Raw genomic sequence first — 1,153,433 nt, 5'->3', positions numbered from 1 at the left:
CTCATTAGAGATCTACCTGATCTAGCTAGGTACCTTACCGTTTTTATATTCTCTCTTGTGATTTCAGAGTTTTTGTTGGGGCACCGGATGGCTCAGTCAGTTACGTGTCCGAGTATTGACTTCGGCTCAGGTCATGATCTCGAGGTTCGGAGTTCTCACATCCGGCCATATGCTGCCAGTGTGGAGCCTGCTTAGGATTTTCTCTCTCTCCCTTTCTGTTGCTCCCCCGCCTGTGCACTGTCTCTCTTGCTCTCTCTCTCTCTCTCTCTCTCTCTCTCTCTCTCTCTCTCTCTCAAAATAAAAATTAAAAAAGAAAGAGAAAGAAAGAAGTTTGTTTTAAAAAAGTTTTTGTGGGGGCGCCTGGGTGGCTCAGTCGGTTAAGCGGCCGACTTCGGCTCAGGTCAAGGTCCGTGAGTTCGAGCCCCGCTTTGGGCTCTGTGCTGACAGCTCAGAGCCTGGAGCCTGTTTCAGATTCTGTGTCTCCCTCTCTCTGACCCTCCCCCGTTCATACTCTGTCTCTCTCTGTCTCAAAAATAAATAAACGTTAATAAATAAATAAATAAATAAATAAATAAAATAAAGTAAAATAAAAACGTTTTTGTTTCTTTTAGTAATCTCTACACCCAAACATGGGGCTCAAACTCCCAGCCAGAGATCATGCTCTTCTGACAGAGCCAGCCAGATGCCCTCTCTTTTGAGATTTTAACCAAATGAAAATGTGAATGTCCCTAAAGCAAGGACACATAATGGTATCTCACTTATATACCTACATTCAGAAATCTCTGAAGGTAAAAAAAAGGATAAGATCTGTCTTAAGAGTTAATAACCATCAATGGTTAAGGGACTGCCATTTCAAAAGACAACAACCCATCACCACCACATTCAAACACGCACCTAGAGAACAAACAGATTGTTCATTTCAGAAAGGGTCTCGAAGTAGGGACTGACCAGGAGCAGTATGAAGTTTATTCAAATGGTTCAGCAAGAAAAAAACATTGATTTGTTTGTTTTTAAGTAAACTCTAGGCCCAAACTGGGGCTTGAACTCACAACTCTGATATCAAGAGTCACATGCTCTACCGACTGAGCTAGCCTGGTGCCCCAACAATAGTATTTTTTAAAATATGAAAATATGGGGGCTCCTGGGTAGCTCAGTCAGTTCAGGTCCAATGCTTGATTTTGGCTCAGGTCATGATCTTGCAGTTCGTGAGTTCAAGCCCCACGTTGCTATGCACTGTCAGATTTTCTCTCTCGCCCTCTCTCTCTCTCAAAATAAATAAACATTTAAAAAATAAATAAATAGAAGGAGTTTGAAAGCTAATAAATAACACGTATATTCAAACATGTAAGATGACAAATGCTGATACTCCCTGGACACCAATTTGCTCTCCTGTACTGACATTTGGCCACCCTCTCCTAATGCTCTACTTTTGTGAAATAAAGCAGCAAAGTTCAATTCTTTTTTTTCTTTTTTTTTTACATTTATTTATTTTTGAGAGACAGAGACAGCGTGAGCAGGGGAGGGGCGGAGAGAGAGGGAGACACAGAAGCAGAGGCAGGCTCCAGGCTCGGAGCTATAAGCACAGAGCCCCATGCAGGGCTCAAACCCACGAACCATGAGATCATGACCTGAGTCAAAGTCGGAGGCCCAACTGACTGAGCCACCCAGAAACTCCAAAGTTCAATTCTTTAAGCCAATAGAGTTGACAGAATTAAGGCTAGAAGTCTGAAGAACCATCACAATTACTGATTTAAATAACAACAGTACTAAAGGCACAAAATAAACTTAATGTTGAGGCAGACATGTAATTTCAGTTCTTCAACTAAGTCTTCAGCAGCCACTATCAACAAAATTTAAGTTATAAGTATGCAAAATTACTCTTCACTCCTATTCCTTGATAAAAAGTCACATAACTCAGTGAAGAGACATCAAATTTTCCTTTTTAAGTGTTTATTAAAGAGATGAACTTAACTGTCATTGTAAATTACCTTGCAAACAAATCAAAATTAACTTCTTCAAGGTGCCTGGGTGGCTTAGCCTCTTAAGTGTCCAGCTGCTGGTTTCTGCTTAGGTCATGATCTCATGTTTCATGGGACCAAGCCTTGAATCAGGCTCCGTGCTGACAGTGAGAAGCCTGTTTGGGATTCTCTTTCTCTCTCTGCCACTGCCCCACTCTCTCTCCTCTCAAAATAAATAAAAACACATTTTTAAAAAAATTAACTTCTTCAACAGGTTTGATTAAAATATTTTTTATGATAGGCACTTGAGCAGCTCAGTCAGTTAAGCACCCGACTCTTGGTTTCGGCACAAGTCACTATCTCATGGTTCATGAGTTTGAGCCCCATGTCAATCTTTGCACTAACCGCACAGAGCCTGCTTGGGATTCTCTCTACCTCTCTCTCTTTTTCTATCTTTCTCTCTCAAAAATAAATAAACGTTTTAAAAAATAAAATATTTCTTATGAATGAGAACTATATCAATAAAAAGAACACTGAATATCCATGCCTGCTTTCCTGCCCAAAAATCTTATCACTCCCATGTTCACACACTTCCAAAGAAAACAATTTGATTACAGTCTTCATATAAAACATCAATTTTGTTTCTGCTTTAAGTGCTGATTCACTGGGGAAAAGTTAATTTGAAAATTCTTGGTGGTCTCTCTCACCTCAGCATTTTTTATTATTTTTTTTTTAATGTTTATTTATTCTTGAGACAGAGACAGAGAGTGAACAGGGGAGGGGCAGAGAGAGAGGGAGACACAGAATCTGAAACAGGCTCCAGGCTCCGAGCTGTCAGCACAGAGCCTGACGCGGGGTTCCAACTCACGAACCGCGAGATCATGCCCCGAGTTGAAGTCAGACACTTAACCAACTGAGCCACCCAGGTGCCCCTCACCTCATCATTTAATCACCTCAATTTTTTAAGCAAAAAGCCACAGAAAAGCAGTCATAACATCACGCAAATCTTCCTCCCAGCAAGGATATTCTCTCCTCAGCTCATTCTCTTCAGATGTGCTTCTATAGTGCAGGAAGGAAAGGGAGGATTGAAAAGGGTGCACCTTTATTTTTATGTGCAGTCTCCCTCTATTCAATCATGCTAAATAAACTCTCACTTTGAAAATAATGGTGATAAGAAACAAGGCCCACAGAATCACTTGGAACTAAACTTCTAAGGAAAGGGTTCTTAAACTCATTTGCTTACTTATCAGAAAAGTATTGTCATTTTTTTAGTTACTCAAAGCAATCATGTTTATTTTAAAAGAATCAGAACTTGCACAAACAAAAACATCAAAACACTAACATATTCTTCCCAAGAATAACATCTCTCTCCAGATCACTTTGTATAAAAACTTTTGTTTTCAAAAATCACTAATAGGGGCATCTGAGTGGCTTAGTCGATTAAGCATCCAACTCTTGATTTTGGCTCAGTCCATGATCTTGCAGTTGGTAAGTTGAAGCCTCACATGGGGCTCCACACTGACACTGCAGAGCCCGCTATGGATTCTCTCTCCCTCTCTCTCTGCCTGTCCCCCACTTGCACTCTCTCTCAAAATAAATAAATAAACTTAAAATATATATTACAAAACAAAAACAAAAACAAAAACAAAAAACTGATTGGGGGCACCGGGTTGGCTCAGTTAGTAGAGCATACCACTCTTGACCTCAGGGTCATAAGTTTGAGCCCCAAATTGGATGTAGAGATTACTTAAAAATAAAATCTTGGGGCGCCTGGGTGGCGCAGTCGGTTAAGCGTCCGACTTCAGCCAGGTCACGATCTCGCAGTCCGGGAGTTCGAGCCCCGCGTCGGGCTCTGGGCTGATGGCTCAGAGCCTGGAGCCTGTTTCCGATTCTGTGTCTCCCTCTCTCTCTGCCCCTCCCCCGTTCATGCTCTGTCTCTCTCTGTCCCAAAAATAAATAAACGTTGAAAAAAAAAAAAAATTTTAAAAAAAAATAAAATCTTAACTCTCTCCCCCTCCACTGCTCGCTCTCGCTCTCTCTCTCACTCTCAAAAATAAATAATTAAACATTAAAAAAAAAGAAAGAAAGAAAATCATTCTAGCCCAAGGGAACAGCATCAGCAAAGGCATCACACAGGACTTAGATAAGAAATAGAAAGATGTAAGATGAGCAGAGAGCCCATAGGGGAGAGTAGCAAGTAATAAGATGATAAATATTTTGATTAGCATTCGAAACTGATCATAAATTTGTCTAAAATCAGCCCTTCTTATGTTGTCTTTAATTTTTTTTTTTTTGAGAGCGAGAGCATGAGGTGGGGAGAGGGGCAGCACGAGGGAGGGAGGGAGAGAGAAATAGAGAGATAGAGACAGAGAGAGAAAAGGAGAGAGAGAATCTCAAGCAGGCTCCATGCTCAGCTCGGACTTGATCCCACTACTCTGGGATCATGATCTGAACCAAAATTGAGACTTGGATGTCAACCAACTGAGCCACCCAGACACCCCTCCTTTAGGTTGTTTTTAAAGATTCACAAAAACAGCAGACTAACTACACACACAAAAATTCAAATAAAAGCAAAGAAAAAGACAGAAAGTATTCAAATTAAGTAATACCACTAGATACCACTAGAATAAAGATTAAATTTCTGATCCCTTGCTGAGAATTCCTGCAAGCAAGAGATTAAAGTACTTTACACCCCCTAAAACATTCTCACCATTTATATACCCTCCTTAATTTCCACAAAGGTGCTCAGAATTTACTTTACACTTTCTAGTAACGGACAATTTCCAGGCTTTCAAATACTTTTGCTGTAAATACCCGGAGGCACTTTTGCTGTAATAGCAGACTCTTAGGCTCCATATTAAAGGCCACAAACAGAGCACTCACAAAAAATTAAACACAGAATTCACTTGTGCATGTTGGCCTAAGAAAGACTGAATTTCTGGAGACTGGGTAAATCTTGATTTACCATCTTACATGAAAAGGGATAACAAGGTGGTTTTATGTTTATGTTCTGGGAATTGGCTCATCTAGCATTTCATCAATGCTCTCTATTCTCAGGTCATGGCTCTTTGCCCAAAGGTTTCATTAGAATTTACAGACATGTTTGAAAAAGTATCAGTTACAAAAAAAGTCATCGGACAACTCATTTTTTAAAAGTCATTTACTGGGGCACCTGGGTGGCTCAGCCAGTTAAGCATCTGTCTCTTGATTTCTGTTGAGATAAATCTCAGGGTTCCTGGGTTAGAGCCCTGTGTTGGGCTCCTTGCTGACAGTGTGGAGTCTGTTTGGGATTCTCTCTCGCTCTCTGCCCCTCCCCCGCTTATGCTCTCGATGACACACACACTCTCTCTCCCAAGACCAAATTAAAAAAAAAAAAAAAGTCACTTACTTATGAAATTAATATACAGTCCAGTGCCTGGCAGTTAGTTTTATTTTCTGATTCTGCAACCTGTGGCAGATGTTTTTCTTAGCACGTGTGATCCTGGCCTTTTGCCATGTTCACACAGCCCTAAAAGAGTTTAAAACTAGAGGGAGCATTTCTTTTATCCAAGGTGATATAGGTTCATGCTGGGGCTGCTCCTCACCTGTGTATATATGTCTCTTCCCAGTACCTCCCATTACCCAATACTGGGGAGGGTCTGTATGAGGATGAAGACACAGCAGGCCACTGCAGTGGTAGTATAACACCCCTGTTCTATAAACAGTGCTAATAAACTAGAAATCACAATCCCATCTTTTTGTTGTTGTTGTTGTTTTATTTTGAGAGAGAGGAGAGAGTGAGAGAACACACACAGGAGGGGCAGAGAGTGAGAATCCCAAGTAGGCTCCATGCTGTCAGCACAGAGCCCAATGTGGGGCTTGAACTCATGAACCGTGAGATCATGACCTGAGCCAAAATCAAGAGTGGACACTTAACCAAATGAGCCACCCAGGCGCTCCACAATCCCATCTTTAGATTTTTTTTCAATCCCTTCCTCCCTATGTACTTGGAAATACTCTTGAAATAAAGTCAAGTTTGCTTGGCAAATCCAATGCCATTGCTTTGAGACAAATGGATCACAAAATTAGAACTAAAAATCATTGCTATAGTCCAGCTTTAAAAAAAGAGAAGAGGGATGCCTGGGTGGCTCAGTCAGTTAAGTGTCTGACTTCGGCTCAGGCCATGATCTCGAGGTCTGTGAGTACGAGCCCCGCATCACTCTGCACTGACAGCTCAGAGCCTGGAGCCTGCTTCAGATTCTGTGTCTTCCTCTCTCTCTCTGCCCTTCCCCCACTCAACACTCTCTCCTTCTCTCAAAAATAAATAAACATGAAAAAAAGAGAGAGAGAGAAGAAATGGGGCTCCTGGATGGCTCAGTCAGTGGAGTGTTGGACCTGATTTTGGCTCAGGGTCATGATCTTAGGGTCCTGGGATCCAGCCCTGCATTGGGCTCTGCTCCTAGTGTGGAGCCTACTTAAGATTTCCCCTCTCCCCCCACCTCTCTCTCTCCCCCTCCCCCCCACTCTAAAATAAATTTAAAACAATTTTTTTTAAAGGAAAAGAAAAAGGAACTACTGGACCTAATACAAAGGTATATGTGACAAAATTAAAAGTTTAAATTAGGGCTAGGAAATAAGCTGCGAAACAAATCTCACATCCTAATAACTTTTCAAGCATTTTTGAAAGAGAACATATTGTTGGTTCAATAATTACTTACTTGGCTTCCTTCTATCACCATGTATTTAGCTAGGTGTGCTAGATGCTCACAAACAAAGATGAACAGGACACTTCCCCTGCATTAGTTAAGTTCAAGAGAAATAATGCCAGCACAGCCTGAAAGCTTAAATCTTTGACTGTCTCAAGAAGTCCAAGGCCTATCACTTGCTACTCCAGAGCTCCAAAAGGTTCAGACTCGAGGTGAGGGCGCCGAGGTCACTGCAGAGATGCTAGGGTTAACAGCCGGCCAAGGGCACCTGTAAATTGCAGTCTGAACAAGGTTGCCCACGGTCGCCTACACCTCCTCAACCCCGCCCCGCCCCCAGTCCTCTTTATAAATAAACGGGAGAGTTTTTACGGGGAACTGTCCAAGGTGATCACCTGACACGGAGGAACGCTTTGGTGTGAGATACCACCAAAATAAAACTGAACACTCTCTCTATTTACAGAGTGTTGCTCTACAACATCTAAGTGTTGACAAAGTGTCAACCAAGGCACATAAAACAAAATAAAACCTCTTTTTCAACAGGGCTAAGACGTCAAGAAGAAACTGACCGAAAGAGGGAGATCTCTAACTTCCCAAAGCAGCAACCCCCTGGAAAGGTACTGGAACCAGCGGAAGTTACATATCCAGGACAGAAGTGTTTAAATACACCCCCCCTTCCACACACACACACGCACACACACACACCATGGTAAAAGTTTGAACTGCCATCTGACTATCCTACGGTGGTCGGAAACTTCCCTAAACTACAAGCGAGAGCCAGCCACACTAAAATCGCCCTCAGTCAACCTCAGGTGCCCTCAGGCCAAGCTGCGGCTTCCTCCCCGGGCCTTGCCTCCTCACCTCCCTCCCTTCCCCCGGACACTCACTAGCCTGCCTCGGCTTCCGACGCCGGCCGGGGTCCTGAGGACCTCGCGGCCGCGGGCTCAGCCCGGGGGGCTTCGGCCTCGGGCCCGCCTCCAGGAGGCCCGGCGCGCCCCCTCCCGGGCCGGGCCGGGCCGCGACCCCCAGCCCCCCGGCCTGCCCTCGGGCCCGGCCCCCGCCCTCCCCGCCGGCGGGCCCTCACCTCCTCGGCGTGCTTGCGCAGCGCCTTCTCCCGCTCGTACTGGGTGATGAGCTGCTCGTTGTCGTCCCGCAGCAGCTCCAGCTCCACCTGGTGCTCCTGGTCCTGCGCGAACACCGAGTCCAGGTTCTCCAGCACGGCCACCACCAGTGGCATCAGCTCCTTGACCACCTCCTCGTCGTAGCGCCCGATGAGCCGCTCGAACTCGCGGTAGATGGAGCCGGCCAGGCCGGACACCCGCTCCGACATCACGGCCCCGGAGCCGCCGGGCTCCTCCTGGTACACCACACCGTCCTCCAGCTCCATGGTGGCGGGCGGGCGGCCCGGGGCGTCGCCGGCTGAGGAGGCGGCACGGGCCCGCACGGGACGGGCCCGGCTGTGGCTAGGGCTGGAGCTAGGGCTGGGGCTGGGGCTGCGCCCGGCGGGGTGGGGGGCCCGGGCCCGAGGAGGGGAGGGGTGGGGTGAGCGCACTCAGCCCAACGGCCGCTGCACCAACTGCCGGGGCGGCCGGGCCGCGCGCGCCACACGTCACCTGCGGGGCGGGACCCGCGCCGCGTCGGCCCGATGGGCGGGGCCCCGCGGGAGGCCAGGCGCGGCCGGGGGCGGGGCCATGCGTCATCGTGCGCCGGCGGAGGGGGCGCCGTGGCGTCACCACTGGGCGCCGCGCGGCGGGCGCGTTCGCCAATGGGAAAGGCTGCGGGAGGAGGGTGGCGAGAACTGTCAGCCCCCGGCGGGATTTGCTGGGCGGGTCCCAAAGGAAAGGGAGGGGTTCTGGAAGAGTGACTAGCAGTCCAGAATTAACATAGCTAACATTTCTACTGCCTTTTTCAGCTCACAAAGGGCTTTCTCATTTGTTCCTCACACCAGGCGTGGTGCGGTAGACGTTCGTCTCACAGACAAGGAAAGTAGGCCCGGAAAAGTTGTGGTTCACTCAAGGTCACGCAGCTAGAATGGGAAGGAGGCTGATGTGGGGCTCAAACCAGTTCAGGTTAAGAATCTCAGGCTCAGAGAAGAGTGGGAAACTGAGGGAGAGGAACAGCAACCTTACTAAGGCGAGGTCTCCCTGAGTGATAGGTGGTCTCGATACAACTATTTGGGGATAACGAGAGTAAGGATAGCCTGAAACAGAGGACGTGCAAAGCATTCTGGAGAAGGATAAAACTGCAACGCCACATCTCGCACTTTCCCAAACACTGAGTTTCGGGGCTTCTCCCGTCCAACTTGGGAGAGTGGCATTTCCTGGCTCCAGCCAGCCTACTTTCTTCTAGTCTTGAAGAGGAGCAAAGCGGGGAAGGAAGGGGTTAGGGAGTCCAGGAGGAAAGGGGTGGAGACTGGGGTGAATAAGTCCCATGATACGGGAGATCTCCACCGCCTGGGAGAGCGTCACGTGTGGGGAATGACACAACACCCAAGCCTCCGGCGGGCTGAGTCAAAGATCGCCTTCCGGTCTTCTTTGCCCTCCCTAGAGGAGGCGGGAGACACTCCCAAAAATTCCTTTCCTCCGCGGCAGGTGACTCAAGGCGTATTGCGTCCGGTCTCTTCTAAGAATAGGGAAGAAAAGACAGGACTTGGATAAACGAAGGTTTACGGGGGAGGAATAGGCCACTCCCGTGATCATAAATACCCTTGACTTGTTTACAACTTCAAGTTCTTCCTACCAAGTTTGAACTAGTCCCCCAACGTCTTCCAATCTGGACCCACCTGGAGACCCACATAAACGATATGGAAGTTGGACGAAGGCCAACCTGTAAACTCAGAAGGACGAAAAAGAAAATACTAAGCCTTATAGCAGTCTATACTGCCCCCCTTTCTCACCTCACCCCACATCCACCCTTATACTGTTAGTGTATATGACTGTGTCAAGAGTCTTGCTCCCGATATTTCTTTTCTTTTTCCCCTCCTGGGGGCTATCAACTAGGTATTTATATACATACATATAAATATACATATCCTTATTTTCCTGGGAGTCAGAGGAGCAGGAAAAGCTAGGGCAAAGCTGTACTTTGTCTTTCCACAATATTATCATACACATCAAAAAATTTAGTGGAGGCGTGTCTGGCTAGCTTAATTGTTAGAGCGTGCTACTCTTGATCTCCCAGTGGCTCATGAGTTCCAGCCCCACCGTGGGCATGGAGATTACTAAAGAAAGACAAGGAAAAAAGAAAATTTAGGGGGGAAGTGTTGGTTTTTAGATATGAGTTTATAATAAAGTTTTCATAAGTATGCTCCTTTAGGCATAAATTCAACATAGAAAGAACGTTGAAAGAATGTTGAAAGAAGAAAGATATGAGTTATAAGGCGTCTGGGTGGCTCAGTCAGTTGAGCATCAGGCTCTTGATTTCGGCTCAGGTCATGATCCCAGGGTCTGGGGATTGAGCCCCTGTTGGGCTCTGTGCTCAAGATTCTCTCCCTCTGCCCCTCTCGCCCACTCGCGTGCCCCCAATCTCTCTAAGAATTTTAAAAAGGGGACACCGGGGTGGCTCTGACAGTAAAGCCACGGACTCTTGATTTTGACTCGGGTCATAATCTCATGGTTCCTGAGTAGGAGCCGAAATTGGCTATCAGCACAGAGCCTGCTTGGGATTCTGTCCCTCCCCTCTCTGCCCCTCCCCTGCTAACATTCTCTCTCTATATCTCTAGATAGATAGATAGATAGATAGATAGATAGATAGATAGATATAAAGAATTCAAAGAAGAAAGATAGGGACGCCTAGGTGGCTCAGTGGATTAAGTGTCCAACTCTTGATTCAACTCTTGATTTCAGCTCAAGTCATGATCTCACAGTCCATGGGGTGGAGCCTTGTGTCAGGCTCTCGCAGACAGCACAGAGGAGCCTACTTGGATTCTCTCTCTCCTTTTCCTTGCACCCCTCCCAGCTGCTTGCATGTATGCAACGCACACACTTTCTCTCTCTTAAAATAAATAAATAAACTTTAAAAAGGAAGATATGACATATGTTTATATCTTGATTTTAAGCTTCTACTAGCTCTCAAAGGCCATATTTGTTTAAAATAAAATCCAGCCAAATATACGTCAAATGTTGAATAGATATAAATGGTCTATGTCTATCTTGGAATATTTATCATTCGTCAATAAAAAGAAATAAAGTACATGTTACACAGAGATGGACCTTGAAAATATTTTTCTAAGTAGAAGAAACCAGTTACAAAGGACCACATATGAAAGATCAGTGGTTGCTTTGGGCTGGGTGGGGGAATGAGGGAAAATGAGTGATGCTAATGAGTATGGGGTTTCTTTTGAGGGTAATGAAAATGCTCTAAAATTGATTGTACATGACTCTGAGTATACTAAAAGCCATTGAATTGTACACTTTATTATTATTATTTTTAATGTTTATTTATTTTTGAGATAGCACAAGCAATGGAAGGGCCTAGAGAGAGGGGGCAGAGGATCTGAAGCAGGCTCCATGCTAACAGCAGCGAGCCCCATGAGGGGGTGAGACTCATGAACCATGAGATCATGACCTGAGCCGAAGTCGGACACTCAACCGACTGAGCCACCCAGGTACCCCTGAATTGTAAAAGGTGAATTGTGGGGGGCGCCTGGGTGGCTCAGTCGGTTGAGTGTCCGACTTCGGCCCAGGTCATGATCTCATCGTTCACGAGTTCGAGCCCTGCATCAGGCTCTGTGCTGACAGAGACTGGAGCCTGCTTGGGATTCTGTGTTTCTGTCTCTCTCTGCTCCCCCCGTCCCCTTCCCCCGCTTATGCACTGTCTCTCTCTCTCTCTCTCTCTCTCTCAAAAATAAATAAACATAAAAATTTTTTTAAGTGAATTGTGAGGTGCTTGGGTAGCTCAGTCAGTAAGGCATCCAACTGTGGCTTAGGGTATGATCTCATGGTTCATGAGTTCAAGCCCCTGACAGAGGGGATCCTCTGTCCCCCTCTCTCTCTGCCCCTCCCCTGCTTGTGCTCCCTCTCTCAAAAATATATAAACATTAAAAAAAATAATAAAAACAAATAAAAAGGTGAATTGTGGGGTATATGAATTATATCTCAGTAAAGCTGTTAAATAAAATTTATGAAGATAATGGCTTTATAGTAAACTCAATGGAAGCACATAACAATATGATAGAGCAGAAAGAAAATGGCTTTTACATTGAGAAACTTATAGTTCTAGTATGGACTGGTATGGACTTGAACAACTGAGGCCAAAAACAAAAAAAACCTGTAGTTACTGAGTACCTACTGGGTGCCAATCGCTGCAGTAAGGACTACCAGCCTCAGCTTCGTCTGCATAATGACGAGGTGTGTTACAGAATCTGTAAAGATTTCTTGCAATTCTACAATCCTATTCTCATTTGCAGGTGGGAGTGAAAGACAGGAGCAAGGGCCTTGAGATTTGGTCCCATTAGTCAACACCTAATTGCATAGACAGTAATCCTACCTCCTTTGGTAAACCACCTGGATACATTTCCAGCACCCACTAGGGCTGAGATTATTGTTTAAGACTAACAGTCATTCAGGAAAACAGGTCATGTTGTGAACTTTAGAGCCAGTGTTTACTCTTGATTCCCAAAAGGAAGGAAATCCCATTTTAAGAGATTCTTTGGCCTTACAAAAATAGTGAGGACACTAGTGTGGGCAAGCAGAGGGGAGGAGTTGATGGGGGCAGGAAGGGAGGTGTTTCTTCCTAAGCACAATAACTATAATCACTGGGAGACTGAAATCGCTAGTCCTGTTGTTTGTCTAGCCTCCTGGAAATTTTACAGTTATTTCTGTGTGAATCAAGTTCTCCAGTTTCACAAACTACATTTGCTCACAGGTGGAGAGAGGGTCACTGAAAGAAGAGGAAAGAGGACTCCCAGTGCCCAAGGCCCTCCACCTATGGCTGTGTGAAATGACGAGTGATCACCAACTAGAGCACAAACCTGAATATTCTTGGTGAGACAGTCTAGCTGTGGAATTCTCTTAAAAAGTTTCAGAGGCGTTCAAAAGTCTTTGTGTCCGAATAAGATGCATAAATCTGGGGGTGCCTGGGTGGCTCAGTCGGTTGAGTCTCCAACTTCGGCTCAGGTCACGATCTCGTGCTTTGTGAGTGGAAGCCCCGCGGCGGGCTCTGTGCTGACAGCTTAGAGCCTGGAGCCTGCTTCGGATTCTGTGTATGTGTGTGTCTCTCTCTCTCTGCCCCTCCCCCACTCACACTGTGTCTCTCTCTCTGCTTCAAAAATAAGTAAACATTAAAAAAAAATGTGTAAATCTGTCCAGCTTCTAGTTGCAAGAAGGCCTCTAGGCAAGAGCTATTCCCCCTAACACTGCCCCCCCACCCCGCGTGCGGGCGCGCGCGCGCACACACACACACACACACACACACACACACACACACTTGGAACTTTAGACTAGCAGAAACTGCTGCTAAAATGAGCAGACTGTGGGGCACCTGTCTGGTTCAGGTGGTGGAGCATTTGATTCTTGATCTTGAGGTCCTGAGTTCAAGCCCCACAGTGGGCCTAGAGCTTACTTTAACAAAATAAAAATAAAATGAAGAGGCTGAACATATGATTGAAGCAAGAATCCCAGTATTTAAGGCTCTTTTTTTTTTTTTCAACGTTTATTTATTTTTGGGACAGAGAGAGACAGAGCATGAACGTGGGAGGGGCAGAGAGAGAGGGAGATACAGAATCAGAAACGGGCTCCAGGCTCTGAGCCATCAGCCCAGAGCCTGACGCGGGGCTCAAACTCACGGACCGCAAGATCGTGACCTGGCTGAAGTCGGACGCTTAACCGACTGCGCCACCCAGGCGCCCCTAAGGCTCTTTTTAATGGGTCCAAGGTGTATTGGTCATATTTGTGTTCAGGTCAATTTTTTTCTCCACTTCCTTCTGACTTGGGTTAAATGAAAGAAAAGGCCCATCACCTACCTCTGTATGTTTTTTACACATAGAACTGAAGTTCATTCTGGGAATAAAAGATATATATATATTTTTTTTTAAGTTCATTTATTTATTTTGAAAGTGAAAGTGAGCTAGGGAGGAGGGGCAGGGAGAGAGAGAATTCTAAGCAGGCTTTGCACTCTATGTGTGGAGCCTGACGCACTGCTCAGACTCATGAACTGTGAGATCATAACCTGAGCCAAAATCAGGAGTTAGACGCTTAACAAATTGAGCCACCCAGATGCCCCTAAAAGATAAATTTTTTAAATAGTGGGTTGGATTTCCCCCCAATCACAGACAGATGCATACTCACTATAGAAAACGTGCTAAGTGCAAAAAAGCACAGAGAAGAAAATTAAAATCACCCATACAATCCCATCTTCCAGACATCACATGGTTAACATTTGGCAATCTATAGGGCGATCCAGGAAATCTTCATTGTCCTTGGGGAGAGGAGTCCAGTACGTACAAGGGGACTTGTTTTCTCTGGAGTAAGTAAGCATCCAGTGAGACTTGCGGCAAGAAACCTGAATTTTGGTCCCCACTCTACCCCCACTCCCTCACTTGAGTCTCCTAAGTAAATAGATGAGAAAGAAATAGATTAGAATTTTAGGAAACATCAGACAAACCCAAAGCCCATTTCCAAAAGTGTTTAAAAGATTTCATTGGGGATTACACTGCAAATTCATTTTGGTTGAGAAATTAATTTTGACACACTTATTAACGGGCATGCTAAGGAAAGGAATGGAGATGAGAAGAAATTATGTTTTCTAAATGCCAATTCATTTGTGTATATTATTTGGAGGAAGTTCTCAGTGATCCCAAACAACACTCTTGAAATTCACCATCTTTGAGAACTCAGTGCAATTCAGCCAACATTTGTTGCCTAGTAAATGCTGGGTCCTGTGCTAGACCCAGGGTGAAGATTCTAGGCCAAGATTAAGATAAATACCTACACCCAGGAGTACCTGGGTGGCTCAGTTGTTTGGGTGGCTCAGTTGTTGGAGTGTCCAACTCTTGATTTGGGCTCAGGTCATGATCTCAGGGTCGTGGGATTAAGCCCTTCATCAGGCTCTGTGCTCAGCATGGAGTCTGCCTGAGATTCTCTCTCTCCCTCTGCCCCTCTCCCCCACTTGCACTCTCTCTCTTTAAAATAAAAATTTTGGGGGGGCACCTGGGTGGCTCAGTTGGTTGGGTGGCCGACTTCAGCTCGGGTCATGATCTCATGGCTTGTGAGTTCGAGCCCGGCATCCGGCTCTGTGCTGACAGCTCAGAGCCTGGATCCTGCTTCAGTTCTGTGTCTCCCTCTCTCTCTGCCCCTAAACCCATTTGCATTCTGTCTCTGTCTCTCTCAAAAGTAAATAAACATTAAAAAAATAATAATAAAATAAAATAAAAATATTTTTTTTTAAAAGATAAATCAGGCACGGTACTTTCCCTTAAGATGAGCAGCCTAGGGGCGCCTGGGTGGCTCAGTTGGTTAAGTGTCCGACTTCGGCTCAGGTCATGATCTCACGGCTTGTGAGTTTGAGCCCCTCGTAGGGCTCTGTGCTGACAGCTCAGAGCCTGGAGCCTCTTCAGATTCTGTGTCCTTCCCTCTCTCTCTCTGCCCCTCCCCCACTCACGCTCTGTCTCTCAAAAATAAATAAACATTAAAAAATTAAAAAAAAAAAAGATGAGCAGTCTAGTGAGGGAGGCAGGCCTGGGAAGCATAAACCACGTGCTTAGTGCAATCTAAATATGTACAAGGTATGGTGATGGTAAAGAGGGAAGAAAGTTCTCTCTGGAGGTTATTTAGGTGAAGGTATCCTGGAGGATTTTACCAAGGGGAAAGTAATCTGACAGAGAATTGACTAGGAGGTTAACTCACAGATTCAGATAAGCAGAGAAAAAATGATTTGTCTTGTCTGAACCTAAGCTGACCTACTTCCTGAGACCTCACTCACAGAACAGACCTAGGTCAAAGGAAGGCTTGGTCTAAAGGGATTATTGAAACAGTCCCTTTAGGACCTAAGCGTGTGTGGTCTCCCTTGCACAAGAATACGGAGACTTTTAGCTAACTCCTCCCCTGCCTGGTCGTCCCTTTAGGAGTCCTTAGAGTACGAGGGAGAAGCGTGTCTTTGGCCCACTTGATGGGCCAATTTCTAAATGCCAATTCATTTGTGTATATTATTTGGAGGAAGTTCTCAGGGATTCGGAATCCACACAGGGACCTTTGCTCTCAGTCTTCTGGTCTCTTGCTGGTCTCAAGCAAGTGATATTCCTTGCTTTCCTGGTCTCTAGATACTCGGCTGGCCTTTAAAGTTGAAGTTTCGAACTACTGCAACTCAGGCCTCCCTCCCCACCTCCCGTGGATCACTCCCGGTCTCATCTGGCCTCTTTTGACTCCGATGTTACGTGAGATGTCTCTGAAGTCCGGCTGTGACGGCAGCCTTCCCTGCAGCCCTCACCTCAGAGCCACCTGCTGCCCGCCATCCAATTCCACCACCAAGTTCCCAGGCTAGGCTTGCAAAGCTAAGCCTCAAGGCCTCCTAGGACCTAACCACGCAGCACAGGCAACTTGATGCCCTTGTTCCCCAGGTTGCTATGGGTGGTCCTCAGGGTAGCATCTTCCTGAGCCCCAGAGGAGAGGAGGGTGGAGTTGTCAGTGGTACGTTCGTTTATTCGACACACCTCTTACTCCCTGGGACAAAACGTGGACTTCGAAAAATGTGGATTCTACATCTGATACTTTTATTTTCTTCACACCTGTTTTCCTTCCCTCCATCCTACCAATCTTCTAGTCCGAATAGTGAGGACTTTTCCCCTATGTTCTTTTTCTATCTCAACTCCTGGTTAAGTCTTAGCAGTGATTAAAAGTATTTTTTCTCGGGGCGCCTGGGTGGCTTAGCCGTTAAGCGTCCGACTTCGGCTTAGGTCATGATCTCACTGTTTGTGAGTTCGAGCCCCACATAGATAGGGCTCTGTGCTGACAGCTCAGCGCCTGGAGCGTGCTTCACATTCTGTGTCTCCCTCTCTCTCTCTGCCTGTCCCCTGCTCACACTCTGTCTCTCTCTCAAAAATAAATAAATGTAAAAAAAAAATTAAAATAAATAAATAAAAGTATTTTTTTCTCCATCTTGGGAGCTCTGCAGGTGAAGCTACTGATATGTTGAGGGGGAAGCAGAATACTGTGGGTAGGGGACAAAAATGTTGTCTGGTTTACCAGCTTAACGTCTTGGTGTATATGCTTCAACTGATCTCAGATATTTCTCTTAGCATTCCATCAGTATCTATCTAATCTCCCTCCCTGCCTCCCCATCCCCATGTTAAGGTGATGGCAGTGGTTATGGGTGTGCAAAATATGTGAGAGAACCAATGGACAGAACCCGCTGGATTTAGAAGGTGACACAAAGGGACTCACGAGTTTCTGGTTTGGGCAAATGAGTAGATGGTGATACCCCCAATCAAGAGAGCTAATTCAGGGAGGAAGTTTGCTTTTTAAAATAAAATGTTTGCTTTGGACACTTTTGTTTGAGGACCTTCTGTACTGGATCACAAAGAAAGATGATAAGGGGAGGCACCTGGGTGGCTCAGTAGTTGAGTGACTCTTGGTTTCCACTTGAGTCATGATCTTGCAGTTCATGAGGTTGAGCCCTGCATTGGGCTCTGAGACATTAGTGCACCCTGCCTGGGATTCTCTTTCTTCCTCTCTCTTTACCCCTCCCCCCAAAGTAAATAAATAACATTACAAAATATATTAAATGGGCATGTGGATGGCTCCGTCGGTTGAGCATCTGACTCTTGATTTCAGCTCAGGTCATGATCTTGGGGTTCATGAGTTTGAGCCCTGTATCTGGCTCCATGCTGACAATGTGGAGCCTGCTTGGGATTCTTTCTCTCTCCCCGTCTCTCTGTCCCTCCCAAATCACTCTCTCTACTTCAAAAACAAAAACAAAAAACAAAACTTAAAACATATATATATATATACATATATATTCTAACAAATAATAAAATAGAAAGATTCCCTTAAAACAAGACGACATTACTTTACAAATTGCCTGGGATGGATCCTGTCCTGATAAGACTTTACCACCTCTAAAGAATGCTGGGAACCCATCGTCAGATTGCCACATCACCAGAGGCATGGCTGACTATTCCAAAGAAACTATTCCAAAGAAACTATGCATATGTATATATGCATATGCAATCACTGTGCAAACTATAAAGTTCAGTTACAAATGCTGTTAGTATCAACCTCTATTCCTCAGAAAAGTTAAAAAATAAGGACAAGGCCAATCCACAAGCAGCGAACAGGATATGCACAATCTAAAACATAATAACATATGGTCAAATATTTTTTCTACTTGAGGCATATGGCTTATCTGAAGTAAAACAAAAAAGAGGAGCTGGGTGTTGGGAACAAGGTGCGGCATCTGGTCAGAAGGGAAATCATCGTACACAGAGCCTCTATGACCTTTGTCACTTTTTTCCTCCACATATTCATGTGTGAAAATGACTCAACCCCAACACTGGCAGCTTATTTTTAGTAGGGGCAACAGAGCCAGTGAAAAACCTAAGCCTAGTAACCATTGCCAACTGACAGTCTCACACATCAGAAGCAGGGAACAGATACTCATTTGTTCATTTCAATTTGTTGTGTGTGACTCAAGGGGCACCGGAGAGTCGGCCTTTTTCAAGATATGTTTGCTCTTTCCTTCTGCCGCAGTTCCCGGGAAACCCCCCCGCAGAGAGTTACTCTTTTGGACGTGAGATCTGAGCATTAGGAGATCCCTTAGCTAGCGCGGGGTGGAATCCAATGCCCGCCTTTTACAACTGAGGGAATCACCCATGGTCACGTGTCAGCTTCTGACTGCACTGGACTTCGTATCCGGAACTCTGGACCCGGTTCAATGTCACGTTCGACCTCTGTTTTTTTCAAATTCCGAAGTCAGAAGCCAAATGATACGGTACATTGGATACAAGCTCATAAGTCTGGAAGAAGAGGACCTATGTCCCATTCTACTGCTGTGTAAATGTTGCTATAAGGGAATAATATTATTTACTATCAGATTAGCAGAAATCAAGACTGAGAGGAAGATACTCTTTGCTGCTTTGTAACAATGCTAAAATTCAAAATCTTGGCCACGCACAAAGCCACGAACACCAGTGACTGAGAGAGTCCGAGCGGTCTGGAATTCGTTGCTGGGGTCTGAAATGTGCTACACACCAGCTGTGGCTGTCTTAGACAAGTCACTCTCTGCACCTCAGTTTCCTCTTCTGTAAAATGAGGTTGAGAATAAGAGCCCCCATCCCACAGGGTTGCAGTGAAGGTTCACTGAGATAATGCACACAAAGCGTTTTTGAATGGCGGCTGGCCCAGAAGTACTCGGTAAATGCGAGCTACATTATTAATTCCTGTTGAGTTATTATTATTTTTTTAATTCCTGTTGAATTATTAGCAAGGAGCCAAGTTCGGTTCCATCTCCTATGGGCATCTCTTCTTGCGACAAGTCCTGTGTCAAAATCACACCCTGTATGTCTATAGCAGTGTCTCCATTCTCTTGGAAGGATTTCTATGGGATTATAGCCCTTGAAAACTACAGAGGCCACGTATGTCCAGGGGACAAGTGGCACGGTTGGAGATGGAACTTAAAACCTGGACACAAGGGGCGCCTGGGGGGCTCAGTGGGGTAAGCCTCCGACTCTTGACTGCGGGCTGAGGTCGTGATCACGTGGTTTGTGGGTTCGAGCCCCACTTCAGGCTGCCAGCTCAGATCCTGCTTGGGATTCTTTCTCTCCCTCTCTCTGCCCCTCCCCTGCTCGCTCTCTCTCTCTCTCTCTCTCTCTCTCAAAAATAAGCATTAAAAAAAACCAAACTGGCCACTAGAAGGATTCTTGAAGTAACTAAACCTGATTACCCTACTGAAGACAGCTTTTGAGGAGATTCCTTCAAACAGCATGTCCTCTACAGGAGGACTAGAGGCAGGATTATAAACAAACCTGTGAGGAAGTGCATTTTTTTCTAAGAAAAAACCTTTAATTAAAAAAACAACAACACCTTTTTTAAAAATCTCAATAAAGCTGAAATTTATTTTTTTACTTTTTTTTAAAGTTGGAATTTAAAACAAAAAAGAAAATTTTTTTGAGCCAATAGAAGTTGTCCAAAAATGGCTTGGGAGCGGGGGTCCCTGGCTTGGCTCAGTCAGTAGAGCATGTGACTTTTCGAATTGTTTTTGATTTTTACTTTGTTTATAGTGTATTCATTTTTCAGAGAGTGAGAGAGACAGAACGTGAGCAGGGGAGGGTCAGAGAAAGAGAGATACAGAATCTGAAGCAGGCTCCAGGCTCTGAGCTGTCAGCACAGAACCCGACGCGGGGCTAGAATTCACGAATGGTGAGATCATGACCTGAGCCGAAGTCGGATGCTTACCCCACTGAGCCACCCAGGTGCCCCTGGCACGTGAATCTTGATCTCAGGGTTGTGAGTTCAAGCCCCACGTTGGGTGTAGAGATTAAATAAATAAATAAATAAATAAATAAATCTTTAAAACAATGGTTAGGGGGAATCTTGAGAAATAGCCGAGTCGCCAGCACTGGGGCTCTTCAAGCCTAGTGTGGGCAGCACGTATCAGGGATGCTGTAACTGATGCTCAGGGCTATAAGTGAATGTCAAATGGATCTTGGAGTCATTCACAAGTTGGGTCTTGCTGATTGGGGCAGTCCTCCTTGTTCGAGGGGGGAGTTTTCGTTCCCATCAGGGGATGCTTTGCTCTCAGGGTCTTCTGCCTGAGCCAAGAGACAAGCTGGAAAGAAGAACCCAAGAAAGTTTGAAGTCAAAATGGAGGCAGCCAGGGTCCTCCTTCAATATGGTCAAGGGAAACAAGATGGGAGCTGGAATGGGTGAGTTTCAAGATCCTGTTCACTATATGTGTGACGTTAAAATGATTAGTCTGGCACAGGGCACCTGGATGGCTCAGTCCGTTAAACATCCAAGTTTGGCTCAGGTCATGATCTCGTGTTTCGTGAGTTCAAGCCCCGCATTAGGCTCTGTGCTGACAGCTCAGAGCCTGGAGCCTGCTTCGGATTCTGCGTCTCCCTCTTTCTCTGCCCCTCCCCCTCTCGCACTCTGTTGCTCTGTCTCTCTCAAAAGTAAATAAACATCAAAAAAAAATTTTTTTAAGAGTCTGTTGTTTTAAACAATAAAATAAATAAAATAAATTAAAATAAAATAAAATAAAATAAAATAATTAGGCTGGCACGGGGCACCTGGGTGGCTCAGTTGGTTAAGCTTCCAACCTCAGCGCAGGTCATGATCTCACAGTTTACCAGTTCGATCCCTGCATTGGGCTCTGTGTTGACAGCACAGAGCTTGCTTGGGAGCCTTTTTCTCCCTCTGCCCCTCCCTTGCTCATTCTTCTCTCTTTCTCAAAATAAATAAATTTTATTTTTTTAATGTTTATTTATTTTTGAGAGAGCACGCACGAGAGAGACAGAGACAGACAGAGTGCTAGCAGGGGAGGGGCAGAGAGAGAGGAAGACACAGAATCTGAAGTAGACTCCAGGCTCCGAGTGGTCAGCCCAGAACCTATCACGGGGCTTGAACTCACAAACCCAGAGGTCGTGACCTGAGCTGAAATCGTATGCTCAACCAACTGAGCCACCCAGGCACCCCGAAATAGATAAACTTAAAAAAATTATTAGGCTGGCAAAATTTGCTTTTGGAGTCCACCATTTCCCTTTTTCCACTACTTTTAAAATTCGAATATTCTACTCTCATTGGCCCTCCATTCCCCAAGGCCCAGTGACTGCATGCTGCCATGGGCTACCCAAAGTCATATACCACAGTACTTCACAGAGACCCACCAGCTGCCTACACCTCCTTCTGTATCCAACCTTCAGTGATCCCAAGCAGCTGTTAAAAAAAAAAAAGGCTCCCCAAGCTAATTCTTACTAAAATATAAATGACTAAGTCATTCAGTTTATGTGTTTTTTTTCTCAGTGATACATCCGTTTAAAAGAATTTGTTTGCAAGGTTATGGTCACTACGGTTGTTTGTTTGTTTGTTTGTTTGCTAAGATATGTTTGGTATAATCACAAACATGTTGGGATGCCTGGCTGACTCATTCGAAAGAGCATGTGACTCTTGATCCCAGGGTCTCCATCTCAGGGTTGTAAGTTTGAGCCCCATGTTGGGTGTAGAGATTTCTTAAATGTTTATTTACTTATTTTTGAGAGGGAGAGAGAGAGTGTACGTGCAAGTGGGGGAGGAGCAGAGAGAGAGGGAGACACAGAATCCAAAGCAGGCTCCAGGCTCTGCGCTGTCAGCACAAAGCCTGAAGCAGGGCTCGAACTCATGAAACATGAGATCATGACCTGAGCCAAAGTCGGACGCCCAACTGACTGAGCCACCCACGCGCCTCTGATCTGTATTAAACTGTCCTAGGGAGGGGTGCCTGGGTGGCTCTGTCGGTTGGAGCGTCTGACTTCGGCTCAGGTCGTGATCTCATGGTACGTGAGTTCGAGCCCCGCGTCAGGCTCTGTGCTGACAGCTCCGAGGCTGGAGCCTGTTTCAGATTCTGTGTCTCCCTCTCTCTCTGACCCTCCCCCATTCGTGCTCTGTCTCTCTGTCTCAAAAATGAATAAAACATTAAAAAAATTAAAAAAAAACTGTCCTAGGGAGATAGTTGGGGACCAGGGGTGACTCCTAGCTCTGGCTTCCAGGCTCCGGGCTCTGGGCTTTCCACCTGTTTTTATCTTTTCAGTGTCACCTCCATCTCCCTTTCTTTACTCCACTGAGAAAGAATGTTTCTTAGGCTTAATAACTTCAGGTGTGTTTTGGTCTCTTTTTTTTAGTGTTTATTTATTTTTGAGAGAGACAGTGAGAAAAAGAAAAGAGCAGGGGAGGGGCAGAGAGAGGGAGACAGAGAATCCAAAACAGGCTCTGCACTGTCAGCATAAAGCCCGCTGTGGGACTTGAACCCAAGAACCGTGAGATCATGACCTGAGCCAAAGTCCAATGCTCAACCAACCGACTGAGTCAGCCAGGCACCCCAATAAACTTCAGTTTTGATTTTAGAAAGTTTGGGGTGGGGGGTCTTTCCAGACCACTCTCGGAGGTGTGGCTCCTGGAAAATGACTAGATGCAAAATGAGACATGGGGATGAAGGAGAAAACATTCTGATCACGAGGCATATGCCAGGGAAAGGGCAGAGGCAGGGTCATTTGGCAGGAGTTTAAAATACTCCAAAGAACAAGAACTGAAGTAGACTATAATTTGTGGATTTAGAGGTCGAAGGTTAAAGTTTAAGGTACAGGCTGATGGCTGGGACCAGACTGGGAAAAGAAGAGACGGGATTACAGTGTAGGATACAGGAATGAGAAGAAGGCAGAGACATTTCCTGCCCACAGAATGCTGTGTGGCCCTCCGTATTTTCTAGGGGCCTTAGAGTTATAGGGCCAATCGACTAGTTCTGGTGAATGGGTCGGAAGGAGCAGTGACCTCCAGGCCAAGCCAACCACTTTCTTTTTGTTCTTTTTTTTCTTGTTTATTTATGTTTGAGAGAGAGAGAGAGATTGAGAGAGAGAGAACACAGGCCAGACAAGGGGCAGAGAGAGAGGGAGAGAGAAGCGGGCTCTGCACTGACAGCAGAACTCATGAACGGCGAGATCATGACTTGAGCCAAAGTCAGGTGCTCGACTCCTAAGCCAACCGTTTAAGAGCTACTGTAAGACACCCCCCACCTAGCTATCTCTGCCCTCTTGTGCTGCGTATAGGCTTTGTATTGAGATGACAGATTGGAAAAAACCAGGTTCTCAGAATCCCTAGAAGAGGGGCATCTAACTGCAGAGGTGCTAGCCCTGAAGATTTTGGGTAAGTTTGGTTTTGTTCAGGGCAATGGAATCCATGTTTCCTCCAAAATTCATATAGTGAAATCTTAACCCCCCAGGTGATGGGATTAGGAGGTGGAGCCTAGGGGCGCCTGGGCGGCTCAGTCGGTGAAGTGTTTGCTGGACCTCAGCTCAGGTCACAATCTCGTGGTTTGTGGGTTCGAGCCCCGTGTCAGGCTCTGTGCTGACAGCTCAGAGCCTGGAGCCTGCATCAGATTCTGTGTCTCCCTCTCTCTCTGCCCCTCCCCCACTTGTGCTCTGTCTCTGTCTCTCCCAAAAATAAACATTAAAAAAATTTTGGGGGGCGTTCCTCAGTGGCTCAGTTGGTTAAGCATCCGACTCTTGGTTTCGGCTCAGGTCATGATCTCACTGTTTCGTGGGTTCGAGCCCTGTGTCGGGCTTTGCGCTGGCAGTGCTGAGCCTGCTTGGGATTTTCTCTCTCCCTCTTTCCCTTGACCCTTCCCCACTCCTGCTGTCTCTGTCTCTGTCAAGAATAAATAAACATAAAAAAAAAAATAGGAGGTGGACACTTTGGGAAGTGATCAGGCCTGAGGGTGGGCCCCTCATGAATGGGATTAGTGGTACAGGGGCCACCCCAAGGTGGACCATTTTAGCATGAATCTTCTTCTGAGCTGAAGGCAATATTGAGAGCCTGCAGGCTCAAGAGAAACTTTTTGCCCTTCCCTTAACTACATGGAAGAATCTAAAAGAAAAAAAAATTCTAAAATTGGGGGTCTTTCCCAGAATAATGATTAGAAGCAGAGATAAATTTTATCTGAGTGACTCATCTGTAGGGCAAACATCTAATTACCAAACATCTTCTCTTTTTCTTACAGCCCTATAAATTGCATTCCTACTCTTCAAAGTCCCAGACCCCCTCCTCCTTTCTCCTGAGTTCGGGCTGACATATATACCTCATTTTGCCTGACTGTCTTTGGAATTTCCATGTCTGTGTGGATTCCCCGTAGGCATGAAATGAAATTTGATTTTCTCCTCTTAATCCGTCTCGTGTCAATTTCGTTCTTTGTCCAGCCTTCAAAGGACTTTTGAGAGGGACAGGAAATTCTTGCTCCCCAGCAGTGCCAGTGTAAAAAAACCTCCTCGGAGAGAGCCCTCACCCCTTTTACCACGTGAGGTTGCAGTGGGAAGGGAAGAAGGGGCCTCTCACCAGACCACATGTAAACATTCAGTCCACTGCACTGAACTAAACCAAACTTACCGGAAATCTGCTGATGCTGAATCTGTCAGCATCATGATCTTGGACTTCCCGGTCTCCAAAACTGTGAGAAATGAAGTTGTTTGTTGTTTAGCAGTCACCCAGTCCATTGTGGTTTTTTTATACAAGTCTGATGGACCAAGGCATTAGACCACTGAGCCTTGTGATTGATTTTCGGCTGTAGCACACGGTAGCCTATCCTGACAAATACAAAAGGCACTCCAATCATAGTATCAGAGGAATTACAGATTATGTGACATTCAGCCACAATCTGGAGAGACTGGGGAGACAAATCGAACCAGTCCCAGTGTCATGGTCATTATCAGTGTTGACAAAAGACACCAGGCCCAAGTCAAAGACTCCCACTAGGGGCCCTGGGAAATCAAACTACAAGAAAGCAAGAGGGAGACTAATGTGAAACCGCTGCTCGGAATGTGGAGCCTCTTCAGCCATGTAATCCTCCCCCCCAGAGAGTTTTAGTCGGAAAGACTAGACCTGGGTCAAGGCAAGTGGAAAGACTGTTACAGGCAAAGAGCCCATGTCTTTGCTAAAGGCTTTATTATATCTAAGTTTAGGAAGTGGAAACAAGAGGAGGGTTGTAAGAGAATGTAAAAATAAATGGGATTGAGGAGCTTACGGAGAAAGGAATCAATGGTATTGGAGTCATTGCTCGTAGTCAAGAGCAGAAAGTCAGAGGAAGGCGGTACATTGAATAGAAAGAAAAGAGATGACTGATATAATTTGGGTTGCATTGTAATCCTTGTGGTCTCACTGGGCCAGGGAAGTGTATAATTTCTGAGGACATGATGTCCCATGGCACAGCGTGGTAGTTAAGCATGTGAGCTGGAGCAAGAGTGAGATAGAGTCACAGCCAGTCTCTGCCACTTAGGGGTTTTGTGGCCTCGGGCAAGTTATTTAACCTTCCTGTGCCTCATTTTCTCCATTTGTAAAATTGGAATTAGAATCAGACCCACCTCATACGGCTGTTGCACCAGACTGCGTGAGAAGTCTCTCACGACTTCCTGTCCCAATCAGCAAATTTTGCAGGTTTCCCCCAAATCGCCTCCCCTCCCTCCCTCAAGGATCAGCACGTCGCTCAGAAGATTGAGGAGGCAGTTTCCTTATGCATATTGTAAAGCCAGAGACAGACAGATGACCTGTGTGTAGTTTTTGTGAAGCAGAGGCAATTACCTTCACCGAATGATCCTGCTGCTTGATTTGTAGTTTGACTCTGGAGTCAAAAGTGGAAGCCTTCATTCTTCATTCTTGATTATGGGCAGTGAAGATTCCCTCGGGACTCATTCCTAATTAGTATTATGAATGGCCTCTCTCTGCCTTGCATCCCAAGATGCCTTTCTGTTTCTCACACGTGGGCATAATGCATTAGTTGCTCTGATTCCATAAATCATTTATAGCAGGACAGTCATGATCTGAATCAGTCCTATTCTTTGCCCTGTGTTAGAACTAGCTATCTCACTGGTTTCAAATTATGATTTCTTTGCACCTCACAGTGACTGGCTTTAAATCCTAGTTCCATTCCTCCTAGCTGAACTCGGGCAAATCACCTACCCGCCACGAGCTTCAGTTTCCCCACCTAAAAAAAAATAGTATTAACCTCATTATGCAGTTGTAACACATTACAATACACAAAGCACTTTGCGCCTGGCACAGAGCAATCTTCTTCCAGTAAAGGTTGGCCATTATTACTCATGTTTGTGTAACGAATGTTAATTATTACTTCTTTAAGATACTTTTATTTTATTTTATTTTATTTATTTATTTATTTATTTATTTAAATTTTTTTAACGTTTATTTATTTTTGAGACAGGGAGAGACAGAGCATGAACGGGGGAGGGTCAGAGAGAGGGAGACACAGAATCTGAAACAGGCTCCAGGCTCTGAGCCGTCAGCACAGAGCCCGACGCGGGGCTTGAACTCACGGGCCGCGAGATCATGACCTGAGCCCAAGTCAGCCGCTTAACTGACTGAGCCACCCAGGCGCCCCAAGATACTTTTTTTTTTTTAAGTTTATGTATTTATTTTGAGAGAGAGAAAGAAAGGGGGAGGGGCAGAGAGAGAATCCCAAGCAGGTTCTCTGGGGCTGGATCTCATGAATGGTGACATCATGACTTGGGCTGAGACCAGGAGTCTGAGGCTTAATGAACTGAGTCACCCAGGTGCCCCCTAAGATACTTTGTAATAGGGGCACCTGGCTGGCTCAGTCGGTAAAGCATCCAACTCTTGATTTCAGGTTCATGAATTCAAGCCTCACCTTGAGTGTGGAGCCTACTAAAACTAAAAGATAATTTTTAATATCACAGATCACCTTTTCTTCTAAGACTATTTTAATAGCAGTATAATTAATGTCAGTTTTATTTATTTTTTAATTAAATTTAAAAATGTTTATTTATTTATTTTGAGAGAGAGAGCGAGAGCGAGCATGAGCCGGGGAGGGGCAGAGAGAGAGAGAGAGAGAGATTGAGACCCAGAATCCGAAGCAGGCTCCAGGCTCCGAGCTGTCAACACAGAGCCCAATGTGGGGCTTGAACTCACAAACTGCGAGGTCAGGACCGGAGCCAAAGTCAGATGCTTAACCAACTGAGCCACCCAGAGACCTCTGTTAGTTTTAGATAACATACATTAGAATAGTAAAATAATTTAAATTTTTTTAGTTTTTTAAGTTAAAAATTAAGTTATTTTTTTAAGTTAAAAATTAAGTTAAAAAATTTAAGTTAATTTATTTTTGAGACGGAGAGAGACAGAGCATGAACGGGGGAGGGTCAGTGAGAGAGGGAGACACAGAATCTGAAACAGGCTCCAGGCTCTGAGCTGTCAGCACAGAGCCCACTGTGGGGCTTAAACCCATGGACCGCGAGATCATGACCTGAGTTGAAGTCGGACGCTTAACCGACTGAGCCACCCAAGCGCCCCCCAAAATTATTTTTAACATTTATTTATTTTTGAGAGAGAAAGATAGAGCGTGAGTGGGGGAGGGGCAGAGAGAGAGGGAGACAGAATCCAAAGCAGGCTCCAGGTTCTGAGCTGTCAGCACAGAGCCTGATGCAGGACTCGAACTCACGAAACGTGAGATCATGACCTGAGCCGAGGTCAGATGCTTAACCGACTGAGCCACCCAGGTGCCCCTAAAATAATTTTTTTTTAATAATCTCACTTCTAAAAGACTCTAGGCTCAGCAAATTATGGCACATAATGTATAATTGTATAAATGTGACATCTTGGTAGTATGCATGTTAGTTATCAAATATCATTGGAATTCATACCTGCACAACCACAAAAAAGTCTGCCTTTAAAAAAAAAAAAAGAATCTTGCCAATGCTTTGTGTTTAGCTTCAAGGCATTTACAGATCACTTTTATGCAAATAATCCCCTCATGTCTCTCCTAAGCCTTAGCATCGCTTCTGACCCCCAGATAAATGTCTCCAATTGATTACTGTATATTTTCTCTCTTGTATCTCCCTGCATCAACTGCATTACTCCAAACTCATTTTCCTCTAGCTGGCTTTTTCTAGTCTTCCTTATTTCTGTTAATATCATAATTGTCACAGTTCTTAGGTGTAAGATTCTGTCACCCTGAGCTATAAAAAAAAAAAAAAGCCCAAACAGCTGACATTTATTATATACTATGTGCCAGACAGTGCTAAAATTTTCATTGCGTTACTTTATGTAATCCTCACAATACTCTTAAGATGTTGTGACTATTCTTACTCCCATTTAACAAACAGAAACTGAGATTTGCTTGGTGATGTTGAATATCTTGTCCAAGGTCACATAACTAACATGTGGTTGAGCTAAGAAGTGCCCCTACATCTTTTGAGAACAGATTCATGACCTTCAGCACTATCATTGCTGGGATAGAGTTCCTCTCCATCCTTTGTTAATTGTACTTAATCAATTCCCAAATCTTGTGGGTTTATCCTATGAATTTTAGCACACACATTCCTTTGACCACTTCAGTCCTCATATCTTGATTATTGGTGATGCCAGTATCTTCCTTATGGGAGTCTTTGCTTCCAGCCTCTCCCCGTCCAATCTACCCTCCAAACTATAGCTAGATTCTTCGCCGTTCTAAAGCAGAACTTTCCCCATAAACACCTGTAATCTAGAATAAATTGAGTCATCTCTTTTGGTCTGTGTGTATCTCTGTAAAGGGAGTGAATTAGGTAGCTATGACGGTTTTTCTTTTTCTTTCTTTCTTTCTTCTTTTTTTTTTTTTTGAGAGAGATAGAGTGAGAGAGAGACAGATAGAGAATGCATGCAAGTGGAGGGAGTAGAGAGAGAGAGAGAGAGAATCCCAAGCACGCTCTGCATTTCAGTGCAGAGCCCAATGCAGGGCTTGAACCCATGAATTGTGGATCATGACCTGAGCTGAAACCAAGAGTCTGATGCTCAAGTAACTGAACCACCCAGGAACCCCTGAGTTCTAGAATTTTAAGATGTTTCTTGTGTCACTGTTTTACCCTCAAAGATTCTGTGAATTTCCATTAACTACAGTCCCAACTTTTTTTTTAATGTTTATTTATCTTTGAGAGAGAGAGAGAGAGAGACAGTGTGTGAGCGGGGGAGGAGCAGAGAGAGAGGGAGACACAGAATCCGAAACAGGCTCCAGGCTCTGAGCTGTCAGCACAGAGCCTGACATGGGGCTCGAACTCACGACCTGTGAGGTCATGACCTGAGCCGAAGTCGGTCACTCAACCGACTGAGCCACCCAGGCGCCCCTGATTTTTTTTTTAATTTTTAACGTTTATTTATGTATTAAAATTTTTAAAAATGTTTATTATTTATTTTTGAGAGAGAGAGAGAGAGACAGCATGAGCAGAGGAAGGCAGAGAGACAGGGAGACACAGAATCTGAAGCAGATTTCAGCTCTGAGCTGTCAGCACAGAGCCTGATGTGGGGCTCAAACCCACGAAATGTGAGATCACGACCTGAGCCAAAAAGTCACATGCTTAACCGACTGAGCCACCCAGGTGCCCCACTCCCCCTTCTCTATCAAGGGAGCCCAGTGACCACTCTTTCCTTTCTCCACAATAGTTGATATCATTAGTGCAGTTCACTAAACATTACTCCTGTTATTAATTTGGGGGGCGGGTGGATATATTCAATTTGCAAGTTTTTTGTTGCTGTTTAAGCAAGAGGAGGGTGAAAGGCCGGGGATCAGATGTCTGAGGTAGTGAATTCCTATTCTTGGAGGTTTCAAGCAGAAACTGGAATGAACCCTTTGCCAAGGTTTCTGGAGAGATCGATCCATATGCCCATTCAGATTACTGTTAGTTTAGGGGCACCTGGCTGGCTCAGCAGAAAAGCATGGGATTCTTGATCTCTGGGTCATGAGTTTGAGTCCATGCTGGGTGTAGAAATTCTTAAATGAATAAATAAAACTTAAAAAAAAAAAAAAGGTTACTGTTAGCTTTAAAGCTTGCTGTTTTCTGATTTGGTTTGCTGAAGCATTTACCTATGGAAGCCTGAAGGGTTGGGTTGGGAAACGAAGGTGAGGCTGAGTCATGTAATTAGGATGGCTTCCAGGAAGAGATGAGATCTTCACATTTTTTTACTGCCCATTCGTCTTCCCCAGCATCTGCCTGGGCAAGATCCTCCCCACCTAATAAAGCTTAAACGTCTTTAAAAGAACCTGGCTCTAGGACACGGTCTTGTAGAGTTTATCAGTCAACAACATTTGACTTCAAACTCTCAGGCTTCACTCTGGATCTACTGAATCAAGAGTTTGCATTTTAACAATTCCACAAATGACTTGTTTGTACATAGAGGTTTTAGAAGCATTACTGCACTGGACCCCATCCACTTAAGAAGGACCTTTGTAGATAACTCTATTGAACTCATATTTAATGCATCCCTCCAAATAAAAGAAAAAGAAGAAACCTAGGGGACACCCGGCTGGCTCAGCCAGTAGAGCTTGTGACTCTTGATCTTGGGGTTACACATTCCAGTCCCACATTGGGTATAGAGATTACTTAAAAATAAAATCTTAGGGGTGCCTGGCTGGCTTAGTCAGTGGAGGGTGTGACTCTTGATCTCAGGGTTGTGGGTTTGAGCCCCATGTTGGACGTAGAGATTGCTTAAAGATAAAAAGTTTAAAGGCAAAAACAAAACAAAACAACCCTTTAAAAAAACTAAAGTAAGGGTACCTGGGTGGTTCATTTGGCTAGGAGTTCAATTCTTGGTTTTGGCTCAGGTCATGGTCTCACGGTTTGTGAGTTTGCGTCCCACAGTGGGCTCCAAGCTGACAATGCAGAGCCTGCTTGGAATTCTCTTTCTATTTCTCTCTCTGCCCACTCCCCCTCCAAAGTAAATAAACTTAAAAAAAAAGTATAAAAAAAACTAAAATAAAACTGGGATGCCTGGGTGGCTCAGCTGGTTGAGTGTCCTACTCTTGATTTTGGCTCAGGTCATGATCCCAGGGTCATGGGATTGAGCCCCACATCAGGCTCTGCACTGAGGTTGGAGCCTGCTTAAGATTCTCTCTCTCTCCCCCTCTGCCCCTTTCCCCAGCTCACACACTCTCATTCTCTGTAAAATAAAATTTTTAAAAAATTTTTAAAAAGCTTAAAAAAAAAAAAGGAAAGAAAACTAGGAACCAACATCCATTTTTCCCCCCTCATATCCCATATCCTATCCATCAGTAAGGCCTATGGGCTTAACCTTGAATATATATCCTGTACCAATCATTTGTGTCTCTCTCTCCTTTGTCATAACCATCATCTCCCACTTGGATTAACAGTGTAGTCTCAATCAGCTTTTCTCATTCCATTTAAAGATTTTTGGTGGGGGGTGGGGGACACCTGGGTGTTTCACTTGGTTGAACACTCTTGATTCAGGCTCAGGTCATGATCTCACAAGTCATGGGATCGAGCCCCACTTCAGGCTCTGAGCTGAGCATGGAGCCTGCTTAAGATTCTCTCTCTCTCTCTCTCTCTCTCTCTCTCTCTCTATCTCTCCTTCTGCCCCCTCTCAGCTCAAACTCTCTCTCTTTCTCTTAAAAAAAATCAAAATATTACAAATAATTTTTTAAGTTCCCTTCTTTTTTAAAAAATTTTTTATTTATTTCTGAGCAATGGAGGGGCAGAGAGGAGGGGGGGACAGAGGATCTGACGTGGGCTCTGTGCTGACAGCAGAGAGCCTGATATGGGGCTCAAACTCATGAGCTTCAAGATCATGACCCAGGCTGTAGTCAGATGCTTTAACCAACTGAGCCCCAAGAACTTTTTCTTTCCTTCCACCCACCATCCCTCCCTCCCTCCCTCTTTTCTTCCTTCCTTCCTTCCTTTCCTCTCTTCTTTCTTTCTTTCTTTCTTTCTTTCTTTCTTTCTTTCTTTCCTTTCAATTAAGTGAGTTCTATGCCAAACATGGGGCTCAAACCCATGACCCCAAGCTCAAGAGTCTCATCTTCTACTCACTGAGCCAGTCAGGTAACCCTAAGCTTTTATTATTTTATTTTATTTTATTTTATTTTATTTTATTAAGTTTATTTATTTTGGGGGCAGAGGGAGGGAGAGAGAGAGAGAGAGAGAGAGAGGGCTCGAACTCACCAACCCATGAGATCATGACCTGAGCAGAAACCAAGAATCAGATGCTCAACCAACTGAGCCACCCAGGCACCCCTAAGCTTTTATTTTTATTAAAAAAATTTTTAACATTTATTTATTTTGAGAGAGAGAGAGAGAGAGAGAGAGAACACAAGTGGGGTAGAGACAGAGAGAGGGAAACAGAACTCCAAGCAGACTCTGCACTGTCAGTGCAGAGCCAGGCTCAGGGCTCGAACTTATGAACTGTGAGATCATGACCTGAGGTGAGATCCAGAGTCAGACACTTAATGGACTAAGCCACCCAGGCACCCCTCTAAGCTTTTATTCTTAAGTAATCTCTACATTCAAACTGAGGCGGCTCAAACTCACAATCCCAAGATCAAGAGTCACATGCTCTTCCAACTGAGCCATCCAGCACCCCCTTTTTTTAGTTTATGTATTTTTCTTAGTATTCTTTACACCCAACGGTGTGGCTTGATCTCACCACCCTGAGATCAAGAGTTGCACACTCTTCTAACTAAGTCAGCCAGGTGCCCCTGTAAACTTTAAATTTTTTTTGAAATAATTATATATTTATGGGAAATTGTAGGGTGCCTGGCTGGCTCAGTCAGTGGAGCATGGGACTGTTGACCTCAAGGTTGTGAGTTCAAGCCCCATATTGGGTGTAGGGCTCACTTAAAAAAAAAAAAAAGAAAAGAAAAAGAAAAAAAGATTTATGGGAAGCTGCAAACAAAGCAAAACATGTAGAAGGAAGTCCTATGTATCTTTTTTTTTTAACGTTTATTCATTTTTGAGACAGAGAGAGAGCATGAATGGGGGAAGGTCAGAGAGAGAGGGAGACACAGAATCCGAAACAGGCTCCAGGCTCCAAGCTGTCAGCACAGAGCCCGACGTGGGGCTTGAACTCACAGACCGTGAGATCACGACCTGAGCCGGAGTCGGACACCCAACCGACTGAGCCACCCAGGCGCCCCAGAAGTCCTATGTATCTTTCACCCAGTGTCTTCTAATGCTAACATCTCGCATAACTGTAGAACGATATCAAAACCAGGAAATTGACATTGGTATAATCCACAGAGTTTATTTGGATCTCATCAGTTTCACATGCATTCACTTGAGTGTGTGTGCAGTTCTATGCAACTTTATCACATGTGTAGATTCATGTAACTGTCACCACAATCAAGCATCAAGATACAGAACTAGTCCATCACTCCAAGGCTCCCTTGTACTACCCCGGTAGGAATATACTCATGCCTTCTCTCCCATCCTGAACTCCTAGACACCCCTCATGAATTCTCTATATTTAGAATTTTGAGAATTCAAGAAACTTAGATAAGTGCAATAATATAGTGTATGACCTTTTGTGATTGGCTTTTTTTTTTTCACTTAGCATAATCTCTCTTGAGATCTAGCCAAATTGCTGTGTGTCAATAGTTGTTTCTTTTTCTTTTTTCCTTTTTTTTTAAATTATTGACTAGTGTTCCATGGTATGGATGGACTGTAGTTTGTTTAAGCTTTCACTTGATGGACATTTGGGTTGTGTCTAGTCCTTGGCTATTACAAATAAAGCTGCTAGGAACATTTAAATACAGGTTTCTGTGTAAACAGAACAAAAATCTTTAATTTCTCAGCGATAAACACCCAAGAGTGCAATTATTGGATCATGCGGTAAGTGCCTAGTTTTAAGAAACTGCCAAACTTTTCTAGAATGGCCATACCATTCATCTTACATTCCCACCAGCAATATATGAGTAGGTCCAGTTTCTCCACCTCCCGGACAGCATTTTCACTATTTCTTTTTCTTTTTTAAAGTAAACGCTATACCCAATGCGGGTCTCAAACTCACAGTCTCACCACAGCGATTATCAAGAATGTCATGCTCTACCCACTAGGCCAGTGGGGCACTCTTACTATATTTTTATTTTTTAGCCATTAGGATAGGTGTGTAGTAATATTTCATTGTGGTTTTAATTTAAAGTTTATGTATTCATTCTCTGAGAGAGAGAGAGAATCTCAAGCAGGCTTTGCACTGTCAGCACAGAGCCAGACTTGGAGCTGGAACTCACTAACCTAAGATCAAAACCAGAGTCTGAGTCTAAATCAAGAGCTGGAGGCTCAAGGCACTGAGTCACCCAGTCGCCCCTCTGATGGCATTTTCTATTACTGGATGCGCACTGCCATACTCTGCTGTCAGATCATCACTAGGCTTGTTCCCTCACTTCATGCAGCTCTATTCCATTGTCACTTCCTCGGAGACATTTTCCCCAACCAACCTTTTAAGATAGTCCACTCCTTCAATCTTTCTCCCTTGCCCTACTTTTTCTTAACAGCGCTAACATAATGCAAAGTATTACACACCAATTTGCTTATTTGTTTATTCTTTGTCCCCCACTCCCTACCCCGCCAGAAGCTCCTTAGAGAGTTTACTGCCATGCCCTCAGGCCGTGGATAGTGCCTGGCACATAGTAGGTACTCAATTAATAATGCAGTGCTTGATAGGCTGGAAAAAGTGAGTAAATGTAAAGTGAGAAAGACATGTCTACTTCTAGGTCAGATGCCCGTTCAGACTTCATGCAAAGTGGGAGCGCCACCTCTCGGGAAGCCAAGTGACTCCAGAACGAAGGAAGTGAGTCACAGAATCTTAAAAAAAAAAAAAAAAAAAAAAAAAAACCAGCAAGCCGGAAAAGCAAGAAAAAGCAGTGCCGGAAGTTAAACGTCGGAACGTTGCTCCTTAGAATGACACCCGACCCTCCAGAGGAAGCGTGGGCGAGTGGTGTTCTGCCAAAACGGACTCCCCGGCAGCCGAGCCGGAAAGAAGCGTTCCGCGCCTGCCGGCGCCAGGAACCACGTGGGGCCGGGGCGTGTTTCCGGTGCCGGCTTCCCCAGCCGGAGTTGCAGCTCGAGCATCTGGAGGGGTGAGATGGGTTCGGGGTCCTGAGAGGAGGGGGAGAACAGTGGGGTCGGGGTCGGGGGAGGCCAAAGGGTCGGATGAGTCCGGCTCTGAGAGGTGGCCAGACCATCGGTTGGGAGGGAAGGGCGGGGCAGCGCCGGTGGACAGGTGCAGACCTGTCAGCGCAGGTCCCACGCCACGTGGACTCGCCTTTGTCCGAGGCTACCTTTCCGAACATCGGGCCGCGACGACTGGGATTGTGCCTTATTTGTCTGTGTCGCGTGCAGTGCTGGGCACGGAGTTGGGGCTCAGTAAGTTCTTGATGAATGAATGAATGAATGAATGAATGAATGAATGACGGGTGTGTGTCTGGGTTGGTATGGTGGACATTTATAGGAATTCACCGTATGGGTATAAGGAGTATTTTGCCTCCTTACCCCCATTTTCTCCTGTGGAATCTCTGCCTGTCTCGAGCTTCCATTGGGAGTTCTCCGCCAGCCCTTGGGCTTTGTCTCCTTTTCTCGGAGGTGCAGGGTGATTACCATTTAAGATATTTTCTTTGCTCTTATTGAGTGCTGGGCCAGGAGGTTAGGTGCCAGGGACAGACACAGCAGTAAACCATACGTGTATACAGGCCGCAGACCAGTGGGGAGACAGACCCACAAGCAGAAAATTCAAATATGTTAAGGTGCTGTAATAAGAGGTTAAAGTACAGGAAGAGAGAGCCAGGAGGTGGTGTGGCGATCCACATTAGGGATTGTCTTTCAAGGTCAGGGGCCTCCTCCATTCTCATCTTGTGTAGACAGAGCAGGTCATGAGCCCAGTCTTCTCTGTGAAAGGCGAGGTCTGGGATAGACATTCTCTAGGCCTCTTTCCTGCACGATGTCCCATCTCACATGGCCCTAGCTAGTTCTCTCAGGATCCACCTTTCATTGGTTTGTCAGAATCTTCATGATGTCTTATGATGGAGCATAAATTGCATCGGGAAATTGGGAATTTGGCCTTCGTTCTGGTGCCCTAGATTTGTTTTCTCGTTCGTAAAATGAAGGAGATTCTAATGAAATAATCTCTAAAACCCCTTTCAGTTCTAGTACCATGACTGTGGTAGTGGGTCAGACCGTTTCATTCTGCTTTTTGCCTGACACCACTTTATCCCTCTAGTTTCCCTTCTCTGGATTACTCACAAAATGTCTTCTTCTTTTTTTTTTTTAACATCCCCTACCTTAGTTCTGCCACAGTGTAGGATACAAAATAGATGCTTAATGGAAGCTTATTAAGTCAAATGCCATAGAAATTATGGTCCCTGCTGTTGCACGCTCCCCCATCCTGGGATATTAATTCAGAATTAAGGGCACTGAGGAGGAATTGGGTTTTTGGGTTTCTTTGTTTTTTTTTTTTTTTTAGGGAAAGTTCTTTTTTCCTTTAGGTACTTTTTTTTTTTTTTTAACAAAATGTCCTTTTTTTTACGTTTATTTTATTCTTGAGAGAGAAAGAGAAAGAGAGAGAGAATGAGTGGGGAGGGGCAGAGAGAGAGGGAGACAGAATCTGAAGGAGGCCCCAGTCTCTGAGCAGTCAGCACAGAGCCAGACAAGGGGCTTGAACTTACGAACTGTGAGATCATGAGCTGCACCAAAGTTGGCGCTCAACCGACTGAACGACCCAGGCCCCCCTCTTTTCTTTTTAATTTATTTATTTTGAGAGAGACAGAGTGCAAACGACGGGACGAGGAGCAGAGAGAGAGGGCGAATCCCAAGCAGGCTCCGCGCGGTGAGCAGACAACCTGATGTGGGACTCGAACTTATGAAACTGAGATCATGACCTGAGCCTGACTGACTCAGGTGCCCCCTTTAGGAACATTTTTTATGTGTGTGCTCTTCTAGAGTATTTTCAGTGTGGCACTTGTGGTGAACGCATTTTTTTTACCAAAGAGACTTTTGGAGTTGGCTTGACAGATATAAACCAGCTTTATGGGGTAATCCGCTTGAGAAGGATAATGATGTAGGCAGGATATTCAGTGCTGTTTCATCCCTGCAGCTGTCTATCCTCAGGACCATGGCCAACAGCGAACGCACCTTCATTGCCATCAAGCCTGATGGGGTCCAGCGCGGCCTCGTGGGAGAGATCATCAAGCGTTTTGAGCAAAAGGGATTCCGCCTCGTTGCTATGAAATTAATTCAGGTAAGTGGACTTCATTCTTCATATTTCTGTTCTCTCGGAGTACAGGGCAACGTTGTACGTTAGCCTCTCGGTTTCTCCCTTCCCCTCCTTTGTAGTTTTCCCCACGAAGGGTGAACACAGATGTCCTGAGACCTGGAAACAACTCGGTGGCTGGCGTTGTGGCTGAGTCCTGCAACAAACCAATTACTGGGACTTTGGAAATAGCCTCCCTTTCCCTTTAGCGATGCAGAGTTCCATATGTTACCGCAGCACTGTGATTTCTGACTCAAAGCCCTGGGCATGTTTGAGCTCCTGGTCTTGAACTTCTTGAGCAGATTATTTCAGAGAGCTTCTCCCCTCCCCCACCTCCCTCTCTGAGGCAGGTTGTTTGTCAGCAAGGAAATCTTTCTGTCCTTACTTACCGCCCACTTAGTGTGTGGCATATATTAGGCGCCATCAGGGGATGTTGGGGGGAAAGCTGTGATTTTGGTCTTGGGGAAGCCCCCCGAAAACAGTAGAGAACAGACACATTTTCAGGACACCTGCCAAGCAGTATTCCGGAAAAATGAAAAGAATTAATTGGTCAAGAACCCTTTTTCAGACAGACCTGGGAAATGAGAATTCAAATTCTCAGAGCAGATAAATTAGGGGACAGTCTTTTTTCCCAGCACTAGAGTCATCTTTGGACTCTGCTGGTGCATTTTAAATGGAATTTGGTTTGCAATTTAGTTCCCGCGTGGTGCTTTGGGAAAACCGCTTTAGTGTAAGGGGCGGGGTGGGGGGGGGTAGATGGGTGTTAATGCAGAGGGGGGTACGTGATGGAATCATTAGTGCCGGGTATCGGGTCAGTACTGCTTTCCAGAGAGTTTGCATATAAAATTAGGTTTTGAAGGTAAAGCGAAATGAACAGTATTGTTGATCACATGTGCTGGACGCATGTGTTTTCTGTAGCCCTCACGATGACCCAGAGGTGTACTTATCTCTATGCCTGTGGTCATTGGAACCTGGGGCTTGGAGAGGTTAAGTAATGAATCTGAAGGCATGCAGTCAGTGATGCAGGGAAGATTTTAACCCGGGTCTCTCTGACTCTTAAGTGTGTGCATTTTTCCTGTTATACCAAGTTCCCATCCAGGGTGTGGGCTTGGTGAAGAATGGGGCGAGGGATGACTGCCTTGAGTCTAGGGTTGTTTATAGGTGACTTGGAGGAGGAAAAACCCGATGTCCCCTCCTCCAGAAAAAAAAAACAAAACCACGCTGTAATCTGTTCTGCAGATTAAAGATAATCAGAAGCAATAACTAGAATTAAAAGAATGTTCTGGTAAGGGAAGGTCAAGTCAGTGTGTCCGGAGGCTACCCCTACCAGTCTTCCATTTGGATTGGGGGTTGGTGGGAGAGGGTGAATTGCTAACATGGCGTGATCACGCGGCTGTGTGATTTTACTTTGGCAAGTAAGTATCAACCAGAGGCTGAGCGGCAGGATGTTCTGAATGTGCTTTTTGGCAGCAGATGTCCACGCTTGTGGGTATCCCTGCAGTGTGCCCTCCACAATGCAGTCCTACAGAACTGGGAAAACTAAGGGTCCTTGTTAGACCCTGAACAAGTGTGTGTGCAGTGGCAAAGAGAGAACACAGCTGGGTGAGTCGAGATTGCTAGGCAGGTGGTTTCCTCTCCAGCTAATTTGATTTGGTCCCACATACCGGCCTTGGCAGTGTGACAGTTTCTAGTTCCTTCTTCATCAAAATTATTTATTGCTAGATGTCATCTTTTTTCCCCCCTTTTTAAAAAATTTTTCTTTATTTATTTTGAGAGAGAGACAGCGCTAGCAGGGGAGGGGCAGAGAGAGAGAGAGAGAGAGAGAGAGAGAGAATCCCAAGCAGGCTCCATGCTGCCAACGCAGAGCCAGACGTGGGGCTCCAACCCATGAAACCGCAAGATCATGACCTGAGCTGATACCAACAGTCAGACGCTTAACCATCTGAGCCACCCAGGGGCCCCAGATGTCACGCTCTTTTGAGTGGTTTGTGTGGAAATCGCATAGTTGCCATACCCGGCCTTCATCTTCTGAATAAATCTGAAGTATCCCTGAGAAGTAGCCGGGTTCAATTTGCTTCTCATCCATTGCCAAGACCCCCCCCCCCCAACCCTGACTTCCTTTTCACGTTTTAGTTGAGGCTTACTCTCAATGAATGGAAATTCATTGTATTGTTAGTTTTCCTGTCTGAGTTGGGATGGCTGGATTCAGTTCTAATGTTCTGTGGTTCTGTTTTGATCAGCCAAGGCCAGTAGGGGGGACATTGGTACAAAGCTGACGCACTTTTAGTCTCTGGCACAGCTGCCCTCTGGTCGTGTTGGGAAAAGATTGGTTTGTAACAGAATCAGTGTGCTATGAGCTCACATTTCAAACAGCAGTGAGTGGGAAATAACTATATGGCTGATCCTTAGATAGTTTGAGGGTCAGTTCTCATCCTCTGTTCTGTGAAATAGGCTTCCGAAGACCTTCTCAAGGAACACTACATTGACCTGAAGGACCGTCCATTCTTTGCCGGCCTGGTGAAGTACATGCAATCAGGGCCTGTGGTTGCCATGGTGAGTGCACACGTGTGGGGGTATTGATGCGAATGACTCAGTTGGGAGCCAAGAGTGTGTGCTGTGATTGTCGCCTCTGACACCAAGTCCTCACTTAATGCAGAGGGAGTGGGGGCTGGGAGGATTGGACAGTTAGGATGTGAGTTGGCTCTCTGACCCACCAAACACAAAATACATTTGTTTGCTGAACTGAAGACTCATCGCGACTCAAAGCTGAGAGCGATCAGGAGAGTCTGCCTGATTCTGCACTTCTGGAGGGAGGCAGATTGTCTCTTGTTTATTGCAGCATATATGGGTGGTCCTCATTGTGCCACACTCTCTTCCAGACGCTGGGGATATAGTCATGAATGAGACAACACAGGAACTTATTTTCATAGCTTTCCTTGCCTATACATCTTGAAGGGGAAGACGGGCACATAATGAAGAAACATATATATATACACATATACATATGTATGTATATTTATTTATATTTATATATATATGTATATCTATTAGCTAGTGATCAGTGATTTGCACAGAATGAAATAGGATGATGTGACAAGTGACCGCTTTAGATTGGGTGGTCAAGGAACATGCTTTTCAAGCTGAGATCTGAGTGAGAGGGAGCCAGACGTACACAAAATCACACTGAAGAGCATTCTCAGCAGGAAAACAGCATGTGCAGAGGGCCTGGGCTCTTGAAGGACAGAAGGAAGGTTGGAGTGGCTGAAGCCCGGTGGGTAGAAGAGAAGGTCAGATGACATGAGTTCAAAGATAAGGGCAGGGGCCAGATCAGGTAGGGCTGTGTCGGCCATGTACTTCATGGGCTCTGGGACGAATGCCTGGGAGGTTTTACACTGGGCATTTTTAGAGACTGCTCTGTTCAGAAGGGATTGTAGAAAGGCAGGAGTGGAGGCAGGGAGACTGGTATTCCCGTTGTTGGAATAAGCAGATGCTCCATAAACATTTCTTCAATGTTAAGGGGGCTTTTTTGTTTTCTTGTTTTGAATTAATAGTTTTCAGATTTTCTGCTGAGGTTGGTTTTCTTCCTTGACCATATGTTCTTTTATCCTTGGAGGTCTGGGAGGGGCTGAATGTGGTGAAGACAGGCCGGGTGATGCTGGGAGAGACCAACCCTGCGGACTCCAAGCCCGGGACCATCCGTGGAGACTTTTGCATCCAAGTTGGCAGGTGAGAGTTGGTGCTTTTGCCTTCTTCCAAAATCTGAGTAAGGTGACACAAGAATTTGGGTTCCTCGTGTACCCGGCTGGGTCAGTTGGTAGAACATGTGACTCTTGATCTTGGGGTTGTAAGTTGGAGCCCCATGTTGGGTGCAGAGATTACTTTAAAAAAATCTTTTTTTTTTTTTTTTTTTTTTTTTTAATTTTTTTTTTTTCAACATTTATTTATTTTTGGGACAGAGAGAGACAGAGCATGAACGGGGGAGGGGCAGAGAGAGAGGGAGACACAGAATCGGAAACAGGCTCCAGGCTCTGAGCCATCAGCCCAGAGCCCGACGCGGGGCTCGAACTCACGGACCGCGAGATCGTGACCTGGCTGAAGTCGGACGCTTAACCGACTGCGCCACCCAGGCGCCCCTAAAAAAATCTTTTAAAAAGGTGGGGGTGGGCACCTGGGTGGCTCAGTCGGTTAAGTGTCTGACTCTTGATCTCAGCTCAGGTCTTGATCTCACAGCCGTGAGTTCAAGCCCCATGTTGGGTTTTGCACTGGGTATGAAGCCTACTTTAAAATAATAATAATAAAAAAAAATTTGGGTTCCTGAGTCTGGGATGGACATGATGCCATATGCAGATGAATTTAAAATAAGTTCATTGTGTTTCTCCCTCTGAATTTGGTGTCTGGCCTGGCGAGCTCCCTGCCACCGGCCATCGACATCACTGTGGTTGTGCCTCTCTCGAGAGGGTAGGGCCTGGGACAGCATACCTTGTTGGCCGGAGTCCGTTCACTGCTGGCATCAGTGTTGCTAGGAGGGCCGGATATGGGGAGGGCATCCTTCATCTTGACCTTAACTGCAGCTGTGGGCTTTTTCTTTTAACACGAACTAATGTACACGGAGCTTTGGCTCTGCTGCAGTGGCTGCGAGCTGTCTGGCAGTGGGTGTCAGGGGGAGCTCCTGGGCAGTTAAATCCTTTGGGTCTCGGTAACGTGGCCATCTCTTCCCCCTTCCAGGAACATCATCCATGGCAGTGATTCCGTGGAAAGTGCGGAGAAGGAGATTGGCTTGTGGTTTCAGCCTGAAGAGCTGGTGGATTACAAGAGCTGTGCTCAGAACTGGATCTACGAGTGACGAGACAGCAGACCTCAATGCTTTGCCCGTTCCAGCCCCTCTCCCTCCCGTGAGCAGGGGGCCAGCCTCTAGCAAATCCGGTTATTTTTGAGAACTTCCTTGTAATGCGGAGGGGAACTCCTGGAGCTGGGAGTGCTCCCTGAACAGTATTATGTACCACCATCAGATTAAAATATCTCATCCCAGTATAGGATCCATGGAGTTGGTTACTTTGTATCGCCTTACTGCTTTGGATTCTTTTTTCCTTTTCATGTACTCTGGATAACTGAGCTAATAGTGTAAGTACTATATAAAATATTTTTATTGGCCTGAGAGATCTCTCTCTCTCTCTTTCCCTGTCCCTCTCTTCACCCTGTATCCTGTCCACTTTTGACACTGAGCCAGTCAGCAGCCATCCAGGAAGGATCTGCTAGGATCTGCAGAGGATTCATTGGAAATAAAAGCCTTTCTGCTCTTGAGAAGCTCTCGGGGACTCAATGGATGGGGGAGTGTGAGAAGTTGTAACTACTCCAAAACAGAAAGGCTGTGTGGACAGTGGGCCTGGGTCCCTGGGATGACCTTAAAAGAAGCAGGCGAGGGGCGCCTGGGTGGCACAGTCAGTTAAGCGTCTGACTGTTGGTCTTGGCTCAGGTCCTGATCTCACAGTTTGTGAGTTCAAGCCCTGCATGGGGCTCTGTGCTGATGGTGTGGAGCCTGCTTGGGATTCTGTCTCTCCTCCCTGCCCCTCCCCCACTCGTGTGTATGCTCTCTCAAATAAAACTTAAAAAATTTGTTTTTTAACTTTTTATGTTTTTATTTTATTTTTGAGGGAGAGAGACAGAGTGTGAGTGGGGGAGGGAAGACAGAATCTGAAGTAGGCTCCAGGCTCTGAGCTGTCAATGCAGAGCCTGACGTGGGGATTGAACTCACAGACTGCAAGATCATGCCTTGAGCCAAAGGGACACCCAACTGGCTGAGCCACCCAGGCACCCTGAAACTTAAAAAAAATTTTTTTAAAAAGGTAAAATCTTGTAAGTAGCTTTGATTTGTTAGGGCACTGATTTGGTTGCTTTAATGGGCAAGCTGGAAATTTACTTACCTTTTTTTTTTTAATGTTTATTTAAAGTTTATTTTTTAGGGGCGCCTGGGTGGCGCAGTCGGTTAAGCGTCCGACTTCAGCCAGGTCACGATCTCATCAGCCCGCGTCAGGCTCTGGGCTGATGGCTCAGAGCCTGGAGCCTGTTTCCGATTCTGTGTCTCCCTCTCTCTCTGCCCCTCCCCCGTTCATGCTCTGTCTCTCTCTGTCCCAAAAATAAATAAATGTTGAAAAAAAAAATTATAATAAAGTTTATTTTTTAGAGAAAGAGAGGGGAGGAGACAGGATCCCAAGCAGGCTCTGCACTGTCAACACAGAGCCCAGTGCAGGGCTTGAACTCAGAAACCATGAGATTATGACCAGAGCTGGGACCAAAAGTCGACGCTTAACCCACTGAGCCACCTAGGCGCCCTGGGACTTACTTACCCTTTATTTAAAAATGGACAGCACTGTGACTATGGTTCACAATACTGTATGTATACTTGAAATTTGCGAGGAGGGTAGATCTTAAATGTGCTCACCACACAAAGATAAAGAAAAATGGTAACTATGTGAAGTGATCGATAACGTTCATTAGCTTCATTGTGGTGATCACGTCACGCTAGATGTAAACTGAAACATCAAATCGTATACCTTAACTACATACAAGTTTTATTTGTCAGTTATACCTCAGTAAAGCTGTAAAAAGCCCAGAAAGTCCACATAGCTAAGTGGAGGCAGTGATGGTGAGGTTGTGAGCCTTGAGGTGGTCCGGTGACTCCTTTCCTTCTAACCAACGTAACATGGGTTACCACCCGTGCCTAACAGCAAGTTGGGAAAGGGAGTGGAGCGTTCTTTCAAGGGGGTAATCCTGGATTTACCCCCTTTGCTCCCCGCCCCATCTCATTGGCCAGAACTTAGTCACGGGCAAGTGTCTCGCTGCAAGAGAAAGTGGAACCTTTTTTTTATTTGGTTTTTATTTGGGCGACCTTGTGCTTGGAGAATACTCAGAAATTCTCTAAGAAGGAGGAAAGTGAGAACAGATGTTGGGGACTACGACTTTTGCCACAAACTTGAGCGGCTTTTCTTTCTTGGTATTTTGCCTGTGCCCTGGCTTTGGTAGAGAGTAGAGAGGAGGGGAGTTGGGATGGGGGCTTCCGTGTCCTCCCAGTTTCCCTGGGGCATCCCTGACAAAACTAAGATTATTTAAAGTGCGCAATGAGAGTTGACCTTTGCATACTTCATGGGAGGATTTCCTCCACGAGGGGCTACTGTTTTCTCATCCAGCTGAGGACTAGAGGCATTTCTGTTGCACGCAAAGCCTGGCCTGTTTGTTTTGGGGGGAGTGAGATGAAGTGCCAGCCCTTTGGGGAATGAGTTTGTGTGTCGTGAGGCAAGGTCAGGGGTCACACCTCACCCAGTTAAGGGCAGTCTTTCCAGGAAGGACAGAAAAGTGAGCAGAAGGCTGCCCCTGCAGGGAGGTATTAGTGACGGGGCCAAAGGGGCAAACGGCTCTCCAGAGAATTGTCCGGTGAGATTCCCAGCCTCCTTCCCACAGTTGACATTGGATAACTCCGAAAAAGAAGTCCAAATTAGGGCTTGGCCTCGAAGCCACAGAGAACACTAGTCGTCTCTTCTCCAGAATGAGGGCTGTGTGTTCATGCTCTGCGACCAGAAGTTTGGGAAGCCAGCAAGGTGTAACAGGGCTGGACTGTCTGTCGCCTTGCAGCCAGGACTCAGGGTGCAAAGGCACCCAGCTCGGAGGGACCCATTCAGACCAGGTTCCACACAACCCAAAGGCAGAGAGGAGTCATGGTGAAACAAGAATGGGATTTATTCCAGGGAGGCCACCACCCGGAAGACAGTGGACCCTCTCAAAGACTGTCTCCAAAGGACTGAAAATACCTTCCAGGTCTTTTGTTGTTTTGCTTTTTGCTTGTTTTTGTTCTTTTAAACATTTTTTAAAAGTTTATTTGTTTTGAGAGAGAGGGAGTGCGGGAGGGGCAGAGAGAGAATCCCAAGCGGCCTCCACGCTGTTAGCACAGAGCTGGCAGTGGGGCTCGATCTGATGAACAGGAAATCACGACTTGGGCTGAAATCAAGAAGCGGAGGCTTAACTGACCGAGCCACCCAGGCACCCCATTGCTTTTTTGTTTTTAAAGCATCCACACGCAGTGTGGAGCCCAGTGTGGGGCTCAGACTCGCGGCCCTGAGATCAAGACCTGAGCAGAGACCAAGAGTTGGACACTTAACCGATTCAGCCACCCAGGTGCCCTGCTTCTAGGTTCACATAAAGTCACCCTGTCTTGCTGGCTCAGGGCAGTTCTTGCTTGAGGGGGTGTTTTGTTTCCATCACGGGATGCTTGCCTGCAGGGTTTTCTGCCTGAGTTAACAGGGAAACTAGAAGGAAGAATTTAATCAATTAGCGAGTTTGAGGTCAAATGGAGGTAGTTGAAGCCCAGTTTCAATCTAGCAGGTACAGCTTGTCAGTGCAGTGCCGGGAGCACTAGGGTGAGGACACAGGGCTCCCCTTGATCAGCTCACTGTCCTGAAGGGAGACAGACACAGGGCTCTCACCAGCTCGGGGTACAAGCGCTGCTGGATGGGGGTCTGGAAGGGCCGAGAGGAGGGGCCCGCCGCCTCTCCAGGGACCTGGGAGCCCCCCCCCCCCTCCCGCCAAGGGTGGAGAGCCCTCCGCAAACATGACAGGTCTGCTGTAAGACACTCGAGAATCTTGTCAGGGGTAGGTCTCAGGCTGAACTGGAGAACCTGACCAGAGAGAGAGAGAGAGAGAGAGAGAGAGAGAGAGAGAGAGAGTGTGTGTGTGTGTGTGTGTGTGTGTGTCGGCAGGAGGTACACAGTGTGTGTGCGTGTGCGCGCGCACGTGCCCGCGTGTGTGGCGGCAACAGGTACCGAAGGGAGGGTGCAGACTGGACGTGCGTAGCTGCGCCCCGGCCGCGGGACACCCGGGTGGAGAAGCCACTTCCCTTCCCGGAGCCCCCACCCACTGCGGGCGAGCCCGGGGCGTGGACAGGGGCCACGGGCCGCGGCGGCCTCGTGGGTTGGGCGGCGGGGCGTCCGGGGTGTGGCCGTCGCAGGGCCCTCCCCCCGAGCGGCTCCCGGCCCCGCCGCCCCCTCCACGTCGCGCCTCCCGCCCCGCAGCGCAGCCAGCTTCCCGGTAAGACGCCGCGGGCGCGCTCCCCTGTCGCCCCCCGGCCCCTCCCCGCAGGCGTGCTCGCCCCCCCCCCCCCCCCCCGCTCCTTTCCCCCCTCCTCCCAGGCCCGGTGCCGGGTCCCCTCCGGCGGGGCGGCGGCGGCCGGGAGGCGCGTGTCCCCGCGGAGCGGGCGGAGGGGCCGGGGCGCCCGCGGGGTGGGGGGAGGCGCGGGCGGCCTCCCTTGTCCGCGCGGCCGCCGGGCCCTGAGCCGCCCTTGTCGCCCGCAGGCCATGGCCCACCAGGAGCGCACGTTCATCGCCGTCAAGCCGGACGGCGTGCAGCGCGGCCTGGTGGGCGAGATCATCAAGCGCTTCGAGCAGAAGGGCTTCCGCCTCGTGGCCATGAAGTTCCTGCAGGTAACGCGGCGCGCCGCCGGGGTGCTCCTGCTTCCGCTCCCAGCCGTGGCCCTCGCCTCCGCGGCGACACAGCCGCCCGAGCCCAGCCCCGAGGCCCGCGAGCCCCGGCGCCCTCCGCAAGGTTAAGCGGAGGTGACGTGTCGCCTGCCCGGGCTCGCTGCCTGCGGGGGAAGCCCGCCCCCGCCCGGGCCTATGCCCCGGCCCCCTCGGGCTGCAAGTGGGGGGGGGGGGGGGGAGGCTGCAAGTGCCCTGGGCGGTGGCGGGGGGGAGGGGGGGAGCCCTCCCGCAGCCGGCTTCCTCCAGCGTAGGGCAGTGCCTGTCACTTCCACGCCACAGGTAGGGGCACAGATCTGGAGCTTAAGGGATAAGTATTGAAATCTCAACCAGGCCCATCTGGGAAGAAGAGAACGTTCTCGGTTAACATCTGAAATGTTTACAAGGACACTGGGAACGGACCTCTCTCTGGCGTATTTCCTTCAACGGCAGACCCTCCACATCTAGATTTTCAAATCACCTACTCTTTAGGGTTGTACCAGCCCTAACGCCAGGGACATTATGAGGGTGTCTTCATGTTCTGAACAGTCTTTCTACTAAAAGAGTGTCAGGGTTTGGAGAGGATAATTATTTTATAGATATATGTGTATATATCTATACACTTGTATGTATATGTGTATATGTATGTGTATGTGTATATATATATATGCACACATATTACATACATATATACACACTTACATATGAATGCGGGTTAACATATAACTGGACTTTTAGAAAAGCCGTCCTTTGAATGGGGGGTTCTGGGGATGGGATGGATCCGTCTTTGAGCCTCTCCAGTTTACTTCCTAACTGCAACCTCCTGTTCAATGCCAGGCCTCGGAGGAACTCCTGAAGCAGCACTACATTGACCTGAAGGACCGCCCGTTCTTCCCTGGGCTGGTGAAGTACATGAATTCTGGGCCGGTTGTGGCCATGGCAAGTACTTTTGGGGGGGGTATGGAGGAAAATAAGGGCTGATACAGGACTGGGCTTGCACAGTGCCTGTGTGTGTTTTTAGACATCGGCCCCAGCTACTCCAAATGCCTTGTTTTACAAACGGAGCCTGCTGGAGTTACTCAGTCAACAGAGCTGCTAGGAGCTTGGGGGGCAAAAGCAAGGGGAAGAAGTTTTCTAATCCAGTGCTAGAAATAGAGCAGTCGATTTCCTCCTGTGGCATTTGTGTCCAGTTGGGAAGGAAGAGAACAGAGGGTACAATAAGGAGGCACAGAGTCGTGGAGAAAGTAGACCTCCTTCCTGTTCTCTGAGGATGGCTTTGTTTCTGCTCTTCCCTGCAATGCACTGTTTGTTTTCATGCAAACCTAGTGTCCCACGCTAACAGTCAGATGCCCATCCCACTGCCCCTGTTCCAGTCTGATCACTTTTCTCCACCCTTCCATCACAATTTCTTGTCTGTGTTTGTGGCTGCAGAAGGGTCTTCAGTCCTGTTAGCCTTCCTCTCATGGCTGGGAAGTCCCTGGGTTGGGTAGGTGGTTTCTCTGTCTCCTCGCAGCGTGCCCAGGATGGAGCGCAAGCACCTTACGCCGGCCCCTGATGTCTGCTGGGGCCGGCTGGTTGGCCACGTCACTGACTGGTCTGATTGAAGTGTCCGTCAGGCAGGGCTGAGTGTTCCCGGTGGCCCCAAGGACAGATCTGATGCAGTTCCTTTTCCCTCCTGTCCAGGTCTGGGAGGGACTGAACGTGGTAAAGACGGGGCGAGTGATGCTTGGGGAGACCAACCCAGCAGATTCTAAGCCAGGCACCATCCGTGGGGACTTCTGCATTCAAGTTGGCAGGTGAGTCCCGAGGGGCGCCAGTGATGTTTCCTCAAAGCCACTTAAAAAGGGTGGAGGATGGGTACAAACCATTTGGGCATATCCCAATTTTAGGAAGGTTTGAACTTTTAAAATTAGGTGGTAATGATCACTGCATGAAAGCTCCCTTAAAAAGTTACTTCCCCCTGGGCTACTTAAAATTTTAACCAAAACCTCACAGAAGGGAGCTGCATGTGGTAGGTCTCAGGGGACACAGCCAAAGAGCCTCTGCTCTGTGCAATGCTGTGTCTGTAGGCGTGTCATTTAACCCTTTGGTTCCCTTGCTGTATAAAATCTGGGCAAAAACCTTACAGAGTTTAAGATCCAAATGGAATAGAGGGGTTGGGCGTGTGAATGTCTTGGCTGAGCTTTGCAAATTAGGGTTGTAAGAAAATGCAACAGAAATGGCCCCCGATAGTGAATGTATCGCATCTCGTCTGGCTCTCGGTCTGGTTCTCCCTGTTCTTCTTTTTCTTTCTTTCTTTCTTTCTTTCTTTCTTTCTTTCTTTCTTTCTTTCTTTCTTTCTTTTTCTTTCTTTTTAATATATGAAATTTATTGTCAAATTGGTTTCCATACAACACCCAGTGCTCATCCCAAAAGGTGCCCTCCTCAATACCCATCACCCACCCTCCCCTCCCTCCCACCCCCCATCAGCCCTCAGTGTGTTCTCATTTTTTTTTTTTATTTTTTATTTATTTATTATTTTTTTTTTTTTAATTTTTTTTTTTTCAACGTTTATTTATTTTTGGGACAGAGAGAGACAGAGCATGAACGGGGGAGGGGCAGAGAGAGAGGGAGACACAGAATCGGAAACAGGCTCCAGGCTCTGAGCCATCAGCCCAGAGCCCGATGCGGGGCTCGAACTCCCAGACCGCGAGATCGTGACCTGGCTGAAGTCGGACGCTTAACCGACTGCGCCACCCAGGCGCCCCGTGTTCTCATTTTTTAAGAGTCTCTTATGCTTTGGCTCTCTCCCACTCTAACCTCTTTTTTTTTTTTTTTTTTTTCCTTCCCTTCACCCATGGGTTTCTGTTAAGTTTCTCAGGATCCACATAAGAGTGAAAACATATGGTATCTGTCTTTCTGTGTATGGCTTATTTCACTTAGCATCACACTCTCCAGTTCCATCCACGTTGCTACAAAGGGCCATATTTCATTCTTTCTCATTGCCACGTAGTACTCCATTGTGTCTATAAACCACAATTTCTTTATCCATTCATCAGTTGATGGACATTTAGGCTCTTTCCATCATTTGGCTATTGTTGAGAGTGCTGCTATAAACATTGGGGTACAAGTGCCCCTATGCATCAGTACTCCTGTATCCCTTGGATAAATTCCTAGCAGTGCTATTGCTGGGTCATAGGGTAGGTCTATTTTTAATTTTCTGAGGAACCTCCACACTGCTTTCCAGAGCGGCTGCACCAATTTGCATTCCCACCAACAGTGCAAGAGGGTTCCCGTTTCTCTCCCTGTTTTTCAAAATGAGAGAAGTAATTTTTTGTGGCACAGCAGTCTTGGGGTACAAACACTCGTTTTGGAAGCGGGAGCATAACAGAGCTGAGCCACGGGATGCTTTTGATCCAATACTCTTAGAATTTTATAGTTGCTTTTAAGAGGAAATGCCTTGGGTCTCCTGCTTCAGGTGGCAGTTTGGCTGGAAAGGTCTGCAGCGACCATCCTTTGCTTCAGCCACGAACAGACTTTCGCACTCTAAAATGTGGTAGCCAGCAATTGTTGTCTCTCTCAGGAACATCATTCATGGCAGTGATTCAGTAAAAAGTGCAGAGAAAGAAATCAGCCTGTGGTTTAAGCCTGAAGAATTGGTTGACTACAAGCCTTGTGCTTTTGACTGGATCTACGAATAAAAGGTGGACGACGGAGCGTCAGTCCCCTTCGGCACCCCCTGATGCGTCCCCGGACACTGCTCTGCATTCCACTGACTTGGAAGCCAGAGAATCAATCTTTCTTTTCTAAAACTTACTAATAAAGCCCTTGGAAACTGGTGCAGCCTCCTGTGCTTACTTGATGCCAAACTGGAAGAAGTGACTTGGTCCCTTGGCTTTCATAGCATTATCCAGAAGCAAATGATCCTACTTGCGGTGGAAGAACCATCTGCCCCTTGTCAGCATCTGGGTGCACTTGTAGACTCTAGGAGGGAAAGTAGTGAGGCGGACGAGGACAAGTGTGGCACTGGTTGGGGGAGTACGGAAACTGAAAAGGAAATAATGAAAATAAGTATCGCAGCTGCCTTAGAGGATGTAGAAAAAGGTGTGTTTCCGTACACAGAATTTGTTGAAACTCGCCAAGGGTGAAATGCGGACCCGTCCAGTCCAGAGTTACATCTTTGTTGACTGAAAACTGGGCGAGTTGTGTCTGAAGAAATGGAAGTCTAAGGACATCTGTAGGATGAGGATGATGCCCCTGCAATGCAGGTGTAAAAGAAACAATGTGGGGCGCCTGGGTGGCTCAGTCGGTTGAGCGTCCAACTTCGGCTCAGGTCACGATCTCGCGGTCCGTGAGTTCGAGCCCCACGTCAGGCTCTGGGCTGACAGCTCAGAGCCTGGAGCCTGTTTCAGATTCTGTGTCTCCCTCTCGCTCTGCCCCTCCCCCGTTCATGCTCTGTCTCTCTCTGTCTCAAAAATAAATAAAAAAAAAAAAATTAAAAGAAACAATGTATATGAAGGCTAGCGCCTGGCCCCTAGCGGGTACACAGGTTTGCTGCAACCCTGCCCTACTTTGTTCTCTCCGCTGAGGTGACGTGCCTGTTTACAGGGCTCTAAGCAGCGACTGGTTGGGAAATTCTTACTGCCTGCTTTTTAGGTTCATTTCGCTGGCACGGCACAGTTGAAAGATAATGCCTAATAGCACCCATCAGTATAAATGATCGCTGTCACGTGGAGGCTGGCTTAAAAATTGGAGGTTACGGGAATATGTGGGTTTATGAACAGCTATGTTCTGTTAGGCAACTGGTGAAAGTTGATATGCGACTTGCATATGAAAGACTCCGTATTATTTTTTTTAAATATTTTTTTTCAACGTTTATTTATTTTTGGGACAGAGAGAGACAGAGCATGAACGGGGGAGGGGCAGAGAGAGAGGGAGACACAGAATCGGAAACAGGCTCCAGGCTCTGAGCCATCAGCCCAGAGCCTGACGCGGGGCTCGAACTCCCGGACCGCGAGATCGTGACCTGGCTGAAGTCGGACACTTAACCGACTGCACCACCCAGGCGCCCCAAGACTCCGTATTATTTAAAAAAAATTTTTTTTCCCTCGGGGCGCCAGGGTGGCGCAGTCGGTTAAGCGTCCGACTTCAGCCAGGTCACGATCTCGCACTCCGGGAGTTCGAGCCCCACATCAGGCTCTGGGCTGATGGCTCAGAGCCTGGAGCCTGTTTCCGATTCTGTGTCTCCCTCTCTCTCTGCTCCTCCCCCGTTCATTCTCTGTCCCAAAAATAAATAAACGTTGAAAAAAAAATTTAAAAAAAAAAAAAAAAAAAAATTTTTTTTTCCCTCGGGGCGCCAGGGTGGCGCAGTCGGTTAAGCTTCTGACTTCGGCTCAGGTCATGAGCTCACTTTCGTGAATTTGAGCCCCGTGTCAGGTTCTGTGCTGACAGCTCAGAGCCTGGAGCCTGCTTCGGATTGTGTGTCCCCTCTCTCTCTGCCCCTCCCCTGCTCGCACTCTGTTTCTCCCTCTCTCAAAAATAAAGATTAAAAAAAATGAAAAAAATTATTTTTCTTTATTATTTTTGAGAGTGAGAGAGCATGAGCAGGGGAGGGATGAGAGAGAGGGAGACACAGAATCTGAAGCAGGCTCCAGGCTCTGAGCTGTCAGCAGAGAGCCTGACGTGGGGTTTGAACGTGGGAACTGTGCGGTCATGACCTGAGCTGGAGTTGGATGCCTGACAGACTGAGCCACCCAGGTGCCCCATTGTTACTTTTTTTAATGCATATTGCTAGACTACAAAACAATGACAAAAATACATTGACAGTTTGGTGCAAAAAATGTTACAAGTCAACGAGTTCAACATTTTCTAAATTATTTTTCAATGTCACATTTATTTTTTAATTTTTTTTTTAACGTTTATTTATTTTTGAGACAGAGAGAGACAGAGAATGAACAGGGGAGGGGCAGAGAGAGAGGGAGACACAGAATCCGAAACAGGCTCCAGGTTCTGAGTGGTCAGCACAGAGCCTGACGCGGGGCTCGAACTCACGGACTGTGAGATCATGACCTGAGCCGAAGTCGGACGCTTAACCGACCAAGCCACCCAGGCGCCCCTCAATGTCACATTTAATGTTTATATATGCTACGTGCTCTCACTACATTAAGTAGAAGTTTGATTATTAAAGTTACAGATGGGACAGTCCCGAGGTTCAGCATTTTATTTTATTTTTAATTTTTTTTAACGTTTTATTTATTTTTGAGACAGAGAGAGACAGAGCATGAACGGGGGAGGGGCAGAGAGAGGGAGACACAGAATCGGAAACAGGCTCCAGGCTCCGAGCCATCAGCCCAGAGCCTGACGCGGGGCTCGAACTCACGGACCACGAGATCGTGACCCGAGCTGAAGTCGGCCGCTTAACTGACTGAGCCACCCAGGCGCCCCAGGTTCAACATTTTAATGTGTCCCCCGGTGATCCCTCTGCACACGGGCTGAGGTACTTGGATTAGCAGCAGCAATTATGGGCTTATTTTGTGTCAAGGCTGTTCTAACAACTTTACGTACATCAGTTTATTTACAGTCTTCACAACTCTTAGGAGGTTGGTATCCTCACTTTACAACTGAGGAAACGGAGCCAGATTACAGACTTAACCAGTAAAGGGAGTAAGGTTTCAGTTGCCGGCAGCTGGATTCGGACCCCACGCTCTTGGCCACTCTGCTTTACCTAGTTTTCCTTCCAAGTGACTCCAGAAAATTATAAGGTTGGAGGGTAACTGGAGTCAAATTTGGAGTGGGGAAAGCTGTGGACTTTACGGTGTGGACTTAAGGACTTACTTTGGTAGTGAATGAGAAAGGGTGGACTGTGGTGAGGGTAAATCCTATATACCAGCTAGGTGTGTGAAAGCAGTTAACTCCTTCAGAACCTTTTATGATTTCAGTACAACTTTTATTTGAACATGTATTACACGCATTGTTTAAAATGCATTACTTTAGGGGCCCTGGGTGGCTCGGTTGAATGTCCGACTCTTGTTTTTGGCTTAGGTCACGATCCCAGGGTCATGGGATTCAAGCTTCACATCGGGCTCTGTGAGTGTGGAGCCTGCTTAAGATTCTCTCCTTCTCTCCCTCTCCCCTACTTGCTTGCCCTCTCTAAAAAAAAAAAAAATACATATATATATGTATATATATATGTATATATGTATATATATGTATATAAAACCTTTAAAAAACCAAAATGCTTTATTTTTTTCATCATAATATGTTCTTTAATCCCCACCCCCTGGTTCCCTCATGCCCCCACCCACCTCCCATCTGGTAATGGTCAGTTGTTGTCCAGAGTTATGAGTCTGCTTCTTGGTTTGTCTCTATTTTCCCTCCTTTGCTTTTTTTTTTAAATTCCACATTGAGTGAAGTCATGTGGTATCTTTCTCAGATTTATTTCACTTAGCATTATACTCTGCTCTATCCATGTTGTTGCAAATGGCAAGATTTCATGCTTTTTATTTATTTTTAAAGTTTGAGAGACAGAGAGAGAATGGGAGTGAGAATCTGAGCTGTCAGCACAGAGCCTGATGCGGGGCTTGATCCCACAAACCATGAGATCATGACCTGAGCCCAAATCAAGAGTCAGATACTTAACCAACTAGGCCACCCAGGCACCTCCCATTCTTTTTTATAGTATTTTATTATTTTTATTTATTTTTAAATTAAGAAACTTTTTTTAAATGTTCATTTTAGAGAGAGAGAGAGTGTGTGTGAGCAGAGGAGGGGCAGAGAGAGAGGGAGACAGAATCCTAAGCAGGCTCCAGGCTCTGAGCTCTCAGTACAGAGCCCGACATGGGGCTCAAACCCATAAATGTGAGATTATGACCTGAGCTGAAGTCAGACACTTAACTGAGCCGCCTAGGTGCCCCTATTAATTTATTTTTAAAGTTTATTTATTTTGAGGGGCACCTGGGTGGCACAGTCGGTTAAGCGTCCGACTTCAGCCAGGTCACGATCTCGCGGTCCGTGAGTTCGAGCCCCGCGTCAGGCTCTGGGCTGATGGCTCGGAGCCTGGAGCCTGTTTCCGATGCTGTGTCTCCCTCTCTCTCTGCCCCTCCCCCGTTCATGCTCTGTTTCTCTCTGTCCCAAAAATAAATAAAAAACGTTGAAAAAAAAATTAAAAAAAAAAGTTTATTTATTTTGAGAGAGAGCACACACAAGCAAAAGAGGAACAGAGGGAATCCCAAGCAGGCTCCACACCGTCAGCACAGAGTCCGACGCGGGGCTCAATCCCACAAACCGTGACATCATGACCTAAGCCGAAATCAAGAGATGCTTAACTGACTCAGCCACCCAGGCGGCCCTTTTTTATTTTTATGGCTGAATAATACTCCATTGTGTTTATATATACACTATATTTTCTTTACCCATTTATCTATGGATGGACACTTGGGCTGCTTCCATAGTTTGGCAATTCTAAATAATGCCGCAATAAATAATGGTGCGTGTATCCCTTTGAATTAGTGTCTTTGTATTCTTCGGGTAAATACCCAGTAGTGTGATTGCTGGATGGTAGGGTAGTTTTTTGTTTGTTTTTTAAGTTTATTTAAGAGACAGAGAGAGGGAGAGGTGGTTCTGGTTTTAACCTTGAGGAGCCTCCATACTGTGTTCAGTGGCTGCACCAGTTTGCATTCCCACCAGTGCATGAGGGTTCCTTTTTCTCTGCATCTTCACCAACACTTGTTTCTTAATTTTTTGATTTTGGCCATTCTGACAGGTGTAAGGTGGTATCTCATCGTGGTTTTGATTTGTATTTCCCTGATGGTAAGGGATGATGAGCATCTTTTCATGTGTCTGTTAGCCATCTGTGTTTCTTCTTTAAAATGCATTACTCGGGGCGCCTGGGTGGCGCAGTTGGTTAAGCGTCCGACTTCAGCCAGGTCACAATCTTGCAGTCTGGGAGTTCGAGCCCCGCGTCAGGCTCTGGGCTGATGGCTCAGAGCCTGGAGCCTGTTTCCGATTCTGTGTCTCCCTCTCTCTCTCTGCCCCTCCCCCGTTCATGCTCTGTCTCTCTCTGTCCCAAAAATAAATAAAACGTTGAAAAAAAAATTAAAAAAAAAAACAAAATGCATTACTTTTTTACAGGGTTATTTGCTTTTTGTCAATAGGCAAACCCTATTTGGCCTGCTTGTGAGACTGGCCAAAGAGGGTTACGCCAGCCTCAGCAAGTCTATAAGAGGAAATCCTTTACTGTTCTCCCTGATCTCACAAGGCTGGATAAACAACACAGGGCTAAAAAGTTACTTACTTCTGGGAAACACTTACTACTCTTAATGCATATGCTGGGCATAAAGCACACCAGAAAACTAGTTTCCTAAGAGGCTTAAAGAATAATATATGTAAAACTCATGGGACTGTAAATGAGAGCCAAGCTGGGAATTCCCATGTACTAGGCAACTATTCAAGCCATTTAAGGTAGAAAGCAAGGCAGATACTGTTTTTCTTGGAATGTGTTCTATATTTCTAAAGTGTGATGATGAAATTAACCCCGGAAGAGACTCAATCCATTATCTTACATCCATAAAATTCTCTGCAGCTTTTTTAGTAGATGTTGAGTAACTTACCGAAGAGACAGTTGGTAAAGGAGGGTGTCTTGCATTTCTTCTTCATGTAAACAACAAGAGCTAGCTGGGATAATTTTTAATTTTTTTAATTGATTTTTTAAAAAATTTATATCCAAGCTAGTTAGCATATAGTGCAACAATGATTCAGTAGATTCCTAATGCCCCTTGCCCATTTAGCCCATCCCCCCTCCCACAATCCCTCCAGTAACCATTTGTTCTCCATATTTGTATCTCTTTTTTTGTCCCCCTCCGTTTTTATATTTTTGCTTTCCTTATGTTCATCTGTTTTGTATCTTGAAGTCTTCATAGGAGTGAAGTCATATATTTGTCTTTCCCTAATTTCGCCTAGCATAATACCCTCTAGTTCCATCCACTTAGTTGCAAATGGCAAGATTTCATTCTTTTTGAATGCTGAGTAATATTACATTGTATATATACCACATCTTTATCCATTCATCCATCGATGGGACATTTGGGCTCTTTCCATACTTTGGTTATTGCTGATAGTGCTCTAGCTGGGATAATTTATATACAGCCTATGAATTCTGTCTGCTGTTGAGGTTAAGGGAGCTTAAAAAAAAGTCCCCCATGGCGCACCTGGGTGGCTCATCGGTTAAGTGTCTGACTTTGGCTCACGTCATGATCTCACCGTTCATGGCTTTGGGCCCTGTGTCCGGCTCTGTGCTGACAGCTCAGAGCCTGGAACCTGGTTCAGATTCTGTGTCTCCCTCTCTCTCTGCCCCTCCCCCACTCACACTCTGTCTCATTCTGTCTCTCAAAAATAAATAAATGTAAGACTAAAAAATAATAAAAAATGAAAGAAAAAAAAAAAAAGTCCTCTAGCAAGCATGCCAAGGCTGAAACAGCATGTTCGAAAGTGACAAAACCTCCCTGCCGGTGGTCGCACTCCCCTCTGCCCATGCTGTGCTTTTGCCATTTACCTTTCTATGAAATCCTGGCTCAAGTGCAGCCACATCCACATATCCATCCATATTCTGTTCCTCCCTTGTCAGCTACCAGCAGATTCTTCCTCACTCATGTGCTTGCTTTCCCACATAGGGGTACAGGTTCTGGGAGGAAGGAACTGACCTCTCTCAGAGACCAGTGATTGCTTACAGAAGGCACTCAGTACTTTGAATAAAAAATGACACCCTTCAAAGACTAAAGCGTATTAAAGAACCGCTCCGATACAACTCAACTTTAACATTTTATTTTGTGTAAAAAAGGGCAAATTTAGTGAATTATTTTCATCTTGTACACAAAGTTATAATTTTAATGCTTTTCACATCCATGCTGAAAATTTGCAGTTTGGTAAAAATGAAAGGAACATAAGTTTCTCTGAAGGAATTTTTCACGCCATTATATACACTTCCTGAGAAAGTCTCAAACACTTTCTCAATGATCACAAGTTACCAAGAAAATAAAAGATTAAATTTGTACAGATATTGATCTATATATCAAATACATACAGAAATGATGTAAAAACCTTATGCAGTTTACTTTGACCTCTGTCCTCAAAAGATTTGCCCAGGGACAGATGCTTTTCTTTTGTATAAATGACTGTGGCTTTATTTAAAATATGAAAATCAAAGGAAGCAACCCAGTTTAATCACAGTATTTTTAAAATCCCTTCCCAATAGTAAAGGATCATTACCAAATATATAGCACCATAATACAAATATTGATGGGAGAGGGTATTCACATCACGCAAAATTAATATAATAAAAACAAACAAACACTGAAAACCCGTGTTAGTATCCGTAGAAGTTGTTGATAACAGCTTTAGCTTTCCTCATACACAGCAAGGAAAAGGTTAAAAGAGTTTAAACTACCAAAAATCCCCAAATAATCCTAACAGGAAAAAAATGAAAGCAAACCCAAGGTCAGCAGTACATTTTGAACCGTAAAAGAGAATGGGGCTATTGGGTTGTACGACTGGAGTTATGGCTAAGACACCAATCTCCTCTGCACTGACTTATTTCCCGTTTATCAGCGGCAGGAGTTAGAGCCTGAATGATGAGGAGGGCTTCAGATTGTGTTTAGGCTGCTAGGAAGTCCTTGCCAACCTTTAGCTGTTGGTCACGGGGTCAAGACAGGAAACACTTGGCGAACAGGTGGGAAATTCGAAAACACTCAGAGCCTGGTTTTGCTAGATAATTGGAAGCTTACAGGACCTGGCTACAAATGAGCATTGTACACAACTCATTACCAGGCTCCAAATCAAATCCCTCCTGGGTTTCTCAGGTCCCTGCAGAACCCCAGAGCCCAAGGTACTGGCAAAGCGCACCATGCAGCTGCTTCCTGTGCCCCCGTCACGTGTCATGGAACCAGAGCCTGAGAACGAAGATCGTGGTAAGCCCTGCTTTGGAAGTCTTCCAGGCTTTAAGTTTATGGGAAGATTCTTTAAGTTAAAGATTTGGGAAGTGTGAGGATGTCACATTTACAGTAGGTCCCTCTCAGTAAGGTTGTTTAAGATAAATATCCAGTAATTTAACAGCTGAATTCACATATATTTGACACGTGAGAATCAACCTGGCGTTGATATGATCTGCATTTATGCCCCTAAAGAGTCAGTATTAAGAAATGTTGACATGCGATTCCATACATTCTTACACTATAAAGTAACAAATTTTACTTCCAGTAGCAACTACAAAACCTTATGTTATTAACCCCTCTTGCATAGAATGAGGTAAACCTGTGCGTATTACCAATGCTATTTATTCCCAAAAGTAGAGCAATATTTTAGAAAATAAATTGCTGGTTTTTAATGTTCTATGCATTTTAAAATTCAAACAAAAATCTTACCTAAAATGGTCTCCTGGGGCTTTCCATTACCATTTTTTTAAAGCATTCCATAGGCTGAAGGACTTTAGAGGTTAATCATTTTGATTAATTTCTAATTAGCCCTACCTATATTCCAGAGGAGATGGCCAATGTTACCACTCTGAAGAGGCCAGGCTAAGACCCAGAAGCACTTCTAGAACAGATGCAATTAATTCCTGAGAGTTTAGTTTATGAACCTCACTGGTAAACGCTAGAGCTCTCTCATTCAGTCACAACTCAGAAGGTCTGAAAAATGCAGAGAGCAAACCTTTCACCAATTTACCCTTGTATCCTTTTTTTAAAGGAAGCCATGTGAATTTTAAAATAGGGAATGTCTGAAATGGTCCAAATCAGTTATTATCGTTAAAATTAATTTTGAATACAATTAAAAGACAATTCATACTATATATATATATATTTATATTTATATATATGGAATTTTAAGAAAATTAAATTCTCTTTCAAATTAGTTTTCTAACAAATCCAGGATAGTTAAAAGCAGAGCTGGAATGATTTTGAAATCTAAACGGATTTTTGGCTTTAAACAACTCTGAATTTGATTCCACTGGTAATACAGTAGAACATCTGTTTTGGGGTGTGGTTATACCAAGTATCATCTAACTGATGGAGGGAAATGGTAGAGGCCTGACCAGAATCCCTCATGTGGGGTATCTTTAGTAAGGAAAATAAAATGAACTACGGACAATATTGCATTTTCCCCAACCCCTCGACAGGTAGACTGAGATCCTGTATATCTTGTCAACCATTCCAGTTTAACACTTTAGTGTTAGGATAATTTTAATCTTTTTTTTTTTTTAATTAAAAGAGAACATATAAAAGTATCCAGAGTTCTTCCAGTTTCATATAGAACTCCAAATAAATTTTCACAGAATGAAAAACATTTCTGTACAAACATTTAAAATGGGCTGCAATAAAATGCCAACAAGCAGAATTAATTACCCCTTCCATGATCCTATGTGGTGATGAACCCTCCCTGGGAGGGGGGTTCAGTTGCATATTTCTGCAGCAAAGGAAGCTGGAGATGTGACTGGCCTAACTTCTAAAATCCCAAAATCTCCCAACAGGTACCAAAAAGGTTCATTTGTAATGACAGTTCATTTGCATTTACAACTATATCCTTCTTTTAAATCATTTCCTTCAATCCTGCTACCTAAACTTTAATCTTACCAAAAAGTTAGAATTTCAGTTGTTAACAATGCACATAAATCCAAACTTGGAAAATATTACAAAATTCTTCCAAAAGCTTCAAATACAACACAAAAATTGTCCATCTTTATAAATTGAAAAATTTCCCCCCACGACTAAAATAGTTTCCCCACCCACCTGAAAAATCTGGAACTGAAATTTTCTATGTTTAGCAAAATGTCCCAGTGGAATAGCCCCGCTGTACAGCTCGGTTGGTTATAAATCAGTCCTGTTTTGTAAAACCCCTCCCTCCCGCCCCTGGGTCCGGAGCCCGCCTCAGGGCTCCTGTTTGATGTAGAAGCTGGCAGAGCCATTGCTCTCCTGATCGGACGCTCCTTGGAGGAAATTATAATCCTCTCCATCTATCAACTCCTCCTTCAGCTGCAATGTAGTCACTGCATGAGAGAGATAAATGCGGGGGATGTGATTAAGCCTTTCTGGAAAATTCAGATTACTTTCAGTCTTCAGGTTCCACCAGCTTTATACAGTTAATAAGACTTCTTCATGTCTTCCATAACTCTTAAAATTAACCCCCAGAAGTATGAACCTTTAATTCACTTTAATTCTTAAAATATATTGGCAGTTAAGAAAGTCCCAGAAAGGAACAATGCCGTAATCTAGACACTGCACAATGAACCTCTTCAATGAAGTGGTCAAGTTAATAGTGATCGCTGATTTGATGAGAATAATTTGAATTTTTCTTATAACTAAGTATTCACTTTTATGTCAATGTCTATACAACAGTGACGCATTTCTTGCATGATTCTGAACTCTAATATTTAAAATAAGTGACGTTAATAAATGACTTCAATATAATCTTATCATCTCCAAGGAGTACCTTCATTAAAAAGACTCCCTGTAGAAAAAAGATATAAATTTGATAATAATAGTAAAATAGTATTATAAATAATATAAAGTATGATATCATCTATGATAGACATGTTATGTTTATACATAATTTTCATATTCATAAAAATAAGTCATAAATCTGATATTGGATAAACACCTATATTAAAACTAAAATCCTGGAAAACTTGAACAATCATTTTAGGTAAAATAAAACTTTACTGACATCAGCAATGTGAAAATCATTGGTGCAAAATGGCTAATGATGGCAACGGCATCACCTAACAGCAGTACGGCCTGAGTCCCCATCGGAGGATCTGAGGACTTCCTTTTTTAAAATTTTAAGTAGGCTCCATGCCTAACATGGAACTTGAACACATGACCCTGAGACTGAGTTGCATGTTCTACCGACTGGGCCAGGCAGGTGCCCCTGATGACTTCCTTTTTAATGAAGACAAACCCAACAGACTAGACGGTCCTCGATTCATAAACAGGCCATGTTCCAGTAAGTCTTTATTTATGTGGACAACTGTTTCTAAGTTTCTAGTATTTTCAGTGGGGTTTAGATTTCTTGATAGCCACTGAAGTCATGGCTAGTCAGAATCGTTAGGGACAGGAAGGCTTCTTTCTAATGCATGGGCAAAGACGAAGAAAAAAATTTTTTTCTTTGCTGGGCCCAGCAGTGGGCTTGGGCAAAAACTTTAGGCTATTTAATACCGAAATTTTCCTTTTTTAAAAAAATAAATCCCTCTTAAGTTACTGTCCTTCAACACAATTATCCAGTAACTTCAGATTCCTCTGAATCCTTTCCTGGAGGTTCATGGTCTACCGTTTACTTCCTACAGAACTCTCCTTCAAAAAATCACTTCCCTACTTTTTAAATAAAAATGGTCTCAGCTAGGTGCTAAAAACTAGTCTTAGTAACCACCAACTTCTCAGAAAGGTATTCAGGTTTCTTAAAGAAGTTACCGTTTAACCAAAATTGGGCTGGTCAAGCTCCAAATACTGGAAATGGGTGGTCCTGTATGCTAACACACTGACTGGGATCCAATCCCACGGTAAGCGGTGCTCACTTCCTTCTCCAATTTCTTCAGCACAAGGATGTGTTAAATCAGAGGTCACAAACTGTGTCCTTCCCACTCCCTCCTCCCATGGTTCTTTTAAATTTGACTGAATATTTGGAAACAAGAGATTTCCCGTTAAGACCCTGGAAAGTAGGGACACTTGGCCACAGACAGCCAGCTTTTCCAGGGGCTGTGGCTGGGGGAACTGACTGCCAGCACAAGCCTCCCTGGGCCGCGGTGCCTGCCACAATCGCGTTTGAGCAATGTGTGACTCCCACCCATGCTGGCTGTGTTACTCTCTGAGATAACTCGTCTTCAAATCAAAGGTGCAAGTTTTGTTTTTTCCATTACGGATCTTTTCATTACAATTGGAACAAGACGATGTGCACATATATGGAATGTAAAGCTGGGAACTGCTTATACAGAAAGGAAAAAGTCAATTTATGAGAAGAATTAGGGCTCAGAGAGTATTTAGATGAACAATAAGCCAATTAAGTTTACCTGAATCACTAACTAGATAGGACCACCATGTGGAACAGTATTAAAATGGTTATATTTTTAAAGTCAAGTAGTGCAGTCGCAGAAAAATACTTTCTTCCTGATCATAGTTACAAAGATTAGTTTAAAAAATAGTGGTCTTTCCGGTGCCTGGCTGGCTCAGTTGGTAAGGCAATGGACTCCTGATCTCAGGGTGGTGAGTTTGAGCCCCACACTGGGTGTAGAGATTACTTACAAATAAAATCTTTAAAAGAATAGTGGTATTTGATATCTGAATAATTTAAAGAATAATCTTTTGAGAGAGGTCAATTCACTTCATTTTACTTTGGTATTTGTTTTGGTAATGGTGTTAAAAAATTTAATAGTCCAAAGACAGAAAAGCGAATACACTAAGCCTGTAATAACAGCAAAACAAACACCAATCAGACTGTTGGGAAACTCAAAGTAAACACGACTGTGCAGTTCTTCTTTTGCGTAATATAATTAACAATACTTTTATGGAGACTATCAAGAATATAATAGTCAACCTTTAAATCTAACCAACACATATTAATTGTTAAGGACATTTGAACAATACCATGAAAATAAATACATGGAAAAGAAAAAAAAACAAAAACAACAAACCATGTTTCATTAAAGGTGCAGTACCCACAATAAAAGGTTGGTTAAAACAGTATCTTGTTCTAGGATGATCAGATGGCTAAATGAATGAGAAAAGAGTTCCTGTGCTTCAGACCAAACGTTCCATTCAAATGGATGTTTGTTTTTTTGAAATGGGACAAAGGTAAGTCGAGATTCTAAAGCACATCCTGAAACTATCTGCATTTACTATAAACAACAAATTTCTGGAGTATGCTTCCACTCATGTTAAAATATGGAAATAATGTGCTTAAAAAAAAGTAACTCAAGAGAAAGGTGAAAGGCTCACTCAGATGTGGAATGCTTTGATGCACAGTCTGACGGTTTTCATGGAACCTAAAACAATGCCGGTTTGGTATCTTCACATGAATCATTTCTCCTTTCTAGGCCTTATACTCAATGAATGATGGATGAAATAAAATAGATCCTGTGGCTGAATGCGGCGCAAGTGCATTTTTCTAGCTCTGTTTTTAAAAGGAAGTCACTTTGCTGACTCTCATCACTAATATTTCAGGAGATGAACTAATGGAAATCATATTTTCCTAGCTGGAAGTCCAGAAGTAATAAACTCTGAGTAGCTAATCAAACTGTAGCTTCCAGGTAGGTCAGATAGCAATGTAGTACCACACAGTTTCACCAGAGTAAAATCACACCAAGTCCCACACGATGTGCCCCCAGCTCAGAAGACACTACAGACACCGGTGGAAGAAGGAAGTCACTTAGGAGACCCTGTGGTTTCCATCCCATGCATGTACTCTAAGTTCTTGGGTTCTGCCAATCCTAGAACTTAGGTTCTATTATACATGAATTAGTAACATCTTACAAAATGTGACACTCACCTTCTAAATTAGTCTAATTCTTAAAACCCGATAAAAACGCCAATAAATCCAACAAAACTCGATAAAAATTCAAACGTATTCAGAGCTCACAATATCTATAGTTAATTGCTTAAAGACTATTTCATAAATAACAAGGTCAAAACAAAAGAGACAAACAAGAAACTGAAATGCTCTTTAGATAGACTTTAAATGTTTTTCCATTAAAGAGCAGATAAACTCGTATTTGCAGTCCTCATCTACTTTTTATACAAAAGAGAGTAATTTCTTCTAGAAATAAGGATATTATTAGAGTGATCTTCAGAAGACAGAGTAGGAAGAATGATGATGACCTAATACCCTGATAAGGAGACTAAAGCTAAAGAACGTATCTTAAAAATGGCACTCCTGTCCCCCACCCCCCAAAACCCCCAAGTCCCCCAAAACTTCAGGTATAAAGATATTACGAACAGAGGAGGAAGAAGAAGAAAACACAGCTAGGTATTAACACCCATCAGGGTTTTCAACATACAAAAGGCATTTTAAAGAATACGGATTAAATAAAACAAGGGAGTTTAAAAGCAATAATTAGGATATGGCAGAACAGATGCCAAGGCTAAGACAACTCTGGCTTCTAAGTCCTCTCCTCCGCACTTCTGTCTGAGGTTCATCACACGCAAGTGAAACCTTTCTAGTATTTTATGGTGCTATGTTTGTTCTTAGCAATTACAAAGGGCAAAATATTTTGCATTCCTTACAAGCTAGTAGCTTCGCCAAACCAATTAAATTCAAATTAAATGTCACTTATTTAATCACTGTAAGTACGTAAGCGTGAAATAATGGGAATTAAATTTTACTCAAATTCAACACCAAAATTACACAAGACTGTATTTCCAAGTCCATGTTATTCAACTAAGATTGTGGTAAATGTTACCACCAGAACCAAAATTCCATGGGAATGCAAAGCCTCCTATTTGGCTCTGATTAATCAGACTGATCCCTAATGGTGTGCTTCTCCCCTGGTCAAGCTACATGGAATTCTGCAATGGAAAATGTTCAGCCATTTTAATGAAACCACGAACCAGGACATGCTGCCTCTCAATTCCACCAACTGAAATGATGAGCTTTCTCCTAATCTGAAGCTCAGAAGTGGTTTATAATAAAATAAAAACCCCTCCCTGATGACTTAACTTAGTGAAGTGACTACCAAGGACTAGTGAAGATGAAGTTTTTAGTTGAAAGAAAAATAAAAATTTAATGAGCCAGCATCTGTCACGCCAGACCATGCTTTTGTCTCCCACCGCCCTGCCCAGACTTTCACCCCCTGTAGTACCTGAGGTGCTGACAGGACTATTACCTGTTTTGAGGCTGGGAATGAACTCTCGGCTAGTGCTGGGAGGTGGGAAGGCCTCCGGGGCTGTCTGTGCTGGAGGAGGAGTCAACTCTTCGTCACCAGAGAAGCTCCTCCGCACCCCACCTGTCATGGGCAGGCTCGACAAACTGACAGGCTTCTTCCCAACTGGCATCTTCCTCTCTAAATATCAAGTCAGACTAAAGTAAGCTTTTACTTACATGCGTGGTAAGAAAAGTGCAATATAACTAGGAAAGATTATGTTGCATAGGATACTCTGAAAAGAGAACCAACTATGCAAGGTCTGTGTTTCTGAAAACAAGGAGTGTGAGTGTGTGTACACGTGGGTGTGTATGTTGGGGGTGAATGGGGGGGGGGAGATTATTTCTGGTCTCTGAGAGCCTGGTAATCCTGGTTCCTGACTCTCTTAAACAAAAAAAAGGATATACACACACGCTAATACATAAATAAATTATATATATATATATATATATATTTTTTTTTCAATGTTTGTTTATTTTTGAGAGAGAACATAAGTGCAAGTGGGGGAGGGGCAGAGAGAGAGACAGAGAGAGGGGGGCGGGGGAGAGAGAGAGAAGGAGACAGAATCCAAAGCAGGCTCAGAGCTATCAGCATAGAGCCTGAGGCAGGGATCAAACCCATGAACCATGAGATCATGACCCAGCCGAAGTCAGACGCTTCACCCACTGACACACCCAGGTGCTCCTCTGGTTCCTGATTCTTAAATCAATTAAAAAAAAACAAAGCATGGTGCCTGGCTGGCTGTCAATGAAGCATGCTGACTCTTGATCTCAGGGTCATGAGGGTGAGCCCCATGTTGGGTGTAGAGATTACTTAAAAACAAAATACTTAAAAACATATAAAATAAAACAAAATGAACTACAGAGAGCATTTTGTGTGGAGAATAGCTGGCTAACTTCCTTCAAGAAAATTTTAGCTTGAGGGGGTTGACAATCCAACAGGAGAGAAAGAAGGTTTTAAAACCCGACTGCAGGGTAGCATTCCACTGCCCAGACAAGGCCAAACACTGGCTTTCAGGGAGAATCAGTTGAATAAATGTATCCAGGTGGCAGGATTATACCGATATGAAATGTGCTCCCCTACCTTCTGGTTTATAGTCTAGTCTTTTAGATAACACTTGTAATTCTTACACTGAAAACCATTTCTAAAATATAAAGCTTGTTGCCCGCAAGTACTTAAGCAATCTAATATCTTCTGAAACGCCCTTTTGATTATAGTTTCCTAAGCAAACATAAGCCTTCGAAGACTTATACAATGCTTTCACCAGCAAAAAAAGTACACTAAACTTTGCAAATAGTGAACCACCAACATATTCCATTAGTCAGGTTGAAAGCTAAAGGATACTTACATATCTCTGGGACTAGAAATTATACCTGTTTTCTTCCAGAGTATACAAATGACTCAGGCAAGAGCAATCAGAACTTAGGCTTCATGAAATCAGGGCTACAAGATAAATCTAAGTTACACCGTACCTCCTATGTAAAATGGTCTGATAACTAAGCTAGAAGTAATCGCAAGTACACATTCAACTTGCAGCTGCCAAACCAAAATCACGTGCAGCAATCGTTTAGACTTTTCCTCATGTCCCACACACTCGCAAGTTAAAACGCAAGGAGGTTCTCCAACTCTCTCCTACCTATAACAGCCCCTGAAGATGGTTCAGAAATTAGTGCTGGGTTTCCTGCTCTAGAATTACTAAACCTTGAAAAAATTAAGGCTTTTCAGATTGGACAGATCACATGCATACGACGGTCTATATGATCCTCTTGGCAGAACATGACCCTATTTTCTAAAAGCACTAGAAGTTGTCCCTCTATAGAATGAACACAGATCATTACAAAACAAGCTAGAACAATGAAGCCAACCATCTATTTCTGTTTAAAAAAAAAAAAAAAAAAAGACCAACCAAACAAAAACACAACACTACCAAAGAACACACTGATGGAGGATTTTCAGGACAAAAAGACCAAAGAGCTAGAAGATGAAACCACAGAGCCATAAAGAATCTGTAGGCAAATTTAAAAACAATAGGGTTTGTGGCCAATCTGCTGTTGACACTGCATATGCAATGGACAAATTAGGTTCATGGACCCCAAAATCTTTCTTATTGGGGCAAGTAAAGTTTTATGGGAAAAATTTCTAATCAACTATCTGGTGAGCATTGTGAAAAAATAAAAGGAACAGAGAGTACCCTCACAATGAAGACTGCTTCTTCTTCATTCACATGGCACTATATTCCTTATCCTCAATTCCAAAATCCACAGTTTTTCTGTAAAACTTTGGCAACAAAACCAGATCTCACTTGGTGATACTATTTATAATCTTTATTTGGCCCACTTAATGTAAACATTTACATATATTTTGTCTCAGAAAATGTGCCAGAGTCTGTAAGCAGTGTTACATAATATATGCTACATACTACACTTCTTTTCTAAAATCTGAAAAATTCTGAATTCCAAAACACATCTGGTCCCAAAGGTTTCTAATAAGGGACTGTGGCTTTATAGTCCTTTTCCTTCATATGTCCAAAGGACAAGTTAAAGGCATCAAAGATGATGCCTTTGCATTCAATATTGCTCTCAATATCGAGAGCTCTTGCAATGTTACAGTTAAAGAACATGTTATACATTTAAAGCTGAATTCCTTTTTCCAGCTAACCCAGAAATGCGGTACTATTAAATGTCACTATAAACTGGCATACTGATATCACTTCATTAGTTTCTTACTTCTTCCCATGGCCCATTAATCCAAAATAATTAAACCCCGTAAGCTGGAAACAAACCCGCAAGAGTCACAGTGAGGGAGGTGTGTGAATTGTGTACCCAGTGCTCAGAAATTAGTCCTAAAAATTGTATGTCACATAGCCACGGAGTAATAAATGTTTGTAACACCTTGGGAAAAAAATTCTGAAATCTCTCTCAGTCTTGTCCAATAGAAAGTGAGAAGACAGGCCAAAGCAGGCTGTGCTATCTAATCTCACAGAAAGCTTAGGGATCACATGTGCTATGGTTAGTCCATTGACAAAGCTGCCTTGTGAATTCTTCCTCATCATTTCCAGATATGTTGGGGATCGCTTCCATCTGCCTGTCTGGCAATGCTCTCTAAAGTTCTTTTAGGTGAATATCAAACATGGCAAGCAGCTAGTGGGCAAAATAACTCTGGGCAAATGGGAAACCTATACCTCTAATATAAAAGAGAGCGTGAGAGAAAGGCCTGGAGGTTATCCCTGTTGAATCTGACTTGGGTTCCATGCCGGGAGGACATGAGAGCGCCATGGCAGTGGGTGGGGAAAGTTTGTAGTCCCCAGTGAGAAAGAAATTATACATAAATGACGATAATCAGAAAGTAAGGGTATATTTGGTTCTTCATGCTGCTTCAGTCTCTTGGTTGTTAATGAGACAGATTAACACTTATTTGAACATATGGCAAGTCAGCTTGAAAAATCTGTTTGTTTTAATCCTCAAACATACTTTTTACTTTTAAAAATATCCTTACATAAAAATAATCTGATCTCAGAACGAAATATTCCATGACAAGTTTCGTGAAGAGAAAAACTTGTGGTTTCCTATGGTGGGGGGACTTTGAAAAGAATCATATCTTTAGATATGATTAGAGTTATCAGTGTTATCAATAGAGTTATCAATATCAGTATCAGAGTTATCAATAGAGTTATCAACTCATATGAATAGAGTTATCAATATATTTTATTATGTTATTTTGGCTATTAATGGCCATAATCATTCACTGTAAGGTAAAACATAATATAGAAAACACACTTTAAAAAAATATTCTTAAGCCTGACTTTGTTAGCCATCAACTTGAGTTTTGTGTAAGTCTCATTCTAGAAAGACTGTTTTGGTTTATGAAGGATGGGTTTCCTAGGCTCCAAGTCTCTTGTAAGTATCAAGCATTTATTTTTTTAAAGTTTAAAAAAAAGAATTAATTTTCAGTAGGTTTGCATATTATTTCAAGAACTACTTGTATTCTCTTCTTTACCATATAGGTTTTAAAATATGATGGTAATCACGTTTCCTGTCAACTAAAATATAAGTGTTTCTCATTACTGAAAAGGTTTGCCTTTTATGGCATACTGCACCTTTAAGCATAATTTATATAATGCACAGTCATCGGCTCTCGTATGGTATATTCGTTTCTGTGCAAGAAAACCATGACCCCAACTGGTTAATAACTTAGAAAATGTATATAAACACCATGTGGTGACCCACTTTTCTTATGTCCTTTGTATTGCTGGGACTTAGCCTTTTTCTTCTGTTTTGATGAACCTGATTGGCTTTCTCTTGATGCTGAAAAATAAAAGGGAAAATTGGTACCAGATAAGCACTGCAAGCATACAACTCTAGATACAACTTAGATAGATTATCTTTACCAAGGCCATTATACTTATAAAAGTACATGATGCTTTGAAAATAAGGGTGCTTGTTCCTGTAAAACCCATGATACCACAGATGCCACTACTTAATCAATAAACATTTATTATATATATATATATATATATATACACATACACACATATATGTATACCAATAAATTTTAGCTTATACTTTCAAACGCATTAAGACAAGTCTAATTTGGTGGGTGCTCTTACTGTCGTGTCTCTACAGTCATCATGTAACCGACTACTGAGTTCACACTGCCATGGTACTCATGGTCTGATTCTGGGATATTGTTGGTGAATCTTAAGATCTTACCTGGCAACCAATCAGATAAAGGAATATTCTTGTCCTGTGAGCTCACAAGATGATTTATGTGAAATAGTCCTCTGGAGAATTGCTGATTTTTACAAAAGGACACCTTTTCTGTATACCAACTTACACTGTGATGCTGGAGGCTGTAGCTGATATCCAGTTAATTGACACCACCCTACAGGATAGAGGTCAGGGGACTCACAGTCTACCCACTGATCATACTCTTCTTCCCATCCATCAAAATGTATCCTCAAGAGACGATGAATAATTCGAGTGACTGTGGCTACACATATTAACCGTGGCTCCATGAGATCTACTGCTTCTAATTTCATTCCTACACGAAATCCGTGATTTGGAACATCCTGACATGGAGAAGCACAACAGGAACACTGGTGAGAAGAAGTATGCCGAGTCCACCATCACTAAGAAACAAAAGCAGCAACGGATCCAAATAACCTAATTTAAACCAAAAAAATTCGCAAATTCTTCTCTAATTATTAAAGCACGTGAAGGTGAAGCATTTCAGAACTAGTCAGGAAATGTATTAATTTCTGTTTTACTCAGATTAAAAATGAAGCAAAGTTTGAAAACAAGCTTCATTTCCTAGGTAAAGAAAATATATTGTTCTGTTTATACTAATCTCCATTAAGAAGTTCTAATATAAAGCAAACACATTTTGACCAACAATGATCTGCATTCGTGAGGCATCAAAAAAATTCCACATAATTATGCCATTATTTAAATTTACCTTATTAAATAGTTTTACTGGTGCTGCAATGGAGCCAGTTTCCCTGAGGTAGTCAAACCATTTAAAAGGAAGTTTTGTGTAACCTGAAAAAACACACCTGATTTAACTGGCAGTTCATTTAAAATTACCATCATATTAAAACGTAGATATAAAAGGTTAACTCAGTACGCACTAAAATCTCGGGATTTTAGATTATATAATAAACTTTAACTCTTGCACTCACATTATTTAATGCAATAATTCCTCCATGTTATAAGGATTTCTTCTTTTTCTAGACAGACACAGGTGCACCTACTTACCCAATGCAAGAGTGTCTCTCTCCTGTCTACCAGAAGAATTATAAACTTTTGCTTTTGTAATCCTACGCTTAGGATAGTCTAGCATTTCATATGTCACAGTGATATTTTTCTGCTGGGCAAAAGCTATTTTATAGGCCTCTGTTTTTAGTTTTCCCCCCTTCTTTTCTGAAGAGAAAAACCCAACGCTCAGATACTGAAATTAGGAAAGTCACTAGTTAAGACTTGAGAGCTATTTAAGGGTATGCCTTTAAAAAAAAAAAAAAAAAGCCACATGGTATTCTAAAGATGGAAACTTGCTTTCCCTCAAAGGCTTTAGCCTGTATCTATTTTTAAAAAACGTTTATGTATGCCATAACCTACATCACCATCTCCACAGGGCTCGAGAATACCAATTCATATTACAAAATGTACAGATACGCAGGAAAAATTCTATACTAATATAATTTATCAAAGGTAGCTAGAATATAGTGCTTTATGTGTGTAAAGCACCCCACAGCTCTTGTTATGTGTATGTATGTTTGCATATAGGAACACATGTAATATGTCCACACAGCAAAAAAAAAAAACAAAAAAACCCAGGGCTGTGTTAAATGATGTAAATAGATACCACGTAAAAAGAAGGCAAGGATAAAGACCCAGCGTTCACATTAGGATGAAATACCTCTAGGTGGAGTAAGTTCAATCATGTTAATTTCACAGAAACCAACAGGGAAAATAGAAGGGGAGGTTGCGTGATAACAGAACCAGTCAGATCCATCTGCTGCTTCTGAGCCATCGATCCCAATCATCAGGAATCCGTCAGCCAGCACCTTTCAAATTAAGAGAATTTCAAGTATTTGAAATTAGACACCACTATTGTAAAAGCGATCCTTTAAGTGACATTCTACAAGAAATGAAAATCTACCACATAACCGTCTCCTCACTGAATTACGCTGGCAACTCGAACGGTAAGAACCTATGCGGACTGCAGTGTGCACCAGCAACAAAAGCAGGGTTACACAGAGTGACCTCAGAGGTGTAGGAAAAGTGGTGCCTTTGCGGATGGCTGAGGTGCTGGCTGCTGTGGCCCATGAAACAGGGCTGAGTGCTCCTCTCCGATTTAACCGTCTAGTCTCAGCGCGGCTCTGCGTCCTACTCGGTAACTCTACTCCTTTCCTTCTGATTTCGCAGAGTTTTTCCAAACCTTTTCCACCTTCGTCAAGCTTTCACTTTCCCTCTCCTATGCTACAGATACCCACGCTCCCGTATGACAGAAACGAAGGCCACCCCGTGCAAGGGTCCCCGTATTCCTTCTTTGGCACCCCTGACTATATTAAGAGATAGTACCCCACCCCACAAAATAACTTTTCCATCTTGTACTATTACCACTGGTACCTGGCTCCAAAAACACTATCTTGTATAATCTAACATCTCCCAATTTTCATTACATTAAAAGTATTGAAAAATATTTAATTTTGAAACAGTTCACACTTACAGAAAAGGTACAAAAATAGCACAGTGAACTCCTATATACTTCACCCAGAGACCCACTTCAAGGTTTATACTATGTAACTCTTTGCAGTCTGATTTCTGTCCTGATCCTGCTAAAATGCCAAATTTCACTAGTGACCTAGTTTGTCAAGTCCAGAGCCTTTCTCCCAACACTTATCCTCCTCAAACCTCAGCCTCCCTGAAATATCTGATATCCACTGACTACTCTCAACTTTCTGCGACGTTTTTTCCCAGACTCTCATTACATTACAGTCTACTGCCCGACCCTCTCACCTCTTCTGATTGGTGATGCTTCTTTTGGTAGTGTCCTTTCACATCCAATCCTTACATTTCTGATATTAGCCCTTTTCTCTCTGTTTTGCTGATATCACCCACACCCAGTGCTTCAATAACTGACCTCTACACCCACAATTCCTCCATTGAAGTCAGGAGTTTGTCTCCCTCGCAGGGTCTCAGTCCTGCCTTTTCCCTGAGTGCTGCACACGCCCTCTCAGAGTCCATGCAGGCTGTCAAAGTCACCTTCAGAGGTAAGCAAGCACCAGACCCCACAACTCCCCTTAATGTTAGTTCCTCTCTCTGTGCCATGAATTCTGTCTCCACTGCACTGTTTGAGATCACTGCTTTCAGGCTTCCTTTTCGGACATTTCTCCTCTTACACAGTTTAACTTTCCTGTGTTATGACCTCTATTCACGCCAGAAAGCTTCTCCAACTCACCTGTTCACCAGAGAAAGCTCAGATGGCCCGACCGAGTATTCAAAGCCTGCATGCCTGGTTCTAAATCATCTTTTAGTCTCTGCCCCCAAGTGCCTTTTTTCTAGTGGTTTCTACTATAGCGGATGTGTATAATAACTTCCTCTTCCAGCTTAACAGCTTTGCCTATACCTTTGGCAACAGCTACCTCTGTTCAGCACAGATTCTTTTTCCAAATACAGCTGACTGGGCTGGGGGCTAGTATCTAACCTTTAGGGGACGAAGCCAAAGGCTGGGCTCAGCTAGAATCTCTCTCAGTAATTACCATTAACAGACACAGAGGCTATTGTCAAGTCATGGGTCAGAACTGGACCTGAAAGGCTGTGATAAAGGATGGAGCTAGCAGCCACACAGGGAGACGGAGTGAGAGGAACACCAATCACAAGAGTGAATGAAAATGGCAGAGACTCAGAGCAGGGAAGAGATGGGACAAAGAGGCCCCGAGAGTTGGGGAGAATAACACTAGGTTTACAGCTTCCCAGTTCTTGTCCCTGTGTCCTTGCATGTCTGTCTGTGAGACTGCCATGTCCTTAGGGTAACTTTCTTAGAGCTAACTTGCATGGGTCTCTGTTCCTGATGAAAGAAAAGCCTTGACCACCATACTCAGTATGACTTGTTTGATGTGTACTGTATGAACAACTCAGTCTCTTCCCAAACCTGGCCTGTGCTTTCCTATCTCGATGCTTTTGTGCATATTCTCTTTCCACAACAGTTTCCTCCCTGCATCTCTGCTGGGCTGTTTTTCCCAACCTACAAGGTGAAGTTTTCAAATAGCCTCCTTTCTATAGAGCTTTCCCTGATTCCTCTGAGACAATGTGCCCTTTTATGTGAATCCCAACAGTAGTGTGTACATTTAAGTCATAGTCAATCCTGTATCAAACTTATTTTTATGCATCTTACCTTGTTCTACAAGACTGTAAGCTTTTTATTTAGAGTCCAAACCAAACCTAGTGTGGCAAGCATGAACTAAGTAATTCCTGAACGAAGTCTGATGCTCTACTCCCTGGACGCTTCATTCTCATTTCATGGAACAGAGCATGGCATAATGGACTGGTTCCCAAACCTGACTGTCAGAATCACTTAGACAACTTTATCATTTTTAAAACAAATACATTATCCTGTGTAATACTTCTTGTGATTCCGATCGAGTAGGTCTGGAGTAGGTCTTGGAAATCTATGCTTGAAATCATACCAGGTGACTCTGATCTCTGGGTCAGGTGAAGAGGAAGAACAAAAACTTGGAGCCGGTTTTGTCTAGCTGTGTGACCTTGAGCTCAAGTGCCTGGGACAATGGCAGCAACCATAACTGGTTTTAATTCTTTTGGCTCAAGGCTTTAAACTGTGCTGAAATGCAAATCACAATTTAAGCTCCACCCTTATATAGGTAGACTCTGGATCAGTGGTTCTTAACCATGGCGGAACCGGAGAATTACCTGGGGACTTTTAAAAAATGCCAATGCAAGGGCCCCCCACCAGACTGATGAAATCGGAACAGGGTGGGGTAGGCATTTAAGAAGCCTGGTCACCTGTATTTTTTTAAGTTCCCCAGGGTGTTCTGATGCCTACTGAGAACTGAGAACCACTCTTCTAGACCTTTTCATAAACGCAGCTTCAGAAGAGAGAAAAAAAGAAGAAATAAAGTACTACCAAAAGAAGAAAAAAGGCACAAAGGGAAAAACAGTAAAGTGAAGATAAATTTGGCCTTGTTGCAATTCTGTGTTGGACTAGCTTTGACCAGAAGTAATTTAAATAAATATTCTTCCTCTAACTCAGGATACATTATTTCCATAACTAGAGGCAGCAGACTCAAGATGACAATCTTGACAACAAGCTACGTAGAAAGAGAACCACGGATAAGAGAACTAAAATTTATTTCAAAATCACTACCAACCCTCTCCCCAGTGAAGATCCAGATACATACATTTTATGTCAAAATGAGTATGTTAAGGGCCTCCTTCTCCTATTACCTTAAACCCAGTTCTTACAATTGCATTTCTATACTTTAAAACCTATTGTCTTACCTTTCTAATAGTCGCGACACATATTGTGGAAAGATTTAATGGGTCTATAGCTTCCAATTTCATTCCTTCCTTGAACCATTCCCCACTCTGGTCTACTTCTTTTACCTAAAGAATTACATGAAAGCACATCGGCTGTTACAAATGTTATCATTTTAATAATAAATATTACCACTTTGAAAATGTTTACCAGATGAAAAAACCAAATGCCTTCTCCTACCTACCTAGTATTGTAACTCAAACCTCCGTCGGAGGATAGAGAGAGTTCAGGCAAATGGACAGAATTTCAGAATAATTATAATCAATAGTTGTGACACCTATGGATCACAAGGTCTTAATCCTTTTAAGTGAACAAATGTAATTGTGATTTCCATAATGTTAGGAAAAAACCCACAACCCTCTTTCAAACCTAATTTACAAATGAGGGTTCTTATAAAAACTTCTTACCTTAGCAAATAAATGTGGTGGTGTATCAAAATGTCCATCCTGTTTCTTTGTAATATCTACAAGGAAAAGTTACATACTAATCTGTCAGCATTTGTGAGAAGACCAAAAACCACGTTTCTTTGAAGGTTTCAAACTCACAAGGTATGTATATTCTAAAACATGGCAGAAATACATGCCTTCTACATTTATGGTGAAAAATAATTCTTTAATAGAATGCTCTCTTCAGAGTACATGTGCTATGAAATACGCTCAGCCAATTAGAATGCTTGCAATTCCCTAGTGAGGGAATCACAGCTTCAGAAATATGTTTTAATGTGTTCAGTATTAGGTCTAACCACATATAATTTTGCTATTTTGATTAAAACTGAATGCAAATGGAAAGGCTACCTTTGGATCTTCCAAATGGGCTGGATAAGAAAAGTAGAAGAGAACAAAATGTAGTTGTGACCAAAAGTGCATTATATTTTAATTGAGAACAAATGGAAGGAATATAAAGGAGTTAGCCGGGACACTCATATTCTGGTGTGAACATCCCCTAATTAAGGTAGAATAAGCAGCCCAGACAACTAGAATGCTATTTCGGATCTTTGCTATTCTGTAAAGAAAGATAACCACGGTAGTATAGTTCAGCCTCAATGATGTTTTCAATAGGCGGGCTTGTGACAGGTGCTTACCAGATCTTTTGAATCGATGGCCTATGCTTCGAGACCAACCAATATGATGGATTAACGGGCTGTGCATATGGCACCAGAAGTCATCTGTTCTGTCTTCACTTTCTTCGTACACTAGTCTTAATCTTCCTCCGATGACACTTTCCACCACTGCCACTCGTGTGCGACACAAATGCCTCTTGTCAACCACTTCTACTCTCATGCAAGGTTTGAAAGGATACTGCATACTCTCTGAAACCTTAAACAAAAGCAGACAAAAACTGTTCGGAATTCATGACAGAACTCTACAACTGATTTCAATTTTGTACCATTAAAAATACTGAGTGCACTCGATATTTAACTAGATCATCTGGCTCACTAAATGAAAACAATTCCTTTAAAAACTTCCAGGCTATTCCTTTTCAGAGCTCTCAATTGACACTTCAGTCCTTTCTAAGATCCTGTCTTTACCTTCTGTGAGAAATCGGGAGGAAGTGTTTTGGCACCAGTAAGTCGTTTCACTAGAAAAGCTTTCCAGTTTGTATACTTATGCTGAATAGCTAAAACAAAAGAAATAACCAGTTACACTTTAGCAAAGAGCAGAATTGCTTCATAAACTATTTTTAAAAAAATAACAATTTTCCCCTGCAATTCAGAGCATTAAGGTTATGAAGAAAAGTCACAAAAATAAAGAAAACGAGCATGTTTTGCCATCAGAGAAGTTACTTAAAACCAAAAATGATTACTTTAATTTCTGTATCACTTGAATGTTACTACGTGTGACACTGCAATAAAGTACATATATTTCAATGACAGTGAGGGTAAATAGGCCACCTACTTCTGGGAGGGACGAGAGGTTTGCCACTGGCTGCACACCAACCAACGGGATGGATGTCAGAACCACAGATATTGCACCAGAAGTCCAGCCCAGAGTCATTTTCAAATCCTTCATATCTTAAAAGGGCATTGTAACCTGAAACCAACAGATCAACCACCACACAGTAAGAAAAATGGAATGGGATCAAACAGGACACAGCTGCTGGTAGTGGGTGTCAAATGTCAGGGTGCACCTGCAACAGAATCACGTGCAGGGCGCGTTAACACACGGAGGGCTGGGCCCTACCCCCAGAGATTCTGAGTGAGTCGATCTTGGGTAAGTCTGAGAACACGCATTTCTAACAAGTCCCCAGGTGAGGTACAATGCCAGTAGTTTAACTGTTTTCAGACATGGCTTCCCCCCTTAAATATTGAGTTCAATTTTACCCATAGTTTCTTAAATTTTCTAGAAAATAAATTCTTAGTGAAAACAAGGGTGGGAAAGTCCTACTAGAATGTGTAGTTTTGAAAATAAACGAAAAAAGGTTATGGTTAAGTTAGGAAAATCTTGTCAAGACATCATAGAAATCCAGTTGAAGTCATTTCAAAGAAACTGCTTTGTCCAGCTGATTAGATGACCAATTATTTTGGGATGATTTGGATGTGGCTGCCTCAAGAGCCCAAATTTTTCTGTCCTATTTATCTGGAAACAAAATGTGAAAATACTAAGTAAAAAAGTTCAATAAACACCAAAGAAAGTAAGTGAAATGACTTATTTCTTAGGAAGAACAAAAAGTGTATGATATATCCTATTTATAATTTAATAAACCTTCTGTTGGCAACATTAAAGTTTAATTTAAGGCCTTCAGGGGAATAAAAAAGGCCCAACAAACTTATATTCCACGCAGGGAGCTCAGTTCAGCAGCATTTTCACGTGTTAAGATCCATGGAGAAAATTTATAGCATTAAACCTTTAGTTTCAAAATTCAACAATTTACAACATAATTCATGAGTTTGCCAACTGTTGCCGAGCTCTAGTTCATGATTAACATCAGGCTCGATTCTAAAACGTCATTAAAATGGCTTAAAATAAGATACATGGTGCAGTGAGATAAAACAGAAATGTAAAATTGGAGATGGAAGGTAGAAATAATTCTTGGATATTAAACGCATTGATCTTTAGAGCTATTTAAATGCAACTAGCTTAAACATCTAGACAGAAAGATTATGTTGTTTTAAATTATAGTATAGAGAATAATGCAAGATTTAGAGAAGGCTTAAACAGCTGGGGGAATGTTTCAAGGGAAAGGTGGGAATTGAACTGGGTAATATGTTATGTGCAAAGGCACAGAGGTGACAATGTGCTCTATGAGGGAGGAGGGAGAGAACTAGCCCCATCGGGACATAGACCGCATTTATGGTGGGGAGCAACCAAAAATCTGGCTAGTGGTCTATGGTGCAACTCATCAATAACTGTAAATGCCAACCATCTTGATCCTTTAAGGACGAAGAAGCCATCAGAAGTGCTCGAGCAGAAAAACAGAAGATCATGTTTAGTAGATCAAGGCTGTCAGCAGTACATAGTGAGCAGTGGGCAGGGTGTTTGGGGGAGAATGGCTGGAGAGAAATAGGAAAAGTAGGATGCATGAGATATCGCTCACTAATTTAAGGACAACTTCTTATCTTTTGAATGGCTGTGCACCCCCACACAAGTGCCCCACCGCACCACTCACTGAGCACCTCATCATAAAGGTAGTCCGCGTTTGGCAGATATCAGGTCATGGAATAAACTAGGTTTTACACTTGTGCACATCACTGTGCATCATGTCTAACACAGTAGATACCTAATGCGTTTATGTGATGAGCCAGAGGGTAACAAGGACTAGGGTACATGGAAAGCAGTGGGGGTGAAGAAAAAGAACCTAAGATGTATGAAATTATCAACACTAGTTTACTTTTGGGTTATGGACATTACCACTTTTCTTAGCACTTCAGGTTTTTGTTACCTTTCAAAGTATTTCCCTATACCAGAGGTTGGCCCACAGATCTGATCTACTGTCTCTGATGTGTTTTACACTCTGCCACCTAAGAATGGTTTTTACATTTTTACTTTTATTGGTTCTACGTTTTTAAATGGTTGCATGTCTTGATACATGACAGTTCTATAAAATTCAAATTTCAGTGCTCATAAATAGTGTCACCAGCTCACAGCCACGCCTATTCATTTATGTATCGCTATGGCTGCTTTCAGGCTACAACTGCACGGCGGAGTAACTGTGACAGAGATTGTACTGCCCACAAAGCTAAAAATATTTACCACCTGGCTTTTATAGAAAAAAATTTTTTTTTTGCTAACCTCTGCCCTGTTATCATATTTATTATTTATGTGGCAACAATCGCAAAATTTACAAATACGCTTTCTTAAAAGTTACAGATAGAATTGGCATTTTCGGGTAAATTATTACATGTGCTTTCACCTGCTAATTTTACAATTCCAGCAATCCAGAAGACTTTGGTAGGTAGGCTGCAGTCTGTATTGGGAACTTCTACTCTCACATTTTCTGAGATATCACCCCAGCAGGTCCCCATAGGTGCCTGTCATATAAAAATTATTCAATTATCATCTTATTAACATAAAGCCTAAAACACGTTATTTAAAATAAGCATTACCATCAATAGCGGAAATATTAAATTAAAAATGCCATTTAATTCATTCATTTTTCTCTAAAAATATAATTGTTATTTCCCTTTTCACAGAATTCTATTGGGAAAAAGCCAGTGTCAGGGGCAAGCTCAAGATGAAGAGAATTCACATATATTAAAATAGATCCACATTAACTTCAAAATCCAATACTGTTCTAATATAAGACTTGAACAGCAATTTTTATAAAAGCTGAATCACAAACTCAACAGATTTCACAGGATAAAGCCGATTTAAGAAACTTGTTATTTTTAATATACACTCAATGAATGCACTTTACCTCAACCTCTAATTTTAAAGGATCTGGCTAACGAGCAGAAAGAAAAATAATTCCAATCAGCATGTGGTTTCTATTAACAGGAGAAACAAAACTTATCTATATTTTCAACTTAAGTTAAATTCATAAAATAGAAATAGAGTCTGTTAAAACAGATATGGCAAAAACATTGGCTAAAGTTTTTAAAAAAGGTGGAGTTGAAGAGTTTTTGGAGCTGCATACCGTGGTAAATTGTCAAGTAACTTATTATTTCTAAATTTCTCATGCAGGAATTACTACAAACAAGAGAAAACTTTCAGTGTTAGAACTGGTAATCATTAGCCTCCACACTACATGGTTATGATGGGGACTCAGGAAACTGATTAAAAGAGCATCATGAAGAGACTTTCCCAAATCTACCATGTTCCCAAATTATAATTTCCATTACATTTTAATCCTTACAACTTGAGGCTATTTACAATTATTTGAAGTTTATGCAATAGCTAATTAAGTCAAATAAGTGAATTTAGGAATATAAATGCTGATAATATTAAATAGCCTCTGTGGCCTTGATAATTGGCTCCTCATTAAATATAACTTAGAACCCTGAACACAGAGAAAAGGACTGGGTGAGGTTATAAAAGACCTGATAATATGAACAAATCAGGAAAAGACAAAACAGCTTCAGAGCTCAAAGATGACTAAACAAAGACATCTACGAGTTACACGATCTAGCCAATTTGAACAGTGGGCAAATGTCTTCCATGCAAGGCTTCTTATACTTTGGTAGATGCCAACCCAATAGGAGGATTAGCCTAAAACAGTACTCAACCCCTATCCTCTCAATAGTTCTGACGTTTCTGAAGGAGAGGAAGAAAAGGTCAAATTAATACTGAACTAGAGTAAGTCTGGAAACCAAAGACAGAATCAAATTATGGTGATTACTTTAAGTAGCAAGCAATGAATATACCTTAGTAACTTGGAGACAGTGGCCTACCTCAAATATTTGTGATTCTGGAAGAGTACATGTAAACTATCTCCCTGAGCCGTGCAAAAATAAAATAATACATCCAATACGACTACCTCTTGCTGCTGTTTTTGAACTGAAAGACTGGACTCTTCAGGTTCTGCTATCTCCCCCTATATCATTCTAGACTGTAGGGCCATCCCTATTGCCAGCAGATACGATCAGAAAAGGAGAGGCTGGAAGGATGATAGGTAACGTGGATTAAGCTAAGATATAGTAACATCAAGACCATGTATTCATTTCTGTGAGGAAGAACCAATTAGAGCAGATAGATGCAGCTAAATGTATGCACTAAATTAAGGTAGGGTATCAATCCCTCTTTGTTTGGCTGCCAAATCTTGTGGAATGGGTTTAGTTTTTGTTGAGAAGAAAGAAGCATGGTTATGCCGATAAGCTGGGGGTGAGGTTGGCACACTGTTAAGTGAATTTGGCATACAGCACTCCTCTTCGAGCTAGATATGACAATGTCATACCGACTTTTTTTTTTTTTTTTCTCAGCCTTAACAATTGTTTGGAGAAAATAACTTTTAGTTACATTTTATCAAAGAAGATGAAGTGTCAATATATTGCTCACTTAAAAAAATAGGTTAATATTCACTTTATTGGGGGATATTATGTTTTTGTCCCTACAGTCTGGATTGGTATAGGAGAAAGTAGCAGAAAGTGACATTTGTTCTTGCCTGTAAGGTTGTGGTTCTGCTAGGCCCTCTTAAACCAATCCATATGGTTCACTCTGAGAAACAAAAAACGAAGAAACAAGAACAAAAAAGAGCACCATAGTTACTACTACATAGGGTGTGCTCAATGTGTTGATATGATAAGGTAATTTCATAGATATATCTGCCCTTTTGTTTAAAATGAATATTCTTAAGTGTGGAAGACTAAATGACCCAGGGCTTGACAGCCATCTTCATCCAAGTCATCTGTCTTCTCTTGCTGGCAGGAGGGATACCTCTGAAAGTCTGGATTGGCATAGCATGAACTAGCAGAACCATAATTTACAGGTAACAACAAATTTACCTTCCAGACTCAGGACGAGAGGTCCACCTCAGGCTCCTCCCAAATCAGGAAGATCTGCTTCACCACTTCCTGCTCCAGGGCCACTCGTGAGGGCTATCTGGGAGCGACTCTCCTTCCCTGCAAGGTAAGCTGTCATCAGGTCCTGCAGGACATGGCCAAATCCACATGCTGAGGGCTCCCCAGCACAAATGAATGATAACCTACACCTGACTGTTGTCTATCAAAAAACAACGGAGCGGGAAGTTTTATTTTCTACACTTCAAGAACATTCCCAGATAGGCCAACAGCCCAGATGGCTAGTATTTAGACTCTCAGAGGGCTGATACAGTGCCCATATATGATGTTTTATGGCAGAAATACAATTTCCCTCCACAGAACTGCCAACCTACTTTGATAACCGCCCACAAACTTCAACAAGTGGGCAGACGTTAGCCCTGAAATTGCACATAAGTAACCAAGAAAGAATCTATCCCACTGATGGATGATATGGCAAATGTACAAAAAGCCACCACTGAAACATCTTAAGACTAACAGGCATGTGATTATTAAAGTTCATCTAGTACAGAAAGATGAAATACTGTTTAGCCAAAAAGGGGAGAAAACATTACTGGAAATTAACTGGAAGGAAATTAGAACTCCTAAATGCTACTTGGCTGGAACTGGTAGGAGGTCGAAACAGGAAAAAAATTGTTCCCTCTTTCTCCAGAAAGTCCACTCACCTTTTGATTTGAGACCAGAATCTACTCTATGAGGTGGTGGCAGCAGCTGAGGGAAGGGTGCCAAGAGTATAAAAGGAAAATGGGATGCGTAGGGTAGAAGGTTAAGAATGGGAGAATGCTATGAGTGTGTAAAAAGGGGTAGAAAGCAGTGACTACTAATCTGAAAGGCATAAAACAGTCCACAACTTAAAAAGAAATTATTAAACCAATACTGTTTAAGAATCAGGAGATCCCAACAGAAAAACAAGAGCCACTTTAGAAAATAGAGCAAAATTAAAATAATCTAGATTCCTTAGGCTTTCTTTAAAACATAAAAAACAGGTGAATTTTATAATACTAGAGCCCCCTGCTTTCCTGCAGAAACTCTACTTCATGGCAACACCCACGACAGCTAAATCAGATGGAGCGCTAACAAGTACTGGGAACACACTGAAGTTTGATTTCCAGTAGGAAGAAATTCTGTGATCCCGGGTGACATACTGAAGACTCTAACTTCAGTTAAAACAGACACGAATACTGGTCTCCAACTTTCAGGGAAGTCCTGGGTATGCGTAGTCAAGGCCAGGGAAAAAAGTCAAAAATAATTTTACTTGAAATGGATTATTATTATTTTTTTTAATTTTTTTTTTCAACGTTTATTTATTTTTGGGACAGAGAGAGACAGAGCATGAACGGGGGAGGGGCAGAGAGAGAGGGACACACAGAATCAGAAACAGGCTCCAGGCTCCGAGCCATCAGCCCAGAGCCTGACGCGGGGCTCGAACTCACAGACCGCGAGATCGTGACCTGGCTGAAGTCGGACGCTTAACCGACTGCGCCACCCAGGCGCCCCTGAAATGGATTATTTTAACTAAGAAACACATACTTGAGAAGTTGAGAAGTGGATTATGAGGTTTACAGTAAAGAAAAACTACCGTTGCTGTTCATACACAAACGAAGGACTTTCGTTTTTGACCTTAAAATACAAAAATATGCTTGTGATATATATTGCAAAGAAGTGTGAAGAAACAAACTTGTCTTCTCAAAACACCTGGCACACAGGTCAGGCTCCAGAGGATTAGAATAGAACACGTAAGTAATAGCAGGAATATCTGTGGAGGCAGGACGAAAAAGCATAGTAAGCTCAGGTTTAAAGTGATTCCATGTATGTGTACAAAGGACCTTCTATTAAAAAAATCAAAACTGCAACTATTTTCAAGAGAGAAAAATGTAGGATGATTTTTGGTCTTAGTAAGGAGTCAACAAGACACCAGAGCACACAGTCCGGGTATCAAACGAAAGCAATCTTAAGTCTGTGAATATGTGTCTGAAGGACTGTGATGTATATGTTTCACGACCACTTGGGATTAGTGCATTTTGGCTTGTGCTGTAGTGTCTAGGAAAGGAATGTGTTACTTGATTTTATAAGGCAGATAATGGGAAACCGCACTGCTTCAATCTTAGACTACAGTCTTTAGAAAATTAAGAATGCTTTAAAGCTCAATGTTGTACATACACAGTGACCAATTGGAGGCTCTCTTGGTTTCAAACACAAATTACTAGTAGAAAATCACCTTGAATTTCATTAATGCCATGTACCTAACTGGCATGTGGTGCTGCAGTACTGTTTTGGGTTTTTCCACAGTTAGGATAGATACAGATACTGCTTTTAGGAGCTGTGAACCAGTAGGAAACAAAGGTAGGAAATACGTATCTGTATATCAGTCTCTGCCCCTGGTTCCTGGCACAGAGCTCTTAAAACCTTTGTAACTTCCTAAGTGGTAAGAGCACCACGAGCACCTTATGTTCTCACGTTTGGTCTCTGACCCTACAAAGAGCTCCTAAATCCTTTGGAATCTCCTGAGTGACAGAAGCATCTTTTGTTCTAATGAGGAGACTCTGGGTAGGCTCCTAGATGGCCTCAGGATGTGGGTCGGTCACTAGAAAGACCGGGCTAGGAGTAGAAGCTTACAACTTTCAGCCCCAGTCCCCATCCTCCAGGAGAGGGTCTGGAGACTGACTTCATGATTGATCATGCCTGTATGATGAAGCGTTCATCAGAATCTCAAAATACAGGCTTCCCCTGTCATCTAAAAGTAGATAAAACCATAACTATAACCTTAAAAAAGCTGAAGAGGCATAATGTGAGGAAGCAGTAACATTCCCTAAAAGCAAAAATCCTTTTCTGATTTCGTTCTTAGTGAAAAAACGTACTAACGCAGGCCTTTCGTAAAAGTAAAGAGGCATTAAGTCGACTTTCAGATGGCAAGAGAAATCTGTATATGGGATTCAGAGAGCTTCCAAGTTGGTGAGCACCTGGCAGTGCTGGGAGACAGATACGCCCAGAGAGGGTATGGAGGCTCTAGGTCCCTTCTCACAACCTCGACTTATGTATCTTTTCATCTGGCTGTTCACCTGTATCCTTTATTATAACCTGTGTAATAAATGGGCAAATATTAAGTATTTGTTTTCCTGGGTGCTGTGAGCCATTCTACTGAATGGCTGAAATTACTGAACCCAAGGAGCAGGTCACGGGAACGCTGATTTAGAGCTAGTTGGTCAGAAGCACAGGTAACAACCTAAAACTTTTGACTGGTATCTGAAGTGGGGGTAATCTCGTGGGAGTGAGCCCTTAACTTGAGGGTGTGATGAACTCCAGGTAGACCACATCAGAAGTGAGCTGAATTTCAGATACCCAGCTGGTGTAAGAGAACTGCTTGATGTGTGGAAAACCTGCATATCTGGGGTCAGAAATATTATGTGGCAGTAGTGTGTGAGTAAAAGACAAACTATAAGAAAAGTGGTTTTCCTATAATGGCTTAATTCAAAACCACATTAAAAAAACAAAATACTTTGCATTAGGAAAAGCAGGTTAAAACCCCACACTGAAATTATAATCCAGCTACTGAAAAAAGTAGCAAGAGTTTCATTTACAGCAAGAGATGAATCAGATGAGCTAGATGATTTTTAAGACATTTTACAGTGTTGCGACATGATTTACGATTAATTAAAAGCGTTATTACATAATTCAGTGGTTTCCAACCTCAGAGACTGCCACGGAAGGGGAGAGCCCAGGATCAGGGGCCAAGGCTCTGGCCACCCCATCCCACTCTTGCTAGACCGAGTGGTGCAGCTTCCTCTTATCCTACCTAGACTAAGGGAAAAGAGCAGTAATTCTGAAGCTTAAAAAAAAAGAAAAAGTCTCACAACTACCAAACTTTCACCTAGACAAAATGAAAGATATTATTAGTAGACATATTTATAACAGTTGAGACTCAACTTCCATTGCTAATTATAAAAAATGCCAAACATCGCTGTAACTGAGGGACTGAATATAAACCACTGCATAATTACAGCAATTACCAAAAAGGACCCAGTCCTATGCTATACTTTGCAGAAACTTCGTTCTCAGAAGCTGAAAGACAGTGGAAAAGAGAATTCCTCTCTTGAAATCCTGTGATTTTAGAACAAATCACAATCATACTTAAGTGCCAGAAAATATAAAGTGTTTGTTTACCTGTGATCCTTACTCCAGATGAGGGTGGGTTGTGTTAGCGAAGCAAGGTAGTCAGGGCCCTGACACTGCTCCCACCCCCAATTCTTGGTTCATTCAGAACAGCTCTGCTTCCATGTTACACACTGGAGGTTTCTTAAAATTATTTTTTTTTTAAGTTGATTTATTTATTTTTGAGAGAGAGAGAGAGAGAGCGCGCGCATGTGAGTGCACGTTGGGGAGGGGCAGAGAGAGGGAGGAAGAGAGGGAGAATCCTAAGCAGGCTCCATGTTGAGATCAGCTTGGGGCTCAATCTCAACAACTCTGAGGTCGTGACCTGTGCCGAAATCAAGAGTCAGATGCTTTACCGACTGAGCCACCCAGGTGCCAAGTGAAATTATGTTTGAAAAAGAATCTTCTAGGAGCAGGAAAAGGCCCCCAACCTGTGCTTCAGTTGGGGATAAGGCAGATGCAGAGTCTGGAGGAAGTGGGCCCTACTGATGAACCAGTGTTAGGGTGGGCGGTTTGAGTCTTAGCAGATTAGAGGGCGGATGAAAAAAGGCAGGGCCTTGTGTTCCCAGCAGCTCCTGGCAACAGACTTTCTAAAGCCAAAGCCAGTGACTCTCCTTGGAGATCTAGAAAACTATTTTTTTCCCTAATATTTATTTATTTTTTGAGAGACAGAGACAGAATGTGAGCAGGGGGAAGGGCAGAGAGAGAGAAGGAGTCACAGATTCAGAAGCAGGCTCCAAGCTCCCAGCTGTCAGCACAGAGCCTGACGCGGGGCTTTAACTCAAGAACCATGAGATCATGATCTGAGCCGAAGCAGGATGTTTAACCGACTGAGCCACCCAGGCGCCCCTAGAAAACTATTCTGGGGAAGAACCAGGAAGCGCCAGCTCTAAAGGATAAAATCACTGTAGCATGAGGTCTGACATAAACCAAATGGCTTCAAGTGAAGATGCTGGTTAAGGCAATAAAGCAAAGTCATTTGTACTAAAATACACTCATAAATTACCAGTATTAGTTGCTTTTCTACTTGGTGAGAAAAAGGCAGTAAAGAAAGACAAGTGGAATAAGAAGACAATGGGGGACAGATGCTTTACTTCTGAGCTAGAGACAGGAGCCTGCATGGTATCATTAATAATACAGTGAAGGCTAGCTGCTCTAACCTATATGATGGAACATTTTAGTCTTAACAGCAAAGTGGAAAACAAAATCAATTTTGTTATTATAAAGGAGATTTTCTTATAAGGAACTTTAATATAATATTATTCAAAGACATGGGCATGAAATAAAATATGCTTTTAAAAAAATACCTTGACTACTTACATTAACACAGCTTTACATGGTTTATGACAGCAAAACAGGAAAAAACCGAAATATTAAAGATAGGAAAAGAGATAAAGACTATTCAGAAAGAGACAGCAAAGGTTCTAGGTATTTGGGATAAAAGAGTTATTATAACAGAACTTAATCTGATTTTGAGCTTCTGAAAAGCAGAAAGAGAGAGAAGAGTTAAACATTTGTTTTGCTGTTCTCTTTAATGTTGCTGTTGCCACGTATGTAATGTATTTCACAAAGTGACACTACTATCCACATTATGTAAAGCAAATTATCTACTTTACACCACGATAAAAGTATCTAAGATTCTACTTAGCTTGGTTCAGAGGGTCAGCATGCCACCACATAAGGGCTGAACACTTATGCTTTCAGGAAAGAAAACTAGCAAATTAATGAACTCAAGCTTTATTTTATATTTCTACCACTGAGTTCATTAGCTCAGGCTTGATCAAGATCCTTTATTGGCCGTGAACAAATGAAAATTCACTTGGGTTTCCACAGCAAGAACTCAAGGTCACTTGTCCACATGCTGTTATTTAAAAGTAAAGTGCTAACTTAACAAAATGTTTAGCATAAACAAAATTTCATTCATTCATTTTCCAAATTCTCTTTTCTTTTTGTACATAGTCAGTAGCAGACAGAACCTTTGAATATAAATTAAACTTGTAGAAAGGTACAAAAACGTACGGGAGAGAATCACAAATAATTGAATAAAAAGGAAGAGGATCAAAAGGAACGAACGAACCTACTGTCAGATAAAATTTTTAACATAATTCTGAATTACAACATATACTCTCTAAGAATCTACTTGCTAAAAAGAATATCCTGCAAAGGGGTTTCCATGATATATCATGTATTCCAGCCCACAATACTATGTTTCTAATAGTTCTTTTTTTGTTTTTCTGATTTTACCCTTGAGGACAAAACACAACTGGAAGAAAGATCCCTCCCTTTCTGAATTATCAGGTCAGACCACAAAGATTTAGGTCACATGCACGATGGATGCTTTGTGTTACACCGAACCACGTGACATTGCCAATACACATGATATACAACAAAACCAGCACTGGATATGGTTCAACTTAATATGAAAATTGGAGGAGACTAGTACTTTTCCCTATTCAAATAATTTCAAATTGTAATTTCTTTATAGGACGCGTTTACTTGTACAATTTCTACAAGTTATTTCTAGGTACTAATAAGTATCATTTAAAAATTAGCACTTTTATGACAATGTATAAAAAAAAAAAGATCTTCTAAAGGTAAGATGCTTAGGTGTTACTGTACCTTCAGATTTAAACAATGACAATGCATTTCAGTACAAGGTGAGAAATTCCATACTCACATGTTTAAAGCAGGTAACTGGAGCTGCTATAAAGCTATTGCTGTTGATGTAGTTACCCCAGCTGAAGCCTTCCATGGAGACTGCTGCTGAAAAAAAATAAATTTAGATATATTACAATGCTCAAATCTTTTATTTATGAGAAAATGTGAAATGACATAAAACTAACGTATCATTTGGATCACCTGGGTGGTTCACGTGAGTTAACGGTCTCTTGGTTTTGGCTCAGGTCACAATCTCACGGAGAGATTGAGCCCCATGTTGGGTTCTGCGTGCAGCACAGAGCCTTCCTGGGATTGTTCTTTCTCCCTTTCTGTTGCCCCTCCCCTGTTCTCTCTCTCTCTCTCAAAATAAATAAGTAAACTTAGAGAAAAAATAACATCATCTTGAAAGTTTTCTTTTCTCCTACAAAATTTTAAGAACTTTTCTAAATAAACATGAACTTTCACATAGATCATATTTGAAAACTAATATTAGCTTAAGTCTTCCATGTTCTAAGCAGCAAAGAACAGCTGAGCTCAGAACTGTTCAGAATAAGAAACACTACCATGGCTGCTTTTGGGTTTTTATTCCCATGTAGCTTTTACTGTGCATCTCAATGAGACTTTTTTTTTTTTTTGAAGTGTTTTTTTGGGGGGCACCTGGGTGGCTCAGTTGGTTAACCATTTGACTCTTGATTTTGGCTTAGGTGATGATCTCAGGGTCATGAGATGGGAGTCCTGCAAAGGGCTCTGTGCTGGGCATGGAGTTAACTTAAGATTCTTAAGATTCTTTCTCTCCCTTTCTCCATGTCTTTTTTAATAAAGTTTTATAAGAGTTTATTTATTTATTTTTGAGAGCGAGCACGAGCGAACATGAGTGAGGGAGCAGCAGAAAGAGAAAGAGAGAGAGAGAGAGAGAGAGAGAGAGAGAGAGAATCCCAAGCAGGCTCTGCACTGTCAGCGGAGAGCACAACATAGGGCTTGATCCCATGAACCATGAGATCACAACCTGAGCTGAAATCAAGAGTCAGACACTTAACTGACTGAGCCACCCAGGCTTCCCCAAAATTTTAAGTAATCTCTACACCCAATGTGGGGGTCGAACTCATGATCCTGAGACGAATAGTTGCCACTCTTCTGACTAAGGCCGCCAGGTGTCCCTTTCAGTGAGATTTCTCTCCAGTATCTGCCACTAATACCTTACCTTCACTAGGGTTTTTCATTGCTTCAGTCCCTACTATACTTCCTTGCTTCTGCCTTCCTGTTATGAATCTTCTATCAGGGGCCCTAGATGGCTTAGTCAGTTAAGTGTCCAGCTCTTGGCTTTGGCTCAGATCATATCTCGTGGTTTGTGAATTTGAGGCCCCTGGCAGGTGCCGCACTGATAGCACAAAGCCTGCTTGGGATTCTCACTCTCTGCCCCTCCCCCACTTGTGCTCTCTCTCTCTCTCTCTCTCTCTCTCTCTCTCTCAAAATAAACTTAAAAAAATCTATTAGAAATGATCCTTTCTCAATCTCTTCCTTTTATGACTCTCACCTCACCACTACCTTTGAAGCCCGCTAAACATCCTATCATTTTGCTTATTATCTCCATAATGCTCCCCACCAGCCACAGCATAGAAGTGGAACACAGAAAATAACCAAATAAAAAATGTTTTTGAAATTATTTAAAAAAAAAATTTTTTTTGATGTTTATTTATTTTTGAGAGAGAGGGCTAGCGAGCAGGGGAAGGGCAGAGAGAGAGGAGAGAGAGAATCCCAAGCAGGCTCTGTGTTGTCAGCATGGAGTCTGATGTGGGGATTGATCTCACAAACTGTGACATCTTGACCTAGGCTGAAAGCAAGAGCCAGACGCTCAACTGACTGTGCCACTCAGGCACCCCAGAATTATTTTTTTATTTATTTTTGAGAGAGGGTGTGAGCAGGGGAGGGGCAGCAAGGGAGGGAGACACAGGATCTGAAACAGGCTCCAGGCTCCGAGCTGCTGGCACAGAGCCTGACGCAGGGCTCGAACTCACTAACCATGAGATCATGACCGGAGCCAAAGCTGGATGCGTAACCAACTGAGCCACCTAGGCGCCCCCCCAATAAAATACGTTAAGGATATTGCCACAAGCACTGTGAAACTGTCAACACAATTACTCTCTTCTAGAATTATTCGTGTATTGGGGCGCCTGGGTGGCGCAGTCGGTTAAGTGTCCGACTTCAGCCAGGTCACGATCTCGCGGTCCGGGAGTTCGAGCCCCACGTCGGGCTCTGGGCTGATGACTCGGAGCCTGGAGCCTGTTTCCGATTCTGTGTGTCCCTCTCTCTCTGCCCCTCCCCCGTTCATGCTCTGTCTCTCTCTGTCCCAAAAATAAATAAAACGTTGAAAAAAAAATTTATAATTATTCGTGTATTTATTTTTATGAAGTTTATTTGAAAGAGAGAGAGACAAGGCGAGCAGGGGTAAGGCAGAGAGAGAGAGAAAGAGAGAGAGAGAGAAAACCAAGCAGGCTCTGAGCTGCCAGCGCAGAGCCCACTGTGGGGCTTGAACTCTGAAACCGTGAGGTCATGACCTGAGCCGAAATCAAGAGTTGGATGCTTAACCGACTAAGCCACCCAGGTACCCCTAGAATAAATTACTGAAACCAAAACCATCATCAAGAAGCCTAATGTCATAATGTACTAGTAGGACAGAGAAATAGCTTAGTTAACAAAATCCAAAATTTAAATGTTGACTAAAACTAGGTGAATCATTATCAAACATTTCACTTCTACTATATTCACCAATATTACCTGCTTTAGTCTTTGCTTGATTTTGCAAGGTAGCTTGATACTGAGCATATGCAGCTAGTTTAGCAACTAAAGGTTGTTTCTGAAGAACTTTTGCTTTCTTTGTTGGAGGCTTACCCTAAAACAAGAAGAGTTAAGTAAATAGGATTCTTTTTCATTCATCCCCCTCCACCGAAAAAATTAACTTGATCGCATACTACTCATTCTGCTTAAGTAAACATCAAGGGTTTAGAAAATTATTAAAGCAGAGGAAACATACAAGGAACTTTAACATGAGAATTGTTTTTTGGAGTTCTGCTACAATGTAGACATCTATTATGGGTAGCAGAGCTGGCACAGACTAAAACAGCAATATGCAAATTAATATGTTAATAAAAAATTATATCCCATAAGATGTTAAAATATAGGCTGTGGTGGACACTTGATTCCTTCTTATACTAGATAAAACCAGTGGTTATTCACTCATGCAGGTTGCCAAGCATTGCTATTTATATGGTAAGAGAAGATAATTGAATGTTTAAAGAGCAAGTGACTGAGGTTTATACCTTTAGTGCTAACGCAAAAGATCAATGACAAAATGATCATGGGCCAAATTCACAGTGTGACAAACTGCCATCCATTTGGGTACAGACCACTGCTCAGGATCTTAGGTACTGTCTATCTGAAATATAGAAATACATCTAAGTGATGTATTTCCTTAATTTGGGGAATTTTTATAAATCCTTTCAGTGCTATGTAAGGATCACAATCAATTACAGGCGAATAAGAAAAATGTGATCACTCAAATAAAATATATTACAAAAATCAGTTAAATGCCTTAAAAACACTGTTTATATGCTACAGTAGTTAACAACTTAGTCAAATGGTCGAATCTCCATTTTGTATTGTAGGCATTGATGTACATTTAAAGAAAGATGATTTTCTTTTTATACCATGAACGTTTTCAAAAAGGTTAGTTGGATTAACCAAACACAATCGTTCAAGGTATCAAACAGGCTGTGCTCAAAAGTACAAAGCAGATATGATGGAGAAGTAGAACCACAGGGTGTATCATTTCCCCCCAAAGGCTGCATTGATTCTACCTTGATGTTAACTCAAAAGGAAACCAGGGGGGAAAATGGCTTCAATTTCTGTATATAACAAGGCGTTTATTATATTTATACTTATTTAGAAAAAGGGTGTTTTTAATTCACTTAAACAGTTTCATCGTTTACTTTGGATAGTATGCCTTGTCTATTATAATAGCTGTTGAATTTTACAGGCTGAACAAACTTTGGGGATCACATATTTCTGAAAAAATGTGGGGTATAAAATGGTAACTGGCCAACTGGGTAGAAGTGGAGTGCAGTGAATCACAATCCAATGACAGATAAACAGTGAAAGCCATAGAAATAACAGATATAAAGAATAAGAAGGTTTCTGTACCGTTACCTGAAGTCTGGCCAAAATGCTTGCCTTCTTGGAGTTTGACGAATAGCTTCTTGAACATGAAACACTACAGAAACGCTTTGTTTTGGAGTAAAAAGCATCTCGCACACCAACCATCCCACACATTTCGCAGGTAGCTAATTAATAGAACAAAAACAATGGCGTTATTATGATCATGTAATAAAACCAATTTTTATCTAACAGTTTAATAATTACTTAAGTGTTAATTTAAATATTTGCCTTCTAACAGAAAATTTCTTCTGTTATACAAACGACAGAAAAGCCCACACAAAAGTTAGAGAAAATACTGGTATGATGCCATGGCCACGGCTCCAGAGGGTCTGACCGCAGCTCAAGGTTTAACAGAGGGTCTAAGCCCACAAACAAAATAAATCAGATTCAACTTACATTTCCTTAGTGCTCACTGTGTGCCAGGCATTTTCCTATACATTAAGAGCTCCAGCCTTTGAAAGGATTATAAACAAAAGAGGAAAAGAAGTGCAATGCAGCTAAGGAGTAACACAAAGGGCAAGGTAAAAAGAGCCAAGTCTTGGAAAAATGTTAAGGGTCATACAAAGATTCTTTCGTTATGTTCAGAGGACAAGGAGGAAAGGAGAGGGTCAAAGCCTGAGGTAGGTGCTTGATTACTCACTGAGAACAGAGGAAAACAAAACCCTATTAATGTGCCCCTTTTGTAAATTAGCATAATAGACAATGATCTGAAAGGCAGAATTAGAAGAAGGGTCACAAGAACTGAAGTTCAGAATAGGTAAACAGGTGTATACGTGGGACTGGGACTGCTAGGTCATGACAGTTCTATTTTTAATTTTTTGGGGAACTGCCATATGGTGTTCCATAACGGATATACCAGTTTACATTCCCACCAGCAGTATATAAGAGTTCCCTTTTTTCCACATCCTTACCAACATTATCTCTTATCTTTTTAATTTTTTTTTTTCAACGTTTTTTATTTATTTTTGGGACAGAGAGAGACAGAGCATGAACGGGGGAGGGGCAGAGAGAGCGGGAGACACAGAATCGGAAACAGCCTCCAGGCTCTGAGCCATCAGCCCAGAGCCGGACGCGGGGCTCGAACTCACGGACCGCGAGATCGTGACCTGGCTGAAGTCGGACGCTTAACCGACTGCGCCACCCAGGCACCCCTCTTATCTTTTTGATAATAGCAATCATAATAGGTGTAAGGTGGTATCTCATTGTGGTTTTGATGGGTATTTCCCTGATGATCAGTGTTGTGGAACACCTTTTCATGTACCTGTAGGCCAACTGTATGTCTTCTTAGGAAAAATGTCTATTCAGGTCCTTCGTCCATTTTTCACTTAGATTATTTGTTTTTTTGCTACTGAGTTGTAGGAGGTCTTTATCAGATATGGTTTGCAGATACTTTTTCCCATTCTGTAGGTTGGCTTTTCAATTTATTGTTTCTATTGCCGCACAGACCTCTTTAGTTTGATGTAGGCCCATTTGTTTTTGTTCTCTTATCCAAGGAATCACTACAAGACCAGTGTCAAAAAACTTTCTCCTATGTTTTCTTCTAGTTTTATATTTCTAGGTTTTACACTGAAGTCTAATCCATTTTTTAAATTCTTTTTGTTCTTTTTAAAGTTTATTTACTTTGAGAGAGAGGGGAGAGAATCCCAAGCAGGCTCTGCACTGTCAGCGCAGAGCCCAATGTGGGGCTCAAACCCACAAACCAGATCATGACCTGAGCTGAAACCAAGAGTTGGCCCTTAACCAACTGAGCCACCCAGGTGCCCCTAAGTCTAATCCATTTTAAGTTAATTTTTGTTGAGTGGTGTAAGACAAGGATCCATTTTCATTCTTTTGCATGTGCATATCCAGTTTTGCCAACACCCTTCATTAAAGAGACTGTCCTTGCCCTATTCTGCATTCTTGGTGCCCTTGTCAAAAATTAGTTGACTGTAAATCAGTATCTTGAACAGATATCTGAATTCCCATGTTCACTGCAGCATTAGTCACAAGAGCCAAGAAAATGCAAACACTTAAATGTCCTTTGATAGCTGAATGGATGCATAAAGTGTGGTATATATATACATATATGAAGTATTATTCATTGTAGTGGAATATTATGCATCCACAAAAAAGAAGGAAATCCTGGCACTGTGACAACACGGTTGAACCTGGAGGGCAGGGCATATGCTAAGTGAAATACTGTATGGGATCATTTTCATGTGGAATCCTTAAAAAAAAAAAAAAAAAAAAGCCGATTTCATAGAAACAGAAAATAGAATGGTGATTACCAGGGATTGGGGGGAGGGGGACAGGTAGGTCAAAGGGTACGACATTTTAGTTATAAGAAGAGTAAATTATGAGACTCTAACATACAGCATGGTAACTATAGTTAATAATACTGTACTGCATACTGGGAGGTTGCTGAGAGTAGATACTGTGTTCTTCCCCACCACCACAACACAAAGAGTTAACTATGTGAAACCATGGGTATTATTTACCTCAATCTTGGTAATCATCCCACAACGTATATCAAATCATCACACTGTACATGTTAAACATATGCAACTATCTTTGTCAATTATTCCTGAGAAGAGTTAGGAAAAAACAAAAAACAAAAAATAAAATACCAGAAAGTAACAGAGCGAAAAACTGCTGGAGTGGGCTCAAATCTCCACCCAAACAGTTAAACTTAGAAGGGCTTATAGTTTTAACCAGTACTTATAAATCTATTGAGAAATCATGAAAGAAAGGTACCACAGGATTAGAGATGAAGAAAGGGTGTTTAAGGAGAGAAAAAACTGAATGGTTTTCTGTCAAAAAAGTTACAGGGGTGCCTGGGTGGCTCAGTCGGTTGAGCATCCAATTCTTGATTTCGGCTCAGGTCATGACTTCAGGGTTCATGAGATGGAGCCCCTGCGTTGAGTTCTGTGTGGATAGCACGGAGGCTACTTGGGTTTCTCTCTCTCTCTCTCTCTCTCTCTCTCTCTCTCTCTCTGCCCCAACTCTGCAGGCACACACGTCCTCTCTCTCTCAAAATAAATAAGCATTTAAAAAAAAGGAGGGGCTCCTGGGTGGCTCAGTCTGTTGAGCGTCCAACTTCGGCTCAGGTCAAGATCTCGCGGTCTGTGAGTTTGAGCCCCGTGTCGGGCTCTGTGCTGACAGCTCAGAGCCTGGAGCCTGTTTCAGATTCTGTGTCTCCCTCTCTCTCTCTGCCCCTCCCCCGCTATTGCTGTGTCTCTTTCTGTCAAAAATAAGTAAGCATTAAAAAAAAAGTTTAAAAAAAAGGAGAAAGAGTTATAGAACAGATTAAAAAGGTCTGTGACCATCTAGCTAAAGAAGCTGTGACCCAAAGGGGATAGTGAATCTTTGGCAAGAATTATACATATCAAAGTATACTTCCTGTGAGTAGGATGTAAGCACCACCAGTGCAGGGACTATTCTATATTGTTTTATCTCTGTATCTCTAGTATTTAAAACAGAGCCTGGCACATATAAAGCTTCAATAAACCTTATTTCCTTTTGTTATAATATTACTGGACTGGTATAACTAAACCATGGCAAGAGTATACAATCAACCCTTGAACAACAGGGGTTTTGAACTGCATGGGTCCATCTGTATGTGGGTTTTTTCCAATAAATAAGATACAGTGTTGTAAATGTGTTTTCCCTCTTACGATTTTCCTAAAAATATTTTTTCTTTACCTTACTCTATTGTAAGAATAGATTAAATAATACAAAAAAAAATATCATGTGTTAATCAACTATTAGTTTTACCAACAGTGGGCTATTAGTAATTAAGTTTTTGTTTATTTATTTTGAGAGAGAGAGAGAGAGAGAGAGAGAGAGAGAGAGAGGGAGAGGGAGAGAGAACCCCAAGGAGGTTCCACGCTCTGTGCTAACTCAAATGCCATGCTAGATCTCATGACTGTGAGATCATGACCTGAGCAGAAATCAAGGGTCAGACACCTTTCTAAAAAATATTATTTATTTATTTTGAGATAGAGAGCACAAGCAAGGGAGGGGCAGAGAGAAAGGGAGAGAGAGAATCAGCACAGAGCCTGATGCAGGGCATGAACTTACAAACCATCAGACCATAACTTGAGCTGAAATCAAGAGTTGGATGCTTAAAGGGCTGAGCCACCCAGGTGCCCCTAGTAATTAAGTTTTTGGGGAGTCAGAAGTTACACATAGATTTTCAACTGCATGGGAGACTGGCATTCCTATGTTGTTTGAGGGTCAACCATATATTAATAGGAGTTAATATGGGTTTTTTTTAAATTTTTTTTTTTAGGAGTTAAAACATTTGATAAAATCTCTCATGCAGCTTTGTCAATAAAGATTGAGAAATTTAAGGTCCTGATAAGTGAGTAGAAATTTTTGTTTTTTTTAATGTTTGTTTATTTATTTATTTATTTATTTATTTAGAGAGCAGGGGAGGGGCAGAGAAAGAGGGAGACAGAAAATCCCAAGCAGGCCCAGCAGTGTCAGCACAGAGCCCAACGTGGGGCTCAAACCCATGAACCATGAGATCATCACCTGTGCTGAAACCAAGAGTCGGACTCTTAATCAGCTGAGCCACCCTGGTGTCCCAAGGAATTTTTTTTCTTTTAAAGTTTATTTATTTATTTACTTTTCAGTAATCTCTACATGCAACTTGGGGCTTGAACTCACGACCCTGAGATCAAGAGGTGCACGCTCTTTCAAGTGAGTCAGCCAGGTGCCCCAATAATGGGAAGTATTTTGACACAGCCTACAAGATTCTGTACCAGGCCCTGTGCTGTTCAACTTTTTAAGACTAGAATACCTCCAGGGCATTATTATCAAATCTGCAAATGACATAAAACTAGAAGATTATATAACACAACCTTCAATGTTAAATGATAGAATTAGAAGTAAACAATTTCTAAGAAGATCAAAATTCAGTAAGAAAAAGGTTACATGGGATAATTTAAAGTTTTAAAAAATCCACTGCAGCTGGAAAGGGGCTGGAACTTAGCAGGTCTCAAAAGGAAAGCCCCCGGAAGATTCTTGTCTCCAAATCCAGAGCCTGTCCTGTTGCGGACTGAGGAGGTGCCTAATTCTCACCAGATACCTGCCACACTCAGGGACAGGCTCCCAAAACAGCACAGTGTGTAGCTCAACCAGTGTCCACAGGGGAAACCTCTGCAGCCACACCTGCTGTCCATCATCCTGGTGGACGGGCCCCGGGACGTCCACACCAGTTTTCTGCCCTCAGACTGCATCAGCCAGGCCTCTTAACCTGGCTTTGGGCTGCTGAGGTTCTAGGACAGTTATTCCAGCACGGATCACCTCCACTCCACTTCCTTTCATCAAGAGAGCCATTAAGAGAAACGTACAGCTGATTTCATCTATCAGGTCCACCTATAGACCCAACTTGGGAGTAAGCTTGAAATCACTCCTGGGCCCTCTTCAGGGCCCAAATCACTTTTCAATTTTTACAATCAGAATGTTATCATGGCAGACTCACTCCTGAATCTAAGTGGTATCAAACAAGGCTGGCTCCTGTTCTCATTCAGCATTCCCAGGCATCCATGGTGTAACTGCAGCCCCAGCTGGAGTTTTTGGGGATACTTTCTCTTATCCTTGTCCTCCGGCCACCCTGCCTAGCAGGTACCCACATCCCAACTGTACAGATGGAAAAACAGGCTCAGTGAGTTAGAGGCCTGCACAAAGCCAAAAACTTAACTCCAAATCTTCCTGATCCACCTTCTTTCCCCTCTTCCCTAGTCTTTGCGATGTCCTTGGAAATGACCTTGTCTGGCTCCCAAGTGAAGTGGGAGCATGTCCTTCCACTTTTGCCAATAGGAAGCCTCTCTGCTGACAGCAAGTACCAGATGCCTGGATCCTGAAAGAGGCCCTCGGTGAGCACTGACTGATTTAAAAATAAGCTTTCAGACACTGCATGCCCAAAGATGGTTGTACCACCAGATCTTTCATCTCTCTGCAATGTTTCGTTTGGACAATCACTTACGTGCCTGCCACATCTGAATGGCTCAGCATGATTCCTTCAAAGTCCTACTTCCCAATCTTTGCTAGTATAGTTCCCTTCTTCCACAGGGTTCTCCCACAGCTTCCACCTTTGTCCTTCAAAGCCAGCTCAAATCTGCCTCCCTGTGAAGCCCTCCCAGATTAGAATTCATCACCTGCCCTTCATGTTCCCATAGCCCTTGCTCGTGCCTCTCCTAAGGTATTATTCAAATCAACCTCATATCATTTATTAAAAAATAAAAAATCGGAGCATCTGGCTGGCTCAGTCGGTGCAGCACGTGACTCTTGATCTTGGGGTTGTGAGTCTGAGTCCCATGTTGGGTGTAGAAATTACTCACAAATAAAATATCTTTTAAAAAGTCAACTGCTAACAGACAAGACTGGTTTAACTGGTTTAGTGGTGAATCTGTAGTAAAGACTAAAGGGTTTCAGTTATACATGAAATCAGTATTACTTTCAAAAAAGTTAAAGCAATTCTGTGGCCTACCTGCTGCCCTAATTACACAGGTGACCAGCTGCCCTTATTACACAGGTGACTAGCCATTTGCCTGAGGTGCTTCCCAGGATATGGGATTTTCAATCCTAAAAACAGGACAGTCTTGGGCAAGTCATGTAAGCTGTCACTCCAGCACCATGAAATCTGAAGCATGCCCAGAGGAAAGTGAGCAGGCTATTGATGAATTAAAATCATTGTGACACTATGACAGATCGCTGAAGCAATTAGGGTCACTTGGGACTGTTCTAGTGTGAACAGTTATCATCATAACAAGGATTAGAATTCTTCTCTGTACCTTTAAGAGGCAAAATTAAGACCCAAAGACAAAATTCAGAACAAGGATAATTTTGGTTCAATACGAAGAATAATCTGGTAATTAGAGATACCCTATCATTGAAAGTGTTAAAATAGAAAACTTCTTATAAGGAATTTTTGTAGAGGAGAGAAACTCATTCTGCAAGTGTATCAGCTCTATAAGCCTGTGATCCTACACACTTTCAGGTACCCTGGGATTTATTACCTAATTACTGAATTTACGTCCACATTGTGTTTCTCAACAGCCTTTTGTTTTTATTTTGCTCTACTTGCTTTCTGCCAGAACACGGCAGGTAGGCAAGATAGATCAAATGGAAATCTAGTGATCTCATCTACAACTGTAAGTTTCAGACTGCGTTTCTTTTTCCCTTGAAAAATTCCAAGGAAAGGAAATGAAAGAAGAAATGAAATCAGAACATGTCCTCCAATATGAAGCTGCGTAACAGTGAAAGGCGGTATACTCACCCATGCCAGATTTGCCATCCGGGTATGTGTAGACTTGTCCATTGTTTTTGATAATTGGGAGGTTAGAAGGTAAAGGAGCAACTTCTTCTTCACTCTCCTCGGAGCTGGAGCTGCTACTTGTGTCCTCACTGCAGCTATCATAACCGTCAAACATCCCGAAAGAGTCTCTTCTTTTCCTTTCAGGGCGTGAAGAATGTTCAGTCTTAAAAGTAGAAAAAATCAATAATACATGACACAGCACAGATACACAACCACCACCCCAAAGAATTTAGTTCAAATTGTGATGATATTTGGAAAACGAAGACCTAGCCCTGACAAATGATAATTTTATTTTGTAACAAAATGTTTGTTTCAAAATGGAGCCTTTCCTTTCTACAGGGTGCAAATTTATCAGCCACCAAGTTAGCTAATAAGAATACCAATGACAACAATAAACACGGAACACAATCAGAGGATCACCATGTAATTCAAATTCAAATAGTAATTGCTATAAACTAGGTAGGTCACTTCTCTATAGAAAGAATCAGAGGGGTGCCTGGGTGGCTCAGTTGGTTAAGTGTCTTGGGTCATGATCTCACAGTTCGTGGGATTGAGCCCTGTGCTGACAGCTCAGAGCCTGGAGCTTGCTTCACCCTCTATGTCTCCCTCTCTCTCTGCTCCTCCCCCGCTTGCTCGTGCACGTTCTCATGCTCTCTCTCTCAAAAAAATGAATAAACATCAAAAAAATTTTTTAAAAATTAGATGATTTTTTTAAGTTGTTGTGAAATACACATAACAAACAGATGGTTTCTTAATTTACCTTTCATCTCTAAAAGTGTAGATTTTTATTATAATTTAGAGCATCCAGGAAATATATAGATGCTTTTAAAAATCGCTGTGAAGAGTTCTGGAGTGATTAATTGGGAATTTTTAATTTTAGAGAATTTTTAGATATTAACTATTTCAAATATTAGAGAAGATAACATTTGTACATTTGCAGTCTTATCTCATTTTTTTCTTTAGCATAAACAATGGTTAAAAAAACTCCAAGTATCTCAAGCTAAACATTATTTCCTTTTCAAAAGAAAAACTGCAAAGACACTACATCATCTTCAGTGAATGATACATGTTTGCTCTTCTGAAAGATATGCGCTCTCTCAAGCTGCCTAAATCCCCAAAAAGTTAACACTGCCAACTCAACCTGTCCTGAAATAAATTGCAAAACTTCAAGTTTAGGGAGAAGAAACTAAAAAGAAAATAGGAAATAGTAAAGAGGAAAAAAATCTCCAGAAAAAAGAATCTATAAGGAAACAGGACCAATGCAGGGAGCAAAAGAAAACTTAAAAAAAAAAAAAAAAAAAAAAAAAAAAGATAATATGCGATGGGGCAACTAGAGTAAAAATTATCAGCTGAGAATCCGCGATGGGACAACTAGAGTAAAAATTATCAGCTGAGGGGCGCCTGGGTGGTGCAGTCGGTTGGGCATCCGACTTCAGCCAGGTCACGATCTCACGGTCCGTGAGTTCGAGCCCCGCGTCAGGCTCTGGGCTGATGGCCCAGAGTCTGGAGCCTGTTTCCGATTCTGTGTCTCCCTCTTTCTCTGCCCCTCCCCCGTTCATGCTCTCTCTCTGTCCCAAAAATAAATAAATGTTGAAAAAAAAAATTAAAAAAAAAAATTATCAGCTGAGAATCCGCGATGGGACAACTAGAGTAAAAATTATCAGCTGGCACCTTTCAATGTTTTGCTTCAGTTAGTATTTTTTGGTATCATTTTACACTTTATGCACAATGTCTCTTCTGGCTAGGGTAACTTCCTCCCATGACCAATACAAAGCTGAAATCTGTTGTGTAGAGTTTGACAAAATAAAACCATCCAAATGCATCTCTTAGTTTGAGAAGAGTAAGCTGTCTTTTTCAGAAGTGCAGTTACGAAACATTTGCACTAAAGTGGACAACTGATTTTTCACTTGAATCAAGTATAACTATGAAAGCAACAAAAGTAGTTCCTTAATCCACACAATGGAAATATTTTATGCCCAGATGAATACTATCTTTTAAGAAGTCCCCTCATGAGGCTCTATGCGTGTTCTAATGCTGTTGCCACAACCTCCAACTTCTTACAGTATTTTTCCTTTAGACCCAATCTTAAAAAGAAAACCCTACTGTTTCTGGCTACTTTGTAATTAATCCGTTTCCCTCAACAGTTTTCCCTAGCTTGACTACCCATCTTATTTAACAAATTTGGTTCTGAATAACTTGCAGGTATTTAAAAAAAAAAAATCAAATGTGTTTTCAGGGTGCCTGAGGAGCTCACTTGGTTAAGCATTCGACTCTTGATTTCAGCTCAGGTCAAGATCTCATGGTTTGTGAATTCGAGCTGCAAAGTGATGACAGCACAGAGCCTGCTTCGGATTCTCTCTCTCCCTTTCTCTGCCCTTCTCCCAATTGTGTGTGCTCTCTTTCTCAAAATAAATAAACTTATAAAAAAAAAAATCAAATGTATTTTCAAAGAACCAAAATCGGCTACCACTGGATTTCAAAAGAATAAAATTTTGAAGGTGATGCCAAAAGTCAAGTCTAGCAACATTCTGAACTGATAAGGTGATAAGGAATGGGAGAGTCCTTGTCTGAATGAAGTGTGGTGCCAAGAGCTCGGAATTCTGATAGCCCTAAGTCTGAGTCCTGGTTTTGCCATTTATTAGCTGTCAACACTGGGCAAATTATGAGTTTCTTCTCTTACTCATTCAACATTCAACAACTATCAAGCATCTGTGTGTCTCACAGTAGCAGAGGCTACAGATCGAGTGGTGTACAGAGCAGACAAGATGCATGCTTTTCACCAAGGTGACAGTTTACTGGCAGGAGGAACCCAAGTTAGACCATGTGAAGGCAGAGTCAAACTGAGACAGGAGTCGTCGACTCATGTTCAGTGGTGAGGAAAGGCATTGGTGAGTTAAGACCTCGAGGCCAAAAAGGGCAGCTGGAATGTTCTAGGCAAAGCAAAGAACAAGACAAAGGCTTTCCAGTAGGAATATCCCTAGCCCACTGAAAGGCCAGTGTGGCTGGTGCCCAGAGTGACAGGTGTAAAAGATGAGGTTGGAGGAGGACACAGTGAGAGAACCCCAAGCAGGCTCTGCGTTGTTAGCACAGAGCTAGTAGACATGAGGGTCCTTGAAGGCCAGGGTAAAGAATTGATTTTTTTTTCCCCCCGAGGGCAATGAAAAGACATTGTGAAATATTTATCACAGTGCCTGGAATACACACTTACAAACACTGGCTAGAATTCTAGTTCTAGTAGATTCCTATAGCCTACTTCCATGTGAAGAAGATCTCTTGCAGTTTTCGTATAAGCTCGTCCACTTTACAGCCACCTCGGTTAGCAGCTAATGCATATTTATTGGCCCTCAAATATCAACACAGAATATCTTACTCTGACTCTACTTGTCAGCAAATATAACCCTGAAATTTCAGGGGGTCAATAATTACGAACATCTTGGTTTCAATATTATAGACTGTTAACATTAAAAAATAAAAGTATTATGGTCAAATAAGAAAATTTTCCTTATTTCAAGGCCTCTTTAAGCTTTTAATATGCTTGTGAACATTATGACAACTTAAGAGAGACGTATAGTATTCAGTCTTCTCCAAAGCAACTCCAAGAACTAATGATCTAGAAAAATGCTAACCTTTTGCATAGTTCCAGCACGCACAGAAAATGATCATCTATACAATGCAAGAGAAATTGGCCCCTGAATGCACCCAGCCTGAGGCCTCAGACGGTCCCAAATATTGCAGGGATGAATTATCTTGACAAATCTAGAACACACTAGTTGGAAAGCTATATTCTACTCAGGAGAAAATGTTCCCTCAGCATTTTTTTCTTAGATTAGGACAGAATACTAATGAACTAATTCAATGTATGAATTATAATCCATTTATTCCATGTAAAACTTACCATTTACTGCAGGGAATGGAAATGCCCGCATCAGACCGAAACCCCTAAGAGGGCTACAACTTCAGTCAAAGGGCAGGTAGGAATCAAAAATCTGACTACACGCAGGCAAAATAAGACCTACATGTGGGTCTTTTCTGCCCAGGCTCTGGGTGGAGAGGCTACTCTGAGATTGTATAATCATGGGCCTGCCCTTCTGAGTGACTCTGAGGATATACCTTAACTTGCCCTAAATGGTCAGAAAATACCCAGATCAAGACATTAAAGGGCCACCAGTGCCCCTTGACACTCAGCAGAAGCATACTGGATCACTTCAGGAAATAATCACCTACACTTCAGGCCTTTCAGCATTCCTACAGATTTGATCAAGTACGAGCACACAATCAATAACAAACATACAATAAGCAATCCGTCACAAGTGTCAGTAGAAACAGATTAGGAATCCCAAATTGTTAGGTACTGAAATTGCCAGGCACAGAGGATAAAAGAACCATTCAAGAAATGTTTAAGAAGAAACAAAAATATTATTGAAAAATGGAATAAAGGAATAAAAAGCAACCAGGCAGATCTGAAAAGACCCAAATGTAACTTCTGTAAATAAAAAATGTAAGTGCTATAATTAAAAAAAAAAAAAAAGACACCACCACTAAAACACCTCAATGGATGGGATGAATAGCAGATCAGCCATGGCTAAAAAAGAACTGGGGAAATGATAAACATTAAGAAAATACCCAGAACACTGCAAAGAAAAACAGAAACATAGAAAATAAAAGGTTCAAATGGCATAAAACATAAAGATCTAATAAAATGTCTAATAGGAATTCTCAAAGGAGAGGATACGGAGATGCTGAAAGACTGGCTGAGAATTCTGCAGAAACACTGAAAACACAAATTCAGACAGAACTACCACATATATTAAACACAAGAAAAAAACCACATTTAAATAGATCACAGTACCAGTGTAAAACACTAGGGAGAAGATTTTAAAAGGGACCAATAAAAACAAAAAAAAAAAAGTGGAGGGGGGCGCTTCGGTGGCTCAGTCGGCTCAGTGTCCGACTTCGGCTCGGGTCATGATCTCATAGTTTGTGAGTTCGAGCCCTGCGTCAGGCTCTGTACTGACAGCTCAGAGCCTGGAGACTTTTTCGGATTCTGTGTCTCCCTGTCTCTCTGCACCTTCCCCACTCACACTGTCTCTCTCTCTCTCTCAAAAATAAACATTAAAAAATTTTTTTTAAAAAGGGATTAATTGCCACAGTGAATCTCACTAGTCAAAAAGCTTAACCTCCAGCTCATTCAGTCCAATCAGCTGCTTAGTAACTAATCCTTAGATATGAATAGACAAGTGAGGATCACCTACCATTTGAGAAAGACCTCTAAAAATGTGAAAGGCCAAAACAAACCCTCAGGAAAAAATAATCTATAAGGAAACAGAAGTAAGGCAGGGACCAAAAGAAAACTTCAAAAATGAAATTAATTCTCCAGGGACATAAGGGTAGGATACTACTGGTGAACAAGATCTTGGAATTTAAAAACAGAAAAGGCAAAACAATAACTTCAATAAATGGACAGTAAAACCAAGGAAATCTTTCAAAAACCACGAGTGCATGTGTGTGGAGTGTGTACATGTGACAAAAAAGCTAGAAAATAAGAGAAAAAATAAGGGTTAAATCCAGAAGAACCAAAACCCAAAGCATAGAGATATACATGAGAATGAGAAACAAGTTATATAAAGAAAACACACACACACACACACACACACACACACACACACACACACACATACTTCCAGGATCAAAAAACAGAGTTTCTATACTTAGACCAAGGAAGCCCAGCTTAATGACTTAAAAACCCCTCCCAAACACCAAAACTACACCAAGATGCATCATTATAAAAATTACAGAACTCTGTACTAAAAGCTTCAAGAAAAACACTATGCCATGTAAAAAAAAAAAAAAAGCGGGGGGGGGGGAACTGGAATATCAGTGGGCTTTTCAACAACAGGATTGAAAGCAAGGCCTTCAAACTTCTCAAGGGAAAAAATATGTAATTGGAAAATCTATACTTAATGTTTCAAGTGAAAAAAAAATCAATGAAATAAGAACAAAAAAAGATAAAAGCAAAAGCTGGTTCTTTGAATGGGTAAATAACTATAATAATTTGAATAAAGAAACTAAAACCTTCACACAAAGAAAACCCCAGGCCCAAATGGCTTCACCAGGGAAGTCTACTTAAAAAATACTACTGGGGTCAAAAAGAATGAAATCATGCCATTTGCAACTACATGGATGGAACTAGAGGGGTATTATGCTAAGTGAAATTAGTCAGAGAAAGACAAAAATCATATGACTTCACTCATATGAAGACTTTAAAACACAGAACAGATGAACATAAGGGAAGGGAAGCAAAAAGAATATAAAAACAGGGAGGGGGACAAAACAGAAGACTCTTAAATATGGAGAACAAACAGAGGGTTACTGGAAGGGTTGTGTGTGGGGGGGGGATGGGCTAAATGGGTAAGAGGCATTAAGGAATCTACTCCTGAAACCATTGTTGTACTATATGCTAACTGACTTGGATGTAGATTAAAAAAATTTAAAAATAAATTAAAAAAAAATACTACTGGCGCACCAGGGTTGGCTCAGTCAGTTAAGCGTCTGACTCTTGATTTCTGCTCTGGTCGTGATATCACAGTTTGTGGGATGGAGCTGCACCTTGGGGTTTATACTGACACCACGGAGCCTGCTTGGGATTCTCTTTTTCTCTCTTTCTCTCTGCTCCAAACCCAGGTGCACTCTTTCTCTCAAAATAAATAAACATTAAAAAACCCCTATACCAACTTGTTCAGAAAACTGGAATATAGGCTAGTTTTCAACTCATTCTCTGAGGCTAACATTACTGATCCCAAACTAGACAAAGCCCTTACAAGAAAACTACAGAACAATATCCCTCATGTATGCAAATGTTCTTAACAAAACTTTAGTATCTAAATCAAACAATATATAATAATAATAATAAAAGTGACCAAGTGGGTTTATTCCAGGAACGCAAAGCTAATTCAACATTTGAAAATCAATACATTCATGGGGTACCTGGCTGGCTCAGTAGGTAGAGCATGCAACTCTTGATCTTGGGGTCCTGAGTTTGAGCCCCAAGATGGGCATAGGGATTACTTAAAAAAAAGGAAAGAAAGAAAGAAAATCAATACATTCATTATATTAAGCCTAAAAAATAAATAAATAAAAGCCATAGGATTATCTCAAGAGATGCAGAAAAAGCATTTGATAAAATCCAACATGTATTCCTGATTAAAAAAAAAACAAACTCAGCAGAAGAGGAATAGGAAAGAACTTCCTCACCTGATAAAGAGCATTAGGAAAGTCCTAAAGCTAGCATCATATTTAATGGTGACAATATGGATGTTTTCTAAGACCAGGAACAAGATAAGTGTATCTGCCTTTGCTACTTTTATTCAATAGTGTACTAGAGATTCTAAGACCATGTAGTAGGCAAAAAAGAAATAAAGGAATTCAGATTGGGGAAAAAAGTAATAAATAAATCTTTATTCCCAGACAACACTGTAGAAAATCTGATAAAATATACAAAGAGCTGCTTGGCTATATTAAGTGAGCTTAGCAAGGATACAGGATAGAATGTCAATATACAAAAATCAACCATATTTCCACATATTAGCAACAAGCAACCAGAGATTGATTAGAAAATACCATTTACAAAGCATCAAAAAAATATGGAATAAGGGGTGCTTGGGTGACTCAGTCGGTTAAGCATCCGACTCTTGATCTCAGCTCAGGTCTTGATCTCAGGGTCGTGACTTCAAGCCCCACATTGGGCTCCACGCTGGGCGTGAAGCCTACTTAAAAAAAGAAAAAGAAATAATTTGAGATAAATCTGGCAACAGATGTGCAAGGCTGATACCTTGAAAACTACTAAACGTTGCTTAAATAATTAAAGAAAGATCTAAATAAACGGGAAGATGCATAGTGTTCATGGATCAGAAGAACCAATAACGTTAAGTGATATTTTGGCGTGCCTGGGTGGCTCAGTTGGTTAAGCGTCCAACTCTTGGATCTTGGCTCAGTTCATGATCTTGTGGTTTCGTGGGTTTGAGCCCCGTGTCGGGCTCTGTGCTGACAGCATGGAGCCTGCTTGGGATTCTCTGTCTCCCTCTCTCTTTGCCCCTCCCCCACTCATGCTTTCTCTCTCTCTCTCTCTCTCTCTCTCTCAAAATAAACAAATAAACTTAAAAAAAAAAAATTCTCCCCAACTTGATTTACAGATTCAACTTGATTTACAGATTCAACGCGACCCAATCAAATCACAGCACATTTTTTTTTGTGGAAATCAACAAGCAGATTCTAAAATTCATATGGAACTGCAAAGGACCTAGAAGAGCCAAAACAAATTTGAAAAGAACAAAGTTGAAACACTTAATACTTCCTCTCCAAGGTGCATCATGAAGCTGCACTACTTTGACATAAAATATAGATAAACATCAACAGAAGGGAACAGAGCCCAGAAATAGAGCCATATATGTATGGTCAACTAATATTTGACAACCGTGAAAAATCAATTAACAGCATTGTATGGTGACAGATGGTAGCTACACTTATGGCGAGCACAGCACAATGTATAGAGAAGCTGAATGCTGAAACCAAGGTAACACTGTCAACTATATTAAAAAAAAACAATTAAAAAGAAGAAAGAGGGGCGCCTGGGTGGCTCAGTCGGTTGGGCGTCCGACTTCAGCTCAGGTCATGATCTCGCAGTCCGTGAGTTCGAGCCCTGCATCAGGCTCTGTGCTGACGGCTCAGCCTGGAGCCTGTTTCAGATTCTGTGTCTCCCTCTCTCTCTGACCCTCCCCCGTTCATGCTCTGTCTCTCTCTGTCTCAAAAAAAAAAAAAAAAAAAAAAAAAAAAAAGTAAAAAGGAGAAAGAAAAAAACAAGGCAATTCAGTGGAAAAAAGTCTTTTCAACAAAAGGTGTTGGATCAAATACATTACTAAATTAAAAAAACAAAACAAAACAAAAACCAAACTCTGATCCATACCTCACATGTACAAAAATTTAACTCAAAATGGGACACAGACCTAAATGTAAGAACTAAAACTATAAAACCTCTAGGAAAAAAAATAGGACAAAATCTTCATGACCTTGGGTGGGCACAAAATTTTTAGGTATGACATCAAAACACAAGATCCATAAAAGAAAAATACTGACAAACTGGACTTTATTAAAATTAAAAACTGGTCCTAGGGAGCTACTATTAAGAGAATAAGACAAGCCACAGACTGGACAACAATATTTGCAAATCACGTGTGTCTGACAAAGGACTGGTATCTAGGATACATAAAGAACTATCAAGGGGTGTTTGGGTGGCTCAGTCAGTTATGTGGCCAGACTCTTGGTCTTGGCTCAGGTCATGATCTCACGGTTCATGAGATTGAGGCCCAGGTCTGACTCTGTGCAATCCAAGATTGCTTGGGATTCTCTCTCTCCCTCTATGCTCCTCTCCCTATTGCACGTGCACATGCATTCTCTCTCTCTCTCTCTCTCTCTCTCTCAAAATAAATAAACTTGAAAATAAAATAAAAAAATATAAAGAACTATCAAAACTCAGTAACTGAAACAATCCAATTAAAAAATAAAAAAGCACAACATCTAAACAGACAATTCATTTATATATGGATGGCAAATAAGGACATGAAAAGATGCTCAACATCACTGGTCATTAGGAAAATGCAAATTAAAACCACGAGACACTCTTATACATCTATCAGAATGCCTAAAATAGAAAAATAAAAAACCCTCTATGGTCTAGGCAACAAATGGAACTCTCAAACACTGCAGATGGGAAGGTAAAATACTATAAAAACATTTCAGAAAAGCAGTTTGCTAAAATGTTAAATATACACCACCAACTACCCACAGCATTTCTATTTGCCTAAGATAAACGAAAAGATACATCCACATAAAAACACATATATCACATGTACACACACACACACATACACACAGGAATGGTCAAAACAGCTCAAAATTGGAAACAACCCAAATATCAACAGGTGAATGAATAAACAAATTAGGGCATATCCATATAGTGATTCCATCTTGCTGCTCAGCTTAATAAAAAGTAAGGAATTGATATATACAACAGCAGTAAGTCTCAAAATAATTACACTGCATGAAAATCCAGACAAGAGCACATGCTGTATGACTCCCATTTATATAAAATTTTAGAAAATGCAAACTATTTTTGCATTTCCTTCATTTTTACTTAATGTTCTATTTCTATTCCAAGATCGCACATTACATTTAGTTTTCATGTCCCCTTAAGCTCCTTTTGGCTGTGACAATTTCTCAGGTTTTTCATGACCTTGACAGTTTTGAAGAGTACTGGTAGGTATTTTGTTGAATGACCCTCCACTGGGATTTGTCTCCTAATTTTCTAATGACCAGACTGGGTTGTTTTTTGAAAAAAGATCAGAGGTACTGTGCAGTAACCTTTGTATCCAATTATACAAAGAAACATGTTATTAACCTGAGTCATCACTCTTGGTATTGACCTTGACCACCTCTACCTGAAGCAGTATTTTTTCAGGTTTTCCAGGTTACAAAATTACTCCTAACCCCTTTCCATACTGTACTTTTCAGAAGTACAGTGGCTTTGTGAAGCCCACACTTCCGAAGTAGGGAGTTACGCTCCCTCTTGACAATGGCACATCCACAAAAATAATTTGGAATTCTTCCACATAGATTCCCTCTCCTTTTCTAAAATAAGTATTTCCTCTTTCAGGGTTGGAGGTTTTTCTCTCAGGTTGTATATCTCCAGTTGAAATACCATCTAACTGATGCTCTCAGGGTAGCAAATCCAGATTACGTGATTTCCACCTGCCTCTTACCGGTGATGATACGTTTGAAGTCCTGGTGTAGGTGTGGTCTGGTTCTCCATTGTTGTCTTACTATTTTCCCTTTTAGTAAGCAATCTGCAAGGAGATACTTAAAGACCATGCAAATATTCTGTTCAGCAAAATTTCACTATAGATTGAATACTCAGTGAGGATTTTTGCCCAATCCTATGACTTTCCAGGCTCAGAATTTCTTCATAGTTTCAGCTGGCATTCTTCTATAGGGAAGACCCCTCTCTTTTTTCTTTTTTTTTTTTAAAAAATTTTTTTTTCAACGTTTATTTATTTTTGGGACAGAGAGAGACAGAGCATGAACGGGGGAGGGGCAGAGAGAGAGGGAGACACAGAATTGGAAACAGGCTCCAGGCTCCGAACCATTAGCCCAGAGCCCGACGCGGGGCTCGAACTCACGGACCGCGAGATCATGACCTGGCTGAAGTCGGACGCTTAACCGACTGCGCCACCCAGGCGCCCCTCTTTTTTCTTTTTTTTAAATTTTTTTTTAATGTTTATTTATTTTTGATTCAGAGAGAGACAGAGCATGAGCAGGGGAGGGGCAGAGAGAGAGAGGGAGACACAGAATCTGAAGCAGGCTCCAGGCTCTGAGCTGTCAGCACAGGGCCTGACGCGGGGCTCGAACTCACGGACCGTGAGATCATGACCTGAGCTGAAGTTGGATGCTCAACCAACAGAGCCATCCAGGAGCCCCTCTTTTTTCTTATTAAGGGCATCAACTCATGGATTACTACTTTTGTAATTTATAATTCATGATGGTCCTTAATTATCTGCAAGCTCAAACTGTCCCAGATTTAGCCGATGGGAGCCCCATCAAGCTGACTCCTGTGTCATTCTGACAAGCCCCTATCATTGTTTCAGGAATTCCTTTCTGGAATAGCAAGATATTCAAGCATATACTAATTTTCCTGTCCCAAGCCTAGAATCAACCATTTCTCCAAACAGCCTTGGTTTCTTTTAGTGGAGAGTATTAGAAATAAAGATGTACGTACTCCACATGGCCATTGCTATTGAGACCTCTGTCTCTGGGCCCTTCGGTAGGCAGAGATGGAATATATACGTGTAGATATACGTATATATATGTATGTGACATGTCGTATGAATACACACATATACCTTAGGATATCATGAATTCATATTTATAACTCCAATTCCAATCCATCCCACAAGACTTTTTATTTTCCCATATCTGTATTTGTATCTCTCTTCTGCCACAGTGAAAACCTTGGCTCCCGCCCAAATTACATGTACCTATTTGCTCAATTCTTTCATACATTTAAATAGTTTCAGGAGCACTACTGCTAAAACAAACAAACAAACAAACAACCTTATGAGTCCAGAATTTCTTTGTAGTTCTATCTCCCTAAACTGAAGGACAGAGTATTAAGAGTTACTTGGGGGGCACTTGGGTGGCTTGGTTGGTTGGGTGTCCGACTTCAGCTCAGGTCGTGATCTCATGATCTCTGAGTTTGAGCCCCGTGTTGGGCTCTGTGCTGACAGCTCAGAGCCTGCAGCCTGTTTCAGATTCTGTGTCTCCCTCTCTTTCTGCCTCCCCGCCACCCCCTGCCCCCGCCAACACTCTCTCTCAAAAATAAACATTAAAAAAAAAAAAAAGTTACTTGGATTATTTTCTCCTTCCTTCAATGTGACTGTTAATGATTTGAAGTAAGTTGACTTTGGTTTTTAGTCTTCCCTGCCATCCTTATTGAATTAATTTCATTTCTGGAGACTATCTAAAAAAATGGCTTTGCTTCCAAAGATAAAGAACTATATAAAAAGTTGTAACCTGGAAACATGTTGCTCCTTCCCTGCTTCACCATCCACCTTTGTAGGCAGGTAACCAACTTTATTGCTTTCTGGTTCATCCTTCTTGTGTGTTTTGAAAAGGTAAATAGGTATATTTTCTTATTCCTTCTTTCTTATAGAAAAGGCCACATGCTAAATTTCTCTGTCCTTTGCTTTTATTAACTTAGAAATATATCCTGAAAATCATTCCATTTCACAGTGCACAGACATCTTCTTCATTCTTTTTTCAACTGCACAGTACTCCACTGTGTGCATGTTTATTCAATCTTCTTTGGACAGTTTTCAATGCTTTACAATTACAAATACTGCTGCAATGAATGAACTTATGCATGTGTGAACCTATGTATATATTTAAAACTGAGGATCACCTTCAGAATATATTCTTTGGGTAGAGGAGTGAATGTATATGTAATTTAGTTAGGTATTACCCAATTTCTTCCCACAGAAATTTTACCATTTTGCATTTGCATCAGCAACAGTGAGAGTGTGTGTTTCCCTACAGTCTCAGCATGTGATTTCTTTTTGCCAATATAACAGATGAAAATGGTATGTCTGTGTAGTCTTTCTTTTTTTTAAACTTTCTACTTGGAAAGAACTTCAAACTTCTAGGAAAGTTGGAAAAATCGTACAGTGAAATCCTGTGTACTCTATTCAGATTTGCCAACGACTAACATTTTGCCTCGTTGGCTTCATTCTTCTCTCTAGATATACTGACTTTTACTAAAACATTTAAGAGTAAGTTGCATAGATCACATCTTTTTGTCCTCCCCAAATTCAGTATGCATTTCCTAAGAATAAAATTGTTCTCTCGTAACTACAGCATAGTTATCAGCTTCAGGAAATTTAACATTAATGTGACATTCTCCCCCAATTTACCATCCACAGTCCAGTGAACCCAATAATGTCCTTTATATAGCATTTCTTCCTTTCAGTCTCCAGGATCACATATCGTATTTGTTTGCTTAGTTTCTTCAATCTGGAAGATTACTTTTGAATAATGCAGGCTCCCTCCCCACCTTTAAAAATTTTTTTAATGTTTATTTACTTTTTGAGAGAGACAGACAGAGTGTGAGCAGGGGAGGGGCAGAGAGAGGGAGACAGAATCCGAAGCAGGATCTGGGAGCACAGAGCCCGATGCAGGGCTCGAACTCACAAGCTGTGAGATCATGACCTGAGCTGAAGTCAGATGCTTAACTGACTGAGCCACCCAGGCGCCCTGCCTCCCCACCTTTTTAATAGACTGTTTCTCATTTGAGGCTCATGTTTCCTCATTAGATCAGGTTATGTATCCCCGTAATACTACATAAGTGATATAACCTTCTCAGAATATTACATCTAGAGGCAAAAGATGCCTATCTGTTTCTCATCGCTGATGCTAATTTTAATCATTCTTCAAGGTGTTGAAATTTTACACAGTACTCATCATATTTCTCCTTGCAACTAGCAATCTTGTAGACATATTTTAAAGTATGTGAATATTGTTTCTCATTGAAATCTCACCCCACCCAATCCCATCCCTAAATTTAACGTCCAATAGCTCTTGCCAAACCAAACATTACTGTGATGGCTGAAAAATGATTTTGTAATTCTAGTACTCTTTTACCAGTCAGCATAAAATTCTTCCATCTTCTCCTTAGGTTTACCCACCTACCTACCTACCTACCTTTATTATCAGTATCAACTCATACTTCTTTTCTTCCCCAATGGTTTATAATTCACTACTGTCCTATTTTATTTTGGAGCTCAAATTATCCCATACTCAGCTACATGGATTCTTTTAAAAAAATTTTTCTTTTATTTATTTTGCGGGGGGGGTGGGGTGGGTGGGTGGGTGGGTGGGTAGGGGCAGAGAGAGAATCCCAAACAGGCTCTGTGCTGTTATTGTGGAGCCTGATATTGGGGCTCAATCCCATGAACTGCGAGAACATGACCTGAGCAAAAATCAAGAGTTGGACACCCAACTGACTGAGCCACCCAGGTGCCCATCAAACTACATGCATTCTTTTGAACTTGCTCCTGCATCATCTTCACATGATACAATCATTTGTTGAGTATTGACTTTCTGGCATATCAAGATATTCCAGGATCATTTTGTACCTATGTTATTCCAGCCCTGAAATCAACCATTTCTCCAAGGAGCTCTCATTCTTTTCAGTGGGGAATGGTATTAACCACCGAGATGTGCTCAGCTGTTTTACACAGAGCCATTTCTGTATCTTCATTTCTGCATCTGTGTGATTCGTGTTCTTTTGTCCTTTTATCTTTAGGGTTTTTCGTCTTTTAAATATTTTTTTCAAAGTTCTTTGTATTTAGGAATTGACCCTTTGTAACATATGGCAAAATTTTATTTTGCTTATTAAAGTGGTCATGAAATTAATTTTGTAAACACAGTAATATTTATCACTACTTTTATTGCAACTTGATTTTGACTCTTAGAAAATTTTTTCTTAGAACCAGTGTATAGAAAAGTTTACCCATATCTTAACATATTTTTTAGTACATATTTTTGAGAGCGTGCATGTGTGCAAGTGGGGGAAAGGCAGAGAGAGAGAGAGAGAGAGAGAGAGGATGAGAGAGAGAATCTAAAGCAGCCTCCACGCAGGCAGACCAGAGCCTGACATGGGGCTTGATCCCACAACTGTGGGATCACGACCTGAGCCAAAATCAAGAGTCAGATGCTTAACTGACTGAGACACCAGTTGACCCACCCCACTTTTTTTCTGGCTTACTTTTTTTGTTCTTTTTCCTTTCTGAGCTGGGAATTATTTATTTTCACTCTTTTGTTTTTACTGTGACAAAGTAACCAGATTACGGGCACCTGGGGGGAGCTTAGTCGGTTAGGTGTCCAATTCTTCATTTTGGCTCAGGTGATGATCTCATGGTTCTGGAGTTTGAGCCCCAAGTCAGGCTCTGTGCTGATAGCGCAGAGCCTGCATGGAATTCTCTCTCTTTGTCCTTCCCCTGCATGTACACACATGTGCACTCTCCCTCTCTCTCAAAAAACAAAAACAAAACCAAAAACAATAATAATAATAAAAATAAATAAACAAAGTAACCCAATAAAGCCTAAGATTTGCTCTGGCTAAGCCATCTCAGTAAATCAAGATTTAGTAACCAAGTTTCTATGCTCACCTCTGTGTAAAAAGGCAGGCTTATGTAAACTATCAGTGCTCACCCACTCAGCACACACTGCCTGACCCAGCTCTAATACTTCCCTTTGCTCCAGTAAGAAAACCAACCAGCAAAATGCCCAGTGTAACTTCCTTGTTCCTGCTTCCACTTCGGTCTATAAAAATCTCTTGCTTTGTAAAGCAATTTGGAGCTCCTTTCTATCTGCTAGATTGGATGCTGGCCAATTTATCAACTGCTAAATAAAGTCTGTAAGGTTTTTAAAAAATTACTCAGTCGAGGGGCGCCTGGGTGGCGCAGTCGGTTAAGCGTCCGACTTCAGCCAGGTCACGATCTCGCGGTCCGTGAGTTCGAGCCCCGCGTCGGGCTCTGGGCTGATGGCTCAGAGCCTGGAGCCTGTTTCCGATTCTGTGTCTCCCTCTCTCTCTGCCCCTCCCCCGTTCATGCTCTGTCTCTCTCTGTCCCAAAAATAAATAAACGTTGAAAAAAAAAAAATTAAAAAAAAAAAAAATTACTCAGTCGAATTTTGTTCTTTAATACGATAGAATTAGGACTATGAATTTTCCTCTGCTCACTGCCTTACATGTATTTCATAGATTTGTATATGCAGGATTTTCATTATCATAATTTTTTAGAAACTCTGTAACTTGTTTACAATACTCCTTGTACCCAAGAGGTTTTTTCCTTGACTGAGGAATAATTTTGAATGTGTATCAAGGCACAGAATTTTTCTGTCACTCTAGAAAGCACCCTCATGTCCTTTCCCAGTCAATCCTTCTCCTCCCCCATTAAAGTTCTATTACTACTGGTTAACTTTGCGTATGCTCATTTAAATTTTTTTTTTCAACGTTTATTTATTTTTGGGACAGAGAGAGACAGAGCATGAACGGGGGAGGGGCAGAGAGAGAGGGAGACACAGAATCGGAAACAGGCTCCAGGCTCTGAGCCATCATCAGCCCAGAGCCCGACGCGGGGCTCGAACTCACGGACCGCGAGATCGTGACCTGGCTGAAGTCGGACGCCCAACCGACTGTGCCACCCAGGCGCCCCTGCATATGCTCATTAAAAAAAAAATTTTTTTAATGTTTATTTATTTTGGGAGACAGACAGTGCGAATGGGGGAGGGGCAAAGAGCGAGGGAGACACAGAATCTGAAGCAGGCTCCAGGCTCTGAGCCGTTAGCACAGAGCCGGACACGGGGCTCGAACTCACGAACTCTAAGATCATGACCTGAGCTGAAGCTGGGACACTTAACCGACTGAGCCACCCAGGTGTCCCTGCATATATTTATTTAAATAGACACCACGGACATTTTTATAACTAATTTAGCTCACTCAACATAGTATTTTTTTCAGCATATCTGAGATTTATGCATATTATTACACATATGATTGGTTCATTGCTTTTTACTAATACTGCACTTTAACAATATTTGTTTATCCATTCTCCATCTAGATTTGACTACTTTGAATAAAGTCGCTATGAATACTCTTGTACAAGGCTTTGTAACATACAACAGAAGGCTTCTAAATTTCGAAGTGGTAATGTCCTTTTGCTTTTTGTTTTCTTATATGGGACCTACTAATGTTTTCCTAACGTATAAACTATTTTTGTGAATATTTTGTGGTTGAGAGAATATACAGTATTCTGGTTTTAGGATGCATATATACCAGAGAACCTGCCTCATTAAGTTTTGATCTTTTATAGTCCTACTTTCTGTCTACTGTACCTATCCTGTGTTCAGTGTCAATCTCCAACTTCAAGTGCTTTTTATGATTTGCATTTCTCATAATTTTTGCTTTATAAAGATTGTTGCTGTATTTGGTGTAGAACTATTATATTATATCTTTGTTATGAATTATGGGTTTTAGCATTACAAGCTATCCTCCTTTGTCATTTAATGCTTTTTGGTTTGACTTCTAGTGTGGTATCAGCACTGCCGATCCTGCTTTCATATTACTTCTATTTGCTTGGTTTATCTTTGTCCATCGTTTTATTTTTCACTGTTTTAAAGATCTCATGTTATAAAGTTAGATTTTGATTTTATTCTTATATAACTGACATAGATTAGTTTGTTGGAGTTTGATTTTTGAGCTAATCTGAAAATCTTTTATTGGTGAGGGAATCCTTACTGATATGACTGGTATGTTTGATTTCAATTCTGTCATATTATTTTGTTATAATTACTACGTGCATTATGGAACATTCATCACATGATTTTTCATGATGGTTTTCTTTGGCCTTTTAAATTAAATTTGCAGTGTTTTGAAAGGTTTATATATTTTTTTCTAATGCTTACCTTTGAATATTTTGTATTTCTTTAAAAACTTTTTTTAAATGTATGTTTATTTTTGAGAGAGAGAGACAGAGACAGAGCCTGAGTGGGGAAGAGAGGGAGACAGAATCTGAAGCAGGTTCCAGGCCCTAAGCTGTCAGCACAGAGCCTGATGTGGGGCTCAAACTCACAAACCAGGAGATCATGACCTGAGCTGAAGCTGGATGCTTAACTGACTGAGCCACCCAGGCGCCCCTCCCTCTTTTATATTTCCATGTATCTTTTTTCTTACCTAACCTTTTTTTTCAGCTTCAAATGGTACCATTTTAATCCCTTGGAATAGTTAACCTACAGTCAATAGTGTTACTCTAGTTTTTCCCTCCTAGTTTTTTTAGCTCCCTTCTTTCCACTGTCAGATCCCGTAACATTTATGTACACCATTCTGCTACCTACACCCCTAACTCCTGATTTTAACCTTAGTTCAAAAAGACATGTAAAATACTGTCAAACTTTTTGCAGAAAATTTCCCAAATATCTCTTTTAGATGCAGCTCATCCTTTAAGTTTCCTTGGGAAGGGCTCCTGAGAACAGTATTCTCTAAATTCTTGTCCGTGTTTAAAACGTTTTCTACAGTCTTGACATTCAAAAGACAGTTGACTGGATATAAAATCTTTGGTTAGAATTTTCTTTCCTTATGCTACCACATTATTGTCTTGCTTTGTAGGTGATACCAGTCGAATTCTCTAGACCTTGTAAGGCACTTCATCTTTTACCTGTAAGCCTGGGGAATTTTTCTGTTTCTTTAAAGTCATACAGCTTTACTAAAACATAGCCTGCAGTTCACCTTCTGGTATGAACTTCTGATGTATAGATCTACATCTCTATAGCCAGAAAGTTTTCTTGATTATGGTTTTATTAAAAGATTTTATTAAAAAAATTCCCCCCCTAATGTTTATTTTTGAGAGCGCACTTGCACACACACACGTGCCAAGTGGGGGAGGAGAGAGAGAGGGAGTCACAGAATCTGAAGCAGGCTCCAGGCTCTGAGCTGTCAGTACAGAGCCCGATGCAGGGCTTGAACCCATGAACTGTGAGATCACAACCTGAGCCAAAGTCAGATGCTTAACCAATGGAGCCACCCAAGCGCCTCTAAAAGATTTTTCTTTTTCTAAAAAATATTTATTTTTGAGGGAGAGAGAGCTTAGGCAGGGAGGAGCAGAGAGAGACAGCGGGAGATCAAGGATCTGAAGCAGGCTCTGTGATGACAGCAGAGAGGCTGATATGAGGTTCAAACTCATGAACGGTAATGAGATCATGACCTGAACTGAAGTTGGGCGCTTAACCGACTGAGCCACCCAGGTGCCCCCCCCAAATTTTTATTTTTTAAAGTAATCTTTACACCCAACATGGGGCTTGAACTCACAACTCCGAAACCAAGAGTCACATGTTCTACCAACTGAGCCAGTCCAGGTGCCCCTATTCTTTTTCCTTATTGAGGGACACTAAATACATGTTACTTTTTGGACTCCTCTTCCATTTAAAGTATCAGTTAGAAAAGAATTTCATTTTCATTCTCTTGACCATTTTCCTGCTTTGCTTCAATCTCTTTTATTATGTTTGCCTTTGAATCTGCTGTTTGGGGAAAACTTTATAATTCAGTCTTCATCTGATAGGATTTCTTCTTCTTTTCTCTAAGTGTAATCTACTCTGATTTTATTTCTTCCTTTTTTTTTTTTTTATTTTCCTTTCTTAGTTTTAGATTTCTGAATCATGGTTTTCTTTTCCTTGTATCTCTAACCGATGGTTTGATGGCGTTTTATTTCATTTTGAGTGTTGTGTCAATTTTTTTCTGCGTTTTTCTGGGTGGGGGAGAGGAAGATTTTCATTAGGTGAGATGTTCTGATTCACATTATTTTTTCCAATAGTTCTGTCTGCATGTATTCCACTCTTTCCTATTTCTATTTATTTCACGGTCAAGGGTTCCTGGTTCCAGAACACTCCTATGTTTACTTTCTCTTTCTTTTTCTGTAAGAGTTGTTAGTTTCTCCTTTTCCTTCTTTCTCTTCACTGCCATGTCTCCACCTCTTCCCTACGAGGCACTGGTTACTTTCAATGCTCTTCTCCATGGCTGAAGCTGCAAACTACCAAATTTCAAACCTGTGTTCAGTATTTTGGAACTTAGTGTTGGAGTCTTCTCTTTTGGAAGCGATACTCTGTGCTTCATCTAAGTGTTCCATGGCCTAAAACCCTATCACTGAACCCATTAAAACCATTAAGCCTTCTCTCTCTCATTCCTCACATCCAGCAGGACTTGGCAGAAGGAGCTCCTGGAATCTGATTATTTCCCTTAGAGGTAATCTGAAGGTTGTGATAATCTGCTTATTTATTTTTTTTTATAACGTTTATTTATTTTTGAGACAGAGAGAGACAGAGCATGAACGGGGGAGGGTCAGAGAGAGGGAGACACAGAATCTGAAACAGGCTCCAGGCTCTGAGCTGTCAGCACAGAGCCCAACATGGGGCTCGAACTCATGACCTGAGCCGAAGTCGGCCCCTTAACCGACTGAGCCACCCAGGTGCCCCTGATAACCTGCTTATTAATAATGCTAAAGGCATGGGTGGTGTCTGATTGACATGTACTCTTTGTTGGCTTTATATACATTTATGGAAAGGTGGGTGGGGAAATTGGATCAGGCTGCTGCCACTGTTCTCCAAAACTGAAGTTTACACATACATATTTACTCCTTTTTAGAAATACTGGTTTTGCCATTTTTTGAAACACTTTGTCCTCATCAGATTCACTTTCTGTATCACCTAACAGTTTTACAGAGTAAGTCTTCTCCATATTTATCAAATCTGAGTCAGAAGCACATTTTGCTGTATGGGAGTTTATTTTAAATTCCATAGAAATCCCTCACTGGACTGTTTTTTACTAGTGATTTGTAAAGGTCTATTATGATTAATACAATATATACAAGATGCTTGGTATGTGGCAGGCACATTCTAAGCACTTGATGTGTAGTAATGCATTTAATCCTCATAAATGTTATTACTCCCATTTTACAGATGAGGAAGCAGAGGCTCTAATAGGCTAAGCAACCTGCCCAAGGTCATACTGCTAAAATGAACACTAGCCACATGAATCAAGAAAATAATCTTAAACCTATGTTAAATTTTAACCTGGTTTCTCTCTGTCTTCCCTTTATTTATTGTTGTCAGCTAACTTCTGTAAGCACAGATAACAAGGACCAAATAAAACTATTTCCAGTAGTGTGCCTTTTTTTTTTTTTTTTTTTTTTTTTAGCACTCTGCTCTTCAAAATGAAACTGAAAAATCATGTTCATTTGTTTACTATCTATTTGAGACCTTGAGTGTAAGGTGATGGGAAACTGCAGGTGGGAGAATATGTTACTTGGTATTCGGGCAAATGTGAAAACTCCTCACTCACCACAGAGAAAGTCAAAATATCTAGGATTCATACACTGGGTGATATAAGCCTAATCAGAATCATGGAGACACATTCTAGGTGAAAAAGCTAAAGAATTAAAAGGACTTGTTTCATGAGAGCTATATTGGGAAGAGAAAGAGATTGTTATAAAGGACCCTGTTTTGGGGGCACTTTTACCATGGTTTCACATTAGGCACATGTATTATTCTTATAAAAATAAAGGTCAATTTCTATGAAGTGTAAATCACCTTCTTAAAATTCATTAAGCTGGTAAAAATGGAGAGGTTGAGGATATTTGGCATTGGCAAATGTATGTGTGGAACAGCCCTGACACACCCTTCATAGGAGGGAAAATTTATGCCACCTTTTTGGAGGACAATTTGACATTATTTCTGAAATCTTACAAAAACAGGAGTATGCCTTTTGACCATGTAATTCTGCTTTTTGGAATCTGTCCTTCAGAAATACTCAAAGGACACAAGAATCTGTGTGGAAAAAGGTTTCTTGCAGCAATAATGTAGCAGTGAGAAACTGGAGGCAATCTAACCACCAGTAGGGAGATAAATACTAATAGGTAAAGTACTGAGGAAAAAAGCAAATTGCACGTAGGAATGGCATGACTCACTTTTTATTAAAAGAAACAATATACGCTGGTATGTGCACAGATTGATAGATCTGTTTGTATGTAAATGCATTTAGGAAGATCCTAGAAGGAACAGCTAAACTATTAACAGGGTGAGAATGGAAGGATTATTAACTTTTCTATGGTTTTTATTTTCCCTTTTTTTTTTTTTAAAGGGGGGGGGAGGGGGCGGAAAGAATCTTAAGCAGGCTCCACGTTCAGCATGGAGTCCAACGTGGGGCTTGATCCCACAACCATGAGATCATGGCCTGAACTGAAATCAAGAGTCGGATGTACAACCAACTGAGCCACCCAGGTGCTCCCATTTTCCTTGTTTAAACAAAAAATGTATAATACTTCTGTAGTGAAAAAAATAAAACAAGGTTTTTGTAGTGGCAAAACATAAGCAGGAGTGACAAATCACAGCAGAATTTCACTTCCCTATTGTAACTGTCACCTGATGAACCTCTCTCCCTATAAAGTTTACAAAGGAATTATAAAACTTTCCTAGGAGAAATTTTACAGAAGATATTTGAGATTCTAAATGCAAGCACAGATAAATATACAACCAGGTAATAGTCTAATTTCAATATGATTAAACTCATCATAAGTTAATCAACTCTCCATTATCCAAACCAATAGGGTACAGCAGCCCACCTAATTTTCTAGGTTTTATAGTCATGAAGTGTAAGTTTCCTAAAACCTTGCGTTTGAAAGTTGTATGTTTAAACTCACAAAGTGAAAACTGAAGGAGTTAAGAGATCTACGATAACTAGACTCAGCAGGAGCTAGAGAGCTCTTTAGCCCTTGCTGGTTTTCCTCATTCTGCCATCAGGTGAAAAGCTGTCTGGCATAGGGGTACAATTCACTGGCCTAAACCGAAATGCATTTATTCTTGCTCAGCTTACTATTAGGAGGAAGATAAACGGTGAGGACTTGGGATTACTGGGCTTCTGTTTTCCACAAGTTCAATGAGAAAGAATAAATTCATGTCAATGATACAATCAAGAGGATACTGAAAGCAATAATATACTGAATCACCTTTTTAGACTGAAAAGTACCCTGGGAATAACGAGAGGACAATATTCTACATCCAACAGTGAACAAAAGCAAGCTGTTCTTGGACATGTAAGAAATACAAATTTCTATCTTTTGGGGTTCAAGTTCTGGTTCTACCACTTAAGACTTTGGATGTTAACAATTACTTTGGTCTCAGTTTCCCTCTCTTCTAAATAAGGAAAACATCACTTACCACACAGGAAGGATGTATGATTAAATAAAATAATTCACATGAATGGGCTTTCAGTTCTTCAGAAGAAAGCTATGAATCCTTAAGTATGAACCTGAAAAGCTAATTAAAAATAAGATGACCATGTCAAAATTAAATATGAAATGCAGTAGCCAAGACGGTCTTTAATATCATTACCAGCTATCTATTCTATCACAAATAACAGAATTCATACTAAGGCTGGGACTGTAGTACAAATGCAGTTTGAGCAATCAAATGAGATCATTTATTAATATGTAAATATGGCAAAAAACAAGTTAAACAGACTATCCAGCATGATGTTGATTTGATACAACCCAAAACACTGATGTAGGGGCGCCTGGGTGGCTCAGTCAGTTAAACGTCCGACTTTGGCTCAGGTCATGACCTCACGTTTTGTGGGTTCGAGCCCTGCATTGGTCTCTGTGCTGACAGCTTGGGGCCTGGAGCCTGCTTCAGATTCTGTGTCTTCCTCACTCTCTCTCTGCCCCTCCCCCATTCATGCTCTCTTTCTTTCAAAAATAAACATTAAAAAAAAAAAAACTTAACAAAAACACTGATATAAGAAGATATTCTCTTGGTGTTTATCTTTTGAAAATATATCTGGAGCAGGTCGTACAAAAGATATATTATCACTGAACACTAATAACCGTTGGGTATTAATAACGATACAATTAAAATATGGTTAAACACATATGTGTACATAAGGGGATTATTTCTTTGGTGTATAAAATAATTTGCAACCAGCTAACTAAAATTTTGAGGTCTAAAAGTAAAGCAATGGATGACACAGCAGCCAATATTTATTGAGCAATATAGACAAATCATTATGCTAAGCAACAGAAATACAAAACTGTTTTAGATTTACTATGCATGTCCTATACACAGACTACCAACTACGGAGAACAAGAAATAGTTGGGAGAACAAGAAATTACTGAAGTAATGAGTACTGCATACAATCTGTTCCATGAGAATAAGAGTAGTAATAGGCAACAGTGAAAAAAAAAAAAGAAAAAGGGATTTGGGGAGGATACTTAATACTTTATCATTCATAGCACCTTACAGTTTCTTACACACTGGCTGATTTACAGAAATCTTGGGATTGAGGCAGCGCTGAAGCTCGGCCCACATTCAGGTGACAAAGATGAAGACTGAAGCGGTTAAGCAACTTAAGATCACAGGTCAGAAGCAGCAGAGTGAGAGCCTGGCCAGTTTGCCAACTTTTCCCAGAAGCTCATTTCTAACTACACTCTAAGTTACCAACACTGAAGTGAGAACTAGGAGGGAGCTCAGAAATATTCAAATGCAGTGTTTCCCTAATCAATCTGAAAAAGTTTCTGGGGCATGCGTTAAAAACAGAGGCCTCGCTGCACACCTACTGAATGCTAACCATCAGGACAGAGGTTTTGTATTGCTGCAAGGGCCACAAGAGGTGGTTTTAATGATTAGTTAAGCCTGGACAACACTCTTTTATATATGCGTGTCCAAAAATCAAAATAAATCAAAATAAAAAACCGGGTCCTTCTGTTGTACTAGCTACCATTTAGGTGCTCAATAGCCACATGTGGCTAGCGGCTGCCATACTGCACAGCACATGTATAAAACATTCCAATCACTGCACAAAGTTCTGTAGGACAGTGCTGATTCTAGACCAGCCCTTCAACGGGAAGAGGATGAGCAAACAGAGGCACAGGATCTCGTCTGACAAGTGCTATGAAGCTAGTCAGTGGCAGAACTGAAACGCTAACCTAGTCTGCTAGTGCCTCTCTTACTGTGTCACTTCATCCCACCTCAAACCATGCTTTATTCAAATGGGAATTACTTTCTTTCCACCCTTTCTTCTCGGTTCCAGCAAAGAAAGAAAAAAAGTCTACATTTTTTTTTTTAATAAAATTTTTTTTCCAACGTTTTTTATTTATTTTTGGGACAGAGAGAGACAGAGCATGAATGGGGGAGGGGCAGAGAGAGAGGGAGGCACAGAGTCGGAAACAGGCTCCAGGCTCCGAGCTGTCAGCCCAGAGCCTGACGCGGGGCTCGAACTCACGGACCGCGAGATCATGACCTGGCTGAAGTCGGACGCTTAACCGACTGCGCCACCCAGGCGCCCCAAAAAAGTCTACATTTGTGTGTGTGCATGTCAGGGGGGAAGGTCATGAAAAAATCATGATTAAATCTAAACCAATCTGCAAATTTGTATAAAACTAAGAGTAGTGTCTGACAGTTAAGAATACTCTGGTGTTCGGAGGCATTTCTTAGCTTGCTTTAACCATTTTAACTCCTTCCTCGTCTACTGACCCGTTGTTTTTATCTTTCTCTTGGACTTGAAATCCTGAAACTAATGTTACATTTTAACTGGCTTACCTTAAAATTATAAACGTGAATAGGTTACATCTTATTCAGCAAATGTTTTAAAGATGAAAACTGAGAAATAAGGAGCAACCAAAAAATAGTACTTGTCTAATTTTAGAATGTGGTCACTCAAACCACTGAGTACTCTTGGCTTTCAGTAATCTAGTGGTTTCGTATTTATGACATTAATATGTTGTTTTCACTTGCAACTTACAGCTCTACCTTCTTTTGACTACTATGTTATATTTTCAAACAACTCCAGGGACTAGAAGCAACTGAACAGCAGGAAGGTTTAGACACCAACATGTAACCACCCATTAAAAAAAAAAAAAAAAAAATACAACAGTGTCTTCTTTAAAAATAAAACCAGTTGTTCCTGTCTAGTATGTTCAGAACGCAAATGTCTCCTAAGTCAATTTAAGTCATGACAGTTCATGTTTAAAGCAAGCAGGAAAATAACTTGGGACTCCATAGTAATTAAAACTTTAAAGACAGAATCACACAGCTCTGTCAGCTTTTTTCAGCACCTAGTATTCATTTCCATGTTAAATTCTAGTGACTACATGTGGATGAAATAGATGTCAAACTCTATTTGGATTAAACTAAAAATTAAAATTAAAAATTTGAAAGCTAAAAAACATGGCCCAATAGAAAATACTTATGAACAAATACTTATTCAAGCCAGTTTTATGTAATTTACAAGGCACCCAGAAGCCCTGAGATGGGTTCTATATAAATAGAAGCTACTTGTTATTCAGAGAAAGAGTGCAAAAAAAGACAGCTATTTTCTTTCTAAACACTCATTGGTGTTGAGGTAAACAAATGAAAAAAAAACAACAACAACAAACAGTCTAAGTAAGCATGGCAGAGCACAGCAAGAGTCTCTAAGTCAGAAGAGGGGGAGAGAGAAAAATGTTGTTTCAATATTTTAAACAGGGCACTGGGAGTTTAAAAGGAAATTTATTCTTTGGTTTTTACACCAGATTCATTACTTCTACATCTTATATAGTCTTGACTCCATTTCAAGGAAGAGGAATGACAAGCGCCCTGCAGATTCTAATGCCAACAAAACCACTTTCGGGGGCAGCACAGCTCACCAATTGAAGGACAACATTAGGAAAACGTTAACTGACAACAGCAGAAACTGAACTATCTCAGCTCCTGAGTGATAAACAGCATACACGAAAATGAAGAACATAAAAACTAATGCAAACTGTAAACAAATACGAAAGTGCTCCAAAAACTTCAAATCTCCTATAAGAACTGCACAAGAAAATAACAAAGAAAGAAACGAGAGCATTGCGAGGGAGGGGCCTTGAAAGGAAGCCGGGCTGGAAAGGAAGACACAGGTCAAAGTTGGGGGGAGGGGGGGAGTGGCTCTGACCACGTCTGCACCAGGAGATGCTTCTAACAGCTTCAGTACTATCCCCAAAGGCAATCTGAGGAATCCTTAGGGAGAGTGATTTAGGCAACAAGCTAATATGCTTTGAGAGAGGAGACATAGAGAATGAAGCTGAGTTTTCCAAGTACAAAAAAGATGCACTCTAGTGACAGAGAACAGCCATGAAATCCCAGACTGTAATTCCCAAGCTTCCTGTAGAAAAGTATCAACCGTCCTCAGACATGCAAGCCAGTGCATCTGAAAAATGACCCAGCAAAGTTTTCAGCTGGCCCTCACTATCTCCCAAACCCTCCTTCCTCCACTTCCCTGCTGTTCTTTCCTGGCACACAAAATATAGGCCAATGAGCGGTGGGTGGGTGAGGAGGATGTGAGAGAAAATTTGAGAAGTAAAAAAGGGAGCATCTGAACAAGGGCATGAATGAGACTGGAAGGTCTAACAGGGGCAGGCGAACAACGATACGAACGGCTGGAAAAGCGGAAGGGCTTTCCCGGGCGGCAGAGAGCGGTCAGGTTTGGGAAGGGTTTAGGCACAGGCCAGACTACCTACCACTTGTCAGAGAGGCTGCGGAGGGGACGGCTGCTTTGGGTGACCTCTAATGTCTCTTCCGACTCTGAAATGTTAGGATTCTTATTTCACAAAAGAGAACGCAACGGTCCCAGAAGCCCATCGACCTAGAACCCTTTTAAACAAGCGGCCCAGGCGGCTGCTGCCCAAAACACCACTCCCACCTCTCCCTCCCACACGTGCCCACCCCGCCCCCTTTCGCTATTTTCACCTCCACGTGCGAAATGCCTCGCGGCACTCGCCCCGGAGGGGACAGGCACCTTCCCCCGCAAAGCACCCGAATCTAGCCCCCGCCCCCGGGGCAAGTGAGGACTCCACTCTCCCACCCTGGACGGCTAAAAAAGGAAAAGTCTCAAACCCAGTCTCCCTCCCCCCACCAGCCAGGGCTGAAGGGGGAGGGGGGGCGGGACGCAGAGAAAAACTTTCTTCTAAAATTTTTCCTCCAAAGAGCGAAGGGAGCAGAGAGAACCCCGCCGAGTCCGGGGCTGAGAGGTGGGGGGAGGGGAACCCCCCGAATCGTTTAACGGCCGGTAGGGGGAGGGGGACTCTGGAGGTTGAGGGGGCGTGGGATGGAGAAGCAGGCCTGGGAGCGGGGTCAGGGAGCTGCAGGGGTTCCTGGGGTCGGGGAGCTGCAGGCGTCCCCCCCACCTGGCACACAAAGCGGCTGCCGCGCTCGGCTCTCACCAGATCCTTTGTGTTTTCCATCAGGGCCTCATGGGTAGGGGTTGTCCGTGCTCCCCGGGCCCGCGGCGCCCCCTCCCCGAGCTGGGGGCAGGCGCCTCTCCCCAGGACTACGGCGACTACAGGGGAGCCCCCGCTGGGCCCAGACCGGTGGCGGCTGCGGCAGCCCCCGGATTTCCCCCCTTTAACTCGGGTGGCCCCAGGATATCAACAACATTAGCATAGCCCTCCCTCCCCAGCGCGCCTGCGCCGTGACCCGCGCCCCGATTGGCCCACTTCCCTACATACCCTCCTCTCTCTCTCCTCCAGCGTGGGACCCTCTGCAGGCTCCGTACTCCAAGGGCTGTACCAAGACGAAGGGGTGGGAAAGGCAACCGCGGCTCGTGTGAAGTCGAGTGGTTACAGAGTCAGGAAGAAAAGTAGAAGTTTGATTCAGTCATCCCACTCTATACTCTGGCTTTCTTGTGCTCCTTTCAATCAGTTGCAGCCGCGAAGTTGTGTTGGAAAAAATTTTCCACTCCAGTCACGCCGCTTCCCCCTCCACCCGGAAGATTGGTCCTCCCGGAGGAACTCCCCTACGGGGAGGGGTTGGTGAGGGGAGTGGGCGTTACGTAGGGAGAGAGTGTCGGTCACGTGCTAGCAGGCCGCGCAGGCTCCTTCGGACCCCGCGGGGCCTCAGCGGCCGCGGAAACCGAACCGTCTCGGCGCACGCGCAGCGAGGTTCCACGTGAGCGCCTGCGTTTCTTCTCAAACCCAACGATGCCGCCGGAACGTAGAAGCCGAACGAGACCGGACCGGAGAACTGGAGTGAGGCTGGGCCGGAAGAGCCGAATGAAGCCGGACCGGAGAGCCGGAGCAGGGCCGGGCGGGCCGCCCCGAAAGGCTGCTCCTTCATCCCAGCGGAAACCGCCGGCCCGGCCGAGCACAGCGGCCGCTGCGATCGCAGTCGCGGCGGAGGAAGAGAGACGGCTCCGGCAGCAGAACCGCCTGACGCTGGAGGAGGACAAGCCGGCCGTGGAGCGGTGCCTGGAGGAGCTGGTGTTCGGCGACGTCGAGGACGACGAGGACGCGCTGCTACGGCGTCTGCAGGGCCCGCGGGTGAGGGAGGCCGCGGCGCGCGGACTGGGCGCGCTCGGGCGGGGCGCGTGGTGGGCGGTGAGCCTCCGGGGGCGGAGCCTGGGCGACCTGCGGCGCCGGGAGCGCTCAGGTCTGCGGGCGCCCGAGAAGGCGGGCGCCGATGGGTGCCAGACTGGAAGTCTCAGCTGGGCGGGGACATCGCCTTTCTCCGCCCCCGGGGCAGCCCTTGCACCTAGTATCCAGCAGGCGCTCTACACGTACGCTGAGCGAACTGCAGGCGCGAGCTTTTTTCGCGGCTCAGCCCCACCTCCTCTCCCCCAAATCATTGTTTCTTTCCTCGTCGTGCGATCCCCTGCCTCAGTACCTTGCAGTGATTTGGGAGTTGTGGAATCAGAATTCGTGGGCCCGGGCCTGGGAATGTGCGTTTTAACAGCTTCCCGAGTGATTGACTAGCCAAGTTTTGAGAATGATCGTGTATTTGCCTGTTAGGTCGTTGTTAGCCCTTTGGGGACCACGTACTTTTCCTGGCAGTGAAAATCTTGCATTCTTTTCATCATCCCTTTTCCTTTTGCACACTTTTTTATTAGTTTTTTTTTTTTTGCACACTTGTAATCATCCCTTTTATGCTATAACTTTTTTTTTTTTTGAGACAAGGAGAGTTCCAGAAATTGTTCTAGTCAGTGGAGGAGACACAGCAACGGACAAAACCTGACAAAAATCCCTGCTGTCTTGGAGCATCTGTACTAGAAGAAGATAAAATGCAAACATGTTAGGGACATGTGTTGAAGAGAAAAAAAATGAAAGTATTAGGGAAAGGAAGATGAGTGTGTGTGGAGAGCTGTGAAATTTTACGTAGGATGGCCCAGCAAAGCCTCACAGAATACTCAGTTTGGGAAATGAATGCAGACCTACTCAGTGGCCAGTGTCAATTGATTGCCAGAATCTCCTTTGGGTGCTTATGAGAGAAGCTGCAGAAAACTAGTTGGGAAGTAGAGAACTGCTACTGGACAAATGCTGGCGGGTGGGACAGTTTTATAGTCCAGAAAAGGGACATTATGTGCGAGGTGGGATTTGTTGAGCTTTGAAGGATCATAGGCTGGTAATAGACCAGGGAGAAATCAAGTGGACATGTCTAATATGGTCTTTGGAAAAGCTCAAGCTCATTTCTGGGAGCATTCTATGGTCTAGATTTAGATTTGATAGTTGAGTGTAAGTTTTCTTTTTTTTTTTTTAAATAAGCTAGCATGGGGGTGCCTGGGTGGCGCAGTCGGTTAAGCGTCCGACTTCAGCCAGGTCACGATCTCGCGGTCAGTGGGTTCGAGCCCCGCGCCAGGCTCTGTGCTGACAGCTCAGAGCCTGGAGCCTGTTTCGGATTCTGTGTCTCCCTCTCTCTCTGCCCCTCCCCCGTTCATGCTCTGTCTCTCTCTGTCCCAAAAATAAATAAACGTTGAAAAAAAAAATTAAAAAAAAAATAAGCTAGCATGAGCAGGGGAGAGGCAGAGAGGGAGAGAGAGAATCCCAAACAGGCTCAGTGCGGTCAGCATGGAGCCGGACATTGGGCTCCATCCCACAAACGCTGAGCTCATGACCTGAACTGATATCAAGAGTTGGACACTTACCCAACGGAGCCACCCAGGCACCCCTCAATCACGTTGTTTTTGATGCTAGTCTGTCTCTCATCCCGTGATTTCTGTAGTTCCCGGATTTTTCCTGCTCCGTTCCTCACCTGTCAACTTACCTTTTGTTGTTCTTGTCTTACTTGATCTTTCCTTTCAGCATGTCCGCGTGCTCTCATCCTACCTGCCCGTCCATCTTATGGTGCCGTTCTCTAATCTCTGCTTTTATGTTCTGTCTCTAGCATTTGCTTTGGTAGCATTGTCCCATTATTTCATCAGAGGGCCTACGAAGCATGCTTACAAGACATCTAACTAGTCTGCTGAAAAACTCGTGTTTGAAGGCAATTTTGTCATCTCTAGGTTCAAGTACAGGAAGACTCCTGTGACTCCGAAGTGGAGAATGAAGCAAAAGATAATTTTCTATTTCAAAAGAAGCCAGTTTGGGTGGATGAAGAGGATGAAGATGATGAAATGTAGGTTGCTGAGTTTTTCTTCCAGAATTCCTCTGTGTACTTTAAAAATTATTTTGCAAGTTTTAAAGTTTTCTTTTTTTTTAATTTTTTTTTTTTTTTTTTTTTTTTTTTTACCATTTATTTATTTTTGAGACAGAGAGAGACAGAGCATGAATGGGGGTGGGGGGGTCAGAGAGAGAGGGAGACACAGAATCTGAAGCAGGCTCCAGGCTCCAAGCTGTCAGCACAGAGCCCGACGAGGGGCTCGAACTCACAAACCGTGAGATCATGGCCTGAGCCGAAGTCAGATGCTTAACTGACTGAGCCACCCAGGCGCCCCTTAAAGTTTTCTTTACAAGTTGGTGATTATGTGAAGATTTGAAAAATACTGTAAAGCAGAGAAAAGAAAAAGGTCATTCATGATCCCACAAGCAAGGGAGAACCAGTTAACACACTGGCATTCTTTCCTGCTCTCTTCTCCTGTGTGCCATATGGAATAGCAAAGAAAGCACGGTGTTCGGTGTCATGTTTGAGTTTTCCTTTTTATTTGGCCACTTCCTAACTGACCAAGGGCAAGTTTGGAACTGCCTTTTCTCTTTTGAATGGAGGTAACAATAGTAACAATATCAGAAGGCTTTTGAGAATAAATAAAACAGTATATGTGAAGCTCTTAGCGCAATGCCTGAAACGAAAGGCTAGGGACAAAGCACACAAAATATCTACTTTAATAAGTGAGAATGTCTTGTCTTGCGAGCATTTCTCCCCACTTAGGAGTAAAAGCTTTGTAAACATTTTAAAATGGATAAAATACAGTCCATTTTGTGAACTAATTGTAATTTATCAAAGTATTGTTGGACAGATAGGTTTTCTTATTTTTTCCTTAAATTCATAGTGAGACAGATATTTTTCTGTATAAATCTTTTTCCAGTTTCTAATTATTGAAGAAAGATTTTTTTTTTTTTTTTTAACGTTTATTCATTTTTGAGACAGGGAGAGACAGAGCATGAACGGGGGAGGGTCAGAGAGAGAGGGAGACACAGAATCTGAAACAGGCTCCAGGCTCTGAGCCATCAGCCCAGAGCCCGACGCGGGGCTCGAACTCACGGACCGCGAGATCGTGACCTGGCTGAAGTCGGACGCTTAACCGACTGCGCCACCCAGGCGCCCCGAAGAAAGATTTTTTTGAGGTAGGATTACTTAAAGAGCCTAGGCACGAGTATGGGTCTTGATAAATACTGCCAGATTGACTGTGAGGTTCTACCAACATACCTTCCCATTGAAAGGTGTCCATTGCACTCCATTCTTATAACCAATGCTTATCTTTTTTTCAGACTTTGTCAGTTTAATTGGGTGGGAAATATCTACTTAATCTGTGTTGAGAAAACATTTTTGTCATTAATCATTGGTATTTTTTCAGAGCGTTTTCTATTACGTGTATTTATTTTTTTAAAAAATAAACGTGTATGTGATGTTCCACACCTTACAAATGTTTGTATTTGGTTAAATGTGTTTTCAAATTATTAAAGGCAACAACTAGTTAAGACAAATCCTTAAACATCATTTAAAGTATACTATTTTGTTTTTTATAGGGTTGACATGAAGAACAATCGGTTTCGGAAAGATATGATGAAAAATGCCAGTGAAAGTAAACTTTCAAAAGACAAACTTCAAAAGAGACTTAAGGAAGAGTAAGTGTCCTTTTCCACGTGATTTACCAAGCTGTGTTTATAATCAGTGGTTTATTTGGATTCCCTGAGTCTTTGGCTCTCACAGCTTCTTGGGTAGTGAGATTTCCTTTTTTTTTTTTGGTTAGATTTCCATTTTGAAGATAGTAAGAGCACTGCTGTTGGAAGAAATGATTAAGTTTTAGTATTTTTATTTTTTTAAGTAGGCTCCACCCAGCGTGGAACCCAACACAGGGCTTGAACTAATGACCCTTAGATCAAGACCTGAGCTAAGATCAGGAGTCGGACACTTAACCGACTAAGCCACCCAGGTGCCCCAAGTGTTAGTTTTTTGGAGGGAGAGGGATTACAAGTACAAAAAAATTTTGGAAGAATTTTGTAATCCCACTACCCACTTATAAGCAGTGATAATATTGCTTACTTGCTTGTTCATTTCTATATGGTAAACTAAACTTCTAGGCTTTTAGTTGATCACAGCTGGGAAATATACATATATTTTACATTTTATTTATTTTTGAGAGAGAGAGAGAGAGAGACAGAGCACAGTGGGGGAGGGGCAGAGAGAGGGAGACACAGAAGCCGAAGCAGGCTCCAGGCTCTGAGCTGTCAGCGCAGAGCCTGATGGGGGCTCAAACTCACAAACTGAGATCATAACCTGAGCTGAAGTTGGACGCTTAACTGACTGAGCCACCCACCCAGGTGCCCCAAATATACATATATTTTAAAATAATGATTTCATCTTGATTCTTCCAATTCCAACTTACAGATCTTCAAAAATATTTGAAAAATGAAAAATTTTTAGGGGTACCTGGCTGGGTCAGTCGGTAGAGCATGTGACTTTTGATCTCAGGGTCATGACTTCAAGCCCCACTTTGGGTGTAGAGCCTACTTTTAAACAAATAAATAAATTAAAATGAAAATTTTTATTTGTATTGACGACTTTTTTTTATATATTCATATAGGTTCATTGTATTACTCGTTTTTTTAAAGTAGGTTTGTTGTATAATTTACATAAAGCGAAATTCATCGTTTTAAAGTATCTTTATGAATTTTGTTAAACACATATGGTAATGTAAATACCACAACTAAGAGGGGAATCAAGATACAGAATATGGCCATCACCCCAGAAAGTTATCTTATATCTCTTTGTAGTCAACCCTCTCTCAACTTTTTTTTTTTTTTAGAGGGAGAGAGTAAACAAGGGAGAGGGACAGAGAGAGAGAGAGAGAGAGAGAGAGAGAACCTTAAGGAGGACGGAAAGAGAGCATTGTAGGAACGCTCCACACTGAGGGTGGAGCCTGAAGGAGAGCTAGATCCCACGATCCTGGTATCATGACCTGCGCTGAAATTGAGTCAGTTGCTCATCTGACTGAGCCACCCAGACACCACTCTCCTCAACTTTTAATTCTCTAGCCCCTGACAATCACTGATCTGTTTTCTGTTCTTACAGATTTGCCTTTTCCAAAATGTCACATAAGTGAAATCATACAGTAGATCGTCTTTTGAGTCTGTTAAATTTATTTAGTAACTCTATTTTAAATATTACATTTTTCAGCTTTCGAGAAGGTCTTTTCAGCTTGAGACCTTTTGTTCTGGTTTGTTCCTACTTTCCCTTTTGTTATGTTTGTAATTCCTTTAAATACTTAAATATATTTGTATTGGCTATTTCAAAGTCTCGTATGCTAATTCTGTCACCGCTGTCATTTCTGTGTCTTCCTATTGACTGATTTTTTTTCTGGTCATGGTTCATGCTTTTCTGCTTCTCTGCGTGTTTAGAAATTTTGATTGGATTTTTGGCAGTGTGAATGTTGGTCAGTGTCTGGGTTTTGGATTTTACTTTTAATGATTATTGAATGAGTATTTATTTTGAGGAGAGAGAGGGAGAGAAAGAGAGTGAGTGAGCAGGAGAGGGGCAGAGAGAGAGGGAGAGAGAGAATCTTAAATAGGCTCCGTGCAATCAGCACAGAACCCGATGAACTGTTAAGATCATGAGCTGAGCTGAAATCAAGAGTCAGACGCTTAACCAACTAAGCCACCCAGCGCCCCATATTTTTTTATGTTTTTATTTTCATTTTTTTATTTTTACTTAAAATTTTTTTTAATGTGTATTTATTATTGAGAGACAGATGCAGAGTGTGAGCAGGGGAGGGGTAGAGAGAGGGGGAGACAGAACATGAGGTAGGCTCCAGGCTCTGAGCTGTCAGCACAGAACCTGACGCAGGGCTCGAAGTCACAAACTGCAAGATCCTGACCTGAGCCGAAGTTGGTCACTTAACCAACTGAGCCACCCAGGCACCCCCATATTTTTTTATGTTTTTAAAGTATTTAAGTAATCTCTACACCTAATGGGGGACTCAAACTCACCACCCCACGTTCACAGTTGCATGCTCTACTGACTTAGTGAGCCAGGCGCCCTGAGTGAGTGCTTTTAATGGGTTTGTCTTGGTGGACAATTAATTGGCTTGGAGATCAGTTTGATCCTTTCAAGGTTTTTTTTTAGCTTGCTTGTAGAGTAGCATTTATTCTAGGCTGGTTTAGCTCCATTTTTAAGGTATGACCTCTCTGCCATCTCTACTGAATGCCCTGAATTTTCAATAAGGACCTTCCCTTGATGGGTTGGAACTCAAGTGTCTCATCTCTGGTGTTGTGCAACTTACAGCTCCGTGGTAGTTCTTTGCCTGACCTCATGGAGTTTCATCCTGTGAATGTGCAGCTTATTATTCAGCAAAAATATCTGTGGACCCCTGTGCAGATTTTTGGAGCTCTTTTTTTTCTTCTGTCCACTGCCCCTCAAATTCCAATTTTCTTAGCTCCTCTTAAGTCTGACTTTTTGTCATTGGTTCTGTGCCAGGGTCTCACAAAATTGTCTTCAGGGTAAAATTCCTGGGATAGAAGTGCTCACCTTGTTATTTCCTTCCTCCCAGGGATCACAATCCTTTGTTGCCTGTTGTCCAATCGGAAAACAGTTTCATATATTTTGTCTAGTTTTTTAGTTTATGGCCAGTAGGCTGAGTTTGGTGGCCTTGTCTATATTTCTGCATTAAACAATTAGAATGATTCTCTGCACTCTTCCCAAAACCAGCCCTTTAGAATATGCTTCTCATGCTTCTCTTTAAACTTACTTTTTCCAGAGTGAAATGCTCCAGTTTTATTCAAAGGATATGTTGATTGTGTTTTGTATGTTCTTACCAACCTGGTCATTTTCTTTCAGATGTGTTTTATCAAGTACTCTATTACTGTAGCATTGGTTTGTAATCACAAAGAGCTTTTACTTTGTCCCAAGATCTGAGATGCATTGATATGAGCAAGTGAGCAACCATGTAACTAGATGAAAGTAACTAATAAATATTTATCCAGGTGTCCTATATCTGAGAGTAGTTTATATGGTTAGGGAGGTTTATGAAAGTTTCCTGAATAAGTAAGTTGGGACTACTCTGTGTGAGTTGCCCTTTTGTTCTTAAAGATAATTTCCTTGGCAGAGATTCTATACATGCTCTAACGGGTGAGCTAATGTATACCATTTAAATGTCTCAAGCTCTGTGAACATTTATTAGTTGCCACAGAATTTCATTTTTGTGTTTTTGCTTAGATTCCAGCATGCCATGGGAGGAGTACCTGCCTGGGCAGAGACTAAGAAGCGGAAAACCTCTTCAGATGGTGAGTATTGATATTTCTGTTTAAGTTAGTAAATAAGTCTCTGTTCCTGTTTTGTGATTTGAGCTTTCTCATGAGGCTCGTTAAAACCTGGTGTTTCAAATATATATATTTTTTTCCCTGAAATGTCTGGTTTCGAAGTCTGCCATTTCTCTGAGGGAAGCCTTTTCACAATAGCGTAAGACTCATTTTATCATGTGTTCTCTATAGTATGGGCAGTAACTGATGAATTTTATGTTTCATTTTCAACAGAACTGTATTGCATTATGGGATTAAGGAAAGATGACTGTTATTCTTCATTCAGAGCCCCTTCTGAAGACATTGGCAGCTAATCTAGCTTTCTACTAGGAAATGGGATATCTAGGGAGCACATGTCAGGTCAGGCCCAGATGATTAGTCACTTTGTAAAAACCTATTTTTCAACTCCTGGTTTTAAGTTTGGTTTGAACCATAATTGCTCTCTCCTTTTTAGATCCTTGAGTTTAGAGATTATAAATATGGATGGCTTACCAAGATTTGATTTGTGTGCTTGGAGTTACACATTTTAGTCTTGGAATTGACTTTGGAAATCCTTTAGGGAGTCCAGAGTATATTCTCCCTCATAACGTAGGAGCTCTTTCCTTAGCATCCTTGATTTCTGATGAGCTTTTGTTCGATTGCCATCACCTCCCCCCCCACATCCTCCCCACCCCCTGCATCCAGTCCTAATGATACTCCAGTACAGGGAGCCCATATAAAGAGCCAGCTTTCTGTAATTCTGTTAGAAAACTCAATCTGTTATTAAGTCAGAATTTACCTTCTGATTTCCAGCCAGATACTTTTAGAGGTTGAAGGAATCTTAGTGATACAGCCTGATTTTATCCACAATGAGAATCTTCTCTACGGCATCTGTTAGATGGTAATTTAGTCTCTGCCTAAACATGTCAGATAATGTACTCTTTATTGGACTGTTTTTTCCTCTTTAAGAACTAACTGTTAGAATTTTTTCCAGTTTTGGGGGACCTGGGTGGCTCATTTGGTGGAGTGTCCGACTCTTGATTTCAGCTCAGGTCATGATCTCATGGTTTGTCATTTCAAGCCCTGAGTTGGGGTCTGTGCTGACACCACAGAGCCTGCATGAGATTCTCTCTCTTCCTCTCTCTGCATCCCCCTCCCCCCCCCCCCCCCCCTCCCTGGGAACATGCTCTCTCTCAAGATAAATACTTAAATTTTTTTTTCCTTGGTGCCTGGGTTGCTCAGTCAGTTAAGCATCCAACTTTGGCTCAGGTCATGATCTCACAGTTCATAGGTTCGAGCCCCCCATTGGGCTCTGTGTGAACAGCTCAGAGCATGGAGCCTGCTTCAGATTCTGTGTCTCCCTCTCTGTCTGCCCCTCCCCCATTCATGCTCGCTCTCACTCTCCCTCTCTCTCTTTCTCTCAAAACTAGAACAGTAAAAAAATTTTTTTTTAAATAATAAAATTTTTGCCCCAATTTTGAAATTTACCTCCTTATACTCTGTAGTTCTACTCTTTAAAAGTGTACAGTTTAAAAAACTTAGAAATAAAAGTATGCAGTGTTTCTTATCTCTACTTAATGTAAAACTGTTGTTATTGGAGAAATGTATTTTCAAGTTTGCTTTTTAACAAGTTTCACATCTCTTATCTTTTAACCTTTTTTTGCATTGAATGATTTCTACACCCTTGGTCACCAGTTTGCCCTTCTAGATGAAATGTAATTTTATTATCCATTTTAGAATGCTGCATTCATAGAATATTTTAGATAAGGTTATGCTAGCTGTTGAAACAGAAAACCTCCCAGATCTCAGGAGATTAATCCACTGGAAATTTTTTTCTCATGCATGTAAAATGCAGAGGTGAGAAGGGGATAGTGTCCTTTAGGGACCCAAGAGGTTCTGTCAACTACACGCTGGGTTTTTCAAAGTTGCCCAAGAGGTTGACATCCAGGCATCTTACAGGGGAAGAGTGAGCAGCTCATCCCAAAGAGATTTTTATTGGCCTGTTTTGGAAGAGGTACATGATACCTTGAATTAGATTTAATTGGCCAGAGCTCAGTCATATTGCCATACTAAGTGGAAATGTAATTTGTCTTTATGCCCATTAAAAAAAAAAAAAAAAAAAAAAAAAAGGGTAAGGTCAGCAATTAGCCAGTCTGCTACCATCTGGGATATCCCAGCCTTATACCTTTCCTTTATAGATGAGGGGAGGGAGGTTCAAAGAGGTAACAGTGACTTGTCCAAGGTATACTTCTTACTGGCACCGTGATGACTAGACCCCATCATCATGGTTGTCCCAACACGTTATTTTTATTGCTAAATACTACATTGGTTGTCTTTAAAAGAGTAGTACTCTTCTCTTTAAACATAATTACAATGTTATTGTCATAGACTTTCAAAATTTAGCAACAGTAATTCCTTGATACTATGGATTGTTTTATTGTTGCTGTTTTGTTTGTTTATTTCCTCCCCCCACCCCCCAGATCATTGTAGCTTGCTTTGTATCCTGCTTGGTCTTCACCATGCTTTTGAATCTGGCCTGATGTCGTTTTTTGTTAAGTTTTGGAAATTCTTCTCGACTGCCTTTTCAAACATTGTTTCTGTTCCAGTCTTCCTTTTCTTCTAGGATACCAATTACATGTATATTAAATGTTTTTATTTTTTTAAACATGTTGTGTCATTTTTCCCCCCCTGCATTTTCTGTCCTTTTTGCTTTCTGTACCTTAGTCTGGATATTTTTTTCTGATCTGTTTTCTAGACCACTGATTGTCCCTCCATCTAATTTTTATATATTGTTAAAAACGACCACTGGGATCTTAATTTTAACTACTGTATATTTTAGTTCTAGAGTTTGCATTTGGTTCTTTTTTTAATAGTCCATTTCTCTGGTTCAAGTCTGAATATTGTCTTTCATTGTTTTTGAACATACTAAACATATTCCTTTAGAAGTTTGTGTCTGAAAATCTGTTCTCTAGATCTCCTATGGAGACTATCTGTTATTCCTTAGGTTTTCCTTCAAGTTACTTTATGTTGTCATTATTGACCTAGTTGTATCTCATTGAGTGTTGACACTGTGTGTGAAAGAATACTGTTGTTTAATAAGAGGACGAAGATATCTTTCTCCAGAGAATTCGTATGTTTGTTTCTGGGTAGAGGCTGGGTAAGGGGCACTAGCAGTCCCAAGCATCTCCAGTGAGAGATTGTAAGGATTCAAAGCTGGGTTTCAGTTTATGGAGGATTTTATTATGATTCTTTCATTTCACCCTTGATCCTTGGTGTATGTAGCCTTTTATGGCCCCGTGCTGAAGCCTGGTGGTTTATTAGACTCCCTTCAGAACCTCAGAGGGCTTTTAGTGCTGGTTTTTGCCCTCATCCCCATGAGTGTTTTGGAACTATTGCCCAGCTTCTTGGCTCTCTTTGCTAGAATCATCAGGAAAAAATCAGCCCTGTTAGGTCTCTTTGAAGTTCTGATACACAATTTGCTGACCTTGATCTCTCCTACAACTAAAAGTGTTAATCTTTTTTCATGTGAATTAAGCTAGATCTGCTGTCTACCTTATTGCCAATTTGGCTGTAATTGTGAATTGTCCTTTTTAAATTGAATACTGACTTTTATTTTTTTTCCATCCTGTTTTAGTCACTGTCTGTGAATGTGTACCTTTCATTCCAGAGTCAGGCTTTTATTTTAACCATATAATTGAATTCTCTGTCATCTCCCCACCCTCAAATTTATTTTGCTGTTTTACTTTTACTAATTGCAGCTTAAATAAAGGGATTGAGATTGGAGGCTGGAGTGGGGGGGAATTGAAGTTTGGAATGCAGATGTTTGTGGAAGGTACTGGCCATCTCATTGATTTTAAAGATCAGCCTTGTGGGTTTGTTTGACTTAGATGAAAGTGAAGAGGATGAAGATGATTTGTTGCAAAGGACTGGGAATTTCATATCCACATCAACCTCTCTTCCTAAAGGAATCTTAAAGGTGAGAGTTGGTGAAGTTGGGTCTCTCCCGCCCAGTGTGCTTCCTGTTACAAATGTATGGATTTGTGTTATCTGTGGGATTAAATGTGTTGCTGTTATTTATTTTGCAGAAATGGTCAAGAAGATCAAATTATATCCCCAGGGATCTTTTGAAAGTTGTGTTTGATTTCTCCTTTTGGGTTTCTCTTCATTTCCACGGGCACTAGCTTGGTTCCTGCCCTGTCCTCTCTTGCTTCGTGACTGGTTTCCCACTTCACTTTATTCTCCCTTTAGTAGGAGCCAGGGGGGTCTTCAAAAAATGAAACCTCAGTCTTCTCACTTTTCCTTGCTTTTTGAAAACTTCTGAGTTCTTTGTCACAGTCTACACTGCCCTTCATAATCTCGCATCTGCCTACGTCTGAAACTTCATGTTAGAAGTTTTCCCCTTATTTCCTACCCAAGTTCCCTAGGCCTTCTTTCTGTTTCTTGAACATACCAAATGCTTTCTTGCCTCACACCTTCACTCTTCCTCCTGAGTGTCTGTTCTTTAAATACTGCTGGTGGCCAATCGATTTGTACCTTCCTCGTTAGATGACACATCCTTCCTGGCTAGCTTGTCTGAAGTGGTCTATGTTAATTACTTTCCAACTCATCACTGTATCTAACTTGTTCATTGCAGTAACGACGTGCCTACCCAACACAGTGCTTAAGTTAAGTGTCTGTTAAATGACCAGATCCGTCTCTGCCATAGGTATTTTTCCCCATTATAAAATGGTGGCATGCTTTAGTTGGGGGAGGGAACCCTATTATGGCAAATCACTAGGAGACAGAGATTGTGTTTCCCCCCACCTTGTGAAGACAATTCATTCAGCTCTTCATATGGTAAACTTACCTCCACTGAAAATGCAGTTACACAAAAATCTAACTTCATTTGTTACAAACAAAACATCCATATAGTAATCGCTTTATTTTTTTGTATAATTGAGTTTTTAAAAAAATGTTTAATTATTTTGAGAGCGAGCAAGCAGGGGAGGGGCAGAGAGAGGGAGGGAGAGAATCCCAAGCTGACAGCACAGAGATTGATGTGGGGCTTGAACTTAGGAATCGTGAGATCATGACCTGAGATGAATTCAAGAGTCAGACGCTTAACCGACTGAGTCACTCAGGTGCCCCAGGATCATCACTGCTTTAAACTAGTAACCCTGTTGGGGTGCCTGGGTGGCTCAGTCGGTTAAGCGTCCGACTTCAGCTCAGGTCATGATCTCACAGTTCATGAGTTCAAGCCCCGTATCGGGCTCTGTGCTGACAGCTCAGAGCCTGGAGCCTGCTTTGGATTCTGTGTCTCCCTCTCTGCTCCTGTCCTGCTCACGCTGTGTCTCTCAAAAAGTGGATAAATGTTAAAAAAAAAAAAAAAAAAGTTTAAACTAGCAACCATGTATGCTGAGAGGAGAACATAAGCTGTCCATGCCAACTATAGAACCATGGGGATGATTACATAGTGCCTCTTATTTTGTGCCATGATGGCAAAGACGCTAGAGTAACGTTAGACGTTACTCTAGTAGACGCTAGAGTTTTAAGTAAAATACCCCTGGAAGTCAAAGTCTCCTAACCTTTATGGGTATATCATGAGGAAATGACTGTATCCTGGTGCTCTAAGACCATAACGATTTTATCCCCTCACTTGAAAGATGGTAAAAATGGATCATTGCATAGTAGAATGACTTGCTAGTTGGTAGGGCTGGGGTCTTCTGGTTACCGTTCCGGTGCACTTTGTTCTATGTTATAAGCTATGTTACTGTGTTTTTCTTCCATGCTTTGAAGAAGGTAATGTCACCCCATTTGAACTGATAAAATTCCAGCTTTATTTTTCCCCAGATAAAGAATTGTCAACATGCTAACGCAGAACGTCCTACTACAGCCAGGATTTCGTCTGTGCAATTCCATCCTCGTGCGCAGGTTGTGATGGTTGCTGCTCTAGATAATGCCATATCGCTGTTTCAGGTATGCATTTTTACGTGAAAAACTTGTAGTGAGACGTATTGACTCCCAGGATACAGTCTGTGGAAATAACCAAAAGGAATGTTTTGCATTTCCTTGTAGGTTGATGGAAAAACAAATCCTAAAATCCAGAGCATCTATTTGGAAAAGTTTCCAATCTATAAGGCTTGTTTTAGTGCTAATGGAGAAGAGGTTTTAGCCACGAGTATCCACAGCAAGGTTCTTTATGTTTATGATATGCTGGCTGGAAAGTTAATTCCTGTGCATCAAGTGAGAGGTAAGGTTTCTATTGAACAGGCAGCCGGTCACACACCTTCCCTGCCAGCCCACGACTGAGTTCACTTAACAGAATTTACAACCACTTCTTTCCCATAGGATTCTTAAAAAGAGTGCCATTAGTTTGGTATTTGGGAAATGTTATTGTGTTGAGATGATACATTTGAATGAAAATAGGGAACTTTTTATTGAGCACTTACAGGAAAATCATAATTTGGAAACATATGTCCCCCAGACTAGAAAAGCAGTTGCAAATACTTGGCTCTAAAATTAGCAATTTATGCAGCTGAAAAAGCCTGGGAGCTAGAAAACCTGAGTTCCACGTCCTCAGATAAACTTTCTCCTCTCTGGTAGTCAGGAAATTTGGATACTCTTCTTGTTCTTCCAGTGTCTGTAATAGATTTTTGGTTTACGTTTAAAAGAAATAAAGCACTATTTTTGGAGGTTGTGATATATTTTAAAGACTATTTAAAAAATCTTGTAGGTGAAAATTTATCTTCCTCTGCCTTACCCATTCTTCCCCTGCATGCCCCGACCCACATCACCACAAAATGCAGTGACGCAGTCATGAACCCTCTGTGAACTTTGGTTTCCCTCGTAGTGAGGTTGGCTGCATTAGCATTTTAAGTCTTGAGAGGTGGTGTGAACAGCGCTGTGGCCCCATGACCATCTCCTTGTTAGACTGCGTGTATGTTTGGGGCTGGAAAGGACCGGGGTGGCTCTGTGTAGTCTTTTTTCTACTAATGGTTCCAAGTGAACAAGGCCAGCTTTAGAAACATTTATGGTGTTTGTGTTCAGTGTTCCCAGTCTTCTGTTTCCTAAGTTTCCAGACACCTTCAGTGGATTCTTAGTTTAAGAATGCTTTAAACCAGTGGTTCTCAGACATTAATGTGCATATGAATTACCTGGGGATCTGGTTAAAGTGCAGATTGTGGTTCTGTGGGTCTGAGGTGGGCCTGATTCTGCATCACTCACAAGCTCTTAGTTGATGGTGCTGGTGCTGGTCCATGGACCTCACTTTGAGTTGAAAAGCCTTAAATAGTCCCCCCATGTTGTAGCAGAAAACAACACGTAGTGTTAGTGTTTTTACTTATTATTCCACTTATGAAAAGGAGTGGGCTTTTGTCCATCCTTGCCTTGCATCTTCTTGGGAAAAGCAAGCCCAGGGTTGGCCCACATGCAGTTAGTGATGGTTACTGTGGATCTGCTGGTGCACAGGAGTGTGGATCTGACCACTAACTTTCTTCTAAGACGTGGCATTTATCTTTTGCTCTCAATATTTCCCCTCCTCTTTCCTCAGTAAGCATAACTTGGCGCATTAATGGTGATAATGATAAATTAAACTTTTTTTTTTTTTTTTTTTGGTGGGGTTGGTTGTTGAACACTGTTTTCAGTCTATTACTATAAAACTGTAAATAACTCAAGAAACTAAGGACACTAGAATTAGAAAAATCGCTGACTGGTTAGAATGTGCAAACTTATGCACCTCAGAACTCTTTCATTGTCTTTTTTTTTATTATCTTTTTAATGTTTATTTTTGAGAGAGACAGAGCGTGAGCAGGGGAGGGGCAGAGAGGGAGGGAGACACAGAATCCGAAGCAGGCTCCAGGCTCCAAGCCATCAGCACAGAGCCCAACGTGGGGCTTAGACTCACAAGCTGTGAATCATGCCCTGAGCCAAAGTTGGTCGCTTAACCGACTGAGCCACCCAGGCACACCAAACTCATTCACTGTCTTAAATGCAAGCTTGAAAAATGAAGAATGCAGAATTGGTGCATTCTGAAGAATTTTGAATTGATAGTTCCATTAACCGATGGGGTTCATAATGTCGGGTCCACGGACTCTCAAAATTCTGATAGAATTCAGGGGTATGTAAAATCAGATGGGAAAAACATTACGTCTTTATTTTCACTAACCTATAACTGAAGTTTAGCATTTCCTTCGGTTATGAAAGTTTTGAACAACTGTTATTTTGAGAGGGGGAATCATACGCTTCACGAGACTGACACACAAAAATTTTGAGAACCCCAGATTACTAGTTCAGATTCCAGAAACCGTTTCTGTTGAGTCATTTATAAGGGTAATTCTTACGAGAGATATCTTGTTCCAGGTAAACGCATAAGGAATTTGACGATTTGGGAATTAAATTAGTTGGTCAGGCAGCCATTTTGATTCTTTCTTTGAAATAGAGGGTCCTAAATATTGAAAGATACTTTTTAAAAAATTTTTTATTTTATTTTTTGTTCTTATTTTATTTATTTTAAAGAACTTTATTTATTTTTTTCAACGTTTATTTATTTTTGGGACAGAGAGAGACAGAGCATGAACGGGGGAGGGGCAGAGAGAGAGGGAGACACAGAATTGGAAACAGGCTCCAGGCTCTGAGCCATCAGCCCAGAGCCTGACGCGGGGCTCGAACTCACGGACTGCAAGATCGTGACCTGGCTGAAGTCGGACGCTTCACCGACTGCGCCACCCAGGCGCCCCGTGTTTTGTTCTTATTTTAATTCCAGTTAACATACTGTGTTATATTAGTTTCAGGTGTACAATACAGTGATTCAGCAGTTTGATACATCACCCTGTCCTCATCACAGGTGCACGTCTTAATCCCCATCACCTATATCACTCCCTCCCCTCCCCTCTGGTATCCTTCAGTTTGTTCAAAAGAGATAATTTTTTATAAGCTCCTAAATTAGCACCTGCCACATGGTAAATGCTCAGTGGTAACTGCTGCCATTGTTTGGAGCAGCATATCATTTATCTGATGACAGATCACAGCGAAGTCCACTTTCCATCCTATGGAATTTGGCACTATTATAATTAAATTGGCCTTTCCTTTTCTTATCAGTTGCTTATTAGGTGACCTAAAAATCTCATTCACAGATCTATAAAAAGATTTATATCTGACACCTTTAAAGCGTTGTATCTTCTTTCTCAAGGCCATGTTATAAATTTTATCTGGTTTCTGTTTTGGAAGGTTCACCGTTTGTAAGAAGCAATTGCAGTATTGATATTAGCATTTATTATCACTTTTTTTGTGGTTAAAATTAAAGTACTGTATACATATAGCTAGTATACTGCAAGTTTTGGATGAAAATATAGTTGTGTTTCTTATTTTTCCAATTAATTGCTAAAGCAGCTACCTATCCTTATTTGTTCTAAGTCCAGTATTTCCTTCTGGAAGACACTCCCCTCTCCTGAATTCCCTCAAAACAGCAAGCTTACTCAGGCTAAATGCATAAGATCTTCTAGCCACCTATGTAATGAGCCCGCTGGCACTTTGCCACCCTGGGTTTCTCTGCACAGTATGAGGGAACTTTGTTCCCTGTTGCTCTGATGATACATGTGCAGTCCATATCCTTCCATGGTCTGGTGGCCCTCAGCTGTAGGCTTTTTAGTTTTCTCTTGCATTTCTTCTGCCCAGTTTTGTGTCAGTAGGATTGGGTCTGGGGGGGAAAGGGTTCCACCTGCAGCCTCACACTGTGCTAGAATCAGCCTCCCTCCCTGTTTCATCATGTAATGGTATTTTCCTTCTGTTTAGAGCTGTTTTCTGTCTACGGTAGTCAGAACCTAAAGTTTGCCCAGATTTGGGGATGAAATGACCCTAGGTAGGAATAGGTTCATAGTTAAGAAGACTGGTCATCCCTAGCAGGAGTAACTCCAGTAATTGGAAATATGTGTCTGGATTGATTTCCATCAAGGAATATAGGGTATAGTCTGTGGAGGCAGGATTAGAGTAGGAGGCCCAGTTTGTAGGATTGTAAACCATCTGGATAAAGACTGTTAAAAGGGTAGAAGTAGCCTGTGGGAGCTTGCTAAACCAGCATTTTCTGGTAGGGGAACAAGGGTCTTCACTAGGTTTTTCTAAATTTATTTATTTTGATTAATGTTTTAATTTAGCAACTTTAAAACATGTTTTTCATTTTATTTTATTTATTTTTGAGAGAGACAAAGTATGAGCTGGGGAGGTGCAGAGAGAGAGGGAGACACAGAATCCGAAGCAGGCTCCAGGCTCTGATGCCGGGCTCGAACTCACGGACCGTGAGATCATGACCTGAGCTGAAGTCGGACACTCAACCAACAGAGCCACCCAGGCGCCCCTCATTTTGTTTATTTTAGAGAGAGAGAGAGAAAAAGCGTGAGCCGGGGAGAGGGGCAGAGGGAGAAGGAGAGAGAATCTCAAGCAGGCTCCATGCTCAGTGTAGAGCCTGATGTGAGGGTCAATCCCACAACCATGGGGTCATGACCTGAGCCTAAATCGAGTTGGATGCGTAACTGACTGAGCCACCTAGGTGCCCCAAACATTTTTTTAAATAATTTTTTTTTTGCGGGGGGTGGTGCTTGGGTGGCTCAGTTGGTTAAGCACCCGACTATGGCTCAGGTCATAATCTCACAGTTTGTGAGTTCAAACCCCACATCAGGCTCTGTGCTGATAGCTTGGAGCCTGGAGCCTGCTTCCAATTCTGTGTCTCCTCTCTTTCTCAAAAATAAATAAATATTAAAACGATTAAAAAATAATATTTTTTTGACTAAACGATACATTCAAATGTACAAAAATCCAATACATAGGAAAGAGCAGACGTGAAAAGTCTACTCTGCTCTATCCCCCTGGCCACTTGCTTCCCTTCCCCCAGTTGTACCTATTCTTTAGGTATCCTTTCCATTAGGCACTTTTTTATTAAGTTTGTTCACTGAGCAGTCTTGTCGGAAAGAGTCTCTTGAATGGGTAATCTGAATCTTTTAGGCATGGAAAAGGAACATGTCCCTTTGTAAATAAGTAAATTGACTCTCTGGTTTATATACTTAGCTCATGTGGTTTGGTTACATGAGTCACATTTTGAGAAGCTGATCGACCCTTGAATACAACGACACTTCGTGGTTTTCTCTTTTCCTTTTTTTCCTTTTTGGAATCACAAAGTTAAGGACTGGACTCATTCATCATGGGATGTTTAGTAGGTGGCCAACAACTAGTTTCTATATGTTACTATGTTTTAGCAGTCTCTGATGTCTGTGTATTTCTCTTCTGGTAATGAACTTTGTGAGAAAGAAGTATAATTTATCCTTTTAGTTAATTACAGATGTCACTGTGTACATTTGGAAAATTAGTTGTTATGTTTACTGTTTGGAGAGCTGAATCTCTAGCCTGTCATTCAAATGGTGAATGTTAACCAAGACAGAGAAGAAAAGTGAGCATTTTGTAATGACCTTATACTTGGGTCATACTCAGTGATGCATGGGGTCAGACTTCTTCAGAGTCTGAGCCTAGCTTTTTTTTTTTTTTTAGTTTGAGGCACTCTTTATTTTAGAAGGTAAGGAACTCTCAGTTACTAGTGAAAGATAATGTTACTGAAAATCATATTAATCCTTATTGATTCATCTCCTCTCTTAGGCTTGAAAGAGAAGATAGTGAGGAGCTTTGAAGTCTCTCCAGATGGGTCCTTCTTGCTGATAAATGGTGTTGCTGGATATCTTCATTTGCTGTCAATGAAGGTGAATGCTTATTGGTGGTTGCTTGTTCTTTTAGGATAAGACATTAGTGGAGGGATGGTCTTGAATCATCTCAAGCAGAGGGCAACAATAGGACTTGGGAGAACTTTTGACTATAGGGAAAAACAAAGTCAAATAGGTATAACAAAACAGACCTACATTGTTTTTATTCCCAGTGTGATTCTTCTGTGTACCACCTAACAATTTGATAAGTAATGTTTGTTGTTTTTTCAGACTAAAGAACTGATTGGCAGCATGAAAATTAATGGAAGGGTTGCAGCATCCACATTCTCTTCAGATAGTAAGAGAATGTATGCCTCTTCAGGTGGGTTAATTGACATGATCATCTAAAGCTTTTTTGAAGCTTTGGATATGTTTCATTTCAGATTTAACCAAAAACAGTGCTTGATTTTAGACATTTTTTTGTTAGTAAGAAAGCAATTTTTTATTTTTAGGATTGTCATTACCATTTGCCTTTTTAAAAAAAAAAAATTTTTTTTTAACGTTTATTTTTATTTTTGAGAGTGAGAGAGACAGCGTGTGAACAGGGGAGAAGCAGAGAGAGAGAGAGACACAGAATGTGAAGCAGGCTCCAGGCTCTGAGCGGTCAGCACAGCACAGAGCCTGATGCAGGGCTCCAACTTACAAATCATGACCTGAGCTGAAGTTGGCCGCTTAAATGACTGAACCACCCAGGCGCCCCCCATTTGCCTTCTTATTTACTGACTAGTGACAGTGAAGGGCTACACATTTAACATGCTAGCATGTTAACGGTGAGGGGCCGGGACTCCTGGGTGGCTCAGTAGGTTAAGCATCCGGCTCTTGATTTCGGCTCAGGTCACGATTTCACGGTTCATGCTGACACTGCAGAGCCTGCTTGGGGTTCTGTCTCTCCCCCTCTTTGCTTGTTCCCCGCTTGCACTCACACGCTTGCGCGCGCGCTCTCTCTCTCTCTCTCTCTCTCTTTCTCTCAAAATAAATAAACAAACTTAAAATAGTGAGGGGCTAACCATATTTAACCATGTTAACATGTTAGGGGAGAAGATGGGAAGAAAACGCTTATTTAAAAAATGATTCATTCTCAGACTTCCTTTCTTTTTGAAAGTTACTTACAATCATTACCCTTTTTCTTTTAACAGTACCTTTTCACTTGGATAATGTCTTGAATGTTCTTCATAATTGATTGAAAACAATTCAGAGCTCACCCTCTGACATTTCTATGGTGCAGTTGGCCAGCTGTCAGTCATCCTTGACAGACTCTAATCTTGCACTTTCCTGCTCTTCTGCCTTTCTGATCATCCTGTGCCTTTTTGGACTCTTGCTCCCTTTCCCACAGGATCTTGGGGCCATACTAATCTCAGTGTAGCTCGTGCTGCTGGGTAGGGGGAGGCATCAGGATGGTTGTGTCAGTACTTACTCTGCAATCTCTGTGGGGCCTTTTTGCAGAACTTTTGCTATACCTCAGCTAAGAGCACTTGATAATATAGCATTAGTTTTTTTGTTGTTGTTTTTTTGAGGTGTAATGTGACATATAACATTAAACTAGTCAGGTGTGCAGCATAATGATTTGATACTTGTATATGTTGCAAAATGATTACCACATTGTCTGGTTATCTGTCACCACACATAGTTAATTTTTTTCTTGTGATGAGAACTTTTAAGATCTACTCTCAGCAGCTTTCAAATAGGTAGTTCTGTGTTATTAACTATAGTCACCATGCTGTAAAGTACATCTACTTGACTTACAACTGGATTAAAAAGTTTTAAAAGCTTTTTTTAAAAAAAGGATGAACATTGGCATTAACTTTTGTTTAATTTTTGTTGTGTTTCTTTTTTCCTTTTTTTTTTTTTTTAATTTATTGTCTGATAACATGCAGTGCAGTATTAGTTTCAGGAGTGGAATTGAGTGATTCATCACCTACATACAACACCTGCTGCTCATCACAACAAGTGCTCTCCTTAGTACCCAGCACCCATCTAGCCCATCCCCCAGCCACCTCCCTCTATCAACCCATAGTTTTCTGTCATTAAGAGTCTCTTGTGGTTTGTTTCCCTCTCTTCTTCCTCCCCCTTCCCATATGTTTATCTGTTTTGTTTCTTAAATTCCACATGAGTGAAATCAGATGGTATTTGTTTTTCTCCTATTGACTTATTTCACTTAGTATAATACCCTAACTCCATTCACGTCATTGTAAATGGCAAGATTTCATTCTTTTTGATGGCTGAGTGATAGTCCAGTATGTGTGTGTATGTGTATGTATGTATATGCACACACACACACACACACACACACACACCCCCCACATCTTTATTCATCAGTCAGTGGACATTTGGGCTCTCTCCATAGTTTGGCTATTGATAATGCTCCTATAAACATTAGGGGGTGCATGCACCCCTTCGAATCTGTATTATTGTATCCTTTGGGTAAATACGTAATAGTACAATTGCCGGATTGTAGGGTAATTCTATTTTTAGTTTCTTGAGGAACCTCCATACTGTTTTCCAGAGTGGCCACAGCAGTTTGCATTCCCACCACCAGTGTAAGAGGGTTCCCCTTTCTCTGCATCCTTGCCAACATCTGTTGTTTCCTGCATTGTTAATTTTAGCCATTCTGACAGGCGTGAGGTGATATTTTGTGGTTTTCATTTGTATTTCCATTATGATGAGTGATGTTGAGCATGTTTTCATGTGTCTGTTAGCCATCTGGATGTCTTCTTTGGCAAGGTGTATATTCATGTTTTCTGCCATATTCTGTTTTTGTCCTAGAATCAAACTTTCACAAAGTTGAGTTAGTCACGTTTGTATTTTTTTAATCAACTATTGTCGTAATAGATTTCATGAGAGGTAAGGAATAAATACTGGTTCAGAGTGATGTTCCTAATGTAATGGCCCTTGGATCCTGGGGGGCCAGAGTCGGGGAGAAGAGGTGGAGGGTCAGAGATACTGAAATTTGGTATGTGAATTAGGTGCAGATGTGAAGTATTTACAACATTGGTCATGATTGTGGAGGTCTTATTTTCTATAACAAAGGTCCTGTAAGAGCAGGGGGACGAGTAATCAAAAGTCCAGCTTTGGTAACATCTAGATGACCTTCCTGCCATCAATCCCTTCTCTTCCCATTTTAGTGTGTTGCTAGCTGGGCTAATCTGTAAATGCTTTCCTTTATCGTAACATTACTGTACAGGCAAACACAAAGAATTTCATGTTTGACCTGTTCAGTTTTTCCAAATATATTTTATTACTGCTTAATCTAAACCTTATGCCAGCCTGGAAAATCTTTGTCAAGGAAATATTTGAAACAGTGAGATTAATTGAATTCTCATTGGGAGGAGAAGAGTATAGAAAAGTGAACTTTAGCACAATATCCGCAGGAAAGACAGAGATGAAATGGGTGAGTGAGGAGACACTTTTGAGATGAGTGTAGGATCATTATACAAATCTGTAAATGGGGAGCCTGGGTGGCTTAGTCAGTTGAGCATCTGACTTCCGACTTGGGTCATGATCTTGCGGTTTGTGGGTTCAAGCCCCACATTGGGCTCTCTGCTGTCAGTGCGGAGTGCGCTTTGGATCCTCTGCCCCCCTCTCCCCATGCTCCTCCCCCTCTCTCTCAAAAATAAATAAAGATTAAAAAAAAAAGAAATCTGTAAATGGGTATGAAGAAGACAGTGATCATCAGTATCGTGCTTATAGGAGAGAGAAAAAAGAATAAGGACTGATTTTGGCAATAGTCCTTTCTTTTTATTTTTTGAAGTTTATTTATTTTTTTTAGTAATTCCTTTACCCAGTGTGGGGCTCCGAACCATGATCCCTGAGATCAAGAGTTGCATGATCTTCTGACTGAGCCAGCCAGGTGCCCCGATGGTCATTTCTATCATGAAAATACTGGTGTTCTTTTCAGGTTTAACATCCTCCTTGATCTTACCCACATTCTTCTTTCTCTAAACTATTTGTGCTTATTGTTCACAGTTAGCGTTTCTTATCATTTAAGTGACTTGGTAATAGATACGCTGTATGTATCATAAATTATAAATTTCTTGTGGTCTGGGTCAGTTTATTTTGCGCTTTCTCTGTCATTGCCATCATCATCGGTTTGATATATTAATCAACTTACCCTACAAATAGGTGCTCTGCCTATTGATGGATATTGGAACTTATGATAAGTATTTTGTTTTTTGTTATTTTAAGTTTTTTGCTCTAATAACTCATCTGAGTGAAATGTAGAAGTCTGAGTGAAATGTGAAATGTCTGAAAGCTCAACTCAAGCCAAGAGTTTGTGGTTTTCACTCTAAACTTAAAGATACTGTTTATTAATGGCTATTTGAGGATGCATTTTCTACATGTAGAAATGTATACAAGGAATCCTTTTAGGCCAGTTTTCTAGACCTAGGACATTTATAGGGAGTTTTTGTTTGTAGTCTCTTGTACTGTTAAAGTGGGGCTAAGAGGGGGCGCCTGGGTGGCTCAGTCAGTTAAGCGTCTGACTTCAGCTCAGGTCATGATCTCACAGTTCATGAGTTCGAGCCCCGCATTGGGCTCTGTGCTGACAGCTTAGAGCCTGGAGCCTGCTTCAAATTCTACATCTCCCTCTCTCTCTGCTCCTCCCCTGCTCATGCTCTGTCTGTCTCTCCTTCAAAAATAAAGAAAAACATTTTAAAAAAATTAAAAAAAAAAAAGTGTGGCTAAGAATGAATGGTCAGTTCACTTGGCTTTCAAGTTTAAAGCAACATTAACCAAACCCTTTTGGCTCTTTCTTTCAGGCGATGGGGAAGTTTATGTTTGGGATGTGAACTCCAGAAAGTGCCTTAACAGATTCGTTGATGAAGGCAGTTTATATGGATTAAGCATTGCCACATCTAGGAATGGACAGTATGTGGCTTGTGGGTAGGTAAAGAGAGGTTCTTATAACCTCAATCCCATCGTACTAATGAGAAAATATTAAAGAATTGAATATACTGCATGATGCTTAAGTGGTTTTGTTTATAAACTGTTCAGTAATAGAAAATCAGTAGACCCGGTTTTTTTTGCATTCTTAATGCAGTGTTTAGTAATGGTGGTTTACCGGCTCTTTACCAAAGAAATATAGCACTTCTTTATATCATTGTAGTTTTTCTTATATTTGAAATATTCATTTGATCACATCAAGTTTTCTTGGTGTTTTAGTTTTCTTGCCATTGACAAGGATACAGAACAAGTTAAATTTGAAGATACTTAAGGCATAGTTTTTTGTTTTTTTTTTATTTTTTGTTTAATCTTTATTTTTGAGAGAGAGACAGCGTGTGAGCAGGGGAGGGGCAGAGAGAGAGGGAGACAAGAATGCGAAGCAGGCTCCAGGCTCTGAGCTGTCAGCACAGAGCCTGACGTGGGGCTTGAACTCACAAACTGAGAACATGACCTGAGCTGAAGTCAGACGCTCAAGCTACTGAGCCACCCAGGTGCCCCTTAAGGCATAGTTTTCTTTGTCTGGCTAGTGGTATAAAGCAAATATATGTTCCTTAGAAATACTGTTTGTTAATATCGTAGACACCTCGAAAATACTACCTAGAGCATGCTATTGTATTATCATTGGGAAAAAAATGGTTATTACACTCGGGAAAAGATGACGGTATTCTCCTACTTGATTCTAAAGCTGCATGGTGGGAGGAGGCATTGGATACATCTTACCTGTGTTTCTAAATCATCTTACCTACCAAACCACTCATTAGCACCTGTAACTTTAGAGCTTCCAACAGTGGATTTTTATGACTTTCTTAGACTGGACACCACTTCAGTCAAATCCTCCCTGAGTGAGAGATGAAGCGGGTCTTACCATCTGGAAGCACAGCATATTCCCCATTCTTTTTTCACTTCATTCCCTTCAGGGTTAAAATTGGGGAACATGCCCACCACCATTTGAAAATTGGTCACCTTTGGGGCCTGGAGGAAGGGAAAGTGGGACCAGGCTGTGGAGCTTGGAGACCCAGCCGAAATAAAGGCCTAGACGAAGGCCCCTCCCTGTCCTGTGTTCTCCCTAGTCACCACCCCTGTGACACCTGTAGGGAGGGCTGTCTCAGTGTGAGCCCAGCATTTGTGGAGAGTGTGTGCACTGTGGCAGCAGTCATGGCAAGCACAACTTCTGGGAATGAAGCTCCTTTAAAGCGAAGACTAGCATTGTCAAAATACTGATTTTGAGTAATTTTAAGCAGAACTGCCCAGAAATGATCTTCACTTAAATTTGTGAAGTTAGTGTTTTTCTGATCCTTGCCTTTTTTTTTTTTTTCAAATTTTTATCTAAATTCTAGTCAGTTAGCGTACAGTGTAACATTGGTTTCAGGAGTAGAATTCAGTGATTGATCACTTACATACAGTGCCCAGTGCTCATCACAAGTGCCCTCCTCAGTGCCAATCACCTGTCTAGCCCATCCCCCACCCACCTCCCTCCATCAGCCCTCAGTTTGTTCTGTGTCTTTAAGAGTCTGATGGTTTAGGGCACCTGGGTGGCTTAGTTAAGCGTCTGACTCTTTATTTCGTTTCAAGTCATGATCTCACAGTTCATGATTTTGAGCCTGTGTCGGGTTCTGTGCTGGCAGTCTGGAGCCCGCTTGGAATCCTCTCTCTCCCCTTCTCCCTGCCCCCCCCCCCCCATTTGCTGTCTCTCTCTCCAAAAAAAAAAAAAAGTTCCTTCGTGGTTTGTTTCCCTCTCTCTTTTCCCCCCTCCCATATCTATTTTGTTTCTTAAATTCCACGTGAGTGAAATCATACAGTATTTGTCTTTCCCTGATTGACTTATTTCACTTAGCGTTATACACTCTAGCTCCATTCACGTCATTGCAAATGGCAACATTTCATTCCTTTTAATGGCTGAGTAATACTTGATTATATATATGAATATACACACATACGTGTATATACACTACACCTATTTTTTTTTTAATGTTTTATTTTATATAGAGAGAGCAAGTGAGAGAGTGAGCACGCAGGGGAGGGGCAGAGAGACAGGGACAGAGGATCCGAAGCAGGCTCTCTGGCTCTGCACTGACAGCAGAGAGCCCGATGCAGGGCTTGAACTTGCGAACTGTGAGATCATGACCCGACCTGTGACCTTAAGCCGAAGTCGGATGCTTAGCCAGCTGAGCCACCCAGGTGCCCCACACCACATCTTGTTAATCCATTTATCAGTTGATGGACATTTGGGCTGTGTCCATAGTTTGGCTACTGTTGATAATGCTGCTGTAAACATTGTGGTGCGTGTGCCCCTTCGAAAAAGCACACCTGTATCCTGTGGATAAATGCCTAGTAGTGCAGTTGCTGGGTCGTAGGGTAGTTCTGTTTTTTAACTTTCTGAAGAACCTCCGTACTGTTCTCCAGAGTTTGCCTCTCTTTTTTGAATCACTTTTATTATTTTATTCATTGGGCCCTTTGAAGGACCCAAATAGGAAAAATCTAATACTAGTTTAAACTGATTTGAGTTGCCCTCAGTGTAATGGAACTCTGATGTGCCTGGTCCAAGAACATAATTAGGTTGTTATTGTTATACTTAAAGCAGGGCCTTAATCTTAGAGGAATTTCTGGAGTTACTAGGGAGGTTGGGGAAGAGTTACTGGTGGTAGAGAAGCCAGAGGCAGGAGAGGCAGAGCCCCACTGGTGAGGTGTTGGCTCCCTTTCTCTCCTTTTCTCTTCCCCTTTCTTCCCATCTCTCTGCCTCTCTTCTCCTCTCTCTGCCCTCTCCCGCCCTCTCCCTCCTCCTGCTAATACTGGTGTGAAACTCCTCTGTCTTGGCTCCTGCTGTTAGGAATTAACTCCTTTGATCTAAAAACTCATCTGTTTGTATCTGTTAATTCTTCTCATTCAGTGTCCTGACAGAAAGTAGATGCTTTCTTTGCTTTGCAGTTTTGCTCTGACAGAGCAGTAGGAAAGCTGAGTATGCTGTAAATAGAGATCTCTTTTCACTTATATTACTGTTTTTTATGGCATCTGTTCCTGTAAGGAGTGCTATATACTTTTAGAAAATTTGATGTTAATTCACACAACATCATTGTTAGAATGTACTTGGGAGATCTCTGGACTGTCCTTCATTCTATAGACAGGGACTGATGCTCTGAAGCGTTCTGTCAGAGACCACTGAAAACATGGACAGAGTGGGGTCTGGAGGCCTGTGGTCTTACTTTTTCAGGTGCAGTGCCTCTCTCACTCCACTGGGTGGAATCTGTGGTTAAATCGTACCTTTGCTGCATCTTCTGTAAATGCAGTAGTGTTCTGTGACTTCCTAGCTGGTCCGGAAGTCCATCAGTAAAAAAAAGAAATAGACATATGAACATCCACTATGTACAAAGCACTGTATATTGAAGAATGGGAAAGAGGTGTGACAGCCCTTTGTGTGCAGAGGCCCTTATGACCTCACCAAATTCAAATGACCTCATAATGTGACTTGGAGAATCTCCTTTGTTTTATTTTATTTTCTGTGCTTACCATGAGGAAATTGCCAATGTCTCCTGTTGCAGCTGTGGCACAGATCGCTAGCTTAGGCTCCTGCCTTTACTTGGGGTGCAAGCTACAAACCACTTTGGGGTCTTTGCATTTTGAGAATTTTAGGCGAACGCTATAGAAATATGTACTTCTGTATTTTCAGATCAAAGTCCTATCAGGTGATTAGAGATTTGTTGATTCTACTCTTCATCAACTTCTTATAAATACACAAAATTGTCTTTTTATTATGGTTCCCATTTAAGTAATTTCAAACTTTGAATAATAATTAGAATAAAAAGATCGAGCACGAGCAGGAGAGGGAGAGAGAGAGAATCCCCAGCAGGCTCCGTGCTGTCAGCACACAGCCCAACATGGGGCTCGAACTCATAGACCATGAGGTCATGACCTCATGAAATCAAGAGTCAGATGCTTAACCAACTGAGCCACCCAGGGTCCCCTTACTTGCAAATGTTTTCTCAGCATTTACCATGTGCCAAGAATTGTTGTTTTCCATATGTAAGTATACACGTGTGTATGTGTGTGTATGTTAACTATACACATATTATGTGTGTATACATATATTTTTCATACGTAAACTATTTCTCATTTTCTACTTCAGAGTATAGGTCCTACTGTCGCCACTTTACAGGTGGAGAAGGGCGAGGTACTGTGAGTTAAATTACTTGGTTAAGGTCACACAAATAGTAAGTGGTAGAGCCAACATTACAACCCACATCTGGCTACAAAGCCTGAGCTCTTAACCATGCTGCTGCCTTTTTTTAAAGGTGTACCTCTCTGTGTTCATGTTTTTAAATATATGAAGGTACAGTTACTAGGAGTTCTGCTAATTAAGAAATCTCACAAGAAGAACATTTATAGTCCAGTTTGTCTTGTGTATGAATCCTTTTGTGCCAATATAGAATCCCTTTGGAAAGTCGGCTTCAACCATTCGGTGCTTCAGCTTTTACATAGCTTTATCTTTTATCTCTTTAAGTCTCTAAATGACCTTGGCTTGCTATTTCTCCTACTTAAATCTGGATTTTAAACCCTTAGCTTAAGACTTGCTTCAGGATTTTTGTGATTTCAGTAACCTCTCTGGGTTTGAAGAATGTGGGAGCTAGTCTTCTGTAACTTAAAGCTAAATAAACAAGGGGCGCCTGGGTGGCGCAGTCGGTTAAGCGTCCGGCTTCAGCCAGGTCACGATCTCGCGGTCCGTGAGTTCGAGCCCCGCGTCAGGCTCTGGGCTGATGGCTCGGAGCCTGGAGCCTGTTTCCGATTCTGTGTCTCCCTCTCTCTCTGACCCTCCCCCGTTCATGCTCTGTCTCTCTCTGTCCCAAAAATAAATAAACGTTGAAAAAAAAATTTAAAAAAGAAAAAAAAAAAGCTAAATAAACAAAAGTTTTTCTTTCATCTTTGTATGGTAGTCTGATCCTGCATGTCCATCATGGTAGCCACTAGCCACATGTGGCTAGTTCAATTTAAATTAATTAAAATAAAAATTTGTTCCTTTGTGATGCTAGCCACATTTTAAGTGTTCAGGAGCTGTGTGCATCTAGTGGCTTCCATCTAGGACAGTGCAGATACAGAGCATTCCCACCGTCACAGAAAGGTGTAGACAGTGCGAGTCCAATCTAGTCATTTGATCGGTAAGGAAACTGAGGCCTAAGAGTTGGGTAATTTTAGTTTTGTTTATTGGTTGTTACTCATTAAACTGATTATTGGTAGAGCTGGATCTGGAACCCAGCTCGTCTGGTTCCCAGTTCACTGTTCTTTCCACGCTGCCACTCCCCAGATATTTGGATTTTATATTTAAAAAATACTGGATAATTCAGGACTCCAGAAAAATACGAAATTCATTAGGTTTTAGGGCCTGGAGTTAATAGTTCTTTTATTTTAACATTCCCATTGAACATATGAAGTGGGTTTCATGTTACTTCATCTAGAGAATCTTCAAGCCATAGATGTTTTACAATGTGAGGAAAACCTGTTTTATTCAATGATGTGTTTCTGCCTTGGTTTTCTCATTTATAAAAACATTTACCATTTAGCTAGGGATTGTGACGTAGTTAGTGGTCCCATGGTGGGGACACATGTATCCATGTACATCATAAGTCATCATGAGGTCTGCAGTTGAGATGGTATTTCTTAAGAGTGTAAGGAATACGGGTGCTTGGTAGGCTTAGTTGTTAAGCATCTGACTTTGGCTCAGGTCATGATCTCATGGTTTATGAGTTTGAGTCCCACATTGGGTGAGCTCAAGCCCTGCTTCTCTCTCTCTCTCTCTCTCTGCCCCTTATTCACTTGTGCTTTCTCTCTCTCTGTTTCTCAAAAAATAAAAGACTGTAAGAAATGGTGAGGGCTGTTGTAAGGGCCATCAGGAGAGGTGTCATTGTAGGTATTGGCACTCCAGCTAAGCACTTGAGGGCCAGGTAGGGTTCAGAGAAAGGCACGGCAGGAAGTAGAAAGGAAGGGTGTGGAGGTGAGAAAGTTCTGGTTTGGATTCTGAGTGGAGTGCAGATGGATGACTCCTGAGGGCTTAGGCCACAAAGGAAAGCAGGAAGGGGACAACTTTTACCCTGTGTCGAAGAGTGTGGACATTATATTGAGTGGAAAGAGCAACCACCAAGGTTTTTTCCAGAGAGGAGAATTCTGGTCACATCTGAATTTTGGGGTTTGAAGTAGATAATTCCCATGACAGCCTTTAGGGGGCAGCAGAGGTACAGGGAGCCTTGAAGTCATTGACATAACCTGGGTGGGGCCATCACTGGGGACAGTGGGAGCGGGAATATGGGAGACAGGAAGTGATGTTTGTGATGTATGTCATAGCTGCTTAGAAAATTGGGGTGGGAGAGAAGCAGTGACACTCTCAGGCTGCAGGCCTGAGTGGCCAGAAGAGTGGACTTGTCATTGTATGAGGAGAAGGAGGAGTGGTGTTGGGAGAGGTGCATTCATGTCTACAGGCAGGTAGAAGTGTGGTGTGGCATAAAGATGCTGATTTGGACGTGATAGGAGACGGGTGGCCCGTGGCCATAAATAAGGTGAGTGAGACATTAGAGGCAGGTGGCAAAGAGAACCTTGGGGTAAGAGTCCGTGGAGAAAGGGTAACTGAGAACGAGACTAAAATCGGTAGAGTTCAGTCTTAGAGAATTCAACAGAGGAGAGCATTTGAGTTCTGTGTTCAACCTGTTTGCTTTAAGTTCTGTAGGACATCCTTGGCTAAGGTGTCCTCCTAGTTGTGACCATTAAACTGTCTCCAGACATTGCCAAACGTCCCCCCAGGGGCAGAACTGTTCCTGGTTGATACCTACTGTTCTACCTTACGATATCTTCTTGCTCATAATATTAATTTATTTGTGGCCCCTGTGTGCCCTTTCTAAATGTCTTTTTTTTTTCTTTAATGTTTATTTAGTTTTAAGAGAGAGAGAGAGCAGGGGAGAAGCAGAGAGACAGAGAGAGAGAGGGGGACAGGATCCGAAGCGGGCTCTGTGCTGACGGGAGAGAACCTGACGTGGGGCTGGAACTCATGAACCTTGAGACCATGACCTGAGCCGAAGTCAGACGCTTAACCGACTGAGTCACCCAGGCGCCTCTCTGTGTCTTTTAGCTTTGACACCAACTACCACTACCACGACCACCATCCCAGTCCTGATTCATAAGACAAACATTGATCTGGCTAATTGCCACCATTCCTGTTTGTGGAGATTTTTGTGGGCCAGGACTCTGTGGTCGCTGATCTGCTAATGGGTTTACTGTCCCTGATTCAGAAACTTGCTTCTGCTATGGTTGTGTGTGACTTGCCAGTCAGCTATGGTTGTGGGTGGAAGGATAATTATCAGGTCTGTTTCTTTAGTTACGAGTTCGGGGGTAAGCTAGTAAGCATGCTTATTTCTCTGTTTGTTCCTGTTCTCCTCCTTATCTGTGATACCTTGTTCTGTTCTGTTCTGTTTTGTTTTTTCACTTCATGTCTGCCTTCCCCAGCCAAAGTCCTTTGTCTTCCACAAAACTTCATTTGGCTGCCGCTTCACCTCATGCTGATTTTTCCTTTCTTCGAGGTTCTGGGTCACATAGAGCTTAGTGTGCTGTGTTATGTATCCTCTTGTATTTCTGGCTATTTTATGCACGTATATTTTTTTCTGGGATAAATTCCTTTTGCTATTCTGTATTCCTGTATTGCATACTATTGGACACACAGTTCTCATTCAGTAAATACCACCCACTCTCAGTGGCATATTAGAATTAGTTATGGTCTTTGAGCAGAAATACCACTATAAGTAAGTTTCCATACATCAAAATGGTTAACGTGTGCCAGTTTTGTTCCATCAATTTAAGCAATAGTCAAATAAGAATGAATAGGCATTGTATAAGGAGCCTCTGATGTTCATGATGGTAAGATTTGATCTAAAGTTGATATTTAGAAGAGAGCCGTATGGATTATAACTTTTTGTCCTTAATTAAGGTGGATTTAGCTGTAAATTAGTTTTCAGCAAGATAAGAGATTTGGTGTAAAATAAGTACAGTGAATAGACATTTTGATCCCAGTCAAAAATACAATAAGGAGAAGAGGAAATTTGTCTTAGTTTGGGTTGCCATTGTAAAGACCCCCATAGACTAGGTAGCAGAAATTTATTTCTTCTATTCCTGGCGACGGGGAGTCTAAGGTCAGGGTACCACTGTCACTGGGTGCTGGTGAAGACCCTGTCCCAGGTTGCAGATTGTCGACTTCTTGTTGTGTCCTCGCATGGAAAGAGGGAGAGAGCCTCTGGGGTCTCATTTAGGAGGGCCCTGATCCCATTCATGAGGGCTTCACCGACATGCCCTAATCGCCTCCCTCAGGCCCCACCTCCTAATAAAATAAGGTTTCATCATAGGAATTTTGGTGGGGCACAAATATTCAGTCCATAACAAAATTAAATCAAGGATGTATGTGGTGTCTCTTGAGTGGTTAGTATGGACTACACGCGGTTAGCTCTACTGAAAGCGTTCTTAGGATCGAGTGAGAAAATGTGTATGTAAGGAATTTGAAGACTCGAAAGCACTACCATACTGTTTGTGTGGTTGGCTGTCGTTTCAGGCTACAGAACGTGTGTGAACTGAATTGGTCTTGTTCATGCATCGTATCTGGTTCAGTGTAGGCAGTTGGTACATGTCTGGTAGGAATGAGAACACACTTCGTGGAATGCGTGTGTGTCACTCTTGTGACTTAATGTGTCACTCTTGTGACTTAATGCATCTTTCGAGTTTGTGTTGCATTTGCTGATAAAGTTTGAATTAAGTACGTATTGCAAGTCCTTTATCCTTGTTCCTTATAAGTGGTGCCCATAGCAGGAGGTAGTCTGAACACTGAGGTCAAAACTTTTCCTGAAAGTTCTTGTCTCGGAGTGCCTCGGTGGCTCAGTTGGTCAAGTGTCCAGCTCTTGATTTCGGCTCAGGTCATGACGTTACAGTTCGTGAGTTTGAGCCCTGAGTCAGGCTCTGCGCTGACAGTACGGAGCATGCTTGGGATTCTCTCTCCCCCTCTCTCTCTGCCCCTGCCCGGCTCTTGTTCTCTCTCACGCTTGCTCTCTCAAAGCAAATAAATAAACTTTTAAAAAAAAAAACCTTAAAAAAAAAAGTTCTTGTCTGTGAAATGATTCTGTTAATGGTAAGGTTGTCAGGATTTACTTTTTTTATAAATTTTTTTTTTAACATTTATTTATTTTTGAGAGACAGAGGCAGAGCATGAGCAGGGGAGGGGGAGAGAGAGAGAGATACAGAATCTGAAGCAGGCTCCAGGCTCTGAGCTGTTTGTTAGCACAGAGCCCGAAACGAGGCTCAAATTCACAAACTGCAAGACCATGACCTGAGCCGAAGTCGGACGCTCAACCGACTGAGCCACCCAGGCACCCCGTCAGGATTTACTTTTTATGAGTATTGGGTGTAATTTGTTGCTGGTGAATATTTCTGTAAACTCAGAGTGGACATATTCCCGGGAGAGTAGAATGAAGAGACCTGCTGTTACAGCTGCTACTCGGCCGTTTTGACGGTTCCCACAAATATGATCGAAGGAAAAGAAGAGGCGCTCTAAATAGGGGAAGGACAGCTCTCAGGCACACTTTTCGCATGTTAGGTTGGCCGTACACACTGTGGGAGTGGCAGGCTTGGTCTCTCTTGTTCACCTCTGCACTTAAGTCTGGTGCCTGGCCTAAAGGTGACATTCAGTGAGTGTTTACTGAAGGAATGAATAATGGAGAGTCTGTGCTTTCTTGGGTTTTCTAGCTCGTAGTTGAAAAGCTGTCAGACTTAACAAGAGTTTAGGAAGGCTGCAGTAGAACCGGTAGAATGTGTCTAGTTTTTGCCTGGGATGTACTCTTCAGCCCTGGTCCCTTTGTAACACAAGACCATACGATTCCTGCAAAAACCAGTTTGTGCGGTTCAATCTGTATTGATTTAGGTTGTGAAAGCCCTTCTGCTTGTTTTTTTAATCTGTCGTATTCCCTTTTCTCTTTGCAGTTCTAATTGTGGAGTGGTAAACATATACAATCAAGATTCTTGTCTCCAAGAAATAAACCCAAAGCCGATAAAAGCTATAATGAACTTGGTTACAGGCGTTACTTCTCTGACCTTCAATCCTACTACAGAAATCTTGGCAGTTGCTTCAGAAGAAATGAAAGAAGCAGTCAGATTGGTAATATGTCTTTACCTTTAAAAACATTATTAATAATCTTAAAATGTAAGTTGAAGGCATGGAAGGATGGGAGGAAAGGGGAGTGTTGGGTTATTTTAAAAAGAGTAGCTTCTTTTGATGTAGACATTACTAGATTGTGGCTTTTGGGTGTGGTTGTAGAAATGATGCACAGTAGCCACCAAATTTGTACTAAGGAACGTATTTAAGGCAAATTCTTCATGTTTCTACAGTTTTCTTTCCTTATCTCTGCTTCTTAAAGCATGATTTTCTTACATTTTGAAAATAAACTGAGCTTGAAAATAAATTATGTAAAAAGATTGCAATTTAAAGGGCTCAGTACTACTTGTGAATATGCCTCTGTGCCAGGAGTCCCCAGGACCTTCTCCAGGTTTGGTGATTTAGTAGGACTCCCAGAACTCCGTATATGGTCTTATTCACAGTGAAGAGTTATTACGGGGAAAGGATACACAGCGAAACCAGCCAAGGGATGGGTGCATGGGGCAGTCTGGAGGAAGCCAGGCACAGACTTCCAAGAGTCCTCTCTTAGTGGAGTCACACACGACATGTTTAATTCCTCTGACAAGTTGTGACCACATGTGTTTGGTGTTTTCTTCCGGGAAGTCCCTCATTAGGGACTTCGTGCCCAAGGTTTTTATTGCTGGTTGATCACGTAGCTACACTCTGCCTAGCATGTACCCAGATTCTAGGCTCCCAGAAGGAAAGACAGGTGTTGAGCAGAAACCGCATTATACAAATGCTTGAGGCCTGGTGAGCCATCCTTATCATTTAGGGAAAATGTCACATCAGTGTAGGGAAACTGTTTACCAGTCAAGTTCCCAGACATGATCTAAGAGTCGTCCGTGCGAGCATGCCTTCCTGAGGATAGCAGCCTCGGGTCTGTGTTAACTCTTTTCTGCCCCACCTCAGAGCCCATTTTAAATGTCATCGAGTCTCTGTGAAGTTTCCTACTCTTCAGGCAGAACCAGTTTCTTTATTTATTTCACAGTTATTTGCTCTAGGCCCCAGGTAGACAGATGGCACATAGCTTTGAATGGCAGCACTGGCTTGTGTTGTTACGTGTATGCTATCGCATTATAAGCACTTTACAGAAACTATTATTTTTACCTTGTTGACTTAGCAAAGCTTCGACCAAGTGTAATAGCGTATAGTTTCCAAAGATTTATAAAGACTTCTCACAAAAATGTTGAGCCAAATAACAGTCCTCAGAGGATTAACTCCCCCAAAGTCAGCAGCTAGTAAAGGGCAGAACTGTGCTTCTGGATTCTCCGTTCTTCGTAGAACTTTCATGGTTTTCCATCTGAAATCCTCTGACCCCTAGAACGTGTGCAGAACTTGAGATGGCACGTGGGGCAAGGAGGAGGCCAAGCTCTGCCTGTATCACATAGAGCAGCTCTGCTCTGATCTGTGCTGTATATTGGCATTCTGCATAAGATTTTCTTGGAAGGAAGAAAGAATTCTGTTGGAGAAGAGTGAAAAAATACAGCACTGTGTTTTATTGCCTCTGTGTCGAATGAATTGTTTGATAAATGAGAAGGTTCTAATTCAAGTCAGCTTTAAAATCCCCACTCCTCTAATGGGAGTGGTGGACTAGCACACATTAACCTTTTATCATTTTAATGGTAGTAAATTGTTTTTAGAAAACCATGGGATCTATCTCCTGTTGACATAATATATTCTGCAAGACGCCTAGTAGTTAGTTCTGCCTAGTTTGCTTCAGTGATCATGGCAACATTTATGGTTCTTTACTGTGGCAAAATCACACACGGAATTCATTAGTAACAGCCAAATCCCATTTTTTAAATGGTAGTCAACCATAATATCTAATGGAAAGTAGCCAGGCATAGCAGCTTCAGAATGCCTCGGTGAAACAGCGTTAGTATCATTAAATGCAGTCTCTTATAATGATCCAAACAGTTCTGTTATCCCAGCACAAAGCAGTGAATATAAATCTAAGCCATTGCACCAGTAAGAGACACAGAAGTTAAATTGTTATTGCATCTACAATCTTTGATGTAGTAGAAAGTTGTGGAACTGGTTATCCATTAAATTAAGGATGAGTGAGCTTTTCACTTGTTGAATTTTGTTACCGGGGCCCTTAAATGTGATGACAGAAATAGTGTTGGAGGTAAAGGGAACTTTCTGAGGTAAAGAGGTTGGGTTTTTATGGGCTTTTTCTTCATTAACAGTTCACCTATAGTTTTGGATACAAGGGCCGTAAAGAGAGGTTAGAACACAGCTGATGTCTAAGCATGTGGGTGGGAGCCATTGGTCTGAGAAGAAAGTGCTAATGCAGTGAGAGAGTCCACTGGGGGACCTCACAGATACATACATGTGAGTCTCTTAGGAGACTGTTGTAAACGTGGTTTTGCTCCTGAGAATCAAGTCAATACAGGAGATAAAATATAAAAATACATTGTTGATAGGTTGGTGTTTGTCCTCCATTGGAAAAACACACGGTCCTCTTGTGTGAAGTCATGGCCACTGTATACGGTTGTGTAGGCTTTTTGTTGCCTGAGGGTACCGCATCTAAGGCGACACCGTTTACATCTTAAACTTTATTAAGAGTGTGTGTTTACCATAGTGTTTCTGGCACTCTCTTCTTTTTATTTAGCTACAAAAATAAACAGCTCCCGTCTGGTGGACATGAGTTTTAAAAAATTGATATGTGTCTTGTGCCCCAATTTTTGCCCCACAGTGAGCTCCCTGTTTGTAATAACGAGTTGACTTAAGTATGAAGTTACATTGAATCCAAATTAGGAGACTGCTTTTTCCAATTTAGGTTAGAAAATAAAAAGCATGATTTAATATAATTATCTTTAAGAAGTCATTCAAATACAATGGAATACTACCTGGCAATGAGAAGGAATGAAATCATGCCATTTGCAGCAGTGTGGATGGAACTGGAGGGTATTCTGCTGAGTGAAATAAGTCAGAGAAAAACAGATATCCTGTGTTTTCACTCATATGTGGATCTTGAGAAACTTAACAGAAGATCATGGGGGAAGGGAAGGGGAAAAAATAGTTACAAACAGGGAGGGAGGCAAACCATAAGAGACTCTTAAATACAGAGAACAAACTGAGGATTGATGGGGATGGGGGGAGAGCAGAAAGCGGGTGGTGGGCACTGAGGAGAGGGCACTTGTTGGGATGAGTGCTGGCTGTTGTATGTAAGCCAATTTGACAATGAATTATATTTAAAAAAAAGTCATTGAAGTAGAAAGGTTGGTTCTGGTGTATTTTATTTTGGAAGAGTCACAAAAGACTTCAAAGTCCTGCCAGCAAAGTTAATGAGCAAGTGTCTGGAGCATGGTTTAAAAGTACCAGGTGACACATAGGATGGAGACCAAAGTTAGGTATAGGACAGTTCTATTCTTGGCGCTCGTAGGAAGTAGTTACTTCCTGATTTGCTCCTGTGATGCCTTGGATCACCTGTTCAAAGTTGGTGCGTGCCTAGAGGATGCAAACTTACAGTGGCCTAAGCAAAATGCAATTGAGAAGCCAGACCACTTATTAAAAATGCATATAATTTCCACATTTCCAAACTAAGAGTAAAAAGATTTTGCAATGTTCATATTGTGGCTCTTCTCCTAAAATAATTAGTCTGCTTTAAGTTGTCGTTGTTCTTTTTAAATATATTTTTCAAGGAACCTATATAAAGAGTGGTGTTTAAGAAGTTTACAAGTTCGGATCAAGTCTGCCAGCTTCTTAGCTTTAATGGGTCAAGACCACTTCTCATTAGCACTAATGCCTGTGCATTGATGCCGTGCTGTGCAGGCAGAACCTGGTTCCTGGGAAAGTTGAGAATAATTGAAATTGCTTGGAGATCCGCAGTAAGCTTTACTTTCTTGACAATATGGTCAATAGGTATATACCAGAAGGAATAGGGCCTAATAAGTGACTCACTGAAACCTGTTCCACAGACGAAATGTGTATATCACTGGGTTTTACCTGAGGCTCGTCTACGAAATCACCTTGTTTGGATGGTTTAAAGCCTCATTTAAAAGTGTGGAGGATGACAGACTGCCAAAGGGAAATAGCTGAGTGAGGGCTCTCCACACATACTGGGACACTAAGGTCCTCTATTTGTTGGAAGAGCTGGAGAATCTTTGAAAGTGAGAGTTGTTAAAAATCCTAGTGTACTTCGGGTAACTGCTTCCATGCTGGGGTTTTATTTACCCACAAATCGAGTGAGGACTGGTTGCATCGATCTTGGACTTGGCTCATTTTCCCCAACAGTGGAGTCTCTTGGAGAAAGAGACAGTGCCCCTCCTCATGTTTAGGCCTGGTGGTGAGCGTTTCATCTCTCTTTAAATCAGAACACAGTTTTCACTTGACAAACCAGGTTTCCATGATTTTGTCTTCCTTGAGAGGAGATTGAAAGAGACAGAGAATATATCATAAAGCAGAAAAGTAAAGTATGGAAAGGAGATTATATGATACTGGAAGAGTTCGTATGACTTTGCTGGGCTTCAGTTATATAAAATCAGACTCTTTGTAACATTTAAATTATCTGTTCCCTGTGACCAAATTTGAGTATTGTTTACTGTGGTCATTAAGTTAGAGCATTATTGAGTACTGCTATTGACTTTTTACTTTAGTGTATTCATTTATTTAGTCAGCAAACATTGGAATCTGGCAGGTGCCATGCTAGATGGTGCATTAGAAGCATCAAAGAAATGCTTTCTTCTCTTCCCTCCCTTCCCTCTAGGTTAATAGCACATTGAAAACCAAATTTTAATTTCAGAACACTGCTCCATTACGAGAGTTGTACATCATGTGTACTACAATCAAAATGAACTTTTTGTTCCAGCAAACAGGTAGAATGAAGACTAAAATTTAAGAAAGAAGAGTTTGTAGTTGTTGTGATTTAAAGCTTCATATTATTTCCTACAGGTGCACCTTCCTTCCTGTACGGTATTTTCAAACTTCCCCGTCATTAAAAAGAAGACAGTCTCTCTTGTTCATACCATGGATTTTTCTCCCAGAAGTGGGTACTTTGCCTTGGGGAACGAAAAAGGCAAAGCCCTGATATATAGGTGGGTGTTATTTATGTTTAAACGTCAGAAATACCCATAACGTTCTTTTGAAAGTATGAAGAGATACTCTTGTTACATTCCCAGTTCTACACTTGACACGCAGTGTCTTAATCAACTACAATGATACATTATTAATTGTAGAGTGTTTAGCCTGACTGTCCTCTTCATTATCTAACAAAATGCATTTCTCTACCATAAAATGTGACTAGAAGAAAAGTTCGCCTGAGGATTTATTTATTAATTAAAAATAACTTTATTTATTTATTTGGCAGTAGTCAAGGAAGAGTAGCCACTTTAGTTTTTAATTTTTTTTTTAAGCGTATTTATTTATTTTGAGAGAGAGCACAAGCAGGGGACGGGCACAGAGGATCCCAAGCAGACTCCATGCTGTCAGCACAGAGCCTGATGAGACTCAAACTCCCCAGCCGTGAGATCACAACCTGAGCCGAAATCAAAAGTTAGTTGCTTAACCGATTGAGCCACCCAGACACCCCAGCGTAGCCACTTTAATAATATTGCGGCTTTCTTGGTGCCTTATGTCTAGATGGACCTTTGTTGATTTGTTAATTCACTACCTACTTCACTTGATATAAGTGATATATATATATTTTTTTTTTGGTAAAGGTGCTGCTTTCTCTGTAGCTGTGAGCTGTAAATAAGAATGTCAGCCACAGAGATGTCTAAAAGTTACATTCTGTCCAGGTTCTTTTCTGCACTCAACACACTTGGTTATAAGGTGGGAACAAATAAAATCTAACTGCACAGTTGCTAGAGATGCAGGTGACAAGGTGGCTCTTCTGGGGTTGCTGACAAGCTGGAAGCTAGTGCCTTCCATCACAGCCCCCTGTCCCTTCTCCCTTGTGTTGGTGGCGAATGTGTGTAGGACCCTGTGTTTATGTTTGTATGCTTTAGGGAAGGCCTGCTTTCACAGACCTAGAATCTGGTTTGAAGAAGAGGAGAAATGTAAATCAGTTTTAAGGAGATAGTTGTGAAGAGAGGTTATGGCAAAGAGTAATGGGGTCTCAAGTTCTGTTCAGAAAGGAAGATGGTTACACATTCCATCATTCCACCATTGGAATGGTTGGTACATTCCATCATTCTCACTTGCTTGCAGTCGTTTGTGGGGTGATTGTTTCAGTTTGGGTTTTCAAGAATGCAGATTCCTACCGCACTTACAAATTCTCTCCCAAAACTTTGGTTTATCTAATTGAATTTTCTTTTCTGAAGTTTAAGCACCGGAGGCCATTCACATTTTATCCAGAGCATTGCTGAGTGGGGAGACTGTTTCTAGCAAGTGTGTGGGACTGACAACCTTTGTGTTGGGTGTGGCTGGTCAGGTATTTCAAAGACTCCAATTCGATGCTTTGGAGCAAGCTTGATGCTTTTAGTAAAACCTGAGGTAGTAGCCTTAGGATCCTTCAGAATGTCACATTGAGGAGTCTTAACCTAGCTGCCTGTTGAGAATGATTATGAATACATTTTTTTACCCCCCAAAAATGCTTCTTCAGTGCCATTCTGTGATCTGATTGACCATACTGTGGGTAATCACAAAGTTGTTTGTTTAGATGATTTGTCTTTTACTTTTTCAGGTTGCACCATTACTCAGACTTCTAAAGAGATTATATGAAGTAAGCAAATCCTTTTTTATTGATTCTTCAGGTTTTAAGGTTACACCCGTTGCTGCCAGTTGGCAGAGGGACCACATGAGCTGACCTTTGTTTCCTTGCCCCAGGGTTGCTGTATCTTTGGATAGGGGAGCGGGATGGAAGTAGATCAGGAGCAGCGCAGCTGGACCTGAACCTTCCCTGGGAATTTTTATCCCAAATCACAACAGTCTGGTTCTCTCTTTCTGAGGTCAGATCTCTAATATACTACTCAGTAGTGGTCATCAAAATTGTTATTACTGAACATTTAATCCACAAAGGCTAGATGTAACAGTGAGAGATGACAATCTTCACATACAATTGTAACTTCCATGAGCTCACACCCTCTTATTTTGTATGTGTTTCTTGAGAAATTAAAAGTGGCGTGCCCTGTGGCTAGTTGGTGGAAGCTTGTCACAGAGCTAGTTAGTGGCTGGTCATTAGTTTTGCTGCCTAGTATTTAAAACAGTAAGACGTGCTTCACTTTCCATGGCTTGATCTTTGATGTGGAAATATAGTAGTTCTGAGGTTGAGCTTTGCAGTTGGCCTGTTACTCACAATTGACTAAGTTGGTCTTCTCTGAGATTCTTACATGTTGAGGAGACCGTGGGAGTGCATATCGCTTTAATGTTGAGCAAAACATCAGCCAAGAGGGGAAAGCAGCCTAGGTTTCCTGCCTGCCCAAACTGTATAGCCAGCACATGTTTGTTGATGACCAGCAGTTATAAATCAAATGTATAATGTCTTCTGTTTTCTCAGATCCAGTTGAGCCGGAAGAGAAGCCGTCTTGATCTTCCCAGAAACTTTCTGAATGTGTGATAATATATGGCTAATGATTTACTGAGCCAGCTGTATTATTTAAGTTAACAGAAACATTTTAATAAACACATAGCAACTTTTGTTTGAAAACAAGTGTAAGTTGTTCTTCCCTTCCTACCTACACACAAGCACACTGACTTGGATGCATTTCTTTTCAGACCACACAGAGATTGGAAACACCTGTCTGCAGCCAGAAATAACACAGACAGATACTCTGTTTCACAGTTTACCCTACTTAAGATTTCCCTCTTTCCCAGCATAGAGCTCTCCATGCTAAGCGAGGTTCTGATGAGCGATGGAGTCAGTTGGCTTGAGATGAGAGCAGTGAGGGCTCATGGGATTAATTTTGAACTTGCAAGTTTTCTTGGAAAGGTGATAATGGAAATGAGATTTTCCTGGGCTTGGTACTTCAAGTGGTTGTCATTGTTATTTGCGGGAGAGGGTCACATAAGAGCCTGGTACTTGTGTCCTACTAATTAGCCACTCCATTCCCTGGAAGTATTTTTTGTCTGTCTGTTCAAAAACATTTTTTGGTTTATTTATTTATTTTGAAAGAGAGTGTTTGGGGGGAGAGGCAGAGAGAGGGAGAGAGAGAATCTCAAGCAGGCTCTGCACTGTCAGCACAGAGCCCAATGTGGGGCTTGATCCCACAAACTGCAAGATTGTGACCTGAGCCGAAATCAAGAGTTGGACCCTTAACCAACTGAGCCACCCAGGCACCCCCTCTCATGTCAATTTAAATGTTTCATTTAATTTAGGTTCCAGGGTCGACAGTTGGTTGCATAATTCAGTTGTGGTATAACCTTGCTTTAAACCAGTCCCTACGTTTCTTAGGAAAAGCAGACACTAGACCATGTATCTAAGGAGGATTCGTTACGAGAAGGATCAAGTAGGTCTGAGAGCCTTCACCCCACCTCCTTGCGGACACCTGGGAGAGTCAGGTTAGAGGAGGAAGTTCTCCCAGTGATGAAAAATGGCTCTGACTCTGCCCAAAGAATTAATAGATCCCACTTAACTCTGGTCCAGCCAACAGTTCAGTGAAGGGCATCTTCAATGTCTTCAAGGTCCCGCCAGGTCTGCTGGCGATGACCTAGAGCAGCTCGATAGATAACTGTGTTCACGTATGCCGGCGTCTTTCTGAAAACGCCCTTTATTAAGATGGGCTGTTGCTGTGTAATTGTAGAGGCCCTGCCCTGCCCTCACGCCCCCCCCTCCCCCCGCCTGCAACTGCTTCCATAGTAAAAATGCTGGAGTCCAGTCCTGAAACCGGTTGGCTTGTCAGGGTTGATTCTCTCCTGAAGTGCTAGAGGGCAGCATTGGGCCGTGAGTAATCAGAGGCCAGGCTCTTGACAGCCGTTTACCATCTCTCTTAGCTACCTCATTGTTTAGCTCCGATACGGATACCGAGGCTTATATGTGCTTACTTTGGATACGATTTTCAGTTCCTAAGAGTGTAAAGATTTTCAGGAATTTACCATTCTAGAGAAAATGATGGAAGTAGGAGTTGAAATTTTAACTACTTCTTAACACCTCTAGATCATTTTTATACTCTGCTAGAGACAGAGGAAAGAACTCTCTGTTCTAATCTCCAAGATAGACAAATGTGCATTTATTCTACAGACAGAAATGCTACCAAACCTGTGTCTTGTCGTTTAATGTTTATTTCCCCTCGATGGGAGTTGGGGATTTGAGTCAGGCTCTCATTGCTTCTCATAGCAAGTGCCAAGCGAACTCCTCGAGGAGGTGAGAGCCACAGCCATGATCTCACTTAACAGTTCTTTATTGGCACTTGCTGTGATAGTGTGATTGTGGCTTATCTCTGTTCCGGGCGGGGGATGTCGTGGGGTGTGAGGTGATAGTTTGCCATCCAGAGCCTCATGGGACATAGGTTTACCCACAGTGACAACTTGTTGAAATCTGGTGCGCCTGCCCCATTTCTCCCCTATCCCCACTAATAGGGAAGTAAAGAATTACTAGCCTATCGAAATTCTTCCTGTTGTTTGAACCAACTACAGGTGAGAAGTCTTACGGGCATGTGTGTGTCTCCGGTGAGGACTTGGAGACCTTCATAAGTCTGCCCAGAATGAAGTGACCTGCTACAGGGCTTGTGACCAGCGTTTCTGGACTTTAGCTAAGGGGTGGGGTGGGGGGGGGGCAGGATGAAAGCAAGCAAATGCCCACGGAAGGAAGTGCTTGCCCACACTTGCAGTCAGCTAGCTCTTAGGCCTTCTTGGCATCCCGTTGACATGCATCTCCAAACTCATCTCAAAGAAAAGTCGCGTGAGACGCGAGCATGGTGTCTTCTGTTACTCTAAGGAGGAAATGGGGACTGGGGCAAGAGGTGTGGGGGAAAGGTAGAATGTGGGGTGGGAACAGCATTTCTGAGCCCCTGGCCCTGTACTTTCACCGACATCTGTATGTACATTGTACATGTAATCTCACAAAACTCTCCTGGTTCCTTTGTGAGGAAAGTAATACTTTGTTTATACAGGAAAATCGAGGGTCAGAGAGGTTGAACATGCCAGTCCCTAACGCTGTCATCCTCACAGTGACCACTGATCCTCAAGGCTGGGTGTGCACACTGTTTAACAGTAGACAGCTCATTAGACGGAAGGAATAGAACTCCTGTGCCGTGCATAAAGTATTTGTGCTACATATCATGTAGATGATTTATAAACAAATAGGCTTACATGGGGGTATGTGCTCAAAGATTTTCTACGAAAGGGCCACTGGTTCGGAGACCCGGCCTCCTGCCACACCAAACTTGACACATCCCAAACTGCACAGGTTGCCACACCCTCCCCTCCATTCTTCCCAAACTTGGCTTTGTATTCTTTACAATGTTAATAGTTCCTCCACCATTAACCTAGTCACTTAAGCTAGGTACCTGGGACTGACTTTAAACCTGAGATTTTTCTCTACCTCTGCTTCCCACCACAAAGAGGAGTTGCCGAGTGCTTTTATTTTGCTCTCAAAAAGTACCCCCCCCTTTTTTTTTCTCCTATCCTGTGGCTTCTCTGGCTCTAATCTGCTCTCGCCTATTAATCCCCTGACTTGCTTCCCGCTTTTCAGTTGGATGTCCACACTGCAGCCAGGATTTTTTTAAACATTTATTATGGAAAACTTCAAACATATACAGAAAGAGAGATACTAATATAATAAACTTCTTCGGAGGGATCACCCAGCTTTGGCAATAATCAGCTCCTGGAGATTTCTATGTCCCCACCCACACACTCTCTGGTTATTTGGAAGCCAAGCCAAAATGTATCACTTCATTTGTAAATATTTGAGTATATATAGAGATGTGTTTTAAAATTACAAATCTCAACATGCTACTCTTGCTTGAAATCCTTCAACGGCTCCTCTCCCAAACCCTTTCGTTTCCCCATCTATGGAATAGGCGTAATAATAGACCTGCCTTGCAGGGCTCTTTATCAGGCTCAGAACAGTACCTGGCCCAGAGCAAGCTAGCTCTCAGTGAATGTTAGCTGCTGCCATTATAATCATTGTGACCACAGTCCTGTACAAGATGATACTCAAGCTCCTTCCCTTGGTAGAGAGGCCCATTATCTCAGCCTCTTCCCTTCTCTCCAGCTTTCTCACTTACTTTGTGCTCCAGAAATCTTGAGTTACTTGAAATTTCCCTGAAGGAGCCAAGCTATTTTTCTTCCCCCTTCCTTTGTTCTTGCTGTTGCTTCCTCCTTGCCTTTTCATTTTCTGCCTTTCAAATACTGTGCGTCTAGCACGACAGAGATGAACTTCTATCATAGTACCTACACCCTTTGTTGCATTTGTTTCTTTGTTTATATGGTCTTTTCATGGAAGATTTGAAGTGGCTTTCCCAAACACAGTAAAGAGAAAAAAGAGAAACGAATCAGGTTCTGGGAAAATGAAGATAAGACCGGAGAAATTAGAACCCAAGTATGTAGGCCATATGTGGTTAGTAAAGTTGAACTGTAATTTTTTTTTTTTTAATTTTTAGCTTAAACAATGCTCAAATATATTTTTTGGAAAATAATGTATTTCAAGAAGAAGCGAAAGTTGTCTTTTTTCTCCCTATCCAAGGGAGCCTCTATTAATAGTTTGATGTATATCTTCCTAGTAGGTTTTGTTTCTGTCTTTGTCATTGAATCAATTATGTGTTTACATGCGAGACACAAATCCTGAAAAACAGTGGCTTGAATCATAAGGGTATTTAACGTATTTAAGATGTCTAGAGGTGGCTGACTGGCTTCAGAATCCATTTGGTGCCTCACCGATGTCCCATCTTTGGTCAGTGTGGTTTTGGTTCTCTTTGCCTGTTTCTCATGGTTGCAGAATAGCTGCTGTATACCTCAAGTCCCACATCCTCTCACAACACGAGAGCACCCTAAGCCAGAGTGAAGGGGATGGGGGAGAAACAGTCTCATTCCTGGCAGGATTCTTCCTTTTGATCAAAGGAGAAAGTTTCTCCTAGAAGTCTCCCTGCAGACTTTCCCTAATGTTTCCTTGGCAGAACTGGGTCACAGGCCTCCCGACCACTGTCAAAAAGGAGGAATTTTCCATAAAACTGTTCATGCTTCATCCCAGGGGCTGGCAGTGGGGCCTGCTGTCTCTGAGCACATAGCTATATGCCTGTTGCTTGAAAAAACAAAACAAAACAAAAACAAAACTCTAGGCATTCTGTTTGCAAGAGGAAGCAGAAGTAGGGAATGACTTTTGGGAGAAAAACAGCGCTTGCCACAGGTACATGCATGCCTGCTTTTTAATTTTTTAACATTATTGGTCCCAGATTTTAATATTCTCCAACAATTATTTTCATTTAATTTCACTTATGCAGTAGATGGGGTAGATAATGGATTTACCTCATTCTTAGATGTAACTTTTGCACAGCAGTGCAAATAATACTGGACTTTCTTTAAAAAAAATTTTTTTTTTAATGCTTATTTATGTTTGAGAGAGAGAGAGAGACAGACAGACGGAGTGTGACTGAGGAAGGGTCAGAGAGAGAGAGGGAGACACAGAATCCCAAGCAGGTGCCAGGCTCTGAGCTGTCAGCACAGAGCCCGATGCAGGGCTCGAACCAATGGACCGCTAGATCGTGACCTGAGCCGAAGTCAGATGCTTAACCAACTGAGCCACCCAGGTGCCCCTGGAGTTACCTTCTTATACAGGTCTCTTTGTGTATTTCTCCACAAGAGATACCTGAAGTAGAATGGCCATTTACAATTTTGATTCACAATTTTGATAGGGGCACGTGGGTGACTCGGTTGAGTGTCCAACTTCAGTTCAGGTCATGATCTCACGGTTAGTGAGTTCCAGCCCCGCATCAGGCTTGCTGCTGTCAGCACAGAGCCCGCTTTGGATCTTCTGCCCCCCTTTCTCTCTCTCTCCCCCTCCCCCACTTGGCCTCTCTCAAAAATAAATAAACATTAAATTTTTTTTAAATAAAATTCTTTTCTAAAATGGCTATGACAATGACATTCCCACCAACAGTAGATGAGAGAATCCCCTCCCCTCTTTCTCTTTGACATCCAAGCAGTGATAAAATTTTACCACTAGATATTATAACCTAATGAGTGAAAAATGATAGCTATAGTTTTAGTTTGCTTGTGCTGTAATTTTGATTTCTTCCATTGGAAAAGAGACAAGTTATATTAATTCACAGTCTCTGAAAGAAGTTAATACTTCCATCTTTCTTGACTGTATTTGTTAATCTATTTCTCTCCTGTTAGCACTTTATCCATCTTCGTATCTCCAACATCTGCTTCAATGCTTGCTGCATATATTAGATATATAATTCTATGAGCTTAAAAAAAATCTGACTTGATTATGGAGAGAACAAAGGGTAAATATGAGGCAATAACGACCAAGAGTGCATTTCCTGAAATCCAAATCAAGATACATGGATTGACTAAGGATTTTTGTGCCACTTTCAGATGTGAGAAGCCATCCTGGAGGTATAATATGAAATCAGAAATGATGAAACTTCTAAGGTATTTTGATGGTTTGTACAGACAGCAGGTCAGAATTTTTGGAACCGGGACTATTTTAGAGGTTAAATTGTAAAGTAGAGCTTAAGAGAGAATCCTGAGGCATAAGGAGAGATGAACTATAGGTAGCCAGAGGCGAAGCTCAAATCAGTAGTTTTTAAAATAGATGATGAGTTGAGAATAAACCGTGAAACTTTGAATCGGCCGGCAGCCGGCAAATGCATTTTCGCATTGACAGCTAAGCAGTGATAAAATTCCCTCATTGTAGGTCCTGCCTCTCCATCAGAAAGCACACATGGGCTTGGCATAGTAAAATGAAATAAAATTTCCAGAAGTTCCAGTAAGATGGACTACTGTTATTTTCTGTGCCGCCGTTTTCCCTCAAGCCCTTGCTTCTTCAAATGTAATTTCTTCCGCCTGTTGCCTTCACCTGGATTTTCAGATCGTCCACCCAACTCCTTACCTCCCTACCCATCCTAACCCCCAAGGAACCTCAGTTGAGCGCCTGTGTATGTCAGGCACTATGTTGTTCATGCCGGATTCCCAGCAGTCATGGGCGGACACAGTCCACGCCCTCACGGAGGGAGACTCACGCATTAGACAAGTTCGACCAGTGTGACCAAAGGGGAAGGGCCGAATACTTTGGGAACATGGAGCAGGGAAACTTGACCTGGCCTGTTGGGTCCCTGAAGAGGCCATGTTGAAGTTGAGTTTGGAAGAGTGAGTAGGAGTTGGCCAGGGCAGGAGGAGTATTTCACCCCCGCCCTTCCAGCCTCACTCCTCTTCCAGCCACCTCACTCCCCTTCTCCCCAGGGCCTGCCTTCCATCATGTTCTATGGAATTCCCCAACCTCTTGTGACGACTCCCTGTGCATTCCCTGACTGCTTCTCCTTATGTGGAACCCTGGTCCTCCCTGAAACTCCTGAGTCTCCCTTGGACCTGAGAGAGAGAGAGTGCACGAGGAGGTGGGGAGGGGCAGAGAGAGAGGGAGACACAGAATCCCAAGCAGGCCCCACACTGTCAGTGCAGAGCCTGATGCAGGGCTCGAACTCACAAACTGTGAGATCATGACCTGAGCCTAAACCAAGAGTTGGAAGCTTAACCAACTGAGCCACCCAGGTGCCCCGACCTCTGCCTCCTCTTTGATCACTCTGCCCCACCTTGCCCCCCTCAGTTTGCTGAGGAAGGACTCTTGCTGCAGAAACTCTTCTTAGACGAGGCCTTAACATGACTTTGAAAGGGCATGGAGTAATCATTTTGTTTTATTTCCAAGTTTCGGATAACTTGCCTTAAGACATTCATAAGGCACTTTAGCACTGGGTCTGACACAGAGTAAGCTCTTGAAAAGTTTTATTACTGCTATTATTTTTTTTTTAAAGACTCAGATGGTACATCACACATTATAGGCACATCATAAGAGCTGGGTCCCTTCATCTGTCCCAGGGCCCCATGGTCCAATCAGGGCAGAGAAGATGGGGCCATAGAAGTCATATGTTCAGTAGGGACCCTGGAGCTCATTGGGTTCCAACAGTGGATGTTTAAAGTCACCTAACTTGTTAATGTCACATGAGACTTGGGACCAGTTCTCAGCTTGCATATAATTCACTTTCTACTGCAGTATCCCATGCTCTGCAGTCTCTGTGGGGATTGTTGGTGGGGCTCACTGTCTCTTATCACTGGAAGAGTAACAAAGGCCTTGGGTCTGAGCTCTGAGAAGGCTCCTCTTGTCTCCTTTGCAAAAAGTTGGCTCTCTAGTGCAGCCCCCGGAAATTCTCTCTTCTTGGGAGAGCATTGCTGGCTGTCTCTTGGGGAGGGCGTGGGATGGGAAGAACATACAGTGGTTACTCTGGACTATTTGCAAGTCTGTCCAGTCGTGAGGGTCTGGAGGACCTATGTTCTTGGAGCTCCCTACATCCCTTAGTGTTGGTTTGGAGGTGTTCTTGAAGCCTCTCTTCAGCTTTGCTTGTGGAGAACACTTGTGTCTTTTGTCGCACAGTTTTATTTATTTATTTTTTTATTCGAAAAAAAAAATTTTTTTTTAATGTTTATTTACTTTTTGAGAGAGAGAGACAGAGCATGAGCAGGGGAGGGGCAGAGAGAGAGGGAGACACAGAAACCGGAGCAGGCTCCAGGCTCTGAGCTGTCAGCACAGAGCCCGACGCAGGGCTTGAACCCAAAACTGTGAGATCATGACCTGAGCTGAAGTCAGACGCTTAACTGACTGAGCCACCCAGGTGCCCCCACTGTTGTACAGTTTTAAAGACACAGGGCCTTTTGGGGCGCCTGGATGGCTCAGTTGGTTAAGCATCCGACTTCAGTTCAGATCATGATCTTGTGGTTCATGAGTTCAAGCCCCGCATTGAGCTCTGTGCTGACAGCTCAGAGTCTGGAGCCTGCTTTGGATTCTGTGTCTCCCTCTATCTCTGTCTCTGTCTCTCTCTCTCAAAAATAAATAAACATTAAAAAAAAAAAAAGAGAGATACAGGGCCTTCTTAGAGATGTGCTCCGGGAGGCAGTATGGCATCATAGTAAAAAGCACAGAGCCCAGAGTCAATCAACTTGCTTTTATTTTATTTTTTTATTATTTATTTTTAATTTTAAAAATTTATTTATTTTAAGGGGGGGGAGGGGCAGAGAGAGGGAAAGAGGGAATCCGAAGCAGGCTCTGTGCTGCCAATATGGAGCCCAATGAGGGGCTCTGAGCTCACAAACTGTGAGCTCGTGACCTCAGCCGAAATCAAGAATTGGGTGCTCAACTAACTGAGCCACCCGGGCGCCCCAATCAGCTTGCATTTAAATAGCCCAGATCAGGGACACTCTCCAAGCCTCAAATTCTTCACCTGTAAAAGAGGGACAACAACAGAGCCCCTTCAGAGGGTTGGTGGAGAATTAGGAGGAGCTACAGCATATAGAGCGCGGGCCCTGTTTATTATTTTCTCATCTGGTTCCACAGCAGCTTGGGCAGGTAGGCAGGGCAGGAGCTATTAACCCTTTTATACCCTGGGAAGGCTCCGTTTCAGAAATGTTAAATGACTTGATCCGAGGTCACAAATGCAGTAAATGGCAGTCAGGACCCCAGGTGTCCTGACTCTGAGTTCAGTGTTCTTTCTGCTCTCAGAATGGCCTCTGGAATGAATGGTATTTCCCTTGGGGACCTGCCTGACCCACTTTCATGCCTGCGAATTCTCTCTTTTCTGCTTCTCCTCTGACCGCCAGAATTCTGTCTGCTGCTTGTCTGCAGAAACCCAAGGGCCAAACTTAGGCCTGTCGCTCAGAGGTCGCCAGGATGGGATGCAGATCTCTCTTAGGACAGATCAGGAAGAGTACTCAGTGGCCACGGGGCAGGTAGGTTCCCCCAGACAGAAGGGGCACGGAGTCCTCAGCTGGGCGTTCACTTAGCTGTCTGTTAAATGGAATTACTTCGAGTCCCTCCAAAGACCTATCTATATGTTCATGCATTTGAAGTTTGCAGAATTGTTTAATTCCTCGTAACAGGTATTGTAAAATACATATACGAAATTGCTGAAAAGATACAAATGAATTTTACACCGTTGCTCTTTCTACAAAGGATCTTTCCTCACGTAAGACCTCTGGCTTCTTGCTTTTGTATGTCACCAAGAACATGCCATTTTGTTTAATAAAAGCCTTGGGTTTCATCCTTCCTCGTTGCTTGCTGCATTGACGGGCAGATGCCAGTGTTTCCTTATTCTCTTACCTCTGGAGTATTAATTTCTAAAGTGAAAAGTTCTTTCACCTGTTGGGTAGGTGACTTCGGGTAAGTCACGGAACCCCTCTGAGCCTTTGTTGCCACACTGGAAGGGATGATAATTATCTCGCAGAGATCATGTAAAGGGTTCAGTGAGAGGATGTGTCTAAAGTGCCTCCCATAGCACTGTCCCTGCCATGTAGTGAGTACTCACTTAGCCTGAGTTCATCTTTATCTTGTATTTCTGTAGACTTTCACATTTATTCATCCATAGCCACATTCATGATTGTATTTGCTTCTGACCCTGTGAAGCACAGGGGACCAGTGTTAGTTTGAAATATTGATAGATATGGTAAACGGCCTTACAAAAACCTTTATCGGTTAACACTTTCGTCGATCCTGCGTGAAAATCCCCGATTTACTATCTTAAGCATATCGTAATTTTTTATTGAAAAACAGAGCACAGAAAGGAAAAGCCACACACAACAAATGTATGGCTTCATGAATTCTTATAAGGTCAACACCGCCCAGGTTAAGAAACAGAATTTTGCCCCCACTCCAGGGACCCCTCCACGTGCACTGTCCCAACCCCAACATCCTCTCTTCCTATAAATAATCTCTCTCTCAATTTGCATAGCTGCCACTTTTTTGGTTTTTTTTTTATTAAAAAAAATTTTTTTTTAATGTTTATTTTATTTTTGACACAGAGAGAGACAGAGCACGAATGGGGGAGGGTCAGAAAGACAGGGAGACACAGAATCCGAAGCAGGCTCCAGGCTCTGAGCTGTCAGTACAGAGCCCAGTGCAGGGCTCAGACTCACAGACCATGATATCATGACCTGAGCCGAAGTCAGACGCCTAACCAACTGAGCCACCCAGGCACCCCAACCACTTTTTTGCTTTTCTAAAGTTTTATTATACAAATGCACGCTCTGAGACAATATCGGTTAGTCTAGCCCATTTAAAAAATGTGATATTTCCGGTTTGTGAGTTCGAGCCCCACGCCAGGCTCTGTGCTCACAGCACAGACCCTGCTTGGGATTATTTCTCTCCCTCTCTCTGCCCCTTTGCAGCTCGTGCTGTGTCTCTCTCTCTCTCAAAAATAAATAAATAGATTTTTTTAAATGAAAAAAATGTCATATTTCTTGTAAGTCTCTTTCAAACTGTAAGTTCCTCCTCTTTTTTTTTTTTTTTTTTTTTTACAAGGATTGTAGAGAATTCAAGCCATGTGACTTGCAGAGTTTTGCACAGTCTGGGTTTTGCTGATGGTGTGCTCATGGTACAGTTAAGCATATTCCTTGGTCTTCTATATTTCTTTTTTCTTTTTCTTTTTCTTTTTTTTTTTTTGGTCTTCTATATTTCTTACAAACTGGCAGATGGATCAGAGACTGGCTCAGAACTCAGGGTCAGTTTCTTTAGCAAACTGTAGGTGGTCTTAGACATGACTATGGGAGGTGGGTAATGTCTGATAGTCTTTCTTTTTATGCTTATGTTCATGAAAAGTTGCAAAATGGTGATATTCTAATTCTGTCATTTCTTTTTCATTTATTAATGTTTATTTATTTTTGAGAGAGAGACAGAGTGCCTGCAGGAGGGGGGCAGAGAGAGAGGGAGACACAGAATCTGAAGCAGGCTCCAGGCTCTGAGCTGTCAGCGGGGCTCGAACCCACAAACTGTGAGATCATGACCTGAGTCAAAGTCGGATGCTTAACCGACTGAGCCACCCAGTGCCCCTTTTTCATTTATTAGTTGGAATACCTTTATAAAGAGATACCCTCATTTACTATTTGGTTACCAAATGTTGATAACCAGTCATTTAGGAATGGCAGGATAAATGCTGGATTATTTCCGTTTACTGACCAGTTTTCAAGACGAGTTAGTTTCCTATCATGCTCTGATAGTGACTCGTAGTTTAAAAAAAAACATGTACATGTACATATTATTACAAACCTATGGACTTAAGTATCTGATGGGTTTTAATCTATTGCATTTATTGTCTTGGAGCAGTGGAAGCTTCTTCAAGTTTGTTCTGAGCCCTAGAGACATGCTCTAGTGGTTTTTTAATTGCTTCCTCGCTATTTGGTATGACAGGATGTTCCAGGTTCACCTTGCGTATTTGCTGCTCCAGACCTGGAAGGAGCCGTTTCTCTGAGAATCACTGCTTTCTTTGAGTGAGACATTGTATTTCAGAACCACACAGTCTTGCCAGTGATGATCACTGCTACTGAGGTTGGTTACTGTGTCTAAACATTTTCAATGGATAGAACTGGGTGGGGGGCGTTGGCGAATCTATTCCATGTTGCTAAGCTTTGTCTGTGCCTGTGTGGAAGAGGTCATGGAGAGGACATGACCACCGGTTGACCCAGGAACTGAACTCTGGTAACCCGAGGCTCGTCACCCCCTCCGCTGTCCTTGGAGTGTGCTTCCTGCTTGCGTTCCCCACGCTAGAAGCTGTCTGCAGGATGCAGCCCTGACTCAGCATCTGTTGGAATCTGGACAATCCATGTGGTTGAACCCCATTAAGGCCTCCACAGAAGGTTTACAGATTCTGGTGGGTGTAGGTTGAGATGGACTCTTCTTGAAGCCACCCTAGACCAGCCTGGGAAGTAAGTTCTCTTGCTTGTTCACCCCGTACCTGCCCAACTAGAGCTGCCTGCCTCTTTCTTCCGTCTCTCCTCGCCCAACCCGTCTGGGGGCTGGTTCAACTCCCACTTGGAAGCTCCTGGGTTCGACCACCAACAGCCTTTTCCACTTGAAGGTCAGTTTTACTAGATACAAAATTTTGGCCTCATACTTTCCTTCTGAGTATCTTAAATATGTTTCTCCTTTTCCTTTCAGCATAAAGTGTGGTTAGCAAGTCACATGTTCTTATTTTCTAGATGGTTAGAGGAGTTTTTTTTTTCTTTTTTTTTCTTTTTTTCTTTAAAAGTCCTGGGTAATCGTACTGGACTGTCTTGGTGCTAGTCATTCTGGGTCCACATTTTCAGGTATGAGGTCTGCTCTTCCAATGTGAGGTTTTGAATTTTTTTTTTTATTTCAGGAAAGTCTTTCTTTCTTTCTTTCTTTCTTTCTTTCTTTCTTTCTTTCTAGCACGCAAGTGAGTGGGGAAGAGGGGCAGAGAGAGAGGGAGAGAGAGAGAATCCCAAGCAGGCTCCATACTGTCAGCATAGAGCCTGACGTGGGGTTTGAACTCACAAACAGTGAGATCATGACCTGAGCCGACATCAAGAGTCAGTTGCTTAACCAACTGAGCCACCCAGGTGCCCCTTTCTTTCTTTTTTTATTAAGTGTTATTGTTATTAATTAGTTAATTAATTAATGAATTGTATTTTAATTCCAGTGTAGTTAACATACAGTCTTTTATAAGTTTCAGGTGTACAATATAGTGACTCAGGAAAGTTTTCTTGAATTATGCTTTTCAGTATCTGTTTTGTTCCCTTGTGTGGGTTTTCTTCTTCAGGAGCTCTACTGTCTGTCTGATATTCTTTGCCTGTCTTTAATATTTATCAGTCTTGTTTTTGTATTTATTCTTTATATCTTTTAATTTTAATCATCCCCTCTCCCCATTTTCACCTATTTCTCTTAAGAAACACGTTGTGTCTGTCTGATCTTGTGTTCCCTCTGGTCTAGTCTTCATTTCTGAAATGGAGTGTTTCTTTCGTTTTCTGTTCTTTCCTGGGTATCTGTCACCTCACTTCTGAGTTTTTCCAATTCTGATCTATAACGTTCTTTTATGTCTTGTTTGAAAAATGTGTTTGAGCTTGATTGGAAACAGTCATAGTTTTATTTTGTTTTAAGGACCTGTCTTTCTGTGTGCAGTGTTTCCCGGGTATGGAGCCCCATGCTGGAAGTAAGCGAGCCCTCGGTCTTTACCGCAGACCCCTTCTGCTCACCCAGGGTGGGAGAGGGCTAGACTCTTCCCCATTTCAGCTGCTGTTTTGAGAATGGCCCTCCATGTTTCCTAGAGAGGATCTGCGACCTCTATCAAGGCGCTCCTGTTCTTGGGTGCTCCCCGGTGACTTCTCTGGTACTGCCTCCTGCACGGATACTGATAGTGCTCAGGTCTTGTGGCCTTTGTGGTTTATCCCCACTCATTTGTATTTTGGGGTTCATGAGTACACCTGGTCACACTTTGATGTAAATGTTGTCTGTGTTTGATTTTGTTATTTGGTTGCTTTTTGTTTATTTATTTGCTTTTGATATGGAGATAATTGAGAAATTATGATCCCGTGGCTGCCATCTTTCTAGAATCCTCTTTGTAACAATTTAAACATTTTCATGTTATATCAGGTCCGGAAATTAGGCCTGATGTAAAAAGAAATATGTATAAAATAGATATAAAAAGGTATCATATGTAACAATAATTATATAATATATAATCATATAATGTATGTATATTTGTAGACATATATACAGTTTCACACTACAACAAAATGTGACAAAGGGAAAGAAAACAAACACCCAAAGCCCCCAGTCCCTGAGTTGATTTGTGTTCTTCCTCAAGTCTTTGTCCATCAGATTTAGTGTTTCATGTCATACTTCACTTAGATTTAAAAATTTTTGTGAAAGCAGTAATATGCATGGTTTAGAAATCAAGTGATACCAAAAGTTTACAATGAAAAAACGTCCCCTGCCTCACCCCTCCTAACCCTCAGTCCTACTTCTTGGAGGCTGCCATTCTTTTTTTTTTTTTTTTTTAAGGTTTGTTTATTTTTGAGAGAGAGTGAGTTGTGTGCAAACGGGGGAGGGGCAGAGAGAGGGAGACAGAGGATCTGAAGCAGGCAGGCTCTGTGCAGAAGTCAGGCACTCTACTGACTGAGCCACCCAGGTGCCCCTTGGAGGCTGCCATTTTGAGTCCCTTTAGTCCTTCCCTCTGGTAGTTACTTCTATAAGTAATACGCTCATGCTATTATTTCGTGATCTATCATTCTTAGACATTTTCTGTTTTCTTCCTGCTATAACAAATAGAGGATTCCTGCTATAATAAATAGAGGATTAGTATCTATTGCACTAGTCTCCCCTCCCCTGTACAATTCTTCCAATATGGCAATTTTGTTTTTTTCAGTTAAAGGGTATTTCCATTATTATGACTAAGTAAATATTATTTACTACAAAAGGAAGTGGTGTATTCTGATTACATTTAATTTCTTGCATTGCGTTCCTTTATATTCACCCCACCCCCAACCCCGTCCCATGCTGTGCCATTAGATCAAGTATCTGCTTCCTGGGACCTTTCCTTCTGCCCTCATCTGGAATCTGGGATTCTCCATCTCCTTTCTTGGTTGTTATCCTCTGTTTCCTGGTCCCACATCTTCCATTTTCTTGGTTTGGTTCCTTGTTTTGCTCTAGCACATTCTCAAATAACTTCCTAAAATAAGGTGTATTAGATATAATTGTTTTAAGTTTATTTCTTTATTTCTTTTTATTTTTTTTACTACATTTATTTATTTATTTATTTATTTAAAAATTTACATCCAAATTAGTTAGCATATAGTGCAACAATGATTTCAGGAGTAGATTCCTTAGTGCCCCTTATCCATTTAGCCCATCCCCCCTCCCATAACCCCTCCCGTAACCCTCAGTTTGTTCTCCATATTTATGAGTCTCTTCTGTTTTGTCCCCCTCTGTTTTTATATTATTTTTGTTTCCCTTTCCTTATGTTCATCTGTTTTGTCTCTTAAAGTCCTCATATGAGTGAAGTCGTGATTTTTGTCTTTCTCTAACTTCACTTAGCATAATACCCTCCAGTTCCATCCACATAGTTGCAAATGGCAAGATTTCATTCTTTTTGGTTGCTGATTAATACTCCATTGTGTGTGTGTGTGTGTGTGTGTGTGTGTGTGTGTGTGTATCTTCTTTATCCATTCATCCATCGATGGACATTTGGGCTCTTTCCATACTTTGGCTATTGTTGATAGTGTTGCTATGAACATTGGGGTGCAAGTGTCCCTTTGAAACAGCACACTGTATCCCTTGGATAAATACCTAGTAGTGCAATTGCTGGGTTGTAGGGTAGTTCTATTTTTAGTTTTTTGAGGAACTTCCATACTGTTTTCCAGAGTGGCTGCACCAGCTTGCATTCCCACCAACAATGCAAAAGAGATCCTCTTTCTTCGCATCCTCGCCAACATCTGTTGTTGCCTGAGTTGTTAATGTTAGCCATTCTGACAGGTATAAGGTGGTATCTCATTGTGGTTTTGGTTTATATTTCCCTGATGATGAGTGAAGTTGAGCATTTTTTCATGTGTTGGTTGGCCATCTGGATGTCTTCTTTGGAGAAGTGTCTATTCATGACTTTTGCCGATTTCTTCACTGGATTATTTGTTTTTGGGGTGTATTTCTTTTGAGAGAGAGAGTGCATGCATGGGAAGGGCAGAGAGAGAGGAAGAGAAAGAGAGAATTCAGGCAGTCTCTGCACCATAAGTGCAGAGCCCGATGCAGATCTGGAACTCACAAATCATGAGATCATGACCTGAGCTGAAACTAAAAGTTGGATGCTTAACCAACTGAGCCACCCAGGTGCCCCAAGATAATTTTTTTTTTTTAAGAATGTGTGTGTATGAAAATATCTACCTAAGTCTGAAAATTAACTCCTTTAGTATTTTGGGGCATTGTTCTTCTGACATACAGTGTTATTACTGAGAAATAGGATAATATTAAAATTCTATTTACTTTCAAGTTAACTTAAAAAATATTTTCCTGTGGAAACTTTTGGAGTACATTATTTTTGGTAAAACAGGGCTTTATAATGAATGTCTTGGTATGTGGCTTTTTGCATCTCTGTTCTGGGTACTCAGTGGAACTTTCTGTGTAGAAACATTAAATCTGGGAATTATCTTGAACTATTTCATTAATAATTTCACTCCCTCTAGTTTCTCTGTTCCCCTTTTCCAAAACTCCTAAGTCAATAGGTAGACTTTGGACCTTTTGAGCACTTGCTGGGTCCAGGTACTCTGCTAGTTACTGGAGATAGTGAGGGATATGAGGTACCCCCCTCCCCCCGCCATTAAGAATCTCACTGAAGGCTGGGTGCCTGGGTGGCTTAGTTAAGCATCTGACTCTTGGTTTTGGCTTATGTCATGGTCTCACGGTTTGTGGGTTTGAGCCCCCCACATTGAGCTCCTTTGACAGTGTGGAGGCTTCTTGGGATTCTCTCTCTCCCTCTCTCTGCCCCTTCCTTGCTTGCGATCTCTCTCAAAATAAATAAATAAACTTAAAAAAAAATCTCACTGAAGGCAAAAACCTTTGGAGAGGAATTTATGATCATATAGAACTTCTTGGAAGAAATACTAATAGGGAAACCCAGCAGCTCAACAGGCACTGTCTCACCAGGTATCTCGTTTGGGTATGTTCAGGGTCACAAGCCAGTAAGTGGCATTTGGGCATTGACTCCTAATTCCAAAGCATCACTGTTCCTAATATAATTCATCTACTCTTCCTGAGGACACCTGTTCAACTGTGGAGTCTTGGCCAGAGGGAATAGACTTCCTGGGTGTTCTCATGGTCTGATAGAAATCACTTGAAAAGGGGATTTATCTGCTCCCATTCCTCAAGAAGAAGTAAGTCAGAACATGCCTTTGTAAAATAGCTTCTGGATATTTTCACAATTGGAAAGGATCAAGTTTTGGTGGTTCTGAAGACTCCACTTGGATTCTATTCTCCAGCTCTCAGGAATCTCAGGCCACCCCCACCCCCTTTCTTCCTGGGTCTCGTTGTTCACTTTTTCCTTCCATGATGGGGAGGGATGTCTCCCCACCTCCATCTAGCCTGTGGGACACACTGCGCTTGGGGGAGGAAGCTCTGACCCGTAGTTTTGTGATTGGAAGCTGTGATCACTGCAAACCCTGGGGAGCTGGAGGAAGGTGGGGGGAGTGGGTGGCAGCTCTGTTAAGAAAGATGAAACATATATAATTGCCACTGACATTTGCTGCTACCGTAAATCCTCTCAGAGAGACATTGCATCCCTAATGGGATGCCTTCACAGGGAAATGGCACCCAGCTTGATGAATCAATTGTGGCTTCATTAGTCTCTCCCTGATATGTAATGGTAGCTGATACCCAGCCCTCCAGGGGCCAGTTCTGGCACTGACACCAAGGGGAAAACGTCAGGCTGGGAGCGTTCAAGTCAACAAGGGAGGGGGCTGGTTTTCCTCCTGTTGGGAACAAATCCATTTTCGTGCATCATCATTGAATCCGTTGCTACAAGGGAACAGTAAATACAAAGTAAGAGAAAGAAATGAAAAACAAAGGTAGAAAGACAGACTGTAAAAACAAGAACAACTGGCACATGAAGCACTCCGGTTTCTCCCGAGCCCACCTATCCGGACTCTTCTGGAACTTATGTTACAAACATCGCCTCACTTAATTTGCACCAACTTTCTCTGATTGTCTTCATTTCAGGGAGAAGAAATGGAGACCCAGTGAGGTTAAAGATTTTGCCTGGCTTCCCAGGTGTAAGGACTATGGAAAGGCAGAGTTTATGTTCTTTGAACTATTTCAACATACCCCATCCCATCGCTCAAACTCAGAGGTGGGCAAACCACAGCTGGCAGGCTAAATCCACCCAGCTGCCTGTTTCTGGGCCGCTATGATCTAAGAATAGTCGTTACATTTTTTAATGGCTAAAGAGATCAAAAGAAGAATATTTCAGGACACATGAAAAATCACATGAAATTCACATTCTGGTGTCCATAAACAAAGTGTTGTTGGAACGGAGACCTGGTCATTTGTTAATAGGTTATCTATGGCTGCTTTTGCCCTACTGTGACAGAGTTGAGTAGTTGTGGCAAAGACACCATGGCTAGCAAAACATAAACTATGAAAAAACATAAAAATCTGGACTTTGATAGAAAAACTTTGCCAACCCTGTTCAGATAGATTCCCGGACACACTGAGTGACAGAGGCAGAGACAAATTGAGTTCAGACATGGATGCGCACTTTATTGATAACCGACTTTGTTAGACATAATTAAGCACTTGCAATTTCAGAAACACCAAACGCTGTTCATTGCCAGCCAGGAATGGCCCCGTAAGGATTTTAGGATTTATAAGCATCATTAAATATTGCAGTAGAGATTGTTGAGCCACTTCAGTGATTTGCCTTGAAGGTACTTAATATTTTCAAGTAAATGACAGGGATGGGGTGTTGAATGTAACCTGAAGAGTTTGTTAATTTCTTTGTCTCTTGATTACGCTTGTGTGTGATTGCTGCAAAAAATATTTGCTTTCCCCAAATGTTGCTCAGCTTATGGTTTGTGGCCGTCTCATTTGTCAGTGTGGGTGGTATATATCATGTTTGTCCATTGCAGGTAAAGGGGGGAGCAAAGGAATTAAGAAACGAAGACAACTCATCATAGGCTCCTACCAGGTCTGGGGTTTGGTCGCAACACACTTTGAAAAGAACATGCATGCGTGAATTGTCTCACTTTCCAATCCAGGAATGTTTGATTCCTCTGTGATGAAAAATACCCTACTTGACAGGAAACCACCCAGAGAGGAACATAAGGAGAAAATTCTTACTGTCTCTCTATTTTCCAATATGGTTTCCTTTGATTTCAAGAAAGCCTGTCTTTTGTCGACATCTCTTTCCTGCTCCTGATCCCCGTGAAGATCACAGGTTGACTGTATTTGTCCCATGCCCTCTTCAAGTTTTACTTCTTCTGTGACTCTCTTGGATTCTGGATAAGTCTTCTTCCTCATGGTTGCCATTCTATCTTAAAAGCCCAACTGCCTTAAGGTACGTGTCTTATCATGATACTTGTCTGTTGACCTAGCTGTTCCCACCCCCACCCCACCATGGGCTGCCTCTTTTTATTTATTTATTTTTAATGAGAGAGAGAGAGAGAGAGAGAGAGAGAGAGAGTCTTAAGCAGACTCCATGCTCAGTGTGGAGTCCCAGGCAGGGCTTGATCCCATGACCCTGTGATCATGACCTGGGCCAAAATTAAGAGTCAGAGCCTCAACCAACTGAACCACTTAGGTGTCCCCTGACCATGGGTTTCTTAAAGCATGCTGTCTTTAAAAAATATCTGCACCCCTAGCACCCAAATCATGGCCATCACAAAACTGATCCACACTAAATATTCACTGACTGAATGAATGGGTCAGGGTGCCTTGCCAGGGAGTGACCCTATCGGGCTGAAATTCTGGGACTGGAATGCATCACTCCCTTCTCCTCTGGATGAGAGAGAAGAAACAATATCTGTCAGGCCTCTGCAAAAGTCTTCTGCAGACCACAGTGCTCTGTTGAACAGAGGGCAGAGGAAATATGTCTGAAGAAGGTGGACACGAGGACAGAGGCTTTAAAATGAACCCATAGCCCTGCTGGCAGTAACGAGACCTGCTTGTGTGCAGTGGCTTGTGGTTGCCACAACCCTATGTGGGCCTCATAATGACTTTGTTGGGTGGATGTTTTTTCTGTTTTACGGAGGAAAGAAACCAAATTCAGAAAGACTATCTAAATTCCCTGATACTGTTTACTTAAACAAACAGCTGAGTGGGGACTCAAGCTTGGTCTTCTTCTAGAACCTCGTAAATATTCCTTCACGAGAACATCTACCTGTCTTCACAGTGGTGATTTCACAGAAGAATGTAAACACTTTTCGTTCTTGGGGCTCCTGGGTGGCTCAGTTGGTTAAGCGTCTGACTTTGGCTCAGGTCATGATCTCACGGTTCATGAGTTCGAGCCCCGCGTTGGGCTCTGTGCTGACAGTTCAGAGCCCGGAGCCTGCTTTGGATTCTATGTCTCTCTCTCTCTGCCCCTTCTCCGCTCACACTCTGTCTCTGTCTCTCTCAAAGATAAACATTAAAAAAAATAAAAAAAATAAATAAGCACTTTTCATTCTTGCTTTCTGGTAATCTTGAATGATGTAGATAATTGTCACATTCTCACACATTTACTGTTCTTCCCCCAAAACAAAACTAAAAATGGATACACTCATGTTCTTTGTCACAGGGATTTTAATCGCTCTCTTACAATTGTCTTAATGATAGAAGCCCGCCCTGTAAGGATAGTGGAAAGAGCCAGAGCAAGAACAGAGTCTGACCTCATGGTGTGCAAGAACTGACACCAGAGGGGCCAAATATAGTCATCAATGATGCAGACCCTAGATGAATGGATGATGTGGGGGGAGGGGCGGGCAATGCATGAGAAGCCCATGGAAATTGGGACAGGATGGACGCTGACAGCAAGGTCACAACAGTCAAAGGGGCTGAGACAGTGGCTGCAAATGGGGTTGTGGGGTCAGCATGGGAAGGAAAGTCCTTTTCTGTTCCGTCTACTCTGAATCCAGAATGGGGCCTGGCATTTTCTGGGACAGAAAGAATGTGAGATTCCCTCTGGCTTGGGTTCCAAGCACAGTCCAGGGAGCAGTGATAGCATCCAGTTCCCCAGATCCAAAGCTAACCGTCTATCATGGCACCTCCTGTCACCCTCTGGTCAATGACATAACTGTGTCCATTGTTCTCCCCCCTGTAGCCATCACCCTTGTCCAGGGGAATGTCACCTTCCTCCTGGAGTTCTGTGATAGCCTTCTGTCTGCTCTTCTCTTATTTCCTGGAGCACACACCCTCTCTGGCTGCACCACTCCCGACCTTTGTCCCAGAGCCTTTGTTCCAGCCCCATTCTTTAGATCTCATCTCTAACTTCACTTTCTCCAGCTGGGTCAGGTCCTTCTGTTATCTGCTTTTATTTTTTTATTTTTATTTAAAAAAATTTTTTTTAACGTTTATTTATTTTTGAGACAGAGAGAGACACAGCATGAATGGGGGAGGGTCAGAGAGACAGGTAGACACAGAATCTGAAACAGGCTCCAGGCTCTGAGCCATTAGCACAGAGCCTGATGCGGGGCTTGAACTCACGAACCGTGAGATCATGACCTGAGCCGAAGTCGGACGCTTAACCGACTGCGCCACCCAGGCGCCCCCGTTATCTGCTTTTAGAGCACCATGGATTGTTCCTTCCAAGGCCCTAGCATGACTTCCTCATTTTATATATATAATATACTTATATATATATATTTATATATATTATATATAATATATAAAAAAATATATATTTATATACATGTATGTATTTATATTTATATATACATGTATATATTTATGCATTTATATATTTATATACTTATATATTTATATATAAGTATACTTTATATATACTTTATATATTTATATATTTATATATATTTATATACATGTATATATATGTATATATTTATATACATATATATACAGTGTGTATATATATAAATATATATATAATATGTGATTAATATGTGAATAATATGTGATTAATTTCTTTCTCCTCCTCTAGACTTTAAATTCCACAAGGAGAAGGATATTGTTTATTTTTTGCTCATCTATGACCATGTTTCCCAAGCAACCAACACAGACTATGACTTGGTAATTGTTAAATAAATAGATAAATACATTTTAGTGAATGAGGGAATTAACCAATAAATGAGTGGATGATGCAACAGGGAGCCTTGACTCAAGGCAGCGTGCTGTGTGGGGATCAAGGGCAAAACTGAACAAGGCAGAACACCGGTTGAGATCTCTTGCTTCCTGCAAGAAGATGGAGACTCATTTTTGAAGTACTTACTTAAAAACATGTTTCATTATTTTAAGAAGCTTTCCTGAATGGATGCATTGAACTAAAACCAGGAATCACATAATGTAATCCGAGAAAAAAAAAAATGAAGCAAAGTGGTTCCTACCTAGGCAAAAATAAACAGACTGGAAACTGAAATGTAACATTCATGGATCTTCTAGAACGGAGAGGTGGGGAGAGTGGGAGAGGAAGGCAGGCGTGTAAAATGAGCTTGTGCCGTCTCGTGTGAACTTTCTTTAGCCACTTGGCGCTTGAATGATTTTGGCTTCGGACCAAATGCACTTGCCTCGTGTGCTGCACCTCTCCAGAAACCACCTCCGCCCTCTGCCTGTGCGTCTCTAGGGTTAATTGCCTGCAGGGATGGTTGAGTTGACCACGCTTTACAAATGGGACCACTGAAGCTGAGCCAGCACAGAAACTGGGTCAGAGGCAACAAATACATGTTTTCTCCCGAGTCCAAAGCCTCCTCAGGGCATACGTGCCACTCCATAAATGAGGACCATTCTTAGCTGTACCCTGGAATCCATCACTTCTCACCATAGCTGGTGGGGAGAAGAAGCACTCATCCCCCAAGCCCCTTCTATGTGTTGGTGCCCAAAGGACCGGTCTAGTTCCTAGCCCTGTTTCTCATCTCCCTTGAGTCGGTGCTTCAGCAGCAGCGTGGGAAGGGGATGGGTAGGGAGGTGGAGGGGTGGGGAAGAGGGGCACAGATGTGTCAATGAGTATTGATGAGGTGGTAGGAAAAACAAAATCCAAAGGCTTTGGAGTCAGAAACATCTAGGTCCAGACCGCGGCTTATCTTGTGGCGATTTACTGACCCTTTCTGAAAGCTTTTGCCTTCTCATCTATGAAATGAGTATAATGAGAAATGCCCTACAGGATCCCTGTAAGCACTGAGCGTGCAAAGTGGCCAGCACAGACACTGCGCGTAGAGTTGGGACTCCTTCGTGTTTGCTCCCTCCTGTTTCTGTCATCTCTCCTTTAGAAAGTAGCGTGGTGCAGAGGATGGGTGTGAGTTTTGCAGCCAGAGGGACTTAGCTGAGATCCTGGCTTGGCCATGGACTAGCTGCGTGGTCCCGCGCCCGTGGCTTAACCTTTCAGACCTCCCTTTTCTCATTTGTGACTCGGGGATAGCAGGTGGGGGAAGGTCCCATGTCGCATGTTGAGCCTTATGAAAAATAATGCACGTGCAGTGCCCGGTGCGGAGTTGGGGGTGAATTGATTACACGCAAATTTCCTCGTCCACATTCCTTTGTGGACTGATGGAGTGAATCGTGGCCATCCCCTTACAACACACACACATTTGCAGAAGGAAATGTGAGCCCAGGAGTAGCTCCGCAGAATACTGAGATGTCTGCTTTCACAGCCTGTCTGCACAGAGTGCTGTTTGTGGAGTCCGCTTGCATTGGTATGCCAACCGTGTACCAAAATGACGCCTCTGTACGAGGCGGAACTTCTGCTGTGGACGAACTCGGCTCTGTCAGAGCCATGCAGCTTCCAAGACGTCCTGATGACAAAGCTCCCTCTCTGTTATTTCAGAAAGTGTAGCTCCTTTCATTTCATTTCTAAAAATGGCTATTAAAAGGAAACCAAACCTCCCACCCTAAGCTAACCCTGAGGGCATTTTTCTACATTCGTCCACCAATGGGATAAAAACGTTCCCTTTCTAGAGGTGTTCTTAGTGTCATGGTTTTTTTCTGAAACGTGGGAAGGATGGAGTGTCCCACGTGCTGAAGAGGCAGGTGACTTCCTCTCGCAATGCTAGTTCACCAGAAGCTCCCAAAGCATCCATTTTTCATCACCTGTATGTGAAGGCAGAGAGAGGGGAGAGGGTTTCTATTAAACTTCTGCCTGCCCCAAACTGCATGTAGATGAATCCCGGGCTTTGGCCTCAGACCCACCTGCATTTAGAGCCTCGCTGTACCATTTCCTTACCTTGAGAAGATGCCTTAATCTTTGTGAGCCTCCGTTTCCTCATCTGTAAAATGGGGGGAGGGAAGAGAGCATGGAACTGTGTAGCCACTTGGTAATGTTCCTCTGTCCTTCCCCTCGTTTCTTTAGGGTCTGTTGAAAAGGTGAACTGATTAGGTGTGATGATGCTAAGTTGCCTCAAATGGGGAATGATTCTGGATGGCCCCTCAGCTTAAGAGGACAGCGGCTCTCCAGTTCATTTCTGGCAGCACCTGCAGGGACTCAGGGCCCGTTTGGCCAAGCAAAGCGAAGAGGTAGGAAAGCTGTGATTGCGTATGCCCAGACACAGATCCCAGGACGCCTTCTCCCCTGCTCACCAGGCCACACCTCCCCACCCAGCCTTTCTCACCACACTCACTTTGCAGCAGTGGCCACTGGGGTTGAGACTTCCTTCTTTCCCACTGCTCAGGTGACATCATCTGGGCCCTGCGGGCTTCTGAGCCTTGGGGGCTGGCTGCCTTCTGATGGGTTGAGGTTAAAGTCGTGCACAATGACCCGCCAACTGATGCTTCCTTCAGGCTATTTCTTCTCCACTGCCCAGGCTCAGCACTTTTATGTGTGACTTCTGACAATTATTTAGCCTTTCTGAGCCTCCGTTTCCTCGTCTGCAAAATCAAGGGAGTATACCTGTCTCAGGATTTTCCCAAAATTTTTTCTGTGGGATCCTGGTTTGGGAAAAGGCTACAGGTGTCTCGTGAACAGAGTTATGTGATCAGGTAAATGTGGGCAAGGTTAAAAGACTCCTCTTTGCTGTAAGACTTCTCTTCATGCAATTTGAATCTTCAAGAGGTGCCTGTAATATTCAACATTTTAAATTGTTCTTAGCCCTCGAATATCCCCCTAGACACGATAGGTGATGCAGTGTCATGTAGTGGGGGAAGGATATGGACTTGGGAGCCAGATTCCCTGAGCCTAAGCCCCACCTTTGCTACTTACTAGTTGTATTCATTATTTGCTGCTGTGTGACATATTACCACAAACCTAGGGGTTGAACATAACACAGATTCATCATCTCCCAGTTTCTGTGGGTCAGGAATCTGGGAAAGTGCAGCTGGGTCGTTGCTTAAGTGTCTTCCACAAGGCTGCAATCAAGGTTTTGGCCAGGGTTGGGGTGTCAGCTGAAGGCTTTGCTGGGGAAGGATGTGATTCCAAGCCTGTGTGCTTGTTGGCAGGATTGAGTTCCCTGGGGGCTATTGGCTGGAGGATGCCCTCAGTTTCTTACTATGCCTGCCTCTCCAGCATGGCAGTCTGCTTCCTCAAATCCAGCAGGGGAGGGGTGCCTGGGTGGCTCGGTTGATTCAGCGTCCGGCTCTTGGTTTCAGCTTAAGTCATGACCTCACCGTTTGTGAGTTTGAACCCCACCTCAGGTTCTAGGCTGGCAACGAGGAGCCTGCTTGCGATTCTCTCTCTCTCTCCTCTCTCTCTGCCCCACCTCCATTTGTGCTCACTCACTCTCTCTCAAAATAAATAAATAAACTTAAAATAATTTTTTAATGTTTATTTATTTTTGAGAGAGAGAGAGGAGAGACAGAGCACAAGTGGGGGAGGGGCAGAGAGAGGGAGACACAGAATCAGAAGCAGGCTCCAGGCTCTGAGCTGTCAGCACAGAGCCCGACATGGGACTTGAACTCGTGAAGTGCAAGATCATGATCCGAACTGAAGTTGGATGCCTAACCGACTGAGCCACTCAGGCGTCCAAATAAATAAATTAAAAAAAAAAAAATCCAGTCGGCTAGCGAGACGGAAGTCACAATCTTATGTAGCCTAATCGTGGAAGTGTGCATTTGCCAAATTCCCTTGGTTACAAGTACTTGACCAGCCCACACTCAAGGGGAGAGACTACGTAAAGGCATGAATACCAGGAGGCAGGGACCATCAGGGGCCTTCGGGAGGTCTGCCTGCCTGTCACCCTAGTTGTGTGACTTTGGACAATAACTTAACTCTGTGCCTTCATCTTCTCACCTGTCAAATTGGGATGGCGATGCTAATATCTTCTTCATAAAGTTGTATTAAATGAGTTAACATATAGAGAAAGCGTGTGGCACACAGCAGGGACTCTCTCGATTTGCTTTTACGGTTAACAAGACCAGTGCCTGGTGCAGAGAATACACAGTAAACACACAGGTTGAATGAATGAATCAAGGACTGGGCCTGCACTACATGGAATGTGCTTCGGGGACCGCTGGCCTCCTCGGGGTGCTGTAAAGATTGGAGGCAGAGAGCCTGGCACTGGGAGCCCCGTCAATGGTAGTTTCTCTTCCCACTTCCCGATTCGGACATCCAGTCTGGGACTTACAGCCTCAGAGCGGTCCGGTCCAGTCCAGTTTTCCCCTCCGTTCCACTCCCTGTACCTCCCCCCCACCCCCTTTCTCCCACACCAATAGTAATTTTCTTGGTACAGTGGCTGGTATGGTGCCATGAGCAGTTAAATGCTTCTTAGGAGCTCTGGATGAGGCTGGCAATGACAATTAAGTGCATCTGAGGTGCCTGAGCAGCAATGGAAATGAGGTGAATGGGGAAAAAGAGAATAAAGGTCTAAAGAAGTGGAAAAAAAAGAGCCAGAAAGGACCACTTTGAAGAGCAGCGCTATTTTATTCTCAGTGTACCTAGGAGTTTGAGGTGTTTTAATATTCACACTTAAAATCTTAAAAACACTCTCCTACGTTCTTTTCTTCCCTCCTAGCTGCTCTTAATCACTGTATTCAAAGCAGGTATTCCTTCCCAGGCTTCTCCTCCGCAAATGTCTGCACAGCATCTACTTTTAAGTGAATTAAAATGGATTTGCTTTGCAACTTTCATGACACCTCCTGAGTTCATAGAAACAACTAGCATCTGCCCGGTGCTCTACATTTACAAAGTGCGTGGATGCACTTGTCCCAGCTGAACTTTGAAATGACCGCGTGAGGTTGGGGATTGCTACCGTTTTCATTTGAGGGTGGGGAGAAAACGAGGGCCGCTGAAATGAACGACCTTGAGTAGATGTCAGCACCGCAACCCACACCACAGCTTCCACTTCCAGCCAAGACAGTCCTCTCATTTTTTTGTCCACAGGCAGCTGATGCTGATGGGAGGTTAGTGGTAAATGGTGGGAAATGGATGGAGGTCATTGTACAGCAACGTCACTTGTTGCCATTAGAGGAACAATGCCTTTTGAGGAAGAGCCCTGAAGCTCTTTTCGCTGGGCCTCCCTGAGTCTTCCAGGACACGTGGCTACTTTTCTCTTTTCTTTCTTTTGTTTTCTTAATGTTTTATTTATTTTTGAGACAGAGAGACAGAGACAGGGCATGAGCGGGGGAGGGGCAGAGAAAGAAGGAAACACAGAATCCAAAGCAGGCTCCAGGCTCCGAGCTGTCAGCCCAGAACCCGATGTGGGGCTTGAACCCACAAACCTCGGGATCATGATCTGAGCTGAAGTCAGATGCTTAACCAACCGAGCCACCCAGGTGTCCCTACTTTTTTCTTTTTTTAATGTTTATTTTTGAGAAAGAGGAGGGGGGGAGGGACAGAGAGAGAGGAAGAAAGAGAATCCAAAGCAGGCTCTACCCTGTCAGTGCAGAGCCTACACAGGGCTCGAACCCATGAACCACGAGATCATGACCTGAGCCAAAGTCGGCTGCTCAACCGACTGAGCCACCCAGATGCCTCATACTTTTTTTTCTTGCTTTTTGAAAGTAAACTTGGGGCGCCTGGGTGGCTCAGTCGGTTTGGCGTCCAACTTTGGTTCAGGTCATGATCTTGTGGTTCGTAGATTCAAGCCCCCCAGTCGGGCTCAGTGCTGACAGCTCAGAGTCTGGAGCCTGCTTTGGATTCTGTGTCTCCCTCATCTCTGCCCCTTCCCTTCTCTCTCTCTCTTTCTCAAAAATAAACATTAAAAAAAAAAATAAACTGTACCCAACATGAGGCTCGAACTCATGACCTCAAGATCAAGAGTCACGTGCTTCACCGACTGAACCAGACAGGTACACCTCGATACCTTTTTAGTTTAAACTGCCTTTCTTCAATAGCACAGGAACGGTTGGTAGGGAAAAGGGAGAGTCTCCCTGGGATGGTTTCCTGGGCTTGTCAGGAGGGCTCCCTGACATCTGTCGGCTTCCATTCCCCATGATGGCTGCCCACTAAGAGCAGGTGCACTGTTAGGATGCCAGCCACTGGGCAGCATGTCCAGGGACTCAGGCTACTCCTGTTCTCCTCAGTGCCCAGACAAGTGACAGCCTCTGAATACCTTCCCCTTTGCTGTCTGGGAGAGGCCAGTCCTGAGCACAGTGTTCTCTTGGAGATGTGCTAGATCCAGGGACCTGGCCCATATTGCTTTAGTCCAGTGGTTCTCAACTGGGAGTAATTTTGCCTCACTTCCTACCCTGGGGACACTTGACAATGTCTGGAGACGACTTGTGGGGCAGTGGGGTGTGTGGCTGGCATCTAGTGGATAGAGGTCAGGGACTACAGTGTACAGGACAGCCCCGCCCCAACAAGGAATTACACAACCCCAATGTCTGTAGTGCCAAGGTTGAGAAACCCTGCTTAGCCCTATTCTCTTAGGAGGTTCAATGAGACTAGGGGTTTGGGTAGAAGGAAACAGGATACCCTGTAGGGATGGGCTCCGGCTGCCAAGTAGGTACTTATCTCCAGGGCACCCCATCACTCCCCACCCCCTCCACTTATCTAGCCTTCCCTAGTTTGTTCTAATTCTGTTTGAAACCAGCGCTGTTTGACAGGGCAAAAATGCCTTCCCCGTACTTCCTATGCCTGGCCTGCTTTTGGCCGTGGCCTTGAGGCTCTGGTTGGGAATTCATGTGTTACTGTTTGGAGAGAGTCATATTTTTTACAGCAACATAACCCATTTTACCTTTATAGTAATTGTTTTGGAATAAGAAGTAATCATCCAGGACTGACCAACTTGCTTTACTAAGCGTTCCTTTCTCACTCCTGGCAAATTGCTTTGAGAATTGAACAAAGCCCGGCTCAATCATGCAGGATATCCATTCCAAAGGATGCCGGGGAAGTAAATCTCTGTTAAGCCAGCCCGAGTCATGCCTCCTCCTCCTTCTGCCCAGAGATCAAATGGTGAGTGTGAGTTTCATTCCGCATGCCTGTAGTCTTGGGGATGGGCGCCTTAAGCCTGGGGCTTGACTGGGGCATTTGTGATGCTCATGGGGCCGCATAGGAAACTTGTAGCAATAGACTGTTCTATTAAAGAGCTTTTGGTCCTTGGGGCTGATGTCAGAGTGGGCACTCTCCACGTGGCTGTTGAAATTAATTTATGGCAGTCTTTCCCTGACATGGTTCTGTGGAATATTAAATAGGTATGGCATGAGAAAAATAGTCGAATGATTTTGGAGAGCCCCTGTTCTTTACTGCAGGACTTATCAGGGTGTTTAAATTGTTAACAAGTTGTGAATTGTCAACAAGAGGATATAACATGTGGTGTTTCCCATTTTATTTGGGTTCAGAGCTCTTATCATTATGGAGTGTTTTCCATGATTAGTGATCTGCAGAACAGAATTTTGGAATATTGGAAAGGGGAGGGATTAGATCTCCTCTCCTCTTTTTTTCTGCCCATCCCTGGCATTTATTTGGAGCCTAAGAAGAGGATGGTGATTATTCGGAGGTTGTAGGATGATGGCAAAGCTGGGAGTAGGTGACAAACCCCATTCATCACAGAGTCCTGTGCTGTGTGTAGCTCTCTGCCTCCACAGCAGCCTCTGCCCCTGCCCGAGGGTGCAGGGAAAGAGCACTGGAAGGGGAGTCAGAGGCCCAGGGCTCCAGGCTAAGTTTTGAATACCTTCTCAAGGCCTGAGGTCTGTGATTATGCAAGAGCTGTAACACCTTGATCTCCTGAGTGAATTATTTCAATTTCTATGATCTCCCCGCAAACACTCTTATAGAGCCTGCTGTCGCCTTGGCTGTTAATTATGTTACTGGGGGTCAGAACGAACAGGTATAGCACGAACTAACCTCCCTGCATAAGGATTATGAATCAAATCTCAGCAGCCCCGTGAGCCTATTATCTCCAGACGCTGCTGAAACCACAGCTGTTCTGTTCCTTCTCTTGTTCGTTCAGCAGATACTGCCTTGACCCTGAGCCAGGCTCTTTCCATGCTGGGGGCAGAGGACTCAGAAATGAGTAAGACCCCTTCCTACTCCTCCTCCAGGGGCATCATCCTCCATTTCTTGAAACCAGAAACTCTACTCTCTCCCCAACTGCAGCTCTGATGTGCAGCCACATACCAGCAAACCTCTGGAATTCATTCACTTTCCACCTCTGCTCCTTGTTACTCTAGCCCATCCCCCCAGGCTTCTTGCCTCAGTGGTCCTGCCTGTTCTTTTACAGGTGAAGAAATTAAGGGGCTCTTTCTCTTTCTCTTTCTCTCCCCAAGTGCCCACCTGGGCCAGTAGTGGAGGGAACTTCCCCATCAGGGCTCTCCGCTCAGGAGAGTGAGGCTGTGGGAGCACCTTTGCCCTCTTACTTGTTTTTCTTCACCAAGGATTGGTTTTGTCATGTTATACTAGTGGGCAGGGTTCCTGGTGTCTCCACTCTGTCTTTTTGACCTGTCCACCCCAGGAACCAAAGAGCTCTCTTCTCAACCCTTGCCTGGCCGGAGAGACGTCCTCCAGTCCTGTGGGTTCTAAGCTCTAAATTTGGGAGGAGGTGGGAGGCTTCCACTTTGGCCTCTGTCCAATTGTATTTGCCCTTCCAGCTTTGACGGAGGGCTCTTTCTTTTGGGAGTTATTGGGTACAAAGCTGGCCATTAAGAAATCCATACCCTGGGATACCTGGGTGTCTCAGTCGGTTGAGCATCTGACTTCGGCTCAGGTTATGATCTCACGGTCGAGTGAGTTCGAGCCCCGCGTCGGGCTTTGTGCTGACAGCTCAGAGCCTGGAGCCTGCTTCTGATTCTGTGTTTCCCTCTCTCTCTGCCCCTCCCCTCCTCGCTCTCTCTCTCAAAAATAAATAAACATTAAAAATTTATAGAAAAAGAAAAAATCCATACCCTAGTTTTTCCTGTGTCTTTGGTGGCTGGCCAGGTAGAGAGGAAGAAGGGTGGGTGTCAGTGTTCCAGCTCCACCACTATGCCAGATCTCTAAACTCAGAAGCAGAAAGAGTGAGGGGCTCGCTCAAGGTCATGGGGACTCTCGGCAGATGTGGGACTTGAACTGTGGTCTTCTGACTCTTGGCTGGTCCTCTTTCCTTGACATCTCCCTCCTCCAATGAGCAGAGTTCATCAGTGATGCTCTGCTTGCTGAAAAGAGAACACAGCCGTCTAGATATAATAATACAAAATGGGCTCTGGACCTGGGGAGGCCTGGATGTCTGAATTTCCAATCTCCCCCTTCAGCTCAGTTCTCTCCTCTGGAAACAGGGGTAGTAATGGCGCCTTCCGCGTGGTGTCATGATAAAATTAGACAATCCACGTCAAGGGCACAGCACAGGGCCTGGCACAGAGTAATTGCCCAATAAATGTTACCAACTTTCATTTCCTACCAAATAAAACAATAAAAAACTTTCAAGACAGACAAATCTATGCCAAGAAAGGAAAAGAGAATCCAGCTGATGTAAGGTACTAGCTGATGTGTTTAACTGACGAACAGTAAGTGTATCAGCTAGGTGTGTGAGGAGCCGTAATTCCCATCTGGAATTTGCCTGGGTATTGTAACTGTTCCCTGCTGGCTGTGTAGTGCAGGCCGAATGCTCTCAGTATATACATCTAGAACACCACAGGCGCTAATATCTATAAATAGGGAGGAAGCCATAAATGAGAGCTCATTAAGTTCTTACTGACTGCTGAAAAGTAAATTAGAAAAAATAAACGGAGCTGAACATTTGTGTAAACCTCAATCTTTTTGATGTTTTTCAATTAGCAGAGCCATTTTTCATGTGAAAAATTAATGGCTGTCATGTGCCACCTGGCTATAGAATCAAGTGACAAATTTATTTTAATGACCACTGTCATATCTCTGGATTTAGAGAGGTAGGACTAGTTACAGGCCATCTGGGGTGGGAGGAGGCAGAAGGGAGGGAGTTTGCCTTTAGGGAGCACTCCCTATGTGTCAGACACTGCACCAGGCTAGGATGCACACCATGCCTTGAATTTTCTCCATGGCCCAGTGAAGCTGTTATCCTTTATTTTGTTTTATTTTATTTTATTTTATTTTATATTTTATTTTATTTATTTATTTATTTATTTTTTTAAATTTTTTTAAATTTTTTTTTTATTTTATTTTTTTAAAGTTTATTTGTTTTGATGTTTATTTGTTTTTGAGAGAGAGATAGAGCATGAGCAGGGAAGGGGCAGAGAGAGAGGGAGACACACAATCCGAAGCAGGCTCCAGTCTCCGAGCTGTCAGCACAGAGCCCGACCCAGGGCTTGAACTCGGGAATGACGAGATCATGACCTGAGCAGAAGTTGGATGCCCAACCGACTGAACCACCCAGGTGCTCCAAAGTTTATTTATTATTATTTAAAAAAAAAATTTTTTTTTTCAACGTTTATTTATTTTTGGGACAGAGAGAGACAGAGCATGAACGGGGGAGGGGCAGAGAGAGAGGGAGACACAGAATCGGAAACAGGCTCCAGGCTCCGAGCCATCAGCCCAGAGCCCGACGCGGGGCTCGAACTCACGGGCCGCGAGATCGTGACCTGGCTGAAGTCGGACGCTTAACCAACTGCGCCACCCAGGCGCCCCTAAAGTTTATTTATTTTGAGAGAGAGAGAGACATAAAGAGAGAAAGAGCAAACAGGGTAGGTGTAGAGAGACAATCCCAAAAGCAGAATCTTCATGCTGTCAGCTCAGAGCCCCACATGGGGCTCGATCTCACAAACTATGAGATCATGACCTGAGCTGCAACCAAGAGTCAGACGCTTAACTGACCGAGCCACCCAGACCCCCTGTTATCCTCATTTTATGGATGAGGTTCAGAGAGGTGAAGGAACTCACCCAAGGTCACATAGTAGATGGACAGAGTAGTCTGGTTCTATCACTAAGTTAACATGCTGCAGAAGGAGAGAGATTTGGCGGGAAGGCAGGAGGTGTTGGGTGAGCTCTGGCAGGCAGCCTGAAGCAGGGGTGGGGCTGGAATGAAGGGAAGAGGGGTGAAGTGGGCAGAATGCCGCTGCAGGAACCCTGATGTAGGAGATCCCTAGCATTCTGCTGGCATGGTGGCCTCCCGCTGAATAACAGAGCATCTTCCAGCCAACGGGGGCTCCCGTCTCCGAAGAGGGATGGCAAGAGCAAGGCAGGAGCCAGGCAGGATAGGGTGTCTGTTGGAGGAGGGTCTTGAGTCAGCAGGTGTTCAGGTAACATCCAGTAAAACTATGAGGCTGTTTATGAGAACAAGGTATTGCAGGCACACACGGGGGTCAAGGCCCACCCCCAGTGCTGGGACGACCCCGCGATGGGGGGATGGCAGCAAGGAAGGCTTGGTGGTGAGCCTGCTATTTCAGTCTGGAGCTGCCTTCACTCTGGGGCGTGAGGGAGGCATGGAGCCTACCTATGGTGCACACGTAGACTTCCTCAACTTGTGTGGGGCTGCTGGACCTGACCGTGGCAGCTCATTCTTCCTTTTGGTAATGCACCACTGGGTAAGATCGGGGATCTGCCAAAGGGATCCTTTAATTTTGGAGTGTTTCTGCAAGGCTCAGGGGTGAGCCTGTGGGACCTGAGCAGTAGTGAGTATCTGCCTTGGGGGAGGGTGGTTAGGAACAGCTCTGCCATGAAGCAGGGCTTGACTAGTGACCTTGGTAGGATTTCTTGCAGCTGCAGGCTCCTCTCAGGAGTTTCCATGATGGGTTTCAACTTGACTTTGAAACTGGTGGTAGATAGAGGTGTTAGGGTTTTTCATAGGTCTCTCTTTCCATTTGGCTTCCTCTTCTAACATTTTAAAAAAATGTTTATTTGTTTTTAAGAGAGAGAAAGAGACAGAGCATGAGCAGGGGAGGGGCAGAGAGAGAGGGAGACACAGAATCTGAAGCAGGCTCCAGGCTTTGAACCATCAGCACAGAGAGCGACGCAGGGCTTGAACTCACAAGCCGTGAGATCATAACCTGAGCCAAAGTCAGACGCTCAACCAACTGAGCCACCCAGGTGCCCCTATAATCATCCTGTTTGCCATTTTGTAGTTTGGTGACTGTTATTTTTTGCTGTTATTATTTCTTTTGGCAATTCGCATATTTTTTGCTGGATACCCCAGTAGGTTCCTTGCAGCCACACTGTTCTTCCTGACATTTCTGGAGAGACAGTGTTTGTTCCAGCCCTGGCCTTGCAAGTTTCCTCTCCCTGTTTCTGTACCTCCTTCCCTCCTGGTATTATCTATCTACCAATTTATCCATCCACAGATTCCATCATTCATCTATCTAATCATTCCTCTATGCCTGCCATTGCTCTGAATTTGCAAAGGTTAAGATACTTAGTTAAGGGACAACCCTTGCAAATCACTCATGCTTTCCCGTGGTCGTAGAAAGCACAGAGAATTAAGAAAAAAAAGAAAGAAAAATTCAGTTAATCTTAAACTTTATTTGAATTTATAGACTCTCTTGCTTCCCCTAAAATGTTCTCTTCTTGTCTGTTGAAGATGGGGAGGAAGGAAGTCAGATTTATGCTGCCTGGGGTTTTAGTTGTATCCGTGGGAGGAGGTAAGCTTAGGTCCCGCTATTCCGCCATCTTCCCAGCCTCCTTTGTGGACTGGGGTTTTAGACCCCATATGTGAAGGTCAGATTTATAAAACTGAAGAAAGGAGGGGAGTCACCCAAAGATCCTGAGGTAAGATAATCAGAGGCCAGAGTCACTGTGATGAACGAGGCTTGTTGATTTCTCCTGCCTGCCTGCATGCCAGGCCTCTTGGGTCTTGTGCCCTATGTGAGGGTTTGGGAACCATTGGTCAAACTTGACCAGCTTGTCCCTGGTTTTTAGTATAGCTCCTTGATATATATTTCTTGGACTGGGAAACTCATGGAACCCTCTCCAGGCGTGGATCTGCCTCTCCTCATGGCCCAGCAAGAAGGCAGGACAATCCTAGGGGTTGCGGTTTCTTGGCTTCTGTCTGTTCTCCCAGAACATGCTGAGTTGAATGAAATAGTGTTACTTTATGTTTCTATTTCTATCAACAAGTGAAGCTGGATTTTATACAATGGCTATTAAAAAAAAAATCTTAAATATGTGAACTCTACTTCAGGCAGTTTTGCCAAATTTAAAGCCCCATATTGTTGGTTTTTTTGATAGTATAATATCAAAAAATAAAGTTTTATGGTGTAATTTTCTGCAGTTGAAAAAAGTGTATCTCTTTTATAAATATGTTGTTTAAAAGTTGCAAACAGTTGTTTCTTGAAAGGGATCATTTTAAGAGTGAGGCTTTGAAGTCAGATCCTTCGGTTTCAAACCCTGACTCCACTTTTAATTTGCTGTGTTATCATGGGAAAATTACTTAACCATCTCCATGCCCCAGGGTCCTTGTCTGCAACATATAGAAATAGTTCCAATAACTGCCATGGATTGGCTGGTGATACTGTGGTTTAGCTTGCTCAATCTCTATTCCACCCTCCTTGCAGGCTGCCTTCCTGTACTACAGAGCTTGGAGAGCTCAAGTCTACACTTTCCAGATGCCTCTGCAGTGAGGGTTCACGTTACAATGTAGGGTCTGCTAATTAGAGACCCTTGCCCAAGATATGCATGGCTAAGTGAGGAGGACGTGCAGAATTTCTTCCTGACTCTTCTGCTGGCAAAGCGAGGACATGAGAATGCAAGGTTTTGGGGCAATATCCTAGGGTCCTGTCACTAGCCTCTTGGGGCAAGTGGTAGTTGTGGAGGCAGCAGTGGGGGCAGAGGGTCCTGGATTCTGGCTCATAGTGACGGGGCTGCACTGTGGACTCAGCGTTTCTAGTGTCAGCCTCAGGGAAGCCTCTCCTGACGTTGACCAGTTCTTACTGTTCTAGAAATCAGTTTTGGGCACCTAAAGGAGAGCCTACTCATCTCCACCTTCCAATGACTTTGCAACATCGGATTTCCTTTGCGAGATCCCTCCCTCCTTAAAAGATCCAGAGTTGTTCCAGTTTCTTGTACCGAACCCTGACTGATCCAAGTGCCTCCCCCAGTTGGTGTGAAGATTCAGGGAGGTCACGAAAGAACCAAGTGGCCAGCTCGGCACATGGCGAGCAGAGCCGGGTTTAAGAACCATCAGTTAGATCACTATCGCAATCATTATCATTCCATCCCAAGTGCCTGTCCTACCCGGCCCTGGGGGTGAAGCTGAAAATAGGCTTCATCCCCTGAAACATCTTACAGTCCAGAGGACTTAAAACTTGAGATTCACTTTTATGAATTGATTTTAAGGATTCATAGTGGTTCTTAAAAAAAGTTACCATATTCCTTTTATTTATTTCTTCATTTAAAAAAAGCTGGCCAACCAATATGATCAGTTCCCATACTTTTTATGTTAAAAAAAATTTTTTTTAATGTTTATTCATTTTTGAGAGACAGAGAGAGACAGAGCATGAGCAGGGAAGGGGCAGAGAGAGAGGGAGACACAGAATCCGAAGAAGGCTCCAGGCTCTGAGCTGTCAGCACAGAACCCAGCATGGGGCTCGAACCCACGGACCATGAGATCATGACCTGAGCTGAAGTCAGACGCTTAACCAACTGAGCCACCCAGGCACCCCATGCAGTCTTTATTTTAAAATCTAGATCATCTAATAAATGTATGGCTACTCCAGCTTTCTTTTGTTGACCATTAGCATGATAGATTGTTCTCCATCCCCTTACTTTCAATCTGAAGGTGTCTTTAGGTCTACAGTGGGTCTCTTGTAAACAGCATATAGATGGATCTTATTTTCTTATCCATTCTGTTACCCTATGTCTTTTGATTGGAGCATTTAGTCCATTGACGTTTATAGTTAGTACTGAAAGATATGAATTTATTGCCATTAAGTTGCCTGTAGAGTTGGAGTTTCTGGTGTTCTCTGGTCCTTTATAGTCTTTGTTGCTTTTGGTCTTTTTTTTTCTCCCCATCTTTTCTCCCCTCAGAGAGTCCTCCTTAAAATTTCTTGCAGGGCTGGTTTAGTGGTCACAAACTCCTTTAATTTTTGTTTGGGAAAATTTTACTCTCCTTCTATTTTGAATGACAGCCTTGCTGGATAAAGGATTCTTGGCTGCATATTTTTCCGATTCTGAACATTGAATATATCCTACCACTCCTTTCTGGCCTACTAAATTTCTGTGGATAGGTCTGTGGCAAACCTGATCTGTCTTCCCTTGTAGGTTAAGGACCTTTTTTCCCTTGCCACTTTAATGATTCTTTCCTTGCCTGAGTATTTTGTGAATTTGACTATGATATGCCTTGCAGATGGTCGGTTTTTGTTGAATCTAATGGGAGTCCTCTGTGCTTCCTGGAGTTTGATGTCTGTGTCTTTCCCCAGGTTAGGAAAGTTTTCCTCTATGATTTGCTCACCTAACCCTTCTACCCCTTTTTCTCTCTCTTCATCTTCTGGAACCCCTATGATTCTGATGTTGTTCCTTTTTAATGGGTCACTGATTTCTCTAATTCTTAAATATTCTGGCCTTACTCTCCCTCTTTTTTTCTGCTTCATTGTTTTCCATAAGCTTGTCCTCTATATCGCTGATTTGCTGCTGTGTCTCATCCATCCTTGCTGCTGTGGCATCCATTCGAGATTGCAGCTCAGTTAAAGCATTTTTTATTTTAACCTGACTAGCTTTTATCTCCGCAGAAAGGGATTCTAATCTGTTTTCAACCCCAGCTAGTAATCTTATTATTGTGATTGTAAATTCTGGTTCAGACATCTTGTTTGTATCTGTGTTGATTAAGTCCCTGGCTGTCATTTCTTCCTGTTCTTTCTTTTGGGGTGAATTCCTTCATTTCATCATTTTGAAGGAAGAAAAGGAATTAATAAGGTAAAGAAAAAATTAAAATTAAAAAATTAAAAACAACACAAAAAATCAAATATAGGGTGCTAGATCCTAGGTGTGTTCTAGTCTGGTTGTTGAAAGGAGCTTGATAGATTAGAGAAAAAAGGGAAAGATTAGAAAAGAAAAAAAAAGGAAAATGTTTAAAAATTTGAAAAATGAATACAATGAAATAGAATCAAATGAAATGATGGAAGTAAAATAATAGAATTTGAAAAATTTACATAAAAGTAACAAATTTAGTAGAAAAAAATTAAAAAGTATTTTTAATAGAAATGGAAAATAAAAATAAATTTTTTCTCTTTCTGTATTCAAGAAAAGAAAAGAAAAAAAAATTGAATAGATGGACCAGTAAACAGACTGAAGTACAATTGAAATAACATTGGTTTCGCCTAGAAGTTGAACTATGAAGCACTTTATAGTCTGTAAACTAAGCAGGCAGAGAGACTTGTGGTGTTCCTGAAAAGCGAGGTTGGCCCAGTTGGTCGGGGCTTAGTGTAACAGCTCTGCTTTCCACTGGATGGTGCTGCTTAGCTTACGGGGGTGAATTGTCGTGCTCATAGGTGTGTATGCGCATGCGTGGGAGGGGTGAAAATGGCGTCACCCAGCTACCCAGGCTCTAATATCAGAACTCTGTTCTCCCAAATCAGCAACTGTACATCTGTCCTTTGTCTCTGGCTTCTGTCCACTCCCCGCTTTTACACTGTGACTAAGCAGTCAGGTTGCCAGGCAGCACCTCTGTTCTGTGTTTTATCTCAGATGTGGATGTGTTTCCGGATCCCTCACTTCTGAGGGACTGTGGGTATGACCCGCCCAGACCTTCTGGAGGCGGTCTCACCAAGCAATGGATAGGTGCCGGCCACACCCAGGAATGTTCACAGGACTGTGCTGCTGCCGACACCCAGATACTTCGGCCAAGCTGCCGGCCCGCCCCAGAAAATTTCACATGATTGTGTAGCAGCAGTGTTTCATGGATTATAGAAAATCACAACACACATCTGGCGCAGGGCTTCCCCTTAATGTCCTTGTTCCAGCACCAGTGAATGTGGTTGTTCTCCAGGATCCAATGGGACCTTTGCCTGTGGGGAGTCCGCACAGCCTCTACCAAATGTCCTCCCAGCAGGGGAACCGCCTCTCCCAGTGTGACCCAAGGACCCCCGGACTTCACTCTGCTCTTGGGAATTCGCCCTTCCCACCAGAGCACCGCCAGGTATCGAGCTGCAGAGTTTCAGATTCTGTGCTCCCCCTGTTTATAGAGTCTTAATGGAATTTAAACCCTCTCCCTTCTCCCTTTTTTGTTCAGTCCCTTGCATGCTCTTTCTTTTCCCTCCAGCTGCTTTGAGGCAGGTGGGATGCATTCCGTACTCTCCCCTCATCTCCATTCTCTCTCTGCAAGCAAAAACAGTTCCCTGCCTTCCATGGCTTCTCTCTCCCCAAGTTCACCTCTCCGTGTGCCACGTACCTGCTGAGTTCTCTGGTTGAGGTTGTGAAGATTATTGTGTTAATCCTCAAATCAGTTTTTTAGGTGTGCAGGATGGTTCAGTGTTGATCTGGCTGTGTTTCAGGGATGAGAGCTGCAAAAAAACCTTCCATGCTCTTCCGCCATCTTGGCCCCTCCTGAGCTCTGTATTTTTTAAAGGCCCTTTGATTCCCTGCCTCCCACCACCAGCCTTACTAATCACTTCCTGCAGGACCCCACAATAACATGATTAGCTGTAGGTATGTTAATCCTGTTAGAATCCATTGCCGTGGTCCCAGAGTCATCTGCTGAGAAGCAGCAACATTAACCAGTTTGATTTTGCTCGTCTTTCATTGCCTTTTCCACCCTTGGAGGGGCAGGCATCACAAGGTGTGGGGTGAAGATCCAATGACCCAGTGAGCTTATGGAGGTTCCCCTCCACTCCACTTTGAGTCTGCTCTGGGCCTTCACTGAGACAGTCCTTCTGGCATCTGCCAAAGAACTTGGCTCATTCTGACTTGTTGGGACTGGCAGGAGGGAAATCCTTGGGAAAGATGACCCCCTGCCCCTTGGGAACATGTAGACATCCTGCTATTACTGTTTAGGCATGATTATCACTGGAGCCTTTCATGTGTTCCTAATGCAGAGCGAGGAGTAGCTTTGCCAAGAGTCTGAATATTTGCATCTTGCTTCGGCAGGAATCTCTGGTTCTGGGAGGTGGCTCCCTTCATCTGTGAAGCTTGGTGGGCAGCAGCTGGAGTCTACTGCAGTCGCTGGAGCTAACCTTTTGCACCCGCTTTGGAGGGGGACTGGGGAGTCAAAGGTGGATAAGAGCCAGTTTCTGCCTCCTAGGCATTCAGGAGCCTGGTCCAAAAGGGCAACAATTACAGGGCAGCTATGGCAACTGCCACCCTAGACACATTTATAGGGAAAGGCAGGGGTAGGGAGAATTGACTCACTCTTTCCAGGTTGAATAAAGCAAGAGCCTTAAAGGGAGAATGGACATTTGCCAAGTGCAGAAGGAGGGGAACGGCATGTCCAGCAGAGGGAACAGCATTGGCAAAGTCACAGAGTCAAGGTGTAGGGCACAAAGTAGGAGGCCCAGTAGCAGAAGTGGGAAGGAGCCAGGTTATGAGGATCTTTCCAGTCAGGCTCAGGAACTGAGATTCAATCCTGGGGGAATGGGGAGCCACAGAAGGTGTTTTAAGCAAGGCAGTGGCATAATAAGATTTGCCTAATGGAGAGGTTCCAGACGGAACTGGTGTGGCAGAGAGGCACAGGTTTGGATTTAGGTCCCCCAGGTTCTTATCCTGGTTCTGCTGTGTAACTAACTGTTCTCAGATTAGTTGCCTTAACCACGGTGTCCTATAAAATGGGCATGACAATAAATTATAATATCCTCCCAAGGCTTCCAGAGGTCCCAGCAGGACATGTAAAGGGAATGTGAGATATTGTGCTTGAGCAATCAGGGTTATTCTTGGAGCTGAGATCCAGGGTTTAGAATCCTTCTCGTTGCCAGAAAGGAAGAGGCAAAATGTGAAGTGAGCCAGCTCTGCTTGGTACAGGAGAAGGTGTGAGGCTTTCTAAATTCCTGTAAAATCCTCCCCACCCGTTTGCCTTTGCAAGGCTCCTGTCCCACAAGGTGGCTTGTCTGGAACTTCTAGGCAGAGTTCACTTCCAGGTGGCACATTTTTCCTTCCCCGAGAGGGGTAGTGTGTGGGCAGTCTCCCCTTTGGAGCTTTCCACGACATGATTGTCTAGCCTGGTGTGACGAAGGTATAAAAGGGATGTGCATGTGCCCAGAAGAACTTTATCATTCCAAGGATGCTTTCATCAATGTTGAAGGAAACCCTTGAGCTTCTGGATGAGGCCAGTGGTTTGTATTGTCATGCATAAGCCAGGGTGGCATGGGGAGGCCTCGTGGGCAGGTGGGACTGCTCCCATTTAGTCACACATCCCCATGTGAGGCATCATCTCAAGCTCCTGTCCTGCCACCTCTTTTCCGTGTGACCTTAGGAAGGTCCCACAGCCTTTCTGGGCTTTTGTTTCTCCATTTGCAAATGGGGGTTTTGAGATTCTTTGCTGTTCTAATGATCTTTGATAAGAATAACTTCCTCTAGTAGTTGGAAATAACAACCGAACTTCAGGAATAAGAAATGATACACAAATGAAGACCCTGGAAATAATGACACCATTTCTTTTAATATGTTGTAGGGTCCTGATTCTTCACTATTTTCAATTCATCTCCCCTAGTCCTCTGAAAGGTCTCTAATTAGCTCATAGGCCTTTGGTATGATCTGTGATTGAACCCAACTTGTGTGAGAGGCATTTAGGCCCACAGAGGAGGGGGCCCGGTGGTTCTCAGATGGTAACAATAAATACCCAGTACTTGAGGGGGCCTGAGGGAAAGCTTACCATATTGACCTGCCAGGGCTGTGGTAACAAAATGCTACAGACAGGGTGGCTACGACACAGACATTTATCTTATCATAGTTCTGGAGGCTGGAGGTCCACATCAAGGGCTGAGATGGTTGGTTTCTCCTGAGCTTCTTCCCTGGGCTTGCCTCCACTTTCTTGCTGTATTTTCCCATGGCTTTTCCTCTGTACATGCCCTCTCCTGCTATCTCTCCCTCTTCCTATCATGGACCTTATAAGGTCTATTGGATTAGGACCCCACCCTAATGGCCTCATTTAACCATTCGTTACCTCCATAAAGGCCTTACTCCAGGCATAGTCACACTGGGGGGTTAGGGCTTCAACCTGTGAATTTTGGGAGGACACATTTAGTTCATAACACCTGCAGCCAAAAAAATAGAGCTTTGTGCAGAAGTAGAATTAAAGCCAGAAGACCCAAGTTCCAGTTGATTCCGTCCCTGACTCAGCCCTGCTCTTGGGAGAGCTCTTTCCTTTTCTGGGCTTAGTGTTCAGGGCGAAATGAGGGGGTTTGAGCAGAAGTCCCCCAAGGTCCCTCCTGGCCTAGCCATCCCAGCATCCTAAGGGTGAGGACGCAATCTAGGGTGGGGTTTCTTTCACATGCCCGTAGCTTGATGGTTTGAGAGAGTCACTCCCAGTCAACCCAACTCGGACGCGACAATCTTATAAAGGCAAGGGAAGGAAGGGTTCTTCCAGGAATCCTGCAGCAGTCTGGGGCTTGGAAGTCTTAGGGCTTAGCTCTGTTGCATATTTACTTATACAGCCTTGGGAAGTCTTCCTGGCTTTGGGCCTCAGTATCCCCATCTGTAAAATGATTTAAGTGAGCTCACTGGCCTTTCAACAAGTGGGAATGGGACATGGTTAGATGGGATATGGTTTATTGAGATACACGGTCATCTCCCTTTATCTGCAGCTTGTCACCTGTGGTCAACCATGGTCTGGCAGCAGAGGATCCTTCTGACATATGGTATGAAGGTCAGTAGTAACCTAACACTATGTCACAATGCCTATGACACTGACCTCACTTCATCTCATCACGTAGCATCTTATCATCTCACATCCACACAAGAAGAAGGGTGAATATGGTACGGGAAGATATTTTGAGAGAGAGAAAGACAGCATATTCACATGACTTTTACTGTAGTATATTGTTATAGCTGTTCTATTTTATTATTAATTGGTGTTCATCCCTTATTGTATCTAATTTAGAAATTAAACCTCACCATAAACTTTATACATAGGAAAAAACACAATACGTATGAGGTTTGGTACCCCCTGTGGTTTCAGGCATCTGCTGGGGGATCTTGGAATAGGTCCCCCACAGATAAGGGGGAAGGCTACTGTAATCGACACACAACATTGTGCAAGTTTAAGGTGACACTTACATACTGTGATATGGTTACCACTGTAGCATTAACTAACACCTTCATCACATCACATCACATCACATCACATCACATAACTACACTTTCTTTTTTATGGGGAGAACATTTATGATCTACTCTCTTGATAACTTTCAAGTACATAACACAGGATTATTAGATCTCCAAAACTTATTCATCTTGTAACTGGAAATTTATACCCTTTGACCAACATCTCCCCATTTCCCCCCTAACCTCGCATAACCAACATTCTGCTCTCTGTTTCTATGAATTTGGCTTTTTATTTTTAATTTTTTTATTTGAGAAAGAGAGAGAGACAGAGAGACAGAGAGCTGCAGGGGAGGGGCAGAAGGAGACAAAGAGAGAGAGAGAGAGAGAGAGAGAGAGAGAAGAGAGAATCCTGAGCAGACTCCACGCTCAGTGCAGAGCCTGATGCAGGGCTCACTACTAGGATCCTGGGATCATGACCTGAGCTGAAATCAAGAGTTGGACATTCAACCAACTGAGCCATCCAGGCACCCTGAGTTTGGATTCCGTGTGAGTGAGTCCATACAGTATTTGTCTTTCTCTGGTTTATTTCACTTAGCATAACACCCTCAAGGTCAATCCCTGTTGCTGAAGATGGCAAGATAACCCTTGCTCGTGGCTGAATTATATCCCACTGTATATATACCGCGTCTCCTTTATCCATTCATCCGTGGACGGACACTGAGGTTGTTTCCATGTCTTGGCTATTGTGAATGATGCTGCAGCAAACATGATGGTGTGGACAGGGAGCCCCCTTTCACTGTGAATGTGTTAAGATTCTTCACTCACTCTAAGAGCACTTCTTTGCTTTTCCGATTCAAATATCCCTTGCATCTCTTTTCTCTTTTACCCCATCCGGTTGGCATCACTCAAAATTCCTTTTAAGATTTTATGGCTTTTCAGAAATTATTTTCCAACTCTGACTAGCTCTTTGATCCAGCCTTTGTGTTCTCCTTTGGCGGTGTGGGCAGGAGGGGGAGCGGGCTGTTCAGGGTGAAGGCTTCCTTCAGGGTTGCTGACAGTTGCTGTGGCCACGCAGGGGTCTCCTTGCCGCCCCTGTCTCTGCACAGGCAGAGTTAGGTTTTGATCACATTGCCCTGGTTGGAGAGCTGTTGTCTGGTTGCTCATCGGACAAGGACTTTGAGTTTCTTCATGTATTTCCCTGCAAAGAATTTCCCCTGTCACTTCGCACTGGACCCTCTGCTCTGAAGGAACACTGCCGTCATGTCTATGTAATGACAAAGGACTAGAAGGTCAAAAATTGGGATACAGGACATGATAGCCCTGTTTTATTGATACTTCCTATTTGTGCAACTCTCATGTTAGCGCCCTAATTCTTGAACCCTACTTATATTGGTTTCTCAGAACTGCTATAACAAAGCGCCACAAAGTGGGTAGTTTGGAACAACAGAAATCAAGGTGTCACAGGGCCACATTCTCTGAAACTGGAAGGAGAGAACCCTTCCTTGCCTCTACTTTCTAGAGGTCTGTGGCGGTCCGTGGCATCCCTTGGCTGACAGCCACATCACTCCGATCCCTGCCTCCTTTGCCACATGTCACTCTCCCCTCATGCAACTGTGGTGTTTTCTTATAGACACCAGTCACATTGGATTAAGGGCCCATCCTACTCCAGTATGCCTCCTTTTAAGTATTTACATCTGCAATGACCCTAATATCAAATAAGTTCACATTTTCTGGTACTGGGGTTTAGGACGTGAGTATACGTTGGGGGTGTGTGTCACAACTGAATGCATAACATCACTATAAGCAAGGGTCTGATTTTTCTAGTTAAGAAAATAGACTCAGAGAAGTTTATGACTCCTCTAAATTCATATGTGTGACAAGTGGCAGAGTCAGAATTTGGGGTGTAATTCAACTGATCCCAATGCCCCTTTCCCCTCCACTCTAACAGAACGTTTCCTTTTCTTTTTAATTTTTATTTATTTATTTTGAGAGAGCGTTAGCATGTGCATGTGCGAGGGAGGGGCCGAGAGAGGGAGAGAGAGAATCCCATGCAGACTCTGTGCTATCAGCACAGAGCCCAGCATGGGGCTTGAACTCATGAAACTGTGAGATCATGACCTGAGGTGAAATCAAAAGTCAGCTGCTTAACCGACTGATCCACCCAGGCGCCAACAGAGCATTTCTACTCACAGCCTCTGGATCACCTGGATTAGAAGCACCTGAGGCAGGGAGTGCTTGTGAGACACATCTGTGCCCTGGGAATTTGTATTTTTTTTGTTTTATTGTTTTTTTTTAAATTTACATCCAAATTAGTCAGCATATAGTACAACAATGATTTCAGGAGTAGATTCCTTAGTGCCCATTACCCACTTAGCCCATTCCCCCTCCCACAACCCCTCCAGCAACCTTCAGTTTGTTCTCCATATTGAAGAGTCTCTTCTGTTTTGTCCTCCTCCCTGTTTTCATATTATTTTTGTTCCCCTTCCCTTATGTTCATCTGTGTTGTCTCTTAAAGTCCTCATGTGAGTGAAGTCATAGGATGTTTGTCTTTCTCTGACTAATTTCACTTAGCATAATACCCTCCAGTTCCATCCACGTAGTTGCAAATGGCAAGATTTTATTCTTTTCCATTGCCGAGTAATACTCCATTGTATATATATCCCACATCTTCTTTATCCATTCATCCATCGATGGACATTTGGGCTCTTTCCATACTTTGACTATTGTTGATAGTGCTGCTATAAACATGGGGGTTCATGTGTCCCTTCGAAACAGCACACCTGTATGCTGTGGATAAATGCCTAGCAGTGCAATTGCTGGGTCGTAGGGTAGTTCTATTTTTAGTTCTTTGAGGCACCTCCATACTGTTTTCCAGAGTGGCTGCACCAGCTTGCATTCCCATGAGAATTTGTATTTTTGACAAGCTGCCTAGTTGCTTCTGAGGCATGCTTTAACTTGGCAATTCCTGCGTAACGTCTTGTTGTCTGTCTTGGGCTGAGTAGTGAGCTGTACAGCTGCTGCCTGTCCCAGTGGGTAGTAATGGCCAAAGTCTAAACTGGTGGTTCTCAAACTATACTGTGCACATACATCATCTAGCGATCTTGTGACAACGCAGATTCAGGTTCAAGAGGTCCAGGGTGGGAGCTGTGTTTCTGCATTTCTAGCAAGATCCCAGGTGACACTGATGTCAAATTTCCATGGAGCACACTTTCAGTCGCAGGGGTCATAGGGGCCGTCCTAGATGAATGAAGAATGGAGTCTCAGTTCGGGCTGTACATTTGGACCCCTAGTGAATTTTTGACATACCAATCTCAAGGCCCCGTCCCTAGAGAGAATTGGTATTTTGTAAAAGCCCCTTAGGTAATTCCATTGTGTGGCCAAGATTAGGGAGCACTATTTTATTTTATTTTATTTTATTTTATTGTTTACTTTATTTATTTATTTATTTATCTATTTATTTTTATATGAGATTTATTGTCAAATTGGCTTCCAATTTGTTTACTTTATTTATTTATTTATTTATTTATTTATTATTTTTTTTTATATGAGATTTATTGTCAAATTGGTTTTCCAGTTGGTTGGCAGTGCTCATGCCAACAGGTGTAGTGACCACTATTTTATTTTATTTTACTTTATTTATTTATTTATTTATTTATTTATTATATGAAATTTATTGTCAAATTGGTTTCCATACAACACCCAGTGCTCATTCCAACAGGTGTAGGGACCACTATTTTAAAACAAGGTGAGGTGCGGGACGCCTGGATGGCTAGGTCAGTTAAGCGTCCGACTCTCTTGGTTTCGGCTCAGGCCATGACCTCATGGTTGGTGGGATCAAGTCCCGTGTCCGACTCTGTGCTGAGAGTGCAGAGCCTGCTTGGGATTTTCTTTCTCTTCCTCTCTGCCCCTTCCCTGCTCACTCGAGAGCTCTCTGTCTCTCTCAAAACGAATGAAAAGACTTAAAACTAACAAACAAGCAAAACCCAGGTTAAGTGCATGAGAAGTCACATGCAGAAGGGGATGCCAGCGTTTTGGTTGCACTGCACTTCTTCCTTTGGAGGGTCCTGGTCTGACCCCACCGACTCCTGCTGCTGTCTTCAGGTTGAATTGGGAGCCAAGGAACAAGGTCTGGTTCACCTGGCTGGAGGTGATGGGGCGAGGGGCTATCCTTGTACCCTACTGGTGTTTACGCCAGACCAGTGGGGCCAACTTGCAGGCTGGTGGGCGTGGGCGTGTGAGTTTCCTCAGGGGGTCCCGGAACTCAGAATATTGTTACTTCCTGGCTGGAGTCCAGGTGTCTGATTATCACTTTGAGGTATCACCTGCCTTGTCCACCAACCCTCCCCTCTCACATCCACCAACTCACTCCCCCCACTCTTGTCCTTGGGCAGCTTCTCAGATGAGCCCCACCACACCCAAGTGGTTCACGCTGGGTGGAGTCCGTGCCAATGTGCAATGTACGGATTGTGATGCTTTAACACCTCTCCCTAACACCCCCGGCCCCAATTTACCTGGATTTCACCCCAAAGCCTCTGGTGTTAACCATCGGGTTATACTAAAATTGTGGGATACCGTAGTGGGAAGTGGCTTAGAGCGGCATTTGAGAGCTTTGGCCTCAGGCCAGTCTCGGTTTTCAGCCCGGCTCTGCCTCTCTCTAGCTTGTGGTCTCGGCGGGACATTTTCAACCTGGGTTTCAGCTTCCTCGTCTGTAAAATGAGGCTAGTGGTATCCCTCTCTCATAGGGATAATGAGAATCGAGTGGGATGATTTATGGAAAGCATCCTTAGAACAGTGCCCGTGCGTGTAAATATGCGACTGTCCTCAGAGCACCTTCTGCCAGAACCTGGGTGAGACAGATCTTAGGAACCTGCTGCCCCAGGCTGAGGACACTGCTTCTCTGCTCCTGTCCCAGGAAAATGGCAAAACGGGCATGTTTGCGGAGGGGTCTTTGGGTCAACTCCTTTCTCATAAGATCCATCGGTTTCTTTCCGCTTTCCTCTCCTCTGCTTTTATTTTTATTTATTAATTTATTTTGTAAACCACACTTCTGGAATAAATTAAATTGTCACTCGGTGAGACAATATGGTATAGTGGTTAAGAACATTTTCTCTGGAGCCCACCATATGACCCTGCCATTTAGAAACTGTGTCATTACGGGCAAATTCCTAGCTCCTCTGTGTCTCATACTCCTCATCTATGGAAACAAAGATTATAATAGCTAATACCTGTCTCCTAGGGTTGTTGAGAAAGTACAGGTAAAGTGCATGGGGCAGAGCCTGGCTCTCAGAGAACATGGTCTCTAAGAGCTTTTTTTTTAAATTTTTTTTTAAACGTTTATTTATTTTTGAGACAGAGAGAGACAGAGCATGAACGGGGGAGGGTCAGAGAGAGAGGGAGACACAGAATCTGAAACAGGCTCCAGGCTCTGAGCGGTCAGCACAGAGCCCGACGCGGGGCTCGAACTCACAGACCGTGAGATCATGACCTGAGCCGAAGTTGGCTGCTTAACCGACTGAGCCACCCAGGCGCCCCTCTAAGAGCTTTTATTAACCTCTGCAAACCCTCTGGCAGGCCTATAATACGTGGCTTCACATTTCCTTCAAATCCCTACCTATGAGGTAGGAAGTATCATCTCATTTCGTAGACGAGGAAACAGAAGATTAGGGATTTGGGAAAGTGACCCAAGGTCATATACTAGTAAGTGGTAGTGAAACGACTTGAGCCTTGGACTCATAACTAAAAAGCCCAAGGTCTTTCTTCTTAGGTGTTCTTAATCTGGGGTCCAAGAACACCTAGTAGATTATTTGTAGGTTTCATTGGGCTTGGGGATTCTTTGGAATAGTTTCAAAATCGGGTGTTTGTGTTTTGGGGGGACAGGGTCCATTGCTTTCTTTAGCTCCACAGAGCAAACCATTGCATTATGCTGACTTTCTTATAAGATAGAAAAGTTATTTAATTAACTCTAAATATGTGAAACTGCCATTGCTGAGATCATGCAAATAATTGGGCTCTAATGCATCTGGATCCCTAGAATTAATAATTTCCGCATCTATACTCTGTGAATACTACCCTAGTGCCTCTAGCGCCATTTTGACCCCAGTGGTTCTGGGAAGTCTGGTTCAGAAGATAGGGTGGCCTGGAAAGCCTGAAGTCACTCCTGGAGGTAGACCCAGAGTCCTGGACTGCACTCACAGACTTGCCTTTATCTTCCAGGGCTTTATCTCCCTTGTCTGTAAAATGTGGGGAATGGTCAGATGGCTACCAAATCTCCCCTGACCTTCTGTGGTCCATTTTGCTTATGTCTTTCTTCCTTTCTCTTTCTTTCTTTCTTTCTCCCTTTCACTCTTTCTTTCTTTCTTTCTTTCTGAAAATTTATCCTGAGAGAGAGAGAGTACAAGCAGGGGAGGGGGAGAGAGAGAGAGGGAGAGAGAGAATCCCAAGCAGGCTCCATATTGTCAGTGCAGAGCCCAATGTGGGGTGCAATCCCACGAAGTGTGAGATCATGACCTGAGCTGAAATCGAGAGTTGGACACTTAACTGACTGAGCCACCCAGGCGTCCTTGTTTATGTCTCCCTTATATGAAGTCAAGACAAAGATCAGGAGTCTCTTCCTCAATCCAAGTGCAGGCACATTTTGGCAGACAGGGCGAGTGCAAACACAGCCAGTCATTCATTTGTTACATCTGGGGACCAGCTCAGGTGAGCAGGAGACTCACATATAACTGCTCCTCTCCTTTTCCCCACTATGGTCACCACTGAGGACTGTGGAGTTAGATTTGGAAGAGGCCTGGAGGTAGGTCTTTGTTTATCCTCTTGTGCTCCTGAGCAAACTGAGACCCAGAGATGGGGAGTGCCTTGCATAAGGTCACATGGTTAGTAAGTGGCTGGATTGAGACTTGAACCCAAGTTTTCAGACTCCAGATCCAATGTCTGTTTACAAAGCCAAGTTAATAGGCAAAGAGACAAATCTGTGGGCCAGTGGGATTTCTAGGGATGTTGTTCTTCCCTTCCTGGTGCCTCATCATATGGATGTAGTCTTCAACTCAATGGAGGGAGGGAGGCAAGGATGAAGGGGCAATATTGGCCCCAGGGTGTGTGCTCCTGTCCTGGACAAGAGGGAGTGCCCACACCCTCAGCCTCTGGGGCTGTGAACAATGGCTGGCCATTGTTGAGAGCACATTTGTGTGCCAGTCTCCCTTTTTCATAGGGCTAGGGGAACCATAAGGGGAACTGGGTATAATCTTTCATACCCCATTCCTAGCTGTTAGATCTCAGAGATCAGGGAGAAAAGAGCCCCCCCCCCCCCCACCGCCGCCTGCCCACCTCACCCCAGGAGCTTTCCTTCCAGCTCTGTGACTGTTCTGAGGGCCTCTTTTTCCTGCTTTGGAAACTCTGAGTCCATTCTCCACGTTCTGGTTTGGAAGCTGGGGAGCTGGGAAGCACACTGGCCCCATTGGTCAGCTCTGCATCAATTGGCCATCCTGCCCACTGTTCAGAGTGGGAATGGGTCCAATCACCTGCCTCTGGATTCTAGGGTGGACAGAGCCAGGGCAGACCCATGTTCCACTTGGGGCTGGGAGGACACCTGCATTGAACCAGGCCCTGGGCAGTGGATGAGGGCCCTGATGAGGTACCACATATAAGATGCCGTTCACAGAGACAGGAATGAACTGTGATTTCTTTCACCCTCCTTGGCGACTTTGAAGCCATTGGACAGAGCAACATGTGGGTCTGGGTAGACTTTCTTCATGGATAGACTTTCTTCCAGACATTATTCCCTGAAGGTTTGGTTATTCTCCATCTGTTCTAAACAATTACCAGACATTTCTTGATCACCTATCGGACACCTGTGAAAGTGACCTAGGCAGCGCCCATTGTTTTAGCTGAACATGAAGGAGGGCATGATTAATTTTGTCCAAGTGGTATCAGAGAGAGCTTTCCAGGGGTAATTGTGTTGTTTTCTTTTTTGCTGGGCTTTGGTGTTTCTCAAGGAATTCCTGGTGTAGAAAATGGAAAATGTAGAAAATGGCTTATCCTGAAGAGGGTGTGCGGATGCGGTGGGTAAGGTAAATAGTGCAGGCTCCTGTGTGTCATGCAAGGGGTCTTAGGCCTTGTTCTTTAGTGATAGGGAGTCAAGGACAAATTTTAAGTGAGACAGTAAGCAAGGCGGGCTCTATGTTAGAGAAGGTTAAGTTATTTTGGTAGCTGTTAGACACTGAATGTTTGCGTCCCCAGTTCTGATGTTGAAACCTAATTCCCAATGTAATGATATTTGGAGGTGGGGGCTTTGGGAGATAATTAGATAATCTCATGAATGGGATTAATGTCCTTAAAAATTAAAAATTAGGGACTCCTGGGTGACTTAGTTAAGTGTCCGACCCTTGATCTCAGCTCAGGTCTTGATCTCAGGGTCATGAATTCAAGTCCCATGTTGGGCTCCACACTGGGCATGAAGCCTACTTAAAAAAAAAAAATTAAAAGTTAGTGTCCATAAAAAGAACCCCAGAAAGTTCCTTTATGCCTTCAGCCTTGTGAAAACATAGTGAGAAAACAGCCATCATCTGTGAACCGGGAACTAGTTCTGACCAGAACTTGACCATAGTGATGGACTGATCTTGGACTTCCAGCCTCCAGAGCCATGAACTATGTAAGCCACCCCGTCTATGGTGCTTTGTTATAGCCGCCCAAACTAAGGCAGTGGCTGTGTTAGCAATAGATTGTAGAGAAGAGAACAGAGGGAGAGGGTCACTCCTATATCCATCATAGTTGCTTAGATGATCTGTGGTGACTATTTTTAATACCACTGTTTGAAAAATTTAAGGCTACCTCTTTGGTATGACCCAACTAACCAACCCACCCCAATTTCATAAGGACTCTAGATGGCCAAGATTTTACTCTGCAAGGTGCTTGTCAAAAGATGTAAGGATCAAAAAGCCAGCTCCTAATCGCCCTGGGATTCCTTGGCTAGACTGATTGTGTGTTGTGGCCAGATGTGGAAACTTCACAAGCAAGTGGGTTGATTATCACTTTCCCTTTGCTGTAAGAACAGGATCAGTTGGAAGAACTTGGGAAGCAGACAGCAAGGATCCTGAATTTAAACCCAGATCTGCTACTTACTAGCTATGTGCCCCTAAGTAAGGTTCTGTCTCTTTGACCCTCAGTGTGCCCAACTGCCAAATGGAGACAATAGCATCTAACTCAGAGGTTAAGGTGACAGGTGTATCTCAGGTGCTTCCTGCCAGCATTGGTTGGGAGCTCTCTATTATGGCCGACGTGTGTTAATAGAAAGCAGGAGTTCTGGCAGAGTGACTTCTTAGTGGGGAGCATCCCCTCGAGTGACTCTTTAGGTCTGGCCTTTCAGGTCCACCCGCCAGTCACTTGTTCCTTCAGTACATGCATGTGGCTGAGCATCCACGATAAGCCAGGTGAAGAGAGAGGAGCGGGGGCAATACGGTGCATGAGAGCCAGCGTCCACCCACAGGGAACTCACAGATTTGTGCCGGCAGCACGATGGGTTTTCTCTCCCAGTTCTGTTTCTCCCTGGTTGGTTTTTAGCACTCCTTGTTCCTCCCGAGTGGGAATTGCTTAAGTGGGTATTGCTCTTGCTGGAGGCAGCATCCCTGGGGGCTTGCTGGTGGCTGGGGACAGAGAACCAGCCAGGAGACACATGGTTGGTCACCTGTGGACCCAGGGGGATTCAGGTACTCAGTTCTTAGCCTCTCCAATTATGGAGTCCCTATCCCCGCCCTTTCCGTGGTTTATCCTTAAAAAAAATTTTTTTTAATGCTTATTTATTTTTGAGAGAGGGAGACAGTATGAGTTGGGGAGGGACAGAGAGGGAGGGAGACACAGAATCTGAAGCAGGCTCCATGCTCTGAGTTGGCAGCACAGAGCCCAACGCAGTGCTCGAACCCACGAACCACGAGATCATGACCTGAGCTGAAGTTGGATGCTCAACGGACTGAGCCACCCAGACACCCCCGTCCTTTTGTTTTTATTGCAGATAACATTCTGTTAGTTTCAGAGGCACAATATAATGGTTTGATATTTGTATATATTGTGAAATGATCCCCATAGTAGGTCTGGTTGCTGTCCATCTCCACTCATCCAGATTTTTGTGTGTGTGATGAGAACTTTTAAGATCTACTCCAAGCAACTTTCAAATATGCAATACAGTATTATTAGGTAGAGATGCCACACTGCACATCACATCTCCATGCAAGTCACATCTCCATGACTTACTTATTTTATAACTTTTAATTTATGTCATAACTTTATTTTTACCCCTTCACCCTTTTTATGCATCCCTGACTCCCTGCCTTTGGCAGCCACCCATCTGTTCTCTGTATCTACGAGCTCGTTTTTGTTGTTTGTTTGTGGTTTTACATTACACGTAGAAGAGAGATCATACAGTATTTGTCTTTCTCTGTCTGGCTTATTTCACTTAGCATAATGCCCTCAAGACTCATCTATGTTGTTGCAAATGGAGATTTCCTTCGTTTTTTAGTGGTTGAATAATATTAAATTGTGTGTGTATATGTGTGTGTGTGTGTGTGTGTGTGTGTGTATACATATACATCACATTTTCTTTATCCATTTATCTCTTGATGGACACTTCGGCTGTTTCCATATCTTAGCTATTGTGAATAATGCTGCAACGAACATGGGAGTGTGTATGTCTTTTCATTTTCTTCAGATTAATGCCCATAAGTGGAATTGATGAATCAAAGGTAGTTCTATTTTTAAATTATTTTATTTTATTTTTTAAGGTGTATTTATTTAATTTGAAAGAGAAGGAGAGAGAGCTGAAGGGGCAGAGAGAGAGGGAGAGAGAGAGAATCCCAAGCAAGATCCCCACCATCAGGGCAGAGCCTTATGTGGGGCTCAAACTCATGAACTGAGAGATCATGACCTGAGCCGAAATCAAGAGTCGTGAAATCAAGAGACGCTTAACTGACTGAGCCACCCAGGTGCCCTGGTGGTTCTATCTTTTTAATGCGAAAAGTAATGTACGTAGTTAAATCTCCATCTCCTAACAGTCTACCTTGCTATCTGCCTGTTCACCCATCCACCATAATGATGGCTGACATTTGAAGGTTTCCCACGGACTGGGAACTGTGCTGAATATTTCAGGGTTGATCCCTCACAGTAATGCTGAGCGGGAGATGTGACTATCACCTCTGTTTTTAAGATGAGAAAACGAGATATACAGACGGTAAGTGGCTTGCCCAAGGAAGTGGCACAGCCAACCAGGGACCCCTGCAGCCTGGCGCCGTGGCCCAAGCCCTGCTAGAAGCCATGCTGTTTCTCTCTTTGTGGGTAGCATGGAGAGACACCTACGGTGACTTCTCCCAGGTACTAATGCTGGTGATTTCTGAGCGGTGGATTTGGGGTGATTTGTGACTGTCTTCTTTAAAATCCTCAGTCGTGTTTTAACTTTTGAATAAAGTGCATGTATCATTTTTATAACAATGAAATAAGCTAAAAGAGCTAGTTGCAGATAATCTGCAAAGCATATGATTTGCAGGAGGCTAAACAGGAAGCAGGCTTTTTTTTTTTTTTTTTTTTTGCCAGGCAAAGGAAAGGGCTTTGGGAGCCAGTGAGAAGAAGCAACACTGATCTTGGCCGTTGTCTTCTGGTGCTCTTTGGAGGCTGATTATCTGTTGGGTCCTCCCGAAGCCTACCAGGGACGCTCCACTGCCTTGAGCCCTTTCTGCCACAAGATGGCAATCACAGCACAATGAATGGACCAGCCTGCAGGCTCTTTGAGGGACACTGGAGCCTCCCCTGTGCATAGTGGGAGGAAGGGGCTTTTAGATAGGGACCAGGAAGCTGACATGCCCTGCCGACCCAAACCCTGGGCAGCCAGGCAGATGTGTCCAGACGCAGCAGCCGTGACTTCCCCTGAACAAGGCTGCATTATCCATTTTGCTTTCTGATGAAAGAGACATAGAGACAAAACAACATAGAGGTTTCTGGGCACGGAATGAGTGCTGGCGAGCTTGGAGAATGGGTTATTTGTAGTCTGTGGGGCTATTTATCTTGCGACTTCTGTAGATTCTTTTTTGCTCCATGGAAAGAAACTGGTGCCGGCCCTCCAGGTGCAGTGGCTACTGGGCAAGTCCCAGGACAGGAAGCTGGTAGCCTTCACCTGAGTCTTCCCAGGTGAGAGGCTGGGCGAAGCAGCTTCAGTTGAGCCTCAGCTTGGGGGCCAGTCCCCAGGGAGGAAGACTTCCAAGAACAAGACGGGGTCCCAGGCTCTGTGGTGAAACCGGTGGACATGCACAGGTGACCAGGGATGGAAGCCTGGGGTGGAGGGGCCACTGCATTTCTACACTCTGAGATGCCCAGGAGGGACTGGATTCAGGGTGGGAAGTGGGGTCAGGATCCCTGGATCAGTCCACACTAGCTGCTGTAACAGATGTCACTTCAAATCTCAGCGGCTTACCACAAAAGGGGTTCATTTCCTCTTTGTGAAATGTTCAAAATGGGGGATCCTGACCGGCCAGGAGATCGCTCTTCTCCAAGTGGTGATTCAGGGACCCGGCCTCCTTCTAACTTGTGGCCCTGCCATTTTCAAGACGTGCCTTCCAAGGACTCTTAGAAGAAGGGGAAGGAGCATGAAACAGCATGGATGGGAGGGTTCACGGGCCAGGCCCAGCCTGACACATTTTTCCCACCTCTATTCCAGTGGCCAGAAATGAGTCTTTGCCCACACCTAACTACTAAGGAGCCTGGGAAATGTAGCCTAGTGTGCGCCCAGGAGGACGAAGTGGGTTTTGTGTATAACTAGCCGGTCTCTGCCCCGAGACTCATTGTTGAAACAGTCAGACCATAGAGTCTATCCCAAAGAAATCATCAGATTTGCACACCCAGAGATTCACGCATGAAAATGTTCATTGCTCTGTTATTATAAAGTGAACATTCAGAATCGACTTCAATATTTAACAATGAGGGATCAAAGACCTTACGGTCTGTTCACGCAATGGAATTCTATGCCGCCGCTAGAAATTGTGCTGTGGAAGGATGTGTTTTGGGCCCATGGTCATCAAGCGCTTTCTTCAGTAGGAATTCCAGGATGCCCAAGGCTCACGGGAATCAAGGATAAAATACGGTCAGGCATTATCTGTTAAACGTTCTGCCACTCAGCGTCACATACAAAATATTTACTTTAAGTGTAACTCTTTAAGAGAGTCTCTCTGCATTTTTAGGAACACAGTTCCTCAAAAGCAACGTGTACCATTGAATTATGCTGCAGACTTTGTCGGAGACTATTTCTCTTCTTATCTCCCTGGTTCAATGTCTGTCCCCCACCCTGAACCGTAAGCCTCACAGGGCAGGGACTGTGTCAGGCTTGTTTACTGCTCTGCACACAGTGCAGGGCCGATAGTAGGCATGTGGCAAATATTTATTGACTAAGGTTGAACTGAGTGGGATGACGTCAAATGAAAAACAATTTGCGCGAAAAAAGCCGGAAAAAAAATCCCCCAAACATTCAGCCTGATGCCAGCTATGTGAAAAGAAGTTCATAGATGCGTAGCAAAGATGGCAAGAGTCTATCTGTATACGCACATTGTGATTGTGTCCTGTTCTCTTATTTAGAATTTTCTCCATTTCCTATTTTTTTTTTTTTTACAGTGAATCATTTGCATCATCATTCACATCTATCCTTTGCATAGTCAAGATGAAAAGAAACAGTTATTCTTAGCCAAGACTGCTGTAGGGACCAGAAATGCAACTCCAAGACTGTGCCTTGGAGAAGATGGCATAGGGCGAGGGACCCGGTACCTCCTGGCAGTGACGGGTGAGGTGTGGGCAGCTATTTAAGTCATTTACACTTAGACCCTTGGTCCGGGTGCTGGGGCAGAGCCCAGCCTGGGTGTGAGGAGCTGAGGAACACGGAAGTAGGGGATGCCGTGTGGAGCTGACACTTTTGTCTCTCGGATATCCATCCTGAGACCTTCTTGACGTTCTCTCTGAAGTGTGAGCGTGTCCCTCATCTGGGCTAAGAGTTGTGCGGGTTTAGTGTCTGATGAGAGACGTGGGGTAGGGGAGATGTCACCCAGTCTGGGTAGTTGGCTCTGTATCTCTTCTGGGAGCTTCCCCACACTCTTAAGGTTGCTAGATAAAATGCAGGAGGCCCAGCTACACTTCAATTTCGAATAAACAATGAACCATATTTTAGTATAGACCTGGCCCAAATACTGCACCCTTCACATAACGCTACCAAGCTCAAGAGCCTTGTTTTGGTGATGTGGCCTGTTTTATAGGAAGCAAGGGAGTTGGAGGGGCTCCTATCATTGTGGGGACCTGAAACCCAGTAAAATTAACTTCCTCCCTCTCCTTATGCACTTCTTTTCTCTCTTCCCAACCTCTGCCTTCTTCCTACAGGACTGCCAGCAGGGATGTCTAAACCCAGGGTGTTGGGGCACCTGGGTGGTTCAGTCGGTTAAGCGTCCGACTTTGGCTCAGGTCATGATCTCACAGTTTGTGAGTTCGAGCCCTGCGTCGGGCTCTGTGCTGACAGTTTGGAGCCTGGAGCCTGCTTCGGGTTCTGTGTCTCCCTATCTCTCTGCTTCTCCCCTGTTCATGCTCTGTTTCTCTCTATCAAAAATAAATAAACATTAAAAAAATAAAAAAAAAATAAAGTAAACCCAGGGTGTTAATTCAGAGTGTTTTCCTTGGAAAAGCCTTCCAGAGGCGAATCAGATCTTGCAGACTCTTCTGGGAGTCTTTTCAGGGCTCGACCTCTTTACCACCCTTCTTCTGGTGGACTCGGCTCCTTTCTGGGTTGCCATCTACCAGGTCTCTCTTCTCTGGGTCCTCGACGAGGTTGCGAGGCTCCCAGCTTCCCCCTGAACCTCCTTTCCCTGAAAGCAGCATGCTGCCTATTTATCTGAGGTGTTCTCAAGACTGCCCACATTTTTAGGAGAAGAGACCTGGAGAAAAATGACAAGCATTTTCACTGTGATACATTTCTGAGGCATTTAAAAGCAGTTGCAAAAGCCGTCCTGTGGTGTGTTGGTACTCACTGGGGCATAGCCAGGGAGTGGGGGAAGTGGAGGGGGCGGATGGAGGCAAGGGAGACACCCCCAGGCTGAGAAGCCGGGAGTGGGAGGGGGTCGCAGGCTGGGTGAGAGACTTGTGCTTGGATCCGTGGCTATGGCAGGGAGATGTGATAATCTTGCCAGCAAATGGAGCAAACAGAGGGGCAGAGCAGAACCTGGAAGGGAGGGTCTGACTTGACTCCAGCAGGTGCAACGTCTAAAAGGCCAGCTGTAAGCACAGCCCCCGCCTCCCTCCCTCCCTCCCCGCCCCCCCCCCCCCCCCCCCCCCCCCCCCCCACTGCAGGAGCCGCCAGGTCCTGGGTGTAATTGGGAGCAAGGCCTGCTTCTTCCAGGCCCCCCGTCTTGAACACTTGTCAAAAAAACCCCAAACAATTCTTTTGTGTTGCTTGTTGGTTTTGAAAAGCAGATCTTCAGAGGAGGGTTGTGAATAAATCATCTACAAATATGGAGTTTTCCATTTTTCAAAAACATCAGGTCAAACCAAGTGAAATTGGCAGTAGCTTTGGACTTACAGAAACAGCCACTTAAAGGCCATAATGATAAAATGATACACGTACACAGATACACACATGCACATCAACATGTACTGTCATGTACAGGGAGACTTACGATCCCGGGGGATGGCAAATGGGCTCAGAACAACCAGCCTGGCCACAGACAAGTGTCGTAGCTGACATTGTGACAGAGTATCTCCTGGCATTTTTCTCAGAATTGCAAATTGAATTGAACAAGTTTGCACAGTCTCCTCTGCTCACTCAGTGCCTTCTTCTGGAGAAACTTCTGGGGCCAAGTTCTCTTTGCTACAAAGCCTCTGACCCCTGGGGGGTGTCCATGAGGGAGAAGGAAAACAGAGACAAGGCATCCCTGAGAATGTGGGCAAGATGTAGCATCCAGGCTGGTAAGGCAGGGTCAGGACCCATGCCAGTTAAAACAGCAGGAGGCACAAAGTTTCAATGAGACTGAGACTAGAATGATCTGGAAATTCCAGAAACCTGGGCAGGAGGGTGTGTGGTCTATGTGCATTCATGTGGAAAGCAGTCTGTTGGGATGGGTGATTTCTTCTTTAACTGTCCTACCCTGGCTCCTTCATTTGCAAGCTGTGTGACCTGAGGTAAGTTCCTCAGCCCCTCTGAGCCTCAGCTTTCTCATCTGTAAAATGGACGCAGAGTAATTCCTACTTCACAGAGTGGCAGGGAACATCTGATGAAGAAAGGTAAATGGAAGCATGTTATAAGCTCTTAAAGCTGTGTGTAAATGTCATGTGCCATGAACAGTAAGAATTCCATCCGTGGAGGGTAGATAAGGGCAGGAAGAGGTAGTTTCTCTGAGGCTTTGAGAATCAGACTATCAGGGAGCCATCCCAGTAGCCTAAGGAGGAAGAATGGACTGCAGTTCTGGTGGGTGGGCAGGGAGGGAGCAGAGTTGCTAGGGAACAAGGCTCAGCCCTGCTGGGATGAAGGATGTGATACAGGGCACCAAATGTTCATGATCAGTTCAGTCTGTTCTGAGCTGCCAGCGTTGACTGAGGGCTCTCCCTGCCCTCCCAAGACTGTGATGTGGCTCCAGCCTGCTGTTCTCTCAGGTTTCTGGAGACACCGAGGCCCTGGGAGTATCCGCCTTCCGGACTGTTCTCTGATGGCTTACGGTAGGCTGTGGTGTAGTGTTTCTCAAGCATCATTGACCCTAAACATTTTAGAAATCATAATGTAGTGATTTACTGCAATAGGAGTGTGAGCATAAGTGTTCAGTAGTCAATACTGAAATCTCGAATATGCATGTAAATTACAGGACAAAGTACCTCATACAACCTGTGATCTTCACCGGATGCGCCTGCTGTGAGCTGCTCTGGCACTCCCTACTTTACTTGCTGCAACACTTGTCCTCCTTCCAAGGAAAGAATCTTCAATAAGAGTGACGCAACACGGGGTGCCCGGGTGGCTCAGTCGCTTGAGCGTCCGACTCTTGATTCCTTCTTGGGTCACGATCTCGAGCTTCATGAATTGGAGCCCTGCATCAGGTTCTGTACTGACAGCATGGGGCCTGCCTGGGATGCTCCCTCTCCCTGTCTCTCTGCTTCTCCCCAACTCACACATGCACTCTTGCTCTCTCTCTCTCAAAATGAATAAATAAACATTAAAAAAAAATTTTTTTTTCAACGTTTATTTATTTTTGGGACAGAGAGAGACAGAGCATGAACGGGGGAGGGGCAGAGAGAGAGGAAGACACAGAATCGGAAACAGGCTCCAGGCTCTGAGCCATCAGCCCAGAGCCTGACGCGGGGCTTGAACTCACGGACCGCGAGATCGTGACCTGGCTGAAGTCGGACGCTTAACTGACTGCGCCACCCAGGCGCCCCTAAAAAAATTTTTTTTAAAGTGATGGACACAACTCAAATTAGCAATCCAAAAAGAAGAGACTTTCTTGGCTCGATCACTGGAAACATCAGTGGGGTAGCTCATTTCAGGGCTCCAAGTGTCTCTCTCTCTCTCACTTTCTTGGACCGGTCATCTCCACTGATGGGCAAGATGGCCAACATCCAATGCTTGCATCCTTCTGCTTAGCAACGTCAGGGCAAAGACAGGGTCTTTCAGGAGGGCAATGGCAGAAGAGTTCCAGGGAGGTCTGATTGGCTCATGTTCTGCCATGTGTCCATTCCTGAACCAATGATCCTGGTGGTCAGGAGCACAGGGTTACCCTGGTTGACCTCTTGGAGGAGTGGGTGGGCAGAATCAGCCTCCTTTCTGTACCACAAGGGAATGCATTCCGTGCTGGGAAGGGGGTTCTCCTGCTGGAAGAAAAGGAGGAGCGGGTGCCAGAGGACAAAGCACCGGCCCCCCTGCCATACTCTAATGTTACAGCTTGTTAACCGTCCACTGCAATCCCTCACCACAGCGCCCTCTGCCCAGTGGCATGCAGTCAACACTTAATATGTATCTGTTGAATTAACGAATAAATGAACAAATGAATGAGATACTTCAGCCCGTTAGGTGGTAAATTCTGCATCTCTAACGGGACTTCCAGTTATCCGTAGGTATAGCATACTGTTTCCTCTTGGTTTTTTTTTTTTTTTTGAGGGGAAATTTACATAACATAAACATTAACCCTCTATAAAGATGTACAATTCAGTGGTATTTAGTACATTAATAAGTGTTGTACAACCAGCACCTATATGAAGTTCTGAAACATTTTCATCACACCAAAGAAAACCCCCTACCTATGAAAGCAGTCACTCCCATTAACCCCTCCCCTCCAGCCCCTGGCAACCACCAATCTGCTTTCTGTCTCTATGGATTTACCTGCTCTGGATATTTCATAAAGACATACTGTTTCTTAAGCATATTTATGGAGTATTTTTCTTATGGTTACCAAACTAATGGAAGAAAAGACATTCTTTTTTTAGAAATTAAAAAAAAATGTTTATTCATTTTTTGAGAGAGAGAGAAAGAGAGAGAGAGAGAGAGAGAGTGGGGGGGAGGGGCAGAGAGAGAAGGAGACAGAATCTGAAGCAGGCTCCAGGCTCTGAGCTGTCAGCACAGAGCCCGATGCGGGGCTCAAACTCAGGAACGGTGAGACCATGACCAGAGCTGAAGTTGGACGCTTAACCGACTGAGTCTCCCAGGTGCCCTGAAAAGACATTATTTCTTAAAATTTTTTTTTCAACGTTTATTTATTTTTGGGATAGAGAGAGACAGAGCATGAATGGGGGAGGGGCAGAGAGAGAGGGAGACACAGAATCGGAAACAGGCTCCAGGCTCTGAGCCATCAGCCCACAGCCTGACGCGGGGCTCGAACTCACGGACTGCGAGATCGTGACCTGGCTGAAGTCGGACGCTTAACCGACTGCGCCACCCAGGCGCCCCGAAAAGACATTATTTCTAATATTTGGCTGCCAACAACACAGATAGATCAGCTCGAGCCAGCTTAACTGAGAAAGGGGGGCGGATTCCCAACCCACCCGAAGTCAAGCCCAGTCAGAGGGTCTGGTTGCCAGGGTGTAAAGACTTGCCAGAACTCCCTCTTTTGTTTCTGCTTCTTTCCACCCACCCGCTGCTCTCTCTCTGCTCAGATGGGTTTCCTCTGCTTTTTTAGAGCATGTGGCAGGAGATACCCTCTCCCCAAATGCCAGGTTAATATCCCTTCTGTTCTCACCATTCAGAGGCTCTGTGTCTACTTTCTAATTTCTGGGAGAGGGAATCGGGGTGCACCGTGGACCGGGGTCTCACCCCATCCTGCTCCCAGCCCTATCACCTGATGAGGGTCTCGAAGGCAGGGCCATCCTACAAGCTGACGTAAGTGCTCTGCGGAGGGCAGAGGGTGGCATGGATCCCAGTCAGCAGGGAGCTGACCAGCAGCCACTCAAAGGCCAGGGCTCCTCGTCTGGAGACCCGCCTGTTGCTCTGAAGCCAAAGGGCTGCCCTGGCCTCCCAGAGCCTGGCTGTAATTGATTTTGCTTCAGAGGATTTCCTGACCCTTCTTGAGATAATAAAAAGGACGCACACGAAATTCTCCCAAACAAAATCAATTGCTTTCCTTTTCCCACCAGCATTCAGAGGCCGTCTCTTGGTTCGTCCGAGTGAGCCGGCTCCTGAAGCGTGGAGCCCCGGGGCCCAGGGGAGGCAGGCTGCCTGGTCTGGGAGGGGTTTGTGCCGGGGCGAGACAGGTTTCAGGTGCTGGTTGGAGTCACATGGGTCTGAGCTGTGCGCCCCTCCTCGACCTTTGCCCCATTTCTGCTTGGGTTTGGTTTTCTGCACCCTCTGGCGGAAGTCTCTGAAGCTGGCTGGCTTCCCAGTGCCAGAGGAGGAAGGGGTGTGCATCGGAGGCCCGGGCGTGGTGGGGACTCCAGCTACTCCGTTCATCAAAGGCACCTTGTGGGCAGCGGTCAGGAGGATAGCCTCAGCATCTTCGGGTGGGCAGCAAACGTCCACGCAGCTCAGCAGCAAGAGTTCTCTGCTCCGAGAGCAAGGACCCGATGCCCGGCAGCCTACCTGGAACCGTACTTCCAAAATCCAGATGACCTTCAGCCTCCAGGCCGGGCCAACTGCGTGCCTCTAGAGACTCTGCATGTCAAAGAAGGAGAATGAGCATGAGCTTTGGAGCCAGGCGAAACTATGGACTCTGGTTCTGCTTCTCACTAGTCGTGTAACTTGGACAACTCAGTCTCAGCTTCCTCATCTATAAAATGGGGCTATGAATGTATGTCTTTTGTTCTATCGACATAGGATCGTATAAGGCCCAGGGCTTAGCTTGGGGATACAAGGGAATTATGTTTATCCCAAAGAAACAAAAAGTGTTACTATATTATTGTAGTCCGTTAGGAACCACACCCGCTGCTTTGGCTTATCCTGTGTCTCTCTGTGTCCTAGCTCATACCTTGAATTGCTGGTTGTCTTTGGGCAAGGAGCTTCAACTCTTTTGGCTTCAGTTTTCCCATCTGTAAGATGAGGTTGTGAGATAAGACCATTTCCTAGGTCCCTCCTGGCATGAAAGCCCAGGTGCAGGGGGTCCTCTGGGAGAGAGCATGGGCTCCCCAGAGCCTAAGCCTCCAAGATGGACCAGTCACAAGACGGCTAGAAGCCAAGGGTACCTCCCTCTGAATCCAGCAGCCTGGAAAGACCCAAGCAGGACGGAAGTGTTTTGTCAGTGTGTGTGAAGGAAAGAGGCTGCCTTGCCGTTTGATTTTCCAGATTTTGTGCTCTGCTTATATAGCATGAAGTTGCTGGTCCAGGAAGACTTGTGGATTATAAAGTGTTTTCCAATATCAAATGCCACTTGAATCTGATATCAAAGACGGCTTGTTCATCCTGGCAGTTACTATGAGTATAGGAAATTATCCTTTTATAATGACTTTTCCATGCAATTTCAGAGTGGAAAATCCAATATTGCGGAAGAGCGTTGACCAGAGAGCCTAGAGTAGCAGCGTCGCCTTAGCATCGTCTTTTCTTTGGATATCTATGAACCTTTGTTTGCAATACGCAGGAGATGGGTTTGGGTGTTATGCAAGAGCCAATTCATTTACTCCATGCCTCATAAAGCTCAATCCATGGTAGTCTTGTGATGTGGTCAGTCGTTTTTCCTGGGACCCTAGGCTGACATCAAGCCTCTTGGCGTAGACTGTGTGTGGTGATGTAGCCATGTGTGTGCTGTCTGACTGGAACTTCTAAGTGCTGAATGAGGAGGCCACCCCACGTAGGGGAGAGCACACCAGAGCTGGAGACAGAAACTTTGTTTTAGTTCCTGCACATCTCCTTTTGCTGTGTGATTTTGGGCTAGTGGCTTCGTCTCTCTGAGCTCCAGCTTCTCCATCTGTAACACAGAGAGAGAGAGAGCCTTGTTACCCCTTCCCTCCTGTGGAAGGTGGTCAGGAGCAGGACGTGAGGTAACTCTGGGCATGAAAATGCTCTGCAAAGTGTAAAGCTCTATACTTATACCTATTCTATGAGGTATTCTGTTTACTGCAATCACTGTTGCTAGTTGATTATTGTAGTTACTTGTCAGTGAGGATATACCGCCAGTCTTTGGAATGAAAGAAAGGATTCTGGGAGGATTTGGGAGGGGCACTCGGGGAAGGTTGTTACTCTGTTACATCATTAATTTTTTTTTAATGTTTATTTATTTTTGAGACAGAGAGAGACAGAGCATGAGTGGAGGAGGGGTAGAGAGAGAGAGGGAGACACAGAATCTGAAGCAGCTTCCAGGCTCTGAGCTGTCAGCACAGAGCCCGATGCGGGGCTCGAACTCACAGACTGCGAGATCATGACCTGAGCCGAAGTCAGACGCCCAACCGACTGAGCCACCCAGGCGCCCCACTTTGTTACATCACTTATACATGGTCACCCAACGAGGAAGTGGTGGGGTCAGCCATTGACCTTGCCTACACCCATGCAAACTCAAATTCCCCAGTGGTTTTTGAACTATGCTCTGTGGAACCTTGGATTGCTGTAGAGACTTCAGGGATTTCGCGAATATCTGATCATCACTGCTATAGAAGCTGGGGATATATCTGGTATTGTTACTTAATGCCCCAGTGATGGTTCTTATACCAGCTGGCGGAATTTGAATCCACAGGCACCTCTGTGTCCTTGGTTACCCCCAAATATGAATGTCCTGGAATGTCCATAGACATCATGCTCAGGAAAAAGCCTCCAGACGTCTCTGAATGCATAGGATTCCTCTCCTTCTCCCCTTCATGGGGTTTGGCGATCACAGGCTCAAACGATGCTGCTCTGAGTTCTTCAGGCAGGCAATGTCGGGAGACAGCAGAGCACTAGCTGGAAGCTTGTCCTTGCAAAGTGCAGGGGTAATGAACGTGGCCGGAGGAGGGAGTGGGGTAATTTGGACCTCATCACGTGGCAGCTTTGCCTCCTGAGAATACCTTGTGCTTTGGGAAATGACCCTTTAGGCTCACTGTAGCATTTTTCTTTGAATAAATGACAAACATCCATCATGTAATACATCCCTTGCAACATTTCAGCCTGTCACTAATGACCTTATTGGAAAGAACATTTGATTTAAGATTTAAACCTTTCGCAACAACCTCTCTTAGCTTGGATACATACGTTGGAAATAAAATTAATATGGTTTTAGCCTGCGGTCAAGTAGTAAATCCGTGACTTTTCCAGAAAAGAATCAGCAATCTCCTCTCCCCACCTTCGGTTCCTTAAAACAAATGTGCTTAAATCACCCCCCACCCCCTGGGTCCTGGAAATGGTTAGATGACTTCATCCATTTTTGACCAACTGATGGTATATTCTCTGAGGTGTCAAAAGAATTATTATCTTATTTTAGGAGTCAAGGTTGGAGCAGCTAGTGCCTGTTATTCTCTCGGATAGCTGTACATCAGACTCTAAACTGATGGTCTCTGTGGCTGAGGACATGATTTAAGTCTGGGGAAAAGACACTGAATATTGTAGTGGCATCTGATAGCTTCTGTTAAGCTGAGGAGATGCTGTTGCTTCTGATAGAACTTTTGCTTTAATATACATCCGTTTGCAACACCTTCGTGCAAATGTTTTAAATCTCCGATGGGAGAGAGGTGGCCCTGACCTTGGTATTCTTTGCTGAGGACGTGCAAGTGTGTGCATTTGTTGTTTCCCAGCTAGGCCTGTGTAGGGGTGACGGGTATACTAGTGTGGTGTTTGTCTGCTTCTGTGAAAGTACGGCCTCTTCTGGCTTCCTGCCAGCTCCTTGGGGAGGTCTCTGGCCCTGGAGGGCAGTGATGGTAAGGTACCTTCCCTGCGGAAGGTCCCTTGTTGACATGGGATCGAAATGGGGAGAGTGTCTGCACTTGTACCACGACGTTCTGGTTCTGTGCCAGGCACTGCTGCGGGTGCTACGCCTCTACCAGTGGACGAGGCTGATGTGGTCCCCGAGCTCAGGGTGGTGACGTCCAGCAGGGGAGGACAGATGAGTCAACAGGCAGTTGCTGGAAAGTTGATGAACTCAGAGAAGGAAGCATAGGGCCCTGTAGGAATATATGGCAGGGGGAACTTAGCTAGTCTGGGGTGCCTGGAGGCCCTCCTGGAGGAGGTGACATTTATGTTGAGGCCTGTAGTCTGGATGCATGGAATGTAGGCTAAGAGGCAGAGCTGGCTTCTGCTCACATCATATCACCTTGCAGAAACTGCCTCACGGCTCTTATTTCAGCCAACTGCTTTTCCCAGGGCTGTGGCCAGAAATGCCCCCCCACCCCCAACCTTTCAAAGAAATTTATAGACCTCACTTCCTCTTTCCTTAGACGGAGATCCCTATCCTCCCACCCCAGGAGGCCCTCATTTCTTCTTTGCACATAGATTGCTGGTGGGGTAGTGTCCCTGACTCTTCAGATTTTCCAGATGGACCTGAATCCTCTCTGCTGAGCCATTCTGACTAGGACCTCTGTCCCAGATGAAGAAAGCATACATCCCTGAGAGCTCAGACTTAACCGTCAGGTTATGGGACAAGAAGACTAACACGAGGTCATCAGGGGCCTCACCGGGGAGGCTTTGGGACTGGCTGGGCCTAAGAGATGTGGCCAGGGTTGCATGGCCCCACAACAGCCAGCAGGGCACATATGCTTGGGCCATATGCAGGGCACATATGCTTCTTCAGGGCACATATGCTTGGGCCAGATGGTCCTTGGTTGTGAGGTTTTGCTGAGTTTGGGGTGCAGTGTTTCTTCTGTGTGGAGAACAAATGGGGAGGAGGAGTTAAGATGGCAGAGAAGTAGGGGGACCAGGATTTCTCTCGCCACTCAAACACAGCTGTATTGAGGTCAGATCACTTGGGACACCCGGGAAATCAATCTGCGGAGCGGCAGAAGGATCTCCACAGGTGGAGGGAGACAGCTCGGCGGGATCGAGATGCGTGTGTGTGTGAATTGAGGGAGATAAGATGGCACAGGCACAGAGGGGAGGGGACACTTTCTGTGCAGACACAAAAGGGAGAGGAAGACAGAGGGGCCGTGAAATTGCAGTATTGGGTTAGCACGAGAGGAAGAACAAATGGGCCCAGCCTTTCAGAACTGATCACAAATGTTTATCCTGAGTCAGCCGAGGACCTCCTTTGCAGGCAGGCCGTAGAAAACCCTCACTGCCCCGGGTGGGTGGGGGGGTGGGGGGTGGAGGGATCGGGGCAGTCTTCTCCACGACCTTTCCCCAAGGGGCTTATTGCCTACCCTTGCCTTCCATCCTGCTTGGGCTCTGTCCCTGCTCCTTGCTTCTATCGGTCTGGCTTTTCCCTGGATTTCCAGTCACGCTCAAGTCCTGGAATCTGACACCGGGCCCTTCCCATGGCCAGCCCTTCATGCTGAGCCCCCAACCCTGTCCTGAGCATGGGGTCTTTGCTCTGGGAAGCCTGCGACAAGCTCTTGGGGACCGGTCTCAGGCACGGGGTGCTGAGAGACCCCAAGTGGCGGAAGAACTCCGGGTGAAAGTGAGCACTTGCCCTGGAGACCCAGATGGCGGGGGAGATGGGGACGTGGGGAGTGGGAGCAGGAGCTTGGCCACCAGAGGGCGCCGCTGCTGAGGAAGGGGCTGCGAGCCGAGGCTCAGGCCCGGGGTGGGAGGAGCCAGTGGGGAGCCAAGGGAACAACTTCTGACCCTCCAAGATGGGGCTCCTTCTTCCTCACCTGCTCCCCCTCTCAACGCCAGCACACCCTCATTCGCTTACGCCTGAAGCAGGGGGCCTCCTTGCTGCGCCCTTCCTGGCCCCTCCCACATCCAGTCCATCCCTGGACTCTTCCCCAGAAGCTTCTGGAACCTGGTCACATCTCTTTACCCAGCTGCCTCTGGCTTGGCCCGCATCTCTCTCACCGTCACCCCTCCCCAGCCACCTGCCTGTGGCAGCCTCCTACAAGCCTCTGCCTCTCTGCTGCATTCTCCACTCCGCTCCCGGAGCGGTCTTCGCCAGGTGCAAACGTGCAAACGTGCAAGCTTTTCTGCTCCTGTCACTGAGAATAAAATAGGTGATCCCCCGCTTGGCCTAGGAGGCCCTTACGGTCTGGTTCTTGCTCACCTGTCCAGTCTCACCTCCCGGGGCCTCTCCAGCCACATTTTTCATTCCTCGTTTTCGTTTTTCTATCCCAAGAGGCCTCCTCAGTCTAAAGAAGTCTTGGTTCCGCTGTCTTGTGCCAGCCCATCCTTTTCCTCCGTTGCATTTACCATAATTCACAATAATATTCTCATTGGAGTGATGATTGTCTTGTCTCACCTACCTCTGTACACTTGGGACTAAAAAGACCAGGGATGTTTTATTCAATAGCCCTGAAGAGAACCTGGCGCACAGTAGACCCCGATGTTTATAGAACGACAGACTGACTTAAGGAATGCCCCTCGGCTCCACCATTCCCTACAGTAGGCACTAGCCACATGTGGTTATTTACATTGAATTTTTTAAAATGTCTTATTTATTTTTGAGACAGAGAGAGACAGAGCATGAGCAGGGGAGGGGTAGAGAGAGAGGGAGACACAGAATCCAAAGCAGGCTCCAGGCTCTGAGCTGTCAGTGCAGAGCCCGACGCAGGGCTTGAACTCACGAACTGTGAGATCATGACCTGAGCCGAAGCCGGATGCCTAACCGACTGAGCCACCCAGGTGCCCCGGTTATTTACATTTAAATGATTAAAGTTAAATAAGATAAAAAGATGGAGTTCCTCACACCCATCGACCACATTTCAAGTGCTCTCCAGCCACTTGTGACTAATGGCTACTGCCTTGGGCAGGTGCAGAATCTTTCCACCTGCAGAAGGTTCTTCGGGCCATGCCGAGAGCCGGTAGGATCCTCGGTTCATTCACACGGGTGGCTAAGAAATGTACTTTCAGGGGGTGCCTGAGTGGCTTAGTCGGTTAAGCATCTGACTTTGGCTCAGGTCATGATCTCTCAGTTTGTGGGTTCGAGCCCCGTGTTGGGCTCTGTGCTGACAGCTCAGAGCCTGGAGCCTGCTTCGGATTCTGTGTCTCCCTCTCTCTCTGCCCCTCCCCCATTCGCGCTCTCTTTCTCAAAAATAAACATTGAAAACAATAAAAAAAAAAAAAACGTAGTTTCACATTTGTGTGGCCGAAGTTAATTTTTAGCTCAAGCCCCTCTTCTGCTGGGTAAAGGACACCTTAGGTTCTGTTTGGGGTTCCTCTCCCTTTTCCCGTGATGCTAGGCGTCTCATGTAATGTCAGAGTTTCAGGTGGGGACTCGGTGCTGTCCACTCTGTCATTCTCGGGGAGTCCTCCTCTCATCTGGGTCCCCTCCCCATGAGAACAAATAGTGCTGAAAGTCTTGCAATGAAAAAGAAAAACACCAGCCTCCATCTCCCACTCCTTGACTTCTCCTCCCCCAGAGACATCCTTTTCCATTTGTAAAAAGCTGTTTTTTCCAGGATCATAAATAATATGTGTTCATGGCTCTCTCTTGATTTGTCCACTTTAGACATTTTCTGCTTAATTCCTATTATGGTAGTTGAGAGGTTTTTTGTTTGTTGTTTTTTGTTTTGTTTTTGTTTTTCTTTTGCTTTTATTTGTCTCCTTCAACTCTCCCATTCTTTCAATTTTCTTGTGTTAGAGATTTTTTTTGTGTGTGTTTTGACAGTCCAAGGTGTTCTTACACTGTTATTGTTCACTATTGAATGCACTATGAACCTATGTCCTTTTTTGAACAGCTCTTTTGAAAAGTTAATAATTGTGGCATTTTATTTGTTTTCTTGTTTTCTTTCCATTCCTGGCAAAACCGACTCACAGCCTCTAATAATTCACAGCCTCTAATAATTCGTACTAGTTTTTTAGTACGAATTTGCATATAAACCTTTGTCCTCCCCCCTCCCCCCCGCCCCCCCCCCCCCCCCCCCCCCCCGAGAAGAAAAGAGACTCTTAGAGTCCTCTGTGCTGCTGTTCCACCCTGTCCTGGCCCACTGGATGACCATCCTCCTGGGGTTCCCTTTACTTCTCACCTGTGCTGGGAACTCTGTTTCCTCAATCCCATGGCTCTGTTTGTCATGATTTAGTCCTTCACCTTGGCCAAGTACAGCTTCCGGTAGTTGTTGAGACAGGGGTACACGGAGGTAAACTTTTGGAGTCTATAAAGGTCGAAAAGTATCTTTGTCCTAGCCTCACACTTGATTGATAGTTTTGCTGGGGCAAGAATTTTAGGCTGAAAATAACTTTAAGTCAGAATGTTAAGGTGTTGCTTCATTATTTTCTAGCTTCCAGCATTGCTGTGAGAAGCCCCAGACTAGCGCATGGGGGTAGTGGTCTTTTATAACCTAATCTTGGAAGTGACTTACCCTTGCTTCTGCTGTGTTCTACTGACCACACAACTGAGCCTGGTCCAGCGTGGGAGGACATAGTGCAAATGTGTGGGGAGCAGTGGATGGGGATCATTGGGGGCCATCTTAGATCGTGGCTATTATAAGGTCTATGTGTTCTTTATACAGATTTTCAAGAAGTGCGCCATTGTTGGTACCCCATGTTCCAGGCTATCTTTTGCCTTTGCTTTGGGTCCGAGGTGACGAACTGGTGTGCTTCTCCATGATCTCTTGCTCTGGCACTCAGCTTTGACCTTTCTCTGTCATGCCATTTTTCACTCCTTTATTCTTCTCTATTTCTATATGTCATGGTTTGATTTTACAGATAACTTGTAGCCTCATTAACATGGAGTTTCTGTTTCTATATCTTGCTTTCCTTATTATCTTGGGATGATTTTTGAGAAGGGAAGGCGGGGGAGAGAAAGAGTTTTGCTCTACCATTTTAAAGTCTGAAGGCTTTCCGGGAAATCCCCAGCGAGTCAGTGCAGCATGGTTCTTCTTCATGTGTCTTCTGTGCCCCAGATCCACGCAGGATTTATGAATTTTCAGTTCAAAAGCCAAGAATGGACTCCCTTGCTCTCTGTATTTTGCTATATGATCCTTTCCTGGAGATGGTTAGCATAAAATGAATGCTCAGATTTGTGAAGAGAAGAGGACAAAGGGTAAAAGAAATGTACAGAGTTGGGGCATCCTGGTCATTTGTCAAAATGTGTTATTCTGTTATAGGAGTTAAAGATTAGAAAAATTAAAGATCGGGAACACTGAAAGCTTCAGAGAGAAGTTGGGCACTTAGTCCTGAGAGAGACTTTCAAATTTAAAATGGACACCACAAGAAAACTCCAACTTGAATGTTAGAAACTATGAGAAGGAGAGCCTGGCAAGTTAATTATGGAACTCTAAGAAACGTTGACACGCCAGCGTTTGACAACTCAGGCAGAATCTAGCAAAGGCTAGCTATTCCACTCACTTTACAAATGGGGAAAACTGAGGTCAGGGAAGGGAAGGGACTTGACCAAGGTCGCTGAGTCACTTAAAAGCAGAGATGGAATCTGAACTTTGGTTTTAACTTTGGTGCTCTTTATTATTGTACCGTTAGGACTTTGACATTTTTGTGACATCTCTCCTTTCTTTATAATTTGGGAATGCTTTTGACAATTATCTATCTACCTCTTTATTTCTGAAGAGCAAGGACATAATTTCTACTGATATCCAGATGGCCTTTTCTCTGCCATCAGTCTTGATAATGGCAGTTGTGTGGAGGGAATAAATACAGAAGTTTGGGAAATGCGGTTTAAAGGTAAACAGTCATCCTTATGGCAGGACCTCTCAGAGCCTTTACCTCGTCAGTGTATGTGGTAACTCTTTAAGGGATGAATGGTCAGTATATTAGTCTGCTTTGGCTGCCATAACCAAATACCACAGACCAGGTGGCTACACCAACAGAGATTTATTTTCTCACAGTATGTAGGCTGGAAGTCCAAGATCAAGTTGTTATCAGGGTTGGTTTCTTTCAAGGCCTTTCTCCTTGGCCTTCAGATGGTGACCTTCTTGCTGTGTCTGTCTTCACATGGTCTTTCCTCCGTGTGAGTAGCTCGGTGGTGTCTCTCTGCATATCCAAATGACTTCTTAAAAGGACACCAGTTAGATTGGATTAGGGCCCATTGTAAAGGCTTCATTTTAACTGAATCACCTCTTAAGAGCCCCGGTCTCTAAATGCAGTCACAGCCTGAGGTACTGGAGGTTAGGGCCTCAAAATAAGCATTTTGGAGGAGATGGAATTCAGCCCCTCACCATCAGTGTTTCCCCATCATAGTGGGTGGCAGAATCCTTTGTGGTGTTGAGGAATTTGTGGTGAAGGAATATTCTTCAGGAAATGGTGCTCTTGGGAAACAAACAGGCCACAGCTGAGAAGATGCATGACCTGCACCAATGTCCAAAATTTGCTATGACTGGTCTCATGATGAAAGTCAGAAGCATATGATGGTGGATGTCTAGGGGAAGGGATAGAGCTGGCTAAAAACAACAGCTTTTTAAAAATTTTATTTATTTATTTAGTAAGAATATGGAGTAGTACATAGAAGGGAAGGCTGGAGGAGTGCCTGGGTGGCTCAGTCAGGTAAGTGTCCAGCTTTGGCTCAGGTCATGATCTCACAGTTCATGAGTTTGAGCCCTGCATCGGGCTCTGTGCTGATGGCTCAGAGCCTGGAGCCTGCTCTGGATTCTGTATCTCCCTCTCTTTTTGCCCCTCCCCTGCTTGTGCTCTTTCTCTCTCCCTTTCAAAAATAAATAATAAATAAAATAAATAAACATAAAAATAAAATAAACATTAAACAAAAATTAAAAAGAAAAAAAAAAAAAAGAGGGGCACCTGAATGGCTTAGTCAGTTAAGGCTCTGACTCTTGCTAAGGTCATGATCTCCCAGTTCATGGGTTCGAGCCCCGCGTCAGGCTCTGTGCTGACAGCTTAGAGCCTGGACCCTGCTTTGATTCTGTGTCTCCCCTTCTCTCTGCCCCTCCCCGGCTTGTGCTCTGTCTGTGTATCTCTCTCAAAAATAAACATTAAAAAATATTAAAAAATTAAAATTAAAATTAAATCACGGTAAAATGTACAAAGCATAAAATAAAAAAAAAAAAAAAAAAAGAGAAAGCTGGACACCAGGAGCTGAGGCCCTATTTCTCTGTCTCTCTAGGCCTCTTGGTATCTCTCTGATCTCTACCTCTCTCTGCTTGGCTTATTTGGTTTCATTCTCTTTTTGTGCAGGTGACTTTCTCCATGACCCCCCAAACAAGAGAGTATTTCTTGTCAGATCCAACATAAAAAGATTCTCATGGCCCCAGCTTGGGTCTCATCATGGAAGGATATTTTGTTCTTTATTGGCTGCAGGCTAGATATAATCCAGAAGCAGGGAATGAAAGAGTATGGGGCAAATAAAGGAAACACCCAGTGCAGAGAAGGTAGAAAGCACCTTATCATGTTGCAATGACACTAGAGGAAGGGCACAGTGATCCACTCCTGGGGTGTGCAGAGCTGTGGGGGAAGAGAAGTCTCTTCCGGCGTGTATGTTGTGTGAGTCAGAGCTTTTTGTGTGTGTTCTTTAGGTGACGGTCAATCAGGAATAGCCATGAGAGGAGATACAGGAGAGAGAGGCTCAGGAAAACAGTATATTATGCTCATAGGTCACAGAAATAGGAGGCATGTCATGCAAGGCCAAGTGAGAAGGCACTAGTCGCAGTCAGGAGGTAGAAGGGCAGAAGCGAGCAGAAAGCCAAGGCCATGGCCTTTATTGGAGTTTCCATGGGAAAGGCAAGGCAGGACAGGATAAGCAGTTGAGGATTGGCTAGTTTAAAAATGTCGTTGGGCTCCAGGCTATAGAGGTAGTCCTTAGTTGCCTGGTACTGGGATGATTACAATAGAACATTGCCTCCTGGGGTGTATGCGGTCAGATAAGAGGGGGGATGGCTTTGGACGGGTTAGTTTGCATATCAAAGGTATGTTCCTGGCTGGTCCTTTGCTATCTCTAAGATTTGGCTACTTTAGGCATGAGGGTGGGCCCTGATAAGAGAGAAAATAAAGGCAATGAATTTCTGGGTAGCAGGTCAAAAACACTTTAGGTGCCAAAGAGTGGCTCTAGACAAAGGATTTGTGGCTAAGCTGTGGAGGGTCAACAGTTCCTCCCTCCCTTCCCTCCCTCCCACCCTCCCTCCCTCCCTCCTTTCCTCCTTCCTTCCTTCCTTCCTCCCTTCCTTCCTTCCTCCCTTCCTTCCTTCCTTCCATTTTCTCTGTTCTTGCCTTCCAAATCCTCATCATGCTCAATAGCTTCTAAATTAGACAATAGCACTTTCCATCTTTCTTTGTATCCAAGGGTAGATGGCCTCCATCATTCATCCATTCAACAGTTTTCTGAGAGCTGATTATATCTTTGGCTCTGTAGGAGGTTTTGGGAATACAGTTCTGACCCTTAAGAACACGTGATCGAATCAGAAGGCAGATGAAGTCTAGTGGTCCTGTTCAGTGGGGTATGATTTTGGACTTTCTCTTAGTCTCCATTGCCATTTTCAGACCATTTTTCATTCATCCTCATCGAAAAACCCTTTCTCCTTCAGGGTTATCTTCATCTGGCCAAAACGCCAATGAAACTTTAGAGAGGAAGTGTCAGTGTGGCCAGGCCTGGAAGGATGGGTGGTTCTTCCAGCTGACAAAGATTGGGGGGTGGCTAAAGAGGGGCCATTGAAACAGAACAAAGAGTAGGTCAAGTATATCATTAGAATTTAGGCTGCTGGGCACAGCCCTATTTCCCTTGGTTTCTAGTGAGATTACCCTCCTGGTGCCAGAAAAATGCCCTGTTGCCCATCTCCTGGGAGAATATCTTCGAGTTGCAGCTTTTCTCAATCTACTTTGCAGAGTTGAGTCTCCTAGTAAACCTTTTCTAGGAAATTTTGTCCTTCAAGGCAGCAGAGAAAGAAATCAATGAACTGCAGGGGTCCATTTAGCATTGAGACCAATTTAAAGTGGGAAAAGTACAAGGATAAATGTCTTTGTGCAATTTGGGGTTCTTTTTCACAGTTATGTTTGCGTAGATGGCTTGTGGCCAAAGATTTCCCTCCAGAAAAGATCGAGTCCTTTTAAAAATATTTTTTGATTGATCAATCCCAGAGGAAGTGTAATTGACATGAAGTTTGTAGGTTCACTCAGTAGTCTAACCCATTTATCAAAGCAGATCGTAAATTAAAAAAAAAAAACACGGTTTGATATTTTCTGACTTGTATGGTGGTTGATCACCCATAATTTCAGGAACACTGATGCAGTATGCAAGAGAAGAAGCCTTTGATTAGATTTAAACGGACATCTTGAATAGAGTCTAAAATGGGAAAAGAAAGCAGAACTGCCCTTTGATTCTACAAAAATAAAACCAATTTGCCTTGAAAAAACTTATCTCATTTTCTTTCTCTTTTTATGTTCGCAAGTTAAATAGGATTAAATCCCAATCAGCCATTCATTATACACTTGCCAAATATGTAGACTTCGACCTGGCGGAGCGTCAGATCTCCTCATGGCCAAGTTGAGTGTCAGGTGCTTTGATTTACAGGGAACTTTAGGAGCTGCTTGTGGCATCATCTTTTCCTACTCAGAAAATGTCTCTTTTTTCCACCCCTCATAATTTAGAACTCCGTCTCTCACATCTGTAGACAGCATATCACTTTTGAGAATGCAGAACGTGACCAAAGACATTAGAATGCATAATGTGAGGCACCGCAAAAGGAATACATAAATTCAAAGATCTAAAATCAATGGCTACTCACCACGTTCTAATGGTCTGTATTTTGATAATCATTTTAACTTCTATTACAATTTTGAGACCCCATGGAATGAGCATTTCATTTTTTTTCTAAATGGAGAAGAATGTTTTGAAAACGAAGCATCCGCTTTTGTGGTGGCCAAACTCCAGTGATAAGTAAAGTCCTTTCCTAACTTGGTCACCTGCGGACTGAGATGTCACAGTAGATAAGCTGTTTGAGAGGAAATGAAATTTCATCAGCCACTCTGTGCCTCCAGAGCATGGTCAGATGGTCTTTATTGGATGGAAATAAAAATGGCTCTATCTTTTTTTTGGCATGAGAATTTTGGCTAAAATAAGACCAGGAGGACCTCTATGCTGAGGACGTGGTAAAGGAAACACAGGGATAAATGTACATACATAGCTGGTTCACTGTACCCAGAACTTGTTCTCTGTATTCATAACCTGTGACTGCCCTAAAGGGACAGATTGAAATTCAAAGCATACAGATCCTTGGCTGTTTGATTTCAGACACAAAATTGGAAACGGCCTGATAAACATACACAGCACGCATCCCTCATTCCCTCTGTGTTCCATTACACTGTGCTCAGCAGAGGCAGGGTCCTGTCAGCTCTGGCCCAGAAGGGTCCCCCCCTTTCCTCCCTGATGGCAGGAGTCCGGCTGTTCCAATAGAGTCTCCTAAACTATCTCCGTTTCTCTAGTGTGTTTGAAACAGGTGAGGTCTGGATGGAAGCAAGCTCACATTTATTTCACTACCTTTCCATGGGCTGGGCAAAGCAGGGGAGGCTTATTCACACAGGGATATCCCGCCTCCCTTTTGGGAGAATAGTCATGTGGTCATGAGACTCACAAGACCTTAGTGATAAGTGATGACACCATTGGTACTCTTACGACACACTGACTCCATCCCCCATGATTCAAGGGTGTGGCTAAGGTCTTTCATTGATCAGATTCTTCCTTTTTCTCTGCCTGCCTTTTAATTTTTGGCTTTCTGAGTTCAAGACTTACCTCCATATTTCCTTAAATGGGCAAATTTTGCATTAATCATTGAAAGCTCAGACATCAAGGCTTAGGTTACTTGTTTTGCTGGACAATGACTGTCTTAGGTCTAAGAGTATAATTTTTTTTAACATTTATTTATTTTTGAGAGAGAGAAAGAGAGAGAGAGAGAGGCAGAATGTGAGCAGGGGAGGGGCAGAGAGAGAGGGAGACACAGAATCCGAAGCAGGTTCCAGGCTCTGAGCTGTCAACACAGAGCCCTACGAGGGGCTCGAACTCATGAGCTGTGAGATCATGACCTGAGCGGAAGTCAGATGCTCAACTGACTGAGCCACCCAGGCACCTCAGGTCTAAGAGTATAGAAAGATGTTCCTAAAGTTCTGCGATCAGGCACTCTCATCCATGTTTTGAGCTTAATGGACCCTTGGAGGAAATGGACAACTTTGCTTTTAGGGACAGAGCACCAGCAGCTTTAGATTCTGGGCCCTGTTGTTGTCTTTCCCTATACCAGGTAAGGGCAAGGAAGTGGAGATTGTGATGAACAATTCATGGAGTTCTCATTCTTAATGACAAGGCAGTTTATTATTAATGATTCTCAGGTGTTCCAAGCACTAATGAAACTAATGATTACGTTTGAATATTAACAGAATTGTGTGTCCCTTTTAGAGATGGGTGGTTGTCAGGTACATATGCTTTACAGTGAGTGTCCAGCCCAGACTGCCTTTTTGGAAACTGCTCTCTCCCCTTCTAAGAGCCTGTGATCTTGGCTCCTTAACCACACAGCTGATTGAATCTCTAGTGTACTCCTAACTTATGGAGATTATTAGGGACTGAGTGTGTCCCTACCAAAATTTGTATGTTGGCTGTCTACCTCCCAGGTACCAGGAGGTAGATCCTTTGGGAGGTAATTGGGGTTAGATGAGGTCCTGAGGTGAAGGCTTCATGAATGGGATTCATGCCCATATAAGGGTTACAAGAGAGCTTGCTTCCTTCCTCCCTGCCATATGAGGATACAATAAGTAGTTGGCCCTCTCAACCCAGAAAAGGGTTCTCACCACAGTCCAACCAGGCTGGCACCCATCATGGACTTCCAGCCTCCAGAGCTGTAAGAAAGAAATTTCTGTTGTGATAAGCCACCCAGGCTATGGTACTTTGCTACTGCAGCCTGAACTAAGACAGGGATCTATGATGCATTGGGCCAGTCCATTATTTCTATTGGTAAGTTGAACAAAGGGCTGTAGAGACTGGCTGGATGAGACACTAGGCAAAGGAAAACCACACGGTGTTGGGGCCAGAGTCGGTGCCAAGGCCAGCCAGACCCATGGGCAAGCTAGAGAGACTCTAGAGCTGGTCTTTGGGGAGCATGAACGGAGGGAAGTAGAGCTGCAAGAGCACGTGGCCCAGAGGGAGGGTTGTGGGGAGTGGCCTCCGTTTCCCGTGGCCCAGTTTCCTGTCCCTGGATGCTCCCTGCTTATTGTTGTCCTGCAGTGACCCCATCTAGTTTGAGTGTTTCTCTGCCTCGCAAGCAAATAGCTCCTGACCAGAAGAATGGCTTCTGATGGCCAGAGGTGACTCATCACAGGGCCAGGAATAGTCAGTCTCAGTAAGAGGATATGCAGCTTCCAGATGGGCCATAAAAGTCTGCATTGGTGCTGAAGTGCACCGTTTACCCCATGCAGTCAGGGTAGGGCATGCCAGGCGACCATCCCTCTGGGCACAGGTGTCCTATGTGAGGAGTGGGGAAGAGATGGAAAGTTACCATGGGCCTTTCGGATACCAGAAACTGTGTTAGGTGCTTTGCACATGTCTTCTTTTGTCCTTTCATGGTTATGGTAGGTTGAATAATGGTCCCCCCCCCCCCCCCCGCCACTGTGTGTGTACATCCTAATCCTCAGAGTCTATACAATTTTATATGGTAAAAGGGACCTTGCAGGTGTGATTAAGAATCGTGAGATTCTTTTTTTTTTTTTTAACGTTTATTTCTTATTAAGAGACAGAGCATGAACAGGGGATGGGCGGAGAGAGAGGGAGACACAGAATCGGAAGAGTCTCTAGGCTCTGAGCCGTCAGCACAGAGCCCAACAAGGGGCTCGAGCTCACAAACCTCAAGATCATGAGCTGAGCTGAGGTCGCACACTTAACCGACTGAGCCACCCAGGCGCCCCAAGAATCGTGAGATTCTTTTTTTTTTTTTTTTTTTTAAATTTTTTTGTCAACATTTATTTATTTTTGGGACAGAGAGAGACAGAGCATGAACGGGGGAGGGGCAGAGAGAGAGGGAGACACAGAATCGGAAACAAGCTCCAGGCTCTGAGCCATCAGCCCAGAGCCTGATGCGGGGCTCGAACTCACGGACCGCGAGATCGTGACCTGGCTGAAGTCGGACGCTTAACCGACTGCGCCACCCAGGCGCCCCAAGAATCGTGAGATTCTTAACCACAGTGTCCAGGTGGGCCCAATGTAACCACAAGGGTTTTTATTTTTTTAATTTTTAAAAATATTTATTTATTTTTGCACGTGTGAGAGAGACACAGCATGAGCAGGGGAGGGGCAGAGACAGAGGGAGGCACAGAATCTGAAGCAGGCTCCAGGCTCTGAGCTGTCAGCACAGAGCCCGAGACAGGGCTCCAACTCACAAACCAGGAGATCATGACCTGAACAGAGGTCGGATGCTTAACTGACTGAGCCGCCCAGGTGCCCCACCACCAGGGTTTTTATAAGAGGGAGACAGTCAAGTCAGAGGCAGAAAAGGCAATGTGAGGAATCAGAGGTTGGAGTGATGTGCTTTCAAGGTTGAGGCAGGGGCCACAAGCCAAGAAATATAAGCAGCCACTAAAAGCTGAAAAAAGCAAGGAACTGGGTCCTCCCCTCAGAACCTCCAGAAGGAACCAGTCCTGCTGACCACCTTGACTTTGATTTTTTTATCAAGTTTTTAATTTTAATTCCAGTATAGTTAACATGCGGTGTTATATCAGTTTCAGGTGCCCAATATAGTGACTCAGCAAATGTGTACATTACTCAGTGCTTATCACGGTAAGTGTAGTCTTTAATCCCCATCACCCCATCACCTAGTTCACCCATCCCTTCATTCACCTCCCCTCTGGTAACCATCAGTTTGTTCTCTGTAATTAAGAGTCTGTTTCTTGGTTCGTCTCTCTCTCTCTCTTTTTTTCCTTTGCTCACTTGTTTTGTTTCTTAAAGGCCACATATGAGTGAAATCATATGGTATTTGTCTTTCTCTGAGTGACTTATTTCACTTAACATAATACTCTCTAGCTCCATCTGTGTTGTTGCAAATGACAAGATTTAATTCTTTTTGGTGGCTGAATAAAATTCCATTGTGTATATATACCACATCTTCTTTACCCATTCAGCTATTGATGGATACTTGGGCTGCTTCCATAATTTAGCTATTGCAAATAATACTGCAACAAACATTGGGGTGCATACATCACATTGAACTAATATTTTTGTATTCTTTGGGTAAATACCCAGTACTGTGATTGCTAGATCACAGGTAGTTCTATTTTTAACTTTTTGACGAACCTCTATACTATTTTCCATAGTGGCTGCACCAGTTTGCATTCCCACCAACAGTGCAGGAGGATTCCTTTCTCTCCACATCCTCGCCAACCCCTGTTGTTTCTTATGTTTTAGATATTACCCATTCTGACAGGTATGAGGTGATATCTCATTTGATTTGCAACTCCCTGATGATGCATGATGTTGGGCATCTTTTCATGTGTTTGTTGGCCATGTAGATGTCTTCTTTGGAGAAATGTCTGTTCATGTCTTCTGCCATTTTTTTTAATTGGATTATTTGCTTTTTGGGTGTTAAGTTGTATCAGTTCTTTATATATTTTGGATACTAACCCTTTTTTGGATAGGTCATTTGCAAATGTTGTCTCCCATTTAGTAGGTTGCCTTTTAGTTTTATTGATTGTTTCCTTCATTGTGCAGAAGCTTTTTATTTTGATGTAGTCCCAATAGTTTATTTTTACTTTTATTTTCCTTGCCTCAGAAGATACCTCTAGAAAAATGTTGCTACAGCCGATGTCAGAGAAGTTACTGCTTGGGCTCTCTTGTAGGATTTTTATGCTTCTCACATTTCAGTGTTTAATCCACCTTGGATTTAATCCATCTAGACCACCTTGACTTTAGCCTAGTGAATCATAGTTCAGACTTCTGACCTCCAGAACTTTGAGAGAGTAAATCTGTGTTGTTTTAAGCCACTAAATTTGTGTCAGTTTGTTATAGAAGCAATTGGACACTAACACGATCATATTCTTACATTCCCCATTTCTACAAACAAGGAAGCTCAGTGTGCTTGAATAACTTTCCCAAGGACTCACAGCTAGTGAGAGATGGAACCAAGCTTTGGTTCCAACGCTGTCGGACTCAGAACCTATGTTTCCTACCCTCTGATTTTGCTGCCTGAGGAGTCATCTTTCTGAAGCACACCTTCGAACACATCAAAAACTCAATCTGTGTGCAGCAGGTTAACGCAGGGCTACCTGGAGACAGAAAATAGGTGCGATGACCTCTCAATATCCTTCCTTTCAACATTTCCAGGAAGTGTATATTTGCCAACTGTGCAGAAGTGCATGTGATCCCCTGTGGCCCCACGGCTGGGCCCTCTCGGCTAGATCTGGCATCAGGGTCTCATAGGTGCCTGCTTCGTTGAGGATGCAGGAGAAGGTCTGATTTATTATGGTGCCTTCCCCAATTTCATGCCAAATGATTCAATTACGGTCACCCTCAGCACTCAGGAGAGGTTTCCTGCTGGTTTACAAAGATGAGACCTGGGTGGCCTGGAGCATGTTGGAAAATTTCACCTTATTATTTATTGGAGGGGAAGGTGGCATTTCTCCCACTTTAGAGTAGGTTAGTTAATCACCACGTATGGGAGAAGAGGAAGGAAAAAATCTCCATTTCTAAAGCGAAGCCAGGTTTTAATGAGGAAATATGGCAGTGTTTTTATTTTCCTTGGCCACCCCATGCTTCTCAGCTCAGAGTTACTTCTGCTCTGCTGAAAGGGGTGAATGTTTATTGGCTTCTCACTAACATAAAAACAATGCTTTCCATTTATTAAGCACTGACTATGTGCCAGGCACGGTGCTGGGCAATTTACAAGTACCTTAACCTAAGCCTGCAAAGTAAGTATTACTATGCTCATCTCATAAATTGGGAAGCCAAGGCTCAGATAAATGAAGGAATCTGCCCCAAACACCCAACAGGTCAGCTATGATTCAAACCTACTTTTTTCCAAGACTGGAATGTTCTTTACAGAAGTGATGGCATGTTTTTTTACCTGGGTATTTTAATGCTCGCTGCTTTGCATCCTGTGGGTCTCAGATGTCCCTTCCTTCATGTAGTCTGACCCCTCAAGGCTAGGTCCTCCTTGGTACTGGGTGCTTGTCTACTCAGTGCTATGTTTCATGCTGTATGGTGATTGTCTGCTCATTATCTGTGTCCCCACTCTCCCGTAGACCCTTGAGGGCAAAACCTTTGTCTTTTTCACCATTGCATGCCATGTGCCCAGCACAGAGCCTGCACTCAATAATTGCTTGTTGACTGTATAAAGGAATGTATGCCGCACTCACTTACCCAAATGCTGTCACGTGAACTTTAGATATTATTTGGGGAAGGCACCATAATTTGCAAAGTGCATTCAAATATTATCACTTTAAAAATGTATGGAACTCATAAAAGGTGATAGAAATGACTCATTATGATGAGTTTATTGGAACCACTTTTTGGCGTTCAGCTAAACCTTAAAAGACTTAGGGTAATTACCACATGCAAGACAATTCCCTGCTTTTTGATGACAGTTTATCAAATTGGTTTCCTTAGCACCAAGATTCCCTACAGACTGGTGTAAAAAGGCTATAAAAAACATTACCTTGTTCCCAGAGTATATTTGGACATTTGTTTTCAAGGCCACCTTTTGGATGTGTTCATCTCAGTCGCTCACTCCATTTCTGGCTCCAAAGGCATTCCTCTGGGCCCATGTGAAAGCAAGTGCATTAAAGGCAGGGCTCTGTCTTATTCCCTGCCATGTGCCCCCGGCACCTAGGATGTGCCTAGCTCATAGGAGTCTCTCAATTAATATTTATTGCCTAACTGATGGGCTTTTCCTATTTAATGTAGTGAAGAGGTCAGAGAAGGGAAAAAGGTTGCCTGCAGGAGGTGGGAACTTGTCAGGATCTCATTCCCTAATGTAATGGATGCTGCTTACCTGGTTTGTCTACTATCCCAGCCCACCCAGCCAGGTGGAATCATCCACCTGCCATGCCCCATACTCCTTTATACCAAACAAGTCCTGAACACCAGCATGTTCTAGGGAATTACTCAAATCCTCTCTCATTGCTCACTTTTGCCATGGACCTCTCCATTTCATTTTGTCTCTTGGTGCCAAACTTCTGGACATGGCCTTAAGCTCTGGTCCTCAGCTTTATCCTGGCCCATGGTCTTTCATTGGAGTCAGAGTGCCTGAGTTTGAATTTAAGCTTGGCCTCCTGTCCAGCTGTGTGGCTTTGGGTAAATTCCTTCACCTCTCTGCTCTTCACTTTCTTCGTTAGTAAAATGAAGATAATAGGTGTGCCCCCTCAAAGGGCTGTTGAGAGGATGAGATGAGTTCATGTTTGTAAAGTGCTTAGACCAGCAGCCAGCACACGGTATGCATCAAATCTGTTTGCTGTTATTATAATCCCTATTGATATTATTATAATAATGTCCTTCTTGAGCTCTCAATAGGCTGTCACAGAAAGGCAGACAGAGTGTCAGCGCAGGAGGGAACCCTTGCTTAAAATCCATGACATCTGCAGGGGTGTGGTGATGCGGACTATTGCCAGAAGGAAATTCTTCCCCACAGCCAACCAAGAAGAACACACCGAGGGTAAAAGCTGTTTCCTTTGCTGCTTTATTGGATCATTTCTCAGTCCACGCTGAACTCTTTGTTGCCTGGAAGGCTCTTCTGTCTCTGACTGTCCCCCTTCTTCTCTGCTTCCACTCTGGGATCCTCCTGGTCTCTTCAGGTTCTTGCTTCTCCCCACAGAGTCCCGACTCCATCCTGAAGGGCCTCATCACGGTCCCAACCTTGGTCCTCCAGGTTCTGCTGAGTCATCAGAGTGAAGCCTCCCTAAGACCAAAACCTTGTGCTTTGCATTATAGATGGCCTCTTACAGGAGAACCGGCGGCGGATGGGGGAGGGGGGGGTCATTTGTCCAAGCAAAGTGCCTCTTTTTCTGCCTTCCCAAGGACCCGCATTCAGGAAGGGGTTAGAGTGGGCAGAAGAGAATGAGGGCACAGGTAAGGCAGTCCCTTCCCATCTAACAGAGCACAGGAAGAGAGCCTTTCCTGGGGGTGATTGTGGGGGTGCGGTCTTCAGCTTGGAGGGGGTGAACTGCGTGGGATCAAGCTGCACCCTGGAGTTTAATTTCAAGCCATGCAGCTGGAGCCTGACTCTGCTACTAAAAACCACCTGCTCTCATCACCATGCAGACCCTGATGAAAAGAGGCATTAATTTACAAGAAGGGCACGAAGTAGCAGACGTGTGTCAATATGCGACTTTCGACTCAGGAGAGGAAATAAATCTCATTTTGGAATTGATGTCATGATTGACTTTAGAGCATATAAACTTGTTATGTAATTGATCTCTGAGCAAAGTGAGAATGTGGCGAGCAGGTACGGGTTGCTCGTCTGACATTTTGTTCGCGGCCTCTCTTCCCCATTTTGGCCTCTTTTCCTCTCTCCCGGGGAAGCTGGCCTGGGCTAATGAGAACGGATTGGTTTTTCTTTTTCTTTTTCTTTTCTTTTTTTTTAAGTTTATTTATTTGTTTTGAGAGAAAGAGAGAGGGAGAGAGAGCACATACACGCAAGTGGGGGAGGGGCAGAGAGAGAGAGGGAGAGAGAGAATCCCAGGTAGCCTCCACACTGTCAGTGCAGAGTCCAATATGGGGCTCGAACTCACAAACCATGAGATCATGCCCTGAGCCAAAGTCAGATGGTTAACCGACTGAGCCACCCAGGTGTCCCTATTTTTCTTTTTAAAGATATCCTGGGGAAAGGTATGCCAAAATAACTTTGACTCCTTAGTCTCCTGTTTGACCCATTGTTCTGGCCACCAACTTATGCTCTAGGTTGGCATCCTGCATGCTGTGTCCTGGGTCAGTTTCTATTAGTTTCAAATGGCTGAGGGGATGAACGGCGGTAGGTCTGAGTCCTTGAAAGGCTGTAGCAGTGGTTGTCTTGTGGTCTGTCCATCCCTAGACACATCCACCACCACTACCACCATCGTGCCTCTCCCTTCTGCTCACGGCCTCCCTTACTTCTGCCGTGATCCTTCTCACCCCCCCATCTTCATTAGACCGGCGAGCGGCGACAGAATAGTTGGGTCCTGTGGATGGGAGCATGGTGTTAGCTGTGAGGAGAAGCAAACCACTAAATTTTAGGAGTCTGAATATCTTGGCTTTGAAGCTTGGTCTGATTTATTTATGGGCTGGCCTCTGTCACCCAGAGTACAGCATTATATCAGCCAGTGTGCTGAAGGTGCCCCCAGTGGTTTATGGCTGTGATAATGGAGTTGTTACGGGCCCCAGTGAGCTGAAATTTATCAAGGCCCAGGTTCTTCCCTGTGTGGCTGGCTCTGAGATGTCCCTTAACCTCCTTTAACAACAATAACGGTAATCATAATAAATAACAATAATGTAGAAGTAATCATCATGATGATGATTATAATTATAATAATAAAATATCTCAAGCCTACCGATGTATGCCTGGCACATACATTAACACTTATACATTATTTTATGCTCCTCAGACTGTCCTTAAAGTAGACATTATTCGATCACTAACTTACAGGTGAGGAAACTGATGCATGTTGAGGTTAAGCAGTGTCCCCAAGGCCACGGAGTTGGTAGGATTTGAGCTGGGAATTTGAATCCACTGGTTTTTATTTTGTTATTTATTATTGTTTTTAAAACTTGTTATGGGTATTATTCGGAGTGCTTTATTTGTTCCCCAGACCGATAGCCTCTGTGGAGATAAACGAAGATTCCTGAAGTGAGAACAAATGCTACTTCTGGACAGCAGCAGAGTCTGCCCCCACGATCACTTGCATTTGGCACTGCTCCCTTGGAAGCCATGGGGGTTTCTAATCTGAACTTTGTGTGCTCTGATAGCAAGGAGAGTTGTGTGCTGGTTAAGGGACCAGAACCTTGTGGTTACAAAAAGAGGAATTCTCATGTTCCCCCTCCCCCCCCCCCCCATGAAAAATAGGCATTCTGACATTCTGATTTATAACTAGTTCGTTGTGAGTTTGGTTACTGGGAGTCTGTCCAGAGTGACGAGTTCATCAGCTCTTGGCCCTGCAAGCTGAGGGCCAGACCCAGGGGTGTGGTGGTGAGGTTGAGGACCAATCTGGCCAGAGCTGGTCAGCTGCTTGCCTGCTGTGGTTTCCACTCCAATATGGCCTTGGGTCAGTCTAGAGAAGAGGTTGGCAAACTATGGTCCTGGGGCCAGGTCAGGCCCTTTGCTTGGTTTTGTAAGTAAAATTTATTGGCAAACAGCTATGTTCATTCATTTTCCTATTGTCTATGACTCAATAGCAGAGTTGTGCTTGAATGGCCCACAAAACTTACAATTTCTATTATTTGGTCCTCTGTAGAGAAGTTCACCAATTTGGGGTATAGAATGTCATTGCCTGCTTGGGTGGGAGGAATTTCAGAGTGGGGAATCACAGAGTCAGGAAAGTGAGGAAATCCCAAAAGGTTGAAGAGGAGAAGGGTTGGGAGAAAACACTGGCTTCCAGAGAAAGGAGGGAGGGGAGTCAAAGGAGAATATAGACTTTCAGCAGACCTGGCAATAGCCCCAAAAGACGAGCCAGGAAATATTAGGAAATCGATAAATCTGCTCCCTTTAATTCCTTTGTCTCTGCGGGGGATGCAAAGCTGTTTGCAGAGATTATGAGAAAATATGTGTTGAATGTCTGGCAAAAGGCCAAGTCTCGAGATGGTCCTTCTGAAAGCCTGGCTGGCGACAGGGCTCTCATCTACTATTTGTCTTCTCTGCCTCTGGGCTCTGACTTTAGGACCCTGAACTTGATGTTTCTTGGAAATCCATCATCCTCTATAGCCAACTGGTCCCCAAACCCTGTCTACTCTGACTCCTTAAATATATCTTCAGTCTGTCCCTTCCTTTCCATCTCCACTGCCATAATCCTAAGGCCTCATCATCTCTCACTAGGATTACTATAATTACATCTGCCTGCCTGTTTTTCCATCCATCCATCCATCCATCCATCCAGTTGTACTGAGTGCCTGCTGTGTGCCATGTACTGAGCTAAGCCCTGGGATAGAATGCTGAGAACGATACAGTCCTTATCTTCAAGGCCTCATAGCTAATGGTCTTTAATAACTGATTTTCTACTTCCAGACTCACCTCCACCCAGGTTTTTCTTCTTCCCTGTTTTCACGGTGCTCTTTTGGAAGCACACATTTGATTCTGCTATTCTAGTTAAAACATCTTCATAATTTCCCAGTAATTTGCCTGTAGGACAAACTCCCCAGTCCTTAGTGAGGCTCCTTTGCAAATTGATCCCTATTTATCTTTTCAGGCTTTTCTCCCATAAATCTAAACTTTAGTGAATGATTTCCAATTATAGTTCAAGCCCAACAATGATGTTTAATACTGTGTTAATCAGGATAAGTAATGCTGGGCTCTGCAGAGGTAACAAATAAATGCTGAAATGTCAGTGCCTTAATGCAGTAAAACTTTATATACCACTTATATACAGCCCAATGTGCTGTTCCTGGTTGGGTGGCTTTCCTGGGCAGCTCTCCTCCAAGCAATGACTTGGGGATCAAGGTTTCCTCTATCTCTAAAAGTGTCTGCAAGCTCAGCCCAGGTCATCCAACCAATAGCAGAGGAGAGGATGAAAGTGCCTGGAGGGGTACTCAAGAAGTGTTAGGAGCCAGATCTTATACCACTTTCATAGGCTAGAACTCAATCACGTGACCCCAGTTAACTGCAGGGGATCCTGGGCAATGTAGTTTAGCTGTGTGCCCAAGAGGATGAAGAAATGGATTTGATGACTGAATAGCATTGTCTCTATCATTTAAATCTTTGTGTCTTTGTCCCTGGTGTTTCTTCTGCCTAGACTCTCCTTCCCCTGCTGTTCTTGGCATGTGGACATCTCCTTATCCTTCCAGGCTTTGCCTCACATCAACACTCCTGGGAAGACGTTCCTGGCCCCACATGGGCCCTGGTCCATTTCTTTGCTTCCCCAGTGCTTTGTCTAATGTTAACACTGATCAGATTTTTCTATGTGCCAGACCCTGTTCTGAGCTCTTTACATGCATTAACCCTTATGACCCCCTCACACAAACTCTGTGAAGTAGGTACTATTATTCTCCCCAACTCAAAAATGAGGAAACTGAGGCTTAGGGGATATCACAGTTCATGGTACTGATTCATTTTCCTGTCTGTCACTCCAGTGGGACCATGAAGAGGCAGGAGCCTGGTTTTATTCATCTTCTTGCCTGAAAATGGTATGTCCTCAGCAGCTATTTATTGTACGAAGAAACATTACCACTCAATACATTAATATATATTGGTGGATTTATTTCATATGGACCCATAATGGGGTATGCTCAACAAACGATCATTCCCGGTTGGCTCAAGAACTGAGTCATCAGTCAGTGATGGATAGCTCATTCCTTTAGAAGGAGCATGTGACCAGCTGGACACTCCAGTGGTGTTTGCAGATGCTGCAGCAGAAATTGGCTGCTGACACAGCACTTGCTTTGCAAGCTGTTCTCTTCTGGTTGTTGTGGGCTTTGCATGGTGATCTTCAAACAGCTGGGCTCCGTTGTGATCCATCATGTGCCAGGCTCACTCGCATTTGCTCCTGACCCCAAAACTTGAGACAAATCAGGTGTCAGTCACATGCCTTTAATCTGACCTTTGGAAAAGCCTTGGTTCCATCATTTTATAAGGTAGCCAGCAGCACTTTTTGGCTCAAAGAACTAGCAGTGCAGTTAAATGGATCCAAATGAGCCGAGCCTGAATTATGTGCTAACCCTTGAGTGAGGTGTTGGTGATATGAAGATGAATAAGGTGTGTATGGTTCATGAATTGTAAGTGCTCACAGCCTTTGGCCGAAGGAGGAGATAGATGAGCAATAATGCCTGTCTGAGAGGGTTGTTGTGCAGCCGTAGGTGGAGCCTTTGCACAGTACTGGACACATTAGTAAGTGCTCAATGAGTATTAACTGTTATATTATTATGAATAGGTGATGAATGTTATCTTGGTGACATGTATGACACACTTTTGGAGCCAAATATCCAGTTGTGCCTGGGGAGTTCTGGGAGGCATTCACAGAGGGAGTAAGATTGGAATATGGCTCCAATGGGTGAGTAGGAATGCTTTTAGGAGAAGACAATGGTAAGGGTGGGGACGGGCATTGGAGGCTGAGGAAACTAGGGGTGTAGAACATATTTTCTTTTTCTCTGAGGACAGCAGGTAGGCTTTGGCAAAAAGTGTAGTGGGTACTATGGGAGAAAAGGAGGGGACATGAGAAGTATGGTGTGGTAAGCAGAACATGGCTCCCCTGCTGTCAAATGCCTGCATCCTAATCTTTGGTACTTTGATTATGTCACCTCACATGGCGATGGGGAATTAAAATTGTCAATGGAATGAAGGTGGCTAATCAGCTGGTCTTAAAATGGGAGATTATCCTGTATTCCCTGGGTGGCCTTTGTGTAATCACAAGTGTCCTTAAAAGTGGAGGCAGAAGAAGGACTTAAAGTGATGCAGTGTGAGAAGGGGAAACAAAGGAGTCATGAGCCAAAGAATGTGGTGGCCTCTGGAAGCTGTAAAAGGAAAGGAAATGGATATTCCTCTATAGTCTCCAGAAATGAACCACAGCCCTGCTCACATCTTGCTTTTCCTTCTGTGACACCTGTGTCAGACTTTTAACCTTCAGAATTGAAAAATAATAAATTGCAGTGTATTTGGACCTCATCAAGATAAAAAGCTTCTGCACAGTGAAAGAAACAGTCAACAAAACTAAAAGGCAGCTTACGGAATGGGAGAAGAGATTTGCAAATAATATATCAAATAAAGGGTTAGTATCCAAAATCCATAAAGAACTTAACAAACTCAACACCCCAAAAACGAATAATCCAGTGAAGAAATGGGCAAAAGACATGAACAGACACTTTTCCAAAGAAGACATCCAGATGGGTAACGGTCACATGAAAACATGCTCAACATTACTCATCATCAGGGAAATACAAATCAAAACCCCAATGAGATATCACTTCACACCCATCAGAATTGCTAAAATTAACAACTCAGGCAACAACACAAGGATGTTTCCTCTCAAGGATGAGAAGAAAGGGGAGCACTTTTGCACTGTTGGTGGGAATGCAAACTGGTGTAGCCTCTCTGGAAAACAGTATTGAGGTTCCTCAAAAAATTGAAAATAGAACTACCTTATGACCCAGGAACTGCACTATTAGGTATTTATCCAAAGGATACAAAAATGCTGATTCAAAGGAGTACATGCACCCCATGTTTATAGCAGAACTACCAACAATAGCCAAGTTATGGAAAGAGCCCAAATGTCCATTGATGGATGAATGGATAAAGAAGATGTTGTACATGTATACAATGCAATATTCCTCAGCAACCAAAAAAGAATGAAATCTTGCCATTGGCGACAACATGGGTGGAACGAGAGTGTATTATGCTAAGTGATAGTCAGAAAAAGACAAATACCATATGATTTCACTAATATGTGGAATTTAAGAAACAAAACAGATGGCCACAGGGGAAGGGAAGGAAAAATAAGATAAAAACAGAGAGGGAGACAAACCATAAGAGACTCTTAAATACAGAGAACAAACTGAGGGTTGCTGGGGGAGGGTGGCAGGGGATGAGCTAAATGGGTAATGGGTACTAAGGAGGGCACTTGTTGGAATGAACACTGGTGTTGTACATCAGTGATGAATCACTAAATTCTACTCCTGAAACCATTATTACACTATATGTTAACCAACTTGGATTAAATACAATTAAAACAAAACAAAACAAGACAATAAATTTGAAGTGTTTAAGACACCAAGGTTGTGGTAATCTGTTACTGTCACAGTAGGACATTAATACAGATCAGGAAGACAGAATGAACGAGAGGAGTCTGAGAGGTGGGCCGGGCCAGGTTATGAAAGGCTTCCTAGGTCTCATTATCTTTCCCTGTAGGACAGAGATTCCAAACAAGTGTTTTGTCCCTTGACATGCTCTGAGGTCCAAAGATCAAATAACTTTGGGTATCATCACATACTCTAGCCCTCATCTGAAAATTCATCATGAACATTCATAATTTAAAGTACCCAAGAAGTTCTTCAGCAAAGAGATATGTTTAACTTTGTTTAATCAAATATTTCCCAAATTTACTTGATCATCAACTTCCCTCTCTCTCTCTTTTTTTTTTTACCTTAAGATCTGTTACCATCCCTGTTTTTTCACATAGGATCTGCTACTTTGGAAAATCCAGCTATAGATGATGAGAACCTGTCAGAATTTTAATTTTAATAAGTTAATTTGTTTGTTTGTTTTAGTTGAAAAGTAGTGTAACCTCATTATGAAAAATAGAGGGGCGCCTGGGTGGCTCAGCTGGTTAAGCACCGAGTTCAGCTCAGGTCATGATCTCTGGTTCATGAGTTCAAGCCCCGCACTGGGCTCTGTGCTGACAGCTGAAAGCATGGATCCTGCTTCAGATTCTGTGTCTCCTTCTTTCTTTGCCACAACCCTCCCCCCCCCCACTCTTTCTCAAAAGAAAGAAAGAAAGAAAGAAAGAAAGAAAGAAACAAAGAAAGAAAGAAAAAAAGAAAAAGAAAAATAGAGACGCCTATTGTATAGCAGCAAGTTAAAGAATCATGACCTGGAACTGACCAGGGTTATGGCTGGTTAGCACAGATCCTCCAGGAATGAGATGAACATCACAGAGTCACTTACTGAGGATGTCAAGACCCATGTTGCAGGTAAGCAAGGAGGGAGGGAAGGGTTTGTTCTTCACTTTTGCCCCTGGGAGTAGGCGTTGCTCTCTAGGGAGTAAGGTCTTTATGAGAGAACTTAACAGAATTTAAAAATCATTTGGTGATGAGGCTACGGTCAGCGGATGGCATGGCAGCCCAGAGAGGGTGTGGGATGATTAAGGACTGCACCCAGTATGCATCTGTCTGCTCTGCCGAGGGGACCAGACAAAATCCTCTTTCTCAATTGTAGTGCCGGTGGCATGAGCTTGGTGGATGGCATCTTGGATATTGAAATTTTGGAGCCAAACTGCTGCTAAAAGTATTGAGTGACAGCCTTTGTTTCCATGCGGTTGGCAAAAAGATCAAACCTGAGGTTGAGCAGCACCATCCTGTGGTTTAAGTAGGAGTGGGGGCTTGTGTATTAGTGCTTGACCAACTTGCTTTTGTGGATTCAGAGAGGTGTCAACTAAAAGGTCTTGCCTTGGGGCGCCTGCGTGGCTCAATCGGTTGAGCCTCTGACTCTTGGTTTCTGCTCAGGTCATGATCTCAAGGTGGTGAGATCAAGCCCCATGTTGGGCCCCACGCTGAGTGCAGAGCTTACTTAAGACTCTCTCTCTCTCTCTCTCTCTCTCTCTCTGTCTCTCTCTGTCTCTCTCCCCTTCACCTTGTTGTGGCTTATCTAACCATCAGCAAACAGTTTACAGTGCACCAATGAAAATACCTTCAGTGTATCTGTGTAAATACCTACATTGTACCAGTGCAACTGCCTACCATTGTAGGTAGTGTAACCATCTACAGCGTCCCAGTGTAACTACCTCGAATGCACCAGCGTAACTATCTACAGTGCACCAGTGGAACCAGCTAGAATGTACCAGTGTAACTACCTACATTGTACCTATGTGTGCCTACAGTGTGCCAGATTTTGTGTTTGCTTCTGGGGATTTTGGAGGATGAATAAGGCATAGGCATCCTGCAAAGACCTCAGAATCCAGGATACCTAGAAAATCTAGGAAATGGGGTAACAACTTGTCTGACAAAGCTCTGGTATTTGGAGGACAAGATGGGGGCATGTAACATAATGTGGGAGTGTTGGGGAAGGTTTCCTGGGAGAGATGATGCCTGAACTAGGTTTTGAAGGATGTGCAAGCAGTAGCCAGAAGCATATTGGCAGATGAGCATAAAGGGCATTATTATTATTTTTTATATTAAATATAATTTACTGTCAGATTGGTTTCCATACAACACCCAGTGCACATCCCAACAGGTGCCCTCCTCAATGCCCATCACCCACTTTCCCCTCCCTCCCACCCCCCCATCAACCCTCAGTTTGTTCTCAATATTTAAGTCTCTTATGGTTTGCCTCCCTCCCTCTCTGTAACTTTTTCACCCTTTCCCTCCCCCATGGCTCTCTGTTAAGTTTCTCAGGATCCACATATGAGTGAAAACATATGGTATCTGTCTTTCTCCGCCTGACTTATTTCACTTAGCATAATACTCTCCAGTTCCATCCACGTTTCTACAAATGGACAGATTTCATTCTTTCTCATTACCAAGTTGAATTCCATTGTATATATAAACCACATCTTCTTTATCGATTTGTCAGTTGATGGACATTTAGGCTCTTTCCATAATGTGGCTATTGTTGAAAGTGCTACTATAAACATTGGGGTACAAGTGCCCCTATTCATCAGCACTCCTATATCCCTTGGATAAATTCCTAGCAATGCTATTGCTGGGTCACAGGGTAGATCTATTTTTAATTTTTTGAGGAACCTCCACACTGTTTTCCAGAGTGTCTGCACCAGTTTGCATTTCCACCAACAGTGCAAGAGGGTTCCTGTTTCTCCACATCCTCTCCAGCATCTATAGTCTCCTGATTTGTTCATTTTAGCCACTCTGACTGTGTGAGGTGATATCTCAGGGTGGTTTTGATTTGTATTTCCCTGATGAGGAGTGACACTGAGCGGTCTTTTCATGTGTCTGTTGGCCATCTAGATGTCTTCTTTAGAAAAGTGTCTGTTCATGTCTTCTGCCCATTTCTTCACTGGATTATTTGTTTTCCGGGTGCGGAATTTGGTGAGTTCTTTATTCTTTATAGATTTTGGATATTAGCCCTTAGCATAAAGGGCACTATGGGCACAGTTGAGAACAACAACGTTGAGAGGCAAGACAGTGAGTGGGAGACCAGAGGCTTGTCTACGTTGGTGGCAGGAAGTGTGATGTGGGAGAGGTGCAAGGTGAAGCTGGAGAGGTAAGAATCAACTTATGAGGGGTCTGATTACTGTTCTAAGGAACTGGGGCTGCCCTTAGCTGGTGGTTAGTGTTATTCAAAGTTTGATCCCCATACCCTCTGCATCAGAATCATGTCTTAGGTGGTTGTTAAAAATTCAGGATCCACTGGATTAGAGCCTTTGGAGGAGGCATCAAGAAGTCTGTATTTTAGAGAAGCTCCCAGATGATTCTGGTGTACACTGAGACATTGAGAACTGCCACTTCAGGAGATAAGAGTCATTGAAGAGTTTCAAGTGGTGATGTTGTTGTTCCTGTGGTTTAGATCACTTGTTCTAGAGGGGAGTGTAGGGTGGATTAGATAACAGCAAGGAGACTGGTTAGGAGTCTCTTGAGACGTGTCCAAGTTAAATAAAATACATTAGAAGGATGCATGTAGATGGTGAGAATCACCAACTAGCAAGATGCCTGTGGACACACATGTGCATGAAGGAGCAGAGGACACCATCCTCACTTATAAAAGGGAAGAGGTTCAATGTTTATGGAAAAGGTTAGAGACTTCCCATGGGGAGAATGGGGCAAATCAGAATGAGCCTAATGCAGAAGTTCCCAAGTAGTGGGATCCAAGTTCTCTTCCTCCCCTGTCAAGCCCAGTCTCCTCTCAAGATCTATCTATTGTGAACAGTTTGGTGTTTAACCTTTCAGACCTTCTATGCATGTATGTATATATACTTCTATGCAAATATATAGTTTTATTTTTCATTTGCAAAATATTCTTTATGGTCAATGTAAGAGATTTTCTTTCCTTATTAAACAATTCCCCCAGTTTTATTGAGATATAATTGACATATGACATTGTATTAGCAGAAGGTATACAAGGTGTATAAGGATTTGGTATATGGATATATTGTAAAATGATCACTACAATAAGTTTAGTTAACATTTATCATCTCACAAGTATAATGTTTTTTGTGTTGTTGTTGTAAGAACTTTTAAGATCTGCTTTCTTAGCAACTTTCAAATATATCTCACAGCATTGTTAACTACAGTCAGCATGCGACACATTACATCTCTAGGACTTATTTATCTGGAAATTTGTATCTTTTGTTCAACTTCACCCAGTTCCCCTATTCTCCTCCCCACCTCTGGCAACAACCAATCTGTACTCTGTTTCTATAAGCTTGGTTTTTTTAGATGCCTCATATAAGTGAGATCATAATAGTATTTGTCTTCTTTGTCTGACTTATTCCACTTAGCATAATGCCTTCAAGGTCTGTTCATGTTGTCACAAATGGCAGGATTTCCTTCATTGGTGAATAATATTCTATTATATCTCTATATATCCATATAGGTATATCGTAACTTCTTTATCCACTCATCTGTTGATGGACACTTAGATAATTTCTATGTCTTGGCTATTGTAAATAATGCTGCAATGAATGTGGAGGTACAGATATCTCCCTGAGACAGTGGTTTTGCTTCCTTTGGACATGCACTCACAGTTGGAGTTGCTGGAACATACAGTAGTTCTATTTTTAATTTTTTGAGGAACCTCCATACTTTTTTCCATAGTGACTGTGCCAGTTTACATTCTTACTAACAATGCACAACAGTCCCCTTTACTCCACATCCTCGCCAACATGGATAGCCATTCTAACAGGTGTGAGATGATACCTCATCGTGGTTTTGATTTGTGTTTCCCTGATGATGATGATGATGATGTTAAGCACATTTTCATGTACCTGTTGGCCATTTGTATGTTTTCTGTGGAAAAATGTCTACTCTGTTCCTCTGCCTATTTTTAAATTGGATTATTATTATTATTATTATTATTATTATTTGCTATTGGGTTGTATGGGTTCTTTATATATGTTGGATAATAACCCCTTATCGGACATATGATTTGCAAATATTTGCTTCCATTCCATAGGCTGCCTTCTCATTTTGTTGATAGTTTCCTCTGATGTGTAGAAGCTTTTTAGCTTGATGTAATCCCACTTGTTTATTTTTGCTTTTGTTGCCTTTGCTTTTGGGGCCAAATTAATGTGTGTCTTTTGCGTGCATGGAATAGTGTAGATAAGTAGATAGACTGCAACTAGCTTTTTCTTTTAACAGTGTGTTTTGGAGATGTTTCCATGTTAGTTTATGCAGATCTGATTCATTGTTTTAAAAACGCTGCATTTTCCTCAGTACGGAGCTACCACTTTCCCCTTCCTTCCTTCCTTCTTTTAATTTTAATGTTTATTTATTTTTTGAGAGAGAGACAGAACATGAGCAGGGTAGGGACAGAGAGACAGGGAGACAGAATCCAAACCAGGTTCCAGACTCTGAGCCATCAGCACAGAACCTGATGCAGGGCTCGAACCCATGAACCGTGAGATCATGACCTGAGCTGAAGTTGGACGCTTAACCAACTGAGCCACCCACGCACCTCAGGAGCTACCACTTTTCTATTTCATACTCAAGGCTGATCCAAATGCAGAGCACCTTCCCTTGCACCAGCTGGGACCAGGAACATCCTTGTCCTTTCCTCCCCATATCTCCCCTGACACCAAAGCTACGGTTTCCCTTCTCATTCCCTGAGATCTTCACCTTCACTGCAGTTATACCTCTTCCCCTGGCAGCCAGCCAAACCATACCTTTGAGATGCCACCTGGGTATATCTGAATGGGAACAAGAGGGCTTGATGTCTGCATTCCTGTTCTTGAAGAAAGCCCTCATGGGGAGAGATTTGGCGATCCTATCCATGGCATGTTGACTTGCGATGTGCCTTCACAGCCATGGGGCTTTGAATATACACAGTATATCTGGCACATTATCATCTGAACTGAGAAATCCCATTTCTATTATTTTGCCACTTCCTTTTCGGTAAGTCCAAGAATCTGCTAACAGAGAAAAGCTATTTATTGGAGAGAGAGCCCACTAGGAGAAAAATGAAAGGTACTTGATAAAGTATTTCATGATTTAGAAGAACATATTTATAATTTCCACCCTTGAAAGAGATGTTAAGGTTACAGCAGATTTGTCCTAACCACATCTCCTCACACAGAGACTGGTGCAGGTTACTTGTAATAATACCAGGCAAGGAGATGAGATATTAACTGAAAATAATTGGAAGGTCTAAGCGAACCATGGAACGAAGGTCACTGAGACATCTCTGGCTTCTCCACCCACATGCTAATGGAAGAGTTTTGTGGGATTTAATTTAATTGAACCAGTCAGAATTGAAACTGCTGAAAACCTGCTGCTTCTATTTATTCTCTGGGTTTCTATGGAGAGATGAGCTCTGAGTGGTGATTCTTCTCAAGAGGGCCATATGAGGAAAATAGTTCCCTGGTGGTCTGGGAGGACTTGGACTTGGGTGGAGTAGGCAGCTGCATTCAAAGGGTGATTTGAGGGGTGCTGTGTGGTGATGGGAAGGGGAGGAAAACAATTTATGTCCCCTTGAGTTTTGTTAATAATAATGAGAATAATAAAATAATAATCGCTCATACTTTTTAAAAAGTACCTACTGGGTTCTTTCACTGTCTTGCTTAATTCTCAGATAATCTAGAAGTGTTTTTCCCATTTTACTAACTGCAGCTTAGAAAAGTTAAGTGAGTTGTTTGAGGTCACACAACTGGTAAGAGACAGTGCCCAAATTTGAAAATAGGTCATGTGATTCTATAACTTTTGCTTTTAATGTCTATGTTATATAGCCATAGATGTAGGAATCCAAATTAAGGGAGGAGAAAGCACAGAAGGACAACGAATTGACCATAGGGGATCAGATTTAATCGACTACAAGGTTGTCAGTCATCATTTTGGACTCTCTGAATACACTGGTGGACAGGTGTGCAAGTCTCAGAGTCAAGGAGCTTCTTCTAGGGGCTTGCAGTATTTCACTACCCTCTCCCACCACTTGACATCATGAGCAGCCTGGAAAATGTATTTTCTTTAGCGGTCATGGCTCAGGATTCCTGAGTTGTCCACTTTTTTTTCTTATGAATCAGGAAGACATGAGAACTAAAGCATCTTGAAAGGAGTGTTTGACCATTCTGGGTCAGAGGGAGGCCCTGTATCATGTGGACTCAGACAGGGTAGCCAGAGGTAGCCTGGCAACATCACAGAAGCAACATCATATCCAGGAAGGTTTTAAGTTTGAAGAGGGAGGAGAGAAAGAACAATGAGGTCAGGAGAACTTGGGATTTGGAGGAGGTTGGGATGGGGTGTGGGTGGAATAGGCAGTTCTGAGGTATGAATGGGCAGTGGATGTGAAGGATGTGCCTTTGATGGTATTGGCTGCATGTCATGGGAGATGGGATTGCTCCCTTAAAGGGCTGAGTGGGTGGACAGGGTCCAGGACAATGCCTTAAACACAACATTAATTATGCCTGCTAACTGTACGGTGTTTTAAAATTTCCAAAATAATTCCATGCAGTATATTTGCTGCATTAAACTGAATGAAGGGAGATCTTTGTTTTAAGTTATTACTCGAAAGTTCTCACGTGTCCATGCCCATTATGATAATTTTGGAAGAAGTCACTGACTCTGATGAGGTTTGTCACACACCTCAACTTCAACTTTTGCAGTAGCTTATTATCGTGAAACAAAATGGCAGCAGGCGTGTTCCTGTAACTGCACTGGAGAAAGCCTACAGTCCAGAGAACCACAGAGGAACACACTAAGGCTGTCTGCTTCTTGGTGAGAGATAGTGAGCAGGCTAGATTTCAGAACTACCTTTGATGTAAAAGGGAGATAAGAACTTCCTGGCACAGATAGTCAATGGAGGGACAATCCCTGTCACTGGTGACCTCTTTCATCTCTAACTCCACCAGCCTTTCCTCTGGTACTCTCTCTCTCTCTCTATGTCGAAGTAGAAATTCCTTGTTTTGGGCCCACACAGGCCCTTTCCTTCTTTTGGTAACAGGACCCAGAATTTCCTTTGGGCAATCCTTCTCTCCCACTTTCAAGCACTCAAGCCATGGCTTTGGATGATGATAGCTCCATTGTGGCTTTGGAAGTGGGTCATGCAACCACACCTGGACAATCAGACTACTGAATTCTTCTAGCTCCAGTGATTGGTTCAGGGATGGGCATGTGACCAGAATGTAGCGGGTACCTCACAGGCGAGAGGTACTCTCCATTGCCTTGTGCCGTGATGGTGCGAGGGTGGGAGACTCTAGAGGCCAGTAGCCACCTTGTCCTGTGAGGAGAGATGGAATATTCAGAAGGGCTTAGATGAAAAGAGGCTAAAGTCAGGACTATTTACAGAAGTGTTGGCGAGGTGTGGGGGTGGAGGATTAAGGAAACTGAGAAAGCACAGTGATTTACCCAGGGACCAGCAACAGTGGGGAGCTATTGGTAGCCTTAGTACTGAAGGGGTGACACAAGGGAGCAGTGTTATCAGAACCTGACCAGAGCTGGAGCCAGGGAACAGGGAATCAGTCGCTGCCAGACTGACAAGGCAGAGAGGAAGTGGGGATGGGCTGGGCAGAAGTAAATACTCTGACCTCACCCCCCTCAAGCCCTCCAGTCTCTTCTGCTGGTACTTGCATTGGCTGGGCACAATCAAAGAACGAGATCGAGCCCAGGCCAGCCTCCTGGATGCAGAGCAGGGGAGAGAAGGGCAGAGAACAGATCTGGGGTGGGGCGGTAAATGGAGAAAACCCACACAAAGATGTTCTTGATGGTTTATTAGTTAGGATAAACCCTTTTGCTTTAGCTGGGGTTGGGTGGCTGATCTCTCATTTGTACTGGACAGTCCCATATGTAGCATGAAGCTTACTAGTTAACTATTGTAGTTAGTGGTTACATAGTCCTCCCATCTCCCTGCACCTCCCCCCTCCTCCCCCCCATCCATGGTTTTGCTTTCCATGGTTTCAGTTACCTGTGGTCAGCTGTGGTCCAGAAGCAGATGAACCTCCTTCTGACGTATTGTCAGAAGAGCAGAAATAGCCTAATGCTACATCACAAAGCCTCGTCATCCAGCTCACTTTTTCTCAGGCAGCATTTTATCTTCTGACACCATCACAGGAAAAAGGGTGAGTACAGTATAATAAGATCTTTTGAGAGTGAGGGAGACCACATACCCATAATTTTTCTTACAGTATATTGTTATAATAATTCTATTTGATTATTACTCATTGTTGTTACTCTCTTATTGTGCCTAATTTAGAAATTAAACTTCATCATAGATATGCATGCATAGGAAAACACTTAGTATTGATAGGGTTTGGTACTCTCCATGGTTTCAGGAATCTACTGGGGGTCTTGGAACATATCCCTCCTGGATAAAGGGGGCTACTGAATGTTTCGTCTTCCCTACTGTATTCTCAGTGACATGTCTGGCCCAAAGTAGATGCTCCGTGAATGCGTGCTGAAGCAAATCAAACGGAATCCTAGGGCAGAGGGATGAGTTTATGCAAAGTCACAAGGCACCCCCGCCGTGGCACACCTCCATGTCAGTAAATGTGGGTGTTAGAGTGGGTGGCACTTAGTTGCAAGGTAGGAAGACATCCTGGGCTGCTTCACCCCTGCTGTGAAAGCAGAGAAGACTTCAGCTCCTTGAAGAAGAGTTTGGGCAAGAGCGTAGGAAGGTGGGAGGGGGCAAAGAGAAGAGCATCTGTGTTCCAGGCTTTGGCGGAGTGGGGGGGGGGGGGAGGATTGTAATTCAGCCACATGGACTCTGATGGGCAGTACAGCCGAGAGGGAATTTCACCGGGACAGTGAAGTGTTCACTAAGAAGAATTGGAGCAGCGCTTCCATGTTAAAAGAGGCTACAGAAATCATCTGATAGAATCCCCAACATGTGAACTGTAAGGGTGGGATTGGGGTGGGTGGGCAGGAGGAATGACTCCCAAGTGCCCGCATAAAGTTGATGATGCTAATACCTCAGGAGCAAAAGAAACTGCAAGCCACGGTGAAAAAAAGTGAAGGGAGGGTTCTGATTGGCCTAGCTGGCTCTGATATCTGTCCGTTCTACCAATCACAGAGGCCAGGAGATTGCAAGTTTCTTTCTGCGCCAGTTACCAGAACAGGTGGGGGAAAGGGAGCTGGGAAGACACAAACTATACGTGTTCTGATATTTTGAACCATTTCAGTCAGTCGGGAGCCAGTATGTGTATCTTGTTTTTTTTGCAGATAGCATTGCTGAGATTGCATACCAGAGGGGGTAGTCTGGGGTTTTAAGGGACCGTGAAATGCTACAGGCAAGAAAGATGTGGGGTATTCTAACAGTTCGTTGGAAACAGGAAGGAACACAGTCAAACCCTGAATGCGTTTTGGGCATTCAAATAAGTATGCTTAAGGCAATGTTTCGCCAAGTGTGGTTGGGGGATCCCCCGGGGGACTCTGAGACCATTTCCGTGGGTCCTCATGGTCAAAATCGTTTTATAATAATATAGGATGTTATTTGCTTCTTTCACTCCCGTGCTGTCACGAATGTACAGTGGAGAAGGAGAGCGAGATGTTCCGGGGACTGTGTGGCTTGTGATAATGCTACCCATTGAATGCAGAAGCAGGGATGAGAATCCTCTTCTTCTATGAAGCCACACATCAAAGAAATCTGCAGGAATGTAAAACAGGGCCCCTCTTCCCTGTTCTTTTTTGTTTCCTTGTTGAAAGCGGTTACTTTACATAAAAATGAATTATTTAGGGGCGCCTGGGTGGCTCAGTCGGTTGAGCGTTGGACTTCAGCTCAGGTCATGATCTCGCGGTTTGTGGGTTCCAGCCCCGCGTCCGGCTCTGTGCTGACAGCTCAGAGCCTGGAGCCTGCTTGGGATTCTGTGTCTCCTTCTCTCTCTGCCCCAACCCACTTGTGCTCTGTCTCTCAAAAATAAATAAATGTAAAAAAAATTTTTTTTAATGAATTATTTATGTTAACCATGCAGTGGGTTCCTTGTTGTTATTGTTGAGATTAGTTGATCTATAAATATATATATATATATTTTAATTCTTGGTTTTAATGTCTCATATGGTAAGTGTTAATAGATATAACCCATGGAAACAAAAACTCTTTGGAGTCCTCGTCAATTTTTAACAGTGTAAAGGGGTTCTGGGACCAAAATGTTTAAGAGTCATTCGCTTAAGTTGGCATTAAATCCCTGGTAATGAACAGGGGAGGGGAACACATGCTTTTCCAGCTCGCATTTTTGTTGCTGGTTTGTTGTGATACTGAGGTTACCCTGAACGAATACCTGTCATCCTGTGGAGATAGTCCCATGCAGGGAGGAGTGGAAGGATCACATATGGACTTTAGTCAGCCTATTTTGTCTTTAGCTTCCCATTCCTTTGGGGGAAGGATCACGATCAAATTACTTACTGTTTCTGAACTTCAGTTTCTCATGGCTAAAACGTGGATGGTAACTGCTGCTCATCTCATTGGAATCTCACAAAGATGAAATGAGGTGTTTGTGGAAGCATCTAACCTGTTGCCAGGAATGACAGGTGTTCCATAAATATTAGCCCCCTTTCCTCCCTCTCAGGTGACTCAAAGGATCAGTCAGTTCAGAGTCTCCAAAAAGAATTCTTGGTCTAAGTGGTTCCCAAAGATAGTTCTGCCTGGTGTCTGGCCTTATCTGTTCCCATAAGTCTCTTGCCTCTGAAGAATCAATTCACTGGCTTGTGGGACCTCTTTTTTTTTTTTTTTTTTTTTTTTTAAACAAGGCCAGTGCCACTGCATTGTATTTCCTGGATTTGTGTACTCTTGGTGGATATAGTGAGGCCACAAGGGGAGTTTTACATGTAGCTATATCTTCAGTGGATTTTGCACAGCCACCTCGTCCTCTTCCTTTGCGATCCATTATTGGCCTGGAGGGGAGGGGAAAAGACCCCCAGAAAGTTACCTAGCAACAGTTGAAGTTCAGGTGAAATCTGCTAATTAGATTGGTATGAAGTGTGGTTGGTGAGGGATTGGCTAGCAACCAGCAGCCTCCTGGACCTCACTGCAGATTTTGGTGGAGGGGCAGCCATAACTTCCAGAAGGGATCCCCCCAAGTTGCCTGCTCATGGAAGATTTCAACCAAATTCATCCACCCTGACAGTCTTTCTCTGGTTCTCTTCATCTCTTTCTCTCTCCTACCCCATCCCCCTTTCTCTGTTTCTCTTCATCAGTCAATCAACCTGGCAGCTAAAAGAAAGTTGAATTTTGTGGGGGGAACCAAGAAGGTCTAGTGGGAAGAGCGTAAGTTCTGGAGCCAAATAAATACGGATTCCAAACCCACTGTGCCACTTAACTGGTTCTGTGGGTTAGATAAGCTGCCTCATCTCTCTGTGTGAGTTTCTTCATCTATGAAATAGGACATAATAGAGCCAGGCTCAGAAAGCTATGTTGGGGTTTAAATTAAATAAGACCCAGACTACCTGGCACATGGTGATACTCACAAAACATTTCTCACTAAACATTTCTGCCGTGCCCTCTCTTTGCAAATTAGATATTCCCGACTCTGTAGGGGATCAATCAGAAGGATTAAAATATTAGAAATACACGCCTAAGGCATAAACATTACAGAGGAGATACGATAGTTATTCACACACAATACTATATATAAATATATTGGGAACGACTTCTCCCACCTGATCAAAACTGGACCTCCAGAAGTGGAAAGAGAGAACAATGTATGTTCCAACACTGGTGAAGGTTTTTTTTTTGTTTGTTTTTGTTTTTGTTTTGCCATCGTGTCCACAGAAGATGCCATCAGATCATGGATCTGCTCATGTCAGAAACAGTAGGATGCTCTGGTAGATGGCAGAGTGGTCCTCAAAGATGCCCACATCTAACCCCCACAAGCTGTGCGTAGGTTTCTTTCCATGGCGAAAGGAATTTTGCAGGTGCGTTGAGTTAAGGAAATTGAGGAAATTATCTTGGATTGTCATCAGGGTCCTGACAAGGGAAAGAGGGAGGCAGGAGAGGAGAGGACAGAAGCTGCTACCGTGCTCGTTCTGAAGAAGGAAGGGGGTCATAAGTCAAGGAACGCCGTGGTGTCTAGAAGCTGGAAAAGGGAACCAATTCTCCCCTACAGCCTCCAAAAGGAATCCAGCTCCATTAACGACTTTAGCTCAGTGAGAGTCCTTTTGGACTTTCCATCTCTGGAGCAGTAAGATAATAAATTCATGTTGCTTTTAAGCTAAGTTTACGACAATTTGTCACAGCAGCAAGAGGAAACTAATAAGATGACTTTGAGAGGCATTTGAGAATTTGAGGGGCTCAGACACCTGGAAGCATGACCCCGCTGGGCTCCCACATCTGCCCTTGACTACTTGAGACAAGTTGATTGTTTTCTCTGAAGTTGTTTTTTTAAAGCTGTTTACTGAAGGTATTGGACTAAGCCAGCATCTCTCCTGGGCCCCTTCCGGTGTGACTTTTGTATGGCTCTGTGCTCTGGGAGTGTCTAGTGGAGACAGTTGCAGTGCATAACTAAAAGTGTTGCTAGGTTCTTTGGAGGGCTTGTGTTCATTCAACAAACTGGTTCTTAATAGGTGCCAGGTGCTGTGCTAATTGCCGGGAATATAAAGACAAATAGCCTGTTTCTGCTCTTGCGGAAATCATTGTCCAGTGGGAGAAGGAGACCAGGTAGGACACAGGTGCTGCGGCAGGGGGATTCATGGGTGGGGGGCGGGGGGCTGGGGGCTGGGCTAAGGCACCTGACTGGTGTGAGGGTGGCAGCAAGACTGCCCAGAAGTGGTGAAGGATGAGGCCTGTTTAGCAGGGGTGGGGGGAGGAGGGAGGGTGTGTCCCCTAGAGCCTGTGCAAAAGCAGCGAGGCGGGGCGCTGGCTGCTGGGTTTCCACAGGGGAAATGCGGCCAGATGAGTGGAGGAGGGTGGTGGGCTCAGGCTGGGGTCGGAGGCCTGGAGGGCCTCACAAGTCACACCAAGGGCACCAGGGAGCCAGGAAAAGCTTTCCATGGGGAGTGGCAAGGTATCTTTCATGCGCTGTGGTTATTTTTCACTTCGGTATTTTAAAACTAGAGTGAGTGTGGGATAAAGAGACTTGCCAACGAATGGCTATTCCATTGCAGATATTAAAAAAAGGGAAGACCTGGACAAAAATCTTCAAAGCATTAACTCTGGGGCTAACATGACTGGGTTTAGATCTAGGTTCTGTTGCTTGCTAGCTGTGTGACCTTGGGCAAATTGCTAAGCTCTTTGGTGCCTCAGTTTCCTTGTTTATAAAATGGGATAATAGCAGAATGCTTCAGATGATTACATGAGTATAATAAAATGCTTAGGACACCGCCTAGAATGTAGCTAATGTTCTATAAGTCTTTGCTGTTATAATTTCTGATAGGATCCTGCACATTAGAGTCCTTTTGAACATGACCCTCAAAAGCATGCTGTTTGGTAGTAAGGGAGGTGGTTCTCTGAGGCCACATCCAAGGGGCCTCGTTACTGCATATGGTAAGGTTACCAGGAAGGTCCTTGTTAAAATACCAATTCTCTTTTAATTCTGTTTGGCAGCAAAGACACCAAGGAGACCATTAAAGTGACACTCTGGGATATTTCAGGAATGTTGTCTGTATCCTGGTGCCCCCAGCTGGACCGGCCTGCCGGGGTAGCCCAAGGCAAAAGCTGTTTGGAGGCCAAGCTTACCTCTGGCCTCCTCTCCTCTCCCTTGAGAGGGTCTGCCAGGCTGTTTGACCTCAGGCAAGGCACTCCACCTCTTTGACGCCTAGCTTCCTCTCCCACAAACAGGGGATAATGATAATATGACTTTACCTAACTCAAAGAACCCGTCCTTCATTGTATTAGTTCCTACTGCTGCATGCCAAGTTATACCAAAATGTAGCGGCCTAAAACAAACATTTATTCTCTCTAGGTTTCTACCGGTCAGAAATTTGGACCCAGCTAATTGGATGGCTCCGGCTTCTGGTCTATCATGAGGTTGTCATCAAGCTGGGGACCAAGGCTACAGTCATCTCAAGGCTCAACTGGGGCTGGAGAATCTGCTTCCAAGATTGCTCCCATGTCCTTGGTTCCTGTCTTAATCTGCTAGGGGTGCCGTAACAAAATGGGTGACGTCAACAGCAGAAATTCATTTTCTCACAATTACGAGGGCTAGAAGTCTAAGATCAAGGTGCCCGCAGGTCTGCTTTGTTCTGAGGCCTCTCTCCATGGCTTGCAGATAGCTGCTTTCTTGCTGTGTCCTTACATGGCCTTTTCTCTGGGTGCATGTGCGTCCTTGGTGTCCCTCTTTCTTATAAGGACAGCAGTCATATTGGGCTAGGGTTCTGCCTTATTATTACTTTTTTTTTTAATGTTTATTTATTTTTGAGGGAGACAGAGACAGAGTGTGAGCAGGGGAGGGGCAGACACACACACACACACACACACACACACACACACAGAATCCAAAGTAGGCTTCAGGCTCTGAGCTGTCAGCACAGGGCCCAGTGAGGGACTCAAACTCACAAACTGCGAGATCATGACTTGAAGTCCGACGCTTAACCGACTGAGCCACCCAGGCACCCCTCCTATTATTACAATTTAACCTTAATAACCCTTGTTATTTTTTCACCTTAATGACCTCTTTAAAGACCCTGTCTCCACATATAGCCATATATTAGGCTATAATAACTCAAACCTTGAATTTTGGGGGAACACAATTTAGTCCATAGCAGTTCCTCACAACATGGGCCTTTCCATAAGCTGCCTCAGTGTTCTCACTACATGGCAGTGGGGGATGCTCGAGGGTCAGAAAGTACACCCCGAACACAGTCTTTCTGTGACCTAATCTTGGAGGTGACCTCTTGTCACTTCAGCTCTATCCTATTTGTTAAAACTGAGGCACTCAGTGCAGCCCACACTCAAGGAGGAGAGATTACATGAGACGTGCAGACCAGGAGGAGGGATACACAGGGATATATTGCCGATCACAGTCATTCATTCATACAACAGACATTTACTGAGTGGCTACTATGTCCGTCGTTGCTGCAATAGCACGTAAGACACACAAGCATTCTGGTAGGAGAGATAGGCTATATATCTATAGCTATATCTAGAGAAATATCTAGATCTATATCTACTTCTCTAGATACAGATCTCTAGATAGATCTAGGTCTATCTACCTAGAGAGGTAGGTATAGATAGGGATCTATCTGTATTTAGGGTCAGGTAGCGATCAGTGCTTTACAGACATAGAGAGCAGGATAGGGGATGGTGTAATGGACAGTCTCTTGTGGGATGACAGAGGCCTGCACTAAGGGAAAGCGGGTAAGCACTAAGGGAAAGGAGGAGCCTGTGCTGTTATGCTGTGCAGCTGAAGCAAAATCGCGTCTGAGATCATCAGTGGAGAAGGGTCCCCCAAATGTAACGTGGCGGTATTATTATTGTTAGCAGTTGCTGCCTGCCCGCTCACTCCCCACTTCATCCAGACTGCCTTGCTAAGAGATTAGCTAATAAATGCTTAGATGGTTATTTGTCCAGAGTTATTGATTTCTTTCTCCCTGTAGAGAGAACATCTTTGTTGTTTCTTCTGATTACATAGTGATGCATACTCTGTATACATTGTAAACCAAATTCAAACAATACAGGCAGTTCAACTGTCAGAAGGATTTTGTGACCGACAAAGGCCTTGGCTAAATTTAGAAGAGAAATGAAACGTACTGGATGCTGCCGATTCTGGGAGCTGCTTAGGTAGAACATCACAGGTGAGCTTCCCCATGCTCTGAGAGCTGCGTGCAGTCACCCCGGCTTTACAGATGGGGCCAGGGGGGCTCTTGCACTCCACGTCCACAGTGTTGGGATGCAGACCACGGTGGTCTCCATCCATGTTTCTTCCTCCAAATGGTGCTGCTCTCAGTGAGTAGATGTCTGCAGGCAGGGACATGGGCAAGAGGTTAATTTGAACAGAGCTGGGCAGGGGACTTGTCAGTTCCCCTTAGCATTGATCTGCCCTCAGCTGGTCTCTGCTTCTCCTGAAAGGGAGACGGGAGGAAATGGCAGCAAGGTTTTACAGTTCACACCCTGTTTTCTGACTCAGAAGGCCTAGTGGGTTATCCTCATTAAGATGTTTTCTGTTATTGTTCATAGAAAAAGACAGAAATCCTTAATGGGGGGTGGTGATCACACTACTTGATCTGCTGTACAAGGTACATCATTAAAATACGAGACCGTACAATAGAGTGGGAGGGCTTGACTTCATCAAATCATCTGGCCTCTCTGCCATCAGCTCCTTTCTTTTGAAATAATAATTGTCAACATTTATTGAGCACACACTGTGTGTGCCAGGCACTGTTCTAAACCCTTGTTAGGAATTAACTTATTAAGTCTTAGATAAATGCCTACAGATGGAAAGCCTGGATTAGAGGATAGATATATGTTTAACTTTTTAAGAAACTGCCAACCATTTTTCTAAACTGGTTATGCCATTTTACATCTCACCAGCAACACATGAGAGTCCTGGTTACTTCACATCTTCTCTAACTTTAGGTGTTATCAATCGTTTTCATTTTATCAATTTTAGCAGGTATGTAATGGTATTTCATCATGGTTTTAGTTTCCCTGGGGACTAATGATATTGATTATTTTTACATGTGCTTATTATTTGTGCAACATTCATTTTTAAATCTTTCTTATAATTAAAAAATAATTTAAGACTATGAATTTTCCTTTGAGTATAGGTTTAGCCATATCCCAAAGGGATTGAAAAGAAGGGCTCTAAATGTTTTTAGTCCTAAATAATTTTGTCATTTTATTTCTAATAATTGTTTCATTTGCTAAGTTATTTAAAGGATATTTTCCAGATTTACTCAGTGGTTAAAATGTTTTGCTTGCTTCTCTTTAGTATTTGCTTCTGAATTTATGACATTGTTGTCAGTGAGCATGACCTGTAAACTATTAACTTCTGAGAAAAAACATACAGTTGTGGCCAAGTACATGGTCACTACTTTTCAATCTTCTATACACATGAAGAATATATTCTTTTTTTTTTTCAGTGTATATGATTCTCTTTCTACATCTCTATAAATCAAGATTGATAATTATGTTGTCAAAATAATTTACATACTTGTTCCTTTTTTTGTCTGTCTGATTAAAAAATTTAAACAGAGGCATTTTAGAGTGTCTTGCTGTGCTTTTCTTCCTTCCTTCCATCCTCCCTCCCTCCCACTTCCTTCTTTCCTTCCTTTCTCTCTCTTTTTCTTTCTAATGTTTATTTATTTTTAAGAGAGAGAGAGAGAGAGCACCAGCAGGGGAGGGTCAGAGACAGAGGGAGACACAGAATCTGAAGCAGGCTCCAGGCTCTGAGTTGTCAGCACAGAGCCCGACATGGGGTTTGAACCCAGGAACCGTGAGATCCTGACCTGAGTTGAAGTCAGATGCTTAACTGACTGAGCCACCCAGGCACCTTTTTTCTTTTCTTTTCCTTTCTTTTCTTTTCTTTTCCTTTCTTTTCTTTTTTCTTTTCTTTTCTTTTCTTTTCTTCTTGTCTTGTCTTTTCTTTTTTCTCTTTCTTTCTTTCTTTCTTTCTTTCTTTCTGAATTCTCTTTGCATTTCTAAGAGCCATTGCCTTGAATATTGTTTGCTCTATACATTTTCATGTATTTATCATTGTAGCTTCTTCATGGAGTGACCTTTCATCATTTATAATATCCTTCTTTAAACTGTCTAAATTTTTGGCCTAACACTTTCTTTGTAGCTTTTAATATTTATACCCCTGCTTCTTTTTGTTTGATTTTATCTAATATCTGTTTGCTCATTTAATGTTTTACAACTCCACTGTGTCATTTTGTTTTAGGTTCATCTTTTTTAAACAAAGCCCAATTCCATTTTTGTTTTTCAAACCTGTTCTAAGGATCTTGAGTTTTTTATAGTAGAATTCAACTCTCTTAACATTTATTTGGCATCCAGGATGCTTATTCTTGCTCTTTATGTTCTCTATTTATTATACTTTCTTTTTGTTTTCTTATTTCCCCATTATTTATTTTTGTTAAATTGATTAAATATTCTTTATTTCTTTTCTTTTTTTTTCCAGTTGGAAATTGGAAGTTCTAATATGCATTCATATTCTACTAGTGTTTATATTTAAATATTTAATATACATATATTTTTAAAAATGTTTATTTATTTTTGGGGGGGAGAGAGAGAGAGAGAGAGAGAGAGAATATGAATGCAAGTATGAATGCAAGAGGGGCAGAGAGACTGAGACACAGAATCTGAAACAGGCTCCAGGCTCTGAACTGTCAGTACAGAGCCTGATGCGGGGCTCAATCTCATGGACCATGAGATCATGATCCAAGCTGAAGTTGGATGCTTAACTGACTAAGTCACCCAGGCAACCCTGTTAACTCTTTTTCTTAGAGTATGTCTTTTATATTTCAGGAATCCATTAACAGTTGCATTGCAGTTTTAAGTCACATTTTTATTGTTTACTGAGATTAATTATTAAATTTAACTTAATAATTAATTAATTATTAAGAAATGTTTATTCAATTGATTGTAGGGGGCATTTTGGCCTCTTTGTTCATCTGCTTGAGAGTAGGAACCATTAGAAAATAGTTTATTGGGGTGCCTGGGTGGTTCAGTTGGTTAAGCAACTGACTCTTCGTTTTGACTCAGGTCATGATCTCATAGTTCATGAGTTCGAGCCCCATATTGGGCTCTATGTTTGCAGTGTGGAGCCTGCTTGGGATTCTCTTTCTCTCTCTCTCTCTCTCTCTCTCTCTCTGCCTCTCCCCTGCTCATGTGCTCTCTCTGTCTCAAAATAAATACTTAAAAAATAGTTTCTTATATTCCCCCAGAGCCTTACAAACAGTAAGTGTGACGTAGTGTGATGTTGGAGACCAAGGATTGGCCCTGAATCTTGACCCGTGTTTGTCTCAACTCTACCACTTGTCAGTGTCACCAGCTTACATAAACTATGCCCTCAGCTTCCCCAGCTCTAAAATGGTAATAACTTGGCAGCCTAGTTAACAAGGATGAGCAGGTCAAATCTGCAATGGTTTTGAGATCCATTGTGTGCAGTTGCTGGATAAACCAATGGATGTGTGGGAAATGAAGAAAAACAGTCAAAGCCTAGAGACTCGGATGTATCCTGAATGAGAAGACCTCTCCCTTGAGCCCTTCTCTGAAGCCTCTGCTTTTCAAGTGAAAGTGTTTTGGGTGAGCTTGGCCAAGAAGTGGCTGCATAATGTAGGTGGAGGCGTTGGCAAGAGTGTGGGGCTTTGTGAGCCCACCTTCCAACCCCGTTTATAGACAGCCTGCTTACCATGTGGGATGCCAGCCTGTGCTGTCCTGCTGTTCACTGGGGGTCAGGCTGGCAGAGAGCTGTGACTTGAGAAGGGTGACTTGGGGGCTTAGCGAGGGCGTACTTGGCTTCCAGTGGGTTTGTGCTCTCAGGCTGATTTCTGCTTCTCCCTGACCTGAGGAGATTCCATGTTTGTCTTTCTCCCCTCCCCACCATTTGTTTGCCTGACCCCTTGACTCTATTTTTAATGCTACTTTAAAATGTTAAGGTTGGGGCGCCTGGGTGGTGCAGTCAGTTAAGCGTCCGACTTCAGCCAGGTCACGATCTCGCGGTCCGGGAGTTCGAGCCCCGCGTCAGGCTCTGGGCTGATGGCTCAGAGCCTGGAGCCTGTTTCCGATTCTGTGTCTCCCTCTCTCTCTGCCCCTCCCCCAAAAAAATAAACGTTGAAAAAAAAATTAAAAAAAAAATAAAATGTTAAGGTTTTCCTTTATTAAAAAACTCCCTCTTGTTTCAAACAGAGAGGAAGGCAAACCATAAGAGACTCTTTTTCAAAGATTTTTTTTAATGTTTATTTATTTTTGAGAGAGAGAGAGAGTCAGAGCACGGGGGTGGGAAGGGACAGACAGAGAGAGAGAGAAAGAGAGAATCTGAAGCAGGCTCCAGGCTCTGAACTGTCAGCACAGAGCCTGGTGCGGAGCTTGAACTCATGAACACGAGATCATGACTTGATCTGAAGTCAGACACTCAACTGACTGAGCCACCCAGGCGCCCCCCCCTCCCACCCCAAGAGACTCTTAAATACAGAGAGCACACTGAGGGTTGATGGAGGGGTGGGGTGAGGGGAAAATGGGTGATGGCCACTGAGGAGGGCACTTGTTGGGATGAGCACTGGGTGTTGTATGGAAGTGATGAATCATGGGAAGCTGCTCCTGAAACCAACACTGTGCTCCTGACACTGGGCACACCGTATGTTAGCTAACCTGATGATAACTTATAGATATAAAAAAGCTCCCTCTTTCTCTCCATCTATATATGTGTATATGTATGTATATATAAAATATAGATATTAATATATAAATATCTAAAATATGTTTATATACACAATATAATATATATATGTTTATATATAAGATATAATATATATCTTATATATTTATATATAGGATATAATATATATTATGTATTTATATATAAGATATATGTATTATGTATATACTGTATATATATATATATTTTAATTTTTTTTAACGTTTATTCATTTTTGGGAGACAGAGACAGAGCATGAGCGGGGAAGGGGCAGATAGAGGGAGACACAGAATCTGAAACAGGCTCCAGGTTCTGAGCTGTCAGCACAGAGCCCGACGTGGGGCTCGAACCCACAAACCGCGAGATACTGACCTGAGCCGAAGTCAGGTGCTCAACCGACTGAGCCACCCAGGAGCCCCAATACTGTATATATATTTTAATCTGGGACCCTAGCACCCAGACTGGTCCAGCTTGATGTTTATTTGCTTTCTGTTTCTCACCAGGAAGAGTGAAATCCCCACGGCAGGGAAGACACCACCAGTTGACCTTCCTTGGCTTTACTGCTGGTGTTGCTTGCTCACCCCAGTCTGTGCCCCTCCTTTTCCTTCTCTCTGGCATTTCTGCTGGAGTGCTTCTAAACACTCAGGGGCTGAGCGACCTTGAGCTAGATTTGCTATCCACTGTGCCTCACGTGAGCCTCCCATTTGCCCATTGTGCTCTTGGTATCAGTAGGTGGTACATCCTTTGCTCTACTTGAGACCCCCCCACCCCCCAACGAACTTCTAACCTTGGATCATCAGAAAAGTTGCAGGGGTGATATAGAGACTTCTTTAATACCCTTCATGCAGCTCCCATTAATATTAGCAATTTTTGGCCCAATATTATTGGCCAAGCTACATATTTCAGAATTCATTGGGTTTTCCGCTAACGCCCCTTTTGTGTTTCAAGATCCAGTCCACGATCCCACGTTGCATGCAGTTATCATAGGCCCTGAGCCTCCTCCCATCTGTGATAGTTTCTCAGTCTTTTATTCCTTTTCACGATTTTGAAGGTTTTGAAGAGTACCTCATTGTAATTTAGGGGAACGCAAGTTCTCTTGCATTTAGTAAGGAGGAAGAACAATTAATTCATTCTTTTCCACATTCTCAGATGAGAAATCTTCTCTCTTAAGCCATTTTCCTTGTAGTGGCATCAACATTCTAAGAGGATTACTTGCAAAGCATTTGGGGCCGTAAGTTTCTTCCCTATCCACAAGTTTGGGCGGTATTTAATTCTTTACCTCCGTGACCCTGACTTAGTGTGTGAACAGAGAGTGCGCAGCGTGGACAGGTTAACGATGCCCCGTGTGATGTTATGTATGGTTTTGCCCACACTCCCCATAGGCTGCATATCTGGGCTAGGATTTGCAAAGACCAGCATCTTTGCAGGGACCACCTCCCTGGCATCTGGGGATCCATATTTCCCTCTGTCCTCACCTGGCAGGTGGGGACACATATTTTCCTCTGTCTTTGCCTCTGTGGGGATGGAGAGTCTAAATTAAGACAACAAGCCATGGCAGCCCAAAGTTCACAAACTAGAAGACCAAGAGTCAATAAGGCTAGCTTTATCTGAGTGTGGCACCTGGGGATGTCTCATGGAGGGCACCCCAGACTTCCCCACATCAGGAACCACAGGAAAATGTGGTTATGGTGAACATCAAGGCCCCTGAAGAGGAAAGGATGGAAACGTACAACAAGGAAGCACCTCATGAGCTTGGGAGGAATATGGAGAAGGAGAAATGAGTAGAGAGCAATCCCTCTGGGTTTTCAGGTCCAATGTGTGCACATGGCTATCCTGCATCTGGCCAAGGTTTCCCACTCTCTGCCTCCCCTCCACATGTGCATGGCTGGCTCCTCAGGAGAGGGAGGCCCTACAAAATCCAGAGTAGGATGATTGACCTGATTTTCTAGAAAGATCTCTGGACCTGCATGGAGTCCTGACTTAGGGTTTGGAATGGGTGGCAGTGCTTCTGGACGGTGAGTGAGGTTTCATACTGTGCAAGAAGCACTGGGTGGTGCTGGCTGTGCTGCTAACTGGTGGTGACATTTGAGGTCACTCACTATCCTTAGTTTCCTTGTTTGTAAAAAAGAAAGGGGGAGTGGATAGATAATTCTCAGTTTCCTTAAAAACCTAGAAAACTGTGATTCTTTTTTTAAATATTTATTTATTTATTTATTTACTTATTTATTTATTTAGAGAGTGGGGGAGGAGCAGAGAGAGAGGTAGAGAGAGAATCCCAAGCAGGCTCCACACCGTCAGCTTAGAGCCTGATCATGACCTGAGCCGAAATCAAGAGTTGGATGCTCAACCGATTGAGCCACCCAGGCGCGCTCCACAAGCTGTGACTTTTACTTAGCTCTGTCACACCCAAAACAGCTTGGCTTACCTCTCACTAAAGGACTCCTTTTCTCTATGTGCCATGAAGTGAGGACTTTGGGAAGCATCATGGTAGTGGAGGGGTTGCTTTTGGCCACCCAACATCCCCTTTCCATTTCTAACAGCACCCCAAAATCTTTTTGGACAATTATCCTTCTCCAGAGACTTTAGTCTAGTGGCATCCTGTCCTTCTCTAAACATAGGGACATGTGGCCCAAACCAGGTCAATCAGATGATCCTTTTTAGGAATTTGAATCTTGACCAAATAGGAAAATGCTGCAAATGCCTGGTGTTGCCCCCTCCCCTGGTGGCATCTTGGTCTGGCCATTCTTCTACTTCCTGCTTCCAGGAGCTGTCTATGCCCTGGTGGTGTCCAGGCCTGGGTCCCAGCTCTCCAGTTGACTCTGAGAGGTCCTGATCTCCTTTGGTGTTACTCCCTTTTGCTTAAGCTAGGCAAAATTAGTTTCTGTTGTTTGCAACCATAGACCTGTAAATAGTAAAGGACTTTCTGCTTGACTTCTTAAATGTGTACTGATAGCAAGAATCTTTGCTTTGCATTTCAGCTATTTCCAAAGTTCAGGGAAGTACTGGGCATGCCACTCAGTGATATTCAGGCTCTGGAATTAACCAGACCTAAGCCAAATTGGATGTGACATCTAGTGACTCCTTTGCCTACTGGTATCCTTGGATACACTCTCTGGAACACCCTAAACCTTGGTTTTCTTGTCTATTAAATGGGTGTAATAATAATACCAGTCACATAGAATGGTTGTAAAGATTAAAAAAAGATGTTTGTAGTAAGTTCTCAATAAACACTGAATCTGTTTTGACTGCAATCGTGAAAACGTGGGTGGATTATGGTGCTGTGTTGGATCTCATCCCCTCGACTTTACACATGAGGAACTGAGGCGTAGAACAGTTATATAACTTGCTCAAGGCCTCCTGGAGTACTTGATGTGCTCTGATGTTTTCTGACAGAGAGAAGGCTGGGCAGGCAGGCCAACATCACACGCACACTGTGGGATCTGTGTTCTTTCTCTGCATCCTTCTCCAGGTCTCGGGGAAGGCATTGCAGCTGGAGTCAGGGAGGGAGGCAGCCTCATCAGTAGGCATGACTCATAGCCTGTGCTCCTGGATTTGTTCTTGAAGTGAATTTTCATTGTGTTTATTGCAAACAGTCAGGCAGCTCCTGTTTCCCGTTGGCTCAACTTCCTTCTCATTAATTTACCAAACTTCAAGGACTGGGGAGGGTGAACAGGAAGGGAGGGGAGACAGGGTTAAAAGAGGACTCTGTTTTCAGCAAGTAATGAATTTCCCAGCAGCTGTTCGCACTTAGTCCGGATGTATTGACAGGATGTGAAGATGGGCTTCATTGCTCTGCCCTGGTTGCAACTCTGAAGATAAAGATCAGCTCTCCTCTTGGGGAGCTGGCCCAGGGACTAGACATCCACTGCCAAGGCCAGAGGGAGGACTGGCCAGGGCTCTGGCCGCAGACTGGCACAGCCAAGGGAGCTGGAGCAGAGCCGTGGGGTGGGAACATGGGCTTGAACAAGTTGTCTAGTCAAGCAGCCAGAAGGGGCGGCATACTTAGAGAGTGGGGAGTGGCAACCCAACATCCACAGCCTGCTGGGAGAGGGAGACACAGCGACAGTCCCGTTCAATACTTACTTCAATTAATCTGCATGTCACCCCCCCCCCCCCGCCCCCGCCCCGCAAACCCACCTTATTGTCTTACTCTATAGACAGGAAACCAAAGTTTGGGGAGATTATGTGAATTTGGGAAGGACATCTGGCAGAGTCAGGATTCTAGTGCAGATCAGCTTGACTCCAGAAATGTACCTTTCCTTTGGATCCTTGATAGGATGGCTGGGTCCTTTCTGCTACGATTTCTATCTCTGACCATCCCTTAAATGAAATACAAGAATGCAGATAATTGGCAAGACCCACAGAGGGGTCCTTGTGTTGGATGTGGTTGTTGGAGAGGACATGACAGCTGATGTGAGGAGGTGTCTGTCTCAAGCATGAGAAGCCTGGACCAAAAGCTTGGTGCCTGGGCTGGAGATGCTGAGATAGGTTGGGGGTCCTTAGAAATCGTTTGGGGCAGTCGTTCTCAAATGGTGGTGATTTTGGTAATGTCTAGAAACGTTTTTGCTTGCGATGGGGATGGAGGTGTGCTAGCCTTCCATGGGTAGGGGCCACAGATGCTGCTGAACATGTTACAGGATAGCCCTCCACATCACAGAATCATCTGACCTAGAAGGTCAATGGTGCTGAGACTGAGAAAGCCTGGTCTTGGTATTTACAGGTGTGTAAACAGCTTCCAAGAGGTGAGGTATCCCCCACCCCCAGCCCCCCTGCCAGGTAACACAGCTCATGGGAGGTAGAGATGAGACCAAAGACTGGTTTACTGCACCCCAGTGAGTGATGTTCACACTGAGCTGAGTGGTTTCAGTCAAGGAATATAGGAATGGGCTTTTGATGGGAACAAGGGGGTCCCTTGTGGCTCCTTTCAGATTGCCAGGCTGGGTAGGGCCTGTATAGGTCTCTTCTTGGGGAAGAGATGCTTCCAGTCTGCTGATTTGTCCACTGGGCCAAGGGGCCATGGGAGGCAATGGTGCTGTGGGGAGTCCTGGGAACCAGTGTGAGCTTGATGCTACTGAGAGAGGCTGGTATGAGGTTCCAGTCAGATCTTTCTCACCTGGCCCTGAGATGCCACTTCCCCTGCTGGCCTGCGGTGACCTTTGTGTCCATCTGGTGGGAAAACAGGAGCCACTGTAGCCTTCGACTCCTGAATAGCTCTTGATAGCTAGAAAGCACTGTTCTTTTTTTTTTTTTTAACATTTTATTTTATTTTTTGAGAGACAGAGAGAGACAGAGTATGAACATGGGAGGGGCAGAGAGAGAGACACACACACAGAATCCGAAGCAGGCTCCAGGCTCTGAGCTGTCAGCACAGAGCCCGACGTGGGGCTTGAACCCATGAACACGAGATCATGACCTGAGCCGAAGTCAGATGCTCAGCCGACTGAATCACCCAGGTGCCCCCAAAGCACTTTTTAACATTGGGTCTCCTCCTTGACTGAGTGTGTCTTGCCACAACTGTGTACGGGAAGGCAGAATCCGCATGATTATTCCCATTTCAGAGACAATGGAAGTAGGGGTTGGGAGTTAACCCGCTGACCGCATCTCTCTAGAGGCCCTGCTGAACAAGAACCCCCGCCTTCTGACTCATGCCTGGCACTCTTTCGACTATTTAACTGCTTCTGTCCGAGGGGGGAGATTTCGGGTGAGCACCATGCTAGGCCTTGCCTGGCTTTCTGTCCTGCTTCTCTATGTCCCTGTATGTCCTCTGTTTCTTGAGGGTGTGAATAGCTCAGCCTTCACACTCTAATTAATGAATACATTCAGTATTTAATTTTCTTTTTAATAAAGGAATCGTGCAGTTGAGACATTGGGGTTTGTGAGGCCTGATGCGGCACAGCAGGGACACTGGGCTGACCGAGTGATAGTTCTGTCCCCTACATGCTCAGAGCTCGGGGAAGACAGAGACAGAGACGGAAATAGGCAGCGGTTGGACAGTAAGCAGAGGGGGCCATGGAATGGAGGTGAGCACCCAGCTCACCTTTCCGTGGCGGAAAACCACTGACCTCATGTTATTGCTTTATAATTTGCCTTGTACAAACCCTTCCTCAGGAGACCTTACGCTTCCTCAGGGCAGAGAGCATTTCTACCCACTTCAGCCTCTCCAGCCCGTAGGAGAGTGCTTGGCATACTGTCGTAGCCTAATAAATGCTTGTTCCTTCCTGTTCCCTCCCAGGGGCAATGCAGAGCAGAACTTTTGGAGTCTCGGTTCCATAATGTATTTGCTGTGTGACTTTGGGAAAATAAATTAATCTCTCTGAGCTCCAGGTTCCTCACTTGGAAAACGGGGATAGGAACAATGGCTACCTCATAGGCTTCCTGTGGAGATGATCTGCGCAAAGCATTCAGCACTGTCGCTGATGTGACACATGGGAAGATGTCCACAAGTGCAGCTACTATATTAGCGATGACATAATTGGTGTGGTGACGTTTATGCCTGCTCAGCACATGCACCAGCGCTGCCTAGATCCTGATAACTGTTGGTTGATTGGAATGGTTGTAAGCGTGTGGATTTCCCTGCTTAACCCACTGACAGTGCTTTACAGTTGGAAGTGAGATGAGTCATTGATATGCTAAGAAGTGCCTTTAATGCCCCCCCAGAACCCTAAAAATTGTTGCTGAAGCACCATGGAGATGGGTCTGCTGCAGCTGAAAGAACCCGGGGCCAGAAAGTCTTAGATCCACGTCTGGGGCTTGCTGCTTACTGACTTGCCTGTCCCTGCTGCCTGAACCTTTGAAGTTCATCTCTCATCAAGTAAGATATTCAAAGTGCTGAGTTCCGGAGTGCCCGGCCCCCGTGGGTGCCGATAGCCAGCTCAGGGGTAGTTCAGACACCCTGTGTCCTCGAGGCCTGGGCTGCTAACATTCTCTGCCCATTTCTGGATCTGCCACAGTCCCTTTGCTAAGCACTGGAAGACAGTTTGCCTGTTGGTCTGTAACCATCTCCACGGGTAGCCAAATATGAACAGGATTGCTGATCCTGGCTAAGTCTGTGCTGGGACCTTCTGACAGAGGCGCTGACCTCTCCCACTCCGCTGAATCTTGAATGTCCAAGGCAGAACCCTAGAGGCCTGGTCACACCACCTTGATGCACCCGGGGATGGACGGCTGTCTGGATCCAGCTCAGAATTCCCACGCTGTCCCCACCAACTGTTCTCTGCACACACGTACAAAGAGATTATTTTCTCCTCTCTGTTGGTACACAGTCAAAATGTTAGCATCTGGGTGCCTGCTTCCCTCTGCATTTCCAACCACCTGTTTGAGTGTTGTTAGGCAGTCCGCCATGGGGACTGAGGCATTGAAGCTCTAAGGCAGCCATCGACTTTGAAGCCAGGGACTTGGAGACTGGCTGTCAGCTCCACGCCTCTGCCTGGGGGCCCCGCCAGTGTTGTGACAACATCCGCAGAGCGTGTCTAACCACACGTTACAATGATCCTCTCTAGACCCTGCGCTGCCTTTAGTTAGGATTTCCCCTGTGTCCGTAGCACGTGTCTTCTACTGATGAGTCCATCGAGCCCCTGATTTCTTTCTGCACCTCATCAGCCAGTCTCCTCAGACGTGTGCCTTGGCAGGTAGAGCTGGGTAGGGATTTTTGATCAGTCCCAAACAGACTTCAACTCTTCAAGAAATCCTGTGTCTGATAGATGCTGATTTTTATGGCCAACTTCCAGGGGCTTCCTTGCCTGCCTTTACCAGAGGGAATTTTCTGGACCTCATACTATTCATGCTTGGCCCTTGGACAGGTTACCCATACCCACCTCCCACCTCATGCTCCCCGCCCCCCTGTTGTATGGTTGATCTCCAAGGAGTTTCACAACTTCCTTCTGACTTTTGGGAGATATTCTTATGGGGAGTTTCCAAAATGGTAAGAAAAAAGGGAAGGGAGGTGGGGTGTGGACAGTGAAGATGAAAATGAAAGAGGGACCAATGATACTCTTGAACGTGGAACCATACTTCCTGGGCACCCAATGATCTGAAGCTAAGTGTGGGGCCCCTTGGATGAGTCAATTGAACCAAGGCTTCTATGCAGATGAAGTAACATTAATGTCAGTGGCTGGAAAAAATCCCTCCAGAGGGCAATGAAGCAGGAGAGATGTCTCTATAGGGAGAGTTAGAAATTCATCCTTTATCTTGAATCAGTTTTAGATCCCATGAAGGGTGAGATGAAGACATCATCCACACAGACCAGTGTTCTGTGCACTGTGGTCACCCTCCACTTCCACCTTGAGGCACCACCTGGGAAGTATCTGGATGCTTCAGCTGTACAGTGTGTTTTGGGGCCCCCAATATGTCGCCATAAAGATGAGATCCAAAGAACATGACATTTTGTTGGGCAGAGTCTGTAAGTTCTCACATATACAAAGTAAATATGAGGAGGGTCTTGGGAGATACGGAAAGTTCCAGAGACCTGGCTGGAACCTTGAATCTGCTCAGAAAGGAATGAGGAAAAACCCCCACCGCTCGAGGGGGAGTGGCAAGGAGAGACCAGAGGATTTTCAAGAATGGGGATTTTTGATATGAAATTGCAAATCGTCTTTCTGTGAAAGAAATTCTTACCCTTTGCAACTGAACCTTCAGCAAATTCTTCTTGACGTGTGGGTTGGGGTGGGGTTTGGGGCTCAGTCAGGAAAAAGGAACCCTGCTGCATGTTAGGATTCGTGCGAGTAGAGGAAAGAGGATGTGGGGGAGGGGATTCATAAACAGGACGGAGAACGTGGTCAGAGCAGGGATGGAGAGCCAGCAGAGGTCATGACAATGTGTTTTGGGGGATTCATGGAAATCTTGGGGAAGGCATTGGATCTCCTGCAGGATGTAAGGGCAGGTGCTGGTGCCCATTTTACTTAAATCCTAAAGCTGAGAAAAACCTTATCTAATACTTGAGTGTGTAGGGTTGCACATAGACAAAGGGCGAGAAGAAAATGTTCAGGAAGACCACTGCTCAGTTGCATTTGGGGAGTGTGGCTTTATGTGAGTGACTGGGAAGGTGAGGAACCTTCACTGTTCCCACCACATATACTTTAGTATTATTTCATTTAAAGACATATGAATTTTAAAAATGGACCATGTTATAATTTAAAATGAAAAAAAAAGGTGCAAATTGCCCATGATCTTACTGCCCAGATGTGATAACTTTTTTTTTTTTGGTAAGTTTATTGATTTATTTATTTGGAGAGAGAGAGAGAGAGAGAGGGAGGGAGAGGCAGAGAGAGAGAGAGAAAGAGAGAATCCCAAGCAGGCTCCATGCTGACAGTGTAGAGCCCGATGTGGGGCTCAGTGTCACAAACGGCAAGATCATGACCTGAGCTGAGAGACAGATGCTTAACTGACCGAGCCATCCAGGTGACCCCCAGATGTGATAACTTTCAACATTTGATGTGGATTCTTCCTAATGTGTTTCTATCCATATGTAAACACGTGTACATTTTTGTTTAAAAAATGAGATCATACCAGCCTTTTGAAACCTAATAATAGGCCTTAGACATCTTTTCATGCCCTTGGAATATAGTTACCTACCATCATCCTTTAATAGATGCATGATATTCCATCATATGTGTGTCCCATGCCTGATGGAACCGACATTAGGGCATTAAGGTTGTTTCCATTTTCCCCTACTATACATGGGGAATATCATCAAGGATGCCTCTTTTCACATTTTTAGTTCTGTCATAGAAAACATCCTGAGAGGTAGACTTACTGGATCAAAGAGCAGAAATGTTAAACATTTTGATACATATCATCCAATAATCGCCCAGAAATGTCCCAGTTTCCACCTCTACCAGCTATCAGCTCTCACATATTTTTTGAGCTCAAAATCTGTTCCAGACAAATAGACATTATTTTTGCCCTGAGGGGGTTTACATTCTATTAGGTGGCTTGTTAGCATGTGCTAAGGTTCCCTCTGTATTTGACAAGCACTTATACAATCCTTACAATGTGTCAGAGAGTTTTCTGAGGACCTTAACATATTAAGTCATTTAATCCTTATGACAACCCTGTAAATCAGCAGTATAATTATTTCCATTTTACAAGTGAAAAAGCTGAAGCAGAGAAGTAGCTTGCTTAAGGTCTCACTGGTGATGACTGCCAGACCCAGGAGTCGAACCTATGAATCATCCTGGCTATAGAATCTGTGTTGTTAATCCTGTGTGCAACAGATAATAAACTTCTCAACATTGAGATGTTAAACCAGCAGCTTGGAAACCCTACATTCAATCATGGAGGCTAACATGGAGATGGGCTTCCAGCCTGCCAAGACCATCCCTTTAGGGACAGAGCTGAAAGGGGCCTCTAGGAGCTCAATTGCCCCACATCTGGGCAGTTCAGGATGGAACAGTGGAATGAGGATCATGGAATTTTCCCTGGAATTTTCCATTATAAGGGTAGCATTGGAGGAGACCCAGGGATGGGTAAATGACCTAGGGCCAGACACAGGAAAATGAACTCTTTTTGGAGGTCTGAATGGTGCATTTGTTGTGAAGAGGGAAGAGAGCTAGAGTATGATAAGGAGAGAGAGAGAAGAAGAGGCAGAGAGATAGACAAGATCAGGTGGGAACTCCAGCTTGGATGGAAGCTGGAAGGCCAAAGGGCAGGGTATGAGGGCGAGTTGTCCTGGGAAGGGATGATAAACCAATGGCTGGAAGCAAGCCGCAGATGGGTTAGGTGGGACATAAGGAAGGGTAGTTGGTTTCAAATCTTGGAAAACTCTGAGCCCAGGCAAGAGGTTGGACTGAGGACAATAGAAAGCCATTACATTTTAGAGCAGAGATATGATGTGACCAGAGCTGTTTAGGAACATCTTGCAGAAAATATGGAAAGATTTATGAGAGGATGGACAGACCGGGATGAAAGATCACTGCAGCAGTCCACACTAGAGGCATTTGGGGTTCCATTTAGGGAAGAGGCAACTTGAGCAGAAAGATGGGGATGATGCAAAGGCCACATGAAGCTGAGACTGAGAGGTTTGCATGACTGACTTTTGTGAAACTGGCAGGTGAGTGAGTAAGGAGAAAACACGATCTTGTGATTTTCAGCGTGAGCATGTGGGAGGCTGCTTCTGCCCTTATCTGGGATGGGAGACCCAGGACGAGGGTAGATTGAGGGTGTGGAGGAGAGAAAAGAGACTCCTGTTTTGGCTTTGTTGATTCAAAGCTTTGTGAGCTATCCCAATGAGAGTGCCAAGCAGTAGAAGGATGCGCACGTTTGGAGCTAGGGATGGAAGTTCATCCCAAAGGAGAGTCCTGGAGTCACTAGCCCAGGGGATGGCTGTGAAGAAATGAGTAGGGATGAGGTCCCACAGGGACAACATGCAGAGCAGGAGGAGCAGGGGACAGAGGGCTGGTCTTTGAGAAGTACTTCTGTTTAGGGGAGTGGTTCTCAACCTTGGCCCTACGTTGGAATCACTAGAGACTATAAAATCTTCTGATGCCTGGGTCCAATGCCAGATATTCTGATTTCGTTGACTTGGGAGGCAGTCAGGGCATCAAACACTGTAAAGCTCCCCAGGTAATTGTGCTGTGCAGCTATTGATAGAAGGAGAGCTATTGATCGAAGGAGATGACAGGAGGGGGAATAAGATGGAGAGCCATCTCAGCAGAGCAGGTGAAAGTTTAGAAGTGTTTTCATTTGTTCAATAACACTTGCTGAGTACCTAATAATAATAATAACTACCATGTATCCGAGGCTTTGCTCTGTCAGGCCCTGTGCTGAGTGCTTTACACACATTATCTCATTGGAATGCTTGCACAATACTATGAGATCGATATCTTTACCCACTTTCGCAGGTCAGGAAAGTAAGAATCAGAGAAATTCAGGAACTGCGGAAGGTCACACAATGTAAGTGGAGGAAGCAGGAATTAAATCTTGTATATTGATATTGTATATCATCAAAAGCCTTGGAGTTAATCACTGTGCTACACTGCCCACCACCTGCTGGGCCTTGTGCTCAGAACTCTTCAGGGCCTTGTAATCTGATGGGTATTGGAATGGTCACTCATGATAAGGTAAGTGCTGTCACGGAAGAATGTGCAAAGTGTCATGGGTAAGCGGGGGGGGGGGGGGAGGTGGTGGGGAGTAAGCTCAGGTCAGTCTGGAGGCTCAAGGGAAGCTTTGCCTATGAGGTAACGCCCAGGACAACATTTTCTATTTATTCCTGCACCTACGAATAGGCTCCACAACTTGATGGGAGGGTGGCTTGTGTGTGCAGGGAGGAAAGAATTGATAATGGCAATGCTGGAGTTACACAACTATAGTCTTGATCAACACATGGGCACTTTTGAGAGAGGCTTGGGGACACGGCTAACTTTCCTTTCAGACCCTTTGGCTTCATGAAGGTGACAAAGTCTCTCTGGTGGATGGCAGCCCAATTGCTTTCTGTTTTTAAGTAGCCTTGGAACAAGAGCCACAACCACTGAGAAGGGGATTCTAACCTCAGTAACACTGAAAAATTCCGCACGGGCAGAGCAGCCAGCTGAGTCAACTGACCTAAGGAGAGAACCTCCTTGATAAAGTTTGACATCTGTCTTGGGAAGATGTCTTCTAAGCCAATGTGAATTTACTGTCTCTGGAAGGAGAAAGGGCACATGTAGGCTTTTGGCAATGGTAAGGTAATAGTTGTCATCCTCTTATATATCAACATGGAGGTTGTGCTGATGTCATTCTTGACTACATGAATCAGAACACGATAAACTTTAAAATTGCCAGACCAAAGGCAGATGCTTAAGCTTAGGTATAACAAAAATAACAAGGTGCTTCATTAATCCCTCCACTGCCCATTTGCATCTGCATGAAACTCAAGGGGGGGGGGTGGTGTGGGAAGAGAAGCCAAACTCTTTGTTAGACATGGTCAACAAGACTGTGGTTTCAGTGGGAACCAGGTTCACTCTCTATGTTTTAAGATCTGGTCCTGGGCATCTGGTCTTGACTGACAGTGACACCTCCGGGTTAATTACACTGACCCCTCTCTCTGCTCTGTCCCTGAAGCTTCTCAAGGGAATCAGCTGGTAAACAGGTTTAATTGAAGTTCCTGAAAAGTCAGGGAGTGGAGAACTCTTTACCTGAATGCAATAACTATATCAATTTAAGACACAATTAGTGACTAAACATACAATCTGATACAAGTGGCCCTTCCCAATTTGCAGAAATGTTTTTATTTAACTTAGTGGAATCATTCGAGGCTAAGAGAGAAGACGTTCAACACTAGGGATGATTGAAAGATGGTAAAAACATCATTATATTAAAATTAATCAGATATACACAGTGACAAAAATATAAATGAGGATAAAACTTCAAGGGATTAATGCAAATTCTGATGATTTTTCATCAAGTGATTCATGATTTGAAAAATCTCCCTAAACATTTTTCTTAACAGTCAATCACTGGGTGTCCACTATGGGTCACACACTGTGCTAAGTGCTGGAGATCCTGGCGTGAACAAGATAGAAAGGCCCTGCCTTCAGGAGGCTTATGGTCCACTGTGGGAGAGCAGGAAGAATGGAGGCTTGTGAGGGGTACAAAATGCTATGATTGTCGAGAGGAGGGGCGTCTTCTCTGAGAAGAGACTTTGCAAGAACCACGTTAGATGAATGGTGGGAATGTGGAGGGTATTGAGGATTTACAGGAGATAAGAGCCAGTGGACAACCCTTTTAAGAGGTTTGAGGGAGAGGATCAGAAGAGAAAGATAAGGGGGTCTTTGGAGGGGCATATTAGGAGGAGGGAAGATGGTTTTTTTGTTTATTTATATATTTATTTATGTTATGAAACTGACATTTATTTATTTATTTATTTATTTATTATTTTTAATATAATTTATTGCCAAGTTAGCTAATATACAGTGTGTACCGTCTGCTCTTGGTTTGGGGAATAGATTCCTATTATTTATCACTTACATACAACACCAAGTGCTCATCCCAACAAGTGCCCTCCTCAATGCCCATCATCCATTTTCCCCTCTCCCCTCCCCTCCCATCAACCCTCAGGATGTTCTCTGTATTTAAGTATTATGCTAAGTGAAATAAGTTGGCCAGAGAAAGACAGATATCAAATGTTTTCACTCATATGTGGAAGTTGAGAAACTTAACAGAAGACCATGGGGGAAGGGAAGGGGAAAAAATAGTTACAAACAGCGAGGGAGGGAGGCAAACCATGGGAGGAGGGTTTTTTGAAGATTCTATAGGCTTGAGTGCATTTAAGTGTAAATGTGAAGGCGATAGGAGAGAGGTTGAGAGAGAAAGAGAGCACCAGTCAGCATGAGAGATTAATTGTAGGTCCCAAGTTGGTGAAAATAGTGGATAGGTCCAAGAGGATGGCATCTAGTGCATAGGTGGAGACATTTGTTAGGATGCTGTGGTTGTAATGCCCCCATGTTGCCTTACTCTCTTTCCTGCTCCATCAGCTGTAAGGGTTTGGGGCTCTTCCTGCCATTGCTGCATCTAAGACATCTTAGAATTCCCTTTTGTCATTTCCAGTTACTTAGTTAACAGTTCTTTATGGTAAATTCTCTTTTGTACAAACAACTGATGTGGTTTGTGTCTTCTCCTGATACATTAGCAGACTCTTTCAGGAGAGCTTCAGGGTTGGTTCTGGTTGGAACTGGGGATTCTGGGGCTGGGGCAGACTGCCTTTCAAACCTTCCACTCCAGAGCCATCTTGCCACTTGCCATGGAAATCCTTGGTCAAGGGTGCCAACCAAGACTCAGCTTCTGTGGCCCTCTAGCTTCCCCTCCACTGGGCACAAGGGATTTCCTGGGTATTCTCCAACTGAGGTGCACTTGGCAAGGAACCAGGGGACATTCTTTGCCATTTCCTGTCTGGAACACCTGCTGCCATCTCTTCATTGTTATGTCCATGTCTTGTGCTCTGTGTGGCATTAGTGGGACTCTTGGTTTCTAATGTCAGTCAAGAAAGAACACCTTGGTTCACCCATTTAAAGATAGACTCAAACTCCTGGGGATTCTCTCATAGTTGTCTTCCCTTTCCCCTGATTTCTTCTCATTAACTGAAAATCTCATCCACTAAACTCTAACTTGCTTCATCTTTTGTCAACCCTTGTCTTTCATTTCTAGCCCTTTCTATCTTGCCTTTGGGCAGAGGGAGGAAAAAAAATCAATTCTCCCAGAATTTATTGGAATTGAATTGAATTGAATTGAAAAATCAATTCTCCCAATGCTCTCCACAAATTTGTCTCGGTGGCTCCCTGTCCACTGTATCTAGCACCTGGGGGCATACCCCACCCACTTTTTAAAAAAGATTCTTTGTAGCGGTTTTCTAGAAACATGATATTTGAGGGGCGCCTGGGTGGCGTAGTCGGTTAAGCGTCCGACTTCAGCCAGGTCACGATCTCGCGGTCCGTGAGTTCGAGCCCCGCGTCGGGCTCTGGGCTGATGGCTCAGAGCCTGGAGCCTGTTTCCGATTCTGTGTCTCCCTCTCTCTCTGCCCCTCCCCTGTTCATGCTCTGTCTCTCTCTGTCCCAAAAATAAATAAACGTTGAAAAAAAAAATTAAAAAAAAAAAGGAACATGATATTTGATGTCTTAGTTTACCAGTTGGCCACAAATGAATATGCCAGGTAGCACTCTGCTTTTATTATATTATGCTTTCAATGGTGGTGAGCAAGACAAGAAGTAGAAAGAAGGCCAGTGTAAGCCTAAGAATGTAGCAAATCCGTCACATGGGGCCTGACCTTTGGGTTCTGCCAGCCTGCTTTTGTGGATTTCTCCTCACTGTGGCAGAGCCCCCAACGAGATTGCAGACTCAGCTCCCTGAAGCACCCTAGCCAAAGCTCAGCCCTCCATTCCATCAGACAAAGTCCCCAGCTCAGCCTCTTTTCCATAGCACTTCTGCCCCAAATGCTAATTGCTTTTAACTAATCCACAAATGAAATGTCCACACAGAATTCCATTTTAATTAGCATACCACACTCTTTGTGCAAATTTGCTCTCAGAGGAGTCCCATCGCAACCGCGTGGAGACAGTAATGACAGGGCCCCGTGATGTTTTCCCGATAGCTTTTATCTGCAAAAGTGTTTGGGCACCATGCCATGAGTATCCCGTCTCACTGTATTACTGGGGACTACCTCATTGGCTACAAGTTGGTCCTGCTGCAACTTTCCGACTTTCTTCACACTTACTCTTGAACCCCAGATGTGCCACTTCTCATGAGGATGCCCTGAAAGGTAGCAGGATCCAGGATGAAAAGAAGAATCAGGCTATGGCCTATTTTCTTTCCTCTGGGCCATGAAATTCCAATGCTGAAAAGAGGCTTTAAAATTCTTTTGTTCATTTTAGAGTTGGGAAAACTATGGTCCACATTCTTTTAGCTTGAACTGGGACTAGAATTTCCATTGAGGGTTCTCCCTGGTGGCTCTTGATGTTGGACACACAGTAGAGTCCCCTGGGAGTATTAAAAAAAAAGTGCCAGTGTCCCACGAAATCAGGTTTTGTCGGGGCCCTGGTATTGCTGTTTTTCAAAGCTCCATGTTATGGGTTAAATTGTATCCCCTCAAAATAGAATAAATGATTGGGTCGATTTGTCCACGGGCCATGAGACCTGAAAGGGATAGAGGGTCAGAGATTGGCCAACAGTGAAAACTCCAAACACATAGCTGACCAACTGCCTGAATAAATGAAGGAAGCTTACAGATCAATTGGTTCAATCAATTCATTTTATAGATGAGGAAACTAAGATAGATCACATTCTTCAGAGGAGTAGCCGTGGCTCATCTTTCCATCTAAGTGAGTAAAGGGAGGCCATTAACACCCAAATTGAATATAAAATGCAAATACTGCAAGGCCCAACATCTATTAACACACGAGGCCCTTTCACTGGAAAGCTTCACGAATGCACGCGTTTGAGCAAGAATGCCTCTAGCAGCCCAGCTTTGGAGAGTGGAAAGATGGCTGAACTTGGTGGCAGAAGATGTGGCTTCTGCTTGTTGACCTGTGACCTTGGGCTCTCTTTCACCTTTATCTCTATTTTTTCTTAACAAACAAACAAACAAACACACACAACAAAACAGCAGAGGGTTTGGTCCTCCACTCTTCCCTCACTGTGGGTGTCGCCCAGGTGGGCATGCCTCCTTCCTGCTGGATTAATTCTATTTGTGAAAGGTCTCCGAAGCATGGTAAAGCCTTAGACTCACATGAATTCATCGCAAGAAAAAGTATGTAGCCTGCAGCTGTAGGAAGTAGAAAGACACTGCTTAGCTCTGGAGAGAGGGATGTGCATCGTACTGCAACGTTGGTTCACGTCTCTCTGTCCGTGCAAAGGGGTCAGCTAATGATTCGCTCCCAGGAGTCCGAATTTGCCCATCCCATAGGCAGTCATGGTACTTTTGTAGAGAAACGTGTGCCAACTCCTAGAATGATGGTCTGCAGAAACGGTCGCAGTGTCTGGCATGTAGTAGGTACTCAAAATATTTGATGAATAAAAGATCCATTTGGGGTTTCTTTGACGATTCTCCTCACTCCGCCTGGGGAGACAAATAGCTGTTTCCTCTGCTGTCACTACGCAATTTGTGTCTGAGTGATTGGCCTCACGGCCCGCTGCTGCTTTTCACTCACAGAGGGAGGGTTTGAAGAAGTAGGTATGTTTGGGGGTGGGGTCAGGGTGGGTGCAGGGGCTTGGAGGGGCCAGGGTTCATACACGGGTTTCCTTGGAAAATCCCAACTACCATCAGTCTGAGAAAGGAAGTGGCTCTCATGAGAATCTCTTGAAAAGCAGCCTCTTCCCCCCAAAATACCTAGATCAAGCAGTCCCCCTTCAAATGACTTTCTCACTTTTTCTCCCCCTTTCTTTGTAGTATGTGCACATACTAATTAGTACTAATTAGTACTAATTAGTATGTGCACATACTAATAAAGTGTGGCATAATATAGGCATCACCAGCGCTAGGTTATTCTATTAAAACAAAGTTCAGCAGTGCCCCTTTCTTCACTGTGTGTCAATTATGATTGTGCATGTGGGACAACCAATCTCCCATCGGAAAAAAGAATTACTTGAAACACTAACACCTGAGGAATAACCATAACTGATTAGGAAGCTTCCAGATCTCCCTCCAGCTTTATTTTTTAAAAGTTCTGATAAAAAACATGTACTATAAACTTTACCATCTTAACCATTTTTAAGTTTACAGTTAAGTATATTTACATTATTAGTAACAGAGCTCTAGAATTTTTCACCTTGTAAAAAGGATACTTTATATATCTCTTATACTTTTGAAAAAAAGTGTTGATTTGTATGTATTTATTTAGAGAGAGAGAGAGAGATTGAGGCAGGGAGAGAGAGGGAGAGAGGAAATCCCAAGCAGGTTCTGCACTGTCAGTGTAGAGCCCGGTGTGGGGCTCGAATTCACAAACTGCGAGATAATGACCTGAGCTGAAATCAAGAGTTGGATGGCCAAATGGGATGGCCATCCAGGTGCCCCTATATCCCTTCTACTTTGAACACTGGAAAATGCATGAAAAATATGTTCTGAAGGAGATGAGTTAAGTATACAAACTTTGTGGGTCTGGTTTTACTCAAAAAGCAGAAAGGAGGAAACTAACCAAATTATTATTTATTGAACACCTGCTAATATTTTTTGAGTCCCCGCCACACAGCATATCCAGGTACTGAGATCCCACACTTCTCATTTTTGTTGATCTTGCTGATATGAGGAGGCTACAAGGGGCTATAATTTTTTTCATGTTTTTGGCTAATGTCTGACTACTTGTGTGATATGTAGAATCTGGGACACTTGTCAGTTTTTTTATTCTTTTTTTTTTGCAGGGCTCTGACCACAAGTTTTGTCCACTGGCCCTGTTCACCAGACCCACTGAGAAAGGAGCCTGGGGTGGGATGGCAGTGGTTGGGGAGGCAGGGCTCCTTGTCTTAGTATCTGTGCTGACATAGGCAGTAGTCCTACGTTCAAGTCCTGGTTGTATGGCTTTTAACTAATTTACTCCTTGCTCCATTTCCAGAAAGCATTTGGATATGGCATGAGAAACAAATACTCATCAACAGTTTTAATTTTTTTTAACGTTTATTTATTTTTGAGAGACGGGGAGAGAGACAGAGCACAAGCAGGGGTGGGGCAGAGAGAGAGGGGGACACAGAATCAGAAGCAGGCTCCAGGCTCTGAGCTGTCAGCACAGAGCCCCTTGTGGGGCTCCAACCCACGAACTGCGAGATTATGACCTGAGACGAAGTCAGACGCTCAACCGACTGAGCCACTCAGGTGCCCTGATCAACAGTTCAAATAACTGATCAGGACATTTGGACAAAGGGGAAAAGATAAAGCAGAGTAAGGGTGCTTGCCATACATCCTGTGGACAGCTTTCTGGCTCTAGGGAGTTCATTTAAATCCTTCAACTCTCTCGTTTAAAAAATGGGAACCAAAGCTTCCCTCAAAAGGTCACGAGAATTACACTAGAAATCGCTCTATGAATGAATTATGGTTACCAAAGCTGAGATTCTTCCCTGCTCCCCCAAACCAGCCCAATCAGCTTCCACTACAAATGAGTTAGACAAGATTTTTAGGGTAAATTTGGAGTAGTGGGCAACTTCCTGAGCTTTTTTGAGTTATGACTGTTTCTCCTCATTTTAGGCTATTTACAGAATGATCAGCAGAACAGAATTTACATTCTTTTGACAAATTATACAAAGAAACTGGGAGCAAGTTCTGAATTTCCAAGCCTCCACTTTTCCAATATTTCCTGAAATTGTTTTATGGACGCTCTCTACATAGCTCTGTGAGGAAGAGATTTATGTTTCAGTGGAAAAATGTGTATTGTTTGGAGCATACCCTTTCAGATTATTTTATTCTGATTCTGTGGGGGCTTTGAGCCCATTATGGGTCAACTTTTGTCCCCCAGTTCCTACCCAATTCATGTGTTGGAGTCCTAACTCCCAGGACCTAAGAATGTGACCTTGTTTGGAAATAGGGTCATTGTTGATGTAATTAAACTGAACATGAGGTCATACTGGAGTAGGGTGGGCCCCTGATCCAAAGAGGACAGGTGTCTTTGAAGAAAGGGGAAATGTAGACATAGCCATGCATGGGTAGAGCACCATGGTACACAAGAAGGCAGAGACTGGGAGGATGAATCTACAAGCTGAGGAATGCTAAAGATTGCCAGCAAACCTCCAGAAGCCAGGTGAGAGGCACGGAACAGATCCTCCCTTACCATCCCTAGAAGGAACCAGCCCTGCTGACATCTTGATCTTGGCCTTGCAGCCTCCAAAACTGTGACACGATATGTTTCTATTTTTTAAGCCACCCAGTTTGTGGCACTTTGTTAAGGCAGCCTGGAAAACGAGTAACATATTTCATTGCCTTTGAGCTATTTTAAGGTCTGTGAATGGTCAATAGCTGGTAATGGAATGCAAAATAATTCTTGTCCATAGATATGCAAATTTTGTCCTGTCCACACAGAGGTTTAATTGGCTTCCTTCCCCTACTGCAAGAGAAACCAGTTTTGTTCCTATTTGCACACTGATGTCAATGTTCTTCATCTTGAAGTGTGTCTGTTCTTTGGTTTATTCTTTGAACTGGATGTAACATCTTACTGGGTTCCTCATTTGATAATGAGTTAAAATCATTAATGCGTGTTTATTTCATATCTGTAGGAGAGTCATGACTTTACTTTTGGGGCAGAGGGGGTGGATTATCCTTTACCAATTCCTCATTATCAGTGAGTTCTTCCACGTGTTCTATACACTGCTTTATTTAGCATTTTTCTCTTTTCTGCTTTTGATGCTCATGTCCCAGTGGGGTCAGAGACAGATCTATGCCAGATCAAGGAAGGGCAGTCTGTGGGACACAACAGTTTTCATAAAATACTTGTGGGGTGCCATGTGCAGGAGGGGCAGAGCCATTCATCCCATGGCTCCATCAGCAGCTGTCAGTTACAGGTAGGCAGGTTTGGGCTCCACAGGGAGATGAACTCCTAAATGAGCTCGTCATCACAATTGCCCAAAAGCAAAAATGGCTGCCTTCCGAGTAGTGAGTTTTTGTGGTTGGGGTTGTACAGGCAGGTTCAGGGGGCTTTTGGTGGGATGTTATACCAGGATTGAAGGATAATGGATTGGCTTGCAGTTTTAGGTCCCTTCTAGTCATGAGGACTAAGAGTTCAAAGATTTAAGGATATAAAGATACCTCTTTTCCTTCTGCCATTTCTAGCCCTCTCTGGCCTGACCTACAAAATTCCAAATTCCTTCTTCCGTCTCCTCTAGTCCTGTTTCCAGCTTCTCGGGTATTCCGTCCTTCCCCCCTTGAGTCTTGAGATGTCTCTTTTGGGGGAGAGGCCCTGCTTTCTTTTCATTCACTTAGCTTCCCCTGGCGGCTCACCAGACAGAGGAAGGATGGAACATTTAGAGTCTTCGTCCTCTGGACCTGGGCCTGGGGCCTTCTAGTGCTCATGTTGTGTTTGACAAAGATGTCAAGATGTCACCAGTAAGTGGCTGAGAGACACCGTGGATGGGGTGTTACTGCCTGACACACTGTCTGGGGCTGCAATCTAGCAAAACTCGGAGGGTATAATTAATGCCATACGCATATTGTCTAATGTCATCATCAATCTGCCTGTGATGGCTTCTCATGGGCGTTTTCTGACTCTCGGTGCCAAGCTTCATGAGTCCCAATCACTACTTTCCAGGCATGTCATCATTTTGCAGGTTGTAATTTGCAAAATGAGAGAGACACCTATTAGCACGGAGTCAGTTAAGGTTACACCGGCGACTTCATTATACACCATACACCTTGCAGGTTTGTAATTATGCAGTTAAAAAATGAAAAAAAAATTGCCAAAGGCAGTCACTTGACATAGATATATGGTTCTAGTCCGCAAGAATCATTGATATAATTTTGTTTTGCCTTCTTTTATTTAAAAAGAGATTAAAAAATCAGTGAGCTCTATGTTCAGTAGCCCCCCCCCCACCCCCCCTTATCTCTTATCCTCTAGAATATGTTCCAAGACCCTTTGTGGATGCCTGAAACCAGGGATATATACTATGCTTTTTCTTAAGCATACATACCTATGATAAAATTTAATTTATAATGAATTAGGCACAATAAGAGATTAACAGCAGTAATAATAAAATAGAACAATTGTAACCATATACTGTAATAACAGTTCCATGAATGTGGTCTCTCTCTCAAAATATCTTCCTGTACTGCACTCACCCTTCTGCTTGTGTTGATGTAAGATGATAAAATGCTCATGTGATGAGAACGAATGAGGTGAATTATGTAGGCATGTGATATGGCTTCAGGCTCCTGTTGACCTGACAGTAAGTCAGCAGGAGGATCTACTTTTGGATCACAGTTGACCACAGGTAACCGAAACCACGGATAAGGGAAGCACCACTGTCCATGGATATCCCAATGCAGTTTCAATGCCTGAACTTTATAGGTATAACATAGATTGTATCTTGGGTCTTAAAAAGTGTGTGAATTTTCTTCTCTTGCTTCAATGGAAGTTGAACACCCTCTTCATTTATTGTTGGGGATTTTAATTCTTTCAAGATGCTGTGGATGTAGATTGTATTGCAGATTCAAAAAGGTGATGGTTGGGCTATGCCCTTGACCAGGGGTGGGCAGCTGGTTCTGATTCCTCTCTGGGGGCAAGTGTGGGACTCTGTAGCTAAATCCCAGCCTGTGAGCTGGAGCCCCATAGTACAGTACTGCAGGCCCCCAGATCACCAGCAGGCCATTGAATCAGCCAGAAGACACTTACTCAGCAATTCCATAGGCAGCTGACTGCCTTCTCTCATCACTTTATCCCCTCTGAGAACCTCTTGTGTCACCAGCCAGGGGTCCATAGTCAGTGCTAGCCCATCAGGGCTCAGTGGCCAGTGGGGAGTCTGCTTTACAGAGTCTTCATGACCAGAGTTCCCCCCTCCCTTCTTTCCTCCTACTCTTTCCCAGAAACTCCTGTCTATCAAGTCTCGGTCCCTGGGTACTTTCCCTTAATTTACTGTTTATTTCATCATGTCTCATTACACCTCAGCTACAATTAGAAAAGTCACTTGGAGGTTTATTCTCCCAGGAGATGGGTATTAAATCTTTTCCTGTGACTTCTGGCTATTCCATCAACTCAAGCAAAATTGCTGGCTCAAAGCGTATTCACACTTTAAAACTCTTCTCTTTCTTTCACTTTTTAAATGAATGTTTAACTTAAATCATTATATCAAAAAGAATCATTTTCATATTTTATGAAGACCTAAAAATAAGATATTACACATTTTTGTCTTTGCAATTGGACTATATAGTTATCCCCTCAGGGGCCATGATTCTGAAAAAGCTCTGTGTAAATGGAATTCTTACACACTATGTGCTATTTCACCAGGAGTTTACACTATCATATCTGACCTTACATTTTAGCTTAATTTCTCTCTAATGGTCATTCAGTGTGTGCCCCTAATATTCTGCTCCCAGGTCTCACTGTCAAGTAGTTAATGATCTGCCAAGCAGCCCTTTAATTTACCAAACACTTGTATTTTCCACGTAAAAACATTTTAAGGCAAAGAAGTGTTCTGTAATGCAACAGATCACGCCCAATTTCTGTCTGATAAACTCAGATGCATGTTGGTTGGATGTAATGGAATGTGTGAGCAACTGGGTGCCACAAGACCTGGGTTTTTGGCCTGACTTTGTGGCTAATTTGGAATAAAATCTGTATCTGCACATATTTGACATACCTCCTTCTCCTCCCTCTTCTTGTCCATGGCAGACAAAATGATTGGCTTATTGATTGGGGTTACTAGAGATGAAAACTATTTGCCACTCTAGCACAGAGCAATTGTTTCCTATCCAAAATTCTGTTATTGTGCATGAGGTATATCAATGTCCACTGTTTATCCTTTTAAAAAAGACAGAGTAACAGAAAAATGCAATCTCCTCCCATCTGAAGAACTCTCAATTTCCAGGAGTTACAGTTCTGATAGGATCTTCATGGGATATACTGGAATCTCAGGAACTTGGATCCTGGGGAGGTGCAGGAAATCAGGGCTGAATAAGCAATCCTGCTGGCCCAGGGACCCAGTGGGAGACACTCCCTTCTGCAGTCTTGGACATTCTGAAAAGGCCCTAGACTAGGTCCCAAGCTTTCCAGCCACAGTTTGTAAGCAGTCCAGCTGGTGCAGGCACCCTGTGAGACACACTCCTGTCTGAGCCTCCAGAAATTCTGAAATTGCCCTGTAATCAGTTCCAGCTTCAGTCACTGTCAGGGAGCCATCCAGGCTGTCCAGGAATGTGGTGGGAGACACACCCATCTGTCTCCCAAAGCCAGGTCTGTAGACCTCATTCATGGCTACCGATCCTAAAACAGCCTTGGGACTTGGGTCTAGCCCCTCTCAACCATGGTTCAGGGCTAGTTTTGTCCACCCAGGGACCTACCCAGTGACTTGGCAGGAGCCTTCCCAGAGATGTGGTAGGAACCATACCTGTCCATGCAGCTGGTAATAGGTGAGCTGTTTAAGGACCCAGCTGTGGACTCTGAAGCAGACCCTTGTCCCAGGGCCATCTTACTGAACAAGACCCTGGAAGTAGTGCCACCCGTCCAGGGACTGAATGGGATTCATGCCTGCTTGAGCCTCTAGTGATATGACTGTGAATGCAGCAACAGCCTTGTAAGTCAGCCCCAGCCCAGTATGACTGTGATCCCAGAGGTAATCTCATCAGCCTGGGGAACTGACAGGAGAGGGTCTTTACCTGCCAAAACTAATCTGTAAACACTGGAAGAGGTGTTTGCTCTTTCAAATGCACTGACACCAATGCAAGACTACAAGGATCATGAAGAATCAGGCAAATATAACACCATCAAAAGAAACTAATAAGACTCCAGAATTGGGGATCCAGAAATTAACCCATGCATATATGACTAATATTTGACCAAGGAGCCAGGAATAGCCAATGCGAAGCTATAGTATTTTCTGTAAATGGTTGTGGGAAACTGGATATTGGCATGCAAAAGAGTTATATTGGACCCAAAATTAACAAAAATTAATCCAAAATGGATTAAAGACTTAAACATAAGAACTGAAACTGTAAAACTCCTTTAATAAAACACAGGGAAAAAAAACTCCTGGACATTGGTCTTGGTAATTTTGGCCTATGACACCGAAGGTGCGAGGCACAATACATACATATATGTATACACACACACACACACACACACATATATATATATATATTCTGCACAGCAAAAGAAACAATCAACAAAATGAGATGGCAACCTATGGAATGAAAGGAAATAGTTGCAAACCACCTATTGATAAGGGGTTAAGGGGCTAATATCCAAAATATATTTGAAACTCATACAACTCAATATAAAAACAACAACAACAACAGGTAATCCAATGAAAAAATGGGCACAGGACCTAATAGATATTTTTCCAAAATAGACCTACAAATGGCCAATAGGTACATGAAAAGGTACTCAACATCACTAGTTAATCAGAGAAATGCAAATCAAAACCACAATGAGCTATCAAGTCACACTTGTTAGGATATCTGTTATCAAAAAGACAAAAGATAACAAGCATTGGTGAGGATGTATAGAAAAGGGAACCCTTCTGTACTGCTGGGAATGGGAATTGGTGTAGCTACTATGGCAATCAGCATGTGTTTCTTCAAAAAATTGAAACGGGAACTACCATGTGATTCAGCAATCCCATATCTGGATATATATCCAAAAGAAATGTAATTTCTATCTTGAAGAGATAGCTACACTTCCATGTTCATTGACATATTATTTACAATGGCCAAGATATAGAAATACAACCTAAGTGTCTGTGATGAATATGTGGAAAAAGAAAATGTAACACACAAACACACACACAGACAGACACACACACACAGACACGCCCAGACATACACACAGTGGGGTGTTACTCAGCCATAAAAAAGAAGGAAATACTTCTTGAGGGCATTAATGATAAATAAAGTAAGTAGGACAGAGAAAGACAAATACTGTATGATTTCAATTATATGTAGAATCTAAAAAAACCCAATTCAGAGGAACTGAGAGTTGATGGTTGGTTTCCGGGGGTTGGGGGAAGTGTGGAGGGAAAGGGTTCTGGTGGTCAAAGGATACAAAGTTCCAGTTTGTAGATAACTAAGTTCTGGAGATATAATGTACAGCATTGTGACTATAGTTAACAATACTATATTGTATATCTGAAAGTAGCTAAGAGATTAGATCTAAATGTTCTTACCACACACACACGCAAAGAAACTATGTGAAGTGATGAATGTATTAACTAACCTTATTGTAATAATTTTGAAATATATACAGACATCAAATCATCATGTTGTACACCTTTTTAAAAAAAGTGTTTTTTTTTTTTTTTAATTTTGAGAGAGAGAGAGAGAGAAGGTGGGGGAAGGACAGAGAGAGAGAGAGGGAGAGAGAGAAAGAGAATCCCAAACAGGCTCTGAGCTGTCAGCACAGAGCCCCACACGGAGATTGAACTCAGCTGTGAGATCATGACTTGACCCAAAGTCGGACACTTGACCGACTGAGCCACCTAGGCGCCCCATCATGTTGTATACCTTAAACTTACATAATGTTATGTGTCAATAAAGCTAGAAAATGAAGACAGAAGACACAGGTCAAGGACACTGCCAAAACCATAGTGAATAGATTCAATAAGGGTGGCTTAGAGATCCAACATCTATGTTAAAATGGCCATGAAACACTTGAGCTTGATGTTGGAACTCAGCCTCATGGACCTGTGAGCAGAAGGCAGCCAAGGATATTCAAGAGGGTAAGGTGCCCATTTTCATATTCCTCCAGAGCAAGTATTCAGTCAGTGAACAGGGACACAGGACATAGGATTTAGCTTCCAGAGGAAAGGAGTTTGCAAATATGAGACTGATGTCAGAGCCCCAGCAAAGAGGATGGGCTTGAGTGAGGGCTAGAGTTCAGATGGGCAGCTAGAAAGGAAAAACTGCAATCTCCAGGGAATGCAGGAACTCAGGGCATAGCCCCAGGACACTCAACCCCAGGGCAAGGGCAGAGACACTAAACTTGATGTTAGACTCTACAGGGAGAATCTGAGAAAGCTGGGGCTGTCACCCAGGGCAAGGGTTTCATAACACTCATGTCCTGGGGGTGTGTACACCTAAAACCAAGGATCTTCCTGAGTTGCAAACATCTCCTGCAGTGTCATCCAGCTGTCTCAGGGCAAACTTAAAAAAAAAAACAAACAACATTCAGTGTTGGGGGTATGGGTGTCTTCTCCAAGCTATTTCAGAGATGCTGAAGTCTGAGGACATGAAGTCTTATACATCTTGTGGGAAAAATTCTTTGATTGATTTGGGTAGGAGATTGAATCCAATAGGAAGTGTGGATCATGGTTTTCTTTCCCCAGCTGTCTCTTGTGCTCTGGGGACCCAGCTCAACGGAGGATATGGGTCTGCCTGGAACACTTACACACCTTGACATGCTCTTTTGTAATCATTGCCGCTTCCCCCACTATGGCTAGTCTGGGAAAGGTCTCCTCCTTTTTTGGACCCAATTTGGTGCTGCCCGTTTGGGGTCCGTTTGCATTTGGGGATCAGGGGTCAGTACCACATGTACTTGGTGCAGTGAATCTCAATCCTGGCTGCATATTACCATTACAGGAAGAGCTTTAAAAACAATTTTATGACTGAAGTAATCTCTGGTTATCATCCCTTCAACTTCTATAATTTGATTAATGAGAGCCCCAGGGAATTAATTTTTAAAGAGTAATAATATAAAACATTATATTTCCTAAGTATTGTCAGTGAACGTTTCTCTCCTTCCCACTGCTGTATTTTAACATCCCCTCCCTTCTAACAGGATTTCCCTTTCAGATGTTTACTGGGTATAAAGTCCAGAAAGTCCTTAACAGGAAAGTATCCAGTGAATATAACTATTAATATAATTAATATAATAAGCAAATTAGGGGCAGCTGGTTGGCTCAGGTAGTAGAGTGTACGACTCTTGATCTCAGGGTTCTAAGTTTGAGCCCCACGTTGGGTGTAGAGACTACTTAAAAATAAAATCTTAAAAAATGTATAATCAAATTAGTACAGGCATTGAGAAAAAAACTTTTCTGAAAAGAAAGTAAGAAGACCAACATTTGTTAAGTAAATTGAAAATAAAAACATTAAAATGGATGCCTGCACATTTGCATTAATTAATATTCATTTTTATAAGCTTTGTATGAAATGGTTTATCTTAAAAAGGTATTTATTTATTTTTAAATTAAAAAATTAGTTTAGAGAGAGAGAGCGTGCTCAAGCTGGGGAGAGAGAGAGAGAGAGAGAGAGAGAAAGACAGAGAGAGGGAGAGAGAGAGAATCTTAAGCAGGTTCTATGCTCAGCACAGAACCCCATGCTGGGCTTAATCCCATGACCCTGTGATCCTGATCTGAGCCCAAATCAAGACGTGGCCACTCAGCCAACTGAGCCACCCAGGCACCCTTGAAAACAGTGGTTAGTTTTGACAAGGGATGGAGTTAATTATATGACAAAAAGATGTTAAAGGAGGCATTGTCCCCTATAGTCTGACCACCCTAAAATGATGAGGGACTCATTTGAATCACAGTCAAACTTATTAGAATAGACAGCTTTATCTTATTCTCCCACAGTCTCCCACAGTGGCTGAGTGATGGAGAAGACATTGTGGAAAAATTGTACTAGGCCATATCATAACTAACTTATTCTCATGTTTCTTCTTCTTGTTCCAAATCAACACTTAAACCTCCCCCATTTTCTTATGGTACTTCATTGAGGAAAAATTCACATACCAAAAATGCACACATTTTATTTTATTTTTTAAAGAAATAAAAGTTTATTGAATACACTGCAAGGAAGCTGCAGGCAGGACAGCAAAGGAGAGACTGTCTGCTGCACACATTCTAATTGTACAACTAGATGAATTTCTACAACATGACCCACACTCAGATCAAGATATGGAATATTTCCATCACCCCAGAAATTTCCCTTGTTTCCCTTTCCAGTTGGTAATAGATCCAGAAGTAACCACTTTCCTAATGAAAAACCTGTTCGTTTGAATTGGTTTTCCCCTATAGGCAAAGTGTTTTTTTTCTCTGGCTGCTTCCAGATTTTTTCTTTGTCTTTAGTTTTCAGAAATTTAATCATATTTCTTAGACTGGATTTCTTGGGGTTTATCTTATTTGGGTTTCACTTAGCCTCTTGAATCTGCAGGTTGATAACTTTAACCAATTTTGGAAAATTCTTGACTATTGTCTCTTCAAACATTTTGAACATTCAAATGTTCTCTCTTCTCTCTTTCTGAGGCTCCAATTACATGTGACATTGTTCTAGAGGTCTCTGATGCTTTTTCTCCCCTTCATCCCCCTATTATTTTTTTCTCTTTATGCTTCAGCTTGGATGATGTCTACCGACCTGTCTTTAAGCTCATTAATCCTGTCTTCTGCTGTGTACAATCTGCTATGAAGGCCATCTGATAAGTTCTTTAGTTCATATATTTTATTTTTCAGTTGGGTTATTTTTTGGTTTTTATTTATCTGTGGAAATTCTCCATATTTTCATTCAATTTTTTGGTTTTTATTTTAAATTATGTACTGTATGTATAATAGTTATTTTATTTTATTTCATTTTATTTTATGTATTTTAATTTTTTAAGTTTATTTATTTATTTTGACAGCACTAGTGTGGAAGGGACAGAGAGGGAGAGAGAATCCCAAGCAGGCTCAGAGCCTGATGCAGGGTTTGAACTCACGAAACTGCGAGATCATGACCTGAGCCAAAACCAAGAGTCAGACACTTAACTGACCGAGCCACCCAGACACCCCTGTGTAATAGTTATTTTAAAGATATTTCCTGCTTATTCTAATATCTCAGTCATCTGTGGGTTTGCTTGCATTGATCGCTTTTTCTCCTGATGATGGGACACATTATATAAAAGAAAATGGTGGAGTATGATAATATTTTCCCACAGAAGGGGGGAAATTTTTTCTCCATCAGGCAGCTAGGTAGAAGACTGATCTCTTTTATCAACTCAGGAGATGAGTGGGATTGGGGCTCATTTGTTGCTTAATTAGCTTCAGGTCTCCTCTGGTTTCAAGGGTCTTCACAATGGGATCAAGTCCCTCCCTTCAGCAAAGTTTTGGAATATAAATACTATGAGTTCATGAAAGATCTGTCCCTGCCTTCCATTCTAGCTCTTGCTGCTGCATCAACACTTCCTAAGCAAAATTCCCATGGAAAAAATTGGCTGGCTTAAAGAACTAGCTTAGCATTTGGAATTTCCCCATATTCCTATGTGCTCTATAAGCTCACATGTGGCATTTGGCTGCTTATTATTATTAGTTTCTTTACCCCAGAAAAGTCCCTCAATCTCTGGCAAATCTGATCCTCTCCTGCCCTGCCTTGACTTGGTTGATGCTTCTGGAAACAAAAGCGATCACCAGTTTTTACTCCTCTAGTAAGGGCTTGTCCTTCTCTGGAATTTAATTCATTCAGACTTTTTTGCATTCATAGCTTTTTGATGGTTTTAAAGAGTATTTTCTGATTGTTGTGGCAAAAGCAATGGTTTCTACATCCTACCCATCTGTGTTGGGAAAAATTTTAGCCAAAGATCAGTGGACATTCTCTTTTTCTTTACAGTCCTCAAATTAAGTTAATAGATTCTTGAAATAAAGCACTGAGTGAATGATTCAGAATTCTAAGATACAGATACATAAGTGTTTTGAAATACTTTCTTCATTTTCTGCTTAAGATAACGTTAAATAATCAGGACTTGGCAACAGTGCATTCTCAGCTCTTTGTGGGTGTGATCTCTCTCCTTGAACTGTTTGCAGTATCTGCACAGAGTTGGAGAGCACCTTACCCTAGGTCCATTTTATGAAGGTAACGTAGAAGGACAGCCCACCATCAGGTTCTGCAGACACAACCAAATCATTGCTGCCTCTTGATGTAACCTGCCTGTTTTATCCCGAGTGATGTCACCCCATTATAGATTTTTCTTTCTCTTTGGGTACTGAGAATTGATATTTCTGAATTCTCTATTAGAGATTTTACAAATTAACAAGGTCACAAAAGAAAAACTATTGAACTCACAGGCATCCGTTCAATTCCCTGCTGTAACTTATATGAATTAGTCTTTTGATCTAGTGAATATTTTACCAGGTTCACAGAGGGAAGAAATACTGTCTTGTGGCAAGGAGCCAAGGCTTCACAAAAGCCCCCTATATTGTCATTTACTACTTTCTGGATCCTTAGTAGACTTGAAGTTCCTTGATGTCAAGCACTGGATTTGGTTTGCTCTTGCATTCCCTGTGCTTAAGTAGGGACTTGGTACATACCTACTGAGTAAGTGAATTGGCAAGAGACTAATTTTACTGTCTAGGAATAGTGATGGATATGAAATCGAGGTATCAACAGTTATGTAATACATGCAGAATTAAAGCTCAGACTGAGAGGGCAGCTGCAGAAGTAGACCAAGCAGCTCTGTACCCCGGAAGCACTATTGTGCATGGACTTTCTGACTTGAGGACCAAATCCTATGCACAGGCATATTTCAGAAAAGATGAAACAGCCAAGATAATAACTAGCACATAATAGGAATGTGTTATAGGCCACTATATATTTCTATCCACAGTAACTAGAGAACCAAACATGAATCTGAACTAATCTGGCCCCAAAGCAGGGAAGATCCAGAAGGACACTGTGTTGTCCCAGGAGAAGTCTTGGACACATGTTTGCCAAAAGAGTTTTGAATATATTAGATGCTCTGGATAAGACCAAAAAGCTTATGTAGGACAAATATGTGAAGGTCTGAATTCCTTCCTATAAATGAAACAAGAATGATATGGCCAGAGGGAGTCATCTTACCATCTTAACAAGACAGTTACTTGCCTCAGTGTCCCTTTGTGGCATTTCTTTGTGGTCCCTTTACCCCTTTTCTCAGTCTTGGGGGGCACATAGATTGGGGAGGTGAGTACAAGTAATTAAAAAGCATTCATCTATTACTTTTTCCTTTTTTATAGTGTAATATTTTATTTATCATTGTTAATTTTACTGACATGATTTGAAAAAAATTTTTAATGCTTATTTATCTTGAGAGAGAGAGAGAGACAGAGAGAGAGACAGAGAGAGAGAGAGAGAGAGAGTGTGTGAGCAGGGGAGGGGCAGAAAGAGAGGGAGATACAGAGTCTGAAGCAGGCTCCAGGCTCTGAGCTGTCAGCACAGAGCCTGACACAAGGCTTGAACTCATGAATGGCGAGATCATGACCTGAGCGGAAGTCAGACACTCAACTGACTGAGCCACCCAGGTGCCCTACTGACATGATTTTATGCATACAAAACTCAATAGAAGAAATTTATTATTGTCTGCATTTGGCTATTATTGTCACTTGTTTTATTTATGATTATTACTGAAAATAATTTTCTTTTTGTAGAGGAGAGTGGTATTATAAAATAATCTGTCCCAGGTGTCAAATATGCTAAGCATGCCCTGCATAGGAGGAGATGGAACTAGGGAACCTTGTCCTGGCATGTGTGAAAATGCTAAAAAGGAGGAAGAAGTTTTTTCTTCTTCTTTAAATTTATTTATTTATTTTGAGAGAGAGAGAGTGCTGTGGAAGGGCAGGGAGGGGGACAGAGGGTCTGAAGCAGGTTCTTTTTTTTTTTTAATTTTTTTAATGTTTATTTTTGAGACAGAGAGAGGCAGAGCATGAACAGGGGAGGGGCAGAGAGAGAGGGAGACACAGAATCCAAAACAGGCTCCAGGCTCCGAGCTGCCAGCACAGAGCCGAATGCGGGGCTCGAACTCATGGACCGTGAGATCATGACCTGAGCCAAAGTCGGACGCTTTACTGACTGAGCCAGCCAGGTACCCCAGAAGTTTCTTCTGAAGAGAGACGAAAATTTACAGGATTTGGTGGGTCTCAGGGGGTTAAGGTTAAGCCCATCAAGACTGTAGACTTCACCGTTCCCAGGCAATAATGCATGTATGTGTACACAAAGGGTCTAGGGATAACTTATAAAGCAATTTGTTTTTCAAGATGATGAAGACCTATGCTGTTTATTTTTTAAGGGCCTAATACAAAAAGGAAAAATTTGTCAGTGAATGAACGAAGTGATGGAATAATCATGGTTAATTCTTCAGTGTTGTTACCCAGGGGGTGTCAGGACATGGATTTTCTGCCTCAGGAGGGAGCTATTTTCAGTATGAACTCCAGGCAGGAAGAGCCCCCACCTAGGGAACATCCTCCTTGTTATGGACTGAATGCTTACCTTGTCCCAGCATTCATATGTTGAATCCTTAATCCCTAATGTGATGCTATTGGGAGGTAGGTTCTTAGAGAGCTAATTAGATCATGAGAATTAGTGTCCTTATAAAAGAGGCATGAGAGAGATGGTCTTTCTCTCCTATATGTGAGGACACATCAAGAAGGCAGCTGCCTCCAACCCCAGGAAGAGGCTCATTCCCAAACCTGATCATTCTGCCACTCTATCTTGGATTTCAAGCCCCTAGAACTATGAGAAAGAAATTTCTGTTGTTTAAGCTCACCCACTCTATTCTGTTTGTTAGAGCAGCCTGAGGCGACTGTGACACTACCCATCTCCTGAGTAAATGAGGGTGATACAGGGCAATGCCTACATCAGCACAGAGTCCTCAGGTGGGAGCAATGGCCAAGAGCTGCGACATCACAGACATGGCTATCACATGGTAGTGTGAGCTGGGGGAAAGAAAAACCCTTTCCAGCTGCCAGCTAATAAAGACCTATAGAACAGATGTTTGAGATATTTTTTTGCTCTTTAAGGTATGTCTCAAGAGCAACAAGAATCTCCAACATTATAATGTCTACTTTTCTCCGTAAGTATAATGGAAAAATTTCAGTGACTCTTACAAAAATGATTTATTGCTCACTCATTGAGCAATTTTCACACTGGATATAATAGGTCCTGAAGCAGTTTTACAAATTGCCTTTTGTTGTTTTTATATAGAAGGCATAGTAGAGTCCTTCAGGGTGTGGGTGTGGCCAAATTTGACATTCTATCCTACACATATCCAACGTTTTGATCTCTGATAAGAACCAGTGCTTTCTCAGGTATCTTCACCTTTTCTTCATTTTTATCATTAGCACCAGCAGCTGACTTCTGGGAGCTACTTTTCACACAGAAACAAAACTTAAGTCAGTTCATAAAGGTTATGGCATATAAGACAACAAAAGAGAGAATGAGTGAATTGTGTTGATAATCGGGGATTTGGTTAGGGTTATTCACTAGCTAGGTTGATGACTTGGTTCAGACTACTTATCTTACAGAATATAAGACTGCAAATTTGTGTCTTAAAGACACTACAAAATAATATGTGTTGTGGGCCTTCAGTGCTATTCAAGAATGGTCAAACCAAAAACTATAGAAAGCTTATGAAAGAAATTGAAGAAGACACAAAAATGGAAAAATATTCCATGCTATGGACTAGAAGGGCAAATATTGTTAAAATGTCGATAGTACCCAAAGCAATTTACATATTCAATGCAATCCTTATCAAAATAACACCAGCATTCTTCACAGAGCTAGAACAAACAGTTGTAAAATTTGCATGGAACCAGAAAAGACCCCGAATGGCCAAAGCAATCCTGAAGAAGAAAATCAAAGTTGGAGGCATCACAATCGTGGACTTCAAGTTGTATTTCAAAGCTGCAATCATCAAGACAGTATGGTACTGGCACAAAAACTGACACTCCAATCTTTGGAACAGAAGAGAGAACCCAGAAATGGACCCACAAACATGTGGCCAACTAATCTTTGACAAAGCAGGAAAGAATATCCAATGGAATAAAGACAGTCTCTTCAGCAAATGGTGCTGGGAAAACTGGACAGCGACATGCAGAAGAATGAAACTGGACCACTTTCTTACACCATACACAAAAATAAACTCTAAATGGATAAAAGACCTAAATGTAAGACAAGAAACCATCAAAGTCCTTGAGGAGAAAGCAGGCAGAAACCTCTTTGACCTTGGCAACAGCAACTTCTTACTCAACACATCTCCAGAGGCAAGGGAAACCAAAGCAAAAATGAACTATTGGGACCTCATCAGGAGGTCCTTCTGCACAGCGAAGGAAACAAGCAGCAAAACTAAAAGGCAACCGACAGAATGGGAGAAGATATTTGCAAACGACATATAAAATAAAGGGTTAGTATCCAAAATCTATAAAGAACTTATCAAACTCAACACCCAAAAAATAAGTAATCCAGTGAAGAAATGGGAAAAAGACATGAATAGATACTTCTCCAAAGAAGACATCCAGATGTCATGAAAGCATGACACATGAAAAATGTGTTCAACCCATTTTGACACATGAAAAAATGTTCAACATCACTCATGATCAGGGAAATACAAATCAAAACCACAATGAGATACCCCCCTCACACCTGTCAGAATGGCTAATATTAACAACGTAGGCAACAACAGATGTTGGTGGGGATGCGGAGAAAGAGGATCTCTTTTGCACTGCTGGTGGGAATGAAAACTGGTGTGGCCACTCTGGAAAACAGTATGGAGGTTCCTCAAAAAATTAAAAATAGAACTACCTACGACCCAGCAATTGCATTACTAGGTATTTATCCAAGGGATACGGATATGCTGTTTTGAAGGGGCACATGCACCCCCATGTTTATAGCAGCACTATCAACAATAGCCAAAGTATGGAAAGAGGCCAAATGCCCATCTATGGATGAATGGGTAAAGAAGATATGGTATGTATATACAATGGAGTATCACTCGGCAATCAAAAAGAATGAAATCTTGCCATTTGCAACAATATGGATGGAACTAGAGGGTATTATGCTAAGCGAAATTAGTGAGTCAGAGAAAGACAGATATCATATGACTTCACTCATATGTGGAATTTAAGATACAAAACAGGTGAACATAAGGGAAGGGAAGCAAAAATAATATAAAAACAAGGAATGGGACAAAACATAAGAGACTCTTAAATACAGAGAACACACTGAAGGTTGATGGAGGGGTTGTGGGTGGGGGAAAGGGCTAAATGGGTAAGGGGCATTAAGGAAGACACTTGTTAGGATGAGCACTGGGTGTTATACATAGGGGATGAAACACTGGAATCTACTCCTGAAATCATTATTGCACTATATGCTAACTAACTTGGATGTAAATTAAATAAATAAGATAAAATAAAATAAAATAAAATAAAATAAAATAAAATAAAATAAAATAAGAATGGTCAAGACTGGAGAATGCTAAACCCAAAAGGCTTGTAGATGACAGAAGTCTTCTGTGCTTAGAAATTATATATTGAGTGGCTGTAAAGGTAGAGGATAAGTAACAAGCATCATTTGCCAAGAGCAATCTGAAATATAAACAAAGAGATTCGGGGCAAATATGCTTGCCCTTGAGCCTGCTGGTTGATAGTCACTTACCAGCTTTGCAAAGCAGAGGAAATGGGAATTCAGGAGGAGAACCTCCTGCATATCCTGTCGTTTGTTGTGTACCAACAAGCAGAATAATCTGCATGGTGTCCTCACTACAGACAAGAAACTTAGGCATTCTCAAAAAATGATTTTGTCCCCCTAACAAAATTTCAAGTTAAAGAATGTTTTCAGGTATCCTATGCAGATAACCAAGCTGGGTGAGTCTGAAATGATCATTATAGTCAAGGTTCTGATCCTCATAACGATCAAATAAAAGGACCCCTCCCTTCCTCCTGCTCTGCAGAATTCTGCTTCCATGAAGTTTTTTTCTTGCTTGTCTGGGAGACGTAGCTCTTACATATACCCTCCCAACAGCAGGCAGGGTGCAAACTAGAAGCAGTCATTTCTATTTGCGTACTTGTTTGACTTGCTTCCAGAAATTCAAATATCCAGAGGTTTCAAGTTACACACAGTTCAAAGATTATTTATATTACAAGAGTTTCCTTTAAAAAATCATTGCTCCGTTAAAAAAATCACTGCTTGATATACTTTTTAAAAACCTTGGCTTACCAAAAATCGATTTTTGAAACACCTTTTGAGTGGTTAACCTTGCATGTTGGGTCCAGGACATGTTTATTCAGTGCTCTCCATCTACTTCATTTTGGCCCATATGGGCTTCAACTCTTGATGACAATGATGTCAGCTGCCTTTTCAGCCACTCTGTTCTCTCCCTCCCCTCCCCCAAGTTCAGTGTGATTCAGTACCCTCAATGATTCTCTTCCTGTTCAAGAGTGAGGCCTCAGGGCTCTGGAAAGGTTTTCCTCCTGTGTGTCCAGGGAACTGCTCTTGGCACTGACTCCTGAACCTTCCTGCTGCGTCTGACCTGCATTTGGGTGGAGACCTCTCACCTTGATTCTGTTGTGGTCTCTCTGCCTGATTCCTTAGAACCAATGATCTAGAAGGCTCCCTGCTTCTGAGAGCTCTTTGTCCTTGGCACGTTCTGTCCTGCTTTTCACCACATACACCAGCCTTGGCCTCTCGCCCATCAGCATGCTCCAGCAACCCCAGGCTGAGTGGGGGCCTCACTTGTCTGGGAGGGAGCTTAGACACCCTACGTGACCCTCCAGATGCTCGTGGGTTCCAGTTACATTGGCACTTTCCCAGGTGGGCACAAGACCACTCATGAGCATGCAGTTGAGGGAGGTGATAGAGCAGCTGCTCATCTGAATTCCCCTCAGGGGCATTGACCAGGCCGCTGGCAGCACTTAATTCATTCTCATTTCAAATCTGAACTCTGCTGGAAATGTTAAAGTGAATGGAATTCTGTGCCAGAGAGGATGTCCATTCTCAGTTCATTCACAGTGTTTGGATATTTAGTTGTATTTAAGGCTTGGTACGAAGTCAACTCCTCAAATCTTGGGAGAATTACTACCTATGGTTTGGTGTGTGTGTGTGTGTGTGTGTGTGTGTATGTTGGAGTGTTCTTTCCTATATCCGAGATTTCATATCATTTCCTTTCCTACTGAATTGTCATGCCTGTGCCCTGGTTGCAAAGAAGATGGGAAAGCAAGGTTCTGACTTCTCCCCTGAGGAGGCAGTAGTCCTAAGGTGGAAACTTTTCTAAACTCAGGAAGGCTATTCAAACAGTACTGGGTGCCAGAAACTATGAAAAATATCCTTGGTACTCACTGTTCAGGCTGTCAGGTCTATTCTGCATTTCAACAATGACTTTGAAATGGAGATAATGCCTTTCACCCCTCATTAGTGCCTTAGGCTCCTATCATCTTACATAGATTTATTATTATAATTTTAAAAATTACTAGATAGAAGAAAAAGAGCCTACAAAGAAGTCTTACTTTTTAAAGAGAGTATTGTTATTTTTTGTTTAAAAACTACATGCACATAATTTTAAAAAGTCAAGCAGTGCTAAAAGACTTATTTGAAAAATACTTGGCTCTCCCTTGCTGAACAGCCCTTACTCCACCTCTCCAGAAGCAATGTCTTTGAGCTTTTAAACTTTTCTTCTCTTAAATGCCTCTATATTTCTAAATATGGATACACTACTCTCTCTTGATTAATCACCTTTAGACATTATTTATTGGCTTCCCATTATGGGGAAATGAGAACTTTAAATCTCTGCTACTCCTTTTTCTCTTTTCACACTTCAAATATAATGAGAGCACTATACACTGTAACTATAATGAAGTCCATATTTTCCACTTTTTGTATAACTGTTTAATGTTGTCCACTTCTGGATTAAGAGTATATTTTCTAATTCCTACTTGGGCAAGTTGTTTTTCTTAGAATTAATAGTGATCTCATTGATTTTTTACTTCTTTGACTTTGTGGGATTTCTGGCTAAATCTTCTTACATTTTCCCATAGTTTTATGAAATTCAACTCAATTCAGTTTTCTATGCACACATCTGTCAGATAATCTGTTGGTTAACAATTTAACCTTTCTTGGAGTCTGCTCTCCTGGGGCCTTCTTCCCTTGTTTTAATCATAGCTATTTGTTCCCTGGATGGTTTCCCATCCTGGACCTTCCTTTTGCCTTTCTTCTCTGTTGAATCTCCTATTTCCTGGATCCCATGCGCTCTGTTTTTTTGGTTAACTCCATTATTTTGGTGAAGTACATTTTTCTGCAGTATTCTGAAAAAAAATATGAGAGATAACTTGTATGAGACTTTGTTTACCTTATTCTACTTTCAAAATGGATTGATAGTTTAAATGGGTATAGAATTTTCTGTTGGAGATCATTTTACTCATTTATAAGGTATTCTAATTTCTTCCAGCTTATAGTATTGCTGTTTAAAAATTTGATGCCATTTGGGGGACGCCTGCATGGCTCAGTCAGTTAAGCATCTGACTTCAGCTCAGGTCATGAAGTTGTGGTTCATGAGTTCAAGCCCTGCATCAGGCTCTGTGCTGACAGCTTAGAGCCTGGAGCCTGCTTCAGACTCTGTGTCTTGCTTTCTCTCTGCCCCTCCCTGACTCATGCTTTGTCTCTTTCTGTCTCTCAAAGATAAATAAACATTAAAAAAAATCTGATGCCATTTGGAGCACCTGGGTAGCTTGGTTTGGCATTCGATTTCAGTTCAGGACATGATCTCACGGTTTGTGGGTTCCAACCCCACATCAGGCTCTGCACTGACAGCTCAGGGCCTGGAGCCTGCTATGGATTCTATGTCTGCCTCTTTCTCTCTGCCCATCCCCATCTTGTGCTATCTCTCAAAAATAAATTAAACAACAACAACAACAACAATCTGATGCCATTTTCATTTCCAGTTTTTTGTATGTGACTTGTTTTTTTCCTCTCTGGAATTTCTTAAGATCTTTTGAGATCTTCCCTTTATGCACGGTGTTCTGAAATTTCACAAATGATGTGCTTTTATTCATTAAGTATTGTATACTTGGTGAGCTCTTTTAATTGGAACAGTTGTGTCCTTCAGTTCTGGGCATTTGCTGGCAGTATTTCTTTGAAGCAATTTTCCCTACCATTTTTGTTGTTGTTTTTCATTCTTTTTGCAATTCCTATTAGGCAGATATTAGGCCTCTTGGACTGATTCTTTATTTTTATTATCTTTCCTTTCCTAGGGTCCATTTCTTCATCTTTTTGTTGAATAGTTTAAGGAAGCCAGACATAATATTTAAAATTTTAAGGTCTTATTACTGGAATCTGATTATTTAAGAAGATAGCAGGCTATCTTTCTTCATTCTCTGAAGTCATTAATTATAACTTTCTTGAAATTTTTTTCTTGCTTCATTTCTTTTTGTTTTGTTTTTCTTTTTCTAATGTCTTTTTTTCTGTTTGCTTTTGTCTTTGTCTTTCAAGTCTTCAGCTTTCCCCAAATGCCTGGTGTCCATTCATTTTTAATAATGAGGCACTAAAAAGGTAATTAGGCTTGTTTTGGCCTTGTTGACTTCTCTGGATTTCATGTAGGGAAATTTGTTGACCAACCAGACTTCCCTCAAATGTCATTATTTATAGGTCTTCTTTCTCTCATGAGGGTGTTTATTTTTTTACATCTTGTTGAGGAATCAAGTTAGATAACAGTGTTCTTTTTTTTTTTTTAATTTTTTTTTCAACGTTTATTTTTATTTTTGGGACAGAGAGAGACAGAGAATGAATGGGGGAGGGGCAGAGAGAGAAGGAGACACAGAATCAGAAACAGGCTCCAGGCTCTGAGCCATCAGCCCAGAGCCTGACGCGGGGCTTGAACTCCCGGACCGCGAGATCGTGACCCGGCTGAAGTCGGACGCTTAACCGACTGCGCCACCCAGGCGCCCCGATAACAGTGTTCTAAAGCTGGAATAAGGAAGAAGGCAGCAGGTCTTACCTTCAAAATATAGTGTCCAGTTAATTCTTCTTGATGTGAGTCTGGCATCTCATGCACATCCTTCTCTGTGCTTGGCGTCCCTGAGATGGAGGCAGTCTGATTTAATCCATCCAGAGAGTCTACGTCTATCTCCCAACAAGATGGAGGAGGGTAACTGCTTTGTAGCACATGGTGATGGTTTTACTCTTGCCATGTTGGTACTTGATGACTTCAGTTTCTTAATCTTTTGTAGGCTCTTCAGGTCAATTAGTTCTCTCTTCACTGGTTTCTCCCTTTGAAGACGTTTGGGTTTTACTTCACTGCTCTGCTAAGTGCACTCCTCTCTCTGCTTTCTGGATTCATATGTTGTGGTTCTGCTCTACAGATGTCTTCTAGTCTCATAAAAATGGGGCTTGTTTATGTTCCTTTGTCTTGTTCTCTTTGTTCTACAATATTTTCCAATAAGAGGCTCCCTTTATGAACACAAGGACCTTATGTGTCAGAGAACGAGTGTATGAGTTACCTAAATTTATCCCAACATAGTCCTTAGGACTAGGTGACCATGTAATTTGTTAACTGAACTGGGGCACTTTACAATGCATCTGGAAGAGAGAAGATGTTTCCATGTTGAAACAACAGGTGTACACTTGGACTGTTCAGAAAAAACTGGGGTATATGGTCACCCTATATAGAACTCAAATTTTCCTGTAATCTCTAGAGTACAACTTTATCATATATATGTTTATATAAATAAATACACACAAATGTGTATATATATATATAATTTTTAAAAAGAAAAACACATCCCTTTGAAAATTATTCTTTAATGTAGTGTGCAGTGTCCTTCATCTTGGTTTCTGGCATGCATCCATAAGGACTGGACTAGACAATGAGCTGAAAGACAGCCATTATGCTGTGCTCAAAATTGCCCCTCCCTTCCTGACTCATTATCCTCTTTAGTCCAGACTCGTTCACTTCAACTCCTTCCCTTAGGATGAATTATGTCTCAGGAGACTCCTTAGTGCTTCTTGCAGACTGACCCTTGGAAGGTTTGCCCCACCAACCTTCCTCTCATACCTGGAGGTGTTTGAATCACAATGAATTCAGCTTAGGGTTTTAAGCCTGAACCTCTGTGAGTGTCATGCTTGTACTTTGCCTTGGGATCTGTGGGAAAAAAGGGATGGCAACAAGTTGAATTCACAGTTCCTCTTGGGAAGTTTATACCAGAGCCAGCCTCACCTTGTTACCCTGGTGCGCGCGCTCTCTCTCTCTCTCTCTCTGTCACACACACACACACACACACACAGCGTTATATTATACTGGGACCTTGAGGCTCCTCTTTCACATCTAGCTCCCAAGCCCATATCACCATTCCTCAATTCAATATAAATCAGTTTATTTAATTCAGATGTATTTCAACACACATCAGTGCCTACTGAATGTCAGACACTAGGTGGGGAATAAATACATGAAGGTGAATTCTTGCTATCATGGATGTTATAGTCTGGCTGAGTGTAGATGTAAGAGGGTCAATATTTTTTAAGAGACCTTCCTTAGAGATAGTTCCTTTCATATCGACAGAGGAAGAAGACTCCCTTCTGGTGTGGGAGGAAAGAATTTGGGGGTAGAGAGAAGAAGCTCCCAGAGGGGTTTGGGAAAAACCTAGTGCAGGAAACATCTTCTTTACATTTTCCAAGTCATAACCTGAGAAAATTGTGGGACCCTTAGAGATGTTCCAGTTTCACTGCTGTGCCTGATAACATGGTGCTGGTTGAGGGAGGAATGTATATTAGAAGTGGCTAGGGAAGTGTCCATATATCTGGACCTGAGACACTTTCCAGTATTCCAGCGTCCATGCATAACATCCAGGGAATCAGAGGTTCCTGAGTATCTCAGTGGGGGGTGGGGTGGGGTATGCAAATGCTACAGAAGTGATGGGCTTAGAAGGCCTGATTCTGGGTCAAGAAGGCCATACCTCAGCTGTGAATGCCATTGGCATGCCCCAAATGAACTGGGCAGAATTAATCACGTGGTAGTAAATGCCAGTATAGCACTCAGTGGCCAGACCAGGTCAGCCATTCCTAAGAGTATCTCATTCATCACATTAATGATTGGATCAATGCTCAAGTTTGAGACAGGAGACAAGCCATGAGCTGGTAGATGGGTGTGGTAAGTTCTCATTAGACAGTGGTCTAGGGCAAGAGTACAGAGGAATGGTTTGGAGAACACAGAAGTCATATGAAGTGAGGCATTGGATAGCAGAAGTATATGGTCTCAAAAAAGAGCTGGTTTGGGCATGAATGTGGGTCTGTGGGATTGTGATCAGAAGTACCCCCTTGGATCCCATGGATGGATGCTGTTTTAGTTTCCTATTACTGCTGTACCAAACTACCACACACTTAGTATATTGTCTTACATGTCTGGAGGTGAGATGTCCAAAATGATCTCACTGGGCTAAAATCAATATGTTCGCAGAAGTGCATTCTTTCTGGAGTCTTTAGGGGAGAATCCCATTTCTTGCTTTTCCAGCTTCTAGTGACCATACATTTTTAGCTTGTGGCCCCTTCCTCCATCTTTGAAGCCAGGAACATAGGGCCAAATATTTCTCATGATGCCATATCTCTGATCTTTCTTCTGCCTCCCTCTTGTATTTATCTCCATGATTACATTGGGCCCACTGGATAATCTAAGTTAATATCCCCATTTCAGTGTCAGCTGATAAGCAGCCTTAATTCTGTCTGCAACCTTTACTTTCTTTGCCATGGAACCTAACACAGTGAAAAGTTTTGGGACTTGAACGTGAGTATTTTCAGGGGAAGGCATTGTTCTAATTACCACATATATTCTCCCACAAGGCCACACACATGACTGGTGCCTGGCTGATGGCTTTAGGAAAGAGGTGGCAACTTAGCTGTGTTTTGAAGGAAGGGTAGAGGTTAGTGAAGTTTGGAGATGAAGAGATAGAGTCCCAGGTAAGGGAGAAATGTGAGGAAAGTATCAGAGTTGGGAATGTGAAGAACAGAATGCAGGACAGTTTGATGACAGCAGTAGGTACCTGTGGGGGAAGAGAGAGAGATGAGATTGGAAAGAATGGTAAAGGACAACAGGTTAGTGCCTTGAAGTTAATATGGAAGGCACTGGAGAGCCATTGAAATATTGCATAGGATCAGGTAAGGAAAGACCACAAAATAAATATGCAAAGATATGTGGTCAGTCACTAAATCATTTGGTTCCCCTCACTCAGGCAATCTTTGATTTTATGCTTGTGACTTTTATTGAAATTGTCCAATAAGACTCACTTTCCATGATTTACCAAAATGTAGTTGAAGAAGCCCATTTTGTAGTTTCCCGAAGATGTGGATCTTCGGGATGAACTTTCCCTGCAGTGAGTGCCAAAGTTTGTCTCTTGACATTTACGTACTTTCTAACTTAGATATTGTGAACGATACCAGCTATTGATTTGTTGCTTGTTTGTTTGTTTGGGTTCCATGAAGCTCAGAGCCAAATACTAAGTTAGTAAGTGCCTTAATTCTCTGTCTTGTACATTTATATATTTTCTAATTCCAGTGGTCTTCAGTTTTTCTTTTATGTCTCTGTTAGGGGAAATGCTCTGAATTCCAGGGGCAGGTGAGGAAAGAAATGCAGGATTGTGTATGGGCTAGATCAGGAAATGGCGGCTAGATCAGGAAATGGCACACATAACTTCTGCTCATGTTCCACTGACTAGAATTCAATCACACACAGAGCCTCCACCTATTAATAAGGGAAGTTGAGAACCGTTGACACATTGTGTGCTGGAAGAAAAGGAAACTTATCTGATGAATAGTCAACCTCTGTTATGGACTGAATGTCTGTGTTGACATGAAATTCATGTGTTGAAGCCTTAACTACCAATGTGAAGGTACTAGGCGTGTGGCCTTTGGGAGTTAATTAGGTTTAGATGAAATCATGAGGGTTGGTTCCTTATGATGGTATTAGTGTTCTTATATGAAGAGACCAAAGCATCCTCTCTCTCCCCTCAGTGTGTGAGGATTCAGAAAAAAAAAAAAAAAAAGACAGTGGCCTGCACACCAGGGAGAGAGCTTTCACCAGGAACTGGAGCCAAATCAGCCAGCACCTTGATCTTAGACTTCCTAGCTGGTCCAGAGCTGTGAGAAATAAATTTAATTTTCTGTTGTTTAAGCCACCCAGTTAATGGTATTTTGTTATAACATCCTGAGCCAACTAAGGCATTTGCCTATCTCTCCTCTGGTTACCAGGTACCCATTTTGTTCTTCCCACACACGGAAAACACTCTCCCCAAGAAAGACCATCCAAAGTCTCACCCAGTCATTCCCTCAAACTCCAAGTGCAGGATCTCTGGCTGATGATATGCATTTGTCTCCCTTATGTCTGCAGGTGACTCCTGTGGATCTGAAAAGATGATTGTCATGTCCCATCCCAACTTCCAACATGCCATGTACAGCAGGGACTGGATACCTCACAAAAAACTCTCATTCAAAAAAGGGCAAGGTGGGAACCACATGTGGCTGGTTCAAAGCAAGAAGGGCGTTTTGTCAGAGACGTGGGGTGAGGCCTGTCACTGCCTATTAGTGGGGAAGTTTCTTGAATTGACCTGACTCGGATTTGGTTGAAGAATTTCCTTATTTCCTTGTTCATTGTCCTGTATAACTCCTACTGCACCCTCTGTAAGAGTCTACCAAGTCCTTTTCCTCCACAGCCTTCTAAAGTAGGCTTTGGAAATTATGGAAAGAGCCTAAATGTCCATCAACTGATGAATGGATAAAGAACTTGTGGTTTATATACACAATGGAATACTACTTGGCAATGAGAAAGAATGAAATATGGCCTTTTGTGGCAATGTGGATGGAACTGGAGAGTGTTATGCTAAGTGAAATAAGTCACACAGAGAAAGACAGATACCGCATGTTTTCACTCCTATGTGGATCCTGAGAAAGTTAACAGAAGACCATGGGGGAGGGGAAGGGGAAAAAAAAGTTAGGGAGGGAGCCAAACCATAAGAGACTCTTAAAAACTGAGAACAAACTGAGGGTTGATGGGGGTGGGGGGGGGGAAGTGGGTCATGGGTATTGAGGAGAGCACCTGTTGGGATGAGCACTGGGTGTTGTATGGAAACGAATTTGACAATAAATTTCATATTAAAGTAAAGTAGGCTTTGGGAGGATGCCCCCTCTTGGGGATTGTAGGGCTTTTCTGGCCTGGTACCCGATCACACAAATCTGGCCAGTCACACTTCTTTGGGGGAAAAAATCCTCAAAACTCAATCAATTCTCGTCTTGTTTCTTTCCTCCCAGGCAGTCCCAATTACCAGGAGCCGTGTTCCAAATCCTTTCCAGCCAAAATTCCCTGATCTGGCTTATTTCTTTGCATACTTGTCATAATTGGATGCCATCTGCAAAAATATGCTTTGGTGGGAAGGTGCCTCTCCTGAATCTAAGCTTTATCCTAGGGCAGGGTCTTGCTGGGGGCATATTTCTTTAAAATTTTTTTTGTTCTAAACTATGACTATCTGGGGTCTTGAAATGGTAAGCTTTTTCAGTCTTTAGAGGTTCCAAGTACAATCTCTCTTTCTACCCCCTCCCTCTCTCCTTATTAAAAACCAAAAGATATCTGGGTCTTTTCTCAACTACTTATCTAGAGCTACAGGCTCATGATCCATTGTACCTGATCTGCCATCCAGGTTATGGCATGTAACCGTTTTAATGTTTTGCCATAGAGTATTATGGGCCTCACAGATTCCTCTCTGCCTGCCACCGGATTGCTAAGCCAATGCGGTGTATTTTAGATTTTTGTTATGCCAATATTCCTCTCCAAGTTACCAAGTTCTGTGTTGAGTAATGCTAGCTGCTGTAACAAATAATCTTCCAAGTTCCAGTGGCTCATCACATTAGGAAATTCTTTCTCATGTAAAGTTCAAATGGGTATTCCCAATCATCAGGTGGTTCTTCCACAAGCAGAGATCAGGGACTTAGGCTCATTCCACTTTGGGGCTTCAGAGTCCTCCGTATGTAGATGGAAGATGAAGAAAGGGTATGGATGGTCAGGCTAGGGAGGTATTTATGGGCCAGTCCTGAGCACATACTTCTGCTCATGTTTTATTGGCTAGAACTCAGTCATTCCTACTTGCACAGGAGGAAATGTGGTCTAGTTTATATCTAGTAAGAAGAGGAAATGAGTTTGATGAAGAGTGAGCCAGACTTTGCCAAGAATCTTTATGTAACTACCTTGTGCATATACTTTAATATTATGACTTACTTTGGATCGTTTTGGAAACAGGCATGTTATAAATTAATTTTAAAAGACACACAATCTGCCTCTCTTCTTCCAGAATTTTTTTTTCCTATAAAATATAAGTCAGGGAAAAATTATTTAATGGTTTGTTCTCAGTTTGGGAAGCCTATCAGTTTGGGCCCACGTCAATGGTGATGGTCAGACCATCAAAAGCCTTCTGAGCACCTAATTCCAGTTTAGAGGTTTTTCCGGGGTCACATTTCTCCTTCCTTTTTAAGTGGCCTCATTTTTCTGCATCCTCTTAGTCACCGACCAACCTCTCATCTAGCTTGGTTTGGATTCAAGGGTGAGGCTTCGATCTATGTACTTTCATTTTGATTAATCACTCTTCCTTGCAATTTCTTCTTAAACTCACAGCTTGCACCCAGTTAGCCCTGTGTCTTTGGTCCTGCTTATCTGGAGTAAAAGCGTGTGAAGGCTCTGGGGTTCCAAGATGACCTATCCTGGGCACAACCTTTGGCAGGCTGTGAACTAAGGAAGTCTGGTGGATGGCAAGATCCCTGTTCCCCGATCCCTGTTCTGGGCTCATCCTCCCCTCCTCCCTCCTCCCCTCCTCCCCTCTGCCCTGTCCTTTAGTCTGGCTGCCCTTGCAGCACTCAGGGACTACCCAACTGCCTCCTGATGGGCCATCTGTAGGCACATTTGCTTTCTGGCAAACTTCTTTGCATAAGCGGCTTTTAAGCATGATTTGTGTGACTCATCCAGGTTTCTGATTTCAAATCACATCCTGAATATTTACTGTCCTTCTTGTGTTCACTATTTTCTGCAAAACTGGAACCTTTTTATTTCTCTCTGTCAATAGACTCTTCCTAGCCTTTTCCATAATAAAAAGCTCGGGTTTCAGCATTAATCATTGTGATTAATGTGATTCCACTAATAACCTTTTTCTACTTGGGAAGGCTCCAATTATGACTATATTTGTGTTTGGCCTTGGGCCAGTTTCTAACCCAATGATCCAGGTTTTCATTGGTTTCATGATTCCACAGCATGGACATTAACCTCTCCTGATCCACTTTCTCCTACACATTTCAGGCAGAGCCAGTCCTCCAGACCTTCTGCTGACCCACCCTTGGATATAATGAGGTTGACTGCTTGGGGAGGGAAGGTCTGTCTCTCTCACATTCTCAGTATGTTCAAACACAAGCCTAGTCAGTGATTCTTGATGTTTTCCCCAAAGGTGACATCAAGCCACATTTAGGCTTTGTAATCCTTTGGCTTACCATTCACCCTTATAATTAATAATGGAACCCTGCCAAAACTTAAAAAAAAAATAATGTTCTTCAAGGAGAATTTTCAAAGGACTCTTCAGTTTAAACTCTTCAAAAGCTCTGGGCTCCTTTCAGACACAGTAGAGGAAACAGGCTAGCTCTTCAGACATAATAGGGGAAAGAACATGATCTTCAAGGTCAGGATTAGTTGTGTGACCTTGAGAAAATTATTTAACTTCTGTGAGTCTCAATTTCCTCACTTGTGAAATGGGACTATGATTATCTATCTTGCAGGAATAGGATGAGGATTAAATTGAATAATGTATATAAAGAGACTTGTGGTTCCATTTTCAATAATATAATAAACTAAGTAGTCTGAAAAGCTTCCTACTAGAAAATGCCTAGAAATGCTGAGTAGACTATAACAAACATCGTTTCAAATGCCTAAAAAGTAAGAGGAAATTCCCAGGAGCTGAAAACAGAGGGGATAATGACAAGGACTGATGATGGTCCAGCAATGTTGAGAGGCGAGAGTTTACTGTTTCTGGTAAACAAGGGTTTTACATTCCGAAGCTCACATAGAGACGGGAGATGAGATCTTGGGCTCTTGTGTGGCAGGGAATTGGAACTGAGACCTCTGAAAACATCTGGGGTACTTGAAAGGCTATGTACTTGGAGAAATGATTAGATATTATATTCCATGGCAGAGATACTGCAATGGAATTTATCTGTCTCCCGGGTTCTGAGTGGGGGTTAATTTCCTCTTGAGAATTCATAACAGTATACATTTATAACAGACTCCTTGCACAACTTTGGGGTTCTAATGTATACTGCATGCAAGGTCTTGGAAACCCCCAAACCGAAAAATGAACATACCACTTGTTTTGTGCAGGTGATACCCTCAGAATGACTATAGTTGCAAATATAAAACTACCTTAGGAAGCTGGGTAGATTTTTAATTCTGCCCACTTGGTGCTTCCATAGATGAAGCTCCGCTAGAATAATCTCAAAAGCCAAATTACAAAATGCACAAGGAAGCCATCTGCCATATCTAAGGGTCATCGGGCAAAGCATATAGTAGGGATGGAACCCAGTAACATCCAATCACAGAGCTATTTGGTGGAGACCATGAAATGAGTGTACTAAAAAATCATCAAAGTTATAACAGAAAGAAATGAGAATGTGTAAAAGAATAAAGCAGAACTTGTAGAAATGAAAAAATGTGGTCATTGAGATGAAAACGGTGGGCAGGATGAAGAGTGGGCTGGCTACAGTGGCAAGAATATGAGTAAACTCAAGTGCTTCCAATCAGCAGGTGCTCAGAAATTTCCAGCAATCCCTTTTTGGGAAACATTGAGGTGTTTACTTTCTTTTCATGGCATACTTGGGAGGTGAGAAGGGGTTACAAATGACCAGGTCTATTTTCAGATCGGCAAATGAAATTGTGAGTTGAATGTGTCTTTAGTGTGGTTGACCACGACTGTGGTGCCATTTTCTCTCTGGTGGCTCTTTCTCTTTCATTTCCCTTCACTCTTAGCAACAACAGCACATCATGGTATTACACTTTCACTCCACCCACCCCCCTCCCCGCCACAATGCCATCCCAGGAAAGGCGTTACAGATCTACATAGAGCACAGGGTGCTGAAAAGTGTTTAGGATTAGGAATCAGAAAGCTTGCACTTGAGGTGTGCCTCCATCAATGAAGAGATATCCATGAAATTGGAATCATTCCCTTTTCTTATTCTACAGAGTGATTGACAAGACAAGATAGATCCTGTTGTGACAGAATATTGTAAATGGCAAAACATAACACAAAGTTATGAAGTTGCTATTGTGCTGCTCACACCAAGAAATAATTAGAAGGCTCAGGGCCTGTTTCTCTCATGACTATTTGCTTTCAACAGGGAAGTCTGTAAACTAAATGAATAGGTCTCCTATGGTGGGAGTTCAGACATTGGTGGGCAACATGGGAATCATTTTGGGGAGCCTTATTAACAATCCTGAAATCCCACCAAAAATAGACAATTATCTGCCTTGTTCAATCTGTAGCTCATCTATTTCACGTGTGATTTGGAGGTAGGCTCGTGTGGGGTGAAAAGTTTTGGCAAAATGACTCTGAATACCAAAATTTATTTCTGAAAGACAGAGTTGGGCTGAGGGAGGAAAAGTGTGTCTGTTCCTCCCTAGCATAACTGAGCTCTCATAGTTGAGCATTTTAATGTTTGCTTTCTGTTTGTATTACCTACTCAGTGAACAGTCATGTTCTTATTCTTTGCCAGTTTTCTTTTTTTCTGCTGGATTGTTGGTCTTTTTCTTATTGGTTTTGCAGGTGCTTTTTATATATGAAGGGAATTATGTCTTTATTTGTAATACAGTTTACACATTTCTCTCCAGTTTTCATTTATCTTTTGACTTGGCTAATGTTTCAAAGATTTAGAAACATTTTTACTGAGTTACAACTGGAAGTTATGACTTCCAGGCTTTGTGCCATTTTTATTTTCTCACATGGATTCTCAACGTTTATTTATTTTTGGGACAGAGAGAGACAGAGCATGAATGGGGGAGGGGCAGAGAGAGAGGGAGACACAGAATGGGAAACAGGCTCCAGGCTCTGAGCCATCAGCCCAGAGCCTGACGCGGGGCTCGAACTCCCGGACCGCGAGATCGTGACCTGGCTGAAGTCGGACGCTTCACCGACTGCGCCACCCATGTGCCCCTCTCACATGGATTCTCATGAAACTTTTGTGGTTTCACTTTGGTGTGAGATGTGAAATAGTAGTCCAAAAAAGAGTGAAGAAATTCTTTGTATCTAGATGAAGTTTCTGTTATTTCTCTTTCTCTAATGAGTCCTTAGAGGTCTGAGCAATCTCTTTCCTTCCAGAAACTTCAGAGATCTCTCAGATACTTTGGTAGATCTGGTTCTAACATGTGCAGTTTGCATGGGAAAAGGGCCCTTTTTTATTCTTCTATTTGCTCTACTCCTTTGAGGATTATTTCCAGCAGACACCAGCTTTCTCTCTTATTAAATATCTAAAAAAATTTAGTGGGTGATATAAAGCCACAGATGCATTGCAAAGCCCAATTTATCAGCTAACCAGAGGCAGCTATGGAAAGTCTCTGTTCACTGATAAATCGGATGCAGTGAGAGGGTGGGTAGGCAGAGCTGAAAGAGGTGGAGGGCGAAACTTCTCTGGATTGAACAGGGTTCACCCACAATGGTGTAAGTAGTAAAACAGGTTCCTGATGCAGAATGTAATAGGCCCCTCTTGCATGTAACAAATAGAACTCTCACCTTTTCTCCAGCTCACTGGAAAGGGGGTTTAGCTATGTGAGGATGAGGTTCCTGGACGGAGACAGCGGGAGGACAGAAAGCACCGTGGATGCCGTAGGGTTTGTATCTGAGCAAGACTTCACATGTCACCCTAAACTTTTCTCAATCCTCTCTTCTCATTTCCTTCCTGTTTGCTACTTCTCTTCTAGGAGCTTCCCCAGCAGTCCGTGTGCAGTGGTGGTGGCAGAGGTTGGTTCTGTCTTCCTCACTTCCAGTGGAGATCATTTTACCTCTGGCACAGGTGTGCTGGTCACACAGAGCCCGGGGGCCTTGCTGAAATGGATCAGGTATGTCACCTTAGAACCACCACTGCTTTCCAATCTTCTCTGTATAAGGGATACAAGGGGATATTTTCATTTCTCCAAAGCACTATGATTCCTGCAGCGATGCTCCTAGGTCCTTGGAAGACTATCTCCGAGGAATAAAGGGTGGGGATCGGGGTTCAGGAGACCAATACCAGAGAACCTGGGTATATACCAGCTAAGGATGTAGCATGGAAGCATAGAATTTCAGGGTCTTTCCAATGATTGCTTTAAGTTATCTCATTTTACTAAGAAATAAAAGTAAATCACTTTGTTGTCCAAGGTCACAGAGTTAGTGGCCAGGCCAGCATGTGATCCCAAGTTTTTTGACTTGAATTCATTTAAAATAGTGACAGATGGTGTATGACTTGAAATCCTCAATTGAAAGCTGAATGATCATTGCTCTAAAAAGCACCATGCCTTCTAGATGTGTTAGATGGGGAGGGAATATGGTAGTTGCTTACCCAATAACTCTTCTCCCGTCTTCATTAATCTAACCCCAGCTGAAAGGTAGTGGCATGTCCACTAAAAGAGCACATTTCCCAGGGATGAGCATGTGAGTTGTAGACATGTAATGTCTACCTTCTGAGTCGATGAAACCACTGTCGGTTGATCTTTTTTTTATTTGCATATTCCTATGATATCATCCAAGAAGAAAGAAATTTCTCCCTCCCTCCCTCTATCTTATCTATCTATCTATCTATCTCCTAATTCCCAGAAAATAAAGGCCCAGAAAATAGTCTTTTAACATTATTAAACAGCACTGAATATGTTAGTGAACAGATTTTTAGAAGGTGAAATTATTTACATTACCAGGAGATTTTCACATTACAAAAGGATCACAAGATCCATTTCAATTGCATGTTTTTAAGTGTTTGTTTATAGATCATTTCATACTTAACAGAGGAGAGACTAAAAGCTGAGTTGTTCCATGCTACTGCTAAGAATCAATCAGAAACAAAGATAAAACCAATCTGAAAGTATAATGTTCAAAAAAAGACATTCTTATTACTAATCAACACTCTTCCTCCTCTTCCTCCTCCTCCTTCCTCCTTCCTCCTTTCTCCTCCTCCTTCCTCCTTCTTCCTTCCTCCTTCCTCCTTCCTCCTTCCCCCACCCCACATTCTTTTTCTCTTTTTTTTAACCAGGCAGAAAACTCAAACATGATGTGTCCTGGTTCAGTGCCAGACGCCTGGCTTTCTAGTAGAGTAAAATCAAATACATTTCTCACCAAGTGTCATTCTTTACATGAAACCTACTCTTCAAGTATTTAATAGTTTCTATTAAAAGCCCCTCTACCCTCCTGGATACCCAGACTTGAAAATCTCCACCTTTTCTCTCCCCACCCTTTGGTGGGTCAGATGGGGCCTAGAGAAAAAGATCCTCAAATGAATTTATCCAGTTGTTCTCTGTAACCTCAATCACACATGCTCTTTGGTCTGACCACTCATTAGCCGCTTGCATGGGAAATATCAATTTGTGTGATGGTGACATTTGAGGCTTACATGATTGCTTTGATATACTAGTTTTGGAGACCAAACATTCCAATTATAGCCAACAGAACACTTTTAATTGGGACTCAGAGGTAAAAGGACTTTCTGTTGCCATAGTTTCAGAGGCGCATATGTGGTCAAGCTGCCTAAAGCTGGATTTATTTTCAGATGTAAGATATTACTGACAGTGAGCTCTGGTGACTAAGGGACATCTGCTATTCTGGTAGGGGTGGGATGTGATCTTGAGGCTCAGCTAAAACCAAACTCTCAGGCAGAACATATTCTGTAATGGTCGCACCTTTCAATGACTTTGATTTCGTATCCTTGAATGGTAAGTATATGTCCGAAAGGGAAATATTAACCTATACCTCTACAAGTACTTTGCCAATAGGCTATTTGTTTTGAGCTTCAGAAAAAGAAAGAAAGAAAGAAAGAAAGAAAGAAAGAAAGAAAGAAAGAGAAAAGAAAGAGAGAGAGAGAAAAGCTTGCCTGGAAGGTGAGTAGGGGAGACTTCTTCAGAATTCAGCAACGCTGCTTCACTCTGAGAGACGCCAACTAGACGCAAGGGTGGGCTGCAGGCAGTTCGAGTCCTATCTGAATCCTGCAAGAACTCATTAAGTGCCTTGTGCCCACGTGGTACCTACTTACAGACGGCACTTGGCCCAGATGTCCCCACGAGGCAAAACACTGGACACTCCCCAGCAACTCCTGGCGGCCACTCCAGCGTGGCGCAGAAGATTATGAACACAGAGATAAAACTTCCGCTGTGGTATTTTACAGCCTCAGCTTCTTCCCTCAGTCTGCTGGATCTCTGGAATTCTGCAGTAAATCGAAATTGTTCTTTCTCCCCTTCATCAGGGTTAAAAGACTGTTTAAAAACTGGGCCATAAAACTGTCTCATGTTCTAAAATAGGGAAATCATACAGGTCATATTTTCTTTTTTTTTTTTTTTAATTTTTTTAACGTTTATTTATTTTTGAGACAGAGAGAGACACAGCATGAATGGGGGAGGGGCAGAGAGAGAGGGAGACACAGAATCGGAAGTAGGTTCCAGGCTCTGAGCCATCAGCCCAGAGCCCGACGCGGGGCTCGAACTCACAGACCGTGAGATCGTGACCTGAGCTGAAGTCGGATGCTTAACCGACTGAGCCACCCAGGCGCCCCAATACAGGTCATATTTTCTAAGGACAACATTATTGATAAAAAAAAGAGTTGAACTAAAAACTCAACCACTCAAAAATTAAAAAAAAACACATAACAAATGCAAACCATTCACTTAAATAATGCTTAGGTCAGAGGGAATATAAGAGGTACAATTAGAGTATTATTAGACAATAACGACATTAAGGGCACTAGATATTAGAACTTACAGAATGACTAGCATTGTACTCAGAGAAAATGCATAGCCTGAAATACTTTGCTTTTCAATAAGGAATGACTGTATGCAGGATTTAATTCAATAATTGGCAAACAAAATAGACTTATGTAAAGCAAACCAAAATTATGGCAGACTTAAAAAAATTGGTAAGATATTAGACAAGTTGCTAGCAACTCAAATCAAGAATTAGGAGAAAACATAATCACAGAAAGTGAAGAATTAGAAAGAGGATTTAGTAACTGGTATTAAAGTGGGATATTCAATTCCATTACACAGAGACAAATTTGAGATTCTAAGGAATGCACGATTTTCTGAGACAATATTATTTACAATAATCGACTCAAGAAGAAGTAGGGACTCTGAATAGCCCAGTAATCAGGAAGAAGTTTTATTTATTTTTTTTTACAGATTTATTGAGATATTATTGACATACAGCATATATGCTTAAGGGACACAATATGATGATATATATCAAAATTATATGATAAAAATAAGGTTAGTTAACAGCTCCAGCTTCTCACATATTTACAATTTTTTTTTAACCTGTATAAAAGAGACTCCAGGGAGCAACCTGGCCCTTTCTGACATGTTGAGGACATAGTGAGAAGACAACTCTCTATGAACCAGAGTGGATTCTCACCAGACACTGGATCTACCTACACTTTAATCTAGAACTTTCCAACTTCCAGAACTGTGAGAAATAAGTTTCTACTGTTTAAGCCACCTAGTCTATGGCATTTTTATTTTTATTTATTTCTTTTTTTAGAGAGAGAAAGAGCATGAGTGAGAGAGAAGAAAGAGGGGGAGAGAGAGAGAGAATCCCAAGCAGGCTTCATGTTCAGTGCAGAGCCTGATACAAGGCTTGATCCCATGACCTGAGTCAAAAAGAAGAGTCGCATGCTCAACTGACTGAGCCACGCGGGCACCCCTATGGTATTTTTATTATAGCAGCAGCCCGAATGGATTCAGACATGGACATTAATGGGGAAATTGGTGAAATCCAAATATGGTCTGGAATTTGGTTAATAGTAACCTAACAATGTCAGTTGCTTAGTTTTGACAAATGTACCCTGGTGATGTTAAGAGATTGACAATGGGGAAAACTGTGGGAGGAATACACTGGAAATCTCTGCACTATCTTTGCAACTTTTCTAGATATCTAAAACAACTATAAAATTAAAAGTTTATTTAAAAATAGAGATGTCACCTTACTTTCACAGATATTGTGACCATTAAAGGTAATACCATAAGTAGGCACATAGCAGATGCTCAATAAGGAATAGCTGTGTTGAGATAGCTTCGCCTTGGGCTGGAGAGATATTTTTTCTCCCCTTTGGTGCCTCTCAGTAAACACCAGTGTAGGGAATAATTGCAATAGCTTTTCATCTCACCTTGAGTTCCTTTCTCCCTACTCCCTCTCCTGCCAAGCCCCTTCCCAAGAGGAGAGCAGTAGAAAACTTCTCACACAGTTCTGGCAACTTTTTAGTAGTTTGGGACCAAGATTTTTTTTTTTTCAACATTTATTTATTTTTGGGACAGAGAGAGACAGAGCATGAACGGGGGAGGAGCAGAGAGAGAGGGAGACACAGAATGGGAAACAGGCTCCAGGCTCCGAGCCATCAGCCCAGAGCCTGACGCGGGGCTCGAACTCACGGACCGCGAGATCGTGACCTGGCTGAAGTCGGACGCTTAACCGACTGCGCCACCCAGGCGCCCCGTTTTTGGGACCAAGATTTATTGACAACAACCACCAGCTTACTAACAGCTCTTTGCATTCCTTATCCTGCCACTGCCTCTTTTATTCTTTCTTTTCTTTTTTTTTTTTTTTTTAGGTCCCATATCTAAGTGAGATCATAGAGTTTTTGTCTTTCTCAGTCTGACTTATTCACTTAGCATAATGCCCTCAAGGCCCATCCATGTTGTTGCAGGTGGAAGGATTTCCTTCTTCTTCTTCTTCTTTTGTTTTGATGGCTGAATAATATCCTGTTGTATATAGACCACACTTATTTTCCCATTTGTCCATCAGGGGACACTTAGGTTGCTTCCACGTCTTAGCTATTCTAAATAATGCGGCAGTGAACACAGGAGTGTGTATATCTTTTTGAGTTGGGAGTTTTAATTTCCTTTGGATAAATACCCACAAGTGGAATTGCTGGATCATGTGGTAGTTTTGTTTTTAATTTTTGAGGAACCTCTGTATTGTTTTCCACAGTGGCTGCACCAATTTACATTCCCAGCAACAGTGCAAAAGGGTTCCCTTTTCTTCGCATCCTAGCTAACATTTGCTGTTTCTTGTCTTTTTGATAATAGCCATTTTGACAGGTGTAAAGGTGATAGTTCATTGTGGTTTTGATTTGCATTCCCCTGATTATTAGTAATGTTGAGCCCCTTTTAATGTACCTGTTGGCCATCTGTATGTCTTGTTTGGAAAACTCTCTATTCAGATTCTCTGCTTATTTTTTAATAAAAAAATTTTTTTTGCTCTCGTTGTAAGAGTTCTTTTTTTAATTTTTTAAAATGTTTACTTATTTTTGAGAGAGAGACAGAGAGTGAGTGGGGGAGGAGCAGAGAGAGAGGGAGACACAGAATCTGAAGCAGGCTCCAGGCTCTGAGCGGTTAGCACAGAGCCCGAGGAGGGTCTCGAACTCACGAACCATGAGATCATGATCTGAGCTGAAGTCGGATGCTTACCGACTGAGCCACCCACGCGCCCCTGTAAGAGTTCTTTATACATTTTGGATGTTAAGCTCTTATCTGATATATGATTTGCAAATATTTCCTCCCATTTGATACGTTGCTTTTTCGTTTTGTTGATAATTTCCTTTGCTATGCAGAAGCTTTGTAGTTTGATGTAGTCCCACTTTTTGATTTTCCTTTTGTTGACTTTGCTTTTGTGAAGTCCAGAAAATCATTGCCAAGACCAATGTCAAGAAGTTTATCACCTATGTTTTCTTCTAGGAATGTTATGGTTTCAGATCTTACATTCAAATCTTTAACCCTTTTAGAATTAATTTTGTATGTGGTAGGAGACGGTGGTCCAGTTTCATTGTTTTGCATGTGGCTGTCCAGTTTTCCTAGTATCATTTATTGAAGGGACTGTTTATTCTCCATTGTCTATTCTTGGATTCTTTGTTATAGATTAATTGACCATATTTGTGTGGGTTTATTTCTGGGCTCTCAATCCTGTTCTATTGATCTGTGTGTCTAATTTTATGCTAATACCATACTGTTTCGATTACTGCAGCTCTGCAGTGTAGCTTGAACTCAGGAAACGTGATGCCTCCAGTTTTGTTCTTTCTCAAGATTACTTTGACTATTTGGGATATTCTATGGTTCCATACACATTTTTTTTTTTAAATTTTTTAACGTTTTACTTATTTTTGAGACAGGGAGAGACAGAGTATGAACAGGGGATGGTCAGAGAGAGGGAGACACAGAATCCGAAACAGGCTCCAGGCTCTGTGCTGTCAGCACAGAGCCTGATGTAGGGCTCGAACCCACGGACTGCGAGATCATGACCTGAGCCGAAGTCGGACACTTAACTGACTGAGCCACTCAGGCGCCCCATGGTTCCATACACATTTTAAGACTATTTGTACTATTTCTAGGAAAAATGCCATTGGAATTTTGATAGAGACTGCCTTGAATCCATAGATTGCTTTAGGTAGTATGGACATCTGAACAATATCAATTCTTCTATTCCAGAAAACAGAATATATTTCTTTTTATTTGTGTCTTCTCCACATTGCCTTGTAGTTTTCAGCACACAGGTCTTTCACCTCCTTGGTTAAATTTACTCTTGTGTATTTTATTCTTTTTGATGCAATTGTAAGTGGGATTGTTTTTTAATTTCTCTTTAAGTCCCCTTCACTAATTGTTTTCTGTGTGATCTTTAGCAAATTTGCTCATACGTTCAGAACCTGAATTTAATTTTTAAAAATGTGATAATAGTACCCACCTTACAGTGCTATTGTGAGAACTCATTAACGATATATGTGCATGCAACAACTTCTGTGCCTGCTACATAGTAGTCATTGAGCAAGGACAATCATGCCTTATAGACGCACCTAGTCAGATCCACAAAATATTGGTATTGTTTGCATGTGAGAGTATGACATCCCCAAAGGGGGAGGCTTAAGTCTGTGCTGCCTTCCAGGGGAGTGGGAATAAAACATTTCCACAAATGGTTCTGTACAGTGGTTGTTCTATGGGAAGAGTCTTGTGTGCAGAGTAGTGGATGTGTTTGTGAAAATGAATAAAGGAAACCTTTTTTAAAAGAGAGTAAAATGGCTGCAAACAGCAGCCTCCTTGGTAGTGTATGCGCCTCTTGATTGTACGGGCTGCCCTCAGGGACCTTGGAGACAGCTTTTTCTGGTGGACATTGAAGTTTGGCCTCATGCCTTCTCCAATCTAGGCTCCAGACAGGTGTGTGCGGTGCCTTTGGAAAGACCTGGGGCACAGTGGCCAGGGTCCACATTGACCAAGTCATCATGTCCATCTGAACCAAGTTGCAGAACAAGGAGCATGTGATTGAGGTCCTACATATGACCAAGTTCAAGTTTCCTGGTTGCCAGAAGATCCAAATTTCCAAGAAGGGGGGCTTTAATAAGTTTTTGTTTGTTTGTTTGTTTTGATTTTTTAAATGTTATTTACTTATTTATAAGTAATCTCTACACCCAATGTGGGGCTCAAACTCACGACTCTGTGACCCCAAGATCAAGAGTCACGTGCTGTTCCAACTTTACTTTTTTTTAAAATTTAATTTAATTTTTTAAATTTACATCCAAGTTAGTTAGCATATAGTGCAACAATGATTTCAGGAGTAGATTCCCTAATGCTTCCTACCCATTTAGCCCATCCCCCCTCCCCCACCCCCTCCAGTAACCTTCTGTTTGTTCTCCATATTTATGAGTCTCTTCTGTTTTGTCCGCCTCCCTGTTTTTATATTATTTTTCTTCCCTTCCCTTATGTTCACTCATATGAGTGAGGTCATATGATATTTGTCTTTCTCTGACTGACTAATTTCGCTTAGCATAATACCCTCTAGTTCCATCCACATAGTTGCAAATGGCAAGATTTCATTCTTTTTGTTGCTGAGTAATTCTCCATTGGATGGATATATATATATATATATATATATATATATATATGATGGATATATATATATATATATATATATAACACATCTTCTTTATCCATTAATCCATCAATGGACATTTGGGCTCTTTCCATATTTTGGCTATTGTTGATAGTGCTGCTATAAACATGGGGGTGCATGTGCCCCTTAGAAACAGCATACCTGTATCCCTTGGATAAATACCTAGTAATGCAATTGCTGGGTCGTAGGTAGTTCTATTTTTAATTTTTTGAGTAGCCTCCATACTGTTTTCCAGAGTGGTTGCATCAGCCTGCATTCCCACCAGCAGTGCAAAGGAGATCCTCTTTCTCCGCATCCTCGCCAACATCTGTTGTTGCCTACGTTGTTAATATTAGCCATTCTGACAGGTGTGAGGGGGGTATCTCATTGTGGTTTTGATTTGTATTTCCCTGATCATGAGTGATGTTGAACATTTTTTCATGTGTCGGCTGACCATCTGGATGTCTTCTTTGGGGAAGTGTCTATTCATGTCTTCTGCCCATTTCTTTACTGCATTATTTGTTTTTGGGGTGTTGGGTTTGATAAGTTCTTTCTTGATTTTGGATACTAACCCTTTATCTGATATGTCATTTGCAAATATCTTCTCCCATTCTGTTGGTTGCCTTTTAGTTTTGCTGATTGTTTCCTTCGCTGTGCAGAAGTTTTTATCCTGATGAGGTCCCAATAGTTCATTTTTGCTTTTGTTTCCCTTGCCTCTGGAGATGTGTTGAGTAAGAAGTTGCTGTTGCCAAGGTCAAAGAGGTTTCTGCCTGCTGTCTCCTTGAGGATTTTGCTGTTTTCCTGTCTTACATTTAGGTCTTTTATCCATTTAGAGTTTATTTTTGTGTATGGTGTAAGAAAGTGGTCCAGTTTCATTCTTCTGCATGTTGCTGTCCACTTTTCCCAGCACCACTTGCTGAAGAGACTGTCTTTATTCCATTGGATATTCTTTCCTGCTTTGTCAAAGATTAGTTGGCCATATGTTTGTGGGTCCATTTCTGGGTTCTCTATTCTGTTCCATTGATCTGAGTGTCTGTTCTTGTGCCAGGGGCTTTACTAAGTGTAATGTGGACAAATTTGAAGATATGGTGGCTGAAAAGCGACTCATCCCAGATGACTGTGGGGTCAAATACATCCCTAATCATGGCCCCTTGGAAAAATGGCAGACTCTGCATTCATGAGAACCTCGTCACTGCCTCTCCCTATTCATGCCCACCAAGAAATCCTGCTTCCTGTCAAAAAAACAAAAAAAAACCCCACAAAAAACAAAAAAAACACCCCAAAACAAAACCCTCCCAAACAAACAAACAAACAAACAAAATCAGAATCGAGAAGTCCCGAAGGGGGAGCTCTCATGCACATCCCATTCATGGCAGCCTGTGTGAGCAGCAGAAGGAAGATAAGATTATTTTGAGAAGAGAGGACATTTTTCACATAGGAATTTCAAATCCTGCTTTTAGAAAAAGAAGGAAGACCCTTCCTGCCCCAGCAACAATGCACTGACCACCACTGGCAGCCAATCAGAAAACCTCCTCTACCTCAAACGTTTGTCCTTCTCCAATGAACTTTTATTCAGAACAATCAATTTCCTCCTAAAACCTAATAAAAGCTGGCCTTCCATTGGTCTCTTCAGACTTGCCTGTGGGTTCTCCATAGTTTGCTTGTCCCAAATTGCAATTCCTGTGTTATTCCTGAATAAACTCATTTTGCTAGTAAAAGAACTGGCTAATTTAAGGTTGACATGTTTTACCGGCAATGATATAGCTAATAAAATGAATCCCAATTCACAGCACAGTGGGGACCTCCCACATCAAGATGTTTTTCATTTTTCTCTTAGTTAAATTCCATGACATTAGGGAGAGTGTCTTTTTTTTTTTTTTTTAGTGTTTATTTTTGAGAGAGACAGAGCATGAGTAGGAGAGGGGAAGAGAGAGAGGGAGTCACAGAATCCGAAGCAGGCTCCAGGCTCTGAGCTGTCAGCACAGAGCCTGATGTGGGGCTTGAACTCACAAATTTGGAGATCATGATCTGAGCCAAAGTCAGATGCTTTGAGACTGAGCCACCCAGGCGCCCCATGTGTCTTATTTTTTGATTGCCATTGATCCCTATTATTCTAGCACAGTTCCTGGAACATAGAAAGTGCTCAATCAATAAAATTTGTAGAGTTGCATAATGGAATGAAGAGGATGGGGCTGTGAGAAGGGAGAAGTTGACTTGGAGACCTTCTTAGTAGCAAGGCTATACTGTCCAGCTCATATGGATAGGGAAGGAAAATCTCTCTTTTCTTGACCTTTCTCCCATCATTTGGAAGCTCAGGATTGTTGTTGTTGGTGTCATTGGTGGTGGTCAGAGGAGGAAGTGGATTGCTGAGAAGTATTTTCTCACTTTCATCTCCAGAGTGGAGCCAGATGTCACTGGTGACATCTAAGGGCACAGAAGGTTGTGTAGGGACCTTCTCACTCTAGACATGGTTGCAAGAGGCCCTCGCAATCCACAGGCCCAAGCAGTGCACCAGCGGGCTTCAAGTCATCACATGATTTGAGTAATTTCAGTCCCAGTAGAGTAGCTTTAGGATTTCCAGAGGATTGAGTGAACTATTTCTTGAAGAAATGAGTATTTTTATTTTTTGTCTTTCCTTTTCTGCCCTTAGTTAACTAAGCACTTTACTTGTTTCCAAGCAGTTATGGCAAAAGGACTCATATAAGGCTGCAGCTCAGCTATTTGAGAGCCATCTGGGTTTCCAAGTGCCTTTAAAAAAATGTTGTGTTACTGGAAATTGATGGACCAACTATTGTGTTCTTTCATTTGCTGGACATGTGCACCCAGGTGGAACAGACAGTGTTTTTCTTTGAGATAATTGTCCACCTATTCCTTTGTTTTTCATTTATTCTAAGTTGCCAGCGGTTAGAGTGGAACAAGCTTTTCAAGAGACATAATCTGTCAATAGTGTCTTTGAAGGGAAAGAAAACAATATTTTATCATGGGTTTATAATGTCAAGGCATTTCACATGTAACGCAGTCAGCTGACTCTTCCAGATCTTTTAAGATCTAGATACAATTGATTCAAAATGCTATTCCATGAAGTATGGAACATCCAAAGCCCTCCCCCAAACTTATGAAAATTTCCTGAAGGCTTAAGTTCTCATAGTCTGCTCTGGCTCTGAGCTCATTTTTCTGCTGAAAGTAAGTGTTGGTTGGATCATTCTTGTTGACTGTTAAGCACCATACCAACCTGGATGTGGGACAGTTCCCTCCACAGACTCCTCCCCACCCTCCAGTTACAAAGGGCCTTTCTGGGGCAAGAAAGGCAGAAGACTTTACTGAAGGTTGAGGAGAGAAGGAGTTATATCACATCAATGTCAGTCATTTCAAATTTACTATTAAAATTCCTTATTTTTTATCTCTGTTGGCCACTACTATGAGGTTGCTGGCTAAGCCAGGCCACTCTTCACTTAGATTCCTGCCAGCTCAAGATTCTTATCTCCAGGTAAGAGTCCATTTATTTAAATGGTTTTAAACTTGCTGTTCTCCCCCATTTAATTACACACATGTTATCCCATTTAGCACATGACAACTGCATGAAATATATACCATTAGTCTATTCTTGTAGATGATATCTTGGAACTCAGGTAAATAATTTAACTGAGGTCACATGGCTCATTGTTGAGAAATTGGATTTCAGAATGAGGTTTATGTCACTCCAAAGTCCATGCTTTTCTGTTTTTCTCTCTGTATTTATAAATGTGATTGCTTTTATTTATTTATTTATTTATTTATTTATTTTTTAAAAACACATTAGATTTTATTTTGCCTTCTTTTTTTTCTATTTATTTATTTATTTATTTATTTACTGTTTATTTATTTTTGAGACAGAGAGAGCCAGAGCATGAACAGGGGAGGGTCAGAGAGAGGGAGACACAGAATCCGAAACAGGCTCCAGGCTCTGAGCTGTCAGCACAGAGCCTGTCCCGGGGCTCGAACTCACAGACCACGAGATCATGACCTGAGCTGAAGTCGGCCACCCAACTGACCGAGCCACCCAGGTGCCCTAAATGTGATTGCTTTTAAAGGCAACCACAAGAATTCTAAGACCCTACAGCATTTTATCATAAGGAACCCCTATCTTTAAAGTCACTGTTTGAGCAACACTACTTTTTTGTGTGTGTGTGAGCTCATTTACCCTTTCATGCATTCATTCAACACAGTTCCTGAGTGCCTCTACCGAGTGATAAGTTTTGTGTTGGATGTTAGATGGACCAAACAGTCCAGAAATGGGACTGTGGAGAAAGGGCTCATGAGTTGGAGAAGATAATGTAAAGTTGGCTTCTTTTGGTCAGCAAAAGATCAACTCATCCTGCACCCTGCCTCTACACAAAACAGTAGTGCATAATCAGAACAAGACCAATGGGAGAGGATCTCAGTTCTTTAGGATTTTTAGTCATGCATTATCAGAAGAGGGTATAGTGGGCCAGTGGAGAGGACAATTCAGGGTATAGTGTGAAAGCTATGGTTGGAAGGGGACCCACCTTTTTTGGTCAACCTAAGAAAGAGGAACCCTTAACACTAAGTCCCATCCCCATCCTCTCACTGTGCACCATGACTCTACCTGTTGGACACTGCCGACAGGGTTCTCTGAGTAATGTGATGCTTTATGCACCAGTCCATAAGCCGTATAGCACAGTGGAAGTAAAAGCTGGATAACTGTTGGATACCTGGGCCTTGGAAGGCTTAAAGAAAGTTGAAAGTAGAGTCCTCCAGACAACTATAGGGTAGGAAAGAGGGAGGCTGATAAGAAGTGAGATTGTTTTGCCCGAGAAAAGTAGTGGTGTAACATGATTGACTGGATTCTAGTCCCTTCTTCACCCATTTCTTCAAGATCTTGGGTCAGCTGCTTTGTCCCTCTAAGCTTCAGTTTTATTTTCAAACCAAGAGTCTCTTGAACCCTTCCAGATCTGACATTTTCTAATTTTCCCACAAGCTTTGGAGAGAGGGTTCCTTGCTCACCATTGCCTGGGAACACTTGGAACTCTATTGTTCTCTGGACACATTTGTCTTGCTCTCTGGTTGGCTCTTACTTATGCTCTCTTTTCCTTGCTGTCACTGGGTTGGATGTCTTATCTCTCTGCTGGAATTGCTTTCCATCTATTCCCCCCTTCGGTTCTTCCTTCTTTGTCCTCTGATTGACAAATGATGGAGAAACAGGCCCATGGTGGGAATTGGAGCAGCCTGTGGCTGAAGGGGGCTCTGCTCAAATCACCGCAAAAAATTTTAAACTGTGTGCCTGTGGCAGTATTGATTCTGATTTTATTTTCTCCTTTTGGTGAGGAATCTTAAATGAACTGTGGGTAGCCACGATTACCACAGGCTCACCCCTATTAAGCCCCCAAACACGCTCTCTTGAAATTTCTGCTCAATCAATACCACCTAGTTTCAATGAGAAGAAAAAGGTTACAAATTTTATATATAAAAGTGGGTATTGAAAAATTCCTTTGGTTGGCTCCAGGTCAGCATCCAATTCACAGCACTTTATGAGAGTAATTCTTTCAGAGAGAGATTTTTCAGCCCATGGAAGTGACTCTCATGAGATATGGGGGCCAGCTGGGATGTCAGCATAAAACTCTTCTTTGTATAAAAAGCTGATGGAAGTGGGAAGAATCAGCCAGGCCTGTCTGTGTCTGGCTGGGTTTGGAGAGAGGAAGAAGCTGATAGCTGTGTGGTCCCATGGACACTTAGATGGGAACTGCCAGATGCCTGGAGGAAATCTGCTTTTTGTTCCCTCCTCTGTTTTCTTTAACAACCAGAAGGAAATAAGCCTTTACTAAGTATCTCCTAGCTTAATGGTCATACAGGCTCCATTTCATTTCATTCATCCAGTAACTATTGAGTATCCACTATAAGTCAGGTGAGGGATATCTGGTGGTGTTTCATCTGTGACAAGGAGCTTAATCCTAAGGACAACCCTATACCTTAGGTATTATCATCTCAAAGACTCAGACTGCTCTCCTGTTGCAAAGCTTGTAAGAACTTTGCTTCCGGAGTAAGATGTGTTAGTTTGGGTCCTTCAAGAAACAGATGCCAAGTAAGAGGTTCATTGGGGTAAATGAGAAGGGAGCCAGAGAAGGCTGGGAGAGCCATCTGACTGCTGCCCGTCTGGCTTCTATGAAGGAGAGAGGGAAGGATGGGAGGGAGGGAGGGGAGGAGGAAGACTGTAACAGTTCTCAAAACCAGGTTGATGGGGAATCTTGAGAGTCACTCATGAGAGGAATGCCCATCTCCCAGGAATAAGCCTGTCTTTAGTACCCCTGCCATGCTCAGTCATTGACAAAGAGCAGCCCATGACGTGCGTCGCCTTGTATGAAAGCACTGATAAATTCTAGAGTACAGCACTGGGGTTGCTGGCCAACCTCACTCCCAGCAACAGGGGATCTAAGAGGTACTGCCATAGTCCAACCCCCTGCTTTGGAACTCACTGTCTGGGTGACTGTGGCCAAGTTAAGTAATCTCTCTAAGCCTCATCATTCCTCTTCTCTAAAATAAGAGAATTCACATCTCATGGGATTATATGTACGGAGGACTAAATGAGATGATGCATATAAAAAAGCATTTTGCACAGTGCTGGGGACAGAGTAAACTCTTGAATGTTAAATAATCATTAGGTTTTATTATAGCAAGCTTTTTTTTTCTTCTCCAAATAAGTGTTCTTTAAAAATAAACACACACAAAAAAAGTCAGAGTGGAAGATTCTACTTGAAAGGGGATGGGAAGCCAGTCTGCTGGGCCTCCTCCCATATTTGTACTGTAGTCTTTGGGGCATCTGTGAGGAGCCTTGGGATTGAAGAAACATCAGGTGGAATCATATCATATAGATATTTTGTGTGTGTCAATGCATTTTTTATTTTTTATGTTGAGGAATTAAAAAGTGTTTTTATGATTAATATGCAGTTAATATTGACCTTTTAAGGGTGTACAGTCCTATGAGGTTTTATTGGGAGGGGGAAGAGAGAGAGAGCAAGTGAGTGAGTGAGAGAGAGAGAGAGAGAGTGGGGGAGGGAGCAGGGGGAGAGAGAGAGAAGCAGGCTCCACACTAGCACTGAGCCTGATGCAGGGCTTGATCCCATGACCCTGGGATCATGACCTGAACCTGATCAAGAGTTAGATGCTCAACCAACTGAACCACCCAGGTGCCCCAGTCCTGTGAGTTTTAATATGGGTACAGATTTGTAGAACCACTACTATGATAGTAATATATAGATCAGTTTTATATTTATCAGTATCATCACAACCTCTCCCACTCTGAATCCCTGGAAACCACTGATTTGTTGTCCATCACTGTGCTTTTGTCTTTCTGAGAATGTCAAATAAATAGAATCAAGTAGCATTTGATCTTTTGGGACTGGCTTGTTTCATTCAACAATAATGCCTTTGCACTTCATCCAAGTCATTGTGTGTATCAGGGGTTGCTTCTTTTTTTTTTTTTTTTTTTTTTTTTGCTGAGTAATATTTCGATGTGTGGGTGCACCATAGTCTGTTTATTCATTGTGTTTGGTTGTTTCCAGTTAGAACAATGCCTGGCATGTGGTTGGCATGTGGTTGGGGGTCACAAGCAGGACTAAACTGTAACTCTGGCTGTAGCTGAATGCAAACCTAGGACTGTAGGGCTGTAGCGTGTAGCACTTAACTTTCTCAGATGCTTCTAGTTTATATTCTTAAGCCACTCATCAACAGTGTGCACTTTTATCCATCCCAGCTGACATTTTTTTCAAGCATTTTAGTGACTCTGACCTCATTCTTTATTTAGCAACTTCATCACTTCAGTCCCATGCTGTTAAAAATGTACCCTCACTAATATCAACAATCATTAGGTTTATTTGAGTAATGAAGACACAAATACTATTTAAAACTGTGACTGGAATCTAAGGAAAGTGGAGCTGTTTAAATTGAAGGCCTTCCATATTTTTAAAAAACGTTTATTTTTGAGAAAGAGAGAGAGAGAGAGAGAGAGAGTGCAAGCAAGGAGGGACAGAGAGAGAGAGGGAGACACAGAGTCTGAAGCAGGATCCAGGCTTCAAGCTGTCAGCACAGAGCCCGACATGGGGTTTGAACCCATGAACTGTGAGATCATGACCTGAGCTGAAGCAAGACACTTAACTGACTGAGCTGCCCAGGAGCCTGGGAAGGTCTTCCCTCTTACTGAACTCCCAAGGGGTTTGGTCTGGCTATTCAAAGTCAGTCTGGAGCAGAGATTGTTGTTAGGAGCTATGGAGAGTCAAAGACTCTACCTAATGGGATGAGAAGAATTTGGGGGTTCCAGTGGCAATTCTAGAGGTTGAGGACCAGAAGGAATAAAGGAAGGCTGAGCAAGAGAGAAGAACCCATGCTGTGCACTAGGCTTGGGACCACATAGGATGAAGTAGCCAGTGAAAAATTCCCAGAGGTGAAATTTCACTACTTCTCCTGTTTACTCTGTGATACAGAACACACTTTACTACAGTGTTGGAGATATAAACAATCAATTAACCACCCCTCCTGCCCTCTTGGCTCTAACTGGTTGAGAACAGATATCAGGAGTCAGATGTAGTAAGCATGCTCTCCTAAGGACAAGGCTATCTGGAGTCCTATTTGAAATTGTTCATATAGACTCCGTTGCTCCCCCTTCTCTTCTTGGACTTCTTAGTAACATCTAACACACACCCACATGGCTTCTGAGAATAATCTTACCCTGGAAAATAGAAGAGCTGGCTCTCATTTCTATGTCAACAGGAAGTAGGGTGGAAAGAGTAGATGTTGGATGGACACAAGATTAATACGCTGGTTTAATCTGGTAAAAGCAAGAGTTTGGAACCAGAGAGCTGCAGTTCCCCTCCTTGCTCCCCCCTTATTTTCCACCACCAAGAACCGATGTCATGTTGAGGAGTGCTTTACATTCCCGTAGGATGTGGAATGAGGGATATTATGGACTGAATTGTACCCTCCCCCCGAATTCCTATGTTGAGGTCCTAACCCCCAGTCCTTTAGAACGTATATTTGGAGACACAGTAATTAGGTTAGATAAACCCATAAGAGTGGTACCCTAATCCAACAGGACTAATGTCCTTATAAGAAGAGGAAGAAATATCAGGGACAATGTACACAGAGAAAAGGCCATGTGCAAGAAGGTGACCATCCACAAGTCAACAAGAGAGGCCTCTGGAGAAAACAACCTGCTGGCACCTTGATCTTGGACTTCCAGGCTACAGAACTGTAAGGAATCAATTTCTACTGTTTAAGCCACTCAGTCTGTGGAATTTTTTTAATGGCAGCTCTAGCAAACTAATACAAGGAATTAGACCATCTTGCCTAGATCTCAAGAGGCAGGGAGCTCTCAGCTGACACCTGAAATAATTTTGGCAAGCAATGATGTATCCATCCCATTTATATAGTGCATGACAAAGGAGAGGCAGCAGAGGTGAAGGGGGCAAAGCACCAAGATACAGAACCAGGAGGCCCGGCTACTCTCTAGGCTTGGACACTCACCAGTGTTTGACCTTGGATAGCAATTACTCTGAGCCCCATTTCCCTCCAGCAGTGGCATGAGGCTAGTAAACCTTGTCATGACTGCTTTATGGAGCTTTGTGGCTTCAGGGAGAGTACACGAAAGCTTGTTATTCCTTGGGAAGAGTGACAACTTTTACCCAGGCTCTAGTGGAATCACTTGGAGGTTTGACCAGGAGTAGTGAGAAGCAAATGACTGTCACTGTAAGGATAACCAACTTGAGAAGTACCTCTGTTATTTCTTATGGAATGAAAACATCCCCTGAATGAAGGATAAAAGCAGAATCCTTTTTGCTGCTAAAGTATGTGAGGACAACCCTCTGAGTTGTCACTAGTAAAGAAGACTCCTGTGTTTTGGCTGTTTTCATAAATTATTATGGCTTCTGTTGGTAAAACCTTTTTCAAACAGCAATATGGAAAAACATATCAAGACCCTTAAAAATCTTTGTATTCCTTGACATAGGAATTCCATTTCTAATAACTTATTCTTTTTAAAAAAGTTTTTAATGTTTTTTTAAAATTTATTTTTAAGAGAGAGAGTGAGAAACAGAGAGAATGAGCAGGGAAGGGTCAGAGAGAGAGAGAAGGAGACACAGAATCCCAAGCAGGCTCTGAGCTGTCAGCACAGCTCAGAACCCAACATGGGGCTTGAACTCACAACCCCAAGATCAAGAGTTGCATGCTTTACTGAGTGAGTCAGTCAGGTGCCCCATTTTAATTTTAACTTTAATTTAATTTAATTTAATTTAATTTAATTTAATTTTATATCTTGTTTAAAACATTTTTTATTTTATTTTATATTTTATTAAAAACATTTTTTAATGTTTTATTTATTCTTGAGAGAGGGAGAGAGACAGACTGTGAGTGGAGGAGGGGAGAGAGAGAGGGAGATACAGAATCAGAAGCAGGCTCCAGGCTCTGAGCTGTCAGCACAGAGCCCAACACGGGGCTCAAACCCACGAACCATGAGATCATGACCTGAGCTGAAGCTGACACTTAACCGACTGAACCACTCAGGCACACCTATAATAACTTATTCTATGGAAAAAAAATGTGAAATTCAGAAAGCTCTATACTTGAGATGTTACTTGCAACTTTATTTACTCTGGTGTAAATTAGGAAATATTTTAGATACCTAACATTGGGTGAATGGCTCAGAAGTTGTGGTATATTCATATGGCAGAAGATTATGTTGTCATTAAAAGTATGTATACAAAAGTATATATAGTGAAAGGAAAGAGGCAGAATATAAATGAAATTGGAAGGAAATACAACAAAATAATAGCAGTGGCTGGTGGTAGAATTATGTATTTTTATGTTCTGCTTTCTGCTTTGTTTTTGTTAAATTACCCAGAATGACCACGTATATCTTTTATAATCAGATAAAAAGAAGCAAAGATCAAAGAGGAAGATAAGAATGATAATGTATAAATAATTTCCCTTCCCTGTGACATGGAGACCATTCTGCCTACCTGTATACCTCACAGGAAGTATTGTGAAATTCAAATGAAATAATGGGCAGCAACATTTATTCTCTTCCCACATATCTTGCTCAGTCCATAAGCGGATAAACAGAACACTGTTTCCTAGCTAGCAGGGAAGAGCTGAAAAGAAATCCTCTACTCATTCATTATTCACCTCTTTCCAAGGGGTGAGCAGTGTTAACCTGACTAATGAAGCAGGTGAAGCCACTGACATTCGTTAGCCTAGTTTATCAATTGGGTCAAGTTCATGTTTCCTTCTGCCATCTTGGACTAATTGGGAGATTCTCAGCCATGGTGGCACATTAAAATCACATGGAGGAGCTTTTAAAAACTATTGACACTAGGCCCCACCTCCAGCGATTCAAACGCCACTGGTCTTGGGTGAGGTTTGGGTAGCAATGTTTCCAAAGCTCCTAGGTGATTCTAACATGCAGTCGTGGCCAAGAACCACTGGATTGATGGAATCAGGCTCTTTGACAGTCCAGCCTCTAGAGGGTACACAGACCAGGTAGGACCTGCCTCTTGCTCAGCCTGCAGGTCTTGGCTCTCTCGGTTCCAGCTTCTCAGCCTGTGAATGGTGGAAGAAGATCATGTTAGGTCTTTACCAGAGACCGATTGTCTTCCATTTGTGAGGCAGGGAGAAGAAGGCTTCATGTAGGGCTCCATTCAAGCTATGTTCTCCAGCCTAGTTTTATCATTAATGAGGTTTATTTGGCTGTGAACCCCATTTGACTCCTGGTATCTGTTCTCAATCAGAGCCAAGAGGGGAGGAAAGGGAGGTACTTGACAGTTTATATCTCCAACACTGTAATAAAGTCTGACTACTGTATCACCGAGAAAACAGGGAAATTAATGAAAACTTTGCAAGGGAAACAAGAGAAGCATTCACCAGGCTGGAGCATACAAATCTGCTAGGCCAAGGAGGTAAAAGAGGAAGGATATTTCAGAGAGAAAGCATGAGGGAGATGTGAAAATCCTTTCAGGGTCCTGGATCAGCAGTGGGTCTTGTGATTGGAGCACAGAGTAAACATTTGGGGAATGTCACACAAGAATAGAAATATATTTTTGGAGTCCTGAGTGCCATGCTAATGAATCTAAATTCTGTCAAGAAGAAACTTTATAGCCATTAGAAAATCTTATGCAAGAGTCACGTCTGTATTCACAAAGTCACAGGCAGTGGCCAAGGGGGACATGGATGCCTGGGTTTTATGTGGGTTTAAAACCGGGTTGCTGTGTGTTGCCAGGCAGTCCTGGGGTTGGTATTTTTCATGTATAGTGTCTCACTTTTGCCTACCTGAAAATTCACTTTCATCTCTCACCCTCCGTCTTCCCGTTCTTTCTGCAGAAGTTTGAGAAGTAGATGAGCCATCACAAGCAGGGTGCCTTGCAAGCCTGACTCCAGGCAAATCTTTCAAGTGGGCCATTCTGGTGGCACCTTCAGGCTCCTCCAGGCTTTTCACACCTGGTGGGCTCCTTCTCTCTCTTCAGATGGACAATGTACTATCACTCTCTATCAGCACCTTCTTTTTGTATGCATCCACCTGTATGTAAATTAAATTAACTGAGTTCATACTGATTTCTCTGACTTTGAAGTAGAATTACATGGATCATTCTAGCCACTTCCTTGCTTATCTGTAACCACTCACTCCAACAGTGAGAAACCCAGCCCCCACCATCTGCTATCTGTTCTCTTAATTGTTCAGTTCCAGTATTCATGTATAATGGCTTCAAGTTAGCTCATAGTTACATGGGAAACAACTTTATCAGCTGTCGTATAGTGCTAATGTACAATTCCTTTTGTCTTTAGTTCTGCAGACAGTATTCATTTCCAAAGTGATTTAGTTCAACATCCTGTTCTCCCATCGCTTTCAGTGAGATTAATTCATACGTTTGTACAACAATACAACAGATCCATTCTGGGATCTCCCAACCTCCAAAATGAATTTTTAGAAATTTGATATATTAAGATTTATTCTGTGTTGTAAAGCTCTGTGGGTTTTGACAAATGTTTAGTGCCATGTATCCACCATTAGAATACCATGAAATAGTTTCATTGCCCTAAAAAAAAAAATCCCTTCCTCTTCCTGAACCTGTGATCTGTTTACCAACTTTTGCTTATATGACGTTCTAGAATGTCATATTAATGGAATTGCATAGTATGTAGTATTTTTAGACTGGCTTCTTTCACTTGACCATGTGCATAAAGATTCATTCATGACTTTGGATGGCTTGATAGATCATTATTATTTTTTTTTTTATCACTGAATAGTACTCCATTGGATAGATGTATCACAGTTTGGGCGGCTCAGTCTGTTAAGTGTCCGACTTCGGCTCAGGTCATGATCTCACGGTTCCTGGGTTCGAGCCCCACGTCGGTCTCTGTGCTGACAGCTCAGAGCCTGGAGCCTGCTTCAGATTCTGTGTCTCCTTCTCTCTCTGTTCCTCCCCTGCTCACACTCTGTCTCTGTCTCTCTCTCTCTCTCTCAAAAATAAATAAAGATTAAAAAAAATAAATAAAAGTAAAAGTAAGGAGAATTGTTATAAAAAATAAAAAAATTAAAAAAGGACTATTGCATCTGGGGAGAGAGGTCAACCTCAATTCCAATGAAACACAAGGAGGGAGAATTTTTACATGCTGGGGTTCATTAGTGGAAAAGGAGGGGTTTGTTGGGGGAGATTTTTGGAGGGAAGCTGCTCAGTGTGACTAAGACTTCTGAAATTGCTGGTTTATTGATGTTAGACCTACCCTCCCACAGAGACTGGGAGATAGGGGGGCTATCTGTCTTGATGATTACATCTCAATGGCATGGCTCCCGCATCCTTGAGAAAGACATTCCTGGGTTGTAAAACTGGCAAAAGGCTGAGAGAAGATTTACATCTCAAAGGAGCAGAGAAAGAATTTACAATTGCAAGTTTTCTAAAGTAAATGCTCTAAGAAAAGTGGGGTCAGGTGCTTGGGATCAGAAAGAAATCTGTCTAAAGCCTAGTTGAGCTGAGGGGAATACCAAACTATTCTTGGTCAGTGTTTGTATGGACTTAAGTTTTCAAGTTATTTGAGTGGACACCTATGAGTGCAATTGTTGGGTTGTGTGATAAGGCTCTGGATTGTATAAGGCTCTGTCTAGCTTTGTAAGAAACTGCCAAAATACCTTCCACAGCAGCTGTGACATTTTGCATTCTCACTAGCAATGATTAAGAGTTCCCATGGCTTGATATCCAGCCATTGGCATTGCCAGTTTTTTGGATTTTAGCCATTTAAATAGGTGTGAGATAGATATTCTTTTAAACAGGACACCAGCCTCCAATGCCTTGTGGATTACCCTCTACCAGCCTCCCCTCTCCACACAGCCTCCTTTCTTCCAGGTGTCTGGTCTTCCCAGGCTCACTTCGTGAACTGCTTCTCCAACACTCTGCTGCTCTTAACATTGAGCCCCCAGACGCATCCCTACCTACTCCAAGCCTAAGGCTAGATTTCTGAATGTATCATTTATATGCAGGCCAATGCACACCTCCTGCTGAAGTGAAGCAAAAGACCGTGAGCTGGTGCCTCTGTCTTCATGGAATGAGGGGACGTGACTAAGAGGTTTCTGAATGGTCAGATGAGTGAGGTTGAGGATGGCTGAGCCAAATGGCATGAGCTTTGGGGCAAAATGAGAAGGATAAAGTCTAGAAAGTGGCAGGGGATCCAGTGAAAGTCCGACTTCAATTTGATGTGAAGTGGGCTATCTGGGATTCTTAGGTGAGGGTCAGATTCTCATGAAGGTGCAATTGAGAAGGTTCTGCAAAGAGGCTGAGGATACGGGTGTGTTTGTTAACATTCATGATGGAGTGAGCTTTGCAGGGGGCATAGTTATGAGATTTGTTTGTTTGTATTTCATTTTTAGTAAGCAGCCTCAGGCTCTCCTTTTCTTTGGGTGATGGAGGATGAGATGTCTAGTGGCAGTGACGTGCCTCCAACTACCTAATTTTGGCAAAAGCCAAAACATCTCACCAGGAGATTTGGTCCCAGGAAGGTCTGAGGATCCCACAGAGTATCTAGCCTGGTCTTGGGAAAGTAGTGAAGGCTGCCACAGGGCTTGTGGAGAGAGACAGAAAGAGCCTAGTCCTGGGCCAACCTTGTTTCATAGTTTGAGATGTGATAGCAAAGGCCCAGGCTGGGGAAAGGCTCCCACAGGATGGAGCTGCATGTCTCCAGAAAGCTCGTGGGCAGCTGTGGCTGTGGTAGAGGATGTACCTCAAGAGGGTAAACTACAGGGAGAAGTGTTAACTGACAGCTTCCAGCTATAAGTCCGTGAATGTGGAGGCTGCCTGTCCTCCAGGCTGCTTCCAACCAATGATGAGCACAGCAGGCTTACTATTTCAGCCCAGTGCCGGATTCCTCTAATGGACGGCTTTTGCTTGAGGATGTACCATTGGGATGGTCAAGATTGTCCCAGAAATGCATTGCAGTCTGTGGCTCTTCCTATGCAATTCTTCATTCTCTCTTTCCTTTCACAGATGTTGGCTTTGCATGGTGGACTTGTGTGCACTGTGTTGTTTACGGCTGCATTGCTCCTCATCCTGCACAGCCATTCACCTTGCACATTTACTCCTGGGTCAGTGGCTGCTTCTCAGGGAACCTGAACAGACAAGGTAGGGGAGGGCCAGGAGGACTTTGTTCTAGGCAGAGCCTGCCTCGGAGGGTTCAGATCATCCTTATTTCTGATCATCCTTTTGACTTTGTCATCCCCTAACCCTTCACATTTGACACTTGGCATTGTTCCTACAGCTACGACCATGACTTCTGTGCCCTGCATAATTTGCCCTGGGCAGCCTTTCCTTGTGCGACCTGGCTGTGGAAAAGTCCTCCTACTTTGGGATCTTATTTGTGGGAGGCATTCTTTCCAACTCACAGGAACCCATGAGCAGGAATCAAATGCTTTTATTGAATGTGTGTAAGTCTTGCAGATCAAGGATTAAAGTGTTCACACCATATCAGCTAGAAGGCAAGCTGGTCCTACAACAGACCTCCAGCAGTCCTACTGCCTAGGCCTTAGGAGGTGGCATACCTTGGAAGGTGATGGGAAACTCTCAGGGGGATGCTGGGACATGTTGTGGTTCTCGAACCCAGTCATCATATTGGCACACAAGTAGGTCCCCAGAATGCTCAGGGGGTCCAGGAGAGACAAAACCCTACGATAGGGGCAGAGACAGCTTCTCAAAGGACCTCATGGGATGGTTATCCCTCTGTTCTCGTCCCCTCCACCCAGGGCCTGTGGTCCGACACCCTCCCAGCAAAAGCAATCACTGGGGTGACATCTGAGGAATAATAGGGTCACTGATGGGAAATGGGCCACTAATTCAGAAACCAGGGTTATTAGGGACAGAGGCAAATGGGCTGGTTCAGGAGCAGTTTCACCAGTTGTGACCCTCATGAAAGCACCAAGTTCTGGTGTACTGGCGGCTGACTGCAAGCTGTGGGGATGGGCTTGCGGGCTGGAGGACTTGGGGAGGGGCAGTTGCTGGGAGGGGCAGAGGAGACAACGTATGCTAAGGCAGCCTGTAAACTGGAAGGGCCGTACAGAGTTAGCATCAAAAGTCCTGGGCCGGGCAGTCACCAGGGGGGGCACCTCTCATGAGCCATGGCACCTCTCTGCTTTGTTCCCCAGTCTGAAATTCTAGCTGCGACCCCTTCCTTCCTTGGAGCTAGGTTGAGAGGAGTCAGTGAGGTAGCAGGCAGAACAGAACATGGTTTTTCCCCTGCTCTTTTCCACAAACAGAAGCTCTGTGCAGACCAGGCATCCGTTACAGAAACGGTTAAAGGCTTTTGAAACAAATTAGACTCCACAGTGTGGTGCCTTTCTTCCTGCCAAGTGCGCAGGTGCGGTGTTGGCCATGTCTGGCCTCTGTGGTCTCCCAGAGGGAATCCCAGGGTCTGCAGAGAGGCCAGGGCAGTGTGAGCAGATGAGGCCACACCGGGCTTTGGGGAAGAGTGAAGGAAAAGATGCTCATATCTGGTGTTTGTTCCTTTCTACCACTTTCTCCCCCTTCATTCCTCTCTGCCAAGTTACTTTTCTTTTCCCCAAAATTATGTATTCTAAGAGTTGTTATTGAGAAATAATCATAGTTGATATTTACTCAGTGCTTACTCTGTGCCAGAACTGGGCTAAGCACTTTACATGTACAAGGAACATTGGAAGGGAAAATTACTATTATGCCCATTTTACAGATGGGAAAAGTGTGACTTAGAAAACCCAGATAATTTGCTGATGACATAAGCTAGCATTGTAGAGGACGGAAATGACACTTTGCTTCAAAGGCCCTCCTTTTATCAAAATGCCTTAATGCCTTTTCCATGGATAGAAATCTAGGCTGTTATAAAGAGAGAAAGAGGGGCGCCTGGGTGGCTCAGTTGGTTAGGCATCCCAACTTCAGCTTGGGTCATGATCTCATGGTTTGTGAGTTCGAGCTCCACGTCAGTGCTGACAGCTCAGAGCCTGGAGCTTGCTTTGGATTCTGTGTATCCCTCTCTCTCCCCACCCTGCTCGTGCTCTCTCTCTCTCTCTCTCAAAAATAAAAAAAAAGTTAAAAAATTTTTTAATGAAAAAAAAGAGAAAGAAAAGCATTCACAATTCCATCCATCAAAGGAAACTGTTAACATTTTGGCACATCGCCTTCCAGACATTTTCTATGCTGTTTTACAGTTTTTGAAGTTTTCTTTCATAATACTTTATGGACATGTTTTCATATCAATATATGTCATCTCAAATGAGGATTTTTTAAAAAAAATAACTGCATAGTGTTCCACGATATGAGTGCACCCTATTTTTTTTTTTTTAGCCAATCCTCACTTCCTGGGTGCTGCCAATATTTTGCTCTTATTAACAATGCTGTGCGGTGCCTGGGTGGCTCAGTGGGTTAAGCAGCCGACTTGTCCGTGAGTTTGAGCCCCACGTCGGGCTCTGTGCTGACAGCTCGGAGCCTGGAGCCTGTTTCAGATTCTGTGTCTCCCTCTCTCTGACCCTCCCCCGTTCATGCTCTGTCTCTGTCTCAAAAGTAAATAAACGTTAAAAAAAACCCAAAAAAACAAAAAACCAATGCTGTGATGTACATTCTTGTTCATGTATCTTTGAACATCTGGGCAGCATTTTCCCAGAGCATATTTTGCTAGAAGTGGAATTGGGAGCAAAGTAGCAGTGCACTTCTTTTTTTTAAGTTTATTTATTTATCTTGAGAGAGAGAGAACCTGCTGTGAGCACGTGGTGGGTGGGGGGAGGGGCAGAGAGTGAGAATCCCAATTGGACTCTGCACTATCAGCTTGGAGCTTGATGCGGCTGGGACTCACCAACTGTGAGGTCATGACCTGAGCTGAAATCAAGAGTCGGACGCTCAACCGACTAGGCCACCCAGGCACCCATAGCGTGGACAGATGGACCTGTGGACAGATGACCTTCTGGAGGGGACTTGTGGGTCACATTCCCACCAGCAGAGGGATTCTTTCTGAGAAAAGTTTGAGGAACACCTTTTAGAATGATCTCTCTTCTCTTCCACTTTCGTTGGACTCACTTGTCCTCACTTTGGTATTTTACTTTTCAACTTTGCAATTTTATCTTTGCCCCTCCTTGGTTTTGAGTCCACCTGAATGTTTTCCTAATGCTGTTTTTGTTTAAAAATGACTTCATTGGGGCTCCTGGGTGGCTCAGTCGGTTGAGTGTCCCACTTCAGCTCAGGTCATGATCTCATGGCTTGTGGGTTCAAGCCCTGCATGGGGCTCTGTGCTGACAGCTCAGAGCCTGGAGCCTCCCTCAAATTCTTTGTCTCCCTCTATCTCTGCCCTTCCCCTGATCGTGCTCTGTCTCTCTCTCTCTCTCAAAAATAAGCATTAAAAAATATTTAAAACTGACTTCTTTGACGCATGTTTTACTTATCACATAATTCATTCTTTTAAAGTACACAATTCCATCATTTTTTTGTTAAATTTACTAAGTTGTGCTGCCATCACCATAAATCAGCTTTAGAATATTCTCATCACTTCAATAGGATCCCTTATGCATTTTTACTGTTAATTCTCCTTTCCCCTCCTTCTCCGTCCCTGCCCCCAGGCAACCACTAATCTACTTTCTGTCTTTATAGTGTTGCCTTTTCTGGACATTTCATATAAATGGAATCATACAATATGTAGTCTCTTGTCTCTGGCTTTTTTTATTGAGCATAATGTTTTAAAGGTCCTTCCATGCTGTAGCATATATCAGCGGCCCATTTGTTTTTATCACTGGATAGTTTGTCATTGTACGTTTACACCGCATTTTGTGTATCCATTTACCAGTTGCTGGACATTTGAGTTGTTTCCAATTTTTTATTGTTATGAATAGTGCAGCAAAGAACATTCATGTGCAGATCTGCGCGCACATATGTTTTCATTTCTCTCGGGTAGATACTTAAGAGGGGAATTGCTAGATCGTATGGCAAATTTGTGTTTAACTTTTTAAGAAATTACAAACTATTTTCCAAAGTGGTTGTGCCATTTTATATTCCCACCAGCAATGAATTAGGGGTTTCCTGTTTCCCACATCCTTACCAACGTTTGTTAATGCCTGTCTTTTCCATGATAGCCATCAGTAAGTATGAAGTGGTATCTTGCTGTGCCTTTAATTTGCGCTTCCTTAATGACTAATGATGTTGAGCATTTTTATGCCCTTTAAAATGAAGGGCATTTCATTTTCATTTAAAATGAAAGATATCCATCACAGAAAATTTTAAAAAAATACAGAAAAATCAAAGAAAAAATACCCCTTTGTATTTCCACAATCTAGATAGAACCATTAGCCATTTGATGTTTCTTCAGCCCAAGTACCTGCTGTGCATCTTTTTCATAAGTTGGTGTCTTACTGTATATTCAGTTTTGAAAATTACTTTTTCTCTCCACATTTCTTCACATCGTTAGGTATTCCTCTACAACCTCTGCTTACAAATGAAATCTTTTGTGGAATCTCAATCTACAGGATGGGAAGCAGAGCTTCTCTGGGTAGAAGTTGGGTGCAGTGGCTCCTGCCAGATCACTTGGCCCCCTTGTGTGCTTTTGAAGGCCATGTTTTCAAAGGGCTCTTAGAGATTATTAAAAAAAAATTTTTTTAAACATTTATTTATTTTTGAGGGAGAAAGACAGAGTGTGAGTAGAGGTGGGGCAGAGAGAGACAGGGAGACACAGAATCCAAAGCAGGCTCCAGGCTCTGAACCGTCAGCGCAGAGCCCGACGTAGGGCTCGAACTCACAAACCATGAGATCATGACCTGAGCCGAAGTCGGACACTTAATCGACTGAGCCACCCCTGGCACCCCTGTTAGAGGTTATTTTTAATGGCTGCAACGAGTTCTCTACTGTTGAACCTTGAGATTACGAAGTGGTTAACAAGGTGGGAGCCAGCCTGCTGGCGTTTGAATCTCAGCTCTGCCACTTATTAGCTATGTATTCAACTGTGCCCCCGGCCTCAGTTTCCTTTTTTGTAAAATGGGAATAATAATAGTATCCACTGCCATAGGAGAGCTCTAGGGACACATATGCATAGGTTACAATGATTTTGCCTATCTCAGTTTTGAATTACTTAATTTCATATATTTGCATAACAAAATTTAAGAATGATGACTTAAAAACCTGTCATTAAGTGAACATTCTAACAATCATTGCTTCTTTTGTAGGCCACACGAATTGGTTAATGGGGTAGTGCAGACAAAAAATCAGTGTATACTCTAATTTGAATTTTCTGTACACAGATAGGATAGGAGGTCTTGGATAATTTATCTTTAGACCATCATAATTTCTGCAAAGGCATTTTTTTTTTTTTTTGGTGACTTGTCAAAGAAGAGGGACTACAAGTGAGAAGGCATGATATTTAAATTCAGGAATGGCATTCAAAATGTAACTGTGTACATAATATGATATTTTGAGGATAATGTGCCTGGAACACTATGATGCCCCACAGCAGTGATTATTCAAAATTTTCTTTTCAAGAGAAGGGTTTCCTATTAAAGAAGAGTTCTAATGCCAACATGTATGGTTTGTTTCGGAAGGAAATATAGTTTACATTTTTTACTCATTTTGTTTTACTATACATATTAATATTTAAACTTATATATCCTTTAAATTGCTTCCCCTTTATTTTCTGTGAGACCTTGACTTTTCAACCAAGGGTCTGTTGATGAAATGAATAAATAATGTTATCCTTTATTCATATCTGCTTCTATGTCCCATAGTAACCATTTATCACTTATGTCATATGAATCCTGTATGTTCACTGGATTCCTGGATATTTTGCAGTTTTTGGCTAATATTATAAATGGAATATTTCCCCCATATTCCATTACATTTCCAACTGGTTGCTGTTGCTTTTGTTGATATGCAAATACAGCTGAACTGTATTCAGCTGAACTGCCTCTGGGCAGGTTTTAGCAGTGCCACATTGGACAGAACACAAGGGTGATATTCAAAAACACTGAAAAACAATTAAAATCTTCCCTGAAGGCTCACAGAATGGTGCAAGGGGAGCATTACATCGCATGGCGCACAGAAACACATGCTAAATTCCTCTTCATCTATCTCCCATCATGTCAGCTGTACCCCTCTCTCTTTCTCCATTTTCTTCTTCCAGATCTATTCTGTTCTTTCTTGGGTAGCTCCAGGCCCTTTTTTATGTCACCCAAACTAGTTATTTCTAGGTTTATTCTGACTCTATTATTCTGATCAGCACCACCCAAGCCAAGATCCTTGGTGGCTGGAGTGACAAAGAAGCCTGTATTAGTTATCTATTGCTGTGTGACAAATTACTCTAAACATATGCCTTAAAACATTTATTATCTCACAGTGTCTGTGGGTCAGGAATCTGGGAGCAGCTTAGCTTAGTGAATGTGGTCCAGGCTGTCTCATGAGGTTGCAGTCTCGTTGTTGACTGGGACTACGGTCATGGTCATCTCAAGACTCAACTAGGGGGAGGAGCTGGATCCAAGCTTTCTGGTGTGGCTGCTGGTGGGCCGTATTTCTTTGCCATATGGGCATCTCCACAGGCAGAGAGAGAGAGAGAGTAAAGAGAGAGGTAGGGAGGGAAAGAGAGAGAGAGAGATCGATCCCAAGTAAGAAGACAAAGAAAGTGGAATTAAGCTCCACCATTTTATTTTATTTTTTAAGTTTATTTATTTTGAGAGAGAGAGAGTGCGAGCATGAGAGGGGGGATGGGCAGAGAGAGGGAGAGAGACTCCCATGCAGGCCCCACACTCAGCATGGAGCCAGACGCGGGTCTCCATCTCATGACCCTGGGATCATGACCTGAGCTGAAATCAGGAGTTGAACATTTAACCAGCTGTGCCACCCAGACACCCCTTAAGCCCCACCTCTTGAGAGAAGAGGTATCAAAGCATTGTGGAATATCTTGAAAACTATCATGACTCTTTTCTTATAATGGGTTGGGAAGAATGAAAACTATTATAGGCTATCTTTCCATACTTCTCATGCTTAGGAAAGCTATTGATTTTGCTGTTTGCATTTTTAATTAGCCCACTTGCTAAACTCTTATTAAGTCAAAAAGCTTTTAGTTAATTCTTTTGGGGTTCCCAGGTAGATAATCATGTTTTTCTTTTCCTTTACTATTTATATGGGTCTTTTTTCTTCTCATTTTCCCTACCACTGACTAGAATTATCTGAATAATAACCATAAATAATAAAGATAAATAATGGTGGTGGTAGTGGGCATCCTAGTTTCATTCCTCACTATAATGGGAATGTCTTTAATGTTTCAGTGATAAGAACAATGTAGGCTGCTCTTGGTTTATTATGTTAAGGAAGCACCTTTCTTGTGCTAGTTTAAGAAGAATTTTTAACTCTTCCTGGTTTTCAGAGCTTGGCTTTACTGCAAGGCTTCAGGCATTAAACACACTTGGATTTCCTAAAGCTTCAAGTGAAGAGTTCCTGGCTCCCAGAGTCCTGGCACCGGGCTAGGCCAGGGCCCATTTCCACAGGGTAAGGCAGGGAGATTCAGACATTTTGCTTCGAACTTAGTGCTCCCAGGTTCCTTTCTTCCTCTGTTCTGCCACTCCCTTTAAAAGAACTCTTTGTCGAGGCACCTGGGTGGCTTCTGTCGGTTAAGCACCCGACTCTTGATGTCTGCTCAGGTCATGATCTCATGGTTTGCATGTTCAAGCCCTGCGTCGGGCTCCTCGCTGTCAGGGTGGAGATTCTGCTTGGGATTCTCTCTCTCCCTCTCTCTGCTTGGTACTGAGGAAGAAAAGTGAAGAACTCTATGGACAGAAGACTGATCCTATCTTAGTTGACACAGTTAAGATCAGAGTCACCTATGGCGGTGCTCACCCCTTCTGTCTGTCCCCTGGAAGGAGTTGGGTGATTCTAGCTAATGCTGGAGATCCCCTCATATCATTGGGTAATTTATGGATCCCATGGCTAGCAGCATGGTATTCAGGGGAGCCATGCAGGTGGCTTTTCCTACAAATCATTTTCCAGGAGACTGAATGGTGGGAATCCTGGCTTCTACAATTTGAAGCCTCCATGGTAGAAACTTTCTGTATCCTATCTACATGAACCATGTTAGCAAGTTTAACCGTTGCTATATGGTGATCCCCTCTTTGCTGACTCGGGGGGAAACATTTGCTATAACAGTTGGATAAAATGACCCTCATGACTGGCCCAATTCAAAGTTGATCTTCAGCCTTTCTGCTCAAAGTGCTGGCCAGCAGCATCAGCATCCTCCGGGGTCTTGTTGGGAATACAGACTTTCAGGAGCCACCCAGACCCACAGAAATAAGAATCTACATTTTCACGAGATTCTGAGGCACAAGAAGGTTTGAGAAGCTCTAGCCTAAAGCACCTTGGCTGTACATCTAGAGAGCTTTTAAAAAGAACGACAGTGTTCACGTCATACCCCAGACCAGTGGATTTCAACCATGTTGATTTTACCTGTCCCAGCTCCCACACTTGCCAAAGTCTGGGGACAGTTCGGTTGTTATAACTGGTCGCAGGTGCTATTGGTATCCAGTGGGTGGAGGCTAGGCATGCTGATAAACTTCTTCCTGTGCACAGGACAGTCCCTCAAAACAAAATATTATCTAGTCTAAAATGACAATAATACCAAAGTTGAGAAACTCTGCCCTGGGATTTCTGAGGGTAGGGAATAGGGACCACAAGTGTTTTTTAATTTTCCTGATGTTAAGAACCCCTCTGGGATACTTGTTAATTATATAGCTCCTCAGGCCCTTCCATGAATGATTCTCAGCCATTGGGTCTGGGATGGGGTGGGGATTCACAGTTTTAACAAGTTTCCCAGGGGATGCTTATCAGCACGGAAGTTTGGAAACATTAGTCCAGGGCCAGAGAGGGCACAGATGCCAAGTTACAATTAATTTAGAAAACACATCCCTAGATACGTACTAAAATTGAATGTGGGATGGAGATACAACTTGGAACCCAGTCATACATTCTCAGGAACTGGGGTGTAAGGGAAAACCACACTGCTTCTTGTCGAGCAGTTGGACTGCATCCTGTATTCTAGCTCCATCTGAGGTGTGTGTGTGTGTGTGTGTGAGAGAGAGAGAGAGAGAGAGAGGGAGGGAGAGAGATTCACCTAGAAATGGATTCAGAGGCATGGAAGACATGACCGAGACAAAAATAGTTCGGTGTCTAAGTATTCATAGCCTTGACCTCTCCAAGGCTTTCTGGGAGGATCCTGTAATCATCCACCTGGCTCCTGGCCTCCTTGAGCTGGTTAGGGTAAAGGATGGGGAGGCTCAGCAGGAGGCTGAAGAGCTGTTATATTGATTTACAAAGAGAGGGTGGTAGTGAGAGACAGGAGTGATAAACAAAGTAAAGACTTAACATTACTTTTCAGTGTGTATATTTTTTGGGTTACAGATTGGAAGTTTTTCTGAATGTAAAGTTGAAAATGGCCACAAGGTGGCCCTCTTATACTCAAACCCACTTCCATGCAGGTGGATGATGGACTGCACCTACACATCCAGGAGGGCCCAGTCACTCACAACATGGCCCTGTTTGAGGGATAGTGGTTGGGCTGGTTGGGGATGGGGGCCTTCTGAAGGGGAGGGGTATCACAGTGAATGGCTGAGACACCCATATGGACTATACACACTTACTTCCCTTGGACTTGAGCAGTTCCTACTTTGATACCCATGACTTTTCCATTTCTGAGAACCCTTTATACATTTGAAGGTTAAGGCTGCCAGTGAGGTTTCATACAGACAGAGGTAACTGTCCATGCTAGGATCCTGATACCTTGATGTTGCCATCCTAGGGAGTTTTCACTGGTGTTTAGGGTGATTCCCTGGTGTTTAGGGTGAAGTAGAACCTCTAGGGCTTCTATAAGCCCTTAATTAATCTGGATCAGAGAGGGAGATTAATCAAAGATGGCTTTGAAGATGATGTGACCTTCTAATACCCAGGGATGCCATCTGGAACATGTTCATGGCCTTTCAAAAGGTGATCAACAGGAAGCATTGTGACCTCTGGGCACTGGGATCCTACTGCTGATCTTGAGGACATCCTCAAACATGTTTTGGACCTGGACTTGACTGAACCACTGGTCAGGGAAATCATGAACGGATCATGACAACAGAAATCCTGAGAATCTAATTTTCTGAGGTGTTGATGATGCGTTCCTGACAGATCTGTTGAGGCAGGACATCCATTTGGCACTCCTCAAGGAGTCAGTTTTCTCGAACTGGAAGTCCTCAATCCCTCCTTCTGCTCACTTGTACTCTCTGAAGTTCATCTCCCAATTTTCCATAGTCTCTGACCCTATAATGGACTCTATAAAAGGAAGGAGGGGCGCCTGGGTGGCTCAGTCGGTTAAGCGTCCGACTTCAGCCCAGGTCATGATCTCGCGGTCTGTGAGTTCGAGCCCTGTGTCGGGTTCTATGTTGACAGCTCAGAGCCTGGAGCCTGCTTCTGATTCTGTGTCTCCCTCTCTTTCTGCCCCTCCCCTACTCATGCTCTGTCTCTGTCTCAGAAATAAATAAACATTAAAAAAAATTTTTTTTAAAAAAAAGAAGGGATATTGCAGGAGTTTAAAGCCCTATTTACTTCCATTTGATGCTGAGTCTTACCAAATAACCCACTGACTGCTAAGACTGACGTCTCATTCCATGGTGTGGTAGACACAGAGATTCACCACCCAGGTCCCCCCTCAAGGATTTCCTTCTAACCATCAGCAACTTCAGGATCTGTCATTGCCGAAAAGCCACCGTACCTGATATATCTGGTGACTGAGAGAGGTTGGAATATAAGGGGATATCAAGGCCTGGACATGTTGTCCTGATGTGGACATGCCAACAGGAAGTACTGGATTTGCACCTGCATTGTGGTTTGACTGTTTTCTCTGTCTGATCCTGCACACCTCCCCTCTTTTGCCGGTACTGATCCATAATAAACCACTTTCTCCTCAAATTGCCTCTCAGCATCTGCTTCTGGAGAAGCCAGCCTGGGACACACAGTGTGGACTGTATTGGTATAAGAGAGTGTGTGCCCCTGTGCTTACTTTTTGAGAAAGCTGATCCTAGCTGATGCCCATTTCCAAGCGCAGAGGTGGTAGTCCTGCCCATCAAGGCTGTTTTGTAAGGGAAGGCATTTTTTTATCATGATGATGTTCAATGGGAATGTTGTCTGATTCTTGCAGCTGGGCCAGCCAAGGCAAACCCAGAGACCCTCTTTGCTATTAGCAGGTGAGGTGGGCTTTCTGAAACATTTTCCTAGTGTAAAAATGTTCCAGAATTGAGCTAGGGGTCATCCCTGACCCTTCTTTTTCTTCTTTCTTTTTCTTTCTTTCTTTCTTTCTTTCTTTCTTTCTTTCTTTCTTTTCCTTTTCCTTTTTTCTTCATCCATCTTTTTTTCTGCCCTTTGTAATTTTCCTGGCCTGTATCCTGGCCTGTATCCTGTTTCTTCTTCCTTCTGTGAGGTGTGTGTATCATTTCCATTTACAATTTCAACATGGGATAAGGACTTTTCAAGTAAATCTGGGCTTAGTGAGACAAATTAAAATCCAATTAAAGAAATAAAATAGAGAACGGTGAAGTACCCATGAGAGGTTGTTGGGGGTAGGGGTGGGAGTTTGTTGGAGTTCACAGAAGAGCTGAAAATTACCCGCAGTGGCTGGACTCCACACTGCAGGCTTTTGAAGGCAAAGCTGGGGATGGGGTGATTGAAGGCAAGAGTTGGTGACCCATGCTGTAGAGAAGACAAGAGGAACAGGCAGTGAGGGAAATTCATTTGATTAAAAAGCAACTTAGCCTCTCCAAGAAAGCTGATTTGGGGAAGAAAGAAAGAAAGAAAGAAAGAAAGAAGAAAGAAAGAAAGAAAAGAGAGAGAGAGAGGGAGGGAGGAAGGAAGGAAGGAAGGAAGGAAGGAAACTATAAAGCTGCCATGAAACTCACCATGAGTTTGGGGAGAGGGGAATGAGAGAGGAAACGTGCAAGCAAATGTACTTGGTTGTATGTTTCCCCAGGAGCTCTCAGAGGCATGGAATTGGGTTTGACCACACTGCTTGAGATCCTGCCCTGTTCTAGGTGCTGTGCTAGGTGCTAGGGATATAGATGTTAACAAAGAAACACAGATCCCATCTTCAAGGGTTTGCAGGCTGATGGGAGAGATGCCCTCACTCTCTGTTCTGAGAGGGGTGAGGGGTGAGTCTGGACTGGCTCAGGCCACACTCTCTCTGCCGAGCAGATGGACCCCTGAGTATTTGTTGGCAGGAGATGATGCAGGTCTGAGAGGAGGAGGCTTTGTGTGCAGGCTGCTGGGGAAGACACAATGACACAGAGAAGCAGGATTTGATTAAGGTGACGTGAAGGAGCTCGGGTGGCAAAAACTCAGGGATTGAGATAGGTAAGAATCTGATGCAACATTTTAAAACATAAAAATCAATGCCAAAAAGTCACGATGAACAAAATATCAGCATTTTAAATGAAGATAGGATCAGCATTCCTGATCTGTGTTTTGCCTCAGGCTTTAAGGTGGCCTTGGCAAGGCAGTTACTGACTTTGTCTTTGTTTAAAATTTTGGTGTTTTGTACCTCTTGCCATTTTTTGCATCAAATTTGATTTTTTAAAAAAATACAGCATCAAAATATTATTTGTCTTGAGTCCTGAGGTTTTTGGCACCCCCTTAAAATTTGTGCCCAAGGCCAGTCCCAGCCCCTTGTGGTAGATAGATGGGGTTTGACCCCAAGACAGCTCCATTCTGAGCCTTCTGGAGTAAGAAGAGGTATCAGTTTCAGGTGAAAGGACTGTTTTTACTTAGATGTCATGGGATTTGGAAAACAGAGAGGCTTTAGACCCAGTGACAAAGTGTGACAGAGCTTTTGGCCAGGGGCATTCCCCCCTCTTTTGTAGGAGCCAGGGGGACTCGGCCTGCTAGGAACTGAGGGATATACAACATGTGGCCCCTGGAGGGGTTGGCAGTATTGGGAGCCTGGCCTCCCTGGAGTGAACTCACGATGTGTGGTTAATCTTTGCTGTTGAAGTTCTTAACATGTGGTTGCCACTCCTTGTCCATGCAGTAAAAGTATGAACATAATTCACGTACCATGGTATGATTAGACTTCCTGGGTCCCCAAGAGGAGATTTTCAAAAGATCTGGCTATCTGCAAAAAATGTTATCTCTCCCAGTCCCCGAACTATAAGGAATACTCTTCCACTTTTCAAATTTTAGATCTATAATACAAAATTCACCATTACCATTTTTATTGTAATTTTTAAAATGTTTTTATTTATTTTTGAGAGAGAGAGAGAGCACGAGCAGAGGAGGGGCAGAGAGAGAGGGAGACACAGGATCCGAAGCAGGCTCCAGGCTCTGAGCTGTCAGCACAGACAGAACCTGATATGAGCCACCCAGGCACCCCGGCCTTCTGGACACAGTGGTCCTTTGAGGACCCACTGTGTCGTGGGTATTTCATTTGTTGCTGCAGATACAAAATCGACCAAGACATGCCGCTCCTCTCCAAGAACTTGGTTTAATGCAGGTTCAATTCATCAACAAATGACTCTGCTTGGATGTTGTTTTGCTAAGAGAAGCAATTGCTTCCGTTTATTCTTTTGGTTCTTGAATGAGCAGGTAACTCCCGGAAGAGAAGGTTTAGCTAAAGTATGTATTATAAGAAGTGTGGAGTCCTGATCAATATCCTCTTTTGACTTCTGAGTTACAGAACTGGTGCCTCTAGTACTGTGGATAGAATGTTCTAATGAGCCACTTTTGGCTCTCCCTGCCCGGGGGGGGGGGGGGGGTTCGCAAGTTGGGGAGACGAGGGGGCTGCCTAGGAGGGAACTTGGCCCATGCACCATGCCCCCGTTCTCGCTCGTAAACACACACACCTGTACCCTGAAGGGAGACGAGCTTCAGAAAGTCCTTGAAACCAGGAGTCTGTTGGCTGATTTCACGGGAATGCTTCATGGCTGAGGGAAAACCATCCAGCCTATTAAAAGTCATATACCCTCTTTAATGTGGATGATAAAACTTTAATTAAAGTGGTGATTAGAAACAGAGTAATAATGACCACTAATAAAGTAGTTTATAGGGATCGATAGCTTTACAAAGAGCAGTCCACCCGGGTGCTAGTGGGCGGCTGCTGGACGCCCCAGAGCATGAGCTCTGGGCAGGGTAAAAGGATTAGGGGAAGGGTTTACTGGAATAGAGAGATAACATAAAAGGCAATTTATAATGTGTGACTCCAAGCAATGAGCTAGGGAAAATGGAAAGCTGTGATGTGGATGGAATTCGTTGTACCTTTGCATTATGAATGAGCTTTACAAGATAGCAGGCTATAGCAAGGATTTGGTTACTTGTGTACAAATGAGCGTTATCTGCATTGTTTTTCTGTTTTGTTGTGGTCCACGTATCTTAGAGTGAAGGGAGGCAGAAAACCATGTCTGAGAAAGCCTTTAGCAATCAATGCCCTGCTAATAACGCTAACAGTAATAAAGGCCAGAGTAATAATAATAACAATAACAATAATAATAACAATACAGTGATAATGAGCATCTCAGTGCCAAGCACTTTCATATTTCATTCTTAATTCCGGTGTCTCTTCTGCCAAGTAAGGAATATCATCCTCCCTTTACCAAATGATGCAGAAGTCATATGTTGAGAAACTGGGTTGGAAAGGGAATCCAGGGAAGATTTTCTGGAGGGTGAATTTTTTTTAAGTTTATTTATTTATTTAAAGAGAGAGAGGGGTGGGAGGAGGGGTAGAGAGAGAGAGAGAGTCCCAGGCAGGCTCTGCACTGTCAGTGCGGGGCGCGATGCAGGGCTCAAACTCAGATACTTAACTGATTGAGCCACCCAGGTGCCCCAGGAGGGTGAATTTTTAATTTAGGATCTGAAAGTCAGGAGTGGGAACATGGGGAGGGCATTCTATGCTAGGAAGAATTTCAGGAAGTGCCCGCTTACCATCTCCTGTGCCTCCCCACCTAATTCCTCCTACTATAAATGCATGTGGGACATTGGAGTGTCTGATATCTGAAATCAGGCAGATCTGAGGTCAGATACCAGCTCTGACGCTCCCTGGCTGCTAGACCCTGGGAAAGGCAGGAGACTCTTTAAGCCTCTGTATTGCCATCTATAAAATGGGGCAAATATTTGTCCCATGGGGTTCTTGTAAGGATCAAAGTAGAACTTCATAAGAGATACTGATAAGGCATTTAGCAGATAAAAGGTGCTTGAGGGTTATTGGTTTCCCAAACTAGTTTCCACTTCAGCTGGAGCAGAGGGCCTATGTCACAGAGTACCATGAATGCATCAGGGGCCACTGTGGTATGGTGACTGAGGTCTTTATGGCTTGAGGTAGCCATGCTTTACTGTCTCGCTGCCCTTTGTCACTTTGTCATTTTTAAAAAAAAAAAATTTTTTTTTCCAACGTTTTTATTTTTTATTTTTGGGACAGAGAGAGACAGAGCATGAACGGGCGAGGGGCAGAGAGAGAGGGAGACACAGAATCGGAAACAGGCTCCAGGCTCTGAGCCATCAGCCCAGAGCCCGACGCGGGGCTCGAACTCCCGGACCGCGAGATCGTGACCTGGCTGAAGTCGGACGCTTAACCGACTGCGCCACCCAGGCGCCCCTGTCATTGTTTTATTTCTCATTAAAACTCACTATTCTTAGAGATTTTCCTGTTTACATACCTGTGTCTTTATTGTCTGTACCCTCACATTTGCAAATAAGCTTTCAGAACAGCCTTGTCAGTTTTTCCAGGGAAGTGTCCTTGACCTTGTTCAAGGCTAATACATCTACCTGAACCCTGGATCCTGTCCTCTCTTGCCTCCTCAGGGACTCTGTTCCAGGATGATCTCTTTTTTTCTCTAGGTAATCGATTTCTCCCTCACTGTGGGGTTATATCCACCAGTACATAAACATACCATAATGTCACTCATCTTTAAAACGAAAGTCTGTACCCTCCATTGACCCCACATCTCCCTCCAGCTATCATCCCATTTCTCTGCTTCTATTTGTAAGTAAGCAGTGCTGTCTTTCTTCACTGTCTCCAGTTTGTCACTGCCCGCTTTCTTCTCATTTCCCCTTGGTTGGGTGGTCATCCCCACCTCCTTTCCATGGACTCTCCAAGCAACCACATCCGGTGAAAACCAGTGGTTGCTTCTTAGAGACAACTTTATTGGGCCTCTCAGCAGCATCTGACGGGGCTAACCACTCTCTCCAGGCCTCTATGGGACCCCTTTCCCCACTTCACACTCAGTGCCCTGGGTTCTGACCTCAGTGGGCTTCCACCCTCTTTCTTGTGATTCCCTCCGTCCATGCTACGTGCTGAGGCATTATTGCTGGGCTCTCCCATGAGCACAGTCTTGTCTAAGTGCCTCCTCCTTGACATCTCCTCTTGGATAGCCAATTGTCATGTCAGAGGAAATGTGGCCAAACGCAGCTCTTGGACTTTCCTCCAACTCCACCCCCACCCCCATCCAGGTCTCTCCACCTCCAGAAAGAGTTCTGCATCCATTTCATTGCTTAGGTCCCAAACCTGAGCTTTTCTATTCCTTCTCTTTTCATGCACTCACAAATGAAATCCATTCATACATTCCATGGACTCTGTGCCCGTGTTTTTCCATCTCCACTGGTCTTATGCAGTAGAAGTCATTATTATTTCTTGCTGGACTCTTGCAGCAACTTCTTAACGGGTCTCTTTGGCTGTTTTTGCCTCTGTGCCCTCTACACCTCAAACCACCTTCCATATAACAGCCAGAATAATCTTCCCAAGGTGGGCATTGGCCATAAACTTTCCTGCTTAAAACCCTTGAATGGTGTCCATTTGGGAATCTCTCTCCCTCCCTCTCTCTCTCTCTCTCTCTCTCACACACACACACACACACACATGCACACACACACACACATTCTGTTCTATGACCTTCAAGGCCCTATAGGATCTGGCTCCTGCTTACTTCTCTAGTCTTATCTGCCTTTTGTCCTTATTCATCCACAGTGACTTTCTTTCTGGCCCTTGAACATGCCGAGTTCTTTCGTGCCTTTGTCTATACATACCTGCTGTGCCTCATCTAGAATACCCTTCCCTTGGACATTTTCACAGATCCCTTTCCCATCCTTCAGCTTTTAACCCAAATGTTCCATCAACCCTAATTGACCCTTTGTTCTCCCAATTTGCTTTTTACCTTATTACTCCATTTTGTTTTCTTGATTGAACTTAGCACCTGAAAGTGTTTCATTTACTCATTTTCACTTGTTTGATGTTTGCTTCCTTCTGTTAAAATATGCCTTTTGGGGAGGCTGTACCCCCAAGTTTTGAAATAATTAACACCCTGCACGTAGTAGGAGCTCAGTAAATGTTTGTAGAATGAATGCACAAAGGCTCTTGGAAGAACCTATTTACCCTATGATGCAATATAAGATTCCTATTCACCTCTAACTATTCCCCTTGACTCTCCATGTTTTTCCTGCCCCCTCCGTATTCACTGAATACAAATTTCATAAGGATTTGGACCACAACACAGAAAGGCTTGGGAGGAAACACTCCATAATCCAGTGATTTTAAGAGTCCCTTAGTTCTAATTAGCATGGTGCATGGCAGTGATGCTAAATGAACTGTAATAGTCTTATCAGGTCAAAACCCAGCTTTGTAGGGCAGCCCAAAATAGAGGCTGTGATCCTTTTGTCTGTAGCAGGGCAGTCCATGGAGTCTTTAAAGATGTATCAAGGTTTAATAGGCAAATAATGTACTTGGTAGAATTGTGCGGTGAGAGAGATGCTTGCAAACCCTCTGGGGCGTGGCTTCCGGATATTGAAGTTTCTTTCAGGTGCACTTGGGGCCTGGCTGGATGGTTTCAATTAGAATTCAATTAGCATCAATCAAGGTGAACTCCAGGGGCAGCCAATTCATTGCAAGGGCCCCAGCCCCACTCCCTCCCCTCTCTCAGGGCAGCTTTTTTTTTTCCCTCCCCCCTCAGGGCAGCTTTGAAAGAAGGCCCAGTGTAAGCATGGGCAAGAAGAGGAAGTATCTCTCAGTTCAGATCAGTGTGAAGCTATGAGACCTTGACCATCATAATTCATTGCCCTTGGGGGACCCGTGGGCCTGTTCCTCTCTGACCACACTCTCTTCTAGCCCTTTGCTTGGTTGGGCCTGCTTGGGTTACACAGTCTGCAGCATGTAAAACTGTGCTCCCTGCACCTTCTCCCCATTCACAGCCAGACTTGTGAACCATTTATGGAAGGCATCCCATAACAACTTGCTGCCGGTCTCCCTGGCTTCTGACTTGAATATTGCCTCATTCCTAGATTTGACTCAGAAATTGCCTCTCACAGCTTTTGGGGTCCAGTGTTCCTGGACTTTATGTCATCCTTAATAAATAACTATATGTATGTGTGTGTGTCTAACTCTACCGGTGCCGTGTGATTTTGAGAGAGAAGCCTAATCCGTCTGCTCCTGTGGGGACTTTGGCTCCATGGAGCATGTTGCCAGGCATCCTGTCTATCTGGGGACTTTAGAGACTTCAGGGATATTAGAGAAGGGCACTTCGAAACTGATGGTTGAATCTTGGGAAGCCAAAACTGATGGTTGAATCTTTGTTGGTCTCACCAACAAAGAGAGGGGGTCAACCCATGGTACCCATCACTGCGGGAAGTTTCTGGTATAGGTTAGAAGTTCCCCTTGAAGGTGAGTCTCCTCTTGTCTTGAGACACAGATTACTAACAAGGAGAGAGGCTTTGGGCATGGCAGACAGTGATGCTCAACTATCTTGCAACCCAGCTTCAGATGGAAACTTGTCTTGGGTTTCTTAGTGAAGAACAGACACAATGAGGCCCGTTTCTTGGAAATAGAGTGAAATTGTCTTAATGTTGGCAGAGAGAGGGCTTTCCCTCCCCCATCTCCATGGTAATACAGAAGTGATGGGTCAACAAATGAGGCATTCAAAGGATTTCCTGAAGTATTAGCAGCAGTTGATTATAATACCTTTCAGCACAACAGAGAGGGGCACCTTTAGCACAAGGTGGAAGATTTTAGTGGCCAGGAGGGGATGCTATCTTCCTAGAACCTGCTGGATGAAAGGATCCCATAGATTGTACAAGGTGAGGGTTTCAGGCTCTACTGGATTGCTCTCCCCCTCACCTTCACTATAGCTTTTGGAGATTTCTTAAGCAAGTTTGGCATCATAATGATATACATTTCTGCCTTTGCTGTGGTTGGAGGACTCTGGGTCCACTATCATGCCTGCACAGTTGCTTGTGAACAGAAAGACATCAAACAGTAAGTGTATGTTAAATGCATGTTAAAGGCTTTATGCCCAAGCTTTTCCCAATGCTCTCAGCATGTGTGAAAATGCCAGCTACATAGCTTGAAACGATGAGTCAGCTCCTGAAAGAGAGGTAGAAAGCAAGGGTTAGCAATTGAAGAGGAAATGTCAAGCCAGGCAGGGCGGGCCTGAAGGATCCGTGTTCTCAGTGGTGTAACTGTCCAGATTGAAGCCCTTGGCTGCCAGCCTGGCCCTGCCATCAGGTGACGAGGAACAGCACTCTTGACCTTTCAGTCCTGCAGCAGAGCCCTCTGCCTGAAGAACTGGCAAACCTAATGTGCTCCATGAGCTGAAGCCGCGGAGGGCGCCTGTGGGGACTGGAATTTCTCTCTGGCTTCCTCAGGGACATGTGTTTTCTCTCAGAAGCCACTCAGACCTCCAGTCCCAGAGTGGAAAAGGGTTGACCTTACCCCAGCCCAGGGCCCAGGGTGGTCTTTAGTGAGCACCAATAGTTTCATTTATTTTTCTTCACCTCTCATTGGATAAAAGTCCTGTGTGCATGAGGAGAACCAGCCCGAGATCAGAGGGACTTGGATTTGAATCCTAACCCTGCCGTATAATAGCGGGATGACTTGGGCACATAGCACTCTCAGCTTCCATTTTCCCACCTGTAGAATGGGGAGAAAAGTAGAGAAGGGAAAGTGCATTGGTCATAGTGGGGGGTGGTGGGGAGGAAGTGCTGCTCCCTTTCCCCTCTTATGTGTTTTCCTTACTGTTATCAGAGCTGGCTCTTGATCCAATAAATGGTGAAGTCACCAGCTTGGCACTCCTCTGCCTTCTTGCTAACAGGTTCTATACTCCATGTTGTTTTCTGCCTATTCAGGCACCTTCTCTGGCTTTTGCTTCTTCTGTGGAGCTTTCCTGCCCACTGCCCCTCATCAAAGCTGACCCATCCTATCTTGCATTGTCTCAGATCCTTGGTCAAGAATGGAAATTATGTATCTTATTACATTTCCTGTAAGGGAGTGAAAGCTTCAATCTTTAGGCTAATAGGTAAGAGCCATCCATTTAAGACTTTGTTGGCAGGTGGGTGGCTCTGAGCCCACTGACAATCAGGCAGGATATGCCGAGGAGCTGGAGCCTGTGGCATTCAGAGGCACGGCTTTCCCCTAAGCTTAGCATCATTGCTCATTCTTAGCTATTTCTGCATTGGTTTCCTGATCAGGTCTATTGTTATACTCTGGGGCTGGAGTCTGGTTCTGAATTCCAGTTTTGAAACAGGGGCTTTGATCCCCTTCCAGGTCTTGCCAACCCTTCCCCTGGAAGTCGGGTCCTCATCCCAGTAATTTCTCACCATTAGATGGGTTCTGTTCCTACGAGGCTCATTGCTGGACTCTGCGTATTGCTGTTGTCTCGTTCCTCCTGCTGCTTCATCCACACTCTGGGTTTGGCTCCCTTGCATTGCAGCTACAACCCAGCCAAGCCTGAGGCCACAGGGTTCTGCTGGATCATGGCTTTGGACTGATGGCTTCCCCTTCAGCAGCCAGCCCTACTGCTGAGCCACTTTCAGTTCAAGACCCTTTTCATCTTGGCCCCTCCCTTTGCTCATACATCCATAGGGCCAAGTGCCCAGAACGCCTCATGCTTGTGCCTCATGGCTAAGCTCATAAACAATTCCTACCAATAGCATTGACTTATGATTTATAGCCACTCTCTTCTGCATACACTTTCAAAAGCACTTCAGGCAGCTTTCAGTAAACAGTAGTTAAAATTGGTCTATACAAGACTGAACCACAAAGTGGAAGACGGGGTTGGAGCAGTGCTAGAAGCCTAGATTAAGGATATTTTTATCTTTGAGAACAACATTTTCAATTGAATTTTCTAGCAGCCAAAGCCAAAAAGAAAATGCGATGAGTTGTATGGTTCCCTCTTCTGGTTAATGGTGGTTCTCTAAGATCTTGCTGAATATCACTTAATTTTATATCTTTAAGGTTTAATACAGTGCACTGTTTCAGTTAGAATTTCCTGGACATTCTTAAGGAATTATTCGAATGGCAAAGTCTTAAGCATCATGATAGATCAATTTAATTCAACCAACATTGATTTATTCTTTTAATTAAACAAGCTTCCTGAGTGCCTCATCTGTCAGCATGAAACATTATGGCATATGCTCTGGGAAAGAGGATGCAGAACCTTTCCTTGAGAGGCTCACAGTGTAGAAAGGGAGATGACAGACACATCTATATGTCACAAAACAAGGTAGGAAGTGATAAGAATTCTAAGAGTGACAGGAACGTGATGCTGGAAAAGTCCAGAAAGGGGACAAGGGGCCCCAAGTTTCATGGAGAAATGTGCTTGAGGTCATTAGGGTCCATGCAGTGGTGAGAGGGACAAGTAAAAGGAAAGGGCATTTCAAGTTGAAGGAATAGTGTGATGTGGGACACTGCTATAAAAATCATAGGTTGTGGGGCACCTGGGTGGCTCAGCTGGTTGAGCGTCCGACTTCGGCTCAGGTCATGGTCTCCTGGTTTGTGGTTTTGAGCCCTGCATTGGGCTTACTGCTGTCAGTGCAAAGCCTGCTTCAGATCCTCTGTCCTCCTCTCTCTGCCCTTCCCCTGCTCACACTCTCAAAAATGACTAAACATTAAAAAAGAAAATCAGACATCGTGTTCAGAGAAAAGTCAGTGTCAGGAATGCATGGCTGGTTGACGGGATGCTAGAACATCTGCTTGAAATCTGTAAAGGGAGATCAAGGACCACGAAGGCAGCTTGATAGGATGGAATGTGGAGGCTCTGCAATGCCATGCTTGGAAGTCAGTGAGCTGGTTGGGTAAGATAGGTAGTCTAGGACCCACGTTTCCTGAACTTGGGGTTTTATTCTGCAGGCGAGAGGAGCCAGCGGAGGGTTTTAAGCCAGAAAGGAATGCATCCAGAGTTGGGCTTTAAGCAAATTATTTTGTCAGTTGAACACTGGACAAACTGAAGCCAAGGAGACAGGGGTGGGGTGGGGGGTGAGCAGGGAGAGCAGGGTTGAGCCTGCTGCTCTAGTTCAGGTGGGAGGTGAAGAGAGAATGAGCTGGAGCCAAGCAGTGAGGACCGAGGGGAGTAAGCGGATTCAAGAGACATCACGGCTCAGCGTCTTTCCCTGAATTCTGATCATGTATTTATGCACCGTCCCTGCCTTCACTGTGCAGGACATAGTGTAATGAAGAGGCTGAGGAGGTGTGACAGCCAGAGGTTCAAATCCCACCTCTACCACTCACCAGTGGTATGATTTTGAGCAAAACAGCTCATTTTTTCCCCCTGAGTCTCATTTCCAATGTGAGGGTGAGAGCACTGGCCTCACAGGGCTGTCTTCATGATTAAATGAGAGAGTGAGCGTGAAGTGCTTCTTCCTATGATGCCTGGCCCAGAAGGTCCTAAATAAGGGGTTGTACCGAAATTTCTCTCTGCCACCCAGATGTTCTCCTGGATTGTGGTCTGCTTTGGCACTTTCCCAGATGCCTATAACTTGCCTGCGTCCCTCACCTTGGACCTGGCCTTTCTGTGTGACGCAGCCTGCCTCTTCCTGGTCTCCCTGGATCCGCTCTGAAGCCTGACTCTGATCTTTGACACCTGGACTCATCTTTGCTCGAGATCTGTGCTGTCTTATATATAGCCACTGGCTGCATGTGGCTCGTGAGCACTGGAAATGTGACATAAGCATAAGATACACACTGAATCCCAAAGATTTAGTTTAAAAACCAAATGTAAAAGACCCTTTTTTTTTTCCCCAGATGTGAAATATCTGATAAATTATGTGCTGATATTGATTACCTATTGAAATGATACTTTGAATGTACTGAATTAAATAAAATATATGAAATTAACTTTACCTGTTTCCTTTTTTTGAAATGGTGCCAATAAAGCTAAGTTTACTGGGGACTCAAGATGTGCTAGGCGCTGTTCCAAGCACATCACATGGCTTGAGTGATTAAATCTTCCCCCAAGTCCCATAAGTTACTGTTATTAGCCTGATTTTACAGTTAAGAAAACTGGGGTTTAAAGAGTTTAAGATAAATCCTTAAACACCTGTTTTATTTATTTATTTTATGTTTTAAAATCTGGCTGCTAGAAAAAAATTTTTTTTTTAAATGTTTATTTTTTGAGAGAGAGACAGATCATGAACAGGGGAGGGTCAGAGAGAGGGAGACACAGAATCTGAAACAGGCTCCAGGCTCTGAGCTGTCAGCACAGAGCCTGATGCGGGGCTCGAACTCATGAACTGTGAGATCATGACCTGAGCTGAAGTCGGATACTCAACCGATTGAGCCATGCAGGCACCCCTGGCTGCTAGAAAATTTTAAATTATGTGTTTGTCTCCTGCTTGTGGATTATATTTATATTTAAATTATATTTCTATTGGAGGGTGCTAAACTGCTCGTGGGTCAAATCTGGTTCTCTGCCTGCTTTGATGTGGTCCATAAGACAACAGTGGGTTTTACATTTTATTTATTTATTTATTTATTTATTTATTTAATACTTATTTACTTATTTTGAGAGAGAGTGTGTAAGTGGGGGAAGGGGCAGAGAGGAGAGTGAGAATCCCATAAACCATGAGATCATGACCTGAGCTGAAATCAAGAGTCAGATGTTCAACTCACTGAGCCACTCAGGTGCCCCAGGTTTTACATTTTTAAGTGGCTGAAAAAAAAAAATGAAAAGAAGACTAATATTCAAGTTTCAGTGTTCCTAAATAAAGTTTTACTGGGACACAGACACACATATCCATTTATACTGTGTATGGCTGCTTTTGTTTTACAACCACAGATTTCGATGGTGGCTATAATGACCATACAGCCCGCAAAGCCCACAAATATATACCATCTGGCCCTTTACAGAAAAAGTTTGCCAATCCCTGCTCTAGAACATTCTTCCAATTTTGGGACCTTCCTCTGTCCTGACCACTGGCCCCTGGATCCTGTCCTGAATTAGTGTCACTTCTCTATACCTTATCCTGGATTCTAGACTTCCCCAAGTGCCTGCCACATTGCTTTTTGGCTCTGAACCCCAATCTGTTTCTAGAGGTAATCCCAGCCTGGACCAAATGTCACTCCCTCTCAGTCACTTGTAGCTGCCACATGAGGCTCACACTAAGGTGACTTGTATGTGACTATTAAGTGAGCCATTCTGCTTTGGGCTTGTGTCCTTAATGGTGCCATCTTGGTGTTTTGCCTCGTGTGGGTGGTGATTTGCCATAAAACAAGCACATGCACTGAAAACACCAGCTTCCAAGGCTCACAAATCGCTGCAGAAGACAGACAGACGGCAATGCTGCCATCGTGATGGGAGCAGCCATCTGCTGTCACCAGTGTGGAGGATGTCGCTCAGGAAGCAGAGTGTGGAGAGTGGAATGAAAACATCTGTTTCCAGGCTTGAATGTGGTGCCTCTGAAGAGAGCACAAGACAGTAACAGTGGACAAGAGGAGAGGTTCTGGGTCCCAGGAAAACTTCACAAAGGATACCTCCTTCAACCTTTGTAGATTACTAACAACATAAACTCCCTCCCTCCCTCTCTCCCTCCCTCCTTCCCTCTCCCTTCCTCCCTTCTTTCCTTCCTTTTTTCCTTCCTTCTTTCTTTCCTTCCTTCCTTCCTCCCTCCCTCCCTCCCTCTCTTCCTCCCTCCCTCCCTCTCTTCCTCCCTCCCTCCCTCTCTTCCTCCCTCCCTCTCTCTCTTCCTCCCTCCTTCCCTCCCTCCCTCTCTTCCTCCCTCCCTCCCTCCCTCCCTCCCTCCTTTCTCTCTCTCTCTCTCTTTCCTCTTTTCCTCTCTTTCCTCTCTCTCTCCCTTCCTCCCTTCCTTATGTAAATTTCAGTTAGTTAACAAACAGTGCAATATTAGTTTCAGGAGTAGAATTCAGTGATTCATCACTTACATACAACACCCAGTGCTCATCACAACAAGTGCCCTCCTTAATGCCCATCCCCCATCTAGCCCATCCCCCACCCACCTCCCTCTGTCAACCCTCAGTTTGTTCTCTATCCTTAAGAGTCTCTGTGGTTTGTTTCCCTCTCTCCTCTTCTCACCCCGCTCACCCCTGGCTTCCCATTTTCCATATGTTCATCTGTTTTGTTTCTTAAATTCCACATATGCATAAACGCTCTTTCTTTAAGAGAACTTTATCATTATTGTTGTTGTTATTATTATTACTATTACTATAATAGAAATACATGGTCATTGTTTAAAAAAAAAGTGGGGTGCCCGGGTGGCTCAGTTGGTTAAGCATCTGACTCTTGATTTTGGCTTAGGTCACCATCTCAAGGCTCATGAGTTCAAGCCCTGCATCAGGCTCTGCACTGATGGCACAGAGTCAGCTTGGGATTTTCTCTCTCTGCCTCTCTCTCTGCCCTTTCTCAGCTTGTGCTGTCTCTCTCACTCTCTTTATCTTTCTTAAAATAAATCAATAAACTTTTGAGAAAAATAAAAAGAAACAAACACCCTATAAGACTTGGATGTCATTTGAGCAGGGAGCGTGTGAGGACCTGAGTTGTATTTTCAAATAGATTATGCTGACTTTTAAATTATCGCTCTTTTTCAATAATCCAAAGATCCCTTACTAGTCCTAGATCCCTTACTAGCTTTTTTCCCTGGCTCTATTTCTGTAGGATGAATTCTTTCTCAGGAAATTTTTACAGATCCAGTTCACTTAACTTCTCTGGGTTCCTCCAAATCCCAGGGATAGGCACAAATTAGGTTCAAGATTCTGACAAGCTTGGCTGTGAGGCCATTGAGGTCAGGAATTTCACTGTTCTAACTTGGTACAGTGACGCTGTGCCAAACAGAGTGCTGGTCCGAATGGAAGCACTCATATGTATGTGGGACTCTCCCCCTCTAGATCTGGTGACCCAACCAGTAACCTGCAATTGTCCACATCCAGCTTTGTTGTATCTTCCAACTATACATTCTCTCTCACTTTATCCATTCTTTCCGCTCTAATCTGTCCATAGCCTCCATCACCCTACTCATTCTTTCAGGGCACCCCAATCAAGTGCTCCTCGGGTCCTCAGGACCTGTCTTTTTAACTCTTACCTCCCTTTTGTCACACTTGCTCAGGGCCAAGGTCTTGATGAAGGAGTTGGAAAAATGACCAGGAGCTAAATTGCTAGTAAGCCAAATAAATGAAGATGCAACCACAGAGCTCCCGAGACATGGAGAGAATGGCTGTGGTTCCCACCTCCGTGAAGCCTTATGTTTCTAGTTGCCTGTTGTTTGTACATTTTGAATAAACTCCTCTTTGCAGGAGCCACTTGAAATGGGTTTGTTCCTTGACACTCAATGTGCCTTTAGCAAAGCAATCCACATTCTCCCAAATAACAATAATTTCGGAGGCTCTTCTGTGCTTTTAGTTTTGACTGGAGTCCATTTTCTTTGGTAGTGAGAGCTGATGGTCTTGTTTAGTAGTATTACCCGGGTCAAAGGGAAGTCATCTTGTGTTTTTGTGATGCATCCTCTCTATAGCTCGAGGCAAGCACTTGAAGCTTCTGTTTTCTTCCTTGGAGAGAATGGGATTATCTCAACATTTTTATCTGCATGGCTTTCTGACCATCTCAATTATTCATTCATTCATTCAATCCTTTATTCGTTCAATGAATATCTATTGATACTGTCTATGAGTCAAAGAATATGCTAGGATGAAGGATACCCTGTTGAAAAGTTTCCAGTTCACGTGGGCATTCTGGTAGATGATGACAAATATTAAACCACAAGAAAAATATCAGGTAGAGATGAGGCAATGCAGAGAATGAAAACAGGGTGGTGGTGTTAGTAGGTGGCTGTTTTTAATTGGGTAGCCAGGGAAGGCCCTTCTAGGAAGCCAGTGTCTGAAGGTCAAGGAGGGTTCGGCTATCTGGAGGGCAGGGGAGTTCAAACCTTAAGATGAGATCAACAATGGTATGTTCAAAGGACAGAAAGCAGGGCACTGGTGCTTGGGGTGTGGTGAACAGGGGAAGAGTGGAAAGTGAGAACAGAAATGTGGGTAGGGTCACATCATGTAGGGTTTTGTAAGTCAGGGGACGATTATTCTAAGTACTATGGATACCCTTGAAGGCCCCTTCTTTGTAAAAAACAGTTTTACTTAGGTATAATTTACATACTATAAAATTCACCTTCAGTGTATAATTAAATGCTTTGTAGTAAATTTGCAGAGGTATGCGGCCATCAGCACTATTCCGTTTTAGAAGGTTTTCATTATCCCAAAGAGATCCCTCCTGCTCCTTTGCAGCTTCCTGTCCCCAGCACTTGGCAACTACTCATCTACTTTCTGTCTCTATAGATTTGCTTTTACCGGATCTTTCATGTAAAGGGAAATCATATAATATGTAGTGTTTGTGTTTGGTTTCCTTTCATGAGCTTTTGAGATTCATCCATGCTGTAACCTGTATCAGTACGTCATTACTTACCCCTCCACCTTTTTTTTGACCAAGTAGCTCATATTATGAATAGCCCAAGTTTTTTTTTGTTTTTTTTTGTTTTTTTTTTTTTTTTTTTGTTTTTTTTTGTTTTAGATACATTCACCAGTTGATGGATATTAGGCTTGTTTCTAGTTTTTGGGTATTATAAATAATAACAAGTAAAAAAAAAAACCCTGGAAGGTCATATGTATATATATATATATATATATAATGTTTATTTATTTTTGAGAGAGAGAGGCAGGCGAGGGGCAGAGAGAGAGGGAGACACAGAATCTGAAGCAGGCTCCAGGCTCTGAGCTGTCAGCACAGAGCCTGATGTGGGGCTCAAACTTACTAACCACAAGATCATGACCTGAGCCAAAGTCAGACGCTTAATCAACCGAGCCACCCAGGCACCCCTGTCTTTTTATTTTTTTTAAGTTTGTTTGTTTGTTTATTTATTTACTTATTTTTTACAGAGCCAGATGCAGGGCTTGAACCTACCGACCATGAGATCATGACCTGAGCCAAAGTCCAGCGCTTAACCAACTGAGCTACCCAGGCACCTCTATTTATTTATTTTTGACAAAGAGAGAGAGCACAAGCAAAGGAGAGGCAGAGAGAAAGAGAGACATGAATCCCAAACAGGTTCCAGGCTCTGAGCTGTCAGTGCAGAGCCCAAAGGTGGGCTTGAACCAATGAACCAAGGTTTCATTAGGGACTGAATAACGTGATGTGATTTACATGTGGAAAGATCAGCATGGCTATTGTGTTGAGGACAGAGCAAAGAGAGGCACCAATGGAAAGAGGTAGGGCAGTTAAGAAACTATTGCAGTTGATGGGACACCTGGGTGGTTCAGACAGTTAAGCATCTGACTTTCGCTCAGGTCATGATCTCATGCTTTGTGAGTTTGAGCCCCACAGAGCCCACTTCAGGTCCTCTGTCGTCTTCTCTCTCTGCCCCTCCTCCCCTACTCTTTCTCTCAAAAATAAATAAATAAAACATTAAAAAAAAAAAGAGAGAGAGAAATGATTACAGTGGCCTGGGCAGGCAAGCATGATAGATTTGTCACAGAGGGATAACGTCGTAGATGCAGAGAAAAGTGTATGGACTTGTGGTACACGAAGAATAGCGATTTCGTTCCAGTGCATTCTTTTTCCTACTCATTGTTTCTTAAGTTACCAAAATTAAAAAACAAGGGAAATTTGTGATTAAGTTGATGACGTAAAGTCATTTTTTATCCCAGTTCCTTTTCCCCCCACGTTTGGAAAAACAACAAAAATTAAACAAAAATTGGAAACTTCCACCTTTGGTGAAATGGAGCCATGGCTGCAGCCCCGAATTATGAATATCAAGCACGCATGCCTTAACCGGAGCAATCTGGACCAAAATGAGAGGAGATGCTGCAATCTAACGCTTTCCCTCAGAGCTCAAGTAGGAAACAAATTGACAGACGCTTTTTTAACATTTATTTTGAGAAAGGGAAGTGGGGGAAGAGGGGCAGAGACAGAGAGAGACAGAGAGAGAGAGAGAATCTTAAGCAGGCTCCACACTCACCACAAGACCTTGATGCAGGGCTCGATCGCACGACCCTGGGATCACGACCTGAGCTGAAATCAAGAGCTGGAAGCTCAACAACAGGCACCCTGACAGACTCTTCTCTAATCATCTGACTGGAGCCCTGAGGTTTAGAATTCTCCACAGCTACACCAATGCCAGGGAAGTGTCTACTGAGATCTACAAGGAAAGCATGGGGACCCCCAAATTTCATACTCAGCCAAGATTTCTTTCACATATAAAGGCCATAGAGGGAAGGCAGCATACAAACATTTTAAGCCTGCATGAACTCAGTTTGTATAATCTCTCTTTATTCCTTTTTTAAAAAAGTTTGTTTTAACTAAAAATAACATGCATAACACAGCCTCATCTTGTTTATCTATGTGCCTATTTATCTATTCTGTCTGTCCATCTATCCTTTCATCCATATATATGCATGGTCATTACTAGAAATGATAGTCACCAAATAGTCACAGTGATGAGATGTGGCATCATTTTTAAGCTTCCTTGTTTATAATTCTCTGTACTCTTAATTTAAAAAAACAACTCGGGGCACCTGGGTGGCTTAGTTGGTTAAGCGACCTACTTAGGCTCGGGTCGTGGTCTCACGGTTTGTGATTTCGAGCCCCATGTCAGGCTCTGTGCTGACAGCTCAGAGCCCTGAACCTGCTTCTGATTCTGTGTATTCCTCTCTCTCTACACCTTCCCTGCTCATTCTCTGTCTATCCCTGTCTCTCAAAAAATGAAAAAAACGTTAAAAAAATAAAAAAAACTAAATTGCTTGTTTATTTTTATGAAAGAAAATGTAAAATGTAAAATTGGGATGAGCTCAGTAGGTTATAACCACAAGGGTGCTACATATCAAATGCAGTGGAACTAGAAGCTAGAAGGATCTAGGACCTTGTTGATTTCCTTCACTTAGCTGCACCAGCCCTGGACCATCCTCTTCTGGACTTCCTATTATGTGAAAACAATCAGCTCTCCTAAGTTAAACCACGAACACCAGGTTTCTCTGAAATGCAGCACGTTAAGCATTGTCCCACCCTGCAGCCCACATCCTGAGCAGCATGGCTAATGCACTACAGATTGATCACAGGGTACCCTAGGCTAGTGGTGAGAACCAGCTCAGACAAATAGGAGGTCACTTAGATTCAGTTCCCTTAAACCATATTAGTTCATACTGAGCTCTTGGGCCATGTGAACGTGTGACATCCCTCTCCTAAAGACAATAAAAATTCTTACTTGACCCAGCATTGTCACTTGCTTTCTTCTCTGTTCCTTATCTACTCGACCCTAACCTTATGGCTTTGTCTCTCTTTTTCCACCCTGTGCTCACAGCTTGGGCCAGGGCTTCTCAATGGGGGATGATTTTGTTTTCTTCTTCCACCCGCAGGGACATCTGGCAATGCCTGGAGATATTTTTGGTTGTTGCAACTTGGAGGGAAGTGCTACTGGCATCTAATGGGCAGAGCACAGAATTACTGATAAACACCCCGCAGGGCACAGAACATTCCCCACAATGGTAATTACCAACCCAATATGTCACCAGCGTTGGCTTGAGAAGCCCTGCCTTAGACCTAGCAACTACATCATTTTGGCTTAAATCCTAAGCCAAATCTGTCTCTTAGCTTACACTCAACTCTGTCCCCAGTAACTCCTGGCTCTGAGGGATTCTACTAAATATAGCCCAGACCTGAGAATGCTACACTATTGGGTCATTGTTCCCACTAACTTGATCCTCGAAAAAGGGACTCAGATAGGGATGAGGTATGCCAGAGTGATTTATCTTGTTTTCCAGGCAAGCCCAGGGAGAAAGAAGCTGAGACAGAAATCATTAGGGTAAGTGTAAGGGAGCCCTGTTTAAGTAGTAGAGGTGAAATAGGATCTTGACTGTGTCAGGTGGAAGGAACTAGGAGGCTCAGTTACAGGAAAGGATTGGAAGTGGGTAAATGGCTGTAAAAACCAAACCATAAAGGGTAATTGATACACAGTAGCATGCAAAGGAATCAGTTAGGGTGGCTTGATAGGAGATAAATGGAAGGGCAACATTGCTCAAGTTATCACATTGCACAGAAAGTGGAAGACGATGCAGGGAGGAGAGCCCGGGAGATCTAGAGACAGAGGTGGACATGGGCCGGTGGAGGTCAGAGCGCTTGGAAATGGAGACAAAACTTGTCCTGCAAAGCCTCTAGCACTCTTCCAGGGTAGCAGAGAATAATCACTGGCTGTCCAGGGCCTTATTCGCCCATGGTCTGGAGGCAAAGGCTCCTGTAGGGTAGCACCTGTCTACACCTGCCAAGACCAGCAGTTCTCAACAAGGTCAAAAGGAATCTCCTCTCATCTACTCAGATCTGCTCTATCACCTTCTCAAGTAAAACAGGCTGAACAATCAAAATTTTTTGTTATTAATCGGACATTTTTGTTTATAAAGAATTAACATGAGGCTGCAGAATGGTGACAGAAGTCCTGGACTTTGAGTCCAAAGTCATAGTTCTATTGTTTCTAGTGAGTCACATCGATTTGCCAAGCTTCACGTTTTGAATTTGCTAAATGGGTGTCATACACCCGTCCTGTCTTGTCGGTGATGATTCAGTGATCAAGTGAGGTAACATGTGGAAGAGAGCTTTGCAAATGTAGGCACATGTATATGTAAGATGCTGTTTGTAGTCTTACCACATACACCAGCCATGAACTGCCAGTTCGAAAGCATTAGAATAGGATGAAGTACACATAAAGTTCAAACTGTGCAGAAGAGATTTTATTTCCTCATGATACAGAACATTTTTTGGTATCATGGAGAGAAGGCAATGGTGGAGAGAAAGTAAATGTGGGAATTCAAAGCCACTGTGTAGGGTTTGGTCTCTAAAGTGAAAAATCAGGAGTTGACCTCCTATTTAGTGAGACACTGAAGATGTTTTAGATCATGCAGAAGTACAGGTCACAGAGGTAAGCTCTTTGCCTAATAAAATGAGAGGGTTTGTGTGTCAGAAGGACCCCAAGAGGGAAGGGGGTGCAGACACTAAGATGCAGGGAATCTTTGGGGACAAGAAGGAACTGAACAACCTGGTGATAAGAAGCTCCTCACTGTGTCAGGTCCTCAAACATGTTTATTACTTCCTCAAATGACTTTAGAGGCTTGTTGTCACGTTGGGGCAGATGGCAGGTGTCACCACAGAAAAGGGGCCGAGTTCCAGATCTGCATCAGTGAGGGGCAGAAGAAAAAGAGCTGCTGTAGATAATAGGAATGAAACTAGATTTTCATCTGGAGCCAGAACGCTGTATCATGATGGAGAGGGACTGCTGGGGACTGTCTTGGTCCACATTCCAGAAAATCCCTCAATTCCAGACAGATCAGGATGATCGGGCACCCTTTTTTTTAAAAAAAATCTATCTATCTATCTATCTATCTTGAGCGGGGGCAGGGCAGAGAAAGAGGGAGAGAGAGAGAATCCGAAACAGGCTCCACTGTGTCAGCGCAGAGCACGACACGAGGGTTGAACTCATGAACCATGAGATCATGACCTGAGCTGAAATCAAGAGTTGGACTCTTAACTGACTGAGCCACCCAGGTGCCTCTGGGCATGTTGTAAGTGATACTGGAATGAGGAAATTCAGGATATTCAGGTTACTTGGGGGACAGACATTGGACTCTTTTGCCAGGCAAGGATAGAGGAATGAGCCCATTAAAAAGTCTCCAAGGACAGGGTGACATCCTGTTTTATACGTGTGTCTGAATGGTTGGGTTAATAAAGACATTTGGTTGACAATGGAGGCAGAAGAGAGCATGGTGCTTGCTGTTTTCTCTAATGTTTATTAAATTCCACTAATGCCTGAATTTCCTGGGCTGTTGTTGCCTTGGTTCATCTTAAAAGAAGAACATCTCCAAGGCTCTTGCTTGTGAAATTCAGGGTAAATCAAGTAAGACTCCATAGGAACTCAGGAAAACAAGCCCCAAACCAAAATATACCCTTCATTTTATTTGGAAGTAGACTTACAGAAAAGCTGCAAGAAAATAGGCTCATACAAAGACCACCAATATATCCTTTTATCTGGATTGCCTATTGTTAACATCTTACCTCATTTGTTTTATAACCTGGGCATTCTCATTTTCTCTCTCTCTCTACTTCTCACACACACGCACGCATGCACACGCATAATTTTTTCTGAGTCATTTGATACTAGGTTGCGTACATCATGCCTTTTTACCCTTAAATGCCTTATCTCCTTAGAATAGAAATAGTCTCTTATATGTCACCTTTAGTAATTTAACATCAGTACAAGCCTTTCCTCCAATATTCCATTTTTGTCAATTGACTCAGTAATGTCCTGTAGAGCATCGCTTTTTTCCTCCAGCACAGGAACAAACGTAGGATCAAGTATTTCATTTATTTGTCATATCTGTCTCCTTGAATCTGGAAGAGTTGGCAGCGGTTTTTTTTTTTTTGTCACTTGTCGCATTTTTGAAGGTATACTCCTGTGTCTGTGGCTAATAGAGAGTTTCTCATTTGAGGGTCCATCTGATGTTTCTTCATGGCTAGAATTGTGCATCCTGGATGGACGCTGTGTCTCTCTCAAGGTATCACATCTGGAGGCCCCCAGTGTCCGTCTGCCCCTCATTGATGACGTTAATTTTGACTACCCAGTCAAGAGGTTGTCTGATTTCTATGCCGTAGTGTTCTATTATTTCCCGCATATATGCTTAATCCATCCTACACAGAGATGTTAGCATCTCGCATGATTTTCACACCTACAATTCCTTAGCGGCCATGGGCAGGTAGAAGGTGTTGTGCCATGCTTTGGTTTCTATTTGCGCCAAAGGAGGAGGTTTTTATATTTTTATTTTCATGTTACATTTAATTTCTGAAGATTGCTTCTTACTTGAGCAAAGAGGTGAGAAATAAAACCAAAGCAAACCCAAAAGCCCATAAAGCAATTTCATCTTAGTTACTCTGTTCTTTCCACCACAGGAGGTGACTGAATTTCACAGAGCCAACTACCCTGAAAGCAGAATTTTGTTTACTGCCTCTCAAAGAGAATTTGACCAAAGATCCTTGGAAGAATGAGAGGGAACTGGGGTAACATCCCAGTGGCTGAACAACAGAGAAAATATTACGTTTCTCCTCATTATAAGCTGACACCACTTGTATCATGCTGACATGTGATAGGCAGAACAGCTTTAGAAAAGGTGAATGCAGAGGGCCAGTCTGTTAGTGGAAATATTTGAGTCCAAGCAAGGATAGTATTGATCCAATATTCTTCCAAGGGTTAATTTGGACCTAGAAAATGCTTATAGATGTTCAATATCATAGAATAAGACATAAAACTGCTACAGGTGCACCTTTCTTTAGTTTGTGCCCTTCATGGTATCTACCTTTTCTATTGTCAGGCTTTTCTTTTATCTAAAATCTTCACCTTGTAGTGTCCTGTGTCTACCCTGGCTTTGTTCCCTGGTGTCTTTTTTCCCCTTTCTGTGCAGGTTTCATGGGAATTATCTCTAGGAGTAAGCCCCCTGTTTGGCATACATCGAGCTCATTTGATACTTGTGTATTTCCCCTTGTAGACAGCACAGCCCAACCCCATGGATGGACACCAGATGGGGAGAGGCAAGAAGTGCATTAGATTTTAACCCCTGAGCAGTGGACCATGTATAATTCTTCTCTCCCAAGGTGAAGATGGACAGGAAGTAGGCGTACTACTTGGCTCCTGAATGGAATTACATAACAAGGAACCAACTTTGTGCCCCAAACAGTGCAGAGATCCAGCAAGACCTTAAGTGGGTAGTTAATGAAAGGTCACCAAATGTGGGCCCAAGATTTGGAATCAAATGGGAGGTCAGAAAATGACAGGAGATGAAAATGCGGAGGAATAGGTTGGAATTAGTGAGCAAGGTGCTGCTTGGACTAATTCTGGAGTGGGGAATCTTAGTCTTGCGGAGTTTCTTTCTTCATGGCCCCTTGATGCCAAGCCACGGAAACAAAGACAGGGTCAACGTGAAGGATGACCAGGAGAAAGAGGATTTTAAGAGGTGTTAAGAAGTACTTCTCTGGATTATACATTGGATCTTTATTTATTTTTATTTTTTATTAATTCTTTAAGTGTTTGGTAAAATTCACCACTGAAACCATCTGGTCCTGGGATTTTCTGTGTTTAGAGATTTTTTGGTTACTGATTTCAATTTTCTTCTTCTTCTTTCTTGTTCTTGTTCTCGTTCTTGTTCTTGTTCTTGTTCTTCTTCTTCTTCTTCTTCTTATGTTTATTTAGTTTTGAGAGAGAGAGTGAACGCGTCGGGGAGAGGCAGAGAGAAAGGGGGACAGAGGATATGAAGTGGGCTCTGCATTGACAGCAGTGAGCCCGATGCAGGGCTTGAAATCATGAACCATGAGATCATGACCTGAGCCAAAGTCAGATGTTCAACCGACTGAGCCACCCAGGGACCCCTGATTTCAATCTTCTTAGTAGTAAATGATTTATGCAGATTTGCTATTTCTTCTTGACTCAGTCTTTGTAGATACTATGTTTCTAAGACTTATCCCATTTTCTTCTAAGTTGTGCAGTTTGTTGGTGTATAGTTGTTTATAGTAGCTTCTTATAATCCTTTGTATTTCTGTAGTATCACTTGAAATGTCACCTCTTTCATTTAAAATTTTTTGATTTGGGTACTCTTTTTTTCTTGGTTACTATAGTTAAATATGTGTCCCTTTTGCTTATCTTTTCTAAGAATTAACTCTCACTTTTATCGATATTTTCTATTGTTTCCTATTCTCTATTTCATTTATTACTGCTAATCTTTATTATTTCCTTTCTTATGCTAAATTTTAGCTCAGTATATTCTTTTTTTAGTCCCTATGACATAGAGTTAGGTTCTTTGAGATTTTTCTTGTTTTGTTAATGTAGATAATTCTTGCTATGAATTTACCCCTTATAACTGCTTTTGCTGCATCCCATAATTTTGGTATGTCATGTTCCCATTTTCATTTGTCTCAAGATACTTTCATATTTTTGTCTTTATTTTTTTCCTTTTATCTATTCGTTGTTAAGGTGAGTGTTGTTCAATGTCCATGTATTTATGCATTTTCTAGTTCTTTTTAAGTCTGTTTGAGAGAGAGAGAGAGAGAGAGAGAGAGAGAGAGAGAGAGAGAGAAAGCAGGAGAGGGGCAGAGAGAGAGAGAGAGGGGACCCCAATCAGGCTCTGTGCTGTCAGGGAAGAATCCAACATGGAGCTCAAAGTCATAAACCATGAGATCATGATCTGAGCTGAAATCAAGAGTAGGACGCTTAACTGACTGAGCCACCCAGGAGCCCTTATGCATTTTCTAGTTTTACTCCTATTGTTGATTTACAGTTATCATATAGAATGTTCTGTAGATGTGTGTTAGGTCCAAGGTCTTTAATTTTTTTTCCCCAAGAGATGTATGTAGAGATTAAAATTGTTTTTGGTTGATGATCCATGTTTTCTCTAAGACAACATCATACCATGGTGAGAATTTCCTTCTTTTGGCTTTAACGGTCCTTTTTACAGAATTTAAGTTGGTGTTGGGGAACCACAGAGCTCTCTATGTATCACACCCTCTCTCACCCTCTAATACTCCCCATATATGAGCTCCTTGCATGATCCCTTCAAACGACACCATTTACAAGAAGAAGGATATAACAAGACCTGATTAGCCATCTCCCTGTAAGCCAGTGTTTTGCATATTATAGGGTCATGAAATCAATTTAATGGCTTGTGATCGCGTATTGTGTTTTTATTGCAAAAGAATAGACCAGAAAATAAACAGAGTATGTGGCAGACAGTGAGGGGAGACATTTGTTAAAGCCTTTGTCTCACTATGTGTATATGAGTGTAGTGCTATTGATATTATACTCTTGTATTTCTTATATTAGTATTTCTTATATGAGATGTTTCTTATTGTGAGTTTCAATAAGAAACAATTGAAAGTCACTGCTCTAAGTGACCACAAAGCCAATCGTACCCTACGTTTACCTGTGTTTACTCTCCATAATCAGTAAGACTTTCAAGCTTCTCAGCTGACCCTTTGTCATCTGGACTCTCATACCCATGTGGATCTGTACATCTCCCAATCTGACCCAATACATCACCCATCCTGACTTCTCAGACCTTTCCACTCTGCCCTTGGGAACTCATGGTTTGGTCATTAGCAAAATTTCCAGTATTCTCTAACCCTCTTGGGACATGTCCTTCTTCTTCTTGCTGTATCTGAAAACTGACCCTTCCCTGAGGCCACTGATTCCCCTATAGCTTCTCATGTGGTGGTTGTTTTTTCCCTTCACTTCCCACACCCCATTGGAGGTGGGCCTAGGTGTCCTTTCTGTTCCTTTTCACCACTTCCTGATCACTCTTCCTTCCTCATTCCTAAATAAGCCAGCCCTTCAGACTGTACCACCCAGTACCCTTTCTTGTTGCAGTCATCTTCAGTTCTTATGGTTAAACTCATTCACTGAAAATCAAAGAACCTGGTTTTGTGACTTTTTTTTTCCATTGCTAGTCCTGCCATCATTCTTGGTATTTTCAAACTCCACATGGATGATTCATCCATCTTCCTGGTCCCCCTGTTCCTTGACCTTCTCACCTCTATTGATTTTTTTCTTCACCACACTCAGCCACAATCCCCATGGTCATATGTTAGACCCGCATTGTCCAACACTGTAGCTGCTAGCCACAGGCTATTATTTAATTTGAATTCAATGAAATAACATTTAAAAATTAGCCCCTCAGTAGAACTAGCCACATTTCAAGTGTCCAATAGCCATTTGTGGCAAGTGGCTACCATATTGGACGATGCAGATACAGAACATTTCCATCATTGCAAAAAGTCTATGGAATAGCACTACACTAAAAACTTAGCACGATAATAACCAGTTTCAAGAATTATGCTTCCAGACCACCATCTTAAGTAGCTTACTCCCTCAAGTACCCGACTCTGATAATTCTTTGACTCTGCCAGGACCTTCAATCCACTGACCTCAGCACTTTTCACTGTCCATTAATTTCCTTGACATATCCTCAGTTTCTACCTTACCCAACTTAAGTTTCATGGTCCATCATTTCAACCCCTGGGATAAATCCTCAACTTTCTTGCTCCCATTTCCCTCTGTCCTACTCAACCAGAAAAACACCACCCCACGTGAAATCTCTCTTCAAACACCATATCTACACCCAAGGAGTGGAATGCAGCCTAACAGATATTGGAACTGTACTGATTCTTACTTAAATTTCGGGGCCATGAGTCTCACATGGGCTCTCAGTGAACCCTACTATATGTCACAAGTCAATTCATAAATTTTAGGGTAATTAGAAGTCTGAATCTCAGCCTTGGTGGGAGGGCCCGTTTTCTTAGCACTAGGGGCAGTAGCCACTCTTTACATTTTATATTTCCATCTTCTTTAGAGCTCTCTTTGAACTCTTCTAGCAATTAACCACTTTTTACTAGTTAATAATGATTAATATTAATTTTTCTCGATCCTAATTATGGTGTTATTTCTGTCTCCTGACTGTATTTTGACTGATACAGTGGTGTTGACACCAGGTAAGGTCAATAGACCAATAGAAGAGAATAGAGGGTGCCCATGTGAACCCAGGCCATTTGTGGACACTTAGTTTATGAGAAATTTGACCCTGCAGAGCAGTGGTGAGAAAATGGTCTTTTCTATAAATGGAGCTGCTCTCTGACCACACCTCCTACTACACATCTGGCCTGTTTGTTGCTTGTTGGACACAGAGCTTCTGTGTTGCTATCCCTTTCCTTAGAATGTTCTTCCCTGGATATCTGCATGCTTCACCCTAGGCTCAAATCTCAGTCCCTCAGAAGGACTTTTCCTCTGAAAACTGGGAAATCCAAAATATCATTTCTAGCTACTCTTTAGTTCCTCACTTCATTCTATATTTCTTAACAGTTCTTGGCTAACTTTAAATATGTGTTTGTTTATTGGTGGTCTTGCTCTTAAAAGGTAAGATCCATCAGGAAATAACATTTTTTTCTTTCCTTCCTCTTTGTTTTTTTACTGCTGTATGCCTAGAATTTTGAACAGAGTTTGCAATAAATATTTGTCAAATGAACAAAAAAATGAATGAATGAATCATACTGACACTGGGCCATGTGGGCCCTGGGGTTTATTTGAGTTACATGCACATATTCTCTAAACTGATGTTTTAGCCTCACTTGGGAAAACTCTGCTGCTTCCTGGCATCAGGCTCCTTCTCTAAGACTACCTGTCTTAAAGATTGACTGCCATTCTACTGAAGATTTTAAAACTGATGTTGAGAATGCAAATCAGATCATTTCACTTCCATGCTTAAACCCTCAAATGACTTCCTCTTGCATGTGGAGTAAAATTCAAACTCCCTTTCCTGGCCTACTGGTCTGGACACTATCTGTTCTCTTTGTACTTTTCTGGCCTCCTCTTTTACATTCGTTTCAGCTCTTTCTCCTACAGCCATACTTGGTTTCCTTCCGTTCTTTGAACAACATCCTGGCCCATTCCTTAGGACTTTTAAACTTGGATTTCCCTCTGTTTAGAACACTGTCTTCAGATTTTCACTTGGGAATCTATTGTTGTTCAGTGCAGATTTCACCTTGCCAGAGAGGTCTTCTTTTTTTTCTTTTCTTTATTTTTTCCCAAATTTTTATTTAAATTCTAGTTAATCAACATTACAGTATATTGGTTTCAGGGGTTGAATTCAGTGGTTCATCACTTATATACAACACCCAGTGCTCATCCTAACAAGTGCCCTTCTTAATACCCAACACTCATCTAGCCCATCCCCTGCCCACATCTCTTCATCAATTTGTTTTCTGTCTTTGAGAGTCTCTTATGGTTTGTTTCCCTCTCAGAAAGGTCTTTCTTTATCTTCTCCTCACCAGCCTGTTTTATTGTCCATGCAGCACTTGTCACATCCTAAAAATTGCCATTTGTGTGTTTAATTGTTTACTCCATCTCCCTTCTTCGTCAGAATCTTGCTTTATTTTATTTACTAGTATATTCCTGGTGTCTATACAAACAGGACTGATACTTAATAGGTGCTCAATAAATATTTGTCAAATAAATGAATGTTTCATCAGTAATGTCATCTAATGGGTGAAATGCTAGCCTGAGGCAGGGACATTGATCCTCTTAGAAATAATGTGAGCACGTTGGGGAACTTTCTGTTTGTACTAACTTATAGTAAATGGACTTTCACATTCACCCATGCTTTTCTACAAAAGCCTTTCCTTATTAAGAAAGAGGATACTTTAATTTCTAGCTTTTGCTTATAAGTAAGGCACATACTCTTTCTTTGTAAGTAAGGCTGTTTTACTATGATCTGTCCTTATTAAAACATTGCCTCTCTTTTATGATTGAAGGTAGGTTGATATCTGCAGCTCATCTCCCAGGTCTTTTTACTTGGCTTCTGGTTTATCAGCTTCAGGCAGTGTTTGTTGCTGTTTAAGAAGAAAAATATTAATCTTCTTTATTTATTTTATGTATTATTTACACCCCACCTGCTCTCAAGCCAATTTGAGGCAGCTAACTTCTCTTAATTACTTTCTACCCTGCCCTTTGAAGCTTTCAGACCTGGTGAGGTTTCCCAGTGGTGCCACTGGGTCTTTGATTCCTTTTTGAAGAATACGACGTTGGGTGGTTGGATTGGATGATCTCTAGGCTCTTTTATAGTTGTGACAGTTTGAACCACTCTTCACAAAGTAGAGGCAGTTAATGACCACTCATCTGGGGACCACTCCATACACACACACCCACTTCTTCCTGGGTAAATGTCTTCAACACTTTTAGCTGCACTTCTGAAGAAGACTAAGTTTAAAACATGCTATGTATAGATTTCCTTTTTTTTCATTAAAATGTGAGCTTTTAAGTTGTTACATATAAAACATCTAATACCACTTGCTGAGTACCTACTATGTACCAGGCACTGTTAGTTACTTTATATAAGCCACTTTAATTAATGTCTATAAAGTTTCTATATGGTAGATATTAATACCCCTATTTTCCAGAAGAGAAAAACTGAGGATCAGAATAATAACTTACACAAGATGAAATAACTAATAAGGGGCAGTCCTGGATTGGAACTCTGGTCTCTCTGGTCCCTCAATCAGATAGATACTCTGAGGCTGGCCTCTCTAGAAGTATATATTCCTATGAGGAATCATAAAGGGAGAGAAATTCAACCCAGATGTTGGGTTAGGGATGACTATAGGAAAATGAAACAGCTGTGGAGAGAAAAACTGCCTTCTCTGCCCTGAGTCACACCTATTTGGGTGAAGACATATATTGGACACAACCATTATGGCAACAGTAGGCAACCAAATGGACAGTTGGAGGAGGTCACATCTGACCAGGGTCTGAAAGGCTTCATAAGACTTAGCTCAGTCAGCAGGGTGGAAGTTGAGGTGAAGAATTGGCTTTCCAGGCAGAAGAAACAGCATGGATGAATGCCTTAAGACATGATGCACTTGAAAACTGTGTAGTTGGGTGAGACCAGAGCATAGGATCTGTCTGCAGGTTGGAGAAAGGCCTGGAAATGAGGCTGGGAAGGTCAAGAGAGGCCAGAGTATGAAGAGTCTTTGTGTTTTGCTAAGTAGTTTGGAATGAATCCTGTAGGTGATGAAGGATCCCTGAAGAATTGAAGGGGAGTGACATGATCTGGCTTTATTTCAGAAAGGTTTCTCTCCCTGCATATTGTCTCTAACTCTTCTGACATGACTAGTATCACTGGCCAGATATGCGGGGAGTGCCCTTTGGGAGAACACCTTGTCTCTTTGGCAGGCAAGGATTCTCACTGTGCTTAGCCAGAGCCTGTGTATGAAAGGTGATACATCAAGGACAGATAGTGTCAGAGCCTGAATGGGGTTCTGTGGGTGGAGGGCCCCACCACTCAGTCTTGAAAGGTACTTTTCTACTGCACTTGAGATTAGAGGGAAAGCTGCCTTTGCCTCAAATGTCAAGGCATTCTGTGGGTGAATTTTCTGCTGGAGGTAAATCGATGACAATTTTGATTCATGCAATAAACTCTGGAAAACAAAATTAAATTATTGGCTCTCTTTCCCCTTGAAGCTGAAGCGAACTGAATACTTTGCCTCGTGTTCAGAAACCTGGAGGGGAGGACCGACAGCTTTAGGGGTGAAAGAGAAGTGAGTGGAGGGATGGGGAGAAGACCTGGAGGTGAAGGCTTTGTCTGTAGCTTCATGCTGGAGAGGATTCTAACGCCAAACACTTTGGGGTAGAGTTTTTCCAATGCGAGTGTAACTCACACTTGCAAACTGCCTGTCGTTGGGACAATGTTATACAAACACGTGGCCTAAGGTACTTTGTATGGTGGTCTTTGGTGATTAGACGCTAGAAGGAATATAGTCAAAAATGCTTCAAATGAAACCTTTCAAGTTGGGAATGTTTAAACATTATTTTAAGGGTGACTGGGTGGCTCAGTTGGTTAAGTGTCTGACTTCGGCTCAGGTCATGATCTCACTGTGAGTTTGAGCCCCACGTCAGGCTCTGTGCTGACAGCTCAGAGCCTGGAGCCTGCTTTGGATTCTGTCTCCCTCTCTCTCTGCCCCTCCCCTGCTCATACTCTCTCTCACTTTCCCAAAAATAAATAGAACATTAAAAAAATTATTTTAGATTTATTTTTTTAAGTTTATTCATTTTGAGAGAGAGAGAGCACGCACGCAAACAGGGGAGATGCAGAGAGGGGGGAGAGAGAGAAAGCATGTGCGCACACATGATCAGGGGAGGGGCAGGAAGAGAGAATCCCAAACAGGCTCCGTGTGGTCAGCATGGAGCCCTATGTGGGGAGGTGAAATCAAGAGGGTGACTCAGCTGGTTAAGCATCAGACTCTTGATTTTGGCTCAGGTCATGACCTCATGGTTTGTGGGTTTGAACCCCATGTTGGGCTCTCCGCTGTCAGTACAGAGAAGGCTCCAGATTTTCTCTCTCCCTCTCTGTCCCTCCTGCTCTCTCATGTGCTCTCTCTCAAAAATACATAAACCTTTAAAAAAAAAAAAGAATCCTAGCTCGAAAACTTGTGTGTTCTTAGCCAAGTCACATCCTTTCTCTAAGCTTTAGTTTCTCATCTTTGAAATGGGGTCAACACTACTTATCTCATAGGGTTGTTCTAGGGATAGAATCAGAGTGATTGTGAAATGCTCAATATTATATTTGGCATGTAATAAGCACCCAATAAAAGGCAGTTGTGATCATTGTTGGGGTTCTTGAGACAGGTTTCCCAGCCCCAGTCCTGCTTCATCCTGATCTGCTATCCACACCTCTCCTGACTCTGGCCATCTCCTTACTGCTGACCCTAGTCCTTCTCTCCATCCTCACCTCTAATAAATACTTCCAGCCCTGTAGCCAACTTGCTCGAGCAGAGTGCTCAACTCTTGAGCCTTGGTGTCTGATACTTTAATTTTAGTTCAGCCTTCTACTCTGATATTAGCACTTGCAGGTGTCCTGGTAATGACCCTCCCTGCCTCCATTATTTCCCACCTACCTCCTGCTCTGGCAGGTCCTGAGACCTCCTTCCATGTAGAGTGCCTGTGGTGGGCAGAATAATGTCCTCCTGTTCTGTTCTGATTTCCACAACCTGTGAATATGTTATGGTGTACGGTGAGGGGGAGTTACATTTGCAGATGGAATTAGGGATGCCAATCAGCTGCTCCTGGACGGGGAGATGATCCTGGATTCTCTGGGTGAGCCAATGTAATCACAAGTGTCCATATATGGGAAAGAGGCAGGCAGGAGAGTCAGATCAGAGGGAGGTGTGTGAGAGAGATTCAAATGGCCATTGTTGTTGGTGATGAAGGTGGAAGGGACTGTGATGCAAGGAATAGGGGCAGTCTCTAGAAGCCAGAAAGCCAAAAGAACAGATCTTCCCCTAGAGCTTCCAGAAGAAAACACAGTGCTGTCTCGATTTTAGCAGAACAAGACCATCTTCAGACTTTTGACCTCCAGAACTGTGAGGTTAATAAATCTGCATTGTGTCAAGCCACTAATCTGGTGGTAGTTTTTCACAGAAGCAATAGGAAATGAATGCTCTGTCTTTTCAGGTGAGCTGTGTGCTTTCCGGTGGATTGGTCCAGTCATTTTTCTCTCTCTCTTTTTCTACAGGATGCATGCTTTATTATTTTTCATATGTAATTTATTTATTTATTTATTTATTTTTTAATATACATCCAAGTTAGTTAGCATATATTCGTTAGTTAGCAATGATTTCAGGAGTAGAATCCAGTGATTCACCCCCTACATATTACACCCAATACTCATCCCAACAAGTGTCTTCCTTAATGCCCCTTGCCCATTTAGCCCATCCCCTCCACTGACAACCCCTCTAGAAACCCTCATTTTGTTCTCTGTATTTAAGAGTCTCTTATGTTTTGTCCCCTCTCTGTTTTTATATTATTTTTGCTTCCTTTCTCTTATGCTCATCTGTTTTGTATCTTAAATTTGACATATGAATGAAGTCATATGATATTTGTCTTTCTCTGACTGATTTCACTCAGCATAATACATTCTAGTTCCATCCATGCTGTTGCAAATGGTGAGATTTCATTCTTTTTGATTGCTGAGTAATACTCCATTGTGTGTGTGTGTGTGTGTGTGTGTGTGTTTGTACCACATATTCTTTATCCATTCATCTGTTGATGGACATTTGGCTATTGTTGATAGTGCTGCTATAAACATTGGGGTGCATGTGCCCCTTTGAAACAGCACACCTGTATCCTTGGGATAAATACCTAGTAGTGCAATTGTGGGGTTTTAGGGTAGTTCTATTTTTAACTTTTTGAGGAACCTCCATACTGTTTTCCAGAGTGGTTGCACCAATTTGCATTCTTACCAAAAATGCAAAAGGGTTCCTCTTCCTCCACATCCTTGCCAGCATCTGTCATTGCCTGAGATGTTAATTTTAGCCATTCTGACTAGTGTGGAATGGTATCTCATTGTGGTTTTGATTTGTATTTCCCTGATGATGACTGATGTTGAGCGCTTTTTCATGTGTCTGTTTGCCATCTGGATGTCTTCTTTGGAGAAGTGTCTATACATGTCTTTTGCCCATTTCTTCACTGAATTATTTGTTTTTTGGGTGTTGAGTTTGATAAGTTCTTTATAGATTTTGGATACTAGCCAAAATCTGATCTGTCATTATCTGATATGTCATTTGCAAGTATCTTCTTCCATTTCATTGGTTGCCTTTTAGTTTTGCTGATTGTTTCCTTTGCTGTGCAGAAGCTTTTTTATCTTGATAAGGTCTCAATAGTTCATTTTTGTTTTTGTTTCCCTTGCCTCTGGAGATGTGTTGAGTAAGAAGTTGCTGCGGCCGAGGTCAAAGAAGTTTTTGCCTGCTTTCTCCTCAAGGATTTTAATTGTTTTTTTGTCTTACATTCAGGTCTTTCATCCATTTGAGTTTATTTTTGTGTATGGTCTAAGAAAGTGGTTGAGGTTCATTCTTCTGCATGTTGCTGTCCAGTTTTCCCAACACCATTTGCTGAAGGGACTGTCTTTATTCCATTGGGTATTCTTTCCTGCTTTGTCAAAGATTAGTTGGTAGTACATTTGTGGGTCCATTTCTGGGTTCTCTATTCTGTTCCATTGATCTAAGTGTCTATTTTTGTGCCAGTACTATAGATCACAACTTTGTAGTACATCTTGAAGTCTGGAATTTGATGCCTCCAACTTTGGTTTTCTTCTTCAGGATTGCTTTGGCTCTTTCAGGGTCTATTCTGGTTCCATACAAATTTTAGGATTGTTTGTTCTAGCTCTGTGAAGAATGCTGGTGTTATTTTTATAGGTATTGCATTGAATATGTAGATTGCTTTGGTTAGTATTGACATTTTAACAGCATTTGTTCTTCCATGGATTGGTCCAATCTTAAAGACAGGAAGATGAGGTAATATGGATTTCCAAAAAGACATGGTACACAGGCAATTTATTACAAATAGTATCAGTCCAATGATCACCCCAGTTATCCACCACCATTTTGGTGTGGAGAGAAAAAAACCTTTTATTCTTATGATTTGTCACTAAATACCACATTTCAGTATTTAGTATTAAGTACCATACCATAATCTTCCATATATTCTCTTCTGCCTTTCAATTTTAATGTCAAATATTACATTTTTGTGTGACAATTTTTTTCAAATGGTTAAAAAAGTTCTCATGGCATAGAAGCATACAATATATTTTAAAAGTGTTATTTATTTAAGTAATCTCTACACCCAATGTGGGGCTCAAACTTATGATCAACAGTCACATGCCCTTCCAACTGAGCCAGCTGGGCACTCTGGAAACATAGAATATTAATAGGGGCTTTACAACTTTTTATCTCTTTAAAGAATGGGTGTCTTTTATCAGATGAAATGTTAGGTGACCGGATAATTATAAAACAGATTATGGCAAATTGTTCAAGTAGAGATGGATTACCAATGGGGAGAAGATGGCATCCCTAATATCCAGCCTCATCCTCTGTGGCTCCTGAAGCTTCTCACTGGAGCCTCAGAGAAAACATAGTTCTAGATTTGAGCTTTCCATTTGACAGATGGGAAAACTATGGCCCAGAAGGGGAGCATAGTCAGCTCAAGGACACATACATGGCCAGTTACCACCAGAAAGACACTCACACCTGGGCTTCTGGACTTGGCTTTCAGATGGAGTTTTTTTCTACTTTGCTACATTAGCCTAAATCCAAATTTTTGTTTTGTTTGATTCCCCCTGCCCACCCCCCCTCACTGATAAGGTGAGAGATACAGGTGTTCTCTGCTGGGTGGGTGGAAGAATGTTTTCAACCAGAAAGTTCAGGTTCAAATGTGTATCTCGTGTTGTCATCCTGTCTCAAACATGTGCCAGCTGCTAAAATAATTCCTTCATTTGGCTCCAATCATCCTCAGGTGAGGATACTGGGACTCAGAAGGGTTAAGTGATACACCTTCTCTCCATTTTCAGCTCAGCTTTCAATCAGCAAATGTCTCTTCCTATTCGAAGACATGAAAGCCCTTTTATTGTCTCAGTGTGGGGACACCTGAAAGAGAGTCAGAGAAAATATGGAGATTTCTCACGGATAGAAACACGGCCAACCACATTTTGTGCTTGGTGGCTTACGTCAGAAGAAAGGCATGCCTTTCCTAGAAATCGATTAAAAATGACTAAATCCTTCAAGACTTCTCTTGGATCAGGTGGGGTTAGTGATTAGGGCGTACAGTAAGAAGCCAACTTGGAAAAGATGGGGAAGATCTCCAAAACCCGAAGGAAGGAGGATCTACCCCAGGGCAGCACTGAGAGTTATCACCAGCCCTTCCTGAGAAGGAAGCACAAGCTGGTAACAAGTTCACAGCTTCTTCCTGTTCACTCACTACATGCCTACTGAGGAAGTAGTTCTCCCTTCAGAGGGATGCTCCGGTCATTCTTCACAAATCCACCCCGGCTGCTGCTGTGTGTCAGTACTTACATGGTACACCCCTGTTGCGATTGGCATACCTGTCATTGGCTATTTTGAATAGTCACCCTGATAGAAATACCAGGATCAGTCAGGATTCTGGTCCTTATGGCGAGCCAAGCGAGGTAAGCAAGATCGCTTGTGGAATCTTTCACTAAGTAATTGGGAACCGGGTGCTGTAGCAAGCGTTGAAGCCAGAATGCAAAACCCTTCCTGTGTGGCTCCTGCGGCCCCACACTCTTCCGCACAGTGTGCCGTGTTTCAAGTGATGAAAAGCATTTTTCAATTTGATGGGTTTCATCTGCATTTTATTAGTCTATTTCTGGAAAAAATACCATTTGTACATCATTTTGCTTGCAGACTTGTCTTTATTATTCCTCTCCCTGCCTCACGTGGTGGGCCGAGGATTTGATTTTCTCTCGGCTTTTGTCACATTTCTCATCCTCTCTCAGAGCAATTTACCCTCCGTGACAGTCCATCCGTTTCCCCTGCCCCCACTTACGAATACTTTGCCTTTTCCAGTTTTCCTTATTTCCTTTCAGTATCACCCACGTAGCATGCCCTGACCTTTTCTGACTCTTCGGATGTGCCCTTGTTCCTTCCACACGTGGTGTGATTGGTTGGAATCCCACAGATGCCCTGACGGTATTTCTCTCATAACTTGCCCGCTCACTCTCTCTTAACTGTCTCAGTGACCTTTAGTTGTATTTTAGCGGTTTGTGTTTTTCTCTTATTAAAAAAAAAAGAAAGAAAACTACAAACATTAAATGCACAGTCATTGTCTGAGTGTTATCATTTGAGAAGGGATCTGGCTGTGTGTGTATCTCCCTTCTTGCACCTGCTGGAGCTGGAGGGAGCCACCACGTGGACCTGTGACCTTCAGGAACCACCTCTGAAGCTCGTGGGGTTTTTTAGATGGGCAGATGGTCATTGTTGATGAGGGTCACCAAGGGGGGGGAAGTATGCTTATTCTTGTATATCAGGGGTCAGCAAACTTTTTCTGTAAAGAACTGCATAGTAAAATGTTCCTCTTCTCAAGTCATTTGGTTTTTGTGGCAACTACCCAACCCTGCTGTTGTGCAAAAGTGACCAAAGATGACACCTAAAGGAATAGGCAGGGCTGTGTTCCAGTTATTAACAGAAACAGGCAGTGGGCCAGGTTTGGCTCAGGAACCTTAGTTTGTTGACGTTTGTTTTAGAGTAATTTTACCTTCTAGCTTCTTACCTTTCCTTGTATATTTGTGCATTTGTTTGCTGGAATATGTCTTTTCAGACATAGGTTAGCAGTCTATCCTGGGATACTCTCAGAGGTCACCTTGTGAGGGAGAGAGGCAGGGGGAGACGGAGTCTGGTGCAAGGAGATATCATGTGCTGTGTTTGGGCACTGACAGAGAGGGACCCTCAACCATGCTGGAGGAAGCTGGCCTCCTTTTTGTATTGGAGGTAGCCTGAGTTAGGAGATGGAAAATTTAGTTTTGACTCAGGATATTTCCTCAGGAGCTGGATATTTTAGATAAGTCACTTCATGTCTTTGGATTTCAATGTTCTTATCTGCAAAATGGGATTATTATTATTGCCATGATCCTTATTGTTATTAAATTTATTAAGATTTTATTATATATCTCTGATAATCAGTTGCTGACTGGCACAAGAATTTTTAACTTAAGGGAGTTTTTGTCTTCTCATATCTTGAGGATAATGTAGTATATAAATTATAATGAAGTCTTCATGTAAGAGAAAATCCAAAAGTAGGGATTATGATATAGGTGTTTATTTTTCTCTCAACCAGTTGTCTAGGGCTAATATGGTAGCTTCAGGATGTGAAGTGGGACTTGGATCCTGCTATCTTTCTGTCCCACTACTCTCACTATATGGATTTCATCCTCAAGTTTGCTTCATGGTGTCATTGAGGCCACTGTAGTTCCAGCCATCACACTCACATCCCAAGCATCAGATCAGAGGAAGGGGCAAAAGCAAAAAGGAAGTCTTTTAGGTAACTTTCCTGGAAACTCCACAAAATTAATTCTGTTTATGTGCCAGCAGCCACTCTCATCCTCCAGGAAATGCAGTGTTTTAGCTTGGCACATTGCTTCTCTGTAATATGCAGGACAAAAGGGAAGAATGGCTATTAGGAAGGCAGTTTCTGCCACATGTAGATTTAGATAATGGCCCACAGTGAGTAGATAGATGCCCCAAACCACATCTGTGACACAGAATTTCTATCTCATCTTTGACATTTTTACCAACAAGAAAATAGGTGAGTTTATATAATGGGCAGTGCAATCATATTATGATACATTTCATTAGGGAGGAATTTTATAAGTCAACATGTTCCCCTTAGTGTTTCTTATTATAGACACCAGAATCTTAACTGATCCTCGTATGCATATCAGTCCTGCTATTAAAAAACTAACAATGGGTCTGTCGTAGCCCTGACCATTTAAAACAGATGCCAGCCAGCAAGACACGTAGGTCTATACCCGTTGCTCTAAAGTAACACATGGGAAAGATTTGTGAAAGATGATTGAAACCTCATTCTGGAATAAAAATTATTTACCATGCACACTTGATAGAAATGAACCCGAAAGACACATAAATGATGCTACCAATCTAGAGCCCCTCCTTAGGAGAGGGTTAGTAGTAACTCTCAGTGCTGGCCTAGGATGGTTCTTCTTCCCTTAGGCTTTAGGGATCATCCGTGTTTCCCAAATTGACTTCTTGCAAGAGGCTCTAATAATTAATCCCACCTGCTCAGAGAAATCTTTAAGGAGTTGGTCATTTTTCACTGACTTTCAAGGAAAGCAACACTTGTCTCTAATATAATCCAACAAGTGCAAAATGTGGACTGTCTGTGTCCCTATCAATGGGAAATCTTCATATTTTTCTGACTCTTTTTCTCCAGAGTGCTCAGGTCGGTGACAATGGTCCCTAAACTGTGCCAAAGGAAGAGGGTCTTCAGTGCCTGGAATGGGAGGGGACATGTGCTGCTGGAGTTCTGAACTAAAAGTAGATTCCCCCATTGTGCTGCACGCATATGATGAGAATAAATAAACACATAAAATAAATCGAGTTTGGCACTTCCTGTGCACCTCCACTAGACAGTCCCACTCTCCACCTGCTCCCAGCAGGGGCGGCTGTGGAACAGCTGTCTAAGTTGCACACAGAATTGGGTGGGGGGGCTTCCCTGAGTTGGACAGGACAGCCCCCCCCAATAATGTATCTACAGTAGCAGACCACCAAAGTAAATCCTGTACTTTCCTGCTCAATTCTCGATTTATTTATTTTTCCTGATTGGAGAGTCAGGAAAGCAGAGTTTGGGGCTGGGAAAGAAGGGAGAGAGAGAGAGAGAAAGAGAGAAAATCAGTGCTGGGCCAAGCATGGCTAAGAGGGGAAAGAAAGAGTTTTTGTTTTTGTTTTTGTTTTTTAAAGTCAACCGGGGCTACATTTGGATTCCATTCATGCTTTTTGAGAAATGCAGGTTTTTGGGCTTTTTTTTAAAATTACATTTAGTTGTTGGATTGTCCTTTTGGGTCATGATACTCTCCACACATAAACTATGAAGAGCCCATACAATAAAGGTTATATCTTAATAAAAAAGTAAACCTATTTCTTATTAAAAAAGCAATATGTATCTTTTATAGAAATTGATGGAATTGGGGGGTGGGGGTGACTGCCAGATCTTTAAGAAGTTGCTATTTGCAATTGTAGTTTCCTTGTTTTGGTGGGACAAGCAAGTGGATTTGAAGCAGGTCTTTTTTCAAGGAAGAGTTACTCAGGTGGTTTTCAAGAGTATACAAATGGAAGTCTTAGTGGCTACTTTTCATCCTTGGGAAAGGGTATGAGACTACTGACCTTTTGTCACCTAAGGGGCAGCTCCTTGCAGATACCCTTTGATATGCTTGGTTGGTGCTTTAGAAAAGGTGGATCCATTTGCAAAGGGGCGAAGGAGCCTTTGGGAAGAAAGGCGTCAAAGCTCTAGAGATTTCCTTTTTTAAAAAATTGAAACATATTTGACATATAGCCATGTGTAAGTTTCAGGTGTACAACATGTTGATTTGATACATTTATTATTTTTTTAAAGATGTTTATTTTTGAGAGAGAGAGAGAGAGAGGGAATCTCAAGCAGGCTCTGCACACTCAGTGCAGAGCCTGATGCAGGGATTGAACTCAGGAACCATAAGATCATGACTTGAGCCCAAATTGAGAGTCACTTAACGGACTGAGTCACTGAGCCCCGCTGATTTGACACATTTATATACTGCAATGTGATTGCCATTATGGGCTTAACTAACGCCCCTCTCATGTCACATAACTATCATTTCTTTTTTTGTTGTAGGAATAATTAAAATCTAGAGTGTTAGCATGTTTGATGTTTGTAATACAGTATTATTGTCTATAATCATTATAGATAATAATATTTTACATTTAATCTACAGGATTTATTTGTCTACTAGTTGCAAGTTTGTATCTTTAAACAATATCTCTCCTATTTACCCACCCCCAAGTCCCTGGCAAGCACCATTCTACTCTCTGTTTTTATGAATTCAGTTTTTTCTTAGTGATATCATACAGGATTTGTGTTTCCCTAAATTGCCTCACTTAGCATAATCTCCTTAAGGCCCATCCATATTCTCTCAAATGGTAGGAGACATTTTTTCTCATGGCTAATATTCCATCCCACATCTTCTTTATCCACTCATCTGTTGACAGACACTTGGGTTGTTTCTGTATCTTGGCTATTGTGATCAATGCCGCAGTGAATGTGGGAATGCAGATTATCTCTTTGAGATCCTGCTTTCAATTCCTTTGGATAAATGCCCAGAAGTGGGATTGCTGGATCACATGGTAGACAGATTTTTGATTTTTTGAGGCGCCTCCATATTGTTTTCCATAGAGGCTGCACCAATTTGCATTCCCACCAACAGTGCATAAGGGTTCCCTTTTCCCCACATCCTCACCAGCACTTATTAGAAGGTAACAATAGCCATTCTAACAGGTGAGATGTGAAACTAGATGCTTCCTTTTGAGGTTCAAAGTTAGTGGACGCTTTCAGATGTGTTGCAGTGGTCCCCAGGGAGATGCAGTGATTGGAAAGAAGAGCCAGGTTTCCAAGAGGCGCTCAAGAGAGATGGGAGTCTGGATAGTGATGGAGACCAGAACAAAGAATCTGTTTATGAATGTGAACTACAGACCTGGATCCCTGGGCACTCACATGTCGAGTACCTTAGCTGAGATACTATGGAGGGAGGGAATAGTCCTTCCTCAAAGGATACCCTTGGCTTGAGCAAAGGTGTGAGTCAGGGAGAGGTTCAATGGGGAAACATCAAGATGAGCAAGCCCCAGTTTTAGCAGCAACAGAAGACCAGTGCTTGTCAGAGATTTCTCTCTCTCCTCACGTAGTGGCAGGGAACAGAACTATGTAAGTCTGACAATTCCTGGACCATTCAGGAAGAGGGTCAAGCCCAGGATTGAGAAAATGAGCATTCTGCTAATGTGGGAATGTGTGAGTGATTAACTGACTTCTAAAAAAGCTCAAATAGAACTTACGTGTACCCTAACCTGGCAGGGTGGTTCATACCCAGCTACATCAGAAAATAAATTTGAGAAGAAAATTCACAAGACCTATGATAAGTATTATAATACCTCAGCATATATCATCTTCTAGATTTTTCTGTCATAATTATACACATATGATGGGGCCTATTGTTTTTTGTTTGTTTTTTTTTTAATTTTTTTTTCAACGTTTATTTATTTTTGGGACAGAGAGAGACAGAGCATTAACGAGGGAGGGGCAGAGAGAGAGGGAGACACAGAATCGGAAACAGGCTCCAGGCTCCGAGCCATCAGCCCAGAGCCCGACGCGGGGCTCGAACTCCCGGACCACGAGATCGTGACCTGGCTGAAGTCGGACGCTTAACCGACTGCGCCACCCAGGCGCCCCTATTGTTTTTTAAATACCTGGTTTTCACTTAATAATATTTTATAAATAATTCTCTTATCAATGAATATCCTAGCATCAGTTGTAAAAGCTGCAAACATCCTTCTTTTAGGTAAGGTATGTTTTATATACTGAAGGTGTACTCATGATTTTTTTTCTCTATAAAGATAATTACATTACATTACATTACATTACATTACATTACATTATATTGTATTACATTGTATTACCCCGCTTAACTGTGGACCTGAGTTCAGGAAGAAGTACAGGGCAATGGGTCAGAGTAGTGGCTTTGGATTCAGGATGACCTTTGCATTATTTCTGGATCTGCCACTTACGTGCTATGTGATGTTAGAGAATTCACTTAACTTCTCTTACCTTGAGTTCACCAGCAGTAAAATATTTATAATAGCCTCAACTTCACAGGGTTGTTTTGAGGATTTGATTATACGAGGCATGTAAACTTCTAAGCACACGGCCTGACACAGAATAGTTATACAGCCATGAGTAGGTGTAATTCATTCATGCATGAGTGCATTTGCTGAATAGCTTTAGAGTTTCAGCCACAATGACAAATGCTCAGGCTAAGAAATTAGAATATGGACCCATCCTTACCCTCAGGAAGCTCACCAATAAATAAGAATATAGTTATAGAACAAGGAGATAAGAGCTGTGGTATTGACTAATGCTCACTGGACCAGGGGGTGCTTAGGTTTTCTGAATGGCTGTGTCACATAAAGGACACAGTTGTCATGTACTCTGAGGCATGTTGTTACTTCCTGCTTTCCCCAGGAAACAGAAGAAATCAGTGTCGGCCTCACAAGTGTGTCCGTTGTTCGCTTGCTCTGTGAAGGACCACCCCTCCTTCATCCCCTAGTTCCTTAACTGCTGGAGACATTGTTCACGGCCAAAAAGAGACTCAATGTTCTGATGCCTGGGTCAGCCATGTTAGCCAAAGGGCTATGAACAGACTTGATAGACAGTTCTCATAGGATGAAAATTACTAGAACAGAGCCCCACGAAGGGCCTCTTGGAGTTCTTAAGCCAAGGAAGAGGTCTGTAACTCAACTGAGAAATGGAGGCCCCATAGAGAATTCTTGTTTTTCTTGAGGCAGATGATTTCTGGCACACAGGGAGATAGCCTGTAGGACATTTGGAGGAGAATTAGAACAATCAGTTACATGCACAGAGCATTATTATTTGTATCAAGAAGACTCCGTTCGATAGATCCCATTTCTATTTGAAAGGAGAGAGCGGCTATTGTTTTTCTTTGACAACTAAAGATGAATTGATCCACCTGGTGCAGGAGGGATGTTGGGGATAAGATAAACATTAGAGCTGGAACACAAACTGGTGTAGCGACACCTAAAGAAGGACCTCCTGGCCCTCATCTCAAGAGTGAGGATTGAGCAAGGAGTCTTGTACTTTGCTTTATTTCACACCTATCAGATAGACAGCAGGACTGGGATTGTTCTCTCACACTAGGAGGAGCTCTGGAATATTTACCCAGAGATCACAGCCTGAGGGATGATGTTTCTTTGGACAGGGCCATGTTCACCATATACCATGTGTGTTTCACAGCTGATGTGGCAAATAGGTTTATGCTCTTGGGCCGGTTTTGGTGTATTCAGATTAGCCACCTGGATCGTTGCATTGACACAGATTCAAGGGCCATGTTCAGGCTCAGTGGGTTAAGGAAGGTCATGCTTATTTGGTGAGTCTATCACAGATACAGAAAGTGGCAATAGTGGTATCTATTGAGGGGTAGGTAACATGGGTATAGAAGTATTTGGAGAGATTCTTTACATTTTTTAAAAAAATTATTTTGAGAGATAGAGAGAGAGAGAGAGAGAGAGCAGGGGAGGGGCAGAGAGAGGGGAAGAGAGAGAGAATCCCAAGTAGGTTCTGTGCTGTCAGCAGGGAGCCTAGTGTGGGGCTCGAACTCATGAGAACTCACAGTGAGATGCTGACCTGAGCCGAAACCAAGTGTCGGATGCTTAACTGACAGAGCCACCCAGGTGCCCTGAGATTCTTTATGTATTACAAGAAATAATTCTGTATCCATTACAGATGCTTTGTACAGTCAAGATTTCTGCTTAGGAAGTAAAAGGGGTGATGAATAAATATATCTAATAGACACAGGATTATTCTTTCTAACATATAACTGACTCATACAAATCAGTAAGAAAGACAACCCAATAGAAAAACAGACAAAGTGAGCAAACAGGTAACCCGCAAAAAACAAAGACTGCCAAAACATATTTGAAAAATTGCATACCCTCTCCTAATTAACCAGGGAAATACAAAGTCAAGTGATATCTTTTTGAAAACCTCTCAGATCAGCGAACGTTAGAAAGTGATCAAGTCTAGGATTGGATGGATTGTGAGGACATAGGAACAGTCATATAGTATAGTTGGAAGTACAAATTGTCTGTCTTAATGGGAGGCATTTTGGTAGTACCTATTAGAATTAGAAAAACAAATTTTTTTAATGTTTGTTTATTTTTGAGAGAGAGAAAGAGACACAGAGTGGGAGCAGGGGAGGGGCAGAGAGAGAGGGAGACACAGAATCGGAAGCAGGCTCCAGGCTCTGAGCTGTCAGCACAGAGGCCAAGGCCGGGCTCGAACTCATGAACCCATGAGATCATGACCTGAGGTGAAGTCGGCTGCTTAACTGACTGAGCCACCCAGACGCCCTGTTACCTATAGAATTTTAACGAACATACCCTTTAACCCAGAAATGCCAATTCAAAATTTTTGTTCTTGAGATATATCTCTACATGTGCACAAATATGTATGAGGATACTCCTTGCAGAATTGTTGGCAATTGTGAAAAGCAGTTAACAACCCCAATGTCCATCACATGGAAGTTGATTAAATAATTTAATATATTCATAATATGAAAATCATGTAATTCTTTTATTTTAAATTTTTTTACATTTATTTATTTTTCAGAGACAGAAAGAGATAGAGCGTGAGCAGGGGAGGGGCAGAGAGAGAGGGAGACACAGAATCAGAAGCAGGCTCCAGGCTCCGAGCCATCAGCACAGAGCCCATCACGAGGCTCGAACTCATGAGCTGTGAGATCATGACCTGAGCTGAAGTCTGACGCTCAACCGACTGAGCCACCCAGGCACCCCCCAGTGTAATTCTCTAGAGTACAGGCTGGGGAAGATCTCTAAGATATAAAGTGAAAAAATTATTTTTCATGTAATACATGTAGTATCTTCTCATTAATTATTTTTTGACATCAAAAAAAAAATTCATATATGTAATATGTAAGTATATATATATTTTAATGTTTAAATATTTGTTTTTGAGAGAGAGACACAGAGAGAGAGAGACAGAGAGAGAGAGAGAGAGAGAGAACGTAAGTGGGGGAGGGGCAGAGACAAGGAGACACAGAATCTGAAGCAGGGCTCCAGGCTCCAAGCTGTCAGCACAGAGCCTCATGCAGGGCTCAAACCCACGAACCATGAGATCATGACCTGAGCCAAATTCACACGCTTAACCAACTGAGCCATCCAGGCGCCCCATAAGTGTATTTTTAAAAAATGTTTATTTATTTATTTTGAGAGAGAGCGAGAGAGCATGTTCACGTGCATGGGGGAGAGGCAGAGAAAGAGGAGAGAGAATCCCAAGCAGGCTCTGTGCTGTCAGTATATAGCCCCACATGGGACTGGATCCCAGGAACCCGTGAGATCATGACCTGGGCGAAATCAAGAGCCACCTGGTCAACGGAGCCACCCAGCCGCCCCTATGAGTGTTTTGTTTTTTTTTTTTTTTTAATTTCTAAAGATAGAACCTAAATTGTTATGTAGTTACCTTTGGGAAGAAGACTGAAATTGGGGATCAGAGGTGGAGGGTGAAAACAAACTTTATTTCATTCCATATGTTTTTTATTAAGATTTTAATCATGAGAGTGTATTCCTTAATTATTTTCTCAGAAGCCAGAGTTTCTTTTTTTTCTTTTCTTTTCTTTCTTTCTTTTCTTTTCTTTTCTTTTCTTTTTTTTTTTTTAAGGAAGCCAGAGTTTTGAGAGCACATGCTTCATTCCAGAAACTACAAAGGGGTTGTTGAAGCAATAGGCTGGCACCAGACTGTGAGAGCCCTGTATGTCAGGCTCCAGTTTAAATTAATTCTGTAGGCTATGGAGAGTTATTGAAGGGTTTAAGAAGAGAAGAAAGGGGATCAGATGAGTATTTCTGATGGCTGTCCCTGGCAGCAGTTGGGGAATGGGGACAGGACTGGTGCTCAGTATGTGTTTCTTGGATGGACAGCTGAGTGAATGACTGACTTCTTATGGAAAAGCCTGAGTGTGAAATCGGAAGTGCCAAATCTATGAATTTTTTCTCCCTTTCCAAGTCAATTCAGAGAATGTTGTGAGTGGCTTTTGGGTAGCTTGAAAAATGAGGAAACTGGATTGAATACCATTCAGGAGGCAAATGTTGTATATGCTCCACACGGTGATTTGCAACAGCCAGCTCTTGGTTTCTTGGTGAGGTTTATCACAGCCAATATTTTGGTAGTAACAAAGCAGTAATGCTTGCAAATTCTTTACTTAGTAAATAAAGACTAGCCTCAAGACTATGCCTATAAAAGTGCCAACCCACTCATGGCATTGATGTGCTGTCTTCAGTGGAGGCAAAGAGATGGGTAAAGGCAGGGTGATTAGAAATCTGGCTGAGGCCAGAACACCCAGAGGAATGTGTCTTACCTGTGGTATGTGCGTTGGAATAGGAAAAAATTTAAAGAACCCCTGTCATTTTTCTTTTTTGAGAAAGAGAGAGGGGGTGAAGGGTAGAGAGAGAGGGAGAGAGAGTCCCAAGCAGGCTCCGTGCTGTCAGCACAGAGACCAACTTGGGGTTCCATCTCAAGACCCTGGGATCATGAGTCAGATGACTGAGCCACTCAGGCGCCCCCAAGGAACCTCTGTCTTAAGGAAAGGAAAATGCCCCCCCCTGAAACTTAAAGTACCACAGAATTGAGTTGTTTTGACAGCTTCCCTTCCATTCATGCTATTCCCAGGGGATGGAATTCTTGGAACTAAGCATGACCCTGATGCTGTGGTTAGTACCAAGCTGTTCAGGAACTGAACATGACCCTGATGCTGTGGTTGTTACCAAGCTGTGTGCTGGTAAGCTAGAACTCTGGGAACAACAGCACAAAATAAGCTGTGATATTGTGATTTATGACAAATGCGTATTTGGTCTTTGTGCTGTCCTGGCACAGAGCTCCTAATAACTCTGGACTTTCCTAAGTGATAGAGTGATAAATGTAAAACAAGCATCTTTTGTATTCAAGCCCCTTTCAACCACACCTCAGTTTACGTTAATAGAGTGACTTTTGGAAAGCACTTTATCATGGCCTGCTGGTTGCCAGGGCCACCGATGGGCAATTAGAGGGTCAGAACTTTCAGACCTTGCCCCCCACCCCCAAACCTCTCAGGAGAGGAGAGGGGTCAAAGGTTGAGTCAGTCACCAGTGGGCAATGCGTCAATCAATGATGCTTGTGAAATGATGCCTCTAGAAAGACCCTAGCTGAAGGGGGTTCCAAGAGCTCCTCTGGTGGGGTGCTGGGAGTGTGGTGTGTCCTGAGAGGGCAGAGGAGCTCCGTGCCCCTTCCCACATGCTTTGCCCCATGTATCTCTTCCATCTGGCTGTTCCTGTGTCACACCCTTTTGTAATAAACGGGTAATTTAGCAACTAAGATGTTATCTTGAGTTCTGTGAGCTGCCCTAGCAAATTATCGAACCTCAGGAGGGGTAGGGGAGCCTCTGATTTATAGCCAGTGGCCAGACGCACAGGGAACAACCTGGACTTGCCATTAGAGTCTAAAGTGGGGGCAGCGAAGTGAGGGACTGAGCCCTCAACCTGTGGGATTTGATGTTAACTCCAGGTAGATAGTGTCAGAATGGAGTGAACTGGAGGACACCCAGCGGCTGAGAATTGCTTGATGGAAAAGCCCCAGACATTCAGGGACCAGCAGTGAAGTATTCTGTGAGTAGAGTGTTGTGGAAACAAAGTTGTCGTGGGAAACAAAGTGCCAGGAGGAAAAACCGAGTTTCACAAACAAACCCTGACTTACAGGATTTGCCCCTTTATATGGTATCAACGCTTTCACCAGGGTCAGGTTTCAAATCATCATCAGTTTAAGCAACTGGCTTATAGAATTCCCGAACATTTATTTATTTATTTTTTTAAAAAATGTTTGTTTATTTTTGAGAGAGAGAAAGACAGAGCATGAGTAAGGGAGAAGCAAAGAGAGGGAGACACAGAATCTGAAGCAGGCTCCAGGCTCTGAGCCGTCCCCCACCGACGGCTCGAACTCATGAACCACGAGATCGTGACCTGAGCCGAAGTCGGACGTTTAACCGACTGAGCCCCCCAGGCACCCCTAGAATTCCTGAACATTTAAAAATAGATCTCTGTGAGCTGGTAGGGCTTCTGTTCGACCTGGAACTTCATGCAGGTGCAAATGAACATCCTGGATTCTGGTCTTAGGAAATGGCTGGCCGCTGGTTAAGAGGTATTACTAAGCTACTTCTCTCCTGTACCTCTCCTCTGCTTGGATTCCGGAACTCTTTCCCGATAGCCCAATAACCGATGTGGGAATAATCCCATTTTATGAATGAGAAAACTGAAATTCAAGAAGAAGTAACCTGCTCAAGATTCTTTTTTTTTTGTATATATAAGTTTTGTTTACTTAGGTCATCTCTACACCCAGTGTGGGGCTCAAACTATGACTTCAAGATCAAGACTCACATGCTCCTCGGACTGAGCCAGGCAGGCATCCCACCAAGATTCTATGTAAGGTAGTGCGTGTGCCTCTTCTGTCTAGAAGAATGAGCCTCCTCCAGGGTGCCAGTGCATCAACACCTGGACAGACCCTTGAGATCAAACGGGGAAACTCATGGGAGGTCAGTTTGTATGGTTTTCCATAGTTACAATAGCGGTAGGTGTTGCTGCAAAGATTTAATTCTCAGAGTAACACGTTCGCTGTTTATTAAAACACTAGGTGCAGGTGATTTGTTAAGCGCAAAGTGTTGAACAAATGCTAGTTAGTAACTGTTAACAATCACAAATAATCTCATAACCCTCAGGCCTATGTCACAGATAAGATTATCCCCAGGTTGGAAGCGAGGCTGACCTGGGGCCTCGTAGCTTGGGAGGGGCTGGTCTGCCAGCTGTGAGTTCTAAATCCAGCACGTTCTCTCACATTGCTTCTTTGTGTGTGTCCTTTCTCCCCTCCCGTATCACAGCCCCTCTGAGGGGAAGATTCTTCTTTGCTTTGTATTTCACACTGTCAAAATGAGTTTTGATTTCCAGGAGGTTGTCTTTGTCCTGGCCTAGGTAACAGGCTTAGCTAATGCAGTCAGCCAACTGATTCTCATACAAATGTTCAAGCTCTCTACAGGGAGAAACCCAGACAAACCTTTTATATCAGATAAGACACTTGGAAATTGCAAGCAAGAGAATGTTGTTTACTGAGTTCTCCCTGTCTGCATTAGTGAAAGAGCAGCCTACGTTTCTTGTAACAAGTGGAGCTCAAAGCATCATCTTTTCTATGGATAGCGGTGTACCTGTCGCATCCCTGACTTGGGATGTCTGGTCCTGTGCTTCTGAGTCACCTGTCCACCCTGACACTGTTTACGGGCCCCATCCAGAGTCACTTGTCTGACCTGCTCACACTTTACTTTCCTACCTTCATCCAGTTGATTCTCCAGCTTCTAAATCTGGGGCTCCTTTTCTGGCTCAGGGTCAGTCTTTAACAACCCCGCTAGAAAACAGAAGGCAGGCCAGAGTGTAGCAAGAGACGGGGAGGGTGGCAGGAGGTGAGCCTGGAGAGATTCACGGGGACAGTGTGTGGTATGTATGGACTTGCATTAAAAAAACTTTTCTAGTATGTACATCTGTTTTTGTAACTATATTTTCAGTTCCTTGCGGGATGGAACCAATTTCTTTTCCTCAGAGTGAACAGCACAGTGAAGAAAGTAAATATTTATTGAGTGAAAACAGTGAGATAACAGGTGAGAGCTAGCATGGCCCCAGCCAAATCACTTCGCCTATCTTGGCCATCACTTTGATAATCTTAAAAAACAAAGGTTGGACTAAAAACTCTCCAGAGCATCAGAGTCTAAGGCAGGGGACAGGAAAATTTTCCTGGGAACGTCCAGAGAATATAAATATTTTAGGCTTTGCAGGCCATATGGTCTCTGTGGCATCTGCTCAACTTGGCCTTCCAGCCATCATCCAGTAGCAGGCACAGGATGAGTGAACATGGCTGTGTTCCAATAAAACTTTATTTACAAAAATAGGCGACGGGCTGACCCTGTCGGTGGAAGGGCTTGAGTAGTAGGCTTAGACCCACATGAGTTTGACCCCAGCTTGGACCCCAGCTGTGCAGCCTTGGGCAAGTTAATGAAGTTTTCGTCTCCTGAGGTTGTTCTTCGGTAGAAATCAGGATGGTGTTCCTTGAGGGCTGGTTGCTGTGGGAATGAGGTGACCGTGCATCAAGTATTCATCCGGGGTCTGGTGGAGGTGGGATTGCAGCTTCTATCATCACTTTTACTCTCCCAGCTCTAATATTCAAGGCATCTAGGAGTTTCCGAATTCTGCTATTTTTAGTTCAGGCTTTTCTGAGGCATACGCTGACAGCTCGTAGGTGACATTTCCTCTGAGAAACAATAAACAATTTGAGTGGATTCCTTATCCAAACGGATGCCATGAGGATCGATAAAGAGAAGCTTTGGGGACAGTGTTCCAAGTGTTTTGGGAGCTTTACTTCCTAAAATGCCCAGCCAGGCCAGCCTCTGCCACGCTGTTCCAGGCAGTCTGCACGCCAGGCGGCCTATGCGTCTCTTCCCTCCCGGGGCCCTTGCCTGCCCTCAGCATGTCACTTGCCCTTTGTTGCGTCACCCTGGCCCGTTCTCCTATCTCAGGTGTTCATTCTCAAGGCCTCCATCAGAGGACCTCGGTCTGGCCTTTTGGGTCATGGGATGCACAGACCTTGCATGGATCAGGAGTTCAGGGTGCCTCGAGTATTTTAAGGCAAGGATGGGAAACGCAGGCAAGTCTTTCCGGACCTGGGGAGCAGTGAGGAACCAGCTGATGGTGGTATCACTGAGTTGGGAGGCCTGCTGTGTCAGGGTTGGGTGTATCACTGTGAAGTCGAGTTGCCTGGATGTGAATCCTGTCTGTGTTACTGAAAGAGCACCCTACGTAACAAGTAGGAGCTCACAGCGTCATCCGTGGACAGCAGCATACCTGTCGCTGGGCAACTGTGCATGTTGGTTGCCCAACATGTAAAATGGAGGCTGTAATTGTACCCAGGGCATGAGACTGTGGTGAGGGCTAACTATGGCTATCTTCTACATCTAAGGAACTGCTTGATTACCCTTGAGTGCCAAGTGGCTGCTTCCCTCTTGTTCCAGCTTGCACATGACCCCCAATGCTCACCCCAGCCCCAGACTTTACGTGACCATTCTGTCGAATGAGTGAATGTATGTGGCTTGATTTCTGAATTGATTCTCTTAGCAGTCACTGAGTTATTATTTCATTCATTCACTCATTCATTCATTCATTCTGCACCAATTGGACATCTGCTATGTACCAGGCATTATGCCTGGTGCTCCGATGACACGGTGCTTGTCTCAAAGGCGTTGCTAATCTAGTTGTTTATCTAGACAAGCAAGCAATTCCTGGACAGTACAAATGTGTTTGTGATATAGATACACATAGAGAAGGGCAGGTGGCTCAGCTGGTAAAGTCAGGGGGGCTTCTGGGAGGAAGTGGTACTTAGAGTTAGTTTTCAGTAAGTAGGTGAGAGGTGGATAAGTTGGGGAAGGATGTTCCAAGCAGAGGGGAAAGCATATACCATGGCTTGAAATACTGTGATTTGCTTAAGGTTTTCTAGGCAATTTGTGTGACGGGAGCATAGGTGGAGGGGAGAGTCTGGCGTCCTGGGATGGGGAGGAAGGTGGGGTAGGATAATGAAAGGCCTCATGCACCAGACTAAGTGGCTTGAATTTCCTCTTTATTCTGAGGGCAACTGGGGACCTCAAACGGTCCAAGCGAGGAGTGGCGAGTCACACGTGTCAGATAAGGGGGTACTACTGCCCTGGGACTCCAGGGAAGCCTCCTGGAGGATTCCTCAATAAACCTACTGTTTATTGAGGCCATCGGAAACCCAGAGTGTAGAGCATTGTTGTTTTCCTTTCTTTTCACATTCTTTTTTATTTTTTGGACACACCATAAGAAAATGTCATTTACACTCTGAAGAGTGTTTGGCCCAGGGCAAAATTGGACGTCGGGCCCCAGCTGCCGTATGGTGACAGGTTGCTATATGAAATGAGGTACTTGGTGTGAATAGGCAATTAGCGGTCCCAACTGTTTGATGGGAAACCCAGAACTTCAGAACCGTGCTCCTTCAGGACGCGCTTTTCCATTTCCCAGGTTCATAATTGCCCCCTTGCTCTGTGCTCAATTGCACTGTGCTCCCTTGGCGTGGGGTTCTGTCCTCTGCGCTCTCCCACCTGTGTGAGCAGCAGGTTGTGGGAACCTACGTGTCCTCACCTGTCCGGAAGCAAGCACCAGTCTGTCCCCCACAACACGCTGCAGAGTCCGCTTACACGTGGTAGCTGCTTGATTAAGGTGGTTGTTCCAAATCTGATGAAAACAATTCCTCTTTCTTTTAACAGGTGAGGAATTGAAGAGGGAGGGAGGGAGGAAGCTGACAGTGATCAAAGGCTCCTCTGTGGCTGGCATTGCACTCCGTCTACATTGTTCACTGAGTCCTCATGATGGGACTAGGATCCCTCTGTTTTTATAGGTAAGGAAAATGAGGCTCAGAGAGGCCAATGAATCTGCCCCTGTTTGTGACACAAAGTAGTGGCCCAAATGGGGTCTAGAACTCAGGGTTCTTTCTAGATCATGTCATTGCTTCCTGGGCCTGAGGCTGCAGTGAGGGGTCCACGTGGCATTGGGTCTTTCAGCCTTGGAGTCCACAGCCAATTCCTTCAGCATCTGGGGCTTTGACGGGAACATAGCTCCTCTCCTTGGGTAGGTCACTGGATACCTGGGCAAGATAGAACCTTCACGTACAATGTCAGTGCCTTAGTCAAGGGAGCATGGTGGACACACTTGTCATGGGAAAGTGGAACATGGGGCTGGGGATGGAGGAGTTGCCCTCTGAGACCAGTAACTCCAGGAGGGCACTGGTCACTGGAGCTGTGGCCTTCAACCAAAAGTGCAGACCCTGTCCGCCTCCCACCCAGGAGAGAGCTGTGGGAATACATCTTTCCACACCACTTCCTCCCTACCTCCAGTCTCCTGTTTGTGACAGGACCTACTGCAGGACCCAAATGGAAGTGAGAGGGTCGGGGAGCCTGCTAATGGGTCCCCATGGTCAGCCACCTGCAGCACAGGCAGGGTAAAGACGTGTAGAGAACGGATCTGAAAAAGAGACTCTGTGGCACCTGGGGAGGTGAGAGACTTCTGTCGTGGGACTTGTCTAGAGAGGGTGGGGGACCCAGTGTCTGAAGTCCCGTCCTTCCACTTCCACTCCTGGGTTCCCATTAGGAGGGAAACCTTTGTTGTTATTGGACAGTATCTTTCTTTACACACTATCTTTCACATTCCTGAATTTGTTTTGCCATTCTTTCTCCCAAGGGCATAAAGATAGAAAGAAGTGGGTTGCTGAGATAGGAAACAGAGTTGGAGTAGTTTTAAATAAATGCTTTCTGTGTAGGGTGTCCATGGTAAGTGTCCATGTCTCTGCAGAGACAACTGCTTTCACTGGTGTCCCCCCCGTAAGGTGAGTCAACTCTCCCTCTCTGAGGGCTTACACAAGCAGAGGGCTAGGCAAGTTGGTACTGAGGGAAATTCTCTCCTCCTGCCTGGGAGGCTCAGCCTTCTCCCTGTTGGACCAAGAGTAGGCAGAGCTTCTCAAGAGCAGGGTGGGCCCTAGCTGAGCTCTTGTCACAGCTGCTGTGTTTCTTGTTTTATTTTTTGTTTTTTGTTTTCAATTTTTTAAAAATTTATTTATTGAGAGAGAGAGAGAGAGAGAGAGAATATGACAAGAAGGCTCTACACCGAGGCGAGGGCTAGAACTCACAAACTGTGAGATCATGACTTGGGCTAAAATGGAGAGTTGGATGCTTAACTGACTGAGCTACCCAGGTGCCCCACAGCTGCTGTATTTCTCAAGGCAGTAGGTAGAGTGGGCTAGCCCTCCTCCCTGCAACCCTGCATTGACTGTGTCAGGGGGAATGCCATATGCTTATCAAACCATTTCCATGTTCCTCTGGTCACACAAGGATACTACATTTCCCAGTTTCCATTGCAGCTAGGGTGGGGCCATGTGACTAGGTTCTGGCCAATAGGATGTGGGGAGAAATGATCTATGATCCTTTCAGGACTAGCCTGAATGGAAGGAAACTGGATCCCTGAGTCACTCACTGCTTTGAGGAGAGCTACCAAGAAGACCTAATGTTGGCATTGAACTATGATGCACGAGAGACATAAATCTTTATTATGTGGAGCCCCTGAGATTTTGGGGGTTGATTGTTGCAGTGATTAGCTTTAATTAACCTCACCAATGTACCCTCCTCCTACTCACTGGCTAGACTCCCTCTCATCTATATCCCTATTGATGATGTCCCAAATGTGTGTTAATGTTGTCCAAGACTGACCTCTGTGCTCTGGTGCAGAAATATGTAACTCAAAGATAGAGTTTGGTATAAAGAAGAAAGATAGTTTATTACATTGCCAGGAAAAGGAGACTGCAGTAGGCTAAGGCCTTCAGAAACATCGTAATCCCCCTGGAAGAAGGGGCTTGGTGGGGGGGGGGATTTATAGGGAAATTCAGGATCTAGCTGGTTTTGGCAGAAATTGTATATAGGCTGCCAGCCTCGTGCCTCATGACTTTAGGGTGGTATCATGTTCCTGAAATTAAAGGCCAAGAAGGGAGGAGGGGAGGTTTGCAGAAGAGAGGAAAAAGGTTACTTCATTTAAAATCCAGCCTCAAGGAAGCATTAGTGCAGCCATTTTGATTTTTGTTCAACCTTATGCTTTTAAGCAGTTTCATTAATGTGCCCTGAAATGGAGATATTCAGGGGAGAAATATCTACTATGTGTGTGGAGAGATATCACCTCTATTTTGGGGTTCCAGTTATAGGAAAAGATGAAAGTGACATTTTTATAGCCGTTTTTTTTTTCATATGCTAGGCATTTTCACACATGTTCACTTAATCCTTTCAAAATCATGAGAGATATTATTTAGTATTCATTATTCCTGTTTTGCATGAGAAGACACTGTGGCTCAAAGAAATTAAATAACTCCTATCATGGCACAGCTGGGAAGCCATCAAGTTACTAATAATCTGGAGGGAGAGAGGTGACCCTCGGGTGAAAAACAGAAGACTTTCAAAACGGCATATGAAGAAGACCAAGGCAATGTGAGGAAAGGCATTATCTGTTAATGCAGAGGGGACCCAGAGCAAAAGAGCTCCGAATCCTCAGAGAGCTTTGTCAGGCATCAGTAGAACACGTGTGTTCTCAGTGAAAACAATTTAAGAGAATAGAAGGTGATACCCTGCTGCTGTGGATGAGACACCGGAAGTTCACAGAGAGGAAATGCCACTTCAAGGACATCTGGCTGGGAAGATGGGGCACTGGGATGGGAACCCGTGCCCACGTCCTTTGTCTTCTATTGAAAGTGTAAGTTCCCTTAGAAAGTGGTAGCCCTTAATCAGAACTTCTAGAATTGTTCCAGCTTAATTTTATAAATAACCCACCACATGGCCACATTTCAACATTAGGGGAACCAAGCTTAGTGGTGGTGGTGGGGGGGTGTCTGCATCTGTGATAGGTGGAGGGGGCTGACACATAAAAAGTTCCCAATTCTGACAAATTTCTCCACTCAAATGAAGTCATACCTTCACTTTGCTTCTAATATTTTTCATCACCGATTTAAGACCTATCAATATCAACCATTGACCTTAATTATTTTTTTCCTCCAGAATTATTAATTTTATAGCATGTGCCCAAGGAAAGTCCAACTAGCTACATGTCTTTCTTTGGTATCAACATGGGCTGAAGTGTGGGGTATTTGTGAGTGGGGGGGTTGGAGATTTCTGGTGCTCAGGGTCACCAGACTTCTTCTCATTTTCATCAAATTCTACTATTCTACTACTTCCCTTTTTGTCACCAATTCTTTTCTGGGAAGCCAGGGTTGTTTGCCACTCCGGTGAGGGTTGAGCTGTCTGAGTTCCTGGAATGGGGCTGTTTCCAGTGTTTTCTCCTTGTCAGTGCCCAGTTTCCTCTTGAAAAAATTTATTATCAATTCTTCATCCTCTGCGTCAGCTTGGGCATTTGACAGATCCTTAGTTATTTCCACGCTTTGGTACACTGCAGGAAGGAGTCTGGGTTCTCTCTGTTGCTGGGATTCTCACTGTAATTGGTTTAGGTCTTTAATCACGCAAACTTTTCTTCTGAATAATTCCATGGCAAGAGTGTGGAAGATGGCCGCAATGGTTTGACAGTTGTTTTAATTCACTAGAAACAAAACAATTGCCCTGAGCTCCAATGATTTCTTCTGTCCATCTCTGGTTGGGAAAGAAAATTGGAAATGGCATGGCCGAGCTGCCCACTGCTAGTTCAAACTCAGGCTGGGGGCTCTGGGACACACTGCTGTAGGGAAAATGAGCTCACTTCTCTTTGCCCGAGGGATGGTAACACACTGAGGGGAAGCATTGCTGGTGGTCTGCAGATCTCCCCAGTCCCAGAGTATCCCTGGTGGGCAGGGATTCTGAAGCTCCAGGGACAGACAGAGGAGTGAGTATACTAGGGTGGGCTGTGGCACAGTCTGAGAGACCTGGGTTTGAATCTTGGCTCTGCCACTTACTAAAAGTAGGCTATTGAGCAAGTTACTCACACATTCTGAGCCCTCACTTGGCTCACTGTGCTTGGGGCCATCATGTGTGTATATTACAGAAGACTGTTGGAGAATTGGCTAAAATAATGTCTGCAAAGTGCTTAGCACAATCCCTCACGTAGAGGAGGTATTCAGTGACTGTCAGACGTTGTTATCCACCACATTTTCTCACCAACCAAGTGATACCACAAAGTTGGGCCTAAATAAGGCCTGTGGTGCACAAGTTAGACACTGATTAGAATTTCTACACCTCTCGGGGCACCTGGGTGGCTCAGTTGGTAGAGTGTATGACTTTGGCTCAGGTCATCATCTCGCAGCTCGTGAGTTCGAGCCCCACATCGAGCTCTGTGCTGACAGCTCAGAGCCTGGAGCCTGCTTCAGATTCTGCATCTCTCTCTCCCTCTGCCCCTCCCCTGCTTGCTCTCTGTCTCTCTCTGTCTCTCAAAAACAAATAAATGTTAAACAATTTAAATTCTACACCTCTCTATAATTCTCTTCCCACTCAAGCAGGTGCCTCCATCCCTAGCCTTGTTCATCCTGAGCTTTGGTTTCCTCCCCTCCTCCTCTTCCTTATCCTTCTTCCCCTCTTCCTTTCCTCCTCCTCTTTGCCCTTCTCCTCCCCACCTCCTTCTTGTTCTTGTTCTTGTTCTTCTTTTCCTCCTCTTTCTCCTCCCCCTCCTTCTTTTCACTTTGAAGTGAAATTGATGTAACATAAAGTGAACCATTTTAAAGTGAATCATTCAGTGGCATTGAGTACATTCACAACATTGTACAACCACACCTCTATGTAATTCCAAAACCTTTTGATCACCCCAAAAGAAAACCCTGTACCTGTTAAGCAGTTGCTCCTTATTTCCTCTGCCGCCTTCCCCAAGCCCCTGGTAACCACCAATCTGTGTTTTGTCTACATGGATTTCCTTAATCAGAATATTTCATATAAATAAAATATGTAGACTAGTGTCTGGCTTCTTTCACTCAGCATAATGTTTTCAAGTTTCATCCATGTTGTAGAATATCATTACGTCATTTCTTTTTATGAATGAATACTGTTCCATTATTCCATTGCATGGATATACTACATTTTGTTTATTCACTCATCCATTGCTGGACATTTGGGCTGCATACACCTTCTGGGGATTGTGAATAGCACTGCTAGGAACATGCGTGTACATGTACTTGTTTGAGTCTCTGTTTTCAGTTCTTTTGGGTATATGCTGGTTACCTATTTTAATTCAGCTCTGCCACGCATTTATTTTTTTGTTTTTAATTATTTTTAAAATGTTTATTTATCTTGGAGAGACAGAGAGAGACAGAGCACGAGCAGGGGAGGGGCAGAGTGAGAGGGAGGCACAGAATCCGAAGCAGGCTCCAGGCTCTGAGCTGTCAGCACAGAGCCCGATGCGGGGCTTGAACTCACAAACCATGAGATCACGACCTGAGCCGAAGCTGGACACTTAACCGACTGAGCCACCCAGGTGCCCCTGCCACGCGTTTCTTACCAGCACGTTTTCTTCAAGGAGCCATGACAGGTGAGGTATGAAGGCTCTGGTGCCAGGCTCTCTCCTCGGCTACTTACTAGTTGAGTGAGGGGCTTGACTTCTCTGCACCTCTGGTTCCCTTCTGTAAAATAGAGTCATAAACATTTCTTCCCTTACAGGAGGATTGTGATGATGAAATGGACTGATACCTGTGGAGCCCATAGTCTGTGCTTAGTGAACATTAGTCATCACTGCTAGCCTCTCCTTCCACTACTTCCTTCCTGGTGTCTCCCCCTTAAACCCCAGTTTTTTAGGGGCTCTCATATATTTCCTGGAGTACCAATGGCTGACGTTTCTTCTTGGACAAGGTGGCTGAGCTACTAGGCTCTCCCTTAACACTGGGGGTCTTGGGACGCTGGAGGACCAGGGTCTCTGAAACAGGAAGAAGCTTTAGAAGAGGTGTCCTTTCAGTGTATTCCTGCTAGACCAATAGGAGTCTGAAGCTGCTTTCTTCCTCTCTCCCTCCAAACCCCCAGGTCCCATGGCTCCAGTGTATTCCTAGATTCCATATGACTATCTTCTCTCTAGGGGAGGTGTCCTTACTCAGAGTTGCCAGTTGACTCATAACTTTTTCATCTTCTTGTCATATCCCTGCTCAAGACTTATAATGGCTCCCTATTGCCCATTATATTAAGACTATTTTTCTACAACCTGATGAAGTAGGTAGCTCTGTCCCCATTTTATTTCTGTGTATTTGCTTGCAAAACAAGTGTCCACCCCCCCCTTTTTTTTTGGATGAGAAATCTTCGACTCGGAGGCATAATTGTCAGGGTCACCAGCAAGTAAATTGAAGAGCTCAGATTTGAGCACGCTAGCCAGGCCCACCTGGTTTGTGCACAGCCACCCACACTGGCCTTCTGATATCAAACCTAGCTGAATTTTCCTTGGTCCATTTTCATCCAATCTGTACTAAGCCAGTGAAGTCTCATCTTGCAGAGAGCACCTGCCAGGCTTGTTCTAGCCTCAGATCTCAGTGCCAGCTGTTCTGCTTATCTGGAACACCATACCTCCCACCTATGCCAATCCTGCCACCTGGCAGGCCTAATTCAAACCTCTCTTCCTTCACTAAAGTTGCCCACTGAGCTTTTCAATCAAGATGTTCTTCATTTTGGAATCTCCCATCCCTCTTAAAGTTGTTGCCTTTCGGGGCTTCAGCTCTCACAAGCATTGCCTTTGTGTGAGTTACAAGAAAGCATTCTTTCTAAGCTACTGAATTGCAAAGATGATGTCCCCAATCACCTTCCCAGGTGTTCACTTTTGTGCAGTGTACAGACTGTACAACCACACTTGGCCAACTTGCCTACCGGACAGTTTCAAAAATGATTGTCTTCTGAGTGTAACATATTCCTAAGTCACATAGATTATGAGTTCCACATTCATTCATTGTCTCTGACAACTAGTTTTTAAACTTCTTGAGGGCGGGAACCATAATTTATCATTCTGTGTCCCACCGCCTCCCCATTTAAGACCTCAGTGTCCAGCTGATGCAGGGACTCAGAGCAAGTGCTGTGTTAACCCTTGGCTCTGAAAGGACCCAGCAAAACCCTTGCAGGTTAGATTTGACTGACACCCACAGGTGAGCTCAGGGACTCTGTCCCACTCCAGCCACATGGGTCATTGCATAGGTTTGGAACACACCTAGCCTATTCCTTCAAGTTCCTTCCTTTCTGGAATGCCGGCTCCTTCTCTATTTGGCCAGACAGACTTGGAGCTTTGTCAGCCCAGATGTCACTTCCTCTGGGAGCCTTCTCTTTCAGAAGCCTCTGTTGAAATCAATTTCTCCCTCCACCAATTCCCTCAGTGTTTTCCCTTCTAACCCACCATTCCTGACTCTCAGAAGTGTTTCTTCAGATGTAGCTCAAGTTTTCATTTCTCAAGTCAGTCGAAGAAAGACAAATATCATATGAATTCACTTATATGTGGAATTTAAGAAACAAAACAGATGAACATAGAGGAACGGAAGAAAAAATAAGATAAAAACAGAGAAAGAGGCAAATGATAAGATACTCTTTTTTTAGGGGTGCCTGGGTGGCTCATTTGGCTAGGCTTCTGACTCTCGGTTTCTGCTGAGGTCCTCATCTCATGGTTTGTGGGTTTGAGCCCTGCATTAGGCTCCATGCTGATGATGCAGAGCCTGCTTGTGATTCTCTCTCTCCCTCTCTCTCTGCCCCTCCCTGGCTCTCTCTCTCTCAAAATAAATAAACCTTAAAAAAGACTTTTAAAGACTTTTTTTTGAGATTTATTTCTTTATTTTCAGAAAGAGAGAGAGAGAGAAGATGAACAGGGGAGGGGCAGAAAGAGAGGGAGAAAGAGAGCATCCTAAGCAGGCTCCAACTGTAAGTGCAGAGCCTGGTGTGGGGCTTGAAGCCATGAACTGTGAGATCATGATCTGAGCCGAAGTCAAGAGCCAGACACTTAACCGACTGAACCATCCAGGCACCCCAACCATAAGAGACTATTAAATACAGAGAAAAAAACCTGAGGGTTGCTGGAGACAAGGTGGGTGGGGGATGAGCTATATGGGTGATGGGCATTAAAGAGGACACCTGTTGGGATGAGCACTGGGTGTTGTATGTAAGTGATGAATAACTGGGCTCTGCTCCTGAAACCAATGCTATACTGTATGTTAACTAACTTGAATTTAAATAAATAAATAATGAAGTTTTCATTTCTGAAATCTGTTTGCATCAGGACGGTGTATCCCAAAATACACAGGAGCCTCATCTCCCCTTGTATACTAGGTTTTTTTGAGGACAGGACTTGTGCTGGGCACACAGTAGGCCCTCACTCAATGGCTGTTGAATTCATTTCCAGCAGGGTGCCCTGGCTGCACACATTTGCCAGCAGTGCATCTTTATTCACAGAACAGAAACATTTGCATCCTTTCTATTAGCATTGCCTGACACATGGTTGACACATTTCCCAAGTTTTTTTCACCTCTTCTCTGGTTTTGTATTCACAACTTGTATACTATGAGAAAAGAAATTATTATATCCATTTCACTCGTGAGGCACCTTAAGTCCAGGAGGCAGACTCATTGTCTCACTATCTGGTGACAGGGGCACACTGCCACTCGCTTGGGTGTCGTGAGCTCAATGGACCACTGGGGAATGGTGACAGTTTGGGTCTAGTTTCATCCTAACTCTTGCCTGAAGTTAACCATTCATTATCCTTCAAATTCCCACTGAGTGTGAGCCTTGAGGTCAGGGGGCTGACTAGGCGGGAGGACTGAGTAGCCTTGTCAACTCCGAAATCCTATGAGCACAACTCATTGGAATGATGTGTCAGAACCCTGCATCCTAGGCACCCAAAGGGATCATGCTTTTCTCACATCTGCTCTCCATTTATTCATTCTTTTTGAGCATCTCTACCAGGGGCAGGCAGCCTATATGTATTTGGAACTGTTTGGCAAATACCTTGTTATAGAGTGGTGGTTCTGTCTTGGCTGACGGTAGAGTCACCTGGGGCACTTTTAGAACCACCAATGCTTGGTGTCTTTCTAAGCTCCCTCCAGGTGACTCTTAAGGTCAGCCAATGTTGAGAATGGTTCTCAATGCTACTGATGGCCCGTGCTCATAGAGACTCTGGTTTAATTGGTCTGGGGATGGGAACCATTGGCAGAACTCTGTGCCTTGGGTCCACTGTGAAGAATAAGGCTAGGGGCGCCTGGGTGGCTCGGTCGGTTAAGCGTCCGACTTCGGCTCAGGTCATGATCTCGCAGTTTACGGGTTCGAGCTCCACAGTTCACGGGTTCGAACCCCACATCAGGCTCTGTGCTGACCACTCAGAGACTGGATCCTGCTTTGGATTCTGTGCCTCCTTCTCTCTCTGCCCCTCCCCTGCTCATGCTATCTCTCTCTCTCAAAAATAAACATTAAGAATAAGACTAAATGACCATGGTCTTAGTGGGAAGAACATTTCCATTCCAGCCCCAGCTGACAGCACATTCACTTGACGCTTCTCTAGAATCAGCCTTTGCTGGCTCTGATGCTCAACAACTGTAGCATCTAAGGTAACTTTCCCTAACTTCTTTATGTATAAAACAAAGCCAAGAACTACTTGGAAGAACCTCGATGAGCACCCAATAGAATAAAAAAATACATGTAAAATATATTTAAAGAACCCAGCACCATGCCTGGTGTATACTTGGCAGAGAAGGAGCCAAGCAGCCCCAAAGGAAAGGATCAAATCATTATCCTGCTTCTCATAGGAAAATTCTACATATCAACCACCTTTCTTGAGTATCTCCTATTTACAAAGAATAATGATATGATTTCTTTACCTTTTTCTCTCTGTGCATAGGAGGGAGAGATACAAAGATTAATGAAGGGATAATGTTGGAGAACTTTGGAGTGGCATGGGCAGATAGGAAAATACAGAACCACATGAATTTCTCTATACACAACACACATCTATTTCTGTATCTGTATTTTCTAATACAGACCTGAATGAAGTACATGTGAATCAGATAAAATCAGGCTGTGTGAGCTCAGGGAGTTTTCCCTGGGGAGATCAGGGATGCCCGGGGTAGCATTTGAGCTGAGTTTCTTGAAAGGTGTGCATTTCCACAGGTGAGGAAGGACCAGAAAGCATTCCAAGCTGAGGGATAACCCGGACAGAGGTTGGGAGGCTGAGCTACGAATTTGCAGGCACCTGCTGAGAATCCATCAAGGGAAGGATTTGCCTGTTTTGCTCCAGAAGTTGAATGTTCAACCTGAAAACAAGTGGGGAATATTGGAATTGGGCATCTTGGAGATGTGCTCTGGTTGGAGATTTTGTTTTGGTTCACTGATCCTGATGAGTTGGGAATGTGTTGGAAATGTCTCAGTCAGGCTATGACTCTCAATCTCTTCCTCCCCACCCTGCCCATGGCAGACACCCTATGAAGAGCAGCTGAGATGATTTCCTGGGTTCTGCTTTCTAATCTGTATTCCAGGTATGACAAACAGGACGTGTCCTCTCGCATTGCTCCCGGAATCTGTTTATTAAATTAGTTTGGAGTGCTGCCCCATTGGATTATCTGCTTAGCTTTGTGTTTTGGTCTCTCTCCTGGAAAGTGTCTTAGATTATCCTCCCTCCCTCCCTCCCCCCGCAGTGTGGACTCAAATTCCCCTGATCTGAGAGCAGAGTGTGGATATTTTTGGGGGTGTATCTTGGCCTAGGGTCTTTCACAATTGGGAGATTGGAGACTGAAGGATCTGCTGAGTGGATGTTACTATGGTCTGGGCTGAGAAGATGAGGGCAGGGACTGGGGCTTGTCACAGGGCTGCAGGGCTGTGGGGAGAGAGCACTGCATGGAAGAGACACCAAGACGTTGGAACTGACAAGGTTATAATTTGCCTGTGCCTTAATTATGCACCCAGCTTATCTTTCTGAACATCTGGTCTCCTGACTCACTGCCTGTTTTCATTCATTCATGATGGTCTGAAGTCTTGGAAACATTACCTATGATCTGAGTCATCAGGAGTGATCACCTAGGGTGGGTTTTGGAAGGCTGGTGTCAAGCCAGTATTTCAATACTGATGCTTCTCTTATTTAAAACAGGGATATTTGTTATTCAAATGCTAGACCTGGTTAACTGAAAATTTGGGGAAGGAAAACGGCCCAGAGATATTCTGAGACCATCCAAAAAAGTTGCTGTGCACAAAGATTGGGATGTGATTCCAAAAAGAGAAGACTGATGAGATAATACTGGTCTCTGGGGTTCCAAGGACGCACCTTACAGGCAAGCCTTTCTCTGAGCAGGTCCTTCAGACAGGCACGTGGTTCCCAACTTTGCAGCACGTTGGAATCATCTGGGGATTTTTACAAACACCGACAGTTGGCTTCCACTCTGACATTCTGACTTCAGTTGTACCTAGTGCAGCCTGGGCAAACGGGTTTTTAAAACATACCAGGAGAGTCTAGTGTGTAACAAAGATTGGAGGCTCCAGAGTAGGAGGGAGTGGAAGTGAGCACTCAATTTCCGGTAGCTCCTCACTTGAGTGAGCCCCAGAATCACCTGGAGGACTTGTGTAAACACACACAGTTGGGCTCCTACCCCTAGAGTGCAGTCTGAGAATTTGCATTTCCACCCGGTTTTCCCTGTGATGCTGAAAGGGTCACACTTGGAGAACCACTGGCTTAAAAGAGCGGGGTCTGGCTTTGCTGTTTATGAGCTGTGTGACCCTGTGTCACCCAATCTTAAGAAGTGCAGTTTCTACTTTTATAACACACAGCAGCAATGGTGATTATCTGGTGGGTCTCTGTGTAGGTGAAGCGAAATGACATTTGTAAGTTGTTTAGCACAGGGCTTGGCCCACAGGACACGTGCAGCCCATGGTAGACTTTATTGGGGTGTTTTCTTATGTTCAACCGTGCCAGCCGGTGGATGATGTCCAAGTGAGTTTCTGCTCCTGCGGGTCCTACTTTCAGGCTTTCCGGAAGAGGAAAACAGTCATTCTCCTGAGCTATGAGTGCTCTGGGGTCCAGCAGGGTAAGGACCCACCCTGGGGGCGCTGGCATATGTTAACTGAGGATTCTCAAACCTTTTGGCCTAAGCTGGGTGCCTATGGGCTGCGATGGAGGACTGCTCTCCTGACCAAACTCCATGTTACATTCCAGACACATTTAGTGCAGCGAGTTGTGGCTGTCCCGGCGTCACCATGGAAACCAAACTGCTACCAAGGGAGGTGGGCACCAGGCTCTAAATCCTGTTGGACACCACAAAAGGTGTCCTTGAGAGGGGCACTGGGGATCTCCACACCAGGTCTTCTCTTTTTCTCATGCAATCTGCCCAGCATTCTCTTCTCCATATATTTACCTCCCCTCCCCATTTTGCCAAGGAGGGAACTCGGGCATGGCATGCATATCCCTGAATGTAAGCCTGCAGCTCTGCCCGCAACCCAGCACTCCTGGCCACCTCCTTTCTGAGCACCCACGCACTTCACGTGGGTAAATCTTTTTTTGTTTCTTCATGGCTTTACAGGTCAACTCTCACGGGCTTTTTGATATTTTTAAAATTTTTCCCATTTTTTTTCCCCTTAGAGTGGTACAAATCTAGCTAATCTTTATTGTTTCCACATGGTTTGAGGGCAAAGTGCCTCTATTTCCATTTTGTAGTTTGGGCGACCCGGTGAGTGGGGAGAAGGCACATTTGGGACGGGGCCAAGGAGCTGGGAGACCGGTGAGGTCACTCCATTTCCAGTTCTGTGTGGCCAGAGTGAAATTCTGCCTGTGCCCAGGGACCCTATGGTGTCAGGCCTGGGTTTTCTTCTGCTCTCCCTGGACTGAGAGCTGAATGAGAGCAGAGTTAGGGAATGACAGTGGAGAGGCCATGGGAGATGGCCATGCCCACGTTCTTTCTAGATAAGGACAGTGTCCCAGGAAGGGGAGTTGATTTGTATCACAGAGGATGCTAGTAATGGAACAGAGTCTAGAAGCCCTGGCCCATCTTCTTCCTCACTGGTGCTCCTTCTGTGCCCTGACACACGTCAGGCATTTATCTATATGCGGTCTGCTGGGTACCTAGTACTCTTGTTTGATATTAATTGATGGCTTTTTTTGTGACTGGTGCTGACCCCTCCTTGTAGAGGGAGGTATGGTATGGTCCAGAGAAACCTTGACAGGGGAGCCACACACGCAGCCTCTAGGCACCATGTATAGAACCGTCACTGGTATTGGGCTAGCTGTTTAAAGGAGCTGTGTTGCATTTAAGCCTCCCACTTCACAGAGGCGGTTACTAGCATCCCCAACATACAGATCAGAGAAGTAAAGCAACTTGCCTAGGATCACACAGCAGGCAGACAAGTGACAGAGTGAAGGTCTGAAGCCAAGTTTGGTTGATTTACCAATATTCCCCAACCACTATATGAACCGTTGCCTGACCTTGCTGGCTAGGGAAGGTTCCGACTCAGAGAGAAAGCAGCAAGCTGCCACCTGCCTACCCTAAACCTTTGCAGATTTGCTGTTCTGGAAAAATACAATTGCTTGGAAACAGGCTCACATGTCATCACGCCTAAGGCCACCATCTAACTAACATTGGTGTAAAAGGGGAAAAAAATTCAATTAAGCGTATTATTTCAAGTATGAACCATCTGGCTGTTCTTATTTTTATTTGTTTGTTTATTTTTGTCGTTAATATGGCTAATGCGTCACTTGGCTGAAGCTTCCCATGTGTTTGCGAAGTTTCCCATTCACACAGCCCCTTCATGCCTGTGCCTTCCCTCCTTCAGGAGACCGTGACAGAAAGGAGAGACGCGAGTTATTTTTAATTTCGCCACTGAACGAACATCCAGATCTTCCCTTCCAGCAGCTAAGCTTATATGTTTTCTCAACAGGGTATTAATTACCCGGCTCTGGGAATGGCCAGCCAGGCTGCTCTGAGGCTCTGCTGCCCTGCCAGCCACAGCGCAATTGCTCACGGACACAGCAGGATGCAGAGGCTTCAGCAGGGAGCATCCTCCTGCTCAATAAAGGCAGACATGGGTACCGGGTAACTTGTTAAACACATTTATTGATTTCTTGACAGTAACCAAACACAGTGAGTGACCATTATAAACAAGGAAAGAAAGGCATTCGTTTGTATTTTGTGAGATCCGGCTGCACCTGGAGAGAAAAGACACCCCCTTCCCAGGAATTTACAAGGCAAAGTGCATTCCTTCAAGGGAACATCACAGGGGGGATGGCAGTTTTGAAACGCAAGAAATCTGTCGCCTGCTATCTCAGGCTGAAGCTCACCTTGTATGAATGATCGAGCCATGGAGTGGAATTAAAGTTATACTTGCTTAGCAAATGCATTCCTGATTGCCACAAACTCAGTAAAAACTGGCTGCAAACGAACGGAACAGGTAGATGAAGGAATAAGTGAAATCAAAGAATGCAGTTGCATGGAGCCGAGGCTTCGCCTGTAAGGAAGGAGAACAGACTAAAGCCAGAAAAATGAAATGAACTCGTTAAACACATTTATTGAGCTGTTAACAATAACCAAACACAATGTATGACCTTTGGAAAACAAGAAACAGTGAATGAATCGATTCTGATCTTGGCAAATCCTACTACAGATATGTGACAAAGAGGGGAAATAATTCCATTTCTTTATAGTCTGCAGTGATATATATACAATGTGTATCTCTTCAATGTCTGTCCTTTTCTTTTTAAATTTTTGAGTAAACAGAAGAATCATAATCTAGAAATAAGTGTCCTTGGCCAACTTTGTCCTGGTTCACCTGTCACCAGCACCCTCAGAGGATCCTAGGACACCACCCGAGATCACTTGATGCCAAGAACAAAGTCCACTTGATGCTGTCGGAGCTGTGTTTCCTCCTCTCTCTCTTTTGGAAGAATTTTGTATGTACAAAGGCTGAAAAGTCTCATTGGGTAGATTTATTAGTTCAGGAAAACAGTATCAAAATTGTAATCAGGTTAACTGGTTATTTTCTTCTAAGACCTCTTATGAATGAGCCTGTTTTTTTTTCTGAAACTTGACTTCCCATCTTGGAGGCCATGTAAGTGTGTCTGTGTGTGGATACGTTTGCGTGTGTCCATGTGTGTGTGTGAGTGCTTGTGTGTGTGTGTTGGTGGGTGTGTATAAGAGATGTGTTCCTCTGCCATGGTGTTGCAGACACTTTTCATGAAGAAAGGGCCAATCCAAAGAGTGGATGAGGCTTGAGGGAGGGAAGGAGAGAGAAGAAAGAAGGGGTATCTAGGTTACATCAATTCACAGTTGTAGCATTTCTTCTTGAGATTCTTCTTGGCCTTGTTCCCTACTTGAGGAGCCATTCATTTACTGGAAAGAAAAAAAAAAACACAGACACACACAGTACAAAACAAGGCATAGTTGAATTAATGTGAATTTAGTTTGGGTGGGGGGGTTACTCCAAAGGGGAAGGGACAGTTCTGGGAATTGTATGTATGTATCCCAACTACCTCTTCCACTTCTTCATAAACCTCTAGGCCTGAGCTCTCCAATACGTTTGTTACCACTCACACGTGGCTAACATTAATTAAAATTAATTAAAATGAAATAAAACTAAAAATTTAGTGTGTATCATCGTACTAGCCACGCTTCAAATGTTTGACAGCCACATGTGGCTAGTCGTGACCATACTGAACAATGTAGATATAGAACATTTCCATAGTCACAGAAAGCTCTAGTGGATGGCAGTGCTCGAGACCAGGGGTGGGCAAATGACAGCCCATGGGCCAAATACAGCCTGTGATCTGTTTTTGTAAATAAAGTTTTATTGGAACATGGCCACACCCATTAATTTACATAATGTCTATGGCTGCTTTCACACTACAACATAAGAGTGTAGCAGAGACCATATGACTCAAAAGCCCAAAGTATTTAACAGCTGGCCTGGCCCTTTACAGAAAAAGTTTGTGATCCCTGCTCCAGACTGTAAGCTCTGCATGGGTCATATCTGTCTTCCTCACCACTGTATTCCCATCACCTAGCTAAGTATGTGCCTGGCACCTAGTAGGTGCACAACAACGAGGTGTTGAATAACGGGAAGGTTCAATGAATGAGTTGAGTATTTTTCTGGTAGTTCTGGCTAGAAAGGAACAGAAAATTGTAGTTTGGACACTCTGCATATATCTGACAGAGAAAAAAGAGGGAAATGTGGGGGAAGCAGGAGAGCTCAAGTGGGGGACCTCGGGGCAGCAGCGGTAGCTGCTTCTAAAAGCTGCCTGATAACATCCGTAGCTCCCATATTTGGGCAGCACGTTATTGCTACAAAGGGCTTCCCCACCCAGGCTCTCATTTGCTCCTCACAAGTCATGAAGTAGATGGTATAGGGACTGTCATGAAAAAAGCCAGGCCCTGGGGGAAATGACTGTTGGGTTTACATGGCTTGGTAGTGACAGAACCAGGCCTGGAGCTCAGGTGTGTGGTTTCCCTGCTGAAGGCATATGCATGACTTTCTTCTGTCTCCATCTTCCTTTCCATGTTGAGGGTTTACCACAACGGCTGGCAGTTACTGAGCATGCATAAGGGAAGAGAGGGAGCTGGATATGGACAACAGGGTTATAGGAGGCAGGAGTCATCTTAAATGTCCTCTTTAGTTGGGATAATAGTCACTTCTAGAAACACAGCACTGGAAAACGATGTGCTCACACATAGTTCCTCATTGGATCCCATTGGCCTGGCATCCAGAACATTTGCTTGCCTTTTGGGAGAAAGGTGGGTGGAGACCACCGTGCACATAGCTAAAAACTTGAAGGCTTCTAGCTGTCCTGTTCTAACAAATAACACTGGAAAATCAGCCTCGCTGGGCCCTTGGTAAAATGGCAATAAAAACCTTGCCTTATGGCTAAGCGAAATCAGTCAGAGAAAGACAAACACCATATGATGTCACTCATATGTGGAATTTAAGAAACAAAACAAACAAGCAAAGGGAAAAAGAGAGGGGGGTGCAAACCAGGAAACAGACTCTTAACTACAGAGAGCAAACTGATGGTTACCAGAGCGGTGGGGGTGGGGGGGAGGGGTAAGTGAGGGGTAAGTGGGGGGATGGGTGAAATAGGTGACGGGGATTAAGGAGTGCACTTGTTGTGATGAGCACAGGGTGACGTATGGAAGTGTTGAATCACTATACCATATACCAGAAACTAATATTACACTATAGGTTAACTAACTGGAATTTAAGCAAAAACTGAAAGAAATAGAAAAAGGAGAAAAACCTCCCTGGTTCCCATAAGTTTAAAGTGATATGGCGCTGTAGATTCTAGAAGCTTGAGATAAGGTCTGCAATTTTGGGAAATGTCCTTAGTGTAATGACTTGTAACTATTTATATAAAAAATGTATATAACCCTACACCAAATGTTCCTTCATGGGAGCACTCTCTTCTTTGTGAAGATTGTATATACCTGGCAGCTGTCCTAACTTGGGCTCCGATAAAACTTTCTTCCTTCCTTCCTTCTTTCCTTTTTTTTTTTTTTTAATGCTGTCTTGCTTGAACCAGAAGGGATTTGAAGGTTTGAGCATTCCCCCCACCCCCGGCGCCCCTGCCTCACCTCTCTACCTCTATCTTTCCTTTCTCTTTCTTTCTTTTTCTTTCCCTATCTATCTCTATCCCTATCCCTAACTCTATTGCTATCTCTAATATCTCTCTCTATCTCTACCTCTCTCTCTCTCTCTGTCTCTCTCTAATCTCTATCTCTAATGATATATAGGTTTTACCAACAGGAAAACACGATACAAATGGAAGGTGGTGGTCTCATCGTCATTTGTAATCATGGTTCTTATGTTGGGAGCTAACACCAGGCCTTTAAGAGCCAGCCTAAACAAGATGGCTGAGCTCTGGCTGGGGTCGACTGCCCTCAGAGCCACTGCACCCACCTCTATACTGAAGCTTCTGGGCTCGGTTGTTTGGACAGTCCTTCCCCTGTAAACTGAAGTTGATATTGGTGCGGATGCAGCGGTTATTGAGCGGCTGCACAGGCCTGAAGTTGTCACTCATGCTCAGAAAGATCTGAGATGGCTGATTCTGGCTGAGCAGGCGTAAGGAATGCATCTGTGGAGAGAGACACAGCTGAGTCTGACCCATTCTCCTAAATGCACTAGGGAAAAAGGAGGACCGCGTAGACCGTGGCCACGCCTGGTGGTACTGGCTGCCTGGGAGAGGGCGTGTGAGCCCTGCAGAGACCCTTGTTTCATGGATTCAGTTGTGCTGCAGGCCCACTGATGCCTCCGTGCATGGAGTGAGCCTTGCTTCTATCTGACTAGGTCATACATGGCTCTGAACAAGTCCTTTTGCTCTCTCTTATCCTCAAATACACTCTCTGTCAAAGGAGGAAATCTATCTAGTTGTTCCCCAGTGTCCTTTTTTTTCTCTGACACCTCATGGTTTGATAACTTTCACTAATTCAGGGAACCATTCCCCCACATGGGTATTAGCCAAACGGTAGTGATTGGTCCCAGGGTCGGAGCTACATTACGCTGGATCAATCTGGTTCATTTTCTGTGACTATCAGGACCAGGTGGCTGGACTAAAGCATTTTCCACCATGTTCCACCCCAGGACTGTGAAGCAAAGGAAGAGTCTCCAACAGAAAAGCAGAGCAAAGCATATGTGCAACAAGAAGCAGAGAAGAACAGGGAGGATGGACTTCTTGTGAATTCCTGACATCAATTTCTGATCTCAACTTCCATGAGATGCCCCCATATCTCTTGAATACATCCTTTTCCCTAAGTTTAAGTCATCTGGAGGGGGTGCCTTGTCACCTAAAGAATCCCAATCTCTACAGATAGGATCAGAGCCTTCAAATGGTTCAGACTGTTGGCTTGTGAGAACATATTCTGTCAAGGAGACTGGATAAGGAGATTGGATTTCACTTCCTTTGCTCATGTATCTTCCTTTTGAGTTTTTATAGACGCTCACCATCAGAGAAGTCCAAACTCGAACAGATGTAATTTACCCCCCCTCGTTACAAAGAGGAGGAGTATTCCCTTCACATAAGTGGGGGTGACAGCTTTAGGAGCACACAGTTGAGCCATTAGCAAAGCTGGCACCACGTGGCCACTGGTTCTTATGCAGTTCGGAGGAATGCTAGTCCGGTGAGGTGCTCTAAAAAATCCCACATTCAAATAGGTTCGTGAAATGCTAAACATCCCGTGCCTTCCCTTGGAGACGGACCCATGTATTATCAATTTAAAGGCCCTGAGAAGTTTCCCAATAAGAAAGTCTATTTAACTTTTTTTTTTAAAATCCAGCTTTTTCAAACATATTTCGACATACCCATTTTGCTCACTTGCTGTCTGAACATCACAGCTGTCACACTTTGGGAACCCTGCTCTCTTTTCTCATTCAGACAGGTGGGATGGTTCTATCTATAATTAGTTCATGCTAAGCCTTTTCAGAGGCTGGTTCTTCAAACACAGGTGTGGTGATTTCAATTGTGTACCCCCAGAACTCATAAATTGAAGTCCTAACCCCAGCACCTCAGAATGTGACTTTATTTGGAAATGGGGTCATTACAGATGTAATTAGCTAAGGTCGTAACGTGGGCCCTGATTCATTATCACTGGTGGCCTTATAGAAAAGGGGATTTGGACAGAGACACAGAGGAATAACGCCATATAAAGATGAAGGCAGAGCGGGCAATGCTTCTACAAGCCAAGGAGCACCAGAGATTGCCAGCAACCCACCTGAAGGACAGGTGTGGAACAGTTTCTTCCTTACATCCCTTGGAATGGATCAACCCTGCTGACACCTTGATCTTGGATTTACAGCTTCCAGAGCTGTGAGGCAGTACATTTCTGTTGTGTAAGCCACCAAGTCTATGATGCTTCATTGAAGCAGTCCTAGCAAACTGATAGAACAGGCGCTCCACAAACCCAGTCGGTCTTTATGCCGTCTTCCCCATGAGCTAAAAGACCCCGGAAAAGCTCACCTGCATCCTGGTTATGTACACAGGTTTGTTCATTATTATCCAACTTGCTGTCTCATAGCAGGGTGGGATAGTCATCGACCCATCATAAGTAATGAAACTAGAGGTCTCTGGATATAGTTCCTCTATATTAAGTCCCTGTAGTAAATATGCATCATCTAGAGAAGAAAATAAGAAAGATTTAAGAGTTAGGTTTCTTGAGAAAGTGTGATATTGCTGATAATTGTTTTTTTTCTTTTTCTTTTCAGATTCCGGAAGACCGTATCTGCTAGGACAGGCTATAGTAATGAACAGCCTCCTGCCCCCACCCCCCAATCTCAGTTATTTTTAAATTTTTTAATGTTTTATTTATTTTCAAGACAGAGAGAGACAGGGCATGAGCAGGGGAGGGGCAGAGAGAGAGGGAGACACAGAATCTGAAGCAGGCTCCAGGCTCTGAGCTATCAGCACAGAGCCTGAAGCAGGGCTCAAACCTACGAATGGTGAGATCATGACCCGAGCCAAAGTTGGACACTCAACTGACTGAGCCACCCAGGCGCCCCATGAATCTCAGTTATTTTAAACAACAAAGGTTTATTTCTTGCTTGTGTACATGTTCACCCTAGGTTGGCTGGGAGCTGCCTCCATGTCACTGCTGTTCACACTCAGGGACTCGGGCCCATAGAGCAGCTGCCATTTAAGACCCTTGTGAGTAGCAATGATAGAAAGCAAGCATGATGAAGCATATGTTGTCTCTTAAAACTTCCATCCTAGAAGGGACACATGTCACTTCTGCTCACACTTGGGCAGCCCAAGAAGTAACATGGTCAAGGTTGACATCGGGGATTCAAAGAAGCACATTTCTCCAGCAGGATGGGGGCAATGAATACTGGCGAACAGAAATGTGGTCACTACAAGGACACAGGAAAGAACCAAGTCCATGATGATGGCCCCTGAGACCTAGACTCATAGCATTATAGTCATAATGAAATATACAATTAAAGGCTTCAGGACCTATTGAAACATTGCCTGGTCACCATTCTTATTTGTTTACATTTCTCAATTAAAAGGACGTTGAGAAAACACTTTTAGAAAGAAAAGCAAATCAGGCCAGATCCTACCATGAGATTCAACAGTTAAGTTCAACAATGGATTTCATTTTTGTGGATCTCCTCTCTATCGGGCCCATGTACATAGCCTTTTCTCTTTTTACACGTATTTGAGGTAGTCACACTCATATGTATTTTAGTATTAAATACACTTTTTCAGTTATAAAAGTCACATAAGTATATATCAGACTATATGGAAAAAGAGAAAACAAGAGGATAATAAGCACCTCGATCAACTAAAAACAATTGCCGTTTTGGTTTGTTTCATTCTGATTTTTAAATTCAACACACTGGTTGTACTTTGTAAACACTGAATGTACTGAAGTTTTCAAATATCCACAAATTCCAATGAGCCTCTCTCACTCCTATCCTCTATGATCCCTCCCCTTCTTTCCGTGCACTCTTACTCTCTTCTCCTGGCTTCCAAAATGCCATGCTTGGTATTCCTATTTTTTTTTTTTTTTTGGTCATTCCTTCTCAGGTTCTGTTGCTGGCTCCTGATTTTCCACCTACTTCTCTCTGTGTTGACATTTATTGGGGGACATGTCCAAGGCTTTTTCCCCCCCTCACTCTACAGTGAGAAGACCATTTACATTCATGGCTTCCACTGCCTTCTCTATCCTGGTGATTCCAGATCTAAGTGTCCAGGGGTCTTGCATTCCCAGTTTATCATAAGTGTCCACCACTGTGGCCAGTCCAGGAGGCCCAGAGAATGCACGACAGGAACCCAGTGCCTGGCAGGTGGAGGGATGAGCCTGGTTCCTCCAGTCCTCCTAGATCCTCTCATCCACGTTTCTAATGCCCAGTGGAAAAGGACTAACTCTTCAATAGTCATCATCTCTCAGGTTTAGTACTGTGCACATATAATGCTAAAAAAAGGACTTTCATATTCAGCTGGAAACTCACAGTGACCTGTAAAACTGGTCAGGCAGATAATAACTCCTCATTGACAAGAAGCTTAAGATCAGAGAGGCACAGTAACATGCCTAAGGTCACAGAGCTTGCTGGTGACTTCAGAGTGGGAACTGGAAGCCAGCTCTCCTGACTTCCAGACCAAAGTCAGTCATTCACTCAACAAATGTTCACTAAGCACCGCTTTGTGCCAGGCATAGGGTTAGGGTCTGGGGATAGAGCAGTCAACAAGATAGATGCAGTGTCCACCCTCATTTTATTGAGGAGACGGACAACAAATGGCAAAATAAACACATGTGGGCTCTTCTATCAGGTGGTGGTGAGCGCACCTTGGTCAGGCCTGTTCCTACCTTCTGATCCTGAGAGCATCAAGGATGCTAATCCATTTTCCTGGGCAGAGGCCCCCTACCTTCTGCATCTCCAGAAATTTCTCACTCAAGTTTCTCTGATAAGAAAGAGTCATCTCTGTCAAGGGAACTTGAACTTCAGTGCTCCTTCCCTTGTCAACTGAATTAAGAACAAATCAACTGATTCAGTGGTTTGGAATGATGTAAATAAAACCACCGTTTCCCTCCTCCTTCCCCAACTGCTCTGACTACCCTGATGGGGGGAATTGAACATCTCTAGAGCTTTGTCCACAAAATGACCATAAGACAGACAGAGAGGTCAAACTGGATTTGGAGACCGACCCTAGAAGAAAGGACTTTCTTTCAATTTCTATTTAAATGTATGTACCTTCCTATCCAAACATGAAGGAATCAGGACAAGCCCAGGAGAGCTGCAATGATTGGAGTATGGCTGGACTGGGTCTGTACCTTGCCCTGTATGGTCAGATGCTTCTCTAATAAAGCCATAGTGTCCAGAGCACATGTCAATGTGATGGTCCTTGAGAGTCAGATCAGGCATCAACACAGTAAGCGTCTGTTGAATATCCATTATTTGGCTCTCACTGTTTCTTAAGCCCCTAATGTATGTCAAGCACTAAGCTAAGTGTAGGTGAGCAGGATGTAATTAAGTGAGTGTAGCAAGGAGCCACAGAGACAGTGACATATATCTGTACTGTGTCCACTGAGAGGTTGTCAGTTCTGCCTAGGGGTGGGACTCGGGAGAGTATTAATGGAGGAGCTGACCCGAACTGCATTTTGAATGACAGGAGGTAATCAGTGTAGCTGCCAGTGGGGTGAGTGTCAACGGCACTGTAGGGAAAGAACTGAGGATGGAGAGAGAGAGACTCCCCTTGGAAGAGGGCTGGAGTGCTGGTCAGGTGCAGTGGGAGGGAGGGGTGTTGTGCAAGATGAAGTTGGCCGCTGGCACAGGCCACACCCGGGAGGTCCTTCTCTGCACTATTGGGAGTTTGGGCTTCATCCTGTAGGCAATGTGGAGGCACTGAAGGGTTTACAGCAGGGGAGTGGCAAGATCAGATCTGCACTTAATGATGCTTGCTCTGATGGCGGTTTGGCCTGAAGATTAACATACTGAATGAGAGAAGGAAGCATTCGGCACATCTTTATTAAAGGTCAATGCGATTTGTTTAACCAAGCTTGCATGCAGAGCATATTGGGTACTCTAGCGTGCTGCTATTATTGTATTTTATTTTATTTGGGGTGGTGGAGAGGAGGGAAGGAAGGAGGCAGCAGAATGAGTAGCATTGCAGGCATGGCTGGAAATAAGAAAAAGAACATTTATGTTACTCTGAAACTGTCACCAGCCTCTGTGTTGCGTCCATGTTGGAGGAAAGTGTCGGTGTGTGTGGGTGGTGGTGGGGGGGCAGGCTAGGAGCAAGACGCCCTGTTAGTGAATTTAACCCGCACAGTAGGGTAACAGTGTGCTTCCAAAACACTGGCATGCCCGTATCCCAACTCCACCTGCTGGGGTCCTGCCAGGAGGTTCCTCTTCGCCCACATCCCTGAGAGATGCAACACTCTGTGAGAGAACTCAGTCAGCTTGTGGGTGCTTCCACTCTCCCCTGATCCCCCTTTGCTGCTTTCTTTCCACGAATCTTGCTAATATTCATCCTTCACCTTTTGACCTTTTTGAAATTAAGATTTTGTTTTCAAGTAAGCCCAAATCCAACATGGGGCTTGAACTCAAAACCCCGAGATCAGAGTCACACGCTCTACTGTCTGAGCCCTCCAGGTGCTCCACCTTTTGCCCTTTTTATTTCCTCACACCACAGAAGTTGGGAAGACTTGAGTGTGAAGAGTGTGAGGACTGGACTCAGACCTGTCTTGGGGAGTGCTGACATCACTGCTCACCTTCTGTGTGGCCGTGGATGTGCAGGTAACCACTCCAGCCTCAGTTTTCACATCTGTAGTAAGCAGATGGTTGGGGTAACCAATGGACAGAATGTGTGTGTCCCCCCCAAATTCGTATCTTGAAGTCCTAGCCTCTAATGTGACAGTATTAGGAGGCAGGGCTTTGGGGAGATAATTAGATCATGAGGATGGGGCCCTCACGAATGGGATTAGCGCCCTTATTAAAGGGACTCCAGAGAACGCTCTCACCCCTTCGTCCATGTGAAGATGCAACAAAATTTCTGCAACCCAAGACAGGGTCCTCGCCAGAATCCAACCATGCTGGCTGGCATCTTGATCTTGGAATTCCAGCCTCTGGAGCTGTCAGAAGTAAATCTGTTTGTAAGCCACCTGTCTGTGGTAGTTTATGACAGCAGCCCAGACTAACTAAGACCGAGTACTTGCCTCAGAGTTGTTTGAAGAATAAGATCATGCTTTTTGAGTACAGATGGTCTCTAACTTTGGATGGGTCAATTTACAATTCTTCAGCTTTATAATGGTGTGAAAGTAATACTCATCCAGTAGAAACCATACTTCGAATTGTCCATTTGGATCTTTTCCCAGGCCAGCGATATACAGTATGATCCTCTCCCATGATGCTGGGCAGCGAGCTGAAGCTCCCAGTCAGCCTCTTGATCATGAGGTTATGTAAACAACCATTCTGTACCCAGAATGGTAACCTCCAACCATTCTGTACCCAGATACAACCGTTTATATTCCGTTCTCCACTTTCAGTGCAGTATTCAATAAATTACATGGGATAATCAACACTTCATTATAAAATAGGCTTTGTGTCAGATGATTTTGCCCAACTGTGGGCTAATGTGAGTATTCTGGACATGTTTAAGGTCAGCGAGGCTAAGTGATGATGGTGGGTAGGTGGGGTGTATTAGTGGCATTTAAAAATTTTTTTTTAATGTTTATTTATTTTTGACAGATAGAGATGGAGAGAGACAGAGCATGAATGGGGGAGGGGCAGAGAGAGAGAGAGGGAGACACAGAATCTGAAGCAGGCTCCAGGCTCTGAGCCATCAGCACAGAGCGCGATTTGGGGCTGGAGCTCACAAACTGTGAGATCATGACCTGAGCTGAAGTCAGCCACTTAACTGACTGAGCCACCCAGGCGCCCCAATGTTTATTTATTTTTGAGAGAGAGAGAGAGAGAGAGAGAGAGAGAGAGAGAGAGAGAGAATGAGTGGGGGAGGAGCAGAGAGAGAGAGAGGGAGACACAGAATCTGAAGCAGACTCCAGGCTGTGAGCTGTCAGCACAGAGCCTGATGCGGGGCTTGAACTCATGGACTGAGTGATCATGATCTGAGCTGAAGTCGGACACTCAACCGACTGAGACACCCAAGTGCCCCTAGCGGCATTTTTGACTTGGGATATTTTCAACTTATGATGGGTTTACTGAACACAGTCCCACCGTAAGTTGAGGAAGATTTGTACTTGGCACATGCTGTACTGGGTAGCATTGATGGCACTCCCGCTTCCTCACCCAGGATGACTACTTCCCCGGGATAACCACGCTTGACCTCCCTGAGGTCTCCTGACTCTCCCCAGCTGGGTTAGTGGTTCATTTTCCACCATATTTGCTGACTCTGCTTGCCAAGAATAACTTACTATTTAAACGTCCCCACTACCCTGTGAGCCTTTGGAGAAGGGCTTCTGTCTTTTACCTCTGAATCCCCAGGCCTCAGCATGAGGTCCACCACATAGTGGGTGCTCAACAAACACTGATGGGATGAATCAGCAAAAATGGTTTCTGCCCAGCAGCTCCACCTGGTAATGATGCTGGGCAGAAACTAAAGGAAGAAGAGGAAATATCATTTGTCAGATGATGGAGAAAAATCTCTGAGGCTCCAGTTCGTACCATTAGCTTAAATACATACTGCTCACTATTACTCCCATATATATCACACCCCAAGATACCAGGGTGAGAGACCGGTGCCAGTCTTCAGCTGGCATTACCGTGTTTCTACACCAAACACGTTTATACCCTGTATTTACATTGCTGAAATTGGCATGCACTTAACATGTAATGTTTGTCCTCATGAATTCTCACTCTGCCTCACGCTGCCTTTAAGTCAGGGTTCCATCTTTCAGGGAATAGAGTTTGAGAACCCCAGGCCACATTTTTACAGCTTCTTTTTTCCCCAAGGAGACTTGCTTGGTGTATTTGGTGGGATAAACATAAACAAGTTTACCCAAACAAATTTACCCTCAGTAGCTCAAACTTTTGTAATGTTTAATGTGTCGGCTAAATCTTTATAGTACCGGAAGACCCCTTGGATACTCAATAGGTATAGAATAGTTACATGCGGTTCATAGCCCGATTTTATTCTTTCAAATGACTGGAGAAGTCAACAGCTGTGCTTTTTAATTGTATGACATGCCCTTGCTGAATCTGTGATTCATCTTCTACTGAGTTCTTGGTCATGGATACAATTCTCAAGCTGACTTTTTCTTACTTATTTTTATAAGTAAAATGTACGATGATGACACACCCAGGACTGCATAGTGGGGGAATCGTTCCCTTCATCTGAGCTCCAACAGCAGCCTCTATTAAATGTGTCGTGTTTACTTATGTGGATCACTGAGAGATTTAACATCACCCAGTCCCTGCTTATGAAGTTCCCATTCAAAGAGAATGATGCCAATGAGAAAAAGGCATGGTGGTTCCAGAGATCGATCCTGGGCTTGCTTCTGATCAATAAGGAACTATTCAGCAATTTTCTCACATGGAATGACATTTCCTCTCATAATCTGCGGCAAATCCAAGTGAAATGAAAAAAGGCAATTACTAAAGAATAAAGTCATATGATTTTTTGTTTTATACAAACAATCAGTGAAAAACAGGGCCTCTAAGAATTGGATTCATGGAGGTAAGCCCCTCCTTTTCTGTGCCTCGCTTCCCTGAGTTACTGCTTAGATTGCAACATGGCAAGCAGTGTGCTGCATTTCTCATTCTGTGACAACATCTCCAAAGCCATTCTTTTGAAATGAAAGTACAAGTTCAATTAAGCATAGAGAGAGGCACCAGGAGCAATATGCTTAAACTCCCTGGTGATATTTCATCACATTTACCACTGCGTCCCTCTGAGGAGCGGGTGCCTGGAACACTTCCCAAGGAGCTGAGAGGTATAAGGCAGTCACGAGTTGGTCTCCCCTTTCCTATGCATTCATCTTTTAGCCGGGGTCAGGGTAGGGGACCAAAGCAAAGTTTTAAGCAAGAAAGACAAAACAGTATTTTAAGGGGCTCGTACTGTGCGTCAAATCACCATGTTTATTTTTTTTTTAAATTTTTTTTCAATGTTTTTTATTTTATTTTTGGGACAGAGAGAGACAGAGCATGAACGGGGGAGGGGCAGAGAGAGAGGGAGACACAGAATCGGAAACAGGCTCCAGGCTCCGAGCCATCAGCCCAGAGCCTGACGCAGGGCTCGAACCCACAGACGGCGAGATCGTGACCTGGCTGAAGTCGGACGCCTAACCGACTGCGCCACCCAGGCGCCCCTAAATCACCATGTTTAAAATCTCTCCTCTAAATGCCTTTGGTTCTGTGTCTTTATTTCCTTGGAGGAAATATATTAGGACAACAGCCAGAACTGTTAAAGTTTGGAATCTGTGATCTTTTGGATTCATAATGGGCTGAAATTCAGTACTGTATTTACAATCTATGAAATGAATGGACTATGTGAGAGAGAATGAAGCTATCCAAATGATACTCTGTCCTAGGACATCGGAAGAAAGCCTTCATTTATACGTAATGTTCTAATAACTACTCCCTGTTCTCAATTTAAGAAGGCTCTTTGCACTCCATTAGTTTACTGGTTTCACCCTTGAAAATATCATAAAATCGCTTTTAAAGAAATAACGCCAGCTTGATGAAGTCAGGTGGATACTAAAATGATAAGAATGTTACCTTTTATGTAATTGGGGCTGCTAATTAATTAACACAAGAAAAATGGAGGGATATTGGCATTCTTACACGATACTACATTAAAAAATTAAAATACTTCGTGTAAATTACTGATACCTCCTCCAGAAAATCCATTCAGAAAATCCATTTTTCAATGTCATGATTCCGGTCTTGACCCTCAATCTATTGAAGGGGAATTTCACTTTAATAAAATGGATTTTCTTTAGAAGACCTTCTAAATTCAGCCTGAAATTAATTCAGGCTGGTCTTTTCCATTGTTGGCCTGGGTTCGTGAGAGCGTTTTCTAAGATTTGCTCAGACATATGAAATCTAAGCTTCCAAGGAAAGTAGAACGTCACTAGGCCATTACTACCCACTGCATGGCTTCATATACAGGAGCTGTCCTTCGCTTAAAGTAAGCTGTATTGTGTGCCCAGCACTGTATTCACTGTGAATATAGTTTTTATTTGGCTTCATAGTGATCTTTCTCCCACTTGTCCTTTGGACAATCTAGGAACACACAAAACAATATAGCTAGCTTACACCAGTCATTGTCTAGGCAACAGACTACCTTGCTTAATCCTCACCCAACCCTCTCAATATCAGTCGGACTATCCTCCTTTTACTGACGAGGAAATCGTAATTTCGGAGATGTTATGAAAACTGCCTGAAGTCGCACAGCCAAGGAAGTGGTAGAGACAGGAGCCCAGGTCTGCTCAGTTCTCTCTCTCTCTTCACGAGAGCACGTTCCTTTCTCTAAGTATGGTGGTTTCACCACCATGGTATCTGGCTTCCAAAATTTCTAGTCCTTTTGGTAAGATTCTCCTTCTGGTTGTCTTTTACCTATTCCCTGGCATTGATTTTCTTAACTGGCTCAATAGAATGACTTTGCACAGTTCCTTTTTTCTGAGTCCTCTAATCTGTGACCAACTCAAGCAAATAGTTGCCATTTTGTGGTCATTGCACCCTGTGCTTCCATGCTTTCTCCCACTCACCTGCACCTCTTTAGTTAGTTGATGAGACAGACACACAAGGGCCTCTTCCAGGGTGGGATTTAAAAGATATCTTTAGAAATGATTTGCAATCCTAAGTCATGGGGATTTGAGCTGCTCTTTCAAAAATGAGGACATGTCCCGCCTCTCTTCTCTATTTATTCTCACTCATGATTTCACCCAGGTTTAAATGCCATCTGGATCCCAATGACTTCCACATTTATATCTTCAGTTCTCTCTCCTGAAATCCAGACTCATATCTAACTGCCCACTCCACACCTCTTCTTGGATGCCCAATAGACATCTCAAGCTTAACACATTAGAAAATTCTGATTCCTTTCTCCACCCACGAATATGCTTCATCTCAGTCTTCCCCATCTCCACTGATGAGAGTGTACTCCCTTCAGTTGCTCAGGCTAAAAGCCTTACAGTCATCTTGGTTCCTCACTTTCCCTCATATCACAAATCTGATCTATCAAGAAATCTTGTGGTTCTTCCTTCAAAATATACCCAAGCATTTCTCACCACCCCATCCACATTGGCCTGGGATTACTATTGACATTGTCAAGTCACTTGGATTGTTGCAAATTATCTCCCAATGTTGACCTTTGCTCCTCTACTGTCTCCTTCCAATGAAGCGACCAGAGTGATCCTTATCAGCAGATGGTGTCACTGCTCAAAGTCTTAGACTGATTTCTCCTAACAATGGCCTCCAAGAGAAAGAATGATGGGGAAGATTGACCCCCATCTGGAAGAAATGTCTATGCCTTCTCTGGTTACTCTGTTTGCCAATGATGGCAGTGCTGCTGTGTCCTTCTGGATGACGCTGATTTCCATTGGTGGTCCCATGCCAAGGCATAGGCAAGAGTTGCAGAGAGCTTAGGATAGAATGAACCTGAACTTTCTTTCTTTGTCAGATTGATTTCCATACAACACCCAGAGCTCATCCCAACAGGTGCCCTCCTCAATGCCCATCACCTGAACTTTCAATGTGCCCACAAATTCTGTGGCTAGTTTATGTCCCTTCCAAGTGGAAACAAATGCAAAATGTGAGGAGATGACTCTTGACATTGAACCAAAGTTAGAATTAAGAAAAAAACATGCTGATGAGTTTCATGCAATGTGAAAGGATCAGCCTTACAACTAGTTCTAAAACCTCAGAGGTAAGGTTTTTCTCTATCTCTAGAGAGGAAGCATGATGGGAAGATGAGGGCATAGAAAAGTTCTTAGGAGGACCTATGTTTGAATCCTTGCTCCTTCACTATGGAGGACCAGATTACTGTTCAGGGAATGTTCACTCCCTTCCCATCCCCACCTCCATGGGAGGATTCTGAGGTTGGGCTTGGCCATGTCTCTTTCTTTGGCCAGTTAAAACTGGATAGAAGTGACAGTGTGTGAGTTTCAAGCCTACACCATAAGTAACATCACACATTTCTGACCTCCACCATCAGAAGTACTTGCCATGGGTATCTTCCTGATCCCAGAGAAGTGACAGCCAAGCCACCCAAGCTGCAGCAGGAAATATCAATGCTGCTTGTTGAATGTTTGTTTGTTATGCAGAAGTTGCTGACATACACAATCACTTACTAGGTGTATGTCCTTGTCAAATCGTTTCACTTCCTGGGCCTTGGTTTCCTCATATGTATACTGGGATAGCAAATCATACCCACTTTGAAGGTGGGTACTTTGGGAACACTAGGTAAGGTGTTGCATGAAAGCTATTAGCACAAGCCTGAAATGTTGAAGGTACTCAGTGTCGCTTCCCTACTCCTGATACTCAGCACATTGTGGAGTGCGTACCATGTCTAAGTGAGTGGGGCAAGTTGAAGTTATGCTGGGGTGTCATTTTGAGTAGCAGCAGAAGAATGGGCTGGTTGGGAGAGTGGGTGTGGGTCAGGGTCATGTGTCCCTGGGGAGTGTGGTTGGGTGGCAGTGGGGGAAGGGGTTGATTTCTTTCAATCTTACTTAGAAGTACAGAAGCAGGGTAGCCTGATAGATGTCCCTGATCAGGTGGTGGTGTCTCCACTGGAACTCAGCGGCTGATGCTAGCACGTCTCCAGAGCCTCTGGGGAGGCTTCCAGGCTTGTGTTTCCCACCCACTGCCTGCTTCCTAGGAAATGATTCCTGCTTCAGAACATCCCCCACTTGCTACCAGGCCAACTTTCCACAGTCTGGCTGCGTCAGAGAGTTTAGCGGATGGAAGAGTGCTGGCGCTCTCCTGCTGAGCAAATCAATCCCTTTTGGCCACAGTGTCCTGCACATAGCGGCGTCGAGGTCATTCCCACTGGTAGGGCCATCATTATCCCTGTGGCGCCTGATAAAGGTGCTACTGGGAATGCCTCCATTATTGCCCAGAGTGTAAGAGCACAAATACCTGTGATTATGGGGCCAAAAGCAGTTACCTCTCCCCATGTGGGGTCTCTTTATCTTGCTTTCATTCCCTTTCTCTTCCCTTCGCTGTGACTGATAGATTATGAGGGACAGAAGGAGAAGGGGATGCTCCCACTCTCTTCCATTTGCATTTCTAGGGGTGAGGGCATTTATGCAAATCAGTCTTCTGCAGAAACTCCTCAGCCTGGCATCAAGACCCTTCGATATCTGGACCCAAATGACCTCTCCTGTCACTCTCTCTGCCCCTGTCACTAACACTGCAGGGGCCACTCATTCCTCTATTAATTCAAGCCTAACCCATGTTTATTGTGGGCGCTGCCATGGACAGCTGATGAAGGCAGAGTTCCTTCCTCTGAACCCTTCACAGTCCTTGTAATGCTCTTCTTGCTTTGGATGTGGCCCTCTGTGCTTGGAATGTCCTCCCTCCTTCCCTCTTTTTCCTTTCTGCCATCCCCCCCTCCTTCCTTCCTTCCCTCCCTCTTCCTCTTTTTCCTCCCTTGCTTCCTTCCTTCCTCCCTCTTTTCTTCTCTCCCCTCCCCCCCCCCCCTTTTCCACACCTCTCTTTCTCCAGCAAAGTTATTCATTGATTCAGTCCTTATTTTAAAGGCACCTGCTTTGTGCACCCTTGCCATGTATTCTGGGCAGTTTTTCCATGATCCCAAAGAGTTCTCTCCAGTTTTTTTTTTTTTTTTTGCATTATGTTTGTTACATAAATCTCTATAATGCACTACCGTATGTCTGTCTCCCGACCTAGAGTGAGGACCCTGTGGACAGAAAACACGTCCTGTTGATCTATCTTGTGGCACCTAGGATCCACTCAGTAAATATTTGTGGAGTGAGTGAACAACTGAATGAAGGTCTTGGGTTTTCACATTGTGATCCACTTCAGCTATTGTCAAAGTCGTCCTTCTCAATCCCCACGGAGCTGATGGGGCGGCAGTCAGCAGGGATGCCTCATTCAAAACAGATGAAGCTGAAGTTTCCCTTACCCACAAAAGGGCCATCTGTCATTGGTCCCGACAAGATCTGTCCCCCTGGCTCTCCAGCCCCTTGTTTGCACAAGGATTGGTACCAGTTCCTGAGGAAGGCCACCTTTCTGTAGCTCAGACCCCCGTGGAGGGTTTCATTTTCGACAGCAGCCACATCACTTAATATTAATCAGACCTGTGCTGGGGGTGGGTTGGGGGAGGAAAGTCCCACTAATGAGTGACTCTGCAGCTGGCAATCTGTTAGATTATGTGTTGGGGCTTAATGTGTGATTTCATGGCTTTTCACGGTCTCTAAACTGCAAATTCAAGATTATTTGAAAACATTTTATTTAATTTTCATGCTTTTTTAATCAAAAAAAGTTAAAAGACTAATAATATTTTATGGGAAGTTATAAAATGTGCTCTTTGCACACAAAATAGAAACGCCTTCCTTAGATGAGTAACTTGAGTGTATACTGAGAGAGGACTCCATAGGGGCTCTGGTGAGGAAGGGCGGGTAGGTTTTGGAGACAACTCATTCTTCCAGGTGATGTCCATCTAGGGGGACTGTGATTCTCCAAGTTCATTCGTCACCCCCACTGCCCCACACCCCAACCTTTTCATATGGAAGTGACTTGGCAGTGAGCACTTGTGGGGAGGGCTGGTGTCTGGCCATTTTTATACTTCGGGAGACTTGCCTGGTGTCTGTCATGGGCAGGTGTGTGGAAAATGTTTTCTGAATGCGTGAATAAATGAATGAGGGAAGGGTTCTCCATACTCTCCTTCCAGCAGTCCACGGAGACCCGAAAGCATTCACTCTGTCTTTCCCCCATCACCACTGGAAGCAGAAACAGCAGACAGAGCTGAGCTCCTGGCTTGGCGAAAGGGTGCTCCGCAAGGATGTGGGTATAAGAATGTTTGCATTTTGCTTTTTACTTCGGTGAAGTCATGATCTACCTATTGCTTAATTCAAAATCCCAGACCCAGAAGGACCCTAGAAACCTGAAGTTGAACTTCTTCACTTTATAGATGAAGAAACAGAGTTAACATGAAGAGGCTCCTTGCTTAAGGACAAAGTCAGGACCTGAATCCCACTTTTCTGCTCCTTCCTAATTAATTTAAAAAATAGTTTTTCCTGTCCTACTTCTTTCATCTCGCGGTGTGAGGTATAACTTTTCCTAGACCCTACAACTTCTGGGATTGCTCTGGGAGACACAATATTTCCCTTTTCCTTCTTCCCCTTTCAACTTTGCAATGTTCTTTCTTTTCTGCTTAAGGATCCTGGGGAGAAAACATTCTAGAAACCTGAAGGCATGGAAATGGACAGAGTCCTCTAGAGCAGGAGATCACGCATAGCAATGAAGAAAGATGCCACCCTGCCTTGGCCTGAAAAGGGACTCAGTGACAGAGAGAGGGAGATGTGGTCCAGCTCTGGAAATGTTGAGGTTGGATCCAAACTACCTGGTGAATGCTTTTTCAATCACATAACTGGCAGAGCCCCAAATGTGGCCAGCTGACATGGTGGAGTTTGTGAGCTAGTGGAGTCCCCCAGCTCATTACCAATCCATGGGATAACGATGACCATCATCATAATAATCATTATCGCCTTAGACAGGCGTGGATGACAAAGACACCCCGGGGACGTCCTTTTGAAATGAGCTGCTTCTTAGCCAACCCTGACTCTCCAGAGTGACTTTCTAGAGAATTAAAGGATCATGAAGCTGAAAGAGGCCCTCTGAGATCATCAGTTCTGGCTTTCTGCCTTCAGACAGGACTAACCTTTATAGAATAGTTGCTGTATAGGAAATTGAACCAAACTTACTTTTATATGTTATTCTTGTGATAGTATCTCTGTTGAGCATTCGATTAAGAAATGGGTTTGATGAATCAGAAACCTAGGAGAGAAAAGAAGATATTAATGACTGGGCAGTACTATCCCAGGATGAACACTTCCTCCATGCATTCACTTATTCATTCATATTTACTGAGTGCCTACCATGTGCCAAACACCGTGGTGGCTGGAAATTCAGACATTAAATACACAGACTATGCTTTCAAGAAATCCCAGTCTAGAGAAAGAAGACAGGTGAGTAAATGAATGGTTATAATAGAATGTAAAGAGTGCTATGATAGAATCACAGGTGTGATGATATTAGAGGAAGTTCACTTACCTGGGGCATCTGGGGAGCTAAGGAATGAGATGAGTCTTGAAGGATGGGTGGAAGTTACAAGGTGCTTTGCTGGTAGAGTGTGCAAAAGGAGGGAAGGGTAAGGAAAAAAATTACATACAGAGAATATGTGCATACGGACATGAGGGAGTGAGAACTAGTTATACTTATGCAAGTACTTCCGGGGGAAAGATGAAAGGTGAGGCTAGAGAGGTAGGTAGGCAGGGGTTAGCTCATATCAGGCTTTGAATGTCATGTGAGGACATTTTAAGCTTTATTCTGTAGGGATGAGGAACCATCAAAGAGTTTTAAGTAGAGGGTAGGGAATGACATTTCAGGAAAGGGACAGTTAATCTAAGTAGACAGAGAGAAAGAGTACCCAGAAGAGAGGTATTAGGAGATGAAAAAAAAAACTCTCTAAGACTATAGAACCTTATATCACTGCTTATTATCACAACAATAAAATACACCATAAGCCATGCCATTCAGTCAACCAATCATCCATTCACGCGTCCATCCATCCACCCACCCATCCATCCATCCATGCATCTATCCATGCGCCCATACATCCAATCGATATTTACCAAGTGCTTATTACAAGCCAAACATTGTACTAGATGTTCAGGGATCAGTTCTCATTTTGTACCCATGCCCTCAGGTCTCCAAATTCCTTCTTTGGGAGAACAAGGCAAGCTTCGAGGGTATTAAGCCAGAGGACCACCATTTGGAGACTGTGATGTGCCCTCAAATAGCTGTGCACACTGTTTTATTTACCACCTTCCTTCTACTCAGTCTTTTCCAAAGTATGAGGATCCATCTAGTCATTTCTCTCCTACTTCTCTCAGTTCTGCAATTTATGCCTCAGCTGCTAATTGGATGCTGTGACACATCAGCATTTTAGATTTGATTTATTCTGAGGGCGGGAAAAATTGTAGCAGATGATGATTATTATTATTAGATAAGCAACAGGTAATTTTTAGTTTGGAGAAAGCACAGACTGTTTATTTTCCCTCCATCTGTCTCTCCTTTCCCACACAGTTTCCTGGGTGTGTTGTGGTGAGACAAATGCACACTGGTGGGGGGCTTGGTGAGTGACAATGCTCAGTGGAGTTTTTCAAAGCCACCCCCAAATGGAGAGAAGTCCCAAAGCAAACACTGCTGCTCCTCAGAAGCTTTTGTGGCAAATTTAGCTTCTCCTTTGACATCCTGTTTGGCCATTTAAAACATAGCTTGAAGCCACCTGTTTGTGCCAATTCATATGAAAAGAGAGACAAAAAGATACTGCCATGGCAGGTAAGGAATCTGCTGTCCCCCTTAAGTGGGTGCCTTGGGCTCCTGGTACCCGGTGAGTCTGGACAGCGCTAACGTTGGGACTGGACCCTTTTGAAAAGCTGATTAAAAATAACTGAAAAATGTCCAAAGTGCACACAGATGATTTGTGGGCTCTAGTGTGTTCGTGGCGTGGGAGGGAGGATAAAGTATGTACTGGGTATAAGTGAGCTTAAGTGGGAAGTTAATGGTGTGTGATTGAGCAGTAATTACAGCCAAACCTCAGCTCCCTGTGGTCATGGGAAGGATGGGGGATTAGAAGGGGACAGAGATAAATAAAACCCCCAGATAAACAATTCCCTTATTTTAGCCAACAACTCCAACCTTTCAACGACTCAGCTTTCAGCAGGGTGCCATCTCTAGGGATCTGCTTACCTAGAGGTGGGGGCCTCTCATTTTCTATGCCTGCCTACCAGGCAGGGAGCTGGGAAGAAGAGGCAGAAAAATCAGAAGGAGGGAAGGACCACCAGAGCCTGTGTGCCCTTAGTGCTAAGGGCTTAGGTTCATCTCATTTCTAGGCCCGTGCTGAGTACAGGACCCACCTGTGTCCCACACTCAATCAGTGTTTCGGGATGAGTAAATGACAAGTCTCAGCTTGGATAACTCACTGTGAAGCATCTGGGAGTTGATTATGTTGGACAAAGATAGAAATGCTGTGGCTTATTTTGTTTGAGGTCTGGCCAGAAAGTGTCAGCTTTGCTCAGGAAAAGACTGGAAGCAGCCCTAGGGGCCAAACTGGCCTGAGAAGGTGCAGGGGCTAGTCCTCACCTTTTCACTGACTGCAGGGGCAGAGGCGGAAGTTCCTCCAGCAACCTGCAGGGACGCAGCCAAGACCTGTGTCAGTATTCTTGGTGCACAGCGTGCTCCTGCAAGAGCTGGTGAAACACTCCCATAGTTTGCTGTTGAGGAGGCTGACTTCCTGGAGTATCAATCACCCTGTCAGCTGTAATGTGCCTGAGCTTCCAGGATGACATCTGCTGACTCAGGTGCTTTGAGCAAAGTGAGGCAGTCAAGGGCCAAGGCTGAAGCACCCACCAAAGGACGGGCATTGTTGGGCAGCCCAGGTTGGCTGACATGGAACCCTGGCATCGGGAAAGCCAATGAAGGAGGTGAGCTCCCAGGCATGCATGATGCAATATTGTGACACAGCAATGAGCATGGCCCAGGATGAACACACTAGCTGTTATCAATATCATGACTGAGGCTGGTTGAGGGATATGGGAATTGGCCTTGTGCTTGTGGGTAGCATAGGGATGTGGCGGAGATGTTTATGAATATCATGTTCCGTCTTCTTCATCTCAGTTGCTTTCTCCATGCTCTGTTGCAGAGGCATATAGTGTGAATAAGGTCATAGTATTAAAATCAAGAAAGACCTGGGCTCCATTCCTGGATGGGCTGTTAAGAGCTACATACACTGGGTGGAAAGCCAAGATTCTCTGAGCCATTTTCCTCATCTGCAAGATAAGGACACTAATGCCTACCCCACAGACTCATTATTTGGGTTAAGTAATAAAATCTCTGTAAAATACACATCTCCATTGCCTGGAATTCAGGAATCTGTGTTCATTATAACAGGGTCTGTAACAACACCACGAGGTGTAGGGCAGGGACTGGCAGGATCCGTGCTAGGATCAATTTTCTTTGGGGCATCACATCAGGTACTCAGAAGGCATGGCAGCCTAAAAATATGCTTCCTTGGCCAACAGCCCCTTCCTATATTTGCCGATGACAAGCTACAGGAGTTTGGTGGCCAACATGTCACAAATGCCTCTGCCCAATGTACAGTTCTGGCCAGGCCACAAAAAAGGCCTGACGGGAACCAGGTGAGGGAGAGGAACTCAGGAGGTGGCATGGGCTCTGGAGAAGGATGACCAGATGGCACAAAGTGCCTATTGCAAAGGGTGATGCTTTTGGGGAGGGAATAGTGGGTATAGTGCCTGGGGTACCCCCACGCCTATTGTCCTAAGCAGTGATGATGTCACCAAGAGAACTCTGTTAAAAACCCCCCAGTAGCAAATGCTGGATTTCTATTGATCATATCCACCAGATTCCAAGTTTCAACTGGGGCACCTCCTCTCACGATCTGGCCAAAACTTCCCAAGGGGCTGACATGGCAACTTCCAACGTTTGGAACTGTCACACATGCCTTTTGTTTTTTTTCTCTCTCTCTTTCTTTTTCCAATTGGAAAGACATTTCTTCTTTGTCCATTTTCTTTTAAATGTGCATACCTGCTTCACTCCATATCTGTCAAAATGCTCAAGGGGAGTATTTTTTTTTTAACAACTTAGAATTTTCACGGCTGGAGATCTGTCGTCGTTGACTGTTAGGGAGGTATAGAGTCTCCTAAGAATGTCATAAAGTCAGCCATGGTGATCTTTGCTTAATTTCTCCTGGGATACTTATGAGGGAAAGGGGAGAATGGGAGGTGATGTTCAGAGCACCTTCAGGGAAGCTGGAGGGAGCTGTTCAGGGCAGTGCGGGAGGGGAGGGACATCCCACATTGCCCTTGCATCTCTGTTTCCAAGGGGCAACTGGTGGACAGGAGTGTGATCCTGTGGGCTTTCTGGGAGCCACCCCTCCCCTTCTGTTGCATCCTTTTGAATCTTTTGCATGATGTGGGACCTGAAGCCTGTCTCTGGATCTAGCACCCTTTTTCTTTCTGAGACAAAGACTGCCTAAATCCTCAGGCCCCTGATGCTATGAAATGGAAGAACCATCATTTTGTTGCGTCTTCATGAAAGAGACCTCTTTTTTCATAGATCTCATGGATATAAAAGTCACCACCCTGCAGCTTTTCCTGGGCATGGACATCACCCCTTTTGTTATTTCTAAGATCCAACAGAGACTAAGCTGGTATTCCGACCTGGGGTGGGAATGGCAAGAAAAGAATGAAAGAACGAAAGACACTTACTTTTATAAATATAGAAACTACCACCAATCCATTAGGGCTCTTTGCGGCTTCTGTGACATTTGTGTATAACTCATGGTTATAGTGGATGAGCTGCACCTGGCAGGAGGGAAAAACAGCAGTAAGAACAACAGTCTCACATGAAAAGGTGTGAGGCACAGCATAGCCACCCTACGGAAGGGTTCACCATAAGGTATATTGTAGAACAATTGTAAAGGCAATCTTGTAATTGAAAGCAATTCAGGGAGGTGTGTGTGTGTATGTGTGTGTGTGTGTGTGTGTGTATAATGCATGCACACACACACACACACACACATACAGAAAAGAACCCATACATATTTGCAAATGTTTTCTGGTAATAATCATGCCTTTAATAAGCTCAGTGCCCATCTGGCTCTGGCTCCAACCCAGGACATTCCCCCTAAAGTGTGTGTAAAGTGAGTTTCCATTATTAGGAGTAGAACTGCCCTGTAGGGGTGGACGCGCTCTCCCGGCTGCATCCACAGCTGTCACTGGCACTGAGTGAATCTTCCTCATGGCCTTAGGCAAGCAGGGAATGGTTAGGTTCTGAGTTAGTCCAGTGACTCTGAGAGGACAGTGGCCAGCCTATGAAATGCCGAAGTCCTGACAGAGAGAGAGTGATGGCTGAAGCTCCTGATGCACCAGTCTGCCAAGGTCATCTGACCGTGCGGGACTCAATTCCCTCCTTGCTCAGTGAAAGTCAGCACTCTGCTTGTTGAGCCTTTGTGCCATAGTTAGTGTGGGTAGCACATGGAGTCTTGGATCTTGCCTCCAGGAAACTAGGGTTTCCCTCTTTTACTTAATTTTTCAAAAATTATTTTCTAAGAAATTTTGAAACATAGCACACATACATGTTCAACTAATGCCCCACCAATTTTTAGCCATATGAATAATTTACTCTACCTCACTGAGACTTGATTGCTTCCTCTGAAAAACAGGTGTGATTTTCTCCTTAGAATTCATCTCAGGCTGTGGTTTTAAAATAGATTTTTTAAAAAATCATGGAGGCATAATATTTGTAACAAACTAAAAAAAGTTTCCCTCCACCTTTGTGTAATCCTAGCCCAAGCAATATGACTATTAACAGCTTAGCATCTATCCTTCCAGATATATATTTTTTATGCTTATAGATCACACACAGATACACATGTAGGGTTTAAGAAATCATATAGGTCTAAGATCTATAAATTCCTAGGATCATCTAGGATCCTAGAAATTTTCTAGGATTGATAAATTCCTAGAAACACACAACCTACCAACACTGAATCAAGAAGAAATAAAAACCTGAACAGATTAATACAAATAAAGAGAACTGAAGTAGTAATCAATCTCCCACCCCCCAACAAAGAAAAGCCTTGGACCAGATGGCTTTGTGGGTGAATTCCACCGGTCATTCAAAGAAGAACACATACTGATCCTTTTTAAATTCTTCCAAAAAATTGAAGAGAGAATACTTGCAAACCTGTGAGGCCAGCATCATCCTGATACCAAACAAAGCCAAAAACTTTAAGAAAAAAGAATTATAGGCCAATATCCCTAATGAACACAGAGGCAAAAAACCTCAGTAGAATACTGAGCATTCAGTAGAATACTGAGAATTCAGTAGCAAACTGAATTCAATAACACATTGAAAGCATTATACATCAGGACCAAGTAGGATTTATTCCTGGGATGCAAGGATGGTTTAACATATTGTAAATCAATTGGTGTGACCTACCACATTAACAGAATGAAAAATAAAAACCACATGACCATCTCAATAGATTTAGAAAAAGCATCTGGCAAAATTTGCCATCCGTTCACAACAAAAACTCTCAACAAAAGCAGGTATAGAAGGAACTTACCTCCACACAATAAAGGCCATATATGAAAAGCCCATAGCTAACATCATAATCAATAGGGAAAAACTGAAAACTTTTTCTTTAAGATCCATTACAAGGTAATGATACCCAGTCTTTCCACTTCTAGTCAACATAGTGCTGAATGTCCTAGGCAGAGCAATTAGATAAGAAAAAGAAATAAAAGGCATCCAAATCAGAAAGAAAGGAGGAAAATTATCTCTCCAGATGAAATAATCATATATGTAGAACACACTGAAGATTCACCCACAACAAAAAACTGTTAGCACTAATAAATGAATTCAGTAAAGTTGCAGGATACACATTCAGTACACAAAAATTGGTGGCATTTCTATACACTAACAATGAAGTATCTGAAAAGGGAATTAATAAAGCCAATCTCATTTACAGTAGCAACAAAAAGAATAAAATACAGTTGACCTTGAACAACACAGGTTTGAACTGAGCTGGTCCACTTACATGCAGATTTGTTTTTTTTTTTTTTATAAATACAGTACAATATTGTAAATATTTTTCTCTTTCTTATGATTTTCTTAATAACATTTTATTTTCTCTAGCTTACACAGGTAAGCTTACCTGTTACCTTAACACAGGTATGTACAAAATATGTGTTACCTGACTTTATGTTATCTGTAAGGTTTTTGGTCGATAGTAGGCTATTAGCAATTAAGTTTGTGTGAAGTCAAAAGTTCACAGGGATTTTTGACTTCATGGGGTTGGTACCCTTAACCCTCACATTGTTCAAGGCTCAGCTGTACTTAAGAATAAGCTTAACCAAAGAAGTGAAAGGGTTGTACACCAAAAACTATAAAGCAGTGATGAAAGAAAATTAAAGAAGACACAGATAAATGAAAAGTCATCCTGTGCTCATGGGCTGGAAAAATTAATATTAATACTGTTAATGTTCATACTACTATTCAATTAAGTCCCTATCAAAATTCCAATGGCATTCTTTACAGAAATAGAACAAACCTTCCTAAAATTAATATGGAACCACATAAGACTCTGAAATAGTCAAAGCAATCTTGAATAAGAAGAACAAAGCTTCCTGATTCCACAATATACTTCAAAGCTATAATAATTTTATGTCAGTATAGTACTGACATAAAAACATGTATGGACTGGTGGAACAGAATGAAGGGCCCAGAAATAAATCCATACACTTATGGTTAACAGATCTTCAACAAGTATGCTAAGAATACACAATGGGCAAAGGATAGTCTCTTCAGTAAAAGATAGTGGGAAAATTGGATATCCCATGAAGAAGGATGAAATTGGACCCTATCTTACATCATATATCAAAGTTAACTTAAACTAAAGACTTATAGGTAAGACCTGAAACGGTAATGTAGAAGAAGACACAGGGAAAAAGCTTCTTGGCAATGAGTTTTTGGTCATTACACCAAAAAGTACAGGCAATAAAAGCAAAAGCAGACAAGCAGGATTGTCTCCAACTAAAAAGCTTCTGCACAGAAAAGGAAACAATCAAACAGTGAAAAGACAACCAATAGGATGGAGAAAATATTCTCAAACCATATATCTAATGAGGGGTCAATATCCAAACTATATAGGGAACTCATATGACTCATTAGCCAAAAACCAAATAGCCTGGTTAAAAATAGGTAAAGGACTTGAATTGACATTTCTCAAAATAAGACACACGAATGGCCAATAGGTACCTGGAAAGGTGCTCAACAGCAACAGTCATCAGGAAAATGCCAATCAAAACCACAATGAAATATCACTACACACTTGTTAGAATAGCTATGGTCCAAACGACAAGAGATCACAAGTGTTGGTGAGGATACAGAGAAAAGGGAACCCTTGTAGTCCATTGATAGGAATGTAAACTGGTATATCACCATCATGGAAAACACTGTGGAGGTTCTTCAAAAAGTTAAAAATAGAACTACCATTTGATTCAGCAGTACCATTATGGGTATAGATCCAAAGCAAATCTGGATCTCAAACAGACATCTTCAGTCCTATGTTCATTGCAGCATTATTCACAATATCCAAGATATGGAGATAACCTAAGTTTCTGTTGATGAATGAATGGATAAAGTAACTGTATAAAGGAAAATAAGATGGAATATTATTTATCCATAAAAATGAAGGAAATCCTGCCATTTGTGACAACATGGATGAACCAGAAGGACATCATGCTAAGTGAAATAAGGCAGACCCAGAAAGACAAATACTGTCTGATCTCACTTATGTAAAGCATCTAAAATAGTCAAACTCATAGAAACAAAGAATAGTTTGGTGGTTGTCAAGGGATAGGGGAGGGAGGGGAAATGAGAGGTTGGTCAAAGGGCTCAAAGTTTCAGTTATGCAAAATAAATGAGTTCAGGAGCTCTGAGTACAGCCTGGTGATGATAGTTAACAATAGTGCACTGTATACTTGAAATTTACTAAGAGTACAGTTCTTAAATTAAATCTTTATACACGCACGCACAATAGTAACTATGTAGAGGTGATGGATATGTTATTTAGTTTGTCTGTGGTGATCTTTCCAAAATATACTCATATATCAAAACATCAAGCTACACACCTTAAACATATACAATTTTTACATTTCAAAGAAAACTCAAAAAGTTGTTAAAAAAAATGAATAAACCCAGTAACAATGGGATCATTTCTAAGTATGATTGTGGGCTTGATTTGTTAAATTTAAAAATAGTTTGTGGCTGTCTTTATAAGTCAGTGTGTACAGAGCTACCTAAGTCTTTACAATAACTGTACAATTTTCTGTTGCATGAATGCCCCACAACACATTTAACTAGCCTCTTACTAGCTTTCTGGTTGTTTCATTTTTTTCTTCTCTCTGATAAACAATGTCACAGCAAGCTCAGCATATATCTCTCTGTAGTGGTGTTAACATTTTCCACAGGCTGATTTGAGAATCTAGTAAGATAGTATATGTAAAATGGTTTTGTGCCTCTGAAAAGTTTGTGTATTCATTATTACCAATATCCTGTAACACATTAAAAAAAAGGAAGTGAAGTTTCAGAAGCTAAGGAAGTCAATGATAAAAAAACAAAAAAAAGGAAAAAGGTGCTTTTCTTTGATTTTTGAAAAAACCGGAGTGCCTGGGTGGTTCAGTTGGCTAAGTGTCTGGTTTGTGAGTTTGAATCCCGCATTGGGCTCTGCAATGGCAGTGTGGAGCTGGCTTGGAATTCTCTCTTCCTCTCTCTCTGCCCCTCCCTGGTTCATGCTCTCTCTCTCTCTCTCTCAAAATAAATAAAAAGATAAACCACCTCTAACACAGTGGTTTGCAACCTTCAGAGTGCATTCAAATCACCTGGGTGCTTTTAATACCCACCTGTGCTTGCTCCCCCAATTCTGATTTAATTGATTTGGGGTGGGGACAGAGCTCTGGGATTTGTTAAATGCTCTCCAGCTAGTGGGCAGCTGAAGTGGAGAACCAGTGCAACATAAGCAATGAGCATCCACATCCCATCAATTCCCAATCGCGTGGATAGAACCTTGGATCTGAGAAAACCCTAACATCTTGAGTCAGTAGAGCTTTTCATGTAGGGAGCATGGTATTGCTGCTCTTGAAATATCCTACGTGTGTATTGCTTTTTCACTTCTTGTGCGTTTTGCCAATGGTGGCAGATGGTCATACAGCAGCTCTTCTGCAATCAGAAAGTCAACCATAGGCAGCGGCTGGCAAGTGTGGTCTGCCAGTTTATCAGGCAGGTTGTTCAGGCCTATGCTTATCATTTGCCTTCCTCCCTCCCGCTCACCCACACACACAGCCAGGACTTTCTGCAGGTGGAGAAGTGTTGCCATGTGGAAGAACCAGGAGCTGTGGGGGACCTGCCACACCCCCCTTCAGTGTTGAGTAAGCTTCTTTAATGAGAATCAAAACACATCCTGCCATCTGCTAAGATCTTCCCACCAGGTGACCTACAAAGCCACCTGGGGACGTGCCAGTGCTACAGGGTATGCCTTGAAATTTCAGCGTGTTCTGAGAACCTGGCATTGGAGAGATGGGAAGTGGAAGGCAGTCCAGTGGAGTGGTTCTTCTCTCCAAATTACAAGACTGAAAAATGCAGGAAGAAGTCTCTTGAGCCACGAGGAGGCCCACAGGGTGGCATTCTGTAAGGGCCAGGGACTGTGAGAAAGGGGATGGTAAATATAGGGGTGAGGCTGTGCTCTGCTCCAAGCTTAAGTCGACACATCTGGCATCTTGATCTGATGTCTTGCCTCCTCTTTGTACCAAGGTAACTTGGCTAGGATTCTGAGATCATGAGCTCTGGTTCCTATTAGGAGTCATTGATGGCCCGCTTCTTATGTTAGGTTGAACCATGTGAAATTGACTTTTTGATCTACCAAAATGGTGATTTTACAGAATTAATATAATCTTAAAATAAAGCTATTTTGAATACAGCATATTCCCCCTTCCAAGGCATACAAATCAGATGTTAAAAAGATCCATAGTGCTTTCCTACTCAGTGTGTACTGCAGGGACCAGCAGCTCCATGGCCTCCAGAAGGGAACTTGTTAGAAATGTAGAGTCTTGAGCCCTACTCTAGATCTCCTGCATGAAAATCTGCATTTTAGCAACCCCCCAGTGATTTGAATGCACATGAAACTTGGAGAAACACTGGTTTAGCAGACACTGTTTGTTGGCTGGCAGAGCCCTGTCGTGTCTGGCTGTTCCCTGCTCTTCTGGTTCATTTAGACTGGGTTGAGGGGTATGTGAATTATGTATGTGAGGAGATGGGCTGAGTCCAGATCATAGAAGGCCCAGAAGATGACCTATGGAAGCGTTCTGAGCAGAGGGTAAGATAATCAGCATGGGCTGTAAGAAGGCAGATTAAAGCAGGGAGAGCCTGGAGGGAGGGAGGGCATACTTTCAGGAGGAAGCTATTTCAGGCAGACAGTGTTCTGGAGGAGCCTCAGAATGTGTATGTGTTTGGGATGAGTGGGAACTCCCAAGCCTCAGAACTGTCAGGAGCCCCAAAAGACCCTACGAGGCAGCTTGGCAGTGGCCAGGCTTCCTGTTTCCACTTGTCAGGACACAATTCTGGCATTAAAGCAAAGAGCAGAAGATGAATGGGGCCTGCACCAGCTCACGTACCATGAGTAGGGCTTCCCTGTGAAAAAGAGCTACCTTCCAGGTCCCTTAGTGGCAATTATAGTTCCTGCAGCTGTTGCTTTGTTCATCTGCAGCCAGGCACCGGGATGCCAATCAAGCACCCACTAACCACTCACAAAGTGCGTGGTGTGGGTGGGGGTGGGGGAAGAGGGTCTACTGTTGGTCCTGCTGTTGATTTGGGCTGGTGGGGGGAGCAGCCACGTACAGGGTGTAGTTTGCTAGTTAGATTGGCAGGTGGATTCTGAAAGGCATGTCTATGGATTACTTCTTGCCAGTTACAGGTAATATTTTAAAACCCAATGCCTACAAATTTAGAATTTTTAATAATTTGCATGAGCACTCAGGTAAGGCCTGAGACTCAACTTTGGGGTTTACTCAAGGTAATCAGTGTCTGACATGAAATAAGGGATAGCAAGTGGATGTTTGACCTCTTAGGAAGTGCAAGGAAACAAGACAAGAGGGGACAATGTGGAAACTGCTCACAAAAGCAAACTCTTTGGGGGCTATTAGTGACATGCTAATTAAGCACCAAGTTTAGTTATTCATTAAAGAGATGCCCCAAGGGCTTTTGCCAGCCTCATTGGAATTACCATGTGAAGTGTTAACCCTGGATTACAGGAAATTATTTTATAATCTTGACTTCTTATTAATTTAGATGGGTGCCCTCGTAGAGGGAAATGTAAGGCTGAGAAATAGCTATCTTAGAGGATGAAATAAGGTATTGTTGGTTTTTTTCATGATGCTCAGATGCGGCTCAGAGCCTGACACCAGGGTCCAGCACATTCTCTGTACTTAAGTCCTTCGTGAACTCATGGGACTCTTCTTTGTGGCACTAGCTTGAACCTTGTGTTCTCATCCCAGAACAAGCTGCTTCACTCAGACCTTTACAGGGACCTGGAATTCACTTGTTCAAAAAATCTTGGAAGGCCAACTGCATGCCGAGGCCAGCTGGGTAAGACAGATGAAGTCCTTGACCTCCTGGAGATGATTTCAGATAGTATCAAGAGCTTTGAAGGAAACAAACAAGACTTTGGCTTGCAAACTGGATGGCAGTAGTGGAGGAAATGGGGGCAGGACATGTGGGAGCGGGGAAAAAGGTCAGGAAGTGTATTGTTGGTGAAGGCTTGTCTGCAGAGGCGACATCCAAGCTGCGTTCTGATGACGAAAAGGAGCTGGGCATACAAGACTAGAGGGAGGCTCCTAGCTGGCAGAGAGAACAGCCTATGCAAAGGGGTAGGGACAAATGGCTGAGTATGGCTGGGAAAGGGTGAAGGACCAGCTCATGGAGGGCTTTGCCGATAATGGTAAAGAGCTTTGATTTTATTCCAAGTGCAACTGGAAGTCACTGGTTTTAAGGAAGAAACCACTTGACCCAAAGTGTGTTTTTGAAAGATTTCCCAGGGCAGAGTGGAGACAGAGGAGCTCTTGCCTACCCTTCCTTACCTTACAGCTCAGTTCTAGCCTCAGCTTCTCCAGGAGGACATCCTCCATGAATCACTGACCTTGAGCATCAAGTGCAGCTCCTCTCTGCTCCATGGCGCTCTCATCCAGGGTCGGGTTTAAAATATTTTACAGCTGGGATGGCCTAAGTACTGTGTGATCAGAACAGATGTAAGCCATAGACAGCTGGTACAATCGCATGGGCTCTGGATGTTATTGTTGACATTAGTCACCATCATCATTTGTTGATAATCATCACCAACACTTGCTGAACACTTATTTATGAGAGAGATAACACCAGCAGTAACATCACCTCATTTAACCCTTGCAAAATTCCATGAGTTGTGCCGTTAGGTCCATTTGAGTCATGGGGACACTGGGCCTCCGTGAGATGCATTGCTCAAAGGAGTGGTAAGAGTTGGGATTGCACGTAGTTCCTATGCCTGTAGAATTCACGCTCTACTCACACTCATGCACCATGTTATTTTGAAGCTCTTCTTTTCTCTACCTTTGAGTAAACATCTCATGGGCAGGAATGTCTTTCATCATATATCCTCTGTGCCTGCCATGGGACTTGCTTGGAGGAGATGTTGGCAGGTGTTTGCTGAATGAATCCCAATTTGCATACTACAGATTCTTCATCCTGGAAGGGGCCTCAGAGAAAACCCAGGCCAGCCACTTCTTTTAAAAATGAAGAAACTGAGGGGCTCCTGGGTGGCTCAGTCGGTTGGGCATCTGACTTCAGCTCAGGTCATGATCTCTTGGTCCATGAGTTCAAGCCCCACATCAGGCTCTGTGCTGGCAGCTGAGAGTCTGGAGCCTGCTTCGGATTCTGTGTCTCCCACTCTCTCTGCCCCTCCCCCACTCATGCTCTGTCTCTCTCTCACTCTCAAAAATGAATAAATATTTTTAAAAATTAAAAAAAATATAAAAATGAAGAAACTGAAACCAGAGAGGTGCCTGCCCAGGATCATATGGTCAATTACACATTGATTCATTCAAAAGCATTCAGTCAGCAGCTACTAAGTGAGGGAGAAGAGTACCAGTTGGAGTTGAACAGGGAGGCAGACCAGACCATGGAGAGCCTGGCAGGCCATGCTAAAGGGTCTGGACTCCACTGTAAGGGTGGTGGAGAATTGTGTTTATGACCATACTCTTATGACCATACTCTTAAGCCCACAGGCAAAGCTTCTGTGCCTCATAATGGAAGTGAGGAGGCTGACTTGTCTCTGGTGACAAGTATCTCAGCTTCCAAGCTGGTAGGTCATCTTTACTAAATGAGCAGAACTGCTGCAAGCAAACTTCCAAGTCGACAGCAAGTTGTTCTTGTCACTAGTTAGGCTGAGAACAGCCTGTGGCGTAAAGGTCTCAAACCGAGCTCACACTTTGCAGCAACGAGGTGACCTGCAGGTGCATGCCAGGCTGCTGCTTGTTTACCCTTCATGCCTCGGCATGGCTGGCCAGCTGTGTTCTCAGACTCTGACGTAGACACCTTAGTTCGTCTTTCTCAGTGTGGTGCTCCATTATCAGGAGACCCTCAGTGAACCCAGGAAAGAGCAGCCTTGTAGCAGAAGACAACACACACAGCATTTGGAGTGATAACACCACCACTCTAATTTCCCCTGCTTAAATACCTCAGTGGTTTCCCAGTGCTTCCGAGACAAAGACCCAAATCTGAGCACAAGCCTTGTGTGGTCCCTGGCTTGTGCAATCACGTCTCCTTGTTCTATGTGCTCTGGCCAGAGTGACCTTTTAGTCTCCCTTACACACCATGCTTCCTTCTAGGACACCATTCCCTCACCTCTGTGCCTGCCTTTTATTTACAAACTCCTTTAGATCTGACCTCAAGGGCCACCTCTTGAGAGAGATCCCCATAACCTGCCCTCATGGCATCCTGTGCCTTTCCTCTTTGAAACATATCACCGTTTTATTTCAATATATGGTGTGACTGATTAATGCTCATCACTTTCACTAGTCTTTAAGCTTCATTCAGGCAAGGATGGTATCTAATGGGTCCTGTGATGTCCCCTGTGTCCAGCACAGCACCTGGCACATATTAGCTGTAGCAAGGTAGCAACAATTGTAAAATGAGTGAATGAAGCCATGCAGGCTGGAGGTAATACAATAAAACGGGATGTCCGAGGGACAGGGAGAGCAAGGCACCTGGCTGAGCCGGTAAAGGGACAGCTTGGAATCCTACAGGGTATCTCTAATGGGAACTCGCCACTGGGTACCCCTGGGCAAGGCAGGCTCTCATTATGAACAGGGATAATAATATTAACTACTTCACAGAACTGTGCTGAGGATTTTATAAGACAAAATACAGAAAGCATTTAGCCCAAGGCCTGGCATCTAGTAAGCGCTCAGTAATTAGCTCTTCAGAATTACTAAACAAGCAATTGATAATAGAGCCCTCAGCTCCTGCAGAAACAGGGGTGAGGTGTGTGGAGCCGCCTCTTCTGGGTCCTGACTTTGAGTCTGTTCACTCAGGAAGCTTGAGCAAGATGTTGCCTGTTCAGAACCTGGATCATTTTCCGATTTATCTTGTTCCGTTCAGACACCCCGTGTTCTGGAGCACCCCGTGTCCCGGGCACTGGATATGAGATGAGGGCTTTTAAAGAGAAACATATTCCCAGTAGCTCATACTATAATTGAGAGGTTGGCAGGCTTTCTGTAGAGTGAGATAGTAAATATATCCAGCTACGTGGGTTATATGGTCTCTGACACAACTCCTCAAGCCTGCTTTTGTATGAAAGCAGCCACGGACAAAATACGAAAGAATGGGTTCCAGCAAAGCTCTCTGGGTTCCAGCAAAACTCTATTTTTATAAAAATGGGTGGCAGGTCGTAGTCTGCCAATCCTGCTAGCTTAAATTTGAGAGATGAATACAAAACTTCATGGGCATACGTTACCTGCTAAGTGTTCTATAAAGATAGGAAGAAAATACATGCTGAAGGAATATCAATATTAACCTCTCCCTTCTTTATAGATGATATTGATTACCACTGTCACATTTCTATAGCCCTTTAAACATTTCAAGGACAGATTCAATTCAGGAGAGTCTGATTCCTTCCAGTCAAGACACAAATTCCACCCAGCCTATACCAGACCCCAGGCATCCAGAGATGAATGGTGAATATTCGATTTCCTCAAGGAGCTCACCCATTGTACCCCATTTGTTCCCAAAATAGGCAAAAGATGAAACAAAGGCACAGAGAGGTTAGACAACTCTTCCAAGGTCACACAGCCAAGCGACTCTGGTCCACTTTGCTTTTGAGTGTACAAACATTTTCTTTCCACAAGAAAGGAAAGAGGAAAGGAAAGGTGTTTTGTATTTGAGAGCAGATCACATTTCAACATTGGTTGCTTGGAACAACAATTATAAGCTAGAACTTATTTATAGAGAGTCATTAACAAGTTTGTCTTTATGTGGAAGAGCACACGGTCTGCGGTGGAGAAGGCAGTTTGATATTTACCAACTGCCACATTCTCACCCTAAGGTTTGGCAATTATCACTGTCTGCCTGGTGACTGATCATTTCCTCCATTTTAAGACATAGAATGCAATTATGGCTAAAAATAAAAATAAGTGCCTATAATTTCATTGACTAAAGACCCCCAAATATGGTCCAGCGATCACAGCAACCTATAAAATGTGAGTGAACTATGGTATTTTCTCCCAAAAGATAACACAACTTGGATTAAAAAAATTTTTTTTTAATGTTTATTTATTTCTGAGAGAGACAGAGTGTGAGTGGGGGAGGGGTAGAGACACACACACACACACACACACACACAGAATCCGAAGCAGGCTCCAGGCTCTGAGCTGTCTGCACAGAGCCCAATGCAGGGCTCGAACCCACGAACCGTGAGATCATGACCTGAGCCAAAGTTGGACGCTCAACTGACTGAGCCACCCAGGTGCCTCTACACAACTTGGATTATTTGGTGTTTTTCATTGAGATGAATGATGGTTGACACAAGTGTTGAGTGCTATGTTTGGGTGCAGGAGGGTGCTGGAAAGGCATCCCTTTGAATCCAAACAAATGCCTCTTCTGTCCAAATAACCTCGGGCTAGTTGTCTATTCCCTTTGTGCCGTAGTTTCTTCATGTGTAATATGGGAATGCACCTAAGGATCGTCATGAGAATAAAATACAAAATGCACTACACTGTCTTTCAGGAACTAGGCAGGGTATAGTCAAACATGCAAAATAAGGTGACGCATACCAAGTATCACACATATGAAAGGTAGTTATTCAATGTCCCTCGTTTTTCCTTCTGTGATGCAAAGACTGGACATACTTTCCTTCTTACTGGTTTCTGGACTTGAAATCTGTTGTCACAAAACAAATGGCATGCCAACAGTCTTCTAGAGAGTTCTCTCTTCTGAAGAGACATATTTCCCGCACCTTTACCAAGAACCAGTAAGTGAGGCTATTCCCTGATGCTTTTCTCCACCGCCTCCCACCATGAAGCATTCTGAAATAGCCGTTTCTAGAAGCCAAACCTTCTTCCCATGATCCCTTTTTTCAAAGCATCTGTATCCCTTCCAATGCTCATGAAAAGAAGCTGCAGAAAGTCAGAGCAGAATGCTCTCCGGGAATGAGGTCTGGATCCTCCTGGAACTATTAGCCAGTTGTTGCTACCTGCCAGGATGGAAAGTGACGCTTGCAGGTGTGTTCTGAACCTTGGCTGATTTTATTTATTTATTTATTTATTTATTTTTAATTTTTTTTTTCAACGTTTATTTATTTTTGGGACAGAGAGAGACAGAGCATGAACGGGGGAGGGGCAGAGAGAGAGGGAGACACAGAATCGGAAACAGGCTCCAGGCTCTGAGCCATCAGCCCAGAGCCTGACGCGGGGCTTGAACTCCGGGACCGCGAGATCGTGACCTGGCTGAAGTCGGACGCTTAACCGACTGCGCCACCCAGGCGCCCCAAACCTTGGCTGATTTTAATTAATGCTCTCACCACTGGCACCCTACTACTTCCTGCCTGTGCTCCCATGACCTCCAATGCATCCCAGAGAAGGACATGGATGAGGATCATCCACTGGTTCTGGAGTTAAATGTCTTGGGTTCAAGTTCTGGGTTATTTAGTCTCTTTGAGCCTCAATTTCTTCACGTGAGAAAATGTGATTCCAACATAGCCTCGCAAAGAGTCAGGATGATTAAATGAGCTAAAGCATGTAAATGAGCTAAAGCAGGGTTTAGATACTGTGCCTGGCACAAAGCAAGTACTCATTAAATGGGAGTTTTGGTTATTACTATTAGACATGTCTGGCTTCTGGGGCTCAGATAAAGGGAAAAGAGGCCCAGAAGGATGAAGTGACCTGTTATATTCCATAGATAAAAGTGGAGCCAGGTCGTGAACACTTGGAGACTATACTTCTTGAGGTCGAGGTTGGTCTATTATTCATTTTTGCACCTTACTTTATCTTATTGTCATCTGATGCCAAGAACCTTCTGACAGTCTTTTCTTTCTGTAGTTTGTATGATGAAAATGGTAGATGTACTCGTCATGTTGTCTCAAACTATCTATGCATTGACTCTCTTAGCCTCAATGTCATACTGTGGAAGAGCTTGTCCCCTGGGTGAAAACCCATGTTCCAGTATCTTCAGGTCATTTTTGTTCAATGTTTATTGAATAAGGAACTCCAGAGCCCACATAAATAGTATTAATGAAGGCTCATTTTGTTCTAATTATTGCAGGGATATCATGTTATATAGTTCCTTTGATTAGGACAAGAATCATTTTTCTACTTCTATTACCCAGAGAATAGCCTTGGTCAAATGGGTTTATAAGCATGTTCCATGAGAAATTTAAAGGGCAATAGGCCAGTGTCTCTTATAATCATATTTTCAAGAAGACTAAACGAATATTAGCTAGTGAAAAACAACATTATGTTAAAAATTATTTTTATTATTATTTTACTTTACATTTTTATTTTATGTATTTTGTTTTATTATTTTATTATGATCAAGTAGGTTTTGTATCAGGAATCAAGAGTAGGTCAATATTGAAAAAAAAAACCTTCCGATGTAATTTGGTCGAATGAAGTGGGGGAAAAAAAGAACCATGAACATTTCAGGAAGGATTTACCTACATTTAAGTCACATCTATACCAACTTAATACCTATCTTAGTGGAATCATTTTTCATCTTGGCCCAAGAACATGGCTTTAACAGTTGACTCTTCTGACTTAACCAATGTGATGCTGGTTCTTCCATCTCTTAGACACCGTAGAAACTGGTAAGTTACTCCTGTTTTATTGTTATGCTTAAAATGACTTCAGTTTTGAACTTAAAAAAGAAGAGTCCAGTGCTTCAACCTGATGGCCAGCATGTCTCTGTCTGGGGTCTGACCTCTGGGCTTGAAGAAGGAACAGCCTCCAAATGATTATGACTGTCTGAGGTCTGATCTCTGGGCTTGAAGAAGGAACAGCCTCCAAATGATCGTGTCTGTTTGAGGTCTGATCTCTGGGCTTGAAGAAGGAACAGCCTCCAAATGATCGTGTCTGTCTGAGGTCTGATCTCTGGGCTTGAAGAAGGAACAGCCTCCCAATGATCATGTGATGACTTGAGCATGTCCATGGGAGGCTGAGTCAGGCTATGAAAGTTTCCTTCTCCATTGCTTTGGGGCCACTACCCACAGTGCAACGTGAATGACGTTCCAGGGGACCATGCTGTAAGGTTTCTGTCCTATTGTAGCTGTTTGTAAGTGTTTATGCACTCACTAGTTTAGATATAATTAAACAGTAGAGACACATGATCTGTCAAATATCCACAGGCAATGACCATTATTAGGTGCCCTGCAGCAGGTGCGTGCCAAGGCCTTAACCGAAAAGACTTCTGAGCCCCACTTTGCAGTCAGTCCTGGGATGAGCCAACCTCAGATCAGTGAGAAAAAGAGGAGCAATCAGACTCTTCCTGTTAATTAGAGGCAGCTGTGTGGTGCTGGATTGCGTGAGGGCCTCGGAATCTCAAATTCTGGTGCTCAAGATCCAAGTTCTGTGTCTTACTGCTGTGTGACCTCAGGTAATCACCTAATGTTTTTCTGTCTCCGTTTCCTGATCTGTGATGTGAGGCCAACCACTTGTGCCTTCTAGGCTTTTGGGGGAAGGATTTGAGAAGTTAACGAATTATACATCTGGCTGTATTTTCAGCGAGTGGCACAATGCCTGGCGTATTCTATGTGCTTAGGTACTTGAAGGAAGCAATGCATGTTTGGAAAATCCTTTATATATGGTAATGCAATATATGCATAATGAAACATATACACATTTCCTTTTTATTCTGAACACTGGAGGACTCAATCTTTTCAGAAGTCTAACAAATGATTCCTACAGGTATCCTAGTGGGAATAGCTGGGGTGGGCAAGTTGGGGCTACCTGGATGATGTCTTTAGAAGAAAAAGAAGTCCTCTGAAGAATAGTGAGATAACAAAGGTTAAGTTAGGTGAATTACAGAGGCACAGAGCCCTATTGCTCCAGATTCTCAGACCAGAGCAAAGGAACCACCGGGCCAGACTCCAACTCTATAAGCAAGTAACTCTACCAAGACTTTGATGACACATTATTCAGTCACATCTGCTTTCTGCAGAGGCTGTAAACAAGCCATCATGGAGGAAGGAAGATGAAATCCTCACAGACCTCTTGCCAACTCCCCATGTTTAGTCAGTGTTAATTCAGAAGAGTCACTTTCGATGAGTGCTTTCCTGCCTGTCGTATTAAGGGAAATCGAAACATGACATCTCTTAGATAAGAGAGGAAAGTTTTCTCTCCTCTTGTAAATCAATCTGTGAAGCAGTTTGGAAACGACGTTCATAAAACTAGGCTTTATTTTGTACACGTTAATTGTGTAAAGTGTAATACTTGACTAGAAACGCACACTTTCAAAGCCATTAAATAGACATAAACACCATCCACAGTGGATTGACTCTAGGGACGAGGAGTAGAAACAGCCCCAAACTGGCAGTCAAGGGGACTGGGTTTCAAAGGACAGTTCTGCCACTCAGTAGTTGGGTGGGTCCTTGCTCCCGTTTAGACCTCAGGGTCTTTATCTGGAAACACAAAGATTTCAAGGACAGGGTTTTGTGCTTTCTAAAAAAAAAAAAAAAAGCACGTTGGTGGGAGGTGTGGGCTGTTGCCTCCTGAGTTTTTGTCAAAGTCAATTAAGTCCCATAAAATTGAAACCAAATATTTATTTGAAATACTTAAATGAAAGGTTATATGGAATATTTAAATGAAAGTTGCAGTAGGCAGCATGTTTAGGCCTGCAGTTGCAAATGGAATGATGATAGGGGGCCAAGAAGGTTGACAAGACCAGGGGGATGATAGGGACCAAGATCAAAGAATGCCTGTGTCCAAGTCAGGAACAGTTTCTGGGCCTCCTGGCTGCCAGTCTGTGACCTCTGGTTTGAGAGTGTTAAGGCCAAACGAAATCAAACCCAAGCAAAACAAAATATCCCAAACCTGAGAACTGAATTCCATGTCTTCTCTCATTTATTCTTTCAATTACCATTTATTTGTGCCCCCTGTGCACCAGGCACTGTACTGGGCATGAGGTGATAAAAAGGAGGAAGCCGTCAGAGGCAGAAGGAAGCACATGTACAAATGCCCCGTGGCACCAGGGAAGCCATGTATAAGAAGAAACAGCTGGAGCCCAGGTTAGGGGGATGAAGGTAAAATGAGCCAGGAGAAAAATATAGGGACCACACCCATGCCCAGTCTTGGAGATCCTGTTAAGAATTTTGCCTTTATTCCAAGAAAAATGGAAAGTCACCAGAAGTTTTAAGACAAGGGGTATGTGTGAAGGGATGGGGAATGGTGATAACATCAGATTTGCTTTTTGCACAGATCACTCGACCAAAAACTATAGAGAGAAGTCTGTAAGCACAGGGGACTCTTCACCAGGGTGCATTTCCTCACTATCATGTCAGACTCTTCCAGGTTCTCTGTAAGCCAGGCTTTCCAGATCCTGGAATCTGATCACCGCAACTCAACAGCATAGCTCACGTCATGGTGCCAGACAAGTTAAAAGTCATTTGAATATGTGCTTACCTTTTTTACTCATAAATGGCACTGAAAATTATTTAGTGATTTTTTTCCCTTTAAACATATAGGATTAAAAGAATAACATATCAACCCAGATTACAGGGCACAGGACACCCTCAGACAAGCTTCTGAAACATCAGGAAAAGTATTCAGGAAGATTATAAAAGATGAGTAATGACTCCAAAACAACTTTTGGCAAACACAGAAAAGTATTAGCTTGTTCCAAGAAAAAAGAGAAGGTCAGCCAATCACTGAAAAACAAATAGGAAAAAAAAAAAACACAAAAAAAACCACCAAGAAAGAGCTAATACTTAAATGAAAAAGTACAAAAACAATAATTCAGGAACTAATTTGAATGATGCAAGGATGGCCATGTTGGTTCCATACTCTTGCTGCAACTCACAATGAAACCAAATGCGAGAGGATAATGGGATCTGCTCTGGGGGTTTTCACACCCCGCACAGGAGGGAGGAAGCCACAGAGATATGGCATGTTGAAGAAGAAGGAAGAAATTACGGGTGCTGAGGGGTTTACTGGCTAGGTTGATACAGTCTTAGAATCCAGCCCTCTCTCTGCTCCCCAGGCAGTGTTCTATAGGCAGGGAGCTGTGCACAGTTGGCTCTGGTCAAGTCTTCAATGTGTGCGGCTATCCCATGCATTACAAGGCCTTTACAACCTTAGGGCCCCTCCCACTAATTGCTTGTAGTACCTCCCAATCGTGGTGACAATCCCAAATGCCTCCTGCACTTTTCTGAACAACCCCTCTGGTGCAAACAACTGGAGTGTGGTGGTGGGTGTGGATTGGTGGTACTGCTCTGAGGATCATGGCTGGGAAAGTCAGTTTCCTTATCTGTCAAGTGGAGCTTATGATGGGGTTCTCATGCTACACGTATGTGCAGTGTCTCAGGGGTGAAGCAAAAATGAGCTTGGGTTGCAATACCCTTCCTGCTACAGCCCTGTGTGGTCTGACTCTCACTCAGTGCCAATGCTTTGCAGGATGCACCTAGTTCCTTCCTCTCCTCTTGGACCTTGTTTTATAGATGGGTTCTGTTGCGGAGAGGTGGGTTGGTGCTGACAGTGGAGAAAAGGTGGCAGGGGAAGGGAAGCTGAATTAACCCTCGTTGTACGACAGGGGAGCCCAGATGGTGCTCTTGTCCTAGTCTCCCAAAATACACTCTTGGAGGGGAGCAGAGACAGCATTTTGCTGACAGCATTTGGGAAGAGGGATGTGGGCAGTTTATATTAAGGCTTCAACATCCATTCTAAGGGCTTCTGTGTGCATGTGAGAGTACCTTGGCTTTACTTGCAAACTACTCGGCCTAACATCCCAGGGAGAGACCACATTTCATTCTTTCCCTACTATCCTGTAAGCCAGGCCCAACCATTCAGTGAAGGGTTTGGCCTCAAATCATGGCTCCATCCTGGACGGGAAAAAGTAGTTACCAGCAGAACCAGGTCAGTGGGAGGGGAAGGTTTGATTCTCTTGCACAGTTGGTGTCTGGGACATTCCCAAGGGGGAGTGGAGACAGTGCAGTTCACATCCCCAGAGAGGTAGCACCCACTCTGTACCAGGAATGGTGTCAGGGTGGAGATTCCAAGATGGAAACTGAGTCTTGGTCTCAAGCAGTTCCCAGTCCACAGAGAGAGAAAACCAGCTCATACCTGGAGAGCTTTGTAATTTATCATGGATGTTCATATCCATTTCCTTACTGGACTCACATAATAGCCCTGCTGGAATTAGACCAAGAAACCTTGAAACTACTTTCAAACAAGAGAGACTGAGGACTCAACGACACTCAACTGGAAAGTGGTAGATCTTAGACTTGAATCCAGGTCTCTTATTTTCCAAACACAGCCTATTTCCCATCCCTAGAATTTGTCCAAGCTGCTTCTTTCATCTTGTGTAGATTCTCTAATTCTCTCCACCTATCCCTGTCTGGGATGATTATCAATTTAGAAAAGAATTAAAGGAGCTACCATACACAGAGAGTTTTCTACAGGCCAACGGGGTCTAGAATGCCCCATAGACATCATCTCATTCAAATCCTGTAACAGATATAGTGGCAGGAACTGTTGTTCCCACTTAACAGATGTGGAAACTGAGGTCAGAGAGGCGGGATGACTTCCTTGAGATCTCCCAGATGGTAAAAGGTGGAGTTATAGATCAAGCTGTTCCTGGTCTGGGCGCCACAGAAACAGCTTCTGCTTCCCTGGGATTAGCACGGCTCCTCTGCCTGCTTAGGGCCTCTGGGACACCAACTCATGGGTGCACCTGGGGGAGTCACCTCCTGTCATTGGGCCCTGGTGATGGGTTGGATGATTTCTGAGCTCCATTCCAGCTCTGCCTTTCTCCAGTTCTCTCTGTAGTGTCTACGCCACCCCCAGATTTCTATGTTTCACATCCACAATGAGTAGCTGCAACAACTATAACATTAGTGACCGTTATTGAGCCCTTAGTGTGAACCAGAACTGTGCTAGCCAGTCATGTGCATTATCTCTTTTAATCCTCACAAAACCCTTCTGCACGAGGACCTCACCATTACCTCCAGTTTACAGATACGGTGTAGAGATGTTAAGTAACGTGGATGGGTCACATTAATGGATGGAACAAGAGCTGGTGCCCGATGGCAAAGCCAACATGTGGACTCCTGAGCTCTATAGCCTCCAAATGCATGGAAATGCTTTGGGACTCAGATGGTTAAGCAGACCTGAGGAACAGTCTCAAGAAATGAATCCCTGTGGAATGGAGGCCTCATGCACTGGAGGGTTTTGTCTAGTGTCAGCTGCAGAGAAAAAGGCATAGAGGCTCGTTCGTTCTCTCTCTCTCTCTCTCTCTCTCTCTCTCTCTCTCTCTCTCTCCTTCCTCAGCTCCAGCTGCCTGGCATCCTGTCCTCTAAGGTTGGAGGGAGCTGGCCCAGTGTGTTGGTCACCTGTGAGTCTCAGGTTGTCTCTCCAGGTAGGAGCCACCCCAGATATACCGCTAACCCTTCCCCTGTGAGTTCCAGGCAGGGGCCAGCCTCTTGGCTTTTCCCAATTGTTACAGCTGTCTTGTCCTTCCCCGCTCTGACCTCCCTGCCCTCTACTGCCAAATCCCCATGTTTCTGTCCTTCTCTTGCCTACTTCTCTACAACATACAACTTATCGTTAAAGGGTTTCCTTTCTCTCTGTGCACATGCCTCATAATTTCATAATGTCTGGCCTTTGCTCAAGCTGTTTGTCTCCATCTGGAATGGCCACTCTTTTTAAAGCTGCCATTTCTGCCAATTGAAAGCCCCTCCTAATGCCAATGGAAAGCCATCTCCTCCATGCTGGCTTTCTGGATTTTTCCTCTGGATTTGCTGTATTCATTCTTTTGAATTCTCATAGTACTAAAATGTGTATTTTCCTCTGATTTAAATAATAACTTGTTGTGTCCTTGTAGGAATTCCCCCTTAGCCTCTGAGTAGTAGAAAGAGTTGGAAATCTGACCCAAGTCCTGGCACTAAGTCTGTGACTTAAGGCCAGGGACTGTAACCTCTCTGAACTTGAGTTTCTTCATCTTTTAGATGGGGATAATACTACTTATTTTCCAATCATTATATAAGTGAATGCATGTAAAACACTTAGCACATGCCAGACTGGCAATAGGCACTCACGAATTCTAATTTACCTTCTATCTCACTTTCCTTATTGCCTCCTCCTCCAAATATACATATACTCTCACACACACACATACACACACCCCACCCCCACCACTACCACGCCAGGAAGATGGCTCACTGCCAGCAAACATGGGATCACCCCATGTAAGAGTTGTTAGACTCATTAGTGGTCCATTGTTTGGGTCATTGTTTTGCATATGAGTAAGAAACACCTGAGCTGGGGGTCCTTGCTCTCAGTTGCCCTTAGGAAGTATGGCTATACAACTAACATTTATTGGTATCCTACAATATGCCAGGCATGTGCTTGGTGTTTTACAAGCCTTATCTTATTTGATCCTCCTGATAAATCCCCTAGGAGTTCAGGTAATAACATTTTCATCATCCCTATTTTATACAAGGGGGGAAACCCAAGCCTAAAGAAGTCAAGTTGCTTGGTCAATATCTCATTTTGCTAATAAATTGAAGAGTTAGAATCTGAACCCCAGAGCCCAATTCTAGAGGCTGGCTCCTAACCAGAATCTTAAAACAAAAGTGGACCCTGGATACCCTGCATTCTTCCCAGAATCCTCTCCAGTGCATCAGGAGAGGATTCAGAAAAAGCTCATTTCCCAATTCTTCTGCCAAGGCTATTTCCCCAGCTCTGCCCAGTGGAGCTGCATTGAACAGAAATGAGTTCCACCAGCCAGACCCCTTGCCCTCCCAGTCTCCTCCCTCAATAGCTAGAATGAGCTGCCCAAGGGCCGGCTGCTTTCTGGTGGGGGGATTCTTGAGAGCTTTGCAGAGGAGGAGGACTGCCCTTAGGCCTGCCAGAGTCGGAGACTCTTAACTCTGTCTTGGGCTGACACAGAACACACACCTCTCTTGCTAGTCATTCTGAGCTGAGCAGGCTTGTGGCCTTAAGACCTGTTGAATTGTGTGGGTGCCAGAAAGGGCCATTCTTTGCTTTCTGGGACCTTGCATACAGAGCTGGGTAGAGCAGGGATAAGCAAACACGGCTTCCCAGTCCCTGCTCTGGAAGTTCTCGTGTTCGTTTTCTTTCTTTGGCATTTGGCAAGCAGGACCCCTGAAGACTGGATGGCTGAGATCCAAAGCTAACTCAAGGCAATCCCACACAGCTGCCGCAACTGGTTGTGGTGAATCACGGCGTATCAGCAAGGGAGACAACAAGCACTTGCAAGGAATTTTATACTCCAAATCTCAAGCTGTCTCAAGCCACACTCGGGGTCCTGCCACAGAACCTCCTTCTGGATCTGCCCCCTCCTGCACCTGCTCTAACAATGCCACCACCTACCCAGCACCGTGCTTATGAACTTGGGCACCTAGGAAGACTCTGCTGTCTTCCTTACTCCAGGGAGCCAATTAGTCACTGCGTCCCATGGATTTCCGTGATCTTTCTAATAGTTCTTGCAACTCTCCTCATCCCTATTTCCAGTGCCGCTGCCACAGTTCAGGGTCTCGCCTAATCTTACCTGGAATGTTTCACAACCTCCTAAGTGGCCTTGCTGCTTCCAATCTAGTCTCTGCACAACGGTCATTGTGATGGCTCTAAGGGCAGACAACTTCACTCCCCTGCTTAGGGAACCCTCTGTGGCACCTCACTCTCCTTAGGGAAACGTCCAAGCCCTTTTGCATGGGCTGAGAGGCACTTCATGACCTCCAGATTTCACTTTCCTGTCCAACCACACATGCCAGTCACCCCAAGTCACTGCAGCTTCCTGGACAGACCTGACTGCTTGCACATCTGTATCTCTGACTAATGCCTGTCCCTCCACCCAACGTGCCCTTCACCCCTGTGTTCATCTGGCAGACTCTTACTCAGCCTTCAAAACCCTGCTCAGCCTTCACCTTCCAGGTACAAAAGCTCTCATATGCCTCTGTGCCACCTTCGTACCTACAACATACCTCTAGTAAGGCCTTTACTGCTCTGCGTTACAATGATCGTTCATAAGAACATCCCCCAGATTTTCTAGAAGGCGACTGCCCAGGATCTAGCACAATCCCCATCACATCATAGGCCCTAAATACATACACTTTGTTGATATGGGTGATTTTCCCCAAATTGATCAAGCTGATTCCTCTCACCAAACACAGCCACCATTGGGAAGAAAAACTGTCCTCTTACTTAGGAAAAAGAATTACTTGACGTGTCTTAAAACTGTAAAACCCTTGAACAAGCACTTTATCCTTCTTTTTGCAGTTACTTTTTCTTTGTTACTGTGTGGCTGCAGCCTGGATAAGTTGCCCGAGTTTTATTCATTCTCCAAACTCTGATCGTTATCTTGGGGGGGGGGCGGGGGGGGGGGTGTGAAACAACAAACAATATATTGTAGCTTTTTTCTTTCCCAGAGACATATATAGAGCAGCCTCTGAAGAAGTATTAATATTGAAGAAGATGCTATTATCTGCATTTTATTAATTAATCCATACATCTACCTGTCATTCTTTGTTTTCTATGGCCTTCCTCACAGCAGTGGTGCACACTTCTGCCGTTGGTAAATTGGCACGATAAATCTGGTGGGACCACCTTCATTTCCAGCCGTTCACTTAACGTTTTATCACGCGGCTGTGGTCTCAGGATTGAAGTCAGTTAAAAAGATTAATACCATTTAATACCACCCAGAAGGAAGACGCCAGAAATCTGTTTAAAGTCTCGTTATTCATGTCTTCATTCCCTTTGTGTGTATATTGTGATAAGCATAGCCATCCTTTTTAGGCTGCTGCTAATAACTACTTAAAATGATTAAGGTAACTAGTTATTTCCTGTAAGAAAATTGCTCTGCTGTCATTAACACGGAATTAGAACGGCTCCCATTTTCATCTTCAGCACACAGTCTTTTGCCCCCCAGTTGCCTTAAATAAACAGAGAACCATCTCAAGGAGACTGTGTGCTCCTTTGTAAGAGATGAGCTCTGACTAGGCAAGGTGGAGGGGAAGTGTAGCTTCGCAGAGGACACGGCTATGGAGGTGGCCGCTGGGAAGGACTACTGGCTGACACCCATGTTGTAAACACATCCCCCTGACCTGCCACGGGGTTTTCGGGAGTATGATTCATATAACTGGCAAAACTGCCATTATTCCTGTGTGGCCTGAGCCATGTGAATGGGATCCGGGACTCTAAAACCTCCCAGTTCTCTGGTCCAGTGGTTCTAAAGTTTTCTCTCTCTTGGACACCTGTGGACATTCACCTGTGATACACACTCCCCTGGGAATCCTCTGCCTTTGGAGAAAGACCCACAGAGATCTTGTCGGGACAGAAAGCACCAGGGTCATTTGCAGCTGCCCTAAGTAGTAATGGTAAGTGAGTAATGGTTGGTTATTGGGGGTTTTGGCACAAATAAGTTTGACCAGTGCTACTTAAGGTGGAATCTACAAGCCTACATTCTACGTGTTTGTTTGAGGACTCATTTTCAGTTCTGGATGTATACCTTTGAGTGGAATTGCAAGGTCATATGGCAATTGTATGTTTAACTTTTTAAGGACTTGCCAAACTGTTTTCCTACATTTTTATTTTTATTTAAAACATTTTTTAATGTTTATTTTTGAGAGAGAGAGAGAGGGGGAGAGCACAAGCAGGGGAGGGGCAGAGAGACAGGGAGACACAGAACCCGAAGCAGGCTCCAGGCTCTGAGCTGTCAGCACAGAGCCTGATGCGGGGCTCGAACCCACGAACCGCGAGATCATGACCTGAGCTGAAGTCGGACGCCTAACTGACTGAGCCACCCAGGTGCCCCTGTTTCCCTACATTTTTAAATAGCACATGCCCATCCAGGCATTGAGCAAGAATTCATAAGACAGCGCACTTGCACAACAGGAGACCCTCCTCCAGAGGGGCTGGTGGATTCCAAGCAGTCTTTATGTATCTGTCGCATTGTCCTTCTCACTCTCTTGTTAGCTCTTGCTCTCTCTCTCTCTCTCTCTCCCACCTTAACCATCTGCCATGAGTGGCTGCATCCAGCATCAATATCACCTAGGAGCTTGTTGGAAATGCAGAACCTGGGGCCCCATCCAGACCTACTGCATCAGCATCCCTGGGGGCGAAGACCAGGAATCTGTGTTTAAGAAGCCGTCCAGGTGATTGTGATGATTTCTCAGGTGTGAGAAGCTCTGAGACAGACCTGGGCACAGACTTCCGGCCACCCTCCCAGCAGCAAAGTGAGTGAGGGAGATGCCACATTAGAGACAGCACTGAGTCTGCTCTAATTGATATAAAACCAATCATTTGCAACACTCTCCACTTTGAGTAGACTTTGAGTGGGGTGTACCTCACTTCATTTATAATAATAATACCAGACCATTCTGGGCAGTCCTGCATGGAAAGCCACTGACAGTATGCGAGTGTCTGTCAGTTGGTCCCTGCAGAAATAATCCTGGATCTTCTTAGTAATCCCAGAGGCTGTGCCCTTCCTCAGCACCAGGCCAACCTGTGAGTGTGATGACTGGTCTGCAGTGGAGTCAAATGCCCCACAGAGGGTTAGCCCTCTGTGGCTTCCTGACAGCCAATGGCAGTGTTGATGTGTGGTATCTGGTGCTTGTATTAGGCCTTTCCCATCTCTGCTGGTCAAGAAATGGTTATGTTAGTAGACTGTTGAGACCATCTATTTTGTTGTCTATTTTGTTGATTCAAACCTGCCACTTGAACATGTTTCTTAATTCTTCAGGTAGTCAATACCCTGCCTGCAAAATGGGTTCATAATATCTATTGCATGGACTAGGTGTCCAGTAAATGGTGGTTATTATTGTTATTGATTCTTGCTGATGATACGTGTGGGAGCTCTCCATGGTGCTTCTGTCCTCCTTCCTTCTCTCCTTTTAATAATAAAAAAAGAAGTACATGGAAAAAGGCAGACGGTTAAGGTAAAGTTGCTCTACAACCATCATAGATCACTAAAAGCTTCTTAAAGTACTGCAACCCTCTGGTCTCCTTCTATCTCTGGATGTTTTTTCATTCAAGTGCACTCTCCTGTGCGCTCTTAAACTCAGTGCCTGGCACAGGGTTAAGTGCTCAATGTAAACATACAGAAAAACAGTTTGGCCGTTCCTCAAAACGTTAAACATACAATACCATAGAGCTCAGCAATTCCACTCCCAGGTATACGTCCGAAAGAACTGAAAGCAGGCATCCAAACAAAAACTTCTGCCTGTATACTTATAGCCACACTATTCACAACAGACCAGAGGTGGAAACAATCCAAACGTCCATCGATGGATAAATGAATAAACAAATTATGGTCAACCATACCATGGAGTATTGGTCAGTCATGAAAAGGAATAAAACCCCCACACATGCTACAACAGAGGTGAACCTCAAAAACATCATTCTGAGTGAAAGAAGCCAGACACCAAGGAGTATACATGGTACAATTCCATTTATGTGCAATATCCAGAAAAGGGAAACCTATAGACAGAAAGCAGGTTGGTAGTAGCCAGGGGCTGGGGGTGGGGAAAGCCTGGGGCATGACTATTTAACTGGTATGGGGTTTCTTTTTGGGGGGGGGGTGAAGAAAGTGTTTTGGAATTAGATAAAGGTGGTGGTTGCATGACTTTGTTAATGTACTAAAAGCCATAGAATTGTCCACCTTAAAATAGTTAATGTCATGTTACTGAAATTAAAAAATAAATAAATAAACATATATGTCTAGATGTTTAAAGAGCAATAAAAAAATGAAAGGTTGAGCCTGAATGATTGATTTAGGTATTCTTAAAAGCACAGCCATTGAAAAAGATCTTCTGTTTCTGTTGCTTCTTGCTAGAACTAAAAATCCATCTGTCCACGTGGGGAACTCTGGTGAGGGATGTATGGCTCTCTGGCAAGTGTACATGGTCATAAATTTGGCTTTGCTGGTGTCGGGGATTTCAGGTAAGAATCAGGAACTGCGAAAGTTGTTAACAACTCAGCTGTTTCCAAGACAGGTGAGCATCTAAGACAGGGCCCTGGGCAAGGTTTGAGTGCAGTCAGGAGAAACATGTGAAAGAAATGGATGTAGGCAAGCCCTCCTGAGAGACAGATTCAGGGGCATAAAATTGGCACTTCTTCTCCATTAAGCAATTTAGGATGATCTGAAGTCTTCTCCAAGTTCCTGTCTCTCTCTTTATCTTAATTAGCAAAGCAAAGTCTTAGGTACAGTAAGCTCTCTCCTTCCCTAATGGATTAGCCGGAAAATAGGAAACTAAGATTTTGGGAGAGTCTAATAACCAGGGAGTGAGGGAAAGAGGGAAGGGCAGCTTATAGACTAAGAGCTATGTACTGCTTGGTGAACAACACTTTCCCAACATTAATTCCCATATTAATTCCTTCACTCTCAAAAACAATTGCATTTCTTTTTTGTGTACTCGAAGGAAGCAAAGATATACGTGACATAGTCTCCCCCCTCAAGGAGTTTCCTATCTATCTATTGAGGGTTGAGGGGGAGACAAGAGCACCAGCAATTATTACACAAGCCAGGGTAGCACCTGTCACACTGTACTGCACACACGAATCACTTGGGGATCTTGTTAAAATGCAGGTTTGATTTATTATGTCTGGAGCAGGGCCTGAGATTCTGGTCTGAGGATCCCATCTGGCACAGCAAGGAACCCATATGTGATAACAGGGTGATGATATAAAGCGGGGTTTGGCAAACTATGGCCTGTGGGCTACACGTGGCTTACTGGTCCATGAACTAAGGAAGGTTAGACATGTTTAAGTGGAAAATAAAAGAAGAATGCTATTTCATGACATCTGAAAATTATATACAATTCAAATTTAGCGTCCACAAATAATGTTTTGTTGGAATGCAGATGCACCCATTTCTCTACACATTATCTATGACTGACTGCTTTCTCACTACAAAGACAGAATTGAGTAATTGCTGCTGAAACCATATGGCCCACAAAACCTAAAATATTCACTCTCTGGCCTTTTATGGGAAGTCTGTCTACCCCTGGCATAAAATAAGAAGGGATTTCATGTCAGAGGAAGAGACTAATTCCTGCTGGATTAATCATGGGTAGACTTCAAGGAGGAGGGGCATCTGAGTGCCTTGACTGTGGGTGGAATCTGAATGGCAGCCTTTTGGGAAGAAAGAAATCCACTAGGTACAAAGTCGTGGACATGGGAAACGTAGGAGATATGACAGCAGATCTCAGTGTTAAAACCATGAACAAGGCCCTGAACAAATCAGGCCACTGTCAGGGTTGTCAATGTGGACTCATCCTGAAAGCTTCCCCCTGAATGTCAAAGAAAAATGGCCTGATACAAAGAAACCTGTTCCCAGCTCCGGGAAGATGGAACCAGCTGGGCAAGTGTCTGGTGAACTACGTGTGTGTGCGCGCATGAGTAACAATGAAGCCTAGGCAGAACGTTAATTAAGTATGAGTGAGGATTTGGGACCCAGTGGTTCTCAAAGTTGGAGAATGACACTGTCCCCCAGGGAGTGTTTGGAAATGTGTCAAAGTGTTTTGGGTTAGCACAATAGCTGGGGAACATCTACTGACATCTATCGTCCAGGGAAGCTAAACAGATTTTTAACGAGATGCAGAGGACAGTAGTTCTTGGCAACATCGAACTGGTTTCTCCTAAATGCTGAAAGCACCCCCTTAAACAAAGTCAGGCTGGGGACTCTTCTGTGGCGCATAATGGCCATGGGCTGAGGAATGAAAAGACGGAATAAAAGGAATAAAGGTCCAGCCCTGTTTGGACACTGACGGACGGAAAGCAGGCAGGAGGGTGTATCGATGTGAACTGATATGCTTGGCCATTAGACTGGAAATCTTCCATTTCTCCACCAGATTCCAGAACAGCCAGAATGCCAGGCTAATGTAAAAATTCCAAGGAAATCTATGTTTTGGGGATACTTAGGGTGCTTCTTTTCATGATCATTTACCCACCCTACTCTTTCGGCCTTAATCTGCATGATGGCGAGATTGCTGGTTTTGCAATCAGGAGGATCTGGGTATGATTTCTGCTTTGTCTCTTCCTAGACATTGATCCTAGGCAAGTTATTTCCACTCAACCTTACTTTCTTGACCTGTAAAATGTGTATGGTGAAGGATTTTTGTAAAAGTTGATTAACATACTCTTTGGGGCAGGCTTTGCACAATACTGGGGGCCCATAGCGATGCCCAGTAAATATGTTTCCTTCTCTCTTTGCTTCAATGAGCATACACTAATTTCTGCTGCTAACGGTGCTACCATTGGCCTGTTGGGGAACCAGTTTTAGCTAAGCATGGCATTCATAAATACAAAGCCAATTTCTCACCCTTGGCACTACAGACATTTGGGGCTGGATAATTCTTTGTTGTAGGGGTTGTCCAAGCATCCCCCAGTCATGACAACACAAACTGTCTCCAGACATTGCAAAATGTTCTCAGGGAGGCAAAATTGCCCTTGGTTTAAGAACCACTGGTTTAAGATGGGAGAAAAATAAGTAATGGCTGTTTTGGATGAAGGGAGAAATGTGGGATTGCTTTGTTTTGTTGTCCAAGCAAAAATTCTGACCATAAACTTCCAGACTCTATAGTCTATAAACACTACAACATAGCACATTTCCACTCAATGCCAGGGAATGCACTAGGTCCTGGGGACAGACAGAAACAAGGCATGGTCCCTGCTTTCCAGGCATGAACAACCTGTTTTGCAGAGTCCCATCTGAGGAAGAAGGTTCTTGAAACTCTGGCCACCAAGTAGCCATTCATTTTCTAGGCAGAGCCTGCCATTGGGTCTCTGGAAAACAAGTGAACTGATAAGATGGGAGGCTGGGTGGATTTATGCTAGTGTTTATTTTGAAAGCTGAACCAAGCAAGGCACAGGTTGAACCTCCTGGCAAAAGGAAAATTCCCTTGCCACCGGAGGGAGGCTGGATTTATCTCAGGGGATATGGTTTGGTGACAAGACTGATTATATGGGGTGTATTGTTTATATGAGTGTAATGTACTCAGGGCTCAAGGCAGAAGGTAGGTTTTATAAATCAGCAGATAAGTAAAATAAATGCATTGGGCTAGATACTCCTGCTCTTTGGATAAAGGTGAAAGGAGATGGTGAAATACACTTATTCACAGGAATTCAATAAACTTAGTGGATTCTCCCTGAAATGATCAGTTACCACCACTACCCAAAGGCTCCCCTGCACCCCAGGGTCATATTCTCTATGAGAAAGTTCTAGAATGTTGGCATTGGATATAAGATCTTGTCTTCTTGACATCAATGATTGAAAAGTAAAGAAGTAGACAACCAGGACACTCCCTGATGAGGGTGGGGAGAAGAGAGGAAACCCATTGTTTATGAAGAGCTACTCTGTGCCAGATACTTGATATTTACACATACACCATCTCAGTTAATTCAAATAAAAATCCTGTGGAATGATAATTTCCCATCCTGTCTGCTTATAAGAATCACCAGGCATCCTTACTACAAATCCAGAGATGTGTATCCCACCCTTAAACTTTCTGAATCTGACTCTCTGGGGAAACAGGGAAATCTGTATTTTTAGACAGCACCTTCTAATGATCAGGGTCTCCAATGATCAGGCTAGTTTGGGAAACACTGTGGTAAACTGTAATTTATCATCCCAAAGTTATCGACATGGAAACCGGGCTTTGCCTGACCCCTAATTCTAAAGACTTTTTGTGTCTCCGTGCTGCCTCCTTGGAAATGACAGGTCCAATTAAGACTCAGACAAGACAGGCTTAAAATTTGTCTCTGCTTTGCATATTAGCTCCTTAGAGCTTTGAGAGCCAGTGTAGTGAAGAGGACAAAGCCTGTGACAGGAATTTGAGGACCTGAGTTACAGCTCTGGAGTTTATTAGCTCTGTGACCTTGGGCGAGTTACTAAAGCTCTCCTGGTCAGTTTTTTCATCTGTAAAATGGTGATAAAAAATAATACTTGCTCTACTTCCAGAATCACTGTACGGATCGAATGAGATAATAGATGTGAAAGAGTTTTGCAAATGGTAAAGCCGTCTGTGAGGTCTTACTATGATGGAGTCGATGCCCAATTATCCGCATAACCGGTTCCTATTTTGTGCAAAGCCTTTGTAAAGGTCTGACCTTTCCTTCTCATCTCTGGATCACTCCCCATTGTGTGGTCAATGTGAGGACAAGGAATTCACACTTACAGTGACAGATTAAATTATGCATGAATAGCGCTCCCCGTCAAAGGAGGCTACTCAGTGTAGGCCACCCTCCAAGGGCATGTGTACATATGTTGTGAACTGATATGCCACAGCAAATGCGCCACTGGGTTCACTTAGATAATGGAATATTAACCAGCCCACCACCGGTTTAGCCGGGATAGTGGAGTGTTGCCTGCGTCATGTGAGGTCACCCTCTAGTGGCTGAGGCTGTCAGTGCACGTAGAGAGACCTAAACATGGCTCCACTCCCCCCCCCCCCCCCCCCCCCCCCCCCCCGCCCAGCCCTTTGCAGGGAGAAGACATGCCCCTTAAGATGTTCATGTTCCGATCCCCGGAACCGTGGCTAGGTTACCTTACATAGAAAAAGAGACTTTGCAGATGTGATTAAGTGAAGGATCTTGAGATGAGCACATTATCCTGGATTATCCGGGTGAGCTCAATTTAACCACACGGGGTGTTGTAAGTGAAAGAGGAAAGGGGGAGAACAGAGGCGATGGGACGTGGGAGGCAGGGACTGGAGCCATCCAGTATGAGAAAAGCCTCAGCCGGCCATTGCTGGCTTTGAAGACAGACTCTTCCCCAGCGCCTCCAGAGGGAATGCAGCCTGACCAGCACCTTAATTTTACCCAGTGGAACCAATTTGGACTTCTGACCTCCAGAACTGTGAGACAAGAAATTACTGTTGTTTTGAGCCACGACGTTTGTGGGAATGTGTTAGAGCAGCCCCAGGAAACGAATATACCTCCTCTCTCAGTGTTGAGCAGAGGGGTGCTTGAAAGCATGCCAGTGAAGCCTGGTCCCAAGCACCGTGGGGCACCGAGTACATGTCATTGTGTCCCCAAAGGCCCCATGGTGGGAGCTGGCATTGCCCAGGTTGAAAAGAACAGCTTATATGGATGGGACATCTGGCGGGGAAAAGAATATGTGGGATGGGACATCTGGGGGGGAAAGGAATATGTGAGAGCAGGCTTCCAAAATGCAGAATTTAGGAAACACATTTAAAGCTCAATGGTCCTCATTAGCATTATCAGCTCACCACCGGACTGCAAGCTCTTATCCACACCTGCGTGTCCCCTACACATCAGGGCCCAGGGTAGGTGCGCTCTAAGTGTTTGTGAGGAAAATAAATGGGTTCTGTGATTAATTATTTCTCAGGCCTTCAAGAAGGATTTATGATGCCTTAAAATATTAACATGTGTAAGCTGAAAATAATGAACTAAAATCTCATTAAAAGGAGCATAGAAAGAGATGCCTGGGCACCTGGGGTGGGAGGTAGAGGGATGTAGGGGGATTGGGGTCCTGTGTCTGAATGCCACCTTTGGCCTTGAATTTCTGACTGCAAAAGTTAGATGGGCACCACTCACTTACACATCCCTTTGGTTCCCAGGCGGAGGTCAAAGGCGAATCCTTAGGAGGGTGTCAGGAAAGACATGTTTACCAGACATGGCCCCGTGGAGACTCGCACACTGGAAATGCAAATGTATGTTTGATCTTCACAAACGTCCCTTACCATTAGGCAAGAGATGGCTGGAAAACACACCCAGCTTGATTAGAGATAGCCAGAGGCGTGCTGGTGTGAGCGGTTTATTAAATTATTGAGATGTCTGGAGGCTAAGGATGCCGGAGAGGATGACGTGAAGAGTCAGAGTCTGCAAATCACTGGAGATACTCTCGTGTCCACGGCAGGACAGGAGGGGAAGCTGTGGATGGGGGAGGAGCGGAGGGGGCACTAGGGTGTCACTGTGTCTTTCAGGTGGAGAAAACAAACAAACCCAGGAGCAGTCCCTTGTGTCTCTTCCTGCCTCTGCGAAGCCACCAGGTACAGCTCCTCCGTGTTATTGATGCTAATGACCCACCTAATGGTCCTGCAAGAAGGATTTCAAATTTGCAAATGACAGCTTTTGCAGGCACCACAAATCATGGGGCCTTGCAATCAAACGCAAAGTGGCCCGGATCACTGAAGGACTTGGGATAATGGGTGATAAAATGCAGTTTAATGTGGACAAATGTGGAATAATATGTCTTGGAACAAACAATCAGAAGGGGGAACAGCTGGTAAATGAATTGCTTTGTATTACACTGACCAGGGAATAGAAATGGTCCTCAGCAGCAGCCAAAGTTGACAGAGGGATAGGCTGGAGAGAATGTACAAGAAGCCCAGAAAAGTCAGAGGGAGGAGAATGGCCAGCTTAACACCTGCCTTTCAGGTACTGATGCCTGAGTTAAGTGTTGGCGGCTGCCTCTTGGGCTTCTACTCACCCTCCCAATGTTGGGGTTTGGGGGTGCTCCCAGGCTTGGACCTTGGCCTTCTCTTCTCCAGTCCACTGTCTCTCCAGAGAATCTCAATCAGTCCCTTGACTTAAGTATCATCTACACCCTGAAGACACCCAAAATTTAAATCTTCAATTGACCTCTCCCCAGTACCCCAGCTCAGCAGATCTCAAAGGTTCCTACATATTAGAATCATCTGAAGAGGGGAGCCTGGGTGGCGCAGTCGGTTAAGCGTCTGACTTCAGCCAGGTCACGATCTCGCAGTCCGGGAGTTCGAGCCCCGCGTCAGGCTCTGGGCTGATGGCTCAGAGCCTGGAGCCTGTTTCCGATTCTGTGTCTCCCTCTCTCTCTGCCCCTCCCCCATTCATGCTCTGTCTCTCTCTGTCCCAAAAATAAATAAACATTGAAAAAAAAATTAAAAAAAAAAGAATCATCTGAAGAATTGTAAAAAATCCCAATATCCAGACCACACCCTAGACCAAGTAGTCAGAATGTGAACTCTACAAGTGATTCCTACATGTAGCCAAGTTTGAGAACCACCACTCTAGGCTTCTGTACCCAATTGCCTACCGATTTCTCTGACTGGATGTATAAAAGTTAACATGGACAACAAACTTGATTATTACCCCCACGTCACACCTAGTCCTCATCATCCACTGATTGCTCAAGTCCCAAATCTAAGCTTTATTCTATTTTCCTCTCTTTCTTTCAGTACCTATACCTAATCCACCAGCAAATTCTTCAGCACTAACGTGAAAACATCCAGTGCCATCCTGTCATCGTCTAAACTGCAACATTGCGACCCTTTGCTTACATTTGACTTCTCTCCAATCCATTCTCCCTCTGGTACCCAAGGCGATCTTAAAACTAAAAACAGACCATGTCATACCTTGCTTAAGACTCTGATGGCTTCCATCCTGTGTAGAATAAAATACAAGCTAATTACTCAGACTTCTGAAGCCCTATTCTGTGAAACCAATGGGGTACTGAGTAAATGACAGCGTGTGACTTCCCAGGCTACATAATAAAACATCACAACCTCCTCCTATGTTCTCTTGGATCACTTGCTCTCGGAAAAGGCGGCTACAATGTCACGAAGACACACAAGCGGCCCCATGGAGAAGAATGTGTGGTGAGGACCTGAGGCCTCCAGCCACCAGCCAGTGCTGACTCCCAAGCCACATGAGTGCGCCATCTTGGAAATGGATCCCCCACCCCAGTCAAGCCCTCAGATGACTGAAATCCCAGCTGACATCTGTCTGCAACTTCTTGTGAGATTTCTAGCAGAACCACCCAGAACCCTGACCCATGGAAACTGGGCTATATAATAAATGTTTACTGTTTCAAAGCCACTAAGTTTTGGGATAATTTGTTATGGAGCAATGGATAACTGATATGTTGATTCATAAAAAATCCAAGAATCTGGAGACCTCTGCATTGCTCTAAACTATTCTGAACCATGGTTTGTACTGCTGACCAGTTTTATCACTGAGCATTTTAAGCTTCAGTTTTCTTGTCTGTATAATGGGTATAATATTGATGCCTATCTCTTATGTTGCTGTGAAAGATTAAATGACATGATGCCTGTGTTTGGAACCATAATTGGTAATGATATTTTTTATCATTATTCTTGTATTTTATTATTGTTTTGGGCTGTTTCACGCCTTCATCAGTTTGTAGTACTGTTTTCTTTGTGTGATCTGCATCTTTCCCCCCATCTACCTGTCTTCTTCCAGAAGCATGTAATCAAAATAACAGCAGCTGTTTATCATCTGCGACATCACATGCTATGCTGGGACTTTACAGAGCAGGGATTTTTTAAGTCTCCATCTACAAATGAGAAACCCAGGGCTTGGGGAGGCTGAATAACCTCATGTGAGGTCCCCGGTGTTAACATGAGCAGCCAGGATCGCAGCCCAGGGCTATTCAATCCCAAAGGCCATTCTCTTTTCTTGACATCAGAGTACGCTCAGTAATTTCTGAATGAATGAGTGAATACGTGAGGGAACATCATCTGTTACACAAACAGCAAAGGGAAAAGGTAGATGATTTGTGTGCACTCACTTCCACTTTGAGATAAATACAATTACATGAGGAAATGGTGTCACAGGAAGTGGAATTTTGGCTTTGTAGCGGACAGCTTTTTGTTTCGTGTGACCTGGTGATTGCCAATGACAATTTCTAGTATACAGGCTGACGTCCTGTACATTCTAAACTGTCCCCACTCTCCAGATGCCCCATGGTGCAGAGAGTATGCCCTTCCTTTCATACCGGCCTGAGTCATTTTCAGAGTTTGCTGAGAAAAAAAAAATCCCAAGTAGTAGGGGTGCTTATAAATGAAATGTGGCTCTGGAAACTTGATGTAAAAGTGTATGTGTATATGTCTGTGTGTTTTGGCTATGGAGAATAGTTTAGTAAAGCACGTGATATTGATTTTAGCATATGTACATGGGTAGGTTTCCAACAGGGGCCTCTAAAAGGTAATAATGCAATGTATTGGAAAATGCATCATGCTAGACCTGGACTATCCCGTCACCTATGGGTTGTATACATGTGGGCAAATTACTTAAACTCTCTGAACCTCCATCTTCTCATCCGTAAAATGGGGATGGTAACATCTATTTCAGTTTCACTGTGAGGATTAAGCATATATGAAGTCCTACCTGATCTGGGCCTCCGATTCTTCTCTGAGCTAATATCCTATGATACTATCCCACTGTACACTCCTTTTCAGCTGCATCAACCTCCTAACCATTCCTTAAAATCATCAGGCATGCGCCTACAACAGGGCCTTTGCACCAGCTCTTCTCTTTGCTTCAAATATTTCCCCTTCAGATACCCAATGGCTCACTCCTGCGAGTCATGGCTACCATGTCCCCTTTTCCATGAGGTCTGTTCTGACTAATTAGTTTTGCACTCTCCTCCAACCACTCCTGAGACCCCTTGGTCTGCTGTTTCTTTTTGCCATAGCATTCGGCATCTCCTTATATGCAAAGCAATGTATTTATTTATCTATTATTTATGATCCATCTTCTATTGCTAGAATATAAGCCACACAAGGGCCACAATCTTTGTGCTTTACACACTGATGTATCCCCAGCAACCAGAACAGAGCCTGGCATGTAGTAGACATGCCATAAATATCTACTGCATGAATGAACAAACAAAAAAGTATATGAATAAGTACGTGAGTGAAATCACTCAGTGCCATGTCTGCCATATTGTAGACATCCAGGAGAGTTAGGTCTTACTGTTGCAAACTGGATAACCCTAGTATTCTTCACTGCAGAGTTACGGACAGTTTTATATGCCTCAATTTTACTACCTACCAGCCCTGCACAACTGCACAACCTCATCCCTCTTCCCTGACACTCCTGTGCCTTCCAGTCATTTCTAAGACCTTGCAGGGGCCCAGGTAACCCATCTGCTTTGGTTTTCCAGCTCCACACTTGCAGTGGGATGAGATACTTGGTCATGTGGAGGTAGCCCCCTCCTGGGTCGTAATCCTCTGTAGGATGCTGCTTCATTGCCTCCCTCCAGGCCCAGTGAGCTCTGGCACTGCTTATGCATTGCCCTCCCCTCCACCCCCGACTCCCCAGCACAGCAGATGCCACTACTGCTGCTCTACCATTGGCTCTGACCACCATCCCTACGTGCTCCCTGGAATTGGAGAAAATGTTCCCTCCTCTACTCTCTGCTGTGATGACTCACCCAGACCTGAAGGAAAACAGCTTGCAGTCCCAGCCACTGAAGGTTGCTGCTGGACAAAACAACTCCCCTTCAGTTTTCACAGAGGACCAGCATCTGGCAAAGAGACACCAACCTGCTCTCCATTATCTTGCCTTCCCTCTTGTCTTTGCTCCAAGCTTCCTTTGAACCAATCTCCTTCTTCTTCCTTCACCCAGAGGCATGCATGGCCCCCAGGCCCCTGATTCAGGCAGATACCTGACTGCCAGCACGTGTCCTCTGGCCCCCACCCCTCGCCCACCCAATCTTTGCTTCGCTTCAGCCAACACATCCCTCCAGAGCATCAGGAACAAAACCAGTCATCGTTAAAATGAAATTATGAAGGAAAAAAAAGCAGCATCGCAGAACAGAATGCTTTCAATTACTGCGTGTTGGTAGACTGCCGTTCCCTCCAAAGGTCCGGTTGTGCATGACAAGGCTACTGTCACAGCCCAACAGATGGCCCACGGTACCGGAGCAGCACTGATCTTGTTACAGTGAAATCCATTAAATGCAAAACCCTCCCCAGCAGGTGTGCACATCAGCTTCGTACCCACGTGGGGATGCGTCTCTTCATGAAGACATTGCTTTGTTGGTATTTATAGGCTGATGGTTGTAGGGTGAAGAGAGGGGTGACTGATATTAGTATTAATTGCAATCATTGGCATTTATCTAGTGCTTTATGCTTTTTCAAAAATGCTTCCACAGCTGTTCCCTCATTCAATTCTTGTGATATCTCTGTGAGGTGGACATGAGATCGAGGGCGGTGAACCCAGGAAGGCAGGCAAGTTTCCTTCCTTCTCTGTCTCCGAGTAAGTTTGCATCAAGTCCTCTGTGGCTGGAAGCCTGGTCTTTGGGTGGTGCACCTGCAGGCCGTGAGATGCTATAGAGAGAAGCAGAGCGGGAATCCCAGCCCTGCCTCCTCCCCCGCAGGGTGTCCTCGGGAACCTGGTGAAGGTGTCCATGAAGGTGGTGGCACCCTTAGCCGGGTTGTGGCAGGGCTCCCTGAACAGGTCCCCCCACCGCCTCCGTCCTTGCCCTGCTTCCATCTGTTCTCAACGCAGCAGCCAAAGGGAGCATTTCAAATCCTATTTCAGACTGTGTACTGCAGCGTCCCCCTCCCCCAGCCCCCCACCCCACTTCCAGTGAAGGTGGAACACCTGACAAGGGCCTCCCACTCACGGTCCGACCCTGCAACCCTCATGCCCCTGCCCCCACCTCTGCTTGTTCACACTTCTGCCACGCTGGCCTCCTTGGTGCTTCTCGAACACAGCTCATGTCACCTCAGGGCCTCCATGGCATCTGCTCTCTCTGCCTGCCACATTCCGCCCCATCTCTGCATGGCTCCCCCCTCTCCTTCTCAATAGGTCCTGCCCTGGCTTCTCCAGACCCCCGCTCATCTGCCCACCCTTCTTGTTCCTTCCTTATCCCTCTCGCTCTGCTCCGCGTATTGCTTTTTCTCTGTGACGCTTAGCTTCTTTTAACATAATATATGTGTTAACTTCCCCACCTGGCTATAGCGAATTACAACAAAACACAGAAACGTATTCCCTCACAGTTCTGGAGGCTAGAAGTCCAAAATCAAGGTGTGGGGAGGGTTAGCTCCTTCTGGTGTCTCCGAGGGACAATCTGTCCCATGCCTCTCTCCTTAGCTCCTGCAGGCTGCCATCAGCCTTTGGCTTGTAGCAGCATGACTCTAGTCTTTGCCTCTGTGCTCATGTGGCCATCTTCTGTGTGTGTGCGTGTCCACATTTTCCTCTTGTCACAAGGACGCCAGGCATTGGATCAGAGCCCACCTTAATAATCTTATCTTAATTCGCTTTGATGATATCTGCAAAGACTATTTCCAAATAAGGTCACATCCACAGGCACCTGGAGTTCAGATGTAAACATATCTTTTGGGGGGATGTAACTCAATCCCCAACAGGATGAATTTAAATATCATATTATGGTTCTTGGTTATGGTCTGTTTCCCTCTGCTAGGTAAGCTCTGTGAAGACAGGTGCCTTTGTTACATGGACTGGTTAGATCCTAAGATACTCAACTGGCTTCCTTCCCTCAAGATCTTCATCCTTTAAGTATTATTTATATCCCCAAATGAAAGTCTCATAATAGTTAATTCTCAATTATCCACCCATACTTGGGAATTGGCCAAGAAAGGTAATTTCACAGTTGTTTCTAATGTATTGCCAGAAGAACCCTACTCTGACAAATTGGATATTCTATCAAAATGACTGGCTTATATTCAAGTTCCACACACACAGAGGCTACCACAGAAGGCTATGACTTAGGATAGAGTCTTAGCTGTATTGTTTCTACTGCGACCCCTTCCTTCTGCAGACCTTACAGTCACCTGCCCTCCAACCACCTGTCCTGCCCTAAGTCTTGTTCAAAGTTTAGTACCTTGCCCAGATGTCACAAGCTGTTCCTTATAGAACCTGACAACCAATCCAGAGAATCAGATCCCTGTCATCTGAGAGCCAGAAGGTATCCTAGGAATCATTCGTTCATTCACTCACTCCATAATATATTTCTTGAGTACCTACCAAGTGTCAGGCATTATGAGTTTCCCTTTCTGTCCCCTTTAAGCCTCACAGCACCCTGTGACGTGGGCAGTAGGGTCCCTGCCCTGCAGGTGAGGGCACGGAGGCAGAGGGAGGGTGAGGACTCACTGGGATTACTCACTGGTAGGTGGCAGATTCAGACCCAAATCCAGGATGCTTATGTTTGAAGCTCCTTGAATGACACTGTCTTGTAACCCAGCTCCTCACCATTCAGTTCAAAGATGAGAGACACAGATTCTATTCTGCTCGTCTTTTAGATTGTAGATCACTCTCATCCCTGTCCTGGTGACACACTAAATAGCCTATAGAGGGCTACGACAGGTAGTTCTTATTTCCGGGTTAGTAAACAACTTTTTTTTTTTTTTTTATCTCATTTTCCTAAGGTCACTTTGCTGCAGGTAGAACAGGCACTGTGTGACAGCAGACATATCTGCCTCCAGACTCCCTCTCCACCCTTCTCCTCTCTGCCTGGGGAGACTGTCTCTCATAGAGTTTGGCCAGTGGCAGCCACAGGGAGGATATAAGAGGGAGGAGGCCAGGGAGATCAGGGTTCTTCTGCCCTGTGAGGTTGGCTGTGCCCTACAAATCACTGACCCTCTCCAGGCTGCCAAACCCTACAAGAATCTCTCCTTCTAGCTTCTGGTCACTTCTCCTGCCCTTTGTCCCTCTGGACCTCAGGGTAGTAACAAACATGCTGTTTGTCTTATCCCTGGTGGTTCTCTCACACTCACACTGTTATAATTCGCTTCCCTCAAAGTATCCAGTTGTGAGGGCACCATGTTCATCCTGTTGGGAATCTGTTGTATACAAATAACTGTGCCCATATGGTAGAGGAGAACCCCAAGGATCAGGAAGACCAAACGTCTTCCCCCAGGTCAGATGTGGAGAAAGCACATGACTGGGGGATGGAATGAAGTCCCTGGTTTAGTACTCTGAGGGCCAAGAGGAATGTCCAGTTGGCCTGAGATAAGCCTCTTGGTGGCACACGAAGCCCACAGAGGGCTGCTGACAGGTGGTTCTTGTTACACCCCTGTATACAGTAGGTGATCAACAAATGTTGGCTGATGACGAAGTTTTTTGGGCTCATTAGTTACGATGATTACGTTCTGAGTAACCACAAGTAGGACATCAGCCCATTTGGAAGATCATTCTCATGGAAGGAAGACTGGAAAAGTCCCTAGTAGGTGTGAGTCTGAATATTGGCCTGTGGTAGGCAAGGTCCTGAGGCCCTGTGCTCTCACGGCCCTTGTCTGTTAACACTAAGCCCAGGCCTCATTCTCCAGCATTTCTGTGAGAATTAATCGAGAAGATACCTGTCAGGGTTGTGTTTTGGCAACAGCCCCCGTGTCCCTCCAAGCAGCCCTGTGCTTATCGTCACTTGTGACAATATTTCTTCAGCATTTCACTCCACGTCCTTAATAGGGGTGCATGATGAACGGGAGTAGTGGGGTGGCAAAGAATGAGCTCCTGGGGAAACACTTAGGAAACTGGGCTTTCTGCCATTAAAAGAGATAGATCTTTATGGTGACCTAATTAAAGTTTTTAAAATTCAATTTGGACAGTTAGCAAGCTAGGCTCCTTTCCAGGAGGAATAAGGAGTCGGTGCAATGACCTAAGTGATCCCAGGCTGCCTGCCATCTCAAACAGCAGAGTGGGTGTATCTGCTTCTTTCAGGGACCCAGGCTGCCTGGGCACAGTCTTTGGTAAGGAAGGTGTCCTGTGGGATCACACTGATGTTATGGTCCAAGAGTGGCTGCCATGACTTTGAGGAGGTGCTTTATGGGGGAGGAAAGTCATAAAGTACGGTTCTCACCAAGGGAAAAGTGATTTCTCTTTTGTAGCATAAGCCCTGACAGTTATTTTTTTTTCCTTTTGTGTAATGCAAGTGCCTCACTAAAGCTTTGATTGCTGAGGCAATCAAATAAACACACGACGAGACAAAAAGCGAGGCCACCTGTCTCCACTGAAGCTCCTTTGTTTTAGATCTTGGTTGATTTCAATAACTGACTATTTGGGCCCCTTGTCATTTCTCTTCCTGTGTGTTAAATTTCCACTCTTAAGATTTAAATTCACCAAGAAAGACTGAGACTGTGAAACCCCAGCCCTCACCTTTAACCCCAATAAAAGCAGAACTCCAGGCTTGTGTGTGCTCTCCCTCTACCTGCAACCTGGCTGTGTGGCCCCAGGTGTACTGTGTAATTTCCAGGGCCTATAAGTAATAAGCCTACAGTTTTTCAAAGTTTCCTAATGGTTATTGCTAAACCATAAGGGCTGACCCAGCCACAACATTGGTTATTGATAGGCTGAGAATGATACAAAATATCTTTCAACTGTTGCTATGTAAGTTTATGGAGTCCAAAAGAAACAGCATCCTTCCAAATCACCCATCCATCTATCCTTCCATATTTCTGACCATCCGTCTGTCCGTGCGTCCATCCATCCATTCATCCATCCATCCATCCACTTACCTCTCTGTTCATCCATCTAACACATACTGACTACTTACTCCCATCAAATACTGGAGATACAATACTAAATATAACACAATTTATATGTGTTATATTTGAAAGAGCTCAGTCTTTATGCAAACAGTTAACTAAAACAGTGCTTGCAAGTATAAGACTCTGAGTCACAAGACCTGGGTTTGAGTGATTCAAATGGCCACGTGCTCTTGGTCAAGTTGCTTCTCTCTCTACCAAATTCCTCCTACGTAAAATAATGCAGCTGGACTACAGGAATGCACTCAAAGACCTCTTCCAGTCCAGACATGCTAAGATTCTATGTCCAGGGAAATTCAGTGTAAAGCAGTTCATCTCGTGAGTGTACATGGCACCTAGTAAGGGGTCTCCTCTGTTCACCTCACCCCTCCAATGTGTCTTCTGTTCTTGTTAAGGAAAATGTATCATGTTTCTCTCTTTTCATTTGTCTCCTGCAGGGTGGATTGCTATCCCTCAGGCTAAAGATCAACATTCTTCATTTTGTAATCTTGCCCAGCTCTTCACCTCATTTTGTATCAAGTCTTGACTTGCTTTCTTTGCCCCTTAAGCTCATTATAGCTCCCCTTGCCTCCATATGGACCACTTATTTTTTCCCCATCCTCCACCCACGGAGATTTACCTGTCCTTCAGATAGTAGCCTGCTCACATTTCTTCAGGGACACTTTCTCTTACCTCTCAGGCAAGGTCTGGCTCCTTTGTCATATATACACATAAAACCATGGTATCTTTCCTTTAGAGCACAAACCCCATGCCTGTTATAAACCTTAATAAAGGGGTCTCTTGGTTTAATGTTTGGCTCCCCCATCAGCCTATAGCCTCAAGAGAGCAGGAACTCAGTCTAGTTTGCTCGCCTGGCATTCCCTAATACAGTGCCTGGCACATAGGGGGCGCTCAATACCCAGTTTTCTGAACAATAAAGAGACTATGGTTAGTGCCATAGGCTGATAGATATAAAGTCCACCACACTTGGAAATGAGACCAGGAAATGGTATCCTCATTGGGGTAGTTCACCTGGGCAAAAATGCCTCAAAAAAAAAAGGCACTCATGTTTTACACTTGCTGCATATAAGAGTAAGGTGGTCACTAAATCCCATCAAATGATTAAGGGTGTCTCTGAAATCTTTTTTTTTTTTAAGGTTTATTTATTTTGAGAGAGAGAGAGAGAGAGAGGGACAGCATGAGTGGGGGACGGGCATAGAGTGGGAGAGAGAGAATCCCAAGCAGGCTCCGCACTGCCAGCACAGACCCTGATGTGGGGCTTGAACCCACAAAACTGCGAGATCATGACCTGAAGCTGAAACCAAGAGTCAGACGCTTAACCTGTTGAGCCACCCAGGCACCCCAAGGGTGTCTTTCAAATCTTAAGGGAGAGGAGGACTCTGAACCACAATGGATGTCACACCAGATGGGTGGGGAAGCCTGGGGCCCATCACCAGCCATGAAGCCACTGCAGAATGGCAGGCAGAGGATTTGGGCAACAAGTAGGAAAGGATGTAAATAGAAGAACAGAGTCAGAATTTGACGAGGGGTCTCTGCCACTGGCAAAGGTCGGGGCTGTTTTCAGTCTAGGAAACTGGTTCTGTAGCTTAAAAAACCTTAGAGGAAGAATGGCAATTGATAATTTTTCTTGAACTTGGTTAAAAAATATTGCGAACATGATTCTGAGTAGCACAGTGGTTGAGAGCACGAGTCTGGAAGTCTAGCTTTGGAGTCATGGTTCTAGCACTGGGCAAGTCACTTTGCTCAAAGCCCCTATTTCCTCACATGAACACAATGGTATATTTATTACTGGGTTGTTGGAAACGGGAGTGGAGTTACGTAGGCTCAGTGGTTCACACTGCACCTGGCATGTATTTGGTGCTCTGTAAATGGAAACTGTTACCAATGAGATCAGTTAGTTCCTTTGTCATGATTCTGTGCTCACCTACAAGCCCATCTGGTGTTCCTGATTCTTGAGTGCACCCCTGTGCCAGGAGTGGGCTCCCATGGGAACTGTTGGCCTTCACGGCCCCAAACCTTGATGCCTCTCCTTCTCCTCACAACATGCCAAGTCCGTCACCTACCAGAGATGGCCCTCTTTTCAAACTGTATCCAGAATCCACTGCTACCTTCTGGTCTAAGCTGCCAGCAACTCTCGCTCCGATGATTACAGTGGCCTCCTAATGGGTCTCCCTGCCTCTGCCTTTAACCCCTACCATTGTTTCTTGGTGCAACAGCCAGAACAAGCCTGTTAATATCTCAACTGGATCCTGCAACTCCTCTGAAAACCCTTCATGGCCGTCACATTTAGAATGAAATCCAAATCCGGACCCTGCCCTCCCAAAGCCTCCTGACCTTTCCAACCCTACTCACTCTCCCGGAACACAGGTCCCAATGACAGTGGCCTCCTTGCCACACAGTGTGCACACTCCTGCCTGAGGGTCAGAAACCTCTCCACCTGCCAACCTTCATGCCAACTTCCCCATGGAGGGGAGGTCTTTCTTCACATGTTAACATTCTTGGCCAGGCCTTCTCTGACCACCTTATTTAACACCGCCATTTCCACACAGGACCCTTTTTCTTAATCAACTATCTCCTACTTCACTTTCTCCGTCACACTTGTCACCATTTGATGTATTATACATTTTGCACATTTGCCGGTTGTCTGTCTTTTCCACTAAGTTCCAATATGAAGGAACTTTTGTTCTTTTTTGTTCCCTGTGGTAGCCTCAGTGTCTAGATCCTGACAGAGGCAACATGCTGGGTGCTTAATAAATATGTATTGTATGAATATATGAATGAATGAGTGGTCAGCCCCAGTTCTTGAGGTGTGGATGCCTTCTGTGTATACTCAGAAATTGCCTTCGATTATATAGTGGCTGTGTCAGGATCCCTAAGCTTCTTCTTTATAAGAGGGCTCTGATATTGTCAACTTCCTGAATTTTCTGGGCTGCAGAGTCAATCCTGGACCTCAGATGTCCCTCATACCAGCTCAAGCTTCACGCATCATGACACATTTTCACAACAGCAGACAATGAGTCAGACTCTGATACAGTATAAATATTTAGCCACTTGCCTTCTGAAGGTGAATTAGTTGTCTCAGAAGGAGCTCTTGGTTCTCTGACGCAGAAACACACTTTCTGGTGTGCATAAATAGCCAAGACAAGTAAGAAGAAGCAGTCTGATGCTTACCATCCTGGCCACCAAGCATTATGATAAGTGGGCAGGGAAGAAAATTGGATAAGTATACATACATTTGTTTCTTGTACTCCTATCCTTAAGCAGAACAATGGAATCCCTCCTGGAAGACTGGCTGGCTTAACGTGGGGCTGTACTTCCTGTTTTAGAGAATAGTGGCTTAGCTTGTATAAGAAAATTGGAGGCAACTCTGGGGAAGGGGTAAATGGTGTTGTTGGTGGCACCCAGCACTACTCATCAGGTTTGTTCATGTTGGGGCTTGTGGTGGTCAAAGGGTGAGCTTTGGGAGATTCATGATAATGGTACTTTGCTGGGGTAAGCACCTAGGCAAATGTTTAAAGGAGGACATCACCCCAGGAAGGACCTGGGAGTGGAGACGAGCAGAAGATGGCCCTAAAATTAATGGAGAATCCCAAGACATAATCATTCCTTGCTGCTTTGGTGATCATAAGTGGTCTTCAGTAGTTATTCTAATCAGATTCTACGGATGACCAGTATATTATCTAAATGCTCCTCTTGGAAGCTTGGACGGGAAGGCAAGAAAACAGGGAGGGGGAAATGCCTCCATTTAGGCTTGATAGTGGGAAGGGGTGAGTGCAGATGCAGGACAGTAAAACTTGACTTGCTGGCGATGGCCATGTACAGGACATGTAGGAGAGGACATTAAAATTCTACAGTTTAATAGAATTTTTAATATTGATAAATTACTCACGATGTTGTGGTTATATAAATTTGTTGTTGTTGATCAGAATTTGATGATGGTTGTCTGTAAACATATTCTCCCCAGGTGTACTGAATCAGACTATTATCAAGGAAAGTATGCATCAAAAAATAGTCACTTGGACTCTAAGGACAGAAGCTCACTCACTCATTTACTCATTCATTCATTCATTCACTCACTTATATATCCATTCATTCATTTACTCACCCCCCCAGCAAATATGTTTTGAGTACCTACTATGTATCAGTATATGTCCTGATGATACAGAAGTCAACAGGATGAACATGATTCCTGCTATCTTAGAGCTTGAATTATGGCATGGGAAGACAATAAACTAATAAACAAACAAACAAACAACCCCAGAAAAGATAACTTTTGATAGTGATGAATATTGTAAAGATGATAAAATCAATGCATGGTGAAGAATTCTGTTGGTTAGTGTTTAGGCTACTTTAGAAGGGATAGGCAAGGAATCCTCCTTTGGGAAGGGATGTTGGAGCTGAGACCTGAACAATGAGGAGGCCCCAGTCCCATGAAGATCTAAGGTGATGGTTCACACAGAGCTTTTGAAAAAATACTGATGGTGGACTCTATCTCTACAGTGTAATCGACGTGGACATTAAACCCAAGATTATTCTAATATGCACCCAGGATTGCAAACCATGTATGTAGACTATAAGAAAAACTTACTAGATAGAATAGCATATGCAAATGCCCTGAGGTAGGGTAAAGCTTGGTGTGTTCTCAAAGCAGAAAGATGAATGTGGCTGGAAGGGAATGACTGAAGCAGACAGAAGTTAACAGAGAGGATTGGAGGAGGCAGGGATTATATTGGCCAGGGTGAGCTGGCAAGCTTGGCTTTGGAGCTGGACCCCTGAAGTACAGAGGGGAAAAAAGGTTCCTGGCTACATGCAGAGGAGGGTATTGTTCTGAAGGCAGCCGGGGAGGCAGGATGGATGCTAGGGAGTGAAATGTGTCCCAGGGACACATTTCACTTCTTCAGTGTCATCAAATAGCAAACTAATCTTAACTGCAGAATTTCTCTGGTGATCAGTTGCCTGTTTTCCTGGGGTGATCAATCTATGAAAAGTTTCCAAATTGTGTTAAAACTGCCAGTTTTTCGGCAAACAGCACAGAGCATACTTTCCAGGGAGAGAAGTTCAATAATTAAAATGAGTCAGCACTGAAGGACTGGAGGGCGGTTTGATCTAGTTCAGCAGCCGACATTTTCTTAGCAGAAAAATGCGGTATCCATAATACATTATTTTGCGCCGAACAGAAGTCAACTAGAACAGAATTGTCTCAGGAGAGGCCAACGGCAGCTTGCCAGAAAATCATTTTGAAATCAGCAACAGGAAACCGAGTCTTCAAAAGCTGAAGCTGAGGAGTGGTCTTGGGGGCCACTGTCTCAGGTGCTTGCAGGTCAGAGGTGCTCCCCAGAGCTGTCCTGAGTTGCCTCTCTCCCCCTCTTGCTCCCTCTGGTGGGACTCCAACGGGCACAGAAATACCATCCCCAGGCTGTCTGAACACCTGGAGTTCAAAAGCCTGGCGTCCATCCTCACAACCAGCAGAAAGGTGTCCTCAATGTGGGGCAGCTCTTACCCTAGGGGTCAGGTTTGTGTTTGCTTGGGGTGTTATTGCAGGAGGTGGAAGGCGGGGTGATTTTTTTGTTTTTCTGAGACAAGAAGAGCTGTTAAAACAGAAAAGCGCTTTCTCTGGATGGCATGTGTCCCTGCAAACATCCCCCCACTGAGCTTCCATGAAGAGTGAAATCTGCCAAACCTGAAAGTGGCTTGGCTTGAAGTCTAAGTCCTGGTGAGAGGTTGCAAGAGTCTCTTCCCTGTGCCTGCTGCACAGTCTCTCTTCCTGGGGCTCACTCTCCAGCTTCAAAGGAAACAGAAATTGGCTCCATTCTGTCCTCCTGAAGTTCATGCAATTATGGGCCCAACTAAATTTGTGTTAGATTATGCCAAAGACTAAACAACATTTTGCTTTATTTTTTATTTTTTGCTTCACTGACAATAGTCCAAGAGAGGAAGTCTTCAATTAGAGTAGCAGAAAATACTGATTAGAATCAATCAACACCTCTAGAAGTTTAAACACTTAAGTTAATTAAATGGTTCAGTAAACTTGAAGCTAAACTTGCAAACAGAAATCGCAATGTATAAAAAGGATGCTTAGATTTAAAAAAAAAACAAAAACAGATAATTGCCCGACAAGCTCAACATCAACCTCACCAAAGGCTCTGTGCAAATGATCAGACAGTGCATTAATTTCCATTGCAGCTCACGCTTATGCTAACTCCAGTACTCAAAAGCAAAAACCCACCATTCCTACCAATGGGTGTGATGTTCCCCAAAGGAACTGGTTTAGACATAGACTATTGGGAAATTGGTAATGACCATGTGGCTTTTAAATGGTCCTGAATAGTATAAGAGACCACTGTTCCCTCACCTTCAATATAAATAAAACTATACAAACGCAACTAGATCTTGCTGATTTTGTTTAAATTTAGAAGAAGGCCCAATCTGAATGTGTGAATGTGGCATGCATATTCTTTTCAAAGACCTGTATTTTGTAAACTCTTCTGCTACAAAATGAAGTCAAACTAGATGTCTTTGGCTGGGTGCCCTTAGATGAAGTCTGAGATGGGAAGTCTAGTTCAAGTGATTTATTGAGGATGTCTTCCCTAGACAAGGTGGGCTGGAGGAGCAGGACAGAGCAGGAACAAATATCTAAGAAAGGATGTTGACTCAGATGGAGACTGTTTCAGTCTGAGCCCTTACGGAAGCATTGGAGTGTGGATTATACAACAAGATCAGTACCACCTAAGGCAAGGTCAGCTCATGATGCCCTTGCCCTGTATACATCAGTCACTGACTATGGGCTTCTGCTGGGGATGGGTGGGATTGTTGGGGTGTGATCTCATGGGAAATAACAGAAGGCAATTTCCCAGGAAGAGGGGCAGGTGTCAGGTTGATATGACAAAGTCACAGCCTCTGGGGGACAGACACAGTGGCTACCAAATGGGATCTGGGTAGAGGGTCTACTCTACTGGACCCAGGAACTTCTACCTCATAGAAATCATTGGGTGATCTTAGGTAAGGGCAGGGCTGAAAGTTACCTTTGATGCACAAGACCATTCTAGAGTGTGAGCTATACCAGCTCCAGATACTGTCTTGTTCACCTCCAAGCATATTGAGCCAACACAATAATGAATAATGAATCAATCACTTAGAGTATCAACTTGAGATGGAGCAGTCTTCATGCCCTTTCCAGACATTTCACAAACACCCATTGGAGATAAAACAATAATATGCTACTTGAGGTTCAGTCTTATGAAGATACACAGGTTGGAGCCCCAGTGTAGCTTGTCATTAGGTATATGGCTTTGGACTGCACTTGTCAAATCTTTAAAACAGGGACAATACAATGTCACAGGCTCTCATTGGGGATTAAGAGAAATGGCACAAGGAAATGTTTAATAATTTGGCTTTTTGTCACAAAATGCTGTCCTTTGACAGAGAGGCTGAAGTGAAGGAATAGAGACACTTAAAGCCAAAGTAGTGGAAGACTTTAATAATAAAAATCTACTGTGTATAGATAAAGCAACACTGGAACCATGCTGTAAGTCAATAGGCAGCATGAATTGATATTGATCCACAGAACACACTTTCAGGAATGAAGCTACTACATAGAGTGAGGTAGACCTAGAGCAAATGTCTCCTTGCTTTATTTCCCAATCTAGTTTGCAGCTTAGGCTCTGAACTCTTCTTAACTAGATTGTGAGTTGTAAGTAAAAGAGTTTCCCATGTGTTGGCCATTTGCAAATGCACAACACTTACTACTCCTTCTCAGACTATGTGGTGTTATTTACTTTTGTGGGTTGTCAAAACAAACACTTCCTACCAACAGTAAAGAAAGCAAAGGGAAAGTGAGTGGGCTTTTCGAGATAGACCATGGTAATGCAGGCACCACATGCCATGGTGTTGCAGCTGTCTGGTGGCCTATCTTGGCCTCCATAGACTCTCCTTTTCTGCCCCTGCTGGGCAACTGTTCATAGGTCCAGAATAGAAGTCATTTAGAGACTCACCCAAACAATAAATCAGAGATCATATTTTAATTATTTGGGAACATGAAGACTTCAGTTGTCCAACTGAAGGACTTCTCAAGGGAGTTTTTTCCTGCCTATATTAGAGTTCCTGGTGAATTGAGAGCTGCTACTCAACATGACCTTTTCTCACACTCATTGAATGTTCTGAACAATGTTCTCCTCATTGACTAAGGGACTAGACTAATGGCTGAACTTCATGCATGGTCAGAAGAAGGAATGACTGGACATTTCTTGACTTGATCATGACCATAGTAAGGGAATAGCTGTCTAACAAGCAGGTGTAAGAGGACAATTAGAATACTGCATTGACTGAACCTATCAAAGATGTCCATCAAAAATGAATCCATCAACGATGGGGACAATGTGGGGCACCTGAGGACATTGGTGGTGGTAAGTCATACGAGAAGAGTATGGTGTGAAAGAATATAAATTTCAGTTCTGTATCTTTTTCTGAATATGGCTCCCTAGCTATCACGTAAGCCTAGAACCAAAGGCAAGATTCTATGACCACTAGACTTACTTAGACTGCAGCAAAAGATGGAGCGTGGGTAATGAGGGTTCACTGTTTTCCTGCCCAGCATCTATCTATTCCCCATTCTCTTGATGACACCATCCTTCCCTTCCTTTTGAGAAAGGCCCCTATCTTATTCCATATGGCCACTGGGGAAATGCCAATCCCTGGTACCCTGGCATCCATATCCTCACAATTTAAGCCAGATTCAATCCCCTGGGCATTTGAATTATAAGTGGAGTGAAATATGGATGGAAGATGACTCACTATTTGAGTCAGTCTGTGATCCTTGGTGTTGATCTGATGTTCCTGACCGTCTTGTGGCCCTTGGGTCTATAAGATACCTGGTATCATTTAAAAAATAAATTTAATCCTTTAATTAGTTTCAGTGGCTTTCTGCTACTTATAACCAAGGAAAATCAAGTGCTCCAGTATAGAGGGCCATGGTGTTCCTAAGGAGAGAAATGTCAGTCTCTTTTTCTCCATCTCTCTTGCTCTCTCTGCATATGTGTGTACACGTGATGGTGTCATTTTGAGAGGAGAGGTGTGATACTATGTGTTACGATCCATCTCAGTCTTAAAGAGGCAAAGTCTCATGGTGGAATGAGTACAGTTTTGCAATCAAAGAAAACTGGCTTTGACTGCCAATTCTACCATTTGCAATTCATGTAGCCCTGGGCAACCCTGGGTTATATACCCTTTTACTTCCAGCACCTGCAAAATGGGGACAACAAGGCTATCTTCTCACAGGGTGGTGTGAGAATTAAATAAGTTAATGTATGTAAATGATCAAGTATTGTGATTTTCCCTAGAACAAGTAATTCCCTCCCACCCTTGCAGCTCTATTGGGAGGTGGGTTGGGATCTTAATCACTATGGCTATTTTCCAATGCTGGGCCTTCTTAGGCTACTTGATGAGGGACACCCTCATTGGTGGGAGTGAGAGAGTCTGGTTTCAAACATGGGAGATAGAATTGAAAAGGTGATATGTGCCCTCGTTAAATGGTGATGGGAGAAGCTCAGTATAGAGAAGTCTACAGGTTGAAGGAATCTGCAGACAGCACATTTCCACCTATATCTGGGAGGGACAGTTTCAGTTAGCGGTTTGAGAGGGGGCAGGGTGGAATGAGGACTCATGGGTCCCTTTCCACACTTGTGATCCTGGCGACATAAGGTGCTTAATATTCAGAGAATGAAAAACAGCCTAGCCGATCAACACAGCACCCTTTCCTCAAATTCTATTTTACGACTTCTGACTTCTCAATAATCATACTTTTTTTAGTTCCCACTCTTACATTATAAGTGAATTATAGCAAAAAGAATGAAGTGATGGCAGGGAGTATAAAACAATTTTTTTTGAGGGGGACAGTTTCCAAGTAATTGTATTGAGGATTTTGTGTTTGTTGTCCTGAATCAATAAATATTACCCACAATAGCGTAAAAAGGCTACTAATTTCTTCTCCTGCTCTCCTCCCGAGGACAGTCCCCAGAGCCACCTCACTCGGGGGCTCTTCCTCCAGGTGTGATCCAGCAAATGCGGTTGAGTGATCCATCACAGCCCCTTAAATCATTTTCAGAGGAATCTGGCTGGGTTGGGGGGAAGTTCTGGGTGTGGAAGTGACCAGTTAGGGAAATGGATTAGTATATTTTGGGGAGAAGGAATAAAAGAATGTCTAAACTGTTCACAGTTCCCTTTTTTGCCTCAAAAAGTGATACTTATTCAGAGATTAAAAAAAAAAGAAAGAAGGAAAAAAAAAAGCCAGGCTGTCCATCCCTTGGCTCCTTTCCCTCCTGTCCCTCCTTACTGGAGTAAGGAGCAGAACCACCCCCTCAGGTGATGTCAGTACTGTGGGTAAGTACTACCTCAACACTTAACTAAATGGATAAACTTGGGGACCTCATTTTGCCACTCTCCATATCTGGTAGGGGCATTACTCAAGCATATGCTGGCCTCCCCCATGGAATTGTAGGTTTCAGTAAATGCTGAACTGAATTCTTTCCCTTACAGACTCTTCAACTTGAGGGCCTGCTGCTGAAAAATGGGTTTTGCATTCAACGGAGAGCCCGAAGTTCACCAGGTTCGTGGTAGGACCAGCATCTGTTCATCAAGCTTATGGTCTTTGGGGCTTTAACTCTGCAGGCAAGGGGGATCTCAAGTAGGAGGTGGACATAGAGAAATAATTTATAGTATTATCTGAGTAATCTGTGAAATGGGTTGCTGCTGTCTTTGGAAACCCACCTCTTTGAGGTAGTCTTCTGTATCTCCTTTTACACCACAACATTGTAAACTGTAAGTGGTGGGCACTTCCAAAAATGGTCACACTTCTTCCTCTGACCTCAACTCCTATCCGTCATTCTCCACCGAGGGCTCATTCGAGCATACTACACATTAGCATGTACGCAAAACTACATTATAAAGAAGAGGGATTTGATGACTTATAAAATCTCATACAGTACTGGAGAAAGTCCAGGATAAATGAGCTTTGAATAAAATAATGCCACCAAACCCTTCACATAAATGATGCATGACATTGCCTGTAAACTGAGGCATGAGGTCATGAAAGTTTAAACTCCCATATGGCTCCCCCTCTGTTTCTTTTCAGCTGTCTTCACAAAACTTATGCAAGGGCTATATCACTCACCATTGAACTTAGATGACACTTGAACTCAGCCTGTTGCTGAAAAGTGGACTGGAAAGTTGAGTCATTGGGGGTTTGAAGGCAAGGTCCACATTGTATGTGCCCCTGTAGTCCCAGCACCTCATACAGGATTGGGACACAGTAGATCTCAGTGTTTCCTGCATATATCTAAAAGGGAAGGAGAGCTGGCTCTAAGAGGGGTTAAGACCTCATCAGCAGATGTGTTTCATTCATGATTTAAGGGGTTAAGTATGCACAGATGGGGATAAACCTGGGTTTTTTAGCCTTTTAAGGAGGCAATGAGGTGGGGTTTGAGCCCAGATAGGTTGGAGTTTGGGTCTCATGTCTGAAATATAATAGGCATGTAAATAAACTCTGAGCCCTGGTTTTCCACCACTGAGATGATGATGATGATGATGATGATAACAGAAATAGCTCTCATATTAATAATAATCACCATTATAACCAATTACACCTTCAAAGCATTATTTCAAAGACTGAGCTAATAATGCACCCCAAGGGACGAGCACATGAGACACCATATGCATGCTTGTTCTTGACCTCTCCAGCCTCTTCACTGATTTGGCCTGATTCCACTAGTCCCACTTTTTGCTCCAATATCAAGGTCTATTCCAACCATGTGGATGTGTGACATTTTACTCCTAACAAGCATCTTTTTAAAGGACAGATGTGGGTGTCCCTTTAATCCAGGTCTATTGTGTATGGTTTGAAAATTAAATTGAAGAAATGAGGAAGAGGGACGTACTTTAAAGTCCCAGTTCGTGTAAGTGACTCCACTAACCTTTAGGCTCTGGGATGGCTTCAGGGCTTCCCATCCCCTGGCTCCCTTACCAAAATTAACAGTATGCCGCGGACCTTCATACATTCTCTTATGTGACATTCATAATAGCCCTGGGAGGAAGTTTGGACTAGACAAATTGCCACTATTTTCCAAATGAGAAAATGGGATCCCAGAAAGACTTGTAATAAAAGAATCAAAGCATATTAAAGCTGGAGGGTGTCCTGGAGATCACGTGGCACAGTCCCGTTATTTTCCGATTGGAAAAGGAAGCTTGGATCAGAAAGTGACATGCCTGAGGCCACACTGTCATTGGTAGGGCTGGGGTTGAAACCTATTTGTCTTGATTCTTAGTTTGGTGCTTGCCTTTTGGTTACAACTCTTAGGTCTCAAATGCAGACTTTTTTTCTTTTTTTTATAACAAATTTAGTGCTTAACCTCACCCCAACCCCTTAATACCACCATCTATGAAACACAGGCTCTTCCTGAAGTTAGTCCCCCTCCTTTTGAGACAAAGAGTGGCTAGTTGATTGAAAAAAAATGTAATTCAACTGACAATACTAACTCAGCTTTATCAACGAACCTTTCAGGATGGTGCCCTTGTTCTCACTTTTAGGACTGGGTCAAATGGGGATGCCTCATATCTGGGCATATATTTATTCAAGCTATCCTAGAGCATGTCATGGGTGGCAGAATGTGAACTGTTACAGGGAAACCGGGGTTACTGTAGCTGAAAAATTAGTGCCGAATGTCAAGTCCAAAGCATGAGGCTGGGGATAAAATTGGAGGGCAGGCCACGAGGTTGATGCTGAGAGGTTCAAGAACAGGATGGATTCAGTACGAAGAACAGTGGTTCAAAGCCAAGGATGTGAATGGCCACCACAAACTATCAGTGCCTGGGATGTGGTGTGGGGACAAGCATGCTGCCTGGAGGTACCGTGAAGGACTGAACATGTCCAATGAGCAATTCTGTGCATGTCATTTATGGGAAAGACATATCTTTTAGAGAATTAACTAGTCATGATCTTGAAGAATTACATATATCTAAAACTTTATATATAAACATATATATTTTTTAGGTGTCTGAGAAAGTTTTTTGAAACTCAGTTCCTCTTCCCTTTGATGTGAGAAAAGCAGATTCAGACTGAAATCTTTTTTTCACCTACTTGCCATTCATATGGGGTGCTTGCTGACCCTTTTATCTTTACTGAAATCAGAATCCTTTATGTCTGATGAGTGTGCTAGTGCAATGCTATTTGGGCTTCAGTGTGAGGCTGTGTTCCCCCTCTGTCCCTTTCCCCCACTCACAGCTCTGAGTACAGATAAAAGTCTGGCACTCATTAGCTGGGTACCGCTGTAGCAAGCCAGCCGTGTTTACCGGGTGCCCATGGGGTGCACGGCCTTGCCCTGGGCACCTGCGTGAGCAGCCGATGGCCCTGACATCCTCTGCCCTGAGTCCCGGCTCCCAATGGTGCTGCAGGGCTGCGTGGGCCTGGTACACAACAGAAGCAGACAGGCAGGCCTGGAGAATAGTAATCAGGGTACGAGGTGGCCTGGGAGTTTGGACTTTTGAGGGGGCTAGTGAGGAACAAGGTCTCGGTGGTTAGAGTTCGAAAGTGTGAGTGATTTTGTAAACAGGATTCTAAGTGAAGGAGGTGCAGTTTACATGGCTGTCCTCACAAAGCAGCAGGGACATCCCCTCCCACGCATGCTATAATTGATACAATAGGAAAGAGTATGGTCACAAGAAAGGACATCCCTAGGTTGAGAGATGTGTTGAGATGATCTGGGCCTGCCTGCTTATTTTCTACTTAAGAAAACTGTTTTCCATTCACATGCACAAACATTGGGAATGTGTGTTTTGTTTTGTTTTTGGTTTTTGTTTTGTTTTGTTTTGTTTCAGTAAACACTGGCCATTTGCAACAAAAGTGTAGGATGAGCTAAGATCTTCATCTTTTGGATGAAGAAAAAGAGGCCCCACTGCTTCTGAAGAAAACACTGTCTCTGTCTTTGCCTAACAAAATTTCACTCACCCTGAACTTGGGCAATCAAACATGGCTTGATTTGGGGGATGGAGAATTGCGGGCAAATTTTTCCTTCTTTTTATTTATTTTGTTTTCTCAGAACATTGTTACGATGGCTGTGTAACGCAGAAAAACAATCACCTGCTCTCTCAAGGAATGAGTTTGCAACTGAAAACATGACATAAGAGAGAATATTTCCCTTCCTGATTTGAGAATGAAAGTAAACTGTGCCTATCCCTGATGATGTGGGGCAAATTCCATCTCCTCCATTGAAGTCCTCTCTTAAATATCTCTGTGTCTCCCCAGGGCCCAGCACATTGGTGGGAGCCCTGTGGTCATTCAGTGAATACTTGCTGAAGATGAAGGGCATAGTAATAGGGAGTAATAATAATAATGATGACCCTTTCCACTATTGAGTGTCTACCAGGAGCCAGCACTGGTGGGGTGAGCTTTGTAGTTGTCATCTCTGGTCCTGGTGACACGCCAGCAAGGAAGGAGTGACATCCCATTTTACAAATGGTCAGGCTGAGACTCCAAGAGAGTCAGCCTCATGTGGCCTCATGAAGGCCACACAGTTCATAAGTGGCAGGACTGGCACTTGATTCCAGCTTTGCTGGATTCCAAAGGCCCTGCCCCAGGAGGAGATCTTGGTGGCATCTGTGTGGGGACCAAACACGTATTAATGTGGTTGGCCAGTGTGCCCCTCTCTGTTCCCACTTGGATTCATGAGCATGCCAGAACCCCTTTGAAAACAGCTTCCGAATAACCTACATGAGAAACGCCCAGTAAATCAGCCTGGTTTCTTGGGCTTCCCATTGCTCTAGCTTGAACTTTAATAGAATGCACATCTTCTCCCCTTTCAGTTTCACGAAATGTCAAAGTTTCATTAGCGCAAGCCATGCTTTTCAGGGAGGGAGTGTGCACCAGCATACCAACAAGAGTGAGGAGTGCTTCCCTGGTAACCGCCATGTCCAGGTCAGGAGTGCGGCCCTCCTGGGGGTCTGCACACATCCTGGCAAGTGGGAGCAGGTGCATGGAGGTACCCCACCACCACTTGCTGGCTGATAAGTGAAGGATGATTTTTGTTTTTTCTCTGGTTCCCCAGCATCAAAGAGGGTGTGTTTGCTCATTAACAGGATTGTTTTTCTCTTTGTTCATCCTGCATATCTGTCCCTTGGGTTTGATTAGAAGGCAGATGCTGGCAGCTGGTCTTTGCCCATATATTCATTCATTCATTCATTCATTCATTCTAGAATGCCTCTGATTTGCTGGAGATAGAGATATGATAAAGACAGGGACCTTGAACAATCTTGGGGACAGAGAGACTCTCTAGCTGTAAAAGAATGTGATATGCTGTAGGGACACATTTCCACATTCTGTGGGAGCCCCAAGGAGTGGAATTAGTGATGCTGGTGTAGCTGGGGGCACAGAGAAGTCTTCAGAAATGAGGTGCACATCCGAACAGGATCTTGAAGGAGAAGTGGGATGTGGTAGGCAGACAAGTGGGGCAGAAGGGCCAAATCTCCTGGCCAGAGAAACGGTCTATGTGAAGGCCTGGAGATGTAAACAAACATGTTGTTTTGGGAGGAGTGACTGGAAATCTACTCTTCTGTTTTCTGTTTATGTGAATATGATGCATCCTTAAGGTCCGTCTCAGTCTCATTTATGTAAGAGGCTGAGCTTGACTGCCCCAAGAGATACCCCAGCTTTCTTTTAAAATAATTTTATGAAATTATTTGTCTATACCTAACTGTCAAGTGTCTTATGTTGTTACGTAGCTTTCAATGCGTGTCTGTTTTTTTTTTTTCTGACTATACTGGTAGCTCTTACAAAGCATGGAGCATATCCTGTATCTGTTCTGTTCCCCTTCTAGGACAAGCATGGCACAGAGCACCTAGAAATATTTAATATGCACCTTGAATGACCCAGAAAAAGACTTAGAGATTTTCCAGAGATCTGCCCTCGCTGGATGGAGGAGAGGCCCAGAAAGATAAAGTGAATTGCTTAAATTTATGAAACCATTTGGTGGGATCAGAACCCAGGGCTTCTGCTTCTCATGCATCAGCTGCTTCCCTATTTGTTGAGTAGATGGTGGGGGGGGGTGTGTGGGCAGATGGATGGACACAATGGTGCGTGATGAGCATTAGCTGCAGCCTTGCCTCAGTGCTACTCACGCTCCAGCCATTTTCTAAGCCCTTCACCCTTCTCCCTGATGCCCCCACACTACCTTTGGGGAGGAGCATCTCTAGAAGCTGAGACTCTTCATCCATAGACTACCTTCCACCAGAGACTTCTACTGACCCCTTTCATTAGGGGCATTTAGGGGGTGGAGGGCGGAGGGAAGAGGACACAATCATCTGCTTTTATTTTCAATTCTTCAGAAAGATAGGTCTTCCCCCTGTGTTTGGTAAGTGTTTTCAGAATAATCAGCTATGGAGTAAGAGAGGTGTCCCACACATTCTTAATCAACCCAGGTTAACAAGTTGTCACCAAGATGATGATTTTTCTTTTCTTTTAAAAAAATTTTTTAAAGAAGTTTCTCTTGTCTCAGAGCCTTTGAGATGGAAAATCTTTATGAACAGAGTTGGCTGCATGTCAGTGATGGCCAGTAGTGGCTTGATCACAAACAGTGGCTCCTAGTGGTCTTGAGCTAAGCTGTTCCTTTCTGCAGCTATGCCCCAGGGAGTTAGTCTTTAAATGGGGGCAGTCTTTCCCCCCACTAAAAAACCAAAATGAGATAATAACAATATTGTCTTACATTTCTAAAGAGCTACTTGCAAAGCACTTTAGTTGCTCCATATATTTTTTAAGCTATCATTACTGAGCTGAGTATCCATCTTATTGATTTACCAGATATTTCTTGAGCTCCTATTACTATTCTTTTTTAAAGGTTTTTTTTATTTGAGAGAGAGAGAGAGAGAGAGAGAGAGAGAGAGAGAATGCACGCGAATGGGGGAGAGGGGCAGAGGGAGAGAGAATCTCAAGCAAGCTCCATGCTCGGTGTGGAGCCTGATATAGTGTTCGAACCCACGACCCTGGGATCATGACCTGAGCTTAAATCAAGAGTTGGATGCTCAACTGACTGAGCCACCCAGGCGTCCCTCCTATTACTATTCTAACCACCAGGGGCACAGCATTGAAAAAGAAGATGAACAATGTCCCTGACAACGTCTGACATTGTAGTGCTTGCTTTCCCCAGCTCCAAACTTTTTATTTTGAAATTATTTTGTATTCATGTAAGAGCTGTAAAAATAGTACAGGGAGTTCACGTATACCTTTCATCCACTTTCCCTTAGTGTTCCATAACCATGGGACTATGATCAAAACGAAGATGTAAACATTGGTACAACATTCTTAAGTAGTTGAGGACTGTATTCAGATTCCCCCAGTTTTTCTACCACTGACTGTTTTTTCTGTCCCAGGACCAACCTTGGATCCTGCTCCCCTCTGATCTCTGATAGTTATTCAGTCCTTCCTTGTTTTTCATGATCTAAGTATTTCTGAAGGATGCTTATCAGATATTTCGTAGAAAATCCCTCCGTTTGGGTTTGTCTGATGTTCTCTCGTGAGTATACCATGATTATGGGGGTTTTGAATGCATTTCAAAAGGTAAAGTGTCCTTCACATCACAATCCAGGAGCACCTAACGTCCTGTGGCATCCCTGGTGATGTGAGCTTTCACCACTTGGTTCGGGTTTCTCCTCCGTAACGCTGTTTCCCCCTTTCCATTCTCTTTCTTTGGAAAGGAAGTCAGTAAGTCCTGCCCACACTCAACAGGGGAGGAATTAATGGAGCTTGCCTTTTAAGGAAGGGACACAGAAGATATACAAGTAAATCTATACGTGAGGGAAATGGTCAGCAAGTGATAAATTCTGCACCGGAAACCAAAACAGGGTGATGTGACTGTGAGTGACCGCGTAGTTAGGGACAACAGCAGCTAAGATCTGGGTAACAAGGAGTCAGACATGAAAAGGCCAGGGCGAAGAACGTTCTTAGGAAAGGGAATGGTTTCTGATGCAGGAACAAGCTTGGTGTCATCAGCCCATGTCACTCGGCTGCAGTGACTCCCTCCTCACCCAGAAGAAAGCCCAAGTCCTCACCTTAGCCCACAAAACCTGCACCATCCCCCTTCCCCGCCCCACCTCTCTGACCTCGCACCCCTTCAGCTCCACCTCACTGGCTGCCTCCCTGTTCCCCGAATGCACCAGGCCACAATCCACACTCAGGCCTTGGTGCTGGCTGCTCCCTCTGGGGAAATTCTCTCCTGCCACCTGTGCTCATGGTCAGCCCCCTCACCTTTAAGGTTGTGCTCAAATGTCATCTTTTCACAGTGATACCCACCTCGAGCTTCTTACTAAAAGAGCAGCATGTACCCACTGCTGGTACCTTTGAGCTGCTGAACCTGTTCTCTTTTTGTGCTTCCCCTTTACCTTGCAACACACACAACCACATGCACCCCAGACCCAAGGAGTGAGCAGGTAACCCCGTCACCAGGAACACCAGCACCAGGTTAGAAGGAAGGCCCTTGTATAGAATCATGTCATGGTCACTTTCTTTAGCTAAAGAGGCCCGTGTGACAAGCCAATAGGCCTGCATGACTCTGTAATTTCCACCCCCTTAATACACTTTTCCCTGACAGTTACCACTGCCAAGTTTACCAGCAATGAACCCCCTCTCTCTTTGCTTTAGTCACTGCCTATGGTTCAGGCATTAGTGAATCCTGTAACTCCCTCTTCATTTGCTGGTGACTGAAGAGGCATCTGCTTCATGTTCTCCACCAGCCTATGCGTGAATAAAGCTATTTTGAGGAGAAACTGACATTTTGAGTGGAAGTTTCCATTATTTCTGAAAGAGGTAAAATCCAGGATTTCTTAAACTTCCTTTAATGGTCATCTCTTCAGTCCATCTCTTGCCCACTCAGCAAATATTCAACTCCTGAAGCCCTCTTTGGAGGCATTCCAGTGGGGTAGACAAGCTGTCTACCCCTGTTAGAAGCTATGCAGTGATGGCAGAGAAGGGGTGCCCAGAAAGACCAGGAAAGCAGACTAAGAACTACAGCTGGCCTGTGTTGTTCTGTATCATACCATTTCTGCTAAATCTCATAAATTCTCATTTTCTCTAATGATGGGGATACTGAGGTGACATTAATTTTCAGAAAACACGAAGGGTAAGCCAACCCATGTGGTCAGATAAGAGGAAGTAAGTCTTCTTTTTTAAATTTTTTTAAAGTTTATATAGTTTTGAGAGACAAAGAGAGAGAGAGAGAGAGAGAGAGAGAGAGAGAGATTTTTGAGAGAGAGAGACAGAACGCACAAGTGGGGAAGGGGCAGAGAGAAAGGGAGACACAGAAGCCAAAGCAGGCTCCGGGCTCTGAGCTGTCAGCACAGAGCCCGATGCAGGGCTCAAACTCACCAAATGCGAGATCATGACCTGAGCCTATGTTGGACGCTTAACCGACTGAGCCACCCAGATGCCCCAGAAGTAAGTCTTGAATAGACATCTCTCTCAAAGGGCCAACAAATCAGGACAGAAGATGGATCAGTGAGGTGCAAGTTGGTGCCATTATTATTCCCATTTTACAGATGAGGAAACTGAGGCAGAGACTGGTAAATAACTTGCCAAGGCCTAGCACCAGCAGTAGAGCCAAGAGTCAAGTCCAAGCAATCTACATGCACTCATGACCCTAGGCCCACAGCTTTCCTCTCTCTTCCCACCACAAGGAGTGCTGTCTCTTAGCACAGAACTCGGTAAGAAAGACTGTCAATGTCGCCTTACTAGAACAGAAACTCCCCGAGGATATGGACTGTTCATTATTCACATTTGAACTCAACGGCTGGCAAAATTTTTCACACACTGAAAACTCAAATATGTGTCTACGAGGAATAAATGCAACTCATTATACAGAGTTTTTGGATTTTTCATTATTTTGAATTAGTCATTCTTGTGTTTCCTTGATGAGGAAGTTATTAAACACACCAATCAGACTTTGTCAGACCCTGTGATGCAAGAATTTTTTCTTCCTTGTTGGGTTCCCTTTCTGAACTCATTGGCTATTATTTCCTGGTAGAAATGTTTTGTAAATCTGGCCAGAAAAGCAACAGGGACTTGAGCAACGTTAAGGGATTAACATGTATTTGCACGGAAGCAAATCATACTACAGCTAGGGAAGTAGCTGGTTTTGCAAATTTAACCCTGATCCCCAGCTCTTAACTCAAGCAAACATTCTTTTATTTTTTTCTGTTGAAAAAGAAATTGAATATATGCCAGTATGAAAAAAAAATGCATCTTAGATATTAAAGGTCCACTGTAAATGAACTTTTCTTTTAATTAAAATGAGCACCAAAATTAAATAATATAACCTACAATGCTGAACAAGCTATGTTTCTGCCTAAGAAAGCCATGCATTTCTCACCTGTTGGCATTTCCAGAACACTAATAATGAGAAACCTATCCCAATGGGGATATTCTGGACTTTGAAATTCAAAAGCCTTTTGGAGAGTGTCCTGTATCCAGGACTCTTTAAGAAGTTAAGTCAACACAAGAGACAGAATAATTCTTTGGGTTGTTGCAGTGCCTTGGAAGGGACAGAGATTAGAGACACTTGTCGTAAGCTAATCACCTGTGCCCAGATAAGATGGTCCCTGACCGAGGTTGGGCAACAGTGAGCTAGGATGATTGGTCCCACTGGATGCCTCACTCGACAGGCTTAATACCAAGAAAGTGAAAGTGGTTCCAAGTCAGTGAGTAATTGTGAACAATGTAAACAATCCTTTCTTTTCTTGCTCTGAGTTCTGGAAACTGACAGGCAAGAGGTGAGGACACTGTAAAGGTCCACTGATTATGTTAGAAATGTTCCCATTTTGGGCGGGTGGGGGAGAGTCCTTATTTTAACTATTCTGTTCCATTGTTAGACCACATCCCTCCCAAGCCTGCATATTTTACCCAAGACATCTTATCAGCCCACTACTGGAGAAGACAACAGATAGAGAGGGAAGGGGCTGGGAACATTCTTGATGCACATTCCCTTGTTTTACCTGAACCACAACCCTCTGAGGTTGATATTGTTGTCACCACTTTTCTCATCTTGGAGGAGCCAAAATATTTTTGAAGGGCACACAGTAAGTGGCAGAGCTGGCATGTAAATGTGTTTGCTTGATGTCAATCCCTGGGAAACTTATTTGAGCCCACCCTGTGGTTTATGTATTGGCAGAAAGGGAGGAGAGGGAGAGCAATGCCAGCAGCCAGGAAGGTGAGTGACATGGTTGTGATGTGCCACTGACGTCCCTGTGCTCAGTCAGATTGTTGTTGACAATCACGAGATGCTAAATTCTTTGAGAACACATTATGGGCTGACTACAGTTATTCTTTCTATTAACAGGTGATATTCCTATTTGTCTGGGATGCTCTCAGCCTATGTGAGCCACATTCATACTTCTCTTTCAAGATCTTGCTCATGTCTGAAAGCCTTCTCTAACCACTAGATTGGCATCCAATGTATCATGTGGATTTCATTGGGCTGAGCAGAAAAAAAAATTATGTTCCCCATCACAGTTGACATTTTTGTGGGTGTCTACGTGGCTTACAGTGACCACCTTCTCCATGTAATTGCTTTCCCTCCCATAGGGGCAGGTCCCCCAAGACCTGTTTGTCTACATGACCCCACCCCACATGCATAGCTGGTTGGGTCAGAGAGGACATCAGATGTAGGTTGAACAAATCAAACCTCTTCTTTGGAGAATATGGAATTGGGATGAAGAGCCAGTGAGTCCAGGATGGTCTTGATCCCAGGGGGTGTAAGCTTGGGGGCTTAAGGGGGGTCATGTATGTGCTTCACATGCACAGAAAATCAGAAAAAAAGGCCAGCTTCTGGAGAGAATGAGAATAAAGCGACCATATGGAGATAAGAAGTAGGGTTGGAGTAGTTCCTGGGGTCATGATCTTGTTTCAGTTCTGGATTCCAGTCTCTTCACTGGCTCAGGTGACCTTGAGTCCTATGACATATCCTAGAGGCCTTCCATAGATTGCCCTTGTAGCTTAACTTAGCTTGAGTGAGTTCCTGTTACATGTATCCCAAGCACCACACCTAAGATGCCTTCGGGAAGCTGAACTCCAATGAGGACAGTGTCCGGGTTTCTTCACCTGTGCAGCCCTAGGCTGGAAAACTTCTCTGTTCAACTCCATGTGTCTCTGTTGAATTGCACTAACTGATAATATAGCTTTTGTATCTAAGAGATAGAGCTAATACTACCTGGCCCTCCTCCAAACTGTCATATGCTCCAGGAAATTAAAAGAATTGAAACCCAGGGTTGGTTGATTTCACTGAAAGACAGGACTTCGTCTCACTGTTCCATCTCGTTTTCAGTTTGAGAAGGAAGGTGCAGTGAAAGCTGAAAAGCACCCAAAAAAGAGAACAGCAGGAGAAAAGTGACAAGCGAGACAAGCTACGAAGGGGTTTGTTTTGTTCTGTGTGCTTTGGAATCAACTTGTTCTTTAATTAAGGGGGGAAAAAATCACCCTCCAGCTAGTAAAGACACCCCTAAGAAAATTAAAATAATGTAAATCAAGCTAAATGAATACTCTAGGAGCAACATTAGAGCTTGGTGGGATTGAGCGTTTGGATGCCCCCGAGGTTTTAAAAGCAAAGCCTGCAACTGTGTTTTGGAGCAGGAACACTCTCCCTTTTGTTTGAAGGCAAAGAGGACTAAATGCTGATGCCAACAGGGATTTACAGAGGAATTTAAGGTGACAGAATCTTCTGGCTGTTCTGGCTCTCTAAAGACCAGAATTGAAACAAAGCCTAAGTGGATGATGATGATAATTCCTGGGGTTTCTTCCTAGGGGTGTTCAGTGTAGAGAAATCACTTAAATTGTAATTAAAATATACAAAGCAAAATGGTTCAAAGGGAACCTCTAGTTTCTAGTAAAATACTCTACTAACCACAGGAGCATTTCACCTGGGATATAGCTGGATGACCAAAGCCTTATAGAATGTGCATGTATGTGTGTGTGTCTGTGTGTGTGTGTGTGTGCGTGCACGCATGCACGCTCTAGTACTGTGATTGTGGTAAAAGGGATACAAGTAGGAGGTTCAACGTTTCAGGCATTATAACAAGTAAAGGTGACATACCCAAGTCAAGAGAACAATTTCAGCCTCAATTTTTGGTGTCACATCAAATGTTTTAATTTCCTAAGCTTTTGCCTTGAAGGAGAATATGATGGTGGTCACTTACATAGTGTATACTTAACCTCTAGTGGAACCTGTCCAATGAAACATATGTTATTGCAGATCTATCTTTCAGACTCTCTACATGGCACAGTGATCCCTCTCTCTGTCAATGTTTATATGCAATGATAAAATTATGCAGGAAGATTTTACTTCCATGAGCCCCTTAGTTCTGGAAGGGCCCTGACAGAGCTACTCCAATCCTTTAATTTTCTGGATTGAGGGGCAGGAGATCCAGAGAGGTTAACCAGCTTGCCCAAGGTCTTCTAGGTGCAAGGTGACCATATGATTCATTGTACAGAGTGAGGCATTTTTGAGAGAAAAAGAGGTGCTATTTCAATGATACCAGGACCAACTGGTCTCAATCCAGACTGCCCTAGGTGCATGAGATCATCCTGTGTAGAGAGCTCAACGTTTGGCCTCAGACCCACAGAGTATGAGAAAATGCTGTACTTGCTGGTGACCTTTGGGGATGGGGAAGGGCGCTCCCAGAGGCCAGGATGGGAATTGCACTTCCTTGCACACGCTCTAGCTGATAGTTTCCCCCACACTTCCAAGCTGGTGTTAGCAGGGGCCTGACTGGCCTAGAAGCACCTGTGTATTACAAGAGATGTAATGCTGAGGACAAACACCTTGGCCAGTGGGTGGCTCATCTGCAGCCCTACTTTAGGGGATATTGATATCGATAAGAAGTCAGCAAGCAAAAAAGGTGAAATGTAGGAATTTCACCCCGTGCATGATGTCACTTGGGATTCTTAGATGGAGAGAGGATAGAAATGTTGACCCTGAAAGACAGAGCTTGAAGAAGCATACTGTAGCCAAAAAAAAAAAAAAAAGCTACCATTTTGGAGCACTCACCGTGTGCCAGGCACTGTTCCGAGCACTTGACATACATCGACCTTCCTAATCCTACAAACTACCTTATTGGGTGGACCTGTTCTGTATCCTGATCATGATAATGGGTATGAAAATCTGTATGTGCTGAAGTTCAGAGAACTGTATGCCATGCTAGAGAAGCAGTTAATCTCACTGTGTGATCATTTAAAAAATAAAGTAAAAAAGAAAAGTCTACATACTGTAGGAGTCCATTGATTGAAATTTGAAAAAAGCAAAACCAGAGTGATAGCAGACCAGTGGTTGCCAAGGGTCAGGGTTAGGTGGGGGAGGTGATTGCTGAGAGACATGAGGGCACTTTTCGTGGTGATGAAAGTTCTAGATCATGGTGGTAGTGATGGTGACATGACTATATGTTTATGAAAACACATCAAACTGTACAGTTAAAATTGCTGACTTTTATCGTATATAAACTATGCCTCAATAAAGCTGGGGAGGGGAACCCTATGGCATGGGCATCGCTGTTAGTCTCATCAGAGGAAACTGAGACACAAGTAGGTTGAGTAACTTGCCCAAGGTCACAGGTGATAAATGACAAAGCCAGATTCAAACACAGGAATGAATAACTCTGTTGATTTTAACCTCTGCAACTAATTGCTGCTCCTGCAGTCGGTCCCAGCTCCTCAGCTGGGGTAGGGGAACACATCAGCTCTAGACAGAAAGGTGCAACAGGCAGATGTGTGTGGTCCTCACTGAGGACCTTACAGAAACAGTAGTTTCTCTGGCTGGCCATTTGGGTCCACCACAATGATCCTTCCTGAAGCAGACACAGTTATTTGCTTGGAAAAAACTGGAGCAGGGGCACAAGTCTTGATGCAGGTATATGGTGATCCTTGAGCCTTCCCCTTTTCCTGGCTGGGAGAGTGATTTAAAACCTCCTGGCTAAGCTCATTTTGCCAAACAGCTCCTGCAGAATCCATTTTTAAGGCTCAATCCAGAAATTTCTAGCTTGGCAAACAGACCCACTGCAAGAAAATGTATTTCCCCAAGCTACCTCTGAGACCAAGGAATATGGTTTCTCATGCTTTGCAGAGGGAAACAGATGTATTTATACACAAACAAATTTATGGATATACAATACCTTGCTTATTATATTTCAAAGAAGTGAGAGACAAAAACATCACTGTCCATCTGTATGCGATGTCCCCGTTGCTGTCCATCTGAGAGGGGAAGGTGGATGAATCTACAGTCCTCCGCGGGTGCACAAAATGATGCTGTGTTATATTTCCCATTGCAATTTGTGCCAGTTGGAGAAATAGGTTCCTGTCTCCCTTTACAGCCAAAGTGCAGGTTATTCCTAAGGCTGATGCAAAACTGGGAGGGGCTGAAATATCATTTCAGGCAACAAACAGGGCACTTGTGATTACAGAGAATGAACTTGCCTATGATCAAGCAGCTACTTGGAAGCAGAATCAGCTAGCTGCTATGTCTTGTCCGAGTTCACTCACTGCATAAAGTCAGAGACCTGGGTTCAAATCCTAGCTCTTCCCTGTATGGACCATGTGATTGAAGGCAGGTTCTTTAATGTCTCTTTCTTTTCCTTTTTGTGAAGTGGTGCTTATGAATGCTAGCTCACAGGCTTGTTGTGAGCATTGGGTGTGATAAGGCACTGAGCACAATGCCTGGGTCATTTATGTGTTCAGTAAATGAAAGCCGGTGGTAGTAATCATATGGGTACATTGTGATTAACTTTATGTGTCTTATCTGCAAAGATTCTGGAACAGATGACTGGCACAGCACTTTACAGCTTCAAAGGCCCTATCATAGGAGTGGTTTTTTACACTGCACAATCACCTTATCATGTATGTAGGCCTGGCATTATTAAACCCATATCGAGAGTTTAAAAAGGTGAAGGAAGGCTAAGCGATTTGCCCAGTTCTGCCCTTACTGAGATCACACAGCTAGTGAGTGACAGAATGGGGTCTTGAAGGCAGATCTTTTAAGCCAAAATGTTGCCCTCTATCCGGTGGCACAAGAGTCTGACTCCCAGGCCAACACCCCTTCCCCATGGTGTGCTGGTCTTTGCTTCCCAGCAGCCCTCTTCTGGGCCAAGCAACCACTGCTCTTGGAAACTGCCTCTAACAAGCTGATCCAATGAATAATCATGAGAGCAATCCTACTGTTGCCCTTTTACTGCTGAGATGGGGACAGATTTATAGAGGCTGACTCTGGCTGGTATTTGGGAATGGATAATTACCTTCACTTACTATATCCTAGGTTGCTTCGGCTAAATATTTACTGCCCAGAATTCTGCCCTTTCCAACCAATTCTGAACACGAGCTTGCCACAGGCAACTAAGTGGCATAATTCATTTGGGGCGATCATAAATCTAAGGCTTCCACCAGAAATGATGCAAAAAATTAATGGAACATGAAATCAAGTAAATGGAATTGAGTACAGTAATTAGTTCATATTTTAATCCTCAGGTCTGTTTATTATCCGTCAACTGGTGAGCAATTAAGTTGGCGCCATTGAGATGATTAGCTTTGTTTTAGCAAAAGTTTATCGATATGTCAGAGCAAATGAATCTGGGGGTTTTAAACGGTTTTATTTTGAATTGTATAGGAGCACATCCATGGAGCGGCTAGACATCTAATGATTTAATTTTGCAATATTATTATCTAGATCACTTATATTTAATATTACTGAGCTGTTCTAGATGGTTATTAGGGAGAGCGGATGGAATGGGGGATTCAAACTGTAGAAAAGCATGGCTTAATCTTAGGTTCTCATGAATGCCTTTTCCTATTAAAACCAAAAAAAGGATCTTTAAAGGAATTTTACTTTCTATTTTAGTCTTCCAGTCTTTTGTTTCCACATTTCTTGCAATTGGGCACTATTATGGTTCTCACATCGGTGGTATTTTTGTTGGGAGCGATGTAGGGACTTCTAGATCCATTTCCTCATGGATGCTTATGAGTGCTCATGTTTGTAAAATAATTTGCCAATGTCTTTACCTTTTGGAGGTTGGCTGTAAAAACATCTTTGTGATGGGTTCTGCTCACTAAGGCAGGAAATCTGATTACCAAGCTACACCTCTTCTATGGGGCAACTAAACCAGATGGTCTAGAAAAGGGTCTGTTGAATCTTGGGATTCAATATAATTTAAACTTTTATTTGAAAAATTTAAAGCACAAACTAGGGGTCTAAAAACTTGGGTTCTGGTCCTAATTCTGACACTGACTAACTCTGCCAGTGACTTTGGCCAGGTCTCTTGTCTTTTCTGGTATCTGATTTTTCTTTTGTACAGGAAGTAGGTTGGAGGAGATGACCTCCGCGGGGCCTCAATTTTAACACTTCAGATGGAGGCTTTGAGCAGACTTGTTATTTCCAATAGCAGTTGTATATTTGGAGGTGGGAGATGTGATCTTTGGTGGAACATCTACACATTTTAATGAACTGTTGACAGTGGTCGGAATGGTCGTGAATGGGTCATTCTTACTTCACACATTTCTTTTCCCAACTGATTTTATTCCTGTGGCTTTGGAAATGGATGGAAAAAGTACAGCTAGTTCACAGAAGTGCTGGACCCAGTACTCATCCCCAACTACAATGTCGTTAGTTACTACATAATGGAAGGCCACATTCAACACTTGTAAAGCTGTAGCAGTGATGGTGTCCATGGTGACAGGTTCCATGCTGAAACTTGATCGAGTCCCAGTTAATGCCTGTCTCTAACAATGTCTTTGTAATATAATACCTCCTTCCCTGCTTTAGACAGGACACCAGGGGGGGAGATTAGAGTCAAACAGAGGAGGAGGAGGATGGTGGCTATCACAATGCCATCCTGGCAGGACCAGGTCAGGGTTATGATGCAGGTTAGGATGGGAGTTGATGAGATAATGAGTTGACTTCAGCAAGCTGTCTTTAAATGCAATGTCTTCTCTCTTTGGCTGCCCCATGATGTCCATCTAAAATTGCAATCCAGAGAGCTGCTGACTTGATTGGGTTGTCCCTTCCCAGAAGTAATTAGAAGAACGTCCAAAGGGAAGACTCCTTATCCTGGATCACAGTCCTCATCTGCTTGCTGGTATCATCATAATATGCCCTACCACCATCTGGGCTTCTGCCTTCTATTTGTTGTGCCTCTCAAAGGCCAGTTTGCTCACTCTGAATGGGACTGGCTCCTGGGATCCAGAACTTTGGCTGCTAGCATTGGCAAAGACATGTTCCCTGGTCTGATCCTGGGAGTAATTACAGTGTGAAATGAGCAATCTAAATGAATTATTCTAGCACACTGGCTATCAACTGTCCCATTCCTCCTCCCAGGTACCCTGAAGAATTCACTTACTCCATATTTGTGACTAATTTAACATAAAATGTCTAGAACTTCTGTTGATATTGACATTAACTTTATAAGGTTTGCCATTATGACAACAGAATTTAATTCACTATATACTGGGCATAATTTAGGCACTCTGAAAGTTGCAATATTTAAATTATTTTCAATATACTCATTCAATTTTTTTGTTCAATAGTATCTATCAAGTGCCTGTAACATGTATGTGGAGACAGTAACAAGTAGAACTTACTTTGTGCCTGCAGGGAGCTAATGGTCTGGGAAGTTAGGGTCTTCTGCATGGCATATATATAGGTCTTTGAATTCCCCCAATGGGCTAAGGCCCAGAGTAGGTGAGCAGTCATCATTATGGGGTTTATGGGTAAACCCTGGCTTATGTTAAGCAATGTTATGAATCAGAAGACCTGAGCTAAGCTGAACCTCAATCATTTATTGTCTGGATGGTCTTGGACCTTAGTTTCTCCAGGTAAGAAGAAGATAATACTAAGGGCAACTTCACTGAGCTAGTGTTTGGTGATTAAATGGGAGAATTTATGTTGTGCCATAAATTCTCAGAGTAAAAGCCAAAGTCCATACAAAGTCCAGGCAAAGAGGACATGCTATGCAGCAGCCTCGCTCCACTCTTGCCTCTCTGACTTCTCATGCCCTATCACTTACCCTGTGCTCATGCTGCTCCCCCTTTTCCCAGAACATTGACACCCCTCTCCCACTTCAAAGCCATGGTTCTGGCTGTTACCTCTTCCTGCAACATCCTTCCCCTAAACATCTCTATGGCAACCTCATAAATGTCATCCTCTCCATACAGCTTACACTGACCACCCTTTTTACCCTTGTAATTCGCTACCTCCACTCCTCATGCTCTGATACCTTCCCACCCTATTTCTTTTCCCATAGCATTTATCATATTCTAACTTACCATACACATTCACTCATTTATTATGTTTATTATTTATTATTTGTCCATTCTCACTAGACTGGAAGCACCACACAGGAAGGATTTTTATCTGTTTTCTTCACTGTAGCACATGGTAGGCACTCAATCAATATTTGTTAACTGAATGAATGAATGAATGAATGAAAGCAAATCACAAAGCATGTAGAAAACAATGGCCAGATATTAGCAGTGAGATTCCATAGGCACCCGTGGATGTGACTGAGCAAGTTCTGGATTGCGTTGCATACTAATGTTTTCTCTTTCTTTTCATCCCTCCCTCCTTACCTTCCTTCCTCCCTCCCTCTTTCTTCACTCCCTCCCTCCTTCCTTTTGTCCTTTCTTCCTTCTTCCTTCCTTCCTTCCTTTCCTTCTCTTTCTTTCTTTCTTTCTTGCTTGCTTGCTTGCTTGCTTTTTCTTTCTTTTTCTTCCTTCCTTTCCTTTTATTTCTCTTTCTTTCTTTTCTTTCTTTCTTTCTTTCTTTCTTTCTTTCTTTCTTTCTTTCCTTTTCCTTCCTTCCTTCCTCCCTCCCTCTTTCTCCCTCTCTCTCTTTCTTAAGTAGGCTTCACACCCAGCATGGGGTCCAAAGCATGTTTGAACTCAAGACCTTGAGATCAAGACCTGAGCTGAGATCAAGAGTAGGATGCTCAACCAACTGAGTCACTTAGGTGCCCCTATGTTGCATAGTAATTGATTCAAGTCTGTGCCTTGTTCCTCCAGGTTAACAATAGTTCAATCCTTTTGTGTTCTTTGCCACATTGAGGATAGGGTTAGGTTAGTACCTTGTTACTACATTTTGAATTTCTCAAAGCATAATCCTTTCTCAAAGAAAGCCCAGAATACATCTTAGTGGCTACTGTGAACTAAAATACTCTTCCTCTTTTCCAGTTTCTAATAGAATTTGATGTTTTGGACAACCTTTATTGAAACACTCCATCTTCAATTTAAATGAGGCTTTATATTTGTGGTATAGTCAACAAGACAACACATCCAAAATTCCAGGGGAAAAGCCTATGAGTTTTGAATTCCTAGGAGCCAATAGTCGACTGAGTTATGGATTCAATGATTGAATGACTCATTCCACAAACATCAAGCACCCACTGTATGTTGGGTACTGTGCTAGGTGTATGGTATACAAGATGAATAGCAAAAAAAGTCCCTGCCCTTAAGGAGTTTACCAAGATCATTTATCTTTCATTCAGTAAACACTTACTGAATCTGCCCTCATGTGTTACACAATGTCCAAGGTGCTAGGAATACAGTGATGATCAGGTACAATCTCTATCAACAAACAACTACAGTTCCAAGACAAGTGAGAGTGAACAGTTATAAAATCTACAGTGATGGGCAACTTAATAGATTGGGTCAGCAACATTTTTCTGTAAAAGACCAGATATTTTGTAAATATTTTGGCTTTTGCAGGCCACACATGATCTCTGTTGCATATTCTTCTTCTGTTTCAAAAAAACAGTCCAGGGGCGCCTGGGTGGCTCAGTTGGTTAAGTGTTCAACTTCGGCTCAGATCATGATCTCATGGTTCATGAGTTCAACCCCTGCGTTGGGCTGTGTGCTGATAGCACTGAGCCTGCTTGGGATTCTCTATCTCTCTGCTTCTCTTCCATCCCTCCCTCCCTCTCTCTCAAAATAAATAAACAAACATACAAACAAACAAAACAATCCTTTAAAAATGTAAACCATTCTTAGCTACACCACTGAATTTGGTTCATGGGCTACAGTTTATGGACTGTTGAAGTAAATAAATATAGAGGATTCTCTGGAAGTCAAGAAAGGAAATAACACGTTCCTGGCTCAGTCGAGGGAAGGAGGCTTGGAATGCTATGGGGGTTGGCGGGGGGTAGGGCTGTGCTGGAATGAGGCAGAATGAGATAAAGCTGGCCTTCAGGACAGAGGAAACACCTTTACCATGGCACTCAAGTAGCTCTTCCATATGTATTACCATATACCTGTTATTCTTAAACATCCTAGTTCTCATTCCCCTTCAAAACTCCACTTGTACCAATGAACATCTCTACTAGGAGGTCCCAGCCTCCCAGCAAAGTGCTAATTAGATTGCCTGAATACTCCCCCCCCCCCCCGAGCCATGTTCAATGGGGCCCTGGTTCTCAGTTATGTGATCCTCAGCACTTTTCATACTCTAGCACACTTCAGGACAATTTGGTGTTGCTTATTACTACAAATTTGTATGTCTTTAGTGAAGCCAGTCTCTAAAGAAGGTAAATAATCCATTCCTTTAAGGGGACAGGGCCTGCATTTCTCAGTTGTTTGCACGGAGATAACTGCTTTCCCTACTCTGGTTCAGAGTAGGGAAACAAACAAACAAACAAACATATGACTTTTATTCCCCCTTTTAATTAAACAATCTTATATACATTACCATAGCAATAGCTGTGGACTGCTTCCCTTGCTCAGATTTGTTTAGGCTGAATCAGTGACTCAAGAGGCTGAGCCTGAAACGGCTGCCATGTTTTTCTGCCTCACCTTCACGGGAGCAGCAACTATGTCAGGCCACACAGGTGTCCATCCATCCTCTCCTTAACACAATCCTGAGAGGGCTATTTCATAATCCTCTGCCAGGACAATCCTCAAATATAACCCATGTTACCCTGTATTTTAACTATATGTATCCCTCAATAGACTGTCTGCTTCTCTGGGCAGGAGCTGGGCTGTGGAGCTCAGCACACAGCAGAGGCAGTAGAGGCAGGTGAAGAGTAGATGAAATAAATGGGAGGATCTGGTACAGGTATCCTGTAAAGTGGCTGGTAGGAATCTCCCTATGCTCCCTTACTTCTCTGGAAAGAAGAGCTTAAGGAAGATTTTTAACATGAGTATTTCCAATCTGCACTCGATAAGAAAGATTCTTTTTGTCTAGCCTCACTACTAGAACTTGATTCATAGACAGGGTTCTTTTCAAATATTATCTTTTGCCTGGTTAATGTATTTGTTTCTTTTCATAAATACCCTACTTTATAGTGGACATTAATCTAACCACTTAGACATGATTAGCAAGCTAAGGGTCTTACTTATTAAAAACGGTTAATTTTCCCTTCTTAAAAAAATTGAGACATTTGAATCCCTGAATATGCTCATTTATCACCAACCCCCAACAAGGCATCCAGGAGTTCTCCATGTAGGACATGAATAATTTTTATAAAAATGCAGTTGCTGACTGTGTCGTACATCCACGCAGCTTTATAAAACAAAGCAAATGATTACCATCAATTACAATAACCTCACTAGACAAGACTGCAATTAATCTACAGCTCTTCAGATAACGACTGTTGTGCTGTGCCAAGGAAAATGCCTGGCATTAATTGACTTATCACGATCAGCAATGATAGATGGGACAGATGGCAATGTGATTATTCATTGTCAACAAAATAAACACATGCTCTGTTGCGAGAAGTGTCTACTTGGGTCCTCTCAGAGGATAGCCAGAAACAGAGACCAAAGGTAGCTTTGAACATAGCACAAAATAAAAGTAAGACATGAACCTACAGGATGGGACATAATTACTTTAACTGGGGCTAACATTCAGTGGAATCCGACTGGAGGACCTTTTCTATAAGGAAATCATAGATTGTGTGGAATTTCAGCACTAGACGATGCATGACAGCTAGTAGTCTACTTGTTCATTGGGATATGAGTCACTTTAATGAAGTCCTCAAATTCCACTCCATGCTTAATAATTCCAGTGATGGGAATTCACTATTTTCAGAGGCAAACTCATTCCATCGATGGATAGCTCTCATTGTTAGAACACATATTTATTTAGCTGAACTCCATCTTTCCAGGACTTTCATCCATGGACCCTAAGTTTTTGCCTTTACATCACAGAGAAGATGCCAGACTTTTCTTGTTCACTAAACTGTTTTAAATATCTCGAAAGCCAATACCTAGCCACATGACATCGTTTTGATGCTTCCAACGTTCTGATTTCTTGCACCTAAATCCACACCGGTTTAGAGACCACTCATACTGAGGGGCTTGGAATGAATTGTAACACAGATGATGTGGTCTGCCTAGGACAAGGTGTAACAGTACTTATGCTGAGGCCAATACTCTGGCTTGCCTTGGGGTAATGGCTGTGTATGGCTCTCCTGCTTGGGAAGCTGTTCCCCCAAATCCCACCAGCCTAGAAAGCACCCCAGCTCTGCCATTTGCAATGACACCTGGGTACCCTTTTTAATTTTTGTGCAGTATGGTTTTATTGATTAAGTCCTCATTGTTTAGAAAACTGGGGTAATTCAGGCAGAGCCTGAGCTAAAATTGGCACAGTGGTCACTAACCAAAATCTCTTGGGGGAATTTTTTACAAATGTGCATACCTGGACCCTACTCCCAGAGACTCTGATTCAATTGCCTTAGGGAAGGGTTCGAATGTAAATATTTTGACAGTGTTCCCCAGTTAATTCTGATTTGCAACTCTGTTTAGATGCTTTTTTTAAAAAAAATTTTTTTTAACGTTTATTTATTTTTGAGACAGAGAGAGACAGAGCATGAACGGGGGAGGGGCAGAGAGAGAGGGAGACAAAGAACCGGAAGCAGGCTCCAGGCTCTGAGCCATCAGCCCAGAGCCCAAGGCGGGGCTCGAACTCACGGACCGCAAGATCGTGACCTGAGCTGAAGTCGGATGCTTAACTGACTGAGCCACCCAGGCGCCCCTGTTTAGATGCTTTATTCACTGAGTGTACTACTGAGAGAGTGCTTCACAAACCTAATAATCAGACTCTCCTGGGGCATTAAAAATGCAGATTCCTTGGAGTGTCTGATACCTGTGGTCTGGGATTTCTAGGAAAATGAATACTCTGAGAGATCAAATTGTGATATATTTCCCTTAAGGATTCTGGAAACACTCATTTATTCCAAAATTGTAGTGTCCATACAAAGTATAAAGCACCCTTATTACACATTGAAGAAAGAGAGCAATTCTAAGGAATGCTAAAACGTATAGACTTTGGCCAAGTAACCACCTACAGACTTTCACTCATTCATTTAATAAATTCATTAATACATTAATTTTTAGATAAGGATCAGAATAGAACAGTTCAGTGAGGGAGAAAGGCAAAGAAATAAAAGCAAATAAATGAGCAAGGAAGCCAACAATAAAATAGTTATAAATATTAAAATAATATGTATTTAAAAAGGAAGCATTTATCTAATTTAGAATAGTCTGTAATTCAGACTGGCAGTCTCTAGTCACTCTCAATTCGTGGATTTTCGCCCTGCTTTCATCACATTCCCTGCTAAACTCTAGCTCAGAATCTAAAACTCCAGGGAGTTTTTCCATTAAGGTGCCTTTGGCAGATATCCCTAATCGATCCTAGCATGTTTTCCCTACAGATCCAGGAAGGAGGCTCATGCCTGCTCAACCCTGTCCTCCTGCAGCCATTACTAATCGATCACAAGTGATCTCTACCAGCCGCCTCCCCAATAAGCAAGGCCCTGACACACTTGGTGCCCTTAGTAGTCCCGCATTTCCCGCTTTATCTTTGTTGTTATCCACTCTTGAGTGCTCCAAGTGTTCCTTACATCTGGAATCCTACTTAATTTTCCAAAATAACCTTGAGAGGTATCTAAACTCGGCCTCAGACATATCAAGAAACCATCTCAAGATCACCCAGTAAGTGTGCATCAAAGCAGGAGGTACAAACCCAGGTTCTTTGACTGACTCCAAAGCTGATGTTCTTATAAATGATCCTACACTGCCTCTCTTCTCAGTCCAGTTCAGAGGGAACCTCCTCTGGGACTTCTCCTGACCCCTTCAGGTGAGTTGTGAGTTGGCCAGGGTCCCTGTACACCTCCAGAACAGAAGGGCACTATACTTTAATAGTTTCAATGATTTGAATAACGATTTGCATGAATGAATCAAACCTTTGAGCTCCTCTGTGGTAGGAGCTTTGTCTTCTTTTTTTTTTTCTTTAATTTTTAAATCTTTGTATCCCTGATATCTAGCAGAGTGCCTAGGCAGATTCTCAGTTGACCCACTTTGAACAGTCATTAAAATATGGCCACTGGACTCATTAAAGTTGGGTTCCCTTTCTCAGTGTATGATCTTGCTATATTAAAAACAAAGAGAGTTCTAGAAATGATGTTGACTGAAAACAAAATTAAAAAGACAAGTCGATAATGAGATACCTACTTCTGCTATTTCAAAGCTTTCTTGACATCGGTTACTGAGGACTTTTAAACAGAACATAGTTACAGGATATTTAGCATATAAGCACCCCTGACCCCTAGCTGATAACCACCCTCAAGCGTAAGAGAAATTAAATGGGACAAATGAACTACACCCCACTTGTCAAGATGTCAGATGACATCTGTTTAAAGTATAACTTTCATCCTATAATTGAACCTGGTTTGGCTCACTGCTGTGGCCTGAACTCTTTCTGGGTTGATGGCGGAACACAGTGATACTCACCATTAATGGTGGCATACAATGACATTTCCAATCTGTAGAAAGTCAGGCAGACTATTTAGTTGTCTGACATTTGTTTCACGGTACATTATAGTTTTGTGCAAATAAGACCCAGTCTGCCAGAAGGGAGAATTATGGAAGCCATGCTCTCATATGGGAGCATAGCTGATGGTCCAGATAGGTGTGAGGGAAGGTGTGCATGAAAGGTGAGGGTCTGGGGTTAAAATGATGCTCCAGATATACTGTAGGGCATGAGGCATGAGAGGGGCACCAATGTCTCAGAATGAAATGCCCAGTTTCATTGTGGACTTTCCTGGAAAACACTGGAAGCAAGTTTATAGGCTTCGCAAAAGACAGATGGAGAAAGGAGGCACTGACCTTCTCATTTCACAGATTTAAATGAAAGCTTTCCATCTGTTATCCCACCTTGGATATAAATAGGCACCAAACCTTATTAATTGGCACTCAGCTATAGTACTTCAACAGCCCCACATACCTCCCCAGAGAAGGCTTGTCCGTTGAGGAGGTGCTCCGACCCTTGGCTGTCCTCACTCCCAAAGTGTAGTCGGATCTCCTCCAGCCGGTGGCTGTATGTCATGGGCCCTCCTGATATGTTAACCAAGTGCTCCTTGTCCAGGCGCAGGGACACGTGTCTTCCAGTGTTGTACATGGTCCCGCTCACCTGCAAGGCAATGTGCAACAGGTCAAGCAAGGCTCTCTTCCCATTTCTCACCAAACCCAGCATGGTCCTTAGACCATGCCTTTTGCCTCCCCTGGATGGGAACACATTAGGTTAAGTCCATATATGGAGAATGGAGCATCAGTCTTCTGGGGAGCATTCCTGCCCTACCTAACTTACGTGTTACTTACCGTGACGTATAAACCACATTTATGATCACATGATAATTTATAAATTTGAGGTATGAACTCAATGGAGACCTCAGCAACTGTGACTAATATTTAGGACACTGAACCTCATAAAAAATATAACTTGTTGCTCTTAACGACAGGGGTTGGCGAGGATGTGGAGAAAAAGGAATCCTCTTGCACTGCTGGAGGGAATGCACACTGGTGCAGCCACTATGAAAAACAGTTTGGAAGTTCCTCAAAAAGTTAAAAATACAGCTACCCTACGATCCAGCAATCACACTACTGGGTATTTACCCAAAGAATACCAAAACACTAATTCAAAGGGATACATGCACCCCTATGTTTACAGCAGCATTATTTACAATAGTCAAACTATGGAAGCAGCCCAAGTATCCATTGATAGATGAATGTACCAAAGAAGATGTGGTACAAATGGACAACAGAATATAACTCAGCCATAAAAAAAAAAAAAAGAAATCTTGCCATCTGCAACAACGTGGATGGAGCCAGAGACTATGATGCAAAGCAATATAAGTCAGAGAAAGACAAATACCGTATGACTTCACTCAAATGTGGAATTTTTTTTCAACGTTTTATTTTATTTTTTTTTGGGACAGAGAGAGACAGAGCATGAACGGGGGAGGGGCAGAGAGAGAGGGAGACACAGAATCGGAAACAGGCTCCGGGCTCCGAGCCATCAGCCCAGAGCCCGACGCGGGGCTCGAACTCACGGACCGCGAGATCGTGACCTGGCTGAAGTCGGACGCTTAACCGACTGCGCCACCCAGGCGCCCCTCAAATGTGGAATTTAAGAAACAAAACAAACGAGCAAAGGAAGGAGGGAGAGAGAGAGAGGGAGAGAGAGAGAGAGAGAGAAACCGAGAAACAGACTCTTAACTATAGAGAACAAACAGATGATTACGAGAGGGGGTGGGGGATGGGTGAAATGGGTGATGGGGATTAAGGAGTGTGTTTGTCATGATGAGCACCAAGTGATATATGGAATTGTTGAATCACTATATTGTACACCTGAAACTAGTATTACACTGCATGTTCACTATGCTGGAATTAAAATTAAAACTTCAAAAAATAACTTGACACTCTTACCATAAATATTTGGAATGTAGAGATACTGTGAAAGTTAAGATCTCAGGTGTGAGACACTGGGGAAAGCTAGAGATGCCACAAAGGCCAAATGAGAGACAAGGATATCAAAATGGGTAAAAAGGAGCAACCCTAGTGGGAGGCTGAAGGCTATGGTCTCAAGTCTCAAGTGTGCTGCCCAGTGTGTCTGTTAGGTCCCTCTCCTGCCCCTGCCACCAGACGCTGCACAGAATGTGAGTGCTGATGCCTTCTCAGAGCTTGGGAATCCAGTGCTAAGCTAAAGAAGTTAATATAAGCTCCCTATTTCCCTTCTTCACTTCTGATTCTGTCTTGCTTCAGCCTCTCCAGCTGCTCACCTTACTGCTTTGTGTTCTTTTTCCCTTTTCCCTCTTTGAATTTGATATTCAGCTTCATTTTCTTAACTTAGCACTTCTCAATACTTGATCCGATAACCTTGATTCCCACCTGTGACTCTACTGCCTTAGTGCCCTGCGTCGACATAGCTCTTGGAGCAGAATGAAGCTTAAAGGAGACTTTGAATGGGTCTGAATGGAGCGCTTCTGGGCCCTCAGAGGCTGAGATAATTGGATTTTCTTCCTGCTTACTCTGACTCCTTTGGGCCTAGCTTTCTGCCCTAGGGATTCCTTAAGGGCTTCATGTAATGTCTGATACCTTCACTAGTCACAATTTTCATATATTTTCTCTACAGAACCATCCTTACCTGCCCCTCAACCTTTCTGACAGCCTTGTGAATACTCAGATGGGTTTGCAGATTGCTCACGGTGCAGTAATGTCAATTAAATACTCCATTGACTCATTATTCTGCTATTTTGCTGTATGGTGGAGCTCATGTGACTGGTGTTGGCCATGGGATGTGAGGAGACATGACGAACATCACTTCCAGGGTGAAACAGTGAAAAATATATGCACATGTCTCCAGTCCCTCTCTCTCCCTGCTACACCAACCCCTGGGGCTATGTGAAAAGATGTAAATAGGCTGCAGGTACAAGATGGAGCTCATGTCAGCATTGGAAGCTGGAAGATGAAAAGGCAGATTGCAAAAATGAGCAGAATTTCCCCCTCCCTGTAACTACACTCTTCACAGTATGACTCTGTAGCTGCTCCCATCAAGATAGGGGTCTACTTCTCCACCTCTTAACTCTGGGCTGGCCTTGTCACTTGCTTTGGCCAACAGTGGATATAATGTGTGCTCCAAGAAGAGGTCTTTGGGGTTCTTGCATATTTTCTCACTCCTTCTTGGAACGTTGAGACCACCACATAAACAAGCCTGGGATAGCCTGATGGAGGGTGACATGACACTGAAGAGAGTCATCCCAGGAGAAGCCATCTTAGACTGGCCATTCCATGGCTGACCTGTCAGCTGACTGCTCCAGCCAAGGTCAGCTTAGCCTGGCCCAGACCAGAAGAACTTCCCACAGACCCACAGACTTGGAAACTAAATAACAGGTGTTTTCTAAGTGCCTAAGTTTTGGAGGTAGTTTGTTATGTATCAAAAGCTAACTAATACACACTAAAGCAATGATCTTCCCTGTCCTGAATCTGGAACTATCAACAGAAACTCTGTTGAGTGCCTGGCAGTATTGAGTACCTGAACTGGAAAGTCACATGGGGGCCAGAGACTCAGCCTGCTAGGTAGCTGAAGGTCAGACAGAGAGAAAAGAGAGAGAAGCAGATGTACCAACAGCAACAGAGGAAACCATGCACCGAGACAGAACAACTACTTGACCTTCAGAAACCCTTTCCCCTCCTTGTTTACGGTTCCTTCATGAGGCCTGAGCTGCATTTTCTCAGATATTTTACATCTCACCAATAAATTTATTTTTTTTCAAGTTCTCCATTCTTTGTAACCAAATAACCCCTGTCAAAAATAAATGTATATGTAGTCGATATGAGATCATAAGAACTTGTCTTTTTTTCATGTCCCAGTTCATGATTTTTTTTGCAGTAAAATGGTTAGATAGGTTTGTGTTTGACTCTGCATTCATCGTTAAGTAAAATTTACTTTTTCTAAAATTAAGATAATATACAGATATTATGTATAGTTAGAAAGATATAGAATGGCTCAAGGAAATAAATTCAGCTACAATTCCACAATTACCTCATGTTTTGGTATTATATTCTTCATACTTATATATTTCCACTCATATTTTGGTATATATACCCTTCATATTTATAACTATATATACCCATATTTTAACAGGATCGGTTTATGGCTGTGTCTGTATATTCAGATAAGTGATTTTTCATACACATGTACATATGAGTTTGTGTAGATAAATACATATTATTATTATAATGTGTAAGTATAACATCAATATATTAACACTATAGTATAATATATATTTAATATATATTTATTATATTCATATATCAATTATAATTGTATTAATATATAAATAATATACTATAATATTTAGTGTATATTATATTAATTATATTGATTACAGTATTGATATTACTATAATATATTATATTAACTATAGTAATTGCATATTAATATATGATATGCTATACCATAATAGACAAATGTCATATTTAATATGTAAATAAATATTATATATAATTATTGCATATATTTTATATACACAAATAATTATATACATATTATATATACAAACATATTATTTATTACTTAATAATATATACATATCACATGTTATTATATATATTATATAAGTATATATAATTTTCACAAACATGAATATTTCCAGGTTATGAACCTGTTGTTCTGTATTATCACTTTAAATTGGTTGCATAATACTCCACTGAAAAAAATACATAACTTATTGTTGAATCTTATAGCCTTTCACTTTTTCACTATTGCAAAAATAGATTTGCAATGAACCTCCTTTTGGATAAATATTTTTACTAATCTAGGGATATTTCACTTGGCAAATTCTGGGTCAAATGGTGTACACACGATTACAGTGCTTACTATCCATTGTCAAATCCATCTACTATGGAGAGTAGATCCCACAGAGCAGAGCTGGATCCCTGGAATTCTCTTCAAATGATACGGAGAACAGAACCATGAGATTCAACTGGTAACACCCCTGGGCACCTACGTATGTGAGGCAGAGTAAGAGGAACTGCTCTGAATTCTTAGAGGCTATATGCTCTGTCCCAGCAGGCAAGTATCTAGGGCCTTCCTGCACTTCTAGAAATCTTTCCATCTGTGTCTGTCTCATGTTCCTAAGTAAACTGTTGCACATTGAAATAAGGCAGGGACCATGCTGCATGCCTGTCTGCATTTTCCCAGGACTTAGAAAACATATTGGCACATAGCAGGTGGAAGAATCAAGGACTCTTGATTCAAGAATCAAGTCAAAAGATTCCCAGACTGCCTCTTGGTGACCTTGGGAGGCTCAGTTAATTTCCTGAAGCCTCAGTTTCCCGAAATGTAATGTAGAGATAAGAAAATCTCCCCTATAAAAACGGGAGATAGAAAACTATAATGCATACAGAAAACAAACATCAAAATGACAGAAGTAAATCCTTCCTTATCAGTAATTACTTTAAATGTAAATCGATTCCACTTCTATGAGGAATCTAGACTGGTCAGAATCGTAGAGACAGAAAGGAGAATGGTGGCTGCCAGGGGCTGGGGGGAGAGGAACAGGGAGTTAGTGCTTCATGGGCAGAGTCAGTTTTGCAAGATGCAAAGAGTTCTGGAGATTGGGTGGTGGTCACGGTTGCATGACAAAGTGAATGTACTGAATGCCACTGAAATGTATACAGAAGAATGGTTACTATGGTAATTTTATACGTGTATTTGACCACAGTAAAAAGTAATTGGGGAAGAATTCCCTCCTGAGCTCTGAGAATGAAATAAATAATACCTGTAACAGCCCAACATTTTCATTCTCTTCCTTCCCTCCCTTTTGACTGATGCATGGGCACCTCTCGGATGTGGAGGGACCCCTGCTGATCTTCCCCACTTCCCAGGGCCTGGTGAAATACAGCTTTGCTTGCAAAACATCACATTGAAGGACTTCCACTGACTTCTGCTCTGTGATGCTTCACTTGCTCCTCATTTTGGATTTTAACGCTCCAGGGGGCGAGGAAGCATCCAGGATCATTAAAAAAATTGTTTATTAATGTTTATTTATTTTTGAGAGAGACAGAGACAGAATGCGAGTGGGTTAGGGGCAGAGAGAGAGGGAGACACAGAATCGGAAGCAGGCTCCAAGCTCTGAGCTGTCAGCACAGAGCCCGACACGGGGCTTGAACTCACGAGCTGTGAGATCATGACCTGAGCTGAAGTCGGACACTCAACCGACTGAGCCACCCAGGTGCCCCCAGGATCATTTTAAAGGCCACAAAGCAAACACAAAACGGGGGTAATCAGGAGTAAATAAGCCACGGTACCTTCCAGTTCCTCCACTCTTCTCCCCTACTACTTCTGCTTACACTGCTTTATCTTCATTCACTCATTCCTCTTGTCAGTTATTCAGAAAATAATCAACGCCTCTGTGTGCTAGAAGCTGAGGCTGGCATGGGGAGCGAAACCAGGTACGGTGCCTGCCCTCGTAGAGCTCACACTCTCCACCATGTAGAGACCAGAGTGGAGGAGGGAAGTCATGGGGAATCCATAGGAAACTCTCCCATTTGCCTATGCGTTGTTCCAGATAGATGCAACACTCCCTCGTCCCCACCCTTTTCCCTAGACACTGAAATAACATTAATTTGTATTAATCAAAAAAAGCTGTGTAACCAGGGTATGGTTTGTTGCACTTTAATTTAAAAATAAAGGCTTGACAACATTATGTATGATATCTAATGGTACATCTGCACTGTAGTAATTAACATTGCAATGGTGCTATTTTAACTGGAATGCTAATTACAGTGTTTCCAATGAACTACTTTGGTGCAGGGCATGTTAGAAAAAGTTGTCTCACGCAGACCAGGAAGCAGAGCAGAGCTGCATAGAAAAGTTGAAGCAGCAGGGGAGATCCCGGTTGCCTCTGGCTGCCTCCTGGTTCTCCTGTACGTTTTATTTTAATCCACTGCAAAATGAGGCGAGAGGTGGAAGCGATAATCATTTTGCAAGTGAGGGAAGTGAGTGCGGTTGCTGAAGGCTCGGTGACTTATCTGGGGTCACACAACTGGCGGTGGTGGCAAAGCTAGGTCTTCCGGATTCCAAGTCTAATAGTCTTGATGTGAGCAAATGCGAGCATCTCAGCCCATTTCAGAGGGAAGCTAGCTATGCTGGGATTTTTTCTCCTCCAGTCTGTAAATGCAGGGCTCAGGCAGGTGCAGAGACAGCGAGATTCTTTTTTTCAGGAAAATAGGGGCCTGGAGTGAACACTTTGCTGCTGAAGTTCTTCCTGGGAGGAGACCTGGAGAAATCTGAAGGTCAGGGAAGTCCCTTGATTTCCTCCTCTGCAGGCATTTACACTGGTTTGAGACAGGGTGGAGCTATATGTGTTGAACGAAGCAGGTGACAGGTGTTCCACAGAGAGGCCTGTCAAGAGTGTATGTCACTCAGTATTATCTTGATAACTTGAAAACCTCTAAAAGCCATCTGTTCTTTTGCAAACCAAAAAAACAAAACAAAAAAACAAAAAAACAAAAACAAAACAAAACAAAACAAAACAAAAAAAACAAAAAAAAAACCCCTCAGGTTATTCATTTTATAAAATTGGATGTCTTCATATAGCAAATGCAGAGATTTGTAGCAGCTCATGATTGGCCAGGTCCTGTTATTAATGGGCTCATCTCTTTTATTTTGATGGCACTGCTGCGTTAGAGGGAAATAAATTCAGTCAGTGTGTTGTGGGGGTAAGGAGAAGTTTGATTCTTTGACAGTCAGTGATGATCTTATTCACAATAGCCGCCATCTTGGTTTGAACCCCTGTTTGGTGTCAGATACCATGCTAAGTTCTGAACCTGAACTTAATTAATTATCACAGTGTATCCCTCACCAAACCCAGCAGCAAACAAGTATGGTACTTAGACCCATGCCATTTGCTTCCCCTTAGATGAGAAGATATTGGGCTCACCCCACCTGTGGAGTGGAGGCCTCCCACTCCTTCCAGGCCCCTATGGTGATTTTCCACCAAAAGGCAAACAGCCCATTGGTTGGGGAGCTGGGGCTTGGCCCCACATACCTCTGGCTCTAAAGCCTGTGCTTTTAGCTGCTGGAGATTATTAAATTGCACAGCTGACTACCTTAGCAATATAACAGGTCTTCTTTAAATATGAATTGATAGTGTAGGAACCCCACAGTGGTTGAGAGCTGAGGGTGTTTGGGATTGTTTATTGTATTAGTTAGAGTTCTCCAGAGAAAAGGAATCAGTAAGATGTAAATGGGAAGTCCAAATTCTGTAGGGTGGGCTTCAGGCTGGAGAACCAGAGGAGAGCCACTGCTGTAGCTTAAGTCCAGAGGCCATCTGCCACAGAATTCCTTCTGGCTCCGGGATGCCCAGTGTTTTTGTTCTAATCTGGTGTTCATCTGATTGGGTGTACCCACCCACATTATGGAGTGCAATCTGATATATTCCAAGTCCACTGATTTAAAAGTTTGTCTCATCCAAAAACACCCTCACAGAAACATCCAGAATAATGTTTGACCAAATATCTGGACACTGTGGCCCAGCCAAATTAACATGTAAAATTAACCATCACATTTATCTTAACCAAACAGTCATGCTGATACTATACCAACACATTGGTATATGGAATAAATATATCTTTTACATCACATAATTTAAAAATTCAGCTGTCCTAAACTGTTCAACAAACCTCAGTCACATGGAAGGAGAGCCACTTTCAAATAATGTATGTCTGAATTACAGAAGAATTGTAAAGGAAAGCTTTGTCAAAAGCTATGTGCACAACAAGGTAAATTTATCCTTAAGTCTGGAAGGGAATTCAGAGACAATTCTGCTGTAAGTCCCTCTTGTTTAAGTTCCTATTTCCAGATTGGAAAAAAAAGAGAGGAAGTATATATATTTTTAAAGACCCAATTCACAAAATAAACATACAGAAGATTTTTTGGTTTAATGGAGATCACACCTATAGGGTTGATGTTAGTTGAGGACAGCTAAGCATAAGTAAACCTTACCTTCAGAAATTCCAAAAGGTTCAAGAAGCAGTCACTTGCTTGGTGTGATACAAAGCTCGTGTGAGATTTCCTTTATATGCTCTCTCGAGGCGGTCTGACCTGAATCTCCTCTAATATACTCAAAAATAATTCCCTACAGCTTAAATGGAAATGTTAACACTACAAATGGTGTCGCTGAGAGGAAACAGAATCCCAATTGTGTAAAAGGAAGAGATGACCACGTTACTTACATAAAAGCTACAGCATTCTCAACGCAGTTCATTAAGAAAGGCAGGAGGAATGCCCCGCGAATTCTGAGGACTGGGTCGGATGCTGTGCCAATGTTTTAAAACGTTTTAATTCCAGTGTAGTTAACACACAGTGTTATCTCAGTTTCAGGTGCACAGTATAGTGATTCACTAATTCCATACAACACCCGGTGCTCATCACCACAAGCACACTCCGTAACCCGCTTCACCTGTTTCACCCATCCCCTCACCCACCTCCCCTATGGTAACCATCAGTTTGTTCTCTATAGTGAAGAGTCTGCTTTTTGGTTTCTCTCTCTCTCTCTCTCTGTTTTCTTCTTTACTGATTTGTTTTGTTTCTTAAATTCCATGTATGAGTGAGATTCTATGGTATCTGTTTTTCTCTGACTAGCTTATTTCGCTTAGCATTATCCTTTCTAGCTCTGTCCCTGGTGTTGAAAATGGCAAGATTTCACTATTTTTTGTGGCTGAATAATATTCCATCACACACACACACACACACACACACACACACACACACCTTTATCCATTCATCTATCGATGGACACTTTACTGCTTCCATAGTTTGGCTGTCGTGAATAATGCTGCTATAAACATAGGGGTGCATATATCTAATAAGTGTTTTCATATTCTTTGGGTAAATAGCCAGCAGTAAGATTGCTGGATCATAGGGTAATTCCATTTTTCATTTTTTGAGGAACGTCCATACTGTCTTCCACAGTGGCTACACTGGTTTACATTCCCACCAACACAGCTGTGCCACTTTTTAGATCAGGAAGCTCGGTACAGATAGGCTAAGAACTCCACCCAGGGGAAGCAAGTAAGGGAACTACAGCTCAAAAGAAGCCTTGATGATCCAAAGTTCATGGTCGTCCAACTGTCTCAGAGAGCAACTTCAAAACCACCAATGAGAGGCTGCAGTCTGTTTCTTGTGACCCTGTAAATTTCAGAAATTTCATAATGGCAATTTTATTTATTTATTTTAGAGTTGGCATATGAGCTCTCTTCACTCATAATGCAGGAGTGTTGGCATTCTTGCCTTTAAAATACAGTCTTACTCGGCAGATTGTCTACTATAATATGAGTGAACACAATAGGCTAATGGATATTGCCATAATATCCACAATAAAAGCTGTGACTATATATATTTTAGGCCTTATACTTATTCCTTCACATACATTATTTTGTTTAATTCTTATGCTGCCCATGTGAGGAAGGTATTATTATCCATATTCTACAGAGAAGGAGATGGAGGTTCAAAGAGGTTCAAAGGGGTTCAGTGACTCCTAACTATAGCTCCAGAGTTAGAAATTGGCAGAGACAGAATTCCAGCCCACGCCTGTTTCTTTTTTAATTTTTTTAAACATTTATTTATTTTTGAGAGACAGAGAGAGACAGAGCAGGAGTGGGGGGAAGGGGAGGGAGGGAGAGAGGGAGAGAGAGAGAGAGAGAGAGAGAGAATCTGAAGCAGGCTCCAGGCTCTAAGCTGTCAGCACAGAGACCGACATGGGGCTCGAACCCAGGAACTGTGAGATCATGACCTGAGCTGAAGTTGGGTGCTCCATCGACTGAGCCACCCAGGGGCCACCAGCCCAGGCCTGTTTGGTTCTAAGTTCTACAGCTCTTGAGAGAGAAATCCGGAAGTTGATAAGAAAGAGCTTTGGGGAAATCACAAAGCTTATAAGTAGCTTCTGGGATCAAGGATAAACTGTTAAATCCCAAATATGGTATCCCCATGGATATGCCAGAATGGGTTCAATTTGGCTAGTCCTAGTCTGAATACCCTTGGTGATTTCTTCTTCTTCTTTTCTTTTTTTACGTTTATTTATTTATTTTGAGAGAAAGAGAGAGAGAGAGGGCAGAGACAGAGGGAGAGAAAGAATCCAAGAAGGCTTTGCACCATCAGCACAGAGCTTGATGTGGGGCTTGAACCCACAAACCATGAGATCATGACCTGAGCTGAAATCAAGTGTGGGACGCTTAACCTATGGAGATACCAAAGCACCCCTACCCTTGGTTGTTTCTAGACCCAGAACAGCAGGGAAAATCCCAGCCCCTATTTGCCGGGGGTTGAGAGATGGGTTACACCTACCTATCTTATTGTTGGCTTAGCAAGTGGGTGGCCAAGCCCATAATGTTGGCTCAGTGCCTAGAAATGTTAGTGAAGAAGGTCTGATGGCATGCTGTATAAATTAGGTGTCCTTTCATTGCAACTGAGGTTTTCTATTTTATGTCTCTGACCACTCTGCTAAGGTGTGTAATAGGTCTTCTTTGAATGTAATTAGTGAGCCTAAGAGATTTAAGAACACCACTTAGTCTGATTTCCTGTAGAGTAGCTCGAGATGCCAAAGGGCTTATTTGTAAAGGCAGGATTCAAGAAGCCAGTGGGCTGCTTGCTCCCACGGGCACTCCGGAGGCATCACTCACTTCAAGAAAATGCAACACGGCAGAAAAAACTGGAGTCAAATCACGGCTTCACTGCAGCCGTAGCACATACATGGATTTGCAAAATCTGGGTACTGTGGATTCCAAAGCTGAAAGGACTTCAGAGACAAGCCTAACCTCTTCCTCAAAAAACCATAAAACTCGGACACAGAGAAGTTGAGAAGCTTATCCAGGACTGCACAGTAAGAAACTGGCAGATTCAAGACTAGAAATCAACCAACTGACAATGTTCTTTCCTCTGGGAAGCACATCTCCTTTCCCTCTTATTCTTTTGTTTTTATTTTAAATTATTTTATGCTGAGTGTACCCAAGCATATGAACTCAGAGATTCAGGGCTGGAAATGCTGGGTGTGTATATGCGAACACCACAACCCATAGAAAATTAGAGAAGATTCAGCCTGACATCTGGACATCCCATTTACATGATGTTATTCATCTGGATTCAGGGCTCTTCTCAGTGCTTTCCCAGACATTGTATGCTGTGTAGACTTCAGAGTAATAATTAGACATTGGAGGGATTAATTGTTGAGAGATGAAAGTAAAGGATATGGAACATTAGGAAAAGGCTTTTATTTATTTGTTTATTTTTTAACGCAGCTTTGAAAGAAAGCAGAGGAAAAGTATTTGGATTTGGAGCTCGTGGGTTGGGGCTGTTAGGAAGGAAGTGGCTGAGATGTGGGTAAGGAAGAAAATGGAACCTGACTGGAGAGTTCTGCTTTGAGTTACCATACATGGAGTTGTGGAGGTGGGCTGAAGGAGTACTTCCAAGATCTCACCCACCACTCTTAACCCTGCAGGGCAGATAGAAGTTTCTTCCTCAGCAAGGCTAAGTTTCCTCCAATCTTTCTCTATCCTGTCCATCTGACTCAGTCTGCTTTTCCTATATGAAGAGACCAGGCTCTTGGAGTCAATGTTGAAAAACCACACGAAATGATCACATGTTCTACTTGTTATTATATGAATCCTATTAAAAATTAAAACTATGTACCATGGCGATAGTGACTCTTCAAATAACAGGTATGCAAATTCTATAGAGATGCTAGGCAGTATCACTGCAGTAAAGCATCTCTGGAATGTGACGGGCACTGGTGGTAATGGAGAGAGGAACAGAGAGCAGGTGTGAACAATGTTGTCTGGTCGTGTGGGCTATGCCCTTTATCCTTTAAAGGATAATGCCCTTTATCCTCCGTTTTCCTCAAGGGAATGTATGGCAGGGGCCAACATTAGGCTAGGTATGTTCTGCCACTCATAGTTTTTGGCAATGAAACACTTCACTTATACCTTGGCCCTGTCCAGTCTCTGCCCAGGGAGGGGGACCCCAGAGAATGGTGTCTGGGGTGAGTTTTTCCATTATAGTCCTGGATAGTCTTGGTATATGGGTTTTTAGATGTGAGTCCCATGTACTACTTGTCTGAGTCAGTGTTGCCAACTAATTATTTCATTAATTTAATATTATTTTACTAATTTTGGGGCACCTGGGTGGCTCAGTCGGTGGGGCATCCGGCTTTGGCTCAGGTCATGATCTCACCATTCCTGACTTCGAGCCCCACGTCAGGCTCTGTGCTGACAGCTCAGAGCCTGGAGTCTGTTTCAGATTCTGTGTCTCCCTCTCTCACTCTTCCCCCCGCTCCCCAGCTTGCAAAATTATCTCTCAAAAATAAATAAGCAATAAGAAATTATCTTACTAATTTAACATTATGAGAAAAATTTAAATTTAATAATCTGTCTTACACGTGTCTTTCTATGCTTTATGAACATTTTAAGTCCCTACATGAAATCGGCAAGATAGGTGTGATCTTCCCATTTTCTGGATGAGAAAACTGTCACAGAGAGGGGTTATGTGACCCATCCAGCATCTCACAGCTAGTGGGTTAAAGAGTCAGAGTTTGGACAAAGACTGATTTCAAAGACAGTCTCCTGCCTCACTGTCTTTCTCCTAATCCTCCACAAGCAGGCCTTGTCTGTGTGACCTTGGCTTAATGTTGGTTTCACGAATAGTTTCCCAATCCCCCTAGCTGGACCAGCACTCTGCTTTAAATCCTAGGCTGCCAGGACTTTGAGAGCCTGCAGAGTTCCTGCCAAGCCTCTCATAGTTGGTTATCTGGATCCAATTTTTTTTTAATTTTAATTAATTAATTAATTAATTAATTTTTAAAAATTTTTTTGTTACATTTATTTATTTTTGAGAGACAGAGAAAGACAGAGCACAAGTGGGGGAGGGGCAGAGAGAGAAGGAGACACAGAATCCGAAGCAGGCTCCAGGCTCCTAGCTGACAGCACAGAGCCTGACGTGGGGCTCGAACTCACAAACTGTGAGATCATGACCTGAGCCGAAGTCAGACGCTCAACCGACTGAGCCACCCAGGCGTCCCTAATTTTATTTATTTTTTTTAAAAAATTTTAACATTTTATTTATTTTGAGGGAGAGGGAGAGAGAGAGAGCAAGCAAGTGCGGGAGGGGCAGAGAGAGACAGAGAATCCCAAGCAGGCTCTGCACTGTCAGTGTAGAGCCCAATGTGGGGCTCCAACTCATGAACCCTGATATCATGACCTGAGCTGAAGTTGGACACTTAACTGACTGAGCCACCTAGGCGCGCCTGGATCCAATTTTTATGACTCTCTAAGGAGAGGCCAATTGGAAAGAACCAGAATCCAGATAGTATCCGCTGATTTCTAGCAGTACTGCCTCCATGGAAGCCTCTGTTCCTTCTGTGCACCGGGGTCCCACCTTAGTAATCTGCACTGGTTCAAGTCAAGCTGGGTTGAGCTCCCTCTTATTTATTTAAATATATTTATACATTTTGGGAAAAGATAGCTTAGGCAAGTTTGCATTTACCTTTCCCATTTCCTGCTGTATCCTCAGCACCTGAATGATGCTTGATTTCTATTTGTTGCAAAAAAAAAAAAAAAATGGACAGGATGATGCCCAGCATCATCCAGGTGCCTGTCCCCAGCTCCGTCCCCCAGTCTGACTTGGTTGGTCTGGGGTGGGGCTCCTCTTCCAGTTTCTCCTGATGTTCTTTTTAACCTAGGCTGTCAGATATGCAATGCTGGGGACAGGGGCAGAGTAATACAGGGTAATTTTCTTTATCATTTCCCTATCCTCCAAGCTTTAAGGGTTGCTTTGATAATTATAAAGAGGGTAGCATTAACGTTCTCCCTAAACATGTAGTGAGCTATGAATGGATTCGTCTTCAGGCCCCTGTTTTTCCCTAAACCGTGAAAATTCAAGGTTAGACCACCTTAATTAACACACTAAAACTTGCCTTAGGAAAGTTATTTCTAGCTTAATGTCGTTTAATTCAATCCCTGACACACAAGGCTTTAGGCAAATAACTCCCCATCTCTAGTCATTTCATCTCCAAAGAGGAAAATGCCTTTTGAGGGGAATCCGGGTGGGGGCACAATGGCACATGGGTGCTAGCAAGCAGAGCACAAAGATCACCTTCTTAGCATTCCCCACTGTGGGTGTCGCTGGTCCCACCGGTCATACTAGAATCACTGATGCCAATTTTTCAAAGACATTAGAAATAGCAAATGTTTGGGAGATAATCAGATAATAAGCCCCTTGCTCATTCCTTACATCCTCATGCGCAAGTTAATTATTCAACATTTACTCCCTCAGTGTCTTTGCTCTTATGGACTCTTGTCCACCGTGAGCTGTGCCACGCTCTAGGGCACACTCAAATGCCCACAAGGGTCAGCAGTAATGTCAATAAGTGAGACAGGCCAGTTGGGAGACAACAGGGAGTGGCGGAGACTGGGGAAACACTGGGAGGCACCATTTCTTGGATATCTCTGGAAGGCTGTACAGGACACTGAGGGGTGTGGTGGTTGTCTCTGGGGAAGAAACCAAGAGGAATCAAAAAAAGGAGGGCCAGGGGTATAAGACTAACTTTTCATCTTGTGCCCTTTGCATTGTTTGAATTTTAAAAGTAAACAAAATAATTTTTTTTTTTTTAATATACGCTCAGAGGGGAATGTTCTGTTTCCCCCAGATCATCTGCATTTTATTTTTTTTAAATTTTTTTCAACGTTTATTTATTTTTGGGACAGAGAGAGACAGAGCATGAACGGGGGAGGGGCAGAGAGAGAGGGAGACACAGAATCGGAAACAGGCTCCAGGCTCTGAGCCATCAGCCCAGAGCCTGACGCGGGGCTCGAACTCATGGACCACGAGATCGTGACCTGGCTGAAGTTGGACGCTTAACCGACTGCGCCACCCAGGCGCCCCCAAAATAATTTTTAAAGAAGACAAATTTAAAATTTTGAAATAAGATGCTCTACAGACAATCACATCTCATGCTTAAATCTGGGCTATGGTACAGTGGGTATGATGTTGGACTCAGGAGCCAGTCTAGAGCAGCTGTCCATAGAGAAAGAAAGCAAGTTTACATCTGCAATTTGAAATTTTCTAATAGTTACATTAAAAAAATAATGAAATTAACATTAAGAATATATTTCATTAAAACATTTTTAAATGTTTTTATTTATTTTTGAGAGACAGAGAGAAAGAGAGACACACACACAGTATGAGTGGGGGAGGGACAGGGAGAGAGGGAGACAGAATCTGAAGCAGGCTCCAGGCTCTGAGCTGTCAGCGCAGAGCCCAATGCAGGGCTCAAACCCACGAACAGCAAGATCATGACTTGCACAAAAGTCGGATGCTCAACTGACCGAGCCACCCAGGCACCCCAAGAATATACTTCATTTGACCCAAATATCCCAAATATTATTTCAACAGGTAATCTATACAGATAATTATTAATGAGATCATTTATGTTCTTTTTTCATAGTAAATTTTTGAAACTCAGAATATATTTTGTACTGAAAACACAGGCCAATTTGATCTTGAGGCATTTCAAGTACTCAATAGCCACATGCAGTTAGTGGCTACAATATTGGACAATATAGCCTACTCCGTCTTCCTGTCTAATCTGTTTTCCCTCATGCAAACAGACCTACATGAAGGAGTGTGCCATCTGGGTAGCTGCTGAGGGTACCAGACTCTGAGGGGCACTGAACACCCCAGGAATAAATTAGGAATATAGTGCCAGTAATTTATATCCGTTACTCATTCAAGAACACAGTGCCTTATTTACTGAGGTTTTGTTTCATTTCGTTTCGTTTCGTTTCCTTTCCTTTCCTTTTTCTTCTCTTCCCTTCCTTTCTCTTCTCCTTTTCCTTCCCTTCTTTCTTTGTGATTCATATCACAAATTTTGTGGGGCAACCATGCATGGGAGCAGACAAATGACAGTCGCCTGGGTAGTTAGAATCTACTGACCTTGAAACCCAGTAAGGCATGGGCTAGTCCTATTTACTAGGAATGTATAACATGCCCCATTATCTAAATGACGAACCTCTTAATATTCCTCCTCAGATGTTGGATGAATCTGAAAATCATGACATAAACAGAGAAGATACATGACATAAAAGCAGGCAACTTTTTGCTCACAGGTGTATTTGTTGGGGGATCACAGAAGGATTCCCAAGTGCTTCCGTCCCACGGTTTCCTCTTTCTCCCAAGATGAGAGAGCCCCTGTTCCCATCCGGAAGGCTCCTTATTCTATATTCACCAAAGCATTTCATCTTGTCATATTAAATGCAGTGCATTTGAGATTTTACATTATGGTCCAGTCTTCACATGTTTTGCATTTCTCAGTGGCTCTGCAAGCGTCAGGAATGTTTCCTGCCCAGGAAGGCAGGCTTAAGGCCGTAAGCTGATAAATAAACATTGTCCCTAATCAGAATCAGAACTGGACTCTGATGCATTTATTTTACTGGATTCATCACTGCTGCCGTTTATGAGTGCAGCGCCTAACCAGTGCGGGGTGACCATGAAAAAAGAGACCGATTTCTAGAAACAGCATGCATCCTTTCCAGAAGCAAGCAACCAAGGAAATGACATTTTCTGACTAGAGATCACATCTAGATATACTACTACGTCGACATCACTACCATCTATTGAGCTCTATGTGTCTGCCACTGGGCAGGCATTAGGAACTTGATCCTTGCCACTGCCCCAGGAAGCAGCTATTTTTACGATCACTATTTTTATGAAGAAACTGAGGCTCAGCGAGGGTAAATAGGTCACAGAGCTATACGTGTCAGAGATAATGTATGTGGAAGAGCCCATGCGGACTGCACACTGAGCTGTTATTTTGGCTCTGAGGAGAGAGAAATGACTTCCATTCAGGAATGCCAGGGATGTTTCCCTCGGGAGCTGGCATTGGAAGTGGACCTCGGAGGTGGGAGGATGTGGATGTCCAGAGATACCCAGGATAGAGGCCAGCATCAGCAGGGACTGGGGATGGGAAATACAGGTGGTGCAAAGGATGTGGCAGAGAGACTGTTCTGTGTTCTCGGAGTGATGGAGACTTGAGGGACCCAGCGTGGGGGTCGCACAGGGCGTCTGTGACAGGAGGTACCAGACACGGCTGTGGGACGCGCTCTTTGCTGGTGCTTTACAAAGGTCATTGCATTTACCTTTCAGCAAAACCTGTGCAGTACGGCGCACGACCATCTCTGACTCACAAATGAGGAGAACCGGGCTCTGAGAGGTTAAATGACTTGCCGAGGTCCCCAGCCAGCGAGCAAAGGAGGGAGGATTTGAGTGCACGGCTGTCCTAGTCCTTCTGAGACAACGCAAAATCATGCTAGGAAAGGACACTTTTCCCAAGAATTAATTTCCTGCCGACACTCTGTCCTACCACACTGATTCTCCAGATTTGCCACATTTCTTTATCAGAGAGAACCCTGCCCTCCCCCCACCCCTCCAGACTGTCCACCATCACTGCCTTTGCCACCCCACCATCCCTCTTCTCCCTCTTTCCAGTCCTTGTCTGTAGGAATAAGATCTAAAGATCAGCAACCAGGAAAAGCCCAACCAAATGATTAAGTGGCTGTCACCACCAACTAGAATCTCACCTTAGGGATGAGAAAATAAATACCGCAATAACCAAAACCTCGGAAATGTGTGGCTCCGTTTTATGCAACTGATATTCCATTTCATGGCTCCAAAGCAACAGTTACATCAGCCAGTCTGCATCCTTAATATGGTAAAATGCCTATGGAGGGAGGGCTGTGGAGCGTGCCTGCAGCACGGGGTGGGGGTTCTTGATTGAGGATCCTAGAATTGGCTCGCTGGGGATCCAGCATGGGCAAGCAAATGGTCCCCTTCCATCTCATCCGTGACAAACGTACTGTGTGGCTCTGAAGTTATCTGTACAATTGATCCGGCTGATATTAGGAGAGTGTATTTGCCAGAGAAGTTAGAGGAAATTAAATGCAGTGCTGTGCTCCTGTTTTCTACATGCAGAAGGCAATCTTAAACCCCAAAGGGGCCCAAAGAAATCATGTCGTCCCTTTCCAGACCCCCTCCCTGTCCTGCTTCCATCATTGTGGTCCATTGAAAACAAGCGCAGAATTTTATTCAATGAGGTGACTTCATGGTGATGTTTTTGGTATGCAACCCTCCATACCTCTTTCATGGTCAAAGAACTTAAAATATTCACAGCAAACCTGTTTTTATTCATTTCTTCCAGGTGTTTACACACACACACACACACACACACACACACCTCAGAGGAATTCTCTTCTTCATCCCTGACATGCAATCACTCAAAAATTATAAAAAACTTCACCTCCATAATCTGTCTCTTTCTCTCTGTCTTTATAAAGCTACTACCTCATCTTGTTCCGTCCCTTTATTTTATGCTGTCCTGTCCTCTCCATCCTCCCCAAACATTCTGCCTAATTTAAGCCCTTATTTTACTGTATTTCTTCAAATCTCAGATGCTACAGACTGTAAAATGCACCGAGATTTTACATCCCACCCCGAGCAGAGAAAATACTACAAGTGACAATCCACCGTTTGTAGAAGGCATCCCAAAGAGATGTTGAAAAACATGAAGAGAAAATGCAAATCTTGAAAACTGACAGTCCAGACTATCTCAACGAGACTCTTACTGTCTCCTAACTGCTCACCCCTTCACTCTAGTCCTGGCGCAGGCCCTGAGCTACCTCTCTTTTTCCTCTGCCTGGCAACCCCCTCTCCTCCTTGCATGTCACCTTCTCAGGGTCCCCTGAGACTTCACGTGCATGGTGTAATGTACTCTCCTGGCATTCTGAACATGCTCACGTGTAATAACACAGACACATTGCTTTTAATTATCCACCTATGTGTTTTCCCCTTCAAAGACTATGAAGAATTTGAGGGCAGGCTGTGTGTCTTGTCCACCCCAATATTCCCAAATATCCCCAGTACCCGGCACAGGGCGGGTCCTCCGTGAGACTGCTGAAAAGCCGGTGGGGGCTGCGCGCTGCTGCTTGCTTCTGGGCACAGCCACTAGAGGGCAGTGTGGAACCACTCCATCCCCCAGAACTGCAGTTCCCCAGAAATCTAGGTAGTAAAGGCTGAAGGAGCCGGCCTCCTGTGGGCAAGCTGGCTGAGAGCTTAGGAGGCTCTATAGCTCCAAGGGCGCCGTACCGCTCTGCAGAGTCTACTCTGAGGATGCTCCCTGCGTCTCCAGATCCCCTGCCAGCCCGCCCACTAGGAGCTTTCGCGTGGCTGCCTCAGCACATTCCTTTAACAAGAGCCAAGTGCTCTTCCCAGCTTTCCATCCTGGGTGGAAGGGGGAGGCCACCGAGAGGGAAAGAAATGCCTTCTTAGCATCCCCATCCTCCTTTCTAATAAAGACAGGCTTGCCGAGAAGGGCCTGCAGGATAATTGCTGTACTCTGAAGAACAACAGGTAGCAGCATCAATATTTGATTTTTAAAAGGTTGTGTGAACAGTTTTAAATATTAAAGATAGAGGCAAAGCCTCAGATTGCCTTTTCATCTTAGCAGTTGGAGCATTTTAAACGAAAAACGGTGCTAATGAGCAGAATAAGACTGTTGGCCCATCAAACGGTATCGGGTTGCAATAAAGCAAAATCATTTTGAGGTGGGGGGGAGGAGGCAAGGGGGGTGAGGCGGTATCTATGCCAGGGAAGTTTGCTGTTCATTATCTCCGTAATGAGAGCAAAATAATGCAACTCTGCCAGAGTAACTTTCTTCCATCTCATTGTGGGCTGTTTAGGTCCCTCAATGAGTGGTCTGGGACAGACTCTGAGGAAACCTCATAAATTAACTATCCAACTTCCTGGCTAATGAGCCCAATATGTCAATTTCCAGTGATCAAAATGATGCGATTCAATAAAGCACAGTTCATTTTGTAAGGAAATATACTTTTAATAGGAAGAACTGTAGGGTCATGGTCCTCCCGAGATAATTATGGGCCAGAGGAATTAGAGGCACGGAGCTGTACTTACCGTCTGGAGATACCCCATGGGGTTTGTGTGGCAGATAGTGTCTTTCAGGGACAATAAACTCCTTCATTATATTTCCATTACTGCATTAATGCAGCAATCTCCGATTTACTTGTAACCAAGAAGGCTGGTTATTCCCGAAACTTGGCATTTAATGCTAATGAGCACTTGCAAGTCAGGCAGCTGTGTGTGTGTGTGCGCGCGCACGCGCGTGCCTGCACATGTGGATGTGTTGGGCTCAGGCAATCCATCAAGAGAGTCAGGAACCTGGGAGGGGACTAAGGTAGGGTTCAGAGAGCTGACATGACTCAGGCCAGACAGACAGATGGGCACCTGGAAAAGTTAGAAGTGGATGGTTGAAATCACACCCGAGAAGTGGAGCTGAGGTCACCACAAGGCAAGCAGTACTAAGTGTGAGATCCAGACTTTAGGTAAGGCAAACAGGACTCCCTTGAAAAACAGGAGTGCTGGGTGGCAAAACAGTGTAGGACCCAGGCTCAGAGGCAAGAAAGGCTGCTAGGAATTCATGCCAATCCAGAGTTGCCCATGCAGTGTAGGAAGAATTGGGTGCTTCATGGTGATGGGGCCAAGGGCAGCCCAGCACATTGGGTGTCTCTAAGAGGCTCCACCTGGATAGAGAAAGTTCCTATAAGAGCAAGGACCCCATAGTCAGGCATGTTGGAAATGCTTGATTCTGCAGTCTGTACCCAACAGCAGAAAGGCACCAATTTGGTTCTGAAGACAGAAGTAGATGGAATGAATTTCACATCTCTATGCAAGAACAGATGATTGCCTCACTTGCTACCCAAACAAGTTGGGAAGCTTTGCTTTGGAGGGAAAAACCAGTTGGGAAAGAGGAGTCCCACTAGCATTCTTCAACTTGATTCCAGTGGAGTGGACAGGTGACGTAGCAAGAGACAGGACAGTTCCTGGAATCAGGCTCAAGTTCTGACTCTTCTGCTCTCAGCTGGGTGGCAGTGGGCAGGTGGCTCAATGTCTCTGAGCTGTAGTTTCCTTAACTGACATTTAATTTGCTCGGCAATCTATCTATTTCAGGGGAGATGGGAAGATAAATGAATGTGTCAGTTTGCTTCCTTTTGTTTATTTTTTATGTATTTCTCCAACACCAGAGATAAGAAAAAACATGTTACAGACAGAATCAGGATTTTTTTTCCCTTGAAGCAATTCTTATCTATAATGGGACTTACCTAGGGAAGTAAGGTTGCTGTTAATTCAAGTAACTTGGGAAAACATTCGTAAAAAAAGGATTTTTCCATGAGTCAGAGGGCTGAAATGATTATGCATTAATTAGAGGTGTTTGCTTAAGGTGAGAAATGGATTGTGCCAAGTTCAACCTTCTGCAGAGTCTTGCCAGAGGTCCCTGATGGGCAATGACTGGCAGTGCTCATCCTCCTGCCCTGTCCTTGAAACGAGACTCCTGGTTGTTCAGAAGTTGTGAGAGGTGACTTGGCAAGGATTTTCTATTAAAAAAAAACTTTCTTTTTTTGGCTTTTGACACTTGTCTTGGCCTTTAATTAAATTCAATTAATGGGGACTGAATATTTACTGCCTGTAAGTTTGTTTTCTATGCTCCGTCTTTTAATCATAATAATTACATAAAGAGGGTTTAATTGTGCCCAATTTTTAGAGACAAAGAAGCTGAGGTTCAGGAAGGTTAAGAACTTAATTACAGGGATAGCTAGTTTGAGGACAGAGGACAGAGGACAGACAGGTCTCACATCCTTTTTTGTATTTCACGTCTTATTCTCAGTGACTTCTGGACTTGATTCTCTTCAATTTTTAAATTAACCTTTATATTTTGAATAATTTTAGATTTAGAGAAAAGTTGCAAAGATAGTACAGAAACCCCTCACCCAGCTTTCCCTAATGTTGACATCCTATATCACCATTGTACACTGGTCACAACGAAGAAATGAACATTACTACATTACTATCAACTCAACTACAGGTTTTATTTGGATTTCATCAGCTTTTCCATTTGTCTCCTTTTTCTGTTCCAGTATGCAAACCAGGATACCATACAACATTTAGGGATTCTCAGTTATAACTTGGTATTTGTTGCAACTTCATTTGGGAGGAGCTTGGCAAAGGGATAAAGTTTAAAGGCTAGTGTTTTTGTAGGCTGTACTCACTTGTAAGGATATGCTCATTTTGTTGTTGTTGTTTGGTTTTGATTCCATCTTTGGTAGAAGCAGTTCTCAAAACTCCTCACAAATGACACTTTCATTCTGGCGCAGGATTTTGGCTTGCTTGTGCATGGCTATGAAGGTTCGGGATTGAGATTCAGCTTTCAAAAGCAACTCTCCATCATTGTCTTCTCTCAAGGACAGGAAATTTTGAATCAGCTTTAGGTTTCTGCATTCACTGTGCCAAACATTCCTGAAGTTTCAACGATTGCCAATAAATAAGACAGTCCATCATCTTTAAGGCGTCAAATTTTCTGATAAATTGAATTTCATAAAATATTGCTCTATTGATCTTAATGCTCAGCTTACAACAAGGCAAGCCAGCCAGAACTGCTAGCTGGAAGTTTCTGCAAGGAGGGTGTGTTGTGTACTTACATGGGCAGGGACATTTGTGAGGTCAGGGTCTCTGACTCTAAATTTTAGTTTCTGGCCCTACGTCAAACCTGAACTGATCCACAGTGACCTTCTCTCCACTGCTGCCACCTGAAGTTTTATAGTAAAATTCCACTGATGCTTACTGTGCAGAGTAGCTCTGTGAATCTGCACTGGAGCTAATACGTGCTACACGGTGAGTGTGTCCATCCGTGTTCATGCTCCCTTTCCTTCTAGAACAAAAGGAAACCGAACCAGTCTCAGAACTCAGTTTTGAGGGTGATCACGATTAAAGAAAGGAAAGGGACAAAGATGAAGACAGACGACACACAAGACCAAAAAGGAAAAAAGTCAAAGTGCAGTGTTGCCCCCCTGCCAGCTTTCCCAGGGCCACTCTTGAAATAGTTTGCAGTTATGTGCGGGGTTCTTTTAGAAATTAAAAAAAAACACACAAATAACATTTTCATGCTTTTATAATGACAACATGTCTTGAATGCCATCTGTTCCTGCCATTTGTTAAGGCAACTCAATGAGAAAAGATTATTTGGATGACTAATATTTAGCCTGTTCATAGTCTTTTCAAATGGGTGGACATCTTCACTTGAGATAATATCCCAGGATCCATGGCAAAGTTTGTGAATGGGAGAGCCGAAGGCAGGGCTTTGCCACCACTAGGCCAATTGGGTGGTTCATCCAACATTCCTTAAGCAACTACAATGTGCGAGATAGTGTGCTAGGACTAGAAAAATAAAGGTCAAAGAGAGAGAGTCTCCTTAGGCTGGTGGGGACTGAGCTGCAAAACCATAATTATATATGAAATGTTAAGTGCCATGGAAAAGGTTTGCAAAGGATGCCACTGGAATATATAAAGAGGCCCATAAGCCAGTCTGTGTGTGTGAGTGCGCGCGCGCGCGCGCGCGTGTGTGTGTGTGTGTGTGTGTGTATTTGGGAGGCAGTGTAGGGGGAGAAAGAGGTGTTCAGGAAAGTTTCCCTGAAGAAGATAAAACCTGATCTGAGTCTAGCAGAATTGGCAGGCATCAGCTACCTGTAAAAGTGAGGGGGGGGGGGTGTGCAACCTCAAATGAACCCTATGGAGTCAACATGGCACCATCAAGGACACACATATGGTCTTCCATCTATTTTAACTGGACCAGAGACCAAGAACATCCAATATAGCTAATAGGTTAAACACCGTTTCCTGGGCATTCGCTAGTACATCCTAAAAAGCTGATCAACAAGAACTGATTGCTCAGTCCCAGAGCAGTTGAAACAGAGGTGCAAGAGAAGACAATGTGGTCAATGATGGGAGGGTAGCCACAATTTCCCCTCGGGCAACTATCAAACAGCAATGTGAGGCAGTGCATAAAATATGGGGATTCATTTGCGCTTAAGAGGCAGATAGATATATCCTATGTTAGCCTGAGGCCATGAAGTTGCTGCTTGGGTTTTGTGTGTGTGTGTGTGTGTGTGTGTGTGTGCGCGCGTGCGCGTGTGTGTGTGTGTGTGTTTATTTGCTTTTTGGTTTTTTTGTTTTTTGTTTTTGTTTTTAGTCCAGTTACTGACGAATCTGGTGCAAGAGAGCAAGACAGGCTTCCTCTCAAATTTTAAGGTTATAGCTCCATTATTTTCTTAGAGGATCAAGGTTAAACCCTTTTAAAATAACCCTTGTAGTTTTGTTTTGTTTTGTAGCACTATTTGAGAGTGCCTGTCTTTTTTTTTTTTAATGCATAGGAATGCACAGTAACCGCACATTGTAAAACTGCACCCCCTCCCCCGTCCCCCACCGAAATAAAAAGCTTTCCAGGCAAGACTTACATGTTCTCTAAATTATAGTTATCTGTGGTTGGCAGCAAATTATCACGTGTGGCTATAACACCCTGAGTTCTCTCCACATACTACAGAGGAACAAAGAATCCTAAAACAACAAAGCAAATAAGACACAAAGCCCCCAAGAGCTTGAAGGGTCACAAAATCACACAAACATTACTCCTATTATTTGCTAAACTGTATTCAATGCTTCCTCTGTGCCAGACTGTGCACTGAGCGTAATATCTCATTGAATCATAAGAGCAATCCTATGAGCTGGTATTAATATTACATTTACTTTCTGGATATGAAACAGAGGCTCAGAGAAGATAACTGACGTGAGATCACACAGCTAGATGGTAATGAAACTGGGTTACCAATCCAGGCTCTTCCACTTGCAAAGCCTTCTATTATACCACCTCCCCAAAGTCAGTCAAGGGAGCCTCCCTCTGCTATACTCGACCATGCTGACTCTCCGTACTGGCTGTGGTAGATCTGGGGACCCTTTGACTTGCCATGAAACCCAGAAGTCATCTTTTTGGAGCTCTTTGAAGTCCATCTCTTTTCCACTCTTATCACAGGTGGCTTTCCCTCCACATCCCAGCCTTGTCACTATGCTTCCTATATTCAAGAAAGTGAACATCAGCCAGCCTGGCTCTTTCCTGGCTCAGCTGGCAAAGCAATGACAGCGCATGCACCCTGTGCCGATGTTCTCCGAGGCCTGGGGTGGTGGAATGGGACCAGGACGGGGTAGGGGGGACCAGTGAGACCGGACTTGACCATGAGCCAGCAGCATCACCAGGGCCCCTTCCCTTTCACAGAGCTTGTTCACAGGCCTGTTCTCCTCTGGCTCCCACAGAGAATATTCTGCAGTGGGAGCATGCAGCCCATCTCACTGAGTTGAAGCCACTTGTCTATGGCCACACCGCCTGCAGAGTCAGGGTGGGACACCATGCACGTGATGCCACGCGGAGGGCTCTGCACTGCTGCTCAGTCCTACTCCTCCTCCCACTTCTCTTTTTCATTCTCACACACTCCTTACCCTCCTGGTGCCTTGCTTTCCTCCTCCGTGAAATGGGGAGAACAGCAGTAATACTGGTCTGCTGTGATGATAAGTAAGGTAATACACACAGTAATTACTTATCAAACACTAGGTACCAGCAGTTAGTTACTACTTACAGTTATTGGAGTCACTATTACCACTACTATGATGATGTCCACACAACTACGTAACGCCTATAAAGAATATGTAAATCCAAGCAAATGAGCACTTGCTTATAAAATGTAGTAATTGCTGTGTGATACGTGGTAAAAAAGTGATATAAAATACGGTTTTCCAAACTCGTTTTGATACACGGCTCAGACAGCGTATGCTTCAGTAACTAAGGCCACAGGGGGACTAAAATCTGGACAAAATCCTCAGGCCATACACAAATGGGAAAGACATAGAGGCGGACACACACACATGGTGAACAGGTTCACATGAGGTAAGGGCTACGGTTGTCACGGGAGCAGGGAGGAGGAGGAGAGGGGAAAGAAGAGAAGTAATTTCTTTTTACTGGACCAGAGAAAATACTCATGCAATTCAATCCCAACAACTGTCGTGTCAAAGACACGTGGCGCTGTGCCCATTTTACACATGAAGACACTGAGACTCAGAGAGTTGGGCAACTTGTCAAGATCACAGAATGGACACTGGACTCCAAAGCCCATACTGCTACCTCACCAGCAAACACCACCATAATCTGATTGTGGTTTCTCCCATCTCTGAACTTGTATAGCACTTGGTGTCTGGAATTTACACACTCACTTGCACATGCAACACTTACAGCTTGCACGGAGTTATTTGCACACTTGAGGGATCTCTACTATCAGGCTTTATGGAAGTCTCTTGAAGGCAGTTCAGTGCCTAGTTGCTTTTGTATTTCCCACCAACATGTGGTCTTGGACATGGTAAGTGTCTGTTGGATGGCCTGGTGGAAAGGACAAATTCTATGATGTGCAAGACTGGGGAGGAGGCAAGGACTTTCATAAGCAATGGAAACTTTTTTGCCAAGGCAGAGCCAGAGCCCCTGGCAATGACCTCGGTGTACAGAGCCCTCTGGAAGCCAGGTTTCAGCAACAAGTTCCTCCCCGGGGCATAAGGGATTTGATCAAGGCTGAATCCCTTCCTGAAGCTGGGCTGTTCAGGTTCTCTTCTTCCTGATTTGTGACTAGGACAAGGACATTCATTCTGGGCTGGTCTCTTGGACCATGGGGATGTAAACTCAGGAACCATGGACTGGTCTTCTCCTGCCTGAGAAGCAGACAGAAAGATGAAGCACACATTCAGAGACAAGATGTCCTCACACCCTAAGGGAGAATCGGCTAGATTTCGGCAGGGGTGTGCATCATGGAAGGAGACCACGGAAGGAAACCAGAAGGGTTTCTGGAGCCAGATTGCTTGGGTCCAAATCCTAGTTCTGCCCCTTTACAATCAGCGTGACCGGAAGAACACTGTTTAACTTCCCCGGGCCTCAGTTTCCCCCTCTGTAAAATGAGGATGGTCGTGCCTTCCTCGGGATCCCATGCCACCTGCTTCGGCACGGAGTTGGACGCATCATCCACCCTCAGTGAAGAGCAGCTACCATTTAAGATTGTGTCTGCATTTGATTCTGCCAGGCTTCCCATCTGTATGTTTCGGGCATCTTGAATACTTTTCCTTCCTCATTTCAGAACTCTCGGAGGCTCAATTGAAACTTGCAACACAAAGCAAATCAAAGCCCTCTCCATCGCCAGTAGAGAGACCTGCCTCTTCAACAGCTACATCCTGAGCATGTTTATTACCCACTAGCCAGAAACACACACCTGTCTTCTCAACAGTGACATCCCAGGCTCCAGCACCTTTCAAAGCACAGACCTTTATCTCCTCCTATGCAGAAGGGGCTCTGCTTATTTGTTCTCTTTGATTCTTGGGGCTTCTTATTAATGGGGTACAGGGCTGGGGATATGAATGTCCTCCCTTTGTCAGGAACATTCTCCAAAGTCATGAATAATCATGTTGTCATGCCTGTGTGACTTAAAATGCAAAAGGTGCCACTGATGCGAGTTTTAAAGTTACTTTTTCAAAAGGGTTCAACCAGTGTTGCTGTCAGACTGTCGGAATATGGGTACCAGGCTAGATCCTTAGCTGTTACTTATGAATTTTCAAAGGGCTTTAGCACATTTTTAATTGGAGTTGTTTTTCCCCCTCAGCCTGCAAACCAATCTGTTTGGCTATTACATTCTATTGAGTGGGGTGGCAATATAATGCTGGGTTGCTGGGAGGGTTGGGTGGGAAGCTTGCTTCATTTCAAGGCTACCTTCTAGGCCCAAGGCCACAGGCCCGAGACTAGCTTTGTCAGACAATGAATAATTTTTATTTATTTTTTTAAAGAAAGGTGAGCAAGGGAAGCAGGATGCCAGCCAGTTAGGTGTGTGTGGCGTGTGTGAAGTTTATTTCCTTTCCTTTTTTAAAAAATGTTTATTTATTTTGAGAGAGAGAGAGAGAGAGAGAGAGACGAGGGGCAGACAGAGAGGGAAAGAATCCCAAGTAGGCTCTGCACTGTCAATACGAAGCTCCACATGAACCATGAGATCATGACCTGAGCCAAGATCAAGGGTCAGATGCTTAACCGACTGAGCCACTCGGGCATGCCTCAAGTTTCTTAATAAGAGCTTCTATTTTCACAGTACTTCTCAGATCACTTGCACATACCCCAGTGCCCTTGAGCCTCCAACCAGTGGTGTCTATTCTCATCCTCTTACAGAGGCATAAACATTTTTCCGGGTCTTGGGGAGACTTGCTTCCCCATGCCTCCTGACTCGTCAGGAGGGACTCTTTCCAGACAAATATTTCTTCTGTCTGTCCCCTTCTCACTCCTTCCCAAGGAAGAGGAGGCCGACCTCTCTGCTTTGAGAGGGAGAAATGAGTCTGGGAAGCTCAGTGCCTTACTCAGAATGACCTGCCTAAAGAGGGACGTGGCTCTCTTAGTCATGCTGGGGCCTCCATGGTAAAGACCTGTCCCCTCTGAGGTCAGGACTGTGTTTGGGAGGGTAAGCCCAATTTGAGGTGATGAAAGGGGTGAAGTTCTCAAATTCGCTTTGTAGCACATGATAGCCACATCCTCCAACACAGTTTTCATCATGAAGAAAGCTGACATTTTAAGTCTCCAACTATCCAACTCCTGGGTTCATCTCTTACTTAATATGAACCATGTAAAGATGCAAGGTGTGTGGGTAGTGGTGACGGGGGTGAGTGAGGAATATTATTTATCAGCCTTCTCAAACACAAATAAGAAGAATCAAATCCAGGGGCACCTGGATGGCTCAGTCTGTTGAGCATCCAACTTCAGCTCAGGTCATGACCTTGTGGTTCAGTTCGTGAGTTCAAGCCCCGCCATCGGGCTCTCTGCTGTCAGCCTGTCAGTGCAGAGCCTGCTTTGGATCCTCTGTTCCCCCCTCTCTGCCCCTTCCCTGCTTGAGCTCTCCCCAAAATAAATGAATATTAAAAAAAAGAATCAAATCCATGATTAAATAGTAAATGGTGAGTTTGTTCTTTTAGTTATTTCACACATATTCATAGGGTGTCTGCTCTATGTCAAGGCATAGGTTTTAAAACAAAGAATCCTCATCAAGTGTATATTTTAATGGTAGAGAAAGGCAGTTGATAATTAAATACACAATTACATGGTAATGAGGACTAAGCAAAGAAGGACAGGATGCTAAGAGAATGTATAATGGGGGCTCTGACATAGTTTTGTCTGGAAATGGAAGGTTGTCTTCTTTGAGCAAATAACATTTAAACTGGGCTCTAAAGAATGGGCAGGAGGAGGCTGGCCAAAGTATTTATGCGGAGAAGGGTCAATAATGACCTTAGCGCATGGTCCCTGGGACTCTGGAAGGCAGCAGGTGTGGATGAAACAGAAAAATGGAAAGGAATTGGGGTACACAGCAAGATCAGGCTGGTAAGATAGCCCAATGGTGCAGGATCTTGTGGGTCAGGTTGGGGATATCCTAGTTTTTTGCTAAGATCAACAAGAAGGCATTGAAAGGTCTTCGAGCAAGAGTGGGATTTGTTAAGACTTGTGTTTGCAAAGATCACTGTAGTTGCTGTGTAACAAATGGAGTAAAGCAGAGTAAGAATGAAAGCTGGGAACCCAGGAGCCCGTTATAGTCCAAACATGATACTAGAGACAGGGATTCATCTTGTTGCATTGAGGGTAGTTTAGTTGTCTTAGTTCAGGTTGCCACAGATATTATAGTACAGTGACTTGTTAGGGAGGTGATTTCAGGAAACAGCAGGATGGAGAGGGGCTAGGGGACAGAAAAGGGAAGGAGGTCAATGAAAGTGAGTAATCAAGCTTCTTTGGGTAACTCATGCTTGTTCTTGCCTGCACACATGCCTGAGAGCAGCACTCTCCTACAAAATAGAGCACGAGCCACATACATAACTTAAAATTTAATTAAAAATTAAATTTAAAAAATTTAAAAAAGCACATTAAAATTAGTTTTAAGAATATATATTGTTTAGTCTAATGTATCCCAAAGATTATCATTTCAACATGTAGTCGGTCAAAATAAAAATTATGAATGAGGTATTTTACATGCATTTTCTTATAGTAAATCTTCAAAATCCAGTGTGTATTCTATACTGACTGCACAGTGTGAACACTGAATTATCTTTGTACATACTTGATCTGTGTTGGGTTCATAGAGCTTCTGGTTGAAAAAGTAGATTCCTATATCTATGCTGTGCGACACTTATGTAAAAGTTTCCCAATAACTGAACTGAGTGTCAGCACTTGAACTTAAGTTAATTAAAATGAAATAAAATCAAAACTTCAGTTTCTCAATTGCACCAGCCACCTTACATGGGCTCAGTGGTCACACGTGGCTAGTGGCTACTATTACTGGATAGCTTGACCAGAGACTATCCTATCAAGGCGTGAGGCATGGGAGCTGGGATATTTATGCACCAACTGCAGTCAGTCATTGGATGAGGATTTCTCCTGTCACCCCAGGCCTGCCTCTGCTTGGTCACCAGAGTGGATTCTAGTAATCAGAGGAAGTCCCGGGCAGTTGGTAGTTGGGTGGTCATGCACTCTGAAGTAAAGCCCAACAAGGATTAAATCTTCTACAGAAGGACTGGTGTTGGACATAGAGTTTACAGGCTGTGCAAAATAAGGAGAGATAAAGAGGGAGAGAGAGATGGGGGGTGCAGAGAGGGAGAGAGAAATCAAATATGATCTGTAGTCCATGGTTTACAGTTGTGTGGATAGTAGGAACATTTATTGAGATAGGGAAGTTGGAAGGAGGCCTTGGTTTGAGAATAAGACCATCAATTTAGTTTCAAATATTTGAGTTTGAAGTTCCTATGAAATATCTAAGTAGAGATGTTGAGTTGGTTTTGGGATAAATTGGCTGAGAGATCAAAAAATATGTCAGAATAGTAAACCTGAAATATTACAGTATAGCTCCTGGACTGAGAGTATGATGCAGCAATAGCCAAAATGCAGATATCAACATTTTTAGAATGTGGCTCTTGGTGGGGTCTCATCTTTTGTGGTGCAGGATTGGTTCATGGGGCTCCTCTTAGCTTGGGCAGAAAAAAAAGCCATCAGGAATGTATATTCCTCTTTGCCCTGAGTCCAGACTCCTCAGGTGTCTTTCCTTGGCAAGTAATAGTGGAGAGAGGCTGTTTTAGAAAAAGGAAATAGTTGTTTGAAAGGGTGTTCTGACTGTAAATAATAGCAGTTTTCGGGTTATATCACATTCTAGGTGTTTGTCCACCTTGGGCTGATCAATCTCCCTGGGACTCATCAACTCTGAGAGTCCTGGCCCATGGGACAAGCCCAGTGCTAGGCACACAGATGGCTCTCACCCAAGACAACTGATGGATCAGAGGACCAGTGGCTCAGCTCACTGGTCCTTCAGATCCAGTATTGTTTGGAAGTCAAGCTTGGCTGTCTGGCTTGCAGGCTGGTTTGGGGGCATGAACTGGTGCATGTCTACTCTGCAGACAGGTTCCTAAGGACAGGGCCACTCCAGGTGATCCAGATGATGAGGTCCTACAGGATTTCACACTTTGTCAAGGGGTTTTGTTCCATTAGTTTAGGTCAGATTGCAGAAAACACACCTTGACCACACGCTAATAACTCTGATAACTGTAAAATCATACCTAAGACCTTTACTACAGAGGAAATAATGCAGTGCTCAATCATTTGTTCAACTTGAAGTTGTAAAAGTGCTGACATTTTCCCAGGCCTTGTGCTAGGAGAGGAGTCAGAAGTGAGCAGGGCACTGTTTCTGCTCCCACTTAGGAGGGAGGATCAGTAAACAATCAGGGTAGAATGTGCTAGAAGGTATGATGGAGGGGTCACAGAAATGAGGTATCTAGCTCAGGCTATGCAGGGAGGAGGAGATGGGGATGTTTCCCTGCAGAAAGCAACCTCTGTACTGGGCCTGCTGAGGGATCAGGGGCACGGAAACCCAAGCTCTTGCTCCTGGGTCAAAGAGTTGAGAGGGGTCCCTGGGAGCCACGAACTCAGTTTCCTGCCCCTGATCCTGAAGCACTCTGCCCTAGTTGGCTGAACTAAGAACCTTTTGATGCACTGCAAGATCAAGAGAGAGTCTGTAGTGGGAAGTACAGGGCCTGGAGTTCAGTAAAACCGAAAACCAATAAGTGGTTAGTGCTGTGAGGGGCTTTCACAGGAGTAATCGTGGCATAGGCATTTGGGGACTGGTAGGGAATGAGCTCTGTTTTCTTTTTCCCAAAAACTGGGGGAAAGATAAGTGGACAGTAGTAGCTGGAGTGAGACCCTTGCCAAGGGGCTTGGCATCTCAGGGATCCCTGCCTATCTAGCAGTCCCACTCTGACCCCAATCCCCAGACAGGATTCTGGCTCGCAGATGAACACTGGATGCTTTTTTAAAAATTTAATATTTCCCCCCTAGAAGGATTCATTATGATTCTGTGTCCATGAGATGCATTAATATTGATTAAGAAACAGGTGCTCTCAGATTCAATTAGCAAAACTGCAATTATTCACAGAGGGTTATGCTGAAAATTTGCGCAAAATATGCAGGTGTGCAAATGAGCTCTACCTGGAGGCACTGCGGCAGGGCTTGAAGAATGCCTCCCCTCCAGCAAACGCTTTCCTCGCATTTCCTTTTGTTTGGGTGACAAATGGAGTTGCCATTTCGACTGAACAGTGATGATGAACCTCTGTGGCTCAGGAGCCAGCAGAACTTCACACTTGGAATCAGAGTCCCAAGTCAGGATTCCCGAACTAGCTCATCAAATCACTGCTTGTGAATACATAGATCCCTCAGCCCCATGCCAGGTGATTCAAGTTCAAGGAGTCGGGAGAGGGGCTCCAAATTTGTAACTTAAAAAAAGACTCATGGGACTCTTGTTATGAGACATGTTTAGGGAATGTGCTTCAGTGAAGGCTAAGGCTGAACCGGGACTGTGAAATGTTCTCTTTGGGGCTGGATGATGGTGGGACATGGGAGTGACATTCACTATCCCTTTTGGTTTGGCCTCGTCATATGTTGTATCCCAAGGGCTGTATCTCTCCATGGATGCTGAGTGAGTAGTGGTTTAATCCAATAGGCATGAAAACAAGAAGAGGGCATCACAATTTGCCAATTAATACTATTCTTTTATAAATAAGACAGAGAAAATAAATAGCTTTGGGAGTGTGATGATGGATACCCAGCCTGGAATTCTGGAATATTTTGGATATTCTTGCAAACAAAACCTCCCTTGACAACAAGACAGGAGAGTTTGTGTCTTAGATGCCTTCCTGGCTAACTGTATTTCTTTCTTTTTTTTTTTTTAGTGTTTATTTATTTTTGAGAGAGAGAAAGAAAACACGCACACAAGCAGGGGAGGAACAGAGAGAGAGGGAGACACAGAATCCAAAGCAGGCTCCAGGCTCTGAGCTGTTAGTGCAGAGCCTGATGTGGGGCTTGAACTCACCTGAGATCATGACCTGAGCCGAAGCTGGATGCTTAACCAAGGGAGCCACCCAGGCGGCCCTCCCCCCAACTTTTTTCTTTTTTAAACGTCGGCTAACTGTATTTCTAACTGCTGACCCTCAGACACAGACATCAGAGTCTCATGGTATTTTTTAGGGCAGGAAGGATCTTCAAGATAATAAGTCCAACCCCTTTAAAGAGCAGATGAGGGCATGCTGTCTCAGAGAGGTGGGAGGACATGCCACTCAGGTGATGACATATGAGATACCCAAAGATGGGAGAGAGCTGCCATCTTTCCTTTCCTAAACACTGGATTCTGGCTGCCAGCGCCCTCTTGTGCTACACCTCACTGCTTCTGAGACTCTCTCATTATATAGCTACAATAAGCCAGGGAGGAGAGAAGGCAGGAAGAACTCCAGTTTGTTTCATAAATGTTAAGTGAGAAGAACCCCATGTATTCAAGGAATTGGGTGGCATTAAAAGATGTAGAAAATAAGAGCCCCAAGAACCCCGTCGTTTAGGTCATACAGACCTGTAAATGAACAACTGAGATATAATGTGACAAATACAAAGTAGTAGGTATACATAGTACAGTGGTGACTCCAGAGAGGAGACAACTAGCTCCTTGAGAAATTAGGGACATCTGCTCAGAAGGGTTTGAGTCAAAAGTCAAAAGTCATCCCATTCTCTCTGGCTCACATGAGGAAGACTGTCTATGATCAAGAATCTAGAGAAATTCATCCATGCCCCATAAAGAGATAAAGACTTATTCCTTATATGGGAATCATCAGCACTTAGTGCCACCAACTCAGATGACCAGACACAAATGAATTCTTCATGGTGGACTCAGCTCTTCTGGATCAACCACCTAAGTGAATATCCTCCTTCCCACATATTAGGATGCTGCTAGCCAATTTAAAGCCTTTCCATCCTTGGGATTAATTCCCTTTCCATGTGATGCTGTAGAACTTTGTTTGAACCTGTATTTTAGAGCCTATTTAATTCTACCTTGTATCAAAATTACTTGTGTTTATTGTTCTTTTTTCCTACTAGATGGTAAGTTCTTGAAAATAATCACATATTCACCTTTACACAGGGGAACATCATGCATGATGTGCAGGAGAGAAACACTGAAAGATAAATAAATGGAAAAGTGCTACATCGTACCTACTCCTACTGCCTGTTATTATGCCAAGTGCTTTATGGATATAATGGGTAATTCTCACCTGAGCGACAGGTATTACTTCCTTAATTTTACCAAAGAGAAGACAGGCACAGAGAGGTTACACAATGATAAAGACAGCAGACAGGGGAGCTAGAGATAGAGCCCAATTCTGTTTTGCTTCAAAGTCTGTTCTTCCAGCTCTATCCTAGTGCTTTGCATATAACAGAGCATCAGTAATTGTCAAACCGTGACCTGATAAACCCAATAACGGACAGAGTGTATGTGATCATGGCTAACCATAATCAAATCCCATTTCGTTTAACAGCTTCAAAGTACTTGAGCAGTAGAAGATGGGTGCCAGCATATGTTTGTCAGAATAACTACATTACAAGGAGCCAATTCATTTAAGTAAGAAGCCAAGATTGAATTAATGAATGATGATTAGTGTAGGAGCTCAGCCTCAGTTGTTGGATATGTGGAAAGCCATCATCATAGCATGCTGTTCATTATGTTCAAATCAAAAGTAAATTGACTGGTAGCTATTAATTATGTTTTCATACATCTGGAAATGAAAAAAAAAATTAGGAAAATAGGCACTGGGATCAACAGATCCATTGGAGAGGCTGGCGTATGTTATGCAGATAGGGGCCACAAATCAGGTGGGAGTGAATTTTAGGAATGATGTTTCACCCAACCACAACTATTACAATTATAACAATATCTTATGCTTATGCAGCTCTTTGCAGTTTAAACATAATCTCAACCCCCTCATCAATGTTAAGTCTTAAACGAACACTACATGGTATGTACTATCTCTATTTCACAGGTGAAGAAACAGAAGTTCAGAGGTTCAAGCTCCTTACCTAAGGTTGCCCACAGTTCATGGGAAAAGCTAGAAGACAATGAAAATCTCTAAGGAACTACTTTTTTTTTTAATGGTGTTACAGTTCCCAGTAAGGTCCACAGAGAGAAACTGATTAGTCCAATCACTTTATTCTTAACTTATGCTTTTCTTCCTTTTCTCTGCGGCCCATACTGCTGAGGACCTAGCATGCCTTACATCTGAGCCCATCTGAGTCGAAGAAAGAAATGATACTTCATGGTTTAATTTTAATGTTTATTTATTTTTGAGAAAGAGAGAGAGAGAGAGAGAGAGAGAGAGAGAGAGAGAGAAAGAGAGAGAGAGAGAGAGAGAGAGAGAGAGCAGGGGAGGGGCAGAGAGAGAGGGAGACACAGAATCTGAAGCAGGCTCCAGGCTCTGAGCTGTCAGCACAGAGTCTGATGCAGGGTCAAACCCATGAACCGTGAGATCATGACTTGAGCTGTCAGACACTTACCCGACTGAGCCACTCAGGCACCCCAATAATTCATGGTTTAAAATAAACTTGGGTGGAGGGGAGGGTGGAGAGCATTTGAGACCATGAACTTCCTATCGAGTCTGGAATTCCTGACAACTTTCTTGGGATCAGTGGCCATTGGGGGAAAAATTCAGAGACACAAAAGCCAAGAATCCTATTAGGGAAACCTAATGGAAACCATATGGGTGTGGTTCCATGTGATGAGTGCAGGTCTAAGATTATTTGCCCGACCCTGTTGTTTTACCACATGACACATACCTATTAAAGTCTAGAAGTCACTGCTGGTTAAAAACAAAGGAAAGGGGGGCCCTGGGTGGCTCAGTTGGTTAAACATCTGACTCTTGATTTTGGCTCAGGTCACGATCTCATGGTTTGTGAGATCAATCCCTGCGTTGGGCTCACAGAGCCTGCTTAGGATTCTCTCTCTCTCCCTCTCTCTTTGCCCCTTCCCCACTTGTGCATACACACACACTCTCTCTCAAAATAAATAAATAAACTTAAAAAAAAAGAAGACTACAGATTGCAACAACACTGAATAATGGGCCACAGTTGGAACGATAATTCTTGATGATATTTAATTTGGTGCAAATTATTACAATATTCCCCGGGAGGCTCAGTACCCCTCAGAAAGTTAGATTTTGCCCTGTGCTGAAGCTATTGGCTAAGACGAAGGATAAAACAGCTTTTGACTAGAGGTTGGGCTTAGCGAAATTTGCTGTAGCTTGGTTATACACTTATCTCTCGTGCGGTGGACAGTGGAAACACTGAACAGCTGCTGATTGGTAAATTAGTACACAGACCCACATGGTATCCGTGGAGGAAAGACAATTTCTTTTCCCCTTGCGTGTTTTAGACAGATGTTTGGTGTTCCTTGTGCTTTCTTTCCTTACCATCTCATTTCTGACCTTTCCTTGTCAACTGCTCATTCAGTGTAGGGTTATCATTTATCCACCTGCTGTGCCTCCATCTGCCTTTAAATGCCTGCGCATGCTCAGATTCTGGACGTCCGGTACCATCTGATGGGGATTTGCCTTTCAGAGTCCTTTTCTCTTTGTACACAATACATCAAACAGCAAACTGTGACCGTGGGACCCACCTCTGCAAAGTCAACAGATGCCCGGTAGTTGTTTGGAAAAAGGCGGAATTGAACTAGGCAGTACAGATATTTGCAAATTACAACAACTGCCTTTTCTGCCAGGGTTTTTGTGGAGTCTCACAAGGCACAAGAAGAGAAGTTAATTACACCAGTCACCTTGAATTTCCTGAGTATCACAAGAGGGAAAGGTGTAATTTTAGTTTGTTTCTGGCTCCATTGTTAACAAAAATGAGCGTGTAAATAGGACATTATGCTTCCTGGGCACCTGCATGTATAGACATCACCTGAGAGCTGGAAGGAAAGCTGCTGGAGGTGTCCCTTCTCCATGTAACCAGTAGAAAATTGAGGGCAGAGAGGTTACATGCTTGGCTCAAAGTCATACAGCTAATTGGTAACCGAGGTGAAGTGGAGATGAGGTCATTTTACCCCTGGTCAGCAGGTGTCATCCTACTATATTGTATTAACTTTAATTTCTGTGTATTGGGCTCCGAGACCTTCTCCTACTCAGGCAGGGATCTTTTTTATATCAAAAATTCAATTGTATGATATTTAAAAATTTATACCAAACAAATAAAACCAAGTAAGTATCATGTATAATATATACACTAAATATAATATGCAATGTTATAAATTTCCTCTTTCTTTCAACAAATATTTATTTAAGACCTTTGTACAGCACTGGAATAGAGACGGAGTTTCAATAAAGGAAATTTATCACAGAGGGGAAAAAGTAGGGAAAGGAAGAAGTAGAGAGTGCAACTCAGGAAATGTATTCATTACAGCAAAATCAAGGATATTTCCACATATACAAGGCAAGACATTTGAGACTTTTTAAAAAAAATATCCAGGGGCGGCTCAGTAGGTTAAGCGTCCAACTGTGGCTCAGGTCATGATCTGGCAGTTTGTGAGTTTGAGCCCCACGTCGGGCTCTGTGCTAAAAGCTCAGAGCAAGGAGCCTGCTTTGGATTCTGTGTCTCCCTCTCTCTCTGCCCCTCTCACTCATGCTCTGTCTCTCAAAAAATAAATAAACGTTAAAAGATTTACATTAAAAAAAATCTAAAAGTCCTCACTTTAAACAGTGCTTATAGTAAAAACTCAGTTAACTAGAAGATAATTAATTGTCTGAGACTCTCAGTTAATCAGAACTGGCTTGCCAGTTTCTCCCAGCTTTGGGAGAAAAAGACAAACCACAAAGCACATAAGGTATAGTGGGCAGGGTGGCATCTAGAAAGAGCCTGGGTCCAAACTGTAGGTTTCCCAGAAGACTGAACTTTTCTATCACTCAGTTTTGTCTCCTGCAAATGGCCAGTGTGAAGTGTCACTGACTGGGTGGAAAGATATAGCATAAGTGGAACATCTGGCCCAGAGGCTGGAACATTACATCCGCTCAGTAAGTGTTCATTGTTTCCCTCCCTCCCTCCCGTCCTCCCTTCCTCCCTTCCTTCCTTCCTTCCTTCCTTCCTTCCTTCCTTTCCTTCCTTCCCTCCTTCCCTCCTTCCTTTCTTCCCTCCTTTCTTCCTTCTTTACTTCCTTTAAAGTTATTTATTTTGAGAGAGAGAGTGAGAGAGAAAGAACACAAGCAGGGGAGGGGCAGAGAGAGGAAGAGAGAGAGAGAATCCCAAGCAGGCTCCACACTGTCAGCCATGGAGCCTGATGCGGGGCTCTATCCCACGAACCATGAGATCATGACTAGAGCCCAAGCCCAGAGTTGGATGCTCAGCCAATTGATCCACCCAGGTACTCCTAAGCTTTTCTATTTTTATTTTCAATAATTTTTTAAGTTTATTTATTTATTTTGAGAGAGAGAGAAAGAGAGAGAGAGAGAGAGAAAGAGAGCACAAGTGGGGGAGGAGCCAAGAGAGAGGGAGAGAGAACTCCAAGCAGGGCCCACACTGTCAGTGCTGAGCCTGTCTCGGGGCTTGAACCCACGAGCCATGAGATCATGACCTGAGCCGAAATCAGGAGTCAGACACTCAACTGACTGAGCCACCCAGGCGCCCCTTCCTTATTTCTTAAAAATGCACTTCCAGAGGACATTTCTGGATTTGGTCCATATTCAGAGCTGTCTCTGGCATCATCTTCCTTGTAAGATGGAACAGTAAGGACCAATATTCGGGATGACGTGATGATGTTCTAGGGAGCCACAGCCATCCATGATGATTCCATTGCTAACAATGTGTTCCACTTACCAAAGGAGAAAAATGGAATTACACAGTTTGGAAAGACTTAGGCATTGAAAAGTCAATGGGGAGAGTCAATTAATCAGAGCATGGCTGGTGTAAGAAATGGGTAAGATTAAGGTTTGTTTTATATTGACCTAACAAAGGCGCCTTTAGATGCAGGTCTGTGTTTCTTGGTATCAGCTTCCTCCAGGAGGTAAAGGACCTGAGTGCCCTTACTAAAAATAGCCTCCCCTGGATGGGACCAGTGCTGACGGAGCTCAGGGCTGACCCCAGGGAGGCACACAGTGTCCTCTGAAAGGCACTGCCCACACTCGTGGTGGTGACAGGGCAGTGCTGTGCTGGGCATATGCTAATGCTTCTGGATGTGTCAAATCCCCCTGCTTTCCAAAAACGGATTTGGAGGGTAGGTGGGAGTGGGGGAGAATCCAAAGCACAGGGAAATCATGGCCTAAAAAAGTCTTAGAAAGAAAGCTATCTGAAAAGGCTACAGACTGTATGATTCCAACTGTATGACATTCTGGAAAAGGCAAAATTATGGAGACAGTAAAAAGATCAGTGGTTGCCAGCAGTGGGGTGGGGAGGGTGGGAGAGATAAACAGGCAGAGCACAGAGGGTTTTTAGGGCAGTGAAAATACTCTATGACATTACAGTGGTAGATAAATGTCATTATACATCTGTCCAAACCCATAGAATGTACAACATCAAGAGGGGACTCTAAGGTACACTATATGATGTGTCAATATAGATTCATTAATTGTAACAAATGGACCACTCTGGTGGAGGACATGATAATTGGTAGGCTATGTATGTGGGGGGACAGGGGATGGGTATATGGGAAATTCTGTATCTTCCTTTCAATTTTGCTGTGGACCTAAAACTGCTTTAAAAAATAAAGTCTTTGTTTTTTTTTAAAGGCCTAGGAGTCAGAGAGTGATTTTCCTGGATGCTTTATTTTATAGAATGAGAAACTACAGTCTAGAAAGGGACAGAGGTTTCTAGTAAATGGCAGCAGTGGGACTGGAGTCCAGGGGTGCTAATTTTTCATTCAGGATCATTCTGCCATCCCTCTGACAGCCTGGGTCTTAGCTGACTTTCCTAGGGCATTTCTGGACCGCTAACATGGAGTTGGATGTTATGGACGGAAGGAACTATGAGTTCAAGTGCCTTGTCTCCGGCATCATCTTCCTTATACGATGGAACAGTGAGGACATTCTAGAGCACCCTGCAGAGAAACCTATATCCTTTGGGGTGAAGAGATAGGAAGGGGATTAAGTCAACAGAATAGATAAGAAGACCTCATATCCCCTGGTTTAAATCTGTTTAGATAATTCAAGTAATATTCATGAATCCCAGACCACCTTAGCCTGGGATTAAAGCTAAACTCACAAGAGTCATAGAATTTTTCTGCTCTGGGCTTTTTCTCTACCTGCAGTCAGGCTGCCTGGAGCATTTCAAATCAGGAAAGCCATCTCCTACTTACAGTGTAGCATCTGTCATTCCATCCCCTTCCTCTCCAACTCCCCAAAGTTCTGTCCATTGCCAAGGCCTCCAGCATCTGTGCCAAGAACACTGGTGCTTTCCCTAAAGCCACCAAAGCCTGGGAAGGTCACTGCAAAGCCAGTTCTCACAGCTGTCAGGGACGCTGGCACTTTTTTTCTATGATCCATAGGATGAAGGTCTTTAAAGAAGAGGATGGTGACCTCATTAACAATTATCCAGTCATTAGCTGCATCTTTAAAGACATATCCCTCCCCCACTTTCCCCAGAAGCATCCCAGGTACACTAAGGCTCCTACCCACAGACCATCTGCCAGATGTGTCTGCCAGAACAGCTGCCCATCAGGTGGAGGAGGGACCCAGAGAGCCTCTGTGTAGTTCCACAGCGCATCTCCAGCATCAGGGAGGTAGGCAGGCTTGTCACGGAAAGCCCCAGCTGTTGGTGGCTGACACAGCCAATTTGGGCATGGCACAGGTACTGAGGGCATTCAGGCAGTATGAAAATAAACACACACTTGTCCACACTGTGCAAAGGGATGATGTTTCTGTGGACTTCCCAGGCTTAAGCTGCACACTCCACCTATTCTAATTCATAACACACACACACACACACACACACACACACACACACGATCACTGACTCCTGGAATGGTCATTCTGGAAGTGATCTGAGGATCATTTAATCCAGTGGTTCCTACATTTGACCATGCCTATTGACTATACTAACAACCTGGGGAACTTTTAGAAATCGCAGATTCTTAGGCTCCACCCTCTGACCTAGTAAATAAGAATAAAGAATACCCGGAGGTAAAGCAAAATATACATACATACATACACACATATATATTTGAACAAACTTTCCAAATAATTTGAATGTAACTGGCCTAGCATGCATGCATCTACAGATTAGCACTTAGGTCTAGGGACTGTAGTTCAGATACCCTCCCTTCGCCACTATAATGTTATAAAGGACATGATGGCTCTAGGAGAGAAAGTGATTTGCCTTGAACCCATGGTAAAACCCTGATAGAAGCAGGTATAAAAGCAAATTGCTTGATTTCTTCTGTTTCCTCCTTCCTGCAGCTATACTCCCCTGTCCTTATGAATGGCCAAACCTTCCTTCTTGTTTTTTTATGTTCACAACAAGACACATGTACACTGGAATAGGCAACCACATTTACTGATAAAAAATATTTAATTTAATCCTGCTTCCCTTAGGAAGCTCAAATTCTCTCTACACATAAATCCTTTAAAGAGTCTTCAAGGCTTTAGAGAGACCCTGGGGCTTCAGAGAACAGTGTCTGAAAATGCATGTCAACTGTTGTATACACACATCTGTGTTTGTTTGTTTGTTTGTTTGTTTTTTTAAAGAGGATTCATAGCTCCCATCAGATCGTCAAAGGCATCTATCTATATCTCTAAAATGGCTGAATTCTCTGGTTTATAATATCCTTGATAAGAAGTAGTTCACCTGCCATTTTGAAGGATAAGGCTCAGAACTTAAAAAAAAAGAAAGAAAAGAGAAAAAAAAGTTCACTTTAGAGATCCAGCTTGACATACTGGTTTTTGGCACATCTAGCTGTACTAAGCATAGTGAAAGTGTTTGATAAAGTGTCAACGTAGAAGGCATCATCATAAAAGCTAATGCAGCTTGAGAAAAAAAATTTGAAGTTGGCTTAAAGCTGCATTGTCACTAATGTGAAGCAAAAGTATGGCCAAACCAAAATGCCTCAAGGAAAGGCAAGAGAAGTGAGAGCGGCTTAAGACGTGAAAGGATAAGAAACCATTTTATCAGGGCAGGACTTGGGAGGAATATGAAGCAGTGACTTTTAATTAAATTTAAGCTAGTAGACTAATTTGGGCAACCAAGGTCCATAATTAAAATTTTATGCCAACTCTGCGCATCACCAAACATTTTTAATGGCTCCAGGAAGAACATGATGTGGGTACAGGATACACTGCAGTGAATGTCGAGGGAGCTGGTCAAGTGCACAAGGTGGAGATATTGGTGGGAAAAGCTAGGAAGCTTTGTCACTGATGCTCTCAAACCCTCCTTCTTCTGCAAAATGGGCAGGGATTTCTCCCTTGTCCAAGGAGTGTCCAAATGTCTTTCACAGAACAGACAGAAGTGCATTATCACTCCTTGGTACTTTCCTGCCTTCCTTAGTTCGTTCAATATGGTTTCCTGAGGGTAGGGACTGTGTCTTTCATTTTTATATCCTCAGTGCTGAAGATACACCTTGTATTAGTTATCTGGCCCCACAATAATACTGAAAAACAATCACAAACCATCAGTGGCAGATGACAATAAATATTTATTTAGTTTATGAGTCTTTGGGGTTCAGGTGATCTGGACTGGACTTGCTTGTGTATCTGTGATAAGCTACAAGATATCTAGACAGCTGTGTCAAGCTTGTTGGGCTCACTTTCATGTCTGGGGGCTGCCTGGCTATTGGCCAATCTGGGTAAGTCTTGGATGATGGGGTACGTCAGCCCCGCACCATGTATCTATCTCATCTTCCAGGAGACTAGCTTTGCACAATCTCCTAACATCTCACCGGACAAAGCAAGACATATGGCTAAGTTCTGAGTATGAATGAGGGGGATACTACCAAATTAGTTGGCAAAAGGTGTGGATACAGACAGCACGAAAGAATGGGGACCTCCCACATGCCTCAAATCTGTTCAAAGTTCAATAAAAGTTTGTTGCAAAAAATGAATGTTCTCCTAAGAAGATATACAAATGGCCAATAAGCACAATGAAGAGATGTTTAATATCATTAGTCATCAGAGAAATGCAAACCAAAACCACAATGCGATGTCACTTCACACCTACTAGGATAAGTGTTTGTAAGGACGTGCAGAAATTGGAACTCTTATACACTGCTTGCAGGAATGCAGGTTGGTGTAGACATTTCGGGAAACAGTCTGGCCATTCCTCAAAAAGTTAAACATAGTGTTATCACTTCACATAGAAATTCCACTCTAGGGATACACCCAAGAGAAATAAAAACTTGTACACCAATGTTTGCAGCATCATTATTCATAAGAGCCAAAGGGTGGAAACCATCCAAATACCTGTCAATTGATGAATGGATATGTAAAATGTAGTGTACCTGTACAGTGGAATAACATCCATAAAAGGGAAGAATTGACACATGCTACAAACAGGGATGAATCTTGAAAATGTTCTGCTAAACAAAAGAAGCCAGACACAAAAGGCCACGTATGCTATGATTCTATTCATATGAAATGTCCAGAATAGGCAAATCTACAGGGCTAGAGAGTAGACTGGTGGTTGGTTGCCTAGGGCCGATGGGCTGGGTGAACTGGAGATAGTTCCTACAGGTATAGGGTTTCTTATATGGTGACAAGAGTGTTCTACAAATGTGTGATAGCTGTACAACTCTGTCGATGTATAAAAAACAGTGAACTGTACACTTTATGTGGACAAATTAGATGGCATCTTAATAAAGCTTTTATCAAAAAAAAGAATTAAATGAAATAACTCCTATAAAGGTATTCGGCCCAGTGCTTGGCCGTGTTAACTGTACTTTATGAAATCAGTGATGCTGTAGATTGTTAGATGCGCCATTATTTTATGTACCACTGAGAGAGAAAACAACACTGCCAAATAAACTGTGACAGATCATCAATTATAAGACATATTCTAATTTTAGAGATGTTAAAATGTGGAAAAATGCATGTCTTAGAACCAATGAAATATGGTACACATTGAAGAAGTTAGTAGCATCTGAAATTAAATCTATTCAACAGAAAGACAGATGTTTCTGTCTTCAGATTCAAATTGGAGGCTCACATACCTTTCCTGGATTAATGGTTTTCTGGGTATCCATTCTTGACTCCCACTCTCCATCAAATTCAGCAGGTGTGTCCAGGTGAATGTGTACCCTCCTGGGGCCAACCTGCCTTGCCATCCGCACTCAGCCCTGTCTAGGAGTCCCTGGTCTGCTTGAGTATCTCTTTGTAGGGAGGGAGGCCTGGCCCTGGAATGAGCCTCTCCTTCCCTCTGGGACTGGAGGTCATTTCTACTCTTGAAGCCCTTCAGGCATCTTTTCTCTCCCCCATGATGGGATGTGACTGGGATAAACAAGGAGAGTGCTTTGTTGTGGTGAGAGATGTCTGGCCCCCAGTGGCAGCTTCCACTGAGAAGGGAGTGAAAAACCACACACGTACGCTTTTGTTTGGGTGATGAGCAGTCAGAGCTGTTGACTGACGGACAATGGGATGAATAAAAACACTGCCCATCCATCTTTTGGTTGTCAGCATATCTGTTCCCCTTGGGAACTGGGGAGAAGTCTTTTCTCCCTCTTGCAATTGACCAGTCTCATTTAGGAAGATAGCAGAATAGCTTCATTGTAGACAGGCTCTCATGCACTTTATTAGCTTTCTAATTTTCAAGCTAGAGGAAAAAAAAACCCAACCCTCTTCAGCCCTCTCTTCCATATATACGAACCTCATCTGAGCTATGGAATGTTCTTGTGGGGAAAGGCAATTCAGAAAAAGTAGTGCTTAGAAGCAATCTCTCTCAGAAACAAAACCTAGGAAGAGAACAGTGAGAAGCAGCATGGATACACCATGGCTACATGACGATACTTCTGGGCTGGTCTTTTGTTCTGAATGATTCCAGGTTCAGAGTATAACACCATGAAAATTCCAGTGACAAAAGAAGGCATTCTAGCAGCATTTTATGGAAAGTATCTGGCCCGGTGACACCACAGTGTCTTTGATCATGGCGTCTGAGGTGTGTGACCCTCAGAGCGGTGTGTGTACTAAAAGCATGGGGGGCTGTTGTCCTGAAGTCTTAATTTCAGCCCCAACAGAGATACCTATCAGAGAACAATCCCAAATAGATCATAGTTGAAGCTTCAGGAGGGGAAGGATTGCAGGGTGTGGGTCACAGGCTCTGGATGCCTGACAGTGGGTTAGCACAACTCAGAGAAGGCAAATAGCTTCGTTTTCCCTCTGGATTCCAAATGATGGCAAGTGGCTGCTTAGCATACCATGTTGAAGGGGATTCAGAGGCTGCTTCAGAACATCAACTGGGAAAAGTGCACTATCATCCTGGATGTGCGCTATCTGTTCTTTTAGCAGGGATTGGGGATATGGCGGGGTCAGTCTGTTATGATGCTTCTTTTTAGTTTCCTTCAGGGAGCCAGCATCCTAGGAGGGAACGATGTGGAGACAGGCACACTAGGTTCCCATCCTGGTTCTGCTTTTTGCCATATGACAGTGGTTCGGGTTCTCATCTGCAAATAGCAGTAATAATAACAATTGTAACCTCGTGTGCCTTGCACACTTGGTGCCAGGCATTGTTTAAAAGGGCTTTGGATTTTTAAAAAAAATTTTTTTTAATGTTTTTATTTTTGAGACAGAGAGAGACAGAGCATGGGCAGGGGAGGGGCAGAGAGAGAGGAAGACACAGAATCCGAAGCAGGCTCCAGGCTCTGAGCTGTCAGCACAGAGCCCGAGCGGGGCTCGAACTCATGGACTGTGAGATCATGACCTGAGCTGAAGTCGGACGCTTAACCAACTGAGCCACCCAGGTGCTAAAAGGGCTTTACATTTTTTAACTCATGTGGTCCTTGTAAGTGCCCAGTGCAGTCAGATCCCTGACATTGTAGAAGGAAGATGTCTTCCACGAGGGAAAATTCTTCCTTCTCAGTCCATTGCCATAGCAAGAGAATGTGTGCATGAAATCTGAAAAACCAGGAGTGCTTCCTGCCTTTGAGCCAAAGGTCATCTGAAGATTAAGTCTAAAGTGAGAGGGAGTGCAATGGCTAGGGGCACCCATAGAGTCACCTCTGGTTTACGTGCAGATGGCATTGAGGGGTGTGGTGAGGAAGGACCCGGCCACTTCCGTTCCATGCCTTTTAGGACATGATGCCTAATAGCCAACACACAGCTCTCCAACCTGTGTCTGCTTTTAAGTCACCAAGTTGTAAAGGCTTCCAGATTCTGCCCTTATTTCAGTACCTACCCCTTCACCAGTAACAACAAAACAGCTATCTCATGGGCATTAAATGCAGAGTAGCAGACAGCAAGACTCATATCCTAACATCTTAGGACCCTGCCAGTGATGCTCAGATACCCTTCTGGCTAAACAATTAACACACTACTTGTGGTTTACATGGGGAATCAGCCCATTGCAATACAAGCCAGTTTTTCCTTTACTGTCCTTGACATCACTTGAAACCCTACCAGAAAATGGACAGTCCCCAACTCTCCAACTGGTAGGCAACTGAGAAAGTCTAGCTAGAAGGCTGTACAGGATGGGGTGGGTTTGAGGGTTGGGTTCAGAGAGGCTGATGAAGATAAGGAATTCTGCCTCAGGTTTCCTGAAGCAGCAGCCCTGCCCTCCATCCTCCTAGGATTTAGTCTCCCCTTCCTGAGCCTTTGCTGTTTCAAAATGGCAGCTGGAAGCAGGCAACTTTCTGCTGCTTCTGCCCCCCCCGCCCCCCCTCCCCGCATTCCTGCATTCCAGACCTCAGCCAGAGACCTCATTTCCTCTTTACTGCCTCTTCTCCCCAAATCCTGATTTCTGTACCTCTCTCCTAGCTCTAAGGATCTAATCTAACAATGAAAAATGTCTGGGAAATTTAAAATCATGAAAAAGTTTTGGTTTATTTCTACCTTTTTCCTATGTATGTATGTATGTATGTATGTTGTGTTTGGGCAAAAGAATAGTGTGGAGGAATAAGCAAAAAAACACCACATTTTAGGAAAAGTAGAAATCTACACAACACCTATTTTTAAGTGCAAGTTTTAGTCAACTTAGGAGCATAAGGCTACTCTCTACAACGCGGTTTGCTAATTAAGTGGGGGATTGGTATATTAAATTTTAAAGTATAATTTAGCCAGACAATAATTATCAGTGAACTAATTAAATTGGCTTTTCCATGGTTTCAACTCTTGCCACAAATGGAGCTATAAGTTACTGAACTGTAAGGAATTTAGCATCTTTTCTTTTGTCAGTGAATAAGAAGCAGGAGAAACAGTGATAATAAAAAAGACTTTCTTTCTATGTTGTATGTATATGAATCATATGGTTGGGCTCTGTAATCTTAACCAAGTTACTAAACCTCTCTGTGCCCCAGTTTCTTTATATTAGTACGTATCTCATAGAGTTTTCATGAGGAATAAATGAGTTGGCTCATAAATTTTAGAATGTTGCCTGGCACATGCTAAATTAGTGTTATTTGTGATGATTTTTTTTAACAATCCTTATGTTTTCTGAACTTATCTCCCCTAATGCCAAGCCCATTCGAAAATATAAATTTCTAGAAATGGATCTGGAGGAAAAAAGGGGACAAGAGCCTAAACTCACTGATGATAGCATCTGCCAATCATTCTTAATTTGTGACCTATCAGTGCCCACATTTCTGCGCCCAATGTTTCTCTCTCATCCCCTTCATAGATTCTGAACTGAAGTTTTGGAAATGACCAGAACCTCTAGTTCCTTTCTTGATTTGGGTCAGGTGAGGGCCTTTCTGGGAACATTAATAGAGGCCATGAGAAGAGAGAAGCATTAAAATAAAAAATGCTTGAGGTACTTGGATAATAGACCAGTTTCTTTCACGTTTCAAAATACGGAGGAATGTGAAGTTGGCAGGAGGTGGGGAAAATGTAGTTGGTCAAAGACATGGGCTACCTTGCTCTGGGAGGTGCCTTGGGCAGAGTCACAGACTGCATTCCTAGTTGCATTCTTAGTCTTGGCTCTGGGAGGTAGCCTTCCAGCATTACGTGTGAGTATGTGGCTTGCTTGGTAATTCACAATCTAATTAATAGACAGTGTTTGCACAATCCAATTAACAGGTAAAGACTCTCTGGCCCCAGAAGAGTTCAAGCCCTTTCTGACTAGCAGACTTGACCCTTGCCAACCTGTTTACCCTCGTAAAGACCATGGCATGATCACACCTGAATAGATTTGGCATATAATTTACCCATCTTCAGAAAGAGTGTGTTTTTACTCCCTTCGAAAAATTGGTGCGGTATCACATATCCATAAAACTTGGATATATGAAACACAAAACCTTGGTCAGTTATTTTTTTTTTCTTAACCCACTACATACAGACTCATGCTAATATTTTTCTTGAGGAGCAAATGGGCTTTATTTAGGCAAAGTTAGTCTTCTACGGATGGCTGTTATATTTGTTATTGTTTGTGAAAAACTTTTTAGGAATAATCAAAATCTTTGCAGCTTTCAATGACCTCTTCTTGGTGTTTTATTTGGCCTCATGTGGGTTTAAGTTGCAGATTCTTAGTTCATGGCACAGTCAAAATCTGCATTGCAATTCCATTAAGAGACCTAGGATAAGTGTGTGTCCCCTTCTGAGAAATCAGATAACTATGTTAGCAACAGAGGGTTATACTGGGAAACCTCTTCTTGGCTTACATATTTACGATCTTAAATAACCTTGCGATCATCTTCATGCAAACTTTCCAGGCATAGAAAATCAAAAGACTGTCTTCTATGATGTCACAAACTAGGAGATGCTGAAACCGGCTGATGGTTGCCCCATATAGCTCTTCACACACATGACTTCTTGACTATCAACTATACCAAAAGTTAAAATCACTATTGGTCACAGACATTCTCCAAAACTGTATTCATGAATTCCGTTCAATAGATCAATTTGTTAGTATCCTTCTTGCACTCCTGCTTCTGAATTTTCAGCCCAAGTGGCCTATAGTAACATGACCTCAGGCAAGGAACCATTGAAAGCATTGGGATGCAGAGTGCCCCATGGGAATCATATTTGCAAGAAAGTAAGGCATCTGCTGTCTTGCTGAGCCCTGGGCAAGCTCTACCCCCCATCCTGCGTACCCCCATGTTCTCCCCAGCCCCAGACTCTCATTTCTGTCCACTGGGTCCTCTCCTTTGAAACCTGTCCCCCACAGCCCATTCATGGTCAACTTTCGACCTCAGGTTGGACATTTGGATTCTCCTTATTGAAATAAACCTCTGTTTCTACCCTCACCTCCAGTCTTCACCCAGACGTGGCCCTAGTTGCCATTTTAATTCTTCCAACTTGGATAGAGCTCCAAAGGAAAAAAATTTTTTTGCTTTCCCCGGAGAAAATGATGTGCAACAATACAAAATGAAGTTACACACATCTAATTGAAAATGGAGGAGGGAGAGCCTGAAAACTTCCTAGCCCATTTTTACTAATTAAATATGTATGCAGCATCATTTATATTTTATATTTTATTATTTAGCAATCTGTCTGTTGTTCTATCTTAGTGAATGCAAAAGCATCGATAAGGCCTGCATAGGTTTGTGGGTGGGAGCACTTTAAACTTTTTGCCATTACAAGGTCTTTCTTCCCCCCTAGCTTGGAGATAGAATTGGCCTATAATGTTGTATAAGTTGAAGGTGTAAAACATAGTGCTTTCATATATGTAAATATTGCAAAATGATCACCATTGTCCGGTTGGTTAACACATCCAACACCTCTCCTAGTAACAAATTATGTTTGTGCTGCAAACTCTTAAGTTCTTCTCTCTTCACTACTTTCAAATATACAGCACAATATTGTGAACTACAGTCACTGGGCTGTACATTATGTTCCCGGAAGTTTTTCATCATATAACTGGAAGTTTGTGCCCTTTGAGCACCTCCACTGTTCCCCCACCCCTTGCCTCTGGTCCTCACAATTACCAATCTGTTCTCTGTTTCTATGATTTTATTTTTTGTTGTTTTTTTAAATTTGTTTTTAGATTCCACATATCATACAGAGAGAGAGAGAGAGAGAGAGAATGAGTGGGGGAGGTGTAGAGAAAGACAGAGAGAGAGACAGAATCCCAAGCAGGTTTCACACTGTCAGTGCAGAGCCCAATGTGGGGCTCGAACTCACAAACCAAGAGATCATGACCTGAGCTGAAATCGAGAGTCAGACACTTAACTGACTGAGCCACCCAGGCACCCTGTGATTTTCCTTTAAACCAGGTTTCTTTGTATAGACAGCTTTGTAGAGACTAGATGAGAGAGGGGCAAAAGAGAGAAGCAGGGAGATATCAAAGTGATATCATACAGTATTTGTCTTTCCCTGACTTATTTCACTTAGCTAATGCCCTCAGGGCTCATCCATGTTGCTGCAAATGGCAGGAACTCCTTCTTTCTTATGGCTGAATAATATTTGATTGTATGTATGTTTATGTATCTATACATATATTCTGCATTTTCTTTATCCACTCATCTGTCAATGATGCTTAGCTCGTTTCCACATCTTGGCTATTGTGGGTAACGCTGCAATCAGTGAACATGGGAGTGCAGATGTCTCTTTGAGACTGTGACACAAGGTCTTGAATTCCTTAGTGGCAAACTTTTCCACGCTGAGGGTGCACAGTTAGGAAGGGGAGGGACAATACTTTCCCTGAATTCGCCATTCCATAGTTCTGGGTTCCTGTGCTGAATACCTCTAATTCCTGCGTTTGGGGTCTTTCTCCCTTGCTTTGCATGGTTACCTGACTACCCCTTTCAGCCCTGATGAATGATTTTCACAGATGCGTGGTTCCAGCCACACGGTCGCCATTCTGGGCAACTCTTCAGCAAACACGCTGTGTTAACACACTGTGTTCTTTCATGTTTCTGTGCCTTAGTAAGGGCTTTCCCTCTATCGTCCACTTTCTTAGCCATTCACTTAATAAAAATATATTACATAGTTACCGTGTGCTACTTGTTGGACATTCACAGGTGACCCAGTAAATGTGCCTCCCGTAGGGAGCTTTTATTATGTGTGATCAGGACATAACCAAGTAAACGATTGAGTAAATAAGATAATCACCATGCTAGGGAGGCAATAAACAGGATGACAAGACAGAGCAGTGGTTCCCAGGCATGGCTATACATCCAAATTATACCTGAGCTTTAAATATTTATGGGTGCTTTGGCCCGTCCCCAGATCAATTAAATCAGAATTTCTGGGAGTGGGGTCCAAGTATCAGGATTATTTAAAAAAATGTTTAAATGTTTGTTTACTTTTGAGAGAGAGAGAGAGAGAGATGGATGCAGCATGAGTGAGGAAGGGGCAGAGAGAGAGGGAGACACAGAATCCAAAGCAGGCTCCAGGCTCCCAAGTGTTCGCACAGAGCCTGACATGGTGCTCAAACTCACGAACTGTGAGATCATGACCTGAACCGAAATTGGATGCTTAACTGACTGAGCCACCCAAGCGCCCCCAGGACTAGTATTTACAAACTCAAGTAATTTTTTAAACTTTATTGAAAACTCTATCAGAATGTATACACTTGTCTAATCACTATGTTGTACACCTGAAACTAATGTAACATTGTATATCAAAGGTAGTCAAATAAAAAAAAAAACCCTTTGTTATAAAAAGCTTTATTGAAGTATAATTTACATACTATAAGTTCACCCACTGTAAGTGCACAGTTCGATGCTTTTTGGTGAACTATAGCTGTGCAACCATCCCCACAGATTGGTTTTGAAATGTTTCCATCACTCCAAAAGATCCTTCCTGCCCATTTGTGGTAACTGTATACTCCTGTCCCCAGCCCCAGGTAGCCCCTGATCTTTCTGCAGACTTTCCTCTTCCACATGTTTCATTTGCCAGGTACTTTTGATGTGCAGCCTGGACTGAGGAAGGCCAACACCGAGTGATGAGGAGAGGGAGGGAGTGGTCAAGCTAGGTCTGCAGGATGAGAATAAACCGGACATACAGGGCACATGGAGAAGGGCACTCCTGGCAGAGGGAACAGCGAGGGCAAAGGCTCAGAGGACGGAAAGAACTTGGTGTGTCCCAGGAGCAGAACAGAGGCCACTGCACACAGTGAGCAGGCTGAGAGCAGAGCAGGAGGCAGGATACAGAACACACAGGGCTCTGAGGCATGGCAAGGAGCTGGGGTTTCCTTTGAGAGCAATGGGAGATCACTTATGTAGGAGTGGGACATGCTGTGATTTTCCTTTATTTGTTTTAACTTTTATTTATTTTTGAGAGAGACAGAGAGAGAGAGAGAGAGAGAGAGAGAGAGAGAGAGAGAGAGAATGAGTGGGGGAGGTGTAGAGAGAGACAGAGAGAGAGACAGAATCCCAAGCAGGTTTCACGCTGTCAGTGCAGAGCCCAATGTGGGGCTTGAACTCACAAACCAAGAGATCATGACCTGAGCTGAAATCGAGAGTCAGACACTTAACTGACTGAGCCACCCAGGCACCCTGTGATTTTCCTTTAAACCAGGCTTCTTTGTATAGACAGCTTTGTAGAGACTAGATGAGAGAGGGGCAAAAGAGAGAAGCAGGGTGACAGTCAGGGAGCTACCCCCATATGACCAGCTTCTGCTCCTCCTGAAGGGCTTGGATAAATGTGACCCACCTTAGGAGGCTTTCTCGGTGTCCCTGCTTTTCTCCCATAGAGCCCCAGTCACACTTCCATTAAAAACCAATTACAAGGGAATGTTAATAATCTGTTTACTTGTCTGTCTTCCCGATAGGGTATGAATGTCTTTGGTGGATCTCATGGGGGGAAAAATCTCGCCCAATCAATAAATTAATGGAAAATACAACAAACAAAAATGAGTAAGAGAAAAGAATTATGTGTTATTTATCCTTCTATCCCTAGCACTTGGCAACGTGCCTGGTGCAGTAACAGGTGCTCAGGAAATAAATGTTTGTTGAATTGAATGATGCATCTCTTTAAGGGCTGTGACCATGCCTCATGTTTTGAATCCCCTCAGCAGGTAGCATGATTTAGTGCACAAGACAGGCGATGTATAATTTCATGTTGCGTAAATGAATCTCCCTTGAGATTTGATTCTATCAGCACATGGAATATATAACGTGCAATGATAATGAAAACTAACATTCTTGCAACAATGTAGAGTTCGCAAAGCACTTCCATTCATCCAGGAAATAGTTGCTGAGCACCTACTGCTAAGCAGACGCTGTGCTGGGTATTGGTGGGTGGTACCTGTTTCGACAAGACAGGAAGAGCTTCCTTGCATGGGGCTATGGCCTTGCTGGAGAAAGCAGAGGGCCAGGGTATCATACAGCAGGCGTGAAGTGGGTGAATCAAACATCATTACCCCATTTTACCCGTAAGGAAACCAAGGTAGATTGAGCTATCAGCTGAGACTCGAACCCATGTCTTCTGCCTGTAAGTCCCTTTGCTGGACAGTGGAAAGAACTGCCACATCCGGGACATTCAGCATTTCCCTAAGGAAAATAACAATTGTCCCTGGGATGCAGACCATGTTGGATGCTTTTCAAACATGGCATTTACTGCTGGAAGGGACCTTGGGGAGCATTTGGTTCGACCACTTTATTTCACAGATAAGGAAATTGAGGCTCCGAGAAATGAAATGACTTTCCTTCACATTACACAGGTATTTAGTCAGAAAGCCATAAGCTCTCAGAGCGAAAAGTCCTCAGACATTTTATATTGAGGGAATTCAGAGGCAGAGACGTAAAATGATTTGCATAAAATCACACAACTACGAATGTCAGTGCTGCAAAAAGAACCCAGCTCTTGGTTCACTGCTCTCACTACTATTTGCAAAGAAACCTAAAGGCTTATATCTGGTTTCCACCAGAAAACATACAAAAAGTGTCCATACGGCCCTTAATCATAATAGCCAAGAAGTACAAATAACAAAAATGTCCATCAATGGTAGAATACGCATGGGCACACAATGGAATACTATACATCAATGAGAAAGAATGAGCTACTGTGTCACAAAACAAGGTGGGAAAATATTAACAGATATATTGATGTGCAAAAGAAGTTGTACCATACACTTTCACTTATATGAAGTTCAAGAATACGCCAACTAGTGACAGAGGTCCTGACAGGAGTTACACTGGGTAGGCTGCTGGCTGGGAGGAGGTCATGGGGGAGATGTCCAGGGTGCTGGAAATGTTCTGGGTCTTGATCTGATTGGAGACAACACAGGTGTAAACATGCATAATCCCTCAAGTTGTCCTCCTAAGATCTGTGCATGTTTCTGAATGTAAGTTACAGCTCAACAGATTTGATGAATGACAAAAAAAAGTTTCTAATTGTCACCTTCTGCTCCTTACAACAGCTCTGAGAGGTAAGGCCAGCCTAGGAGTATTAGAGGATTTGCTAAGGGAATTTGCTGGCCAACCCCACAGCCCAGGGAATGTGCCTGCCCAGCCACAGCTCCACTTGAAAATGCAGAGCGTTTGAAGCCTTCAGCCAACAGAGAGAACGTTTTAAGTTTCCGAGAGAGTTTATAAATGTGTTAATTACAGTCATCAAGATTTTGTATTGCAGTAAATGCTTATCTAATGGGCTTAGATTAGGCAATTTACTCAACTTGCTTGTTATTTCTCAATTAACTTCTGAAATCTTTTTCTGACTTCTCAACCTATACCAATGGAGCCACTGGAGTTTGAATTGAAGGGATTACTTTTAAGTACTATGTATAGTTTGATTTACCAGCAAAAAGTTCTGGAGGCAATTTCATATTTATACCTACATATCTGTTTCTTGAATTTTTGGTTTTGTTTGACTTTTAGGGAAGAATCTTTATCCACATGAACACTAATGCAGCTTTATTTACAACAGAAACTAGCAGGAAGCAAATAAATGTCTACTGATGAGGAATGCCTATGTGTACTATGGTCCATCTGCTAGATGGAATACAACATGGGCACTGAAATTAGATAGTAGCTTGGAAAGTGCTTATGGTAGGTTAAGGGGGAAAAAAGCAAATTAAACTGTGCATGCAGTGGGTCTCAACTAAACAAAGTTACACATGTTCAAAAATATATACACATACTGAAATGTCAACAGTGATTATATTTAGATAAGAGAACTAGGCCATTTTGATCTTCTTTCTCCTATATTTTTCAAATTTTCTTTAATGAGTGTGCACTCCATTTATAATTTAAAAATGGTACCTTTGAGGACAAAGCTAATTTTCAATGTCTTTGAGGTGTACTTCCTATTGTCTTCTGTTTTTCAGAGCTTTTCAGTGCCTCATGCTACTAATAACATTGTATTTTTTTATGTTTTGGGTTAACATACAATGTTATGTTAGTTTCAGGGGTACGACATAGTGATTTGACTATCCTGCACATGAAGCTATGCTCACCATAAGTAAAGTTAGCACCTATCACCATATGACATTACTGTATTATTGACTCGATTACCCTTGCAGTACTTTTCATCCCATGACTTCTTTATTTTACAACTGGAAGTCTGTAGCCCTTAGTCCCCTGCTCCAACCCCAGCCCCTCTGGCAAACACCAGTTTGTTTTCTGTATTTATGATTCTGATTCTGTTATTTTGTTTTTTAGATTAATATATATATGAGTGAAATAACATGGTATTTATCTTCCTTTGTCTGACTTGTTTCACTTAGCATAATATCCTGTAGGTTAGGTTGTAAATGGCAAGGTCTCATTCTTTTTCATAGCTGTGTGATATTTCCTTGATTATACACACACACACACACACACACACACACATGTGCATGTGTATCTGTTATCTATATATCATCTTCTTTAGCCATTTATCTGCTGATGGGATACTTAACCTGCTTCTATATCTTAGCTATCATAAATAATGCTGCAGTGAACATAGCAGTGCATACATTTTTTTCAAATTAGTGTTTTCATTTTCTTTGGGGAAATACCCAGCAGTGGGATACCTCAATCATATGGTATTTCTATTTTAATTTTTTGAGGAACCTCCGAACTGTTTCCCACAGTGATTGTACCAATTTACATTCTTCAAGACATATCACATGGTAGGCCACAAAATGTCTTTAAAAAAAAAAACATTTATTTTTTGAGAGACAGATAGAGCACAAGTGGCTGAGACAGGCGGAGAGAGAGAGACATATAGAATCCAAAGCAGGCTCCAGGCTCTGAGCACAGAGCCCAATGCAGGGCTTGAACCCATGAACTGCAAGATCATGACCTGAGCCTAAGTCAGCCGCTTAACTGACTGAGCCACCCAGGCGCTCTGGACACAAAATAAGTCTTAGTACATTTGAGAAGACTGAAATCATATCAAACATCTTTTTGGACCACAACAGTATGAAACTAGAAATCAATTGCAAGCAACAAGTCAATGAAGAAATCAAAGAGGAAATGAAAGAATACATAGAGACTAATGAAAACGAAAACACAACAGTCTAAAATCTTTGGTATGCAGCAAAAGTAGTTCTAAGAGGCAAGTTCGTAGTAATAACACTATACTTTTAAACCAGTAATTTGAGGCTTATTAAGCCCTAACTTTGTGTTTGAGGCTCCTCACAACACTACGTGGGATAAAATAAAAGTGCAACAGTGCAAATAAAAGCAACAAAAGCTACAAGGGACAAACAGAGGCTAATGGAATAATGAAAACTAAGTTTATTTTGACCTATTTCCTATTAGATACTTAAAATCAGTTATTTTGAAAATATTCCTTGATGAAGGTAGATATGACCATGGCTATTCGTTTAATCCACTTACTGTTAGCCAGATCTGTGTTCCACAGTGGGGTTACAGTCCTAAGATAGAGTCCTTATGGTTGCATACAGTTGTATGCAAATTATACCTAAAGAAAAGAGTACAGCCCTTTATCTCAAGAGAGCTCACCACTGGACAGATGTGAAAACCATTCAGACAACTTAAGTGACTTGTCCAATGTCCCACAGAAAGCCAGTGCTGGAGCCAGGATTTTGGTTGCTCCTCTGTGACATCCTGGTCCTGCAGACCATTGAGTGATGTAGGTATGGATGCTGCAGGACGGACACTGAGTAGCTGGTAAAGGCTTCAGGGACCAGGGATGACCTCACTGGGCCTCAGTGGGTAGGATTCAGATACATGGAGATGACAGGGAATATATTCCAGCAGCTCAGAAAATCAGGGAGGTGAGAAGGATCCCATGATCTGATAGTCTCGTAAGGAAAGTGGGCCCATAATCAGATAATGAGGCTAGACCACAGGACAGGCTATCTTGTCAATTCAGATTTCAGTCTCAGTTTATCACCTCTGCAGAAAGGCTGAATCTGAAATAGCCATCCACTCATTTTCCATAAAATCCAATCAAAAATCTATACAGAACATTTATCAGTATTGGTTATGTTTCTTGTTTTGTAGACTTTAACAAAATCACCGCTTATTTCTTTCCATAGAATGTAAAATCCAAGAGAATGGGGACCATGGGTGTCTCATTCCTAGCTTAATTCTTAGAGCCTGAAGCAGAGCCTGGAAAAGAAAACATTCACTAAATATTTGCTGAATGCATTAACTGGCTTTATAGAAGCATCAAGATGGGTTCCTAGCCTGGATGGAAGTAGGGTGGCAGATGTCAGGGAAGGCTTCCTGAAGGTGGTGGCAGTGAGATGGGCCTTGAAGGATGTGAGTAGGTTCTTTCCAGACTCAGCGTAGGAGTGGGAGGGCTGAGGGAAGGGAGTAAAGACACTGCAGAGCACAGGCAAGACTCGGTGGAGAAGAATGGCATGGGAGAAGGTGGAAAGTGTAAAGCAGGGCGTGCCTAAAGGTGAGGCTCAAAATGAGGCAGGGACCAGGCTTCAGCACGACCTGACCTGGAAGCTTCCATGTATTTGGAGGACAAGGGAGTTCAATTGGAGGTTTGTAAGTGGGATGTGACAAGATCAGATCTATGTTTTAGGAAGTCTGGCTGTACAGAAAGACACATTTGGATGTCACAAGCCTTGAGATGAGGATGCCTGGCCCCAGGGGCTGGCCTGGAACTACCAGCCAGGCCTTGGTGTTCTCCTGATGAACATAAACCCCTTCACAGCCCACAGCAGATAAGGCCTCTCTACGACTGTGATGGGTCCATTCAAAAGCAAGCCCACTCCACAATGGTGTCTGAACACAAACAAAAGGCACACCCTCCAAACTACAAAAATGACCAGACACCTCCCTTTCGTGGCTGGTATGCATGGCTGTGACTTTGGTACCCATTACAGTTCTAATGATCCCTCCTTCCTCCAGCTCTATTTACCGAAGATTTAAGATTTACCGAAATATCTCATCTTAGAATTACCCCTGTCTCCCAGACAACAGGCCAGAGCCAAGGGCTGCTTCCTCGAACCCTCCTCCAAAGCACGGAACACAAATCTCGCTCCTGCAAGTCCCTCCTGGTGTCTCTTACTGAGATGCCTCATGACACCCCCCCCCCCCGCCCCACGCATTCTCCCTCCCCAGAAGGACCAACAGATTTGCTCAATGGCAGATGTTCCTGGTGGTCTTGGCTGGAAGGCAAGGATACTGCCCAAAAGTCGTAACACTCAACAGTGCTCTGTTACATTTCTAGGACTTTTGCAAACAAGCCAGTGGTTAAACACATCATTATTAATAATTCAGTGATATAAACTTTCAATTCAATCAGTTTAACTACATTGAGACAATAGAGAGGCATCCTAAACACTCATTCCTTCTTTATTCTTTCATCATGCTTCACTCTCCTCTCTCCTCTGGAGACTATGCATATCTGTTTTATCTGCAGGGTGGAAATAGTATAAAATCATGTGCTACTGTGCCATGTTTAATGATGTCATGTTGTGAGTATTTACACCAGGGAAATTGGCAAACAGCACAAATCACAGCTTCTCCTGCTCTCCTCCCTCCAGCTGGTTGGTAAGCCAGCATCCCTCCCTCCTACTAATCCATAAGTGTCGAGACCTCGCACAGAGGCACCAAGAACAGGGCAGACCAGTGGGTGGATTCAAGAACTACTTCCGTGGTAAGAGAGTTGACAGGGAAGGCAATTAATTATCTGAGTTTTCCCTCTGTCCTCCTGTGTGAAGAGTACAAAGCCTTGGGTTTCTTTTGCCTAAGGAGGCCTGTCTTTAGTACTGGAATATCCTTTTCCAATTCCCTTTACCCTGACCTGGGTCCTGCCTGCTCCTGGCTGATTTCTGGCCCTTGGCTTTAGAGCCATCGGGATGAGGGAACCCTGCTTAGCCATCTCCCAAGTGGCTCACCATTATCAACTAAGAGAATAAGACAACCTGTGTGTTAAATTTGCTTCAAGGGATGGTTTGGAAGTGAAGATGCATAAAATTTATTTACTTTGAAAATGTTTTCAATCAGCATGAAAATTTCACTGAGACCAAAGCAGCTAATAGAAAAACACAGGGTGGATAGAAAACGATTAAAAAGAGAGTCATACATACCACTAACAATCACGGCACTGGAGAGGAATCTGTGAAGGAAGGGGCTTCCTCCAATGATGGTATCTGGCACCTTACTAGCCCAGGCAATCAATAGTTGTGAAATACTTCAACAGCAAAAAGCACTGCGTCAGTGCTGAGATCTAACTGTGCCACTATATCAGCTTCAGTGCACATGCTCACTGTGGGGGTTCTTAAATGGGAGATGACAGTCACTACCAGAGTCCATCAGCTTCCACATGCAGAGGTGTATGAGAGGTTAGGCTCACTCTTATATGTGAAGCAAGAGAGAGTCTTCACAAGTTCCAGTGCCTGCATGGGGCCCTTCTGGATCACCAGGCTTTTTGTCAGAACCCCAGCAGCTCTGCATCTGTAGGGTCAATGCTGCTTTGCATGGCCATTTGCATGCTTTGCTTGGAGGCCTGGCATTGTTCTCCCTGGCTTCTCCTGCCCTCTGCATAGGGCCTGCCTTAGGGAACTCTCCATAAAGCTGTGTGCAACTGCACAGTGAGCGTGAAAGCTTTCTCCTCCAAACGGTCTCCACTGCTACACCAACCCTGGTAGCTCATGGAATATTCTAATTCTTCTACCCACTCTGGACGTCAGGTGTTTTATAAAACCTGTAGGCTGGAGAACAAAGGCTCAAAGGCTCAAGAAGGTCAAGCAGCTTGCAGAAGACCTCAAGCCTAGCTCCCACTCATTCTAGCACCCTTTCCTCATTGTTTCCAAACCTCTGTTTGATTTCGCACTGCCTGGCTTCCTTACTGCATTCAAAACCATAACCGTCTCAACTACAAACCCAGCTGCCATCACAGAGAGCTCCTTCCTGAGCTCAGAGTGCTTCTGTGCTTGTCATCTTAATTAATCTGCACCATGACTCCATTCCTAGCCTCGTGACCTTGGGCAGGACCTTCACCTCTCACGGCCTCTGTTACTTCAATTATCACATTCATCAATGCAACATCCAAGTGAGGCAGGGAAGATTTTATTAGTAGTAAATTATTAATAAGTATGCATTAATAATGACCTCTTAAACTTTTATAACTGTTCAGAGTTTACAAAGCACTTTCTCAAGCGTTTTCTCCTTCCTTCTCCCAATTGCTCTGTAAGGTCAAAAAGGCAGACGGTACTGTCCCAATGTGAGGGTGAAGAAACTGAGGCGTAGAGCAGCATTTTACAAAGTATGTTTCGGAAGCATATTAATCCCTGGAAATACTCAAGGAAAGAGGGCCTAGTGGGAAATAGCTGTATGCTATGTCCCCTGCTTAGAAAATTAAAAGTGCCCAGCACATGAAAGGCCTTGATAAGTCCCGCAGTAAGGAAACCTGCTGAATCTTGTTTAAACTACCGTTGCGTAAACTTACATAACCACAAAAGATACCCCGGTCTCTGAACAGTTGTTAGTATTTTGTGAAACTGGGTTCCTGTGGAGCCCCTGTTCTGTAGAATTGACCTTTAGCATGGTCTCGACTAAGCAATTTAATCAGCACTGTGTGGCCGTGAGAACTGATCTTCTGTCTCTGAGTCAATATGCAGTTGATGTGGTCATTAGCAGAAACAAATTGAAGCCCTCTGTTCATAATAAATTTAAGTACCTTTATGGCTCAGTTTCCTGTCTGCTTTGGCAAGTGAAAGTCATTGTTGCCAATGAAATGCTGAGGCCGGGTACCAAGCTAACTTTACATCACTGTGAAGCTGGCCCAGATTTCTCCCATGTCTGGGGCTGCACTCCTCCTTAAACTTCCAGCCACAGGGGTACAGGGGTGGGAGACTGGGAAAAGGTGTATTGAGGTTTCTGTGTTCCAGTCTTTCAAGTCTAAGATTGTGTAGTGTAGATATAACTTCCAGGGTCTTGTATATCTTGTAGACATAACCTTTGGAGTCTTTCTCAGTTGTTCTGAACATTTGAGATACTAGTCCAGATATCCAACACCGAAGATTAGGTAGGGGGATTAAAACAGTTGTTCACAACCAGGAACAATCACCAGGGTTCCTTCTGCCAGGGGACATTTGGAAGTGTCTGGAGACATTCCTGTCTGTCACCTCTAGGAGGTGCATTAGTGGATAGAGGCTGAGGATTCTGCTAAATATCCAATACACAAGACAGCCCCCCACAAGGAAGCATCCTGCTCCAAATGTCTACAGCGCTGAGGTAAGAGAAATGCTGGCCTATAGATGTACCCCAAATTACTGAGGCAGTGAAGAATCGTGAAAAGAGCACAGACTGCTTGTTGAAAGCCAGGGCTCAAGTCCCGGCTCCCCCAGTGTGAAGGAGACTTCTAGGGCTCACTGCTATGCAGTTCTCGGCTCCTTCCAGGCACACAAAGTTCACACTGCGAGTCCCTCCCTGCTCTGTGTACCGCAGGTTGATAAGCCCTGTGACTTAGCACCTGGTGGTGGAGCACAGGTGAAGCAGTGTGACCCCCTTCTGGGCCTAGCCCCTAAGCCATCCATCCATGACACATTCCATTTGCACTCTCTTCCATCACCTGCCAGCTGAGAGCCCACTGGAGGATGCTGGGGTCCCACCTAGATACCAGATCAAGAGTTCTGAATCTTAGGCCCTTGAATCCCCAAGAAGTTCACGGATGCTGGAACTCGGGAGGGGAGCCATTATCTCTTTACTTTCACGAATCTCTCATCGAAGGACTGAATCTTTGAATCTCTCATTTTTTTTTTTTTCAATTGCAGTGTTAACAGTACCTGTGACTTCTTTTCCATTAGGAATCAGAGAGATTTTCACATCACATTGCAGCTGTTAAATCAATGTCTCAAAATGTCATGTTTGCTCATTGCTACCTTATAATTACAGTAGTTATCAGAGTGGCTGCTAGATCTTTAATAAGGCACTAATAAAGAAGCACACATATTATTCTATTATAATTCTCTTTATTTTACTATTTTGATAATCTTTTCAAATTTGGTTTCCTTTGTAATCCTATGCATTTTGTTCTATTCACTGGCAAGCATTATGCAGAGAAGGGTTTCCAAGCTGCACCAGACTCCCAGAGGGATTCCTGGCACAAGAAGGTTCAGAGCCACTGCTCTCTGAATGGCAGTGTGAATCACAATCCTCCCTCCCACGACAGCCCCACCCCCTCCCTGGGAGGCCCTACCAACCCACACTGGGCCATAGCACGAGCCACTGAGATTTGGAGGATATCTGGCATAGTCCTCAGCCTCTCCTGACCCTCACGGATTAACCCTGCTGAGCGTTTCCACTGCTCTAAACCTAGCTCCCAAACTTCTTGGGAAGAATCCTATCTATCCACACGGTGGCTCAGAAGAGTAAAGAGGAAAATGTGTGTGGTGTATGGCACCGATGAAGGGGTTATTATGAATCGCTAAGTGGGGCTGCTTTTCCCTGAGCCAGGAGTCAGCAAACTATGACCCACCTGTTTGTAAACAATGCTTTATTAGAACACAGTCCCACCCATTCATTTCTGGACCGTCTGTGGCTGCTTTCATGGAAGAGTGGGGTACTTGGGGCAGAGGCTGTATGTATGGCCTGTAAGCCTAAAACATTTACCATTCAGCTCTTTAAGAAAAAGTCTGCCCACCTCTGCCCTACCCCTAAGCCCTGCTTTTCTCATGTTGGTGGTGGGGGGAGGGAAAGTTACAGCCCCTTCGTGTGAATAAAAACCCTAGGGAAATGCTATCCTCTTCAGACCCAGTTGTGAGGTTGGGGTTGGGGGACGTGGGGACACAGAGCATGTCCTGCCACCTAAGGGCACTGACAGGATTACAAGCCCCAACTGGCAGCCTCTTTGGCATTTGCTTGAACCGGTTCAATATATTGAGGCTTCCATGGGGTTGATTCCTTTGATCAGGTGGACAGACAGCCTCATATCTGGAGGACGTGCATGAGGCAGAGTACCAAGGGCAGTTTGTTCCATATCCTTCCAGGAGTATTACTCTTTCTACCTAAACTGTGAAGAAACCATCACACCCAGTTTACAGATGAGGAAACTGAGTCATGGCGGGCTAAGGGAGTGTGCGAAGGAAGCTACCACATAATGGACAAGTGCCTTCAATTATCATGCACTTTCCTTAAAACCCCACCATGAGGAAGCAGGTTTTGAGGGGAGGAGTAGTCACAGGAGTTGCCCAAGATGACGTAATCAGTAGGCGGCAAAGCTGGGCTTTGACTCAGCTTGGTTTCAAGGCCACCACAGTATACGCTGCTCCACACCGCCTCCTGTCATCACTTTTGCTGCCACCAGCATCAGTATTAAACCACCTCTGTGCAGCGCAGGTGGTTACTGAGTGAAGCTGTGGCCAGACCTCTGCCATAATCCAGTCTGGAATGGTCTTCCAAGCGATACCAAGTCAAGACTTGTCTGTCCTCTGCTGCTGAACTGCTGTGTGCTCCTAAGTAAGTCATTTAACCTCTCTGAGCCTCAGTTCATTCAACTGTCAAAACAGAATTATCATCTTTATCCTACTTCACTGGGTAATTTAGCACTCATTCAAAGAAAAAAGGAAAGCAATTAGTTGGGTAGATTTTTCTTTTTATAGTCTCATCACTAAAAAAAACAACAACAAAAGTATTTTTTCTTTGAAAGACTCCTAAAACTGACAGCTGCCAAGATTAGCATCTGGCTCTTTTCCTTTTATTTAAATACATCTTACTTGATCCCATTATTTTGGCACATCATAGAATGATATGATGCCAGAGCTAGAAGGGAGTTTAAGAGATTTTTTCGAAGCCAACCTTTAGTTCCGCAGTTGAGGGATCAGCAATTTGCTTTGGGCCACCCAGCAAGTGTGAGCTGAGGCTGGGACTCTGGTCCTTGACTTCCACGGGCTGTGTTCTCCCCGTGACTTTATTGCGTCTCGGAGGTGGGGCCCCTTCCAGGTGCCGATTTCGTGATGATGGTTCTTCAAGCACAGAAGTCACCACTGACACGTCCCTTTCCTTTGCAGGTAGGTGTGAGCTGTTACATCTGCCAGCTGTGGCTTAAAGATCTGGGTGTGAATGTTGCCTTTGCGACTGACAGATGATTGGACTGCGAGCTCATTTCTTACCCTTCCTGCAGAGCCCCTGTCTCCCTGCCTGTCAAATCAGAATAGCCATAGTACCTACCTCCTAGATGCTAAGAGGCTGGACAGGATGATGTAGAGAAAGCACGTATAATAAAGTCCCCAGCATACAGTAAGACGTCATAAATGCTACAATAGTGCTACATTGTTCTAGCAGCTAAGCTACGAATCCTACATCAAGTACTAACTGGCCTAATCCACTCATGGGGCAGGAAAGAGGCTGTGATGTATCACCCCGAGGTCCTGAAAAAAGATGTTTAGAAACAAGGCATCAGTAGCCGTGGCTATTTTCCTGGTTTTATGATTGAGAACAACTGCATGCTAGAAAGTCACTGGGAGTTAGGGTCCCTTACTCGAAACTCACAAGATGTGAGTTCACGTTCTGATATTAGCAAGTAGTCAGAATACCGAGGAACTCACCCATAAACAACTTAAAGTTTCTCAGGTACATCTCCTGTGGGGAGGTTTTCGTGGCAGCAAACAGCTGGCCCTCAGCATTTGATTGAATCTGTACCTGGGGTCACCACGGTGGCAGCCTCCTTCCTGGCCACAGAGCGGGGGTTCAGCGCTTAGTGGCTCAGGGATCCAGGGCACCGCAAACGGGCACTAGCTGTGAGAAGTCTGTAAGCATCAGGCTTTGATGGTCGATGCCCAGGAACTAGGCCTTTCAGCCACTGCCTGAGGAGGTCACAGGCTTGCTGGTTTACACACAGCCAAGCTCTCAGTGGAAGCCTGCAGGGGTGGGATCTGTTTGGAGCTAATTAGCCTCATTAAGAAACTGTGGATGAGCTAATGGAATCGAAATGTAGTCACAATCTGAAGTCACTTAGCAGATTTTGCAACCTAAAAATAAAGTAACTTTCTGGCACTTTCCCAAGGCCTCAAAGTACCATGTTTGTATTTCCTCTGGGAGAAATTGCAGGGGCTCTGGGTGCATTTTTGTACTTCTTTTCTTGGATTGAGGGGTCTGTCCAGCAGAGTTCCCTCCCCACTCTTCTCTTTGCATCTGGATCTCACCCCCAGAGCTCTGCTCAAATCTGACTCCCCACCTGAAGTGTGTTCTCTCTCTCTCTCTCTCTCTCTCTCTCTCTCTCTCTCTCTCTCTGTCTTTGTTTGATGATTTATTCTATGCTGGGTTACCATATGCGCTGTCTCATTTAATCATTAAAAGGACCTACTATATGACACGGTCACTACCATCATTCCTGTTTTATAAATGAGACTCAGTGAGGTTAAGTGACTTTTCCCAAGTCCCACAGCTAGTAAGGGGCAGAGCCAGAATTTGAACCCCAAAGTCTGACTCCAGAACCTGAATTCTCCCATGTAAGACTGCCTTCAACTGTGAGCACTTAGAATGTTCTCAGTCTGCACCCACACCATTTCCCACTTCAATGTATTCTTGTCTTGTACATGTACGCGGCACGCCTCCCTGACCGGCACACGGTAGGCGTTCAGTCAATATTTGTTGCATGACTCCACGGGTTATCAACTTCTTGAAAGTAATGATTTTGTCTTATATATCTGGGGACCCTCCCCCGTAAGTTCCTTGCACCATGTTGAGCTCATAGTTTGAAGCTATTACATTTTCACTGAATATCAGATAGTCCTATTTATTTGGGCAAGTTCTTTCTCCTATCTAGATGAAATCTCTGACACAGCAATTTAAACTCATTTCCTTTAGGCTGAGACATGTTTGAAAATGTTCACCTGAACCCGAAGACTACTGAATACCGAGCCACCTGAATAGGAGAGAAGAGCATGGAATTTAGAGTCAGAAGAGCTAAGTTTGAATCCCATCTGTCATCTATTAGCCGTGACCTTTGGCAACTGGCTCCAGATTCTTTAGTCTCAATTTTTCCTGATCACCCAGACCACCTAACAGAGCTGGTGTGGGGATTAAATTAGAGAACATACATTGCATCAATCTGTAGATCGGTTGTTCTTCTGACCACAAGCTGGTGGTGGAGTAATTGAGTTGTGGTTCCTTCTGGAGAGCAGTCAGCAGAAATCTTGAGGATGCCTTTCCCAGAGCAAATTACTAAGGACAAGGGGCTATGAATATGCTTAATTCCATCTAAAATTCTTCCTTCAAGTATTTATTATGCACTTACTGCATGGCAAGCATTCAGTGCTAAATGCTGGATGCCAGATATGCAAAAACCTGTGATACAGAACACCTGCCCCTCATGCTGCCTGTAGTCTGACCACTACAGTTGGTCAAGTTCGATGAAACAGGTGGAAGGAAGGAGAGTCAGTGTCTCATGAATATCTACTAAGCCTTGGAATCATCCTTGCCTTTTCCATTTCTCTTACATCCCATGGCCCATCTCCCGGCAAATCATGTCAGCTCTACCCTCAAAATACATCACGAATATGACCACTTCTCATCCTAAACTTCCATTCTTGACCATTCTATCTACAACAGCATCTACGTTCTCCTGTTATCACTACCTCTTGCTTAATTTGTCTTCAAAGGACTTCATGCTGCTGTACATATATTTAATTGTTGAGGTGTTCACTGTCCTTTATCCCATAGAATGGAAGTTCCATGATGGTTTGTCTGGTTTACTGATGTCTTCCTAGTATACAGAACTATACCTGGCACATGGTAGTTATTCAATAAATATGAAATAGAATGTAAAAGGTGGTATGTGAAAAACACAGAGAAAGGGCATGTCACTGGACTTGGTGGGGCAAAGGAAGGGTGCATGAGTCCCTTTAGAAGAAAGTGCTACTTGCTTTGAGATCTGAAGAACTGAAGGGTATTAGCTACACAGAAATGGGGGGGAAAGTGAATTTTTACTTGACCTTAGCCAAAAGGCTGAGCAGCAATGGGAAACGTGTATTTGATGGAGGGTCCAAATACTATGGAGGGTCTTTATTCAAAGAGTGAGAGACTATGATGAATTTGGGGAACTTTAAGTAGTTCTAGATGGGATGAAGTCCAGAATCCTTCTACAATGATCTCAGGAGGAGATTGCCATAATCTTCTTTCCTCCCTAATAATTCACTGCAGGTGTTATGAACTGAGATATTTTTAAAGCCTTTTCCCAAGCTCTGCTCTTTCCAACCTGGGCAATACCTTATTTTCTTTACTTTTGTTTTCCTTTTTTTTTGGTTTTGTTTTTACTTAGTTTTTAACAGGCATAAAACATCCAGATGAAGAAAAGGAAACTTTCACTTCTTTCTTTACTGCTGCTTTCTTTCATGCTGCTTTGCTGGAACCCAAACACCATGAAATGAGTTGGTGGAATGCCAGGATAGTCCCATCCAGAGCACTGGCGGAGGGCCATGTGGGCCAGGCCAGGCTGGATCAGCCAACCTGCAGGAAGCCGAGGAAGGATGCAGTCCAGAGCACAGGGTGGCCCCTCCAGCCCCAGCCAAGGGCAATGGCTTCCCCTGATGTTTTCTGCCCACGGTTGGGTGCTGCTCGGGAAGTGAACCACGTTCATTTTGGAATACCAATTACCATGGGGCTGTTTTCCAGTTCCTCTCATCCTTTTTACTTCCTCAGCACATATGGTCTTTCTCCTCTGTTCTCTCTGTAGAAAGAACAGGATGAAGCCCAAGTGTGCTCCCAATGGAGGGAGAAAAGGGTAAAACTTTCTTCAGATAATTGCATTTTCCGGGCCTCAGGGCCAGAGGATGCCATGTTCCTGGAGTTGAACCGAGGGATGAAGACAGCTGTTAACATGGCAAAACTGCTCTATTTGGGCTCCTAGTGGTAGAATTATCCAGAATCCTGGAGTTTCTGCTTCAGAAATGGCAGCATAGCCATGTCCATTGATCCAACCTGCCTTTCCAAACTTGTCTCTCTCTATGCACCCAAGATAAACAACCATTTATTAAGGCATTAAGAAGTGTCCAGCAATGCCCTGCACACTGGAGGCCACGACTTCCTTTATTCTTCCCTGTAACCCTTTTCCAAGCTAGTATCACCTCTTCCTCCCCACCCTCTGCTGCTATCACACTCAGTCAGCCTACCTTGCTTGACTGTCCTTCTAAGCACTTTCCATAACTATCCTACATGATGTAATGTACTTACTCTTATTATGCATTACTCTCCCAAATGAAAATAAAAACTGTCATAAGAACAGAGACTTTTAGGGGGTGCCTGAGTGTCTCAGTTGGTTAAGCATCCGACTTCAGCTCAGGTCATGAGCTCATGGTTCATGGGTTCAAGCCCTGCCTTGGGATCTGTGCTGACAGCTCAGAGTCTGGAGCCTGCTTTGGATTCTGTGGCTCCCTCTCTCTGCCCCTCCCCTGCTTGCACTCTGTCTCTCTGTCTCTCTCTGTCTGTCTCTCTCTCTCTCTCAAAAATAAATAAATTTTTAAAAAATTAAAAAAAAGAACAGAGACTTTTAGTTTTGTTTTGATAACTGCTATATCCCCTCTGCCTCAAGCATGTAATAGGTGCTCAACAAATATTTGTTGGTGGGTGAATGAATAAACACATGAGTTAGGTTTTATTACCCTTTTTACTGAGGAAGAAACAAACATTTAAAAGGGAGATAAATGGCGCCTGGGTGGCTCAGCTGGTTGAGCATCCAACTCTTGATTTCAGCTCAGGTCATGGTCTCGTGGTTTGTGAGTTCAAGCCCTGCATCAGGCTCCACACTGACAGCGTGGAGCCTGCTCTGGATTCTGTCTCCCTCCCTCTCTCTTTCTGCCTTCTTCTGCTCACACATCCACTCTCTCTCTGAAAATAAATAAAAAACTTAACTTAAAACTTAAAAAAAAAATAGAAGGGAAATGAATAGCCCAAGATAACACACTCAGAATGAAGTTGACAGTGAAGCTGGGCACCATTTGGTCCCAGGCCAGGGATCTTCAAAGACATCTCTTTTACTATATTCCTTCATGCCCCCTACACTCTACAGAGGCCAGGATTAGGGTGAGGCACGGGAGGCACTCATCTTCGTGCAAAATTTAAGGTGCTACTAAAAAATTTAGTAATTAGAATAATGTTTTACTGCACTGTTTAAAAATTTTTTTAAATGTTTATTTTTGAGAGAGAGAGACAGCACGCAAGCGGATGAGGGGCAGAGAGAGAAGGAGACACAGAATCTGAAGCAGGCTCCAGGCTCTGAGCAGGTGGTCAGCACAGAGCCTGACGCGGGGCTGCTTGGACCCACAGACCATTAGATCACGACCTGAGCTGAAGTCTGGCGCTTAACCGACTGAGCCACCCAGGTGCCCCATAATGCACTGCTTTTTTTTTTTTTTAAAGAATCACAAGTTTTAATGCCCTAAAACCATGATGAACAAAATTTCAAAATTATAAGTAAAGAAAGGATCTGTATTCCTGATTCTTTCTTTTGCCTCGGGCTCCATTGTGGTTCAGCCAGCACTGATGTGTCCTTATTTAAAATGCTGATATTACCCTGACCCCTGCCCTGGGCTCAGGCCAGTTATGTGTTGGACTTCCAGGCCTCTGCTCACATGTTGCTGGGCTTTCGGATCATTGCCTCCTGCACCATGTGCACTTTGTGTGTTTTACAGATCTCTCTCAGCCACAGAGGACCGGCACGCACCATGGGTGATGTCTCTTATGCGCTGGGGCTCAGCGGCTTGGGCCCCACTTATTCTGACTTCCTCACTTGGCTAACTAGTGACCATCTCAAAGGATGGTATTGGCATTGGTCACCAACTACTAGCTCAGTTTGTCAGAGCCACTGTCTGTTCTGCCATGTTGCTCATGGGCTGTTTTGTTGCATTTCCCTTGTTGTTTTGTGAAAGCATGGAAAACGGACAAACAAAAGGCTGAACCCGGTGAGAGGAAGCATAAATCTTATAATCTCATCTAATTGAAATAAAAATGGAAACAATTAGGCATGCCAACAGCAATGCTTTCTGAGCTTCAATCAGAGGTTTGCTGCAATTGCCTGTTGATTGTGTATCCACGTGGGGAAGAAAAGAACAGGATTAGAGAGTATGTAAAGAAATGCTACAGATACATGATCAAAGATGGAGTCAAAAGGTGAGGTTCAGTCAGGTTGTGATGCTTTCTCCCCAATATCATTACACAGTTGACCCCCTGAACAATTCAGGGGTTTGGAGCACAGCTAAACATCCACATATAACTTCTGACTCCCCCCCCTCCCCCCAACCTAACTCCTATAGCCTACCACTGACTGGAAGCATTACCGATAGCATAAACAGTCAACACGTACTTTGTATGTTGCATGTATTCTATATCATGTTCTTACAATAAGTTAAGCTAGAGAAAAGAAAATGCTATCAAGAAAACCATAAGGAAAAGAAAAACATTTACAGTATTACTGTATTCATTGAAAAAAAATCCATATAAGTGGACCTGTGCAGCTCAAACCTGTGTTGTTCAAGGGTCAGCTGTAATTGTTAATCTAGAATGTACTCTGTGTCAGGCACTTTACATATGTTAATTCATGTAATCCACATAGCAGCCCTAGGAGGTAAGTGCTAAGATTATCTATTTCATCTGTTTATCTAGTACAGGTAAGGAAACTGAGGCACAAAGAGACTAAGTGATTTGCCCAAGGCCACACAGCCAGTAATTGTCAGAGCCAGAAGATGAACCCAAGTAGTCTGGTTCCAGAATCCTAACTTTTAGGACACCAAACCTCTTACATAACATGTAATGTATTGGACTTTATGTATTTTACTTTTGCACATATATTTTTGTTTTTAAATCCATAAGCATTACATATAGGAGTGCCCTGCCCAAGGCCCTCTCCCATTTCTCCTGGCCCTAATCCTTGCCTTTTCCAGGGTATTGGTGAAAAGCTACCTCTTCATATTGCTTTCCTTGACATGCTAGAGTCTATCCTTCCAGAGTGCCCCACAGCACTTTAGTTTCTTCATCTCTCAAAGTTCTTTATTATTCTTTTACTCAACACAATGTCTTCTCTCTCTTCATGGACTGTGTGGATTTCATATTTGCATTGTGCAAAACAGCAAGTAAAAGTACTTGCTGAACAAGAACAGAAGAATGGGCTTTATGCAGTAGAAATGGCCTCAACTCCTGAAATCCAGAGATTCCCATGGATTTTCCATGACCTCTCTACGTAGTGGATGGAAACCATGAAGAGCTATACAATTATGGAAGAAGCAAAGGGTACAAACTACTGAAAAGTATAGGAGTCAGTGACTCATAATATCTTTTCATGGAGATGACCCTTCGGGGACATCGTCAGCAAAGCAGATCACTGACATGGTGGAATTAGCAGTAGGTTGGTTCCAGGAAATTCCACCTTCAAGTCCCAGTCAGGCTTCTGAAGCTTGGATGTGGGGAAGGCAGCTTAATCATGCATAAAATATAGATAATCCCTCCTGCTCTGTGCTCCTTATGGGGTTGTTGTGATAGCAAATGAACGAAGATATGCAAGGGGCCCATAAGCTCTAAAGGAATGAGGAGTCTAGGAGGCTATCATATTTTCCCTGGGTGGATTTAATCATTCTCAATCCATGTTCCACACATCTTTCAAAGCCATGCATGTGTTGGAAACTGCTTTATTGCTAAGTCCTGCCTCCGTCTGCCATTTCTACTTGTCTCTGCTCTAGAAGGATGGTTCTTATGGTCATCACTGGCTCCCTTGCTCTCTGGCTTCCATTTGGGTTTGGCCAATGAGGGACCCTGGCAGGAGGCTGGAGCAAGGAAGGAGCGAAAGGCCAGGGTATTTATTCTGTTCACCTGGATATTTTTTTTTAAGGCAGCTCTCTATACCTGGACGTCTCCTTAATTTGTCTCTTTAGGTCTTAGGGCAGTGACAGCCAGTGCTGGGCACTGTAGTCCCCCTGTGGTTTTCCTATCCTTTCCCCAAACCTACATGCACAGCCCCTCTACCAAACCCTCCTCCTCTTATCCTGACTTGTGCTATCATTTCCTACTGAGACTCTGATTGATTCCCCTGCTCAAGGTCTTACACTTTCTTCATGAGGCTCTCCAATCCAGCTGAGAGCTAAGCCACCTAGCTCTGAAGTCAAAGATCTCATTTGTGGTTTAAACCAATTTTTGCCAGAGAGTGTAGCATGGAATAGTCAGTCTAATGGATATCAGTAAGCAACATTTAAAAAAATTTCGTTGGGAGGCACAGGTTGAACAGACCACACAACCATCGCCCCCCCTTTTTTATCTGCAAGACTTTTTAGAGCATTTGCAATTATGCATATTCTATACCAGTAGGAGAGAAGACACACACACACACACACACACACACACACACACAATGTAATTGTGAGAAGCCATCGACGATAAAATGTTTTACTATTTCAGAGATATTATAATGTGAAAAAGAAAAATATGCTGATCTTAGAATTGATGGGATACAATAGTATGCAAACGTTCCAAATTTTCTTGTTTGAGGAACCAATTTTGGTAGAAAATCTCACCAGAATAGAGCTCTAAGGGATATATTTTGGCAAACCCTAGCCCATGCCTTTTACCAGCCAACAACAAACATAGCACCTGTGCATTTCTTTTATTATTGCATTATTGCATTTATTTATTATTACATTGTTGTTTAGCTATAAATTTACTGATCTCCTGCTGGCAGGTAATCACTATTAATTCCATCTCTAGACACAGAGATAACATCCCATTGGCTTCACAGATACTCAGTGGTTACAGGGTTCTGTGCAGAGGCTGAGTTCAGTTTCCCCCTAGGCACAGGGCTCACACACTTCTCAGCCTTCCTCACAGTTAGATGTGGCCATGTGAGTTCTGGCTAACAGACAGCAGTCGGAATAATGGGTGCCATGTTCAGGCTTGGCTCATGAAACTCTCCCCATCATGCTCTCTCCTCCCATCGGCTGGTGGGATATCACCCCCCGGATCACCCCCTGGCAAAGCTGGAGCCATGAACTGAGGATGGCAGACATCATAAGGTTCGATCTCTGAACACATGAGCTCCCTCTACATCCATTCTCACATCATTGCTGTGGGGCTATGAGTGAACAAGAAATACATTTCTATCGTACACTTCACTCATGGACTTCATCTGTTACTGTGGCTGGTACTGCACAAGCTAACACAGCCTCTTTGTGACCAAAGAGTGTCTGGGGTTAGGAATGTGGCCTGTGGCTTGCAGACTGCACATAGCCTTGGCCTCTAAAGTCAGAACACCCCTCTTCCTCCAGCCTTCTCCTCTTGGAAGTCTTCCCTGTGTCCCACCTGATGGCTGCTCCCTTCCCATTCTTCCTGCTTCTTTAATTTTTTTTTCTTTTTTAATGTTTATTCATTTTTGAGAGACAGAGTGAGAGGAGGGGAGGGGCAGAGAGAGAAGGAGACACAGAATCTACCAGGTTCTAGGCTCTGAGTGGTCAGCGCAGAGCCTGACACGGGGCTCGAACCTGTCAGATCACGAACTGAGCCCAAGTCAGACGCCTAACCACGACTAAACCACCCCGGCTCCCCTGCATTTTTCCTGCTTCTTTGGGCAGAACTTTACTAAAGTGCTTATTAAGTTGCATTTCATGCCTCTGTGTAGATGTTTATCTCCCTTATTTCATTACAAGTTCCATGAAGTCAGGACCTTGATGAATCAACATCCCTATTCTAAATGCCCTACATAGGGATGGCATTGGGTGCATAGTTAAAAAATATCTTATTGAATGAATGAGTTACTAGGACTTTGGATGGTTCAATAAGGCATCTTCCCCATATATTTAGAGCACCTCCAAGAAACTCCCAGCATTCAACCAAATAGGTAATAAAACTAATGCAAGATTCCCCCAGAGGAATCAAGAGTTTTGAGAAAAGGAGACATTAAAAGTAAAAGTATCTTTCACCCACAAACTTCTCAAAAGGGCTCTTCTATTGTTAAATACATTTTGTTCACAAAATGAAATGGATCTTCCAAAGATATATTGTCAGTCGTGATTTAAAACTGGAGGTCTGGAAACCATTCAGCTGCATGACACTAAGTGGCTTGATCCTTTTTGCCTCCTTTTTTTCACTTGTAGTATGGGTATAATAATAAATAATACACAGTTATTATGAAGAGGGAATGTATATAAAGTGTGTCAAAAAGTACATAGCACATAGCAAATACTCCCTAAATGTTAGCTATTTTTATTATTTCATAGGCGAGCAGTTTTATTTTCTGATTTTGTTAATGTGTCTGGTTCTCACCTGGGTTAGGAAACTATGGCCTGTAAGTCAGGTCCAGCCCACAGCCTGTGTCTGTATGGCCTTGTGAGCTAAGAATGGCTGATATGTATGTGTATGTGCACCCACACACACATATTTTTAATGTTTATTTATTTTTGAGAGAGAGAGGCAGAGACAGAGCATGAGCAGGGGAAGGGCAGAGAGAGGGAGACACAGATCCAGAAGCAGCTCCAGGCTCTGAGACGTCAGCACAGACCAACGTGGGGCCTGAACTCATGAGCCTTGAGATCATGACCTGGGCCGAAGTTGGACACTTAACCAACTGAGCCACCCAGGCGCCCCGAATGACCGTTATATTTTTAAGGTGTAAAACAAAAACAAAGAAAAACAAAACAGAACATGGGATGGGCCATATGTGTCTGGCAAAGCCTAAAATATTTATTTTCCAGCCCTTTGCCAATCTCTGCTTTAGAGTAACTGTGATTTACTAGTGAGCACAACAGGGCTCTCTCTTCTTCTTGACAGCTAGTATGATAGAGTGGAGAGGGGCCTGAATAGTGGACTCAGACCCTTGGCCCTTTCTAGATATATTTGGTTGGACAAATTATGTCACTCTTCTTAGCCACGGTTTCCTGTAACATGCAAAATTTAATTTTGTCCCTGTACACCAGGGTGGGTGGGTGGTCATGCCCACTTCAAGGGATGTTTGAAGAATTTCACACGGACATGGATGTCCAGATACCCAGCCCAGTGCCTCCAACTAGGGGTTCAATGGCTACTGTGTCTTTTCCTCTTCACATCAGTACTATTCTACTGGACCAGGAATTCCAAGATTCTTTTTAATAGGCAAAACTGTGGCTTCAGAGCACAGTATGAGCCCTGTGCTCACAGCCATCAGGAGGCCCACGGAGGACTGGGGAAGCCCCGTGTTAGCGTCCTGATGTTATAGGACCCAGGAGGGCAATGGAGTCCTGATCACACAGAAGGAGCCCCCTTTGAAAAACTGTGCCCCAGCTTTTCTCGGTTCTTCCTGATTCTCCTGGCACACGGAGTCCTGCCGGAGGGTCTAAGTGATTTTACAGGAATGAAGGCTGCAGGCAGGAGAAATTCATGTTATTCAAGGACTGCCCCCCACAGATGTGTTCCGCATCCTCTGAACAGCACATTGCAGCCTCCCTTTAATTTTTAAAGCATTTGAAATATTTACCAAAGTTCAGTGACTTGTAAACATTTGTAATATACAGGGACTGCCAGAGCCTCAATTCCTGCTCCCAAGAAACTCAAGAGCTGTGTGCGTGGAGCTGAGTGTCAGGGGCTGCACGGTGGGCAGCAGGGAGGTGCTGAGGCCGTGTTCAGTGGGGGTTGGGAGGACTGCTCCTCTGACATCTTGCAAAGACAGCTCCATGCAAATACGGGGTCACATGGGAGATACATGTGATTGGAAGCCACTGCAATCCCAGAGGAACCACAACAGGAAAGGGGAGAAGAAGGAGAACTAGCATCCATTAGGTGCCTACTATATGCTAGGCATTGTGCTAAATACCTTCATTAGTAGGTTGGTAATTCAGTTCCCATAGTGGCCCGGTGAGGCGGTTGCAGTCATGGCTCCCACTGGACAAAACTGGAAGCTCTGGTTTAGAGAGACAAGTGCCTATTTAAGGCCTCACTCAGATAGAACCAGAGCTCAGGCTATGTTGATTTCCAAGCCATTGTTTGTTCCTGGTACAGAAGGTGATTGAGACTCTGTTACGAGGCTCAGGAATGACCCTGACCCAAAGGGTCAACGTAGACATAAAGAAGTCAAGAGAGTACACACTAGAGGCTGAGGGTGAGTGTGGTCTGGGGTCTCAGAGCAGTGCCTTAACTTCAGAATGTATTAGATTCATGCACAGTAGAATAGGGATGCCTCTGTCTTCCTTCTCTCTCTAAGATGCACCTGATTTAGAAAGAGTAATGTGCTTTTTAAGAATCCGTTTCTGAGATCTATTCCAGCTTTATAATTCTATGCTTCTATGCTTTGTAGCTCCTGTTATCCTTATTCATGAAAGGTTTATGACCAGCTGGTGCCAATAAGCTGCAATTCTTGGAAACTTCAGGAATTCACCTCATTGGGTCCCAGGTATTCCAGGGATAGAAAGTGGACACTGCTTCAGTGAGGGGAGCCAGCATGCAACCTTGCTGCCTACTCTGCATCAGTGGCGAGGAGAATGTTTGACTGACATTGGCTTAAGAGATGATGGCATGTGCCCATATCTCTCTGGTGGATACTTGTCATTTGTGGCTGCCCCATAGCCTCCCTATATTTTGGTTGTCTCTCATATTACACATCCTTCTTTCTCAAGGATAGAGACCAGAAAACTCATATCCCCAGACTCCCTTGTAGCTAGAGTACAGATCTGAGACTTGGTTTCTACCAGTTGGCCGCACTCACGTAAGACTTGGTTTCCAAAGGGGACAACTGAAGAGGCAGTCAGGTGTGGGGCACTTAAATATGCCAGTGATCGCTGTGACTATGGCTTCTATTTCTTCAGAGATTTTAGCATCCAGGAATGATCAGAATTGGGGCTGAGGGGCAATGGTTGTGACAGTGTATGTTTTCACTAAAGCAGTTCCCATGGCATGGTTGGACATTGTCATTATCTCTGTAGTTCTAATGCCTGGCTCCTTGGTCCTCCTTCAGAGTCTACAAGTCACCTAATATTCTTATAAAACTATATATTTTTTTAAACTTAAACCAGCCACAGTGAATGCTGTTATTTGCAAGTCAAAACCCTGACCAGTGTTGTCAAGTGACAGTGGGCAGGTGGGTCCTGGTCAGTTCAGTGGCTCAAAGTATCCTTAAGGATTCAGCCTCTATCTTTTCAAGTTTTGTGTGTTCAGTTTTTATCTTAACATTGGTTGCCTTATGGTCATTCTCAACGACCAAGTTGACTATCAATGGCTCCCAATACCACATCTTCACATTTTATTGTTCCAAGTAGAAAAGAAATGAAAAGGCAGAAAAGGAGATTTCTTTATTTCTTTAATGTTTTTTAAATTAAAGATGAGACATCTTGGGGTGCCTGGGTGGCTCAGTAGGTTAAATGTCTGACTTCAGCTCAGGTTGGTGAGTCTGAGCCTCGCATCGGGCTCTTTGCTGTCAGCGTAGAGCCCGCTTCTGATCCTCTGTCTCCCTCCCTCTCTGCCTCCCACTCTCAAAAATAAATAAACATTAAAAAGAAATAAAGATGAAATATTTTCTAGAAGTTCCTCCAGGCCATCCCTTATTTTTCACTGGTCACAGGTGGGTCACCAGGCCACCACTAGTTGCAAAGGGAACAGCTGACAAAGAGGACCGTGGTAGCCACTGTAAGCTCAGACCAACAATGACGTATTGCCAGGAGCTGGAAAGAAGCGGGGTGGTGGCTGCTGGATAGGCAACTCATGTCTAGCACCATTGCATTCCAAGCTTTTCCTCTTCACCAGCCTGGCAGTGGGAACCTGCTCTTACAATAGGAAGATTTCCTAATGGATTCTGGTTTCCATTTCCCCCAGGCCAATGTCCAGGTGCTTCAGAACCTCCCAATGGACCCACTGTCAGGGAGATCTGGGTTTGAATTCTGGCTCTGTCATATGCCCTGGTGGGGCATGGGCAGGGACTTCCTCGTCACTCTTTCTTCACGTGCAAAATGGGGATAACAGTAGGGCTGCCTTGTGCACTGCTGTGAAGACTGAAGCTACAGTGGCGCATGATTCCTGGCACGTGGCTAGCGATAACTATTTCAGAAAGGAGGAGGAGTGCTAATGTCGAATGTTCTGACACATAATCCTTTGAGGGAGGGTGGCCTGACCATACATGCACATAACCTGGAGATTTCAGAATAGAGTTGTGGCCTACTGGGTGGCTCCATAGGTCAAGCATCCGATTCTTGATTTCGGCTCAGTCGTGATCTCATGGTTTGTGGGATCCAGCCCCATGCTGGGCTCTGCACTGACAGCACGGAGCCTGCTTGGGATTCTCTGTCTCCCCTTCTCTCTGCCTCTCCCCCGCTTGTGTACATGCACAAGCATCCTTTACACTCTCTCTTTAAAATAAATAAATAAATTTAAAAAAAGAATAGAGTTGGTTTGATACCAGTTACAAGGTTAGGTGCTCACCAAATACGTTTATGAGTGTGTTGTATGGAAATATTACACACATCATCTCACTTAATTGTCATACAACCCCTTTTTGCCGTTGAAGAATCAGAGGATGTTCACGGTGGACCTGACAGTACATCTGGAAGGGGCAGGGCCAGAACTACTCATCCAGGTCTGCCTGTGCTTTTTGCATTCTACCCTGGAACCTGGAAACCGACCAGGAAGACCAGTAGCAGATCTCTTGAAAACCACTGAGGATTAATCTGGAGAAAGCTCAGGAGCATGATGCTGGTTGTCGTTAAATACCAGCAGCACTGGCTTGTGGAACAGTGATTTCATTGATATTTTTTGGCTCCAGAGATTAAAGACAGGGCAGAAGTTCTGACCAATAGGAGGAAAAATATGAAATACGAGATAAGCAACAGAGGAATGAGTGACTTTGGTGTAAAGTGAGTTTCCTGTCACTAGAGGTAATCAAATAGCCCTGGTCTCTTGTAGAGATAACTCTTGCATTGGATTGAGGCAGGGAAGTAAGGCTAGATGATTATGAGGACCTTTTCAGTTCTGAGATCAAGATTTCGGGAGAGATGGGGGCAAAGCGAACATTAACCTCATGGGAGGTTCTGGGGTGAGTGGAATCTACCTGTCTGGCAGGAAGAGTTGCTGATCTTAGGCCATCTGGAGTCAAACACAGCTTGCCCTCTCCTTAGTACCTCTGCTGAGAGATGCCTGTAAGGTCCTTTGGGTATTCAGGTTTCTCCCTTGGGCATTAACAGGAGTGGCTTGTTCTGAAAGAAAGGTAGCCAACCATTCTCACTGGTGGATCTCAGTAATGTTACCACCCTAGAGGCCAAGAGAAACCAATGCATCCTGTCTTCCTATCAGCCTTCTTTCCTTCCTTGCAGATTAAGAGTTTATTTTTCAACAGCCATTTATGCATTGTAAGCATTTGCCCTCAGGATTATTTCTCTTTCTCTCTCTCTTTTGTTCTCCCAACTTCTAGCCAGCTGATTAAAATTCTAGTTAAACTGAAATACTCTTTCAAATTGGGCCATTCAGAATTAAGCAAAAAGCACTGCATTTACTAGAGGTCTAGTACTTTTGATTAATCTTTAATACTTCACTTTAATTTTCAATGCTACCTTTAAAACACAGAGCTGTGTTCAAACCTCAAACTCATTATCCCATCATTTAGAAAAAGGCAGGAATGTTTGCCAGCGAATAAAAAAAAAAAAAGTGCTGTGTAGTAGTCTCCTCCTGAAAGTAGGCTTTGTAAAATCTGTATCGATAGACAGTAGCCCTGAAATAGATAACTTTTAGGAGACAACTGTTTTCTGAAAGATCTGACAAGAATCCGCTGGGAGAAAGTTACTGTAACACAGGGTAAAATAATATTGTACCATGTTGACATTAATTTATCTTTGTTATTTACCCTAATGATTTTATTGGTATGCTACATTGCCAAAAGTGTGGCTTATAATTTAATTTCCACTGCCGAGTCCAGAGAAGCCACTGGAGGCACCATAATGATGAAAGAATAGCCATGGTAAGAACATGGAAAAGGATACAAAGATGATTTATGTAACTTTCTTTTCCCATTTGCAGTTCATTAAGTCACTGTCTTCTCACAGTGACCAAGTGAAAATTAAAGCACTTCAGAGAAGAGCTTGGGGTTCAACATCATTAAAAGAAGAGAAATGGGCACCTGATGAACTTGACTGCAGAAATCTATAGAGCACAACTTAATCAGCCTCTACATTGATCCTAGATGCTCAGAGGCAGGTTTGAGACTGAACAAATCTCTTTAATGCATATTCTCTCCCTTTGAAAAGCAGCGTATGATGCATGAGAATGATTTAGAGATTATCCCAGACTTGAATTTCATGAAGCGAAATTGCACATAGCAACTTTCCAGGTTTTCATGGAGAAACAGGAAGAGAATGGATACTCTTCATGGAGCTGGCTCCTTCCTTGGATTCTCTGCCCATGCTCCTGCAAACGATTGTCCATACAATGGCAATTGCTTAGAAGAGAGGGAGATTGCTTGTTGTTGAAATGATCATAATAACATTGGGCCACCAGTCTCTTACTTCTTTTTTAATGGAGGTTCAGAGAGACCAGCACAATCTGCACATCTGGGCTGGCAAGAGCTGTGAGAAGGATCCTTTTTTCCAGCAGTACATCATCTCCCAATCTGAATGGGTAGCTGCCACGTGAGGCAGGTAGCAAAGGCACTAAGGCTTTGGTGTCAGACAAGCTTGACCTTGACTCCTTGCTTCTCCATTTGCTGTGAGTCCTTGAGTCAATTCCTTAAATTAAATGGGCTCCAGATTCCTCACCTGCTAAAAGGGCTGATGAAACATCTCTCACATGGCTATGGACAGAACCAAAGATAGTCATGGATGGGAACTGGAGGTAATGGCAACTATCCCGCGTCATGCAAAAGTAGGCTTTATTGGGGAAATTTATAAGCAGAGGGTCTGCAAGACTGGTCACCGATTCTCCCCTCTTCCATAGAGAGGTGTGTAGGGGCCAAGCTGGCAGGGCATAGAGCAAGGCTGTGCTCTTACTTCACCCCCCCCCCGCCCCCCCGCCGCTACTCTCCTATCCTTTTATAGGCAGAGTGTGAGAGGGTTCTCAAAAGAGTGGCAAAACCAATCAGGCATTGTACCCCACTTGCTCAAGAGAGCTGTAGATAAATATCTTGCAGCTGGACACTAGCTCCTCAGGGGGCTGTTCATTCCCAGGATAATATCAGCCTCACCTTGTGGGAAGTCCAATTCCCTCCCACTGGAAGAGGTAACAGTCAGCCACCAAGAGTGACATGTGCTGGAGTCACAGGGGAATCTCTGAGGAGACAGCGGCCAGGTTTGAATCTGAGTTGAGGCTATGCCTTGGATTATATAATATAGTTGAGAAGAGAGACCACTTTCTCTTTACCCCTCGGTTTTGTAAGTCAAGATTTACTTTGGGGCCCCGCAGAAGTGTCACTGTGGTCTGCGGACAATACAGCTGTACTACTTAAATATCCTAGAGATCTACGGCTTGCTACCCTCAATCAGTACTGGCTTTCTCCCTCTGCTACAACACGAGTCCAGCACAGGCACTGAAAACAAATCAGCATAAGGCAAGATGTAATTAGGTTTACAAGAAAGGTGTCTTGGTTGTTTTGTTTGTCTTTCAATTCAATAAAATAAACATTCACGTTGTACCTTCTAGGCACCAGGGAATGTAGTAGTGGGGATGGTGTTATACCAACAACAGTAACTCCTAACAGTTAAGTTATCCTGCCTGCAGTCAGTACTCTAAGTACTTTACGTGCTTTATATTTAAAAAAAAAAACACTAATATATTACACCTGCCTTTGAGTTAGCTGGGGAGTCAGCCACTTAACCAACCGAATGGCCAATGCTAGTGCTAAGTGCTCTAAGAGGGTAAGAGAGTGCCATGGGAGTCCAGAGAAGGACTGTGAGGAAAGGTTAAGTGCAAGTGACATTAGAGCTAGAAGGGTGAGTAAAAACGAGCCAGGTAGAAGAGGGATGGAAGGAGGGTGCGGAGAAAGGCATGATGGTGGTGGTGATGATGATGGTGAACAAAATCCAAGGAGAAGGAGGGAAAAAGAGAAGGAGGAGTAGAAAGGGAAAAAATTGAATAAGATTTAAGAGACAAGAGACTCCCAGCCACCATCAGCACACCTCTCAGGACAGGTTTTCAACACACATTTTTCATTCATTGACTTGGAAGGGACCAGGAGAAGCAAACCCAAACAGGATGACTATGCCTTTTGCTGGATTTGCCAAAAAGTGAGTCATCCTCTCTGCAGGCTTCAGGTTGGCTCTGCATTTCTCACCTGTCATTCTTTTTTTAAGCTTTTATTTATTTATTTTTGAGGGGGGAGGGGCAGAGAGAGAGAAAGAATCCTAAGCAGTCTCCATGCTGTCAGTGTAGAGCCCAATGAGGGGCTCCATCCCACAAACTGTGAGATCATGACCTGAGCCGAAATCAAGAGTCAGACACTCAATCCTCTGAGCCACCCAGGTGCCCCTCACCTACCATTCTTGCTGGCCAAGGCAAACACACTGCAAAGGAAGAATGTCATAGCTTCTCCTGGGGTCTTTCTTCCCAAGATCCTATAATCTCTTTGTAAATCCAGCAAGATTCTCTATATAAAACGACGTTGAGAAAGGTATCAAGACCCAGCACACAGGTAAAGTTGGTTGTGTAAAGAAGTCAGGTTCCTCCTTTACAGTCAGAGCTCACAGGATGGAGACCACCATGGCCAAGCAGTCTAAGGACAGAGGACATTTCACACGGGTAACCCAGCTCTTCACACCAGCCTGCAGGGTGCCCCCTTAGTATCCTGTCCACACTCATCTCCAGCAGGAAGTAAAACACTCAGGGTGGAGAAAAATACATAGGTTCACTTCAATCATTCACTTTCAGGATAACATAAACGGAGAGCCTGTGCCAGGTGCTGTGGACACCATGGTCAAGGATCTCCTGGTGAATGAGGGAAACAGACCTGTAAAAAATAATCGTATATTACATGTGCCAAATGTTATGAAACTGTTGGTGGGGTGAGGTTTGCCAAGGAGGGCTGTGGGCATAGGGAATCCTCTCAAAAGGTGAACATACTCAATCGAGTATGAAAGAAAAGAGGAAGGGGAGCTTGTCTTATGTTTTCATTCTTACTGAATATATTTAGTTCCTTCCATTTTACCCAGGAGGTAAAACACTCAAGAGACAGTAAAGAGGTAATGAAGGAGGGTAATGTGAGGCTGGGGAGGAACACTGAAAAGTGAAATACTGTGTGAATATTTATAATGTCATAAGAAATGGTACCTATATACTGGTTTTCAGATCACAGACACACACACACACACACACACACAACTTGGGGAGAGAGTCAATGAAAGGATCCGGGTTGGTGCTGTGTAAGGTGTAAGCCTTCAGGGCAATTCTTCAAGGAAGAAGCATCAGAAGCTTAAGGTTAGCAGGACTTTGTACAGCTTTCCTTGGCAAAATGACTTTCTAGAAAATGTCTCCTCATTTAGCATTATCATGGCACCTGATATGAAAGTTGGACCCTCTTCTACCCAATTGTGACTTGGAGTTCTGAAACACTTTGTCTAAGGTCATACAGCTTACACAGGTCAGGCCTCTTTTATTCCAAAGCATATATTCTGTCCACTCTGTAATGCTGCCCTGAAAACATCAGCCAACAGTATTACTTTAATAAATAGTGTCTTGTACACATATATGATCAAATGTGAAAAATATGCAAGATGATTTATATATGTCAAGTATATCCATGTGAAGGATTATCATGATTATTTGTCATTTTTATGTTATTCTTGCACTATTTACAATTTCTGAATTTTATTTTTGAGTCCATAGGAGCCTTGATGCTTAGAGTTCCTAACCAGCTAATTATCTAATAGAAGTACAACAGAACACCTGCTCTTCAAGTTAATGCTTTTTTGTCTCCCGGCCAAGGACGAATTGGGATGATGAAAGAATCCATATATTCTGCAACTCTGAAGTCCTTAAAGTAATATTTATCACCACTGATTTAAAAATTGGAGTGGAAGTGTCTTGAAGCATTTTATCTTTTCAATGTATAATTAATTACCTTGTTTAAAGCTCTTATGAAGTAGGTGGTATAGGTATTATAATTTTCACCTTACATGCATCCATTAATTCATTCACTTTACAAATATTTATGAACAGATTAAAAATATCTAAGTCCCAGAGAGAGAGAGTTGATATGTCTCTGGGTCAACAGAGGAAGCTAATGGCAGGCTGGAATCAGGGCTCTCCGTTTTGTTTTGTTTTGTTTTGTTTTTAAATTTTTTTTAACATTTATTTATTTTTGAGACAGAGAGAGACAGAGCATGAATGGGGGGAGGGCCAGAGAGAGAGGGAGACACAGAATCTGAAACAGGCTCCAGACTCTGAGCTGTCAGCACAGAGCCTGATGCGGGGCTCGAACTCACGGACCGTGAGATCGTGACCTGAGCGAAGTCGGACGCTCAACCGACTGAGCCACCCAGGCTGGGCTCTCCGTTTTGAATTTGGGGCATTTCTCACTAACCTGTCTTGCCTGAGTCTTCCTTCTTATCTAGGTCTTTTGGACATGTACTCTTGATGTTCTAGCTGATTTATTTTATTGTAGGAAAGATCCTAATGGAACCAGTACTTTCCAAATTAACTCCAATTTGCCCCCAACCCCCTATGGAAGTATGGCTCTTAGAACTGTAGCTTCAGGAATCCTGAGAAATGTCTGAGGTGGCCTGTGCTCTGACTCAACTATAGGGGATGGGCCTGCTTAATTGCCACTCAGAGTGAAAGAGCCCAATTTCTTATTTTCTTTGAAAACTGACAATTATCTTCTGGCATGACTTGATGCATTATCAAAACTTCCATAGAAATTCAGTAAGACATTCCACAAGAGAGCAAGTTTAATAGCAAATATCTCTGCATACATATTCTATACTTTCTTAAAAATTTTTTTAACATTTATTTATTTTTGAGACAGAGAGAGACAGAGCATGAACGGGGGAGGAGCAGAGAGAGAGGGAGACACAGAATCGAAAGCAGCCTCCAGGCTCTGAGCCATCAGCCCAGAGCCCGATGCGGGGCTCGAACTCACGCACCTCAAGATCGTGACCTGAGCTGAAGTCGGACGCTTAACCGGCTGAGCCACCCAGGCACCCCCATATTCTATACTTCTTAGAGAGTGGATGGTTAGAAATTACACAATTCTGCTCAAGGGAGTCTATGGATTAGCTCTCTGACACCATCTACCACCAATGGGTCCTTTACAGACCTCTATGATTAACAGCTATTTTGTTTATATCTCTTGTTTTTTCCCCCCTGCTAAATCATAGGCTTCCAAAAGGCAGAGATACTGTTTTATTGACAATTGTAGCCTTGATGCCTAACCCAGTGCCTGACACAAAGCAGGCACTGGAAAATGCTTGTTGGAGGAAAACACAAATGCATGAAATCAGGAAAACTGATTAACTATATGTTCAATGTTGAGTAAAGAAACAACAGGTAACAAGCTTTGAATCTTTCTGGTGCTTTTTACCATTCATAGAACACTACAGCTAAAAGACTCTACATTATAGAAAATATAAATGAATATGTAAATGATATAAAAATATCATTGATTTGTTCATCAGATATAAGGTAAATCCATACTTTGGCATAGGCACCAGCTGCTGACTAGGTATACAAAGGAATGACAGGGACCCTTGAGGGGCTTACAGCTTGGAAGAAGAGGCTGGGCTCTAACCAAGTAGCAAAAATAAAGTAAATCAATAGCCTAAATGAAAAGGAAGACTGAAACAGAAAGCTAGGAAATTTCAAAAAAGATACCAATATAGCTCTGGTACAGGAATTAACATGAAGATCAATTCTAGGAGTTAGCATCGTGATCTATGATCAGTGGAGTCCCTAGCACTGAGATGAAGTGTTATTGAATGTCAGAGAATATGGTGGGCATGTAATCTCTACTGAAAGACTATTCAATTTATTCCTTTCACTAGCCCTAACAAGTAAGCACTGGTCTAAAGAGAGAAACTTGGGATCGAGGAGAAAAAGCAAATAGAGTGTATGGGCTAAGAATACCAGCTTTGGCATTTGCAGAGCTGGGTTTGACTTATGGGTCCATCACTTACCTCTGTGACCTTGGACAAATCATGTCAAGCTTCAGGTTTTTACCTGGAATAGGGGCAAATGATAGCACCCACCTCACTGGTGAGGCAGGTAAGGTACTTATTAGCCCACTGCCTATTATAGAACCCACTAAGTGTTGACTACTTCTTTAGTTCAAGACCACATAGCTAGCTATTGTTGAAAGTGCTGCTATAAACATTGGGGTACAAGTGCCCCTATGCATCAGCACTCCTATATCCCTTGGGTAAGTTCCTAGCAGTGCTATTGCTGGGTCATAGGGTAGATCTATTTTTAATTTTTTGAGGAACCTTCACACTGTTTTCCAGAGCGGCTGCACCAGTTTGCATTCCCACCAACAGTGCAAGAGGGTTCCCGTTTCTCCACATCCTTGCCAGCATCTATAGTTTCCTGATTTGTTCATTTTAGCCACTCTGACTGGTGTGAGATGGTATCTCAGTGTGAGTGTTGGTATGGAAACCAATTTGACAATAAATTATATTTAACAAAAATAGTTTCTGGGATTAGGAAAAAAAAAAAAAAGACCACACAGCTAGCAAGAGTCAAGGCAGGGCTTTACAACCAGGCCCTCTTAATTCCAAAGTTCATGTTCTTTCATGCTCGTTCCCTTTCTGGGAAGACTGCATGATTTGACACACATTCACTAGATGTCCGATATGGACCAAAAGGGAGGATGCAGCTCTTCTGATCACATTATTTCTGACCTAACTTGAACTGTCAACCCAATCCCAGTATCTAATTGGGTTGAGTTCAGGTTGGGACAGTTCCTTGTGGATACAACAATACAGAGCTGGTATATCATAGATAAAGGAAGGAAGAAATTACAAGTCTTTCCTATGTTTTTGACTTTGGAGAGTAAGTCTAAGCCTGAGGATGGGAAGGGCGATTTTAATTTTGAATGTTTTGGGTCTGAGTTTTCTGTGGATATCATACGAGCCAAGCACAGGAAGGTACAAATGGAAAAGACATCATGAAGGCTTTGCCAGCAGGAGGCAACCACATGAGGGAGATAGCCAGGAGGTTTTGAGCAAGGAGGCAAAACATCAGAACCACAATAAAAAATGTGTGGGTGTTACTCAAGATGTCTTGAACAAAACAGATCAACAATGAAACCAAAACAGCAGTAGAGGCAGACCTTGGGGAGAAAAAACTCATAGTTTATCAGTCAAGAAACAGAAAGCAAAACAAAGTTGAGTCCACTTCAAGGGACCCATGCGATTGTTTGGAAGCAGAGTTATATTAACATCCTGAAGTGTTAAGTGACAGCAGTAGAGATTGATGGGGATGGCCTTCAATCCCATCAGCCAGGCAGTCAGGATCCTGATTTCCTGGAGATTACCAGACTCTTATGTGACATAGGGTCCCTTTGCCTAATGTTAGGACGGACGTGCCCTTTGGGTGTCTGCTCCCCCACTGCCCCCCACACTTCACCCACAGCAGCCAAAATCAGGACTTCACCATCTCACTCCCACATTAGGTCTTTAGTCCACATGTAATTCATATTTGCCACCCTAGGTGACTTTATGTGTATATATACTGAGAACTGGGTTTTATGGTCCCCTTTCTGGTTTCATGGCCTCCATACACATCAATGCCACTGTTATGATCTCTAACTCTGGCAGCATATTCTCCAATAAACCAGTGTGCACAACAGTGCATCATCTTTGCTGGTAAACATTTTGTTTAAGGGTGGTACTATTTCTATAGCACCTTGCTACTCTTTCTGGTGCAGATCTGACCCTTCTGCAAGACAACTCCCAATGTGAATGTGAGAAGAGAAGCCTACAAACCTACAAAGAAGCTCCAGGATCCTAAAAAATAGGATACGTAACAGGAAGTAGGCACAGGGATTCCTGGGAGACTGGATGAGGGACCGGTTCATTCCCCTCTGAAGAGTGGGCATCCTTGGCTAGTCTTCAAAATCACCAGGTAAGCTCAGGCAGAAGCCCCCTCCAAGCAGAAGCCACAGCATGGGTTGATTTATTATTTGGCTCCTATGTCTAACCACACTGGCAGTAAGGACCTGAAAACCTGGACTTGGTCAGCTTAAATTTAAGGAGATTTATGATCTCACAGAGTAAGCTGTCCACAGGTTGGGAAGGCTCCAGGCAAGGTACATCAGGGCTCTGACCCCACTTCACTGTGGCCCTGACTTCCTTTGTGGGTTTTGCTTTGTCAGCAGTTCCAGGCATCTCACTGATTAGGGACTGTCTCCTCCTAGTGCTTCTTTTTAGCAGCAAGGGGATAGTTCCCATTGGTGCCCTAACAGTTTCTCACTGGCCTGGACAGAATCATGTGCCTGCCTCTAAGCCAGTCACTTTGAAGGTGTCTGAAACTTCTTCATGACAGTGTTAGGCCATCTGGGATTTGTCCCCTGAGCAGTCATGTTTTTATAGAGAGGCTTAGTACTCCATGCATGAAGAGAAAAAGAACAGATTCAAAGTGGGCAGCCAATGGGGTCTGCTCCGCAGTCACTCTCTGCATGTAACACTTTCTATGTTAGAAGAAAAAGAACAAAACTAAAAATGAAGAATGCTACTAGAATATGGCCAGGCTCAGGGAGGTAGGTTGATTCAGAAAAAGGGATTCTGGTTCCGGATGGCGTGATACTATTTTAGAGAAAATCTGGAAATTTAAAGAGCCAGCTGCCTGTGTGTGGCAGCTGCAAGGGTATCAAAATATCTCCTGTGAATCCATTAGACATGACTGTGATTGAGCACCGCCATGTCAGGTAACTCTGTGCTCGCTTGCAATTGTGTGCAGTGTTAGGGTTGAAAGTCATTGTGCTACATTTTGTGTAGCTTGAAAGGGTTGGCAGCTACTCAGCTTACCCGTTGGAAACATAACCCTGTAAAAGATAAGGCATCACTGGCATGAAACTCTCGCTCACATATGCACTTACAAAAAATGTAACAAATCACTAATTTTTCATGCATATTAAACCATTTTTGTTTTAGTAAAAGTCACATCAATAAATCAATAAGTAATTAAAATTTAAGCATTCAGTCTGGGAAGACAAAGAGTATATGGAACCATATAACCCAACTCTCTATCCTCAGCTGGCTTTCAGACTTTACCAATAAACCTATGAGAGATGAGAAAAAATTCATTTCTGTTGCAGAAAAATGAGCAGCGTGGGGGCTGCAAATGGGTATTTCCACAGGCTGAGCTAGAGGAAGGCTTACACAGAGCTTTGTTAAGTAACCTGCAAATGGTTAAGTACTGTGGCTATATCCATTGCTGGAAAACCACCATTTACACGCTGAAGTTGGGATTGATGGAGATACCGAAGTGGCCAGCCAAATGCACCTACAGACAAGCTAAAAGTGATGGCAGGAAAATAGCTGCAGAAAAAATGAACCACAGAGACATCTGCAGCTGGGGAAGTCTGTTCCTTGAAGCTAGGAAGGAAATTCCAAGCATCTAGCACATTCCAAGCGGGTAGATGGGGTGTGGAGACAGTTGTCGTGGCAAAGAGCCATTCTGTTAAGGAGAGGGGCGCAGCTTATGTTGGCTGAGCTCCTAATATCTGGTTCAGAAAAATTCTCTAATTGACATCTCTCCAATCATGCAGCCTCTGAATAAACCACTACATTTGTAAGATAAGACAGACTCGTTTATTTTGTCACTCTAATTGCCTTGAACATTGGTTCAAGACTTCATCTGGAAAAGACTTTTAAAGAACAAGTTCCAGATCTCTGCTACAGGGAAGGTTAAACTGGAATCATCCAATGCTACTTGACTTTTCTCCCACTTGAGGGCTCTCTTGGAACCAAGGCATCATACCTTCTCCTGGTTATCTGAAATGATGTAGACCCATCTTAGGTAGAGAAGATCCTGATACAATGCAGTCCTAGTAAAAGTCTACACAACATCCTTTTCCTACACAAATATACCAAAGTAACTCTATCTAATGTTATTATTTTTATTTTTTACCTTATTGCTTTAAAGAAGATGGAAAGATCTTAATGATATCTTTAGTGGGATGGAGGCAGAGTTGCAGAAAGAAGAAAAAAAAAGTCAGGGAGTCCTTACTAATCTTGGTTTGCATGGCTGGAGTCTCTACAGTTGCAAGGTTTCAGAGGGAAGTAAATTCACAATAGCATGAACGTATTCTTTACTGAATTGACCACTTATAAAATCAGCCTCCATTCAAAATCAGTCCCCACTTAACACTGGAGCCTTAGCCAATGTCATTACGAATCTCTCATTGACTCTTGTAAAACACAGGCTTATAAATATACTTTGTAAATGGCTTATACATTTTAAAATTTTCCAAGAAACGGAAAATTTCCTGAAGTTAAAATAGGTGCTGTCGAAGAATGGCTGGAATCACATGCAGAATTACTGATGATGATGTGGCAGAAACACAACTAGGCATTTAAAGAAGAAAAAAAAAGATTCTCAAGGATAATGACAGCTTAGGCATTATGGAGAGAATGCCACAAATACCAAAGAGATTAGACAGTACTGATAAAATCCTTGAATTGTGCAAAAACAACCTCCTTTATGATTATGCTGAGAAAGTGAAAGGAAGGATCTGTTGTAAAATCATGTGATTTTTGTTGGAAAAATTAATCCAAAGGGGGAAGTAAAACAAGACAATTCATTCTTTGTTTTAAGAATTAGTGGTTCTATTTACAGCCTGATTTCCCCCCAAATTTAACCACACTTATTTTCCTAATGTTTCATGATAAAACATTTTTCATTCAAGGTTTAGAAATTCCGGCCTTCATTTTAGGAGAATTCACTTTATTTATTTATTTTTATTTTATTTATTTTGGGAAAGAGAGAGAGAGAAAGAGAACATGCACGTGAGCAGGGGAGGGGCAGAGAGAGAGAGAGAAAGAGAACATGCAGGTGAACAGGGGAGGGGCAGAGAGAGAGAGAGAGAGAGAGAGAGAGAGAGAGAGAAAGAGAACATGCATGTAATCAGGGGAGGGGCAGAGAGAGAGAGACAGAGAGAGATAGAGAATATCCCAGGCAGACGCTGCGCTCAGTGCAAAGCCAGACTCGGGGCTCAATCCCATGAACCAAGAGATCATGACCTGGGCTGAGATCAAGAGTCAGTTGCTTAATCAACTGAGCCACCCAGGTTCCCTGAGAATTCACTTTAAATGGCTGTTTCCAGGTGTCCCTTACTGTTAAATAAGATGGAACTTCTGTAAATGTTCTCTTGTCACTGGGCTACATTACCTCACACGGGACTAGAAAAGTCTAGCATTAAGGGTATCTGGTGTGGTAGCTTTGTCCACACATTTCTGGACTCTTTAAAAGGCTGGACTCTTTTCTTGAGTGTGGGCTGGATCTAGTAATGTCCTTCTGATGAAAAGACAACAGAAGTGATGGCAGGGGAACTGGGTTGAATGTGTCCCTTTACTTCCTCAAAAATAAAGAAAATTCACGTCCACATGGAATCCCTACTTGGAAATAGGGTCTTTGCAAGATGTAATTAGTTAAAATGTGGTCCTAGAGGATTAGGGTGGGTCCTAAATCCAATGACTGGTGCTCTTATGAGAAAGCAGACACACAGGGGAAAGAGAGTCATGTGAAGAGGGAGGTGGAAACTAATTCCTTATTCCTAATTCCTTAATTTAGGAATGCCAAGGATTGTTGGCAATTACCGGAAGCCAGGAAGATGCAAGAAAAGATTCCTCCCCTAGGGTCTTCAGAGACAGTGTGGCCCTGCCGGCACCTTCATTCTGGACTTTTCACCTCCAGAAGCATCAAAGAATACATTCCTATTGTTTTTAAGCCACTTGATTTGTGGTTCCTCATTATGGCGGCCTTAGGAGACTAATAAAGAGATAACTTCAGAGATTCTGTTACAACACTGCAGCTTCCTCTTTGCTCACTCCCTGTTGGGTCTCTCACTCTAGGGGAAGTTAGATGCCATATCATGAAGACACTCAAGCAGCCTCTAGAGAGGCCCCTGAGGTGAGGAACTGAGGCCTCCTGCCAATGGTCACGTGAGCGGGTCATCTTGAAAGTGGATCTTCCAGTCCTAGTCAAGCCTCTGTCTGTCAGACTCCAGCCTCCGCCAACATGGTGACAGCACCCACCTGAGAAACCCTACAGCGTGAACCCCAATTACGTGGCTTCCAAATTTCTGACCCACAGAAACCATATGATAATAAATATTCATTGTTTTAAGCCACTGAGCCTTGGCATAGTTTTTTATGCAGCAACAAACACCTAATACCTTTGTTCCCTCAGATCTAATTTCCCTACCTTCAAAGTTCCCAAAGATCCAGCTACAAATAAAACACATTTAGAATTCAACAGAGATTTCTTCTCCCAAGGCTATTATAATTTTCCATAACTTTATTTCCACTGCTTATCCCCCTCCTATTTCTGATAGATTAAAAAAAATAGGCTTCTTCTTACATAGAGCGCTCTCTCTCTCTCTCTCTCTCTCTCTCCCCCACAGAGCTCTATCATCTCTGAGATGTAAAGACTGAAAATAAAGGGTGGCTGCCACTTTTATAAATGAGTTATTAGTTTTATTACCTCAGATATTTAAAAATAATCTAAAGTTTCTCATATTCCCTTGGATGCATTCTACTCAGTAAGCTTCAGAGAATGTCCAAGGGGTGCATTCATGTGGGAAACAGCTGGTCTCTGGGCTCCCCCATTCCCCAGAAAGCTCACTTTAGGTGGTTCAGCTGCTCCAACAGCTTTACCAGTATGTATACAAAGGAGGGAGGGGGTCCCCAAGAGAACAACTCCCACAAACATGCAACACAGGTCCACAGAGTTGGGCATTGGTCACTGCCTGATTTAACAGATTTATCTAATACCTACTAAGCACCAGGCAAAGAATGTTAGACCGTTGGCAGCCAAGGGAGAATAGGATACGGTTCTACAGCTGTGGGACCATCTGATATGCCTACCCCACTCCCCCCAAGGCATTATGAGCACACCTAATCAATTACATTCCAAAATAATCACATTAAAATTTAAAGTAATCCTAGTGATACATTGATCCAAGCCAGCCATTGGCATCTCAACCACTGCAGGGAAGGGTCACAAAACACAAAGCAGCTGAGTCTGCCTGGTGGGGTACACAGATCAGATCAGATCTGATGATGGTGGAACAGTATGGACAATTCGGTGTTAAGTAATAAACCCGGGGCCATTCTACGAGGCTCTGCATGCCAGCTAAGGAATCTCGGCAGCTCATCACAGATTTACTTTAAACGGAAGTTGTGAAAGAAACCAGATTCTGAGTCTTGAGTCAGCTCTCCTGTGCCAGCCCTTCACTCCCTAATCTGAGGCTCCAGATAATTCTGTAAGTAGATAAAATCCTTAACCCGTCCAAGAATAAAATAATCAGACAACTAAAAATGCAATCTTTCTCTCTTGGGGAAGTCTCTCCAGAGCGCAAATGAAGCAGACTCTTCCTAAGAATCCCCTGCCTTTCTGTTGGTTCAAAGTTTATCTCACTGCAGGAATCACGTCAGCTTTTGCTGAGCTGGGGGTGGTGAGTGGACTTCCAGATATTTGGAGATATACAGAACGCCCTAATCTTTCCATGCCTGTCATTGCAATGCACCCTTACACAGAGTCTCCCCAACCTTTTTTCAATGTCATGGCCATGTGGGATATGATCATGATGGAGTAATGTATTTTTATCCCTGTTTATCCCATCCCGAGACACACACCAAACATCCGATCATTTGTGCCTTCCAATAGCTGTCACTTTGGTAGCAGCAGTGACCATCATGCTGCTTCTTTCTGGCTGGAGTCTTCGGATGCCATGAACTGTGGTATTTGTGAAGCACGCTGGGGTAAGCTCATGAGGCTGCTTCTGGATTGGAGGCAGCCAGTGTGGGGGCTCCTGCAGCCCCAGGTTCTGGTCAGCACCCCTCGGGGGCTTATAGACTCAGTATCTCAGGTACACCTGTGACCCCTCTGTGACATTCCAAGAGGGCGCTACCTCCTCAAGTCTCAGACACTCTGTCTATAAAACAGAAATCATAACAACACTTTTCTGATAAGAGGCTTGAGCAGGCCTTCTGTGAGTTTACACACATAGAGCACATTCCTATACTATGACATCCAAGAAACTTAGTCACTGCTGTTCAGTTTTACAGGGCCAGGGTCAGGGTCAGAGGTGAGTGGGGGCATTCACCTTTGCTGAAAAACTTAAGGGGTTTCAGAATCTCAGTATCAATGATAAGGGTAAATAATATTTTCATGCAAAATTAAAAAATAAAATGAAAGAAAACAGATCAAACTTTTTAACAAAGACAGGGTCTGGATCTTTCCTGGATGACACCCCCCCATTGCTTTACCCTAATCTCTGCCCTGTAGGATCCCACTTTTACTTTTTTTTTTACATATTGCATTAAAATATTATATATCTCCACTGTGAAGTTTTTTGGTGAGGCTAGTGCCTCATTTCCTTAACCCTAGTCCCTGCTCTGGTTACATCTCTGATGCTGGACTGTTTCTAAATGCAGTTAAAAAAAATTTTTTTTTTCTCTAATGTTCTATTTATTTTAGAGAGAGAAGAGCCCGATGCGGGGCTTGAACTGGCGAACCGCGAGATAGTGACCTGAGCTGATGTCAGATGCTTAACCGACTGAGCCACCCAGGCGCCCCTGGACCGTTTCTAATCATTAATGTTCTTGTCACTCAGGCACTCATTCAGCAAGCCTCTGGTCTATGCCAAGTGCTGTGTCTCGTCACTGGGGATACACAGTGACGAGACACAGCACTGGCCTGTGGGAAACACTGAAATGCAAATACTATGTGTCATATATCCTTTAGGGGCGCCAGAGATGCATCCGTCCATTGATTCAGGCCACATTGTTCAGGGAATGCTTCCTCTGTATGTGCCAGGCACTCAGTATGTACCAGGTACAACAGGGGATTCAGGAAGAGAACGGTCACCTCTATGTGGGTCAATATTTCCTTGTAAAACACACATTTACCGTGGCCTACCAGGAGGCAGTGAGAAATCTTTTTGGAATTCAAAAATCGTTGTGGCTACTTCGGATGCACCACCTCCCACAGTGCCTACCACGTAAGACGCACTCAATAAGTAAATGTTTGTGAAGTGTCTGTTCAGACTAATGGATTCCTGTAAGTAAGACGGAGATGATAAGTTACAGTCTCCCTACTTGGAATCCCTTTGTTTGCTTTGGATGCCGGAGGGCTTAGCACGGAGGGAACAATCAGACTTTGCAGTCGATGGATCTGAACTTGAACTTGGCTCCACCACTGGTTAGCTCGTGACCTTGGTCAATGTACTTAATCCTTCTGAAAGTATCTCCTCCAAGAAGGTTAATTCTACCAAACTTGCAGGTCTTTAATGAGACTCCGGGCCTGTACAGTGTTTCGTAAAGTCTGGCTCGTTGGAGATATTGTGCACTTTTTTTTTTCCCTTTCCACTTTGCTCCAGAAATTGATGGAAGTGTGGGTCAGAAAGTCCCAGACAACCCCGGGCAAAGAAAACCATTTGGGAAAGGGGCAAGGAGATCTCATCGTGGCTGTCACGCCAAGGGCTCTGACCACACAAAGAATGGGAACGGTCTGTTTCTTCGCATCAATACCCCATAAGCAAGCTGCATGAGGGGTTTGAATAATTCAAGCCCATTTCCACGAGACAGTCACAAATGGATTGGCTTCTCCAGGAAAGATGCCAAACCGGGATCTGAAGAGATGTGGACCCAAAGAAATGCTTCTTAGGACTGAAGAGACCTACGTGCCATGAGCAGGAATGTCCTGAGTGCCGCTGCAGAGACGCAAATTGGGGCTGTGTCAGGAAAACACAACTTAAACCATAAAATGTCACTTCGCATACAATTTAAGAGAGATCTATGAGAAATAAACTTTAGAAAAGTGCTCGCATATATCAATGCATTACAGGTGCCTGGCAAAACATTTCTATGAAAATATGTAGTATGGCGTATGTATAAATCTGTCCTGAGTTTTATGGTTCCATATACAGAGTCATAATGTATATAAAGTAGAGGAACACAGAGAACTGGTTCATTGCTTTAACCCATGCTGGCCAAATGGACTTGGAACAATCTGTTAAATTCATATAGCATCAAACAAGTACAACCACCATCTCAGAAGGATCCAAGCGGCAAAGGCAGCCCTGATCATATTCATGTTATAGAGGGGCAGGTGGGTGGGGAACAGACTGGCATTTCTTGACCTCCTGCGATGGGCCAGGTCTCTGTGAAGCACCTCACCTCTATTATCCCACTCAGCTTCTCCACAAAATCTTTTGAGGCAGGTACTACTGTTCCCATTTCACAGATGGGAGAACTGAGACCCAGAGAGGCTGAGTCACAAGGGTCTTGTTCTCTCAGCTCTTAGAACAATGCCTGACAACAAAATAAATTATTTGTTGAGAACAAGTGAGGGGAGATGGCAAATGCAGGTCCAGTTAACTCTATGCCTGGTGTGCTTCTCCTGGGCTCTGTGCGGTGGTGAGGGGAATAAAACGGCTCACCTGCACAGAACAGAGAAGGTTCTTGGGGGCTGGATGAGAGCTGGAACTTCCAAGAGGCAGGTTATGGAGATCTAGGAAAATCCCACAGTTTAAGAAGCAAGCTGCCGCTTTTCCCCAGTGTCTGCCCCTGCCACATCTCTAGACCTGGCTGAACTACATGCCCTGTCCTGATGCTCTTACAGTACCCGCAAGGAGCAAAGTGGAGGCAGTGTGGAATCTAGAAACAGCACGATGCTTAGGGGCAGCAGACTCAGTTCCAAGCCTTAGCCCTGCCACTTATTAGAGATACGACCTTGGAGATGTCACCCGAGCCTTCTAAGCCTCAAGCTCCTTGTCTCTGCAAGGGCTGTATTCACCCTCTCTTATGATCTTCTGGGCTGGATGAAGCCTCGGAGGTCATATGCCGCACAACTGCACACCCCAGAGCCTGTGGTGAGAATGGCGGCCCCTGGGGTTGTGCAACACAGCAGTTCTGCTCCCAGCGGGAACACAGGACAAAGAAGCCACGGATGGAGCCAGACAAACCTAAGCACAAATCAGCTCTGCCATGCTCAGGTGGACAGCCTTGCCTCAGTTTCCTCACCTGTAAATGGGAATAAGAGGAGTTTGTGCCTCATAGGCTTGTTTTGAGGACAAAATGAATGAATACATGTAAAGCACTTACATGTACGCAAAGCGTTTAACATTTTGTTGCCATTACTTTATTATGCCATTTTACCATTTTTAAATGCTGTATTAAAGCAACCTATTTTAGGTCAACTTGCCTGACTAGACGGGAAGCTTCTAGAAGGCAAGGATTGTGGCCACTCATCCATCTATCACCATTCTCCTGGTGCTGTGCATACACTGGACCCTTGATAAATATTTGTTGAGCCCCACTGAACCAGCCATTGGCAAAGTCTCAGTTCTTTGACCACGTCCCATCAAGGATTGTCTTCTTCTGTTTTGGACTTGAAACCTGAGCCAAGTACCTCTTAAATTATCTTAAAGGTTTCGATTGGACTAAACTTCAGATTTCAACTAAATCTTCCTTTCTCACCCTCAAACCCAACTCAAATCCTTTTACTTAGAGAGACATTAATAGAGAGCTTTCTATCTGGCTGTCAGCCAGAAATCCACACATAAGAAGGGCTATTTTAAAGGAATTTTTTCCCTGCTGTACTTTTTGGGGTCATACAATTAAGTAGATGAAATATATAGGCTACCCCGTCTACCCAGGACCCAGCATAATGCAGACTTTATACCTTTCAGGGCCAGAGTGAAAATCAGGGTCATGCAGCACTGGGCCTGTCCACGTTTGTAGGACAGTATGGGGATAAGCGGGCCCTCACTGATAACCACAGTCCAGCTCCATTCAAGCAGATTTCAGCTTCACTGAATTAAAAGGGAAGACTTCTCACTCACTATAGTGGTGAGTGGAGGTGACTGCCAGAGAAATTTCAGATGAAGAGAAAAAGCTCCCATTACTTTTCTGAATGATTTAGGAATTCAGACAAATTTTTTTAAAAAAGTTTATTTATTTATTTTGAGAGAGACAGAGATAGTGCAAACGAGGGAGGGGCAGAGACAGAGGGAGAGAGAGAATCCCAAGCAGGCTCCACACTGCCCACACAGAGCCCAACGTGGGGGCTTGAATTCACAAGCTGAGAGATCATGACCTGAACTGAAACCAAGAGTCAGACGCTTAACCAACTGAGCCACCCAGGTGCCTCTGGATGACAATTTTTAAGTAGTGAATACTTGCCAGTTATCGTACTTTTACAGTACTGAGCACTTGCTTATATATTATTTAATTTAGTCACCATGGAAATGAAGACAAGGACAATGAGCCTCCAGATCACAGACTCAGAGAGGTTAAGTAAATTGCCCAAAGTCACACAGCTGAAATTCCAGTCTAGGTCAAATTTAAATACGGTATGCAGGGTTCATTGCTTGGGTTCTGAAATCACATAAATCTAGGTTTAAATGCTAGGTCTGTTTCTCAAAAGCAGTGCTGTATTAGGGACCTATGGAAACTTTCTGAGTCTCCGCTCTATCCCATGTACAACGAGAACAGCAGCTGTATTCATCTTACAGAGGTGTTGTCAAGGTTAGATGAAATAAGGCATCTGACTCACTTCGCGAAACGTCTACCACAAAGTAGGTGTTCCATCAAGTTTGGTTACTTATTACTACATTTTAAATGTACTCTTCCTACAGCATGCTATTTACCCATGATGTTCCCCATTCCCCCAATTCTTTTTTTTTTTTTTTCAACGTTTATTTATTTTTGGGACAGAGAGAGACAGAGCATGAATGGGGGAGGGGCAGAGAGAGAGGGAGACACAGAATCGGAAGTAGGCTCCAGGCTCTGAGCCATCAGCCCAGAGCCTGACGCGGGGCTCGAACTCCCGGACCGCGAGATCGTGACCTGGCTGAAGTCGGACGCTTAACCGACTGCGCCACCCAGGCGCCCCCCCTCCCCCAATTCTTAAGAGAACAATGGCTTTACGGATTTTTCATTTAGAAATCCTAATCTTCCTCACCTGTTTTATGTAAGTGAGAAAGTATCCTATTTAGCTATAGGGGAACTTTATCATACGTCCTTGGAAAAATTGAAAGGCGTAAGTGGACAGCTTAATAAGCTTGAGTCTACTTTAACACAAGACATTAGCTTGAATACTGATATATCAGTTGTTTCATAAAAAAGAGAATATTAAAAAGGTCCTGATGATATTTAACTGTAATAAAACCCACAGAAACTGCCAGATAGAAAGTGGGTGATGAAATACTGTCATAAGCTAATAATTCTGGAATGTACTGTGTTGCCACTCAGACCAAGGCTGCTCAGGCTGCTTGGCAAGGGGCTGGAGACCGGTCAGCTGGGGCGTGGCCAGGAGCCCACTGTTGTCCCCGCTCCTGTTGGTGGCCCCACGCCAAGAGCCAGAGAGCTGCTACTTGAATGCTCTCCCAGAGAGCCCTGTCAGCAGATGGGGTCTGCCCACACTGGATGGCCCCCAAGCCCCAACAGAGGTCCTTGGCCATGACCCTGCTTAGCCCAGGTCACCACCTCCTGGTGGGTGTACCTCAGCCTGCCCTGGGCTCCACACTCTGTCCCCAGGCTCTTCATTCTGGTCAGTTCTTTGTTTCACTTCCGGCTCCCTGGCTTTGGTGACATGTTACACAGATGTGTTTTCTGACTCCATCTCTGCACCTGCCCTCTGGCACCCTTCTCCATAGGTGACAGGCACCCTCTCTCCTCCAAGATTTCAAGGGAATGCTCGGCCAGTCAACCTGCTCACTTGGTGTCTTCATTCCTGGTACCCTGGCCAACCTACCGTCCAGAATGAGGAACTGAGGCCAGGAGAATGAGCACGTGGTACAGCGAGGCAGCGGCTTCACCCCTGCTGGGCACACTGTTAATTTTCAGTGAGGTCAGACTGTTTCTGGCCATCCAGGGACACAGGATTCAGACCAGGAAGTGGGCAGCATTATGACTCATGGCTGGAAAACATTCCTCGAGGGGGGAGAGTGAGATACCTTTCCGTGCAGTTGTTAAATGGGCAACAGGCAATGAACCTCTTGGGTTTATTAGCACTAGCATGTGCAGATTCTAGAGGCTAATCCGGCGGGGAACTCTTTTTTGCTGGGAATATGGATGAATGGAGGGGCTGGCGGAGAAGTCACTTTGCGGTGACAGTAGCATCTGAGAAAGGCAAGGTCTGCTCAGGGCACCTTCCCAAGGCTACAGACGGGGGTCCTGGCAGGCAGAGTCTGCAGTCTGCTTCTGCTCTCTTGGAAGAGGGGATATGGTACAGGGAATCCAAGAAGCTTCTGGGCACATGGCTTATGACCTGGGTAAAGGAGCTGAAGGCCATTTCTAAGCTTAAGATGATACCCACAGGGGATTCAGCAAAAACAGAGAATGACGTGATCACTTACATTTACTGAACTCTTGGTATGTGCTGGGTCCACTTCACCCTCCCAACTACTTATGGCAAGGTGTTATTTTCATCCCTACTTTACAGATGAGAAAACTGAGGCACAGAAAGGTCAAGCGACTTGCCCAAGGTCAATGGTGAGTCTGTTTTCTTATGCTGCCCACCTAGCCCTCCATTCAGCTCTGGGGGAGACCGAGAGCACAATCTGACAGGAAAGGAGGCAGAAGAAACATTGACTCTAGATTAAAACCACCCTGGATGTGGCTATGGCCCTCATCCTATTGCTTTGTGACTCTGCAAAAAGTACTTTACCTTAGTTTCATCTTCTATGAAACGGGGGACATGCCAGCTTGAAGAGTGAGTATGAGACGGGAATAAAACAATTGGTGTAAACACCGAGCCCACAGTGCCTGACACACGGTGGGCATCTATATATGTTAGCTCTTATTATGTGGGAAAGCACTTTGCAAAATTGAAACTATCCTACACTTTTTGACTCCCTAATGGCAATGTTGTAACATGCACCGTTATTTAAGCAAGGACACAATATTGACAATTAAACTATCACACACCACTGACTGTAAGATACACCTCAATTCCAGGGATGCTAAAATGCTATATCTATGTACAGATAACCTAAAAAGAATGGAGGCCTCCCTGCCCACCCCCGCCCTCCCGCAAGGAAGGGAAGCAATGAAAAGAAACAAAGACAGAGTGCCAGTTTTAGGAGGAGCTCGGGACCCAGACCTCAAGGGAACTGAAGGGCCACACAACAGGTGTTCACAGGGCTGGCCGGTGACGCATGAAGGCAGTTAGGCCTGGCTAGCCTCTTCATCACTTGTGGAGTTGCAGAGTTTAGTAATGGTGAACTCTGGCTCTACCTCGAAGCAAAAAGAGGTAAAACAAAGAGGTGTGATTAATCCCTCAAGTGAATCCTTAAAATGTCAACATGTGGACTGTGTGAATAATCCAGGCACAGGAAGAGGCCACAGGGTGCAGGAGAGGAAAGCGGAGGGGACACAGAGCCTGAAGACTTGTCTGGCCCCTACTTTCCTCCCTAATTATCTATGGGACTTGGGCTGGTCAGGTCACCTTTGGACCTCAATTACCCTGGCTACCAGTGAGGGCCCAACGGAGAAGATAATGAGGTTTCTCTTGCTCTGAACCAGTATGTGTCTTTGCTGAAGGCAAATGTGCCAAGGTTAAGTTGAAGATGATACCGGGAATCTGGACTCTGCAGCACCTTGTGTGTTTCTGATCTGTCACCGGGACAATCCCGGCCCTGTGCTGCCTGAGCTTCCTGCCTGAAAAGAGGACTAGCACGCTGGGGTCAATGCCCTCCAAAAGCAGATCCAGTCCTAACGTACTCGAGATTTTTCTTTCACACCACCAACCAGCAATGGGAAAGATGCTGCGCTCCAAACTCTTGTTTCCGTTTCTTTCCCAATGTCCATTCTGGTTACTTAAGGGGTCACCCATGGGAAAACAGATGCCAGAGACATTTCAGCAAAGCAGCAATGGCAACTCCCCCCAAATCACCATGAGTGTCCAGAAATGCTTACTATGAAAGGAGAGATCGCTGTAAAGTAAGTGGCCACCAAGGAGCATGAAAATAATGACAAGACACACAAATCACAAATCACCAACTAGAAGATTCCGAAAAGCCATAGGAACGGCATAAATGCTAACCTTCAGCTCAAATCAACATCCACCTACTTGGTCCACAGTTGGGAGGTGACTATACCACAATTCCTGCACCCACTGGGTTCTCCCATTCCCATGGGGCTGAGAGAAAGGGTCAAGACCTCTTTTCTACAGAGCCGTCTGTGCCGGGGCACAGGAGGTTCCTTGGAGAAATGGGGACCCTGACTTGAACCAGAGGGTTTGTAAAAAGATCTGTGGAGGAGGGGGGCTGGAGTGGAAGAGTTTGATAACACGGTTCAGCAGGTGGAGAAAGGAGGAATCCACATTCCAGGTGACTGGGGTGGCAGGAACAAAATCCAGGCTTCAGGGCAATAATCCAGGATATGGTGACTATCCTGGATTTCACACAGGTATGTGTGTGCGGTAAGAGACATGGAGGGACAAAAACAGAGATAGAGAAAGAGATTGACTTTAACCTATATGCTGTGCAAAGTAATCCATTTGTTTTAAAGAGGGAAGTGACATGATAATTAGTTAGATCAGGGATGTAAAAAAATTATCTTCCAGGGGTGCCTGGGTGGCTCAGCCCGTTGAGCGTCTGACTTTGGCTCAGGTCATGATCTCGCAGCCTGTGAGTTTGAGCCCCGCATCGGGCTCTGTGCTGACAGCTCAGAGCCTGGAGCTGCTTCCGATTCTGTGTCTCCCTCTCTCTCTGCCCCTCCCCCGCTCATGCTCTCTCCTTCTCCAAAATAAATAAACATTAAAAAAATTTTTTTAAATATCTTCCAAGGGAATCAAAACCACTGCTTTCCCCCACAAAACCATACACTCCAGGATAACACTAATAAGCACCATATACTGAACATTTGCCATTGCCAGGCATTCCATAATTGTGATCTCGTTTATTCTTTGCTATAACCTTAAATATGTATTATGGTTCCCATTTCACAGGTGAGGACCCGAAGTTCTAAGAAAGACCTTAATCTGCATATCAATGGTGGAGCAAGGCCCACAGAAAAGGCTCTCACATTCTTTTTAAAAAAATTTTTTTAATGTTTATTTATTATTGAGAGACAGCGCATGAGCATGGGAGGGGCAGACAGAGGAGGAGACACAAAGAATCTGAAGCAGGCTCCAGGCTCTGAGCTGTCAGCACAGAGCCCGATGTGGGGCTCCAACCCACCAACTGCGAGATCATGACCTGAGCCGAAGTCAGACGCCCAACTGACTGGGCCACGGAGGCGCCCTAAGGCTCTCACATTCTAAAGGCTGCTGGTCCCTACCTGCAGTAGATACCTTTCACCATATGCTACTGATTTTATCAAACAAAACAATGGCCCTGGATTTTAATAGAAAGAGCCTTGGACAAGAAACACCATTATCAGTCTAGCTCGTCAAGGTTCACTCTTAGGAATGCCAAGTGCCACACCATAAGACACTATACAAAAAATTGGTCCAGGTAACAACACTCGCCTGACCACCTACCATGATATGGCTGGGTCACACATGACTTCATTTTTCTCCTATTCTAGCAACAAACTGCTGTGGGGTTTGAGTGGGTAGAGCGACATTCCCACATTCTGTCCCTGGAGCCATTCCCATATGAAAAGGCTAAAAAGAGAATAGAATCTGCCTTTCTGATGTGAATGATGTAAGAGGCAGTGGATGACACAGGCACCATGTTCTGTTCCCATAATGTTCTCATTTCTGGTCTAGTCTGCAGGAGCAAGCAGGAGAATCCTTCTGATTCTGTGATAGTGTCTCCCCTCAGAAAATACTCATTTCTGGCACAGTTAGCATGGAGATTGGATGAGACACTCAAGACTTTCTCTTTAGCTCCCACGGCTCAATCTGCTGAGTCCCATCTTCTGGAATTCAGGGGAAAAAGAGCTCAGTAACCTCACCTTGTCCTTCTCCTGAATATTCATAACTGTGACCTGCAACTATATTATTATGTAAATCGTGAAGCAGAGGAAGAAAGAAATGACTCATCAAAAATCTCTCTGAGGACCTTCATCAGAAACGCAGATCATAGAAGTTTCTGGATTCTAGGTGGGCACCTGGAATCTCAGCTTGTAGTTTTCTTTGGGGGGAAGATTAAAAAAAAAGATGAACCATACGTTCCACTTTAGTGAGCAAGAGTAAAGAGACGCAGGCATTAAGAGCAGCTAAGAGCTCCATTTTACTCTGAGAAAGCAGGGTGTGATTTCCGTGGTGCTCTTACGTGGCTGTGCTCTGTGCAGGCCACTCCTGCTGGCAGGATGGGGACAATGTGCCCTGCAGAGACGTGGAGTCCCCACAGCCCACTCTTTCCACCAATTTTCAGTGTTTTCCTGAACAGATTTCCAGCTACAAAACACTCAGCTGTTGTGTAATAGCTTCGGTTACAGCTGAAAATGTTAGTCATTTCATTATACACACTCCAAAAAGGGTATATAAAACTTGTTTACAAGGGCAGAGTCGTCGTTCTGAAAACTGGCTTTACGAGGTTCTTCTACCTTGCCATATTTTAATTCTTGAAACCTGCAGCTACGGTCACTTTTTTGTAACTGCTAGCACAGGAACTTATTATTAAAACACTTGGCTCTGATGAGTCTTGGTCCCTGCCTCTGCTGGAATGCAGGGAATGGTTTCAGCTAGCAATTTGTGCAAGCCCACCGAGAGAAACATCATGTGGAAATACTTTCTGTGGCTAGGGAGGGGAAGTTAAGGACAGACATTGAATCTAGGCTATGTGAGGCAGTGATAGGGAGGATGGGTGTTGGAATCCTAGTGTTGTCTCTGAATCCCGGCGTGAACAAGTCCCTTAGCTTCTCAAAGTCAATGGATGCCCACCTGCACGTGGGGACAATAACAATTCCCACCACATAGGGTCTTGTGGGAATTAAATGAGACATGTAAGTGCCCAATAAAAATTAGGTATTATTGGGGCGGCTGGATGGCTCAGTCTGTTAGACGTCCGACTTCAGCCCAGGTCACGATCTTGTGGTCCGTGAGTTCGAGCCCCGCGTCGGGCTCTGGGCTGATGGCTCGGAGCCTGGAGCCTGTTTCAGATTCTGTGTCTCCCTCTCTCTCTCTGACCCTCCCCCGTTCAAGCTCTGTCTCTGTCTCAAAAATAAATAAACGTTAAAAAAAATTTTTTTAAAATTAGGTATTATCGTTGTTGAATTAATATCATTATCTTTTTTTGCATCAGAGCAGGGTTCTAGAATCTGTGACAAAGTGAGATTTTCCAACCATGTCCTTCTGTTGTAATCACTTACTCTTTGAAAAAACTTTAGTGAGAGATCTTTGATACATAAAAATTGTGTATATTTAAGGTGTACAACTGGATGTTTTGATATATCTATATGTTATGAAATGATCACCATAAGCTAACTAATTTATCCATCATCTCTACATAGTTATCATTTTTTTTGGAGTGTGTATGTGTCTGCATGTTGAGATTAAGACTTCTCCTCTTAGCAAACTTCAAGCACACAATGCAGTATTCTTAACTATTGTCACCATGCTGTATATTAGATGTCCAGGACTCGTTCAGTCCTCGTCCAGAACTGTGTAACTGAACCTTTTGCCATTTTTTTAATTCAAAAAAAAATTTTTAAGTTTATTTATTTCAAGAGAGAGAGCACAAATGGGGTAGGGGGAGAGAGAGGGGAAGAGAGAATTCCGAGCAGGCTCCATGAGGTCAGCACAGAGCCCCATGTGAGGCTCGAACTCATGAACTGTGACATAGTGACCTGAGCCGAGATCAAAAGTCTGCTGCTTAACCGACTGAGCCACCCAGGTGCCCCTAAACCTTCTACCATTTGACCAACACCTCCTCATTAACCTCTCCTCCCCTCTTTCTTCCCTGAGCCCTGGCAACCACCATCCTACTCTCTTCTGTAAAGTAGTCAGTGTGACTATGTAAGGTTCTACATGTGGGATCATACAGTATTTGTCTTTCTGTGTCTGGCTTATTTCACTCAGCATAATGTCCTCTTTGTTCTTTGTCCTCGTTGTCACAGATGTGAGGGTTTCCTCGATAATTCTATCGTGTGTGTGTGCACGTGTGTGTGTGTGCACGTATGTATGTGCACATGTGTGTGCATCACATTTCTTTATCCATTTGCCCACTGACATATAGGCTGTTTCCATATCTTGATTATCGTGAATAGTGCTGCAATAAACAAGGGGCTGCAGATGTCTCTCTGAGATCCAGATTTCATTTCCTATGAATCTACTCCCAGAAGTGGGATTGCTGGATCATATGATAGTTCTATTTTTAACATTTTGAGGAACCTCCATGATACCTGTAAGCGTTTTCTTAAGGGAACTGAAAGTGAACAATGGTGAACTCTACATTTTTCTGCCTTTACCAAAGGGGTCCAGCAAGATTAATACTCCCATTTGACCTTGTCTGTGAACAAGTAAAGGCAGGACTTGGCATAGAACTGTCAGCATCCTGCATTCGTATGAGAGTACCTTCCAGATGCCATGTTTGTTAACAGACGTTTACCTCAGACTGGAAATTATTTGGCCCACAGGGCTATCCAAAATTATACTCTTGGGCTGGATTTGGAAATAACCTTGAGGGACCCACCTACCCAGTGAGCCACACAATTCCTTGTTCCACTTTTCACACAGACCACTGCAAGGCTGCAAATATTGGAGTCTGGAGAGCTGGATTTTAAGTCCCAAGTATTGATGATGTAATCTGGAAGAAATTACCTAAACTCTCTGGGCCTCAGTTTTCTCATCTAAAAAATGGAAATTACATTATTATTTATTTCAAAGAGTTTTCATGAAGACTAAAAGATGTAACAAAAAAAGAACATCGTGTGTTGATAAACCAAGACGAGGATTACATAAAGGTTACTTGTTATTACTTTTGGTAAGCAGGGTCATGACCGTCTGATCAGTCCATTATATCATAAGAAGTCTGAGGGTTTCTGTGGCTGAAGATGGCCAGGATACACTTAAAAATATTTTTTGTATCTCTTTAAGTTTATTTATTTTGAGAGAGAGAGAGAGAGAGAGAGAGAGAGAGAGAGAGAGGCAGAAAGAGAGAATCCCAAGCAGGGATTGTCAGCACAGAGCCCAAAGCAGTGCTCCAACCCACAAACCACAAGATCATGACCAAGAGTTGGAGGCCCAACTGACTGAGCTACCGAGGTGCCCCTATTTGTTGTGTTTCTTACTCAAATGTCAGAGCAGTGGGAGTGGCTGAAGATAGGGTATGACGGGGAGAGACAGGGCCTCCTTGCACAGGGCCATGCCAGACTACGTGGCTATGGAAAGGCAAGTGAGCCAGGGAGACAATAAGTTTGCTTTACTTCTGATTTATTGGAAGTGAATTTCTTTACATTTTTCTTCCTTCCTTACAGACATATCCCATTTCATCCTTAGGTTCTTTTCAATCCCATTCCTGGAAACCCTTTCTCCTCCAGTCTCTTGAGACCCTTTGGAATTAGCACTCATCAAGTATTAATTTTTAAATGGTAGAGGCTTTTAGGAGACCTAGTACTGACCCCATGAAATTAGTCCTAACTATTTGGAGCCATCCCATTAGGGAGAGGCTCGACCCCAGCCCGCATTGCAATGCTCATGGCCTCACTGGTCTAGAGGCCTCATTTGTAGCCTTCTCTTGTTTTCCTCTCTGAAACACCGAGCAAATTGAGTGGCTGGAAGTCTGGCTGCAAGCACTAGTTAGGGGAGTGGGCCAAATATGCCAGTGTGTGTGCGTGTGTGCGCGCGCATGTGTGTGTGTGTGTGTGTGTGTGTGTGTATATCCACAACCCTGAGATCAAGATCTGAGCTGAGATTAAGAGCTGGACCTTAAATGACTGAGCCACCCAGATACCCCTTCGGTATATATTTTGAGGGCATGGGGGAGGCAGACCTGCTATTTCCTGCTGCAGATCTGCAAGGGGAACTGTCTGAGGGGAAGAACTGGCTGGTAGGGGTTGTCGGCCACTGTCCATGCTCCACAGTTATCGTTCTGAGAGATGGTCTGGAGGATGGACGTGCTCCCCAATGTTAGCTGTCCCAAACAGTTCTTCATGACCCTGACTTTGGAGAACCAGCCGCAAGTAGGTTTCCTCTGCCTCCTCGACTTTTATCCATGCAGCAGAAACATGCTAAAGACTTGTACTGATATATATGCCAATAACAGCATTGACTTCTCTACCCCATTAAAATATTAGGGGGGGGTGGCGGTATTCAGAATGTAAGTCCCAGCAACAGCCATCCTGATGGTCTGAGGTATGGAAAAAAGGATAATAAAGACTGAGAATGGGATCAAGAGACAATGCACTAGCTTCTTGATTTACTCGCCCTCCCTACTCCCCACTACTTGTGAGCTGTGTTGTGCTGATCCATTAAAGCCGAGCACAGACCCTGGACTTTTTGAAATTTTAACATAAAACACGTTGCATGCCCCGTGTGAAGCTACTGCCACTCCGCTTCAAATCCAGCTTTCCACACTTTGTTTTGTGAGGCTGGGGCCAGGACCCTGCAAACCACATTCCGCCTTTGCTGGCTGCAGCCATGCCAGGTTCTGCCAGGAGGGGGCGCTGTCGGAGCCTGGGCAGCCAAGGACAGCGCGGTTCCCCGGTCTGCTGTGAGCTCCTGGCAACATGCTGCTGGCCTCTGCTTTCTCTGCTCCAGCAGCAGCAGTTCCGTCTGGTAACAGCAATTTAATCCAGTTTGCAGTTTTCGCAACGTCACGGAGCCAGCCTCATGGCGACCCTTCAGAGACATCAGCACCATCCAGGCTCCTCAGGGGGTTGGGTCCCCTCAGCGCAGAGATGTGAACATTGGCCAAACAACTCCCACTTCTCAGAGCTCTAAGTTTCAGCCACATCAGCCAAGCTTCTAGGCTTCACTCTTACTTTCCCTGCCTTAGAACTGTCATGCGCTCCATAAAACTGTTGGCTCTAGATACCTTCTTGCTATCTCTTTGCCTTTTCAGATATGCAAGACCTAGTTAACCCTCTTTTCTACTAAGCTCTCTCTGTTAAAATACTTGGTGTGGTTTCTGTCTCTGGATTGGACTCTGACAGATGCATCACTTTTGCTGTCTGGCATGCTTGGCGTTGAGAGCTCACAGCATTTCTTTTTAATCAAAGACCCAATGCATGCTCTATGGGTTGTCTGTTGAAAGCCCGTGAGAGACAGCTGATATTTGAGAGGGATAATCTAGGGACCATAGTAACTATTCATATTGGAAAAGTCTCCATTTTTCATTAAGCCGGAGCACCTAAAGCCACATGCTGGGATCATGGAGGTACATACTTATCTCCCTGAGCTACTGGGGATAGTAACTGAGACAGCCATATAAAGCACTCAGCAGATTATAAGTCTCCAAAAATACTAGACAATTGTGTGTGCGTGCAAATACTTTTTTAAGCAGGACAAGTGATTATGCTGTTTCCCAAAAAGTTGTTATAGGAAGGGACACCGTTGTATGTGGGGATTTAGGAAAATAAAATTGGAAGCTGTATCCCTTTGCCTGTTTTTGCTGTACAAAATTAGCAGGGATAAAAGGAGATGGCTCATATTCCTTTTAGCCCGAAGAAGAGAGAGGGCTTAAAGAGACTTAAGTCTCTTTAATTATCGTCAGAGATCTGAAGTAGGTGGGAAATATGGCACGTTTTCCACAGCCCAAGAGGTCAGACAAAGGATGGTAGGAGAAAAAGAATAATTTTTGCTTAAGATAAACAGAAATTTGATAAAAGTGAGAAATATCCAGAGGCCCACTGCCGGGGGAAGCAGTGAGATCTCCATCAGATGAGGAGACTAATCAAAGGTGGTTTCTGCGAGGCTGAGAAAGAGGGGCTTTGAGCAGCAGTGGAGATACTTGTGAAAGTTCTTTTCAAACCCAATGCTATTTAATCCTCTGGTTTTAGTCTAAGTTTTCTAGATTCACAGGTTAAAATTGCAAAGGTGGAAAAATAATGAGGATGTGAGAGAGAAAAAGAAAAGAATTTGAACAGATGCGAAGTATAAGGTTAGAAAGGCATCAGGAAAGCCCACACCTATGAAAAAACTCCCTCTTTTCTCCTATTATATTTTAAACCCAGTGAGTTGGAAAAATGAGAAATAGGTCATGATATGTGTGTCTTTTTTTTTTTAAATGAGATGATTTGGGTCAATTTTCTATATACTAACTTTACATGCTATTGTTTCAAAGGCGACTCGGCATAGCAAAGAGAGAACGTAATATAAAATTCATGGAAAAAAAAAGTTGCAATCAATGTAGAATAAGCCTTTGAAAATTAGCTAATTAATCTGGCTTTGCTTTGTTTCCTCATATCCGGGGACTTGATTTACATAAAAGAAGTCTAATGTGAACAATGAACGGACACACAGAAAATAAGAGCTGAATAAAAGATTACTTATGTATATGACTAGACACTTCAAACACTCATGGTGAATGATGAATCACTAAAGGCTACATCTAAAAAAGAACTCCAGAACCATGGCTTTCTTCAAACAAACGAGAATGGATTCTACAAGGCTAGAAAGGGTCCAAAATAGAGCTGCAAGACTTCATGTATGGTCCGCCATATACACCAGCTACCTTCTTGCTACTGGTACTATTTCTTCCTTAATTCTCTCACAGACAGAGCCAGGATAAATGAGTGGACAACAACACTGAAGTAATTTCAACTCCTTGAAGAAATTTTCATGGGATCTGATCTGCATGAAGAGGTATCACGTGCCAGGAAACGTAGTCAAGCTGAAGTTGGAAGACTACCAGAATCTAGAATCAGACGGGGATACTTGCATTGAGATTCTTAGGTTGTTCAGTAAGTAGTGCAGTGAGCAAGAACATGTTACAACAGACATTTACAGCTTCAATTCATTCAGATTAGAGAGATTTTAGGTAAAACCAGCACTAAACAGGACTCTATTTTTTTTTTTTTTGGCCTCAACCCTAACACCATCCCCACTTGGCTCCAAAAGACACAGGATGTCTCCTACTGAAATATCATAAAACAAAATACCATAGACTAGGTGGCTTAAAACAACATAAATTTCTTTTCTCACAGTACTAGAGGCTGGAAGTCTGAGATCAGGGTGCCAGCCTGGTCAGGTTCTGAGGAGGGCTCTCTCCCTGTGCTCACGTGTCCTTTCCTCAGCTCATGTGTGTGGAGAGAGTGAGAGCTCTCTGGTGTCTCTTCTTCTAAGGCCATGAGGGCTCCACCCTCATATCTTCATCTAACCCTAATTACCATGCAAATGCCCCATCTGCAAATACCAGCTCACTGGGAGTTAGAGCGTCAACATATGAATTTTGAGGGGGAACACAAACATTCATTCCACAATAGAAACCTAAGTATGAAGCAAAGGTATGCCAACTTAGTAGCTATGTGACGTTAGCCACATTGTATATTTAAAAATTTTTATTTAATCTTTATTTTTGAGAGGGAGAGAGAGAGAGAGAGACAGTGTGAGTGGGGGAGGGGCACAGAGAGAGGGAGACACAGAATCCGAAGCAGGCTCCAGGCTCTGAGCTGACAGCACAGAGCCCGACGTGGGCTCGAACTCACAAACCATGAGATCATGACCTCAGCTGAAGTTGGATGCCCAACCGACTGTGCCACCCAGGCACCCCACCACATTGTATATTTAAATATCAGATGATTTTGGGGCGCCTGGGTGGCTCAGTCGGTTAAGCGTCCGACTTCAGCTCAGGTCATGATCCCCCGCGGTCCGTGGGTTCGAGCCCCGCGTCAGGCTCTGTGCTGACAGCTCAGAGCCTGGAGCCTGTTTCAGATTCTGTGTCTCCCTCTTTCTCTGACCCTCCCCTGTTCATGCTCTCTCTCTGTCTCAAAAATAAATAAATGTTAAAAAAAATTAAAAAATTAAAAATAAATAAATAAATAAATAAATAAATAAATAAATAAATATCAGATGATTTTGGAAAACAGAAACCCCAACAACTCCTTCCTAACAAAGGTGTTGTGGAGATTGAGTCAATACACACAAAGCACATTTCTCATACAAATAGTGCAAGAGATTTTAGTTGCTATTCCTTTTCTTATTATTAGCATTATTATCATGAATTCAGATGGCACAAAGTCGATTCTGAAAGTTGATCCATGTGTGTTCTCTGTCCTTGCCTTACTTTGCTAATTATAATATAGACATGAATTCAGCTCACTCTGTACAGAAGGCTACCTCGGATTATCCTCAATGAGTTAGATGGCACCTACTCTGCTCTCCCACGACCAAGCCTACACTTGTGAGCAGACAGTTTTCTCACTGCATTATGAAAGCAGTTTTGATCTTCATGACACTAGCTAGACTATGAGCTACCTGAGGGACTACCCAGAGGTAGCCAAACTTCAGCGCTAAGGTCAAGGGCACAGTGTTTCACAAGACTGCTGTCACTTCTGATACCAGCCACAAGTTCAGGGTCCCCTGAGCCACCCTCACTTCTGATTAGCTGGCCACACATTCAGGGTGTCCCCACAGACTCCCTCAGGCTTGATAATTCACTAGAACAATTCACAGAACTCAGGAAAGCACTGTACTTATGATTAGAATATGAATCAGGAACCACCCAAAGAAGAGACACATAGGGTAAAGTCTGGGAGGGTTTCAGATGAGAAGCTCCCATCATCTTTGGGATGCATTACCCTCATGGCATGTCAGTGTGAGATAACATACAGAATGCATCCAAACATGAATGCTTACCTGAACTTTGGTGCCCAGGGTTTTTACGGAGGTTTTGTTATACCCGCACGATTGACTGAATCATTGGCTACGTGGCTGTACTCAATCTCTAGCCCTTCTTCCCTTCCCAGCGTTGGGCTGATATCAAGTGGATCAAAGCCAGTAACGTGGTGGGTTTTTTCTGGTGTAGCCAGCTCCCATCCTGGGTCTCCATGTCAGCATAAGCTATCAGGTGCAGGTGTGTGGTCCAAGGGGTCCACTATGAATGACAAAGGCACTCCTATCACTCAGGGACTTCCAAGGATTAGTGGTTACCTCCCTGGAATGTGGGGCAAAGGTCAGACAAATTCTTTATTACACAGGGATAGAGATTATGGATCCCGAGTGCTCAGTAGAGCACAGGGTAGGTGGTCAGTAAATATTTGCTTAATAAATAACAGAATAAGGAGTAAAAGTCAAAACAAGACTACTGTTTTAACCCCACAGGAAAAAAAAAAGAGTTGGGCAATTACCTTTATTTTGGGGGGGTAGATTTATTTCTGGCATTTGAAACCCTCACATCCCTTATTCCATTCCTCTTCCACTTTCTCCTATTTTCACTGAGTTCTTCCCACTATCACCATTCCTTACTACCATGAAACTGACTTTGGGTTCCTCCTTAAAACTCTGGCTTTGCCTTTCACACCTTTTCAATGGGATTCTACAGGTTCAGAGCTGAGGAAGTGAGACAGAAAACACCACGCAAGAAAATGAAGTTCCTCCCCCAGAGGCAGAGGTGTCTTGATGCATGACAGCGTTTCAATCCTGGCACTCACTCCTCTCCACATTATATTAATGTCACTCCAGTTGCCACTCCATTACTTATTATTAGTTAAATCAATAAGCAACCTGCAGGTCTGGCACTTACTGCCTGTCAAACTGAGGCACGCCAGTGGAGCTGTTAACGCAAACCGGTATTTCAGGTGTCAAACAGGCCCACTGGTTTCAGAGAGAGAGACAGACAGACAGACAGAGGTCTGAGGTTTGTAGTTTGGTTCAACAAGCAGTTACTGAGTGCCTACTCTTGGGTCAGATGTTGTGCTGGGGAGGCGAGTACTAAGAAGGCACAGTTCCTTATTTATTTATTTAGAAAAAAGTTTTTTAATGTTTATTTTTGAGAGAGACAGACAGAGCACAAGTGGGGGAGGGGCAGAGAGAGAAGGGGACAGAGGATCCGAAGCTGGTTCTGTGTTGATGGCCTGATGTGGTGCTCGAACTCACAAACTGTGAGATCATGACCCAAGCCAAAGTAGGATGCTTAACCGACTGAGCCACCCGGGAGTCCCTAGAAGGCATAGTTTCTTGCCTCAAGGAACCTAATACCTAACCTAACCTGTACCCTAGATGGGGTACAGGCAGAATGGATTCTCCCTCCTAGGTTCTTTCCACCCAGTAGAAACTCCTCAGGGGCCCTAAGTCACCTTCTGAGGTGTGACTGGTGTATCCAAGATCCGAATTCTTCCATTGCACTCTGGCACTCCTCATCTTTCCTCTCTGCTTTACTTTTCCCCATGGTATTTATTTATCACCATCCAGCATACTATCTAATTTGCCTATCTGTTGGCTTGCCCCCTCCCACTAGAATGTAAGCCCCATGAGGATAAGGGTTTTCATCTACTTTTACTCATGGCTCTATCTCCAATTCCTAAGTCTGTGCTTGGAATGTATCAATACCAATATCAATGTGTGTTCACTACCAATCTATAGGATGAATCTACAGGGAATTTTATTTTCTTTGTTTCAAATAAGACTCTTCTTTGCTAATGAAAAAAATTTAAAAGATGTGTTTATGATAAGATCATCACTCCAGAGTGGACTAGAGATGTTCCTCAGGGTGCCAGGCCACGGGGAACTGTCTGTGGCCACAGAAAGGAGGGAAAGGGAACCTATATGCACTCAAAGCCAGACCCTGAAGTGTGTACTTTGTGTGTGTTGTCTCATTTTAATCCTTAATGAGGAGAGGGGTAGTCAAATAGCTTGCGTATGGTCCCACATCTCATCAGTGCTAGAAGGTGAGCTTTTTTTGAAGTTTATTTATTCATTTTGAGAGAGAAAGAGAGAGAGAAGGCACAAACATGAGTGGGGGAGGAACAGGAGATAGGGGGAGAGAGAGAATCCCAAGCAGGCTCCTCACTGTCCGCACAGAGCCTGATGCAGGGATCAATCTCACGAACCATAAGATCACAACCTGAGGCAAAATCAAGAGTCGGATGCTTAATCAACTAAGCCATCCAGGAGCCCTAATGCTAGAGATGAGCTTTAAGACTAATACTTTGGAACTCCCTGGCCCATGTTCTTCCCATGTACAATGTCGTTAGGCTGTCTCTATACCAAGTCCTACTGATTGCCAAAAATGGGCAAGACCACAGGCACTGACAGAATAAACTGGACAAACCCTCACCTAAGAAACCACACTGGTCTGTAAGGTTGAGACTGTGCACCCCTTTACAACATTCACAGAAGGCTGGATGGGGTAGACAGAAAAATGCTGCAATGAATGAGCTGTTGGCTTCCCTCATCTCCACGTTGACTGTGCCCCTGGAGACTCACTGTCAAGAGAGATCAAAGGAGCAAAACTAGAGAGGAAAAAAAATAGGCTATTACCAAATAAAAAAAAAAGGCAATGTTTAAAAAATCTTTCATGTCCTGCTAGCTCATGACTGCTCCAGTAAACCCACTGCAACACTTCTTAATCCTAATCTGACTCCTCCTGATTAAACACCCCCTTTCCCCCCCTACACTGTCTCCAGATCTGAGCCAGTAAAGCCCCAGTGAGGCATTAGGTTAAGAACCATCCCTGTATCAGAAAGAAAGCTCTGAAATTTGAATGCTGTCGCCATGCCTTGCTTCAAGATGGATCAGATCTCACAGAACAGCCTCTCCACGTAACTATCTTCCCTCCTTGCAGATATTCACCCTGGCAGCTGGTTTTATTCCAGTTCTTTCCAGTGTCCTCCTCATTTGGCTTTTGTCAGTCTCTCTTTAAGACTGGACCATCCTTCCAGCCTATCCCCAGCCACCAGGTTTTTCTGCAAAGAGCAACTAAGAGATGCTAAGTCCTCTCCTTCCTAAAATCCTTGCTCCCTCTGCACCCTGAAAAGCATTGCCCACCTGGACTGGACTGACACTAGAATACCCCCTGGATTTTCTGACTCCTCTGGAGAGAACAGGAGGGTACCGTTTTTGGCTTATTTAATTTTCAGGTCCTATCATACCACCTCCCCAGTGGCTAGCCAGACAGCAGGGAAACCAATGTCAGATGTCTTCTAACACAGTTTCATGGCTTATGATGTTTACTTTTAAAAACTGGGTAGAAATGTTTCCCCATTTAATGGTTTTAGACCCGGTGAAGAAATAATGAAAAAATACATATATTTTTTAATGTTTATTTATTTTTAAGAGACAGAGAGCATGTGCATGTGCATGATCAGGGGAGGGGCAGAGAGAGAGAGGGAGACACAGAATCCAAAGCAGGCTTCAGGCTCTGAGCTGTCAGCACAGAGCCCGATGTGGGGCTCGAACTCACGAACCGTGAGATCATGACCTGAGCCAAAGTTGGACGCTTAACCAACTGAGCCACCCAGGCACCCCTGTGAAAATATTTTTAATGCAAATTAGACAAGTATTAATAAAAAATTGAAGGGAAAAACTGAAAATAATGGTAGGAAGCAGAACTCCTCAGAAACAGTCCCCTTGACTGACAAGTTAAAACTCAGAAATACCTGGGTTGCACTTGGCTGATGAATCTCCACTATGAGAAATGACTACAGTGGTTTATTTCTGTTTGGCTGGCAATAAGATTGACATATTTCCTTGGCTCCCCTGTGCTATTAGAAAGAGGGCCTCTAAAATTGAGACTACTGCCCATTTCAGTAAGAAATGAGGCCACATGTCAATAGAATATAGGTAACTAGACGTTTATAGCACTGGGCAGTGATGCAGAATTGATTAGCAAGTGTAATTGCAGTAAGTAAGATGCTCTCTGCTCCTGGTAATGATGACTCATGGCATATTGAGAGGAAAAAGCATGATTTGCAAGGAAATGAGATTCCCAATATTAAGACTGGGTCTAAAAGTGCCCAGAGAGAATTGGAAATAACCTAACTATTGAATGAGACTGTAGGGTGTCATGGTTAAGCACATGGGCTTTACAAGGAGACAGTTCTGACTTCAGAGATCAATTTCAACATGTGTTCGTTTTTTTGACAGGCAGCAAGTTCTTTAAACTCTCCAGGTCTCTGTCCTCCCTACAACGAAATGGGAATGCTAATAATGTTTACTCCTCTAGGTGACTGTAAGGATTAAAAGAAAATGCAAGTAGAGCAAAGTCTGTGTCTCTCACACAGCAAGTGCTCAACAAGGAAAAGAGAAAGTAAGAAAAAAAAAGCTATCTACAATGTTGTATTAGTTCACTAGAAACTCCTGATCCTAGGAAGCAACCACCCAGTGATCTATTGAAACTAAGTTGGCCTACGGATGAGATGCACTTTTGTAACTGATTAACTTCAGACCTGGAGGCAACTGACAATCTGTGGTCCCTCAGGACAGGATCTGAGATTCTGCCTTGTGAACCCAGGCTGCAAGGAGCAGGAAAAAATCTTCACAGAACAGGAAATTTAAAAGGGAAGTGCCAAAGGTGCCTAATTATTTCCAACAAATTTTAAAAGCCTCTCAACAAGCATTTTGCATAAATGTAAATCTAAACAGTTTGATGGCTTACAGTTTTTACATTATTCAGTCCTTTAAAAATAAATAACTCTGGGTTTTCCTTAAACAATTCTATAAAGATTCAAATAAAACAGGTATAAGATGCAAAAAAAAAAAAAAAAAAAAAAAGGAAAGGAAAGAAGAAAAAAGAGAAAAGAGAAAATTCAGGGAAAGGTATTCTACTTTGGCTTTCTATCTGGGAAACCATTCATCTTACGTGCCGCTCTCTCCTTCTCCCTCTCTCGTTTTTAGTAAACATTAATCCGCACAGATGGTGAACCATGGTAATCTCTGCTACCAGCTGCAGAGAGGAATTTTTAATGAAATGGGAATTTGAAGGTTTTTACACAAAGCACTAGAATCTCTTCTACTTTTTCTCATAATGCTCAAATTATTTTTACTGCCATGGGTTATAAATGTATGATTGTGACACTGCTTCTGGAACAAACTGACCGTCCGTGCAGAATGTGCTGATGCTTCAAGTGTGCTATCTCTTGCCCCACTCAGGATGAGCGTAACAAGTCCCCCATAAGAGGCACTCCATGGTTAAGATGACAAGACCTAGCCCTGCACTGTACAATCTTTGTCTGGCTTTTGTGTACATGCCCCCCCAATCTGATGGCCTCCCTTTTAATAAACTCTACAGAGTTGTGCCCTTGATTTAGCGGCTTCTCTAATCTCCAACTGAAAGATTTAGTGCCTCACCCACATTTTTTTTTTTAATTTTTTTTTTCAACGTTTATTTATTTTTGGGACAGAGAGAGACAGAGCATGAACGGGGGAGGGGCAGAGAGAGAGGGAGACACAGAATCGGAAACAGGCTCCAGGCTCTGAGCCATCAGCCCAGAGCCTGACTCGGGGCTCAAACTCACGGACCGTGAGATGGTGACCTGGCTGAAGTCGGACGCTTAACCGACTGCGCCACCCAGGCGCCCCACCCACATTTTTTTTTTATCCTGGCCCAGCACTGTTCAGACTGACCACCTCGTACTTTGACATGTCCTGCTTGATGTCAAGATTCTCCTTTACATACAACACCTGTGAGCAACTTTGTTGGGACATGGCTCAGTCCAAGTGGCTTACAGTCACTTGACTTTCTCAGTGCTTGCCCAAGAGGGTCGATGCTAGACACTTATGGTCATTCTCAGAGAAATGTTATCAGAAGGAATTCCAAGTTAGCTATGAAGCCTAAGTCTTTTTATAAAAAGTCACATACACACACATACACAAGCATTGCATGTATAAAACATACAAAGTCAAAATAATGTCTCATCTAAGTTATGTTTACTACTTTTAATAGGAACATAGTACTTTTAAAAAGAGTTATGCACCTCTAAAAACATTCCAAATATGGTGACACAGGATGATGTTAATGCTTATAATAGTTTTAAAACAAACAAAAAAAACACACAAAAAGGAAAACATCAGAGAGAAACTCTAAAAAAAAACAACAGGGGGAATTATTATCTGCTAATTAAGGATAGAAACAAAAGAATACCACAATCTCAAGGTTAAGAAGTTCATGTCTATTCAAGTTAAGTAGTGAAAACTTCAGTCTTGAACACTGAATTCTCTTGCGTACTCCTTTGATGACCACAAACCCAATCACAGACCATTTCAAATGCACAGGGAGAATCTTTGAACACAAAGGGAGGAGATCAGAGGAAACTCGCTGCCCTGGAAAGACTAGGTGCATCGGGATCAGGAAGCCTGGGATCTGGTCTCCCTGGCCATGAACTACTTTGTGATCCAGGCTGAGTTACCAGACCTCTTAAAGCCTCAGTTTCCTGATATGTAAATTTACTGGTGTGGCCCTCACATCTGATCAATATAAGAGCTCATCAGGAAAGAATGCAAAACTCACCTGGAACTGTAACAGGAGACTCTTCCAGATCCTTGATACTATTTCATATGATGGTCACAGAAAAGGCAGGGTTCAGAACCCTGGACAGAGCCACTTGGACTCAGGAAGAGGGAAAGCAGGAAAATTAGCTTATCTGACAGGGCAGAAAAAGTGGGGGGATGAGAAAGGCTGGATATCAAATCTTTGGAAAGACTGGCCTTAAATACCCCAGATGGAGTTTGTCATGGACTCTCTGGGCTTCCCATAGCATGCGACGGAGATGTTTACATCCATGTTAACATCCATGGCAAGATCATAAGCTTCTTAAAGCAGGGCTCCTTGATGTTTAGGGCGCACTTGAGCCTTCTATCTAGAGATTCCCACATGCAGAAATGTGCATTTTTCACAGACCTTACTAGACTGCCAAAAAAGTATGCTAAAAGAAGGCACGTGCTGAATGAATTAACGTGTTTCAGATTCTGCAATCCAGCATAAACACTGACCTTTATAGAACAAATCACTCTGGGCATCAGGCAAACTTCCATCCACTGTCACTACACCAAAGATGTTTTTAAATAAAGCCAGGTGACATCATCCGAGGTTACCCTATGGTGATAAGGATGGAAGGTTACACCACTACAAAGAAACTTTCGTTTCCTAGGGTACAAGGAATAAAACTAGCCAGGTAAAAACTAGGGCACCAAAAAGAGAAGTATGCAAACCTTGGCAATAGGTCTGGTTTCTCAGATGGAGATAAAAGCAGAGGTCAGGAAGTATCCAAAATCAAGTCTCAGACCTTCCTTCCCTAATCATTTTTTTTTTAAATTAGCATTTATTACAACTGTTCCACTGCTGCACAATCATTTAGGATTCAAGAATCTGAACTACAGTCACTATGCTCTGTCTTACACTTTCTCTATAAGGAAGTTGAAAGCCAGAAGAAAAGAATCACAGGGAATTGAAGCCAATGATACAATTCTGGCAAGACTGACTATACTTACACAGTTAGCAGCCCCTCCTAGGAGATTGCCCTGCTGGTCCAGGAATCACCAATAGCTTTTCTTGGGCCATGGCTTTATAGGACATGCTGTGCTATTTTGCCCATCATGAAAGGGCTGGCGGTCCACAAATCACCTGAGGGCAGGATCACACTCTGAAGTGACTTGAGCAAATGATTTGTGTAAGTTAATGTGCACCTCCTATAGCCGTGCTGTCATCAAAACACTGGGTCAAATCAAATAAGTCTATCAAGGTGCTATAAAATATGCATGCAAAGAGAATGGATGTGATGTTGTTGAGAATAATAAAACAGTCCATAAAAGCTATGAAATAAATCAGCTGTTCTTTCAGGCATGGAATACCAAACACCACATACAGCCATATATATTATATATGCTGTAAGCACACATATATTATATATGAGCACTTATTGACACACTTGGAGAAACACAAAGTGATTAAGGTGTTTGCATCATGGAAGCATTTACTCTCAAGGAGGCACAGGCACATCGAATGAAACAATGCTTTAACTTCTGATCAATGGCTCTGCCAAGGACAATCTCTTTGGTGAATACCTCTCATGGGGAAAAATGCGTATCCCTAAAAAGAATGACTCATAAATAGGAAATACAGAAAGACTACATTTACGTCATAAAAGAAGATTCTCAGGTAGGTAGCTCTATGAGATTTTAAAGTGATTCTCTTGTTTGCCTTCCTCCAAAGCCATGTTTTTAATCTCAGATCATTGTGGCAAAATGTACCCCCAACCTTCAGGCCAGACAATGAATAAGTTAAGAAGTAGAGGTCCCTGGGGCACCTGCGTGGCTCAGTTGGTTGAGCGTCCAACTTTGGCTCAGGTCACGATCTCACAGTTAGCATTGGGCTCTGTGCTGATAGCTTGGAGCCTGGAGCCTGCTTTGGATTCTGTGTCGTCCTGTCTCTCTGCCCCTCCCCTGCTTGTGCTCGCCCTCTCTCTCTCTCTCTTTCTCTATCTCAAAAATAAACATTTAAAAAAAAGAAGTAGAGGTCCTCCCCTACCCTCCTTATATCCTTCCTTCCTTCCTTCCTTCCTTCCTTCCTTCCTTCCTTCCTTCCTTTTTTCTCACCTCTCTCTTTCCCTTCTCCCCCCTAGCTCCCTCCCTGGAGTTTTGGGGGAAAAGCACACTCTAAGACCAGGTGTGTATTGCCAACACCAGTATTACTTAGTGAGCATCTGTAGGTGACAGGCTCTTTGTTATGCAAGCAGAGTTACCACCCTGCCCTCAAAGAGTTCATCATCTCCTGTCAGAAAAACATGGGTACACTATTGATGATAATGTCAAAAAAGAAGAAGTGTATAATTTAAAGGAGAATATAAGCAAAGGAAAGAAAAACTAATTCCAACCGTAGATATTTGGAGAAAGTATCTCATATAAGATGAAATAGGATTTTCATCAGGAGAAGAAAAGGACAAGCATCTTCAGCTAGGGAATAGCATGTTAAAGACCTAAGGAAGAGAAAGGCAGGGGTGATTTTTCTCTACAGAGCACCACTACAATGCTGTGCTCACATAAGCCTCTGGAATGGAAATACCTTCTACTCCTTTCAGCAAAGAAGGTAGGGGCTATTCCACAGGGTGACTTGGAAAATTAAGCAATTCTTTCCACACTCCAACCCTCCTATCACTATGTAAGGAAAAGACCCAGCTCATCATGGCTTGTAATCAGCATAATCTGTTTTATGACCTTTCTGTCCAGAGTGTGGGGGAAATGTGGGGGTGTATTCACTCTCTGGGAAGCTAGAACACTGATCTAAGTCCATTTTTATATATGCAAATTCTCAAAGGATGCTAAACAATGTTATAAGACTGTGGCCTTCATGCACAGAACTATAGAGTAGTTGCTGAACTTAGGAGGTAAGACCATCCCTTCTGGAAACTGATAGAAGATGGCATGGCTTGGGAAAGTTTTCCATGGGATCCAAAAATCAGTTTTGCATTAATATATGACTATTCCTAGTGGAGGTGGTATCCAACCCCAACATTATCTTATTAACTCCATTTTAAAACATTGCTCTGTGAGCATCTACTCTGGGAGTAATTATTAAAAAACAAAACAAAACTCAGTTCTCTTTCCTCTGCTCTTTTATTCAAGTCCTTTTCAAGTTGTTTTCTAAGAATGAGTAATTGTTTCAGTGATTGAAATTTCAGGAGGTGGGCATGGCTGATTAGAATAGCCTCTGATGGGGGCGCTTGGGTGGCTCAGGCAGTTAAGCGTCTGACTTTGGCTCAGGTCATGATCTCACGGTTTGTGGGTTCGAGCCCCACATTGGGCTCTGTGCTGTCAGCTCGGAGCCTGAAGCCCGCTTCAGATTCTGTGTCTCCCTCTCTCTGTTCCTCCCCTGCTCACACTCTGTCTCTGTCTCTCTCAGAAATAAATAAAGATTAGAATAGCCTCTGACCACATGTACCAAGAAAGCCGTGTGTGAGAGAGCTACATTTGTGAGGATGACCTCATTATTAACATGGTGTATTATATTAACCTCAATGTAAAACGTGCTGCAAACACTGCTGCTCAGCTCTTCCTGGTTTTGTTTCTGACACCTCAGGCAACCGCTCACTATCACAGCTAAAAATTGCAAGAGTATTGCAAAATGAAGGCCTAGAAAATGAAATGGAGATGTGAGTTGGAATAACACTGCGACACGTAACTCAGTGGCTGCTCGATCACTCCTATAGAATGCCTGCTTTACCTAAGGGTACTGCATCTTGAACTGGGTCTCTCCCCATGGTGGCATGTCTCCATACTTACACTTGGGCATCCTGTGTGGGGTACAAAGAAGGCTAGTCAGGGTGGAGAGCCTGGTTTTAACCCGTGTCTGGATTTGCATTCACAGGGAGACAGAGAGCCACCGTATTATTACAAGGGTACGCAAGCCACCATTAGTAAACTTAACACTCTCGGCAGTCAATATGACTGAACAACAAATACCTTCACCTTGAACGTCCTTTAAGCTCTGCTCATAGCTCATTGCCCTTCCCTGTGCAGACGGCTTTATGTAAAGGGAAGCAGTCATAACGGATCTGGGTTCTATTCCCTGCTCTATGACTTCAAGTTCTGTGTCACAGACAAATCTCTCAGACCACATTCCTTCATGTTTTTTACTTTGTTTTTCAACTTTATTTACATATAATAAAATTCACTTTTGGGGGGAGAGTTTAGTTCAATGTGTGGATTCATGTGAACACTGCCAAAAATCAGGACACAGGACAATTCCATCATCTCTGCCACATTTTACCCCTAGAAACCATTGATCTGTTCTTCATATTCTCCATCCCTGTAGTCGTGTCCTTTCTGAAACAGCATATAGATGAAATCATACAGTAAATAACTTTCTGAGACTGGTTTCCTTTGCTTAGTATAGTGCATTTCAGGTTCATCTATGTTGTTGGACCCACCAGCAGCTCTTTATTTTTTATTGCTGAGTAGTATTCCACTGAATAGGTATATCCATTCATCCAATGAAGGACATTAAGTTGTTTCTAGTTATTATAAATAATGCTCTCATAAACTTTTATGGGAAAGTTTTCATGTGAATGTAAGTTTTCATTTCTCGAGTACAGAAGTTTTCAATGACTGCATATTGGGTGTTAGGCAGAATTTTAAGTGGGATAAGTTTTTGATGTAGGAGGCTACTTGTGCTTTGTAAAATGTGTGGCAGCAGCACTGGATCTACCCATTAGATACCAGGGGCATCCTTTGACCCCATGTGATCACCAAAAATGTCTCCTCACGTTGCTGAATGTTCCAGGGAGGGCAGGGCAAAAATGCTCTCAGTAGAGAATCAATGCTCTAGGGTAAAAACCAAGACGAGATTGCTGGTCCATATGGTAAGTATATGTTACCTTTAAAAGACACTGCTGGGCTATTTTTCAAGGTCATCTGTACCATTTGACATCCCTACCAGCAATGCATGAGATGTCACATTTCTCCCTGTCTTTGTCAGCACTTGGTATTAGCAGGTTTTTTAAATTTTGGCCATTCAAACAGGCAGTTCCTTCATTTTAAAGTAAGGGATAAAAATACAATACTGTGTCAGATATTAGTGCAGCTCACCAATATTTTCAGTTCTGTGATGCCTGTCACTTGAGCAGATTTCATTTCCAGATCCCATTAAGTTCATTTCACTTTGTGAATTACCTTGACCAAAGAGTGGAAGTGAGCTGGGTCACTTCAGGATGGCCACATATAAGAGCTGGTGCACCTCTCTCTGTCTTCCCTTCTCCCAGCTTTGGCAACCAGTTACACTCCAGATGGTGAGGACTTCATCGGCCAATGTCCTTGAGTGAAAATGACATGGAATAGAGCTCCTGCCAAACCTCAAATGGACATGACGTATGAGCAGGAACTAAACCTTTGTTGTTTTAAGCCACTGATATTTTGAGATCATTTGCTACCTCATCATATTTAGTCTATCTTGACTAAAACAAATTCTTATGTGATAGACACACTGTAAGCATTTACAAGATAAATGTGGTTAATGCATTCAGCACAGTTCTTGGCTCAAAATAAGTGCTCAGTAAATGGTTGCTATTATCATAACTATTTATTCTTCCCTGACCATCCTACCCCAGGGTGATTCTTCCATTTATAAATACAGCATTTATTCTCTATAATGCATTAACAGAATTACTTCAACTCCTTCAAGGTACTCTGTGAACAGATTGGTCTCAAAGAGACAGACTGGAGCAAGCACACATTTCACTGGCCACCTGCCCATCAAGTACACCATCCAGGGTTCAAGGACACAGCATCATTGTGATGCTGCAAACATATTCTTCTGAATGACAACTAACAAGTCATGTTAAAGCCTATCTCCTACAAGTCACTGTATGTTTTGAAGGTCTTTCATTGGTCAGCTAACCTTTTCACATTTTCTGTCCACTTATCCATTTTCCAAGAATGTAAAGAGGTATAAAAACACAATGGTTCCCAAAGCTGATGGTGCATCAGAATTACCTGTAGGAATATGAAAAATCTGATTCCAAGACCTAACCCCACTGAGATTCTAAAGCAACAGATCCAAGGTAAGGTCTGGGACCTAATTTTTAATATTAATATTTAAAAATATTTTTAAAGAGTTCCCTATTATTAATTTTGATGAATAGACAAGTTTGGGGACCACTTCATTAGTTACAGAAGGGCAGTAGATGTGACCCCAAGAATCCCGGTAGGACTCAGAAAAACTCCTGAAATCATCCTAGCCATTCAGGAATGACAACAGTCCATACTACTCATTTGGAAGAATTATAAATTGTCATAGCAATTTTTTCATGTTCTTTCCCAATATTTATCTTTGGCTCTACTTTAATTTGGCAGAGAGACCTTAGGCAGAAAACAGCTCTTTGGGCACCAGGATCCACATTTGCAAAATGGGTGAGACCTACAAAAGCCCTTGATCTATTATCTTCTGTAATCCAAACATTTATTTTGATTACACCACGAGATTGTTGTATGAGTTGAGGACCTTCTCCTTTACTCTGGATTTTAATGCGTGATACGGTCCCAGTAAATGTTTTTCAAATTTGTAACTATTCATTCACTAACAAATGGGGTATCTGCCTAAGTGAGGTTCTCATCAGTTCAGGTTTTATTTGTATATCTGTCTGTATGTACTTCTCATTTATTAGATCTCCAGGTTATTATAAAGTGATATAACTTGGGTTCAGCCAAATGGAAGAGAAGTACAGGGTGAAGTGTGGGGAAGAAGCACAGAGCTCCCATGCTCTCTCTGGGTGCCCCATTCTCCCAATACCTCCACGTGTTCACCAACCTGGAAGCTCCAGGTTTTATTTTTAAAATAATATTTTTTATCATTCCAAATACAACGTGGGCTCATTATACAGGATCTGAAAAACAAATATAAAGAACAGTAACATTTCATAATTCCAACATGCAGAAATACCCACTGTTAACAGCTTTGATTATTTCCTTCATATATTAAAATAAAATATGCCATATATATAGCTCTGTAACCTTTAAAAAATTTCTCTCCATTGTTACTTGAGAATTTTCTCATGATTCAACATTATTCAACACAGAAATTTAAGTATCTGGTGTAGTATTTTATTAGATAGTTATCAGTCTTAGGTAACCACCCCTCAGACGTCTTAGGTAGTTTCCAATTATTTTCCATTGAACATCATACAATGATGACTATTCTTTGTACATGTATTTTCATGTGTAGCTCCGCTTATTTCTTTAGAATAAGCCAATAGAATTGGAATTATTGGGGAGTCAAATGCTGCAAACAGTTGCACAAGCCTTCTAAATGGTCTTCCTCTCTCTATTCTTTCCTTCCTCTACTTATCTTTGCTACTACCAAGACTCTCTTTTCCAACATATGGTTTTTGTCCCCTCTCTCTCCCATTAGACTAGATCTGTGACAGGATCCCTGTTCAAGATGGTGGTTACCTCCCCTCAGCCTCCTAATATTCCAATGAACAAAAAGATACAAAGTAAAGAATTAAATCAATTCAAGCTCATGAAAATAGGAATGAGCAGAAATGTTGAAGAATTTCTGAATACAAAGAACAAATGTGATAGATTTGGCAGAAAGTGAAGACTATAGAGCAGAGTGATCCTAAACCTATCAAAAAAAGAGTCCCTGCAGAGGGGAGAGCCAATTGTTCCAAAAGAATCCTGAAGAAATTCCATGGGGATATCTACAAGTCTGAGGAGCAGGAATGGAATATAAAGATGTCCTTCAAAGTCATATTAGAGAGGGGAATTCTTTGAAAAAGGAAAGGCAGTGAAACATGTCCAGGAGTGAAATTCGCTGATGGGTAGCGCTCTTTGAGTGAAGGTGTATTAATTATGTCTTTTATAACCTGTATTCTGATGCCTAAACATCTGAGGCTGGGCTGATCTTGGAGGGACTACCACTGCCAAAGTTAGCCAATTTCTAGACACAAACAACTTGCCTGAGAGTGTGCTTTTCATATTCAAACCAACCAATCCAGAGTCCACACTCTACCACCTCCTTTATTGGGCTTTCCTACTCTGGGCCACTATTCATTGGCCCAAATTACCCCACGGCCAGGTACCAGAAAACTAGGGACTGCCCCTATGCCCCAGAGCCCAGTGAGATTGTTCAAAGGACTCAATCCTAAACCTGGTTACCCTGACTCTCTGGTTCCTTCCCAAAGAAACCATAATAAAGCCTTTTGCCTTAAGTTACCCTCTCCCCCCTCTGCCCATGATAGGCCCTCCTGCTTCCTGGGGTGGTCTCCCTTGGTGTGGCATGCCACCTCTTCTTGGCAACTATCACAAACTCTTTTAAATGGCAATCATCTTCTGATTGGTTGACCTCACTCTACCTTTCTATTATTGCACTATATTTAGGACAAAGGCTTCCTTACTGTGGTACTCTTGGTGTTCCCAAGTCCCTGCCCAATCTAACATATAGAATAATAGGATGGTCCTGGTGCCTGAAGAAATCAGAGAAATTAAAAGAGAAATCATAGTACAGGTCTATCCACATGCAGGAACTTAGCCGCATTTGAGATTAGTGGGGATAGATGATTTATTGAAGGAATTGAGTAACTGGAAAAATGTTAGATATATGTCTTTTGCAAAGATAGACTAAAAATAATCTTGAGATGGATTACAGACATAAATGCCAAAAAAAAATATCCCACCATAATTAAATTAATAGGATAATGTTTTCATAATCTGATGCTTTCCCAGGCAAGAACAAAACCCAGAAATCACAAAGGAAAAGATTTACAGATTTTGTATCTTAAAAATGGAAGTTTCTGCATAACAGCAAAAGTCACTATAAACACACATAAAAGAAAAATGATAAAATGGAAAAAAATATTTTCAACATCTAAAACAGAAACTGGTTAATATTCATGATATGTATAACAAATTCATAAAAATCAATATGAAGTAGGCAGCGTATCTAATAGAAAAAAAAGAGTGAGGGCTATGAATAGGCAATTCACATAAAAACACAAAAGGCAAATAAACATATGAAAAGGTGATGAACCTCACTAGCAATCAGGGAAATGCAAATTCAGTCAACAATAAGACAGCCTTTTTCACATATCAGATTGGCAGAAATTTTAAAGACAGAATACCCAAAGATGGCAAAGCTAAGGGGGAAAAGGAACATTTTATACTGGTGTGGGAGGGAGACAGCTCTGGGGAGGATAATTTGGCAGAATCCTTTAAAATTACAAGTTTGTGACTTTGGGGCTCAGCAATTCCACTCCTAATAACATATCCTATTGTAATCTTGCTCAAGCGCAGAAAGGCATGGGTGTAACATGTTAGATGCAATAGTGTTGGTAATAGTAAAAAAGTGGAAGCATTGTAGAGGCTCATTAATTAGGGGCATGGTCAAATACCTTAGAAAGCTTTCACAGTGGCTAAAAAGAAAAAGTAGACTTATGGCCTGACTTTATTATTTTTTTTTATTTAAATTTTTTTTAACATTTTTATTTATATTTGAGACAGAGAGAGACAGAGCATGAATGGGGGAGGGGCAGAGAGAGAAGGAGACACAGAATCGGAAGCAGGCTCCAGGCTCTGAGCCATCAGCCCAGAGCCCGACGATGGGCTCGAACCCACAGACCGTGAGATCGTGACCTGAGCTGAAGTCAGACGCTTAACTGACTGAGCCACCCAGGCGCCCCTGGCCTGACTTTAAAATAGACACCTATCTTAGAGTGTTGGTTAGAAAGAAAAAACAAGTTGCAAAATGATGTAACATGTACAGTATTATTTATTGATATGTGCATGTTTTCATATATAAAAGATATGTTCATATCTTTAAAGGTGTGTATTTAAATTTTTTTTAATGTTTATTTATTTTTGAGAGAGAGAGAGACAGAACATGAGTGGGGAAGGTGCAGAGAGAGAGGGAGACACAGAATCTGAAGCAGCCTCCAGGCTCTAAGCTGTCAGCACAGAGACCGACACAGCGCTTAAACTCGAACTGTGAGATCATGACCTGAGCTGAAGTCAGATGCTTAATCGACTGAGCCACTCAGGCACCCCTAAAGGTGTGTATTTATACATGTATATACATATAAATAAAGTAACTGATAAATATCTTCATAACATCATAGTATTACATCATCATATCCTTTCTCATTTTCCCCAGATGATCATTTGAGCCCCCATATGTCTTAGTACAAAGAAATCCAGGATCTCATTTGTGGTTGCCCATCCCCCAAACTGTCCAAAAACCCTTAGAGTCTCATGAATGCCAACTGTGAATCCTGTGTGTGTCTCTGTTCTGGGGAAGGATGTCAATCCAGCTTCCAGACCCAAAATATGCAGTAGAATGGGGCTGGCTTTCAGAAGATGCCACTGTGAAGACAGGCCTCCTCCAGTATGGTCTGTGATGCTGACGCTTGGCTGTAATCATGCTCCCTGATCTAGGCATCTATCTGTACTTGGTCCTTGAAGGACATGCTCTCCATGCCTTTTGACCTAAGGCCAGTTGAGAGTGAGGCTTTCCATGCTCAGCTTTCTTAGTTCCCATGCAACCAACTTCCAGGGCCCCTGTCAGCCAGAGAGCATCAAGTCAAGACTGGAATCTTCCTGCTCAGAATCACACACAACACTGCCACCCTCCTTCGCTCTCTAAGAAATCCACCAAGGGGTTCAGGCAAGTTTTCCTTTTTAAACCTGAGAAGTCATTATTCATTCACCTTTCCCAGAACAGAGCAATAGGTTAGCACTTCTCCCAGAAAGGAGAGCCTGTGCTTCCAACAAATATAATTCTTGTGGGGTCTACCTTAAAGTCCTGATGGAACAGTTCACTGATAGGATAGATGTGACGTGCACTGCACAGGTCTGGAGGGAGGCACATCAAACTATTACGGTTGGTCACTGCCTTGTAGGAAGGCGGGAATCATATGAAGTATGGTTCTATTTACTCCACAGGAATTTGAATGGACTAAATTTGGGGTTGACTGTATTTTGGGAGGATCAGGGAAGTTGTGTGTACACACACATACACATACATATTACATATATGCAAACTAACTTAAAAATAACCAAAACGTTTCTTTCTCTCACCTGGACTACTTCCATCATCCTACACCAATGCCATTATTCCTTTTGACTTAAAACAAATCCCCTCATGATCACCCTTCCCTCTTGAGCTATAACCGTATTTCTCTGCTGCCCTTTAGAGCAAAAGTCTTCAAATTGTCTTTATAAATCACGCTGATGATGTTTTCTCCCTTCACTCATTGCTACTACTCTCATCAAGGTCACTAATGGGCTCCATAGTGTTGATTCAGTGGTCGGTTTCAGTATTCATCACACCTGACCCATGAGCAACTCCTTCCATTTTAGAGTATGCTCTCCTGGCTTCCAGAATAGCAGTACTTTGAGTTTTCCTGCTCCTTTGCTGGCAGAGCCATCTTAGTCTCCTTTACTGATTTTGCCTCAACTCCTTCCCATCTTGATGTTGGGTGCTTCAGGACTTAGTCCTTGAGCTTCTTCTCTAGTGTGATTTCATCAGGCATGACTTTCAATATCAGGTATGTGAACCATACCCCAATATTTTACTGTTAGCCTAGCCTGACATTCCTGAATTCTAGAGTCATATATCCTGCTGCCCATTCAATATCTCCACTTAGAAGTGTGGTAACTATGTCAAATTCAGCATACCCAAAACTGAACTCATGATGTTCCCTCTCAAACCTGATCTTCTCACCTTCTTCTCAAGATGATATATGATAACTCCATCCTTCGAATGGCCCAAGCAAAAATCTCGGAGTCACCCTTGATCCCTCTCCTTTTCTCACATTCCGTATGTAACCCACCAGCAAATCTTGTTGACTCTACCTTCAACTTATATCCAGAATCTGAACACTTCTCACTAACTCTCGTGCCACCTCTTTGGCTCAAGACACAATCACCTTCGCCCTGGATTGTTGTAACAGCCTTTTCACTGGCTGCCCTGACTCAGTTTTGAGTCCCTTCCATGATTCAACATAGGGTGATTCTGTTAAATCATAAGCGGATTGTCACTTTACTCACAACCCTACAAAAGTCCCTCATCTTTCTCAGAGTAAAGCAAAGTCCTTATAATGACCAACTAGACCTCACATAACATGAGGGATGCCTCTGACCTCACTGTTCTTTCCTTCCTCTGTCCCTCACTTCAGCCTCCCAGTTTTCCCTAGGGCAGGCCAGGCAAGGCTTTGCCTCTGGGCCTTTGCATTTGCGGTTCCCTTTCCCTTACTTGGAACACTCTTCCCCAAATATCTAATGGCTTGCAAATTTAATCCATGTAGGTGTTTGACTTTATTCCCTATTCTCAGTGAGGCTTTCCATTACTACACTGTTTAGAACAGCATTCCTCCCAACCTCTTGGCATTTCCTATTTCCCTTTCCAGTCTTTTCTTCTTCATGGCTATTATTGCCATCTGTATTTGTTTCCTAAGGTTCCCATAACAAATAATTATAGACTGCGGTGGGGGGGGGGTTGCTTAAAACAACAGAAACTTATTGTCTCATAGTTCTGGAGGCTAGAAGTCTAAAATCAAGGTGCTGGCAGGCTTGGTTCCTCCTGGTGGCTCTGAGGAAGGAGTTATGAGAGTTCTAGGCTCTCATAACTGTGGTGGCTGCTGGCAAAACCTGGTGTTCTTTGACTTGTAAATATATCACTTTTATCGCTTTCTCTATCATCCCTTCTTCCTTGTGTGTCTGTGTCCCTGTGTCTTCACATGATTTTCTTATTAGGACATCAGCCGTTGGATTTCGGGATCACCTTAATCCAGTATGACCCCATCTTAACTTGATTGCATCTGCAAAGACTATTTCCAAATACATTCACCTGCTGAGGTACCAGGGATGAGACTTCACATCTTTGGAGGACACAGTCAGCCCATAGCACCATCTGACATACAACTTATTTCACTTATTTTGTTTGTTTTACAATTCATGCAAGATGCAAGCTCTCAGAGGGCTGAGATTTTTGTCTGATCTTTTTTTTTTTCTTGCTGTTATCCTCTCAGGGACTAACACAGTGGGATGTGTCCCATAAAGACTTGTTGAATGACTGGAGTCTTTCTGCTAGCTTGCCATGATGAAGAGGATAAAGGCCCCGCCATTAACATGGCATTGACATGTCTCGACAATCCGCCCTTCAGTTAACTTTTCATGTGTAGCTCTTGTCTTACAGCTCTTGTTTCTCAGGGTCCTAAATTTCTACTGAAGTGAAGTCCTGGCACTTCTTCAAACAAGTCCTTCTGCAACTCCATATTTGTTCTTTCTTTCCCCATATCCTAAAATATGCTCCTTCTCTTCCTCACAACATTCATTACTCTGTTCAAATCTCAAACATCCTCCTAAGATCAGCTCAGTTCTCCATATGCAGGTGACAGCCTCCTCCCCTGGTCCCTCCTATTATGCTAGCTTTTCCATTGGCAACTTAGTAGGATTTTCTTTTTACAACATGAATCTATTGGCTTGTTGTCATGACCACTCTGACCATTCCATTAAACTGAGAGACCCTTCTGGGAGTGGCCGATGCCTTCCTTATCTTTCTATCTTCCCTTTGCTTCAACCTCCAAAATCCATCCAGCACTTGGACTATAATAGCTGAGAGGTAAAAACCTATAGATGGAATGAAAGAGGCAAACCAGATTCAAATCCTGGGATTTGAAGTGACAGCAGATATAGTGTTGGCCATGGGCCCCAGAACATCTGTCCTAGAGAGTCGGACAATGAGTAAAGTAGGAAAGATGAGGCTTCTAAGACTTTTTAAAACAGTCACCACATGCCTTCCAGTAAAGTCCTCAGTTATGGGCAGAGAGTGCAGAGCTTAGCACTCAAACACTCAAAATAGATGGTGCAGGAGGCCAAAAGAGGGGCTTTGTCTCTCCAAACTGTCTACCAGTGACGGCCAATCCAGTAAGTGGAGGCAGGGTAGATCTTCCTCCAGTCATCTGCACTGTCTCCAAAGTCCATTTCCTTAGAGCCATTTCCAGAGGTATTTTCAGCATTGTGGGTGAATTTAGTAGTGTGGTCTTAGATGTAGATGAGCCAGAGTGGCTATAAAATCGCAGCTGCCAACTACACAAATTTCCTAGAGGAACAATCCTTCCCCCAAAGTAACCGAAAGGTACAATTGATCTGTTTCATCTTTAGGCAGCGTTCCACAAAGTCTTAGAACTACTAAATTAGAATCATGTGAGTGCTTTTTGAAAATCTAATTCCTAGGACCCATCTAAATTTCCCTTGAATCAGATTTTTGGGTGGACCCCTAAAATCTTCATTGTCAATGAACATCCCCCTGTCCCCGGAAAATACAACGCATAAGGAGTTTTAAGATTCCTGTCTAAAAGGAACCCACTGCTAAATCCATCTATGGGAGCTATCATGATTAACTGTATTTTAGACAAAGCTGGAGAGAGAAAAGAGGGAAATAAATAGGAAGTCTTTGGATCAAGCTGGGGTTTCTCTAAATACTCTACCATCTCCAAATAGAACTATTCTTAGAGAGTAGGTCCCCAGAAAGGAGCCTGTGGGCAGAAGCAAGTAGTCCCACAGGGCTGGGATACAGAACAAAAGAGCAATTCTTGACAGCTTATTATCAATCATACTCAAAGACAGGCAGGGATTCTGGGATGAAGAGGTACTCTGGACAGTTATTCTGTATACTTTTTCACAGCCCATGGAACTAAATATTGATTCCAGATGCAGGTGGTCTAGTGGAAACAACAAGGTCTTCGGAATAAGAAAGAACAAGGCTTTAATTCTTGTTCCATCAGTTATTTCTGGCTGAATTTGGGCAAGTTATTTAATTTATCTCAGTCTCAGTTTCCTCAACTGCACAATAGGAACATTAACACTTGAGTGGTCTGTGGTAAAGATTAAATGAAATAAAATATCACCTACCATGACACTTGATACTTGTGAGGCCCTAGAATCTTCTTCTAGATTTGTTTCCCTTGTCCCAGGAAGAGATAATCAGAGGTTGGTATTAGAGGAAGAGGAAGAGGAAGAGGAAGAAGAAGAAGAGGAGGAGGAGGAGGAGGGAGGGAGGAAGAGGGAGGAGGAGGAGGGGAGGAGTGAGGGAAGGGGAAGGAGGGAGAAAAAAAGGTGGATCAGGAGGAGGAAAGGAAAGGTGGGAAGAAGGGAGGAAGGAATCAAAGGGAAAGAGAGAATGAGAAGGAAAAGTAAAAGAAAAAAGAAAAATATTAAAAGAAAAGAAAATTAGCTTGGTCCAGTTTTGCAGATATAAAGTAAGTTACCTGTATATAAAATGTTCTACTGAATATTTCAATTAATACCTTTAAAGGATCCATCATGTCACTGTAGATTGCTCCAAATAACTAGATAGTAGAATAAGACTGTTTTCTGTAGCTCAGAGTGAAATAATAGGGAAGTAAACATTGGAAAGCTTTTAAAGCATCCTAAATTGTTTTTTCTTCCCTCAAATGTCAAAATACGTGTCTCGATAGATATTTTTAAATTGCATTCCTTTTTCAAGATCTTTCTATCCCTAGTGTCTCGCTTAGGAATGAAAGAAATAACCTAGCTGGAAACAGCTCCATCTGGGGTGGGATAGGAAGGGAGTTTAAATAAATTTCAATTTGACCATCTCCTAGATCTTGGTATATATTGATTGTTTTACCACTGAGTTTTGTGGAAACTGGAGAGAAAAAAATAATCTTTTGATATTTTCTACTGCTCCCATTATCTACGGCTACATAACAAATCATCTCAAAACTCAGTGATTTAAAGTAACAATTTGTTATTGTCACTCATGGTTCTTTAGATTGACTGGGCTCAGCTGGGTGGCTTTCCCTTGGGTCTTTCATGTGGTTGCAGTCTGGGACTATAGACTATGAAGGCTCTCTGGGCTGGATGTGAAGCTGGATCATTCTCAAAACCAGCAGTTGATTTAAGAAGTTGGCTGGAGCTCAGCTGGGGCTGTCAACCAGAAAACCTACACATGGGCTCTCCAGGTGGCTCCAGCTTCTTGGGCATAGTGGCTAGGAGGGAACTAACTTGAGAGGGAAAGCCCCAAGAGTGAGCACTTCAAAAGAACCAGGAGGAGGCTGCAAGGCTTCTTATGATCTAGTCTTCAAGTCACCCAATGCCACTTCTACTGTATTCTATTGGTTACACAGGGCCAGTCAAGAATCAAAGTGTACCAGCACCTGATTCTGCAAGAGAATGACTCCTAGGAAGCAGAGTTTGTGGGGGCCACCTGGCAGACTAGCTGTCACATCCATTATCTTGTAATTAACTTTTCTGCTCATAGAGGCATTTCTACCTTTACAAAACAATTTTAATACAAATTCCAAATGGAAGTTTCACCTGAAAAGAAGGTTACTATCAAAGGTAACAAAACACATGACCAAACACAGCCTGCTAAAGCATCTGTGAAAGAGTTTTTACTAAATAGGGGTCCACTAGAGATATCCATCCTTTAAGAGTTTTTGGCCCCAATCCCTAGACAGAAAGGGAGTTGGAGTCTCCCAGATGCTAAGGAGTCCTGAGGGAGTAAGCTGGCACAGATGAACCATTTATGTTGAATATTTTGGGCAACTCACTTCCCCTAGTTCCTTCATCTGGAAAAAAATACTAGATGACTAGAGCAATACTAGATGATTTTTATGGTCTCCTCCCTCCTGACATTCCATTAATGTGCCAGTGGCTCAGGGAACTTCACAGAATAGAACATTTTAGTTAACTTATGGTTGTTGTAATGCATTTTCCTAAATCATCTCCTTTTTATCTTTTGGTTCATTCATGAGACTGGAGCAGGCAGGGTGCATAGAACCATGGTTCCATCACAGTGTGGTGGAGATCAGAGTCCAGACACGGAAGCAGCAGGTACTGGGTTTGAGTCATCGGTTCTGATATTCACAAGGGTGAGACCTGTTCCCATGTGCATAACCTTTCCTATCCTAGGCTTTCTCATTTGTAAAAAATATTGAGTCCACGGTTTTGTTGGCAGGAATAAATGAGATGCACTTTAAGATCCTACCCCAGGTCTTTTTAATACTGGGTCATTTTTGTTGTCTGGTTTTGTCTTTTAACTTCACTTGAATGGCTTAATGGTTATGGTGTACCTGTAGCTTTTAGTTACCACAAATCTGTTTGCAAAGTATCCCATGTATGAATAATACACATAAATAATAAATGAATGAACCGTATTTCAAAGCAAAGCAAGCATATTTGACCATTTGGGCTCAAATCACAGTTTCAAACCAACCAAATCTATCTACTGGGTCACAAGCATTTGTAAGGCACTGTGCGTGTCTCCATAGAAGACAAGGGTCACGTTACATCCCTGCATTCAAAGCTTCTTCCAGTCTACATACCCAGAATTAGTAAGTCTACTTACTCCCAATTGTTGAATTGGGAGCTGTTTGATGGTTAGGCCACCAGCACAGATCACTCTGCCTGCCAAGCAGAGAAGTGAAAGCTTCCTTCTGCTTAGTGCATAGTAGCTGGCTCAGAAAGACTCCTGCAAACCAAGCACTGAACACGAGGCCATGTCTCCTCCTTTCCAGGTTTTCACAAGTAGGTCAAGAGCAGTTCAAGAAAGATTTACTTTTGAATCAGAAAACTGTTTCAACTGACCAAGATTCAAATTTGTCCCTGGCAGTAGGGATAAATGAAGGATACAAATGATTGTCTTTGGTAGTTAAAACGAATGGTAAGAGCTCAAAACTACCACCCACCCATCACCAAAGAGGTACTGAGGACCCACCTGAGCAAGATGCTATGGGGGGATTGAGGGGTGTGTGTGTGTGTGTGTGTGTGTGTGCGCGCGCGCGCGCGCGTGCAGGCACTTGGATGAATAACAAGGCTTTTAGGAGCTCACAAAAGGGGGTTAGACACATACCTAAATAGCCATAATTCAAGAAAGTGCTAAGAGTTATAAAAGCTCAGGGTTCTGAGGACTGAGAAATGTCAGCAGTCAGATAAACAGGAGGAAGACTTGTTGGGAACGGAGGTCCCACTTCAGCCTGGCCGTGAAGTAGAGGCAGAAGCAGTAAATGGGTTGGTTTAGAGGAATCACAGTTTAGGAATGAAAGAGGAGGAAGGAAAGTCTGTAAAGAAGGTTGATGCCAGACTCTAGAGCATTTTCAATACTGACCGAATGGGTCAAGTGACAGATAACCCCATAACAGATAGTGATGTAAATGAGAAGAAAGTTTGTTTATTCCATGCAGAAAAAGTCAGAGGGCATGCAGGTAGTCCAGAGTCAGTATGCTGGCTCAACAATGGGTCTCACAGGTAGTTTTTGTCCTCCTGTTTGTCATGCCATAGTGGTAATATGGCTGTTCCACCTCGGGCCTCAGGTGTGTGCTACAGGCAGGAAGAAGGGTTCAGGGTAAAGTGACATGCTGGTCAAGCCCCTCCTAAGATTTTCACATACATCTCACTAGAAATTTGTGGTACCATCACTGCAGGGGAGGCTGAGAAGTTTTGAGTAATTTACATTTCCTGCCTCTGAGGCAAAGAAAGCTAAGGGAAAAAAGACTTATTTCACAGTATCTGCCATAGAACGACTGATGGTTTTGAACAGGGGAATGATAGAATTAAGACTGTGCTTCTTGATAACAAATTTGGCTGTAATATATAAACCACACTTCGAGAAAATGGTGGAAGAGAGAAAGAACTCTAAGGCACAGAGATTAAGTGATGGATTCATAAGTGTTTGTATATTAGTAAATCATGAAATTGGGATCTGAATCCAGGCTGGTGGCTCCCAAAGCTCTTTTCACCCACCTTTCTAAGGACTCCAAGGATTGGAGCCTTATGATTGAGAGGCTATAGAGCCCTTAATAGAACTTTTTCATACATAGAGTCATAGACATCAGCACCAAAACTAAAAAGCCATTCATCCATTCCTTCAGTCCTGCTTTATTTTTATTATTTTATTTTTTTATGTTTATTTATTTTGAGAGACAGAGCGCAGGTTGGGGAGGGCCAAAGAGAGACAGGAAGACACAGAATCTGAAGCAGGCTCTGGGCTCTGAGCTGTCAGCACAGAGCCTGATGTGGGGCTCGAACTCAGGGACGAGATCATGACCTGAGCTGAAGTCAGACACAACCGAGTGAGCCACCCAGGCACCCCTCTTCAGTGCTGCAGGTGTGTTAGGAACAGTCCAGAGAGAGAGTGTAAAAAAGTGGAAAGAATGGAGTTCAAAGAAAGACGGAGGTGGGTTAAATCCCAGCTCTTATTCCTCTTCCCAATGGTATGATTTGGGGTTAGTCACATGAATTCTTTGACTTCTAGTATCTTCATGTGTACAGTGGGAAAGAGAATCACAATGAAAGAGATGTGCAAAATAAGAAAATGTGAGTCTGCCAAACATATGGCCAGCATGGGTTAGTTGGCCCTACCTGCATTCTTAAATTTCTTCTCCTAGACAATGGCAGCCAGGATTAGTTGTGTGTCACCAATTGCACACAAGTGAGGTTGGCTGTATTTTTAGTAATGCATTTATTTTTCTGATGGAGAGTCTTTCCTTTTATCCTTTCTTCCCGATGATAGCTGGAGTTGATATAGACATCCTACCACAATAAGGAAAAGGCCATGAGAATTCTAGTGATTTCACCATGGGTAAAAATGAACAATTGGATCGGCTCTAAAAGCTGTCAACCCCCAGACCTCTCATTATGTGACAAAAATAGAGTACTTGTTGAAGAAACTATTCTATTACTTTCAGTTAAAAGCCCTTAAAATTGATATAGTGTACAAAAGCTCTTGGTGCCTAGTTGACAATAAATGATGCTTGTTACTATCATCATCGATATTATTGTTATTGTTATGGTAAGCATTGGAAAACATCAAGCTAATGTTAACTTGCAGATGAGAAGACTAATCAAAATACAAAAATGGATATGTGATATCCCCATGGAAAGATGAAAACAAAGTCACCACCAAGGATTGAGTATAACCTAAAACAAAGTTGATCCTGCAGGGGTGGAAACTGTCTGTACATATGTTGGGAAAATCCAGGCTACAAGCCCAAATCCAGGATTAAAGTGAAGGACTCTCTATCCAGATGTGGGAACAGAGTGCACACGGCAGGGGACTGGGGGGAGGGAAGAATTCTCTCCTGGAAGAATTCTTTTCTGGAGAATTCTGAGTGATGGTGACAAAATCAGTGCTCTGACTCTGGAAGAAAAATTCTTTCCATGGCTCTAACTTAAATTGAGTGCTCATGGGGATGGAGAGAATCAGACTGGAAAAGAGAGAGACTGGTTTCTGGTAAAGAATTTAGGAATCAGGGAAGCCAAGGTCCATGGAAATGCATTTTCTGACCTACAGAATTCTCCAACCAGGTATTGAGTGAGATAAACTTAATCTATAATGTATGTTAAATGGGCAGATTTTCATGAAACTAAAGTGCAAAATTAAATGCTATGAACAATAAGCACCAAAACCAGAAAGGTTATTAAAGAACAAACAACTCCAGTGCAGAGCATAGCCCTGGGCATATATATGTCTGCTAAGTAAGCGAATGATCAAATAAATAATATACAGTTGTTCAGACAAAATCAGAGATTCTATATTCATGAGATCAATAGATCAAAATTTCTGCCAGTCTATCTGCCACCTCTCTATATCACTTTTATTTATGTATACAGTTTCAAAAATATTTCCTACAATTTACAGAAACACATACACAGCAATAGAATAAACAACTGATAGAAGAATTTTGCAGTTCAAGATAGCAGACCATGTATGTCCTGCCTTGCATCTCATTAAACGACACGAGGTACATGCAAATGAGAACAAAATTATCACTGGAAAAACACAGGAACTTGCCATAGACAGATCAGAATATTCAGGAATTTCTGAAAGGTGTAGGGCAGATGGCAACATATCTAATGGGGAACAGACTAAATGACTCACAAAACAAACTGGAGAAAGGATAAGACCAAGAAAACAGGAGACTTCCCAGCTAAATTCTGGAAGGGCCCCAAGATCAGGGGCAAGAAAAGAGCGAGGGGTAACTGAATGAAGGAGCTGTACTGTCCGGAAGGCTGATGCATCATATGCTCACTCCCCTTGCCTGCGCTGAGTAAAGCTGAAGGAATTGGCTTGCTGATTAGGGTGAAATGACCTATAGGGGGCCCCCAAAGTGTGCAATAGGGTCCAAAAAAATGCAGCATTATGCTTCCAAGTAACTTTTGTTACCACTAACAACAGATAAATCCCCACACCTGCTAAGAAAAGGGCTTCCCGGTTAGTCCCCACCTCCTGTAAGGAATCAGGGCTTTTCGCATCAGAGTCTGTACCCATTGCTGGCAAAACAATGAGTTTTGCATGTGATGAGAATGCCAAACTCAAGATACCCATTCTGTTCATCTAGATCCTGATTTGTAAATGTGAACATATGACCTCATCATTAATACTGAATGAAATATAATAGTCTGAAGTGATTCATAGGAGGAATAAATAGAAAAATCCCCTAGGAGGAGGAGTTAATGCATAAAATAGAAAAAAATTAAAGCAAGTAAAATTAGTATCTTCAGAAATAATTGTGAGTTTCCTCTCGGGTTTTTTTTTAAAGATGAATCAGAATTCTTGAAAATTGAAACTATCATTGTGCAAATAAAATGTGTGAGACCTGAAAAAACAAGACAAAGAACTCTCACAGAAAACAACGTAAAAAGTCAGAGATGAAGTTTGTGTAGAAAGTAATGAGACTGATATGGTAGGCAGGGTACCAGCCCTTCCAAAAATGCCCATATCTAATCTCTAAAAACTGTAAATACATTCTCTTACGTGGCAAAAGGGATTTCACCGATGTGATTAAGTTAAGGATCTTGAGATGGGGACGGTCTCTGGATTATTCAGGTGGGCTCAAGATATCTTCCTTAACTTACAATGGGCATAACCATAACGTCCCAATAAACCCATCACGCGTTGAAAGTACTGTCAGTTGAAAATGCATGTGATACTCTCAACCTATGGAACACCACAGCTCACCCTCACCTACTTGAACCACGCTCAACACTTACAGTAGCCTACATTTGGGCAAAATCACATAACACGAAGCCTATTTGATGCTGAAGTATTGACTATCTCATGTAATTTATTGAATACTGCACTGAAAGCAAAAAACAGAATGGTGTGTGGGCCCAGGATGGTTGTTAATTATGTTGTTTGTTTGCTCTCACGGTCGCGTGGCTGACTGGATGCTGCAGCTCACTGCCACTTCCCAGCATCTTGAGAGAGCACCATACCACCTGTCACCAGCCCAGGAGAAGATCCAAATTCACAACCTGAAGTGCAGTTTCTACAGAATGTGTGTCGCTTTTACACCATCGTAAAGTTGAAAAATTCCAAGTCAAGCCATCATAAATTAGAGACTATCTGTAGTCACAAGGCCCTTGCAAGTGAAAGAGGGAGGCAGGAGTACCAGTCAGAGAGAAACTTAAAGATGATGTGCAGCTAGCTTTGAAGATAAAGGAAGGGGGCACAAGCCAAGGAATGGAGTAGCTTCTGGAAGCTGGAGAAAGTCACCAAGTGGCTTCTCCCCAGAGCCTTCTGAAGGAATGCTGGACTGCAGGCACCTTGATTTTAGCCTAGTGAAACATTTCCGACTTTGCAGCTCCAGAGCTATAATATAATAGATTTGTTTTGTTTTAAGCCATGAAGTGTGTGGTCATGTGTTACAGAGGCCAAAGGAACAAATATACATGGAGAACAGGCAGCCGACCTGATAGCTGTGTAGGGAGAGTTCAGGCGTAAAGAAAGATACGTGGATGGAGGGAAGTATGTGACCAAATAAATAACTGAAGGAATATCTCTGAGCTGAAAGGGACTTGAGTTTTCAGAGAGAAAAAGGCCAATGGAGTCCTTGATGGCAAAATCATAGAAAATTGGGATCCTTGAGGAGAAAGAAAAATCCTAACAAGCTTCCAGAGAGGAAAGAAAAAATAAGGCTGGTAGAAAGAAACTGTGATCATTCTCATTAGTCAATCCATTGATTCAATGGTACTCAGGATTTTACTTTAATCTTTGCTGCACAAGGACCCTATACCACATGCTTATCTCATACATATGCATGAGAAAGAAGAGCCTCATTGACAGTAGGGGTTATACAGTTAGTGGTAGAAATGGAATTACAACTCAGGTTGCCTATTTCTGATTCTTCTGACCTTAGTTGCTCACTGAATCAAACATCTCATCTATAATAAAGAAAGCAGAAAAACAACAGGCCAATGCTAAATATATAATACAAATATATTTATATTAATATAAGAGGTATATATAAAAATATAAGTACAAATATAAGGAGCTAAGGAAATAATACGTTCTGAAGCTGGAGTCCTATCATTAAGAGTATGGGGCAGAGGGAAAATGGCATTTTTCGACATGCAAGAATTTGGCAAGTTTACCATCCATGTAACCTTTTCTGAAAACAAAACAAACAAACAAAAAGACAAAATTTCTGGTTGTACTTTAGCAAAGTAAAGCTGAGAACAGAAATATAACATAAGATACCAATAAAATGAGCCATGATATCAGTAAAACTTATAGTTAATACCAAGTAATTGTTGAAAATATGGCAGTGAAATTTAATGGAATTGTTAAGTAGGTCTTCATAAAACAGAAGAGGCACAAAGTAAAAAATTAACAATCTGGAACCAAAATTGAAGATAATTTTAATAGTACAGAGGAGGCAGTAAGGAAGAAATAAAGGGAAGATATAAAATAACCAGCGATACAACTCTCTTATTTTGTTTCAGTGACGTGGCTATACATACAGCTTCATTTTTAGGGAGAAAGGAAAATAATTTCTGGTAGTGAAGCATTTCAGGATGACCACTAGCAGAAAAAAAATATAAGGTAAAACTTGAAAAGTACCAAAAGGTAATGGGGCACCTGGGTGGCTCAGGCGGTTAAGCATCTGACTTAGGCTCAAGTCATGATCTCAAGGTTCATGAGTTCAAGCCCCGCGTTGGGCTCTGTGCTGACAGCTTGGAGCCTGGAGCCTGCTTTGGATTCTGTGTCTCCCTCTCTCTCTGCCCCTCCCCCACTCACACTTGGTCTCTCTCTCTCTCTCTCTCTTTCTCTCTCTCTCTTTCTCAAAAATAAATGAACACTAAAAAATTTTTTTATAAGTACCGAAAGGTAAAATATGAAATAATGAAGAAAATATGATAAAGTATGGAAAACAGGAAATAACAAACATGGCAGACATTATAAAGAATGACCATCAGCTGAATTTTTTCACTGCAAGGACTCTCAGGTTGGAGTGGGGGAAACAAAAGTATCCCACTACATTTAAGGAGAAATACTTAAAATCATATAAAGAAGTTGAAAATAATAAAAAAAAAAACAAAGATTTATCAGGCCAATGTCAGTACAAAAACAACTTGAGAGTTATAGACAAAGTAGCATTCAAGACAAAAAGCATTATACACACACATACACACAGAAGAGAGTAAATTTATATTGATAAAAATACATGTTCTAATAATATATTACCATAGCTATGAGCATTAATAACCAGGACAATACAATTGACCCTTGAACAGTGCATGGGTTAGGAGCACTGATGCCCCATGCAGTTGAAAACCCCCATGTATAACTTCTGACTCCTCAAAAACTTAACTACTAAAAGCCTACTGTTGACCAGAAGCCTTACTGAGAACGTAACACTCCATGAACACATTTTGTATGTTATATGCATTATATACCATATTCTTACCATAAAGTAAGCCAGAGAAAAGAAAATGTTATAAAGAAAATCATAAGGAAGAGAAAACACATTTACAGGACTACACTGTGAAAAATCCACATATAAATGGACTCATGCAGTTCAAACCTGTGTTGTTCAAGGGTTAACTGTATATCAAGGGAAAAAAAAGATAATAAAAGGAGAGTTTTATTTAATGAAACACACCGAGATATTTTTTAATTGAATGAGGTAGACCCAAAAGTAAGGATTTAGAAGGTTTGAATAACATAGTTAACAATCTGTAAAGAATGAGAGAAACAGAGGGGAGAAGGAAGAAAGGAAGGAGTTGACAGAAAGAAGGGATGGAGGCAGGAGATAAGAAAGAATGAAGAAAGACAGGAAGGGGAAAAATCAGATTTTCTTCCAGACATACTGAGACAATGCATTCTTTTTATTAGACTATGAAGTCTTTACAAAAATTGATCATGTACTTGGCCATAAAGAAACTCTGGACAAGTATGCAAAAGATCAAGTCCTACAAGTTACATTCTCTGACCATTGTATGATAAAGCTGGGTATTAAAACCAAAGGCATAACAACAACAACAAAGAAAAGTAAAAGAAAATCAAAATCCTTGGACATTTTTTAAAGACTCATCTATGTAACATTTTGTGTAATGTAAAAGTCAGCACTGACCTTGCAGCCTCCTTGGGCATGAGGGAAAATGAGAACACTATAAGAAACATGAGACATAAAAGTCATGAAGAACCTTGGGTTTGGTAACAGAAAATTAAACTTTATATGAAAAACCCACTGATTGGTTGAAAATGGAGGAGAAACACACTTGCATTCTATATAATAAAGGGTTAGCACATGTAACATACAAAAAGAATGTATAAATTCTGGAGGAAAAAAAAATTGAGAAATGGCAACTCACCCAGGAAGAAACAGAAATGGCCAGTAAATATAACAACATATGTCCACACTGGTGATGGGGAAAGTGCGTGTCGAAATAAGATACTGTTTTTGTCCACTGGTTTGGAAAAATAATTTAAGTCTGCTAATAACCAGTTTGGTTAGGAGGCAGGGAAATAAACATTCTTACACTTTTTGGCTGGTTTTTAAACAGGTTCAGATTTTTGGAGGGCAATTTCGCAGTACTTATCAAACATTTTAAAACATAGATCCTTTGAAACAGTAAGATTAACCTCTAGGAATCTATCCTGCAAGGATACTCAATGTATGATTTTTTTGAAGAAAGAAAAACCTGAAGACAACTCCAACTGACAACAGAATGGCTAGATCGAGTACATCCCAGCTATTCCATACAATACCAAACAACTCTCCAATATAATGCAACAGGTCTTTATGAACTGCCATGGAAGAATGTCCATATATTGCTGAGTTGAGAAAAGGTTGTGTGTGTATACATGTGTGCCCCCCATGCATACATGTATGTATAAACATATATATGTACACATGTTGCTTATATGTGACTATGTTTACAGAAAAGCCTAAAAGAATACATGCTGCTGAATTTTCAACAATGACTTTCCCTATGGCATGACATGTGGGACTTAATTTTATACAATTGTATATATATTTTTTTATTTAAACATGTAACATTACTTTAGAATCCAAAACTAACAATAGATAAATTAACTAAGGTGGAAGTAAGATAAGATTATAGTAGTAAGAGGACACTGAGGGTAGGTGAGTTTACATAAATTCAGGGTATTCAGGGCTAGGTGGGCCATAAATCCAGCACTGAGATTCTCAGAAGCCAAAGCAAGAAGAAAAACATAACCAGTATATGGCTACAGAAACCATAGTAATTATGCAAAACAGTTGCCATATTCTTGAGAGGTACCATTTTCCCAGGTACTAAAAGAGATTCTCTTGGGGCTTCATATAAAGCACGGATGCAAATGAAATGAAAAACCCTACCCACAAGAAATACCATGATTTCTTAGACTGACCTCATAGACATTCATAGGATTAGTCCCAATGAGGAGCAAAGTCCTTCTTCTTTGAGAAAATATTAGTGAATCTCAGTTAAGTTCTTCAGACAGAAACATCCATAGCAGCAAAATCATTGAAAAAAAATCACTACCCACTTGTACAAAATGAAGAATAAAAGAATGGCCAGTGGGATATTTGAGATGAAGCAAGCCTGTGATCCCACAAACTCCCCCCTCAAGAATTAGAGCTCTTTTTAAATCAAAGCCATTACGAAGCTGGATAAATAATATGATGATGATTTGGGGATGAACAGCTTATTCACACCTACATATAAGGTAAATATGAGTAATTCATTAATTTATGTCAGCAAGTGACAAATTTGTTCCTGGGCAGAACAAACAAAATGCAGTAATTTATTACTTAGAAAAAAAAATCAGGCCAATAAATTCCAACAAAGGGACTTCTGTTATCTTAGGATGTTCTATCCTTAGTCTATTAAGGAGGTGGTAAGGGAAAACATGCTTCATGCCAAAGTGATGTGAAATGTTTACCTTGCCTTGTTTTAGGGTGGGATATAATTACTACCATCAATGTCACATTCGTTCCTTTGCCTGCCTAGCATATGAATCAAATTTGCCACTTCATGAAGCATGAAATTACCTTTTCAATACTAATTCAATAATAATGTTGAGTAAACCGTGAGCAATTATCACTTGAGTCAGGAAATACTGTCTTCTCACCTCTGTCACTTTCCAGTCACTAAGAATATAGCTCTGTTTGCTCACACCACATTGATGTGACGAGTATTTCCAAATCTAGGTAAGTAAGAACATTCCAAGGGCTATTGGTTAGAATCCCAAGCCCCCCTTGCCTAGACATTTCCTGCATCCTTGGATCAATCAGGATGGTTATGGCATTGTTATCTTTATTAAGTAAAAACCATAAAAATCACTAAGTTATCCCCAGCAGTAGCAGACATTGTAAAGGAACGTAAATGAGATTCCTGGCTGCCTTTTAGTAAAACCATATACTTTGAGTATATCTTTTGGAGAGATCAGGGAATCAGATCACATAATTTTTGATAGAAAATATAATAATAATAATAATAATAATAATAATAATAGGTAGTAGTGATAGTAATTTGATGGTAACTATGGCAATCCTAATAGCAAAAGTCATAGCTACCTTCCACGAATGCTCAATATTTTCCAGGCATTTTGCTAAGTGCTTCATTAGTGTTATTTTATTTAATCCTCATGGCCATTCTAGGAGGTACAGATAACAAAACTGAGGGTCACAGAATTCAGAAGTTTCCCCAAGACTGTAGAATTATTCAGTGGCAGAGCTGAGACTTACACCAAGGTCTGTCTGAGCATACCGTTCATTCTGTTTCCACTCTTTTATACTAGCTGAAAAAGTCTAAGAAAATACCAAATTCATGACCATGCATTTCTGGAACAGTAGAAATATCAAGAGCCAAAAGTACTCAGGTCTCTGATTCTAAATGTTTACTCTGGCAGCCTTGCCTAGAACTAATGGCAGTGAGGGTGGAAAGTACTCCTAAAGATTCAACATGAGGATTTAGGTCACACCCACTTATTCAATACATTTTCTTTGGGTCAGCTGCTATTTGCTAAGTCATGTGTTGGGTAAAATTATGTGGTCCCTGACCCACTGGAGGTTGTAGTATAGTTGGGGAAGGCAGGTGTTATTTAAATAATCACATCAATGAAGGTAAAATTATAACTCATAATTGCTTCAAAAGAATGGTAAAAGGTTCAATGAAAGATTATAATATGGCCTGTGGTAAGGAATTTTGTTTTCATTCTAAATACTATGGGAAATTTTTGAAAAGTGTGAAACAGTGCTAGTGCTGGAGGTAGGGAAATTATAATTCAAAAATCTCTGGATAGAGTGAACAGCTGATGAAGTAGAAAGTTAGTGTGTGTGTGGGGTGGTGGGAATAACAATTAGAAGATTATTAAATTGTCTTCAAAAGGGACAATGGTCTGGATTAGGATAAAGATGGGAGTATACAGAGAAGTGAATAGATTTGAGAAATACACAAGAGGTGACACTGACATTCATGTAGGCAAATCATTCTTCTGAAATCAAGCCTAGACTGGGCTCTTACCAAAGACTGATTTTCTTTCTTCTGACTTGTAATGGGGACTTGACCCATTTATTTGAATCTTAATTGATTTTAAACCCACTTAATATGCATTAAAAAAGTCTGTGTTTAATGGAATGCCAAGTGATTTTTTAATGTATTTTCTTCCCTGAGTAATTGTAATTAAAATCAAGAGGCAAAAACTACTCTTTTCAAATTGGCTTACTTCATGGTTTAGAGAGGTATGGGCTCTGTGGGTCTCTCAGATGTAGAGACAGAAACTCAACCCATAGTTTCTGCTCCTCAACAGGAAATAAAATGACACACTACTGATGGTTTTTCCTCAGTGTTTCTGGCTATGGGGTGGTGTATGTACTCTTCTCTTTTTCAGCCAATCTAGAATAAAGCTCTTCATACCAGATGTCTCCCCTAGATGGCTCACTTATATCCTATACCATACCATGTATAGGCTCTATATGCTACACCAGGCTGGATCATGCATTAAAGAACAATAGAACTATTTTTTATACCATACTACTAAATCTAAAACAAAATTAGCTCTAACCTATATGTATCACTGCCTTTAAGTTATGTTTAAGTTAAATAGTTTGTGTTTTGTCAATTGAGTCTTAGCAATATCTTCTATCTATCTATCTATCTATCTATCTATCTATCTATCTATCTATCTCTGTCCCTGTATCTCCCCCCACAAACTTTCTCTATTTCTTTAAGTCACAAATGGACCGTACCAGTGAAGATTGGATCAGTTAGCCAATAGATCCACCTTTTGTCATGGTCCAAATAAAAGCCAGATGAAAACAAACCTGTGACATAAAGTTCTCACATTTTTTTCATAAATTTGGTCTCAAATTCTTTTTCACAAACTGAGCTACTCTTTAACTGTCATTCTTATAACAGATGCCTTTCCTCATGTTCTTACTATTAGCCTTACCCCACCCTTAAGATTTCATGCTTGAGAGGTGCCTGGGTAGCTTAGTTGGTTAAGAGTCCGACTTTGGCTCAGGTCATGATCTCGTGGTTCATGAGTTTGAGCTCCGTGTCGAGCTCTGTGCTGACATCTCGGATCCTGGAGCCCGCTTCAGATTCTGTGTCTCCCTCTCTCTCTGCCCCTCCCCTGCTCACACTCTGCACTGTCTCTGTCTCTCTATAAAATAAATAAACATTAAAAAATTTTTTAAAAAGATTTCATACTTGGAACCACTTTCTGGCTACCATCTCAGCTCCTTTTGTTGATATTCCCTGATGTTCTGTCTCATAAATGCTACCTCAGGTCACTTAGAGAAGGAGGTGTAAGGGGAAGAAGCAGATTTGGGATCCCATGTGCACCCAGAGACCGTGTGCTTAACCACTGGTGAACTACCTCAATGAATATCCCTTGCACTTTAGCCTGGCCCCTAAAACCTGCTCTTGAGGGCCCACTAGTCCCACAGGCCCCAGGTAAGGAGGAACTGTCTACATATAGTTCTGTATGTACAATGAGGGCCCAGCCCAGAGTCAACTTCAAGTTAGTGTTGCTTACAAATAATGATGACATGAAGACTAAGGTCCACTGAAAGAGTAAATGCTCCAAGCTACAAGGCTGGCAGACACGGTTGTGAATATGAGCACCAAGAACATGATACGTTCTCCCCGGCTTTCTGATACCCCAGCTGTAATACCTGTGTACTCTTGTGAATCTAACGCAGCAAGGCTAAAAGGAAAAAGAATTATCAGTATCATTATTTTTTTTTTAATTTTATGTTTCTTGCTTTTGGGTAGTTTTTAAACAATCATGACAACTCCTCAGCATTTGAGAGAAATTTATTAAAAAAGGAGTTAGGAGCCTAGAACTTACTCCTAATATCCAAGTTCAGAAACACTCTACATGGCCAACATAAGAGAACACTGAATAAACTATGGCAATATTAATAATGCTGATGATGATGTCATTGTTGATGGTAAGCAACAGCACACATTTCTCAAGTCCTCATTAGGAATATTAGGAATAGATCCACCCCCTCCTCCATTCATTTTCACAGCAATCTTATGAAGCTCAGTATAAGACAATGTTGGCAACAGTTTATGATAAAGTGGAGGAAAAAAAGTAAGATAAAAATTCTTTCTTCTGCAGGAGAAAAACTACTTAATGAAAAAAAAACCTGGAAATAAATACAGTCCATTACTGGTGACTGATTCTTGAAGGTGGGACTACATGCATCTTTTCTTCCTTCTTTTCCTTAATTTCTTGTCTCTCATAAGCCCTTGTTACTTCTCCACTGGGAAAACACATGCAACTTTATTTAAAATAAACAAGTGCTGTGTAATTTCTCTTCTGAAGATGACTAACTCGAAAATATTGGTTCTCAAATGGTCTTTGAGGGGCTCCACGGAACCTAGGTTAGATCTGGTCCTTCATCAGGTTGAAAAGCCATTTCCTACCATTTTTTTCTTGGAGGCACTACTTCAAAGTTCACCCAAAGAGGAACATAGTTAGAGATGTCTCAGAGATGGAAAAATGCTTCTAGTGAACCAAAAAGGAAGGAGAGCAGGCACCTTGGGTGTGTATGGTGATGTACACTCTTCTCAGTAACTTTATTTTCATCTCTTTTCACTTGCCCCTCACAAGACCCCCTAGAGATGGGAAAAACAGGCACCATTAATGTCCACGTTCCAGAAAATGAGGGGCAATGAGAACAGCTACCCACCAAGGCCACACAATGAGAAAGTAAACATCTGAGACTGGAACCCAATCTTGGCTCTCAATTCAGTGCTCTCTTTAAGGATAATGGCTACCTACATGGAGTCCTGATTACCCTTGGCAGGAAAGACAAGCTTACCAGGCTATCAGCTATCTAAAACGTTCATGGTTGAAGGTTTTGTGTCATGTCTGCTGTAAATTTGGTTTGGTACAACCTCAGCAAAATAAAAGGAATACCAGTTGTTTCACAACGATTCAGCCATTCATGCAATATTCAGTTTTTGCATGCCAAGCACTACGGAAGTCCTGGGGATTCAGTGATGTCTGTCTTCAGGTAGCCTATCATGGGGAATTAAATCTAGTAATATAAGGGGTGCCTGGGTGGCTCAGTCGGTTAAGTGTCCGACTTCAGCCAGGTCACGATCTCGCGGTCCGTGAGTTCGAGCCCCGCGTCGGGCTCTGGGCTGATGGCTCGGAGCCTGGAGCCTGTTTCCGATTCTGTGTCTCCCTCTCTCTCTGCCCCTCCCCCGTTCATGCTCTGTCTCTCTCTGTCCCAAAAATAAATAAACGTTGAAAAAAAAATTAAAAAAAAATAAATCTAGTAATATAATACAATGGAATGAGTAATGTGAAAAAGACATAGCAAGATGTCACAAGCTCTCAAAAGAGGGGCACACTGCTCCTCATTCATTCACTCATTCATTCTAGAAATAACCATGGAGTGCCTTTTTGCTGCCATGCTTTGTGTTGGGTTCTGGGGACCCATAGTAAAGAACACATGATCTTTACCCGTGAGGATTATCTAATGGGGAAGACAGAATTATATTGATTATACAGACCTAAATTAAATGGAAATATGATCAATATGGCAAAGGATAATCAGTGCTGTCAAAAGCATACGATCTACATACAACAAATACTTTTGATTCAAGAGAAAGTTTCTTTGCAACCCTCTACTAGAAACAGAAATTTGGTACTTCCTTGAAGGCTTGGGAATTCACAGGATAACTTTCAGGTGCTGATTGGAAGTAACCTACTCGATAATGCTTATCCCTTTATGATAATAATTTGATAGACTCTATTTCTTAACACACTGCTGCTCTGTTTTCCCCTCCCCACCACTGCCCAGAGTAAATGCTTGTTCTCTTGCCCTCAGTTTATGGAAGGAATGTAAAGTTGGAATGTTCCTCTCTTTCCAAATAAGCCAACCCCCACAGGGTTTGTTCCCACCCGCCCAACCCCCCAGGAGGGGGAAAAAAAAAACAACCCTGCAATCTTATCACATTATTCATAGTAAAGCATTAGCTCCTAACCTGAAGCGTCCTCTGCTGAGGGTAACAGATGGCATCGGGACGCCTATGCTAGAAGGAATGGAAACCTGATTATACTCCTTCTAATTTTTTTTTTCCCCTCCTACATGAAGCACGCTATAGCCACCTCATCGAATATGGTGATGTGTCAAAACTTAATTAGCCAACACTTGTACCCCATCTACATTATGCTGGAAACTATGTTTTCAAAAGCAAGAGAAAAGAGCTTAAAATATTCTGGCAGGAAGGGAATTCTTAGGACACAAAGGAGAAAGATTAATGCGATAAGCTATCTTATGTTACCAAGGCCTTAATCCTTTCTCAGACAAGCAAAGCAGTAGAAAGTTTCTTGGTTCCTGCAGTAGGGTTGGCATACTGTCTACACAAAAATGGGAAATTCTGGCATGTATGTGTGTAATTTTAGGGGATCAGGGGCTGGCACATTTGAATAAAGTGCAGTTCCTGTGTATCGGGCATGCATCATAAGGTGCTCAACCATCCTGCTTTGCCTAGAATGGAGGGGTCTTTTGAGACGCAAACTTTCAGTGCTAAAACGAGCGAAGTCCCAGACAAATGGAGATGTGTCTATCACCTTTGATGCATGTAAACAATGGTCATAAAAAATTTTTATTGCAAACTTAGAAGGTCATATTGACCAAGTCAGTGGTTTCTGTTGCTCTCCTTTGACCATTTGGAGGAACGAGGCAGACTGTTCACAGGAACATCAGAAAAGATGTTTTTGGTTCCTAACCAGGCTCCTCTGTCCAAATCCCATACTATTCTCTACCATCTTGCTTCTCTTCTGGCCCTGTTCCCTGTGGTCTAGCTCCCACCCTCACAGCTTCCGGGCTAAATACAGTCAATCGCTGACAGCAGCAAGAGAAGATTCTCAGACTCATCTATCCCCTGTTCACAAAGCAAGCCCAGAGCTTCGTTCACATTTTCTAGAGATTTTTAACCAGGGGACAGAAAAAAAAACCATGAGATCAACCTTCAAGTGATAAAGAGCCTCAAAAACGTCACAATAAAAATAACTTTTGGAATTCTCTAACACATACATGGAGCAACTTCTACCCTAGCGTCCTTAGTTACTAATTGTGTGCCTGAGAGAGTCATTCCCACCTCTATTCCATCCCCAACCTCTCTCTTGGCCTCTACTATTTGCAGGCTTGGCAAAGAGGTCTCTATCCTAGGCTCCTCCCACTTCCCATGGCCATAGAGGGCAGTGAATGTACTATAAACCATGTGGATTTTAGGGTTCTCTGCCTGTTCAGAGCTGGTTTCAGATTCTGGCTCTGCCACTCTTTAGCTGAATATGCTCGAATGAATTATTGTATCCCTCTGAACCTCAGTTTACTCATTATATTGTCACAAAGATGTAAAAAGCATCAAAAAGTTAATATTTACATGTTTCCAGCCTTCTAAGGAGGCTACTTTGTTTGCTCTAATGTTCAGCATGATAGATAGTTATGAGACACAAAGGAATCTCAACAATCAGAGAAAGATACAAGTAAGGTTTCTATGTTTTCTTCATTAAGGCAAGGAAGTGGCTGATGATTTGCTCCAAGATTGGAAATCTGAAGGGTTATTCATCAGTGACCCAGAAATTGCAGATGGCTCTCCCCTATGGCACAGAGAGAGCTGTACAATTGGGATATGCGACTTAGGCATGGAGTTAGAAGGGGTTGGGCAAACAGTTCACATTGCCTCTTAGGTGGGGATAATTCCTCCTGGCCTCACTGACTTGTGAGAATTAACTGAGAATAGATCTAAAAAACATGAGACACAGACCACGGGGCACAGACCAGGAATGTCCATTGGTTAAGTTGGGTAGACTTCTTTTTCCCTTCTGGTAAGGGGAATCAAAGGGTCATATGGCTAGTACGTAGTGTTTCTATCACTCTCTTGCTTCCCTTCTTCCTCGCTTAGAAACCACAGCCCATCACCATAATCAGCCCCTTCCCTACAATTCAACTCCTTTATCACAGTCACCTGCCACAGACTATATAGCTGGCTGGAACTACCTCTCTGCCTACCTTGTTCCTGCCCCCAACTATAGAGTAAGTTTGGAAAAACAAAAAAACATACCACTATATTTTCATTTGTAACCATAACTCTCAAGTATGCCCTCAGTACTCCCTAGCAATGCTTTGGTCAATTCATGATCCACATTCAGGGATATCTATTTTATACCTCCACCCCATCCTCCTCAAATTTCCCATTCCCATTTTTCACTCTTAGTTGATGACCTTGATTATTTTACTGATAACAAAAAACAGCCAGACACAGAGCTACTTCGCCTTTCCATAACCAAACCCACTTCCCCAGCCCCATCTGCACCTAGGCTCTCCTCATCTCTCCAGTTATGGGGGTGAGATGTCCTCTCACCCACCTATGACCAACACCTCCTCTTTTGCATTGGATGCCACCTTCTCTTGCCTAAAGGAAGACTTGATGCCTGCAGGGAACTTGTCTTCCCTTAGCCTCACCAAGTGAATTGGATTATTCCTATTAGCATATGAATACTTCATAATACCTCCTGTCTGAAATAGAAAACAACACTTTATTTTGATCCTTATTCTTCTCTAACTTGTCTTTCTGTCTCTAGTATGTATATTATGTATATACTCTATGTAGTGTGTGTGTGTGTGTGTGTGTGTGTGTGTGTGTGTGTATACATGTCTGTTTCATGTCTGTTGCTGACCAGATCCCGAATCAAGGCTGCAGCACTTATCACCCCAACTGTTCTGAGTGCTACAGCTGGGAGTCCTCAGTTGCCAGCTCTCTCCCAGAATTGCTTTTAGCTGCTAAGAACCTCCTGCCCAAGGTCACACCCCCTTCCCAGATAGCCCTCACTCAGATCCCCCACGTTCCAATGGGGAATCATTCTGAAGGGCCATTCTCACTTCAGAGCTCACCACAGGGTCGCCTACATTGCAACCCAACTTTTGCTCAGTCTTCCAGCCTTGCTTTTCCCCACAGGAGTTAAGCTTGGGAGCCATCCCCAGTCAACTTCCTGCACACAAATGTTCATCTCTGAGTCTTTTCCTGGGAAAAGTGGCCGGTAATACCTTCACTAAAATGTTAAGTTCCACCAGTGCTGGGACCTTATCTGGCTGTTTTTCAGCTGGAGGCTGCAGTCTAGAACAGTGCCCGGTATACAGCAGATGTTCAATAGATAGCTGGGAAATGAATGGGAAGAGTGGCAGAGCTAGTATCAGACCCAGTTCTGCAAGATTCAAAGCCAGTGCTCTCTGCTCCGCAAATACTACCACAAAGAAACTTCCAACGTCTAACTTTGAGATCCAGTTCAATTTGAAACTCTGCCCTCGCGTCTGCATGCAACTGGTACCAGATGAAACTTGCACTTAGCTAACGCACAGAGATTAATTGGAAGAACTCGCTCTCACAAATAGTAAACCTGGGAGAGCTCATGCGTGGCAGTGTAATTACTCTGGTGGCATCAACACATCAGAAGGCCCTGGAGGGTCCAGAAACAGGCTCAGCCCGAGAGGTTTCCATCTTAACTTTTAATTTCCTTGGGCCTCTGTCTCTTGAAGTCAAACAACATCATTTTAACAAATTTTGAGTGTGTGAATAATTTCTCCTTTTCTTATGCCCTGGTATGTAAACTGATATTAAAGACTAGAATATTTATCATGTTGACAGCTCCCGCCTGCTAGATTAGATTTTGTTAAGGAGCTGAGTTTTCCTCGGAGAGCATTCAACTCCGTTATCTTCCTACTGTGGATTTCCACTATAGACGCTTTTGGTATTAGCTAAGCTCCACACCAGAATAAAATGGGAGGCAGCCAATAGAAATAGCTGAGTATATTGGCCACCTTCATTCCAGACTACTGGGGAAATACAAATTCAGTTACTAAATAAAAAGCCAATTCAGTTAAGGAATGATGCTGTATCTTCCCAATGACTCCTGTCACAACCACTGGATTAAAACTCACAGCACTGCAGCTCATTTTCCAGTGATGTGTTTGGTACTTACTTTACCAAATCACTAGGAAAGCTATGTGCCGTGACATTTGTCCAAATGCAGAGAGAATCACACTCTGATTATGTAAATCTGATACCAATGCAAGGACGTTAGTGAAACAGGCTACTCGCACTGAATACAATGTCCTTGGCTTTCCTAAGTAATTTCTTGACTTGACTTCACCTGGTTCTCTGCAGAAGCCAGAGCTTTCAGCTGCCCTTGTATTTCCGGGAAGACCGTAACTCAAGAAGAGAACGCATGCACAAGCACACACAATGTTTCAGAGCAGCCGTGCTGTCTTTTCCACAGCCGGAATAAATGTGCAGCCATTTCCTGGGGGAGACAGAAAGTAGAAGGTGCACTGAGGTAGCTCTTTCCTGGCCTTTGGTGAAGATAAAAAAAAAAAATCATTTCCCCAGTTCAAGCAATACTAACACTGGATGCCATGTCTGCTCCTGCAAAATTCCAGTGAAGGGATGCTCAGGTTTCTCTGAAACTGGGGGTCGGGCCTGTGGAATTAGTCACTGTTTATCTATAGACTAAGCATAGAACTTCCTATCATGATTTCAGGAAATGAAAGCCACACAAATCAGGTGGAATTCAGAGGTAAACACTACCAGTTTGAAAGAGGGACACATGGGGTCCTCTGTTCTTTCTACTGGGTTATTTTGAGACATAGGAAGACAGTGGAGAAACATGGAAAGTATCAGAAATGAGAAGCAACACCCTTTAGAAGAGCAAAATTATAGTGTCAGAGACCGAACCTGTCAATTTCCAATCATCATTTAAAGGACAAAGAGCCCATTTTAGGGAATCTTCTACAGATGTTCTTTTGATAGCTTTTTATTTAATAGGCAACTGGAGGCTCAGCTTTTTATAATTTGGTTTCCTAGGAAAAGCATCATCTTCTCTTAGGAGTCTATTCAGTGCCTCTGAGAGTTGTAGAATTCACTCTTGTGCAATGTGCTTACCTCATTGATGTTCACCTCAGAAGGTAACAAGAGAGCTAAGAACCCTCTCCTTCAACAGCCCGCAGGCTACCTCAGAGCACCCTCCTCTATTTTCAATGCACTGGGTGTTTTTAAATGATTGCAACTTCTTCTATTTTGTACACAACTGGGAATATTTTCCGCCTCAGCGTTTAAAATTGTAGATATGTTATAAAAGGGGGCCCTGTGTTGTTTTGCTTAACTCAGATGGGTTAAGCTCCTGCTTCTGTCTGTTGTTCTTTCTTTTCAAATCCTGGTGACTGAACTATTTGAACCAGACCTACCAGTCAGAAGCAGGGTGACAGTAACTAACAGCAGAAGGGGAGGGAAGCACATGTCCTCTTGTGGGGTCAGGCTGGAGGGTGGGAAGAAGAGAGGCTTTGCGAGGGGGATGGTGTCAGAGGGGAGACTTACAGACAATGCACAGAATCCCCTTTGATCCTACCCTTAAGCTCTTTTAGAAAAACCTAATCTCCAAAGATTTAGTTTAATGTTGATTATAAACAAAATATCTTTCTACCAGTGGTAATGAATAAAGCTAGAAAGCAGAGAAACAGACCAGCTGGTTTCCCTCTTCTTAATTAGGTACCTCTGATTTATTTAACTATTTGTTTTGTTCTTCTTTCTATCTTCTAGATGAAAGTCTTCTAGAATTCATACGCCTTACAGAAAAAAAATTATATATAACAAAAATATCAAAGCAGGTTAAAGACAGAATAGAATGGCAGGACCCAGAGAGTAATTCAGCAGGTTATAAAGGCCCAACTAATTTTATTACGGGTGAAAATTTGGCTCTGAAGTTCTTTATACTTAAAAGGAAATGAACAACACAGTTCTCATGGAGGGAAAAGGCACATCAATTGTGCAGAGGGAGCAAGGCTTTTCCTAACACTTAGCGTTAAAGAAATTTCTTACCGAGGGCTTCGTTCAGGAAGACACAATGACACGGTGTCCTTTACAAAATGCCAGCAGCAATTTAAAGGGTAGACACTTTCCACAGATTGTTCATAAATTTGAGTTTTGTAAGGCAAAATGAATCTTACAGGTGTTTGTCACTGGGGAGAGGGGACAAATTTTGGTCTGTAAGTTACCACCTTTTAATTTGTCACTTTTGTTAACTGCATTGTTTTACGTGAAATTTTCTCAATTAAAGGCCAATCTGGGTAGTGGTGTGAATGTAGTAGAAACTATAGACGGCTACACAACTTGGCCAGTGGAATGTGTGCAGAAGTGACAATGGCCCAATTTTGCACCTAAGGCTTATGTGGCATTGTGTGCTTCCACTAACCCCTCTAAGAACTTCTGATCTCATCTAAAAGGTCATGCTCTATGACCTTCAGTCTGGGCCACAAAGCATACCTGACCTTGACTTGAATGAGACCAGCTCCTGCAGACCTGAAGACCCATGGGTAAGCAATTAATGCTTATGTTTTATACCACCGAGATCCTGTAGTGATTTTGTTAAATAGCATTACTGCGGCAATAGCTTGCTAATACCCTGCCTTGACTATGCCACAAAGGCATTGTGAAGGTTAAGTGAGAGGATGATCAAGGATATTATTTGCATAACCAAACTTACTGGGTGTATTATGATCGTTTACGTCTCTGATGTCTACTCCAATATATGGCTTATAGAGTTTACAGTAGACCTGCCTTTTGCTTGCTGGCAAATTAACTGATGATTCTGGGACAGTCACATACCCAGCAAGTGAATAGTAGAGGAGGTGGTTCATTCTGCTTGGCATCACGAGGCCCATTCATCGACATGTTATATGGACCCTGGTGTATTGCAACACATACTGTGTTTATTCGGTCCATCACGGATGGACAGGAGAGGGAGTTGAGACTTGGCTGCAGTGATGCCAAAGGACAATCCAGGAGAAGCTCATAAGACTGGGATAAAATAGTAAAGAGCTACCAACTAGAGTTTGGAAACCCAAGTGCAAGTCTGGCTGATGTACTGTTAAACACTAAACATTTGATGTGATGGAGATGACTTTGTTCAGTCGGTAAAAATTTGAATTCTCTATTTGTCCTTTCCTGAGGGTAACCATAGGAATTATAATGACAATATCCACATTTCCGTATATCTTATTTAACCTACTTTGGCCATCTGAGCACGGATTAAATACAGTAAACACTTCTCCAGTGGCTACCAACACATTTTAGTGCGTATTTTGGGGGCACCTACAATGAGCCAAATTATATGTAACTTCAGGAAGAAGCAAGACAGACCACTGGACAGAGTTAAATATATACCAGGTTATAAAATACACGAGGACTGTAGGTCACAAAGACTAAGAAGTACAGCTATCACTGATTGGGACCAGGACATGCCACCCTCAAATATACCGTTTTGGCATAAGAATTATTTTGAACTGAAGCATCTGAGTTCCTGAAATCCCTTGTCCTCCTAAAAGCAGGGCCTCCCCAAAGAACTCAACTGTCATAAAGTCCCTGTCCTGAAGCAACTCTAATTTCTCTTCTGGGACAGCACCACACTCCCACAGCCATTGTCACAAATTATCATATCTCCCATCCAGTCTCCTAAGAGCCCATTTATCTTTCCAAAAGTCATTTGCTTTTCCGTAAGTACCCTTCTCCCTCTTTCTCCTACTAACATCCCAAATTTGAACTACCCCTTTGAGTTACTCATTTCTTTTTTTAAAAATTTTTTAAATGTTTATTCATTTTTGAAAGACAGAGAGAGACAGAGCACAAGCAGGGGTGGGAGAGAGAGAGAGGGGGACACAGAATCTGAGGCAGGCGTCAGGCTCTGAGCTGTCAGCACAGAGCCCGACACAGGGCTAGAACTCACGAACCGTGAGATCATGACCTGAGCCGAAGTCGGATTCTCAACCGACTGAGCCACCCAGGTGCCCCTGAGTTACTCATTTCTATCCATATATTACTCCCATGTATTAATAGGCACCATGCACCTGCTAATTAACTTGTTTTTCTCTTGTTAATCTGTCTTTTGTCAGCCTAATGTACAGGGCCCCAGCTGAAGAATCTAGGACAGGAGGAAAATGATATTTTTTTCAAAGCTTATCATCTACTATATATTTTAGCGTAATATATGTAGTGCCTTTTACCTCTTTTTATGGACTAAAAAATATAGTAATGCTGATGGTATAAATAAAACTGACTTCAAATCATGAACATATTATTACATGCTGATGGTATAAATAAAACTGACTTCAAATCATGAACATATTATTACATGGGTACGTACTATTACATGGGTATCGTTACTATGTTGACATAATTTGCAGGGTCAGCTACTTCTCTGTTAAATTCAAATTAAATTGTGGAAACACTATTTGTGCCGTGCACAATAATGGGAGCATTCCAATAAACCGGGATCCTCACCATAAAATGCTTAATATTAACTCCAGTTTATAGATCAGGAAACAGGGGATAAAGTAACTTGCTTAAGGGCTGTCAGAATCCAAATGCATTCCTTTTTTTTCTCTGCATCCTTGCTACCCTCATAGTTTATTTACTGTGCTCCATATGGTGCAGTCAGTAAAAAGCAAATGGCAACTGGAAAAAAACACACACACACAACAACAACTTGCCTGCCATTTCTCTTCCTCATAGCTAGAGAAAGAGTTTACTAACATCAGTGTCAATGATCATAAAACGAAACGTCCTAAGCCTTAAATTTGCTTTTCAAATACCAGTATTTCAGAGGCAGATTACCTGACTCCAATAATATGGCTCAAACCTTGCATTGTATGTGCAATGAGAGGGAATATTTTCATCCATTATAAGAGGCTTGTCAGGGGAAAATATTTTCCTGATATCATACCCAAGAGAACAGTGTGTGGAGGAACATTATCATATTTTATTGAACTTTCATATACTCCATGCAGTATAATGTATATTTTATCTTTTGAGAAGCCTTGGTAACAAAAGAATAAAATATCTGTCTAAAACTCAAAGTACTTTCTAATAATGCTGCATGCACACTAATATCATTAAAAACAATTCACGGGGCTCTGGTAGCTCACCAGTCTGAGCCAGGAATGAACATCCCTCCATTACTGGAAGAAGGGCTCAAGCCTGTGGCTTTGCTCACTCCTTATAGCAGAGGCTAGGTGGAAGCTAAGGGGCAGACTGGAGGGCATCCATTCATAAAGGCTTTCTCCCAATTGGCAAGATGGGGGAGGAATGTGCTGTGCCCTGGGAGTTAAGGACTAGCTTAGCTTAATTTGCATATTCTTCTAGAATCACAGGGGTGTTGAGTCTAGCCTCTGAGAAATAATTTACATAAAGGTTTCAGGGCATTTTTAGGAAACAACAAAGAGGGTTTTGGAACTGACAAAGACAGTCTCAAGAAAAGCAAGGAGAAAGGGGGCACCTGGGTGGCTCAAGGTTAAGTGTCTGACTCTTGATTTCGGCTCAGGCCATGATGTCACGGTTCATGAGTTTGAGCCCTATGTTGGGCTCTGTGCTGACAGCGCAAAGCCTGCTTGGGATTCTCTCTCCCTCTCTCTCTGCCCCTCACCTGCTCTCTCTCTCTCTCTCTCTCAAAAATAAATAAATAAACATTAAAACAAAAAGGCAAGGATAGTTGGGGGATTGGAAGCTGGGTGAATTACTTAGAGGTAGAAGAAAGTATAAAGACACATGTCTTGGGTAAGGCATCCTTCTGTTGGTGGCTGAGAGCTTCACTTATGATTTCCACCAGGCACGGTCACTCAAATGGCTTCCAGGCAAGTCCCTAGGATCCTGGTTTAAACTTTTTGTCAGAGGCTCCTATGAAATTAGAAAAGCCATGCCATCTTCTAGGTACTAAAAAGAAAGTTGAAGTCCCTTCAAGGTCAGACTATCTGGGCTCGGGAATAAAGGCCTTCAGAAGCTTTGGAGAAATACCACTGCCAGGATGGGAGAGAAAGACCATGTTCAGTGCCTACAAGAGCCAGGCAGAGTAACAGTGGGTGGGTGGAAGGGGCAGGAATGACCCCGCCTGCACAGGTGTGCATCAGCCTCCCAGACAGCCCAAGTCACCCCGAACCACGCAAAGGGAGAGAGCAATGGTCTTGAGTGGGGACATGAACTAACTACCACTGCAATTTTAAGTCTTTGCTTAGCCCCATTCCCGACATGATTTGAGAACCGAGGGTCACCTCTGAAGACCTTTCAGTCTTAACACTGGATGTGGAGAAGAGCAAACCTAAAATCTCCATCCATTACCGTCATTATTATCCACAGAGAACTAAGGGCAGACCAAGAAATGAATGGCAGGGGTGTGCCAGCTTCGCCCCTGTTAAATTATGCACATCACATGGGGTGACTTACAGGATGGCGGCCCACAGGAGACACAGGGACAGGCCATTTACACTGGCCGGTCCTCTGAGGCTCATGACTTTGGAAGTTTTTCTCGTGATCTGCAGTGAGCCCTGTGGTACATGGAAATGTGTCTATCGGGATTTCCACAGTGCAATTCATGTCTATGGGGGAGTACCCGTACACGCAGCAACACCACAGTGTGTACTCGGCACAAAGTGAAAGAGACAGAGCAAAGAGAGGAAACCGAGGAAGCCCAGCCACCTTCTACACGGAGAGAAAACACCCATGTCTGTGTCCTAGAAATTAAAACTGTATGTCTTTCCCCTGACTCTACAGCTGCCAGATCTGGTGCAGTGACGACAATAACTATCGGGGGCATTTTATGTGGCACTTTTTTGATGAAGGATGCAGGAGAATTAACTACCCATTTAGAAATGACATTCAGTATGTGCTCTGCCACCGTGCCAGGGAGGAGAAAGTGGCAGCCAGATAACAAAGCAGACTTACAGCATCACCTCAAAGGATAAAATATGTATGATGCTATGGCCAAAATAAACAGGCTGCAGAGATGCAATTAACAGGCAGAACGTGGCAGGAACCCAGCACGGGGCACCACCTCCCCTCATTCTCTCAAATGCTGGCAAAGAGATGGAAATTGGCTGAAGGTCAGGGCTCTTCTGATCCCCTGCCCTCTTCTTCCTGAATCCGTGCTATCATGGCAAATATTTTCCCCTGTCTTCAGCATTCGTGCAGCATTCTGGAAAGGAACATAGTGTTTTGGGCAGACAAGCTGAGGCTGAAACTCAGCTCTTTTTCTTGTCATCCCTGTAACTCTAGGTGAATTATTTAACAACTGTACATTTTGGCTTCCTGGTCTGCACAACTGACCATCTCAGGTTGTTTGGGGAATTAAGTGAAATAAAATATGTATATATAAATGGATGTGGTAGGTAGCCAATAAATTTAGTTGCTTTCCCTCTTCCCATCCATTTGTAATTCCAGGATCTGGGGCATTTTTTTCACTTATCTGTTTATCATTTCATTCAATGAACATTTATTGAGTGCTCTCTTTGTGCCACATACTTTCCTGCTAACCAGAACTTGTCAGCCACAGCCATGACAGTTAAGTGGGCCAGATGAGCCCAGACTGCAGGTTGAAAGGGGCTACCCTCATTCAAGACCCTATGCCTCATAGCTGTTGGCACGTTAAGCACACAACCCATGGGGGAAATGCCAGACCACGTGGTAATTAGCAAGAACAATGTGTTCATCCCAACAGATTTTGTTGCTCCCAACTGAATCTGCATCAAAGGACTCTGGCAGTGGTTAATTCACCTCTGAAAGGTGATCAAGGCATCCACTTTTCCCTTCACTACGCGGGTGCCAATCTGTGAAAGGCAAATTCAACTTTCACCAGATGTGTGATTACGGATGTTTGTGTAACATTTGACCTTCTTCTCTCTTCACAATCCTTTTAATTTTATATTTCTAATCACCGAGCGTAGCAATCCAGAAGACACAGAACAGTTTGACTGTATTAGTGAAGTTACTTATTTATAGATTATCTGTGATCACTCGCTTTCCTCCATTACATTCTTCCAAGTGGGTACCTTACAGTTATTAACTTTCAGGAAGCCCCTATATATCATAGCATCATACCATTAAGCCTTTTGGAAATTCATCACAAATCAGTATCCGGATGACATTGATGTCTTATTGCTATTCATTCCTCCTGGGCCGTTTTTAGCAGTTCATTTTTTATATCCCTGCAGTGCTGAAATATGGCTCACTCCAGTATCTGTCCTTTTCGTAATCGCAAAAGGAAAGCTTGGCAGTTGTTGTATATTACACTCTTGAGAAAAATGCTAGTAATACTTCGAATTGATTGAACAGTGTGGACTTAAAACTGCCTGGCACAGGGCTGTTTCCTTAGTCTTATTCAGATTTTTTTTTTTTAATCATACCCCTTAGGTTCAGAAACTGTGAACTCATCATCACAAAGCAACGTGTTAAATAAGGATCACTTACTTGGAAAAGCCCAGAAGCGCCTCCCCATTTCTTCCCTTCAGACCTGCAAATATGTTTATAGCATGTGTTTAGAGTGTGGCCTACTGTTCTGCTGGAAGTGTACTATCACTGACAGGAAGCTGGGGGATGGGGTTGGGGAAGTGTGGTTGTGAAATAGCCCAGGGCATCCCTGATGCTGGAGCTTAACATGGAAAAGTTGTTGGTGACACTGCTTTGTGATCGCCAAGGCATTGGGAAAAAGCTGTCCCCACATGCTAGCCTTACCTGTACAACGACATGTTCAGGAGGGATGTAGGCTTGTAGGAGGCAACCAAGTAAAGAAGATGTATTAAAAGGATGAAGGTAAGGAGAGTCAGAATTTCATAGAATTATTTCTATGCTTCTTACCTCCTCCCCAGGTAGTGGCAACGGGGCTTGGGGAGGGTAGAAGACAGGCCAGCCGGATGTGAGTGATATTTAAGGAGGCCAAAGCACAGTCATTGGAGTCATTTTCAATAAGGGATATTTGTAACAAATCTAAAATTTTCTTTGCAACATGAGCTGTAATAATAGATGCTGCTGGCGATCCGCTCAGATCCCCTCGTCCGGGCTAGGGGGCAGGTCTCCCAGCTTCTACGAGTGTTGGCTGCAATCAACTCACCTTCCTCTTGGGAAGTGCCCTTAGCCTATAAGAACTGCGGTGTGCTGGTAAATGTTTATCAACCAGCTCTCCAGGAAAAAAAGGCCCTGTTGTGTCGTACCTGCAGATTTCTGTGGTGTAAACACGCCTACCAGGGGGATGCCAAGATACCAGCTTGATGTTAGCGAGTGCAGAGGTGGGAAGAGATGTTCAGGATGGGCTTTGGAAAGCCAGCCCTTCTCCAGTGTGCCAGTGCATGAGAGCCACCTTGCCCAGGAACCTCAGGGAGGTTACGCCCCTCCTCGGCCCCTGGTGGGGGGGGGGGGTGGAAGACTTCTGGAATAGTGACACTCATTCATGCTCAAGAGCTTCCTGGGCGATCAGGCTGTAGTTGGGCTGCAGGTGGACCCATACATTTGCTGATCTCCCCCGCTGTGCTCCCCCGACACATTTGCAGCTCAAACTGAAGAACACTTCCTCTGCAATTCATTGGTATAAGAAGCTGCAGGTCAGGCTCTAAACTTGGGCTTGGGGGAGCATCAGACTCTGAAGGGGTGACACAGCACTTAATTTGAACAGATCATTTTGTCCAAATCTTATTCTACCAGAGTCACTCAAGCTCAAAATAAACAATTTGGGAGTCATCAAGCACTGAGCTGATTTCTATATTCAAGCCTACCTAGCACACCAGCAATAAATAGTAGCAAGCTATACATACTGCATAATCCCTTTCTATCCCAGCACGAGTCATGAAATCAGTGGAAATAGCTACTTGGCTAAAAAAAAAAAAAAAAAAAAAAAAAAGACTTGCTTTCTCTCAACTAAAAAAAATATGTTTTCTGAATATTTCAGAGGAAAATGCAAATTAAGAAATATCTCTGCTCCCTAGAATGTGATGTGAGGCCTCTCTGAGATACGAAGGTAGGAGGAGATATTTTCAGGCAGGTGAGATGCTGCCACGTTGACAGGTTTCTATTGACTCTGACACACCAAACTGTGGGTGTGTATGTTTTCACTCCTTGGAAATCATGCACCTTCATCATATGATATCATATGATATCATGACATCATATGATATCATAGGTAAATATGTTTTGTACATGGTTAGAGCATGTGGGTTTCAGGGCTAATGGCCAATGACGAATGTTATATTAAGTGTCACGTCAGATGAAGAGCTTAGTAAACACAGGAAAAGGTCTGTTCAGAACCTGAAGTAGGTAAGGCTCACATTAACAAAATGAAATAGCTTACTGAATAGACACTGGGTTTATTGTATGAAAAAAAAAAAAGAAACAGAAAAACAGATGCCAGGCTGAGCCAGCTAATCTCTTAAAATTTTTTATTTATCTTTTTAATAAAAATTGTATATAGTTAAGGTGTGCACCATGATGATTTGATATAGATAGACAGATAGAGAGAGAGTGAAATGATTACCACAGTCAAACTAACATATCTATCTACTCAGAGTTAGCATTTTCTTATTGTTGGTGAGAACACAATTTCCAGCATTCAATATGGCATCATGCTCCTTATTAGATCTCTGTGCTTACTCATCTTATGTAACTACACACTGTGGTGGTGGCGGGTGGGGGTGCCTGGGTGGTGGCTCAGTTGGTTGAGCGTCCAATTCTTGATTTTGGCTCAGGTCATGATCTCACGGTTCATGAGATTGAGCCCTGCGTCAGGCTCCACGCTAAGCAGGCTTGGAATTCTCTCTCCTTCTCTCTGCTCTTTCCCCACTTGTGTGAGCACTTGCACTCTCTCTCTCTCTCTCTCTCTCTCTCTCAAAATAAATAAACATTTAAAAATAGACAAACAGGGGTGCCTGGGTGGCTCAGTCGGTGGAGCGTCCAACTTCGGCTCAGGCCATGATCTCGTAGTCCATGAGTCCCGCATCAGGCTCTGTGCTGACAGCTCAGAGCCTGGAGCCTGCTTGGGATTCTGTGTCTCCCTCTCTCTCTGACCCTCCCCCACTCATGCTCGCATGTGCACGCTCTCTCTCTCTCTCTCTCTCTCATAAATAAACATTAAAAAATTCAAAATAAATACAAAAACAAACAAACAAACTACAACATTGGGGTGGGGAGGTGGGGAAATGGAAGAATGAAATGGCTACTCTTAACGTTTTGTACAATTTGGATCTTGGCCCTAACAGAACAAGGGATTAGAATGCCGACATTCTAAAGTGATAAAAATATGAGATATTGGAAAGAAATGGATTGATTAATTATTCTTAATCCTTCATGCAATATTAATAAAGTTGTTTCTATAGGACATTAAATTTTCATAAGAAAAATTAGAAGTCTGTAGTTGCTTATATGTTCAATGGCTTATGATGCTTACACTCCCCAATTCAGACCTTTTATTCTAGTTTTCCGGTTTTAATGTAGTTCTTTTGCTTCAGAAAAGCAGAACTTAGAAGAAAATTTGTATTTTCTTAAGTCCTTCAAACAGAATATGCTTCGCTTTTTTCCCTGAAGTGATGGGGAAATTATTATTTGTTTTTATTTTCAGACCAAAGGTACCTGGTTTCTAGGCAACGATAGAGCCCTTTAACAGGACTCAAGGTCTCGGAAGTTCAGGTAGGGGGAGCCTGGCCAGTTTATGCAGTCAAATGAAAAGGCTTACCTGGAGTAGACAGAGCCTTCTTGGATAGAATACACAACTGAAATCAGATTTTTTTTTTAATTTTTTTTTCAACGTTTATTTATTTTTGGGACAGAGAGAGACAGAGCATGAACGGGGGAGGGGCAGAGAGAGAGGGAGACACAGAATCGGAAACAGGCTCCAGGCTCTGAGCCATCAGCCCAGAGCCTGACGCGGGGCTGGAACTCCCGGACCGTGAGATGGTGACCTGGCTGAAGTCGGACGCTTAACCGACTGCGCCACCCAGGCGCCCCTGAAATCAGATTTTTTAATATCAAAATCCAGAACTTCTCTTGGGTATACAACTGTTTCTGTATCGCCCAGGTGTTCTATTAGTTTTATCTCTTTGACTGTGATGGAGACACTTCTTCTGGAATGCTTGAAAGATGAGGCAAGCTGGGAGAGGTCTGTAAAAATTAGGTCATGTCTTTCCCTTTTCTCTTGCTCTTCTCCTCCATTTTTAGGTGAATGGCAAGAGAGCTGAGTTCCAAGCAAATTTGTCTTATGCAAATAAGACACTTTGTCATCTATTTTTGGAAGGACAGTTAATTTGTAAAATGCCTGTTGGTTTCATCTGTGGAATCAATTAACCAGAAAACTAAACTACCATGTGGTTAACACCCATGAAATTCCTGGAAGAAATGATTCCTTCTAGAAATTCATTTGCCTGTAAATTCATTAGGCATCTTGACTTAATTCCCTTCATATTCTCATAAAAAATTGGACTCAGTCCCCAGATAACTTGAATTTTCTCTTATTTAAGTGTTGCTGCCCAGATCAGAGAACTGTCAGTCCTTCTAAAATGTGTGAAAGGGGAGTCCCTATTCCACTCTGATGCAGAGGAGAGAAGGCACACAGGTCGTCCCTCAGTCACCTGTACCCAACCAGGAGGAAGGAGGGAGGAAAGGAAAGGGGGACAGAGAAATGGGGCAAGGTGAACTGGAGAAAGGAGACTGGGGAGGGGAGCAAAGGGTAGGAGAGCAAGTCAGAGTGACAGAGAAGAGAAATGTAAATGAGGAGAGAGGGCGTGGTCAGGGAAGACCAAGAATCAGGAAAGGAAAGCAAAGACTTTTCTAATACTCACCAGAGGAATAAAGAATGAGACAGAACCAGATATATTTATAAACTACTAAAGTCAACATCCAGGTGTTTCCTTCAAAGGCTTGCCTAATGACTGCATTGATTATCTGCGTGATGTCAAGAGGGACACATTACAAGCAGCGGCCAAGAGAGTGAGCAGCAGTCCTGAGTCTCGCTCTAAGCTGGGCGACAGTGCAGGAGAGCCAGAAACCAACCACAGAGCGCCTTAGCCCCGAGCCCGTTTCCAACTTTCAAGACAGCGTCAGTCTCTTGCATTTTGCTTATCTCTCATCACTCTTCAGCACTGCGCACTGAACCTGCCACTGCCTGCGAAACGCTCTGCTCTGAGCATAAACACAATTACCTTGGCCTCATTTTCTTTATCTTTAATCAAAGTCCTTTCTTGGAACATTCCCCCATCCTAGCTATTCGAGCAAAATATCCCAAAGGAGAAAGAGTCCTCTATTCAAAACTCTGAGGAGTAATTTTGATAGTGGATGAGAAAGACGAGAAGGCAGGTTAGTTCCAAACCTACGCTAGGGCTTTAAAGGGAGCTTTCCTTTGAGAGGGTGTACATCCTAGCTGAATCCGCATTTCGGGGGTCAGCCTCAAAGAAACATATTCCATGTGCCCGGCTAACCATTATTCATAGTTGCCAGATGGGAAGAGGATTCCGGGCCAGGTCGAGGCTCCCCTCTGATGCTGGAGCTTTTCCACCACAGCCAGTGGACCTGGGAGCCTTTCACAACTCTTTCTGTGCTGGGGGTTCTCAGCGAAACACAGGGAGGTCATTCACCCTCCACACTTTGAAATAAAGTCTGGCCCAAGACATTTCCAGACACCAGCACTGGTTCTCTGTGTCTGAGGCTGCACGGGACAGGTACTGTTAGAAGCCACCTGTAATTTACCTTAAAATACCGTCCTTTCAGAGAGAGAGAGAGAGAGAGAGAGAGAGAGAGAGAGAGAGAGAGAGAGAAACAGAGAGAGAGAGAAACAGAGAGAGAAACAGAAAGAGAATTGAACAAAGAATATACCGAATGTTCTGCTTCTTCTCATCACTCTTTCCTGTGTCTCCTTCTGCACTTTGTCAACATTTTCCCATTAGTTATTCTAGCCATCAGCACGGAGGGATCTGACCATAATATCCCAGATAGTCTCTTCTCGCTGAAGGTGATTACAGGACAGTGACCTCACTTATCGTGGAGCAGTACCTTATGTACTATGTAATTAGGTTGAATTTGTCTCCTGGTATCTTCCCCGTGCTATTTACGCATGCTGCACACAGTATCCAGTAACTTCCTCTACCATTTCGCATGTAGAGATTTTACAACAAACGCAGCCGAGCCTGAATCTGTGCAGCTATTTATAAACATACACCTGAGAGGAAAGCTTTACCTTTATGCCTCCCGAATTTCAAACTTTTGGACAGGGGGCACTGGCGAGGTGGTTTGGGATTTTTAGTTTGCCATCCACTTTACCTCTTGGCATATATGTTACAGATTTTAAAGTGAGTATGAGATTCTTTGACAGAGAAACCCAAGTGGGAGTAAGGTTGTGTTTTCTCGCTAACAGCCACAACATGTCTGATGGTCGCTGCCATGGTTTGAATGTTGGTGTCCCCCCAAAGTTCATATGTTTGAATCTTAACCCCTAAGGTGGTGGTAACAAGAGGAGGGGTCTTTGGGAGGTGATTAGGTTATAAGGGCAGAGCCCTCGTGATCAGGATTGGAGCCACTATAAAAGAGGCCCCACAGAGCTTCCCGGTCCCTTCAGCATGTGAGGACTCAGCAAGAAGGAAGGTGCCAGCAGGCAACCATGCCAGTGCCTTGATCTTGGACATCCCCCCCCCCCCACCAGCCACCAACACTATGAGAGATAAATTTGCATTCTTTAGAAGCCACCCAGTCACTGACAGTTTGTTACAGCAGCCTGAATGGATGAAGACAGTAGTTAACAATTGTGGTGTATCTCCTCTGCCAGCCACTGGCCCGATAACTTGGTTATAACCCGCCTAATAGGGACGCTATTCCATGCACTTCCCTTCATCCCAGCCCTGCGAGAGGGGGACTGTTACAACCTCTCTTTTACAGGAGAGGGAACTAAAGCTCTGAGAGTTAGGTTTCTCCCATCTAGGTGGTCGGTGATAAACCTAAAATCCAAACCCAAAGCAGAACATCTGTGGACATCTATCCTCCCCCAAACGAAGGTCTACGTTGTCTTATTTTTTTAAGTTTATTTATTTTTGAGAGAGAGAGAGTGAGTTCAGGGGAGGGGGGGGGGCGGAGAGAATCCCAAGCAGGCTCTGTTCTGTCAGCATGGAGCCTGTCTCAGGACTGGAACTCATGAACCGTGAAATCATGACCTGAGCCAAAATCAAGAGTTTGGACGCCTAACCGAGTCACCCAGGTGCCCCAAGGTCAACATTGTCTTAATGCCCTTGCTTCCTCTAACTGTAACTTTAAAAAAACCTTCCTGCTCTGCAATCCTACACTCATTCTGGGCCTTATTCTCCCTTAAACCATTTTCAAAGATTCCTTCCACTTTTGTCCCCCTCTGTAACTATAAGCCCTTTCTCTTACATCTTTTAGGTGCCATTTTAACACATATTTTTGGCAAAACTCCCTGAACCACCACACCAGTATCTTTAGTCACTACAACTTCCTTTATTTGGTATCATCATTTGTAATTTTATTACCATAATTTCATTGTTAAGAGCTTCTCAATCCTCTAGAGTTACCTTCCGTGAGGCAAAGAGATCACATCTATTCTAACTATATTAAAAAAATTCACCTTTTGAAGGTTTAGGATCTATGTCTGACAACAGTTATTAGCTTTTTTTTTTATATTAGCTACCGTATTTTCTAAGATAATACACCCACTTTCTTCTAGAATTTTATTGTCCATTCCATACCACCAAGCTGCTTTAGATCCAAATAAAGAGACCCTTTATTGCCTCCTTCTGAGAAAGCATATTATCAATGTGGCAAGTCAAGAAATTTATCAAACCACAAAATACAAATGAGTAAGAATTACATTCACTTCTTCATCAGCTCTTACAGCCTTCACAAGCCTATGTGAAATTATGTGTATCATTTTCACACCAGAGCTTCAGTATAAAAAGACCCATGGTACTTAAAGATAGCTAATGAGTTCCAAATGGGAAGGAATACTTACCTATGAAAGTTTAATATCAGTTATCCAATAAAAACCAGCACCACTGTAACACATTTAGATGGCAAAATGGATCTATCCTTATATTTCTGTAATCTTTCACACGTGGAGCCAGAACATTTAACATTTAAAGACCCTTCTGCAAACAGTATTTCATTCTACCTATCTTTCCATGCTAGCTCACATTCTAGCACCTCCATAAAGTCTGGTTTGGCCAACCCAACTTCTTACCACCATTAAATATTAACGTCAAAATGATTGATTTGCTAATTAATCATTTCACTACTGCTTTAGTATCTCTTCCACTATTATCTCAAATAGTTATTTAAATCAGTTACTATGATTTAACTTCTGTATATCTGTATTTTCTCCCCTAATATATCTCAAAGTCCTTGAAGGAACATAAATGCCTCACTCATAAAAGGTTTCTTAACGTAGCAAATGTAGACATGCCATGAATGGCAATGATTAATTGTGGTCAACTATATTTTCCTATCAGGTTCATGGAGAAATTTAAAAATAGAGAAGTGATAAGAGTTTAGGCACCAGACCAATCCACAGTCATTATTTTTCTCAACATATTTCAGGAAAAGTACTATAACTGAAAATTAGTTTCTAATGACAGATTCTGTTGATAGCAAGGTTACTCTTCATCATGGGACTTGCTCATATTTTTCCTGCCTTGAGTCAAGGCAACTTTTAACTAAGTCCACATAAACCATTTGTTTGGTAATCAAAGATAATCTCGGTTCAGTTCAAATCAACCAGCACTGTCACAGATAACCCCACAGATACAAAATGAAAATATGAAAGCACATTTATCATGAGGAGCCCTTAATTGAAGACAGGGAGACAAGGCAAGTAAAACTAATATACTAAAGGCCAAGGTTAGGTCCTAAAAGAAATACAAGAAAGTTACTTAAGAAGTCAAATGATGAGAGATTTCACCATCCACTAAAGAGATCAAGAGGAGTATCATGGAGGAGGTAACACTGGTACCAGAGAGGTTGAATAATAAAAAGGTAGGGATGAGGATTGCTAAGGTACAGAGGTACATCAGGTGAAGTGTTATGTTGTGTCCAAAGCACAGGGGAAGGTGAGATACAGTCAATTAAAAAAAAAAAAGTATTACAATCTCACTGAGAACAAAACATAGACATAACATGCACGAGGAATAAGGCTCTGGAGGGGAGATTTGGGGCCATCTTACAAGGACTGTGAATGCCAGGCTGAGACATTTATACCTAATTTGATAGGTAATGATGAGTTTTATTACCTCATATTCATTTAATGGGAAATTTGGAAATGGTCACATAGATAAAATGTATAGCCTTGTGTTGGATGTTATCTGTTTGCCCCTTCCAATCTGCCTTCACCTTGCTCTGTGGCCTGGAGGCTGGCTTATGCAGACTGAGTCAACAGTCTTGTCTTGGTCTCTGACTTCTCCCTAGAGGGAGCCTGGCATAAGTGGGGGTGGGGAGAAGTGCAGCTGAGGCCTTTAGTCCTCAGATCCATCCCAGTGGGTGGCATGGGCTAGCAATTAATCCTGCCTTATATTCTCGGTCATCTTACATTCTGGAAGTCAGAGGTAAAAAATCAGTTTTGCTAGGCTAAAATCCAGGTTTTAGCAGGGCTGTGTTCCTTCTGGAGACTATAGGGAAGAATCTGTTTCTTTGCCCTTTTCAAGCTTCTAGAGGCTGCCCAGATTCTTTGGCTCATGGCAACACATCACTCTGACCTCTGCTTCCTTTGTCACATCCCCTTCTGTGCCTTGGATTCTCCTGCCTCTCTGTCTTTTCCTTATAAGAACCCTGTGATTCCAATGGGTCTATCTGGATGATATCAGATGAACTTCCCATTTTAAGATGCTTAATTTAATCATACCTTCAAGATACCTTGTGCCATGTAAGATAACATATGTACAAGTTCTGGGGATCAGGAGATGCATATCTTTAGGAGAGGGCATTATTCCAACTACCATATTTGCCAACTGTAAGTATATCTTTGCCTAAACTGAAAGGATAAGTAAAAAAAAAAAAGGTGTTTTTCAGATTATTAAATTAATGCAAGCTTGTCATAGAAAATCTAGAAGCTTCAGGAAAGTAGAAAGAAAACAACATCTCATTTAATCCTGGTCTCTTTTCTATGCATAGCATGGGTTTATTTATTTGTTTGTTTGTTTATTTTTGAGAGACAGAGCACAAGCAGGAGAGGGGCAGAGAGAGAGGGAGACACAGAGTCTGAAGCAGCCTCCAGGCTCTGAGCTGTCAGCACAGAGCCCGACATGGGGCTTGAACTCACAAACTGAGTCATGACCTGAGCCGAAGTTGGACGCTTAAATGACTGAGTCATCCAGGCGCCCCATAGCATGGGTACTTTTTAAATGAAATTGGGATCATGAAGTGAATGACTTCAGATGCTACCTTTTACATTTAACATATCATGAGCATTTCCCATGTCACAAACTACTGAGATGTCCATTTTATCAAAAGAGCTAAAAGGTGAGGAAAAATGCCAAAACTAATTTTTGGTTAAAATGGCAGGATAGGCCTGTCAATCGATGCAGAAAAGGCCTTTGACAAAATCCAGCACCCTTTCTTAATAAAAACCCTTGAGAAAGTCAGGATAGAAGGAACATACTTACACATCATAAAAGCCATTCATGAAAAGCCCACAGCTAACATCATCCTCAATGGGGAAAAACTGGGAGCTTTTTCCCTGAGATCAGGAACACGACAGGGATGCCCACTCTCACCGCTGTTGTTTAACATAGTGCTGGAAGTTCTAGCATCAGCAATCAGACAACAAAAGGAAATCAAAGGCATCAAAATTGGCAAAGATGAAGTCAAGCTTTCGCTTTTTGCAGATGACATGATATTATACATGGAAAATCCGATAGACTCCACCAAAAGTCTGCCAGAACTGATACATGAATTCAGGAAAGTTGCAGGATACAAAATCAATGTACAGAAATCAGCTGCATTCTTATACACTAACAATGAAGCAACAGAAAGACAAATAAAGAAACTGATCCCATTCACAATTGCACCAAGAAGCATAAAATACCTGGGAATAAATCTAACTAAAGATGTAAAAGATCTGTATGCTGAAAACTATAGAAAGCTTATGAAGGTAATTGAAGAAGATTTAAAGAAATGGAAAGACATTCCCTGCTCATGGATTGGAAAAATAAATATTGTCAAAATGTCAATACTACCCAAAGCTATCTACACATTCAATGCAATCCCAATCAAAATTGCACCAGCATTCTTCTCGAAACTAGAACAAGCAATCCTAAAATTCATATGGAACCACAAAAGGCCCTGAGTAGCCAAAGTAATTTTGAAGAAGAAGACCAAAGCAGGAGGCATCACAATCCCAGACTTTAGCCTCTACTACAAAGCTGTCATCATCAAGACAGCATGGTATTGGCACCAAAACAGACACATAGACCAATGGAATAGAATAGAAACCCCAGAACTAGACCCACAAACGTATGGCCAACTCATCTTTGACAAAGCAGGAAAGAACATCCAATGGAAAAAAGACAGTCTCTTTAACAAATGGTGCTGGGAGAACTGGACAGCAACATGCAGAAGGTTGAAACTAGACCACTTTCTCACACCATTCACAAAAATAAATTCAAAATGGATAAAGGACCTGAATGTGAGACAGGAAACCATCAAAACTGTAGAGGAGAAAGCAGGAAAAGACCTCTCTGACCTCAGCCGTAGCAATCTCTTACTCGACACATCCCCAAAGGCAAGGGAATTAAAAGCAAAAATGAACTATTGGGACCTCATCAAGATAAAAACCTTCTGCACAGCAAAGGAAACAACCAACAGAATTAAAAGGCAACCAACGGAATGGGAAAAGATATTTGCAAATGACATATCGGACAAAGGGCTAGTATCCAAAATCTATAAAGAGCTCACCAAACTCCACACCCGAAAAACAAATAACCCAGTGAAGAAATGGGCAGAAAACATGAATAGACACTTCTCTAAAGAAGACATCCGGATGGCCAACAGGCACATGAAAAGATGTTCAACGTTGCTCCTTATCAGGGAAATACAAATCAAAACCACACTCAGATATCACCTCACGCCAGTCAGAGTGGCCAAAATGAACAAATCAGGAGACTATAGATGCTGGAAAGGATGTGGAGAAATGGGAACCCTCTTGCACTGTTGGTGGGAATGCAAATTGGTGCAGCTGCTCTGGAAAGCAGTGTGGAGGTTCCTCAGAAAATTAAAAATAGACCTACCCTATGACCCAGCAATAGCACTGCTAGGAATTTACCCAAGGGATACAGGAGTACTGATGCATAGGGGCACTTGTACCCCAATGTTTATAGCAGCACTCTCAACAATAGCCAAATTGTGGAAAGAACCTAAATGTCCATCAACTGATGAATGGATAAAGAAATTGTGGTTTATATACACAATGGAATACTACGTGGCAATGAGAAAGAATGAAATATGGCCTTTTGTAGCAACGTGGATGGAACTGGAGAGTGTGATGCTAAGTGAAATAAGCCATACAGAGAAAGACAGATACCATATGGTTTCACTCTTATGTGGATCCTGAGAAACTTAACAGAAACCCATGGGGGAGGGGAAGGAAAAAAAAAAGAGGTTAGAGTGGGAGAGAGCCAAAGCATAAGAGACTGTTAAAAACTGAGAACAAACTGAGGGTTGATGGGGGGTGGGAAGGAGGGGAGGGCGGGTGATGGGTATTGAAAAGGGCACCTTTTGGGATGAGCACTGGGTGTTGTATGGAAACCAATTTGACAATAAATTTCATATATTGAGAAAAAAAAGAATGTGAAAAAAAATAAAATAAAGATGAGCAAACTGAAAAAAAATAAAAATAAAAAAATTTAAAAAAGTAAATAAAAAAAAATGGCAGGATCGGCAAGTGATTTTTGACTCAGTTTTAATACGCGTTTTCTTCTTTTACTACAAACCACGTCTTCCATGAAGGCTAACCCCACCTCTTAATCCAGAAACCCTCCAGCACTCACCTGTGTCAGAGAATACTCCAGGTACATATCTAGAGGAATTTCTGCACCCCCAAAATGATCAAGCCAACCACTCAGATTTTGCTGTGAATAACTTTCATGCTTTACACTGTTGTATGCAAATTACCAAGAAGCTGACTTACGTGAATAGCACATGAAAATTAATACACAAACACATATTGTACACTCACTTTGGTGTGGGGAAAAAGACCACATGTGAATCTGTACATGCCCATTGACTACCAAGGGTGTCCATCTTTAAAACAGTCAATCAGGCTTGAACCGAGCTTAAAACACATCATAATCCAATTTCCTACATATAGGGTGTTAAATGATCTGAGATCGTGAGGGAAGAATTATCTCCACCTGCCCACTCTGATTCCTGAGTTGACTCAGGAGCTTTATCTAGAATAGATTAATTATCTCCAAGATTTTAAAAAACTGTTTAGACTGTTGGGAATTAAGTTGAATGGGGGTCAAGGGTGGGAGATGGATTCTAAGGTAAAATTGTTATGTCCATATGCAACCTAAACTTAAGTGAGTATTGTTTTTTTTAAACACTTTTTTAATGTTATTATTTATTTTTGAGACAGAGAGAGACAGAGCATGAGCAGTGGAGGGGCAGAGAGAGAGGAAGACACAGAATTCTGAAGCAGGCTCCAGGCTCTCAGCTGTCAGCACAGAGCCTGATGCGGGGCTCGAACTCACAGACTGTGAGATCATGACCTGAGCTGACGTCAGACGCTTAACTGACTGAGCCACCCAGGCGCCCCAAGTGAGTCAAGTGAGTATTGTTTGAAAAGCACAGTCATTTTAAATTTTGCCCATAAGAATCCGATGTGTCAGATACAAACAACTGGGTAACAAATACTCTCTTTCAAGAAAAAAAAAAAACAACAAAAAACACCAAACATTGCTTAAGAATTACCATTGAAAATAAGCAACCTAAAAAGTAGAAGAACTATCACTGTTCAAGTATAATGAATATACTCTGTTGTATCCAAGACATCATATGTTTTGGTTGTCATGTAACTGTTATCATTCTTTGTATTCTTGCATTCGGGGTAAATTTCAGCCCTTGCTCATGCTAAGGTAAGCTGTAATTCATCATCTGAACCCTATGTCAGGCCAAATACATGAAAAAAACAAACACAGTAACACAAGTCAGAGATCGCAGCAAGGGTACTTCATGGGCTTATTATGCATAAGGTACACTTAAACAGGAGCAAGAATAATGCTCATGGATAAAAATGTGACATGAAACACATAATGACTGGGATACACTTAACATGCTGATATCCAGCTGATCTCAGACTTCAAAATGTGGTACCTTGCCCAAAACCTCCCAGTCTTTTAAACCTTTTGAATTGGATACATATTTCTTCAAGGCAAAGCTAAATTCACAGCAGTCATTTGAATACTCATTCCAAAATAAGTCTCCAACTCATTAAACACCACCTTTAAAAAGCTTGCAAACGTGATTTAGCTATTGTCTATCAAGTTTAGACATTTCATTACCAGTTGGTCCTACTACTATCTCTATTCTATTTTCCACCTTTTGCTAATGCAAAGGAAACCATCAGACAGTTCTCAGCTTTTCAAACAGCTGACAACACAAATCGTGCCAGATATAAATATTTACATCGTCAAAAGTAAATGTTTCCAAAATTCCAAACTCCAGTGCTTTTGAAAATTGATTTGGATCAGGTACACTTTACTGAGTTGGAAACATAAAAAAATATATATATCACTTTCAACAACAACAAAAATATCAAACCAAAACATATGAATGCTTTTTAACACTAGGCTGTCCCCCCCATCTCTTCTTTCCCAATAAATTTAAGGGAGAAGCAGGCTTGAATTAGTTATTTTTTTCTTTCACATCAATATTTTACTTTAAGATGGGCTGATAGAAAGTGAGAATTATGTATACATTCCTGTGTTAGATCGCCACCTTTCCTATCCCGTGCCCAGTGTGCTCTTGACTGAACAATGCTTCATTCGCTTGCCATAACTCAGGAAAAAGATCCAGCTCCTTAACACAGCCTCTAGATCTGGCCTCCATCTTCCTTTTCCATCTGTTCTTCCGGCCTATACCTCTATGGTTTCTGGGCTTCAGTCTTGCTGGTTACCTTTCAGCTAATTTCTGGAACTCAGGTCCCACCCCTCATTCTGAATTTTTACTGCTTCTCCCTCTGTGTAGGACACAAATTATTCCCTCCATCATCCTCCCCAAGAAGGAAAGAAAGACTGAGTACTCAAAAGTTCAACTTGCCCTTTACTGGTCAGTGGACCTACCCATGTTCGTGACTTGAATAAGAGAGGTGTGTGTAGAACCCAGGTTAAGTTCCCTTTAGAGTTTGTAAAAATAAAACTCCAAATGGACCAATAATTTGGATAGGTTAGTTTTTGTGGAATCAGAGCAATAAACTACATGACCTACATAGGACTTTTCTACACAAATGCTTCTCAAGTCCTATTTAAAATAACACACAGATACTACATAGAGAAATAGTTACAATCACGTGCAATGTCTTTAGAACTCACTTTGTGACTGGAGTCAAAGCCACTAACAACTCTTAAATAAGTCATTCGACTTTGGGTTTGTTTGTTTGTTTGGTTGGTTGTTTTGGTGACAGGTAATAGGAAAAAACATATTCCAATACATCAGAAGGGGGCAAAAATTCTTATAGATTCCATGATAAGTGAGGTAAACAGGCTGCGAATGTAGAGAGCAGAGCCCAAGAAATGCAAACCCTGGAGAATCAGCTGCCGGCAGTAACAAAGTTGTCCATAATTTTAATCCCAATTTCTTGGACACAAACGATTTTCCATTCCTCTTGAGTTCACAATAACTAAATCACCTTCAAACACAATTTTCTGTGTGTGTGTGTTTTCCACTTTCAATGATCTACTCAACAGTAAAAGGTAACCAAAAAGAAATTAGCCCACAAGAGAAACGCTAGAACCCAGTGACGAGAAGATCCCCATGGGCATCATGCCCTTCCACACATGAAGGCGGAGTGCATCGGGGGAGGTTGGTGGGGGGAAGGGACACTGGTATGAGAATGACAAGGCACAACTCAGCATTTCTGTGCTGAAGTTAGGATTCTTAGCCAGCAAGATGCCCCTAGGAAGATTAATTATTGATTTTCTTATAAATCATCTAAGGTGATTTTTGTTTGTTTTTCTTTCCAAAATGATAAATATCTGATTTTACTTTTGTTAAACAAATTATTCTTTCACTTTGTTGAAGTTAAAAGAAGCCCCAGTAAAGAGGTTTCTGAGAGGAGAGATTTTCCCAGTGTGATATGCTTGGGAAGCAATACTGCCTTCTGACCTTCATGGGGTACTGAGGGATAGGGCCTCCAGCAACCTCCAGGGGGTACAAAGTAATTAGAGAAGCATGAGGGTTTGACCAGCTAGAGAGAGAAAGTACAATTTAGACATAATTATATTTGTTGGCAGTAAGCCTGAGGTCTTTGATTTCACTCCTAGGTGGAAAGACAAACTCATCACAGAGAAGGAGACCTGTAAGACTCGCTTTCAGAATCGGCATCTCTCGGTGTCCTCAACTTCACAATGGAAGCAACATGGCTGCTTACCTTCCTGCCCCCAGTATTGATGCGAAGGGGCGTCAGAAAGGGGTCGAAGATCATGTGACTGGTCTCTATGTTGACTGGTGACTGCCGTTTACCCACAGAGCAAAGGTTCCAAGCTGAGTTCACCAATCCCCAGAAAGAAGGAACTAGAAACAAACAAACAAACAAACAATTGTAGGATTAGTCCAGGTGGAAGGTTTGAGAAACAATGCAAAAGGGCCATGGCACAAAAAGGGTGACATCAGAGACAGACACCTAATATTTCCCACCCATAAAGACCCCTGGGTGTTGCTATGGTATTTTCCTGACTTGGATCTTGGTCAATTTCTCTAAGGTCCACCTTCAGATTTTTTTGTGTCAGATCCATTCACCTTGTGGCCTCTTGGATGAGTACAGTTGGCATTAACACCTTAATGGGAAGACAGCATAGTCCACCTGCATCATCTTTTCATGTGGAGGTACACCAGAGTTTTAGTAATTCCTGAGCTGATGCTCCACTTTTCTGTGTGGCAGGAATGATGTGGGAATCAACCTTGTCCTATACAGTAGGTATTGAAGGCTTTTCAAAGAAAGTAGCATTCGACATATGCAAGGTATTATGTATTCTGTGGGTTGTCGAAACCAAACTGAGGGAGTGAATTACTTTTATGACCCCAATCAATGCCAGACAGGAGCTCAGCAACATGACTCTGTCTTTGTTTAGTCCAGCACTGTGTCACTAACCTAATGTACCAGCAGCTCAAGAATGCATTCACTTGATAGGAAGAGAAAAATGACTTGGGAGTACTGAGTCCAAATATCCAAAGGGGAAATGTCTACTCCTCTTCAGTATCACATTAAAAATTGACAGAAATAAATTTCTATGGCAATTTCCAGTTATTTTCTTCTGTTTAAGAAAGTCAGCAGAGCAGTGGGGAGCCAGTTACTAATTTCATGTCTTGGAAGATCACAGACTATATCTTCAGCTTTTCCTGCCCAACCCCCCACCCCCAGCTCAGTATTTCCACTGAGGCTCTGGATCCATCTCTACGTGGCCTTGAGATTATATGGTCATCATTCGCTCATCCACCCGCAGCGTCCATCAACACTACAGTAAGCTCCTGGTGCATGTTCAGCCCTGGGTTAGGCTGAATTTAGAGGAAGGGAGTTACGTACAAGAACAATTATCACACTGTGGTGGTGGGTGGCTGCAGGATGAGGCAAGTGGGTTATAAATCTCTAGGTGAGGGCACTGAACCCTGAAGCAGCGGAAGTGGAGTTCGGGAGTGATTCCTAGAGAAGATGAACCTAACAACCAAGTCACAACCCTCCCAGATGCACCTGTCCTCTCAGGAACTCAGGTTTAATTCAGCCTTTAATTTACGGTAGCCATCATTCCTTCTCATGTCACAGATGGAGAAAATTGAGGCAAGAGAGGAGTATGGTAAATACTTGCCAAAGATAGTCTATAAGAGACCCATAATTCAGGAGAAGTGGGCTGGATGGCACGTCTAGTACCACTGAAATCCAAAACTCTACGAACCTTTTATTTGTTACAGGCCATTGTTGGGCAGAAGTGGGAGGAAAGCCAAAAACAAGTTCCTCAGATTCTTAGAAGCCTGTTTCAACACCAAAATAAGGTGAGGTTCCTTGTGAAATAAGGAAAATATCTAATTTGGCTTAACCCATTCAATGAGCATATCTGCTGGTTCCATTCCCTTTAGTTTAAAGAGCTTGAACTGGTTTTCCAGCTGTAACTGATTTTCAAAATGGCAGCCATGGCCAGAGTAAGAGGGGTAAAAGAGAAGAAGGTGGAGTAGAAAGAAGAACCTGTATGTGTGTTCCTTGGCACTTTAATTTCCCCTTATTATTTAAGTTCTATTATCGCTGCAAGTCACTTAACATCTTTAGAAAGTACCATGCCCTAGCCAAATTATAATATTTAAGGAAGCTCTTGAATTAAACATGTATTTAAAAAATATATAAACAGAAGTCTTCTCTAAACTATTTTTAAATCACCAAAAATCCTATATTTATTCCTCAATCATTTCCAGTTTATTATGAAAATAAAGCCTCCCTCAGTGCCTGCTCCCACCTATCTTTGTCAGCGATGCACATCAACGTGGAAGCTGTGGGGATTCCAGGGATATAGCCATGGCACTGCCACAGATCAGTTGTGTGACTTTAGATAAGGCATTTATCCCTTGGGCTTTGGTTGGTCTCTACAGTCTGTGTGGTAGGCTGAATAATAGCCCTCCTTCAAAGATGTCCACATCCTAATATGTTACCTTCCATAGGCAATGGTGCTGTGAAGAAATGATTAAGTTAAGGGTACTGAGATGATGATCCTTGATTGTCTGGGTGGGCCCAATGTAATCAAAAGGATCTTTTTTAAGAGAGAGGGGCAGGAGGGTCAAAGATTTAGAGAAAAGCTCTAGGGATGGAAAGAGAGTCAGAGAGGAAAGAAGATACTGGCATGGAAGGTGGAGGAAGAGGACAGGAGCTAAGGTGACTTCCAAAAGCTGGAACTGATGAAGCAACAGATTCTTCCCCTAGAGCCTCCAGAAGGAACCACCGGCATGCTGACCCTGGTTTTAACCCCATAAGACTCATTTGGGGCTCCCTCATCCCCTGAACTGTAAGATGATAAATTTGTGATGTGTTAAGTCCCTAAGTTGTGATTACTTATTACAGCCACAGTAGGAAATGAATACAGCCCCCTTCTATTTTTAACACTCTGTGAGACCAGAGCCTCTTGGACAGTCGGGCCACCTATGATGTGTGGGGGGCTTCCCCTGGAAGGCAGCTGCACAATAAATGTAGTTACAGTTATAGCACACAGTGCATTTCATCTATTCCCAGGAAAATCATTAACAAAAATAATTCCAACCCTATAAATGGACTGCAAGACTGCTAATAGATGGCAGCACGTGTGGGCAGGTGCTGCTGTGCCTTCCTAACAAACCTCCCACCCCAAAAGCACCCCCACAAAAACACAAACAACAAAAACTTTATGCGAACATCTGCCTTTGCTTTTATTGGGCATGGCATTCTTTATGACAAACAGTCTCAGGGTTTTATATTCCCACTTCACCATCAAGGCCTAAGTGTCTGGTTCTAACCACCTGCTCAGACAATTGAGGAATGGCTTGGAGGCTGGGAGGCTGGGAGGCGCTCGCCCCTGCTCCGCTCCTGAAGGGGTACCTGCGTTTGCTCCCCACTAGACCGCTCACTTGAAATCAGCCATGGGTTCATTGTCTTTCAGAAACAGAAGCCACCTTAGAGATCATCTGGCCTAAACACATTCATGAAATCAAGGACTAAACAGCAAAGGGTGACGTCCTCAACCCGAGGCCACGCAGCCAAGGGAGAGGCAGGGGGGAACAGAGTAAGGACTAATGCCTGGGTCTCAAGATTCCTGGTGCTTCTCCACCTCCCTTCCTTCCCAGCAGGCTCCATAGGAGGGCATATTACTGTAGCCAGGGAATTTCAGAGTTAATTGTTGCCATGGCCAACTGTAGACTTTGCTACCCTTTCTTTTTTGGTAAATCAAAAGTAACATCAGTGCCCATTTGCTACTTAAAATACATTTCAAGTGCCAAGGTTCAAATCAAACTGCTTTGAATGTCAACCATCACAAATAAAATTAGGATTTTTAAAAAGCCATACAGGGGAGCGCTTGGGTGGCTGAGAAGTCTGTTAAGCGTCTGACTTCAGCTCCGGTTATGATCTCATGGTTCATGAGTTCGAGCCCTGCATTGGGCTCTGTGCTATCAGCACAGAGCCCGCTTCAAATCCTCTGTCCCCCCCTCTCTCTCTGCTGCTCTTCCTCTCAAAAATAAATAAATGTTAAAAGCAAAAAAAAGCCATATATCTATGAATGTGTTAGGAAAAAAAAAAGGCTTCAATCCAGGAAAGAGCGGATGAGCTTGGGTCTCATCTGCAGGGCCCCAAGGAAATCTAATGGGGATGACTGCTCATGAAGGGAGGCTCCAGGGGTTGTGTCCTGGGCCCAGCTGGACTGGGCCAGGTTCTACGGTCCAATGAAAGAAGCCAATGCTCTTAGAATCAGTGTTTGGTGTTGGGACAATAATGAAGGTGTCAAAACCAGTCCAGGGAACTCAGGTACCAAAAGGATCAACTCAAATGTCTGCAAATGTGGTGTAATCTAGGTTCTAGGGAAATGCATTAGGAGGAAGGCTCTGGAGACAGGAGGGCATGGAGATCCCATGCTTATTGGGGCATGGGAGTAAGCCTGCACACTTTACCTGAAGAACAAGGCTGGACATGTAAACTAAGGCTTCAAGAGTTAGAGTCAGAAACTCTCCCTCTGGATTTGTGCAGACCATTATCCCCAGCATTCTGACACTTAACCATCCTGCATGTTATTGATCCTTCAGGTTAATAAACACCCCATGTCACCCCTGGGAGCAGAATTGCATTGCAGGATACTATGGCACTGCTTCTACCTCCAAATTTGGAGAACCGCTACAGAATTCTTTTTCTCTCAGTTTCCATGACTGTCCCCATGAATCAAATTTGCAGACTTTCCATCACATTTTAAAAGCATCAGTTATTATGACTTATTGGCTAATGCTGTGTCTCTTTCTAGCTTGACTGTACACCTTATTAAGAAAATAATGTAAATGTACATAAAAGAAAACTGAGTGAGAATCACTCTAACCGATTAATGGACAAGTGGTCTGAAATTGAATGGCATCATCCAGGCCATCCTTTTCACACAATCTTCTAATTTACATATAAACTAGAACACACAACAGACCGGGATGTTTTTGCAAATTAATTTCTGCAGAGCCCAAACGATGGCACTTAACTGCTGCATCACGACCATGTGTTATTTTGCCAAAACATCTCCCCATGGCAATGCTGTATTGTTACCATAAACCACAAATCCCAAGCAGTCTCTTGGCTCAGGGTCCAGCGAGCTATGAAAGACTGGGATTTCAGCTGCTTAAAACATGAGCCTTGGAAAACCCAAAGCAAAACCTATCAGCTGCTCGTTCAAAACCAGTGAACCAAAAAAGCCCCAGTTTAGTTTATTAACACATCATGGTAACTCCCATACAATAACGAAAAAGTTCTCACCAAAACAAGAAATAGACCAGGAGAGCAAGGAACCAGAGGAATCAAGTCTGATATTGAGAGCTAAAATTTGTCCTGGGACTTTTTTTTTTTAATCCTAGAAAGTTAGTCTTAGGCATCTCCTTCATTCATCTGTCCTCTTTTTATTTTTCATCTTAGCAGAATTTGCAGAGACCATGCTGTCGCGGGCAGGGAGTTGGGCACTTGGAATTAATTTATGCGGCTTATGTGAATTTGCTAAATCCTATGGGAACAAGACAAACTCACTAAAAAAGTGTTTACTGACAGCCTATAACATGTCAGGCTTCAGGCTTGACAGTGAGAATTCGTGCAGCAAATATTTGCTGGGGACCTATTACAGGCCAGGCACTGTTAGCAGTTGTGGGTAGTTAGCGACTGGAAACAGCTCAAATAGCTCACGCTCTTAGGGGTCTTCCAGTCTAGTGGGGAATATGGGAGATCTTGTTTATCTGTGTCATTAGCACTTCTGATGACCTCGCTGTAGAGACAATTAAGATGGTAATGGATTACAGAATAAAGCATGGATAGGGAGATAACCTAGAATGGCCAGGGATAATTTCTCTGGAAGGACTGAGAAGAGTTGTTCCTGAAGACTGGCAGAGAAAAGTGGGTCTTAGGCAGAGAAGCGGCACTGGTGTTGACAGAGAAGAACCTGATGTGTTCAAGGAACCCAGAGGAAGCCAGTTAACAAACCTGATGAACCAGATGAGAAAAAGAAAAAAAAAAAAAAGCTGGAGGAGAGGAGGCTGGCTGTCGAGACAAGGCACAGACGTTCCAGAGCTCTGCTGACCACAGTGAGGAGTTTGTATTTTACTCTAATGTATTAGAAAGCCACTGAGAGTTTTTAGGCCAGGGAGTACCAAGGTCTGATTGATGAATTAAAAGCATATATCTGCTGCCTTGGCTGGAATACAGCCACGTGTGAGCTTGATTATCCTTAGGGTAGTTTGAGTGGGGAAAGGATTGGTTCCCAAGCAACAGTTGGGTTTTTACGTGAATTTAATCCTACTGCTTTAGATAGGTTTAAATTCTGTCTCAAAGGCAGAACTAATTGAATGTTTTAAAAACTATTCTCTTCAACATATGTGCCAATAAAATAGCATTTTCCTGGGATCCAACTAGCACTTTAGAAGTCACCACTCGAAGCAAGGAATATTTTCATGAAGAGACTTGGCTAAGGCAATCTTTTCTTGCTTTCAAGCAATAAACTAAGGCCCCCAACTTTTCGGCCAAAAGAAAGCAAATGAAAGCTGGGAAAATGAATACTGGCATAAAACGTATCTTTGGCGAATTCAATCCTACAAATAAAGCCTTCTACTTCAATATAGCTGTCTCTATTTCAGTGTTATAAAGCATATGAATACATTTTAAATAAGAACTCCTATCTTTCCCTTGCTCTTTTCCTCACCAATGCTGATTTACTGTCCCTTTCCCTATTCTCATCTGTAATAAATCTCCACTTTGAGCCATTATTAATAAGCATGTTTAAAATACCCACTGCTGCAGGCTTTTGGCCCCTTTCTGATTTCAGATTTATTTCATAGGAGGAATAGCATTTGAATAACGCTTTTGCTTCTGGATTCTTCTTCCTTTGCTGGGACTCTGATTCACACTACATAAAGAGCGGCTAACTAGGGCTTCCTATTTTCTCACTTGGGGACCTTTCAGGGGTTGTGAGTAACACATAATCATTCGGTTGTGCATTCATTTTCAAATTAATGAAATATCCCCAATGAGTCAGATTTTTAAAAAATGCGCCACTCCTAAGTATATCCCATATGGTGGGAAGACAGGCAAACTAAGAAATAATTATAATAAAACATGGTAAGTGTTGTAATTAAGGTGTGTCCATATTAAGGCTTAAGTGACCCTGACCTTGACCCTTTTCTCAAGTGTTCAGATGAGCCTTCCTAATAGAGGGGATATTTGAGCTCAGCCGGCAAGTACGAATAGAGGCTACAAGCCACAGAAATCTTATAACTAGTTAAAAGTCTAAACTTTTTCCTCAAACAGAGAAACTTGACATTCCTATCAATCAAGACAGACTATCACTGGAATCTAAATAACTATTATGCAAGGAGAGTTAAGCCACTGGGTCATCTAACTTGTCCAACTTGGGGGGTGGTTAGTATTGCAGAGGAGAAAGATCACAAGCTGCCATATCCTCACCATGGAACCTTGAGTCTGTGGCCAGATTTCTGTAGTCTTAGTTTCTCCATTTGTAAAATGGGGGTGATAGTTACTTCACAGAGGTGCTGGGAAGATTAAGTGAGAACATGTTTATCAAAGGTCTAGCATCATGTGTTTTTTATAAGTATTCAAAGAGTATTGGAGAAAGAGCTGTGTGAGGGGATGGGGGAGGATGGTGTGTGGCTACCGATACTAGACGCACCACTGCAGCATTCTGGAGATGGAAAAGGCAGAATGGGGGGTGGGGGAGAGGCAGCTTTCAGATGCCCACACAACCCACCCTGGATTCAGAACAGGGAGCCGTCTAGATCATAGGATTGGCCCCTTCCTATCACACCCAGAATGCGCCATGTGCAATTATTCCCCGAATCCAGAACTCTCCATGTCTGGATGAATGGGGGGACCGAGAAGTGATATGAATCATCCACAGTGGCTTTAACTCCAAAGAAAACCATTTTTATTTGGCTTTTGGAAGTTGCTGGATTAATTGTGTGCATTGCATCTTCATCTGCCCATTTGCACTTGGTTCCGGCGTGGGGACTGGCTTGCACTTCTGAAAACATATCCCTTGAGGGTGAGGAGAAAGGAAGCAAGAGGGAGTCCGCGTCTGCTGATCATGCACCATAATCTCTGTGCAGCGAGCCTGACGTATTTTATCTTGCTAATCCTCCCCACAACTCTGTGAGATACTTTTATCATTATTTTATAGATGTGAAAAGTTAAGACTTCAAGAGGTTATGTGACTTTCCAAGGTCACTTGGCTAGTAAGTAAAGTGCCTACAATTTGAGATCAGTTCCTTTCTTTAAAGCAGACAAACAACCAGACAAAAGCATGCATGTGTGACAGCATGTGAAGTGATACACAAGTGTGTAAAACAAGGGGGTAATCATCTCCCTCTCTTTCCTTCCGGTGACACCCTTGAGGTAATCGGTGTGAACTCCTGGCCAGGCATCTTTCACTATGCTCACATAAACACACCCAAATACATATCCCTGTATTCAGACAGGTTCTCTTTGTAAAAGTACTTTTTGTTTAGGGTAACAATATGCCACGAATGTCTTCCATGTCAGTCTTTCCTAGAGCTTCTTGTTCACATGTAAGGCAACAGAACTCTCATAGTTTGGACGCACCTCCCTTTTCTCAGGCTTTCCCTGAACATAAGACATTGAGGTTATTTCCATCTTATTTGACTATGCTTTTTGTATACTTTTCGCACTAACACTTTCATTTCAGCAGGAAAGATCCCTAATGGTAGTATTGTCCAGTCACGGTAGGCACCTGCTTTAACAGATGCTGCCCGGTTCCTTTAAAGGATACCGGCTGTGTCTGTAAATATTTATGCTATCAGCCATGAGTATGTCCACTTCCCCATAATCTCCATAGCATGGGATGTTATTTATTTATTTATTTATTTATGGACATCTAATGGGAAAAATGAAATCTCATTGATTTAATTTGCATTTCCTAACCATTGCTGATGTTGAGCATGTTATGCTCATTAGCTATGTGCATTTCTCTTCTGATCACATTCTTCAGGCATTTTCCTCTGGGTTATTTACATTTTTCATGTAAATTTTTGTTGTAATTTGAACTGTAGAAACACTTACTCTTTGTCATGTGCAGTAAATGTTTTCTCCAAGCTTATTACCTAGCTTTTAACCTCACTTCGAGTGTCGGGCTATTTAGGGATTTTTAAATTTTATATGGTTGGTTATATTGATCTATTTCTTTACAAGGTTTCTGAGCTTCCTTTGTTACTTAAGGTTGTATCTCCAAATGCAGATCATATAAATATTTTCTATATAATGAAAAACAATTTTTATCATGGCATCTGGGTGGCTCAGTCGGTTAAGCGTCTGACTTCGGCTCAGGTCATGATCTCATGGCTTGTGAGTTAAAGTTCCACATCAGACTCTGTGCTGACAGCTCGGATCCTGAAGCCTGCTTCAGATTCTGTGTCTCCCTCTCTTTCTGCCACTCCCCCATTCACACTCATTCTCTCTCTCCCAAAAATAAGTAAACACTAAAAACAAACAAAAATTTTATCGTTACAATTTTTGACTTTTAAAATCTATCAGAAATGAATCTGCATATGCTATGACAGTGGTCTAAGATTTTTCCCAGGTAGAAAGTAAATAATGCCAGCATTATTCATTAAATAAGTCCTCTTTCTCCACCAAAATGAATGTTACTTTGATTACATATTAGGTTTTGGTATAGATCACATTTGCCTCTCGACTTTTGAGACCGTTCCACATATTTGTCTATTTCTGTATCACTGCCATATTGTCTTGAGTATAGTAACATTTATGGTAACTTATAAGATCAGACTTTCTGATCCAAAAGCCTACTCTTGTTCCCTGCTACCTCTATGGGAAGAAAAAATGCCTGAGCTCCAGGGAAACCAGCGAGGATTACTGACTCTTTTTGAATCTTTTTGAATCTTTTTGAATCATACCTGATAGACAGGACAGTGCTTGTCCCTTTCCTCAAAAAGCCCTAGAAGTGCAAAAAGCATACTCAAACTCCAGAATTGACTCCTTGGAAGACAGGGCATTGAGATGGAAATAGCATAGCATTTAGGTCCAGTAGAACCAGGTCCTGGTTCTACTAATAACAGTCACATCTACTGAGTGCTTACCATGTGTTGAACACCACACTAGACATTTTCTATTCATCAGCTCACTTAATATTCTAGGAGGTAGATCTTGTTATTATCCTCTTTCTTACCAGGTCTTATAGGTATCTGAGGCACAAAGACATTTAATTAAATTGCCCAAGATATAAACAAACAGCCCAACTTGACAGTGGAGAAGTGAGGATTCCAGACTCAGGTTGTCTGGCCTGCAACCTTGACTTTCATCCCTGTGTTACACTTTCTTCTAATGCTGGAGCACTGGCTTGAGCCAAACACATTTTCTCTTGAGCTTCAGGCCTCTCATTTGTAAAATCAAGATCATAAAAAATATACACTTCACTAGATACGTGTGTCCATCTAAGTAAAAATTAAAATTAAAATCACACACACACACAGACACACACACAGCAAAGTCCATCACAGCCAGTCCATTTATGCACTGAGTCATGGATTATGCTACTGGTGGTAGACTGGAAAGAGGCTAGCTTTACATCAAATCATTCATAACTGTCATCCTCAGGGCTAGGTATTATTTATCCCGTGTTATAAATGAGGAACTGAAGCTCACAGAACTGAGTCATTCAATGAGGACATTTAGCTAATACGCAGCTGAGCTGGTGGTGACTCGAATCCAGGTCTGACTCCCACATCCCACATCCAGCACCGAGCTCAGTGGAACTCAACTGACACCATTATTTTCCCCTCAATATTTTGCTTTTTCAGAATTCATTGCTTTCTCTAGATGAATCATTCTTGAGAGCCCACAGGAAGGCATAAAACACAGTCTGGTTTATGTAGGCATTAAGCCCTGGGTGTCTGTCTTAGGGTTAAGATTTAAGCCTAACAATGGTGTTAAGCATTATCCGATCGTATTTCGGTGGACATTTTTCTTGCCCTGTATAATTACTGTTGCTTCAGATAAAATCTGAAATTAGTCTACTGAAGCTGGTAATTGAAACCACAAGGAGAAGAATGTCTCAATGCATGTCAATAATCCAGCCCATTAATTATTTCCACCTATTCAACTTGGAAGAAAATGACCAACCTGATGCCTCTGAAAAACCACATGACCTACTTGAAATTTATATAAGAGCTGCATCCTCTTGGCTCCAAGAAGTACAGATCTGTAATGCTGGAACCTGCTGGAGCATGAGGATTGAACACCAGGTAAAAAACATTTAGCTAGTGAAAGTAGGCGATCTTCTTCAGCCTTTGGAAATTCTGAAAATGTCACTGATACAGGCAACAATTTCCTACAAATTCAAACATCTGGTGAAACACTGTTAAAATCCTGCAAAACATCTGGATATCTTGGAATATACCATCCTTTACCTATTTGAATGTGTAAACACCTCCTTTTCCCTCTCACTCCCTCTGTATATGTGCACAAATCCATCCCCTTATACAAATGTCAAAAGTAAGCAAACAACGAAAGCCCTGTGACCCAGATGTGTGGAGATCAGCTGAGTCTAGCCTTATAGCCCTCCCAGTGATGGGCAGCCTTTTACAACATCTCACTGGGTTCACATTTGTGTAATCCCACAGAAACATCCAGCTGTTCCAATCTGCCTGGAGTTTGGCATGTATTTAGGGCATTTATCACTTGCACAAATAACAGGTCTTTGTTATCTTCATGATACATCAGGAGACATAATCTTCATGCCAGCACTGAATCTTGGGTCCCAAACACAAAAGAATCAGTCACTAAACAGGGAACAAAGACACACAAACGGTCTGCTGGTCTTCTGATTTTGTGCTAGGGTGGAATGTCTAATATGTCTGCAACGTATTTTCTATTGAGACGCTAGATTTAGCTTCACCGATATAGTTACAGGACAGACACATTGAATTTCTCCTCGTAACTTCTCTATTTGCCTTGTGCATTAACATGCTTCCTCTTAGCAGGCAAAAAACCATGCAGGTATCTCACGGATTGTAGATCTCTGTCAAAATCTTATCAACAGTCAAATCTAGGTGAGTGCTTTGCTTTGAAATGCCCCTTATCCAACCTTGGTACTTCTAGCCTAACCCAGGTTCCCACTGCCACCTACCTTAGTCTCTATAATAATTCCTTAAATAAATTCCCCAGAGCCGGGGTCAGTTCCACATCACAAATGGCATGACAGCTGAGCACACAAGGAAAAACCAGGACTGGAAACTGTGCTGGATCTGAGGTCCACGACAGAATTTAGTACACAGCAAGGGTCAGGATTAGGTTTCTTTAGATTTGTGTTTCCTTGTGACCCTAGGGCTCTCGTTTGATGCCACCATTATGTCCCCAATGCTTGGCACAGAGTAGTCACTCAATAACTACTTATGAAATGGGTAGATACATAAATGTATGGATGGAAGAGAGAGCACAGGACCATGCTGTCTGCCTTGCATACCATTTCTCCCTTTTGCTTGTTGTATTAGTCTTTTAATACAAGTTGTGGAATGAATGGATACTCATCATTCTGTTTCATTTCTATACTCCCAACAACAGAGTGTGCTCATTCCTACTTCAGTCCTCCGTTCCCTCCACCTTCACGGAGATATGGCTGACAAATAAAAATCACATATATTTAGGTTTATGATGTGATTTTTTTAAGGTGTACAATGTGATGATTTTATATATGTGTGTGTGTGTGTGTATACATATATATGTTGTAAAATGATTACAACCAAGTTAATTAACACATCCACAGTTATTTTTTGGGTGTGAGGTGAAAACAAGTAAGATTTACTTTCCTAGAGGGCACCTGGATGACTCAGTCAGCTAAGCATCCGACTCTTGATTTTGGCTCAGGTCATAATCTTGCAGTTTGTGAGTTCAAGCCCTGCACTGGGCTCTGTGCTGACAGTATGGAGCCTGCTTGGGATACTCTCTCTCCCTTTCTCTCTGTCCCTCCTCTGCTTGCTCTCTCTCTCCCTCTCTCTCCCTCTTTCTCTCAAAAATAAATAAACTTAAAAAAATTACTTTCTTAGTAAATCTCAAGTACATAATATAGTTTATTAATAACCACCATGCTGTAAATTAGTTGTTCATCTCATAACTGAAATTACGTGTCATGTGACTTATTTATTCCCATTCCCCCCCTCTCCAGTCCCTAGCAACCACCTGTCTACTCTCTAGTTCTAAGAGTTAGAATTTTTAGATTCCACATTTTAGTTCTTCTTTTCTGTCTTGACCTTCTCATAATCAAATCCTACACATTCTCTAATTCCTAATGTAAATCCCAATCCCTCCATTATGTCACTCTCTACTATTCAAGGCCATCATTCTGGATTTCTGGCGAAGCCAGTCAGACGCCAGACCATTTCGTACTTAACTATGCATGGCTATACTGTTCACAGTTTTACAAATGCATTAATGTCATCTCCTAAGTCAAAGCAAGCGCTTTAAGATCAGGTACTCAAACAGAGCACAGCACCTGATTATAGGGTCCAAACCCATAAAAGATGATTCATGAGGTGACTGACCAAAATTAAATCTCTCTAAGGGGCTTTTAATGGAGAGGATTTGTATTTGAAAAGACACCAGCAGGGAAATAGATTTAGTGATATTTTGACACTCCTCGCCACCCAGTGCCCAAACATATGCCCAGCCGTAGGAAGCTCCTTGCAGTTCCAACTAACACACCCTGCCTGCAATGGCTTCATGCCTAGAATACCCTTTCCAATCGCCCATGCAGAGAGCACATTCTTATCTTTCAAGATGCAGGCTGCCTCTTCATCCACTCCTCCCTCTACTCTCTACTCTTCCTGCTGGAGTCACATGCCCTGCCCCTGTGCAGCTTGGGCACTCCTCTGTTCCAATCTTGCAATTTTGTACATGCCTGTCTCCCCAGTTACGATGGACATGATTAGAAAACCTTTGTCCCTAAATCACCATCACTAAGCACAATGCCTGGGATATAGTAAATTCATAGGCAATGCTGTTTGAATTTTTAAAATTTTTAAAAAGGAATAAAAAGCAGTCAAGACCTGATATATACAAGTGAAAGAGAAGGCAAAGGGTGAGGAGTGGGGTGATCTGTCATTTTACTGAGCATTCACTGCATGATAGCCTTGGTATTAGCCACTTACTCAGGATGTCTATTTCACGTCTGATCACTTTCCCCAGATGAAGTGGGAGATAAGGCCTGATGCCAGCAACACCGTCTTATTTATCCAGGTTGTGAAGTATGAATACCAGAGATGGTGGGGATTTGATGGTATTGTGATCAAGGCAAACATCCAAAGTTGGCTTACCACACGGAATAAAGAAAAAAAGAATGATTCAAGATGTGAAATCAAAGGAAGAAAGTGGATGAGTGGCGAGATTTGCAGTGGGCAGTAGGAAGGAGAATAAAGGATTTCATGAGTCAGCCAATGAGGAGACAGAGATGCATTTTATTCATTTGTATGTCCATGAGCATGGTATGTTCTGAGCTTTCAAAAGTGTAGCCCTGGGGCCGATATTTGATCCATCCTTGTAACAATCATAAAAGGTGGATTGAAGGCTACATCAAATGATCAGATTGCAAAAAGAACTAGAATGTTACCACCATCGGAGACTCTGACATTGGTCAACATGGCTTTAGAACATTAAAGAATGCCCAACTCTGCTGGTACTTATGTTTCCATTTTGAAGGCATTTCTCATCTCCACAGGGTATTGTATAAAGATTCAATAATAAACGAATGCAGGAGTGCCTTGGAAACTGTTACACATTCTTCATTTCTTAATCATTCATGTTTGCATTTCAGTATGCCTACAAATGACCAGCACTCTCTTGGTCAGCTGGCTCTCTGAATTTCAGTACATTCTGGCTCTTCTGGCAGGATTACTCAGGTTCATGTACTAAACACAAGATCTAGATCTTTGCTGTAATGCTTGCTCAAACAGACAGCATGGATGTTCGCCTTTTGCTTTATTATTGTTTCCTAAGGACAAAAGTAAGGTGCTTAACAAACTATACTCCAACTTTCAGCCTCCTCAGGAGATCCGTGACAGTGCACCAAAAGAAATCCACGCTGATCTAAGTAAAGCTTTCTTTTAGAGACTGATCCAGTTTAGAAGAGTCTCTCAAATCAATGGCTTGGGACATTAAAGTCCGACATCTTCTTTTTGAAACAGCAAAAAATCTGAAGTTTCCTCATTATAATTGGTGGCTCCCTGGGCTTTACTAAGAACGTGAATTGCCCCAAGGAAACACCAGTTCATGGTGACAAGACATTAAAAGATCATTTGAGTTTCAAAGTCCCCAATGCCCAAGAGAGTCAGCAAGGACTGCTCAGAAATTTAATCAGCAGTGAACACATCCTTAAAAGTTTCCTCTGTGAGTGACCTGAACCCCAGCTCTGGGTTCATCATAAGGCTGCCCTCTCCTGCCTTTCCTGTCTCTGCCTATGCATGGGGAAATCAGAAAAATCAGCAGAGTTCTCACTTTTGCAACACTTGAAGGTTTATAAAGCATGTTCTCAAAACATGCAATTCTACTACTTCCTGGGGAGCAGTGCACAACTTCGTCAGTGAGTTAGCAGTTCAACAAAAACCACTGTGCAAAAGTCTGGGTCACCAAATATAAGAATGCATACCCTCTTCTCTCAGCAGGAGGCACCCTTTAAAAATTTTCTGTGATCATGGGGCGCCTGGGTGGCTCAGTTGGTTGAGCATCCTACTCTTGATTTCAGCTCAGGTCATGGTCCTAGGGTTTGGGGATCAAGCCCCACGATGGGCTCTGTGCTGAGTGTGGAGCCTGCTTAATGTTGTCTCTCTCTCCCTCTGCCCCACCCCCGCTCTCTCTCTCTCTCTCTCTCTTGCACATGTGTTCTCTTGGTAAAATAAAAATAAAAATAAAAATAAAAATAAAAATAAAAGTAAAAGTAAAAATAAAAATAAAAATAAAAATAAAATAAAAATAAAATTGTCTGTGATCTTCTAAGAAACAGGATGCTACACCCAAATCCAGAAGCAATCAGAGGTGATGGATTACTGGTCATTATAAATGTACACCAATGAAGTCTTAGAGTACTGATGAAGCATTAATGTCAGGGCATAGCAAGAAGCCATGAACACAGGAGGCACTGAGTTAATACTGGTTCAGTGAGGAAATGGGGGGTAGAATATGTTCAAAAAGAAAGGGAGACAGAAAGGGGAAGCTGGCTAAAGGGTCAATGGTCTTTACAGGATGCTATGCAGAGAATCGACTAATACCATGGTTGAATAATTAACCTTTATTCGGTGCTAACTCCACTTTAGGCCCTGCTCTAAGTGTTTATATATGTATTAACTCACTTAATCCTCACAACAGCCATATCATGTGAATATAACCATTATTCCCATTAAACGGGTGAAGACAGTGAAGGAGAGGGAGCTTATGTCTCACGGATAGTAGTTGTCAAGTTGGGATTCAAAGGCAAGACGCCTGGCTCCAGAACCTGCACCCCTTAAAAACCATGGCCACTTACTCACTATGAGTTTTGATCTTTAAGGATACAAAACAATCAAGTGGGGAGCTTGTCAAAAGAGCTGATTAGGGAGCCCTAATACCAGAGATTCTGATTAAATAAATGTACTGTGTAGTCCAGAGATTTGTGTTATTAACAAGTATCCAAGGTTCTTCCTATGCTGGTTGCTCATAGACCATAATAATGGGAAAAATCAGCTGATAAAATTAACATATATTGGGAGAAAGTAGGTCTACCTACCAGATTCACAAGGTCAGCCATGTGACCCAAACAGTGACAGATCTAAGGGGAAAAACCTGTCAAATGAAGGGTCAATAAGAAAGAATAAAACAGAGAAACACCCGTATTTTGCTTCCCGTCCTGCCATGAGAGAATGGCACAAAAAGTTGTTTCTTAGTGGGCAGGGGAGGGGGGGTAGGTAGTAATATTTCACCAACACTCACCTTCTTTTGTTCTAATTCTTTGTCCTCCAAGCAACCCTTGGAGAAACTTTCCCAAGTTCTAATCTCAAGAAACAAACAAAAAAAGAAGTTGTTTTAGCTGGTAGACAGAAATAGTTCTATTACTGAAAAGAGGGTGCTAATTTTCTCATTTTAAATTGTCATGATGGCTTATTTATCATCCTGTGCTATTTTTATTTACTTATTTTTTTTTAATTTTTTTCAACGTTTATTTATTTTTGGGACAGAGAGAGACAGAGCATGAACGGGGGAGGGGCAGAGAGAGAGGGAGACACAGAATCGGAAACAGGCTCCAGGCTCTGAGCCATCAGCCCAGAGCCTGACGCGGGGCTCGAACTCCCGGACCGCGAGATCCTGACCTGGCTGAAGTCGGACGCTTAACCGACTGCGTCACTCAGGCGCCCCCCTGTGCTATTTTTTAAAGTACCAGTCAGTTCCAACGGCCTGATCACCTGTGGATATACTGGGACTATCCTGTTTCTGCATTTGTGAATCTATGCACCAGACAAGACACCAGGCATGAGGTTTTGACCAACACGTGGCTTCTGACATAGGCACTGCCAGCAACCAGACCATACCTCTTCATGGCCTGCCTCTGTAGCAGCTCCCCCTAACCTCCCCAGAACAATCCACACTCTTCTCTACTTCAGAAACCTAAACTGCATTTAAAAACCAAAAATGAGGGGCGCCTGGGTGGCGCAGTCGGTTAAGTGTCCAACTTCAGCCAGGTCACGATCTCGCGGTCCGGGAGTTCGAGCCCCGCGTCAGGCTCTGGGCTGATGGCTCAGAGCCTGGAGCCTGTTTCCGATTCTGTGTCTCCCTCTCTCTCTGCCCCTCCCCCGTTCATGCTGTGTCTCTCCCTGTCCCAAAAATAAATAAACGTTGAAAAAAAAATAAAAAACAAAAAAACAAAAAATGATTTGCACACAGAGATGTTCACCCGAGCATAGTTTATAATAATGAAACACTGAAAACAAACTCAATGTACAACAACAGGGGCACCTGGGTGGTTCAGTCGGTTAAGCGTCTGATTTCAGCCCAGGTCATGATCTCACAGTTCATGAGTTCAAGCCCCATGTCGGGCTCCATGCTGACAGCTCAGAGCCTGGAGTCTGCTTCAGATATGTGTCTCCCTCTCTCTCTCTGCCCCTCCCCTGCTCATGCTCTGTCTCTCTCTCTCTCAAAAAGAAATAAACATTAAAAAAAATTTTTAAGTAAAAAATAAAAAAAATGTGCAACAATAATAGGGGAATGGTTTAGTAAATTAGGTACATTCACATAAAGAATACTTGTGCAGTTATTAACATAAATTTTAACTACACCACAAATTTTTATATAGATTATTGTTTTGAATATATACAACGATGGGCACTGGAGGGGAAAAATAACAGAAACATGGCTAGAAGTTATCTCTGGATAGTGAAATTATTGGCTAATACTAATGTATACATAGGTGTGTTCATATGTGCCAAGCTTTCTATATGAAGGCATAGTACTTTCACAATTAAAAACAACAACAGCAATTACAAAACAAAGACTGTTTATCTGGGCCAAAGTTTAACCTTCCAAATAATTCTATTCTGTTAAACTGAGATTAATTTTCTCATCACCTCTGTTTTGAGAGCAGGAATAATAAAGAAAAACTGCCTCCCTGCCCCCACTTTCCAAATTTCTGGGCCAACTGGGATGATCTGGTCACACCGAGGAATAAAATGCAGGGGATACTTCCCCTCATAAGTAAAGAGAGAAATGGTGATCATACTTAGCAACCACCAAACAGGAGATGCAAGAAACCTCAATATATTGAGCAAGAATTCTGCCTTTTCATCTCTGCCCTTGGACAAGAGACGTTAATGGGGATTTAGTTAATTGGCTGGTTTTCATTCTAATTGGCTAACGAATCTATTCTAATCTCGAGAAAAACCAAAGAAGAGGAAACAAATAACAGGAGGGGTTCAGCTGCCGATTGATGTTCAAAAGAGATAGCATTTCATGTGTCGGGAGGTCTGAGGTCCTGGGCTCAGAGCATTAGCTCCCTGGAGGGGGGGCGGGCTCCATCAAGGAAGGGGTGAGCGTCCCTACTGGGACACCCCCGGCCTTCCTGTCTCTTTAAAGACAAACTGAAACTGATGGCACCCGTTTGATTTTGTCATCTCACACTGAACTTAGCTTAAAGCAAAGGCAGGCTCACTCTGGGCTGGGAACAGAAGCTCTGAGAGAGCTGAATCTCTTATACCACGTGGGTACTAGCATCTTATGGAAGGTATGAGTTAAATCCATCTGAGCTGAGTTTGCTCTTCCTTTCCTCACACCAATTAGTTCTGCCATTTAACACAGGGATTAACAATCTCATTTCCTGGGGCTGATTCGTCAAAGGATCAGGATCAAACTACTTAGCGGAACTAACGTTCTCCAAAATTTCAAGGTAGGTGAAATTGGTTTTCCCTATCTTTTCACTGGCCTTTTACCCTCCTTCCCTCCCCATTCTTTCCCCAGGTCATCTGTGTTTCCTTTTCTCGCCCCCTTTCTACCTCTGCCGCTCCTGATAACAGGTACTGCATGTATCACAATCATACAGTCTGAGCCATAACTCAGCCCTGATGATCACACACTCACGAACACACTCGCAGGATGGATGACAGAATGTCTGAGACAGAATGTGCTGGATCAGAGAGAACAGATGAGAGCTGATGGAAGGAAAAGTATTAAACACACACACACACACACACACACACACACACACACACACACAGTGGAAGGGAATATGGAAAAAAGCATATGGCGGGAAGAGCTAACATACCACCAATGTTGACCTCAAGACCAACTGATAAGGCCCCAAGGCTCAGGCCATCAGCCACCACAACAAAGGAAAGGATTCCAAAGGAATGGAACCCAGGATTCACAAAACATGCAGAATGAAGTCTCTTCCATGTTTGTCCCTTTCCATTCCTCCTGTATATCTTTTGAACCTCCTGTCTTGTCTAGGATAATCACCTACTGGGAGATCTTAGAACATTCAGTTTCTCCTTGCTTTCTTTTCCCAGGCACAGAATATAACTGCTTCCTGGTCTGCTGGGGCCTCCTTCAGCGTGGCTTTCAAAACCCTCCATGGTCTGGAAGGAACCTGTCTTTGGGGCTTACCTCCCACTGGTCTTCCCGCTGCCCCTGAACAGCTGAACAAGAACTGTCATCCCCCATGTGTCCTGGGGCTTTCTCCTCTTCAGCAGAACTATACTCTTTGCCTGATGTGCCTACTCATTAAAACCCCACTCATTCTTCAAGTATCTCTTCCTTCGGGAATCTCCTTCGATGCCCCTTTCTGCCTCATGAAGTGGTACTCCCTTTTTCCTCTAAAATTCTGTTGTATCCTCGATCTCTCTTATGCCACATCTTATAATGTCTCGAAAATAGTGGCAGAAACCATGTTTTTATGTCCTAACATTCCTTGTAGCTTATGGTGTGATAATGGGATATCAATGGTTTGATCAATGAATGAAGAATCCTGACTGCAAATTCTGAGTTAATGCCACCACACCATATGATGGCACTTTCTCTTATTCTTGCTTACTCTCTCTTGTTCTCATATGCACACACATATATACTCATACATTTCTGTCCATGAGAACAATTCAGATATCTTAATTGAAATATAAAAGATTGATAAGCAGAGGGAAAAATAGTAAAAAAAAAAAAAAGAAAGAGAGTGATTAATACTTCCATTGTCTCAATAAGACAGATTTTTTTCTCCTTGTCTTTTAGAACATAATTATCTATGAATTTCTGTACGTGAAATCCACTTTGGTCCACAGAGGCCTTTGGGTGTGTTTTACACCGAAGTCTTGATTTTAGGATGCATCTTTGCATGGCAGAAAACACTTTGTCTAGACCTTCTGAGCTACCCTTATCAGTGTGGTGGTGAAAGACAGAAACAAATAGCCCAGATTTCTGTAGAAAGTGGTAAATGGTGGAGTGGTATATGGGAAAGCCTCATTAAATCTGACGGTGGTTCACCTACCTGAGGTTTGTAAACAGAGCATATGTTCTTGTTGGTATAGACATGACCTTGTGGGTCTCTTTGCCGACTATATTAGTGCTGTGCAAATATTCCTACTCAGTTGTGAAGGCACATTATACTCAGGGAAATTATTCTCCCAGCAAACAGACAGATGTTTAACTTCACTTAATATGACACTATAGTCTGAATTCTTAATGTGAGACAAGGGGTCCTTTTTCAAGCTCGAGTAAAATTGCGAAATGCCATATTTTAACACCACGGCTCTATGTAGCATAGATTAAGTCATTACCTCTTTCTCACTAAAAACTCTGCTTCTCTGAAGCTCCTCTCAGCAATGTCACTTGCAGAGGCCACCGTGTACCTAGCAGACCTTGGGAATTACAAGATGATGCAGGAGGTGTCTGTGATGGACTTTTTCAGCCTCTCTGAGAACTTTTAAGCACTTCTGCTTGCAAACCCCTACGGGCTAACATAATGGTGACTTACTTCCAGTTGCAGAAGTCAGACCCAGAAGAATATGAAACAGGTCTTTTCCAAAGATTCGAGGAAAGCTTACAGAACTCAAGAGGGGACACAGGGGTGAGTGGGTTTAGATCACACACAACACATCTAGATTTATTCTTGGTGGCTTTGGCCTATCACAAACAGATCCACCTGTCTGCTGGTGGTTATCAAGGATAATTGTCCTTTGGAACTTGAGCAGAAAGGGGCCCGGGAAACTGAGCTAGACCTGAGTTTGACACAGTGGAATTTCCTTTAATGCTGGGACTTAGGAGGGCACGGCCACCTACACGAGGTCCTCGCAGCTTCCACTGTGCTCTTCTACACTGTGTGAGGCTGCCGCGGGGCTCAACAGCCACATTTGTGCTTTACCAGCTGGCTTCTGCAGACTGCGCCAGAGGGAGATCTAGAGGGACACTGGAAGGCTGGCGTGAAGGACCCACTCCTTCCTGTTTGCTTCCCTTCCCCCTCCTGCCGGTATTACCCCAGGCATGGGGCTTCATTCGCCCAGGCAGCACCATCTGGTTCTACTTTGCAGGTTTTCCATCCCCTGCTCCCAGAACCAGCTTCATCACACCCTCTTTGAGATATCAGCACCAACCAGCTGACTGTGCCCCCCAGAGGTGTGAGTCTCCCCTGAGCTCCTGACCCCTCAGCAGCCAGCCCCACTCCGAATCCCCACTTCTGGGGTCTCCTCCACTAAGCTTATAAATTCTCCCCCAATCTCTTCTCCTAGCCCTAGAGTGGAAGCTGATTACTTTTATCATGACTCCTGTCATACACTAGGGTCCCTTTTGTCCCCTTTCCAATCCTCTAATTAAACAATTATTTTCTATTAAATTATCTCTATTGAAATAATTATGTGGTTTCTGTTTTCTTGACTGGGCCCTAATTGATATAATTTATTGCTCATCATGGAGTGACACAGACTTTTACTATATAGTTAATATGTTTATATTCTGGAAGGGGCATCCATGTGCTAAAACTGCATTTGTTAAAAAGCACATGAAGGATCAATATTACAACCCTGAAAGATGCCCATGATAGATTGATAAAAGCAAATGCTTTTACAAGTGGCAAGCATTTGTCTTGTAATTGGAGATAAAGGAAATGTTTAAGAAGGATAAAATAACAGGATACTGTAATCTCTAAGAGAGTACTTTATTAACCCTGTTAAAATAACTCTTAAAATATCTTTAACATATGTAATCAGGACATGATTTTTTTTGCCCATATTTAGCTGGGATTGCAGTAACCATAAAACAATTAAGATGCAATTTTTTTTGATGCGTCTGCCATAATATGAAACCCCAAACATTTACATAATACGCTTAATTCAAAGGCATACAGGCTACTGTACCTAAAATTTAACTTTTTAGCTAAATATAGCGAACACCAACTCACATTCAAGTCCACAGCTGGGAAGAAGAATTAGCAAAAACTTTCATTATGGTCTCATTGACACTTCTATTTTCAAGCCCATTCATGAATTAATTTTAACTCTGTGCCTCTGCCTTCAATCAAACTGTAAGTACCTGTCAGAAAATGACACCGTTTGAATATCTGCACATATGTTCGAAATTTCTACATCTTGATTCCTTTGTCAACATTTCAACTTTGTGCTGTGTGGGGGAGGCTCTAAGGCAGAGGCAACAAGTCTGGTCTCTGAATGTGACCGAGATACCACATCCAGAGAGTGTTTGTTTGATATGTAAGCCAAAATAGAGCTCCTTCTTAAGAGAATTGACCTTCAACACATGATAAAGGAGGGGAGCATCAGGTAAGGAAGCAAGCAATGAATAGAAACTTCAGGGGACCTGAGTTCAAGGCCACGTCCCATACTGTGACATTAGGCTAATCCCAATCTGTGAGTATGGGCATTGAACTAGGAGAGCTTTGTTGGCAACTATGCAGCCTGCCATTATAGTAATAAGATCATTTACCTTCAATGTCTTAAAGCCATTAGTCTAAGGCAATGGTTGCCAAACCTTTGGATAGCCATAGCCCTCCCTATCGGTGAAAAAAAAAAAGTTCAGAATGCAGCCTCCATATAGAAGCATTTATTCATAAGTTAGACACGTACACCATTGTACTAATTATTCCTAGCACTTGGTCTCTTACAAAACAATGAATTGCCAGCAGCCTCTGATGCAGGTGCAGCCACATGGGCCTCCTATCTGACCCCTGACCTTGCCAAGCATGTCCTGACCTCACCATCTCTGCCTTGGATGCCCCTTCTTCAGCTAGCCCCTTGGTTCATACCCTCAGTTACTTCAAGTCTTTGCTCAAGGGTCACTTTCTCAGCAGGCCTTCCCTGACTGCCTCATTTAAATCGAAAATCCTTCCCAGTTCTGCCCTTGCCCTCCTTCTCCCCACTCTTGCTTTATTTCTCTCCAGATCTCTTGCGCTGGGTGTTCCCCACTGACCCTGGAGATACCTCTTCCTCCTTCTCCACCCTTCTCTATGCCCTAAGAGCCTGTCCTGCAAGGATTACACCAACTGGGCTCTTCTGTACTCTGGCTTTCAGTTGAGTTTGGCCATAGGGGGCACAGCAGGGCACTGGAGAGAGAGAGAGAGAGAGAGAGAGAGAGAGAGAGAGAGAGAGAGAGGCAGGAGGGAGAAGCCTGAGGCTTATTCCCTCAGCAACTATCCTACAGGGTTGAGGATTGGAAAGGGCTGCTTCCCCTCCTGAGGCCACACCTCCTGTTGGGTATCCTTCTCTTCCATCCACAGCTGCTGCTCTGCCTTCTGAGCACCGGGACACGGATCCCTCCTCTGGGAGAGACAACTCCGCACTACTGTAGCCCCTGAGGTGTTCCATCATTCCCTCCTGGTTTCTCTTAAACCCTGACTTGCCCTCTATAAACAGCTCTTCATTAATCTCTCCTCAATTACTTACCTTGAGTGTGGCAAATGTTGCTTCCCAGGACGTTATCAGTTATTTCTATTGATAATCTGTTTCCTCTCATTAAAATGTAAAATTCCTGAGGACAGACATTTTTCATCTTGCTTTTTTTTTTTTTTTTTTGCTGTTGTTCACTGCTATCTGTGCAGTTCCCATCTCACAGCAGGCACTCAGGTAAATAGATGAATAATATTTTTCTCCTGGATCTCTGTGGATTGTCTTACACATCCTATTTTGACAATCACTAGCTGAAGGTGCAAATATATTGTTCTTTGCCTGATTTTACTAACTCTTGGACTAATTTAGCCTCCTTACCACTTCATACAGAGCTCTAATTATTTTTAAATGGTAAGAAATGTAATTTAGTATCAAATCCTCCTGGAGGCTCAAACTTGCCTCCCACAAGATTCCTATAATCATGGCCCCAACAGATATGGAGCCAATCACGGGAAAGTCTTTATTAGTTCACCTTTCTATGCTGTCTTTGAGTTAACAGATTTGTCCTTCTCCCTCCTGATTTCTGCTTTAAGATCCTGTCTTCCTTTTTCTAAACAGGAAGGTAAAAACTGCCCAAGGAGGTATAGACGTGGCTCGCTCATTTTGTCCCTATTCACAACAGGAGAAAAATCACTCAATATCTTGTTCCCCAGCTCAGTTACTTAATTTGCATACAATGCCCCATTATTTAATTAACTTATAACTTCTAGGGCTTAGTTGCCCAGATCAGACTTAACAATTGTCTTTAGTAACACATCCCTTAGAGCAGAATAGCTAATTAAACAGGAATGATTTCTTTTTTTAAAATCAGAGGCACATACATTTCCTTTTTTGTCCTTCAATGTGAACATTTGGGTAATTGCCTCTGACTGAATTACCTTATGCCTATTAAACATGCCAGGTACTTTACTTTTGGATAAACCAGATCATTTTTCACATGCCTGAGTTTCTTTCTCTGTGTTAATCGATAAATGCAGCTGGGTTCTAAGAGTTGCTACTGTGCTGAAAAGAACCTGATCTTCAAGACAACCTCATGGAAGCTGCTGAGGTTGCTTTGGGAGGGAGGACAGAAGTAACAAGAAACTGCTGAATCCTGCATCCAGGAAGAAACATTTTGTAAACACAATGACTGCCACGTGCGTGTGGCTCCATTTTTAAATGCTGTGCTCATCTCTGGCTATATATAGTGGCATGAGTAAGTGTTTTCTTATGTGGTTTTAAGTTGTTCAAGCTGCGAGTCAAAACGTTGTGATGTTCAGTCTTTGGGAAGAAGAAATTAACTGCCAATATTATTAAAACGGAACTCCAGAGGCACCTGGTGGCTCAGACAGCTGAGCGTCCAACTCTTGATTTCGGCTCAGGTCATGATCTCACGGTTCCTGAGTTCAAGCCCCACGTGGGGCTCTGGGCTGACAGCGTGGAGCCTGCTTGGGATTCTCTCTCTCCCTCTCTCTGCCCCTCCTCTGCTCATGCTCACTCTTTCTCTTTCAAAATAAATGACCAAACTTAAAAAAATAAAATGGAACTCTGCTTTCTAGTACAACCGAAGTGGATGAGCTTGCACAAACAGGCACAGAGTAAGATAACAGCTTTCTTTCACTGCAACATGAACACCATTTATAGTTTCCCACTGTTAGCAGTGGTCTGACTCTCCAGTGTTGTATTCGCTTTCTAGGTTTTCCATGCCTCTGCCTTAGCTTCTGGTGCTTTTGTGTTTCTTCGCTTCTCTGCATCACCCCTATCTCTGCCTTCACCTCCACTTGGCATTTTCTTGGTGTGCATGTCTGTGTCCAAACTCCCCTTTTTATAAGGACACCTATCATATTAGATTAGACCCCCCCCAACTCTGGTATGAATTCATTCTAATTTAAGTGAATACATCTGCAACAACTCTATTCCAAATAAGGTCACATTCTGAGGTACTGGGGATTCCACATGAGCTATTTGGGGGTGGGGAGAGGAGCCACAATTCAACCCATAACAATGGTAAAAATTAAATTATGTGTCAGGAAGATGCTAAGAGATCACTGTATCAAACCCCATTATTTTAGTAGGGAACAGAAAGATAAAGTGACTTGTCCAGGGCTTCCTGACAGTTAGTAGCGTAGACAGACCTAGAACACAGGGCCTCCGGCTCTGCTTCTGGTGTTTTCCTAAGCACATGACACTGCCTTTAATTTTCTTCTTCCTGAAGCTGAGACTCATTTGCATTTGCAAAGGAGATGTTGCAGCCTTGACCATCCTATTTGGAAAAAGCTGCCCAAAGGCTGATGTAGCACATCTACACCAGCTTGCTTTAGGAGGGTGACCCCCAACAGGCAATTAAAAAAGGGAAAGCCAGGTGTGAGTACTGAAAAATAAACCTAACTGAGGGGCGGACACTCACCTGACAACTTGCACTGCATTCTGAGCAATTCTGAATTAATACGTTAAACTACTTTTAGTAGTACAAAGAATTACTCACAGCACTTAGAGCTTCAGTTGTATAAAGTGTTTTCAAATCCATTATCTATTTGTTCCCTGCCAACTCTGAGATACGCATTGTTTCTGTTTGACAGAAAGAGAAACTGAGGTTCAAAGACAAGCAATCTTTTTAAGCAAAAGTGTTACAGCCTGACTTGATAGAGCTTGTATTTTATCTCAAGTTTGGATTCAACTTCCACCGTGCTCTCTCCCAAATTCTTATTATTCTGAGCAAAACTAAGCTAAACATGTTTAAGGTTCATAAACTTCTTAGTATTTACATTTGAGGGTTTTTTTCCTACTTTTCTCTTGAAATATAAATTTAAGACAACGCTTCACAGGCCAACCAAGTGATTTCGGCGTCCACTGCTTTCCACTCAGCAGAAGGTCATAAAATATGAGCAAATGATGACAGTCCGTCTTCAGACCTTAGAGAGTCACAGAGTCACATAAGCTTAGGATTTGAACGAGCTTATAGGATTTCTAAATAACACTTTTTTTTTTTCCAGACAAGGAACCTGTGTCTCTAGGTCCTGCAGTGAGTCAAAAACCCAGGATCCTGGGTTCTGATGACTCTCAGCCCAGTGTTCTGAGGACTTTAGGATCTATAGCCATTTCGAAAAGAGAAAGACAGGCTGGAAGAAAGTCCCGATCAGACTGCTTTTATCCCACTCTCTCTGAAGGCAAGAAAGGTCATTAAAGATGCACGGGTGAGACCGTAAAAGAATACAGTACTGTGCAAGAGTGATATTCAAAATTATTAAATTGGTGGCCGCAGTGCCCTTCGCAGGCACAAAGCAGCTCGTCTGTAAGGTTATAAAAAGAGGTTGCTTGTTGAGGCACGAGGCTTCTTTCGACAGAGACCCCATTACAGCTCCAGAGGACAAGACATCAGTTCCTTCCAGGGGGTCTGTGTAAAGGTAGTGTATGCTTCTCTCCTGGCGTCAAGATTCACAAAAGAGATGGGAAGTTTGAGGCTCTATTACCGATGACCTTCCCACAGAATATGCTGCATCTCGTTTTTAAAAATAGCCTCGCTCCTGTTGGGTGGAGTATTTGATGGCCTTCATAAAGAAACTGAAAGCTTTGCCAGAAGTCTTGAAAGGAATAAAGAGCAGAGCAGAGAGAGGGAAGGGAGAAGCCAAGAAGCTGGTCTCCCTGCTCCTGAATCTTTCTGGACCTCAACGGGGTCCTGTCTTTGACCTCAGGGCCTCACTGCCTCTCAGTGGTGTTCTCCACGGCCTCAACTCGTCTCAGCCATTCTCCCCACTGCTAACCAGGTTGCGTTTTGCCATTACCCTCAGAAACCCCTATTTTCTTCACACTGTAAAGTCTACATTTCCCAGCATGAGATGGCAGGTGCTTGGAAACCCAGCACCCGCTCCGCCTCATTTCCTGCTTCTCTGTTCTACGTACTCACGTCTCTGCCACACTGGGGCACCTGCCGCTCCTCAGACAGGTCACCTGTTGCCTCTGCCTTGGGCAGGACCTTGCTGTTCTCTTGTCAGTCAAGATTCTCCCCGAGAACAAGGCTCAGCTCAGAAGCTCTGTTCTGTGGGAAATCTTCTAGTCAGAACAAATCGCTCCCCAGCCTGAGCTCTTTCTTCGGGCCTCGGCTCAAAGCCTCCTACTTTTAAGCTTTGGTTCTTTTGATTAAACCTAAACACAAAGGCATTTGTAAATCAATGCCCAATGTAGAAACTTAAAAAAAAAACCTTTTTATTTCGGATTAATTTTATCTTTTTCGTTTTGTTTTGAGAGAGAGGACAGAGAGAGCCTGTGAGCAGGGGAAGGGGCAGAGGGAGAGACGGAGAGAGACAAATCTCAAGCAGGCTCCACATCCCGCATGGAGCCCAACGTGGGGCTTGGTTTCATGACCGTGAGATCATTACCTGAGCTGAAATCAAGAGTGGGATGCTTGGGGTGCCTGGGTGGCTCAGTCAGTTAAGTGTCCGACTTTGGCTTAGGTCATGGTCTCACGGTCCGTGAGTTCGAGCCTCACGTCGGGCTCTGTGCTGACAGCTCAGAGCCTGGATCCTGCTTCGGGTTCTGTGTCTCCCTCTCTCTCTGCCCCTCCCCCACTCATACTCTGCTCTCTCTCTCTCTTTCTCTAAAATAAATAAAACATAAAAAAAAAAAAGAGTGGGATGCTCAACCAACTGAGCCACCCAAATGCCCCAGTTTTGGACTAATTTTAGATTTACAGAAAGGTTGCAGAGATAATACAGACAATTCCCACCTAATAACTTTTTAGAATAAAAAGTATTTTATAGAAACATATAAAGAATAGTATTACAAACATATTCTTACCTCCATCTTTATCAAATCTTAACATTATGTCATTTGCTTCAGATTTTTTTTAAGATATAAAGCATTACTGCTATTTTTTTAAGTTTATTTATTTATTTTGAGAGGGTGGGGGAGGAACAGAGAGAGAGGGAAAGGGAGAATCCCAAGCAGGCTCCACACTGTCAGCACAGAGCCTGATGCAGGGCTTGATCTCACAAACCATTAGACCATGACCTGAACTGAAATCCAGGGTTGGACACTTAACCAATTGAGCCACCCAGGAACCTCAGCATTGCTGTTATTTTTAAAGTCCTCTGTGCATATCTCCCTGTTCCCAATCTCTTTTCCTCCTCAGAATTAGTCACTCTTAATTTTGTGCTTATGATTAATTGGCACACTTCTGTATGTTTGCCACACATGTATGTATCCCAGAAATCATACTGGATTGTGTTGTATGTTGTCAAACTTGGTATACATGTCATTGTTCTGTGTACATCAATCGGTTTTTACATATTTTGTTTTTTCACGTAACATGTGTTGGTGATTTTCTAGATCTAGTTCATTATTTTAATAGTAATACACAACCATGTATTCTATTCAATTGCTCAGCATTTCAGTTTCTCATTTATTTACCGTGTGTGTGTGTGTGTGTGTGTGTGTGTGTGTGTGTCTGTGTGTGAACAGGAGAAACATACAACAATGCACACTGCAGCACTGGTTTTATTAGCAAAACCAGGACGTGGATCTGGATGGATTAAGCCATTAACTCATAAACTTTCCCACCCTAGAGCACTATTCAAGCTCTTACAAAAGAAAAAAATTAGAGATATCAAAATAATATTTTGACAGTGGTGAGAAGTGTCTCATTCATTTTTGTTTAGTAGAAATCTTTTTCTTCTTTAGAGCTATAAAAAAAAAGCAGGAGGGGCACCCACCAGCATTTTTTAAGGAAAATACACATATAACAGAGGCACAGAGGCACCTCTTCCTCTGCCAAACTCTTCCGAATCTCAAAAATAGAGGTAAAAAGTGTTGTTCATACTATTACACAAAAATCACTGAATTAAGTCCAAAGGGTACCTGGAGTCTTATCTCTCTAAATTCTAATTTCCTGTACCTAGCATTGGCCCAGATTGCTTTAATATTCCCTTGAAATAATAAACTCTTTAAAAAAATCCAAACAAACAACCCAGGATATAGGTGATGTCATTGTTTTTCCCCAAACAATTTTAAAATACGCCTATAAATAATTCTATAGAAAAGAGGGGAGTAGACAATCTCAACTATTTTGTGGGCTAATTAAAGCAGAACTTGGGTTTTATTTCTTAGTGATTTTACACAAATTGGCAGGAAGGTGAGACATGTTATTACAAGGTGGTCAGGCAGGAAAATAGATGCCTTATCTGAACTCAGAGATGCCCCGGGCCTCCACTGGGATATTTGCATTTATTACCTTTCCCTTTCTGCTTACTGTGATAGTATATAATCTCATACGCATGGTGGTAGGAATGGGGACATTGGGGTGAATACGATTAAGTCTGATTTTAAGAAGCTATTAGCCACAGGGGCACCTGGGTGACTCAGTTGGTTGAGTGACTGACTTCAGCTCAGGTCATGATCTCACGGTCCGTGAGTTCAAGCCCCACGTCGGGCTCTGTGCTGACAGCTCAGAGCCTGGAGCCTGCTTCAGATTCTGTGTTTCCCTCTCTCCCTGCCCCTCCCCTGCTCATGCTCTGTCTCTCTCTCTCTCTCTCTCTCAAAGAGTAAATAAAAATTAAAAAAAATTTTAAAAAGAAGCTATTAGCCACCCTGCAAATAGGTGAAAACATAATTGAAAGAGAGAGAGAGAGAGCAAGATGGCATGGTCCTTTGGAGGGAAGCAGGAGATTGAGTGGGAATGCCACACAGAGGGAGCTGGAGCAAAGGCACGGAGCAGTAACAAACTATCACTGTCCCCAAGGAACACCTGTGACAGTACATGTTCTTGGAACCTAAACCTGATTTCCATAGTTTTGTCAATTACACCACTACCCAAACCATGATGTGGAAGAAATAATACAACCTGACTCAAAAGTATAAAAACAAAATACAGTACACCACCCACCAGCTACACTGAACTATTTTCTACCCCCAAAGAGTGCTGTGAATTTGCAAGCCACCCAGCCTTACCTACACCCCTACTTTGATGACATTCTCTGCGTGCTCCACTTCCTTGTGGACTAATGCATCCTCAGAACTCATTTGAAACCTCACCTCCCTAGGAAATCTTCCTCACACCCCTCGGGAGGGGTGAATCATCCCTGTGTGTGCTTCCCGAGAAGGCAGCGTCTGTCCCTGTAAAGTAAGCACTCGGCACGGTCTGACAAATAGTCTCTTAATTGTGCATGCCTCTGTGTCCTCCCCTCTTAGAAGGCAGGGATTCATCTCATTCATCTTTGTGGTCCCCTCAGTACCTGGCACAGTGCCCATCATAGTAAGTGTTCAATACGAAGTTCATTAAATGACTTGCATAGCTGAGAAGAAAACAGCACTGGGAATGAGAGTAAGCAGTGCATCCCAGGAGTGTACTTTGCCTTAAACTTCACATGGATATGATTCCTTTGAAAATAACTGTTTTTCATTTTTCGTTTTTGATAATTGGCATTGATTCCCTTGGCTCCACGTGGAAGTCCAGGGTTCAATTCCCTGAGCAAGAAAGCAAGTTGTGTATGTTTGAGTGGGTATATGAGGGTAGTCCTCATGACCTTTCCTACAAATTGTGTTCAAAGTAAGTCATTTCCTACTAGATTCCTCACCTTTCCTAGATACCATACAGTGAAATGCTTATTTTAATTAAAGTAAACAACTACTTCAAAAGTATGTCCAAGGAAGAAAATTGAAAAGGCAAAAAGAAAAACACTAGACATTGCATTTAAAAGGGTATTATTTTTCCTTCAACTTTATGGTTTGGTATGTAGTTATTATATTATTTGTATTTATATAAATATATTTATTATATTGAAGCAATTGTGAATGGGTTTTTCTTAGGTAATGTTAGGTATTTGGTTTTTTTTTTTCCATTTTCTCTAGAAAATGTATAGGAAAAGAGAAACATACCTTAGCAAGGAAGGATGAGAATTATTTTAAAACTGAAACATCTCAGGCCAATATATTCATAATATAAAAACAAAGTAAGGCAAACAAACAGATGAACAAAAATAAAATGAGAGTACCAGTAAAAATTTTTTTAAAAAGTAATATAATTTTGTTTGGTTCCAATTCTGGCTAGGATGAAGTACATATCACTCTACATCTCCCACTGATTACTACTAAACACAAAAAGGCATCTATCCGAGGACTCAGAAAAGTAAATGATAGCAGGTGAACTGGGGCAAGAAACCAAATCTGAAAATGTTGCCAATATGGCAGGGAGTTTATGAGTATTTTCTTTTTCTTCCTAATCTCCCAGTTTGGATTCCAGGAAAGCCGAAATTCCAGAACTACATATCAGGCACAAAGAGGAAAATCTCCAAGAGAAATTGACTCCCCACTTTCTTTCCAGAGGACTGGGAAGGAAAAATATATGGGATGGAGACTGTGGAAGGAGATCCCCTCCTTCATGTGTTGTTTTGTTCACCTGGCTTAGTCCCAGACAAGTCATAGTCACAAAGTTGTATACTAGTGGATGCTATGCATATACCTAAAATTCTGAGAGAAATTATTTCTCTTGCAGAAGAAGAATTGGAAAACTGGTCCCTATGGTCCAAGGTCCAAAGAGAAAGTATGTTTGTGAGAAATTGTCATCAGTAATTTTCTTCCTTTTTTCCTTCTCACTGCTTTGCTCTCAAGGTGAACCAAGTCATGAAAAGTATGAAATAGCATAGGAATCTAAAACCCTGACTTTTAAGGAACCCTGGAGACTAGAGAGGAACCCTGGTGACTGCAGAGGAATGTGGTAGAGGAAAAGAGCTCTTAAATCTGTGTATAAATTCACAGGCTCACCATTGAGTTGCACATGCATTGAAATTATGTGACTGAACATACTCAATGCTTCCAGAATTGGACTATGGTAAAACAAAGGGTTGACCCCTGGGATGTGTACATATGGAGCCAACAGAATAGAGCTACAGATGTTTTGAAAACTAAACTGACATAGTAATCACAGCCTAATGCAGGTGTGGCAAGAACCACCCCATATTGATTACCTGAGAATACAAACAAACAAACAAACAAACAAAGGAAAACGTTACGTAAAGCATTTGACAGGATGAATCACAAACGTAATTCTCAAAATGTCCATGATACAACGTAAAATTACTAGACATAAAAAGAACCAGAAAAATCTCATCAACTCTTCTAAGAAAAAACAATGCCTGAGATGTAACTACCAATCCCTGAGATGACTCATATGTTGAAATTACTGAGCAAAGCTTTCAAAGTAGTTATAACTATATTCCATAAAGTAAGAGAAAAAAAAATCTTTTGAAATGAGTGGAAAAATAGAAGTTCCGAGGCAAGAAATAGAAAATATAAAGGAGAAAAAAAAGAAAAGAAAATATAAAGGAGAACCAAATGAAAATTTTTGAAATAAAAAATATGATAACTAAAATTTTTACCAGATAAACTTAACAGTACAGTGGAAATGTCAACAATAAAGAGTCACTGAACTTGAAAAAAAAATAGTAGAAATGATCCTTTTTGAAAAGGCAGACAAAAACAATAATTGACCAGAACCTCAGGGACCTATAGGAGAGGTCTTGCATTTGAGTTACTAGAATCCCCAAAAAAGAGAAAGAATGGTGCAGAAAAAATAAACCTGAAAATTTCTCAAATTTGGTTGAAAGCCATCAATGTACAGATTAAAGAGTCTGAAAGTACCTGGAAAAGGGAAAAAATCACATGCAGAGATAACGTAATCAAATTGCTGAAATATAAAGATAAAGTCTTAAAAGCAGCAAGTAAAGACTCCAACGTTTTACATATAAGAGAATAATTCAACGAAAGCATATTTCAACAGAAATCATGGAAGCCAAAAGACAGTATAATAACCTACTTAAAAGTGATGAAAAGCAAAGAACCATTAATTCGGAATTCTATATCCACCACAAATACCCTTCAGGAAAGAAAGGTGAAATAAAGACATTCTTGGGTGACAGAAAAAGCTATCAGAATTCATAGCCGCTGATGGTTAAGAGAAATGATGGAAGCTCTTCAGGAGGAGGAGGAGAAAAGATACCAAAGAGAAACGTGGCACCACCAGGAACAAAAGAAGAGCAAAAGAAATGGCAATGCCCTGGGTAAACAGCCTGGTTATATTTCCCCCTTAAGTTCTTTGAAATATGTATGAGTGTTGAAGGTAAAAATTACAACTCTGTGTGATGGGGTTTTCAATTTTTTTTAACAGATGCACTGCGCTTGTTAACTACAGCATAGAGGAGGGAGCATAAAAATCCTATAAGGTTGCAGTGTTTCTACACTCTTCTTTAAGTGGTAAAATATGAACTCTATGTAGAGTGTGAAAAGATAGGTATGTACATTTTAATCATTTGAGTAACCACTAAAAACTATAGACAGTCAAAAAGTAAGTAGACACATTAAAATTGAATACTAAAAACAATAATCAAAAGAAGGCAGAAAAAAATGGAAGAATGAAAAACAGAGCAAACAGAAAAACAAGATGATAGATCTAAATCTATCCGTATCAATAATTACATTAAATGTAAATGTAGTAGGCAAATTAAAAGGCATTATGAGATTTGAAAAAAAAAAGAATCAACTATATGCTGTTGGCAAGAAAAACATTTTAATATAGTGATATAGATAGGTTAAAAGTAAAAAGAAGGAAAAATAAACCACACAAACAGTATTCAAAAGAGAACTGGATGGGGTGCCTGAGTGGCTCAGTTGGTTAAGTGTCCGACTTCGGCTCAGGTCATGATCTCACAGTTCGTGGGTTCGAGCCCCATGTCAGGCTCTATGCTGGCAGCTCAGAGCCTGGAGCCTGCTTCAGAATCTGTGTCTCCCTCTCTCTCTGCCTCTCCCCCATTTACTCTCTCTCTCTCTCTCTCTCTCTCTCTCTCTCTCTCTCTCTCAAAAATAAATAAACATTAAAAATTAAAAAAAAAAAGAACTGGGATGGCTGTATTAATATCAGATAAAGTATACTTCAGAACAAGAAAAATTACCAGGAATAAATGATGAAAGGATTTATCATAATGATGAAAGGATTAATTCACCAAGAAGACATAACAATTCTATATGTGTATATACCAAATAACGGAGCATTAAAATGCACAAAGTAAGAGTGGATGGAGGTAGGGGCTCCTGGCTGGCTCGGTCAGTTGAGTGTCCGACTTTGGCTCAGGTCATGATGTCAAGGTCTGTGAGGTTGAGACCCATATCAGGATCACTGCTGTGAGAGCAGAGCCCACTTCAGATCCTCTGTCCTTATCTTTCTCTGCCCCTCCCCTGCTCACACTCTCTCTCAAAAATAAACATTAAAAAAAAAAGTGGATGAAGCTGGAAAAAATAGAAAAATAAAAAATTACAGTTAGATTAAAAACACTCCTCATTGTAATTAATAGAACAAGTAATGAATAGAACATTGTAATTAATAGAACAAGTAAACTATCAGCAGGGACATAGAAGTTTTGAACGAGACTTAACCAACTTGATGTATATTGAACATTCAACACAAGTGCAGAATACACATTCTTTTGAAGTGTCTATAGACAATATCTTGGGTCATAAAATGAACCTTAACAAATGTGAAGTGACTCAATTAATACCATGTGTGTTCTCTAACCATAATGGAATTAAATGAGAAATCAGTAACAGAAAGATGTTCGGGGAAAAAAACCCACAAATATTTGAAAATTAAATAACACACTTATAAATAGTACCTCTGTGAGAAAGAAAGTGTCAAGGAACATTAGAAAATATTTTGAACTAAGTGAAAATGAAAATATTACAAGAGGTGATCAGTTTCATGTGACCAACTTAGCTAGGCTATTTATTGTCCTTATTACTGAATCAAGCAGGAACCTAGGTGCTGCTGTGACATAGATATGGTTAAAGTCTACAGTCATTTTACTGTAAATAAGGCAGATAATTAGTTGAAAAGGTAAAATAAAGATATTTTATAAAGGTGTCCCTCTAGGGGCAACTGGGTGGCTCAGTCGGGTAAGCATCCAACTTCAGCTCAGGTCATGATCTCCTGGTTGGTGAGTTCAAGCCCTGCATTGGGCTCTGTGCTGACAGTTCAGAGCCTGAAGCCTGCTTCCAGTTCTGTTTCTCCCTCTCTCTTTGCTCCTCACTCACTCATGCTCTGTCTCTCTCTCTCTCAAAAATAAACATTAAAAAATTAAAAAAAAAAAAGGTGTCCCTCTAAAATACCTTCCCTGATCTGCTGTGAGCATTCTGCATGAAACAACAGATTTGAACCATAAGAAACAGGCCAGTTCTTATTGGAACTCAACTATATATTCACCCTTCCACCCAGATGGATATTTACTGATACCCTCTGTGTGCCAAGTCCTGTGATAAGCAATGAAGATTAGACCTAAAATTAACATAAATGAATGAATGAATCTTTAAGAAACTTTTGTGTGCAATTTAAAGAAGGAGTGGGGAATAAGCAGAAAAATCCCCATTCCAGGCAGAGGGAAATAATGTAAGCAAGGAAACAGAAATAGAATCAGAAAAATTATGCTTTGAGATATTAATTACCTTTTCTGCCCCTCCAATGCCCTTTGCTTCCTTTAATGGGCCTCTGACAGTGGGGACTGGATTCATGACTCTAATGAGGCAGCCAAAGCATACAGAGTTACTGAGAGGGCTGTTTGTAGAGTAACAGATCACACAATAGCTACCTAGCCGGAGGAATGAAAACAGGAGCGATGGAACACACATCTCAGGCCAATGCAGATTTCATGCTCCCCAGTGGAATGTTCACAGCATCTTTAATTTAAAAAAATACAATGCAAGCCTGGGTGAAAACTTGTCCAATTCCAAGCTACGCAGGCTAAGTCTCGACTTCATTTAAATCCTATTAAAGCACAATCTTCTCAAATATCCTTTTATGATGTCTAGAAAGTCTAATTCTTCAATTTAATTTTATGGAGTATGGATTAAAAATGCTTATAGAGAACAAAGGGAATTACCCAAAGAAAGGCATTTCCTGGAGGAAGGAAAAAAAAGGCCTCCACAAAGCAAAAGGAATCTTTTAGTTTTATTATTTTTATGTTTTTTTCTCTCTCTCTTACGTATGAGGGATAGAGACGAGGAGTCTAAAATCTGAATTTAAAGCTATTGCTGAAGTATATATACATTTTTTTATTTCATGCTAGATGGCTTAAACAGACGAAAAGTGATTCAAGTACCACTCTGCACAATGTTTGTTGAGGAAGCATACATGCATCACTGCTTAAGTGCTGAAATGACTATTTGGCCTATTCAAAATTATTTGAACTATTAGCACGTGTAGGATAGGCATGATAAGCATTAATCCTTCCGTGATCTAATTAATCAGCCTTTCTAGAGTTACTAAGACAAATTCTCCAAAAATCCCTTTATTCTGAAAGCATTCACTGTTTTCATTCTGCTTATCCAAAATCACAGGTAAGTTTTGTTCGCTCTATGACTGGGTCTTTTTAAAAGTAATGTAGGTAAAACATCCACATTCCAGGAATGAAACAGAAATAGAAAAGAGTGAAGAAGCAACCAGCAATAAGAGGCGGATGTGAGGGTGGGCCTAGAGGCATGGAGAAAATGGACAGGAAGTGATGAAAATGCACTTGACTACATCACGGACCTGCACGGGAAATACTGCTCTAAAAATTCCATATCAGAACAGGTATTACGTGGTAATTGGAGTCAATTTATGAAGGGGTGTGATCTAAACAAGGATTTAAAAATACACTATAAATTAGTTCTAGATAAGATTTTTGACTTGTCTGGAAAACTGTCACAAATGATTTAGTAGCTAAGGACCTAGAGCTGTTCATTTGTCTCAGATCAATGATGAAGAGAATCTAAAAATGAATCTGGAACACAACATGATATTTGCATGCAATGGTGGGCTTACAGTTTTGGTTTCCAGAAATGGCAACATTATGCTTATTGCCTGCATGTGCCTAGAAGCAGGAAAAACATATTCTACTTCTAAAATTTCTTACACACTGTTACAAAACAATTTCTCCCCTAAGAAGAACAAATACTTATTGAGACTGTGTTTAAATTTGTCCTTGGGCATGAGGAATAAAAATGTATCTGTGTGTGAGCTATGGATCCCTTATTACAGAAGGACTCTCTTTAGAAAGTCTAGCCTTTTCTTTGCAGGAGAAAGCTTCCTCAGCATTATTTGGGAATGATCAATCTGGATAGAAACCACAATAGAAAAGTAACATCTGCTTATCAGAACTTGTAATGTTTCAGATTAACATTGATGTGGGAATGAAAGTTACCCTTACCTAGCTCACTTTCAGTCATAGTTAAAAACTAGGGAATTTTAACAAGACAGTGGAACTGTTTAAAAATATTTACTGCTGTATTTTTGAGCTTTTTACTTATACCGCTTTAAAAAAAACTCATATTTTACATAGAATCTTGTGTTAATAAAAAAGTTACTGTTACCTATTCATATATAGAATAAAGCCACTATAGATCTATTGATTTTTCAGATTATGCATTTAACCAAAGTAAAGTGGTATTTTAAAAAATCTAAGCATAGTTTTTTATCTTAAATACCTTATAATCTTGGAGGAAGAAAAATATATGGGCATATGCAATTATAGAACCAAATAGAATCAGAAATTATACAAAATGTGATATGAGAATTACATAAGGGAAGGATGCTATTTGAGGAATGAGAAAAAGAGCAAGGTTTCAAAAAAGATGTGAAATTTACTCTGGGTCCCCTCCCTTTTTTCCTGGTTGGTCCTAGAAAAGTTCGTTCATACTGTGGGCCATAATACTTTATGGAGGCTAACTCTGAAAAAGAACAGTGTGAATATAATTTGCCTACTGTCTTTATGTTCACTGATATTCATGAATCTCCAATCTTTATTCTTAGATTCTAGATCTATACCCTGAATGCCAAAGATTGTAAGTGATACTTTTTTTTTAAGTTTATTTATTTATTTTGAGAGAGAGAGAGGAAGGAGAGAATGAGTGAAGGAGGGGCAGAGAGAGAGTGGGGGACAGAGGATCCGAAGCAGGCTCCATACCAACAGCAAAGAGCAAAAAGCCCAATGCAGGGCTCAAACTCATGAACCATGAGATCATGACCTGAACGGAAGTCAGGTACTTAACCAACTGAGCCACCCAGGTACCCCTAAGTGATATTCTGAATCAAGTTTGTATATAGACTTTTCCAGATATTTAATTTTTTTTAACATTTATTTATTTTTGAGAGAGACAGAGCATGAACAGGGGAGGAGCAGAGAGAGGGGGAGACACAAAATCTGAAGCAGGCTCCAGGCTCTGAGCTGTTAGCACAGAGCCTGACGTGGGGCTCGAACTCACAAACCATGAGATCATGACTTGAGCCAAAGTCAGACGCTAACCAACTGAGCCACTCAGGTGCCCCTAAGTGACATTCTGAATTAAGTTTGTATATAAACATTGCCTAACATCTAAAAATCTGAAGAACAACAGTAGTGCCCACAAAGAGATTAATAAGACAAGACTCCTGTCTAAAGGGAGCGACCATCCTTTGTGGGAAACAGATTCAAGAACAGATATCAATTTAACATGCTGTAATAAATTAAAAAAAAAAAACAAGATACTAGGGGAGCAAAAGGAGGATATTGTTTGAAAATGTCACGCATTCCTGAAAACTGTATCTCGTAACAGACAGGCCAAAAGTGAAATACGCATGAAGTGTTTTCATCTCTGAAGACAATGAAGAAAAACAAAATGAGTAAATAAAGGCAAGAAGTGATGAAGAAAACAACAACAACAACAACAACAACAACAACAGCAGCAGCAGCAAAAACGAAATATTAAGCGGTACTGAAGGAATTTGACCATGATGGCCAGCTTAATCAATTTTGTGTGGTATCATCTATGGTATATGATTGTTTAAATGAAAACACCATCCAAATGCCTCCAAAACAAAAACAAAAACAAAGTGCAAGCACAGCTGTAAAAAAAAAAAAAACACAGGGAGGGACTTTCAGTCACTGCACTTCAGGCTGATGTGGCTCCCCGTTGCCTGGTCAAATAGGTTACAAAATGCTGCAAAATTGGGTGCAGGGAGAATGAGCCAAATGATGAGGCGGCATTCTACAGGATCTAAATCTAATAAAGCATCAGGATTTTCAGGTCCTGACATAACCAAGTAATGAATACTGGACAAACTTTCCTTCCATAAACAACTATATAATGGAACACAACTATTTTCAGGCACCGGCTAGATAGCATAACGTTGTGATCTTTGAGAGAAAACATACTCACAAAATGAGCTCCATATTTACCTTGAATTTCTGCCAGAGGGCACATTCCAAGCCCTGACATATGGAAGTGGAGCCCAAGCAGAGAATGACATTCTCAACTGGGTGAAGGGAACAGAGATTATGCTAATAGGGAAGGTGAGAAGGGTGGAATCTTCAGGGAAGGGTGCAGTTGAAGAGCAAGCTTTGAACATAAGGAGCCCCAGAATCTGCTTTGGTGTCTCCTACACATGTGCAGGGCTAGACTTTATAAGGTTTACCAGAGAATAGCTTTTGGGGAATGTTGAGCTTAATGGAGTTTCTGAAGGTTGCTTAACGTGGGGAAACATTGGAATTCTGTCATTCAGAGTAGGAAGACTTCCCTAAATGTCCCAAGCATTCAGTTAAAATTTTATAAAATTTGCAAATAAAGAGTTGGTTAAGTGTCTGACTCTTGTCAGTCGGTTAAGTGTCTGACTCTTGATTTCAGCTCAGGTCATGATCTCATGGTTTATGAGTTCAAGCCCTGCATCTGGCTCTGCACTGTCAGAATCTCCTCCCTTTTCTCTGTTCCTCTTCCACTTGTGGTCTCTCTCTCGAAATAAATTAATAAACCTAAAAAAAACAAAGAGTATGGATACATTAGCCTTAAAGTATCCTTAGATTCATCCTAATGAAGCCCCAAATAGCCTTGAGAGCATAAAGCTGATTCTCCATTAATTTAACTATTTTCTAGCAAAAAAAAAGTCAGTTTTATTTAAAGACAATACTATTTAAACTCTAAACATGAGTCAAACATACCATAAAGCATATAATAAAAAAATTTACTAGAAGACAAAGCAGGGAAATATAACACATAACTAGGAAGGAACATCAATATGAACAGACTCAGATATGACAATGATGTTGTAATTAGCAGGTAAAGATTTTAAAACTAGCTATTACAAATAGATTCAACTTTAAAAAAAAAAAACTGAGAATCTCAGCAAAGAGAAACTAAAAAAAGACCAGAAATTCTACAACAGAAAATTACAATAGCTAAAATGAAAAAAAAAATTAGATGACCTAACAGTAGATGGACAATGCAAAAGAAAATATTAGTGAACTTGAAGACAGAATGAAAGAATCTATATTAATTAAAGTTCAAAAAGAAAATAAGCTTGAAAAAAGGAACAGAGCCTTAGTGAATTGTGGGACAACATCAAGCAGTCTAACGTGTAGTTGAAGTGCCAGAAGGAGAAGAGAGAATCAGGCAAACATATTTGAAGAATTAATGATTAAACATTTCCAAATTTGATGAAAAATTTCAAATCACAAATGCAATGAGAACAAACCCCAAGTTACATAAACACAAAGAAAATCAGCCATAGACACATACATCATAGTCAAACTATTGAAAACCAATTTTACTATCTTACTGAAAATAAAAAGAAAATAGTAAAAGCAGTAATAAAAGGCACATTACATACGAGGAAAAAAATGATAGGAATTATCACTGACTTCTTACCAGAAATAATGCAAGCAAAAAGACATAAAAAACTGAGAAAGCTGCCAATATTAATTTCTATATTCAAAAAAATGTCTTTCAGATATGAGGGGAAAATAAAGACATTTCCATAAAAACTAAAGTGAAAAGAACTGTTAAGATTTTTGTTTAAAAACTTGGAACACAGATCTAGTTGAAAGAATAAAGAGCACAAGAAATGGTAAAATATGTCAGCAAACAGAACATCTTTCTTGTTTCTTGGAGAATTTATGGTTTTGAAGGTAAGTTACAGTAAGTTAAACACACATATTATGATGCCCAGCTCAACAACTAAATAACACAAAGAGACATGACAGAAATGTCAACATAGGAGATGAAATAGAGGTGCCTGGGTGGCTCAGTTCGTTGAGCGTCCAACTCTTGATTTCAGCTCAGGTCATGATCTCAGGCTTGTGAGATTGAGCCCCACATAGGGCTCCAAGCTGGGTATGGAGCCTGCTTGGGATTCTCCTTCTCTCTCCCTCTTCCTTGGTCCCTCCCCACTCATGCTCTTACTCTCTCTCTAAGAAAAAAAAAAAGAAAGGAAAAGAGGAAATGAAATACAATACTGAAGATTACTCATTTAATCATAAAGAAGGTAAGAAAGGTAGAAATGAAGTAAAAGAGCAAACAACAAACGTAGAAAACAAACATGAAATAACAAATAGAAAATATATGGGGTGCTTGGGTGGCTCAGTTGGTTAAGAGTCCAACTACAGCTCAGGTCATGATCTCACAGTTCATGGGTTTGAGCCCCAGGTTGGGCTCTGGAGCCTGCTTCAGATTCTGGGTCTCCCTCTCTCTCTGCTGCTGCCCTACTTGTGTTATCTCTGTATCTCAAAAATGAACAAATAAACATTTAAAAAAAAAGAAAATATGGGACACCTGGGTGGCTTACTTGACTAAGTGTCTTACTCTTGAATTCAGCTCAAGTCACAGTCTCACAGTTCGTGATTTCAAGCCCCACGTCAGGCTCCACACTGACAGTGCAGAAAGTGTGATCAACCCTGTGGCCATTAACAAAATTTAATTTTAATTAAAGATTTTCCACTCAGGCATTAAAATCTTCACTGATGAATACATAAAATCTCTAAGAAATATTTGTGGGCGCCTGGGTAGCTCAGTTGGTTAAGCGACCGACTTCGGCTCAGGTCATGATCTCATGGTTCATGAGTTAGAGCCCCGCATCGGGCTCTGTGCTGACAGCTTGGAGCCCGGAGCCTGCTTCTGTTTCTGTGTCTCCCTCTCTCTCTGCCCCTCCCCCATTCACACTCTGTCTCTCACTGCCTTTCAAAAATGAATAAATGTTAAAAAAATTTTAAAAAAAGAAATATTTGATATCAATTTTATATGTACTTTTTCAGAAAACAGCCGAGATGGAATGGCTTTCCAGTTAAGTTTATGAGGCTAGCATATGGTTGATAACAAATCTATACAAGGGCATTATAAGAAAAAAAATGCAGACTTATACCTCTCATGAACCTAGATACAAAAAGCTCTTACCAAAGTATTAGTAAACAAAACCCAGTAATAATTTTTTAAAAGATTGTACATAATGACTAAGTGATGTTTACTCTAGGAATTCAAGGTTGGTTAAATACACAAAAGGCAATGAATATAATTACCACATTAAAAGATTATAATAGAAATTGCATATGATCATTTCAATTGCCACAAGAAAAACATTTTTAGATAAAATTCAACACCCTATCATTGAAAAATTCTCAGCAAACAATGACCAGAAGGATATGTCTTCAAGTTAATAAAATACATCTGCTAGAACACCTATAGCTAATATCACATCTAATTATAAAATATGAAACCCTCCCTTAAGATTTGAAAAGGAAGTCCATTTGCAGCACTTTTATTTAAATATTTTACCGAAGAGGGGCACCTTGGTGGCTCATTTTTAAGCATAGGACTCTTGGTTTCAGCTCAAGTCATGATCTCCTGGTTTGAGGGTTTGAGCCCCATGTCGGGCTCCGCACTGGCAGCACAGAGCCTGCTTGGGATTCTCTCTGTCTCCCTCTCTCTGCCCCTCTCCTGTTCACACTGTCTCTCTCTCTCAAAATAAATAAAATTAAAAGAAAAAAACTTTATAAATATTTTACTGAAGATACAAAAGTAGAACTTACAATAATCACACAAATCATAAAATATTTAGAGGAAAATTTAAGGAAAGCTGTGCAACAGCTCTATGCTGACACTTGAAACATTACTCTAATAAACAGAAGAAGACCTTAGTAAATGGCAAGATGTATCACGGTCTGGGATTAGAAGGCTCAATGTTATGAAAAAAGTCTTTTCTTTCCAAATAGGTCTGAAGATTCAGTGCATTTCTACTTAAAGTCCAGTGAGCTTGTATTATTAATAGAAACAAGTTGATTCTCAAATTTATACAGAAAAGCAACAAATCTAGAATAACCAGAACAATCCTGAGAAAGAACAAAGTTGGAGAATTTCAAAACTTAGCATAAAGCTACAATAATCAAAATCATAAGGTATTGAAATAAATATAAACAAATAGATCAATGGAACAGAATTGAGATTCCAGAAACAGAACCACAGTTATATGTAGACTTGCTTTTTCTTTTTTTCTTTTCTTTCCTCCTTTCTTTCCTTCTTTCTTTCTTTCCTTCTTTCTTTCTTTCCTTCTTTCTATCTTCTTTCTTTCTTTCTTTCTTTCTTTCTTTCTTTCTTTCTTTCTTTCTTTCTTTCTTTCTTTCTTTCTTTTTCAAAGTCACCAAAGCAATGCAGAAAGAAAAAAAAAAAAAAGGAAAGGAAACAAACAAACAAAAAACCTATTTTCAACAAATGGTCCTGCTATAACTAGATATTCATACAGGGGGAAATATCTCAACTTCTATCTCATATCATAAATAAAAATTGATTTTAAGCAATCATAGACTAGCTAAAATGATAAAAATCAGAGTATAAAATGTAGCAAAATTTCTTTTTGAACATACAGTAAGCAAAGATTTCTTAAATAGTATACAATAAAGGACTAATCATTAGGGGAAAAATTTTCATCCAAATAAAAAGTCTTCTGCTCATAAAAAGACCTTGTTGAGGGGTGCCTGGGTGGCTCAGTAGGTTAAGTGTCTGACTTCGGCTCAAGTCAAGATCTCATGGTTTACGAGTTCAAGCCCTGCATTGGGCTCTTTGCTGTCAGTGTGGAGCCCGCTTTGGATCCTCTGTCCCCCTCTCACTCTGCCCTTCCCCCGCTAATGCTCTCTCTCTCAGAAATAAATAAACACTAAAAAAAATTTTTTTAAAGATCTTGTTGAGAAAATGAATAGGCAAGTAATAGATTGGGAAAACGTTTGCAAAATATATATCTCAACCAAAGGACTTTTTATCCGACAAATTAAAAAGTGAATTTATCAATATCATGGATAAAACCAATATAAAAAGAGCAACTGGGTTCCATATAATGGCAATAAATGTTTCAAAAAGTAAAAATAAAAAATACCATTGACAATATCATCCCAAGTATAAACTATTTAGAGTTGAATTCAATGTAATGTTTAGGAATTCAATCAGGAATTCAAGATTGGTTAAATACACAAAATTCCACTAATGTAGCTCCACTAATCTCTCTAGAGTAGATAAATAACCCAATAGTACAAACAACCCAACTTAAACACATAAGGGAAAGGCTTGAACAATCACTTCACAAGGGCTATGTACAAATGGACAATACACACGTGAAAGTGTTCAACATCAATTGTAATCAAGGAAATACAATTAGAAGAGTGGTTTACCACTACCCACCCAATAGAATCAATACAATTAAAAACCTTGGCAACACCAAATGCTGGTGAGAAGGTGGAGCAACTCTAATACCCACACCCTGTTGGTGTAAGTATAAAATGGTACAATCGCTTTGTAAGAAGTTCTGATAGCTTCTTAAAAGGTTAATCGCATACCCATCATATGACTTAGCCTTTTCATTCTTAGGTATGTATCCAAGAAGAATGGAAACACATGTTCACAGAAAGACTGGTACATGAATGTTCACAGCAATCTTATTCATCCTAGCTCCAAATTGGAAATACCCCAAATGACCATCAACAGGAGAAATGATAAACTGTGACCCAGTTATACAAGGAAATATTGTCCAAGTATAAAAGGCAAAGAGCTATTTGTAACATGCTACAATATGAAGGAATCTCAAAAACATGACATTGGGAAAAAAGTCAAACAGAAAAGAGTACATTACTAAATGACTCTACTGTATGAAATTCTAGAAGAGGCAAAATTAAACTACGATGAAAGAAATGAGAACACTAGTTTTTTTTGGTGGGGGTGGAATATGATTGATGGGGAAGGTACGCAAAGAAACTTCAGAGTGACAAAAATGGTTTATGATGGGGGTGGGTTATATATGTGTTCACACTTGTCAAAACTCACTGAACTTTATTTAGAGTTAAGGTATATACATTTTACTGTACATAGATTATATCTCAAGATTTTAAAAGGCTACACATGGGATTAGTAATGCAAGCTGATATTTACTTCTGCCTGCCCGGGACAGCATTTACTTCCTTTTCCTTTTTTCTTTTCTTTCTGTTGCTGAGGTGTATAAATGATAATGAAAGTAGCAGATTTTGTCAACACTGAAATTGGTCTGACCGCTGGGGATATATCTATTAAGATGAAAGAATTCATTTAAACATAAGAAGAAATGGGCTGGATTCAGAAAAATGAACTGAATTTATGTATTGTCTCTTTTCCCTAACACATTCTACAGGTAAGCAGGACATAATATGTAAAGGTATTAAAAATTTAAGCATGCTTGGAAAATTGCCATTCAACCTTACAAGCAACTAAACAAGTATCAGAGGTAAAGCTGGATTCTCAATCATTAATTTTAATTTATAATTCACTGTCAGGCCACAAAAAATTCCTTTGAACATTTTCTCTCTCTTACCTCGAACACTAGAACTACGGTGGCTAGGTATACATCACGGAAAAAATGATGCAGAAATAATACAGGCGTTGTGTCTTTCCATGATTGTTTATCCTGGTATTGAACATCTGCCAGCACATCCCTTGTGCACAGACCTCCCCTGAGGATCTAACTGAGGTGGTCTTGGAGGTAGGTAAGTAGGAAAGATTCTAATCACTATCACCAACAACAATGTGCTCAGTGTCTTGATTGACTGAAATTGTGCTATCAGGGTCTATGCATGTATTCAGCTATATTTTGTCAAATGTTATAGAGCATTTTGCATCTGTAAGTTAAAGGTATCCAGGGAAAGAAATGTAATGCCCGATTCATTCCAACTTTCAAAGATAAAGCATTAAGAAGAGGAAATACTTACAAGAGATTCCAGGTCCATATTCAACCTTCGCTTGGACTGATTTAGAACTGTAAGGGCTGTTCCAAGCCATGCATGGTACTAAACACTCTCCAGGGTCTTTTATCTCTTTTCCTCTGGACTGTTCTTTCCCCTTTTCTCTACTGGTTAAAGTCCTACTCTCCACTCAGGGCTGTGAAAATACCACAACATCTCCCCAATATATTACCTCACCAACTTTAGGTGTTTTAAATATATTTGCTCACGTCTCTGTCTTTTCTAGAAGATAGGGAACTCATTGAGGGAAGCACTTTGTAACATCAATCTTTGTGTCCTTGTTGTCTGGCTCACAATAGGTGCTAAATAACTTTGATAAGGACCAAATCAACTACATGAAGCAGAGATTTTGGAACACTGCCGCCCATATCATCTCATTTAGGTGTCAACTTCATGAAGGTATTTTAGCTCAAAATATTCAGTTGTTTTGGATTTTTTTTACTTTTTTTTTATTCCAGTAATATTGCTTTTTATCTCCAGCCTAATCTGGTTTCACATCTTTGAGTCGGCTTTCAATTTTGCTATAGGAAATGATATATTTTTTCTATTTTCTTGATTCCAAACTCTTTCGTGTTTTATATCTGGTCACCCTTAATAGAGTCTGTCATTTATCCAGCATGAAACTAACTCTGTCCAGATTACTCATCGTCTAATGTTCCCTGCCAGCTTTCTGGGTGTCAGGAAACCTGAACACTTTTCAAGCTATATTCCTATCTAAGACATTCATAACATAGAGTGCTTTCTGCCATCATGAATAACTTCTCTTTCTCTCCTAGAAACAAATTGGGGATAATGTACACAATCTCTCTCACATCAGGCTTTCTGATTTGTTAGACTGATTCCTTCCACTATACTGTGCAATATCAAAAGTACCATAGAAATCTCAATAAATTATCTGCACCTAGAATGCCTCTTCTCTGTCCCTTGAATCTGCAATAATACACTCTTCTTAAATAACTCTGAAAATGGATGGCAGGCCTTATTTATTTTCATGGGTCCTAGCTCCTCATTTTTTGCCAGATGACTGCATATGTATTTCGCCTCTTATTTGTTTATTTTATTGATTTAAAACATTATGCAAAGACAAAATAAGAGGCTGCCTATGGCTATACATCAGGCATGAAAAGAACACTGTAATTAGATAGAATTTCACCAAAGCCACAGCAACAAGAAGGTCTAGTTACTCAAAAATGGAACCAGAAGTCAATGACTATTGGTTATTCATTCACACCTTTATAACTGAAGATATACAGATATATAGATAGATAGATAAATATACACACACGCACACATACACATACACAGTTGATACTTGAACACCGGTTTGAACTGCATTATTCCACTGACACATGGACTTTCTGTTTAGATAAATACACTACAGTGCTGTATTTTCTCTTCCTTATGATTTTCTTAATAACATTTCCTTTTCTCTAGTTTACTTTATTGTAAGAATTCAGTATATATTAAATATCACATACAAAATATGAATTAATTGGCTATTTCTTTTATTGGTAAAGCTCTGGTCAGCAGTAGGCTATTAGTAGTTAAGTTTGGGGAGAGTTAAAACTGACACACAGATCTGGGGAGGATTTGCATTCCTAACCCAACCTCCATGTTGTTCAAGGGTCTACACACACATATATACATAAATATGGGTGTATATATATATGCTATATATATATATATACATAGTATATATATTTTACATTTTTATATATTTTATTATATATTTATACACATATATTTTAAGCTATGCCATAAATCAAGAACATTTAGCAGTACATTCACTGTCTGGGTGGCTCATTTTCTATAAGGTCAAAAGAATGTTTTGTAGGACAATTTTCAGGGGCACATGTGCTGCCATGTCCTCCTGGATTACTGGGCACTGTCATTATTTTAGGAGCTTTGTGGCTGGAATATGGTGAACAACAGATTAAGAAAAGGAGGATTATGTGTAGGTGAAGCAAAATATCACCCACAGAAGAAAGAAATTGGACTGATGGGTGAGGGTGAAGACAAAATCAATTACATCACATGCAGAAACAGCTCGTTGTGTGTACAGAGCCTAGAGCTCAGAGAGGGAGGAGAAGTTTGCCACATAACAGGGTGCTTTGGCAGGAGAGCCATGACTTTTATTCTTAGCAAACATTCCTAACCTAAAGTCTCTACAAGAGCGTGGACTATGATTAGTATGACAATCATAGCTATCTCCTTTCAATTAGCTTTCCCCAAATTATTCTATTCTAGTACTTCTCAACCTTCAATGGCTTCTGGATCCTTTCAATGGCTAACTTAATGGAAGCACTGCATGCTTTCCCCAAAAAACATACATCCACCCACCTATGATAGTGTATACAATTTCAGGGACTGACAGAATGGACAAAAATACACAAAGCAAAATGCAAACAAAAAGAAAGTCAACGTCACAATACAAAAAGCAAACCAGGTTGGATTTAAGGAAAAAAGCATTGTGCTGAAAGAGGAGATAATTTTGTAGGTAAAGTCAGAATTGGAACCATGGCTGTTTTGAACTTTTACGTATTCAATAACAATGCACTGAAATACCTAAAGTAAAATGACAGAGAATACAAGGAAGTTTTAGGGCAAAAGTTAGGGAAACAATGTAATAAAGAAGAATTTCATATTTCTTTCTCAGTTTTTGATAAGAAAACAAAACAAAGGGAGAAAATGAAGCATGTAAATAACAATTTTAAAAAATTATCTAATATGTGTATGTGTTTGTGTGTATGTATAATTCTACACTCTGCAAGTACCTTCTATTTTAGTAGCCAAGGAAGATTTGCAGAAATTTATCATAGGTTTTAGACCACAAATACCTTATATACATATTTTTTTCTTTTTTGGGGGTGTGTGTGGAAGGGGCAGAAGGAAAGGGAGGGAGAGAACCTTAACCAGGCTCCATGCTCAGCAAGGAGCCTGATGTAGGGCTCAATCCCATGACCATGAGATCATGACCTGAGTCAAAATCAAGAGTCAGACACTTAACTGAGCTACCCAGAGCCCCAAATAGATTTTTAAATGTAGAACTGGTTAAAACAGAAATGACAACAAGCTGTTCAGAATTAAATCTCTCTACCAGTTCTTATGTCAAAAAGGAAATTAAACTCATTGAAGATTATCTGTAAAATGACTGAAATACTATGTATTTGACCTATGAAGTATATTTTAAGGTTCACTTAGAGAAAGTCTAGAAAATCCAGTGAATAAATCATAATCTAAGAAGATACAAAAAGAGCAAAAAATAGACATGAAAAGATTTATTGAAAAATCTATTCAACAAACATTTATTGAGAATCTACTGTGTGCCAGATAAAGGCATAAAATGAGAAAATAGAAGACAGAGAAACTACAGATTTGAGGACTAAATCTGAGAATTTGTTCTATGGGAACAAAGAAACAGCAACAATAAAAATACAAAAATAGATTACTCACTAAGCTAATTAAGAAAGGGAAAGAGTAAAGCACAAATACAAAAAAAAAATGTAAATTCGAAAGGAAAACAAAACTGGAGGGAATTTGTTGCCAGCAGATCTGCCTTGCAAACAATATTAAAAGAAGTTCCTTAGAAAAAGGAAACGATATAGGTCAGAAACTCAGAACTACATAAAGAAAGGAAGAGCATCAGAAAGGAATAGATGAAGGTAAAACAAAATCTTTCATTTTTCTTATTCTTAATCATGTAACCAAATAACATTTGTTCAAAATAATGTATATATTACTTGAAAGTAGACTTGGACTAATTAGAAACGTAATTGGTGAACTTTAGGGCTAACACACACACACACACACACACACACACACACACACACTCACAAGAAAGTCTAGGTAAGAGACAGAAATCAAGAATCAGGAGTTGGGTCTTAGACACATTAACTCTGAGAAACATTTTAAACAGTCAAGTCCATTGCGGGGGGGTGGGAGGATGAAGACACAGGCGGGGAGAAAATGAAAAGTAGCAACTGGTGAGCTAGGAAAAATCCAAGATAGGATGGTTTCCAGAGGACCAGTGAAGAAAGAGTCTCATAAAAGAAGATAAAAGTGTGTTTAAGATGCATAAAAATGTTGAGCAAATATAAAACAGAATGTTAGCAGTGGTTGCTTTGATGCAGTGGGTTTGTGGGCGATTTTATTTTGGTTTTTCTGTTTCTATCTTCAACAACTATTCTGCAATAGGATAGCAACACCATAGTAATAAGAAATGAGACCATGAAAGTCATGTTAAAAAATATCAGGCCCCTTACTCTTACTCAAGAGTATACATTCTTTACGTCTACCTTTCCAGGAAAGTCAGTTCCTAGGTAAAATACTCACGGTGATGCACATGTTATAGGGAACCCTGTTGATAACTTGCTCTGGGGGAGCATCATCCAATGGAAATACAATGGGGGCTGCATATATCATTTAAAACTTCTTAGTGGGCATACTGCAAAGCATTAAAAGGGGAAGATGAAATTAGTTTTAATAACATTTTTATTTAACCCAGGATGTCCAAAGTATTACCATTCCAACACCTAATCAATAAAAATATAAATGAGCTATCTCATCTTTTTCTCTGAAGTCTCTGAAGTCTGGTGTCTTTCACAATTGTACCACATCTCAACTCACACTCATTTCAAGGGCTCAGTGGCCACATGTAGCTAGTTACTACCATAATGGATAGTGAAATTCTAGATCCTTGCTATTCAAAGTATGGTCTAGAGGCCAGCAGCATTGGCAATCACTGAGGAACTTGTAAGAAATGCCCCTCAGTCCCCACCCTGCACCTATCTGTTTCTAACAAATTGTCATATGATGTTGACCTACAGACCACACGCTGAGTTGCAAGACTGTATATTTCCAACTCAATCTTCCTCTAGGATATCTGCAGGGGTTCCCTAACCTATTTCCTGTCACTATTCTTTCTCTCTTCATGTCCATCATTTCTGCAAACAGCATTTATTATGTGTTGGTTACCTTGTGCTAATACTTTAGAAGTCCTATCATGCTCGTTTTACAGAGGAGAAAACAGTGAAAATTATGTATTGTCTATGTAATGTATGTACACATTACATTATGTAATGTGCCCAAGATCACCCAACCCAGGACTTACCTGGGCTAAGTGCCCAAGGGCACCTAGTAATTGGTAGGGCTGGGATTTGAAACCAGTCTGCTCCAAAGTCCTATGTCTTAATCAGCAATTATATGTTCACATATCTGTCTCTTCTACCTGAGATACATCCAGCTCTTCAAGGACGTATACCATATCTTACACATCTTTGCTTCATAACACCTGTATAATACACTAAACGTTTTTGGAAGGAAGGAAAGGAGAACTCCTGTATGTTCTCCCACTAGGACTGTCCTTCCAGGACCAAATGCCCCGTAGTGTCTGCCATGCATGCTTCCATTACTGATGATCCCTATCTTACGGAAGCTAGTGGATACAGTATAACTGTGGTAGGCTATTGTCCAAGCACCAGTTTTCTCTCTATTATTTCCCATTAATATTAAGCAAAGTGACTAATGCCACTTGGGGAAGTTGAGAAGGCTTTGAAATTGGAAGTAACAAATGGGGTTTCATATTTGAAAGTTATGGATAATATCCAAACACAATTTTTGCTTACGAAATTGTTTCTTCCTAAATATTTAGAAGATACATTTTGTCTCACTGGTAATCTAACTGGCCTGAGTTCTATGAGTGGAAGTTGTAAAAACTAATGAAATGACCATAAAGTAAGTAAGAGATTAAAGGGAGAAAGTAAGTTGAATGATTCTAAACCCAAACACTATCTTCTTGATATCCAGGTGATGACTTTTTTTTTTTAACGTGGTTTTTTTTTTTTTGAGAGAGAGAGAGAGAGAGAGAGTGTGTGAGAGAGAGGGAGACACAAAATCTGAAGCAGGGTCCAGGATCTGAGCTGTCAGAACAGAGCCTGACGTGGGAGTCGAACCCACGAACCATGAGATCATGACCTGAACCAAAGTCAGATGCTTAACTGACTGAGCCACCCAGGCAACCCTCCAGTTGCTAAGTTTCATTGTACATCCAGTACTGACCTTTTCAGATTCTCTTGCTTTTTGTTCTAACTGAATCAGTCCAGTTCCGTTTATATTTTCTCAGTTACCATCCTGCCCTTTGGAAAGGGACCAGTTCTTCTTCCTTTTGCACTTTTAACTCCCTGTTTCTCATCTTACCACACTGAAGTGGCTGAAATGCTCTCCAGGACATGGAGTTGTGGGTGGGGAAGCACCTTGTGCCCTTTTGCTAGAAGCTCACGCTGGCTGCCAACATCCAGCTGCTTTTCCAAGAAGATGCTGCCAAGTCAGGAGAACCACCTGCCTCACAGATGGTCCCGGTATCTGCTCCAACAATGGCAGACCCCAGAAAGGGAGAGAGGAGTCTGTTCCTTTCTGAGCAGGTGTAGAGACGGCTATCGTGTGATATACCTTCTACCACTCAAAAGCTGTGTGCTCTTGGGCACGTTACCCAGACTCTTTGCACCTTACTTTTCTTAAATGTGCAAACTTGGATGACAAGTTTACTATGAACCTCATGTTTCACTTATTGTAATGTGGTATTAACTGCCTAGAGTTTCTAACACAATAGCTGAAAATAAAAGATACAAAAACACACAAGCCAGAGCCTGGCATCCGGTGAATAAGATCACATTATCATTCTGCTGTGATCCTTTCTTACTTAACTATGGAGTTTTGAGGCTTTGGTCGTGTCAGTATTTTAGACCTCTCAATGGCCAACCACACACTTCCATGGCACCCCCATCCAAGATGCATTTACCCTTCAGATGCATTCTGTGCTAAATAGTATTCGTATGCAAACACTCTACTTACTTACTCATCAGCACTATATTGTGAACAGATAGGGTCTGGGTCATATCACTTTCCTTCTCGGGTATCTAATACAATGCCAGGAACAAACAGGTGCTTGATAAAGGCTTTTTTATTGATAACAGGCACCCCCAATGTCTTTGGAAAACTATCCATGAACCCCACAGTTTGGTCACTACTCCAGCTCTACCCTCTGGTCCTACCCCGGGATCCTCCATCACAGACCTTCCCTCACTTCTTTGCGAAGCGGGTGTTATTATTACAAAACATTTCAAACACACAGGGAAGGAAAACCTCCATGTCTCTACCACTCAGATTTCATTAACGTTGACCTTTTGTCATATTATTCAAGTTCTGGTTTGTAGAGATCTGTAAATGCTTCAGATACAGTCATAAACTTTTCAACCCTGTTCTCTTCCTCCTCCCTCTGAGGCAACTGCTGTCTTGTTATGTCTGTAAGTTTCATTTTTACTTCCTGTAAAAATGGAGTTACAATATCTGTCTTACAGGCTTATGAGGATTAAGTAAAATAAAACATATAATGTGGCCGATAATGAGCTAACTGCTCAATAGTTGGATCTATCAGCACCATCACCATCATTGCCCTCCCCATCATTATTGTCACCATTACTTTTCTCTGCATGTTTATCTGTCTCTTCCAGTAGAGTTATGCTTTTTTTTTTTTTTTTTTTTTTTAGATTTGGAACTGTCTTTCCCCTCTATATACCTACAGCATAGCCCGGTTCCCAATACATAGCCAACACACAAAATTTATAAATTAAACAAGTGTTATAAAGGCTGGACTGACTGCCGTTCATTCTCTAATTTTAGGCATTATCTTAAAACACTTTAGGCACGGTCCTTTACCAAGTGTCTAAATCCGAAAATTGACCATTATATGCAGACCGGAATTCATTCACTCATCTTGAAAACATCCAGAGTAACAATAATCTCTTAGTTCTTTCAAATGGCCCTGGTTACTCATTTGTTTGTATCCCTTATTCTTCTCGAGTCCCTGACTCAGAGGAGAATGGGACAAAATTAAGGTTTCTAAAGTTCAGAAGCTGAACTAAAAGATGGCCAGGTAACGGACAGATGTGCACCCAGTATCCTGGCATCCTCAATATCCTCTCAAGATAAAAGCAGCGTTTTAGTTTGTTAAAACCCCACTTCTGTCTCCTATTCAATTACTGAGATTTACAGACAGAAAAAAAAAGCAGAACTTGCCATTTTAAATTATTTGCAATAAAATTCGATTTTGTTTACTCGACACTAAACACCAATAGTCAAGGAAGCGGCAGGCAATCTTACTCGTTTTCCCCCATACACTAATTAAACATTTTAGTGCAGAGATCAGCATAATTAAAGAATTAGGAAACAATGAGAAGTGCTTGGGATAATTTGTAATATCAGTGCACTGATGCACTGGGTCCAGATACCAGAATTTGATTGGCAGGACTTTATTAAGTTTTGGCAGCGTTTAGGTAGGCTGGGAGCTCCTTCATGAGGCTCTTGCACATTAATCCAGGCTCCTGTTCTCGTTAATACTGATGAGTGAAGGCAGTTAATTGAATTATGTATGAAGCACTGCTGATTAAATAATATTTCACTCCCCACTATAGAATTAGGTCTGCTGGATTAACATCCACTGTTGTCTCTGACACTGAATGTCATAAGGACCTCTTCTCAAGCATACACTTTGATTCTTTTCCATCTGTTCAACTGATGCAGCATCTCAGTTACCACTGGAACCGACTACCCTTCAGCTTTGACATGAGGTCACTTTGGCAAAAAGAGAGTTATTTATTAGCCTCTGTGTAACCACGAGCAAAAATCCTCCCCCGTGCCTCCAGTATTCAAAGGATATTATTATTTAAATCCACTGTGGAATGTGAAGGAAAATTCTAATAATTTATAATTGTATTCATATTGCATAAGGTAACTGGAAGAGAAAATAACTTAGGGTCTTCCAAATCAGCCTTGAAAATTAAAGTCCTTTTGAGACGCAGTTCTGCCTACATTTTCTGCACCTTCCCTTTCTCGTGTGATCTCAATAGCTGCTGTTGAGAAAACGGAAGCCTCTCCCGGTGAAAGATGCACTTGAGTGTCTTCCCTTTCTCCTGCCCTCCCTCCTTTCCCTCTTTCTTCCAATCCATCTCTTCCTTTACTATGATATTACTAAGTGACAGATGCTGTGATGGGCGCGAGTATGCAGAGATGAACAAACTGTGGTTACTCTCGTAGACAAGTTGGCATCTTATCAGGCAATAATATAGGTATGTAGCAATTTAACAGCATGTGAGAAGTACACACTAGAGATATGAATGGGGCAGAAGAAGGATAACTAATCCTACTGGATTGGTCTAGAGGTATTGGAAGGCTTTTGAAACTGGAAGTAAGAAACAGGGTGAGTCTCCAAAGATGGAGTAGAATTTTCCAGATCCTGACTCCACCAGAAAGAAGAGAAGGAATACAGGGTGAACTAAATGGCATGTAGATGCATCATTCACTGAGGTACCAGAGTAGGGATTAGACTAACAAATAAGGTTTTGTTCACCCCCTAAGAGTTAGATAAAATGTGTTGAATTATTTCCTCAGTTCTCCAAAGATTATGGTGTATTATGAGGCCATATTATGTAATGGAAGGAACAGATACCTGGCAAGAAGCCAAATTTGCATGTGACTTTTGTCAAGTCACTTGCATTTTCTGGGCTTTCATTTCTTCCACTGTAATATGCAGAGTTTGGCAAGGACAGATCCTACTGAAGGTCTGCAAAAATTCGCCCAATAGTGGAGAATGAGGTTGGTCTATCTTCCTAAGAGGTGGCTCGTAGACTACCTTGGAGAATTCACTATAAATCAGGGTCTGGCTTCTCATTCTGCAAGTCCGGAAACCCTCTTATCAGTGCTGGGCTTGAGTACCTGATTTATGCAGACTAGATTTATAAGAGACTGAGGTATATATATAAAGTTCTTAATCTATAATGAATGTTCTTGTCAGCCTACCTTGAAATTTTCTTCTTACAGGAAAAACTATAGGGAAAGCTATATTTTAATCAAAGCTTACTTAAGCATAAACTCAAAGCAAAGGGAATTGAATGATTTTAATCTTTCATGACATCAGATGCTGAAAGCACCTCTCTGAATGCATCCATCTCCATGGGAGGGTCTGTCCATCAAGGGGAACTCTTTTCACAGAGGCTGGGACAGGAACTCCTGTTAAAGAGTCAGTGCCAATGTTCAGCTCCTGGCCTTTCTTTTCATCTAAACTTTCATTACTTACCATTCTTTGCCTTTCCTATAAGACTCAGTAAGTATGTATTATCTACAACTACTGATGCCTCAATAAAGTCTCCACTACTTTATGGGGCATTCATTCTCCTTAAGATGATTGCCTATGTCTACTGTTCCAAGAGTTGATTTGATAGTTCAAGTTGGAGAGCACAATCTTATCTCTCATATAGCTCAGTTCTGAGGTCCCTTGTTATTCCTTACCCACCTACATCCTCCAACTCTAAAATTCTAAGACATAGAATAACTTATCTTTTCATGGTGTGTACAATATTAGACCTAACAGAAGATGCTTAAATGGAATTGAATGGCAACCCAGAAATAAACAAATAGGCACAGTCACATTTTTTTAAAAAAAGGAATAAAGCTGATAATATGTCAAGATCATGGCTGATACACAAAGCTAACTTACAAGAGTAAAAACATGTAATGCATTTTACCTCTCAAATCTCAAGTTCATAAAATACTTAATATAAACAAAGCAACCAAGAGAAGAAAATAAAGCTCAACACTCAGCATTTGGATTATTAGAAAAACATCATTCCTTAATTAAAATTGTTAATTGCTTTTATGCTGTGCTTCACTTATTGCAAATAAGTAAAAATATTCAGGAAATAAAATGCCTGAAACACAAATGCTGAATTTTCAACTAAGAATTCTGTTTATGTGCCTTAGCATTGCTTCCAAAAAAAAAAAAAAACTTATGCAAATAATTGTTTAACCAAATAATTGAAGTCTGATCATTAGAAGACATTGTTCAACCATTAAAAAAATGTAAAAACCCTCAGCAGGCCAAATTAACATTTTCATTAAAGTTATATCCAAGCCTTACATTCAGTGGCTTTCCCTAACTAAGGGAAATGGGTCTAACAAAAAAAGGATGTAAATGGAGAAAAGTATAGCTGAGGTTAATTCCAAAGTTTCTGTAATACCTAAGAAAGTTATGTGTTCTTTATGCAAAGGTTCTCTGTCTATCCAAGGCTAAGGATGACCCAACTGAGATGGCTGGATTTTCAGAACTCATTTCCTGTGTTATTCTTGCTTTCAAACCTTTCCCATGGCTGCCTTTCAGCAGTCGAGCCAAACTAGGTCAGCCATTGTATCCCCTCACATATTACGTTTCTCCTTCCCTTAGGAGCTGTCACTTTTCTTCTCCTTGAAAGAAATTCACCTAAAGAGTCAAAGCCATTTCTCTCAATCAACTGCCCATCCTTCTCTCTGGAGCCTTCAGAACTCACCATTACACTGTCAAAAGCATGTCAAAAACACAACCATTGAAAGCCAAATAATAATCATAGTTACTATTTACTGAACTGCTCAAATATGCCTTTGCCAGCTGTGCTGGGGATTCAGTGATAAATAAAGCATTTTTGCCCTTGAGGAGCTCCCAGTCCACCAAGAGAGGCAAACAGGTAAGCAGATGTTCACTGCAGAGAAGGTCTGTGCTAGAAAAGTACGGAAGAGGGAGGATCAGTCCAACGGGAGAAAGGTGACTCTCCCACATCTCCTTTTCATGGTATCATCATCCACCGTTTCCCCGATGCTTCAATGTCACACCCATCTCCTCTCTTCTCTCTTCTCATCAAATGGGGATTTCTACTTCAGAAGTATCCCTGACATCTCTTCTCACTGCCAGTGAACTGGGCCCCCCACATCTCTTGCCTGAGTGACTCTACAATAACCTCTTTGCCACTCCGGTCTTTCCTCCAAAACTTGTGTATTATTTAATGTTAAGCAGCACGGATTCAAAAATTGCCACTGGGGGAGGTGTGTGGAGGGTGGGCAAAACAGATGAAGAGGAGGGACAGGCTTCTAGTTATGGAACGAAGAAATCATGGGAATAAAAGGCACCGCATAGGGAATACAGCCAACGGCGTTGTAATAGCGTTGCATGGTGACAGATGGTAGCTGCACTTGTGAGCACAGAGTTGTGGAATCACTACGCTGTACGTCTAAAACTAAGGTAACATTGTGTGTCAGCTACACCTCAGTAATAGTAGTAGGAGCAGTCATAATACTACTAATAGAAACTAGAGAGACCATCGTGGCTAATGTGAAGCCATTATAACATGATGCTAAACAGCTATACATTAGGAGCTCTTCCCAAGAGGCTAGAATTTTTGCTCAGGCAAGAGTCACGGGAACTTTTTAATGCCTTGTGGAAATTAACAAAGAGTTCGCCATTTTTATGGAATCATTGCTTAACTCAAGGAGCTAGCTAAATAATTGAATAAAAATGTGAACAATCCATTTTCCGTTCTTTTATGTTTCATTTTCTTCCTTTTCAGACTCACTATTTTGTGGAGTTAAAATGAAATTTCAAGAAATTAAAAAAAAAATTGCCATGGGCTCTGACTTGTTCATAAGATTAAGAAGTTCAATTTCTTCCACATGGCCCATGTAACTTTTCACAATCCGGACCCTCACATACTTCTTCAGCCTCAGAGCCCACGTCGTTCTCCAGGTGACACCAAAATTTTCCTAATTCTCTCCACATGCCATGTTCTTTCCACTATCTATGGCTTTGAGCATGCCCTTTTCTCTGCTTGGCATACCTTTCTTTCTGAGCCCATCTTCGTGGGAAAATTCTTATCTAGCAGATCCATTCCCACTTGGCCTTTTCAGTACCCAGCTTGCGAAGGCTGCCAGATGGCCACTCACCCAACAACCTCAGGCCACTCCATATAAAGGCAAAAACTTGACTTTTAAATAACAGCTGAGGACCACATTTCAGCCAAGCACACAACATTCACATGTGGTAAAAATGTCACCAAGAGAGCTGCTATAATGTGCTTAACTATTTTCTACGGATTAAAAGATGTTATTATAACTCTCAAATTATCTACCTTCCTCATAGCCATCCTGGGGTTTCAGAGCATCAAGGTGACAGAGACTGAATTATACTCTAACCTTCCTAACTTCCAACCACTCTGTATTTTGGCTTATCCTTCAAATTTTGGCTCATATTCAGGCTCTTTAAGAAACATTTCTAGATATTCTTCCCAGGTTAGTCCGTGCTATCATCTCTCTTACAGAATCATGACAAAGATTCTTTTCATTTACATCACTTACCTCAATTTATTGTTATATTTTATTGTTTGATTTTCTCTTTTCCTGCACAAATTTGTAAAGTCTATAGTGATAGGGAACACTTTTGTTTTATTCATCCATACCTACCCAGCACTAGCCTACTAGGCACAAAGTGAGCCTCAATAAATATGTGTTGAATGACAATTCTTCCACATTGTATTATGCCAAATGGCATGAAAGCAGAAAAAAAAAAGTAGATGACAGAGTTACAGTCTAATTGCTGGAGAAATCAATTATTGATGAAGATCTATACATATCAGGGTAGCTAAGTGATTTCCAATACTTTTGTGTACATGAAGACCCCAAGGAGGTGCTGAGAAGAAGAAGGGCAAAAGAAGAACTTTGAAATTTGCAGTCAAACTCTCTCAGGACAGAAAATACATCCTGACGTAGAAAAAAGTCAAGTTGCCCAGGCTTCTTCCGTGAAACATGTTGATTTTTGGCAAGGAAGAAATCTTGTGAGATGAAACATAATGTGGGAGCAACTAAGTATTATCTGACTCAACCTGGGAGAAACTCTGTCATATTTAAAATAGCATGCTCCAAGAAACTAAAAGAATAGGGCAATATTTTAGGGATCCCCAAACAAAATTGACACCACTGAAGAAATACCTCACCTCATTCCCTGTGAGAGAAGCACTTGGGGTAACAGAAAGGAATCAATATAAGGTATGGTAACAATGTCAGCCTCCAATGGCAACCCCAAGGTCACCTTCTCATTGAGAACCACAGGGACAGAAGAATCTGGGCATTAAGACCACCAAATGGCAAACTGAAGAGCGGCATGTTAACGGTAATGTCTGCCAAGGTAAAAGATGGGTCAATCACCCTGGTCACCTAGACTGGTGAAGAAAGACAAAGAAGGCATTGGGAGACTCAGCTGTTTCTTTGGGTCAGGACCCAAGTGAAAGCATACATTCTTTACAGAAGCCATGGCCGGTCATGTGTTTTGTTCACCCATTCTAGACTGGTACATCCTGGGGAACAAGAACTATAAAGACATACCAGGTGAGAGAATGAAGGAACAATAAAAGCAGTGAAATAATTTTGTACTCAAATTACATGTACAGACTGCAGGTGCTACAGATATTTTAGAGACGGGAGAAGGAGCATCTAGAAAAGGATGGGATACAAATATTTGCTCTCCTGCAATCCTTCATGTAGTGAGTCAGCCAAGGATAAATTTAGCTTTACTTTATTTTAAGTACCTGTCCCTGGGAATTCCTTATCCCATAAAATACCAACATAAAATTACAGCACCATCTCATCTTCCTTTGATGTATTTCTCTTCCTTCCCATTTTCTTTTTATCAATTAAAATGTACCACTCACAACTTTAACAGTATCTCCTTTCATTCTGGGCTCCCCTGGGCCAACTTTTTGCACAGTGCATCAATTTATTTATATTTATTTGTACTGATATATATTTTTTCAATTGGTTTCTATTATGCAACACACCACAGGGAAAGAGCCTAGTATTAAGATCACACTGTGTGGTTTAATTTCACTTCATCGGCAGGACTCTGGTTTTAATCAACTTATTTTGGTCACAGAATAATTCTTGGTAATCACCCAGTGGTGTCAGGTAGGCCATGAGCTGAGAGTAATCAAATGAGTCCCTCCTCCCCATTCTTCTCTCTTCCAAATGGAACAGCACATTTCTTCCACTCCACATAAACTGGAGCTAAAGCCAGATTCTAAATTGGTCTGGTGAAATTGTCACTGACTGTCCATTACCCCTACTAGTAATGGGAATCGGTGGAGTGGATAATCCAAAATAATGGTTGGTTCTAAATCAATCATAGTTGTCTTGAGGAATACAATATATATATTTTTCTCCCTCTCAAAAGATTTACCTTTCTTATTAACTATATTTTCTTGGTCCCTAAGGAGATATCAAGGAAAAGAAGCTAGTACTTTTTAGAAGGTCAAGCATTTTGGGGGGTGCTTTATAAACACTATCTCGGGCAGTCACTTTATGAGGAAGGCATTACTATTTCCAGTTTGTAGAGGAGAAAATTCAGGGGCAGAAGAGCATTGTGTGAAAATCTCTGGGCAAAGAATTAGGGAAAACAGAGTTCAAGTTGTGGATCACCCTATACTTCCTGAAAATGTTGGAAATGCTTCTTGCCCATGTAGCTGGTCAGTATTCAGCAAATTCTGTTTCTCCTGGACACTGTGTGTGTGGTTAGCACTGTGAAGAAAGGATGCTGGCTTTTCCTGCAGACAGATGAGTCCATCACCAAAGTTGAAGGTTTGGGGGATGTGAGAGAGCAGTGTGTGTTCAGGCTGTCCTAATGAGTTCCAGCCTGTCCACTTTGTCCTTGCTTCCCTCTCTTCACATCCATCTTTCCTTCCTCATGGCTTTCCGTGCGGACTTTCAGGCTCCAGAGAAGCAGCAGCCTCACGTGGTCTGCTCACCTAGCCCCACGAGTGTGCAAGGTCCAATCCCTATAAGAATCTCTTACTCTCCAGAGTGTCAGTTAGATCTGTTTTTCTTATCAAACTCTGACCCGTGCAATCCTAGGAAATCACTTCCTCTTTTGTATCAGTGAATTAGTCCCCTGACCAAAAATATGCTAAGGGGATTTTCTTTTTGTTGACAGACAAATCACAAAATAGGTAATTTGCATATGGACAATCACAAGGTAAATGAAAAGATGTTCTTGTGAAGATAAGAGTCACCACTAGGCCCCGGGTCTTGGACTTCATGATGGGAACAATGTTTCAAGGGAGCACTCAAGCCTGGAGCCACCTGCATGAAGAAGTGCATGAGAAGATGAAGGTCGAGAGCAAGATCTGAGGTTGTTGAGCCTCCTTTCATGTAGGTTCAGTGAAGGCAATAAATTCACACTTGTGTAGCACCTCGCTTCTTTCAAGTGCTTTCACACTACTGCCCACTTGTCAAAATGCCTGCCTTATGGAGATGCTGTGGGAAACACTGATAACAGAAGTGGAGACCTCAGGATGAAGCGAGGCACAAAGCAGTGAATAAGTGGTTATTATTTCTTAAGTTTGTATGTTTATTTGATTTTTACTGGCTCTCCTCAGTGAACCCTCAGGATAATCTTGGAATGCTATTATCACCCACTTTACTTAGTAAGAAAAAAGAGTATATAAGCAAAGTATATAAATGCCTTGATCAAGGTCATATGGCTAGCAAGGGCTTACAAGGACCAACAGCAAGTGATAGAACACAGTGGGCCAATAACTCGATCCACTGAAACAATGGTGATAAAGCTGATGAATATGGAACATATGTGATTCTATGGCACATCAGACAATGGCTACATATTAGCTTACTTCATCCTTACTAAGAAAAAAAAAACCCTAAACTCTATAATAAGCAATAATACTATCTTTTTTACAGATTATGAAAATGAAGTTTAAAGATTAAGGGGTTAAGTTATCTGCTTTACATCATACAGAGGGAAATGGTGAGTGGGGACCAAAAGCTGGATGGTTGATGAGCCAGGGCCTGAGAGGGGCTGGGGAGGGCACCCCCATCACCAGCTTCTCAATAGTGGATCTGTACAGTACATCTCATAACGTTGCCCCAAGGACTGGACAAGGGAATATAAGAAAGCTTCTTGTATTATACCTGACATGTTCTAAGACCTTCTTACTCAGTCTAAGCAGAACTGGTGCTTTTATTGCTGATACCAAGGATTACAAAACTGTATCTTCTGGCCCAAATGCAGCATGAGGGCTGTTTCCATATGGCCCATAAGAATGATTTTTAGAGTTTCATGGGTTGCAACAAACAAACAAAGAAGTACAAACAACAAAGACCTATGTAGTTCACAAGCCCTGAAACATTTACTATCCAGCTTTTTACACAGAAAGTTTGCCAACCCATGGTCTTGCTCATGTTGCTTATTTGGCCTTGAGACACGGAAGTGAAAGAACCCAAAAGGCTACACTGATTTACTCTAAAAAAAAAAAAAAAAAAAAAAAAAAAGGAAGATTTGCCTAGAGAATGAGCAGATCCTAGAAGACAGAAGGAGGAGGGGAAAGAGGCAGAAGAGAGCCATGTTTTGTGTTTTCCAGTGCAGCGAATAAAAATAATGAGAGGCCAGATGTCCTCTCTGCCATAGCAGCTCCACTGCCCCTCCCCCTATAGGCAAGTACAGCACAGTGACTGCAGGGGAGAGGGGTTTTCTGGAGGAACTTGCTATCTGTCATGACATGTGATCTCCTGCCATTTTTTAAAAGAGACTAAGAAAGATTTATATTACTTTTTGAAGATGGAGTTGTAGATTATTTTAGGCTATTATGCTGTATGGAAATAGGCCATGAGGCAGCCCAGCTATATTAGGGTTGCATATATATCCTCCCCAAACTATCCAGCAACAGATTTTCAGCTTCCGTTCCTGACATCTTTCTATGATAAAAGCGTTTGGGAGATGGCATGCATCCTCATGCAAGACACAAAAAAAGAGAAGCCAAGTCATTTACTGGAAGACCCTGGGCTTCAATCAGTGGGGTTAGTTGGGTTTTCCTGGGGATAAGAGGTACCTGGAAGTCCCAGGCTACTGGCTTGGTTTCCAGATCAAAGAAAAACAGAAGGGTCAAGAAGAGCTCAAGACATATAACCTGATAGCCACTGTAGGAGTGATTCTGGTTTTACCTGAAACCTGATCAAGGGGGTAAAGAGAGGCTGGGGAGATGGTCTCTGCATACGGTGTGACAAGTCACAGGGGCTGTGGAAGCTCAGAGCTGAATATGTGGGCAAGACCCTATGTATTAAAGGAAGCATGTGCTTCTGAGGCTGTCATGCCATTTGAATTAAAAATATGAAGCTTCTGGAGACATATTTACCATAGAGGCGGACCTATTGCAGAGGTAAGGTATGTGAGAGCAAAAAGAAGCAATGATATTAGGGAGAGAGGAGAGGCCAGTGGGCAGGTAAAACAGGCCTAAGGATTCACTTGGGGCCATAAAAAAGACCAGCACTTTTGAGACCACATACAGGAGATGCAACTGCAGAGGAGTGACCCATTTGGGGTCACAGAGCAGAAAAGTAGCAAAGGCCCGATATCTACACAAATGGTGAGACTTCAGGGGTGCTCTACATTTATTCCCACACATAGATAATGAAACTACAATATATCTAAGTTCATTTATTGTTTATTTTCCAGGCATGATTATTTTATTTGATCCTTAAGATGCAATTATGGAGGGGGGGGGGGCAGGAATCAAGTCCTCCATCTTAGAAATTAAGGAAAGAAAAGGAAAGGCAACAAATATGCATTAAGAACCTTTGCTGTATCCTGCACTCTCCAGACACGCCCACATTCTCTCATGTGGACATCATCACCGTATTATCATGCTTAACATATGAGAACACTGAGATTGAGATGTGTAGGAAAGGCTCACAAATGTCAGGTTCTGAAGGTGGAATGGGAACTCCATGTTTGGCTACAACCCTGACCTCTTGCTACCTGCCTTCCCTATGTCAGAACAGCTAGAAGATGTAGGACTATCCTACTTTCAAAACTAAGGAAAAGGAGTTTGGGGAAAGAATGAGGTTTTCTGTCTCCCAAGTCTTTTGCTCTTTCTAGATGCCAAGCTACTTCCACTTTGCTCCTGAAGTTGCATTTTGGACCATTCGACAGACTTATCTCTTTTTAGATCCCTGCATGTGCTCCCTTTAACCAGTGGGCCATAACATGTGCCATTCCCCTTGAAGGAATATCCTTCCCTGCCCTTTATATCTTTTTTTTTCTTTATATATTTAAAGATTCAGCTGGGGCATCATCTCCTCATGACCCCCCGTCCTTGGCCCCCAGGATGCCCTCCAGTTTACATGCCTCGTTCTCTCCCTACAAAGCACACACCACACTACACTAACAATAATATCCGGTTAATACTATTACTAATAGTACTATTACTAAGAGTAGTACTATTAATATGAGTAATACTTTAATACTATTACTATTAATAATAGGCAGTTTAGATTTTTTTTTTTCCTCTCACTTCATGGAACGCTCCTTGAAGGCAGGAGCTTCCCAGGCTCCTTGCATGGTTCTTGACCTATAAGCAGTCAGTATCTGTTAATGAGGGGATGAAACTTATTTTTTTTCCTGTTTAATATTTATTTATTTATTTATTTATTTATTTACTTACTTATTTACTTGAGAGAGAGAGAGAGAGAGAGAGAGAGAGAGAGAGAGAGAGGCAGAATGAGAAAGAGACAGAATCCCAAGTGGGCTCCATGCCCGGTGCAGAGCCCGAAGCAGGGCTTGATCTCACAATCAGGACCTGAGCCAAAATCAAGAGTTGGACATTTAACCAACTGAGCCAACCAGGAGCCCCTCCTGTTTAATACTTTCTAGGCCACAGTTTTGGATAGGAGTTGATAAAGGAAATACACGTGAATGCTCATTACTCTTTCCATGATATTTGAGTAGGAAAAGCTGAAGACAGAGGGTTTTGACGTGGAAGTTTGCAACTCAGTAGAAAATAAGACACCCAGAGTTTACTCATAGGGGAAGTGGGAACATTTAGATGCAAGAACTTTCTTTAAAGGAAAAGGCAGAGAAAAGAGTCCTCCCAAATGCTCTGTTGAATTGTATCAGCTTTGAACTATGTGTTGGTATTGGGCTAATCCATTAGTATCCCATCCTACTTCCACGGGCAAGGAAACTTCTTTCTGAGGGAGTAAACTCTTCCCTAAAAAATCTAGAGTAGTCACTTCTAGGGAACAAAATAACACAACACATAAATAAGTTATCTGTCTCTTACCAGGACAACCACTGAAAATAACACCCACATCCCATGGGGCTGCTTCCTACTTATATTAATACATCAAAATATCTACTTATGATGATTTATTTGTAGATCTTGATGCTGAAAACTCATTTATCATTTGCAATGCAATTTGCCCATCTCTGCAGATCATAAAAATTCATTGAATTATGCTTCTTTTTATGGTATAATTTTCTATCTTGTTTTCAGCACCAGAATAAATCCCCATGATAAGTATACAGTTTCCCTATGTGATCCTTTAGGAGCCCATCACAAAAAAGGCATTTGATATTCACACATGCATTTCAGGAGTTAATGGAAGACATGTCTCACCTTGTAATTTCTTAAATCAAAAGGAACAAAGGGAAGTATCTAACCTAATTAGGAATCACAACAACAGAAATGCCCAGTTAACAACAAAGCCAGCTGTAGATTTCTGGAATAAGTGCAATATCTTGCTGATTCTACCAAAACTGTGATCCATAACCAATCCTGTGGAAAAGACACCTGTATGTGCTTTCTTAGAAGGATGACTTTCTCAGAAGGGTGACAGTGGAGATTTTAAGGACCGCCATTCTGTGCCTTTGCCATTAAAAAGAGTTACAGCTACTGAAATAAATGACATCCAACATCTGGAGTAGAGTTATGAATTTTGCATTAATTGACATGCCACCACTCTACATTGTTTTCACACCTTTTCTGCAAAGAGATGTGTTTCAGTAATTAATAAGTTTTTCCCAATTTTTTAGAGAAGCTGAGGTATGGTGAGGTTCTAAGAATACCTCAAAACCTAGAATGAGATAGTGATAAACAGCGTTTGTTGTCAACCAGTCTAGTTCTTGTTTTACAAGATAACAGATAAATGGTATTCCTCAATAATGAAAAAATTTCTATTTTTAATATAAAATTATGAAAATACCAACTTATTTTTAGTCTCTAAAGAAATTTGCTAATTGTTCCAAGACATCTCAAAGCCAGGTCAAGAACAAGGCTCTTATTTTTCTTACTCAAATCTTAAACTTGTACAAAACACAAAACAAAGCCTTAAGACTCTTGACTACTTAAATGTTTTTTTCAACTTCACTGGTGTATTAGCAATTTATTCTAAAGTATATAACGATGAAACATCAGAACCTGGACCTTCATAAATCCCCAAAGTTGTGAATATCTCTATAGCACATCTTTTCCCCCACAAAATGTAGTAAAGTATAACATAATAATTTAGTCGACCCTTGAGAACCTTAATGATTATATATATACTAATAAAATCATTTCTAAAGCCATAAAAATAATTTGTGCTTTTAAAATAAACTCTACACTTCATTATGCTTCCATGCTACTCTATAACATTAATTATAAACTTATGGAATTTTAAAATATTCTTTTGTTTTAAGTTTATTTATTTATTTTTATGTTTTTTAAATATTTGTTTTTGAGACAGAGAGAGACAGAGCATGAATAGGGGAGGGTCAGAGAGAGGGAGACACAGAATCCGAAGCAGTCTCTAGGCTCTGAGCTGTCAGCATAGAGCCTGACGCAGGGCTCAAACTCACAGATTGTGAGATCATGACCTGAGCTGAAGTCAGATGCTTAACCAACGGAGTCACCCAGACATCTCTATTTATTTTTTGAGAAAGAGACGGAGAGAGAGAGAGAATCCCAGGCATGCTCCACACTGCCAGTGTGGAACCTGACACGGGGCTCAAACCTCCAATGACCTGAGCCAAAATCAAGAGTCAGACACTCAACTGACTGAGCCACCTAAGCACCCTAAACTTATGGAGTCTTTAAAGAACCTTTCTGTCTCCATTGGATATCTACCTTTTGGAGTTATTCTCTAAGCAGTAATAGATAACTTCAAGGTTCATTGAAATCAAAAGGGTGTGCCATCCACTGGGGCCATTCCTTACCCAAGTGACTGGTTCCATTACCAGATGTCTAGCCCATCCTATTTGGCATTATACTTATCAAACATATGGCTCTTCAAGGCACTTTACAATAAAAAAACATAATGAGTGTTCCATCTAGCCCTAAAAAGAAATCTATTTCACTGGTTTGGAGAGCAGTTGTTAAAGCCATTTCATGGGTGACCAATTCCTTACCAGACTTTCATGGTATAGAGTAGATATAATGGAGGATTGATGAAGATTTGATCTACAATGTTGATGTAATAAGAAGCTTTCCAAAAAGAGCCTCTTATATCCTCACAAATTCTTGGTTTCAGGGAACGTTCTCTGAAATATATGGAGCTCTTGACTCCATTGGTCTGTACTAAGTAGTCACATGAGAATTAACCAGGGGCTTGGAAGTTTGTGCCATAAGCCAGATTTACTTTTCATACTTAGACAAAGAAGGAGAAAAGTGACAAATGAAGCAATAGGGAAAATGAGGGGAAACTGAAATTAAGGTTCAAGGAGAAAAGAGGATGAAAAAAATGCCCTAAAGTAAAAAAAAAAAAATCATCATACATAGAGCTTCCATGGGTCTTAGTGATAATGCCAGCTTGCAACTTTCATCATGTGATATAGACAGCAAGGTAATGAGTTCCATACAGAAAAAGACACATAAGGCACATACTCCAAAATCTCTGATGAATAGTGAAATGATCAGGCTTTGTCTCTATAGAAGGAAGTAGCCCCTGACAGGATTTCTGCTTTCACCTAAATTCGAACTTCCATATTGACTGTGCTTGAATGTTACAGGATGAAACCAGCAGCCACCATAGGAGAAAGGATGAAGTTATGACATACAACCCACTCTATTCACTGCCCCTTCATCCCAACCACTTAAACTCAAAAAGAAAATGGGGCACACTTGAGTCTAAAATTCATAACTACTGCAATAATTATTACAGAAAATAATTACAGGTGAAGAGGATTAAGAGGTACAAACTTCCAGTTATAAAATAAGTAACAAGGATGAAAAGTACAGCATAGGGAATATAGTCAATAATATCGTAATAACTTTGTATGATGACAGATGGTGACCACACTTACCATGGTGAGAACCATGTAATGTATAGAAATTGTCAAATCACTATTTTGCGCACCTGAAACTAATATAACACTGTACATCAACTATACCTCAATTAAAAATTACAGAATATACAAAAAATAAAAGTGCCATGTACCATCAGCCACACACCCAGATTAACCATTGTTAACATTTGCCATTCTTTCAACAGATCTCTCTTTGTGAAAAAATGCAAATGCAGTGGAAGATTCATTTTTGTCATTTTTAAGCCCATTTTTTCCCTCTCTCACTGGAGGTAATCAATGTCCCACAGCTGCTTTAAGATCTTTGTTTTCATGTTTTTAATGTATATACATATTAAAATTTTACATGAACGCAATCATATAGTAATTTATTCTGCAACTTGCTTTTTCATGTGAGATTGGTTGAGATGTATCAATGTTGATATGGGCATACTAGTTCATTTATTTTAAGTGTAGTAAAATACTCCTGCATAATGTCATGGCAATTCTTGCACCCTCTTAGGGTTTTGATTAAAATGTTACTGAATTGATTAATCTGGGGAGAATGAGCTTCTTTATTATTTTAACTTTTGCCATTCACATACATTATGATTCTTTCCCTTTCATCCAATCTTCTAGATCTTTCCTTCATATATGATAAATTTTGTGGCTGTTGTTATAGGCCTTTGACACATACTTGTACAATGTAGATTCCTTGTAGTCTCTGTGGTGAATGGTACCTTTTTTCCTCCTATTACATTCTGTTTTGTTATGACTGATACTATATAAATACTTTCAATTTTTGCCTATTGATATTATATCAAAAAAACCTGTTAAATGCTCTTTGTTTAAACACTTAGCTGTAAATTCTCTTTCAAGTTTTTATATAATATGATATTCAAATATGAACAATTATTTTTTTTCTTCTTTTCCAATCCTTCTACAGTTTATTTTTCTTATATTTTTATGGGTGGGACCTCCAGTAACAAATTTAAATGCTAGCTGTGTCACTGAATATCTTAGTGGATGCCTGTCTTTAACGGAAATACTTTTTAACATTTCATCCATAAGTAAGGTGTTTGATATATGGTTTTGGTGGATATGTTCAATAGATTAAGGGGGTTTTATTTGATCCTTAGTTCAAAAAGAATTTTATTACAAATAATGCTAAAATTTGGATTTTTTTTTCTGTTTCCCTTGAGATGACCATGTGATTTTTTTGTTGTTGTTAATCAGTGTAGTGAATTACACTGAGATATTTTTAGGATGTTGGCCAACTGTCACTTTCCCAGAAAAAAAGGATTTTTAAAAAAATACTACAGTGTATTTTTAACATTCTGTTGAATTAAATTTATATTTTCTTTTCTTTTTTTATCTGATTTTGGTGTTAATATTGTATTAGTCTCTGTGAGTTGGGCAGCTTTTCTTATTTTCCTATTGTCTGATACAGTTTGTATTATATGTGAACTATCTATTGTTCATAAATCCATTTATATCTATGGTTTTCTATTAAAAATTTTCTACAATGCTTACTGGTTCATTTTTTCAAGCATGCTTAATTACTTACATTTTTCTAGAAAATTATCCATCTCGTAAAATTTTAAATGTGATCAGAACAGTATCAAATTTTCTTTTATGTCTCCACTGTATCTATGGTTACACTACTTGTTTGTTTTTTTCTTTTTTTTTTGCTACTCATATTATTTATTCATGCAGCTTGTCTTATTTCTTAATCAATCTTGCTTATTTATTATGTAATACAATCTAGTTTGTTTACTTTTCAGAGGGCAAGCTTTGGTTCTGTTGATGATCTCTTGTTTGTTTCCCATTTTATTACTGCTTCTTTCCAGAGGATTCCCTTGCAAGCAAAGGTGTAAAGCCCTCAAGGAGAGCTTTTACAAAGGAATTCAATAAAATCAGCAATTAGGATGTGAATATACTCCAGATGGAATGAAAATAATAGAGGAAACTAAAAATAGATTTAAGATGAGAAAGTTCAGGATCCTTGACTTGATAAAAATATCGTAAGAACTGTGTCTTTTTTTTTAATTTTTTTTAACGTTTATTTATTTTGGGGACAGAGAGAGACAGAGCATGAACGGGGGAGGGGCAGAGAGAGAGGGAGACAAAGAATCGGAAGCAGGCTCCAGGCTCTGAGCCATCAGCCCAGAGCCCGACGCGGGGCTCGAACTCACGGACCACGAGATCGTGAGCTGAAGTCGGACGCTTTACCGACTGAGCCACCCAGGTGCCCCAGAACTGTGTCTTTTTTTATTGAAAAGATAAGGCTTTAGACAAAAATTACTAGGAAGGTGGGAGTGCAAAAGATACCTGATGCATAATTGTTTTTTGGTGGGAACATGGTAGAGAAAATAAATAATTTATACTTTGGTTAAGTATGTTAAAAATTTAAGGGAATAGGCTGCCTAAGCTGTTCTAATTTCTTTTTATAAAACGTGTGTGTGTGTATGTGTGTGTGTGTGTGTGTGTGTGTGTGTGTATGTGTGTGTGTGTATTGTTACTGCCATGTGTTTGAAGCAGAGTGGGGCTCAAAATATGAACTTACAATGTCATTTTGACTTGATATCAGTAGCAGACATTATCAGAAGTTTCAGATCTCTCAGTACCCACTTTTACTTAAAGAAATTTTGAAAGACTCTCTCAGTCTCAAGTGTCATGCAGACTTGATATACACAAAGCTCTTTGAACTTAACTAAATTAAAACACTGAATTTAAACATGAGTGTAGTGGCCTTCCTATCTGAGTTTTCTCCTTTTCCTGCTTGGGCACAGCGTCCCCTTTTCCTAAACAGAACACAGTTAGCTGACCCTTCAACCATGAGGGGGATTAGGAGTGCCAACTCCTTGGCCATTCGAAAAATCTAAAGTGGAAAACCTGCATACAACTTTTGACTCCCCCAACTACTAATAGTCTAAGTTTCACTGGAAGCCTTACTTATAACGCAAACTGTGGATTAACATATATTTTGTTTGTCATATGCATTATATACTGTATTTTACAATAAACTAAAGAAAATGTTAAGAAAAATCATAACAGAAAATACACTTACAATATTGTTTTGTATGTATCTAAAAAATCTGCATATATGTAGACCCACACAGTTCAAACCCATGTTGTTCAAGAGTCTGCCTTTGTCCACACCTTCCACCTTCTCCCCAGTCCCACACCTGTACACTGGACTGGAGGCTCCTGGGATAGAAAGTGCATCTAGTACAGTGCCTGGCACAGAGCACTTAACCAATGTTTCTTGGATATATAAAAATGCTGCTTTCAGCCACTAATATTAGTCTGTCTCATCTCTAAAACTACGAATACCAGACCATAAAGACACTACAAGTCTAAATCTCACTCCTACAAGAATCAGCTGTCTTCTATAATAAAGCTTTCCTTTATACTCCCAACTGGAAATCATTTCATTTCTCTTTTAATCTGTAAAGTATTTTAATATAACTTTTTATGCCACTTTATTTTCGATGTTAAAGGACAGTGATTTATGAACACAGACTCTCTTTTTTATAGGACACCAAAACTCTCTAGACCAGGATCTGATTTGTGTTTTACACATAGTAAAGCAAATTACAAATGTTTGCTGAATAAAAAGTTTAAAATATAAAGATAAATTGTAAAAAAATGAAATTTCCATTTGTTCACTACTTAATCAATCACTATTTTATCAGGCCTTCATGAAGGTTCCTGAACTATGGTTTTGACATGGCGTTTGGAGAGAAGACATCCTCTAGGCGTTAAATATTGTTTTCCTTCCTTTCAGAGCAGAATATACTCCTTAGCAGTGGCTTCGTAGCAGGGCTATACACAATGCCCCAGCTTTTAGACAATATCTAAAGCAACAGTCAATTGTAATCTGCAAGAGCATTTATTTCTCTTCTGAACTTATTTGGAGACGTTTAATTTTATAAGATTAAGAAAAGTTTATGATTCAAAACTCACATTTTTAAACCCCAAACATTAAAAAACACCTATATTATTTTCACGTTCTGTTCAAGGTGTATTTATTAGTATTTTTATTTCAGAAAAATGCACACTGTCCTATTTCAATTAGATTTAGCAAGGCTGATGTTATCAAATCGATGTCCTACATTCATTCCTCCATTAGATATATAACTAATGTTTAAGTCCTCTGATCAGACAATGAAGTCAAGTTTCAGTAAACTTTCTGTAGAGAATGAGAAATCACATGCAGAGTGGGATGTTGCATGTGCACACACCATGGGGCCAAGAAGACCAATGTCTTGGGCAGGTCAACTCCCAAGCTGGGAAGGTCATTTAAGCCTTTCTGAGCCTTGCTTTCTGTGCCAGAAGGTTGGGAATTGTAATTCTGACCTTGCAGAATATTTGTGATGGTTATAGAAAAGTCTGCATGGGTCCTGTGTAGTATGTACCGATCATTCATTGTATAATTTATAGTCATGACCATTTATCATGGTATTTATCATGATGATGACGATGGTGGTGATGATGCTGATAAATGTTCACGAGGTCAGCAGTGTCTCCTGAGCTTGTGGGCCATAGGATCAGCCTTGTAAACTTAGAATTGAGTTTCTGGTTTGATCAAGTGGAAATAAGTAGTTTGTTCTTAGGGTCATCAACATGACAATATGTTCTGGTGCAAATACTTTGGGCAGTTTAAAAAATTACATTCTAAATGGCTTGGGCATTAATTTTTTATTAGCTGATCATGATAAAGTGGAATAGTTCATCACAACAGGAAGATGATACTAAATAATTTTATTCAGTATATTAACCAATATATAAAACATGAGATGCTTTATTAAAACAAATGAGAAAAAAGTCCACTTTGCAAAAGTACATTTAGATTTCCTCCTCCTCTTCTCCCCTCCCCTTCCCCTCAATCTCTCCCCTTCCTCCTTTTCTTTCTTTTCCTTCTCTTCTTCCTCTTTTTCTTTACAATATATCAATGATCTGTAACATGGGCTAGCTGGTTTCACATTTTATCATGGAAATGTATGTGAAATACACATGGAACTCTGTAAGGACAACATACATTGTAAGGGACATGACGCAGGAAAAGCTATAGGGGAAAGAGAGAAGGGCTTAAGGATTTGTGGGGAAGAGAGAGTCTTTGAGGGAACAGAATCAAGAAGTACACGTGGATAGAGAACTGACTTCAGCATCATGTAAGAGCAAAGTGAAAACTCAAGAAGAAACGATCATTGTTCCCTAGGTAACTAGCCTCAGGGACATGGCAGTACACACAGCTGTGTTTTCACGTCATCCATGGTCAAGGAGGCAGACAGGACAGAAGGTGAGCCCACATCCAGGGTGAGCTGGGGGCTGCATCAGGGAGCATGGACCTGGGCTGAGGAAGATAGAAGACCTTCCACCTTTCCACCCCGATACGTCATGAACTGAGCTAGTGCCGGTAGCTTCTCATTTGTTACACACGATACTAAGCAATTTATTACAATTTCTTGTCTAATTCTTACAGTTCAGTGATGATCATTATCTCAATTTTATAGATGAAAAAATTTAGGAACAGAGAGGTTAAGTAACTTGTCCCCAAATTCTTTCAAAACCCTGAATCCTCATAACGACCCTACAAAATCAGCACTATTAATCTTATTGACAGATAAGAGAATGTAAGACTGGAGACACTGAGTAACTTAACAGCAGATAAAAGACCCAAAATCCGAACAAAGATCAGTGACCCCAAAGAGAAAATGCCACTTAGTAAATGTGGTATTGATTGAAAAGAGCTAATTCCACCTTTTTTTTTTTTTTTTTTTTTTACAGATACTTGGACATTTTGGCAGTTTAAAGAGAGGGTCAGTTTTCTCATTGCCTTTATTCTCTTTAACAAAAAAGACAATCTTAGTGGTAAATTTCTATATATTTCTTCACAGAATTCAATATAGCCATTTGTCTTAATTTTGTAGATTATAAATATTTTTATTTTGTTCTGCACTGACTCTGATGCCAAAAAGATTATGTGTCACCACTTCAGCCATTCTGAATACTGGGAGAGAAAAGTTAGTTTTTTTGTTTGTTAATTTATGCAAATCCCCACAAACAGCTTTCGGCAGCTGAAAGCAATTTGGGGATTTTGTTTTTACAAGGAGCAATCTAAAATATAAAAATATTATATTTTTAACTTAAAGGAATCGATATAGACTATACATGCAAAACAGTGCATAAACTACAGGTGTACAAAGACTGATGAATTTTTATATAATAAATAACTTTTGTATTTAGGATCTAAAATCTAGGTCTTTAGCCAAGAAATGGAAGAACACCAACATCCCAGAAGCCCCAGATGGAAGCAAGGAGAAGCAAGAAATAGTTTCAAATTGTCTCTGTAATTTATCTTTTGATCCTTGGGCTAGTCAGAAATGTGTTGCTTAGTTTTCTAACATTTGGGTATTTTCTACTTACATTTCTACCATTGATTTATATTACAGTTTAATCTCTCTATGAATAGAATATTCTATCTTTTATATCTTACCTGTTTTTATCTGTTTGCTTGCTTTTTAAAAAAGTTTCTATTTAAATTACAATTAGTTAACATACAGTGTAATATTAGTCTCAGGTGTACAATACAGTAATTCAACGCTTTGACACAACACCAGGTGCTCATCACAAAAAGTGCACTACTTAATCCCCATCACCTGTTCACCCTTCCCCCACCCCACCTCCCCTCTGGTAACCATCAGTTTGTTCTCTATAGTTAAAAGTCTGTTTCTTGGCTTGCCTCTCTCTCTTTTTCCCCCTTTGCTCATTTTTTTTTGTTTCTTAAATTTCATACATGAGTGAAATCATATGGTATTTCTCATTCTCTCACTGACTTATTTCACTTAGCATTATACTCTCTAGCTCCATCCACATTGTTGGAAATAGTAAGTTTTCACTCTTTTTGATGTCTGAGTAATATTCCACTACATGTATAGATATGGGGTGTGTGTGTGTGTGTGTGTGTGTGTATGCCTTATCTTCTTTTATCTGTTCCTCAGTTGATGGACACTTGAGCTGTTTCCATAATTTGGCTATTGTTGATAATACTGCTATAAACATCAGGGTTCACGTATCCCTTTGAATTAATATTTTTGTATTCTTTGGGTAAATACCTAGTAGTTCAATTGCTGGATCACAGTACAGTTACACTTTTATCTTTTTGAGGAACCTCCATATTGTTTTCCACAGTGGCTGCACCAGTTTGCATTCCCACCAACAGTGCACGAAGGTTTTCCTTTCTCCACATCCTTGCCAATACCTGTTGTTCTTGTGTTTGGAATTTAGCCATTCTGACAGGTGTGAGTGATATTTCATTGCGGTTTTGATTTGCATTCCCCTAACGATGAGTGATGTTGAGCATCTTTTCATGTGTCTGTTGGATATCTGTAGGTCTTCTGTTTGTTTTGTTATGTTTGTCATATCAGTTGTTGGGAGAGTGTTGATAAAGTCTCTTACTATGATTGTAGATGCCTCCATTTTTCTTGTAGTTTTGTTGATTTTTGCTTTAATAAGCTTGAAGCTATAGTTTTAGGTGAGCACGAATTTAGAACTGTTATATCTTCTTGGTGGACTGACCCTTTGATCATTATGAAATGTCCTCTTTCTCTCTAGTAATGCTTCTTGCCTTAAATTCTACATTATCTGATATTAAACTGTTTGGGGAGGGTTTTTTTTTTCTAGTTTTCTATGTTCAGTCTTATCTTTCCTTATTTTTAAGGAATTTCACTTGTTGGTTATATGATCTTCCTGCTCTTATAGTTGTTGAGATTATCACCTCAATACTTGACTTACTGAAGGCTAATATAATTAGTGTTTCTGCCACCTCTTAAGCAATGCAAGGTTCTTAGAATATTACAATTCCAATGATGTCCTTCCTACACTTTATGTTATTATTTTTGGGTATTGTAACTCTGCATACATCTTAAATCCAAAACAATACTGTTAGTATTTTATTTTCATTATTGCCTTGGAGAGTCAATATTTTTTTAACTTTTAAATGTTTATTTATTTTTGAGAGAGAGAGAGAGAGAGAGAGACATGACTTGACGAGGGGCAGAGAGAGAGGGAGACACATAATCTGAAGCAGGCTCTAGGATCTGAGCTGTCTGCACAGAGCCCAACGTGGAGCTTGAACTCACAAACCTCGAGATCATGACGTGGGCCAAAGTTGTACACTTAAGTGACTGAGCCATCCAGGCATCCCTGGAGAGTCAATATTAACTTAGATGTACCTTTATTTTTCTTCACACCTTACTGAATTTTCTTGCTTGCATACAGGACCATTTTTCTTTTGCCTAAAGCATTTCCTTGTATTTTTTGTATTGCAATTTGGCTTCTAAAGATGTGTTTATTTGCCTTCATGTTGAAAGGATATTTTCACTTAGGAGACAATATCAGGATTTCTATAATTTTCTTTAATTCTTTAAAAATGTCATTCCATTTGCTCTGCCTTCCATAGCATCTGGTGAGAGGGGGAAGTCTGTTTTACTGCTCCTTCTTCGAAAGTAATATAGGTTTTCCCTCTGTATTTAAGATTTTCACTTTGTCTTTATTAACAATTTTGCTATGCTATCCCTAGATGTGTTTTTATTTTCTTTTATTCTGCATGCCATTTGTCAAGTGTCTTTGATCTGTGGGCTAGTGCATTATCAGGTTTAGAAAAGTCTCAGCCATGATCTCATCAAACTTCTACTTCTACTTCATTCTGCACTAAGCTTCTGTCTGGACTCTTGGCCTTTTAGGCATTGGCAGCCTTGGCTCTATGATTCCTTCTGAGATATTTAAAAAAATATTTTATGCATGTTATCTAGCTCTCAGCAAAAGGACAGATCGGTAGGAGCTAATCCTCTAATAGCCAGAAGGAGAACAACCTCTTTTGAGGAGATATTTCTTCTACTGTACTAATCCCAGTCATAAACTGAACACACAGTCTTCTTATTCTTACTTAGACATAGTCACATACATGAAATGGGAACCAAGTTGAAGGTATTAAGTAAGTAATAATGGCAAGCCTATTAAATACAATTTAGTTCTTCTGCTGTCCCAGCCACCAGTTGCTCTAAGGCTCATTCACGTAGGACTAGGGTACTGTGACCCCCACTATAAGCCCACAGCGACCAGAGGGGCTGCCAAATCACAAGCTGGGGTCAGAGAAGCAGAGGAAGTAAACCAAGTCAAAGGAGAAGCAGAGTGATGTGTCAGAAGATATCCAAATGCACTCTGGGATCCTTGACAAGCTACCTCCTCAACTATAGCTAAGGCTCAGGCCTCCCTCAAACAGCAGACAACTTCCTGTCTCTAAGGTTCAGTTTTCTTAAAATGATGATAATCACGAATAATTATCCTATAGGCTTGTAGTGATTGGAAATAATAAATATGTATGGTGGTTAGAATAGTGTCTCGTTCATAGTATCTGCTTAATAAGTCAGAGCCACGATAGGTGATGGTGGTAATGACGATGCGATGATGAGCATGAAATGAGAATGATCATCATTATTATCAGCAGGAAGTCAGAGGATATCAGAGTGCACAGTCCTAACATGTTACAGCTGACTTTCCATGGCATGTTTTTTTTTCCTTTTTTTAAGATAAATGGGAAGTCTAGTGTTTATTGATTTAAAATATTTGTTCTACCTGAAAGTGGTGACGCCCCTGAGGGTGCATCTGATTGAAAGGGTCAAGTTCTGTTTGGGGGACCAGTACCCCAAACAGATCACATGGGACACATGACATGTCACAACCATGGTCCTGCCCTATTGTCCCCCAAAACTCATAGTAACAAGGAGGGGAAAAAGCTAATTCACTTACTGGCATAGATCTGGCAAAAGGACTCAATGCTGGTTTATATGGCTTGGAATTTCACAATGATTAATACACGAGATCTCAAAGGAGAAACAGAAAACACCTCAGTATGGATACATTCCTCATTGTGGCTCTTGCTGAAAAATATTGATAACAGGAAGCAATTTCCTTAAGGCTCATTCACATAGGACTAGATGGTTTTCTGCTTCGAATACACTGCATTTTTAAAAGGGGATAATTTGAAAAAAAAATCTGTCACTTGAACCAAATGGCTAAGGCACCTAGATGGGAAGAGACAAAATCAGGGCACTGCCATTTCTATTCGTGAACACCTTTCCTGTCCTCATTTATCTTAAAATATTTTTTGATTGTAGAGAAGTGAAACATGCATAAAATACAAGCCTTTTCAGAATGTGATAGGCAGCTTTGTTGAGACAAATGGATTTGATGATTGCTCTTCAAGCTGTGGGTAAAGAGGGGGATGGTGATAGCAGAGAAGGGATGAGACACAGGCACAGGGTAGTTGAGGAAAACGGGTACCAAAAGGAGAAGTGTACGTTTACACTTTCTTTTGATGGCCAGATAGGCTAAAAAAATAATAAAAATAAAAAATTTCACACAGTATATGTATATACATATATACGTATATACATAAATATGATAAAATAAAAATATTTAAAATATTATATAATATATAGTATATATTTGTGTATATGTTTTAATGTAATATAATTATATAGTGTGTGTGTACGTGTATATATATACATGTATATATATATATGTATAAAGGGAAAATATCTTTTTTTTAACTTTATTTATTTATTTTTGAGAGAGAGAGAGGTAGACAGAGAGAGGGAGAGAGACAGAATCCCAAGCAGACTCCACACCGCCAGGGAGGAGCCCAATGCAGGGCTCGAACTCATGAATCACAAGATCATGACCTGAGCCGAAATCAAAAGCCAGATGTTTAACTCACTGAGCCACCCAAGGGCCCTGGAAAAAATATCTTTTAAACTAAGGGGAACGCAGCAGTCTTTCTCCGGGTTGTCTGAGGTTAAGATTCTGGCAGATATGTGCCCCCAGTCTGAGTGGATTTGTCTCAGTGATGTGGGTTTGGGGGCCACATGTAGGTGCATATCCTGCTTCACAAAGTGGGGTGTGCACTTAGGCAAAATCCAATCATTCTGAGGCTCTGTCCCCTCAGACGTGGAGAGTCTTCCCCTCCCCGACAACAGAACTTCACACTCCTCTGCTCAGTGGCACCTACCACTGTCCCTTCTTTTCTACTTTAATCATCCCAATGACCTCAGGTTTTCATACACAAAGGCAGGTGCCAGAAGGAAAGAAACCTCCTCAAGGAAAGGAAATGCAACTAGCTGCCTTCCTTCTTGGAACTTCACCCCTGGATCTCTGTTTTGTTTATTTTTTTTCTGCAAAAGGAGGAGTCTGAACTATAATTCTCTGAAGCCTATCCCAGCTGGGAGCTCTGGGAGCCCAAATCCCACTCTTTGTCTGGTTCTTCCCATTAAGTACAAAGACTAAAAATAATTCCAACCTTCCAGGAACAGGACACATTTTCAAAGTCCTGCTGCTCTAGGTTCTAAGATGGGATCATGAGAAAATTGATATATCCCACAATAAATTATCCCACAAGTAATTGATATAAAATAAATATATTTTATTTTTTAAATAAATAAAATATAAATATTTTTATATTTATACATAAATTTATATATAAATAATTTATATATAAATTTATATATAAATAATTTATATATATTTATATATAAATATATATTTATATAAATATATATTATATAAAATATAAATATATATTTATATATTTATAAAAAATAAATAAAAATAAATATATCCCACAAATAATTGATATCCCACAATAAAACTGGGGAGAGAAGACACTCCCCCTTAGAAGTTAACTTTGAAAAGTCTATCTAGGCAGGAAAGAACCCCTAAGGTCAGGATGGACTGACTTTGCCACATTCTGCAGAAAGGGAAGTTCTTTCCCTCACTCCTAATCCAACCCCGTGCCCATCTCTCTTGGGGAGGAATGTTCTCCTCCTGGAATTGAGGCAGATGTTATTCTCTGCACTCTTCCAAAGGCATAGTTGTGAGTCAGAGGCATTGAGTGATTTGTCCACAGTCACACAGTGTCTCTACTAAGTGGCAGAGCAGGACAAGTAGGAGACAAGGGAAATCACTCGATAGAACCTTGCTTTTCTTGGGCTTCTGTACCAAGGGCCTCCGGGATCAGACTTCCAACAAACACTGGTGGGCTGGACTAATTTGTGCCCACCTGCGTTCTCTCTGGAGCCCTCTTGCTGACCATTGCTTTATGTTGGCTGACCTTTCAGAACTTCCCCCCTGTAAATGCAGGTTACAATATCTGACTTCATGCCTCCCAGGGATGGGAAGATAAATGAGGTAATAAAGGTGAGAACCAGATGACCTCCTTTTAATGTCGGTGCTAAAAACCCCATGGAGTATTATGGTGTTATTAACAAAATGCAGGGGCTGCAGAGTTACATATGGCCAAAATCTTGTACCTCCAGTTTTTTAGTAAGGAAACATAGATGTGGAATCCATGTTTACTAATAATGAAACTGACAGCCAGTATGCTTTCACTTCCAAACAAACCCATTATATGTAAACCCAATTAACAGCAAAAGTACATCAGAAGGTGACTTTATCAATCTATATATACCTTTAATGGAACTATTCTGGATTTAACTAAAAAGAGACTTCCGTGAGGGGCCTGGGTGGCTTAGTCAGTTAAACGTCCAACTTCGGCTCAGGTCACGAGCTCACGATTTTTGAGTTCGAGCCCTGCATCGGGCCCTTTGCTGATGGCTCAGAGCCTGGACCCTGCTCCAGATTCTGTGTCTCCCTCTCTACCTGCCCCTCCCCCATTCATGCTCTGTCTCTCTTTCTCTCTTTCTCTCTCTCAAAAATAAATAAACATTTAAAAAAAAGAAGAGACTTCTTTGATATGTTTCATGCTTTGTGGCATTTCAGTGATGGCTGGAGTTGTAAAATTATGATTGAAACAAAGTCTTTCAAGGGCACATCTTTGGTATTAACTGAGGTACAACTGAAGTTACCACTTGAAATTCAGCAACGGGTCTCTCCTGGGATAAGATTCTACCAGCCAATTGCATTACTTGAAAATACTGGCAGCTGCTGCCTTGGGCTGCCTTTGGAACCCATAAAAGCATCTAGAATGAATATCTGGGCATGAGAATGGAGGCACACTTGTGCTGTGGGTCACTGCACTGCAAAGGGGCTGTGCTAGTCAAGATAGGACTGTGGATATAATCTTGAATTAAGTAGATTGTCCCCTTCTCTAACGTGCATCCACAAAATGTTGGCATTTTGGGTGCCCAGGAAACTTCTGCTTTGATGGCATGCCTTTTAGGGTCATGAAGAGCTGAAGCTAACTTTTACATTTCAATTTTTACCTTTTCCCCCACATAGCTTGTCACTAAAATTCTCTTCCCAGATGGTAGCCTAGAGAACATATTTTTCTGGTTTTACATCATCCCCCGCCCCCGCCCTGCCAAAACCTGTTCAATTATATTCCTTTAGAATTACTGGATAATTCCTTTTGAGGGTGCTACAATGGCCCAAACATGTCAGCATTTACAGTTTTCCACTGGCAAACACTGAACATCTTCAATTTTACATTGTAAGTTCATCAAATAACTTAATTGAGCCCTTTTATGTTTATTTGTTGTTGAGGGTCACCTCAAATCTTTCTGTCTCACGTCTCCTCTACAACATCCCAAGAAACAAAAGGGGCCCAGTTAGGCTTCCTGGATCCCTGCCTTGCCTAATTTAGGGATGACCATCACAGGAGATGGACAATTAGCATCTCAAGATTATCTCAAAACATCCTTTGGTTGACAAATCCATATTTCAGCAACACTTGAGTACTTTTTCTGATTCTAGAATGAACAACACTGATATAGAGCATCACGTGGCCTCACCTTGTCCTATGGAGACAAAAGCTATAGTGTAGTAATAGAGCACAGGACGCGGAAGTTAAAAGGCCTAAATCACACATCCTTGGGCAGGCTGCTTAGCCCCTCAAGGCCCCGTCTGTTTCTCAACTGTAAAATACCAAAGATTCTTAGCCTATCACACAAATGATATTCCCCTCATTGTCGTGGGAGGCTAGTAAGGTGCAAAGTATTTGGCATGGTGTCTGGCCTTCAGTGGGCACCTCACAGTCAGCTTGAATCTGAATCTCAGGAGGGGAGTCAAGAAATCAAGAAGTATGAGCCATTAAATCCTGTTCCCAAATACTTCCAAGAAACTCATAACTCCTTAGCCACTTGAAAGCCATATACATGTGTGCATATATATATATATATATTTTTTTAATATTTATTTATTTTTGAGAGAGCTCAAGCGGGTGAGGGGCACAGAGAGGCATACAGAGGATCCGAAGTGGGCTCTGCACTGACAGCAGTGAGCCTGATGTGGGATTGAACCCATGAACTGCAAGATCGTGACCTGAGCCAAAGTCAGACGAGCAACTGACTGAGCCACCCAGCTGCCAGAAAGCCATATACTTTCAAACCCAAGTATAAAAAAACCATGTGGCTGAACTAAAAAGTAGATTTATTCAATAGTTTATTGTATCACAGTATTACATGTGTATTTTTACCACACAGTTTATAGGTATACTCTCAGAGAGAAAGACTTTTTTTTTTTAAAGTTGAGAATTTTTATGTCAAGTAAGGGCAGCTGCTCATTTGCATAGAGTGTGCATTGCTTTGTTGCATAGTACAGAGTAATGACTTGCTCTTACACCCTCAAATTGAGTTCACCAATGATGGAAAACAGGCTTTTGGTGGCAGAGGCTTCTGTCCAGCTAAGCAGTAAATCTTAGCTGGTCCTAATGATTGTAGGGACTGGCTCCCGGTAATAATTCTGATGTCGTTATCCTCTCCCAGAAATGCATGAATGATTCTGGCCTTTAAAAACAGATTTAGGAGAATGCATTTATCTTGACATTATCAGCCTTTTAAAGATCATGCAGTAGGGCCTGTTGACCTTTCTGTCTTAATGATGAGTTGCAAAACCGTTGGATAACATTAATGGAATGAAGTGAGAAAGAGTGTGTACTCAGGAGCTGTCCCTGTGGAGTGCAAGAGGTGAGAAAGAGATGTTCAGGATAATAATAGGAACTAGCTTTGGTCTTGTGGGGGGACTGAGGAGTCACATGTAGATGGAAGCAAACTGAACTCCATTTCTGTTTCTACTTCAAATACGAAATCCTTGGGCATGCATCAAGGCATGAGCCAAGACTAAAATATCTGACTTATAATGAGGTGGTTGACAACGACTCCAACATGCTTTCTTTATACCCAATAATGTGAATGTCTATTAAAAAATAGGTGATGTTCATCAATTCACCACTATATACTGGGAATAGCACTGGATTCAATCACTAATCATACAAAAGATTGTATGCAAAGTGCCTCCCTTCTCTAGTACTGAATCCCTCCCCCCATTTTTTTTTAAATCAAGGGTTTCTAACATCTTGGGGCACCTGGGTGGCTTTGTTGGTTAAACATCTGGCTGTTGATTTGGGCTCAGGTCATGATCTCACAGTTTGTGAGATCCAGTCCTGCGTTGGCCTCTGCATTGACAGAGCAGAGCAGAGCATGCTTGGAATTCCCTCTCTCCCTCTCTCTCTGCCTCTCCCCTGCTTGTATGTGCTCTCTTTCTCTCTCTCAAAATAAATAAACTTAAAATAAATCAAAGGTTTCTAACATCTTAAAGTTTGAAGAAAATAGTAATTGACAAATTCTTCATACAGTGCCTTGGCCCTACCAAGGGTTCAATAAATGCCAGGGTCTCTCCCTCTACCCCCAGACTCCCCTCTTTGTACTAAGTTGTTCAATCCACAAATCATAGGGTGGAACAAACTGATAAAGTTAAAAATTAGAAATTGAGATTATCTGACTCCCTTGGCATCTTTGAGATATAATTACGGTGAACACATTTTTGGTGCAATATAGAGTTTTAACAGAGGTACAGGAATTTAGAATTGGAAGCACTCTGAAAAATACAGGAGCCGCCATGGGCACAGCAAACATCTCTAATCTCATACACACAAATAAAAATGGATTAAATTAAAAGCACTGACTGTTCTGCCTTCTAAACCCAACAGGGAGGTCATATCAATGCACAAGCTGAAATGCATAATTCTGTGCTTACCCACTAGCAGTACAGCCCAGTGAATGTTTTAAATCCCAGATACGGTTAAAAATATATCTGAGTATGTGATTTTCTTTGAAACCTAATATAGTGAAATGAACCACATACTAACAAGAGCAGATGAACTAGTATTTCCATGGCAACGAAAGACTATCAATATCACTTTATTATTATTATTTTCACTTTGCAAGTCACCTTCTTTGAAGAGCAATTCCCTTTCTGCCTGGGTCTACTTGATAGCTCCCTGAATAATTCTAGTCCACAGGCTTTGTATCTCTTTTTGCATGCTGGAAATACAATGGCTTATTCTAATTATCTCATGAAACTCAACTCTTAAATAAAACTTGAAGTAAAAACATAAAGCTATTCGTTTCATGGTGCCTTCTTCTTGGCAAAGTGCAAATAAGAAATGGGATATGCCTGTTGCAGACAAAGGGTTCTTCACACTTGCCCCTTGCAAGAAGGAGGATTTGAGTCAAGTCAGGCCCCATTAAAAAAGAGTAAGACATGAGTGACCAAAACCTTCCTTCTGGATGACAAAGGAGTGGCTGGCTGAAACAAACGTTTATTGGCAACAACTAGAAGTCAGGCCCTTTGGACGAAGCTATCAGTAGTCTAGGAGAACTCTGATTTGCAAGGGGGAAAAACAGGCAAACATGGACTGTCTATAAACTGCAGTTCAGGCCATGATGGAGTTAACATCAAGGTCACTAATGATTTGTTGTCCAAACTGGGTCACTTTTGAGAGTGAAAGGGGCACTGTTAATAATTATGCAAGGACAACTGGCATAAACATTACCCTAGCTAGGAAGAAAGGCCACCAGGAATTTCAGAGGAATTTTTGAGTTTGGGTCATAAAAGAAAAATACATGTTGTGAAGTGAAGAAATAGGAGAATATTCCAGGCATAATGAAACAGCAAGCACAAAGGTGTGAAGCAGTAAAATTGAATCGTGTGGCTCTACCCATCCAGATGAACCCAAAGAAAACAACCACAAGAGGCCATTTTGGTCTCATCATACTGAGAAAATGCAAAAGCCTGATAATACCAATAATACCCAGCATTGTATAACCACATTGATTAATATCCTATATTTGAGCACAATTTGGTGACTGCCATGGAAGTATCTACTAAAATTGAAGCTATGTGTAACCTACTATCTAAAAATAAAATTCCTGGCATAAACCTACCAGTGTGCCCAAGAAGAAACATAGATGAATATTTACTGTACATTGTCTGTAATAGTGAAAAACTAGAAATACCCTGGGGCACCTGGGTGGCTCAGTCGGTTGAGCGTCAGACTTCAGCTCAGGTCATGATCTCACAATTCATGGTTCGAGCCCCATGTCAGGCTCTGTGCTGACAGCTCAGAGCCTGGAGCCTGCTTCAGATTCTGTGTCTCCCTCTCTCTCTGTCCCTCCCTCTCTCTGTCCCTCCCCCACTTGCACTCTGTTTCTCTCTCCCTGTCAAAAATAAGCAAACATTAAAAAAAATAATTAAAAAAAAGAAATACCTTCGTTGCTCAACTGCAGAATGAAAAAAATATTGTAGTAAATCCATAAAATAGACTGCTATTCAGCGGTTAAATGAACTAAAACCCAAAGCATCTGTCAATATAAATAAATCACACAAACATGTTTGGTGAAAAAAGTGGGGGGGAACCTACAGAAAGACTATGTATTATAGGATACCATACCCTTAAAGATTAACAGTATGGAAATCCTACTATGCATTGTTTCATGGATACATATATACAAATACAGTAAAAATACATGATAAAAAGCTTGCATAGGGATGAGAAATACAAAATATTGGATAGTGGTTTTACTTGAGGTAGGAAAGAAAAGGGAGAGAACAAGAGATGCACAGATGCCTTTGACTATAATCCAGCTTTATTCTTAGAAGAGAGAGAGATGAAACAAATGTGGCAGGAATTTTAGATGTGACTGCACTGGGTGACAGGTACAGGGGGGCGAACGTATATTTGTGTGGTAATCAGTGCAGTCAAGCCTGAGTCCAATCTAATCCCCTGGCTCTACCATTTCACCAGTGTGTGACCTTGAGAGTATGATTTTTCTTCACGTCTCAACTCCTCACCTGTAAACTATGGCCAACAACAGCGCCCACATCATGGGGTGGCTATGAGGATTGAATGAATCAGTGTTTGAAAAGCCCTAAGAACACAAAGTAAGGATTGTATTTGTTAAATAAAAAACAATTCATGTGGCGCACAGCTCAGCTGGAGAGAGAACAGGATAGCTGGGCTGGGTCACGATGAATGACAGGCTGAAGCACAGGGCCTTGGAAGCCAGTAGTCCTCCTGGGAAGCCCCTGAGTTTGAGTGACCATAGATGACAAAAGAAGAGTCTGCACTTGGAACATTCCTGGAAGGACTGAAATTCAATCTATTATTGTATTTGCAAACAACGCCTGGGAAGTAAGTAGTGCCCAAAAAGCAAGTATGTTTCTTTCCTTTATTCTTCTCTCAACCTAAAATACAGGTTCCACCACTGCCCTGATATTTGGGGTCATGACTAAGACCACGTTTAGAGGATGGTTATGTTCTGTAGTATCTGGAGTGGCTATCGGAGGCCTGAGCAGACTCATGGCATTATCTATATAACCACATATTTATGTAATGCATTTCTTCATGGAGCGAAGGACTTGGAAGATCATCAGACTGACCGTGCTGCTTATTTGCCTGTCTCTCTCCATCCCCCCGTCCAAGACTCTCTGTCCCCCTTTCCACTCTCTGTTCTATGATGCTGGGACTCTACATGCTGCATTTCTCTCCCTTTTAGCTGGCTTCCTGTTAGGAGGCTGGGAGGGGGAGAGTATGGGCTCCTTCCACCTTCAGCATCAGTCAACGTTACTGTAGCAGTATTAGCAAGGAGCAGTTAGGAGTTGGCTCTTCAGCTTCCCAGCGCCCCCGGGGTGAACCCCCTTGCCACAGTCTCCGGCTACAGAGCTGTATCCACCAGACTGTCCTCCTGGCATCTGCTGGACCATGGCTGCCTGACAGTCCAAGCACTCACTGTGGGCGACACTCTTTTACTCGTTCCTCAAACCATAAAGCTCTGCCTCCCTGGTCATTCAAGTACCAGCCATGGGGCACTGCCTTCTCAGCAGTATAAGCAGTGTGTCACCTCCCTCTGTAGACATGTAAGTCACCGTCCCTCAAGGCCCACCTCCTGGGTCCCAAATTCTTCCTTGCGGCCTCTTCCTTTCAGATCCTTGAGTTCTAAGAGGGGGCACTGCTTTCTGTTTTTACTCATGCCGAGTTTCCTTGGCTCCCTCTTTTTGCACCTTTGCTTCCAAACATCTGCACAGCTTCCTGTATTAAATCCCCTTTGTTTGAATTAGCTGGCATGGTTTTTCTTTTTCCTAACCGGACTCTGACTGATTCAGCAAGCTTACCCTCATGTCATTTTTCAGGCTGAGAAGACTAAGCTTTGGAGAAAAGAAATAACTTATATTACAATGAGGTAAAACAGACAGTCTAGAACCCAAGTCTTCCTGTCTGGCAGTCCACATCAATCAGAGAAAACACACTGGACTTATCACCAAGGAATGAGAACTAGAAGGTCCATCAGTGATCCTATCATTTACTGCAGGGCTTTTCTTTTTTTAAATTTTTTTTTTTTATATTTTTTTTCAACGTTTATTTATTTTTTGGGGGACAGAGAGAGACAGAGCATGAACGGGGGAGGGTCAGAGAGAGAGGGAGACACAGAATCGGAAACAGGCTCCAGGCTCTGAGCCATCAGCCCAGAGCCCGACGCGGGGCTCGAACTCACGGACCGCGAGATCGTGACCTGGCTGAAGTCGGACGCTTAACCGACTGCGCCACCCAGGCGCCCCTGCAGGGCTTTTCTTTACAAAAATGGGCCTTGGGTGGGATTTGGCTCATGGGCCCCCCAGGCCCTAGTTTTCCAGCCCCTAGTATGGTGGTTTTTAAATACTGCCATGCATTAGCATCACCCGGAGGGCTTGCTGAACAAGTTTCTGCCACACACCCCCCACCCCCCGCCCACCCAGAGATTCTAATTCAGCAGGTCTGGGGGAAGAGCCCTAGAATTTTTATTTCCACCAAGTTCCCAGGAGAGCCTGATGCTGATACTACATACTTGGGGAACCACTGCTATGATCCAACTTCTTTATACATGAGGAGACTAACACCAGAGATACCGACTGAATTTCTTACCAGAGGTCTCACAGCCAGTAAGTGAGGGAACTGGGGCTTCGATTAAAATCTTATTTAGTCTGAAAGTATGTATGAAGCGCCAACCATATTCTGGGCACTAGGCTAGGTCCTGGGTATGAAAGGATGAATGTGATGTGGGCTAGCAGTCTAGTGGAAGAAAATGAAATGAGAGATGAGAGCGTGTATGACTCCTGAGAGTACGGGAAGCAGTGGGACCACAGTGAAGAAGGGCCTGGCTTATTGAAGGAGGTGACATTGGAGGCATCTTGTCAAAATAAACAGGTTGGGGGGGGGGCGCCTGGTGGCTCAGTCAGTTGAGCGTCCGATTTCGGCTCAGGTCGTGATCTCGCGGTTCTTGGGTTCAAGCCCCGCATCGGGCTCTGTGCTGACAGCTCAGAGCCTGGAGCCTGCTTCAGATGCTCTCTGCCCCTCCCCCCGCTTGCACTCTGTGTCTCTGTCTCTCAAAAATAAATTAATTTAAAAAAAATAAATAAAATAAACGGGTAGAAGGAGGAAATTCCAGGCAGAGGGAACAGCTTTGTGAGATATTTGAGAAGCAACCCAGCATCATGCTTCGCAGTAGGAGTTCTACCTTTGGTTCTTATTAACTGCCAGCCTAGGTGAATTCTTTGATCTCCACACCTCTGTGTCCTCTTCCGAAAACAGGGACATGACACGTACCTACCTCATAGGGCTGATGCCTAGACCATATAAGATAATGAAGGTAAGATGCTTTGGCATAGTGTCTTAAACGCACCTGTCCCTGTATAAACAGGAACAACTGTTGTGGGCATTGTTATCACAGCACAGCAGTATGTCACAACACCCCCACGTTCACAAGCACGAACAGACCTTGAGTATGAAGTGTAGGTGAAGGTACGGAGGCAGGCTAGGTTAGACAGTAAAGGACTGTCTGCAACAGTGTCTTTCAACGTGAAGGCAATGAACAGCCAGTGAAGAATTCAGGCAGAAGAGTGATGTGCCAAGGTCTGCACTATAACCGGAGGAAAGGAGGATGACACTGATGGGTGATGTAGTGATCCAAGAGGTAGGGGCAGATTTAATGTTTATTTATTTTTGAGAGAGACAGAGAGAGACAGGGCATGAGAAGGGAAGGAGCAGAGAGAGAGGGAGACACAGAATCCAAAACACGCTCCAGGCTGTGAGCTGTCAGCACAGAGCCTGACATGGGGCTCGAACTCACAAACCGTGAGATCATGACCTGAGCCGAAGTCAGACGCTCAACCGACTGAGCCACCCAGGTGCCCCATTAAGAGGTAGGGGCAGATTTAGAAGAAAAGACAAGGAGGTCAATTTTCGAACCAAGTGGGGTATTTAAATGGAACTCTCTAGAACTCAAATGAAACATCTCAGCTATGCAAATCTGGGATCTGTCAGTTGGCAGCTGAATCCACGGAAGTGGATGAAATGACCCAGTGATACTATGTAGAGAGAAGAGTGTCCACAAGGTGCTTATACAGTCAGCATTGAGAAGTGGAAGGGAAGACTCATGAGATATTACCCCAGTGGTTCAGGGATAACAGCTTCAAGAAGACCCAGTCAACAATACAGATACTTCAGAGATCAAGCAATAGAACGATCACAGAGTGACTCCTGGATTCAGAACCAGGAGACAGAGTTTTAAAATCTGCTTTATGCCAGATGGATTATATCACCTACAGTTTATAAAGAACTATAATCTGACATATAAGAGGATAAAGGGGATGGGTAGTGATTAGTCAAACAGCTAATATGATATTTTTCTTCAAAAACAAGCAGATAAAAACATCTGCTAAAAACCTGAAGAAAAATGATTTGAATATTTTACTCTCATTGTCCACTCAAGGTCATGCATGGCCATTCCAGGCCCTCTGTGATCTGGCCACCGATGATGCCAGCCTCATCCCACCCCTATACCCCTACATTCGTCCATGAAGATTGTCCCAGCCACGGTGAGAGTATCTTCCTCATACACGCCATGACTTTATGAGCCTCCAGGCCTGTGGCCATTCTGTTCCTTATCCTCCTCTAAAATGATGAAAAATTATGAGTAAAAAAACATCCTACTTACACTTTAAGCTTAATTTCTGTGCCATGCCAGACTCTCACCTTGCCCACCGACCATGATCCTCTGCCCCAACACTCTTTATTTCCTTCACAGCACGTTTTCACAAGCTACATTTCATATATTCACTTATCTCTTTAGTCCCTGTCTTTTCTCTGGAATGCAAGCATCACAGGTGAAGGGTCACACACCTGTCTAGGTCTACGTTCTGTCCAGTTGGACCTATTATATTCAGGTGCCTGGTATATGGAAGGAACTCAATGAATAGTTATGGAATGAATGTAGGGAACAACATGTCATGCTTAAAAAAGCATTTTAAACTACTTTAGGACAAGTGTAAGAAAGCTCATAACGAAGGAATGCATGTCTACTGGAGAGCTGAATGGGATCACAGAGCTGAAGTTTGGGAAGAGCAAGTGGGAGTAGAGAAGGTTTATCAAGGGGAGAGAAGTCACCAGGTACCTATTAGAAACATCCCTCATTAGTAATTTTATCCTCCCATGAACAACACCACGTAAGTGGTATTTTTCTCATTTCATGAATGAGGGCACAGGAGCTTAAAGAGGCTACTAATGTGTTGCCCAACTCACACAGCTAATAAGTAGCAGCACGGAAATGAGCCTGATTGTACAACACCATGGCATTGAACGACAGTATGTTGCTCTCATGAATTAGAATGTGTAAGAGCAGACTAAATTAAAAATTAAACATGATATGAATAGAGACTTGGCGGCCATTAGTTGATCTAGCAGAGGGTCACAGAACTGCCCACGTAGGAGCAGACAGACTTATAATTTAGGGATGGATCATAATTAATCACTGTGTGCAGAGAATTGTACAGTGAAAACAGTCCTGAACAAGGTTTAATAACCTAGACTTTGCTCCTGACTCTGCCACTTAGACTTGGGTTGCCTTGTTTAAGCCACATCACCCACATCGTGCCTTTAGGTGCCACCTGCGTACTTGGCTCCCACAGTTGTAATGAGGAGCAAATAAGATAACACACTTTGCAAGCATTTTGAAAACTGAAACAAGCGATAGGTACCTAAGGGATAATTAATTCTAGGCCTCCTGTCATCTTCTCCACCCTATACTCTTTGAAACATTTCTCTCATAGAATTTTTGCTTGTTCTTTCGTGTCTTAATTATATTAATGTGAATACAATTATGTATATACATACTGGTTTTCTGAGCCCTTTTTAGAAGTTATTTTGTTTGTTTATTTGAGAGACAGCACATGCATGTGAGCAGGGGGAGGGCAAAGGGAGAGACAGAGAATGTTAAGCAGGTTCCACTCACAGCACGGACGGTATCACAACCACGAGATCATGACCTGAGCCCAAATCAAGAGTTGGACACTTAACCAACTGAACTACTACGCAGGGGCCCCGAGAAGTAGTTTTAAGAAACATTCCAAATAGGATAGAAGTTTGACTAGGATACCAGAAAGCCTGTTCTGCCAAAAACCAACTATGTGACCATGTGGAAACAATTTTTCTTCTCTTGGTCTCATTTCTTGTACTTATCAAGTGAGTGGAATTCAATGATTTCTAAAATATTTTCCAACTCTCCAATTTAATGACTATTTACTCCTCTGAAATCAACTGATGTGTGAAACATGGTTTAATCTTTCCAACCTGGTTCTTAAGAATCTGGAGTCATGTTTATTTTCTTGACCTGCAATGGTTCTAGGAAAGGATATACCTATTAGGCCACTTTCTCTGACTACGAATATCCTGATTACAATATTGATGAGTAAGCTTCTGTCTAAATATTAGATTGACTCCACATTCTTACTGTTGACAGGTATTTTAAAAAATACTTCCATTGTTCATAGCACCTTTTGTCAGCTAGCAGCTGATAGGAAATTTCCAGGGAAAAGTGATCACCTCAAGCAGCAGACACCTGCTTTAGTTCAGGGAATAAAAGGTTACACTGATTTTTTGAAGTGATCTAAAACCAGCACATTTCTCTACCTAAAGCCCAGACAGATGGATGAACCAATGGGCTTCCTGTGATCACCTCTGCTCCCCATATATCAATGGGGTAAGGAAATAAATGTGTTTTAAATTACTTATAGTTTCAGATATACCTAAGAAATTAAGTCTATCCACATTTGACAAAAGTTAATACACCTTAATATGCATTAATAGAAGTCTGGTTTCCTTGCCACGGGAAAGAATTGACCCATTCACTCTATATTTAAAGTAGAGTACTTACGTCTGGCTATCAGATGTTAAGCATAAAAGTAACACATTAGCATTTGTCCAGAGGATAAATGACTAATATGGGGAGAGGGTCTGAAAGCCATGCTCTCTGTAAGAGCAGCAGAGGATTTTAATCCAGATAAAAAAGACTTGAAGGAGATTTCAAAATGGTTGTCAGTAATTTAACACAATATATTCTAGTTATCCAGGAGGACAGAGCAGATAAATAGGAGGAACATAAAGGAAGAGATATTTGGCTTATTGATACAGAGAAGGTTGCAAATGACCAAGCACTTCTGTATTAGAACAGGTCCTTCCAGAAGGGCACTGCCTGGACACAGAACATGTGTAAACAGAGGGTGGGTGGCCATCTACCAGAGATGATATGGGTGGGAAATAGTAAAGGTTCCTTAGATCATTAAGATTCCTTTTTCTTTCCTTTTTGTTTTTTTTTTCCTGTTTTTGAGTTATTCTCAAGTGACTTTCAAAATCAATTCCTTAGAAAAACCACCACTTCCACTGAAGAGAAAGTGTGGCTTTTGAGGCTCATTTAGAATCATGGGATTCTAATTCCAAATCAATGTCAGGTACCTGGTCAATTTACGAGTGTTCACTCTTCTGCAACTAATCATGTCTTTTATAGTACAGATACTTGGGCCCCCAGATCCTCTTCCATCATAGTAATTTGCTTCTTGTTTTTCCTTTAAAGTCTTTTCTGAATTCTACAGATGTCAAAGGGAGGGATCAAAATAGGAAATGGATAAAGAAACTTTTATTTCAGGCCTGATGGAATGGCAGGGATCAGATTACCCACCTGCCTTAAACAAGAAGAAAACTGGAATAGATCTATTTAAAAAATGGGTTTCAGACACTGGGCAACAAGCTGTGTAGGACAATAATTCCTGAAAGAAGGAAAACAAACAAGATGAGGCATGTGAATTCCCAGATCACTACCTGAAAAATGTTTCCAGGTCAAAGCTCTAGAGGGGGTTGCCCAAACAGAACCAGGTGGTCGTTCTGAGTTGAAGAGACAGAATTCAGTGTTTGGAGAGGCGAGGATGGCTAGGATTTGTGAGCTGTTTATTGAGAGGAGGAAACTATATTATAGATAAGCAGAAGGGACCCCTGAGTCCTTGGCTTTACTAATCTTAGCATGCATAACAGGAAACTACCCAGAGTCAGGGAGAAAACACTGGAAAGAAATAGTCACAACAATTTCTGAAGTTCATACAGGGCTGGGAGTAGTTTGTATTCCCAATATTCAAAGAGGAAATACACAGGTGTAGAATTCAGAGGGCATTAGGTAGAAGCCATAGAAGAGTTCAGTCTTGGTAGTGGCGCTAATAAATTAACCCCCAAATAAAGGCTCCTCTGGCAAGGCTTCAAAAATGAAAAGATTCCAAGTAACTTAACCGCATACTGGAGCAAAATCTAGCATCAGAAAGCAAATATAACAAAATACAGCAATCAAAAATATACAATTTGCAGTTACATGCCATCAACTCAGCATGGCAAGTCATTCAAAGAAACATAAAAAGACAACTCACCCCCTGGTGAAAAATTAATCAATGGAAACAAATGCAGAGAAACACAAATGGTAGAATTTTTAGGCAAAAACACAAAAATATTATAATTATTTTCTCTATGTTCAAGAGAGTAGAGGAAAACATGAGCATGATGAGAAATGGAAGCTTTAAAAAATACACAAAGGGTCCTCCAGAGATGAGAAACAAAATAACTGAAAAGAAAAACACACTTTCTGAAATTAATAACAGATCAGACACTACAGAAGAAAAGATCCATGAACTTGAAGAATTAGCAGTAGAAATTTCAAACATTAAGCACACAGAGGGAATAAAAAAGAATTCAAAAATTGAACAGAGAATCTTAAAGACTTGTGAAATAATAGCAAGCAGTCTAAGAAACATATAACTGGAATCCCAGAGGGTTGAGGTGGATGAGGGCATGGTGGAATGAAGTGTGATGAAATAATGATAAAAAATGTCAGATGTTAGAAAGAACTACAATCCAAGAAGCTCATTGAGCTATGAGCAATTGAACCTAAAGAAAACCATGATAGGAAGCATCATAACTAGGGGCACCTGGGTGGCTCAGTCGATTAAGTGTCCAACTTGACTTTGGCTCAGGTCACGATTTCAGCACAAAGGCTTCTTGGTATTCTCTCTCCCCCTCTCCTTCTGCCCTTTCTCCTGCCCACACACAAACACACACATGCTCTCCCTCTCAAAAATAAATAAATAAACATTAAAAAAAAGCATCATAACTTAAGTGACGACACCCAGCAATAAACAGAAAAATCTTAGTGGCCAGAGAAAAAAATGCTATTATATACAAAAAGTAAAGATTAAGAATTACAATGAACTTGGGGTACCTGGGTGGCTCAGGTGGTTGGGTGTCAGACTCTCGGCTTTGGCTCAGGCTATGATCTCATGGTTTGTGAGTTCCAGCACTGCATCAGTCTCTGTGCTAGGGGTGCGGAACCTGCTTGGGATTCTCTCCCTCCCTCTCTTTCTCTGTCTCTCTCCCGCTCACTTGCTCTTGCTCTCTCTCTCTAAATAAATAAACTTAAAAAAATAAAAAATAAAAGAATTACAGTGAACTTATTTAAAGCCATGCAAGCCAAAAGTCAGTGGAGTGATATCAAACATTAAAAGAAAAAATATTAAAAAACACAAAACTCAGAATTTGTTATCCAGTGGAAATACATTCTAGAAACAATTGTTAAATAAAGTATTTTTTAGAAAAATAAAATATGAGAATATCCATTGCTAGGAGATCTGCTCTAAAGGAGGCTCTTCCATCAGAGGGAAAGTGATGAAAATTTGGATTTACGCAAAGAAATACAGAATATCGGAAATGGTAAATAGGTGGATAAATATGAAAGACTTCCCCCCCATTTTTAATCTCTTTACAAGAAAACTGTTTAAAGCAAAAATATGACATATAATAAATAGGGTCTCTAACACATATAGGAGTAACATGTATGACATTGATAATACAAAGCCAGGAAGACAGAAATGATGTGTACTCTTGTTAGGTTTTCATCATAATAAGATAGCTTTAAAATGCACAGAACAAAAATTCATGGAACTGAAAGAAAATAGCTAAAAATCCACAATTACAATTGGAGATTTCCACACTCTTCTTTTAATAATTGATATAACAATAATAAAATCAATGAATACATGGAAAATGTAGAATGACACTTTCAACAAATGGAAGCTAAATCACATTTATAAAACACTCCACGAAAATAGTATCAGAATACATATTCTTTTCAAGTGCACATTAAACATCTTCCAAGCAGACCTATTCTGATACATAAACAAATCTTAATAAATTTAAGAAGTTTGAAAATATACGAAGTAGTATTTCTGATCACAACAGAAATGAACCAGAAATAAATAATGGAATGATACCTGGGAAAATTCTAAAATATCTGGAAATTAAACAGCATACTTCTAAACAATTGATGGATTAAATAAAAAAAATCACAGAGAAATCAGGAAATGGTTTGATTGGAATGAAAATTGAATCATATTATTTTTATATTAAAATCTGTGGGATGCCACTAAGGTAGGAAATTTGAACTATTAAATGCTTATATTAAAAAAGAATACAAGCAAGATCTTTAGCTTCTACCAAAAAGCAAAAACAAAAACTGAAACAAAACCCTAAAAAGAGGAAAGAAAATTGAACTGAAAATAAAGAAAAGGAATAAAGTAATAAATATTGGAGAGAAATCAGTGATATAGAATATAGGGAGAAAAAAAAAGAAAATCAGCGATACCAAAACTGGCTCTGAGAAATGAACAAAATTGGTAAGCCTCTAGTCAAACTGTTCTGGAAAAGAAAAAGGAAGAAAAGGCACAAATCATTAATAGCACAAAGGGAAGGAGGTCATCATTAAGATCCTACAGACACTGAAAAGTATAGTAAGCAACTTTATGCTACTAAATCTGACAACAAAGATGAAAAGGATGAATTCCCTAAAAACACATTCTATGAAAGTTTGCTCAAGAAGAAACAGGTAATCCGAATAGCTCTATAATTATTCAAGAAATTGAATTAGTAGTTAAAAAATCTTCCTATTGAAATTCTCTAAGCCTGGATGGCCTCACTGATTACTTCTACCAAATATTCAGACTTTCAGAAAATAGAAGTTATGACACAATTCTAACCCATTCTATGAAATCAGAATCAAAATTACCCCGGCCCCCAAACAAGGGAAACATATTATACTAAAAGAAAATTTTAGACCAATATAGCTCTTGAAGATAAATACAAAGATCCTTAAGAAAATATGAACAAATGGAATCTAACAATATATTAAATGATAGCAGGCTATCACCAAGTATGGTTTATCCCATAAATACAAGGTTGGTTCCACATTCCAGAATCAATCAGTAATGCACCTTATTAACTGTGAAAAACAAAGGGCCACATGATTATATCAATAGATGCAGAAAAAAGCTTTTGAAAAATTCAGTTACTGTTCAAGCCAAAATTTTTAGTATACTCAAAATAGAAGGAAACTCCTTCAACTTGATAAAAGACATTTATTAAAAGCCTTTAACCATAATCAGTCATAATTGATTAGAAAACACTGATTCTCCCTAATATGAGAAACATGAGGGTAATATTTGCTCCCAAATCTTGTATTATACATTGACCTGGAAATAGTGGCTATGCAATAAGGCAAGAAAAAATAAATCAAAGTCATAACAATCAAAAGGCAAATGTAAAACTTTATTTATGTTAGGAAAACATGATCATCTAATGTAAAGCAAAATATTTAGAATAAGTGAGTTTAGCAAGGCCACAGGGAAGGAAGTCCACACATAAAAATTATATTTCTATATAGTAAAAAAAACAAAAATTAAACATAGGAAATGAGTATAATTTATGATATCAAAAAAAATTTAGGTATAAATTTTAAAATATGAGAAAGACCTATACTATAAAGAATAGCATATTTCTAAGAAATATGTTTTTTAATATTTCTAAAAAAATTAAAAAGCCCTAAATAAATGTAAAGGCATATATTATATTCATGGATCAGAAGGTTCAATAGTATTAAATCTGAATTTCCAAACTGATGTAGAGATTCAACTCGGCCAATGTCAAAGTCCCAAAGGACTTTTTCTTTTTTGTAGAACTTGATGTTCTTTACATAATTTTATGGAAATGCAAAGATGTTAGAAAAGCCAAAATAATTTTGAAGAAGATAAACAAATTACAGGATTTATATCACTTGAGTTTAAGACTTCTTATAAAGCTACAGTCATGAAGATAATATTTATTTGGTGATAGACATCAGTTGACCAGAATAGAGTCCAGAAGTAGATCTGCATAACAAAAGTCTCAAGTGTTTCAGTGAGAAAGGATTAGGTTTTTAATATATGAACTGGAACAACTTGAAATTCATATGCACCCTTACCTTGAATGATTTGTAAAAATTATCTCAAAATACAGCATAGTCACAAAAGCATGATAATAAGACAATAATAAAACTTACAGAAATAAACATTTGAAAAAAATCTTTGTTATCTTGGATTAAATAAAAATGTCTTAGCTCATAAAGAGCATGAACCATAAAATAAAGGATTCTTTAGCTCACAATTAGCAAGATAAATTGATATCCTCAAGATTAAAAAATCTGCCCTTCAAAACTAAGAAAATGAAAATACAAGCCACAGACCAAAAGAAATATGTTTTAAAATGTATCCAATAGATGACCTGTGACCAGAAGACATAAAGGTCCCCCATAAATCAATAAAAATAAGGAAAACAACCCAATTTTAAAAAAAAATGTTTATTTACTTTTTAGAGAGAGAGCATGCATGTGCTCAAGCAGGGGAGGGGCAGAGAGAGAGAGAGAGAGACAGAATCCCAAGCAGGTTCTACTCTGCCAGTGCAAGTCTGATGTGGGGCTTCAACTCAAGAACGTTGAGATCATGAACTGAGCTGAAATTAAGAGTTGGATGCTTAACCAACTGAGCCACCCAGGAGCCCTGAAAACAACCCAGTTTCTAAAATGAGCAAAATACTTGAACAGATACTTCACTAAAGAAGATATATGAATAGTAAATAAGCACATGAAAATTAATCATAAGGAAAATGCAAAATTATAAATATAAGAAGCTGTATTACTACACACTCACTTCTAGCTAAAAATAAAAAGACTGATAATACCAAGTGTTGATGAGGATGTAGAGATACTGGAACTCTCACACATTGCTTGTGGGAATGTAAAATGGTAAGTCATTTTAGAAAACAGTTTGGTAGTTTCTTGTAAAATAAAATGCACTTACCAAATGACTCCGTAATCCCTCTCCTAGGTATTTAATCAAGGTAAATATATATATATATATATATATATATCAGATAGGGATTTATACTGAATGTTCACAGCAGCTTTATTCCAAATAGCCTAAATCTGGCAACAATTCAAATGTCCATCAGTAAGTACATGTCATATATGTATACAATAAACTACCATTCAGCAAAATAAAGAGGTGAACTACTGATAGATTCAACAACATGGATGCAATTTACATTATGCTAAAGGAAAGAAACCATGCACTAAAGAGTCTACATATACCTATAGTTTCCATCAATATGGACCTCTAAAAAATGTAAAATGTTACTGATAGAAAGTTCACCAGTGGTTGTGAGGGAACAAGAGTTAGGAGGAGTGAGTCAACAAATTATACAGGGGTACAAAGAAACTTTTGGGGATGATAAAAATGTTATATATCATGATTGTGGTATTAGTTACAGTACTGTATACATTTGTCAAAAATCATGAACTTATACATTTAAAATTAGACAATTTTACTATAAATTATACCTCAATAAAAGAGATTTTAAAAAGACTATGAGATTTTCAAAATTCCTAAATTTCATATAGGGTTTCTAAATAAACCCTCGCCACCACCTCCCTTTTCCACAACCCCCCTATTAGAAAAAAAGCTATATTTAAAATAAATTTTTAACATACTGGTAATATCTGCTAATTATTAAGCAATTAGAAAATACAGAAATGTAGAGAAAAGAAATAACCCATCACCCAAAGATATACTTTTTTTTATTCTGCTGTTTTTCCTTCCAGGGCTTTGTTATATAGTTATGATAGAATATGAAAAAAATTGAATCATACTGTATATTTGATTTAATACCTTGTTTTTACCACGAAAACTATAATGTTAAAACTCAATATACGGTGTTTATTTTCCTGGTCAAAATATCTAGTTTATAACTATTTATTATTAAAAATAAATTCCAGGGCGTCTTGGGTGGCTCAGTTGGTTAAGTGTCCGACTTTGGCTCAGGTCATGATCTCGCAGTCCATGAGTTCGAGCCTCGTGCCGGGCTGTGCTGACAGCTCAGAGCCTGGAGCCTGCTTCAGATTCTGTGTCTCCCTCTCTGTCTGCCCCTCCCCACTCATGCTCTGTCTCTCTCTCTCTCTCTCAAAAATAAATAAATATTAAAAAACAAATAAATAAAAATAAAAATAAATGCCAGTTAGAAAATGTGTCTATAGTGGGGCACCTGGGTGGCTCAGTCAGTTCAGTGTCCAACTTCAGCTCAGGTCACGATCTCACAGTTGATGAGTTTGAGCCCCACATCGGGCTCTCTACTGTCAGTGTGGATCCCACTTCAGGTCCTCTGTCTCCCTCTCTCTGCCCCTTCCTCTCTCTCTTTCAAAATAAATAAGCATTTGAAAAATTCAAAAAATTAAAAGAAAATGTGTCTTATGGTAAAAAAGAAATGTGTTAGTAAAACGAGAGACTGAAGAAGTTCCATTTGTTCTATTTAGATTAAAACACATGACTTTTCAGTACTTGGTTCCCATCTATAAACTGGTATCTCCACTCTCCTCAAAAAAATCCTTTTTTAAAACTTGTGTTTCTTTTCCTGAAGTATTTGAGAGGCAATTTGCCGAGAGGCAAACTAGGGGGGAAAATGTCATGTACAGAGTTCATCCTAACCTGCAAGTGGCTTAACTGGGGAGTCAGCCACTTAGCATTCTTGGTTTTAACATGTTTGGGAAACACGTGTAATAAAAAGCACTGCATGATGCGAATGCATTTGGGAAGCAGAATCGGTCCAATGAAAAGCAAGACAAAGAGGGAGCGCTCTTCAGGTACTAATCAGACAGGAAAAAGCAGCTGAGTGGGAGAGACTGCATCTGTTTATGGAGTACTTAAACCCCTAAAGCACCAACTGTTGGCTAGGCACGGTGCAGGCATTCTAGATGGTGGTGGAAAGCTACAGACAACTTGCTCTCTAAGACTGGACAATCTGTACGCACAAATTCCCATAATATTTAGAATCCAATAACTAGTATAAAAGGAACAGGGTTTCTTTCAGAAGAGAATCTGATCAGTTCCAGCTGAAAATGATGCAATGGTGAAAGGGAGGACCCTGATACTGGGTTGTGTGGGATGAGTCAGATTCTAACTGGCAACAGCAGGAACCTCTGGGGCGTGGCGGAGCAGGAAGAGAGGTTCTATGTATGCTGGGAAGCATGACAAAGTTGCTAAGCTGAGAATGCCCAGGACATTCTCAGAATAATGAATTAGTCCTGGTTGAAAGCCACGACCACATGCTGGGGAATTGTAACTGATGAGCTTAGAAGTTGAGGCAAATTACAGGTGACTTTGGATATCAGGAGAGGCTTGTGAACATTCTGTAAGAAATGTGAGGTCACGGAAGGTTTTTGATCTAGGAAATAATAGTATGTGGTCGTGCTTTGGTTAATCTGGTTGTAATGGGAAAACGTGATAGGAGCTGGAAAAAACCAAAAGCACTTAGGAGTTTATCATAATATTCTTTTTTAAAAGTTTATTTATTTTGAGAAAAGAGAAAGAATGTACATAGGGGCGGGGGAGGGGAAGACAGAGGGAGAGACAGAATCCCAAGTGGGTTCCCTATTGACAGCACAGACCCTAACGCCAGACTCAATCCCACAAACTGTGAGATCATGACCTGAGCCAAAATCAAGAGTCAGACTCTCAACCCACTGAGCCACTCAGGCACCCCTATCACAATATTCTGAAAGTCTGAAATTCAAATGATAACAAAAAATGTAACGAAATGACAGATGCAAGAGTTATTTTTGGAGTTAAAGATATGAGTTTGGGCAACAGATTGGTTTATAGTGGCAAGAGTTAGAATCTAAGTCTACAAGGCCAACAAGAGCAAATATACTTCCATTCACACCTGCCATATTCGCTGATGACCCGGTCTCACTGAATCCAGGTGAGACAGCAGGATGCTGAGAGATACCATGGCACAGTGCTCAAGAGTATGAATTCTAGAGGCAGTCTGCCTGGGTTTGAGACTTGGCCCTGTCATCTAATAGCTATGTGACCTTGGGTAAGATGCATCCACATGCCTCCATTTCTTTATTTGTAAAAATGGAGCTAATAACCATAACTACTTCATGGGATGGTTGCAAGGAATAACTCAGTTAACATTCACAAAGTTTGTTTCCAAATGAACATTTGAAATCATGCCTGGCACAAAGTAAGTGTGGCATAAATGTTTGTTAAAAAATACAAATGCTCATGTAGTCCTACACTAATGTGAGTTGTCATAGGAGGTGAAACTGCTTCCATGTCTGCCCATGTCCTGAAATGTTGGCTCTTCTCCGTGTCTAATCTTCTGTCTGTGAGCTATATTTTCTCTTTAGGCAATCTCATTCACTCAGTGGCTTTTAAAAACCATTTGTACGTTGGCAGGAGGTAAATGCATATTTCCCCTCAGACATCTCTTGCCAACAAGTTGCCTCCTCTTGAGTGTTTCGCGAGCGTGTAAAAATTAGCATGGCTGAAACAGAACACTGGACTCTGTACTCCAGACCTGCCTCTCCCATGGTTCACCAACTCAGATGATGGCACCGTCATTTACTCCAAATTTAAGATTCATCCTCCATGACTCTCTTCCCATCCAATATATCAATGTCCAATCCCCACTACCTCCAGAACATTCCCAGCATGAGCACATTCACCTCCACCTTCACTCTAGCCTCTGCAGCACTCTGCACCTGCCCTTCTGTAAGACTTTCCCTGAGTCCACTCTTTCCCTCTTACAGTCTACTCACTCTCTCCACAGTAGCTAAAAAGATCATTTGAAAAAATGTGTATCATGCATGTAGCTCCTCTGTTTAATACTGCCATTGCTTACTACTGAATAAAGATTTAAATCTCAATTCCTTACATGGCCTAGAGGCCCCTTACTCTCAGGTTTCATTCTTTTTTCATGTTGCTCTGCACTTCAATCCCATCCCTGGTTTTCTCTACTAGCCTCCAACATGCCAAACTCTTTCCCAACTCAAGGACTTCCAATGTTCATGCTCCATCTTATTGAAACCGTCTTTGCCCTTCTGCTGGCCAAATTCTACTTACCCTTCAGAGCTCACCTAAAATGGCATTTGACCAGTAAGGCCTTCTCACCCTTATTTCCTTCAAGGACTCTACCATACTTTGTAAATATGTATTTTAACTGTGTGCTTGTTTGGTTGATATTTTTCTCCCCCACTATTATAAGCTCTAAAAGCACAAGGCCATATTTGTTTGTTTACCCCTATATAACCAGCCCCTTTCCAGTGCCTAGATAGAAATACAGTTTTTAACAGGCATGAAGGATGGAAGGAAGGAAGGAAGAAAGGAAGGAAGGAAAAGAAAGGCAATCAGCAACACTGATCAACAGCCACTAACCTTTGCTTCTCTGAACTAGGGAGCCATTAAAATAATGGGAGAGTTGGAGTAGAAATGGGAGTGGAAAGAAGTGGAAAATAGAAAGTAGTAGAAAGTAGAAAGAAGTAGAAAGAAATGGGAGTAGAAAAGAACTAGTTTGGTGAGAAAAGGTGACTTATTCAAGTTGTGGTTCATTATCATTCAGGACACACATATTTATTCTCTTCCACTATTACTTCCCAGATATAATTAAAGAAAAGATATTACAAAAGGAATAAATATATAACAACTCTGATAAATATGAACAAGTACCATTTGCAGGGCCAGGAATTTGGAGGAGTTTTCAGAAGATATCAAGCAGATAAAATTGGATTTAGTAGCAGGATAAATAAATAACTAGGAGGGAGAATAAACTCCTTGCAGTGGTGACAGTCTTTCTTCCTAATTTCTCACTGGCTTCCTAGAGAAAGGTCAAACCTGCAGACAGAAGAATAGGAAACGGGCACCGGCCAAACACAGGGCAATGATTAGAGTGCAGCCTATGGAAAGGTTCGGCTGCCTTAGCCGCTCCTCCTCTGCATATTTGTGCTAAGGTTGGAAATGGCATTTGCTCCTGTGTTAAAGCCATGAGAAGGCCCTTCCAAGGGAGCAGACATCAACTGTGTCTGTGTGTATGTGTGCGCAAGTGTGCATGTGTGCACACGTGTGAGGTAGTGGTGGCACTGGGGGTTCTCTGCCTGAGGCCAGAAAGAGAAGCTGACCAAACCTAAGGTAACTTCAGAACCACACAAGTGATGTGTGTTCATCTCTGAGATGAATAATAATAAGGGCAGTTCTGTAACAGCATCAGCTATGACACACACCATCCCCTCAATAAAGGCGTCCTGATTTTGGAGGCCAAGATTCACCAGCTTCTCTTTTTTTATCTACTCCTCCTATACCTGGAAAAGATGGCTCATCGGCATTTTCCATTTTGACCCCCTCCTTCAAGGTTAGAGATTTATCATAGACACCGATGGGCATTAACAACAGAGAAAACCATACCAGTTTCCAATACTAAACTACTGAATCCTTTGTTTAAAACATGGACAGCCAATGATAACCAGACATTTGAGGGAAGTCAGCAACAGAACAGAAAAGAACCGTGATTAACAAAGAGGGACAACATTGAAGAGAAAAGAAAACTTGAACAAAGTCAGGAAGATAATGAGTACATAAAACAAGATAAACCAGATAAACAAGATAAACATTAAAAAGATAAATCAGAAAACAAAAATAGTTTTTTAGAAAATAAAATATGATTGCCGGGGCCCCTGGGTGGCTCAGTCAGTTAAGCATCGGACTTCGGCTCAGGTTATGATCTCGCGGTCCCTGGGTTTGAGCCCCGCGTGGGGCTCTATGCTGACAGCTCAGAGCCTGGAACCTGCTTCAGATTGTGTCTCCCCCTCTCTCCCTGCACCTCCCCACTCATGCTCTCTCTCTGTCTCTCAAAAATAAATGTTAAAAAATATATGATTGCCAAACTTAAAAAGTTAATAAAAGATCCTGTCTAAAAGAACAGATACTGCCAAAGGCCAAAGTCGAGCAATGAAAAGGTAAGTAAATGAAACATTCTAGAACTTAAAAAGAGAATAAAATGATGAGAGAAAGCAAAGGACATAGAGGTTGTACATGGAAAGAAAAGAAAGGCTTAGAAAATAGATCCATATGTTCCCAAACCTGTCCAGAATGTGAGAGCAGAAGGAACAGATGGGGGAAATAATAGAAGAAATAATCAAAGACATAAAAGAAGAAAATTTCCCTAAACTAAGCAGAGACTTGAATACTAGTTCACTTAGCCACTAAGATTTAAGGAGCTCTTACTGTTTGTCAGGTACTCTTCTTAGCATTCATAGAACAGCGAACAAAACAGGAAAAAAAATCCAAAAAACCCTCTGCTCTGTTAGACCCTAGATTGCAGCTTGCTGAGTGCAATTAATGAAAAAAGACACACATTTGGATACGTCCCATGACATTTCTGAACTTCAAGGATAAAGATAATGTCCTAAAAGCCAGTAGGAGCCTGGGTTGGTGGGAGACAGTTATCTATAATAGCATCAGACTTCTCATCTTGGACACCATTTACAAGTTGACAGTGGAGTGGTACGAAGAAAAATCTGAAGGAAGGTAGTTTTTTAAATAAAATTTGATTACCAAAGAAGCTATCACTCAAGTGTAAGGGCAAGAGAAAGGCCTCTTATTGGATATATGGAGACCCAGAATAATGATCACCCCTGTACCTTTACTGCCAAAAAAAAGAGAAAAACTTAAATATGGAGTTCAGAAAATTATAAAGTGAATTCAAGAGTATACCACAACATCTGAGAAAGAATACAAATAACCTATGAAGTAAAACTCAAACTAAAACAAAAGTCAGTGTGACAGCTGAGCAACTTAGAATGCCATCAGTCTGAATTAGAAAAGAAAGAATATTAAAAGGCACCAAGGAGGATGTCCTCAAGAAAAAAAGCAGCTGCAATAACAAAATGTATAATTGAAAGTCAGTAAGTATATAATATGTTGTTATACTGGTACACTATGCTATGACATGTTGTATAAGGTATTATGATAGTATGATACATTATTTATATATTTCCACCCTGCTGAGATGAGGGCAGAATTTCTTCCGATTAACCTGGGCGATATTTTTCCCAGGGAAACAAATGCAAGAAGGGTGTGATCTAAATAAACACTTTAAAAGGAGACAGGATTCTGGACAACTGCCGTAGTGTTAGAGAGATCACTTTGGGGAAAAAAAAATCAACTTTCTAGGAGCAAGGCAGATTGTCTGAAATAAAATAGAGTGTATAACTGATATTAGCTATACCTTGTGAAACTGTGGTGCTCAAAAGATGGGAAAGTAGAGCTGTTCAAAAGCTTGGACAATGAGGACAAAACTGGGAAGAGGCTAGAACCAGTGCTGGAGATGTTGGGAATTGTTTGCACCAAGCAGGGGGGGCAGGCAGCGGGGGGGGGGGGGTGCTGCGAGGCTGTGAGAAGAGTTTAGTGGGCAAAGAAAGAGGCTCTGGAACACCCAATCATGGACTATGGGTAGGCACAGAAGGTTGCAAAGGGGCCCTCATATCTAAGCTGTCAATATAGAAATGTGCACTCTTCCAGAAAGAAGCATCATCGGGGATCCGAGTCCAGGCTGAAAAGGAGCCAATGGTATGGCACCTGGCAGGAACTGGTGACCCAATTCTGGTCAGTAAGGGGGGAAAAGACAGCTTGCAGGGTAAACTGGAGATGGAATGCAAAAACAGCACAGCTGCCATGGGGTCCAGTCATACGGAGGCATGGAGTGTGTAAGGAGAGAAAGGATGCCCCCCACCCCCACCCTTCCAGCCCTTATCATCACATGGGGACACTGCAACCTAGGGAGTTGACGCCCTCCTATTGCCAAATCTTCAAAGAGCATTCTGTGCACACTTGAGGCATAAAAGCCTTTGCTGCATAGTTTGTCTTTTTGAGAATGTTGTCGAATGTTACAGTCTATAACAAAGTCCACAGGCACCTCCCTGTCATCCATTAGCAGGGAGAAGAAGGATTCCTGGTTGGGATTATAGTCTTGCTGCCTTTGATTATCTTCCACCTGACAAAGAGGTATAACCTGAGGGTGAAGAGGCAGCAGCCTGCTGCGTATTCTGTAAACAATCCCATTATCACACAACAACTCAATGAGCAGTATTTACCCTTACAAGGTACCTCTCAACAACTCACCAAGCTGCTTTTCAATAAAGCTATTACCTGTGGCTTGTGAAGGTAACCCAGGCACATCTTTCAAATGGGAGGCCTTGCCAGGAGGAGGAAGGAGTGGATTTTCAGCTAGCTGGGATGGCCAACACCATGGATGTTAACCCACTTAGCTTCACTCAAAGAAACCATGTGTTTCATGGCCAGAGAGCAGCCATGAGCTCAGCTTTTGTGCTGTTTACTCAATGCGAGTACAGTTACCGAACCTAGGGCTGAATACAGGGGCAAACCTAAAGTATGTGACTTAAGAGCTTCTCATTTTTAGCACTCCCTGCTCTGAACAACACAATTATTCCCACTAGCAATCACAATAATTAATAATGTTTTTTTTTCTTTAGCTTTAAAACACACAAATAAAACAGGTGGTAAAGGCATGGTTCAGATTCAGTAAAATAGTTTGCGTACGAGATTAAAACTGCACTACCCAAAGAAAAAATTTTTTTACCTTTGCAGTTCACATTCTGGTTCCATGTTTTAAAAGTACAAAGAAAAACTCCATAGAGTCATAGAGAATGAGTAGTTGAAGGCATTCAAGTTCTGCCTCTTTGTGTTTACAAGCACAGTGCTATTGCTGTTCAACTGTTTAAATTCAGGAATATGTAGTCCGACAGGGATCGGAGGCAGGGACTTTCTTACCAACAGTGAACTCCACCAATTCTGAACCCTCGGGACGGTTGTCTAGGAACAAACATATGTCAGTGCGTCCCTGTGTGTTAGAAGCTAATTGAGTAACTGAGGGTTCCTCCAGTAACTTCCATGTAGGATACAGTGCTCATTCAAGGGTAAGTAACAAAGACGTGCTAACCTGAAGACCACACATATATTATTAAAACACAACAGCAACCACAGGAATTGTTTAGAGCTTAGGCCAACAAACGACTTTTTCAGGAGGAGTATTTTCTCAGTGGCATCTCCAGAATTTTCAGCACACGAAGATAATGAAAAGCAGATCAAACTTTCAGCGGGTTTCATCATTTGTTTGAAATTCTCTACAGAGAGGGTACCCCTTCCTGCCTGAACCCAGTGTGGCCCACTGCCACAGAGCCTGCCTGGGTCCACTCCCAACTGGGTAGGTCCTGAAGCTCCAGAAGTATTTCCAAAGTGGGTGACTGGCTAGAGCCATCTGTGCTGACTGGACTAGGAAGCAGTGTCATGGCACCAGGAAAGACATGTGCCTCTGAGAAGGCTTGGTGCAACAGCCCATCTGGCAGCAGCACTTTCTATGATGGCTACAACTGAACAGGCTTCCGTGGTGAAGTATATATATACAAGCTTTATGTATACTTGTGCTCAAGTTGTATCTGTTTGCACAACGTGCTAACATGTCTTCAAAAGGCTTACCGTGCCTTTCTGGATTAGAACGATGTGTTAGGAACAGGAACGCAGAACAGCAGTACAAGCAGGGCCCTTCCTTGCAAAGGTAAAAAGCCCAATGCAAAATTACGGTAACACCAAGAGCAATACCTTTATAGTCTTTCTGAGTCTATAAGGCACCTCTAGGTCTAATATACACAGGGCTCCCTCCTTACCCGTGGTTTCGCTTTCTGCAGTTTCACCCACTGGCGGTCAACCCCAGTCCGACAGCAAACGATCCGCCTTCTGAATTATCATCAAAAGATCCACAATAGCATCATGCGACACCACATGCCTATATTTACTTCGCTTCATCTCGTCATGTAGGCATTTTATCGTTTCACCTCATCACAAGAACAAGGATGAGTTCAGTACACTAGTATATTTGGAGAGAAACCACATGCACGTAACTTTTATTATAATGTATGATTATAATTATTCTATTTTATTACTCACTACTGTTTGTTGTTGACCTCTTACTGTGCCTAACTTATAAAGTAAATTAAACAAAAAACTGTTTTGACGTTTATTTATTTTTGAGAGAAGGATTGACAGAGCATGAGCAGGGGAGGGGCAGAGAGAGAGGGAGACACAGAATCGGAAGCAGGCTCCAAGCTCCCAGCTGTCAGCACAGAGCTCGACACGGGGCTTGAATTCATGAACTACAAGATCATGTCCTGAGCCGAAGTCTGACGCTCAACCAACTGAGCCACCCAGGTGCCTCTAAATTAAATTTTATTGTACGGGACGCCTGAGTGGCTCAGTCGGTTGAGCGTCTGACTTCAGCTCAGGTCATGATCTCACGGTTTGTGGTTTAAGCCCCATGTCGGGCTCTGTGCTGACGGCTCAGAGCCTGGAGCCTTCTTCAGATTCTGTGCCTCCCTCTCTCCCTGGCCCTCCCCTGCTCACGCTCTGTCTCACTCTCTCTCTCTCAAAAATAAATGAACATTAAAAAAATTTTTTTTTAATTTTATTGTAGGTATGTATGTATAAGAAAAACCACAGTATATATAGGGTTTGGTACAACCTGCATTTCAGGCATCCACTGGGGGTCTAGTACCTTGCATTCTCTACAGATAAGGGGCCAATTACTGTAACTTTATTTTTACAAAAATATTTGAGACGTAAGTTTCATTGTCCTTATTTTACAAGTGAGTAAACTGAGGCTCTGAGAAGTTAGGTGATTTCTAAACATCACACAGCTGGTTCACAATGGAGTGGAACACAAAGAGTGATCTTCTGAGTCCAATGCACTTTCCACCACACAGCTTTGAAGTATGGTAATAATAGGGGCTGTCATACAGAGGACTAGAAAGAGAAACGCTTACTGCTCCCAAGAAGTTTACAATCTGTTATTTAGTGGCAGGTCAGATTCCATTACACTTAATCCACCGGCAGTGACCTTTTCTATGGCGTCCACCTGGCAGACTCTTCCATATCTTTTAAGACCTATCTCAAGAGACGTCTTCATCTGCAAAGCCTTCTCTGACCTGAAGGCACAGTTAGGGGAAACTTTCTCCTTTGTCTCTCCACTCCAGTCTCACATCGCCTACCAGGCTGAACTGGAACCTGTGATCTGCCACCTGCCTCTAAACGTATCTGTGAACTCCTTAAGTTCAAGAGCATTATTCTTATTTGTAGCCCCAGTGTCTCGCAGGGTGTCTGGCATCTTTCAAGCTCAGAGCACATTTTAATCTCTACACATCCCAATTTCTGAGAAAAAAACATAAATGAAGGTATTTATAATTGAGGGTGAGTCAGCATAACATCACCCTCCTATACTGAGAAGAATTCATCCATTAAGTTCTATTTGCTTTCTCGTAGAGACAAGAGATCAGAAATCTAGACAGACATGCTTACATCACTGACTCCATTTCAAAATACTGATACCGAGAACATAATAAAATTATCCTGTGAATGAAATCAATATTCTATTTCTTAATGCTGCTAAATGTATCTCCCAAACCAATCTTCTATCACATTAGCAAACTCTCAGAGAATATTGGAGCCAGAATGGGTCTCTGAAATTAATGCAGCCCAACACAGTGATTTTATACGTGAGGAAATCAAGAGCCTGAGATACTAAATGACTTGCCTAAAATTACACGTTTGGTTAGTGGACGAGCCAAGCCAGTAAGCACTTTCCCATAGTCTTCCTGCTGCTTCCGGGACCCAGAGAAGAAAGAAGATTGGTAATGACCAAAGCAAAGTCCAAGGGGAGAGCACTGCTGTGTGCACTCACCCACTCCCTGCTCTAGTAAATGAAACAGATAAAACACGAACATACACAGTAAGGAGTGACTACCTCCAACAGCAGAGGGTTATTTCCCTTGACCAAACAATACGGAACCAGGACTCAGTAAAATGCGAGTTTTACCTCAGAGAAATTAAAATGAAATTTTACACTCAAACAAAAAGGTGTGCACATACTTTTGTAGCAAAGAAACTGATGTCAAAGTGACATATCAAGAGGGGCTTGATTTTAGAATATCTACCTCCAGAATGCTAATAATTATATAATTACTGTGTCGTTTTGAGCCACTGCTTGTGTAATTTGTTAAGGCAGTCACGTGAAACCAATGCAATGACTTTATCCAATACTCAACTGGGGTGTGTTAAAGGATGCTGGAGGGCAGGTAACATTTAGGGGCTGTGGCATCCTCTTCCCTTCCGCAGGAGACTGAGTGGGGCAGGCGTGGTCATTCAGTGAATTCCTGAGGGGAGAAAGCCTGAGCAATACCTGACCCCGGTGTCAACAGAGCCTGTCAGTTGGAAGTGGAGTGGGAGCTTGAGAAGATGGTGGCAAGCAAATGCTGAGTCTGAGCCAGCCGCCAAAAGGCAAGCTCGCCAAACACAAGGACGGAGGTCTGAGTAGGGAGAAGTATCAGAAGCCAGAGTCTGTGGCTGGAGGATAGAAGGGCAGGGGAGATAAAAGCAGGGGGAGAATGGCTGGAGAGCAATTCAGGGTGGCGCCTGGATGAGCCCCTGAGGGGTGTTGTCCACTGGGAGCCTCTACGAGCCTTGTCCTGCCCACCTCACTGCTTCTTTCCTGTGTCCGCAATGGGGAACAATTCCACCCTCCAGCAAGTTGCCCAAACCAGAAACCTGGGAGTCTTGTATAAAATCCTTCCGTCTGTCTCCCTCACACTTTCCATTGATTATAAATCTAGAAGCACTGGCTGAGAAATCAGAGGCGGGGTGGGGGAAGATAGCTTTGGTTTTCTTCTGAGGATACTCTTCATGGAAAGGCAACAGAAACAATATCTGATCCAAAAAATATTATTTCTCACCTCTCCTTTTGGAGATGTTAGCCTAGAACAATGTCTATTTCATCTTCAACTGTGATCGGTTTAGAATGAGCATTTTAGCAGCCTCGTACATATGAAGGAATGAGGGGCACAGCCCGGCACTGGTTACCATGTAGAGGAATGAAGGTCAAGGTGGTAGGGCCAAATTCCATGATGGCCCCCAAGATTCTCACCTGCTGGTGCACACACCACCTGAGCATGAATCGGATTTGTGTGAATAATTGTGTGAATAATTTCACTCCTGTGACTACGTTACGTGTTATGTCAGAGATGAAGGGACTCTGCAGACGTGAATGAGGCCCTCCATCAGCATAAGGAGAGTATCCTGGGCAGGTCTAAGTTTTAAAAGAGAGTCCAAACCTTCCTGGAGGAGAAAGGAGAGATTCAAAGCAAGACACTTTCTTCTTGGCCTTCAAACAGTCGGTCATGCTGTGAACCGTGGAGACGGGCCAGCCTACAGGAGCTGAGGGCATCAGTCCTACAACTGCAAACTGAATTCTGCCCAGAACCTGTGTGAGCTTGGTCCCAAATGAGAAGCAACAGGACTGACACCTTTCACAGCCTTATAAGACCCTGAGCAGAGGACCTAGCTGAGCCATGCCTGAACTCCCGTGGAAACTGCAAGACAATAAAATACGTGTCTGTTTACACACATTTAAACTCCTAGACGAATGGTGATTGGCTATGCAGCAATAGAAAACAAATATAGACACCATCTGCTCTATGGAGGAATAAGAGGCAGGTGTGACCCCTGGCAGGTCACCCCACGTCACCAAGCACCCACCACCCAGCTTCCCTCCCTAGGAGGGCTGCAGGGAGAAAAGAGAGCTCATGTTCCTTACCCATGTCTATAGGAGCCTTTCCCAAGCCAAGAAACCTGGCCATTTGGAACAACGCAGGTAATTAGGTATCAGTGCTAAACTACAGGTAACGCCAGCAACAGATATTATTACTGTCATCTTCTAACAATCTTGAGGTTTTAAAACTCCCCAACAAGGAAGAGGTGGGAAGCTGTGCAGGCTGGGAGACTTTACTGTCCTGCGCGAACCATCTCTACTTGATTTTGAAGAATATACCAGAACATGGTGAGCCATCTGGCTCTACCAGTGAGCCAAAGCAGCCTCCTAATCCCACCCATGATCAGAAATGAAGCTTTGAGTTTCTCTATTCATCATTCAGACAGTTAGAAACTCACTTTCATGATCCCTTGGTGCTTGCCGGATCTCCGAGGAAGAGTGAATTGCTTACAACTGCTTACTCTGCTTCCATTGTTCCGGGATCCTCATGCAGAAACTTGAAGTGTGGCCCAACCAAGTGTGATCTGGTTCCTGACTACCTCCGGTCTCAAACCACTTTGCCTCTGACACTCTACACTCAGGCCACAGTGAAGTTTTCTCCGTTTCTAATGCACGCCATGCTCACGCATGCATGCCTCTGAGACTTTATGCAGGTGCACTCTTCTGCCTGAGACACACCTCTAAGCCTATTTGTCACATCTAGGGCTCCTGAAACCCTTCCATATTCCCAAGAGATACCAGCACTAGGAGCATCTCCAGTTCTAATGAGGCAACTTAAGGTGGGTTCCTGGATGGCCTCTGGATGAGGGCTGGTCAGCAGAAAGACCAAGCCATGATTAGAAGCTTAGAATTTTCAGCTTCTCCACCCCACCAATTCCTCCATAATGTGGAGGACAACTAGAAATAGAGTTAGCAATCGATCGTGCTCACCTGATGAAGCCTCCATAAAAATCCCTATGGCGGGGTGTTTGGAGAGCTTCGAGGCTGGTGAACACGTTCACGTACTAGGAGGGTGCACACCCCAACTCCACAGGGACAGAAGCTCCTCTCCCTGTGTATTTCTTCAACTGGCTGTTCATCTGTATCCTTTATGACATCCTTTAATAAAGTGCTAAATATAAGTGAGTGTTTCCCTGAGTTCGGTGAGCCACTCAAGCAAATTAATTGAACTGGAAGAAGAGATGGTGGGGACTTCTGATTTGTAGCCCAGTCAGGCAGAAGTTGTGGGTAACCTGGGGACCTATACAATGTGTAACTGGCATCTGCAGTGGGGTGGTGGCAGTCTCATGGGACTGAGCCCTTAAGCTGTGGGATCCGACACTAACTCCAGGTAGAAAGTGTTACAATTGAGTAAAATTAAAAGAAAATCAGTTGGCGTTGTGGAGAATTACTTGCTGTGCGAAAAAAACCTCCACACATTTGGTGACTAGAAGTGTCAGCAGTAAAATGTGAGGAGGGGACACACGTGGGAAACTGGAAGTTTTCCCAATGCACCTTTATAGCCCATACAGCCCACATAGTTTGTCGTGCTGTGTTTATTTTGATGCTGCTGCTGGTGCTGTCCACCTGGCTTCAAGGAGCAGTAACTCCTCTGTTCTGATCCAAGTTGATTTAGCAAACATGGACCCCCCACCCCCGGCTGTATGCAACGTCTGTGCTATGTTCTGGAGGGGTAGGGGTAAAAGGACATGAGGCTCCTGTCCCTGGAGACTAGACCCTCCTCAGAGCCCCCACTGCTCCTATCTTAGCTCCCATCTCCCTCATTCTGAAGCTTGCACTAGTTTTCATCCCTCCCTTGGCCCCCCCAAAACCTTTAGGGTGACATCTACACTGACAGCTGGTATGGCCTTCCATGACTGGACCCCTGCTGCCCTCCTCAGCCCTAACTCCCCCTGAGCTATCTGCACAGTGAGCCCCTCTCTTCCCAGACTCCTCCCCTTTCTGAAACACCATTTCTTCCCTTATTCCCCTAGCAGAATCATTCATACATGTTACCCTTGGGGACTCAGTCCAGGCATTTCATCTGCTGGGAAGTCCCCTCTGTGCTTTCTCGAACTGGGTAGCCCCAGACACCCTCCATGGCAATCCTGGAAGTGCTATAGCATGATGGAGATTTCTCTCTCTCTCTCTCTCTCTCTCTGTCACTATCCTCAGCTCCTTTAAGCCACAGTGGAATGTTCTTTGTGTCTTTATCCACCAAGAATCAAGTATGGCCATGCTGAAAGCAGGCGTCCAGAGACAGACCGCAGAATGAGTGAGTTCAAGAGCTCACATTCAGCAACCTGAGAGCGACCCTTAGGAGGTGGTGAAATGGAAAAGAGGTTCTTCACCTGCTCCAGGGTTTCATAAAGTTCTAAAAATATATACCCCCAGTGTCATGATTTAAAGCTTTAAAATGGAAGCAACCCCTTGATTCTGATGTCCTAGTCTGAACAGAGAAAAAGAAACTGCCCATCCAAACATTGCCATGTGAAGCAGGTGTTGGGAGTGAGAAGCTACTTAGTACTTTTAGTGACTGTCTCTCCCACTAGATGGAAAGAAGTTAGAGGCCAACTCCTTTTTATTTTTTTTTAAATGTTTATTTATTTATTGAGAGAGAGAGAGAGACCATGAATAGGGAATAGGCAGAGAGAGAGAGAGAGAGAGAGAGAGAGAGAGAGAGAGAGAGAGAGAAAATCCCAGGCAGGCTCCATACTCAGCACGGAGCCCAACTCGAGGCTCAATCTAATGACCAGAACCATGAAATCAAGCCCTGACCCATGATCAAGAGTCAGACGCCTGACTGAGCCACCCAGGTGCCCCAGAGGGCATCTCTTTTTTAAAACCCCAGGTCCCAGCATAGTGCCTCCTCCATAGAGAATGCCTGATTCCCCCACTGTTTTGGATAAATGGAATGTGAAAAGACAGTATTTGGCACAAATTTTTCTGAAATGTGTTAAATGTGTATATTTATGCTAAATGATAAATGTGTTATCTACATGTGTGAAAGAGAGATATACTTTAAATGTCACTAAACAAACCCTATGCTGAATCCTTCCATAACATGATTAACCCAGTTTGGGGGTTTTGTTTTTAGGATTTTTTTTTTATTTCACAGTATTAGTACAGGTGCTTGCCATCTCTTGCCTGGATGATTAAAAAAGAAAGAAAGAAAGAAAGAAACCACCTTGAGGCGCTGGGGTGGCTCAGTCAGTTGAGCGTCTGACTTCAGCTCAGGTCATGATCTCACAGTTCTTGAGTTCGAGCCCCGTGATGGGCTCTGTGCTGACAGCTCAGAGCCTGGAGCCTGCTTTGGATACTGTGTCTCCCTCTCTCTCTGCACCCCCCCCCCCACACACACTGTCTCTCTCTCTCTCTCTCTCTCTCTCAAAAATAAACATTAAAAACAAAACAAAATCACCTCATGAATCCTTTTGCCTCTGCTATTCTTTTCAAAATACAGTATACATCTCCATTACAATAGTCATAGCTGTTTTTTTTTTTTTTTAGAGGAGGGGGAGGGCAGAGAGAGAGGGAAACACAGGATCTTTTTTTTTTTTTGATTTTTTTAAATCTTTATTTTTGAGAGAGAGAGAGAGCAAGCATGAGACCAACAGAGAGAGAGGGAGACACAGAGTCCAAAGCAGGCTCCAGGCTCTGAGCTGTCAGCACAGAGCCTGACACGGGGCTCGAACTCATGATCCACGAGTTCATGACCTGAGCCTAAGCCAGATGCTCAACTGACTGAGCTGCCCAGGCACCCTGAGAGAGGATGTTAAGTAGGCTCCATGCTCAGTGTGGAGCTTAACACAGGGCTCAATCCCATAGCCCTGAGATGATGATCTGAGCCAAAACCAAAAGTCAGGTGCTTAACCAACTGAGCTACCTGTGTGCCCCAATAGCTGGCTTTTTATTTTTTTTAATTTTTTAATTTTTTAATTTTTTTTACCTCTCCTTGACTTTTTTTTTCAATATATAAAATTTATTGTCAAATTGGTTTCCATACAACACCCAGTGCTCATCCCAAAAGGTGCCCTCCTCAATACCCATCACCCACCCTCCCCTCCCTCCCACCCCCCAATTAACCCTCAGTTTGTTCTCAGTTTTTGAGAGTCTCTTATGCTTTGGCTCTCTCCCACTCTAACCTCTTTTTTTTTTCCTTCCCCTCCCCCATAGGTCTCTGTTAAGTTTCTCAGGATCCACATAAGAGTGAAAATATATGGTATCTGTCTTTCTCTGCATGGCTTATTTCACTTAGCATCACACTCTCCAGTTCCATCCACGTTGCTACAAAAGGCCATATTTCATTCTTTCTCATTGCCACATAGTACTCCATTGTGTATATAAACCACAATTTCTTTATCCATTCATCAGTTGATGGACATTTAGGCTCTTTCCATAATTTGGCTATTGTTGAGAGTGCTGCTATAAACATTGGGGTACAAGTGTCCCTATGCATCAGTACTCCTGTATCCCTTGGGTAAATTCCTAGCAGTGCTACTGCTGGATCATAGGGTGGGTCTATTTTTAATTTTTTGAGGAACATCCATGCTGTTTTCCAGAGCGGCTGCACCAGTTTGCATTCCCACCAACAGTGCAAGAGGGTTCCCATTTCTCCGCATCCTCTCCAGCATCCATAGTCTCCTGATTTGTTCATTTTGGCCACTCTGACTGGCGTGAGGTGATATCTGAGTGTGGTTTTGATTTGTATTTCCCTGATGAGGAGCGACGTTGAGCATCTTTTCATGTGCCTGTTGATAGCTGGCTTTTTAAAATACACATCACTATGTCTCTCTAGAGCTTAGGGGTGTCTTATAATTCCTCTACTTTTAAAGGGATTGTGTCTAAGCTCTTGAACATGAAACACAGAGTCCCATAGCCAGGCCCCTTCTGGCCTCCTCACATATCAAGCTCCATGGTGTGCTCTGTCCTATAGACAGTGCCCGTATGCATGGTGCATTTCCACCCCTCTCTGCCAGTGCTATTTGCTCTGATGTCCCCCTCCCCCTTCTCCTCCTTTTCTACTGAGAATCCAGAATCTGGAAGAATGCTTTGGGCTGCAAGTGACAGAAAGCCTGACTCAAAACAGCTCCAACAGTAAGGAGTCTGTTATCTCACTTAAGAAAATCAATGTTGAGGCAATTCCATGGTTAATTTAATGCTAAGTAAGCCATACAAGATCTGGGTTCATTCCAAGTTTCTGTTTTACCATCTTTGGTATAACTTTTGTCCCCACCATGGGTAGAATTGTTTACCACAGGCTTATGTTTATATTAGTGAATCAGTCAGGGTTTTCCAGAGAAACAGAACCAATAGTGTGTGTGTGTGTGTGTGTGTGTGTGTGTGTGTGTGTGTGTACGTGCACCCCATCTGTATGTGTCTATGTGTAAAGAGAGATTTATTCTAAGGAATTGGCTCATTTGATTGTGGACACTGACAGATCTGTAACTTGCAGGCCAGGCTGGCAGGTTGGACATCCAGAGAGGAGATGGTGTAGTTTGAGGCCAAAAGGTTCTAGAAGCATAATTCCCTCTTTCTTGGGGGAACCTCAGTCTTTTTCTCTCAAGGCCTTCAACTGATTTGATGAGGCCCACTGCCATTAGGGAGAGTAGTCTGCTTCAGTTAAGCTCCACTGTTGTAAATGGTAATCTCATCCAAAAAAAATATTCACGGAGACATCAAGGATAGTGTTTGACAAAGTATCTTGGTACTGCAGACCATCCAATCTGATGCAGGAAATTAGCCATCATGATGTCTAAATCCATCAGTCTCAAGAATAATATGAAATCACCATGATTTGGGTAGATATTAATCAAGAGTAACTTTCTGGGGCTGGGGAAGGACTCCTTCTGAGCCCATGGCTGTCTGGGGGAGGGGGGTGAACACAAATCAACTCGGGGCTCTGCCTGCAAAGTAGGCTATAGTTAGGGGTGAGACTAGATGAAGGTGTGGATTTGAGCAGGTAAACGAAGTCTACTAGTCAACAGGCAGCCAGAATCACAACACTTTACAGGCTCCTTTACATGTTCTCTAGACCCTATTAGAGTCCTTGTTACACTGAGTCACGGGTTTATGGCTTATCTTCCTCTTTAGACAGTAGGTTCACCCTTGAATAATAACTGTGTACCCATTACCTCTTTATCAACAGCCCCATACATGGTTCTCAACACTAGGAACCTACCCCATAGGTGCTTTGAACTGACCGAAGTGGGTTATTCTTGTGCTAAATCAACCCCAGGCTTGCCACTCTTAGAGAAGTCCTATATTTCTACGCACCACAAGCTGTTGAAATCACAGATTCACAACTGTTATACCAACTGACAATTATTTATAGATACTCTTGTAAAGAACTTACAGGGCAATAAAACTTGTCCAAATCGTCTCGTCATACAGAGTTCTCTTTTCTTTCACACATCCATACCATGAAAAAAAATCCCAGTGGCAAATCAAGGAACACTGTCAACCTTATATTCAGCAATGACAATAAGAGATAAAGGGTCTCTTTATTGCCCTAAGCACCAATTTAGATAAAGTAGGTCATTTGGAGTCTGTCAGATGTTAGGGCCTCAGGTCCAATTACTTAATTCAAAAATTCTCATGACTCTTATCTTTTTTTTAACAGAGTGGAGTGCCCCAAAGTTTAGGAAGTAAAATCATCAGCTACCAGTCTTCTGTACCAGGAAGCCAAAGGGCTTTGAGACCATTCAATGCAAAGGATGATCAAGTCACTTCTCAGTTGGCCACTGCGTCCAGACCAGTTGCGTTCACCCATCCCGGGAACAATTACTAAGCATCCCCCATGTTCTATGCATCATGAGAGACCTTCACTTGCATTATTATATTTCCAGTTTATGGCTCTCTGCCTTTTCTGAAGCAGAGAAGTATCAGATATCCAAATACATTGCTACCGATAAAATAGTAATAGTTATATCAAGAACAACTGATATGTCCTGCCTCACACCATGCACCACACATTACCATAAGCACCTTATCTGCATTATCTAATTTAATCCTCACAAAACCTCATGAGGCTGACTGAGTCCTTATCTCCATTTTAACAGATGGATAACCCAAGGATCTGAGAGTAGGCAGGCAACTTGCTGACAGAACTACCAATAGGAAGCCATAGAATCCAGACTCAATGCCAGGTCTGCCTGGCTCCAGATTCCACTCTCAGACCTCCACACCTTACTGCTTACCATATAGCAGGTTTTATTCATAGTATCTCATATAAAGCTGGAAATGAGGGGAAGTTTGACTTTTTTAAATCAACACGTAAAAGGAAAGATAAAACTTCTTTCCTGTGGCTGTCTGAGAAGCAACTGCCAAATCAAAAGAGGACCTTGCAAGTGTGTAGAGAAGGAATATGTCAACAGAGCGGAAAACATCAAAAATAAAATGTGGGGCAGAAGAGCAAAACTTTGCACCGCCTCTTCCATATTATCCATCAACACTTCAGTCACTACAGAGGATATTATTAGTTTAGCAGGACTCATTATAACCTGAAGGGAATGCCCTTTGTGGCTCTACTCCCATAATCACAAAGCACACAAGTGTCATTATAAACACAACTTCTGGGATGTCTCGAATATGGGAAGCAGATTCCTTAGAAACACAATAAGCACTCCATTGGAAAGGGATGTCTCCAGTTATGGATAAAATGCCATGAGTCTATATCACACCATATGAATATAGCACGTGTCAATTAAGTTGTTCCAAGATTATTATTAGAAACCTGATCGTTTCTGGGTGAATTAATCAAGACCGGTTTCTATGCCCACTGGGCCAAGGGGTAAGTGTACCAGAGTAAATTTGTGCAGTTAATAATATCATTTTATGAGGCTATTTGGCAGCCAGCTGGCTTTTTTGTGGGTCACCCACTCTCCCCCACCAAGCTGTTTCCTCTTCTTGGAAAGCCCCAAGAGCGTGTATTACTGTCCCACGGCACAACCGAGAAAGTGATGCTCCAAGGGCTTTAACAACTTGCTGAGCTCTGCACAGGTGATGTAATGAACTCTACAGAAGAACAGGCACAGGCCATATAGCAGCCAAGAATGAACCAGGGGCACTGTTCTTACCACCTGCCCCCAACTACAAAGATCTCCACTGACACTGGAGCTTTCTGTTCTTAGGGCCTAAGTGGGGGCTCCATACTCGCTTCTCTCAAGAGCTTTCTTTCTTACCTTCCCACATCTCAGCAGTTTAAAATATTTTGACATATCTCACCTGCCTTCCCCTCCATCCTTCTCCTTACCATTCTTGCTCTTTCTCTCACCTCTCTCCCCACGGAAGTCTGATACAGCAGAAGGATGAGGTGAGAGTGGTGGGGAAGACAGTAGAGCTCTCCACCTTCCTTCGAAACTAGTCATGGCTTTAATTTCTGGCTCTGCCTTGTGTTCAGTTCTCTTTCCCCAATGCTGACGGCATCCACTCCGCCTGTTATTTTTAGCCTGTGCTTGGCTCAATGTGCTAAGTCCTGACCACAGATGCTACTGAAGCGACATCAGTGACAGCATGCATCCCAGCAAGCCTCACTGTCATGGTCAGCCTTTCCAGCCTTCCTGTTTCATCAATGTTCAAAGATGGCTCTTTCTCGCTTCACCGAACTCCAGCAGACAGAGCTTCAACACTCTGTCCTCCCCTGGCCTCTCCCTGGAAGAGCCACCTGCAGAGGGAAAGGCCTTGGCAGGTAGGCTCAGATGGAAAAAGGTGGTCTTGCCTAAACCGCCACTCCTGAACAAACCTTCCCCGGATGGAGCATTCACCTGCAGTGGCAGAGGAACCCTGCTGCTTCTGGCGATACCTTTCCTGCCATGTAGCAAATGCAAAATTCTGGAAATAATATTCTATTTCATTCAAATTCTTTTCTTAAAAATAAAATGACAAGAATAAATGTGTCTTTACCTGGAACAAAGCTTCCCTGGACCACCTCCTTGTACGCCCACCAGCCTTCATGGATTTTTGGTGAATTCTGTTGAGCTAAAAGGGGGAAGAGAGGAAGAGAGATTAAGAGAATAGCAGACAATCTTTTGGTCCTGGCCACGTAAGAAGGGTGAACAGACATACAGTACTCCTTTTCTACCCACAAGCCATCCAGCATCCCTCCCTCTTGTTTTCTTTAAAACAGATTATTAACCTGTAAATATACTGCAATTGTGTTTTTATACAAAGCACTCAGGAGAGGTCTATTGAAGAGAAGTAGACAGTAATTATGTATTTAAGCCTATCTGAATTCCCCCATCACTTGTCTCTACCTCTGAATCACCTCTTTTCCACACCTGCCCCTATACTCATGTACACACACATGCACGTACACAGACACACACAGACACACACAGACACACACACACACACACACACACACACACCACTCAGATTGAGGCTGATCCCATGCACAAGCCAGGCAAGAACTCTCCATGTGCACAAACCCCTTAGGAACAGAGAGGGCATAAGGCATTTGCTAAAAGGGCTAGGCTAAAAGAGGGAAGGGTGCAATTGGCCAGCTTTCCTCAGGTTCCAGGAAAATGAAAACAAGAATATAAACAATCATGGTGAGAGGTTTTGACACCATGAAGAGAAAAAATGGAAAGCCCAAGTAACTGGGACAGAGCATAGGGATCTGTGAGCTCATGCTGACGTGATCTCAGGATAATCTCTGACCTTATGACAGATGGTGGGTGAATTGGGGCGATTCTATTACATGTGGGTATACACCCCAAAGTGCAGATAATACAGACTTGTGTGGATCCCTTTACTACTGAACAGTACTCATATTTCAGCTTCCCTTCACACGGGAAGAAAATAAGGTCATTTCAATCATATTTGTAATCTGGCAAGTAAATAGAAATGTTAAAAACCTTGACTTTTATTTCCTTTCTTTAAATCTTATTCTTTTTTTCAGTCTCCTTCAGACTCATCATTCTGAGTTAGAGATAATGACACAAGACAATGTGTCTGAAAGCACAGTTTTGTGTAGAGAAAGGATTTGCCAAATTAAACTTCATCTTCCATATGAGCTCCAGTTGCTTAGATCCAAGTGTCTTCCCAGAGTGAAGATACTTTTTCTGCCTATGACCTTAAGGCCCCTGAGGCTTGCAGCTCTGTGATGAAGAAGGGTTTATAACACAGGATAAGTGAAAGAGAAGCCAACTCCTTCTGGAGTTGACAATGAGGTTTGGTGTCTTCAGACACGACCAGAACAGGAACAAAGAACCTATTGAAGGCTCTGGAAAGGTATCACCTTGGAAGTCACCCAATACAAATCTAGGGCTTTGGGATGCATCAAAGTACCCTGGGTTACCCAGTACCCCACTTCCAGGTGGAGTGAATAGAGAGCTCAGATGTTCCTACAGCCCTGGAGGAAGGCCTAAAGGCAGGGGAGTTGAAAGCCAGTGCATCTGTCCTGGGGCAGCAGGCAGGAAGTGGCCTCAAAGCAGAGGCTGCAATGGCTTTGGCCAGCCAAGGACAACAGAGTTAACAGAGACTCCATGTATTTGTGTCACTAGGGAAAGACAAGGAGATTTGAAGTCAGCCAGGAAACCTTTACATCTGATCAAGTTGAGAAACCAGATCAAGACTTACATGGTTGGAAAGTTTACCAAGTAGGTGGACAAAGGACACTTCTCAGGTTCAGCACAATTCTGATGCCTCCTCTGAGACCTGACATTGCCGGACCCACTCTTACCCTCCTTCCCAGCTCACGGGAGGGAAAGAAGGGAATGCCAGAGGCTCAGAAATCTATGAGATCAGATTCACCTAATGTACTCAGACCCAGGGGCTCATTTTTGAAACATTTTGTAACGCTCGCCTTGATAAGTAAATAAAACTTACAGGCAGTACATTCTATAAAAGAAAGAAAGAAAGAAAGAAAGAAAGAAAGAAGGAAAGAAAGAAAGAAAAAAACAACAACTCTGATATTTCACTAAACCTCAGCTCAACTCTGCTGCACATGAAGCATGTCCCAAGCCTGGAAGAAATAACACACATCTGAAAGCCCAAAAGTATTGGATGGCAAACATCACCTAACAGCTTTGCATTACAGATAAGCCAGGATTGATTTTCCCTACCAAAAAAGACAAGAATTTCTGAGTTTTATAAAAAGGCACCAAATTTTATCCAATCAGGATTGTTGCCTGTCTTGAACAATTTTAACCATAAATGCAGCTTGCTTGCTCTTTATTTTGCTTGCTTGCTTTTTAATATGGCCTTCTTTCTTTATTCTCAGAGGTAGTTGTTGGGAAAACCATAGTCTCTTGTATATATTTATCATTACAAGTAAAGATCTGCACAGCACTAAAAACTGTTTTATATTAAATATTTTTACCAAGCTGTTTTACAAAAACCTTTGTTGCTAGTCCTTACACACATCCATTTCAAAAACGAACATAGTGCTTTAGCTATAATGTAAAGGATAGATGAATGTAATTCGAAATAATACATATTTGTGTATGCTTGAGCCTGACGCATTAGAACGGACACTGGTAAATGATCATCTACTAAGCAAAGATGGCCCACTGACTGTTCTGGTACCAGTCAAGAGCTCAGAATGGTTTTGCATTTTTAAGTAGTTAAGAAAATAAAAAAGGATGTCTTGTGACATGTGAAAATTATATTAAATGGAAACTTCAGTGTCTATAAATAAAGTTTTATTGAAACACAGCCATGCCCACCTATTTACATATTGCCTATGGCTGCTTTCTCACTAGAATGGCAGAGTTGAATAATTGTGACAGAAACCAAATGGCCCGCAAAACTTAAAATATCTCCTATATGGCTCTTTACAGAAAGTTTGCTGATTGTTAATTTACACACATAATTTCAAAAAACAACACAGTGTAATGCTTTACCTGTAATACAAAGGATTAATGCATAATCTGTAATAAAAAATATGTATTTCAGTTTATAAATACTTGGTTGTTATGCACCAGAAGAATGAAGAAGTTGGATGCTTGATTGAAACAGGAACAAATAATACGGTGGTACTGTATCTGGGAGGCCACGATCCACAGGTGGCATTGCTCTTGGTGGTCTGATTTTCCAAAATACTCAACAACTCTTGGTAAAGTTCAGAACAAAATAAAGTACCATCTTCCCTTGATATACACAGTATTTGCACTGCCGAAGAACAGGGTATACTAAAACTATGTGAGAGATATTCTGTTCATAGGCAACATGGAGTTTGTAAGTTCAGATAAATAAAAATTTGTCACTCACTTGAATGTCTGCTGGGACATGGGACAACGAATCACTGTCTGAAACCGTCAAATACGTTACAGAGCATATTCTCTGCCCACCCTGACCCAGTTGGTGTCAAATGCAGTATCTTTCATTAAAACAGTCTCACCATGCCCTTCTTGACAGTCATTGACCTAATGGGATTATTTATAGCACTATTTACATATGCTAAATGAGTGAGGATAAAACATCATGTTGAATACTGATCAGAGGAGACTGTTTTCCCTAAAGGTCTATCTGAATTGTAGTGTCAAGTCCACATGTCATCACCGCGTTGTATATTCAAGTATTTTTTCTGCTTTTTCCTGCCATTTGACCATATCCTCAAGAAACTATCATTTCCAGTGAGGAAGAAAGAGAAAGCAAAGATGTTTGCTCTTAAGACGACCACAAAGGAAAGCTGATTGCAACACAGTCCTGAGTAAACTAGTCGACTAAGTTTTCAGATTTGTAGATACATTCATATTCTCTCTCTCTCTTCTCTCCGTGCACACCCCCCCACCCCCCACGCCACACACAGAGGCCGTTTAAGGAAGACCTATCAGTCTGACTGAAGCACTGATTTAAGAGATGTGATTTAAAAGGTAGAAGAAAATAAAGTCTTTGGATAATTAAGGGTATTGCAACTGACAAATGTATCACTGAAAGCTTCTGTCCCATTCAGAAGGCTGCAAAAAGCCTTGCTCTCCCTTCATTCCTCCTCAGCCAGCCCATCCATTCAGAAGTGAAATTATGTAAGACTTTAATAGGCGGGAAGACAATCAGATCATCTGAATGAAGTCTGTTATAATGATAGAACTGCATAGCCTCTGTTTGCTTTCTTTGACATGCCTTGTGAAGGATCCAAACTCGCCCTGCAAAAATCCATCAGCCTGAGCTGAGCCCACTTGCTGTCCATCAATTACAAAATACGATGCCTGCAGGCTAAATTTGAAGAAAAGCAAGGTGCTTTATATAATGTGTTTTCAAATGCCCTTGTATGCCCTGTCTGGCCTCATACTGTTGGGCAATGTGGAAAGACAGGACAGCACATTGTAAACGCACCTCACTGAAAGCCCTGCTACAGTAACCATGAGTGTTGCAACAGAGCTCAGGGAGAAATACTGGCTTTCCATTTTAAATCTTCCTAGCCAGATCCTCCATTATCACCTGTTGTTTACATCTGATATCCAGTGAGTGGAGAGCCGGTTGAGAATTCCTCACAGCAAACAGGTGAACAGAAAGCGGCCTTAGCTGCTGCAGCACTCTGCCGGTAGATAGGATTTCTTTACTTAACGTGCAGCCAGCCCTTGGGAAAGATCCAGGTGTCTAATCAAAAAAAAATTGTGTTGACAGTAAAAGCTGTCATCCCTGCCAGATGAGGAGAGATATACATAGCAAGGGCCCCTCTCTTGATAGTAAGGAAAACATATTTCAATGTTATTCTCCTTTTTTTCATTGTGGCAGTTTGAGAACTTGTGAGTTTCAAAAGAAAACTCAGAATCTCCGCATTTGGAAAGAGACACAGAATTCATTGCTCCAATCTCCTTCTGGGCATTTGAGGAAATTGACGAACAGAGGAGGGACGCCACTAAAAAGAAAAAAAAATGTATATGGTGTCTTAGAACAAGAGTCAGCAAACTTTTTCTGTAAATGGCCAGATAATAAATATTGGAGGCTTTGAAGGCCATTCAGTCCCTGTCCCCACTACTCCTCTGTGCCACTGTAGTCCAAAAGCAGCCAGGGACTATATATAAATGAATGGCTGTAGCTATGTGCCAGTAAAATGCATTTACAAACACAGAGGGCTGGATTTGGTCTGCGGTGGGCAGCACTGTGCTGATTCCTGTCTTAGAGCTAGGAACCATTTTTGTCATCTAGTTCTGCTTCCCTGCTCAAACATTCAGAGGTGAGCTACTTTAAAAGGAAAATTAGAAAGAATTTGGAAGGAAATGAGTTTCTAATTACAAGTAAATGGCATCTGATCAATAAGCACTGTAGAACGCATGTATAATCCTAAATCTTTTCCAAACTCCCTGAAATTGATCACTAGAGTCTACACAAAATACCACCATGCCGCATCCAAGTCCATTTCCTCTGGGCTAAACCATCAAACTTGTAGGGACCTCATATAAACATGCCAGTCCACACCCTCATGCTGGGTTTTTCAAACAGTCATTAAGGAACAGACTGATTCCTAAAACCCTTCTTACCCTTCCCATACATCTATAAAGCATGTTTCTGGATGACTCGTGGGATTCTCAACTGTTTCCACAGATAGAGTAATTATGTTTTCACATGCTAATTCCCTCACATCATTTTGAGATGAACTTTTGCAACTCTCCCCTCTCTCTATATTTTCAATCCTATCACCACCTAACACCTAACACCTAACATCTTGTGTTCAGAGAAAACACAATCATGGACCATCTCCATGTGGAAATTACAGTGGCTTCTTGACCTAATGGAAAAGAAAACTCAAGAGCAACAATTGAGAGTACCCTGGTGTGGTGGGGGAGGAAATGGCACAAGATGGAACAGAAGAGCCCTCACCAAGGGATCTGCAGGAGAAGGGCAATGGCTTGATAAAACTCCAGTCAACAGGCACCTAACCGTGAGCATGCACATTGCAAAAAGCGCACTTCCAAGCCCTTGGTCAGTACAATGTTATCTGTGCCCGGTGGTCTAGGACAAGGGGAGATGGAACCAAATACAGGGGAGAGGCAGTTAGAGTCTAGGGACTACTGTGTTACTTAGTTTTAATGGGATGTGAGGAGTCCTGAAGAGTAGCTTCCTTAGGAAACTCCTTTTCTCTGCCTAGGAGGTAACATAAGGAAGGACACACCGAGCCTATTGGATCAGAACACCAGATGTTAGAAGGTGAAAAAAAAAGCCGTGCTATCACTGGATGCAGGATGCAAAATATCACACTCCCTATCCCCACGACAATCACTGTTTTCCCTTAAAGGGTCAAGCCTGTCCCCTACACGGGAAGCAGGAACAGAGAAGAGCATGGATCACCAGAGGAAATGGAAATGGCCATCCTGGTACACTGCACGGCCCCCCTGGACCTGCCAGGGATAATGCTCTTGCCAAGTGCTTGACTTTTATACATGGTGTAGGTCTCTCCCTCCTCCATGCACCTGTCATATTATGTTATCCTCCATGTGGGCACTGAGATCGTGCTACACACTTATCTGGTTCCATGTCATTCTTTCACAGTCAACTGTAACTTTCTTGAGGCCAGAAAACATGTCTTCTCTTGAAATCCCATGATTTACACAAAGCTTGGTCTACAAGAGGTGCCCAACAAAGCTGGAGGAGTGCGTGAAAAATGCTGTGTCAAGCGGAACATGATATACAAAATTGCGGTGCAGCTCAAACAGTCCTTGGGAGGTTGTAGTTTATATCCAAAGACTTGTTGGTGTGATGCCTGTATCTGTGGCAATGGGAATGTCCACAGAAGCGTGTTGAAGTTGGTTGACAGGCCCACACTCACTTGACAGATGGAAGGGCACCAGGAGCTGACACTCTGCCTAGAGAAATCAAAGCCACAGCAAACCATTATCTGGCTCAATGTGTTTCATTGAAAAGTATGGTGGGGGCTGGGGGTGATATTCTACCTGAGGGTACTTACATCTGTGCCATTCTTTACATTTTTTTTAAGTTGTGAGAAAAGGGTGAGACTCCTCTCTATCCCCCTATCCGACGTGACCCCCATTTACCATAAAAACTAGACAGAACACTCAGACCAAGGATTGCACTGGCTAACTGAGCCACAAAATGACTGTTCCAAGCACAGAAATCACACATAAGCCAGAATCACCTTGCACATTCAGTCAGACTCAAGCAAGCTGGCATTAACATTGTATGTGCATTGGAAGAGTAAGAAGAAAAAAAACCAACATGGTAGAATGGACTGTATTACTTTCACCTAAATGACTCAGAATGAAATGGCAATCAAGAGGTTCAAATGTAGCTGTAGTCAAAAATCAATGAAAGGAGGGTGTCTGGGTGGCTCAGTCGGTTAAGCATCTGACTCTTGATTTCAGCTCAGGTCATAATCATGAGATCAAGACCCGCATCTGGCTCTGTGCTGACAGCACAGAGCTTGCTTGGGATTCTCTCTCTCCCTCTCTCTGTCCTTCCCTTGCTTGCATGTGTGATCTCTCTCTCTCTCTCTCTCTCTCTCTCTCTCTCTCTCAAAATAAATAAACATTTTTTTTTAAAAATCAACATGAGGAAAAATCCCTAACATGGATGATTTTTAGCCCCTCTAACTGGTATTCTAGAATCCCTGCCATTTGGATTTACCAGTCTGAGCTCATTTCACATAATCTTTACAAAATTCCTGCTCTACCTGCTGTCCCCAAGTATTCCTGTTTACTACTCTTCTCACACCTTTGCTTTTGCCTTTTTGTTTTACTGCCTGGAATTCTCTCTTTATCTACTTCTTCTTGACTAGCCTTACTTGATTCTCAAAGCCTCACCAATTTGCCCTCTTTTCAAGAAATTATTCCTGATCATCTGAGTTCCACTGTGATCCCTCACTTCCCTGAATTTCAGCATGTTAGTGTCTCATTTGTCACTTTCATTATTTCAACAAACATCACTGAGTACCTGTGTTTGTGAGGCAGTGTTCTAAGCATCGAACATACAAAGTTCCTGTTTTCCAAGGACTTGTAATCTATTGGAGGGGATAGAAAAAAAAACACAAGTAACTAAATTAAACTATAAGGAGAACATTATGTACAGAAAGTATTCTGCAGTATAATCAAAGATTAGGACAAGACAGCCTTTAGATTGTGTGACAGTTGATGGCCTTTGAGATTATGATACTTAATCTGAGATTTAAATGACAAAAAAGATATGGCCTCCTGAAGATGAATAGCACTAGTATTTCAAGTGGATTCAAAGGCCCTAAGGAGGCAGAAGGAACTTTTCAAGAAACAGAAAAGTAGCCATTAGGGGTGAATGACAGTAGATGCATGGAAAGAGAGGTTTAAGATGAAGCTGATGATTTAGGTTGCAGTCCAGAAGAAAGGTGGCGGTGGCTTCAACTAGGATCACGTTGGTGAAAACAGAAGTGGATGGACACCATATGATTTAAAGGAAGACTGAAGAGAATAGCCTGATGGAAAGAATGAGGGAAGTTAAAGACCACAGATCAAAGAGAGCTCCTACCTTTCTAAAAAAGTTTTTTTTAATGTTTATTTTTGAAAGAGAGAGACATCATGAGCAGGGGAGGAGTAGAGAGAGAGGGAGACACAGAATCCAAAGCAGGCTCCAGGCTCCCAGCTGTCAGCATAGAGACCAATGCAGGGCTCACACCCATGAACCATGAGATCATGACCTGAGCTGAAGTCGGACACTTAACTGACTAAGCCACCCAGGCTCCCAGAGAGCTCCTACCTTTTTTGACCTGAGTGATTCAACGTTGACAGTTATTGAGATAACAAAGGAGATGGGGGAGGAGTATCTTTGCAGCATGAAGGAAAGTCAAAAGTTCCATTTGAGTGGCACCTGGGTGGCTCAGTGGGTTAAGTGTCTGACTCTTGGTTTCAGCTCAGTTCACCATCTCACGGTTCAGGAGTTCAGGACCCACGTGGGGCTCTGCATTAACAGTGCAGAACCTGCCTGGATCCTCTCTCTCCCTCTCTCTCTGCCCCTCCCTCACTCGTTCTTTCTTTCTTTCTTTCTCTCTCTCTCAAAATAAATAAACTTAAAAAAAAAGGAGTTCCACTTGAGATGGTGAATGAGCATTTACACAGAGGTGTCAGGTAGGTGGCTGGATAGAAAATGAATTCTGGGGGCGCCTGAGTGGCGCAGTCGGTTAAGCGTCCAACTTTAGCCAGGTCACGATCTCGCGGTCTGGGAGTTCGAGCCCCGCGTCGGGCTCTGGGCTGATGGCTCAGAGCCTGGAGCCTGTTTCCGATTCTGTGTCTCCCTCTCTCTCTCTGCCCCTCCCCCGTTCATGCTCTGTCTCTCTCTGTCCCAAAAATAAATTAAAAAATGTTGAAAAAAAAATTAAAAAAAAAAAAGAAAATGAATTCTGAAGAGTCAAAGTGGGATATGCATTTATGACTCTTTGACATATAAATGATATTTAAAACCCTGAGTTTAGACGAGGTCACCAAGAAGAATGTGAAAATACAAAGAGAGAGACCAAAAGGGACAGAGAATAGAGCTCTGGGATGTTCAATATTTAGAGGTTGAACTGAAGAGGAAAATCTGAGAAAAGATTGAGAGGGACAGGCCGTTAAGGGTAGAGACAAAAAAGAAACAAGAGAGAAAAATAGTAGTCTGGTGCTATTCCTTGTTATCTTTATTTACTTTCTCTTGTTAGATAGATAGATAGATAGATAGACAGATGTAGATATAGATAGATACATTTTAGAATATTTTTAATTTCATAGAAAAATTACAAAGATAGACGCTTCCCACATAAGCTCACACTCAATCTCTGTTATTATCTCTATCCTTCATCAGTATCTTTGTCACAATTAGTGAAACAGTATTGATACGTTAGTAGTAACTAATGTCCACACTCTATTCAGATGTCCTGTATTGTCTAACCTGAAATCCTTTCCCTGTTCCGGGATCCCATCAGGATCCCACATTCCACTTAGCTGTCATGTCTCCTTAGGCTTCTCATGGCTGCAGCAATTTCCTCATATACTTTTAATTTGTGGCTTCCGACGGCCCTGTCTCCCTAACTAAATTAAAACCATCTCAAGGGTAAATCTTGTGCCTCGTCTACTCTAACATAACACATGTAATAGGTGCCCTGGGCATGCTGTTTAATAAATATCTGTTTAACAAACCTAGGAAGGGGCGAGAGAGACAGGTGAAGCTCCATTTAGAAATGCCATTCACAAGTTTTCTAGGAATACCCACCCTTCAGAATCCTTGCCATTTTCCCTAAGGTAAGTTTAATGGTAAAGAGTCATGAGAACTTAAGAACCATGTCACTCAAATAATAACAACAGTAGAACACAAAAGAAAAGGGATGAAAAAAATCTCTCATCTATGTGAGACTGTAGCTATAATTTTGTTTTCTGCTTCTCTCACCAAACATCACTTCCTGAGTTGTTTTCTTCTTGTTGTTAATGTCTTTTTTGATACTCCTTGTAGTGGATATGCCATAATTCCTCCATTATGCCCTTCCAGTGGGCTATCTGGTTATTTGAATACTGCAGTTCTTTAAGTCCAGAGTTTCCCCTGCTCCCCTTTTAGAATCTTAATCTTCAAGTGCAGCATACCAAAATCAAGGTCAAAGGACAAAGCATACATGTATTTGTTAACTTACCTGGTAAAAAAAAATGCATAGTGATTTGCATTCCCATAGTAATGTAAGTGATTATTTTTAAGGGGAAATTCTGGGCTAACTTCAAGACAAATAAATAATGATAGAATAATTCTAATCTAACTGAAAAGCAAATTTGACCTCTGACAAATAGGCAACTATCAAGAAGCACTGTAACTCTGTCTAAAAAAAGGATTGTTTTCCATCACAAATTCATGTTATGAACATTTCATTGAAGTCAGGACACATTTTGTATTCCATTTTTTTACTATTATTTATCATCTTGGAATCAGGTATAGATGTATTTTCCATAAATATTATAGATCAATTAGGTAGTAAGTTCCTGTTCATGTTTTAAAACAGCTGGAGGAAACTTCAGACCTCAAACGTTCAAGTCCACCCCCAGATTCACCCTGCATCCTCTGCCCCCCATCAGAAGAAGGTAAATGTGTGTGTGTTGTATTCAGAATACTAAAAGGGTATTGATACAATGAAACAATTTTTATTTTATTCTATTTTTTTAAAATTGCTTAATGTTTACTTATCTTTGAAAGAGAGAGAGAGAAACAGAGTGTAAGCAGGATAAGGGCAGAGAGAAAGGAAGACACAGAATCCGAAGCAGGCTCCAGGCTCTGAGCTGTAAGCACAAAGCCCGAAGCAGGACTTGAACCCACAAACCATGAGATCACGACCTGAGCTGACGTTGGACGCTTAATCAACTGAGCCACCCAGGCAGCCCATGCAATGAAACAATTTTTAAACTGCAGTTGATAGACGACTGGTAATTCCTAAAATCAATGAGTTAGTCAATTTTGGGATTAATCTCATTTCGTACAAAACTTTCAATCAAAACGAGTAGCTTTGATTGAGACTAAAACTTCCTCCTCTCTCTCTTTAACTTGAATTCAGCAGGGCTAAGTCAAATGAAAAGAAAGAAGCAGAGTTGTTGGTTGTCTTTTGAGAAATAGTGTGAAATCATGGAAAATGTGCAGCATCCTGGAGTTGAGTCCCAAATTTACTACTAAATTTTGTGTCACTCTGGGCAAATTATTTCACTTTTAAATGTGCAGCTAAAACACACACACACACACACACACACACACACACACACACACTCACACACTACATACCTCAGTGTCCTTATCTGAACATTGGGAATAAATATCTTGAAGGACTGTCAGAAATACTAAATATACTCATGTATATAAGACAATACTTTATGCTCAATAAGTAGCACCCAATCAATACTTGTATTATTTGATGGCAGTGGCAGTAGTATTGGTGGGGAGGGGCGTGCAACCAGGGACAGCATGGGAATCTAGCAAAAGGAAAAAGGCAGAAAATGCTTGGGAAAAGGAATCAGAGGCTATGGCATAATTTCACTTGAATCTGGTTGAAATTAAAAAAAAAATCACAGCCTAAAGAAGCATTGATCTGCATTCTCCATTCTCTAAATTCTGAGCCAACTCCTGGAAGGTAAAAGCTGGCCCTGCTAGACTGAGGAAGAGCTCAGGAGCACCTGAAGACACTTAGAGCATTTGCAAGTCAAAGCACAGTGAGCTAGCAGTCTGTGGAAACAGGGCAGGAGACCTGAAGCAGGAAAACACCGATTCTGGGAACTCATGTGGGGAGCCTATGCTATTCACTGGGACAAAGCCTAGCCAAGCCCAAGGCCCAATGGGCTGTATGGAAAGCAGACAAAATGACCCTCCGCGATCAATTAGCCAGGGTGGGACAGAAGGTCAGGTCCAAACCTTAGGAAAAGGCCAGAATGGTTTTATTAATTTATTTTTCTCATGTAGAAGCAGCTCATTATCTTTTTGTGCTTCTTTTCCTTCTTTTCAGGTTCTGATCCACTGCCTGTGTGCTGATCGTGCACTACGTAACAGGGACGGTCACACACTTTAAGTGGTGGGGCCAGTGAGTTAGGAGCAGATCTGGGCTGTGTAGATGGGCCAAACTAGAGTTTCATTGTTTAAGTTTATCTATTTATTTTTGGGAGAGAGAGAGAGCGAGCAAGCGAGCGTGAGCAACGGTGGGGCAGAGAGAGGCGGAGACAGAGAGAATCCCAAGCAGGATCCAGACGCGGGGCTTGAACTCATGAACCTTGAGATCATGACCTGAGCTGAAACCAAGAGTCAGACACTTAAGGGATTGAGCCACCCAGGCACCCTTCATTTGTTTGAGTTTCGTTATTGAAATAACAAAGATGAAAGTTAAGTGTGAAATTCCAATTGCCTAGAGAGTTGTAACTGGAAAGACTTGATCATTCCACCCACTGCAGCTACAATTTCAGTGAAACTCAAAAACTTCTATTCCTCTCCTGCATGTTTCATCCCGCTTTCACTCAACCTCTTCAGTGGCTCACTCAATAGTCGTACTGCTTTCTTCCAGAACCTCATGACCACAACAGTTGTGTTTTGCAGCTCTGGCAAACACAGTATAAATACTGTCCCAATATCCATTTTCCTTTTCTCCCTTTACAAGAGAAGCCCTGGTTTTTAGAAAGGCACATGACTTCTCAGAATAAAGACATTCATTCCCCTTCCTCCCTTGTAGCTATGGACATGTGACTAAGTTCTGGCCAATGAGATCTTAGTGTGTAAGACATCCAGGAAATGTTAAAGGGAAATGCTATGCCTCTTCTCACCCCTTCTGGCAGGCTGGAGTGTGCATTGGATGGCAAGACCTCAAGCTGCCCTCTGAACCATGAAACAAAAGCCTTGCTTCCAGTAACAAGATAGAAGGAGCTGGAATCCCTATACTGACTACATTCACAAGGAAGGAAATTTCCATCTTATTTGGTATTTTCTGTCACTCACAGCTGAAACGAATCCCAACCTATATGTACCCACCTCCAATAAGGAATTAAGACATTGATTCTACTCCCACTATAGCTCTAATTCATCCTTTCCTATACATTTATGGTGCCCTGACACAAGTATTAGAAACAGGACCTCAATAATTACTTATATGGGCAATTACAACTGCTTTGTCACATGACTTTCCCCATCTCTACCTACCCCACTATTAAGATCGCTCCCCCTAGAGCAATGTTTTGCTCCTGTCTTTTATTGACCCTTCAAAAATCTTCAACAACTCCAACTATTTACAAAACAATGTCCAAACTAGATCACCACCATACCCCTTCAATGGCTCTCACTGGTTACACAGTAGGGGGGAGGTGTCCTAGTGAAACTTTTAATGCCCTGTGTGGTGTGGTTAATTTATCTGTTCTTTTAACACTCCCTCTAATCCGGGGAGCCTGGGTGGGTCAGTCGGTTAAGCGTCCGGACTTCGGCTTGGGTCATGATCTCACGGTTTGTGGGTTCAAGCCCCACATTGGGCTCTGTGCGGACAGCTCAGAGCCTGGAGTCTGCTTTGGATTCTGTGTCTCCCTCTCTCTCTACCCCAACCCTGCTCATACTCTGTCTCTCTCTCAAAAATAAATAAACGTTAAAAAAAAAAAAACAACTCTAATCTCCTTTGGGGATCTTTCCTCTGTGCTCTCAGAGCATTTATTACATACTTCTGCTTCATCATATATACTATTTGCTTAACGTATCTCTTCATGGGTTTGTCTTCCAGTTCCCAATAAATATTTCTGAGCTGAAGTAAGTTTAGACATTTGTTTTTCACCTACTGCCTCTGTGTCTTAGACTGAACTATCTCTGCTCTTGTTTATGTGTGTCAAATGCTCATGCTCTTTATTTTCCCTGTAACATCATTTTCTCCATGAGATATCCAAAGTAAATCAATTCTTCAAATATCAGCTCAAAGACCACTTTCTCCTTGAAAACTTCCATGTTCCATCCAGCTGCAGGGAAGTTTTATCATCTGTGAAGTTTACTACCGGTGTATGTACAATTTATTTCATTTCTATCCAGTTCAACATGATTCAATTCAATCCAATCCAAAAAATGGTTAGAATGCAATCTGTATTTGACTACCTATCCTTGGTTTTTATTTTGGAGAGGCTCACAGTTCAATAAGAAAGAGACGTTTTTAACATATCTGAGGCTAACATTTATGCAGTGCATTCGTTAAGATAATGCTACTGATGATAATGTTAGTTTACCTACTATAACAGGTAATCTCTAAATTTTTTTAATGTTTATTTATTTTTAAGAGAGAGAGCCAGCATGAGTGGGGGAGGGGCAGAGAAGGGAGACAGAGAATCTGAAGCAGGCCCCAGGCTCTGAGCTGTCAGCACAGAGCCCTACAAGGGGCTTGAACTCACAAACTGCGAGATCATGACCTGACCCAAAGTTGGGCGCTTAACCGACTGAGCCACCCAGGCGCCCCATGTAACAGGTAATCTCTTAAACCTCAGTGGCGTCGTACAAATTCATTTTTCCCACGTGCGAAATCCTAAGCTGGGTGCAGGGCCCAGGCTCCTTCTTCCTTGTAGCTCTGCTGTCTGCACTATCCACCATGCTGTGCCCATCAGGCCAGAAGGGAGAAGACCATAGGATAGCTCTCATAAGCTGTTCTTGTGGCAGAAGCCTGGAAATGAGGCCTGTTCCTTCTGCGCACATTTCATTGACTAGAACTTCATCTTCTGAACATACCTAAACATAAAGGGGGCCAGGGCAATGTTGTCTAGTTGTAGACTAAATCATGGTGTTTGACTGGATAGAACTCAGGTAAGTCTTGTGGAACCCTCCATATCCCTCAGGCATACTAAAGAGAATTTGAAAGCTTCTGCATTCCCTGAGATGAACTAAGAAGGGACGGAAATACATTTGGGGGAATATATAGCCAGGATGGCTATAACTTTTAATTTGCTTAGGATATTCCCAATTTACCCTTGTTGTCTCAAAATAATTATAAATAAGATCCTCTTTTTTAAGGTCCTAAAGATGTTCCAGTTTAGATGGTAAGTTATACGGTTGTCCCTCCAGATAATAGCATCTGCCATATGTAGCAATGGCCATTGTGAGGAATCTGCCTACAGAGCATCTAGACTCGTGTGAGATCATCCACATATTGGCCAATATTTTGTCTCGTGTATGCTGTCCACCCGAAAGCAAGAATGTGTACCTTCTCCCTCCCCTCCTATACCCTCTTTCTCCTGCTTTCCTCATCACTATTTGCTACCTGACAAATCAATAAAACCAGTTTATCTGCCCACAGAAAAGCCCCAATTACTGGCAACCTGATGACCCAGATCTTTTTACTTTTATTTAAATGTTAGATGAAAGGAGCATATTTTAAAGAAATAAGCTTATTGAAGGTATTAAAGGCTGGGTTGTGACGGGGCTGAGTGGGGGGAGGGTTCTCCTTTCTCTGAGTAGCCTTTCTCCATCGGCAAATATTCAACATGAACCCCAGTTCCTTCCTCCTGTTCTATACAATGAGAATGGCTACTGGAATGAATTGTAGTGTAAGAGAGTGGATGTGATAAATTATAATTATTTTATAAACAAACTCCCCACTTATAACTTAATTTTCTTCTAATTATACAGGCTAACCTGTTCAGAAGAATGAAGATATGACATAGAATAATGGATGTGGAAGAGAGCTTGGAAATCTTGTTTTTCTGCTTCCCTTGTTTATCAGATGGAGAAACCGAGGCCCAGAGGAGTTAAAGCCTTCAAAAGAGTGAATGGCAGAGAGCCAGTACTGTGACTTAAGACCTCTGGTGACCTATCTGTGGCTCTTCCAAACTTCATTAGAAGGATTTTCCGTGATTTGTAAAAGGAAAGATTCGTTTGTCAGTCCAGCAGAACATCCAGCCTCAGTTATTCCGGATTATTAGTTTGGCAGTTAGCAAATCCAAGGTTTCACCCAAGAAATCTGCAGCAGTGAGATTTTGGTCTTGTTAACCGGTGCAACGGGGTCCTGAAGCAGAACATGCACTCCGTGCCTAGGAAAGCCGAGTGTGGGGACAGAGTTTGACAAGACAGCTTCCTTGGTTCTGTGATCATCCACCTTCAGAACTCTGTGCAACACGCTCAAGGTCTACTCACTTCTAAATCACAGATTATGATGAATGAAAAGAGACAACTGTGCTTTCTCTGAGATGCTTTCCAAAAGTTCATCTTTAAAGGAACAAAGGCAAATGTCCTTTAAAATGACTTCTTCCCCCCTCAGATGATAGGTTTTCTCAGACTTCCAGGAATGTGGAGAACATCCTATCTCTACTATGGATGTTACATGCAGTCATTTAGTAACAAAAGCAAGAAAGGAAAACCCTTACAAACAAATACGGCTTTATCACACAAGCGAGGCAGATGCCATTCCTTAGAGCCGGGAGCACACTGGGCTTTCAGAAAGAAAGTCACTGAGCACAAACATGGAAAACTACACTAAGGATTATAAAGAGCTCAGTCAATAAAATTCCCCCATCATCCTGGCCAGATTTCCTCGCACCATATTTTGTTTAGAAAGGAAGCAAATGCCCTTTCATCATTAGTTAATGCTCTGCAATTCTACAAATCCGCTTCCTTTGGAACAGCCAGGGGCATGCAACCATAAATTTCAAAAAGTGGGCAAAAACAGACACAGTCTGTGTGCTGCAGAAGCAAATGCTGTGCTCTAATTTTCAAGGTCGAAAAGATTGGATTGGAAGAGTGAAGACATTTACATGAAATACACCAATGTTGACCTTAGCTGAGTTTCTGTGTCACTACCTTGTGCATGTATAGCTGCTAAACAGACAGATGCTGGCTTGGGGCAGCGGAAAGGTGCACGAAAGTGCCATTGAGGGGTCAGGGCTGGCTGGCATTAGGCTGTGGGCTTGAGTTGTACTGGAAGGTGACTTAGCAGTCAAGAGTCAGCCAAGAGAAGAAAAGGTCATAATAATAGCTAACATTTAAATAGCTTTTAAAACTAGGCACTATTTAAGCACTTCATGTATATTGACTCATTAAACTCACATAGATCCTCTTTACTGTTAACTTTCATCTTTCCCATTTTACAGGTGAGGAAACCAAAATTAAAGATGTCAAGTAATTTTCCCAGGGTCTCTCTAATAATAAATGGTAGAGCTGAGACTTAACACACTCGAGCAGTCTGGCTCCAATGATTGGGCTCTTAACCACTATGCCCATTGCTTTTCAAGAGTCACGGGAAAAATATCACATTTATCTTTAAAGAACTGTAATAAAAAGAGAGATTGAGAGCTTGAGAGAGAGACAGAGAAAAGCTCATCAAATGCCAAGAGGTGAAACAGGACTTGAGATGACAGTAGAGATAAGAGGTCACCAAGACAGAAGAAACAGTTAGAAAAAGGGGAGGTGGGAGGTAAGAGGCCTCTAGCAAATAGCTGGCTCATGTTTAAAAAGGCCTCACGTAACGGCGCCTGGGTGGCTCAGTTGGTTAAGCATCTGACTTGATTTCAGCTCAGGTCATGACCTTGCAGTCAAGGGATTCAGCCCCATGTGGGGCTCTGTACTGAGCATGGAGCCTGCCTGGGATTCTTTCCCTTTCCCTCTGACCCTCCCTGACTCACACCCTTTCTCTCTCTCAAAATAAATAAATAAACTTTTTTTTTCTTTTTTTTTTCTTTTTTTTCAACGTTTATTTATTTTTGGGACAGAGAGAGACAGAGCATGAATGGGGGAAGGGCAGAGAGAGAGGGAGACACAGAATCAGAAACAGGCTCCAGGCTCTGAGCCATCAGCCCAGAGCCCGACGCGGGGCTCGAACTCACAGACCGCAAGATCGTGACCTGGCTGAAGTCGGACGCTTAACCGACTGCGCCACCCAGGCGCCCCTAAACATTTTTTTTTAAAGGCACAGGTATAAAGGCACAGGTTCAGACGGGCACTCAAGAAAATTCCTATCGCCCCTTCACCAAAGCTGTCCTCTCCTTGTCAGACTATCCCCTCACAACTATTCAGAAAACTAGTCATTCTTGTGAATAAACCTTTAGTGCACCTGTGCTTAATTCCTTCAAAAACATTTGAGAAGAACAGTTACTTGGGTCAAAGGGGAGAAATAACTTAAATCAATGGGCATTCCAAATCTAATCAGAAATAAAACAAGGACGATTAAAATAATGATTAGAAAGTAAAATCTACCATTTACTTGGTGACGGTAGCATGCCAGACACTCTCCTGGGTACTTCATATATAGCACTTCACTCAATCAAGTCAAATCTACAACACAGAAAACATTCTAGAGATTAAAATTCAAATACATTATATAACTTATCCAAAGTCATAAGCTACTCAATGGCAGATGCAGGATTTAAATAAAGCTCACAGGTTTTACTAGCTATATTGTCTGGAAGCTCTGAACAATCAATAGAGGAGGACTGGGAGCCATAACCATATGTATTGAAAAGAAGTGGGGAAAAAAATCATTATTTGTACACCATATCTTGTCAAAAGAAATGTATTACTTCCAAAAAACCATCCCCAAAAAAGCCATGAAGAAAATAATCTAGTAGAGTCAAGAACGGAGATAGAAGAACAGAGGGAGAGAGGCAGACAGAGAGAGACACACCCAGAGCAGGGGTCAGCAGAGGACCAAAGAAAATCATACAGATAGGAAAAAAAAAAACAAAATGGGAAAATAAATTTAAATTTATATTAGTCATCACTATAAATGTAAATGGATTACACTTAACTATTATAAGATACAGACTCTCACACTGGTTTAAAAATGAGACATTCTATATTCTAACAATATGCCTGAAATAAAATGACACAAAAAGACTGAAGTTAAAGGGGCGCCTGGGTGGCTCAGTTAAGCTTCTGACTTTGGTTCAGGTCATGCATGATCTCACTCTTTGTGAGTTCAAGCCCCATGTTGGGCTCTGTGCAGACAGTTCAGAGCCTGGAGCTGGCTTTGGATTCTGTGTCTCCCTCTCTCTCTCTGCCTCTTCCCAATTTGTGCCCTCTCTCTCTCTCTCTCTCTCTCTCTCTCTCTCTCTCTCTATCTCTATCTCTCTGTCTCTGTCTCAAAAGTAAATAAACATTAAAAAAAAAGACTGGAAGTGAACAATGAAAAGAACTTAAATACTCATCAATATAGCAATAGGTGAATCAACTGTCATATTTATATTTCAGAATGCCATACAGTAAGTAGTTCAAACAACTGAATTATGTCTTTAAGTATCAGGATAGATCTAAAATTATATTAAATGAAAAAGCAATTTGTAAATGATAGTGATCATTTAAAGATATATAAAATATAACTTATATATGCCTACCCTAAAACTCACAAAATAAAACTATAAATTTTATGCATGCATGCATATATAATAAAATTATAAAAACACAGATCCACACTAACTTCAAGGAAGTGATTATCTCAAGAGGAAGACAGAGAATGGGGAATGTAGTTGGAAAGGGGTATCCAGATTACTATAAATTTTACTTATTTAAAAGGATTTGAAGAAATATAGCAAAATGTTATTATTTGCTATTTCAGAGTGGTGGGTACATTACGGTTTGACATAGTCTTAGTAGTTTTGCAGTACGTTTAAAAGAATTACTAATGTTATTTTATTTCATTTATTTAAAAAAAATTTTTAATGTTTATTTTTGAGAGAGAGAGAGAGAGAGAAAGACAGAGAGACAGAACATGAGTGGGGAGGGGCAGAGAGAGAGACACACACAGAATCCGAAGCAGGCTCCAGGCTCTGAGCTGTCAACACAGAGCCGGACGCGGGGCTGAACTCACAAACCGTGGGATCACGACCTGAACTGGAGTTGGACGCTCAACCAGTTGGGTCACCCAGGTGCCCCAAAAGAATTCCTAATTTTAGAATAGGTGAAGAGAAATAGGTAGGGTGGCAAATAAACATGTTATTATATAACCTTAAATACCTATTTTTTTTTAAATCAGCTGGGAAAAAACAACCTTAGAATAGATAAGTAATAATAGTCAGTAAGACAGAGATCAGTAAGAGCCTTTCATGTTTCAGAAGCAGTAGAATGAACAGATGTCAATTCTTCCCAAATGGATGTGTAGTTTTAATGATAATCTACTTCAATATCAGAGATTCTTTTTAGTAGCCCAAATTATTCCCAAAGTTTATATGGAAAAAATAAATAAGACTTTAGAAAAAGAATACTGTTAGGGACTTATGTGTTCAGATATCAAAATTTTAAAGTTACAATCACTAATATGATGAATTATTGATAAGCAATTGGCAGACAGATCAATGAAATAGCACTGATTCTAATGGTGCAGAAACGTTCCTTAAAAACAAAAACACTAACTCAAAAAGCTATATGTATTCCAATGGTTCCTGACAATGATTTACAATAGTAAAGATATTGAAGCAACTCAAGTATCAGTTGACTGATGAACGGATAAAGATGTGACACATATTTACAATGGAATATTACTCAGTCACAAAAAGGAGTGAAATCTTGCCATTTGTGAGAACATGGATGGGACTAAGGGTATAATGCTGAGTGAAACAGGTCAGAGAAAAAGCCAAATACTGTATGGTTTCACTTATATGTAGAATCTAAAAAACAAAAAAACAAAACAAAACAAATGAAAAAAACATATTGGAAACAGACTTGTTAAATACAGAGAACAAGGTGGTGGCAGCCGGGGGGCTGGGGGAGGGGGTGCAGGTTGGTGGATGAAATATGTGAAAGGGATTAAGAGGTACAAACTTCCAGGTGCAAAACAAACAAGTCACGGGGATGAAACATACAGTATTGTGAATAGCATCAATAATACTGTAATAACTTTGTATGGTGACAAACACTAACTACACTTATGGTGAGCATTTTGTAATGTAGATAATTTAATTGCCAAATCACAATGTTGTAAACCTGAAACTAATAGAATATTGTATGACAACTATACGCCAATAAAAAATAAACAAGTAAAGCAATTTTAAGTTAATGTAGGTCACCCTCTTCCACTAAACCTAGCTTGCTTATGAATTCTAGGTAGACCAGCAGCCTAACCCTCATAAAACATTCAGGGAAATGGAAACAAATACTGTCCATGCCATTACGGGAAATGAACTGGAACCTGGTCTAAAACTGGGATGCAGGCTTGTGTCGATTATCTGATGGACTGAGATGCCCCCTGAAGGAAAAATAAAGGCCCCCCTTCCAGGAGATTACCATGAACCAGGGAAAACAAAGACTTATATAAATGAGTGCTATCTACACATTCATTATTAACAAACTTGAAAATAACTAAATGTTGAACAAAAGAGCATTAACAAATATACTATGGATCATCCATACTGTGGAGGACTAAACCATGTTTTTTGAAGATTATTTAAAGACAGAAAAATCCTCACCAAATAACACTATGTGAAAAAAGCAGAACACAAAAAAAGAAGTACATAAAATATGATCCTGGTTTTGAGAAGGGACAATAAAACCTGGAAGAAAAAATGTTGAGCAAGGTTATTTCCAGGAGGTAAGATTATGAAGTGAAATGATTTCTTTAACTTTCATTTTTCTGTATTTTCCAACATTTTCCTGTAACCTGTTTATTTTGTGTGATTAGGATATAAAAAGTGATTAAAAATTTAAAAGGTAAAACCTCCCACTGTGTGCTGAGCTTCCCAGAGAACTAGTGACCCAGATTTCAGAGAGGACCCTAACAACTTCTCTTCTTAGTCATAAAAATAATGAGTTTTCCAATATTAATATTTAATTTTTAGACCTATAGATAGGAGCAAGAAAACCCAAAAGACAATCATTCTTAAACATCATTTCTCACTCTTACGCACTGCCCACTACGCTGCTGGCTAAACTATTTCCCCCGTTCTTGGTTACTCATTTTGACTCATGCATAAAAGATACATGTTAAATCAGAGAAACCTCCTTAAGGGCAATTATTAAGGAAGGGAGCCTGGAGTGTTGCTTCCAGCCCTAAGCTCAGGAAACGTGACAACATTTTGGACTCCATTTTACTTCGCTCCTATAAAATGACAGCAGACCTCACTCTGGGGAGCTTTGTTGTGTATGCCAGCATTCAATTTATCAGGAAATCCTGAATACTGTTAGCAAACCCAAAGCTCACTTCCATGACGTGAGGTCTCCCTACTAGGATATCAGCTGCACGATGATATCTGCTCTGGAAGGAACCATTCTCTGCACAGCTAATGATGTTTCGTGAGGCCCTTGTGAATAAGAGGTGCAAATGAGAGGTGTGCAGGGAATGCCTGTAAAAGGTGACTGCTGTCTATGCTCTTCACACACTCTGGTGCTTCTAAAGCACTGCACAAACCCAGACATAGATCTCTAAGGGAGGGAGGAGTTAAAAAAAACCTCCTCTGTGTCTATCAGCTCTGTTTCCTCCTGACTCTGTGTCTTTGATTCGTTGTGTCTCTCTCACGTCTCTTTGCATCAGTGTGCTTTTCTGGGAGTCTGTCTCTCTGTACCTCAGTCTCTTTCTCTGTACAACATCCCTTCTCCTTGTTCATGGAATCTCAACAAAAAAGTTGGGGGTGGCTAATATACCTATTTTGCCTGGCACTCTGTTACTTTATTATTTCATTGAAGTCACTCAGGAACACTAAGAGGAAGAAATGGAGGCTCAGAGAAGGATTGTGTCCAATGTCGCAGGTGAGTGGTAGAGATGGGGTTTTGGACACTGGTCTGTCTGTCCTCTCTGCTCAAAGAAGGCAGAGTAAGCTATCTGGCAGTGAGCTGCTGTGGTCATCCTCTTGGAATAATACCTCTCTTGGTCTGTGGATACACTTGGAGCAGGCACGTTTTCTATGATAGAAGGGCTTAGTCTTCATAATCTACAAACTGGGGAATCCATGGCCAAGACGTTAGCTGACCTAGCCAAGGGTTTAGAGAGCAGAGCAACCAGCTTCCCATCCCTCTCAGCTCCTCTGCCTTCCAACCTGCTGTTTTTAAACATCCTCCAACCTGATTTTTGTTCCTAAGGCAATATAGCCTTACCTTTTTCCAAGGGTCTTCTAATGTCCAAGACCCAATGGTCACAACCGAGTCTTTACTGTACTTGGCTCTCTCTAAAGACTGAGCACCATGAAACTCATTTTCTTAACTTACTGTGTCCTTAGCCGCTGTAAAATGGTATTATATTCAACCATTTTCTATTTATTCTCTTTTAAAGGTAAAATTATATAGACCTATACACATATACATAACTAATATACATAGACAGATACATATGTCTATATATTATATGTATATATTATTCTGTCTCTTCCTTTTTAAAGACATATGTGTATATATCCATATTATTCATATACTTATATATGTGTGTGTGATATAGATATGCACACAGAAACATATTAGGGAATTAAATGAGAGCATGTAGTTGGGAAAATCAAGTGTCATAGAGCTGGGCACATAGTAGGTGCTCAAAAAATATTTGTTGAATTAATGAATGAACCAACTGGCAGTATGATAATCCTTGTCTCGACAAATCTTCCGCTCCAGCCAACTAGAAAAGTGCTGGCTACACATGCCATTTACTGTCTTGCTTGCTGCAGCACACCCCCTTGAGAGAATGCCCTGTCCATTACAAGTGCTGTTCACATCCTGGCTCGAATCACTGCACCCACTGAAAGTCTTCTTTGCTACTTTAGATTGAAAAACTACTCCTCTCAGAACAGTTCTGGCACTTTTTTCCTGTTGGCAATTTATCCAGTACTCTTCTGTGAATAGTCGTTAGTGCTTTCAGTGATGACCTACCTCCTGTATTGTGATTTCACATTTCCCTTGTTATTCTCCCTGCCACTGAGTGAAACTTAGTTTTTGTGTCTTTACTGTGTTCTTCTAACATCCTCAATAAGTAAGTACATACTCAACACATGTTTGATTAATACGTTGAAATCAGGAGACAAATGTCTACAATTTATGTGACAGAATGGGGGAAAGGGGTAATGAAATTGGCTGAGATTCTCCTGTACGCTAGATGCTTTACATGCATATCCAGTTCTATTCTTGACATTTATTTAGTTATTTATATTTTTATTTTAGACCACGAGAAAGAGAGAGAGAGAGTGAGCGCAAGTGGGGGAGGGGCAGAGGGAGAGAGAATCCTAATCAGGCTCCACATTCAGCACAGAGTCTGACATGAGGCTCAATTCTGTGACCCTGGAATCATGACCTAAGATGGAATCAAGAGTTGGGTCACTAAACCGACTGAGCCACCTAGGCACCCCTCACCCTCAATTTATTAAGTGGGTTTTATCTCATCTACACTTGAGGAAGCTGAATTACCTGGTCAGGGTTATGCATCTGTTAAGTAGGGAAGCTGAGATTTGAAACCAAGATCCAACTAGAATCATGTGTTCAAAATTATGTCACAGTGAACAAGAAAACTCCAGAAGAATACATACAAGATTATCTTCAGGACTGTGGAACAGGCCAAGGTTTCTTTAACAGGATGCAAATAGCCCTAACCACTGAGGAAAAAAGGTGGATAAATTGGACTTCATCAAAATCAAGAACTTCTATTCATCTTAAAATATCATTAAAAGGGCATAAAAGGAAGTCATGAGTTGGTAGAAAATACTTCCAGGCAAAAGATTTGTACCCAGAAAGTATGAAATACTTCCACAAACTAATAGGAAGAGGATAAGCAACCTGATTTTTTAAAAATGGGCAAAAGATTTGGGCCCCTGGTTGCCTCAGTAGGTGGAGTGTGCAACTCTTGATCTCAGAGTTGTGGGTTCAAGTCCCAGGTTGGGTGTAGAGATTACTTTAAAAAATAGAAATGAGCAAAAGACTTGAATAGGACCTTCACAAAAGAGAACATCAAAATGAACAGTAACCATACGAAAACTTGCTCAAGGTCATTACTCATCAAGCAAATTAAAACCACAATGAAACGCCAATAACACCCACCAGAACGGCTAAAATTGAAACAACTGACAATACCAAGTATTGGCAAACATATGGAGCAACTGGAATTCTCATATGCTGCTGGTGGGAGTATAAACTGGCACAAGTACTTTGGAAAAATGTTTGGCAGTATCTCCTAAAAGTTAAAACTACAGACTCCACCTACTCTACAACACAGCAATTTCACCTGTAGGCATATGTACAAAAGAAATTAGTGTGCATGTCTACCAAAAGAAATGCACAAAAATGTTTACGGCAGCTTCACTCACACATAGCCAAAGGCTGTAAACAACCAACATGCCAACATGGCCGTTGACAGTAGAATGAAATAAATATATATATTTGTATGTTCATACAATGGCATACCACACATCGATTAAAGAAAATGAACAGTTGGTGTCTGCAAAAACGTGGCTGAATCTCACAAATTGTTAAATGAAAGACGCAAGAAACAAAGCAGTTATTTACATCCAGTTTAAGGGCAGGCAAAACAAGTCAATGTCTGTAATAGTCATCACAGTTTTTACCACTATGGGGTAGGAGTGGAGAGGTTGCTAATTGACTGGGAAGGAGTAGGAGTAAGAGGGACTCTACTGGGGGATTATAAAGATGTGGTGTGTGTATACACACACACACACACCAGTAGAATATTCTTCAGCCATAAAAAGGAATGAAATCTTGCCATTTTCAACAACATGGATGGAGCTGGACAGTATAATTTTAAGCAAAATAAGTCAGTCAGAGAAAGACAAATACCATATGATTTCACTTATATGTGGAATTTAAGAAACAAACAAGGCAAGGACTGGAAATATTCTCTATTTTTATATGGATGGTGGTTACATGGGAGATATATTTATATATAACATATATAATATACAACATATAAATGGGTGTGTATTTATATATAACATATACACTTACTAACATATAAGTATATATACACCCATGTAACCATATAATGTAATGTAACATAGCCATATTAAAAAAATTAATATATATTAACCCATACAATTAATATTTGCACATTTCATATATATCTCAATATAAATCAATAAAAAACACTGTCTCCCAGTGAGGACAGTATGGTAAATGAAAATATATTTGTAACTACAAATTTCCCTTATAAGGATTTATATGATCTTTCCCTTGTATAATCAAGGTCCAGGGGAAAACAGCAGACTCTCCTGTCACAGTGTCAATCTTCCCTTTACCAGGCAATAAAACCATATATCCTGCCGTGTCTTACTTGTGCCAATAAGCACACACGAACTCAGTACTAAATTGATCACTTTCCTGGCCTGGGTTTTGGTATTTTTACTTCTATTCCCTCTTTCTTTCCATTTGATAAATACCTTTCACGTATGCCTTTTGCCACTTCAAAACCACACAGGATGCATAACACAAATAATGTGCCAAATGAATAAGGTGCAGAGGACAGTTGAAAGGTGATAGAAAGAGGATAATATTCACTCAGAAAACTTTTGGTTTGGCCACTTCCTTTGTTGCCTGCAGGCTATAGAGCAAACCATTGAATTTTTTAAACCTCTGCAGCCTTGCCTCTCAAACCAGGATGCCAGGACCCATGCCACAGGTGTTGTGAATATCTCCCAGGATAGTGCCTGCAAAAGTTCCAGAAAGCAAGGTAGTAGCATTCACCTGGCTACCAATACAGGGGTGCATGAGCTGAGGTCAGTGAAGTCTGAGTGTCCCTGCCACAGACTTAGGACCTCATCGCTCTCCATCTGCCACATTTCCTCTGACCTACATTTCCTTTCTGGAACTTGGTGGGTGTCCCCCCTAATGAAACACACCTCCTGCTGTCAGGAAGGACAGTCTCCATAAGAAGCCTGTGCTCGAAAGGCTTGGCTGGATAATGACCATGGAACTCAGAAGCTCAGGTCTACCTTCTTTTGTCTCCCCTTAGAGAGACAATCCCAGGCCACCCCTGCATGTCTGCTCACAGAAGAAAGAGATGGGAGACAGAGGACAAAGTGAACAAGCTTCCAACAGAATTTCACTGATGCCTTATGTCCTCCACCCCCTTACTTCCATGACAATGGCTCCTTTTAGTTTTTAAAATTCATTATGCATCGTGGGATATCAAAAAGCTCAGGCAATGGTATGATAGACACCAATGTCTCCACTATCCTTTTGGAAGAGAAGTTGACAGTATGTTCAATGTGCTAGGATCTCTTTCTTTAAAAAAGAAATTAAATATTACAGGTAGAGCTCAAGTTCGACTGCCATCCCTCCTTCTTATCTGTCCCCTCCCTTGAGGTACCTCTCGTCTGAAGCTGGTGTGCATCATTTGCAACCGTCCTTTTGGTTTTCGACCCATAACCCCCCTCTACTACCGCTTGGGGGTGTCAATGAAGTCAAATAAAATGAATTCAGCCCATAGCCATACCTTCAAACTTGCTTTTTCCAATTTGTCATATTGGAGGCTCCATTCATTCATTTCAACTGCTGTGCAGTGCAACACTGTATACATTCTCATTGCTTTGTTCCTTCCCCTACCAATAAACAGTTGGATTCCACCACCCTTCTTTTTTAGCCATTTCAAATTGCGCTGCAATGAATACCCTTGGGTAGATCTCGTTTCTACTCTAGGATATCCCATTTAAAAAAAAATCTAGAATGGATGCTGAAAAGTAGAATGGCTGAATTGTAGAGCAAGTTTATCTTGAAATAAATTAGAGCTTTCTAAAGTGGTTACAACAATTTAAACCACCATATCGTTTGCCCACAGTTGGTGTAATCAGATTTTAAAATGTGTGCCAGTATGATGGGTTTGAAATGGTAATCTACTGCAATTTTAATTTCCCCCGAATCCCAGCGAGACTGAGCACATTTTCGATATATTTATGGCTGTTTGAGTTTCTTCGTCTATAAACAGGCTTGTTTATACAGTTTGTACATGCAATGGTTTATCAGAATATTTGAATATATCTGGTGCCAGGGAATTGGACTCCTCCCAGGAAAGCTCAACCCATTTTCTCACAGCTCCAATTTTCAGAAGTTTCTTCTTTAAGGTCAAACCCAAACCTGCATTGATATTTCCCCACACACACCCGCCCCCAGTACACTGGGTTTGCATTCTGGGATGACACACAGTAAGTCTGACCTTTCTTTCACAAGGCTGCCTTACACATTCATTTGTTCACACACTCACTCATTCATTCATTTTGGCAAACGCTAATTAAGTGGTCACCAAGGTCAGGAAGAAGACATGGGTCATGACATCAGGAGATACAGTTTAGAGGAAGAGACAGACACTGCACCAATTAATAACAGTAACATGGTTAAGTCTAAGAATAGTGGTATATATAAGAAACTAAGATAGGGCAGAACAAGGATGATTTCAGAAGATACCATTTCAACACACGATTTATTGAAACATTAAGATATTTGAATAAAAAATATCTATTATAAATATCTATTGTCTTAAGCCCTGTGTATCTCCTCCTTTGATCACCTGGCTACCCTGGCATCTTACAGGCACAACCCCCCCCCCAACATCTCTACATTAAAGGGGTGGCATGGGTCGGGGGCTCTAGGACCCCACTCCACTGCTACAACGGGCCCCAGTTCCCACTGGTTGGTGCTTAGCCCTGTTATATATTCTGACTGTCTCCCCTGGGAGGGGGCTACCTTCTCGTGGGACCTGGTTTCAGGTATCCTCACCATCCTCTTTTAGGCTTGTCTTTATCCTTCATAAATTATAACATCCCAAACAATATTTCCGTCTAGGAGGAAATGGTCTAAGCACCATTTTTGTCAAACTTCAATGTGTATCTGAAACATCTAAGGATCTTGTTAAAATGCACTGATTCGGAAGGTTTGGGGGTGGGGCCTGAGACCATTATTTCTGACCACTTGCCAACTGAGGCCAGTGCTGCTGGTCTGGAAACCACATTTTGAGTAGCAAGGGCCTCATCAACTTGGAATACGGTGCAACTAAACACCACCCTAATTTTCACACAACACTGTTAACAACCCAGCCCAGCATCACATCAGCTTTTTGGCAAAGACACTAATCATACGTATTGGCCTACATCACCCAAGTCTTTTTAAGAAGGGTGGAGGTTAAAGTCTACTCTTTCTCATCTCTCCTTTGTGCAAATATGCATTTTTGTGCATACATAATAATAAGAATCCATACTGATTTGGAGGCTAGTGAAACTGCATCCTGGCTGTTACTCAAACAGGTCAGTTTATAGAGAAGCTATATCCCATGTTGTGTCTGACAATGCACCTCAGTGTCTGCTAGCCTGTCGAAAGGTCCACTGCTAAATGAAAGTAGCCTTCTAGGGACCTAAGGTTCAAAGGCATATCATTATGTTTCGTTCATTACGTTAACAAGGAGTTTTTGAGCACTCACACCTGGCTGTCCCTGTTTTAGGGACTGAGACAAAGTCCCTTCTCTCATGGAACTGACATTCTTTTGAGGCCAGATATACTAAATAAACAAAACCAATCCGAATAAAGAAACAAGAAGAGTTTCATATGCTGAGAATGAAGTGAGTAAGTGATAAGGTTGCTACCATGGATTGGGCGGTAAAAAAAAAAGAAAAAAAAGTCTCTCAGAAATGATCTCATTTAGGCCGAGATCTTCTGGATCTAGACTATAAGGAAGAAACCATACAGAGATTATAGGGGGGAAAAATTCAGGTAGAGAAAATAAACAGTACCAGACCTGGAAGCAAGAAAGAAGCATGTTCACAGATCAAGAAGGCCAGTAAGCTGCCTGGGGCATAATAAGTGGGGTAGGGGGTAGTACTCACGGACACTGAGTACTGAAGGGAGGGAGGGAAGGGGCCAGAGCCTGCTGCGCTACAAAAGTCAGAGTAGGAGTTTAGATTTTATTTGAAGTGTGATGGGCAGCCATAAGAGATCCTTGAAATCTTTGGATTTGTTTTAGAAGCAGAGTCTGCAAGGCTTGCTTTCATCTATAGAATTTGTTGTGTTTTGATTTTTGAGCTTTAGCAATCCGTTGGGTGTTCAGATCATTCACTTGGCTGAGAGGAATTGTAATACGGAGGGTATTTATGGGGGAAATGCAAGAGTTTCATTTAAACATGGTAAGCTTGAGATGCATGCTAAATATCCAAGATACTTTAGATGCCAAGTCAGCTGTGGGGCATCTACTAGAGAGCTAGTGAGCGATTAGGCTGGCGAGAAAGGCCCGGCATATACAGCCGGTGGTTCCCTGGCAGACCTGTAAGAGACACCACACTTACAGACGGATTAGATAGAGGTAGAAAGGCCAATTAAAAAGGAGGAAGCGTGAAGTAAGGACTTGGAGACCTGTGAGCTCTAAGAAATCATTCAAGGAGGCAGTGGGCCACTGTATCTGATGCTACTTTAAGGTCACAGTAGATAAGAATAGTTCATCGCCTGCCAAATTTGGCAATACAGAGATCACCAGTGACCTTGGCAGCCGTGTCCCCAGTGGAATGAGGGGAGATAAGCCTATACGGTGAGTTGAAAAGAAAATGCTAGAGAGCAAATGGAAATAGTGATGGTTGACAAACAGCTCAAGACTTCATGTAAGGGAGCAGAGAGAGGAGAAGCCAGAGGGAAACAAAAGATTTTTTTTTTCCTGCAGGAGAGCCCAGAGCATATATGAATGATGACAGGAATGAACTAGTAGGGAAGGAATAATGAGGAAGAGTCAGGAGTGAAGGAAGATACAACTACAGCAGGAAAGACTTTAAGGTGAAAGAGACTGGGATCCAAACGAAAAGCAGTAGGATGGGATGTGGAGACACTGTCTCCATAGAAACAGGAGGGAAAGAAGGGTGTACAGAGGCAGAGAGGTGATTTTGGTACTGACAATGGAGGGGTCCGTCGCCCTCCATTTTCTCTACGTTGGAGGTCAAAAAGGCATAACCTATTCTCACATGCAAGAAACACAGACAAGCCAACATTTGGCATGACCCCACCACAGCTACAAACAAACAAACAACTCTGTGAAAGTGAGCAAGGGAGAGGTAGGTACCTTGTACCCCGAGAAGTCTGGGAGAGGAAATGTGATCTCCTTTAGAGCATTTAAACCTCTCAAAATTCTCAAAACATGTTCCATTATGTCCTACTTTCCCATGACCATTCCTGACACTTTATTGTTGTTTAATATTTTTTTAATGTTTATTTATTTTTGAGAGAGAAACAGAGTGTGAGCAGGGGAAGGGCAGAGAGGGAGACACAGAATCTGAAGCAGGCTCCAGGCTTTGAGCTGTCACCACAGAGCCTGAAACAGGGCCCAAACTCACAAACCATGAGATCATGACCTAAGCTGAAGTCGGATGCTTAACCAACTAAGCCACCCAGGCACCCCCATTCCTAACACTTTAATGTCCCCTTCCTGACAGACTTCTCCCCATATTCTGCTTCTCCTCTTGGTATGTTGAGAATTTCCTTCATCTTTAAAAGCTCACCTCATCAAGCCTTTCCTGATACCCACCCAATGCCCCCAACATTGGTACCTGTCTTGACCTCTTTGGATTTCTCAGTCTTACTACATCACTCAGCAAAGTCCTTCCTGTATTATAGTTTTGTACTCCTGGAAGGAAATAATGATGTGTCGATTGCCTGCTATGCCTTCCAAATATTATTTTGCTACTCTAACTCATGATCCGAGTATCAACTGCTCCCTTGTCTAGACAGCCTCACTCTCTTTTGGTTCTCTGCAAAACTCAGACCTAACAGAGTCCCCCAAGAAGTCTGGTCTCAACAAGCCTAAGAATGGTCTAAGCCAGTGTTGGCATTCACAGTCAGCAGGACCTCTGGGATGCATACTGATGTCGTCCTGTAACAAGATACAGGCTGGAGCTAGGTCCCCTCCCCAACCCTGGTGGGTGCTGCAATGTAAACACGTCCCTGATTTTTGCAACACACACAGACCTGGATTCATGAGTACGTATACAAAAGTTCATGCTTCATGAGCTGGGAAAGCACCATCTCTCTGTTCTCTGAGGCTCTCTCAAAAGGATCCTTGTATGAAAGGGTTACTTGAGCCCAATGTGACACTGTATCAGCAGCAGAATCCAGCCAATCTTCTCTTAGAGTCAGGCAACCAAATCCTCAGATAATCTGCTGTATGCAGGACTTCACTGAAGCCCTACGTCAGCTGAAGGCACCACTAGAAAGGAGTGAAGGCTCTGGGGCTTGCTAGAACCTCAGACCTCATTCATCCTAGGGCGGGGGTGCCCCCATGATACCTCTAGCCTAATCCACAGGTTTTGAATGCCTTTCATTTTACCAATAAAAATTTATTGCTAATATCTCTTGTGCTAATCAAAGTAACTTCTAGGCATAGATTTAGATATGGAGAGTTGACTGTTTGTCATGTCTTTGCCTTTGAACTGTTAACTCCCCATCAGTATCTCTCAAATGCTACCCTCTGCGGTGTGTATCCTTTTCCAGGACACTTTAAATGTTAGCTGCTTCCAGGATATGGGTAAAATCAACTTACACACACATAGCACAGGGTTTAAATAGGAATGCTCTAAAGTAACTTACACAGAAGTTAATAAATTCTTCCTCCCCACTCCATTTCCTCCCTTCCCTCTCTTCTTCTTCCCTCTCCCCCTCCTCCTCTGTCCCCCCTTCCTCTCTCCCTCCTTCCTGCTCTTTTTTTTCTTGGTAGTCCATACTGAAGAGTGATGGCGTCATAAGAAAGGATCATATTTTGGAGTGTGGAGCATTTCACTAAAAATTAAAATCCACAGACAACTCTGTTCTCCAAAATCCCTCTTAGCCACACTGCCACTCGTGGCTCTCTTTTCCTGCATCCTGTTCCCTCCCTTAGGAAATTTCAAATTACCTTCCTATAGAATTCTGCCTCCTAACACAGCACTCATTTAGTCCTTAACTTGCAAACCCAAACACCAAGATTCTTAGGAAAAACAAAGGCTCTTGCAGGGCACAGAGACTGGCCTCATTCAAAGGCTGTTTGTGGAACATCTTTAATGCCTTAAATGTGTCCTTGTGGCCTCCACCTCCCCTCACCCTGTTCCTATGCCGTATTTCTGAGCATTTCTCCAAAATAAATACAGTGTTTTCCTCAGGAAGAATGTTGGTAAATAAAATTTTCATCACTGCATTACAGATTTTCAGAATGAGAAATCATTCTTTCAACGTTTATTTATTTTTGGGACAGAGAGAGACAGAGCATGAACGGGGGAGGGGCAGAGAGAGAGGGAGACACAGAATCAGAAACAGGCTCCAGGCTCTGAGCCATCTGCCCAGTGCCTGATGCGGGGCTCGAACTCACGGACCGCGAGATCGTGACCTGGCTGAAGTCGGACGCTTAACCGACTGCGCCACCCAGGCGCCCCAAGAAATCATTCTTAATTATTAAAGTCTCAGGCAAAATCCAAAATGCATTTTATTCCAGATATGTACTCACCTACCCTCCATCTTTATGGAAGGCACTTACCCTTGATGCAAATATAATATAAATATTCCAGGGCTCTCCTGCATTAGATTTTTGTTGTTGTTGTTGTTGTGTACAACTCAGCTTTACTGAGCTACAGTAAAGCTCAGTAAAATCTCAGCTTTACTGAGGTATAACTGACAAATATCTAAAGTATATGTTGTGATGATGTGATATATACACATACATTGTGAAAGGATACCCCCCCATCTACTTAATTAACACAGACATCACGTCACATATTTATCTCTTTTTTCAGTGAGAACATTTAAGTTCTATTCTCTTAGCAAATTTCAATTATACACTAGTGTTATCAACTATAGTCACCATGTTTTATTACATTTGATTCTCAGACCTTATTCATCTTACAGCTGGAAGTTTGTACCTTTTTATCAACCTTTCCTTATTTCCCCATCCCCCCCTCCCAGCTCCTGGAAACCACTTTTCTACTCTGTTTCTGAGTTTGGCTTTTGTATTTGTTTTTGTTTTTAGATTCCACATATAAGCGATACCATGCAGTATTTGTCTCCCCATCTAGCTGATTTCTCTTAGCATAACGCATCCATGTGGTGACAAATGGCAGGATTTCTTTGTCATGGCTGAATGATATTTCTTTACGCACACACACATCTGTATCTCACATGTCTTTTTCCATTCATCTGTGGATGGACACAGTGTGTTTCCATGTCTCCGTTATTGTGAATAATGCTGTGATGAACCCGGGAGTGCAGATACAGCCTCCATATCTGTTTCATTTCCTTTGGACACATGCCCCAAAGCAGATTGTGGGACCATCCTCCTCATTTCCTTTTGTTGTCCCCGACTTTAAGTAGTTAGAATTGTAGCGCTCAGCCTACAGGGATCAGAAGACCTTGGAGAGATTTTGAAACTGCTCAAGAACATCTTAGATCTTCTAAATCAGTATCAGTGGGGCGACACCAAGAATCTGTGTTTTATAAAACCATCTTCAAAAGGAATTTTGGTGTCCAGCCCTGATTAAGCTCTTCACCCCCACGGAGGAACTTTACAAATGTCTTTGCGGGGGGGCGCCGGAATACTGCTTCCTGTGGCGAGGTGGAGGCTTGAGGCTTCCGGTGACCTTACACACAACTCTGTCACTTGCTCCTGTAGTAACTTCTTCCTCATCACTTGCCTCGGTGTCCACAGCACAACCCACAGTGACAGCCATGTTTGTGCTCATCTGCATGTTCAGTAGTCATATCACTGGGGGTCACTCTGATTTCACTCTTGCGCCCCATCAGGGGGAGTTGGTCAGCCCCTTCCTACTGAGAGGGACTCATAAACCTGTCTGTGCCTGAGACTCTGACCCTTAAACTTGACCTTCGCTGGTTCCCCCTTTGGATGTATACCTGGAGTGTTGTAGTGTGACCATGTGAGCAGCTAGGTGCTACCTGTATGGACTGTGGGGATTTCAGCCCGGAAGTTTTCCTTCAGCCACAGACCTGGGGACTACCCCTTGGTGAGCTCCTTGCATAGACAAGACGAAGAACGAAGGCTGGCTCGTTCCTTCTTCCACTGGTTCTAGTTCTACCATCCACCATCAGGGTTTCTCCTTACCCCCACCCGGAGGCCCGCCCCCGAGGCCCTGGGGGTGGTCAGGCTGACAACATACCAGCACACCGGCACAGGTGCCACATCAGACGCGGAATGTGTCCACGTGGGCTGGGAGCCAGCCAAAGGAGTGACACAAGCTCAGGCCCTGGAGCCAGACTGATCTGGGTTCAAATCCCAGCTCTGTCACATCAAGCATTGTGGCCTTGGGCCAACAACCACACCTGACTGAGAGTCCATTTGCTACCTATAAAATGGGGGTAGTGACATAATAACTGCCTCAGGAGTCGAATGGAATGAAATAAGATGACCTGGGGTCTGTACGTCAGGCATGTAGCACATGCTCCTTCTTCCCTTGGCTCCCCTCACAGAGGAGGGCGGAGTCCACACCACACCACACCCCTGCCTTCTTTTTATCCTCCTTCTTCCAACAAAGGCACAGATAATAATTACTGGGAGAGCTCTGTCAAGCATCCATTCCCCCACCTCTGGATCCAACCTTATCCAAACTCTCAACCTTATCTTTCCTGTCTTCCACTCTCTCAGTGACTTCAAATCGCTCTAAGGTGACAGACTCACGTGAGGCAAGTGTGGTGTCTGGGGTGCACAGTTTAAGGAGGCCCCCACTCCCGCACAATCCCGACAGCATGTGCTTCCTTACATCCGGGACGCTGGGTACCTCACTCTAGTCCTGACCCGCTGGGGATTTCATTGCCTCAACTACCATGTGCCACACTGAGGACAATCATTTCCTTTCTCCTGGTAGTTTAGATACAGTTTAGGTTAGTTAACAATAAAGCTTAGGCAACTTTTCTCACTGGGGTGAAGGTAAAAAAAAAAATACAGGTTTCCAAGCCTCATGTCAGACATTTGAAAGCAATTCAGTGCCCCCCACCCCACCCACTCCACCTGACCTCCGGCTTCACATCAGACCCACCTCCAGGGATTCTGGTTCAAATGATCTGGAGTGGGGCCAAGTGGGTAATTTAAAAAAGCTTTTCAGGTGATTTTTATTGGTGATTAGGGTGAAGTCACCAGAATGGGATCAAAGAATATGCTCCCAGGAAATTCTTACACTCACTACAACTTAAAAATCCACTGGTGTCCTGTTGGGCACTCACTCCAGCTCTGGAGCCAAACTCAGGTTCAAATCCTTACCCTTGCACTTGCTACCATAGTATCTTGAGTGAGGTACTTACCCACGTCCTAAATGGGTGGGTACCCTACTTTACCCACCTATAAAATGACAGTAGCAACAGTACCTGCCCCAGAAGTGTTTGTGGAATTAAACAAGATTTAAATCACTTAGCATAACTTAGGCACACAGAAAATATCATTAAGTAGGGGCTATTATTATTATTAGCATGTTATTAGCATTTGAAGCATTTATTTGGCTCTTACTGTGGGCAAGCAATGTATGTATGTGTGTGTACATATATATAAAATATATATAAATGGGGGTACCTAAGTGGCTTAGCTGGTTGAGTGTCCAACTTCAGCTCAGGTCATGATTTCACAGTTCAGGAGTTCGAGCCCCATATTGGGCTCAGTGCTGAGAGCTTGTCTGCACAAAGCCTGCTTCGGATCCTCTGTCCCCCTCTCTGTGCCCCTCCCCTGCTTATACTCTCTCAAAAATAAATAAAATAAATAAATTACATGAGCCAGCTACCTAATCCCCCTGTGCCTCTAGAAATCATAAACAGCGTCTATAGACTAAGTATATCATGAGGATCCAATGAAATATTGCATGTAAAGTGTTCAGCAGAGACCTGGCACACAGTGAATGATCAATAAATTTCAGATGTTATAACTACAAATAGAACATCAATAAAAGATAATATTCTTTTACCACTTTTTAATTTTTTTTTAATTTTTAAGTATTTATTTATTTTTGAGATAGAGAGAGAAAGCACATGAGCAGGAAAGGTGCAGAGAGAGAAAGAGGGAGACACAGAATCCAAAGCAGGCTCCAGGCTCTGAGCTGTCAACACAGAGCTTCACAAACCGTGAGATCATGAGCTGAGCTGAAGTTGGACGCTCAACTGACTGAACCACCCAGGCGCCCCATTCCTTTAGCATTTTCAATACAATTATTATTCAAGAAGATGGTCCAACTTGGCTCCTTAAACAAAGCCAAATGTCTTACTCATATTTATTTCTCCAGATTTTAGCCCAGTGGCTGGTCCTCATCAGGAGTTCAACGCATGTTTCCCAAACATATGAATGAATGAATGAATGAATGAATGACCAGAGAATGTGCATGTGCCTTCACTCTCACACTGATCTTGCCCATGTCCCAGGACTGTGAAAACCTCACTGACCACGGGCCATTCATTTTGTTTCCAAATGCTGCCGACCTGCCCACAGTTCTAATCAAGAGCAGACCTGATTTATGCTGCCTGTGGAGTGAGCCAGGGAGGTGGAATCCTCCACCGCTGATTTGTTTATTGCTGAGTCCTTGAAAATTGAATAGGGAGGGAGAGGGAGGGATGAAGAATGAATTAAGAGCTACTCCCCATCACATTTGATAAGAGGTCCTTTCACTGTGGCGGAGTATAGCTTTGTGTTGTTGTTAATATGAAAACTCTACAGCTGTTACAAAAACACATGGCAAGTTCCATGCCTGTGTCTTTCACCTGACGGCCACCACGGCCCTGACAGTGATGGAGGACAAGCCACCTGGATTTCAGGGGCTCGATTAATGAACTGTTACGGTCTATGCTATAACTCTGTAATACTCCTCGGTGAATGACTACAGTGTATAAAGCAGAATGCATTTCCCCCATTTAGTGGATATTGATTGAAGGGTTTGTTTTAAAACATTTAGGCTAACTTGGTTGTTTTATTTATTCATATCTGTACATTAATTGAAAGCTCAACAGCTCAGACAGATTGTATTAACTTGATCGCCCTCTACTGGCCATAAGATGGAGCACACACCTGGTTTTGACCAGGTCCTACAAAAGCGACAGCTATTTTTAGAAAGCAATGGGCTTTTAAACTCCAAAATACTTTCTATGGGTCAATTCTGAGTATAGTCGAGAGACCCAGCTACACTAAACCCCAAACTGTCTGCCTTATTTTTGAATATTCTGCTTCCTGAAAGGAGATGATCTGATATCATATGTTTGGTGATTAATGAAGAAACATGGCCAGGAGCCAGGACACCTGAGTTCATAGAAATCAGTCTTCTCATCTGTGAAAGGAGCAGGTTGAGGTAAGACAAGCCCAAGGTTCCTTTTGAGTCTCTCCAACTGCTGTGGTATAGACGGCACACATGTACCCTGAGGTCTAGTCCTTATTCTAATGTTTACCCTTGGTGTAAAGTAAAAAAAAAAAAAAAAAAGAGAGGGGATTAAATCTCTAGGGTTCCTTTGAATTCTGCCATGTTATTAACAAGTCATACTAAGCTTAAGCACATATAAATGACTGGGAGAAATTCCCAGAGGATAATTCCAGTTAAATCCCTTTGTGTTTTTGTATTTGTGGGGGTTTTTTCCTATGAATATTCCCTGGAAAATACAGGGTTTATCCCTTATAGAAACACTGACACCTGTCACTGAAATGACTGTATCTCATGAACAGTCTGAATAAACCCTAACATTTTTATTGTATAGAAGATAGGGGAGGGAAAACATTCAGACACTAGATTCTAGGCACAGGTTTTCATAAATTGAAAATACGACATGAAGAGGCCCTTTCAAGTCCAAGGAAGAAGAGCCACCTCTGAGTATTTGGAGACACTTGGGAAAAAACAAACTGGACTACCTCCCTCTACCAAGCAGACCTGTAATGTGGTCGGCAGGCAAGCTTTTGCTTCCCTCGCTTTGTGCTGGACTCCTCAGCCCCTGGTCACCGTTCAGAGGAGACAGCTGCTCAGGCAAAGTGAGCATGATGTGATTCTCCATCCTTGAAACAAACACTGAGAGCATTTAAGAAAGTCAGAGTGAAGCAATGCTGGAAGAAGGTCTTTTTCTATCATGGGCAAAACAGAAAATGCCACCTAAATCAGCATGAAATCGATCGACCTAGCAGTGATCTGGCCTAGATAAAATGCACCAAGCTTCAAGAACTAAAAACAAAAATCATAACTCCCTTGCATCTAATTAGCCATTTATCTGACTGGGCACTTTCAAATGCATACTTTCACTTGCTTCTTAAAACAACCCTGGAAGGGGCAGGCAGGAGCATTATTACGCCCATTTCGTAGATGAAACTGGAAAGCATAGCACCTTGCCTATAAAGCCAAATCGCACAAACGATAAGCACAATCTTTAGATATTCAAAATCATGCTCTAATAGATTTGTTTAGGAAAATATGCAAGTCATTCCAAAGATGTTAGGATTATATGCATGTATGTATGCATGTATGCATCTCCTTTTCCAAGGAGAGCAAAGGAGAAGTAAACCATTGATTCCCAGGGGAAAACCAGAGTCACAGAGCTAGGACAGGAAGTCTTTGAGTTTGTGCACTGATGTCTCCAAATTAAGAGTTCTCTTCACTGTGAAGATCACCCTGAACGTTGACTGAGCACCTAAAAGGGACTGACTGGGAAACATGGCTTCCCTTCCAAGTTCATTGCCTGGTTGGGGAACAAGCTATGCAGATGAATGCAGATTAAATTCTGTTTCATGCGACTTGTGGACAAAATGGCAGCTATTAGTTCCCAGGGGTTGGAAAACAATGGAGAGGAAGCTTTGTGCAGGTCACGTCCAATCCCACAAGCAAGTCTTTAAAAAAATCTATCAGCTCTAGCTCAAAATACGTCCCAAATCTCCTCATTCTATGCATCTCTACTATCACCATACCAGGCTAGTGGTCTAAAACGTGGGAATAGGACCACGGAAGGTATGTTTCATGACTTTTAGGTGGCCAATGTCAGAGACAGGAGCATCAAAGAGGGGTCCTCTGCCGATGTATTTAAAAAACCTGACCCCCTCTTCCTGTCATCTCTGGAATCAGGAGATAACATGCCCCATGTCTCCTTTGATGTCATGCTCACAAAGTTTTATCTGCAACAGGCTGATGTGGGAGTTCATACAACATAACTATGTGTGTTCATACCTTCTCAATCTCATCCGCATGACTATTCTGCAAGTACAAGCTTAAAATATACCAGACTAGACACCAGTGTGAGTCCAGTTGGAAAAATTCAGACATCAGCATGATCTCTGTGCAAGCATGTGACAAAAGCTCCACAAACAGTCACGCTTTTCATCTGGATATGAGCTTTCCTCTCCCCCTAACCTTTCTTGCATCTCTCTGATAATATTTTTGCATTTTCTTTCTCTGTCTATTGAACTCAGGCTCCTGTGGGTAGAAAACATGCATGACCACGTCTCTTACCCTACTCAGGCAGTCAGATTCAGCGAGGTCTATAGCGTCTGAAAGACCTGTCCCAGGAAGCTGCTTCTCTTACCTGTGGAACCTGGAGCCCTTAATTAACCTCTTTGAGCCTCAATTCCAACAGCAAAATGGTAGTTTTAAAGATCAAATGAGCTAATACTTGTGAATTGCCTAGGCAATGCCTTGTCCCTAGTAACTGAGGCAATGCTCTGTGCCTTGAGCTAGGCTCCCTGGAGGAAAAATCTGAGATGAGGATATGGCTTAAGGATATGGCTTCATTGAAGGAGAGATCTCAGGAAGAAGGGAAAGCAAGATAGAGCAGGAAGAGAAGCTTTGCCGAAATCTAGCTCCAGCCTGATCTCAGGGGGAGCTCGGGAGGATAAATTGCACCAAAGTCTTGGATCCAACATGGATCCAATCCAAATCAACTTGGATCCAGAGCTTTGTACCCTCCCCCCATCCACATCCATCAGTCATCAGCTATGGGCTGTCCCCTTGAGGGCAGAGGAAGTCAGATCCTCTTCTCCAGGGCCAGGCAGTTCCCCTTCGGCTGAGGACAATTCTCTGGAGAAGAGGGCACCTGTGGGCTGACAGCAGCCAATATTCACAGCAACTGTGTAAGAGAAATCTGGGCAGGGCATCAACAGCACCCACTACACTATTATTATCAATTTATATCATCCCATGTCTAGATCTGTGCTTTTGATATGACAGGGACTCAATAAACGGTTATTGCAATGAATTAAATTAAAGGCTCCAAACTATGGAGAGCATGCCAAACCAGCACGAGTTGCTCAAGCCTCAACCATGGGTCCAAGAGCTTTGGAGTCAGCTCTCATGCGTCTTCCCCCTCACTGGCCCTCATAATTACCAAGACTACGCAAGATTGTAGCAGGTCCCTAAGTTCCTTGGCACACTGATTACGGCTAAAGCTAACTTAACTGTGAATTTCCTTGCTTTACTTGTTTCAGAGATTTTTTTTCTGGCGTTAATTACACCTATGCTTACATCCAAATATTTCATTGTGATGCAGATTATACTTGTAAGTGCATGAATTATTCTTCGAAGGCAAAAGGAATTAATAATGTTTCACCACTCACTGTGACATGTTTCCAAGCACGTAAGTGACAGATGCGTTTTTAAATGATGCACTTTCTCGTCTCCTTGACATGCAAGGACCCAGATTTAAAGAGATAGAAGATGTAAAGGCACTGCTTTCTGGATCTACTGATGTCATGCCTGGATTTCCATCCCCATCAGCAAATGCATGAATAAGTAATGTGCTCAGGTCCCAGTACCTGCTCAGATTAGATTGTATCAGCAGCCTTACACTCTAAAACACCATTAAAACAAATCCCCAAACACCCAGGGAGCAGAGGGGAGAGGAGGGCAGAGATGGGCTGGTCGTTGATAGGAGGGGGGGGGAAAGCATTTTGTAAATCATGAAGTGCTTTATAAAGGTCAGTTATTAGTATTATATTAATTCTTTTACCATCAACCTTATGTTCGGTACTCAGAAAATCCTCTAACCCCACATTTCCTACTCAATCAATCAGTCCCTGGCAGAGATTTTGCTTCTGTTCCAGTGACTAGGGACAAATTAAAAGGAGCCCATCCAGGTTGAGTGACCAGCTCTTTTCGTACACTTTCATCTGATACTCTCTCTATTGGTAGGGATCAAATTGAATTCGGAAAATAAGTCTCAGTACGTGCTAGATGAGCCTTAATGCTGAGTAGCCTCTGGGTATCATATGGAAAGGGAATGGGGATTCTAGAGACAATCATCACCATCATGACCTCAAGGAAATGAATGCCCAACAACCAGGTGTTGAGTTTGGGAAACAACTAGACCTATGCTCTGATTCACCAGACTTCATTGTAGTTCTTTCAGGACCACAGGGTATTTGAGAAAGGAAGAAAAAAGAAAAAAAAACCAACACCCACTTTTTGGCACAGATAATCCACAAAATAATCAATCCCTCACTTACATATACATGTGAATTCACAGTAATGGAAAAAATGGTCTGGTGGGGGCAGGGGGTAGGCAGACTCTGGAAGGGCAAACAGTTGAGCTCTAGAGTAGGGGCTGGCAAACCATTGGCCAAATCTGGCCCTTTGTCTGTTTTTGTAAATCAAGTTTTATTGGAACACAGTGATGCCCATTCATTTACATATTCTCTAGACTGTTTTTACTCCACAACAGAAGAGCTAAGGAGGTGAGGCCATCTTGGCCCACAATGCCAAAAATATATTCACTATTTGGCCCTTTCCAGAAAATGTTTGCTGAATCCTTGCTCTACCGTCAGACTTCTTGGGATTAAACTCTATCACTTACTTATTCATTGTGTTACCTTAAGAAAGTTCCTCAGTCTCATCATGAGGAAACGAACACTATCTACCACATAGGGTTGATATAAAGAATGAATTAAAACTTTCAAGACACCTAGAACAGTGTCTAGCATATATTAATGAGAATCAATAACTGGTGGCCACTGTTATTATAAACAGCAAGATCAAACCTCCTCCTTCTCCCCAGATATGTCATTGGCTCTTCTGCCCAAAAGACCACCTAGACACCTTGCTTCCTTTTCTCATGCAGAAATTTGGAATTTCTTTCAGACACAACTTACTATGAATGCAAATGGATCACCCTCTAGGTATTCCATAACAGCCATTCAGAGAGGAAATAATTTTTTTCCCTTTCTTCAGTTTATTTCCATAAGAGGCATCCAGTCCAAAGCTCATGCAGAGATTTCAAACCTCCTTCCTCTGTCTGCTACTAAAATATTCAATCACCAGTCTGACAACTGATAAAATAACAGTTTGCTTTCCCAACTAATAGCCTCTCTTCTCACCTTTAAAATCAGTCAGGGGCTCTAAAGATATTGTATAATCAAGGGACTATGGCTTAAAACACCAATCCCCAATTCCTAAGAGAATTTATTAGCATGTACAGATTAGCTGCTCAAAATGCACAGAGGGCCCCGCCTCTGTAAAGCAGGAATGCAAAGGAGGAGGTAAACTTAGCACCAGTTGTGAATAACCCATCTCCTTGAAAAACACAGATGGACGAGTAGATGACTCCTTCCTCTCTTTTTCTCTCCTGCTCTTCTGTGACACCTTTCTCTCTCTCTCTTTCTCTCATTTTCTTTCTACCTCTCCTTCTGGAAGTTTTCAATAATAAAAAGATCAGTGTTGGGAAGTAAAAAAAATTACACTGATACCCAGATGCGCAAGGTACTGCCCTGGGGACCACAGGAAAAACCCATGAGTTTTAACTCCTGTCCTAGGGAGTTAGTACTTCCTTTGATAAGACAAGACAAGCCCATGAAAAGCTAAATAGCAATTAATGAGTTCAATGACGGTACAAAACAACAGAAAATATATTGCCACGTAATAAGGAATTAGTTCCTAAATGCTTTCTTTAGATAGTGAACATTATAGAAACTTTAGAAGAGAATAAGATCCACATGACATGTGAATTTGAAATCCAAAACAGGAGAGAATGGCCCTCCTACTTCCTCCTACTCAAAGAAGATGAAATGCCAAAGTTAAATACGTATTTACATTTCAAGTGAGTAATTTAAGGTGTTTTAGTTTAAAATGAACATTAATTAACTAGCTTCCCCAGCTAACAACGTGTGTGAAGGAGCCACTGAACACTGTTTTCTAACTTCCATTGGAATGTTTTTGGCATAGGTTGGACCAAGTGGTGTAGATAGAAATCAAGATGCATTATACAGAGGGGCTTTAAGTGAGGGAAGATGTGATGGGGTCCTGAACAGTGTTAGAAGACCCAAATGCTGAAGGAACACAGCAGAACTCAGGGGAGCGCCTCCCCAGAGTCAGCATGAATGAGCATGTGTGGCTGAATTCTAGAATGTTCTAGAAAGACCAAGCCCTGAACAGTGTCAAAAGACCCAAAAGCTGAAGGAATGTAGCAGAACTCAGGGGAGCACCTCCCCAGAGTCAGCATGAATGAGCATGGGTGGCTGAATTCTAGAATGTTCTAGAAAGACCAAGCTGAAACCTGTGAGCAAGGCTCATGGATGAAGCTTCTCTATTGCATTTACCAATTCACTGTAGGCATCCTTATTTCCCAGTTTGGGAAAGGTGTTTATTCCCAGACCTGTCACCAAATTCCAGTTTATTAACCACATACTCGGATCTCTATTTCTTTTGAACCACTGAAGTTGTAATTTGAGTGTTTCGATGACATGCTTACATAAACTCTATACCACAGTGGTGAAGAATGTGGCTACAAAAGCAAAGTGTCTGAGTTCAAGCCCCAGGTCTGCCACTTTAATCTTGAGCAAGGTGCTTACCCCAATGGGGAGGATGATACTACTGAATTCAGTGTGTCACTAGGGTCAAGTGAATTTGTACATGTGGGCCTTTTAAAACCATCCCTGGTACAGACAGCCTAATAAGTATAAGCTGCCATACCCTTGTCATTGTCTTTGTTACTTAACCTTCCAGCCAGAGGGGCAGTCCTCCCTCCTTCTCTGGAATGAACACGGGCCCTACAAAGGGGGACAATCAAGTCAGAGTTGATTTGGTAGCCCTCTTTCTGGCCCTGTGTGTATCTTTCTCCAACCCTGGTTCCACCCAGAGGACTTAATTTTAGTAACTTGATTCTAACTTTCTTATTCCACCTATCCTGAGTTCAACGTACCCCATTTTCTCTGTTGGGTGCCCTTTGTGTTGACCCGTGTCAGTCATTCTTAGAGCTGGATGCAGTCTTACATCCAGGCCCCCTCCTGCTGCTGGGTCCCTCCAATGCTATGTTCTTCTCGCTCTCGGGATCTTTTCTATGGCAGGACCACTCGAGTGATGACTGCATGTCTACCTGGATATCTTCCACTGTCCTGTTGAGACCTTCCCCCATTACCAGCTATGGCTCCAAGAGTCTGACTGGTTTCAACATTTTGCATTTGTGGTTCGGCATCTAATCCACTCAAGTACTGTTAGTGTTTCCTTATGGCAAGTATCCTCAAAAGGCTGGGTCATCAACTGTTCTTCAGACATTATGGCAAAGGCCATAATGAGTTTCTTCCAGGCACTCTCAAAGGATTCACCTTCTCCACATTACCTCTTGTTCAGCTGGTTTGACAACATGAGAAGACAAGGTAGACATTCAGAGCTCCTCTCAATTCTGCTATAATCGGCAAATCTACTCACCAGCATTAACATGGGGAGAAGACACACGTGATAGGGGACACTGCCTCTAGAATATACTGCTGATTCGAACATAAACTAAAGCCCGACCCACAGCATGTGTACACAACAAAAACGCTGAGTAACTCTTATCTAAATCACTCTGCAGAGCTTAGGTATGCGAAGCTATGAACCCATTGCACAATTCTCTTTAGAAAGAGACCATCGTGGAGAAGGAACAATTGTAGCTTCTTGGTGGCATCCTCCAGCAATCACATCAAGGGAAAAAATTGAGGGCATTCTTGGCTATGTTACACACACACACACACACACACACACACACACACACGCACACTGTATGTACAGGCAAAATAAAATGTTGGGTATTAATTTCTAGCCACTGTTATGGCACCAGGTCTACCACAACTGGCAGCTCAGAATTCAGAGTCCAAGTTGCATTTCCCTGGCAACACTCTTGCCCCTACTACACACCTGTGCTGCCCTCTCATCCAAAGGCCTCCAGGAGCCTGTAGGCAAAAAGCTGGTCACTGAGAGCCTTGACATTCTCACTCCTCCCTGACCTCTAGTGCATGTCTGAGGATGTAACAATTACTATGCCAGCACGGGGATCTGCAGGCCGAAATCTCTTCCACAAATATGCTTCCTACTGCCTTTTATTCCATAGCAAATAGCACTTTTTGCAACTTCAATCGGAACTACCCAAGTAGGTGTTAAGATGGCTTGGACAGGGAGAAGAATAAGAAAAAGTTAAAACACCAGACAATGCACTTCCAAGTCAGATCTGTATGAAGAACTTCACAGATGCTGGGGACTAACTACGGTGATGGAGTGAGGCAGGTGAGGTAGAACTCAGCCACTGAGCTGAATAATATTTCAATGCAATATTTTTAAAAATCAAAGTTAATGCAAAAACTCCATTGGGAACATAATATCCAAATTTTAAATAAGAAGAAAATTCAATAGTGCCATGATGAACCATTTTCACAGCCTAAGACAAAAGGAAAAATCAGTAATGCTGATCCTATCTTTATTAAAAATTTGGATTATTTCATCCATAGTGGGTTTTTTTTTTCCTTCCTGTGCCAATTTTGATTTCTTAAAAATACTTCATTAAGGTAGAACTTGTCTTGATTTCTGTGGTTTTGGTACCCCCTCCCTTCGATTTGCACCCCTGGCAAGTGCCTCACTTAGCTTACCCTCATCTCTGTCCTTCTCCAAATGACTGAGAATCCTCATATCACTAGGAAAAGCAAGGGTACTGACTTCTGATACAGCCTTCTGGAACACGGCTACCCAGAATTAGTACAGTAGCACAGAGGCCAGTTCCTACTTAAGCATTATTAAACAGGTTAACCACTCCCCTTGGGTTCAAATGCCATGGATTAGATTCAAGAGAAATTATTATTGGAAAGCCCCCCAATTTAACATTAATTTACCCATTTCTGTTACATGATGGGTCTTGTTTTGCAAAGCCCTTTTTATTTTTTGAATTTTTAAAAAAAGTTTATTTGTTTTGAGACAGAGACAACACAAGTGGAGGAAGGACAAAGAAAGACAGCGAGAATTCTAGGCAAGCCCAGCACTGTCAGCGCAGAGCCTGACTTGGGGCTCAAATGCAAGAACTATGAGATCATGACCTGAGCCGAAACCAAGAGTCGCATTGCTTAACAGACTGAGCCACCCAGGCGCCCCTGCAAAGTCCTTTTTCATCAGTAATTTGGTCTTTGCACCACTAAAGACATTATTTCTACCCCCCCTCCCCAGTCAAGTCTGGAGTTTTAAAAAATGGTTTATTTTCCTGGATATTTATTAATACATTATCAATACCTTCGTCCACCATTTTAATAGGCCAACACATCTACAGCTACCAGCCTCATCTTCTGATGGGTAAGAGACAGTCTGTGGCTGCCAGGCTGACCAAAGACAGAAATACCTGACCTTCAGGTTAGCCTGTGTGGCTTCATCAAGGATGTCAAGCTTTTTCTCAGATATTTCAAAATTTGGGGAATTCTCAAAAACGGTTACGATGAACTATTAATTAAAAGGAGTGACATAAAAACTAGTATGTATGCTACATTTTCCCTTAGGTTTATAAAAAGATAACAAACATGTGCAAAGAAAAACAGTTTGGTGTTCTAGTAATAGGATTACAGACCATTTGTTTAAAACTCATGTGGTGTTTCCATTTAAAAGCTGAAAAAGGATCCAGATCTCATTACCAAATTCCTGGTCTTCTTGAGGCCTGAGGGCTCCCAAGGAAGAACCACTGTTGTACTGAAAACAAATCAGTGGTGGGGGAAGATTACTACTAGAATAATAAACTTCTGAGCAAGAATTCATGAACAGAAGGCTCGTGAATATATGGTAAGCAGGGCGAGGAGCTAAAGGCCATTGACTGAAGCTTGATATCTTTCCTTAAGAATATGACATTTCCAGATACTTTTCAAGATTACCTGCTAGACTGTAAGCTCCCTGAGTCCATCCCTGTGTCCCAGTATCTGGCAGAGGCTCTCTCCCAGGGCACAGTCAGTAAGTATTTACTGAATAAATGAATGAGTTGAGTTTTTATTTCACTGCCGTTGTTTTAACATATGAATGAACTTCAAGAGGCATCAAGATTGGAGAAGTCTGCCTTCACAGGCCTTCCATGGAAGCATAGCCTTGGGCCCCTTTTTTAAAAAAGGCTTCTTGGAGGGGCACCTGGGTGGCTCAGTCGGTTAAGCAGCGGACTCCTCATTTCCAGTCAGGTCATGATCTCACAGTTCTTGAGTTCAATCCCTGCGTGGAGCTCTGTGCTGCCAGAGTGGAGCCTGCTTGGGATTCTCTCTCTCCCTCTCTCTCTGCCCCTCCCCTCCCCTGCTCGCTTGTGCTCTCTCTCAAAAATAAAATAAACATTTAAAAAAAGGCATCTTATCAACAACAATCATCAAAAGACAGTATGGAACATATCTATTTATTCACACCTAATGACTAACAAACCAATGACCTATCCCATAGACTCTTCCCCTTTCATTTGTTTCCCATGGACTCTCCAGCCTCTTGTTTGGGCTATTTTCCCACCCTGTCACACCCTCTTAATTTCTTCCTTTGAACTGTGTGGCTCCTTCCTGTACTTCCTGGCTCTCCAACAGCTGAGCTTGCCTCCTCTAATCTGTACTTACCCTCCTCTATTTCACCCCACCCCCTACCACACACATAGTTCAGTCCAGCTTAGACAGTTTTTTACACGTTTTTTTGTTTTTGTTTTTGTTTTTTTTTTTGCTGGCCCTCACAACAATCCCATGAAGCTGGCAGAGCAATTGTAAATTGGTCCCATTTTCTCATCGGCAAAACTGAGAGTCACAGAAGTTAAGTGCATTGGCCCCAGATCTCAGTAAGTGACATATCCAGGATTCAGAACGGATCTCAGTAAGTGACATATCCAGGATTCAGAACAAGGCTTTCTTTCCCCAAGGCAAGCCTTTTACCACTACCTTCAAATGAGTACAGGATTCTCCTATGTCACCAAGAACTTCAGCCTTATATATAGCATGCAGTCAATTAGAGCCTAATGTAAGAAGTGGCATAACAAGTCATACAGAAAGGTCCAGAAGATGCTGGAGAACACTGTATCTTTCTCTGCTTATGGAATCAAATAGTAATTCTTTAGCATGATTCACAAGATTCTCATAATTTGGACTGACTTCCCAGCTCCTTTTCCATCACTCCCCATGACTCACACAGTGCCCCAGTCATGCCGACCTTGCAGGATCCCTCACATCTATCCTATCCTGCTCACCTGGCAAACTCCTATTCATCCTTCTAGAGCCTGCATAAGCAAGACTTAAGAAACTTTCCGGGTGAGGCCTGCTCTGCTCTGTACCTACAACACCATATCATTCAAGTAGCTCTCCACAGCTCTCGGGATAAAGTCTGAGCTTTCATTCCACATGGCCTGCTAAGGCCCTCTGTGATCTGGCTCTTACTTACATCTTCAGCCTTATATCTTCCTGCACTTCACACGCTCTCTCACACTACTCCCTTTCTACACTGAACAACCTTCAGTTTGCACATACACATCACTGGCTATCTCTCCCATAAGCTCCTGCACATGCAGGCTCCCTGCTTTCTCTTCCCCTTTACTGGGAGAATTCCAACTCAATCTTTCAGCTGAGTTGTCACTTCCTCCAGGAAGCTGTCCAGAGTCAGAATTGGTGGCCCTCTTCCTTGCACCTTGCTACCTCCTCGCCATGATAAGTACTCTTTGACCAACTCCCCCAACGTCACCCCTGACTTTTTTCTTCTTTGATATATACCATGTCTGTCCCAGAGGAGAGTCTATAACCAGATCCTCCTTGATGTTCCTTATTGGAGATGCCTCCCCATCTTTATAATCATCACTAAAAGGTTTGGGGGTAAATGTTGTGGTGTAACGAATGCTGAACTCGGTGCTGGCTCAGTCTGAGGTCCCATTCATTCATTCATCCATTCACTCAATAGGTATTTATAGAGTACTTTCTATCTTTGTGCCCAGCACTATTCCAGGCAATGAAGAGAACAGGCAAAGCCCCTGCCCTCATAAAATTTTCATTCTAGTGGGGGCGTCAGATCAAAACAAAAAAGACAAATACACAATGTTACGCATGTTAGGGATAAGTGCTATGAGCAAAAGCGTGGCTATGATACTGCCTGTGCTAACCTGGACAAACCTATTAAATCTCTCTGAAACTCAGTGTCAGTTTATACAATGGTGTCAATAATATTTGCTCTAAATAAACGAGCAGGGTTTCTGTGAGGTTCTGGTAGGTGGAAACAGGAATGCAGTTTTGAAAACACACCAAGTATATGCTGTTATAATTATTAATTTTGAAGTAATGTGGTCTCTATTTACTCTCTCTAGCAGCCAATACATGAATAAAAAAGAAATGCATCAGTCATCTAGGTATTTGAAAATGAACAAATGTCTGACTGACGGCTCAGTTCTGCATCTGAACGTTTAGTTAATGTACCTGCATGGTTGCAAAAGTCATGTGTTGGCTGCTGGGCATTTGAAGGCATCAACCTCTAGAATTATTATTTTTCCTCATACTATTGAGATAATGGTAATTTTCCTGTCTAAATGTAAATTTTAAATGGGCATTTTCATGCTCATCTGGGAAAACAAGCTAAGCGGGACTGTCCATCTCACATAAACGTTATTTATACTTCTGTGTAGCTCATTTTTATTTAGGACATATGTGCATGCCAACGACGTGTGGGAGAACATTAAATCATTCCCCATGAAACTTAGGAGCCAAATTTAATTTTGCAACTGTTTGCAAAATTTTTAAAAAAATGGCAACACACTTTTTTTTTTTACTAGCTTTAAAGGGGATAGTGCATGAGAATAAATGAAACCATGCTTTTTCTTACATTGCATTTGCCAAAGAACCTGACATCCACCATTTTGGAAGGGACACAGGAGTGAGGTGAAGATGTGGCAAATGTGGGTAGACAACTGAAGCTTCCTTATATTACTTACGTGTTGTTTGTAATTATACAATAAAATGGGACTACGTCTCCCAGTAATTCTGACAGCGCTTATAAGGCTCAGGTTTCTCTTCTCTCCTCCCCTCTGCCATCATAATTTCACCGTGTAGCCTTTGTAGACCTGTTTATACATGTTTACAGACATACACACTGGTTTTTATATGAATAGTGCACTGTACCTACTGTCCAGCAACTTTGTTTCTTCACCTGTGTCCGGGGATCCCACCACACAGCAAGGTCTTTATGTTCAAACTGTGCAACACTGAATACCTGGAATATGGCTCCCACTGCCCGTGTGTGCATTCTGCTCCAGGGTGTTCGTGGAGAGGTGGACCTGTGGCTTCGGGGATATTCGCCTTCTTTTCTTCATTTAAAGTTTAACGGACACTGCAGACTTGCTCTCCAATAATGGAATCTCCATTTACACCCTCACCAACTAGCTCCACTCCCATTAGGGGGCATCACTATGCTGTTCAGGGAGGAAGCAGGTGGGGAAGGAGAAGAGGGCTCTCTAGCCCTCTGGGAGTTACATACAAACATTCAACGGGTAAATCCTGAAGCAGTGGAAGGGGTTGAGCCCAGCAACAATTCTTTCTCTTCTATTATACTAGCGTGAATTCCTCTGTTGTTACTTTGCTCTTTTATTCCATCTTCCACTGACCTTAGGTCTCTGGTATCAGACATCCTGTGGCTTTATATTCCCCTGGGATATGACCCTAATGACACAGTCCACTGGAATTAGCAGCAACTATCATTTATTGGCACACAGTTTGCATGCACTATGTCAGTCGGTCCGCGAGATAGTTCCGTTATGTAGGCGCCTTCTGATCCACAGTTCACAGATGAGGACACAGTCAAATGTACCTACCATTCAGGGTCACAACATACATCCCATAGTGTAGAAACGTGGACCTGGGCTAGGTAGTTCCAATGTGGGTTCTGAGACTGTGAGCCACCAGGCTCCACAGCAAACAATCACTCCCAGCTAAGGCTCTCTATCTCCACCTCCCTTATGTCAGGCGCTGCTTTCTGCCTTGTGTTAGTTATTTGTCAATAGTATTTATCTTATCTTTTCGACCATTAGCTTCTGGAACGAAAGATGCATGGCTGAGTCACCTCTGTCTTCACCAATGTTTCAAAAACACAGTACCTCGAACACAGTAGAAACTTAATATTTTAAATGAAAGACATACTATTCAATCTCATAACATTTCTTCCTGTACATTACCATATGACTGAATGCCCTCCATGCTGAATCTGACCATGGCCTTCATGGGTATCGTACCCTGGATCTGTCCTAGGGCTGATTCCCACATCGGACCATCAGTGCTCTATGCAAGGAAGCAGCCCTCATGTCAGTAAGACTAGACCATCACTTTCCCCTTGGCCTCTCTTCAGCCTACTCAGGCTGAAAGCCACAGTCAAGTTCCTCCTCCAAAATGCCTTTCCCAATTTTCCCCAATAATTATTGAGAACCTCATTAGACATCTCATATCCATTTTCCAAACTAATATTTAATTATACATTGTCTCATTTTGTTTCATGTGATTTGAAGTCTGCCCTAACAGACTAAAAAGCTTCTTGAAACAGGTACCATATTGCCATTTTCTCCATAATCATTACCATCAATATAGCAAATGTTTATTTAAACAGGTACCATACTGCCATATTCTCTGTAATCACCATCATCAATATAGCAAATACTTATTTAACACTACATGAATTAACTCATTTAATCTTTATAAGAACCCTAAGAGAGAGGTACTACGATTATCCCCATTTTGCAGATGAGAATACTGAGGCATGGAGAGAATAAATAACTTGCTCAAGGTCACGTGGATATCAATGTGGTAAAGTAAGTTTTCAAGTCTGAGCAGTCTGGTCCTGGAGTCTATGGGCTTAACCACTGAGACCCCTCTTCCATGCAATCCCACGATAGTACCAAAAGCAGAGATATTGCACAATAAATACTCATTGGCTACTTGGTATACAAGTTGATATTAGCTGCCATTTCAGTGTCCCTAAGTCCACTTTACAATCATTTCAGGACTCCCTTGCGCCTTACTTAATTGGTCGTTGTCTAATTGTGGAGGAAGGGCTCACACTGGAGCAAGATTTGCCCACAGAGCTATGAAAGCCTTAGAGAAAGCTGACCCAGAGGAAACTGCTATTGAAAGCTGGTTTGGCTAGAGAGGCACGAAGCATGACAACGAGAGGTCAGGGTCCAGTTGAGGCAGACAGTGAAATGCATCCTGCTTAAGAAGATGGGGTTTAGGGCAAGGCTGCTGAGCTGGAATCCCAGCACCATGGAACACTTTTCTCCTGGAGCTAATTCTTCTCAAATGCTCAGCACAGTAATGGGCAGAGTAGATGCTCCACGTGCATTAACTGCTGTATTATTCATAATAATTAGAAGGGAGAACAATATCTGGTATCTGGGTTCCTGACTTCTATATGGGACACAGTAAGGGAATGAGGCACAGTGGATATTCAGAATTCAGCATCTTTTTCTGGGACTCTGGCAACCTGAGTCCTTGGGGCTCTAGAGAGCCTAGCCACAGGTAGTAGAGCCAAATTTCAGGAGGGCACTGGACCCTAAGCCTAGGGATTCCAAGGTCCCTGTGTAATGCCTATAGAAATTCAAGCCCTGGGTACAGGGAAAAGGTCCCGAGTCAGGACCAGGCCACATACAGGATTTGGTGCCAGGCATAGGTGAAATCTCATGGGTCACCTGAGGCATAGGACTGGAGCAAGACAGCAGCAAGTGTATCTTGGGGCAGAGCCCAATCAAGATGGGGTGGAAGAGCCTAAATCAGCCCTACCTCTGCTCAGGAATAGAGAACCACGGGCAGAATGAGCTTGCACTGAGGATCACATGACAATGCAGGTAAGGAAAACCTGGGAGTGGGTCTGGACCTGTTCCATGCTGCACGGGGCTGCCTCACGGCCCTATCTGGGCCTCACCCCGTTGGTGAGCCAGCAGTCTGGTGCCGTGCCCTTTGCTGAAGGCAGGTGCACAGCAGGTGACTGACCCTGGGAAGCGGAAACCAAGCTGTCAGTGGGCACAGCCCATGGTGCGAGACTTGACTGCAAGCCTCAGAGCCTCCGGGGCCCCAGCGGTGGGGCCCACGTCCTCTGGGCAGGGAGCGTCGATTCACACAGCACGAGAGCCATAACATAGCGGGAGACCCACAGAAGGCTTTTAAATGTCTATTTTTTAAAGTGGTTAGCAAAGCAGGGGAGAAACTGTCAGAGATCTGAAATGAAGAGTTTAATTCCGAGTCAGCAAAGAGGTGAAAGGAAGCAGAAACAGAAGACAGTGGAAGAAGAGGCCCCAGGATTTGGGGAGAGAAATACAAAGGTTGGGAACAAGGGGAAAAACATAATGGCCACATCTCAGAAATGGCTCAAGTCGACAATTGGGAACACTGTTTTCCATTCTCCAAATACCTGCTGCTTTTTCAGGCACGTTATTTCCTCTGCCTGAAAAGCCCCCTCCTCTAAGCATCTGACAGACTTCTATGTGCTCTTAACCCTGGTTCAGAGATCACCTCCTTCAGGCAAAGCCACACTCTCTTTTGGTCTCTGTTTTCACCATTTGTTAATAGCATATTTCAAAGTCTACAATAATGGGTTATGAAGTCTGTGCACTGCGGCCACGCATGATCTCCTTGAGGATGTCCATCTTTCTACCCCCAAGACCCCCCCCCCAAGACTTAGTATAGTTCCTGGCACACAGTGGGTAGTCCATTTATGATACCTGAGGAAATGCGTGAAAAAGAATGAATAAAGGAAAAACAGGAAGGAAGGAACCACAGAAGTAAGGAGGAAGGGAGTGAAGAAAGACCTTTTATGGCTGTGAAGTACAGGGTGCATGGAGGGGTGGCAGGAAGTGAGTCCATAAACGTAGCTCAGCATGTCCTAAGAGTCATGTGTACCAAGCTGAGTATTTACCTCATGGGCAAAGTAGCATAATCAAAAGTTATAAAGCAGAATGATATTTGAAAAAGCTGTCTCCAATGCCCTCTTCACCCTACATGTTATTAATCTCATTTATTTGCTCCCTACTTCAAATTAATGTTCTTGTGCCCAGAGATTTGGCATCTATGGCCTCATTCAAAATCAGCAGACCCCAACTCCTCCAAGAAATATTCTTAAAATGACCTCCTATCCGACTCTTCATTATCTCAGTACTTTTTTTCTTAACTTACATCATTCCAACTCTGCACCTGTTTATTTGTCCCTCGGGGTAACAGTGTTCCCCTAGAAGTTATGAGTTTCTTCTTTAGAGCCAAACAAACTTAGGTTCAAATCATGGCTTGGCTATTTGCTAGCTTTCTCACTCCAACTAAATTACCTAATATCTCTGCGCCTCAGTCTGTTCAGCTATATTGGGGTGATGAATGACGCCTATCAACATGGTTTTTGTAAGAAGTGAAGGCTATTTAAGGTTTAGATATATCCTAAGCAATCAATAGCAGCTAGCAACAGTGGAGTCGCCAATATTAGTTTAAAATTGTAGTCACAGTAGATCTGTTTGTTCTTATGCCCTGCTCTACTCTCTGAGAGGGGACACTGTCTTCTCTTTCTCACATTGTTATTTCCTTTTCTCCCCCTCCCCCAACTCTGCATCACCTTCTCCCCTTCAAAGTGTCTTGCTATTCTCTGTAACTCAATGCAGAGTGTCTGCTATGCATCATGGTTCCCCTTTGCCACTGTGCCCTAGCTTCATGAATGACACTGTCATCCACCCAGTTCACAAGCCAGAAACCTGGGTCTTGTTCTGACCCGCCATTCTCCCTCATGCCCACCATATGCAATTCACTATGCTCTGTTGGCCCATGTCCTAAACAGCTCCTGATTCTCTACACTGCTCTCCATATCCACCACCACCTTGATCTGCTGACCTCCATCTCTCAGACTGCCACCAGGGTCTCCTGACTGCCCCTCTCAAGATTACCTGTCTCCCTCACCCATCTTTGCTGCCAGTCAATTCTCTATCCTACAGCCAGAGAGGTCTTCTTAAAACTCAAATGCGATCATGTGACCCCCTCGCAGCCTCCCATTGCTCTTAGGGTAAACACACAGCTTGCTAACCTGGTTGTTCTAGAATCAGACTTATTACTTGTGTTGGAATCACGCTGGTTTATATCAGGGCTCCTCTTCACATGGGTTGTTCTCTTTTCCTCCAACAAGCTCTCCAAAGAAACAAGCCTTGTACAACACGGGCTCAAAGACAAAGGTAAGCCCTGAACTCTGGACTAGGAAGGTCTCTTTTTGGTTCAGGATATTGTATATAACTGATACAAAGCACTGGGCAAAGACAAGTCTCAGAGAAAAGGGCCAAGCTTGTAAAGTACAAGACAAAGTGATGGATGGAGGAGCTGGGTGCCTAAAAGCACTTCATTTCACTTTTCTAAATGTGCCCTGTCAAAGTGAAGGGAATAGACCCAGTAAGGCTTAAGTTAGTGGATGCACAATGAAGTAGAATATTTATCTTCACGCTCTTGAGCTGTAGACCATTCAGCATTAGAAAACACCATCAAGTCTGTCTCCCAACATGCCTGGGGCCCTTGGAGTGGGGAGGATTCTGATTTAATGAGCAAGGCACACCATCTGTCAACAGGACTGCTGAGCAGTAACTCAGCTAACAGCAGCTCTCAGACCTCAAGGAGGAGAACACTTGGGCACCATTTGGGTAAGACGTAGCCCTTGGCTCTGCAGTCAAGAGACCTTACGTACCTTATCTACTCACCCTGGGAATGATAAGTGAAACCTGTGTTCTTGTTCACAGTCTAACCCAGTCTTAACATTTTATGCGTGGGTGCTTGATAAGCCATTGCAGAAGGAGACATCCAGCAGAGAACAAGGTGTTAAGAGGGTTACATCCTTGACCATTACACTTTCCAGCAAGAAGCTTCCAGGGTATTAATGCAGACAATAACACCAGCCAAACCATTTACCTTAGCATACAACTATGGGGGTGGGGGGGGGGGGAGGAAAACAGAAAGAGTATGATTCATGTATATTCCTTATGGAGTATGATTTTAAAATTGAAATAATCCAGGAGAGTGCATTTTGTATCTTAATCAGTGAAAGCAATATAGGAGTGGCTCCTATCTCAATAGGAAAATAATATGATCTTTAACCAAACGGACCAGAAATTATGTATCCAAATGAGGGTTTTCTCCTTTAAAAGCAGTCACCTTAGAATGCTAAATAATTCTTTGTCTGCATTTCCGTAGCTCATTTTACTTACTAAATTTCGAGGTTCACTTCTCTGGGCATTTTTTTCTCTTACACATGTGACTCTCTAGCCCTTAACCTAGTGCTTGGCACAAAAGGAGGCAGAACAGCCAGATACATGCGCCCAGGAGTCAGAAGACCCAAGGTTCAAATCCCAGCTCTGTCAAGCTAGCAATGTGAATTTGGTCCTATGCCCTGAGCCTCAGTTTCCTCATCTGTAAAATGGGGATGGTAATTGTCCACAACTCCTGGAGTTTCTATAATTATATGAAAATAACGCATATAAAATACTTAGTATTACCTTTAACACAGAGACAGCACTCGGAGTTGACTACTGTTATAAATAGGCATTTTTTTAATGTTTATTTATTTTTGAGAGAGAGAAACAGAGCACAAGCAGGGGAAGGGGCAGAGAGAGAGGGAGACACAGAATCCAAAGCAGGCTCTAGGCTCTGAGCTGTCAGCACAGAGCCCGACGCAGGGCTCAAACCCACAGACCACAAAATCACAACCTAAGCCGAAGTCAGATGCTTAACCCACTGAATCACCCAGGCGCCCCTAGGCATTACTGTTTTTTTTTTTAAATTAGTTATTCCAATTATGATGTCTTATCCATAAATTGTTGGGGCTCCTCTTCTGAAGTCACTAGGACATCCTAATTCCCATTCTTCAAAACCACCTTAATGTAAGTTTTTAGTGGGATTTGATATGTAGAGACGACTGAAAATTGGTTAAACTTAATCCAGTGTCTATGAGCATCTCAAATGTTAGCTCAAAGTCTTATTCTTGTATTTGCTTTTATGACCATAATATCTTTCACAGTTCTTGGCACTTAGCTCCAGTAAATTTTAATTTAATGAACAGGACATTTGCTGAGTAAATCACGGAATGAATAAAGTAGGGGAACAAGATGAATAATCACAAGCAATTACTCAACTTGTTCATCCAACCTAGCTTCAGGATTCTGGTGAAACGCTCTCAAAAAAATGGAGAGATGTGACCTATGAATAGGATGTGGGGAAACTATCTTTCTAGCCTTCCTTCTGTGGTGCTGTGCTGGACATCTGTCATGCTTTCTAATCTCCTACCACCTTTTGAATGCTTTTTTGATGTGTATTAGTTTCCTACTGCTGCTGTAACAAATTACTACTTACTGGCTTTAAGGAATGCAAATTTATTATCTTAATTATTTCTGGAGCTCAGAAGTCTGAAATGAGTGTTATGGGGTCAAGATCAAGGTGTCAACAGGCCTGTGTTAGTTGTCGAGGCTCCCAGGGGGGCCTTTCCAACCACTGGAGACCTTCTGTATTGTATAGCCTACAGCCCCCTTACTCCTTCTTCAAAGTAGATCACTTCAACCTCTGCTTCTGTTATCACATCTCCTTTTTCTGGCTCTGATCTTCCTGCCTCTCTCTTATAGGGACTCTTGTGATTACACTGAGCCTGCCTGGATAATCCAGGAAAATCTCCCTATCTCAAGATCCTTAACTTGGTCATACATGCAAAGTCCCTTCTACTGTATATGGTAACACATACACAGGCTCCCAAGATTAGGATGTGGACAACTTTGGTGGGAGTCATTATTCAACCCACCCAACCAATCCACTGTGTTTGGAGTCCTTCCTGCCTTTAGTGTTCAATCCTGCCCAGGCAGAATCCTGAACTTTGCTTTTAATAAAGCACAGGCATGTGACTGAAGCTGGCCAATCTGGGATGCCAGACTCTTCAGTTCTGAAGTTAGCAGTATGAGGAAGGAGCATCCATTTTCTGGTGATGCTGACGGCAAAAGTGTCCAGCTCTATGGCCACCAGTGGTGTCTAATGACCCCTCCACATCAGTGAAGGGATCTGACTATCTCTGCCCAGTAGTGGCAAGAGGAGGCGTGCTTTCTAGAACAATCCTATAGTACATTCTTGTAAGTCTACCCTCCAAGTCCAATTCTTTGGCTCACTCATAGATTCTGAGCACCTCAAATGCTTTAATGAACATCTTGTCTGCTTGCCTGAGTCTGAAAAGGGTTCTGTTATTTCAAACTAAGAACCTCAAGTGGACACAGCCTCCGGTCTTAGGTTATAAGGAGAGCCTGAAGAGAGGCTGGGAGTGTTCCTAGAAAATGGGGACAACAAAGAATTGTTTGGGGTGCCTTTTAAGGGCCAAGTACTTAGTAAAAGGGCTCTGAAGAAATGCTGTGACATCATTCTAACTAGGGGTTGTAAACGGCACCATTCTTTATCATAGAAGGGGTGAGGAGGAGGACTGAAAGGGAATACTCTATGTAGCTGGACTCTGAGACTATGCTCTTTTCACCTTTTCCAAGGTAGATATAATGCTGTTTGTAAGAGAACAGGAAGAGATTTTGATTATTAATGTTGGTCAGCACGGATGTACCCTTCAGTGTTTTTCAAAATGCTTTACCACCATTACTTATTTATATTAAATTACATAGTCTTGGAATATCCATTAGTTTAGAAAACAAAAGTACATCTGGCTTAAGACTTCCTCTCACCCACCGCCACCCTCACCCCTGCATTATCTACAGCATGCTCACCCGGGGCTCTTAGTTCACCCCTTTGTAGGACCGGGGATTTTGATCTTTCAAAATAACATTTTTTTTCAACTGCTCTCTGCTCTCTGCCTTTTGCTTGCCGTTAGCAGTTCAAATCCTGACTCTGGCAGTGAGTAGCTGGGCGGCTTGGGAATGGTCACTTAACTCTCTGAGCTTTCTCTAGCAAGTGCTGACACCTCCAAGCAGGTTTGCAGACAATACTGAGTAAGTGTATGGGATGCCACTGAGCTCAAGCTCTGGATCCAGACATAACAGAGCTCAAATCTTAAGCTACGTCCTATCAGCTGTATGTCCTTCAGCAAGTTAGCCTGGTTGCCCTGATCAATAAAATGGGAGATGGGTAAGCACTCTCTTATAAAGGTAAAACCAATAAATGAGATGATAGGCGGAGAGCTCTTTGCACCATGCCTGTTAGCTACAAACAGTGAAGGAGTTGTCTGGAGTGAGTCTTTGTAGAGAGTTAAGGCATTTTCACACGGAAGAATACAATCAACTTGTTTTCACACATCCCCAACCACCACCCTCTTGTGGTCTCTAGTGTTCTCAAATGCTCAGGAAACAGACATTTAAAAGCTGACGCTATTGGCAGAGATCAGATCTGCAGTTGCTTGAGTTCAAGGATGAACTCAGGGAGGACTGACTCGAAAGGGGCACAAGGAAATTAGGGGGATGATTGAAATGTTCTGTAGCTTGATGGTTGTGGTGGTTACGTAACTATATTCCTTCCCTAAACGTAGCAGAGTTAAAATGAGTGCATTTTACAGGCGCCTGGGAGGCTCAGCAGTCAAGCATCCCACTTCAGCTCGTGTCATGATCTCGCGGTTCACGAGTCCGAGCCCCACGTCGGGCTCTGTGCTGACAGCTCAGAGCTTGAAGCCTGCTTCAGATTCTGTCTGTCTGTTTCTCTCTCTCTCAAAAATAAATACACATTAAAAAATTTTTAAATAAAATAAAACAAATGAGTACATTTTATTTATAGTACACTTTGGTAAAGTTGATTTTAATTATTACATTATAGGCACACTAGAGCAGGGGTTGGCAAGATTTTTTTCTGTGAAGGGCCAGAGAGTATTTTAGTCTTTGAAGGCTACATAGAGGCTCTAATACTATAGGCTCAGGTCTGCTATTGTAATGCAGAGGCAGCCACAGAGGATAGGTAGCTAATATATAAATGAATGGGTGTAGCCGGATTTTGATACAATTTTATTTATGGATCAGAATGTGGTTTTGTATATTTTTCACGTTTCATGAAATCTTCTCCTTCTTTTGTTTTTATCGAATTCATTTAAAAATGTAAAAATCATTTTTAGCTCCCGGCTTTATAAAAACAGCCAGCAGGCTGGCTTCGGTCTGTGGGCCACTGTTTGCCAAGCCCTGCTCTAGAGTCCCAAAGAGCCCGTGTCAAGCAACATTCTGAAATCTGCTTTAGTGGCTTCTCAGTGCAAATGTCAGGTCTAAGAGCTGGGAATGCCAGAACCCACTCCCTCTGTGGCCAGGCTAAGCCTCTGCATCTTGACTTCAATTTCCCCATCTGTCCAGGGAGGACGGCAACCATCTCCCAGAGCCCAGCAGAACTCATTCGGCTTGTTATTTGGGAGAAAATGCTCCCGTCCAAGTGCAGAAACTGATCATGGCTCAGGTTATGTGTCTGGCCTGTCTCAATCGTCAGGGGGAAAGGTTTGATTTTTCAGGTTGTCATTCCTAAAATTGCTTGCCTTTCCAGGTGATGTCCTTATTTCTGAATGTGGTCTGACCTTCACATTCCCTAAAGAGGAGGGTTATTTTTTCAAAGGACTGGCGGCAGAAGGTGCTCACAGAAAGCTTGCTCCTTCCCTGCCAAGCTGCCATCCCCGGCAAGAACCATCCCTTAGGGGACAGTGGCTTCCCCTCAGAATGTTTGTCTGGGCAGGGCCACAGCTACTCCAAGCTCCTCTGACAGTAAAGAAGGCTTTACAAATCCAACTCAGCACAAAATAAGAGTTCCTTTTTGGTTTCTGACAGTGGTAGGTGCTTAAGGAACCCCCTGGGGGTGGTAGAGACTGCCAAGATACCTACGAAAGTCAAGATAATCCTGTCGTTCAAAAACCTCAAGGCTTTAAAAACTTTTTTTTTTTTAACATTTTGTATATAGTTTAATCTTTCATTGAAAAAAAAACAGATTGCCCGGGCACCTGGTTTCTTATTCTACCTGTTAGGAAGTATTCAAATTAATTGTTTGCATTAAGGGGTTGCAAACTTTTCCTGTAAAGGGCCAAACACTAAATATTTCAGGCATTTCAGGGAACAGAGTCTCTGTTGCAGCTACTCAAGTCCGTTGCTGTATAAAAACAGCCAGAGACAAATGAATGAACAAGCATGGCTGTGTTCCAAGAAAACTTCCTTTACAATGCAAGGCTGCAAGCCAGATTTGGCCCAGAGGCCATTGTGTGCTGAGCCCTGTCCTAAGTGGTAGTATCTCTAAGAGGGACTAGGCAGAAAGAGGTAATACAGCTTAAGTCAACAAACACTACTCAGCATATCTGCAAATAATCTTGCAATTATCACTACAGACTGGGGAGTAAAACCCACCCAACCAGCATGCTGGGCTAGGAGTGAGAACAGAACACACAAGCAGACTAGACAATTCTTGACCACGGTGAGTTTTCCATCTGACAGAGGAAGCAAGTCAGGTCAGTGATGAGTAGCACTGAAGACTGGAAGAGCCAATGGGGTGTAAAGAACCAAGAGAGGACTTCCAACTTGCGGGATCACAACAGCCTTCACAGAGAAGGAGCCCTCCGGCTGAACGTGTGACATGGGCAAGATTCAGGTGGTTGAAAACCAGGTGGGGAGGGGCGCCTGGGTGGCGCAGTCGGTTAAGCATCCGACTTCAGCCAGGTCACGATCTCGAGGTCCGTGGGTTCGAGCCCCAGGTCGGGCTCTGGGCTGATGGCTCAGAGCCTGGAGCCTGTTTCCGATTCTGTGTCTCCCTCTCTCTCTGCCCCTCCCCTGCTCATGCTCTGTCTCCCTCTGTCCCAAAAATAAGTAAAAAACGTTGAAAAAAAATTTTTTTTTAAAGAAAACCAGGTGGGGAAACACAACACAAACAACAGCACAGGTAAGGATGGGCAAAATGCATTCGCGGAATAGAGAGCAGCCAAGTTGGAGCAAAGCTGGAAAGGTGTTTAGGGAGTATTACAGACGACTTTTAAACATTGGTTTTAACAGTGTGAACTCTTGTAGAGTCAGCGGGGGGTATGAAGTTTCTGAACTTCTACTGCAATGTTCCTTACAAAGGAGGTAACTCAAAGAATCCTCCTCCTTTACAAAGACCATGTGACTGGCCTCATCTCCCATGTTATGAACATGATGTTACTAATGAGCCACCTTTATTAAGCCATTATTTTATGGCCAATAATGACACACTAAATGCTTTACTTTCATAATGCCATTTAACACACACAAAAAAATCACTGAGGTGGTTCTTTTTATCCCCATATTACAGATTAGAAAACAGATGCAGGAGAAGTCAACATCCCCAAAGCCTTCCAGGTTGGAAGAGGCAGTGTGTGGGTTTAAACCTAGGTCTGTCTGTCTGTAAGCTTTAAAATCACTCTCTCAAATAGTTTCCCAGTGCATTCAAACATATTTCTGTGTTTTAATAGTTAAATGATGTATTTTTTAAAACCTCATTTCTAAATTGTCTCTTCCAAATGTTTCCTACTCAAAAAATCCCCAATACTATGATTGCATGTCTCATCTTTTTATCTTCCTAATTATTTTTTTCAAGAGCAACAGATTCATAATTGAAGATTTAGAAATTTAAATTCTGTTCAAAGTTCATCTGATGTGAGTTCACTAATTTAGCATGAAATTGTGATTTTCATCAATCCCACATCTATCCATCCACGTACATAATTATTTTCATATTGGTTTGGTCTACATGTTAGGCAGGACCTGCTTTAATGCACACAAACCATGCATTTATCTCGTGTGCCTCTTGCTCAAACAGAATAGTGGAATAAAATTTCAAGTAACTAAAACCGCTTATAAATAAAATTTTACAGGAGAACAAAATATTCATAATAGTTACTTTCAGGTTATGGGATTATAGGTAATCTGTTTCCTCTTCTAGTCTTCTCTTAAAAATTGGGTTATATTAGGGTTATAATTTTAAAATGTAATCATGTAAAAATAGTCTCAGAAAAAAAGGTTATGAAACAACACATTGGGAACTAAATGCAATTAATAAAAGAATTTCCTAGTGCAAAAAGGAGGTATGTCCCATAAAGTCAGCAATTCTTGCTTATGTGCACTTTAAGCTAGCAGGTCTCATTAATTCACGGGGCTCTAGTATCAGGTGTGGGTGTATCATCAGCTCCTCGAAACTCAATCAATTTAAGAGAAACAGGAGTAGGGGTTTAGTGGATTAGCCCCAACAGGCCATTAATCTGCACATTCTCCATTGTAATCCAGCCCCTACCAACGTGACTGGGGGAGGGGGGTGGTGGGGAGAATCCCACAAAAACACCCAAACACTCAGAAAAGCTCCCAAGCTGGCTCCCTAGAGACACACATGCTTAGGTCACAGTTTGCTTCTCTTTACTTAACATCAAGACAGCCTTTGTCATCTGTCAAATTTCTTGTTAGTTTTTCTTTTATGCCTTTTGCTGAAATTCTCAGATCAGATATATTTGAAAGGGAACCATGTCGCAATCCCAGGAATAGCTCAGCATTTAATTATCATTTTAAAAATCATTCTCTCGAGTGGCTATGAAGCATAAATCAGAACTATCATTTCATGTTGCAAATTTGTTGAAAAAACATAGTTAAGGTTACCATCTGCATAAATTAGTGGTTGGGGAACCTGGCAAGACTGAGTAATGAAAAGAAAACAGAATAACCAAATTCCAGTAAAAAACGAGCAAGGGATAGTTTTAGAAGATGTAAATATTATATCTTTTATCATAAATGGGTTAGATCCTAATACCTCATTTCTTTATTGCTCTGGCCAATAAGCCAACATTTACATCAAGCAAGAAAACCTATGAGCAAATTCCTGACTCAGGGATTTGTTTATGCCACCAATATCAAGGCCAAATATTTACTGGATTCCATGAGATCATATACCTATATACAGGCCTTGATAAGTCTAAACCCTAGTTGTAGAATGAAAAGGACGTGGCATTAAATACACATTTTTTTAATTATTAAAAAAAATGTGAGCCAGACTCAGTAGATTGCCTCTGAAGATCATTTTATGAAAAAGACATGATTGTCTTCTTTCTTATTACCTTTAAAATATTCCCCAAACATCCTAGCTTTCCCCTGGTGAATCAGATTCAACCAACCTCAACTGATTATATGTTATGTGCGGGCATTGTGCTAAACACTTTCACATGAATTGGCTCATTTAATCCCCATGTTTTACATGATATTGCCAAATTCCTTCCTAATTTTGCCCAACATCTTTTGTTCTTCTAGCTTCAGCCATAACAATACGAAACCATTTATCAAGTATATCCTATGTGCTAAGCACTAGGCTGCGTTTTAAAATTTCAGTCTCTCTTAACTGATGTTATAGATGTTATTGCTTCCAGTCTATGAAAGAGGATACTGAGGATTACTTAGAGATTTTAAGTGACTTCCCAAGGTCACAAAACAAGAGGTGAAATTCTAAGACTCCAATATATGGACCACATGGTTTTCAGTATATGCTTTTATGAAGCAATGATGCCCACTTGAGTCTTTCCAAGGGTCTCACTAGAGGGCTATAAGGTCATCTTTCTACAAGCATAGTTCAGACTATTCTCTTATCACCCCTTGTCTTATACTTATCCATCTTTGAAATCATTGGCCACTTTCCCGCCTACTCACTGTCATGAAAGTTCTTCCTGCAATTTTTCTGCCTTAACGTTTCCCAAACTGGGAAAGTTTAGCATCACTGGACAACTGGACAGCAAACTTGGATAACTCTCGGTAAAAGCCTCTTAACATTATAAAATTCCGAGTTGGAAAGGGACCTAGAAATTACCTGTCCAATGTCCCTGTTTAAATGGAAAAAACTGGGGCCCAGGCCAGTAAAACGACTTCCCCCAGACCACAGAGCTGGTAGCAGCACTCACATCAACATTTTCTAACTTCCATCCCATTAATCTTTGCTGCCATCCACCTGAAATGTTCTTCTGTACAATTTATAGAAATATGTTATTAGAACAATATTCCAGAAGTCTCAAAATTCTGGAGGCGCCTGAGTGGCTCAGTCCATTAAGTGTCCAACTCTTGATTTCAGCTCGGTTAACGTCTCGCCGTTCATGGAATCGAGCCCACACTGACAGTGCACAGCCTGCTTGGGATTCTCTCTCTGTCCCTCTCTCTCTCTGCCCCTTTCCTGTTCACACACACATGCACACACGCGCTCTCTCACACGCGCTCTCTCTCTCTCTCAAAATAAATAAATAAACATTGTTTTTAAAAAGTCTCAAAATTCTGGATTTAGGATAGTGATTTGCTTGTTCTTAACCATGGTTTCCTGTGTCTGATCTGACTTATTGAGCAGAACAACATTTTGAATACCAAAGCTATTTGGGTTTTGTCTAATAGTGTCTGGGGTGGGCCACTGTTGAAAGGATTTTTGAAAGTTTAATCACTGTTCTACATACTTGTTTACTTTCTCAAGGAATTTAGGCATACTTCTGGAGACTTATAAAAAGGTTGTGCATTACTTAAAGATGTAATATGGTCAAACCATAAAGAACTTCATACTGTTTTATCCATTTATCACAATACAGGGATGATTTTAAAGAAATAATTCAATATAAATAAATATCTATGCCTCTTTGACATCAGTTATAGCAACCGCCTTCTAGATATGTCTCTTGAGGCAAGGGACATAAAAGCCAAAATAAACTACTGGAACTTCATCAAAATGAAAAGCTTCTACAAAGAGACAGAAATAATTAATAAAACTAAAAGGCAACCTAAGCAATGGGAGAAGATATTGGCAAATGACATATCTGATAAAGGGTTACTATCCAAAATATATAAAGAACTTACAAAACTCAACACCGAAAGAACAATTGAAAAGTATGCAGAAGACACAAATAGACATTTTCCAAAGAAGATATACGGATGGCTAACAGACACATGAAAAGATGTTCCACATTACTCATCATCAGGGAAATACAAACCAAAACCACAGTGAGATGTCACTTCATACCTGTCCGAGTGGCTAAAATAAGCACAAGAAACAAGTGCTGATGAACATGTGGAGAAAAAGGAACTGTCTTGCCCTGTTGGTGGGAATGCAAACTGGTACAGCCACTCTGGAAAACAGTATGGAGGTTCCTCAAAAAGTTAAAAGTAGAACTATCCTATGATTCAGCAACTGGATGAGTAGGTGTTTACCCAAAGAATACAGAAACATTAATTCAAAGGGATACATGCACCCTGATGTTTATAGCAGCATTATCAACAATAGCCAAATTACAGAAACAGCCCAAGTGTCCACTGATAGATGAATGGATAAAAAAGATGTGATATATAGGTTTTATATATATATATACATATATTTATATGTATTTATATACATATATATATATATGGGTTTTGTTTATATATATGTATATACAATACATATATACGTATATACATACATATAAATACATATAAATATATATATATATAACAGAATATTACTCAGCCATCAAAAAGAATGAAACCTTGCTATTTGCAACGATGTGGATGGGACTAGAGAGTATTATGCTAGGCAAAATAAGTCAGTCAGAGAAAGACAAACACCATATGATTTCACTCATAAATAGAATTTCAGAAACAAAACAAATGAGCAAAAGGGAAAAAAAAGAGAGAGAGAGGCAAACTAAGAAACAGAGTCTTAATCATACAAAACAAACTGATGAGAGGTGGGAGGGGGAGGTGGGAGAAACAGGTGATGGGGGGTAAGAAACAGGTGTTATGATGAGCACTGGGTATTGTACGGAAGCATTGAATCACTATACTGTATACCTAGAGCTAATATTACTAACTAACTAGAATTTAAATGCTAACTAACTAGAATTTAAATAAGAACTTAAAAACATAGGGGCACCTGGGTGGCGCAGTCGGTTAAGCGTCCGACATCAGCCAGGTCACGATCTCGCGGTCCGTGAATTCGAGCCCCGTGTCAGGCTCTGGGCTGATGGCTCGGAGCCTGGAGCCTGTTTCCGATTCTGTGTCTCCCTCTCTCTCTGCCCCTCCCCCATTCATGCTCTGTCTCTCTCTGTCCCAAAAATAAATAAAAAATGTTGAAAAAAAAAATTAAAAAAAAAACATATCTCTATAGACAAAAAACAAAACAAAACAAAACATACGCCCCCCCCAAAATGGCCAAACGTAGAAACCTAGATCTCAAAAACAGGGAAAAAGATAAATATAAATGATGCTATTTTAGATGAATAAGTTACATGCAACTATTATAAAGAAAGTCATGAACATTAAAGCGACAGACACCAACTAATGGTTCGCCAAACCGCTGTCCCTCTGCTCCTGGACACAAGGCTAGGGTACAATTCCCAAGCTCTTTGGCAATAAGATGGGGCCATGTGTCTGACCATAAGTGATGCACACAGCTTTCCTGCTAAGCCCATAAAAACTCTCCCATGATCCTTCTCCTTCTGCTCCATTTGCTGATACTGACCTAGGACAGCATTGGAAACCCTACCCTAGAGACAGCAGAGCCTCTGTCAGCCTGGAGACTTCCAAGTCACCACAAAGACAAGATTCCTTCCCTTCCATCCCTCCCCCCTCACCATGGCCATATGCACCTTATACATGCACGTGCACACACACGCATTGACACCAACGGCCAATTAACGTGAGCAGGAAGTAAGCTTCTATTGTGTTAGGTCACCAAGATTTTGGTGTTTATCTGTCACAAAGTCTAGGATTTCCTGAACTAACATAGTGAGGAAGCAAAGAGGGAAATACTTCAGATACAATGTAGAGTTAAAAAAACTGTAAAGATTTAAGGTTGAAAATGTTGTAATTGCAAACTTTGGTAAATAAAAACCTAGTCTATAAGGAATCCATTCGTTTTTCGCAATTTCCTTTGATGCTGTGATTTTGCATTAAAAGGAACTCAATGACTTCCACCATCACTCACATCTGTGATGCTGAAAACCTGCACACACAGTCCCCAACTTACAAGGAACCCTGATCAAGGAGGAGCGTTTCAGTTGAACATGCCTTCAGCCCACACAGCAAATGCACAAACACAACTCTCATTCATTAATTTGTTCAGCATGTCTTACCTTCAGATGGGGCACATTACAAGACTTTACCTGGCTCAGTCAAGCCGTAATTTCAGCAGTTCTAAGAGCAGGAGGAAAGAAAAGGGAGGGGGGTGCACCAACCCCTGCAATTAAAATGCATAAGACTCTCACTTAGCCACAGCACAGCCCTTCAAAGACCGCACAGAACGTCTTCAACACGGTGGAAAAACAGGGATGGAGTCTATTACAGACACAAAAAATAATGACTTCACTACTTTATATGTCATTCTACCGGGATTTGAGCCTCTGGGACTTAGAGCTGCTATCATCACAGTGATTATAAGAGTCAGCCATCCAATGACATTCTTATTCACACCCGGGCCATACAGCAGAAGCCGACTGATTACTCATAGATGCCTCGCTTTCTAACTACTAGTATAATCTCCATATATCTATGGAGAAGTTAATAGGAGGGGCCTTTTTAAAATTAGGGGCCCTAATTTTTTTTTTTCGAAATTAAATTAACAAGCAAACTGACCACAACAAACCATCCAACTGAGCATTTCCCCGCAGCTGTGGAGATCACCTAGAAGATTCTAAGCAGAATGTGCAGCCAGTTCTTTCCATTTCTGGGCCCCAGAGTCTCCCCGCTGGTAAGAACTAGTGGTTCAGTTACAGAGGCCAGAGGGAGAAGTCAAGGTCTCTGATACAAGACTGGAAACACCTTAGGAACCAGAGTCATTTTCTGTATTAGTCTGCACCCAGACTAAAGACTGGGTGGGCTTTTTCCGCCAAAGCACTCTAGTGCAATGCTATAGGGCAGTGAGCTTTCTCAAGTGCTGGCTTCTCGCAAACTGGAATCCAACAAGCACATGCCATATCCTAAGCAAACTCCTTTAACGGGAACAGAGACGACACGGAGAAAGGAACAACACATCCGCTGATCCTCAGTCTTCCGGGTGTGGGTGTTACAGTGTGGAATCAACACAAAGGAGCCAAAATACATTGTAAACAGCTAACAGTGGGTTTGTCAAATGCAGAGATGAGTTCAGTCTGAGAAGAAAATAGGAAGCTATCAAATATATGGCTCCCTGGGAAGGTTCCAGTCAGCTCCGCACGCTCAAAGACCCCCATGCGGTAGAAGCCAAAGGGCAGCCAACAGAGATCTTCTTCATCTCTCCTCCCTCCTGGCCTCACATCTTATCTCCCACTCTCCCACAAAAGCAAGAAAACCATTCTAACCCCACTCCTTGTTACTCATTTATGTAATAACCCAATCATTCATTATTGATCATCTACTAAATGCAAGGCACTGGGTTGAACAATGGGGGGGAAAACCCACGATATTTATGTATCACCTACCATACATTCTATAAGGGCAAAGATCACGACTGATTTGTTCACTACATTGCCTGGCCGAGTGCCTCCCTCAAAGGAGGCATTCACTAACATTTCGTTAATGAATGAAGTGACACGTTAAACGCTAGCGGTGGGGGGCAGAGCCCTCCCCCAGATATGTCCCTTTTTTGTTCATTTCAAGAATCCCATGAAGCATTCATTATCATCCCAACCTCACAGAGGAAGAATGGCCTGTGCTCACTCAATACACGCTGCCATCAAAACTGTTTTCCTTGAGGGTGAAAGGTAGCTGTGTGTGGTAGGAAGAGGGGGCAGCGGAAGGGGAATATGTTGACTCATGTCCTTCAGTAAGTGTGTTTATTCCAATTCTAGCACTGCTGCCAAATGTGTTGTGAAACCAGCGGGACTTGGCTCTGGAAAACTTCACCTGAAAGTCACAGGCTTCATTTCCTACCGCCAGCCCCTTCAGCCACGGGGCATGAAACATTGGACAAAGTTAAAGATTAATTCTGCATTTACTGTGACAAAGGTCACACCTCTCCCGCATGAGGAGGAAAAGGCACTAGCAGGCTGTCTCCTTCACAGCCACAGATAATCTCTCCACTGCCATCCTGATGGTACCTTAATGCAAATGTAATCAAGCCCAAACACTGGCTACCCCATTACCAGCCCAATCCTGCTAATAAAAAGCAATTATGGCTCTCTTAAAAAGGCAATCGTGGACCATCTCTTACCACTTACAGCTCCCCACCCCAACCCCTGCACGATGGAAATCCTCCAAAGCTTTGTGTAGGGTTTTATGAGACAGAAAACTGCAAAAAGGTAGAGGGAAGACTCGGTTATCAAAGACGATAAGATGACAATTAGCATACTGCCCACTCCAGAGTCAGCCAGTGGGTTCTGGCTTTTTCCTAGGGTAGAAACACATGGGGGCAAACTAAGTCAGGAGATAAATTCTGCAATGTATATCTGGCTTATTTCAAAAGCTTCTGGGAAGCCACCTGGAACTACAGGTGACACTGGAAAATAACCAGTGATCTGGGCCAAATGAAGCAGAGCGGGTTCAAAGCTTTAACCCTGACTCATCTGTTCCTAATGAAAAGAAAGATGTAAGCTAGAGCTACTTCTTGGGCCTTTAAAGGACGCCTCCCTGCACTGAGAGGCGCAAGGGTGGTTTTCACTGACAATTTTTGCTTGCAAGGTGTTACTGTTATTGGAATCCTATCTCCCCAACCTCCTCTATCTCAACCTCATCCATCACACCCCACTCTCTAGTGGTTGCCGTATTGACCTCTTGACAGCCCCTGCATTCATCGTGTCTTATCTAATACTCCTGCCTTTGCAAATGCTCTTCCCCGTGATCACCCTTCCCCCCGTTACACTCCTCCTGGTCAGTCGGCAAAAATCTTCCATTCTCGAGACTCGGCCCAAGAATCGTTTAACACTCCTTTCCTCCCTCCCTCCCACCCCCAGAATGAGTCAGATGTCCCTTCTCAATACTTATCAGATTCTGCTGTAACTACTAATATTCTTTAAATTGGTCTCTTACTGGATTGTGAATTGCTGGAGGGAAAGGTCCATGTCTGACTCATTCCTGTAGGATTCCCCAGGACCTCACGCATAGTGCACCCTCCATAAATGCTGAGTGATTAAGTGGACAAAGGAAGCCATTTCGTTTTAGGTCTCTATACTTGCTCTACGGTAACTGGACCTTCGAGAGGGTAAAATGGGTATATAATTTAGTGGGCCATGAGGATACTCTCCCAAGTGAACAGGGTCTATTGGAAGTAGGAGTGCAGAGTGGAATAAGGGAAAACGGCTAGAAAATGCCTTGCAGTGCATCAAGCATCCGTTTCATGTCAACTAGAGAATCTATTGCTTGGTGCACGATCTTCAACAGCACAAAAGCGTGCACGGATGATTCACTTCTCTTAGCCTGCCTCTAATGTTAAAGCCATCACTGTTAATGTTATCATTGTTATTCAAGTACAAAATTGGAGACATTTGCATTTGCTCCACATGAAAATACCGAATCTCAAAGATTAGGGTAAATCAGGTCCATAACAGATAGGACAACTGACTTTTTTTCTTTTTTAAGGTCTGTCACTCAGAATGTTCCATTAATGGCCTAATTGATCTATTAGACCAGTATTTCTTAAATGGGTTTTGTGAGCAAGAATAAAGGCTGACAAGAAGACAAGGAATGGGGTTTCTAAGTTATTGCTTATTGAGATCAAAGTTTAAAAAGAATTGCACATAAACCTTTTTTATGTCCTTTTCCTTACCTCCACTTTAGCTCCTCATAACAAAAGATAAAGTCTAAACTTCTTATCTTGGCTTTCAAGCCCCCTTCACACTGGCCCCAGGTTATTCTTCCAGCCCTGTCTCTAGTCACTTACTCCGGCCCAGCCACTCCCCATGCCCAGTTCGAAGCACTTCTGATACTTTGTTGGGTTTTTTTGACAGACTATCCTTGCCTCCTTGCGTGCCTTTTCCTTCCTATTCTTTTGAAATCTCATGTATTCTTCCAGCCTTATTCAAATGTCTTCTCCTCTATGAATCCTTCCCTCCCCCACTGGCATCCACCAACAAGAGTTAACTGCTCCTTCTTTACACTCCCACAGCACTTTGTGCCCAACTCTATCCCCTGGCAGGTACCATCTTGTAAGTACTAAGGACCAGGTGTTGTTCATTTTTGTGATTCCTATGCCTGACACAAAGCTAGCTGGCAATCCTGTTTTGCTGAACACTAAAGAAATGACTGAGTTGTTCACTGGAATTTACATGCACAGGTTCAAGGTGTCAATAACAAGTGACAAGTTATTGATGCCAATGGTGATTTTACAGGAGTAGCTCTAGTTCACTGAGTGACCACTACATGTTAGGCACCAGGGCAGGATCTTAAGCATATTTTTTTCCAATCCTCATTTTATAGATTTTACAGAGGCTCCGAGAGCTTAAAGATGTTCTCTAAGACCACACACAGGGAGAGAATGCCAAAGGGAGGATTATTATGGACAGGCCTCTCTTCGTTCCAAGGCCTATACTTACTCCCCTTTGAGAGGTGTCACTTGGCCCACGGTAAATGTATTCCGGACACCATGTTGGCATTTTACAAATAGTAAGTGACAATTACGCTGTAGGATCAACAACCTTGGGGAAAGCTGCAGTCTCCCCAAACTCAACCATCTACAATCCCAAATAGGCTACAAACCGTGCAAAGTGCAGCAGTGGCTGGAGACTCACAACACAGACTTACAACCCAAAGAAATGTTAGGATTTCACACAAATTTTAACCAAGTTCAGTCCACTGAAGGCATGCCAAGATCCATAATAAAAAAAAAATAAAAATCATGAAGTAATTAAATATCTGAAGGCACTCTACATTCTCTCAATTCAATAGCTCCCAATGTGAGCTCATCCCAACTTGCCATAAAAGTGAACCTTTTATTCCAACTGGGACTGTCTTCACTCTACATCACTCATTCCTTCTCCTCTCCTTTGGATGATGTGGTCCCCTCCATCCCTTCTCTCCAACCTCCAACATTTATCTAATATCCTCCTTTTCCTTTGCATCCGGACTTCTCTCTTCTGCAGCATGTATGTCCGTTAGCAAACAACAAGGCATTATTCTTAATGTTTTTGTATCACTATACACTTTGTGCATTACAACTTTGTTCTTCTATCTTAGCAGTCAAGCATTATTCTTATCATTTTACATCACTCTACATTATGTGTATGTACCTCAACTTTGACTTTCTAACTATACCTTAAGCATGGATCATTCCATAATACAGTAACGATACAGGTGCTTTACATTTACATAACACAAAGAACATTCAGGATCACCCTCTGATGTTTCCCTCAACAATTCCTTGAAACGAGCAAAGAGGATATTGTTTCCATGTTACAGAAGAGGAAACTGAGACTCTAAGAGGCTAAGAGACTCACCCAAAGAAGTAATTAAGGAAGAGTCTGACTGCAGAGTGGGTCTTCTAATTTCTATACTCTTTGTATGAAGGCTTGCCACCATACACATTTATGGAACCTGGATCTATCTCTTCCTGCCCTAAACCCCAGAGCTACATATGCAATGCTTAATCAAGGTGAAAAGTTGAGGTGTTAGGTGCTGATGGCCAAAGATGGCAAATCAAACCCTCTCTCCTCCCCACCCAAGAAAATGACTGTCCACATTGACACTTCTCTTTCCCCCAGGGGTTTTATATTACTCAGAAAGACTCTCATCTCATGGACAAGAAAGTCCCATCTGTGATGATGGTATCTGTCAGGGACTGGGCTATAGGACATCAAAATGGCAAACTGCATTTACAGGAACCATATTGCCAATAACATCATCAGATAAGTAGTCTTTGTTGGGGTGGGGCTCTTTTTGTGTGTAACGGAATGTTCTCTTTCAAGTCCTATTGACGGCATACGTAGTTTGCCATTTTGGAAGCACTTTAAAGCTGGGTTTATACAGAGTTATAATTTACCAGCAGAAAGAGGCTTATGGCCCCCTGGGTAATAAGTACTCCGTTGTTCCCAGGTGATTTATTAAACTTTCCAAGCCTCACCTGAGTACTGGGCTCAAAGAGATAAAGTGGGTTTTACTCATAATATGCACCAAAGCCCAATACTACCAACCTCGTTTATATGAGAAAGTGAAGAGACATTTCAAAGTTGTGAAGCCAAGGCCTCCTTGAAAGTAGGATTCATACTCAGTGTTAAAAAATTCACTTGCTCATGATGTTCTTTTGCTTTTAAACAAGTTGAAGGAAGGAAGGTAAAGGCTCTGTTCTTTCCTGGCCTCACAAACCTGTGCAATGCCTGATTTGGAGGGAGAAAAAAAAAATAATTCTATTACTGCAAGCTTCCTGTGCCTCAGATACCGTGCTAAGTGAAAATCACTGAATACGTTATAGTCCATGTCACGAAGGGGTGGGGTAGGTACTATGATCCCCTTTCCACACATAAAGACACAGAAGTTGAACCATTTTAATTTTCCAATTAGGAAAAGAACGTATGAAATATTCCTTGCTTATAGGGATTGCTGACCACCAGGTGCGGGTGGCAAACCCAGGTAGTAGTATCCACTGTTTGACTGACAGTCATATACAACTCAAATGCTACCTGATTTCTAGTCCTGAACCGCAATCACCCTAAACCTTCACTTCCAAACTCTCTAACTCACATCCATTTCACATAATTCATTCTTTCAGTCTGGAGACCTCGCAATAAAAAACACTTACAAAAAAACATTTACAAGAACTCTTGATCCCAAAAGAAATGAAATACTGAATTCTGACTCAGTTAGACCTGGGTGTGACCCCTCCATGCTGAACTGCTGTGGGCTGTGGCTGCCTCATCTATAAAACTACCCTACAAATTCTTAGATGAATTAAAATATGTGCAATATTATATAATACCCGTGAAAGCACCACATAATTTTAATTGCTATTGCTATTATTATGAATAAACTGACAAAAAAGTAAAGTTACATAGAGGCACGTAGGATGTGTTGTGGAAATTAAATCCGACAGCTGTCTTTGGACCTGGAAATTCTCTCCTGGCGCTGCTAAGCATTCATTCTCGCTGATCTGAGCTGCTTTTGTAAGATTGGAATGGTGCTCTTGCTAACACAGAAAAAAAACCATCCTGGTTCTCCTCTCTCTCCCTCTCTCTTCCCCCCTCCCTCCCTCTCCCTCCCTCCCTCTCTCTCTCTCTCTCTCTCTCTCTCCCCCCTTCATTCCTCTTCACAGATTTTCGCTGCCTTACACTTTTGGGAAAATGACGTCTGAGTCTGATGTGGAACAGAACTCCCAGATCGTGGCATTCCCTCTTAAACCTAGCTGTGCTGTCCTTTTAGTAGCCAAAATTGAAACGCTCTTTCAAACGGAAGGTACACATGCTACAGCCCCAGCAGTTAGTTAAGCCTGGTCAAGGGGACCCCCAGTCCCCTCTGTTGACAGCTTCATCACAACCAAGTGATGAGTGCAGAGCCATCAAATACACAAAACCCAGGGCTCTGTATTTTAACAAATATAGCCACTCAGGCCCAGGCAAAAAAAAAATGCCTTGGGTACACTTAATTTGGGGAATGGGGAGGGAGAGGGTAGGAATCTTTGGTTAACAAAGCACTAAGCACCAGAGTGTTCCTGAAAGCCAAGGCTACCAAGTGAAATGCAGTCACTATAGGCCAGATCTACCACCAAAATGTTCCTTCTGTAAAGTGTTTACACTGCAGATTTTTGCTGACCTTTTCTAGTCATGAAGTCCACCCCACCAATGCATCCATCACGGATGCCTGGTGACTCAGGAAGAATTAGTACCCATTTACTGGGTAGGGTAATTCATCCCAAGATAGAAGAGAGGTGCCTTGTTTTTTAAATTTTTTTTAAATTTAAGATGTAGTAGGTTCTATGATCAGAGGGTTATGTTCCTTTTGGTAAAAGCTCAGTAGTGAGTAAATTAAAACTGCAAATCATGGAAACAGAAATGAAAGACCCACTAAACTCTCCCTGAGCCGCAATTATTCAACCTTAGTGCACTGTATACCTATACCTCTTAAGGCTGCTCAATGGGGGGGGGATGTCCCCCAAACTGTGGCAACTGTGAGTCATAATTACATTATTAATCAGAATTAGGACGTACATGGATACCACTGAACATGTAGTTGTTTTAGGAGGGAGGCCGCCTTGGCCCTGGAGAAAGTACAGTCTTTGAAAATTAAGTTTATGGATGTGTAAATGTAGAGTACATAATGTTGCAACTCTGCCTAAATGTCTTCATACAGTGCAAATTAATGCAGAGCCTAACTAGGCATTTGGAACGCTAACCTAGTTTTCTGTGTTTAGCTAATAGCTGGCAATTTTGCTTACACTTTTATCCTCTCATTACGTAGCAATGATGATCATTTAGTAAATACACGTGAAAGGCCACATACTCCATAGCACCTCTTCTGGGTTGGAAATAACCCCTTCCTAATACTTGTATTTATATAATTTAGTTACTGATACACCGAGTCAAGTACAGCTGTGATAAGGAGCCCACTAGTGCCTCTTTTGGAAGCTAAGAACAGACCCATTCTTAAATGGTTCCTTTGTAATGGCCTGACCAAATAAATGCAGGGTAGGGGTGGGAGACAAAGGATTGTGGGGGGTCCAGAGCCTCAATGCATGTTAACCCTTTGTAAACCTTAAAGGGACTCAGTTGGCTTGTCTGCTTTGCAAATTATTTATGATGGTGAAGAAAGGTAAGGAAAGGCTATTTTCTAACTAGTGAAATATTAAGGAACGAGAGAGTTTGGAATAGACATGTAGAAGAGAAAGACGTAAACTGTGGTCTTCTAAGGTGCCATCCAGTCCATTCCTGGACATATGACTGATATCAGCCCTTACAAGTCGCCAGGGAATGTTTCCTTTCAGACACAGAATGGGGTAAAACAGGTCCCACTAGAGGATTTGGGGTGGTCCCAGGGTACTTTTTCTTGTCTCTAAAGTATTACAGAGGCAAAATCCTTAGTTTGGTGGCAAAGCCCCAAACAGAATGATTTTGAATTCAAGATTCCCCATTCCTGCCCTAGGAAGAGAAAGTTGATACTGAGCAGTGGTATTTGGAACGAGGTCCAGGGTGTGCACAGACAAGGATTTTGAAGATCCAGAACCAGAACTAGCTTAGAGGGTGGGGATTGGCTGGGCCAGGCAAGATGCAGGAAACAGGTCCCTCCACCTCAGTGCTGCTCAAACTTGTCTGCTCACAGGGGAAAGGTTCCTGTTCTCCTCTTTTGGTGGCTTCAGCAGGAAGTTGGCTGAGTCCCCAATTCTGCAGAGGGAATGCAGGCTGAGGGGAGCGCTGGCAATGGGTCCTACCCTAGGCACTTTAATGACAGGTGTGAGGGGAAATGGGGTAGACACTCTCAGTGGGAGGAGACACTGAACCGAACTGGGAAATACTGCTGATCCTGGGGCTTTTTCTCATGGCTCCCCTCCACACAGCCAACTCCCTGCACCAACAAAGACACTGCTTGGAAATCAGAATCCCCTCCAACACGCAGACACACAGGCAGGCAGACACAAACCCTACCCGATTCACCTCATCAACTCCTGAAACCACAGACTGACATAAGTGGCCTCAGGTCAGTGAGGCTGAGCTACCATTCCACTGGGAATTAGGAAAGGCTACCGTCTAGAGTGGTATTTCCCACAGAGTGTTGTTTCAGGCAGGCTTGGCTTTTACTTGATGTGGAGCATGGCATGCTAGCATGTTTTAGACCACCAGTTCTGATGTGCTTGGGGAAGGCACGGAGGACCTCCACATCCCTCTCGTCCCTGCTGGTGGCACTCTCCAGTCCCGCATCCTCCCGCAGTCTCTTGAAAGTGCCTAGATACCAGGGCAGGGCTCTGCGTCCATTTTGCCTGCCTGGAACCTCCGAGTTTGGGAACTTTGAAAGCCAGGGGATGGGGTGGGGGTTGCCAAGGCTCAGATTTGGGGGCCAGAGTTCTCAGCAGGAAAGCCGTTGAAAATCAACACCCATCTGCCTCTTGTTTCTCATCCCCCACCCTTCTATGTTCCAGGACTCCTAACAGATAATAACCATCTCTCTATCTCTCTCTCTCTCTCTCTCTCTCTCTCTCTCTCACACACACACACACACACACACACACACACACACACACACCCTTGGGCTTAGAAGGTTTTTCATTCTCAAGGCAGCAAACCCTCAGAACTGAAAGGATCTCTGCCACCCCCCCTTCCCCTCCCACCCCGCGAGGCTACTTGAGCGCCTACACACAATAAAATCCCACACATTCCCAACAGCACAACAGAACCCCAACCCGCCAGGGGTTCCAGCGCGTCCCATACCTGATATGCAGACGATGAAATTGGCTTGAAGAAGAAAAAGCACCTCCCAGACTATTTCCATCCTCTGATTCTCATTCCAAGTGCATCACTCGACGGGAAAACAGGGGGGGAAGGGGAGAGCCCGACACGGCACACACACATACAAACACGCACACACTTGCGAGCGAGCGCACACTCGCACTCCCACCCGACAGCCGGCCAGGGACAGTCACCCCCAAGATCAATATCGCAGTTTGAATTGTTCCGGCAAATCTCCCCTCGGGCTCGACGGATGTGCGCCCCAGATGTGCTGACACATGTCCGATGCCTCGCTGCCCCGGAGGTCTCCCCGATCGCCGGTCTCCGCTCCTCCTCGCACGAGAGGCGGAAACAGCACTAGCAGCGGCGGCGGCAGCCACCTGAAGCCACCAGCGCCGGGCTCTTCCTGCAAAAACGAGACCCCGATCCGCCTGGCGCCCCAAGAAGACATAGACGATAGCCCCCCGCCGGGCCGCGCTGCACAGTTCCGGGCCCCCGGCGCTCGCAGCTCGCTGGCTAAGCCCAGGCAGTCCGCGACAAGTTGCCCTCGAAGTCCGCCCCCCTCACCGGGGCATGGTCAGAGGCCGGCTGCCGCGCTCCGGGGCCGCTCTCCTCCTGCTTCCGGGGGGCGGGGGGAGGAGACGCCACCGCAGACAGGGAGACAGAGAAAGAGAGGCAGGAATTATTGCCCGAAACCGCCGGTAGGCTCCGCCGACCCTCCCTGCTCCCCAAGTCGCGCGCAGCCCGCTGCCTCCGAGTCCGGCTCGGGCGGCGCATCCAGGGCGCCAAGCGCCGAAGGCGGGGAGCCGGGGACCCGGGCGCGTCGGGGGCCCGCGGGCTCCCCACGTCGCGCGCGCGCTTTCGGTCCCTCTGCTATTTTCCTAGGCTCCCCGGAACCCCCGTTGCCTCGCTTCCATCGCCCGCAACTAGCGCCGCCGCCGCCGCCGCCGCCGCGATTTTCCGCAATGCAACTGCAGGGGTCGTTATTTCCTCGCCTACGGAGCCCGACGCTGCCCGATTCGGAGGGGAGGAGGAGGGCAGGTGGGGCGGGAGGAGGAGGAGGAGGGGGCGGCCCGGCCAGGTGAGCGTCCCCGCCGCCGCCGCCAGCCCCCGCGGCAGCCCCGCCGCCCGGCGCCCGGGGGCGGAGGCAGGAGGCCGGGCTGGGGAGCCCAGGCTTAGCGCGGCCATAAGGAGGAGGCGAGGGCTGGGCGTCGGAGCCGCGGGCCAGCGCGGAGGCGCCTGGGCCCCGGCCGCTCGGTCGCCCACCAGGACTGGGGAGTTTCTCATCTCCTTGGAAAGAACTTCGCGCCCGCCGCTAGGGCGCGGGAGACCCAGGCGAGACTCAGCCGGGGCGCTGTGATGCGCTCTCCCCCTGCTGCGGAATAGTGGGGATTTTTTTTTTTTTTTTGCATAATTCATTCCCTGCCCTCTCCCGCTCGTCCCTCTCCTGCCCCCCCCTCCTCCTTCCCCCTTTCCGCTCCAGTGCCAGAACACTACTTACCCCAGAGTTCTCCTCTCTGTACGTTCCTAGACCAGGTGCAACTCTCGCCCGCGAGTCCCTCACCTCCCTCCTCCCCGAAGGGGGAAAAACCGTCTTTCCAAGTCCGGGTGCGAGCAGTGGCCGCCGCCAAACTGCGCCTCCGCTCAGCTCCGGGCGGATCCGAGACTATTGGAAACCCGGGCTTGAGGGGAGCCGGCTTCCCTTCTTTCGTTTTTTTTTAGTCTGCTTTTCTTTCGGGAAGCTCAAGTGCTTTGGAGGCTTTTGCTGGGCTCCAGAATACTCTCTGCCAGCGATACTCAGCTGCTTCCACCGAAGGAGATTTCCCCACCAAATCCGCGCGCGCGCGCGCGCACACACGCCCAGCGCGCGGCTTTCCGAGTCCCGGGGGGAAGGTGGGGGCGGCGTGAGCACCACCCACCGCCGCGGCCGAGGCCGAGGCCCAGGCCCGAGGCCGCGGGTGCGCAGAACGACTCGCCGCGACCCGGGGAAGGACGTGCGTCCGGGCGGCCGCTTGGAATGCAGATGCGGGGGAATTGGGAGGAAACCCTGCGCTCGGGACTGTTCGCCCGAGAAGAGGGCTGGGAGCGAGAGAAGAAAAGAAAAATTGTAGCACATTTGCATCGCCTCTCTCGCCGCAGCAGCGGGTAGAGAAAGCCCCAGACCTACCTCTTTGGGAGAGCTGGAGAAGAGGAGGGCAGGGGAGGGGAATCCCTGGAAAGATCTCGGATTTCTCGGCGCACTTGTCCGGATTGCAAACTGTGACGTTTGGAGATTTTGCACAAGCGCGGATGGACACACACAACAAACACAAACACACACGTAACCCGCAGGGTATTTTTTGTACTTTTTAATTTTTCGTGTTTAGAAGCCATTTCCGTGTGAGTCTCGGTCTAATCACCGCAGAAAGGGCGGAGGAGTGGAGAGGGAGCAGGAGAGGGAAAGAGGGTACCGTGCCTCCGCACAGAGTCAATTTAGGGAGGCTTGCAGGCTGTGTGGCATGGGAGGGCGGGCAGGGTTGGAGCCAAAGGAGTAACACTGCGGCGCTCCAGGCTTCTTAAACCGACTTCAACTGCCCTGGAGTCTGGCGGGTCTTTTTGCGGAGTGGTAGGCGTGGAGGTGGGGGTAGGGGTAGGGGTGGGAGGGAGCGGAGCCGAACAGCCTGGGCTGCCTGGGTTGGACAGACTTGGGGAGTTGCGTAGCCCTGCTACCTCTGGGGATTGGCAAAAAGAACCGCCGGCTGACTTGAACAAGGAGGTGTGGCCGAGGGATCTGTTCTCCAGTGACGGCCAAGGACTTGAGGTGGTCAGCACATGAAAAATCCCGGCCCAGATGAAGAAAGTCCAAGATTCTTACGCGGGGGGGGGGGGCTTCGAGGCTCGGCGGGGAAGTCACATTTAAAGAACCTGAGATAGTGGGAATTAGCACATTTGGGAAATATGTGGGGGATGTTTGTCTCCGTGCCTTGAAAGTCGACCGCGCGAAAAGAGATTTTTGAAGGGAAAGAGAGGAAAGCAGTTTGCCAAAGATGAAGAAATCCCACCCTAGCAGGGTTTGGAAACATGGGCAGTGACTGACCTTCTGCACTTGGGAGTGGAATTGGCTGCCAGCAGGAGACCTCTCTCTGGAAGCAGAAGCGGGGCGCCTGGATTTTTATACCACGACCCATTTATTTATTAATGAATTGTTCATATATTAAGCGAGCGCCTTATACGTGGCAAGCACTGTGGCTAGATGCTGGAGTTTCCTAATTGAAAAATCCATAAACCTTTCTTTCAGAATGCTTACAGGCCATATTCTACATTTTGCCTTAAGAGCCAATGCCAGTAAAATAATACTTAACCCCCCCCCCTTTTCAACTTGTGCACCGACCTTCTGTACTCTCAAGGAATAGTTAATCTATGCTCTGCCACCAAGTCCTTTCAATAAAAAAAAAAAAATCAATTCATTTGATAGTATTTAAATAAAAATGGTGGCACGCATCAATTTTTTTTTGCTATGTGTCATGTATTGCCAAATCCTTTTGTCATTACATCTATATGAGAGAAATATCATTACTTCCATTTTACAGACGATGAAAGAGAGCCCCAGAGTAGTTATTTGCCCAAGGTGTCACAGTTATTAATTGGTAGTGTAGAGGCATTTCTACAGGCATTTCAAACTCAGAGGACATTCTCCACCAACTCCCTTCATGCTCTGCAAAAATGAAAAGTATCATCCTGGGGAGCTTATTTTGTATTAAGGTAAAGCAGGAGCCCTCACTAGACACAGCTAGAAATTAAACAAAGGCGGGGTGAAATGTAATGGCATCTTATGCAGTTGAGAACTTCACTACTGTAGAATTGAGAGAAAGATCAGATCACTGGGATTTAGAGGTAATCAAAGGCATTTCTAATGAAAGAATCCAAGAGCCTGCTAACTGCCGATTCTGTTCTCCACACTTGGAAGACAGCTCTGAACACAACGGTTCCTCAACATTTAGTTTCAATATTCTCATTTCCTAGAAGAAAAAAAAAACTTTTTTCAGTCATTTCTAGGCTTAACCTGTATGTCTTTTTAAGAAAATCTCCATGTTAATCCAGAAGATAACTCAAAAAAAGCATGCACTACTAAGTAGGAACCTTCTGTCTTCACTCTTTACTGAACTGTTTGTTTTTTTAGTCTATAAAACAAAAGAAATGAAAAAATAAGTCTATGTAGCTAGGAATATTAATTCACAAGTTTTTTTCATATTTTAATGAACTTGTGCCCATATCTTGATAAGGACAAAGAATCTCTCTCCTGTATATCTGCCTTCGTCTTTTGTCTCTGTCCTGCTCTACATTTCTTCCCTATGAATTCAGTGCCAATATGTTACACATATAACAGAAAGTCTTCGCTAAGCCCAGGTGTGGGGGCCAGTTCCGGTTTCCCATGGAAAGCAGTAGATTACAATTCTCCCCGGGAAAAGACAATATTGAAATCCTTTGGATTCTTTGCCCATGTTCTCTTTTTGTCAACCCCATGGAAAGAAGAGTGACCTACCTGATTGGTAAAATTTTGAGGAGCTTGATAACCATTAAGGCACATTCCCCAGAGTCTGGACATCTGTATTAGAAGCCAAAGCAGGTCCATCTGTCTCAGTGAACCTGCATTTGGGCACAACGGGCTCACTATTTCACTGGTCTCCATCCCACATCTAACTTGGAAAGAATAGTGGTTGCCTAAGGGGGGTGGAGGAATGGAGAGGGTCAGGAGGGTGGGGTTACAAGGGATAAAAAGGAAACTTTTTAGAGTAATGGATATGATCAGTATCTTAATTGTGTTGGTGGTTTATGGGTGTATAGGTATGTCAAAAGTTATCAAATTGTGCACTTTAAACATGTGCAGTTGATTTTATGTCAATTAAATCTCAAGATTATCCATCCAGATGGATGATTCACTTTTGCAAACATAAGTCAGAGACTGTAATCATAAATAATCATAAATAGATACATTTAATAAACCATGGCTGGGCTAGGCTTGGAACTCATCCTTAGTGTACTGTTTTTGTTCTATGTGAATTGTTACTACCAAATTGCTCAGACTTTGTGAAATGTTAAAAATTAAAGGAGTTTTTCTTTCTTTAGTTTGGAAGCTATTATGTAAAGTGGTGGTTCTGACACTGTATCTGTATCTTTGTTTTACAGGTATTGGAATATGATGTCATGAAATCATCCTCTTGGGAACATAGGATAAACTCTCCTTGTATTAAGTGGGGAGTATTCCCTTAAAGGCAATAGATATCATTCATTCAGTCATTCCTGGAGAAAGGCAGATCTTGGAGCAGAAATGAAAACTTAGGAGATGCGTCTTAGAGTGAGTTGACCAAGGAATCCTTTTCTTCAGAGTTAGGATGAGAGGCAAAGGAGTCTGTACATTCAGGAGCGTGTTTAATGGTGATGGGAAATTGCATTCTGCCACTGAGACACAGGCTACGAGCTACCTGGGGAGGAAGCCTTTTGGTAAGGCATGAACATACCAGGAGCAAAACCAGTAAGATTGGCATGTAATTCTGTTGTCTGCGAGCAGTCATATCTAGTAACGAGTTAAAAGTTAGTCTCTGAATGTTTTTCCTTTCTGCTATACCTTCAGATGACTATTGATGAACATGATAACGTTGTGTGGGAAAATCTCTGTGCCAACACCCAATGCAGCCATTCCAAAACCAATATGGAGATGGTATCAGAAGCAGAAGCAAACTCTTGGTGGTACCCCAAACTGCAGAGTGTGATGGACAGTGACACAAAGAGCAGCCCATTGGCAGACCAGAGAGCTATGTGGGTGGTGGTAAAGACCCTGGTGATAACATGGATTGTGAGCAGAGATGCCTTATCCCCTCAGGGACTCTTTAAGAGTTAGGTGGAGACCTGAAAAGGGGTGGGGGGCAGGACTCTGCTCTCCAGTGGGCAGATTGAGGCCATGAAGCAGTATGTTAGTGTCCTATTGCTGTTGTGATAAATTAGGATAAATTTAGTGGCTTAAAACACACACTTTTTATCCTGTGGTTCTGAAGGTCAGAAGTCTGAAATGAGTCTTCGGGGGCTATAATCAAGGTGTCTGCAGGACTGTATTCTTTCTGGGGGCTCAAGAAGAGGACCCCATTCCTTGCCTTTTCCAGGTTCAAGAGGTCATGTGCATTCCTTGGCTCGTGGTTTCTTTTCAGCAATGGCTTTACTCCAATCTCTGCTTTCGTCTTTATTCCCTGTTTTCCTTCTGAGGACTCTTGTGGTTACACTGGGTGGGCCCACTTAAATAACGCAGGGTTGTCTCTCCATCTCAAAACCCTTCACTGAAGGGCATCTAGAGAATCTCTTCTGCCATATAAGGTAACATATTTGTGGATTCTAGGGATTAGAGTGGGGGTGGGGGTGGGGGTGCATTAGTCTGCATACCACAAACAGGTAGATATTTGGGTCACATGAAAAGTGCCAAATGTAGATCAATGGAGCCTCACAGGAAGTAATTGAAATGGAAGAAAAGCTTGACACTTTTCAATACCATTCAGTAATATACCTTATATTTTTCAACGGCGAGTTCATGTGGGTTGGTATGAGACCAAGGCGTTGGTATGAGACCTTGTTCTCTATAAATGAGTCACTCGGGAGGAGGTGTTGATGTGTTTGAGTGGATGCAGTTCACCTCTCTGGACACAGAATGTGAAGATGTTAAGATGGCATATACCACAGGAAAACAGGTCAACATCTTCCTCTCTTTGATATCAGGCTGGATAACAGGTTTGTTACCACCAGTGTGCAGGATATTTTGCAACTAGGATTTCTTCTCATTCCTTTTTGTAATTTGTGACCAACATAAAGGAATTTTATTTTTTTCAAAGGAGATAGCAGACATTTTATTCCTATCAAGCATTATGCCTTATTTGGCACTTAACTTTAGGCAGATGAACAGTAAGTAGGGATGATACACCCTAACTGGATGGCATTTTGTCCAATGATTTGGGCATCATTTTGGAAGTCAGTGAAACCCATTCTATACCTTTTCTCTTTTCATCAGTGTGAATTTCTCTTACATATCCAATCTCCTGAACTCAGGCTCTTACACACGGAAGACTTGTTTGCAATGAAGAAACAGCAGGAACTTTGTCAATGATTGCTGGAGAATTGAATAGGTTTATTTGTTGATTTAAATAGCTCCATACTTTCTTGCATTTTTGTCACGGATTTGATGGTAGATGTTTTACAGTCCATTTCGAGTGCACACTAATAAAATTCTAGACATGATCTAACCCCTTAATTTCCGGGTGAGAAGATGAAGGGGTTAAGGTGTCCAAGTTCAAATATAAGCAGAAGCAGAGGCAGAGTTAGAACTTGACTCCAGCCTTCCTAATTATTTATTTTTAAACCTTCATTGGTTTGCAAACTGGTCCCGTACACAGAGGGCAAGGGGAAACTAAAGGGGCAGAGCACTCTGGACCAGTAGGTGGCAGGTTTGATGAGTAAGGGAACTTACACATGAGGCTCATCTTGTGGCAGCAAGCTGAATAGATCTCTGCACCCATCCAGAATCCTAAAAGTTTATAGAGAGGCCTTAACCAGATTCAGTCACGTGTTCAGTACAGAAGGTCTCAACAGCATCTTACTCTCTCCTTGAAACAGCTCCTATGATAGGATCTGTAGACAGAGCACATGAGCCAAGGACAGGGGACGGGAGAAGGAGTCTCTGATTGCCTGGTCCCGCTTTGAAGGTCAGCTAGAAGCCATGTCCTCTCGATGACCTTCTCCAACAACCTACCATGCCCATCCTTCTTTCTGTTGTTACTAAGTAACGTACTGCAGCAGCTGAAACACAGAAGATAAATAGATTATCCAAATCCATACAACTCTGTGGAAGATGCTTTTCCTGGATTTTCTGCTGCTTTCTGTCCAATGGACTTTCCACTCCACCCTGTCATTTGTGTGTATGTGTGTCTGTGTGTGTACGTGTGTGTGTGTGTACACGTATATTTTTTTACATTAAATGCTTTCTGGTGAAGTGTCATACCAATACGACTTCTCTCGTCTTCTTAAGCCAGCTGCAGTAACTTCAGGTAGCAGTTATAGATCAATATAGAGGATTTTAGCTTCATAATGGTTCTAAGGTTTAAAGAAAGGCTTCAATTAGAACAACAGTACGCTCCTATCTCAGCTTGTATAATTTTGGAGTTAGCAACTAATGCATTAGGTTTTTAAATTATTTGCCAAGATTTTTTTTCCCATCGCCTCCCCAATGATTAGCATTAAAATTATAAGTATTAAGTTTCGCTTTTTAGTTTGCCCTTGAAAACCACGTTCTGGTTCACTACTCAGCATTTTCTACAGGCTGAATTAGAGAGTCTTATGTCCCATTTATTTGTTAGAAAAAGCTACGAATAATGAGGGTGGCAGATAGACCCGCCCCAAATATTTGGAGACTCAGGTCAAAAGTAAATCTGAAGGAGTCTTCCCTCCCCAAGCTATAGCCCTTGCTCTGTCTCTTCAGCAGCCAGACACCGTCTCCCATTGTCAGGGGCCTCATGTGGGGTCTTTCGTGCTTAAGTGAGACGCCTCAAGGTTAAGTGCTTCAAGCCTGTGTTTCTTCCACACACACTTCTTTAAAGAGCCATGTCTTGGCCACGCCCTCAGTCCTGGGTAGGCACTCACCAGCACTGCAGTCACTCTTGGGAAAACAGACCTGCCCCCCTTAACAGTATTAGACATCAAATGCTTGTGCCCTTTTCTTCAAAGCATTGAAAATGTTTGATATTGAGGAATACTGCAACTGGAAGATTCTGAAAAGAATTCCATTTCTGGGGTTTTTTTTAGATTTTTTTAAAGTTTATTTATTATTGAGAGACAGAGAGAGACAGAGCCTGAGCACGGGAGGGGCAGAGAGAGGAGGAGACACAGAATCTGAAGGAGGCTCTAGGCTCTGAGCTGTCAGCACAGAGCCTGACACAGGGCTCGAACTCACAAACCATGAGGTCATGACCTGAGCCGAAGTCAGATGCTCAACTGACTGAGCCACCCAGGCGCCCCAAAAGAATCCCATTTTTAAATCAACACAGAGGAGACCTTGCTGTAAGGGGTCTCCACATCTCCCTTGTTTCCTTCTCCTGCACATGGAATTTCTCGATTTTCAGCCAACTTCAGCAACAGATATATTTTTTTTCTTCCTGATACGACTGCGTGGATTTAATCAAGCAGGAGCTGGATTGCCATGGTAGGGAACCCACCAAGCTCTGTGTCTGTTCTCTGCTGCTGGACAGAGGAGAAAACTCATTAAAACAAAAAGAACTTCCTGCCAAACAGAACAGGAGAGATATGAGTAGCCATAACCCTACGGCAGAGTTAACAACACTTGAGACCAAAGAGGGTTGTAAGACTAGAGCTTTTGTTACAAAGATGTAAACATGCCTTTGTCAGCGACTGTAACATATCAAGATTGTAGCAAATGTCACATAAACTTACAACCCAGCGATGGTTTTCATCTCATCGACTTGAATACTTTCTCTTAATGAATCTTTTAAGACCCTTATGAGCTGATGTTTCCTTACGTTGAAATTCCTCTTGGGAGGGGAAAGAACATAAAAATATCACATGTGCAAACATATTTCCTTTTCATCTCCCTTAAGTTATTTTTAGGAAAATGGATTTTAAATGGATGCGAATGAGATCTTCAGTGTGCTTTAAATGATCAACTATTAAAAAAGAGAGCATTCACTTCATGTCACTAATTTCTCTCGTAAGAAAATAGGAGTTCCTGGTGGCTGTTTCTCACTCTCCTACCTACAAAACGGGACACAGATTTTCATCGTACCCTCTTCATTTCCGGTTTTTCATTAGAGAGAAAATGAGTGGACTGAGTCCTATTTTCTCCTCTCCTGTAAGTGAATTTCAGAAGGCGGCAGTGGTAACGTTTGGAGGTGTTGCCATAATAATTTTTGGATTCTTGCATTCTGCTCATCAATAACTAATTGAATTAGCTTGTTCAATAGTCCTCACTAACCAAAGAAAGAGAACTGGGCCCCTAATAAAGCAGAATATGAGTGCCACTCTCAAAGATTTCTCATTTACATGCAGGAATTTCATAAAATTCTCAAAGAAAATTGATTTTAATATACTTGAATTGCAATGACTTTTAAGGAGGTGCGGGGTGATTGTGTCATAAAATCAAATGATGGAGAGCTTGGATAAGGCCCATTGGTGAAGGGAAGTCGGGTCGATAATGGTGCAGACACTGATTTTGTTCCAAACCAGCCATGGAACACTGTCAAGAGAGCCTCTTCTGGCCACCTGCTCCCAGCTAACCACTTTACACCAGCAGGGTGCAACCTTGAGTCAGCCTGGATATGCCTTATCACTGTGGAAAAGCAATGGCCAGACTTGGAGGTAACTAGAGGTAAGGGGACCTAAGAGCGTCCCCCTACACCATTCCCCACTGAGGGGAAGACTCTCCTAGCTACTCTAGAGGAAACCCAAATTAGATAACGTGGACCCAGTGAACGAAGCAGGGTCCTGTCGGAACACAAAAACCACTCGTTATTTTTCTGAGAGAACTTAATGTAGAGAATTGGTTGAACAGGCATTGGATGACCGAATAGCCAACAGGAAACACTAAATTAACAGGGACAGAGTAAGTGTAGGGAACAGCTACCACTGTTATGATAGGGGAGACAAAGCAAAGATGTCAGGGTTATCAGAAGTCTTGGGGGAGGAGTCCCTGATGGTCTAGCACCCGTACCCCTCAAGAGAAGGCGCTCTCCCATTGGTGCTGGTACCTGAGAAACTCTGAGGAGGGGTTGTCACTCAGACCCCTAAGGAGGGTATTGCTCCGCTGAGACCAATATCTTTTATCTCTGATGCGGCGCAAAGGGGGCAGCTTTTGACACCACTGGAAAAGACTGGAAATTGGAACAACAACTGCCCCTTTGCTGAAGCAAAAACTGGATGCAAAACTGAATGGATCAAGTCCTTTCTCTGCTTCCCGCCTTCTAATCTCTCTCTACCACCCCCTGTTGGCAAAAACCTAGCAGAGAAGAGCCTGACAAAAGAGAAACGTGTTTGCTAAAGACTCAGCCACAGCATCGCAGAGGATGGAAGGAATTGAAAAGGAGGGATGATAGGTTAATAACTGGCACCCTCTAATTACAACGACAGGACTTTGATGGAGGAAAATTATCCTCTCATGCTATAGAGTTACATAGGTTGCTGTCGTCCAGGATTTTGAAAATGAAGTGTTGCTTCTTGGCTGCTTTTCACAGGGCTTGATGAGACCTAACCAGTACTCTTCTCTCTGATTCACCAGCAGTTCTGATATGTTACACATAACTTCGTATATGCCGTATGCGATTTCCCAGAACCTGTTTCTGTGTTCATTTCCCATTGCCTTATGAGACTAAGCAGCCTATCCCAAAGTCTCTTCCCCTGCCTTCTAATATCATAACTTTGGCTTTTCCACCATAATCAAAGGCTAAGCCCTCCTCCTAAGAATGATTAGGACCAGCTTCCAAATAGCCAGTGGTGCCAAAGATCATGCTTCACTTCCATGTTCCTAGAACCTGCCAGATAACAGTATAGAGGCAAACAGAAAAGAGGTCTTCTAGTCTGGAGACTCGATCCTAAGGTTGTCTGAATTGGATAGGCAATACATCTGACCTACAGACTTAGAAACCATTATAGGAACTCAGAAAAGAAATGTCCAATATGAACCAAGCAAAGCTTGACAGCAGAGGTGAGTCACTCTAAATTCAAAAGTAGCTAACCTTAGCCCTGCAGAGAGCACAGTGGATGAAAAAGGACTGGACCTCAAATCGGAAGGCTGGTGTTTGAATCTGAGGTCTACCATTCACCATCTGTGAGATTTCAAAAGGCACTTGAGTGCTTTAAGCCACGGTTTCCTTTACAAAAGCAGAATAAAAACATCTCTCGTATAGAATTGTTGAGATAATTGCATGAATAGCATACATAAAAGCGTTTAATGCATTATAGATACTTAATAATTATTAACCTAAATCTATAAGGACCTGTAATTGGAAAATGTAACCTGTGGTTTTAAAAAAACATGCCAACCGGGAATTTTAAAACATCAGGCAGCAGACACTCAGCATATACCAAGGTATGGCTCTCATGCACCCTGTTCTGTATCCCTTTCCTCCCTAGCTACTATGGTGTGTCTGATTAGCTGGTGGGGTTCTGGGTTAGGAAAGTGACATAAAGTGGAGTGGATACTTATACAAACAGATATTTACATGTTAAGCAAATATTCGTTTGATGTCCACTAACTAAACTTTTCTTATTCTTATGGGGTGTGGGGGGGACACCAGGAAGATACTTGAAGGAGAGCTGAGATAGGAATGAGAAGGTGTGGGTTGAAGTCACCACTGTGCCATTTAGAAGTGATGTGGGCAGGTTACTTGACATTTCCCCAGATAGGTTTGTGTTTTACTTGTTGTTTTTATGACATTTCCCCAGATAGGTTTGTGTTTTACTTGTTGTTTTTATTTTGTTTTGTTTTGTTTTGTTTTGTTTGACTCTGTAATAGGTGGATTAGTATCTACCCTACTGGGGTACTTTGAGAAATGTGTGAGTGTGAGGTAAGACATACAGAGTGCCTGGTGCACAGTCAGCCCTATATTCCCGGGGGCCATTACTTTTAGCTCCTAAGCTCTCAGTTTTTGTGGACAGATCGGTGCGATGTGGAATTTGAGTCTCAAGGCTTTGCCACTTAACTAGCTATGTGATCTTGGGTAATTGACTTAGTTTCTTAGTTTCTTCATCTTTAAAACTAAGAGACAAATACTGAGTGTCCCAACTTCCCTGGGTAAATGGATAGTGGGTCTGATGAAAAACTCAGTGCAAGACATCTTATATATATGTATATATACATATATCTATATGTACACCTGTGTGTATGTGTATTACATATGTATGTATATATGCATATGCTTGTACACACACACACATGTACAAATGTGTAAGCCTTAATTTGGACTTTGGCTTGCAAATGTCTGAATATTACATAATTTATCTATGGTAGCCCTGGGATTGGAATTTACTAATTAACACAAGAGAAGGGCATCAAAATCCAGGCTGTGCTGTGACACTTGAGGAGAGCAAATGTAGCCTCTCATTTGTTACAGGTAAACATTAATATCTTTATTCTATTTATTAATAATTAATTGCCCCAGGCTCTGATTCAAGTATAATTGTACCTTATGAAAGCCCACAGCAGAGAAATATTGTGCAAAATGCAAAACACCAATTTTATCATGAGTAATAAAAATTCAATTAAGTTTAGAATAAATGTGCAAGTTAGTAACCCAAGCTTAACATAAAGCCACGGAATGTAAATAGATTTTGGAAAACAAAATAACAAGGGTGTGACAATTTATAAAGTGTATGGAAAATCCATCATTGCCTTCTACACACTGGCAAGAAAAGGCCCACATTATGGGAGAGGAGAATAATTTTTGACATTTTTATTGTGCTTTATAGCTGGAACAGTCCAACAAGGAAGCTGAATAGGAGGTTTCTTATACAGCGTAGCTTGAGGGGAAATAAAAAGTAAATCTCCCAGAATTATTTCTTCCATGCACCTTTGCTGGGGCCTGGGATCCTGAAGTGTTGGTGAGGGTCTTCCCTTCAGAAAGCCTGGGTGGAAAATATGAGCACGAACATGGCATCAGAGGGTTCGGGACCTGGGCTCCGTACTTAATTTGCTCTGTAACTAAGGACAAGGCCACTTCACCTATATGATCCTCAGTTTACACATCAGAAACATAAAATCACAGATAATATTATTACTAAACATGTTATGAGAGAATAAAATGAGATATTAATTAAAGCACTTTACATATATCATGGAAGTTAATGAAGGTTACACAAACAGCGATGTTATCATGCAATTTGAGGATGTTAGTATCTTTCGTTGTGTGTTTTTTTATTCCTGCAGAATTTTCATGTTCAGAAAATTTTGTTCTTCCAAAGAAGAGCCTCTAAAAAGAATTTTTCCAGCAGTTCCATCGTTTCTCCAAAGAGTATGGCAATTCTTATTTGAAAATGGAATTTAAGGGGCACGTGGGTGGCTCACTCAGTTGAGCGTCCACTTTCGGCTCAGGTCACAATCTCACGGTTTGTGGGTTCAAGCCCTGTGTTGGTCTCTGGGCTGACAGCTCAGAGCCTGGAGCCTGCTTCAGATTCTGTGTCTCCCTCTCTTTCTGCTCCTCCCCTGCTCTCTCTCTCTCTCTCCAAAATAAATAAGCATTAAAAAATGGATTTTAAAAGTCATGCCAAAATAAAATGGCTCTTTTACAGTCACAACCAATTTTTTTTTGAAACTAGAAGATGTATAAACAAGTTTTATCACTCACTTGCTTCAGAAAACTAGAGTTCATTCTTCATGAAGATATTCTAAGGAATAAGTCACAGATTTTGAAAGCAGTCTCTAAGAAAGACTCTCAGCAGTGTTCCGAATAGTGATATCATGGTAGACTCCCTGGATTAGAGCATCCTGGGGCTGGAAAGGACCACTCAGACCACCGCCCGCAGCTCTCTGTGTGATGCTAAAACTCCTTCCATCGTCGTGCTCATCACTGGTGATCCAGGCTATGGTTGCATACCCTACGTGACACAGGACTCACCATTCCACATTGTAGTCCATACTATCTTTGGTTATTTATGCCTTTTGAAAATCCTTCTAATAATGGAGTTCGAATCTGTTTTCCTGTAACATTTTTCTTCCAAAATTGCCATCTATCCTCGCTCTATCCATGCTCTGTTTACTCTTCTTTCAAGTTAAGCAAATTTGCAGGTTTTCAATGATGTTTTCATTATACTCAATCATATTTTAATAGCCTGGCTTCTTCAGTCTATGAAAGTGTACCCAGAATTAAGCGTATCTCTTCAAGTGTGTTCTGAGCGGGGTAGGTCGTGCATTTGTGTGTTGGCACGTGCGTGTGTGTCTGTACTGTGTACATATGCATATGACTGTATGTCCTTTTGCTTTTAACAGACTGTGTAGGAAATGATGGTATTTATTTATTTACTCAATGAATATTAATTAAGGTCTTGACATGCAGGGTGCTGATGCTGCTAGTCAGACATCAAAGACATGCACGATAGATATATTTCCTGCTCTCGGGAGGCTAGTTGGAGAGAGACAAATATATCAATGTATAATTATCTAGGTAAATATTGAGAAAACGAAAGTAGAGTAAGGTAACAGGGAATGGCTGATGAAGAAAGGGTAGCTCTTTGAGATCAGGTGATCGGGATAGGCCTTGCTCATCATGTAACTTTTTATTTTAATCAGCATATCTTTTTAAAAAATTTTATTATGGAAGTACAATTGACATACAATGTTATATTAGGTCCCAGGTATGCAACATATTGATTTGACAACTCTATACTTACTCAGTGCTCACCATGATGAGTGTAGCCACCATACGGAGTTATTACAGTATTATTGACTATATTCCTTATTCTATAATTTTAATCCCTGTGATTTATTTTTTTTAATTGAAGTACAGTTGACACACAATGTTACATTAGCTTCAGGTGCACAACATAGGGATTCCACAAGTCTATACATCACGTGACTTATTTATTTTATAACTGGAAATTTGTACCTCTTAATCCCCTTCATGTATTTCACCCATGTTTCCTAACACCCTCCCCTCTGGCAACCACATTCTGTTCTCTGTAATGATGTAATATTTAACCATTTTTTTTAATGTTTATTTATTTTTGAGAGAGAGAGAGAGACAGAGCATGAGCAGGGAAGGGGCAGAGAGAGAGGGAGACACAGAATCTAAAGCAGGCTCCAAGCTCTGAGCTGTCAGCACAGAGCCCGACATGGGGCTTGAACTCACGAGCTGTGAGATCATGACCTGAGCCAAAGTCAGACACTTAACTGACTGAGCCACCCAGGTGCCCCAATGATGCAACATTTAAATAGGAAGCAGAAAAAAAGCAAAGGAATGAACCAGTGGAATCTGAAGGAAGAGCATTTCTGGCAGAGCAAGTACAAAGGCTCAGGAGCAAGTGAGCTTGGCATGTCTGAGAAACCATAAGAGACCTGGGTGCCTCTGGTTAAATGTGCAAGAGGGAGGGTGGTAAGAGGTAAGGTCAGGGAGTTAGGCACAAATCATATGCTATCACACCTTGTAGGATTTGATAATAAATTGATTCTATGCCAAGAGGAATAGGGAATCCATTGGGTGTTTTCATCAAAGACTGTCATTTTGAGATCACTGACTTTGGCTCCAGGGTAGGGAATTGATCTGGGTGACAGTGGTAGGGAAGCCATGGAGAGAAGTGGGGAGATCACCTGGGATGAGTGATAGCTGAAGACTAGGCAGGTAAAATGGTGTTCTGATGACCAATTCCAGTGTGTATCTATGTGTGTGAGAGTGGTGGAGGTCACCACACCAATAAGCAATGCTCAAGACACCAACTGGGTGTCCCACAATTCAACCCAGTTCTGACGCTCTCCGTGCGAGTATCCGAGACAGTATCAGATTCCACAGGTTGAGGGCTGAGTCCTGCAAGTCTGCCCCCGACCCTAGCTAGCACTTCAGACTTCAGTCCAGTCCCAAGCTCAGGTTGTGACCTGTACTTCTGATTCGCTGGCTATAGATCAGAGGTTCCCACAAGCCCCTGGGTGGGTGCAATTAATTTGCTAGAGTGGCTCACAGAACTCAGGACACCCTTTTACTCTCTGGATCACTGATTTATTATGAAAAGATTTAACTCAGGAACAAGCAGATGAAAGGGATGTAGAGGGCAAGGCAGGGAGAAAGGGCTCCATGCTTCCTTGCCTTCTCCAGGCTGGGCTTTCCCAGCAGCTTCGTATGTGAGCTCACCAACCCAGAATCTCTCGGAATTCTGCCCTTTTGGGGTTTTATGGGGACTTCAGTACACAGGAAAGGATGGATTCAACCTCCAGCTCAGGAAGTGTGTGTGTTGGGAAGGAGAGAGGAGGGACCTTTCCAACTCCCCAATGGCTTCCCACCAGCCCTTCAAGCCACCTCATTAACATAACAAAAGACACCTTTATCGCTTTTATCAGGTAGGATGATTCCAAGAGCTTTTGGAGCTCTCTGCCAATGACAGGATGAAGACCAACTACATATTTCTTAGGATAAATCACAATATCACAGCCAAAGATGTTGGGGACTTGAACTAGCGCAAGTGGTTGAATGTGGAATCTACTTGAAGAGTAGTGTTCACAGGACTTGTTGATAGTCATAGGGATGGAAAAACAGAGGGTTAAGGAATTCATTGTAGAACACGTGCATGACGGTTTTTACAAACAGGTAAAGAATCAGTGGGTCCAAAGAAAAGTTTTACTGATATGTGAAAAATTATATTCTGACACAGCCCATTCACAGCATGGCACAACCAATAATATAACACTGGACTAACTCTTTTTTTTTTTTTTTTTTTTTTTTTTGAGCCTTGTTACTCATGATTTGGCCTTGAGCAAAAAAATTTTCCATCACTGGGCACCTCAGGTTTTTTTATATGTAGAAATTAAAGGGTAAAGTATATACTCTCTACAAGTCCATTTACTTCATTTGTGCAATGTCTCCAAGGATTAAACGCAACCTTTATTTGCTAATAGATATTCTGAACCCATTAGTGACTTTGCTGGTGACTTTACTTCCTAGGGGCCTGCAAGAGAAGTATTTCCCAAGGGAAAAGTGTATAGAATTCCATTAGGAGTGTACCCAATGAATTGAGATGTCATTTAAAGCTTACGCAGAATCCCATGCTGATGACCTGACCTAATAAAACAGACTGAATAAACAGAAATTTGCCTCACTAATGCCTTGGGCAGAGGGAAGAGGCTCAATCTAGTTATTATACTCTACTATGTGTTTGACAATGTTGCGAGTTCTTCAGCCAAAAGATTAATCTAAAAAGTCAGTAAATGTTTGTTCAGTGGGGAAAGAAATGCATGATGATTGAATTACATATTATAGCTTCACTGATTGACAGCAAAAGTACTGAGATATTTGGCCTGGCAAATTGAAACTTTTGCATAGGAAGTAAAAAAAAAAAGGAAGAAACCTTGATTATGTAATCAGAGCATGTTAACACACTGTTATTATTTCAAATATGTGTTTTCTCCCTTTTGCAAGAAAAAAAAATCTGAGAAAGAGCCTTGGTTTGTTTACACAAAAGATCCTATAGGCCAGGATCGTAAAATATAAATAGGCAAGCAGCCAGAACTAACAATGGAAGAAAGGTAGAAATGGGAAACATTTGGGCAAAGTGGGAGAAAAATGCAGGAGAAAGCCGGACAGAGGGCAAATTCAAACACTATACCTCTCTTATCTTCAGTTACCCTGAGTTGGTGAGGAGGGGGAATAGGAAAACAAATTTCTCCATCAATCTTGCCAAATTCTTCTTATTAACTCTTTAACTGTTCCTGTCCAGAGAAAGAGTTCATTTGAAACCCTTCTTTTTAAAAGCATCCAAATAAATAAGAAGCAAACTTAGTGTACCTTTTCACTAGCCTTTTGGTCAGTGGTTCTCAAGCTCTAATGACTGTAGGAATCACCCAGGGAACTTGCTGAAAATGCACATGCCAGGACTCCACCCCCCAAAGATGCAGACTTCACCTCTGAGGTGGAGCCCCCAGCCTACCTTTTTCCAAACATCTCAGCTGATTCTGATGCAGGTAGGTCCACAGACCACATTTGAATATCCATCTTTTTTGTTTTTTAATGTTTATTGATTTTTGAGAGAGAGAGAGCAGGGGAGGGGCAGAGAGAGAGAGAGAGTCAGAGACACAGAATCCGAAGCAGAATCTGATGCAGGGCTCCAACTCAGGAACTGTGAGATCATGACCTAGGCCAAATTGGCTCAACCGACTGAGCCACCCAGGTGCCCCTGAATAGCCATCTTTTAAGAGGCCACAGAGTATGTAGTCAGGCTCTTTCCCTTTGTTGTATCAAAGTTGAGCTGAAAGGGGTAATTTTTCTGGTTTAGGGGCATTTATCTTTGGTGAAATTCTATAGGTAGAGGGGAACTATCATAAAATTTGCTGACTGGATAAAATGCAAAGTTCAAGCCTGTACTGCTTAAAAGAAATGCACCAGGAAAACGGGCGCATGGGAGAAAATTTTTATTCCAGCTCAGTAGAACTCAAGGTAAGAAACATTCAATGGGAAAAGGCTGGTTATTTTATACTGCTGAAGCACAGTCTCCAATAAAGAGATAACAATTGTGAGCATTTATGCACCAATAAAACATCAAATATATAAAATGTAACTTTTCAAAATAGGGCAAATTTTTAAAAATTGTGAGAGGTTTTAATATAAATTGTGTAATTGAAACGGCCTTGCAGCTGATTCTACCCAGTTTCCTCTGTATTTAATTTGTATTAAAGGCAACATAAACCTTTTATTGATTTTGGTAAAAGCATAAAAATTACCCCGTGCTTAATTTGGTAGTGAAAAGTAGAGCACATAATGTGCGCAAAACAAAACAACTGAAAATACTATTTATTTGAAACAAAAGATAAAATAAAAAGCCAATGAATGGCCACGTCTTTAAGTTAATCAGTAACATGTAACAGCAATTTTATTTATTTATTTATTTATTTATTTATTTATTTATTTATTTTTAATTTTTTTTTTTTCTCAACGTTTATTTATTTTTGAGACAGAGAGAGACAGAGCATGAACGGGGGAGGGGCAGAGAGAGAGGGAGACACAGAATCGGAAACAGGCTCCAGGCTCTGAGCCATCAGCCCAGAGCCCGACGTGGGGCTCGAACTCCCAGACCGCGAGATCGTGACCTGGCTGAAGTCGGACGCTTAACCGACTGCGCCACCCAGGCGCCCCAACAATTTTAAATGAGAGTAGATTTAGGAGACCCTATGCCAGACATAGAGGGTACTTTTTATTTATCTAAATGGACTTTTAGTGGGTTTACTCTTTTCCTCCCTCCAAATGTAACCATGCTATGTTATCCACCATAAATTTATGGTATGTGTGTATGCGTGTGTGTGTGTTACAGTAATGCGGGAGAAAATAGTGGAAACACAAAAATAGTGATTAACAAAAACACTTTTCTGTTTGTTTCCAAAATGTGTTAGTACGTAAAACAGCAACACAGTCATTGTGGGTTTTTTGTTTTGTTTTGTTTTGTTTGTTTTTGTTTTTTATTTTTTGCAACATAGTACTTGAATACTTCTTTGTTTTATGGTATAATGAAATATCATAAGCTAATCTTGTACAATTCTTGTTCAAGATCTAAAATTCAAAATTTCTCAGGGTGCTTGGGTGGCTCAGTTGGTTAAGCATCCGACTTCATCTCAGGTCATGATCTCACCGTTCATGAGTTCAAACCCTAGGTCGGGCTCTGAGCTGACAGTTTTGAGCCTGGAGCCTGCTTCAGATCCTGTGTCTCCCTCTCTCTCTGCTCTTCTCCAACTTGAGCGTACTCTCTCTCTCAAAAATAAATAAACATTAAAAAAAGTTTTTTTTAAAGTTGTTTTTTCAAAGACCCCAGGTATTTAAGACCAGAATCTGTGTGGTAGGGGCACTGGTTGCTACTTTGTTTCTGGGTCTTTTAGGTGGACAGCATAATAGGGGGAGGAAATATGTGTGTTTATGTACATCCACGTATACATGATGTATGTGTGTATAAACATGAAAATGTGTGTCAGATACATGCATATTTATTTACATGTATTTATAAAGATAAAATTCCAATTAAAATTTAGGGTTACCAAGTTTTAGCCTTAATTTCTTCAATCTTATATCTATATAACATCCTGTTATGTCAAAAAGCTCAGTTTGCAGTGTCACCAGCTTAATGGTTAATGTGTGAAATTCCAAAATTCATGACAGTCTCAGAATAACAATGTCAGTGCCACCTCGAAAGCATGGTCACTAAGACTTTCTAAAAATAATCTTACTGTTGGAGTGCCTGGGTGGCTTAGTCGGTTGAGTGTCTGACTTTGGCTCAGGTCATGATCTCACAGCTCATGGGTTCGAGCCCCACATCGGGCTCTGTGCTGACAGCTCGGAGCCTGGAGCCTGCTTCAGATTCTGTCTCCCTCTCTCTCTCCCCCTCCCCCATGTGCACACGCTCTCTCTCTCTCCCTGTCTCTGTCTCTCTCTCTTTCTCTCAAAAATAAATAAACATTAAAAAACTTTAAAAGTAATCTTACTGTTTAGGATATATGCCACTAGAGATGTTCAGTATAATAAATGTTTTACATTGCTTGAAATAATTCTTCTATGTATGGCTATGCTACTAACTCAATACACAGCTCAGTTCCTTTGTTTTACTATGCTTTTGATTTTTAGGAACTGCTTTTTAAATTTTATTTTTATTTTCTATTTATATTAAATATCTGATCCTGAGATAAAACATATAAAACAAGATATATTTAGATATTTCTAGCTTCAATCTCTGTCCCTTAGACCTTCTTCCTCCCTCCCATAGGTTACCATTTTATTTTTCAATTTGTCAATTTAAAACAATTTTTATTTTTATTTTTATTTTATGTATTATGTTTTGAGACAGAGAGAAAGCAGGGGAGGGGCAGAGGGAGACAGAGAGAATCCTAAGCAGGCTCCAGGCCCAGTGCAGAGCCTGACTCAGGGCTCAATCTCACGACCATGAATGAAATCATGACCTGAGCTGAAATCAAGAGTCAGACACTTAACCAACTGAGCCAACCATGCACCCTCAATTATTTTTTAAAACGAGCAAACAGCACACATGTTTGTGTGCTCTCTTTTAAAACACTTCTCCCCACTGTGCATTTTTTTTTCCCTTAATGGTACATCATAGAGACACCTCTGTAGTGGTGAATAGAAGAAATATTGTATTTCTTGTACTATCATAATTTCACACCTGTAACACAAACCAATCTCAAAGTTAATAGATGATTTAAGTTAGAGACTCTGATCAAACTCGGTGCCCCCAATATCCTAAAATTAGTAAACTGAACTGTGTTTGAATGGCTATGATTCTTGTCCTGAAATTCACACCAAGAACTCCAATTCTCTCTGCTCTTTCATAGAGAGGCTTTCTTGCTCAGCGCATTCGCTTTATTTTCTTTTGAATAAACAGATGCTTATGGAGAACTTGGTGTTAGTTACTAGGTATACCAAGATCCAGGAGATGCTTTCTGGCTTCATATAGTTGAAGTGTGAGCAGACTAGTAGTGACCATACTGTGTGATAAGTGCTTGGCTCATGGTGCTTAATTTCCCTTGATGGTTTCGGTGATGGTGCCGTCCGTAGGGGGCAAGTCGAGAGACTTCAGGGGTGCCTGTTTGGGCCCTCATGCTGGCTTGAAGGTACAGGGAGAAACACATCGTAGACATTTAATAAATAGTAATGATTCTCTTCTCCCCGCTCTCTTCTCCAAGTAATTTCCTTCCTGTAGAGCTAAGTGTCATCCCATCCTCTGACTCACTGTTCTTGGTAACGGTCATACTCTCTGCCTTGGGTATGATCTGCTCAGACAGTCACCCCATTTCAATCAGTTTATCATTTTGAACCTCTCCTTTCAGTGTCTCCCCTTCCTTCCTCCCCCCTCCCTTTCCTTTGGCTAATGCTTCTGTTTTATAGCTTTTCCAGTCATCTCCGCTGTTTACTCTCTTATTCTGATGTAACCAATCCCATTCGTGCAAACTCAATTCATTCCAAAAGGAGACTTAATGTGCCATAAAACTAACAGGGAGATTGCTCTCAAGGTGGGCAATAAGCTGACACAGCACACAGGTAATATTTATATGGCGATGCTAGCTCGAGAAATACCAGCCACAGCACTGCTTGCAAATCACAGGGTAATTATCCGCCTTAGGTCCTTAATCACTGGAGCAAAGCCCTTCCTAAGTAAACACAAATAGGGGATGTGAAGCTGGATGCCGATGAAAAGTGAGACAAGCCAAGTGAGAGACCACCTCTGGGGATGAGGTTAGGAGGGGTGGCAGGGGCCCTCCCTGCAGTCTTTATGGAGGCAATAAAGTAGGGCAGTCAATATCAGGGTCTCCGAACGCAGAGAGACACGGGTTTAAATAATGTTGTGATCGTGTGCCAGTTGCTTGAGCTTGGCGTGTGTTGGTTTTCTTCCACAGAAAATGGGCGTGATATTTCCACCTTACTGATTAGTGACAGGGATCGAGTTACACAGTGTATTTAAAGCACTGGCATTCAGGCGCCCCTGGGTGGCTCAGTCAGTTAAGCATCAGATTCCTGATTTGGACTCAGGTCATGATCTCATGGTTCACGGGTTCGAGCCCCATGTTAGGCTCTGGGCTGACAGTGTGGAGCCTGCTTGGGATTCTCTGTCATCCTGTCTCTGCCTCTCCCCTACTTTCTCTCTCTCTCTCTCTCTCTCAAAATAAATAAATAAACATTAAAAAATAAAGTGCTGATACTTAATAAACACACGAATGTTTCTTCTTATCAACATCATCACTTATTCTAGGACTACCAAGCTTTCCTTACCACGGAACTCTTTTTATTTTGGAGGAGTCCCAGAAGAAACCACGATTCATGCTGGTCACCACGTACGCTCCTGTACTGTCTCTGCAGAGAAGACCTGGGCTGTACGAATCACCCTTGAAGGAAGGAATGACCGAAGACACACTTTCCTGTTTTCTTTTTTAAGTGTATTTACTTATTTTGAGAGAGCGCGCAGGGTTGGGACAGAGAGAGAGAGAGAATCCCAAGCAGGCTCTGTGCTGTCAGAGCAGAGCCCATGGGGTCCTCGATCTCACCAACTGTGAGATCAAGACCTGAGCAGAAACCAAGAGTTGGTAGCGCAACAGACAGAGCCACCCAGGGGCCCCAGGAAATGCACACTGGGCTTGTTAGTGCCACCAACGTACAAATCGGGTGAAGGTCTAAAGTTTGCAGGGAAGCACAATAGTGTCTTCTCAGAAGATGCAGTTCAACCCCCAGAGCCTGCCTCAAGTCCTGGCCTGAGTATCACTAAGAGCTAATGTCTAGGACCTCACAGGAATTTAAAGCCTGCTTAACAATGACCTCACCCCCACCCTTCCATTTTTCAGTGTAGAATCAGAAGCCTCATAATTTGTTCTAGCAGCTCCAAGACTTGCTTAAAAACTCTCAAATGCTTAAAATGCAAACAGAAAAAGAAAACAATTTTAGCTCAATTAAGCTTTACCCCCACTGTTACAAGGAGTGCCCCTTCGTATGTGTTTTCCTTATCTTCCCTGCTGTTATTTCTGCTGAAAATTTATTTGAGAAACCCAGGCATTTGGACATAGGACATGTAAATTCAAGAATGGGCCCTATGATCATCTCACAATGGTAGACTTTTCATTTATGAGAACTGAATCTGTAAGTCTTGCAATAATAGTAACTCTCATTTATTCGGGATTTGTTACATGTCTCACTCTGTAGTGAGAGTGCATTGTATTAACTCACTGACTGCACTCTGTTACTTGTGAGAGTGTTTTTATTATTTTACCTCATCCAGGTTTTATTGAGATATAATTGACGTATGTCCCCATATGTGTTTCAAGTATACAGCATGAGGGTTGGACTCACATACATTGCCACATGGTATCCATAGTGAGTTAACATCCATCGTCTCATATGGATACAATCAAAATAAATTATTGTCTTTATTTTGTAGCTGAGGGAACTGAAGCAGAAGGAGGCTAAGTGACCTTTCCACAATTATACAGCTACTAAGTAAGAGCCTGGACTTTGAATGCAGGTAGTCTAGTGCAGATAGTGCCTGCTTACCTGACAACATACGGCCCCTTCTGTGAAAGGAAAGGTACTCTCTTTAAGAGCTCAGAGAAGTGATTTTTCAGAAGATAGGTTGTAAAAAGCAAAATGCAATTTTCGATAGCTAATAGTGAATATTACTATGTTATTTATTTATTTAACCTTTTACAATTGACTGGATGCCTGGGTGGCTCAATCGGTTAAGTCTGATTCTTGATTTCGGCTGAGGTTCACGATCTTGTGGTCTGTGGGTTTCAGTCCCTGTGCTGACAGTACGGAGCCTGCTTGGGATTCTCTGTTTCCCCTTCCTTTTAAAATTAAGATATAATTGACATATAGTTGCGGGTGTGCAACATAATGATTTGATATTTATATATGTTGTGAAATAATCTTTACAATAGGTCTAGTTAACACCCATTATTTGTGGGTTTTTTTTTTGTATTTTTAGGATTTAAATTTTTTTTATTTTTGTGTGTTTTTAAGTATTAACAGATAGTTATTCCATTGGGTCCTGATTTAACTGGCAAATTCAATAAGAGTGAGGGATTTCAAAATACTCTTTGGATTCTATATCTGATATAGTTAGTAATACATAGACTTCCAGAACTAGAAGTTACCTAAGAAATTATTTTCTCTTCCCTCTTTCCTTTAGTAAATGAGAAAATCCTCTGGAATGAAGTGACATGCCCAAGGGCACAGGAAAAGTAGAGACCGGAACTTTGAGCCTCTTATCCCCAGTGTTATTTATTACCCTTTCTTTCTTTCTTTCTTTCTTTCTTTCTTTCTTTCTAAATACTTATTTCTGGGAGAAAGAGAGCATGAGTGGAGGAGGGGCGGGGGGTGGGGTGGGGAGCAGGGACAGAGGATCCGGAGTGGGCTCTGAGCTGACAGCAGAGAGATGATGCTCAACCGGCTGAGCCACCCAGGAAGGTAGGTTTGAATTTAGTAAATTAAACACAATGCATTTGGCTCTGATATAGACCAGATAAAAACAATTAGGACAAACCTTAATATGAAGATGATGGTTTCCATATTTTTTAGGAAGTCCTACTGGCCTGGCCATATCCAGCTAAATAGAATTTGGAGATGTGGATATGATGATCCATTAGGCAGAGAGGAATAATCCATGATTATTCACTTTAGTGACCCAAAGTGGAAGATTTCTGTTATTGGTAAACTATTCCCATACTAGTAACACTATGTACTTGGAGATGTCACTCAGATGTAAAGTACATGTCACACATCAGTAGACTTGTAATGAGTACTGTTTTCACTTTGTGCAAATGTTACAAACAACATGCTTAGTTAATTTGAAGAGTAGACGGAGTCGCTTCTTATAAACATTCAGACTGTGATTTCTGTATCCAAAACAAATTCTGTTGAAATCCTGTTAAAAACTATAGTAACAATGCTACGGCAGGTAGAGTAATGTCTCCCTTTTCCCAAATGTCTAGACTAGAATATCTGGAGCATATGACTATGTTACTTACATGGTGAAAGGGACTTTGCAGATCTGATTAAGGGTATGAACTCTGAGATTACCCTGGATTATTGAGGTGGGCCCAATCTAAGCACAAGCATACTTAAATGTAGAAGAGGAAGACAGAAAAGTCAGACAGATTTGATGGAAGAAAAAAGGACGCTGCAAGCTTGAAAAGGACTCAACCCTATGTTGCTGGCTTTAATGATGGAGGAAGGGGGCCCCGAATTAAGGAATGCAGACAATCTATAGTAGCTGGGAATGGCCCTCAGCTGACATTCAGCCAAGAAACGGGGGCCACAGTCCTATAAACATAGGGAATTGAATTCTGCCAACGATTTGAATGAATAGGGAAATGGAATCTCTCCTATTGGCTTAAGCTACTCAGGGTCCATTGAGTAGGTGTGTGGTCAATCCAACCCAATCTGTAGGACTGAGAAAAGAGGTGGGATAGTTTCCAAAGGAAATTCAGGGTCTTTTTTCCAAAAGGAGGAGAAATGAATGCAGGGATGATAATCACAGGCATCCTGGAAAGTCTACATCTCTGCTGTTCAAAATAAATCATACATCTACTTTCCCATACATAAAACTCACTCAAAGGGAGAAAGTTCAAGTCCAATATTCCTCCTTAGCTGATATGTAACTCTCTTGGCCCCGTGGGGATGTAACATCTCCTTGTCTTTTGATATATGTCTAGATTATAAATTTATCCACACCTGACTCATCCAGCACACTGTGGAGGTATAGATGGTATAAACCTTCTCTTTGGAAAAGAAAATACTGGTAAATAATATACAGTGGTTGTCATATATCCATGATGATCATCACATACTGTAGGTCCGAAGATGGGAATGTTGATCCCTGATAGGCTAGGGAATTTCTTGGTCACTCTGGTAGCCCCAAGTTCTGTTGTTTGGTAGATTCTAGATTCTTCCTTTTCATTTCACTCTGTGGTTATATTTTAATATGGCCATTGTCTAGAATTCCATTTTTATATGTGGTTTGCAGCCTATATGGCACAGTGCGAGTTCAGGGACAAGGGGATTTTTTTTTTTTAGCGGTTAAACGACAGCAGATAAGCTTGGGTTTTTTTGGTTTTTTTTGTTTTGTTTTGTTTTGCTTTGCTTGTTTGTTTTGTTTTGTTTTATTTTTTTCCCAACACAATTCTATGAAATGCTTGGGATATTTTTGTCTATTTACTTCATTCAAACCAGAGAGCATGGTGAGCCATACTCTCCAAGTCCAGAACCTGAGAGGGGAATTGTGGTTTGTAGCAACTGACCTCAGACAGTGTCCTGCCTACTTTTCCGAACCTCGCTTCGCTGGCTTCCAAATTGGGCTGTGCTTTCGGACAATTGAAAGCAATAGGTTAGGGAAGGAGGGACCACGGATCTGCTCCGTGTCACAGACTCACCCCAGCTGTATCTTCACGTGGAGATAACGTGTTTTATGTTCCAGCGTTCCGCAACATACACTTGGGAAATCACTTGCAAATTTCTCTGGGCCTGCTCATTTTTTCCACTTGAAAAAGTTGGCTTTTCCTATTTGCCACCCACAGTGTGGGGTGGATATGAGGATGAGCGTGGGAAAATTCTACAGCGAGCTTAAAGGCCCTTCAAATCAAGATTTGAAGCAACGTGCTTTCAAACACGAATAAAGTGTTATCGTTAGAGCCAAACTTGAAGGTGGGGGGAGAGTGGATATTTGTATTTGGTTAGCAATAAGGTGAAAAGCCTCCTTTGCTCTCATTTGTGTGTAACACATAAAGGTGTTATTATTTTAAAAACTGCGGCGGAGAATTTGTTTTCCCTGATGACTTTGGGGCATTTATTGTGACTATTCATATATTTGGGATTATTCTACTATGACACTTTGTGTTTTCTATGCCCTAGTCTTTCTCTTTACCTCTTTTCCCCCTTCTTTGTCACCTTTTCAAATGAATTAAGTCATCCTTGTTCCCTTTTTATTTCCTATTGTTTTAGAATTTACATGTGCACACACACACACACACATACTCATATGCATACATGTATGTGCATGTTTTATGTAGGTGTATATGTATATACATATAGGTATATATGTATGTATATATTCTTAGAGGTGTAATGTGCTTCTTGACTAAGTCTAAAGTTAATGAATATTTTACCCTCCACTTAATCAATACAATAACCTTAAAATGCTTTAAGTCACTGACCTTACATATTGAGTTTGCCCAGTATTTTTATTCCTCCATGATTTCATATACCCAAAGTTATGATTTATTATGGTCTGTGGTCCATTAGATTATTGCTCAGGAAATATCCAGTCTTTCCCCACTACCTCCATGGACAAAGTATGATTCCCTGTCCCCCATACATCATGTAGCATGCTTTGGCTCATGAGATATTCATAGATGTGATGTGAGTAGAGTTTGACAAGTTTGTACAGTGGGCTCCTTTATTTATTTCCTTTCTTCCTTTTTTTTTTTTTTTTTGAGATCTAATTCACTTACCTTAAATTCACACTTTTAAAGTGTGCGTCGAATGGTTTTTAGGACATTCACAAAGTAGTGCAACCACTGCTGCTATCTAATTTGAGAACATTTTCATCACCCCAAAAGTAACGCCATGTCCATTAGCGGTCCTCAGTACCCTCTTCTACCAGCTCTTGGTGAACACTAATCCTTTCTAGGTCTGTATGGATTTGCTGATCATGGTCATCACATATAAAAATGGTATCACACCATATGTGACTGTTTATTTTTTTTCTGGCTTCTTTTACTCAGCACGATGTTTTCAAGGGTCATCCACACTGCAGCATGAGACAGCACTTCCTTTTCTATGGCTGAATAGTATTTCATCATATGAACACGCCACATTTGCTTATCCATTCAACCGTCGATGGGCATTTGAATTGTTTCCACTTTTTGACTAACATAAATAATGCTGCCACGGGCATTTATGCATAAGCTTTCATGTAGACATGCTTTCAACTATTTTGTCTACTAGAGTGGAAAATTGCTACATAACAACATAACTCGATGTTTAACTTTTTGAGGAACTTCCACACTATTGTCCAAAATGGCTACACTATTTTAAATTCCCACCAGTAGTGTGTGAGGGTTACAATTTCTGCATATCCTCATCTATACTTGTAATTGCCATTTTTTATTGTACATATTTTAGAAAGCATCAAGTAGTATCTCATGGTTTGGTTTGCATTTTCCCACTGAATAATGATGTTGAACATTTTTCATGTGCTTATTGGCCATTCGTGTATCATCTTTGGAGAAATATCAGCTTACATCCTTTGCACCATTTTAACATTGGGTTATCTTTTTATTGTTGAGTTTTGAGAATTAGTTACATATTATGGCTTAGATCCTTATCAGACACATGATTTGCAAATATTTTCTCCCATTTTGTGACTTCTTTCCATTTTCTTGTGTCTTTTAAAATACAAAAGTTTTAATTTTCATGAAATCCAGTGTGTCTGCTTTTCTTTGCTCACTGTACTTTTGATATCATATCTAATAAATAATTGCTTAAATCCAAGGTCACAAAGACCTATTTGTCTGGAAATCCTACAAGATATATGGAAAATCTTCTCTCTAACCCCATGTTTTTTAACTTTCCTTTTATATTTTTTTATCTTTTAATTTTTCAGTGTTTCTCTTCATTTTTCAGTAGGTTCCGTGTCCAACATGGGGCTTGAACTCGCAACCCTGAGACCAAGAGATTCATGCTCTCCTGGCTAAGCCATCCAGGTGCCCCATCAGTAATCATGAGGAGTAATTTTCTTTCCTGTATTTTCCAGCTCTCTGAAATTGTTTCCAATTTGTTCTTTAACCCATTTGCTCTGTTTTAATTTAAATGATAAGGTTTTCTATCTCTGCAAGTGTTAGGTGTTTATTTCTCAAATATCTCTGTTCTTTTTTTTCATAAACTACTTATATGTCTTAATTCCTTATATTATATGATTAATAATTTTCAATAGAATTATTTATAATTTCAGATTATTCTACAATCTGATGTTCTTGGTAGCCTAATTCTGTGCGTGTGTGTGTATGTGTGTGTATGTGTGTATGTGTGTAGATGCATGTGTGTGTATGTGTGTGTGTGCATGTATGTGTGTGTGTGTATATACTGACTCTTGCTCATGTTTTGTTGTTTCCTCATGACCTTTACATTTTTTAATGTGAAGCTTCCTTACACTGGCCTTTCCTGTGGAAATCCTGTATGACTTGGCTAAAGGGCATGCTTTTCTAAGGTGGTTTCGAATTTTCTTTGGCAAGAGCTTTGAAGTATTACAAATTGGGATCAATTTAATATCCTTTTCTTTGTTCAAAAGTGCACACACCATGCAGATGCTCTACATTTGACCCCAAATCTATGTGGTACAGTTGCATCGTTATGAATTTTTAAGGGAATTCTGTTTTCTCATTCAAATACCAAGGAGACTCAGACAAAGTCTTTTTGATATATTTTACTAATCCAGCTGTCAAGGGTCTCAGCTTTATGTAGGAGTTCGTTTCCTTTCCCTGTTTCCCATTGGCCCAAGATTTCATCTACCATGGTAATAAAATATAAGAATATAAAACACATCATTGAAGCTGATGGCACCTCCTAGGGCCATTGCAACCACCTCTTACCTGCTGACATTTGTACTTTTCAATATTCTCTTCATATCTGATACCTGAGAATCTCTCTTACTTAATCACAAGTTTAGCTATGAGTTTAAAGGATGTTCAATATATTTGTTTAGACCTCTTAAGTGTTCTAAGTGAGGACATTTTCTGGTTATCTAGCCTATTGTTTTGGCAAAACTGGAAGCCTGAGAAATGAGCTGCAGCCTGAATTTTGGCTGCAGGAATATTTCAGGATCAGGCTAGCTGTCTACAAATGTATACTAGTTGTTCTCCTATGAAAAGAAAGTTCATAGGTTTCCAATCCTTAAAGGGAAATCACTCAAGCTGAAAAGCCTATTATAGGATGTAGACTACAGGGTGAAGTGTCTTACTCAAACACCAATTTTGTGTGTTTTTTTTAATGACATTCATTTTTTTAAGTTTATTTATTTATTTTGAGAGAGAGAGAGAGAGAGAGAGAGCAGGGGAGAGGCAGATAGAGAGGAAGAGAAGGAATCCCAAGCAGACTCCTTTGTTATCAGCAAGAAGCCCAACTTGGGGCTTGATCCCATGACCTGATTGGAAATCAAGAGTCTGATGCTTGACTGAGCCACCCAGGTGCCCCAGGTTCTTTTCTTAATATGTATCTTAAAACTACATGATAAACTACTTGCAAACAATTGCATTGATTTGTTTGTTTTTTTTAAAATGCCTATTTATTTTTGAGAGCTAGAGGGAAACAGTGTGAGCGAGGTAGGGACAGAGAGAGAAGGGAGACACAGAATCCAAAACAGGCTCCAGGCTTCCAGCTGTCAGCACAGAGCCCAACGCGGGGCTCGAACTCACAAGGTGTGAGATGGTGATGTGACCTGAGCTGAAGTCAGATGCTTAACCAACTGAGCCACCCAGGTGCCCCTGTTTTTTGTTTTGTTTTGTTTTGTTTTGTTTTGTTTTGTTTTTAAGGAAAGTGGATGAAAATTAACTCGGTGGGTCTCCTGTTAGGATCAGATCTGGAGTTCCTGTTCTCTGTGATCACTATCAGTATCAGAAATCGTGTGGTTCCTAGGGGAGTGTCTCTTGTTACTCTATCTCTCTGTCTCTCTTTCTCTCTCACAAATTAGTGAGCTGGCAGTAATTCCGGTTTTAGCATCAAAAGGAGAGGTCCACTGAGATGGTTTCCCCTGATGGCTTCATCTGTTTGATTTTTTTTTTAAACTAGAATATTAGAACTTACTAGTTTAGATTTTGGTATTTTAGATAATGTTGTGTTTGTTCATTTTTATGATGTCTTAAGAATGGGAGAGAATTATACTGAATCTAGGATTATAATGAACAAAGTACCATCTCCAAAGTAAGTCAAGGAGGATCTTCCAGTAGAGATGGACAAATGAGTTACACGAGTCTCTTCCCTCAATTTTAAACAGATGGAAATGCTTGATGAAAATGATGAGATTATTATAATTATCACCGTCATTTAAATATAGAACCAAGCCAAGCTAAGAATTTTTAAAAACACTTATGAACTATTCTACCACAATGGAGGTGTAGTCTCAGAGGTGCATGAAATTGCATGGCTCATAGAGCAATTGCACAAGATATGTGCCTTAACGGCTGATGTCTAAACACATTCATAGAAATTGGTATCAAAGTCTCAGACTCCTTATGTAACTGGAATAGGAACTATGGTTCCCTTTAAAATCCGGAAGACAAGAAAGGACTCCCTTTTGGAAAACTTTAACCTATCACCTCAAGGATGCTTCCAGAAAGTAAGTCAATTCCCCAAGTCATGGCTATAAGCAGAGTTAATTGTGGGAAATTGAATAAAAAAGCTGAACCACATATGACTGTGTATGACATCCTTTTGTGTAAAAGCCCATAGATGGAAACTAATGTAAACATTGGCCTGGGCTCTATTAGGCCCAAGCATGGGTGTTCACAAAACAGCCCCTTAAGGGCTTCTCCAAACACAGGAACATCTGCAAAACCCTTAGAAAACAATTCTGAGGGACCACTGAGGATCAGCCCACAGACAAAACTTATAAAGCACACACATTTTTTTCCAATATATGAAATTTATTGTCAAATTGGTTTCCATACAACACCCAGTGCTCATCCCAAAAGGTGCCCTCCTCAATACCCATCACCCACCCTCCCTCCCTCCCTCCCACCCCCCCATCAACCCTCAGTTTGTTCTCAGTTTTTTTTTTCTTTTTTTTCTTTTTTATTTTTTTTAACGTTTATTTATTTTTGAGACACAGAGAGACAGAGCATGAACGGGGGAAGGGCAGAGAGAGAGGGAGACACAGAATCGGAAGCAGGCTCCAGGCTCTGAGCCATCAGCCCAGAGCCCGACGCGGGGCTCGAACTCACGGGCTGTGAGATCGTGACCTGAGCCGAAGTCGGACGCTTAGCCAACTGAGCCACCCAGGCGCCCCTGTTCTCAGTTTTTAAGAGTCTCTTATGCTTTGGCTCTCTCCCACTCTAACCTCTTTTTTTTTCTTCCCCTCCCCCATGGGTTTCTGTTAAGTTTCTCAGGATCCACATAAGAGTGAAAACATATGGTATCTGTCTTTGTCTGCATGGCTTATTTCACTTAGCATAACACTCTCCAGTTCCATCCATGTTGCTACAAAAGGCCGTATTTCATTCTTTCTCATTGCCACGTAGTACTCCATTGTGTATATAAACCACAATTTCTTTATCCATTCATCAGTTGATGGACATTTAGGCTCTTTCCATAATTTGGCTATTGTTGAGAGTGCTGCTATAAACATTGGGGTACAAGTGCCCCTATGCATCAGCACTCCTGTATCCCTTGGGTAAATTCCTAGCAGTGCTATTGCTGGGTCATAGGGTAGGTCTATTTTTAATTTTCTGAGGAACCTCCACACTGTTTTCCAGTGGCTGCACCGATTTGCATTCCTACTAACAGTGCAAGAGGGTTCCCGTTTCTCCACATCCTCTCCAGCATCTATGGTCTCCTGATTTGTTCATTTTGGCCACTCTGACTGGCGTGAGGTGATATCTGAGTGTGGTTTTGATTTGTATTTCCCTGATGAGGAGCGACGTTGAGCATCTTTCATGTGCCTGTTGGCTATCCGGATGTCTTCTTTAGAGAAGTGTCTATTCATGTTTTCTGCCCATTTCTTCACTGGGTTATTTGTTTTTCGGGTGTGGAGTTTGGTGAGCTCTTTATAGATTTTGGATACTAGCCCTTTGTCCGATATGTCATTTGCAAATATCTTTTCCCATTCCGTTGGCTGCCTTTTAGTTTTGTTGGTTGTTTCCTTTGCTGTAAAGCACACACATTTTTAAACAATGCTAGAAAAATAGTCAACTAATGGGGCTAATTAGAGAAATCATGGGCAATGAATTTTGGGAAATGGAACTCCAATACAGGTGTTAATTATGGGTAAATGTGCAAAGAGATAAAATATGTTACAGAGACAATGGTGAGAAAGAGGCACTTATGAACAAAGATATATTTGGCAAGGAGCTAAATACACATTTACAAAAGATAGAATGAGGAAACAACAAACAAAAAAACCCCTCAATAGACAGACCAAAGAGTAGCTTAAGCATAGCTTAAGAGAGAATTCACTGGGGTACCTGGGTGGCTCAGTTGGTTGAGCACTGAACTTCAGATCAGGTCATGGTCTTGTGGTTCATGAGTTTGGGGCCCACACCGGGCTCTCTGCTGTCAGTGTGGAGCCCACTTGGCATCTTGTGTGCCCCTCCCCCACTCTCTCTCTCTTTCTTTCTCTCTCTCTCCTCTCTCTCTCAAATATAGGTAAACATTTAAAAAACAGAGAATTCATGGAATGGAAGACAAAGATTGGTAAGTAAATATTCCATACTGGAACAAAGGGATGAGAGGATAAAAAATGTAAGATCATTTGACAGATAAAGTGGAAGAAGTAAAACACCACAACATGATCTTTTTTTTCTTTTAATTTTTTTAATGTTTATTTATTTTTGAGAAGGAGACAGAGGCAGAGCACGAGCAGGGTGAGGGGTGGAGGGAGGGAGACAAAGAATCCGAAGCAGGCTCCAGGCTCTGAGCTGTCAGCCCCGATGTGGGGCCCAATATCATAAACTGTGAGATCATGACCTGAGCAGAAGCCGGACACTCAACCGACTGAGCCACCCAGGTGCCCCACCACGACATGATTCTAATAGGGTTTTAGGAAATGGACTTTAGTTTAAATACTTGCAAAGGGGTAGAGCTAGCATTCAAATCTCAGTTTTCTAGACTGTACAGCTTATACTCTTTTTTAAAGATGTTTATTCTTAAGAGAGAGACAGACAGAGCATGAGTGGGGGAGGGACAGAATGAGAGAGGGAGACACAGAATCAGAAGCAGGCTTCAGGCTCTGAGCTGTCAGCATAGAGCCTGACTCGGGGTTCGAACTCATGAACCATGAGATCATGACGTGGGCCGAAGTCGGACGCTTAACCGACTGAGCCACCCAGACGCTCTTTAAAGCCTACACTCTTGAGTCCCGTGGGATACCTTATCTTGGGTACTGGGCAGGCACATGGATTTGTAGAGACAAACCCAGAGGAGTTGTCTTTGCCTGGTGAGGCAGGATTTTTGGGTGATAGCTGTCAGTGATGACAACTTACACTCATACCCATCATTATAATTTACAATACTTGTCTCATTTGCTCTTCGCAACTATGTCTTTATTTTTCTCACGCCATACGGAAATATGCAAGAGAAAAATACCTCGCGAGTAACCAAAGTTAACAATACATTTTTACACCTTCAGTTAATGCTCTTTACATGGTTCATGGTACTTTATGGTCCTACTCCTCAGTTTACACAGGAAGATGCTGAGTCTGATAACGGTTCTTTGGTTCCCAAAGTCACATTCTATGAAGCATCTAATCTGACTTGAATCAAGATCCTCAGTGTCCAAACTGTAGGTTGTTTATATACACGACATTGTAACCACTCCGGCATGCTACTTTACTCCAGCCTTGCTACTGAGTCATGCTGCCTCTGAAAGAAAAGTTCAGATTTGTTTAAGTTTATTTCTTTATTTTGAGAGAGAGAGAGAGAGAGAGAGAGAGAGCAGGGGAGGGGCAGAGAGAGAGAGAGAGAGAGGGAGAAACAGAATCCCAGGCTTCGTGCTGTCATCGAGGAACCAGAGCGTGGCTCGAACCATGAGATCGTGACCTGAGCTGAGATCAGGAGTCGGGCAGGTAATCAACGGAGCCACCCAGGTGCCGCAGAAAAGTTGAGATTTTAAAACGAATTTCTGGAAGCCGTGTCCTAAATGGCAGCTCCCCAAATGGCCCCTGATGATGGTGAAATGATAAAGAAGGCGGGGAGTAAATCGGATGCCTCCATGTGCCTTTACTTAACTGCCTCTCACTCTGGCTCCAGTTACCCACAGAGCCGCCAGAAATGATGTCTCCTTGTAATCTGGCACTGTGGGAACCAGAATCTGAATCTACATACTGTCTTAAGGATGACCCGTGTCCTTGGATCACACCTGAATTACTGGTTGAGATTAAAAGCAGCATTAGCAAAGAAACACTCGTCGGTGGACGCATGTGGCCTTAGGAGGTCATAGCTGGCAACAGGTGCCCTTCTACTCCTGGGGGATGAGCAGGGCGATGCCTCATGGCTAGAGAGGGTACAAGCTCTGCTGCTTTTTAGCTCTAGGGGCTTCGATTGATAAATCACTGAGGTTCTGTTTCCTCTTCTGTAATAGAGCCATCAACACTTTTACTTCAAAGAGTACTTGTGAGGGTCAAATAAGTGAGGTGGTATAAGCTTTGTAAACCATATGGTGCTATCTTATGTTGTCTCATGTCATTGTCTGTGTCCTGTGCATCAGTTTTGCCTTGCCAGCAAGGCCATAAGACTCTGAGCTTATGCTTCAAATGTACTTTTGTTTCTCCTCCAAGAATCTGGACTAGAGGCTGGGCTCTCAATATTTACTTACCAAAATCATAGAACTGAACATTTGTGTTCTCATACTTGTTGACTATCTATCTTCCCCACCGGAATATCAACTTCACGAGGGAGACATCTACTTGTTTTGTTCTTTGCTGAATTGCAAACACCCTAAAAGTTTGGTTGGCACATATGGACAGTCATTAAATATTTAGCCATGAATGAACGAATGAATGAATCATGTTCACGGAACTAGGAGTTTCTAGAGTGGGAATTTCTTTCTTATATTTTTAGCACCGAGTTCTTTTTTCTGGCCCACTTGGCACTTACCAATTGTTCCTGGATGGATTTTTAAAACCCTCGCGAACTGTGAATGTCCTGCCACCTTCCTGTCCATTCTCACTGCCTTCACTCTTATTCAGGTGCAAGTGACGTCTCACTCAGATGATTTTTGTAAATTTCCTGTTTCCTGTCTCCGCTCATTCTTCTCTAATCCGTAGTGCCCTATGCTGCCAGAACAATCTACTTGTGGCTTGGTCTGAGAATCTTCCACGGCTTCACATCATTTAGAACCCTCCAAAGTAAATCCATCTGACTTTTCATTCCCTTCCCTACTACTGCCTCCCATATCTGAACCCCCGATTCCAGCTGGCTTAGTCACTGCTTACGTGTCTTTTGTTTCCCCACTGTTGCTTCTTTGATCATATTAGTTGAAAGGGCGGGCCTACACCGGGGGACTCCATCTTGTTCTGTGTCCTTCACCTTGACCACACCTCCTCCCCTTGAGTAACCCCCCCCCCCCCCCTCACCTGCCTAACAGGACTCGGACCCTTCCCCAGCCAATCTGCTGAGGCCACAGCCTCACCAACTGCCCCTAGACCCCAATAAAACCTTTGTGCTTTTGGAACTCGCTCTCTCTCCCTGGTATCTCACCGCTGCGTCGGTGCAGGTAGGGGATTGAGCTCGAACTAGCTCGAATAAAGGCTCTTTTGCTTTTGCATCGGACTCGGCTCCCTGGCGGTATTTGGGGATCACGAATTCTGGGCATAACATTAGTCACTACCTAAAATGGACTTCTTCCACACCTTACCCAGCTATGAAGTCCAGCAACCTTTAGATGTGAATGTTCTGTCCTCAATCATATGACGTTTATCCCATAGTTCCTTTTGGTTCAACTTAAGATTTATTTTCAACAAGATCGCAGAGGATGGCAAACGAATCCTGCTGCTTGTTTGTTTGTGTTTTGCTTATTTATTTATAAACAAGCAATTTCAAAAGAGGCGAATTTCATTCTCAGTGTGGGGGCAAGCTGTTGGAGTGACTTAGGCACAAAAAGCAACATGATCTAACTCAGGTTTCGAAGTAGTTTCCCAAACTGCAGCATTATTGACATTTGGGGTCAGATAATTCTTAGTTGTGGGGAGTGTTCCCCTGGGCTGTTTAGCAGCACCTGAGGCTTCTACCCACCTGATGCCAGTAGAACCCCCATCCCCCAAGCCAAAATGTCTTCAGACAATGCCAGTTGTCTTGTGGAAGGTACCCTGCTGAGAACCATTGTCTTAAAGAATCCCGCAGGCTGCTCGGTGGAGAAGGGAACCAGGAAGAGTAGTAACTGTAAGGTACACGCCCCCCCCCCCTTTCCTCTCACCTTGGATGTGAGGCAGGCAAGATGTCCATTAGGTTTACTGTGATCTGAGCAGACATGAATAATGTATCAATACCTAACTCTCCCCTGGAAGGTAAGGAAGAAAATATAGCAGGCCCATACAGTATAATTAGGAAGTTTGTGCTATTCGTGAAAGCTACCCATGTACACATATTGTGCTATAATCTGAACACAGAAAAAATATATTTTTACAAGGGTTTATTTTCTGACTTGAAAACTCACCTTTGTCCCTCTCTGGGGGCAGGCTGGGACTTGGGAAGCAGTTTTCAAAGTTGAATTGGAGACTAAAATAATAACTTACATCCAAGAAACGTTAAAAAGGTACCACCGCCATTGAAATCTTCAGAATTTATTTATCTATTAATTATTATTATCTATGTATTTATAATAAGTATAATATTTATTAATATTTATTTACTTATTTATTTAAAGTTTACTTATTTATTTTGAGAGAGAGAGTGCATGCACACAGAGGGGAGGGGCAGAGAGAGAGAGAGAGAGAGAGAGAGAATCCCGAGCAGGCTCCATACTCAATCTTACCACCTTGAGATCATGACCTGACTTGAGATCATGAGTTGGCCACTTAACCGACTGAGACATCCACATGCCCCTAAAAGGTTGTATTCTTGAATGTTTTTGAGAGTTTTCTTCCTCGGGCGTCAGGGTGGCTCAGCTGGTTAACCATAGGACTCTTGATCTCGGCTCAGGTCACAATCTCAAGGTTCATGAGGTGGAGCCCAGTCTCTGGTCGTGCACTAACAGGGAGGAGCCTGCTTGGGATTCTGTCTCTCCCTCTCTCTCTCTCTCTGCCCCTCCCCTGCTTGTACTCTCTTTCTGTCTCTCTCTCTCTCTCTCTCTCTCTCTCTCAAAATAAATAAAACTTTAAAAATAAGAGAAATTTCTTCCTGCAATCAAATGTGAACAAGGAATTCTTCATAACAAATGATGGTAATATCAGCTCTCCTTTCCTATAGCCTCTGACGGGGGGACTTATTTCTCTTTGATCCTACCCTGCAACGAAGGATGCCCTGGACCCCAAAACCAGTCCTGGCTCTGAACAGAACAGCCAGAAGGACCTCCATACCATTTGCTTCTTGGCTCAGTTCTGTGTAGGTATTGCTTTCAGTTGTAAGCCAGCTTTGGAATCAGCTTTCCAATGCTCTGGTTTCTAATTTTTTTCTAATCTCTCCTAATGCTTGGGTTTAATGTGTTATAAACCAATTCTCCTCACCTTGTTGAAATCCCTGCCACTGTTTTTCTGATACCTGCTACTGGATTACAGTACACTTTTTATAGTTTTTTTTTTCCTTTTCATTTAGAAAATGAAGGCATTTTCTATAATAACTGAACTTTTGCAACCATAAAGGTTTTTGAGTTATTCACTAGGGGGAAAAATGGAGACAAACATTTATTGTGGAAAGACACAGGCTTTTTTGAATCTTTGGAGTTTAGATCTGAGTGGGGGAGCTGTGATCTCCAGCTCCAATAATAAACACAGAGATAATAGTAATGATAGCAAGCATGACAGCAGCAGTGATATGGCAGGGCATATTTTTATTTTCCACTCATCCTTCTTTGCTCTTTTTTATTCCTTATAGGATCGGAGGTGTCCGGCAAGAAAGATGATAAAACAGAGACAATGTTCGTATAATAATAATACACTGGAGTATTGCTCTGAGAGGAAGGCAATACGGTATAAGGAAGAGACTGTCTGTCTTGAATAGGATTGCCTCTTCAGCAGAAGAAGGACATGGGCCACCATCCAGAGCATTAAGTCTGAAAGACACTCTCTTTCCCTCTCTCCAGGATGGGGCTCTGACCCTGGTAGACAGAAGCCATGCTAAGAAAGAAGGGTGAGGGCCACCGGTAATGAAGCAGACTTCAGGGCACCAGTTGTATGAACTAACAGGTGATTGCATGACTAAAATAAAGGACCATTTTGCTCCACCTCTGGTCTCTGTGAGTTCAAGATTGCCTAACAGAGATTTCTTCTGCTGGTAACAGACGGAAATTACCCTCCCTCCCACTAGCTAAGAAGGAACCACTACTCCCATAAGAACAACTAACATTAACCGAAGGCTTATGCAAAGTCCCTGTGCCCTCACAATACCTGGTATTTTGCAGGCTTCTGGCTCGATAAATTGGAAAAGCCAGTGCCAGCTGCGTGTACGGAAATACCTTGGAGACGCTGCTGCTAGGGGAGTTCATGAGCAAGGACCAAAATAAGGCAGACTATTTTTTCCTAGGAGTCTTGCCTACCAAGGGGCTGCCTGCTCCGAGCTGACACTGCTTTGTTAATTTCTCAGTGACAAGAGCCTGGTGGCTGCCAGGACAAGATCCTTGGAAGCCCAGAGCTGAATCAGAAGGCAGCTTTCCCCTTCCAGGCTCTAACGGAATCGTTGTTCTCTGAGGATCACCCTTGAACAAGCTCTGAGAGGGGACCGCCGGGCCGTGTGATTACTCACACTTGTCACAAGTGCGGAATTTCGCTTGGTGGCATAACCAGAAGGCCGATTAGAGGGGGTGCTGATGACACCTTGAAAGCCTGGGTTGCAGATGTTTTCAGCTGGCTCTGGGGATGCCTCCCATTCCAGAAATGGCACGGCACACGCTCCTCTCCCTGCACACCGCACCCCGCCCTCCGCCCTCTCCCCATTAGCGCTAATCACTACCTTGAAGTTTTATGACTTTACAACCACTGTTTGGTGAGCTACATCTGAAGGGAGATAAATCCTCAAAGCGAAGGCAATTTGTCAGCGCAATATTAAAACGAAGTGTGAAGAAGAAACACTTCAGCAAAAGCCAAGCTCGCTAACCTTTCGAAAGTAAGTGTATTTAATTTGAGCTGAATCAGGAAGACTGTTTGGATGTCTTATGTATTTGTAAGCATTATGTGCAGGCTTCATGTTACCCCAAAGGCTGCTTGTAATCCTGTCCCCTCTGCAAAAATGTCTTCTCGAGCTGTAAGCTGGATTCTGAATTCTCACTAGTCTGGAGTGCCTGTGTGCTCAACCCACCTTAGGGCCATTTCCCAAATATCACTTCCTATCTCCATTTTCCTACCCCTTTCTCAGCCCTTACCACGTCACTCAAAAGGAGGCCGCTAGATACACCTCAGAGATGGGATTTTAAATATAACATCTTAACTTGCCTTCCTGTCTCCAGTTTCCACCTCTCTTGCCAAAAAGAAATACAAACTATTCTCCATGTAGTTGTGAAAGTGATATTCCAAAAATATATATCTATCGCATTGCTCTCCTGCTTAAAACGTCTATGGCTCCCTATTGCCTATAGAATCAAGTCCAAACTACTTATAATGGAATTCATGGTTGTTCTCTATCTCTACCCACAGCTGTGCTTTTCATAGCTCCTTTGCTTTCCATGCCTCTGATTGGAATGCTACAACTTTTTAATCTCAGGGCTGGGGATGTTCTAGTCATCTTTCAAACCCCATGCCAGCACCTCTTTTAGAATATCTTTTCTGACTTGTTGTCTGTGTATTTAATCATTTCCTCCTCGCAATTATTTCTGTCTCTTGTACATGCCTGTATTGGTGCACTTACTGTATATTATAATTTGTTTATATCTCTCTCTTACTTAATTATAACTTCTTGAAGGCACAGACTATATCTTACTCATTTCTGTGTCTCCAGCATTTAGCACAGCACCTGCCACACAGTAAGCTTCCCACAGCTACCGCTTGGATTGATTTATGCTTATTCACATAACTAGTGGATGTTTGCTGGAAAATAAGACCACGTACAAACATGAGAGAGGAAATAAGGCTTGAAGGGGTGGAATCATAAATCAAACAGGTCACACCAGATTGACGCCATGGTTTCTTCTATTCAGATAAGCTGGAGGAGGTGACCTCTTACTTTTGAACTTGGTGAAAATGATCATGTTCCTTTTTTGGAATTCCTTCTTTTCTCTTTTTCTCTCAGTTTTTTTCTCTCTCTTTCTTAGAACTAGAGGGCACTGCTCGGAGTGCCTTCCTTCCTCACCCTCCATTTCCCTTGCTGGTCTCCTCCTCCTGAGAGCATGACTTCAGGTTAATGCATGAAAGGCTCAGTTTACACCTGTTGTGCGAGTCTCATCATGAAAAATGGACTCCTGCCTTCTCAAGGTTTAGGATTTGGACAAAGAAAATGTGTGGACGTTTGCAAACACACACACACACATACAAATAGGGATGGAGAGAGCAGGGGCAGATGGAGGGGAGCAGGGGAGGCAAACAGGACATGGTTAGCATTGTTTGGTGAAGAGAGGAAGAAAGAGAAGGCCACCTCTTGCAGTAACGGTGATGAGTAATACTCGGGATGTGACGTGGTTTTAAATTATTTTCATGTGCGTGATCTTGTTGGATTTTCACAACCTGACGCAGTAGATGGGACAGGCCACAGAATCCTTCTTTACAGACACGGAAGCTGAAGCCTCGGTTGGCCCAAGTTTATCCAGGAAGTAGCAGCAGCAAATTTGAATCTATAATGTTCTATCTGTAAGTCAGCTACATTTTTGATGTCTCTATTGTGATTTCATAGCTGTGTATGTTTAATTTGCGATGAAATTCAGTGACTAAAGAATAGAGACTCTTTCTGGTAGTGTTCTGCCTAGAATTTGTTCCGTTGTGACTGAAGACTAGAGGGAGCTGTAGCTGTCCTTTCCCCACAACCCCACCCCCATCCTAAGAGTCTACTGTCCACAGTGCAGGAAGGAGTCTCAGACAGATCTTGCCGGGCACATGGACTTAAGAGAGACTCACTTCCCGCCTATTCCAGACATGTGCACTATAAAATATAAACACTGATAGCAATTGAGAGATTCAGTTTATGAGCAGGAGCTTATAGTAGATACTATTTGTGTCTGGCCTCTATTACCTAAGCTTCCTCACTGCTGCCATCCATGACTTTCTGCCTGGAGCTTTCTTATCGATACAGGCATGCTTTAGCCCCCAAGCAGCCCAGAAGTGCCAGGGAGTTAACACCCCTGGGAGCAGAGTCAACCCCCTTGGGGGGTAGCTCTCATCAATGACTAACGGTAGATAAATATCTTGTTTCCTCCTCTCCTCATAGAGGGGGAGTCAACTCTGAGGCCTCTTAGGCTCCATCTCGTGGAGTTCCCCAAGGACACTGAACCTCAGCTCCCCACCGGGGGAGCCTGCAATGGCTCCCTTGTCTTCTGCATTTCACTTCCTCATCTCCCTCTTGGTGCTTCCTGGCATCACCTCCTAAACAAACTACTCACACTAAAACTCAAATTTCAAGGTCTGCTTCCAGAGGAACCCAATTTAAGACATTCCTCTTTAAAATTTGAACTTTGAGCATGTGCAGAAAGAGAATGTTGGGGTTTTCCTTAGTTAATAAATCAGCTTGAAATCAGAGAGCAACTTGAAATCAGCAATTACAAACTAACTTCCCTCAGACTGCGCACACAAGGAGACTAACGTCAACGGAGACCAATGGCCAATGACTGATGGTCATTGGCTATTGGAGAAGCTCTGTAACTCCCTAGCTGGATGTGTACTAATTCCAGGTTTTATTTATATGTTTATGTTTGTCATCAAATTCTGCAGTTGCACACATTGCCTCCCACTGTTCTGAGGTGAACATGTGTCTTTCTTCCTATTCAGGGCTAATTCTTCCTCCACCGGTGTGGTGATCTCAATTTGCTTTCCTCAGGGATCCTTCTGCATTACTGTAATATCTCTTTTGTTCTTCTGCTTCTCTCTTTCCGCTCTTTCCTCCTATGGAGAGTCTTTACTGTGTTACAAAAATGATCCTGGGACCTTGGGGTGTTTTCTTTCTCTTCCAGTCAAGGTCCTTAAAAAGAATAGACACCCCTCCCTGTCTTCTGTTTCCTTACCTCCTGCTCATCTCTCATCCCACTGCAGTCTGGCTTCTACTCTTCTTGACTGAAACTCCCTTTTTGAGGTCATAGGTCACTAATGATTGGCCATGGTGAAACCCAACTGTAAATGTCCAGCCCTTATAACACTTACCCCCTTCAGAGTAACTGACAGTGCAGAGATGAAAAGTAATATTGCATGTATAGTAAGTGCTTATTAATGCCATCTCTTATTACTATATTATTGCTCACTCCTTAACTTTCTGAGACTATCCTAAGACTTTCTGGAAGCAACCTTGGTTTGTTTGCTTGCTTTTGTCCTACCCATCTGATCTTTCTCGGTTCATTTCCTTTACTGGGTCCTATGCCTTTGCTTACCTTTTTTTAATGTTTGTATTCTCCAGAGTTCCATCCTCTGCTTTTCTCTCCCTACACATGTCCCAGTGAGGTTCCATTTACTTCTATAACTTCAGAAAGTCATTTCTCTAGTTGCAAATTTTTTATTATATTGTGGATTCTTCTGATTCTTTTATGAATATCGCTAGCTGGATGTTTTAACATAGGCAATGTGGAATTTATTTCTTCTGTGACGCTTCTCTACTCCTTTCTGTGATTCCTTTAGCACTGCCTATCATGAATGGTGCTACCACCACCATAAAATCCCAAGTCAGAAACCTTCATGAATTCCTCTTTTCTTCTTTCTCACACAACACCCTCCCACCATGTCTAGTTGCCTACAATCGCCCATAGATAATAATATCTGAATATCTCCCCAAACTGCTTCCTTCTATCCAGTTCATAGACGTTGCCTGAGTTTTAGGTCTCCTTATATCTTGCTGTTAAGATTTGCCCCGGAAACCTTCTCAACCTTGTGTCCAGGCAATACTTTACCAGCTGATGCCAGAGGAGTATTCAAAAATATAATTCTTTATATAATATGATGTCTATAATATGGAATCTATTGATTGTAACCACACACATGAATACAACACCGTAGGCCCTCCAAGAACTTTTACGACCTAGATGTGGTCAGCTTTGGAGCCTCATAAATTGCCACTTCCCCAAAATGTACGTGACCGTACAGAACTGCTTAATGACACGCTCTGCATTTGTGTCCTTGTCACTCTCCTCCACTTACCCCTCGTCCTCAATCCCCCCAAAATAAGAAACCAGTATTCCCATACTATAGTGTAAATATATCCCTTATGGCCCACGATATGGCATATTTAAAATAACTTATTTAAATGTTTGTCTTTCCTAGTGGCCTGTGAAATCCTTAGAATAGGATATTTTATACTATTCACCATTAAAACCACAGGGTTTATCACAGTGCCTCAGTTCACCCCAGACTATGTATTCAGTCATTTTTATCCAATTCCTGTTATCTGTCCAAAGACTTATTCACAGAAGTCTTTCAGGAATTGTTAAGAACATAATAAATATGTGAGGACAAGAGTTTGATCTCTAATACGAACAGACTGGGCTCAACTGGGAGTTGGGGTCAGAGGTTAAGGGTTCAAGTCCTGAATTCCACCCGATTCTCTTATTGTGAGTTTAGACAAGTTATTTTTAAAAGCCCTCTGAGCTTAAATTGGCTCAGCTTTAAAGTTAGGCTAACAGTTCCTGCCTTACTATCCTATTGTGCAGATTAAATGAGATCATATGTAGCAAATCAACCTTGTGAACTGAAGAATGCTTTAAAAATACAAGATAGTATGATCACCACACCTAAATGGTTTATTGATACCGAAAGCACAATTTTTCAGTCATTTGGAATGATTTCAACTGCAAGAAACAAAACCGGAAAAATGGTGGTTTAAGAAACAGAAGTCTATTTTTCTCATCAACAAGAAATATGGGAGTAAATAGTTGGTTCAGCTGATTCAGTAATGTATCAGGGACTCAGGGTCCGTTCTCTAGTTTTACTCCATCATCTTTAGCACATTGGTTTTTGACTTCATGCTTATTTCCTCAAAGATGGCTGCAGTAGTTACAGACTTGACATCTTCATTCATGGCAGGACAAAGGGAGATTAAGGAGGAAGCACAAGATCCACTTGTTCTCTTTGTTAAGAAGCACAAGCTTTTCTAGGAGCCTTCATCAGACTTCTCCCATCTCAATGCCTGGAACTCCCATGGCCACTTCACGTGCCACGGAAGACTAGAGACTTCAGGTGAGCAAGGAAGAAGGAGGTTGAGAGTGGATGCTGGGCTTGCCAGCCAACAGCGTTTACCACAGGTATTTTCTTGAACATCTCGGTTTTTAATCAGTTGTTGAATGATCAAGCATAGCACTGAGTTCTCAAAGCAGCTTCCAGTGGGGGAGGAAGTCTCCACTAAGGATGATTAAGAGTCAGCATGTGTTTTTGGTTGTCTGGTCTTTCCTTCAGATATCCATAAACTATTTTATTTTATTTTATTTTATTTTATTCTATTTTGTTTTATTTTATTTTTTTAATATGGAATTTATTGTCAAATTGGCTTCCATACAACACCCAGTGCTCATCCCCACAGATGCCCTCCTCAATACCCATCACCCACACTCCCCTCCCTCCCACCCCCTCATCAACCCTCAGAAGATATCCATAAACTTTAAATAAAGATCATAGAGTTTTCCCTGGGGTGGAAGAGAAGGAAATGCACCCATTAGAAGCTGATCAGGGATGTTAGAGAAGAAGGGGCCCCTGAAAAGTAACATTCCATTGCCGTTTCCAATCCAGTCCAGTATAGACAGTTAAACACAAAAACACTATAGTTGAGAGAAGATTTAGAAACAGCAAAGAGGTGCCAGAAGAAAGCAAAACGCCCAAGAAGACAAAACAAAACAAATGAACAAACAAAATTGAAATAGTGTCATTTCTCTCTCTGCTCAAGTCCTAACCTAGCATTTACTTTATGAAGAGTAAGGCAATCTCTCTTCCTGGTCCCACCTCCTTGCTGGATAACTGTGGGAGACCCGGGTAGTCTTTAAGAATACTAGTGAGTTCGCTAGAGGTACTTACATCTTCTAGGTCTAAGATAATTATAAGCAGCCTCTTACTTTTCATTAGTTCTGTCAAATATAGATTGAAGGCATCTTAAAGAAGCATCTTAAGTAAGTTTCTTAAAGCCCACAGGGTTGCAACTCTGTCCAAGGATCAGTTTGGTCAAAGGGTGTACTTTGGGCAGCATCTACGGTACTGGACCACACTTTAGAGTAGAGTAACTCTGCAGCCCCAGAAGTTGGCTACTTTCTGTTTCTAGAAGAGGCGACTTGGGCTGCCTTATGCATTTAATCTTGTTGAAAGGTGCTCTAAAAACTCAGAGCCTATCAATTGCTCTTCATCTTTCCCATTCAAGCTAGAGCAAAAATGCATTAAAATTAATTTATTATTTAAAATAGTAAGAATGGAATGTATAATGCCTTTCACAGAAATGTAGGAATTAATTCCAGCAATAAATCTGAGACCAGACTGCAAAATCATGGTGAACTATTCTAACTGTCTGCACCCACCGTCGTGTGAAAAATTACCCCATGGAAGCAGTTCATTATGTATTTCTGTCCAGTCTTCCCATACCCTCCTTCTCTTTCTTTATTTCCTCTCCATCTTCTATGTAGTTCTTAACTTAGGCCACAAAGGCAATGAGATAGGTGATTTTGTAACAGCTCTCTGCTGGAAACATTCTGTGGCCTCCTCACTTTAAGGTCTGTGGATGGTTTTATCTGCAGTACCTTCTCTAGTGTTGCAGCTGCCACGGCTTTTGTGAAGAACATGACTAAGTCCAGTCTCCATTCTTCTCATCCAAATTATCTAAAGACATTTTCAAGGCTAAAATGAAGACACCAGTCCCTTAACTTGAATTATCTGGAAAATCCATCTCTAGTTGAGGACAAGAATTGGACTTATTTGTCAGGTACATTTATTTATTTTCATTGGTCAACAAGGCTTCAACTAGATCTCAGTTGTCAACTTCAAGTACTGTAACTGCTTTTTTCTTAAGTTGCATACACATGAAAGACATTGATGAACTTGGGATATGCATACAGCTGGGAAATTTTTCTTTAAAAAATAAATTTGAAAAATAGAACTCAAATTCTTATGGCTCCTTTGCAAAAGGTAGCATTGAAATCTATAAAGAGCATGTGCTCTGAAGAATTGGAAAGACCTTTAGATCTGGGAGAGTTAGAAGATACTGGTAGAGTTTAATTTTTGAGCTTCAACCTTCCCCACCACCCCTCAGTCTCGACTCCCTTTTTACAAATAAGGAAAATTTCCCAAACAAGTGAAGGTCTTCCCAAGGTCACATGACTCATCGGCATGCATTCTCAAATCTTATTTCTGATCAGTGCTCATTCTGCTAAAATTGTTTTTCACTATGAAAAGTATGTTTAAAAAATGTTGAATGTGCAATATTCACATTCAATTCAAGTTGAAGGAAAGAGCTAATGTTTAATTGGTTGTATTAAGAACTGCACAAAGCAAAATTACATCAAAATGAATCATCCTTTTCAAAGATTTCTCAGAAGAATTAGTGTAAGATACACATACTTCGGAGCCAGAAGGATCTGGGTTTACATCTCAGCCCTGTGTTCTGACCTTGAGTCAGTAACTTACCTCTTCCGACGATAAGGATACTGATTTGCAATGTTGTTGTGAAAATTAGCAGCACTGCATGTGAAATACAGAGCACAGTACCTGAGATATAAAAGGTACTCAAAAAATAGCAGCATTTATCAGGCAACATCAAACCTAACTTTTATAGAAGTGATGGTAAGGGTTACATAATCTTAGGAATAAAGAGAAAAATGGGCACTGTGCAGGTGTCTGTGTGAAGTGAATAGACTGATAAAATGAGTCTAGGCAAATCCAGTGTGCTCATAAATTAGTTCCTGTCTCTCTTGACATGAGTCAGTTCAGAGACTGAAGACTATTTCAACTACCTCATCGAGGTCCTCAGCCAAATGTGAGTAAGATAGGGGTCAGAATAGCAAAATCAACTGGTCTAGCTGCTGGGACCTGGAAATATTCTTTGAGTCCTGAAGCATATTAGCCAATATGCTTGGGAGCATGGTTTTCTACTTTCTTTCTTTTCATTAGTTTGTACAGCTTTGGTCCTCAACATCTGCCTTGGTGTCCTGATCTGCATGCTGGTTCCTCTAGTCAAGTTCAGGACACTTTGCTGAGACCGTGACAACCTGCCTAGTCCTTAACACTCACCCCTTTCAGAGATGGGCGCTGTCATTTGGAGCCCTTGATACTGACTGGGTCCTGCTCCATGTGGATGGAGAACAGAATCAGAATAAGCCCAAGCTCACCTCATATTTCTGAATGTTGTGGTTGGACCCTGAGTCAACGCCATCAAGTGCCAATTCTCTACTTCAGTTAACACATCCACCTAGATTCTATACCAACCCAGCTCCTTTGTTTTCTCCTGCTGATAAGTTTCAATAGTTTCTTGCACCAAGCTGTCTTGATCTAACCAGTCTTTAGAAGATCTGCAGGTAAAAGAAAAGGTTGATGTAGATATCACAGGGAAACTGATCTGTGAAGGACATTAATATTCTCATATCATCTACCTTTTCCTTGAGCTATAACTCTCTGTTACTCTCTGATGTAAAGCTGTGAACAAGTTCTCAGATACTCATTGTGGGGTTTCAGTGATGCAACTCTTTCCCTTCATGAGGTTTGGCAGAACAGGGATTCATGGCTGGGGGTCAGCTCTTCCTTCTGATGGTGAGCCATGTTTCTTGGACAAGCTTTAGGCACCTCAAACTTTTCCTTTTGTTATTTATTTCATCATCCAAAGAGCCTTGCATATATACTTGTAAATGTCTGAAATACCACTAGATAAATCGATGAGGAACTCCTTCAGAGACACTTGATATAACACCACAAAATAAAGCCAGTTCTAATTTTGACCTTTATTTACATAAATGATAACAGAACCAAAGAGGTCTTGGGTGCAATGTTTGGGCACTGATGGGCACTTGACCGCGAATGAGTGGAACACAGGGGATTAAGTTGTTGTGCACTACTGCCCACATTTAATATGTCCTTTCTCACAGGCAACAGAAATTGTTTTTGCTTCTATGAATAGTAGAAGCAGAAACTCTGAAGGACACCCTGAATGGCAATCATGGACTGCAAATATTAACTTCCAGGGATCTATATTTGCAATTTTTTCTCAATATAGGCTGACTACTTTGACCCTCAGACTTGTTCCAGGGTATTTGCTACTACTTTGAGTTGTTTTTAAATTAGAGAATCAATCTGGCTGTCCATCATATCATTAAAAAAATTAGATGTACAAAGATCACAGGATAGACCCAGCATAGATAAAATGCATGGTTTTTATTGTTATTCCAGAAGGAGGGCTGTTTTTCTGCCCTAAACTCTCACTCTTTCCCCGAGTTCCTATTATGACCAACGACATGGATCGACAGGTGCCAGGAGTATCATCTGCAATCATGAGCCAGAAGAGATGGGATGAGATAAAGAACCAGAAGTGCACAATTGGGACATAGATCACTGCAGAGCCACCTGTAGTTGTTAAGGTTCTTTTGGTCACATGCACCGTAAAATAACCCAGGGAAGCTCAGGCACATTAAAAAACATTTTGTCATAATCATAGCGTGGTTCTTACAGAATTGAAGGAAGAGATGAATAACTGAGGCTCATAAGGGGAGGGAATGAAGGCAGCATGGATGCTTTATCAGTAGAAATTTAGGGTCTTTTTCTTGAGGTAACAACTGATCAGTTTCAATTGCTCTGTTTCCAAATATTGCCATTCCAAATGTCAAAACCCCAGCAGATCATTCTGGGTTAGGTGACTATCTTTGAATTAAACTGTTTTATTTTTAGTGGTTTTTAATGTTTATTTTTATTTTTGAGAGAGAGAGAAAGAGAGAGAGAGAGAAAGTGAGTGGAGGAGGGGCAGATTGAGAGGGAGACCCAGAATCAAATCAGGCTCCAGCTTCTGAGCTGTCAGCACAGATCCCGATGTGGGGTTTGAACTCTCAAACCACGAGATCATGACCTGAGCCAGTTGGACGCATAGCTGACTGAGCCACCTAGGCTCCTCTGAATTAAACTGTTAGGCCAGGGGGTAGAGTCACACAGGATGGACACAGCTTCTGGGACACATCCATGTGGCCTGGGTCAGTCTCAGACAAGAGTATTTGTTTTGAGTTGAATAGCCACCCACCCCATGCCCCCATACTGTTTGCCACACACCTTATATCCCAACCTTAACTCTCGCAATTATTCCCAAAGCTCAACTATAGATCACATGAAAAATGAAAATGAACTGCACACATGTGCCCACACACACACACACACACACACAATCTGAAGAAGAAAAAAAATTGTATTACAGCGGTTTTATGCTTATATATATATCAAAGATGCTGAAGCTTTGTTGCTGAAGAGAAAATTTGCTCATTAGCTCATAGAATGTTGGTTATGGGCTGGATTGTGTGTATCCCAAATTTGTATGTTGAAGTCCTATCCCTCAATACCTCAGAATGTGACTTTATTTGGAGATAAGGACTTTACAGAGGTAATCCATTTCAAATTAGGGTGGGATCTAATGCAATATGACTGATATTCTTATAAAAACTAGGTAATTTAAAAACAGGTGAGAGACATAACACACAGGAAGAATGCCATGTGTAGATGAAGGCAGGGATCCGGGTGGGTGATGCATCTACAAGCCAAGAGACACCAAAGATTGCCAGCAACCTACCAGAAGATAGGCAACAGGCACAAACAGCTTCTTCACTGCCCTCAGAAGAATGAAGCCCTGCTGACATCTTGAAACTTGGACTTCTAGCCTCCAGATACGTGAGAGCACACATTTCTGTTTTTTGAGCCACCCAGTTTGTGGTACTTTTTACAAAACCCCACCAAACAAGTACAGTGTTATCAGAATGGGAAAGGGTGATGATTATACCCTGAAAAATGAACTTTGAATTTTCGAAGAGAAAAATTATCTCATAAGAATCTCTTTATATTAGATTGTTGAATTGCTTTTCTGTTGAGGCTAGCCTTCACCTTCATTCCCATAGGACAAGATGTGAGCATTTAATTAAATTCTCAAATGTGTCACAGACAAGATAAGATTGAGTAAGTAAGCCGTTAAGTAAATGGGCTTATAGTCACATATAGAGATATGGCCTAGTATTCTTATGTTCTTAGGGAAATTTTCTAATGTTAAGTTATTCTTTTCTCAGTGTAATAATTAGGACTTGAACTAAACAGTCACTGGGAAGTTATAAAGAAATAGATTTTGTTGCATTTTTAGGTCAACAGTGGACTTTTTCCTCTCTGTAATTACTAACATTAGCTCAGCCATCTGTCCTTTCTACCAGTGAACCCATACATTTCAAAGACTCCAGCTGAGAAAAGCTTGACTATCTCTCTTCTCCAGCAAAATATAATGATTTCCAGTAATTTATAAATGTTTGGAATAGAAAAAAGTCTTGTAGATATTACAATGGTTTGTGTTGAGGTTACCCAACCCCCAATTCACTGGCAAGTGGCATGGCTCAAAAGGAGAATGTTGTTCTGCTATTCAGAAAAAAGAAAGGTAACTATACTCAGACTTTTGGTGATGAGCTCAATATGAAATTTTGTAACTTGGTACAAGTGAGTGCTGGGGCTATTTAGCATGTTGTTGTAGTGGTACTTATCACAATCTGTAATTATCTGTTTTATATGTTCAATGTTTATTGCCCCAATGTTATAAACCCCATAAGGACCAGGAATATATTTGTCTTGGTCCCCATTGCGTTCCACCAATCCAGGGAATTTAATACATATTGATTGGATAAAAGGATGATTAAGTATGAAAAATCAGTGATTATTGCAGGGTCTAGGCAAAATATTACTAGTATGAAACAGATGATAGATAGGTTTGTACTTCAGGAGATGGATTTGTACCTCACCTTTACTGATATTTAACCTACTAATTAAAAAAAAAAATTCTCAGCTTGGCTATGCCCTATCTTGTCTTTATCATCTTTAATAGTTCTTCATTTCTTATAGCACAAAGTTCAAAGTCTACAGAGAACAATTCTCTTTACAATCCATTTGGATCAGCACATCTAGCCTCCCCTCTTCACATGCCTCAAGGCTTTGTCTTAGCTTTTTCCCTCACTACATTCCTTCTGGGCTAGCTAGACAGGGCTATTTTCAACCCCATATGTTCTTGTACTTTCCAAGCTATATGATGGTGTTCTTGCCTAGAATATGTGTCTCCTTCACCTCTATCTGTTGAAATTCTATGAATCTTGCGAGACTCACCTCTCTGCTTCCATAGAAACTTCCATAAACTCATTTTTTTAATAAAATTAACCACTTTCTCATTAGTGCTCTCCCCCAAATAATCTTTTTGTAGCCAATGAATTACTTTTCCTTGACTGTCTGTATAGTTGTAGTGCTTTTGAGAAACCCTTTAAGGAATTTATTTATTCCTCAATCCTCTGAACCTAGCTCAGTGTGTGGAACATAGTAGGTGCCTAATGAATGTCAAATTGATCCTTTCTTGTTTTTCTCAGATTTCTTACTTTTGGTTCTTCCAAAAAATTATGTTGACATTTGGTTCTACTTCCATAAATATATTTAACCCACACAGAAGTCCTTTGGTCACTTGACCAGAGGTGACTTAACATTTTATAGGACAATTTAAGACTCAGACTATTGGACAAGTAGATCTTCTTTTCAACTCATTTAAAAATAACTTAAAGAAACCTAACCTTAATTGTTTAAAACAGCCTAGCATAGATGACACATCTCAATGCTGTGGGACTATTCAAATTTTACATTTCTTTCTTTCTATTTTTACAAAATGATCAAGGTAGTAAAATAATACAGCTTCTCATTCTTATTATACCCCCAGTCTAATTGACTTGGATTCTCCAGAGTCAGTTAAAGCTGAGTATGTTATCCCACTCAGTCATGGGAAATGGATGCATCTCTCTATTTTCTTTGTAGGTTTATATAATCTTCTGTGGGGAAATGCTCATGCTGTCTATCTACAAATACATTCGGTTTTGGAAAGAATTTGGTCAAAATTGAGAGTGGGGACTCCTGTGGATCTGTTGGGCAGCTGCCTTACTAATGTTACTGAGATGTTTCTAGATTCCTCTCAACATGCCAGTTGGGAATGAGTTCAGCAAACCCTGAAGGATAGCAGAGCCTCTGCCCCTGGGTCTGCTGTAGTTGCCCAGAGAAGTGTCTAATCAATTGAGAGAATGTAAATGGAGAGCTGAGTGCATCCATCACCTTGTAACTGAGTTTTCCTATAGATCACATGGTTTGAACTGGTGTTATTGATCTGGCACAAACTCTTCTGCATCTTTAATGGCCTCTTAATTGGGCAAAATGCTATTTTAAGAACATTCTAATGCAAGTACAGTTGTTATACAAAAGTGGGAAAAATTCAACAGTATGGTAAGCTATTAGAGCAACAGAAGTGTTTATTTCTTTGGTGAAATGGGTCTTCTCTTCACTGTGGATCCAGAGCAACAAATACAATGCAATCTCTGGTTCTTCTGCCCAGGAGCATGTAAATCGTTTTTAGACAAAATTTCAAACTTCTATGCCAAATATTAGTCAGCTAGTGCCTGAATTATTATAATAACATTTAGCATTTGTATATTACAGTGTAATTTACTGAAATGTTTTCCTACACATTATATTTTTAGATTCTCATTGACCCCATGATTTGGATATAATTTAGAGTGATATAAAAGGTTTTGAGAGATTATGTAATTTAAGACCACATAACTACTAAGTAGTATTTCTGGCAGTCACACCTAGGTCTAAATTCCAAGTCCATACTTTTTTATTAAATCTTGTGAGATAAGGTTCATAATTACACAGCAGGAGCACACATCCACTTATGGCTCTGACTTGAGAGAAATTGAAGAATGCTTATAATAAGCCATCTTTCCTAGTGGCCTTCGGGAGACATATACAGTTTAACCATGTGAAAGCCTTATGATACCAGAAATGTTCCAGGATAAGAAGCTAAAACAATGGCACCGATTCAAGAGATGTTTCTTGAGTATGGTCTATATCCCATGCACTATGTTAGGCTTTGGCATTGTAAAGATGAGTAGGACATGATCCTACCCATGAGCATCTAGCTCTGAACTCATTACACAGAGGATGCATGAGAATAGGGAAAAGTTCTTAAGGATTCCCTGTCATACCAAAGGAAGGTTAAGTCAGCATCTCACTCGAGTAAAGTTAAAAATCTTTGCAATAGCCCCCTAGTCTGCGTATCTTATTCTTCTCATCTCTCTGACCTCATCTCCCCCACTCTCCCCTCCCATGACTCAGCTCCAACATCCCAGTTCTGTTCATTGTTCCCTGAATGAACCATTAGCAGTGACTGTTTCTTCTGGCCACAGACCTCTTCTTCCATAGATCTGCTTGGCTAACTTTCTTAACTCTCTCAACCATTATCTTCTTTAATATTCTAACTATATCTCCTCCCTCACCCTTCCCTGCTCTCCTGATCTTCGTATTTATTCTCTACCTTCCCTTTATTTTTATCCACAGCACAAGTTCCTCTATAACGTAGTGTAGACTTTCCTAATTTGTCTGGAGTTTATTATCTGACTCCACATTCTAGAATAAAGTTCCAAGACTTTATGTTTACCAATGTATCCCAAAGCATCTAGAAGGGAGAGCATCTAGCACTCCCAGTATTTGTCGAGTAAATACGATTCATACAGCACTTGGCTTTGTGTCACAAGCCCTCTTGTATATGTTATTGTCATAATCTTACACGCTTCTGGGCTGTAGCTTTTACTCTCCTCATGTCACAGATATGGAAACTGAGAGCCAGAGAGCTTCAATATCCTGACTAAGTTCGTACAACTAGTCTGCTACATATTCCTTCCAGTACACCATGCTGCCTCAATCTGGCAAGGAGAAAGATTTAGACCATTGGTGCATAACTGCTATGTCTGGGTTAAAGGAGTAGGCAGCTCAGGGTGAAGAATGCTGAGGTATAGGCATGGCTAGTTAGCAGAGGGAGGAGGAGTACGCTTCAATGTTTGAGTCTAGGGGAAACAATTGGGTAATACGAAAAGGACCAGAAACATCCAGAGCAGAGCCGTGCCATGAAACCATGATAAGGATCATTCCATGTAGGAATCAGATGGAACAGGGCTGGAGGTAAGTCTCACAGGAAGCCAGAGCAGAGTGAAAACACTGAAGTTGGTCTCAAACTGAAAGGTAAGCTACATAGGTCTTTAATAGACGGAGCTCCTTGATGGTGTCTTCTTCGCGCCTCAGCCTGGTGTGCATGCTAGACCATTCTTAAAAAAAATAAATTTTAACCACAAACATTATTCATTCTGTATATTATCTTCCCTTTGGATTAAAGCATACTTCTCCAGGTCTCTGTCTGTCCACTGAATCACAATCTTCCTTGCTATATCCATTCTTCAGGAAATTTCCAACAATATCTCCTGGCAGAAAACAATGAGCCAGGTGTCTGGGGGCAGCAATGTGGTAAAGAGATCATGCAGACTCAGACCCGTCTATTCTGAATTCTAGCCTCACCAGTTGCTAGCTGTACGACCCAGGAAAAGTTGCTTATGTATGGTAGCCTCAGTTTCCTGAACTGATAAATGGGCTTAATCATATAAAACTGTACAGTTGTGAAGAGTGAACATATATCAGATATTCAAGGGCACAGTATTGTGACCAGCAGATAACAGGTGCTAAACAAATGGTAGTTATTTTTTGCTATTTTTGCTCTCTTGAAAATGTATCACCAGGATTTGACCTTCCTGTTCAATTCCAAAAGTATTCAGGAAACTTAGCCACCATGCTAGGGACATAAAGAACAATCATAATTGGGAGCAGTGGGAGGTAGTGGTGGACACAAAAACAACCCCAAAAAACAAAACCAGAACCAAAGAAACTTAAAGAAGAACTGTCCCTTACTTTTACTATTTACATCATCGAGGTGCTTGGAATTTTAATGTTTGGAATTTAAATGAGAAAGACATTTAAGGTTTGACCACAGGTGTTTAAACTGCAATTAAAAAGATTTAGAATTCTGACCAAAGAGAAAAGATGCAACCATTAAAGTTGAGACCCTTCATAACTTGATATGAATCAGGTGCCACTCAGATTTTTATGGGCCCAAAGTGAGACATGCCTTTTCTAGTTTCCCCTTTATCCTAAACTATACACATTAAAGAAGTCCAGAATGGTATCTGAACAGATGGCCATTTGCATAATTAAAAAAAAATTCCATGGTACATGTCACAGTTGACCTAATGCTTCACTTGGGGTCCAGTAGTCCTTTGGATGAAATTATCAAAATGCCCGACAGGTCCTTTTCCTGATTAGGGTGCTAAGTTCACGACAGAATCAGTGGAGACAATGAAAATAAACTGATTCCAGTTTAGGCTTCATTTAAATGAAGCACCTTAAGGTGCTCATAGATAGATTTTTAGGAAGGAAAATAATGGGGTAAGTTGCTCATTCATTTCACATTTACTGAGCACCTATTATGGTGTAGACATTATGTGGCAGGCACTGCACTAGACCTTGGTGCGCCAGAAATAAATAGAGCAGGCATGACTTTATCCTTGAGGAACTTAAAGGCTTCCTGGGGAAGAGAATAACAGACTCTGTGTTGTAAATCCAAGAAGTGTTGCTCATATACTGATAGATGTCGATATAAGATACGTTTGTGACTCTGAAGAGAGTTTTCAGTTTTCCCTGAAGAGTTGTTCAGGAACAGGCTTGGTAGCATGAGCTGAGTTTTTAAAAAGTAAAGAGGCACTCTTGAGTGAATGAAATCATGGAGGGGATTCTGAGAGGGAGACATTTGAACAGGATGCATCCAGTGATCTGCATGTTACCCGGTTACCGGTGTGCCTGCAGCATCGAATTCAAGTCGGAGGTCGCGGGTCGCGGAGGTAAGACACAGGACTGGAGGGGTAAGAAGGGCCAGGTCATAGAGGGCTTCGCATGCCCTGCCAAAACACCAAGACATTATCCTGAAGGTTCCGGGGGCCATGCAGAGATCTACATTAGACATGCCAATCAGATTTGACATTTAGAGAGATGAGTCCCAGAGGAATGCTATGAAGTTCTGAAAGGTGTAAGCTTAGTGAAGGGGAACCTTATAGGACATTTTTAGAAGAATCTGGGTTAAAGATCTCGAGGGTCTATACTAAAAACTGCCATTTGTTAATTGTTTCTAAAAATTCTCCCAGGTTTCTCTCCTTTTGGGGCTATTCCATGGGATGGTCCCCACTTTCTGCCTGTCTCTCGTTTGTCCTGACCAAACTGCCCTGGCGGGCGGGTAAAAAACAGGCGATAAGTTTTGACCAAGTCACCAGAACAGAACAAGGTACACAGAGACCCACTTCCAGCTCTCCAGCTCTCAGAGCCAGGGATCTGAGAAAGTACTGAGAGAAGAAAGACATTGCAATTAGGTTTTTCATTAGTGGGATGGACAAGAAACAGCTGAGGCTAGAGGAAATGTTCTGTTGGTGAGGCCAACAACCAGAGAGGAGAGAAGAAAGAAATGCAAGCAAAGGCTGAGGAATCCAGACACATGACCCTTACAGACCTTTGCGTATGAGTGAGAGCCAGACAGGAGAGAAGTGGGGTTTGGAATCCTCACTTTTATTTTAGGAAATCTAAAATGGTCCCGCGAGAGACACCAGAAAAAAAAAAGTCCAATTGTTCCGCTGAGAAAAACAGGAACACTCAAGTAGAACAAAGTCACCCCGTGCCCCCCCCCACCCCAGTTCTTTCTTTCTTTGGAAAAGATTGCAGAGAGGGCATTTGCAAGTGATTCTGCTGGGTGTCTGTGAAATTAAGGAAAGAAAAAAAAAGAACAAGGAAATGAGAGAAAGCAACTATATTTGAAACAATGAGAAGTCTCTGGAGTTGTGCTTAATGGCCTTTGTCACCCTACAGGGGCATGAGGAGGGCTGCTGATGAGTCAACTGTCCTGGAAACAGACCTGCGTTAAGTAGAGAGCCAGAGAGGCATCCGCAAAGATGAAAAGATTTCCTTTAAAACACAGAACGCTGGATTGCCCTGTGGCTCGCACGGTACGTAACTTGGGTTTCCAATTTCTTGCTCCGCTCCTGCAGAAGTTCACGTATTTTATTGAAAAGGTATGAAGACATGCTCAATGGGTAGTATCTACAGCAAAATATATACCGTACGAAGCATTGGAGAGCAGAAATCCCCAGCAGATCTTGTAGATAAAATGCAGCCACGTTCAATTAACTGTACTAAAAATAAGCCAAAATGCGGAAGTGAATTTAACAACTCATTCACCCTTTAAAAGGCAGTGTATTTCAAGTAGCAACAGTGGAATAAGCAATGGTCTAGGACATTTTAAAGAGATCTATGTCAAAGTTTTCTACGTTACCCATGAAGGGGTGGAAGAGAAGGAGGAAGTACTTGGTATTTAAAAGCCAACAGCACTGGGTTTTGATTCTTCCTTATTCTCCTAATCATTAGAGATTTTGTTCCTTAATTATCTCCCGTGCACGGCTAGTTTTATCTTGTAAATCCTGGAATGTAAGACTGGAAAGGCCCTTCGAGGTCTCTGGGAAGTCTCTATAAATGAGAAAACAGAGGCCCAGAGAGAAATGGCTAATTTTCAGAGTTTAATGATTGTCCTGGTAAGAGAATATTTACTGAATCTAGACTCAGAATTAATCTCAGAGCTGGGAATTTGCAGGTGAGGTGCGGATATATTTTATTTTCTTGTGCCTCTTCCTAATTCAGTTCATTGATAGCTTAAGCAGCCCTCTCAAGCAGCAGGTTAAAAGAAAATGCTGGGTTTTATATGTTTCCCTGATTATCAGAATAAGAGATGGCAACAGGTGTAGGTCAATCTGCTTGTTTGAAACCCTGAGACAGTTGTTTTCCAAGTTTAAAGAGAATGTAATCTTGCTCTCTTGCTGGCATCCATGAAAAATATATAGGCAGCTAACAACTTTGGCATGCAAAGAGGCCAAAAATGGTGCCTGGGGCATTAAGAGTCTGTCCCTTAAGGTTATAGAGATGAAGCATTGCGACCAAACTTCCAAACAAGAGATTGAAAGCCAAGGGAAGAAAATGAGTTCTCCTCTCAAGATCTTCTCTTATGTTTTACTCTTTATAATAAAATATGGACGAGGATAAATTATGCATTACTTTTTGCTTTCTTATCTCCCCTTTGACTTGTAGTGTTTACTGCTGAAATTTACCCAGATTATCTCAGCACAAGATTAAAAAAATGGTAACACCATTGACATTCTAAGTTAATTGTTCCTGCCATTGACATGCAACTTAATGAAATGCTGCCTCCAGTCATTGATGAAACCCATTCCCACCCTGACTGGCTGCTTCACTTCCTCCCTCAATATCGCCTTCTTGCTTGCCATGAAGAATTTGGTTCTTTGATGAAAATCTGGGAATCTTGGGTCATTTATGCAGTGTCTGATGTTAGTAATCCGTTGTGGATAAGGCAACATAAAAGAGAGGCACCTTTTTTTTTTTCTTATGTAAAGGTTAACTGTGACTTGCCCATCCCATTCACTTATTTAAGACATATTTACTGAGCCTACTGTGTGCCGTACTTACTCTCCTTAACGTGTGCTCAGCCTTAGTTTCTTCCCCCATGCTGCCACAGTATGATTTTTCTGAAAGCCCAAATGTGATTTTTCACTCTGTTAAAAACTCCCCAACGGCTTTTCATTGCCCACAGGAAAAACTCTAAAGTCTTTAGCATAACTTTCTGGGGTTTGATCCCTATTTAAGTCTTCAATTTCACCTCCTACCAATTCTGTTTCACATTTTCTGTGCTTTTGTTCCACCATCACATTGGGTATTCTCACTGGCCATGCCAGTATTTCTGCTCTCATCCATCTGGGGAATCTCACCCCACGTGTGGGGGGAAAATCAAATGTCTCAGATTTTCCTTCACCACCCCATCCGCGCTGTCTTTTCTTCTTGTCCTGTCACTATACCACTTGCATTCTGTCATTCAGCCAATAAGTACTTACTGGAAGCTAACCCCATGCCAACTGCACTCTAGGTGTGGTGAGCAGTGTTTGCAGGCAGAGTCATCCAGGAGACAAACCATCACTGATTAATTGCAATTATGGTAAATGCCACCAAGGAGAAGTGCAGGATTCTTGAAGAGCGTAAAGCAAGGAGGAGGCGCGTTATTAGGGTGTTGGTGAAGGCTTCTATTATTACAGCTATTAAACTGGTACAACCGTCGACTTATTTTACTTTATCACTTACACACATGAATTCCTGGGGGTTAAGGACCCATCTTATTCATCTTTCTGTTACCAGCGACGAGCAGAGTAACTGACATATTGTAGAAATACAGGATATGTTTTCAAACTCAACACCTTATGCAAATGGCCAGACATCAACCCTTGCCTTTCCTATTAAGTTTTGATATTTTCTCTGCGGAAAAACAAAGTATTTGTCCTGTGAGGTAGGTTTTATTATGCTCATTTGGTGTGTGACAGACTGGAACTTTGAGGAGGTAAGAATTTTTTTCAAGTGTTTGTATCCCTAAGATACCTGGAGCTCTTACAAACTGATACATTTACGTACAAATAGGAAACAAAAATGTAGGCTGATGAATTGAAGAAATATGATTGGCTCATGGCCATATGAAAGGATGCTCAAGGAAATACTAATTAAAATGAGATGATAACATCAGATTGCGTTATCTTCTAATCACCACCCAACCTCACTTAAGGACTGGGTTTCTTTTCCAGGTTCACACAATGCTTTCTTCTACTTGATTCTTATTTTGATGTCCATGCCTGTCTTCATCATGCCAGTTTATTTTCCGAGTGTTATGGCCCCAGATGTAGCCTGGATACATTTTCTCTCTTTTTCTTACTATTTTTTTTTTAATTTTTTTTTCAACGTTTATTTATTTTTGGGACAGAGAGAGACAGAGCATGAACGGGGGAGGGTCAGAGAGAGAAGGAGACACAGAATCGGAAACAGGCTCCAGGCTCTGAGCCATCAGCCCAGAGCCCGACGCGGGGCTCGAACTCCCGGACCGCGAGATCGTGACCTGGCTGAAGTCGGACGCTTAACTGACTGCGCCACCCAGGCGCCCCTCTTACTATTTTTTAAAAAGGAGTTTAATTGATTATCTGTTTTTCAGCAATTTGAATTAAATTAAAAAATCAAATTGAATCACTCAAGAACCACGAAAGTGCCCAAAGTAAAACAAATAGCCTCCCTCTCTCTTTTTTTTCCCCAAACCTGCTAACTTTGTTTATATAGTTATATATGTCCCACATTAAAAACATTTTGATTTGATTCCTTTTCCTTTATGAAAACGGATCAGATAATATTACTTTGTAGTTTTTTTTCTTTATGCTGAAACAAACCGTGAACACGCTTCCAAGTCAATACAATTAAAGCTATGTCTGCTTTCATAGATCTTAGTATTTTCTAGCATGATGTATTATTATGAAAATATGCCCCACGTGACTCAGATTGGTACCAGTGTTTTGCTTGTATGTGCAATTCAGCAATTTGTCCTTATCTTTCTGTATTTGCTCACTAATATTGTATTTTATTATTGTCCAAAGTTGTATTGTTGAACCAAAATATGTACGCACTTTTAATTTCATTGTTTTATTTTTCTGAGTGTGGCTGACACAATGTTACACTACATTGTGTCAAGTGTACAACTGCTCCATATGTCATGCTATGTTCAGCACACAGTGTTATCACAATCTTAATTGCCTGTATTCCCGTCTGCTATGCCTTTGCCCCCATGACTGTACTTCTTCATTTTCATAAAAATTATCAGATTACTTTCCGTAAGTGTCTGGATATTTACTTTCTCACCCAAAATATATGAAAGTGCCCATTTCCCAACATCCTGACCAGCCCTTGATATTTACAATCTCCTTTCATTTTTGCCAATCTGATAAGCAAACAATTCCCATTAAATATTTGCTTTGAGGGGCGCCTGGGTGTCTTAGTCAGTTGAGCATCTGACTTCGGCTCGGGTCATGATCTCTGAGTTCGAGCCCTGCGTCAGGCTTTGTGCTGACAGCTCAGAGCCTGGAATCTGCTTCAGATTCTGGGTCTCCCTCTCTCTCCGCCCCTCCCTTGCTCGTGCTCTGTCTCTCTCTCTCAAAAATAAACATTATGGGGCGCCTGGGTGGCGCAGTCGGTTGGGCGTCCGACTTCAGCCAGGTCACGATCTCACGGTCTGTGCGTTCGAGCCCTGCATCAGGCTCTGGGCTGATGGCTCAGAGCCTGGAGCCTGTTTCCGATTCTGTGTCTCCCTCTCTCTCTGCCCCTCCCCCGTTCATGCTCTGTCTCTCTCTGTCCCAAAAATAAATAAACGTTGAAAAAAAAAAATTAAAAAAAAATATATAATTTGGTTTGATTTTCATTTCTGTTGGTATCTATGAGATTGAACATCTTTTCAAGTGTTTATTATTAGTCATTTGTATGTTCTCTTCTATGAATTGCCAACTGTATTCTTAGCATTTTTTTTCCTGTTGGACAGTTGGAACATTAATCTTTTGTCTGTTGATACATTGTACATATTTTCCTTTATGTTTAGTGCTTTTATATTTTGTATTTAAAATTCTTAATTACTTCAAAGTCATAAAATATTTTCCTGTATTCATTTCTAAGTGGTTTAAGTTTGGCTTTTCTTATTTAAATCTTTATTTCTTTTATCAATTTTTTTCACTGGGTTTTATTTTTGGCTTTTTTTCTTTCTCTGAACACAGAGCTCTTTTTTTTTTTTTAATTTTTTTTTTTCAACGTTTATTTATTTTTGGGACAGAGAGAGACAGAGCATGGACGGGGGAGGGGCAGAGAGAGAGGGAGACACAGAATCAGAAACAGGCTCCAGGCTCTGAGCCATCAGCCCAGAGCCCGACGCGGGGCTCGAACTCACGGACCGTGAGATCGTGACCTGGCTGAAGTCGGACGCTTAACCGACTGCGCCACCCAGGCGCCCCAATGAACACAGAGCTCTTAATGGTATCTATCACTTGTTACTTGTATTATGCTGTGCATCTCCAATATTGTCATTGAATCCTGGCAGTATTTTCAAGGTATTAATGGGGAACTGTTGAGGATTTCCAGTCAGGGGAGGGACACAATGATTGACTTAATTATTATAATTTTCTACTATAGTAAACACAGCTCCCATTTATTGAATGCATATTATGTTCTAGGACCTTTATGAAAATAATGTATAATCTTCTTAGCAAGCCTGAATGGTGGTTGATACATTTAAGTACACATATAGGAAAAAAATATAGGCAGATGAATCAAAGAAATATGATTGGCTCCTGGCCATATGAAAGGATGCTCTACTTATCCCAAGAGTGATCGAGGAAATACTAATTCAAATGAGATGGTAATATCAGATTGCCCATTTTCCAGATGCAGAGATTGAAATTCACGATTTAAGCCCGGGCCTGGCATACAGAATGAAATGAACAGTGAAGCCAGATCTTGTGTTCAGGTCTGTCTGACTCCAAAAAGCAAACCACCCTGCCTCTTAACCACTGTTCAACTCAGGTAAATATCCTTGCCTTTCTCTTTCTGTCCACCATATACCACGCCGTTCCTATCACTATGCTTTTGCTCCCCAAATTGTATTGGGTTGTAATTCTTTCTTCCTGGGGGCTAATACAGAAACAGAAGGATTAGAACAGGGGGCTGATACAGAAACAGAAAGGATTAGAGATTCAGTGGTCAGATGTGGGAGTCAGTAAGACCCCATGCTGGGCAAAGGAAGGGGGGACATGGAGTTAACACGGCAGACAAACATCCAGGGAGCGTGAGAATCCAGGGTCAAGAGCCACCTCCACCACATATGAGCTCTGTGAGGCCAGTGAAGGTGAATGCTACTTAAGTTTTTATTCTATATATTTGTAAATCTACAAAGTAAAAAGTCACTCTTAATGTGTACAGGTGTTTTATAACTCACTTGATAATTTTAGTGAAATATAAGTTACCTGAAAAATGTTTTTTAAGTGGTAAAATTTTTAAATTGAGCATTCAACCCTTTTTAGGCGTGTGTCTTTTCTGTCTGTCTACACCCGTGCTGGCCAACACAGTGGACTCTAGCAAATGAGGCTACTGAGCTATTGAAACGTGGCCAGTGATCTGTTGTAAGTTTGAGATGCCTACCAGATTTTGACGACTTAGTACAAAAGAGAACATAAACAAACTTGCTAATTTTTTAGTATTTATTGATGATAATATTATTGATATATTGGATTATATGCAACATACTAAAGTTAATTTAATCTGCTTCTTTTTACTTTTGTTTATGTGGCTACGAGAATTTTTTCTATGTATTTAAAAAAATTTTTAATCTTTATTTGTGAGAGAGAGAGACAAAGAGAGAGACAGAGTGCGAGCAGGGGAGGAACAAAGAGAGAGAGGGAGACACAGAATCCAAAGCAGGCTCCAGGATCTGTCAGCACAGAGCTGTCTGCACAGAGCCCGACACGGAGCTCGAACTCACAAACTGACTGAGCCATCCAGGTGCTCCACAAGACTATTTTATTTTATTTTTTTTATTATTTAAAAAAAATTTTTTTTTTTTCAACGTTTATTTATTTTTGGGACAGAGAGAGACAGAGCATGAACGGGGGAGGGGCAGAGAGAGAGGGAGACACAGAATCGGAAACAGGCTCCAGGCTCTGAGCCATCAGCCCAGAGCCCGACACGGGGCTCGAACTCACGGACCACGAGATTGTGACCTGGCTGAAGTCGGACTGTTAACCGACTGCGCCACCCAGGCGCCCCAAGACTATTTTAAGTTACATATGTTGCCCTGCTATCTATTTCAATTGGAAAGCACTGACATACATAATGCATTTCTGTGGGGCCTGAACCCTGAGTTTCACTGAATGAATTGGTCTCCTTGAGTCCAGTTTTTCCCTTCCTATAATCCATCCTTCCCTTTCCTGCCAGAGTTTACTTCCTTAAACACAAAGTTAGTTTTGTCCACTCTTCTGCTGAAACTCCTTTTGTTGGTTTCTCAATGCCTGATGAATAAAATCCAGCCCTCCCAATACCGCTACAAAGCTCACCCTGGCTTTCCGTGCTTCAGTCCTCAACTTTGCCACCTTAGGAAGGTAAGCCACTCTTACCCCTCTGTAGATGTGTCTGATAATGAAGGTGACATCTAATTTTTTGTTCAAACAATGTGGGACACTTTCCCGATGGGAAGAGGGCACTGTCAGTGACAATATTGGGATAACATTGTTGGCATAAACTGGGATTGGCCCAAGAAAGCCCCTTTTGTAGTCTAGCTTTGCTGAGCCACGAGTCAGGTGCATTTGCTTTTGTTGTTCCTTCTACCTAAAATACTCTTCCTTCTCTTTCCAGTCAGGGCTCCCTTCCAATCATTTCTCAGATTTCATTGTATGCATTTCTTTAATGGTTCCCCAAGACCACCACCCATTGGGCACTCCGCTGGAGTGATTTCCGGGCACACTGCCCTATCCCGCCCTCTCTCCTATATTATTAGGGCCTCTTCCCCATCCCTCCACTGTTTGTCTATTTCTTGAGCACGTGAAACGGGTCTTTTTCTTGTTGTCTCCCCAGCACCCAGCCCATGGCCTTGCCTGGATTTGGCATTTGAAAAGTGTTTCCAATATTAATTGGCTCTTCCCTCTCATCCCAGCTAAGAGCCACAGCTGCAGAGGTCTGCTTTGTGGGCAGATTGATGGGGATGCCACCATCTTCCATTAGGGATTTCTCCAGCTGCAAGTTAACCTCTCTGAGAGTCCACATCTCTGCTTCTGCAAGTGCATGTGCAGTTGGTGATTGTAGGGAATTCTTATTCCCAGATTCTATGACAGCGGGCCATACAGAGGGATGAGAGCATGAGAGGCAGCGGGGAGCTATTTGTTGGGACAGTCATAAAACTCCTCGCCTCTCTCTCCTTGGGACACACAGACGGAGGCCGCTCTGCCCTGGGACCTTTCATTAAGGCTTGTAAGCAAAGGACACTGGTGCTCAGCAGAGCTCCTATTGGCCCTGGCATCCTCCCCACACCAGGGATCCCTCTGTTACTGTGCCTGGTGGGGAGGCCCTGGGACTCCTCCTCCTGGCGGAGGTACGTTTACAAAGTAAAAACGGTATTTTATCGAACCTGGAAATCAGAAACCATAATCACTAATGAGATTTATGAAATTCAACCCAAGCTGACTTTGACTTTCCCAATAAAACATAGCTCGCCTTAGCCTGCCCACACTATTGTCATAGTGAAAGCCTCTGGGGGCTAAGGCATGTCCTCTTTGAATTATGGATTGATTAAAAGGAGCACAACGTGTTATTTGAAGGTTGTGTGAAGGCTAAATAATCCCATCTGTGTGAGACAGGATACGATATTTTATGCTGTCTACGGAGATTCGTCCAATTATGTTTTATGGTCTAGTCTCAAAGATTCCAGCCTCTTATTTTATTTAACTCTGCAGGTGAGCATTCAGCAGGACACACACTCCCCTGAGGTAGAGGAGATGGGGAAGTTGGGATCTGAAGGTCATAATTCAGCTTCAGCCCGAGGTCGTTTTATGGGATGAGGAACTCCCTTTGAATTCTTCCACTGTACCAAATAAGAAAGAAAAAGATGGGTGCAGATCCTGGTCTGACCGTGGAGGTGCTAGGCAGATCTGGTCGTGGTGCAACCAAGGGGGTCCTTTCTGCATCGTGAAAGCCTGACTCAAGTTGGAGGCGAGCTTTGGGGTCAATCATATTCTGTTTTTAGGGCCCCAAAGAGGCTGGTATTGGGTGAGACCTCTATCACACAAAACTTTCAGGAGTTGTCCTTCTTTGATTTTTTTTAAGTGTTTATTTATTTATTTGGAGAGAGATAGTGTGATCAGGGGAAGGGCAGAGAGAGAGAGAACCCCAAGCAGGCTCCGCGCCGTCAGCCGAGAGCTGGACGTGGGCTCCATCCCACAAACCAAGAGATCATGACCTGAGTGGAGATCAAGAGTCAAACGCTTAACTGACCGAGCTACCCAGGCGCCCCAGCAGCCGTTGCCCTGCTTAATGCCACATGTATTTGTTTTGACCATTGTTTCCAGATATTTCAACTCAGTTGTTTCCTATATTTATCAGGCTGTGATTTGGCTATTTCCTAACAGAAGGTCCACATTCATAAATTATGGTTAAATAAGTCGGGGCGCCTGGGTGGCTTGGTCGGTTAAGTGTCCAACTTCGGCTCAGGTCATGATCTCACGGTCTGTGAGTTCGAGCCCCGCGTCGGGCTCTGTGCTGACAGCTCGGAGCCTGGAGCCTGTTTCAGATTCTGTGTCTCCCTCTCTCTCTGCCCCTCCCCTGTTCATGCTCTGTCTCTCTCTGTCTCAAAAATAAATAAACGTTAAAAAAAATTAAAAAAAAAAGTGGATGAAGGCCTGATTTCTACAAACTCATTTAATGTCCTTGTTCCAGAAAATAGCAGACGAGGTGAGAAGGGCATTGATTTGTCCTATAGCTTATCTGCAGACAAGCACGCTCTTTTTCAGAAGCCTACACTTTATTTATTGTAAGATGTGAGTTCTGAGAAGCAGAATAAACAGTATCAAACTTTCTTCCCAAATGCTCTCATCTGCTTTCTGGGGCAAGTGAGGTGCTTGATTTCAAATGTAAATCATTGAATAAATAATGAAATGGGAGTTACTATCTTCTTAGATATCCTTTTCTCTGCCAAGAATTCGTTGACCCCAGCATGGAGACCTGAGCTGAGCTAGGCCAGTCTGAGCATTTTTCCAGGTCTGTTGAATTTGGGAGAGGAAATCCCAGGTCCTCTCAGGAGGTGAAGTTGAGTGATGAGACGTGCCAAAGCTGTTGTGTCTGGGTTCTCTATCTTGTGGAGAAAGCTTCTGTAAAAGATGGAAGCTGGCCTGCAATAAATGCCAGGGGGCAGGAGAGAGAGAGAGAGAGAGAGAGAGAGAGAGAGAGAAGGAGGAGAAGAAGAGGAAGAGGAAGAGGAAGGATAAAAGGAGGAGGGGAGGGGGTGGCGGAGAAGAGGACACCTTAGTTTCTTTTTTCATAGAGGCTAGTTTTATCCCTGATCTTTCTTTGGTTGTGTGAACCAACACATCCCTGTTATTTCCTAAGCTCATTGAGATCTGATTCTGTCACTTATAAGAACCAACTTCCACGACCAACATCAAAATGAAATCTTCTGCCCCTCTTAGCAAACCCTCTTCCAATTGCCCTGGGCATTTATAAATCAACTTAGTGGATTAAAAAAAAAAAATTCTGACTTCTTTTTCTCCGAAGTCAATAGTTGACTTTCTCAGAAGGACAATGTCCCAAATTAGGCTTATTCTGTAGCTAAGAAATAGCCATATTTACTCTTCCCAACTTTTTCCACGTAGGTGATCTCATTCAGTGGTTGCTAAGGCAGACCTATAAAAACCACAGAGGATACTTACAGCTTTCGTGTTTGATAGGGGTATATGTTGGGGCAAGGCCTTCTGAAATGTAGATGCCCAAGACAAAATAAATACTCAAGAATGATAGTCTCTCTCCCCTTTCCTTTTTTCCTCCTCTCTCTCTTTCATAGCAGTCCAGAAGGTCTATGCATCGTCAAACGAGCAACCGATGGGCAGCTTTACTCCATCAGGGGCTCATGTTCCTTCTTTCTGATTATTCCACCCTTCTTTAGAATGCTTGTTGAGCTGGCCCATCAGGAAGTACACTTTCTAGCTTATGGGAAAAGGGAAAGAGCTCACACAGAGGACAAGAACGTCTTACTTATGGAAGGGATGTGAAAGTTGCACATATTATTTTTAGACCATTAATGAGAATTGGCATATGGGAGGCTGCAGCCAGGAAGGCTGGGATGTGCAGTTTCTAGCTGGGCAGCCATGGGCCTTGCTGACACACAGGATGCTAGGAGTTTATTACTAAGAGGAAGAAGGGGAGGGGCCCCGGGTGGCTCAATGAGATAAGTGTCCAAGTCTTGATTTCAACTCAGGTCATGATCTCAAGGTCATGAGATTGAGCCCTGCATTGGGCTCAACACTGAGTGTGAGGCCTGCTTGGGATTCTCTCTCTACCCCCCTCCCTCTGTGCCCCTCCCCTGCTTTCTCTCTCTCTCTCTCTCTCTCTCTCTCTCAAAATAAATAAATAAACATTAAAAAGGTAAAATGAAGAGGGGAGAATGTGTACTGTGGGAAAATTACCAGTCTCTGCCATGCGGTGCTAGGGTATCCCTATAGGGAAGTGAATGTGCTTTCTCCTTAGCTAATAGATCACTAACTAGAATTTCCCATGTGCTAAAAACACATGAATCGCAGTTTGCTATCCCCTCAGGCTACGGCCCTCTTTTCATTTTATTGAACACCAGAATTCTATAAAATAATCACTTATACTCAGTGCACTGACTTTCCTACCACCTGCTTTCTCTGTAACCCATGGCAATTCTGTGCCTACGTCTTTTATGAAAAATCTTTCTTTTAAAAAAAATCTTTAATGTTTATTTATTTTTGAGAGAGAGAGAGAGAGTATGAGAGGGAGAAGGGCAGAGAGAGAGGGAGACACAGAATCCGAAACAGGTTCCAGGCTCTGAGCCATAGCACAGAGCCCAATGCAGGACTCGAACCCAGGGGCTGTGAGATCCTGACCTGAGCCGAAGTTGGAGGCTTAACCGACTGAGCCATCCAGGCGCCCCTGAAAAAGCTTTCTTATGGGTCAGAAATGGCCTCCAGTTCCCTTCACTTTGTCACCCGCGTTGGCTGCTGTGGAAGATTTTTTCCCCTTTGGAAACACATTCATTAATTCCTATGACTCCGCGCTTGTCTGATTCTTCTACTCTTTTGACCGTGACTCCTCTGCCTTTCCCTTTGACCATCTTGTTCCTCTCACTTTATAAATGTGACATTACCTGTGGGTACCAATTCCAGAATTCTTCTTTACCTACCCTTCAGTGGTTTCCCCGGTGGCTTTGGCTAACTTCTAGGTTGACCTAAATTCCATGCCCATACTCCCTTTGTCTTATTATAATTTGCATTTCCCATGGTCATGCTTACAAAATGATCCTGATACGCATCCAAGCACAGCCCCTGATTAGTTTCCAGTGACCCAGTGTACTCTGTGACTTCTCTGGTGTATCAGAGCTCTTTGGATCCCAAGGAACAAAAACTGCCTGAACAAAAGAAAAGGATTCAGAGAACTATTCTGGGGACACCCAAAGGTGGGCTGACGCCAGTAACAGACTGAAAAGAGGGGACAGAGCTATCTTTCCTCTTGCTGCTGCTCTATATGCTCATCTCTGTCATGGCCTCCTTCTCCTCGGAGACTGAACAGGTCCAGGTAGGATATAGCCAATAACAGCTCCCAAGGTTCTTGATTCTCAATTTCCATTATCCAGGGTGAAACTGACTTTTCTCCCCTCTGTCTCTTTTTCCAAAATCCATGGAAAGAATTCCAGTGGAGGTGGGAGAATGGAAGTACTCAAAAGAAAGCAGAGGCATGGTATCCAGAGAGGAAGACATTTTGGGGAACCCACTCTAAACTATACCCAGTGAAGTCAGTTGTCTCTTAAATGCAAGCACTAACACGCATCAGAGCTATACCAGAGTGGAAAGAACATGGTGTTCTCAGACTCGGTGTTAAGAAATCTGCATTTTTTTTTTTAGCTTGCCATTATTTTAGCTGCATGATTTGGCAAGTTTATGAGTGCCAATATTTCCATCACATGGAGATCCTTACATCCTGCATTTCTTGTGATAAGTGAATGACATTATAGACACAAAACTGACTAGTTGAGTACCCAGCACATATTAGATACCTAATAAATGTTAGTTGAATCTAGTTGGCCAAGAGGTCCCGAAGGGGAGAAAAGGACGCTGGTCCAGTAAATTTGGGCAATTGCTTTCCTCAGGGCTGGCACATAACACAAAAGTCCTCTTTCCAAATAATTCTCACCTACAAAAGACAGAGTATTAATGCGTGTAACTGTCTTCATCGGGTGAATTGGCTATGGATATTCTATGCAGTGCTTAATTGGCCTTGCCAGTTCATTAGGAATTGCAGAACGATGTCACAACCTTCCAAAGGAAGATGGATGGTGGCCTGCTTGCTCACATAATAGGAAGCTGCACATCAGCTGAAAAGTGCACAAAGAAAAGTTTCTCGGCTTTGTCTGGGCAGGAGAAATGTTTTGGTTCAATTCAAATCAGGCCCGTGGCCTCTTTGCCATGTTGTGCTAGATATAATTCTGTGAACAATAGGGGTGTCTGGAAGACTGGGTGGGGGAATGCAAGAAAGATTATATCCTCAAACCTGAAGGTATTGATTATGTTTGTCTGAGAATGAAAAGAACAAGGACCTATTACTTGGGAGTTTGTTTTTCTGAGGCTTTGGGTTCACAAATGGATGTTTTATTTGTACGCTTTCAATGTTTGACTTCTTCTAAACTCTGCTCCGAAATCCTACTAAGGTTTTGGATGAGTCAAGGTGACACTGAGGTTTGGTAATGCATAAAGTGTATTCCATAAAGCCGGCAGGAGTTTCCACCGCTCTTGGGAACAGCGAGACAGAAGGACTGCCCATTTGTGTTCATAGAATTCTTATAGACTCCCAGTCTGTTTGCTGACTGTGAGGGCATTGAGGACCAGGGGCCAGAGTTAATCACGTGGGCTCATTAAAAGCCCACATTTCACAAGTACTTGCCAGATAAAGCAGGCCAAGACCTCTAGAACACAGAAGTACAGTTAAATCTATTTTCCACGTGGATCTCTCTTGATCTGCAAAAGAAAAGTCATAAAGTTCAATCACACATACATTTATGCGCAGACATATACATGCAGACAATATGCATATATGTGCAATATTTTTACACAAAATATATACAATATTGTTTATGTAATATATGTATGTACATGCATTACAGAAATATATATATATGTGTATACACACACACACACACACACACAACATACACACACACACAAGGAATTGCCATCTGGAGGACAGATCAGCAAGAAAGGCAGGCTGGAACTCTTAGGCATGAATGAAAGCTGCAATCCACAGGCAAAATTTCTTTTTCCTTAGGGAAACCGCAGCTCTGCTTTTAAGGTTTTTCCAATGATTGAATCAAGCAACCCAGGTTATTAGGATAATCTCCTTAAATTTCAGCAAACTGATTATGGACTTTCTTCATCCTCTTTTGTACCTTCACAGCAACTGCTGAGATTCGTGTTTGGTTGTGTAGCTGGTGTCATCCTTAAAAACAAAATTGTCATTTATTTTACTAGCAAAATGGGTTTATTCAGGAATAGTGGAGAAATTACATTTAGGAATGTTCAAGCTATAGAGAACCATAGGCGAATCTGAAAAGACAAAGGGAAGGTCGGCTTTTATTAGGTTTTGGGAGGAAATTGGGGGGGGGTTTGTTCTGAACAAAATTTATTGGAGAAGACCAAGAGTTTAAAGTTGTGGCAACTTCTCGTTGGCTGCCGGCTTCTCATTGGTTATTGCTGGGGCAGAGAGAGATATCCCTTCTTTTTCTTAAAAGCAGGGGATGAAATTCCTATGTGAAAAATGTCCTCTCTTGTCAAAGCAATTCTTCTCTTCCTTCTTCCTGCTGGTCACACAGGCTGCCATGAGTGAAATGTGTGTGAGAGCTCCCCCTTTCAGGGCTTCCCAGCACAATTTGTTTTTCCAGATTTTATTTTATTTTATTTCAAGTAATCTCTACACCCAACATGGGCCTCTAACTCACAGCCCAGAGATCAAGAGTCTCATGCTTTACAGACTGAGCCTGCTAGGTGCCACGTCGGCTCCAATTTAAATGAAGTTTCCTTTGGGACACCTGGGTGGCTCAGTCGATTAAGTGGACTGACTTCAGCTCAGGTCATGATCTCACTGTTTGTGAGTTTGAGTCCCGTGACAGGCTCTGTGCTGATGGCTCAGAGCCTGGAGCCTGCTTCAGATTCTGTGTCTCCCTCTCTCTCTCTCTCTCTCTCTCTGCCACAACCCCACTTGTGCACTCTCTCTCTCTCTCAAAATAAACAAATAAACATTAAGAAATTAAAAAACAAATGAGGTTTCCTTTATTTTTACACTGGGGAGTATAGTTCAGGCAAACTGACACATCAAAAAGACCATCACAGAAATTTAGTTAATCAATTAAGTCAATAAAGCACAGTGAAGAAGAAATGTCTACCTCATTCAATTCTTTCATAACTTTATTAATATTTACATGCAATGTTCAAATGACATAGTATTTTGTTTAACTAAACAAGAGAGTATTACTTCTAGTTTGGAAATATTTGGCCATTATGTTTCTGAATATATTGAAATAATAAGAAATATATAACTATGTTAGATATTTCAGACAAATTTTCCCCCTTATTTTATTTGAATTACCTAGGTGGGTTATCCGTAGATTGCTTTGCAACTGACTTTGTGTAAAGGAAATACTATTTATTGGACTGTTTGGGGGTTTTTACATTTATCATCATTCAGTATTCCCAAGAACCCTGTGAGATGGGGGTTATTATACCCATTTTTGTAGTTGAATAAACTGAGGCTCAGAGAGATTAAATAACCTGCCCAAGGTCACAGAATAAGCAAATGGGGTCTGGCTGATTCCAAGGCTGGACCACGTTTACCTATCGCCATTGTCCACTGACCAACAGTAGGCTTATTATGCCATAGGGATTGTAGCAAATGACTACATCTAATATTGATTGGTCCTTTTTGCTTTTCAATATCACTGTAGTCTAGTTTTAGAATTGGATTGAGTTAATAAAACAGAGTAAGCAGCTGCTAAAGGCATGTCCCCTCTGCCCAGAGTCAATTAACAGGCCTCAGGAAGGGATGGTGGGAAGGAAGTGACCAAAGATTGAATGGGAAGAAGGAAGGGATGAACAGTGAGAATTCAATTAGTCGCATTTAGGCATTCTCCCTGAGGGGTTGTTACTAGACGTGTCTGAGAAATTCACTAAGCTTCTGGAAGAAGGGTGACTTTCAAAAGCAGAGTCCTGGAGAAGTCCTAATTCTGAATTTGTTCTTGATTATTTGATTGACATTGGACAAATCACTTTATCTCTTTTTGCCTTCATTTCCTCCCTTGCGAAATGCAGCAAATTTCATGGATCTTGCTCTACACAGTCCTCAAGGGAAGGTGTGTGGATAAAATAAACTGAAAGTTGTGAAAATTCTGCAGCAAATGTCTTTCATTTTAAAGTGCTATGCAAATATGGTGTGCGATTATGGATGCAGGATACTGCCTTCATTTCTTATGGGTTGAATCATTTCCAGCCAAATCCTCTGACTGCCTGTACTCCATCCTTCTTTGACCCTGTGGCCTATCCATGACTGGGGTCTTTGAGATCGCCCAGTGTCACTGCAGCCAGCATGGCATCCCTTTTAGCTTAATGCTTCTGGAGTAAATTCATAAGCAGCTCTTTTGAAACTAGAGCCTGGTGCTCACTGTCTGAAATATCTTCTGTATCAAAATATCCAGGATAGAGCAGATTCACCAGGGGATAGCATATACAGTGCTCTTTTCCCCAAAGAAGAACTGTGTTTTTCAAAAGAGATGCCTTCAGATTCCCTCCTCTCACCCCCTCCAACCAGTTGCTTTTGGTTGCACTATTATTAGAACCAGCTATAGATGAAACGTTTGACGAGGCTCTTTCTCCCACTTGAGCATTATTCTTATAATCCTCCCAACAAGAACAGCCTTAACCTTGATCTGTTGGAACTAAAGATTTTTTTGCCTCTACGTGTTGACTCCCAATTGCTTATGGAAACAACATTGGGGATGAGCCTTGATAAGTACAATTGTCAAGCTGCAAGCGTGATTTTAAACTTGTGATTTTCTGTAGCCAATAGAATACAATAGAAGTCATGGTGTGTCACTTCCAAGGCTAAGTGCCAGCACTTCCACTGGCTCTCTTGGAACCCTGCCATGTGAGCAAGCCCAGGCTTGCTGGAGAAAGAGAAGCATGTGGCTTGGTTCCATGCATCACACCAAATTTCAGCTGGCCACCTTCCAGGCACGTGAGTAAGATCATCACAGGGATGCCAAGCTCCAGCCACCCTGCCCACTGACACAGACTTAAAATCAAGCCCAGCCAAGATCAGCTGAGACTTCCCTAGATCAGCAGAACCACCCAGCTGACCTGTAAACTTGTAAGCATTAAGAAATGGCTGTTGGGGTACCTGGGTGGCTCCGTTGGTTGAGTGTCTGACTCTTGATTTCGGCTCGGATTATGATTTTTGAGGTTCATGAGACAAAGCCCTGCATTGCTCTCCATGCTGACAGCAGAAGCCTGCTTGGAATTCTCTCTCTCTTTTTCTCTGATCTTCCCCTGCTTGCACATGCACTCTCTTTCTCTCAAAATAAACTCAATACACTTTTTTTTGGAATAAAGATATGGCTATTGTTTTAGTCCACTAGAGTCTTAGCCTAGTTATGCAACAACAGATGGCTGATGCAGAGGTCATCATTGACCAAAAATAATGTGAGCAGTTCAGGTATGGAGATGTTATAGCTCTGTTGTTGACATACACTTGGATTTTATGTTCCTACCTTTCAGTCTAACTTGAGTTTGGCTGATGATCTTGAATGGGCTGTAGTGTGAGTGTGAAGTTTTCCTTCACATGGAAACTTGCCTCTGATTCCCTGACTAGCACCAACACCCTTATTGGGAACCCCCAAGCACAGAGTTCCACTGATCAATACAGACTCTTTACGTGTTAGAGATATTATGCAAAAGACATGTTTTATTTTTAGAGTAATGACATGCCCATATATCGGTAGCAATGGACACTTAAGCAAGGGTGATCTGTCCTACAGATATTGGCTTGGAATATAGAAGAATGTTTAGCCTTCTGTTTCAGTATGGTGAGAAGAACCAATTCACTTCAACATAAATATAAATTTTAAAATAGAGAGGTATCGAACTACATTTTTATAGATTATGAAAAATGTCATCTTCCATTAGTCTTGGCAGTGTTTAGAGTACAGATTTTGAAGAGATGGTAATAAACATGACCATTTAGTAATAACCTTAGCACATATTAAGTTCTTTGGTTCCCATGTACAGAATCAAAGACTGATGAAAGTCAAAGGAAACTATATTCTTATGTGGCTTTGAACAGATTTGTCCATAAAGCAAAAAAAGAGAGTAGTGGTTTGCAGTATGACTGTAGTTATACCTAAAATATTAACAGCAAGAAACAATGAGTTCTATCAGGAGCTAGGGAAAAATTTCCAGAGGGGTGACATTCATATGGGTTATAGAAACACGAGCAAGAGTCTTTGAGGTCCAGAAAAGAGGAAAGAGTCTCCAGGAAGAGGTATCAGTACATGTCAAGGTTATAAACATGGAAGAGAATGCTTAATTGCACCAAGAACAACAGTATCATGAACACAAACTACCGTGTGTGTGTGTGTGTGTGTGTGTGTGTGTGTATGTGCATGCCCGTGTACAAGTGTGTATTTATAGAAAGAAAAAAATATGCATGGGGATTAACAGTGGGGAAGATCAGTTAGCAACGTCATCAACCAGCATTTTTTAGGAAAAATTAGGTTAACTGAATGAAGCAAAGAGGTACATTAACTTTGTCAGGGCCCCAGCTCCCATGTAGGGCTTTGGACAAAGCCTCCAATAAAACCAGGTACAGTAAATAGTAGTGTGAACCAAAGGACTCATTGCCAGGGATTTCTTTTCACTCTCTTCGAGGAACCAGACACATTATTAGACCAGAGCCTGCTGGTGCTTTATTGTTATTGTCTAATGATGTGAATTATGGGAACTTAATCCTCTCGCTGTGAGTGACCGTATATTATTATTCCATTTGGGGCTGGGCATGCACACTCTGACCTTATTAGCTGCAAGCGGACTCCAGATCCAGCTCAGTTGTACTTCCCTCGGGAATGGCAACCAGCCCATTAAAAGCCCTGCCTTACAGGCCTTGAACACATGGAGGTAGACAGTGGGTTTTGAGTCAAGGAAAGGCAGGAAATAGAAAGCAAACTGTTTTTCTTACTTCTCATTAAATCTCTTACCTCATGCTGTCGTAAACATGGGTCAGACTCAGCCCTTGGTCAGGGCCCTATAATTGGCTTATTGTAATTGGCTGCCTGGAACGCCTGCCCCAGGTGTAGACGGAGTAATGACCTGAAATGCTGGCAGGGTCTCCTGGATTTTGACATTTGCTGCGTGGGATCTCCGTATGTTACTGCCAGTTACTGAAGCAGGAGGAGAAGGTACAGAAATTTCAAGTAAAATTAGCTGGAATTCCATAACTGGTTATTCATTGTCAGTTTTCTCTTTATTTCCTTTTTTTAAGTTTATTTATTTTGAGAGAGAGAGAGAGCACATGTGCACAGGAGAGAAAATGAGTGGTGGAGGGGCAGAGAGAGAAGGAGAGAAAGAGAATCCCAAGTAGGCTCCACACTGTCAGCACGGAGCTTGATCCAGGGCTCGATCTCACAAACTATGAGATCATGACCTGATCAGAAACCAAGAGTCAGACGCGTAACTGACTGAGCCACACAGGTGCTCTGTCAGTTTTCTCTTTCTTAAGGGAAAGGCTGAGGTAGGGTAGATTCAGGTGGTCTGAATCTTTTGGGGACTGGAATTGGGGTTGGGGGGGAAAAGAGATGTTCAAAGATAAACTTAAGAGCTGAGTTGGAAAGGAAAGTCCAAAGCAGAGTGTCAGAGGCAAATAGTGTTAAAGAAGCAATCAGAAATCAAGGTGGAGAGCCAGAGATGAACCTCAGAGAGACTGAAGTTCAAATCTTAATGTTGCCATGGATTAGCTTGGAACCTTGGTGAAGTTCTTATTCAGTCTTATTTCCGCCCATCTATTAAATGGGGAATACTATGCTACCCCATAGCAATGTGTTCACTGAGATAAGTCATATAAAATGTCTGCTAAAGTGTCTGGCATAACGTAAACGCTGCTTAGCTTGTTAATGGTGACAGTGATGAGGGTGATGATGATGGTGTTGAGAAAGAAAAATGAGTATTTATGGACACAAATTACACCGAAAGAATTTGTACACTTAAAGCATCCAGCTGGGCAGTGTGAAGTTCCTGAGCTGTGAATTTACCTGGTGAAAAGACCTTCAGTTTCTTTTACAGCAGATTCAGATCTCGCGACGTAATTATTTTTACGCATGAGTCACTGCTCTGGGTCTTCTTCTGTGGGTTTGAAATTGATCAGCAAAGACCTAAGTTGTAGGCAGTGCTTTCCCCGGCCCCTTATTATCAGGTTGTGTTACCTGCTGAGGCAGGATGAAGGCTGCTTCTGCCAGTGATTGTGTGTCCGTGCTGTGTGCTCCCAGGTACCCATCGGGATGCACATACAGCAGTGTGGACACAGATTTTCTCTTATTTCACCTTAACAGGTAAATGACCAAGTTCCCAAGACTGTTTTCTGTTCAAAAACTGTCACCCTTTCTCCACAGAGATATAAGCTGATGTCAGGCAGATTGAGGGCAAGGGGGAAGAGGCACTTGTTCCTGAATAATTCCTTTATAGCTTTGAGAATAAATTTAGAACTGAGGGAGAAAGGTATGAGCTCACAACTCTCACTTTTTGCAGATGTTATTTGCAAACCTTCCTGATGTTCACTGCCATAGCTTTAGGGCCAGATCAGCATAGTGACATTTAAAAAAAAATGAGAATTTTAATTGTAACATTTGTAATGTTATTTTTTTTTTTTGGTTCATTTGATCTCAGGCTGCCTGCTAATAAGACAGGTGTATCTACTCAGTGGTGTGCAAACATTTCTACTAGGTAAACCAAGTTCTGGCATATTCATTATACTTCTACTTATGGCAAAAGGATCTCTGTCTTGATTAGCCTCATACCCTGATAATATTCCTTTACAACAAATTGGATTTACGTCATCTATGTCCTTAGCCTTATCTCTCATTCCCCAATACACAAACCTTCTACTTGAACCAGACTTAGCTTTCTTTGCTGGCAGCAGGTGGAGTCACTGAGATTTGAACCACAGGTTCAGGGCTGACCCATTACTGAATTGGTCCTGCCTGGGTTGAAGAAGTATGTTGTTAGCTCCACCTCTACCTATAGGTGGCATCAAGGAGCCATCTTGCTGTTCTAGGTTTCTCTAGCTACCTGCAGAGTTCTTTTGGACCTCCCCATTTCACTAAGCTGCAACCTAACCACTGCCATGTCTGTTTCGTTCAGACATAGAAAAAATGTCTTTGGCCCTTCCCTGGTTGGGTAGCCTGGTATTGTCTGAACATTTAAGTGAGTTGCCGACATTTACAATGTGGGGTTCTGAGACAAAAAATATTCCGATTTCTAGATCAAATCTAGCAATACTCTTGCTTTCATTGTTGCAAATGGCATTAAGCAGATGGATCTGGGAGCCACCCTCTCGTTTAGAGGGGGTGCATGCTCATTGATCCACTCTACACACACTTAGCCTGGTGCTGTAGATGGGTGAGTTCACCACCTCTGATCTGGTTCATATGATTCCATATATTTTGGACCATACATAGAAACCTATTGCATTGACATGGTTCGCATGTTACTTCTGGAGCCTTGTTCAGAAACTCAGCCTGCCTGGCTGGAACACTGGCCACTTGCTGAGCTCTTGCTGACTCTCTCTTCCAGGGTCAGCACAACTGTGATCTTTCTGTCCTTCTCAGGAAAGATACATTGCATTGAAATGAGACAGACTGTAATCTCTTCAGTTGGCAGACAGCTATCTAAGCCTTTTTCTCTCTCCCTCCACTCCCTTTGTGAGACCTTCTTGGGTACTGATATTGTATGAATACACAAAGCCTGTACACTCTCATTAGATTTTTGGACAATGCCTTCAAGAATGTATCCTACAGGCTGGTCAATTCCCTAAGTCCAGTTAAGCCCATGCCCAGATCCCTTCCCTTGCTGCTCAGGCCACTACTGAAATCTCAGCAAGCCTTGTAACAAAGCTCAGGGAGTGGGACCCAGTCACAACACAGAGATGTGACCAGTGTTTTTATCCTGTTATTTCCTCCCTAGAAAACACACCAACTCCCACTGTTTCCAGGCTACCCCAGGTCCTGGCATCCTTCCTAACTTAAATCCTAGCTCCCTTGTAGAGTTTTAGTTTTTATTTATTCAGTTAGCAAGTATTTTTTGAGGGCTTCTATGTGATGGAGTAAACAGAGGTGGCAGAGGTTTAGGGTAAAACAATACAGGTGAAATCTCTACTTTAATGGGAACGTCACTCTAGTGGAGGAATCAGCTAATGAGCGACAAAGCACATGAATAAAAAATAATAATTTCAGAGACTTTAAAAAGTGCTGCTAATAAAATAAAACAGGGCAATATGGTGGCCAATGGGGTTAGACAGAAACAACAGAAAATTTAGTGACTCTGTGTAGCGGTGACATTTGGATGGTGTGACCTTATATCAGTTAATGTGATTTCGGTTATAACAGCAAGCATTCAATCAGCTTAAATAATCGGATTTTCTTCTCACATGAGAAGATTGTGGAAATTAATAAAAGGAAACCTCATTTAGAATGGGGTCAGGAGGCCAGAAGGGGGAGCTCTCGGACACTACCACTCATGGTCAACTGCAGACCGAAGAGGAAGACCTTGCAAGTCCCTACTATTTTAGCTCCTATGCTAGAATCCCAGCAGGAGCAAGAAAGGCTTTTTTCAGCCCCCTCCGGCTGCCCCGGCAACAGCCCAGCCAATGAGAGACCGACACAACTCAGCCAATGAAAAGCCGCTAAGCTTCCAACTCCCAATTTACTCCAGTGGACTTTTTGTTTTTAACAGCTTCCCATCTTCCCCCCTTTTCAATGTAAAAGCGCTTTTCTCTCCTTTGTTCTCAGACTTGCCTTTGGTTTCCCTGTAGCTCGCTTGTCTGAGGTTGTAATTCTCTGCTATTCCCGAATCAACCCATTTTTGCTGGTAAACTGGCAATAGTATTTTTTTTTAATTAAACAATTTTTTAAAAATGTTTATTTATTTTTGAGAGAAGAGAGAGACAGAATGCGAGCAGGGGAGTGGCAGAGAGAGGGAGACACAGAATCCGAAGCAGGTTCCTGGCTCTGAGCTGTCAGCACAGAGCCTGCCGTGGGGCTGGAACTCATGAATCGGGAGATCAGGCCCCGAGCAGAAGTCAACGCTCAACAGACTGAGCCACTCAGGTTCCCCTGGCAATTGTATTTTTAAGGTTAAGGGGATATACATAGGTATGGCAGCCTCCAGATGTGGCACTTTGGGGATTTAGCTCCACTTCCCTGAAAATCTCCCAGCTCTGACTTCAGCCTCTTGGGTTCAGCCTCAGGCTGGTTGAAAGATGGCTGCAGTCAGTGTTCAGGCTATCCTATCCCCATACCTACGTCATCTGGAAGACAAAGAAAAGTAGCAGCTCTCCCTGTGTGTCTCTTTCACCAGCTAAGAATTCTTAGGTTCTTAAGAGAGATGTCCCCTCACATTTCATTGGCCAGGATTGGGTTTTATACACCTTCCTAAATCCATCACTGGCAGGGGGAATAGGGCAACTTGATTGGCTTAGATCAGGGGTCAGCAAGCGTCTTCTGTAAAGGGCAAACTAATACAGTAAGTCCTCTCCCCATCCGCGGGTTTGCTTTCCACCGTTGTTACCCACCGTCAACCGTGGGTAATAACTCATCTGATATATGTTCAGAAGGTCAGTAGAGCCTAACTAACCTTTGGACACAACACCAACGTCATTCACCTCACCTCATCTCATCACTCAGCATCTTATCATCTCACATCATCACAGGAAGGGTGAGTATAGTATAATAAGATATTTTGAAAGAGACCACACTCGCATAACTTTTATTATAGTATATTGTATACTTATTCTGTTTTATTATTAGTTGTTGTTAGTCTCTTACTGTGCCTACTTTATAAATTAAGCTTTATCGGGAGCACCCTGGGTGACTCAGTTGGTTAAGCACCTGACTTTAGCTCAGGTCATGATCTTGGGGTTCAGGAGGTCAAGCTCCGTGTCGGGCTCTGTGCTGACAGCTCATAGCCTGGAGTCTGCTTCAGATTCTGTCTCCCTCTGTCTCTGCCCCTCCTGCACTTGTGCACTCTCTCTCTCTCTCTCTCTCTCTCTCAAAAAAAAATAAGTGAACATTAAAAAATTTAAATTAAGCTTTATTATAAGTATGTTTGTATAGGAAAAACATAGCATTTGGTACTATGTGGTTTCAGGCATTCCCTGAGGGTCTTGGAATGTATCCCTATGGATAAGGGGGGGGGGGTTCTGTAAATGTTTTCAGCATTGTGGACCATGAGATCTCTGTTGTAACCACTTATCTCTGTTGTTGTAGCACAAAAGTAGCCATAGACAGTATGCGCTGGGATGAGAGTGGCTGTGTCCAATAACATTTTATTTTTTTTAAATTTTTTTTTCAACGTTTATTTATTTTTGGGACAGAGAGAGACAGAGCATGAACGGGGGAGGGGCAGAGAGAGAGGGAGACACAGAATCGGAAACAGGCTCCAGGCTCTGAGCCATCAGCCCAGAGCCCGACGCGGGGCTCAAACTCACGGACCGCGAGATCGTGACCTGGCTGAAGTCGGACGCTTAACCGACTGCGCCACCCAGGCGCCCCAACATTTTATTTACAAAAGCAGGCATTGGGTTTGACCATCAGGCCACAGTTTGCTGACAGCTGGCTTGCAGTTGGGATTTGCCCATGGATAGGGTGACTATACGATTTTTAGTCCAAACCAGGGTTCTTTGACATTGAAGGGGGATGCCATGACTTTTTAAACTTAAACAATAGGCATAAACTGGGACTATTCTAAAGTCATCCTGTGGGTCATGTGAAGGAAGGATAAATACCTGAACAACACTGGATCCTGACAGAAGTGGGGCCTTGCCGCTGAAGTGGCCAACAGTGTGTGCAACAGGTGAGAGGCAGGAGACAGGTCATGCAAGAGGTGAGGGAAAAACACAGGTGAGGAAAGAGCAAGTCCAAAGGAAGTGATGAGCCGACAGGGTGATGGAGACAGGGACAGGCCATCTGCCGGAGGGTGGTGACCACCAGGAGGGAGTTCAGATGCGTTCAAAGAAGAGCAGCTATTCAGACCACAGGGGGCATTCGGACCATGGTAAGAAAGTTAGCAGTTATTCTAAGTGCAGTCGGAAGCTGCTGGTTGGTTTAGAAGTGTGCTGGGGCGCCTGGGTGGCGCAGTCGGTTAAGCGTCCGACTTCAGCCAGGTCACGATCTCGCGGTCCGTGAGTTCGAGCCCCGTGTCGGGCTCTGGGCTGATGGCTCAGAGCCTGGAGCCTGTTTCCGATTCTGTGTCTCCCTCTCTCTCTGCCCCTCCCCCGTTCATGCTCTGTCTCTCTCTGTCCCAAAAATAAATAAACGTTGAAAAAAAAATTTAAAAAAGAAGTGTGGCATCTCCTTCACGTTAGGAAGATGCTCTCGCTGTGTGCAGAACGGATGGTAGGTGGCCAACGTGGAAACAAAGGGACTGGTTGGGACACAATTAGAGATGATCACGATGGACAAGTTAGCAGTGAAGACAGAAAAGTGGGTTGGTTTAGGAAATCTGTTTTGAGGAAAGTGAAAAGGATTCACTGAGAGATCATGTATATGTGCCTGTGGGGACTGTTGTGGGTGGGGCAGGTATGAGAAAGAGAGTAATTATATTTGTATAACATTTATTTCCTGCCAGGTGTTTGCACATATTAAATCACTTGGCTCTTTTTAACAACTCTGTACTTTATTATTCTCATTTTTTTTTCAACGTTTATTTATTTTTGGGACAGAGAGAGACAGAGCATGAACGGGGGAGGGGCAGAGAGAGAGGGAGACACAGAATCGGAAACAGGCTCCAGGCTCTGAGCCATCAGCCCAGAGCCTGACGCGGGACTCGAACTCCCAGATCGCGAGATCGTGACCTGGCTGAAGTCAGACGCTTAACCGACTGCGCCACCCAGGCGCCCCCATTATTCTCACTTTTTTAAAGTAAAGAATGGAGGCACAAAGTGGTCAAGCTACCTGTCCAAAGACACACAGCTGGTAAATGGCAGAGCCATGATCTGAACTTGGACATCTGTCTGGCTGCAGAATCCATGCTTGCCCTTCTTATGCTGTTCTGTTTTTTGTGCTACATGTGCTGTCCTTATGACATTCCTGTGACCTAAGGATGTGGGTTGAGCCATTAGATGGAGCTATACTCTACTGAGATGGGCGGAAACAGCACTGCCCCAGGAATAGCCTGTCCCGCAGGCTATCTGTGAGCCTGTCCCGCAGATCAGAAAGATGCATTTGGCAATGTCACCAAATAAGGTCATCTCTTAATTCTTCTTTAATTGTGTTTGATCACTACTTGATAGTTGTCGAGTTTATCGCATTATTTTAGGTCTTGGCTCTTTATTGGCCTGGATGCTCACTGAGGAAAGAAATGGCATCTTTTTCATTTACCTATTACATCTACTATGTAGTCCTATTATTTGCATGCAGGAAATCCTCATTAAATATTAGTTCATTTGATTTGGAAAGCCCTGGACTGCTTATTTTCTAGCCATTTAATTATTTAACTTGAGGCTTGCTAAAATTTTACACATTGCCTTTTAGTAGGAGCCTAGGGAGAAAACACTACCGATTTGAAAGCCTTTTCTGAATGTTATGATATTCTTAAATTTAATTTTACCTGTTCGCAGTTTTTAAGGTTTTTAAACACTTGAGTTTTAAATTTACTTTTCAAATGTTAACTTTTCATTGCAAAACAATTTCAATTTCCAAAAAAAGTCACAAAAATAGTGCAGGGAATTCCCTTGTACTCCTCACCCAGACACCTTGAATGTTTGCATCTTACAACTACAGGTACAACTCTTTATGACTGATGAGCTCTCCTTCCTCTGGAGAGGCTGCTTTACTGTGCTGATTATTTTCCACTCTCCTGTTTTCCCCCTGTCTCTGTGGACGCTCCTCTCAGACTCTCTTGCTGGCTCCTTTCCAATCCTGTAACTTCTTGGTCCTCCGCGGGGCTTCATGTTCATTCCTCTCCTCCTCTCTAGTGACTTCATTCCCTTGATGATATCATGCAGGCTCTTTTAAACATCATTTATCCTTGAATTTATGGCTACCATTCTGGCATCTCCCCTGAGCTCCAGATTTCCATATCAGCCTCCTTACTGGACTTTTCCACCACTGTTGCCTAACAGATATCGTGTATTTAATATGCCCAAATATGACCTGTGACCCCTTCAACCAAACCTTCACCATATTTCTCATTTCATTAAATAACACCATCATTTACCATATTACTGAGGCCCCAAACCTCTGCTTCAATGTCCACGTATTCTGAGAAGTCTTTCCTGACTACTCGATCTGGATATCTGGATCCTTTTATTGCAACATGAACAAGGTGTCAGCTCCATAGCTGTAAGGACCTTGTTTATTTTGCCCAGTGCCTGCCAGACTGCCTGCCATATAGCATCACCCCCATATTGTTCGTAAGTGAATGGTTGATGAAGGAGCATGCATTGGACAAAATAAAATTCAATCGATATTTCTAGTAACTCTTAGGGGGTTTTTAAAAATTTGGGTAATCTGTTCCGAAGGCAGTTTCCAAAGCCAATGTATGTTAGTTGTAAATAATGTAAAAATGCATATACAGTTAATGCAAAGAAATTTGCTTTTACTCTCCTGTAAAGCTTTGTAAAGCATATAGCTTTGATACTTTCTAAAGATACTATGAATGATATTCTTCTAGGACAATAAAAAATGTATACTACCAACAACTAATGGTGAAAGAAATCCTCAATGGTAAAACGTGAGAAACTTAGCAATAAAAAAAAAATAGCCACTAAAACTATTGTTATATAGCATTTTCCAGGAAGTTCTAGCAAATGTGATAATACATGAGGAAAACAAGAACAACAAATATGTGTGTGTGCATATATATATATACATATTACACATACACATATAATTCTATATTTATATTTATATATTAATATATATAAATATTTATATATTTCACATATATTATATATGTATATATTCATATTATATATTCATATAAGATATATAATATTTTCTTTATATTTATTTATAAATATATATGTCATTATATATATTATTATAGATATTATTATGTCTATCTATATCTATCTATATCTATCTCTATATCTATATCTATATCTATGTATCTTTATCAGACTAAAAAAAGTAATGAGACTACCAGCTAAAGACATTCACCCACAAGAATAAAGAACATGGACGATCTTTTGGAAGCACAAAAGGTTAAGGTTGATCATCTCTCATGCAACATTCACTTATAGACCCAAGACATGTGAACTCTAGGCTTCCAGAAGGAAAAATAGTGAAGCAAACTAATTTTTACTGTGGATCCATCAAAAGGCTCAGAAATGGGAGGCAGTAGGTATGGGTGATATGGACCTTAAAACAGGAAGAGGGATTAAAAGGCTGTGTAAACTGCCCAGGCTCTCCCCATCCTCGCCCACATACATGATTGCCCTCGACTACTGTGGTAGCAGAAGACTGAATGTTTTCTCTGCAGAGGATATCTGTGGAAGCTCACAGCCTCAGTGGAGAGGGTTAGTACAAGAAGAAGGACGTAGGTATACATTCATTCACCAACTACGGAGATCTTTACCTTTCCTCTCTCTTGGTGGCCCTTGAAGACAGAGGACCAGTTAGTTTACACCCTCCAGTCAGGAAACCATAAGAGGCTTTTGTAGTGAATTTGACCAGTTCAAGAGGAAAGACTAAAACGTATAACACTGGGGAGTTCCAAAAGAACTGGTTCAATCAGATCATCCCACTGTGAAGACATCTACTGGTGTCCACAGTGTTTCCAATCAATTTTTTAGTTTTTGTTTCTAAAATATGAGGGAACACAAAGATCACATCTACTGCAAACGTTAAAGGAACTTGAAAGAAACAAATTGTTTCAAGAGATATTTTTATTTATTTTTAATTTAAAATTTTTTTAATTTACTTTTTTCTTCACGTATAATTAACATGCAGTGTTAAATTTGTTTTAGGTGTCAATATGATGATTCAATAATTCTATACATTTCTCAGTGCTCATCATGATGATGAATGTATTCTAATCCCCTTTATCTATTTCACCCATCCCCCCACCCCCCTTCCCTCTGGCAGCCACTAGTTTGTTCTATTTAAGAGTCTGGTTTTTTGTTTGTTCATTTGCTTTGTTTATGTATGAGTTAAGTCATATGGTATTTGTCTTTCTCTGACTGACTTATTTCACTTAGCATAACACTTTCTAGATCCATCCATGTTGTTGCAAATGGCAAGCTTTCATTGTGTGTGTGTGTGTGTGTGTGTGTGTGGCTGAGTAATATTCTATTGTATATATATGCCACATCTTCTTTACCCATTCATCTATCAGTGGACACTTGGGTTGCTTCCATATCTTGGCTATTATAAATAGCCAACTATAAATAGTTAAGTGTCTCACTCTTGATTTTGGCTCAGGTCATGATCTCAGAATCTGTTGAGTTCAAGACCTGCATTGGGCTCCACACTGATAGCATGGAACATGCTTGGGATTCTCCCTCTCCCTCTCTCTCTGCCCCTCCCCTGCTCTCTCTCTCTCAAAATAAATAAACTTAAAAATAAATAAAAAATTTAAAAACCCACCCAACCCTAAAGAATGGGAGTAAAATCAAATAACATTTTGCGAGCAAAACAGAGCTGTAGGAAATTAAGACTATAATTGCAGAAAGGCAAAATTTAAAAGAAGAATTGGACAATAGAATTGAGGCTCTATCTCAGAAAGTAGAGTCAAATCTCAGATGAGGAGAGAGGAAAAGAATTCGAGGAAAAGACTAATAAGGACAAGAGTGGATGAGAGTTTCAGAAAAACAGAAAAGGAGAGGACAAGGAGATGAAACATGAAATAATTCAAGAAAATGAAAGAAGATCTAGAATGAAAGTGCTCGTGAGCGACTCATGATGCCAGAGTTGAAAGGCCCACTGAGTACCCTGCAAAATGGATGAAAAAAAAACCCCTCATCTTATTGTAAAATTTCATAACACAAGGGAAAAAAGGACCAAGAGTCTGCCTGGCAAAGTCCGTTTCCACGGAGACACTGGAAACTGGGAGACCTGCGTAGAAATGCCTTCAAAATTTCTGAATGAAAATAATTTCTAATTTAGAATTCTATACCCAATGTCATTATCAATGAAGTGTGAGGGTAGAATAAAGGCATTTATAGACAGGCAAAAATTATTTCCTTTGCTTCAGGAAGCTACTGGTGGATATGCTCTGCCAAAATACAGTAATAAAGCAAAAGGAGGAAGAGATGGAATCCAAGAGACAATGTATCCAACATACCAGAGAGATCGTCAATGGAAGAGAAAGACAAAACAAAACAAAACAAAACAAAACAAAAAAACAAAACAAAACAAACACTATAGGTAGAGAGATCACACCTGAAGTAGACCTAAAGAGCAGACATCTCTAGTAAAACTTCTCGAAAAAAACGAACATGAAAGAACACTTTATGTTTTTGGATATCTCGAGAGGATTTCACTCCACCAGGAAAGAAAATGATGACAAACAGTAGCACATGGAAAACTATGCCTGCCTCACCCCCTCTAAAAAACCCCACCCTGGGACGCCTAGGTGGCTCAGTCGGTTAGGCTTCCGACTTCTGCTCGGATCGTGCAAGATCTCACAGTTCCGAGTTTGAGCCCTGTGTGGGGCTCTGTGCTGACAGCTCAGAGCCTGGAGCCTGCTTCGGATTCTGCGTCTCCCTCTCTCTGCCCCTCCCCCACTTGTGCTCACGCTCTCTCTCTCTCTCTCTCTCTCTCTCAAAAATAAACATTAAAATTTTAAAAAAATTTTTAAAGAAATCCCCACGCATACAAATAAATAAATAGAAACAAAACAATGATAATGTCAGAATAAAAAGCTGACCAGGAAAGTTAAACTACTGTTTAGCTCTCAGTAGCATTTACATACAAATAACAATGTAAACATTGCTCAAATAAAAATTAAGAGACTGAGCAAAATGGGTGAAGGGAGTCAAAAGTTATAAAATAAGTCATGGGGATGTAATATACAGCATGGTGACTGTATTTAACAATACTGTATTGTGTATTTGAAAGTCGCTGAGAGGATCTTAAAAGTGCCCAGCACAAGAAAAAAGATTTTTTGTAACTATTTGTGGTGACAGATGTTAACTACACTTATTGTGGTAACTATTTTGCAATATACAAATATTTGTATATATCATTGTGTTGTACACTCGAAAGAAATAGAATGTTAAATGTCAATTATATCTCAAAACATTTTGAAGGATGGAACGAAGGGATTGTAAAAGAAAGCTTAATTAGACTTTTTATGGGAGAAAAATCAGTAGATAGTCCTTAAAACTAAAATGCTCAGTAAATAGTAATATAAGCAGGTTATCTAGAAACGTGGAGTTAACTACCGAAAGAACCAGCTCAAACATTTGAAGGTTGCTGCTAGGAATGAGGACATGTGCAGGTGGGTGGCATGAGAGTGTTTTTAGGTGTAGCAGGATTTGTAGATGTATTTGACCCTTTTACCCTCTGTATGTGTATATGTTGTGATAACAATAAAAATTTAATGACAACAGCTAAAAAAGAATTACTAGAGAGAAATATCATTTCACAGTAGTAAGAGAACCAAAAATACCTGACGATAACCATGAAGAAAAATGTTTTGCTGTTATGTGAAGAAAATGGCAAAATTTTACCAGAAGGAAAAATGTATATAAATTAATAAAGAGACATAGTGTGTTCCTGAGTAGGAAGACTAAATATTTTGATATTGTCTATTCTTTATTTATAGTTTTAAGAAAATATCAATTGAAATATTATGAGAGGTTTTAGAGGCTTTGATGAAATGTTATTAAACTTAATCTGGGAAATAAATAGGATAAGTCTGAAAAACAATAAAGTAATGATAATACAATAACAATACAATAATAAGCTTGAAAAACAATAAAATAATAACTCTTTTCAAATGTTAAAAGGTATTTTGAGGTTAAAATTAAAGCAGAGTGGAATTGACACATTATAGTAAAGTGGAAAAGAGTAAATAGCTTTTGAAAAACTCCATAGTTTACATAAAAACATATGGGGCGCCTGGGTGGCTCCATCTGTTAAGCGTCCAACTTCAGCTCAGGTCATGATCTTGCCGTTCGTGAGTTCAAGCCCCGCGTTGGGCTCTGTGCTGACAGCTCAGAGCCTGGAGCCTGCTTCAGATTATGTGTCTGCCTCTCTCTCTCTTCTTCTGTCCCTATCTCCCTCCCTCTCTCAATCTGTCTCAAATTAATAATAATAATAATAATAATAATAATTTAAAACATCAAAAATGATGTTTTAAAATTTGATATTCAAATATTAGGTTAGATCTTATGATATATTAGAAAATACATTTTTGAGGGATTAAAGCATGAAATGTTTCAATATTAGAGAATATTTAGAAATGTTTAAATATTAGAAAATATTGGAGAAAAGATAAGCAATAATTAAATTGACCATGAATTTAGGTGATTTTTCTAAGTGTTAAAACCAATGGCAGGAATCCCCCCATAAGGATAAAGAGTTTGTACTATATAAAAATGAGGTTTTGAGTGTTAAAACAGAACGCCCTATGCTTACTGAGTCTATCAGGCATGTCTTTAGGGTGAGGAGCCAGGGACTGACTATTATGCTGGTGACCCTACCCCCATCAGTGACATGCGTTTTACTAGGGTTTGTACTGCCCCCTCCCAGTCCCTACTTCTCCGCCCCCCAGCAGCCTTAGCTTTCCCAGGTTACCCACTTAATTTATTTATTTTAAAATTTTCAAATAATTGAATTTTTAAATAAAAATTATATATATTTGAGGTATGCAACATGATGATTTGATATGCATACACATAGTGACATGATTACTACAGTCAAGCTAATTAACAGATCATCTCCTCACATAGTTACCGTGTGTGTGTGTGTAGTTACAGCCCCTGAAACCTAATCTTTCAACAAATTTCCAGTATTCATTACTCTCTTGTGAACTATGGTCATGGTGCTGTGCATTAGATTTCTAGATTCATTCTAGATTTCTTCTACATAACTACACCTTTGTACATTTTAATCAACATCTACCATTTCCCCTACCTCATCATCCCTCGTAACCACTGTGGTACTTTCTGCTTCTGTATATCCAAATTTTTATATTCCACATTTAAGTGAGATCGTGCAGATTTTTTTTTTCTTTCTGCATCTGGCTTGTTTCACTTAGCATAGTGTTCTCCAGATTCTGTTTGCTTGATTGGGCATAAACACTCAGCTATCTCTTACTGTAGACAGGCATGGGGAAGGGGGTGTGGATGACCATCGGAGTTTTTCTGGGAACAGAGGTAGTCTTCCTCTTCACATTTACCCTTCCTCTCATCAGCCTGACCCTCTCTGGAGGTCTCCTGGGCAGATGGGGTTCCTCTTCTGCTTATTCCCTTCTTGATTTTTGGGGCTGTGGGTCCTCCAGACTGTTTCCATTATCAACATGCTTCCATCTCCTTTTAATTTTTTTAATTAATTCTTTAAAGCCTTATTGAAATATAATTGATAGGTAAAAAATGGCATCTATTGGGGCACCTGGGTGGCTCAGTCAGTTAAGCGTCCGACTTCGGCTCAGGTCATGATCTCATGGTCCATGAGTTCGAGCCCCGCGTCGGGCTCTGTGCTGACAGCTCAGAGCCTGGAGTCCATTTCAGATTCTGTGTCTCCCTCTCTCTCTGCCCCTCCCCTGTTCATGCTCTGTCTCTCTGTCTCAAAAATAAATAAACGTTAAAAAAAGAATTTTTTTTAAATGGCACCTATCTAAAGTATGCATTTTGATGAGTTTGGGCGTATACAAATACCCGTGATATGCTTCCATGTATTTTTGATAGAAAAAAAAATCTGTTGCAATTTCTCCTCTGCTGATGCTCCCCTTGTGTTCTTTTTGTCCCTCTGATTTTATTTCCGTTTTTTCCTACTGTACCATAATTTTAGTGGAAACACAATAGAGACGGAGAAAAACACCATTGGCTCAGTCAATCATCTGGAACTAGTAGTCTTTCAATAATTATTGTAGGAATATTTGATTTAATGGAAATGGAAGCATACTTTACAATTTTAAATAAAATGCCAAATAATGAAATGTTTCCTATCAAAATTAGCATTTCATAGAGAGATGCTTTTATAAATAGATATAAAAAATAGTAATGACTCAGTGGGCTACAAGGGCAAAGAAATAAACTAAAGAAATTCAAATAACCAATAAGTCTTTGGGAATATTTTAAACCTTGTTAATAATCAAATGAAGGGAAGTTTATGTAACAAAGTATTCTTTTCCATGTGTTAAATTGAATCTTTAAAAATTTTATGTTACTTAATACTGAGTGCTGGGAGGTAGCCCCTTTATAGACTGCCAGTGAGCATGCACATTTGAAACTTGTTGAAAGCACTTTAACAAGATGTGTTATGGACACTTTCCTATGTTTCTTTTTTTGAATCAGAAGATCAACTTCTAGGCATCTACCTTATAAGTACAATAAGAAATGTGGATAGGGGCACCTGGGTGGCTCAGTCAGTTGAGCATCTGACTTCAGCTCAGGTCATGATCTCATGGTTTGTGGGTTCAAGCCCTGCGTTGGGCTCTGTGCTAACAGCTCAGAGCCTGGAGCCTAGTTCGGATTCTGTGTCTCCCTTTCTCTCTGCCTCTCCCCTGCTTGCGGTCTGCCTCTCAAAAATTAACATTAACAAAATTTTTTTTAAATGTGGATAAATCATTGCAACATTACTAGTCAATAGAGGAAAAAATGGAAACAACCTCTGTCACCAACAGGGGTAGAATTTAAAAATAAATTATAATAAATCCATGCACTGACTATTATTTAGTCATTAAAAGAATATTTCAAAGAATATTTCATCTCATTAGAAAATATGCATGATAAATTAGATTTTAAAGAGTTACTTAGGATCCAAATTAAGTAAACAAGGTTTTCACTTTTGGAAAAAATATGTATGTAGAGAGATGTCTCTGTTTCCATGAAATGGAATGCCCAATGTTTTTGCTTCCTAGGCCTGTTTACACTTCTAATGTGTTTGTCTTGATTGACGATGAACTCTTTCATAGAAGGGAGGGTATGTGATTCTCATCAGGGGGCCTGACACATAATATATGTTTTATAGGTATTTGTTGAATTATTAAATGAATGGATTAATGTATGAATGATTGGTTGAATGAATAAATGTATAATATAGTCCTAGAAATGGAGAGCTAGTCAGATGGTGGTCTAGTACAGGTGGAAGAGGGAGGTAAAAAGAAAGAGATGAAAGGAATAGGAGTGAAGATATATCACTGGACAGAGGGCCAAAGAAAGGAAATTCAGTTAAGCCAGGCTATATAGAGAAATAAAGGCAAAGAGACCAAAAAAGAATAATAGAAATGTGCCACGATATTGTAGAAATTAAGTTAGAACTATCTGGACTTAAATTTTAAGTTCACGTCTTATTGGCTATGTAATCATGCAGTAGAAAATAGGACAGTTCTTCCCTAGTGGATGAAATGAGATAACATGAACATTTCTTGGTACTGAGTAGGCCCATGACAGAGAAAAAAGCAACAGATTCAAGGAGACAGAGAGACAAAGAAAGAAAACTCTTTTGATGGGGTGCGGTATCAACGCAAAGTATTGGGAATAAAACATATTATTTCAGGGGAGAGGTAATACAAAAGCCACTCTCTTGGGAGCTAAAAAGGAAGCATGCATTTTCGCTGCTGTGCTATCCTGTTCTCAACACTCTGCCATTTGTCTGCTGGCGGTGCGCTTAAATTATATCAGCAGCTAATAGGTAAAAACCAACTTCACAAAGAGCCAAGTCTACAAAACAAAATCCTTTTAAAGTAGGCTTCATTGCCTGTCATGGTGTTTACTCAAATTATATCTCGCCGGAGTTCAAAAAAATATTAAAAATAATTATTTACGGTTCTTGATTTGTTTAAATGGGAATAGAGAATACGGTGTGTCTTTTGATTGGTTCAAGGGGCAGTGGGACGGAGAGATAAAACGTTGGTTATGGTTTTGAGCCCAGCCAAGTGTTAAAGACTGTATCTTGCAGTCATCCCACATCCTTGTCAGTGAGTGGTTTGGTTGAGCCTGGGCTTTGAAGACACATGTGTTTGGGTTTGAATCTCCACTCCAGTACTTACTAGCTCAGTAACCTTGAGACTGACTGTGAAACTATGAAGTCATATTGCTTTCATCTGGGAAGATCATCAATGATGGTAATTTCCTAAGGTACTGTAGGAGTTAGTGAAATTTGTATAATCCTCCTAACATTCCCAATAATACTTGGCTTTAGTGAGAATTTTGGGGTTCCTATATTCTTTGGGAGTTTGGGTGGCTAACAGGTATTTGAAGAGAAATTGTTTAAAAATGTTTATCCATGTATCATTACAATTGATGCATTTCTCCAGTTTTGGTCTGGATTTTTCTATGCAAGCCTGCAAGGGATTTTTGCCTGCTTCCTTAGGATTTTATGATGACTGTCTTGCTTGCTTGTTCTCTAGTTGAGACAAAGGCAGTCAGGAAATATTTCACCAGTGTGGAAAAATGAGCATCCAGTTCTGACAAGCAGCAATTCCCTTCTTCAAGTGCATCTTTTGGATGTAAACAGAAGAGTTAGAAAAGTACATATACCTCATTCATCACAGCTTCAGAGAAGCAGATTCTGTCATTCTAGAATCAAAAATGAGCATTCAACTCCAGGAGAAAGAAAGAAATCAATTATACCAGTGGCATTAAAGAATCATAACAAAGAAACTAAGAAGCACAGAATGAGATCTTATATTTTCTTTAAGTTGGAGAAGCCAAACTTCCATTTTTTATACTTGGAAAGAACATCAATGAGATTGATTGGGAAAGGCTAGTAGAATGTTAAAATTATACAGCATTTTTGCAGCCTGACTATAATTTGCACACACAATGGGCTATTATCTATGCATTGTTCAAAGGAAGAAAAATAAATAAATTAATTGCTTCTTCCCTTCCCTCCTTCCTAAAAGCCTGATCAAGTGATTTGTCTTTAAACTTAGTGCAATGAATGGTTTCATTATCATTTTTAAATTTTTGGTTGTTTTCTTTAGGGAAGGTGATAAAAAATTAACAAAGAAGTTGTTGGTTTTCAAAATTCTCTCTGGGCATGGCGGCTGCTGGAATATTAGTATGATTCATACCAAAACTTCCTCTGGACAGTCTGTTAGAGTTCAGATTTTTAAGAGAACACATTAGCATCTGCATGACCCAGTGTTTGGAATAACAAAGAATTGGCTTTAAGAGTTTTCATCATCAAATGTATTCACCAGCGTATGACTCTATCAAGTATATCCAACAAGTACAGTTTATTCTTGCTAATCTTGGTTGCAGTCTTAGCACTTCATCTTAACATACCTCATGACAATCCTCTCTTGGAGAATTTTGGAAAATCAATGAAACAACAAGCTTCTACTAAGGATCCACTATATTCCCTGTGCTCTGCGAAGGAAATGAGCCGGTCCACTATACTTGACACGTAACTCCTTCTATTTTAGCCCCAAGAGTGATCTCTTCCCTATGGCTATCCCTTAATGCCAACCATAAGTGGTGCGAGGGAGGTCTAAAGGATCTATAACCCCAGGCAGACACGTGCGCCAGTACTGACAAAAAAAACTTACTGCTCTGTGGCATCGGGTAAATTATTAGTGGAAAATGCAGGAAGTATTAACTGTTTGGCAAGTAGGTCTTCATTAGAGTCTGAATTAAATGACCGTCCTCTGTACTCCATTAGGAACTTATAAATACCTTTATCACATGCACTTATGGTTTATTGAAGTTGTTAATTTCCAAGACTAGGTCTTCTTTTAAACCGTAAGATCCCTGAGACTCAGGTCTGTGCCTTATTCATCTTTGTAACCTGAGCGCTTAGCGCAGTGATATTGTACCCTCTAGATCCTGAAACATCTTGGAAATTGAATGTTAGTGTGAATCAGGTTGCTGGAATTCAGAGCCATGGAGTGTTAGCGCCGGACATGACTGAGGGTCCGTTGTTGTTATGTATAATGGCATATAACCAGTTTCCTACTGAGGCATATTTATGTTTTGTTCATTTTCTTACTCTTACAGATAATACCATACTGATTATATTTGTGTTTATATTTTTGCGAACATGTGTAATGATTTCGCAATATACATTTTGTGTGTGCGTGAGCAGTGGTATGTGTGGGTCTAGTGATTGACAATATAAAATATTGATGTAAATAATCACTCCAAAAGCCTTATATACTCCCACTAAAAGTGCAGACTGTTTCTCTACACTTCAAAAAAAAATCAACATTAGGCATTTTAAATAATTTACTTTTCCAAACTCATAAATACAAATGGTAACATTTTGCGTTTTTATGTGTACTTTCTAAATATATTTGACTGACACATATTTATTGGCACTGACATTCTTTCGTGAATTTGCATTCTTCACCTGGTTTTCCTCTTTTAATTGGGGTCTATCTTTCTCTCACTGACTTGTCATCATATAAATGGAATCGTACGATATGTCCAAGTTTTTGGTTGGACTTCTTTCACTTAGGAAAATGCATTTGAGGTTCACCCCGTTGTATGTAAATCAATCGTTTCTTGTTTTTGTTTTTGATAAATAGTACTCTTTGTATGGCTATATTAAAATTGGGTCATACATTTACCAGTGGAAGGACCTGGGGGTGTTCCCAACTTTTGGCTGTACAGATAAAGGTGCTGCAAACCTCTGTGTAAATTTTTTGTGTGTGAATATAAGTTTTTATTTATTTGGGGGAAATACCTAGGAGAGTTTTTTCTGGATCATATCATAAATGTATCTAACTTTATAAGAAGCTGCCAGAGAGGTTTTTGAATGGCTGTATAATTTTACACTTCTACCAGCAGCATCTGAGAATTCCTTGTGCCTCATCCTTGCTTTGGTATAGTAACTAAAAACATTATTATTATTATTTTTTAGTTACTATAATGGGTGTTAGTGGTATCTCATTGTGGGTTTAATTTAAGTGTCCCTAATGAGTAATAATGTGGAACATCTTTTCATATACTTTCTTGCCATCCATGTATCTATTTTGGCAGGGTTTCTACTTAAATCTTTTGTCTGTTTTCTTTAATTGGGTTGTTTTCTTATTTTTTTGAGTTTTGAGGGTTGTTTATATATTTTCAAGACAAGTCTTTTGTTAGAAATATGATCTGCAAATGTTTTCTTTCAGTCTGTTGTTTGTTTTCTCATTCTCTGACTGGTGTCTTTTAAAAAACTTGAAGTGTAGCTGACACGCAATGTGCACAACGTTCAGGTGTACAACATAGTGATTGCACAAGTCTCTACATTATGCTATGCTCATCACAAGTGTAGCTACCTTCTGTCACCATACAATGCTACCGCAGTGCTATTGACTATATTCCCTGTGCTGTGCCTTTTATTCCCATGCCTAATTCATTTCATAACCAGAAGCCTGTATCTCTCACTCCTCTTCACTCTTTCTGTCCATCCCCCCATCTCCTCCCCTCTGGCTACGATCAGTTTATTCTCTGTATTTGTGAGTCTATTTCTGCTTTTTGTTCATTTTATTTTTTAGAATCCACATACAAGTTAAATCATAGGGCATTTGTCTTTCTCTGACTTATTTCATTTAGCATAATACCCTCTAGGTCCATCCATGTTATTGCAAATGGCAAGATCTCATCATTTATTAGAGCTGAGTAATATTCCACTGTGTGTGTGTGTGTGTGTGTGTGTGTGTGTGTGTATCCACCTTCCTTATCTATTTATCTATTGATGGACACTAAGGTTGTTCCCAGATCTTGGCTATGGTAAATAATGCTGCAATAAACATAAGGGTGCATACATCTTTTTGAATTAGTGTTTTCTTTTCTATGGATGAATACTCAGTAGATGAATTACTGGATCATGTGGTATTTCTATTTATAGTTTTTTGAGGAAATTCCATGCTGTTTTCCACAGCGGCTGCACCAGTTTGCATTCCCACCAAAGGTCATGAGGGTTCCTTTTTCTCTACCTCCTCACCAGCACTTGTTATTTCTTGTCTTTTTTTTTTTTTGATGTTAACCATTCTAACATGTATAAGGTGATATTCTCATTGTGGTTTTGATTTGCACTTCCCTGATGATTAGTTATGTTGACTCTCTTTTCATGTGTCTGTTGGCCATCTGTGTGTCTTATTTGGAAAAATGTCTATTCAAGTTCTCAGCCCATTTCTTAATTGGATTATTTGTCTTTTTGGTGTTGAGTTTTATCAGTTCTTTATATATTTTAGATACACAACCTTCTATCAGATATTATTTATAAATATCTATCATTTGTAAATATCTTCTCCCACTCAGTAGGTTGTCTTTTCATTTTATTGATGGTTTCCCTTATGATACAAGAGATTTTTATTTTGATGGAGTCCTAATAGTTTATTTTTGCTCTGATTTCCCTTGCCTTAGGAGATAGATTAGAAAAATGTGGTGACAGTGATGTTAAAGAAATTACCGCCTATATTTTCTTCTAAGAGTTTTATGGTTTCAGGTCTCACATTTAGGTATTTAATCCATTTTGAGATTATCTCTGATTTATAGTGTAAGAAAGTGGTCCAATTTCATTCTTTTGCATGTAGCTGTCCAGTTTTCCCAACACTATTTGTTGAAGGGACTGTTTTTTCCTCATTGTATGTTCTTGCCTCCTTTGTCATAGGTTAATTGACTATATAAGTGTGAGTTTATTTCTCTGCTCTCTATTCTGCTCCGTTGATCTATGTGTCTGTTTGTGTCAGTACCATAGTGTTTTGATTCATAGTATATCTTAAAATCTGGGATTCTGATACCTCCAGCTTTGTTCTTTTTCAAGATTGCTTTGGCTCTTTGGGGTCTTTTGTGATTCCATACAAATACTAGTATTATTCTAATTCTGTGAAAAATGCTATTGATATTTTGATAGGAATTGCATTGAATCTGTAAATTGTTTTCAGTAGTACAGACATTTTAACAATATTAATTCTTCCAATCCATGAGCATGGAATATCTTTGCATTTGTTTGGGTCACCTTAAATATTTTTTATCAGTATTTTATAGTTCTTGTGGTACAAGTCTTTCACACCTCCTTGGTTAAGTTTATTCCCAGGTATTTTATTCTTTTGGGTTCAATTTTAAACAGAATTGTTTTCTTAATTTCTCTTTTTGCTATTTCATTATTAGTGTATAAAGGTACAATTCTGTATCCTGGTAGTTACTATCCCTGTATTACTATCCTAGCAGCTTTTGGGGGGAGTCTTTAGGGTTTCCTATGCACAGTGTCATTGAATGGTGTCTTTTGCAAAGCCAAATTGCCAATTTTGAAAAGCTCCAATTTACCTTCATGTTTTTCTTTTTGGATCATGCTTTTGGTTTCAAATCTACAAATTACTTGTCTACCTCAAGGTCATAAAAATTTTCTCCTATGTTCTCTTCTAAAAGTGGTGTAGGTATTAGATTTTACATTTAGGTGTATGGCCCATTTTGAGTTAATTTTGACACATAAAGTGTGAGATATGGGTTGAGGTTAAATTTTGTTTGCATATGGATGTCCAATTGGCCCAACACTATTTGTTGAAAAGACTATCTTTTGTCCATTAAATCGAACCTTGGTCAAAAATCAGTTGACCATATTTGTATGGATCTTTATCTCAACTCTGTATTCAATTGCTATATCTATACTTTTACCAATATTACACTGTTTTGATTATTGTAACTTTATAAAAAAAACCCTTTAAATCAGATAGTGTGTGTTCTCTAACTTTATTCTTCTTTTTCAAAGATGTTTTGAATTCAGTTTTAATTAAGGTAAGGGAGTGACATCATCACGATGGCAACATAGGACACTCACTGACTTCAGTCCCCTTCATAAGAGTAAAGTTGGAGGCATCACTCTTCCTGATTTCAAACTATATTATAAATCTATAGTATCGATCAAAATAGCATGGTGTTGGCATACAAACAGACACATAGTAACTATCCAGAGGCAGAACACCATTATGAAAATCCCAGAACCCTTGGATGTAAGGCTGAAGCACCTGGGTGGATAGCACAGACTGAGGAGCAGCTACACTTTGACCAGGTTGCCCCTCCCCCAGGCTGGACCAATGCATCACCACATAGCTCCCATGGGCCTACAGTTTCTCCAGGGGGAAAATGAGAACCCAGGCCTTGAGGGACACTTCACCTCAAAAGGATCCATGACCCTGGGGATCAGATAGAGACTGGAATGGGGGTGGGGCTTACAGCCCAGATCCCCAGCCAGCAGCATTGCCCATCTGCTGAGCAGGACCAGTGCCCCATCTGGCCAGGGACCTCAGTTGGTGGATTTCCCTGATTTGGATACCCAGCCAGTGGGAAATACCAGCTGTAGAGCCTATCCTAACGTCGTGACTGGGCAGGGGAGCAAATATGTACCTTGTCCAACTACTGAGCATAATTTCTGCTGTTACCCCTCCAGGAAACATGGCCACAGACATCCAGCAGCTGTAGAGCACATCAGGTGCCCACTCAGGTGGGCAGTCAAGCCAGCAGCCTGGTCCAGCTGTTGAGCATAACCTCTGGTCCTCATAACCAGGGAGACTGAACCCTAAGTAGCCATGGAGCACAGCCTATGGTACCACCCAGCCATGGAGTCAGGACTACAACCCTACCAAGCAGTGGAGTCCAGCATACAACCTTATCTGATTGCTGAACACAGCCTGTGGCTTTCCCCTAGGCAGGGAGTCCCTCTAGAGAACCCTGCCCAACCAGAGAGCCCAGCCAGCAACTTCACCCAATAGTTTAGCACAGCCAAAGGTCTACACAATCACAAAGCCCACTCAATTTGGGGACACAGTCTGTGACCCTGTTCTGCCATTTGCAACAACTTGGATAAATATTGAGGGTATTATGCTATGTGAAATAAGCCAGAAAGAGAAACCCAAATATTATGTAATCTCACTTACATAGGAACTCATAGAAGCAGAACATAGATTGGTGGTGGCCAGGGGTGAGAAGGTGGGGGATATGGGTGAAGTTGGTCAAAGGGTGCAAACTCCCATTTATGAGCTGAATATGTTCTGAGGGTTTAATGTACAGCATGGTGACTAAAGCTAATGATACTGTATTATAAACTTGAAAGTTTCTAAAAGAGTAAATCTTAAAGGTTCTCACCAAAAAAAAAAATGTACTTACATGAGATGATGGGTGTTTTAATTTACCTTATTGTGGTAATCATTCACAATATATACATTTATCAAATAATCACATTGAACACTTTAAACTTATATAATGTTATGTGTTAATTATATCTCAATAAATCTGGAAAAAAACAAATTAAGATAGGGATCAAAACTATTTTATTATTATTTATTAAAAATACCAGTTTCTCCCCAGTGAATTGCAGTGGTATATTTGCCATTAGGTGACTTTATATGAATGGTTCTGTGTCTAGATTCAACATTTTCTTCCATTGCCTTGTCTATCATTATACCAATACCTGTGCGATTATTTTTAATTGCTCTCCTTTCACACTAGATTGGTTTATTTCTGGGATTTCTATTCTGTTCCATTGATCTCTATGTCTGCTTTTATGCCTGTACCTTGCTATTTTGATTAATGCTATAGATTTATAATGTATTTTGAAATCAGGAAGTGTGATGCCTCCAGCTTTGTTCTTGCTAAGATTGCTTTGGCTATTTGGGGTCTTGTGGTTCCATATGAACTTTAGGATTGTTTTTCTATTTCTGAGGAAAATACAGTTGGAATTTTAATAGGTATTGCATTGAATCTGTAGACTGCTTTGGGTAACGCAAACATTTTAACAATATTAATTCTTCTAATCCATGAACACGGATGTTTTTCTGTTTATTTGTGTCTTCTTTAATTTTTTCAACAATCTGTACATACAAGTAAGGAAAGCTAATACTAGATAATCTATTTATTATATTCTGTGCTCAGTATTGAATTAAAATGCATCAGGTAAAATGCATGCAAAAGAGTAAGCATGAGTGGATTTGGTTTTGCCAATATTCATCTTCTGGGAAGTCACATAGCCTCATTGGATCCCAGGTTTTGTTTTTGTTTGCTGGTTTGTATGTTTGTTTTTTTGTTTGTTTATGTCTAGAATGGTAATGTATCTGGCATACATACCTTACTGGATTTTTATGATAATCAGATGAATAAAAGCTAATTTTAAATACACACACACACACACACACACACACACACTTATATACACTTTGTAAATGGCAAAGCTCTATGCCAAAATAACATGCCAATGGCAAAGATAACTTTCCTTTTGCTAATTTCTGGACCCAGGTGTCTAAAGATTTTTCCTTAACCTTATTTTGCTGCTGTCTCTCTTATTTGATAGCAGAATTAGATCTAGAAAGCCAAGGTGGTGTAAGAAGGTAGATTATATGCACTTTTTCTTCTATCAGATGCTCCTTTTCATGAACAAGAGTACATATTTCCCTGAAACTGAATCTGGGGGTATAGTACCCATGTTTTCCCAAATAAAGCTGTGTGGGACGTAATTTCAGACCTCCTGTTTGCCAGCCAGTTCATCTCCATAATTCAGAAACCCCTGGCATGGTTAGTATCATTCATTTGTGCCAATAAAGTCCAGTACATCCTGCCACAGAATTCTTCCTGCTGTCATAAAGGGACTCAGGTACCTTTGAATACCATATGCTGACAATAAGTCTAACCTAATAGCCAAGCTCATGGTCCCCTCATTGCTTTTAAGTCATTCCTCAGCATCACGGGGACCCCTTCAAAACTACCATTTAGCTGTCACACATGTCAGCAGACAAGAGCTAAGGGATGATAAATAACAGCATCACCAAACACAACTTGGGCCAGCATGATCTCTGCCAACTTTCTCTGAAAATGCTGATCTTTTGCTGCATTAAGATGGTGAAGTCCAAGGCAACACAGTCAATGAAACTTCCCTAGCAGATCTTTTCTCTCTTCAACAGCCCCACCTACTTGGCTCATGAGACCAAGGATTCTAGTCTTCTTGAAGACACAGGTTGACAGATTTAGGAAGGAGCAGCTGGTCAGGGCCCTGGCAATTAGCAAAGGGAATCCAGACTCTCCTACAAAACTCTTTATTTGTGGAAGATATTTCACATGGTCTGAAATGGGCCTGTTGCCCTTGCTGGTATCAGCTATGAGATAGTGTTGCTGGTCATGCCCTGAACTTTATCCAAGTGATCTTTTGACCTAAAATATCCTTTCTCCATTGCTTCAAGCTCATAATCTCCCCATTACTTCTCTGACCTTATCTCTTACCAGACAGTTTGCCCCAGCCACATTGGCCTCTTCGTCAGTCTCCAGACCCACCAACCTGCTTTTGCCCCGGGGTCTTCACTATTGTTCTTCAGTTGAAATGCTCTTCTCCTGGGTATGTATAATGAGACTTGCTCTGTTTGTGGCCTGTTGATGTGTCAGAAACACCACCCTCTCCTCCATCTCTCTTTCCCTGTTTTATTTTTCTCCGTAGCAGTCGTCACTGCTCACTTATATATTAATTATTAATTAATTAATTACTAATTATTTATTAATTGCTTTGTTTGTCACTTGTTTGTCACTGTCCCTGTATTTGGAATGTGAGTTCCACTAGAGTAGGCGTTGTGTCTATGTGTGCACTGCTCCTATGGAGAAGCAATTCAAATATTGTCGAAACTGATGGCAATGCAACCCCTCCCCCAAATCTCAGTTAAAATGTTCCCCTTACTTCATTAAGCCATCTCTCATCCCCAACCTCTAACTTTGGTTCTCTCCTCTCTTCCTCTGCTTCTATAACCCTTTATTAGGACATTGAACATAGGGCATGTGGGTGGCTCAGTTGGTTAAGCTTCTGACTTCGGCTCAGGTCATGATTTCACGGCTCATGAGATCGAGCCTCACCATCAGGCTCTGCCCTGCTTAGATCTTCTGAAGCCTGCTTAGATCTTCTGTCCTCTGTCTCTTTGCCCTTCCCCCCTCCCCCCAAAATAAATAAACATTTAAGACATTGAACACTTTTTTACCTGATCACATACCTAGTTGTTCTACATATAATAGGCATTATAATTTCATCTTCTTGATTAGACTATAAGCTCCTCAAGGATGTGGCTATTTTATTAAAGTTTGAATCCCCCAAATTACTGTGACTTATGTTAAGTAAGTATTTGGGGAATAAATGAGTGGCTTTAACATAGTAAATTCCTTCCTTCCTTCCTTCATTCACTCATTTGTTTAACAACAGACTACCAGTCTCATCTCTGGGTGCTGGGGAACAGCAATTAACAAAACAAAGAAAAAACAACATTGGTAAGTCATATATTGAGTTACCTATGTGTTACTGAATATTTTACACAAGTTATTGTTACCTGCATTTAATCTTTATGATAGTTCTATATGATGGATGTTATTATTCCTATTTAAAGTTTGAGGAAACTGAATATACTAAGCTGTTGAAGGGTATTTTTCTGGATTCGGTTGCCATCTCTCCAATCCCAATGTACACATTCTAAGCAATATGCCATGTATTTAGGCTTTGTGCAGAATTCTGATGTCTGAGGACAGTGGTCACTCTGGGGCATTTGATGACTATGGTTGGATGACATTGACACAAGCCTGTTGTTGGCAGAGGATGTTTGCTGATTTGGAATAGTTTCTTCAACATACCCCCTCCCAGAGCCCCTGTGAGGAGGCACAGCGCTGCTGCTGGGAGGCAGGTGTGCTTTCTGGAGGACACTCCCCATGTTTCAAATCACATCTCTTCTGCTTCTGTTTCCAGCCCCTCTCTAGGCTTCTGTGAGCTTCTGCCTTCAATGGCTTGTGCCTGTGGCTCCTCTTTGGAAGCCACTTTTAAGCCACTGGAGCCACTTGTGCTTAAAGTACAAAAAGTGGGAAGTGTCTCCTCTCCACTCCTGTTTCCAGGGGTGGTCGGGATGAGTGTAAGTTCTGGAAACCTGCCTGAAATTGTACCCTTGCTTGACCTTTTTGGATTTCCCCAGTCTCCTACTGGGTTTTCCTCACATTTACATAACAAAATCACTTGCTCATAAATCCTCATCTCAGGGTCTGGCTTGAGGAAGCCAACTGAAAATAGTCTCCTAGTTGAAAGCATCTAGAAAATGTTTTCCCTAGGAAAGGAAGAGTATTTGCCACCTGGACTCAGTTCTGCCCTTTTGGAGAAAGCTGCTTGCTGCTGGGTCAGGACTGGTCCTTGACAGTGTCCCTTGGCTGCCTCTTAGATCGGGGTCCTAATCTAACCCAGAATGGCAGGAAAAATAAGTTGGGCTTATTTATTTAGATGTTGTGTATGGTTGCCTCAAATACATACACACACACACACACACACACACACACAAATATATACATATATGTAGTCCAATGAAATAAGTGTTGAAAAAACTTATTTTTAAGCCCATTCATTCCATGTAGCATTTATTGAGCCTTCATTATTTTCCAGCACTATACAAAAATAATACATATTTTTTACCCTTGAGGAACTCATAATATGTAAGGCAGGACAGACGTGGTTAATAAAAACACAGTGCAGCTGGGTAAGTGCCACAGAAAGTTTGGTATAAAGTGCCAGAGGCCAGAAGAGGGAGCTATAACTTCTGGTAGGGAAAAAAAGGTAGAAAGATTTCACTGAGAAGACAACATTTGAGCTCCTTTTGGAAGAAGGGAGAGAAATTACCAGAAGGAGAGAGAGTGTTGCCTAGGACGAGAGAACACGGGAAGTATAAGAAGCATAGTTTATTAACAGATTAATTTGTAGTGTTTATTGTTGTTGTTGTTCCCCACTCCCACAACACTTCCTTTCCACTTCTTTTTTTTTTTAATGTTTATTCATTTATTTAGAGAGAGAGCATGAACACACACATGCTTGAGCTGGGGAGGAGCAGAGAGAGAGGCAGACATGCAGGGCTTTGAACCCATGAACCATGAGATCATGGCCTGAGCTGAGATCAAGAGTCAGACACTTAACCAACTGAGCCATCCAGGTGCCACTCCTTTTCATTTCTAAGATGAAGGCCAAACAGACAAATGAATAAATAAATCAGGGGAGCTCTGTGTTTGGGGCTTAAAGGTGATATCTGGAAGCAACCTCCTTCCAGTGGATGCCGAGGGGATGGCGGGACATGTGAGAAGTGAGGTGCACAGCTGGGGTGTAGGGGGGAGGGGGAGAAGGGGAAGCTGAGGTCCGTAGACCTCCTGGGTTTGGACAACAGTCATGTCACCTGTGAGTGTGGACAGCACCTCTGAATACTCTGCTCAGTATACTATACAGTTTATACCCTGAAGTATAAAATTGTATACTATACAGTTTATACCCTGAACTATAAAATTGTAAAGAGCCCTAGAGGAGGGGGTGGGTAAGGAGGCAGCACCATATTGACTAAGACTGAATTTCCCTTCAACTGGGTTAAAATGGGTGCAACATTAGATCTAATCAGTTCAGAGAGAACAAAGAAATGAGTTATTTCTTGCATATAAGTTTTCAGAGTGAAATTCAATACTTATTTCTGGCTTGATACACATGGGGAAATTTGAGTGGTTTGCATGGCTCACATATAGGATGAAAGGGGAGTTAGGGAGGTTGGATGGGAGGCAGGTTGTAAAGCTTTTGTGTGTTGTGGTTGTTTTATGCACTGATAAGAAACGTTACATATCTTTAAATAGAAAATCTTAACAGGCTCACGACAATGCTTGGGAGGGAGTCAAGATTGGGTGGAAGGCCTCTGCACAGTGGCCACAGTGACAGGCAGATGTGATGTAGAAAGGCAGAAGATCTGTCCTTGCCTCGAGGGCTTCCTATTTTTTCCAGGGAAATGAGACTTACTCTAAGGAAAAGTGTGTAACTGTGCTCTAGGAAAGAGTGGCCATCAGAGGCTACTTTCAGATCCTGATTTATTTTCTATCCTTTTGTTGCACTATTAGAATTGGCCACGGTAGTAGAATCAACCCTACTTTGGTGGCTTCATTAGACTTAGCTGTTTGTTGAAAGCTTGGGTAAAGTCATATTTCCCAATCCTTGGATGTAAGGGCTGAGCCATGACCTATGGGCCCCTTCATGACTTGCCATATCCTTGTTCTATCTGAGTCTCCCTCTGCCAGCCTGACCAAGACTCAACTACTGAATAAATGGTAGACAAACACATGGCTCCCATTCTGTACCACTGTCTACCTTGTGGGTCAATTCATTCCTATAGACTGGGTCTTTATCCCTTTACACCCATAGAGTACCCTTTTTCCTGGAGCAGACTTCTACTTTTATTCTAGAACTTGGGTTCCCATTATACAATCCCAAACAGTTGGTTGGTATTCTAATACCCAACTTAACTTCCCCCTGACTGCTAAATTCTATATTCCACGTTCTTACCATGTTTCCTGGTGAATGGACACATATGAGAAAATAATTCATTCATTCTGATCCATGAATCAGGAGTGCTTGGCTCTTAAATTTGTGTTGCTGCCTTGATCTTTGGAGCATTGACCTGATGTGATGTTCCAGCTCTGACTGTTTTTAGGATTTGGAGATGATAATATCATCATACTCACTTTAAATTCTTCATCTCCCCAAAGCCTCCTTTACAACTGAATAGACTTCTTGGACCCTGATTATCTAGAGTATTGTTTGTTGCCCCTCCACACAAGTTGAGAGCATGGAAAGAATCCATGTAGGAGCTAATGAGGTATAGGATTAGAGCTGTGGAAGAGGCACCACAAGAAAAAGAGATGCAGAGAAGAGATATTCCAGACATCACCATACATTTAAGTTTCCCCCCAAAATTCAGATTTTTGTTTTTATTTGATCTGAACACATATAAACAAAAGCACTCCAGTCTTCCCAGGATAAAGAGGTTATTAAGGCTTTGAAGAAACTGTGGCAGGAGCCGACCCTGCTGTGGGACCATCACATTGCATGGTGACAGAATGAAAAGTCGTACTTGTGGGCAGGGTGCTGAGCAAGAGAATGATTGAGAACATCTCTCTGGTGATGTTTTGCCATTTTAAAAGGATTTGATGCTGGTTCTTAAGAGCAGTGTTTTGTGTTTTTTTAACCTCTTAAAAATTCAGCATTGAAACCCTTCTGTCAAGGGAAACTTATGTAGAAAATTAATATGGAAAGCATCCAAGACAGAGCTGCTCAGGTTGAAGCAATTGTGGAGTGGCTGAGCCCTGGCCACCATCTTTCCTCTCCAACCCTCTCACTGTGGCGGCACCCAAGGCTGGCAAAGCTCTCAGTGTCATTTCCACAGAGCAGAGACCACAAACGGACGTCCCTAGAGCTGGATCTGGCACATGGATGTCTGGCTTGGATCTCACAATGTTTTACAAAAACTTGAGTCATTATTTAAAAACATTTTTTTGAATGTTTCTTATTTATTTTTTGATAAGGGTGGGGGAGTGGCAGAGAGAGAGGAAGACACAAAATCCAAAGCAGGCTCCAGGCTCTGAGCTGTCAGCACAGAGTCCCGCACAGGGCTCAAACTTATGGACTGTGAGATCATGACCTGAGTCAAAGTCCGGTGCTTAACCAACTGAGTCACCCAGGCACCCCTTTAAATGTTGTAATTCACATTAAATGGTTTAGTTTTCTGTCTCTCCTGAATATTAAAGTTCATTCAATATGGAACCTGAATTCTCACCCAATAATACTAGTTTAGAAAAGAAAAACTAGTTTAGAAAAGAAAAACAGTGTAGAAAAGAAAAAACCTGGGTAGCTCAGTCATTAAGCGTCCACTTTTGATTTCGGCTCAGGACATGGTCTCAAGGTTCATGAGATAAAGCCTCATCTTGGGCTCTGTTGCCAGCATGGAGACTGCTTGGAATTCTCTCTCTCTCTCTCTCTCTCTCCTCTCTCTCTCTCTCTCTCTTCTCCAACCCTGCTTGCATGCTCTCTCTCTCAAAATAAATAAATGACCATTAAAGAAAAGAAGAGCAGTGTATTAGAGTTCTTCAGAAAATAGGACCAGTAGGATGGATACATACATTCCTGTATCCATGTATCTCCACGTCTATCTATCTATCTATCTATCTATCTATCTATTGAGAGACTAATTTTAAGGAATTGGCTCACACAATTTGGCTCAGAGAAGAATTGTAGCTTGCCTCTGGAGGCATCTGATGAAGGTAATCTTCATATTATGGAGGGTAATCTGCTTTACTTAATCTTCTGATTAAATGTAATCTCATCTAAACATCTCATCTACAAAATGCCTTCACAGAACCATCTAGGATAATATTTGGTCAAATATCTAGGGACTGTGACTTAGCCAAATTGACATCTAAAATTTCAAGCAGCTTGTGACATATCACAAGAAGATATCTTTTTTGAAAAGAAATAAGGCCTTTATTTTATTTTACTTTTCAAATGTTTATTTATTTTGAGAGAGAGAGAGTGTGTGCATGACTCAGCTAGGGGCAGAGAGAGAATCCCAAGCGGACTCTGCACTGTCAGCACAGAGCCTGATGTGGGGATTGATCTCATGAACCGAACCATGAGATCATGACCTGAGCTAAAATTAAGAGTTGGATGCTTAACCAACTGAGCTACCCAGGCACCCCAAGTACCCCCATAATGTTTCATATGTCAAAAGGATCCTACTCAGGATCAGGTATTACATGAAGTTCTCATGTCTCTTTAGTCTCCAGTCTGGAAGAGCTACTCTCTCCTTTTGAAGAGAACAGGTCAATTTTGTAGAATGACCCTTAATTTGGGTTTGTTTAGTGTTTCAAATTAGATTCATTTCATGTATCTTTGGCAGGAATAATACAGAAATGCTGTTTATTCCCCTCACTGAATCCTGTCAGGTGGACGGAGGGTTATCTGAAATCAGAGAGAAAGTTGTATGACCAGATGTGGATGGATGAGGCTTCTAACAATGAACTGAAGCAGCTGCAGATCTTTGCAATCTATTTGTCCGTGTGTGGATACGCCATATTTTATGTATTTCTCCTTGACTGGGTTCAACTCAGTGTGGTTTTCTGCACTCGCTAAATTTCTTCCTGATAAGATCACAAATAAGCAAATGTGACATTTGAGGTATGCTTAAATTATTCCTTAATATATCAATCACGTTGGAACAAATTTATATTTTCACAACAAGTATTACAGCAAAACTGGTTATAAGATGAATCTGAATAAATCTTTTACTTTATTTGGATGATTTAGCAGACTTAACATCTTTTCTCTCTCTCTGTCTTTTTTTTTTTTTTTTTTGGCAAAGACTTGAAAAAGAAGAATCTTAGAGTAGTGCTGGGATCAGCCAAAATTCTTTTCAAAGATGCAATAATGCCCATTAACAGAGAAGACTCGTGATGTTGTTTGATATATACCCTACCATCTTTGTCTTAGTACTTTTCCTGGAACATTTTATACACACGGTTACTCTTTCAGGGTTGTCTATTTACCATGCAGGCAATGGTAGTAGAGTTCTCTCTCTCTGCAACATAGGCACAATCTTCCTGATAAATATCTACAGGGAAACAGAATATTTCTGGATGGGAGAAATACAAGGAAAGAGCAACCACATAAAAAATATTGCTAGAATTTGATTCTCAAAGAATATACATTATGTAAAAGGAGTGTCATGAAGAATTTCCATGATAGAAGAAACCATATGAGATGATACACTGCGGGATAGCTAGAGTCATTAACACAGACACTGTAGGCTTGCCCATTAATTTCCCAAAATGTCCAGAAATAGAAATTTATATAAATACCAAAAAAAAAGAAGGAGCAGATTTTTAAAACTTTTTTGAGTTTTGATTTCTGCACCTCTGAGAGTTTCCTTTCTCTCCTTTCCAGCTGATTTCAATAGCCCTGTCTTTTCTCTGGGCTTTTGACAAGTGATGAGACTCACGATTCTTGACAGCCCTCAAGCTTGGATTTTACTGAACAAAGTAAGGCTTTAGCCGAACAAGTGGATTTCATATTTAGAGCTTCCTCGGGTAGAGATGCCAGTTTAGGGAAAAATCAGAGACTGTAATTGTTCTTTTAGCACCCTACATCCACCCTTTTAATACTTCAGACTTCCCCTGAAAAGAGAAAACACGTTTCATTCTAGGCTTGAGTCACAGCCCATCTTTGTGCTGGCTGATATAGCATTTTTTTTAAAGCATATGACTTATCTCTTAGAGAAAAAGAGAGAGCTATCAGCCTCTTGGCCAAAAGGTGCACTTTCAAAGAGCAGGCTAAATTGAGCGAGGCACAGACCTGCTGTCTCATTCTATGATTTGGATTGTAGCATTAAAGATATTGCTGGACAAGTATGCTCATTAAAGCATTATTTGTCATTGGAAGAAAAGGTCCCACAAAATCTGGAAGCAAACTGAATGTCTATCAAGAGATTAAGTTATTTTTATCCAATAGAATGATATGCACCCATTTAAAGTTATCAGTTTCTTTACATAGAAATAAGTTCATAACATTGTGGAAGGAAAAAAGAGGATGGAGGGGAGTATTCAAATTAATAGCATGAGTGTGTGAGTGTGTGTGTGTGTGTGTGTGTGAGTGTGTGTGTACATGCATGTGCATGTAAGTGCTTAAAAGATGTTCACCAAATTGCTGGTGAACAGTACAAATTGGTACAAATTTTGATTGGTGACATTTGTAGTGATAGATTTTTATTTATGTAAAAACAGTTTAACAAGGAACATATATATTTCTAGAATAAGAATAAAAAGTAAAACAGAATTCCCCTGAAGGACAGAAATAAACTATTTATTCCACTGGTCCTGAAACTGTAATAAATAAATGATTGAAACCCATATTAGGGAATAAAACATCATCATTGATAACAACAAGAAGTAACTGAGACTTTGGTCCCTAAGCTATGAAAAGTCCTTGCAATACAGTGACTTTTCTCTCAAATCAAGAAGGCTGTCAAGTGTCTTCATACCTCTCCAGATTTCAAATAAAATGTATGTAACATTGAAAGTTAAACTATCCTGGAAGGCCAAATGAGTAAGCATCTTGTAATGATGCAGGGGTATAAGGAGCCTGTGAATGCCTGCTGTGTGCCAGAAACTTCCCTAAGTATTTTATGTATACTGGTTTATTTCATCATCTTATTATATCACTAAGCCAGGTACTGTTAGTATCCCCATTTTATGGATGAGGTAATGTCTATAAAGCAGAGAGGCAAGCCAACTTGCTTAAGAGACACAGGTGAAGCCAGTATTCAGTTGAGACCATCTGACTCCTGAGACTGTGGTCACAATCATATGTGGGGAATACATTTGGGGAAACCAAATCCACATTTCAGATTGGTGGAAGAGGCAAGGAGGAAGGAGGGGCAGTGCAAAGTGACATCTGTGTTTTATCAGATCTACATTTGGTAGAGAAGAGATGGAAAAATGTCAATGCTGTTGGTAGTTCCTGAACAATGGTAATTGAGGAGAGCTAAATTGGTAGTTTATCATTAAAACTCCCTATGAGCTATAGAAATTCGCTGATTAAAACTAATCCCCTTGGGGCACCTGGGTGGTTCAGTCAGTTAAGTGTCCAACTTTGGCTCAGGTCATGATCTCACGGTCCGTGAGTTCAACCCTGTGTTGGGTTCTGGGCTGACAGGTCAGAGGCTGGAGCCTGCTTCAGATTCTGTGTCTCCCTCTATCCCCTCCCCCGCTTGTACTCTCTCTCTCTCTCTCTCTCTCTCTCTCAAAAATAAATAAACATTAAAACATTTTTTTTAAAAGCATAATCCCCTCTTTGACTGATATGATGACCCATAAAAGAAGGAACTCTAAACCCCAAGAGGGAGTATACTCACGGAATATATTACAGTTTGGATAAGATAGTATTCTCAGCCAACAAATCAGAAATGAGGGACTGTCTGCCCCAAATTATCCTACTGTTCCCTCCTGTTGAGAAAAATAGAGGTCACAAATGAACTATTCTTATTCAGAAAACAAGCAAAACTAACCTAATAAAAAGGAGATCTAAAACTTAAAAGACAAATGGAAAATATGTATCTTAAAAAAGTTATTTAATGAATAAAAGGATATTTTAGATAACTACTGTCATACTCTCAAATCATTAAAGAAACATAAGCATTTCAAAAATTATAAGGAATCAAAGAAAAGCTATTAAGTCTACAGAAAGAGAGTTAAGAGTGAGCTGCCATATGTCAGAGGAGACAAAAATAAAATATTTTATATAAATGACAACCACACAAAAATGTAGAAGGAGTTTGAATAGATACTGATAAAACAGGGGCATGGTGAATTGGATTGTGAAAATTATATAATATAGAAGGTAATAATTACAGCAGTTAGAGAGAGGTAGGAATATTTGGAGGACACAAAAAATATATTCAACATATAGATAATCACCATCCTCATTGCTGAAACAGAAAAAACAACACACAACACATGTTGCATATGGACCAGAAAAAAAATATGCAGGGATATAATACAAGAAAGCTTTTCTAAAAGGAATAAAGCCATAAATGCAGAGATTGAAAGAATACTATGTGACCCAAGGGAGAAAAACTGCTAAAGAATGACAATCACTGAAACATATCCTGATCAAGTTACTATAATTCCTGGATATGAAAATTAACACGACTGTTATCTAAGTAGAACAGATATATCTAAACAAAGAAAAAAATCAGATTGGCTTCACAATTCTCCTTAGCCACACTTCAACAGAACAATACATCAGAATGATATTTTCAGAATTGTGAGAAAAGCAAATATAAGAATTCCATACCCTGCTAGGTTTTTGTTCTTTTAAAATGTCATGGAAATGTAATGTCTGTAATTTAAGAATTTAGAGAAAAGTTGCACTCAGCTAGATTGATTGGATAAATATATTTTTGAAATCTAGCCAATCAGAAGAAAGAGGAGGAGGAGGAGAATCAAAATGAATAAACCAGAAATTCGGGAGCTGAATGATAAAAAGAATTGATCACTGAATGTACATAAATACAAAAATTAGACTTTAGAATCTGTATTTAATGGTTTACAGAATACAATGCGAGGGGTATCAGACCTGACAATGTAAAATTTTATACTAACAAAAGTCAAAGAAAGGAAGACACTATAGGTAGGAGGCATTTTAAGTAAAATATTGTCCATATTTTTTCAGGGCAAGTTATCAATAGATATTGTTGAAGTCGCTAAACTAGCAAATAAAATTTTGCTGTATTATTTTAAAGTTGGAAAATATTAAAAGGGCCACTGGAAAACCTACAATTTTATTTCAAAACTTTGAAATTACCAAAAGGGGGAAAAGGCAAAAAAGATAGCAAGAAAGAAAGCTACATCACAAAGCAAACATTTAAAAATAATACCCACTAAAAACAAAACAAAAAGCAAGCAACTGAAAATTAAATGAAAAACAATTCTCTTCAGTAGGTCTCTAGTAGTTTTCCACAGGAAAACTTTGAAACATTCAGAACCTTAAACACTCATATTACCATAGTGGATTTTGCTGGTGGTAAATCTGGATATATTCTGCCTTTTCTTCTTACTAGAAACTAGATGTTGCTACCCTTCAGATCTGCAGTTCTGTTTCTCAGAACAAGCTAGGAAATGGCCTGATGGATACGTTGGAACTCTCACCTCCCCTGCCAGGGGCGGGGTGAGGAATGACCATGCAAACCAATTCTGGCTAACAATATGGGAGAAGAGGCATGCTACAGACTTCCGGGAAAGTTTTTCCTCGTGTTTGAGTGAGCCAAAGAATGCCAATTGTGAATGAGGAAATATGTATCTCTAACTGCTACAGGAGCAAGGAAATTCATCTTAGGACACAGCCTTTACTGGGGACCACAGAGTAGGGAGACATGGAAAGTCTAGGGTCTTGAAAACATCCTGGAGCTGCCCATAAATCAACCTGAGTCCACTCTTCAGATGAGCTTCTTTTAAGGTGAGCTAGTAGGTGTTCTCATCTCCAGTCAATTTGAGGTTATTTTTTGTTTGCTATGTTTACATTCAGTAGTATGCATTTAATTGATACAATTAATGAAAAGAATAAGTTAGTCAACTCAATTATTCTATAAGCATTTATTAAATGATTATGTACTATGCATAGACAGAGAGAGTTTAATAAATATATGCAGCAAATGTATACACGCACACACAAATTATATATATACAGCAACCCTATACATGTACACATATATGAAGACAGAAGGTGGAGAGGAAAAAAGTAGGAGTGATCTGGAAGGATATAGGACAAAATGCTGACAGTGTATAACATTTCGTACAAATTGCATTCTTTACAAGCACATATGACATTCTTTGAAATTTTTAAATATTTAAAAAAAATCTATTTTCATTTTGACAATAAAGAAATCCCTGCTGATCTAGTATCTGCCCTTACAAAAAAATGTCAACATTGTGTCTTTGGCTATAATCCACTGGTGAGAAGGTCTCAGCAGGAATACAGCAGAATTCTGTAGTCTGGCTGGGCTTAGATTTCCTATTTCATCAGAAAAAAAAATCATAGAACAAAATGCTTCAACAGCCCAACATTTCTGGAACATTCATATCTGCAGAAGAAAGAGACTAAACCTTACTTTAAAAAGAAAAAGCTATCCCAAAAGCACATTCTGCAGAGCGATACCTCTGTAGGCACACACATCGTACTGGTCTGTAATAAAGATCTTGTTTATCAAGGGCAACATGTTTTAATGGCTTGGGAATTAAAATCTGGTTTCAGCCACCCCTTTGCCCCGTCTCAGTAAATTAAATTTAATGCTGACAGGAGTAATACCCATTAGACTCCAGAGCAATAAATTTAAGCACCAAATTAATGAAACTGGACTGAAATGAAGGGTCTGGAAAGAACATTATGGACAGAGCAGACTCCCTTAATGATTGTTCTTTTCATAATGGAGAAAATCAGATCTCAGAAGTAAAATGCAAAACCACCCACATTCTCAACAGCCCCAGGGATTGCTGGTGCATGTTTGTACATTTCTGTGGAACCTCCACTAGCAGCATTTCCTGAATATCTTGTTAGTCCTTTTGGGTAGAGCAGTGCCATCTGAAGAGAAGAGTGGATATGATCAAGAAGACAATGGGAACTTGTACTGAAAAGCTCAGGGGAAAACCGAAGGGTAATATTTCCTCAGTAAGAGGCAAAACCTTTGCTTTCCCCCCACCCCCGCATCATTAATATAAACGATCTCACAGCTTTAAATTTGTTTTTTAGAACAACATAAATTTCAAAACACTGCAGATCCTGGGTTTATAGGAGTTAAGAATTCTACCAAAACTTCTCGATGGTTTTTTTAAGTGTTACTGAGTTGTAATTGACATGCATCACCGTATACGTTTAAGCTGTACAGCATCACGGTTTGACTTAAATATATTGTGAAATGATCGTCACGAAGTTTAGTTAGCATCTGTTGGATACAGACACAGTAAAAAGAGAAAGCAAAAGCAGCATTGGGGTGGTTCAGTTGGTTGAGCGTCCAATTCTTGATTTTGGCTTAGGTCATATCTCGTGGTTGAGGGATTGAGCTCTGCATCAGGCTCTGCACTGAGTGTGGAGCCTGCTTAAGATTCTCTCTCCCCCTCTCTCTATGTCTCCCACCCTCTATCTTTCTCTTTAGAAAAAAAAAAAAGAGATAAAGGAATGAAGAAAAAAATTTTTCTGATGATGAGAACTCTGAGGATTTATTTTAACAACTTTCATGTGTATCATACAGCAGTGTTAGCTCTAGTCATCATGTTGCACATTACATTCTGAACCTTCCTAGAACTTATTTATCTTGTAACTGGAAATTTGTACATTTTGACCACCTTTCTCCAATTCCCTGTTGCCCTACCTCTGGTAACTACAAGCCTGATCTCTTTTTCTATGAGTTTTTTGTTTGTTTTATTTCATATATAAGTGAGACCATACAGTATTTGTCTTTCTCTGTCTTATTTCACTTAACATAATGCCCTTAAGATCCATCCAAGTTGTCACAAATGGCAGGCTACCATCATTTTTTTATGGCTGAAAAATACACACAGACATACAGACACACACACACACACACACACGCGCGCGCGCACCTTTATCCATTTATCTATTGATGGACACTTAGGTTGTTTCCGTGTTTTGGCTATTGTAAATAATGTTGCTGTGAACATGGGGGTGTGGATATATTTTCAAAACTTTTAGATTATAATCAGGGTACTCAGAGGTGAAAATGATCTTTTTGCTATTCTATATCAATAATGCTTCCATTTTATCACTGATATATCTGTCGCATCTCATTGAATATTGCAGCATCTGCATTGTGATGTCTAGAATTGTGGTCAGCGTGCAGGGACCATTAGGGAGGATAGCTCAGGAAGAGCCTCCGTACTTGATAACAATCAATGTTGACATACAGTTGGAACTACTCTGCATCCTGACTCCTGGATATGTAAGATAAAACATCTCTGTGTTTTGTAAGCCTTTGAAGTTACTATTTTTCTAGTACATGGAGTCAAAATTATCCTTAATAAAGAGGATCAAGAACCAGAGCTTTATTCAGCCACTTAGAACCATTTTGATTTAGTTCCTACTATGTGTGAGTCAGACATTGTCCCACTTTCATGGAGCCTACAGCTTAGTGAAGATTTCAGACGTTTAAAATACAAGCAGGATCTCAAGGGTCCTGAGATCGTGCTGAGTAAAAAAAAAAAAAGCCAATCTCGGGAAATGGTTCCATACAGTATGATTTTGTTTAAATGGTATTTAAAAAAAATTTTTTTACGTTTATTTATTTTTGAGACAGAGAGAGACAGAGCATGAACGGGGGAGGGGCAGAGAGAGAGGGAGACACAGAATCGGAAGCAGGCTCCAGGCTCTGAGCCATCAGCCCAGAGCCGACTCGGGGTTCGAACTCAGGGACCGTGAGATCGTGACCTGAGCCGAAGTCAGCCGCTTAACCGACTGAGCCACCCAGGCGCCCCTAAATGGCATTTTTAAAGTAACAAAATGATGGAAATGGAGAACATGCTAGTGATTGTCAGGGGTTAGGGATGGGGGTTGTGGGGATGGCTATAAAGTAGGTCTGTGGTATTAGAATATTTCTGTATCATATATGATAGAATCACATGCACACACACACACACACACATACACACACGAGCATGAAATAATGAGGCTAAATAGTGTCTATGTGTTGTATCCATGTCAAATTCCTGGTTTTGATATTTTACTAGCTAATACGAGGTGTTACCATTGAAGGTAAATGGGTAAAGAGTACATGAGACCTCTCTGTACATTTTTGGGTCAGCCTCCTATAAATCTATTATTATTTCAAAATAAAAGTAAAAACACAGAGTTATAAAATAATAATAATGAGGAATTCCCCGTTAGGATGACAGACTGAACACATTCATCTAATATCTAATTTCTCCTTCTCCAAAAGCACCATTAAAACTACTGGAAACATTTATTTTCCTTAGGAGTTCAATCCAAAAGTGCAGGGAAAACAGAAGCAAAGTAACATTAATGGTGTTTTGGAACCTGAAAAGCAGATGAGCCAGTTATAATGGGCTTAGTACCCCAAAGAAAGGCAAATCCTGAGCCAGCATTACAGCTGGAAAGCAACTCAATACTACAAAACCTCTAAAAGGTTTATGTTCTGGCAGTTCCAGGAACTTTTAGAATTAGGGGAAAGGGGTGTGGGGAAAGCTAAAACATATTTTCTTGAGTAAAATATTTTTGAAAATTATAAATCTAAGTCTTCTCCCCTATCCCATGATGCTGAGTGACAGCCCATCCTCCTCCTTGGCAGAAGAATGGATATTTATTTTTGGGGGAAACTCATTTTCACCAGGATCGAGGGGAAGAGTTGAGAACATGAGTACCAGCTGAAATATAAGTAGGGGGTGGGGGGTGTAACTGACCATGTGCATACTGAATGCTGAGACATTCTTCCAGTTAGGTCTCAGAGTATAGGCTGATAAACATTGACTTCCAGATAGGGGTTTGAAAAACTCCTTCCTGGAAATCTAACAAGCCCTGCCCCCCCTCAAAAAAAAGCTAACTACACTGACTCTTTAAATTATCTAATGTTGTGTAACAAACCACTGAAAAAATTGGTGGCTTAAAGTAACAGCTTATTATTTCTCAAAATTCTGTGGATTCAGTGAGCAGTTCTTCTGCTTCTCTGGGATTGGCTGAGGTACTAGGATGGGTGGAATCCTATGAAGTCTCAACTGGGTGCTCAGTTGGAGCTCCCCTCCCTGTGGGTCTCTCCACGTGGCTGCTTGGGCTGCCTTCCACCATGGAGTTTCCAAGTAGTGTTTCAAGAGGAAGCAGTTTAAAAGGGAAGCCCGGAAAGGTTGAGAACTAGCACAGTATTCACTTCTGCCATATTCTATTTATGAAATTAGTCATAAGCCCAGCTCAGAGTCAGTGTGGACATTCATGAATTCCAGGAGACATCATTCATTAGAGGTCACCAATGGAAGAGTCCACCACACCCCATCAAGGGCTCCCCAACAAAAAGCCCACCGGGATCATCCTAAAGCAAAGCCCAAATTACACATCCTCTCAGAGATTCCAATCAGATTTTAGTTGCTTGCTATTAACTATTTGCAGACCACAGTCCATTGATACCTGAGACAACTGAAGAAAGCCTCCAACAGAGGAGAACAAGAAAAAAAAGGGGGTGGGGAGCAAATTGGAGGAATTAGAAACTATATATACACACAAATATATAGATTATGTATTGGAAACTACATGTGTAAATATATGCATGCATATAAAAATATGTAGGAATTGAAAATATACTGCAAAATTTAAAAACCAACTGGATGATTTGGAAGATAAAATTGGAGATATCTCTTTAAAGCAAAAAGACAGAAAGATATGAAGCAAATTAAAAAAAAATAACAACAACAACAAGAAATAATCAGTTCCAGGACATCTGAATCATAGGCACTCTGGAAGGGAAAATTGAGGAGTTGGAATAGGGATTATCAATAAAAAATTATAGTAAGTCTCTAGAACTGAAGGACTTGAATTCTCAGAATGAAAGAGATCACTGAATGCCCAGAATAAAGGATGAAAATACATCCACACCAAGACAAATCATTCTATAATTTCAGAGTACAGAGGACAAACGAGCTTTCTGTCCTAAAACAGAAATCCAGATGGCTTCAGCTTTCTCAAAGCAAAGCTGGACCCATGAAGATAATGGATCTATGTCTTAAAATTAAAAAGAAGATTATTTCACACTTAAAATCCTATTTAGCCAAATACCAATTAAATGTACGGGTAGAATAATGACATTTTTAATGTCTTAAGAAATAATCTCCCATGAACTCCTTCTCTGGAAACTCCGGGAGGATTTCTTCCACTACAATGAGTAGAGCAAGAAGGCAAGAAGAAGAGGGGATACAGGAGCAATGCAGAAGGCATCCCTAGGATGTTGGTGCAGCGAAAATGCCTGAGAACAGCTGGGACCCCGCTATGGAGGGGAACCAGTCCAACTGGAGGACGTGACTCAAGATCCAAGGACTGTCATTATCATCCCCTCTTCCAGGGTGCCATCTTTTTAACCTGAGAAACAAACTAGAAAAAGTACTCCATGCAAATAAGAAAATAAATCCTGGAAGAGGAAAAAAAAAAAGGACATAATCAAAATCTAAGCCAGAATCAAGGAAGCAGAGAATGCAACCTAAGAGGCAGGCCAAGGGAATTAAAAAAATAACAGCAGAAGGGAAACCAGGGATAACAGCTGTGTCCTGCATCCACTCTATGGGCCTGGAGAGCCACCAACCCAGATGGAAGAAGAACAGAAGTCTATCTGAGGAATGACTTTGAGAAAAATAAAACTTAGATCTGACGGTGCCTCTGATAGGACTGAGTTTATGGAAAAATATTATGAAAACTTACTGAGAGGTGGGAAGAATTGTAAATAGACACAAAGGACTTTTTTAAATGAAAAAATGAGACTATTATTTTTTTAAGAAGAAGGGAAATCTAATTGTTATACCCAACAATGCTTGGCTGTGAACAGTTTTTGTCTAGCCATAGGAACACAAATATTGCATATTTTTTAACCAAAAGTTATATTATAATTTTATCAAGAGGATGAGGGGACATAGAAAAAAAGGGCAGTGTAAGAGTGCTAAAATTTTTCATTTCCCCTAATAGTAAGTTAATAGATAAGAAAGAGGTATAAGCCTATTATTTAGAAATAATTATCTGCTTAAATTATTTTGATTCCATAAAATTGGTTTAAAATAATTGACATTAAGGAAAAAAAGTTTGCTATTACTAAGAAAAGTATGTGGTGTGCAGCCTAGTTGAAGGACCAGGGATGGTTTCCCTAAGGAAATGTTCACTATGAGATTTTCCCAGTGACTAGGAATTAGTAGGAAAGAGAGGGTGGGGATAAGGAAGAAAGCATTCCAAGCAGTAGGGACTAGCATGCGTAAGAACGCTTCAGAGGGAAAAAGCCAGACATAATCAAGATCCTAGAAAAACGCCTTTATGGTTTGAGCGGAAAAGACATTTGTGACATATGTTAAATCTAAAGAAATGATAAATCACCAGAGCATATGGAGCCTTGTGAGTTCATTGGCTGGTTTTAAACAAAGAGGACTCACTTTTAAAGCACTACTTTGGCTGGTGTTTTGGAGACTGGATTGTAGGAGGCAAGGGACCATGCAGAGATGATAATTAGGAAGATGGTTCAGTAGGTAAGGCATGAGAATATGGCAAAAGGAAAGGCCCAAAGCCACTCAACATGTAACATGCAGAGTGACATCTACAGCAGCCACCTGGCTGGCTCAGTTGGTAGAGAAGATGTGACTCTTGATTTCAGGGTCATGAGTTGGAGCCCCACATTTCAACCTCTACAGCCAAGATCCTGTATCCACAGGCTAGTGCTTGTCCTCTACACTGCATTGAAAGATGGTAATTTTAGCCTTAGTGTGAATGTTAGGATAAAATAATAGGAATGGAAGTAAGATGGAAAAGAAAAAACTGTTTATTAGCTCATGTTGGGACTTGGAGTTGCCGATTCATTCATCCATTCCGTAAGTATTTTTAAGCACCAGCTATTTGCCAGGCGCTGCTCCTGGGAATACAGCTAACAAACAAACAAACCAACAAACAAAAGTCTCTGATATCTTCCATTATAGAGTTTTCATTTTACCTAGGTAGACAATAAAAACTCTGAGGAAAAATCAATTCAGATTAAGGAGATAGAGTTGCCAGGGTGGAGGGTGTAAGGTACTACCATAGATAGGGTGGTTAGAGAGGCTCCCTAATAACGTGATGTGTGACGGGATGCTTAAATGAAGTGGGGGGAGCCAGTTAGTTATCTAGGAGAAGAGTATTCTGCTCAGAGAATAGCTTTCCAGGAAGAATCAAAGAGCAAAAGTCTTGCATCAAGAGTTTTACTAGACCTGTTGAAGATGCAGCAAGGCTGGACTGGAGTAAGCAAGAGGGTGAATGGTTGAAGAGGAAGTTAGAGAAGTAGCTGGGACAAGATAAAATAAGGCTCTTCTCATACTAAGTCTTAATTAATTAAAGATCAAAAGCCATATAGTAAAGGCAGTATTTCTATGTCTGTACTGTGGTAATAGACCCCTGGTTGATTCTCCTGCCTCTACTCAGCCATAACATACAAGATTGTCAGATAGATCTTCCTAAGGCACAGATTTTATCACATGCCTTTCCTCTTCTCCAAAACCTTTACTACTTTGCCAGCCCAAAAGCAAAGTCCTCGGGTCTAATATGTATCTACCAACCCCTTCTCAGCCAGCCCTCTTTTTCCTACACAAACTTATCTCCCAGTATACCCCAAAATGGGTTCCTTGGTTCAGCCTCTGTGTCCCCCTTACTGTTCCCTGCAGGCATTCTGTGACTCCTGTTACTGTATCCTTTGATGCTCATTTCAATTCATGTTCATCACTGATTCAACCAATGTGTTCGATATCCCTTTTTTAATGTCTGATGCAAGCAGTGCACTTTACTAGGCCATTTGGAGGACACTAAAATGAAAACAATATAGTTCCTGCTCTCAGAGCACTTAAAACAAAAAGGAGAAGATACCAATCCCTATACTGCAGTGCTAGAAATTAGAAGAAACATTGAAAAGGAACCGCTTGTTGCTAGGACAATTTACAAAATGGGGAGGAGGACAATCACTTTGAGTTGAAATGCTCTGAGACAACTGTACCCCTTGATAACCTTTATTACCATGAATTCTTGGGGCACTGTTATAGAACACTTTGGACTTTCTTTCTCATGGGTATTTGTTTTGCCCCCACCAAATAGCCTATAGCCTTCCTGAGGTCAGGAATGTTTTCTTCTGCTATTTTCCAGTGGTTACCAAGACTTCCCACAGAGTCTGGTACATACCAGGTCATCTCTAAATGTTGACGGTGTGAAGGTAGATTGAATTCAAATCCAGTGTACCTACTGCATGATTACACTATTATATGATCTGGCTCAAAGCAACTTCTCTACACCATAGTCACCACCCAGTGGACTAACTGGGAATTGGAGTTTAAAATCTCATTAACGAAGAATGTCTGAGCACCATATACATTTTTGGTCTTTCAGTTTGGATGGACAGCCCATCTGCAATGCTTGTATTAAATTTAAGTGAGCGAATCACAGTTCATTATCGTACCAATGTTGGGTATATTTGAATTGAAAGAATATTCAATCTGAGTGATAATATGGTCACAAGTAGCTGTTATGTTCAAGTAAGGTATGTGAGCTACAGTGGTGTTGTGGATAACATACCAGGAACTTTGAACATGATGCTTTTCATTTTTAAACTACTATCAAGATTTCACAAGACCTCACAATTATGGAGTTACACTGAGAATCCATACAATTATTTGGTAGCAAAAATGGAGTTAGAGCCTTTGTCAATTGCTCTTGTGCTGACCCTTTCTATTACATAGCACAGCTTCTTCGGAGGGACGGATGCTTAGGAAAATGATAATTCATATTACTTTGTCTCCACTCACTGCCACTGTTTCCTATCAGTGGGCACCACCTGGAAAAAAGGCAGCAGGGCAGCCCAGTGCACAAGGTTTTTTCCATTTTACCAACAGATTGCTCTCATGCTTTTGGGGAAAGAGTAACCTTAAAATGATGAATGTTTGTCCTATTAAAAGCTCCTCCAGCACAGGCATTATTGATAGTGTGTAAAAAGGCCATCCATTTTAGTGCAAATGAAAATTGAAATGGAGAGAACATCATGTCTTTTTTTCTAATATATGATGCTAGCTCAGGAGCTGTGTGATTGGTGTAAGCTGAAAACAGCTGTCCAAAGTCCTTGTGACCTTCACCTTATTCCTCCCCACTGGTGATCCCAGGGACACTTGATCGGAAAGGAAGCTAGCTTCCAAACATCTATATAATAATGTCTGCAGCCTTCAGCAGGGCATTCAAGGACCCTCCTAATCTGGTATCAATCTACTCCTTGCATTTATCTTCCATCACTTTCAGTCTCCAAATCAACCTACCAGTCATCTGAGATAATTACCATTATTATTTCTAGGTCACTGTATCTTCTTCCAGTCTCCTACATACGATGTGTTCTCTGCCTTTTGATCCCTTCCCATTTTTTTCTGCAAGGCTAAGTAATTTCTCTTATTTCCTAGTTCAGCCCAGTGACCGCACTGGGTCCTTCTCCACCCCTTTCATTCCTCAGGCTGCATGAACTGTTGCCTTTCCTCTAACAGGTGTACCTACTGAGAGCAGAGACCCGATGCATCTTTGTATCCCAATGCCCAGCACAGCGCTTAGAAGAGCAATTAAATATTTGCCTAAAGAAGGAAACTATCAATGAGTGGTGAGTGAATGGGTCACACATGTGAGACCAGAAAGCTTCACCCTTATGGGTACTTCTTCTTTGAGCAGACAGTCTCAGCTCTAGACTCCATCTTAGCCATAATCAGTTCCAATGATCAGGAACCGAGAGCCTTTGCCTGGCTGTCACCTCAAAGCCAACATTTGTGTCATCTGCCTATCACCAAGCCATAGATTATCAGGAGTAATATGATGCTCACCTGAGAGAGGTTCATCTTTTAAAATGAAGTAATCTTTTTTTTGGTGACAGGAGAGAACACTTGGTATCCTCCACGCTGTGTAATTAACATCCACGCATTAATCTTTCTACTTTGTCACGGGGTTCGAATCCTTCGCTGGTGATCATTATCTGGTGGTGGGAGAATTTCAGAGTAAACTGGCAGTTAAGTTAATAGCATTTAGAACTAATGAGAGTAAAGATGTCAGAATGAAATAACAAGTTTCTTTGAAAATTCAGGCAACTATTTTGAAATCTGGTTAAGCATACAAACCTCAACAGCAGCAGGATGAAAGAGAAGCCGAACTGTGATTTAGTTCAGACAGGGAACCATTAGGGAGGCAGCATGGAAAAATGAAAAAAAAAAAAAAAGGATTAGGCTTAGAGCCAGAAGGTCTGGTCTGGATTTGAAATCCCTGGTTCACCTGTTCTCAGCTCTGCCTTCGTAGCTGCCTCTCCACTTCTTTTGTCCATAAACTGTACATATTAATTTCTACATTGCAGCACTGTTGGTGATAAAATGAAATAATAGATATGTAAGCTCCAAATCTGGCGTGCAATTGGTACTCAATAAATGTCCCTTCATTTCTCCTTCAAAAAAGAGAACGTTCTGACAGGACATTTATTATACCTCTGTGTCCTTCATGAGCATGGAAAAAAAAAAAACCCAGCTGATTCAGAAATGGGGATGAAGTGGAATCAAATATGCATAAGGAGGTAAGATAACTCAGGAGCTTACTAAACCACTTGAGACTTATTTCAGATTGAGAGGCATCAGAGGGTCTACTTAATCTTCCTACCCAACTGGTGCAGTGGCTAACACCTCCAGACAGATCAAATGAATAGAGCATGTCTGATACCTAGACTAGCCTCTGAACTCGTAACTCAGACTTATCATGGTGGAAAGATCAGGGGATTTTGTAACCAGGAAGAACTAGGTTCAAATTCTGGCTCAGCTACTTCCTAACCCCATGACCCTGAGAGTCATTTAATCTCTTTGAAATGAAATGACCAACCCCTTTGAGTACAGTTATTTTGTTGGTATAACTAGAGTATAGTACTTCTCTCCTAAGGTGGCTCTAAGTATTGAATTTGAGAATGTACTTAAGCAGCTAATGCAGTACCTGCCACCTACTGGATGCGTGACCTTCTACTTTTCTTCCCAACTTGGATGGTTTTCCCTAATAGACTGGGAATTAATCACTTTTAAGTATTACAGCTGTACGGGCTCATGGGACTCATCTCCCCCAGAATTTTGAAGTTCTAGCGTATGAATCCCTGGGGTTTCTCAGAGTTGTCCTCAACACCACCTGAGGGATGGAAGAGTCCATTTTCATCTGTTTTGTGTTGAAAAGAACTGGTGATACTATTAACAAAGCATGTATCAACAGAACAGAGGTCTGCAAACCAGTGATCTGTCGACACCCCTCATTTGATATTTGAATGAACTCAAGGGTTAGGGTTAGGGTTGCAGAAAGGGTTAGGGCTTGCCGGAAACCATCCCACCAGGGAGATCAATGGTCAAATATCAGATATTTAACACAGAATTATGTTGTGTTGTTCTAATATCCATGATGCCATGTAAGATAAATGAGTAGAAACTCTTACGTGAGAAATTCAATGTCTCCTACCTACCATGAAACTTTCTTCAAAGTCCCCTCTTCTCCCTATCCAAAATAACCTCACAATTTTGCCTGAAACTACTTCTGTTTACAAAGCAATTTGTATAAGAGATACTCGAGTATTTCTATCATATTATTTAAAGGAAAAAGGAAAGTGACCCGTGTCATGGCTGAAATCTAGAAAGGTGGGAATGGGCATTTGGATCTGGGATGAAGGTGGAGAAATAATAAACCAGTGAGCAATCTTTCTCGGGCAGTTGAAGATAGTGTTCCATGAACTGTGGAATATGGTAAAAGCAGCTTTCTGCTGAAAGAAGCATGTAATCAATCATATGAGTGTAACTACACCAGGTTTGGGAGTCAGAGCTGAGTTCTAAATCTGGCTCTGCCTCTCACTTGCTGTGGATTCAGCAAGTCACTTCACCTGTTAGTCCTTCCCTACCTGTACAATGAGACACATGAACAGGTATTTTGATGGTCCCTCCAAATTCGATCATTCTCTGATGGTAGCTAAAAATGACATCTTTTTCCACGCCTCACTTCTCATATACCAAAAGCAGAGAAGGTTTGTAATAGAGGGCCACTCAGGTGTATTCACCCCCAAGACTTTTATTAAAGTGAATTTTATTTAAGTATTTGACTCTGTTGCTGGGATATCAGTCTACCAGAGGATGCTAGCTTTTGTCCCTGGTCCTGTCCTTTGTAACAGCAGCAGCAGCAGCAGCAGCAGCAGCAATAAAATGGGTCAATTAGCCTATGAAAGTTATTTTACTAAATTTGCTCTGGTTCCCACACAGTCACAGCCCATCAGCTTTGTTTCCTCCTCCTACAGCCCTTAGCTCCTGTTTTGAAATTCACCAAACGTTCCTCCCCCAACAGAATTCCATGTTCTTGTTCTTACCATCAGCCCCTGCAGCCTGCAACTCAGCAAGGTTTATTCTGGATCACTCTGGCACATTACAAGGAAAGCAGTTCTTCTAATGTCACCTACACTATTTAGAGATGCTAAATATCATTACCGGTTCCATTATATGTTTAACTGGATGATTGCAAGACTGAGATTTGATACTGGATGTCAGTTTATTGTCTGATGATTCTTTCTTTGGCATTTCGTTCAGTGCCATGCATTTTAACACTGCAGTTTGGTTCACACACCCAAACTGGGATTCTGGTAAGGCAGTTTGGCCTACAGTTGGGGGGGCATGATTGTCTTGGAAGAATGAAATATTTTACACATTGTGGCAGGCTTACATGAAATAGATACTCCTTTAGAGGTTGACAAAGTATCTTGGATAATGTGCTATTACAAATGACTTCTATTTTACTTTCTGGGTGTTTGTGGGGAGTGAGGACGAGAACATGAAGGATCAGTATTTTCCTACTTTATGAATGCGTAAAACCATTTATTAAAAACCAGCCAGAGGTCAAACCTCATAAAAAAACTATCCTGACCAGAAATGAAGGGCACTGGGTTTATGACTTGCAATCTCCCTCCACAGAGTAACCTCTGAAAGATTCCAAATGATCTGGCTTTGTCTCCTTCCTCCATTGTGTTTGCGGTTTCTCCCCTGCTCACATACACATTGGCTTCTTCTCTTTCAGACTTGACTTCTTTGCACAGACTGCTTCTGTTCCTGTTTCCGCTCTTTCACCCGCTTCGCCATGTCTGACCAACCTCTAACCTCTGACCTCAGTCTCAGCTGATGTGCCACTTTCTCAAAGAGGACCTTGCCCTTTCCAGGGGAGATCCACTGTCTTCTCTATTTTCCCGTCTCATATCACCATATGCTCTTACTCTGTAGTTTTCATGTAGTTATTTAAAATACATCCCACCTTTTTTCTCAGTGGTTAAAAACTGTGTCAGGGACCATGTTTATTTGGTTTTACATATCCCACATCCAGCACATAATGGAAACTCAGTAAATATTTCTGTGTGAATAAATATTTGCCCTCCCATTACTCATTCAACTCTAGACTCAGCCTTGTACAACTATTGCACATCTTTGGGTGCAGTGGGTACCAACTTACTGTAAAAATGGCAATTGATGGGGTGCCTGGATGGCTCAGTTGTTTGAGCATCTGACTTCAGTTCACGTCATAATCTCGTCATCCATGAGTTCAAGCCTTGCATTAGGCTCTGTACTGACAGCTCAGAGCCTGGAGCCTGCTTCAGATTCTGTCTTCTCTCTCTCTCTGCCCCTCCCCTGCTCACACTCTGTCTCTCAAAAATGAATAAATGTTAAAAAAATTTTTTAAATGGCAACTGATGAAAAATTTAATTTTATAATAAACAGTGATCATATTAATTTACACATTGATTTACATATTAATTTACTAATATTAATATACTAGTATAGTCTTCATTACTTATATTAATATAATACTTCATTATAGTTCAAATGAATATTACGAATTCTTTTTTTAAATGTTTATTTTTAAGAAAGAGAGAGAGAGTGAGGGAGACCCAGGGCAAGTAGGGGTGCAGAGAGAGAGGGAGACACAGAATCCTAAGCAGGTTCCAGGCTCTGAGCTGTCAGCACAGAGCCTGATGTGGGGATCAAACTCATTAACCAGGAGATCATGACCTGAGCTGAAGCTGGACGCTTAACCGACCGAGCCAGCCTGGAGCCCCAATATTACTAATTCTTATTTAGGGATTGTTTGGTAGCAAAGATAAGGTAGCCACTCAATGATACCCAATAAAGGCTCTATGAGAATCTAATGGAACCAACTGCAGAAAACAGAACTGCATGTCATGGGACTGAAAAGTCTTTAGGCAACCTCTCTCTCTCTTCTCTTTTTCTGGCTGTATGGTAAAATTTGTTTTGCCTCTTTCCGAACATGTCATGATTGTCTTTGTTTCATGTTTTTGTCAGTGAGACTCTTAATTTCTTTTCCCATAATTGTGCCTTGCACAGACAATAGCTTATCATGAGTCTGATTCTCTCTCTAACTGTACGTGACTTTGCAACTCCAGTGCATTGTCTTAGTCAGCCTCTTTGAGCCTGATTGGCTCACACTCTCAAGAGGCAGATGTGGTTATTGGTTGTTGTGTATTCATGAGTGTTTCCTTAGGACCTTGCTATAAAGGTCTTTGTAAAGTCCTGCACTGTGAATCCAGAGCCCTGAAGCAGATGTTGATGCTCAGTATACTGCTTTGAATAAGAAAATAGAGAGGTAAAGAAACTTTAGACATTTCCCTATCCAAGTAGTTAATGATGCAATCTTGGTGTTGACTTTGGAAATATATATTTATCTGGGTTATTCTTCTATGTGAAATAATTTATTCACATGGTTTTATGAGTGTTATGATAATATAAAACCAGAGGCAGAAGCAAGTCCTCATTCTTGGGTTCGACTTTTCTTCCCCAGGGCAAGGATAGTGTCTATTAATCAGAATCTATCTTGAGTGTTTCTGAACACTTGGTAGGGGCTCAGTAAACATTTAGGTGGCTGGCCCCTTGTAGAAGTGTGGAAGCTTCCATAGTTAGTGCAGGTTGTCTAAATGATGCCCACACTTCAAGCTTCTGAATGTGAGTCACGCAATAGGAACTTAAGTAGTAGGGTTTGGGGGCAGGAATGCTGATAAATGACAGGCCCATTTTCCTTTTCTGAGTTCTGAATCAATTGAGATAGACAAAAGATTAAGGAAGAAGGGGAAATGCTTCATTTTATTACTTGTTAAAGCCAAAGTTGAGAATATGACATAGTTATGGCACACAATGGGCTTTCCTTTGCATCCCTCTTCCGTTCCCTTCCCTCCTCCTCTTTGAAGTGTAGGCCCATTGTCAGAATTGGACTAATGAAAGTACCAGCTCCAGACTGAAAACTTCAAGGAATTGCTAACTCCAATCTTATTCAAATTGCCCTAGAGATGAAAAAAACGATGAAAAGCTACCTGACTTATTTTATGATGATAGTACGATCTTAAGGAAAATGTGAGTGAAGCAAATTATAGGGCAATTTCATTTTCTAACATAAATAATAGGGTTTTAAATAAATATTGAGCAAACAGAATCTAGTTGATCATACACAGACAGAAGTGGATTTATCATGGCAATAATGAAATTTAAGCCTCAGAGTCCTTCTTAGTCATATTGTTTAATTTGGGTTTTTTAATTTAATTTGTGATCTTTATCTTGAAGAAGTTCCACAAATAGTGTAGGTTTCAGGTCCTATAGAACCTGGATCATCTCTTTACATACACATATACACAAGTATACACACACAGTAAAAATATACCATGAATGATTAGGATTGATTTGAAGAATGCAAGAATCTATTAGCATAATTAACCATAATAATAGGAAAGAAGAGAAAAATATGATCATCTCAAGAGAGAACAAAGCACTGGATAAAATTCAACATCTAGTCTTGATAACAGAATAGAATATACTTAATCTGGTAAGGGTTACCACCAATAATTTCCATCAAGCATTGTACTTTATTGAGTAATGTTGGCAGCCTTCCCTCGAAGGAACAAGGCAACAATACCCACTATTGCTATTTCTCTTCTCTACCACCCTGTGGTCATGTCAATCCATTAAGACATCATAAACAAATTGTACAAAAGTAGAAAAGAAAACATGAAACAGATTTTATTTGAAGAGAAATAATTGCGTCTATAGAAGTTTGGTAAAGAATCTAAAGAAAAACAGAATTGATAAAAGGTTTGGTAAGTTTATCTGTTGCCAGTTTAATATGCCAAAATCAACAATGTTCTGATTCAGAAGCAAAAACCAATTAGAAAATTTTAATGAAAAGATATAATTAAAAGAATAAAAAATTGTTATAAATCAATGCATTTAATACAGTTTCACCTGAAATCATACCATGGGTTGATAAATGAGGAAAATTTATGTGGAAGGACCAAAAATAACCCAAACAAGAAAAATAGTAAAAAGTGGCATTCACTCTGCAAGACGTTGACCTATTATAAAGGTCTAGTAATGAAAAACATGCAGTAATATGCAAAATTGCCAAGTAGACGAATAGAACACAATGGAACATCCAAACAGAAACCTGTATAAATAGGGAATATTGGTATATGAGATAGCAGCCTTAATGAGTGAGAAAGTCAGGGGCTGTTCAAGAACGGTCCTGCGACAACTGGGTTAAATATTGGGAGAAAAAAAATCCAGTCTCTTTCTCCCATGAGAAAGTCCATTCTAGATAGAATAATGATACAAATGTGAACAATAAAACTTCAATTTTTGGAAAAAAATATAGAAAAATATTCACATGGAGAAAGATTTCATAAATAACTCACACAAAGCACAGGATATAGAGGAAAAGATTGATAAATCTGAATCCGAATGTAAAGCTACTACATACCAAAAAAATATCATAAAACAGAGTTAAAAGATGAGCCACTGACAAGAAATAGATATTTTTGTCACATATAGGCCACAACTGATTAGCGAGGTGGGCATTAACCATGCCTGGAATGTTTTGCTCACCCTTCCTGATATTTGGCAAATTTCCCATCATGTGGGTGCTGCTTCCCCAAGGCAGAAACCAGCTAGGGCAAAGGGAGGGGGCCTAGATGTCAATGATCAGATGTGCCGGGCAAGAGTCTGAGTAGGAGCAAAGTCCCAGCTGTAGGGGACAGCAAGCAATTTTTTCAGCCTTCAGTCTTCAGGTTCATTAATGGCACACACAGTGTTTGGTTCCAGCTGTACCGCAGGGAAGGCTTTGCTGTGACAATCCTGCAATGTGACTTGAGTGGACCATAGATCCTCCAAGCTTGACCCTCTGGTCCTTCCAGAGATCCTATTAACTGCCCAATATCCTTCTACTACAGAACTTTTCTGCTTAAACTGGCTCAAGTGTGTTCTTCTGTCTGCAGGTAAGAACAGTGACTAATACAATTCACATCCAAACTATATAAAGAACACTTACCAAATCCATAAAAGAATTTACAAATGACCAGGCATTTCAGAGGAGAAAACCTGAACTGAATGGCTAACTAGGATATGAAAAGATGCTCAACAGCACTAGTATTCAGGGAAATGCAAATTAAACCATGAGATAATTCTTCACACTCATCACAGAAGACAACGTTAAACATCTACTAAGACCAGCTGAAGGAGCAATGGTAAAAGATAACTTATCACTACTGCTGATGGAATTGTGATGTAAATGGACTTGCTCTATGCCAATTGCTGATGTAAATAGGTACAGCCATGTGGCAGAGTACTTATTAGATCAAATGGAAGCCACACATACCTATGACCTGACAAGTAGGTAGTCTGGAGATGCCCTTTCTAAATGCTCAGCGAGGTGTGTACAAAGATGTTTGTAACATTTAAGTCTTGACAGCAACCCAGGAAGTCAATAGAAGGATAAATATATAAATGATTCCAGTTTTAGTCAATGAAACTCCACCTTGTTAAAATGGATTAACAAAACAAATATGCACCAGGGATGTCAAAACAATGTTGGGTGGCCAAAAATTGAAATGGCATGCTGAATTGTGTCATGTCTTGTTTGCATTAAAAAAGAAAACATTCTGGGGCACCTGAGTGGCTCAGTAGGTTAAGTGTCCGACTTCAGCTCAGATCATGACCTCGCGGTCTGTGAGTTTGAGCGCCGCATAGGACTCTGTGCTGACAGCTCAGAGCCTGGAGCCTACTTCGGATTCTGTGATTATCTGTCTCTCTCTGCCCCTTCCCGTGTGTGTACATGTTCTCTCTCAAAAATAAACACTTAAAATTTTTTTTAAATGAAAGAAATAATAAAAAAGAAAACATTCTTGGGCACCTGGGAGGCTCAGTCAGTTAAGCCTCTGACTTAATTTCAGCTCAGTCATGATCTCACAGTTCATGGGTTTGAGACCCACGTTGGGCTCTGTGCTGACAGTGCAGAGACTGCTTGGAATTCTGTCTCTCCCTCCCTTTCTGCCACTCTCCCTCCCCCACTCATATTGCTCTCTTTCTCTCTCTCTCTCTCAAAATAAATAAACTTAAAAAAACATTCGGTGTAGTTTGGGGATATATATGTAGTGAAAGTATTGACATCATGGATATAAAGCGTAGACGCCAATTTTGAAATCATGTTTACCTCCACAGAGTAAGGGGTAAGGGGAAGGGTTCCATTTTCATTGTTACTTCCTTCAAAATATGTTCTGAAACAAGTGTGCCAAAATGATAAAGTGTTAAATCAAGCATTGCGAATATGTGTGTCCATAGCATTAGTCCCATTCTTGTTTGTGCGCCATGTTTCCTGCTTGAGTTTATACTTGAGAACTTTATACATGTTGAAGTAAAAGAAGACAAAGAGGAGGAGGAGGTGCAGAAGACTCGGAACCTGACACCAGAAGCCGGGTGGTCATATCTCTGAGAGATTTCAGCCTTCAAATACTGTAGGGGAATATATAACAGCGCCTTCCTTATCACTCTCCCCAGGGGCAAGGTATCAATCTTCCTTCTTAGTCTCCAAATCAGTTCAACTGGTGTGCAACATGGGATTCCGTGTAAGAAAACTGAGTTCCTTGAAGCTCTACTATCCCAAACAAGCATATAGCAGTTATTAAAATATGCTGGTTCAGGGGCGCCTGGCTGGCTCAGTCAGAGGAGCATGTGACTTTAATCTCCGGGTTGTGAGTTTGAGCCCCGTGTTGGATGCAGAAGTACTTAAATAAAACCTAACAACAACAACAAAAATCACTGGTACCCTGACTAAATCAATAAATCACCACCAAGGTGGGGAAATAACCAACATAGTAGCAGCAAATGCACTGTATGGTGGGGTAACAACTTGGTCAAAAAAAAATGAAAGGTAGCCCAAACTGCCCTTGAAAATCCTGTAGACAGTCAGTCTCATTGAGACTGAGCACAGCATCTCACCTCCTGCTTTGGAAACTTTCTTTTTTTCCAGTTAAAATGTCATATATAAAGTATATAAAGGAGTTGTCTTATATTTAAGGATGGAATTATACTAAAAATTGTATCTGTAAATGTCATAATCACTCAGAGAGGTAAGAAGTCTTTGCTGTCAGAAGCATGAGGAACCTGTGCTTAAGAGACCAGCAGATCTTCATCCCCCACACCAAGGTTGCTGTTGGGTGTGCACTCAGTGAGTGGAAAAGCAGATGGAATCATGTGCTATTTAAATCTCTCCTTTGTCTTTACAGACCACGCAAGTATGATAGAATTTACATGAGTTAATTAAGAATATGATGTGACTCAACTTTAAATGGAATGATTTCATTATTACCAAAGTAATCATAATAAACTAAAGTATGCTAGAAGCCTGTGGGTTTAGCAATTGAACATCATCCTAACATGCCCATATTAATGGCTTCATGCTCATTTGTTTATTTTGGATCAATTCACAAGAGGACAACATCCTTCTAAAACTTCGCCATTACAACTCATTTGTCCAAATGGCTGCACCTGTGCCTGAAAAATTCTCAGTTCATCATAATTTTCCACTGTGTATGTACCTGCCACATAGTATATTTCAAATGTCAACCCAGGAAACAGGCGTTTTTTAAGAGCATGATACAGAGTTTTGTCTACACCCCTGACCTCTTCAGAGTTCTATGCCAAATTGAGGGCAGGCTTACCAAATTTTCAAATAACAAGAGCTAAAAAATATTAAAAAATACTTTCAATTGCAAAAAAAACATAAATAAAAAAGAAACTTGACAGTTTGGGATGATACATGAATAAAACAACATGGAATTTATTTATTATTTAAAAAACTTTTTTAAATTTTTATTTATTTACTTATTTATTTATTTTTAACGTTTATTTATTTTTGAGACAGAGAGAGACAGAGCATGAATGGGGGAGGGTCAGAGAGAGAGAGAGGGAGACACAGAATCTGAAACAGGCTCCAGGCTCTGAGCTATCAGCACAGAGCTCGATGCGGGGCTTGAACTCATGGACCGTGAGATCATGACCTGAGCCGAAGTCGGATGCTTAACCGACTGAGCCACCCAGGCGCCCCCAAAAAAACTTTTTTTAATTTGAGTATAGTTGATACACAACATTACATTAGTTTCAGCTTCCATTCGACAAGCTTATATATTATGTTATGCTCACCACACATGCAGATACAACATGGAATTTGAAAGAACTAAATGTTAGAAGTTGGATCTGAGTTGAAAAACCAACTGTTCAAATGTAAAATGGGGCAGATAGGTGTCAGGAACACCACATCTGACAAAGAATTAGACATTTTAATCAATAAGGTCATCAGAGTAATGGCATGGCTTGGGACGTCACACAGAAAATAAATGTTTTAATGGGAATGAATGAGCCCAAATTCAGGAGAGTACATAAAACATATAAGCTTGAATGGTGCTACTAATGTAAGCATATGAATATGTCACAGTCTGGAGGTATTGGACAGTTGCATTTCAATGCATACCCTTTTTAACAAAAGGGTTTAATCCATACACATATGGCTGAAAGGATAGTGTTTCCATTGTCCGTTGCTGTGTAAAAAACCAGCCCCAAACTTAGTGACTTCGATGTGGTATTTTCCACAATCCTGTAGTATGGGCGTTTGGTCAGCATTCTTCTCCAAGTTGGGTCCGCTGAGGTATTTCACTCTTTGAATTTCATTTAACCACCACCAAGGCTGAGCAAGAAGAAGGTCCAGTAAATCTTCTGCTCAAAGCTTTGGTGTCTCAGTTGGTGCTCCAGGTGGCCTCTCTTCCACGTTCATGCTGTTGTCATTTGTAGTCTAAGCCAGGGCTACTCAGCTTCTGTACTACTGACGTTTTGGGCTGTACAGTTTTTTTGCTGCCAAGAGCTGTTCTGTGCTCTGTAGCAGCCTCCCTGGCCTCTACCCACCAGATGCCAGCGACAGCCCTTTTTCCTCTCCCCCAAGTCCTGACAATCAAATATATTTCCAGACATTGCCAAATGTCCTGAGGCAAATTTGTCCCCGGATTGAGAAAAATCAGTCTGGCCCAACCAAGATTTTTAAACATGGTAGCTGGCTTCCGAGAGAGGGAAAGAGGAAGCTCCCAGCTGTTTTAGGGCTTGGGCCCAGAAGGCCCATTTCACTACTTTTGCCACATCCTTTCAAAGTGAGTCACACACCAGGCCAGACCGAAGGAGAGGGAAAATAGTGCTACCTCTTAAGGGAAGATAGGCAAAGAATTTGCGGCTGATCTTAATCCACCACATGTAGCCTTTCTTTTGGTCTTGTCTGGGATCCTCTTTCCTGTTCTGCGATGATCCGTTTCTGTGCCCCACCCTATTCTTATGCTGTTGTGGGATGTCACTTCCCACATTGTGGGATAACGTGATGTCCAAGAGTCAGAGTCAAAGACTCTGGATCACACATACCTGGGTTTTAATCCCAGCTCTGACACTTACTGATTATGTGACTTTGGTGAAATTCTAAAATCACTGTGCCTCCATTTCTTCATTTGACCTACTTTGTCATCTTACTCCCTCTAAGAGTTGTTGCAGATATTAAATGAGATAATAAATGCAAAGCACCACACACAGCTCTGGGTGCTTAGTAAATACACAATAAATGTTTATTATTACTATTATATTATTACCAGGGCCTTCACGTCAGCTTCTACTTATGAACTTGCCCAAGATTCATTTTAAGGATGGCCATTATGAAGTCATTTCTAGAGAAGTTTGTGGCCTGTAAGGCTCCCTGAAAAATGCTTGCTCTCATGTAGGTTAACCTGGAAATGACATCTCTGGGTATACAGTTTTGCTGTCTCTGGTATCCAGATGGAATTCATGGTGACCCAAACTATGGTGTCCCTTGTGCTATCTCTACTGCTGTGGGAAAGAGTAATTTTGGTAGAAGGAATTACTCCCCAATTTCATTTCAAGCAGAAATAAGTTGTTTTTCTGTTGAGTGTGAGCATGATAACTATATTATTTATCCATAAATCAATAATCATCTTGTCTGGACTGCAGCAGTTCAGAGTTAACAAGCTTGCTGTGTGCTTCTACTGTCCAATTAAAAGCCATGTATACAATTTTTGTAGAGGAGATTTATTCTTCAAAGAGTAGTCAGATGAAATGAAATTTAAATCGCTTAAAATACTGAAATACTGTAATTTTATTTTAATATGTGTACATTTTTCAAGGTCTATTAAATCATATTAGGACTATTTGGAAATGACCATATAGAGGAGGACTAAAAATTTCGTGAATTTATGCCCACAGGGAATATAATTTTGTAAGGCATTAAAATTATGCAAACATATTTTAATGGTGATGCTCTTGGACAGGCAGTCCTTAATATGTTTGTAAGGCAATACTTAAAATTCACTTGAACTTGAACAATAAAATTCCAATAAAAATACCCAATGAGTATCCAGGTGAAATCAGCTTTCTGTTCTGTTGGAAACTGTCACTTACACAGTGGGCTTTCAACTTTTCCTTAGATGTGTGGGATAGGAACCTTATCTAAATAACAAAGCGAAGAAGAGAAACAGAATTCGGTACAGGGTTGAAGAGCTGGCCAGAGTTTTGGAAATGTGATTTGCCCAAGAATGATAAGAACAAAGACATGATTATAGCAAGTCCCTCAAAGACATCTTAGATGTGGCAAAGTCTGGGATTAAAATGAATGGATCTGTTTAGCTGCATCTAGCATAAGATAAGATGTCTTTCCACGTTGATGGAATTGGAAGATGAAAAAGGAAAAAAGCATCACCAACCTGCTTTTGGATAGATGAGAGAATACAATGATTAGAACTAAGTCATTTTCGGGTGCTGTGTGCTCTGAAGAAACTCATCAAGAAGACGGCTGCAGTAGGAAGGCACCCTGTGAGCCAGTTTCAACCCGGAAGTCTCAAAGTGATTAAAAGAACATCTTGGCTGGGGTTTGTCTCTTAGAATTCTGTTATAGGCATGCTGCTTTCTGTTCGGCCATTTTAATACATATAGAGTTCCAACCAGGCCGTTAGGTGTTTTGTGGGGGATTTGAGTGGACAGAACTTGGAGGTTCCCATACCTTAATAGACACAAATTCTCTTTCTCCTTTCCCTTACCAATTCTCATCAGTGTGACTCAAGACCCCACTACTCTACTGAAATGATCCCAAATATCACTGAGAAACTACTTTTGAAAATCAGTCTCTTTTCCTAATCATCACTATCTTCAATGGTTTTAAGGCACTGAATGCTATTAATCATACATTGCTTCTTTAAACCTCTCTGAAATGTTTTGCTCCGTCATCTTCTCTTTCCTGTTATTTAGCTATTAATGTCTACTCACACCCCATCTTTCATGCCTTGATTTCTGGGCACTCTCTCCCTCCCTCAGAAAGCTTATCTTCTGTTGTTTCCTCAACCATTACTACCTGGCAAATGAGTTCCAAATCTAAATCTCAAACTATGGTTCTAGTTATGTACTATCCATACTGATGAACAGTTACTGACTGTTCATACATATCCAGCACTGTCTATAGGTTGTGTCTGCTTAGATGGCACATCTACAAGAGCCAGGGCAAAACAAACTCTGTGGCACAACAGATAAGCCTGGAAGATTAGTGACAATACAACTAAGTTTTATTGCTACCCATTTCATGCCCAGTGGGGGGCAGATTGCTTTCTTCTAAGCAGTGACTCAAGTATCCAAAACCTTTCCTTTTTAAACATGTGGCATCCAGCTCAGGCCAGAGGCGGAAGTGGCATACATCTCTCCCAAACATACGCAACTGGCTGGAACCCGGTCACATGATCCCAGCCTAACTTGAGGGAGACTCATAAATGCAGTCTTCATATGAGCACCAAAGGAAACAAAGAATATTTTTTTCTACAACAGCATTCTCCCTCAAATCCAATCTAACTCCAATCTAATTTATCATTTTCCTTTCCAAACAGTAGCTAACCAATTATAACAAACTATTTCCAATAGTTATCCATTACTTTTTCGTATCTCAAACTTAAAAGCATTATCTTTAACAAACCATTCTACTTTATTCCTTATATAAAATTTGACACCAAATCTTATCATTTCTTCTTTTAAAATGTCAGTCAGACATTTTCAGTATTGCTACCTTAGACCACCGAGTCATAAACTTCTGCTTGTATCACTTCAGACATCTCTTTATTTCTTTTCTTTTTTCAGTTTATCCTGTATTGTTTTTCTGGAAATATCTTCCTAAAACAATGTTTTTTCCCCCCACATTTCTTCCCTGCATAAATGACTTTTTTATTTTTCTCAGTATCAAGTCCAAACACTCTTGGATCTCAGAGTTTTGCATCATCTGGTCCCATACCATCCAGAGGACTTAATTTTCTATTGCTGTATTAGTCAGGGCTCCCCAGAGAATCAGAACCAATAGAATGTCTACAGATAGGTCTGTGTCTATGTCTGTGTCAGTATCTGTGTCTGTGTCTGTGTCTGTGTCTGTGTCTCTACCTCCACCTCCAATCTATCTAGAAAGAGATTTATTATATTGTATCAGCTCACATGACTATGGAGGCTGAGAATTCCCATCATCTGCTGTCTGCAAACTGGAGACCCAGGAAAGCTTGTGGTATAGTTCAAAAGCCTAAGACTCAGATAGCCAACAGTGTAGATCCTAGTGTGGGTCTGAAGGCCTGAGAGCCAGGAGTGCTGTGAGAAAAAGGTGAAAGATAGATGTCCCATCCTGAGCAGTGGGGCAGAGAGTAAATTCCATTTTCATTTGTTTTTTTTGTTCTATTCGGGCCCTCAGTGGATTGGATGATGTCAATTCACATTGGGGAGGACCATCTGCTTTACTCAGTCCATCAATTCAAATGCTAATCTTTTCTAGAGATACCCTCACCGACACCTATAACTAATGTTTAACCAATTATCTGGATGTCCTGTGGCCTAGTCAAGTTGATGAGTAATATCTACCATTATGACTGCTCTCCAGTATGTTCCCCATAGTCTGGACAGGCCATTTCTCTCATCATTTCCACCATCTTCTTCCACCTTCCATACGTATAGGCCATGCCATTATTGGCTTGGTGGTATTTTCCTAGCCTAAATGGCATCAACTCTTTTATTCATCTACCTAGATCCTATTTACCCTTTGAGAACCAACCTCTATGACTTCTGTGAAACATTCTTTGTGTATCCAGGACATGTTAATCCCTTCATTCCCCATGCTCAGTTTAGCCTTTTGCTTAGTTTTTCCTTGATTCATCTTTGAGTTTTCTCCTAAATTAGTAGATAAATACTTAATTCAGGACTCACAGTGTTTTCCTGATTGCACAATTCAACTCATATGTGCTCATTTGTGTCCTATTTTTCACTTAATCTCTTGCAGAGCCTAGGAGAGTGATAGACATATAGTCAACTCTAAATAAAATAAAAAATGTTACAAGGTTTAGAAAATTGCTTTTAGGGTCTGGTTCTGATTTTCAATATCCACAGCTGTCCAAGGAAGCAGGAAACCCAGTTTTAGGCCCAAGGAGAGTTGTTTATTTCTGTAGCACATTTTTCCATGGATATTTACCTGAATTCTACCATGTTGTTATTTTCATGGGATATTGTCTAGCATATAAAATTTTTACAGGACTCCTAAAGAGCTTCAATTTAATGTAAGCATTCTTACCATAAACCTGCATCAAGACATTTAATTAACCAAAAATATTACATAACACATTTATTTAATATTAAGCACACAGGCTATATATAGACACTAATAATTTCTGGGCAACTTCAGTCTCTAAAATCAATTCACCTCATCTACTTGCAGAATTTGAAGTTTGTACATTAAAATTTTCCTGAAGATTTAGTTCTTCCTTGAACATACATAACTCTTCTTTTTACTATTTGTACTTTGGTAAAGTTCAATTATGAGCTTTCAGGATTTGATGACTCCTGTCATTATTTCAGGCTGCTTCTATGGTTTTTCTTCACCTTGCAGCTTCCTATCAATGAATTCTTGGTTGTCCTGCAGGAGTGGCAAGAATCAAATCCACTTCGCAGACAATAGTCATATTTTTTTTCTTCCTTTACATCCTTTTGTCTCTGGAGAGTTATTTTCTGTGCCGATATGTTTCTCCGTGAGGTACTCTGCCCCTTGGTTCGCTAGCCCCCTCTGTGGGACATTCTTATTTAAAAATCCTGTAACTCTCATTTCACTCTCAAACAGGTACTTAAGACTATGAAAACTTAAATGAACTTTGGCTGTATGTGCACTCACCTAAAATGAGTTGACTTACAACAAAATTATTCAGGGAATTTACAAACATCACCTTTCTGTGCTATTTCCAGTTTTGTTCCATATATGTTAATTCACTAGGGTCTCTGGCTTCCCTGTCATCTGTATCATCTTACATATTTTCCAAGCAGCCTGACAATGATATGGAGACATCTAAGAAAACCTCTCTTTTAAGAATAGTGCTATTTTGTGTGTGATAAACTGGATGAGACACTTGAGAAAAATCGTGTTTTTAGGGTCAGATTTAAATATCCACAGCCGCCCTAGAAGGCAGGAAACCCCTAAGCTGGTCCCAGCACTGTTGCTGACCCTGTATGACCATGGACAAACCAATGAATCTCCCTCTACCTCAGGTTCCTCATTTGTGAAGTGACAGAGTCAGACCAGATGATTTCTGAGATCCATTTGCAATCTTCTATGCTGTAATTTTTTTTTCATCATTGATATTCATTGTGATTTGCAAAGAGATGAGAATTTTGAGCAAAGCTTTTGATTTAAAGTCTGTGTTCAGAAGTGCTGCTCATCGGGTTTGGTGAATACTAATGAGGGCATTTAGATATTTCATAGGATGAGCTCCAATGACTACCAGGATCTTCCTTCTCCTGAGCTCCAGGTCCAAGAATATTCTTTCTCAGATCCATGGCTCATTCTTCAGGGTGATCATGGATAACACTAAGAATCTGTTTTGTTTTGTTTTGTTTTCTTTTGAGGAAAGCCAAGATAATATAGACCAGCCTTTTTTTTTTTTTTTCAAGGTTTATTTATTTTTGGGACAGAGAGAGACAGAGCATGAACGGGGGAGGGGCAGAGAGAGAGGGAGACACAGAATCGGAAACAGGCTCCAGGCTCTGAGCCATCAGCCCAGAGCCCGACGCGGGGCTCGAACTCACGACCGCGAGATCGTGACCTGGCTGAAGTCGGACGCTCAACCGACTGCGCCACCCAGGCGCCCCTAGACCAGCCTTTTAAGTAGGAATCACATATTTATCAGGCCACCAAGAATATTTTCAATCATCTTTCTACCCAGGTCTGCCTGGAAAGGGAACAATTAGTTTGTTACTTGCTTTCCAAAATCCTTAAAAATGTCTAAAATAAATGTAAAAAAAACATGGCAGGAATGACCTACCCAAATACTTAATAGAATATAATAAAACCCTGTCCCTGACTCGGAGAAAGCCCAGCTTAAGCCTTATTTCTATTGAATCTTGATTTCTAGCCCCTTGCAAGTTTATCTAAATGGAAGGCAGTGGTTATCAAGCTTTAGTGAGCATCAAAATTGCCTATAAAAAAATTTTAAGGTTATTTATTTACTTTGAGTGAGAGAGAGAGAACAAGTGAGGGAGGGATAGAGAGAGAGAATTCCAAGCAGGCTCTTCACTGCTGGCACAGAGCCTGATTCAGGCCTGGAACTCACAATCCATGAGATCATGACCTGAGCCGAATCAAAAGTTGGCCCCTTAACCGACTGAGCCAGCCCGGCGCTCCCTCTAGAAAAAATTTCAAAACATGAATTCCTGACCCCAAATCCAGCCATTCTGATTCAACTCACCAGGAGTGGAATCCAAATAGTTGCATTTCCAACAAGTGCTCAGGTGATGTTGCTGCTGGCCTAATGGGTACAGTGAGAAGTACTCTTCTAATGTGCTACTGTGTTATTGTCTATTAATTTGCTCACAGGTTATGTTAAGTAAGTATTGGCTAAGCTAATAGAGTATACAGCAAACAAATATATTATTTTCTCTAAGAATCTTTCACTCTGATTCTCATGTTCTAGTTTCTAATATAATGGAAATTGCACATAATAACACCTACCTTTTATAGTTTTTGTGAGGATTGGATGAGATGGTCCATGTGAAAGCACTTTCTAAAATGAGAAGTTTTATTCAACTGTGAAATGTGGTAGTAATTATCGTGCTAATGGTGATAGCACTCACTGAATTTTGATAGTATGGATTTTGGACAGGGAGGTGAGTACTCAATTCTTATCTTGTTTGTGTAGGCTAGCAGGGGACCTAATTCCAATATATAATAGGGTACCATGTCCAAAATTGTTTCTGTCTATGGGAAAATACATCCCAAATTCTAAAGTCAGTTTTTAGAATACACCTATGTATGAATTGGAAAGATATAGTATATGGTTAAAAACACAGACTCTATAGATTTCTTACTGTTACAGAACTTACCTAGGAGCAAGGGGAAAAAAAGATCAGAATAATCCCTTTAGTACTGGGTTACAATCAGAAATATCAGTATAAACTCATATTTATAGATAAATAGTGATAAATAGATGGATAGATGCAGATATGTGTGGATATGTGGATTATTATGTGTATGTGCATTTCTTGGCTCTGTCTCCTGAGGAGGCCTAGAAACAGTAATAGCTCAGCAGAAGCAAGCACCCTCAGCATCTGGATCTTGGTTTCTAAACACCATACTCCAATCAAAGAAGTCAGAGCACCTTGGAGAAGTGGCTGGTGCTAGCGGTTATGGCACAGAAAACATAAGGTAGACCAGGAGCGTGTTATAATGCCAAAAAAAGTAAGAAAATGATATAAATACACACACACACACATACTGCATACAGTATTGAGTTATAATCCAAAGAACAAAATAAGTAAAACTGAAAATAAGTTTAGCAAATTAAAAAAGAATACCCTACTCATTAACATCCTAAAGACTTCTCCAAGATCACGATGAAAGGCATCATTTAATGTTATGTGAAGGATAAAGGAATTGAAATCAGAAAACTTCCTTTTAAAATGTGGTTCTGATATTTATAGTGTGTCCTTAGGCAAGCTCTTTTGCCCAAGCTTTGATTTCCCAGTTTGCAATACACTTTTCCTAAATTGCTGTCAGCACCACATGGGATGATGCAAAAGTAGTGTGAAATTATAAAATGATATAAAAATACTAGTCATTACCTATTAGTTTTATTAGCCTATTGCAGCAATTTCTCAAAGCATGGCCTGGGGACCCTGAGGGGTTCCGAAAACCCTTTTATGAGGCCTATGAGGCCAACTTATTTTCATCATAAATATAAGGTGCTTGTTTCACACACTATCATTCTTTCCTGAGAGAACAGTGGAGTTTCCTGTTGTGTGATATGTGATGACATCATCATTGCAGTGCATCATTAATGTGTATTGTTCGTCTTTAAACAATTTCTCAGTTTTAATTTCCAATATGGCAAATATCGATAGACAACCCATACGGACAGGAGCTTTTCGGGTCTTTAGTTAGTTTTATGAATACAAAGGTTTTTCGAGACCAAGATGTTTGAGATAACTATTTTATGACTCAAATAGGAGTTAAAACAAATTTTAAAATCTAAAATCAGCCATTTTTAGGAAAGACTCCTCCTTAGAGTAGTTGAATGACTGTTTAACTATTCTGAATTTGAGAAATCATTTCATTTGGTGAACAGGGGCTTTAGTCCAGTGTGTCTGACTGAGATGCTGCAATGAAAATGTGGTCAGAATCTCCAACCCCGAGTCAAGTGAAATGATACAGAAGCATAAACAAATAATTCTAATATAATATGAGAGAAAATCTAGAAATAGGAATTTTAGTCCAGAATTCCAAAACATTCCAGAATTCAGTGGTCATACTAACAAAGGAATGGCAGCATAGAAGAGCAATGTATCCTTAAGAGTGGCTAGACAGGGTGCCTGGGTGGTTAAACATCTGACTTCGGCTCAGGTCACGATCTCACGGTGTGTGGGTTCGAGCCTTCCTTTGGGATATCTGCTGTCAGCACAGAGCCGCCTTGGGATCCTCTCTCCCCGTCTCTCTCTGCCCCTCCCCTGCCTGTGCTCTCTCTAATCTGTCTCAAAATAAATAAATAAACTTAAAAAAAGGGTGGCTAGAAGTTCATCAGGACTGATTTTCCTTCGAAATATGGGTTTTGTTTCCCTGGTTTTACTATTATTCTTTGAAAGATTCCCATTGATGTATAAATGGAAGTTTTATGGGTGATATGTCAGCAGAGGTCAAAACAGCAAGCATCTTTTTTTTTTTTTTAAGAAATTTTTAAACAAGAAAAAAGAAGGAATAACAAGGATTTTTTTTTCATGGAAGGTATAGAATATTCTTATATTGTTTATTGTGTTAAAAGTTCTTTTCATGGCCAGCTCAAGTGAGCCATACTTTGGTAGTTTGTCTGATTTCCATATCTCAAATCATATTGTATTGAAGCTTCAAAGCTCTGTTTCTATTATTTCTCTCTTAAGAAGTTGACAAAGACTGAAAGGTTTACAGTACAAGCAAACATGATGTGCATTTCACATACATCATCTTGTGTTAAAAGAAGGAAGTAAATGATCTTTTGATGGCCAGCTGACTGCATGTGTATGTGGAAAGGATGCTTTTCTCCTTTTCACACATTGTCTGAACTTAATTATCTGCCTTAAACTCTGAAGATTTTTGTTCTCTGGGGTTTGATAATCATGCAGTGTTCTCCACCATTTCTTTGGCTTAAATATACCACTCTCCTGGACTATTTTTATTTTGCTCATTCAGTTTTTCCCGGTTCAGAATATCAATGATAATTTTACATTTTCAAAAATTCAACTATTTTGTGAGGATTTTGCTCATCAATTTCAACAATTGTGAAGATTTTCAAATTGATAAAGAGAAGGGTGACACTCGGACTTCAGGGCCTTTAGCTAATTTTTGTAGATACTTGTTTTGTATATCTGGACAAATATTCTGGCATTTCACAAAGGCCAATGTGTCAATTTTTTTAAGTCAATTTTTATGTCCATTGATTCTAGATTAGACCATAGCTAGTGATACAGTCTACATTTCAAATAGCAAAATGGTTTCCAATTTATCCAGGTAAGTCTAGACATAACCCCACAGAGGGTAATGGGCAATGTCAAGATATATAAGATATAAGGAGCTTCGGCTTTCTTCCCTTTTCAAATTGATCATCTGCCTGAATAACATAATTATGGAACACAGCTCTAGCAAGAAAACCAGCGACCTATAAGAGATCCCTGATCCTTAAAAATGCAACTCATTGATTTACAGATTGCTGTTGACAATTTAAAAACAAATGCTTTAATAAAGCAAGTTGTTTTTGAATGTTAACATAATAACCATGATAGGCAGCTCTTTATAATCAGGGGCTAATCATTATTAATTCCTTTGACATTCAGTGCAGTGACATTAATTATAACAAATTCTTTCAATGAGCATCCAATGTAGTCCGAAGCTCAATAGCAAATGTGTTGCCATTTGGAATTCATTGTGGTGCACTCACTGGGAAGTCTCGCTGTATCATCCAATTTTGAATATCTTATTAAAGTGAATATCTTTACTGTACATTTAAAAAATCCTATCTCTGAAATGTTTGATAATTATGCCTTATGTTTTCCTGTTATGAAGTTTTGTTTGACCTAAAGAAAAAGTTTATTTTATCTTCCATCTCTAGATGTTTTTCCCCCAGATTTGTCCATTTGATTTATGCACATTCTCATTTATATTTTTATTTTTCCTAACTCATGAAAACTTAAAAAAAAAAGAATGTTATAACTATTTACTATATGTAGCAAGCCGAATGGAGAACAACAATGCGAATCATCTCTTTGCTTTTAAAATTCAGTTGTAATAGAAGAGAAAATCTCCCACGAAAATATGAATACTTGAAATTAGTGCTAATTTATTTTGTCTCAGGCATATGGGTATAGTTACATCATCATCCTTTTGTTATCTTTTTTTTTTCTGAATTGCTTCTGTTAGTAGGGTCTTATTTTAGGGATAGTGATATAGCATAAGGCATGCAGTCTTTGGAATCAGACGGCTTTGTTGTTTATTTGTTGGATGATCTTGATAAAAAGATGGTATTCAGTCTAATGGGAGAAAGAATTTTAGGCATGTTGTAAGGACTAGTTATAAGGGAGCTCAGAGACCATAGTAGATGCTTAACTAATGATGAGTAATCAGAGCTAACATACATTCATCCATTTGTGTTGGGACAGTGTACAGCTTACATGTATCATCTCATCCAATATTCAGAACCCAATATGGTAAATAAACTTCTTACCCTTGCTTTAAAGGCAATTCAACTTATAAATGTTTAATATTTGGCTCAAGGTCATATAACTAGTAAGTGATGAAAGAATTAGTGGATTGGGGATGTGAACCTAGGAAGTCCGATCTTAGAATCTGATTTTTTATCCTGAGTTGTTTCTTCACTAGTATAGCTATTACTTTGATTATTAAATTTATGCCACAGAATTTAGTTTTTCAGCAACAGACTCCCTTTTAGGAATTCTGAAACAAGAAAAGAGTCTTGTGCTAGGAACATTCTCTACTCTCAAGCTGCTTTAAGTAAGTTTTGGCTGGAGGTCCTTTGGAGTTCCCGGTATAAGTAGGTTTCCTTTCCTTCCTTCTTCCTCTCCTTCTACTTCTCTTCTGGTTTTTTTTTTCCTCTCTTTATTTCTTTCTCTCTTTTGTTACATTCTCCCACCTTCCTTATTTCTATTTTTCTTTTTTTTAAATTTCAGCTTTATTGAGAACAGAAATAGAAATTGTATATATTTAATGTATACAACTTGATGTTTTGATGTGCTATATATATGTTGTGAAATGGTCACCACAATCAAGCTAATCAACATACCTACCACCTCCTATAACTAAAATTTCTTTTCTTTTCTTTTCTTTCTTTCTTTCTTTCTTTCTTTCTTTCTTTCTTTCTTTCTTTCTTTCTTCATTTCTTCCTTCTTTGTAGTGAGAATACTTAAGGTCATCCTCTTAGCAAATTTCAAATATACACTTCAGTATTGTTAACTACAGTCACAGTGTTGTATATCAGATCAATGGAATTTATTCTTCTTGTATAAATAGAACTTTGTGCCCTTTGACCAATACCTCCCCTTTCCCCCCTCCACTGCACCCCTGGTAATCACTACCCTGCTCTGTTTTCATGAGTCTGACTATTTTAGATTCCACATATAAGTGAGGTCATGCCTTGTTTATCTCTGTCTATCTGGCTTATTTCACTTAGCATAATGTCTTCCAGGTTCATCCAAGTTGTCCACATATGGCAGGATTTCCTTATTTTTTGAAGCTGAATAATATTTAATTTTCAGTATAATCCACATTTTCTTTACATATTCATCTGCCAATGGACATTTAGGTTGTGTCTATATCTTGGCTATTGTGAATAATGCTGTAAAGAAAGTGTAAGTACAGGTATCTCTTTCAGATCCTGCTTTCATTTCCTTTGAATATATACACCCAGAAGTGGGATTGCTGGCTCATATGGTAGTGCTGTTTTAAGATTGTGAGGAATCTTCATCCTATTTCCCATAGTGGCATCAATTTACATTTCCACCAACAGTGCACTAGAGTTTCCCTTTCTCCACACCCTTCTAAACACTTGTTATGTAATGCAGAGCCCCTAGCCTGGCCTGACTGGCTGAATTTAGCATCATGCTGTGATCCCGGGGGCTATGCAGAGCTAACCAGAGTGGAGACATTTGTTCTCCTCTTTGGGGCATAGACTATTCTCATAACCACCTCCATCACTCTGTCACTTCTTGTTCCACTTTTAAGAGTGAAAGTAAAAGAGAAATAGAATGAATAAAATAAAATAAGCTAAAAGATCACTACATAAAGTGGCAATGATAAAATAGTTAAAAATATGCAGCTATAATAAAAACACACACACAAAAGCCCCATCTAGGCAAAACCAATTCAGAAGATTAATTAGAGCCAATAATGTAAATCATAAAGTTCTAAAAAACAACAAGAGACATCCCGAGTTGGCTGCTTAAAGAATGGGACGCTTCCCATAGGACAGTCAGTAGAGGGTACCACTGGCTGCTCTTTTTTTCTACCTTCCTCAACTTCTCCCAGCTGAGTCTCCCCTTTACAAAGCTCAGTCCTGCCTGGAGGTTACTGGTCTATGCCACTGATTCCCCCAACTGGTTGATTACAAGAATCCCTTAGGGAATGTTCCCATCGCACACACTTGGCTCTTCGTTTTCCTTGAGGGCAGAGGAGTCTGTGGTCAGTGAAGCTTGAGACAGCTTCTAGGTGATTTTAAACTGCAATTCCCTTCTTGCTGCCCTGATCATTTGAGTCATAGTTATAGATATTTTGAAGTAGGACTGAATCCTTTCACTTTATTTACTGATAAAAGGATCAAACAAGATCAAACTGTCTTGGATCAGCACTGTGTTGGTGACTGGACAGGAATCCATGAAGGAGGAAGACCTGTGGTATCTGGAGACATTCTCTGCTTCCTCAATAAAATAATTCTTATGTGTATGGGTACACTAGAGGTTTCTTCTATTTATAATCCTGAAAGTTAAGAGTTGGAAAAAACCACTAGAGTGATTCATAATTTAGTTCAGTGGATCCATTGTAAAGACCAGTCAATGGGGTCTAGGGGAAGAAAATGACTGGACCTCCCAAGTCCCAGAGCTTGACAGGTGGCTAAGACAGGACTAGATTCCAGTTTTTCTTGTTTAAAAAGCACTCTGTGCAGGTTGGAGGTCATTCTAAAAAAAATTCTTGTATATCAACAAGCTGCTAATGTTTTCCCCTCCTTGATCCTCTTTTTGAAATGTCCAGAAGAATCATTTGGGCACTAGAACCTTGGTGCATCTCGTTCTCAAACAATGTGACTCTTCTCACCTATGCGAACCTTCTCAGGTTCCAGGAAAATGTGATCCTGGTTTGTTTCGTTTTTTTCTGGTACTTTATTAATCACATCACACTTTGTACTTGAAAGTAAGTGTAAGTCTTCCCCTTTATCCCTGGTTGACTCCTTGAGTTTTCCAATTCCAAAACCTTCTGCCAATTCTGGATAGCAATATACAACGCTCCCTTGTAATAATCCTGTGTAAGCAAGTGCAGGAAAGAAGGGGCTGTGGTCGCTGAGAGTTTGAAGACAAATTTTAAGATAAAGCCTTGTGCTTCTCAGTGTTCAGACTCAATTTCAGACTCAATGTCAAGGGTGGGGGTGGGGGGGTCATGATAGCTGGAAAGGGAACGGGGAAGTTAAGGAAGGCAATGAGAATGTCCACGTATATGCACATTAAGATCTTGTGAGCCTGGCTTTACCCCTCAATACCTGTGTGACCTTGATCAAGAATCTTAAGCTCTCTGGGTGATAAAGAAATATTAACACTTACTACTCTAAAAATAATTATTAAAGAATTTTTTTCTCAAGAAAGATGGAATGTGAGGTTTTCTGAGTTCGCTCTAAATCCTATGTCTCTACTGTTTGATGTCACTGTGATTAAACAGATGGTTTCCAAGAGTTTTTAAAACCAAAAGTTTTGCTTTCAAATGGGTGATGTCATGTTACTTGTTTGTATATACTTAGGATGGTGCTAATGTTTATATTCATGCCCCTAATATTATTTATTCAGTCATTTTCTGAATTACTATTTGTTAGTAGGATTGATAGTATTTTTACCAAATCCATGTCTAAAGAACATTAGATTGCTTACTTTTACCTTATTTATTTTTTAAAGAGTTCTTTACTTTTTTTTTTTAAACAAGCTTTACACCCAATGTGGGGCTAAACTCATGACCCTAAATTCAAGAGAAGCATGTTCTACTGACTGAGCCAGCCAGGAGTCCCAGATTGCTCACCTTTAAGTAGAAATGCTTATACATACCTAGGTAAGTCTTTCTGGGCATGAAGGCACCAGTGGGACATTTTGGAATTCAAACTGACTTAGCCAGGCTCTTAGGATGACATTCAACCCTGAATAAAGACTCAGCAATTGATATTTAGTACAGATTAAAGAATGAATGGAATAGAACTCTCTTGATCTCTAATTCCTCCCTTTGGCCTAAATGGCTATACTACCCAATTTTATCCAGTGTTATAGGTCCCTCATAGAGGTGAGTCTAGCTATGATTTGGCCCTGGATAACTAGGGAACTTGTGGTTTTCTGGGTATTCTACAAATACTGAATTCAATCGCAAATGTGCAGATTGAAAGTCAGGCTGTGGTAAATCTTTGGTTACAAATTTACAGAAGCTGCAAAGGAATGAAGACAAAATATAACAACATAAAAAAAGCACATCTATTTCCTTTGGGTATTTTAGCCTTCAGATTTAGAATTCTAAGTTTTCAGAGATGGACCTGGAAAGCTAAAGATTCTATTGATGAAGCAGAGAGCAATAAGTATAACTTTATTTGGTGATCCACTAAAAGACAGGCATGAAACCCACTATTCTCCACTGGAACGATATCAGCACAGACAAATGCATTTGTCTTCTTGGGGTCATACTCGGCGGGTGGGGGGGGTTGCTCTTCCAGCTCTCCTTCTGCTTACTCAGAGCCTCAGTTCATCTTCTAAGGAATTGCACCTCACAACTTTGAGATTGTACCAGGACAGATTTCCTAGGCTGTAGTCTAGAGGTGAGACACGATTCAGTGTTAGCTTTGTACTTAGTAGCTGTATTAAGCCTCAATGAAGGAAAGTTGGACTATTTTACCCTCCTGCAGTGGTTCTTGTGAGTTCTTCCAGTGGCTCCCCTAATGTCCAGCAACTCATGTAGCTGGCAAAGCCTTCTGAGTCTTGCTTGTGTTCATCTCTAGTAGCCTATGATGCTGTACCTTTTGTTGGTCCTACACAACCACCTCTCAACCTCTTGCAGTTCTCTGTGCCAGCTCACGTTTCTAATACCTGCTTTGCGTTATTTCTCTTTGGAAATTAGTTCCCACCCTTATTCAACTCCTAGTCACTTTCCAGTATCAGCCTTACTGTCACTTCTACCAGAAATTCCTTTCTACAGAAGAAATGAGCATCCCTCTTTTATTTCCAACACTGTACGTACAACAATCACAACACTTACAATTCTTACTATGATGGTCTTTGTTTATGTGTCTGTCTTCCCTACTGCATTTCTTGAATGGAAGATTAGGTCTATGTTCCTTTAAAGTGTGGTCCATAGAGAACATGCAAGTTTCTTGGGCCCCACTCCAGATTTACTAAGTCAGATTAATTGGAGATGGGGAGAAAATCTCCCAAATCTGCATCTTTTGCAACAAACGTGTAATTTGGTGCAAACAAGTTTGAGCAGCACTGGACTGTGACTTATTATTTCTCTACTCAGATTATTTAGCATAGTGACCACAACAGGTGTTGAGTGAATGCGTAAATGAATGAAAAAGCTAATGGGTAAGAAATCTGTATAGATTCATATGTAATCCATATGTGACAGGAAGGACTCCTTTTCTAAGAGATCTAGTTAAAATTGGTTCTAACTACAGAATTCACGCAGTGTGGAAGTCTAAAGACCCTCTTTTTTTTGTAAGTTTATTTGTTTATTTTGAGAGAGAGAGAGAGGGAGGGGGAGAGAGAGAGAGAATCCTAAGCAGGCTCCCTGCTGTCAGTACAGAGCCTGGCCCAGGGTTTTATCTCATGAACACGGAGATCATGACCTGAGCTGCAATCAAGAGTTGGGACGCTTAACCAACTGAGCCATGCAGGCACCCCTAAAGACCTTCCTACTCTAGCATTGATAACTTACTTTCTGTTGTGTTCCACATCAGCTCAGACACAAAACTTAATGGTGCTACCAGTTTCTAAGACAAATCTACTCACACAGTGCTTTGTAAGGTTAGTAGACTTGCAGAAGATTGTGGAGGTTACAGAGGACAAGTCACATCATGGAATCTTCTCCTTTCAGGTCCTCTCCCTCTTCTGCCCAATTTCTCCCAAATATTTTTTCTTCGTAAGTGTAGCTCTCCAGTTCTCCTCAGCACCTCAAACTTACCCAATCAAGCTCAACTCTAGCTGCTCAGTAGAACTACATAGGCTGTTTCATTGACTCACCATCCCAGCAAGGCAGATGGATGTTTATTTTTTGTTCTGGACTTAATACTTACTGTCTTTTATACTTCTCCACACCCTGCAGGATCGATGGAGAGAGGCTGTCTTTCAATCACATGGCTGAATTCCTTGTGGTGTCCTGGTGTAGACAGGAGGGTGGTTTAGCAGGTTAAAATTTAAAGCTTACAAGGTGCATGTATGGGACAGCACAACAGGGATTTGAGGATGGGTTTCCGTGTTGGTAAGAAGAATAGGGAGGGGAAAGGATAGGAAATAGCAAATTGCTGCCTTCTCTAATAGGATGCTGAGCCTTCAGTTCTATTTTCAACCTTCATTTCTTACACAATGCTTGGTTCACTTTTCTTGTCAGGCTTTCCTCGCATTTGGCTGAGCCCAGAAATCCAGATCTGCACATCAAAAGTTGATGAGTCCAGACGTTTAGTGGAAATTAGTTTAGTCATCACTCTGTGTAATTCACAAGGCTGGTGAGCCCTGGTATACACCAGCTACAATGAAAAGTTTTCATTGTTCTCTATTATGATTGTGATTATGATTATTATTTTGTTCAACAAGGCATAGAAAGAGAAAAAGCACAGGTTTTGGTAATTAAACATACTGGAGCCTAAACCAAGCTCTACCATTTAGCAGTCTGTGACTCTGGGCAAATTAACTTACCTACTTATGCTTCAGCTTCCTCATTTGAACAAAGGGATAATAATAATAAATTAGATTATATGATTTATGACATAATTGCATGAAAAGCACCCAGCATGATGCTAGCGGAGAGATAACTCCACCTACCTTCCCCTTTAGTTTTGAGATCATCTTGTCAACTAGGCCTATCCTCTGTCTATGGAATACGGAAGCTATGCTCAGGTATAGAGATGGCCAAGAAAGAGAGTTCTGTGTGTATGTGTATGTGTGTGTGCACACATATACATGGATACGGGCAAAGGGATTGCCTTTTCATTTGATTCAAAACATATTGGCACATATAATAGATTAAGTGGTTATCATAGTTTAGGTGTTTATTGTCCATATATGTTATTTATAGTTTTCAAAATGATTTCATGTTCATTAGTTTAATTATCTTACAATAATTCTCCAAGGTATACAGGGCAGGAGTTTACACTATTTTATAAAAGAAGAAATTGAGACTCAATGGTTTTTCCAAGTTCATCCTTCAAGGAAGTGATGGAGACCACTCAATCCATTTCTAACCAGTGAAGAATTGCTTCACACTCAGCTGCGAGATGATAACTTTCTTTGTTTAAATTAAACCTGTTCAAGTATCTCTCCAAGGCTGTCAGGCAGTGCAGGGGCCATCACCTTTCAAGGTTGCCTTCCCTTTCCTTGGGTTAAGCAGCTCTTTGGAGAGTATCTTTTGTCATAGTGGTCACCACTGTCATTGCCCCTTGGCCAGGCCTGAGTGATCTCCTTGAGGATAGGAAGCTTCCCTGGAGCACTTTTACCTCCTTAACGGGTTCAGCCATGAGACCCTTTGTCTAACCTCTCAAGGCCATACCATCATGGACACCTTCACAGGCTTCCCCATTGGTTATCTACTGCCATGGTACAAACTACCCCAAAACATGATTCTGCTGAGCTGATTCAAATGGCTGAATCTGGGACAACTGAAAACTGGCCAGAACTCTCTCTCTCTCTGTCTCCTCACACCCCTGTCTTTTTATGTGGCTACCCTGGGCTTTCTCATAGCAGGACAGCTCCTGGGTAAATAGGGCTCCATGTTCCAAAAGTGTTCCAAAAGATAGGCTCTATAAACTGTTCCTAAGGCCTGGGTCCACGTGATGTGGCACAGCATAACTTTATTTTTTAATTGTTTTTAACGATTATTTATTATTGACAGAGAGAGACAGAGTGCAAGCAGGGGACAGGCAGAGAGAGGGAGACACAGAATCTGAAGCAGGCTCCGGGCTCTGAGCTGTCAGCACAGAGCCCAACGTGGGGCTCGAACTCACAAACCACGAGATCATGACCTGAGCCGAAGCCAGACACTTAACCCACTGAGCCACCCAGGTGCCCAGAGCATCACTTTCTAATGATCAAAACAGCCCCACATCCTTCCCAGATTCTAAAGGAGAGGGCATAGTCCACACTTCTAAGTGGAAGGAGTATCCAAGAATTTGTGACCATCTTTAATTTGCCACCCCAAATTTCCGAGATCCTCACACTTTTACAGGGAATTACGTTCCATTTCACTCAGGTGTCTACTCACCACAAATGAGTTATCTTTAAATCATGTTTATCCTTGAGGTATAATTCCCTCTATTCTAACACTAGGTCCTCTGTTTCATGACCAAGGTGAATGAGGTTTAATCACTTATTAAGACTTACCCGATAGTTACATATCCAGGTCTCATTTCCTAAAACTGCAAAAGCCTTAGCCATACTGACAGGTGTGAGATGACATCTCATTGTGGTTTCAATTCGCATTTCCCTGCTGATTAATGATGTTGAGCATCTTTTCATGTGTCTGTTGACATCTTCTTTGGGAAGATGTCTATTCAGGTTTTCTGCCCACTTTTTAATTGCCTTTTTTGGTGTTGAGTTGTGTTAGATTTTTGGAGGTTTTGGGGTGTTTTTTTGTTTTGTTTTGTTTTGTTTTTTTGTTAACATAAGGTGTAATATTAGTTTCAGGAGTAGAATTTAGTGATTCATCATTTATGTATAATACCTAGTGCTCATCACGGCAAGAGCCCTCCTTAATACCCATCACCCATTTAACTCACCACGCCCGCCCACCTCCCCTCCAGCAACCCTCAGTTTGATCTCTATAGTTAAGAATGTGTGTTATGGTTTGCCTCTCTTTCCTCCACCATGTTCATCTGTTTTGTTTCTTAATTCCACATATGAGTGAAATCATATGGTATTTGTCTTTCTCTGACTGACTTATTTCACTTAGCAAAATACACTCTAGCTCCATCCATGTCTTTACAAATGGCAAGATTTGTTTTTTATGGCTGAGTAATATTCTACAAATTCTTTATCCATTCATCAGTCGATGGAAATTTGGGCTCTTTCCATAATTTGGCTATTGTTAATAATGCTGCTATAAACACTGGAGTTCATGTGTCCCTTCAAATTAGCATTTTTGTATCCTTTGGGTAAATACCTACTAGTGCAATTGCTGGATCATAGGGTAGTTCTATAGCTAACATAATCCTCAATGGGGAAAAACTGAGAGTTTTTCCTCTATAGTTAGGAACAATACAGGGATGTCCACTGTCACCATTGTTATTTGACAAAGTACTGGAAGTTCTAGCCTCAGCAATCAGACAACAAAAAGAAATACAAGGCATCCATATCAGCAAGGAAGAGGTCAAACTTTCATTTTATTCACAGATGACATGATACTCTCTGTAGAAAACCCAGAAGACTCCACCAAAAAATTGCTAGAACTGATACACGAGTTCAGTAAAGTCACAGGATACAAAATCACTGTATGGAAATCCTTTTTGTTGCATTTTGTGTGTTGCATCTTGCATTTCTATACACCAATTATGAAGCATCAGAAAGAAAAATCAAGGAATTGGTCCCATTTACAGTTGTACCCAAAACTATAAGATATCTAGGAATAAACCTAATCAAAGAAGAAAAAGATCTATACTCTGGGAACTACAAAACACTTATGAAAGAAATTGAAGAGGACACAAAGAAATGAAAAAACATTCCATGCTCATGGATTGGGAGAACAAATATTGTTAAAATGTCTACCCAAAAGCAATCTAAACATTTGATGCAATCCCTATCAAAATACCACCAGCATTTTTCACAGAGCTAGAACAAATAATCCTAAAATTTTTATGGAATCACAACTACCCTGACTAACCAAAGCAATTTTGAAAAGAAAATTAAAAATAGACCTACCCTCTGACCCAGCAATAGCACTGCTAGGAATTTACCCAAGGGATATAGGAGTGCTGGGGCACTTGTACCCCAATGTTTATAGCAGCATTTTCAACAATAGCCAAACTATGGAAAGAGCCTAAATGTCCATCAACTGATGAATGGATAAAGAAATTGTGGTTTACAGACAGAGACCCAATAAAAAAGAGAACTACAGGCCAATATCCCTGATGAATATGGATGCAAAAATTCTCAATAAAATACTAGCAAATCGAATTCAACAGCATATAAAAAGAATTATTCACCATGATCAAGTGGGATTCATTCCTGGGATGCAGGGCTAGTTCAACATTCACAAATCAATCAATGTGATACATCACATTAATAAAAGAAAAGATAAGAACCATATGATCCTGTCAATCGATGCAGAAAAGGCATTTGACAAAATTCAGCACTGTTTCTTAATAAAAACCCTTCAGAAAGTCGGGATAGAAGGAACATATTTAAACATCATAAAATCCATTTATGAAAAGCCCACAGCTAACATCATCCTCAATGGGGAAAAACTGAGAGCTTTTTCCCTGAGATCAGGAACACGACAGGGATGCCCACTCTCACCGCTGTTGTTTAACATAGTGTTGGAAGTTCTAGCATCAGCAATCAGACAACAAAAGGAAATCAAAGGCATCAAAATTGGCAAAGATGAAGTCAAGCTTTCACTTTTTGCAGATGACATGGTACTATACATGGAAAATCCGATAGACTCCACCAAAAGTCTGCTAGAACTGATAGATGAATTCAGCAAAGTTGCAGGCTACAAAATCAATGTACAGAAATCAGTTGCATTCTTATACACTAACAATGAAGCAACAGAAAGACAAATAAAGAAACTGATCCCATTCACAATGGCACCAAGAAGCATAAAATACCTAGGAATAAATCTAACCAAAGATGTAAAAGATCTGTATGCTGAAAACTATAGAAAGCTTATGAAGGAAATTTAAGAAGATATAAAGAAATGGAAAGACGATCTCATAGATTGGAAGAATAAATATTGTCAAAATGTCAATACTACCCAAAGCTATCTACACATTCAATGCAATCCCAATCAAAATTGCACCAGCATTCTTCTCGAAACTAGAACAAGCAATCCTAAAATTCATATGGAACCACCAAAGGCCCCGAATAGCCAAAGTAATTTTGAAGAAGACCAAAGCAGGAGGCATCACAATCCCAGACTTTAACCTCTACTACAAAGCTGTAATCATCAAGACAGCATGGTATTGGCATAAAAACAGACACATAGACCAATGGAATAGAATAGAAACCCCAGAACTAGACCCACAAACGTATGGCCAAATAATCTTTGACAAAACAGGAAAGAACATCCAATGGAAAAAAAGACAGTCTCTTTAACAAATGGTGCTGGGAGACCTGGACAGCAACATGCAGAAGGTTGAAACTAGACCACTTTCTCACACCATTCACAAAAATAAACTCAAAATGGATAAAGGACCTGAATGTGAGGCAGGAAACCATCAAAACCCTAGAGGAGAAAGCAGGAAAAGACCTCTCTGACCTCAGCCGTAGCAATCTCTTACTTGACACATCCCCAAAAGCAAGGGAATTAAAAGCAAAAATGAATTACTGGGACCTTATGAAGATAAAAAGCTTCTGCACAGCAAAGGAAACAATCAACAAAACTAAAAGGCAACTGATAGAATGGGAAAAGACATTTGCAAATGACATATCAGACAAAGGGCTAGTATCCAAAATCTATAAAGAGCTCACCAAACTCCACACCCGAAAAACAAAAAATCCAGTGAAGAAATGGGCAGAAGACATGAATAAACACTTTTCATATTAAAATAAAAAAATAAATAAATAAATAAATGAAAACCAAAGCTGGAGGCATCACAATTCTGGACCTCAAGTTATTTTACAAAGCTGTAGTGATCAAGATAGTATGGTACTAGAACAAAAACAGATATATAGATCAATGGAACAGAATAGAAAACACAGAAATGGATCCATGACTATATGGTCAACTAATTTTTTTCATAAGGTATTTCTATTTTTAATTTATTTTTATTTTTATTTCTATTTTTTAATGAAATTTATTGTCAAATTGGTTTCCGTACAACACCCAGTGCTCATCCCAACAGGTGCCCTCCTCAGTGCCTATCACCCACTTTCGCCTCCCTCCCACCCCCCATCAACCCTCAGTTTATTCGCAGTTTTTAGCAGTCTCTTATGACTTGGCTCCCTCCCTCTCTAACTTTTTTTTTTCCTCCCCCTCCCCCATGGTCTTCTGTTAAGTTTCTCAGGATTATGGTCAACTAATTTTTGACAAAGCAGGAAAGAATATCCATTGGAAAAAAGACAGTCTCTTCAACACATGGTGTTGGGAAAACTGGACAGCAACATGCAAAAGAATAAGCCTGGACTGCTTTCTTATTCCATACACAAAAAATAAATTCAAAATGGATGAAAGACCTAAATGTGGGACAGGAAATCATCAAAATCCTAGGGAAGAATATTGGCAGCAACCTCTTCAACTTTGGCCCTAGCAACTTCTTAGTAGACATGTCTCTGGAGACAGGGGAAACAAAAGCAAAAATGAACTATAGGGACTTCATCAAGACAAAAGCTTCTGCACAGCAAAAGAGCCAATCCACAAAACTAAAAGGCAAACTTCAGAATGGGAAAAGATATTTTCAAGTTTCATATCTGATAAAAGGCTAGTATCCAAAATCTATAAAGAACTTACCAAACTCAACACCCAAAAAACAAGTAACCTAATTAAGAAATAAGTAGAAGACATGAATAGATATTTTTCCAAAGAAGACATACAGATGGCTAACACATACATGAAAAGATGCTCAGTATCACTCATCAGGGAAATGCACATCAAAGCTATATTGAGCTATTACCTCACACCTGTCAGAATGGCTAAAATTAACAACACAGGAAACAACAGATGCTGTCAAAGGGGGAACCCTCTTATACTGTTGGTGGGAATGCAAACTCATGCAGCCACTCTAGGAAATAGTATGGAGGTTTCTCAAAGAGTTGTATAAGCTCTTTACATATTTTTGGATATTAACCCCTTATTGGAAATATCATTTCCATATATTATATGGAATAATATTCCATTATATTATACATATGGAATACACACACACACACACATATATATATACATAATATTATGCAGCCATAAAAATGATAAAATTATGCCATTTGAGACAACATGGATGGGCCTAGAAGGTAGAACACTAAGTGAAATAAGTCAGATTGTAAAAGGCAAATACCATATGACTTCATTCATAAGTGGAATATAAAAAAACAAAAATGAATAAACAAAAAAAAGCAGAGTCAGATCTATAAATACAGAGAACAGACTGGTGGTTGCCAGAGTAGAGGGAGGTGGGGGTCTGAGTGAAATTTGTGAAGGGGAGTGGGAGATACAGGCTTCTAGTTATGAAATGAGTAAACCATGGGGATAAAAGTCACAGCATAAGGAATACTGTAATAATGATATATTGGGACAGATGGTAACTACCATTGTAGTAACCATAACATAATGTATACGCTTGGTGGGCCATTAAATTGTACACCTGAAACTAATGTAACAAACTAATTGTGTGTCAACTATAGTTTAAAAATAAAGAGAGAGAGAGAGAGAAAAGAAAAGAAAAAAAAAAGAAAAAAAAAAAAAGAAATCCTGCAAAAGGTCCTCCCTGCTTCCTGGGGTTGGGGTTGGCAGAGGGAGATATTTTATTGTGTTGTGGTAAGTCAACTTTCTTCAAAAAAATGTTTGTCCAAATTAGGCATATATGTCTCATCCTAGCAAGCCCCAAACTTCTGTGTTTTTATGTCCTGCTAATTTTAATTCTCATTAAATCCTCCTACTGTATATTATATATATAATATTATATATGAGATATATATATATATATATATATATGAGTTTCATGGGTGTTGACTGACTGAATGAGTACATGAGTGAATACATAATATTGAACACATGCATATCTGTCTTTCCTAACAAGGATAGCATTAATTGACAGCATTCTGTACTAAGCCTACTATGTCAACACGGACACCCTGTCCTTAAGGGACTTTGACATTCATAGTTTCCTAATGGTAAAACACAGCAATTCAGGTGCAGGGTGCTAAGTGAATGGACTCCCAAGAAATGGCAGCTGGCTTTGTTTTCTCTCCTATGATAAGACTTTAAATGGCAGCTCACTGTGATAATGAAGTCATTGTTAATTCTTACGTGGGAGCCCCTCAGGCAAATCTCTTTAAAGCACTAATTTCTGAGATAACTCAAATCACACATCAAATTGTACTTTTCATAAAAATTCAATGAAACATCAAGCCAAAGGCAGGACAGATGTTGCCCTTATGAAATGATCAGTGGATTGCTTGCTAAAAGTTCATTTATAGGTACATCATTTTGTGTAATATGCTTGTTAGTAATGTTCAGAATATCTAGCTAATGAGGTCTTTCAGTATTTTCCAGGTACGGGGCCAGGCCCTGGCACCTGTATTTTTAACAAGCTTCTTAGGAGATGTTGTTACATATAGATGCTTGAGACGCAATCTATCTGGTATACATGCACACACATATACATACATATATATGCACACACAGATATATACATTGACACATACCTTTCCCAAAAATACAGAAGTAAAGAAGCCAAGAATTTGAGAAGTGAGATAGTGAGAAGGTTAAAGAGAGAGAGAGGGAGTAAAAAGAAAACCTCTAATTGGTCTGTTCTTCCGGCTTTAATTTTATCTTATCTCTAGCACATTCTCAATTATGCCAGGATAGTCACTTTTTTAAACCACAAATCTAGTCATTCTCTTTTGCTAAAAAAATACTTGACAGTTTTTTATTACATGTGGAACAAAGTCTAAATTATGGATCATGACTTTGAATGGGGACCCTCCCACCTTCTGAACCCATATTTTCCATTTTTTGCCTCATGTTTTGTGTAGCCATTCTTAGCTTCTTTCCCACTTGTTAAAAAAGCCTCTTAGTTCCACATTTCCATGCCTTGTTCTACGTTTTCTTCCTAGAATGCTCTTCTCTCAACCTGGATTAAGAGGTATTCATGCTTTAATACTAAGCTACACCTCAAGTTATTGACCTTTCCTGACACTATCTAATATTTTAAAAGACAATATTTAAGAAAGACAATATTTAAGAAAATCTGCCTTACAGGTCAATACTTGCAGGTTTTGGGGGGGTCCACATTTTGAGGCAAAATCATCCTTCCAGGGGATTACTAGAAGGCAACGTTACTGAAAATTATATGGCCTATAGGCACCACACTGGGATTTTCTTTTCTTTTTTTAAATTTTTTAAAAACTTTATTTTTTTTTAATTTTTTAAAAAGTTTTTATTTATTTTTGAGAGAGAGACAGAGTGTGAGTGGGGGAGGAGCAGAGAGAGAGTGAGACACAGAATCCGAAGCAGGCTCCAGGCTCTGAGCTGTTAGCACAGAGCCCGACAGGGGGCTGGAACCCACAAACCGTGAGATCATGACCTGAGCCAAAGCCGGATGCCTAACCAATGGAGCCACCCAGACGCCCCTACACTGCGATTTTCTTAACTCAAATTTGCTAATGGTTAATATTATTTTAAATATGTGCAGAACAGAGACTTTTCATTTCTACTTTATGATAAAGACTTTTAGGGCCTGAGAATGTGCATCCAGGTTTTAAACAGGTGAATGTTCTTTTTTCTGGAAAAAAATCATGTAGCTCTGCTTCCATACAAACCACCTCCATGCATTTTCAATGCTGATAGAAGGAAATTAGGACTTTCTAGCTTTCCCCAATCATCTCATGATAAAAATTATGAAACGTGTAGGAAAGTTGAAAGAATTATATAGTGGACACTCGTATACCTACGATCTGGATACTACAATTGCTCACATTTTGTTGTGTTTGCTTTGTCACATTACCCATCCTTCTATCTGTCTATCCGTTGATCCGTCTTACTTTCCATGCATCTCAGAGTAAGTTGCCAACATGAGTACACCTCAGATCCTTCTCCCGCTAATGCAGAATGTGAAGACTTCCTTGTGAAAGCTTAGTAATTCAAGCGTATGTACTCCCTTCCATCATTAACACACAATATCTACACTATAATCTTAAACTGCATGTGGTTTGTTTTCTGTCAAAAGCATGGTTAAACTGACTAATATTTGAGCAAGCTCACCTATTTCTCTGGTGTCTCACAAAATTCTATCAGGTCACAGCACCAGAATGCAAAGCATTTTTAGCTTAGGTATTGGAGAGATTCTGTGAGGAAAGTGATTTGATGCTATGCTATTACTATTTATGTGAAGCTAATACAAAATTTTGCTGGATAGCTTATGGTTTTTTTTTTCCAGCTTCTATAGATCTATTGTAAATGATCATTTCCTTAATATGACTTATTATCTTTACAGTATGAGTCAAATGATAATGCCTGGGCTGGATGAATGAGTATTGAATGCTTAGGCAGCCAGTCCTTGAAATTACTGAATTGCTCAGTGAAGGATAGAGAACATGACCCAGGAATAGAAGGTGGAGGAGGGTTGGTAAGTTGATGAATCAAATGTTTTAATGTTATTTAGCTCTGTGAAATGAACAACCAGATGTACTAAACCTGGAAATAGTTAAAAATGGGGACCTCTTGGGAGCTGGACTGGACAGGAGAAGGTTGTGGAAAGAAAGTGGTGATTTCCATCATGACGATAAAAAAATAATGGTAATAATAGAACATATAGTGCTTATTATGTGCCAAGAACTGTTGTAAGTTCTTCACTTTTATATTACATCACACTTTTACATTTTACTTAATTTTCTTTTAATCTTTATAGAAGTTCTATGAGGTAGATGTTGTTACTGTCATTTTGCAGATGTGGAAACTGAGTCTCAAAGGAAGACTTGGTTCTTTGAATCCAGGAGGTGTGTGCATGTTTTTCACAGTGGCATCTTGATACTCCTTGTGAAAGAAAAAAAATTTCTATGAGATATTTTTAGCCTTTAGTGGCAGGAAAACTTTCTCATTTTAAAAAATCTTGTAAGCTTTTTATCAGATAATAAAACCCATGTAAGATCTTGTGCAAAGACCTCTTCCCTGTTTTGTTTGGGAAGCCCAGACATCAATATATTGCTCAAATACTGTAATTATTCCTCTCTTGTTTTGGTTTCTGATCTCACCTTTATGTTTACCCTCTGTGCATATAGTCAAAATACCCAAAGTAAATAAACAAGTGCACAGGCAAATGTGACAATAAATTATTCCTTTACTTAGTCGTTTGCTTCTACTCTGATGATTTTATTTAAAATTCTACACCTTTCATAATTTTTGGCATTGTTATGACTTCTCTAAGAATGCTCCCTGAGGATTCAAAATAGTCATCAAGCCATTGACTAATAAAAATTCATGTAGCGTTGAAAATGCAACATGAAAATCTTTACTCAGGGTACATTAAAATTGATACATCATTTGTTTTCCACTAATGAGAGATTTGCAGTAGTGGTGGATTCTGGGTAGAAAACCTGATACCAAGTCAGTGCCTGCCTCTCCAAAGGTGTAAGAAGATCATGGGTCTTACATTTTCTCTCTGGATTAATGCTTCCTCCTATAGAGTATCATATTCTGACCCTATCAGTTTTGATCATTCAACCTTCTTGAGTGAATTTGTTCTTCAGCATTCTAATGGACTGCTGTGTCTCCCAAGGATTATTAAGATGTGACTCTGGTCACACAGCACTAGACCTCTGAAAAAAAAGCTGTCACGGAAGAGAACTGGGAGCCTTCAGTGTAAGATCCACACAGACATAACGATGATTTAACTTTTCATCTCTGGTGTCAAGTAACTCTCATTTCAAAAGGGATCAATGTGTTAAAGTAGACTTAAAAAATCTTTTTAAGTAGTATATCCTGCACTAAAATATATGTATCCTCCTCTTCTCTCCCAGGATTGATGGATTTTTCAGTCTCTAGAACCAAGGTGAACTAAGAAAATGCTTGTATTCAAGCTAAAACCAAACAAACAAACAAAAACCTGCCAGAGAACATATAGTTGCAGCCTGAATCTATCTCAAAACAATCAAAGGAGAAACTCCCCTGTTATTGCTACAAAACCAGCTCCCAGTAGAGTTGAAGTGTAAGATGTGAGCAACTGTGCCTGATTTCATGGGGTGTTTGTACCTGAGCTAGAAATATCATGCTGCTGTTCCTAACATAATAGGAGGAGAGGATTTTAGGAATCAAAATGTAGAAGGAAACAAAAAGTGTTTGAGATGATGTTATTTTTAAAGCAATCAACAAATGGATGCATTGAATGGTGTTAAGGGTTAAAATAGAGAAGAGACAATATATGAATTATATTTAAAAGACAAAGGAAGACTTGATTTGGCTTCCATGTAGAGAAAATATGGAGTGGCGCAGGAACAGAAGCAGTGATCAATGAGGTGGTTATTACCACTGACCAGATGTCAGGTGGTAGTGGGGTAGATTATGGTGGAGGAAATGAAATTGGAGGGAAGTATGTATTTGTGGTTCATGTTGTGGACATGGAGCACTTAAAGATGAACTGGTGGATTATATGGGTGATGGGATTATGGGTTGGAAAGGAAAGAATCAGTGATGACTTCTAGGTTTTTGGCTTGAGCAACTGGATGATGGTGGTGCCGTTCACTGAGTTGGAAAACTTGGGATTGTCACAGTTTAGGGATAAAAATAGGGGCTTTATTTCATTTTATTAAATGTTTATTCATTTTTGAGAGAGAATGTGAGCAGGGGAGGAGTAGAGAGAGGGAGACAGAGGATCTGAAGCAGGCTCTGCACTGACAGCACAGAGCCTGATGTGGGGGCTCAAACTCATAAACCGTGAGATCAGGACCTGAACCAAAATTGGATGCTCAACTGACTGAACCACCCAGATGCCCCAGGGCTTTCATTTTAATTTTTAAAAATATTTTATTTATTTTTGGGGCGCCTGGGTGGCGCAGTCGGTTAAGCATCCGACTTCAGCCAGGTCACGATCTCGCGGTCCGTGAGTTCGAGCCCCGCGTCGGGCTCTGGGCTGATGGCTCAGAGCCTGGAGCCTGTTTCCGATTCTGTGTCTCCCTCTCTCTCTGCCCCTCCCCTGTTCATGCTCTGTCTCTCTCTGTCCCAAAAATAAAATAAAAAACGTTGAAAAAAAAATTAAAAAAAAATATTTTATTTATTTTTGAGACAGAGAGAGACGGAGCATGAGCAGGGGAGGGGTAGAGAGAGAGGGAGACACAGAATCCGAAGCAGGCTCCAGGCTCCAAGCTGTCAGCACAGAGCCTGATGCAGGGCTGGAACTCATGAACCGCGAGATCATGACCTGAGCCAAAGTCAGACACCCAACCCACTGAGCCACCCAGGCGCCCCCACCCCCCAGGGCATTCATTTTAGAGACAATAAATACATTATTGATTCCCAAGTGGTGTATGAAAAAGAACTTGAAAAACAAGAAGAAAAAGAGCTATTTTAACCAAAGAGACAATAGATACGTAACATATGTATAAACATATGTAAGGTAGAACCAGAAAATGCATGAATTGGGTTTCCCCTTAAATGTCTATGAGCAACTCTTGTGTTTTAAGTTAAATCCAAGGGTATGATTAAGTTTGCAAGCATCAGAAGGTGATCACTTCTTGGAAAATTTCATGCTTTAGTTTATTACTAATAGTTCTGAAGAAAAAAATTATTGAATGGATTTTTAAAACATAAGTGATTTTATTTGTCCACAAAAGAACAAAAGAAGCAAATTTCTGAATTTCTCATCACAATGGATATAAATCACAATTATTATTGACTCGTATTTTTCTCCACCTTTATGAAACACTGTTCATTACAAAAGCCTAAAAATATTTGTAGAATGAATGACCATTTTCATATCTTGTGTTTTCAATTAGGCTATAATCTCTTGACAATAGGATGTCTTATATTTCTTGGAATCCACCCAAGAAACTAGGAACATAGTATAATAAAAAGAACGGAGATTTTGGATTATAGAAGGTATGGATATGAATTACAGTGCTACTGCTTATCCTTTGTTTGACATTGAGATAGTTATTTAGCCTTATAAATTTATACTTCTTCATCTGTAAACCGTAATGATAATACCTGTTCTCATGTGGCTGCGGTAAAGATTAAATAGGAAAGGTTTAGCAACAGCCTAACACAATTCTTGGCATATATTGAAGTGCTTAGTCAATGTTGGTTTCCTTTCCCTAAGCATGGTTCTGTGGACAGACTCAATAAATATTTGTCAAACGAATGAATGACATTATCTTTAGAATATCATTACCATTAATTCCTAATGGGCCTTGCATTTTGGGTCAAAAGGACATGCTTTCAACCCTTTCATATTTGGTGTTAATAGCCATATAGTGTCACAGATCACAAAACCATACTTAATGTTTGTTGCTATTATCAATCAGTACAGCTGAACACAGCCCACAGAATATAATTGAGTCAGATTAATTTTAATAACTGAAAGTGAACATTAGCATTCGTGGGAATGGGAATAAAATTGTCCCCATCACAAGTTAAATTACTGCTGCTGTTCATAAATTTTAAAACAGCTGACTCTGAATTTCCACCTGCATCTTTTAAAATGATCTTTCTATCTTCCCATTATTTTTTTAATAGACACTTAGGCAGAATTTCATTTCAGTAGTACTTAGAGTAAAACTAGAAAGTAGCTGGGGGGGAAAAATACAACCCAGTTTCTTATGGAACTATTTATACCAGTATTATTTACATCTTAATTGGGAAATTAGGTGATGCTAAAGATAGTTTTCCTCAAATTTCGTTCTGCTTTTGTATTTTGAATGATTATTCTTCTCTTGAAATACTAGTTTATAGGTTACCTTAATATCAAATACTATATCATAATGCATATACGTTATTAAACTCTAGGTCCTGGGTAGAAATTTGAGAACTACTCATTGATCAATACATAGAATTTCTCAGGTTTTTCTAGCTTCCATAGAGGTACACCTGTTCTAATTTCTAATCAGCCAAAAGCACTCCTAATAGCATTCATATATAGAGAGATCTGTAGATTCTTCTTTGCCACTGAGTTAAGAAAACCAGGGTTTATATTTTAAAACCTCCCCCCAACATAAAATTACACATACTTGAGCTGCATATACTGGTGGCAGGGGGTAGGCCTACTTGGTCTACCAAGGATCAGAGTTTTGGGTCAGAACACTAGGTTCTGAGTGTTCAAAAAGCACTTCATTTTTTCTCCCCATTTCGGTGTTTCAGGGGGTTTCTAGATACAAGGTAAAGTAGCTGGCTTTATTGAAGAAGGTAAACATAGCAAAGATGCATTCTTAGGAATAAGTGAAAAAAAATCTCAAAAATGCAGGCTAAATCATTTGCAATGACATGGATGGATCTAGGGGGGTATAATGCTAAATGAAATAAGTCAATCAGAGAAAGATAAATACCACATGATTTCACTCATATGTGGAATTTAAGAAACAAAACAAATGAACAAAGAGAAAAAGAGACAAACCAAAAATAGACTCTTAACTCTAGAGAACAAACTGATGGTTACTAGAGGAGGGGTGAATGGAGGGATGGGTGAAATAGGTCAAGGGATTAAGAGTACATGTATCATGATGAGCCCTGAGTCATTGAGAGAATTCTTGAATCATTATATTGTACACCTGGAACTAATCTAACACAGTATGTTAACTATATTGGAATTTTTTTTTTAAAGAGTAGAAATACAAAGCCATTTCAAAAAAAATGAAGGCTAACTTAAAAATAAGCAAAGCACAGGAAAACACTCTTAGGAAGGATGGCTTTAATACACAGAAGACTTACGTGGATCGTTTGAGATAAAGAAAGTAAAACAGGGCAGATGCTAGGGGATATGCATACCAACACATCAGCTAAGGCCATATAAGACTTACCTCTTATAAGGAGGGGTGATAAATAATGAGAACAGTAAAGAAACTGTCTACTTCTTGAAACTTGGCCCTGTATCATCTAAGATGAGTATTTGTTTTCATTGTTTTATAATGACACAGGAAATTATAATTAAAGAGCTGCCCCTGCTTCTGTTCTGAAACTTAAGAAAGTACATTCATCATCAAAAGAGAGAGAGAGAGAGAGCACATTTAATGTGTATTTAACATATTAATAGGCAAAAGGGGTAAATCTATATTTACTTTAGTACATGCTAAAATTGGGGGAAAATACATCCATTCTCTATTTATGGTATAAGTTATAGAGTAATAGGAAGATACTTTTTAACCTAAAGGAAAAAAAATCTACTTATGGTCAATATCATGCTTCCTGAAGGATCACTAGACATTTTCTTTATACAAGGATAGTGTTGTTACTTAAAAGCATGGGCCTTGGAACTAGGCTGCCCTGAACTAAATCCAGTTCTGCCACTTATTAGCTGTATGATCTTGGACAAGTTTCTACACCTTTTTATATCACTTTCCTATCCTGGGAATAATAATGCTAACTATTTCACAAGATTGTTGTGGGGATTAACTGAATAATCCATTTAGAAACATGTAGAACCGTGCCCGCCATATTTGTTAACTGCTATATATTTGTTAGCCATTTTCATTCTAGAAATTAAAACATTAATATCTATCTGTAACAGTACTACTTGGCATATATTAAAAATACCAGATATCAGTAAGTAAGAAGAAATCGAAATTATCATTATACTTAGGTTATATTGTTTATCTGTGGAGATAAAAAAGAAGAACCAACTGAAAACCACTATAAAAATGAAAAGTTTAATTTTTTAAAAATGTTTTATTTATTTTCGAGACACAGAGAGAGAGAGAGAGAGAGAGAGAGAGAGAATGAGTGGGGGAGGGGAAGAAAGAGAGAAAGATGCAGAATCTGAGGCAGACTCCAGGCTCTGAGCTGTCAGCACAGAGCCTGACATGGGGCTTGAACCATGAACCACGAGATCATGACCTGAGCTGAAGTTGGACGCTTAACCGACTGAGCCACCCAGGCCCCCCAAAAATGAGAAGTTTAAACAGCAAATGAGACTAATGGAAAACAAATAGCAAAATGGTGTATTTAAATCCAACTAAATGTAAATGGCCTTAACATTCTGATGGTAGAGATTGTAAGACTGGATAAAAAAGGTCAAGATCAAACTATTTGCTGTCTATAGGACCTCTGTTTCCAATAAATGACACAGATTAAATGTAGATAGATGCAAAAAAAAAAGCATTGCAAGCTAATACTAATAAATAAAAGCTAGAGTAGCTAGACTAATATTAGACAAGGTAGATTTTTAGACAAAGGGATATTACCTGAAATAAAAAGAACAATTTCATGATGAGAAAGTGAATATCGGTTAAGTGTTAGACTCTTGATTTTGGCTCAAGTCATGATCTCATAGTTCGTGAGATGGAGCCCCACATCGAGCTCTGTTCAGTCAGGAGCCTGCTTGGGATTCTCTCTCTGTCCCTCTCCTGCTGTCTCTCGCTCTCTCAAAATCAATAAGTACCTTTTTTAAAGCCTACAAAACTTCATAGTATGATCCAGTTTTTCTAAATAGATAGGCGTTCTACCTATTATGAATATATTTGCATATATATTCATAGAATAAGTTCTGGGGGTTATTAGGGTGACCATGGGTCTTGATTCACCTGGAACAGTCTATTGTCCCAAAGTAGTTATTAATACACTCCTTCATTCTAAAAAATGTCCCAGTTTGGATAACAAATAATACAGCCAAGTTAGTTATATGTGATTTTTTTCACTGTCTTAATTATTTACATCTATATTTAATTAAGTCATGAAATGAGCATATATTTAATAAATCAGGCATGGGAGAAACAATAATGAAGCTATTTAAATATGGAGGAGCCCCAAAACAACAGTAAACCCATTTCTAAAAAGTGTTCTGTAAAGGAAACTGCATTTCTATGAAAGGAGGAAAATAATCAGTTCCTATCAATAGGAAGTAAGATGATAAAAAAAAATCTCTAAAACTTGAAGAGGATTTGCAGAGAGCAGTTACATATTCAATAAGCAATAAGTGTTCTAAGAGGAGGAAGAGACTAGAGGGGTATGAGACATGAGAAAGTCTCCAACATGGTTCTTTCTTGGTCAAAAGACATCTTGGGAGGATCTTACTGTGTTGACCACAACGTGTGCTTTTTCTTTTTTCGTATCTGAGTTTGTCATGAGAGGTTTACAAAGAATTGGAACAAAAATCTCTCACGAGTATGATAGGGATGGTGGCAGGATCAGGGTTTTCAAATTGGGGTGAAAATTTTCAATTAATTGAGATCTAGCTAGAGAAGCTAGCATCTGCCTCTTGATGCAGTGGAGGGGTCTGGGGTGAAGAGCGGGATTGTTCTTACTGATTTGAATAGAAGTTTGAATCAGCATAACTCAGAAGATCTCTGACCTTAAGTGTAGAGTCATGATGAAGTTAACTCAAGTCCTTAGAGAATACAGAGCTATATTTAGCAGGAACTGGTATTGTTGAATTTTGAGTTATAAGATGCACCAGTACCTGATCAAATTTGAACACCAAATGTCAGCTGGGGTGAATCTATGACATTTAAATACGACTATCTACCTACCCACCACCACACTGCCAGCATTCTATGATTTGTGGAAAGTCCAAGGCTCTCCCCATGAAGGCTACAAATTCCCAGGGGAATTCTTTTCTCAAGTTCATCTTTGATCTGAGTTCTTGCTTCTGTTCACCATCCTATGCATGTGCCTTTCTTCACATAAGTCCACAAATAGACTTTATTACACACACACACACACACACACACCACACCACTCAGTGAAGACATTTGTGGGTACAGCTACTGGAAATCTGGGAATATGCAGAGGTTTGCAACCACACAAACATTCTTAAATGATTATTGGACCCTTTGCATTTTCTTTTTTTTTTTTTTTGACTTTATTTTTTTTTTCAATATATGAAATTTATCGTCAAATTGGTTTCCATACAACACCCAGTGCTCATCCCAAAAGGTGCCCTCCTCAATACCCATCACACACCCTCCCCTCCCTCCCACCCCCCATCAACCCTCAGTTTGTTCTCAGTTTTTAAGAGTCTCTTATGCTTTGGCTCTCTCCCTCTCTAACCTCTTTTTTTTTTCTTCCCCTCCCCCATGAGTTTCTGTTAAGTTTCTCAGGATCCACATAAGAGTGAAAACATATGGTATCTGTCTTTCTCTGTATGGCTTATTTCACTTAGCATCACACTCTCCAGTTCCATCCATGTTGCTACAAAGGGCCACATTTCGTTCTTTCTCATTGCCCTGTAGTACTCCATTGTGTATATAAACCACAATTTCTTTATCCATTCATCAGTTGATGGACATTTAGGCTCTTTCCATAATTTGGCTATTGTTGAGAGTGCTGCTATAAACATTGGGGTACAAGTGCCCCTATGCATCAGTACTCCTGTATCCCTTGGGTAAATTCCTAGCAGTGCTATTGCTGGGTCATAGGGTAGGTCTATTTTTAATTTTCTGAGGAACCTCCACCCTGTTTTCCAGAGTGGCTGCACCAATTTGCATTCCCACCAACAGTGCAAGAGGGTTCCCATTTCTCCACATCCTCTCCAGCATCTATAGTCTCCTGATTTGTTCATTTTGGCCACTCCGACTGGCGTGAGGTGATATCTGAGTGTGGACCCTTTGCATTTTCAAGTGTCTTAGCCATTCCTACAAATCCAGATCCTGCTTCTTGCCATCTCTACAGCCCACCTCTCCTCTTTCTCTCTCTCCACATCTTTTCTATCCTTTGCTTCTTTTTTCTCAGACATAAAAACAAATACTTTCTGCTCTCTTATACAGAGCAAGTTGGCTTTTTTCTAGTCCCTTCACACAGGCTTATTTTGGGGCTCCTTTTGTGAATTTAAGCCTTAAAATTACTCTGGTCTAATTAAATTCTTAGACAATGTGTCTTATTCTCCATTACCCATCTGCGTGAGATGAAGATTTTGTTTTACAGTTTTAATTGTATTTCTCAATTTGCTACCAGTTCACAAAAGTTTTACATTTTTTATGGTGGGCAGATAAATAATTCATATTCCATTTTAATAAATAGCCCATTATAATAAAGAGTCATTGAAAAAAGAAGAATATTTTCATCATATCTGTAGCAGTTATTCATGTTTGTAGTAAATCTAAGCATTTTGATTATATTTAAAAACTCAAGGCAGTATTCTTTATCTGGTGTATTGAGCCAAGTTGTAGTCATTGGAGAAAGTTTGGGTAAGTAATGTAAGTAACTAACATATGTTGAATCCCAGAAAACCGGCTAGGGTTCCTTACAATAGTATGCTTGTCTTTTTATTTATGCATTAGTTGGGTTTATGAAAGGTATAAAGAAGTTAAGAAAACACTCAAATGTAAATATATATTCTGATGAGAAATAAAATAATATATTAAGTAGCATCTGTGTTACAGTGGGTTGGAAAAATGTCAGCTCGAAGTTGTTTTCATATTTGCTTTTTGCCACATTTACTTATTGTAATGATAAATACATAGATTTGGGAGGAAATAAATGCATGCAAACCTGTATTCTCCAAAACAATTAAAGAAAAGTTTGAGGCGGTGATCAATCCAGCTGCAGAATAAAACTATGAATTCTCTTATTCTCCATCTTCTCTGTCATAGAAACTCCTGCATAGGAAGTTCTTTGCATGTTCCAGACTTTGCACATCCCTAGCAGTTCTGTCAAATATCTCTGTAACTGGGCTTTTTTTTCTGTGTTGACAGTGATCCTTTCACCCGTTCCAGTGGTTCTTCATCTGAAGGGTTCCTTGAGACATTAACTGGCATTTTCCTAGACAAGGATTTATTTAAGAGTGAAATAACAACAACCGTAAATCCCCAGAAACACAAGAATTCAGAGAGTGCACAGCCTCAGATGTGAACAGTACAAACTGGTCAGAGCTTGCTTCCCACTAGTGGCCTCATGTCCTTACTCAAAACGGCGCTTGTTAAGTCCCCGGTAGCACCAGTGGAAACTTGCCACCACCAGTAAACAATTTCCAAAACTTTTGGGATGTATTTTTTCCTCATATTAATATGTATACGTTTTAAGTTATTTACTGAATTATCACTGTAGCCCCAAAATACATAAATTGATTACAAGTATGTTAATTGACCCCAAATTGGAAAGTATGTGTAGTTTATTGAATTCTTTCCACTGAGCTTCCGAGGTAGGGGCTACTGTCTTTACAACAAATTCTTTGATTTTTCTCCAGAAGTTTAATTCCTCAGACTTTAATTATTGCTCACCTATGTTTCTACAACTCTTGTCATGAATGGGGATTCCAAATAGTGCATCTGGATGGGGCTAATGCTACACATGTGTTTTCATCTCAACATCATGCCAGCGTGACTTGCAAATTTCCTATTTTGCTAACTCACAATTTGCAGAAGATTAGATCTGTCATGATGGAGAACAGCCGGAATGCAGAACGGTCTGATGTTGTCATGTGGTGAATTTTTCCTCCTTTGAAGTCATTTAGTCCATTCATCCTCTTGGGCGTGATACGGTGTTGGGCATCATATCATCATATGACCTAGGTTTATTTAGTGTGGTGCGTTGCCTTTCTCAGATGCAGACTCTGAGATTCAGATTCGTGAACAAGGTGCTTATTAGCAGGTGTTCTGAGGGTGTAGATGTGGGGAGTGAAAGGGAGCAGAATTGGGTGGAAGAAACTGTGATGCTGTCCTCATGAAGGGCTCAGTTGACCCCTTGGGGGGCAATGGGTTGGCTCTTCAAAATTGTCTCGAATTGAGGCAAGAGAGCCAGGCCTTTCTACACTCATATAGATTAGTCATTGGGTAGGGACTTTCCCTGGGAGGAGGCCGACTGGCCCTGGCAGCTTTCCATGACTGACACAATCCTCAAGGATGGATGGCAGCTGAGGGTCATCTTCTGACAGCACTCGCAACATCTGAGAGGAAGGCTTTCTCATTCCTGAAGATCACATCACAGTATCTATCATACACTTTGATGGTCACTCAATTTACATGGAGTCCCTAGACCAGTGGATTACAAACTTTTTTTTTTTAAAGAAACAGCACTTTTTGTTCCAAGCAATAGCTTACACAAATCTTTCTATAGGGAAGAGACAAAAGCAGCTACTTTTCCAGAATGCCCAAGAAATGACCCGTAAGATACCTCTACTTAGATATCCAGGGTTTCTTGGGACATGTTGGAAAACCTACTAGATAAATAGTTGTAAAACTTGACTGATCATCAGAATCAGCTGAAAAACTTTTTAAAAAGTGAAACCACATACACAGATTCTTGGGCTTCTTATCTAGAGTCTCTGGTTCAGTAGGTCTAGGGTTGGGTATTAGGATATAAATACATTAACACACACACACACATGCATTACTGATGTGATTCTTCTAGAATTGTGCTCTTGGATAAGAGCTTCTGTTAAAATCAGGTTTTTCTATTAGAAGAAAAAATATATATGAATTTCTATTTATTATTCAAAGAATAAAGAAACCAGGGTATACAGACTGGGAGGTGAGCAGGGGTAAGAGCCCTGCTATGCTGCAATTTTCTTCTGCTCTTAAGCTTCTTTCCTTAGCCACATGTTGTTGAAGTTTATGGGTTTGTGTTATTCCTCAAAAAGTAACTTAATGACTCTTTTTCTAGGTGCTGACTTTATTGACTCATTTGGTTAGGTCTTGGGGAAAGGAAGTTCTGAGATGACTCAGCCTACCATCTTTACATTGATTTCCCTGGTATGTGCATCTCCAAGTATACATGACAAAGCCAAATTCCTCTCCAAAGTGACACAGTCCACCAGCAGTTTATGCGTGATTCTGCTACTCTACATTCCGATTAGCACTGGGGGTTGTTTATTTACTTATTACTAACTACTGCAATATTCTAAGTGTTTCGGGTAGATCAGCGAACAAAACAAGACATTCTAGCAGGCTGATAATAGACAATACAGCATGATAAATAACTAAATTGTATTGGTTGTTAGAAGATCATGAGCACAATGGAATAAATAAAGAGAGCAAAATAAGAGAGATCAGGAGTGTCATGGAAGAAGGAATTGAGGTGGTAATTTTAAAAAGAGAGGTTCCGAGCACTTTTTCTGAGGAGGTGATACTTGGAACAGATTTGGAAAGTGATAAAGGAGTTAACTGTGTGGTTTTCTGGAGGAAGCCACTTCCAGTCAAAACTGGGTTTCTCAAGTAGAGGCACTGGGCACTGTTGACATTTTGGGCTAGATAATCCTGTGTTGTGGGAGCTGTCCTGTGTTTTGTAGGATGTTCAGCACGACCCCTGGCCTCTACCCACTAGATGTTAATTGTATGTTCCCCTCTAGTTGTTGCAAGCAAGAATGACCCAAACATTGCCAAATGTCCTGTGGGGGCCAAAGTCACCCTGATTGAGAAGCACTGGTATAAAGCATATAAATAATTTTATCTTGGGGCACCTGGGTGGCTCAGTCAGTTAAGTGTCCAACTTCGGCTCAGGTCATGATCTCACGGTCCATGAGTTTAAGCCCTGTGCCAGGCTCTGTGCTGACATCTTGGAGCCTGGAGTCTGTTTGGAGTCTGTGTCTCCCTCTCTCTATGCCTGTCCCCCAGTTGTTCTCGGTCTCTCTCTCTCAAAAATAAACAAACATTTAAAAAATAAAAATAAATAAATAAGTAAATAAATAATTTTGTCTTTTTCTATATGGATCCTAATTGTCTCAGCTACCTGTTATAAAATTCATCCTCCTGCTGAATTGTAAAATACTTTGTCACACAGAAAGTTTTCATATTTTTGAGGGTCAGAGTCTATTACTCTATTATGTTTCTAAAATATATTTATTTATTTTTGAATATATAGTATCTTAAAAACTGTAACTCTTTAAGTCTTGATATCTGGTAGGGTAAATTCTTTCTACTCATTCTTATTTTAAATTAACTTAATCATTCTTTGCTCTATAGCCTCTTCCATATGCAATTTCAGACCAGCTTGTCACAGTCTATAAAAAAGTGTGATGGGATTATGATAGGAATTCATTAAATTTATAGATTAATTTAGAGGGAATTGACACCTTTATGAAATTGATTCTTCCCATCCATGACCAAAAGTATCTCTTTCCGTTTATTTAGGGCTTTTTTTTTATGTCCTTCAATAAAGATATTATTCATTTTCTCCATATAGGTCTTGGACCTTTCCTGATAGATTTATTTCTGGCTATGTGATAGGTTCTGTTGCTAATGTGAACGGTGTCTTTAAAAATAATTATTACATTTTCTTAATCGCTGTTTCTAATGCATAGCGTTATAATTAATTTTTGTATCTTTACTACAACAATCTTGCTTATTGTTTCTAGCAATTTCCTGCAGATTGAATTTAATAGCCCAGGAGGACAATCATATAATATGTGGATTAAGAAAAAAAATTTCCTTTCCAATCCTTTTATCTCTTATTGCCTTTTGTTGTCTTTTTGCTTTGGTTAGCAGTATGGTGGCGGTTTTTCATTTGCTTCCTCATCCTAAAGTGATTGATTCTAATATTCTACCTGAAGTGCAGTTAGTGCTATAGCCTTTTGGTAGGTAGCCTTTATCAGGTTAAGGATGATCCCTTCCATTTTCAATTCACTATGCGTTTTACCTCCATGGGTATTAAATTTTATCCAATATATTTTTAGATCTACTAAGATGATCATATGATTTTTCTCCTTTAATCAACGAATGGAGTAACTACATTCACAGATTTTTCTGAAGCTAGCCATTCTTACATTCCTGGAACCAACCCTATTTCATGTTTTCTGGAAAGAACAACTCCACTCTGCAATAAGGGAGTATCTGTTCCATTTCTAAAACCTCACTCCTAGATGGAGTTACCCATAGAGGCAGATCCAGCTGTATAGGGACCTGAAAATTTATTTTTTGGGATCCGTTTATAAGAATAAACACTCAGATTTATGAATACAAATTAGCTATAGAAGTGAATACCTATTTAAAATTGAAAAAAAAACCCAAATTACAAATTTCATTAAGCTGTTGGATATCATAAATATCACAAAATTTAGAAAGGTAACCTAACAGTTTTATTCATGACTTACTTGGTGATACACCACACTAACACTGTTTTTTGTTTGTTTGTTTTGGTTTCCGGTTTTTTTGGCTGCATAATCTTAAAACAACCTCTTTATGAGAAAATGATTTTTAAATATTTTCTATGCAGATTCTGGAAAAGAATTCAGTCTTTCCTTTAATGTAAACAACTGACACTGGTTTTTAAAACATTATTGATATTGGGTGTTCATAAAATGTGCAAATTCCCATGCAAAAATCCTGTTTTATATTTCTGCAGCATATCTGTCCCTTATAAATACCAGAATTCTGATAAGTTCTATTTTGCCTGATTTACATAAAAATGACTGATACATTTATAAGTGTATAAGCTGCTTTATTAGTATACTCATGGCATAAGAAAGTTTCTGCTTTGAATAGACATGTTATGAAATAAATCTTCTGCTTATAATTTTACACCCGTGATACCTGGAAGGAATTTCCAGAGACTAGCTTCCGGCTCCAAAAATTCAAGCTTTGTTTCTTTTCCACTGTTCACATACCTTCAGATTGTGATAACACCTGTGGCTCTATACTTTCACATCATTATTAGCTTCATGGTTAACCCACCATGGTAGGGACCGCATATGAAAAACATTCTTTAGAAAGAAACACAACTGAAAATATAATATATGGCATTAGTAAACTTGTATGACATCTTTCACAGTTTTTTCCCCCTTGCAGCCTTGTGAAATGAGGACATACACTCAACTTTTCACAGAACATTTATTTCCACGCTGCTAATTAAAATAAGATGCTCTCTGATGAAGAGCTAGTTCACTGAGACAAAGGCAAGGAAAATTAACTTAAAGAAAATGTCTGATAATTAAGCTTTAGTTTTCCTTCCCATTGCGAAAATTTGCTTTCTTTTCCTACAGATAGAAATCGGTTGCCCTTTCTCCAAATTCATGTAACTCCCACTAATATTTGCTATAAATGAAATAGATGCTTCGCTAAATAGTCTTGCATGTGATATTTCTCCACTTACTCGTAGATGGGTAACAACACTTTCAAGTGTTTTGATCTCCAAACTGTTAATTCGTATTTGTTTATATAATGAAGTCTTTGGAAATATTGAATGGATGTTCTTTAACTTGCCCTATGTGGCCAAACAGTTCTACCTCCTAAAAATCAAAACATCTGCTCTATGTTCTCCCCAGAATATATTCCTAATTCTGAGAATTTGGGGGGAACTCAAGCAGGGGGATAATTCTAAGGAACTAAAGAACAGATAATGTTGTCTTTTATTTCAAATTTCTCTTGCTGTGCCTTCTCCCTCCTTTCCTTCTAGGCTGGCTCCATATGGGTCCCCACAGCTTTCATACCCTTCCAGGTCCTTCTCAATCTGATTTTAGGGAAAGTTCTGATAGAGTTTTGTCCCTTGATTCATTCCTGATAGTTTGCTTTCCACATTTCTGCTAGGATTTGTGAAGCTTAACACACAAACAACAACACAGAGAATGATTAGCTAAAAAAGTGCTCAGAACAAGGAAATAAATGTTGGTTCCTAATGCAACCGTAAAGCATTTAAAATGAAATAGTTCTGATTTATTAAAAGAAGGAAGAAGGATAAGCAACAAAGAGGCATTTTTTAAACAGAGGGTAAGAAAAATTAAAACTTGAGAAAGATATTGAGGTAATCACAGCCTTTTAAAGTCAAAGGAAATTTAAAGCTTCAGTGATGAATCAGCCCCAATTCCAAAATATTCAGAATGTCTAGGATAAATAAACCTTTTCAAATAATAAGTTTTGAAAATAGAAAATTAAATAGCTGATGAGGGGAATTCATTTTGCTCATTTTTATCCAAGAGACTGTAAGTTCTAGTGAAGGAGAGGCAGATTCCCTCTTTCCCAAGGATAAGGTTGTATACAATACCTGACGTTTTTACTAAGCACTCCAACCCTTTGCTCCTGGGGATAAAAATCAATGCACCTAGTGGGGGAAAAACACATTGGGATTGAAAGATTGTTGGTATGATGTACCCCAGATGTGGCTGAGCATCGACAGCCCCTGAGGAGCTTGTTAAACTGCAAATGCCAGGATGCACAGCCAGTACTTGGAACTGCTGGCCTGTTACAAGTAGGGCAGAGGAAAGAGGTTGAATTGGCCACCCTTAAGGAAAGGAATGGATGTATATCTACATCTATATCGATATCGATATAGTTATTTAAATGTTTATTTATTTACTTTGAGATAGAGTGTGTAAGCGTGGAGGGACAGAGAGAGAGAGGGGGAGAGAGCATCCAAGGAGGCTCCATGCCCAGGGCAGAGTCCAATGTGGAGCTCGATCTCACAACTGTGAGATCATGACCTGAGCCAAAATCAAGAGTCAGACATTTAACTGACTGAGCCACGCAGGTGCCCCTATATATACATATTTTTTTAATCAAGTTGTGGTAATAAGTCACACTCCACCACTAAACATAATCTGGCCAAGGTGTCCAGATGGTCACAGAGTAAACCCTTGAGCCAGTGCTGGAGTCTTCAACTCTCATTTGTTTCTCTCAGCAAAGACTACCCTCCTTTCGCACCTGCCATTTTAAAACCGACCTTTTTCATGGTGGCAGACTCATCTAAAGTGTCATAAAAGTTTGTGGGGATTGAGAATATGAGTCTGGGAATTGAATCAGGACCTAAATCCTGACTCTGCTACTTATCTGTCTGGTGAACCTGGACAAACCACCTAATCTTTGAGGTTTTTACTGCATCTGTCAAATGAAGACAATGGCACCTAATTTTGTAGGAATTTATTCGATGTAGTGATGTACACAAAAGTGCTTTATGAAGTACCAGACATTTTTAGTTATAAGTTTTAACTGCTTCCTGCTCACGTTTAAAATAAACACCAATCCTTTTAGTGAACTATTCACATATTATATCATCAGATATGTTACTCTTCTCAAAGTTTCATTAAAAAACAACCTGATTTTCTTGACCAATTTTTCATTATTTTCTGAAGTATATCTACTTGTAACCACATCTATGATTTCTAGAACACAATATGTATCCAGGCATTATAGAATAGTGGGAACATTATTTATCTTTCCAAGGGAAATATTAATTATTTCCTTCCTATGGGGTCTACCTCACTCTGATGTCATAATAGTCTTTATCAGATCCCATACACCCCTTACCAGACCATCTCAACAATGGATACCACACTTATTTTAGGGATGGGCATGCTGTACAAGTCAGACCTAGGGTCCTTTCCTATACCTTGTTGAGAAAGGAGTTTATTGAGAAAGGAGTTTGTTGTTTAACATCCTCCAGGGTCAAAGCTGCAAGGGATATGCAAGCCTGAAACTGCCGGTTGTTCTTTTTCCCATCAAGGGGATGAACTCCCTGAAAATAAAGGCAACACAGATGGGGAGTATAGAAAAGGAGACAAATCAAGGATACTACACGAACACCTGGTTTCAGTCATACCTGAATAGTGAATAAATAGGATGGATGGATGGATAGATAGATAGATAGATAGATAATAGATAGAATTAATAAGTGAATGGTGAATGTTGGATACCTTCATGGATATTCTATTTTTATAAGCTAATAAGCTTCCCTCCATCCCCAAGTTAGTAGGTACTGGTTATTTACCCTACTTCCAACCAGAAGAGTTCTCTGACCAGTAAAAAACATGTCTATGTATGCATCTGTGGAATCTCAGTTTATGAATTCCACTGTAAAGCCTTTCTGAACCATTTTCTCATTTCCATCCTGGCTGAATTAATGGTTTCACCCTTTGGGCTTGCCTCCAGTGTTGGTTAATTTAGCTGTCTTACATGTGAGGCTTCCTCATAGACTATAAACTCCCCAGGATATGGACTGTGTCTTAATTCAACTTTATAATTTAGCATCTTGCAGATTACCTAACGTCTAGTAGGAGCTTAATGATATCTGTTGTACAATCTAATGACTAAATGACTATAATAAGTCTGTTGCAATTGTAAAATGCAGAGACAAAATTTTATTTATTTCTATACCCTCATATAACTTACTCAAGGACTATTCAATCACAGCATTAATTTATTGGGAATATGGGAATATGGGAGACAGAATACATCTTCCATGATGGGAAATATTGATTTAATACAGTCAAGTACTTTGCTTTCTGATAATGTAACAACCTGGAAAATCTAGAAGCATAGATTGTTTACACCATACATTAGATTCTCTGTCTAACATTATCTCTCTTAAATAATCCTTTAGCAGATAGTGGCTTGCCATCAATTTATGACTGAATTCTCTAGCAAATGCCTGTGGTGCAGATGGTCTCTCAAGCAAGTTTCCCCACTGGGAAGGGAACGCACTGATCTGCTGCTGTGGATAGCTGGAATCCCAACAGTCAAATTTTCCTTGTAATTTATTAAAGTGGTTTTCTAGTACCAATTAATCCCATGTAGGTTTGATTGGTGTGAGCAGGTTTCCTAGGGCTAGGTTACTATAAGTAGGCCATTCAGGCTGAGTACCTGGAAGATCAGTGGGCGGAGACCCACATCTGCAGGAGGCCTCCCCACTGGTAGCTGTCAGCCTTCTGTTGCTCTCCATTCCTTTAAGTTCTGTCTTGTCTTGATGGAGGTACACACTGAGCACATCAATATTCCATCAGGACATGCATATCATTTTCCTTTAAGGGTGGTATTTGCTGAATCCTCAACACAGTTTTGATTGATTATGTGTTGGGGTCACTTTTGCCTTGGATGATGCTTATTTCTGAAATTCAAATTTAATTTTTTAAAAATCTGACTTTTTTGTTACTAATTTTAAGAACAAATATATTTTAAAGGTTGGAGAAACTGTAGATTTTCTAGTGGCTAGTGGTTAACTCCAGAGACTTTAGCCCCCTTCTCCTGCTCTTGATTTTAGGGTTCATATATTTCATCACTAACAAAGACATTTTTTTCCAACATCCTACTTAATACTGTGTGTGTTAAAAGAAAGGGTGTCATTCTTTGGTCTAAGAGTCCCTTTAAGATAAAACAATGCTAACCTTTAGTATAATTACTGAGCAATTTCTCTCAGTGGGTATTAATCATAGTTTGTTTTGCAAACTTTGGCTTGAGTTTTTTCAGAAGGATCTTCAGTGCAGCAGGGACTCTAATAAGGATTTGGGCGAGAAGGGGAAGATTTCTTTACCAAACAAAGGCAAAAGGCAAACATTAACATTTTCTGAACATGCACTACAAAGCCAGTGTGTCAAATATGCTCTGTCGGCAAAATTCACTTGAAACTATAGGATGCCAGTAAGCACAGCAATTAGGAGGTCAAGGCTGGTGGGATCAAGTTACAGTTCTGTCCTTTACTAACTGAATAACCTTAGGCAAATTACTGAACCATCCAGAACTTCCATTTCCTTATTTGTAAGATAGTATTAATAATAATACCTCAATTTATAGTTTTCTAAAAATGAGACTTAAATAAGACAATGCCTACAGTTTTTTTCCTTCAGAACTTATTAGTGTGTAATGGTTTTTATTATTATAAATTTATCATTATTTATTATTTAATTAAACCAGATTAAGCAATTGAGTCTCAAGATTTGCAAGGCCATTTATACAGGCAGGCTGACCTTCTCCCTGGCAACCCTATTTTTTTGTCTATGGAGAGAGAAGTGATGAGAACTGGGGAGGGGGTGTGTGCATTCCAGAGGTGGAGAGATAGGGTGAGGACTTTTGTGGAGCCTTGCACAACAGGAAGAGGACAGCAGGGCTCACTGTTCTTTAAGTATTATATTATGATTGCAGCTGCTCAGCCTACCATTATTTTTTATAGTCTATTTTAGAGCCTTTGCCATTTTTAGGCTTGCTTACCACATGTCTCAGTTTTTTGGATGTCAGAAATGGCTTTGAAAAGTTATACAATACTGTAGCAACCTTGGCCATTCATCAGCTCTCAACATCCAAAGTGCTGCCACTATTGTTCAGCAACATTGAAGAAAGGGAATTCACCCCTTGGGACTCGCTTTTGATTGCTATTAGATTTTTAGTCATAGCTATTGCTCTCATAAGAAAAATCCACACCACCTGGGCTTCCCTGCAGTTTTTCATTATAGTGCCCAAGCTGTTCACTGAGATACAGTGAGAGGCTAAGCAACGCCATCCATCCCGGTCTTGTTTGACTTGAAAGTAAAACCTGGTGTCTGAAATGTCTGCCTCTTGCCATCCTAAAACTGGACCCATCAATCTTTCTTCTCATCAGTTCTAGCAAAGATGACAGAGACAGACATTTTCCTCCTCGCTTCTCAAGTTAAGGCAACGGAAGTGACTTTGAGACGCGCCACCGCTATCACCTTACGCAGCTGGAGCAGAGCCTTAGCTGCTTCGGGATGAAGGTGCGTGTTGCCTATGACCTTGTTTTCGGAGGCAGTTTCCTGTTTTCACACAGTCCTTGGAGAATAGATAAACTGAAGCGTAAATCACTCAAACATCGTTTCATAGATCCCACTGTGCTCATTGGCCACTAGAGAATCTCAGTATGCTAACGCAAGTAGAGGTATTTGATGTTTTGGCTTCAGATCCAAACTGAAGCTGAATCAGTAGGAGGGAAGAACCATTATCCAGTTCCTTAGGTTTTGATAATTCTCTCTCTTTTTTAAAATTTATTTATTTATTTATTTATTTATTTTGAGAGATAGAGAATCCCAAGCAGGCTTCAGGCTGTAAGCATAAGTCCTGTCGTGGGGCTCGATCTCACAAACCATGAGATCATAACCTGAGCAGAAATCAAGAGTTGGTCGCTCAACCAATTGTGCCACTCAGGCACCCCTTGATAATTATTTTCTTATAAATTATAGTCACTTGTTAGCTTATATAAACTTCAAAATCTTTAGGATAAAAATTTTTTGAAGTTTATTTAGTTTTGAGAGAAAGAGAGAACATGTATGAGGGGCAGGGCAGAGAGAGGGGGGTAGACAGGGGATATGAAGCAGACTCTGTGCTGACAGCAGAGAGCCTGATGTGGGGCCCAAACTCATGAACCATGAGATCATGACCTGAACTGAAGTCAGATGCTTAACTGAGCCACCCAGGTGCCCCTAGGATAATATCACTGGTGAAACTATGCCTGAGTGTTTGTCTCTATTGTATTTTTTTTCACTCTGGCCAGACAATTTCAAGTTCATCGGACAAGTAGTCAATATTGTTGAGGAACTACAGTGATAAAAACAGGGTAGATATTCTGTCTCAAGGAAACTACTTTAAGACAAAATCTTATAAAATTGCATGAGACACTTGTCTTAGATATGCAAGGTAAAGCTTTATCAGAACATGCCCTATAAGGGCAGAGATAGAACCAAATCCTTAATCTTTTTAATGCTATAGGAGCTTCCAGGGATGATATATGACTATCCATGTCTTGAGAGTCCACTATGTCAGGTTTTAGGACTGTTGGGGGAGTAGAATATAAAAATGGGACACCCGGATGACTTAGCTACTTAAGCTTCTGGCTCTTGATTTTGGCTCAGGTCATGATCTTGTGGTTTGTAGGACTGACTCTACGCTGACAGTGTGGAGACTGCTTGAGATTCTCTCCCTCTCTGTCTGCTTCTTCCCTGTTCGTACTCTCTCTCTCTCTTAAAATAAATAAACATAAAAAAATAAATTGGAGGGATTTAATTTATTTCCCCCAAATAAATTGGTGGGAAATCCTAGACTGACTAGGTGGGTGTTTCCAGAAGGGATGCCATCTTGTCCAGATGGAGGGCTGCTTGGGTGGACAGCATATGGCCCAGAACTCTATATCAGAGATCTCAAATACCCAATGCCACAGGCTAGCATTGGCCTGTGAGTGATGGTCAGAAGGCAACTAAGAAGTGATCGGACTAAGGACACATGGAATACCAGGTCTAGAAACTGTGCCAGGTGTTTTCCAAAGTAACTCACAACTACTGAATCTCATGGGCCATGGAAAGTGCTGACTATCATGTATCATAAGTTAACAGGAATATTGTAGTGGCCAAAAGGAATCACAACCTTCTGGTAAAAGTGAGTCTGGAAGCTTTCATACCTTGTCACCTCCTCACATAAGGACAATATCAATACTTGCGATCTCCCTAAAGTCCAGTTTGGGTACAAAATTAACTTAAGAGTCATGGGAAGTAACAGAAGTCTCAGTTTATAAACATTTTTATTCCAAAAGAGCATCAGGGGATGACAAGATAAACAAAATGTAGTATGTCCCTACAGTGGGACACTATTTGGCCATAAAAAGAAACAATGTGCTAACACGTGCTACAACATGTGTGAACCTCAAAGATATTATGCTACATGAAGAAGCCGGATGAAAGACCATACCTTGTATATAAAATGTCTAGAACAAGTAGATTAGTGGTAGCTGATGGCAGTGGATGGGAATGAGCACAAAGTTTCTTTCTGGGGTGGGGGAACTGTTCTAAAATGGGATTGTGGTGATTATTGCAGAACTCTAAATTTACTGAAAAACACTGGCTTAGTCACCTGAAATGGGTGAATTTTATTATTTTTTTTAACGTTTACTTATTTTTGGGACAGAGAGAGACAGAGCATGAACGGGGGAGGGGCAGAGAGAAAGGGAGACACAGAATCGGAAGCAGGCTCCAGGCTCTGAGCCATCAGCCCAGAGCCGGACACGGGGCTCGAACTCACAGACCGTGAGATCGTGACCTGAGCCAAAGTCAGCCACCCAGGCGCCCCTGAAATGGGTGAATTTTAATGGCATGTAAATTTTATCTCAGTAAAACTGTTTTTTAAAAAAAAAGCACAAGGGGTCTTTGCAGAGGAAGAACAGACCTAAAGAATGCTGAAAGACACCAACCACTGGCTCATTAAGAGAGCACGTGTCTTGGATATAAGCTCCAGGCATCAAGTCATTATAGCATTTCTTTTTCAGCAGAGAAAAAAAGAGGCTCAATCAGCCTCAGGTTCACATCACAGCCTCTGGGACACAGTTAGTTCAGTTGTCACTAGAGGGCACTATTATGCCATTGCTGTTAGGGGCAATACTTGGATGTCTTTTTTTTTTTGGATTAACTCCCTGCTGCAGCTGCAGGGACACAGCAGGCACAGGACTCCAGGGGACACATTCACATGGTACTTCATATAGATGACCAACTCTGGACTTGGGCCCTTGTTCTAGCTGTTAGTCCTTCAGGTTGTGCTGGAGGGAGCTGGAAGGTAGGGAAAGCTCTGAAAGTCTCAGATATTTATTTCCTACTCACAAGGCTAAGGAGAGCTTCTAGATGAAAACCAAACTCAGCATATTCCCCCAGGACTGCATTGCTAGTATGAGCTCAGGGAATCAAAATAAATAGGAGCTCTAAAAAAGTCCAGACTTCAGGAGATAACTTTTGGACACTCGCTGATGATCTAGACTGGTTCTCTGTGGGCCTCAGGGAGAGGGGGTTGTGTCAGAGGACTTCACAGCAGCAGCACAGGGAAAAGTTGACTATTTCCCTCAGTGGAAAGATTCTGCAGCTGTAGGGGCTTAGGACAAAAGGGAACTTGTGTCAGTGATCTGGATGAAGGTGGGCAGGATGATGCCAGATAGGCAGGGCTGAAAACAGCCTCTAACATTTGATGGACAATATGTTAAATGAAAAAAAAAATCAGAGGAATTAAAAGTCAACAGGGTGCATAAGGGGTGCCTGGGTGGCTCAGTCAGTTAAGCTCCCTGCTTTGGCTCAGGTCATGATCTTGCAGTTCACGGGTTCGAGCCCATGTCGGGCCCTGTGCTGACAGCTCAGAGCCTGGAGCCTACTTCGGATTCTGTGTCTCCCTCTCTCTGTAACCCTCCCCTGCTTGCACTCTGTCTCTCAATAAACAAATAAATAAAACATTAAAACAATTTTTTTAATGTTTATTCATTTTTGAGAGATGGAGAGAGAGAGAGCATGAGTGGGGGAGGGCAGAGAGTGAGGAAGACACAGAATCTGATGCAGGCTCCAGGTTCTGAGCTGTCAGCACAGAGTCTGATGTGGGTCTCAAACCCATGGACCACAAGATCATGACCTGAGGTGAAGTCGGACACTTAACTGACTGAACCACCAGGTGCCCCGTAAAAAATAAATAAATAAATAAATAAATAAATAAATAAATAAATAAATAAAGTCAACAAGGTGCATAATACACCCCACATAATACAAAAGACTTGTTTTGGGGAGCAGCACCAGAAATTACCCTAGTTAATTTAGAAGGATGGGAAGTTGGCTAAAGACGTTGTAACTCAGCTAACAGTTTGCTCCTTGGTGAGTTTCAGGTGGAGACTGCACCAGGTGGAGTTGTCACACCAAAGAAACTTTATTTGCAGCAAATAAGAAGATCATGGGGGGATAACTTCCAAAGCTGTAACTCTCCAAGTGGGGGTTCATGGGTTTCTTTTATTTAGGGCTAGGATGAGTATTCAGAAAGGGGAGTTTTTGTCATCACATGGAGAGGTGGGCATACGATGGCACATGTATCTTAAGAAAACATGCCTATATATACATTGTATGTTATGTTAATGAGGTTTGAGTTCCTCCTTGGGTGGAGCAGAGGTAACTGTCAGGCAAGCAAGCGGGAGGGGTCTGGGCATGCTCTGAGAGCACTGGATGGGGTCTTGGGCTCCTTATCTCAGGTAAGGAATGCAGGGCCTTGCTTACTTTTGAAAGAGCACTGTAAGTTTTTGCCACTGATTTGTCTGTGATAAAGGTTAGGCTGTTTCCAGGCCTGGAAGAGACTGTTCGTTTTTTCATTCTCTTTGTTCCCTTAATATGCTTAACTGTTGAGATTTTTGCATTTCTTTATTGTAAGAAGTGTGCTGGGACAGGTAGGGCATATAGATCACTGAAAATAGCTGAGGGCCTAAAATGACCTTTCTTGGGTCAGTAAAGCTTTATTTCATCTTTCTTTTTTTTGGGAGGGGGACCCATAACTTTCTGCTTACAGCCTGAGTATAATCCAAAAATTTGGGATAGCTCTAAGCTTGGAGTCTGGACAGGCTACCACCTAAGCCTAAATCAAGTTGTTACTTAGCAGTGATGTTCTTTTTGAATGTAGTAGAGCAGGGGAAAAAAACAAAAAAACAAAAAACAAAACTGCTGACTATTCATAATTTCTTTCAGATAACCCAGGAAGAGACAAGCTGTCAAAATAAGTTCTTATTTACTACAACTGAATAACTAATATCTCATGGTGACATACACTTTTATATTTCATGAGTTAACGAGTTTCTTTGAAGTTTTCAGATTTATGTAAAAAAAAAAAAAGAACAATTGCCAGTAATTTCCCCTTAATTTTTTTCAGAGACAATTGGAATTAAAATAAAGTTCCTAGGAACATTGCCACCAATGCTAAGATTATACCGGGGCTGTTGTCATTGATCGGGCTCACAGAGCTAAACCACAGATGCGTCTTTATGCTTCTACAAACACAGTGTATTCACCTGGAGAAAGCGTTATAGGAGTGGCCTTTATGGCTTGCTAGCCGGGAGTCCTGTGTTTCAGTGACATGGACCTTTGGTCTGGGGTACAAGAGGTTTATGTTATTCACATATTCTATTGCTCTCATAAATCAAGGACTAACAGGTTTTATGGTGCTGTCATTGTTGCTGTGTCTCCTGGCTTTCTTTGTTGGTAATTGAGGGTTTTTTGTTTTTTTGTTGTTTGGTTGGAAATTCACATGGAGAGTCTTTCTGAGCCAAATGGCTGAGCTTTTGTAGAGAAACATAGAAAAAGTCATGTTTGCTTGAATCACAAAATTTATTTTGCATTTATTTATATTTTTTTTGTAGTGTCTTTGTCTGATTTTGGAATCAATGTCTTCCTAGAAATGAGTTAGGATGTGTTCCCTCTTGTATTTTCTGGAAGGATGTGGGTGGAGCTGGTTTCTTTATTTCTCTTTGGGTTTATTTCATGGCTGATCATTCACTGTTTACATCTTTGTTGTTGCAGAGAGGATTTGTTTGGGGGTAGAAACCCTAAGACTCAGTAGAAACTCTCACATTCTTCATTAGTTCCCACCTGGGGAAACGCTATTCTCATTTCCCAAAGGCCCTGAGTGCCCTTTTGGTTTCTTCCTATGGCACAATCTTTCATATAGACAGGTCTGGGTTCTGATTCCAGCTTGGCTTCTGATTTTTTAATAAGACTTAATTTTTTAGAGCATTTTTGAGGTTTACAGGAAAAATTGCTCAGAAAGTATGAAGGGTTCCCATTGATTCCTTTTCTTCTCCCTCCATAGTTTCCCCTATCTCTAACATCTTGCTTTAGTGTAGTCCATTTGCTAGAATTGGTAAGCACACAATAATATAGAATTATTAACTAGGGTCCATAGTTTAAGTTAGAGTTCACTCTGGGACTGCACCATTGTTTGGGTTGGACAAATGTTTAATGTTATATATTGACCATTATAGGATCACATAGCAATTTCACTATTCTAACTAAACATGCCCTGTGATACATTTATTCATTCTGCCCTCTCCGTTACTGAACCCCTGAAAACCACTGATCTTTGTATTGTCTCCATACTTTTGCCTTTTTTGGAAGGCCATAGAGTTGGAGTCATGCAGTACATAACTTTCTCAGATTGGCTTCTTTCTCTTAGCAGTACATTTTTATGTTTCTTCCATGTCTTTTCACGGCTTGATAGCTCATTTCTTTTTAGTGCTAAATAATATTCTATTGTCTGGATGTACTAGTTTATTTATCCATTCAACCTACTGAAGAACATCATGTTGTATTTACATTTTGACAATTATGAATTATGATAAAGCTGCTATAAACTTCTATGTGGACATAAACTTTCAACTTATTTGGGTAAGTGTCTAGGCATGTGACTGCTGGATTATATGGTAAGACTATGTTTAGCTTTATAAGAAACTGTTTTTTCCAGTGTGACTATACCATTTTTCTATTCTCATCAGCAAAGAATGAAAGTTCCTGTGGTTCTACATTCTTGCCAGCATTTGGTGTCGTGTTTTCAGATTTAGCCATCCTAGTGGGTGTATGGTGGTATCTCGTTGTTTTAATTTGCAATTCCTTAGTGATATGTGATACTGAACGTCTTTTTATACACCTATTTGCCATCTGTATGTCTTCTTTGTTGAAGTGTCCATTCAGATCCCTTGCCCATTTCTTTAATTGGGTTGTTTTCTTAATGGTGAGTTTTAAGGTTCTTTGTATATTTTGCATACATGCCCTTTATTGGCTATATGCTTTTTAAATTTTTATTTATTTGAGAGAGAGAGAGAGTGCATGAGCAGATGAGGGGCAGAGAGAAGTGGAGAGAGAGAATCCCAAGCAGGCTCCAAGCTGTCAGCATGGAACCCAATATGGGGCTCAATCTCACAAACCATGGGATCATGCCCTGAGCCGTAATCAAGAGTTGGACACTTAACCAGCTGAGCCACCGAGGCACACCTGGATATATGCTTTTTTGCAAATAGGTTTTTTCATCCATGCCTCTTTCTCTGGGCACATATGACCTGGGCCATAGCTCTTAATTTTTCTTAGTATTCTCTTCTCAGAAAAATGAGTATAACAACATCCAACTTACTTGGAGGATGGTTTTAAGAGGTAAAGAGGACAAGTTATGTGGAAGAACCCAGTCCACAGCCTTTTGGCCTTGCACCTTTTTCTCCCATTCTCCAAGAATATGTCCATTTAATACTTCTCATGTTTGTTTGTTTTTTTTTGTTAACGTTTATTTATTTTTGAGACAGAGAGAGACAGAGCATGAATGGGGGAGGGTCAGAGAGAGAGGGAGACACAGAATCGGAAGCAGGCTCCAGGCTCTGAGCCATCAGCCCAGAGCCGGACGCGGGGCTCGAACTCACAGGCCTTGAGATCATGACCTGAGCTGAAGTCGGATGCTTAACCGACTGAGCCACCCAGGCGCCCCAATACTTCTCATGTTTTATATGTGGTTGTTTTCATCAGTGATTTTCACACTTTAATAAGCATAAGAACTGTAGACTCTGATTCAGTAGATGTGGGTGGAACCTGAGATTCTGCATTTCTAACAAGCTCCAGGTGATGTTGGTGCTACTGGTCCACAGAGCACACTTTGAATAGTAAGGGGTCACATGTCTGTCTCCTCCTTCAAATCAATGCTCCCAAACCTCTGTGTTGACCTATTAGTGGGCTATGAGATCAGTTTTGTGGATTAGCAGTCATCATTTTTACACATATAGAATACAATAGAAAGATCACAGGGAGTTCACCATTAAGAATATTGTTTCATGAAAAAAGCCTTATAGTGACGTGCGCGCGCGCACACACACACACACACACACACATACAATATGAATACTGAGGTCCAGGTAAAGGATATTAAAATTTACTGTATTACATTGAAAGAAGGCTAAAAACTTTGCTTATTCATCAATGTATTGCCACCTTCTAAAATATGTGTCTGCAACTGATAGGTAAATTCATTCTTGTTTATTGCAACTGGGGTGTGGAGAAAAGTAAGATGGGTAAGTTTTGAAGTAGTCTGAGTACTCCTCATGTTGAAGCAAAGACATGGATTGGGCTTTGAGGAATATAGGTAGGATGACACTTGTTAGAAAATGAGGCAGGTGTGAATGACCCTTGAGCTTTAAATAGAAAGTGTTCAGTGGACGGCTTACTTCCAGTGGGGAGCCAAAAGGCAAAGGATGGTCCAGGTATGGGAGGAAACAGGGAGCCATTGAAAGGTTCTAGTTGTGTGTTTAGAATTGAAAGGTAAGAGCAGAAACACACTGTGGATTAGACAGAGTGGTGACAGTAAAAGGAAATGGGGCAGGAAGCCCAGGTAAATTTCTTTGTTATATTAATACAGGAGTGTGCTGATAAGAGCCTGAGGTAAGTTGATGGCAGAGAAAATGAGGATCACAAATCATTCCAAAGGAAAATTTAGTACCCTAAGCTCATCCTCTATCCATGCTGCTGTGGGGTATCCCCATTAAGTGAAGGAAGCAGATTCATCAGCCTCTTGGCTTACCTTATCAGAGGTCCCATGACGACGGTCATTACTCTACTTCCATCCCTAGGGTAGACTCAGTGTGTCAGTAGACAATGAAGGAGAGAAGGGAGGGGTGCGGTGGGAATCAGAGGCTCTAATCCACCTGTCTCTTTACCTTTGACGCACTCTTTCCAAACTGGTCCTCCACAGCTCTCACACCACCAAATCAATAAAGACCTACATCTCAACAAGCAGCCGGTACCAAGGTTGACCATCTTCATGAGCTTCTTGTTATGCAGCCAGGAATGTAAGAGCTGGAAAACACATAAGAGATTTCCCAGTCTGACCATTTCATGTCACAGGGAAGGAGAGGGATGGTGAGCATTCACATAGGCAGTGGCCCAACTGGCAAGGGATAAGCACTCCACAGACGTTTTCTGAATGAAACGGAGATACTTGCAGGGAAAGGACTGGAACCCAGAACCTCTGACCTCTAGACCACTCTCCTCTTCTACTTGTCCCTCAGCTGGCTCTTCCCAAACCCTTGCTACCTGAGAAAAATCTAAGCTGCAAATGTTGGAACCACACAGGGAAACTGGGCTTCATCCTAAGACTCTGCGACTGTGCATGCTGCCTTTTAGTAAAAGGTGTGCAAAGGAGGAAGATGAGTAAATGGGAAAGCCAGGACATTAGATTCATTAAGATGTCAGAGCCCTGAAACACTGAAATAAAATAATGGGTTGGGCTGGCCACAGGGGACCAAGGGTTCACAGACAGATGAGTACTAAAAGTACCAAGAAGAAAAACAACTCCAGGAATCCCTCAAAGCCAGTGGTACTTGGTTTCCTACAACTCCATTTTAGCCTGGCTGTGTTTTTTTTTTACATTGTTTTTGGGCTATTTTATTAAGCCCATGGATCCCTCAGATGGGTATATAGCAAAAGGGTGAAATAAAAGGAGGAGAAATATTTGCTACGCAATGGAGAGAATAAAGAAAATGATGATCTTTTGTGGGGAGACTCTGGAAACCTCAGGTCCGTATATCTACCCCGATCTCTTTCTTCTCAATTTCCAGAAGTTAAAACAATGGGCAACAGGTAGGCCATTGGAAAGTTCTGACGAGGATGTGATCCTTGCTGCTGTGTTGGAAATAACTGGATTAGCGAATCAGGATGAAAGCAGAGGGAGCAGTGCTTGGCTATAAGAATGTGAGATTTACATCCCTGGGTCCTAAAATCAAATAGACCAGGGCTGAATGTTGGCGGCCCTTTCATCTTGGGCAAGTTCTTGACCTCCTCATTCGGTTTGCATTTCAAAAATGAAGACAATGAGCATTCCTCTTTCACAGCCTGTTTTGAGAATTAAGTGGTATAATTTCTGTAATCTGTTGAGCACAGCCTAGTGCACAAGGAGCACACAGCAAATGATGAGAACGATCATTATCATTACTAGGGATTATTATTATATGCAAGGAAGCTTCTTGGAGCAGCACTGAAGGTGGCAAATGTGACAGTGTGGCTGCGGCATTGGCCCCACATGCCAGTGGAAGAGGATGATAAGCCAAGAGTCTGGCCTCCAGCACTCTGGGCTTCCATCCGAGTTCTAACACTTCCCGGCTACACTGACCTTGGAAAAGGCCCCAGTCCCTTCCTGGTCTTGGTTTATTCATCTCGGAAGTTGGGAAAAATTATAATAAAAAACCCAGGGAAATTATGGGCTGGCTAGAAAACTCCATACACTGAACTATTATACAAATGAACGATTGTTTTGTTCCTTGTAGCAGATGTGGTCAGCTCCTTGCCTCGCACCTCCATCCAACCCCCTGCCTTGCTCATCTCTGAAGCTAATCTCAGGGTGCTACCGGTGATCACAATCGTTAAACTGAAAATTGGTTAGAATGTCCCATTTGCTTGCTGTGGTGAACTCCACTGAGATTTTGGCCAAGTTTATTGTCACAGCATACATCTTCCAGAGGAGATGTTGATCACTCAATCTCCTACTTTCCCACCTTTCCAACATCTTCCAGCTGCACCATCCAAATGGCATGGGGACACCACTCTGTTGCCTAGGAACCAGTCTCATGTCACATGGGAGGGGGCTCAGTCACTTGGAAAACCAGGAACAAGGAGGGGCCCTTAGGGAGTACCACTCAATACAGTACTGCGAGTTATAGGCACTCCTCCTCTCCCTCCCCGTCCTGCTCTTTCCCCCACTTCTCCCTCTCCTCCTCTTCCTCCTCCTCCTCCTCCTCCTCCTCCTCCTCCTCCTCCTCTTCCTCCTCCTACCAGTGGGGGCAAGAGAAAACTTTTATATACATTAAATATGTCCACTTCTTTACATGTCAATCAGATCTTAATAAAGTGGATAAAAGGTTTTTTTTAAAAAAAGAATGTCATCCTGCATTGTGACTGCAGCAGTGTGGGCTCACTTCTCCTTGGCTGGTGTATGCAGTCTCCTCAGATATGTTTCTGAGTCCCTGAGAAGGAGAATAAAAGCAGAGAGAACCTTTTCCCTGGGGGGAAAAACAAAGCTTGAAGATTGAGTCTTGTGTTCAGGTAACACCTTGCCAGGCAAATTGTACCTGTTTACATAGGTCCTCAGATTGGATTCCTCAGAGGCCAGTCTGCATGGGATTCTTCAGTCCCTGAGCCTGCATCTGGGAGCTTGGGATGACTATACAGCACAGAGACTGCTTCTTGAACAAGGATTCCAGCACACAAGCATCCAAAATAATGGTGTTCTTCAAACCAGATGCTCCTGGAGGCTAGTACTTACTCCCTTGTTGTTATGTATTCACTGTGTTAATTCCTACTATGCAAAATCTTGGGGATTCTTCCTTTGGGATGATCCCAGAGGTAGTTCTAAATTAAAAACAGGAAAAAAAATTGCTCATCTTACATTTAGTTGCTGAATTGTATTGCCCAACTTTATCAGTCTTGTGATTTGTTTTTAATTTTTTTTCATGAAAACAATAATGGATAGGACTTATTAAGCATGTTAAATCCCTGAGCTGTGTGTTTTCCAACAACTTTCAAGGTGGGAGCAGTCATCCTGGAGATAATCCCCAGTTTTTAGTTGTCATTCCAATAAGCTTCTCAGTGTAAAGTCACACTCAGAATTGTTTAATTCCAAAGTCAATAAAATTTCCATTAGGGCAAAGTGATTGTTTTCCACGTTTCAATCCATCTTTAAATGGCCAAAAACTGCCAGAGCATGTGCTATGGGTAATTCTAAAAGAGGTTGTCTGACCTACAACTTGGCCAGCCCTATTAAAATAAATTTAAATACTCCCATATAATGTATAATGACTCTGAAGGAGGGGTGATCTCTCATTTCCCAGCACACATTTCATGTTTATTTGGGAAAATGACTCCCATCTCAACTCTAATCAATGGGTTCTCTTCTTACTCTGTATTCCTTTTTATTTTTAGCCTGAAAGGAATTTCTAGAATGTTTACGAGCATATATCTGGTTGCCTGTGTGTTTACTGCCTGGCTCAGGGAAGCCTGGTGAAGACGTCATTAATTCAGCATACCAGCATGCCCAGGTGCCTACTGTGGCTGCGAGTCAGGTCCAAAACAGCTTTTCATATCTTCCAGAATCCTTCTAGTTACTCTTCATCTGATGGTTGAGTAGCCTGCCACCTCAGTGATACCATTGACAGTTTGCTCACCATTTAGTTAGTTTAGTTTGCTCACATTTAACAAGCTAGAAATCCTAGCTTGTTAAATGTCCAAAGGTCATGTATACTGCACCAAAGAATAGGGCTTTAAGCTCTCACCAGAGAGCATAACCCAAACTTAATGAAGGAATGTATACAGTGCTTAACACAGAGAAAGTGCTCTACAGATATTAATATCTTCATTTTCTTCCTTGAGTTGCCTGAGTTGCATCTCCTGTGTATACATGGGATAACAGAAGTGTTATTTCAGGAAAAATAGTCTAAAGGTCATGTACTTTTCTAGATATTCTGAACTGTATTGCAGCACCACTTAGATGGATTGTAAATTCACTTCACAGAGTCTCTGACCAGTGATTATCTGCTGTTTCAAGAAACTACAGATTCACAAGTCCTCTTCCAGAGTTTCCCAAAAGGCTTAATGGCTTTAAAAAACCATAGATCTTTACTCTATCTCATGACTCTGGGATAAAAATCATAGGTCCTTTGAAACAACCTGTTATGTTGGAAAGGCAGTGAGTCTTGAACATCCAGCTGACCTCTGTTCAAATTCCAATTTTGCCCACTTAACTACTGTATGATCTTAGTAAAGCTATTGTACTTCTTTATGTACCAGTATCCTCTTTTTGTAAAATGTAGATATTTTTCTTAGTTCCCCTGGGCTATTGTTATAAGGATTACATTTTAAATATATATATTGCACTATATATATATGTATATATATGTGTGTGTGTGTATGTGTGTGTACATAAATACATATACACATATATATACATACAGATTTTATATACATATATCAGATAGATAGAAAAGATATGATAGGGAGATAATGGAGTGAGGAGAGAGATTGGCACATAAAAGCCTACTCAAAAACGTGTTTCTTTCATTTTTTTTGTTTGGCCTACCACTAGCTCTCTAATTAGTTTATAGCTAGCTCATTATATATTCTGAATATCAGCCCCTTATCAATTATGTAATTTGAAAATATATCTTTCCATTCTATAGGTTGCCTTTTTACTCTGGTGATTGTCTCTATTGCACAAAAATTCCTAAGTTTGATGTAGACCCATTAGTCTATGTTTGTTTTTATTGCCTTTGCTTTTGGTATCGTGGCCAAGAAATCACTGCCAAATTCAATGTCATGAAACTTTTCTCCTATGTTTTCTGCAAGGAGTTTTATAGTCTGGAGTCTTACATTTACACCTTTAACCCATCTTGAGTTACTTTTCCTGTACGATGTTAGATAGGGTCCAACTTAATTCTTTTGCAGGTGGCTGTCTAGTTTTCCTAACTCCAAGGGACATAATTCTTTAGTTGGCAACAGAACTCAACTGCATGGCTCACATATCAGGGCTGGTATTTATTTCATGTAGTACATGTGTATTTGACATTTTTTCATATTCTAGTGTCAAATGAATCTCCAGTCATTCATAGCTGCTGCATCTGCTTGAAGGGCCAATGGATAAATTTTGCCTCTGGTTCCTTGTCTGTGGATTCCCAGCCAGTTGGATTTAGCTAGGATAAAGAATAGCATACCTCTGCCCCTGTTATTCTCCTGGTTTGAGCCAGTATATGTTTGTGTACATACCAAGATTATAATTTTTGTTTATCTCTTCTCAATGAATTTGTAATCGTAGGTGATTTCTTTGGCCAGTGTCCTGGATCCTTATGCCTTTCCCTACCAACACTATAGATCACTGTGCCTTTTTTTTTTTTTTTTTTGAGATTTTGTTTTTAAGGAATCTCCACACCTAATGCGGGGCTTGAACTCACAACAACCCTGCTATCAAGAGTTACACACTCCACTGACTGAGCCAGCCGGGCATCCCATTATAGACAACTCTTAACTGAGAACTCTCTTTTTGACCTTTTCAGATCTTTAACTCCCCAAACATTTTAAGGAGCATGGTGCCCTTAAAATAAAGAGGAACCTAACTACTAAAAAAATGTGGATCCCTAATATTTTTATAATAAGAAATATTTAGAAGAGCCAATTTTGTAAAAAAGAAAGAATAGGAAATTGCCATTTACCTTAACTTATATTAAGATTAGTTATAAAAAATATGATACAATTATTCCACAAGTTTATATGATGACACCACTTTAGACTCTTGGCAATTTTAGTGTGCACTTAACTTAAGCCCCTATTCAATACTGGTATTTACCAATTTTACAGAATTGGTGTTTTTAATCTTATTATTTTGCTTTGCTTTCTGTACAAATTCTAACTTGGCTCACTCACTGAGCCATTGTTTCTCAAAATGGGATCCATGGACTGGCTTCATATGAATCATCTGAGTTACAAAATTCGCATCCTGGGTGCACCCTATGATGGACGTCTTGGTTTAGAACAATCACATCTCAATGAAATTTTGAAGGCCCAGCACCTTAAATTTTGTCTTACAAGTACCATTGCCCCTAATTTTTTAAAATAATTACTTGTTCTTTAACTTGACTTGGAGTTTCATCTGAACTCTAGCCATTATTGTATGTATTGATCTTGTGGACTGATCCCTGACACTTTATTTTCTCTTCCTGCAGTATCAGAATTCCCTGGATCTGAGGCAAATCTCCACTCATCTTCACTTGTCCCACACAGTGTACGCTCTCTTTCAAAAGTTACCTGTCACTCCATTCTATTAACAGTTGGCAGTGTCTCCATCTCTTTCTTGGACTTGGCGTGAGTTGTCATGTGGTGCAAGCATTCTCTAATCATTGAACAGCCAGAATATTATTGAATATTGATTATTGAACGTACTCTTCTGTATTCCTCAGGCCCCTTGAAATCAGGCAGGGCCATGCGATTCTCTTGCTAATGAAATATGGGGGAAATGACTAATGTCACTTTCAGGATGAAATTCTTAAGGGTTTGTGCTCAACCCTTCATTTTTCTCTTTTTTTCCCACAGAATGACATGCAGATATGGCGTCCTAACAAGTTCAAAACAGCCAGAATCAAAGAATCACCTCAACCAGGGCCACTTCTTTAAAGATCTTATCTTCCAACTTCAGAATTTACAAGAGTCAACAATATATCTTTATTGTGTTAAGCCACAGACATTTAAGGACAAATGCTACTACAGCTCACCCTAGCCTACACTCACAAACACAGTTGATGCCCATATTTATCTATTTGTTTTGCTACATTAAAGCTTTGCAGTTCTACTGAGTTTGCGATACAGGTGGGTCTTTCCCACTTTTCGTTGGCCATTTAACTTTGAACACATTGATTTGAGACATATCCAATCTGTAAGGTATTAGCAGTAATTTCGACTTGTAAGCATGTATAATTATAGTAGGCCTTGCCAAGTTCCATATAGACTGCAGCATCAGTTACAAAACTTACTTCTTTTTGTTTATATGAGTTTCTCAATGTCTTTGATGAGCACTGGCTTCTGTGTTGCCACTTCCCAGTTCTAAGAGAAATTCCTCTCTTGGCCACTTTAAATAAGGCCACTATACACAAAGGAGTCAGTTTTACCCAAGTGGACACATAGTGTATAGTAGAAATTAGGTATCCTTCCTATAAAAGCAATGTTTGCAATAATCAGGTTATTTTTACCTCACTGGTATAGATCTTAATACGGTGCTCTAGAAACAACAGGTACTTAATGTATGTTGATTGGAATAAGCTTGTAAGTGTATTCGTCTTTTCTTTTGGATTATTTGCCTCTTGAGGGGAAGGGCTATGTCTCATTTTACCTTTATGTTCTTTCTACACAATGCTTTGTTCATATTAAGAGTTTGGCAAACATTTAATTTAAATTTAGCAAGTAAGTCTGGCAATGATGAAATTGGAGAAGGGTAGTACTTGAGCTATCAGATATGACTAGTGAGGCTCCATCTGTTTTTGACCCTGATGAATTAGTGTCAATGAAATATTCAGCAACATCATCTCAGTGAGCCATTTATTTACTATATTTCATGTTCCCCCACATTTAATATTTAGTCATAACATTTATGGACAATGAGAATAGCAAACAAATATTTAAGGCCTCTGATTTCAGCATGGCCTGCTTCTGAAAATTAACACTATGCTTTTTACATGTCAGTGAGATCAATACAGTCTCATAACCACACTTTATAAGATGGACTCAACTCTTGGGTTGAAAAAACATATCCATTTATTCAAATTAAATTGATTCTGCTTTAACATTCAAAAAAATTTAATTCTGTTAAGGAAAGTTTCCACCATTAAAATGTTATTCTTCTTGGAAAAAAAAAGAACTTTTTTTCCTGTACTCTTAGTATTTGAACTGATTTGCAAATTATTGTGATTAATTTCTGTTGCAACTAGAATTTCTTCGGTCATATTTTTCTCATGTAACTGAAGAAAGATTTTCTCACTCATTTATCTACTGAATGGCCATTGCTCTGTTGACATGAACTTCATAATTAGCAATTCAATATGTCTTCTTTATCTAGAATCAATTAATTATAGTATTTGGTAACATGTTTTACTCCGCTTTGGGACATTCTTCCTTCTTGATGAATAGTGATTAAAAAAACCCCATAAAACAGCTTAAACGTTTTCCTATAATTTCTACTTATATAGGCCCTTGAAAATAATACATTTTAACATGAATATTAGAAGTCCAGACAGTGATCATTATTTAAAAAAATAAACTTAAAAATATTTCTTGGTAGAGTTTGTAATACTTTTGAAGATTTTAAGCACCAGACTGTTGCCTATTCAAGTTGATCACATGTTTATTAAATTCTTACTAGGCACCCAGTACTATTCTAGGCTCCAGGAGTGCAAAACAAAATTATATAGAAACCCCTACTTTCAAGGAATTCATGATCTAGTCAATAAGATGTGCTTGCATTCAAAATGTCATTATCATGGCAAATACTCTCTCTGGTTACTTGTGTTTTTTTTTTAATGTTTATTTATTTTTGAGAGAGAGAGAGAGAGAGAGAGAGGCAGAGCATGAACAGGGGAGAGGCAGAGAGAGAGGTATAGAATCTGAAGCAAGCTCCAGGCTCTGAGCTGTCAGCACAGAGCCTAATGCAGGGCTTGAACTCACGAACCACAGGATCACTACCTGAACCAAAACTGTCCACTTAACTGACTGAGCCACCCAGGTGCCCCTCTTTGGGTTACTTGAGAGAGGAAATGTTAGGCCTAACACCATACAAGCAGATTGAGTCAGAAAGGGGTGAACGAAGAAGAAGTGGGGTAAAAATAAAAGGTAAAAACTGAGTTGTTTTTTGATGCATGAAAAAGATGATACCACACTGAGGGATTTAGGGCTGGTGTAGCATCCCAAGCAGAGAGAAGAGCATATTTAAACGTATGAAGGCATACACACTGTGTGTTCCTTAACATGCATTCAGACTGTTTCAGGATATATAGGAGAAAGAAAAAGGAAATCAGACAAGAGAGAGATGCAGGGGTCAGGCCACAGGGATACAATGCCAACTCAGTTAAACCTCTACCTTCTAGGAAATAAGTGAATTATGAAGGATCTTATACACAAAGTTGCATCATCAGGAGAATTTGTAGCAAGCATCAAGTTTCATGATTAAGAAATAGAAAATCATATAATAAACCATGCTATAGTTTTTACCATCTTTAAACCCTATAAAATGATATTAAACTTTAACTCAAACATCACAGATGTCACTAGCTGGTGATTAAAACTGTGGCCACATTGCAGTAAGAAACCCAGTTGATGGGTTCTGAGTCCATACATACTGACTAGCAGGAAGATCCTTATTTTTTAGGAAATCCCTTCTGTTGATCTTCTCTCCAATTTGGCCACCAGTGAAGGCTACTTTCTTCTGTTGTATCCTCTGGTGTTCAGTGAGGCACAGAGATGTCTTACCACATACTGTTCTGTGGCTCCTCTGCTTGTTTGGTCAGTGTTACTTCTCTCCACCAATGCTGTTTTCTCTAGATGGCTGATCAATCCCCAAATAGTCCCAGGACATGTTTGTTACTGCAGACTCTTTGCCACTTCTACTTTTCATTGAAGTGCATAACGGCAAAGCTGCTTGGGATCTCAGGGACAGTTACATTTGTATGTGATAGTTACTCTCTTCCCACAGGGCATGATCTTTTAGGCTAGGTAGGGCTGGTCTGAGAGTACGCATAAACATATGTAGTCATATAGGTCAGGGAAGTGAATCTTGCCCTACCATGGAAGTCTCCTTAGTTTATAATGGTGTGTGTGTGTGTGTGTGTGTGTGTGTGTTCTGAATCATCTACTTCTCCAGTTGTGGAGGGAAAATAGAATACAGTTTATCAGAAGTGATGATAATTACAGATAGGTTTCAAAAACCTTTGCCATCTGGCTCCTAGGCTCCAGTTAAAGAAATGGTATTTCTGGAGACCTATTTCACTATTTCCATAACTTCTTGGAAGTTAGGATATCCTAAGGTATCTTGGGGAAAGGTATTACCTTAGTCTATATAATGGCCAACTTAGCGCTAGTCCAGCTAACAAAATCTACAAATATAACACATTCGATAGATGCAAGATGTCTATCGGTCCTTAGTATTTCAAGAAATATTTGTTAAACTTTCACAGTGTGTTGAGTAATGCTTCTACTGGGTAAGATGATTATTATGAATCCTTTACCTTTTCTAGTAGGTCACTTCCGGGGGAGAGAGCTCCCGGGTGAGAAAGGTATGTCTTGTTCCTGGTTCTCTTCTTCAGTTTTCTGACAGTAACTATAGGCAGGTCCCTGGGATGTGTGCATTTGAAATGACGTAGAAAACTATACTTTCACCCCTCAAAAAGGGTAGGATTTGCCATTTTTTGACTGAAAACAAAGAAAAAGTTTTATATGTGATAGATGCCAGATACTTGGCCTGTTCTGTCATTTGTGCTTTTGTGTTTGGAACTTTTCCTATTCCATGTGATGTTAGTAGAAAGGTCAGCTATGTATTTCCTAAAATATTATTTCCTAAAATACGGATGAGCCTATGACATGTGGCATGCTGACAGTCTGCCTTTCCAAATGAGGAAGTCCTGATTAGTTGAAGTCACATTGGTTGCCTCTACAGCCTTCCCATCATGGCTGACCTATCTCCCAACATGACATCACTAAATGTGGAGCTGGGGAGAGAAGCATGGAATTGGCTCTCGAAAGTTGATAGATGTTCCACTTCAGGTCACTGCCAGCAGGTTGATCCTGATACCTTACACCCCTCTGAACACCATTATTGGTCCAGGATCAAGTCCATAAATCCAAACATTGCTGATGAACACCATTATGAAAGATTGGTATAGCAGCTTGTGAGGAGAGTGCCATACATATTACCCTGGGACTAAGACTGTGAGGAATATATAAACTTAGGGCTACTCATCACCACCTTGTTACCATATGAAGAAAGTACGGTAAAACTTTGGTTTGTGAGCATAATTCATTCTGGAAACATGCTTGTAATCCAAAGCACTTGTATATCAAAGCAAATTTCCCCATAAGAAATAATGGAAACTCAGATGATTTGTTCTACAACCCAAAAATATTCATATAAAATGATTACAATACTGTAATATAATATGAAATAATAAAGAAAATACAAAACATAAAGAAAAACAAATTAACCTGCACTTACCTTTGAAAACCTTTGTGGCTGGTGTGAGGGAGACGAGAGGAGGGTTATTGTATAGGATGTATTGTATAGGATGATTTTCACTATCACTAATGGAATCACCCCTATCTATTGGCTCAGGTGGAATCTTTTTCTTTTCATGCAGCTTTAACAAGGAACCTATCCAATGGCACCTGCTTTTGCCTCCTTTTGAGGATTTTGCGGAAATGTGACATTGCATTGTCGTTAAACCGAACCATCAATCGCAGTGTTACCTTATTTGGGTGGTGCTTTTCTATAAAATTTTTCACTGTTTCCCACATTTTACACATCTCCCTAATCTCATTTGAAGTATGGGATTCCTCCACCTTTTCCTCTTCTGCCTCTGCAGACAAGATGCAGACATCTTATAAAATCTTGCAGTTTCGGCCACTTGAATACTTCGTTTGTACTTCTCAATGATTTTCTTCTTAACTTCCACCATAATTGTATCCTTCTTCTTACAGCCTTTCTTTTCAACCTTTTCCTGCCTGGGGGCCATTGTATATGCTCCCACAGATGTTCACTACAATACAGTAGAAATAAACTCTTGTCATATACCATATTTAATGTAACTGGCGATAAAGCAGCAGAGGAAAGGGTCTACATCTATAGGCAGCCTGATCTAGAATGAAGCAAAGTGTTCCTAAACTTACTCTTATATGGAAAAGCAAAGGACTGTCCATTGGTGCTTTGACATGACAAAAAATACACTAGTGTCAGTTGTGGGGACCTTCCAACATTCTGAAAAATCACTGATTTCTGCCAAACACTGTGCCCTGAGACCAAGCATCAAAGCATGGGAGACAATCACCCACAGTCCTGTGCGCATGCGAGAGAAGAACTGCTGGCTCAGTTGTGATCATGTGACAGTTGACGTCATGTACCCTTATTGCCAGACGGTGCTCGTTTATCAAGTTAAAATTTATTGGAAATGTTTGCTTGTCTTGCAGAACACTCACAGAACAAATTATTCACAATCCGAGGTTTTACTGTATGTGAAAGTAAGGCAAGATGATGGTAGAACCAAAAAGTGAAGAGAGAAAGTCCAGGTGACAGTTTGAAATCCTGGTCCTACTTTTACCTGGCCAGATTCAGCCCTCTGGGCCCTTCTGATTACATAAGAAAATGAATTCACTTTTTTTTTTTTTACATAAGCTAATTGGGTTTCTGTCACTTGCGAGCAAAATAACCCTCATCCTGACAAATAAAGAATGTCTTAGAATAGGAGATTTATATTTTTGTATACTGAGAATGGAAAGTTTAGAAATCTTTGGGGACCCAGAGAAGGATGATTAGGCTTTCCTTAAATAGAAGGTGTGCAAAAGAAAACCGGAAATTTCTTTGGGAAATAAAACAAGTGAGGAGACCACAAGGGTAAAGAGAGAGTGACCTGGACCAAAAGACTCAGAAACCAGGGAACTTGGCCAGAGACTTTGTGCATCTCCACACAGTGGGGGCTTCCCCCACCTTTTTTTTTTAAATTAACAGTGTGTTCAAAGAGGGGAGGAGTAATGACAGACTCCTGGACTCTAAGCTCGATCTACTCTAAAAATTCTGTCCTTTATGCTATTGCCAGAGTTATCCTTATGACTGGGTATTTGATTATTTCATCTTAAAAGTAAGGTTTTTTTCACTGATATACACAGGCTAATAATTATATTCGCTTTGTAGGTTTGCTGTGACAATGAGAGTGAAAGCATTTAGCACAGAAGTTCCCACAATGTGAATCCCCAGTAAAGGTTCTCTCTTATTATCATTAAATGCTCTTTATGCTCTGGAGAGCTTTTGAAGAATTTTAAGAGGAGGGTGATAAGAGCAGGTTTTATTTCTTTAAGATGCTACAGGGCTATCGGCATGTTAGGGGCCCCAGAAAGTCATCTTTCCTGATTTTTTTCTGGTCTCTTTTGATCAGGGGTGAACAAAACTCCTTGAAAAATATCAGTGATTTCAAAGAGAGGCATAGAAACTATCAGTCAATATTAAGAGATATAATAGTTTTAATAATAGCAATTAATAATATCATTGCTTGCAGAGACTCTTTTAGCCTGGAGGAGGACAATAACAGCTTGGTAACAGGACTGAGAGTTAGAAAGGCCAGTATTAAATATCAGGTTTAATTGGGTGTAGAACAGGTAAGGGGAATGAGAGAAAATGACTGAATGGCCAATAAGAGTTATCAGAGGGAGAAAATGCATTAAAACGTGTATCTCTTACACTGTCCACCTCTATCCCTCTTAAGGACACCTGCAAACTCTTGTATACACACAGGTGGGATAACTGCGGCCATGGATGGAGTGATTTTGGCTGGAAGCCTGACTTGGATTGGAACAGGATGGGGAAGACCTGGAGACCAGGCACGGAGCTCCGTAGCCACTTCCCGCAACTCTGACTTGAGTCCTTTGACTCTGGCTGGTGTTCTAACAGTTCGTTAGTGCTTTGGTGACTGGGATAAACAAAAGTCATCATTTCTGGCAACTATACTCCTCCAGCTAAGAATCCCATCGCACATCTATGAGACCTAGTTGTTGGAACCAGCATCTCAGTGGTAGTAAAGACTGCTTGGAGTAATGGTGTCAAGGCTATTCCTTGGAGGTTCTGTGAGATATTAATCCATGGTCTGTGAAAAAGTGATTCTGTGGCCATTATTAGTTTGGAAACAGCGACTTAAGCAGAATGAGATCAGTTTATTTACTGTAGGATTCTCAGATGCTTAATAAGCTAATGTTAGTTGTTAACCTAGAAGAAAGATCCAGGCAGATGGGAAGATGGTGGACGTTGAATAAAGAGTTCTGCTTTCAATGTGGTCAGTCTAGTGAGAGATAGAGAGAAGTAATCCACCTAGAGAAATAGCTTGTGAATACTTCTGCTGAGTGGAATACCCTGCTTATTACTTACCCACTTCGTTTATGCCACTCCATTCTCTCAGTACCAAAACCAAACCATGGACCTTGTCCTACTGGTATTTACTTCATGTCTGACTTGTGACATTAGGAATTGGCTAAATACCTACATAGACTCCTAGGCATGCAGGGGGGCAGCTTAGGCTTACATCTAGCCCTACATTTCATGGCCGGTTCTGTGTTATTGCTCCTCAGTCTTCTAGATTCAAAGCTGTGCACAAGACAAAGTCATAAGCTGTTTATTTCAAGTGTATAGAATTCCTAGCATCGGAGACATTAGAACAGGAAGAAATATTAGCTCTTATCACATCCAATCTCTTCATTAGATATCATCATGTTCAATGCCTTATTTTTATAGGAGAGTTCCACTAAAGTAGGTAGGCTATCATATCTAACAGCTGCCCAAGTTGTGCACTGCACAACTGCAAGGTGTCTTTCGTCAGATGATGATGTGAATAGCATCCTCTGAAATAATCTATGCAGCCATAGACAGCAGCCCTGGTTAGCAATGTTTAATTTAGTTTCCTCTATGAGAGGTAGCTGTGTGTTCTAAGGAGGCTGGGAATAGTAATTAAAGTGTAATAATCAAAAGAGTATAAATCTTGAAGCCTGAAAGTTATCTCATGTTTCTAAAACACAATGTTCCATTATAAAATAAATTGCTAGGGTGAACATGTTACAGTTATCTAGAAAAAACTTGTATTATATCCCTAATTTCAAAACTCAGTCTTCTCTATAGAGTAAATGATTAAAACCTAATAGAAAAAGAGGCCAGGGACAGAGAGGCAGCACGAATGACACTAATGTTTAGAAGAGGATCAAGGCAGAGGGAAATATGCCCAGAAACACCTGATGGAAATCAGACGTCCGAATAACAAGGAAGTGCATATACATACAATCTGAGGTCTATATAATTCTCCTTGGTGACTCATCTCAAGTGGCTTGCTAAGTTGCAAAAGGAGTAGCCCAAGTATTTTAGTTTTATACACAAGAGGATTGAAGAAGAGGAAGCTTTAATGTGTTTTCTACTATCCCTTGGGGGGTTAATTTCCAGAATGTGTCACCCAGGCAGCATCCTATTCAGTGTCAGTCCCTTGCCAGCTCCAGCCTTGTGATCTGCCTCCATTTGGCTTGCTGAGGTGTTCATAACATATTTAAGTGGCCTCAGGAATAGTAACTCTTCTGTGTCCTGCTGTGAGGTTTACCTTGTCAGGCAGGACTTGGATCTTACTCACTGGAGGGGATTTCAAAGCATTGCGATAGTTGCTTTCCTTCCTTCACTTGCTTTACTTATTTCTCCTGCTAGACTGTGACAATATTGAACATAGGGACTCTGCATTCTATCCTCAACATCCCTCATTTCTAACCCAGTGCCTGCAACACAGTAGACAATCAATAAATAATTGTCAAGGGAGGGAGAGCTGTGGCCTCCCTCACCCATCATTCGAGAGAATCTCAGCTCTAGTCCCCGTAAGCTGTTTTTTCATGCCTATTAAGCCCCAAGCCCGTTAGTGCCCTACAAGGTCCAAAAGGCTATTTTAGCCAAGATAGATGTTTGCACATCTTCCTCACTGTCCTGGCAAGTGTGGGGGTGGACGACACTGATATTCACTCTGGATCAAAATCAGGAATTTCTGTTTGCTTAGGTTCCAGGGGTAAATCTTCCTGTACATAGAAATGTATCATGTCGGGGCTCTTGATGGGCAGGCTGCCCGGAGCTTCATTGAGTTATCAATGTTTCTACTTGATCTATTGACAATGGAGGCTTGAAAGTAAACAGCTTTGCCAACTCCAAATAGCTGGTTTGAGGCTGGGCAAACAGGAAAGCTTTGCACAAAGCCGAGAGCTGGCATGGGGCTTGGGGTTTTCAGTAAGTTTCGGCAGTTGGCTTCTGGAAGGGAAAAAGAAGCCTGGATTCTGCAATCAGAGCAGGAAATGAGACCTTGAACTCAGTGTGTTTGGAGGCATTGACCACATGTAGGTAACTGGGGAGTGCTGTACAAGAATGAGAAGGAAGTAGATTTTAAATTTAAGTCTACCGCTTGGGCAAGCCACCTGACTTCTCTGACATGACATTTCTGCATCATTTTCGTATCTCTCAGAAGGATAGAGTGACAGCAGAGGTGACTTGATAGGGAGGTTGAAGTACTGACATGAAAATGAGATAAAGCTGGATTCCATTCATGGATCTACAAAGCCCTGCCTGTGAAGACTCAAGACACTACTCAGCTTCACTTTGTTCTCTTCATCTGTAAAGTGGAAATGATACCACAAAGGGTGAGCCACAAATACAAGCTTGATAGTCACAAAGCAATTTAGACAGAGCTCTGACAATAATCAGAATACATAATGTGCTGTGTGTGTGTGTGTTTGTGCACACGTGTGTGTGTTTGGATAAATATATGGGGGGGTCGCCTGGGTGGGTCATTCGGTTAAGCATCCAACTCTTGATATTGGCTCAGGTCATGATCTCCCAGTTCGTGAGTTTAAGCCCTGTGTCAGGCTCTGCACTAACAATATGGAGGCTTCTTGGGATTCTCTCTCTCCCTCTCTCTCTCTCTCTCTGCCCCTCCCCTGCTCTCTCTCTCTCTCTCTCTCTCTTTCTCAAAATAAATAAACTTTACAAAAATAGGTAGGGAAAATTGAAGAGACACCCTTAAAATGGATTAGAGTGAGGGGGTATGGAGCGAGGGGAGAAATGAGTGAAAACCATGATGGAGGATAAAAGTAAAAGAAAAGAATTGGCTGGCATGAACTGCAGATAATTGTACTCCTGAACTGAGGAATGTGAATAATTCAATTCAGTGGTCCATGAAGGGGACAAAAAAGTTGTCATGCAAATAAATATAGAACCACAAACATAGGTGGTGTGAACAGAATAAAAATGTGCTCTAAGAACAAGGGAAGTAGGGGTGTCACATCCTAACATAGATGTGAAGGTGAGCTGGGTGAAGAGTGGAGAAAAGGACATTCCAGGCTGCAAGAACAGCCCATGCAAGGTCCATGGCGCTATAAAGAGCTTGGTGTATTCAAGGCACTGAGAGTGTGAGGCTAACCAGGGTGGGAGTGGTTAGAGAGGAGCCTGAAGTGGTAGACAGAACTAAGTTCTGCAAGGTTGTGTGGATTGAATGAAAAATTTTCTTAACTTAAATGCAATGGGAAGCCATTAAGAAGTTTTCAAAGCAGGGACTGGTGGATAGTGATGGATTTGATGGGAATAGAATGTATGTGACATTCTACAAATTTTTGTTGAATATTCTAACTGCTGTCAAGGAGCCAGAGTGGATGTAGACAGATCTAAGAACTTTCTTGCAGCTGTCCAGATGGGCCTCGAGAGTGGTTTGGACAGCAGTGTGGGCAGTAGAAATGCAGAAAAGTAGCTGGTTGGAAAAGTAGTTAGAGACAGTATCAACAGGTCATTTAAGACTAATATGTATGTCTTTGGCAGGAATTATGTGTTAAGATTACTTATTGCCGTTCTTTGTTGTAGGATTATACACCCCTTTCTGATTGGCATCAGAAATAGCCATGTACATTTCTTTAGTCAGTGAATGTGAACTGAAGTAGTACATGTCCCTTCTAGGTAGAATTTTTAAGAGCCAGAGGATACTTTGATATGTTGCCCATTTCCTTTGGCATGAGACCAGAAATGCCCTTAGATAGAGGCTGCCTCACCAAGCTAGGTCTCAGGATGATAATAGGTGACAGAGCCGTAAGTGACCAGTGATGAAATTAATGAGAAATTAATCTTCTTGCTCAAGTGTACATCAAATTCTTAATGAGATACACTATATTATAGGCCATTAAAAAAAAATCTCAGTTTTAAAGGAGCAAAATAACACTTAGAATATTTTCTTATTTTTTTTTAATGTTTATTTTTGAGAGAGAGACAGAGCACGAGCAGGGGAGGGGCAGGGAGAGAGGGAAACACAGAATCAGGAGCAAGCTCCAGGCTCTGAGCTGTCAGCACAGAGCCTGATGCGGGCCTCAAACCCACAAACTGTGATATCATGACCTGAGCCGAAGTCGGACACCCAACCGACTGAGCCACCCAGGCGCCCCTTTGTTTGTTTGTTTGTTTGTTTGTTTTTAATGCACTTAGAATATTTCCTTCGTGCAATGGTATTAAGTTGGAATCAATAACAGAAGAATATCTGAAAATCCTCAAATACTTGGAAATTAAACAACTCACTATAGAATAACCTATGGATCAAATAAAAACAATCAGGGCAATTAGAATATATTTTGAAGGAATAAAAATGAAAACTTAGTATGTCAAAATTTATGGGAAGAAGCTGAGGGAAATGTAAATTTTAAATGAATATATTAGAAAGAAAAAATATAAATCACTGATCCGTGATCCCACTTTAAGAAGATAGGAAAAAGAAAACTAATTAAACTCAAAGGAAATGGAAGACATCTTTAATAAAATATGTATGGAAATCAATAAAATAGATAATGGACAAGAAATTGAGAAAATCAACAAAAAATTGGTTCTTTGAAAAGTTTTAAAAAATGGATAATGCTTAACAAGATTGATTAAGAAAAAAATGATAGAAAACATAAACTACCAATATCAGAAATGAAAGATAAAACATCATCACAGATCCTAGAAACACTGAAAAGATAATAAGGGAAAGGTAGTATGAGACAAACTTTATTCCAAGAAATTCAGCAACTTAGATGAAATGAAAAAAAAATATTTGAAAAGCACAAGGTACGAAAGCTGCCATTAGAAGAAATTTTTTAAAAAAATCCGAGTGGTCTAGGGACGACTGGGTGGCTCACTTAGTTAAGCGTCTGACTCTTGATTTCAGCTCAGGTCATGATCTCAAGGTTCTCTTTCTCTTCTCTCTCACTGCCGCACCCCCTCTCTCTGTCTCAAAATAAATAAACATTTTAAAAAATCTGAGTTGTCTATATCTATTGAAGAAAATGAATTTAAACTTTAAAATTTTTCCACAAAGGAAATTTTAAAGAATTTTTTCTAAAGTTTGCATGGGAATGTACAGGACCCTAGAATATACCCTTAAAAAATCTTGAGGAGGAAAATGTGGGTTACTTATGCTATCTGATTTTAAGATTTACCATAGAGCTGATGTAATCAAGGAGAACTGATACTGTCAAAAAATATAAATCTATGCAATACAATAGAAGTTCTATCAATGGAATCATGTATATATGGTAAAAATATAGGGGCACCTGGGTGGTATAGTCAGTGAAATGTCCAACACTTGATCTCGGCTCAGGTTATGATCTCACAGTTTGTGAGTTCGAGCCCTGTGTTGGGCTGTGTGCTGATGGTGTGGACCTGCTTGGGATTCTGTCTCTCCTTCTCTCTCTCCCCTATTGTGCTTTCCTCTCTTAAAGTAAATAAATAAACTTAAAAAAATAATAAAAAAACATACAAGGGTGCCTAAGCAACTCAATGGTTAATGAAAGTGTTCTCATAAATAGTACTAGAGCAACTGCACATCTGCATGGAAAAAATGAAACTCAACACATACTTTATGTCATATAATACAACTTATTGGAGATGTAGCATACACCTAAACATGAGCTATATTCAAATAACACATAGAAGACTATTTTCACAACTTTGTAAAAGCCAAAGATTTATTTTCCCTTAATACAAAAAAACACAGGCACCAAAAGGAATATATTGATAAATTGAACTTCATCAAAATTAAAAACCTATGCACATCAAGAGAGAAAACAGACAAGGCATAGATTGGGTGAAAACATTCACAATGTATATATTTGCAAAGGACTTATATCTAGAATATATAAAGAAGTCCTATAACTCATTAATAAGAAAAATGCAATTAAAAATAGCAAAACATTTCAAGAGACACTTCACAAAAGAAGATATTCTAGTTGTCAGTGAACATATGAAAAACTGTTCAACATCATTAGTCATCAGGGAAATGTAAATTAAAGCAAATGAAGGGTGCCTGGATGGCTCAAATGGTTAAGTGTCAGATTCGCGATTTCGGCTTAGGTCATGATTTCATGGTTGTGAGATCTAGCCCTGCATCAGGGTTCTGCACGGGGTGTGGAGCCTGCTTAGGATTCTCTCTCTCCCTCTCCCTCTGCCCCTCCCTCACATGGGCACACACATGTTTTTAAATCAATCAATCAATCAATCAATAAAACAAATGAGATACCGCTATATACCCACTAGCATGGTTAAAAGGAAAATTTGGGAATGTATGTGGAGCAACTAGAATCTTAAACATTGTTGGTAGAGGTGTAAAATGGCACAACTGCATCAGAAAACTGATGAACTGTTCAGCAGTTTTCTACATTTATCTATTCTATGACTCAGCAATTATACTCCGATGGAAATGAAATCACACATACACTAAAGACTTAGATGTAAGTGTTCATAGCAGCTTTGTTTATAATAACTAAAGACTGGAAGCAATCCAAATGTACATCCATAGGAAACTGAATAAGCAAACGGGTACATTTATATAATTCAATACTACTCAGCAATAAAAAGTATGAGCTAGTGATACATTGTGAAAACTAACCTTTATATGGCCTTTCTGATCCAACCCTACATTGTCAAAACCGTTGACCTCTAGTCTTGACCTTGTTATGCCTATCTCCCCTTTAGTCACTATACTCCAGCCATACTGTCTTTCCTTCAATTGCTCATGAGACTTATAAAACTTGACAAATGAATGAGGATTGAGTAGCATGGACTATGTTCCTGTATCAAGAATGCCTTCACTCACCATTCTACTGTCTCCAGTCTTCCTGAAATCACATTCTATTTTCTTCAACATTCTACCATGGAAATTTTCAAAAGTTGAAAAACTTTACAGTAAATACTTGTATACCTACCACTAAGATGCTGCCCATAACAATTTATTATGCTTGTTTTATCACATATCTGTCCATTATCCATCTCTCTATACAATGGCCCATTTTTATTCCATCAATTCTTCAGGGAAGCTTCCTTTGAATCTTCAAAGAGGCAAACACCTTATATCCTGTTCTGATACCTTCCCTTACAATTTCTTACTCTTCTCTTATGACACTTGATTTAATTACCATGAATAACTTCATTTAATATTTGTCTTCTCTGCTGGACCAGTGATTCTCAAATTGAGCATGTATCAGAATCACTGGAGAGGCTTTCTAAAACACAGATTACTGAGCCCCATCGCCCAAATTTCTGAGAGAGCAGGTTTTGGCTGGAACTTCAAAATTTGATTTCTCACAAGTTCCAGGTGATGCTGATACAATTGATCCACAGACCACACTTTGAGAACCACTGAGATTGTATTGAAAGCACCATGGTTTCAGAGATCAGATCTGTTGTATTTGTTGCTGATCCCCACCAGCTATCATAGGGACAGAGTGGGTAGCCAGGATGTAGTATGAATTTTCTGAGTGAATGAATATATATATATATATTATGCTTTTCATTTACTGTATCGTAGGCATTCCTCATAACCATTATTGTCAATAAACAGCTTAATCAGTCAGCATATCCTGTTTACTTATCTTCCCCTGTTCTTAGACATTAACATTGTTCCTAATTTTATTGTTATGCTTATTATAATTCTTTCCTAAATAGGTTTTGATTTTCACAGGGGTTCCCTTAACATCAGAAAAACAAAATTGTCGCTAATAAAGGACACCTTCGGGTTGTATGTATTTTTCTTGTGGTCTCAGGCATAGTAAAATCGGCATATCATTTCCCACTTAAATGAGGTAGGAATTCTGACTTCAAAAAGTACATTTCTCAAGGGAAGAAGCAAAACAAACCAAACCAAAACAAAACAGAAACAAAAGTAAAAAACAACAAACCCTAACACACTTGGACTAATTGCAAACGAGGTAATGTTTGTGTGAGGTTTGATGCACAGGTGTGAAGGTGAGAAGTGAGGCCACAGAATGTGCCTGGAGCCAACAGTGTGCATTATCCTAACTATGAAAGCACCTGGTTCTAAATGACTGAAGGGGCCCACTGTAACTAAAGGAATTGCCTGGCCCCAGCTTTGAGTTCTTCAGAAAAAGGAAGCAAAACGAATGGCCTTGAGGTGAATGTGACATTTAAAGAAAAAATAAACTTTATCTTTTAGAGCAATTCTTGGTTTACAGCAAAATTGAGAAGGTACAGAGATTTCTCATTTATCCTCAGCCCCCACACGTGCAGAGTCTTCCCTCTCATCAACATTCTCCACTGGAGTGGTACAGTTGTTACAGTTGGTCAACATACATGGGTATCACCTACAAGTCCATAGTGGACATTAGGGTTCACTCCTGGTGGTGTACATTCTGTGGGTTTGGACAATGTGGAATGACACGTACCCACCATTATAGTATCATGCAGAATATTTTCACTGCCCTAAAACCCTATGGGTTCCACCTTATTCACCTCTCACCCCAACCGTTGTTAACCATTGATCTTTTTACTGTATTGATAGTTTCGCCTTTTACAAAATGTCATATAGTTTGAATCATACCACGTCTAGTCTTTTTAGATTGGCTTTTTCACTTACTAAATACGCATTTAAGTTTCCTCCATGTCTTTGCATGGCTTGATAAATTGTTTCTTTTTAGCATTGAATTAATATTCCATTTTCTGAGTGTAAGGCAGTTTATCCATTCACCTACTGAATAACATCTTTGTTCCTTCCAAATTTTGGCAAGTTTGAATAAAGCTACTATCAGCATACATGTGCAGATTTTTGTGTACATGTAAGTCTTCAACTCCTTTGGGTAAATACCAAGGGGCACTATTGCTAGGTTGTATGATAAGAAGAGGTTTAATTTTGCAAGAAACTACCAAACTGTCTTCCAAAGCAGCTGTACCATTTTGTATTCCCACCAGTGATGAATGAGAGTTTCTATTGCTCCATATCCTTGCCAGCATTTGGAATTCCAAGTGTTCTGGATTTTGGCCATGCTAAATAGGTATGTCCTGTTATATCATTGTTATTTTAATTTGCAATTCCCGGATGACATGTGGTGTGGGACGTCTTTTTATATGCTTATTTACCATCTCTGTATGGTCTTCTGATGAGGTGTCTGCTAATTTTTTCATTGTATTTTTGTCTTCTTGCGTTTTAAGAGTTCTTTGTATATTTTGGATAATAATCCTTTATCAGATGTGTCTTAGAAACATTTTTCCAAGTCTGTGTGTGTGTGTGTGTGTGTGTGTGTGTTTTCATTCTCTTCACAGTATCTTTCTCAGGGTAGATATTTCAAATTTGAATGAAGTCATTTTTTGTCGCTAGCTGGACATGATATACTGGGTAAAAGGGATTGCAATAAATAGGCCTTTAGGAATGTGGTGGGGAGGTGTAAGGGGAGGAGATGCACGCGTTCTATAGCCATAAGATTAGGTCTCAATCTTTTAGTGGACTGTGGACTTCACAAGTGCTTCTTACCGCTCCCCTCCATTTTGGTGAGACAGGATGGCTAGAGTGGACTGAATTTCAGTCTCCTTCCTTCACGTGGAAGGCTAGAGGCAGCTGGTATTGGGTATTTCCTTTCCCTGGGGCCATTTAGGCTCTGATAAATCTCTAGCAGGTTAGGCTTTAGTTAACTAGTTTTTCCTGAGGGCAGAGCTTACTAGGAAAAACCAAGTGCTCTGGCGTCTTTCAAAATGGCTCCTTTTACCCTCCCCTTACTGGAAGCAGGAGGAAGGTTTTCTTCTGACCTTCACGGTAAGAAGCTGGTGGAGTTTCTGTGAGTAAAACTCACAAAAGTGTGGGGTCTCTCCCAGGGGTCTTTTACCTCTCAGACTTCTCCACACTGAGCCTCCAGCAATTCATCAATTATAACTCAGATTTTCCTTTTGCAGCCCAGTTCCTGTGGAGCTTTCTGCTCCGGTAAGTTGTGCTTCTATATACTCACCTGTTTGTCTATCCAGTTTGAGGGGTAAAGTTGTTTGCTTTGTGATATACTCTTACAGATCTAAAAAGTGTTGTTGATTTTCCAATTTGTTTAGCTGTTTACTCCTTAGGACAGAGGAACGACTTACAAGCTTTTCATATGATGGTTTGGAAGCCTCAGTAGGACTTTTAAGTCTGCTTTTGTTGTGGTTCCTTGGCTACAATATGGGGGGTAGAAGGGAGGTGGTCATTGCAAAATAACTTCAAAGTTTGGTAATTATTTCTGCCTGATTCAAATGATGAAAAATTTCTGAAATTATTTTTATCGTTTTTATCAGTTACCTGCAATTGGAATGAGGGGAAATAGTCACCCTAGGCACCATTCTATTTATTTATTTATTTATTTATTTATTTATTTATTTATTTATTTATATTTGAGAGAGAGGCAGAGAGAGCATGAGTGGGGGAGAGGCAGAGAGAGCATGAGTGGGGGAGAGGCAGAGAGAGCATGAGTGGGGGAGAGGCAGAGAGAGCATGAGTGGAGGAGGGGCAGAGAGAGAGGAAGACACAGAATCCAAAGCGGCTCCAGGCTCTACGCTGTCAGCACAGAGCTTGATGCAGGGCTCAAATTCATGAACTGTGAAATCACAACCTGAGTTGAAGTCGGATTCTTAACTGACTGTGCCACCCAGGCACCCCAGTACCATTCTTGCCTGATAGTGGAAGCTTCCCCTTCATTTGGAAGCTGCCACGAACCTCCTTATATTGTTCTTTATTTAACACAAGATAAAACTTGTTGAAGTAAAAGGCATAACATTCATCTGTCCGTAAATGCATCCAACTCCCTTTACTGAGTGCCTTTGTTCCAGATAGTATGGGAAGACAAATTACATAAACATTGTCTTCCCTCAAAGAATTTAGAGTCTAGCGGGGAGTAGAGCTAATAATCTCCATGCAATGTGATATTATCTGCAAGTATATTATGCATGAGTCTTGTGATGGAAAGATTAGTGTTTGAATGAGGCTGGGGCATCAGGGGGAGGCACTTAACTGAGTTTTGAAAACAAAGTACCTTTAGTATAAGAAAGGTGGCCATGTACACCTTAAACTTACATATGTTACATATCAATATTTCAATCAAGCTGGGGAAAAATAGAGAAGTGGCCAAAGCAATTTTAAGTGGAGGTACCATCTAGGAAGACAGGAGGTATAAGCACAAGAAAGCTTTCCAAGGAACAAGAGTCCTTCAGTGTGGGATTGCTTGTTTGTGACTGTTCAGAAATTATCAGAGAGGTTAGCCAAGATCAGATCATGAATTGCTGAGAAACTGACCAATCAAGTTGGCCCATGCCTATCTTTTCAGCTTTATTTTACCACTTCCTCCTTGCTATCTATGTTCCAGCCTCACTGTTTTAGATCATTCTCCTAAATCTCTCTGTGTCCCCCTTCCTCTGGACCTTTTCACACAGCCTGGAAGTTTTTCTCATGCATCCTTCTTTATCCAGGTGATGATGACTATTTCTTCCAATCTGGCCTTCAATCCTGTTTTCTCAGGGAAGACCTCATTGACCCTTCAGATGAAATCTGTCTCTACTTGCATTTTCTCTATTCCCTACACTCTTCCCATAGAGCCCGTGTCTTAGTAGATATTTATGAACATAGTCACTCCCCTGCTATTCTGGAAGCTCAAGCAGGAGAGATGTCCTGTCTGTTCTCTTTAGTATCGTATCTCTTTTGTGAGAAGAATTTCTGGAATATAATGAGAGTTTAACACATTCTGAATTAAAGAAAACAAAAACTAGTATTTATTCAATATCTATAATATGCCTTGCTGTGTGTGTGTGTGTGTGTGTGTGTGTACATGCAAAAGTTTTTTTTCACTTAATCCTAACCCAAACTCTTGAGGTTGGTAAAGTTATTTCTATTTTATAATTAAGATGCATTGGGTTAAAGAGAGTCAGTGTCCTTAAAGTTGCAGTATGTCCTCACATCATCATTCATTGTGTGTTATCCTCTCTGTCAACACATGACCTCCAAAGTCTACCCAGAAAAAAAAGCAGTGATTTTATCATCTGAGATCTTTATCCTTTTGTTGGACTCTCTCAGATTCTTTCTTTACCACAAGCAGGAGAGTCTCAGCCATTTTCCTTTGGATTTCCACTTGGCCACGTAGATCCTTCTAAATTTGGTGCCAACATTGTTTACTTATCTGTCCCCCCACCCCCCATCTGTGCTGTGAGGCCCTTAAAAACAGGAGTTTTGTCTTGTTCGTTGTATTAGTTCTGCCTCTCAAGTACCTGGTACAGAACAAGTACTCAAAGTAGAGCCATGGTGACTTGTATAAAACAGGTTAAAAATTATCAGAGATGTTCAAGATCAGGTTATAAACTGCAGAGAAACTGACAAAGTCCCTCACCTATCTACCTTTAAAATGAAATTAAATGGCCAAGTTGTATGTATCAATTCTATATGTATGTATCAAGTACTTATTATGTGACAGGTACTGTTCTAGGCTCTGGGAATATAGCAGTGAGTAATACCAGCCAGGTCCAAGTTCCTGTTTTCATGGAGTTAATACTGTAGTGAGACGACAATGATACCGCAAAGATCTAGAACTCAGAAGGTGCAGAACCAGCCTTTAAACTTAGGTCTACTTGTCTCTGACACCTTTTACTGGCTGCTGCTCAATGCAGTTTCCCTAATACAGGCTCCAAAATAGTAAACATATTATCTCCCATGATCACATTCAGCCAACTGTAAGCCTTGGGCATTACTCTTTTCCTGAGAGCACACCTATCAGTTTGTGAGGTGATCCAAACTTTTTTGGCCATCTTGAAGAGAAAATATTGCTTGGCTACTTGGCATTTATTTTATTCCAAAAGCAATTAAAATACTGTCCTTATAGTTCAACAAATATCCCAGCTCTAGAGGAATTAGTTGTGGGTATCTTTAACTTCTTGTATAATGGCATATGACATAAATTAAGTGTTTTGTTTTGAACTTATTTACTAGAATTTTGGCTACTTAGCCTTGTAAGTACATATGTCTTTTCCTAGACACGTAGTTAATAATCTGCTTCTGACACTGCCCTCTAGACCAAATTCAGAGAAGATGCTTCATCTTTAAATGCTATTTTCCTTTTATGCACATTTATAATTCTGATGCTTCTATTACCTCATATACATTTTCCTACTCAGAACTCCTGTCTCTTCAATGCCCTATATTGTTTTAAACAATGCACTTAGCCGTATTCCTCTTTCTTCTTTCATTGACCATCACAAGTATCATAAAGTTAGTCCTGTTGTGGGGGAAAAAGTAGCAAACAAAACAAAAAGCACTCTCACTGATTTGTATAGACCTAGTGTTGTCCCCAGAGCTCTCTGTAGCTTACAACTCTAAACCTCAATAGTCTTCTGTTGCCTGCACGATAGTGTACTAGGGGATGAGTCCTCACAAGCATTTCTGCAATTTTAGTTTACTCATCTAGCATCGTTGCCATCCTTCTTTTCTTCCCCTTTGACATTTCTCTTTGTTCCTTTTCTGCTTATCAGTTTCTGCAGGCCAAGTTAATCTAAGACTCAGGTTTCTCAAGCAAGGACCTCCTCTCCAAATTATCTTTGGCATTCCCCTTTAGATTCATTGTCCTACCTCCTCCTCCTTCTTTTTTACCCCCTTTGTAAACTATAGCCAAGGCTGAGTTTTGTAAAATCTTCCCTCATCTTTCTGCTTCCGAATGAGACTTGTTTCTGCTATTTTCATATTGTACTCTTTGCTCAAGTGTTGCGATTATATTTCTCTTCACTACTTCCTGAAATTTACCTTTACTTTTATTCTATTTTTATCAGCAAGACACTTTCATTCTCCCCCCTTTCACACCCAGAAATATTTCTTGTATATGTTAGGGGAAGATGTTAGGACTACTTCATGAATCAGCCTTGCAGCTTTTCTTGCTGCTTTTGTAAACTTTGCTTACTCCTTACGAGGTTTATCCCTCTTTTTCCACGAGGGTGACACAACTCGTCCCTTTTTGTAAGGGCACAGCTGTGTTCTTCTTTCTCTCACATCACCTTTTTTAAAAAAAAATTTTGTAATGTTTATTTATAAGAGAGAGAGAGACAGAATGTGAGTGGGGGAGAGGCAGAGAGAGAGGGAGACAAAGAATCCGAAGCAGGCTCCAGGCTCGGAGCTGTTAGTGCAGAGCTCAATTTGGGGCTCAAACTCACCAACCATGAGATCATGACCCAAGCCGAAATCAGATGCTTAACTGATTGAGCCATCCAGGTGTTCCACTCTTTTTGGGGTGGGAGGGATTATGCATTACAGTGATCTTATGTCACATTCATAACATGTGTTTTCTTAATTCTAGGACTAGCCATTGTCTTTTAGAAAACTTAAAAATAACATTTAATAATTGTTTATGATATTTTATTTCATCTCAGAATAACCCTATGCTATATTAATCTTATGTCCATTTTATAGATTTAAAAATATAGACCTTTTTGTCCCTAGAAATATTATAAAGCTGATATAAACTATTTAATCCCAGGCATTTGATTTTTTTTAAAAAATATGTTACTTTGGTTATTCTTTTACTTCTATGAGTATCTAAATATTCCAGACAGTGTGCTATGTTCTGGAAAAACAAAAGTAAATTTCCTGCTTAAAATGTTTACTCAAAATTTCACAGAAACAGTAGAGTATAAATAAGTTTGATTCATGTGGTAAATAAAACTATGTGATAGAGTTATGGGAACATAGAGGAGACAGAAATTCATCTAGAGAATAAGAGATAGCTTCATATATTTGAATTGTGTATGAAAAAAAGTGAATAACCACACACAATATGAAAAGGATATGAGAGAGATGTCCATGTTGCAGGAATATATATAATACGTAGAAGTAAAAGGTATAAAAGAGCATGGCACAACTAGAGAGAGGAAACCAGTATGGCTTGAATCAAGTATAGTTATGTGAAGAGGGGAGATAGAAGTCTAATGGGCAAAGTATGTTAGGAATAGATCATGTGGATGTGTTTTGCCAGAGTGTGAGCTATTGTCACAGGTGAATGCAATTAAGCCCTGGGAACATGCTAGGTTAACACAGAGATGTCTATTTGTTGGGACTGTTATATTCAAGTAACTGAGTGTTCTTGTTTAGCAGCAGGCCAGGTTCTTTTGCTTTGTACGATTGTGTGGGTATCCCCACTGAAACAGACTCTGCCATCTTTACTTCCCTGGACATCAGTATCTATCCAGCAGAGGGAGAGGCAAAGAGACAATAGAGGACAGCACAGGAGGTATTTTTTGTTGTTGTTTTGTTTTTTAATTTTTTTAATGTTTATTTTTGAGAGAGAGAGAGAGACACGTGAGCAGGGGAGGGGCAGAGAGCAAGGGAGACACAGAATCAGAAACAGGCTTCAGGCTCTGAGCCATCAGTACAGAGCCTGATGCAGGGCTTGAACCCACCAGCTGTGAGATTGTGACCTGAGCTGAAGTCTGACACTTAGCCAACTAAGCCACCCAAGTGCCCCAGTATAGGAGGTTTTCATAAACCAGTCCTGGAGGTAGGGCTCTTTACTTTTATCCATATCTTATTGGGTAGAACTACATATCTACTTGAAAAGGACACTGGGGAACATAGTGGAGCTGTGTGCCCAGGATAAAAGCCTCTGCTCCAGCAATGCAAACATTTTAAGGTGGTGGGAGTTTTCAAGAAGGGAAATGACATACCTAGATTCTCACTTGGATGAAGAATATGAAGAAAGCAAGTTCAGAAGAAATAAAGCAAGTTTAAGATTGTATATATTGAGTTTGAGATGGCTTTAGCCTAGGAATTTAAAAGGAGGGTTAACCTGAAGCTTGGAAACACTTAAAATTATTGTTAAATCTTTGAGAATTATCCAAACAAAAGTGTGATAGTTAAAATTACCAGAATAAATTATCTGACCAGGGATAGTGTGTAGGACAAATAGAGAGAAAAAGATAAACCTTAATTTTTTAAATTTAAATAATTGAACAAATTAAAATGAATCAAAAGAGGGCAATGGTGGTCAGGAAAGTAGGAAGAAAACCAGGAGCAATGTCACCAAAACCAAGGGAAGCGATGGTTTCAGATGAAGATTTATTCAAATGGCATAAAATGCAATAGAAAACCCAGATAGGAAAAAGACAAGCCAATGAGCTTAACAATTAGAGGTTTTTAATGGTCTATGAAAAAGCAGTTTCAATTAAATTGTTGAGTAGATGCTAGCATGCAGTAATTTAAAAAAAAAAGAATGGGAGAGAACTATATAAAAACAAAGTATCAACACTTCCAAGAAACCTGGATAAGAAGGAAAAATGAGAGAGAGAGGGAGATAGTAACTTTAGGGAGAAAAGGGTTGAGACAAGGTTTTGTTTTGAATTTTTAAAGGGTAGTAGATATTTGAACATGTCTGTAGGATCAAGGGAAGAAGCAATGGAAGAGGTTTGAAATATCCAACAGACAGAATAATTGATGGAGCAATGCGTTAGAGGAGGAAAAGTTGCAAACATAGGTAGGAGCATCAGCTTTAGAAAGAAAATGTCAATATTTTCTTTTGGAGAGGCAAAAAGAATGAAAAGTTTAAGGGATACAGCCATTTCAGGCCGGAGGGAATATGATACAGAAATTCAAGTTCTACAGTTATTTTCTTGAAGAAGTGGGAGGCAAGGTCTTCCAATGAAAGTGAGTAAGGGTGAGAGGAGAGTTGATAGCTGGATAAACTGGAAAAGGTTTAGAAGATTCAT

General features: G+C 42.1%; 6 protein-coding genes and 1 pseudogene across 26 annotated transcripts in view; 4 read left to right on the top strand and 3 right to left on the bottom strand.

Moving 5' to 3' along the window:
• The window catches only part of SPAG9 (sperm associated antigen 9), a 134,027-nt gene extending 125,756 nt beyond the window's left edge, over positions 1-8,271 (bottom strand). For 4 of the 6 annotated variants that reach the window (XM_043584045.1, XM_043584049.1, XM_043584047.1 and 1 more), the window contains exon 1: positions 7,725-8,243. In XM_043584045.1, the coding sequence (XP_043439980.1) occupies positions 7,725-8,027 (303 nt within the window). In that variant the 5' untranslated portion in view covers positions 8,028-8,243. Of the gene's footprint in view, positions 1-7,724 lie in introns of all 6 variants that reach the window. The other 2 variants (XM_043584048.1, XM_043584050.1) reach the window with 1 other exon arrangement.
• Positions 8,272-35,051: 26,780 nt separating this feature from the next.
• On the top strand, positions 35,052-42,377 carry LOC122485361 (nucleoside diphosphate kinase A). Of its 2 annotated transcripts, none has more exons than XM_043584043.1 (5): positions 35,052-35,176; positions 37,186-37,329; positions 39,793-39,894; positions 40,955-41,067; positions 42,067-42,377. In XM_043584043.1, the coding sequence occupies exons 2-5, from the start codon at positions 37,204-37,206 to the stop codon at positions 42,182-42,184; spliced, it is 459 nt and encodes a 152-aa protein (XP_043439978.1). In that variant the 5' UTR covers positions 35,052-35,176; positions 37,186-37,203; the 3' UTR covers positions 42,185-42,377. The 2 variants fall into 2 exon arrangements, with proteins under 2 accessions (XP_043439978.1, XP_043439977.1); XM_043584042.1 differs by having other exon boundaries at positions 35,158-35,462.
• A 3,928-nt stretch (positions 42,378-46,305) lies between these two features.
• Positions 46,306-50,659, top strand: LOC122485362 (nucleoside diphosphate kinase B). Its single transcript, XM_043584044.1, has 5 exons — positions 46,306-46,416; positions 46,680-46,808; positions 47,679-47,780; positions 48,525-48,637; positions 50,404-50,659. Exons 2-5 carry the CDS (start codon positions 46,683-46,685, stop codon positions 50,519-50,521), a joined length of 459 nt encoding a protein of 152 aa, XP_043439979.1. The 5' UTR covers positions 46,306-46,416; positions 46,680-46,682; the 3' UTR covers positions 50,522-50,659.
• Positions 50,660-57,622: 6,963 nt separating this feature from the next.
• Positions 57,623-129,797, bottom strand: MBTD1 (mbt domain containing 1). 12 transcript variants are annotated; one of them, XM_043584030.1, is made up of 19 exons: positions 129,684-129,797; positions 128,697-128,760; positions 124,383-124,481; positions 100,980-101,181; positions 93,701-93,840; positions 92,279-92,393; positions 89,523-89,608; positions 80,116-80,233; positions 77,661-77,795; positions 77,294-77,382; positions 76,847-77,081; positions 76,173-76,228; positions 75,729-75,833; positions 72,127-72,274; positions 71,167-71,249; positions 70,546-70,780; positions 69,939-70,016; positions 65,677-65,853; positions 57,623-60,852 (listed from the first exon to the last, which is right to left on the bottom strand). In XM_043584030.1, the coding sequence occupies exons 4-19, from the start codon at positions 101,131-101,133 to the stop codon at positions 60,734-60,736; spliced, it is 2,073 nt and encodes a 690-aa protein (XP_043439965.1). In that variant the 5' UTR covers positions 101,134-101,181; positions 124,383-124,481; positions 128,697-128,760; positions 129,684-129,797; the 3' UTR covers positions 57,623-60,733. The 12 variants fall into 12 exon arrangements, with proteins under 12 accessions (XP_043439965.1, XP_043439968.1, XP_043439967.1 ...); XM_043584033.1 differs by lacking the exon at positions 129,684-129,797 and adding an exon at positions 129,399-129,647; XM_043584032.1 differs by lacking the exon at positions 124,383-124,481.
• Positions 129,798-130,154: 357 nt separating this feature from the next.
• UTP18 (UTP18 small subunit processome component) lies at positions 130,155-172,305 on the top strand. Of its 2 annotated transcripts, XM_043584039.1 has the most exons (14): positions 130,155-130,493; positions 132,449-132,561; positions 134,130-134,228; positions 137,815-137,882; positions 141,764-141,852; positions 143,706-143,831; positions 143,931-144,105; positions 149,493-149,593; positions 149,825-149,915; positions 154,348-154,471; positions 164,522-164,696; positions 169,611-169,753; positions 171,343-171,381; positions 172,156-172,305. In XM_043584039.1, exons 1-13 carry the CDS (start codon positions 130,155-130,157, stop codon positions 171,365-171,367), a joined length of 1,668 nt encoding a protein of 555 aa, XP_043439974.1. In that variant the 3' UTR covers positions 171,368-171,381; positions 172,156-172,305. The 2 variants fall into 2 exon arrangements, with proteins under 2 accessions (XP_043439974.1, XP_043439975.1); XM_043584040.1 differs by lacking the exon at positions 171,343-171,381.
• Positions 172,306-344,287: 171,982 nt separating this feature from the next.
• LOC122486215 lies at positions 344,288-344,385 on the top strand (annotated as a pseudogene).
• Positions 344,386-439,205: 94,820 nt separating this feature from the next.
• CA10 (carbonic anhydrase 10) lies at positions 439,206-929,714 on the bottom strand. Of its 3 annotated transcripts, none has more exons than XM_043584025.1 (10): positions 929,343-929,714; positions 927,824-928,459; positions 848,118-848,192; positions 724,485-724,627; positions 542,634-542,819; positions 464,078-464,173; positions 459,491-459,563; positions 445,108-445,262; positions 443,055-443,229; positions 439,206-440,497 (listed from the first exon to the last, which is right to left on the bottom strand). In XM_043584025.1, exons 2-10 carry the CDS (start codon positions 927,882-927,884, stop codon positions 440,475-440,477), a joined length of 987 nt encoding a protein of 328 aa, XP_043439960.1. In that variant the 5' UTR covers positions 927,885-928,459; positions 929,343-929,714; the 3' UTR covers positions 439,206-440,474. The 3 variants fall into 3 exon arrangements, with proteins under 3 accessions (XP_043439960.1, XP_043439958.1, XP_043439959.1); XM_043584023.1 differs by having other exon boundaries at positions 927,824-928,456; XM_043584024.1 differs by lacking the exon at positions 929,343-929,714 and having other exon boundaries at positions 927,824-928,821.
• Between the last annotated feature and the right edge of the window lie 223,719 nt (positions 929,715-1,153,433).

The sequence above is a fragment of the Prionailurus bengalensis genome, chromosome E1 (assembly GCF_016509475.1).
Source record: "Prionailurus bengalensis isolate Pbe53 chromosome E1, Fcat_Pben_1.1_paternal_pri, whole genome shotgun sequence".
NCBI classification, from domain to species: domain Eukaryota; kingdom Metazoa; phylum Chordata; class Mammalia; order Carnivora; family Felidae; genus Prionailurus; species Prionailurus bengalensis.
The sequence above is the reverse complement of the archived record's forward strand: the minus strand, read 5'-3'. Positions and strand labels throughout refer to the sequence as shown.

Excerpts from the sequence above, each read along its gene's own strand:
- LOC122485361 (XM_043584042.1), top strand. The coding sequence starts at position 35,250 with ATGAGTCCGGCTCTGAGAGGTGGCCAGACCATCGGTTGGGAGGGAAGG. Across the intron at positions 39,895-40,954 it reads CAGGGCCTGTGGTTGCCATG|GTCTGGGAGGGGCTGAATGT; the intron begins GTGAGTGCACAC and ends TTATCCTTGGAG. Across the intron at positions 41,068-42,066 it reads TTTTGCATCCAAGTTGGCAG|GAACATCATCCATGGCAGTG; the intron begins GTGAGAGTTGGT and ends TCCCCCTTCCAG.
- LOC122485362 (XM_043584044.1), top strand. The coding sequence starts at position 46,683 with ATGGCCCACCAGGAGCGCACGTTCATCGCCGTCAAGCCGGACGGCGTG. Across the intron at positions 46,809-47,678 it reads TGGCCATGAAGTTCCTGCAG|GCCTCGGAGGAACTCCTGAA; the intron begins GTAACGCGGCGC and ends GTTCAATGCCAG. Across the intron at positions 47,781-48,524 it reads CTGGGCCGGTTGTGGCCATG|GTCTGGGAGGGACTGAACGT; the intron begins GCAAGTACTTTT and ends CCTCCTGTCCAG.
- MBTD1 (XM_043584026.1), bottom strand. The coding sequence starts at position 129,419 with ATGGAAAACACAAAGGATCTG. Across the intron at positions 80,234-89,522 it reads CAGTTACCTGCTTTAAACAT|GCACCTATGGGGACCTGCTG; the intron begins GTGAGTATGGAA and ends TTTATATGACAG. Across the intron at positions 70,017-70,545 it reads ACAGCCTCCAGCATCACAGT|CATCAAGAGAAAGCCAATCA; the intron begins GTAAGTTGGTAT and ends TTTATTTTTCAG.
- UTP18 (XM_043584039.1), top strand. The coding sequence starts at position 130,155 with ATGCCGCCGGAACGTAGAAGCCGAACGAGACCGGACCGGAGAACTGGA. Across the intron at positions 143,832-143,930 it reads ATGCCATATCGCTGTTTCAG|GTTGATGGAAAAACAAATCC; the intron begins GTATGCATTTTT and ends ATTTCCTTGTAG. Across the intron at positions 164,697-169,610 it reads TGAAAGAAGCAGTCAGATTG|GTGCACCTTCCTTCCTGTAC; the intron begins GTAATATGTCTT and ends TATTTCCTACAG.
- CA10 (XM_043584025.1), bottom strand. The coding sequence starts at position 927,884 with ATGGAAATAGTCTGGGAGGTGCTTTTTCTTCTTCAAGCCAATTTCATC. Across the intron at positions 724,628-848,117 it reads CCAGGGAAGCTTTGTTCCAG|TTCCTTCTTTCTGGGGATTG; the intron begins GTAAAGACACAT and ends GTTTGTTTCTAG. Across the intron at positions 459,564-464,077 it reads TAGTTTCTATATTTATAAAA|GTTTCTGATTCATCAAACCC; the intron begins GTAAGTGTCTTT and ends TTTCTCTCCTAG.